General features: G+C 39.7%; 2 protein-coding genes, 5 long non-coding RNA genes, 1 other non-coding gene and 1 pseudogene across 24 annotated transcripts, besides 33 other annotated features; 7 read left to right on the top strand and 2 right to left on the bottom strand.

The window, feature by feature from the left end:
• Positions 1-35,319: 35,319 nt before the first annotated feature.
• Positions 35,320-55,140, top strand: LOC124902008 (uncharacterized). Its single transcript, XR_007061075.1, has 3 exons — positions 35,320-35,441; positions 42,080-42,221; positions 54,651-55,140. It is a non-coding gene; the product is annotated as an uncharacterized LOC124902008 (long non-coding RNA).
• Positions 55,141-59,461: 4,321 nt separating this feature from the next.
• Positions 59,462-88,048, top strand: LOC105375723 (uncharacterized). Its single transcript, XR_928581.3, has 4 exons — positions 59,462-59,609; positions 84,894-85,013; positions 86,885-86,932; positions 87,992-88,048. It is a non-coding gene; the product is annotated as an uncharacterized LOC105375723 (long non-coding RNA).
• RPS26P35 (ribosomal protein S26 pseudogene 35) lies at positions 159,136-159,585 on the top strand (annotated as a pseudogene).
• LOC124902007 (uncharacterized) lies at positions 162,761-167,769 on the top strand. Its single transcript, XR_007061074.1, has 2 exons — positions 162,761-162,845; positions 167,440-167,769. It is a non-coding gene; the product is annotated as an uncharacterized LOC124902007 (long non-coding RNA).
• Positions 182,952-183,465: an enhancer, noted in NCBI's record as "OCT4-NANOG hESC enhancer chr8:119750142-119750655 (GRCh37/hg19 assembly coordinates)". NCBI's record gives its function as "activates a minimal SCP1, AML or CMV promoter by ChIP-STARR-seq in primed H9 embryonic stem cells {active_cell/tissue: H9 hESC(primed)}" and the evidence as "EXISTENCE:reporter gene assay evidence [ECO:0000049][PMID:30033119]".
• SAMD12-AS1 (SAMD12 antisense RNA 1) lies at positions 195,301-300,367 on the bottom strand. The gene is made up of 5 exons (NR_038210.1): positions 300,182-300,367; positions 299,713-299,833; positions 252,767-252,918; positions 196,740-196,849; positions 195,301-195,432 (listed from the first exon to the last, which is right to left on the bottom strand). It is a non-coding gene; the product is annotated as an SAMD12 antisense RNA 1 (long non-coding RNA).
• Positions 226,244-226,744: an enhancer, noted in NCBI's record as "H3K27ac hESC enhancer chr8:119706863-119707363 (GRCh37/hg19 assembly coordinates)". NCBI's record gives its function as "activates a minimal SCP1, AML or CMV promoter by ChIP-STARR-seq in naive H9 embryonic stem cells {active_cell/tissue: H9 hESC(naive)}" and the evidence as "EXISTENCE:reporter gene assay evidence [ECO:0000049][PMID:30033119]".
• Positions 299,063-299,212: a silencer, noted in NCBI's record as "silent region_19481". NCBI's record gives its function as "represses an Ori minimal core promoter by ATAC-STARR-seq in GM12878 lymphoblastoid cells {active_cell/tissue: GM12878}" and the evidence as "EXISTENCE:reporter gene assay evidence [ECO:0000049][PMID:35858748]".
• Positions 299,313-299,512: an enhancer, noted in NCBI's record as "active region_27840". NCBI's record gives its function as "activates an Ori minimal core promoter by ATAC-STARR-seq in GM12878 lymphoblastoid cells {active_cell/tissue: GM12878}" and the evidence as "EXISTENCE:reporter gene assay evidence [ECO:0000049][PMID:35858748]".
• SAMD12 (sterile alpha motif domain containing 12) lies at positions 299,405-789,543 on the top strand. 12 transcript variants are annotated; one of them, XR_007060732.1, is made up of 7 exons: positions 299,405-299,564; positions 340,475-340,653; positions 481,407-481,536; positions 541,668-541,808; positions 680,098-680,216; positions 681,393-681,653; positions 704,759-706,169. XR_007060732.1 is itself a non-coding variant. In NM_001349811.2 (5 exons), exons 1-5 carry the CDS (start codon positions 299,552-299,554, stop codon positions 723,656-723,658), a joined length of 456 nt encoding a protein of 151 aa, NP_001336740.1. In that variant the 5' UTR covers positions 299,405-299,551; the 3' UTR covers positions 723,659-731,900. The 12 variants fall into 12 exon arrangements, 8 of the variants coding, with proteins under 8 accessions (NP_001336740.1, NP_001095146.1, XP_047277735.1 ...); NR_146234.2 differs by lacking the exons at positions 680,098-680,216; positions 681,393-681,653; positions 704,759-706,169 and adding exons at positions 775,985-776,076; positions 788,811-789,543; XR_007060733.1 differs by lacking the exon at positions 680,098-680,216.
• Positions 300,123-300,332: an enhancer, noted in NCBI's record as "active region_27839". NCBI's record gives its function as "activates an Ori minimal core promoter by ATAC-STARR-seq in GM12878 lymphoblastoid cells {active_cell/tissue: GM12878}" and the evidence as "EXISTENCE:reporter gene assay evidence [ECO:0000049][PMID:35858748]".
• Positions 300,363-300,412: an enhancer, noted in NCBI's record as "active region_27838". NCBI's record gives its function as "activates an Ori minimal core promoter by ATAC-STARR-seq in GM12878 lymphoblastoid cells {active_cell/tissue: GM12878}" and the evidence as "EXISTENCE:reporter gene assay evidence [ECO:0000049][PMID:35858748]".
• Positions 385,159-385,658: an enhancer, noted in NCBI's record as "H3K4me1 hESC enhancer chr8:119547949-119548448 (GRCh37/hg19 assembly coordinates)". NCBI's record gives its function as "activates a minimal SCP1, AML or CMV promoter by ChIP-STARR-seq in primed H9 embryonic stem cells {active_cell/tissue: H9 hESC(primed)}" and the evidence as "EXISTENCE:reporter gene assay evidence [ECO:0000049][PMID:30033119]".
• Positions 411,898-411,947: an enhancer, noted in NCBI's record as "active region_27837". NCBI's record gives its function as "activates an Ori minimal core promoter by ATAC-STARR-seq in GM12878 lymphoblastoid cells {active_cell/tissue: GM12878}" and the evidence as "EXISTENCE:reporter gene assay evidence [ECO:0000049][PMID:35858748]".
• Positions 415,736-415,825: a silencer, noted in NCBI's record as "silent region_19480". NCBI's record gives its function as "represses an Ori minimal core promoter by ATAC-STARR-seq in GM12878 lymphoblastoid cells {active_cell/tissue: GM12878}" and the evidence as "EXISTENCE:reporter gene assay evidence [ECO:0000049][PMID:35858748]".
• Positions 480,904-482,103: an enhancer, noted in NCBI's record as "P300/CBP strongly-dependent group 1 enhancer chr8:119451504-119452703 (GRCh37/hg19 assembly coordinates)". NCBI's record gives its function as "activates an origin of replication core promoter dependent on BRD2, BRD4, P300/CBP, MED14 and CDK7 cofactors, with strong dependence on P300/CBP, by STARR-seq in HCT116 cells {active_cell/tissue: HCT116}" and the evidence as "EXISTENCE:reporter gene assay evidence [ECO:0000049][PMID:35650434]".
• On the bottom strand, positions 498,335-639,985 carry LOC105375724 (uncharacterized). 6 transcript variants are annotated; one of them, XR_001746057.2, is made up of 8 exons: positions 639,038-639,250; positions 636,947-637,096; positions 636,641-636,854; positions 633,052-633,129; positions 630,022-630,155; positions 526,376-526,597; positions 501,706-501,820; positions 498,335-501,577 (listed from the first exon to the last, which is right to left on the bottom strand). It is a non-coding gene; the product is annotated as an uncharacterized LOC105375724 (long non-coding RNA). The 6 variants fall into 6 exon arrangements; XR_001746056.2 differs by lacking the exons at positions 498,335-501,577; positions 501,706-501,820; positions 526,376-526,597 and adding exons at positions 605,344-619,254; positions 625,576-625,693; positions 639,899-639,985 and having other exon boundaries at positions 633,043-633,129; positions 636,782-636,854; positions 639,038-639,167; XR_001746062.2 differs by lacking the exon at positions 636,641-636,854 and having other exon boundaries at positions 633,043-633,129.
• Positions 778,464-778,758: a silencer, noted in NCBI's record as "tiled region #7200; HepG2 Repressive non-DNase unmatched - State 24:Quies". NCBI's record gives its function as "represses a minimal TATA promoter and a strong SV40 promoter by Sharpr-MPRA in HepG2 cells {active_cell/tissue: HepG2}" and the evidence as "EXISTENCE:reporter gene assay evidence [ECO:0000049][PMID:27701403]".
• Positions 809,120-809,499: a silencer, noted in NCBI's record as "silent region_19479". NCBI's record gives its function as "represses an Ori minimal core promoter by ATAC-STARR-seq in GM12878 lymphoblastoid cells {active_cell/tissue: GM12878}" and the evidence as "EXISTENCE:reporter gene assay evidence [ECO:0000049][PMID:35858748]".
• On the top strand, positions 809,542-1,126,878 carry EXT1 (exostosin glycosyltransferase 1). The gene is made up of 11 exons (NM_000127.3): positions 809,542-811,283; positions 1,084,167-1,084,260; positions 1,085,817-1,085,924; positions 1,091,019-1,091,138; positions 1,098,771-1,098,903; positions 1,101,574-1,101,692; positions 1,102,838-1,102,933; positions 1,108,407-1,108,496; positions 1,113,991-1,114,151; positions 1,116,475-1,116,646; positions 1,121,471-1,126,878. Exons 1-11 carry the CDS (start codon positions 810,322-810,324, stop codon positions 1,121,654-1,121,656), a joined length of 2,241 nt encoding a protein of 746 aa, NP_000118.2. The 5' UTR covers positions 809,542-810,321; the 3' UTR covers positions 1,121,657-1,126,878.
• Positions 809,600-809,689: a silencer, noted in NCBI's record as "silent region_19478". NCBI's record gives its function as "represses an Ori minimal core promoter by ATAC-STARR-seq in GM12878 lymphoblastoid cells {active_cell/tissue: GM12878}" and the evidence as "EXISTENCE:reporter gene assay evidence [ECO:0000049][PMID:35858748]".
• Positions 817,392-818,144: an enhancer, noted in NCBI's record as "NANOG-H3K4me1 hESC enhancer chr8:119115463-119116215 (GRCh37/hg19 assembly coordinates)". NCBI's record gives its function as "activates a minimal SCP1, AML or CMV promoter by ChIP-STARR-seq in naive H9 embryonic stem cells {active_cell/tissue: H9 hESC(naive)}" and the evidence as "EXISTENCE:reporter gene assay evidence [ECO:0000049][PMID:30033119]".
• Positions 831,691-831,750: an enhancer, noted in NCBI's record as "active region_27836". NCBI's record gives its function as "activates an Ori minimal core promoter by ATAC-STARR-seq in GM12878 lymphoblastoid cells {active_cell/tissue: GM12878}" and the evidence as "EXISTENCE:reporter gene assay evidence [ECO:0000049][PMID:35858748]".
• Positions 845,164-845,664: an enhancer, noted in NCBI's record as "H3K27ac hESC enhancer chr8:119087943-119088443 (GRCh37/hg19 assembly coordinates)". NCBI's record gives its function as "activates a minimal SCP1, AML or CMV promoter by ChIP-STARR-seq in naive H9 embryonic stem cells {active_cell/tissue: H9 hESC(naive)}" and the evidence as "EXISTENCE:reporter gene assay evidence [ECO:0000049][PMID:30033119]".
• Positions 845,665-846,165: an enhancer, noted in NCBI's record as "H3K27ac hESC enhancer chr8:119087442-119087942 (GRCh37/hg19 assembly coordinates)". NCBI's record gives its function as "activates a minimal SCP1, AML or CMV promoter by ChIP-STARR-seq in naive H9 embryonic stem cells {active_cell/tissue: H9 hESC(naive)}" and the evidence as "EXISTENCE:reporter gene assay evidence [ECO:0000049][PMID:30033119]".
• Positions 846,361-846,874: an enhancer, noted in NCBI's record as "NANOG-H3K27ac-H3K4me1 hESC enhancer chr8:119086733-119087246 (GRCh37/hg19 assembly coordinates)". NCBI's record gives its function as "activates a minimal SCP1, AML or CMV promoter by ChIP-STARR-seq in naive H9 embryonic stem cells {active_cell/tissue: H9 hESC(naive)}" and the evidence as "EXISTENCE:reporter gene assay evidence [ECO:0000049][PMID:30033119]".
• Positions 864,804-865,098: an enhancer, noted in NCBI's record as "tiled region #9283; K562 Activating non-DNase unmatched - State 24:Quies". NCBI's record gives its function as "activates a minimal TATA promoter and a strong SV40 promoter by Sharpr-MPRA in K562 cells {active_cell/tissue: K562}" and the evidence as "EXISTENCE:reporter gene assay evidence [ECO:0000049][PMID:27701403]".
• Positions 871,009-871,508: an enhancer, noted in NCBI's record as "H3K4me1 hESC enhancer chr8:119062099-119062598 (GRCh37/hg19 assembly coordinates)". NCBI's record gives its function as "activates a minimal SCP1, AML or CMV promoter by ChIP-STARR-seq in primed H9 embryonic stem cells {active_cell/tissue: H9 hESC(primed)}" and the evidence as "EXISTENCE:reporter gene assay evidence [ECO:0000049][PMID:30033119]".
• Positions 871,509-872,010: an enhancer, noted in NCBI's record as "H3K4me1 hESC enhancer chr8:119061597-119062098 (GRCh37/hg19 assembly coordinates)". NCBI's record gives its function as "activates a minimal SCP1, AML or CMV promoter by ChIP-STARR-seq in primed H9 embryonic stem cells {active_cell/tissue: H9 hESC(primed)}" and the evidence as "EXISTENCE:reporter gene assay evidence [ECO:0000049][PMID:30033119]".
• Positions 901,826-903,025: an enhancer, noted in NCBI's record as "P300/CBP strongly-dependent group 1 enhancer chr8:119030582-119031781 (GRCh37/hg19 assembly coordinates)". NCBI's record gives its function as "activates an origin of replication core promoter dependent on BRD2, BRD4, P300/CBP, MED14 and CDK7 cofactors, with strong dependence on P300/CBP, by STARR-seq in HCT116 cells {active_cell/tissue: HCT116}" and the evidence as "EXISTENCE:reporter gene assay evidence [ECO:0000049][PMID:35650434]".
• Positions 931,606-931,745: an enhancer, noted in NCBI's record as "active region_27835". NCBI's record gives its function as "activates an Ori minimal core promoter by ATAC-STARR-seq in GM12878 lymphoblastoid cells {active_cell/tissue: GM12878}" and the evidence as "EXISTENCE:reporter gene assay evidence [ECO:0000049][PMID:35858748]".
• Positions 941,285-941,344: a silencer, noted in NCBI's record as "silent region_19477". NCBI's record gives its function as "represses an Ori minimal core promoter by ATAC-STARR-seq in GM12878 lymphoblastoid cells {active_cell/tissue: GM12878}" and the evidence as "EXISTENCE:reporter gene assay evidence [ECO:0000049][PMID:35858748]".
• Positions 951,324-951,383: a silencer, noted in NCBI's record as "silent region_19476". NCBI's record gives its function as "represses an Ori minimal core promoter by ATAC-STARR-seq in GM12878 lymphoblastoid cells {active_cell/tissue: GM12878}" and the evidence as "EXISTENCE:reporter gene assay evidence [ECO:0000049][PMID:35858748]".
• Positions 962,084-962,378: a silencer, noted in NCBI's record as "tiled region #8624; K562 Repressive non-DNase unmatched - State 24:Quies". NCBI's record gives its function as "represses a minimal TATA promoter and a strong SV40 promoter by Sharpr-MPRA in K562 cells {active_cell/tissue: K562}" and the evidence as "EXISTENCE:reporter gene assay evidence [ECO:0000049][PMID:27701403]".
• Positions 963,863-964,363: an enhancer, noted in NCBI's record as "H3K27ac hESC enhancer chr8:118969244-118969744 (GRCh37/hg19 assembly coordinates)". NCBI's record gives its function as "activates a minimal SCP1, AML or CMV promoter by ChIP-STARR-seq in primed H9 embryonic stem cells {active_cell/tissue: H9 hESC(primed)}" and the evidence as "EXISTENCE:reporter gene assay evidence [ECO:0000049][PMID:30033119]".
• Positions 986,105-986,810: an enhancer, noted in NCBI's record as "NANOG-H3K27ac hESC enhancer chr8:118946797-118947502 (GRCh37/hg19 assembly coordinates)". NCBI's record gives its function as "activates a minimal SCP1, AML or CMV promoter by ChIP-STARR-seq in naive H9 embryonic stem cells {active_cell/tissue: H9 hESC(naive)}" and the evidence as "EXISTENCE:reporter gene assay evidence [ECO:0000049][PMID:30033119]".
• Positions 986,811-987,517: an enhancer, noted in NCBI's record as "NANOG-H3K27ac hESC enhancer chr8:118946090-118946796 (GRCh37/hg19 assembly coordinates)". NCBI's record gives its function as "activates a minimal SCP1, AML or CMV promoter by ChIP-STARR-seq in naive H9 embryonic stem cells {active_cell/tissue: H9 hESC(naive)}" and the evidence as "EXISTENCE:reporter gene assay evidence [ECO:0000049][PMID:30033119]".
• Positions 990,003-990,560: an enhancer, noted in NCBI's record as "OCT4-NANOG-H3K27ac hESC enhancer chr8:118943047-118943604 (GRCh37/hg19 assembly coordinates)". NCBI's record gives its function as "activates a minimal SCP1, AML or CMV promoter by ChIP-STARR-seq in naive H9 embryonic stem cells {active_cell/tissue: H9 hESC(naive)}" and the evidence as "EXISTENCE:reporter gene assay evidence [ECO:0000049][PMID:30033119]".
• Positions 1,000,455-1,000,512, top strand: SNORD168 (small nucleolar RNA, C/D box 168). The gene has a single exon (NR_145799.1). It is a non-coding gene; the product is annotated as a small nucleolar RNA, C/D box 168 (small nucleolar RNA).
• Positions 1,058,317-1,059,431: an enhancer blocking element, noted in NCBI's record as "candidate insulator 8-1-1; CTCF association and DNase I hypersensitivity in multiple cell types". NCBI's record gives its function as "blocks activity of the beta-globin HS2 enhancer when located between the enhancer and the Agamma-globin gene promoter in a lentiviral reporter assay in K562 erythroleukemia cells {active_cell/tissue: K562}" and the evidence as "EXISTENCE:reporter gene assay evidence [ECO:0000049][PMID:24098520]".
• Positions 1,089,504-1,089,798: a silencer, noted in NCBI's record as "tiled region #14285; HepG2 Repressive non-DNase unmatched - State 15:Elon". NCBI's record gives its function as "represses a minimal TATA promoter and a strong SV40 promoter by Sharpr-MPRA in HepG2 cells {active_cell/tissue: HepG2}" and the evidence as "EXISTENCE:reporter gene assay evidence [ECO:0000049][PMID:27701403]".
• Positions 1,108,511-1,109,076: an enhancer, noted in NCBI's record as "H3K27ac-H3K4me1 hESC enhancer chr8:118824531-118825096 (GRCh37/hg19 assembly coordinates)". NCBI's record gives its function as "activates a minimal SCP1, AML or CMV promoter by ChIP-STARR-seq in naive H9 embryonic stem cells {active_cell/tissue: H9 hESC(naive)}" and the evidence as "EXISTENCE:reporter gene assay evidence [ECO:0000049][PMID:30033119]".

Raw genomic sequence — 1,153,433 nt, 5'->3', positions numbered from 1 at the left:
GGCCAGGATGGTCTCGATCTCCTGACCTCGTGATCCGCCCGCCTCGGCCTCCCAAAGTGCTGGGATTACAGGCGTGAGCCACCGCGCCCGGCCTGACTTAGAATTTAGAGTTGACATAGACCATCCCTGTGAAAGCAGATTTGTGAAATTAGATGAGTTATGGCCACCTTGATAGAAGAGTACATCTAGGTAAATATCACACAGACTCATAAACCTGGAAAAATTAAAAGTGAAAGTGAAAGTGAAGAGGCTCTAACCTGGGTAACAGGCCTCCCAATGTTGCAATACTGGACATGACAAAAGTGGCCAAGAGTTAACTAATAGGCTTCATTTTCCCTTCAGCAGCTCCAGTTATTCCCTCAAAGTTCTTTCTAGAAAATGAAATGGCCTACACAACTCTGCAAAGTTTAAGAAAAGTTTGAAAGTTCATGTCATCAAGGCTAAATTATTCAAATGCTTATTTGATTGGTCTCCCTGGCTGCTCCTTTGGGTTCTGTTTACTTTGAACTTCTCTTCCAAGGGAGATAAAATTTGAAAATATCATGCCAGTCCTTTTTTTTTTTTTTTAATTGAGATGGAGTCTTGCTCTGTCACCAGGCTAGAGTGAATGCAGTGGCATGATCTTGGCTCACTGCCACCTCCGCCTGCCAGGTTCAAACGATTCCCCTGCCTCAGCCTCCTGAGTAGCTGGGACTACAGGCATGTGCCACCACACCCGGCTAATTTTTTGTATTTTAGTAGAGACGGGGTTTCACCATGTTGGCCAGGATGGTCTCCATCTCCCGACCTCATGATTTGCCTGCCTCGGCCTCCCAAAGTGCTGGGATTACAGGCGTGAGCCACCGTGCCTGGCCTCTATTTTTTTAAAAAAATGTAATTCTGAATTCATTTTGGACTTACAGAATCACTGAAAAGATAGTAAATAGTTTTCTAGTATACCCTTCACCTGGCTTCCTCTAAAATTATCATTTTTCATAACCATTATTCACTCATTAAAAGTAAGAAATTGGCTGGGCGTGGTGGCTCATGCCTGTAATCCCAGCACTTTGGGAGGCCGAGGCGGGCGGATCACTGGGTCAGGAGATCGAGACCATCCTGGCTAACATGGTGAAACCCCGTCTCTACTAAAAATACAAAAAATTAGCCGGGCGCAGTGGCGGGCACCTGTAGTCCCAGCTACTCAAGAGGCTGAGGCAGGAGAATGGCGCGAACCTGGGAGGTGGAGCTTGCAGTGAGCCGAGATCAGGCCACTGCACTCCAGCCTGGGTAACAGAGCGAGACTCCGTCTAAAAAAAAAAAAAAGAAGAAATTAATCTTAGTCTAACACTATTAACTAAACTGCCAACTTTACTGAGATTTTCCCAGTGTTTGCAGTGGTGTTCGTCCTCTGTTTCAAGACCAAATGAAGAGCCCATGTTGCATTTTGTCATTACCTCTTCTTAGTCTCCTGTGATCTGTGACAGTTTTTCAGTCTGTGTTGTCTTTCTTCAGCTTGGCACTTTTTGAAGAGAAGTGGTCAGCTCTTTTGTAAAATATCCTTCAGGTTTTGTTTTTGTGATATTTTCTCATGAATAGACTGAGATTATGGGTTTGGGAAGGAATATTGTGAAATCCATAACTCTTCTCATTGCATCCGATAGGGGGCCAATCATATCAGCATGACTAATTACTGTTGATGTTAATTTAAACGTGCTGACTTGGTTAAAATGGTTTTGCCAGGTTTTTCCACTGTAAAGTTACTATTTTCCCTTCATATACTCTATTCATTAGAATTATTTGTTAGATCGTTAGATCTAGCCCACATTCAAGGAAAGGAAAATTAAACTCTTCATATTGGAGAAAAATATCAAGGAATTTGTGGTAATATATTAAAACTACCACAGATTTAGTCACTTTAGGGAAGAGATTCTCAGAGGCTCTGAAAAAAACCATTTCTCCTTAAAGATTCTTCCACTAATTTTAGCATTCATCAATCAGTCTTGCCTGCAGCAACTGTTATTGTGCATTTCTAATGGGGATTTTCTATTTCCCTCATGCCCCCTACATTTAAATGCTTTCATTCTCTTCTATTTGTGTCAATCATTTACTTATATGTTTATGGGCTCAAGAATATTAATGTTATTCTTTGGATTACATTCCAATAATATCACTATTTATGTTGCTCAAATTGTTTCAGCTTTGGCCATTGCCTCTGTGCCCTTTCAATATGACCCTCCCCATCCTTATTTTCTTGGGCATTTTGTGTTCTCTGGCACTAGTAGATTCTCCATGCTCATCTTGCATTTCCTCTTCCCCAACCCTAGAACCAGGCATTTTTCTTTTTATTCTAAAGTGGTATTTAAAAACCACAATCAAGGTGCTAGGTGTGCTCTTTGCTACTGAGGTATCACTGCTTCTAGGCCATTTCAGTAGACAGAGCTAGTAAATAATATGTATGTTAACCCATGTATGTTTACACATACTTATTTCTATATCTATATACATATATATTCTGTGTAATACACACAGCTATATAAGTCACTAGGTTCATTCTAGCCTTCACTCTCCTTCCCCCTGATTATTTGTGTCATCCTCCTGAGAGTGAGAAACATGGCTCACATTATATGTAATTTATGTATTTGTTAACCTCAGATGCATGTAAAGTATTTTCAGATTTTCTAAGAGGTATCCCTGTGAGAAACAAATTTATCAACTAGAAAACAGTATTATTTTACAGTTCTTTTCATCTTCAGCTTTACAGTATGCATTCAAAACATTTTTCAAAGTCACTTGGGCCAACTCTTTTGTCCTCACCCCTTCTGTGAAGTTACATCATATATTGAAATAGTTACATTTAATTCTTATAGTCTACATTCTATCCTGGAGAATCCCCCTATACCCTGCATGATTTTTTTAATTTGCATACAATTACATACTTTTTGTGGCAAACCAATGGTTTTGAAAACAGCATAAAATCACGTATCCACCAACATATTGCCATACATCACAGTTCTGTTACCCTACCAATGTCTCTGGGTAGCTCCTTTGTAGTTAGTCTGTGCTCCCTCCATCAACTCCTAGCAACCACTGAACTGTTTCCCATTCTTATAATTTTGCCTTTTCTAAAATGTTATATAAATTGAATCATACAATATGTTGCCTTTTTTGTGACTGTTTCCACATGGCAAAATGCACTAGAGATTCATCCATATTGCTATGTGAATTAATAGTTTGCTCTTTTATCTTTCTGAGTAACATTCCATTAGATGAGCATTGTTTCAGTTTTCCATTCACCTGTTGAAGTAGATCGTAGTTATTTGCTATTTGAGATGATTACAAATAAAGTTACTATAAATTTTGCATATTAATTTTTATGTGAACATAAATTTTCAACTCACTTGGGTAAATACCAAGGAATGAGATTGGAGGGTTATATGATAAGTTTATGTTTAATTATAAGAAACTACCAAACTCTTTTCCAACTTGGCTGTACTATTTTGCTTTTCCAACAATAAATGAGAGTTCTTAGTGTTTTACATTCTTGCCAGAACCTCATTTTGTCAGGTTTTATTATTTATTTATTTTTTAGCCATTCTTACATTGTTTCATGGGATCTTATTGTACTCCTAATTTGCATTTGTCTAATGACTAATTGAATTAGTTTACTGGGGCTGCCATAATAAAATACCACAGACTGGGTGCTGAAACAACAGAAATTTACTTCCCACATTTCTGGAGGCCAGAAGTTCAAGGTCAAGTTTCTTTCAGGCTTGGTTTCTGGCAGAGCCTCTTTTCCTGGTTATAGAAGGCTGCCTTCGCGTTGTATCTGCACATGGCCTTTCCTCTGTGCACATGCAGAGGGAGATCTCTCGTGTCTCTTTCTCTTCTTGTAAGAACACCAGCACTCTGTGATTAGGGTCCCACCCTTATGACTTCACTTAAAATTAATTATCTCCATATAACCCCCATCTCCAAATACATGATAGGGGTTAGGGCTTTAACATATAAATTTTGGGGACAGTTTATTACATAATACTAATAATGTTGAGCATCTTTTCATGTTTATTTGCCATCTATATATCTTCTTTGATGAAATGTCAGTCAAGATCTTTTGCCCATTTTTTTAAGTTATATTGTTTATTTTCTTCTAATTGTTGAGTTTTAAGAGTACTTTGCACATTCTGGGTACAAGACCTTTTTCAAGTGTGCAATTTACAAACATAGTTGCTTAATCTGGGGCTTACCTTTTAATATTCTTACTGTGCGTTCTGCAGAGCAAAGTTTTAGGTGTTGGTACAGTTTATCTTTCTCTTTTAATGAATTGTGCTTTCGGTGTCATATCTACATACTCATCAACAGACCCACAGATTTCCTTCTGTTTTTTCATAGCTTCACATTTCAAATATAGGTTTAGGATCCATTTTGAGTTAATTTTTGTACAATGTATGTTGAAATTCTTCTCTTTTCTTTTTGCATATGGATGGCCCATTGTTCCAGTGTGATTTGTTGAAAAGGTTAGCATTTCTTGATTGAATTGCCTTTGCATTTTTGTCAAAAATTGATTGAAATGTTTGTGCTGGTATATTTCTGGGCTCTGTATTCTGTTCCATTAACTTATTAAGTCTATCTTTTCACCAATGCCACACTATCTTAATCATACTTGCTTTATAGTAAGTCTTGAAGGTATTTAGTGGTTGCTTCATTACTTGGGAATGTGTTGTTTTCTCTTGCCTTTTGGTATGCCTCATATCTTTGTTGTTGTTGTTAAAAGTCTGGCGGGTTAGGAAAGTCTGGGAGATAGTTTTTATACCTGGCAATGGGCATGCCTTTCTTTCCTCCTGCTTGAACCTTAACGGAGGGCTTTGACTTAATCCAACTGAAAATTGGACAGGTTTTATGATTTTTTTGTTGTTGCTATGGTTATACTCAGTGAACCGCAGATTTCAAATTCCTATAGATAGCTTATTTCTAGGATGGTGGATATATATCAGAGCAATGTTTACTTGATTCTGAGTTTTAGGTCTACCTTTGAACTGTGCATCAAAGAGGTTCTCTTTGTACATTTCTTGTTCTTCTCCTATCCCTCTCTCAATTGTATTCTGCTGTTAGTTGTTATTGGAAGCTTCTTAGCTTCACAGTGAAGGGTGTTAGGTACAGTCTCTGTTGTTCTCATTAAGACTGTGTTAAGTATGTCTGTTTCCCTGGGGTGTGTGGCCTTTTCAGCTCTCCTGCTTTTCTCTTGGCTATATTTGTGGGCTCTGTACTTAATCTGGCTGCTCTTCCTAGGAATATACTTTTATTTCTTCCATCCTGTTCCCTTTCCTCAGCTGCAATGAGTGGTCACCAATATCCTAAAGTCAGTAGTTTTGCTTTCCCTCCATAGATTAAACACTTTTGAGTGAGATTTGCTGCTCTCGTGCAGGGCGACTGCTCTCCAAGATTGCATGGCTCTTTCTGATCTTTATTTTGAGTGCTTAATGGGTTAATGGAGAAAGATCCTGCAAAAGGCTACAGATTCCCCCAGTTTTTCTAATACCCAGGGATATCTACACTGTTCCACCAACCCACACTAGGCCTACATTGATTTTTCAGCTAGTCTACTGAATTCTTCCTACTGGTGTCCAGTTCTATCAACCTCAGATAGGCACTCATTTGTACCTCCTCTCTCTCCAGAGTCACTGTCCCTGATTTGGGGCCAGTTATTCATTCTGTGACCTCAGTTCTCCAATGAGTTTTTGAAAGTCATGATTTTGAACTTGAATTTGACTCTTCTGTCATTAGTTTGGGAACATCACTAATATTTGCTGTCTACACTTTCCAGTTTCATATATACCAGGGTGGGAGCCAGAACATATCAAGTCAATTTCATTGTTTAAAGATTTGATGTAAAAGATTGATTTGGAGTTAAAATTATCTCCATGAGTCCAGATCCACTGTGTCCTCTTGCTCATCTAGAAGCCTATGTAAGTTGTGAAATATTTTATGAATATTATAGTCTAAAATATTAAAACTAAGAAACAATATTGAAGTCTTTATTCTAGATGTGTTAGCAAAACATTTTATGAAGTCCACTATTTTTTATTTGTTATTTTCATTATCTTATTCGATAGACTATCTTCAGTTTTTGATCCATATATTGAAAATCTCATCTGTTAATTATTGAAAAGAAAAGGTTTTTGAGTACTCAAGACAATGTACTTTAAACAGTTCTAAGCAAGAGATACAGTTGCAAACCACCACTACATTCAAGAGCATAGAGTTTTAGGTTGTTTTAATTTGTAATGTGTAAAATTATTCTCAAACAGAAGTTATTTACACATGGGTATAGAGATGATTTTGTGTGAGAGAGCGAGAGAGCGAGAGAGCGAGAGAGCGAGAGAGCGAGAGAGCGAGAGAGCGAGAGAGCGAGAGAGCGAGAGAGCGAGAGAGCGAGAGAGCGAGAGAGCACATGCTCTGATAGAGAATTCTAAGGCCTTCACCAATGTGGAGCTCTATAGCCCCAGAAATATCTCCTTTCTGAAATACTTAGTCCCTTCAGACTTGTTTCCTTAATTAATGCCTAAACTCAATCTGAGGGACAAGCTTTCACTATTCTCTTACCTTGATCAAGGGTTCCCAATGGCTATTATCTGTTCAATTAGTGTAATTCCAATTGTCGGTGTTGAATACAACTACGCTCCAATTTTTATGACTTCCTGGCTGTTATGTTTCAAATTTCTCTTTCGCAAACTAGGAAATTATAAAACAGGGATTTAACCTTAATAATAGCTAGCAGCAATTCTCTCTCTACCTGAGTTTAAATACATCTGTTCTGAAGAGGGTTATAATCTAGTTGGGGAAACAGGATATACACATGAAAGAATGTTTACTAATACCAGATGGTATGTGCTTAGTGCCAATTGAGTTGTATAAACAGGGCACAGTCATCAAATGTCATCTCTGAACCTTAGGACAGACAAAGAAGCAGTAACTTCAGCTAGGTCTTGAAGGAAAAATATATGTAACATGTTGGGGAAACACTGGTTAGATCCATGTGGTTTGTATAAAAATTCAATGAGGGCTGGGCGCACTGGCTCACGCCTGTAATCCCAGCAATTTGGGAAGCCGAGGCGGGTGGATCACGAGGTCAGGAGTTGGAAACAAGCCTGGCCAACATGGTGAAACACCATCTCTACTAAAAATACAAAAATTAGCTGGATGTGGTGGTAGGTGCCTGTATTCCCAGCTACTTGGGAGTCTGAGGCAGGGGAATCACTTGAACCCGGGAGGCAGAGGTTGCAGTGAGCCAAGATCACACCATTGTACTCCAGCCTGGGAGACAAGAGCAAAACTCTGTCTCAAAAAGAGAAAAAAAATTCAATTAGTATAAAATAAGCTTATAGAAGCTGATTGATAATACACTGTGGGTTGTAGTAGATAAAAGTAAATTGCTTTATCTATCCAGAAACCTTCATTTCTGTTTGCTAAATACAACTTAACCATACATTTCCAATGGGGACTGATAATTCCCAACCTTTCCCCAGCTCTAACCCAAGATTTACACATGGGTATAGAGATGATTTTGTGTGTGCGAGTGTGTGTGTGTCAATCAGAGACCTTTCTTAGGATCTGTACATTTGGAATTACTTAAAAATGATTTTTTTTTCTGTTTAATGAAAAGATGTAAAGATGTTGAACCTAAAGATGCCAGAGCCAAAGAGAGAGAAATCTAAAACTAGGGAGAAGAGACAGGCAAAGAATTCTAATGTTCAAGCCCTTGGTTCTAGCCATAGCTTTTCTTTCTCATTTTTAGTTTTGTGAATCATTTTGAATTTGCCTTTTTACCCAAGCCGGTTTCTGTCCCTCTCTTGTAAACAAGAGTCCTGACTACTATATGGAGTACATAAGAAGGCCTTGAATGTCAGACACAGATCTTTGGGTTTGAGGAGCTGTCATGATTTGTGAGGTGCTATCCACCTGAGAATCTTTAATTCTATAATATTTATCTATAAACACAATGGGAACAATTGAAGTTGATATTAGTTGTAAAGCAGCTTTTCTGAAAGATTCTTTTGGCTCAGGGGTGTAGAATGGATCGGAGCAGAAATAAGCTAGAGACAATTAAAACAGGTGGTTGGCTATTAGAGCTGTCATGAGTAAACAGACAACTCAGACTGGAGGTGGAGGCACAGAGTGGAAAGGAAGGGTCAGATTAAACAGCCATTAATCTTTCCAGAAGAGTCATAAGAGGAGGAACTTCATCACTGGGCATTTGGTTGTGACTAATGGATTGAGACTTCTGTCTTTTTCCAAGTATTTAATAGAAAATAAATCTTCCATTTCCTTGGGTTTTCTTGAGTCTTTTCCCAGGGAAATACACCTCATCTTTTGAAACACAAAGGCTTAAGTCATATTTCCACAAAAATCCTTCTAACTAAAACAAAGATGTCTTCCAAACTGGCATTTCTATAGCAATTTTGGTTTTTTCTGACTCACTGACTTCAGACATTTTGAGGTAAACAGGGCAGATCATGCATAAAACCTGTATCATGTTCATGGAATCATAGGTTTCTAAGAGATAATGAGGTCATCTGTTCATTTCTCCTACTTTGCTCCAGCCATATCCAAAACCATCTTGGAGAGTGGTAACTTGGGATTTAACAATTTTAAATATCTTATTACTATATTGATTCCACACACACACACACACACACACACACACAAAGCACTCACATGCACAGAGAGAGAGACAGACAGAGAGAGAGAGAAACAGAGCGTGTGTGCCAGTGGAACCCATAGCTCTTATTCTGGAATTGGGACTGGGAGAAAATGGCTTCCTAGCTAGTAAAAACTTCCACTCTCTTTAAATTTTACAGCATAGCAGGGGAGATTTTAGCCCAGTTCTAGCTAAAACTAGCCCAGTGTTTTTCAAACTTAACTGATCATATGAATCATTTGGGATTTTGTTCAAGAGATTACTAATTTATCTTCCAAGCTGATTTTGATTCTGTGGGTCAGAAGTGGGTTGCTGGGATTCTTATTGGGCAATTTTAGGAACTATCATTTTGTATTATCTTTAAGGATCCAGATAAATCTGCATGAAATTAAATTACACATCTAGCAGTAGAACTTGGAACCCATCAGTACAAATAAGATTCATTTAACTTTGCACTTCTCTTAATAAAGGTGGTGAAAAACAAGTCTTTCCTATTTGGGTGTGTGCATCTATTGTTGCACTTTATAATCTGACATTGTACTTATCAGTTTACCTGATACCGTATTATTTCCATTACCATACTTTTGGTATTTAACGAAAAGTTAAATATACCAACAGTATATGGTATGTAACTTTGATTAAATGCCAAAGTTACCATTGGTATATAACCATTACTATACTTTTGGTACGGTAATGAAAATAATCATCATCATCACATTATTTATTAAATGCTTTCCTTTTAGCCCCAGACTCTGGGCCCAGCTAGATTCCTAGAAAGCAATGTTTATAAAGCCAAAAAATAAGAGATTACTGATTCATCTTGTACTGATTTGCTATTGCTCCCTCATTGTCTTTGGTACTCATAGTAAATGTCATTTATTGAGAACTTGCAAGGAGCACAGCCCTACACTTAAGACAATTATAGACATCATCTTATTAAATCTCAATGACCCAATTAGCTGACTCTCTCTGACCTCCACTGCTCATTTATTACATCATTATCACTTCATTAAATCCTAACAGCTTTAGCAGCTGACTTTCCCTGACACCTACCACCCATTTATTGAGACCTGTACACCTGTTTACTGCTTAGACTAGGCACAGTGTTTGCCTAATCTCTTAGTCCCAACCATCTCAGGTTTTGTACCTACTACCAATTATGTATTTTGATTATACCTTTGGATTTAAGCTTCAGAAGTCAAGTATAACCCCTGAAATGTGATGACATCAAGAGTCAAAAGAGAAAAAGTAAAAATTCTGAAAAGCAGAAATCTCCTACCCAGGAATCCTGGAGTAATGGTTTTATATGTAATATAAATCTGCTATTTGTGGGGTCTGGGTCAGATTTCTCTCTCTAGCCAGAAAAATATATCACTCAAAAGGATATGCCTTGGATGGTGACAAGATGTTCTCTGCCATTAAGCACTTGTGGCAAGGAAAATCTCCAGGATTTGCTTACTAAGAGGAGATGGTAAAAGAAGCAAACCTTGCTGAAACCTCCAGAATAAATTTCAGTTAAACCCAAACCCTGAATTTGAAACTAGGTATTAAACAGCAACAATAACAACAAAAAAAAAACCTTAAAGCCAGCAGACTGGCACTTTGGTGTATCTAGTACTATATTATTTCCAAACAATTTGAAAATAAGCTCTGTTGACTAAGCTATATTTAAAGAATAAAAAAGTCATAATAAATCGTCTAGAAAAAATAAAATCAGATAGAGTTTGAGAATAAAAAGAAAACGGAAGCAGATTCCACCTAGAAATAAGTCACAGTCTTTCAAAAATGGCTTCAGAGTAAGACATTTGATTTCAAATCCTGTCTCTTCTCTTAAATAGTGTGGCTTGGGCAGGTCACTTGATTACTTTGGGGCTCAGCCTCCCTATCTGCCTAATAGGTAGAATAAAACCTCAAAAGCCTATTTGGAGATTCCCTACAAGTTTCTATCCCAGTATTTCATAGTAAAAGCAGGTATTAAAAACATTTCTTCACAAGAGATAAATTCACAAAAGAGATGGTGCCCAACCATTTCATGTAATCATTTTGAGGGTGATGATTCAGGAGCATTCCTCAAGATAACTATGCCAGTTATTTGGTTCACAGCTGTAACCACCTCACCACAAAGTGGAAGAAAGGCAAGTAAGGAGAGGACAGCTGAGGATACAAGGACAAATCCAAGGGCCTGGCTGTCATTCTGGGTTTCAGACTTGTCTGGTCTCTTTGGAAAAAATCACTTAAGTATATGGTATGACTATTGCAATGGTGCTATTGAGATCATTCACTAAACACCTGTAGCTCAGCTAGTCAGTGACAAATGTGGTGCCAAGCTGATGCAGGCATTGCAGAGATGTTCTCTCTTCACATGCATGGCAGAGATTACAAATTCTTCAATTACTGTAAAACTCTTCTTAGAACAAAACTCTCTAACAGCCGCTGACTTTTGAGAGGATGAGTTAGCATATCCCCCAAAGTCAGAGAGTTCGCTGAAAGCTCAGTGAAGCCACATCAATCACTTTGACTCCCTTTTGATAAATCTGGGTAAAAGAATCTCTCTCAGAAAAAAACATTCCAATTGGAAATAATCTTAAAGGACAACAGAAAATAACATTCTTTGTGCATCTCTCATGTACCAAGAGCTTACTTTTTATGTTCATCCTCTTAACAGCTTTACAAATTAGGCATTAATATTCCCATTTTAAGATAAGGGGCTATAATCCAAAAAGAATAAGTTACACGCCCGCTATTTCACAGAAAGTAAGTGACAAAGACAGAATTTGAACTCAATTCTGTCTTTAAAACCCCTGATATTTTATTCCATCACATTGGCCCAAAAAGTCACTGGGGAAGTCAGAGAGGTCAATCAGAAATCAAGAAGTGAATATTTAAATGTTGCAGTTAATTTTCTCTGATTTTTTTTTTTTGGCGTCAGTATTAAGTGGAAACTGGTTTCACATAACTGAGTTTTGCCCACAGACAGGAATTTACGTCATCTTAATGTCCACCTATTCTGTTTCCACCCCGAAGTGAGTGAACTAAAATTTAATTGACAGTAACTAGTCAGAGTAAGTGCCGATCTCCCAGATAAGGGCAAAATTCTTCACAGGACTGCCCGCACTTCAGATGCCAGCCACAAGTTTCAGAAGGTCCCTTGGCCACCACAGTTTTGACTGACTGGCCACAAATTGGGGGTTCCCACAATCCCATCAGGTTTGATAATTCATCAGAACAACTCACAGACCTCAGAAAAGCATTATACTTGTGATTACAATTCTATTATAAAGGATATCCATAGCAGTAAGATCCGGGAGGCTCCCAGATGTAAAGCTTCCATACCCTATTCCTATAGAATCAGCATATTACCCTCACAGAACATCAATAATGTGTGCACCAACCAGGAAGCTGCACCTTTTAGTTATTATTGGAGTTTCATTACACAAGCATGATTAAGTCATTGGCCACATGACTGAACTCAATTTCCACTCCTCCGTTTCCCCAGAAGTCAGGCCAACTCAGAGTTCCAATACTCTAATCAACATTATTGGTCTTTCTGCTGACCAGTCCCTGTTCAAAATCATCTACGGGTCTATCATAAGTTATCTTATTAGCATAACAAAGACACTCTTCATCACCTGGGATGGTCCAAGGATTTAGAGTCTCCATGCCAGAAACCAGGGACAGAGGCCAGGCAAACCTTTTATTACATAATACCACCTTACACCATCAGACCCCCCCAAACTTCTTCCCTTCTCCAACACTCCCAGTTCTGTCAGGGACACCACCAAACATCTTTTCATCTTGCCAGACCTGAAAACCTGGAATTATCTTTGACTATGCCATTCTTTTGCCCTTCTCAAGCAGGTTATTTTCCCTTCAGTTGAATTTCTTCAAGGTTTCCTGAATTCATCTCCTCTTCACTCCCACTTCCACTGCCACTCAGAGTTCAAACCCTCAGGAGTCTGAGTTATTGTCCGACTTCCTGACTGATCTGCCTGCCTCTAGCTTCATCTACTACAGTCCTTCTTGCACATAACTATCAGGTCAATTTTCTTTAAACATCCTAGTTATCACTTATTGTTCCTGTAAGAAATTTGTACAAGAACCCTTTGTCTCTGCACCAGGAGGTCCTCTATGAGATCACAGTTCCTTGCCATGTGCTTAAGGGAGATAAGAAAAATCACTAGAGTTCCAAGTGGTCTTAGCGAGGAGGAAAAGTACACAGTGTGGTAACTGGAATGAACACTGATTCTGGAGGCCAGAAGGCTTGAGTTTGAATCATGGTTCAACTGCAAGTTACAAATGTCTACAGTGTACAGGGATTCCATAGGGCAGATATGTAGGTGCCTAGTACATATACGATCCACAGCATACCTTAATTGTTATTAGTAAACTCCAGTGCATTTGACTCCTCTGTTCTTATAACCACATTTTTCTGCTTAGCTATGAAGGGTTTCATGTACTTCTCCAAAATACACACTGTGCTTCAACAGAAAATCTAATCTGTAGCTAAATGCATATTTTTCATTCTCTTCATATATTTTCTCTAAATTCTCCCTTTTTATTAAGCCACTGTACTAATTTCCTGCTGAAACAAATCTCCATGAACAGTGGCCTTAACAATACTTTTTTCTCCAAAATCATCACTATCTTTAATTCACCAGTTATTCTTGATTAACACTGACAATCTCACATGAATTCTTAAAAATATAACTTCTTATTTTCTATGCCAAATAACATTATGAAACACTATAATTTTTTTACCTTATAATTCTGGAAGTCATAAGCCCAAAATGGGTCTCACTGGGTTAGAATCATGTTGGCCAAAATGTATCCATTCTGGTTACTCTCTCTGGGTGATAATCTGATTCCTGACCTTCTTCAGCTTCTAGAGACCACCTGCATTCCTGGAGTCCACTTTCCATTTTCAAAGTCAGCAATATTGGGCTAAGTCCTTCTGAAGCCACTAACTCTGATTCTTTCATTTCTGTCTCCCTCTTCCATTAAGGGCCCATGTGATTACATGGGGTCCACCTGGATAATCCAAGCTAATTTCCCAGTTTGGGTCGGCTGATTTGCAGCCTTCATTCCATCTGCAATCTTACTTCCATTTGTCATGGAAGGTAACATACTCAAAAGTCACAAGAATTAGGATGTGGACATCTTGGGTCAGAGAGAACATTATTCTGCCTGCCACAGGCCAAGTTCACCTATGAAGCTTTCCCTGATGATTCTCATCTGTATTGTTCTCATTCCTCTAATCCACTAGTTTTCAACCTTGATTGTAACATAGAGTCACCTGGGGCACACTTACAATGCTTGGGTCTCGTTTTTGTTTGTTTGTTTGTTTTGAGACTGAGTCTTGCTCTGTCACCCAGGCTGGAGTGCAGTGGCACAATCTTGGCTCACTGCAGCCTCTGCCTCCTGGGTTCAAGTGACTCTCTTGCTTCAGCCTCCCAAGTAGCTAGGATTACAGGTGCACACCACCATGCCCAGCTAAGTTTTGTACTTTTAGTAGAGACAGGGTTTCACCATGTTGGCCAGGCTGGTCTTGAACTCTTGACCTAGTGATCCACCCGCCTCGGCCTCCCAAGGGTCTCATTCTTGAGAGATATGATATTAGTCCATTTTCACACTGCTAAACACATTCCCGAGAATGGGTAATTTATGAAGAAAAAGAGGATTAATGGACTCACGGTTTTATGTGGCTGGGGAGGCCTCACAATCATGGCAGAAGGCAAATATCATGTCTTATGCAGCGGCAGGCAAGAGAGAATAGGAACCAAGTGAAAGGGGTTTCCCCTTATAAAACCATCAGATCTCGTGAGACTTATTCACTACCACCAGAACAGTATGAGGGAAACTGCCCCCATGATTCAATTGTCTCCCACTGGGTCCCTCCCACAACACGTGGGAATAATGGCAGCTACAATTCAAGATGAGATTTCGATGGGCACACAGCCAAACCATATCAGATATGGATTAAATTGTTTCATGATATGACATGAGCAAAGGATTTTTTTTCAAAGCTCTCCCAACAATTCTGCTATGCCGGCAAGATTGAGAACTACTGCTCTCGCAAATTTTTGTAATTTTATCTTAACTGTCACAGTGTAAAGGAGATATAACATGATGATTAACAGGCAGATTCTGCAGTCTACCTGCTTGCATTCAAATCTCCCAGCTTCACTTCTAACTAGTGGTCAGGTGCTGAGCGAGTTAAGCAATTGCTTTGTGCCTCTCTTTCTTCTTTTGTAAATCCAGAAGAAGAATAATGCCTCAGAATTGTTGAGAGGATTAAGTGAGGCAATGTATAGTAAATGTATTCTGCATAGCACATGGCTCAGAACATGCTCTCAACAAATATTAGCTGTAGAAGTGTTTTATGGCCACTTGACTTATCTTTAGAACTCACCTAGAAGATTTGCCTGGGCATGACCAATTTTTCTTGCTGCGGTTCTCAAAAAACAAAACAAAACAAATCCCCTTATTTGATGAATAGGACACAAATAAGGTGGCCAGACAACAGGATTACTGCACTTTGAGCCAAAAATCTTATTTTATTTTACTTTTAGGGTAATTTTGTCATATTTTTGCTTCCTGAATGTCTGCAACCAGTTTAATCTGCGTATGTGTTAGAATAATTTTTGAAAGTTTTTGAAAATACCAGGTCTAGGGCCCACCCCACCCCCCAGGGATAATGATTCCATTGGGGCCCATGCCTCAGTACCTTTTAAGTTCCCTAGATAATTACAATACACAACAAGGGGTGAGAATCTAAGACCAGGTCTAAGTGGCTACAGCTGTTCACATTCTGAGTACTTCCAAGGAAGCTGATTATTTATGTCTGGGAAGGCTATGGCAGCTCTATTGATCAAGAGAAAGTAATACAAGAAAAGAAAGGAAAAACAAGAGATGCAAAAGGGGAAACCAGAGACAGAGGAAGCAAGGAGAGAAAGATAAAGAAGTACAGCTAAAAGGTGTCTCCCGACTCCTTGTTGGTACTCACATCATGTTCTAAATACATTGCTCCATCCCAACTAGGTCTTTAAGGAGGGATGGAAATCCTTGAAGAGAATCTCAGTAAAGAAATGGTATTCTGTGCCTTTCCCAGAGTACATACTCAAAATATATTTCAGCTGATCCAAAATACTGCAGCAGCAAATACTTTTCTGTGGCTGCTCAGGTAGTGTTAGAGGCGGCATTAAAAAAAGATGAAGCTGAACGTTTGGGCTATTCCTTAAACAACTCCAGAGAGGAAATTCCTTGCTCATCCTGGGTAGCACCCAGGTCACAATGCAAGAAACGTGAGTCAGAAGAGCCAATTACTCAAGAAGTTGCCCAATTTCCTTCCATCTGGTGGTGGAAAGAGGCTCTAAGTAACCTCAAAATGACTCCCAGGCATCTATTACCAGCCAGTCAACAGCATTAGGCAGGTGGCCACAGCACAAAGAACTTTTCTATCTACTGCAAAAATATCCAGAACAAAAATTGTTATAACTTGCATTTGCATATATTTTTAATTCAAAAAATCCTTTCTTACTTATGATCTTACCTAATTTTTTTTCTCTTAGGGAAAACAAAACCCTTGTAAGATACTTAGGGGCCAAATATTATCCCCTTACTTGAAATGAAGTTAAGTCTCAGGCAGTGAGTGGCTGAATAGTGGAAATAAAGGCTTCTGATCTTATCTCCTTTCTGGATGTGCCCCTTTCCTTGAAAAAAAAAAAAAGTGTAATTAGTTATGGCATAGATGATTACAAAATAAACTATAAGTATTTAAAAACAACAAATTGTCAGGGTGCTGAAAATCATCATCGGTAAGACTCCATATAAGAAAACGTCTTTGAGAAATGGGAATTTAATTTTAGCAGTATTCACAAGCAAAAGGAGATTATGTATACCACTATAGCCATACTGTTAGAGTGAACGAGAAATCTCATATGCTAAATGTTACTGAAAAGTCAGATACTTTATTAATAACAGCGACTGATGATTAAATATCTGAACAGCAGAACAAGATTCTTGACATGCATTTATCGTCTTATCCTAACAACCTCCCTCCAAGATAGTTAATTATTGCAAGATTATTCTCAGTTTATGGACAAGGAAACAGGCCCACCAGGCCAGTGTCCCGTAGCTGGTGGATGGCAGAGCCATGATTCAGACTAGGTCTCTCTGACTCCAGAGCCCAGGCTTTTTCCACTGCTCTATGCCACCTCCTCGCAGCCCATAATTAAGCAAAATAATATGCTCTTCACAAATGAAAAGATCTCACGCATGAAAGTGACGAGACAACTTTTAGTTGATGAGCTTCCAAATACGCTGCGGATCCTTTTTCTGGAAACCGCATTTGGCATAAGGGGACCAAAGTCCAGACAGTTCCGATGACGTAACTCAAGGTCTCCGTGGATGTTGGCCTGGAGTCCGAAATAGCTCCGAGCTCTCCCATCCTGGCGTCTCTGTTGCCTCCCCTCTCAGCCAAGCTCGGGCTGCCCACGGGACTTTGCAGGAGGGTGAGGCGACAGCGTTCATAGGGCTTGAGACAAGGTACATTGCGATCTCTTTCCCCATCCCAGTAACTATTTCTGCTGCCTTCCCTCTCTCTGGAGCTTATTCTCAGCTTTGTAGGACATCATGTTTGTTTGTTTTGCCTTCAGCTTTAAAAAGATCTCTTAACAACAGCTTAAGACTTTTATAAAATTACCCATCACTTCTTAGAACAATCCAGAGAGCTGCTGAAAAGAAATAAGGCTCTAAGAGATGGTGCTTGGATTGGCTTTGCATTAAAATCTTTCTCACGGTGTTTCTCTCCACCTTCATTTCCATCCACCTTGTTTAAAACAAAGAGTATCTTCCCTCAAGCCTAAAAATCAGTCAACAATATGCCCAAGGATGTATCACACCCAAACAGCTTTACCTGGGGGTCCTAGGAATTCTTCAATTGTGGTTTCTGAGGTGTTCTCATCTTCCCCAACATTTCCTCAGTCCCTTGTCTTGTCTTCCTTACGTCTTCCCCTTTATCTACCAGGATTTAATTTCTGTCCAAAGGAAACAGTACGAAGTAGTGAAAGGGGACACTGGAATTAAAGTCAAAGGTCTGAGTCCAAATTTATCTTCTTTTACCTGGCTTGGCTGACCAAGTTGACTGTGGACAAGGTACCTCACTCTGTGAACCTCCTTTTCTCATATATAAACTGGAGAGCAGAGTAATACTTGCCCTACTTATATCTACAGTACAGATCAGAGTAGATGAAAGGGAAGCCCACAAAATGCCCAGTAAATATGAGTTTATTCACCGGCCACTCTTATGAGCAGATACTGTGTGCCACACTAGATTCTACAATTAATAAGATAAAACATCCCTTTTCACAGAGCACAACTTTAATGGGAGAGGCAGGACTAGAAGAAAATTATGACATGTTATAATGTTAACACAGTAAGGTGTGGAGTGTCATGGGGGCCTGGAGGAGGAAGCCTGGCTGAGATGTGGGGATACAGGGTGCCAGACAATTCCAGGAAGAATCCACAGAGGAAGTCAGGTTTGATCCAGGCCATGACCATTGAATGGACATTAAAAAAAAAAAAAAAAAAAAAAAAAACAGGAGGAAAGTGCATCTCACAAAGAAAGATCAGCACACATAAACAGCCTCTTGTGCTAATAGGAATTTTCTGTCCTAAGTGCCAGGGGGACAATCTGTGGTTTTCAGGAGGAAGTGAAGTAATAAGTGTGTTTTAGAAAAATCATTCTAGAGGCAGTGGGGTAAGAAAACCCTGAGAAGGAGATGATGCCAGAAAAGGAAATGAACCCCAAGATGGCAATTCTCGTCTCTAAGCTTGAACTCCAAGGAGTTGATATAAGTTCAAGGATATTCTTTTGACTTATGGCAAAAATGTCATCTGACAAAGAAGGACAGACATGCAGGGAGGAAGGAAGATCCCTGAAAGACACCCCCAGAAGCGTACACCTGGGGCTATTGCAGCTGAGTCTCCATATTAAATAGCAGTTGCACTTTCCTCTGATTTTAATCCCTCTTCTTATTCCTGAGCCATCAGCCATGTCAATATTAGATGTTATTAACTGGTCTCAGCTGTGTTGTGGTGAAATAAAACTTGCTCAGGCTGGGACACAGTGATAAAGAGAAAACCAGTGAATAATGGTTAGCATGTATTGTTTTATATGTGCCAACAATAATCTTGTGTCAACAAGATTTTCTCAGCAATCTTGAGATTATAGAACTCTAGTTATTCTCATTGTACAGGTAAGAAATCAGATGTGATTCAACAACTTGCCCAAATCACATAGCTGATATGTGGCATTCCATCTCCAGAGACAATTCTCTTTACTGCTACCCTTGAGTGCCTCCCAGCTTAGGCTCAGAAAGGGCAGTATTTGCCTTCCAGCTTAGGCTCAGAAAGGTCAGCTTCAGTCCAAGGGAGGGATGTCCCTACCCATGCATGGAGTGGATGCCAGGGAGAGGGCAGCATTGTTGGAAGCCGTATGAGGATGGAGCAGCCATTGGGGGTCCATTGCTGGATGATGAAAAAAGTGTAAGCAACAACCTACACTAACATTGAACATAGCCTGGGGCTTCTCTGAGAGCCACTAGAGAGGTCAGAGAACCAAGCTCCTGCTCACAGTAATGAGTGGCATTAAGCCAGCAGAATTCAGCCTAACTGATGTGGCTGTCTTTGTGTCCACAAGCTGGTGAGGTCCAGGGACATCCAGAATGTCATTATATGACAAGTAAGTCTGTAAAAATGAACAGGGAAGAACAGAAAAATATCAAGAAATTACAAACCGGTTCCTAATCGAATTTCAAACTTGAAAATTCACGAGAAAGGACTTTATCCTACATAGGCCTAAACAAATTACATGCTGATAGCATGCTGTTTTTAGAGCCCTTTGACTTTATCTGCTGTTCTATTATCAACTCTGCTGTTACTAATGGATTTTTCTTGTGGAACTCAATACTTGGCAGAGCAAAGAAGAAACTGGCAGCAGCATCAGAAATTCCCTTAAAGGCAAATAATATCAATGTTTAACCCAGGGGCATCAAAGACCTGCCATCGCCTTCAAAACCAGTCCCAAAGAAGCTGTATGGAGTCTTAGTCAAGGAGGAGTCTCTCATGATGGAGCTTCTCCATTTCTAAAATCCCTGTAAAAAGTTTCACAGTTCATAAACCACCCCACTATCAGAGACTTCCTAAATAAGACAACTGAGTATTAAGATCCTTGCCACTCACAATTGGAAATCCAAATCAGCAGCAGGAACAGCAACATCAGAAAGACTGTTACAAGTGCAGAATCGTAGGCCCTACCCAGGATATAATAAATTAAGAACTCTGTTTTAACAAGATCCCCAGGTGATTTGCGTGCATGTTAAAATTAAGAAGCACAGCTTAAGATTGCTTGAGATATCTAACTATTAGCCACAGCATAGGATATAGAGTCCATATTACAGCCTTCACTCAAGTATGGGTTTGTACCTCCCAATCAATTAATGAATCCGTTAACTATTCACCTCTCAACATGTGTGCCACTTCCTCTGCTAAGCACTTGCTGGAGAAACAAAAAGAAACGAATCAAGATTTGATGTCTGTTGAGAGGATGTTTACAATTATGCTGAAGAAAGAAAATACATATGTGCTCAGAATGACCTTTTGGAAAAGTAAATCAGACCTCATCTGCCCTGCATTAAATAACTAGGGTTTCCCAATGCTGCCTACATGAAGTCCAGACTCCAGCAGAGCATAAGAAGCCTTTTAACAGCTGGAAACATACCTTCCTCCCCAGGCTGATTCATAGCCACCATCTTTTTCCCACAGCCATGGTCCAGCCTCACAGGACATGAAGGTCCTTGCATGTGCAGAATTCACTCTCATCTCCATGCATTGTATATTTGCAAAACAATTCAGCCCTTTTCTGCCTTTCCTCATTTTCATGAGAACTCTAACTTTTAAGACTAACTTTAGCATCATCTTTCTCAGGAAGCTTTTCTTGGGCTTCAAATTCGAGAGTATTTTTGTCCATCTTGCGTGTTCCCATTGCAAATTCTGTTTGAGAATGTCTCCTAGGTACAAAGGCACCCAGGAAATGTCTGAATGAAATGAAAATGGTATATGAAACAGGTGTGAATTAGTAACATAAATGATGAACATCACAGTCTCCACCTCAGACATATCTAAGAGCCTGGCCCCAGAGTATAAGCGCCCCAATCTTTATAACTCAGGTACCTCTTAGACTTGCTGGCTAAGTCCAGTGGGAGCCGGAGGCTCAAGTCTACACTTGGAATGTCCTTTCTCACCCCCTTTATTTGAGAAACCCCCGAGTCCTTTATATCTCATCTCAAATGCACCATCTTCTAAGAACCTTCCTGCTTTTCCCAAGAGTGAGTTGGTCCTTTCCATCTCTGTGTTGCATCCTCACTTTACATCTATAGAGATAGATGTTGTCTGGTTTTATATATTTCCTTGCCTATCCCTTCCACCTGACTATCAGGTTTTCCAGGACAGAGACCTATCTTATAAGGCAGGAGTAGAATCGACAGTATTTTATTCATGTCCATATTCTCAGTGTTCTGCAAATGTTGGCACAAAATAGACGAGCACTTCCTGACCATTGCTAGCTAATCATTAGAATCAACCATATAATACCTAAAAATCCATATTCCTGCACTTTATTTTAAAACTTCCTGCTTCTGTAAGTCTAGGATTGGGCTTAGCCATCTGAATTTTTCAAATGCTCCCCAGATAATTCTGACATGCAAGCAAGATTTTAAAACCCTGCATTAGGTCCCTGCATTGGTGAAGAAATTACTCATCCTATACCCCTGAGCATAACTCACTTTTCTGGATAAACCTGAGGTACCTCATCAACATATTCTACTTGATTAGATTGTTGTGGTCCTTTCTGGCTAGATATATCTACTTATACCCACATCCTGGCATTTATACAATGATAGCAAGCAGTATATATACTTATGGGTTCTGTTGTGTGTGACCATCTTTATATGTAATAGGAGGCAGAGAAAAGGTAATTGGTATATAATTGGGGTAGAATAATGGCAGAAGCCCCTTCACATAGAATCAGTCTTCCCTTGTCCCATGTTCCCAAGGCATTAAACTCATACCTTCACAACATTATTTCTTACCTTTCCTGGAGTGAACATATCTGCTTTCCAACTAGGGTGTGCCCCAGATAGATTCCTCAAAGGCAGGGATATTCTCTTCAGTACTCTAATCTCAAACCTTAGACCAGCTGCCTGCCACATAGTAAGTACTCAACACATGTTTAATGACTGACTGACTCCATTCAGATTTAATGACTGAATAAATGAATAAAGGAGAGGATTTGAATAGATAGAAGGAAGAAAGACATTCCTGCAGGAGTGGGGATTTAGAAACAAGATGTCCACAGGTCTAAAAAAGAGAATGAGGCCAGGCGTGGTGGCTCACGCTTATAATCCCGGCACTTTGGGAGGCTGAGGCAGGCAGATCACTTGAGGTCAGGAGTTCAAGACCAGCTTGGCCAACATGGTGAAACCCTGTTTCTACTAAAAATACAAAAATTAGCTGGGCGTGGTGGCGTATGCCTGCAATCCCAGCTACTCAGGCGGCTGAGACAGGAGAATTGCTTGAACCCAGGAGGCGGAGGTTGCAGTAAGCTGAAATCGCACAATTGCACTCCAGGCTGGGTGACAGAGGGAGACTCAGTCTAAAAAAGAAAAAAAAAAGCGAGAATGAGCCTGGCATATGCACAGGACAAAGAGAAATGAGTTTGTGAAAAAAAAAAAAAAAGTTGCTCTTTGGAGAAATTTGAGGCCTTTGAGGTTAGTTCTCGTGGAATTTCTAACAATGGACTGCTGTACTGGGCAGGAGGAAACTTTCTTGTAGGTTCAAAGCAGTATATTCTTATTTCTAACTCTGCCGCCAAATCACTATGTTGCTCACAATAAAGTGAAGGGAGAACATGAAAGGAAAATTAATTTAGTATCTGTTATGTGCCTGGTGCTTCGCATAGGCTGTCTCCCTGAACCCCAACAACAGCTTCCTATGCTAATACTGCCGCTTTGCAGGAGACGGAAATCAAAGTGAGAGTTTAAATGGCTCTTACAATTTACGGTTCTCTCTGCATACATTGCTGCTTCCATTCATTTAAGCTATCTAGGCCTCAGTTTCCGTACCTGGAAATGAATGAATTCTGCTGGATTATTTCATAGGTGCTTTTAGTTCTAAAATCAATGGGTTTATCTCTGCAATAAAGTTTTTCAACCCAAAAGCAACTTGCTTTGAAGCCTATCTATTACTTAGTGCAGTACTATGCACTGTTCGGTAATTGCTTGCTGAATGTGAGAAATGAGGTTAATCAGCTGGACAGCTCTGGGAGATAAAAACAGTAAAACATTTTGCTCTAGTTAAAGATTTGCTCACAGTTCCCGAACATACTATGCATATTCCTGTTTCTTCACTTTTACCCATGACATGCTCTCCACTTATCGAAATTCTACTCTTGAAAGTCGAGTTCAATTGTACTTCTCCATGCAGACCTCTGTGGCTCTCAATGAGCCAATCACTATGCTAAGTAGAGTGGAATTATTCCAATTGACCTACATCTTTGACGGATTCATAATGAGGGAAGAGTAGAAAAATGATGAAAGGCAAATTCAATGTCCAATATATTTCCTGATGGGGATTTAAAGAAAGAACTGTCTAAAATTAGTCTTTCCTACAATCACTGGGCTTCAAAGAACTCCATCAATGCCTTGGAAATAAAGTGACCATATCTACATTTAAAGTCAAAATCACCTCTAGCTTTCAAGCTTCTTCATAGATTGTTCATAACCAACTTCTTCTTTTCTGTTAGATACCATTAAATCTGAATGTACTCAGTCTCGTCTGCATGGAAAATATCTCTTTGCTGGGATAGTGGTGGAATATTACTGAACAGAAGTGACCTTATTCATGACACCTCTGCCTGAGAAGACCCTGGAAGAGTCAGGTCACTATCTATGCAAGCAGAGCCATAACATTTCTTCTTTTTCATGCATCTCTGTTTGTTCTCAGCAAAACCAGATGGAATTAGCATTATGCAAGCACAGTCACAAATCAAAATGCTTACTCCTGTATATACACACGTATTATGATCCCTGACATTCAACATAGATGACTAAGGAATATGTTAAACCTTCTGGATCACTGTGCTATGGACCATAGTGAACTACTGCTCCTGGGAATTTTACAATCACATGATAACTTTTTGTCCTTTGAAAGCTATCATTTAATATTTGCTCACTTTTTTATCCCTAACACCTGGCATAATGAAAAAATGAGTCATTCAGTAAATATTTGCTGACTGAATACAAAAGTCAATGGTTTAATCTCATTTTATTTTCTTTTTTTCCTCCCCTAATATGACTGAAAATGTGTCATCCATATAGTAAACATGTTAATTTAACACTGGAAAATCTGAGTCATAAAGTGAAAGAAACCTCTGTCTTCTGTCCTTGGCTAATGTTTCTGTAGCAATACTTGCAATTCATTTGTTTTTACATGCATCTCTCCCCCACTAGACATGTGTTTTTTAAGGGAGGCGACTTACTCATCTCTATCACAAACATTTATTACAAAACCCAGCATGTAATAAATTTAGTAGATATTTATTAAATTAGTGAGTAAATATGTTTCCAAAATGATTGATGTGTCTACATAGACTTCCTGCTCCCTCTTCATCCCTTAGTGTCTGAGTCCATTGAGGCTGTTATAATAAAGTACCATAGAATGGGTGGAATATAAACAACAGAAATTTATTTTTCACAGTTCTGCAGCTGGAAGTCCAAGATCAGGGCGCCAGCATGGTCGGGCTCTGCCAAGGGTCCTCTCTGGGTTGTAGACTAGTAACTTCTCATTTTATTCCCATATGGCAAAGAGGACAAGGGTTCTCTCTGGGGTCTCTTCTATAAGGGCACTAAACCTGTTACTCATGACGTAATCACCTCTCAAAGACCCCACATCCTAATGCCATTATATTGGAGGTTAGGATTTCAACATTTGAATTTTGAGAGGATACAAACATTGTCCAAACATCTAGTTATTTTAGAATTCTAAGTTACTTTCCTGTCACATTTAGACATGCAGCTTGTGGGAAAATTAAAAGTAAAACTCTTTTATAAAAAGTCTGAGACGCCCTGATATAGATAATTTTTTAATGTTTTTTTAAATTGCAAAATTGTAATGCTTGAAGGAATCTTGGAAATCTTTCAAATGTAAATAACATATTGAGAAACCTGCCTAGCAATAATATGAAATTGGTATGATCTTTTGTTATGAAGAATATGTATGATACATTAAAAATGAATACTTAGAAAGAATGTATGAACAGGCATTACACAGGAGAAATTAAAACCAAAAATATCAGCATATAGAAAAGCAACCAAGTATTGGTATGGGTTGTGGGAATATTCGAGCTCCCATGCTTGCAGTTAGGAGTGCAGGCTGATGACATTCTGAACAGCCAGCTGGCGTTACTGGCCATATACGTATGTATCATATAACACAAGATTCTAAATGAATAACCCTCACATTTCTAACACCCTCTACATAGGAGCAAATAAGAAAATTTGGTGAGGAGTTGGAGGCAACTTGGGTATTCACCAGTTAGAGCATGAATAGGAAAAATATGATATATGCACACCAAGAAATGTATTGTTGCAATAGAAACTACAGATCAGAATTTTGCATAGCAATATTATGGGTCTTATATAATACTTAGTGAGATACATGATACAAAACCATTTATGTAAATTAATAATATGTAGACAGAAAACAAACTGTGTAATAACATATACAACTAAAAGCAAAGCAACCCACATTAAATACATCTTGATGGCAACCTATGATGGGAAAGGGAGAGAAATATGGAGTATAGTGATAAAGGAAAATACTTTTTTTTTTTTTTTTGAAATGGAGTTTTACTCTTGTTGCCCAGGCTGGAGTGCAATGGCACGATCTCAGCTCACTGCAACCTCTGCCTCCTGGGTTCAAGCGATTCTCCTGTCTCAGCCTCCATAGTAGCTGGGATTACAGGAGTGCACCACCATGTCCGGCTAATATTGTATTTTTAGTAGAGACAGAGTTTCACCATGTTGTTCCGTCTGGTCTTGAACTACTGACCTCAGGTGATCCACCGGCCTAGGCCTCCCAAAGTGCTGCGATCACAGGAGTGAGCCACCATGCCCGGCCCAGAAAATAAAGATTTTTTTAAAAAAGAGAGGGCTTGCATGACCCATAGATGGTAATGTTTTATGAACTTAGCAATATGATAAATTTAAACCCCTATACTTGAGGTCTAAGAAAAAAGAAATAAATAATTTCAAAATTACTAATAATCAAATTAATATAAGTTAATTGATGAGATACGCTTCTTACTAAAATAATAAAAGATGTCTTTTACTTGAATCAGTAGCTTCATTTTTGTCATTTACCCAGAAAATAATGACCAGCACTGCTATCTAACTTTAATTCTGGAGAAATAGTCCAATGTAGTTAAGGAAAAGAAAGAAATTTAAAGTATAAAAATTAGGAAAAAAAGGAATATTTCTTATGTTATTGTATATTTGAAAAACCAAAGAGAAGAGACAACGGTCTGTTTACAAAAATATGCAAGTTTGGCGAGAAGGTTGGGCACACATTTTATATACACAAATTAATAGCCCTCGTAGATAGAAACAAAAGGTAGTTTATAGGTATAATAAAATAATTCATCCACATTGGAGCAAAAAAACACTTAAAAAACACAAAGAAAACTTTTGTTCAAGATCTAGGTTAATAGAACTGTAAAATGTACCTGAGACTAAAAGAAGACTTGAACAGACAGCCAGGCAAGCAAGGACACTGGAGAGGAAGAGCCAACATTGTAAAGATGTCAGTTCTTTCCAAATCAATCTATCAGTTTAGTGTAACTTCATTAAACATACCAACAGGTTTATTTGTTAAACAAAAGAGCTTATTTTAAAGTCAATATAATAGAATAAATAATAATTAGGACAATTCTCAAAAAGAATAATATTGAGAGGGGGCAATTTTAATAGATGTTAAAATATTGTATAAAGCAAAATAATGTACAAAGTACATTATCAACACATGAATGAACAAATCAGTGGAACAGAAAATAACTCAAGAAATCATTCCAATTGTATTTGGGGATTAAGTACATGATAAAAGCGGCATATTTAATAGTGAAGAAAAGAATAACTCAATAAATGATATTCGAATAACTGAAGAGTCATCCAAAAGAAAAGTCTAGTTTGATTAATAATATAGTTAAAAAAAAATCAAGCCATAAAAGTGCAAGAAGAAATCATGGTAGCAATTTCTTATACAAAATGTCACAAAGGCAAAGTCTTTCTTAAGCATGATATAAAAACTGGAAGTAAAGAAACAGTATGTATAAAAATCTGACTATAAAAAAATTTGGCATCGCAAAACCCACAGTAACCAAAGTCAAAATACTCAGGGACAAAAATGAGAAAAAATATTTTCAATTTATATCTTAGAAAACAGGGACCAATTTGTATAACATATAAAGAGCTTCCATAAATCATTTTTTAAAAGATCAACAATTCAGTGGAAAAATTAAAGGGATATTTACAGAGAAAAATAACAATAGACCTTAAACATGTGCAATTGTATTCAACTTTACTAGTAAGATAAATGCAAATAAAAATTACAGTGATACACATTTTTGCTCATAATACTAGAAAATATTTTTAAAATTTATTGATACATGAGTCATCAAGAGTATAGGGAAACATCTACTTTACTACTTTGTTGGTGGGAATGTACATTGGTAACACTTCTAGGGAGGACAAAGTAGCTATCAAAATTACAATTGCATATGTTTTTGACACAGAAATTTCATATCTACATTGTCTACATATTCCTTCTACAAATACACATGCACAAGTCTATTCACTGTTGCCCTGTTTGTGAGAACAAAGATTTAAAATGACGTCGTTTGTTAATTCTCCGCTGAAATTTCATTCTCTCCTTTTATTTCCTTGGGCACTGTAACAATGCTTAATTTTCAAGTTAGTCTCTGAATTTCTGGAAACCCTGTGGATCTGTATCTGTTTTCTATTGTTTCTATTAAAGTTTCTTTCTGTGGTCATGTCTCCTCATTTGCCTGTTTTTTTGTTTTGTTTTGTGTTTTGTTTTTTGTTTTTTTTGGTTGGTCGTTGTGGTTGGAACTTTGTATTTGTAAAATTGTTTCTAAAAATAAAATGAAGACTAGCTTGTTATCTTTTCCAGAGAAGATTTGCCTTTGTTTTCACTAGCAGCTCCTAGCAATCCTGGATCATCTCGATCCAATTTCAGGAATTAAGAGGATGTGAAGTTGAGCTGCAGCTCCTTTTGAGGGCTGGCCAATTGGGATTCATTCTCTCCTTCTTAAGGTTCATCCCCTTGGAGTACCAGCCTTAAGTCGGTGGGGTCACCAGGGCTCTTCTTCTCGGAGGGCCCATGACTTCCTCCACCATGAAACTGTCACAAAATCCTTAGCATCTCATCGCTTAGGCAAAAGCAGCTTCAAATGCCGGACTCATAGTCATGGATTTCCATTCCCCTCTGCTCCCTACCAGGTAATTCCTCATTTTCTTTTTAACCCTCTAATATCTTCAGGCAGCCTTCTTTTAAAAATAACATTTATCTAGGGTTTTTGGTTTTCCTAATGGGAATTTGATACATATTATCTAGTCCAACATGTACAAAAACAAAATTTAAAAAAATCTTACATGCTTATCAATGAATAAATTATAGTATATTTATGCTGTAGAATAAATTATGGTGCATGAATAGTTAAATAACACAGCTAAATAGCTATGATGTTAAATAAATTATTATGCATTTTTGTAATAGAACATTATTCAGCTGTAAAAAGGATGTTCTCTAGATATTGATATAGAATAATCTTAAGATATATTGTTTAGTGAAAAAGCAAGGTACAGAACAGTGGGCATTGTATACTATCATTTAGGCCAAAAACATCTGTAGAAGGATTCAAACAATTTAATACTCAGTTGTTTTGTGGGAGAGAAAGTGTATGAGTCTGTTCTCACACTGCTTTAAAGAAGTTACCTGAGACTGTTAATTTATAAAGAAAAGAGGTTTAATTGGCTCACAGTTTTGCAGGCTGTATAGGGAGCAAAACAGCTTCTGCTTCTGGGGAGGCTTCAAGGAGCTATCAATCATGGCGGAAGGCAAACGGGGAGTGAGGCATCATAGTCATGGCAAGAGCTGGAGCAAGAGACAGCAGTGCTACACACTTTTAAACAATCAGATTGTTTTTGCTATCCTGGGTCTTCTGTGGTTCCACGTGAATTTTAGAAATGTTATTTCCATTTTGATAGGGATAGCATTGAATCTGTAGATTGCTTTGAATAATAGGAATACCTTAACAGGAAGAGACTTCAAAAGGTTCGTGGAAATGGAATTAAAAGATAAAAATAAAAAATGTAAACTTTATTTCTCAACATAAGCTCCATCAAGTTCAAGACACTTTTGTAAGTGATGATACCAGCCATTTAGTCTAGCCCTAAAAACTAAGGATCCTATGAATTTAACCATTTCAATGCAATCTTTTTTACATTATTAACAACAGCAGCAAAAAAAAAAAAAGTGCCCTTTAAAGATTAAAGATTTTTAAACTTAGAAAACAAAAAGAAAAGTCAGAGGAGCCAAATTAGGACTGTGAAGTGGATGCTTAATAATTTCTCATTGAAACTCCTGCAAAATTGCCCTTGTTTGATGAGAGGAATGAGCAGGAGTGTTGTCATGGTGGTGAAATTTTCCTTGACATTTTTCTTCTAAAGCTTTAGCTAACTTTCTCAAAACACGCTCATCAGGAGCAAATGTTATTGTTCTTTGACCCTTAAGAACGTCAACAAGAAAAATGTCTTGAACATCCAAAAAAAAAAAAAAATGTTTCCATGATCCTTGCTCTTCACTGGTCTACTTTTGCTTTGACTGGACAACTTCCTCCTTTTAGTAGTGATTTCTTTGATTGTGCTTTGTCTTCAGGGTCATACTACCAAAGCCTTGTCTCATTTGTTGTTACAATTCTTTGAAGAAATGCCTCAGGATCTTGATCCCACTTGTTTAAAATGTCCACTGAATGTTTTACTGTTGTCTGTAGCCGGTCTGGGAGCAGCAGTTTTGGCACCCATAGAGTGGAACGTTTGCTCAACTTTAATTTTTCAGTCATAATTGTACAAGATGAACCAATTAAGATTTCTGTGGTGTTGGCTACTGTTTCTGCTGTTAATCATCAGTCCTTTTCAATTATGGCACACATAAGATTAATTTTTTCCCCACAAATTGATGTGAATGATCTGTCACTGCAGGCTTCATCTTCAATGTCATCTTATCCCTTCTTAGAATGAGTTATTCATTTGTAAGCTGCAAATTTCTTTGGGGCATTGTACCCATAAAATTCTTGTAAAGCGTCATGATTTTGCCACTCTCCCACTCAAGCTTCACCATAAATTTGATGTTCATTCTTGCTCCAATATTCACAGAACTCATGTTGCTCTGATAGGGGCTTTTTTCAAACTGATGTCCTATCCTTAGTGCCTCAAACTAGATCCTGTTCAGACATATTATAATAAGTTAGTAGGAGTTTATTTTGGTGCAAACAAATTTTGAATTCCATGCACAGATTTTTCATAATTCTCATTTTTCATGAACATTTTGAAGACCCTTCACATTAATTCTTCCCATCCATGAACACGGGGTATGTTTCCATTTGTTTGTGTCTTCTTTATTTTTTTTCATCAATGTTTTGTAGTTTTCAATGTACAACTTTCACTTTCTTAGTTAAGTTTATGCTTCTGTATTTTATTCTCTCTAATGCTGCTGTAATTAGAATTATTTTCCTAATTTCCCTTTCAAAAACTTCATTATTAGCATGTAAAAAATGCAGGCCGGGCGTGGTGGCTCACTCCTATAATCCCAGCACTTTGGGAGGCTGAGGCGGGTGGATCACCTGAGGTCAGGGGTTCGAAACCAGCCTGGCCAACATGGCAAAACCCCATCTCTACTAAAAATACAAAATTAGCTAGGTGTGGTGGCGCATGCCTGTAAGCCTAGCTACTTGGGAGGCTGAGGCAGGAGAATCACTTGAACCTGGGAGGAAGAGGTTGCAGTGAGCCGAAATCGCGCCATTGCACACCAGCCTGGGCAACAAGAGGGAAACTCCAACTCAAAAAAAAAAAAAAAAGCAACTGACTTTTGTATGTTGTTCTTTTAGCCTGCAACTTTACTGAATTAATTTAATAGTTTTAGCAATTATTTTTGTGGGAGTCTTTAAAATTTTTTACATATAAGATAATTTATATGCAAACAGACACAATTTGACTTCTTCTTTTCCAATTTTGATACACTTTACTTATTGTCCTTCACTAATTGCCCTGGCTTTGGCTTCCAACACTGTGTTGATTAGAAGTGGTGAAAGTAGGCACCCTTGTTTTGTTCCTCATCTTAGAGTAAACATGTTTGTTTTTTTACTATTTACTATAATGTTGTCTGTGGGTTTTTGATATATGACCTTTAATATGCTGAGGTAACTTCCCTCCATTCCCAGTTTTTTGAGAGTTTTTATCATGAAGCCATGTTGAATTTTATAAAACACTTCTTCAGCACCTATTGAGTTGTTCATATTATTTTTATTCTTTGTCAATGTGGTATATCACTTTTATTGAGTTGTGTATGTTCATCATTTTTGCACCCAAAGAATAAATCCTATCTGATAATGGTGTATGATCCTTTTAATTTGTTGCTGAATTCATTTTGCTAGTACATGATTAAGAATTTTTGCATTTATGTTCATCAGGAATATCTGCCTGTAGTTTTCTTTACTTATAGTGTCCTAATCTGGCTTGGTATCAGGGTAACAGTGACTTCATAAGATATATTTAGAAATGTTTTCTACTCTTCAAATTTTTGGAAAAGTTTGAGAATAATTGACACTAATTCTTCATTAATGTTTGGTTAAATTAATTAGTGAAGCCATCTGGTCCTGGGCTTTTCTTTGTTGGGAGGTTTTTTGGTTTTTTGTTAGTTTTTGTTTTTAATTACAGGTTCAATCTCCTTACTAGTTATGACTCTTTTCAGATTTTCTATTTCTTTATGATACAGTCTTGGTAAGTTGTATGCCTAGGAATTTATCTCTTTCTTCTAGGTTACTTATTTGTTGGTATATAATTGTGCATAGTAATCTCATGATTCTTTTTATTTCTGTAGCATCAATTATGTCTTCTCTTTCATTTCTGATTGTATTTATTTAAGTTTTCTTTTTTCGTAGTCTAAATGTTTGTTGATTTAGTTCATCTTTTCAAGAAATCAAATCAATTCTTAATTTTGACTTTTTCTATTGTTTTTCTATTCTCTATTTTATTTCTGCTGAAATCTTCATTATTCCCTTCTTTCTGCTAACTTTAAATTTAATTGTCTTTCTTTTTCCAATTCCTTGAGGTATAAAGTTACATTGTTTATGTGAGATTATTATTCTTTTTTTTTTTTTTTTTTCCTTTGAGACGGAGTCTTGCTTTATCACCCAGGCTGGAGTGCAGTGACGCCTCCCAGGTTCACACCATTCTCCTGCTTCAGCCTCCCGAGTAGCTGGGACTACAGGTACCCACCAACACCCCCATCTAATTTTTTTTTTTTTTTTTTTGGTATTTTTAGTAGAGACAGGGTTTCACTGTATTAGCCAGGATGGTCTCAATCTCCTGACCTCGTGATCCGCCCTCCTCGGTTTCCCAAAGTGCTGGGATTACAGGCATGAGCCACCACACCTGGCCTATTCTTTTTTAAATGTAGTCATTTATTGCTATAAACTTCCTTTTTTGTATTCCTTTTGCTGCATCCCTTTTGTTATACTGTGTTTACGATTTTATTTGTCTCAGGAGGTTTTCAAATTTCCTTTTTGATTTCTTTTTTGACTCATTGGTTCAGGAATATGTTATATAATTTCACCACACTTGTAAATTTTCTGGTTTTTCTTCTAATATTGATTTCTAGTTTCATTCCATTGTGGCCAGAAAATATACTTGGTATAATTTCAATCTTCTTAAATTTCTTTTGTGACCTAACATGATCTATCCTAGAGAATAGTCCATGCATACTATGGGAAAGTTTACATTCTGCTGTTGTTGAGTGGAATGATCTGTATATGTCTATTAAATCCATTTATTACATAGTGTTGTTCAAGTCAGTTGTTTCTTTATTGATTTTTTTCAATATAGATATTCTACCCATTATTGAAAGTGGAATATTGAAGTATTGCTTTTTTTTCATTTCAGCTAATGTTCATTTTATATATTTAAGTGATCTGATATTGATATCAGGTGCATATATTTTTAATTATTATATCTTCCTGGTAAGTGGATTATGTTATCATTATATAATGTCCTTCTTTGTCACTTGTGACAGTTTTTGACTTAAAAACCTGTTTTTTTCTGATGTAAGTATAATCACCCCTGCTCTCTCAGTTACCATTTCCATGGAATGTTCTTTTCCATCTCTTCACTTTTAGCCTAAGTGTGTTCCTAAATCTAAAGTGAGTCTCTTATACACAACATATAGTCATATCTTGCTTTTTTTTTTATCCATTCAGCTACTCTGTGACTTGATTGGAGAGTTTAAATCATTTGCATTTAAGATAATTATTAACAGGAAAGGACTTGTTATTGCCATTTAGTTGTTATCTCTCTTTTTGTCCTTTTGTCCATCTTTTCCTCTCTTGTTGTCTTTGTGTTTTATTGTTTGTTAATTTTATATTGCTATGCCTTGATTCTTTTCTTTTTCCTTTGTGTATTTTCTATAGGTTTGTTTTTTGTGGTTACCATGGGGCTTATATAAAATTCCTTGCAATAGTCTATTTCAAGTTGATAACAACTTAACTTCAGTCACATACAAACAAATATTCTACACTTTTACCTCTTCCTCCCCACCATTTTATGTTATTAATGTCACATTTAACATCTTTTTATATCATGTATCCATGAACATATTTTTATATTTATAGTTATTTTTAATACTCTTTTTAATTGTTTGTACAGAATCAAAAGTGACCTGCTCACCACTCTCAGAGTATTACATTACTATGTGTCTATATATTCATCATTACCTGTGAGTTTCATACTTTTATATGCTTTTGTGTTATCACCATTTCTTGTCAACTTAAAGAACTCCCCTTAACATTTCTTGTAAGGCAGGTTGGGTGGTGATGAACTCTCTTGGCTTGTTTTGGTCTGAGAAAGTCTTTATCTAGCTTTCATTTTTGAAGGGAATTTTTTTTCAGGTATACTATTCTTTGTTGGCAGGTTTTTTTCCCTTCATGTTGAATAAATCATCCTACTGCCTCTGGCATGCAAGATCTTGCTGAAAAATAAGCTCATGAGAGATCTTATAGAGGTTCCCCTGTACGTGACCAGTCGTTTTTTCTCTTTCTGCTTTCAAAATTCCCCTTTTATCATTAATTTTTGACACTTTCAATATAATAAATTTAAGTGTACATTTTTGGAATAATTTCACTTATTTGAAGTCTGTTAGGCCTCCTGATTCTAGATGTCCAATTCCTTTTTTAGAGTTGAGATGTTTTCAGGAACTATATATATATACATATATATTTTTTTGTTTTTGTTTTTTTTTTTGAGACGGAATCTTACTCTGTCACCAGGCTAGAGTGCAGTGGCACAATCTCAGCTCACTGCAACCTCTGCCTCCCGGGTTCAAGTGATTCCCCTGCCTCAGTCTCGCAAGTAGCTGGGACTACAGGCATGTGCCACCATGCCTGGCTAATTTTTTGTATTTTAGTAGAGACAGGGTTTCACCATGTTGGCCAAGATGGTATCGATCTCCTGACGTCGTGATTCACCCCGCTCAACTACAGGCATGAGCCACCATGCCCAGCCTAGAAACTATATTTTTAAAATAATATTTCTGTCCATTTTTTCCCTCTCCTTCTTTTTCTTCTCCGACTTCCATAATGCATATATTGGTCTACTTATGGTGTCCTTAAAGTCCCTTAAGCTTTTCTTACTCTTGCTTACTATTTCATTCTTTTTTTATTTTTGCTTCTCTGGGTAATTTCCAATGATCTCTCTTTGAGTTCACTAATTCTTCTGCTTGATCTGGTGTGTTGTTGAACCTCTAGTGTTCAGTTACATTCTTCAGCTCTAAAATTTCCGGTTTTTAAAATATATTTTCTATCTCTTTTTTGAAATTTTCACTTTGCTTATGCATTGTTCTCCTGACCTTGTTAAGTATCTTTATGATGGTTATGTTGAATATTCTGTGAGGTAGATCACATATCTCTGTTTTATTAGGGTCAGTTTCAGGAGGTTTATTTTGTTCCTTTGTTTGGGACATATTTTCCTATTTCTTCAAGTTTTCTTGGTACTTTGTGTTGGTTAACTGCATATTAGAGAAAACAGCTATGATGTGGTTTGGATGTGTCCCTGCCCAAATCTCATCTTGAATTGTTACTCCTATAATTCCCATGTGTTATGGGAGGGACCCAGTGAAAGATAATTGAATCATGGGGCGGTTTCCCCCATACTGTTCTCACGGTAGTGAATAAGTTTCATGAGATCTGATGATTTTGCAAAGGGGTTTCCCCCTTTGCTTGGCTCTCATTCTCTCTTGTCTGCCACCATGTAACATGTGCCTGCTGCCTTCCACTATGGTTTTGAGGCCTCCCCAGCCACGTGAAACTGTGAGTATATTAAGCCTCTTTTTCTTTATAAATTACCCAGTCTTAGGTTATGTCTTCATCAGCACAATGAAAATGGATGAATACAAGCTATCCCTCTGAGTCTTCACAGTATTGCCTCATGCAAGAAAAGACCCTCACTAATCATCCCAGCCAGAGATTTGGGGTGGGGGGGCGGGATTTCAAACTTTATTGCTAGTCCAACTACCTTCTTTGTTCTCAGTGACACCCTGGTGTCCAGAGTATGACAGGTTCCATCAGTACTCTGAGACAAGCAAGACTGAAGCCAGTCCCTCAGGCAGCATCTGGAAAAGTTGAATAGTTGGACTTTCTGTTCAATTCTTTCCTTCTTCAAAGAGAAGTGGGGATCTGAGTATGTTTTCGTTTGCTCTGTGCTGGGCTAAATGGAAGGCCTAGCCTACGGTGGCTGATAGTCCAAACTGCCATCTTTTTTCTCACTGGTCTCTGGGCAGTAAGAGTATGCTAGGTCTTGTTAGTGCTCCAAGACAGGCAGCACAGAAACCAGTCCTTTGCATGTTCCTAGAGAATTTGAGGTTGTACACATGGTCTAACTTCTTTATTCCTCAGGGAGAATCTGGAAGCCGAGATTTTTCATCCACTTTTTCTGTGCTGGACTAGGGGGACTGGCTATGGAGGCTGACAGTGCAAACTGCAATTTTTCTTTTTCACTGATTCCAAGGCAGCTAGAATACACTGGGTCCTGTCAGCACTTCAAGAGAGGCAAGACAAAAGCTAGTCTTCTGGGAAGCCCCCAGAAAAGTTAAGGTGTTGGGCAGGCAATCCAACTCTTGCTCTCCAAGGAGAAGCTGAGATCTTGGGGGTTTGCTCCAAGTTGCATGGTACTATGCCAGGAGGAGGGATTATGGTGAGAGAGTGTTTCAAATTTCCCTACCTACTTCAATGTGGCTAGTCTCATGTTCACTCTGGGTACTAGAGCCTCTCAACTAGTTTCTGGATTTCTCACAAAGGGAATTTGTCCATGTTTTATTGTTAAACCAGTGTAATTATGGGGGGAAAGGGAGTCCAGGGTTTCTTATTCTGCCATCTTGCTGATGTTACATTAATAATATACTCTTTATGGAAATATGTTGCTTGTTATCACTTTGATAATATACTCCTTATTCAATCTTTATCTCAGAGATTCTGAGAGCATAAATTAAGATGTTATTATTATTAAAGATGATGATGAATATAAAACACTCAGTACAGTATAGATCTCAGCATAGGTAGCTATATACTCCACCATTTTTATTTTTAAATAAAAATAACTAAGGATCAAAGAGGATAAATGTAAAATAAGCAGCACAATCTTCCCCACTGTCACCTATCATATATCATTAGACAAGCAAGCTACTCTAATGCTTGACCAAAGCATATTTGAGATCCCAGGAACAAATTTTATGCTCCCTCAAGCTTGTGATCATTTTTACCTTTTTTTTTTTTTTTTTTTGAGACAGAGTCTGGCTCTGTCACCCAGGCTGGAGTGCAGGGTGGTGATCTCAGCTCACAGCAGCCTCTGCCTCCCAGGCTCAAGCAATTCTCATGCCTCAGTCTCCTGAGCAGCTGGGATTACAGGCATGTGCGACCATGACTGGCTAATTTTTGCATTTTTTATAGACAGGGTTTTGCCATGTTGGTAAGGCTGGTCTTGAACTCCTGGCCTCAAGTGGTCAGCCTGCCTTGGCCTCCTAAAGTGCTGGGATTACAGGCATAAGCCACCACACCCAGCAATTTTTACCTTTTATTGATCCTTCCATAAGAGCAAAACGAAGAGAAGATAAAGTAAAAATAAAGTAGTCTATCAGTTTAGCCAAGGTAAAGCTCAGATAAGAATTCAAAGGTATGAAGATTATCTAATGATATTATTTATGCATTGCTGCATTACAAATTATGTAAACCAAGTAGCTTTAAACAACCCACATTTTATATCCTCATGTTTTCTACGAGTCAGGAATTCAGACACAGTTTAGCTGGGTTGTCTGCTTCAGGGTCTTTCACAAGCTGTAATCGTGGTCTTGGCCAGGCTTGTGGTCTCATCTGAAGGCTTGTCTGGGAAAGGATCTGCTTCCAAGTTCATGGGTTTGTTTGTGAAATTTAGTTTCTCATGGGTCGGTGGACTGAGCAATATGTTTCTAGCTGTTTGTTGGCTGAAAGTACACCTCACATCCTTGCTTCATTCACCTGTCTAACACGACAGCTGTCTTCATCACAGTGCACACTGAGAAAGCAATAAAGTCTGCTAGCAAGATGGAAGTAATAATTTTACATAACCTAATCACAGAAATGGCATTCTATGACTTTTTCCATATTCTGGTGGTTAGAAGCAAGTCACTAAGCAATCCTACACTCAATAGGAAGGGGTTGTATGAGGGTGACTATCAGGAGGCAGGAATCATTAGAAGACATCTTAGAATCTACCGACCACACTAGTCAATCTTAAACCATCCTGATAAGAAAGGAGGAGCCTGGAACAACTGGAGGTATTATTTTCTGGTTTCTTTTATGTTTTCTTGGAATCTTAACATGAGATTTTACTCATGAAATCAGCTTTTATTTAAGCAAATATATTCTGAGGATGTACGATGTCTCTAAAACTTCATGGGTAACAATAAGAAGACAAGAAGGAAATCAAAGTTATCCATGACTAGTTGAATCATGTAACTACATAAAATTGAGATTATATGAAATGTAGGTGGACCAATTTAAATAATGGATATGGCACACTTAATTCAACATACACGCATTGAGCATACTAGTTTGCATATAGTAGGGGTTTAATACCTGTTTGAAAATAAATCAAATAGAATTAGATTTAAATGTGTAGATTTCAATTATTCTTGCTGGTACTGTTCATGCTTTAACTTTTACCAAGAGCCATTCTGCCTCTGCTTACAAGTGTAATGAAGAATTTGTTCCTTAAAGCAGAAATGAAATCAGAATCCATGCTGTTATTTCTCTCTCCTAACAGAACTGTGCTTATAAACTGCAAAGGGCTGACTTCTCTCTAATCTGAGGGGATGTTCCAGCTCAACAAATGGAAAATAAAGCCATATTCAGTAGCAGCCAAGGAGTCAAGGAGCTGGTATGAATTTGTGCCGCCTTCATTACTTGCAATGCATGGCTGAGATCATTTGAAGTAATGCCTGGAAATCCTCTGCTAAAACAATCACAGGGTGGGTTGGTGGTTTATGCCTTTTGACCAGGTCCACAACCCACACCTGCCACTGTGAATTTTAATTGGATATTTTTCTAGAGAGGAGTTCCTATGCTAGTATTAAATCAGAAAAGAAGTAATTGCACACTGCATTATTCATCATTCCAGCATAAATGAAAATAGAATGGAATTAGAGTAGAAAACTACTTTTCAGCAGAAAGAGGGCTTGCATATGACTGATCTATCAACCACAAGACTTGGGCCCAGTATGACAAAAATGCTTCTTAAAAATGAGTAGAAAATGTACTTCAAAATCACTTTCTCTACAGTATCTGTGGAGAAAGATCTATTTGTATCTTTACAAATAAAGCAACTTGTTTTTCCTTGTATTGTCGATGATTCCAAACCATTACTTTTTTTCTTTTTATAAGATCAGGACAATATTAACCAAGCCAGTGAGAATATACATACAAATTATCTTACTTGAAGTCCTGACTAGTTCCACTATACTTTATGTCTTTGTGATCTGCTTCTTGTTTTGTCTTCAAGTTTCTTTTGCGTCTTTCCAGGCAAAGTGAAGCTTTAATTCACCCTGAGTCATGAATGTAATTATTCAGAGATGTAGGATTTTTTATTCTTAGAATTTTTCAGAGAAATACTTTGTCAATGAGGATATGAAACCATTCATACTTTTAAGAATCTAAGTGAAAAGGCAGGAGAATTTGACATTTCTTGAGCATCTACTATGCACCAACTATTTTTTGACATATTCTCTCATTGAATGATCAGTACTGCAAGTAAATATTATTATTCCAATTTGACAAATGAGAAAACGAAAACTAAGAAACTATAGAAAAGAAGAAAACTAATATCTGGGCAAGTGAATACTAACATGGGGTGCACTTTATGTGTACAAATTCATTTAAACTTTACATATGTCCAACCTCATGTTATAGTTAAACAAACAAGCTCAGAGATGTTAAATAATCTGCATAGTACTATACACCTAGTAAGCAGTTAAGTTGACTTGGAACCCATGTGCATCAGATTCCTTGTATTTTTCCCAATTATGTCATAATGACTCAGCGTAATATTCCTTAAATGTAGCTTTTAGCAAAGGCACTGCGAAATTCAGATGGCTTTCTGCCAGCGCAAATAAAGAAGTTTGCTATTTATAAAACTGTTGTGTTCTTGAGCAGGGAAAGCCATCTGAGAACATCTCCAGAATTAAATTTGTCTGTAATTAAATAAATAAAATGCATAAGACTAAATATTAGAGGCATCTTCCTTGGCTCAATTGTATGTTCCAACACAGGCTAAGTCACCAAATCTACTCATTATAATTTCTTTTTCCTTTTTTTGGTTTAACATTTATTATGGCATTATAATTAGCTCTTAACTCATCTTCCTCTTGTTCTAGACTGGGAGTTCCTTGAGAGTAGATAGATACCTTGATATATTGCAGGCATCTAATACTTGCCGCTTAGTATATGTTCAATAAAAAGTGGAAGGATGAATGAATGGATAAATGAGCTAGTTAATGAACAAACACCTGAAACAACAGGATACCATGCCAGACTGACTATGTAGTTCTAGCAAACTCTAGAATACTCCCATACATAGCCTTCACTCTGAAGGTGATGTGATAACCCCAGGCTGCTTTGGGTTGTAGATTTAGCTTGGCAGATACTTACCCAGTATTGAACTTAGTTGAGTGTTATTCATCTCTGCCCCACCACTATCTCCAATAGCTGATAGACTAAGGTTCCTCTAACTTTGTGATTCTCCATTGTATTCTCCCCAATTTTCTTTCATTCCTCCCTTCTAAACACATTTTATTTTGGTGTTTGCAAAAATTTGGATGTGGGCTTTCCTTCTGCTCACTAGAATGTCTACAGATGACATGTAGTGGTTTAAGAGCACAAGCTTCAGATCAGACTAAGTTCAAACCCAACTACTACTTATGTATCAGCATTCCACCTTCATAAACCTACTTGATATGTGTAAGTCTCAGTTTCTGGTATGCAAAATGGGGATAATAGAAGTACCTACTTCAGAGTTTTTATAGAAATTATATTAGATCATGTGCCAAATGTAGTAAGCATAGCTCTTGATAGCTATATTTTAAATAATAGGATGAGAGTCAAAAAGTGTCTTTTCATTTGGCTGTTCAGTTTACAAAACCAAAAGAAAGAGATCTCCTTTATCTTCCTAAGGACATGTGAATTGAGTAGTCTAGTTATGAAGACGGGATGGTTTGGCCTAGCTTTATCTCTAGGGCCTATCCTGGCAATGGTGCTGAGATGTTTTGATTGTCAGCCTTGGTCATGTGACTTCCTCAATGGGCTGGGCTGGGTAAGGGAATGGGGTTAACTTCTTACCCAAACCATGTGGACTGAGAGTGAGAGGGGAGAGATTCACTAAAGGAAAATCAGAGTGCTTTAACCAGAAAAAGCTTTAAAGGGTGCTATGAATCTCTAAAGAACTAAACCAATTGTGGATAACCAATGTAGGATGATATTACTAAACAAGAGAAATAAAACAACCTCCAAATGCCTGCTTTCTCCTATTTGAAACCAAAATGTGGAGATAAACCAGAGAAACAGGTCAATTAAGGCCTATTCTGATTTAATTTAATTGGAGCAACAAAGGAATAATTATTGCTCTAGAGGCCATGAAGTTGAGTTTAAGCATAGCCAATGAAATAGACATAAGCAAAATAGTTGCAAGAGAAGAATTAGAATGTTCCCAACATAAAGAAAAGGTCAGTGTTAGAGGTGATAGATATCGCAATTACCCTGATTTGCTCATTACACGTTGTACGTATGTGATAGAATATCACATGTATTCTCCAAGTTTGCACAACTATTACATATCGCTTTAAAAAAGCAAATATGTATGTAGGTTAATCAGGGTTTCCTTTAACAGACAATTTGGCTAAACAAGAATTTCTTTGTAGAATTCTTTCTTCCTCTCTCAAAAATTGTCCAGATACTTACTTCAAACTTTCCTCCTTGCCTAGAGATGTACAGCTTTGAAAGACATGTCTCCTAAAATTTAAACCATTCACTTATCCCTATGGGAAATACGTGAGTAAAAGGACTGAAGTTATGCAAATAAAAGGATCGGTTTTTCTAAGCCTGTTTTTCCTTTTCATATTTGAATAAGACCTCATGTATTCTCTTCTCTCAGGAAATAATGTGTAAAAATAATAAAATTCAGAAGGGCATAAGTTGACAATACTTTCTCATGCAACTGTGTCCCATAAGCTTTTCTAGACATAAAATTAAGTTCTGTTGACAGCAAGTTCCAAATATTGCTTAAATCAGGCCACTTTGTCCTAGAGTCGTTGACCCCATAGCTCTGTGTGTGTGTGTGTGTGTGTGTGTGTGTGTGTGTGTGTGTGTGTGTGTCTTTTTTCTCTTCCCTTACATTTCTCCTCATAAGGAATTTTCTCTTTTTATAGTCATTTACCAACAGGGTCCTCAAACATGGAAGAATGAACACAACATTTAGACAATATAATTTTGTTTCTTAAATGGAATGTCCAATATACAAGCAAGTTTAAAAATGTTCACATGAAAAGACAAAATAAGCAAATGTGGAAGGTAAGTATGGAAGTCACAAAACATTCCCTTTCTTTTCTTTTGTTCTTAAAGTAAACATGCATTTATACATTACAAATTAAAAGGACATTATGGGAAGATCATTAAAAAGGTTATGAAATATGAAAATCTCAAGTAATAAATAATGAAAATAATTAAATAAATGACCAGTGAATTTCTCAACCTCTAAGCCAAGTGCTATATTCAAGATCTCAAGTTAACAGACACCGTAGAAACTGATAAACTGATACTGAGCTACACACGCAAAGAAACATTGTTTAATTCTGTTGCATTCTTAAAACATAAATATTTGAGTGGGCAGTGTATCAGATAAGTACCATGAAACATGACTTTCATTTATTATTAACCTAAGTAAATAAACTCTGGAGTAGCACATGACAAGAAAGGAAAACCTGGAACCAATTAGAGATGTTCCAAGTTCTAAGTTAGACCTGTTTTCCCTGGAAGGTCTATAAGCCTACAGCCACATTACTTCCAAGATGCCTCAAATTAAACAATGTCACATTAAATGAAAATATCACTGGATATTGTGAAATACTTTTGGGTAAATGTTTTATGAAAACACACCTCAATCATTAAACTTGACAGACAGACCAAGCCCATTATTAAACAAAAATATATCTGTATCTCTCAAGAAATCATGACTCATTAATAGCACTTTACTCATGTTGATAGCTTCCTTCCAAGTTCCAAAAGCAAATATTATCACCATGAATGTTATCATGGAAATGCTTTTGTCATTGGATTACAAGTTGCCTGCTTCCTTAAAACCTGATTTTATTCCTTTTTTACAGTCTTTTAAAAAGCCTCACTTACTTATTTTATAGTGTATAATATGCTTATATATAGCAATAAGTTGAAAAAGAATCCCACTGAGATTTAATTCAGGGTCACTCAATAATCCCCCATTCACCAGTATGACATTCATAGAGCCTGTTACTTGTAAATCAACTCCAGTTAGCATCTTCTCCAAAAAGACTTCCATGAGCACACTCCTTACCACCAAAGTTATTTTCAAGAACTCCAGTATTTTGTGCAATGAGATAAAGTGCCAATAAATGTATAATTAGGGAATCACTCTCTCCTCTATACCACCTATTCAACCTCTTATCATTATACTTGGCACAGTGCATTATAGTTGTTTGTTTAATACCAGTCTGTATAATGAACCTCTGGGTTACCTGAATATAAAGCCTCGTTATATTCATTTTTGAATCTAGTAGTGGATGTTGCCTTAGCCTTGTCCCCTTTATGGAGCCAATGCACTTATCTCGCAGTTGTGAGCTTGGCTGCTAACGGCCCATAATTATCTGTCTTTGGCCAACAGGAGCTCAGGAATGCCTAACAGGGGATCCCTCATCAAATGACTAAATGATTCAAGGGCATAAAGGCCTAGCCTCTTGACTTGGAGTGAGATAAGCCTGTGGTGTTGTTCACAGAGGTTCTCTGGTGTTGGTCCAGGTTCTCTGGAGATTAGGCTGAGGTTAGACTTAGTGAAACCCACATCTCTGCTTAGCTTCTTCCTCTATCCTAATCTGCTTCCTTAGAAGTTTATCCTGAAAACACTTCATCAGTGAAGTGCTTGCTAAGAACCCCCAGTTCCCACTGTGCTTTTAGGAAATCTGACCTAAGACACACCTCTAAGTGCACTGATTTGTGTGAACAAATATTCAGTTTCTCCTGTTAACCTTTGAAATTCATAAGAACAGAAATGATGATTTATTTTTCTCTTCATATCCAGTACCTAATTCAGCACCTGATAGATAGTAAACTCTCAAAAATTTTACAAATTTGAATTAATATGTGTGTACATTTACCTCATTCATTATCTTCATTTTGTACTAAATAAGGAAATGGTAGGAAAAGAAAGAGATGGATCTAAAGATTATCCTTGCCATTATAATTTAATTCCAAGCTTTCTCCAAAACCAAAAGGATATGAATTGTTGGTTGAAGTAGTAAGGTCTGAATTAAAGAGGGGTGAAGAATCCCTTCCCCTATCTTCTATGCCTACAATAATGGAGATAATTAAAAATAGTATCTCATCAGTTGAACAGATTCATTAACAGTAGCTAATGGTCATATACGAGTACTCAATTTTCTCTTTTTCTCTTTTTCAACTTCCCCTGAGTATATTTTCCATTCCTCACTTTCGTTGTACTCCCATATCAAATCAGCATTAGGTTTGTAAATGTCAAGCCAACTCCAGGAAATAAAGATGGGGCATTTTCTCAGTAGCAGTACAGTATATCACCGGAGATTAAAACAAATGTGGAGCTCAGGTCTCTATTGTATCCTTTGCAAATGATCCTATTTCTCTTCACTAAGCAAGATAGATCAGATTCCACGAAAGGAATTAACAAGTTCATCTAGAAGGACAAGAACTCCTACATTAATCAAAAGCATGCGAATATATCTAAATTAATCTGAAGGCACAAGTTTATCCATCAGTGTTTCTGCTGTTGCCTATGTCTTACTAGAAAAGTTGCAGGATTTCCATGATTAAAAAATGGAACAATATTCTCAGTATTCTAATTATAATTTCTGTTACTTACTGATCATCCTAAAGTTTGGCTAAGAAAGCATAAAAATAATTGACTCTTCACAGATACATTTTGTTTGGGGGGTAGAGAGAGACTTCTGATGAGAAAGGTTCATTAGGTTTCTATTACTCTAACTTGTATCAAACAGGCAAGATCCATCCCTGAACACAAAAACAAAATAACTCAAATACTGTCTCTGAGGGGATTAAGTATTTGGGAACGTTTGTATTTGTCAGTGCTCCTCTGTGAACTTCCAGCCACCAATTATATTTTGATTGCAGAGTTATGAACAAAACTCCTTATATGAAGATTAGGGGTGAGGGTATAATAGGCGAACAGGAATTCTAAAGAAAACTGGTGTTTAATCTCAAATCAGTTGCCATTTAACCCAAGTAAACTGCTGGGAATGTGGAGTCATTTTTTCATCTTCCTGTCTTAGTCTGTTTGGGCTGCTATAACAAAATAGGACAGACTGGGTTGCTTAAACAACAAGCATTTATTTCTCATGATTCTGGAGGCCAGGAAGTCCAAAATCAAGATGCTGGTAGATCCCATGCTTGGTAAGAGACCTCTTCTTTCTTGCTGTATCTTCACATGGTTGAGTGAGGGATCATATCACCTGTGTCTTTTCCTATAAGAGCACTGATCCAATTCATGAGACCTCCACCCTCACGACCTCAGGCCCCATCTCCAAATATTGTAACATTGGGATTAGGGTTTCAACATATTAATATAAACGGGGTAAAATCGGTCCATTGCAACAATCTTTACAATGGCCTTAAGGGGGTATATTTTTATCTTTATTTTACAACTGTTAAAACTTGGTTTTACAGATATCAAATGATTTTACAAAGTCACATAGCTACTAAATTGTATAGCTGGTATTTAAACCAAGGGCTCTGTGCTCCAAAGTCCACCATCTTTTGACTCCATAACTCTGTAACAATTTAACTAGTACAACTGACCTTTGAACAATGTGGGACTTAGAGGCATCAAAACCCCATGCACAAAAATCTGTGTATAACTTTTGACGCCTTCCAAACCTAACTATTAATAGCCCACTGTTGACTGAAAGCCTTATCAATAACATAAAGTTGATTAACATTTATTTTGTATGTTATATGTATTATATACTGTATTGTTACAATATATATGCTAGAGAAAATAAAATGTTATTTAAAAAATCATAAGGAAAAGAAAATATATTTACTATGCATTAAGTGTAGGTGGATTATCATAAAGGTCTTCATCCTCATCATCTTTATAAGTTGAGTAGGCTGAGATGGAGGAGGAAGAGGAAGGATCATTCTTTCTGTCTCAGAGGCGGCAGAGGAGGAAGAGGTGGAGAGGAGGCAAGAGAAGCAGGCACACTTGGAGTTAATTTTTATTGAAAAAAAAATGCACATAACTGAACCCTGCAATTCAAACCTGCATTGTTCAAGGATCAACTATATTTATGAACATCTATTTTTTGCTGAGCTCTCAATATCTCTGACTTAGGAACTAAAAGAGAAGGTTTCTTTTGGACACTTACTTTTTTCTTAAACCATTTTTATAATCTCACCAACCTTCTGCTATATTACCTGCTAACTAGCAACTAATAAAAGATTTGTTTTAAAAAGCAATTCTTTATCCTGATTAAGAGTGGATGCAGTCTTCTTTAAGGTTAACAAAATGAGTTAGTAAAATTCAGTGGCTGCTTTGAAGGCATGCAAAATCTTTGGAGTATGTCAGCAAATGAAGAAAAGAAATATTGGATTAAGCAAAATAATCGGTACTCTCAATTTTGCAGCCAAATGCCGAAAGCCAACTTAGTATGTTCATAGCTCCATGGCCTTCCAAACTCTGGGGAAATTTCAAAATTACTGCCTAATCCTCTGAGTCAGGAAGAAATGAGGACAGGCTGGGTTCTATTCTCAATGGAGCTGGGGAGAAAACTAAGCTCCTGTCTGGTTTCTTTATGAAATGGGGTACAAAGTTGTCTACTAAGAGTGAAAGGTGTGAGATAAAGATGGGTGACTTAAAGAGAGTTGTAAGCTAAAACTCACTGTCTTGAAGAATGGGAGGAAAGATTGACAGATGACAGTTATTAGAATGGAAGCTCTATGAGATCAAGGAATTTTTCTCCCCTGTGTCTCCTTGGTGTTTAGTGCTTCATAGGTGCCCAATAAATATTTGCAGAATGAGCAACCTCAGGATAAATTATTGTTTTCATTTTATAGTATCTAAAATATGATGTGGAAATAAGTTAAATCTATTAACATTATTATAATGAAATTGCTAACATCTCATACCATATCATCTCTCTCTCCTGTTTCCTATAATGCTACCTAAATAGTCCTTGCGAAGTTGGGATCTGGATAAAATGACTACCAAGGAGGGATTAAAAGTACAAAGGTTTAGTCTGAAAATTGCCTGTACAAGATGGGTCTAGGTCATGTTCCCAGGCTTTACTTTGGTTATGGTGAAGTGGTTTGCGAGTATTGTGAGATGAGTCTGAGGTTTTTGGGGAACACTGCTAGTCACAGATACTTTCTTACCTCTCCCCTTTTTCCTTTTAATTAAAACTGTTATTTCAGATTAAGTGGGCACATGTTCAGGTTTGGTACCTGGGTATGTGCTGAGATTTGTGGTACGATTGATCCTGTCACCCAGGGAGTGAGCATAGTACTCAATAGTTATTTTTTTCAATGCTTGCTCCTCTCCCTCCCCTCTAGCAGTGCCATGTCTATTGTTGTCATTTTTATGTCCATGAGTACCGATGTTTAGCTCCCATTTAAAAGTGAGAGCATGTGGTATTTGGCTTTCTGTTTCTGTGTTAATCCACTTAGGATAATGGCCTCCAGTTACATCCATCTTGCTGCAAGGGACATGATTTTGCTCTTTTATATGGCTGCAGAGTATTCCATGGTGTATACGTACCACATTTTCTTTATCCAATTCACTATTGATGGGCACCTAGGTTGAATTAATGTCTTTGCTACTGTGAATATTTCTGTGATTAATGTACAACTGCATGTGTCTTTTTGGTAGAACAATTTATTTTATTTTTGATATATACCCAATAATGGGATTGTTGGGCCTAATGGTAGTTCTGCTTTAAGTTCCTTGAGAAATTTCTAAACGGTTTTCCACAGTGGCTGAACTAATATACATTCCCACCAACAGTGTTTGAGTGTTCCCTTTTTTTCTGCAGCTTCACCAGCATCTGCTGTTTTCTGACTTTTTAATTATAGCCATCCTGAATATGCTCCATCGTCAAGAGCCAGAATCTCTCAAATGCAGCACCGTCTAGTCTTTTCTTCGCCCCCTAGAGGAGCTTCTGCCAAGGCTACGGAAAGTTGTCCTATTTTCCTGCCGATAGCTTCCCATCAGTTTTGACACACTGTTTTGCAGAAAGTTCTAAATTGCTGTAGGACAAGCAGTACTGTTGGGAGGTTTATAAGTGCTCACCTGGCCTAGATATGTCACATCACGTTTTCTTCAGGCTTGGGGTCTACTTTCTCCTCAGTCCCCCATCTCATCAGCTTATCATGACCATGGCTGCTTTAGTGCACCAGTTTCCTATGTGTTTGGCTCCAGAATAGAAGAAGGGGAAATAGCAGTATTACCCTTCCTTTATTCTTGGTGTGTTGGTCAAGTTTAAGCTTTCCACATTTACTTGCAAATCCGACAAAGCACTTTTAATCTCCATATGAAAGCCAATGTTTAATGCAAAGACTTATTAAATCTGTGTAAAATATACAAATGAGTAAATTATTGCTAATGACATGACTTTCTATGTTCTTCAAAGCTGAACCAGGGAAAGTTTCTTTCATTTTAAATAAGAAATTCATTTTCCACTATCCAGAATACCTCACTAGTCCATTTCAGGTTTTCAGTATAATACAGATCTGTCTACATTTACCAAATGAAAGACTCAGCTGCAAGAAAAATGAGAAAATAGCAAGACTGCATTTCAAAGTAACATGGGAAAGCCATTACACCAAAATTCATTTGAAACAAGTTACTCCTGGACAGTGTGAGTTAAGTGTGATTACTAGTTCTGGAAATCCATTATGAAACAGATAAAGTTAAACATTGCCCTGGATAATTGATGCATTGAGTTGCATTCATTTATCTATTGAATAGCAAATAGAGCTCAGTTTTGGTAAGAGAGGTTATCTGGGAGAAGATTTTATCTTAAGGACATAGGTAAGAACAAGTTAGGTTAAGAAATTAAAAGTACAGAGTAGGAAATTTATACAATCATTTAGAATATGGTGGATTGGTGGTATATCAGTTTAACTCAGTTGGAACTATGTTTCGTAAAATTTCTTCCCTGTATAGTTCTTGTTAATAGGAAGCATCAGCCATGTTCTTTTTGCACTCTGAAGGTCAAAGCAAGCATGAGGCCCCCTGCAGTGTATGCACATTGTTGGTTATTGAGGGCTCACTACCTTGCAATGGCATCCCTCCTGCAGTTCCTATAGCTCCTGCCAGTCCTCATTCACGGCTGGCTCCTGTGCTAGGTGCAGATTTCGCTCTATGATGAAGAGCACTAGGTTCTTTTGCAGAATATCCCCATCATCCACATGTAAAGACAGTGAGAGATTATCCCTGATTTAACCTGTCCTCACAGGCTCCAGCTTCCCAGGTTCCCATTTGTTATGGCTTTCATCACTTCATACGCATCCTGCCTCTCAGCCTCCTGCCTGTGGATTTCTGTCTCCACCACCAAGCCCAGAAGAAAATGGTTTAACTATGTTCCATAACTGTGTAAGGTCAGGCACATCCATAATATATGAATGTATATTTCATATAGGTTGTGTTTCTCTGATCAAACCCTGACTGAAATACAGAGTGAGGTTATTAGAGTGGGAAAAATTGGGATGACAATTAAAGAAAGCATTTTTCATTTCAGAGAAGAAAGACAATGCCTTTGGCTAAGCTACTGTTGCTGCAATGTTCTCTGAAATGTTCCACAAAGGTTAAATCAGCCATATTTAAGAACTCCAGGTATATACTGTGGATGAAACAATTTACTAACAAACTATTTTCTTGAGGTTCGGTGTCTCCATATAGCTTTATCCTATTTTTGAAGTTATTAGTTACTCAATTTTAAATAATACACAGTAGTTGAGTGACCGTTGTATATTTATGGCTAACATTTCAAATGTATTTCCTGGTTGACATTATCTAGGTGACAGTATCATTCTTAGTACTGATGTTCAACCTTTAAAATGTTGCTTGCTATATCACTTTGATGCAAATTTTTATCTGTGGCCTGATTTTTTTTTCTCAAAACAATTCTAAGAAATCAGAAAAGAGCCAGCAAGTAATTGGGGTTTGGCATGTAAAAAGAAAACAAACATTCCTAGAGCCCATTCTATCACATTTGCACTATATAACTTCAGCTAATTCTCACAAACCCTCTGTGGTTAGAATTAATATCCCTATTTTAAAATTAAGAAAACTGACAGAGAATGAAAGTTAACATCTTATACTTAATAAATGGCTGTAAATCAAGTTTCTTACAACCCCAAAGCCCAGGCTCTTTCTGCTACCTGGTGCTTCTTCAAGGCAAGGGAAACTTGTATTTCTGAAGTTTGGCTAATCAGGCTTACAGCTTTCTGTTTTTACATCCTTCTCACCTATGGCTTTGCTGTTACTTCACTCCAGATAAATAAATAGGCTTAATTCTGCCTCTGTATTGGAAAAAATTCTCTTTCTAGCTTGAAGAAAGTTATGGAGGCCTATACTCAAAGGCTCAGCAAAGGTCATTGTTGATGTTAGATGCACTGTGACTTTCTCTTCTGTTTTCTATAACCAGGTCTTACTTTACTTTATCTCAAACCTTCACTTTATACTCAAGATTTATTAATTGAAAACCTGTCTCATTATTTATTCTATAAGCACTGAGGGTTCAGTATGGGCCAGACATAACCTTAATATTAGGGTTAATGAATAATGCATGGAATCTATTCACAATAAGATAATATTTCTAGTATAAGAGATAACCATGTAAAATAAAACTTTTAGCAAGATACAATAGTACATAACTTGAGAATGTGCAAGGACAGTAGGGACCAACTCTACTGGGAGAATGAGCAAGGTAGGCTTCAGAAAGGAAGTACTGCTTGAGTTAAGACTTGAAGGACGAGGAAGATTTTTCAAGGTGAAAGTTTTATAGTCAGAGGTAATAGCATGTGCAAAAAGATAGTGGCATAAAGTAGCGTTACTCTTTTGGAATTATAATTACTCAATGTATTGGAATATAGAGAATGAGAAGGGAAACTGGGCAATAAGGCTCATGGAGAAGGCATAAACTAGACCATGAATGACTGTTTGGGTCATGCTGAAGAATTTGGACTTTCATCCTGAGGACAATGGAGGTCATTACAATGTTTAAATAGAGGAGGAGTGTAATTACATGTGCAAGTCTGACATCTGTGTGTGAAGAATGAATTGGAAGGGGGGCCAAAGTTGACCCTGGAGTGGCTTCTGTTTTCTCAACCCTAGTCTTTTAGTTCTGGGACTCTGAGCTAGCCCAGGCCACGAGGAACCCATCCCTTTCTACCTGCTGCCTTTCTGGAAGTCAAGGCCCTTCTTCCTTGCCTGCCATCTATTGTACACTACAGCAAATGGATACTTTGCTCTCCTATCTATTGTGTTCTCTATCTGACCCTCACTGCCAGATCTCTGGGTCACAACTCATCTTCCCTCCACCGTATATGCTACTGATTGGGCCTCCATTATTACCTATGCTATCCTTGTGGATCTTATTGATTTCTTAATCCCAACCATTCTCCATTTGTCCCACTCCAGCTCGTCTAAATGTCTAGGGTTAGGCAGATGTTTTCCTTCAATAACTCTGAATTCTAAGTGACCAGTCCTATCAGTTAATCTCAATCTTGGCTAATTTCACATATATGTGAAATTGGGCTGAATACAGTGCTGGTCTTGTAATTTTGATACTGGACATGGGTAATGAGAATATGCAAAAAATCCAATTAAAGCTACATTTTTAAAATTCCACATATCAACTATATTGTTAATTCTTTAAAGAAAGTCTTTGGCTAGCTACCACCTTGTGACTTTAAGTTCTTCCTTAAAATTGAGTGAAGCCATAATACTATCAATGGAAAAACTTTAATAACCTTTAGAACCAGAAAAAGTTGAGGTGCATTATACATTTAGAAAACTAAGAAGATAAGAGGCAAGCAGGACCGTATGATAAGGAGCTAATGTCTGACAGCTGAACAGCAGTAACAGAAAACAATGGAGAAAATTTTTATCTCTTGGTAATCGGCGCTTTCTGATAGTAAACTATTTTCAGTATATTTAACATGTCTGAAAAGTGTTACATTTTTAATATGTTACATAAATAAAAAAATTTAAAGATGCAAAAGAAAGAATCAAACGCTAGACTACAAAACTTCAGGGAATCATCTAAGCACCAGAAAGGAAGTATGATACTGTAATGAAAAAAAATAAAAAGTCCCCAACGTATAATACCTAGAATTTTCATTTCAGCAATTGTCCCTCAATATTGAGACCCTTTGTCTGTTCCAGAGGGGTAATGGCAGGTAGAATTTACCTAAAATCCCCTCAAGTTTCCAGTTCTTCTGGTCACTTCCTCCTCAAAATTCTTTCTGTTACTAATTAATGGCACGTTGTTATGGCCTCTGTGTAACTTTGAACAGAAAGAGTCATTTCCCAATGGGTTGTAAAAATGAATGAGGTGTGGAGGGAAGTTATACTTTATACATTAGTAGAGTCACAGAATTTTAGTGACATTCAAGATTAATTTCCTATCTTTTACAAACAAGTGAATTGAAAATTGGAGAAGTTAAGTTGTATTAATTAGGGTGAAAAGTGGTTCCAGGTTTCATAGGAGCATTAGGTTTACATAATTTTGAGAACCTTCTTTAAAAAAATAACACAAAATCCCGTTCCTTAAAATGTTTTAAGTACAGTTGATTAAAAACAAATTTTAAAATCCCCAAAAACTAATGTTCTCTGTGTATATGGTAATAGTAATTATTAATTAATAAAAGACAAAGACCACATAAACTTGAAATAGTTGGGTTAAAATTTCAAGAGCTTTTAAATAAATGATTCAATGGTATTACACGAATTGCAAACAAACAAACAAAAATCACATACAAGGCTTTGGGTGCAGCTTGTGAAATTGAGGGTTTAATATTCTAACCCAAACTGAGTGAGATAAAACCCAATTTGAATAAGTAAAAGCCAAGTAAAGGTTGAATGACCCGGTCACAGGAAATGCAGGGAGGCAGAGGGGCATCAGGAACAACTAGAACGAGAAACATGGACCTCCCCAGGACTGTGCCTGCAACTGTTTCTCTCTGCGTGTTGGTTTTATTCCCTTTCACTGCAGACCAGCATTCTTCAGACTCAGGGAACCATGGCCACTGGTTCATAAGTTATGCACCATAAAGCTTCAGCCAATGCAGGAAAGCTCTCACTGGGCCAAGCCAAATCCTAGCGAAGGACCTTAATTGGTCTAGCTTAGATCCAAGTCAACTATTGCTAAAGGAGTAGAGTCTAATAAAAATATGGAGCCACCATTGGCACATGGTCAATGCAGTAAAGGACCCAGCTAAGAAGAATCTGCAAAGACAAAACAACTAACACGTAATTGATTTACTCAGAATGGAACAGCTAATAAGCAGTAGGTTCAGGATCACAATCTTAGTACAGTACAAAGTTCTTTCTCTGAAAGTGACAGCAGATACTAAATAATTTAATTTTCCTGGCTCAGCATTTTTGTGTTTTCTTAATCACAGAAAATTATCAAAGTACCAAAACAGACAAGATCAAACACAAAATAATTTAGTTTTTTCATTCAGAAACACTTAAATGTCCTTCTAAGTGATCATTACGCTTATATATCAATTTTCATTAGATATTTATTAATGAAAAATATAGGACATATGGATTAGGTGTGCATTATACATTAATGATAATTCAAAACTGTCCTTTTGCTATTCTGATTCTATTTATTTTATTATTGTCTGTTTATAATAGATATAGAATGCACAAAAAAGTGGTAGTTGTTCATGCCCTGAGATAAACTGATTATTTTATAGTGCTTTGATATGTAAATAGCATCACTACAAGCTATCACTTATTACAGCCACATTTTTTTAAAACAAATAGCATATTGCTAAATATTTCAGACCAAAAAGTTCCTGCATAAGGAAGTTGGTATTGATTTGCATTTTCTAGTTAAGTAATTCTCTATTGATTTATATTTCTTTGCCCTAAACAAAGTGCTTCAATCACTGGAAACATTAAGAGGAATTGAAAATGGGGAATTTTGAAAAAATATGTCGTAATAGAAAGAAAACTCCAAGCCTCCCTTTTTTCTCTCTCAACTCAGCTTAGTAGCATTTTTAAAATGTCATTTCAATTTTTCAACTCACCAACACTCATTGTTTTAGAACAGCTCCAGGAATTCCTCCCCAGTTGGATACATGATGTAAGTTGAATGAATTGCTGGAAAGATTTTACATAGTGCCTAAATGATGCCACTCTGCTTGAGATGACAGAAAATGTAAACAAAAACAGAGCTTTGCAAATAATTAATGAATTTCAGCTTCAGCTCCCTTTTACCAGGGAGGCCTTCTCTGGGTTAAACTCAGCCTCATGATCTGTTAAGGGCATGACCAAGGCTATACTTGTTCTACCTAGCGATTGGCAAGAGCAGAAAAAGCCTCAACTCAGAAATGGGCTTCAGGAGTGCAGAAATTTGAGAGTCAATGAAGGATTGTGAACATCACCAAAATCAAGGCATATGAATTATTTTCTAAATGAGTAAGAACAAAATCTGTTAATGTTCATTTTCAATTTCCTTCACATAGACTAAATCCTGCGGAGCAGGCTCACAGCACAGGGCTGCTTACGGAGAAGACAAGACGACAGGATGCACGAGGAGAGTGTGTGACAATGTGATTCCCCAGCAGATGACCTACAGTAATGACACAGTACAGAGGGTGTCCAAAGAAACATTGTAAGGGGCCCATGGGGCTGTGAAGCATTGAGAAATCTGAGCTGAGCTCTCACCAGCCTGGTAAATTCCACTGGCACCAAGATGCTGAGCCAATTTAAATGCAAAGCAAAAAACTTGCAATGTTTGCCAGACTCTTTAAAATGTAATTATAGCAACCCATTCAAGGATCAGTTTAACGTATAAGCAACTTGGAGAAGACTGCTGATCCCATTCAAACATTTTACATTCCACATACCTACGCAATGACATTACCTGGAGGATGTACTTTCTTAATTAAAAAAAAAAGTTTTCCCCTCACATTTTGAAAAGTATGTTGTTATTAAATGGATTTGTATCTTTAATTTTTGAATTCTTCAATTTTCTCGACCGATATTGTACTAAGTGATGGTACTGTAGAATAATATCTCAGGTATGCTTAGTGCTACACAGTAAGTCTCCATTCTCCCCCTGCCTTCTCCCCCAACCCTGCTGCAAAACCAACCTGGTAATTTCTGCCCATCTCAGCCTTTATCTGTGCCCAGGGAGAATGGCTTCTACCAACTGTGTCACCTAAGCTCCCTTGCTTTCTGGCTTCCAGTTGGGTTTGGCCAGTGGAAGGCACTGAAATGAAGTCAGATAACTGAAGGAGAGAGAGATTGAGGTATTATTAGGCCCTACTCTCTTGCAACAGGGTGGCACTTTAGCAGGAGTTGTGTTCCTCTGGAGTGGGTATATCAGATGGCCTCTGTCACATGGCTGCAGCTCTCTCCAAATGCCAGCGGCTGCCTCCTGCCCTTGCCTGTGTTGGCCTTGTTATGGTAATGACTTTCTGTCATTGTTAGTTTCAGAAGGCTTTGCCAATTCTTGAATTCCTTAACTCCTCCCATACCTTAGTACAGAGTCTCTTAATTATGTTTTCTTAAACTATTCTCATATGTACAATATCTCCTTTCCTCCCAGGACTTTGATTAATACAATTGACAAAGGAATACCATTTATTGCAATATTATTAGCAGCAAAGTTGATCCAAAGTGAAGTGACAACAGTCCCACAGACAAGGACGTATATTTCCAGAAAGCAGTATGGTGTAATGGATCTGCACATAGCCTGATATTATAGTTCGAAGTCTGGTTCTTCTACTTAGACCCATGAACTTCAGCAACTTTTCCAGCTTTTCAAAACCTGTTCTTTCTTAATAAGATAAGGCTGATAATAATATCTCCCTTATAAATTTGGTGCTGAGATTAAATGAGATAATTTAGTTTAAACTCATAGCATGCCACAGACATTAAAACTGGAAGCATGACAGTTATAATTCTGGCAATGGTGTTAAAAATGATGTTTCCAGTGATGAAACCTCAACTGAGAGGTGTGATCTAAACATTTTAAAGACATGTCCTTTCGTGACCTATGCTAAGGAAAGTTCATAGTGCTATTTTACTCAGTATACAAGTTGCCACAACATTATCACTACTGTCAAAGAATGATCAGTAATATCCTGGATTATTTTCTCAGTTAATTTCAGGCTAGATGAGGTTCCCAGTTTTGAAATATTTCCTTTCCCCACCCCAGAAAAAATACAGAATGAAGGTGATTATTATGAAACTGGTGATAATGATGATGGTGACTCTTACTGAGATTAACATGCCAGGACTATTCCAAGCATTTTACAGGTGTTAAATCTTTCAATCCTCATAACAATTTTGTATGGTTACATATTATTATTGTCCCATTTTGCAGATAGAGCATCAAGGCAAAGATTAAGTAACTTGTCCATGGTCCAATCTAGTAAGTGGTGGCAGTGAAGTTACAACCCTGGAGTTCAGGCTCCAACGTCGATATGCAAAAATGCCCAGTTATACTATCTCAGTCTGCCATTGTGACTATCCTCTCCATGTCATGGATATCCGAGTTCTGTATTTATGAACGCAAACATTTTATTCAGAATTATAACACCAATGAAAATTTTCTTTGTCAAGCATGCATTTTACAGAGGAAATATCATTAGGCCGTTTAAATTTATTATCGAATTTTCTATTCAGCACAGTTAAAATATTTTTATGTTTATTGAAATTATATTCATCATGATCGTTTTTCAGTAAACTGTACACTGAATATGTGATTTATTAGTCAGTCATTTCATCCGTGTCAAATGTGAATGATTAGAGCTTGCATCTGTAGGACTCCTCTTTTATTGTTATTATAATAGAGCTTTTAGCAGAACCACATTTAATTTACATGAATTCAATCAACTCGGCCAAAATGTAGAATATATCTAAAGGTCTCAGTGATTTCCCAAACCCACTCTCAAGGGATTATCAAACATGAAAAAATTGTATACATGATGAAGAGGGTTGTGACTCCTCCAGGAAGAAATTAAGGAATTAATGGGACCAGAGTTGATGAGAAACAGGTTATTAACATAATCTCAAAATACATCCCTACAAATTATAATTTACAGAAATTACACTTTACAGTACAACAGAGAAACCACACAACACCTTAACCAAGTTATGAACGTTAACATCATAAATAAAGTGTAAACACACATGACGTACCTACAAATGTGACAGCCTAAGAAGGACATGACATCATGTATTTAGCAATCCAGCCAGTAAGTACGAAACCAGAGTCATATGATAAGGAAACATCAGGTGAACCAAACTGAGGACAGTCTATAAAACAACTAGCTTGTAATCTTCCAAAATATCAAGGTTAGGAAAGAGGGGAAAAAAAAGGCTAAGAAAATTAGCCTTTAGATTGAATTAAATGAGATTTAGGAAATGTGATAACTTAAGTGTAATACATGATCCTGGCCCAGATTCTGTACTAGAAGAAAAATTGCTATGAATGCTATTATTGGGATAATTGAAGAAACCGGAATGTGGACTCTACATTAGATAAAATTAGCATGACAATATTAAATTTCCTGAATTTGATAACTAGGTTGTGGTTTTGTAGGAAAATACCCTTGAGAAATATACACTAAAGTATTAAGGGATAAAAAATAATGATGTATGCAATCTATTCTCAAATGGTTCAGCAAAAACCTGTGTGTGTGTGTGTGTGTGTGTGTGTGTACACAATGAGAGAATAAAAAAAGCAAATGTGGGACAATATTCAAAATCAGTGAATCTGTGTAAAGGATATACAATTATTCTTTGTACTTTTGTGAAACTTTATGTTGGAACTTATTTCAACATCAGAAGTTGTTTAACAAAATAATTCCTGGAAGTCTTTAGGGAAACATTAACCAAAATTGGGAAAATTGCTACAATCTATTGTAGAAAATAATGATAACACTAGAATTTAAAATTTCCACAAAATTGTGAAGTGTTGCAAAAACCCTCAAATTATTTACTTGCTGATTATGGTCTTTCTATGGAATTGCATGTTTAACATATTATCCTGTAATACATGCATATTAGTGAACAGAGCTATCTACCAAGAATCTTGTACTCTATATTTATGGGCAATTTAGGGATTTTCCAGGGTGATTTTTACTATTTGTGATTTTCAACTTATTTTAGAACTAAAAACCAGCTTTTAAAATGTTACCTCAGCGTATTTCTAGAAAGGCAAGTTTTTCTAGATCAGTTTTTGCAGATCTAAATTTTTAAGGATGCAGTCTACAACATGTGAGAGTTTGTGTTGACTGGACAAGGCTGAGTTTTTTGTTTCTCACAGGAAGACAGATCATTATGTTGACATATTCTTAGCAGCATCTTGCAGGAGGGAGAGAAAAGTCAAGATATATATGTTTTGAGGGTCTGATTTAAGGTAAAGTTTTCAATGTAGGAGTATGCTTAGAACTGGGCAAAACTTGGCCGGGCACGGTGGCTCATGCCAGTAATCCTAGCACTTTGGGAAGCCAAGGAGAGCAGATCACCTAAGGTTAGGAGTTCGAGACTAGCCTGGCCAACATGGTGAAACCCCATTTCTACTAAAAATACAAAATTAGCTGGGCATGGTGGCAAACACCTGTAATCCCTGCTACTTGGGAGGCTGAGGCAGGAGAATCACTTGAACCTGGGAGGCAGAGGTTGCAGTGAACCGAGATCATGCCATTGCATTCCAGTCTGGGAGACAAGAGCAAAACTCCATCTCAAAAAAAAAAAAAAAAAAAAAAAGAATTGGGCAACACTTGTGATATAATAGTTTAGGGTTGGTACATACAGCAAGACAGGTTTTACAGGTAAGTTAAAGAATAAACATTTGCTTGTTAAGCTCAGTTGAATCATCTGTTATCTTGATAAGAGGCTATTTACTCAAATAAGGGTAAGTTAAACAGTATGATTTTGAAATAAATGGACTTGTAGAAATTTTCTAAATTAAGCAATAAAGTTATTTAAAACTTTATCTTCCTAGGAAAGAACTGTATGAAATACCAAAAGTATGTTAATATGGACTGTGTAGGTGGTTTCTGTTCTGTTTCTACTCTTTTAGGCCTAAAAATGGTAATAACTTCCAGCAGTTACTAACCCCAGGGTGCTTCATCGTCTGTGGTTGATTTCCCTTCAACATGCCTACATCCTTGAAGATAACCTTTCTTAATACTTTTTTCAATTACTCTAATTGAATATGCCATCTGTTTCTTAATTGTACCCTAATAAAGATAATTATGAGTTGATAAACATTTGTTCACTTGTACATATTTATAAATTCACCAACTCTCACAGAATCACTTGGTTGCCTGGCATTAATCAATTGCATTGCTATTCCAATTCAATATCACTGCATATGTTGTAGTTACTGTTGGTGCAGCAAAATGCAAACTCAGGAGTAAAAGACTGTGCTTTGTGCCTGGACCTATTTGACTCCACATACAGAAGTAAGTGGTCTGATTCTTAATCTCTTGCATTAGTTCTGACAGAGGACAGGAGAAACTTAAACTACTCCAGCCAAATACTGGGAATTTTGCACCTGCGTGGCTTATTCCTGCACTTTTGTTCTGGTTCTGAAAACTGCACTTATTTTTAACTTTTCTCAGTCTCTGTCTTCATTCTTGCCAGTCCCAGTTGCCAAGAATTGGAGATTTGCAGATAAATCATAGTCGAGTGCAAGGGCAGCTACCTACTGGCTGCTTGACTGTTGCTGCTGGCCTGTCTGGAATCTTAGCACCGCTCTTCAAACCCGTCTTCTCTCTAGCTGTGTAACCAAAACACTGGAGTTATTCAGTGACTTTTCATGTAATGCATTATAAGGGGACAGCTCTCCTGATTAGGAATATGTGTTTAATATTTACTGCCTAAATTATTCCTAGGTTGTGTGGGGGGTGTGTGTGTATTTAGCCTCCAGTGCCACTGCCTATGTACATTAGCTCCTCTACTGCTATACCCTTTAGCATGGTATCTGTCCCTTAAGTATCTAATGGAGAAAACAAATAAGGATTGTCTGCCAGCTCCGCTGTAATACACTCACAAAAGCTTGTGAATCTTTAAAAGAAACAAAGCAAAGAAAATAAATGCATGTCTAAGCACATTTCCTGAATATGTGAAAGTCCTCTGGCCTTTCTCTTCCCTACAAAGATTACCATCATCTTTAACATACATACCTCACAAACATCCGCCAAGTGCTGTATTGAATAATTTAGTATGATTTAGTGTGGCTGCTTGTTCTCTGTTAGACTTGTGTGGAATGAAATAAAAGAAAGGACGTAAGGCAGACACAGAGGAGCACAATTATAGGCAAATCACACTAGGTTTCATTCATCATTCTGTGCTTTCATGCCAGGAACTATTTCAGTTTAGTTATAATATGCACATTACATTTATTTCAATGAGAAACAAATACTCATATAACACATATCCCAATACTTACATAGATAAAACTGAACTCTACTCAAAAGCCCATGTCACACACAATTTCCTTGGCACTTTGAAAAAGAAGGGTAGTGCTTTTGTAAAGAACATACTATGAATAGCCAATGTATAAGCAGAAAATATGAAATCCCCCTTTGGGTTTCATATTGGATGCTACTCTCAGAGAGCTGTGTTACTAAAACACTGGAGTCATTTCCATGACTTGCTGGGCTTCTCATGTAATGTGTTGTAAGGGGACAGCCCTCCTGATTAAGAATATGTGTTTAATTTTTATTGTATAAATTAAACGGTATAAAATCTAATATACTAATTAAAACCTTTGGCTTCCAAATTAGACAAACCTGGGTTTGAATTCCAGCTCCCACTCTTACTAGCTCTGTTGGCTTTTGCAAATTGATTTGTTTCAGCAAACTTTGGTCACCTCAACTGAAAATGGTGATAAAACTAGCTCCTACTCATGAGGGTATTATGAGAATTAAATGAAATAATGCAAGAAAAACACAAAGCATGATGTCTAACATATGCGAAGCACTTCACACACTACCATGTCCATTTGAAGTTGCTGTTTTAATATTGAACTTGCATAGGGGAATAGCCAGTTTTCACATTTAACCCTATTATCTACATTCAGATGAAACCCAAATAAATAATACTTCCTAACTTCTTTCTGCCCACCAGTTGCTAATAATCAACAACCCACTAGGGATTTTCAAGTGGAAGTCCCAACAGCACATCACAGTTTCTGTGTCTGAAGTCAGGTGTATTATTTTCCATCTAACAAGAAAGTTCTTCCTCTTGACTTACTGACTACTGTTAAACTGGGAAAATTCCCTTGTATTCAAAGATAGCTAGAATCGTGAATTTTACTTGATCTTGTTAAAGACTAAGGAAACTGGAAAATAGAACCAATGAACAGGGCATTGTGCTTCTCCAGATCTATCTATCTATCTATCTATCTATCTATCTATCTATCTATCTATCCACCTATATATCTATCTCTCTGTTTATATATATCTATACCTACATAAATGTACCTGATTATTACTATTGATCATCATATATATCATGACTATAATCCCTAAAACAAGACAAAAGTTCCGAAAATGGTTAATACAATTTAGAAAAGAAAAAAGTTAATCAATATCTAAATTTAAAGCTTTTAGTAAATTTCTTGCAGATTACTCAGTTATAAAAAATGCAAATTATTTACATTTGTATAGTATCTTAAAGTTTACCAAGATTTTTTATATATATCAACTCTTCACAAAAAGAAAGTAGGATTATTAATCTTGTTTTTCATATAATAACACAAAAACAAAAAATTTAAGAGACTTCATTTTCTCATTAAATACATTAAATGATTACATACAAGGATACAGATACTGAGGCTACAATTTTGAACAAAGCAGATGGTGTCTCTTTTTCATAGATATGTGCTTTTTCATATATATATAATTTATTTTTATGTGACAAATAATATTTGTGCACATTTAGAATGCTATGTGATTTTTTTTTTTTTTTTTTGAGACAAAGTCTCATTCTCTCACCCAGGCTGAAGTTTAGTGGCAAGATCCCAGCTCATTGTAGCCTAGAAGTCCTAGGCTCAAACAATCCTTCCCTTCAGTCTCCTGTGTAGCTGGGACTACAAGCACGTGCCACCACACCTGCCTATTTTTTTTTTTTTTCTCTAGAGAATAGGTCTCACTATGTTGCCCAGGATGGTCTTGAACTCATGGGCTCAAGCAATTTTCCTATCTTTGCCTCCTAAAGTGCTGGTATTACAGGTGTGAACCACTGTGCCTGGCCTGATGTTTTGATCTATTTATATATTGTAGAAAGGTGCAATTAAGCTAATTAACACATGCATTGCCTTCCCAATCTATCATTTCTTTTTCTGATAAAAACATTAAATACCTGTTCATTGACCTCAGAGATCTTATAGTCCCTGAAGATATTACACTCTGTTATGTTTTATCAGAATCAGAAGCCAGAGTCTAGTAAAGGGCTACTTTAAATTGGGCTATCACGAAAGGCTTCACTGATACTTTGGCATGAGCAGGAACCTATACAAAGTGAGGCATCAGCCATGCAGCTCCGAGGGACAAGCATTCCAGGGAGAGGGAGCAGCAAGTGCAAAGGCCCCCAGGCAGGAGCTTGCTTGGAAAGGTGAGTCCATGGCAAGGTGGCCCATAGGGAGGGGACAGAAGCAGCCAGGAGCCCCATAGTGCAGGGCTTTGTGGGCAATTGGGAAGGCTTTAGAACCTCTACTACATGCTTTGCCAAAAAGTTCTTAGCTAGTAAGTGGCAGACCTAGGGAACAACTTTGAGTATTGAATTTCAAAATCTGAGATGATGGCACATGAAGAGAGCTTCTAAGGGAAGCAGATAAGGCTCTGCATGGCACCTTTAAGCACCACAACAAGGCCTCACCACTTTTTCTCCTTGATGCCACTGGGTGTCGAGAATAACTAGAATCTTTCTGGTTCCAACTTACCTATGAAACCAGCTCATGTTCTCAGTCATTCCTCCTTCTCCTTTTTGCTCAAAACCTCCTAATGGGAGAACAAGGGCTGGCAGAGTGATCACAGAAGAAGTCATATTCCCTGTGCTCTCTGCTTTAGCCACTTGTTAAAATTTAGTTCTAATGAAGCTCTGCCATGCTTTCCAGTGGCGCTGTAAGATGAGTCACTTGGACACTTTTGTTTTTCTTTCTGCAAAAATAAAGATACTGATGCTTTTACTATTTTCAAAGGCTGCTTTCTGCCGGAAACATGAGGTAACAAGTGCATAATTGTTTTGGTCTCTTTTCTAGAAAGATATGTTAACGATATTCATTAAGTAATGTTATGTCCCCAGCCTGTGCTAGGTTAGCATGGAACATGAAAGGAAGTAAAATGCCAAGGTCCTGACCACACAGAACTCAGAATTCTGTTCAGGGACAGAACATGTGTCCATAAGCAACACCAAGGGTTTAAGGTCCTTAACATGAAGAAAAGGGCCACAGTGATGTGGCCAGGTCCTTTAGGCCAAACTCCCTAAAAGGGTCTAGGAATCAGCTGACATCTAGCTAGGATTCAGGCTTCTCTGAATTAATAGGAAACCTTGGTCCCAATTTCTCCCTTCAAGGTGTATAAACTCTCTATATATTTTTAAAAATCACATCAGATTTTAAAAAGTATAAAAAGAATGCTAAGGTCATGCAGTCCCCTCAAGGAAATTAGGAGCACCCCTATCTATATATGTTCCATTCAACAAGGCAGGTCAATGGGCTATTTTCTAGTGATTTTAAAGAGGGCCTTGACCAACCCCCACCCTCAACATTTCCCACTGACCCAACCAAAGTGCTTATAATTTCCACTTTTTGTGTTACTTTTTTAGAATAGATATATTATGTTTATTAAAAGTCTTTGTTAGAATGAAAGCAAGTTACTAAGAAGTAACTCATTAACTGATTAGCATGGATTAATATATCATTTTCAAGGAGGAAGGTCTCAGGAGACTGTAAATATGAAGGGTTTTGGAATAAGATATAATGCATGAGAAAAATGGAACAAAAGAATCCAGAATCAGAGACCCTAAAACATTTACGAGACACAATGAGAACATCTAACTATTGACGAAGTGGAGAAAAGAGAATGCTAAGGGAAGATAAGAGTACATGAGACCTTGTAGTATAGCTTGAAGTCAGGTAGCATGATGCCTCCAGCTTTGTTCTTTTTCCTTAGGATTGTCTTGGCTATACGGGCTGGTTTTTTGTTGTTGTTGTTGTTGTTCCATATAAAATTTAAAGTACTTCTTTCTAATTATGTGAAGAAAGTAAATGGTAGCTTGATGGGGATAGCATTGAATCTAGAAATTACTTTGAGCAGTATGGCCATTTTCACAGTATTGATTCTTCCTATCCACAAGCATGGAATATTTTCCCATTTGTTTGTGTCCTCTCTGATTTCTTTGAGCAGTGGTTTGTATTTGTACTTGAAGAGGTCCTTCACATCCCTTGTAAGTTGTATTCCTAGGTATTGTGTTCTCTTTGTAGCAATTGTGAATGGCAGTTCACTCGTGATTTGGCTCTCTATTATTGGCGTATAGGAATGCTTGTGAATTTTGCACATTGATTTTGTATCCTGAGACTTTGCTGAAGTTGCTTATCAGCTTAAGGAGATTTTGGGCAGAGACCATGGGGTTTTCTAAATACACAATCATGTCATCTGCAAACAGAGACAATTTGACTTCCTCTCTTCCTATTTGAATACCCTTTATTTCTTTCTCTTGCCTGATTGCTCTGGTCACAACTTCCAATACTATGTTGAATAGGAGTGGTGAGAGAGGGCATCCTTGTCTTGTGCCGGTTTTCAAAGGGAATGCTTCCAGCTTTTGCCCATTCAGTATGATATTGGCTGTGGGTTTGTCATAAATAGTTCTTATATTTTGAGATATGTTCCATCAATACCTAGTTTATTGAGAGTTTTTAGTATGAAAGGGTGCTGAATTTTATCAAAGGCCTTTTCTGCATCTATTGAGATAATCACCTGGTTTTTGTCATTGGTTCTGTTTATGTGATGGATTACATTTATTGATTTGTGTATGTTGAACCAGGCTTGCATCCCAGGGATGAAGCCCATTTGATCGTGTTGGATAAGCTTTTTGATGTGCTGCTGGATTTGGTTTGCCAGTATTTTATTGAGGATTTTCACATTGATGTTCATCAGGGATATTGGCCTGAAATTTTGTGTTTTTTTGTTGTGTCTCTGCCAAGTTTTGGTATCAGGATGATGCTGGCCTCACAAAATGAGTTAGGGAGGAGTCTCTCTTTTTCTATTGTTTGGAATAGTTTCAGAAGGAATGATACCAGCTCCTCTTTGTACCTCTGGTAGAATTCAGCTGTGAATCTGTCTGGTCCTGGGCTTTTTTTGGTCGGTAGGCTATTAATTACTGCCTCAATTTCAGAACTTGTAATTGGTCAATTGAGGGATTTGACTTCTTCCTGGTTTAGTCTTGGGAGGGTGTATGTGTTCAGGAATGTATCCACTTCTTCTAGATTTTCTAGTTTATTTGCATAGAGGTGTTTATAGTATTGTCTGATGGTAGTTGTATGTCTGTGGGATCAGTGATGAGATCTCTTTATTATTTTTTATTGTGTCTATTTGATTCTTCTCTCTTTTCTTCTTTATTAGTCTGCCTAGTAGTCTATTTTGTTAATCTTCGAACTATGATACAAGGCTACAGTAGCCAAAACAGCATGGTACTGGTACCAAAACAGATATATAGACCAATGGAACAGAACAGAGGCCTCAGAAATAATGCCACACATCTACAACCATCTGATCTTTGACAAACCTGACAAAAACAAGCAATGGGGAAAGGATTCCCTATTTAATAAATGGTATTGGGAAAACTGGCTGACCATATGCAGAAAACTGAAACTGGACCCCTTCCTTATACTTTATACAAAAATTAACTCAAGATGGATTAACTACTTAAATGTAAGACCTAAAACCATAAAAACTCTAGAAGAAAACCTAGGCAATACCATTCAGGACATAGGCTTGGGCAAAGACTTCATGACTAAAACACCGAAAGCAATGACAACAAAAGCCAAAATTGACAAATGGGATCTAATTGAACTAAAGAGCTTCTGCACAGCAAAAGAAACTATCATCAGAGTGAAGAGGCAACCTACAAAATGGGAGAACATTTTTGCAATCTATCCATCTGACAAAGGGCTAATATGCAGAATCTACATAGAACTTAAATTTACAAGAAAAAAACAAACAACTACACCAAAAAGTGGGTGAAGGATGTGAACAGACACTTCTCAAAAGAAGACATTATGTGGCCAAAAAACACATGAAAAAAAGCTCATCATCACTGGTCACTAGATAAACGCAAATCAAAACCACAATGAGATACCATCTCATGCTCGTTAGAATGGCGATCATTAAAAAGTCAGGAAACAGATGCTGGAGAAGATGTGGAGAAATAGGTACACTTTTACACTGTTGTTGAGAGTGTAAATTAGTTCAACCATTGTGGAAGACAGTGTGGCAATTCCTCAAGGATCTAGAACCAGAAATACCATTTGACCCAGCTATCCCATTACTGGATATATACCCAAAGGATTATAAATCATTCTATTATAAAGACACATGCACATGTATGTTTATTGCAGCACTGTTCACAATAGCAAAGACTTGGAACCAACCCAAATGCCCATCAATGATAGAATGGATAAAGAAAATGTGACACATATACACCACGGAACACTATGCAGCCATAAAAAATGATGAGTTCATGTCCTTTGCAGAGACATGAAGGAAGCTGGAAACCATCATTCTCAGCAAACTAGCACATGAACAGAAAACCAAACACCACATGTTCTCACTCATAAGTGGGAGCTGAACAGTGAGAACACATGGACACAGGGAGGGGAACATCACATACCAGGGCCTGTTGGGAAGCTGGGGGCTAGGGGAGGGATAGCAGTAGGAGAAATACCTAATGTAGATGACGGGTTGATGGGTGCAGCAAACCACCATGGCACATATATATCTATGTAACAAACGTGCACGTTCTGCACATGTATCCCATAAGTTAAGGTATAATAATAATTATGACAAAGACTACATGAGACCAACTCTAGCAACTTTCCAATTTTGTCTAGGGTTGCTCTGGTTAATTCCTCTGCTTTATATATAGAGAACCCATTGTCCAGGGCATTTAATTCACTTGCCCAAGTGTAGTCAGTGACTAAGTGGAAGAATAAAGATTAGAAATCTAGATTCCCAACTCCACACCTGCTTTGCTAAATTAGAAAAACAACAACAACAACAACAAAAACGCAGCGGCTCTGAAGATTCTTTGATTAGGGTTTTTCCAGATCCTATTTTCAAGGCTTTTTAGTCTTCAAATGAAAGGTGTTTTTTTGTTTGTTTGTTTGTTTTTTGGCTATTATGAATGTTTACTTAAGAAAAGGATATTAGACAGGGCTCAAATTGGGATTAGAATGAAAAGAAACTTAAACCTCTGGTGAACTACATCTTAAAATTCAGAAGTAGAAAAGTACTCATGGATCAGAGGTTGGTGCAATATGCAGACACATTTCCTCTTTTCTTCCCACACTCATCTTAAAAATAATACCAGACAGTACTAGACATCAAAGCCAGCCAGCCGAGACAGGAGGAAGTGACTATTCAAACAGGGAGGAATTCAACAAGGTAAGTCCCTAACAAATAAGTCCTGGTGATAAATGGAACAAAGCCATCACTGAATTGATCAATGTCTCAAAAAACATATGGACCTAACCCACAAACATTATGAAAAGTTTTCCTGATAATGCTGGTGGTTGAGTCAGTTTTGTAGAAGAAAATTATGTGATAAAAACACCTGAAGACATTTTTTCGAGTCCTACATTTTTTTAAGCTCAAGAGAAGACATCATAGTACAATGGGGGAAAAATAGTGCTTGACTTATATAGATCTGTTTTTCCAATTGCTGGCTTCAGTATAAATAGTATCAAAAAGAAATGTGAAAGCACAAAACATAAATTTTATGTTTTACCTATTTACCCAAGAATTTAAATACTTAGACTCTGTGACCCAGAAATACAATTACAAAAAAAAATTATGGACATAACAAAAAATGTACAATGATGTTTGCTGCAATATTATTTGAAATATTACAATTATTGGGAACAATTTAAATATCAATATTTCTTAAGATGCTTTGGGCTGCAAGTAACAGGAAAAAATTTACAATGGGTGAAAAACAAGAACATTTTATTATTGCATCTGTCAAAAACGTCATAGGCAAAATATATTTCAAGAGTTGATTAATGTATTAATTCAATGATTCTTGAAGAATAATGGTTACTTCCATCAGTTTCCTCTACTTGGCATATAAACTGTTCTCACAATAACTCCACTCATCAGTATATGGTTCCACAAATACAGGCTTCATAACAATATTGAGCAACAGAAGAAAAACATTTTTTTAACCTATGGAAACACCTTTCCAGGAAACCTCTGTTAGACTTCTTCTCATTTCCCTTTGGCCAGAATCACATCACATACATATTCCTAAGCAAATATCAAGCTAGGGGTATGGGATTCCCTTATCTGATCTAGGAAAGCACATAGGCTATTAGTGTAACTGGGTCACTCAAACTAGATCTGAGATCTGAAAGGAATAGGAATAGACATGGCATGGAAAATTTCTATACTTTGATTGAAAAAAAAAACATTGATATACAGTAGTTACCTCCAATGAATAAGATTGAGAGATAAATGAATCAAAATATGAGAGGTTATGCTGTGATAACAAATAGGTCCTGAATTTCAGAAGCTTAATGATATAACAATATAAGTTTTCTTTCATGCATATCAACAGTCTTATGCAAGTTCCCCGGCTCTCCTTAGCAGCTCACTTCCAAGCAGTGACGTTAGATTCAGGTTCCTTCTAACCCTACTATTTAAAGCATATTGCCTTCAAAATTATTGCAGAAGGCAAAGAGAACATGCTGACTGTGCAGGCATTTTAATGGCAGCCTTAGAATTGGGTTGCATTACTTTCACTAACACCCCTTTGGCCACAATGCAATTACACATTACCTCCCCTAACTGCAAGAGAAGCAAGGGAATGCAGTTTGTATGCACAGAAAATGAATAATAAAACTCCAATTTGGTTATATATAGTTTTGTCTTAGTCATGAGAGATTCTTAACATGACTTTTATTTTACTTCATGCACTTGTCCCTTTTTGTTTGAAAACAGCTGTTATTTTGTAAATTAAAATAGTTGTAAATAGAAAGAAAATAAAACCATCTCTAGTTGTGTTTAATAAGTTACCTGGTTATGGTAGTATTTAACCGCATTTTCCTTGTACAGAAATCCTCTCTGCCTTTTTATTCCATATGGGGACTTAGATAGAGAAGAAAATCATTATGGAGAGTCTGCAGGTTATGGACCCACCATAGAAGGCCAAAGATTTGGAACCCAGAGAAGCAAAAGAAGTCAGAACATTCTAACCAGACTTTACTGTTGTTTGTATTTTCACTTACTTCTTTTTAGGTTTATTTTTACTGTGGCAAAATACACATAAAATAAAATTTACCATGTAACCATTTTCAAGTGTACACTTTGGTGTCATTAAGCTCATTTACAATGTTGTGTAGCCATCACCACTACCTAGTTCTAGAATTTTTCATCACCCCAAATGGAAACTCCATACTCATTAAGCAATCACTCCCCATTTCCCTCTTCCTCAAGCCTTTGGCAACCAATAATTTGGTTTTTGTTTATATGGATTTTCCAATTCTGGATATTTCATATCAATGCAGTCTTACAACAAATGGCCTTTTGTGTCTGGTTTCTTAGACGATGTAACATGAGTCAGTTATGTGATCATGTGCTAGTTTATCTTAAACTGGTCTTGGCCAGGTGCAATGGCTCATGCTTGAATTCCTAACAGTTTGGGAGGCCGAGATGGGCAGATCACTTGAGCTCAGGAGTTGGAGACCAGCCTAGGCAACATGGTGAAACTCTGTCTCTACAAAAAATACAAAAAATTAGCATGGTGGCACACGCCTGTAGTCCCAGCTACTTCGCAGGCTGAGGCAGGAAGATCCCTTGAGCCCATGAGGTCGAGGGTTCAGTGAGCTGGGATCGCGCCACTGCACTCCAGCTTGGGTGACAAAGTGAGACCCTGTTTCTAAAAAAAAGGAAGAAAGAAAGAAAGAAAAGAAACTAATGCTATTCAGAAAAATGACTTACTTCAGTCTGAGGCCTTTAAAAACATTCTATTTTTATCTGTAAAAAGAAGAATGAGCCACAGAATAATTGGAAGAAGTAAATATATAAACAGGAAATTATAAAAATGCATAATAAATGCAGTAGTAGATATTTGCATGGAGCATTTGAGGATTATGAAGGAACACGATTATCCCAAAATGATTGGCCTGAAAGAAATTCAGTAGAAGTAATCCCAGACTTTTGTATTAATGGATTAAGGAATGTTAATAAAGCAAAGTGGTCCTGGGGAAGAAAAATGAAGGCCATGTGAGATAGAGAAAGTACATATGTTGAAAAAGACACCTTGAGACGCCTTAAGCAAATTGGCAACTCAATAGGCTGCTAAATGAATTTTAACTCAGACAAAATCATAGAACACACAGGATTCAGAATAAGAATGGCAAAATTGAAAGAATTTGCTGTAGCAAACCTCCATCTCATTCCCATGAAGCCAGGACTCATCTTTCACTTACATCAGATATCACCTCTCTCAAATCTTCAGCCCCAATGAATTCACACACATTTTAATACTTGAGGATCTACTGGCTTGTAATCATCCTTATTCATATTTTATTTCTCGTTGCTATAAGCAGATATTATCTCCTTCAAAACATAGACATGTAGAAGACATTGCATTGACTCATAAGGGAGTGTCACCACCCATTCCAGGGAAGGTAAACACAAGCACATCAGGAAGATGGTGAGGTAGAAATCTGTGATTTAATATAAATAAGTAATAAGATATGTCCCAGCCTAGGTTAGGATGAGGATTAGTAACACCACTAAGCAACTGTGCTTGCTTCAGGGCGTGTGTGGTTTCTTGCCTGGGCAGCATACCCTCTTCTTCTGGTAGCTTCAACCTGCCTCTAATTTCTTCATGTTCTAAGGTCTTGTTTGCTCTATCGATCAAGGCCTTCCCTATCCTCAAGCCAAGGCAAGTGCACATAAGTCCATTTGGCTTTGCCACCCAGAAGTAAACCTGGAACTAACGGACAGCTTCTTCTTCAGGCCACCTTGGGAATGGCTCAGTATCTTTGTGGTCTCTTAAAGATTCAAGCTTCTGGGACAGTGAGTTTAAATAGCTGATTTGGAATGACATGAAACCCACCTTGACTGCTCAGACCCAGTTTATTCCAAACCCATGGAGAATACCTAGGGTTGGTACCAGAGAAACACTCCTTCTGGGGCATCAGCCTCCTATGCCTGACCTCCATCAACAACACTTGAAAAAAAAAAATCTCCTTCATCTCAATCTTACTCCATGACCTCAATGCCTAGTCAAGAATTTTTCCATTCTTTAGCTAAATTCATATCTCCAGGTTATAGAACATTAAAAAGGAAACATTATTGTTGTATGCCCACCTTTTTTTTGGAGGGGGGGTGTCATTTTCACTGTTGTGCTAATAATGATCCTGGAAAAGCCATCTTTTAAAAAAAATTAATAAATGTCCCCAATGCATATGATGACTTTTAAGATGAGGTAAATAACAACAAAAAGACACAGACTTTCTTCTGAGTAGCAAAGAAATGCAGAAGAGTCAAATTTCAGAGAAGCAGAAACACAGACGGGAGGGAATATGGAATGCTACCACACATAATAGATTCAGGTAGCTTCAGGATAATATTTTCGTTAAAAAATATTCATTACACATGCCGGGAGACCTAAAAACCATTGCTCTTTGGCCAAAGACAGCACAGGAAGAAGGTTGGGTTTCATACCAATCCATTTCCCTATGAACATAGAGATAGATAATAAAAATAAACAGTAAAAAAATACCCATCATGTTTTAGGCACTCAGAAAAAAACAGTGTGTGAGGGGCCCTACTCCTTCTAATAGCTTAGAGGGGGAAAATATGTAAAATGAGACAACTGGATTTTATATTACCAGTAAAGGGAGGGAAGAGGTTTTGGAGCAGCAGTGTTCACCTTACTCATAATTGCCACAAATAGAAAGTCCATGTGTTGAACATCGTGGTGGGTAGGAGAATGGGCTTTGGGGTATGCAGGCCAAGGCTTCACTTCAGAGCCTGCTGCTCACTTACTTAAGACAAGTTTATTAATGCTTCTAAACCTCATCTTTTGACTTGTAAAATGGAGATAATAATAGTACCTATCTCATCAGATGTAGGTTTTTCTGTTATTATGTTCAATTACTGTTGTGATAAAATCATTGGTACCTCATAGTGCTTTTGTAAGGATTGAATTAAATAATATATATGCAGTGTCTTGTACATAGATGCTCAGTAAATTTTTGTTGTTATGGCTATAATGTCTTAGTGCCATGTATCAGGATTAAAAGCTAAACAAGTTCAGGACACTATTTCTTATTTTTATTTTTATTAACAGGAAGAGAGTCCTCTTATTTGCCTCTGTCCCTTCACCACTGTCAACACTATGCCTGTTTAACATTTTGTCATAAAATATGGACTAATCTGGTTTCAAGACAGCAAAGATGACCTAAGCCTCATTTTCTCCAAACACTTTTCTGACAGCAGCTTCCAAGAGACAACAAAGAACAAAGGTAGCAAAGAAAACAGGCATGAATAGAATTTACAAAGAAAGAGTTTGCTCAATATAAGGAAGATCTCTCTAATAACCAGAGCTTTCAAAATACAGAATGGGCAGCCACAAACTGGTAGAATCTTATGGTTGAGAAGGACTTCAGAAGATATTTCTTCAGTTGTCCTCTAGGGTTTGAATTCTTTTTACACAACTTCATTTCTTCCTACATCATCCTCATTCTACTGCCTTCTCAATTGATAGAAAACCCACTCACTCCCCAAGGATGCCGTCTCATTTTGAGAAAGATTTTCAGGTTTGGCAAACATTTTTCGTAAAGGGTCAGATAGCAAATAGTTTTGACTTTGTGGGCCATGGACAGTCTCCACTGCAACTTCTATTGCTGCTACTTCATCAAAAACACTTTAAAAGTATAAAAACCATGCCTCACTAACAGTCCATACAACAACAGGCCGTGGGCAAAATCCCACCTGACAGAGTTTGCTAACTTCTACTCCAAACTGTGATAATTCTTCCCAATATTAAGTGAAAAGCTAACCACTATTGGCTTAATACTTAATGCCTCTTAATTTTAAGGCAAAACGTAACCCCTCTAAATGTTTCCAACTCTTAGTCCTCATTAAGTATAAGCAAATATAGTATAATGTATCCTTAAACTTCTACTACAAGTTTATTATTGTAACAACTCTTTGAGATATATGCAGTGATTTTCACAATTTCCAGACAGGAAAATGGAAACCTAAAGATGTTAGGTAAGTTACTCAAAGCTACATAATTAGTTGGCTGGGGTGGGGTGGGATAGGATGCAGGATACACAACCTAGATCTTCAAGAAGCTCTTTCTACTCTGAGGTTCCATGTCCACCGCCAGGGAAACACGAAGACATCACAGCCCTCTTATGATGGCAAATCCCAAAACAGCTGCCAAAACTCACAAAATATTCTCTTCTCCATGTTAAATATCATCTGTTTCCTGTTGCTCAAATAACCACCATAGTGTTCCTTCTCCTTTAAGTAGGGGTTTTCAAGTGTGTTCCCTCCTTAGTAGCTGCAGCCAGTATTGATCTTTCTTCTTCTTAATGATAAATATATTTTTGCTCCATACCTAGGATATAGGATATGGATTTACGGAGACAGTCATTTGGGTATAGGTTTATAATAATTATTCAATTCTATCTGACTGCCTTTTTAATGTGCAAGGCACATATATTCAAAGCTTATTGTGTTGAGTCTTTTTTTTTTTTTTTTTTTTTTTTTTTGAGACGGAGTCTCGCTCTGTCGCCCAGGCTGGAGTGCAGTGGCACGACGTCTGCTAACTGCAAGCTCCGCCTCCCGGGTTCACGCCATTTTACTGCCTCAGCCTCCCGAATAGCTGGGACTACAGGCGCCTGCCACCGCGCCCGGCTAATTTTTTTGTATTTTTAGTAGAGACAGGGTTTCACTGTGTTAGCCAGGATGGTCTCGATATCCTGACCTCGTGATCCGCCTGCCTCGGCCTCCCAAAGTGCTGGGATTTCAGGCGTGAGCCACCGCGCCCGGCCTGTGTTCAGTCTTAATTGTTGTGTTTTGCCTGTGTAAATTTTTTATCCCCTAAATTAATGTAAATTCTTTTAGAGGTACAATGGGAAAAAACAAAACCACCTTCTAATTATGAACAATTACTCAAAAGATGGATAATAGATCCTTAAATTTCCACCATTTCCAAACCAAAAAAATCTGGAGAATGCCATGCATGGTAGGCAGCCTCTGAGATACCCCCTAGGGATCCCCAATTCTCAGCACATTGCTGACTCATGCCGTTGTGTAATCCTCTCTCTTTTAGTATGGGCTGGACCTTAGTGATGGCTTTTCACAAATAAAATAGGGACAACATGACGTGATGTCACTTCCAAGACTGGTTACAAAAAGACTTGCTGGCTGTCTTGTCTCTGTCTCTGTCTTTCTCTCTTCTATTTTTTCCTCACTTGTTCTGACGGAGCCAACTGTCCTGATGTGAGCTTCCCTGTGGAAAGGTCCACAGCATGAAATTGAGGCCGGCATCTGGCCAAAACCTAGCAAGGAACAGAGGCCGCTAGTCCAACAGCCTGCAAGAAAATGAATCCTGCCAACACCCACATGAGCGAGCTTAGAAAGGGACTCCTTCTAAGTCAAGCTTTGACACAACAGCAGCTCCTGACACCTTGAGCAGAGCCTTGTGCAAAATGCTAAGTTGAAGTCTAGGCCATGTCTTGATTGTTGACTCTCAAAAACTGTAAGACTAAGAAATGATTGTTGGTTGAAGTCGCTATGTTTCAGCCATTTGTTACACAGCAATAGGTAGCTAATATGATAAGTATTTTGTCTTACCAAAAGGTAATGAGACTGCTTGGTGGGCAACAAGATTCCTTTTGGGGAGAAGATGTGGTAGAACAAGATAAAGATATGGTTCCACAATCTTGTGAATGTACTACATAACATTGAACTGTAAATTTTAAAGTGATTAATTTTATGTTCTATGAATTTCACCTCAATAATTTTTTAAAGGAAGCAGCACAAGACATAAACAAAGAAGGAAGGAAAAAAATAAGAAGATAAAGGAAAAAACAAAAGTTTACTTAAGAACGCCTTCAAGAAAACAATCCATCACAATAAATGAAAACTATGATCAAAATTCAGCACCAAGTTACTTAACCTAATGAATCTATCAACTTACAAATGTGAGCAAATGTAGAGAGCCCAGGGCTCAGTAAGGAGAGAACAAGATGACAAAAGGAGCTGAAATGTGTGTCACAGCACTCAGTAAATGAAGCAGAAACTATAAAAATGTTTTACTGTGAGAAAAGAAAATAAGACAAGGGACATAAAGTAGCTGTTTCTCAATAAATAATTCTAAAACAATTTAACCCTTTAAATTATGTGAGTATATAATTTGATTCAAAAGTAAAACATTAAATAGCAAAAATAAGATAATGAAGGTATTTTGATTTTAAAATCTCAATAAACTGCAGGTAGATTCTGAACTTGTTTTTTTGTTGTTCTTTAATGTACCAAAGGCCACTAAGGTACAATCTGAAATCAATAATTCAATTAACAAACAGAAACCAGAACTTCTGCTTGTAATAAGGTAAGGTGTTATATTTAGTATGGGAAGAGACAATTGTTTAAATTATTTTACAATTAGGAAATTATGTATTTGTCATGCAACATATTTAGACTATACTGTGTCTGAGACTTCATGTTTGCTTCTAGGAAATGTATATGGTCTTGTACTTAATGTCAAAGCCAGCCACCCTCTCGCCGTCCCTCTTGTTGTTCTTTTAGATCAGTGGTTCTTTTTTTTTTTTTTGAGACGGAGTCTTGCTCTGTCCCCCAGACTGGAGTGCAGTGGCGTGATCTTAGCTCACTGCAAGCTCCGCCTCCCGGGTTCACGCTATTCTCCTGCCTCAGCCTCCTGAGTAGCTGGGACTACAGGTGCCCGCCACCAGCTAATTTTTTGTATTTTTAGTAGAGATGGGGTTTCACCGTGTTAGCCAGGATGGTCTCGATCTCCTGACCTCGTGATCTGCCCGCCTCGGCCTCCCAAAGTACTGGGATTACAGGCGTGAGCCAGCGCACCCGGCCAGAACAGTGGTTCTTAACTGTGGCCTGGGGGGCTTAAAAAATTCATGGTTCTACCCTCAGAAATTCTGATTTGGTTGGCTTGAAATGTGGCCTGGGCATTGGATAGGAATTGACCTTTGTTCTAAACAGAATGGAGAAATAGAACAAGCCTGTGTTTCAGATTAGAAAATGCCAGAATTTAGGAAATGCATTGCTGAGGATTACTCTGTTTCAATATATCCTGCAAATGTGACAATAAACACTACGGCCAAAAAGATGTGTGTAAATAATGGGTGGTGGAAGGTGGAGGGTAAAGACTCAGAGTGGACAGGTTGAATGACAGGGACATACAGTAGGATAATAAGGCAAGTTGGTGTGTCCATGTAGAACCTTACCAGTGAAAGAGATATTTTATGGAGCATTATTTTTAAAGTGTCCACAACCTATGTGCGCAGCCATGTCAGGTCACTTACTATTTTTTCCTGTTTAACATTGTCACTGTGTTTAGTTAACCCCAACTCATCAATATGGTCTGATATACCCATGAAACCTTAGATGCGGCTGCTGCAGGGGAATATGGAGCAATGGAGAGCAATGTGGCTGGCTCACCTTGACTTCCTTATTAACAGCCACTTGGAGGGGCTGCCTCCTAACAAAACAGACATGGTTAGGAGTTCCAGGGGCTGACCACTGGTGAAGTGACCCCTGGCCCAAAATTGAATTAAAGGAAGATGGAATTGAAGGCCATAATACAAACTCTATTGTTAACTGAGATAAATTTGATCATGCAAACTCTTAACCTTGGTTGGAGATTAGACAATCCACCACAATTTTGCCATCCAGTTGTGATCAAATTTTGCAACACAGACATATTTATTAAAGTTTTATTTTATGCAAGCACAAAAAGGTTTTACACAACTGGTTCTGTAAGCACAAAGAAGTCTCAGCTCTCTGTCTTTTTTTAAGTGTTGCAACCATACATTGTATAAAAGGTCACTTGGGGAAACCACAACATTTTTCTGGAAGGAGTATTCTGTCATCCTACAGTGACTAAACCCAAGACAATTTAGAAATCAAGGTGTAAACATCCAACCTAGGCTCCAAGTCTCAGTTATTATGCCGATTTCACACAAAAGTAGGGTGTATCTTTCAAATATTTTAGCCAATCCACTCATATTGAATGGAAATTTAATCAATTTATTTCAACAAGAGAGTATATTTCTATCATCAATTTATGTTAATTAGCAAAGATTCTGAATAACAGAAGCACTTATACTAGATGCCTCTGAAATATAGGCTTCCCCAAAATAATGTCAGATTTGTATTTAACTGTAATTCCTGATTGGATAGTTATCTATACCTGGGTAAAATTTTATACAATACACACATAATGTTTTACATAACAAGTCATCAAACCTACTCTCTTTCCCTTGATACATTAAAGCTGAATGCATCCTGAAAGAAATAGTTCTGACAGGACCTTAAAATGTAAATAAATGTATATATCTTTTTCTCCCCCATCCCAGATACTCGCAGACAGAAACTTGTACTATAGTGTAAGGTACACACTATGTGCTATTCTTAGCCTATTTTGCATTGTTTTAAAGAAATACCTGGCCAGGCATGGTGGCTCACACTTGTAATCCCAGCAGTTTGAGAGGCCAATGTGGGAGGATAACTTGAGCCCAGGAGTTTGAGACCAGCCTGGGCGCTATGGTAAAATTCCATCTCTACAACAAATACAAAAAATTAGCCAGGCCTAGTGGCGTATGCCTGTAGTCCCAGCTACCCACGAGACTGAGGTGAGCGGATCATCTGAGCCCAGGTGGTCAAGGCTATAGTGAGCTGTGATCATCCCACTACACTACAGCCTGGGTGACAGAGTGAGACCTTGACTCAAGAAAAAAAGTAAAAGAAAAGAAAAAGAAATAACTGAAATGGGATAATTTATAAATAAAAAAGGTTTATTTGGCTCACAACTCTGCTGGCTGGAACGCTGAGCATCTGGTGTAAACCTCAGGCTATTTCCACTCATGGTGGAAGGTGAAGGGGAGCTGGCATGTACAGAGGTCACATGGCAAGACAGGAAGCAAGGTGGGGAAGAAATGGCAGGCTCTTTTTAACAACCAGCTCTTATGGGAACCAATAGAGCAAAAACTCATTCACTTCCCCTTCCCCACAGTGAGGACATAAATCTATTCAGGAGGGATCCGCTCCCATGATGCCAACACCTCCAACTCAGCCTCATCTCCAACACTGGGGATCCACTTTCAACATGATGTTTGGAGGGGACAAATATCCAAACTTTGGGAGATGCTTTAAAAATATTTGAATTGAATTCTGCCATTTTACAATTCTGGATAATAAATAGGTGAAGCAGCTGTATTAGTTTGTTCTCACACTGCTATAAAAAGACTACCTGAGACTGGGGAATATATAAACAAAAGAGGTTTAATTGACTCACAGTTTCACGTGGCTGGGGAGGTCTCAGGAAACTTACAATCATGGTGGAAAGTGAAGGAAAAGCAGGCAAGTCTTACATGGCAGCAGGAGAGAGAGTGAGAGAGTGAGGAAGTGCCACAGTTTAAAACCATCAACTCTCATGAGAACTCACTCACTATCATGAGAACAGCAGGGGGGAAACTGCCCCATGATCCAATCACCTCCCACCAGGTCCATCCCTTGGCACGTGGGGATTACAATTTGATATGAGATTTGAGTGGGGACACAGAGTCAAACCATATCGTTCCACCCCGGCCCCTCCCAAATCTCATGTCCTTTTCATATTTCAAAACCAATCATGCCTACCCAACAGTCCCACAAAGTTTTAACTCATTCCAGCATTAACTCAAAAGTCCAAGTCCAAAGTCTCATCTAAGACAAAGCAAGTCCCTTCTACCTATGAGCCTGTAAAATCAAAAGCAAGTTAGTTACTTCCTAGATACAATGGGAGTATAGGCATTGAGTAAATGTTCCCATTCTAAATGGGAGAAATTGGCCAAAACAAAGGGGCCACAGGCCCCTTACAAGTCCAAAACCTGGCTAGGCAAGTCATTAAATCATAAAGCTCCAAAATCTCCTTTGATTCCATGTCTCACATCCAGAGCATGTTGATGCAAGGGCTGGGCTCCCACAGCCTTGTGGAGCTCCACTCCTGTGGCTCTGCAGGGTAGAGCCCCTGTGGCTTCTTTCACAGACTGACATTGAATGCCTATGGCTTTTACAAGCGCATGGTGTGTAAGCTGTTGGCGGATCTACCATTCTGGGGTCTGGAGGACAGTGTCCCTCTTCTCACAGCTCCACTAGGCTGTGCCCCAGTGGGGCCTCTGTGTGGGGGCTCCAAACCCATATTTCCCCTCCAAACTGCCCTAGCAGAGGTTCTCCATGAAAGCTCTGCCCCTGCAGCAGACTTCTGCCTGGACATCCAGGCATTTCCATACATCCTCTCAGATCTAGGCGAGGTTCCCAAAGCTTAACTCTTGTCTTCTGTGCATCTGTAGGCCCAATACCACATGGAAGCTGCCAAGGCTTGGGGCTTGCACTCTCTGAAGCAGCAGCCCAGGCTGTACCTATGCCCCTTTTAGCCACAGGCAAAGCTGGAGGGGCTGGGATGCAGGGTGCCATGTCCTGGGGCTACACAGAGCAGTGGGGCCCTGGGCCTGACCCATGAAACCAATTTTTTTCCTCCCAGGCCCCTGGGCCTGCAATGGGAAGGGCTACTGCAAAGACATCTAATATGCCCTTGAGACATTTTCCCCATTGTCTTGGTTATTAACATTCAGCACGTCGTTACTTATGCAAATTTCTGCAGCTGGCTTGAATTCTACCCCAGAAAATGGGTTTTTCTCTTATACCAAATGGTCAGGCTACAAATTTTCCAAACTTTTGGCCTCTACTTTTTTGAACATAAGTTCCAATTTCAAACCATCACTTTGTGAACACATATAACTGAACACTTTCAGAATAAGCCAGGTCATATCTTGAATGCTTTGTTGCTTAGAAATTTCTTCCGCCAGATACTCTAAATCATTATCCAATCACCTACCACCAGATCCTTCCCACAACATGTGGGGATCACAATTTGGTATGAGATGTGAGTAGGGACACAGAGCCCCCACTCTCGGTCTCTCTCTCCTGCCACTATGTAAGATGTGCCTGGAGGATCTGTCCCAGGTCCTCTCTCCATGGATTTTACATGGCTCTCTTTTACATCTCTTGACATCATCTTTGCCTTCCATCTGTACTTATCCCTATGTCCAAATTCCTCCTTTTTATAAGGACAGCAGTCATGCTGGATTAGGGCACAACACTTTTTGAAATATTAAAAGTTTCCTTGAACTCTCCCAAATTCAAAGTTCCGCAGGTCTCTGGGCAGGGGAAAAATGGCACCAGTCTCTTTGCTAAAGCATAGCATGAGTGACCTCGATTCCAGTTCCCAATAAGTTCCTCATTTCCATCTAAGACAACCTCAGCCTCGACTTCATTGTTCATATCACTATCAGCATTTTGGTCAAAACCATTCAACAAGTCTCTAAGAAGTTCCAAACTTTCCCTCATCTTCTTGTCTTCTTCTGAGTCCCCAAACTGTTCCAACCTCTGCCTGTTACCCAATTCAAGAGTCACTTCCACATTTTCAGGTTATCTTTATAGCAGTACCCCACTTTGCCAGTACCAATTATCTGTATTAGTCTGTTTTCACACTGCTATAAAGATACTTCCTGAGACTGGGTAATTCATAAACAAAAGAGGTTTAATTGACTCACAGTTCCACGTGGGTGGGGAAGCATCAGGAAACTTATAATCATGGTGGAAGGTGAAGGGAAAGCAAGGCATATCTTACATGGTAGCAGGTGAGAGAAAGTGAGAGCACAAGGAAGTGCCACACTTTAAAACGATCAACTCTTGTGAGAACTCACTCCCTGTCACAAGAACAGCATGGGGGAACTGCCCCCATCATCCAATCACTTCCCACCAGGCCCCACCCTCAACATGTGGGGATTACAGTTCAAGATGAGATTTGGGTGAGGACACAGAACCAAACTGTATCAGCAGCTGTAGTTCTAACTTAAATCTTCCCTGCATTTTCTCTTTTTTCTATCATAAGCAATACCATGCCAATTCTCTGGGTGTAGTTCATTTATTTCCTCATGTTAAATGGCATATTTAAATAATTTAAGAGAAGAAGAGACACATATTTAGAATCATTATTTCTTACATTTTTCCAACACATATAGCAATATTGTTTTTGAATAAGATTGTAGAAATGAACCTCTTTTACAAGTTTACCTCATATTAAATTTAATGTTGAAAAGTACCTGAAAGAAAGGGTATCAGTCTCTCTCTGAATCATGTTTTTAATCACAATGTTACATATTAAATTTCTTCCTCCAAGTACTTTAGGTCATAGAGTTGGAAGCCATTTATTACAGAATAATTACATGCAGAGCATGCACATCTGGATGAGCCCAACACTAGCAAGTCAGGAGCTCACCTCTTGGGCTGGGCATCTTTTCCACTTCACAGAGGCTGAGGGGTGACAGTGCCTATTCACTCCTAGAAAAGTTCCAGCCACCCTAAGACTGGACAATTCACTGGAGCTGACTCAGAGTACAAAAATTATTAGAAATATGCCTTGCAGTGGCCCTTCTTTCAGTTCATGCATGAAATGAACCTTGGAGAGAGCCCCACTCTCAAGTCCCACTCCACTCTTCGGATGCCAGCAGTCATTTCTCCTCTCCTCCCTTCATCTCTAGTCTCTCCAGCTCTTTCTTTATACTCCCACTTCCGCCTCCACACACAATCACCACATAAGCCTTAGTAACTGATTCAGAAAGGATGCTCATTAGCAAAGGGAGGATATTATTGGTTAAATTGTGTCTCCCCGAAATAACCTGAATGCCTACAATGTAACTGTATTTGGAGATAGGATCTTTACAGAAGTAACCAAGTTAAAGCGAGGACCATTAAGGTGTGTCCTAATCCAACATGACTGTTGTCCTTATGAAAAGGGAGAATTTGGACATAGAGATAAACAGAGGGAAGGCAAAGATGATGTCAAGAGATGTAAATGAGGGCCATGTACAAGCCATGGAGAGAGGATCTGGGATAGATCCTCTGTCTCACAGCCCCTCAAAAGAAGCCAGCCCTACTGACACCTTGATTTTGGACTTCTAGCCTACACAGCTGTGAGACAGTAAATCTTTGTTGTTTAATTATCCAGTTTGTGATATTTTCTTACAGCAGCTCTAGTTAATTTATACAGAGGGCTTTGTCCTTTTCTTTAGAGTGAGAAGACTTTTATTTGGAATAGCAATTCCTGGGTTTTTCAAACAGGGGAATATCAGATTACCCCAGAATAAGCTAAATGATTTATCCTAATATAACAAAGAAATGTTAACCTCCCCAAAAAGTTCCATTTTATTATGAAAATATGTCACTGAGGTAAAATAAGAAATATTTAGTTTTTGTACCCAATTGCTGGCACAGAGCTCTTAAAACTTTTGGAATTTCCTGAGTGATGGGAGTATCTTTTGTCTTTCATAACAAGCCCCTTTCAACAATGACTAAGTTTATGTTAATATATAAACCATTCAACAAGTCTCTAGTAAGTTCCAAACTTTCCCTCATCTTCTTGTCTTCTTGAGGGTCCCTGGATAACTTCATGATGGAAGGTGGTCTCCAGAAAGACAACAGAATGATTAGTGAGTTGAAACATTCAGCTCCACCCCCTGACTTTGCAGGCAAGGGGAAAGGGGCTGGAGACTGTGTTGAATCACCTGTGGCCAATGATTTAATCAATCATGCCTACGCAATAAAACCTCCATAAAAACCACTAAACAACAGGGTTCAGAGAGCTTCCTGGTCAGTGACCACAATGAGGTGCTGGAGGGTGGCACACCCAGAAAAGGCAGGGAAGCTCCTTGCCTCGCCCCATACCTTGCTCTGTGCATCTCTTCTACTTGACTGTTCTGAGTTGTAGCCTTTGTAATAGATGGATAACAATAAGAAAAGCACTTTCCTGAGTTTTGTGAGACATTCTAGTGAATCACCAAACCTGGCAAGGAGGTTGTGGGAGCCTCTGAATTTGTAGCCAAGTCAGACAGAAGTGCAGCTAACCTGGGGACCCAGTCCTTGAGATCTTGAGACAGCATCTGATGGGAGGGCAGTCTTGTGGGACTGAGCCCTTAAACCTGTGGAGTCTGATGCTAACTCTGAGGAGTTAGTGTTACAATAGAACTGAATTGTTGGACACCCAGTTGGTGTTTGGAGAATATGAGAATTGCAGTCACAAATATCCTTATTCTGTAACACAAATAAAAAGATTATATTCCTCTTGTTACTCATTCATTGACTTTAAGGGTCACCTGCTACATAGGAGGCTCTTATTTCTGCCCCTATAGCTTAATAGAATGGTGAGGAGGAGAAACTTCCCAGGAAATCCTAGCTGCAAGGTCCCTCAGAGTCACCCTGGAGCTTTTGCTTCACTTAAGCCCCCATTTTCCTACAAAGCCTGCTTGAAACCCAACTCTCCTTAGTAGCCTCCGCCTGGGCAGCAGCTGAGTGCAAACAGGAAGAGTGGGAGAATGTGGGTGAGGTCAGGAAGGAAACCAACCTTGACTTAAACTCCCACTAGCTTTCCTTTCTTCTCTCTCCTACTCCTATTCTTCAAGGCATTTTTCCTCCCTTTGGACAAGAAATAAAGTCAGGATGAAATAGAAATTACTAGTTGTAGGCCACTGCAGTTTTTAAGTCACCCACAATTCTCACCTCCAAGCCAATTAGATTTCCCTGAGCCAAGTCAATTTCCTTTCACCTCCACCATATACTTATCCTACATGAATGCCCACCCCCAATTCACTCACCCCCAAAAACATGAACGTAAGCCCTCCCACCTTCTCTGCCTCTCTTATCTTCTGCTCTTTGAAATGCTCGATAGGTGCATTTTTTAGTTGTTTTGCCAGGCTTCTCTGGACTTTCTACCGCAGGTTGATGCAGGTGGAGAGCTGTACAGCCTGAACTTAGGTTTTGGGCAGGTATGGGTTCAAATTCCTCCATGCTACTTACTACCTATGTGTCCTTGGATAAGTCACTTAAAGCCTCAGAACTGGTTTTCATTAACATTTCAATAAAATTGAGATTTTATTTCAACAACCTGATATCCAGACACGTTTAATTTGTCAGATAGGTTGGAGCTATCGGTTAATATAATTAAATAAAATCACCAAATCATATAATTTGGGGGGTAACCTTAGAGCCTAAACTTCTAAAAGGGCAATTTGACTATTTTTTATTCTCACAGTGAATTAATGTATTATGGCTTAGAAACCTAATAGTAAACCTAAATGGAGTAAACTCTGCAGGTAAGAAGAAACACTTTAGAATTTGATATTCATCCCTCTTCTCCCCTAGGGTTTTGATGGTCATGTTAGAGCAGAGTGAAAACATGATCAGACACCTGCAGAGAAACTTTCCTTTATTCCTCATTAGGAGATGCTGTTTGTAAACTTTAAAGTGCAAAATCCTCTACAGGTTTGTATGATGAAAATCACATCTTATACTCCTCGTGAATCATATAAGAAATCTTTAGCATAATTCTGACAATACCCAATTTTACATTACACACTGATGAAGAATTGCATTTTCTTGGTAAATGTTTATTCTTTATTTTAAGAGACCACATGAAACTGGAGTGTAAATATGTATACATTTTCAGTATAGTTATACATCTTTAACAATGCAGATTGGTTCTGAGAAATGTTTCATTCAGTGATCTCATCATTCTACCAATATCACAGAGTGTACTACACAGTTCTAGATGGTATTGCCTAATGATACACACCTAGGCTACATGGTATAGACTATTGCTCCTAGGCTACAAACCTGACCAGCATGTTACTGTACTGACTGCTATAGGCAATTGCAACACAATGGTCAGTACTTATATGATCTAAACAGAAAAGATGAAGTATAAATACATTATAAAAGATAATGTATTTAAGATAATGTAAATGATAACGTGCCTTACCTGTATAGGGCACTCACCTAGAATGGAGTTTGCGGGACTGGAAGTTGCTCTGAGTGAATCAATGAGTGAGTGACGAGTAAATGCGAAAGCCTGGAGCATTACTGTCCACTACTGTAAACTTTATAAAGCTCTACACTTAGTACACTAAATTTATAAGCAATATTTTTTCTTTAATAATAAATTAACCTTTGCTTATCATGACTTTTTTACTTTAAGAACTTGTATTTTTTAACTTTATAAGTCTTTTGTAAATACACTTAGCTGAAACCACAAACTGATTTTCACAGCTGTATAAAACTATTTTTTCTTTATATCCTTATTCTATAAGCTTTTTCTACTTCCTATTTTTAATTTTTAAACCATTTTGTTAAAAGTTAAGACACAAACACACACATTAGCCTAGACCTACACAGGATTAGGATCATCAGTATCACTGTCTTCCATCTCCATATCTTGTCCCACTGGAAAGTCTTCAGGGCAATAACACTCATGGAGCTGTCATTTCCTAGGATAACAATGCCTTCTTCTAGAATATCTCCTGAAGGACTTGCATGAAGCTGTTTTACAGTTAACTCTTTTTTTTATTTTAAAATAAGTAGGAGGACTATATTCTAAAATAACAAAAGAAGTATAGTTTTTGCCGGCTGCTGCCATCTTATACAACACCCCTCCCTCCCAACACACACACACACACACACACACACACACACACACGCACGCACACACGCACAAGTAGCCAGCCTGGTGTCCTTTCAAATCAACATTCTCAACAAATATATTCTTGCATACACACACGTGCACACACATCTATAGTACTTTTATTGTTGCTACTGTTGATAAGAAAATAGAATCATAGCATATACATTACCATGCAATGTGGACATTTTTTCACTCGCCATATATACTCAATATGGCCAGTAATCATAAATATATACCTAAGTTTATCTATTTTTTCAAGACTTTATGTGTATACGTACATGCATTGGAAATTTTATGTACTCAAATTCATATCAAATGTTCTGAGAGGATTTTTGTTCTGTATTTTTTTGTCTCCTTATTTTATTTTTATTCATCTACACTTTCCTCTCCTTTCCTATATTTGGATGTATTCTAGTAATTGTGAATTTAAGGATTCTAACATATGGTTTTGTTTCTAAGAATTGCCAATTTACATTCTTTGTTCATTATACTATTGAATTATGTTTCTTGCCAGAATGAATCCTAAATATTCTTTATATTATGTAGACTTTAAAGTGTATCTGTATCTGTGTTGCAACTTCATTTTACAGATCTATGACCTATCTAATGACTTTGCTATCTTTTGCTATACAAAGACATAAATTTATATTTATTTATGTACGTCTATCTTTTACAGTTCCTGAATTTCCTGGACCCATAAAAATGTTTGTCCCACATTTAGGTAGTAAGTATAAATACTTAATTTTTTTCTACATACTTTTTTATTTTTAATATTTAAGTTTTAAATTCAGCTAGGATTTATTTTCATATGTGGTAAAAGGTGTGACTTCCACTTCATTTTATTCTAGATGAATTAAATATTAGCTATGCTGTAACCATTTATGAAATAACTGAAATAACCTTTCCTCAATGAAACAAAATGCCAACTTTGTGATATAATCAAAATCCATAAATAATAGAATTTGTTTTTTGCTTCGCTATTTTATTTCTATGATTTATTTATCTGTTTAAACTTCAAAGCTTCATAGCACCTTCTAATGTCTAACAAGGGAATGTCTTTATCATGATAGTTATTTTTAAAGAATTTTTTGGCTATTTTTGTTATTTATTCTTCTATAAGAAGATCCTTGATGAAATTATCAAAGTCTTCTTACAATTACAATTTGAATTTCTATTATTTCAGAACTGATATTTTTATTTATTAAATATCACCATCTAAGAATATGATATGTCTTTCTAATTATTTAAATATCCATGTGTCTTTCAATAACAATTTTCTCTACATGTTTCCTATTAATTTTTTTTATTAAGTTCAGATGCTTTTTTCTTAAATTAATTCCTAAGTATTTATCATTTTTGTCACCATTATAAGTGAAATATTTTACTACTTTTATTTTTGGTTGTCATTATTATAAGGAAAATTATTATAAGGAAAAATTATTATTATAAGGAAAAATATACTGAGATTATATATATATACTTATATATAATATATAAATACATATAAATATATTATATATTATGTTATATATATAAAAATATATCCAGTACCCTACTATAATATATATATAACATATATATTATGTTATATATATACATCTATATTATGTTATATATATATATATATATAAATATATCCAGTACTATGATAATTTTCATATTATAGTTGAACCTTGAACATCATAAGTTTCAACCACACAGGTCCACTTACGTGTGAATTTTCTTTTGTCTCTACCATCCCTAACAAGCAAAATCAACCCCTCCTCTTCCTTCTTCTCCTCAGCCTACTTAACATGAAGATGGCAAGAATGAAGGCTTTTGCTGATCTACCTCCACCCCATGAATATTAAATACATTTTCTCTCTCTTATGATTTTCTTAATAGCATTTTTCATTTCTCTAGCTTATTTTATTGTAAGAATACAGTATATAATACATATAACATACAAAATACCTGTCAATTGGCTGTTATCAGTAAGGCCTCTGGTCAACAGTAAGTTATTAGTAGTTAAGTTTGGGGAATTCAAAAGTTACAGTTGAATTTTCTATTGCACAGGGGAGTCAGTGCCCCTAACACATGTGTTATTCAAGGGCCAATTATAATTATACTTAATGTAGTATAATCTTGTTCATTTCCCAACTGTATAATTTTCACAGTATCAACAAATATTTTTACAACTTCTTTTTAAAAGTTTTACCAACTTAAGTGAAATTATTGGAATATTTGATGATTCAGAATGATATTTGTAATTATGTTGGATATTTGAGTGTAATTTTATATTCACTAAACCATTTTTACTATCTACAAATATCTCTTTTTAAAATTAATATTAATAATCTCCAAAAATTAGAAGTGGATAAGAACTAAATGTCAACTTCCCCATAATATTTACCAGATACTATATTTAAATGATAATAATCATTCAAGCATTTATTAGCAATCCAGCAACAAAAATAGTCAGACCTCCAGTCTTTAACAACTCAGTGAAGCCCTGGCATCACTTCAACTTCTTTTTTTCTTCCAACTTCTTTTTTTAGGTTTAGGGGGTACACGTGCAAGTTTGTTACATGAGTTAATTGCATGTTGCTGGGGTTTCATGTACAATTGATTTTGTCACACAGGTAGTGAGCATAGTATCCGATAGGTAGTTTTTCTATCCTAACACTCTTCCCACCCTCCAATCTCAAGTAAGCTCTAGTGTCTATTGTTCCCATCTTTGTGTCCATGTGTACCTAATGTTTAGTTTCCACTTATAAATGAGAACATGAGGTATTTGGCTTTCTGTTCCTGTGTTAATTCACTTAGGATAATGGCCTCCAGCTACATCCATGGTTGCTGCAAAGGACATGACCTCACTCTTTTTTATGGCTGTGTAGTATCCCATGGTGTATATGTACATTTTCTTTATCCAATCCACCATTGATGGGCATCGGGGTTGATTCAGTGTCTCTGCTATCATGAACAGTGATGCGATGAAAATGTAAATGCCTATGTCTTTTTGGTGGAAAAATTTATTTTCTTTTGGATAAATGCCCAGTAATGGCATTGCTGGATTCAATGGTAGTTCTGTTTTAAGTTCTTTCAGAAATTTCCAGAACTAATTTACGTTCCCACCAGCAATATATAAACATTTCCTTTTCTCTGAAGCCTCACCAGCATCTCTAATTTTTTGCTGTTTTAGTAATAGCCATTCTGCTTGGTGTGAGTTGGTATCGCATTGCAGTTTGATTTGTATTTCTCTGATGATTAGTGATGTGGAGCGTTTTTTTCATACATTTGTTGCCTAATTGTTTGTGTTCTCTTTTGAGAAGTGTCTGTTCATTTATTTTGCCCATTTTTCAATCAGGTTGTTTTCTGCTTGTTCAATTGTTTAAGTTTCTAATAGATTCTGAATATTAGACCTTTGTTGGATGCATAGTTTGCAATTATTTTCTCCCATTCTATAGGTTGTGGGTTTATCCCGTTGACAGTTTCTTTTGCTGTGTAGAAGCTTTTTAGTTTAATTAAGTCCTACTTGTCAATTTTTCGTTTTGTTTCAATTGCTTTTGGAGTCCACATTTTGAAATCTTTGCCAAGGCCTATGTCCAGAAAGGTATTTAATAGATTTTCTTCTAGAGTTTTTGTAGTTTTAGGTTTTACATTTAAGTCTTTAATCTATCCTGACTTTAATTTTTTATGTGGTGAAATGTAGAAGTCCAGTTTCAATGTTCTGCATATAGCTAGCCAGTTATCCCAGAGCCATTTATTGAATAGGAGGTCCTTTCTCCATTGCATGTTATTGTTGACTTTGTCAAAGAACTGATGGTTGTAGGTGTGCCACTTTATTTCTGGGTTCTCTAACTCATTTCGCTGGCCTATGGTCTTTTTTAACGCCAGTATCATGCTGTTTTATTTACTGTAGCCTTGTAGTATAGTTTGAAGTTGGGTAGTGTGATACCTCCAGCTTCATTCTTTCTGCTTAGGATTGCTTTGGCTATTCACACTCTTTATTATATCCATGTGGATTTTAAAATAGCTTTTCTAATTCTGTGAAAAATGATAGTGGTTATTTGACAGGAATACCACTGAATCTACAAATTGCGTTGGGCAGTATGTTCATTTTAACAATATTGATTCTTCCTATCCATGAGCATGAAATGTATTTCCAATTGTTTGTGTCATCTGATTTCTTTGAGGAGTGTTTTGTCATTTTGGTTGTAGAGATTTTTCACCTCCCAGGTAGGCTGTATTCCTAGGTATTTTATTCTTTTTGTGGCTATTGTGAATAGGATTGCATTCAGCTTAGACGTTGTTGGTGTAGGGAAATGCTATTGATTTTTGGCCAGGCACAGTGGCTCATGCCTGCAGTCCCAACACTTTAGAAGGCTGAGGTGGGCAGATCACTTGAGCTCAGGAGTTTGAGAACAGCCTGGGAAATGGAGAAATGTAATCCTTTCAAACAAGCAAAAGCTAAGTACATTTGCTACCACCAGACCCACCTTACAAGAGGTCCTTAAGAGCCACTCCATGCCTATTTAACTCACCATTTCCCCAGGAGCCACTCAGGGTCAGGGAGGAGTCCTGCTGCGTGGCAACCCCAGGCAGTGTTCTTAGCTTCCTCCCCATTCAGCCTAGGGTCTGTGTCCTCCCTCGGTTGACTCTCAATGTCTTCTTTCTGAAGATCAATTCAGAGTGTGCCAGTCTTCTTGATGGTCTGGTCTCTCCGTGGGAGAAGTTTTTTCTGTCTGTGTCTATTCAGCCATCTTGGCTAAAGTTCCTCGAAAACTTGCTCTTTTTTTCTTTTCTTTTTATTATACTTTAAGTTCTGGGATACATGTGCAGGACGTGCAGGTTTGTTTCATAGGTATACACCTGCCATGGTGGTTTGCTGAACCCATCAACTCGTCATCTACATTAGGTATTTCTCCTCATGCTATCCCTCTCCTAGCCCTCCAACCTCTAACAGGCCCTGGTGGGTGATGTTTCACTCCCTGTGTCCATGTGTTCTCCTTGTTCAACTCCCACTTATGAGTGAAAACATGCAGTGTTTGGTTTTCTGTTCCATGTGGTGTTAGTTTGCTAGCAATGATGGTTTTCAGCTTCATCCATGTCCCTGCAAAGGACATGAACTCATCCTTTTTATGGCTGTATAGTATTTCCATGGTATATATGTGCCACATTTTCTTTATCCAGTCTATTATTGATGGGCATTTGGGTTGGTTCCAAGTCTTTGCTATTGTGAACAGTGCTGCAATAAACATAGGTGTGCATTTGTCTTTATAGTAGAATGATTTATAATCCTTTGGGTATATACCCAGTAATGGGATTGCTGGGTCAAATGGTATTTTTGGTTCTAGATCCTTGAGGAAATGCCACACTGTTTTCCACAATGGTTGAACTAATTTACACTCCCACCAACAGTGTAAAAGCATTTCTATTTCTCCAAAACCTCTCCAGCATCTGTTGTTTCCTGACTTTTTAATGATTGCCATTCTAACTGGAATGAGATGGTATCTCATTGTGGTTTTGATTTGCATTTATCTAATGACCAGTGATGATGAGCTTTTTTTCATATGTTTGTTGGCCCCATAAATGTCTTCTTTTGAGAAGTGTCTGTTCACATCCTTCACCCACTTTTTGAGGAGTTGTTTGTTTGTTTGTTTCTTGTAAATTTGTATAAGTTCTTTGTAGATTCTGGATATTAGCCCTTTGTCAGATGGATAGATTGCAAAAATTTTCTCCCATTCTATAGGTTGCCTGTTCACTCTGATGATAGTTTCTTTTGCTGTGCGGAAGCTCTTTAGTTTAATTAGATCTCATTTGTTAATTCTGGCTTTTGTTGCCATTGCCTTTGGTGTTTTAGTCATGAAGTCTTTGCCCATGCCTAAATGGTATTGCCTAGGTTTTCTTCTAGGGTTTTTATGGTGGTAGGTTCCAGGTTTAAGTCTTTAATCCATCTTGAGTTAATTTTTGTATAAGCTGTAAGGAAGGGATCCAGTTTCAGTTTTCTGCATATGGCTAGCCAGTTTTCCCAATACCATTTATTAAATAGGGAATCCTTTCCCCATTGCTTGTTTTTGTCAGGTTTGTTAAAGATCAGATGGTTGTAGATGTGTGGCATTATTTCCGAGGCCTCTGTTCTATTCCATTTGTGTATATATCTGTTTTGGTACCAGTAACATGCTGTTTTGGTTACTATGGCCTTGTAGTATAGTTTGAAGTCAGGTAGTGTGATGCCTCCAGCTTTGTTCTTTTTGCTTAGGATTGTCTTGGCTATGCGGGCCCTTTTTTGGTTCCATATGAAATTTAATATACTGATTTGTAATTCTGTGAGGAAAGTCAATGGTAGCTTCATGGGGATAGCATTGAATCTAAAAATTTCTTTGCGCAGTAAGTACAGCCATTTTCACGATATTGAGTCTTCGTATCCATGAGCATGGAATGTTTTCCCATTTGTTTGTGTCCTCTTTTATTTCCTTGAGCAGTGGTTTGTAGTTCTCCTTGAAGAGGTCCTTCACATCTCTTGTAAGTTGTATTCCTAGGTATTTTATTCTCTTTGTAGCAATTGTGAATGGGAGTTCACTTATGATTTGGCTCTCTGTTTCTCTGTTATTGGTGTATAGGAATGCTTGTGGTTTTTGCACATTGATTTTGTATCCTGAGACTGCTGAAGTTGCTTATCAGCTTAAGGAGATTGTGGGCTGAGACCATGAGGTTTTCTAAATATACAATCATGTCATCTGCAAACAGAGACAATTTGGCTTCCTCTCTTCCCATTTGAATACCCTTTATTTCTTTATCTTGCCTAATTGCTCTGGCCAGAACTTCCAATACTGTGTTGAATAGGAGGGGTGAGAAAGGGCATCCTTGTCTTGTGCGAGTTTTCAAAGGAAATGCTTCCAGCTTTTGCCCATTCAGTATGATATTGGCTGTGGGTTTGTCATAAATAGCTCTTGTTATTTTGAGATGCGTTCCATCAATACCTAATTTATTGAGAGTTTTTAGCATGAAGGGGTGTTGAATTTTATTGAAGGCCTTTTCTGCATCTATTGAGATAATCACGTGGTTTTGTCATTGGTTTTGTTTATGTGATGGATTACATTTATTGATTTGTGTATGTTGAACCAGACTTGCATCCCAGGGATGAAAACTTTTAAGAAGTCCAAGGAATACCTTGCCTGAAAGGCTCACTCTTGCACAAATAAAACAAATATTCTAATGGTAAGATCTGGTAATCATTCAGTCAAATCCATTTTTAATTTGATTTGTTATGCAGCTATAGATAACTAACACAATATATATGATGATATACTTATTTTCATTTATTCCATCTTACTCTATGTTTAGTATTTCCATTTGATATTTTTCTTTCCCTCCTTTGTATATTTGCAGCTAATTTACAAGTAGAAGTGCTCATTAATTTGGGTTCTTACTGTATGTTGGTAGTGTACTTTGGGTTCCCTTCCCATTCCTGGCAATTATAATAAAGCCTATTATTTATTAATATTAATTTTACTTAAAAAATTCTTACTAAGGGCTTTATTCCCCTATTACTTTTCTCTATATCTCATGTACTTCTTAGGATGAGGTTTTTAGTTTGCTTGCATTTTCTATTTTTCCTATCCTCACTCACAGATTTAACCTCTTCCCAGCCACCTCTCAAACACCCCATTTTCATCTCTGTTCTGGCTTGTTTGCTAGTTGTAGTTCATTCTCCAGAATTTTCCTGCTGTAGAGTGTTTGAGTGATGTGTACTTTCAATTCTTGTACATCTACAGTATTTTTCTTTCATTCGTGCTACTGGAATGGCATTTGGGCTGCTGTCAGGATCCATGGTTGTATTTCTTTTCTCTAAGTAGTCTATAGATGTCATTCTATGATTGGCTAGCTCCTCTTTCTGCAGATGAGCTGTCCAATGTCAACCTGCATCTGTGAATTAACCTTTGAAATAACTTGTCTTTTCTACTTTGAAACCTATAAAATGTTTTCTTTATTCTTGGAGTTTAGAAATCCTATTAAGACTTGCCTCAATGTACCTCTGCCTGCTTAGGTCTTCCTTCAGGTTAGGAAATTTTTCTGCTATCATTTGTTTAACAATTGCATTTCCATGAGATCTTCTTGTTTTCCCTTCTCATTATTTGTGTGTTAAGTCTCCTGTGGCTGTAAGCCTCATCTTTCCCTCTTGATTTCTATCCCTTTGCAGTTTGACTAGGTAGTCTCTGAAAATTTCCTTCACTTAATCTTCCTGGCCTCTAATTTGAATGTCAGTAAGGACCATTTTCTCTTTCAATTTATTTGCAAGAGCCCAGTCATTTCCATCCTCCAGGCTATGGCTGTCTTCCAGTCCCATCATCCATTTGGCTCATGTGGAGGAAGGATTAAAGTTGAGTTTGGGAATGACAAGGCAGCAGGATGTTTTAGTTACCATATTTTCAGAATTCCTTTCTGTCTTTAGAATTTATTTCTTAACTAAGGTGTGATGCTTATTCATGTCTGGCACATGATGTTAAGCAACATCCCAACCCTCAATCATCCATTTACATCCTCTTATTTGCATGCAAGAAGGCATGTTAAGATGTTGCCTATAACTAAGATATTTCTGGTACAAGTCATATATCAAGAACAAATAATAGCTGTTGCTGATGTATGAGAATATCAACTTTAAAAATTTTACTTTTTCTGGCCTCAGTTTTGAATTAACTGGGAAGTACCATAGAAGAAAAAGTAGATGAGATGACAATAGCACCTTTATTATCTATTTAAGAACATGGCTGAAATGTTGTGATAGTCTCTTAAAAAGACCCCTCTTTTAACCACCTCATGTGTTAACATCTTTGTGTAGTCAGCCCTCACCTACTGAATCTTGGCTGGCCCTGTTACTCACTTATACCCTGCAGAATACATCAGAAATGACACTGTGTCCCTTTCAAGATTAGTTCAGAATAAACCTTGCAGTTTTCATGTTGGTGTCTTAGAATGCTCATTCTGTGGGGAACTAGCCACCATGTAAGAAGTCCAACTACTCTGATATCACCATAATGTGAGGAAGCCCAAGATAAGCTTATGAAAAACTAGTGATGTCCAGGCAGCCCTAGTTGTTTCAGCTCTCCCAGTGCAGGAAAGATATGCTAGTGAAAAAGCATTTTAGACATTCTGGCACTGGTAGATATGATGTGGAGAAAAACTGAGTGTCTTAGTCCATTCTCACACTGCTATGAAGAAATACCTGAGGCTGGGCAATTTATAACAAAAAGAGGCTGAATTGACTCACAGCTCTGTGTGGCTAGGGAACCCTCAGGAAACTTACAATTATGGTGGAAGGGGAAGCAAACACTCCCTTCTTCACATGGTGGCAGGAGAGAGAAGTGCACAGTGAAGGGGTGAAGAGCCCCTTATAAAACCATCAGATCTCATGAGAACTCACTCACTATCAAGAGAACAGCATGGGGGAACTGCCCCCATGATCCAGTCACCTCCCACGAGTCCCTCCCATAACACATGAGGATTATAATTCAGATTACAATTCGAGATGAGATTTTGGGTGGGGGCATAGCCAAACCATATCACTGAGGAAACCAGCTGACAGCCAGAATCAAGGCCCAAGACATGTAGCTCTCATGAAGTCAGCCCAGCTAAATCCAGCTGTTTGAGCCAATCTAATTAAAGGTCTTAGTCATCATCGAGCAGATATAAGCAATCTTTGCTGTGCTCTGCCCAAATTTCTGCCCCACAAAATTTTGAAATTAATAAAATGATTGTTTTACACCACTAAATTTTGTAATTGTTTGTCACCCAGCAAGAGGTAACCAGGAAAGGTGTGCAGCAACAATGGGTTTCCTGTTACCCACTGCCACAGACAGCACAGGGTAATCTCAACCTGTCTAACTGGGGGTGCACAAATACAATGAAAGCCATAAAGGTGGACACCAGAGCAAATGCATTCTGAAGGCAGACTACCATTCATGAGAATGAGGAAAGGAAGGAGCTGAGACACTGATACTCAGCTCCCCTCCCAAACTCAGCAACCAGATAACTCACTCTAGTTCTTGGTCAGAAACAAAGGAGGTAGGGACCTTAAAGAAGCCAGGAATTTTTAGGGGAATATTTTTTTACATGGAAAGGAATGGGTAGAGAAGAAATATCCCCCACTTCAAGGATTCCTGATTGCAAAAAGGGAAATGATTCTGGCCCAGAAAGCTGTATCTAGCAAATTTTAGGAGGAGTGGTAATTCTAAGTAACACTGTACTTGCCATAAGACCCATTCTTGTATGCATGCATTTTAAGAAAAGGAACTTCATGTAAGTTGAAAAAGCGCCTGTAGAATTTCATAATTGATTTACTTTGTGAGGGCTGCCATTACAAAATAACACAGGCTTAAATAACAGGGATGTATTTTCTCACAGTGCTGGAGACTGTAAGTCCAAGATCAAGGCAGGTTTGGTTTCTCTTGCAGCCTCTCTTTTCAGCTTGCAGATGGCAGCCTTCTTGCTGTGTCCTCACATGGTCTTTCCCTGTGTGTGCATGGCCCTGGTGTTTTTCTATATGCCCTCATCTCTTCTTCTTACAAGGATACCAGCCAGATTGGATTAGGGCCACCCTGATACAGTCACTTTATGAGTGCTGGGAGCAGGACTTCAACATTATGAGTTTTGGGAAAGCACAGTTCAATCTCTAAGAGCCATCTTTTCTCTGTGTTCACATGGTTTTTCCACTGTGTGTGTGTGTGTGTGTGTGTGTGTGTGTGTGTCCTAGTCTCTTCTTATAAGGATACCAGACATATTCAATTAAGACCTGACCCCAGCGACCTCATCTAACCTTAATTATCTGTTTAAAGATCATCTCTTCCAAAAACAATAACATTCTGAAGTACTAGGGTGTTTTCTTCAATATGTGAATTTCAGAGGTACACAATTCAACCCATAACAATAACTTAAACAGTTTAGTCATGTGAGATCTGTTCCAAGTGAGTTTAAGACAAATAAAGGTCTTCCTTTTTATTCTAGTAAGACAATCATGCTTTCAAAGTATTCTGTGGATGACAATTAGTACAATATGGAACAGATCTCCTGCAGTCATTGAACTATTTTAGGTAATTTGGCAACCAACAGAGAATGCTGCAACAGGATCGTAGCAGCTCAAGAGAAAGCAAAGTAATGATTATACTGAATGATCAGGCTGGGGTCCAGGCAAATATGCTTCTGAGATCCCTCCAACAGTTGAGTCCACCACAAAGGGAGAAAAATAATTGTCCTTCTTACTTTGCAAGAATATAATTGGCTGAGAAGAAATCACAGGCATTAGTACCAATGCACATCTTTCATTTGTGAAATTCCATGGATGTTAACTGAACATTTACCGTGTGCCAAGCTCTGTTGTAGGTACTGGGGACCTAAGAGTGAATGAATTGAGAAGTTGACATTCTATTTGAGGCAGACAGAAAATCAGATATGCTGAAAAAATAATTTCAGAGCTGTGTACTACAAAGAAAATAACAGAGAAACGGGCATAGGATGAAGGATACTTTTGCTATTGTCTTCATGAAAATGACTCAATCTCAGTTATGAGATTTTATATTGTTTCAATAAATATTAGAAGCCATTAGAGGTTTTCAAAAATGGAAATGAAATGATCAGATTTATTAACATCTCAATGTGACTATGAACAACAAAAATAAATAAATAAATTCAGTTGAGGAAACTTGCAGTGGCCCAGGGAAGAGATGATGCTAGAATAGGCTAGTCATGCAGAAGGGGAGATGGTGAGATGACAATTGATAATGGCATGTGTCTTTATTTAGGAGGTAGTGGTTTGGAGTTATTAGCATTCTTGTGTTAGTATTGATGTGACCCTATTACCGGGATTGTTAGTGTGACACAATGGGATTACATGAGAATTAACAGCATGTGATATTATGTTGCCTAAGAAGTTACTTACAAACACTGCATTATACAAAGTGATGTACCTGCTTATAAGTATCTTATGTGTATGTGTAACAACAATTTTAAAACAGTATTAAGTTACCCATAGGGAATCCTTCTTCCCTGTAATAAACAAGACGTGGGGCTCCATTTGGTGCTTTGCCCTCCCACTTCACAAAGGACTCTGTCACCAGAACTGACAGGAAGGTGGGCCACCAGGATCGTATGTGTCCATCTTGGATTAAGTCTCTCAAGCAAGGTGATCATTTGTGTGCCTTGTTCCTAGGTCTTGTTTTCATTGTAACATAGCTCTTAGTGCCAAAGAAATGGAGAGAAGATTTGGGCCTCCATCTACTTCCAGTCACCAAAGGCTACTGTGTACCAAAAGGCCTGACAAATGTGAACTGCTAAATTGTGTGTCGTAAATCACTAGCGCAGCTCAGGGGTGAGTTCAGCTCAGTTGCCATGTGACGAAGTATAGACGCAGGGATTTACAGTCAGCCCTCAGTATCTGCAGCTTCCACATCCATGGAATCAGCCAATCACAGATTGCAAATATTTTTCTTAAAGCAATAGAAGATAATACAAAATTTAAAAATACAGCATAGCAACTATTTACATAGCATTCGCAGTTGGCACTTGAACAACATAGGTTTAAACTGCAGGAGTCCACTTACATGTGGATTTTCTTCCACCTCTGCCACCCCAAAGATAGCAAAACCAACCCTGCCTTCCCCTCCCCTTCAGCCTACGCAACATGACCATGACAAAGATGAAGACCTTTATGATGATTCACTTCCACTTAATAAATAGTAAATATATTTTCTCTTCCTCATGATTTTTTAAAATAACATTTTCTTTTATCTAGCTTACCTTACTGTAAGAAGAGAGTATATTATAAATATAACACACAAAATGTGTGTTAATTGACTTTATGTTATAAGTAAGTCTCCTGGTCAACAGTAGGCTATTAGTAGTTACATTTTGGGGCAGTCAAAAGCTTCATGTGAATTTTCAGCTGGGGTAGGGAGCGTTGGTACCCTTAACACCCTCATTGTTCAAGGGTCAAATGTACATTGCATTAGGTATTATAAGAGATGATTTAAAGTATACAGGAGGATATGTGCAGGTTATGTGCAAATACTATGCCATTTTGTATTAGGGACTTGAGCATCCTTGGATTTTAGTACCTGCAGGTGTCCTGGAACCAATTTCTTGCAGATACCAAGAGACAACTGTATTCATCAACACCATCACGCCCACCCAATGTACAGAGCCTTCTTCATTTTAGGGGCCCCCTGGGTGTCATGAAGCTTCAGAACAAGGCCCCGCAGATAGCCTGACTCCATTTCCTTATCTACTTCCCCCTAGTCCCTCAACCTGTTTGAATCTGGAAAAAAGTCCTTTCTCTTTTCAAGTTTCTCAGGCGCCACTTTCCTCCACTCTTCTTGCCCCATGCATTCTCCTCTACTTGTTGTCGTTATTGGTTTCCACATTAAACCTTTATGGTCCATTAAGCCTAAAGCCAGAATTATTAGCAACTCAACTATCAGGGTTCCTTTTTTCCTTGAGGCTAGGAAAAGCTTAAAGTTTAAACTTTTCGGAAGGTGAAGAGAAATATTTTTTCCATCCTTCTAATGTAGCAAAAGAAAAAAACAAAAATCAAAAAAAGAAGAAACAAAATTCAAGTCAAATAGTGAAATATGCTAATGTTCAGGTGTAGCCACAGAGTTCAATATGCAAAATATGTACCATAAACAGCTACCAGTGATTTCCAAACATGGGCAGAATTTCTTATCCTACTGGCCATTAGAGTTGTCCCATCTCATGCTTATTGCTGGTGACAGAAATAAACTCTTTTGGAGCATCTAAGTACCTGGCAATGGGTAGAGCTATTAACCTGGTCCAGGTGAACGGCCTGAGAGTAAGTTAGTCATCAGGCTCAGCAGAAGAGCTGATGGCCTGGGAGCTGATTCAGACAAGAAAGAGGGGCTTAACTGGTGGCACATGGCAGGGTTTCAGACGTTGTTAAAAAAAAGAGCCTTGTTTCTAGGTGTTAAGAGGCATATACAGGCCATATTGTCAGAGGCATTTGAAACAGAGCAGCTCCATCTTGAATAGAAGCTGGGTAAAATGAGGCTGAGATGTACTGGGCTGCATTCCCAGATGGTTAAGGCATTCTAAGTCACAGGATAAGAGAGGAGGTCAGCACAAGGTACAGGTCATAAAGACCTTGCTGATAAAACAGCTTGCAGTAAAGAAGTCGGCTAAAACCCACCAAAATCAAGATGGCCACGAGAGGGACCTCTGGTCCTCACTGCTACACTCCCACCAGCACCATGACAGTTTACAAATGCCATGACTATGTCAGGAAGTTACCCTATATGGTCTAAAAAGCAGAGGCATGGATCATCCATCCCCTGTTTAGCATATAATCAAGAAATAATCATAAAAATGGGCAACCAGCAGCCCTGGGGCTGCTCTGTCTATGGATAACCATTATTTTATTCCTTCACTTTCCTAATAAACTTGTTTTCACTTACTCTACAGACATGCCCTGAATTCCTTCTTGCACAAGATCCAAGAACTCTCTCTTGGGGTCTGGGTCGGGATCTGTTTCCTCTAACAATATCAGTTGGGTTCTAGGGGAGCTGAGTTTCACCCGTAGGTAGAACTAATATGAGCTGGCTGGTAAATAAACTAAAGGTAAAGTGATAGGACAGAGAGATGCCACCGAGCTATGTTGTCAGAAACGTGCCTGCTTTCCCTTCAGCTGCACAGCCAACACTCTCTGGAAAAAACTAGTATCAGTAAACCCATCTGTTTCTATTTTTTCTTTCTTCTTTTTTTTTTCAGTTTTTAATATTTAAAAATTGTATTTAGTAGACTTTAAAAATAAAAAACCTATTATAGTTTCACAGTAAAACTGATCAAAAAGTAGAGAGTTCTCATATACTCTCTCTCAATGATTTAGTTTACCTGTCTTTTTTCCCTTATTATTAAAAAAAAAAAACCCACAATACTGATACCTGCCAAAAATTTTATTTCTAAAATTAGTAGTAATTTTCAGCTGGGATGTCAGATGATGACATTGGAGAAAGAAGAGATGAGTTAGCCTATGGTCACAATTGTGGTGTCACATTGGAGTCAACTAGCCTCATGCCTGTTTCCAAAGCCAGAGATTAATAAGTCTGGAGTGCAGCATTAGGAATTTTACAAAGGCATTCAGGCGATTCTAAATGTGTCAAGATTTAGGACCAAAGAGTTGGAGCCACGTTCAGCCAAAGCAGGGGAGATTAGACACAGTTAAAGGTCTATGTTCACTTTCTTGCTTCATTCTGCCAGGGGTTTTCTCTCAGTTTAGAGCCCAATGAAGTTAGTACATGTAAAAGTAGAAGTTGGGGATCTGGCCGTTCCTGCCCTTGGAGCTGTGGACATCGGATCAAGTTCTCCCTGGTGCCCTCGTCACAGTCACAGCTTACTAACTATAAGCCATTCTTTCAGCCCCAAGAAATAGCTAGTCTACTATTACTTTCAATCCTCAAAGCTAATTTCTTCAAATAGAGATTTGATTTTCCATTTTATTCTGAAGATTTTCTACCTGAATGAAAGGATGGCTTAAGCTTTAGCAATTCTCTTTGGAGCCTTAAAATCATGAATAAACTAGTTATTGCCTGACAATCTCACTGACATCTGCCTCTTTACAATTTTCCATTTATAAATGGAGGCAGCAGATGAAGAAAATGGAAAGAGGACCGTCCAGATGCCCTCTAAATCTCCATTTGTGTCTAAAATTCTCTGGTTTTCTGAGGTCTTTTTATGAATAATCCCCAGAGGCGCCACTTAAAGTGAACTTTCATTTTATTGTTCTGAGAACTTTTATATATTTTCTTGTTCCTTTTACAAATCCAGATGTATGATCTATCTGGTTTGGCTATGACCCTATAGCTGTGGGCAGTAAAGGGAGTTATTGATCGGCACTGCAACCAGTGGGAGACAGAGGGGCATAAAGAAAAGCCAGGGCTTAACCGTCAGAGAAATCAAATTGTATATAATATCAAACCAGCTGTATAAACATAAGCCATTAGTCTGTCTCACTGATAGTTTGTTCATTGTTGCAATGGATAATAACAAAACTCACCTCCTAAAATTATAACATTCATTGATGTTATCTTAAGCACTGAGTACAAAGGCACTTAATAGTCTGGTTGCTTTTTTCTTACATTTTAAGCATTCATTCAATTCAAAATATCAAACTAGTCAATAATCTTAACATTCAATTCGATTGGCCATTCTAAAACTTCTGCTTTAAATTGTCAGTTCTAGTATTTAGGTTAATTGAACACTAAACCAAGTGTTGGCAAAGATGTAGGGAAATTGGAAGTCTCATACATATCTCATTTAAAGGCAATTTGCCAGAAAAAAAATAAAATATTTAGATTATGTGAACTTAACCTCATAGTTACACTTCTTAAAATTTATCTCAGGAAAATAGTTGGATAAATGAGCAAAGAAGTATGTATAGTCATCCCTTGGTCTCAAAGGGGTATTGGTTCCAGGAATCCTATAGATACCAAAATCAGCAAATGCTGAAATCCCTTGTATAAAATAGCATAGTATTTGCCTATAGCCTACACACATAATCCCACATACTTTAAATCATCTCTAGATTGCTCATGCCTACTCTAATGTAACTGCTATGGAAATAGTTCTACTGTATTTTAAAATTTGTATTTTTATTGTTATATTTTTGTTACTTTTTAAAAAATATTTTTGATCCATGGTTTGTTGAATTCATGGGTACAGAATCCATGGATATGTAGGGCCAAATGTATAGATATGTTTATCACAGCACTTACACAGTTAACTATTAGAACTTATAGAGAATTGTTTAACTAATTGTAGATTTATACAGAGGATATGTATAAAACTACAAATTATTATATTTATCAATTTAAAAAGATAACCACCACATTCTCTGTGTCTATATATGCACACACAAACACATACTACATACATATGTGTACACACGCATACAAACACATACCACATATGTAATTCCATTTTATATAAATGTTTCAATAAATACAGAAGCAGCTGGAAACGCATATACTACTAACAATGGTAAACATTATAAGGTGGGACTATGGATGACTTAAAACTATTTGTATGCATTATTATTTATTTATTTATTTGAGACAGAGTCTCACTCTTTGCCCAGGCTGGAGTGCAGTGGCGCGATCTGGGCTCACTGCAAGCTCTGCTTCCCGAGTTCAGCCATTCTCCTGCCTCAGCCTCCCCAGTAGCTGGGACTATAGGCGCCTGCCACCTGCAGCGAGTATGTGTCTTGTTTTCAATTTCCTAGAAGCAGAGTCTAACACAGGGACTCTTTTGCAAATACTTTTTCCAAATTCTCTCTTACAAATAACTTGGAAAAAAGAGAGAACCATATAAGAAAGAGGAAGAAGCCAAGCAAGGATGTCTAGCTTTCAATTTCATTCCATGGGGAGCTTTACAGCATGAACAGCAACACAGAATAAGACCTACCTTGATGTAAGAGGACAACCTTTGCACACCCAGAGAGTCAGTCCTTGGCTGTAAGCCACTATCAACACTGTATATTCCAATCAGGATGGTTCCCATATTCTGAGGGCATTTTTCTGGAGAAGAGAGTATCTGTAAGCTTTTAGGACCCAACACTCATGAGAGCTGGGGGATAAGTGTTTCAGCCTGAAAAGGAGATCTGAGTTGGACATCAACAATATTTTGTATAGTCTATACTTTGCACTATTCAGAACCACTTGCTCCTCACATTAAATTCAATCTATTCAGCATAGTTCCTCTGGAATTCTGATTAATCACAAGAACACATTAGTGGAAACTACATGCCCCACTGCCACAGTTGACTTCAAGTCCATGACTGATACTCATCATCTCCCTCATCCCTCATCCACATTAGATTTGCCACTTCCTCTGACAGTGCATCTGATGGTGCAGGTATCTTACCTGGTTGTCTCACCTATTCCTAAAGAGTCTGACACCCTAGTTTATATGTCCCAAAGTTATTTCCTTCCCTCATAGTTAAAACTAGGAGAGTACCTGTTGATGTCCCAGTGGTTCACCTGACTGTCAAACATATTCTTGTCCTGTCCCTCATTATGTAGCAGCAACCCTATTTCCCCAAAATGATTAGGGTCAATAGCCTGGCCTTTATGTGACTTTTTTTCTTTGACTATTGGCCTGCTGGCATATATATCCCAAGGCAAGCAATGGCAGCAGTAATTGCTTTAAGTTTAGTGGGTCTCTTTGCTGTGCCCCTGGCAGAAGCGTCATCCCTCTAAGACCCATAGAGCTTAAAGTTGCTGGGACAGAAGACTTAGTGGGCATTGAGAATGATAGCGAGTGAGCTCACTCCTATTCCATCTCTTAGTTCTTCTCCCATGTTTACTATCTACTAAACTGATTTAACAGCCATTGTTTTAAGAAATATATCAGAATGATGGTGTTATCCCTAAACTTCAAGTGTCTATTCCACCACTCTATCAGGCCAGCAGCAACTGGATCCTGGATCGTGTGTTAATGTGGTAGAACCAATGATCTCATGATTATGTGTCCACAGCCACACCTACTGTCCCATATAGTTGGTCCCTTGGTCTGAGGCAATGTCAGTGATTGTATGGAAGGCACTCAGAGTGTAGGGGTGGAGATAACCTCCTCAACAGGGCATGAGTTGTTAGCAACCAGCACTCACAGAAGCTGGAGGATTGATTCAACCACTCAATAAAAGGAATCTAAGTGGAAGCCAAGAATGTTTACTAGAGTGCATATGGCTTCTACGGCCAGAAAAATGGCAATAAGCTATAAAAAGTATTTTATATTCAGCTATATTTTTAAAATGTTGTACTTATCTGTAATTTAAAACCGAATATTAGAAAAAGTTACATCCTTATCTTTCACACTAGAGAATTAATAGATGTGTCTAAAGTTGATGTCAAGAATTAGAATTATAAGCACATTATTAAGGAAATTTAAATTAGACCTTAAAAATAAACACTCAGATTATGAGTGGAAAATGCAAATTTCACACTGTTAAATTAATTAAGAAAATATTACATGCTGAAATTGGGCAAGAAACAATTCTCCTTGGAAATATCAAACTAAATGGGAGTTCAACAAAAATATAGCTTTCAGGAAGAACATTCTAGAAATAGAGAGAAAATCTTCAGTTTCAATGTTTAAAGATCATACTTCAGTCAGCAAGATAAATATTTTATTGGTTTTTAAAATCTTATCTGCATCTCTGAGAGTTCTTCTAAAAAATATTAAATACCTGTTTGAAGTAAGAATGAATCAATAAGTTTCTCACCAGATGCTTAACAGTTGGCTAAGGAACGAAATGTCTAAGTCTTCATCTGGCAAGTTCCTCAATGACCAAATTAAAGTTAAATTAACTTGGCCTTCCTCATAGAAGACTTTTAGTCTATTAGGAATACCAGAAGAATATTATTCAGTGTTAGAAGCAAGATAAATCCATATTTATTTCCTTCAGTCCTACTTTGTTTTTTTGTTCTTATTTTCCCTTGATAAAGACCAATGTGACAATTAAGCTGGCTTTGTAGCTGGCAAAAGCTGCAACAAATCAGGAATTATAAAGCCCCCTTCTTCTCCTTTATCAGATTAATGCATTCATTCAAGTGATATTATTGAGAATCTTGTGTGGCCAGCACTGAAATGCATGGTAGAGCCACATCACTGAACAAAACAGACACTAGAGCTAAAAAATCTCGTCCAGGTTCATATTGGCTGCATCTCAATACAAACATGTTGAAATATTTTTAATTTATGTGTGTCCACTGGTCGGGTCTGCATGGATCAGTACTGAGGATTCATCTCCAAATGATATTGATAGCACGAGAAGATTTGTGTGTCCAAATCTTATGGTCTTAATAGGCTGGTTAAATTCCTGGGGAATTTAAGCTGAAGAAAACATGGAACTGAATGAATTTTTTTACATATCAAAAACACACCACTAGAGTAAATCACGGTTTAGAGCTCAGTCCATATAATATTATATTGATTTTTTATATAATTATGCATTCGCATACTTAAACATAACGAATTGGCTTTCTAAATGTTAACATGCATTTTTTTAAAAATAGACTTCATTTTTTAGAACAGTTTTAGATTGACAGAAAAATTAAGAAGATAGTATAGACAGTTCTCAAATACTGTGCGTGCAGTTTCCTAATATTAACATCTTACATTATTAGTATGATATATTTGTTACAGTTTATGAACCAATACTGATACACTATTATTGACTGAAGTCTATAGTTTGTTCATATTTATTTAGCTTTACCACTTTAGCTTATTTTTTACCTTTTTATGTTCCAGCATCTCATCCAGAAAACCACATTACATTTACTCTTGGTTATGACAGTTTCTCAGACTTTCTTTGTTTTTGATGACCTTGACAGCTCTAAGGAGTACTGGTCAGGTCCTTTGGTTGATGTCCCTCTATGGGAATTAGTTTGATGTTTTTCTCATGAGTAGACTGGGATTGTGGAGTTTGGGGAGGAAGATCAGGGGTAAAATGCCATTTTCATCACACCATATTAAGGATACGTCCTATCAACATGGCCTCACTGCTGATGCTGACCTGGACCACTTAGCTGAGGCAGTGCTTGTAATATTTATACACAGAAAAGTTTCTCTTCCCCCCCCCTTTTGCATACTTACCATACTTACTCTTTTTTTTTTTTTTTTTTTTTTTTTTTGAGACACGGTTTCCCTCTGTCACCTAGGCTGGAATGCAGTGGCATGATCATGGCTCACTGCAGCCTCAACATCACAGGCTCAAGTAATTCTCCCACTTCAGCTTCCCAACTAGCTGGGACAACAGGCACGCACCCCCATATCTGAATAATGTTGTTTATTATCATTATTTTTAGAAGAGACAAGGTCTTGCAATGTTTCCAGACTGGTCTCAAACTCCTGGGCTCAAGCGATCCTCCTACCTTGGCTTCCTGAGGTGCTGGGAATCACAAGCGTGAGCCACTGCGCCAGCCTGTGCTTACTGTTTGGAAGGAAATCATTATGCACAGCCCAGATCTGAGTCGAGAGTTATTCTCCCATCCTTGAGGAAGGAGTATTTATACACATTATTTGGAGTTGTTTCATACTATAGATTTGTTTATTCTTTCATTTTATGTATTTATATCATTATGGACTTACGGATTTTTATTTTCTACTTTGGGTTATAAACCAATATACAATCTAACATAAGCCAAATAAATTATTTTTCGCCTTGAAATGTTTCAGCTTTGGCCATTGAAAGCTCTTTTAGGGCCAGGCATGGTGGCTCATGCCTGTGATCCCAGCACTTTGGGAGGCCGAGGTGGGCGGATCACCTGAGGTCAGGAGTTCAAGACCAGCCTGATCAACATGGAGAAACCTTGGCTCTACTAAAAATACAAAATTAGCCAGGCATGGTGACGCACGCCTGTAATGCCAGCTACTCACGAGGCTGAGGCAGAAGGATTGCTTGAACCTGGGAGGCGGAGGTTGCAGTGAGCCAAGATCATGCCATTGTGCTCCAGCCTGGGTATCAAGAGCAAAACTCTGTCTCAAAAAAAAAAAAAGAAAGCTCTTTTAGTTGGTTCTTGGGCTTCTTTGACATGCCCCCATATATGTGGGGGTTTTGTTTTTATTTTTAAGTTAGCAGGCAATTTTTTATTAAGATGCAATGAACATAACAAAAAATTACAATTTTAAAATGTACACTTCACTGGATTTTTGTATATTTACTATATTGTGCAACCATCACATCTCTCTAATTCCAGAACATTTCTACTACTCCCAAAAGAAATCTCATACCTATAAAGATAATTAGGCCAATTCTCCCCTTTCTCTAGCCCCTGGTAACCATTAATCTACTTTCTGTTTATTAATTTGCCTATTCTGGACATTTAATATAAATGGAAGCCTTTTGTGTCAGGCTGCTTTCATGGAGCATAATGTTTTCTAGCTTCAGCTGTGTTGGTATTGTGTTTTAGTACCTCAATTTTGTATGGCTTAATAATATTCCACTGCATGTATACAATACATTTTGTTTATCAACTCAGTCACCAATAGACATAAAGTTGTTTCCACTTTTAGGTTAATATGAATAATGCAGCTATGAACATTTGTATGTAGAATTTTGTTCTAACATGTTTTCAATTCCTTTATGTATCTAAAAGTGGGATTTCTGGGTCATCTAGTAATTCTATATTTAACTTTCGAGGAACTAGCATGTAATTTTAAGTCAATTAAGTAATCATTATTCAACTCTATTTGTCTTTTATGCATCATTTATAACTCTCTTGCCAAAGAGAACTTGAGGTGGTTCATAGTAAAAAGAAGTATAATAAATTTATCTTTAAAAATTAATAAAGTAAAAATAAGCACAGGGATGTAGTATACACATAAGTAATTCTTAATCTTTGGGGGCAAATCATACCTTTGAGAAGCAAATGGAAGCCATAGAGCACGTTCAGATAATCTGATATTCAGGGGAGAAGAGACTCTTGCATCTTGAACATGGGATAAGATGGATTCATTAATCAAGTGGTACATTTGGTTTGCATGTGTCCAGCAGCTGGAGCTACTTAGGCTTTAGAAAGGAAACCCCAATCTCCCTAACTCCTCATTTCACAACTGTCACCCAATTATAATATTACACTATAATTTACTAGAGAAAAAAAACATAAATGTAACAGAATAACATAAAACTGATTATGGGAAATCTCTCCTTTTAAAAGCCCATGGGTACAAGCCGGTCTCAGAGACCCAAGATGAATTGGCATAACTCTTGCCTAGTTCCAGCCTGCCTACATATTGCAAGGACTAGCATATCCGTACCACCTGGAATGCTCCATGCAACTTCCCAGCATAGTGACTGAGTCTACCTGTTCACAATCCCCAGAGAAGAAGTTCTTCTTTCCCCTGGTACCTGGCCTAACTTATCTCCTGTTACTAGATTAACTTCTTCCCAGGAGACTTGCCAGTCCCTTCTGGGTGTATTCTGGCACAATGATGTAGACTAGACAATCTCAATTATCAACAGTTTATTTCCCATCTTACTTATTTAATCCCGAAAGCCATTACATTAGAATACTGACACCCAGTGGTTTGCTGAACCTTGTGTGCACCACTGAATGAAAGCCAGTTATAGACATCAGTTTTCAACTCCACATTCAGTGACATCATGTTGTTAATCTGAAATGAATGAGGGTAGGTATTTATAATTCAGAAATTGGCAAACATTACATATTAAGGCTTTTCTCCCCCGAAAAGCTAATCAACCTTTACCAGCATATCACTGTTGATACTCCAGTCCTGATTTCATCACACCAAATCTTACTCATTTATTCTGTTTATACAATGTTTTATTTAGCATTGTGCCCAAGTATTTCATATATTCATGAATGCCTCCATTTCACAGATAAGAAACGTGAGATATAGAGACATTAAATGCTCAAAGTTACATAGCTAGAAAGCAGCAGATTTGGAGCTCACAAACAGATCTTATTAACCTCACAAGGTACCCCAAAATATATGTGTGTATAATTTATACAAGTCTTAAAACCATCCACTATTCTAGTATGAAAAATATTGTGTATATCTATATAAACTTGTGCCTTTGTGTCTTACACCTGTGCTGAAACACAATCAAAAACAAGTTATAAAAAGAGCATTTCTCTCATGATAATTGCTTAACTCAAGGCAGCTCTACTTATCTTGCAAAATAATTTGGGAAAATGTTTTCATCATAAATCCCTTCTTTGCTTGCTCTCTCTCACAACCTGAGGGATTTAAAAACGAATCCTAAATTATCTCATTTCATATTAATTTCTTCTCATCCCCTTCTCCTATTTATATCTCCCCTTTTATAGCACTGTTTTAGTCTGTGTTTTATTCAGGGGTCTTTTTTTTTTTTTTTTTTTTTTTTTTTTTTTTTTTTTGAGACAGAGTCTGGCTCTGTCACCCAGGTTGGAGTGCAGTGGCACGATCTCAGCTCACTGCAAGCTCTGCCTCCCAGGTTCACCCCATTCTCCTGCCTCAGCCTCCCGAGTAGCTGGGACTACAGGTGCCTGCCACCACTCCCGGCTAATTTTTTGTATTTTTAGTAGAGACGGGGTTTCACCGTGTTAGCCAGTATGGTTTCGATCTCCTGACCTCGTGATCTGCCTGTCTCGGCCTCCCAAAGTGCTGGGATTACAGGCGTGAGCCACCGCGCCTGGCTCAGGGGACATTTTTCATTTTTAATTTGAATTTGAACCTTTTTCACTAGACTGTGAGCATCCAGTGAGATACATCTTGCTTGCTTCACAGTTCCTAGAATAGTGCTCTGCACAGAGGTGCTTCCGGGTAGATACTTGCCGCATTGAAATTAACCATCTCTTGACCAAAAAGAGCAAATACTAGATTTTATTTCTTTTATTACCATCCCTTTCACCTTGCCACAATGATAACCTACTGCTTCTATATTCAACACTCACTTTTTTTCTAAAGTCATAATTCCCTTCAAGTTTTCTATCAAATCACAAGTAGAGAAGAAATACTACATTGAGCACTGTGGTTCTACTTTGCACTACTTGGTAGAACAGGAACCTGCCCAAAAGTTTCTGTCTGTTTCTCTGAAGAGTTACAGTTTGTACCTTTTCTGAACAGTGGTGCAGAATTTGCAATTGCGCCAACACTCAGTACACTTTGTATTATGGAAATATTTTATCTCATTTGTCTAAGATTATGTATTAAAATGTGAATCTATAAATTGTAGATAGTATGACAGAGCCATTATAACTTTTTATGTATAGTTTAGTGTATTCGAAGCCTCAGCAGTAGAATCTCAGAAACTGCATTTGCCATTAACCTTAGCAGTCAATGACCTCATCACTGAAAGTCCCCGAAGCATTAATCATTGTATTCCACCACCACCGCAGCCTCCTTACCTCCAAATATGTTGTATATTGCCATGTTTTGTTTTCAGATCCTCTAGGATTGGAGAGTATGAGATTCTCTATAAAAGTACTCAGTATATCATTAACCTGAATGTCTTGATACTTGCCATAAAAGACTACATATTTTTTTCAAGTTCAGCCTGTTAATCCTACCTAGAAACCTTTTTGCCAACCCACATAATTTTTCTTCCATCCCAACCTTTATAGGGATTTTGTTGTTGCTGCTAGGACTTTCCCTTTCTGTAGCACTTACTCATAAATCATCCACTTAGGCTTATAATCACTTAATTTTCCTCTTCAGTTAACTTTCTGTAGGTAATATAAATCAGGTTATTACATTATAGATTTGCATAATTTTCCCAAAGCAAATCAAAGAATTTCTCACAAAAAGGATCCTACTAACCATTCTCACAGCTCCAGATATAAGATGTAAGAGAAAATGGAGATATTTGGGCATGGAGGAAAAGGAGTCACCAAGCATTTCTGTGAGGGGTGGGTTTGAACCTGGTAATAACTATTACTTCATAAAACACGATTGCTAAATGTTATAATGGCAGGCCGCTAGACACGTTTCTATGAAAAACAGGGGATGCCTTTGCCCATTTCACCACTCTTGAGAAATACAGAGTTCCCACGTTGGTTCACAGAGCAACACAAAAACCCCAGTTGCCTCTGGTTTCCTCAGAAAGTACTTTCTACCCACCCTTCAGTGAGTATTTCCATGACACTTGTTTGTCGGTATCGATCCTGGCCGTCCGAGGCCTTTGACTCCCATCCTGACTCCACACTGCCTTCAACAATGCTCTGCATCTTGAGACACAGTAGAGAGAAGTGGTTCAGAGCAGTGGGTATGAACAGAGAAGTGGCTGAATATCTTCCCATAGGAAACACAGATCAGCCTCAAAGAATTACCCTCTCAAATTTTCAGTACTACTGAGGTTGAGAAATCCAGCCTAGAAATGTAAAATTCCTTTTTACCATCATATTCCCAATTCTCTAAAACTCATCTGAAGAGAGGGTCACATACCTCTCCTCTGAGTGTGACCAACTCCATCTTCTCACTCTCCACCTCCAGCTTCTTTTTTTCCAAGTCATGGCAGGGATCCCAGCAGATAAGGTGGAAAATGTGGGGGATGGGGGAAACAATCATGTTTCGACTACATTCTTTCTGGGCTAATGTGGACATTCCTGATAGGAAAGTTAAGGGTTGGAAATAGGTAGACGTTGAAGAGATATAGGGAGAACTCAGGACTGGCTCTAGAAAAATAAATAATTAGGAAGGCAAATTTTGTCTCCCTGTTCCCTCTCACTGCCCCTAAGTTCTTTCAGTTTCGCTACTTTCTTTTCCTGTCATCTCACATTCTCAGTACTCCCTGCAGACCTGCCCCTTTTATAGAACCTGGCTAACATATATCTCTGTGATACTCTTGCAATCAAAGAAATTAGTCTATTACTGGATAATAGCTATCTAGAATGTGTCCTATGTGAAAAGAGAGAGTGAATTAAGAGGAAGGATATTTTTCATAGCAAACCTTAAGCTAAGTGTTTTATAAGTACTATCACAACAAAACTATGAGACAGGTACTCCTCAGCGCCATTCTGCAGATGAAATATCTGAGGCTCAGTATGACTAAGTAACTGGCTAACTATCACATGTGAACAAGAAGTGAAACTGAATTCAAAGCAGATCTTTCTGTCCCCAAAGCCATGTCCTTTCCATTTTACCGCATAGCTTCCTGGGTCTCCTTTTGCCTTCTTCCTACAAAATGGTTCATACATCCAGAAATTCCTTCAGGGTTTGAAATATCAGTAGTAATTTCAGACATAAATGCATTTTGGTTTGACACATCTTCCAATGGACATGTTCATCATTGCTCATTAATCACATCAAGTAGGCATAACATTTAGTCCATCTACGTGGAGTGTCACACCTGGGAGGACTTTGAAATATAATTCAAGGAGAAAAATATTTCTTAAACCAAGTGCCAATCAACACCATTTATGGTAAAGTATTGTAATCACCATATGAAGTCTGGATTACTTAAATATATCTAGCAGTATAAATGAGACATCAGTTTTCTACCCATCTACTTTGACCCTGAGTCAGGTCATTCATATGTCTTTGGACTTCATAAATGCAATGAGTCATATCTTTAAAAATTATTTTTATAGGGTGTCAGGGATAAGAGTAGCTTTCTGTGGTAAAGGGAAAATACCCAGAAGGCATAGGGGCCTCTAAAAATCTCAGTCTTTATCCCATGAACTGTTAATTCATGAATGGATTTTAAGAGATCTATGTTTGCAAAATGTCATATACATGTGCATTTTTTTATATGCTTAATGCAAGCTCTCTTTAAATCCTTCAAGGTAACTCTGATCGCTGAATTTAATAGTCAAACTCTCCTACCCCACAGACCTTGCACCATGATTTCTGCTCCTATCCCACTATTCTAGATTACAGTATAAAGGATTTAACTCCTTAATACTAGCCTGGAGTACTGGGTGCGTCAGGATAGAAGGCAAGTTTGGATCTACAGCCATCCATCACTACCATGTGCAGAGAGTCTGAAATCCCATGGTTTCCATCAGGAACCATCTCTAAGTGAAGAACATGATTGAAATATTAATAACTGATGTTTTCAGTTGAATGACACAGAGTAAATGTTTCTTCCTTCAAGGTGTTTCTGGAATTTCTGTGGGAATTTAGTACAACTAGAAAATTCAAAACTTTCTGTGTATACTAGCCATCATGCCCTCTGGCAGTTCTCTTCACAAGGAATAGTCACTTTCTATCTTTTAAAATAATCTTAAAGTTGAAAGAAACATAAGAAATTGAGCTTTCTATGCAGAGCAAAAATTTGACCTTGTAATATCCCTTGTTCAGAGAAAGTCATCCCTTCTATGTATGGTCCCTCCCAGTGGTGAGGTCTTAATATAGTTTATAAAGCAGCCGGTTGCGTTTGTTAGAGAATCTCAAGTGCGCAGACTTAAAGTCCACTGAGTTAAAAATATGAACCCTTGTAGCATTTACTCATTTATTTTATTTCATCAAATGTTTTTTGAGCAACTATTTTGTGGCAAGTATTATGCTCGGTCCTAGGGTACAGAGACAATTGTTAACAGACAGTATTCCTAACCTCTTAGAGACTAGACTAAACATCTAGTTTAGGATTATTCTTTAAGTGAGCCAGAGTGAGCTGAGGGACATTTTTCACAAGACAGACTCAGCATTTGAAGTGATGACCAGGTTTCCTAAAGCTCTGTTTCCTTTCTTGGCTCTATCTTGGATGCCTCTATCTGAAGTGTTTTACAGATCCCTTCACCATACCAGTCAGCCTCTTCTATGTGGGGTTCTGTTTCTCAGTGGTCAACTGAGTAGGGTGTTGCCTAGAATGAAATACAATATTGAAGTTTACTGATGCTGAGGCAGAGAGATTAATTCCTTGAACAGAAACTGGATTATGCACTTTATAAACCTTCTTCCAGATGGTACTGATGTTCTGATTAATGTGAAAATCCCTACAAAGTGTCCGGACAGTGAAGAGGACAGTGAGAATCCATGGAGAATGCTAATGTTGCTCTCCAAAAATTCAGCCAACGAAAGCAGAGCCCATCATCCTCATCCACAAGGCTGCAATCCTTGAATGATGGTGATGAGTCCGCACTGCTGGGACCATGCCGTGCTTCTGAGCTAAGCAGCTCTGCTAAGTCTCATCTCAGCTCCGGACTCTAAAACCAATCACACGCTCTCCTTAGTCCTATTTTCCTCACTCTCTCCAGATATCGATACTGAGAGCATTTTCCAATAAACTTCCTGAACAAAAAATATCAAAGTCTGTTTCCTGAGAGAACCTGATCTAAGACAGAGACCCACAGGGATCCAGATAGAAATAAGCTCAAGCCAATCAAGCTCTACAGCTGAAATGGCTTTTCAAGTTTTTCCCATCCTCCAGTAAGTGGGCTAGTCATTTATCCTCCACATTGTCCAGTCATTGGATGTGGGCTGGCCCCAGGGAGTGAATGCATCCTTGGGCATGGTTGCTGTCCGTAGCTGGGAACAGACTTCAGCAGCTAAGGGGATTGAGTGCCTCAGCCTTGTGGGCAATGTACTACAGCATCCACTGCAGTTCCCAAATGACCATGTGGAACAGAGCCTCTGCCTCCCTGCTTCGGAATATGCATAAGTGAAAATAAACTGTGTGTGCACTAAGCCCTGGGATAGCACGGTTAATTTGTATCCTAGACTACCCTGCTTAATAAACCTACTTCATAACATTGCTGGAGAAATACATGAGAATAAGTGGGAATCACCTTACATAATCAGGGCCTTTTCCACCTTTTTCAGTGTTTGCACTTCTCTATTCCCTGCAGGATGACGGACGTTAGAGAACTGTCTCTGTTTATAGTGTTACTCCCCCAACCCCAATTCCTTTGTGTTTTTCAAAGTGTGTTCCTAGACCACCAGCAGCAGCAGCATCTGGACATTTGTCAGAATGCAAATTATCAGGCCCATCTCAGATCAATTGAATTAGAAACTGTGGGCATGGGCTCAGCAATCTGTTTTATCAGTCCTTCCAAATAATTCTGATTCACGCTAATTCGGGAAACTACTACTCTAAGTCATTTTCTTATTTTCCCCAGACAACACTACTGATACCCAGCCCAAGCTATGGGATCAGTGTGCCTTTTTTGAGCCTAGGTCCCTATACTACACTTTATATTCCTCTATTTTACCCATTGTACATTATATTATTTGTGTAGAAGTATGTCTTTTCTCATAGACGATGCCTTCCCCCAGGGCAGATATTAGATAATCATTATTTTTGCATACCTTATGCCTTGCATTGGTTTGAGCACATCAGGAGTACTTAACAAATTCATTATATTGATAAATATTTATTTAAAACATAATCTGTCATGGAATTTTCTAGGTATCTCAGAAAGCTCCCATGTACAAGAAAAGACAGACAACCTAAAAAATCAATGTAATAAAGTGATCCAGAAGCTATGGGCAAAATATGTGTAAAGGATATACTGTGTGTCTGGTACTCTTCTGAGTGGTTTGCATGTGTTAATTCATTTAACTTTCATGGTAATCCCATGAGGCACTTTTATAGTAAGGAACATAATTCATTCTGAGAGAAAAAATGCCCTTTTGTTTGGCCATAATTATTAATAAGACTTTTGCTTATAAAGGGCAAGACAATAGCTCAATCTGGGAGGAGGGAAATAAAACAAAGGTAGTTAAAGTGAAGGATGATGTAAACATTTGGCCTCTTTAGAGATTAGCGTTTATGTTTTGATAATTGATTTTTCATCTCCTATAAGAGAACTGGGTGGGGGTTTGGGGAAGAATAAACTGATAAATGGAAAATGTCTTTAAAAAATCAACAAAACTTTAGACCTAGTATGGTGGCTTATAGCTATAGTTCTAGCTATGGGAGGCCATGGTGGAAGGATTGCTTGAGGCCAAGAGCTCAAGACCAGCCTGGGAAACACAGTGAGATCCTGTCTCTACAATTTTTTTTTTTTAATTAGCTAGGTGAGGTGGCACACACTTGTAATGCTAGCTACTTGGGAGGCTGAAGCAGGGGGATTTCTTGTGCCCTGGAGCTATGATAGAGCCACTGCATTCCACAGTGAGACCCTGTCTCGAAAAAATAAATCCATAAAATTTTAGCTCCAAGAATGACTCCCTAAAGTAAAAATTTAGTCATTAGGAGCAGGGAGGGAGATACTGGAGTAAGGGAACTTCAAAGTACAGTGCCTAGGAAAACCATCCAACTTTATCTTTAAAATAAAATCTTTCATTTCCCAAAACTCTAGGAAATATTTTCTTCGATGTTACTTCAAGCAGAAAATTAAAGAAGGTTGTTTTCTAACCTGAAAGAGGTGTGGAAAAGCAGGATTTTAATACTATTAATCCAAAGAAGTGTTTCTTGGATTCCTACTCCGAACTTTCCTCTCAATGGATTCATGACTGCTGTTTGAATTATTCACCACTATCTGTATTCAGCAATATTCCCCAACATGACCTGACCTCCTCTGAAAGGCTCTATTATCAGGAAATGGAAAAATCCATAATATTGGGCAACCTAAATGATTTTGTAATTAGCATGACATGCTTTTCTATAATGTGACATTAACTATGAGCATGAAGAAAGATTGGGAATAAATCTGAGCCAAGAGTATTAAGTGGATCTCTTTCCAGCATATGTGAAACAAACCATGCAATATTCTTCATGCTATTTACATCAGAATGTTTGTTGTTATCAGGAAATAGGAGGCTAGAAGTCTTTGAGTCACAGAACCTCCAAGAAAACAAACAGGTACTGAGGTAGATTGTATAGATTGTGTTAATGGGCCCAGTTTTTCATCTCTCTCTCCATCCACCTTTTTCTATGTGGCTTTGTAGTTCCTCCCATTAAAAAAAGAAAAAAAAGGTAAGCTCAATTTTCTTGCCCTCTGACTTTGCGTTTGGCCGTGTGGCTTGCTTTAGTCAATCCAATGAAGCAGTAGTGACAGTGTGTCATCTCTGAGCCTAGGCAATAAGAGGCTTTGCATGGTGCTACTTGTTTTCTTGACTTTCACCATCTCAATGAGAAGAGCATGACCAGCCTGCAGGCACCAGGACAAGGATGAGAGCCCCATGGATCAGAGTCATAGCAGGGAGATACTCTACCTCCCTCCTTCTAGGTGAGCCAAGCCCCCACCAATTCACAGATGTGGTGTGAAAAATAATGCTTTTGCTGAATGCCATGAACGTTTTGTGCTATTATGTAGCATTACTGTGGCCATGGTTGACTGATACAGATGGGGATCCATTCTTTGTTCTGAGATGTCTTTAAATGCAAACTTGACAGTTAACCAATAATAATAACTGAGTTTCACCTTGAAATGTACCCAAAATAGGAAAACTAGAAACAATGCAACCAGAAACAAAGACTAAGAAAAATAAATGGTTCCTTGAATTGGCTTTCATTTCAAATATGATAACACAGAATTCAGTCCTCTCAGTGAAACTCAGGGACTATGGCTTGACACTTTTAATTAAAAAAGACATTAAAAAATTAACACAGAACTCTTCCCACTTTGCTCCAGGGCAGCTCATGAAAGATTGCTGCTTTGCTATCTGAATGCATAATATCTGTGTCCGGGCCCATCTGCTTCCCCTCCTACAGGAAAGATTGTGAATGTCACTGCCTCCAGTGAGAAACTGTTCTATCGAGACTTAATTTCCTCAGTACTGATAATGTAAAAGCGATCTGGCAGAGTAAATTAGTGTATGATTCCAAAGCACAAATTTTGGATCATCTGCCATACTTCTGACATAAATCATAAGAGTCAAATATTTTTCACTAACAAGAATGTAAAAAGGCCTATTTGAAATGGCACAGCACAAACCTGTTTTATCCACTGAAGCAAACTTTGTATGGTGTTATGGAGGCATAACACCTAGGGTAGTGCTTCTAAAACACTGAAATATGTAAAAATCAGCAGATAACGTAAAAAGTAGAGTCTGTGCAGTTAGGAAGGGATGAGGTCTGAAAGTTTGAATTTTTAATTATCTTCTGTTTGTAGCAGATGCTGCTAGTCCAGAGACCTCTATGGGGACAATTTTCATCTATGAAAAATCTCTGTTAGGGTGAAGTTATCCTGAACTTCAGGACTGATTTTCAGTATTAATAAAGAGTAAAATGTAGGGAAGGGAATAGAATTTCAATCTAGTTGGGCAAGTAGATTACCTGTTCATTCAACTTGATATATATTCTTGGCCAATCTGTTACATATTGCTTAGCCTCCATGCCTTTGGCAATAACATGGAAGTAACCATCATGAAAAAGCAATTAATCTATAGAAAATCTTGCTACATGGTAACTAGACAATAAAGTGAGTTCTCTTTTTTAATACAATAAAATTTCAGTTAACCATAATCTTACTTTCTCTAATTTACTGGAATATTTCATGCTTTTAGAGGGGAATTTATCCTGGTTCTGGTTTTTTGTTTGTTTGTTTGTTTTGTGACATGATCATAAAGAGACATGGAGACAATATTTTCTGAGATGTCTCAGGTGTATATATGTTATTCATTCAATAAAATTTGATTTAAGGCACATTCTTTGCTAAAACTGGGATGGGTGCTTTGAAGTATTCAAAGACAAATTTTCACAGCCTGAAGGAAGCTAAATTCTAGAAAGGATCAGATCTCAGTTCATTTGGATGTCACTATCTTCTTCTTGAACCTGTTTAGTTAGACTTCCTAGAATTCTGCAACTGAATATATTTCATTAGTATTGCCCTCGTGCTTTTAAGAGACATTGGGTTTTGTAGAGTCAAAGAATTTTTTCCCAAAGATAAGAAATTTAAAAGCTGTTTTGAGCAGCTAATCATTTGTAAGAGGTTAACTGATCTTCATGCCTTCCAAACTGCATTCTTCCATATTTAAGCAGTCTTAAATATAAGTCACTGGTAAATGGCTTTTGAAACTAATAGGAAAAAATACAGGCAAATGATTTCACTGAGCAATTCGTAGTGTATAGTGTTTGATTGTTTGGATGGAAGGAAATTATTGAATTAATGGATTCTTGGAAGTAACTTCTTTTTTTTTGTTTTGTTTTTTTGACATGGAGTCTCGCTCTGTCACCCAGGCTGGAGTGCAGTGGCACAATCTCAGCTCACTGCAAGCTCCGCCTCCCGGGGGTCACGCCATTCTCCTGCCTCAGCCTCCCAAGTAGCTGGGACTACAAGCACCCACCACCATGCCTGGGTAATTTTTTGTATTTTTAGTAGAGACGGGGTTTCACCGTGTTAGCCAGGATGGTCTCAATCTCCTAACCTCGTGATTAGCCTGCTTCAGCCTCCCAAAGTGCTGGGATTACAGGCCTGCCTGGCCTGGAAGTAACTTCTTAATAGCCACCACGGCCAGCGTAGAAGTAACTTCTTAATTCTTGAATCTCAAACTCCTCCTTTGTAAAATAAAAATATATAACATATAATTTTGAAAAAACATAATAATTTATTAATATATGATGACAGTTGTTATTCATTAATCTTTTTTCCTTCCCCTTCTCAGGTAAGATACCAAGTATGTAAAGCCAAGAAAAATTAGAAAAAATGGTTTAGGGGTTTTTTGGGTTTTTTTTCCAATTCTTTTTTTTTTTTAATTTTATTATTATTATACTTTAAGTTTTAGGGTACATGTGCACAATGTGCAGATTAGTTACATATGTATACATGTGCCATGCTGGTGTGCTGCACCCATTAACTCGTCATTTAGCATTAGGTATATCTCCTAATGCTATCCTTCCCCCCTCCCCCTACCCCACAACAGTCCCCAGAGTGTGATGTTCCCCTTCCTGTGTCCATGTGTTCTCATTGTTCAATTCCCACCTATGAGTGAGAACATGCGGTGTTTGGTTTTTTGTTCTTGTGATAGTTTACTGAGAATGATGATTTCCAATTTCATCCATGTCCCTACAAAGGACATGAACTCATCATTTTTTATGGCTGCATAGTATTCCATGGTGTATATGTGCCACATTTTCTTAATCCAGTCTATCATTGTTGGACATTTGGGTTGGTTCCAAGTCTTTGCTATTGCAAATAGTGCCACAATAAACATACATGTGCATGTGTCTTTATAGCAGCGAGATTTATAGTCCTTTGGGTATATACCCAGTAATGGGATGGCTGGCTCAAATGGTATTTCTAGTTCTACATCCCTGAGGAATCGCCACACTGACTTCCACAATGGTTGAACTAGTTTACAGTCCCACCAACAGTGTAAAAGTGTTCCTATTTCTCCACATCCTCTCCAGCACCTGTTGTTTCCTGACTTTTTAATGATTACCATTCTAACTGGTGTGAGATGGTATCTCATTGTGGTTTTGATTTGCATTTCTCTGATAGCCAGTGATGGTGAGCATTTTTTCATGTGTTTTTGGCTGCATAAATGTCTTCTTTTGAGAAGTGTCTGTTCATGTCCTTTGCCCACTTTTTGATGGGGTTGTTTTTTTTTTTCTTGTAAATTTGTTTGAGTTCATTGTAGATTCTGGATATTAGCCCTTTGTCAGATGAGTAGGTTGCGAAAATTTTCTCCCATTTTGTAGGTTGCCTGTTCACTCTGATGGTAGTTTCTTTTGCTGTGCAGAAGCTCTTTAGTTTAATTAGATCCCATTTGTCAGTTTTGGCTTGTGTTGCCATTGCTTTTGGTGTTTTAGACATGAAGTCCTTGCCCATGCCTATGTCCTGAATGGTAATGCCTGGGTTTTCTTCTAGGGTTTTTATGGTTTTAGGTCTAACGTTTAAGTCTTTAATCCATCTTGAATTAATTTTTGTATAAGGTGTAAGGAAGGGATCCAGTTTCAGATTTCTACATATGGCTAGCAAGTTTTCCCAGCACCATTTATTAAATAGGGAATACTTTCCCCATTGCTTGTATTTCTCAGGTTTGTCAAAGATTAGATAGTTGTAGATATGTGGTGTTATTTCTGAGGGCTCTGTTCTGTTCCATTGATCTATATCTCTGTTTTGGTACCAGTACCATGCTGTTTTGGTTACTGTAGCCTTGTAGTATAGTTTGAAGTCAGGTAGCATGATGTCTCCAGCTTTGTTCTTTTGGCTTAGGATTGACTTGGCGATGCGGGCTCTTTTTTGGTGCCATATGAACTTTAAAGTAGTTTTTTCCAATTCTGTGAAGAAAGTCGTTGGTAGCTTAATGGGGTTGGCATTGAATCTATAAATTACCTTGGGCAGTATGGCCACTTTAACGATATTGATTCTTCCTACCCATGAGCATGGAATGTTCTTCCATTTGTTTGTATCCTTTTTTATTTCATTGAGCAGTGGTTTGTAGTTCTCTTTGAAGAGGTCCTTCACGTCCCTTATAAGTTGGATTCCTAGGTATTTTATTCTCTTTGAAGCAATTGTGAATGGGAGTTCACTCATGATTTGGCTCTCTGTTTTTGGTGTATAAGAATGCTTGTGATTTTTGTACATTGATTTTGTATCCTGAGACTTTGCTGAAGTTGCTTATCAGCTTAAGGAGATTTTGGGCTGAAACAATGGGGTTTTCTAGATATACAATCATGTCATCTGCAAACAGGACAATTGGGCTTCCTCTTTTCCTGATTGAATACTCTTTATTTCCTTCTCCTGCCTAATTGCCCTGGCCAGAACTTCCAACACTATGTTGAATAGGCGTGGTGAGAGAGGGCATCCCTGTCTTGTGCCAGTTTTCAAAGGGAATGCTTCCAGTTTTTGCCCATTCAGTATGATATTGGCTGTGGGTTTGTCATAGATAGCTCTTATTATTTTGAGATACGTCCCCACATGCAGAGACACACATAGGCTCAAAGTAAAAGGATGGAGGAAGATCTACCAAGCAAATGGAAAACAAAAAAAGGCAGGGGTTGCAATCCTAGTCTCTGATAAAACAGACTTTAAACCAACAAAGATCAAAAGAGACAAAGAAGGCCATTACATAATGGTAAAGGGATCAATTCAACAAGAAGAGCTAACTATCCTAAATATATATGCATCCAATACAGGAGCACCCAGATTCATAAAGCAAGTCCTGAGTGACCTACAAAGAGACTTAGATTCCCACACATCAATAATGGGAGACTTTAACACCCCACTGTCAACATTAGACAGATCAACGAGACAGAAAGTTCACAAGGATACCCAGGAATTGAACTCAGCTCTGCACCAGGCGGACCTAATAGACATCTACAGAACTCTCCACCCCAAATCAACAGAATATACATTTTTTTCAGCACCACACCACACCTATTCCAAAATTGACCACATACTTGGAAGTAAAGCTCTCCTCAGCAAATGTAAAAGAACAGAAATTAGAACAAACTGTCTCTCAGACAACAGTGCAATCAAACTAGAACTCAGGATTAAGAAACTCACTCAAAACCGCTCAACTGCATGGAAACTGAACAACCCGCTCCTGAATGAATACTGGGTACATAACGAAATGAAGGCAGAAATAAAGATGTTCTTTGAAACCAACGAGAACAAAGACACAACATACCAGAATCTCTGGGACACATTCAAAGCAGTGTGTAGAGGGAAATTTATAGCACTAAATGCCCACAAGAGAAAGCAGGAAAGATCCAAAATTAACACCCTAACATCACAATTAAAAGAACTAGAAAAGCAAGAACAAACACATTCAAAAGCTAGCAGAAGGCAAGAAATAACTGAAATCAGAGCAGAACTGAAGGAAATAGAGACACAAAAAAACCCTTCAAAAAATTAATGAATCCAGGAACTGGTTTTTGGAAAGGGTCAACAAAATTGATAGACTGCTAGCAAGACTAATAAAGAAGAAAAGAGAGAAGAATCAAATAGACGCAATAAAAAATGGTAAAGGGGATATCACCACCGATCCCACAGAAATACAAACTACCATCAGAGAATACTACAAACACCTCTATGCAAATAAACTAGAAAATCTAGAAGAAATGGATAAATTCCTTGACACATACACTCTCCCAAGACTAAACCAGGAAGAAGTTGAATCTCTGAATAGACCAATAACAGGATCTGAAATTGTGGCAACAATCAATAGCTTACCAACCAAAAAGAGTCCAGGACCAGATGGATTCACAGCCGAATTCTACCAGAGGTACAAGGAGGAACTGGTACCATTCCTTCTGAAACTATTCCTATCAATAGAAAAAGAGGGAATCCTCCCTAACTCATTTTATGAGGCCAGCATCATACTGATACCAAAGCCGGGCAGAGACACAACAAAAAAAGAGAATTTTAGACCAATATCCTTGATGAACATTGATGCAAAAATCCTCAATAAAATACTGGCAAACTGAATCCAGCAGCACATCAAAAAGCTTATCCACCATGATCAAGTGGGCTTCATCCCTGGGATGCAAGGCTGGTTCAATATATGCAAATCAATAAACGTAATCCAGCATATAAACAGAACCAAAGACAAAAACCACATGATTATCTCAATAGATGCAGAAAAGGCCTTTGACAAAATTCAACAACTCTTCATGCTAAAAACTCTCAACAAATTAGGTATTGGTTTAGAGGGTTTTACCTTGTAATTTCCCATATAATACACAAGGATGAATGTGCATATTTACTGTACATTGAAGTCTTGTTATGTTCAATTATTGTTCTTCAGTTTTTCACCACCCTCCATTTGTGGAGCCCTACTCACTTCCTCACAAAGATCTTATATCTCAGATAAGCTACACAGCCACCTTGGTGCTACAAAGAATCTTCTCTTACGGTATTGGAAAGCCTTCACCAACATTCTGTCCTCATTCCCAACTGTGTACAGTCACCTCTGACAGCAGCAGCCAGAACTGATGATAAGTCCAGTGGAGTCTTTAACTGCTAACAAAGGCTGAAGCTATGGAAAATCACAGAGTTGGAAGGCTTCTCAGGAAATGAATTCCAGACATTCACTTCGGACTCTGGGGTAGGATTCTTTTTTTCCATCCAGGAATGCCAACCCTAGGCTTCTCTAAGTTGGCAGAGTTTGTGATTCAATTATAAACATTCTTATCATATAACCACAGAATTGCAACAGGATACACAAAAGTTAGCAAACACATGCATAACTTCTATATTTGTGTGAAGATGTCAAAGAGAATGTGGATATTTGCAAACGTTTATGTTATTGCAAGAGTTACTTTCCTTGAAGGACATGATTTAGATTCCCAGTGCAATGACTTGCCTCTGCTTATTGAGCACCTATTGTATTCTGGATACATATTTGTCTTACTTGACCCTTACAACAACTTTATCAAGTAGATACAGTGTTATCCTCTCAATTAACAGATAAGGAAACAGAGACCTAGCCTGGTTAAATAAAATCTTGCTCAAGTCAGAGAACTGTGAAATGACAGAATTAACTTCAGGTCCAGTACTAGCTCCAAAATGCAAAATTGTTTTTGTAATATCATGCCAATGTATTAAGAAAGGGCTCTCTTTCCCTTTGGAAAGGGAACTTCACTTTAGAATTTATAAAATAGGGAAAATTAAATAAATGACCAATTTCATGGTGCCTCTAAAAATTGCCATTGGAGCTTCTTCCTCCAAATTTTTTATGAAAGTTGCACATGAAAAATTTTACTGATTAGAATTTCCTACACTATTTACATACTCCTCTATAATATCTAGGGGAAATGCTGAGCTGTTCAACAGTGGAATATCAAGATGGTAGAGATTTTAAAAAGAGGGCTTGGATAGTTGAAATCTTGAAGATATCTTGGAAAATAGGGTACTATTGAGAAATGGAAAACTCAGTAAGGTTTACAAATTCATGAAAGAGATTTCCTTATGAAGACAAATTTGTTTCTTAGCAACAAAACAAGAAATCCCCCCCTTAAAGAGATGGGCTTTATTGGATAATATTTCCTTAAGTTCTCTCTAGGGTAGGATTGGGAAAGGAAAGTGTAGAAGTGGTAGCCAATAAAGAGGGAAAATGTAGTAGATAGAGAGTGAAAAAAAATAGAGAAGGAGATCTAGGAGAGGAAAAATGGAGAATGGACAAGGTGAAATGCAGTGGGCTTTCTAAGATAACCACTGCTCATGACCTCAAGGAGTTTCAATAGAGACTATCAAAAGTATTGACATGAATCAAAGTTGAGATTTAGAAAACGAGCATTGGATAGCAGATGTATTAGTCCATTCTCATGATGCTAATAAAGATATACCCAAGACTGGGTAATTTATAAAGGAAAGAGGTTTAATTGACTCACAGTTCAGCATGGCTAGGGAGACCTCAGGAAATTTACAATCATGGCAGAAGAGGAAGCAAACACATCCTTATTCGCAAGGCAGCAGGAGAGAGAAGTGCCAAAGAAAAGGAGGAAAAGCCCCTTTTAAAACCATCAGATCTTATGAGAACTCATTCACTATCATGAGAACATCATGAGGGTAACTGCCCTCATGATAAATTTACCTCCCACCAGGTCCCTCCCAGGACATGTAGGGTTTATGGGAACTACAGCTCAAGATGAGATTTGGGTAGAGACACAGCCAAACCATATAAGCAGAGATCACAAAGAAGTCTGGAATCCTTGTCATGGTTGATGCCACTGGGCAAGAGTACATCTGACTTTGGGTCATATTCAGAATATAAATTAGCTATTCCCCAGTATCACAAGAGAAAAGGACCCAGACTACACCTGGGGTTGAGGCAGTTGCGTTAGATCTCTGAAATTGCCAACACTTAAACCTCTTGCATGGTTCATGCCTTATCCTGTCTTGATAACATGGCTCTATCCTCATCCTATGGCTCCTGAGGGATGAGAGAATAAGTGCCCTGTGGCAACATTTTGTTGAGAATCATCTTTGTACACTCTGTGATATCTAGTAGATAAAGTGCTGAATACATTTGTATATTAATGAATAATAATATAATGTTAGAGAATGTTTGGAATGTAGATTGCACTTTACAGCTGTGTGTCCTGGGACAATTTATGCAACCTCTCTGAGTTTTATTTTATCCGTGACAAAGTTAAAATAATAATAACCACTTTACAGGACTAGTGTAAAGAAGAAAAGGAATCATCTTTGCTGCATATATGTGTGTATATATATGAAATACATGTCAGGCATGTGTCACAGTACCTGGAATATGGAATGTACACAAATAATAAGTGTAAGCAGTATGTTTAAGTTATAAACATATTTTTCGTATCTGTTGACCTTGATCTGAAATCCAATTCCATAGACTGAGAATCCAGAGCTCTCCTAATATTCCTGCTAGTTCCCAAGACTGGTTTTCTCTTGTCTCTTTCTAACTCTTCATTTCTGTTTCAGGCTTGCTACCATTTGGGATTAATGCAAGTGTGAAGCAGGGTTCCTTCACCACTTCCCTCTCTAACTACAACTTCTCATGTATGCATACCACATTCATGCATTTTAGGGACAATTCAGTTTTGAAGTTAATGGGGCAGGGTCATCTCGAATATCCTATAGCAACTCACCATCACATTGGCTACATTGCTTCTCCCTTTACCCGCCTCTGATGAGTAGCGAGAAAATCTCTTCCTTTACTAAGCACGAGCAGTAAAGCTCATATTTATGCCCATTGAGTCCAGCCTTCCATTAAGTGGTTTTCCCAACAAATATAGTTGTTTTCCTTTATGGAATTCTGGTGAATAAAATGTTCTCCAGTCTGATATGTTATTACTCATATAATGAGGAACTCCCTAATGGTGAGTTTCACTAAGGCTGTAATAAGTTAACCAGGGCAGCTACTGAGTCTTTTCCTTCTCTAGGGTTCTTCAAAAGTAGATGTTGATTAATGTGTATGTGCAAAAGGGAGCTTGAAATTCTGTACTTTTCAGCTGGCCTAATAAGTTTTTATATTAATAAAAGAGATTTTGCATAAATGACCTCAGATAGATTAAGTTGGATTCAGGAAAGCTCAGAAAACTACAGATACCTGAGTAGCAGCAGAGAAAATATGACAAATTTGGTCTCCTGAGCCTTAGTTCTATATGTTCTTTCCACCACACATTACATTATAACCAATGTCCTAGCTCAACCAAATAAACCTCTGAAGACCTCTGATTAGAGACCAAGAAGCATCCTCCTTCCTGATCAAGGTTGACCTCAAAGTTCTAACTCATTTAATTCTATTTTAGTTCCTCAAAACAAAAAGGACATGCTTTTCTTTTTAAATGATGCAGTGTTTGGAAACATCCCCAGAAAATTCTTCCCTTTTTTTCAAAAATAAACCTCAGGGCCTGGTTTTGTTTGTTTGTTTGCTTGTTTTTGGTGAGGTTGCTCTTCAAAAGAATCCACTGCACTTGGGTTGCAGAGCCATCTGCCACTACATGCTCAAGTATTGTGGTTAAAAAAATCTGGCCACCCTGCCTTTGATATAAAAGAACCACATGGGTTGAGTCATATGCTGTGGAGAGAACACAGCTAATTATGGGATGTGCTGGGCCCAGAGAAGATGTTAACTGCTCCATAATTACAACTGCAATTCAAGGGAACAGAGTCATGGAAATCCAGTTAATATAAGGACATCAACATAAAAATACTAAATTCTAAGCCCCAAGCTACTAAAATATAGTTCCATTCTTGAACTTTTATTCTCATGAACTTCCAAACTGAAGATCTGTGTTGTCATCAGGGATATTCATGATCCTGAAGCACTTTTTGGCATGAAGTAAAATTTTGTTTCAACAATGCTATGTTATGATTGTTTGAATGATGCTGAAAGGATGGTACTAGTTCAGGAGACACAGGACCTTGTTCTAGCTTCAGCTCTACAGCTAAATGCACTGGACCTTGTGTATGTCACTTAATATAAGTGGGGGAGTTTAGGAGCAAGTGAGTTGAGAGAATGTCTGAATTTCTTCCAGGACAAATAGAAATAGTCCCTTTCAAAAAAATTATTGATCCTCAAGTTCATGGCAGGCAAGTATTTGGAATTCAAAAATGAATAAAACATAGTATAATAGGCAATTTCACAAGGTTGTTACACTTTCTCTAAATGTTCCCTAACTTAGAAAGGTCATGATGATAATAGAAACTTTACTCTTTTGATATTTTATGTTTTTAAAATTTCAGCTCAAACTCTCATCAAGGGAAGTAACTACTCATGATGAGTGGACTAAGAAGGTAGTAGTCATAATAGAGGAACTCAGAACAAATATTCAATAGTATTTAAAATATTTTAAAAATTGTACTGAGTAGGTATCTACAATAAATTAGGATCAGGTATTTTATGTATAGTAACACATAGTGCTACACCAACTCTTCGAGGTTGATAGGTTATTCCTTTGTAAACTGGAGATGATGCCAAGGCTCCGAGAGGTACCAGTCAAAAGTCAGAGTTATCAGCTAGCACTGACAAGTGCTAAGATTAGGACACTTACCAAATTTCAAAAACCAAGCTTTTAGCATATTAATGGGTATGCAGAGGGACTGAAATTGCAACAGAAGAAATGTGTCTAACACAGTGTGCTTCGTCAAACTATGAAGGGAAGAGTAGACTTTGAGGCATTATTTAATAGAGTTTGTCCCCATTTAGACAATTTTTTTTTTTTGGAAATGCAGATGTCTAAGTCAATAACCATGGCAAATTATGGCCAATGAGTTTAGGGTCTTCAAGAAATAAATACTAATATTACTTTGCTTTTTCAAAAGGAAATGAGGCAGCAAATCTAAAATAAATACCTGTTTTGACATAGGGAATGAAAATAATCTCCTTCCCCCACTCTTATTATTATGCCTGATTTTCTTTGACCCTGAACAAGTGGAAGAATTAAAAGTCACATATGATTCTATCCATACACAGTCCAAACCTACTTTAGTTATTCTAAGTGATGCTGGGTGTGTGTAAATCAAATATCTAAATAGAATGACTTTTCGTATTATTGTTTTTGGATGGACATTGCCCTGCCTAAATATCTAGAAATCATTAAGTAGAATGGAAGGAATAGCAAAAGGCTTTGGTGACTTTGGAAAGGCCAAGACATTTTTGGTATATGGGGCCAAAGACAGAATTGGAAAATAAGATGTTTTTAAAAATACCTGTTTGTATTGGATTGAATTATTTTATTAAGTCCTCTTCTGATCCATTGTTGGATAAATCCATATTCATGTCTCCAGTGCCTAGCATGATAACTGGCACATAACTGATGATAAATATTTTGCAAAATAAGCAAAGCAATGAATGTCTTGCGGTTTCTTCAGCCATGGGGTTGGAATATATTGAAACCTGATACTTATTAGTAAATGGAGATACCTCTTCTGCATTTCAGTGTAAGGCATTTCAATGACAACAAGCCAACTGACTCCGTAAAAGACAGAATAATCTTCTTTTTAAGCCTTTATACTAGCCTAGAATCTGACCCAGTGACCTATACATCATAAATGATGGATTAATATTAGTTGAACTGAGCAACCCTCTGACATATTGGCATACTGAAAAGCAAATCCAGAAAACCCCACTAAGGTAATACTCCTTGAATCTGGAGGCAGGTTTTTAAAAATATTTGGAAGGATTTAAAGAATACTATTTTCACATTTTTTTTAGAAGGGAATTCTATGAGATTGGTAGGTTGAGTAGTATTACTCCATTTTACCAGTGAAGAATTAAAGAAACCCAAATTTAAATGATTTTCCTAAGATCACTTAACAAGTTAATAACAGAGTCAAGATTAGAATTTAGACCTTCTAAGCTAGCTCCTCTTGGTCAAACCTATCTTTCTAATGGATACAATTCTGCAGGTAACAGGTGGGTTAGAGACAAAGACTATCCTGGCATAATAATAAAGCCAACATAATTTTGTCAATTATCTTGTTATAAAGCTACCTGGACAGGTATTTATACTTTTAATTTATGATATCAAAGCCAAACTTGTTCACATAGTTGGGTGCAGTGAATTCCTGAGTGTTCTTTTAATGAACAAATAGTATAAATTCAAAGAGTTAGCTTCTTTCAATCAATACATATTATTTTCTAAATCTTCAAGTTAAATGCCAATGGCACTGCTAATGAAATATCCCATACACATCTCTAGCTTTCATGAACCCAAACTATCTTAGAGTTAATAGGCAACCTCACATACACCCTCAATCAGAGAGTTTGTTCCTTTTTTCTATGTTCTTTTTCTCCTCATTAAACATTTTAATTAATGATTTATCCTATTTTGAGGAGACTTCATGGGCTCAAGAGCCTAAGTGTGCACACAAAGAGAACAGAAGAGACAGTGTCCTTCAGATCCCTCAGTCCATCCTCACATCCTTTTATAAGGGCCCTTTGCATTTTGAAATTAATCCATCCAGTTCTTTGATACGTCAGTATTTGGGTAAGGTGAAGAGAGTCTCCATCTCTGAATCAAGAAGCAATAGCTGGACAGCTAACTCCTTTTGTTCATTTAAAATATTACTGAAGTTAGCCAAGCTTTAGTTTTGCTTAGCCTGCTTGCTGCAGTTGGCCTGGGTTCTTCCTACCATCATGAGTATCTCTGGGAAAGAACTCCACTTTGGTCATGTGGTAAATAGCTTCAACCTGAATAGAGAGCCTTCAAGCAGCATTCTGGGAGGTGGCCCTTAGAGAGCCACACATCCACATCAAAACCCAGAAGATGTTCTCAGTCTTTAAGTTATCAAATCCCACTGGAAGTTGATTTAAATTTGCAGTTTCTGTGAAAATAGATGAAATTTGATGAAGTTTTACAAAGATATTAATGCCCCAAATCAGGCCTATGCTATGCAAATATTTAAAACTATAAGCCATTTTTCCAAAGGACAGGAACTAGGAGGTTAGCCTGCTGAATTTCTTGGTAAGCAGTTGAGGACCATTATCTAGTTTTCTTTAGATTTCAAAACTCTTCCTTCTGAAGGAGATTCATATACGTTGGCCATGTGTCCTCTAGTGCAGTTGATTTCCAATTAAATGTAAATAAGTGACCTGTGTTAATATAAAAAAAAAATGTGATGAAGCGAATTCTGGCAAACCTTCTCTTTATTGTCCAGAGATTTTATCTTAGCTTTCTCGCTCCAGCTGGTACCCGAAAAAGCATTGTGGATAGAGGAAGTAAAGCTCAAAGGGAGGAAGAAAGGAGAAAGTAAGAGCTCAAAGTCACCTACCTCCTACTTCTCTTTTCCTTGGGTCACACTCGAATTTTATTCAGTATTAATTGGTTTTGTTTATTTATTTATTTATTTATTTATTTATTTATTTATTTGAGACGGAGTCTCACTCTGTCGCCCAGGCTGGAGTGCAGTGGCAGAATCTGGGCTCACTGCAAGCTCCACCTCCTGGGTTCACGACATTCTCCTGCCTCAGCTTCCCGACTAGCTGGGACTACAGGCGCCCGCCACTACGCCCGGCTAATTTTTTTGTATTTTTAGTAGAGACGGGGTTTCACCCGTGTTAGCCAGGATGGTCTTGATTTCCTGACCTCGTGATCCGCCCGCCTCGGCCTCCCAAAGTGCTGGGATTACAGGTGTGAGCCACCGCGCCCGGCCAGTTTTGTCTTATTTTTTAAACTAAATTAGAGAATGTCTCCAAGGCTGTTTGAAAACAAGTAAATTCCCTAAGAAGAACATCAGTAATGAATGGCAAAGAATAACACACACACACACACACACACACACACACACACACACACACACACACACACTATCAGTCAGTCAATTGAGAAGGACACGGAGTCCAGCTGAAGAAAACAAAGTTGAGAATCTCTTTATTCTTTGAGGACACTCATGTTTGTTTCCCTCTGTATTTGCATTTCAGAGGAAGTGTAACAATTGATGCATGCCAGCTGAAGTCCCGCTTCAGTCCATATTCTAGACCTTTTCAGTTCCAAAACACGAAACACAATGTCCTTCTGCCAAAATATTTACTTTGCAAAACAGGTTGTTTTTGCTATTTGGCCATGGACTCAGCATATCTTAAGAAATGAATTATAAAGCTAGTTCTTTCAGCATGTAAAAATTCTAATCCCGGAGTAACATTTCTTACTACAACTTATTCATTTTGTAAATAGATATTGCGCATTAGATTGTGACCACATTTATGGGATACTCTTTTTCCTGGCTGAAGTGAATGGTTCTCTCCCTGAGTCCCCATAATTTGGTTTGGCAGCCTGACATCAATCGAGAAAAAGGAGGAGACAGGTCTCAATCATTTTATAGGGTTTGTTTGCCAAAGTTAAGGAGGCGCAACAGGGAGACAGGTCTATGCCTTTCTCCAAAGATGATTTTGAGGGCTCCAAATTTAAAGGAGAAAGAGCAGGATATTGAGAAATACACAATTTTCATGTAAGAGGTGGGTAGGGCAAAATAGCCACTCATGCCTTTGTCTGGCTCAGTGAATCAGCATTTTTTACAGAAGATGACATAGAAAAATGGGGTAGAGGAAGAATGCAAGGACTCTGCACTTTACATAAGATAACATAGACAAAATGGGGCAGGGTGACGATCAGATATGCATTTGTGTCTGGTGGGCAGGGGGGTGACTGCTCCTGTAAAAATAAGCTATCAATTTACATTGCCATGGTGAAATTTTAGCAGAAACAGCTTAAGGATCTTGCAGCTCACTAGGGATTTCCTTGTGGGCAAAATATGGGGGAGCCGTTTAGCTTTTTGTCTTGTAACCATTTCATTTAGGAAACAAAAGGGGGTGGCAGGTTTGCATGACATAGTTCCCAGCTTGACTGTTCCCTTGGGCTTAATGAGTTTGGGGTTCCAAGATTTAATTTCCTTTCATCCCTAGTAAATTAATCTACCAAAAAAAAATGGGAAAGTTGTGGCCTTGAATTCTGAAGTCACTCTAGGTTGTGTTTATTAATTTAAATATAGATATTTTTCTGTATGGTATTGAGGCAGGCCAGGGTTGGAGTCAGAAACTAAAGTTTGATTTCCTACTATGCTAATTGGCTGAGGGTCTTCAGCAAGTCACTTAATCTCTCTAGAATTTATTTTTCCTTATCTGTAAAATGGGAATAATATGTAGCCCAAAGGAATATTCTGAAGATTAAATGAGGCAATTCATATATAATAGTTCTGTTGCTGGCATTTAGTAATAGTTCAGGAAATTTCGGTGATGATAATGACGATTCTTCTGAGTTGTATGTATAGATAGTGTTCTAATGGAAGAAAACTTAAGAATTTTGAGGCTAGTCAACTCTCAATTATCTATGATAATCAGAAAAGATTACTTATCATAGAAAGTACGATTAATAAATAATCTAAAAATGTATTTCCCAAATTAAATCTTTATTGTTTTTCATTATGAAACTTACATATGCTTATTGTAAAATTTGTAAATGATATAAATATGTATAAGGTAGAAGTCAAATTTTACACTTCCCAACTCTTAAGATTCAGTGATTATTTTTTTCATATTTCTTTAGGTATGTCTATATGTATGTGTATATATAATAAACAAATTATTTAAACAAAAGTGAATCATATTATATATGCTGTCCTACAGATTGATTCAGTTCTGTTCAATAATATATTTTGAAACTTTCATGTCATGACATCTAAAATCTCTCCTTGATTTAAAATGCTATGTAATACAGCACTGTATAGATATACAAAAATGTATTTACCCAAAGCTGTTTTGAAATATAAACTGCTGGCTGGGCGCGGTGGCTCATGCCTGTAATCCCAGCACTTTGGGAGACCGAGGTGGGTGGATCACAAGGTCAGGGGTTCAAGACCAGCCTGACCAACATCGTGAAACCCCGTCTCTACTAAAAGTATGAAAATTAGCTGGGCATAGTGGCGGGCACGTGTAATCCCAGCTACTCAGGAGGCTGAGACAGGAGAATTGCTTGAACCCGGGAGGCGGAGTTTGCAGTGAGCCAAGATTGCACTACTGCACTCCAGCCTGGGTGACAGAGTGAGACTCCATTTCAAAAAAAAAAAAAAAAAAAAAAAAGAAATATAAATTGCTTAAAATTTCTAAGAAATACAATGCTACAATAAGTAAAAACTACTACACTTTGGTCAATGATACAGAGCGTTTCTCCAGTCTTTTGAAAATAAATTAAGGCATTGCTAGAAGAAAGGAAATAAACGAAAGAAAGCAAGGAAAAGTTGATTAATTTACCTAGTAATTTGGTATATATAATGACGAACAGCATATTTGTAAGTTTCTTTTTTTTTATTGAATTTTGCTGATAATTTTCCTCAATGGGAATTAACTGAATTGGGTAGCACCCTTGGTGTTGTGCTTGCATAGCCTCAGAGAAAAACTATACAGTTCAACATAATTGGTCTTCAATGAAAATGTGATAAATCTCATCTAATGAATCTAATTCTAGGTTTCCAGAATTTTTCTAATACTCTCACCTTGTGCAGGTATCCCATTGTGAATCACCTCTCCAGGCCACTTCCACTAAATCTAGAGCCAGACAGCAAGGCTTCCTTAATGCTATGCCCAGAATTTAACCAGCAAGACATCTTGGTCTCACAGGTTCATTTTGTGGATGAAATGGGGCAGGCTTTGGACTTGACTTTCATTAAGATAGGGAAGAGGAGTATTTTTCTTCAGTGTTAACTTTGGGAACGTGTTAAGCAACCAAACATTTTAAAGGTACCAGTTCTTGATAACATTATATACTGGGAGATTTGTTTGAGCAAACATCCTTGGTTGTAAAGATGATTCTCTCTACTCTAGTGGATCTACATATACTATGTGGTTTCAATCAAAACTTCAATTAGATATTTCAAACAGACGTTTATTTCCTAATCTTAAAGTTAACCAAAACAGTACCTGCCCCAAAATAGCCAAGAAATACTACATGAAAATAATAATGTAGCAAATCAAAATATAAAGTTACCGTTATGAAAGTGACACTGTAATTTGGAGGGAAAATAAGGGACTTTCAAAATGTAATTAGAAAAAGTGACATCTATTTGGAAAAAATAAGCTATGTATTTTGTTCTAAACACAAATGAAGACTGAATATATTAAAAAGATTTAAAAATTATCAGAAGAAACAAAATGCTAATAAGATTAATAAATTATGAATTGAAATGTGAACATAATGCACTAGTAGAAACCACAGGATATGTATATAACAGATATAATATGAAGAAGGCCACACACATGACAGAAGTGCAAGTGGCTTCTTGAAGCTGACAACAGCTCCTGGCTGAAAGTCAGCTAAGAAATAAGGACCTCACTCCTACAACCAAAGGGATCTAGACTCTACCGACAGCCTGTATGAGAAGCAGGTTCTTCCCCAGGCCCTCCAGATAAGAGCCCAGTGTGCTGGACACCTTGACTTTGGCCTTGTAAGATGCTAAGCAAAGAACAAATCCAAGCCTCTCAGACTTCCAACCCACAACTGCGAGATAATAAATGTGTGGTGACTTCAGCTGCCAAGTCTGTGATAATTAACACATATAAATACCACACAGCTGATTTTTTTTCAAAAAAAAAAAGGTGGGTCTCAAAAATATTAGCTAAATAACAAAACAGCACATGTAGTATTATTACATTTTACTTTAAAAATAATCTAGGTATGTGTTAATGCACAGAAAAAAAGTACAAAATGACACACATCACACTCTTGGAAAAGGAGTGGGATCAGAGGTTGATGGATGAGAAGGAGAGCTTTCATTTTTAAATTTTATATTATATGTAAACATAGTTCTGCACTGTTCATTTATTGTAATCAGCAGGTATTAATTTTTTATTTTTATTATTTATTTAGTTAGTTATTTTTGAGACAGAGTCTTGCTCTGTCACCCAGGCTGCAGTGCAGTGGCATGATATTTGGCTCACTGCAACCTCCACCTCCACAGTTCAAGCGACCAATTCTTGTGCCTCAGCCTCCTGAGTAGCTGTGATTACAGGCATGTGCCACCACGCCCAACTAATTTTTGTATTTTTAGTAGAGACAGGGTTTTGCCATGTTGGCCAGGCTGGTCTTAAACTCCTGGCCTCCAGTGATCTGCCTGCCCCAGCCTCCCATAGTGCTGAGATTGCAGACATAAGCTACCATACCCGGCTGTATTAATTTTATAATAAAATGTTTTTAAAAGTAAAGTACATTGGATCTTTACTTGGTAGAATACTATCTACCAAGCGCTTAAACATAATATTTATGGCTGTGTATCTTCTATAATCTGATATTTTATATTAATCTTATATCCAGGAAATGCATTGCTAATCTTTATAACTTCCCAGATTGGTTTCTGCATACATATAACTCTTCCTCCCTATATAATGTAGTTACCTGTGTAACATATGCCAACTACTTCAAATGTATAAAATGATTGACAGGATAAATAGAAGGTTTAAAAGAGGGCAAAAAAAATATGCTGGAGAAACCTGGCTTGAGTGGATTCTCTTCAACTCAATTCACTAACCATGCTGGAGGAGACACAGCGTGGAAAAGGACCATATTTTTTCAAAGACACTCCCTCATTTTGAAGAAACACCCAAACCTTGTGCACAGAACAGAGTCAGTCATCTGTTTTGTGCCCTAATTTGTCTTCTTTTTTTAAAATCTAAAATCAAGGCAATACTTTAGAAAACTTAAAATAGAGGTTTTACATCAGTGCCTTTTAGTATTGATGTTAAGAAACAAAATGAATATGATCTTCAACTGAAAACTCACTCTTACAGAGTAGTATATCAAGTCACTTATTTACTAAAACATGAGGGTAAAGCTATCATCAAGGAAACATTGCTCTTTGGGCCATGGTCAGAATTATATTCTTACCAATAAATGACTAGAGTGTCCTTTTCGCTACTGTTTGTTAAAGGTTTGTGAAGTTCTAATTTCTATAGCCATATTTATCCACTTACTTATACAGTGCAATCTGCATTTAGAAGGCTAGTTTTATTTCATTATAGTTTCTCAGAGACAAAACAAAAATATTTGTTTTAACTTATCCGTTGAAAAAAAGACTATTCATTTCTTATTAAATTAATACTAATGTTGGATTTGAACATTAAAATAATGAGAATGATGCCTTTGCAGCTGAACAGAGAGTAAAAGAATCTTAGAGTGTATCACTCTTTCCCTTCTTCAAAATGAGATTATCAGTAGGATACAAAACTCAGTTTCTTGAATCACTGAGAAGCACACCATCCCCAGTCTTTCTAATCACACACCTGCTCCCAACCACTACTTAATGTCACTGAGGTCTGTTTTGCTTTAATTCTGCTCCTCTCCCCCAAAACCAGAGAACCATATGTAACCCCAGATAATACATACTTCCACTTTCTTTTCTGCAGTTAGCATTCCTGCAGACCCTTCTGTATGAGTCTCTCAGAACTACTTGCAAAAAGGAGCTCCACTCACTTGTGTTATGAAGTACTGGGTACCCAGGAGCATAATGATTAAGGGTTAGGATGCTAAGGAAGTTGGATTACTTAGTTTAACATCCTAAGCCTTAATTATTACGAACGAAATTCCAGCTCTGCCATTGGTGTGTCCTTCCGCATATTACTTGACTTCCCTCAGCATCAGTTTTCTCATCTGTGAAACTGGAATAATAGAAGTACTTACTACAGGGTTTCCATGATCGTTAAATGGGATCATATGGTGTCTGGCACATACAAAGGGCAAAAAGTAAGTTAGCTCTAATTGCTAGCATTCTCACTATATATCTGCACACCCATGTTGGCCAGACTTATTCAGCAAAACAGGTTACACCAATTCCCACAAGGCCAGTGTATCACTTGCAGGTTTCCCCAGTCTCTGGGTAAGTAAGCCACATGGAAGGCAACTCTAGCAGCAAGGGGGTGAACTGGGGAAGTTCTGTCCTGAGTCCCAGCTATTCCTGTGCCGCCATCTTCCATCTCACTTTCTCAGGACCCAGATAAAAAGGACACAAGTTCCATGGCTCATGCCACTGTATAGACACTGCCCTTCTAAAACAGGCCCTCTGTAGTTAATTGTGTACCCATGTGTGAGTTGCTAGATTGTGAACTTAAAGGAGGGACCAAATTTCCTTTCTTTTTGTTTTCATTTGGTCATTTGCCTTGTACTATGCCTGGAAAAGAATGGTTAATAAAGGATGAAAGAATGAATGGTAGTAATATTCATAAGCAAGTCAATTGAACCAGCCTAAAGTAAAAGAGAAATTGTCATGTTATTTCCCAACTCATTGTGGGATCCTTTGTTCCACCTGTAAAGGATGCTCTTCCCCTTGGTTATCAGTGCCTTCTAGCATGCCTTAGTTTCTCTCCATCCCCTGCTTCGGACCCCTTCCCTCAAACCTCTGTATCAGAATCCTCCACTCTCTTTCTCCCAAGTGGAAATCAGGAGTGAATGTATTCATTAATCAGGGAAGTAGCCCCTAAGACAAGGTACTAATACATCAATGTAACAGAAATCGTTAATTCAGGGAAAATTTTATCTGCTAAGAATCTAATATGGGTCACCATAGTGGGGCAATGTCAAGATCTATATCAGGCAGGTGAAAGACCACTATTTTATTGTTATTTCTTTTGGGGATCCTAATGACCTCTTTAAGTGACATTAGAGAAATGCTGTTGTACATGCAGGATCTGAATAAGTCTGGCCAGCCGGCTACTGCTTTACTAATTCTATCTTTTTTCTTTGGGTCCTCCAGAACCACTCTTGAAAGAAAGTGTATGCAGAAGGCATCATAAGAATAGCTGCTGCTCTGTTTGCAATCAATTAGAGATGGCAGAGGGGTTATCTACTTCCTCATCAGAGGCCAGCAGCAGCACTGTTCCAAATACAATCAAATGTTTGATTTCTTTGGGTGGCCACATGAGTAAACGTGACCAGAGGCTGCTACTTTCCCTCTCAGTTGAAGCTTCTGCTAAATGAATCATAGCAGCTCTATGAGAAAGTGAGGGGAAAACCCACCAATGACTAGCCAAGAAACTTTCAAGTATAACTGAGGAAGTCATTGGAAGAAAAGAAAAGAAAGCCTACCAAATCAGCTGCTTTTCAGATGGCACCTCCTATGACCCCTGAATAGCCTAAGAGTTCTCTAAAATAGAACATGTATTGCACTACCTTGATTGGCTTTATTAAATTAGAGTGTAAACTCCCTAAGGACAAAATCTCACCTGGCATAGTGGCAACAGTAGATTTGGTGAGTCAGACTACAGGGGTTTGATCACAGCATCTGTTACTTATACATCTATAACCTTGAACTAGTTATCCCATCTCTCTGGTCTTCATTTTTATTTTTGAAAAATGAAGATGATCATACTGTCTACCGTATAAGTTTATTATCAGTTTTGCTTGAATTAAATCGTCCATCTAAAACCCCATGCACAGGGCTTGGCATGTATTAGCACTCAATAATTATCAATATCAACTGCTAACACTGATCATTGCTGCCTTCCAAGTACAGTGCCACTGAACGGAATACTCTCAAGACAAATACAGTTTAACAGGTAAATCTCAAGTATTGTCCTATAGAGCTGCTACATTGACGTATAAATTACATGGCCTAGAACAATTGTATCATCATATCATCACACCTCTGGTTAACATATCAAACACTTCTGTTTTTATCATTTAGTACCATGATATGAAATATTTGAGGCAGCTATATATGGATAATAGGAATTTAAACTAGGTCAAGAGAATTGTTTCTTTATTCAACAAACAATTTTGAAGCAGATACAGTTTTCTAGGCATTTCAAATCACTAAGAAAGTTACAAAAGGATAAAATTCATATATAATTCTTATTGATAGTAGCTTATATTTATTACTCACCACAGAATAGGCATTGTGTTAGGCTCTTCACATATGTTATCTCTTTTACCTTGACAAAAACCAGCAAAGTGATTAGTATGCCCATTTTAGAGAGAAGAAAACTGAGACTCAAAAATATTCAAAGACTTGCCCAACATTTTTCAGCTAGAATTTTCAAGAGCCAAACCCCACTCTGCAATTCCAAAGCCTGTTTTCTTTCTATTCTCTCACTATTCCTCTTTCAACGTCTCACCATAATGTCAGGTAGAATGGAATAAGCACTGGATTAGATGTACAAGTAAATTATTACGGAACTCAGGGAGGGAAAATGTTGGATTTGAATGCTAGAGGATTTGGGAAGGTTTTCTTCAGGGCATTTAAAATGAACCATATACAATACATGGACTTATAGAGGGAAGGGAGGAGTAGAAAAAAATGGGGGCATCAGGAATGAAAAAAATATCAGCAAAAATTCGGCAATGTCAACTTGCAGGGGAGAGTAGCTGTGTGGTGAGATATAGAGAACAGGCTGCAAATAGGGGCAAATCATGTTCATGTGGAAGTCAATCTCCAGTGTTAGAAAAGATGGTTAAATCTTTTAAAGCATGGACAAAATTTCCCTGTATCTTTACAAACCTGGTTGCATAACTGAAGCAAAGATCAACTTGAGCTCTACCATAATTTTAAAAAACTATCACACTTCCTGTTTGAGCAGGTCTGACTTAATATTTGTCTATAGCACATAGACGCACACACATACAGCCGTGAGCAGCTGATGTCTGAACAATCATATCTTGGCCATTCATTCTCTCCACCCAATTTCTCCCATATGGCAAATTGCCCAGAGATCATTATTAGTTCCACGAATAGCCAATCAGCAAATATTTAGGTAAAGTCAGTCTGTTGCAAGATCCAAAAGAGAGAGGGAGAGGGAAAAGGAGAAAAAGAGGGAGAGAGAGATGGAGAGAGAGAAATGGAGAGACACAGAGAGAAGGAGGGAGGGAAGGAGAGACAGAGAGAGAGAGAGAGAGAGAGAGGAGAGTGCTAGAGTACTTTATTAGTGGCTCAAAAGCAGGTGTCTTAAGAGGAATATAGAGTTAAAAAAAATGGCAAGCCTAGGCATCAATATAGAGCTTGGGGCGGTGATGTTCAGAGACCTGCAGACCTTCAAGATGGCCTATTTTACCCAGTTTTATAGATGAAATGTTTAGGAAGCCTTGAACCTGCACCTAAACCCAATGCTCCTGTTGCCCTAGACTCTCTCCAACCATTTTATCATTTAGTTGTTGTGAAAGCAGTGACTACTGCCTCTAGAATACATCCCATTTGCCCCTGAAGAGAAGGCTTTTTTTGGCTACAGCAAAAGGAAAGTGGGAAGATAAAACAAACTTTAATTCATCTGTTCTTACTCATAGGCTTCCCATCAAGGATGGGTTTTATCCTTATTTAGAATCAATACTAAGTAAAGAAAGTATAAATATACCAATTGAAAAATGCTTTCTGTGGAGGCCTTGGCAGCCACAGCAAATTGCCTGAGGTTTAGAGACACCATGCATTTTCCCTAGGTTTTATTCTGAAACCCTCAAGTGTTCAAGCCAATCATTTCCTGGGACCCTTGATATAATAGCATCTAGGATCTGTTAATAGGGTTTCTTTTTTTGTTTTTTGTTTTTTTTTAGTTCTGAGACAGAGGTAAATTCCTACCAGACCAATGGAGTTTTTACCCCTTAATTGCTTTTGTTGAATATTTCTCCCCAAGAGATAATAGAAGCTATAGTTAAGTTGAGTATTACTATGTTGAGAACATAAGAGGATCTTGGAGAAACTGGAGGATTTCCCCTGGGCATCTCCCATTGGTTAGACTGGTGTCAAGGAACTCAAATGTCCGAATGCTCCTAGAGTCTCCATATGCTGCCGTAAGTGGCATAGACTCTGAATTAGGTGGCCTTAATTCCATTGTCATTTCTCACACTAACCAGCACTTTAACCCAAGGGAAAGTTGAACTCCAAAGAAGGATTTTTTGTCTATATAGTAGGAGAGTTTAACTGGCATGTTCCCTTAGGATCCCCCTAGTGCTAGTCTATTACAATTTCTTTGGGTTGCCCTAGACCAAACTTGTCCAACCCTTGGCCCACAGGCCACATGTGGTCCAGGACAGCTTTGAATGTGGCCCAAGACAAATTTGTAAACTTTCTTAAAAATTGAGGGGTTTTTCTGCAATTTTTTTTTCATCATCAGCTATTGTTAGTGTTAGTGTATTTTACTTATGGCCCAAGACAGTTCTTCTAATGTGGCCCAAGGAAGCCAAAAGATTGGACACCCCTGCCCTAAACAAACATGAAATGAACCGCAAGATAACGGGTCAGGGCTGATCATCCTGAGGAAATAAAAGGGAAATGGATATTGGGGGTTCATTTAAAGGGTTTATGGCTGGATTTGTTCTCAGGCTTGTGGAAGACCTGAAATCTTTTGGCCAATTTTGTCTTTGGGTTAATGAGTCTCAAGTTAACTCGCTTTGTTGAGGACATAGCGGCAACTTATTTTCGTAAAAAGTGAAACCAAAACAGCCTTGACTGATGAGTCCAGGTCTTGGACCACTCCCTGGTCACTTTTTCACTACATTGTACCACCTAGATTTTCTCCTTGAGACCTAAAGGAAGGAGAACATAAAATAAAAGGCAGATGACTTGAAAATATTAAATGATTATTCCCAGCCTAAAGATTGTTCTAGAAGATGTTACACATAAAAATGCTTTCAACATGCAAAAAGTGTAAGAACTTAGAAAATTAATGTCTCTCTTAGAACTTCAAATTTAGCATTAAAATGGTTAGAGGATCCTATTGTAAAGATACCTATATACCTTGTCTTAAATTGGCATTTTCTAACTTATTTAACAAATGAATACACAGTTCACAAAAACCACCAATTATCATTGTATTTGGTTTGAAATATGTAGATATGACCACTCCTATAGACCTATGGAAAGACCATTTTATCTGCACTGTGAAGTAACCATCTCACTCATCTTAGCATGTGCCTATTTGTATCTCCTTTTTCCTAATTACCTTCATTTGGCACAGAATTGACTTTTAGTATAGGGTTCACAGTCTGATCTCAGCAATTTCTTTATTCCAGCTATTAACATGACACCTCTGTATCCCCAGAATTACCTGGCATAATTCTTGCATACCGTTGATACAGAAATATTTGTCATTGTTCTGTAACTTGTTTATATAAAGCTTTTCTGTCATTTTTCTGTGGGGACAAAAGCATGAAGTAAATGACCAAGCTGGTCACTTATATATGGGCAGCATTGATTTCTATCACATTGGTTTGTGGCATACTATCCAATGATGCACGCCTAACCTCTCATGCATTAGTGAGAGGAGTGCAGCCAATCTAAGCCTCCTTTAAGTGTAAGTCCAGGGAAAAGGAAGCCACAAGCCTCCTCCCTCAAAGCCAGTACACGCAAATCAAGGTCAGCAGTTGAAGGCCAAGGTCATCTGCTCAGTGACCTGTCTTTACCCTTGGGAGCTGGTTCAGTTCCAGATAAGCTCTGGTTGGGGAGGAATGAGTCCAGAGCAGAGTGGCCAGAGGGTCCACATGACATATAGTTGCTCCATGAAGTCCATCCCAGCTGTAGGCCATCTCTTGGATGTAACCCCAAATGACAAAGTCGTAGACAATAAGAAGTAGCAGATACACATGGGCACGGATAACAAGACTCAGCCATATGCATTTATTGATCAGAAGGAACAAAAACAATTTTTCGAGACAAAAATAAATGTACTTGAGATGTTGTAGGGACTCAACACATTGCATTATTATTCTTAATCATGGGCTCTGACTAAGAAGGTTTAGACTGCAGCTGGAGTATTGTGCTCAAAATCCCCCTGATCCCTCAATTTTATTATCTATGAAATGAAAATGAAATAGAATCATATAGAGGATATGGCAAAGTAGGCAGTTCCTAGCACAGAATAAGCATACATTAAACATTTTTTTTAATGGGACAGTGTGACAACCTAATCATTTTGTCACTGCTAGTTGGGATCTCTTTGAAGTTGACCTCCAGACTACCTCAATGTCTCTCTTGCCTTATTCCATTCTTCCATTTTCTTTTCTCCTCCTCTCCCTTCTCAATCCTCTCCTCTATTTATTCTCTGCCATCTCCTCTGATATACCAGGTCAACCATGATCTTTCAGATGCCTACTCCTTTCTTATAGATAGAGCTGGGGAGAGAGAGACAGAACAATGTCCCAGCTAGGGAAGGGGTTGGGAGACAGGTTCTCCCCACAGATATGCTGGTTAGAAGTGGTCTACTGGAGTGAAGGAAGGCGACAAGCTTTGGTGACAGTAGCTCACACACATTTCAGGAACTGAGGAACAATGGAGTAAATATCTCTTTTTTTAATCTCTTAATTCACCATGAAATTGCCAGGATCTAGCCCCACCACTGTCCTCTCGAACTTATATGCAGTTCCACTAAGAGTGCTCAGCTTAACTGCCTTTGATTATGATGAGGGTAACACCAACCCATAATACTAAGGTGTCCACTGGGCTGCTGGCCAAGACATGCTAGCTCCTTTTTTTTGTAACTGGAAATCATTTACTTAACAAATATTTCCCAGAAATCAAATATGATTCAGTTACTAATTTGAAAAAAATTAAGTTATTTTGCAGAAGTATTCAATGACTCCATAACAACATATGTACATGCAAACATCTCTTAAGTAAACAGCAATTTTTAAGTAATATTTTTAAATGAAAATAAAAGGTATGAGACGAATACACAAATGATAAGCATACTGCTTGCTGAATTTTCACAAGGGGAGCACACCCATATAACTTTCACCCTGACCAATAAATAGAATATTCTAAACATCCAAAGCCTCCATCACCTCCATCACCCTCTCTTCCAGTCGCAAGCCCTCTCAGGGTAACATTATCAGAGTTCTAACACCACAAGCTAGTTAGACTGTTTTTGAACTTTATTTAAATGGAATTAATCAGTCTCTAATCTCTTGTAGTCTGACATTCTTTACTCAACATATGATTGTAAGATTCATCCACACTGCCACACGCAGTAAACGTTCATTTGTTTTCATTGATGTAGATTAGTCTTTATCAGCCAATTTCAATTAGCTTTATATATCAAACCTTGCATAGTTCTAAGTGCTTATAAAAGCAGGGGCTGTGTATTGACTAGAGGCAAGATCAACAATTTGCTGAACTTTTACATGGCTCTATTTATTCTTTCTCCTACAGGCTTCCACTGGCAATAGCCCAGACCCAGCCATGAAAACGGGCTTTCAACTGTGTATTTCTTTCCTCCCTTTTCCAGGTTCTGTCTCACCAATTGATACAGTTTGGATGTTTGTCCTCTCCAAATCTCATGTTGAAATGTGATTCCCAGTGCCGGTGGTGGGGCCTGGTGGGAGATGTTGGATCATGTGGGTGGATCCCTTATCAATGGTTTAGCACCATCCCCTTAGTGTTAAGTGAATTCTCGCTCAGTTCATGTGAGATCTGATTGTTTAAAAGTCTGAGACCTCCCTGCCCTTGCTCTCTTGCTCCCTCTTGCCATGTGACGTGTCTGCTTCCCCTTTGCCTTCCGCCATGATTGGAAGCTTCCTGAGACCCTCACCAGAAGCAGATGCTAGCACCACACTCACTGTACAGCCTTCAGAACCATGAGCCCATGAGCCAATTAAACGTCTTTTCTTTATAAATTACCCAGCCCCGGGAATTTCTTTACAGCAACGCCAAAACAGCCTAACAAAACAGATGCCAGTCACCTGGCATCTCCCCAACCACCTTCTCAACTTTACCCACCCTTCCCAAAAGTATGATCAGAGAGGTTGAGGTGTAATATTTTTCCTTTTCTGCCAACATAGAAAAAAACAAACTACATGTGCGGAGAATATTGCACAATTTTTCAACCCCTGCCTATGTTGGTCTTCACATTGAAGATACATGATTTTATTTAAAATACCATGGATATTCATACAATTATATACAAGAACAAACGTTTGTCCCCACATTTCAAAAAATGTTTAGGGTTTATCTGGGTGAATTTTTTTTCGATCACCTTAAGTAGGTAGAGATAGGTGAAATTAGACTCTAGTGAGCTAAAGTGAGGGCAAATATTACAACAAAACAAGGGATGCTGAGAGACAACATGTGTGGTTAACTTAGCCATGGAAAAAGCCCTGGAAATGGAAGAAAGTCTAACACGCTAAAAATGGAAGAAAGGAAGCACACCAAGCAATGCAGTCGCTCCGCCAATGTCATTAGGGCCCATCCCAAAGGAACACAAATAGAAATATTCTGGAATCTAGCGCCACTGATATTTAAACTCAATTTCCCGCAAGGTCAGGAATCATAGCGAGTTATTTGTTTTACTAACTTAGGTTGCAAGTGCCTTGGGCGGATCCTGTGCCTTCTTCTATATCGCACTCAGCGCCAAGAACACTGTTAGCCATCAACAAAACCATAATAGACCTAGAGCGTTTTCTAAAGGCCAACGAAAACACACGCTGAGCTAATGGAGACATTTACAGGCAAAGGATTCCGGTTTCCTTTCTGAAAATGCCACCAAGACAGCCTAGCTAATTAGGTCTTAGTAAATGACAGACTGACCAGAATGGTCCACCTGCCTTTATGTGTATACCAGACCATTTTTCTGCTAGCTTGGTTTTTATCTTTGCTTTTATTCTTCTAGCTATAAGTTAAAAGGTCTATTTTTGAAATGTCAAAAGACTTTCTCTGAGACCTGACTTGTGAGTTCACAGTGATTTCAGGAAAATGGGAATACAGAGCCTTAACATTGTAAAGAATGAATGTATTCACTTGGAGCTGTTCACTCATTCCTCTCCTACCCCTATTACCTTCCTTTTGGCAAAACTTCAAAAAATAATTTTGTCCAAGGCCACCCAGAAATGCAATGACAATTCCAGGGACAAAATTCAGATGTTCCATGCAAACTTGTCTCTTACCCAGCCTAAGAGTAATCATAATTTTTCCAATATTCCCATTATAGTTGTCCTCATGACAGTCTAACTCAACCCTTGTTTGTGTTTCTGAAAATAACCCAAATTGATGGAGATAGGCATTGCAAATACGGGACACTGAAGTAGCACAGACTCGAAGCCTAACAAGGTCTCTCCGTGAACAAGAATGACTTTGATGTCCACTAAGGTTCTGTAAGCCTCAAGAAAGACCACAGAAGATGAATGTTAATCACTGGAAAGCTCAAGAAAAATTAATGGAGCTTCTATTATAAGAAATCAGAATACAAATGTTTCTGTGTCCCTCACATTCTCTTCCTCCAAAATACTAGCAGAAAATGATAAAACTACAAGTCATAGACTTTATCTACCAAAAAATGAATAAATAAAAATTTTTGGAGAAGCCAAAGCATCAGCATAGAAGCCAAAACATACCAAAAACTTGTAATGCAGTATGACAGAGCAGAAAGAAAATGGACCCTATAAGTAGATATGTCTGATTCTAGTTTCATTTGTTATTAACATTGCAGTTTTCTAAACCTCTCAGTTTTATTTCCCCACCTATAGAATTAGGACTAATAATTATGTATATAATTATATATATAATTATATATATTCCAAGCTTTTTCAATTACAAATATGAAAACATTAATCCAAACTTGCTTAAGCAAAACAAGCAAATTAATTCATTAAAATAAAAGAAATATATTGAGTTAACTACCTGAAAAACCTAGGAGCCTCTAGCTTTTGGCACAACTGGATTCAGGTATGCAATGTTGTCAGGAAGTGATATGTTCCATAAGTCTGTTATTTTCTAAAATGGCTTAATTTTCAAGCATGTTTTCCCATCTTGATGGCTTCCAGAACTAAAGGATAAAATACTCACAGCCCCAAGTTCAGTGGAATAAAGACTTCTCCTTACCAAAAATTCTGCTTGGGAAATGAACCTCATTTACTCTGTGCAGTTATATATCCACACCTAGAGGCAGGACTAGAAGGAATTACATGCCATTACATGAAGAAGGGTAAATGGCTTCAGGAAAGGCAAAAGAAACCAACATCCCCTGCAATAACACACTGGGGTTGTTGCAAAAAGAAAAGAAGAAAACTCATCCCAGTGCCTGTAATTTTGACTAAGACAAATCATAAATTAAGTAATTCTTATTGCTGGACAAAATTTTGACATCCAGGAAATATTTCCCTGTATTGACCCCAGTTGAGGCACACATTACATGCCCTAATGGAACCTCCATGATGTACATAATGTTCTGCCAAAATGATAAGGGGTAATTAGGTAAAGCTGCAAGATGGTGAGATTTTAGCTGGATTGAAAGGGAGCAGAAGATTTATCCAGGCTAAGAGGCACAGAGAGGTCATTCTAATGGGAAGTAATAAAACAAGCTGATGACTATGTATTTTTTTATCTAAGAGACAGTGATGTCAGTAAGATGGGCATTCTAACCAATAGAAAATGGCATATGATGAAGTAGATGCGTGAATATTAGTAGAAAGATTGTGCATACCTCCAGCAAAAATAACATTTACAAAATTAAGTTGTTTAAAATGCAATTAGTGAGGAAAGATTTTTAAAGAGCTCATTCAACATAGTTCTTTGAAAAGATATTCCTCCTTAAGCTTATCTCCTTTCAGTGGGGTGGCCTGTGTACAAACATAAATTTGACAAATTAAGTTTAGAGCTCTTCATTATAAGACACAATTAACTTACTCCAATAAGAAGGATGATTTATTGCTTTAAGAATGTTAATAAAAGCCCCAGCCACAACTGAGAAACAAAATATACTTTAGAACAAGAATACTGTATTAATATACATGATGTGGGTTCTAACTAGGGTCAAAATGAGAAATAGTTCCTGGATTTCAGATAGAGGCCTGTCCAACAACAACCTTATTTTGAGGATTTCAAAGGTAGATTTCAAATAAATTATAAAAAGCAAGACAGAAACATTTAACCAAACGTGAAAAGAGACTTTTTAAACACATTAAGAGTGCCAACCATAAATAATTTTTGCAAGCAATATTAAGCCAGACTTACCATCCTTCCAGTAAAGCACCTACATCACACACTAAGAATCTTTATTTCTTCTGGCCATGATGAATTCATATGAGTTACCCCATTTTCAAAAAGATGTCTACAGAAGGCTCTCCTGGCAGCCAAAAGCAGTATTCTCTCAAAATAGAAACCTCTTCTGAGTTCGACTTAACAGGTCTGTTATGATAATCTCAGGGAATTTACCAGTCTGAGGAGCTTTATTACATGTAAATGTAAATTTCTTCCAAGGCTTGAAGAAATTCACTCCATATTTCGGGAAATGAACATGTGATTTTTTTTACGTGTTGTTTTAATAAATGAAACAATGGTTCTTTCTATGAGGCACCTTGAGCTACTGATTAAAAGCTATTGTATGTTTACAACGAAGCAAAAATGCATTCAAACACATCAATATATGAGACAAAAATTATTCAATAGACCCAAAGGCAAGTGAGGCTTGTATAGAGGCTAGGGTAAAGTAAAATAATCAATTCCTATTCCAGGTGGTGAGTGGTATTTGGTTTCCTGGCAGCTGAGGCAAAAATGGAAAGATGCCATGCATTACAAATTAATTACAATAGTTAGTACAGGTAGAGCAGCAGGGAGGCCTAAAGGTAAAGTTAGCACTTTGTTTCTCAGAACAGAGCTTTGATCTTTTCATGTGCACTTATCTGAAACCCCACATTCAGCACAACACAACATAACACACAAAGATTTAGTCTTGTTTAAGTTTAATCTTATAGCTGCATGTGTGTGCACGTGCATGTGTATGTACGCAGGTGCATGTGTGTGTGGCCATCTGTCTCATCTATAAAAGACAATCGATATATAAAACATAAAACTAGCAAACATCTCATTTTAAAAACTAGATCCCAAGAAGCCATCAAAATGAATTAAGAGTAAAATGCATCCCTGAATAAATCCACTGTGTGCTGAAAGTGACTGAATCCCTACAAAAGACATAATAAATTGACTTGTTGCCTGAGGATATTTAAGATTGAATGTCTACCAAATACAATAATGTTTTGTTTCGCAGAATTTTATGCTGAGTTGTTCTTTACAGACATAATATGCCAAAAGACCCATACTGCTTCCTAAGTTTACGCTTAGACAATATGACAAGGTTATCAGTATAAAGTAGGTAACTTGTATTTCTCTTTGTTGTGGCAGGAGGAGATAAAGTTGATTCATTTCATACTTGTGTCATGTTAATATAGATTTAAAAGACAGGTGTTAGAACTTTGTCTTTTTTTACCTCATTTAGGGCTAGATTTCCTTCAACACGAGCATATTTTTACTTGCTCTAATTTTGGCAAATATATTGAATGAAAGACATTGTAATACCTTAGGGACCATCTGGATTGACTGCCTGGATTGGTTGGCCCAAAGACACTTATTATCCAGAGAATCAGAGTCAGATGATGGAGCAATGATGAAGTTTACAAATGGCTTTGAGATGCCCTTAAACCTGAGGTATGTCAATGCAAGTGCATAAAAATAAATTGTTACATTTTCACTTTAAAATACAGGAATTGGAAAGACAATGTCAAGAGAATGGGATGACAAGCCACAGACCAAGAGAAAATATTGCAAAAGACACTTCTAATAAAGGACCTCTGTCCAAACATACAAATAACTCTTAAAACTCCACAATAAGAAAATGAACCCAATTTAAAAATTAGCAAAAGCCCTAAAGAGCCACCTCACTAAGGAATATGTACAGATGGCAAGTAAACATAGGAAAAGATGTTCAATATCATATGTCATTAGGGAATTGAAAATTTGAATAACAACAATATAGAACTACACACCTCTTATAGTTGCCAAAATCCAAAACACTTACCATACCAAATGCTGGCAAGGATGTGGAGCAAGAGGAACTCTCATTAGTTACTGGTTGGAATACAAAATGGTACAGCCATCTTGGAGGAAAGTTTGTCAGGTTCTTACAAAAACTAAACATACTCTTACCATACAATCCAGCAATCACACGCCTTGGGACTTACCCAAAAGAATTTTAAAATATGTGTCTACAGAAAAACCTGCACGTAGATGTTTATAACACTTTTTCTCATAATTGACAAAATTTGGAAGCAATGAAAATTTCCTTCAGTAGGTGAGTGGATACTGTGGTACATCCAGACAATAGAATATTATTCAGCACTAAAAAGAAATGAGTTATCAAACCATGAAAAACATGCAGGAGACTTAAACGCATATTACTAAGTGAAGAAAGATTTTAACAAATGTGCCACTCTGGTGTAGAATATTGACAATAGAAATGGTTGTGTATGTGTGGGAGAAAGGAGGAATATAGGAACTCTCTGTACTTTCTGCTTAATTTTGCTGTGAACTACAACAGCTCTAAAAAAAGTGTATTAATAAACAAAAAACATGATGATTTCCTATATTGCGTTGAAACCAACATCATAACTTGCTTTTTTCTCCTCTTACAGGGATAGAAAGAGTGGTTATATATTTATATTCCTCACTTCTCAAACAGCTGACTCCTAAGTTTTATTTTCTTCATTTTCTGTGTCCTACCATCTCTGTTAATGGCACATGTCAAATAACAAAAAAAAAAAAAAAAAAAGAAAAGAAAAGAATGCTGCTTTGAGAGTAGCAATCAAAAGCATTGTTTGAAAAGTGACCAAGATTATTTAAATAAGCATCCTGGAGACCAACTAGTTGAAACTCATTAAGAAACCTTGCCTCAGCCTTTCTAATCTCTTTTCTTATTACTCATCAATTCCAAATTCCATTAATCTCCTAGCCTGACTAACATGAGAGTTTTCCAGAATGATCTATCAGAAACACGTTCTTCTTCATGGTACTTCTTGCACACCTGTCACAGTCACTTCACCTCAGGATTGTTCAGAAGGCATGATCACATCCCCCACAAAGGACGTTTTCTTCCATCCTTGTCTCTTTATTAGATAGTACCCAGAAGTGCCCCAGCAGACTTTCACTCAATACTCACCGGCCTAGATTATTCTTCAACTGAAGTTGGCAAGTGATTGGCAAGAAAAATTACCCTGTTTGGCTATGATCAATTACAATTTATACCACAGGACTGAGAAGGGGGTTGGTTATGTTTACTTATCACATGGAAGAAAAGTCCAAGTATTATAAAGTCTCACCTAAAAGAAGGGGTAGAAGAAAACAAAAATGAAAAAGAAGAGGGAGGAGGAGAGCAAGAGGAGAAGGAAGAATAAAAGAAAGGGAGTGAAAATATCTTTGGGATAAATAACCAACAGCATCTATCTACAGTTTTATAAAGACAATTTCAGTAGAGTGTAAGATTTAAAATTCTATTAAAGCAAACATGGAGAGAAATTAGATGAGGAAATAAAGACAGTACACACAAACTATATTTTAAGGGATATTGATGTAAATGGGAAAAAGATATATCCAATAGTTTCCAGAGAAGAATATAGGGTCAAAGAAGTTTGAGTTAGTTTTAATTTTATTTTTAAGATAGGTGATATTGTGGCATATTTCTAGGCCAATATGAATAATCCTGAAAAGGGAAAGAAAATGATGTAGGAAATGTGAATATTACATGATCCAACTCCTGCTGAAAATGAGATGGAAAGGATTTAAGTTACTGATAAAGAGTTTTCTCTTTGCAACAGAAGTATGTACAACCTTTTAATAGAAGGGATAAGTCAGTAGCTGAATACAAATGCTGAAAGATTGATTGAATTGTTAGTAGGAAAAAATGATAGTTCTTATGCAACTATATTTCTTTTCTTTCTAAAGTGAGCTTCAGTGTTATGAAAAGAGAGTAGGCAGATAGAGATGTTTGCAATTTGGGGAGAGAGGAGAATGTGTGAGAATCTCATAGAGAAAGGAAGTGCATTTTCTTGAGAAATATTATGAGGAAGCCTAGTAACATTGAGATTTTTAGCAATATTTTTACTGTTATAGCATTGGCACAGAAGAAGTGGATAATTTGGTTGGGTGAGTTTGGGGTTTTGCCAGATAAATAGTATAATGGAGGGAAGATGAAGAAAAGGAGTTAAGGGTGCTTTTAAAAGAGTGTTACAGAACTAGCCCATGAAAATTTTAGGCTGCACAGGGGAAAGAGATGTAAGAACTGAATAGAGGTGACAGATGGTGAAAAGGAGTCAGGTCAATGGGTTTAAAGTTTGAATGAGGTCAAAGAATGTTTGTTTGGGGAATATAAAAGGACGTCACTGAAAAATTGAAGGTGTGCAGAAGATGGTCAGAGAAGAGGGTTGGAATTAAAATGTTGAAGGTGCTATAACTATTGATGATGACAAAATGGCTGAACTAGAATGCAGAAAAAGATAGTTGAAGCTAAAAATAGTTGGGACACCAGGAAGTGGGATGGACTATTCACTTCTTGGATTCATCACTTATTTGCTGTTAACCTTGGATAAGGTAGTTCACATCTATAGTTCTTGGTTTCTTCTTCTTAAAAAGGAGGATAATAATATAAACCAATTCATAGGGTTGTTGTGAAATCTAAAAATGTTCATTATGTAAAATGCTTTCGACAGTGCCTAGCATATCGTAAGCATTCAGTAAGTGTTGGTACTATTTGCATTTATATCATGTATTTATTACTTTATTTTTAAATGGTGAAGTTATTGAATATGTTAAGTATTCACTCTATAACAGGAACTGTTCTAAGCACTTATCTTTTTTTAAAATCTCATTTAATTATCACAGTGTCCTTACAGGTAGGTACTATTGTTATACTCATTTCATAATTCAAGCGACAGAGCATAGCTAGTAAGTGACACAGACATGCTTTTAATCAAATCAGTCTGCTTCCAGATTCTCTGTCCTGAAGCACCATCCTATGCAGTGATTGACAGTGGCATAGGTGAATCCAGGTGATGAGAACACAATGAGGAGAAGACATTTGGAGGGAGAGATATGAAAACAACAAGGAAGGGTAATGGATAATGAAGTCTATGACATGCACATCAAAGAATCTGGGGTTTTGAGGGAGGAAGGAAGAGAGACAGCCTGGAAGTGACAGTGGGGAATAAGGCTTACAACACACAGAAGCATTTCAAGTATTTCCGACCAAAGGACAATGTGAAAAAATAGCTTCAAATTTGGTCATCTAGTGAACTTGGCAGTTCCTTAGGATTCTGTCCTTGTCATTGTATTTTTATCCCAGGGAAAGTTCTTGTGAAATTCTTGCCCTCTACCCAATCTTGCTAAGAATCATACTCAGTTTAGGGGCAAAGCTACAAGGTTAATCAATCGGTTACCAAGATGATTTTTTTTTCGTGGTTCTCAGACCAGTTCCCGCATGAAAGCATTGTTTTAAAAACAAAGCAAATTCTCAAATATGGGGACTTTTCTGGTACATGAGATATTGCAAATAGTGTAATTATATACAACGTTCCTAATTCCATTTACTTACATGACAGGTTCAAAAATCAATCAATAAATAAACCAATCAAATGCTTTTCATAACCAAGTATTTATAGATGAGGGATTAGCAAAATGCTGCCAATGAACTAAATTCACTCTGTCACCTGTATTTACATGGCCTGAGAGCTAAGAATTACTTTTACAGCTATAAATGGGAGAAAAAAGTTAAATGACTAATAGTATTGCATGACATGCAAAACATATAAAATTAAAATTCTAAATGAAATAACTAAAATCTCATTACAAATCAGCATTAACAGATAACATTTGCAAAAACATTTTTGATCAGTTTAAACCCAGATTAAATAAAATGTTTTCCCCCCAAAGAGTTCCATTCTTATCTTCCCGTTACAGAAATGTGTATGTGATTATTATTATACTTTGAATTCCATCAATAAAAATCTTTTTTTGCTGTATATTTGCTATATAATCACCTACATAATATTCTCAATTTTGTCTTTTATCCTGAGGTGCTTAAGATATTTGATATCTGGACTCTTACAGAAAAACCTTGCTGATTTTTGGTCATAAATAATGAGTAGACAAAGTTTATATTACTGTAGGTATTATCATGTGAATATTGTGAATGTGATACGTGGGTGTCTGTGTATAAATGTAGCCATTTGATCACATATCATTCCACTCACAGACATTTATTGAGCACCTATTCTATGCCAGAAACTGTCCTGGGTGCTGAGAATACAAAGTTGAAAATAGGTAGTCATTGCTTTTAAGAAAACCAGTCTTATTATTTTATTGTGCTGGTAATTTTGATAAAATTTAAGAAGAACAAAGAATTTCTGCAAAATTTTCTTTTAAATGAATATGCCCTCTTCTTTCTCCAACTCAATTACCAGCTATTATTGGTTACTGAATTTTATTATTTTATAAAACATTTGATGAATTCACTGGTTTTCAGTCTCAGCTAGAAAATTTGAGTGGGCAAACAGGATATCTCTCCCGACTTTTAACTCCATTGGAGTAAGGTTCTTGTGACCTCTCTCTCCTATGCTTACCCCCTATTATGTCATTTGATTTTTTTTGGTGGGGGGGTTCCTGGCATGTTACTTGGATAAAGTCATCCAAGGTCTGTGTCTCTGCCAAGCTGAACTGAGCATTGTCAGTTATCATAGCAATTGTGTTGCTCATCAGCAGAATTGAGACCCAAAGCCATTTCCATAGTTTTCAGTAGCTAACGCTTATCCTTTTCTTTCTAAATTGTCTCTGACATCAATTGCCCTGCAGGATTTCCGTGTGGGTTTAGGGGATTGAACAGCCAATGAATTCAGGCTGTTCTTATAGCATGCAATCATTACTTGTGTTTAGCTTTCATAACAGAATCTTATCCAAAACCATCTCAAAGATGCCAAAACCAATCTGAAACCACTTCCTAGGTCCATTGCATAACAAGTGGATATGCTCTTCCCACCACATGATGAAGAGCGCTAGGCAGCTAGATATCTGATCATATGAATGGTGAAAGTATTTGTCTCGCTGTTATATTTAAGCTACAAAACTTGCAAGATTTCTGGTTCCACATTGTTTATTGAACATTTTTCTATTCACATTCATTGCTATTTCTTCTTTAATGCCTGAGAAGAGTCTATTGCTATCTCTTTTCCCTCACATCCTAGAGTGAGTCTAATTCATTAGCCCTCACTTTTAAATGCACTGCTTAAAGTACAGTGTTATTCACTAGGACTGTTCTACCATAGTTTAAAGTTACCGTTAGTAAGATTTTGCCATTTTTCTAAGTGTTTGCTGCTTCCAGGGCCTAATACTTATACATGTAAATGCAGGCATAGCCAGAAGGTGGAGTATTCAGTTCTTCAGAAATTAAGGGGTCTCATTTTTATGTTGAATCTGGACTTTGACCCTCAGATACCCTTGATCAACTTAACCAATGATTTTCCCTACCTAAGCACATTAGAAAAAAAGATAGAAAGAGGACAGAACACAAAAATCCCATGAATTTCCTAAAGCCAGAGTTCCCAGCCCTTGCAGTATTGCCATTTACTTCCAGTTTCTGTTTGATCCAGTCAGGCATCTGAGGCCTCTAAATGGATCCAATCTAGTTAATGATCAGATCCAGTACAATCTTGGACCCAGTCCAATTTCTGTCATGACTGCTGAACCCAGTTTAGATCCAAAATTTCCTCAAACTTGGAAAGCTCAAAATACAAATCCATGCAGCTTTGGAATCAGAGAACTTACCCATGATCCTCAGGTGCTACCAGAGGGCAGTGGACACAGTGGGCCTGGCAGGCATCTCACTTGGTGCTCCTGGGGGCTGCTGGGAGTCTATTGCAAATCTCACTCTGACATCTTCTCTAAGAAGGAAAACATTAGACAAATTAACTTTAACAGAGTTTAATTGAGCAAAGAACAATTCAAGAATCAGGCAGCTGCCAGAATCAGAGATGCAGGAGCTGCCACAATAGGAATTTCAGGGAAGGTCAAGGGCCTGGGGAATTTCCTCAGGTGGTGGTGATAGATGTCTTTTAGTTTACCTCCTAAATGAAGGCAATTTTCTCAGAATTTATTTTAGAAGGTTTTAGTGCCATTAGAAGTAAGTCTCCTACTCAATTTGCCTGGTTCTAAAACCAGCTTTTTCCAATTGTATAAGCAAATAAATTATTTTAGGCATTTCAAAAGACCCCTTGAGGGATATATATATATATAAAATATATATAACTTTTGTAGGAGTAGGATATTTGGGAATTCAGGCTTTTACCTACTACCTACAGATCAAGAAATAGGAGAGAAAGAAAAATGAGTATTTAAGGGTTGCTTTGACAGAAATAAAAGAACCAGGGGACACAAAGATTTTTTTTAACATATAAAAAGCTTTTTTATTTCCCAAGTGTCCTGTTTCCCTAGCTCTGTCAAACACTATTGAGCTTATCTGCCTGGGAAATAGCAGGGCTATGGGAATTCTTATTTGGTTCAGCAGCCACCTGTTACCCCAAATGTCTTCTGTGGTAGCAATGTTGATTCTGTCTGAATCCTGCATCCATGAAAAAGAAGTGCCCATTCTTTTCCTTTTATTTTACAAATACACAAAGCTGGGAGGTTGTGCTGTAGCCAGAGCACATTGTACAGAGAGGAGAGTTTGGCAATGCTGGAATAGGAAGGAATAAAATAACAAATTTAAGGCTGGAGGGGAAAGAAATTGGAGAAAAAAAGTGAGAGAAAAATTAAGTGTGCAGGGAGGGTGACGGTCACATCTAAACCTAATGGCCAGAGACCAGATTATGCAAATTCTTCCAGGCAGCTCCACACTCTGCTCCACCCAAGCACCCAGCCAATGAAAGAACATTTCTTCAATTGATTTTTCATGGTCTCTAAAACTGCCAGCATTATCTAAATTCTTTAATGGTATAAAAAAGAGACATTTTAACTTAATGAAATCAATTTAATGCCATTTTGATAAGAAAGTAATATATGAAGTGATTAATAAATTTGGGAGTTTGAGTTAAGCCCTATCTATACCCACTACCATCAAAATAACAGACTTCAATCAATTCCATTTAGTGCATACCATGTTTCTGGGAAGACATCACCATGCCCTCACCTGTGACATAATTCTTAGAGCCATTCAAGACTCCTCTATCTCTTTCACCATCTCTCCAAGCTTTGGCATAAGAAATTACCAATACAGGCAATGTCTGTTTCCTAAATATCTCTCAAATCTGTCCTCTCCTCTCTATCCACACTACCACTACTTCATCCTAGGCCATCCAATTCCTCATCTGGATTTCTGATATGAACTAAGTGGTCTTGTCTCCTGACTATGCTTTAAAGAGACAATTTGCTAACCTGCAAATCTGTTCTCATCATCTTCTTGCATATCTTTCTTTGGGGTCTCCCACAGCCCTCGGAATAAGGCTTACACATATCCCTATCCTTACAGGATGCTTCCTTAATGGCCTTTCCAGAACAATCCTCTGTCTTTAGGGGCTATCCATGCTATGCCACAGTGACATTTCTTCCAACGTTTTATGCTGTCTCATGCCGTTGGAGCTTTGTTGTGACACTGGATATTCTTGCCTATTTGTCTCATGAAACTGTGTGTTCTGTAAGTGTAGAGACCATGTCTTATTTGTTGTTGTAGCCATGGCACCTGGCATAGTGTTTGGCACATGGTAGAATGAGGCAAAAAACTGGTAACTTTTAAAACAAATCAACAATTTTAAAAGGAAGGAGTGTTTGTGAGCTGGATACAGGTACCATAGTCATGACTGTGAAGCTATCCCTGACTGTCCTAAGAAAAAACAATGGTCCTGAAAGTTTGGGCCAATGGGAGAAGGCTAATGTGGCTGATGGTCACCAGAAAAAAGAAAAAAATTAAATGCTTAAAAGCAAACAGTCACTCCTCTCTTCGGTCCGTACCTCCAAGATGACAAAGAAAAGAAGGAACAACGGTCACACCAAAAAGGGCCGCGGCCACGTGCAGCCTATTCGCTGCACTAACTGTGCCCGATGCATGCCCAAGGACAAGGCCATTAAGAAATTCATCATTCGAAACATAGTGGAGGCCGCAGCAATCAGGGACATTTCTGAAGCGAGCGTCTTCGATGCCAATGAGCTTCCCAAGCTGTATGTGAAGCTACCTTACTGTGTGAGTTGTGCAATTCACAGCAAAGTAGTCAGGAATCGATCTCATGAAGCCCGCAAGGACCGAACACCCCCACCTTGATTTAGACCTGTGGGTGCTGCCCCACGTCCCCCACCAAAGCCCATGTAAGGAGCTGAGTTCTTAAAGACTGAAGATAGACTATTCTCTGGAGAAAAATAAAATGGAAATTGTACTTAAAAAAAAAAAGCAAACTGTCTACTGCATAATTTTGCAGAGGGCTGGCCCTGTTGTAAGGGATGGCTCAAAAGGAAATTACTGCCCGACACAGGAGGAAAGAATACCAATTATTTTTCTCTTAAGCAGGGCCAGGCCAACTCAACAGAAAACCAGAGAGGATGGGCAATGCATTCCTGGAAGGAAGCTACTGGTGCTGGTGCCATCAGCCTGGTTGACGAAAGAGACATGATCTAGGAGCCACCCAGCTGAAAGCTGGTACACCACAGACAGACATGCTTCTTGGAAACGACCTCTGGCAATTAGGAATTCAAGCTTAGCCTCAACTTCTCAGATGAAGCCTTCTAATTTTCCTTTTCCCTCCCATGTGCTTCTTCCAGGAAACCTGCCTTGTCCTCTGTGGTAGTTGTGAAAGATCAAATGTGCCTTTTACCAAAAAGGCACTTTCATCTCCTCCCAACTCCTTTGTGTGTGTCCACATGGGATGGCTCATACAGGGACACTCCTAGGACCTGACATGGGGCCACCTGCACTCTATGCCTATGAGTGTTTGTGTGGAATGAGAGTACACAAAGTCAAGGTGGAACACCAGACCCACTAGTCTAAGACAGTAAATGATTATAGAATAATGTGACCATGAAAACCACCACTTTGAATAGAATTTGTCTGTGATATATTTTGAGCCCAGACAAGTTTTGCATGCTTTTGTGCCACTTCTTCATGATGTTACTCATGCTAACAACTAACTTTAACAAAAACTTTACCAGGAGAATAAGGCAAAATCAGATGTGCTAAGTGCACAGGAAGGAGACCAGAGCCCTGAGGCGTTCTTTTGAAGTCTAAGTACTGGTGTTTCAAAAGTTTAATGAAACCTACTAGACTCTGAGCAAAATTCGTTTTACGAATGGGGCCACAAGGGCACCATCAGCTTCTTGTCTGGCCAGAGGCAGATGTCAGGCCCCTGGAGACTCACAGCCAAGAACCTGAATCTGAGTCCACCCAGCCTGGCATGGCCTTCGTCAGCTTTCGTTGACTGGCAGGGGAGCCTGAGTGTGTCTGCAGCAGGGGGCTTCTGAGCATGCTCATGGTGGGGTGCTCACCCCACCACAGTTGTACCAGTGCTTATAACCATTACAGCATAGAATCATTCCTCTTCCACTTCTTTCTCCCCCATCATCTACCTTCCTTCTGGAAGGTAGGGAATTTGTCTCCATCATCTCAACTTGTCATCATTAGGTCACTCTTTCCCTCTAAACACCACTTCCTGTGCCTCACTGCTGGACTGCCACTATGGCCAGGGATCATGATCTAATTCAGCACATAAAAAGCAATTCATAAGTATTTGTTGATTATCTAATTTGGCTGATTTCATGTACTTGAATACAAAACTTGGGACATGGCAATATGTTATGTGTTGAAACTGTGTGCTCCGTAAGTGTAAAGACCATGTCTTATTTATCGTTACAGCCATGGCACCTGACATAGTGTTTGGCACACAGTAGAAGGAGGCAAAAAACTAGTAACTTTTAAAGCAAATTGACCATTTTAAAAGAATGGAGTGTTTGTGGGCTAGGTACAGAGATTACAGTCATGACTGTGAAGCTATCCCTGACAGTCCTAAGAAAACATGACGGCCCTGAATGAATATAAAACATGTCCAAAGTTTTGTCTTCAGGTACACTGTTGCTCCTTTCTGAAACCTTCATTTTCTCACATTAACTTAAACACTGCATGCAGATGGGGGATTTTGTCTACCCATGAGAGTTTGACAAAATGTCAACCCATGAGAGGGCTACAAAAGTACAGATGTTGTCAACCCTGAACATAATTTTGAGTTTGGGGAAGCAGTGACAATGTGGTCTAAGTGATTCTTCACTCAAGATGCTCACAGAAAAACATTCACAAAGCTCAATCAGTAGCCCCAATGAGGCTAGAAAATCAGGGTAATTCTGGAAATAGAGAGACCATAGGTTATATACAGAACAGCCATTGACAGATGATGTACTGTGTTTTATAAATCATAGGGTTTCTAGCCCACAGAACAACTCAGTTTCTTTGATTAACCCACAGTATTTTTAGCCATTGCACTGACAAGTTCCATGTCTGAATAATATTCCTCTTTTGCTTGCTCAATTCTTGTGTCTTCCGTTCTTCCTGCTGTGAAATGCTGTGTCTACTGTGTCTTGCTATATCACTACCATATTTACTTGTGTTTTTTCTGCCAACATGCTCAAAACCTGTTTTGTCCCCATCTGGGGGAAAAACATAACTTGAAAAAAGTAAAAAGAAAATTGTGTCTCTTATATGAATAGATATATTCCACTGTATTTTCTACCTCATTTTGAGCCCTTCCTGGTTACCAGGCATCATTAAGCAATTAACACATATTATCACATTTAACATTCACCACATTCACAGTTTAGGTACCTGTTATTACCTTCAGTTTAATTTGTGAGGAAATGGGCACAGAGAAATTTTCCCAATGTCATTTGCTGGTATATTGTAAAGCCAGAATTTGAGCCTAGGTCAGTTCGAACTTTTAACTCTTTGCTACTAATCTTCTATGACTTTGAAGTCTGGATCTTCATTTCCCATTGCTCCCTCCAATTCTGGCCATGTTCATCAATTTCAAAAGAATTCTTGTCTAATGAAATTGTGTGTCACATAAGAGCACAGAAATCATAATGATATAACTAAGACTGAAAGAATTTAAATGACTTAATGTAAGATGTTAAAGCTATTTTGTGCCATCTTAAATCAAAACTAAGTTTTTCCTGTCCTTCTGTTGTTCTTTTATCCTTCTTACAACACTGTGACCCTTATATGTTTCCTATTTTTTTAAGAAACAGAGTCTTCCTCTGTTGCCCAGGCTAGAGTGTAGTAGTGCAGTCATAGCTCACTACAGCCTCAAACTGCAAAGCTCAAGCAATGCTCTTGCCTCAGTCTCCTGAGTAACTGGGACTACAGGCAAGCACCACCACATCTGGCTATTTTTTTAATTTAATTTAATTTTTTTTTTTAGAGATGGGGTCTTACTATGTTGCCCATCCTAGCCTCTTGGTCTCATGCAATCCACCTGCCTCAGCCTCCCGAAGTGCTGGAATTACAGGTGAGAGCCACTGTACCCAGCCTTATTTTTTCTATGAATTTTTGGTGAGCAGTATTTCTTTTCCTTCACAGAAGCAGCCCTATTTTGGCAAAGAAGAATGAAACATCTCAGAGGCAGAGATCCAAATACACTTGACCCTTGAACAATGCAAGAGGTTAGTGATGTCAACGCCTTGTGCAGTTGAAAATCCATATAAAACTTTTGACTCCCCAAAAACTTAACTAATAATAGCCTAGTGATGACTGGTAGCCTTATTGATAACATAAACAGTTTGATTAACACATATTTTATGTTATATGTATTATATATTGTGTATCATTCAAAGCCATAATGCACACACCAGATAAATAAACCTTTTTGATTCTTAAGACATCTTGGTTATGAAGGATGATTATGTAAATGCAAGATGTGAATTTATACCTTCTCACTTTATAAGTTGCCCATAGGAATTCACTTGGTTGGTGGATGAGACTAAATACAAGCAAGCCAATGCCAAGCAAGCTTCAAATTGGGCCTCTTTGTTTTGGATGGCCTCCCACGCCCCTTTATCTTTCTCCTGTCTCCTGGAATTCATCTTCTTCCCTGCTCATCTATCACCTGTCTATAGTTTCTCACTGATTTGGCTGCCCAAGCACAAACAGTACCAACTTCCCTTTCCTCTACCCCTGTTACCCTCTCTCTTCTTCCTTTCCATGAATTCTCATTCCCTAAGCTGGATGACCTCACTTAAGTTTTTGGGGTTTTGAGATCTCTATTATTCTTTTCCATTTTTTCCCCTGTCCTTTGCTGAGAGCTGCCATGACCTTCCAATACCTTCTTCAGTCCACCCTCTAAAGAAGAATTCCAGCAGAACAGAGCCTTGCTGTAAACTGGGAACCTTTCCAGTACCCTTTATCTATGACTACTGCCCTATCAACATTTAAACTATCTGAATACTCTTCCTTCAAGTCTTGTGCTTTTGGGTGGTTAATGAACACTAAAATTACTAAACTAATCCCTGCAAATTTGTGAGCTTCCTAATACTTCACCTCATAGTAATCAAATTCAAAAGCACATGTGTATAGAAGACCCTCTCTAGGAGTGGCTGCATTTAAAGACAGCAAGATGGGTTCCTCAAATCTCGTAAGAGACCAATCACTGCTGGCTTCCTTGACCTCCAAAGTTAAGTTTATTCTTCCAACTCTTGATAATTACCATTTCATTTCTCACTGTGTCCCTTAAATTACTTGTTTCAAATAGATGGTTTATAATTTCATTAGATGGTAGTAAAAGCTCTATATGTCCTATTACTTATAGGGTTTATTTTTAATTTAAAAAGAAATGCAAGCTTGTTTTAATAATTAAGTATAAGAATACTGAAGAAAAGGTTAACAATCTCACTCTACCCCATTTCTACTCCATCAACTCTGATTAACCAACGTTAACAATTTGGTATGTATTCTTCTACCTTGTTCTCTATGATCCAAAAAATTATATCCAAAATAAGTACATATGTTCACACAAAGATACGCACATGTGTAAATAACATATATTATTGTACTTCAGACATGGGATCATTTTATACCTATGAATCTTTTGCTTGCTTTTGTTCTTAATAACATATCATGGATATCTCTCTGGTCATTATATCCTATATTATAGAGTTCTATAGTTTAGTCAAGCTTCTCTCTAATAAGAGATATTCAGGCTGTTTCTAGTGCCACTATAAATAACAATACAGGAAATATCACTGAGTATAGCTTTGCATTTAATTGCTTTTTAAACTGTAGGATGTATTTCCCAAATTGGGATTGCCCAGGTCAAAGAAAATGTACATTTCCTAAAGAAAGTTGGTTAGAGTAATTCCCTCTCTCATTAACAACATCTCAAAGTGTCCATATCCTTAGCATATTTATAATATGATTTTTAAAATGGTAAACATATTATTTGTTATAAGCATAGAAATGGGGTATGTTTGTGTGTATGGGGGCTTGTGTCTACTATAGAGAGACCCTTAAAACTAGGGGCCTGAGGTGGAAGGAATGAAAACAGTTACTTGAGGGCCACCTTTAAAGATGTATACTAAGATTTTTGTATGTGTTAAACCTGGTTGAAAATACTGACAACGACCCTTCTGGGAGCATAAAGATAGAGGAGGTAGACATTCTAGGAAACATGAATGCAGCCTTTAGAATGGGTATGGAAAGAGGGAGAATGTTGTTATTAGCAGCAAATTGCAAAACAAGCAGATTGCTCTAATTTAATGTCTGTATATGGATAATTTGTCCAGTTTCTTTATTTTTCCTACCCATTGTCAATCTGTATGGCCATTTGTTCCCTGAAGTAGCTCAGAGTACACATGAGAGGCAGTAGAGTGTATAGTTAATAACAATGATGGAAGTAGTAACAGGAGTTAATATTGATTGAGTGCTTGCAATGAACCACACATTCTTCCACGTGCTAAGTCCAATTCCCTTGATATCGCCATGCACTGCACCACCAACATGCACAAACTTCCTATATTCCTAGAATGTCCAGTTGGTCCTAGCCACATACATGCATTGATGGGATGCCCTGTTAGGAGTTATATTTGAATTTGGCCCCTTCTGCCCACATCCTCATCTTTCTGCTCCCTTTCTCTTCTCATTCCCCTTCTTCTCACCCACAGTGCTCCATAGAAACTGCTAAGGTGAAAGTTGCCAGGTGGCCTCTATATGGCCAGATCTAATGAACACTGTCTTCAGTTTTCTCCCCTTTGATATTTGGCCACTGTAAGTCTTCATGAATACAACTCTCACGTGTCTCATCATGCATATTAACCCTCTTGCCCGGCTTTCCTTCATTCCCCCTTTCTTCTTCTCTATTATCCCCTTAAAGGCTGGTCTTCTCCAGGATACGAAATTTGAATCCTTTACCCGTCTATGGAAAACCCAATCCATATCCATGAAATCAAATACAATATATAGGCTGCCAATACACAAAGCTAAAACTCCAGGCCTGAATCCTTTCTGATAACCATATCTTTATCTCCAACTACCTAGCCAAAGGACCAGATATATCTATCTATGATTAAAATAAAATTCACTTTTTTCCTTTAAACAAGCCTATTTTTCCTTCATACTCTGTATATCATGACTATCCAGCTACTACTCATCTTACAAATCTAAAAACATCATCCTAAATATCTCCTTCTCTCTCAACTCCAAATAATAGCAGTTATTTATTGGATTTTGATGTGGGGCCATATTATTTTTATACTTTGATTCGTTTCATTAAAAAGTGTCCCACAAATTAGTGGCTATAATTCCCACTTCACAGGGGATAAAGCTGAGTCTTAGAGGTACTCAATAACTTGACCCAAGTCGGACAGATAGTACAAGGCAATATGGGATTGAAATGAAATTCGATCTGACCTAAAACTCCTTGTATTTTCAACTGCACTGTGTGACTGCTCACCCAGTACTGATAGTAATTATAATAACCAATGTGGATTGAATGACTATGTTTGAAACACCAGATACTGAGAAATTTTCACAAATTAACTCATTTAACGCACACAGAAGCTCTATGATTTAGATACTACAATCCCAGTTTACAAACGAGAAAACTGAGATTCAGAGAATTTAAAACTTGCCTTTTATGAATAACCCAACTAGTAAGCTATAAAGTTGTAGTTCCAGGACTCAAAACCAAACTCTCTAAGCTTCTGGGATTTTCCTCCCCAAAAAGCACTTTAATCTGCCTCTCTGTCTTCATCACCACTGCTAGTACCCTGGTTCGAACTCTCATCATTTCCCTCTGCCTTTCGTCTCCTACTCAATTCCCATTGAACCTACTACATTTCATACATGGCTGCATCATTAGCACATAAGACATGATTTTCTAACTCTTAACTTCTCAGGGACTTCATGACGTTAGGTATTTCATCTTATTCGTCTCTGTTTCCATCCAAACATTGATACATTTTAGATAAATGGATAGACAGGTGCGTATCCTCCCCAACAATCAGGATGGCTTATTTGTGAACAAATCTCTAAGGTTTCATCCCCAGCCACCATGTGCAGAAAGATAAACAGATTGAAAAAAAGGAAAAGTAAATCAGTACATTGACACTACCATAGGCAGGTTAGTAATTCTATTCCTCATTTGACTTTCTCTACTAGGTCATTAGCAAGACAATTTACAATGAAAACAAAGATAGTAAGTCCAATTTTAAAATTATTTTTCTTTCTAAAGTTGGGTCTCACTTTGTTGCCCAGGTTGGTCTTGAAATCCTGGCCTCAAGCAGTCCTCCCGCATTGGCTTCCCAAAGCTTTGGGATTACAGGTGTAAGCACTGTACCCAGCCAAGTCAAATGGAATACAGGCTTATTTTTTATTTGTTTGTGTTGATTAAAAAAAATAAGGATTTCCAAGTGAATAAGAACATGGAAAGAATATATTTCTTTACTGTATGATCATACCTAAACTGACATCTTAGCACTAAGTATAATGAAATTATCCCTGTCTTTAAAACTTTAACCATAATATATCACATAGTGTGGATAAGATCATGTTATATGGTTGTAATAGCGTGTTTTTGGGGGATGGGGGAGGAGCGGGGCACAGATTTTCAGAGATGTCAACTTCCTGTAAATTAGCATACTGGTGGGAATTTCAAATAAGTTTTCAAATTTTATAAGAAATCGGCTAATATCTACCCATAACACACAAATTTGTAGCAACAAAATAATTGACTCCTTTGAAGAAGACATTTTTCCCTTCCCACAGGTATATCACTGAACAGCCCTGAACATGGTGAGTCTAAAGAACAAAAGAGTAAAAGGAAACAAGCCCTGGGCTTCTTCCCAATATGCCAGGAAAGAAACAGCAGCAGGACTTTAAGAACACTGGAAATTGGTAGGACAATGACCTGTTTATAAAACTCAGTTTATTCTTAAAGAAACACTTGATTCTATTTCTCTTGATATCTCAAACTTTGCTAACTTCTAAAGATGGCCATTCAAAAAGAGCACGTCTAGTCATCATTCGCTTTGTGTGGAAAAACATTTTTTACTCTACTTCAAATAAAGATGGAGCACCTTATCTATGAACAAACCACTAAAGTTTTATTCCTGGCCAATTTTTTTTTCTTTCAGTGAAAAAAGAATACAGAATTTGACATGTTATGAGTTAAATCCAACTGTTCTCTCTTAAAATAGTAAGACATTTTGATCCTCATTATCTATATCTGAAATGAAAACTGACTTTTACTTTTAAGCTATCTTTCTCCAAGTTGCTGGAAACCTTTTAGATAGCATCTACTTCACTATGTCAGAACTTTTAAAAGACAAAGGGATAGGCCTGGGATTGAAGTGGTTTCAAATCCATGGCTTACACTGATGTGTCAATCCAGGAAAATTCAGAATGGCCAGTGTTTGAGGGTTGAGCCCTATCCTTGAGGATCTGTGTCAATGAAATCTTTGGCCTAAGGGTCACTGGTGGAGCTTAGCTATGCCTTGGAAGCCAAAGGATTGGCATGCTGTGTAGCCATGTATAAAACAGTTTTTAAAAGTATTCTTTGTTTTAGAGGTTTGCTATTAATTCTGACATTAAAAAACCTCCTGAAATACCTTAAATAGAAACACAAGTATAAATGTGGAACTTGAAAAAGCTTTGTTCACCCAGCCTCTGATGCCTCAACTCTATGAACTATAGGTCTCTTCTTCTTTATCCCTTTCTCTAACAATAATGACGGTGTCCTTTGACTGCCCATTGCCTAAATGCTGCCCCCCAATATTCTGTCATCAACCAAGAGCTCTTCTACTTCTAGTCTTCCTGCCTCCCTGTCTTAGTCAATTTAGGCTGCTATTACAAAAATATAAACTGAGTGGCTTAAACAACAGAAATTTATTTCACATGACTCTGGAGCCTGAGAAGTCCAAGATCAAGGCACCAGCAGATTCAGTATCTGGGTCATAGATACTGCCTTCTTACTATGCCTTGGTATGGTGAAAATGGTGAGGCATTTCTCTGAGGCCTCTTTTTATAAGGGCACTGATCCTATTAATGAGGGCTCCATCCTCATTACCTAACTACCTCCCAAAAGCCTCATTTCCTACTACCATCATCTTGGGAGTTAGGATTTCAATATATGAATTTTCAGGGGACACAAACATTCACATCATAGCACTCCCCAAATTACTGTTTTCATAACACAGCAAATTGCATGTTTCACAAAAAAGCAAATATAAAGAAATATATCATTCCTCACCATACAATTAATGGCTCCTTATCACCTACAAAATAAAATCCAAGTCCGTGAGCATGACTCTCCATGAACAAGTCAAAACCGTATGTATTAGTCTGTTCTCATGCTGCTAATAAAGACATACCAGAGACTGGATAATTTACAAAGGAAAGAGTTCTAATTGACTCACAGTTCCACATGGCTGAGGAAGCCTCAGGAAATTTACAATGATGGCAGAAGGCACCTCTTCACAGGGTGACAGGAGAGAGTTGATATCCGAGCAAAGGGGGAAGCCCTTTATAAAACCATAATTCTCAGGAGAACCCACTATCACAAGAACAGTATGGGGAAAGCTGCCCCCATGATTCAATTATCTTCACCTGACCCCTCCCACAACATGTGAGGACTATGGGAACTACAATTCAAGATGAGATTTGGGTGAGGACACAGCCAAACCATATAATTCTGCCACTGGCCCCTCCAGAATCTCATGTCCTTACATTTCAAAACACAATCATGCCTTTCCAACAGTCCCTCAAAGTCTTAGCTCATTCCAGCACTAAACCAAAAGTCCAAGTCCAAAGTCTCATCTGAGACAAGGCAAGTCCCTTTTGCCTATGAGCCTGTAAAATCAAAAGCAAGTTAATTACTTCCCAGATAAAGTAGAGGTACAGGCATTGGGCAAATACATCCATTCCAAATGGAAGAAATTGGCCAAAATAAAGGGGCTACATGCCCCATGCAAGTCTGAAATCCAATAGGGCAGCCATTAAACATTAAGTTTCCAGAATGAATTCCTTTGACTCCATGTCTCACACCTAGGTCACACTGATGCAAGAGGTGGGCTCTCACAGCCTTGGGCAGCTCCATCCTTGTGACTTTGCAGAGTACAGCCGCACTCCTGGCTGCTTTTACGAGCTGGCATTGAGTGTCTGCAGCTGTTCCAGGCATGTCATGCAAACTGTCAGTGTATCTACCATTCTGGGGTCTGAAGGATGCTGGCCTTCTTCTCACAGCTCTACTAGGTAGTGCCCAGTGGGGACTCTGTGTGTGGGCTCCAACCCCACATTTCCCTTCTGCACTGCCCTAGCAGAGGTTCCCCATAAGGGCTCCACCTCTGCAGCACACCTCTGCCTAGATATTTAGCATTTCCATACATTCTCTGAAATCTAAGTGGAAGTTGCCAAACCTCAATTCTTATCTTCTGCATACCTGCAGGCCCAATACCACATGGAAGCTGCCATAGCTTGGGGCTTGCACCCTCTGAAACAATGTCTTAAGCTATACCTTGGCCCCTTTTAGCCATGGCTAGAGCAGATGGGATGCAGTCCCATGGCTTCACAGAGCAAAGGGCCCTGGACCTGGCCCCAGAAACTAATTTCCCTCCTAGGCCTCCAAACCTGTGGTGGGAGGAACTGCCTTGAAGGTCTCTGACATGCCCTGGGGGCGTTTTCTCTATTGTCTTGCTGATTAACATTCAGGTCCTCATTACTTATGCAAATTTCTGCAGCCTGCTTGAATTTCTTCCCAGAAAAATGGGTTTTTCTTTTCTATTGCATCTCCAGGCTGCAAATTTTCCAAACTTTTATGCTCTGCTTCTTCTTGAACACTTTGGCACTTAAGTATTTCTTTGGCCAGATACCCCATATCATCTCTCCCAAGTTCAAAGCTCCACAGATCTCTATGGCAGAGGCAAAAAGCTACCAGTCTTTTTGCTAAAGCACAGCAAGAGTCACCTTTACTCCAGTCCCTAACAAGTTCCTCATCTCCATCTGAAACCACCTCAGCCTGGACTTCATTGTCCATATCATTATCTGCATTTTGGTCAAAGCCATTCCACAAGTCTCTCAGAAGTTTGAAACTTTCCCACATCTTCCTGTCTTCTGAGCCCTCCAAGTCTCTAGGAAGCTCCAAACTTTCCCACATTTTCCTGTGTTCTTCTGAGCCCTCCAAAACGTTCCAACCTCTGCGTGTTATCCAGTTCCAAAGTTACTTCCACATTTTTGGATATCTTCATAGCAGGACCCCACTCTCTGCAGTACCAACTTACTGTATTAGTCTGTTCTCATGCTGCTATAAAGAACTGCCCAGGACTGGGTAATTTTTAAAGAAAAGAGGTTTAATTGACTCACATTTCCGCATGGCTGGGGAGGCCTCAGGACACTTACAATCAGAGTGGAAGGCAGCTCTTCACAGGGTGGCAGGAGAGAGAATGAGAGCCAAGTGAAGGGAAAAGCCCCGTATAAAACCATCAGATCTCATGAGAACTCACTCACCATCGTGAGAACAGGAAGGGAGAAACCACCGCCATGATTCAGTATCCCCATGGTCCCTCCCATGGCATGTGGGGATTATGGGAACTACAATTCAAGATGAGATTTTGGTGGGGACACAGTGAAACCATATCACCATGCTTAAAGAGAAATTTATATTCATACATTTAAAAAGAAAAAAATGTGAGAATCAAAGATCATATTATCCATTCAAGAAGTTAGATGTGCAAACTAAATGCTACACATGAAAAAAGGGAAAAAATGAAATAGAAATTAATGGGAAAACATACAGTGAAGACAATGGACACACCAAAAGTTAGTTCTTTGTAAAGACTAATTAAACTGATGAGCCTCTAGTGAGACTAATCAAGAAAAAAGAGAGAAATGGCACAAATAACTGCAATAGGGAGAAAAAGGGACAACCATTACTCTTTCAGACATATGAAATATAATGATGACATTATGCAGCTGCCAGTTAAATATAGGAAATGCAGTTAAATTTGAATTTCAGATAAACAATAAATAATTTGTCACAAATATTGTTTATCCGATATAGATCAGAATAATTTTATATTGTTAAAGATATTGAAACCATAATTAAAAATCTTTTCAAACTAAACTAAAAATATTCCAGGTCTAGAGGGAATCACTGAGAACTATATCAACCATTTTAAAAAGAAAGCAAATGATTTCCGATTCATTTTATGCAACCAGCATAAACTTTATAATAGGCCAGACAGAACATTATAAGAAAAAAAATTCTGGCCAATTTCTCTTTTGAAGTAGTACAAAAGATATATGATCTATAAAGATTAAACAGCTCAACAAAGTTGGGTTTATTCTAGGAATGAAAGGTTAATATTTTGGAATCAGTCAATGTTATTCACCACATTAACAAAATAAAGAAAAAATATTATTTAATCTTACATAGAAAGAAAGCATGTGGTAAAATTCATGTTGACACCAGGATGTTCTGCCTATACTTTGTTCTGACAACAGTGAAGACAGTTGGTATACTGTGTGTGTTAAGTTATTGCAAGTATGTATACTGATTGAATTAGCAATTTCAGACTTGTTGCAGTTGAAAATAATTTCAAGTTGATAAAAGTGCCAAGTTGGAAATAGTTTAGCTGTGATGTGTCTAAATTATTTGGAGAACTATATTCACATTCCTAGAATCACAAAAATATGTTAAAATAGGAAGGGTTTGGTCAGAGTCAAACAGGGCAAAGGTCTCTAAAAAGGTGATCATATGTTTGCTGTGCAAAACTAGCACCACGGTTATAAACCTCTGCCTCCTGTCAATAATATTACAAGGAAAAAGCCCCATGCAAATGAAGTGAGCAGTAAATTGGGTGGAATAGACTGTACTCTCTGCCTAGTGGAGAGGTTTGAGAGAGGTAATGGAGAATTCACAAGTGTAAGCACACAGGACTTTAGTCTTGGGTTATACAAAAGAGAATTCAAGCCTGCATGCTCATTGTAGAAGCCTGCCTGCACAGATAAACTAAACATGCTAACACTCTTGTTGGCATGCCTGCTGTTCCAAGTGGCCTCTGTTGCATGGAAGGAAACCTCAAAACTGGTAGGAAGCTCTGTCCCCTGGTATGGTGGTTTTTGCAGATTGGCTTGGGCTCCCAGCAATTGAGGCAGCCTTTTGGCTTCATTACTTTTGGTGGGACTTGAGCCCACCTAATGGGTTAGGATGAATAAACAGAAGACTCAACGTATACCTTTAGATTTAGAGAAAGTGGTTCTTTCTACATTATAAAGATCACATTGTATACTCAACTTTATATTTAAATATTTTAATTTAATTTTGTATTATGAAAATTATTTCCTTTGAGGCCAGAGTTCCTATCATAGTTTTCCTGATGCCTGGCACTCAGTGTTGAGTGAATAAAAACAAGTTCAATATTAAGAACAATATTAAAAGCCTGTATTTTATGAATATAAAGGTTTAAATGGGTAGGAGTCTTTCAGGGAGCATTGAGTAGAGCTGAATAATTTGAAGTTGAAGAGTATTGGGCAGGGGGAGGCAGCTTAAACTTGGATCTTTCTAAACAACATTCCCTGTTCAAAAAGCTTCCATGGCCCAACTCTGCCCATTGCAATGGTTTTCAACTTCTGTTCATCAGAACCCAGGAATTACAGAAAAGTAGCTGAGGATTCCAGGAATGGCTGGGATGGGAAGGGAGGGGGAAGTGTGTGTGAGTTAATGAAAAGATCAATGAAATGTTTCTGAATGTTCATTCCTCCTCCAACCAGAACAGCAAAGTATTTATCAATTTTTAATGCATTAGTTTATGGAGAATATTTTATGTGGAAAAAAAAGGAGTTCGCTTGCTTGATATGAAAACCACTGACTGTTTAGTAGTACTCTATTATACAGTTGGTAACAAGGAGACTGCAGACACCATTTAATGAGCTATGGCAATGGCATACAAATGCAAAGACAGTAGGTTGAACACAGATGGAGTGACAGAACTGGCTAGATGCTGCCCAATCCTGTTTCCTCCTCCTCTACACTCAGGAAGAATAGATTTTCCAGCCCTCTTTGCAGTTCAGTTAGTACCATATGGCTGGATCTGACCAACTGAATGTAAACAAGAGTGATGCATGCTATTTTCAGGCCAGTCCATAAAATATTTTGTCTGATCTTCAACATTTTCTCGTCTCTCATTTTTCCTTCTGTATGCGTTAGTTGTCACTTTGAAGTGACAACATGGCAGAGGCTCAACATGGTGAGCCCTTGAGCTTCTACTTGCAGACAACCACCCAGGATTGCCATCCAATCAGGAGCTTCCATATTTGACTGTGCTGGGAAGCCACAAATTTTAATTGGGTTAAACCACTGAGATGTCAGAGTTTAATTGTTACTATAGAATAGCCTAGCCCAGTATGATCAATCAATACGGTGAAAGACTGGAATACTTTACCTAGCATAACTGGCATCTGGAGAATCATTTTAATACCCCATTTTTTGATAGGAAAAGAGTATTTCATGTAACACATATCGCAAGAAAACCTGGTCATATAATAGAAGCAGGGTAGTATTTTTTCTTTTATACAACTTAATTTATTTTTAAATAAAAATATAATGCCTTAATGTACTTTTAAATAAAAATAAAATAAGAATATAAAAAGTAATAAATTAATTGTGTTAATTGCAATGCTGTGTTTTTTAAAGGGGAAAATATACCTAAATATTGGTCCATTATAATAGTAAACAATAAAATTGCAGTTTCTATTATTTTCTCCTTCTTTCTTTCTTTTTTTTTTTTTCTTTTGAGAGAGAGAGGGAGAGTATTACTCTATCATCCAGGCTGGAGTACAGAGTACAGCGGTACAATGCTTGCTCACTGCTGCAGCCTCAAACCCCTGGGCTCAAGCAATTCTGCCTCACCTCCCAAGGAGCTAGGACTACAGTCTCGTGCCACCATGTCTGAGTAATTTTTTAAATGTTTTATGGTGATACGGTCTCACTTTGTTGCCCAGGCTGGTTTCAAAGTACTGGCCTCAAGCAATCCTCCCACCTCGGCCTCCCAAAGTGCTGAGATTACAGGCGCAAGCCACTGTGTGAGTCTGGTTTCTGTTTCCAGCCTTAACTATATACAAATCTTTCAGAAACTTTGTCAAAATTAATTTTCTTCACATATTCATGTTCAATAGACAATAAATGCTTTTTTGTCCATCTATTCCCTGGTAGTTGATGAAAGAACATGTTTTATTAATTTTAATCTCATGAAATTTCTTTCACATGAAACAGCAGAGATACAAACAGCTAAGAAAATTCTTAACCTAAGTCTAATCCTGGCAACTTTTCATAAAAATTCCGTTTCATAATAAATTCCAGAAATCACATACTTCTCATATCTTTGTTTTTTTGGTATCATTCTAGTCCCTTTCAAATATTTTGACAGTCAAAAAAATTCCCCTAAAATACTTTCAGCAGAAATTCATCATAAACTTCTATTACATCTAGTAAAAACTTCTCTAAGTCTTCCTTCTGCTTTAGAACTAATGTCCAAATCTTGGTGAAAATGATCAGGACATTCAGACATTGACTTCTGATTTCTTCTGACAATGTGAAAGTGGCATCTTTGTTATTTCTATGGGCAATTTTTTCTGATCTGATTTTTTTCCCATGTAATGTCCAATTCCTTACATTTTTCATAGTTGATAGCCTTTTCACTATTTCTATGCACCCGTCTTCCAGCAACAAGCTTGAAGCTTGTTTCTGGTACATCATTAAACCATTTCTGGCTGTCTGCAAACATTTTTGTGTCTGGTTAACTTTGCCCACAACTTCAAACCAGAAACAAAATATAATTCAGATAAGAAAAATTACTATAGCTATCTTTGTTTATCTCCAATGCATTGTCTAAATACAGGAATATACAGTATCATGGGGGTTGAAAATATGAACTGTACCAGAATTAAGATTGAAGGATTCTGAACCATAAGAAACTTCCTCTGGAAATGAATGTGGTAGCTGAGTCCACATGTGTGGGAGGCCAATTGCATAGCTGGGAGTTGTCACAATTAACTTCCACAGAGAATTCAATGTTTATTAAATAAGTGATTTAAATGTGCTAATTTGAAGCACGCATATATATTATTGAAACACAGCTGCAATCACAGCAAATGTTTGCAAATTAGACCAGAAAAAGATCTTTTCATTAATGGTACTTAAGAATTTCTGAGCATGGTGACTATTTAAAAGCAGATTAAATTTTAGTCAATTTTATTGCGTATTTAAGTTATGTATGGGTAATGTACCCCCTCATTGTCTGCACCCCAAATGGACTGTTTCCACTGTCCAGACCTTGGCTGGAACACTGAGGACATATGTATCCGACCTCTACTCAAATATGGATGGATGATCATATAACTATCCAATTACTAGGATGGAAAATAAGCAAACCCTCAACCTTCAACAAACATAGAAAGGGCAATAGGAACAATAAGCTGCGAATGCCTTTATGGTTTTACATCACAGTTTTGCAGATAGCTCTGCAGATAGCAACTATCTGTAAATAGCTGCAGATAGTTATACAGTTTATGATAACCCATTGATCATAAACTGTGTAATGACACAGTATTTCCAAAGGAATTCTTTATAGTAAGAATAAGAATTTCCACCAGATAGAAAAGAGACATTGCACATACAATAGTGTCACACTTAAATCACTTATTTAATAAACATGGAATTATCTGCAGAAGTTAATTGTGACAACTCCCAGCTATGCAGTTGGCCTCCCACACATGTGGACTCAGCTACCACATTCATTTCCAGAGGAAGTTTCTTATGGTTCAGAACCCTTCAAGCCTGATTCCGGTGTAGTTCATAAGTGGCAATCATAAACTGTGTAATTCCACAATAGTCCTAGTTTCAATATTTTCCTGGGAAAAGAAACATTTTGAGAAATCCCTGACCTGTGTGGTCCATTTTCATGGTACTTGAGGCTTCTTTCTAACAATAGATTGTGGCCATTTTCCTTAAGCAAAGCTTTGTTTCCACAGCTTTGCCGGTCTCAAAAGACCAACTCAAATATAGAGAAAAAATATGTCTTTTGCTCAGGTACAGAAACCACATTGTAGGTCAATAAATAGGAATGTCCTCTTGATACCATTTAACCCTACACCTATCCCAAAGTCAGCACAACTTCAACTAAAAGCAGAGCAACCACGTAACTAGTGGGAAGGAGAGAGTAACCAAAACCATCAGGGTCATGGTGGAAGAAACTCAGAAACGCATGATGAGGTAGAAGTTGGGATGCCCGCAGTACATCAATGTCTCCTTTCCGTCTGGGGGAAATCCTTATTCCTACTATCAATAATTTCTTGGAAATACTGTGTTACCTCTATGGGAGAAAGAAGAGCTCTTCTAAGATTTCTAATTTCACCTTGGAGTTTCTTCTGTTTTTCCTCTACCACACTCAGCCACCCCAGAAGCAGTTAATCCTCCTGAAAATAAAATACTTTTGCAGTTAGTCGTTTCCAGTCTTATTTTCTCAGCCATTCTGCTTTCATGCCAGCTCCCTGACTATGATTATATTGATCCATGTATCAGTGAAACAAAGCCCAGCATAAGCTCAAGACCTTGGGTTGTCCACCTCATAGCTCATTTTGACAGACTTAGCTAGAGGTTTGGGTTTTTGTTTGTTTGTTTGTTTGTTTTTCCCTCTGTTTTGTTTCCTTTTTCAACTAAGAATATCTTCAAGTTTAGGGACAAATTTATAGACTTATGTAGTGAGTTCTCTGGAATTCATCTCCGTGCTAGTTACCCCTCCTGCCATGGCACAGAGCACATCAGACCCTTCCTCTGTGAAAAGGACAGATTCCTGGTGTTCTCAAGCTTAGCTGATTGCCACAGCGTGGTGTGGTGTGACTGCCATCTGCTGGCATGGGGCTGACATTACAGGATGGTAACCATGCACTCCCTGGTAAAATAATCAAGAAGTACTTGTTTGGAAAACAAAAGCTTTCTCTGGAGAAATGAAGAACAAGTTTTGTTATAAACCTTGTCCATCTTCAACACCAAAAAAAAAAAATTCTTTTACTCTGGAAAAGCTAAAGAAAAACAGAAAATTGGTTTATGGCAGACTTCCAAGTGTTCAACACAGTGAGGAAATGGGATTATCAGCTACTACCCTTATGACCACAGCAGAACCCAGTAGCATAAAATGAGAAACCAAACCTCACTGACTCCAGCAACAAGTTCCTACCTTGTGAAGCCACTTGTGTGTGGACACTAACACCAATGACAGGTTGAGGGATCTTCCTTAAGATACTGACAATGTCTGTAACATTTTTCTCTTTAAAAGATTGTGTTTTTTTGGAACCCAAGTGACCAAAACATAAGCACTGACATTTAGGGGATGAGAGACTTTTTTTCTCATTATAAAAGCCATGCCTCAATGTTTAAGGATCAGAATCATGCGTAAGAGATGTTTATATGAGCTCGCCTTTAAAATCAGAGCCAGGCACTTTTGCTCAGTCCTGACTTTCTTTCCAAGTCTTATCTTCAGGATGTGTGGACCTGCACAATTTGTGGCAATGGAAGCCAAGTTTCTATTGCTGACTTCAGTGGGCGTTGCTGCTTATTTCCATGTCAAAGAATGGGACCTTGTATAATTGTGAATAGACAACAAGGAAGAATTTCCCATAGAGAACACCCTGATAGCGGAATAAAACTAAACTTCTTGAAAGGGCTTTATTCATTGTAGAAGCAATAAAGTCAACACTGAAGGCACTGTCTGCTGTTAATCAACACAAATTTCTTCATTAAAGCCTATGGGAACTGAATCAAATTTCAAATTTTATAAAACCAAGGGTATATAATAACTATTATATTTCTGCACTTATACAAATGTAATTTTTCTTATCCCCAAATCCTGTTTCTCCCCCAAGCTTCCCCATCTTATAAATGGCCACACATCTGCTCAGTTGCTTGAACCCCAATTGTACAAAATCATCCTCGCAAGCTCTACGCTCTCACTCACCAAACCCAATCCGTCTCCATGTCTTGGCAGCCCTACCTCAAAATCCAAAACTATCTCCACCTCTCTTTATCTACAGGGGCCAGAGGAGTCCAAGAGTCCAGCCCACTTTCATTTTTCTTTATCATCTACAACCATAGCCTATTTAATGGTCCCAGCATCCACTTTTGCCTCTTCATCTTCAATTCTCAGCAGCACAGTTGGAATGATCTTTCTAAACTATAAACCTCCAGGGATGACCCAGAGAATAAAACCTGAACCCCATAGCATGGTTTACAAAGCCCTTCCATAATCTTGCCTCTACTTATTCTTCACTCTCTCAGCTTCCTCCCTTCCCACAACTCAATATACTGCAGGCACTCTGGCCTTCTCTCTGTTCTTCCAACTCTCCCAGGCTGCTCCCACTTAGGAGTTCAGATTTGCTTATTTCTCTGTATGGCACCATATTCTTGCACGTCCAGCTCCTTCTTTTCATTTCAGTGTCACAGAGAATATCACTGCCTCAGGCCAGTACACCTTCCTGAGCACCCTGTGAAAATCAGTCCTTTCCCTTCTGGATTTCATAACTCCATTTTACTTGCTTCATACCATTGATCCTATCAGCAATTATCTTGTTCCTTTTTTTTCACTTTTTTACTTATATTCTAGTATTGGAATGTAAAGCCATGAAAACAGAGACTTTGCTATCTCATTTAACATTGTATCACCAGTACTTAGATTAAATCTGGCTCATATTAAATACTTAATAAATACACGTAAAGGAAGGAATGTGTGTGCACATTATCCATCTAATTACATTTGCCTATAATTAAGGTTTTCTCTTATAAGGAAGAATAATTGGCACCTTTTTAGGAAGAATCTCAAATTGGATCATGTGTAAGAGCTTGAGCTCTGATATCAAGCACTATTGGTTGGTGTCTTAGGTGAGGATAACCAGTATCAGATACTGAGAAAGAATTTGTGTGCAAATTGTTCATTAAGAATGGGATCTCCAGGAAACTTATAAGGGACAAAAAGAAGGAAAATAAAGTAGGGAAGAAGCCAAGGATGGGCATGACCTCAAGCAAAAGGTTTGATGAGGAAAAATACAGTCCAATCCCAGTGGGGCATGCTGGAGTGGAAGTTACCCCTCAAAATCATCTCAATCTGAATCAAGCATGCTGGAGTTTCATAATCCAGCCCAGGCAGGCATTGGCTAAGAGCCATCAGGGTGGGTACATGCTCCCAGGCCCTGCTTGTGGGCAATGCAACTCTATTATACCCAGCCCCACCACTCTTCGGCACTCTGACTTGGGGTATGTGGAATAACGTTTCTAAGAATGAATTTATGAGTAATTTTCTCTTGGAAAATTTTGTGCATTAAATGAGATAATGCATATAAGAGAACTTTGAAAATAGCTATTATTTATGATCTGGTTTTTAAAAGCAATTTGAGGGTTAAAAACAACATCTAGGAAATTAGGTTCTTACTTAGGAATAGAAACTCTGGTATATTGTCCAGTCCTATATATACAAAATTGAAAATAGAAGTGGGGAATGTAGGGAGAAACACTGCATAGTAGACTTAGGAAAATAAAAAAGCAACATAGCATCAATACGATGCTCACTTTTGTGAATATACTTGTAAGTTTTCTACGGAGACCTCTTAGGGTCCTGGAATATTGGCAGAAAAGAAAGAAGTTTGGCTTTCTGAACACACAGGAGGTGAGAGGTCCAACAATTTTCAGTTCCTTTAGAATAAGAGAAGTGGGTTCTGCCACAGTGATAACAAATGGATGCAGTCATCTAAAATATTTATGTTTGCACCCAGAGAAACTATAAACAGTTATTGGCGTCAGTTTGGATTCGTCAGCATGTGTTGTCAAAAAATAACTTTGATCTTAGAGAGAAAAGCAGCTGGAGCATCTTCAATCCCAGATGTGATCAGAGCCTGTCTACTGGATAATTTAAGAGAATTCTGCAGTCTGAACCAGCTTCAGAGAAAAGTGAGTGAGATTTACTTGCCATTTTTTCTTCGATGATGGTGAGATCTATTTAATAAGCTTGGGTAAATGCTCAAGTAAATGGTAGAATTTGGATCTGGGAAAAATCAGGCAAAACCACCAACCCCCATGACTGCTAGAGAGACCAGCACACTGAAAGGCAGGGGCCTGAGTCACTCATGGGAGAGCGGAGCTGATACCTTGACACCAGCTCTTCACACAAGAGCACGCACACAAGTGGGGTCGGTGGGAGAGAGATCAGTTCTTTACAGAAGATGAGTGACTGCCAAAGATGCAAATGGTGGCTGCCTAAGATGCCAATATGGCCAGCCACACTCACTGTTTAATAGGGTTGTTGTTAACATGAAATAATGCATGTGAGGCATTTAATACACTGTTTGGCATATAGTAAAAGTCTAACAAATATTGTTATTTTTATTATTCCTATTTTACAGCTGTTGAAGAGTGAGGATTATGAAAGTTTTTTTTAATTCTCAGAGATCAGAAAGTTGATAAGTTGCAAAGCCAGAATTTAACCCCTAGAACTTTTTCACTCAAAAGGTCATGCTCTTACCCATCTTTCTGATGAAGTGGTTTTTAAGTGACCTGTATAAGTCAGATTTCTCCAGAGAAACAGAACCACTAGGAGATAAATCTTAGAGAGAGAGAGATGAAGATAGAGATAGGTGTATAGGTATGAAAGGCATAGCTGTAGATAGATTTATTTTAAGGGATAGGCTCACAAATTGTGGGGGGTGGCAAGTCCAAAATCCGTAGAGCAGGATGGCACCCCAGAAATTCCAGTAAAAGTTGATGGTGCAGCCTTAAGGCTGAAGACAGTCTGGAGGCAGAATTCTTTTCTCTTCGAGGGACCTCTGTCTTTGGTCTCAAGACCTTCAACTGACTGGCTGAGGGCCACTCACATTATAAGGGTAATCTGCTTTACTCAGAGTCTACTGACATCTAAAAATACCTTCACAGAAACATCTAGATTGCTATTTTGACCCAACAACTGGGCACCATAGCCTAGCCATGTCAACACATAAAAATTAACTGTCACATGAGACAACAGATACAAAAGTGATGTGCACAAAGCACCAAGTGCTAGAAAAAAAGAAAATATGTTATTATTACTAAACGATAGGCCTAGTACTACCAGCATACTTTGCCTTGCTTTTCAATTCATTTTATGTTTTTGCTCACATTGGATGGAAAGGCTGAGGGAGCTGGTTAGTCTATTATAAACACGGACTCTAGAAAACCTGAGAAAGAGAATAAAGAGGTCACTGAAATTTTTACAGGCAAAACACAATTTCTGCCAATGCATAAATGTTTGCAAAGTGTTGCAAGATTACTCTATATGTCTTTAATTGCCATTCACACCTGAGGGTGAATAGCTCCTTAAATCACACAAAAAAATGAGTGTCCAAATTTCTATCATGATTCACCATTATTATGTTTATTTTAACTATGCTATTAAAGTTAAATTTGTGAATTTTCCTCCTCCACAATCTTTCAAAACTTCTGTTGGTGACAGGACAAAATAACTAATTGAATTAGACAGCACCATGCAATTAGGGATGCCTAAGCCTCACCATTCCTACATTATTTTCCTGGAATTTGAAACTTTTGAAGGTTTACTCAAACCAAGAAACAAAATAATGATTGTACAAGAAGTCCCAAATATACTTTAATGAGCTGACAAAGAAATTCATATTATCTGTCTGAAATAATAGAAGGTGTTTGAGAGTGGTTTACTGCAGAGTAGGGCTAAACTGCTCATCCTAATACTCCAAAAACAGAGGAAATTTTGCTTTGTTAATTGTTGCAAAAGGTGCCATTTTAAAAAAATTATCACAGAGCTTATGGCATTGGTGAAGTAGAAATAGCAACTGGCTTTCAGAGATACAAGACATGAAGTTGCCTCCGGCAGCCTAATAATTTGAAAGCCCTTTAAGCCACTAGTCCTAAAATAGGTTTAACTATGTGTTTGGAGAAGATTCGGAGCTCTGCCTAAAGAAAGGAGGTCATTGGAGCGCCCTGGCCAATTTAGTTCTGACCCTCTAACTTGCATCCTCATTCAGATGAAAAACAGAAGCCCTGAACTGAACTAGACTCCCTTTCTTAAAAGGCAGCTTAGTTAAACACAAATTGTTACCCCAGTTTTCTCATTAAAACAGTCCCCCAAAATAGCTTAACAAAAATCCTATTCAATCACACACATTATTTTCCTGGCAAGAGTTCAGCTAGATGCTATTTTCTCCATCTAATTCTCTCCCCAAAGCTGTTTTAGCAACGTATATTAGTCAGGGTTTGATCAGAGAAGCAGAACCACTAGAAGATTTATATAATAAGAGATTTATTATAGGTATTTGGTCTTAGATGATTGTGGGCTAAAGAATCTATTGAGCTATAGCTTCTGCAGCTGGGAAAGTCAGCTGGGGCTGGCAGTTGGGCATGGAAGAATGTGAAATGGAAGCAAGCTCAAAAGGAACCCTGCAGGGCTGGGCTGGAACCTGTGAGAATGGATGAGAATCTGCATGGGACTCTCACTGCCTCTGAGCCTTTCACTTGGATGATGGGAGTGAAATGAAGGAGGAGTGGCCCCCTTTGTCACAGAGCTAAACCTACACCTGACCCATGAGTCAGAAAAACTAAGAGGGCTGGAGTTCTACATGCCCACAGGTAAGCCAGCAAAGAAAAGACAACATGCATTAGAGACAACAACATTTCATGGCCTGGCTGACACTGACCTCTTGGACATAAAATAAAAGGAATGTCACTGCTGTTTCACTTCCACCTTTTCACTCTTGTTCAGAGCATCTTTTGTGGTTCACCCATCCTGGCGCTATATATGGAAGGGAATTCTGGGACCATCAGTTCCAGGTTAGCAAAACTGATATACTATGAATCCATCACATACCCCCAGGAAAATGTTTGGCTGGTCCATCTACAGATTCAGCTATCAGTTAAAAAGAAGTTTTGTGACATCAGGATGTAAGAGAGACACAAGAGAATATTAACACTGGAATGACCTCAGAGTCAGCCCATCCCGAATTTTACAAATGAGTGAAAATGAAATCCAGGAAGGTGTGGAAACTTGTCTCAGGTCTCATAGTTGCCCAGAGGTAGTACAAGAAAGCCGTTTGCCTGCCTGCTAAATCATTATCTGTAAATCCAGAGAGATACATGAAGAAGCAGAAATTCCCAGATAAGCCTACCCCTGGTCAGACACACTCAGGGTCCTTGAAGCTGCATTTAGGAACATGTGAATATGTAATAAACGTGTGGCCTCAATTGCCTCATTTAAAATAAATTCTCAGTAATAATATTCTCAGTAGAAATTAAAATTGTTTTTTAAATTTTTTCTCAATTATTTTAATTTGTGGTGCCCTTATGTAAAAAGGTAGCCTAAATACAATTAAGGTTTAGGTTAAATTAAATTTGATATTCTAAATCTTAGCCATAAAAAAGAGGTATTTTACATAACATTAGGAACATAGTTCTTGGATTCATATAGCCCAAACTTCAAATATGAGCCCAACCACTTGCGAGCAATTGGGCTGGCAGCAGGTTCCCTAAACTTTCAGAAATTATTTCTTTTTTTTTTTAAGTAGAAATTAAAGTGTTTTAGGACTAAATGAGATAATTCATATATAACATTTACTACAGTGACACAGGAATAGAAAAGGCATCAATATAGGAGCTATTAATTATTATCATTATTATTGTTGTTATAAATGACACCATTAGTAAGGGTGTTACAGTAAATCATATCCATAATTAATTACTATTAATTAGTATTATTGATAGTAATTAATCACTAAGAGTATATTAGACCTAAAGCACTGAATGCGATGCAAAATAATTTTTACATTTCTTCCTGAAAGAATAATTTATGTGATTCCTTCAATAGGTCATATTAATGAAACTAGGGTTTAATATAAAAATAACCTGATTTTATCACCATATGCCTTGAAGTCTATCAGATCTCTCAGTATGAGAAGTGTTAGGCAAATGTCAAGCCTAGGCTTTAGGATGAGAAATAGGAATTGTGTGAAATTACATGTATATCTTTGCCAACATCCTACCTGTAGCTATTTATCTTCTTTCCATTGTTTAGATTCCTCCTTGAAATTAAGAAATGCTCATCAAAACATAACTCTGCTGATCCAGTAGACTCTCTTCAACTGATCTTGGCCACAGATCAAGGTGCTGTCTGCATAGCCTTTTAACACGGGAATAATTTATTCTGAAGTTGTTGGGCCCCATCATTGACAGTCAGCACTTTTGTCACTATGCAAACAAAAGTGCACTGATGTTTATTTAGAAAACATTTCATCCAGGGCTCTACAAATTGGCTGTTTCACAAAGATTTCCAAGCTTATTTGATGTCATCATCTAGTGCCATGCAGGTTGTTGACAAACATGAGATCAGTTGAATTCAACTTCAGATAATTTATCCCTTCCAGAGTTCCACTGCTATTTTGACCAATTTTTCCTATTTTCTATTCACAATACTTACTCTAGCTCTCACTTCAATGTGTAACAGCCTACTGGCTTTAAATATCAAAGACTTATTTATCTTCTGTGTTATATATCCATTACAAGTGACAGAGGTTTCATCTCAAGCTCATTTTAGTCATCCAGGCTCCCAGGTTGATGAAATGGGCACCATCTTAAACATTGCCAGTTGCTATGCCAGAGGAAAAAGAGAGCTCTACAGTCCTGCACCAGCAATTAAATGCTTGGCTTGAAAGTGGCATGAAATAGCTGAAGTAGCTTCTTCTAAGAAGTCATCGGCCAGAATGGTCACATGGCCCCATCCAACCAGGATAGGGTTTGAAAGTACAACTTTAACCAGAAGCGAATAAACCAGAAATACCTGAGGAAGTGCCCTAATGACTAACACATAGAATTTCTAAGATTTGAAACAGCAATTTTTTTTTGAAAAATTGTAACCTTGAGAAGGTTATTTACTTATTTTCTGCAAAAAACATTCAGTGGTAAGTCACAGGATATAATCATTCCATGAAAGGATTTGAAAATCACATAAGTGTGTAGCATATTGATTATGAACCTCAGATGCAAGCAAATTTCAGTCTAGGAGGTTCTCTAATAGAAAATCACCACAACACCCTAGAAATCACACTCACATGGAGAGTTACGTATTCCCCATCCCGCACCCCAATCAAGAACGAAGTAAAGACAACCTGGAGGAACAGGCCTATCCAAGAGTTCTGCAAAGAGCAAGACCTTCAGTTGTCAACAAACTGCTTCCATGATGATGCTTCTCAATTTGCAAAAGAAATTTGACCAATTCACTTAACTTAGATATAAGAATTCTAATTATTGGTCTTGGGACATACATGTTATGTGAATAATAACAGGTTAAGTCTGCACTAACAGTATCTACTAGCCGTACGTGTGGCTATTTTAACTTAAATATAAAATTAAATTAGTGTTCTTGAATCACACTAGCTACATTGTGAGTGCCCAATAGGCACATGGAGTTAGTGGCTACCGTATTGGAACAGCACAGGTAGCAAACATTCCCATCCAGGCAGAAATTTGTATTGGACAGCTCTGGTCTAAGTCTTTCACCTTTGCCTGTAGAAATAGTTTAATGTCCTCCATTTCCTAAAGCCATACTTTCAGAAGAACTAAGCTGATTTCTAACATCTCAAAGAACTAAATAGGAAGTCATATCTACAATAACGTAGGCTTAGAACACAAATAGCTTGGCTGGTTTTGGTCTCAGTTTGTTATGCCTTGTACCTTAGTTGCAGGAGGTACCTACAGTAGTGATTCCAGTTCAAAGCCATCCAAGCTAGAAAAGGAAAGCAAGACATCAGAAATCAGATAGAACTTAATCTCATTTCTACTACTCCTCTATTTCATAGAGCCAGGCTAAAATTTTGGTGTAAGTTTATATTTTTATGGAAAACTATTACAGAAAATCTAGGTCAATAGTCATAATTGATATATAATAACTTGTTTGGATTTGTCGTAACTCATTCAAATGTTTCCATGAAATTAAGAACATTTTATGCCGTCAATGAAAATAAAGAAAGAAGTGGATGAACTAGGTTGTGAAGACAAAGAAGAAATAATGGAAGAAGAACCCATTCTGGTCTTTCTCAAGTGTGATATTCATATAAACTGTGCATTGATCCTCAGGATGGATATGACTGGTGACCAAAGTAATGGTCAAGGTCTCTGAAAACATGACTTGGGCAGCAGATCAAAATTCAGTGTCTATTGCTTTGTTTCTGGAATGTAATACATATATATTGCCAAATTTTTTTTAAAAAAAGATGTATATTACTGCAGCCCAATTCCTCACTGGTGAGCCCCTTTATAATGTCTCAGCTTCTGTTTAGTCATATTATTCTTCCCATTTCTGCAAAGGCTGTCACATCAGAAATGAAAGATTATTTTTCACCACCTCACCTAAATTTGTGAAGATTCAGTAAGAGGACTGGGGATCTAATTATAAATGGCTTAAGTCTTTTATCTGATTTGAACAGACAGAGCCTCAGCAACACTAAAAATCAAAATGTTTTTCCAGGCAAGTCTTATTAAACTGTGGTATATCTTAGTTTAAAATATATTCATTCTCTGAAACCTACACATATACTCAGAAGACTTATCTTTCTTATTTGCAACTGGGAGAAAGAAATAGGAGAATTGTAATCTACAAACTGATATATACTTTACATTTTTTAGCCCAATTCCTCAAATTATAACTTTAAGAAGAACTTTAAGAAATAGTTATATAGCGTGAAATGTGTATGTATGAGTATGTATTGTGAAAAATTTTCCATTGAATATAAACTTGTAGTTGTCAGGGATTAATGGTATAAACCTTTGCATTGTGCCAGCATCTACAGTGACCAGGATTGAGTCTATTTCTACAGGATAGAAACTAACATGATGGTTAGAAGTTCAGCCTTAGAGTCAGACTAGGATTACAATATCAGCAATGCTACTTTCTGTCACTTTGGAAAAGTTATTTTATCTCTCCAGGTCTGTTTTGTCACTTGTAAATGCAGAAAGTAATATCTCAGACTGGTTGTAAGGATTAGTAGTAATGAATTCAAAACATCTGGCATATGGCAGGGAGCCAATGGATGTTAGCTGCTGTTGTCACTCATGTTGCTGTCACCCTTGTCCATGAGCAAGACAGCACTACAATGCTATCCACAATAGCAATCATGGAATCAGTCTAAGTGTCCATCAACATTTGTGGTAACAAGTGAATTGGATAAAGAATCATAGTATATAAACCATGGAATACTATTCAGCCATAAAAAAGAACTAAATCATGTCTTTTACAGCAACGTGGAGGCCATGATCCTAAGTGAATCAATGCAGAAACAGAAAACCAAAAACTCCATGTTCTCACATATAAGAGGGAGTTAAACAATGGGTACTCATGGACATAGAGATGGAAACATTAGACACTGGGGACATCAAAAGGCAGGGAGGGATGGAGAGGAAAGGGTTGAAAAACTACCTATTGGGTGCTAATTTCACTATTTGGGTGATGAGTCCAATAGAAGTCCAAATCCCAGCATTACACAATATAACCATGTAAAAAACCTGCACATGTGACCCTGTATCTTTTTTTTTAAGTTTTGGACTACATGTGCAGGATGTGCAGGTTTGTTACATAGGTAAACGTGTGCCATGGTGGTTTTCTGCACCTATCAAGCCATCACCTAGGTATTAAACCCAGCAATGCAACAGCTCTTTTTCTTAATGCTCTCCCCTGACCACCCTCCCCAGACAGGCCCCAGTAAGTGTTGTTCCCCTCCTTGTGTCCATGTGCTCTCATTGTTCAGCTCCCACTTATAAGTGAGAACATGTGGTATTTGGTTTGCTGCTCCTGCATTAGTTTGCTGAGGATGATGGCTTCCAGCTTCATCCATGTCCCTGAAAAGGACATGATATCATTTCTTTTTATGTCTGCATAGTATTGCATGGTGTATATGTACCACATTTTCTTCATCCATTCTATCATTGATGGGAATTTAGGTTGATTCTGTGCCTTTGCTATTGTGAATAGTGCTGCAATGAACATATGCATGGATGTATCTTTATCATAGAATGATTCATATTCCTTTGGGTATATACACAGTAATGAGATTGCTGGGTCAAATGGCTTTTCTGGTTCTAAATCTTTGCAGAATCACCACACTGTCTTCCACAATCATTGAACTAATTTACACTCCCACCAACAGCGTAAAAGCATTCTTATTTCTCTGCAACCTTATCAGCATCTGTTGTTTCTCAACTTTTTAGTAATTGCCATTCTGACTGCCATGAGATGGTATCTCATTGTGATTTTGATTTGCATTTCTCTAATGATCAGTGATGTTGAGCTATTTTTCATACGTTTGTTGGTTGCTTTTATGTCTTTTTCTGAGATGTGTCTGTTCATATCCTTTGCCTATCTAGGCAATACCATTCAGGATACAGGCATGGCCAAAGACTTTACAATGAAATCGACAAAAGCAATTGCAACAAAAGTAAAAATTGACAAATGGGGTCTAATTAAACTAAAGAGCTCCTTCACAGCAAACAAAACTGTCATCAAACAGACAAGCTATAGAATGGGAGAAAACTTTTGCAATCTATCCATCTGACAGAGGTCTAATATCCAGAATCTACAAGGAACTGAAGCAAATTTACAAGAAAAAAAACAAACAACCCTGTATCTTAAAAAAAAAATGGTGCCATAATGATATAAATATGCCTGTAGAAGACACGATGACATCATCAGCCTTGGAAAGCCAAAGCACTTCTGTGTAATCATTAGGCATGTATTTTAAGCATTAAAGTAATAAATGCCTCCTTGTATGATGAATTTAGTGCAGACTACAATCACGTGAAATACTACCCCTAACCCTCATCTGGGCCACATCGGGACTGATTTCCCTTTGAGAGAGAGGCTGTTGTGGTGGAAGTTTCTTGTTTTTTGATGTTCACAGTTGTGTTGGTTTTGGTTTTCATTCTTTATCTTTTTTAATGTCCTGGATTTGAAGTCTAGAAACCTAGGTTTGAATTCCAGCTCTGTCATTGATGAGTTGTGTGACCTTAGCTGCTAAATCTCTTGCCTTGCTGGATCTCGATTTCCTCATCTGTAAAATTGGGGGCCATTTTGAACATTATGGAACTTGAACTTTTGAAAGTGCTTCGCAAACTATTATGCTAGTTATGATGTGGATTAAGAAAAAGCCACCAGAAAGATGTTACTACAATACAACTGTGTTACCAAGGAAGGGCACAAATGCCCTGGGGCTTCATTGTCTTATCACATTTGTCTGCTCTGACTTTATTTATTTACTTATTCACTCACTCACTCACAAATATTTATTGAATGCCTACTATGTGCCAGATGCAGCTGCGGAATCTGGAAATGCAGCGGTGAAGAAAGCAAATGAAGTCCTTCTCTTCCTGAAACACACACACTGGGTGAGGAGACAATTACCAGGTCAACAAATACATGCTCTAATCCCAGGCAGTGGTAAATGCAATGAGAACAAGTGAAGCAGCTAAATTAGTGTATTAGTTTGTTTTTGCATTGCTATAAAGAAATACCTGAGGCTGGGTAATTTATTTTTAAAAGAGGTTTATTGGGTTCATGGTTCTGCAGGCTGTGCAGGAAGTGTGGTGCCAGCATCCGCTTCTGGTGAAGGTCCCAAGAAGCTCCCAATCATGGTGCAAGGTGAAGGGGAAGCCAGCATGTCACATGGTGAGAGACGAAACAAAAGAGAGGGAGCAAGAGAGAGAAGCAGAGGTGCCAGGCTCTTTTTAAACAACCAGATCTCGCATAAACTCAGAAAGAGAACTCACTCATTACCATGGGGATGGCGCCAAGCCATTCATGAGGTTTCTGCCCCATGACCCAAACAGCTCCCACTAGGCCCCACGTTCAACCCTGGGGATCACATTTCAACATGAGATTCGGAAGGACAAATATCCAAATTATGTTAGCAGTCTTAGGAATAGTTTGGGCATAGTCTTCTCTGAAGAGGTGACATTTAAGCAGAGACTTATATGAAGTGAGAGACTGGGCCACATGACTGTCTCAGGAAGAACCTTTCTGACAGAGAAGACACCAGTATAAACACATTGAGGGAGGAGCATACTTGGAATCTTGGAGGAACATCAAGGAAAACAGGGCATTTGATGTCTAGTGAGCCAAGAGAGGAGTGGCAGGAGAGGGAGCCCAGAGCATTTTGTACTTGTAAATCATGGTAAAAAGTTAGGATTTTATTTGGCTATGTCAAAAGATCAAAAAAAGCATGAGAGCTGAGGGCTAAAAGAGGAGAAATGTGGGTGAGGGTGGGGAAGGGAGATGGAAGGAAATACAACATGGGGCACAGTGGAGGAGGGTAAATCAAATAAGGAGCCACAGCGGCCAGTCCTGGACTCCCAAATCCCTCAGAGCTTGGGGAGTGATAAGGTAGATGCAGACAAAGGCAGTCCTTCCCCAAGCTGGCCAATGCCTTCAGCAGGGAGCATGATCAGTACTGAGATCTAGTACAACTTTTGCAGAACAACATTTGACACAAGTATAGTCAAATAAGTTAGCATTCACATTTAAAGTGCATTTGGCAGGAACGTGTTCAGATGCTGATGTGAATGAAGAAGAGGCCACAAGCATTCACAATAAAGAAAAATTAAGAAAGACATTGTATATCTCCCAAAAGGTGTAATAAAACACAATGTGTCTGAGATGGTGTTTTATTATTACTGCTACATTTCTAATCCCACTTGCCCACTGCCTATCACATAGTAGGCACTGAAAGGTTTGCTGAGTGCATGAGATAAGGAAGGAAGGAAGGAAGGAAGGAAGGAAGGAAGGAAGGAAGGAAGGAAGGAAGGGAGGGAGGGAGGGAGGGAGGAAAAAGGGAAGAAAGAAGGGGAGAAAGGGAGATATGAAGAAAGAAATGGGTAACGTATTAGTTTCCTAGATCTGCTGTAACAAATTACCAAAAACTTGGTAGCTTTAAACAACAGTTATGGAAGCTAAGAAGTCCAAAATCAAGATGTTAGCAGAATTGTTTCCCTCTAGAGGCTCTTAGAATATATTCCACGCCTCTCCTAGCTTCTGGTAGCTGCTGGAAACCCTTGATAGTCTTGGTTTGGGGCTATGTAACTTCAATATCTGCCTCTGTCTTCATATGGGCTTCTCTCTGTGTCTGTGTCTCCCCTTCTTATAAGGACATGTGTCATTGCATTTAAGATTCACCTAATGGTCATATCTGAAGATCCTTAACTTGATTATATCTGTAGATGCTCTTTTACAAAATATGTTCCTACTCAACAGGTTTCAGGTGTACATACATGTCTCCTGAGGGGGCACCATTCAACCCACTATAGATGGTGTATATTTTTCATATGAGGAAAACTACTGATAGGTCAGTTTTTTATATCAGGAGTAGCACCAAGTTTATTCCTATAATTTTTGCTAATTGATATAGAGTATAAAAATTTTGTTCTATACAAGTATATTTTCAAAAGAAGAATAATATGTTCTAAAATATTTTGGTATTCTTGAATAAGATTGCACCAAAAATGATTAATTAGATTCTAAAGGTTCAGTTCCTAGTTTTAAAAGAAATTGAAGACATTGATTACTATCCCTACTCTGAAGTATTCTACCTTTTGTCTGGTCCAATTTAAAACAGTTTGAGAGTGATTATATTCTGATTGTTATGTTAAAAGACCTTCTAATAGTCACAGATGCATGGGAACAAGATTGCATAGTATAAATATTGCATAGTATAAAGACTGCATAGTATAAACACTAACTAACACAAATACATATTTACATTCTAAAACAAGATATATAACGGTCCAAAACCACTTGATAGGCAACATACATCAATACGATTCTCAGGTTGGTAGGTGCAGCCCATGAACAAAATTAAACATAATGTTTTCATGCATTACATGGTCTCTTCTGCAACTTCTTGGCATTTTTTATGTGGAATACGTACTGATATACTAAAATAAAAACTACATGTATACACATAGTTTAACATTATAATATAGTTTAGTATTAATAGTACAGTTTAATATTTCTTTTTAAAAAATTCTTTATGTCCATAGGTTATTGGGGAACAGATGGTGTTTGGTTACATGCATAAGTTCTTTAATATTTCTTTCAGACATATTTATGATGAATGTTAAAAAGAAAAATACGGCTAGCATTGATTTCTTAAAACAGAATATCTAATAACGTACTTTAGAACGGTTTAAAAAATGTTGATCTGGGAAAATTCTGGAGCATGAACTGCCATTTGGACAAACTTCAGGGATGTGCTTCAAATGGAACAAGACCTCCAGAGTTAGCCCTAGGGCACCAAAGACTTTGGAAATTCCACAGGGCTATGGACTTAAAGTACCCCTGGATACATCCAAAAATAGCCAAAGGCATCGAATGAGCATTTCCAACTCTTCCACTATTTTCTCAACAAGAAACCTTTCTCTCCAGCTGGGCAGATACATAACATGCTCATTTTCATATTGCCACACTATTTCCAACCCAATCCAAATAGAAATATACTTACTGCCTCTTATTTCTCTCTATTGAGTTTGGTTTTATCCATGTTTTCTTTCTTTCTCTCTCTTTTTTTTTTTTTCCTCAGGATCTCACTCTGTTGCCCAGGCTGCCTCCCCGGGCTCAAGCGATGATCCCATCTCTGAGAGGCAGGAACCACAAGGTGGGCACCACCACACCCCGCTAATTTTTGTATTTCTTTATAGAGACAGAATTTCACTCTGTTGCCCAAGCTGGTCTTGAACTCCTGAGCTCAAGCAATCCAGCCACCTCAGCCTCCCTAAGTACTGGGAATACAGGCATCAGCCACTAGGCCTGGCCTTCATTTCTATTTCTATTGTGAAGTATTTCCTGGGCACACAGCCTCTACTAGACTTCTCTGGGTTTTATTATCGCTGTCACTCAAATGGCAACTTTTCTACATTTCTAAAATTTTCTGCTTATATTGTTTAGATTTTCATCTGTGTCGCCCTTGTTCCCCCAATGTGTGTAAGCTTCTCATATATGGTAAACCACGTCTTACGTCTCTATGGCCATCCCAATTAAGTGTTTTGTACATAGTAAGAACAAAAAATCTGTGTGAAATGAATAAAAGAATTAATATACTAGTCTGTTCTTTATTAAAATGTCTGGAAACATTAAACAGTACAGAACTGACATAAAAGAATTAATGAAACTCTCCAAGGAATAGTTTGTGATTAGGGCATAATGTATCCACCATGAAACCTATATCCATTACTCACCAATGTCTTTCAGCAGTAAGTAAGTCTCCTCAAAAGAGAGTTTATGTTTATGATCTTGTGGGTATGAGCTTATAAGATATTGGCTATGGTCTTTGTAGAATTTAAAAAATAGTGCTAATAATTTCCTATGTCAGGTAAATTAAAACAATTTTGTATCCAGCTTCAACCAGTGTTCATCAACCAAACAGATATGAGGAATTTGGGATGGAGACAGGCTGCATTAGAAAGTCCTCCTTTTTTCTAGGACATTAGGGAATGTTCACGTTTACGCAATTTCATCTTAGAAAATATCATTTCTTAGCTCCAGTTGAGACCCACATCCTAAACCAGAGAATGATAAATTTGTGGCATCTGTTTTTTTCCCTCAGCTTCCTGAACTGTGGCAGCCATCATTAAGTGACCACAGGACACTTTCTAATTAAACATGGACTTTGCCTCAGAATCTATCTCAGCCCAACTCTTCAGGGCCATCACCAATCAAATAGATTTGTAAGTCTTCATTTCCATTCCTGGTTCTAAACCACCCTCAAAGTGTTAATCTTCTCTTCCAGTTTTAATTCTTGGCAAATTATGACCATTTGACCAAAGCTATCTGGCATTTTTCCCTCAATTCCTTTGCTTAAAGTTTACTTTTGCTGCTGTTTTTTCATCTCTCAGGTTCAAAAGGAAAATACAACTCTTTCTGATGGTAGTCTCTCTTTCAGAGTCTCAGAAGCAGTATAGCATAAACCCACTCCCTGCAAACACTTTCATCTGTAGAAATTTTATTTTCTTCTTTAAAGGATGTGATGTGTCACAGACTCACACCAAAAGAGGATCATTGGTGAAAGGGGAAACCAAAGGGGAAAATGAGAACCAAATACCATTAAGAAAGCCTTACAAGTTATTTTTATTCAAAATAATCTGCCTTAACATGCTTTTCATACTTAAAAGTGTTTGTCCTCTTTGGTGCAGAGAGAAGGAATTACCCTAACAGGCTGCAGTCTCCCACTTGGTGACTTAGTCATTTGTTCACATGCAAATGATCTTTCTTCCCCAGACCTAATATACTGAAACAAATGATTACCCTTGGAATATAAGAGGGGCAAACTAGTGCCAAATAAAAGTAGTACCGAAGAGGAGAGTATTTAGGAAAGTTTGTTAGTCAAAAGAGGAGGCATGATAATCAAAGACATCAATATACAATTTACAAAAGAAGAAAAAACAACTAGTAAAATATAATAAATATTTTGAACTCAAGAAATGCAAATATAAACCACTACTAATTTTTTTTTGTTTTGAGTATTACTTTGCCAAAGTTGAAAAATATTGACAGTACCTACCAAGAACCAGTGTAAAGAGGTGCCACTCTGATGTATTGCTGCTGTTGGGAGTTTCTTTAGGACATATTTCCTGAACAGCAATTTGGTGATAGGTGCTACATCAGTCAAGGTTCAATCGGAACAGAAGCCATTCTAGGAAAGAAGAGGAATGATATTGAGTATTTACACTGAGGTTTACACAACAGCTGGGAGTCTGGAGGAATGTAGATTGGGAAGGCTCCTTTCAAGAAATCCAGCAGTGCAAGATTACAAGGCGGTCACCAGTTATATCTTAGCTCCCTGCAATACTGAAATAGGTGATTCTCCAGAGAGCACCTGGAGACACAGATGACCTCACTGATGGTAGTGCTGATGTGTATAGTTCTCATGAGGATGCCCAGATGCAATTGGAAAACTTCATGTTTGAGTTGCCCCATGTGTCAGCCCTAAGTTGTTCCCAGAGAATAATAGCTTTTCCTTCTCCATCTCACAGGAGTGCCTCTCATTAACAGATTCTAAACTGAACTTTAACCCAAAGGAGTCTGAGAAACATACTTTCTGGGCTTTAAGCCCCTGTGTTACATGGGAGAAGAGCAGGGATGAGCAGTCTAGGTCCAGAACCTATATTAATATTTTAAATATACTTTTGACTTATTGATTTCTTCTCCAGGAATTTAAACTGAGAAATTAATGGATGAGAGTATGTAATACATGTGGAAGGATGTTCATCACAGTGTTGTTCATAAAACAGAAACAATAGTAACTATGAATCCAGAGAAAATTAGCTAAATAAATGAAACATTCCACAGAAGAATTCTCAGGTGGGAGACATTACCAATTTCTGGTTCTCTTCGCCTTCCCTGAGGCACACAGAAGATTATATATCCCAGGCTTCCTGAAGTTAGATGGCACCATGTGACTACTTCTGGTCAGAGGACCAGGAACAAAGTGTTTCAGGTTGACTTTTAGACCAAGGCCGTGGAACGCCTTTGTGTAATGTTCCAGCACTTTTCCCCTGCTGCAGTGACCAGAAGTCCCTCACCAAGATGAGAACCATAAGATGGAAGAGGCATGGATCTGAGAGTCACCATTTAGGAACACCGGACCCACAGCCAACTGTGTAAGCAAGAAGTAATTCTTTTTTCATTAAGCCACTGAGTTGAAAGGGTTAATTTGTTACTACAGAATAACCTTGCCTATCCTGACTACTGCAGATTATTACCCATGAAAAGATTGATATTTCTGTTCATTGAAATAGAAAAGTGAACACAACATATTGTTTCAAGCATATCATTTGATAAACGTTAAGCTGTGAATAAGTATTTTGAATGAAGCAATGAATGGATAAAAGCAAGTTACAAATAATATCTATAGTAAGATTCCATTTTCCTAAAATTGTATGATTGCATATATGGTACATGCATTAAATGTGTAGAGAAAGTAAATGTAAAAATACTCACCAGAATATCAACTATGGTCATCCAAGACGGTGGAGTTTCTGATGATTTTTGCTTTATTCTATATATTCTTCTATATGTTGGATGATTTTCATGAGATGCCTGTGTATTATCTTAATAAATTAGAAAGTACACATACATTAATAGCAATAATAGAACATAGTAAATTCTAGCTTTTGTTAGTTGTTATTTTATTACATATAAATGGGAAATATTTTAAGCAATTCCCCAAAACATTTAAACTCATAATTTATTGTCTATTCATTGAAGTATAAACACACTGATTTGGGTGACAGATCCAAGCGTGCTTTTAGGCTCTGCCTTTAGCAGCGGTGTGACATTGGCAAATGTGTCCCTTAAAGATTCAATCGCTGCTATTAAGACAGGCTTTTGACCCTGAATAACTGAATGTGAATTCATATTCTTCCTTTTAGCAGTGGTATGATTTCAAGCAAATACTTAAATGCATTGGACCTCAGTGTCATCATCTGCGAAATAGAGATATATTACTTTCCTCCTAGGGATGATTAAATGAGCTTCATTGTCATTGGGTAAGAGATGTAGAAGTAAAGAACCTTAACTCTGGGACCAGACTATCACTGTGCAAACCTGAAGCCTGCCACTGGTTAGCTATGTGACTCTGGACAATTCTCTTTAACTTTTTGTGCCTTAATTTTCTCACCTGGAAAATGGAGGTGATAAAAAGATTACCTATGTGAAGGTTTTTTGCAAGAGTGCATGAGTTAATATTCATTGAATACTTAGAAAAATTTCTGGTGGGAGGAGCCAAGATGGCCGAATAGGAACAGCTCCGGTCTACAGCTCGCAGCATGAGCAGCACAGAAGATGGGTGATTTCTGCATTTCCATCTGAGGTACCGGGTTCATCTCACTAGGGAGTGACAGACAGTGGGCGCACCGTGTGCGAGCCGAAGCTGAGCGAGGCATTGCCTCACTCAGGAAGTGCAAGGGGTCAGGGAGTTCCCTTTCCTAGTCAAAGAAAGGGGTGACAGAGGGCACCTGGAAAATCGGGTCACTCCCAACCGAATACTGCGCTTTTCTGACGGGCTTAAAAAACCACGCACCAGGAGATTATATACCGCACCTGGCTCGGAGGGTCCTACACCCACGGAGTCTCGCTGATTGCTAGCACAGCAGTCTGAGATCAAACTGCAAGGTGGCAGCGAGGCTGGGGGAGGGGCGCCCACCATTGCCCAGGCTTGCTTAGGTAAATGAAGCAGCTGGGAAGCTCCAATTGGGTGGAGCCCACCACAGCTCAAGGAGGCCTGCCTGCCTCTGTAGGCTCCACCTCTGGGGGCACGGAACAGACAAACAAAAAGACAGCAGTAACCTCTGCAGACTGAAATGTCCCTGTCTGACAGCTTTGAAGAGAGCAGTGGTTCTCCCAGCACGCAGCTGGAGATCTGAGAACAGGCAGACTGCCTCCTCAAGTGGGTCCCTGACCCCTGACGCCCCAAGCAGCCTAACTGGGAGGCACCCCCCAAGTAGGGGCAAACTGACACCTCACAAGGCCAGGTACTCCTCTGAGACAAAACTTCCAGAGGAAATATCAGACAGCAGTATTCGCGGTTCACAAAAAACCACTGTTCTGCAGACACCACTGCTGATACCCAGGCAAACAGGGTTTGGAGTGGACCTCTAGCAAACTCCAACAGACCTGCAGCTGAGGGTCCTGTCTGTTAGAAGGAAAACTAACAAACAGAAAGGACATCCACACCAAAAACCCATCTGTACATCACCATCATCAAAGACCAAAAGTAGATAAAACCACAAAGATGGGGAAAAAACAGAGCAGAAAAACTCAAACTCTAAAAAGCAGAGCACCTCTCCTCCTCCAAAGGAACGCAGTTTCTCACCAGCAACGGAACAAAGCTGGACGGAGAATGACTTTGACGAGCTGAGAGAAGAAGGCTTCAGATGATCAAATTATTCCGAGCTACAGGAGGACATTCAAACCAAAGGCAAAGAAGTTGAAAACTTTGAAAAAAAATTAGAAGAATGTATAACTAGAATAACCAATACAGAGAAGTGCTTAAAGGAGCTGATGGAGCTGAAAGCCAAGGCTTGAGAACTACGGGAAGAATGCAGAAGCCTCAGGAGCCGATGCGATCAACTGGAAGAAAGGGTATCAGCAATGGAAGATGAAATGAATGAAATGAAGTGAGAAGGGAAGTTTAGAGAAAAAAGAATAAAAAGAAATGAACAAACCCTCCAAGAAATATGGGACTATGTGAAAAGACCAAATCTACGACTGATTGGTGTACCTGAAAGTGATGGGGAGAATGGAACCAAGTTGGAAAACACTCTGCAGGATATTATCCAGGAGAACTTCCCCAATCTAGCAAGGCAGGCCAACATTCAGATTCAGGAAATACAGAGAAAGCCACATAGATACTCCTCGAGAAGAGCAACTCCAAGACACATAATTGTCAGATTCACTAAAGTTGAAATGAAGGAAAAAATGTTAAGGGCAGCCAGAGAGAAAGGTCGGGTTACCCACAAAGGGAAGCCCATCAGACTAACAGCGGATCTCTCTGCAGAAACTCTACAAGCCAGAAGAGAGTGGGGGCCAATATTCAACACTCTTAAAGAAAAGAATTTTCAACCCAGAATTTCATATCCAGCTAAACTAAGCTTCATAAGTAAAGGAGAAATAAAATACTTTACAGAAAAGCAAATGCTGAGAGATTTTGTCACCAGCAGGCCTGCCCTAAAAGAGCTCCTGAAGGAAGTGCTAAACATGGAAAGGAACAACCGGTACCAGCTGCTGCAAAATCATGCCAAAATGTAAAGACCATCGAGACTAGGAAGAAACTGCATCAACTAATGAGCAAAATAACCAGCTAACATCATAATGACAGGATCAAATTCACACATAACAATATTAACTTTAAATGTAAATGGACTAAATGCTCCAATTAAAAGACACAGACTGGCAAATTGGATAGAGAGTCAAGACTCATCAGTGTGCTGTATTGAGGAAACCCATCTCACGTGCAGACACACATAGGCTCAAAATAAAAAGATGGAGGAAGATCTACCAAGCAAAGGGAAAACCAAAAAAGGCAGGGGTTGAAATCCTAGTCTCTGATAAAACAGACTTTAAACCAACAAAGATCAAAAGAGACAAAGTAGGCCATTACATAATGGTAAAGGGATCAATTCAACAAGAAGAGCTAACTATCCTAAATATATATGCACCCAATACAGGAGCACCCAGATTCATAAAGCAAGTCCTGAGTGACCTACAAAGAGACTTAGACTCCCACACATTCATAATGGGAGACTTTAACACCCCACTGTCAACATTACACAGATCAACGAGACAGGAAGTCAACAAGGATACCCAGGAATTGAGATCAGCTCTGCACCAAGCAGACCTAATAGACATCTACAGAACTCTCTACCCCAAATCAACAGAATATACATTTTTTTCAGCACCACACCACACCTATTCCAAAATCGACCACATAGTTGGAAGTAAAGCTCTCCTCAGCAAATGTAAAAGAACAGAAATTATAACAAACTATCTCTCAGACCACAGTGCAATCAAACTACAACTCAGGATTAAGAATCTCACTCAAAACTGCTCAATTACATGGAAACTCAACAACCTGCTCCTGAATGACTACTGGGTACATAACAAAATGAAGGCAGAAATAAAGATGTTCTTTGAAACCAACGAGAACAAACACACAACATTCCAGAATCTCTGGGACGCATTCAAAGCAGTATGTAGAGGGAAATTTATAGCACTAAATGCCCACAAGAGAAAGCAGGAAAGATCCAAAATTGACACCCTAACATCACAATTAAAAGAACTAGAAAAGCAAGAGCAAACACATTCAAAAGCTAGCAGAAGGCAAGAAATAACTAAAATCAGAGCAGAACTGAAGGAAATAGAGACACAAAAAACCCTTCAAAAAATTAATGAACCCAGGAGCTGGATTTTTGAAAGGATCAACAAAATTGATAGACTGCTAGCAAGACTAATGAAGAAAAAAAGAGAGAAGAATCAAATAGATGCAATAAAAAATGATAGAGGGGATATCACCACCGATCCCACAGAAATACAAACTACCATCAGAGAATACCACAAATACCTCTACGCAAATAAACTAGAAAATCTAGAAGAAATGGATAAATTCCTGGACACATACACTCTCCCAAGACTAAACCAGGAAGAAGTTGAATCTCTGAATAGACCAATAACAGGATCTGAAATTGTGGCAATTATCAATAGCTTACCAACCAAAAAGAGTCCAGGACCAGATGGATTCACAGCCGAATTCTACCAGAGGTACAAGGAGGAACTGGTACCATTCCTTCTGAAACTATTCCAATCAATAGAAAAAGAGGGAATCCTCCCTAACTCATTTTATGAGGCCAGCACCATCCTGATACCAAAGCTGGGCAGAGACACAACAAAAAAAGAGAATTTTAGACCAATATCCTTGATGAACATTGATGCAAAAATCCTCAATAAAATACTGGCAAAACGAATCCAGCAGCACATCAAAAAGCTTATCCACCATGATCAAGTGGGCTTCATCCCTGGGATGCAAGGCTGGTTCAATAGACGCAAATCAATAAATGTAATCCAGAATATAAACAGAACCAAAGACAAAAACCACATAGTTATCTCAATAGATGCAGAAAAGGCCTTTGACAAAATTCAACAACGCTTCATGCTAAAAACTCTCAATAAATTAGGTATTGATGGGACGTATTTCAAAATAATAAGAGCTATCTATGACAAACCCACAGCCAATATCATACTGAATGGGCAAAAACTGGAAGCATTCCCTTTGAAAACTGGCACAAGACAGGGATGCCCTCTCTCACCATTCCTATTCAACACAGTGTTGGAAGTACTGGCCAGGGCAATTAGGCAGGAGAAGGAAATAAAGGGTATTCAATTAGGAAAAGAGGAAGTCAAATTGTCCCTGTTTGCTGATGACATGATTGTATATCTAGAAAACCCCATTGTCTCAGCCCAAAATCTCCTTAAGCTGATAAGCAACTTCAGCAAAGTCTCAGGATACAAAATCAATGTACAAAAATCACAAGCATTCTTATACACCAACAACAGACAAACAGAGAGCCAAATCATGAGTGAACTCCCATTCACAATTGCTTCAAAGAGAATAAAATACCTAGGAATCCAACTTACAAGGGATGTGAAGGACCTCTGCAAGGAGAACTACAAACCACTGCTCAATGAAATAAAAGAGGATACAAACAAATGGAAGAACATTCCATGCTCATGGGTAGGAAGAATCAATATCGTGAAAATGGCCATACTGCCCAAGGTAATTTATAGATTCAATGCCATTCCCATCAGACTACCAATGACTTTCTTCACAGAATTGGAAAAAACTACTTTAAAATTCATATGGAACCAAGAAAGAGCCCGCATTGCCAAGTCAATCCTAAGCCAAAAGAACAAAGCTGGAGGAATCACACTACCTGACTTCAAACTATACTACAAGGCTACAGTAACCAAAACAGCATGGTACTGGTACCAAAACAGAGATATAGATCAATGGAACAGAACACAGCCCTCAGAAATGATGCCGCATATCTACAACTATCTGATCTTTGACAAACCTGAGAAATACAAGCAATGGGGAAAGGATTCCCTATTTAATAAATGGTGCTGAGAAAACTGGCTAGCCATATGTAGAACGCTGAAAATGGATCCCTTCCTTATACCTTATACAAAAATTAATTCAAGATGGATTAAAGACTTAAACGTTAGACCTAAAACCATAAAAACCCTAGAAGAAAACCTAGGCATTACCATTCAGGACATAGGCATGGGCAAGTACTTCATGTCTAAAACACCAAAAGCAATGGCAACAGAAGCCAAAATTGACAAATGGGATCTAATTAAACTAAAGAGCTTCTGCACAGCAAAAGAAATTACCATCAGAGTGAACAGGCAACCTACAAAATGGGAGAAAATTTTTGCAACCTACTCATCTGACAAAGGGCTAATATCCAGAATCTACAATGAACTCAAACAAATTTACAAGAAAAAAACAAACAACCTCATCAAAAAGTGGGTGAAGGACATGAACAGACACTTCTCAAAAGAAGACATTTATGCAGCCAAAAAACACATGAAAAAATGCTCACCATCTCTGGCCATCAGAGAAATGCAAATCAAAACCACAATGAGATATCATCTCACACCCGTTAGAATGGCAATCATTAAAAAGTCAGGAAACAACAGGTGCTGGAGAGGATGTGGAGAAATAGGAACACTTTTACACTGTTGGTGGGACTGTAAACTAGTTCATTGTGGAAGTCAGTGTGGCGATTCCTCAGGGATCTAGAACTAGAAATACCATTTGACCCAGCCATCCCATTACTGGGTATATACCCAAAGGACTATAAATCATGCTACTATAAAGACACATGAACACGTATGTTTATTGTGGCACTATTCACAATAGCAAAGACTTGGAACCAACCCAAATATCCAACAATGATAGACTGGATTAAGAAAATGTGGCACATATACACCATGGAATACTATGCAGCCATAAAAAATGATGAGTTCATGTCCTTTGTAGGGACATGGATGAAATTGGAAATCATCATTCTCAGTAAACTATCGCAAGAACAAAAACCAAACACCACATATTCTCACTCATAGGTGGGAATTGAACAATGAGAACACATGGACACAGGAAGGGGAACATCACACTCTGAAGACTGTTGTGGGGTGCGGGGAGAGGGGAGGGATAGCATTGGGAGATATACCTAATGCTAGATGACGAGTTAGTGGGTGCAGTGCACCAGCATGGCACATGTATACATATGTAACTAACCTGCACATTGTGCACATGTACCCTAAAACTTAAAGTATAATAATAATAATAATACAAAATTTCTGGCACTTTTAAGTATTTGTGACTAAAAATAAATAAATACTATATGGGATGTGTTTGAAAAAGTGCCTGGCACATAGTAAGCATTCTCTTTCAATTTCAGTTATTTTACATAAACTCAGCCTGGTGGAAAGTAAGAACATCATAGAAATGATGTGTTTCTGTTAAGAAAAACTAAAATGCCTAAGAGGACTTCCTTATTCTTTGAGAATGTTATTTAGAAAGTGGATGCCTCATAGGAATCTTCTCTCAAATATTCCACAGTTCTGTTACAGAGGGCACCAAAGTTGGCCAGCTTGGTATTGGAGCTGTTCCTCTTTAGGAACATTTTGGAACATGTTTACATTCTTAGGTCAAACTGTCATAATAAATATGTGTGGATATGAAGAGATGTTATCAGAAATACCAATTTTAAATGGTTTCTAGATTGAGATCTATAGATACCACAACTGCTTCCTCCCCACCAGGACCCCTCAAGGTAGTTGAGGAGCCATCGAACGTTAGGGGGATGCTGGGTTTGAGGAGGGCTTCTTGCCACCATCCACATCCATCACATCATCTCCAATTCTGTCTATTTCGCATATCAATAGGCCACATATATCATGGTGATTTGCTGAAAATTTAATGTAATAAGACTGCTTATTAAAAGATTAAAGAATGGTACTTTCTTTTCTCTTAGATAATCTCCTATGAAAGAACAAAAAATGTATCACCCCCACACCTCAAAAGAGTGACGGGCCCTAATCCTTAGGTCTACATTCCAGGTTGCAGAGTCAAAAGAGCTTGCACTGTTGCTTCCTCCACCCACCTCTTCAACAGCCAGGAGCAGAAGAATTCCCTAATGATAACTCCTAAAGAGACACTTAAAGTTCAAAGCTCTAGCACATGATGAAAGTAAGTTGAATGACCTAAAGAGGAGAAATATGGAGATGGTGCACCCTGACGATTAGGAAGGGAAGCTCCAAGGCTTCTGAAAGAGTGAATCTCCCGAACTTAAATAAGATAATGATGCTAAATGCCCTACACAAAATGGAATCTCTCTGAGACAAGCCGGTCCTCAAAAAGCCTGGCAACATGGGCACTTATAAGGACTTGGTGTTAAGCACAGAGCCTCGGTAACCTCAGCAAAGACACTTCGTGGCAGAGATGGAAAAGTGGAGCCATCTTGTCTTGATGGATCATGAAACCATGGTGGGGAGCCAGGGCCACAGGAATTATTGTGCACTAATGACCCATGCCTTGCCAGACATAAAAGACTCAGAGGATCTTTTTAATATTGTCAGGGAGAGGCTGGAGCCAGATTTGATCTGTTGAAACAAATATATAAGTATGGTATCATCTGTATCCCAAGTGTCATGTAGTAAATAAATGTTATTTTCATAAGACTTTCAAAAAAATAATTTTCCTGCTTTAAAAAAAGTTAGAAAAGCACTATTATTAGAACCCACCACTCCCTCTAGCCACACTGTGCTTTACCTACCACAGGAAGGATTCCAATGAAGGAATTTTTAGTTCTTATGGGTTCAACATCAACACACAAACAATTTGGATAAAGTCTAATGACATACTCCATGATGTACATCCCAAGCCAACATAGCAAAGAAGAGAGCAAAATTCAGAAAAGTGGAAAGATCAGAGTATCAGCATCCATAAGGGTGTTGAATATTAGCTCACAACAGTAGCTGAGTTCCAGCAAACTGTAGAATAGCTGCTTTCCATCCTTCATCTCACTCCCCACTAAGCTTTTGTGTGTGTGCCCCTAGTCTTTTCAAAATAATAAAAATATACCAGATTGCAGCTGAAAAATATGGCAAACCTAGGATTTTTACCCTCTGATTATTTCCACCCCAGGGAAGAGCTACCATGAAAGTGCTGTGTCTAGTGGCTGAAATTGAGGCCCTGTAGGATTTAAAACATTCCAAGGAAAATAAAAAGCTGATGGCACAAGTCTAGAGATTAAACTCTCATTATCACTTTTCTCTGAGAGTTCAGAAAGAAATGTGAAATAAAGTCACTGAAGCAGAGCCAAAAGCCACTCTCATTTTGGTACAAGCAACTCCAGCTGCCTTTTTTTTTTCTGTGTAATTTATCATGAAAGCATTGCTTCTATTCCAGGGCATAGGGGAAGCTGGAAGTCAATTTCATCCACCTCTTTTGAAGAGTATCATGGGTGACATGGGAATTAAAACAAAAGAAAAAAAATCACATCCTATACCAGGAAAAATAATAGTCAGCAGCATAAAGGAGATAAGTACCACTATTATGGTCTAGAATTAATGAGAACTCCAGGCAGCCCGAAAAGCTTTTCTTTCAGAAACTCGATGGTGTGTTTTCAGTGCCTCTTTGAATGACAAAAGCAAGGTGGATGCCCCTTCTCCAGCATGGTGAGCCCTAGGAGAGGTGGTCTTCCTTGATTACTTCTTCCTTTTTAATGAATTATCTCCATTTCTGATGCAACTCTAAGGGCAATGGAGAGTAGGGGGCTGGAAGTGAGAAGCTGAATTATTTTGGGAAAAATATATCAAGTCAGATACATGCGTCACGCATACATCAGAATGAAATCCAAATGGATTAAAGTGTAAAATGTAAAAAAATAAATAAGACCCAGAGATAATTGATTATTTAGTGGATATCATTACAGAAAGCCTTTATAAGCATAAAAGCAGAAAGTGCAAAGGAAAATGTTAACAGAATTTGTTACATGAAATTTAAATTTTTATATACCATGAAACATTATAAATAAAATGAATAGGCAAATAAACAACAGAGCAAATATTTGCAATATTTAAGATAGACAAAAGATAAGCATCTGTATACTTAGTTTCTTTTGGTATTTTTTTTTTTGTTTGTTTGTTTGTTTGTTTTAAGACGGAGTCTGGCACTGTCGCCTGGGCTGGACTGCAGTGGCGCAATCTCGGCTCATTGCAAGCTCCGCCTCCCGGGTTCATGCCATTCTCCTTCCTCAGCCTCCCAAGTAGCTGGGACTACAGGCACCCGCCACCATGCCCAGCTAATTTTTTGTATTTTTAGTAGAGACGGGGTTTCACCGTGTTAGCCAGGATGGTCTCGATCTCCTGACCTTGTGATCCGCCCTCCTCGGTCTCCCAAAGTGCTGGGATTACAGGCGTGAGCCACCGCGCCTAGGCAATTAGTTCTTATAAAGCAATAAGAAAAACCTTCAGTGAAAAAATAGATAACATACTCTACTCTCAAAAATACAAATTATCAATAAGCATATGAACAAAACTTTACCTCATAAAGAACCCAAATGTGGAAATAATAAATAATACTCTCATCAAATGGCAAAGTTGCTTTTTTTCCTTTTTTTTTTTTCTTTTTTTTTTTGAAACATAGTCTCACTTACTCTGTTACCAAGGCTGGAGTGCAGCGTTGCAATCTGGGCTGACTGCAATCTCCATTTCCTGGGTTCAAGCGATTCTGCTGCCTCAGCCTCCCGAGTAGCTGGGATTATAGGCACACACCACCACGCCTGGCTAATTTTTTTTGTATTTTTAGTAGAGATGGGGTTTTGCCATGTTGGCCAGGATGGTCTCAAGCTCCTGACCTCAAGCGATCCACTTCCCTCAGCTTCTCAAAGTGCTGGGATTACAGGCGTGAGCCACTGCGCCCAGCTGCAAAGCTGTTTTTTCATGACAAATCCATGTTGATAAAACTCTGAATCTTTCTCAAATAAATTGGACAATGTATAGTCTAACAGAAGCCTAATTATGATGAGATTGCCAAAAATATGTCCTGCTAGATCATGGAGAGCAGGAGCCAAAGAGACTTTCTCTGTGTACACTCAACCACGCTACTAGGAAGGACATATTTCTAGGTTTTTGATGCGACCTTTTCCTCTCCCCCAGGATAGCATTGCTGCCTAAGGCCAGATCACGAAGTAAGGGATGGAACTCACACACACCCAGCGCTATGGGAATTTTATCACAATGAACAATCTGCAGGTACTTCATCCCGTGTGTCTGCTGTAACACCAAATCTGGGTTCACTAAGCTTGGTAGGCCCAGCCATGAAGGTCCACAGCACAGCGTATCACACATCTTCATATTCTTTGACTCAACCATTCTGCTTGTGGAAATATGATGTAGCAAAATAGAGATGAATACAAATTCTGTCCAAGGCTATTTGTGGAAGCATTTTTTATTATTGAGAAAACATGGAAATAGTTTGAATGTTCTGTACCTGAGGGATAGCTAAATTATGGAATCCTCAAATGATGAAACACCAAGCAATTAAAAGTAATATTTCTAATAAACTTTTAATGACTTGTGAAAGTTCTCAAGATACATTAAGTAAAAAAAATTGAAACAAAACTCAGTGCCACTGCACTCCAGCCATGATGTCAGAGTAAAACCCTGTCTCAAAAACAAAACAAAACAAATGAAAATCAAATGCTTCCTATGGTTTGATACAGATGTTTTAAAAAGAAATGCCAGAAGATAACAAAATATTAACACTGGTTATTGTTTTGTTTAATTATAAATTTATAATTTAAAAAATATTTTGTAACTAAAAAAGTAGAACATAATAGTTAAAATTAAAACAATCTATGAACATGTAAAACAAAAATAAAACCCTTCACATGTTTCACTCTTCATCACTGACTTACTTAACACAAGATTGAATCGGTATACATTCTTTTTGATATTTTCCTAGGAGGATTTACATTTATTTATTTTAGGAAAATTGAGTCATATTTAGAACACATTTAGTGTGCTAAAACTTTATTTTCTTCATTCAAAAGGATATCATGAATGTCTTCCATGTACTTACATTTAGATAGATATTCTTTGTTATTTTCTAGCAGCAAACTAAATGTATGACTATTTTTTATTTCTTTAATTTTTCATAATTCAAATTTCTCCAAAATGTTCGATAATTCTATAATAAGCATATATTACTTCTAGGATCAGAAAAAAAAATACACATTTTTAAAGAGAAGGAGGACTGTCTTCTGCAGTGAAGACAGGGAGAGGGGCAATTCCTTGCAAATATCCCCTCACTATGGGAATGGGAGAGCCATCTACCGGAGAAGCATTCCTTTTTTCAGCCTTGTAACAGACAAGCACTGAGGACTTGCTGTGTGTCAGCCCTGCAGGAGGCGCTGGGGAGACAGAGGTCACTGCCCTCCTGCCCCGTGCCTCATCTCGTTGCCAAGATCTAAGCACCTGCCTCGGAGTCAGCTCTCAATAAATGACAAAACTGAAATGTGCTACTGCTGCTGAAATGGAGCAGGGAGCTCCCCACCAGAAATAAGAACATTAAAGGGGGAGAAGCGACTTTGGGGTTCCCTTCAATTCATGATTTTCTGTTAATGCCTACTAGGAATGGAATAAATGCTTTTCTGTGCCCCATAGCTGTTCATAATCTGGTGGGGAGACAGCCTTGTACGTGGATGATTCTACCTTACAAAATAAAATGTCCTCAACCCTGGAGGCAGACAGACTTAGATTTGAATCCAGATAGTTCATGAGCTTTAAAATGAGAATGATAAAACTGTCTCATAGAGATGGATAGGAATTAAGGGAGAACTTGGGGGAAACGCCCAGCCAATGCACAGCACATGGTAGATTTAATAAATGAACCTACTCAGAGGAACCATCCATTCTCTGGCTGCCTTTCCCCTGCATCACCTGGGCAGGGAAGATCAGCATCTTTATCTAGACTCAAGTAGCCACTCTGATGGTTGCTAAAGTGCCATGTTCTGAAGGGTCTGACACTGTGTCTAGGTTCAGTACCTAAACTCTGCCACAGGCAAGGGGGGAGGAGGGGGTAGAGCTGTTGCTTGTCCTCCCTAAACCCAGGTATTTTCAGAAGTGCATGATCATTTTTAAATTGCCCCAAGTCAAATAAAAGCAGGAAAACAGATCTGTTACTACTAAATAATTTGAAAATATAGTGACAGGATGTGGGATTATCTGGGATTTCGCATTCTAGACATCACCTCTCCTACCCTGGGAGGCATGTTTCACAAACCCATGCCTGATTGTGCAAAAACAGAGAAGAGCAAAAGAAAATATTGAGTTAGAGTTGAGCTTAAATAAGACTAGAGGAAGTAGTCTTGGTGTAGCTTTGAAATAAACCTAATGTGGGTCCTGTGGTTTTTTTCCTAGCTGCCATTAACAAAGCAAAACAGTTGAGCATTTTATGAGCAACTGTCATCCCTGTTAAAGAACGCAATCTAAACAGGAAAGAGGTTTCCACACTCAAAGTGATATTGTCTCACTAGGTTGTAAATGAACCCTAAACAAGATTTTAAAAAGCAGCATATTAAAAGGATGCAATCATCACTTGAGGTCAGGAGTTCGAGACCAGCCTGGCCAACATGGTGAAACTCCCCCCGTCTCTACTAAAAATACAAAAATTAGCCAGGTGTGGTGTGCACGCCTATATTCCCAGCTACTTGGGAGGCTGAAGCAGGAGAATTGCTTGAACCCAGGAGGCGGAGGTTGCAGTGAGCTGAGATCATGCCACTGCACTCCAGCCTGGGCAACAGAGTGAGACTCCATCTCAAAATAAATAAATAAATAAAAGGACATTCAGCAACCCTGGATACATTTACTTTCTGTGTAAACATATGTTTGCTGAAGTCAAGGTAAACTGAACCACTCTGCAACTAGAGTTCTGACCAATTCCATCAAGAATTGTCTTGCCTGGATATCATAATTTTATCAGTGGAGTTTACCCAGGATCAGATGTTTCTGCATTAACCACTACCTGTATGAAGTTCTGAAATCTCTATGGCATTTAAAAATAAACCCACTAATTAAAAAAAAAAAAAATGTGTCCTGTTTAGTAAAGCCTTCTTTGAAGTTCCCTCAGATTAAAGTGATGTCGCCCTGCTCCAAGTTCCCATAGGTCTGCATTTACGTCACGTTACACCTTGTACATAAGTGATGGGTGTGCATGTGGCATAGTTCCTCCAGAGGCTATGCTCTTTGAAAGCAAAGCCTAGGACTGCTATCTTTAGCTTTCCCAATGAATTCAGCTCAGTACATAGTAGGTGCTTGGTAAATGTTTGTGAAATGATCAAAGAATGAATGCGCACACATACACACACAAATTATTCTAGACAAATGATATACAAACTTTGTTACAGTCACCTCAAGCCAGAGTGTCCTTCACCAACTCAAATGGCTAAGAAGCCAAGTGGCTAAGGTAAGGGAGTGAAGCAGGCCTGAGACGGGGCATTTATTTGGTGAATTGATGAAGGGTGTGTTCTATCTAAAGACAGCAGCTGCCACTCAGTTCCATGTACTTGTTGCTATGTAGAAATTTGCAATGGATTTCCCAAATCCTTCTTTTTCAGGTGCCAGAAATCTTGACCTATGTGAAATATTTTTGGTTTTAAAATCTCACCACCTAATTAATACATTTTTAAATACAGAGCAGAACAAATAGAAGCTACCTGTGGGTCAGACATAGGACAAAGGCTTATACTTGTAAGTCAGGTATTTTACAGATTCATTGCACCATGCCCTTCCCTTGGGATATGTTCTTGTTTAATCTCTCACTGCCAGACATAAGTATTTCCCTTCAGTCTATAAACCTCTACCCTGGTCTTCACTGTTCTTGTGATCTTACTGGGAGGATTTTCTCTAAGACCGGGTTTATTGCTGTTTGTCTGTCTTCCCCTGGTTTTGTTGACTCTTGTTAGGACAAACACAATTTTCCTCCCCAAACCTGGCCCTTTCTACTATCTTTCTTGTGTTTTTGCCAAGTGAAGGCCATTTTTGCTCTTTATAATCCAAACCACTGCACACTTTTTCATCTAACCTTCTTTGAAATTCATTGATCTCAACTCAGCGAAGTTTCTTTCATTCTACTTGCACTTGAATATCCTTCTCTTGTGTCAATCAATTCCCTTCTACCTTTTAAATCTGGGCTTTCTCTTTTGCCATTTTTCCTTGTGAATACAGTTTAGGCTTCATGTTTGTCCAGGAAACTATGCCTTTGACTACAGAACCACCAGCCACAAAGTACACTGTTTTCCTTTTTCCAGTGGACTCACCAATCCATGTTGGGGATCTTCTGTGAGTAGCCACACTGACTTACACAGGATGTCATTTTATAACGGCATCCTGATCACCGTTTTATCAATATGTTGTGACTCTTGGGACACAGAGATGACATTAATCTATCCTAATCCTAAAATGTCACTGAAATTCTGGTCTCTTCTCTTAACATGCTGGGAGTTGCTGTGGATTTTGATTCCATAGTCTTTAGCAAGAAAGAAGTTTCTGGGGAAAAAATATAATACTCAGATACTTTTTTTTCTGCAGAATAAAAGTCTTCCCGTATAATCTCCTCTGATTTATCTTTTCAAAACCTTTCCCCTGTTCCCAAAGCCATATAACCTACACAACCTAACATACTTTAAGTAGAAATACTGATGTTCACTTTCAAACTGGTGCTACTCAGCTGAAAAGGCCTCTCATGCTTACCTTTTTAACTATTCTTGTTCTAGTCTACATGGGCTGTAAACACTACTTCAAAATCTTATTTTTCCAATTTGTGAAAGGTAGATCTCTTCAAATGATTGGGCTTGAAACTGAAGAGGTTGTTAAAGAAGATAGTCGGGCTTTTTAAACTATAAAGAACTGGAGATGAGCTAAAGACATATTTCAGGGCATTTTATAAACATAAAATAATAATGGCAGTAATCAAGATGTCATTAAAAGATACATGAAACTAGCATGCAGGAAACGCACAGATTCAAGAACAATCTTCCTAGGATACCTACAGGATAATCAAGTTGGACTAAAATGTGTTGCATATTCATTCCCAATTAGTCTGAACTCAGTTAAATGATACTCTTTACAATGTTAGTCAAAGAAAAACAGATAACGCTAAAGTAAGATTAAGGGTGCTGATGGGCAAGGGATGGAGGGGGTGAAAATTAACCAAAGTATGAAACCCTCAGACTTCTGAGTGGCCTGGTGACCTTCTGAAGGCTATCTGCCAATATCTGAGTTTGAACTGAAACTTGAGTTTGGTAAACAGAATTGTGGTATTGTATAAATTTCAAATCAAATGTCCATTCAGAGGCTGTGTATTTTTCAGGTGTTTCCATGGTTACATAAAAAGAAAATTGTAATTCACATCTTACTACCCCAGGCTTTTAATACTAAAATCTTCAGAAGTCTTAAAATTGTAAGCCACTGATGTAATTTATTTGCCCCATTTCATTTCTGGTCATATAGTCTGAATTATAGTGGCAAACTACAGTAGCTTATTATTGCTTAATACCAATTCTAAATCTGATTGAGTGGTTCAAAGAATTCCCTTCTTAGCTAGAACCACCAGAGACAAGCCAGACCCACCTCTTGGTCTAGACAAGCTAGATCCATCCAATTCCAAAATGTCACTGGGTCCTGTCTTGAGATTCAGAGTACTTGAGTCAGTATTCAAGTACTGACTACGAGCGTTGCTTTATTTGTTTTTGAGATTTTCCACCATTCTTTCTGCTCCATAATATGAGAAAGTAACAAGATTTTAAGAGAACAACATTATCCATATAGAAAAATATATTAAAATATTCAAGCATCAAAGCTATGCCTATTTTGAGGCAACACAATGCTGCCTCTTATTTAAGCATGGCTCTATTCCCCAAATTGTGTTACTTCTAGCTTTTGGTTTAGAGATTTTGTGTTTGGTATTCAAGGTTAACTTCCTAGTTGATTCAATTATTAACAGTAACAACCGCCACTGTGAAAATGAGATGCTACACAATATTTGGCCTTAAAAGTTAAGAACCTATGAGTTAACTAGATGATCTAATCTAGCTTCAAATTAGCCACATGAAAATAAACTAAATGCTCTTTCCTCTTCATGTTGCAAAGCATTAAAATGTCATATTCTGTAACTTAAGAACGACTGTTCTCATTTGATTCAGGAGATGGTGTGGCATCTTTAATTCCTTTATCAATATTATCTCAGACCAACAGATGGAAGATCTGGCAATTAAGAAGAATGAGCATGTGGTGTACTTATGATGCCTCTTCCACCCCCCTGTGAAGTTTGCTTACTGAAATTTGTTTTACCTTATCCACCAAGTAGGGATTTTGGAGCCAAAAATTACTAAGAAAACATTAAAGAATTTAGGGAAATTAATGATATATTATAGAGGCAGAGACAGAGAATAAATTCGCCACTCTTTTCTCAGCCTATTTCTCTGTTGCAAGATTTTATTCTAACAGACAAGTATACAATATTCCTTGTTCTTTGTTCTTATATAGGGAAATTGTGACATAGATTTTGTCGATAGTAAGTTAGTCAACAAGCATATACTAAGCTTTTAGGCCCTACGGACACACTGGTGACAACAGATAATGGCCCTGTCCACTCTAGAACCAGCAAACTCATAGGAAAACAGGCAATAAGAAAATTACTTCATTTCTTAAATGTAAAAGAGTTGAATTTTAGATCATAGCTCCAGGGATCAAGACATGTTATGTGCTATATCCCTTTTCGTTCCAGCAAGAAACAGATAGTAAAGTCAAGCAAGTAAATGGGAGGTTTTAATAAAGGGAATATTTATAGAGTTGTGGGCAGGATTTAGTCTCCTAAAAGGACTAGTGTTGCACTCCAGTGTGGAACAAGGAATGGTGGAGTCCCCCAGGGCAATAACAAGGAATGGTATGGTACCCTAGGTCTAGTAACAGCAGGGAGCCAGCTGTAACAACCAGGTTCCTCCCCTGCCTTCACTAGCCATCCCTTTCCCTACACCACACACACACACTGAGAGAAATAATAAGGACAAGGTTGGGGGACCTGGAAGAAGAACTGTATGGAGAAATGTGCTGATAGAAACCATTGCCTCAGTGGAAGAAAGCAACAAACCCCCAGCAATCCGGCAGAGAGGAAGCTGGGGAATTAATACACCAACATCATTCTTTTCTATCCTGTCTCCTATTGGTGAATACAGGACCAGAACTAGGCATACAGTTTAAAGAGGCCCTCGCAGTACCCTGGGGTCCTCATTCCTTTTACCCTAATCCCAGCCCTGAGCAAACCCAATTAAAGCTGGAGGGCAAAGCAGCCTGTTGGAATTTTGCAGGGCACAGAGGAAGTCTGAGAGAGTAGAGAGCAAATTGATAGGAGAACAAGTAGAATACTTAGCACACCTCCCTTTATTTTTCTAAATCAAATTATACCTAGTCTAAGTCTCCATTCTTCTGGTTGCAGAGAAATTCAATTTCAGTAAATGTCTGGCTCCATTCACTTCCTTCATGGGATTATACTGATAGAAACATCCTGAAAATTTGTGGCAGAAATACTGGAAGAGGGGCCAGGTCTTGATGGTTGTGGCCTCCTCTAACTTTTTCCATTACAATACTTGATATTCCTCTACTTCAGGAATTTACGCATCTAGGTACTATCTATACAATATTATTATTTTCTTGATATGTTCTTCAAATTCATTTAATTAGTAGAAAAAAAGGAATAGCCATTCAACCATTTTTAACATGTAAAGAGTATATATATTCCGTATGCACATTAAAATAAGTAAGTAAATGGCTGCTTAAAATTAGTCTACATTGTTTGAAGTTAGGCAATATGATGCCCCAGATATATTCTTTTTGCTTAGTCTTGCTTTGGCTATGTGGGCTCTTTTTTGGTTACATGTAAGTTTTAGGATTGTTTTTTCTAGTTCTGTGAAGAATGATGATCGTATTTTGATGGAAATTACATTGAATCTGTAGATTCTTTTGGCAGTATGGTCATTTTCACAATATTGATTCTACCCATCCATGAGCTAAAGTTACCAAAACAGCATGGTGCTGGTATAAAAATAGGCACGTAGACCAATGGAACAGAATAGATAACCCAGAGATAAAGCCAAATGCTTACAGCCAACTGATCTTCAACAAAACAAAAACATAAAGCAGGAAAAGGACACCCTATTCAACAAACGGTGCTGGGATAATTGGCTAGCCACATGTAGGAGAATGAAACTAGATCCGCATCTCTCACCTTACACAAAAATCAACTCAAGATGGATCAAAGACTTAAATCTAAGACCTGAAACCATAGAAACTCTAGAAGATAACATCAGAAAAACTCTTCTAGACATTGGCTTAGACAGAGAGTTCAGGACCAAAAACCCAAAAGTAAATGCAACAAAAACAAAAATAGATGGGACCTGATTAAATTAAAAAGCTCTGCACAGCAAAAGAAATAATCAGCTGAGAAAACAGATAACCCACAGAGTGGGAGGAAATCTTCACAAACTGTGCATCCCACAAAGGACTAATATCCAAAATCTATAAGGAACTCAAACAAATCAGCAAAAAAAAAAAAAAAAAAAAAAAACCCACAAATAATCTCATTTAAAAGTGGGGAAAGAACATGAATAGACAATTATCAAAAGAAGATACACAAATGGCCAAAAAACATATGAAAAAATGCTCATCACTATCAGGCAAATGCAAATTTAAAATACCACCTTATTCCTGCAAGAATGGACATAATTTAAAAAAACAAAAAATACTCGATGTTGAAGTGGATGTGGAGAAGAGGGAACACTTTTACACTGCTGATGGGAATGTAAACTAGTATAACTACTATGGAAAACAGTGTGCAGTGTGGAGATGCCTTTAAAAAACTGAAAGTAGAACTACCATTCAATCCAGCAATTCCACTACTGGGTATCTACCCAAAGGAAAAGAAGTCACTATATTCAAAAGACATTTGCACACACATGCTTATAGCAGCACAATTCACAATTTCAAAAATGTGGAATCAGTCTAAATGCCCATCAACTAACGAGTGGATAAAGAAAATACCACTCAGCCTTAAAAATGAACAAAATGTCATTCACAGCAACCTGGATGGAGTTGGAGACCATTATTCTAACTGAAATAACTCAGGAATGGAAAACCAAATATCATATGTTTTCACTTATAAGTGGGAGCTAAGCTGTGAAGATACAGAGGCATAAGAATGACATAAAGGAATTTGAGGACTCGAGGGGAAGGTGGGAGAGGGGTGAGGGCAATGAGGGATAAAAGATTACACATTGGGTACAGTGTACACCAAAATCTCAGACATCACCACTAAAGAACTTATCCATGTAACCCAAAACCACCTGTTCCCCCAAAACTATCGAAATAAAATAAACTATAAAAGAATATTTAAAATATTAGTCCACATTGTGACCCTTGTTTGAATATTTTTGGCTTGCTCAATATTAAAGTCCATCTTCCCAACCACAGCTGCCCTGGACAAGCCCAGGGATGCATCTCATAGGAGTTATTTCCACACACCAGTTTTACAGCTTCCTTCTCCCCACTGGTGCAAAGCAGGGCTTGGTCTCTGCCAACTTGACCTTATTCTCTGTCTCAGCAGTCACTCTGACACTGCCTCTAACTCTGCCTGTCCATGCACTCTGCCCATCCTTTCCCTTCTCCACTGAGGAATCCACAATTAATCCTCCTGGATGGACCCAACCCATAAGATCTCCTGGCTCTACTAGTTCAAGAGTACTCAGAAATTTAGAAACATAGTAGTGGCTTCTCTGTTATGGGAAGAGAGAAGGGAATCACATCACTTATAAAATACGTTCTTCCTAATAATTCACACTGTCACTAAATAATAACAGCTGTTACGATGAAACAAACAGTGGTAAAGAAAACTGCCTGCAGGGAAGGAGGATATGACCTGCACAAACTTGGAAAGAATTGGCCACAGGCAGCCTAGAGAAAGGTGTGCAGAAGTCAGAGTGCCTGAGCTTGGCAGGCATTCTTGCTAATTTTGCAGGAGACCTTCCAAGTTTTCTAGGTACCTGCCTTATCACCTTTGCTAATGATGATAAACTGTTGCCTCAGGATTCACAGCTACCCTTTCACACTGCGTATGGATTTATTGCTATCAGCCTTAAACGGTAGATAGCAATTAAGGGAAGATGAGTGTGTGGTATAACATAAAAACTTGCAGGTGTTGCTTTGATCCTGAGTGACATCCAAATGTAATGGAATTTCTAGGGACAAATCTCCTGGAAACTATGTATAGTAACAAAGCTATTGATCTTTTTTTTTAATGGAAGAATAAAATTGCCCATCTGGGCATGCCCTGTAATGGCCCATGTGCTAATGCTTCCCACCCTAGGTCAGCACCGAAAGAGTTCAACTAGTGTAACTGGAGCCCAGTGAGAGCTGGGAACCTGGAAGAGGGACTATCTGGCTGGGGTTGTTACCACAGGACACTGCTACTGCTGAAGAAGCATCATTGACACATGGAGACAGCAGGGAAGAAACTCTCCGACCTTTTTCTCCTTCAACAAGCCAATTTCTTTCTTCTTGCCTCCCACTGGTTTAACCCAATGAGAAGCCAGCCAGAAAGGGAGGTGAAAAATGTCGACCTCAAGGATCAGCTTTGCAGGGCACAGAGCAGAGAAGAGAACAGGTTCAAGGTGGACGGGCAGAGGGAAGATGATTTGAGTTATTTTTATCTTCTCCATTTTAGACTCCGGAGATCCACTTAGCTCAGGTGAACCTGACAGGATGAGAAGGAGGGCTAGGAGAGGGCAGAAAATGCTCATTCCCCCTGAGCAAACTCTACAAAACTCATCGGTTTTTTCAACATTTTTGAGGTGGCATACTGACATGGCTGTAAGACTCTGATATAAAGACATAGGAAGTGTGTAATTGACCGTGAGAGTCATAAAAAAAGTATTAAGGATGCATTTTATTATGATCTTATCCCCTTAACCACTAATAGTATGGATATTGAATACTGAGTTAATAGAGAATATTCCATAATAGGATAGCAAAACAGCATTCATAGAAAATTGCCCTTCTATAAGCACCTTTTTTCAGAATATGTGGGTCACAGTGACACACCATCAAGATTTCTCATCAAAATGAAGTTATTAGTTCTCAGCTATCAGCACCATCCAGAGATTACCTTATCTTGAAGGAAGCCACTCATCCAAGGTCACACACCTTGTCCCAGTCCCAGAACAGCCCACATCCAATGACTGATTAACACAGGCCTGTAAAAGACCAGCCCTTTCATTCCAACTAGGGACCCAAGGGTCATGCCATCTTCAGAACTCCCCATAGGAATGACTGAGGTTTCCACTGGACTGCATCTCAGCCCAGCTTCTTTCTCTGCACAATCCTACTTCTTTTCCTCCCTTTTACAGGTTGATCCCAAGAGCACTCCCTAACAAAAGCCCACCATGTCGATCTCCGAGTGTGTTTTCCTGGGACTCAGCCGGCATCACAGAGAGATCCTAACAAATAAACATTTGTATTTCCCTATATTGTTCAACATGCCTCCTGTTTAAAACAGCAAAACAAAGAGATTATTTTCCTGCCAATATTTCATTAAACCCTCTACACATTAGTTTCCCTTTTCCTTTTTTTTTTTTTTTTTTTTTGAGATGGAGTCTCGCTCTGTCATCCACACTGGATTGCAATGGTGCAATCTCGGTTCACTACAACCTCTGCCTATGGGGTTCAAGTGATTCTCTTGCCTCAGCCTCCTGAGTAGCTGGGATTACAGGTGCATGCCACCATGCCTGGCTAATGTTTTGTATCATTAGTAGATACTGGGTTTCACTTTGTTGGCCAGGCTGGTCTTGAACTCCTGACCTCAAGATCTGTCCGTCTCGGCCTCCCAAAGTGCTGGGATTACAGGTGTGAGCCACCGCACCCAGACATTAGTTTCCCTTTTCTAAGATTTTAGTTTTGCTCTTGAAATGTACTTGGAGAAAATGAATAGACCTGGATTATTTAAAATAAAACCCCAAATACACCAAGTCTTATACCAGAAAACCAGAGAAGAAGGCAAAAGGAGAACCAAAGGCCAAGTCAAAAAGGGATGGGCCGGGTGTGGTGGCTCATGCCTGTAATCCCAGCACTTTGGGAGGCCCAGGGAGGCAGACCACTTGAAGTCAGAAGTTCGAGACCAGCCTGGTCAACATGACAAAACCCTGTCTCTACTAAAAGTACAAAAATTAGCTGGGCATAATGGTGCATGCTTGTAATCCCGGCTACTTGGGAGGCTGAGGCAGGGCAACAGCTTGAACCCTGAAGGAGAGGGTTGCCGTGAGCTGAGATTGTGCCACTGCCCTCCAGCCGGGGTGACAGAGTGAGACTCCATCTCAAAAAAAAACAAAAAAAGGTGATGAATGAGAATGTAAGAAATGTATTTACACATCCAATGAAAAAAATGCTTTGTAAATGGAAGGCAGATGCCTGGTCTCATGGACTTTTGCGATGGAAATCTACTAAGTGCTTTAATAGTATCTTATTTAATGGAAAAAGAGGAGATGCTGATGACTATAAATTATGTGTTGCATTATGGCAGTTATTAAATGATTATATATGTCAAGAAAAATGATGAAATTTAAAACGAACTATAGTGGCTTTGTAACTTGTCCTGGCTGATCTACATTTCTCAAAATTCCTTTCTTGTATGTTTCTAGTTAGAGTAGGCTGCAACGGAGATTCTTAGGAGAGACTTGGAGGGCAGCAGTGAAGCATCGTCCTTCCGTAGCTCACATACATTGTTGCCGATCGTTGGCATGTTGGCATGACTGGGGTGACAACTGCTCCACTTTCTTTGGATCTACCAACTCTATAGTGGTCACACACAGAGGTAGGATGGGCCCACATGACCCAAAATTTGGTTCAAATGCTGAGACTGATGACACTACACATGCATCAAGAGGTTATGAAAAGGTCTTACCCACATAATGAGGTTTTCTGGGGAGAGCAAGAGAGGTTCTCAAGCAGAACCTGTAAAAATGACAGGAGAGAAAGCAAGAAAAAGAGACTGGCTGTGCAGAAGCTCTTTAGTTTAATTAGATTCCATTTGTCAATTTTGGCTTTTGTTGCCATTGCTTTTGGTGTTTTAGACATGAAGTCCTTGCCCATGCCTATGTCCTGAATGGTATTGCCTAGGTTTTCTTCTAGGGTTTTTATGGTTTTTGGTCTAACATTTAAGTCTTTAATCCATCTTGAATTAATTTTTGTATAAGGTGTAAGGAAGGGATCCAGTTTCAGCTTTCTACATATGGCTAGCCAGTTTTCCCAGCACCATTTATTAAATAGGGAATCATTTCCCCATTTCTTGTTTTTGTCAGGTTTGTCAAAGATCAGATGGTTGTAGATATGCGACATTATTTCTGAGGCCTCTGTTCTGTTCCATTGGTCTATATCTCTGTTTTGGTACCAGTACCATGCTGTTTTGGTTACTATCGCCTTGTAGTATAGTTTGAAGTCAGGTAGTGTGATGCCTCCAGCTTTGTTCTTTTGGCTTAGGATTGACTTGGCAATGCAGGCTCTTTTTTGGTTCCATATGAACTTTAAAGTAGTTTTTTCCAATTCTGTGAAGAAAGTCATTGGTAGCTTGATGGGGATGGCAAAATAAACTGCCATCAGAGTGAACAGGCAACCTACAGAATGGGAGAAAATTTTTGCAATCTACTCATCTGACAAAGGGCTAATATCTAGAATCTACAATGAACTCAAACAAATTCACAAGAAAAAAACAAACAACCCCATCAAAAAGTGGGCAAAGGATATGAACAGACACTTCTCAAAAGAAGATATTTATGCAGCCAACAGACACATGAATAAATGCTCATCATCACTGGCCATCAGAGAAATGCAAATCAAAACCACAATGAGATACCATCTCACACCAGTTAGAATGGTAATCATTAAAAAGTCAGGAATCAACAGGTGCTGGAGAGGATGTGGAGAAATAGGAACACTTTTACACTGTTGGTGGGACTGTAAACTAGTTCAACCATTGTGGAAGTCAGTGTGGCGATTCCTCAGGGATCTAGAACTAGAAATACCATTTGACCCAGCCATCCCATTACTGGGTATATACCCAAAGGACTATAAATCTCGCTGCTATAAAGACACATGCACACGTATGTTTATTGCAGCACTATTCACAATAGCAAAGACTTGGAACCAACCCAAATGTCCAACAATGATAGACTGGATTAAAAAAATGTGGCACATATACACCATGGAATACTATGCAGCCATAAAAAATGATGAGTTCATGTCCTTTGTAGGGACATGGATGAAGCTGAAAACCATCATTCTCAGCAAACTATCGCAAGGACAAAAAAAACCAAACACCGTATGTTCTCACTCATATGTGGGAATTGAACAATGAGAACACATGGACACAGGAAGGGGAACATCACACACCGGGGCCTGTTGTGGGGTGGGAGGAGGGGGGAGGGATAGCATTAGGAGATATACCTAATGTAAATGACGAGTTACTGGGTGCAGCACACAAACATGGCACATGTATACATATGTAACTAACCTGCACGTGGTGCACATGTACCCTAAAACTTAAAGTATAATAAAAATAAAAATAAAAAAATAAAAAAATAAAAAGAGACTGGCTTGGGTGGTTAGAGGATAAGGCTAGGGCTGATGTAGCTTGGACTTCCTGCCAGTGCCAGAGGAGGGAACATTCAGGCTTTCTTATCAGCCTGCCCATATGTGGAGCAGAAGAGGAAGGAGGAGTGGTGGGACTTGAATGCTTTCAGCAATGAAACAACATGAAATTGGATTCAGCAATGAAACAACAAAAATGGATTCAATATTTAATACAAGCTTTTTTGATTCATGCACCAAAATAATTTTGTCTGAATTTAACTTCAAGACGAAGGGCCTTGGGTTCTGAAGCGTACCTCCACCACCCAGATCAGAAGCAATAAAAGCACACACGGGTTTCAGTCTATCCTCATGGGCTCCAGCTCACACTTGTGGCTTATAGCTTGATCATGCTCTCCCCTGCTTTACTTACATATTTTCTTCAGGATTGCCTGGGCTGTGAACTTTAAGCGTCAATAACAGGTACAAAGACAGCAACTTCACAGTAACTACTTAACCAGCTCCCATCCCATACAGCCAAATCCCTGCCACAAGTACCTATGTGCGTGTGTGTCTGTGGGTCTCCATGTGTGTATGTGTGGGTACACATACTAGTGGCTTTTCAGATTAAACTCTGATACAGGAACCCCAAACCCTACTTGTTTGGAAGATGGGAATATGGATTAAGAAAGGTTTGGAAACCCATCTCAGACCAGATGATATTCCCATTCAATAGGTTGAATGGTTCCCATTGGACCACCAATTAAGTATTTAATTCATCCAGGTGTTAAAGATCCTTGAGCCTATATCTGTATCCAGAACTGCAGCCAAACTGAACTGCTGGAAGTTCTCTAACTAGACAGACATATTCATATACACAAAATGCAATAATGTGGGAAGAAGGCCCAGGTCACAGTCTCAGTTTTGCCTCCACCTAGATGAAAGACCTTGGCCAATCTTACTCTGCTAGCCTTGATTTCCTTATATGTACAGTGGTATGTGTGGTCATCTTGGATAATTAACCATCTTTATCAATTTCATTTTGAAAAGCATGAGATCACATGTGCAAATGGTGAGGTTTTTCTTTTTTTCAAAGAAAGAGTCTATACACTGAGACTGTCTTAATTACTATTTTTGTTATAAACAAGTTCTCAAGGCCCTCATCATATAGTGTAATTTCTAAATTTTAGATCACAGGGTCTAACTGTGTCAGTCATGATAGCTACACATGCATTAATTTCCTTCCTTTCACTCTCGCTCACTTCCCTTACTTAATATATTAAATGTCACGACAATTTTCTACCATGCCCAATTTGTGCCAAAGTGCAGATTTTTCATACCTGCAGATAGGATTTAAAAGTGCCAGCATTTTAAAGCTTAAGTTCTTATGAAGGCAAATGATGGTAGTCATTTGTGTAAATCTTGTTGAGAATTTTCTTTAACTTTGGTCTCTAAGTCATAAAAATTAATGTCTATAATTTGCTTTATAGTTCCACAGAGAGGGACAGTGAAGGAAAGGGGAAAAATACCTGCTCTATTAGAGAGTGTGACCAGAATTGATCATGTGAGTGAAAATCCAGAATTATAAAATTATTGCTACTCTTATGCAAAGAAAAGGAAATGGAAAGAAAAAAAAGGATTAAACAAATATACCAAGAGAAATTTAAACGCTACAGAAGACAAGTCTGCTAATAAAAAGACAGAGTACTAAATTATTATGACTCTAAACTTAACTAAATGATTGTAGTCATTTTTCAACTCCTGCTTACCAAGTCAAATTAGAAAAATAAACTTGCCCAATAAGAATAATGGAGACAATTCAAAAAAAGTATTGGCAAAGTGCAGGTGGGGAGTAATTCGAGTCAGTGTGAACATAAACATTTGGTCTGAATGATATGCATTGTGACATAATAAGAAAATTAGCAAACATCTATTGAATTGCTTATAATTGTCTTTAAACAAAGCACTCAAGACACGCCATATGATTAGAGGAAAACAGATATGCTATCATTCCACAGAGCAGGTAGGAATGGCTGAGCCAGCTATTATAATTCAGAAATTGTACCTTAGCAATATAATGAAACAAATATAATAAGATGAAAAATCTTTAAACAGTTAGAACACAATGGGATCGTAAGCAAAAGATAAGATGGCCTTATAAAGAAAATATCACTTTAGACTGAAGTCATAGATTTTTGCCAACAAATTAGAAAATCAATGGCTGAAGGAAATGAAGTAGATGTTTCATAATTGCAATGCCTTTGGTGAAGCTTGTAACAAAAATCACATAAAATGTTATTGCTTAAATTGGTTTGAATTGGCTTAAAGATGAATATAGTCACTTGAATGGAAAATTGTTTGCCCTATTGAAGAAATATGCCTAGAAGATATTGACAAGGATGAGTATTTATTTATTTCAATGCACCCAAATTTTCCTTCTTCTTTTCAAGGTCTTGATGCAAATGAGGATAGACTTACAAATACAGGTACTACCCATATGCAAATAGTAAATTCTATATTTATTTTTGGCCAACTAAATGATACAGCATCCATTTAAAGAATAAAAAAGGTAGAAGAAAATGAAGGAATAAGGTAAAATGAAATATATCTAATATAGGCATATAGTACAAAATATTGGTTATTTCTGATAATATCTATGTAAAGAAATGGAAGTATGGTTGTTTGGGGTTTTGTTTAACTTTGGTTGAGTTATCTTCTGTACAAATTTTGGGGTGACTGCATCTCCATGGGAGGTATGCCCTGTAGGCTCAGGCTTGCATGAAAGTTACAGCCTGTTCCTTCTCTAGATGGAATGACAGCATCCTACACATGAACAGAAATGGCTGTCTGCCGAGTGTGGTGGCACATGCCTGTAATTCCAGCTACTTGGAAGGCTGAGGCAGGAGAATCACTTGAACCTGGGAGGCGGAGGTTGCAGTGAGCCGAGATCAGGCCACTGTACTACTCCAGCCTGGGCAACAGAATGAGACTCTGTCTCAAAAAAAAAAAAAAAAAAAAAAGGGGGGGGGGGCTGTCTAATCTGAATACCCAGAACACCAGAACACTGGAACAAGAGTGTGATGAGGAGTTGGATCACTTTTCTGCCAACCTGGTAGTAAAACTGAGGCAACTCCCTCCCTTCCCCCTGCAAAGACCTCAGTACATTTCACCAGGAGCTCCCTCAGCCAATTCCATCAGGGCTACGACATTTTCCCACCATTGGAGTATTGCATATACCCACCTGCTATAGCTGTAGCCAGTTCTTACCCGTGGGCACCTCCTACCAGCATGAAAGCTGAACTGTTCAACCTAGTAGAGAAAAAACACCTGAGGAAAAAAAAGTGGAAACCACTGGGGAACAAGGAAAGCTTCATGAGATCTCTGCCATCCTAGCCTGATATGGTTTGGATTTGTGTTCTCACCCAAATCTCATGTCACATTGTAATCTCCAGTGTTGGAGGAGTGGCCTGGGGTAGGCAATTGGACCATGGGGGTGGATTTCCCCCTTGCTATTCTTGTGATAATGAGTTTTCATCAGATCTTGTTTAAAAGTGTATAGCACCTCCCTTTTCTTTCTCTTCCTCTTGATCCAGCCATGAAAAGTGTACCTGCTTCCCCTCTGCCTTCCGCCATGATTGTAAGTTTCCTGAGGCTTCCCCAGCAATGCTTCCAGTACAGCCTATGGAACTGTGAGCAAATTAAAACTCTTTTTTTAATATAAATTACCCAGTCTTAGGTATTTCTTTATAGCAGTGCAAGAATGGGCTAATACAGAAAATTGGTACCTAGCAGAGGGGCATTGTTATAAAGATACCCAAAAATGTGAAAGTAGATTTGGAACTGGGTAAGAGGCAGTGGTTGGAACAGTTTGGAGGGCTCAGAAGAAGACAAGAAGATGAGGGAAAGTTTGGAACTTCCCAGAGACTTGTTGAATAGTTTTGACCAAAATGCTAATAGTGATATAGACAGAGAAGACCAGGATGATGAGGTCTCAGATGGAGATAAGAAACTTACTGGGAACTGGAGGAAAGGTCACTTTTGTTATGCATTCACAAAGAACCTGGAGGTATTGTGACCCTACTCTAGGGATCTGTGAAACTTTGAACTTGAGAAGGATGATGTAGGGTATCTGGTAGGAGAAATTTCTAAGCAGCAAAGTGTTCAAGATCTAGTCTGGTTGCATTTAAAATCCTATGCTCATATGTGTGAACAAAGAAATGACCTGAAACTGGAACCTAAATTTAAAAGGGAAGCAGAGCATAAAAGTTTGGAAAGTTGCAGCCTGGCCATATGGTAGAAAAGAAAAATTCATTTTCAGGCTGCAGAAATGTGCTTACCTAAAAGGAAGAGAAGTACGAATAGCCAAGACAATGGGATAAAGACCCTGAAGGCATTTCAGAGACCTTTGTGGCAGACCCTCCCATCAAAAGTCCAGAGGCCTAAGGAGGGAAGAATAGTTTTCTGCGCCAGGCCCAGGGCCCTGCTACCCTATGCAGTCTTGGGACACTGCTCTCTGCATCCCAGGTGCTGCAGTTCCATCCATGGCTCAAAGGGGCTCAGGTCCTCAAGCTGCTGCTTCAGAGGGTGCAAGCCTCAAGCCTTGGTGGCTTCCACATAGTGTTAAGCCTGTGGGTGTGCACAGTGCAAGAGTTGAGGCTTGGAAGCCTCTGCCTAGATTTTAAAATTATATGGAAAAGCCTGGATGTCCAGGCAGAAGTCTGCTACAGGGGTAGAGTTCTCATGGAGAACCTCTACTAGGGCAGTACAGAGGGGAAATGCAGGGTTGGAGCTACCACGTAGAGTCCCCACTGGGGCACTGTCTAGTGGAGCTGTGAGAAGAGGGCCACAATCCTCCTGACCCCAGAATGGTAGGTACACCGATAGCTTGCATTGTGCACCTGGAAAAGCTGCAGGCACTCAACACCAGCCCTTGGGAACAGCCATGGGGGCTGTGTTCTGCAAGGCCACAGGGGCAGAGCTGCCTAAAGCCTTGGGAGCCCATCCCTTGCATCAGTGTGACCTGGATGTGAGACATGGAGTCAAATGAGATTATTTTGGAGCTTTAACATTTAATAACTGCCCTGCTGCATTTTGGACTTGCACAGGGTCTGTAGTCTCTTTATTTTAGCTAATTTCTCCCTTTTGGAATGGGAGTATTTTCCCAATGCCTGTACCCCGATTGTATCTTGGAAGTAACTATCTTGTTTTTATTTTATTTTATTTTATTTTATTTTTTATTTTACAGGCTCATAGGTGGAAGGGACTTGTCTCACATGAGACTTTGAACTGAAGACTTCTGAGTTAATGCTGAAATGAGTTAAGACTTGGGGGACTGTTGAGAAGAGATGATTGTATTTTGCAATGTGAGAAGAATATGAGATTTGGGAGGTGGCAGTGGCAAATGATATGGTTTGAATTTGTGCAAACATCCAGGGCTGAAGTTAAGCAATCACATCTTCAAAGCAGGGAAAAACCCACTCCAATCAAAAATAAATTAAAAACTATTAAGAAATAGTCTATCAGGATGAGAAGGAACCAGAAAAATAATTCTGGCAATATGAAAAAACAGAGTTTTACAACACTCCTAGTGGATCATACTAACTCTCCAGCAATGGATCCAAACCAAAATGAAATTCTTAAAATAACAGGTAAAGAAATCAAAATATTGATTACAAAGTTGCTCAATGAGATCCAAGAGAAAATTGAAAAACAACAAAAATAAATTTAAAAAATCAGAATATGAATGAAAAAATTTCTAGAGATAGTAAGAAAAAGAAAAACAAAACTTCTGGAAATTAAAATATTTAAGAGCCTGAAGACAAAGATTTCAAAATAACCAATCAGACAAAAATAAAGAAAAAAGAATTAAAAGAAATGAAAAAAGTATCCAAGAAATATGAGCTTATGCAACATAACCAAACCTAATAATTTATTCATAGGCATTCCTGAGGGAGAAGAAGAAAAAGCAAAAAAAAAAATGGAAAACATATTTGAGGGAATGATTGAGGTCTTGCTAGAGATTTAGACATCCAGATACAAGAAGTTCAAAGAGCTACTGGAAGATTCATTGCAAAAAGAATATTACCAAGGCATATAGTAATTAGGCTATACAGTCAATGTGAAGGAAAGAATTCTAAGAGCAGAGAGACAAAAACATAAAATAACTTATAAAGCAGAACCTATCAGACTAAGACAGCATATTTCTCAGCAGAAACCTTATAAACCAGAATGAATTGGGGTCCTACCTTTAGTTTCCTTAAACGGAATAACTGTCAGCCAAGAATTTTGTATTCCAAAAACTAAGTTTCATAAATGAAGGAGAAATAATGTTTTTCTAAGACAAGCAAAAACTGAGGGTATTTGTCACCACTAGACCGAATGATCCTACAAGAAATGCTCAAAGGAGTTCTAAACATTAAAATGTAAGGTCAATATGCAACAGTATAAAAACAGTCAAAAGTGGAAAACTCCCAGGGCTTATAAAACAATGCAATGGAGAATACAAAGCAACCAGGTAACAATCAACATGGTGACTGGAACAGTATCACACATATCATTACTAACTTTGAATGTAAACCCACTGTCAACATCATATTGATTGTGGAAAAGTTGAAAGCATTTCCTCTCAGAACTGGAACAAGACAAGGTTGCCTATTTTCACCACTTCTATTCAACATAGTACTGAAATTCCTAGCCAGAGCAATCAGGCAAGAGAAAGAAATTAAGGACATCCAAATCAGAAAAGAGGAGGCCAAGCTATCTCTGCTGATAATATTATCTTCTACCTAGAAAACCCTAAAGTCTCCTCCAGAAGACACCTAGATTTGATAAATAAAATCAGTAAAGTCCCAGGTGGCAAAATCAGTGTACACAAATTAGGGGCACTATTACATATCAATAACATCCAAGTTGAGAATCAAATCAAGAACTGTATCTCATGGACAATAGCTGTAAAAATAAAATAAAATAGGAAAACATTTAACCAAGGACGTGAAAGATCTCTACAAGGAGAACCACAAAACTCTGATGAAAGAAATTATAGATAACATAATCAAATGGAAAAACATTCCATTCTCATAGATTACAAGACTCAATATTATGAAAGTGATCATACTGCCCAAATCAATCTACAGATTCAATGCAATTCTTATAAAAATACCAATGTCATTTTTCACAGAATTAGAACAAAAACCAATCCTAAACTTTATATGGAAACAGAAAAGAGCCCAAATAACCAAAGCAATCCTAAGCAAAAAGAACAAATCTGGAGGCATCACATTACCAGATTTCAAATTATAGCACAAGCCTATAGTATCCAAAACAGCATGGTACTGGTATAAAAGTAGACACATAAGACAATGGAACAGAATAGAGAACCCAGAAATAAAACTATCTACCTATGACCAGCTGATCGTCAACAAAGCAGACATAAACATACATGGGAAAAGGACGCCCTACTCAATAAATGGTGCTGAGACAATTGGATAGTCATATGCAGAAGAATGAAACTAGACCCGTATCTCTCACCCTATGCAAAAATTAACTTAAGATGGATTAAAAACATTAGACCTAAAACCATAAAAATGTTAGGAGAAAACCTAGAAAAAACTCTTCTAAATATTGGTCTAAGCAAAGATTTTATGACTAAGACCCCAAAAGCAAATGCAAAAAATAAATAAATAAGTAAATAAAAGGGACTGAATTAAACTGAAAAGCCTGTGCACAATAAAAGACATAATCAACAGTAAATAGACTACCTACAGAATTTGAGAATATATTAACAAACTATACATCTGACAGAAGACTAATATCTCAAATCTACAAGGAACTCAAACAAATCATCAAGAAAGAACAAATAATCCTATAAACAAGGGACAAATACCATCAACATTTTTTAAAGTAAATATATAAATGGCCAGCAAACATATAAAAAAATGGTCAATATAACTAATCACCAGGGAAATGCAAATTAAAACCACAATGAGATGACATCTTACCCCAGACAGAATGGCCATTATTAAAAAGTCAAAAAATAATAGATACTTGCATGAATGCAGTGGAAATGGAATGCTTATACACTGTTGGTGGGAATGTAAATCTATACAACCTCTCTGGAAAAGAGTATGGAGATTTCTCAAAGAACTAAAAGTAAACCTACCATTCAATCCAGCAATCCTACTACTGAATATTCACCCAACAGAAAAGAAGTCGTTGTATAAAGATACCTGCACTTGTGTGTTTATCTCAGCACAAGTCACAACTGCAGAGATATACGATCAGCCTAAGTGCACATCAGCCAATGACAGGATAAAGAAAATGTGATATAAACATACCATGAAATATTGCTCAACCATAAAAAAGAAAAATAATGTCTTTTGCAGCCACTTGGATGAAACTGGAAGCCATTATCTTTGAAGTTACTCAGGAATGGAAAACCAAATACTATATGTTCTCACTTATAAGCGGGAGCTAAGCTGTGGGCACACAGAAGCATGCAGAGTGGTATAATGGATATTGGAGTCTCAGAAGTGGGGAGGGTGGAAAAAGGGCGAGGGATAAAAAATTACCTGTTGGGTACAATGTATACTATTTGGGTGATGCGTACACTAAAAGCTCAGACTTTACCACTATGCAATTCATTCATGTAACCAAAAAGCACTTGTACTCCTAAATATATTAAAATACAAATAAAATTAAAAGCCAGAGTCTAAGAATTTAACCCTTGAATTATCCCCTCTTTTATTCTATACCCTTCCCTCCCTCCCACGTAAAAATTATCATTTTCAGTGGAAAAAGTTGTCAGAAAGCTTCCAAAAAGATACTTTGTGTCACAATTAAGGTAAGCACTCTGCTCACACAAATCAAATGAAAATGAGCCTAGAGGTTATTGATCCTCTCTCACCTACCAGGTGAGGAACATACTTTATCTGGCAATATCCCAGGGTCTGAACTGGGGGCAACTTTTGTTCACAGAGCCACATAAAAGCAATGAGCAAACAGCAGGATTTGATAAGATGGCTAAAAACTAGGTCACCTAATCTGACACAGAGGGTGGGAGAGACCAGGGACTTGGATAAGCAAAGTAGCTGAGAGGGAGGCTTGAACTGTGTCAAGGAAACCAGGAGACCATCTGGGATTTAGGAGAGACAATCAGGGGAAAGGAAGTCTTAGGCAAAGGGAACCTCACATGCAAAGACACAGAAGCAGAGTGCACACCAAGATTCAGAGCAGCTGAGTGTGTCTTATCTTAGTGTTAGATTGACCATACACCCAATGCTTGCTATGCAACCACAGCTTAAAGCATTATCAGTGCTCTGTTGTGCATAGGACAAAAGGGGGAAATTCCTATTGTGGCCTACAAGACCTGCCTGGCCGTCTTGCCCACATCTTAACTCTCCAGTTTCATCTCGCTGCATCCTGTTGGGAGACAATTATCCGTGTATATCTCACATTGCCGCACTTCTTAGAAAAAGATGCAATAACTGCCATTTTGTTCCAGATTATCTTTTCAAGAGTACAGGGAGTTGTCCTGGAAGTTAGAGACAGTGTTTGCCTCTGGAGCAGAAGGCAGGTTTGATTACGGTCCAGTGTAATAAAGACGGTATTTCCCTCCAGTAAGTCAGGAAGGCTTACTATCCATTTTAAAAGATTGAAGTTCAGAAAGCTCAGGACTCCTTAAGGGTGACACAAACTCACTGCATGTGTAGCTCCACTGGCACCCCTTCATTTTACCTCTGTGGGACTTTGAGTGGGAGTGGAGGGGTGGTTGATGCAAACATGCAGCTCCTGCTACTTGCTGTGCCATGAGTAATAGTCTTTTTCTCTGACCCTGGAGTCTCATGTTGTCTGCCAGCCACTATAAAATGGTAACAGGCTAGCCTGTTTGTTTGAAAATAGGATAAAATCTCACACCCTTCACAATTTGTTTTTGTTTTTGTTTTTGTTTTTGTTTTTGTTTTGAGACAGAGTCTCTCTTTGTCGCCCAGGCTGGAGTGCAGTGGCGCGATCTCGGCTCACTGCAATCTCCGCCCCCGGGATTCACACCATTCTCCTGCCTCAGCCTCCCGAGTAGCTGGGACTACTGGTGCCCGCCACCGTGCCCGGCTAATTTTTTGTGTTTTTAGTAGAGGTGGGATTTCACCGTGTTAGCCAGGTTGGTCTCAATCTCCTGACCCTGTGATCCTCCCACCTTGGCCACTTTCTGAATTCTGGTTACTCTGGCTTTGTTTCCATTTTTTGAAAGTATCATGTTCCTGGCCACACATCCCTTCTTTATAGAGTGTTCCTTTGCCCTCCTTGTCAAGTTAGTACTTATTCATCCTGAAGATCTCAAGTATCACTTCCTTAGAAAGCCTTCCAGAGCCTTTTCCCCGTAAGCATAAGGCACCCACCCACCTCTCACAGTGTACCTTTAGCTTATAACATCAATCACAGTGCAATAGGATGATAAATAGAAATTTCCTCACGTTTTCAATTTTCAAATGAGGACCTGAAGTTTAACACAATAGATGATGAATGTCCTATATATTGTAAAGCAAAGTGCTGGGCATATAACCTAAGGACTTGCTTAGAATAATCAAAATTGGCTCATCCAACTCCTGCCTATATAAATAAAGCCATGGTCTTCATCTAAAAGAAGACAAATATTTATTTGACAGGAATTTGCTGATGAGCTGTAGAGAATGCGGGATGTTTTTCATGTTCTGTCCTTTTCTTTGCTCTCTGTCTCTGGCCAGGTGAAAGGTCCCCAAGAAAAACTTTCACAGAAATTGGGATTGTTTAAATAGAGGAAATCACCAGCCAGCTCCCTCGTTAGTTGCTTACTTGGCAGTAGAAAGTAGAACTTGCCCCATGCTGCTGCTTAATGGAGCCCATGTGTTCTTGCATAAGCCTTACATGTGTTTTCTGAAGTCAAAGAAAGAAAGTCAAAGATCTGAGCCTGATTCTTCTGGAAAAGCCTGAATGAGAAGTTAGCTGAAGCTTTCCCCAGAACAAAATGATAAGAGAAGATAGCAACAGGAGAGGCTTGAATGCCTAACATTTGGAAGGACAAGGATGCGTAATATCGTTTCAAGGGTGAAGTGGACGTGGTTGAAGTTGGGCAGGCAAGAATGTTATTAAAATAACTTGCTCCACAGGGCTACCTACTGAACCATGGGGTTACAAGAGGAAGTCTACCAGGAAGAAGATGTTATAGAGCAGTCTACAGAGAGGGAAGGAATTAAAAGAAGCATGCTGCCAAGGACAAGATAGAGGAGAGGAGAGAGGGGAGCAAGGAGAATGAAAGAGCACATCCCTTCCCCACTGCTGGTCTGGGGAGTCACAGGTCTGGTCCAAGCTGGATAAAGAGAAAAAAACTCTTAACTGAAGAGGGTAAAGTTTTTATTGAGATTAGTATAGACTTCTTAATACCTGAAAACAGACTTTTAAAAATGCCTAGACGTTATACAAAAAGTTTTGAGCAATAAGGAAAAAAAATATAAGGCAAGATCAAATAGATAAGAAAGGAAGAAATAAAGCATCCCTATTTGCATATGACATGACTGTCTGTGCAGAAAATTTTGAGAAATCTACAAAAAGTCTCTTAGAACTAGGTGAGTTTAGCAAAGTTGCAAGAGACAAGATTATACAGAGATCATTTGTATTTCAATATAGTAACAATGAAAATGTGGAAAAACTTAAAAACCATAAGATTTACAAATGCTCTAATGAAAATTAAATTCTTAGGGATATACTTAACAAAAGATGTGCAGAATCTGAAAGCTAAAATGTATTTAATACAAAATTCTGATTAAATAAATCAATAATCTAAATAAATGAGGAGACATACTGTGTTTATGGATTGGAAGACTCAACATAGTAAAGATATCATTTCTCCCCATATTGATCTATAAGTTTAGTATAATGCCTATCAAAATCTCAGCAGGTTTTTTAGACAATATCTATGTAGACATATATCTATATCTATGTAGACATATGCAATTTTATTCTAAACTTTACATGGCAAGGCATATGTCATAGAACAGCTAAAACAATCTTGACAAAGAAGAATAAAGTTGGAGGAATTGCCCTACCTGATAAGACTTATTATAAGCTACAGTAATCCAGACAGTGTGGCACCAGCAGACAGAAAGACTCATTGAACAATGAAATAGAACAGGGATTTCAGAAATAGACTACATAAATATGCTTAGCTGATTTTTGACAAAGATGCAAAAGAAATACAATAGAGGAAAGATAATCCTTTCTCAATAAATGGTGTTGGAGTAATTGGACGTTCATAAAAACAGACTTCAACCTAACCCTCACATCTTATACAAAAATAAGCTCAAAATGGATCATTGACTTAAAAACTTTTTAGGAGGACATTGCGGATACAAAACCTTCTAGCGCTGGGAAAGAATTCTTAGATTGGACAACAAAAGCACACACACACACACACACACACACACACACACACACACACACACACAAAACAGCTGGGTACAGTGGCTCGCTTGCTCACACCTATAATCCCAGCACTTTGAGAGGTAAAGGCAGGAGAATTGCTTGAGGCCAGGAGTTTGAGAATAGCCTGAGAAACAGTGAGACTCTGTCTCTACAAAAAATTTTAAAAACAAAAAAAATTAGCTGGTGGAATGCAACTGTAATCCATGCGCCTCGGGAGGCTGAGGTGGAAGGATCACGTGAGACCAGGAGTTTGAAGTTGCAGTAAGCTATGATCATGCCACTACACTACAGTGTGAGCAACAGAGTGATATTCTATCTCTGATGATGATGATGATGATGATGATGATGATGATGATGAAAAAGAAGAAGGAGGAGGAGGTAGAGGAGGAGAATAATAATTATTTATGAATTGGACCTCATCAAAATCTAAAAATATTGGAACTCACCAAAATTGAAAAAGTTTTCCTCTGAGAAAGCCCACATGAAGAGGCTGAAAAGAAAAGCTACAGACTGGGAGAAAATGTTTGCAAACCACATATTCAACAAAGGACTGGTATCTAGAACATACAAACTCTCAAAACTTAACAGTTACAAACCAAACTATCTAATTAGAAAATCAGCAAATTACCTAAATACGTATATCAAGGACGAAGATATAGATGGAAAAATAAGCATATGAAAGACATTCAACATTATTAGACACCAGAAAAAATGCAAATCAATATCACAAAGAGATATCACTGCATACTTATCTGTTAGCTAAAATTAAAAATAGTGACAGCACTAATTGCTAACAAGAATGAGAAGAAACAAAATTACTTATCCTTTGCTGGTAAGAATGTAAAATGGTACAGCTACTCTAGATACTATTGCAGTTTCTTAAAAAACTAAATATGCATTTACCATACCAGTCGGCAACTGCACTCTTAGATATTTACCCAGATAAATAAAAATTGTGTTCACACAAAACTAGTACACAAATGTTTATTACACTTTAACTTGTAATGGGAAAAAAAACTAGAAATGGTCTTGATGTCTTCCATAGGTGAATGGTGAAGCAATCTGTGGTATATCTGAACTATGAATGTTACTCAGTGTAATGCCTACATAACATCGCTGAATTTCTACCCTGCCCTAACTCTGCTTATCTTTAAGAAAAATTGGAAAAATGTTCCATTTGTAACCAGACCAGCTAAGACTGGTTAAAATCAAGATACCCAGATAGCTGACCAACAACTTCAAAAAGACTATAGGCTTCATTATTACCTCATTTCCATTCTAAATGACACTCCAGCAATGCCATAACAGTTGATAACTGCCATGACAACAATCCTAAAAGAAGCAATAAAAGGGCAAAAAGGAAGGTGACACTCTGGTTCCAGAGAAGTTCACTGCTCATTTTCAGAAAATACTGAATATTCCTACCCTGACTTTTAACGTCCAATCCCTTCATTAGAGAAATCCTGTATTTTATCCCTGTCTCCCCTCACTAGTCCGGAAGGTGATTTTTGAGCCACACTCCTGTTTCTCCACTCCCTTGGCCATGGAATAAAGCTTGCTCTCTACGTGATCCTCACTTTCAGTTTCATGTATTGGCTCTAGGACACTGAACAGGAAAGAGCCCATCTTCTGGGGCTACCGAGTTTAGAGGTAGCATGAATACTACTCAGCAATAAAAAGGAACAATCTATTGAAAAGAATCAACTTGGATAAATTTCCTTAGAATTATGCTGAGTGAAAAAGCCAATCCCAAAAGATTACATATTGTATTATTCCATTTATATAATATTTTCGAAATGACAAAATTTCTAGAAATGAAGAACAGGTGAGTGGTTTCAAGGGGTTAGGGATGGAGGTGAGAAACAGGGAGGGAGGTATATGTTGTTATAAATGAGTGACACAAAAAAAATTCTTGTGATGATTAAACTGTTCAGTATCTTGACTATGGTGGTATATACATGAACCTATACATATGATAAAATTACGTGGAACTAAATACACGAATATGTACACATGGACACACAAATGAACATAAGTAAAACTGGAGAAATATGAATAGAATTAGTGGATTTTATCAATGTCAATATCCTAGTTGTGATAATGCTTTGTAGTTTTGTCAAATGTTCCCATTGGGGTAAAATGGGTAAGGAGTACATGGGCTCTCTCTGTATTTTTTCTTTAAACTATACATAATTCTAATATTATCTCAATAAAAATTTCAATTAAAGACACATGGGACATGCCAAAGATTCCTTATTTGGGTAAGAAAGGCAATTTACCAAAGTGGGTTTAAAGGCAAAAATGAAAAAGATTGATCACTTCCAGTTTATACCACCTCAAGTTTAACCAGTAGCATACACTCTTGCAACATTACATAATTTCACACTTAGTTTTATGTGTTTTGGTGGATATTTGTTGCCTTATTGTACTGTAAGCCTCTTCATAGCTGGATCATATCTTGATTGCTCATTATTTTAGCTCTAGATCCTGACAGTTATTAAGTAATCAAATAGTATTCCATAAATTAACAAAGGAAGTTTTAAAAAATGTTAAAGAAACAGAATTTAACAATCATTAATACAATATATTAAGCAGCAATAATGCCAAAAGAAAAAAGTGCCAGGACAACAGTGAAGTAAGTGCTTCCAGGTGTCAGGCTGGTGAAGGTTCATGTTCTTCCTCTGGCTCATGTCTCATAGGTGAACAGGCAAGTTATGTGATTTTCTACGCTTCAAATTCCTCAACTGCAACATGAAGGTGCTAATAGCATCCATCCTAGAGGGTTGCTATGAGAACTGAAATTTTATAGGTAAAGCATAATAGTTGGAACATAGTAGTTGCTCAATAAATGCTGTTTCCTCTACTAAAATTATTGTTACCACTGCCAAAACTCATGTCACAAAACGAATTGCGCCAGTTGAGGAACAACAATGGTTACAAAAAGACACTGGCCAGAGGGCCAAATAGAGAAAATAATGAAAGACACTTTTTACATGTTTTTCAATAGTAATAGTGTTCTGTAAGTGCATTTTTCTAAAGAGAGATAAAATTAATAAGCGTTAATAAAATCACTTTAAAAAATCTCATATTTACAAGATATACTACATTCTAGGCATAAAATATGCCTTAACAAATTTTTTAAAAATAAAAATTACACAAGATATGTAAGAACATCCCCCAATAGAATTAAACTAGAAATCAATAATAGAAAGCTGAAAAATCACCCAAATATCTGGGTGTTAAACAACACAATTCCAAATGACCCAAGGGCTAAAGAATAAGTAAAAAGAGAAATATAAAAATATTTGAAACTAAAAGAAAATGAAAACACAACTCATCAAAAACTGGGATTCAGTGAAAGCAGAGCCTAAAGGGAAATTTATAACATCCAATGCATATATTAGAATGAAATAAAGATCTAAAATTAATAGTCTAAGCTTCCAGCCTAGAAAACTAGAGAAGGAAGAATATAAGCCCAAAGCAAACAGAAAAGAAATAATAAAAAGTAGGATCAATGAAACTGAAAACGGGAAAACAGTAGAGAACATCAGTAAAACCTAAAGGTAGTTCTATGAGATCAATATAATGAATAAGCTTCTAGCCTTAATCAGAAAAAAGGAGGAAAGATACAAATTTATCAATATTAGAGATGAAAGAAAGACATCACTACTGATACCATGGATATTAAAAGGAAAATAAAGAAATAATATGATCAACTTTATGTTCACAAATTTGATAACTTAGATGAAATGTAACTATTCCTTGAAAAATACAAACTATTAAAACTCACACAAATTAAACAGACAATCTGAACAGGCCTCTATGTATTAAATAAATTGAATCAATCATCAATAACCTTCCAAAACAGAAAAAAAAAGGAAAACACCAAGCCCAGATGTTTTCGCTTATGAATTCTATCAAACATTTAATCAATATGTGATACCAGTTCTCCACAATATCTTTCAGAACATCGACATGGATAGAACACTTCCCAACTTATTCTATGAGGTGGGTAGCACTACTGCAATACAAAACCAGCTAAAAGCTTTACAAGAAAGGAAATCTGAAAACCAATATCTCTCATGAATAGATACAAAAATCCTCAACAGAATATCAGCAAAGAAAATCTAGTGATATACAAAAAGAAGTACACCACAACCAAGTGTAAATATGCAAGGCTGGTTCAACATTCAAAAATCAATTGCTGTAATCTGCCACAATGGACAAAAATAGAAAAATAATATGATATATCAATATATGAGACAAATAATTTGGTGAAGCCCAACACCCATTCATGATAAGATCCCTCAGCAAGCTAAGAATAAGAGAAACTTTCTTATCTTGATTTAAAAAAAAATTATTAAAAACCTATAGCTAATATCATACTTAATGGTGAGTATTTTCCCCCTAAGAAGGGGAACAAAGCAATGATATCCTCTCTTCCCTATCCTACTATATGTAACACTGGAAGTCCTAGCTAGTGCAATAAGACAAGAAAAGAAGACAAATAGTATACAGATTTTAAAGGAGGAAATAAACCTGCCCTTATTCTCAGATGACGTGATTGTCTGTGTAGAGAAATCCAAAGAATACACAAAAGGACTCCTCAGACTAATAAGCAAGTTTAGCAAGGTCACAAGAAACAGGATTAATACACAAAAGCTAATTGCTTCCCTATGTATCAGCAGTGACCAATTGGAATTGGAACTTTTAAAAAGTACACATTATTTACAATGGCACCAAAAAAATGAAATACAGCTGTGTCCATTGGTGTATGCAGAGGGATTGGTTCCAGGATCACCATGGATACCAAAATCCATGCATACTCAAGTCTTGCCATTTTCCCTGTGGAACCTGGTAATGCAAAAATTCAGCCCTTTACATACACAAGTTTCATTCCTCATGAATACTGATCTGCGTCTGGTTGGGAAAACTGAATATAAGTGGACCTGTGCAGTTCAAACTCGTGTTGTTCAAGAGTGAACTGTACGTAGGTTTAAATTTAACACATGCACAGGGTCTATATGTGGAAAATTATAATTTTTTTTTGTTTTTTGAAAGAATATAAATCTGCTATACTCTTTCATTCTTCGGTACTCACCAATTTAGTTTCTCTGCTTCCTTTCTCTTTGTTCACACTTCCAAGTGTCATCCTCTCTATGAAACACTTGCATGAAATTTCAGGCCATTCTGTAGAATTGACCACTCCTGCTTTTGTGCCCCATTGAACCCAGTGTATGTTTCTATCATGGCATATAAATCACTGAATGCATTTTGTTGTTTAAATATATTTATCATTTTACTAGTCAATAAATTATTTTTAAAAATGTATTTTTTATCTTAAGATAGATCATTTTCTTTTTATTTTTAAATTGACAAATAAAAATTATGTATATTTTGGTGTACAACATAACATTTTGAAATATGTATATATTGTGAAATGCCTGAATCAAGCTAATTAACATATTACCTCACATATTTATCATTTTTATGGTGAGAACACTTAAAATCTACTCTCTTTGCAATTTTCAAGTATATAATACATTGTTATCCATAGTCACCATGTTGTACTATAGATCTCTTGAAATTATTCCTCCTGTCTAACTGACATATTGTACTCCTTGACCAACATCTTTGCAACTACACTGGTTCCCCACACCAGCCCCAGATAACCACCATTCTAGTCTATGCTTCCATTAATTTGACTTTTTGGGATTCTACATATAAGTGAGATCATGCAGTATTTGTCTTTCTGTGCCTGGCTCATTTCACTTAATGTAATGTTCTTTAGGTGAATCCATGTTGTCACAAATGACAGGATTTTATTCTCTTTTAAGGTTGAATAGTATTCCATAGTGGATATATGCAACATTTTCTTTATGTATCCTTTGTTGATGAACACCTAAGTTGATTTCATATCTCTGCTATTAGAAATAGTGCTGCAATTAATACAGGAGTGAAGACATCTCTTTGATACACTGATTTCATTTCCTTTGGCTATATACATACTCAGTAGTGAGACTGATGGATCATGTAGTAGCACTTTTTAACTTGAGAAAATTCCATACTATTTCCCATAATGGTTATAATAATTTACATTTTCATTTTCACTAACAGTGCACAAGAGTTCTCTTTTCCACACATCCTCTCTTTTCTCCACGAGTGTTATAATTTTACTTGTAAACAGAATTATACGGAATTTTTAAATACTGATTAAAGAAAATCTAAATAAATATTTTCCATGTTCATAGAGTGGAAAACTTAATATTGTTTAGATGATAATACCTCATAAATCAATCTATAGATTTCATGAAAACCCTAATAAAATCCAAGCAACTTATTTTACAGGTGTTAACAAAATGATTTAAAGTTTATATGGAAATGTGAAAGACTTAGAATAGCCAACACAATATTGAAGAACAACAGTGAAGGATGCACCCTTGCTGATTTCAAGTCTTACCATAAAACTACAGTAATCAAGACAATGAGGTATTGACTAAACAATAGACATAAGTTACTGGAACGAAACAGCTCAGAAAGAGACTCACACAAATATAGTCAACTGCTATTTGTAAAAGGAGCAAAGGCAATGCAGTGGAGAAAAGGATCATCTGTCCAACAAATGGTGCTGGAGAAATTGGATGGCCATAGGCCAAAAAAAAAAAAAAAAGAGAGAAACATAACATAAAACACCTAGACACCAATTCAAAATGGATTTACATGTTACATGTAAAATGCAAAACCATAAAATTCCTAGAAAAGAGAAAAGCAGAAAATCTATATGAACTTGTGTTTGGTGGTGAGTTTTTAGATGCAATACCCAAAGCATAATCCATTAAAAATTTGATAAGTTGTACTTTATTAAACATAAAAGCATGTGCTCTCTGGAAGACACAGTTAAGAGAATGAATAGGCAAGCTGCAGATTGGAAGGAAATATTTGTAAAATACGTATCTGACAAGGAACTTATATCCAAAATATACAAAGAAATCTTAAAATTCAACAATAAGGAAACAACCCAATTTTTTAAAATGGGCAAGAGCAGATATCTCACCAATGAAGATATACAGAAGACAGGTAACCCTGTGAAAAGGTTCTTAACATCATTTTGTTAGGGAATTTCAAATTAAAACATTTGTAACTTTATAATGGAGGAAACTGACAAACACTACCTGAGCCACGTAATCAAGGTCAATATCAGTAACAATGTCAGATTGATAGCATGTACTCTAACCCAAGTCCAATCATGAGAAAACATCAGATAAATCCCAAATGAAGACATTCTACCAAATACCTGACCAGTACTTCTCAAAACTGTCAAGGCCATCAAAATCAAGGAGTCCAAAAATTTGTCAGCCAAGAGGAACCTGAAGAGTCATGTCAACTAAATGTAGTGCTGAACCCTGAACAGATCTTGGAATAGAAAAAAGAACATTCGGTAAAAGCTAAGGAAATCTAAATAAAGTATGGACTTCAGTAAACAATAATATGTTGATATTATTAGTTGCAGCAAATGTACCATACTAATGTTAGATGCTAATAATAGAGGACCTGGGTGTGGGATACATGGGAATTCTCTGTACCTTCTTCGCAATTTTCCTGTAAATTTAAAACTGTTCTTTAAAAAGTTTTTCTCGAAGGCTTGTTGAATGGATATGGAGTTTTTGTTTTGTAAGATGAAGAGTTTTAGAATCCTGTTTTACAACAATGTGGATATGGTTACTGATTTACACACTGAAAAATAGTTGAGATGGTGAATTTTCTGTTGTTTTCCTCCACAATTAAAAATAAAATATTTTTAAAAGTCTCCTTTTTACTTTTAGCAACTTGAGTTTCTCAGTCTCTTCAATTAACTTAACATTAAATACTAATTATTATTCTAACATACTAATTGTTAGTATACCTTATGGCATCAATAAAATGCTTTATGTATGTATGTAGGCACTGTGCTAAGTGTTTCACAAAAACTTGATGGAATCTTTACAACAACTCCATTAGGTGAGTACTATTATTATGTTTCCCATGTTACAAGAGGTAACTATGAAGCTCATAGAATTGAAGTCAATTGCTGTGGTCACATTGCTAGTAAGTGGTTCTAATTCCCAGAGCAATCTGCCTCCAACACTCCATATTCGCAACTACTTTGTTATATTAGCAAATTTCCCTTGCAACAGGAAGGTATCCGAACCCCAAGGTATTAAGACAAAAAAAAAATCCAACAACAAATACTTTTAAAAAAACACAAGAGCGAACAAATAAATAAATGCTAAGCTAGCAGAGCAGCCAGTCACTTAAGTAAAGTGGCTTTCCATTTCTATGCATTTCCCATAGCAGCTTTGTGCCATTGATGGCTAGTCTCCAATTCGAATCCCATTACCATCAATAGTGGCTGTTGTGATGTAATCTATGCTCCCTATCACTCACTAATATTCATTTATGAAAACTGGGAGGAAAAAATATGCCATACCTCACAGACCCAAAAACTAAATGTTGCACATTTCGACAAAAGTTGCATTTGTAGGAAAATTAAACTCGAAAACTCCATCATAAATGTCAATTCTTTTAGAGGGAGGAAGAATCTTTGAATAAAGAAGGGAAGTAATGTTGCTAAGAAACAGGTTAATCTTGCATTTTGTTAAAATAAAATAAAATAAATTAAATAAAAAGACCTGCATGTTACCCATCTGTTTACGAAGCCCCTTGCACATGTCAGGCATGGGCTGTGACTGATGGAAAAGCAATCTCTCTGTTTGTGAAATCTCACATTTCTCTCCTGGAATTTAAAAGAGGCAGAAAGCTCATATGAGGCTAAACTGGATAGTTCCTTGGAAATTAAAGTTGGAAAACTTTGAGGAAAAATATTCCAAGCTCCATCTGATCTAAAAATCAGCACCAATGCTTACCTTTAATGTGGAAAATCATAAGTAGCCAGAATAGATCCCTGTTCAGGATGGAGCAGGCCACGTGAATGGAATGTGGAAAATACATAAATAACTTTGAACTGAAAATGTGAATACATTTTATAACTTTGAAAGTGCTATGAAATGTTAAACCAGGGTTCAAACTCTATGATTTTTTCCCCTCCATCAGCTTTCACTAATTTCAGTTTCAAAGACTCTTACATAAAAGGAAGGCATAGTCTCTATTATTACTGTTCCAGTTTTATAGATATTAGCTTTAACTTATTGATTATGTTGAGTCTTCTCCATCCTTACTAGCATTTTATCCTTTGGCTTTCCTAGAACTGAGAGAAGTGTGTTAAAATCTCCTACTATTAGTGTGTCTCTATTTGTCATACCTAGCAGTTTCTGCTTTTTGAAAGTCGTTTCTGTGTTACTGGAAGAAAAGATAACTTTTGAATCTTCTTTGTGAATTTCTGCCTGTAGTATTATAAAATATCCTTCTTTATCTATTTTAATATTTTTGGCCTTAATTTATACTCCTCTATAAGAAGACCCCTGATTTTTTTAAAATTTGCAATTGCCTATTCTTTTATTTTTAACCTTCAAAATCACTTAATTTTAGGTATGTCCCTTTTAAATATCATAGAGCAAGGATTTTCTTCTTTGGGCACTCTGAAAATCTTTTCTTTTTTCATTATAATAAGTAAGGTGAGCCTATTTGCATTTGCTGATATGATCTATGTGTTTGGTCTCTGTTCTGTCATAATGCTTTATGATATTTTTTATTGAATATAGAAAGTTGTTCACTATGTGGTCCTTGTTCTTGCCTCCTTCTTTTTTAAGATGCATACTAAAGTATTTGATAGTAAACTGATATTTTACCATTTTACTATAATTTACTTTAAAATATTTCAGCCGTAAAAAGTGGTGTTTGCAGGGGGACACATAAAATAAATACAGTAAAATATTGGTGGTTATTCAAGATGGGTATTGGGGTTCATTGTAGTTCCTTCTTTTATGTATGCTTGGAAAAATTTGTTTTTAAAAGTGCTTTGCTTTTTAAACAGTTACAAAAAAGAATTTCATCTGTTTGGTCTATTATACAAAGTTTGAATTTTTTAAATTTGCTTTCACAATAAGCCAAGTTATATCTTCATGAACACAGACCTGAAATAATAAACACTTAAAAGCTTCATAAAAAGAAGTGTTAGTCTCTAAATCAAATAAAGACTCTCTTATTGCCTCAAGCTCTGCACTAAATTATACATACTGTAAATGAGCACAGCTTCTTTTAAACTTATAAGAAACAATTTTGTCTTTGTGAGAGTTTTATAACTACATCCACAGCCTATAAAAAGCCTGTCTTGATGTGGTTCCCATGGTGACAGGACATAATATATGTGTCCATTAAATTTGGAAATGTAATGAAGTGTAATAAAAATCTACTTCAGAAAAATACACTTCTCAGTATATTTTTATTAATTAAAATATTACATTGAGCATTTTTCATGTCTGAATGCCTGACAGCAAATAAAAGCTTTGCCACAGATTAACTGTGACTCTTGAGTTCCATCCAATATTAACTGGTACAAAATGGGAAAGGCATTTTTGCACAGAAAATATTTTGACTGGTGGCCCAGAGTGATTAATGGGTAAACAGTAACGCTTCCTGAATTGTGCATATACCATTTCAAATGCCACCAGCAAGACCGATTTTGACATTTGTGTCCACAGGGACAGAACAGATGAGAAATTAGATGTCTTCAATTCTTGTGGAAGAAGAGAAGTTCCTTATTGGTGATTCCCTATCCCAGCCCTGCTGAGAATGTGAGACCATTTTGCCTGTTGGGAAGGCATAGTATCATAAAAGCAGTTTAAGAAAATATCGTATAAGCTCAGCTATCAACAAAAGCAAAAACCAGCTGAGTACATCATTGGAAACACATCAGTAGCAAAAAACGAAAAAAGTGAGGGATGGAGAGAAAACCAAGGAGTAATGAGCTACATCACTCTCACATTCCACTTTGAACGGTTAAAATTCTAAGCAGAATAAGAGGAGAGGAGAGCATCTTATTTTCAGAATGGTTACCTAGTTAACTTCAAATGAGGAACAGAAAATTCTCAAGTATATTCAAATATATTCTCTGTGCCTGTCCTTCCAAATTAAGAATATCTGAATAAGTTTGATATATTTGAAATCACATGAAAAATGTCACTGGGGAAAGAATGCATAGTTTCTTACCCACTCCAAAAATCAGGATGAGCTTGAATTTCCTCTCATATATTAAGTTAATCTGAGAGATATTTATCTTTTGAATGATTGTGCCATACTGCAAAGCAATAACTGTAAGAGTCTTCACTGTCCTGTTTGTTGTTCCATGAAGAACCTGACCAATTAAACTACATTGAGCAACTACACAACTAAAGAACAATGTGCTAAACTTACAGGATTATAAGCCCTCCCAAAGATAATTTTTAATACTCTTACAGTATTCCTATTACTTAACCATACCTCAAGACCCTCATCACATTTTTGGAATATGGAAAATATCTGAAAATCACTGCTCTCACTGACATAGTGCCATGCTCAAAAATGAAAAGATATGCTTTATACATTATATTACTACTTAATAGTACAGATTTGCCTTGCTGTTGCAGTGAAAAAGTAGTCAACGGCAATTCACAAATATTTGGAAGTTCCCCAAAGCAAACTTTTCTTCCTTACTGGCTCAGAAGGCTTTTTGAAAATAGAGAACTCTAGGAGTGCACATATTTCGAGGCAAAAATAGAAAGCAAAAGAAGTGAGGAAACCAAAAGCCTTCCAAATCTGGAGGCTCCTGAGGTGTTGAGCTCAGATCTTGCCAGCAGCTCCTTCTCATTTGGTGAGGTGGGGATTTATAAGCACACTCCTTCTACCCAAGTGGAGTGTTTCTGTACCAAAATACATAAGAGGACTCTTTAAGATTTAGCACTCTAGTCAGGGTTCCTTGATTTTTAACACATACACTCCAGCATCTGTCCATCCCAGGGTTTCTCAGGTACACTGCTAGCTCCTGATCCTTCATTTCACATTGAAGCACTCATCAGACTATCTCTAATGATCTCCTCTTCCATGCCACTGGCCCACCCACTGGACTGTGAGCCCCTTGATGGAAGGAAATGAATCTTGCTATTTTCAGCATTTCACCCTTAGTGACTACTTAGCACAGAAATGTTGATTTATGTGGATGGAAAAAGTCTTGATCTATTTGTAAACTACTATATACATATGAACACTGATTCTGTCAAATACATAATGGCACCCTTCATTCTTTGCAACTCAAGATCACATTATCTGGATAGTAGACACACAAGGTTGTATTTCTTTGTTCTCTGCCCTTTTTTGACTAAAATATTACTGAATTGTTAAAGTGTGAATACAGAAAAAGAATATGTATATATAGTGTATGTGTGTGTGTATATGTGTGTGTGTGTGTGTGTGTATATATATATATACTGAGTCACTGCCTCTGCCTAATTTTACCCATTTATTTATTTATTCATTGTATTTTTTTAACATCTATGAAGTGTTACGCTTTATCTGAGACACTGGGCAAGGAGTAGTGAACAAACTAGAAATGTTCTTTTCTCTCAAGAAGCTTACATTCTGCTGTGCTTGAGAAAAGACAATAAACCAGTAGACAAATAAAGGTACCAGGTAATTTCAGGTTGTAAAACATGCAGATAAACAAGGCAAACCATATGATATAATAAAGTGAGTAGAAGGGAGAAGCTGCATTAATAAGTGGCAAGAAAGGCCTCTTTGAGGGGTGGCTTTGATCACAGCAAATTTAGAAGAGTGAAGGAGAGAAGAGGGGTAGCCGATGAGACAGAGTGGGTTGGGGTAAGATCATGGAGGGCTATATAGGTTGCCACAGGAGTTCAGATTTTACTCCAGCGCCACAAGAAGACATTGGACTATTATAAGCAGGCAAGTGGCAAGGCCTTATTCTTAGGAAACACTACTCTGGCTATTGGGTAGACAATGGAATGTGGCCTGCCACAGGTCAAGTGGGGGATCCTACAGGAAGACTGAGCCACATTTCCTCCAGGGGTTCTCAATTAGGGGCGATTTTGCCTCCCAAAGGACATCTGACAACTACTAGGACCATTTTTGGTTGTCCCAACTAGGGAAGAGGGGTGCTACTGGCATCTAGTGGGCACACCCCATAGATGCTGCCAAATGTCCTTCAATGCACTTCCATTCAGTGATGCCACGACTGAGAAACCTTGATTTACTCTACGCATATTTGCTCTTTGGCTTCTGGGAAGCATGGTAAGAGTAACAGAAAAAAAAAGTTAAATAAATTCCAAGGGGTGTGTGTTCATATGACATAAAGCAGCAAACTAGGGAAAAACAAAGAGCACACAGGAAGTTATAAAGCTAGACTTACAGTCATCCCAAACAAGGAGTCATCTACTAGGGTCACCTCTTGTATCAAAAGCAAAGAGGCCTTGCTCTAGAGACTAGCTGAACTCCGTTTAATTTTTTATTGCATCCTCAGCATTGTGACCCCCATAGCTGAAAAATAGAGAATTACTTTTTTATTTTCCTTTTGTTAAATTAAATAGCACTCGATTTAGATTACTTTGTAGTAACACTTAGAAATATTTCACAAATAGCACATCTAGGCCTTAAAGTGTCCTCCTTTCAATAAGTTGATAATTTGCTTTCAGACATGTGAATCTTTTATTAATTAGTGATTGAGATAGAAAATATTCTTTGTTGTGACGTCTGCAACTTTTCTGTCAATATGTCTACAAACAGAGACAGTAACCCACAATGGATACCACAGTCAGATAGCTTGATCTAGGGTAAGCTCATGATGAGACTGACGCACCAGGATTCCCCCAGCAGGTGATTATGCTAGTCTTAGAGAAGGTTTCACACTCAAAGGGAACCCCTGGGATGCTGCTATTACTCTTTGAAGGACACTTGACTTTCACTGAACATCTGCCTTGCTTAATGTATGTACCCCTACTAAACATGCACACCTGAACTGAATGTTAACCGAGGAAAAAAATGAGCAAGAAACCATTTTGAAAACCCCAGGACCTCTGCTAGTAAGCTAAAATACAACTTGGATCCAAAAAAAAAAAGTCTTACTATAGGATTTTAGGGGTTTCCTATTAAAGGGAAGTTTAAGTTTATATTTCCTGAATAGCCACATTCCATGAGAATCAATAAAAAATTAATGGAAAAACAAGATTAAATACTTATATAAGAATATGAAAGTTACACCTACTAGAATAAAATAATTCTAACGTGAGGCAATATATAGGCAGATAAATATATTTCTTAATGAAAATGCAAATTACACTGGTGAGAGTTGTAAGATGGGTTCCTTCATACACTGATGGAAATTGGGGTTTATAAATTACCAAAACCTTTTACTGAAGTATCCCTGGACACTTTTTTTAAAAGTTCATGTTTTATAGTTTGTTAACTAGTCTTTGAACTTACTTCCATTCTATCCTAGTGAATGATCAAAGAAAAACACAAAGATTTATGAATAAAGCTACTTGTTGCAAGATTACTAATTGTGCTGTGAAATGGTAACAACAACAGTCAGGAATTGGTTAAATTAACCAATTTAGTTGACCTAAAATGTAAAACATTAGTAAGTCATTTAAAATCAAGTTTTTCAGAAAAACATTCAAAATACTGTTGACTGGTGCACTCCCAGAGCCTAAAATAGTACCTAGTACATTATGTTAAGCCCTCAACAAATATTTGCAAAGTGAAAGAATATAAGAATATATTGAATCAAAAAGAGTACAAAATCGTTTGTTTCATTATGATCCAAATTCTCTTGAAAAAAGGACACACACATGCACAACATACACACACACACAAACACACATGCATACCTACATATATCTATACCCCGACTTAGGCCTAGAAAAAGGCCTGGAAGAAAATACACACAATTATTTACAATGGTGATCTTTGGGTGGTAGATTTGTGCATTGCTTTTGTGTCCTTTGTTTCTTTATTTTTCAGATCTTCTACAATACCAGTTACTTAAATACAATAAATATGTATCAGTGCTGTAATCAAAAAGAGCTATATTTTTAAGTGGCAAGACAACTGCATACATTAGAAAGGTAAGTCACTATTCTTTTTGGTGACATTTCCCACTGGCCTTTACTTCATTTCTCTATTGGATCTCTTGAGTGTGTATGGGATCAATCAATTAATTTAGTTTAACAAACATTTGTTGGCTGGACATGGTGGCTTACACCTGTAATCCCAACACTTTGAGAGGCCAAGGCAGGAGGATCACTTGAGCTCAGGGATTTGAGACCAGCCTGGGCAACCTAGTGAAACCCCATCTCTACCCAAAATACAAAAATTAGCCAGATGTGGTGGCACACACCTATAGTCCCAGCTACTCGGGAGGTTAAGGTGGGAGGATCACTGGAGCCCTGGAGGTTGAGGCTGAAATGAGCCCTGATCACCCCACTGCACTCCAGTGTAGGTGACAGAGTGAGACCATATCTAAAAAAAAAATTAAAGTAATAAAAATAATAAAAGAGTAAACACTTATTGATGCCCTATTAGGTGTCTGTCTAATTTGGGGAGACATAAATGAATAGTATACCACTTTTATTAAAGATATAGTTAATATAAAATATCATTTTATATATTTAATATAAAAATAATACAGTGAAGATACAACTAAAGAAACCTTTGAGTAGTTGGAGCCAGTACCATAAAGGAAGTAAGTGGACATAGGTCATCATGGGAGCAAAGATAGGAGTGACTTCACCAGCCTGGGAGAGATCAGAAGGAGCAGTTAAAGCCATAAGAGGAAAACAAGGAGTGCCCAGGATTCCAGAAGCCAAGGGAAGAAAATGAGAGGAGGAGGCCAAGTTGTCATGCTGCCAAAAAATTGAGTAAGACAACACCTGAGATGTGAAGTGAACAGACAGCATGGGTCGCTTTGCTTTTGGGTGTGTATTCTTGTCACATCTTCATCTCTAACCAAGGAGAAATGATAAATGGCATGTCTACTGCCTCCTCCAGCCTCAAGGTTAATTTACCATCGCTCAATCTAACTCTCATTTGTGAGTGAACCTCCTTTCTCTTGGTTATACCTTCACAACCTCAATCACTCCATTCTACACTCTTTCCACATCTCATAACTTCCAGCTTTCTTTCCAAAGAAACACATCCCATGATGCTTTAGAGATTTTAAGACATTTGAAGACAGGGAGCTTATAATTTAAGCTGCAGAAGAGGGTCAATTCAAAGGGGATTTAAGTAACTGGTAAATGGTAACTTTTGAGCAAGATCGGTAGTCCTTCCCTGCTTTTTATCAATTTGGGCACTAAAGATGGATGTTCTTACTGCCAAGTCCTTTGCATTAAAAAACACTGGGTCCAAAGGGAGTAGCCCAGAGCAGAACCTCATTTCCGGTGGGGTTCATGTCAACATACGCTTTACTCAACAGCTACACAGATATAAATATTATCAATATAAGACCATATGATCAAGAACAGCTTAGTCCATGTTTGTGGTATAATGTCATAGATAAGCAATGCAAGTGGGAATTTTATTTACTTGTTTGTTTGTTTATTTATTTAGAGACAGAGTCTTGCTCTGTTGCCCAGGCTGGAGTCCAGGGGTGCAATCTCAGCTCACTGCAACCTCCGCCTCCCAGATTCAATTGATTCTCCTGCCTCAGCCTCCCGAGTAGCTGGGATTACAGGCAACCGCCACCACGCCTAGATAATTTTTGTGTTTTTAGTAGAGATGGTGTTTTCACCATGTTGGCCAGACTGGTCTTGAACCCCTGGCCTCAGGTGATCCACCCACTTCGGCCTCCCAAAGTGTTGGGATTACAGGCGTAAGCCACTGTGCCCAGCCAGAATTTTATTCTTAAAACACAGAGATCAGAAGTAACTCAGCAAAATATAAATCTGCTAGCGAATGTGTGAGCCAAAGAATGCTAATTTTATGGGATTATTATAATAGCTGTTATAAAAAATGAAAACTCTGATTGAAAATTCTGGGAAATACTGGGTTAGAAATGTTTTTACCATTGTCTTTTGTATGTGTGTGTGTGAGACAGGGTGTCACTGTCACTCAGGCTGGAGTGCAGTGGTGTGATCATGGCTTACTGCAGCCTCAACCTCCTGGGTTCAAGCAAGCCTTCCACCTCAGCCTCCTGAGTAGCTGGGACCAGAGGATTGCACAACCACGCCCGGCTAATATTCTTTTTCTAATTTTTTATAAAGGCAAGGTCTTGCTACATTGCCCAGGCAGGTCTCAAACTCCCAGGATCAAGCAACCCTCCTGCTTCAGCCTCCCCAAAATGCTGGAATTACAGGTGTGAGATCCCATACCGGGCCTATCATTATCTTTAATGTGTCCAGGTGAATTAGATTTCTCCAAAAGGATGATAAGATATGTCACACTTTTCAAGTTTATTGGACCACAGAATCTCTTTGCATAGAGTAATTTTCAGGTCTAGGGGTTTCTTTAGAGAACATAGCTTTAAAAATCATCAAAGCATATTAGAAGAAATTGCTAATTTTGGTTTAGATGAGATTTTAGAACAGCTGTCTTCAACTGTGGCTGCATATTAGAATTACCTGCAAACCTTTAAAATCCCAATCCCAAACCATACCTCAGACCAATTAAATCGAATGCCTCAGGCTAGGACACAAACCTCAGTATTTTTTAAGCTCCCAAGGGGGTTCCAATGGGCAGTATAATTGCAAGCCAGTGCCATCGAATCTCCCACCAAGGCAGGAAGCTCTTTTTCAGGATCCTTGATATCTTGTGCTAGCTCTTCAATTATGGGGAACCTGGATGCTCCCATGAGACAGTAAAACATTCCTCTGCTATGTTTAACACAAAATGAAGCACTTTGTGTCTAAGACTGCATTTATCTCAATAATATATTGCTAAAACTGTAGAGCACACGCTACATTCCTATCTTCCATCAAAAAATAAATGGCCAATATTTTTTCCTTAGTTGTTTGAACATAGTGTTCCCGATAAAATTCACACATAGAGAAAAAAACAAGCTTCAAATGTATTAATAAAGTTCTAGCAGCTAATATTGAAAAGTAGATATCTAGACAGAGAATGCAGAATATTAACTGTGACATGTAATATTTAAGGGCAGAAAATTTTTATTAATATTTATATACCTAATATGTACAATCTAGAAATCTAAATAGCAGAGATGCTTTTTGCATTATGCAGACATAGGCCCAGTAAATCTAACCAGCCTCCTGGGTACAAAGGAAGACTATCTTAAAGGTAGACACTGACACCAAAGATTTTGCCAATCCGCATTGGTAGGAGCTTTAATTAACTTTACTTACAGTTCTCCCAAGTATTACTTTGCTTCTTCTCAGTAAATTCTTTGGAACCCGTGTTCTGTTGTAACGCACTGCTTTCAGTTGAATAGTTAAAATGAAAATACTTGAACTCCAGCAACTCTAGTCGTACAACCAATCAGTCAAAATCTTGGGACCTAGAAAAGACAAAGCACTGACTGAATCCACCAAAAACCAATTTCTCAAGTGACACCTCAAAAAGCAGTGTTCGGCTGGGCACGGTGGCGCACGCCTGTAATCCCAGCACTTTGGGAGGCCGAGGCGGGCCGTCACTTGAGATCAGGAATTCAAGACCAGCCTGGCCAACATGGCAAAACCCCATCTCCACTAAAAATACAAAAATTAGCCGGGTGTGGTGGTGCATGCCTGTAACCCCATCTACTCGGGAGGTTGAGGCAGAAGAATCAGAGGCAGAGGTTGCAGTGAGCGGAGATCGCACCATTGCACTCCAGCCTGGGCAACAGAGTGAAACACTGTCTCAAAAAAAAAAAAGCAGTGTTCATGATTTGAGGTGATTTGATATGTTATAGGTCATCTTGTTAAAATGCATAATTATTTAATCTTTTGCTACTCATGGATTTAATGTAAAATTCTCATCAAACAAACAAAAATAGTGCTTTATCTTTAAAACTGAAAAGGCTTATGACAAGGTAGTTGCCTTGTTTATCTGAATTATAAAACTGAGCCCAATTTCAACCTGACTTTCTAAAATCAGCTATCTGATCTTAGAGTCACTAATCTTTACTTCCTTTGTAATCCAATTTCCTTTATTATTTGCATGGCTAATGATGGTTTTGATTAAGGAATTAGGGATAGAAATGATAATGCTGTATAATTAAGTATGCAGATTTGGAGCTTTTTGCCTTTAAATGCAGTGTATTCAAAGAGCCAGATCTTGGTACTAGGTAATTTGTCAAATTATGTATTATACTATCAACATATTAGGATAGTAGAGGAGCTAAGAATTTTAGGATTATCCCCTGTCCAGTGGCTGGTGATACATAAATATAGCAAATGAATCTAAGATCTTAAAATAAAACTTATTGAATTAAGTATTAGGTTTAATAGCCCCATAAAACATCACTGAAAGAAAAATATTGCAAACTACATTGCCCGATTTCAATGCAGCAATTCATTGAACTTTGTCTCTCTAGAAAAAATAAATATTGCAATTACTTATCATGACAAATTTGAATCTAATTTAAATGATACTCCTACACAAAACTGATAGTTTCTATAAGAATGGAATAATAACTTGGTCCGTTGTTTCTAACACAGTTGATCAGATATTTTGAAACTTTGAAACAAAGACGGCCTTAGGGAACGTTTGGCATTGATGCTAAAGAGGAGGAAACACAGAGAAAGAAGCTGAGAGGATAGGGGAAATCTGCTGCTGTGTTTACTTTGGTGGTTGGGCTGCTGTCCTTGCAGAAGAGGGACTAGACCTTCTCTGATGTTTCTGAAGGTGAGAGACTGTATAAAGATAAATTGTAGAACAACATAAGGAAATATTTTCTAGTAGCAAAAATTATTTCAAGATGGACATCCTCCAAAAGGAAGTGAGCCTCTCATTAAGGCAATCAACCCCAGGCTTCATAACCACAGCAAGAATATTGAAGAAGACATCTGGCATCAGAACTAGAGCTCAATTGGCTTACTTCTTTTTAAGTTTTTTCTACCCTGAGATCCTACAATTTTATGTGATTAACTACAGTTAATTGGGCTTATTGAAAAACAAGGTATTTAGTTTAAATAAATCATTTGAAATATCAGAACTCAGAATCAATCTAAAATAAAAACTTTTAACCCAAGGAGCAGACACTAAGAGACACAAAAACAATGAAAAGTGTTGTAAAAAATATTTCTTTCTTTTTTTTTTTTTTGAAACAGAGTCTCGCTCTGTTGCCCAGGCTGGGGTGCAGTGGCGCAATCTTGGCTCATTGCAACCTCCACCTCCTGGGTTCAAGCAATTCTCCTGCCTCAGCCTCCTGAGTAGCTGGAACCACAGGCGCGTGCCACCACGCCCGGCTAATTTTTTGTATTTTTAGTAGAGACAGGATGTCACCATGTTAGCCAGGATGGTCTTGATCTCCTGACCTCATGATCTGCCTACCTTGGCCTCCCAAAGTGCTGGGATTACAGGCGTGAGCCACCACACCCAGCCTGTAAAAATATTTTTTATTAAAAATATGTACCTAGGTCAGGCATGGTGGCTCATGCCTATAATCCCAGCAATTTGAGAGGCTGAGGTGGGAGGATCACTTAAGCCCAGGAGAGCACAACCAGCCTGGGCAATATAGTGAGACTCCATCTCTACAAAAAATAAAACATTAGCCAGGCATGGTGGCATGTGCCTGTAGTCCCAGGTACTAGGGACGCTGAGATGGCAGTGTCACTTGAGCTCAGTGGGTGAAGGCTGCAGTGAGCCCTGAGCTCATTGCACTCCAGCCTGGGTGACAAAACAAGACCCTATCTCTAAAAAAAAAAAAAAAATTAATTAAATATGTACAAATATGGTCATATTTTTCTATATATAGTCATGACTTTTGAAAATCTGTACAAATATGGTCACTTTTTGATAATTCACATTAAAAAATAGAGTACAATATAGTTACATGCTTGTTTTCTCTAGATTGTGTGATTATAGATAATTTTTATTTTCTGCTTATGTTAATATATTTGTTTTCTAAATAAAGCACACAGTTAGTTGAGAAATAACAAGTTTTAGTAAACTATTAGAAGTATATTTTGACATATATGTACATTCATAGAATACAGTTAAAAACTGAGACAAATAATTCTCCATCAAACCTCTCTTTGAGTCCAGCACTATGGCTCATGCCTGTAATCCCAACACCGTGGGAGGCTGAGGTAGGTGGATCACTTGAGGCCACCTGGCCAACATGGTAAAACCCTGTCTCTACTAAAAATAATAAATAAGTAAATAAATACAAAAATTAGCTGAGCGTGTGTGGTAGTGCGCGCCTGTGGTCTCAGTTACTCAGGAGGCTGAGGCAGAAGAATCCTTTGAACCCAGGAGGCTGAGATAGCACCACTGCACTCCAGCCTGGGTGACAGAGTAAGGCTCTATCTCAAAAAAAAAAAAAAAAATAGAACTTCCCTTTGACCTCAATTATCTGGCTATTGTAAAAAAAAAAAAAAAAAATTACATTCCTAAATTATAATTCTTTAAATTTGTCCTTTCATTTCTCAGGGCAGAAACAGCCTATGCATTTCATCATCTAAAAGTTCATACAAAATAACAAAATTCAGCATTCTGAACAAATTTTACTTAAACTGAGAGCATTACATTTCTCATTATGTAAATGTGTTCTGAGGGATATTTTAAATTTTATAGTATTTTAGTATAAAATTAAATTATTATTGATAATTATTTAGTGTTATAATCTCAATAGCTATATTAATTATTGGTATAGAAAAGCCTCCAAATTAATTCTGGCAAAATTAATCATTTTTCAAACTATTCAAAATCAAGGTAATAACCACATGGTACAAATACAGGAAAAAAAAGATAATTTATTTTGCTACTGCCTGCTAGTATCATGCAATAATACCTATGAAAAAATTCACAATATCTGCTGTATACCTACCATCTATGATCACTATTTTAAAATCACAGTTACTTTCATTTAAATGCTATGACTAAAATTTTAAAACATCACAGATGGCATTAGGATTCAGACTTCACATGTTCAAGATTATTTGAAACTTCTAGAAACCACTATATGAGATAACTCAGCTTCGAAATAAAATTTCTAGTTTCTATCAGCCTCACCCAATGTGTGACTTAATTAATTGTTCTAGAAGGTACAATTTTGGTGTCAGGCCAAATAAATTAGCATGCCATTAAGAAAAATCTGATTCTCCTCCCCAGGTTAGCATCATATACCCAGGTGGGCACACAACTAGAAGCAGCTACTTTTGGAAAAATGGTTGTGATTGTCAAATGCTTTTGCCACCACTTGCTTGGTTCCCTGCATTCATATTCTGTCTCTCATCAGTACCTGGGGCTGCCTGGTCCCCTCATCGAAACTCAGCTCTATTCTCTAGGTTCTATGACTAATTGATCCTTCATCAGAGAACACTGAGAGAATCCCAATTTAGAACTCAATAACAACTATGGAGTCTGCTCAACTCTGGCCTGTGTTTGGTCTTTTGCCCTACTTTTGATGTTCAGTCTTTCAATCAAGACGCCCATCTTTCATCTCCGTGCTGACAAATGATTCCTGTCTCATTCTTCTGCACCTGATTGTCTGCTTGGATGCATGACTGGGAAGCCAATCTCTCTGAAGCTGGAACACAACTTTGTCCTTGTGCTTGGTAGAGGTGAAGTCTCTCAGATGTTTAAAAAATGGTGCACACACGCAATTCCAAAAGAGTTTTTAAATTGTGATATTCTTTAAATGTTTACTTTGAATAAACTGTTTTTTATTCAATAGATTCTATTTTGGAGACTTGGTGTAGAAAGATGTTTTTAACATGCAAAAAGTTCAACACAATATGATTGTGTTAGTCACAAGAAAATTATAGAATTAATTTCTAAAATAAATTCAAAATGCATTACAAGAAATGTAGCAGGAATGGGACTCCGATATAAAATGATACAACCAGTGACTCTACACTCTGATCACCTATGCTTGTTTGTGTTCTCTCTTTAAATTTTTTTCATCTGCTCATGTATTTTCTATGCATGTATTCTCATCGGGAGATGTACTGGATGATGTTCCTTAGTCCCTGCAAATCCACTCATCACCCCTCTACCCTGCTCTGTGCTGAGGCTGACTTGTAGAAACAGCTCACCATGCTCCCTTGCCCATGGCTTCCTGTTGAGTTTGCCAGTGCAGAACAGTAGCAAGAGGTTGGGGGCTAGTGAGATTGGGTCAGAAATATATGCCCCTAGCTCTAACCTAGCTGGGTCACCATGGGCTGTCTGCCTCTCTCAACCTACACTCAGAGCTCATACAGGGTTTCTTCTCCACACAGCTTCTGTCTCCAAGTTTTGCTTATAGCTCTCCCCTGCAACTCTTCACATCTGTGGATGGTAACAGCTCCCCCACTGTTCTACCTCCAGGGAAATGCACTATCCCTTGCAGTATCTCTATATATGGTCAACACCTTAATAATAGTCCCTTCCTTAGGCTCTCCAAAAATTACTCAATTTGACAATGGCATTTATCTCCTGATACAACTCTGACTGATACAAGAGATAAAGCAAAAATTCTAAACTTAAGGGTCTACATAAATGTAAGATCAAATTACCTTCCTGGCTTTGTTCCGATAGCCCTGGGTTTCCATTCCTTATGTCCTAAAACTGGAGTCCTGGCTCTGACCTAGGCTTGTGGCTAATTACTTCCAAGCTAGAACTCCCAGTTTCAACTTCGGTGAGTTTTGTGCTTCTGGTGCCTCCTTTACCAGGCTTTGCTGCAGTCAATGCACCACTGTAACCTATGTCATCCTTCAACTGCATGACCATCTACCATTATTTGTCCACATGCCCTTAATATACCTGCCTGGCTAGACCTTCTCCCACCTCTGGAAAGCACTTTGCACTGCATGGACCTGCTGCAGCCTAGTAGAATATATCTCCGCTTTGTCCTTCCATCCTATTGAATCAAATACTCCAAGTCTCATCCACATCTCAACAGATTCTATTTTGGAGACTTCGTGTAGAAACAGTTTATTTGTTCCCTTTCACAATTACTATGACATCTTTTCTTCATGAATAAAAGTTACAGTGGAATATACATGTGTTCACCATTCACTTTCAGACGTGTGGTTCACTATGCATTCTCTTACTTGCCTCCCCTAGTATGGGGTATCCATAGCTCTCCTTTCAAGCCTCTACTTTACTAAATAAACATTCAGTATAAAGTCCTTTACAAAAGTCAATATGGCTCTGGGGCCTTGATCAGTAGCTACCATTACGACTGATAAGAATCCAGGAACACACTTGTGATGCTGGTAGATATTTAGGAGAAATGGGCATTCTGAATGCGCCCCCATGTGGTTGGGCCATACCGATTCATTTTATCACAGGTAAAGCAAGAAAGCCGCTCAGAATTGTTTTGTTTCTGCAGAGTCTACCATCCGCTTTGCTGTTCTCTATTAAAGCTCTTAGAATTTCAGAAAAAAGATTTGTAGTTAGCTTGAGTGGCACTTAACTTTAAATTGTTTTAGGAAAAGCATAGAAACTTTGCACCCTCGGAAGGGATGGAATGAAAACAAAACATGTTGGGGGTTTTATACCAGGTTGATAATATAACTGAACCCCTTGAAGAGACAGGTCAAGAACTTGTGTTCTACCAACACTGACCTGGATGGTTTTATCTAGTCTCATGGATTAACTACAGACTCATGAATCCCAAATTCAAATCTTCAGCGCAGACCTCTTGCTGACCTCCAGACTCACTACAGAAGTGCCTCCTCTACAACTCCACACAGATGTCCACCACATATCTCACACTGATATCCAAACCTGAGATAATGCTCCCCTACTCTCCATCTGTTTCTCCTGAAATCTTTCCTGTCTCACTAAATAACACTTCCATTCTTCCAGGTATACAGTTAAAAGAAATCTGGATTACTCCCTTTCACATCCAACCTCTTAGCACATTCTAACAGCTCTTCTTTCTAAATATGTAAAATGAAACCACCACTGGCCATCTCTACCCCTATAACCCTGGTCCAAGCAGCAGCATGTCTTGCCCAGATGAACACAGTCTTCGATCTATGGCTGCCCTGCTTTCACATCTGCCCCTACATTGATTCTATGCTGAGCAGATAGATGTTTGAAAAAGGTGAGTCAGATCATGTCACTCCTCAGCTCAACCTTCTGCAGTGGTTTTCCAATTCACACAGTATAATATTTAAATTCTTTACCAAGGGCTTATATGAGGCTTGATGGCCTTTGACCCAAACTTTCCCTGCCTCTCCCCTGCATCTTCCTGATGACATCTCCTGTCATTCTCCCTTACTCTCTCTGTTCCAGCCACAGGGGCATCCATGCTGTTCCCTAAAAGCACTCCTACTTCAGGAACTTTGCCATGATTGCTGGAAACACTCTTCCCCTGACATTTGCCTGTCTTGATCAATCATTTCCTTAATATCTCAGCTGAGATGTAACTTAGAGAGGCCTTTTCCTGCTCATTCTATAAAATAGTGTCTCACTCGTATCATTCCTTATCTTGATTTATTTTTCTGATATAATCTAATATATTTTTGGTTTATTATCTGTCTTCTCTTGGATAATGTAAGCACCTTGAGGGTAACAATTTTGTATCCTCAGCACCTTCAACAGTGCTCAATATAGAATAGGCACTCCTTATATATTTGTTGATTGACTAAATGAATGAATGATGTACTCTTTTGTTCCCAGTCTTCCTTCTAATGGAAGTCTAAGTATTTATTTATTCTAGCACATTAGCTGGAACATATCAGACCTTGATCCAGGCATTCACAATGCCCCAAGAGTGTGAAATCTGGAGTTAACCATCCTTTAAAAATTGGCACTGCCTCATGGGCATTTTATCCTTCCTTATACCAAGAATGCTGGAAAATCCAGATTGAGTGATTACAATGTTCTAAGGAGCCATTTGCTGTTCATAACATTCTTTAAAAAACAGCATCTATGGAACAAAGAGACTGATGCAGTGTAGAGATACATTATCCTGAACAGCTTAAGATGGCTTCCAGGAATAGGCTGTACTGTGTAATAGCACAATAACCTGTCCCTTTCTCATTAAAAGGGGACCGAGAGTGCAACTGACACCACATATTAATTTTTAAAGCTCTTTCATGAAGTTGTTCTCTTAGGCTCCAACTGTGGACTTCAAAAGCAAATACAAGATTCTAAAAGAGAATTTCTAATATCTCAGCAAATAATCAAAATATCCCATGCTTTCTAAATGTGGAATTAGAAAATGAGGTAGAGGAAAACAGGGAAGAAATTGCTCCAGAGAAAATAGCACGTGAATTTTAGACAAATCTTTACTTTTTAAGAATTAATGAACTAAAAGATTAGGGACAGAGCAAATATCTTATCATATTTGTTATGTGTCGGGTAGATAAAGTGTTTGACTCCGAGGAGGCACTGAATATTTGGTATTATTTAATCTACATAAAATCAGTTAAGATGATAGACTTTGATGTCATATACACATGGGGTTAATCTGGGCTGTTAGTAATTAGCTACGAGACTTGACCAGTCACTTAGCCTCTTTGATCGGTCATTCTCCTATCCAGAAAGTGGGGGTACTAATACTCTCCACAATGGAAGGATCGAGGAAAATAAACAAAAGTATGTGTGTAGTGTGGTGTCTAGCACATACATAATACTAACAGTAGATAAAGTAGCATGTGTTACAGGAGGAGAATGAGAAGGAATAGAGGGGATGTCCGATGTATTCAGTAATTACTCTTCCACTCCTTCCAGTCTCCACTCAACTGTCTATAGTATGTGATTCGAAGAGTTGCTGACAAAGTGAAAGGCTTTGGACTCTTGTTTCTTATGCATTATGGAGGGAAAATTATTTTCCTCTATTTGTCAACTGATTCACCACCTGACTTCACTCTGAACTTAGCATGCCTTCCAGAGTTTGATAATGCCACTCTTCCCCTGGGAGCACACGCTCGCCTTCTTAGAATTAAGGCAGATACATCCCTTGGTCATTCCTCTACTCCTGCCAGATCCCCCGCTTGCATTAGATTGGCTCTTGTACCCTTGATACTCCATTCCAAGCACCTCGGCTGCTTCTCCCCTGCACTCTGTGTTCCAGTTACAGAATAATCCACACCACTCCCTGAAGAAAGAGGCCAGGACATTTTACAGCTCATGACACTTGAATGTGCTGATCCCTCTCTGTGTATCAGGTTTATTCTTCAGGATCACCTCCCTGCAAAGATCCTGCTGTCCACCCCCACGAATCATGAGAAGATAATTTCTGATTCCTTTACATCATCTGTATGCCTTATTATAACTTCATTATGACTTTAAGAAACTATATTGCAATGATTGATTCATATGGAGCAGAGGATTAGGGTCAAACAGACATAATTTCTAATTTCAACTCCTCACTTACTATATGACCTTGAGGATATTATTTAATGCCCTTAATTCTCAATTTTCTTGCCTGTAAAATAGAAATAATAATATACCTCAGAGGATTATTATCAGAGTTCAATGAGATTTTGGAAATTGATGTGTTGCCAATGCCTGCCACATACTAAGTGTTTTAATGCACAGTGCCTGGCACATAGAACTAAGTCATTCAACCAAAACATATCTGTACAACAGTTATATGTTGGGCTTTGCGTTAGAAGCTTGCAATTCAACAGAAGTAAGACCCAGTTCCAATACTCAAGCTCAGAGACTTGTTGGGGTGGGTTAGGGAGTGCTGGTTCAGGGACAGATATGGCAGAGCAGGGCATGAAGTAGGTGGATGGAAAAGGAAACCTGCAATCATGACACAGTATAGTAGGTGCTACGATGGAGCGGGATTACATGTGAGTGCACCCATTCATCTCTTGGAGGGGCAAAAAGTCTTTACAGAGGCTTTAGGATCCAAGCTGAGACCAGAAAGGTGAATGGGAATTAGCCATACAATGTTGCTAATAGAGGTGGTAAAGTTAGTGAGTGGGATGGTGCCAGGGAAGGCAGAGCACAGGGGATATTCTTGGCAGGCAATGTGCAGGGCTCTGGAAACAAAACAGACCATACTTAAGTTTAAAGAGCCAACAACATTTCAGAGCCAACTGTTTTAGCTGGAGACAATGAAGATAACCAATAAATATTGAATTAATTAATTAGCTAAGTAATTGATTAACTGGATTCTTCACCCTTCCTACTCTTGCGAAGCTCTTATAGTGCTTTTCAGCTACTTGCCACATGCATTTGAAGACTTGTTCACATCCAGGATAATACAGTGATTAAGAACAAGGGCTCTGGATTCAAGCTGCCTAGGTCCAACCTCATCTCTGCTACTTACTAGCTGTGGGACTTGAGTTACTTATCTCTAGTTTCTTCTCTTGTGAAACATAGAAAAAAACCGTTGACTCCTTACAGATGGTTACATGCATTTAGTTAATAGTATGGTAGAAGGAACAGACCAATTATTCAATAAATGTTAATAACACGGCATGTATTTATTCGTAAGTTTTTCCTGTGTGCACTTCTTGTCTCATGACCAGACTGCAAGCTCCTTAGGGTCAACATCACAGTCTCAAACATGTTCCTGATAGGACAGGGAAGTGCTGTTCAAAGATGCTCAATAAATATGTACTGCCAGTTCTATTAGTACAGGCAGTGTAGCATTGTGCTTAAGAGTGTGAAAACTGGAGCCAGACCTGCCTGAGCATAGATTTGTAGTTCTGCCATCTTCTGCTTCTGTGGTCTTGAGAAAGTTACTTAACCTCTCATTTTCCCAGTTTTCTTATTTATAAAATGGGGATAATCATAGTAATGACCTCATTGGTTTGTTAGAAGCATTCAATGGGTTAACATACAAAACTCTTAGACCAGGGCTGGTATTTAGGAGCTGGTATTATTATTACATTGTTTGTATTTGTAGCATTAGAACAGGAAATCAGGAATGAGATGGTAATGCAAGATGTCTAATGAGGCAGCCAACCTAGAGCTATAATGGTATAGAAACGTGTAATTGTGTAAAATCACCTGCACATATGCGCAAAGATATATTCCAAGCTCATTATATTAAAAGTAACAGTGTCTAATGTAACAGGCCATTCCCTCTGCCCTGTATCTGATTTTTGTCATATTGATCTTGAGTCCAACAGAATCTTGGCTTTAGTCAAGCCCAAGTAAGAGACTGGCGTGCTTTCCAGAAATAAGAAGCCAAACAACAAAAGTCTGCATTTTAATATCCTGATACCAATAAATGCCTATAATTATGGCTTTAAAAATTTAGATATTAATGATTGACCTAATCCTAAGAGACTCAATGCAATTTGAACCATCAAAGTCAGTTCTAAAGCTGGATCAAATCCACTTACCCATTCCTGATTTAGAGCTTATGGATTTTATTCTTCTAAGGATCTGTAATCCAAATATCTCATTTGAGGCTCACGAGCAAAGATGCAATAAAGTGTGCAGAATGCCAGGAATTCAAACAGGAAAATTCCTAACTCCTTAATTAAAGTTGCAGGGATAATGCTTCCTGCATGAATCAGATTCATAAAAGTATAATAACAACTACAGATTTATAGCTGGACAATGGATATATGTCATACTCTGAGATACAGCTGAGAACAGAGTTTGTTAAAGCTGAATTATAGCAAATGCCTTCAACTGAAAAATGTATGCATAAAATATTAGCTATGATACACACTTAGAATACTCTGCAGTATAGTAAAGACAGTTTCTTTTAAAGCTTATAAATTAAGACTGCTTTCTTTCAAGTGAATTACAATTATCGATTTCTTTTTTAAAGTGGGTGAGCATTTATCTCATGCCTATTTCCTATAAAAAGGATGTGTCTTTAACCTTAAGATTTTCCTATGTAACGTTCTCTAGTTCTTGGACTACAGGCACACAGCTTCTATAAAAATGAGAAAGAAATACACCTCAGCCATTACAACCGGTAATTATTATGTTAGCCACCAAGTGCTTCTAGGTATTCTTTGATTCAGTGGGCAGGTTTACAAGTGTTCAGAGCATCTTTTATTTTCCTTTCATATTATTTTAAGAAAATCCAGGTAGCAATTGCCTAGGCCATAAATATTCCTTGGACACCCACTATGAAGACATACTTTATTTTCCTCCAAGCTAGGAAATGAAAGAAGAAAAAATTTGAAAGCATTTGAAGGTACAATTTTCATTAAGAAACTTAGGGATTTGAGCTCATAACTCACATCTCCAGGAAAGGGAGGCTATTGGGTGGAATAAGCAACCCCCTAGGCCTGCATGGGGATTCTGTCACTTAGCTGGCAGATGATGGAGTGAGTTTCAGTTCTGTCATTTGTCAGATTTGCAATAATATTTAGCCTTTGTAAATTACCAGCTCCCAAGATCATGTCTCTAGTTTTTGGTTTTTTCTTCCCTGAAACTTGGCTTTGAGTCCTACCAGTCTACTGACTTGAGTTATTGCTGAATTTATCCAAAACTCATCAGTTTTTGCTTCATCACCCCCTGGCCAGAGCATGATTCATTTAAGCTTCTTAATTATATACATATATATATATACACATATATATACACACATATATATATATATTCCCCCTTAAAAATATATACCCCTCTGTGTGTATGTATTTACATATACACATGTATACACATGTATTTAATGCTGTTTATTAAAGGATACTCTCTAATAATTAGACTTTAAAATTTTTTTTATTTGAAAGTTGTTACTCTTTGGATGTATTTGAGATTCCCATTCTGTTTACTCAGAAACTCAGAAAAAAATTAAAATTTATTAAAGGAAATAAAATTCATTGATCACCACTTTTCTCTGTATACTTCTTTAATATATATTTTTCCTTCTTTTTTCTAAATGTAAGAATAATGTACATGTTTGTGGCAAATTTTGAAACTATGGAAAAGATAAAAAATAAAATATAAAATTATTCCTAATTTAGTACCCTGAGATGATCACCATTAATATTTTGATATTTTCTTTTAGCACTTTTCTATGTGCCTTCTAAGAGCATTAGGATTATAATGCCTATAGGCAACTTTGGATACTCTCGTTAAAACATAACATTGTATCTAAGAACTTCTCCATTACCATATTCTTTGAAAATCTAATTTTTCATGGCTGTATAATACACTCTAATATGAATATACTCTAATGAATTTAACCATTTCTATCTTGTTTTACTTTAAGATGGATTTAATTTTTCCTTCTTATGCCTAAATCCTTTTTCCCATCTCTGGTTATTTACTCAAAGTTTCCATAAGCCCAAATACTGTGTCAAAAGATATTTTAGAAGCCTATATAATTCATATTATATGGCAGATACTGTTAACTTTAATAATATTGGTTTATTTTATCCTTATAAGAGATCAGTACTATTATAGGTTATTGTAAATTATTTTACAGATGAGAAAGTTGGGGCAGTGAGATTAAGTAACATCCTAAAATCACACATGAGTATGTAATGGAATTGAGATTTGAATTCAAGTACATGCTCCTAACTAGTATTCCAAGCTGTCTCTTAAGAAAATTTGCTGGGCTTTTGATAAATATTATCAAATTTTATAAAGATCATACAACACACATGGGAGAGGACTTATTTCACCTAACATCGCTTTTCATTTGCCAACAAAGAATACTATTGTGTTTCATATCTGTCCCCAAATTGTAGATCTTAAATTGGTGTTTATTCGATTCAGCCATTTTATTGTAAAATATGCTCTTTGGGAAAATAGTACTACGAATATAGTTGGAGTTCAACCGGTATTTGTTGGTTGGTTGATTAATTGATGGATTGAGAAAAGGGAAGAATTAATTTGATTCAGATCAATAAGTATTGATTCAGTCTATTTGAATATAGACTAGCAGGCCTGAGAGAGCTGTGTGGCTACCTGAGCTATTACAAGCAAGGCAAATATCTGTATATTCAGGAAAACTCAAGCAGCCATGCTTGTGTTCAGTGGAGTTCCTTTTCTAACTTAGATACAAGCTGATAGATGCTCCCTCAAGATGCCTACTGTTCCTGAAGGGTCAGACAGAAAGCAATTAACAAACAATGCAAAATTGTATTCAGTCATGAGCTAAATGAAACACAAATGTTATAGTAGATCTGAGAGGAGAAAAAGCTCCCAAAAGTACCCTGAGCTGAACCCCAACAAACACTGTGAGACTAGTCTTGTATAACTGTATTAAATTAGTTGAGCACTCCATCTGAGGAATGGTGAGCCCACTCTTTTGGATGAAATCCTAATATGGGAAAATAGAGATACATTCAAATGGCCACATTGTTAACTGACTTTTATTTTTAAGCAAGAAATGCCATATCTACAACTGTACCTAGTCATTTTCCTTTCCACTATCATAATTTTATTTTATGTCAAAAATGTAGAAACTACATAAGTAGCCTGAACTACAGTATGGTTATATGCTGTGCTTTTGAACATATTTTGAGTCGGAATAAGATAGATTGATGCCATGTGCATCAGCTAATCATGAAAGGTAGCTTTTCTAGTTGCCCTTTATAATAAAGTATTCTTTAAATTAGAGATTATTTTTCACTGCACGGGCTATTAACAGTAGCTTTATACAGAACTACTTCTTATGTTTGTGGGAACATGAGATTACTTCTAGACACTTTTCTTGAGTGCAAATGTTACAGCCTTTTAAATACTATACCACTTCTTAATTATGTTTTGTAGTTGCTAAGAGAAACATAATTATAGAATCAGTAAAAAATTTTTAAGTATTAAGACACAAACAAATCCATTTCTTCCACTAGACACCAAAAGCACAATGCCTAGGGCCTATAAAATTTTCAAAACTCACATGCACACAAAGCAACAAAAAAAGTATCTAGTTTATAATTGGAAAAGGAAATTGCAAAATAGGAATTAGTAAATGCTACTATTAAATCTACAGAAGGTATCATTTTTAACTATTCAAAGACAAATCTTAAGACAGTTATATATAAATTAAAATGTTTCATTTCCCTTATGAAAATGTATTTGATATGATGTGGGCCTCCAGAAGTATGAGAGCCTAAGGCTTGCAAAGATCTTAAATTGGCCCAGAGTTTAAGGAGGTAAATCTGACTGATGAAGCTGTTTTCCAACATTGCTTTATTAAACATGGTTTTCATTTCTCCATTAAGTAACATACCAAGGTACACTTACAGTATCAACAGGTATTATAAAATTCCTACATCTGTCTACAGCCTTGATTAATAAAGGTCCGTTGCTTCAGGTATTTGCTTCTACTTAAGATGTTTGCTTTATGGTTTCCTCTAATTTAGCCACTGCTTATTTTTCATCGAGTATATAGTTGCAATCTGCTTTTTGCTCAGACCCTGAAAGAAACTAATCACTGCTCCTCTCCAGTAGCCATCCAGCTTGTGGAACTTTGTTATGGCAGTCCTATCAAACTAACACATTTTTCTCTAGGTTGAAATTCCATATTCCAACAAGAAGGAAACGGATCTATCTTGATTCAGATGCCTTTAATCAACTGTGATCCCACGGGCAGAATCATAACTTCCGCAGACCAAGTGTATATATGAGAGAAAGGGATGTCTTTGCTTGATCCCTAGAAAATTGAGCCAGAGGAAATAATTAAGAGCTGATGCTTTATTTCGGAAGTACAAAACCACGGCAGTGAGGGTGAGGACAAGGTAGCGCTACCATACATCCCCATTTGCTTTAGTCTTGGTTTACACCTGGTTGTCCCGGTAGGTTGCTGCGAGGTGATGAGCAAATTCATCCATGGAAGAGGAAGGCCTTATGATCTCCTATGAGGAGACACAGGGTGATACTCCACAAATGGGGCAATATCCTTTCCTTCAAGAAAGACTATGCGAAGTCAAGTGACCCAGGGGTTCACAGGACTAGGGGTCAGGATCCCACATACATAGTTTTGTTTTTGTTTTTGTCTTTCATTTGGCTTAAGAATTTCTATGTAATGCTAGGTTTCAAAGGCATCTAGTTTGGGGTTTACCGACAAATGTAAGTTTTTTATAGTTACGCTTTTATTTTAATGTGTATTACAAAAATTAGCATTAAATATGCAAAATAAATGTACCTAATAAGAAATAAATGAATTATTTAAAGAAAAAGATCCAGTAAATAATAGTACAGAGAGCACTGCTGCAAACATTGTGGGGGTGGTTCACAAAAGAAGTTCATTCATAAATCTGCATGCAACATGGGAGACTGGCCGTGGGCAGTGGTTCAACCTGGCCTCGAACAGCTCCAATGACTAGGTTCTTGTGCGTCCCTTCTCCTGGTGCCTCAGCCGGGTCTTTCCTCTTCTTCCTCCTTGCTTTTTCCCATTAGTCCTGATTAAATCCTGTGGAGTCATATAGAATTATTCTGTTGCTCCTGCTCCATATCTGTCCTTCCTATATTTGAAGACAATCACAGCCTTCTTCAAACCTTCTTTTTCTCATGTATAACTATTCCTGTGGCCCTTCCTCATTGAGAATCTTTTCTCTTGTCTGTCATTTTCTGAATAAACAGAAAGGATGCCCAAATGTCATGAGCAAAGATTTCTCATGCAACCCACTTGTGTAGAACTCCAAGAGACTAATGAGTCTCTGCTTTTAATGTAACTCAAGTATTTAAAATTCTTGCATAAAAATTATTTCATTTGATCCCCTCGAGTTACAGATGCAAGACGGGCCGGTGTTGGTAGCCCTATTTATTAGACTAGAAAACTGAGGGATTAAATTATTAGTGATTTTAGTTTAATTAGAAGACAACATTCCTGAGCACAAAACGGAGTCTCCACACACATCTGTTGCTTTTTTTTCTGCTATTTATATAGCCTCTTCTGTCATATAATTCACAGTACAAAATATAAGATAGGGCAGATAGATCCTAAGACAATGGAGAAGAAGAAGAAAAGAAGTAAAGTAGAAAATTAAAAGAGAACATATAAGGGATATGGAGTGGGTTGGTAGGCAAAGCAGAGGGAAATGGGTTTGAAAGAGAAATAACACTTTATTTGAGTATTTTATAGTGGATTGTCTTTCTTCATATTGGCTGTTGAACTTGATTTCCCTAAAGCAAGGGCCTGCTGCTTGTGTGGTACTAGGGAAGCCTCTCAGAAAATGCATATTTTCCCCAGAAGGACGAGCCTCAGGTCTGATCATTTGCTAGAAGGATTTACATGACTCAGCATACAGTTGTACTTACAGCTAAGAGCTGTTACAGTGAAAGGATATAAAGCAAAATCAACAAAAGGCAAAAGTTTGTCATACAAAGTCTGAAGGAAACCAGATGCCAGCTTTGAAGGTGTCTATCCCGGTGGAGTCACACAGGACGTGCTTAATTCCTCCAGCAACGATTGTTACAACATGCCTGAACTGTCTACTGGGGAAGCTCGCCAGAGACTCAGTGCCCAAGGTTTTTATTGGGAGATGGGTCCCTTAAGAATTCATTGTCTAGCATGTACCCAATCCAGAATCCCAGAAGGAAAGCAGGTGTTCAACATGAATGAAATTGTACAAACAGTTCAGGCACACCGAGCCATTTTTGTCAGTGAGGGGCCATTGATATCAGTGCAGGAAACTGTTTACCCAAGCTTCCAGATGCCAGTCAAGGGCCAGTCTAAGGATAGCAGTCTCAGGCCTGCTTTGTTAACTTTTCTGCACACACAGTAAATGCTCCATCCACCCAAAAGCTTCACTATACTCTCAAGTTGATTACAAAGAATTTCTTTTTTTCTCTTGGGAGAAGGGAATCCAGACTGTCCTAATATAGAAATGCAAGTCATCAGAAATATACTGGGATAGTAGATAAAGGAGAATGAGTGATACCAAGTAAATAATGAGTAAACCCATGTGACGGATGCACAAATCTATAGTTTCCTCAATGATCCTTAAAGAATGTTATTTCCCAATCCCACATGACAGCTAGTGCTTGCAACTGAGATATTTCTGCCCCTTAAATCTAATCTAAATCTTTCCTTCTTATTGAACTAGGTCTTTGCATTCCCTGTGGAAGTTCAATTGGTGACAGCATTACACATCATCAGGATCTATGATGACATCTATACTGGGGTGTATCCCTAAGAAGAGAATATTTGATCCTTACATTTCAAGAGTTCTTAAACTTCTACACATAGAAAATAAACATAATAGATTCAGAATACTTGAGGAAAGTATGCCAAAATCCAGTTTCTTTCAGAGAAAAGTTAGGCACTGATTAGCTGTGTCTCCTTGAGCAATTAAACCTCCAAGCCATTCTGGCCAACATAGTGAAACTTCATCTCTACTAAAACAAATACAAAAAAATTAGCAGGCCATGGTGGCACATGCTTGTAGTCCCAGCTACTCAGGAGGCTGAGACAGGAGAATTGTTTGAATCCGGGAGGCAGAGGTTGCAGTGAGCCAAGATCACGCCACTGCACTCCAGCCTGGGCGACAGAGCAAGACTCCATCTCAAAAAAAAAAAACAAAAAACCTCCAAGCCTTAGTTTTCTCATCTGTAAAATGAGGGGATCAAACTACGTGCCCTCCAAGATTTCTTCTGACTGAAAAACTCTCTAAGTCAATGGGTTTTTATGATTCTGTCATGTAAACTGCCATTGGCATTGTTTATAAGTCATAATGCCTTTGATTCGAATGTCTTTCCTCCATTCAGATCTAGGGATAGGAAGGACAGAGGGGCAGAGAGCTTGGGGGTAGAGTTGGGGAGCAATGACTTCAAAATAAAAAGTTGTGGGAACTCAAAGAACATCTAAGTAAAACAGGAGTCCTCCAAATATCCTCCCTACTCAGAAACTTATATTTGGATCACATAGAACTATTTCCTGTGCTCCAGCTGAACTTCCCTTTCTTGGTTTTTAATAATAAAGAAACCAGCACATTAATTTTTAAAACAGGAAATAATAGGGCAAAGACTCCATAAACAGCTGAAATGTTAATCACACAAAGGCTCCCAAAGCAATTTCGCTCTGGACTCCTCATGGTTATGCATTACAATAGGAATTTTCATCAAAACACTGACCCTAGGACTGGCTGCTGGGCAAATGGCACCTAGGGCAGCCTTTATCCCTGTGCCAGCTCTTGAAGGAACAACCAGGGCAGAATGTTTCAGAAGAGCCATTGCTTAAGATGGTGCTGGTGGGCTGGGGAATGAGAAGCAGTACTTAAACCATGTTGACTAGGTAGCCTGCTTATATTATCACATATCACATATTTCAGTGATAATTATCATGTTTGTTTTATAGACAAGAAAAATGAGGTACAAAGAAGGTAGGTAACTTCCCTGAAGTCACACAACCATACAGTGTATTCTTCATTGCTGTGTTCTTGCTGCGTAACACATTAGCATAATCTCAGCAGTTGAAGGTCACACAAATTTATTATCTCACAGTTTCTGTGGGTCAGAGTCCAGGTACAAGTTATCTGGGTCTTCCACTCAGGATCTCACTGGGCTGAAATTGAGATATTAGCCAGAGCTGTAATTCTAACCTGAGTTTGATGTTCTCTTTCAAGCACATTGGTTATTGGCAGAACTCATTTCCTTGCACTTGTATTACTGAAGTTTCTTGCCAGCAATCAGCCTGGGACCCTTCTCAGCTAGTACAAGTCACAAGTGGTCCTTGTCGGGTGACTCCCCATGCACAGTTCACAGCATGGCTATTTACCCCCAGGCTAGCAGGTTCATATCTCTCCAATGTGCCACTCTCTTTAAAGGCTCCTCTGATTAGTCTGTTCTCACGCTGCTAATAAAGACATAGCTGAGACTGGATAATTTATAAAGGTAAGAGGTTTAGTTGACTCACAGTTCCATGTAGCTGGGGAGGACTCACAAACATGGTAGAAGGTAAAGGAGAAGCAAAGTCACGTTTTACATGGTGGCAGGCAAGAAGGCTTGTGTAGGGGAACACCTATAAAAGCATCAGATCTCATAAGACTTGTTCACCACCATGAGATTAGTATGGGGGAAACTGCCCCCATGATTCAATTATCTCCACCTGGCCCCACCCTTGACACATGGGGATTATTACAATTCAAGTTGAGATTTGGGTGGAGACACAGCCAAACCCTATCACACACCCAGGATAATCTCCCTATATTAGTCTGTTCTCATGCTGCTAATAAAGAGATACCAAAGACTGTATAATTTATAAAGGAAAGAGGTTTAATTGAATCACAGTTCCACATGGCTGGGAAGGCCTCACAATCATGGCAGAAGGCAAGGAGGAGCAAAGTCACATCTTACATGGCAGCAGGCAAGAGAGAATGTGCAGGGGAACTCCCCTTTGTAAAACCATCAGATCTCAAGAAGCTTATTCACTATCATGAGAACAGCATGGGAAAGATTTGCCCCCCATGATTCAATTACCTCCCACCAGGTCCCTCCCATAACACATGGGAATTATGGGAGCTACAATTCAAGATAAGGTTTGGGTGGAGACACAGCCAAACCATATCACTGCTCTTTGGTTAACTTAAAGTCAACCTCCCACGCATAATTACCCAACCATCTTTCCATAGCCCCTACACTCCCACACACATATGCATTCATAATTCTTCTGTCTAATGACTATTTATTCTTCAGTTCCTATATTAGGCAACACTTCCTCTAGAAAGCCTTCCTCAGTGTCAGAGCTTTGATTTAAAATGTTCATCCTAGGTGTTCCCATAACATTCTATGCACTTCCTAGCACAGCATTTATCACACCTCTTGCACCTGTTTTTTTTTAAGCTACTGGAAGATACAATATAGCCAGTTAAGGGACCAGGGTATCTTTTCACTCTTTCATCTCCAGTGCTTTCCAGATAGTTAGTATGTACTCAAAAAATATTAGTTGAACAAATAGATGAAAGACACAGAAGCAATCTTTTGGGTACGAATACTGGAAGAATATTAAAGGCATCATAGGCTCAATAGAAACTAAACTGCCCATGTGTTCCAGAGCCTAGTGCCTTCACTGGGGCAACTGATATAAGCATTCTTACTCACGTGTGGGAGCTAAAAGAAAAAGTTGAGCTCATACAATTAGAGAGTAGAATTGTGGTTATTAGAGGATGGGAAAGGTAGTGGGGAGAGATGGCTAGAGAGAGGTTGGTTAATGAATATAAAATTACAGCTAGACAGGAAGAATAAGTTCTAGAACTTTATAGCTCTACAAGGTGACTATAGTTAACAATAGTTTATTGTATATTTTCAAAAAAGCTAGAAGAGAGGATTTCAAATGTTCCCAACACAAAGAAATGGCAAATGTTTGAGATTTTGGATATGCTAATTACCCTGATTTGATAACTACACATTGTATGCATGTATCAAAACATCACTCTGTATCCCATATGTACAATTATTACATGTCAATGAAAATATAAAAGAAAAAAAGCATTAGCAGAGAATTTTTAAATATATGGATGTGGCACTACTTAAATGAAGATGAGAATAAAAAGAGAGACCCTTTTTAAAATTAGTTTGTAATTCTGATTTTTTTGGTTGGAATCATACTCCAGAAATCAGAACTGCTTTCCATAGTTGGCCATTTCTAGAATGCAGGTATATCAGTTCAGGAAAGGTTAGGTTTTGCTGCAGAAACAAATGATTCCCAAAATTGCAGAGGCTTAAAGCAAAGGTTTATTTCTTGTCCATAATACATGACCATTAACTGTTCCAAATATTTGTCATTCCAGGACTTAGGCTGATGGAATATCTTCTATCTCAGATATGATCTTTGGCCATCAAAACAAACAGAAGAGACATGACAAATCTAAAATATTCGTTCATCTTTGAAGTAACATCATTTCCATCTACATTCCACTGAATAAAGTAGGTTCATATGAGCGAGTTCACTCCTGAGTACAACAGGGCAAAGACATATAATTCCCCCACAAAAAGAGGTTCTTCAAGGAAGGAAAGTGAATTTTTGAGAAACAGTAATATGATTCATCACATCAGAAATCAACAGGCTACAAACTTCTGTTCTGCACATTTGGGGTTTCCCTTTGCATTTGTTAGAAATTAAATTTTATGGCCGGGCGCAGTGGCCCATGCCTGTATTCCTAGCACTTTGGGAGGCCGAGGCGGATCATGAGGTCAGGAGATCGAGACCATCCTGGCTAACATGGTGAAACCCTGTCTCTACTAAAAAATACAAAAATTTAGCCAGGCATGGTGGCGGGTGTCTGTAGTCCCAGCTACTTGGGAGGCTGAGGCAGGAGAATCTCTTGAACCCAGGAGGCAGAGGTTGCAGTGAGCTGAGATCGTGCTACTGCACTCCAGCCTGGGTGACAGAGTGAGACTCGGTCTCAAAAAAAAAAAAAAAAAAAAAAAAAAGAAACGAAATTAAATTTTATAATACTTCCCTGAAGTTGGAGAAAATCATACAAGTTAGCATTTTAGAGGAAACAGAAATAAAGCATGCTCAAGTTAGAAAGGTCCTTACAGTTCATGCAGTCACACCGCCATATTTTATGAATGAGAAACCCAGCTCAGAGAAGCCAATTAAGTTCCCCAAAGCAATCCAGAATTATGTAGAGAGTTAAGACAAATTCCCAAAACACTAGTCTCAGAACTTACAACTATTCTTCTATTGCCTGTCCATGGGATAAGCCAGCTTAACATCTGTGAGTCAGATCCAAAGCTACACATAGCATAGATATGGTTCCTGTGCTGGAACCTGATTTATGGTCCTGCTGAGAGAACACCCCAGTGCAACGAGTTACAATGGGCTTTTCTCAAACCAATTCTCCTCGCTCTGTTGAGAGAGGCTGTAATTATACTCACTTCTTTCCTTGTTTTATAGTTTGGTACTGACATAGTGAGAACATCCACAATAAAAATGTCTATGGGGCTTTGTTTCCTTTTGTATAAATTCATTGTCTGGAATCTAGCAGCCACATGTCTTGGTGATTTATCAGAATTAGTCCATTTAGGAAGTAATGCCTTGCTCAACTGAAATCTGTTCTCTTTGTTTTACCCAAACCCTAGTATTGTCATGAAGCTTAAACTAAGCTCTCATGTCTATTTTAAAGTAAAACAAAAACAACTCTTTGATCCTTGGTCAATTCTTACCCTAAAGCCTCTCTGTTCAAACCATTTTTGTGCTTTATGATTGTTAATGAAAATCATTATTTATCATCATTTTATCTTCCACCACAGACATTCCATCTAATTTGACAACATAATCTGATTGGCCATTTCTTAGAGATGGCAAAATATATATTGGAAGAGAGAGCTATTTTTGATACATAAAGTATGGTTTATCTAGTCTTTCATCTTTGGTTTTTAATATAAGCTTTTTAATGTATCATGAATTTCATGTTTTTAAAATCTTATTTATAAAAACAGGGAGTACATAATCTAATGTTCTCAAACCTTTAAGAAGAAGATATGTGTATATCAATGCACACTATTAGCATTTTGTTCACTCTCAGTTTGAATCCATTACTTGATCATCCCGTGTTTTCTATTTTTTATTTATTAAGGGTTACATTCTTTCTTTGAATATAGTCATGGTATAGATGCACAAGGTTTAGTGCTAAGAACTGAGCAAATGATAGACATATGAAGAAATTGTAGGAGAGATTGTACTATTCTAAGAAATACATACATACACACGTACATACATACATACACGTTCACTACCTTCAGGGAGGTTAGAATCTAGGTTTTTTTTTTAAAAGAGTTCCTTGAACTTTCAGGGCTGGAGTCTGCAATGTCGTTTAGGGTCCCCTACCCATCCAATTAGATTTTGCCCGCTTGCTCCTCATTTGCTGACTCTAGCAAAGTATACATAGGAGTAGTTTATGTGGTTATGTTAGAACAGCTCCAAGGACTCAGAATTTGATGAGTGAATACACCTTCTAATGATTTGTTGTTCTGCATTTTATATCCACACACACATATAACATAGGTATAGTATTTCCCCGAGAGTTCTCCACATAAATAAACTAAATGATGTCAAGTCAGACAAGGGGTATTCTTCAAAGAAAGCCAACTTCGCATACAGAATCCAGATGTAGGGAAGCACGTTTGAACAAATAGACTGTGTGTCTGAAAAACTGTTTCTCTACAATGCCAGAATTGGAAAAGCTAAACAGTTTGGTTACTTGAATAGGAATATTCCTGGAAGACATCAGCGATGACTGGACTAGCATGAGAAAGCCATAATTATGCCATAGAGGTCTAGGAAATTACCCTGCTCCATTGCATAATCTGCACAGCTTAGCTTGGTATGATTCTGTCTTGACTATGAGACCTACACTATGACCCTTTCTCTTGTTACTAAAAAACTGCTGAGATGATATTAAGTCTACTGCTCCTGCTAGTCCAATTTGTGTTGCTATAAAGGAATACCTGAGGCTGAGTAATTTATAAAGAAAAGAGGTTTATTTTGGCTCATGACTCTGTAGACTTTACAAGAAGCATAGAGCTCACATCAGCTTCTGGAGAGGCTGGAGAGGCTGCAGGAGGCTTACAATCATGGTGGAAAGTGAAGGGAATCAGGCATGTCACATAGTGAGAAGGTAACAAGAGAGAAGGAAGCAAGTTGTGGGGAGGTCCCAAAATTTTTTAAACAACCAGATATCATGTAAGCTCATTACTACTCTTACCACAGGGAGATTACCAAGTCATTTATGTGGAATCTGCCCCCATGACACAACACCTCCCATTAGGCCCACCTCAAACATTGGAGGTCACATTTCAATATGAGATTTGAAGGGAACAAAACATCCAATCATATCACCGAATATTGGTCTCCAGATATGTCCACATCCTAATCACAGGTTCCACATTCCAGAACCTGTGAATGTTACCTTATATGACAAAAGGAACTTCGCATATCTGATTAAGATAAGGATCTTAAGCCTCAAAGATTAAGGCTAGAAGATGGGGATATTACACTGAACTGTCCACAAGGGCTCCATGAAATCATAGCAGTCCTTATGAAAGGGATGCAGGAGGAATCTGAGTGAGAAGAGAAGGCAAGGTGATGACAGAAGAGATTGAAGTGATGTGCTTGAAGATGGAAGGGGTCACAAGCCAAGGAATGTGGGCAGCCAGTAGAGCTAAAAATGGAAAGAAAAAAGCCTATTCCCTCAGATCCCTTGGAAGGACCCAGCTCTGACGCTTTGACTTTAGCCCAGTGAAAACCTGATTTTAGCCTTCTAACCTCCAGCGTGGCAGGAGAATAAATTTGTGTCATTTAAAGCCATGAGTTTTAAAGTAATTTGTTACAGCAGCAACAGGAAACTAATACAGATATTTAGGGTTTTTCTTTTTCTAATTGTTTGTTGTTATAATGATGCTGTGATGAAATTCCTTCTACAGATACTTTTGTCTGCCTTTCCAATGAGTTCATTAAAACGGATTCCTAGAAGCAGAATTCCTGTAACCTTGTATCTTCTTAAAATGCACCTGGGAGTATCTGGGAAAGTGCTGAGCAACTTGGCTGTTTAGAATAGTATGACATTTTGGGGTTTTTTTGTTGTCTTGTTTTGTTTTGCTTGAAACAGGGTCTTGCTGTGTTGCCCAGGCTGGAGTGCAGTAGCCCAATCATGGCTCACTGCAACCTCAACCTCCTGGGTCCAAGTGATTCTCCAAAATAGCTGGGACTGCAGGCGTGTGCATCACAGCAGCTAACTTTTGTATTTTTTGTAGAGATGGAGTTTTGCAATGTTGCCCAAGGTGGTCTTGAACTCCTGGGCTCAAGCAATTCTCCTGCCTTGGGCTCCCAAAGTGCTGGCATTACAGGCATGAGCCATCACATCCGACTGAGTTTAGTAATAATTTAGTATAGAAAACTGTAAATGGTTAACTTTTGTGTTTTCCACGTTTTCCCCCTTTTACCCTCTAGAGCCTTGCAACTTAAAGTGTGTTTTGTGTACTAGCAGCATGACCACCGCATGGGAGCTTCTTAGAAATCGCAGCACTCTGGGAGGCCAAGGTGGGCAGATCACCTGAGGTCAGGAGTTCAAGACCAGCCTGGACAATGTGGTAAAAACCCGTCTCTACTAAAAATACAAAAATTAGCTAGGCGTGGTGGCTGGTGCCTGTAATCCCAGCTACTTAGGAGGCTGAGGCAGGAGAATCGCTTGAAGCTGGGAGGTGGACGTTGCAGTGAGCCGAGATCGCAACACTGCACTCCAGCCTGGGCCACAAGAGTGAGACTCCATCTGAAAGAAGAAAGGAAAAGAAAAGAAAAGAGAATCTCAAAACCTTATGAAATTCGAATCTGCATTTTAACAATATATCCACATGATTCTTATGCACATTAAAGTTTGATAACATAAGCCCTACAGCCTAAGTTGCATAAAAGCAAAGCCTTTGTTGGTTTTGTTTAGTGATGTGCTTGCAGTGCCTCAAACAGTGCCTGGCATTACTTGGAGGGGCTCAATAAATATTTGTTTAATGAATGATTAAATAAGAAAATGAACTAAGGCTTGCATGCTAAAGATGAATTTGAAGATGGGAGTTACCTGTGGATTATTCTCTGTACTTTATACACACACACACACACACACACACACACACACACACACACACATTTTAAATTAAAGAATGTTTTTTGTATCCTTACCTCATCAGCACAACCTGAAAAACTGGCTGCAAGTTGAACTATTTTCCTGGCCATTGTGAAAGGATACATCCAGGGAAGAGGTTAAAATGAAAAAAAACTGGAATAAGATGGGAGAAGTTACACTCAGTAACTAGTGTCAGAAGTCACATCTCTTCTTGGGAACAAAGGGACCAAGATTCAGAGGGGAACGACCATGCAGAAACCTAGTAGGGACCTAGGGAGGGTTGCCTTTACCATGAGTAGCACAGACCTCCGAAAAGATTCCTGGGTCCAGCTTTGGCATAAATTACTTACTTTTTCCTAAGGCTCATTCATACCAGATAATGACCTAATAGCCTTAAGATTTTGAGGGTGCCACATAAGCCTCCAATATTGTTGAGTTATCCGAGCGAGGAGACCACTATAATGACTGAGATTACATTTTCCTCCAGCCTCATAATATGTGAACCAGGTTTAATTTCATGTAAGGAAAATAAAGTACTATGATATTTCCTATTTTAAAATTACTTTTAAATTTTTTATTATCAACATTTCAAATATCCACAAAGGGCGAAAAGGAAAAATTACAATGAACCCTCATTATCCATCATCCATTTTCAAGAATTATCAACGTATTATCAAATTTGTTCCATTTATACTTCTCACTCTCATTATATGCTAATTTTTAGCAGCTTTATTGAGGCATGAAATATATCAAATTCATCCATTGTAAGAATACAAGTTAATGATTTTCAGTAAATGTTTACGGATGTGCAGATATCATCACAATCCAATTGTAAAACATTCTCATCTCCCCCAAGTCCCCTTGTGTCTTTTTGCAGTCATTCCCTGCTTCCATCCCCAACCCTAGACAACCACTGATTTGCTTTATGTCCATAAATTTCCCTCTTCTGGATATTTTATATAGAGAGAATTATATATTATGCAGTCTTTTCTTTCTGGATTCCACCACTTAGCATAATATTACTGAGGTTCATCCATGTTGTAGCATATGTAAGCAGTTCAATCATTTTTACTTCTGAATATTATTCAATTATATGGATATACCACATTTGTCTATGCATTCTCCAGCTGATGGACAACTGGATTGTTTCCACTTTGGAACTTTTACATTATAATAATGCTATGAACATTCATTAATGAGATTTTTTGGTACATATTTTCATTTTTTCTTGGGTAGATAACTAGGCATGGAATTGTTGGGTCATATGGTAACATTTTAAAACTAAAACCTGTTTTCCAAAGTGGTTGCACCATTTTACATTTCCACCAGCAGCGTAAGAGTTCTAGTTTTTCCACATCCTCCCCAATACTTGCTTCTGTCTCTTTTTATTATAGCCATTCTAGTGCATATAAAGTAGTATCTCAGTGTGGTTTTAACTTGTAAATCCCAAGTGACTAATGATGTTGAGCATCTTTTCTTGTGTTTATTGGCCCTTCATATGTCTTATCTGGTGAAATGTCTATTTAAGTATTGGCCTCATTTGTTAACTGGGTTGTTTGTCTTCATATTATTGAGGTGCAAGAGTTTTTTGTGATATATTCTGGAAGTCTTTTATCAGATAAAAATTTTCAAGTTTTCTCAGAGCAACCTGTGGCTTGTCTTTTCATTTCCTTAATCATGTGTTTTAAGCTCGTCTGACCATGGGTGGTTACAATTTCTGCTTACTCAGTAGGTGCAGGGGCCTCATTTAGCTACATTTAGTTTATTTGGCTACAATAAATGACTAGAAAACCAATTTCAAAGGAAACTTTTCAACCTTTACTTAGCACAAAGATATGCATCTGAGGAAACCAACTCTCACCCAGCTCTGGCTAACAGGATAACCCAGACAGTGGATCATAGGGCTTCTCATGAGGGCAGAAAAGTAATCCCAGAGGGAGGCCTGCTGGGATTTTGAGAGCAATTGAGTTGAATCTGTAGATCAATTTAGAGAGAATTAACATATTCCATATGAAATTTCTCACCACTTATTGAGATCACCTTTTATTTCTATCACCAGTGTTTTATAATTTTCACCGTAGAAGTCTTATGCTTCTTTGGTTAAATTTATCCCTAAGTATTTTATTCTTTTTGGTGCTATTATGAATGAAATTGTTTTCTAAATTTCATTTTCAGATTGCTCATTGTTAGTATTGAATTACAATTGATGTTTGTACACTGATCTTGTATCCTGTGATCTTGTGAACTAATGGATTATTTCCAGCAGTTTTTAAAATGTATATTCCTTAGGATTTTCTACACACAACTATGATTTTTTTTGTACTCGTGTTTGTGGAGTAAGATTCATGGCAACCTAATTTTAACTTAAACAAAATAAGAATGTACTCAAGATTATTCCTATTACAGTGGTGCCTGTGCCTAAGGAGCAGGGTAGGAGAGACGTCATCAGGGCTGTGCTGGGAATTGGGCATCATCTGCCACCTGTCCTATCTCTTCTAGAGCCATACAAGACAGCTTTGCAGTTGAGGCTTTTGTCAAAATGTGCCTACTCCTATAGGAATGTGTCAGAAGGGGGAAATCACTCAGAACTGGTGCCTTTGGAAGATTGCTTGGCCTGAAACATGACCTTGGGGAAGATTCTAGGAAGACAGAAGAGATCTCCAAGAACAAAAGCAGCATGGGAAAGAAACAAAAGAGACATAGACCTGAAGGCAATGCATCAAAGTGTAAGAAGAGGCGTCTTCTCCATTTCACAGAGGGCCTAGGAGATGTTGCAAAATCAGCATTTTGAGTCCTGCAGAGTGTCCAATTCAGAGATCAGATAAAGGCAATGAAAACGGAGAAGGCATGGCAATAGATAATTGCTGCTACAAAAGTGGCAAAATCCTTGTGTTGTAATATAATTTAATCTCAGTACATTGAGTTAGTGTGTGTAAAGCACTTAGCACAGGGTTTGGTTAATAACAAGTATTTGATAAATGGTAGCTGTTTATATCATTATTATTATTACATTTTCAGCTAAAATTAGAGGCATTCTGTGATTCCTTACAGTCAATATTTATAATGTGACAGGCAGTTTCTTGCTCAATTTTTATGGTCATCTCAGAGAAAATATCATGGGACTCAGGAAGTAGATAAGGCAGCCCAGGATAGAGGCAAATTTCAGAGGAGAACGTGATAAGAAAGAAGACAAAAGAAACAAAACTTTGTATTAACCACCCATAGCAATCAAGACTATGAAGTGCTTGTGGAAATATTAATCGATATGTCTGAAATGCATACATTTGTATGTGTGTGTTTACAGTCAGAAAATCTACTTCAAGCTAATTGCAGTCATATTTAATTGCATCTTTTACTTATAATTATCAGATGAAAATATAAACTCCCTTCTCATTGTATTTGAAAACCTAACACTGGATGTGCCTGCCAAAAGGCAGACCATTGTGTGGCCAGGGACTGCAGCCTGAAGGGCCCCAACAGAGGCAGTTTCAAAATGAGCCTCTCCCCTCTACTCCCCTCCCCTGGGTTAGTTAAGGGTGGAGTCATCTGATCCTGCATGGTGACAATATGGCTGGCTTAGGGAGTCTTTTAATTCACGTGGCTACAACATATAACTCAGGACCTGAGTAAAACTGAAGCTTTTTAGACCCTACAAAGCATAGGAATCTGTATCTGGAGAAACCACTTCTGTCTGTCCTGCTCTGCTTCTGTGCTCCAAGTAACCCAAAGACAAAGCCTGGCCAGTAGGATGTTCCAGGAAAGGGACTCCAGCAGCAGCCTAGATGCAGTCAGGAAGCAAGAATGCTCAGGTGTGACCAGGCACAGTGGTTCAAACCTGTAATCTCATCACTTTGGGAGGCCAAGGTGGGTGGATTGGAGCCCAGGAGTTCGAGACCAGTGTGGCCAACATAGTGAGGCCCTGTCTCTACAAACAATTTTTAAAAATTGGCCACACCTGTAGTCCCAGCTACTTAGGAGGCTGAAGTGAGAGGATTGTTTGAGCCCAGGAATTTGAGGCTGCAGTGAGCCATGATCACACCATTGTACTCCAGTCTGGGTGACAGAGCAAGACCATGACACACACACAAACACACACACACACGCTCAGGTGGCCATTACCTCCAGGGTAAATGGCCTGTGACAGGTAGCTGAGGCTAGCAAGGCAACATCTGACCTCTCAGTTTTCTGCTTCAAAGCAGATAGATAAACCCAGACCCAGCAGATAGAGAGAACCCTAGGTTGATGCAGGAAGCAGTGAGCAGTGAATGGGATGAACAAACTCTTTTTTTTTTTTTTTTTTTTGATACAGAGTCTGGCTCTGTCGCCCAGGCTATAGTGCAATAGCACGATCTCAGCTCATTGCAACCTCTGTCTCTCGAGTTCAACCGATTCTCCTCCCTCAGCCCCCCAAGTAGCTGGGATTACAGGCTCCTGCCACCATGCCTGGCGAATTTTTGTATTTTTAGTAGAGGTGAGGTTTTGCCATGTTGGCCAGGTTGGTCTCGAACTCCCAACCTCAGGTGATCGGCCCACCTCGGCCTCCCAAAGTGCTGGGATTACAGGCATGAGCCACTGCGCCCGGCAGGAATGAACAGTCTGGAATCAACTTTGCCACTAGGGAAGTGAAGTTATTTCACTTCTGTGAGCCTCTGTTTCTGCTTCATAAGTTGGGAATAGAATAATTCCTACCTACAGGATTGTATCCAGGATAAAAAGAACATGCTATAGAATTTTTTTTGTTTTGTTTTGTTTTTTGAGACAGAGTCTAGGTTTGTCACCAGGCTGGAGTGCAGTGGCGCAATCTCGGCTCACTGCAACCTCCGCCTCCCAGGTTCAAGCAATTCTCCTGCCTCAGTGTTCCGAGTAGCTGGGATTACAGGCACGTGCCACCACGCCCAGCTAATTTTTGTAATTTTAGTAGAGACGGGTTTTCACTATGTTGGCCAGGATGATCTCAATCTCCTGATCTCATGATCCGCCCACCTCGGCCTCCCAAAGTGCTAGGATTACAGGAGTGAGTCACCACGCCTGGCCTAGAGTGGTCTTTATGAGGTCTAAGCACTATACAAAGAGGGACCAAAATCATAGACAAGCTGCCTCAAAGTTGCTATATTTAAACATGACCCAGATCATTTTTTTATTTTTTTTATTTTTGAAATGGAGTCTCGCTCTGTTGCCCAGGCTGGAGTGCAGTGGTGCAATCTCGGCTCACTGCAACCTCTGCCTCCTGTGGTCAAGCAATTCTCCTGTCTCAACCTCCTGAGAAGCTGGGACTACAGGTGCCCGCCACCAAGCCCAGCTAATTTTTGGATTTTTAGTAGAGACGGGGTTTCACCATATTGGTCAGGCTGGTCTCGAACTCCTGACCTCAGGTGATCCACCCTCCTCGGCCTTCCAAAATGCTGGGATTATAGGCTTGAGCCACCATGCCTAGCCCATAATAATATTTTAGTGGCCAAAAGCAGGGCCAATTTTCTCATTGACATTTTTCTTAAAAAGATAATTTAAGCTGTAAGAATGCATATTTTATTTTCTTAGAATTTTATGTTTTATTATTTGTATGAAGAGTATGGTTCATAAACCTTTCTCTTTTTTCCCTGAATGGGTCCCTCTATAAAAAGATGTTTGTTTTTTGCTTTTTGTTTTTGTTTTTGTTTTTTTTAATCACAGCTCTAACTGGTTCCCTGGTTTCAGTCTGACACTCTGAGCTCTGTGCTTCACACCACTGCCAGCCTGCTCTGGCTCAAAGACAAATCTGAGGTTGACTCCTCTTTTTCCCTAACGACCCATATCCAATCACTCAAGTCTTATGGATTCTGCCTACTTAATATCTCTCAAATCCATCCATCGCTCTATCCCACCTGACATACCTCCATTTTAATCACTATCATTTCTCACCAGAAACTAATGAACCAGCCACCGACATGGTCACTCTTAGGAGTCCCCCTGTGTTACTCTTTTACCTCCAATCCTTTCTCCACACCGCAGCTAAAAAGGATATTCCCAAAGTGCAGAATTTATCATGTAACTTTCAGCTGGAAACCGTGACTTTCAGGACAATCCAGATAAAATCCCCCACTGTCATGCCTGCTTCTTCATGTCCATCCTTCAGGTTCAGGGTCTGGCTCAGCTCCCTTGCCTCCCCTTGCACCACTTCCTCTATTGCACTTTCCACTCCAGCCATTCCTCACTCTGTAAGAAGCTCCAATGCCATGTTCTCACATTGCTTGCCCTATTGCACATGCTGTTCCCTTTACCAGGAAGACTCTTTCCCTTTAGCATTTTGCACAACCACTCCTTTCATATGCTCACTTCCCCTTTGCAGTCTCATTATTGCCATTGCCTCGTCTGGGAATCCTTCTCAGGACCCCTACGACTGGGCTAGATGCCTTTGCTGTGTGTCTTCACAGCACTTCCCACACTCTTGCACTTATCTATCTGCACTTGCTTTTGCCCATTTGTTGCTGTAGCTCCTCAGCTGGACTCTCGGCTTCCTAAGGCATGCATGGATCCTTGCCCTATTATAGCCCAATAGTGGATGTTGTGTTCTCACACAGATTTCTCCTAATCTCCCAGCTACTAGGAATATCAATTGCTGATGGTTCAAACCATATCCCTCACTCAGCATTGCCTGGGCTTCAAAAACCTGCCTTGTCCAGGACTACAGTCCTTCTCAAGGAGGATGTGCCACCAATGACTGGATGGCATGGGCATACAAAGGCCTGGCATGCTTCCCTCTTTGGGACAACTCTAAAGAGTTATTTCAGCTCTAGATCTCCTATTAGGACTGGACAAGGTCTCAGTTGTAACTGCATTAATCATCAGTTCTCTCCCTGTCCAGTTCTCTCATCCTCACTTTCTTTCGGGTGCACCGCTGAAGAATATTCCCTAATAAACCTCCACATACAATTTACTATTCTCAGTCTCAGAGTCGAATGTCAGGGAACCCAGTCTAAGGCATTCCCCACTGCTCAATATAGTCTTTGGCATATAGTAGGTGCTCAGAATATATGTGACATAGAACAAATGAGCGGATAAATGCCTTTCAAGGTCAGCTCTCAGCGGGGGAAACTTGTAGTATTCATGTTTTCATTTCTAGTGCCCAGCATACTGCCTACTGCTTACTTGTCTGAATAGTCCTTCAAATGTTCTTTACATGACTAAGGAAGCAATCTTTATGAGGCATATGACTCTTTTACCATCAGGCCCAAAGTGATACATGCCAAAAGCATTGAAGGAATGTAATATTACTCTGCATAATAATGAAATCTACTGCCTTCAAAGGAAGAAAAAGTTATGTTGTAAATTACCAAGTAGTTAGAAAATACTTTGCTTTTTATTAGGGTTTAGAGAGACTGTGCCCTCCCTGAGAATTAAAATCATTTTAGAGCAAGTCATGTGCTGTTTTAACCAATCTAATAGTTGGGGTTGGTTTTTTTTTTTTTTGGTGGGGGATACATCTTCAAGAAAATCTCCAAAGAAATCTAGCTTGGGGTTGTGACCAGCCTAGCCAACGTGGTGAAACCCTGTCTCTACTAAAAATACAAAAAATTAGCTGGGTGCAGTAGCGCACACCTGTAATCCCAGCTACTTGGGAGGCTGAGGCATGAGAATCATTTGAGCCCAGGAGGCAGAGGTTGAAGTGAGCCATAATTGTGTCACTGCACACCAGCCTGGGTGACAGAATGAGACTCTGTCTCAAAAATAAAACAAAGAAAGAAGGAAAGAAAGAAAAAAGAAAGAAAGAGAAATAAAGAAAGAAAGAAAGAAGAAAAAAGAAAAAAGAAAAGAAAAGAAAAGAAAAGAAAAGAAAAGAAAAGAAAAGTCTACCTTGGGTGATACATGCATACCTGGATGCTGCTGCAGAACCTGCAGAACCAAGAACCTTCATCCTGTACCATTCTGCAGCTCTCAGGTTATCAAAAGAAATCACTGATTATTTAAATAAAAACCACAGGATGCTACTCTAGTGATCTGAATTTAGGAAACTGTCTTAATGTGGGAAATCACAGTGGGCTCCGGAATGACTCAGTGGGTAGGCATTGGAGTTTTCCAGGATATGAACAGAGTTTTACTGGGAGTGTCTAGAAGATAAGGCTCTCTGGGATAGAGGGGCAAAACCAGTAAATGGCAGTACAGTCAGGTCCAAAACTGTGGATGTGTTCAAAGAGCACCCATGTAGTGAAGGGTTGACTTCTCAGTCAATGCACATACACACAGGCAAACACATTTTTGGACCTGGGGAAGTTATATTTTTACTACATGGTTTTTAACATTTTTTATCCTGTGAAGCAACACCCTTTTAAAATTAACCAGTCCTTCAGGTTTACAGCAACATAGATGCAACTGGAAGCCATTATCTTAAGTGAAACAACTCAGACACAGAAAGACAGATACTGCATGTTCTCACTCTTAAGTAGAAGCTAAATAATATGTACACACAGAAGCAGAGTGTGGAATGATGGACAATGGGGACTTGGAAGGGAAGGGGATGGGACGGGGGTAGATGATTGACGGTTGCTTGGTGGGTGCAATGTTCATGGCTCCAGTGATGGGTGCACTGACGTCCCTGAGTTCACCACAATGCAATATATCAATTTAGCAAAATTGCACTTTTATCCTATGATTTTATACAAATAAAAACAAATAAATAGGAAGAAAAAATGAATAAATAAAATCACCCAGTCCTTCAGTAAAGAAAGCTACGTATATGTATACACACACAAACATAACGTTGATTTTCTGAAGTGGTGGTTCTGGGAGGCTGAGGGTTAGAGAGTCAAAGAGCGAGAGAGAGCAACAGCCTATTGAGCAATGACTTTCTGGACTTTCACTTGTTAAGGTACAATACAGTGAGTAGGGGCCTCATCACCAAGTGAGAAGTGCCAGGGAAGAGACATCAGTGATAAGAAACAGCTTCTAAAATCGCAACCCAAGGGAATTTTCTGACCTGAAACCTGTGCTTGCCCACAACAAGCCCAAGAGAGAAAACCTCTTGGTTATATTATCTCTCCTTCAGGAAGACTCACATTGCACATTAGCATATCAAAGTCACCATGAAATTCTATTAGTAAAGGAAAAAACTTAACTTTTTTTAGACTGTATTCTCTAAAACCTGTCTATTGATATGTACTCATATCTGTGGGGCCCCCATATGAGAAATGCGACACAGACAATTGAAGGGTTTTGTTTGAACAATGGAGCAGCATAACGAAAGGATATTCTTGAGGATTTATGTGGCCACTGGACACAAGATAATTTGGAAGTGAGAGTACTGGCCTGGTTAAGGGAATGCTACAATGTGTCGATTTCGGTTCTTATCAGATGTAGAATGAGGGAAGGGACAAGAAAGGGAGACCCAAGAGAGCAATTGTTGAGGAAAGAATTGACTGGATTTGGTCACTAACTTCTGTACTGATGGGGAACAGGGAGGACTCGTGCTCATAAGATGGTAAAGCAGGAAATGACTTCTAGAGATGATCTAATTTGGCAGTTTTCAAACTTTTATGTAGCCACAGGAAAAACAACAAAGTTTCATGGAGAAGCCTGAAGTATAGAACAGAAGAAAGGAGAAGGGTTGTGGGTGTGTTTTATCAAATGATGGAAAAAAGAAAGAATGAAGGAGAAATTCCTGTCCTTCACATTGTTAGATTTTGGTTGGGAATGATTAAGGCAGTCTAAATCTGAAAGAAGCGCTTCAAGATATAGGCTTAACCATTCAGGCATTATTTCTCCCACCCACAAAGTATTCCTGGACAAGTAAGTTTCAGAGGCAGGAGTATTTCAGATGAATAATTTTGGAGGCCTTGATTGGTGTAAACACCCAGAGTAAGGTGGTTAAAAGCTGCATCCTATGGTTGATTGCTTGAGAGCAATTCCTGGCTCCATCAAGCCCTCCATGTTAATATCTAAAAAATTATTTAACTTATCTGTGCATATTTCAGCTTCCTCCTCTGTAAAATTGGGATACCAATTGACTGGGACCCATTTCCCAGGGCTATTGTGAAGGTGAAATGAGCTATTTCATCTAACTTGCTTAGCCCAATGCCTAACACAAGAACAAGCAATACATTTAGCTATTATTTAAGAAGGGCTGTTGGCCAGGCGCAGTGGCTCATGCCTGTAATTCCAGCACTTTGGGAGGCAGGTGGGTGGATCATCTGAGGTCAGGAGTTCAAGACCAGCCTGGCCAACATGGTAAAACCCCGTCTCTACTAAAAATAAAAAAAATAGCCAGGCATGGTGGCAGGCGCCTGTAATCCCAGCTACTTGGGAGGCTGAGGCAGGAGAATTGCTTGAACCTGAGAGGCAGAGGTTGCAGTGAGCCAAGATCGTGCCATTGCACTCCAGCCTGGGGGACAAGAGCAAGAAGGTCTGTTATATACCAAGCACTGCTAGTACTAGAGAGGTACAGTAGAACAGGATACTATTTAAGCTTCCAAGTAATAATCAATTTCATTTACTCCACACTTATTTTATGACAATAATTTTACATATGTGGCCTCTTGTGCTGATTCAAAATACTTCCACAAATTCTTATACACCCTCTTCAAAAAGTGAAGCCTCAGCAACCAAAACAAAATGGACAAATGAGATTACATCAAGTTAAAAAGCTTCTACACAGCAAAGGAAACAATCAAGAATGTGAAGAGACAACCCACAGAATGGGAGAAAATATTTGCATACTATCCATATGACAAGAGATTGATAGCCAGAATATATAAGGAGCTCAAACAAATGTGTAGTTATCTTCCTATGATTATTATGCATTGTATGTCTGTATTAAAATATCACATGTATTCCATGAACATAAACACCTACTACGTACCCACAAAAATTTTCTTTTAAAAAGTGGAACTTAATTCCCATTCCTTTGAGGGCTAGAGTTGGTGGCTTTCTTGTAGCAAGTAGAATAGCTGGAGGTGACAACGTATGATTTCCAAGACCAGGTCATAAAATGTACTGTGGCTTCCTTCTTGCCCCCTTTGGGTCACCCTCTCTGGGGAAAGCCAACTGTCCCTCTATGAGGACAATTCAGCCAATCCATGAAGAAGTCCATGTTGTGGGGGCACCAAGCCTTCCTGCCAACAAGCAGCACTAAATTTCCAAGTGGGTGAGACAGCCACCTTGGAGCAGATCCTCCAGCCCCAGTCAAGCCTTCAGATGAGTTCAGCCCTGGGTGACATCTTTACTGTGACCTTATGAAAGACACTGAGCTGGAACCACACAGCTAAGCTGCTCTCATATCCCTTGAGCCACAGAAATTGTGTGAGATGATAAATGTTTATTTTAAGCCGCTGTTTCATTCAGAGTTCTCCAGAGAGACAGAAGTGATAGGATATATATATATGTATATATATATATACACACATACCTGGTTATATATATATATTGCCTGGTTCAAAAAAATATATATATATCCTATAGATATATATATAAATATATAGGATATATATGTATATCTTTTAGTTATTTTAAAATGTACAGTACATTATTGTTGACTATAGTCACCTCTGTGTGTGTGTATATATATATATGTGTGTGTGTGTATGTGTGTGTGTATATATATATACACACACAGAGGTGACTATAGTCAACAATAATGTATTGTACATTTAAAATAACTAAAAGATATACATATATATATATATATATATATATATATATATATATATATATGCAGAGAGAGAGGAAAAGAAATTTATTAGAAGAATTGGTTTACTCGATTACGGAGGCTGAGAAGTCACGATAGGACATCTGTGAGCCCAAGAACCAGGAAATCTGGTAGTGCAGCTTAGTCCCAGTCTGAAGTCCTCAGAGCCAGGGAAGCTGATGGTGTAATTCTCAGTCCAAAGCCAAAGGCTGGAGAGCCCATGGGTCCACTGGTATAAGTCCTGGAGCCCAACAGCTGGAGAACATGGAGTTCTAATGTTCAAGGGCAGGAGGAGAAGAGAGGGCAGCTCTAAGGGAAGCTCTAGAAGACAGTGAATTAGCCCTTCCTATACCTTTTTGTTCTATCCAGACACTGCACTGATTGATTGGTGTCCACCTACATTAAGACCAGATCTTTCCCACTCAGCCCACAGGCTCACATGCCAATCCCTTTTGGAAACACCCTTACAGACACACCTGGGGCAACCCAATTATTGGAATCAAATCCCAAACCACCTGGGTTTCCCTTTCAGCAGATGATGGACAGGCTCAGTGCCTACTGAAGCCCTGGTAATAAATAATGCTTTAGCAGCTATCTGTGTATCTCTTCATCCAGTCAAGTTGACATCACAAATGAACTATCACAGTCACTAAATTTGGGGATAATTTGTTGGATAGATAAATAACTTGCCCTCAAAAAGACCTGGTGAGGGATATTGTCCATTTTATAGATGAGAAAACCAAGGCCAGAGATGTTAATCCTTTTGCTTTAGTTCACCCTGCTGGTTTGTAAAGAGGCAGATTTTGAACTCTGATCTATGTTTCCAGGGTCCAGGGTATTTCTACTGTATCACTGTGTGGAATCAATTAATATATCCAGCACATGTAAGGCAGCATCTATAAGAAACCACAGCTTCGGGGAGGCTTTTTGTGTGTCTGTTATTGTCTTTTATTTTATTTATTTATTTATTTATTTATTTATTTATTTATTTATTTATTTTTTGAGACAGAGTCTTACTCTGTCACCCAGGCTGGAGGGGAGTAGTGTGATCTCGGCTCACTGCAACCTCTGCCTCCTGGTTCAAGCAATTACCCTGCCTCAGCTTCCCAAGTAGCTGGGACTACAGGCATGTGCCACCATGCCTGGCTATTTTTTTGTATTTTAGTAGAGATGGGGTTTCACCATGTTGGTCAAGATGGTCTCGATCTCCTGACCTCATGATCTGCCCACCTTGGCCTCCCAAAGTGCTGGGATTACAGGTGTGAGCCACCATGCCTGGCCTATTGTTGTTGTTTTTTTGAGACAAGCCCAGAGGAAGAGAATAAGGAACCTCTAAGCATCCATAGAAGGGTTCTACAAGGAAGGCAGAGATGACCTTAACAAATACACCACCACATCACCGAAGATACCTAACAGATACTACTCTATTAGCATTTAAAAGTGTGGGGCAAAAATTAGCCAATAATTTTCCCCAGCCCCACAAGGTTCATATTTCCAGCTTTTAGGATCCCTGAATAAAACTAGACCTTGCAGAGATACCTTTTGAATGCCACATTTTTCACTAAAAGTTATCACAGGCTAGAAAAGGCCAGTCAAAGGTGAAACCCAGGGCTGCACCATGCTAATACTTGCCTTATCTCACAAGGCACATCTTAGGTGTGCTGTGTCCTTTCTCTCCCAGCTGCGATCTAAATTATCTCCTAGGTCCCATTTTTCTTCTACTTCTTTGAGTTTTCAGACATTAGGATTGAGCCCTAGATCATGACTTCAGGTTTATGAGGACAGTCATCTGTCATCAGCACCTGCAGAGCCTTTTGTCTTTCTCTGACTGCATGAATTCCTCAGACTCTTACTTTCTGACAACTGATGGACTTTTCTCATCTCTAACCACAAAAGCCCAACTCCATTCTTTCTTTGTGCAACACCACAACATGTGGGGTTTTTATTCTCCCACAGGGAGAACAAGAAAGCATATGGCCTCCTAAAAAGAAAAGGTTCTTTATGTTTTTGGTCCAGCCTCTTTCCTTTATAAATTTCCCAGTCTCAGGTATGTCTTTATTAGCAGCATGAGAATGAACTAATACACCTTGACTTTTGGATTGGCCCTATGACTTGATTCAACACATGATGTAAGAGAAGTGAAAGTGCTGCAGTTCTGAGACAGGGCTTAAAAGCCTTGCATATTTCCTTTTTCTCTCTTGCTCCTCTGCCGTTAGCTGCTGCCCCTTTAGCCTGAGGCAGAGTTCCCCAGCTTACTCAAAAACCTGCAGCGAGGAGCAGAGCTGCCCCAGCCTCCTTGACTGAAAGCTCAGCCACCAAGCCAAACTGAGCCCAGTGGAACAGAAATCTCTCCCCACCACATCCTCTAAAAACAAAAACAAAAATCAAACCACCAATGAAGAACCTTGGCCTGAACCTGGGTTCTAGACATTGTTCTGCTATGATGTGATCCTGGCAAACTTTTTTGGTTTTCTGCCTCAACTGTGAAATGATAGGACTTAGAGTAACTTGCCTCTAAGTCCTTTCTGAACAGATTCTAGGTTAGAAAAAAAAAGCCTACTTCTAAGAGTATAAAACATTAACACAAACACAAACAAAATACTAACCTGCAGTTTAATTGGGAAAAATAAACACATTTATGATTAGGTAGTTTACTCATGTGCTCCTTCAGTCAGACAGTACTTACAGATACATAATACATGTATTAAGTATGTATTGTTGGGCCAGATACAGTGCTAGTGGTTGGAAGATCAAAGGGGAGCAAAATCAGAGTCCATTCTTAATCCGATGGAATTAGTGGGGATACTGACACTATTTAAATGAAAATAATAAATATATTCCTACAAACTGATATGAGTGTTGTGGAGAAAACTAACCCAGAATGGGAGCCTAAGAAAAACTTTGCTAGGGCTTGTAGGCTTTAACCAAAGAGTAAAGGGATGCAATCAAATGACTTCAAATTGGAGTGAGATGATTAGATTTGGGTCATACCATTCTGTTTGCTGGTGGAGAGAAGCCACACTGGGGAAGAATTGTATGCAGATAGACTAATTAGTAAACTACTGAAATTAGTAGTGGTCTTAGTGAGAGAAAACCGTAGCTTAGACTTGAAGAGTACTGAAGATGAATATCTTCTAGCTAAAATCTTCCATTAAGATCACTGTACTTTAAGCTCATTCAAGAAAAGTTTCACTCTTAGAGAGTTCTTTTGCCCAAATAAGGTGGGATTTTGTTGAAATTCCCGATATCAAATGAGATTCTTCCTGTCAGAGTGCATTTCAATATATTTTTGGAAGCCAATAGGGTAAGTGGCACTTTTACACCTGATGAGAAAGTACATTGAGATGGAATGAAAAAAGTACTGAATGCAGAAGTCTCAAGTGTTGAATTCAGGCTCTGTCTGGGTGTATAAATTTGGGCTAATCATCCATCCTTGCCCAGCCTCTGTTTCATACCTATAAAATGAAGTAAATACTATCCACTGACAGCCATTGTAAAGATAAAATGCAATAATGTATGTGAAGGCTCACTGTACCCTATATAATGATTAAAAATATAAAGTTTATTAGGTAATTATTAACAGAGGAACAGAAGGGAAGGGAAAGGACTGGTCAAATAACTACAGTAAGCGGTCAGCTTTAGCATCTCTGCCTAGTAAAGATTTCTGGTCATTTTGGAAGTAGTAGTAAAAGGGAGCCCATCACACCTTAAGTTTTTAAACATCTGGCATAGAATAGTTCAGTTGTGAAAATAAGTTGCATCTCTTCTAGTGTTCTCTTGTGCTGATGTGTACCAATGACAAGTAATTCCAGATGACCATTCCTATGCTTTTACACACAGTTTACAATTTCCCCTGGTTGGGGAAGTAGGGGCAACTCTGCTCAGAAGAGGTGCTGCAAATTTATTAGGTTGGTGCAAAAGTAATGGCAGTTTTTACCATTAAAAAAAAAAATGGCAAAAACTGCAATTATTTTTACACCAACCTAATACTTCAGGGTTGGAAATCCAGAACACAGAAAGTTTGTATGCAGTCAGCCACTAGAGCCTACAATAATCCCACACTCTTTTCTATCAACAAAACCTATCCAAAAAGGGACAAGTGTCCAGGACACTGCTCTTCCATGGCACAGCCCTGTTTTCTTGCCTGTCAGAGGAGGCTCTGCATTGATCAAGTTAAGTTCATTCAGTGGCTTAACTACAAGTCGGACTGGGCAGACTTACTCCACACTTGGCAAATATCCTGAGGCCCTTGCTACTGCTTAACTGAATTATATCCATGTTCTTTGGGAATGGCCTCTCAGGCTTCCATGGATGATCAAAAGAGCAAACACTTATTGGGCATCCATTATGTGCCAGGACAGCGCACAACACTATAGATACTCTCTCAGTCACTGCTGAGCCCCAAACTGTGAGCTAGGTAATGTATACATTACACAATTAATAGCATTACAATACATGTGGGAAAACCAAGGCACAGAAATGTCAAAGAACTTTGCTAATAACCAACATCGAGTAAATGAGAGTCAGGATTACAATCTAGTTCTGTATGTCTACGAAACTTGAGTACTGAAGCCAAATATTCAGATAACCAGTTAATATAAAGGTAGACAGATTCTGCTCAAATTTTGAAGACATAATTTAAGTCTGATTTTGAAAGTATAGTTTAGACGAACGATGGTATAGAATATCACCAACTTATCAACAAACAGATAACACACAATGCGATTTAATTATGCACAATGTGATTTAAGCAAAAACAACTAGGCTTTTGCTTAAATCATGTTCCCTGAAATATGCTTACTTCCTCCAATGGAAGCCTGATATAACTTGAATGGTTGGCACTTTATTCATGACTCAAGGATTAGAGTTAGTATTTTTTATCTTAATTACAAAAAAATTATTTTTTTCCTCTCAGTTCCTCCTGTCAAAAATTTTACTTTTTAGGGTTTGAATCCTTTTGGTTAGGTTTAGAAGATCTCCCTGAACAGAATAGAAACATAATCTATTTACTTTTTGAGATTTATGAATGTTTTCTGTAGAGGCTTGTGAATATAGCAACCGAGTTAGAACAATAAATACAGTAAAGTACTTATATGTACTATTTTAAATCTTAGAATCCAGTGAAATCTGTAGCCTCATCTCAATATTTCTTTTTTTATTTAATTCACTATAAGGTAATGGGCTTTTCCTTCCCTTTCTGTGCTCTCTGATATATTCAGAAATTTTTGAATCATTCTAAATATCACAATTTCTGATATTAAAATATTTTAAACCCTTCATTTTATTAGTAATGACAATTCCTATTTGGCCAAGTGCTTATGAATTCAGATTTGTGATCACGTAATCAGTATTGAAATCTAGATGGAGTAACATCACAGAGTTCTACACTTAGGTAGACCTCAATCCCCTTGCTACAATTCATGTTTTGGAGACATGGGGCAAATTACTTAAATTCACTGAGCTTCAATTTCCTCATCTGGAAAATAGTGATATCTGACAATATTGTAGTGATTAAAGGAGATGATGTATGTCAAGATGCTTAGACAGAGCTTGGCACTTGTAATTTCCCAACAAATGCTACTTATAACAAGGATAAAAAAATAGTAGTAATAAATTATCTATTGAGTACTTACTATGTAACCACAATTATGACCAAGAATCTGGAAGATATGAAGCATAAGACTCAGTTCCAGCACTCGAAGTGCTTATATACTATAAGGAACAAACAATAGCATCATAATGAACACAGAATTTGGCTTATGAGAGGTATGGGATGAGGTCTGGACTTTGCCCCTTGCTAAAATTGGGTATATCTGTTAGGAACTGTACTTGGCTGCTGATAAAAAAGACCAAAAATAAGTCATGATTGCAGTCTGTGAAAGATACTAAAGCAGAAGCTAAGCTGTGCCCAAATTACTGAGCCACAGAAACTGAAGTAATACATGGGTATTGTTGTAAACCACTAAATATTGGGATAATTTGTTAACAGCAATCGATTAATACATGTGGCTCATCATGTTGTTGTATACAATTGTAATTCCTTCATTTGCATTACTTTATAGGAGGGTTTGGAAAGCTTTTTTTCTGCAAAGGATCAGGTAGGAAATATTTGAGGCTTTGTAGGACAAGAGGCAAAATTGAGGATATTATGTAAGTATGTCTTTATAATTTCCAGGCTTTGCAAATTATACTTTTTTTGTTTTTTTTCCAACCATTTAAAAATGTAAAAATCACACCTAGCTGGTGAGTTATAAGAAATAAATGGTGAGCCATATTTGGCTCATTGGTCTTAGTTTGTTGACCCCTGCTATATGGAATTATTTGGTTATACCACAGTTCATCTCTCCAATCTGTGTTGATAAATATTTGAGTTGTTTTCCATTTGGGAACATTAAAATAATGCAGCCACAAACATTCTTGCACATGTCTTTTGGAGAACATCTGTATGCATATTTGTTTGGTGTAAACCTAGGAGTAGAACTTCTGGGTCACAGGATAAGCATATATTCAGCTGAATATTTCAGATGGTTTTCCAAAGTGGTTTTGTGAATTTGCACACCACCAGCAATATATAAATCTTTATTGCTTCACAATCTTGCCAACGGTTGGTATTTTGTGTCTTTATCTTTCAAACATTCTAGAGATAAATGTAATTTTTTTTTAGTACTTCCCAGGTGATTCTAATGTTCAGCCAGAATTGAAAACCTCTGCGCAACTATTGTTTATCCCTTATTAGGCAGAACCACATGAAATTGTTCTATTTGTAGGTTTTAAAAATGGTCAAACATTGGCTATTTCATATGGTAGAAACTAACATCTCCTTCACATTTTATTTATACTAAAAATAAAACTCGTCTAGAATGCACATCACTGGGAAAAATATTAAAGATGAGCTAAGATGAAGTTTTAAAATTAACCACAGATTTCAATGACTTTTATATTTTTATATCACCCAGATATTTAAAAGCTTGGAACCAGACCAATGGTTTTCACCCTCAATGAAGACTGGAATCACCTGTGGGTTTTTAAAACCTGAGTGCCTCTACCCAAACCCCCATAAGCTCTGATTCTGTGAGACTAAGATAAAAGCTTAGGAATATATATTTGTAGAAGGCTGATGCACAGCCAAGGTTGAGAACCATTGATACTACCTGTCCTATGGCTTTCTTTCACATTCATTCAATCTCAGAAAATACTTAACACTTTGGTGATTTTATATACATAAAGTAGTGAAGCACCTGGATTTCAGTTCTTTCCAGAGTTTAGAATGCTTGGCTGTGTATTAGGTCGGAAAATTCTTTTTCCCATGGAAATTATGTCTCACTGAATGGGTCTCTCTCTACTGTACCTAAAAGAGAGGCTTAGGTTTGACTTGTACACAGCTCCATGGACTCAGAATTAAAGTATCAACAAGAGCATTTAATGGTTACACGCAGGTATTTTTTAAAGTACCTATACACATATTATTATTATATATTACCCAGTAGGGGAACTAAGCATGTAATTAGTGACCAGAACAACAGGTGTGCATGTATACACTGAGAAACGAAATTGTTTTGAAAAACATTTTTTTTTTTTTGCTGATGACCAAGACACACAAAAATGTCTAAGTAGTCATCATGGGAAGAATCCGATTTTTGTACTTCCTCATTTTACAGAGATTAACATTATATATGAGTGACTGGGTGGATGTGGTACCAAATACATTTGTAAACTGAAGGCCTTTAAAAGTCAATCCAGTCTTGAGCCAGATTTATTCCCGAGGCTATTCCCTTACCCCTTCCAGCCACAACTGTATCCGTATTTTCACACGCAGGAAAAAATGTTTAGAAACTTAATTTTTACGAGCTGTCGAATTGTATTGCTATCCACGTGATTCCCATTATCATGTCTGCTTATAGCATCCCCAGCACCTACAGCTAGGACATAGGTTCAGAAGTTGAAGGAACCTGATTCTCAGGCACTGTTAATTATTAGGCCCTATCACAGGCTGTCAACAGGCTCCAAGTCTAGGCAAATTGAAAGCCTCCTATCCTGGAAGCCAGACAGGCTTTCATCTGACCTCCTCCGGTGCAATCCTGGCTCCCAGACTTTGTTCCTAACAACCCCTTGGGGACGTTGCCTATTGGGGTTTAAGCCACTCCTCCTCCCCTACACCCCCATGCCAAGTATTTAGCCACCTGAACCACCCTGTAGGATAAGACAACTGTATCAACCGTCGGAATTCCCCCACAAAACCCATACATCTCAGGGTGCGAAGGAACAAGTTTCAACCTCACCCTGGGCAGCGTTCTCTGGCCCAGGTGGAGAACCACACAGGAGGACAGTGGTCCTGCTCTCCCTACTAAATGGTGGTTCAGGAGGCCAGGGGGCGGGGCGGTACCGGCGGCAGAGGCCCACGGACGAGCTCGCAGGAGCTCATCACACAGCTGACCGTCACCTGCCCACCTCACCACACCTGCTAGGTGCCAAACCCCTTGTAATGGACAGGGAAGGGCTCAATCACGGGTCCCTACTCTTAGCAGCGAACCTATCTCAGCGCACGGCCTCCTGGGAGATGTAGTCCAGACCGCTTCCCGGGAACCCCCCCCCCCTCCCCCCCCGCCCCGCCACAACCAGGCATCCCTGGTCCCCTCACAACTTCCCCAGGAGAGATTGCTCGGCCTGGCCAGCTGAAGCTGGAGTTGCTCTCCAAGTGTCGGGGCCAGGCGGCACTCCGCGGAGGAGTCGGGGTGCTCTCCCCAGTCCGAGCGAAGGGAGGGAACTACACTTCCCAGGACGCCCTGCGCGCGCCGAGCCGGGAGCCGGCTGCCTCGCTTTGCGTGACCGCGGCAGGTTGGTCCTGGAGCAGATAAGCGCAGAATATTTAGGCGAAAGCGAGAGGAAGGGGGGAGCGCGGGGCAGGAGGAGTACCTCGGCCAAGAAAATTATGCATGCGTTAGGGAAGCTCTGAGAGAATGGCTGTGGAAGGTAAGGGACGCTTGGGGCATTTTTAAGCTCCCTCTTAACCCGCGCACCCCAAGGCACACATCCCCGATGAAGCTTGGCGATCGTGGGGAGGCGAGGAAAGGGGGTGGCGGAGAGCGGGCCCCTTCCTCCTCCACCTCTTGGCACTCACCTGCGCCGCCAAGGCCAGTAGGCGCTTTAATTCAGTTGCTTTGGAGAGACGTGAAGGGTAGGTGCGTAGGACTTTGAGGTAGGAGGTGTGGAGACGAGTGTCCCTGATGCGAAACGATATCCTGGAAATGGGGGGAAAGCCGGAGGATCCGGCATGAGGTTTTGGCCCCGAGATGCCCTTTTTCCCTGCCCCCTCCCTCCGGAGCAGGCTGGGTGGCCCCGGGGCTGGGGATGCTTGGTTGGCCCCCCTCACGTGGGAGAGGTCCCCAGCCCAGGTGCGTCATCCGGAAGCTTGGACTGGGATTGGGTCGAGGGCCCTTCGTCCTATGCACCCAGCAGCGGCGGCCGCAGATGTACCCAGAGGGTAGAGGTGTCCCTACACCTGTCTCTGCTTATACAGCCAGCGCCCCGGGCTTAGCAAAGTTTACAGACATGAAATGTAATCAGCCAGGGAAAAGAAGTGCAACAACCTCTTCGATTTGGGTGAATCCTTTTCTTTGAAGATCACTTTCTTCTTACAGTCTTGAGCTTCGGCTTTGCAGTTTTGACCGTAAAGTCCTGCCTCCCTTGAACTTCCTGGTTGAAAGCAGGGTCAGGCTGTTCGTGAGGGATCCTGAGTTTTTCATTTCAGGTTATCTTACCTTGGAACACAAACTTCCTTGTTTAGGTAGTTTCTGAAGAAGAAAAAAAAACTGTGGACCGGAAGGGTTTGTGATGTCACATTAGAGGTCAAGCTGTGCCTGAATGATGAAATGATTGTGGGACGAAATGGGAGCCTACATTCACCTGCAGAATTTTGGTTTCTGAGTGCAGTCAGGTCAGAGGGCGTACTGAAGTAGGAAGAGGAGGGCTTGCCTGCCAGCTGCTTCAGGCGCCTTGCCAAGGGGAAATCAGCCTATTCCTTGTAGGCTAGAGACGAGAAGGCCACGAGGCTGGCTTGCTGCTCCCTCTCCTCCCTGCCCCAGGAGAAAGAAATTGAACTAATCTGACTCTTGCTCCCCTTATAACGACTGTCTTAACAACCTGAAGTAGCAACAACCCAGCTCCTATACTCAGCACCCATAAACTCGGGAAACTCTTGCCTTTGGGCTATCTCAGGTTCAGAGATCCACAGCCAGCCACTTCCAGCTTTCCTAACTTTATTAACAAAAATGAAATCCTCTCTCTCTCTTACAATCAAGATTTTTCTAGGTTTTCTTTTCTGTGCAAATGTACCAGTAGGGTGAGAATCTTTTTTTTTTTTTTTTTTTTTTTTTTGCATCGTTATGCTTGATAGTCAAGACTTCAGATGCCAAAGAACAAAACAAAAGCCGAGATAAAGTTCATCTTGAGCTTGAGACCAAGGATATGTTGACCTACTCCTTAAGTGTCCGTTCTATGTCACCCATCAGGTGACACTGATTATGATCTCTCGTCTTCACCACTCCTGTGTCCCCAAGACAGGGACACTCCTCTTTGTTGCTAGTCCACACTGTTCTCGAAAACAATTTCTTGTTCCCTGTAAGAAGTATAAATTTGTCTTATTTCTTGCGTGATGGGTGATTACACCAGTGAAGCCAGACTTTACAAAAACAAGAACTTAGGAAGGAAGTACATGTGGACTATGGAGAGTTTATTTTCTAGTGACTTGGTTAAAGTACCTGTCTAGTAAACAGGAGATCCTGAGTTTGAATCACAATGAGGTCTCAAAGAATGAAGGAAGTATTTTAAACTTTAACTTCAAATATGATTCCTATCTTTGGTCTTTGCAAAGATATCAGCCTGGACCAGTCCCTTCCTGGTTACTCCTACTTGGTCTTTCAAGCCTTTGGGAAAATGTCACTTCCTCTGGGAAACTGTCCCAGCCCTCCTTTTTCTTCTGCCTTCTCAGCACTCTTTCCAGTCTATGGGAAGTGCCTCCTGCTCACATTTATCTTAATACTTATCATACTTAATCTGCCTCTTACTAGACTCTAACCCCCTTGGGGGTTAGACTTGGACTTTATATTCCTAGCTCATAGCACAGTACTTTGCCCATAATAGGTACTCAATGCTCATGAATTGCATGGCAAATATATTCATGGAGGTTTTGTAACTGGTTCTATAAGGGTACATGGGGCTTTCTTGGAAGCCTAAATGTGATACAATAAGGGATTTCTGACAGATTTGAGGATGGGAGATTTTTTTTTTTTTTTTTTTGAGACAGAGTCTTGCTCTGTCGCCCAGGCTAGAGTACAGTGGCGCGGTCTCAGCTCACTGCAAGCTCCGCCTCCCAGGTTCACGCCATTCTCCTGCCTCAGCCTCCCAAGTAGCTGGGACTATAGGCACCCGCCACCATGCCTGGCTAATTTTTTTGGTATTTTTAGTAGAGACGGAGTTTCACCATGTTAGCCAGGATGGTCTCGATCTCCTGACCTCGTGATCTGCCCACCTCGAAGTGCCCTTCTCTTCAGTCTTTTGTCTTGATGCCCAAAAAATCTTTTAGAACAGTTTACCTCTACTGCTGGGTGACATTGTCCCTGGACACATTTGGGATATGTAGGAACTGCTGCTGGGGGCTGCTGTTGGTATTTTGTGCCCATGGCCACAGATAATAAATGTCCTGCAGCGCATGGCCATCCCGTATAACGAGGCCAAGCCATGGCCAAGTAATGATCAGTTTACCCAACTTATTGAGAAATGCTGCTTCAGAGAATAAGGAGTTTTGCCAGAGGAACTGGAATAGAAAATACAGTTCGAATTGCTTAACATTCTAAGCTTTAGTCTCCACATCTGGAAAAAATGGGCTCACTACTGCTTTCCTCCTGGGAACATTGTGAGGATTTTTTTTTTTTTTTTTGAGACGGAGTCTTGCTCTGTCGCCCAGGCTGGAATGCAGTGGCGCGATCTCGGCTCACTGCAAGCTCCGCCTCCCGGGTTCACGCCATTTTCCTGCCTCAGCCTCCCGAGTAGCTGGGCTACAGGTGCCTGCTACCACGCCCGGCTGATTTTTTTGTACTTTTAGTAGAGACAGAGTTTCACCATGTTAGCCAGGATGGTCTCCATCTCCTAACCTCGTGATCCGCCCGCCTCGGCCTCCCAAAGTGCTGGGATTACAGGAGTGAGCCACCGTGCCCTGCTCATTGTGAGGATTAAATAAAGGAGAGGGCTTCTAGAAGGGTGTCTGGAACCTGCATCCTAAGTAAATATCACTTGTACTCTCATCCCTTCTCTTAGGAAAAGCTATACTATTTGGCATGTGTTTTATATCCTGAATTTTCACTTATTCATGCCAGCCAGTTTTTCTAATTAGTAACAAATTAGAAGGTTTTTTACTATGTGTAACTTTTTCTTAAGTAAACTTGAATTTGTAAAAGTGTTACTAGCAAGTAGTTCACTCATTCACTTTGCTGAACCTGCAGCCGTGTGTTTAAGATGAAAAAGAGGTGCCCTTTGTTTATTGTTTTGTAACTACCCTGTGTTATGTTTTCTTCTTAGTTTATTTGCAACATCCTATTTATGTCTCCTAGTCTGCTTGTGACCCATGCTTTGCATTTATGGGCAGCTTACAGGTATGCTTTCCCGCCACAGAACAGGGTACGACCTTATGGTCTGCATTTGGATTAGGATTATACTGGCATACATTGCCTTTTTTTAAAAAAAAAAAAAACAAAAACAATGTCTTGTGAAATAATTTAGCAGGACTGGGGACTAGGACCTCTTGGAAGGAGGTAGCAGGGACCCCAAACTAATCCATTCTCTATGGACAGACTGTGTATAGACGGTTAAACCTATTGATGTTTTCTAACAGAAATGGGTTGCAATATTATTCAGGGAGAAGAAAAATGTGGATTCATTGGGGACAGTGTCGTATTCATCTTTGTATTCATCTCTGTATTCCAGGGATGGCGCCTGGCACTTAGGAGGCCCACAGTCATTGTTTCATGAATGACATATAAATGCACGAGTCTCCAGAGCTAGAGAAGGATTTTTTTTTTACCCCTCATCCCCAATTCCTTTTCTTGCTTTGTCCTCAGATATTTATGAAAAAAATAGGGAGGATGGACATTGTACATGGTAATTTCTATTCCAGGTCTAACAGAATAGCACCTCTCATGTGGCAGAAAAATGATTTCCAATATTCAGCACTCACCTCTCTCCCCAAGAAAAACATGTCAAATGCAAGACTGTGTGCTCTTAATGACATCTATATTAAGGGATCTGAATTTTCCATCATAAATGAACATGGTAGCTTACCAAATATCTTCTGATAAGTCATTCAGTGCTCAGGTTCTATGTTTTTTCTCCTGTAGAAGAGTGAAGAAACTACACATCACCAAAATATTGTAAGGCTAAGTAATAATAACGGTGACTGGGAAAATGGGAAATGAGATAGCGTCAAACGTTTGTGACAAATAGAAGCAGTCACGGTAAACACTGGGCTTTGCAGCCCCATAAATGATGACTTTGTACCCAACTTGAACTCAGAACTGCATCACAGAGAGTAAAAGGAGTCACATGGGAGATAAAAACATCATTTTTATCACAAGCTTATAGTGGGTTATTTTTTTCTGACTTTGGGTTGGAGGGTAAGTGGGCTTGCTAATATTGTATGCAGCAGTGAACTTACCCGTCATAGGGATGCCTCCCTCTATGCTAGTGGTCCTTAACCTTTTTGGCACCAGGGATCAGATTCATGGAAGACAGTTTTTCCATGGGGGATGGTTTTGGGATGAAACTGTTCCACCTCAGATCATCAGGCATTAGATTCTCATAAGGCATGTGCAACCTAGATCTCTCACATGTGCAGTTCACAGTAGGGTTTGCACTCCTCTGAGAATCTAATGCCTCTGTTGATCTGACAGGAGGTAGAGCTTGGGTGGTAATGCTTGCTTGCTCACTGCTCACATCCTGCTGTGCGGTGTGGTTCCTAATAGGCCACGGACTGATACCAGTTCACAACCCAGGGGTTGGGGACCCCTGCTCTATACCACTGGCAGCTGGAGAGCAGAGAGAACATGGGCTCCTGCAGCAGGCAGGTGGGACCCAAAGGAAGAGGTGGGGAACCTATGCTTTGTGCCTTTTCACAGACTTGCTCATCAGAGAGTTGATTTCTCCTCTCCTGAGGAGGACCCAGAGGGTAAAGAGGGAGACCAGAAGTGTAATTCTGATGGATTTCCCTTCATAGAACACAAGAAGCTCTGTCCTGCCTCTGTGTGATTCTCTTGGTGCTAGCTCACCTATGCTTTCCTAACTACCTTTTCTTGTTGGGAACATCATTATGAATGTACCTCTTCTACTGGTGGTACTTTCTACGGCAAGGACTATGTCTCATGTCTCATCCTTGAAGCTTGAATGAATGAATGGAGACAAATGAAGGAATGGGTGGGTTTATGACTGCTTTTGATTCCCACAGTAACTCCCATACACATTTAATGAGAACTTCCAACTGTGTTCCTCTACAGAGCAGATGTCATGAAAGCAGTGAGACGATGGACAAGTTTCCCTCATAGGTACTTATCCCTGCAGCAGCTTCATTGTGTGATTGTTAAACTAATTACTCCCTGATTCTCTCCCATTCACTTATTCCTGAGGATCTTTTTTTCTTATTTTTATTATGTTCTCTATACCACCAGATCTGACTTTCCTGCACCAGAGTTTCTATTGATCACTTTGTTTTAGGAAGGAGAATGACGGCTAGAAGTTCGTCATTGAAAATTCCTTCCAGTGACTGTGTGAACAAGAATGGGGCCTCCAACCTAGTTTGAAACTTGCTGTGGCAGCAGTTCCTGCCACCCCCATCTCTTTTGTAGCCCTCTTAGCTAGTTCGGACAGGGTTTCAGTCTAATTGTACTGTTGTATTTCCTAGCCCAGCCCTTCCTAATTCCTTTTATCCCACCCTTTCTTTCTCATCTGCCTTGCTGTTTTCTCACGCCTGAATGAAGAAACAAGCGCTGGTGCTGAGAAGCAGAAACTGGGAAACCTTTGCTGGTGTAGCTGTGTTCTGTAATGCTGAGTCACAGTGGATGACGTGGTGACATATTACAAGGGTAGGGGGAGCTGGGGATCTGAAGCCCATGCTTGAACTCTGGCGAGTGAGTGTCAGCTGTTGTGCATTTAATTATGAGAAAGGGGATATTGCAAATGCTCATTCACAGGCATTCAAGCAGATGGTGCCTTTCTGTTGATAAGCAGTAGAGTAGCACCCATGTACAAGGAACTCTACGAGATGTGGTGGGGAGTGTAGTAAGAAAGGGAGCTTAGCCCACTCTGACCCCTGCCAGTCCCGGCCCTCCCCTGCAGCCTCCACTGGGGGAAGGAGACAAGAGAAGCAGATTAGACTGAATGATATAAGTGCTAAATAAAAGTGCAAGCACCATGACGTGGGAGGTCTGAGAACAAATGGAGCATTTAGTTCTGAGCTGGGTGGGGATAGCCTAACGAAAGGGGTAGCATTGAGTGAGCTTTTGAGTAGGATTTTGATGGGTGGGAATCGGGGAAAGGGCACAAAACTGAGTAGTGTATGTATAATGCATGCTTCTTAATGGATTTCCCCCATGTCCCAGGGATGTGGTAGTTTAGCCCTTTATAGGAAGGAAAACGAATGGGGAGCCTCCTAACTCATGTCTGGTAAAATCCTTTTCCTAAGGGCTCTATTATCTGCCTGGCCAAACCTGCAGCATTCCCCACAGTCCAGTTGGATCTTGCATATGGTCCTTTTGAAACCACAAGAGCAAGCGTGGAAAGCTGCTCTCTTGTAAATCAAGTTGATTCCTCCCCAGTTTTCTGAAGTGGAATGTAGCAGCACCACCCGCTCTGAGCTGGCTCATGAGAGCAAACTTGGCTATATTTAGTCTGATTTTTCTAAAGTGTGGGTGCAAGAATCTGCTTGTACAGCTTGCCTCCCGCGTGAAGAGCAGGACAGGACAGCAGCTGTTGGGTGACAGCGGTGGCCCACCTCACTGCCTTCAGCAGCCTCCTTCCCAGAGTGCTGGGGCTATTGGCAAGTTTTGTTCCTTTGCTCCTCCCTGCTACCCTCCCTTGCTGCCGCAGAAGGTATTTGTGTTCTATTCGGCAAATCCTGACTCTCAAGTGATTTGACAGATGTTTGTGGATTGGCTATGGGGTGTGGCTCTCAGAGCTACAGCTGCCCTTGAGACCTGGGGTACAGAATGGGCTCAGGCCTGCTCATGGCTTTTCACTGCCTCCACAGTGCAGGACTCTCTCCTAGGGGATCATAGCAGTCACAGTGTTCTTAAATGTGGAAGATCTGCAACCAGGCTAGATGTGAACCCCAGCTCCGCACAGGACCTGCTGAGTGCCTGGGTAATTCACTCAACAGCTCTGAGACTCCTTTGCCTGTCTATCAAATGAGAATATTAATGGTAATGACCTCATAGGCATGTTGAGAAGGTTAAATTAGTATAAGGGAAGCTCTTAAGACCTGGTTTGTGGTAGGTGCTCAGTAAACACTGAGTAAGATGTTAGACAAGATGATAGTGATGATGCTGTCTGTTTCACCTTGTCTTCCTGCCATACTTATGAAAGCATCTAAGACATTTTTATAGCATTTTTATAGCCCCATGATATTACAGTCTGGCATAATAGTGTGTGCTCAATGAGGGAATGTAGGTTATCAGAGTTGGAAGAACACCAACAAAGTGTAATTGATAAAATACAAGGCATCCTCAGCTTAAAATGTATTATTTGGTGTATTCATGATCTGACTCTGTGCAGTCATGAGGCAACAGAGGGAAGTAAATGTTATGATTATATTCACTAAAGACTCATCACTTACATAATTTTTCTCTACCACAAATTTACTTGCCACTTAACACCAGCAATTTTGTAGGCTGGCCTCTCTCTGATTGTCTGATCATCACCCATCCATACAATATGTATGCAAAGTAAGTTGATTACAAAGAGAAATTTCAGATCTTGCAAAAGAGAAAATAATTCATGGACTCCATGAAAGTGACATTGGGAAACTGCTGGAATCATATGCCATGGCCCAATTAAGATCTGAGTTAAGCCAAATAACCATTAAAGAAGAGAAAATTGACTAAGATATTGACTTGATAGGCATTAAAGAGAAATATTAGGACCTTTTAGGGATTAAGGGAAGTCTTTAGTGAAAAGAGATGCTCTAAATATTTTGGGGAAAAATGATCTCCTTTATAATCATGCTATGAAAAGTCAAGTATGATATGAAAGATATTTTGTCCTGCTGACATAAGTCCTGTTGCTGAAGTTATATAACAAATAAAAAATGGATTTTTTTGTTCTAAGAATTAACACATACTTTCAATTATAACCTAAATTTGGTTAAATATCAGATAAACTTCTCCCTTTCTCTTTTCAAGATAAAGTACCATTGAAACTCACTATTAATTTTGAAACTCTAGCCCCCATTTCAAGTGTATTCCTTTTCTTCCTTTCTCACTCTTTCATGATTTTTTATTGGTATTTAAATTGGTTTTAAACTTTAGGTTGTTTAGATACAATTTACACACAGTAAAATCAGCTATTGTAGTTCTTTAAGTTTTGGTAAATGTATAGTCTTGTAACCACTACCACCATCAAGATACAGAGCAATTTGAACAACTTGTAAAGTTTCCTTGTGCCCCTTTGTGGTCAGTCCTTCCCTCTACCCACAGCCCCTGACAACTACTGCTCTGAAGTCTGTCCCTAGACTTTTGCCTTTTCTAGATTTCATATAAATGGTATCATACACTGTGTTGCCATTTGAGTCCTGTTTCTTTCACTGAGTAGTAATGCATTGAAATTCCTCCATGTTGTTGCCTGATTCAATAGTTCAGCTCTTTTCATTGCTCACTAATATTCCATGGAATATCTATACAGCAGTTTATTCACTAATTGAAGTACATTTAGGTTGTTTCCAGTAATTGGTAATCATGAGTAAACCACTAAAAGCAGTTGCTTACAGGTTGTGCGAACCTAAATTTATTTCTCTTGTGTAAATAGCTAGGAGTTGGATTTACAAGTCATATAGTGAGTATGTTTTACCTGTATTAGAAACTGCTGAGCGGTTTTCCAGATTGACGGTGTCTCAAATGTGTTCTTTTATTTGGATTTTTTCCCTGTGCTTATCTTCTGATAATGACAACCTCACAAGGACAAGAGAGTTAGATTAATGGGGCTATGCAGGTAGTTGGAAGGGATTAGAAGGACACAGTTGTCCAGAGGTGAGTTTCTTGAGCTATGCAGCTACAAGATTGGGCAGTATTACTATGGTAGATATTCCCCTTGATTACCAGTTCAGTACAGACATCAAGCATGGATATAGCCCAGAAATGCCACTTGTTTTGGCATACAAAAGAAAGCTTCTAAACTTTATCTTGTAATAAGAATTTGTCATCATGTTCTGTTTTGTGATTTTGCTGTTGTAGAAAAACAATCAGATAAGGAGGACAGGCCAGGGAGAGCTTATTTTGGGGGAAAATTAGGCAAGACAGGAAAGGGAAGACTAAGTATAAGAGATCACACAAGATGAATTTAGCTAGAAAGAGAAAAACTTACCTGTCCCTGAAAGGAATTGGTCTTGCCTGCCAAGGTTGGTTATAGACTCCATCTCGTGAAGCCTGAGAAAATGTTAGTTGACCGTTTCTTGTATGGTTGAGTTTTGGGGATGGCAGGGGTGAGGCTTATATTTTGCTGTGCTGTGTGATTCTGATTTAGAACTGAGTCTTGCGTTGGATGTCCATTTATACAATGGGAGTAGTGCTTGGTTCACTTGCAAAGGCCACATTTTACTCAGCCACATATTGGGTTTGGGGCCTGATAGTGGGATTGCTTCCAAGTGCAAAAGACTATGTGATTTGGATGCTGACATATTGGGATTTTCCAGGGCTTACCACTGGTCTCTGGGACCATAGAATGGAATATTTGAATTTAGAAAATTCAAATATTCAAAAATTCAAATACTACAGAACTCCTAGACAAACAGTTGCCCTAATACTTGTTGTCTGAGGTTGGAAATGTGAACATTTCAGTTGAGGGTTTTGTTTTTGTGTTTGGAGAATATGCCTGTGCAGTACATGGAGGAAAAACATGATTATTAACAAGGCTCCCACAGATGTACTTTGTACTTGATTTTGTTGGAAGTTTGTTTATTTCCTGCTTGATGACCAGTGATATTTTTGGTGGAAGAGAAGGTGAAACTGGTAACCAATAAATGGGGACGGGGACAGGGATGGATGGAGTTGGAGACGGCATCCAAATCCTTGCCTCAGTCGAGTCATTACCCTTTTGTTCTCTTTCCATCTCTGAGAGTAGCACCAGGTATGTATCCGTGCTTTGTGATGCCTTAGCTCTTGCCTTTCATTTTTTTCTGCTTTCTAAGCTTTTTACTGAGCATTTTTTTTCTGCTTTCTAAGCCTTTTTACATTGTGGTCGTTTAGTAGATAATTCTGCCTGGATAAACTATGGGACTGATATTTTGTGTTAGTCATCTAGGGAAGTATATGTGGGTATAGCATTCACTTCCCATCAGTTAGAAGTACACTGAGTACCTACTATATGCTAGGTAGAAGAAATTTGATTCATAATTAGATAATAGGGTGGGTAAGCTTAGGAAAACCAAGTGTGCCAGAGTCTGAGATCTTAGGCAGTGTTTCCTTAGACGATAAAATTCTCCTGGGGCACTTGATAACATCCATATTCCTACTTCCCACCCTAGGGTAATCTTTTCAGGTAAATCAGAAATGGGGTCCTGAATCTAACATGCATCCTGATTCATTCTTACTAAACTTATTTAGGAGACCCTGACTGATCTAGGGATAGAGTAAGATCACAAGAGGGAACTGCAGGATTTCATGAGATCCTTGACTGCCTTGCAACTGCAGGCATAATTTGTATATGGAAATTATGTGTATTTTCATGGGGAGAGAGACTGAAGCTCTTATCCTATTATCACAAGGGCTAAAGACAGTAATCTCTGGTCCATGAGCACATGTATTTGCCTTTTTTATTCTCTAATCTATCAGCAGTGCCTACAACCGTATCTGGCTTGTAGAAGGCACTCGACTATTTGTTGAGTAAACACAAGAACTAATGTTATTTTGTGATTCCTCTGAGCCAGGATCTTTATGCCCACTCTCTAAAACTTAGATTTCGTAATGCAGTGAGCTCTATGAGTTTTTCTCCCACCTAATCATCGAGAGAATTTAGCTCCAGAGAAGATAACTAATTTTCCTGAGGTCACACTGCTAATTTGTGGTAGAACTTGGCTTTGTAGCGATGTCTGCCGTATGCCAGAGTCCTTGCTTTTTCACTCTACTGTGTTGCTTTCCGGTCTGTCAAAGTTCACTAATTTGGTTCTGATTTGCTAGTTGTCTTTTGGAAACCTTGGTTACTTAAGAAAAACAGCATTATAATAAAACAAAAAATTACTTAATTGGGCTCTGCAATGGGGAAAATTCTTTGGGGTTTTTGGATCAAATTTTTAATAAAGTGTGTATCTTGGTATTAGCTTTCTACACTTTTGCATTCTCTTTTTATGGAGCCCTAGGTCTTTGGGTTTTTGTTGTTTTCTCATGCTGCCTTCCAAATTCACCCGTACCCCAGCACACAATTAGTGTAAATTGCTATTTTATTTGAACAGTAAGTATTCATTGTGCACTTGCTATAAGCTCAACACAGTGAATGACACTGGGAAATACAAAAGAATCTATGGATATTGAACTTACTGCTCTTGGAACTTACAGTCCAGCCAGAGCTTCAAGATTCCTGTCATATATGTGTCACGGCAAAACAGGTTGGGACATGGGCAGGGTGTGTGGGCAGGAAGGCTGTCTAGGGGCTCTGCTCTGTCTATCAGAGGGGAGCTGCCATACACACAGCCATGGTCCTCCCACTGCCCTGGACTTCCCTGGAGAGGTTACTATATGGATTTGTTTTGTTTTTTAAATAGAATGAACTAACTGAAATGGAAAGTTTGCTCACAGTCTGGAGAGATTGAAAAAGCAAGGGGGAAGCTGAAGTAATGTAATAATAGGGTGATAAGGGAAGATAAACGAACAGGGTGGGCAGATGTTAGAAATGTTTCTTAGGTGAAAAAGAAGATATGATTTTGGATTGTTTAGTTCTAGGGAGTGGTAGATACATAATCGCTTCCAACTCTTCAGGACTCTCCACTGCCAATAAAATAAAATCCAAACCTCTTAGCATTCAGGGTCCCTCCCAGATTGCCAGGATTTCCTGCTCCAGGCTGATGTCCCACTCCTTCCCCTTAGGAATCTTCCTAATCTTCGGTTAAGCCCAGCTACTGTTTCCTGGGCTCTCAGTGTACATTTGACTACAGATGATAGTAAAATAAAAATTCATAAAGTAGACCGTAATGAAACAGATGTGTAACAGTAAACAGTGTGGTACAGAAGTGCTCAGTGAACCCACTTCGTTTGTTGTCCTTTGTGTTTGAACTGCATGGTGGCCAGAGGTGCTTCTGACAATTTTCTCTTTGCAAACTTTTGTTCCTTGATGTAGCCCACCACACTATGACCACCCTCACTCATGGATTCACTAAAACTTTGGGTGAGTCATTATCTTACTTGTTCTTTATTCTATCTTTTAAAAATGTATGTATACATACTTTGAAAAATGTATGTATAGCTCACATTGATTTCAGTGTTTTATTTTAGAAATGTTTGGGATCTTTATTTAGAAGTTTAGGTTTTTAGGACCAGAAATATGCTGTGGGAATATAACTCCTGTTTATATCAGTTAACTTATGGTAAAATTGGGTTCATAATATGTCGTGTCACTTAAAGTTGTCATTTCCAATAACCTATCGAGCATTAAATGAGACTTCCCCTACCTTGGACCCCTCCTGTCTTTGTTTAGGCTGTTCTTCCCATCTCTCGTGCCTTCCTCCCACATGCTCACACATGGTACCTTTCAAATCCTTTCAGCACTTTGGGAAGCCCAGGCGGGCAGATTACCTGAGGTCTGGAGTGTGAGACCAGCCTGGCCAACATAGCGAAACCCTGTCTCTACTAAAAATACAAAAATTAGCCAGGTGTGGTGGTGCACACCTGTAGTCCCAGCTACTTGGGAGGCTGAGGCAGAAGAATTGCTTGAACCAGAGAGGTGGAGGTTGCAGTGAGCCAAGATCATGCCATTGCACTCTGGCCTGGGCTACAGAGTGAGACTCCATCTCAAAAACAAAAACAAAACACAGATCCTTCTATCCTTCTACGTACACGTCTAAGGCAAGAAGAAAGGTGAGCAAGAGCAGGAGATTCTGTCTTGTAAGAAAAGGATGACTGCTAGGCAATGCAGTGCTTAAGAAATGGGACGGGAAGACGAAACTAGGAAACTGAGGGAGACAAGCAGAGACAGCCAGTGGTAGTAGACATCCCATTTCTGAGCGGGGTGTGTCAGTGTGGCGAGATGCACAACCAGCCAGCAAGGTGTGTGCTGGGAAGTACACACCTTGCCTGGGCTTGGCAAGCAGTAAAAGGCATTCTAATGAAATGGGGAGGCAAATCCATATAATAATGTTATAAGGCTTAAATGAGTGATGAGAAGGCTACTCTTGATGCAAATTTATGGAAATGAAAAGAGGAAAATGTACTGAGGTGGAAAGAAGGGATAAATAGTTATAGCAAGAGAGAGATCAAGGTCAAAGGGGTTGTAAATATGGCAAGATGCTGAAAGAAGGAAGATAAAGGGTTATACCTAGCCTAGAAACATGTTAACTGAAGCTTTTATAAAAGGTAGAAAATATTTGACAGTGTTTATAGACTATGTACATTGACTTAGTGGAGAGGAAGATTTTGAAGATAAAAGGATAGAAGAGATGACTGATAGAGCAAGGGCCACCAGGAATTTAGATGTAGTAGCACTTAGAGAAGGTACTGTTCCTGCTGGAAGATTTAGGTGCTGGGTAGGATAGATAAGGAGTGTTGTAACTACAAAATATGAAAAATATTCCTGTAGTACATGATAGGCACTGTTCTAGATGCTTGTTATATTAACTCGTTAATCTTCACATCAACCTTTCAGGTAGGTTTCATTATCATCCCTATCTGCAAATAAAAAAAGGGACTCAGAAAGCTTAACTTGCTCATGGTCACACAGCTAGTAAGCAGTAGAGTTGAAATTTGATAAAGATGATGCCTAAAAATCCTAATTAGGACATTTGGCGGGGCTCAGTGGCTCACGCCTGTAATCCCAGCACTTTGGGAGGCTGAGGTGGACAGATTACCTGAGGTCGGGAGATCAAGACCAGCCTGACCAACATGGAGAAACCCCGTCTCTACTAAAAATACAAAAATTAGCTGGGCGTCGTGGCACATGCCTGTAGTCCCAGCTACTCGGGAGGCTGGGGCAGGAGAATCACTTAAACCCGGGAGGCGGAGGTTGCAGTGAGCCGAGATTGTGCCATTGTACTCCAGCCTGGGCAATAAGAGTGAAATTCCGTCTCAAGAAAAAAAAAAGGACATTTGGGGAATACTGGATCAGGACTTTATCATCTTCAGAATTTTCTGTAAAAACGTGACTATTAAAGAATGACTTCTTATTTCTTGTGAATTCATTTATTTTGCAATAACTAATTCCAGGTAGGGTAGGAATGGAATAGGAGGACTTCTAATTCTCAAATGTCAGGAGAGGATATAATTTTCAGAACATGAGTCATATTCTGGAGAGGTTAGGCCTTGGTAGGTGCTTGCCTATGGAGTAGGGGTTGGGTGCACCAGCCAGCCAGGTGGTACCATGAGGGTACTCTGACCCTATAGCCTGGGGTTGGGATTCAAGTGAAACAACAGAAAGTAGGGGGAGTGTCAGAAAGGAAAGTAAAAAAGATGCTGAAAATAAACTTGGTCAACTTCACAATTTTGCCAAGACAGACACATGATCTCCATTTCCTTCTCCTATCTCCTGCCTCCTTCCTGCTCTCAGAGGCTTTAAGATTTAGGTTTCTAGGGCGTTGAGGTTTTTGTCCCTGATTTTAATGGTAAGGGAGAGTGATTCTCCTTGGCTGATCTGATGCTCAGTCTATTGCTTGCTAAGTACCACTATGCTGCCTTATGAATCCTGCCTCATCTGGCTGCTTTGCCTGGCCAGGGATGTTTTTTTTTCTTTTCTTTTCTTTTTTTTTTAAATTGAAACTCAGTAGCTGATAGCTTTGGCATCTGCATGTTTTCTGGGGTTCACCCCAGGGCCATCATCACTGAAATCATGCCACTCTGGCTTTACGTATACTCTGTGCTTTCCAAAATACAGTTTCTCATCTGAGCCACCATTGATGCACTGGCAGCTGGAACAGGTGCTCTTCTTCCCCTTTCACAAACAAGGATGTGAAGACTCCCTTACCCAAGGTCACATAATTCATTAGTTGCAAAGCTTGGATTTAGAATTTGATATCTTGAGTCTTTTTCTTGAGGCTTCCATCATTGCTGCCATGATTGGAAGGGATGGCACAGGGCCCACTTTAAAGGGGTTTGCAAATGGGATATTAAAAGGGATCGAGAATGTTTCTTAAATTATGGATGAAGGCAGCCAGACTAGGGCCAAGATCTTGGGGGTCTCCAAGGTACCTAATGCGTGACTCAAGTAATGAGAGTTTTAAGTTCCTTTCGTTTTTTCCTAGTATTTTGTTAATTGACTCTCCAGTACCAGATCTTTTAAATTTCCCTATTAAGCTAATATTTTAAAACATTATTATCTGGGCATGAAAGTCTTTTGTATTCACCAGAGCAAGAAAGAAATCATAAAAACACAAATAAGAAACTAACAGTACCAGTTGTTAACATTTATTAGGCACTCACTGATATTAGCAGCCAGAATTGCTCTTCAGCCAGTAAACCCTTGTACATACAGCTATACTGGTTGTTGATGGTCAGTATATATATATATATATATATATATATATATATATATATATATATATATATATATATATATATATATTGTGATGGGTTTGTTTTCAGCCATACTGGTTGTTGTGTATTTTGAATATCCTACTTGCTCACAATAATCCTACGAGATGATTATTATCTCAATTTCCTTTCTTTAAAAAAATTTCATAGCGACATCTTAGAAAATATCTCCATTTCCTAGATGAAAAAAATTGAGGCCTAGAAGATTAAATAATTTTTCTAAGGCCAGTAGCTGGTAAATGAGAGAGTAAGAATTCAAACCCAAGTTCAGATGACTTCAGTGTTTGATCTCTTGCCACTAAACAAGCCTGCTACTCTGACATACCCCATAGTTACCCCAAGGATTATTAACATTTCCTTCTAGGCTTTCTATAAATGACTAGCTGTACCTGGAGTAACATAAGCTATTCTAGCAAATCTTAATAGTTGTTGATAAAATATTTTTTAAAATAATGTATTTTTTTTACTTTCTTATGGTAAATGTGTGTAAGCACAGTAAGTAATCTCATTTTCCTTAGAAACAGCCCTTAATGAGGCCAGTGATGGGAACTTGAGAAAGCAACAAATTACTGTCCAAGTTTGAAAAGGTATCATCCCTTTCTGTTCTGTCCCTGGGACTTTTTGATGGTCGTTGTCAAGGCTAGAGACTTAGAAAACACTTAGCTTTTCTAGTGAAAGGCGTATCTGTGTTGGACCAAATGAGGGGCCTTTGCAATATAAAGACAGTATCTAAGTTACTTGTAAACTCATTGTTATATTTCTTAACCTATGCTCGTCTATCTTTATCACAGCTTACTGATTATCCACATGCATTACTTTTACTTGATTATTTTCATGACATTTTATTTATTTATTTTTATTTTTTTTATTTTTTTGAGACGGAGTCTCTCTCTGTCGCCCAGGCTGGAGTGCAGTGGTGCGATCTCGGCTCACTGCAAGCTCCGTCCCCCGGGTTCATGCCATTCTCCTGCCTCAGCCTCCCCAGTAGCTGGGACTACAGGCTCCCGCCACCACGCCCCCCTAATTTTTTTTTATTTTTAGTAGAGACGGGGTTTCACTGTGTTAGCCAGGATGGTCTTGATCTCCTGACCTCCTCATCCGCCCGCCTCAGCCTCCCAAAGTGCTGGGATTACAGGCGCGAGCCACCGCGCCCGGCAGACATTTTATTCCTGTAATCATCAATATATTATTTTAACAAGGTTTTCCAACCATCGTTTTCTTTTGGGGTTTCATGTTGGTCTGGTCTGTTTAGTCATCCCTCTAATGTTTCATTGGTCTTTTCTTTTTCTGGGTGTACTGTGGAGGCTGTTCAGCTATTTTTATCTTAAAATTTTAAAATCCTTGATTAAACATTCAGAAACACTGCGGCTCTTACATTCAACCACTATATTTCTGTGACCTCTTAGTGTCATTATTTCTAAATTAGGATTCTGATTTTAGGCAATAAAACATCTTATATACAAATACTTTATATACAAACGTTATATATAAATTTCATATACAAATATAGATAAATATTCTCTACCATTTATTAAATGCTTACTTGTATACCAAGTATTGTGGCTTATAAACATTCTCTCTGATGCTGACAACATTGTACTTATTTCCATTTTGTATATAAGGAAACAGGCTCTGGGTAGGTAACTTACCTGGTGCCATTTAGTGGAAGAAGCAGTTGGAAGTGAAGCCTGGTATGTATGTATAGTTGAAATCATTGTTAGAATAGTGGCTAAATGTATGAAGTACTATATGCCAGGAAGTATAATAAGCACTTTAAATAGGTAAAATTTAGATTTTATTTTTATGAAAATTATATGTGAACATAATTTTAAAAATTAGTCATTGTCTTTTAAAAATATGCTTAGTAATTTTTTGTTATATGCTGTGTTCTATAAACTTATCACTAATTTAAATAAAAAGTTCCCTTGTTTAATTTCCTTCCAATATATTCATATATTAGGAATCCTGTCAATTTCTTCTCATTGAAGAAATTCCCCCCACCAAAGAATTCTGATATTTGTTCCGAATAGGTCGTTCTGTTCTCTTGACTTGCTCCATAGCTGCTGCCTTTGGATTTGCTTTCACCATCGTCCGTGGGATGCCTTTCTTGCCTTTGTGTTAGTTTCGCTCTAGGATCCTGAGTGTTCTTTGTTTTCACCTTGGTTTTGATGGAGTACATCCTCCTGAGAAAAGCTAGCTGGGAAGCATAGTTTTGAGAACTTGCATATCTGAAAAAGACTTTATTCTACCCTTGTACTTAATTTGTAAGTTGACTGGCTTTAAACTTTTTTTTGAAAGTTGGAAAGTATCTTTCCCCACAATTTTGAAGTGTCTAATATATTCTAGTTTCCAGTCATGTTTTTGGGAAATCTGAAGCCATTCTGATTTTTTCTCCTTTGTATAAAACATACTTAGTTCTTCCTGAAATTATTGAATCTTTTCTCCAGTCTGAGTGTTCAGAAATTCCATGAGAATATGCCTAGGTTTGAGTCTATTTTGTCCACTGTGTTGTGTATTTTGTGGTGTTACTGAATGGAAATGCATGTTGTTCATTTCTGGGATTGTTTTTTGAATTATTTATTTGATTTTCTTTTATGTATTTTCTTCTTTCTTTCTCCAGCTTTTATTTTTGAGATGATAAATTGGCTGGACTAGTTCTTATTTTTTAAAGTGTATGTTTGCTATTTTTCATCTGTTATTTTTTATTTGTGGATATATTTTATTTTCATGTTTCTCTGGCATTTACAATTTCTATGTAATTTTTAATTTCTAAGACCTCGGTTTTTGGAAAAAAATTCAGCATCCTATTTTGTGGATGTAATGTTTCTATTTTTTATTGATTATCATTTCTTAATGATATTTTTATTTTCTTAGTGTACTCCTCTCTTCATAGTTCTTTCTTCCTAATTGTTTGTTTTTGTTTGTTCATTCTGATCTCCTTTTATGTTAAATGTTTTCTTCAAATATTTGCCAATATTAGAGACTTTGCTCATATTTTTTGTGGCCCACTTTGAAAAAACATTGAAAGCTCTCTAGGTATGAATGGGGCTTGTTGATCATGGTCTTCATTGTAAGATGAGTTGGCTGATTATATTTAGGGGCAGAGAGAGGGTTTTCTTACATCAGACTGTTTAGTTCTTTTTTAATAGGCTGGTTAATTACCCAGATAAAAGCCAATATTTGAACTCTTAATTTCTGATTCCAGAGTTTGTACTTCTGTCCACCCATTTTATTAATTTTCAGATATGTTTCAATGTCTATGTACATTTTATTGTGTTGTCTCTAAGAAAGTTAGCAGTTGAAATGTAGATTAGGCATTCTCATTTCTGAAGATGATTCCTTTAATCAGGGATTCCCTTCTATAATTGTAGTTTTTTTAAAATTGTGTTTCAGCACCTAGAAGAATGTCTGGTGCACAGTAGGCACTCAGAAAATAACTGTTAAATGAATTCAGATCTTGCACACAGCATTGGGCTTTCTGAATCATATATGATAGGAAGTAGAAGAAAGCCCAAGTGTCCTAAGTCCCATTCTAGTGCTGTAGTGCACGTGTACACACTCAGATTTGACAAAGGCAGTTGTGCAAACCGAAATACCTTCAGCCCTGAAAGAGAGGTTTCCTGTGTATGGAACTTCTTGGGGCAAGCATATTTTTTTTTCCTATTTGGCAGTTAGGAGGTATTATTGAAGTGGTAACAACCATAAGTGGGCCTGATAGGAGCAAGTGGAAAAAGACTTTGTGGGGTACAGAACTATTCTGCTTAAGAAGTCTGGGGGTACTTGTGCATGAAGACTGCAGCCTTCTGGATCTTGATTTAAGCATACAGTCTGCTGACTGCTTCCCAGAGACCTTCCCATCTGTTCCTTTCTGCTGAATAGGTCTTTTTAAACTTAGAATGGAGAGACGTCCCTAAGGGCCTCTCCAGAGCCATCTCTTTCCTTCCCTATTAGCTTTCTTTCCTCTGTTTCTCTCTGCTTCTACCCATCAGTTCTTCATCTTTGGAGTAGGGATGGGGGTAAGAGATTGTTGATGTTGACCTGGTTTTTAGAGGAGCCAACTGCCAAACTAAACAGGCTCAGCTATTGGCATGGCCATTTGCTCTGTGATGTTGCTTTTGACATCTGGGTCCCCATTCTTAGGGAGGGATCAGTGGAGTAGGGCTTCCCCAAAAGAAGCAGGAAGAGGGCAAGACCACAGTATTTCTACGATTTCTCTTCTGATGATAATGAGTAACGATGTTTGAACTTATGATACTCAGTCTGCCAGCCACGTTAAGTTTTTGTCAGTGAGTGGGATAAAAGGGAGTTGTACTAGAAAATAGAATAATAATGAGGAGGGTATGGTGTCTGGAAATATTTAAACAAAGAAGAGTCACTGTCTAGGCATGGAGAGAAAAATAATTTATTGTTTTAAGCTACATCATATATTTAGACCTAAAAGCATAGTTTGTTTGTAAACCTAAAGTAATTTTAACCTAATTTAATATATTCTGGTAATATCCTAGAGTAAGATACAATTAGAAATTTAAGAATTTTTTTAAAAAATGCAATATAGTAACATTTCCCTACATTTTAAATTAATCTTTTAAGATAATTATAATTACATGCTTATTATATATACCCATTGGAAAATAAAAAAAAATCTTCATGAATTCACCTTCAAAAGGCAGCCACTGTTAGTATTTGGCATATTTTCTTCTAGCCTTTTTCTTTTTGTATGGTTTTTGGTTTTGCATAGCAGTCAAGGCATTTTGCTTGCCTTTTAGTGGGATTTTTTTGGTCTTCAGTTGGAGTTGACTGTGGTTATGTTCTGATAATGCATGTCTGTGATTTATTCTTTTCTTGTCATGAGTCGGAATAAGGAGTGCCTTAGTTCTTGGCTTGAATAAATTCTCTATCCTCTTTTAACATAACACATTGTTCAGATTAGAAAAGTGAATAATCCTTAAAGCAAAGGAGTGTGATATATGTTTCACAACCACTTAAAAAAAATCAGATCTAAAAAAAAAAGCACAAATGGCTTGGGAGAAATGTGCATAACAAAGATAAGACTTCAAGGCTCTTGAGATGGGAAATAGTCCTTCAGAAGTGCTAGGACACATTATTGATGTCTAGTAATATTTACTACATGTATAATTATTTTTACATGTAACATGGTGGTCTCAAGGCTGAGAGAGAAATATCTTTTCATCTAGAAGCATGGAAGAGGGGAATATAGTGCAATAGAGTCACTAGTGATGCCAGAATTAGAAATTATGATCTTGTCTGCACTGCTGACTATTAGTAGTTGCCACCTCAAAGACACCTTTCCTCAATATCATCACCAATAAAATGGTCTGCAAAGCCTGAAATATTTACCATCTAATCCTTTATAGAAAAAGTTTGCCAACCCCTGATCTAAGTGATCCCAAAACCTATCTTCTTTCATCCTCATTACCTTTGTCCTAATTTAGGCCTTCATTTCTTCTCACTTGGAAAACCCAAGATACTCTAAATGTAGTTTTTTTTTTTTTACTCTAGTTTTGAACCTCTCAAATGTATTGTGTATGGAGGCAGTATCATTTTTAAAAATTTGGAAACAACATTTTTGCTTGCTTCAATTATTTGGGGCACCCTGCTGCACTCAGGATAAAGTCTAAGTTTCTTACCTAACACACAAGGTTAGAAAACCAGCACACTTCACTGACATCTAAAGACCCTTACAATTATGAGAGACTAGATTTTCTTTCACGTGACATATGCTATATGAATTGCAAGTCTCAGAAAACCCAATCCAACTCTACCAGGCCTAAGTAAAAAGAGGCGATCTGTTGCCTCCCATACCTGAGAGATCTACGAGTAGATCTAGTTTCAGGGAGTCTTGATCTGGGTTTCTAATTGAGTCGCCTGGGCTGTCGTTTCTTCTATTGGCTTCCCTTTTGCTCACATGGAGACTTTCATCTTGAGAGGTCTAGATTGCTGTAGCAGTTCCTGCCTCAGGTTTTTCCAGGTTTACATATGGTGGGAGAGAGAACAATTATTTCCCACTAATTCCTATGCAAGTAGTAAGGTCTCTCTGATTGGACTGCCCAGGTCATGTGATCAGGGATAATGGCATGTGCTGATTGACTTAGGGCCAGTTCCCACACTGTAGCCCTAGAGTTAGAGGGGAGATCCCACCTGAACCATAAAGACTTTATCCCTAAGCGAACATTGAATCGTTGTGAAAGTGGGGTGATTGGAGGTGAACTGGGACAAAACTACCGGTATTTACTGAGCACCCCACGAGCGGGAGCCTTTTGACAGAAGCGGTACCAGCAGCGCTCCGCACCTGGGCAGGCCAGCAGTGAATATTTGGGGCTGCATGCCATGGTCTTGTTGACTGCGTTCTCATGTGCACATGGTTGTCACTTGGTTCTCGGAGCACGTGAGAGAATGTTAAATTCGGAATGGTAGAACTAAAAGGAAGTTCACACATTAAGTTTGTCTCCTTTATTTTACAAAAGAGCTACATGTAGTGCAGAGAGGACGAGGGGTCCTAACTGTAGGTATCTGTATTCTGGCAGTGGAAACCTGGACATGTTGCATCTCTGCTGCAAGATGTGCACACCATGCCAGACTACAAAGTACACGCCATCCATTTTGAGTTCAAAATAGAATTAGGTGGGTGCTTCTGTTGGCCAGGTGGTTGAAGCTCTGTGTATACCTCATTCCTCCTGGGTGCTCAATAGGGCCTTGCCTGGGATAATTAAAAGTAAAGCAGAATCGCCAAGTACTTTCTCCTTTTCTTTGCTAACACTTTAGTCCAAGGAAATCAGACTTAGTAAAGAATGGATGGCAGTTTCAGACAGAGATCGCACAGTTTGGGGATTGTGAGTGCCTTACTCAGTGGTTCTTAATTCTGCCTGCCTATTATAATCACCTGATGCTCTATGAGGATCAATTGACTCAGGATTGCTCATGGTTGGCCAGGTAAGAGTGATTGCATACGTTCTTCAGATGATTCTAGTGTGTGGCCAAGACTACTATTGACTGGATTTAGGTCCTGACTTCATTGACTTGTTCAGTGACTTTGGGTAAATAACTTAATCTCTTTGAGCTTCAATTTCTTCATCTGTGAAATGGGAACAATCCTATTCACCCAGAAGGATTGTTGAGAGGAATAAATGAAGTGATTTATGTAAGGTATACAGCCAACCTAGGTGCTCAAATAAATAAGTAGTTTCTTTTCAGTGGTTCTTAACTTTACAGGGATATTGTGTTAGTCTGCTAGAGCTGCCATAACAAAATATCACAGACTGGGTGGCTTGAACAACAGAAACTGAATTTCTCACACTTCTGGAGGCTGGAAGTCCAAGATCAAGGTGTCAGCAGGTTTGGTTTCTTCTGAAACCTTTCTACTTGGCTTGGAGATGGCCTTTGTTCTGTGCTTGCACACTCTGGTGTCTCTTCCCCTTCTTGTAAGGACATCAGTCATATTAGATTAAGACCCCACCCTTACAGCTTTATTAACTTTAAATAGCCCTTTAAAGGCCCTCTCTCCAAATATGGTGACATTAGGGGTTAAGCCTTCAGCATATGAATTTTTAGGGGTCGGGAGAAACACAATTCTGTTCATAACAAATGTGGCTTCTTTGATTCTCGGATGAAACTAGGTTTCCTTTGACCAGAAGAATGCAGAGATACACATGCATATCAGACCTTGCATACATTTATCGGACCTTAAAGAACCTTTTAGCAATAGCTAAAGAAGCCTTACAGAAGGAAACAAATATGAGAGACAGAGGGATGGGAGAATATATATAACACAGAAGAGGCATCCTATTCTCATTTATTCCTTCATTCAACAATTATGTACAGCATGCTGCCCACGTGCCAGCCATTGTGTGAGGATTATGAAACTGGCAAGGTCCCTGCTCTTAAGACTTACAATTTTTGTTGGGGGAGATAGACAGGAAACAAACACATATGCCATTAAATAACAGAGTACCAACTGCCATGTAGAGAATCAAAACAGAAAGATGTAGTGCTCTTTGCCCGGGAAGCAACTTAAATGTCTTCACTGAGATGATGATGGTTAGGTGGAGGCTTGAGTGACAAGGAGTCAGCCATGCAAATGAGGGCATAGGGTTTATGGCTGGTGAAATGCCTGGTGTACTCTGGTTTATTTTAGTATCAGTTGGCAGAGCCAACTCCTCTCGCACCAGCTGCTTCCCAGATTCAGTTCTGCTGCCTGCAGGGCGAGACTTCAGGATTTGCTCTGATAGGCATGGCTATTGTGGATTGCATCCCTAGCTTGGGATGCTTTTCTCTCATCCTGTCTCTGAAATGTCTAGGTCATGTGTTTGAAGGGGCAAGGCCCATCAATTCAAACATCTGTTTCTCTAAATCCTCACTGACATTACCAGAGTTTTGTCACTATTGTCTTTAGCCTGAATTAAAGCAACCATGGGGGTGAGGGGGAGTCAGCACTGGTGGTATGGCAAATGCACAAGGAATATTTTGCACTACAGTACATCCTTCTACAATGGTCTGATGGGGCCCTGAAGAATCCAAAGGGACCCCAAACAGCAGCTGATAGGACAGGAAGACTTCTAGAAGCTGAGCCCTAAGGAGCCCCCGTTGGCCCTAGGATAAAGAGGAAAATCCTTTTGTGGCCTGTAGGCTCCTACAGATCTGGAGCCTGCCACCCTCTCCAGCCTTGCCTAGTACTACCTTCCCACACCCTCTGTGCCCCATGCATGCTGAGGGCTTCAGTGTATCACCGTCCCTCCAGCTTTGCACATGTGATTCCATCCACCTAGCTGCCTCTTTGCCCCGTGGATTCCTGCACACTCTCAGTAAAGCTTTTCTAGACCCCTATACTAGGTGGGGGTTTCCTGTCTCCCAAACACTCTCCTCACCACACACAAGCCTGTCAATGCTCTGTGTGCAGTTTTACAATTTAGAGTACCTGAAACCCTGCTATTTGTGTGATATCTGTCTTCTCTGCTAGTTTCTTAGTTTTCGTAGGCATGGACCACATCTGATTTACTCACTAATTACTCTTCAGTGTCCGGCAAAGTTCCTGGCAAACCGAAGGTATTCAGGAGGGAAAAAGAGATCTGGAAGGTAATAGATGGAGCAGGAAGAAGACAACCTAGAAAGGTAAAGTGCCAGATGCCAAGGGAGGGAGAGCATGGAGTTTGCCAGTGATCAACAATGCCTAAAGTAGTTGAGTTGCCAGGCCAAAGGCTGGCGCTTCCTCCAAAGTTAGTATTAAGGGGTCATTGATAGAATCAGCAGCAGGTGGAAGAGCCAGATTATAATGGATTGAGACCTGGGTGGGAGGTGGGCATTAGATATAGCAGGTGGATAGGGTTCTTTAGAATGGAAGGATGGAGTGCTTACCAGTACACATGTGGCTGGACTGCTTGTTTCAGATGTTTCAGATCCTGCCTCTGCTACTTGGAGCATGTGAGTTGACAAATTACTTCAGCCTCCTTGTCTCAGTCTTTTCATCTATAAAATGGGACCCTAATGCATCTAGTTCCTAGAATTTAAATATTCCTGGCAGGTGTATTGGCTGTTGTGTGGAATCTGAGCAGCGAACAAGGACACATGTATTTTCTGATTCATAGTCTTCAGGTGGGCACAGCTTGACTCCAGGCTTCTGGCTGGGGCCTGCTGTGTAAACAAAGTGTGTGTCTTATTCTGGGATCCAGGTTTACAGAGCGGTTGTTCAACAACAATCCTGGGTATGCTCTTCCTCTGGTTATCACAAGTACATAAGGGACTGAATCAAACCACTTAAGCATGTTTAACTCCCCTGCTCACATCTTGTCCACTTATATCCATTGACCAAATTCACATGGCCAAAGCCAAAGTCACTGTATAGGGACAGACACTCTGCCATAAGGGGAGGGGAGTGAATATTTATCAAACACTAATGTAAAATGCTTAAAATGGTGCCCATAGAAGTCTGTCTGTACTGTAAAAAAATAATGTACTTCTGACAATCTTACTGTGGGGAAGGAGGAAAAGAGGGAGGAGTTTTAAAATAATTAATAGTCAAATGGAGAGATTATTACATAGGGCAAGATTCGAGCATGTTAATTGACTCATGGGAGAGAGCCAGTGGGCTGGGTGAAGAAAAAAGAGCAAAGCAGAAGAACTCAGCTGAGGTTTGGAAACATGAACTTAGAGTGCTGCTGTCTTCCTTATGGCTTTTGCTATCAGCAGTAGCCAAGGAGGCAAATGCTTGGATTGATAGACTTTCTCTGGTCTGAGCTTTGTGTACTTGATTTTTTTTCCCTTCTCCCTGATCTTAAGGAGAGACTTAGATTATAACAGTTGGTGTTTACAATGTTTTAATGGCTGTCATATTGAGAACTGACTGGAAGCATCTTTAGAAATAATTTACACCACCATAAAATGAATTGCTAATCTTTCCGAGTGGATTCTTTAGCCTTTTTTGTTTGTTTTTTAATATATCAGCCAATGAGATCTAGACCAATGAGAATACTGGTAAAATATTTTAGAAGCATTGTCTGATTTGAAAAGCTAAGTAGGAATATAAATCCTTCCCTAAATATGCAGTCACACTGTCTGCCATTTGCTTGATGTTTTGTTTCTTCACTTGTTTCTTAGAGCAATGTGCATGTATGTGATTAAGACGTCCATAGGATGCACATCCACCAGTGCTGGGCTGTAGGATGCATGGGTGGGAACATGAGGGATATGGGATATGTGTTGATTTGAACCAGCAGTCATTATGTATCTTCTCTGATGGCCCCGGTATCTAAAGGGATGTAGGTAATGGTGTTGATGAACAACGACATTATTTAGGGAATGTCTAACTTTATGGTAGTGACTTGAAAAAGTGGAAATACACTGCCCTGAGTAGTGCAGATAAACACTTTAGGAGATTAAGGAATACAGGTATATGTTGGAATAGGAGAGAAGGTTTTAATGAGACAAATTGCATCACGAAGGATGCTTGTATATCAACACAGGAATATTGCCAGCCTGTGTTTATTCATTTGTATTACTGAAACCACATGGGCTAAGTTTCTCCCTGCTTTAAACATTTATTGGCTTTCCACCTGCTTAGTGAAAAAAAAATTCAGATGTCTTATTCTAATACCCAAGGCTCCATGCACTCATTGTAATGGGTCCTGTATCATTTTTTTCTCGTAGTCTTTCCTGATTTTCTTGGCTTGGAGGTAAACGTTTCCTTTTTCAATTTTGCAGCCTCTTATTATTACTTTCTCCACAGCTTTTATTTCCACCTCCCCTTACCACTATATCATCTACAACGTAACTATTGGCTAGCCTATTTTTTGGTCAGTTGCATAGAAGTACTCAAACCTTTAGCTTTCGTAGTTTTCAAAATAGGGGACACAGAGTTTCTATAGGTTTTTTTTCTTTTGCTAACATTAAAACTCATGTGCACAGATACATACACACTTAATGTATCTTATCTAATTTCATAAAATGGGGTTAACACCAAAAAATGCAGACAAGACAGTAGAATAATCAAGAACAGACCTTCACACTGAAAACATTTGGCCAATGGAAAGCTTACAGAGCTGTTTTTTTTCTTCATTTTGCTGAGGACCACCGAGAGCTTCCTCACATATTTATCTCCTCTTTAGGAAGACATTTGGGAGCCACTATTTTAGTAAACTGTGAGCTTTACCAGAGCTGATTTATCTCTGAATCCCTGTTCATCTCTTTCTCCCTCAGAGATAATCTGGGGTCTCTAAAAGCTTATAACAAGAAAATAACTGTGATTTGTGACATAGAAGCAATCAGTGTGGGGGACAGGTTATTCAAAGATCTGACAGTTGTCTAAAATAACTAAATAGGAAGTCGCTTTTATAAAACTGTCTAGAATGTGTATGAAAGTCAGAACAGCAGACAGGTTATGAAGGCTGTTTATTAAAGAACTACATTTTTAGAATAGTGGCATTATGTTTATTTTTTTGTAATTCTGGAAGTGTAGATGTGGTTACTTAGATCATTACAAACAATTACACAACTATAGAAAAGAAAATAATTTTCCGACGTAATTTCTGACCTCAAATTCTACTTTTCTCTGTTCTTTTTAAAACTAACATTTACAGAAAAAAACACATTGACTTTAACATTGGGTTCTCCCAGTGTTAAAGGACACTGATAATTTTTCAAACTTGCACTATTCAATAGGACTTTATGTGATAATCGAAATATTTAACAATCTGCACTGTCCGTTATGCTGTACACAGCCACATGTGGCTACAGAAATGTGGCTAGTGCAACTGAGGAACTAAATTTTAAATTAAAAAAACATAATTTAAAATAGTGACCACTGGCTCCTGTATTGGACAGTGTAATTTCAAAAGATGGACCAAGGTACATTCAGAAGTATTGAGCTGTTATTAGTAATACCACCTCTGATGGCATCTTGTCAGTTTTCTTGGTAAATTCAAGATATTTGAAAAGGAACTTGTTTTTTTTAAGGAGTCTTTAGCAACTCGTATACTTATCAATGGCTCCATTGAACTTTGAACTACTTTTAGCCTTTGGACCACTGCAAGTTTTTAAAGTGTTAATTCTCAATTCATGAATTAAGCTCTGTCCATTTCCTTCATCATTATATCTCTCATTTTAGAGAATGTGATTTTTGATTACAAAAAATATATATATGTTATATGCACATATACACATGCATATATAGACATTTGTGAAGATCAAGTGCAACAAGGGATGGAGTTTGTTAAACTTGAATGTTCCTTTAGTCTGAATGTTACTATGAATAGACAGAGTAAGCAAACAAAATTGCCTGCTAATATTATCTTGCCCCACCCTCCCTGAGAAGAGAAATGCTCATGTTCATTAAGTCAAACCAGAACCTCTCATGGCTTTTACATATTTCTGTGGTTTGATAGATACTTCTGTTTCTGCCTGGAATATTCTTTTTTGTTTTTATTTCCAGAACAGAACCTTCAAGAGAATTTTATCTTTTTCTTCCCTGAAGCCTGTGTCTGACCTTTGTAACCTTCTACCTTCCCTAACAATACTAATCACCTGTTTCTGTTAGTGGAGCTGTGTGTACAAGTATATGCAGATGTATGTACAAATGATCTAGATATTTGACTTTTGAAGAAATCAATATCATTAAAATAATATTAATAACAGTAAAGGAAGTAATAATTACAGCAGTGGTTACTGTTTGCTGAGCACTTTCTATGTACCACTTTCTATGTATTGACTAAACACTTTAAATATGCTTTAATTATTCTAAAATATTATAAAGAAGTTATCATTATTCTAATCTTATAGGTAAAACAACACTAACCTAAAGGGAAGTAACTTGACCAAGGCCATACAGCTAGTCAGTGGGGACAGCCAGATTTGACTCCAAAGCCCATTATTTACCTACTAAACAATAATTAAAATGCAGAGGAAAAAAAAATCTTATTCCCCAGAGTAACATGGGAACTATGTGGTATCAGTCTGAATTTCATTTCATTTCCCATTTGCCATTTTTTTTCCTCTATTTGCTTTTCTTTTTTTTGGCATCTCGGCTCACCACAACCTCTGCCTCCCAGGTTCAAGTGATTCTCCTGCCTCAGCCTCCCAAGTAGCTCATATTACAGGCATGCACCACCATGCCCAGCTAATTTTGTATTTTTAGTAGAGACAGGGTTTCTCCATGTTGGTCAGGCTGGTCTCGAACTCCCGACCTCAGGTGATCCACCCACCTTGGCCTCCCAAAGTGCTGTGATTATAGGCATGAGCCACTGCACCCAGCCTTCTATTTGCCATTTTTATGGTGGCCTTAAACATGTTGCTTAGCATCTCTTAGTCTTCCCCTTTTTTTAATAGGTATCACCACCTTCATGTTAGAGGATGAAAAGTCCTTTGAATATGTTAATTCTATACTTTTTCCTTCTTCCCTCCCAAAATACCCAACTGTCATATGTAAAGACTTCCTAAATGATTAGGGTCACCTTTTTTTTCATTAGCTTGGTTTCACAGAGAATGCAGTCAGCTTGTCAGTGGAAACTATGTTATGAGGTGGAGATATTTGCTTTTATTTCTTATTTTTAACCTCATTTCCCAATTTGCTCCCAGGTTTTTTTTTATGTATTTGAAAAGCTGTTCTTTTTTCCTTCTTGTCTTCCTACTGAATTATACTTTAGTTTGTTTTTTCCAGGTAGGTTGCACTTTTTATGTCTATACTGTATTTATCCTTTAAAAGTGCATGGTACTATTTTGTTTATTTAACTGTTATTAAAATTGTTAGCATGTAATATTTGTCTACTGTGATGTAGGAGGGCAATGGGTAAAAGTGGAGGATTTATGTTCATTGAACACATGGTAGGTGTCAAGAATTTTATATGTGTTATTTCTCTTTATCAACACAATAATAATGTGAGTGTAAAAAATAGGGTAATATTAGTATTGCCATTTTACAGAAAAGAGATGATATAACTTGCCCATGCTTGAAAATATATTGTAAGAAAATGGTAGAGCTTGGATTTCAACTAATGTGTGTTGGCCGAGAATAGAGTTAGGAATGAAAACATGTAAATCAAAAGTCATTTATAAACGCTTTGAAAAATAAAATATATCTAGTGCTTGTATTTAATTCTGTTTTGTTGTATTTTTGAGATTAATTTATATACCATAAAAGTACATATTTTAAGTGTTAAGTTCGATGAGTTTTGATGCTTGTATCATGTAACCAAAAGCAAGGTGGAGAACATTTCTGTTCTCCAAGTGCCCTCTACCCTTTCCAATTATCCTTTGTTTCCTCCATTCTGCTCTTGAGCCTATCCACCTGAGCTTTTTATTTTGTTTATTATGTATTTCAGTTATAACATTTCCATTTGGTTATTCTTCATGTCTTATATTTCTCTGCAGAGACTTTAGTTCTTGGAAAAGCTTATTTTTTCCATTTGTGTCAAGTGTAATTGCTTAGTGAAGCATTTTTAGTATAGCTGCTTTAAAATTTTTCTCAGATAGTTCTGATGTCTCTGTCATCTGGATGTTGGTGTCTATGGATTGTCTTTTGTCTTTCAGTTTGGTATCTTCCTGGTTATGAGTGATTTTCTATTGAAACCTGGATATTTACATGTTGTGTTATGAGACTCTAGATTTTATTTAAACCTTTTATTTCAGCTAGCTTTTTAAAATGCCAGTCTGGCCAGGGAAAAGAGGAGATACCACTTACTTACTGCCAGGTAGAGTTATAAATCCAGGTTCCCCGCTCAATCTCAGTTGATACCTGAAAGGTAGGACTTCTTCCTTATGGCTGGGTAATAGTGAAAGTCCTGTCTACCAGACTTCCTCTGACACAATCGCAGGAAGGAAGGCTCACCTCTCATAAACTGGTAGAGGTGAAAATCCAGCCTTGCCATATCATCTCAGCTGACATTTTGGAGATGAGGAGGTACCCTCTTTACCAATTGACAGAGATGGAAACCTGGACTCCCTACTTGGCCTTCTATGGCATTCTCCTGGGAGTATTGGGGTACCTAAGTGCAGCCTGGTGAGGGTGTGAGTCTAGGCTTTACAATCAGCCTTTACTGATGTGGTGGTTGGGTCACATTTCTTTTCTGTAATGTTTGAGTAAAGCAGTTATTATCTACATGTTTCCTACCTTGCTAGGCTGTCTCTTTCCTGGTCCTTTGGTTACAGAGAGCAAGCTCTTGTATATTATTTTTTTTCTGTGCCCATAGCTCTTCCCAAGTTGCAGGTTTCTTAGTTCTAAGTCTGGGATATACGAGGCAAAAGGAAGCTGAGAGAACTCACCACCAGATTATTCAAGGTCCTTCAAGGTCTTTAGATTGTCTTCCTTCTCTTTACCATTCAGTTGTCTTATGTTTGTCTCATATATAATGTCCATCATTTTTAACTTTACTAAGTGGGATGAATGGAGAAAAGTATGTCTATTTCTTCTTCCCTGAAGGATGCAAGAGGAACTACTTTATTTAAAAAAATAAAGAGTAGATGATATGTAGTAAAGGAAAGTAATATTTCATAAAAACGTGGTTCAATTCATATACATAAAGATGATTGGTCATGGATTCACAATGTGAAATCTCTTTCTGTAGTATCATAGTTAAAAATATTTTTAAAGTCACCAGTGTAGACCACTTATCAATCTCTCAAAGTGATACCTGAATCCCTTGTCTAAAGCATCATAGAACTTCTGCATGTGTCTGCCCTTGTATTCTCCTCATGAATGAGAAGAGTTAATATTCATGCCTTGGACATCTTCTAAAGTCTGTCCCCACTTTACTGATTCTGCAATACCTAAGTTAAGCATTATTTTAATTTCCATTGTTTTAGGTTGTCTATGTATCAAGTGTAGGACAAGTGAATATTTGATGTGGTGATTAAACTTAAGTAGTCTTTGGAAAACTAGATTCCATTATAGCGAACTGTTTTTACAAAGATGAAATTGTTTCTGTAGACAAGTAAACCAGAGTGAGTGAGCATCGTGGGGCCCAGAGAAGACCATGTCCTTACACTGCTGCATGTGGTTTGAACGTCTGGCTGTGCTGAACAGTCATGTAGGTCCAGCTTGGGCAGCCACATCATCATTGTCAGGCTACTGTGGGCAGATTTGTGAGGACAATAGCACGAGTTTTGTGGGTTCAGTCTTTCAGTTTCCATTTAGTTTCTTCCCCTGTCTTTCTCATTGATGTAATAACTTCTTTTTTTCCAGTCTCTTCTTGCATGGAATAGGGGAGCCATCTATTATTGGCCACTTAGACTTGCTGGGGGTGGACATGTTCAGCTTTTAATGCTGCTGAATTACCCTTCTGGACATTTATATTTTACCCCTGTTTTTGATAGTGGGAAAAAGACCTCTATAGAAATTTTAAGCTTCAGCAAGTATATGTAATATCACATTTAGCTGACCAAGGAGAAATTTGGAAATCATATTCTGTCTCCTCATTGCCTGACCCAAGTGATAAAATTCAGCATAATTTAGCTCATTTAAATTAGCTGGGAGTGGGGAAGTACAGAATAAGTCAGAGGCTAGTCCTGCAAAGACCCATAAGTTCTTCCTTGATGTTGCTAGAGTAAAGGAGGCTGGGGTTATCAGGTCCCAGTGCCCTTCAGGTTATGGTTATACTCTACCCTAGAGCAAGGGCCAGCAAACTTTTTCTGCAAAGAGCCAGCCAGTAAATATTTCAGTCTTTGCAGGCCACGTGGTCTGTGTCACAGTTACTCACTGCTGCCATTGTAGCACAAAAGCAGACATGAACACTATATAGATAAATGAGCATGCCTCATTTATTATTTTCCAGTAACACTTTATGGACATTGAACTTTGAATTTCATGTAATTCCCATGTGTCATAAAATGTTTTTTTCCAATCACTTTAAAATGTAAAAACTATTTTGGGGTCACAAACCACATGAAAACAAACAGCAGGATGGATTTGGTCAATGGGCCATAGTTTGCTGACCCCTGTCCTAGAAGATATCTGCTGGGCAGTTTCCTTTGCCCAAGGAGATGTTGTGCTCCCTTTCTATTAGCTAAACCAAGCCTGTGTTCCTGAGACATACTTTCTGGTACAGTTGTTGTATTTTTATGTCAACACATTAATGACCAGACACACAGGAACACATTCCCATCCCCATTCATTGATGCAAAAGTTTTCATGAATGATCTGGGCACTTTTCTGGGTACCTTAGGACCCCAGCTAAGCAAGAAAGTTTCATCCTCAGGTCTTCAGAGTGTCATCTGGATTGATTACCTCTGATGTCAGAGTTTACTGATAATAACATGTATTCCTAAGGTATATTCCTAAGGTATATCTGTTATTCATACTATACTTATTCAGCTTTCTAAGTCATAATAGGAGCTGTGAAACCCAGACCAGAACATTTTACTAGGATTTCTGTTTTCTCTTTTAAAAAGAAGGGCTAAACAATCCTATGTTATTGGTTAAAATGGAAATGTGTCATTTTGCAGGGGTTCATCTGAAAGTTGTAGAAGACACGACTAACCATGGCTTAATAAGCAGAGAATTACTTTTCTCACAGACTCTCAAGTCCAGAGGAGAATAATGAAGAACAAAGTTCGAGTAGCCCAATGATGTCAGAGCCAATGTGACTATTATTCTCTTGACTTTTTTTCATCTTTGTAGCCCTGTGGTCACAGCATGTACTGTAGCAGTTCTAGATATCACATATGCCTTTAAGGCAGAGACAAAGGGGAAGAGTGATGTTAAGATCTTTCCTCTTTTGTCAGTTCCAGAACTGTTTGTTTCCCATCAAACTTCTGCTTATGTGCCCTAGGGAGGAATCTGTCATCAACCTCACTTGTAGCTGCAAGGGAAGCTGTGAAATTTGCTATTGGCGTTGTAGCCATACTTCAGTAGGTGGCAAAAATGAGAGTGTTGAGAATGTGTAGCCCATCAGAAGTGTCTGCTACAAAGAGTTACAGACTTTTTGTGATGTTCACATTACTTCTTGAGGGTAGTCTCTGCTGAATTCGAATCCAGAATACAATAAATGAAGCACCTATAATAATTAATATAATGAATTAAACATATTGGAGAGTGTTATGTGTATATTATATTAGGGAAGTGTTAAAGAAGGACCATCTCCTTCAGGAACTTTAGCTAGAAGCAAGACATAAACATGAAATTTGAAATAACCTATCTCAATTCTAATAACTAATGGTGGGGATTGGAGTATATTTGTTTTTAAGGTCACTGATTCATTTAGCAACATTTATTGAGGGTTGAGTATGTACAACTGTTTAGGCTTTGCAGGTGCAAAGATGAATAAGATAGTCTCTGCTTTGCAGATGGCAGTCAAATAAATCAGTAGTTTCAGGATAGCTTTATGGTTTTGTGATTTAACATTTTTGGTGAATTACACAATTAGATTGGAAGCAACTTTTATTTGCTTTTTTGAAAAATATATGTTACGCATCAGTACCGAATGGCAGTGAGTAGGATTCAATCAGTATCTTTCCATCATATCTATGCTCAGTCTATAAACAATGATTGAGCACCTACTGTAAGGTAGTTATGTGGCTACACACTACATTTGTAAAGCTCAGCAAGAAGTAGTCACTTCTTCTGGGGGCTCCTAGTCATAGATTTAGCAGACCTGTCAATAAATATTTGCAACACATGGTACATACACACACATACAGATCATATAAGAAAAAGAGGTGGCTGGGCAATGTAGCTGATGCTTGTGTTCCCAGGAATTTGGGAGGTCGAGGTGGGCAGGTCGCTTGAGCCCAGGAGTCTAAGACCAGCCTGGGCAACATGGCAGAACCCTGCCTCTACAAATAATACAAAAATTAGCTGGGTGTGGTGGTGCACACCTGTAGTCACAGCTACTTGGGTGGCTGAGGTGGAAGGAACACTTGAGCCTGCGAGGTTGAGACTGCAGTGAGCCATGATCACACCACTGCACTCCGGCCTGGGCAACAGAGCAAAACACTGTCTCAAAAAAAAAAAAAAAAGAAAGAAAAAGAGGAGAAGTGTTTTTATTGCTTAAGAGGATATACTGGGTGCAAGACTAGTTAAAGCTTTACAGTAGAAAAAAGAGAAAAATTAATATTTCCTGAAGCAGTTATCTATGCAAATAAGGGAAAGGAAGAGCATATGATGTAAAAGGTCAGTTCTGTCAAGGTAGAGAAGCACAACACATTTCAGGGCACTGCTTGCAGTTTCTATGTGGGGGTTCCTTGGTTGGGGAGCCAGCTCATTCTGAGGGGCAACTGGGAGTGTTTTCACAGTGTCTCTATTCAAGGCAAAACTCAGAATAGAGGAACATTAAAATTTAATAAGTCTCCATCCCTTGTTTCATGACAGAGAGTGGTGTGGGTGGAGATTGGAAGAACTGGAAGTTGGGTGGCTTCCTGGAGACTAAGATGCACTTGTTCTTGGGAATGACAGCAGATGCCAATGCACCCCTCAACTCTTCTAGCATCACTGTGAGCAGAGAAAACAAGGCCTGGCACTTCATTCCAGGTAGCCTGTTACTGTCACCTAAATCACATGAGAATGGCATCCCTCAGCCACTAAGCCTTGGAGAGCCCAGGCTCATTTCCAGCAATCAGCAATCCAAGCCCTGCTTCTGCTGATTAGGACAAGACCTGTTTTGGAGAACATTTCCTTTCCAGGAAAATTCTGAAGTAACCTCATACTTTTGAGCTATAATTTTTACCATTTTATTAAAAAATAAAATAACATTCTAGATGAAAATCACGATGATATTATTCATAAATAAACTCTCAAACCTTTGAATAAAAATATCTTTGGAACCTCTCTTTCCATTTATGGAGGTATTAGGGAAGTTAAAATGAGAGGGAGTGGGGTTTTTAAGTTTTTATTTTTTTATTGTGACAAAATATACATTAAATTCATCATTTTAATCATTTTTAATTATATGGTTCAGTGGCATTAGGCACATTCACATTATTGTATAACCATCATCACCATCCATCTCCAGAGAGTTTTCATCATCCCAAAGTGAAACACTATACCCATAACTTACCAATAACTTCCCATTTTCTCTCCCACAGCCCATGTGTAGCCATTGTTCTATTTTCTTTCTCTGTAGATTTGATTAACTCATATAAGTGAATCGTCCAATAGTTGTCCATTTTTGTCTGGCATATTTCACTTTAGCATAATGTCTTCAAGGTTCATGCATGTTGTAGTATGGATGAGAATGCCATTCCTTTTATAGGCGCAAAATATTTCATTATATGTATCACATTGTGTTTATCCATTCATGCATCCACAGGCATTTGGTTTATGCCTGTTTGACTGTTATGAATAATGCTGCTATGTACATGAGCATACAAATATCTTGAGTTCCTGCTTTCAGTTTGTGTGTGTGTGTTTGTGTGTGTGTGTGTGTGTGTGTGTGTGTGTGTATACCTACAAGTTGAATTGTTGGATTAAATGACAATTCTGTGTTTAATTTTTTGAGGAACCACCATACTGTTTCCCACAGGGGGTGTATCACTTGACATTCCCACCAGCAATGCACCTGGTTTTCAATTTTCTGGGGAAGTAGGTTTTTACACATGAAAAAAACATGGTGCCTTCAAAAGGGCATTTCAAAACAATGCTAAAATATGTGCATTTGCAGTGAAACATTTCTCTCTTAAATTTTTTTAAGAGCAATGTTTGTGAAATTCATTTTGGTTTTTAACTCTTCATTTTGAAGAATTCAATATTAATGACATTCAAATTAAGTAAAAGTGACAGCAGCAGCACTTCCCATAAAGACCACAAGCTGCCTGCGGTGTCAGTTCAATGACTAGGAATCCGTCAGGCACAGGAGTGGTGGTGAAGATTAGGGAAACGAGAAGAGGGTCTCGAAGCCGACCAGTGAGCTGCCAAGCCCATTAAATTAAGTAAATAACTTTAGGGAAAACAAGAAAGGGCAGTGATGAACACAAAAAAGAGAAATCAAAAGGGGACACCTTTGACACAAGCAAAGAGATGGAGGTCATGCATTGTAAGAGGCCATTGGAGAGTTGTTTGATTTGTAAATATTAGGGACATGAAATTTCAGGGAAAACAAAGCAAAGTCTATCAAAAATGGTTTTAAATAAATAATTCTAAGTACAAAAACCTAAATCAACTACTGGGGAGTTTGCAGTGGAGGAAGGAACAGCTATGGAGGATTAAAATATTTGTGTGAAAAATAAGCCTACGTGTGTGGAAAGTCAAAAAACTGTATTCTGCCTCCTGTTTATAGATACCTTACATTTTGAATGCCAAGTATTTACTAGCAGAGAAAAGCTTTCTTCTGATTTAAGGCATGATTGCGTAAAGGAAGGGAATTGCTGGTTCATTCTGCAGCTGAACAAGTGTTTCCTTAATGTCTCTTATGTGCCAGGTCCTGGACTCAGGAATGGAAGTCATGGAGATGAAAAACAGATGGTACCTGCCTTCCAGGAGCTTACAGTTGTGCTGGGCAAGGCAGACAGATCAATTACATGGACATTCTTAGTACTGTGAGGAAAATGAAGCACCAGGGGACTGTGCATGAGGGAGCATAGGGAATGGTTTCTTGCTGTGGTAGCCAGAGACTCCTAAAAGGCTTTCTGAAGAAGAGGTCTGAGCTGACATGAGGTGAATAGGACTTAGCCTCCCAAAGAGCAGGAGATAGGATTAGGTTGGAGTAGGACCAGCATTTCTAGGTGGTGGGACCACCGTGATCAGAGGTGAAGGAAGTATAAGAGTCAAATTTGGTGGGGAGGTGATAGGGGAAGAGAATAGGAGGTCTACCAGCAGTTCAGTGGTATTCCTAGGTCATGAATTTCAAGGTAGGAAGCAGCAGAGGATAAAGCTAGACAGAAAGATCAAAGCTACACATTTTTCTTTTCTTCATTAATGTCTGAATCCATCCCATGCCAATCCCCCATCTCCCTACACAAGCACACCTTTTAAAAATAATCACAACTTTGATGTATTTAATTGAATATTCATTGTAAGTAGGCCAGTCTTTGGAGATGGAGAAGCTGATTGATAATAACAGTAATTAGCTTCAAGCTCTCAGAGGCTTTGGCTACTAAGTTCTCTTTCCAGCACTGCCTAAAGTGGGCATTGTTGTTGGTTCCCCAGCATCCATTCTGCTACAGCCCTGTTGAGTAGCAGCAGTGTGGTTTGGGGAATTGACCTGAGCTGGTCAGTTGGTTTAAGGGTAATCCTATTTCCACTGCCAGCATGTTAGTTCAGTAATAGGCATGTAATTCACTCCTGGCCAATGAGAAAAGAGAATAAAATTTGAAGGAGGTTTGGGAGAAAAAGCCATAGTCAACCAAGCCCTTTCTGCTTCAAGATGAAAACTAAAGCTTGTAGTCTAGATGCTACAAAGGGACCCAGGTTCAGGATAAAGTCGGTGCTATGGATAATAGAATGGAGAAAGAAAAAAAAAAAAGCACAGTGCTTGATGAAACTACCGAGATGCAAATCAGCTAATTCTGAACTTGTGCCATCACTGGACTTCTTGTTCTGTCAGCTAATAATTTTCCATACCATTTAATCTAGTTTGGATTTTTCCATGTGTAATATGAAATCGTGTATACTAAATGGGCCATGATTTTTGTGACTTTTCTGTACACACCAGTATAGTATGCCCTTTTGTGAACCTAACCCATTTGAGCCTCATTTTCCTTATCTGTGAAATGAACATAGTTATGTCTCAGAGTTTTTCATGAAGATCATTTGAGATTCAGAACAAAGCCCAAAAGGGAGGTATGAACTAATACATGTTAAGTGCCCAGAGTGTACCACTAAATAGGAAGCTTAGAGACTAGGAGAAGAGAAATTCATAAATAATGTCCACATAAAGTGGTAGAAATAAGATCACGTGCATTTGGACCTTTGTGCAATCAGTTTGTTTTTTTAAAGAAATATCATTGAATATTTGAGCAGTATGTTAGGTGTAGAGCTGTTGGATTTGCTGATAGATGAAAGGAAAGTGATGGATCATAGAGTGATGTTAAGGATGTCTCATCAGTTTCTGTGTAACTTGCGAAGACTGAAACAGGCAAATTGTTTCTGCTGCAGTTTTACTTGTCTGACATTCATAAGAAAGGTGTGTCTAGGCTGCAGTTAATATTTGGGAGTCACCAGAATGTTGATTGGGAACATAGGAATAGATGATATCTATTAAGGAGGGAGTGGATAGTGGGAGGAAAACACCTCACTTCTTTTGGGAAGCCTGCCTCATCCCTCAGGTCTAAAGTACTCATCAGAATCCTGGCAAAGATGAGGCAAAGAGGAAACTATGGCCTAAATGGAGTGCCGAATAGAGAGTTGGACTTTTTGAGTCACGGAAGCTGGCTGGAGGGGAAGAATGCTGAGAAAGGGGAAAGCCTAAAGATGTTGGGTAAAAGATTATTGATGAAGTGGAGACCTGGGGAAGATGGGGGTATTAAGTATCTGGCCTTAACTTCTCTGTGAATAAAGGAAAGGGGATGAGGATAGGAGTTTACCTGAATTTGAAGAGTTGGGGTAACAGGGAAATGAAATAATTTACTACCAGAGAAGTCAAAACACACATACCTGCCATCTGCACACAGACATACATGGTGGTTTATGTAGTGGAATGCATGGATCTTACAACATTCATTGCTATTTATTTGATAATACAGGGTACATAGGGGGGCTCAGTAAGCGTTTGTTAGATGAATAAATATCCCCAGAAAATCAGCTTTAGGTTTTATTTGTGGAATATCTATGTTACAGGGCATGGAGAGAGTAAGATGCAAAAAACTGGAAGCCACTGGGCTTGATGCCCTTGAGCCCTCCACTCTGGCTTTTTTTTCTTTGCCATGTAGAAGTGACAGTTCTGTTTGAAAATCACCAGTCCTTTTGTTTGCCTCCTTTATTACATTGTGAGTTCTTTGAAGGTAACATCTGTCATATGTAAATCCATGTTTCCAGGATCTAACCCAGGGATGGCACATAGTAAGTGCTTAAGAAATATTGCTTAGATGAATGCAAGAGAGTGGACTTGAGTGGATGCCTAAATAATAAAGAAGGTCCAGAAGAAGAGAGGGTGAGCACTTTTCAGATGGAGGTAGAGATACAAACTAAACTGCAGGGTTGAAATAATTGCATGATTGCGTGTGTGGGAAGCAGTAACAACGTTGCCTGATTTGGTATTCTCATCTGTAACATTTGGATTTGTAAGTTGCTGAAAGTCAAACAACTTGGAATTGAGGGCTTCTGGATTTGTACCTAAATCTTGCTGATTTCCAAGCTCAAGGTTTCCCACTATACCGTGCTCCCTCCTCACCATATTATTTATCGTAGTAATCACACCACCTCTCGACTCATAGATGCCTCGTTTTTTTCCTACTTAGGCTTGATGAATATTTTCTGTCATGGACACCTTCTTTATGTGGTTTGTTTTCTGAGTTCTATTTGTTGCTTTTTCCTAGCTCTCCACTGTGGTTTGAATCCACGGGGTATTGATCACCCTGCCCATGCTGAAGGTATTAAACTGCAAATTGAAGGTGAAGGTGTGGAATCTCAATCCATTAAAAATAAAAATTTCCAGAAGGTGCCTGACCAGAAAGGAACTCCCAAGCGACTGCAGGCAGAAGCTGAGACGGCTAAGGTGCGTAATATTCCAGTTAATTACGGAGATTTGAAAGCTGCAGCCTTTATATGTTGTAGTCCAGCTACAGAGAAGAGCTGATAGTGCTTTCACTAATTACCATTGTATCTGTGGTCAAATGAGCACTGTATCTTGCGGATAAATAATTATAAATGAAAATATTAACTGTATTCCCTTTGGAATAAAATTGAAACACGTTTGTGGCCAGTCTCATAGTGTGAGGCTCTGAGGTTATAGAGAAGAATGCCCTGGACTTGAAGCTAAAAGATTCACCTGCCAGGCTCAGACTTACCACTCTATGGTGTTGGGAAAGTCATGTGACTTTCTGAGTTGCAGATTCTTCATCTACACAAGGGAATCATAAAATGACTTCTCTCATCAGGTTGAGCAGATCAAACGATTGTATGCTTGTGGAAGCATTTTATAAAAGCCCCAGTACTGCATGAGTATGAGAGGCTTGTGCTTACAGGTATTGTTAATTAGTAATAGCTGATATTTTATTAAATATGCATGTATCTCCCAGGTACTGTTTGAAGGACTCTTGATCTATTGACTTATTGTGTCCCTGTAACAATCTTGTGAGGTAGACAATAGTAAATAGAACCCTAAGTAGTGAAAGAGAAAATTATTTTATTCTGCTGTAGTATGCTTAGTTCTTTTCAGTCTTTAACCTAAACATAGGTAACAGAGAACTGACAAAATAGGCATTGGTGAAGAAGTACAGAAACTTGGATTCTGTGGGGTAGGTAATTTTTTAGTAAGGACAGCCTCTTCTAAAGGCTCCCTACAATGGGACTGGCACTATCTGGATATTTGTCTGAAATCAGTGCAGATGTTCATGTTGGGGGCACAGTGTTGTTGAAGATACTCATATTAGTTTTCCTCTTGGACACTGAGGAAATTAATCTTCATATAGTTTTGTTTCTCCCTTTGTGTATTCCCTGCAAGACAATTTCCTTTCAAATGTTGGTTGAGCAAATGAATGTATGCATGCCTTGGAAAGCAAATGTTGTAAGCACCTAAGAAAAATCTTAAGGAAAAAGGTCACCTTACTGTTGTACAATAACCACCTCCCTTCTCCTCCAAATAATGTCTTCCAAAATCAGATGTGAATTTTTTGCTTTATGTACAGTTTGGAATAATTACTGTTATTGCTTCTCTTCTTTAGTGTGGATAATTAAAAATTGTTGACATTAAGTATGTGTGTGTGGTAGGGAATGGGGAATGATTACCAAGATATATATTGCAGGCATTTTACGCTAGACATTTTAGCTAAGAGAAATGGCAACTCATAGGATATTTACTGGCTGATGATCAATGAAGTTTGGTTTGTGAACAACATTGGAAATGAGTGAACCCTGTTAAGAAAGCTAAACCTGATCAATACATGGGCATCTTGAAAGAGCCAGGAAAAAACGCCTTAAGGGTCCTCTTTAGGAAGATAAACAGACTTTCTATGAGTGAGATATTTTCCAAAGGATGCCTAAAATATTAAAAATTAGAGTAGAGAGAAAAGTTAACTATTGATATTTGTCTGATTTAAATTCAACTTTAAACATTTCTAGTGTGTATCTCCTATATTTGTAAAGATATTGGTAATATACAAAATTTGACTCAAATCTGATATGATTTTATTTCTGATTATCTTGAATATGTGAATTGTGAATCCTGAAATTTTGTGTCTTTGCCTCTGAAGCATTTTATAGTTCCTTTGCTGAAAACATACTTCAATGAGTGTGGATGTGTATAATGTGCCTTTCTTCTGGAACAAACTAATATTGGAAACCAGATTCATTTGAGTTTATGCAAATCATCTACAGTGAACACCCATCCCCAACAAATGAGGTTGAAAGGAGATTCTGGGTTTTTCACACTGCCATCATATTTAGGGGTGAACAGACTAGAGGCTTTAGTAAAGAAAGCTTAGACAAAGAATTTGTCCAGTTGTTTAAATGGAGGACGAGGAAACAACAGTGGCTGCTGGGGGAACAGTTAAAATTACTACAGTGTGATTACTGTGGATGCCAGCAGCATGACTGACCCTGAAGCTTTTGTACCTTAGACAACATGAACTTGTTTTGTGCAGGTACAAACACATTTACATTTTCCCTTCCATTGCATTTAGAGGGCTGGTAGAGTTGTAAGCCGTCTTCTCTTTTCTTGGGTGTATAATTGAATCTCCGGTAAATTGGCCTACTTTAAACCTACCTTACAAAACCTGTGGCTAGAAATGCATACCTCTAAAGCCATTCAGTAATGTAAATTGGTACAGCTTTTCTGGATGACAAGCTTGATAATAGTTATCAAAATTTTAAATGTGTGCCATTAGGGGGCCAATAATTCCCTCTGTAGGAACTTACCTAAGGAAATAATCATTCATATGTGCAAAGATGGCTACAGGAGAACACATTGAAAATAGCCCGAATGTTCATTCACAGGACACTGGCTAAAGAAACTGTGTATTAATGCAATGGGATATAATTTTTCCTTTATGAGGATGTAGAAGACCTGTATGTATTTATGTGGGAAAATGTATGTGATAATATTTTAAAGTAGAAAGGGAACGAGAAGGGCAGGTTATGACATAGTAGATATTGTATGTTTCCGTTTATGTAAAAATGTCTGTCTCTGTATAAGAGCATCACTGAGTCTAGGAGGGTTTTCCACAATTTGAGCAGCAGATTCTATCTGAAGTTAAAATTACGGAGAAAACTTTTACTTTCTGTACTGCTTTGCTTGAATTTTAAATAAGATATGTATTCTTTTAAGTGTATTTATTTTAAAGCCCTTTTCAGATTGTCCCATTAACTTTAGTAGCTCAACCATGACTTTTTCTGTTTGTTGGGTTAGTATTACGCTTTTAGGGTGCTGAATTTCCTCACATGGCTTCTAATTCTTGCTGGTGGTTTATTTGTCAGAGAAGTGAGTTATCGTGGGGTCTTTTGGCCACGTGTGCCTTGAATTGTAGAGCCTTCTGGTAAGGTGCTTTTGTATCTGCCTTCACCTGAACTCTGGGATGCGAGAGCTCTGACCAGGTATTACACTAATGTTTCGATTTGACATTCTCTCTGTTTGCTTCTGACTGATTATGCAAATCAAGTTCCTTCATATGCAGACTTCTCACTGGGAACCTGGTTCCAGCTCCTTAGTGTGCCTTTGGGCCCTGCCACTTTGAGCCCTGCCATGTTGGTCTTTGAAACCAATCCCTCAGCACACCACCTGTTCCAGAGGAGCTTAATGAGCTTATCTTTAACAGGCAATGCTAGAGTCTGTGTATATATGTGGATTGGGGGAGGATTGTAGCATGTGCTTAATCTACCCTGTTGACACTGAAATTTGTATTGCTTTCATAATTTTAAAATGTGTGTGTGTATCTGTATTCATTTTGGGCAGAATAATACTCTATCTTAGAAAGTGACATTTTGGGACCCTTAGCCCCAATTCCTCAAAACACTCAGAACCCTTATTCCAGAAGAAAAAGGTTGTCTGGCCACAAGTAGCCTCCAGCTCTTACAGACCAAAGAGAAACCAGTAGAGTACCCAGATCACCTGTAAGTCTTATTGGGAAGCATACAGTCTAGATGGAAATAAAAAAATGAATCCAGTTGAAATGTGGATCCACAAAAAATACTTACCAACATAAGTCCTAAATTCTTGTGAGTACTTGGAAACTCAGAGAGAATATGCATGCCATGCCACGCCACAGCTATAGTTACCAGTTTAAGAGTAAAAAACTATGTTTACATAGCTTTATAGGAGGGTACAAGCAAGAAATACAGTGGCAAAGCATTTTCATTGCATTGGGAGGTCCAGAAGTTATCCAAGTACACAGCTTCTTTTGACCCATCACCCACACAGCTGCCAAGTTGAGAGTCCAGATGAGGATGAGTCTCTTTGATACAAAGAAGGCACAGCCTCTTTTTTTCACCATTCATTTATATCCTTCTAGTCTTGTAGACTCAAGACAAAGCCACAGCTCCTAAAGACCAGGAGTGGTTCCACATAGCAGTTTCCAAAAAACCAGCCCTATGGGAGACTGAAGTCCTTCTCAGACAGGCCAGCCCTGAGATTCCTTAACCCTTTACTCACAGAGCAGTCAGAACAAGACTTGCAAGGGAGGGTACTCTAGCACAGGAAGAACTTGACCTATGCTGCGAAGTATGGATAAATTCCAATATGTAGCCCTAAGAATGGAGGGTGCCTTTAGCCGTGAAGTCTAAGCACTTTGAGCCAAGGTATGGCAGCAGAAATGCCCAGGTGTGTTCAACATCAGTCTCTTCAAGTAAGAGTTTGTGTGGCAGAAATCGAGTCTGGAACAATAGGCTGGGGCCAAACTGTGTGATGGAATTTGAATGCTGGAGTGAGTAGCATGGATTTACTTTTCACCTCCATTGTTCAATACAATAGCCACTAGCACATGTGGATATTCAGATTTATTTAAATTGAATAAAATGCAAAAATGTATTTCTTTGGTCATGCTAGCCACATTTCAAGTGTTCATTATCCCATGTTTCCAGGAGCTGCTGTTTTGGACAATGTGGACATAGAACATGATCATTATGGCAGAAAGTCCTATTAGACAGTGCTGCTGTAATCTGTGGGAAACCATTGAAGTTCTCTGGGTATAGGAATAAGATGAAAAATGGAATTGTGTTGATGTTCTGTCTGATCCTCATCCTTGGACCTGAGTGGACAAGGACTTCAGTCATTTAAAAAAAAAAAGTCGAAATACTCAGGAGTTTCTTTTGAAATTGATGTTCCCAAATGCTCTGATGATTGGAATTTGTATTTCTATGGCAATTCTGGCTGTGGAATAAGATCAGCCCATCAGTATCCTATCTGTTTCCTATCTTGGAATTCTAGAATGTGTCCTCACAAGTGGCCTAAACATGACATTGGGAATTCTTGACTTCTAGACTTGATTTTCTAGGTGTTTATGAGGAAACTTCACCTTGCTGTGTTTTTATGCCTGTCAAATAAGGGTTTCATAAGGTTGATAATCCTTTGTTTTTTCCTGCCACAATGCTAATTCCTGGAGTCAGAGCTTTGAGCGTTCCTTATATTTGCATGCCTCCCCTGTACCTTTCCTTTATAAAAATGTATCCCCATTTTACAGCTGAGAAACCCAAGGATGTAAAATGACTCACTAAAACTTAGTTTCTGGCTAATAATCTGGAGGAAGATGTAACTCTCTATGTCTAATGGCTCTAAATTCAAGGTTTTTTATGCTCCTAACATGAAATATACAAATGATCTATTTATTTGAAAAGAAAATATGGTCTGTTACACTGAGAATCTGGCCAACTAGGCAAAAGAAGAGGTTAAAATGCTGCATATATTAATTACTCCTCAGGGAGAAAACAGCAAATCTTGATTGCTGTATTATATAAGGGAGAAGCAATGCCAACATCTAAAACAGTGAATAATTGCTTGCAGTTGGCTTTGGGATGCATTATGTGAATCTTTGGCAGCAGATAGCCTTTTCTCATTAGGCTAATATTAGATTTAGTTTGTATTTCTTTGGCACAGAGTTAAAGGAGCTGGCCTGGAACTTGGTGCTGGAGGCAGGAGGAGGAGAAAGCTGGGTGCTTTGGATAAGCCACAGGCAGATAAATGAGAGTTGACTGCAGGGCAACTTGTGGACATTTGTGACAGTAAGCAGGAACCATTAATCTGGGATTAAAACAGAGCAAAAAGAACTTAGACTTAGGTTAAAAGATGAAGGGTTGACTGTACTTAACCTTGATCAAATTACATTGCTTAGCTGCCTTTGAGAAGGTCTGTTGCAATTTAGGGATAGAATGATCTAATTCTTGGCTATCTGTATTTGTTGGCTCAAGGAGCAAAAATGTCTCCAAACAAAGCTGCCAACCCAATATAATGTCACCCATGATAGGAAAGGACACAATGCATATGAAACATAATGAGGATGTACTTCTTAAGAATTCTCATAAGGGTCAGAACAAGAGACAAGCAAATATGACTTCATGCTATGTGAGTTCCAGGACCCCAGTACATGTATATTGAGTTCTTGGACAGGGCTCAAACGAAACTACAGTAAACTTATATCCGAAGAGGTAAGCTTTTATTACTAACATGTTAAGCTCTGAAAAGTATGACAATTAATATGATATATTTAAGCCATAGGTTCATTGTATAATCAAGAAAAAAGAAAACCTAGAGAGCATTTGACCATCTAATTTATTTTACAAGTTAGGGAGATGAGACTCAGATGAGACTGAATGACTTCACAAAGATCTTGAGGCTAGCAGTGACACAGTCTACCTAAAACACAGTTTATCTAACACATGAACAGTGCTTTTCACTCTTTTATGCTGACAGATCTATAGGAAATAACAAGTGCTTGGAGCCACTTAGTTAATAGTATTTGTCTAGTGGACGAAGAGTACAGGATATGCCATTTGACAATGTAAAAGGAGGGCGGTGTTCAGGCGAGTGTATCAGAGCCCACTAAATTCATTTGAGTTTATCCACCCAAACTACTAAATTACTAAAGTGATTCTCTTTGGAGATTATTGGTACTTGCCATCCCTTCTGCCTATAATGTTCTCCCCTTGATCATTGTTCAGCTAGTTCCTTGTCATTTAGGTCCTAGCTCAAATGTGCTTCTCCAAGAGGTCTTTCCTGACCACCCTAACTAAATGAATCCCTAGTCACATTCTCTGACATCACTTGGTTTGATGTTCTGCATATAACTTTTTCTGGTCTGAAATCATCTTGTTTGTTTTCTGTCTCTCCACAGAATTTAAATCATTTGAAAGCGATGATCTAGTCTGTCTTGTTCACTGCTGCAATATCAATGCCTGCTACTGTGTCCAGCACATAATAAAAAGATGAAATTTTTGATGAATGAATAAGTCAGTTCATATAATACAGAAGTCCCTTGCCTCTGGGTTTATGTCTCTTGCCTCATAGTTATTTGGTTATCTTTAGCTCCTCCACAAGTGAGCAGAGGATGTCTTACTGAGTTCTATAATGGTTGAATGGTTGATGATATCAAGGGAATGCTTTTCTGGATTGGTACAAGTGGCATATTAGCCACACAATGGACAAGGGATACTTCCAAAGCCATTCCATTACCCTTCACTCTTCAAAAGTTCACTCTAGGTTGTCACTGAGACCAAGAAAATTCCTGATTACAGTCTGTGGCAGTCATTCTAAACTGCACTTAGATTCATTGTGAAAGACAGTATGGTGATTCCTCAAAGACCAAAAAACAAATACCATTTGACCCACTGTGTTAGTCTGTTCTCACATTGCTATAAGAAAATACCCAAGACTGGGTAGTTTATAAAGAAAAGAGGTTTAGGCTGGGCGCAGTGGCTTATGCCTGTAATCCCAGCACTTTGGGAGGCCGAGATGGGTAGATCACTTGAGGTCAGGAGTTCGAGACCAGCATGGCCAACATGGTGAAACCCTGTCTCTACTAAAAATACAAAAAATTAGCCTGGCATGGTGGCAGGTGACTGTAGTCCCAGCTACTCAGGAAGCTGAGGCAGGAGAATCGCTTGAACCCAGGAGGTGGAGGTTGCAGTGAGCCAGGAACGCACCATTGCACTCCAGACTGGGCAACAATAGTGAAACTCCCCCTCAAAAAGAAAAGAAAAGAGGCTTAATTGACTGACATTTCTGCTTGGCTGCAACCATGGTGAAGGTACCTCTTCACAGGGCAGCAGGAGAGAGAATGAATGCCAGAAGGGGAAATGCCAGCTGCTTATAAAACCATCAGATCTTGTGAGAACTGACTCACTATCACGAGAAGAGCATGGGGGAAGCAGCCCCCATGATTCAATTACCTCCCACCAGGTTCCTCCCACAACACGTGGGGATTATGGGGATTACAATTCAAGATGAGATTTTGGGTGGGGAAACAGCCAAACCATATCACCTGGTGTATTAGTCCCTTTTCATGCTGCGATAAAGACATACCTGAGACTGCACAATTTACAAAAGAAAGAGGTTTAATTGTGAGACTTCCCTAGCCACGTGGAAGTGTAAGTCCAATCATGGTGGAAGGCAAAGAGGAGCAAGGCATGTCTTACATGTTTGGCAGCAGGCAAAGAGAGCTTGTACAGGGGAACTCCTTTTTTTAAATACCATCAGGTCTCGTGAGACTTATTCTCTGTCATGAGAACAGCATGGGAAAGATTTGCCCCCATGATTCAGTTACCTCCCACTATGTCCCTCCTGCAACACATGGGAATTGAAGATGAGATTTGGGTGAGGACACAGCCAAACCATATCATCCTGCCCCTGGCCCCTCCCAAATCTCATGTCCTCACATTTCAAAACCAATCATGCCTTCCCAACAGTTCCACATAGTCTTAACTCATTCTAGCATTAACTCAAAAGTCCACAGTCCAAAGTCTCATTACAGACAAGGCAAGTCTCTTCCACCTATGGAGTCTGTAAAATCAAAAGCAGGTTAGTTACTTCCTACAGGGGGACAGGCATTGGGTAAATACAGCCATTCCAAATGGGAGAAATTGGCCAAAACAAAGAAGCTACAGGCCCCAAGCAAGTCAGAAATCCAGCAGGACAGTCAAATCTTAAAGTTCCAAATGATCTCCTTTGACTCCATATCTCACATCCAGGTCACGCTGATGCAAGAGGTGGGTTCCCATGGTCTTGGGCAGCTCCACCCCTGTGGGTTTGCATGTACAGCCTCCCTCCTGGCTGCTTTCATGGACTGGCATTGAGTGCCTGTGGCTTTTCCAGGCCCATGGTGCAAGCTATCAGTGGATCTACCATTCTGGGATCTTGAGGATGGTGGCCGTCTTCTCATAGTTCTGCTAGGCAGTACTCCAGTAGGGACTCTGTGCTGGGGCTCTGACCCCACATTTCCCTTCCTCACTGTCCTAGCAGAGGTTCTCCATGAGGACCCTGCCCCTACAGCAAACTTCTGCCTGAACATCCAGGCATTTCCATACATCTTCTGGAATCTAGGTTCTCAGACCCCAATTCTTGACTCCTGTGTACTGGCAGGCTCTAAACCAAATGGAAGCTGCCATGGCTTGAGGCTTTCACCCTCTGAAGCGACGGCCCAAGCTCTGTGTTGGCTCCTTTCAGCTATGGCTAGAGCAGCTGGGCACCAAGTCCCTAAGCTGCACACAGCATGGGCACCCTGGGCCCGGCCCACAAAACCACTTTTTATACAGCCTACTCCAGGCCTGTGATGGGAGGGGCTGCTGTGAAGCTCTCTGACATGCCCTGGAGGCATTTTCCTTGGAGATGAAAATTTCCTTCCTCGTTAGTTATGCAAATTTCTGCAAATTTCTGCAGCCAGCTTGAATTTCTCCCCAGAAAATGGGATTTTCATTTCTATCGCATTGTCAAGCTGCAAATTTTTTGATGGCCTTATTGATCACTGTCAGCATTTTTGTCAAAGCTGTTCAACAAGTCTCTAGGGAGTTGCAAACTTTCCCACATTTTCCTGCCTTCTTCTGAGCCCTCCAACCTGTTCCAGCCTCTGCCTGTTACCCAGTTCTAAAGTCACTTCTACATTTCTGGGTATCTTTTCAGTAGCGCCCCACTCCTAGTACCAATTTATTGTATTAGTCCACTCCTAGTACCAATTTATTGTATTTATACAATACAGTTTATTGTATTATTGTATGCTGCTGATTAAGACATACCTGAGACTGTGCAATTTATAAAAGAAAGAGGCTTAATGGGACTTACACTTCCACGTGGCTGGAAGTGGAAGCCTCACAATAATGGCGGAAGGTAAGGAGGAACAAGTCATGTCTTACATGAATGGCAGCAGGCAAAGAGAGCTTGTGCAGGGGAACTCCTCTTTTTGAAACCAACAGATCTCGTGAGACTTATTCACTGTCACAAGAACAGCATGGGAAAGACTTGCCTGCATGATTCAATTACCTCCCACTGGGTCCCTCCCACAATATGTGGGAATTCAGGATGAGATTTGGGTGGGGACACAGCCAAACCATATGACCCGGGAATCTCATAACTGGGTATAATATACCCAGAGGAATATAAATCATTCTATTATAAAGATACACGTATGTTCATTGCAGCACTATTCACGATAGCAAGGATATGGAATTAAACTAAATTCCCATCAATGGTAGACTGGATAAAGAAAATGTGGTATATATCCCCATGGAATACTATGCAGCCGTATAAAAGAATGAGATCATGTCATTTGCAGGGACAAGGATGGAGCTGGAGGCCAATATCCTTAGTAAATTAACACAGGAACAGAAAACCAAATACAACATGTTCTCACTTATAAGTGGGAGCTAAATCATGAGAACACATGGATATATAGAAGGGAACAACACATACGGGACCCTGTGAGAGTATGGAGGATGGGAGGGGGTAGAGGATTGGGAAAGATATCTAATGGGTACTAAGCTTAATACCTGGGTGATAAAATAATCTGTACAATAAGCCCCCTGACACAAGTTTACCTATATAACAAACCTGTACATGTACCCCTGAACTTAAAAGTTAAAGTCTCTGATTGCCTGAATAAGGCCCTATGACTTCTGCTACCCTCTAGCGTTGGCCAAGATTTCAGATGGTGTGGCTCTTTCACCCTCCTCTGCAAGCTCTATTCAGGGTCCCTGGTGTAAGCATCAGCTGGCTCCCGTGATTTCTGCCCCATCTCCCTGATCTGGCCCAAACTTGAAGGAAATGGAAAACAGCTTCTTCTCTTTCTCTTTAAGTGATTAGGAACTCCTCACTTAAACTGAAAAATTGGATCACCAGGTGCCAAGTAAAACCTGAAATATTATTTCCAAGGCTGTATGGATTAGAAATCGTTTTCAAATGTTGATTTCACACATACCCTTAGATATATGCTGTATTAGTCAGCCTCAGCTGCTGTAACAAATTACTGGAGACTTGGTAGCTTAAACAAGAGACATTTATTTCTCACAGTTTTGAAGGCTGGGAAATCCAAGATCAAGGTGCCAGCTGAGTCAGTTCCAATGAGGATGCTCTTTCTGTCTTGCAGAGACCACCTTTTCACTGTGTTCTCATATGGCAGAGAGAGTGAGCTAAGGTGTCTGTTTCTCCTCTGTGTGGATGCCATTCTCATCATGGGGCCCTCCACCCTCATTGACATCATCTAAACCCGTAATTACCTCTCAAAGGCCCTACTTTCAAACAACACCTTATTGGGGGTTAGGGCTTCAACCTATCAGTTTTAGGAGGCACAAACATTTTGTCTGACTTATACAGATTAAGTATCCTGTATCCGAAATGCCTGGGACCAGACATGTTTTGGATTTGGGATTTTTTTTAGATTTTGGAATATTTGCATATTCCAAGTTCAGTATCTCATCCAAATGAGATATCTTGGAGATGGGATCCAAGTCTAAGCATGAAATTCATTTATGTTTCATATACATCCTATATATATAGCCTGAAGGCAATTTTATACAATATTTTAAATAATTTTGTGCATGAAACAAATTTTTGGCTGTGTTTTGACTGGCCTATAATATGAGGTCAAGAGTAGAATTTTCTACTTATGGCATGATGTCATTACTCAAAGTTTTGGGTTTTGGAGCATTTCGATTTTGGATTTTTAGATTAAGGTTGTTCAACCTGCACCAAATTTGCATTTTGGCCAAATGCCAAATGGCTGAGTGTTAAATCACTATTGGCTGAAGTTGAATATCACCATCATAAAACAAATATCTTAGTATACAAGAATAAATCTGAACTATTAATAAGAATACCTATTTACTACAACTTAATTAAAATTATACCAAGCAGAATTTTTTAAAATTGGCATTACAGAGCAGTGGTAATAATTTCTCAGCTGTCAGCTCCTGTGGTTGTTCTATTGCGTATTTATGATACTGAAAATATGCTTTTTCAACTGAGGTCAGTGAAGGAGCAAAATACGCTTTTATCAAGCTCTGCTATTACTGTAGTAGTGTTAATGGTGATATTCCCCCCAAGTCAATAAGCTTTCCTCCTCTCCAATAATAACTGACTAAAGTCAATAACTCCTGGACTTGCCATCTTGCTGATGGTCATGATGAAGTTTCATTGAAACAGTCCCATAAATTAAAGCTTTGGATTGTACAAGGTGATTTTTTTAAATTCTCAAAATCAGGCTCAATTTTGTTTTTCTCACTTGAGGGTTTTCTTCTTAAGCAATGTTTTCACAATATTCATTATAAAACATGACCCTCAATTCAGCAACCAGAATGATCTTGTTAATGTGTGAGTCAGATCATGTCCCTCTTCTGCTCAAAATCCTCTAATCACATCCTGTTTTTCTCAAATTAAAGCCAAAGTCCTTAGTGCCCTACCAGATCCTGCATGATCTGTGCCTTGGCAAGTCCCTCCTGTCATCTGCTACTAGGCTTTTCTATGCTCATTGCTGCTCCTAGTTCAAACCAGGTACCTTCCCACCTCCAAGCCTTTATACTGGCTGTTACCTCTGCCTTGAATCTTCTTTCCTTGGGATGCACAAGGTGCACCCCTTCATTTCCTTCAAATCTTTGCTCTAGTATCACCTCCCCAGTGAGGCTGAAATGGTCAGTTCTATTAAAATAGTGTCCTCTCTTCCAAGGCCCCTGATCCCTGATTCTGTCTTGTAATTTCTTTACCCCACTAACACACTCACCACTTTCTAAAACCATACATAATTTATGTTTATTATTATTTTAGGTCATCATCCACTAGAGTGTGAACTCTGTGAGGCAGGACCCCATGTTTAGTGACATGTCTTTGATACTAACAGCCATATCTAATACATGGAAGGACTCAACTATTTGTTTGAATGAATTCTTATAATAGGATACATTTAGTCTTCAACTGGCTGGTAGGCTATTAAGATATAAAACAAACTGGAAGGATTTTGCTGTTTAAATCACACCTACAATGTCTACATTTATTAGAAAGGGAATTTTCATAAAGCAACAGTAAAACCAAAGGACACTGCTATTTGTTGCTGATAATGTTACAATAGATATGATCAAATGATAATTAATTGCACATAAGCTCAGGGTTGCCACAAATATAGTTGAAATGACATCTGGCTACTTGGCCTGCCAAAAACCAAGGCTGAAGCCAAATCCCAATAGCAGATTTTTGGCCAAATACCACAACTAAAGCTGAACTTCAGTGCCTCTTTGTCCCTTAGATAATTCCTCAGTTTAGGTAGTAAGTATTCACATGTCTAACTTGTGTATTGTGTAGCTTATCTATTTTGGGAGATGGGAAGAATCTGATAGCAGCCTTTTCTCATGTTGTACTGAATAGATGAGGAAGGATTAACCCTACACATTGCCTGGGTGAGAGTAACATCTTAGAGGTTGTTAGTTAACAGGCCAGAACTAGAACACATGGATGACAGGAAAACATCAAAGCTTGCGTTTTTTTATCAAGCAGAAGGTGTTTATAGAGGAAATGTGATTTCACTATTTTTGACTTATCTTCAAATACCATAGTAAAGAACACAGGCTCTGGGGTCTGATATCTGCTCTGCCACTTACCCAGGACCAATTTCTTACTCTCTCTGCTTTAGTGAGTGTCTTCATCTGTCCAGTAGGAATAATAATACTATCTACCTCATGAGAGAGATGTCATTAGGATCATTGGAGTTTATAAGTGAAGTGTTTAGAATAGCATTTGACATACAGTAGGCACTATATGAGATTTTTACTATTGTTATTTTTGCTATCACCTTTATCCTCAGGAAATGTTTTGGCAAGGTGGTTTGGAAAAAACATGTATATATTTTTAGCCCAGGATTCAAATTGGCTGCCTGTAACCACATTGAATCCACCACCAAGTTTTGTTTGTTCATCCAAACTGAAAGTTTATTTTTTAACAGTGGAGAAACCCAGACATTTTTCTTTTAAAAGCTCCAGATTTCTCACTTCTCTTGAAAAATTAAAAGATCTGGAAATGATAAGCCTAAATATATACCTAATGATAAGCCTAAATTTGGAGTTGTCAAGAAGCTGCCCCCCTTGGATGAACAGTCTCTCTGGTTTGGATCTGCCTATGTCTAGTGCTCTTCACTCATGTTTCTTTCTAAGCTTCTATGGGCAGTTTCGTTTATGACCTGTGTTATGGAGGATCCTGACATAGTATAAAAGATATCATTTAACCCCCTTTTATTTAGTGAGAGTGGCTTTTATATGCTTAAAAATACACAAACTGTTCTAGATTCAAAAGTGTATATTAGGCTCCTTCTCTGGTAAAAACTATGTTGAGCAAGACAGAAGTGAGTTCTACCTTCACGGGGTTTCTGTTCTATTTGGGTAACCGTATCTCAAAAAAGTACTATAATGCGAATTCTAATATATATTTGGAAGGAAACCAACTGAGGTTTGAAAAACTGCGATCGAAAATAAAGATGGAGTAGAAGACAGGGGAATGAAAGAGGAAGGGTGTTTTCTGAGACGAAACCAAAATGTTAAAAAGGAGCAGCTGTGCGGGAAGATGGGCGCAGGATCTGCCTTTATAAATAACCCTGAAGTAGGAAAGGATATAGCCTACTTAGAAAAGAAAGAAGATCATCGTGGCAGGTTTCCAGATGGCTCAGAATGATATTGGGGAGATCATGTGGTTTCATCTGAATTTTACACCTAGTGCAATGGAAGATCAATGAAAGGTTTTACACAGAGGAGGGACTTATAAAGAGAAGACTCTAGCTGCTCCGCAGAGAGCTGAATAAGAGCTAGCAAGCACAGAAACAGGGAGATGAGGAAGGGATTTTTTTGTAGCTTACACAGTTGAGAGATGATGGTGTCTTGAGCCAGGATGGTGTCAGTCTAAATGGAGAGAAGTGGACAAATTTGACATCTATTTTCAAGATAGAATTAATAAGACATGATTAGGTGTAACCTATGGAGGCAAAGAGAGGAATGAAAGATCACTCAGAAGTTTCTGGTTTGAGCAGCTAACTGGATGTTGGTGTTATTTAGTGAAATAGGGAAAACTGGTGAGAGAGAGAGGGAGAATAAGGGATGCCTCAGTGTGGTGGGGGGAATCACAAGTTTCATTTTGGCCGTATTAATTGTGTAATTTCTTAGTTATAGCCAAGAGATGTCAAGTAGGCTGTAACTTGTAAATCTAGGTTTCCAAAGAGATCTCAACTAAAGATATACAGATTAGAGGTCACACTTGTCACACGAGGTGTGTGCATGTGTGCATGTGACAAAGAATGTAGAAACCAAGGGGTTTTCTGCTGGTCCTTGTCTCTAGGAGGTGGTGGCATCCCTTCAGTTTCCCTGCCCCTGCTGGTGCTACTTCTTTGATGATTATTATCTTTGCTCTGTCATCATTGGACTGTGAGTGGCCTAAGGGCTCAGCTGTTCAGTTTGAAGGGTAATGGCACAACATGAAAGGACTTGGCTAGAAATAGCTCATCTGGCCTTTCTCTTTCAGTCTAATTTTTGATCCTGTTCCCCAACCATGTTTACCTGTGGCTAACTGTTTTATACATCTAGTAAAAGGAGTCCAATGCATTTCGTAGGCAGTTGGAAAAGAGGAGGAATAGGGCTACTGGGATGAGCTGGTGTGGTCTTGGCTTTAAGGCTTATTAATTTCCTGTAGGAATATGAGGGTATATTTGCTTTTCACCAGCACTGTCGTGATAGTTATTAGTGGAGTTCACCAACATCCACTTCCCCTCCCCTCCTGGGTTCTTGGGATACTGTACTTCTCAATCTCCCAGAACGACTAGTTCTAGATAGTGGCCTGTGAGAGAAAGTGGCATGCTGCATTTACAGGCTGGGGCAGCAAAAACCCCAGTGCAATTTCCAACTTCCTTTTTCTCTTTGGGGAGTATGGTGGCCACATGTTAAGATGGCAGAGCCCAAAGTCAAAAGAGCTTCAATCACCAAGTCACTGCGTGGAAGATAGCTGTTCAGAAGCTGACTTATAGCAACCTTCGTTTAAGCAAGAAATAAACTTTCATAGTGTCCCTAGATTTCAAGGGATGTTTGTTACTGCCCCATAAGTGTAGCCTAACTAGATTAATCCAAGTGGCATCTGGAAACACTGCAATGCTGCATACTCTTAGGCTGTAAGCACTTCATAGGCAGGAATCTTGCTGAACCTCTGATCAAGTGCAAACCCCAACAAAGATGGGTATGCTTAACTGTTACTCTCCAGTCAGTATTGATCATGACTTTCTTTTTACCAGACAGAGAGACTGTCAGTGCTCTTTTCAGTCTGAACTACTGAACTAAAATTAAATTGCCATTTGAAGATTTTAGAACTTTTCTCCTGGGTCCCAGCAATTGTTTCTGATGTCAGGACATTCTAGGGCATGCATCTCTCTAGTGCCCCATTTTGTATTGTATGTAAGTGACAGCAATTAGCCACTGCTTCCGTTTACTTTCATGTGGTTCTTGCTTTCCTCTACCATGTATTGCTGGGTACTCAGCAGCTGTACCTGGTCTCAGTTGCTGGGCTTGAGACTTAGAGGTAAATATTGTTTTACCAGCGCCATTAGTGTATGTGTGTGTGTTGAGGAGTCGGCGGGCAGGTGGCGGGGGGTGAGGGGGGGATGGGTAATCTGCTTAAGCAATTATTTTGTTTTGAAGAAGCTGACCTATTTTTACCTCCTCTATGCAAATCTGGTATATGTGGCTTACCATTTACACATCAACTTTCTGAGACACAAGTGCTTCTCCTTGAATGACCCCTTCTCCTCTCATGCTTACTTGGCTAATATTTATCAGCAACATCTGGGGTTTAGCACAATGAAGTTATTTACAGCAGTGCTTATTAGTGCACTTCTGTGAGTCACAGGTGTTTCTAGCCAACTCTGCCATTTTGTTGAGGATGGCACCCTGTGGAACCCCAAGATTTGCAGCCATTTATCAGGAAGCAGAGGCTTGTGTGCATTGGTCAAAACTCACAGATAATAGAGGGAAAAGAAATGGTTACTGTTGAAATGGACATTAGAAATCATCTAATCCAACCTGTTCATTTTACTTCTGAGAATATTGACAGGCAAAGAAATGAGTTGACTTGCAGTAGCCTGCCGGAAGTGAATTATAGAGATGCAAGTAGAAATTGGAATTTTTCCTTCTCAGTCCACTATGGCTTTTGTTTCTTGGGACTTTATTCAGTACTTTAAGCAGGATATTTATGAGGGAAATGCTTTGTTTGTAGATTATTTCTTAAGTATTTTTTTCACTCAGGGAAGAAGAATATGAGAAATCTCAAGTTGTGTCTGGTTAGTTATTTTCAGTGTTCTGAGAGTTTCCCAACCTTCCTCCTGGAGTCCTCTTTAGAGCCATCACAAGGTTAGGGCAGAACAGGCCTTTAGCTTTATATTCTGGGTATGGATGGCTCCTGCTGACAATGGAATGAGAAGGGGACTGGCATCTCTGACTGCTGTCGAAAGTGATTCCCAGGGTCATGCATATTTTTCTACTCATTCTTTTAAAAAGTATATGTGATATTTGATCTATATATAACAGCAATGTAACATATGTTTGTGTGACTGGTAGTAAAATTAACACTGGTGAACCCATCACCAAATTTATGAAATAGGCGGCTTGCTTTTAAATTCATCATCTCTTGTGTTCATTGGATGTGACTGACTCTCTCAGTTATATCCTTTTCTTTTCTTGGTTTGCATTTTGTCTATCTATAAAATGTTGTTGCCTAAACATATGTACAATGTCCTCTATCTTTAAAATAGCCACAGTTAAAAGCAACCTTTTGTTTCTGTTTTTCACTTCACTCCTCAAATATAGCGATTTATAAGACTGTCAGCAGCCTTTTTCTTATGTTTCTATCATTCCCCTCCTTGGCAATCTCCATGAAGATGACAGCTCCTTATCTCCAGGCCTGACTTCTCTCCTGGGTCCTCCCAGTGGACAGGTCTACTTGAATGTACTCCATTTACATCAAAGGGCAACATCAAAAGGAGCAAAAGAAATTTGCTTTCTCCTTTGGCCACCATCCTAATTTTAAAAACATCCTTCCTTTTAATCCTAAATAAATATCTTCAGGGAATAATTTGTATATACTTCCAGTATTTACTGCATCGTGCATGCTGTGATTTGATCTGTGGCTACACTGCTGGAACTGTAGTCCGTAAAGTCAACAATAAGTTATGTTTTTTCATCATCATTCCCCTTTTTTGGTGCTCGTTCTTTGTCACTTTTCTGCAGAATTTTACATTGTGGATCAATTCCTGTTTTGTGTGTTTGTTTTTGGAAGTGCACTCCCTTCCTTCGTCTATGAGATGCTGCTGTAACCTGGTTTCCTGCCTATCTCTCTGACTTTTCCCTCCTTTCTTTTTTTTAATAACCTCTTTTACTTTTCTTTATTTCTCAAACAGAGTGACTTCTGAGCCTTTCAGCACCCCTCTTCTGGTGTTTCTTACTATTCCCCTCCTTGGCAGTCTTGATGCCAGTGACAGCCGATCCTTATCTTCAGGCCCAACTTCTCTCCTGAGTCCTCCTCCTTCACTTTCAGCTGCCTGGTGGACATTTCCACTTGGATGTGCTACAATTATGTTAACGGGCAAAATAAAAGAAACACAACAGAGGAAAGGTTATATCTCATCTTCAGGAACTCATAAGCCTTTGACACAAAAATCAAGGAGGAAAATCCAGTGTGTATGGTATTAGACGGCAGTCAAGCACATTTCTCATCCATCTCGTCATTCTCTGGGAAGGTCCTTTTTAAAAATGCTGTACATCTAAATTATTTGATTAACATTATTTTTCTAATTTTTTTCTTTTATACTCAATTACTGGATGTTGGTTTCTATATTTGTGGACTGAATAGAGATTGATTATATTTTATAGCTTTCTGAACAAAATTTATTAATCAGATAATTCCATGAACCATAAACTTTAACACACTAATTACTTTTACCTCTAGTCAGGTTGAGAGTTGTAATTTAACATTTGGCTTCTTTTTTATTGACGACGGTAGTTTTAAGACTGATGTGATTTGGCAGTGTCTGCATCCAAATCTCATCTCGAATTGTAGTTCCTATAATTCCCATGTGTCATAGGAGGGACCTGGTGGGAGGTAATTGAATCATGGGGATGGTTATCTCCGTGCTGTTCTTGTGATAGTGAATGATTTCTCACAAGATCTGATGGTTTTATAAGGAATCTTCCCCCACCTTCACCCTGTACTTTTCCTTGCTGCTGCCATGTGAAGAAGGACATGTTTTCTTCCCCTTCCACCATGATTGTAAGTTTCCTGAGGCCTCCCCAGCCATGCTGAATTGTGAGTCAATTAAACCTCTTTCCTTTTTAAATTACTCAGTCTCAGGTATGTCTTTATTATTGCATGAGAATATGAGAATGGACAAATATAAAGAAAATGATAAAGGTTAAAGTTTTGTATATTTATAAATGCTTTTAATTTCTATTTTAAATTAACTGTACAGAAGATCAATGCAGATAAAATTTAAAATATAGAGATGTGTTTTTCTTAAAAATTTGTTTTCACCAAATAGATTTATTTGCTATACATTATCAAAAGTTTCAATTTTTGTAATATTGTGGTCAAAACAGCATTATTAAATCATTAAATGTGTTCATTTTTAGTCTGTTTCCTTCTGTTTTTGTTTTGCACCCTGGGGAGAGGGTTTTGTGGGGTTTAAAGCTTACATAGTTTGGGAAATTTTCCTACAAAATTTGAAACATTAAAATTAGTATAGTGTGAGTATTATTTTAGAATAATAACAAAAATACAAATTTAAAAGAGCTGACAAATACCACAAACATCACAAAATACAGAAAAATAAGTTTTTATTATCTGAGTGACATAACCCTGTAAAACTTTTTGGTTTTCATATTTTGACTGTTTGCTCATTAACTGTCTCTTTCTAAAACAATAAGTTTGTATTATTTTTCTATATTAAGAACAGATAATGCAGTCTTTCCTCTATTGTGTTTGCCTAAAATTTCTTGGTATTACTGATATTTGGATTTATATCATGTGACCTCTCACATGCGCATATTCACTGGTTATAATAATGATGTAGGTTTGAGCCCTAAAATAGGAATTATTATACATTCTACCTCCTACTATTCGGTATGAAAGAAAAAAAAATAAGGTATGTTTATAATTGTACATGCTCTCTTGTCAAATATGTTCCACATTTCTCTTTTGTTATCTATGAGAACTAGGTTTTTAGCTTTCAGTTTTTCATGTCTAAAGAGGGAAGGATCTCTCAAAGCCTAGCTCCTGCTTCATTACATTTCAGAGCTTTTTTCCTCCACTACACACATTTCCATCCACTGTCTCCTGACTCTTAGTAAATCCAAATGGGTGGAAGGGTAGTATAGAAGTATTCTTGGAAGTCATTCGTACTCTCAGACAGCTAGTAATAATTCTACATGGCTGTCAGTGAACTATATCATACCATAAAGACTATATAAATGCATCTCACTAAACTCAAACTAAATGTGAGTCCACCTCAACTTCTCCTTACCTGGGTCCCCAGAATGTCTGTGGATTCTCTAACATTGCCTGACAATAGGAAGGCATGACTGAGGAAAGTAGGAATTTAAAGAAACAATTATCTTAATTGACTATGGATGAAATATCTCACTTTTGAAATTTTTGGAAATTTTGCCAAAATATCATGTGACTCCATTGGCAAGGCCCGTTCTCAGCCCTGAGCGAATGAGAAGTCTTAAAGCTTAAGTTCCCTGAGCCTCACAATATATTTGCTCCTTTTATCATAAATATACATAATGACTCCCAAAAAGCATTAGATTCCTGAATCTTCTTTAACTGTTTCTGATATAGTTTTAGTTTTACATTATTTTTGAAACTTTATTTTTAAATGTGTATTTTTAAATAAAAATATTTTGTTTATTGGCATCACCCCTGTCAACAAAGAGCACATAATCAATTTCAAATTGAATTTTTACAACACCCCATTAGATTTCTATACAGGAATATATTTTAATTTTAAAATGCATAATTTTGTATAACCATTCAGTAAGTGTTACACACTAGATTTTCTATGCATGTCACCTAACTTCTACACAAAGAAGAGAAGAGGAGAGAATGTTTTTAATTACAGCAAACACTTGTAGCAGTTATCAGAGACCAGGTGCTGTTCCAAGTGCATGTCACATATGTCCCCACCTCTAGTTCTGGCAGAATTGCACAAGAGATAAGCTAAAAGCCCTCCCACTACAAGTTCAAGAAATGCTAGATAAAATAAAAATCCTAATAAGTGTATGATGAGCCTTGTAGGGATGTAAAGCAAGTCAACAGATGCTCAAAACAAAAAGGAAACTGCAAATCAGAGAGGTAGATATGTGGGACTGCCCTGTGGAGCCCTTGCTAGAGGGCTGATATTAGGTGTTAATACTCATTTGTGGTTGGAGGTGGGACAGTTGGAACTGCCATCCCTGCATAAAATAGGAACTCTCAGAGGACTGTATTCTATGGGAAAGAATGATCTAAAGAGTCTGCCCTTGAGTACAGGAAAGCAAAAGTAACTTTATCTGTCTTAATCTGGGTTCTAGGTAGGGGGGAAAAAAGGGTCTTCCTGGAAAAACTTGAGTTCATGTACCTGTCTTCCTATGCACTCCAGGATCTATAAGCTGAATAATTCCTAAATTTGTGTTGTGCTAGTGATAGCCTTGGGACAGATGCCAGAACCAAAATCCACTCTGGAGGGAATCCTTTTGAGATATTATAGAATCATTAAATATCTCTCATTTTTTCTCCCCCTGAATTGGGACCCAACTAAAATTTAAAGTATTGAGTCAGGCAGCTATGAGTCAGAATTTCTATTCCTGACAAGTCTGGTTGAACAACGAACAGCATGAGTTTGCTAGCACTTGAGCCTCAAGCCTGATCCACTTCTTCATGAAGTCTTAGCTCAGTGTCGGCCGGGCGCGGTGGCTCACGCCTGTAATCCCAGCACTTTCGGAGGCTGAGGCGGGTGGATCGCGAGGTCAGGAGATCGAGATCATCCTGGCTAACACAGTGAAACCCGTCTCTACTAAAAATACAAAAAATTAGCCGGGCGTGGTGGCACGCGCCTGTAGTCCCAGCTACTCGGGAGGCTGAGGCAGGAGAATGGCGTGAACCTGGGAGGTGGAGCTTGCCGTGAGCCAGGATCGTGCCACTGCACTCCAGCCTGGGAGACAGAATCAGACTCTGTCTCAAAAACAAACAAACAAAAAAAACAAAAACAAAAGTCTTAGCTCAGTGTCACTGTCTCAGACCCCATGGATTGTATGTGGTCTAGCAGTGCATCCTTGCCAATATATAAGAATAGATATTATCAAGATGTTATATCTTACTGGTAAGATGTAACAATTCTAAAGTTCCATACACCTAATAAAATAGCCTCAAAATGTATAAATAAATTGAATGGAAAAATTCACAAATTTACAATCATAGAAGAAAGTATTAACTTCCTTAGTATTTGAGACCTAGGTAGACCACATAAAGAAAATATGAATAACAAAATAAAGAATCTTGATTTATTGGGCAAAGTTAGAACCCTGAACTAACAACTAAAAAATATACATTCTTCTTGTGCATACAAGGCAAAAAGTTTCAGGTGACAAAACTAAAGATAAATATGCTATAACCTAGAGATCCCACTTGCGTAGATATACTTTTTATATGGGAAAGAAGATATTTACAGAGATGTTAATTGTAGAATTATTTGTAATGGCAAAAATAGTAAAGAATAAATGAAATTTTCATGAGTAGAAGACCAGATAAGTGGATTGTTTTATTCATGCAAGAATACTAAATATTAGTTAAAATTATTGAACTAGAGTTATCTGACTCAAAATAGGTTGGTCTCAACCTATTTTGACAGTTGTAGAATAATATATGAAACATTATATTTATGCTAAGCTTAAAAAGGTAGAAAATATGAGTGTATATAAATAGAAGTTACAGGAACATGCTAAAATTTATAAACAACAATGTTAGGATTTTATTTCTAGAGGCAGGGTAATATGGAGAGCACAGGCTTTACAAAGGTCCTTGTGTTTGAAATGTTTTGTTTCTGTTTTTAAAAGATCTTGAATTTCATTAGTTATAATCTCAAAATTTGACAAATTTGAATGAAACCACAAAGATGCAAATATACATATTAGCTACATGAAAAAGTCTGTGTACCACTAGAACTCAGGTCACAATGTGTCTTTGGACTCAGATATACCTTCTGCCCTTTCCTACCTACCGTAGTTGAGGTCATCTTTAAAGACTCATTTCAGATGCTCTTTTTCTTTATAAAAGCTTCTCAGATCTACTCCAACCCCAATCAAAATGAACCTTCCTAAATGTCCCCTGTATTAGTCTGTTCTCACACAGCTATAAAGATACTACCCAAGACTGAGTAATTTATATAGAAAAGAAGTTTAATTAACTCACAGTTCTGCATGGCTGTGAAGGCCTTAGGAAACTTACAGTCATGATAGGCGGGGAAGAGGCATGTCTTACATGGCAGCAGGAGAGACAGAGCAAGCAAGAGCAGGGAAAACTGCCTTATAAACCATCAGGTCTCTTGAGAACTCACTATCACTAGAACAGCATGGGGGGAAAAGCCCCCAGTGATCCAATCACCTCCCACCCGGTCCTTCCCTTGACATGTAGGGATTACCGGCATTACAATTTGAGATGAGATTTGGGTGGGGATGTAGAGCCAAGCCATATCATTCCCTCACTCTTTGCTTGTTCCTCTGTTATGGCCCTTATGTCATGAGTAGGTGGACCCATGTCTATTTCTTTCTTTCTTTCTTTCTTTCTTTTTTTTTTGAGATGGAGTCTCGCACTGTCGCCTGGGCTGGAGTGTGGTGGCATGATCTCGGCTCACTGCAACCTCTGCATCCCAGGCTCAAGTGATTCTCCTGCCTCATCCTCCCAAGTAGTTGGGATTACAGGCAGCTGCCACCACACCCAGCCAATTTTTTGTATCTTTAGTAGAGACGGGGTTTCACCATGCTGGCCAGGCTGGTCTCAAACTCCTGAATTTGTGATTCGCCCGCCTCGGCCTCCCAAAGTACTGGGATTACAGGCATGAGCCACCGCACCCAGCCCCCATGTCTATTTCTATCACCAGATTGTGAGTTTCTTGAGGATAAACTCTGTGTGGCTTTGTTATCTCTGGCTATCAGCACCATCACACTTATTAGATTCTGAAAATAACATATAAATTATATTGACAATTGCAATTCAAAGAATCTTGGAGCCCCAAAATTACTTATTGGTGATAGCCAAAAGGACTTATGTAACATGTCATTTGCCAGTTGGAAAAGGTAGGTCAAAATGTCTAAAATATTGTGATTCATAAGTGATATATACAAAAGGGTCCTGACCAGTTCTGTCTCATGAGTCATGAAGAATGCCACCCTTCGTTCAATACATCATGGCCATATTAGCAATTCTAGAAGACCATGCTGAGAGTATAGGGGTGGCATTTTCAGTTCTAGAATTTAAAAAGATGAACATTGGATTATTGAGAATACAAAAGAATCATATACTAAGTGGGATTGTTTTCCATTTAAATCTTTGACACTTGTTTATTAAGGTCACTGGTTGATAGATTTCTGTTCCTTACATTTTAATGATGAGAATGCAGGTGAGGCATAAGAGTGAGGACTCCAAATGTAAATTCCAGACCTTTGTTCAGTGCTCTGTCCATAAGTATTTTGCCCTGGCATTCTCCAGTTCCCCATTCTCAGGATGTGACTTATTCCTCTTCTTTTTTCTAAGCCAGTTTAATAGAACATCACTAACGATAAGGATAGTCACTGGAAAGCACCAAATACCAAGGACTGGTAATTGTGCCTCAAAATTCACTTTACTAAGTGCAAATTGACACACTCCTCAAGGATCCAATTGTAACTATTACCCAATTTTACATTGCAGTTGGAAAGAGGCTTCATTGGTTGTGGTTGAGTTGTCTACAGTATAATAAATACTTTCTGATGGTTTGTTTCTCTATTCAGGAAGTGTAATGATAAACATACAACAGAGCCAGGAGCTGGTCTGCAATTCATTGGCACTACAGATTATTTAATAGAAACATGGAGATTTATAATGTGCTGATTTGCAGAGTGGAACAGACCTCTTATTTAAATTTTATGATATGAATATTTTTTAAATATTGATTTGGTTGTCACTATGGGCTATAGAATTCATTGGCTTCTTTGATTCATTAACAAAAGGCTTTGTATGTAGTGTCCCTGGGATAGTGTGGAGGAAGATAAGCCTGTTGTTGCATATCAATAACACAAAGTGATGCACTAGGAGAAATCCTGCTGGCTTCATTTGTAGGGGAAATGGAGAGGAGGAGTACTGTTGTTTTAGGGAGATGAATTCAGTATCTGTTTTTCTGGCACCCACTCAAAAAGAGAGAAAAATACCATGAGAAAACTGTGAAACTTGGCTAGGAGTGTTTTAGTTGTTTTATTAGCGATTTAAAGAAAACAAAGAACGGGAATCAAGTGTAAACATAAACAACATCAGGAAAGGAATTCTTCAGTATGTTCCCTGAAAAGATTTTTGTAAAAACTAATTTATAATTAATGGATGTGAGGAGGTACGCTGTGTGTGGCTTACTTTGTTTTATTCTCACATTTGCTCTGCTAACCAATAACAGATGGATATTACCCCTTTTGTGGTTGTTGAATTATTATTTTCCTTTATTTTCTTTCCAAACCCCTAACTGGTCATCTTGAGGTGTAAATGCCTTTCTCCCAAATGCACAAACATGGAAAAATATGGCATATTACTCAGGGTTCTCCAGAGAAACAGAGGAGTTAGAAATCCAAATCTAAATCTGTCTTTCTATTGAAAGACTAATTTAAAAAATTGGCTCATGTGGTTGACGTGTCTGAAATTCATAGGACAGGCATGCTGTCTGGAAACTCAGGCAGGATTTCTATGTTGCAGTCTTAAGGCAGAATTCTTTCTTTGGGAAACTTGTCTTTGCTTTTGAGGCCTTCAACTGATTGGGCGAGACCCACCCATATCATAAAGGGTAATCTGCTTTAAAGTCAATTGGTTGTAGATTTTTTTTTTTTAGTTCTTTTTTATTATTATTATACTTTAAGTTTTAGGGTACATGTGCACAATGTGCAGGTTAGTTACATATGTATATATGTGACATGCTAGTGCGCTGCACCCAGTAACTCGTCATCTAGCATTAGGTATATTTCCCAATGCTATCCCTCCCCCAACCCCACAGCAGTCCCCAGAGTGTGATGTTCCCCTTCCTGTGTCCATGTGTTCTCATTGTTCAATTCCCACCTATGAATGAGAATATGCGGTGTTTGGTTTTTTGTTCTTGCGATAGTTTACTGAGAATGATGATTTCCAATTTCATCCATGTCCCTACAAAGGACATGAACTCATCATTTTTTATGGCTGCATAGTATTCCATGGTGTATATGTGCCACATTTTCTTAATCCATTCTATCATTGTTGGACATTTGGGTTGGTTCCAAGTCTTTGCTATTGTGAATAGTGCCGCAATAAACATACGTGTGCATGTGTCTTTATAGCAGCCTGATTTATAGGCCTTTGGGTATATACCCAGTAATGGGATGTCTGGGTCAAATGGTATTTCTAGTTCTAGATCCCTGAGGAATCACCACACTGACTTCCACAATGGTTGAACTAGTTTACAGTCCCACCAACAGTGTAAAAGTGTTCCTATTTCTCCACATCCGCTCCAGCACCTGTTGTTTCCTGACTTTTTAATGATTGCCATTCTAACTGGTGTGAGATGATATCTCACTGTGGTTTTGATTTGCATTTCTCTGATGGCCAGTGATGGTGAGCATTTTTTCATGTGTTTTTTGGCTGCATAAATGTCTTCTTTTGAGAAGTGTCTGTTCATGTCCTTCGCCCACTTTTTGATGGGGTTGTTTGTTTTTTTCTTGTAAATTTGTTTGAGTTCATTGTAGATTCTGGATATTAGCCCTTTGTCAGATGAGTAGGTTGCGAAAAGTTTCTCCCATTTTGTGGGTTGCCTGTTCACTCTGATGGCAGTTTCTTTTGCTGTGCAGAAGCTCTTTAGTTTAATTAGATCCCATTTGTCAATTTTGGCTTTTGTTGCCATTGCTTTTGGTGTTTTAGACATGAAGTCCTTGCCCATGCCTATGTCCTGAATGGTAATGCCTAGGTTTTCTTCTAGGGTTTTTATGGTTTTAGGTCTAATGTTTAAGTCTTTAATCCATCTTGAATTGATTTTTGTATAAGGTGTGAGGAAGGGATCCAGTTTCAGCTTTCTACATATGGCTAGCAAGTTTTCCCAGCACCATTTATTAAATAGGGAATCCTTTCCCCATTTCTTGTTTTTCTCAGGTTTGTCAAAGATCAGATAGTTGTAGATATGCGGCGTTATTTCTGAGGGCTCTGTTCTGTTCCATTGATCTATATCTCTGTTTCGGTACCAGTACCATGCTGTTTTGGTTACTGTAGCCTTGTAGTATAGTTTGAAGTCAGGTAGCGTGATGCCTCCAGCTTTGTTCTTTTGGCTTAGGATTGCCTTGGCGATGTGGGCTTTTTTTTGGTTCCATATGAACTTTAAAGTAGTTTTTTCCAATTCTGTGAAGAAAGTCATTGGTAGCTTGATGGGGATGGCATTGAATCTGTAAATTACCTTGGGCAGTATGGCCATTTTCACGATATTGATTCTTCCTATCCATGAGCATGGAATGTTCTTCCATTTGTTTGTATCCTCTTTTATTTCCTTGAGCAGTGGTTTGCAGTTCTCCTTGAAGAGGTCCTTCATGTCCCTTGTAAGTTGGATTCCTAGGTATTTTATTCTCTTTGAAGCAATTGTGAATGGGAGTTCACTCATGATTTGGCTCTCTGTTTGTCTGTTATTGGTGTATAAGAATGCTTGTGATTTTTGTACATTGATTTTGTATCCTGAGACTTTGCTGAAGTTGCTTATCAGCTTAAGGAGATTTTGGGCTGAGACAATGGGGTTTTCTAGAGATACAATCATGTCATCTGTGAACAGGGACAATTTGACTTCCTCTTTTCCTAATTGAATACCCTTTATTTCCTTCTCCTGCCTAATTGCCGTGGCCAGAACTTCCAACACTACATTGAATAGGAGTGGTGAGAGAGGGCATCCCTGTCTTGTGCCAGTTTTCAAAGGGAATGCTTCCAGTTTTTGCCCATTCAATATGATACTGGCTGTGGGTTTGTCATAGATAGCTCTTATTATTTTGAAATACGTCGTCCCATCAATACCTAATTTATTGAGAGTTTTTAGCATGAAGGGTTGTTGAATTTTGTCAAAGGCCTTTTCTGCATCTATTGAGATAACCATGTGGTTTTTGTCTTTGGTTCTGTTTATATGCTGGATTACATTTATTGATTTGCATATATTGAACCAGCCTTGCATCCCAGGGATGAAGCCCACTTGATCATGGTGGATAAGCTTTTTGATGTGCTGCTGGATTCGGTTTGCCGGTATTTTATTGAGGATTTTTGCATCAATGTTCATCAAGGATATTGGTCTAAAATTCTCTTTTTTTGTTGTGTCTCTGCCCGGCTTTGGTATCAGGATGATGCTGGCCTCATAAAATGAGTTAGGGAGGATTCCCTCTTTTTCTATTGATTGGAATAGTTTCAGAGGGAATGGTACCAGTTCCTCCTCGTACCTCTGGTAGAATTCGGCTGTGAATCCATCTGGTCCTGGACTCTTTTTGGTTGGTAAGCTATTGATTATTGCCACAATTTCAGCTCCTGTTATTGGTCTATTCAGAGATTCAACTTCTTCCTGGTTTAGTCTTGGGAGAGTGTATGTGTCGAGGAATTTATCCATTTCTTCTAGATTTTCTAGTTTATTTGCGTAGACGTATTTGTAGTATTCTCTGATGGTAGTTTGTATTTCTGTGGGATCGGTGGTGATATCCCCTTTATCATTTTTTATTGCATCTGTTTGATTCTTCTCTCTTTTTTTCTTTATTAGTCTTGCTAGCGGTCTATCAATTTTGTTGATCCTTTCAAAAAACCAGCTCCTGGATTCATTAATTTTTTGAAGGGTTTTTTGTGTCTCTATTTCCTTCAGTTCTGCTCTGATTTTAGTTATTTCTTGCCTTCTGCTAGCTTTTGAATGTGTTTGCTCTTGCTTTTCTAGTTCTTTTAGTTGTGATGTTAGGGTGTCAATTTTGGATCTTTCTTGCTTTCTCTTGTTGGCATTTACTGCTATAAATTTCCCTCTACACACTGCTTTGAATGTGTCCCAGAGATTCTGGTATGTTGTGTCTTTGTTCTCGTTGGTTTCAAAGAACATCTTTATTTCTGCCTTCATTTCGTTATGTACCCAGTAGTCATTCAGGAGCAGGTTGTTCAGTTTCCATGTAGTTGAGCGGTTTTGAGTGAGATTCTTAATCCTGAGTTCTAGTTTGATTGCACTATGGTCTGAGAGACAGTTTGTTATAATTTCTGTTCTTTTACATTTGCTGAGGAGAGCTTTACTTCCAACTATGTGTTCAGTTTTGGAATAGGTGTGGTGTGGTGCTGAAAAAAATGTATATTCTCTTGATTTGGGGTGGAGAGTTCTGTAGATGTCTATTAGGTCTGCTTGGTGCAGAGCTGATTTCCATTCCTGGGTATCCTTGTTGACTTTCTGTCCCGTTGATCTGTCTAATGTTGACAGTGGGGTGTTAAAGTCTCCCATTATTAATGTGTGGTCTAAGTCTCCTTGTAGGTCACTCAGGACTTGCTTTATGAATCTGGGTGCTCCTGTATTGGGTGCATATATATTTAGGATAGTTAGCTCTTCTTGTTGAATTGATCCCTTTACCATTATGTAATGGCCTTCTTTGTCTCTTTTGATCTTTGTTGGTTTAAAGTCTGTTTTATCAGAGACTAGGATTGCAAACCCTGCCTTTTTTTGTTTTCCATTTGCTTGGTAGATCTTCCTCCATCCTTTTATTTTAAGCCTATGTGTGTCTCTGCATGTGAGATGGGTTTCCTGAATACAACACACTGATGGGTCTTGACTCTTTATCCAATTTGCCAGTCTGTGTCTTTTAATTGGAGCATTTAGTCCATTTACATTTAAAGTTAATATTGTTATGTGTGAATTTGAACCTGTCATTATGATGTTAGCTGGTTATTTTGCTCGTTAGTTGATGTAGTTTCTTCCTAGTCTTGATGGTCTTTACATTTTGGCATGATTTTGCAGCGGCTGGTACCGGTTGTTCCTTTCCATGTTTAGTGCTTCCTTCAGGAGCTCTTTTAGGGCAGGCCTGCTGGTGACAAAATCTCTCAGCATTTGCTTGTCTGTAAAGTATTTTATTTCTCCTTCACTTATGAAGCTTAATTTGGCTGGATATGAAATTCTGGGTTGCAAATTCTTTTCTTTAAGAATGTTGAATATTGGCCCCCACTCTCTTTTGGCTTGTAGGGTTTCTGCAGAGAGATCCACTGTTAGTCTGATGGGCTTCCCTTTGTGGGTAACCCGACCTTGCTCTCTGGCTGCCCTTAACATTTTTTCCTTCATTTCAACTTTGGTGAATCTGACAATTATGTGTCTTGGAGTTGCTCTTCTCAAGGAGTATCTTTGTGGCGTTCTCTGTGTTTCCTGAATCTGAATGTTGGCCTGCCTTGCTGGGTTGGGGAAGCTCTCCTGGATAATATCCTGCAGAGTGTTTTCCAGCTTGGTTCCATTCTCCCTGTCACTTTCAGGTACACCAATCAGTCGTAGATTTGGTCTTTTCACATAGTCCCATATTTCTTGGAGGTTTTGTTCATTTCTTTTTATTCTTTTTTCCCTAAACTTCCCTTCTCGCTTCATTTCATTCATTTCATCTTCCATTGCTGATACCCTTTTTTCCAGTTGATCGCATCGGCTCCTGAGGCTTCTGCATTCTTCATGTAGTTCTGGAGCCTTGGCTTTCAGCTCCATCAGTTCCTTTAAGCACTTCTCTGTATTGGTTATTCTAGTTATACATTCGTCTAAATTTTTTTCAAAGTTTTTAACTTCTTTACCTTTGGTTTGAATTTCTTCCTGTAGCTCGTAGTTTGATCGTCTGAATCCTTCTTCTCTCAACTTGTCAAAGTCATTCTCCGTCCAGCTTTGTTCCATTGCTGGTGAGGAACTGCGTTCCTTTGGAGGAGGAGAGGTGCTCTGCTTTTTAGAGTTTCCAGTTTTTCTGCTCTGTTTTTTCCCCATCTTTGTGGTTTTATCTACTTTTGGCCTCTGATGATGGAGATATACAGATGGGTTTTTGGTGTGGATGTCCTTTCTGTTTGTTAGTTTTCCTTCTAACAGACAGGACCCTCAGCTGCAGGTCTGTTGGAGTTTGCTAGAGGTCCACTCCAGACCCTGTTTGCCTGGTTATCAGCAGCGGTGTCTGCAGAACAGTGGTTTTTCGTGAACCACGAATGCTGCTGTCTGATATTTCCTCTGGAAGTTTTGTCTCAGAGGAGTACCTGGCTGTGTGAGGTGTCAGTTTGCCCCTACTTGGGGGGTGCCTCCCAGTTAGGCTGCTCGGGGGTCAGGGGTCAGGGACCCACTTGAGGTGGCAGTCTGCCCGTTCTCAGATCTCCAGCTGTGTGCTGGGAGAACCACTGCTCTCTTCAAAGCTGTCAGACAGGGACATTTCAGTCTGCAGAGGTTACTGTTGTCTTTTTGTTTGTCTGTGCCCTGCCCCCAGAGGTGGAGCCTACAGAGGCAGGCAGGCCTCCTTGAGCTGTGGTGGGCTCCACCCAGTTCCAGCTTCCTGGCTGCTTCGTTTACCTAAGCAAGCCTGCGCAATGGCGGGCGCCCCTCCCCCAGCCTGGCTGCCGCCTTGCACTTTGATCTCAGACTGCTGTGCTAGCAATCAGGGAGACTCCGTGGGCGTAGGACCCTCCAAGCCAGGTGCGGGATATAATCTCGTGGTGCACCATTTTTTAAGTCTGTCGGAAAAGCACAGTATGTGGGTGGGAGTGACCCGATTTTCCAGGTGCCGTCTGTCACCCCTTTCTTTGACTAGGAAAGGGAACTCCCTGACCCCTTGCACTTCCCGAGTGAGGCAATGCCTCGCCCTGCTTCGGCTCGCGCACGGTGCGCTGCACCCACTGACCTGCGCCCACTCTCTGGCACTCCCTAGTGAGATGAACCCGGTACCTCAGATGAAAATGCAGAAATCACCCGTCTTCTGCGTCGCTCACGCTGGGAGCTGTAGACTGGAGCTGTTCCTATTCGGCCATCTTGGCTCCTCCCCTCCAGTTGTAGATGTTAACAAATACCTTTAGAGTAACATCTAGACACATTTGACCAAACAACTAGACACCATAACTTAACCAAGTTAACACATTAAGTTACCCATCACATGGGGTGTGTGTGTGTGTGTGTGTGTGTGTGTGTGTGTGTGTGTATGTGTGTTTTTAGTGTAAAGGGTATTATGAACACATTGTAAGTTATTAGGAAATTTGGAAAGGGAAGGAATCATATATCTATTACCCCACTGGAGCCTGTTTTGTTTTCTTCCAGTGTTTTTATAAAAGGGTATCTTTTAAAATATCGTGAACATATTTGCTATATGTTACAGCTTTTGTCTGTTGCTCATATTTGTCCCAGTTGTCAGAGCAAAAGCACTAACATGGGAACTTGAGGCCCTGGATGCTTGTCCATTCTCTGTGTAATTTCATTCTTTGTCTATTCTCTCACTAATTTCTTCATGAGTTGAGAAAGAAATAAGGTCCTCCTGGGCTGTGGTTTCCTTCTCTGTTTATGAAGAGTTGGGTTTGGTAACCTCGAGTGACCTTTTCAGCTTGAATATTTTATTAATCCAGGATGTCCTCAAGTGTGTTACATGTACCCCTCTATCACTATATGCCAGAAGGTTGGAGGTCGTGTGAGGATGAACAGTGTTTGATTTAGTAATTTAACATTTTGTATATTTGAAAAAAATAGAATTAACACATCAAATCTGGTTTTCTGTGGTTATTTCTTAGGACAAGGTGAAAACTAACAAAGGGAATTACTTTAAAGAAAAATACTAGAAAAATACATATTTTATATGGTATAGAAAAAAGTTAGAAATGACCAAAGTTTGGGATGTATACTATAATAATCTGTGAGTGTGATTCAGTATGCTCTCACCCTACCTTTCAAGAAACCCATAAAGACTGGAGTTCTCTTAGCAGACAGCAGTGTGGATAGATCATTGCTCAGTTAATACTTTGCCCAACCTGTATTGTACACTTACTTGTGCTAAGTACTGTGTAAGGTGCAAGAATCTTTGGGTAAATGAGATGTGGATTTGGCCCTTGGTCAGTTAGTCTAGTGGGGCAAGGGAAGTGTAAATGATTAATTACAACCCAATACTTTATCTACAGTAAGAGAAGTATGTTCTAGGGACCAGGCTGGGGATAACAGAGGGGAGAAACTAGCCTTACTCAAAGGACACCAAAAAAAAAGCCTCACTGAAGTCATTCTTGATTTGGCCAACAAATTGGCGATGGACATTCAGGTGCAGGGAACAGGAAAGAGGTTGTCCAGAGAATTTCAGCAGACTCATAGGTGTTTGCTGCTACATTTTTTTTAAAAAAGACGTGCCTGTGGAACATGCTGTTGTAAAACTTTTTCCCTGGTCACGAGTGGCAAGCTCGCACTAATCTTTCAGTATTCACAGGTTAGATTCTGTAATATTTGCCATCTCTGCGTTTATCTGTTACCTAACTTGGAGCTTCTATTTCTTTACTCCTGAATGAGTCTCAAGCAAAAGTCTGAATATTCTGTAAACATTCTTTTTCAGTATGGCTTTTGTCCTTCTTTTAAGAAAGAAAAGAAAAATGGTTTTCAGTGATCTTGGATGAGGGAAATCTTTGTATCCTTAATTAAATGCCTGAATTTGGTTTTGTGTTTGCTAGGAGCCTACTGTAAAGCAAACTGATGTGGCCTTCTGTTCTCTTCCAGGCACCAAGTGTTTGCTGGGCTCAGTTCCCAATGAGTCTGTGTAATGCATTCCTTCTGTCCCACCCCATATTGCAGATCTGTGGAGGCTGACATCATCACCTTGAATAATAAAGCTATTCCCAAATGTAACAAGTTGAAGTGCCTAAATGGAGGAATGCGGGGTTAGAGAGGTGCAGCGGGGCTTTCCAGTGAGTTCAACATTGTAATTGTGGTTTGCCTGCTATTAAAAAAATCTTCTAGAAATGTCTCATTGTAATTAACAGAGATTAAACATTTAAATTTAAAGTATTTTATAGGGCTAATTTATTGCTCCATTGCCATCTGCCCTGAAAGCAGATCTGTTGATCTGTTCCCTTGACAGCCAGTGAGATTCAAGTTTGCCTCCCCTCCCGGTGGGCCCCTTCTCGACCTTGGAAGCTGATAAGAATCCTATGGACAAAGCTCGGGTGGGCTGCCAGGAAAAAATGTTGGATTCAGTGTTATCTCTGGTTGAGAGCAGAATAATGCTCTTCTTTTCACATCAGGGCTGGGATTTACAGAAACCCCTCCCAATTCCACCTCTTCATTTAATGCTAAGTGCTACTCAACATTGTCCAGGTCTTGGCTTAAATGTTAATTGGTCCAGGAGCCTTGCCTGACCACCTAAGGCTTGGTTTAGTCCCCTTATTCTATTCTCTGATAGTACCCTGTGCTTTTCTTCTCATCACACCTGGGTTTCTCGCTGCACTGCAAGCTGTGTGAAGGCAGGAATGATGGCATTTGTTTGGAGCTTGCTTTGTGCCACGAACTATTCTAAATGTTTTACATGTGCTCCATGGAGAGGTATGTGACAGAGGTTAAGGGTCCCGGTTTTGGAGCTCGACCACTCACATAAGCTCTGTGGAGTAACTGAAGGCAGTACCTGGGCTCTGGCTTTGCAGTTGGGAACAATCAGCTCGGTCTCTCACTAGCTATGTAACTCAGGGAATTTCATCCCACCTGCCAGGCATGTAACCACAGATTAACCAAGACTCTAGTGGAAGCTTGACACATGTTAACTATATTTCATCTGTTCAAAGATGCATAATTTTTAAACCTTTTAACATTTCCGAAATTGGGAGGCATCTTACAGTTGCTTGCATATTATGATTTCATTGCCAGTATGTTTTTTCTTTTCTATTCCTAAGGAAAATGTAAAATAATGATGTCTTGGGTTCATCAAGATTCATTGAAGTATGTTATCTCTTTCTCTTTCCTCCACTTTGGGCGAAGACTATGGTGTTTTGAAGAAGTAGATACCCTAATTCAGGAGTCCTAATGATGACCTATGCATAAATACCTGTGTGGTGTTTAGAATTGCCTGGGATTCTTGTTTTTTGTTTTGTTTTGTTTTTGAGATGGACTCTCACTCTTGTCACCCAGGCTGGAGTGTAATGGCACGATCTTGGTTCACTGCAACCTCTGCCTCCCAGGCTCAAGCGATTCTCCTGCCTCAGCCTCCCCAGTAGCTGGGATTACAGGTGCCTGCCACTACACCTGGCTAATTTTTGTATTTTTAGTGGAGATGAGATTTCACCGTGTTAGCCAGGCTGGTCTCCACTTTCTGACCTCAGGTAATCCACCTACTTCGGCCTCCCAGAGTGTTGGGATTACAGGTGTGAGCCACTGTGCCTGGCCTGGGGTTCTTGTTTTAAAATATATGTGTGCATGTTTATACATGCATGTGTATACATGCACACACACATATTTATATAGTTTTGGACCTCATCCAAGGTCTACCGACTTGTAGTTATTTGACTGAGGCCTGGGCACTGGCATTTTATCAGTTGCCCTAGAGGGTTCTGTTGCAGCTAGTGTGAAACAATTTGAAAACCAGTGATCTCATTCGTCTGCTGTTGGCTTTAACTTCCAGTCACTACTTTGCCTTTTTATATTTAATTTCTTCTTCTCTTCGTTATATGTCGAAGCACCTAGCACAATGCCTGGCACATAGAATGTTCTCAAGAAAACTAACATGTTTCCTCATCCTTTCACCTTAATGTTTCTGAAATTGTAGGGAGGCAGAGTTGGAGGATGTGCTGAAGAAATAGTGGTGTGGTGAGATGAGAGCTACTGACTGAACTTTCTCCAAGTTGTTAGCAGGGAATGAAGGTTGAGAAGGAAGCAGGAAGCCAGACACCTCTGCTTGCATGGTTTTTGGCTGTCTCTGAATCTTGGCGGTTTTTCCCTTGGGTCTCTATAATGTCTATCAAGTACTTTAGTTTCAGTGTGATTTTCAAGGAATGTGACCTGGGGTGAAATCCCTGGAGCAACCGTGTACACTCTTTGACTGACTTTCAGCCCTCGCAAATCTAAACATCTTGTGCTTGGAAAATCCAGACTATAAGAAGGCCTTTTGATTGGCCTGTTTCTGATTATAGGTAAGTGTGACTCTTACCTCTGAAACCCTAGAGACACCTCTCATGTGCTTTCCCCACTTCCCAAGCTACTGCTTCCATTTGGCCCTATTGTGCATCCTTCAATCCTTCAACACCCTTTTCTGAAGGTTTTTGTGGAAGACTACTTCACTTTACCAAGCCCTTAGAACTTTGTATAGCTATTATTTTGCACTTAAATTATTCCAAAATATTGTGAAAGTGAAATATGACTCATTTTTGTGCCACCACATACTTAGAACACAAATGATGATATTTAGTTGAATATGTGACCAGGAAAAGGTTGGAATGAGTATTGCCATTTGGAGAAGAGCCGACGGACTCGCCTAAACCATGGAGAGTTTCAGTTTTGGGTGGGATGGGTAGGGTGGATTGGGAACAGATGGTGAAAGACAGGACACCAGACCCGAGAGCTTATACTTTGTTCTATATGCAGAGAGAGCCAAAAGATTTTTTTAGCAGGAGAATGGTGGGGTGAAAAGGATAATTGGGTAAGATTCATTTAGCCCCGGTTATTTGGCATGGAGAGACCCTGGAGATAAAGGAATGAAAGGTGAATATAAAGACCATTCTAGAAATGTGTGCTTGCCTAAGACTTTAAATGGTGTCAGAAGGAATGGGGAGTGAGGAATTAATGCAAATATATATTCTGAAGGAAGACTTTATTGGTGAAGGACAGGGGTATCTAAACTTTTGGCTTCCCTGGGTGACACTGGAAGAAGAAGAGTTGTCTTGGGCCACACATAAATACACTAATGCTAACGATAGCTGGTGAGCTAAAAAAAAAAAAAAAAAGAAAGAAAGAAAGAAAAGAAAAAAAAATCTCATAATGTTTTAAGAAAGTTTATGAATTTGTGTTAGGCCACATTTAAAGCTGTCCTCGGCCACATGCAGGCCGCGGATTGGACAAGCTTGCCATAGGATGTGGACTCAAGATTCCTAAGGTTTCCACTGTGAACTGAAGTAGGGAAAGAAAAGCTGGCTTTAAAAGGTGCGTTTTTGTTTGATCACTTTAGGCTTTGAAATGAAGGGAGCTCTTCTACAGAGAAATACTAGGCAACAATTAGAGACTCGGAATGAGTGACCAGTAGATAGATCAGTAATTGAGATAAGAGATTTGGAAGTTGTACACAAAGAGGTTTAATTGGCATCGTGAGTGTGGGAAGTGGGTTTAGGACTAAGTGCACATACTCTGGGGAATGTCCACAGTGAGGCGGGAGGCGGGAGTCAGCAAGTCTGCAGGACCCTGGGCGTGGAACAGACCTTTCAAGGGTCGATTTCCTCCCATCCTCTTAGAATTTTCTTTGGAGAGGGAACTAGGCTTTCAAAGATAACCCCCTTTTCCTTCATTTTTAGTGTTTTTAATTCTTATTTTTTCTCATCTTTTTCCTTTTTTTCATCCTTTCATCCTTTTTCCTTCCTTATTTTCTCGCCTCCCTCTTTCCTTCACTTCTTCCATTCCCTCTTTTATGTCTATGTTGGCTTCCTTTGTACTACTGTAGTGCAAAGATGCTTGGGAATTTAGCTGTAGGCTAGGGACAACCTTGCATGTAAGATGGTAGTGTAGATAGAAAGGAAAATATAGACAACCTTGGGAAGTCCGTGGTTCTGTTCTTTATTTTACATGCACAAGATTCTTTTGTCCCTCAAGGGTGAATCATTCCTCAAAATAGAAATAAAATGCATTTTGTTAAATGGTATTTACAGGCAGCTTATTACCTGAATGTGCACAAGTTTGGAAATTAACTTTCACTTGGATCTAGTTATATATAATCTCATAAAAGTGATTGTCATAAAATTACCTTTCCTTGTTCTCTAGTTTCTTGGTTCTGGAAGACCTGGGAAAGCTTCTCACATTCTTATGCAGTGATGTTGGGAATTGAAATCAGAGTGCTCTCCCCATCTCCAAATGCCCTTAGAACCACATTCCCTTAGAAACTGGAATTTAAAAGGTATATTTAAGATTATACCATTTTTAGTACGATATTTTAAATATTCACATTTGTTGCAAATATTGTGATCTTGTGAATATTTTAAATTATATCTAAGACATTTCATCATAGTTATTTTATTTTCAAAACCAAATACTATTTGGAAAATTAATGGAAATAGATGTATCTATTTTTTCATTGAGAATAAGAGGATCTAGTTATCTTCACAGATCTCAAAGAAAGAGTATCTTTTTGGTACTCTTATCTTGCTATTTGGTTTTCTTATCCTGCTATTATCTGGAAGTCCCTGACACTTACTTATTGTCTATGCAGCCAGGGTGGCCTATTTCTCACTGGCTTAATAGTTTTTTCATTCTTGCATGCAGTAAAATAGACTGCCCTTTTCAAAGGACATATGCCTACCCTCTAGGATTGCCTGCTCATCTCACCTTTCTTTGGTTTATCCCCACTAAGATATTTGGCACGGTCCTTTTCAAGAATCAGAATATTGCTGGGCACCATAGCTTGCATCTGTAATCCCAGCTACTCAGGAGACTGTTACAGGAGAATCACTTAAGGCCAGAATTTCAAGACCAGCCTGGGTAGCATAGCGAGACTCCATCTCAAAAAATTTTAAAAAGAAAGAATGAAAATACTCAAAGTCAACATGAGTTAACACATTTCTTGCCTTGATCAATTCGTACCTTTGTGTATTTTGTTTGTCAGTTACTGAAATAAGTATGTATATGTACTTGGTCATGGGTAAATTATAAAATAATGTAAAATTTTTTTAATATTTGAAATTTGTCTATAAGGAATTTACAATCTAATTACATGGTAATAACTTAGAACAGCAAACTGTTCCTGAAAGGCCAAATTCTGCCTCTTCCCGCTATTTTATAAATAAAGTTTTATTGGAATATAGCCACACACAGTCACTTACCTACTGTCTACAATTATTTTCATGCTACAGTGGCACATTTAAGTAATTTTGGCAGAGATTGTATATCCCACAAAGTCTAAAATGTTTACTGTTGGGTCCTTTATAGACAAGAGTTTTCTTGACTCTTAGCTTAAAAACACTGATGTGTAAGTCAACTGATGCCCAATGACTTGCCCAAGGTATGTGGATAGGCAGTTTCAGATTAGCTACAAATATATATAAAATATTTTATGCTTACTTGAGGAAGGGTAAGGCTTAGAGCCAGAAAGGCATGGATTGAAATCTCTGCTCTTCTCTTTCATTCTTGTATGACTTTGGACAGTGGCTTAAACTCAGAGCCCCAGTTGCCTCATCAGAAAAGTGGGCTCACTAGCTATCTACTTCCTGGGTCATAAAGATGTGATGAAATAACACACAATATAGTATACAATATAGGTACAATATAGTACCGAAACATACCAGCATGTGGTAGTTTTTCTTGGTTGGCTTCATCCTCTGGGAAAGACAGGTCCTTATAGCTCTAGGTTTACGCAATTCTGCCAGTTGAGATTTAAGAAACTCTTGTTCTCTCTCCCAGCATCATTTCATCTTCTGAAAAAGGATCCTGATTTACCCTGCTCAGGTCACATGTCCACCTCTGGGCCAGTCACTGCCCCATCAGGATCCTATGGCCTGATGGAAGGGTGTGTCCCATCAGAAAGGAATGAAGACAAAAAAATGACATTTCACAGCAGTGTACTTACCTTTGTTTGATCTTATCATTTGGCTCCTACCCAATCTTTGCATATATTCCAGCTTGAGATAAAAATTTTCAAGAGCTAAGGCCTAGAACATATGTGGCATTTTTTTTTTATGGCCAGTTGCAATGGTGCAGGCTTAAGGAGCAGAAAGGCCCCTTTATGTAACATCAATAGTGGCAACAGCAGCAGTTTATTTAATTCCTCTGATATGTTTAGAATTCTGTAAAAGACGCAGCCTGTGAGATTCTTAACTTTCCATCAACCTTGACAAACAGTAGGGGTGATTTTCACATAGCCAACACACCCCTGTATATATACACACCCAGGGTTATGCACAATTCACTGCATGCTGATATATTAGATTTCTCTTCCACTAAGAAAGCATATGGGAGTGCAAGGGAGACTGACAATATTACAGATGACCTTGAATCTGCTCAGGAAAAAGCAATCATAAAGCACTAGGCAACTTTAGCACTTTATTATAATTAAAAAATTACTAATGACATACCTCATCACTGATCATAATACTCTGGGGACCTGTGTCATGGCAACTGAGAACCACTACCCTGGAAGAATTTGGAGTCACCTTAGGATGATGAGAGAGACTTTTAAAATGAGTGACAATACAAGGTTGAGTGCCCATGAAATAGAACTGGCATCTGGAACAGCTGAAAGTGTGAGATTCTCATAGATAGAGGATTAATGTGTTTCTGGGCCTGTGTTAGTTATGGGTCTCTTGTTATAAGAAGCAGAGACTCCTGCCAGTTAACATAAGCAAAGAAGGACAACTTATTTTAAGGATGGGGTGGTATCCTATAGTACTCCATCATCTGAAACAACATCTTTCACATATTAAGTATGTAGTAAATATTTGTTGAATAAATGCATCATCTCAACCAGAAAGTCATTAGAAACCCAGAAAGTATTCTGTCTCCAGGTTTTTCCTCTGCTTCTATGTGCATATATCTTTTTTCCCTTTTCATCCCTGCTACTGGCTTCTCTGTTTCCCAGTCCACATGGCAGCACATGGCCACCCATGGATGGCACTTGAGTTTATACTATTCAGTTTTAGTTGTATAATGAGGCTGACTTGACTTCCTCATGCCCAACTCTAAATTCTGAAAAAGAGAGAATGTGATTGCCTGATGAGAGCTAGTGGCCCACCTGTGACACAAACATGGTGACCAGCAGTTCTTCCCCAGGACCCTGTGGCTCTGGGGTGGGGGTATGGGCAGCATTCTCAAATGCAAAGAAATTAATTTCAGACTAGGAAGAAACTCCCAAGAGTGTCCACTATGAGCCCAATCAGATAGATGTCATAAAAAATTCTAAAGCTAACTCTCCATGTACCAAGACAGGATTTTCTGGGGATTGGTGGTTGAAGCTGGAGTCAAAATAGTTCAGCCTCCTGATCCTGGGTAGAAGTCAGCCATACTCTTCTTCTAGGGTAATTATCACTCATGTTCTATGCCAGCCAAGAGAACACAGAATTGTCTTTAGCGAAAGTGTCAATTTGAGGCTTCCTAATTTTCATGATAGCAGCTACTTGGTACTGAATAATAATGGAATTCTATTCCTGGACTTCGTGATTCCATCTCTGAGCAAATGCAAAGCAGATCTTGGCAGGTATATCTATATATGATCAGCAATGCCAAGGCACTTCTTGCTGCTAAAGCAATGCAGCAGATGTGAGTGACATTTTTAGGCCGTTTGTGCTGAATGTAATAATGTTTTAATGTGGAATGCCTCACATATTACTCTTGGGAGATGGCTTGAATTGCTAGAAAGGGTCAATAGGTTTATATCCTAGTTAGGTAATTTGCTACCTCTGAAATATCAGGCAAATTTCCTAACCTTTCTGAGTTTTGGTTTTGTTATTTGCAACATGGAGATAATGATATTTTGGGAGGAAAAAAGAACATACAAATAGATGCCTTATATACTATACACAAAAATAAATTCCAGGGGAGGCAGAGCAGGATGGCTGAGTAGAGACTTCCACCAATTATCCTTCCTGCAGGAACACCTAATTAAACAACTGTCCACACAAAGAGCACCTTCGTAGGAACCAAAAGTAAAGTGAGTTGATGACAGTACCTGGTTTTGACTTTATATCACTGAAACAGGCACTGAAGAGGGCAGGAAAGACAGTCTTGAATTGCCTACACCACTTCTCTCTCATTCCCCTGAGGTGCCCATGTGGTGGGGAGAGAGAATCTGTGCCCTTTGGAGAGGGAGAGCACAGTGATTGTGGGACTTTACATTGGAACTCAGTGCTGCCCTGTCACAGTGGAAAGCAATACCAGGCAGAACTCAACCAGTGTCCACAGGGGAGAATTTAAACCAGCCCTAATGGAGGGGAATTGCCCATCCCAATGGTCAGAGCCTGAGTTCTGGCCAGCCCTGCCACTGTAAGCTAAAGGGCTCTGGGGTCCCAAATAAACTTGAAAGGCTGCTTAAGCCACAAGGACTACAGTTCTTGGGCAAGTCCTAGGGCTGTGCTGGGCTTGTAGCCAGTGGACTTGAGGGGCATGTGACCTAGGGAGACAATAGCTGAGGCAGCCAAGGGAGTGCTTGCACCACCCCTCCCCAATCCCAGAGAGAGGGAGAGAGAGAAAGAGAGACAGACAGACAGACAGACAGACAGACAGAGACTAACTCCATTTGTTTGGGAGAAAGTAAGGGAAGAGAATAAGGGTCTTTCCTGGTAATCCAGGGAATTCTTCTGGATTTTACTCAAGACCACCAATGTGGCACCTCTACAACAAACACAGCATTACTTGTTTGGGGTGCTCCCTAGTGCAGATGTGGCTGCAATGATCCAAAACTTAGATCACAACACCTAAGTCCCCTCCAATACCTGGAAAGCCTTCCCAAGAAAGATGAGTACAAACAAGCCCAGACTGTGAAGACTACAATAAAGACATAATTCTTCAATGCCCAGACACTGACAAGCATCAGTGTAATCCAGGAAAACATTACCTCAACAAAAGGACTAAGTAAGGAACCAGGGACCAATCCTGGAGAAACAGCGATTCCGGGTAACTAAAAACAGATATGTGACCTTTCAGACAGAGAATTCAAAATCGCTGTGTTGAGGAAACTCAGCCATATACAGGATAACACAGAGAAGGAATTCAGAATTCTATCAGATAAATTTAATAAAGAGATTGAAATAATTTTTAAAAAATCAAGCAGAAATTTTGGAGCTGAAAAATGCAATTGACATACTGAAGAATGCATCAGTGTCCCTTAACAGCAGAATTGATTGAGCAGAAGAAAGAATTCGTGAGCCTGCAAACAGACTATTTGAAAATACACAGTCAGAGGATACAAAAGAAAAAGAATAAAAAAGAATGAAATATATCTACAAGATCTAGAAAATGCCTCAAAGGGGCAAATCTAAGAGTTATTGCCCTAAAGAGAAGATAGAGAGAGAGGGGGATAGAAATATTATTCAAAGGGGGTAATAACAGAGAACTTCCCAAACCTAGAGAAAGATATCAATATTCAAGTACAAGAAGGTTATAGAACACCAAACAGATTTGACCCAAAGACTACCTCAAGACTTAATAATCAGACTCTCAAAGGTCAAGGATAAAGAAACGATCCTAAAAACACCAAGAGAAAAGAAACAAATAATATAAAAAGGAGCTTCAATGTATCTGGAAACAGACTTTTCAGTGGAAAGCTTACAGGCCAGGAAAGAGTGGCATGACCAATTTAAAGTGCTGAAGGAGGAAAAACTTGTATCCTAGAATAGTATATCCAGCAAAAATATCCTTCCAACATGAAGGCAAAATAAAGACTTTCCCAGACAAACAATAGCTGAGGGATTTCATCAACACCAGACCTGTCCTACAAGAAATACTAAGGGAAGTTCTTGAATCTTTAATCTGAAAGAAAAGGACATTAATGAGCAATAAGAAATCGTCTGAAGATACAAAACTCACTGTTAATAGTAAGTACACAGAAAAACACAGAATATTATAACACTGTAATTGTGGTGTATAAGCTCATATCTTGAGTAGAAAGACTGAAAGATGCATCAATCAAAAATAACTACAACAACTTTTCAATACATAGTACAATACGATATAAGTAGAAATAACAAAAAGTTAAAAATGGAAGTGGGGTGGGGAATAACAAAGTTAAAGTATAGTTTTTATTAGTTTTCTCTTTGCTTGTTTGTTTATGCAATGAGTGTTAAGTTGTCATCAGTTTAAAATAATGGGCAATATCATATGCAAGCCTCATGATAACCTCAAGTGGAAAAACATACAACACGCATCAGAAGGTACATAAGTCTGGGCCTCTGTATCCATTTATGTGTGTGTGTGTGTGTGTGTGTGTGTGTGTGTGTGTGTGTTTGTGTATCAGTCTACATAGCTCAATCTAAACTGATAGTAAAGTGAAAGGAACATTGTAATATAATGCCAGGTATTTTTAAATATATTACAGAGGTAACTAAATAGTAAATAGTATCTGTAAAATCTACAGGTAGGGAGAAAGGCAAGGAAAGCATTTTAAAGATTTTATCTTATATCAGGAGAGGAGGAAAGCTGTAAGGGAAAAGAAAACAGATAGAGGGGGTGTGGGCAGGGAATGAGGACATATTTGGTATCCTATATCCTAATAGAAAATTAGCATGGTTACCAGGATAATCACTAGTGGAATGGAAACAGAAAAGTAGAACTTAGAAATTAACTTGGGTACAGGGGAGGTTCCAAGATGGCCGAATAGGAACAGCTCCAGTCTACAGCTCCCAGCGTGAGCGACGCAGAAGACAGGTGATTTCTGCATTTCCAACTGAGGTACTGGGTTCATCTCACTGGGGTTTGTTGGACAGTGGGTGCAGGACAGTGGGTGCAGCCCACAGACCATGAGCTGAAGCAGGGCAAGGAATTGCCTCACCCGGGAAGTGCAAGGGGTCAGGGAATTCCCTTTCCTAGCCAAGGGGAGCCGTGACAGAAGGCACCTGGAAAATCGGGTCACTCCAACCCTAATACTGCGCTTTTCCAATGGTCTTAGCAAAGACCACACCAGGAGATGATATCCTGCACCTGGCTCAGAGGGTCCCATGCTCATGGAGCCTTGCTCACTGCTGGCACAGCAGTCTGAGATGGAAGTGCAAGGCGGCAGCATGGCTGGGGGAGGGGCGCCCGCCATTGCTGAGGCTTGAGTAGGTAAACAAAGCAGCTGGGAAGCTGGAACTGGGTGGAACCCACCACAGCTCAAGGAGGTCTGCCTGCCTCTGTAGACTCCACCTCTGGGGGCAGGGCATAGCTGAACAAAAGGAAGCAGAAACTTCTGCAGACTTAAACATCCCTGTCTGACACCTTTGAAGAGAGTAGTGGTTCTCCCAGCATGGAGTTTGAGATCTGAGAACGGGCAGACTGCGTCCTCAAGTGGGTCCCTGACCCCTGAGTAGCCTAACTGGGAGGCATCTTCCAGTAGGGGCAGACTGACACCTCATACAGCCAGGTGCCCCTTTGAGACGAAGCTTCCAGAGGAACGATCAGGCAGCAACATTTGCCATTCTGCAGTATTTGCAGTTCTGCAGCCTCCACTGGTGATACCCAGGCAAACAGGGTCTGGAGTGGACCTCCAGCAAACTCCAACAAACCTGCGGCTGAGGGTCCTGACTGTTAGAAGGAAAACTAACAAACAGAAAGGACATCCACACCAAAACCCCATCTGTACCTCATCATCAAAGACCAAAGGTAGATAAAACCACAAAGATGGAGAGAAAACAGAGCAAAAAGCTGAAAATTCTAAAAATCAGAGTGTCTGTTCTCCTCCAAAGGAATGCAGCTCCTCGCCAGCAGTGGAACAAGGCTGGATGGAGAATGACTTTGACAAGTTAAGAGAAGAAGGCTTCAGAATATCAGTAAAAACAAACTTCTCCAAGCTAAAGGAGGATGTTCGAACCCATCACAAAGAAGCTAAAAATCTTGAAAAAAACATTGGATGAATGGCTAACTAGAAAAACGGCATAGAGAAGAGCTTAAATGACCTGATGGAGCTGAAAACCATGGCACGAGAACTACATGGTGCATGCACAAGCTTCAGTAGCCGATTCGATCAACTGGAAGACAGGGTATCAGTGATTGAAGATCAAATGGATGAAATGAAGCAAAAAGAGAAATTTAGAGAGAAAAGAGTAAAAAGAAATGAACAAAGCCTCCAAGAAATATGGGACTATGTGAAAAGACAAGATCTACGTCTGATTGGTGTACCTGAAAGTGACAGGGAGAATGGAACCAAGTTGGAAAACACTCTGCAGGATATTATCCAGGAGAACTTCCCCAACCCAGCAAGGCAGGCCAACATTCAAATTCAGGAAACACAGAGAACACCACAGAGATACTCCTCGAGAAGAGCAACTCCAAGACACATAATTGTCAGATTCACCAAAGTTGAAATGAAGGAAAAAATGTTAAGGGCAGCCAGAGAGCAAGGTCGGGTTACCCACAAAGGGAAGCCCATCAGACTAACAGCGGATCTCTCTGCAGAAACTCTACAAGCCAGAAGAGAGTGGGGGCCAATATTCAACATTCTTAAAGAAAAGAATTTGCAACCCAGAATTTCATATCCAGCCAAACTAAGCTTCATAAGTGAAGGAGAAATAAAATACTTTACAGACAAGCAAATGCTGAGAGATTTTGTCACCACCAGGCCTGCCCTAAAAGAGCTCCTGAAGGAAACACTAAACATGGAAAGGAACAACCAGTACCAGCCACTGCAAAAACATGCCAAATTGTAAAGACCATCGAAGCTAGGAAGAAACTGAATCAACTAACAAGCAAAATAACAAGCTAACATCATAACGACAGGATCAAATTCACACATAAAAATGTTAACCTCAAATGTAAATGGGCTAAATGCTCCAATTAAAAGACACAGACTGGCAAATTGGATAAAGAGTCAAGACCCATCAGTGTGCTGTATTCAGGAAACCCATCTCACATGCAGAGACACGCATAGGCTCAAAATAAAGGGATGGAGGAAGATCTCCAAGCAAAGGGAAAACAAAAAAAAAAAGCAAGGGTTGCAATTCTAGTCTCTGATAAAACAGACTTTAAACCAACAAAGATCAAAAGAGACAAAGAAGGTCATTACATCATGGTAAAGGGATCAATTCAACAAGAAGAGCTAACTATCCTAATTATATATGCATCTAATACAGGAGCACCCAGATTCATAAAGCAAGTCCTTAGAGACCTACAAAGAGACTTAGACTCCCACACAATAATAATGGGAGACTTTAACACCCCACTGTCAACATTAGACAGATCAACGAGACAGAAAGTTAATAAGGATGTCCAGGAACTGAACTCAGCTCTGCACCAAGTGGACCTAATAGACATCTACAGAACTCTCCACCCCAAATCAACAGAATATACATTCTTCTCAGCACCACATCACACTTATTCCAAAATTGACCACATAGTTGGAAGTAAAGCACTGCTCAGCAAATATAAAAGAACAGAAATTATAACAAACTGTCTCTCAGACCATAGTGCAATCAAACTAGAACTCAGGATTAAGAAACTCACTCAAAACCGCTCAACTACATGGAAACTCAACAACCTGCTCCTGAATGACTACTGGGTACATTAACGAAATGAAGGCAGAAATAAAGATGTTCTTTGAAACCAACGAGAACAAAGACACAACATACCAGAATCTCTGGGACACATTTAAAACAGTGTGTAGAGGGAAATTTATAGCACTAAATGCCCACAAGAGAAAGCAGGAAAGATCTAAAATTGACACCCTAACATCACAATTAAAAGAACTAGAGAAACAAGAGCAAACACATTCAAAAGCTAGCAGAAGGCAAGAAATAACTAAAATCAGAGCAGAACTGAAGGAAATAGAGACACAAAAAACCCTTCAAAAAATTAATGAATCCAGGAGCTGGTTTTTTGAAAGGATCAACAAAATTGATAGACCGCTAGAAAGACTAGTAAAGAAAAAAAGAGAGAAGAATCAAATAGATGCAATAAAAAATGATAAAGGGGATATCACCACCGATCCCACAGAAATACAAACTACCATCAGAGAATGCTATAAACACCTCTACGCAAATGAACTAGAAAATCTAGAGGAAACTGATAAATTCCTGGACACATACACCCTCCCAAGACTAAACCAGGAAGAAATTGAATCTCTGAATAGACCAATAACAGGCTCTGAAATTGAGGCAACAATTAAGAGCCTACGAACCAAAAACAGTCCAGGACCAGATGGATTCACAGCCGAATTCTACCAGAGGTACAAAGAGGAGCTGGTACCATGCCTTCTGAAACTATTCCAATCAATAGAAAAAGAGGGAATCCTCCCTAACTCATTTTGTGAGGCCAGCCTCATCCTGATATCAAAGCCTGGCAGAGACACAACAAAAAAAAGAGAATTTTAGACCAATATTCCTGATGAACATTGATACAAAAATCCTCAATAAAATACTGTCAAACAGAATCCAGGAGCATATCGAAAAGCTTATCCACCATGATCAAGTGGGCTTCATCCCTGGGATGCAAGGCTGATTCAACATACACAAATCAATAAACATAATCCATCATTTAAACAGAACCAAAGGCAAAAACCACATGATTATTTCAATAGATGCAGAAAAGGCCTTTGACAAAATTCAACAAATTTCAACAAAAGTCACGCTAAAAACTCTCAATAAATTAGGTGTTGATGGGATGTATCTCAAAATAATAAGAGCTATTTATGACAAACCCACAGCCAATATCATACTGAATGGGCAAAAACTGGAAGCATTCCCTTTGAAAACGGGCGCAAGACAGGGATGCCCTCGCTCGCCATTCCTATTCAACATAGTGTTGGAAGTTCTGGCCAGGGCAATCAGGCAGGAGAAAGAAATAAAGGGTATTCAATTAGGAAAAGAGGAAGTCGAATTGTCCCTGTTTGCAGTTGACATGATTGTATATTTAGAAAACCCTATCATCTCAGCCCCAAACCTCCTTAAGCTGATAAGCAACTTCAGCAAAGTCTCAGGATACAAAGTCAGTGTGCAAAAATCACAAGCATTCTTATACACCAATAACAGACAAACAGAGAGCCAAATCATGAGTGAAATCCCATTCACAATTGCTTCAAAGAGAATAAGATACCTAAGAATCCAACTTACAAGGGATGTGAAGGACCTCTTCAAGAGAATTACAAACTACTGCTCAACAAAATAAAAGAGGACACAAACAAATGGAAGAACATTCCATGCTCATGGTTAGGAAGAATCAATATCGTGAAAATGGCCATACTGCCCAAGGTAATTTATAGATTCAATGCCATCCCCATCAAGCTATCAATGACTTTCTTCACAGAATTGGAAAAAACTACTGTAAAGTTCATATGGAACCAAAAAAAGCCCACACTGCCAAGACCATTCTAAGCAAAAAGAACAAAGCTGGAGGCATCACGCTACCTGACTTCAAACTATACTACAAGGCTACAGTAACCAAAACAGCATAGTACTGGTACCAAAACAGAGATATAGACCAATGGAACAGAATAGAAGCCTCAGAAATAATACCACATATCTACAACCATCTGATCTTTGACAAACCTGAGAAAAACAAGCAATGGGGAAAGGATTCCCTATTGAATAAATGGTGCTGGGAAAACTGGCTAGCCATATGTAGAAAGCTGAAACTGGATCCCTTCCTCACACCTTACACAAAAATCAATTCAAGATGGATTAAAGACTTAAACATTAGACCTAAAACCATAAAAACCCTAGAAGAAAACCTAGGCATTACCATTCAGGACATAGTCATGGGCATGTAGTGGCATGTGCCTGTAGCCCTAGCTACTTGGGAACCTGAGGCAGAAGATCCCTTGAGCCCAGGAGTTCAAGAATGCTGTGTGCTATGATTGCATCACTGCACTCCAGCCTGGGCTACAGAGTAAGTCCCTGTCTCTAGGGAGAATGACTTACCTGTAAGACCTGAAACTATAAAAATTCTACAAGAAAACCTAGCAAAAGCTCATCTAGATATTGGCCTGGGAGAATAATTTGTTATTAAAACCCCAAAAACAAATGCAACAAAAACAAAAGTAGACATATGGGACTTAATTGAATGAAAAAGCTTCTGCACAGCAAAAGAAATAATCAACAGAGTGAAGAGACAACCTACAGAATGGGAGAAAATACTTGCAAAGTATGCATATGACAAAGAACTAATATACAGAGCTTATAGGGAACTCAAACAACTCAACAAGAAAAAACAAGACAAAAAAACCCAAATAACCCTATTAAAAAGTGGGCAAAGCATTATCCTAAGTGAACTAATACAATAACAGAAAACCAAATACCAGGTTCTCACTTATCAGTGGGAGCTAGACATTGAGTACACATGGACACAAAGAAGGAAACAATAGACACTGGGGCCGACTTGAGGGTGGAAGGTGGGAGGAGTGTGAGGATTTAAAAACTACCTATCAGATATTATGCTGATTACCTCAGTGACAAAATTATCTGTACACCAAACCCCTGTGACACACAGTCTACTCATGGAACAAACCTGTACATGTACCTCTGGAACCTAACATAGAAGTTGGAAAGGAAAAAATAAAGTAGGCAAAGGACATGAACAGACACTTCTCAAAAGAAGACAAACAGCCAACAAACATACGAAAAAATGCTCATCACCACTGATCATCAGAGAAATGCAAATTAAAACCACAATTAGTTACCATGTGACACCCATCAGAATGGCTGTTACTCAGAAGTCAACAACAGATGTTGGGGAGGATGCAGAGAAAAGGGAAGACTTATATGCTGTTGGTGGAAATGTAAATTAGTGCAATCTCTAATGGAAAACAGTATGGAGATTTCTCAAAGAACTAAAAATAGAACTATCATTTGATCCAGCAATCCTACTGCTAGGTATCTACCCAAAGGAAAAGAGATTGTTATATCATAAAGATACCTGCACTCGTATGTTTATTGCAGCACTATTCAGCCTGAACAACACAGTGAGACCCTGTACACACACAGACACACGCATACATACATACATATCATGGAATACTGCTCAGCCATAAAAAAGAATAAAATTATGGCTTTTGCAGCAAGATGAATGGAACTGGAAGCCATAGTCTAAGTGACATAACTGAGAAACAAAGTCAAAACACTGCATGTTCTCACTTATAAATGGGAGCTAAATAATGTGTGTGCATTGACCTAGAGAGTGGAATAATAGACACTGGCAACTCCAAGGGGTAGGAGGGTAGAAGGGGGATGAGGAATGAGAAATTACCCATTGAGTACAATGTACACTATTTGGGTGATGGTTATACCAAAAGCCCAGACTTCACCACTATGCAATATATCCATGTAACAAAACCGCACTTGTATCCCCTAAATGTCTAAAAATAGAAAATAAATGTAAGAGAATGCAGTTTCAAACCTTGTGACAATGAAAGCCCAAAGGAAATGTTTAGGGTGCAAATTATAAGTCATTTCTGGTGCTGGCCAGGATAAAAAGCCCACCAAGTGGATTTCTCCCCTGATTGCGACTAAAAGTTCTGGATAAAATTTTGAAACGCAGCTGAGGCCTCTGAAAAGTAAATGAAACAGATTAAGAGGGAAGCAAAAACTTGAACTCCTGGTATAGTGTAAGTTCCTGGTTTTCTCTTCTTTCAACCTTGGCTGTGACATATGGGCAGCCCTAGTTGCTGAACTGTGTAGTGGTTGTCTGTGGCCACAACTTCATGGAGAAACCCCCAATTTCTTGCCAGAGGACCAGGAAGTGGCACCCTTGCAAGCTGGAAAGTGTAGGGTGTTGAATCTCTTCTTTTTTTCTTCCTCTTGTCTTTTTTCTCTTTCTGCCTTACGGCGGGGGTGGCCCTGCATGACACCATATTGAGGTCACAGAGGCAGTGCAAGCACCTAAAACTTTGAAAGAAAATTGTCTCTGAACAGAAAATTAGGAAAAGGAGACCCCATGGTCTGCAGAGTGACTGGGGCCAGTGGAGGGTGGTAATCTCTGTTATTTCTTTCTTCTGGTCTTCCTGCCCCTGTTGCACAGAAATACAGATAGCAGAATGTCAAAGTCTGAGAGAGACTCACTTTTCTGGGCAGAGGAAATGAGAAGACAGACTCCTGTCCTGATAGCTACATGGTTCTGGGCATTGGCCAAATCTCTTAGATGCCTACACCAAAAAGAATGAAATCTGCTCTATATGAATTCAAAATTGAGTAACCAGAAAAAATATACATGTATCAACACAATTCATTCAGGAAAAAGAAAGTTTGCATAACCTAATTATCATTGAAGATATTAGAACATGATTAAAGGTTTACCATTTAAAAAACATGTGGACCAGATTGTTATACAATAAGTTGTCTACATATCAGGAAGAAATTAATCCCTATGTTACTATTTCAGACTATAAACGAAGACAGCTTAATGTTAATCACAAAACATGATACAAGTATTATAAAGGCCAGGCATGGTGGCTCATGCCTGTAATCCCAGCACTTTGGGAGGCCAAGGCGGGCAGATCACCTGAGGTCAGGAGTTAGAGACCAGCCTGGCCAACGTGGTTAAACCCCATCTCTACTAAAAATAAAAATAAAAAATTAGCTGATTATGGTGGCGAGTGCCTGTAATCCCAGCTACTTGGGAGGCTGAGGCAGGAGAATCACTTGAACCTGGGAGGCAGAGGTTGCAGTGAGCTGAGATCATGCCACTGCATTCCAGCCTGGGCGACAGAGTGAGACTCCGTCTCAGGAAAAAAAATATATATATATATTATAAAGAACAAAAACTGTAGGCCAAAATCACGTGATTAAAAATATCAGCTAATCTAGCATTGTGTCAGTGAATAAGATGCAATAACTAAGTAGGCTTTATTCCAGGAATGGAAAGATATACCAGTCAGTGTCAGGAAAATTATCAATATAATTCATTTTTCTAACTACTTAAAGAATAATGTCAAATAATGTCAAATTATCGTGCTCAAAATCCACTTTCTAAGCTTCAGCAGATATCCCTAATTAAACATCTTATTAACTCAAGATTAAGTAGGAATAAGTGGGGATTTCAAAAATATAATAAAGACTGCTTACCAAAAACAAAAAACAAACCCAGAAACTAATATTGTCTTAAGTGGCAAAACTCTCAGATCATTTCAGCTAAAATCAAGAAATAGGCAAAGATAGCTGCTATCACTATTATTATTCAGCATTATTTTGGAGATTGTAATGTAGTAAAGAAAGAAAGTATAGTTTGTTTAAATAGTAGGAAAAAATACAATTTTATCATCACTGCTGATTATAAAATTGTATGCCTAGAAGACCTGAGACAGGCTGATGAAACAAAGTACTAGAATTAACAAAGGCTTGATCCATGGTAAATATACAAAAATCAGTGGTTTTCTTCTCTGTTAATGAAATGATATAGAAATGGAAATAAGGAAACACATTGCATTCACAGTTGGTGTCTACACTTTACCTCTGTGCTGTGGGAAGCTCCTGTGGGGTACTAAACCCAAGAGAAACATGATGAGGGTTGCATTTTGAAAGAAAGCTTTGGCAGCTCTGAGGAGAGTAGTTTGGAGGGTTGATACTGGAAGCACAGAGGCCAATTATGAGGCTCCTGCAATGATCCAGACAGAGACAATGTGGCCTCAAGCCAGTGACAGGGAGAATGAAGAGAAGGGAAGGATCAGAAATATCAAATGGAGAAAACAGAGGATTCATGATTAACTGATTGGAAAGGAGGGGTTATATGAGTATTCGGCTGGCAGATGATTATATGGTTTGGAGCTGAGAGTGAAGGATGCATTCTGAAAGACATTTGGATGTCTTCAGTGAGTTTGTTTGATATGACTAGTGCAGTTGCTGGACCAGTGTTTATTTCCATAGGAAACTGACTCTCAAATTCCTGATGTGTGGAATGTTTTCCTTTTAGCCCTGCAGATCAGCATACGTCTTCCTTTTTCTGTTCCATGTCTCAGAAGGCTGTGTCTATGGACTGTATGGAGGCTCCTTTCCCCTCTGGCTTCTGACTGCCTTTGACCTTGAGTGAACATTTAAGCCCCTGCCAGACTGTCTCTTCTCAAAGCCATAGGTACTCTGCACTTTCTGTTAACTGTGCCCTCACCTTGTCCCTTTCAGCCTAGGGGTATGAACAGCACTCTTCTGGTGCTCCACTTCACCTTATCCCTGCCAGCACCTTTCTAAATAGTCTTTTCATTAAATTCCTCCTAATCACTCCATTTGATATGCTGTTTCCTGCTTGCTAAACTTGGTCAGTGAATTGACTGCATCAGAATCACCTGGGTGCCTATTAAAACTACAGGTCTCTGGGCTTCATCCCAGAGCTACCAAAGCAGAATTTATAGAGGTGAAACCAAAGACTCTGCAATTGTACAACAGGTGATTCTGATCGGTAGCAAGGTTGGGGGGCTATTCCTGGTTTTCTTGGTGACTCTTTAGAGACCTCTTAATATCATGAGCCAGATGGTTGAGGTTAAGGAGCTCTGCCATTTGTCATTATGTGACCTCCGGCATAATTATTTACCTGTACAAACCTTGAGTTCCATAAATGTAAAGGGAGTTGATAGTTTCTATCTCATGTTGTTGTTCAGCAGCTTAAATGAGGTAATCCATGTAGAACAGCAGGATGCTAATAAGCTTCCAGTAAGTGTTATTTATTATCTATGGGTAGAATTCATTTAATCTTCACACACTCAAATTTTGCCAGCTTTAGGACAAATAAGACTTGGAGTCTGTAATCAGTCTTGTGAAGGACACAGAGAAGTAAAACAATTAACAATAAAATACAGTTAGATTCTTTGGTATTTATAAACTTCTAATTTATGAACTTTCACTGATGTCAACAAAGCTGGGTGACATTACAGATGTGCACCAGCTCTGTCCTCCATCTATGGGGTATGGTTAGCAGATGCATGTACAGTGTTGCTTTAAACATAGAAGCAAATGGATTTCTGAACCTAACTTCATAGAGACATGTTTTCTTATGAGCTGCTTTAGGAGTACAGAAGAGGTTGGGAGGAGCAGGGCAGGTTACAGAGTCATTTGTGAAATGTCAAAGACATTTCAAGCTTGTCTGTCCATTGGACAAGGAGGCAGTGGAAGTGTTTCAATCCCAGGGAATAGCATATGGGGTTCCCTGTATTGTGAAAACATGCAGTGACTGAGAATGGGCAGTTTGGTATGAGGAGAACACAAAGTTAGAAGCACCTGATGCACTTTTGGGCCATTCTTTCCTTCAACTAATATTTGTTGAGCTTCTATGATGGGCCAGACACTGCTCAGGGTGCTGGGGACATGGCCAAGTGCAAAATAGTGTCTGCTCTGATGACACTTGCATTCTATAGGGGTTTGAGTCAATGAAGAAAGATGTAAATGTCTAATGTGAAATGGTGATAATTGCCGTGGAAAAGTCTTATAAAGCAAGGTAAGAGGAAAAACGTGTATGGGGTGGGGTATGGGGAAATGATATAGAGTCCCCAGGGAAGGCCTGGTTAACAAACTAACATTTAATCAGAGACCTGAAGGAAATACAGGAAGTAGCCAAGGTGCTATCCAGAGAGAAATCATCACAACAGAGGAAACACAAAGACCTTGAGGCAGAGCATGCTTGATGTGCTGTAGAAACAGCGAGGAGCCTGTGTGGCTTCAGCAGAAAGAAAATGAGAAGAGTGGCATAGGAGACAAGATCAGAGAACTGGGTGGGGCTGTAGCTTATGCAAAGCCAGGGAGACTATTGTGAGCAGTTTTGCTTTTACTTGTGAGGGAGTAAGGCATCTTTGGGTTTTGATACGATTTGATTTAACATTTACAAAAGATCACTCTGGCTGCTCTGTTGAGAACAGACTGTCAGGGGAAAAGCAGGAAGCAGGGATCCCACTTAGGAAGCTGTTGGAATTATCCACAGGAGAGTGGTGACCCAGTATGGCAGTGTAGGAGGTGGGCAGATACTTGGTATGTTTTGAAGATACAGTAGCATTTTTCAATGATGGATCATGAGGAATAAGAAGCAGTTGACTCAAGGTTTTGGCCTGAGCAATTGGAAGGTCGGTTATTAACTGTCAAAGAACTGCAGGAGGAATAGGGTTGTTGTGTGATAATGGATATCAGGAACTCTCTTTAAGACATTCTTAGTTGGAGATGTTGAGCCAGTGGCTGAGTGGATAAGTCTGAAGTTCAAGGGAGAAGTCCAGGCCGCAGGTATATATTTGGCAGGCATTGGCACTGGCATATGAATGGTATTTAAAGCCTGGAGACTGGGCGAGTTATCCTAGGGGGAGGGAAGAGCAGAGCTGCAGTGACTGAATACTGCAGCATCCAATATTTAGAAATCAGGGAGGTGAGAAAGAAACAGTAAGGAGTCAGAGAAGGAGCAACCAGTGTGGTAGGAGGGAAGGGAGGTGAGTCATGTCCTAGATGCTAAAACAAGAAAGTGTTTTTAGAAGGAGCGATGGTGGAATCAAATGTTCTTGCTTTGTTAATTACGGCGCCTGAGAATTGCCCATAGGATTCAGCAATGTGGAGTCATTGGTGACCATGAAGAGCTCTCTCAGTGGAGTGGTCAAGGGGAAAAAGCCTGTTAGAAGTGGTTCACAAGAGAGTGGGTCTGGTGGATTTGGAGAACAAGAGCAAGAACAACACTTTCCAAGTTTTTTACTCTAAATGGGGTTGGGGTAGAAAAATTGGGTAGGAGCTGGAGGGGTATTTGGGGTGAAGGGTATATTTTTTAACATGGGAGATATAAAAAGATGTTTATATGCTGATGGAATGATCTCATCAAGAGGGAGAAATTGAGGACACGCGGAAAGAGTGAACATGTTGCTGGACAGTTTGACTTAAAGGAGCATCCACAGTGACAAGAGAAAAGGCAGAGTAAGTGGGTTCAGGGACAAGACAGGTGAGTGGTAGAGTTGATGGTGGGAGGTTAGGAAGCCTTTTCAGATGGCTTCTCTGTTTTCAGACATAATGAGTTTCCATTCAGCAGTGAGGATGGAGAGTAGATGCTACAGAAGGGACCATGAGTGATTGGAGTAGGAGCAGGTATTGGAGACGCCTGGAATACTAAGATCCCCTTGACTTGCTGGCTCTGAATTTCAAGGGAGACCAGTTGACAGGGTTGTGGATTATTCTGTGACCTTTTTCAGTTAAGTAGCTGTAGGTTTTGAGTAGAGAGAGCTCAGTTCATGGAAGATTGGGGTTTTGTCAGGTGTAGATGTCTACAAAATGAAAAAGGCATGTGCGAGAGAGGAAAGTATTCCATGTAAGAAGTTTAGCTTTATTCCCAAAGCCCTGGGAGTCACCTCTAATTGTCTATGTGATTTACAGAAATAGGCATGATAGCAGTGAAAAGGGAGAGCACTACACACCGTTATGATAGATTATGGGAGCTGATTCATGATTGCTTCCATTTCAGCCACTGTGACATTGGTGCTTACTTTCAATTTCATGGGCTATTTTAAGTCTGGACCTATCAGTAGACTTGTACCCTTTTGTCCACAAGCAAAGAACAACTTTCATTTCCGCAAGAGGTTGAGGGAGTGCCCCCCACCTCCCTCCTCCCCAAAGTCTTCAATAAACCATGTCAGCAGTCTGAAAGGTTTGTGACTCCCAGAGCTAATTTTCAAACTTTTGTGCATCACAGTGCACACATGTTGTGCCACGCCTTTGGTTCAACTGGGCCAGCTATTTTCAGATATGAAATATATTTTGTGAGTTAGATATATATCTAAAAAGTACATTTTGTAAAGCCCAATAAAATTGCATTTTCAGCTAGAGAAATGTCAAATATCAGAATGACCTCCAAGGACCAAAACAGCCTGGAACATTGTGTATTTTATTAAGTAGAGAGATCTAAACAAAATTCATTGTGTGGATACGTATAAATGTCTTTACACCAAAATAATCTATCTTGCAGTTTCTTTTTGGGATAACCTTCTTATGGCTATTTGTTTATGCCCCAAGGAGCAACAAGATGTCTTGTTTTTTTTGTTTTCATAATTTGTGTAAATAAGAAAAAAGAAATTAAAAACTGCTTGTTCCATTGAGCCATGTTGGGTTTGTTCAGATGCATTTCATACTTGATGATACATTTGTTTCTCAGTGTAACAAATCTGGAAAGACATGCTGACAAGGTTTACAATTAAACTGGATATTAACTTCTTTAATCTGCAATTGTCCTAAATAGATTAAAACTTCACAGTAACTTTGTGGAAACAGTGTCTCTTTCCTTGTGAAATGATTGTTTTCTGTTTTTCTTTGAAAACTCCATTAAAGCTTATGTTTGCTGACCGAGTATGATTATTTAGTACTGAACATTGCATCGGTCTTTCTGTGTGGGCACTCATTCTTAATTCAGTTTGATACATGAGTTTCTGTGGCTGTAAACCTAGCATCAATATGCTTAGGTCTCCCAAAATACTGCCAAAAACACCTTTTTCCCCTGCCCACAAAGCCATTCGGAGTGGCCTCTACAACTTGAACTAAAATCAAGTTGGATGATGCTCTTGGATCCTTCTAGCTCATCCTATCTCTTGCTCTCGTTTGATTTCTCTCTTTTTATCGTGTGTGTGTGTGTGTATGTGTGTGTGTGTGTGTGTATGTGTGTGTGTGTGTGTGTGTTTCACTGAATCAGTAGTTGTTAACTGTCACCACTGTGCTGGACACTATAAGCAATGCAAAGTTGTGGAAAGATACAGTTCTCACCCCCAAGAGCTCACAATTGTGGGAATGGTGGACAAATTGTGTTATGTTGTATTACCATATAGGATAGGGACCTTGTTAACCAGTACTTCCTTGGCACACTGTATTTTCTGTTGACAAATATATATACTTACTGACTGTAAGATTCCTTGTTGAGTAATCCTATATGGGTTTGAAAAACTAAGCAAAAATATCTCCCTACACAATGAAGGTGGAAAGCTTCTCTTTTGCATTTGCTCTGTAGCTTCTGAGTCTGGTTGAATGCCAACAAAATGAGGTGGCTGCAGTAATATGACATTTAATTACCTGGGAAGAAAGAAGCTTAATAAATCATAGGCCTTATCACTTAGCATAATTATTACCATTAAGGAAAATAAGGACCTGGATAGAGATCGTCAGCACAGCCCAGTCTTGGAAGAAGCCCGAATGTGTGTATTAAGCATAGAACGCGCTGAAGGTCACGCATCAGTCACTTCAGCCATACATGTGCATATCTGCGAGTATAACACTATCAACAATGACATTGTCAAATATGCAGGCAGCTGGAGGATAAATATGGAAGTAGTGTGAAAGGTAAAAGCGAGAATGGAAGAATAAATGACAGTGAGCACTTATCTCTCAATAAGAGAAATGATTTCAAATGTACCCTCCTTCAGGCCAGCTCTGACAGGTCTCTAATACAAAATCCTACATATAACACAGCCAGCATCTGAGAGTGAGAGCCCCTGTGCTCAGCCTCCTCTGCTAGCAAAGGGATGAAGGAAATAGACATGGCAGCCAGTGTTAAAAGAGCTTAGCTTAAAGGGAGGATCAAGGGAAATGTGACAGACAGTGAGTGCTGGGTAGAGATAACAGCTGGATGATGGATGTTTAGAAATGTGTGAAGAATTGGTCAATGCAACAAATAGAACGGAGAGAGGGAAAAACACTACAATTTTTAGATCCGCATGCACAAGGATGCTAGTTTAGACTAAAGAAGAAACAGACAGGCATTCTCACTGACATGGACTAGATGGCATGAAGGAAGAGAAATGTATACGTATGCATTAATATACATTTTAATTGTAAATCGACACAGAGTCCAACAAATCTTTAGTGCTTGAGCAAATAAGATTGACAAGACTGATGGCAAATCTGTGCTACATAATAGGTTTACCCTTGTCCTAATTATTTTTTATGGATCACCACCCAGAATACATATAAAAAAGAATGGCTTTAACCTTTCTCTCAGGCTGATTGGAGTTTTACTATCTATCTTTTTACTCTTCTCCTTTCTAAATCAATGAAAAAAAGTTTGTATAGGAAACAGTAAATTGAGCCACTCTGACCTTTGATATTTGGATAAAGCAAAAATGTAAGTGATTGTCTGTAGACATCTTATTGATGAGTCTCCCAGAAGAGAAACATAAGCCACCTGATTTTCTGATTACTTTTCCTGGGCATCTAGTCCTTTATCTCTTAATATTCTGCCATTGAGAGCCTGTATCTTCTCAATTGTGTTATGTTTTCAGAAACAGTTAATTCATGTACATTCCTTGGGTGAAATGTATCAGCATCTATATTCCACTGAGCATTTATATTGTAAAATTATCTTTTTTACCCGCTTTATCCTCATCCTAATAATGCGGAGAAAAATAGACTTCTGAGAAAGTGATTTTTCCCCTGACAGAAGTAATGGCTATGTTTTCAAGTATCTCACACCCGTACAGTATGATCTCTTACCATGCCTGCCAGTTCAGACCTTCCCAATGTTAGAATGTTCAGGTAGGCTTCTAAATGATTTAAATTGACTGTATTTTCTGAAAAGTCAGGAATTTGAAGATGGAAAGATATTTTTATGTGTGTTTTTTTCTTCTTTACTAAAAGCAGGTACTGTACTTCAGAGTATGGTTTTATGAGATAATTAAATCATTATATTCTAATAATGTATTTTAGAGAATAAACCAAGCAAGTTATAGTAGGAATGAACTCACCCTCCCCTTCCTCAGTTCCCCTCTCAGCTCTGTGATGCCTTCACTGTAGCATTGTCTAGTGTGGGACCACGAAAAGCTCTTTCATGTTGCTGACAATTATCTGCAATTATCAGTAATCACAGAAGAGGCAATTATAACTTATGGAAGCACCAACGTAATTATTACTTTTTTTTCAATGCTCTGAGCTTAAAGGTACTCTTATAGCTTGATCATAATGTTGCTGTGGCTTTATTAGTCAAATTATCTAGAATACACAGACTAGATGTTAAGTCATTTTATTTAGTTGTGACCAGTAATAGCAAGTTCTAATTTTAAAAGTTTACTGCTTTAGGCAATTTGTGGTTCTCCTTTTTAAAAAATGGCAGCATGTTCTTGAAGGCCATACCACAAAGCAGATCATCTTTAGGCAGATCTCTGTTATTGTAAGGGCTGTATACATAGTCATGCATCAGCATCCCCCAACTCAAAGATACGATCATCCAATATTGTATGTCACTTGCAAGCAAAGGTACAGCCATTTAACCTCAATAAGTCATCAAAAAGAGTAACATTATGCTCTATGTACTTTAGAATGGATGTAGATATATTGTACTACATTCATTAGAAAAATAGCCCTAGAAGACTTTAATTTTCTACTAGAGAGAAAAAATATAAGATTGTCAGCCAGACCTGCATTGAAATTCTGGTATAACTTAGGCTCACTCTTAAGCTTTTATTATTTAGGGTCTTCCTTGTTAACAATCAATATAATTTAAGATGTCCAGTGCCTGACAAAATGCCTGGAATATAGAAGGTGCTCAGTAAATGGTAGCTCACCTTATGTGTTGAATGTAGCTGGAAGAGATCCCCCTAGGTGGGAGGGCAGAAATTTAACTTAGGCATTTGTAGAGAACCACAGACCTCCCAAAGCTCCAGAAGGGTGTTGAACACTGAGGGTGCAATTGAGAAAGCAAGCCAGTGCTACCTCTCAGTTGAGTTTCTCTCATTCCCACAAGGCTTGCTTGTCAGTATAAATCAGGCTGCTCCTCAGTCCCCAATAACTGTTGACTTTTTTTCCCTCCTGCTGCTGATACTTAAGTGCATTTCCATGACTCCTGCCTCTTAAATCTAGCCCTATCATGCAAAGCTACCATCTTAAGCCCTTGGTTTCCACATTCTCTTTTAGGAGCTCATACTTTTCTTCTTTTCACAAGTATTTATTGAATGCATGCTGTGTACTCTTCCCTGGTGCCTGACGCTGGGGAAATTGAGATAAAGAAGACACAGCTGTGCATTCCAGGAACATGCATCTTAGTTTGGATATCTCAGAAAGACCTGGTGGTACTTAATCATGCTTGAAACAAACTTCCTATGCTTTCTTCAGGAGGTCAGAGGTGCTCAGCATGATGGTTGTGTAGTAGGGTGTGAAAAGCTTATTCCGAGGTGTGTATTATGCAGTCAGGGCTGAGAAGGGTGACTGGGGCTCGTATGTTGCTAGGTAATTCCCCTTTACTCCCAGTTTAACACAATAAACATTTGTTGATAGCATAGAAAGTATTAAGCAGGCACTGTGCTAAATTCTTGAAACACAGAGCTGAATAACAATCTCTGTAATTTTATAACTTTTTGGCATTGGGGTACAGGGAAATACTGGAAGAAGAAATGAGATAAAAGAGGTTATTATTCAGTTTATCAAAATACAAATATTGGCCCCATAACTAACAGGATGTAGATTTAATGTGAAGGGATATCGCCTTTGTTACTTCCTATCACAGGTTCTTGCTTTGCAGATAATGCTTTTTCTGTCTTACCTATCAAAAGAGCCCTCTCTTGGCTTATCTGTCTGTCATCCTCCCACTTGTTAAGTAACATGGGACCTCAATCATATAGGAAACCCATTCTGTGTATTTTGTTGCAGTCAAGTGCCCCCCATCTACAGTGGTAGGCATATGACTTATGCCTGGTTTTTCAAAGAATGCTATCCCTTTGGCCACAGTGATTACTTTTGAGGTAGACACAAGGCACAAGCTGGGCAAATTAGAAATCTTTATAGGACTTTTTGTCAAAACTATTGAAAGATAATTACCCCTTTTTCCTGGGGTTTCTAAGTCAGTAAAGAGTGAGTCTGAGCCTGCTGTTGGATGTCTTATTTGCCTGTTGGAGAGAAAGAGAAAAATAGAACCTGAATGACATTGTTCAAGGTCCCAGATTCAATCGTGACTGAAGACAACATTTCCAGTTACATGTGTGAATCAGCACCCTCCTCCCCCAGCCCATTCTGGAAGTAGTAGGTATGAGTTGATTTAGAGGTGGCTGAGTTGCAACCAAAATTATCTCTTACAAACTCACCCATTCAAAAGCAAAGACATTACCAAAAAATGCTGGTCGATCTTGTAATAATCTCCACCTCTCCAGGTCATATTGCCTTTGGAAGCCACCTAATGTGTGTGTGATTGCTTCTGATCTTTTATATGACAGTTCACATCCTCCTGATGGGCAGCACCAGCAGACTGCATGGGCCGTTGTGGTTTTTCTAATAATCCCATGTTCTGTCAGCACTTGGATGATACATTATCTGGGATTCTGACAGGTTGCCCTCATGGATGTGATATACTTCCCTTCCATTGTTGTTTTAAGCATTTCTCAGTCACTTATGTACCAAGAACTATTGTTAGAACTATTGTATCGTAACCTTTAAACCAATCTCCAGCTGTATGGGAGATGGTACTTTTACTATCCCCATTTTATAAATGAGGAAATTGAGGTATAGAGCAGTAAAATAATTTTCCCGGTTAAGCAGGTAAGTGCTACAACTGTGATTGACCTTTGAACCTGACCCCAGAGCACTGATGTAATCTGTCTGTACCCAAAATGGTTTCAGTTTATCTTTATTCAGGCGCAGTTCAAAGAATCTTATCCTTTGCTTTTTAACTACTCTATTCTCCCTGGTGACTAGGATATCTTATACCCCCTTTGAGCTAGGAACTCAGAAATGAAAATGATTTCTTCCCCACTGATTATTTGTAGGGAGGGCTACTTACCCCTAGAAGGAGAATAAGAGTCAGCCAAAAAAGGAAGATTCTCCATTTTCTTAGAACTGTTTTGGAATATGGAACTTGTAGAAATAGCACCTCTGCACAAATCCTGTTAGAAAATCAATAGATTTGTCTGAAATAGAAAACTATCAGCTGGGCACGGTGGCTCACGCCTGTAATCCCAGCACTTTGGGAGGCCGAGGCGGGTGGATTGCCTAAGCTCAGGAGTTCGAGACCAGCCTGGGCAACACAGTGAAACCCCATCTCTACTAAAATACAGAAGATTAGTCAGGTATAGTGGTGTGGGCCTGTAGTCCCAGGTACTCGGGAGGCTGAGGCAGGAGAATTGCTTAAACCCAGGAGGCGGAGGTTGCAGTGAGCCAAGATCGCACCACTGCACTCCATCCAGCCTGGGTGACAGAGTGAGACTCCATCTCCAAAAAAAAAAAAAGAAAGAAAGAAAAATATAAACAACAGCAAAGAGTCACAAGTTAGATTTAAGGAAAAGTGGAGTCAACAGGAAAAGATTATTGGAAACAACATTTACAGTCTAAGAAAGGAGAAATAGAAACTTCTGGGCCCTTTTAAGGACTAGTCTGCCCTGCTGTACCCAGGATAGCAATCTATATTCCCAGAGCTCCTAGGTTTCCCTGCACTGAGCAACTATATCCATTTCATATGAACATTGTAAACATTATACAACTTCTGTCCAAAAAAGTTATACAAAATTGAGATATCATCACAATAGCCAATGCCAGCACAAATGAAACAACTAGCAAACTATTGTAAAGCAGTTTTTAGATAGTACATAATACTAGGATATAAACTGTATAAGTAATACTTGCAAAGCAGAGGGCAATAACTAATAAGTGTGTGATACAGGTAAGGAAAGGTTGAAGAAGTCAGTGGCAAAATAAAAGATCCAACAGGAGGTGGCTCTGGAGATGTGAGTTGCTATGCATTTGAGATTTTCTGCAGGGCTCCCTAGAGAGTTCTCTCAGCAAATTCACAGGCCCCAGTGAGAATGGGGAATTTGGGAAGGCCACTGGAAATCACAGTTCTCATATATATCTCCATGGCTTACCCTTTAGGAGAGCAGGAATTTGGAACTGCTAGTCCTCTCTTAGGAGAGTGCCCAGAGAAGAATTCATCATTTAAATAGCTTCAGGGGTCAGCAGATCATGGGATTGAAGGCTGCAGAGAGGGCTGGGGACTGGAGTCTACCAGAGTCCAAGTCTTGAGTGAAGGCATTCAAAGTACCATGCCAGTTAAACACAGCCTCCTGTGGGCAGAATTTGGGATTTGCCAGTTGGTGATGCCGCGCAAGAGTGAGTAAAAAGGGATGGAGGTTTCATATACCAGAATATGAAGGATGGGAAAGGTTGGGATTGAAAAAGGAATTTGTCAGTGAGGAAGGTACCTGGGGTAGGGGTGGCCTAAGATAAACTGTGGTCCCTCAACAGACCCCTCCAGTCACCTTTAGTGAGGACAGCTTGAGTATGTCAGGCTCTGGGGCTTATGAGTTGTCCCTGTACTATCTTGCTACTCTGATCTGATGTAAGCAACTGTATTAGTCCATTCTCGCATTGCTATAAATAAATACCTGAAACTGGGTAATTTATAAGAAAAGAGGTTTAATTGGCTCACAGTTCCACAGGCTGTATGGGAAGCACGGCTGAGGAAGCTTCAGGAAACTTTCAATCGTGGCAGAAGGTGAAGTGGAAGCAGACGCATCTTACGTGGCTGGAGCCAGGAGGAAGAAAGAGAAGGAGGAGGTGCTAAAAACTTTTAAACATTGGGAGGCTGAGGCGGGCGGATCACGAGATCAGGAGATCGAGACCATCCTGGCTAACACAGTGAAACCCCATCTCTACTGAAAATACAAAAAAAAAAAAAAAAAAAAATTAGCTGGGCGTGGTGGCGGGCGCCTATAGTCCCAGCTACTCGGGAGGCTGAGGCAGGAGAATGGCGTGAACCCAGGAGGTGGAGCTTGCAGTGAGCCGAGATCACGCCACCGCACTGCAGCCTGGGCGACAGAGTGAGACTCCGTCTCAAAACAAACAAACAAACAAACAAACAAACAAACAAAACTTTTAAACAGCCAGATCATGAGAATTCACTATCAGGAGAACAGCAAAGGGGAAGTTTGTTCGCATGATCCAATCACCTCCCACCAGGACCTTCCTCCAACATTGGGAATTACAATTTGACATGAGATTTGGACAGGGACACAAATCCAAAGCATGTCAGCAACTAACCCGTCCTAAGTACAGATGTCCTTTCCTCAGTGCACAAAAAGACTATTTTACTAACGCTGTTTTCCCAATGTTAAGTTTTTTCTCTCACAAGCTGGTCTTAATCTTTGTTATTAACCACCACTTGTCCATGCTACAATTTAGTTCAAGGTAGGCATCTAATATTACCTATAATTGTCTCTATTTAATTATTTTATGTTGACTAAATTAGCATTTCATGTGCGAAGAGCATAATGATTCACAGATGGTATACAACCTAAATAATTGGTGAACCACTTTAAATACCTTATAGATAAAAAGAGAATGAATAATCTTTGAGAATTTGTTAGCCTTCCTCATCCTGTGGCAGTGAAGAGAGTAATGGAATGAGAATGTCTGACTTACAGATAGTGCTCAATAAATATTTGCTGTGAATGAATGGAAGTGGGAATATGAAAGGCCTGTGGGACCCCTTTTGGCCTTCTCCAGAGCCTGCTGTAAAGCTGATCTGAAAATGGGAATAATAACAGCTTTCTTCCAAAACTGCTTTAAGGAGGAATTGAGAGGAAGCATTTTGTAAACATATGGCACTATATAAATGTTCAAAATTTCTATTGTGGTCCCTCAGCCCATCTTAGGGAACTTCATGGTTAACCCATTAGAGAGTTGTATGGAAACTTAAAAAATCATTTTAAATGCCTTGTGATGGGGAGGGTTGCTGATCTCATGTACTTTATACAGCAGAGGCTACAAATTTGAAGTTTGGCAATAGGTGTGTTTGCCTGACCTCCCCAATGCTTTAAAAGTTTTATGCAAATTATATACCAGTATTTAATAATAAAAATTTCGCTTAAAATATGCATTTTAGCTGTTTGTTAGAAAATCAGGTTTTCTAGAAACTTTTGACCTGAATTCCCACAAAGAAATAATAGGCTGGGATGGAATAGTGATGGCTCCCTGTAGAACACTATTCCTTTTTGGTTAGCAATGATTCCCACTACTGCCCATTTTCCCCCAAAACTGAGGGCAAGTGTCATTTGCTGTTGATAGTCAAGCTTTGTTTTCCCTCCTTTTGGCCTCTCTGCTCATTTGCATTACCTGTCTAGTCCCCAGTAGACAATAGAGTTTGTGAACTCTGCCAAGGGGCTCTGTCACCACTACATCCACCCCTCCCCATATTCTCCCAACCCCAACTGTCTACTTGATTGAAATACTTGCCTTAGGGGCATTTTCTTATTTTCTCTCTGGAACAACCAAATTATTTCCTTTTTAAAGCAGAAAGAGTCAGCTTTAAAGACTGCTCTGTGTTTGATTTGGTCTTTAATGTGTATAGGAAGATGTACATATTTTATGGTTTGTTGATTGTTGGTTTTTCTTTGGGAGGGTAGGTGGCTGTTTTGGGAAGCATCCTCTTTAACAGGGTAGTTATAAGTTTACAGCTTAAGATGTACTCTGTTGGCCTTTGCAATCCCCACAGCTTTTCCTGCATCCTCTAACTTTTAATATGTCTTGATCAATGTATTCAAACACCATTTCCTTTAAAATGTTTTCAACTCTATTCATCTTTATTGGGTTTTTAAAATATTTTATTTCTAAAATTTCTCAAATCTCTTTTAGGCTAGTTGCATTTGGGATGGGCTGGTGATTTAATTTGTATGGGTTCTGGTTTTGCAAGAGAAAAATCAAATGACTAGTGCATGTCTGAAATGCATCAACTATGTAGTATTTATTTTGCCAAGACAATTTACTAGGCTGTGAGAAAAATAAAGATGATCCCTGCCCTCAAATTGTTCCCAGTTTAGTGAAAAAGATACACATATGACATAACTGTAAGAAAAAAAAAAAATATAAGTATTCAGTAATACTAAAAGTAACTTACCTTTGTATGGCTCTCAGTAGTGCACAAAACATCTTTCACATGCGTTACTTGATATAAGCAAGAGCTTTGCAGAAGAGGAATCATTAAAACTGACTGGAAGATTGGGAAAAGCGTCACAGAGAAAATGATACTTAAACTTGGCTTTGAAGAATAGTCTATAGCCTGAACAATGGAGAAAAGGGTTAGAGGTCACATTTCAAGCCAAAAGAATGACATGAGCAATGTCAAAGAGGCACAAAAGGGCAAGGTATGTTTGAGTGTGGCTAGTAGATTAGTATGAATTGATCTTAGAAATAAGGGGACAGTGTTTTAGTAATATTATTGCAAAAATGAGTGGGACTAAGTAATGGACAACTCAGAATGCCATGCTAAGGATTTAAGGACTAAAATGGAAAACTCAGTATTTCTAACAACAGTCTGATTTTATTTTTCTTTGTTGTGGTTTCATAAAAATATCATTTATTGAGTATCTGGCATGACCTTATTTTAATGCAAGCTGATATATGTTCAAATTATTCAGAATTTGTTCAACTGTAAGTGTCATAAAAGTAACTCAGTCTATTTTATGCAATCATAAAATAGATATTTATTGGCTCACAAAACTGAAAAAGCCAACAGAGCTCAGCCATGGCTGAATTCAGGACTCACTCCATGTCATGAATCCCATCTCCTAGGTCTGTTTTGTCTTTCTTTGCTTTACTTTCTGGTGCTATCTCTGCATATGGCAGTCCCCAGCCACAAATTCAATAGAAAAATGTCTCTTTCCTGGAAGTTCCGCCAAAGTCTTCAAAGTTAAGGAAACATTCTGATTGTATTCACTGGCCCAATTAATATTCATGCCTGGGAGTATTAGATAGGTGCTCCAAAAACAATATAGATCCTATTTCCAAATGAGGAGGAGTGGATGCAGAGTTGAAAGGTGAAAAAAAAAATGTTCTTTATAGTGCTCCAGTTTCCTTTCTTAGAAAAGTCTAACTACTGATTGATTGATTGATTTACTTATTTAGGGTTGGAGGTGCAGATTTCATTGACAATCAGAAAGGGCAAGTTTGATTTGTCTTTTCATCCTAAAAGTAGCAACAAGTGTTTGCAAAAGGCTGGCTCTTTGTTCAGTGCAGATTTGTATATGTCCCTCTTGTGTTTTACAAAATAAATGGGCACCTTTAATGTCATCACAATGGGAAATGATTTAACTACAATCACATTGTGTCTGTTGAATTTTCCACTAAATGATCTATATGCCATTGTGAAGCCCCATGCAAACCTTTATTCCACTGTAGATTTTGTGTTGCGTAGTGTTGAGAAATATTTTTAATGGTCTTTTACCCCCTTTACTTTAAAGCTTGCTATAGAAGCTTGAATGTAGGAAAATTCCTCTTCAGCCAGAACTGTAGAGTTGCTAGGGCCCCACCATTGTAACTGACAGCAGAGGTTCAGCAAAGTTAGTTCTGAGGTTTGCATTATCAAATCTACCCAGATTTTCCAATCTACAAAACATCTATTCACGTACATTTAAAAAAAAAACAAAAACAAAAACAAGAGGTTTCCAAATTTGTCAATTGACCTGCTAGACAAGGCATAATATGTTGCCTAAAATAATACCATAAACCGTGAAAAAAGTGGATTTGTCAAATCACCTACAGTTTTTAATGGTTTTCGCCTTCATATGAACATTTCAATTTCAATTGCTGTGAGTTCCTCTAAATAAGAATCGATCTTTCTTCCCCTTCCCATTCCCATCATTCTGAGTGATTTCCAGGGAAGTAACCAAATTAAATTAATCTCTGCAGCTTTAAGGTTGTATTTATTTATTTATTCTTTTCTAATTTGGTGAATATATTGCACTGACATCCCTTTTTTAAACAGTTCAATTTTCTTCTACCGTTCTAGATGAGTTGTCAATGATAAGCAAAGTAATATTTGAATTCCAGGAGGTTCTTTGTGAAGAAAAATATAATATCCCAGACTGTCACAGTCAGTTTACTTTTTAAATGACAACAGTGTTGTTATACCTTTTAACTTGAATTTCCTGAGAAACTTCAAGCTGTAATAGCATTAAACTTAGTAGTAAAGTAACCACATTCACAATTTCTTTGCTTGGAGGAAATGCATTCTCGCTACTTAATATTGTGAGTCATTAGCACTTTTAGCTGTTGAGCCAAGCTCTTGATAGGAACTTTGTGAATAATTGTTTAACTAATAAATAGTACTCTTTTGCCCCAGCATTTTGAGGGGGTAGAGAGGTACTGGGCATTGGGTTCCTAGTAGAGCCAGGCTGTAATACCTAAATCTGACCAACAGGTGCCACTCTCCAACAGATGATGCCCCCTTTGCTCACTGACTGTGACCATGCCAAGTTTACACTGCATAACCCTGGGGGAGGGTGTTGCCTTCACTTGATTGATGATATGAGTGGCTCCTCCTGGAATTGTGTTGCCAAACCCTTTTCTCAAAGTTCAAGATTGAGTTATGTAAATGAAATTATAAACCTACTTCATGGACAGTAATGGGACATTACAAAAGAAACCTCTATAAAACATGTGTAGTTCCCTTTCTGTTTTTAAAAATTATTGTGGTCCCGAACAATTAAATGAAATACCTCCTTGTTTCTCAGAGTGTGATCTGTATCAGAATCACTTGAGATGCTTGTCAGTGAAGGTTCCTGGACCCTACACTGAGCCTACTTAGGCAGATTGTGTGTGTATTTGTGTGTGTGTGTGTGCATGCATGTGTGCGTGTTTGTGTGTATGTGTGTGTGTGTGGTGGGGGGGTTGATCACCAAGCTTCTCAGAGATTTTTTTGTAATGTAAATTTGAGAACAACTGTTTTAAAAGATTACTGATGATTCTAAAGTATTAGCCTAGCACACATTTGGAAAAGTGGCTTTTCCATTAAAGTGAGGGGGTACAAAAAGGAAAGAGAGTGTATGTGAGTCTGAACTACTCTAGTGTGCACAGATAACTTTCACCCTCAATATTATCATCTTTAAATATCAAAAGTGTGCACAGATAACTCTCACCCTCAATATTGTATTTAAATAGCAATAGCAATATTCTTTACTATTATTAAAATCTGTTGTACGTTAACAATTACAATGTTATGCTTTAGAGTACAATCATGCTTTATTACACAGACATCACCCTTCCATCAACATTTATAATCTAAGACAATAGTCAGTGTTGGATATTTAGGACACATGTGAAGGACAAAAATCAAATAAACACTTAAATTATGTGTAAATGTTGAGACAACTTAAAGCTCTTAATGATGTAAAATTTTCATTGAAAAATAATAAACTAATCATAATCTAGACTCCACCATACAAAAGGAATGAAGCAAGGGGTATTATGTGTGTGATGCTACATTTTGAGTTTTAGGGAAGTAGTGTCCAGGATTTTAGCAAATCATATACATCTACACTTCAGAAGTAGAACCATTTCAGAAACAGAACATGTGTGGATGTGTTCATTCCTGCCCACAGAGTCAAAGCCTGTTTCATGAAGACACATATAATTTCTGTTTCTCGGGGAAGTGGTTTATGAAACCCTCAAGCTATTTTGTTGCATTTCTGCTGCCAGCCAGTCAGGCCCGCCCCAGTTTCCTGGCCCACCTGTACCTTGTCTGGCCTGTGAGTTTAATCAACTTAGATGTGGCAACTCTTTTGGCTGTGAGTCAGACCTTGAAAGTTAAATAATATTAAATTTTGGAGAGTTGGCCACATCCATTCACATAAGAACTTTTAAGGCTTTAATGTAATTATTTGGCACTTATGGGATATAAACACACACACAGACACACATTTGACTAGACACATGATCTTTTTGCCTCTTCAGAATGATCAACTCAGGATCACCCAAGAAAGTGATACATTTCTTTTACCAGGCAATTACTGAACCTTAAGGGAAGAAGGCTAATATTCTTGGTATATTTTTTATCATCCTCTTGCCTCCCAAGTGGCAAATGACTGTCAATATTTAGACTAGAGTGTTATTAAGAATATGAAATGTTATTATAGAGCAAATTTTGTGAGAAATTTGACCCATCACTTCAGTATGATACCAGACTCTCAATCATGTTGTAACATTAAAGTTCCATTTTTAGTGTTGCCTAGGCCTGGAATTATGTTCAAAGTTAAAGGATAAAATCAGTGTTGAGAAAACGCATTCATCCTTTTCATATCTCCACCTCTGTCATACTCCGCCTACCCTTTTGACTGCTCATGGGAATTCGGTTGAAAATAAAAGACAGTGCATGTTGATTCAGCTCTTGCTGTGTGCCCAAAACTCCCCATATTTGATGATAATGGAAATAAGCACCCCCTCTGCTGCTCAAACTAAGAAAAATTAATACAAAGAAGCAGCAGTTATGCAAGTGACATGGAGGTGAGACTGTAAAATGACACGAAGGTGTCTTTATCTTCTCAGACATGGAGAAATCATGGGTAATTTGAAATGACATTAACAACTTAAGGCTTATTATTAGTTGTGAAAATGGTCACTTCCTAGATGACCAAAAAAGAAACAAAACAAAAAAGAAACTTGTGAGAAAAGGCTGCTTTAGTCTTTTGACTCATTACTTTTTTTTCTCTATTTTTTTCTTATACTTTAAGCTCTAGGGTACATGTGCACAACGTGCAGTTGTGTTACATATGTATACATGTGCCATGTTGATGTGCTGCACCCATTAACTTGTCATTTACATTAGGTATATCTCCTAATGCTATCCCTCCCCCGACCCCACGACAGGCCCTGGTGTATGATGTTCCCCATCCTGTGTCCAAGTGTTCTCATCGTTCAATTCCCACCTTTAAGAAAAGGGAGCCCGGCACAGTGGCTCACACCTGTAGTCCCAGCTACTCATGAGGCTGAGGCAGGAAGATCCCTTGATCCCAGGAGTTCAAGGCTGCAGTGAGCTATGATGGCACCACTGCACCCCAGCATGGTTGACAGAGCGAGACCCTGTCTCAAAAAAAAAAAAAAAAAAAAGGAGATTATACTATCTAGGGGTTTGCTCAACCAAACAGTCATCACCTTCCCTTTGAAACAAATAATATCTGGCCTTAAAGAGTACCACCCTCCCTCAGGGTACTGGGGATTGGTTCCAGGAGCCCTGTGTGTACTAAAACCCACACATACTCAAGCCTTGCAGTCATCTGTGCAGAACCCATGTATAGAAAAAGTCGGCATCACTCTTCATAGCCACAGGTTTCACATCCCTCAAATACTGTGTTTTTCACCTGTGTTGGGTTGAAAACAAATCTGCATATAAATGGAGCAGTTTGACTCAAGGATCAGTTGTACTACTTTCATAAGTTTAGGTTGTTTTTCACTTGTTTTGGGGTCTAGGTCTCTATACTACAGCTAATATACAATTAACTTTAATTATTATTGATATCATAGTTCAGCATTTGAATCCCAATTAAGTCTGAGATCTTGAACAAATTACCTAGCCTTTCTGAGCCTCAGGGGTTTTTTCCATGTACAAAATAAGAATAATAGGGAGTGAGATGAGGTCATACCATGCTTGGTATCAGGCTCGGTACATCATAAACCCTCAATTGGGCTTTGTGGTAGATATTGTCGTGTTAAACTTACAAGGAGTTTCTAATCTAGTAATTAATATGGGACATATATACAGGTGATTATAATTTAATACATGGTAAAGTTCAGAGGAGGGAGAGATCACTCTAACGCAGAGGAGGCTGTGTCATTTCACCTGAGCTTTGAATAAAATGAGTAATATTTAAACAAGTCGGGGAGACTTTCTAGGTGGAGGAAATTGTACAAGCAGAACTGGAAAGATGGGAAGGCACAAGGTATCAATGAGGTGCTCAGTGTGACTGCGTTGTAGAATTCATGGAATGCAGTGACATAAGCCAAGACCGGGAAAAATGAAGTTGGTTGTAGCTAGACTGATTATGTAAGACACAGAATGTCTTATGTTCCAAAGTTTGGTCTCTAAGCCATGGAAAATAGATTTTCACTCTACTAATTTGGAAGGGTGCATAACCTGTTTATTTATGACCACCATACCCTCCCATGAGTGACAGTACTACTGCCAGACAGCTTCATGATGGCAGACAGTATGTGCCAGTGATCCAGTGGTTGAAGGTTCCTGATCAGCTGTGGACTTCTCCATCACCCAGCCAGTCACACTTTCCACCACACCAATGTAATCATCTAGTATGAGAAGCCATTATGTTTGAGGCTAAGTTAAAAGCTAACATGTTCTAAATTGGCTGTGGCTGATTATTTTGTAAATAGTGTCAGCCTAGAAAACTAACAGTGGAATGTGACTCTAGTGCCTGTCAGCCAACGCTGGTCATGGTATCAAATACACATGACTCTTCATGCCTCAAGTCATTTACTAGGTACTTTTTTTAATCCATTTATGGTTTGATAAACTCAGACTAAAAGGTTGTGTAACTTTTTCTAGTTCTCATAAACACTGTTGACATAGTAGGAAGATCAATCTATCCCAGTTTCCCTTCTCCCCGTGGAAAATTGGGAATTAGCACCAATACTTGCAAGACAGAGACTGTCAGAAGGGAATGGGCTCCTTCAAAATGGCTCATAGTTTTACCCAAATTAGAATTCATGAGATGTTTTACTTACTAGGGACCAGAGCCAGGTAGGAGTTCTAAGCTCTTAAGTACTCAAGCATAGGAAAGTGATTAAGTTATTAGGTTTCATAAATAAGATATCAAAAACTAAAGATAACAATGCAAAACCATTGGTTAGCAGGTAGATATAACCAAAAGTAGATAAGGAGTTAGGAGTTTAGGAAAAACAGGCTGCTGACCTTCAAAGCTGGAGCCTGGTCTCTTTCATGTCAGTGCCTCCTGATCCATACTGCTAGTGTATAGGGACCAGTGTTCTGTTAGCAATTAACCGAGACAATGAATGTGACTGCAGGTATGGGTACTAAGTTCTGTTAGAGACTAGAGCAATAAGCAAGAGAGCTAACTTTTACTAAAAGGTTCATTGTAGGGATGATAATCAGACTGGGATGATAATGGATGATATTATGTCCAGGGCACCAAGGAATATCCAAATTCTGTTCTGGGGCCTGAGGAAGATATTTTAGCAACTAGAAAATGGGAGGCATAGTAATGCATCACTTTTGGTTGTGGCTTCCCCACAAATCCTGATGTGGAGAGTTCTAGTAATTAAGTGAATTCACAAAAAGCATTCTGCTTTTCTAAGCTGGTGGACATATTAGAATTACATCGGGTATAGTTACAGAAAACCCAATTAAACAGTGGCTTAAACGTCTTACGAGATATGAAGCCCAGAGTATGTAATGCGTGACTGACTCACAAATGTACAGTATCTTCAGTGTCACAGGCTCCTTCTGTCTTTCTCCTCTGCCTTCCTTAGCATGTGGCTTTTACATTCCCATGGTTTCAGTTCGACTCATCATATTTGCATGTCAAGTCAGAAGAGAGGGGTGAGACCCAAGAGCCAAAGGTGACTTTCAGAAGAGTCTGCCTGCTTTCCAAACGGTTTTCATAGAAGCCAACCTAACAACTTCACTTCAGTCTCTCAGACCAGAACTTAATCATATGGCTAGTTGCAAAGGAGCCTGGGATGTGTAGTTTCCATGATACTGCCCTGAAAAAAAAAAAAAAAAAGAGCTCTGCCCATAAGAAAGGAGACAATAGATACTAAAGAAGCCAGCAGCACCAATTCCCAATGTGAGTTAAGTCTGAATAACAGCAGAACAAAGTCAGCCCTGAGACTTACTGAGCCTGTGCTCTTGCTTACGAAAACCCAATCTCAGATTCCATCGTGATGCCATCTTATTCCAACTAGTGCCAGATACAGAAGAAGTTGGAACCAGAAACAGAAAGAGGAAGCACATGTATGCCTTTGTATAAGTTTTCTGTGCCTACCTTATCAAGTTATCACAAATTGGGTAGCTTAAAGCAACAGAAATGAATTACCTCACAGTTCTGGAGGCCAGAAGTCCAAAGTCAATGTCTGGCCAGATCATCCTAAAACTTTTAGAAATAGCAAGTCAAAGCCACATCCCCCAGTCACACCAGCTGTAAGAGAATGATTAACAGCCAGGCCTGCTGTGCTTGTGGCTGGACCTTCTAGGGCTATGCTGTCTCTGGAGGCTCTAGGGGAGAATCTGTCCCTTGCCTCTTCTAGTTCCAGCAGCTGTTGGCCTTCCTTGGCTTATGGCCATGTGTCTCTGCTCTGTCTTCACTTTGTCTTCTCTTCTATATGTTTGTGTTTTCTCTTCCTTAGTCTGTCTCAAACCTCTCTATGTCTTTCTCCCATAGAGACACTTGTCATTGGATTTGGGGCCCACCAGGACAATCCGGGATGGTCTCATCATCTGAAGGTCTTTGACTTCATTGTATCAGCAAAGACACTTTTTCTAAGTAAAGGCACACTTGCAGGCTACAGGGATTAAGACATGGGCATAACTTTTGGGGGCCACTTCTCAACCCACTACATCCTCTGCTAAGCATTGAGTTTTGCCAGGTCACCCCCAACCTTTTAGAAATAGCAAGTCAAAGACACATACCCCAGACTGTCTCACCATCTGTGAGAGAATGATTGACAGCTGGGTCTCCTTGACTTGTGGCAGGCCCTTATTGGCTTGTTTTGAGGATTAGATGGACCTTGCACTTTATGTATTTATTAAAGAGAATCTATCCATTATTACTGTGTTGTTTTTCTCCGGGCTTCTTTATGATGCCTGGTCTAGGAGAGGAAGTCACAGAGAGGAGTTGGATGTGTTGCTGTGGGCTGAAGAAAGTAGTGCAAAAGTGGTTTGTAGGTGTTGGCCTTTTCTTCCCACTCAACTGTGGTTTCAGGATATAGGTGATAGTGAATATGAATTTCATAATATGCTGACAGGAAAAGAGGGAAGAGTAAGGGAATAGGGGATTCCTGATTTAAACAAAGCAGGAAATAGGAATAGGGCAAGGAAGTCATGTGACACAGGCTATTACTAGGGGGCGGTTAATCTACAAAACTATTACAAAATTTAGCCTTTGAGATACCCCAAAAAGAGGTTAAATAAGCAGGTTTGAGGTATGACCCCTACTCAATATGGCTGATTTGTAAAATGAGTGTTGTTGTGCCCCTCAGACTCTACAAAATCACCTCTGCAACCGTTTTGTGATGGGATTAATTTTTCTTTTAGTTCTGCTTTGAGTGTTTATTTTAACTGGATTTCGCCTGGGCAGAAAAAGAGGTGGTGGTTCTAACAGAGGATTGACAGAGAAAATGCGAGATGGAGGAAGAGCCCAAGGAGGGAGATGGAGGCAGAGTTGTAATCCCTTCTCCTGACTCCAGGTGGCGCTTGGTTTCTCACCAAGGTTTAGCCTCAAAACACTTTCTCAATTTCCTTAGAAAGGATGAAAGGCAGCGTAATCCTGAAACAAGTGGCCACCTATCTGTGGATTCTTTATGCTTTCAGGATGCATTTCAGCCTCATTTGAAGTTTTCTAGAGGGTCAGAAGGGCTTGGCGGGATGAACCTTAGAAGTGCTCTTACCCGTGAAAAGGGATCCCTGAGCACTGTTCAACTCTTCGTGAATGTTTGTTAAGTGAATGGATGACTCTAATGCCTTTCCATTAAAGGACCTGCCCTATTAAAGACCGATTCCCAGCCCCAGAAATAATCACTTAAGTTTCTTAATTTCTCTTCATAATGCACTACTGGTAGGAGAGCTCATTTTCTAGTATTACACCAAACTGCAGTGCATGATACATTTCCTTTCACTTGCAAGAAAGCCCTACAGACGGCATTAATGGATTTATTTTAAATTGCTGTTTGTGAACTCCAAATAATTATATAAAATTGTTTTTTAATGTTCGCATAATTTTTTCATCATTAAAAGCCACCAAGCTCTTTAATACTGAAGCAGAATCAACCATTGAACATAAAAAATGGTTACCTTGATGTGTCTAATATCTCTGCCTCACACACACAGACATTCTTTGCTCTGCATGGTTATTTATAGTGCTTGTCACATTAGTGGCTTTTTCTGGCAAATGTATTGTTTTGGCGTGAACTTCCATAAGGGGGGAGAAATCCTTATCCTGAAATTTCCTGGAAGCTAAGCCTAGGTACTTGGCCTGCCATAGAGAATTGGGCAAAGGTACTATTCTCATTTTATCGTTTGAGAGAACCTTGCTACACTTAGCCATTCCTCCCATTTTCAAAATCGTTCTCTGCATAGGCCATAATTCAGTGCTGCAAAAGCCTGCAAAATCTACTTATTAGGATCAAGGTGTGGTTTCAAGATGTTTTCTTCAAAATTATAGCGGTGGCTGAGGAGTTCAACAGATGTTTGCTTTGAATTTAATTTTACATTTTTATTCATTGAAAAATGTAATGAAAATGTGCTCTTCAATATATTCCAGGTTTGTATCCACTGGAGACTATTAGTGCTTTAACTTGCCCTGACTTTTACACAGTTATTAGAAAAAAGATTTTCCTGTCATTTCTATTTCATTAACACCTAACCTAAGATTGTAAGACAGGCTGGCAAATAATTGTAAATGATTTTTTTTTGTCTATGTGAATTAGGACATTCATCAGGGAAACAACATGCAGAAATAAACTAGTAATGCTAATAATATGCATTTGTCTAACATAACCCATGATTTCAAATTTCGTATTCATCAAAACAGTCTCACTGATCTTATGAATTGATTGGTTTTAATAATAAAAAGATGTTACAAGTTCAAATTTCTATTTATATATTGAACCTAAAAGATTGCTTCTCTCTGTTATAATAGAGTCCCTGGAAGATATAGTTTTAAAATAGTCTCCTAATAAATACACTAACAAACAGTTAAAAATGTAATCTTACTACAGAAAGTGAGGTCTGTACACCAGCAGTTTGGAAGCTTGTTAGAAATATACAAGCTTGGCCCCCACCCTAGCCCTGCTGAATCAGAATCTGCATCTTTTTTTTTTTTTTTTTTTTTGAGACGGAGTCTCGCTCTGTTGCCCAGGCTTGAGTGCAGTGGCGCAATCTCCGCTCACTGCAAGCTCCGCCCCCCAACGGGTTCGTGCCATTCTCCTGCCTCAGCCTCCCGAGTAGCTGGGACTACAGGCGCCTGCCACCACGCCCGGCTAATATTTTTGTATTTTTAGTAGAGACAGGGTTTCACCGTGTTAGCCAGGATGGTCTCGATCTCCTGACCTCGTCATCCGCCTGCCTTGGCTTCCCAAAGTGCTGGGATTACAGGCATGAGCCACCGCGCCCGGCCCAGAATCTGCATTTTAACAGGATCTCAGGTAATCTGTATGCATATTAAAGTTTGAGAAGCACTGCTCGGCAGTAAACAATAGAAGTCTCTGCTAATATACTTGCAGTCTACGGGACTAACCCATCATCATATGTGGTCACATATGGTGAAGGTGCTTTCCAAATGCCACTCAGAGGGCTGATGTCCAAGCTGGAGAGATTGCCAGGCCACATCCACAAAATGATGTAACAGGTCTCTTGGAGATGAGACATTTTAAAAATTTTTTTAATTATTTATTTTTTAGTTGACAAAATTTGTATATATATGTGGTATACAGTATGATGTTTTGAAATATATACACATTGTGGAATGGCTAAATCAAGCTAATTAACATATGTATTACATCACAGACTTATTTCCTGTGGTAAGAACAAATAAAATCTATCCGAGTTTATATATATTTTAGAAGGCTTCCCAGGCAATTGTTATGAACATCTAGTTTTGTGGAAAGCAAGACATTGAGAGAATAAAACAAGACATTGGGATATAAAACTGACAGTTTCTAAAGCTTGGATGAAGAGAGAATAGGTAAAGGGAAGGTTCACACTGAATAGAACAGCTCATGCTAGATTGGCTTGCAAACACCCAGTCCTAGTCAGGGGCCATATGAAGACAAGAGAAAATGGAAATGACAGAAAAAAGTGACTAGAGAGGCATTCCCCCCATTCCACATCTACCGGGTGGCTGTTCCACACAGACCACCATGCCAGGCATTGCTGGACAACGAGGTGAGTACCCAGATCCTCTGTCCTCTTACACCCTGTAATGTACTAGAGGAGACCAGAATGTCAACAACTCTAATCCAAGCAAGAACTAAATACATATAAATATAAGGTAAAATAATTGTATTCTGATCATAGATGAAGGAACAATTGATTATTTATTTATTTAAGACAGAGTTTCCCTCTGTCGCCCAGGCTGGAGTGCAGTGGTGCAATCTCAGCTCACTGCAATCTCTGCCTCCTGGGTTCAAGCGATTCTTCTACCTCAGCTTCCTGAGAAGCTGGGACTACAGGCACCTGCCACCACGCCCAGCTAATTTTTGTATTTTTAGTAGAGACGGTGTTTCAATATGGTAACCGGGCTGGCCTTGAACTCCTGACCTCAGGTAATCTGCCTGTCTCAGCCTTCCAAAGTGCTGGGATTACAGGCGTGAGCCACTGCGCCTGGCAGGAACAACTGATTTTGATTAAAAGAATCAAGAATGGCTTCACAGAAAGGAACCCATGTCTCTATGTCCTAGGCATGGTTCTAATCACATTTGAGAACAACTGATGTGGAAAGAAAAGATGGAAGAGGAGATTCAAGAACAAGTGCATGCCGGGCGCAGTGGCTCACGCCTATAATCCCAGCACTTTGGGAGGCCAAGGCGGGTGGATTACCTTAGGTCAGGAGTTTGAGGCAAGCCTGACCAACATGGAGAAACCCCGTCTCTACTAAAAATACAAAATGAGCTGGGTGTAGTGGCGCATGCCTGTAATCCCAGCTACTCGGGAGGCTGAGGCAGGAGAATCACTTGAACCCGGGAGGCAGAGGTTGCAGTGAGCCAAGATCGCGCCATTGCCCTCCAGCCTGGGCAACAAGAGTGAAACTCTGCTGTCTCAAAAAAAAAAAAAAAAAAAAAAAAAGGCAAAACTCAGGGGCGTGTATCCTGGGGAGCAGATCAACATCTTCATGTATGTGGGGGGACCGTACAGATCACTGTCTACTCTGATGTGGGAAGAGAAGAGGCATGTGGTTAAAGATGGCATAAAAGGGCACTTTGTTGTGCCGGCATAGAGGACCATGAAGCCATATTAAGGACAGTCTTCTGTAGATGTTGGCTACCCCTGACAACTCTGTTGATTCTCTTGAGGACTAAGAAGTTGGGGAAGTGAGCATCTTTAATTTTTTTCATTACTCAAGGGAAGAGATCCTTGAAGCTCTTGGCCTTCAACTTGGTAATCTTGGAGTCTATGGCCAAGATTTATAAATTATTTGTGCTTTATCCACACTGACTTTTTAGCAGCCTCCAGTTTTCCACATTTTTTCTCTAGCCCTGGCTGACTGTGTTCTCCTTGAACACATAGACATATGAAACTATTCTGAAAGCCTACATATGTTCTAGAAATGTAAAACAGTATTGAATAATATCTGCTTCACTGAAGCTGCAGATCCACTCTCTGAGATAGGCAGGAGAGGTATTATTACCATGTAACTTTGGCTTGAGGAGGTTACATGACGTTGTGGACATGTGGCTAATAAGTCTTGGAGCTGGAAATAGGTCAGGTTAATTGTCCTTGCCACAATTTTTTCACTTCCTCTTATTCTTTACAGTAAGTCACTGTTGTAATCATTAGCTCTAGGTAACAATATTTGCTCCTTCTCTCCCTCTGTGCCTGTAGAAGACTGAACTTTCTGTTCAGTCTGGTTGGGTGGTTCTGGCAAATGAGATATGATGTGTGTCACACTCAGGCTGGAGCAGTCAATTACCAATTTGAGACCAAGTACCCCCTTTCTCTATTTGTGTTCATTATGGAAGCCCATGTTAGGATGAGCCTCTGGCAGTCTAAGTCCTCAAGTGACTATGATAAATTGAGCCTCTATACTGGACATGTAGTGTCAGCAGGAAGTAAACTTGTGTTAAGTCGTACAGATGTGGGGGTTGTTCATTACTGCAGCAGAACCTAGCCTATTCTGACAGATAATAGCCTCCATCAAATTTCCATCTAGATAAGCCAGCATGTATTCACTGGAGAGTGCAGGGGGTGTAAAGTGAACTTGGTGGGGAGATAAAGCATATATGGAAAATACTTCATAGCACAAGACACTATACTGTCTGAGGAAAGGTTCTGTGTTTTGACTGTCCTCTAGGTCTATCTACCATTTCTATGATATATGTCACACCTAATAGGTGCCATGTAGGTATTTGTTGGGTGAATGAGTAAACATATACTTTTATTTTAATGTGAACTCTGTGTATTCTTTCCATCAAGATATATCTTGGCAATATCATTTTTTGTAATCATTTCTATTAATTTTCATATTTTCTGTGCTATACACCATAAGCCATGAAAATTCTAGGTGTGAACACTGACCTTTTCCAGGAATTTAGTTTGGGTAAAGTATATCTGCATTATTATTAAACAGCTAGCGTCATAGATTTTAGAGGAAGAAGAAAGGGGTGCAGTCGTGACATTATTAGAAATTCAGAGCAGTGATTTCGCATTCTGATTTGGTGATATGCCTGGAGCTATCCACATACCTCTAGCAGTGTTGCGAGGTAGTAAATGCTACAGGCATAACATGCCAACAAGCAGATCTTAAATAAAATATATTCGTGTATATTAACTTTCTTATTTTATATTTCATTGCAAACACAATCTCATTCTTCTCTATATTTTTTATACCATAATAATGGACCTGTCTTCAAGGGAACAGCATCTCGTTGTATAAACAGGACCCTTAAGCTGAGACTGTTCCTGTGACTTGGCGGTCATTGAAAAGATTAAATGGGTTGCAAAACACCGTCTTTAAAAGTGAAGGTAAATTTGTCTCAGCTGGAATCAGAAGCCAGCTGGGCCTAAGAATGATGTCTATGTCTACATAGCATATCCTGATATAACACATGCCTTGCCTTGTTTCAGTTCGTTAATTATCTGCTTCCTGTTCTTCTGTTTAATTAGTCCTGTGTTGTTTCATTCTTTCCACTTCCTGACTTTCTTCCTTTCTTTCATATTCTCCATCTGTTTCTGCCTTTGAAAATTTCATTTTGGTTTTTAAGTTTAATTGATGTCTCCTCTGACATCTCAGATTTCATTAGCATTTCTTACTAGATTTGTTACATTCAGTTTAGCCATTTTTACATGTCTGAAAACTTCTAAATCCCTGATCAAGTGTATTCATCCTCAAAATGGCATCTTTTTTAAAAAAAGTAAATAAATGTTCTCAAATGCTGTTCTTTTTTTTTTTTCTTTCCCCCCACCCCCCCCCGCAACTTAAGTTATTTTAGATTCCAGGGGTACATGTGCAGGTATGTTACATTGGTAAATTTTGTGTCGCTGGGGTTTGGTGTACAAATGACTTTGTTACCCAGGTAGTGAGCATAGTGCCCTATAGGTAACCTCCCCCTCCTCCCACACTCCCCTGTCAAGTCGGCCCTGGTGTCTATTATTCCAATCTTTGTATCCATGTGTACTCAACGTTTAGCTCCCACTTATAAGTGAGAACATGAGGCATTTGGTTTTCTATTCCTGCATTAATTCGCTTAGGTTAATGACCTGAAGCTGCATTCATGTTACTGCAAAGAACATTATTTCATTTTTTATGGCTGCATAGTATTCTATGATGTGTATGTACCACATTTTCTTTATCCAGTCCACCGTTGATTGGCATCTAGGTTGATTCCTTGTCTTTGCTATTGTGAATAGTGCTGTGATGCACATATAGGTGCATGTGTATTTTTGGTAGAATGATTTATATTCTTTTGGATACACACCCAACAATGGGATTGCTGGGTCCAATGGTAGTTCTGTTTATAAGTTCTTTCAGAAATCTCCAGATTGCTTTCTACAGTGGCTGAACTAATTTACATTCCCACCAGCAGTGTGTAAGTGTTCCCTTTTCTCTGCAATGTCGCCAACATCTGTTATTTTTTGACTTTTTAGTAATAGCCATTCTGACTAGTGTGAGTTGGTATCTCATTGTTTTGATTTACATTTCTTTAATGATTAGTGGTGTTGAACATTTTTTCATATGCTTGTTGGCTATGTATATCTTCTTTTGAGAAGTGTGTGTTCATGTCCTCTGCCCATTTTTTTAATGGGGTCATTTGGGTTTTTTTTTGGCTTGTAAATTTGCTTAAGTTCCTTATAAACTCTGGATATGACACTTCTGTCAGATGCGTAGTTTGCAGCATTTTCTCCCATTCTGTAGGTTTTCTGTTTGCTCTGTTGATTGTTTCTTCTGCTGTGCAGAAGATCTTTAATTAGGTCCCACTTGTCTGTTTTTGTTTTTGTTGCAATTGCTTTTGGAGACTTTGTCATGAAATCTTTGCCAAGGCCTATGTCCAGAATGGTGTTTTCTAGGTTTTCTTCTAGGGTTTTTATAGTTTGAGGTTTTATATTTATGCTTTTACTCTATCTTGAGTTGATTTTTGTATGTGGTGAAAGAAAGTGTTCCAGTTTCAATCTTTGGTATATGGCTATCCATTTACCCCAGCACCATTTATTGAATAGGGAGTCCTTTCTCCATTGCTTGTTATTGTTGACTTTGTCGAAGATTAGATGGTTGCAGGTATGCAGCTTTATTTCTGGGTTCGCTAACATGTTCCATTGGTCTCTGTGTCTGTTTTTATGCCAGTACCATGCTATTTTGATTTCTGTAGCCTTGTAGTATAGTTTGAAGTCAGGTAGTGTGATGCCTTCAGCTTTGTTCTTTTTGCTCAGGATTGCTTTATCTACTTAGGCCATTATGGGTTATTATTTTGTTCCATATGAAGTTTAGAATATTTTTTCTAATTCTGTGAAAAATGACATTGGTAGTTTGATAGGAATATCATTGAATCCATAAATTGCCTTGGGCAGTATGGCCATTTTAATATATAGATTATTCCTATCCATGAGCATGGAATGTTTTTCCATTTGTTTGTGTTGTCTCTGATTTCTTTCAGCAGTGTTTTGTCATTCTTATTATAGAGATCTTTGATCTTCCTGGTTAGCTATATTCCTAAGTATTTTATTGTTTTAATGACCGTTGTGAGTGGGATTGCGATCTTGATTTGGGTCTTAAATACTTGTGATTCTTACAAACAGAATTCTATACTCTTAAACCCCAAGTAGATGGCCTTGATATTATAAATTGTATTATTTCAAAACATAATTTCAAAAAGATTAATATTAGTAACACATTAGCCAACATTTAATGAGCACCTAAATGTGGCAGGCACTTTCCTAAATTCTCTCTATATATTATCTCATTTAATCCTTACTAAAACCCTAAGGGGTAAGTGCTATTATTATCCACATTTTACAGTTGAGGAAACTGTGACTTTGGGAAGTATCAGTCAGTAACCGTGGAGTTCATCCAGGCAGCGGGATCAAGGTTCCCATTCTCTTAACCAAAAATTAGACAAATTAAAGAGATAAGGTAAAAAAAAAAAAAGCCTACATGAATTAAGTGAAGATTAATTATCTTCCTGTAGTATCAAAATGCATTAGTTAGCCAGTTTTCAACTAGTCATCACATACATATTTATTTATTAGCTGAAGTGATTATGTAAAAATCACACTCAGCTGAACTTGGAAGAAAAGAGATGTTTGACAGGGTCAATATATTTGGAACTGTTTTTTAGACTGGGAGAGAAAGTGAATGCCATGATGTCATACTTCCCCAAAGCTTTGGAATTTGGGCTTCTGAGACTCATGTGCTGTGGCTTGCTTAATGTCCAAGATTCAAGTCAGTCCTATTTTGACAGGGGCATATGTCCCATGACAATCTGATGACTTCAGTTGACACAATTGCTTCTCTTCCAGTTTCATACGTTACTGCCTAAGCTCACCCTACATTCTTTAACACCTTCCACTAGTGAAAATAGTGATGGCAACTAACCTTTCCTGAAAACTTACTGTATGTCACACACTTGTGTCATGCACTTTATGGGCACTTTTTCATGTGATTCTTGTAAGTACTCCATAATATACAGACTTTCATATCCCCAGCCTGTAGATAGGGAAGGTGAGCTTAGGGAAGTTTATGAAACTTGCTTATGATGACACAGGTGACAGATTCAGAACTGGGTAACCCCTGTTTTCACCAGACATTATTTGGGGTAGATGGAAGGCATTCATTCATCAGATTTTTATTATACTATGCTTTGTGTGGGACACTATGCTGAGCACTCAGAGGAAGAAAATGGTTTTTGTCCTCACAAATGTGTAGAATAGATAGACAAGTACACAAAGAATTAAAAGATAAGGAGATGAAGGGTGTTGGGGAAGCACAACAGAAGGACTGACTAACTCCTTGAGAAACTAGGAAGAATCAAGACATTTAATGATTAATCAGTAATAAGTAGTAATTAACCAGGTGAATAAGAGGAAGGTGTTTGGGACTGAGGGAGCGCTATGTACAGAGGCACGATGTCCTTCATTGATTAATTCAGCAAATATTTTTTAGTACATATTTCAGTGAAGACAGTAGGGAATGCCCTTATGGACTCTATATTCCAAACATATAACAGCATGTAATGTAATTTCATGAAATGCATGACACATTTAGCACATAACTACTGCTGGTGTTTGCAAAGTGAAGACAGGTGAAGCTGTTGTATATATTTTCCTGTTGCTGCTCTAACAAATTGCCACACACATAGTGGATAAAAACACAAATTTATATCCTGTAGTTATAGACATCAGAAGTCCAAAATGGTCTTATAGACTAAAATCAAGGAGTTGAGGAGGCTACATTCCTTCTAGAGGCTCTGGAGAAAAAATTGACTGCTTTGTCTCTTCCAGCTGCTGAAGGACACTTCTGTTATTTGGCTTGCGGCCCCTTCCACATCTTCAGAGCCAGCAACATGGCATCTTCAGATCTCTCCTGCTCTGATGCTCCTGTCTCCTTCTTATAAGGACCCTGGTGCTCATGTTACCAGGCAATCAGTGAGCTCACTGCCCAATACACATAGAGGCTAATACAATACCATGGCACCAGCTTTCGAGAAGAGAAAAGCTTTATTGTGAGTAGTTGGCAAGGAGACAGGAGAAAATACTCAAATCTTTCTCCTTGAGCTGAAGGCTAGGGTTGGTTTTATTATAGGCATAGGATAGTGAGGCATGATCTGACTGGTTCCTGCCATCGGGTGATGCCAGGGTTCAGTCTGATTAGATCCTGGATCCTGCCATGTGGTGTCCACCTCCTATTTCAGTCCTTCCTCCTTGGTCTGAGTGTTCCACCCAAGGTTGCACACCTGGTTCATCTGGGCATGTTCAGGTTATGTGACCTTCAACTTGTGGGTCTGTGGCAACTGAAAGCAATTCACAATTTTGTTATGTAAGAGATGAACCAGAATGATCTGGTCCAGCTACAATCACATTGGACATGCACAGATAATCCAGGATAATCATCCCTCCACCTTGATCACATTTGCAAAGTCCTTATTGCTCTGGAAGGCAACACATTCATAGATTTTAAGGGATAGAACATGGATATTTTTGAGAGACTGTTATTCTGCCTATCACAGCTATAAGGAGAGGTAGAGGCAGACGATGAGCTTCCTTTAATTTATGAGGACCTGGGCTTTATTTAACAGAATCATGAGAAATGAGCAGAAGCAAAAGTAGGCCAGTGAAAGGAAAGAATGTTTAGAGTTTTGTGCTGGTGAGAGCTGATGAGGTCTGAATAAGGCAGTATGCAGTAGGAGTAATAGACTTGGGAGAAATTTAGCACATATGGCACTTGGCAATTAACTGGATAAGTGGATGAAGAAGAGGGAGAATTCAAGGGTGACCCTGAAGTTTTTCATATGGTCAGCTGGGAAGAAAATGTTCTTTATTTTTGGCTTAAAATAATGTTTTCTGAACTGTTTTGGTGTCAGCATAAATATTCATGCAAGTACAACATTAATTGTATTGACTTCTAACAAATCACTGGTTTTAGGCCATCCAGCTGGTTATTCATGTCCTCTGTTTCATATTTTTCTTTTCTCTGTTGTAGGCTAATACTTGATATACTGGGTATGTAGCAGAGATGCCTTCTCCAGTAAATTGCATTTTGGTGTAGTATCTTTGATTGGAGATTTTAAGGTATGATAATGCTTGACACACATCACTTTTTCTGGCTTTTAATACATTAAGGGAAGTAATTTTTATAAGTACTTAAAACAGTAGAATATTAGCTTTCATATATGGTTTATATATCGTAATTTGAACATACTAGGCTCTGAAGAGCTTGCCAGAATAGGTTAATTCAGAATATTTTTCAAGTTCCCTCTTTATGTCCAGTATCATTTTACATGCTTTTGTTAGGTAAGAAAGAAATATGTTTCTCTTCTTAAATAACTGGGGGATATACTGGGCCCACTGTAATAATACAAGTGACATAGCTGAAGAGATATACAAAAAGTATTAGTCATCTATGAGTAGATGTGAAACAGCAGAGAGAGCATGGCAGCAAATGGAGATAGCATGAGCAAAGAAATGGCTTCTTCAAATGAATGAATCCCCCCATCCCTACCATATCGAGTAACTTTTATCCATTCTAAGTTAATTTAAATATTTATTAAGTTCTTATGTTAAACACTTTATTTGTACAGCCTAAGAAGAATATGTGCAATACATGTTTCTGTCAAATAACTTGTATTCAGCATATATAAATAAGTCATACAAATCAACTTTTTAAAAGTAGAAACAACCCAATTTTTTTTGATTGGCAAAGATTCGAATGGACACTTCTAAAACGAAAGTATTGAAATGGCCAATAGGCATATGAAAATGTGCTCAACATCATTAGTCCCCAGGAAAATGCAAATCAGAATCACAATGAAATACTACTTGATACAAACTAGTATGACTTAAAACTTAAAAAAAAAAAAAAAAAGGCAACACCAGTATCAGTGATGTGGAGCAACCAGAACTTCATACATTGCGAGTGAGAATGTAAAATGATACAACCACTTTGGAAAACTTGGCAATTCCTCAAACTTAAACACACAGTAAATCAAACTTTATAGATACTTGCCAAGTGACTCAGCGATTCTACCACTAAGTATTTTCAAGAGAAATAAAAACATCCACACAAAGACTTGTACGTGAATATTCACAGCCGCTTTCTTCATAATGCTCCCAAAATGTAAACAATTCATATCTATCAATAAGAGAATAGATCAACAAATTGTGGTGTATTTATACAACGGGCTTCTCTACAGCTTAAAGAGAAAAGATTAGTTATATATACAACAATATGATTGATTCTCATACACATTGTGTTGAGTGAAGGAAGCCAGACACATGCACATGTTTACTGCATGATTCCATTTATATGATATACAAAAACAAGCAAAGCCACTCTATAATGATAGAAAATAAAATAGAAGTTACTCTGAGGGGTAGGGATTGATTAGAAGAAATAAGGCAACTCCTCAGGGGGATGGAGATGTTTTATATTTGATTAGGGTATTGGTTACATAGGAGAAAACACTTAGGATCTATACGTTTTACTCTAGGTAAATTTTACCTAAAAATAAAAATACTGTGTTAGATAACCAAGAATGCAATGATGAATAAAATAGATGAAGTGCCTGTCTCCATGAATTCTTTAGTTGAATGGGTAAGAAAGTCATTAAATAAGAAATCACTTGTGACATGAGTCTTACGAAGCCACAGATGCATAAAGCGAGGAGAAACACCTAAAGGATGTTAGATCTCCTGAGAGAGGTGGCATTTAAGCAGATTCTTTCAAGTTGAGGAAGAATGACTTAGATGAAAGAGCAAAGATGGAAAAAGTTTCCTAAGGATTTGGAAAGTGAGAAAGAACTCAGTTTCTTCAAGGAGCTGAAGAAGTCCAGTATAACTGGAGCACAGGGAAGACTGGGAAGAATGACAGAGATGATGCATTGGACAGGTGGACAGGCACCAGTCTGGGTATAGTCATGTTCATTCCATTAAGGGCTTTATATTTTTCCCCGGGGCAATGGGAAGACAGTGCTTGGTTTTACTTTGTAGAATTATATAACTGGTGTAGCAGAGCTGCTTGCCAGCATTCCATCAGGGTTCTTTTTTTTTTTTCCCACTTCTTTAATTGTAATAAAATTTTTAGTTGGACATAGCAACCCAAAGAAAAGGCTTCATTTCCCAGCCTCACTTGCAGCTCTGTGTAACCGTGCAGATAAACTCTGGCCAAGAGGATGCAGATGAAAGTGTTCTTTGGCAATTTCTGGAGGCCTTCTCTAGGAGAAAACTGGTGTATGCCCATTTTCTTCTTTATTTCCTGCTTCTTCCTGCATCCAGAAACTTAGATGTGGCCTTGGGCCTTGAAGATGCTGGTCACACCTGAGATCAGATCCTTTGGACTTCATGGAAAGGAATTGACGTGGTATTCCTGAGATGTGAGAGGGAGAAAGAGAAGAGAAGAGAAAATTACCTTTGGATTTGTGGTGGTTGTTGTTGTTACTCTTAGCTGAACCTAATCCTAACTAACATGGTCAGATTTGCATTTTTAAAGACTATCCTGGCTTTATTATTATCCCTGAACACAAAAACTTTATTCACATTTCCATATTTTGCATTCTCTTTTCTTTGTCCTTAGGGATGAAGATGATAAAAATGAAGCAATCCTTCATCAACACGAATAACACTTGGTAGTTTTCACTTTCAATTCCTGCTAGTGGCTGGTTTGAAGTATAGGAAAATGATAGACATGACCCACTATTATAAACTAATTGCCAACAATATGGGAACCACATCTCAATAAATAGGTTCCCTCCCTTTTATCTTGTATTGAGAAAAATTGATTAGCATCTTAAATAGGAAAGTTACGTGACTCTCATATCTAAACAGCTGAAAAATGTTAACATATGATAATGATTTGCTACATCAACAATAGCAGACTCTTATTTTTTTGAATGCTATGATAGTAAGAACTTAACAAATTTTACTCAATAAAGACCTTTCCTATCTGCCTTTTTCTATAGACAGGGGCTGTGCAGAGAAGTGGTATGTAAAGAGGAACATTCCTCCCTCATATTAATCTGAATTTTCTAGGATGTTTCAGGAGAGCAGAGCTGCTTCCTTTCCTTTTTTATACCCCCCACTCCAGAGTCCACCAGGATCTCAATATCCTAGTAATAACAAATAATTTGTGTAGTTGTTTTGAACAATTAAATCATGCTACTTCATTTCGGTGTATTAAACAAAAGGAAAAGCCAACATAAGAAACACAATAAAACAGAAGCCATTATAACAACTGGGCTTAGAACAGAAGGACATTACGAGCTAAAAATGTTTTAAATTAGTTTTTAATGTGAAAATTGGAGGCATTATAAATCCATCACATGAACAGTATTGTAATTTCCAGTCGACATAAAAAACATCCTGATAGGAAGGATTTTAAAGCACCGGAACAGGCTACTGAAAGAAATTTATCAAGGTGGTTTCTCTAGAGATCTTTAAGGGGGGAAGAAGCTTATCTATTTGAGTTTGTTTAGAGGAAACTTAGGAGGAGGCTAGAGGCTGAAATTCTTGGCATTTGAAGATTCCTTCTACTAGAATATTTTTAAAGTTGCTTACAAAGGGAATAACTTCATGACCTCAGATTAGGCAAAAATTCCTGAAACAAAGCACAAAAATGGCTAACCACAAGGAAAAATGATAAAGTAGATGTATTAAAATTAAAAGCCTCTGATCATCAAGACATGGCAGAATAAAAAGACAAGTCACAGGCTAGCTGAAGATATTTGCAATACATAAATCCAGCAAAGACTTATATCCAGAGTATATAAAGAAGTTCTGTAAATCAGTGAGAAAAAAGACAAACCCCCCAATTAAGAATAGTCAAAAGATTTGAACAGGCACTTCACAAAAGGGGGGTATTGAAATGGCCAATAAACACATAATCATTACTTATCACAGAAAAGCAAATTAAAAACAGAAAGAGATACCACAACCTCCTCCCCAGAATGTCTATATGGAAACAAATGTCAATACCAGGGTTTGACCAAAACCAACTGGAACTTTCACACATTTTTGCTAAAGTGTAAACTGGTACAACCTCTTCAGAAAACTGTTTGACAAGATTTTTGTTTTTGTTTTTATACAGTTAAACACTTAACTTATGACTAAGCATTCTGCTCCTAGGTATTTACCCAAGAGAAATGAAAATGTATCCAAACAAAGACTTGTACAAGAATGTCACAGCAGCTTTACTCAAAATACCTACAAACTAGAAAGAACCCAGGTGTCCACCAATAGGAGAAGGGAGGAAAAAACTAAAACCAACTTTGGTGTAGTCTCTGCACAGTAAGAATGAATTACTCGTGCGTGTAACAATATGGATGTTGTACAAAACAAAAGGAGCCAGACACAGAAGACTGTATGCTGTATCACCCCATTTTTGTAAGATTCAACAGAAGGCAAAAACTAAGAGAGGTACCAGAATAGCAGTTACCCTGGAAATGGGGGTTGGTGGGAGGGGATTGGGTGCCAAGAAACATGAGGGGAAACCTTCTGGGATGATGGAATTTCCCAAGGTCTTGATGGAGGCTGTGATTGCATGGTGTATACATATGCAAAATATTATTGCACTGTACCTGTAAAGATTAGTGCACCTTCCTGTTTTCATACCTCAAAAAAGTAAAAGCAATAATAAATTAAAATAAATTGTATATGGTGGTTCTGAGTCTCTTTGGAGAGTTGTCCAGTATTTCCATTAGACATACTCTGTAAAACATTTTTCTTTGAGCCCTTCAGATGATGCAACTTGTCATTTGAAAAAAAAATGGTAAAATTAATGAATGGGTGGGGTGTACACAATACATGTCTTATTAACTGTGTCCCAAAGAACAAAACGTGTTTGGGGTAAGGCTCATCATTATTGATAATGGTTATAAACCCACATTTGATAGTCTTATTTTTTTTTTTATTCCTGTACTAACTGGATGTCTGTGAATCCAGAGACCTGCTTTCACATACTTATGGAAGTAAGCATACTTTCATTTAGATTCACTAGCTGTATGTTGTACTGCACAGTGAATATGTCGCTGTTGTGGGGTAACAATGGATTATATTAATTATATATCGCTGGTGAAATTAATCAGATTGCAGGAATTGAAAATCATAGTGAGTTTTGTCAGTCTGTCTTTCAAGTTATAAAGCCATCATTTGTCCAGCCATGCTGGACCATATTGTGATCGAGAGAAAAGTGGACCTAGAATAGAAAGGATAGAGGTCAAATCCCAATTCTGTCGTGCATTATCTCTGAGCAAGTTACTTTTCATCCCTGAGTTCCATTTTCCTTTTCTCTAAGAAGGGACCAATAATCCCTAACTCAAGAGGTCATTTGGGAAACTGGAACAAAAGAATATTTGTGAAAGTGCTTAGCACAAAGCATAATACTTATTAGGTTAAAGGCTCAATAAAACTGCAGTCCTTCCTTTCAGTCCTTTCAGAAGCAACATGAGGCATCCAGATGTGGATTTCTTCTTTTTGCTAAACCGCTATGTTATTGGACACTCTCACCTAAGTAGCAGAAGCCTGGACTCCTTTAAACCTTATATGACTAGGGGAACTCTGAAATAATGAAGGTATCTGATGTACGTTCAGTGTGGCCTGGCTTGTCTTCCAGCCCCTCCTGGTCCTGGTCTTTGCTTATTCATTAAACTTAGTGTGCCTTCCCCTGAATTCCTTTCAAAGCTTAGTCATTTCCCAGAGGAGCTTAGTGCTCAAGTCTTATATTATGTGCCACATAATACACAATTGTATAAAATTGCTGGAAAACAACAAAAACCTATAGCCACTGACACCCTGAGGTGGTGGAATGGGTTGCCTTGGTGGGAAAGCTGACCATGTCCTAGCCCCGCCCTAGGTCCTTTATGAACACTTGTGCTGGGGATTCTGTTTGCCCCACCTAGAGCCACTCTGCACCCGTCTTTGCCCTACTTGGACCCTGGTAAGACCATGTCACCCACACTTCCCTGCCCTCTGACTTCCTATTGGAAAACACCAGCATGGGCAGGAGGAGAAAGAAGTTGGAATATTTATTCCCCTTACTTCACCTCTATTGGGCTGGGGTTTGACAGTGGCTGCATTCTGCTACCTGTGGCCATGGGTCCTGTCGGAGGGCACCTCTGCTCCAGCCACGCCTCTCTCAGAGCCTTGCTCTTCGGGCCTAGATGGGCTGTCTGCCTCCCACCATTGCTAGCACAGAGGTGCTTCACCTCCCCTTGTTGCTTTCCTTAAATCTTCCTGTACCTTAGTCAATACTGCCTACGGTATATTTTTTTACGTTATTTAGCAAATTACCACAAATTCTGTTGCTTAAACCAACACTGATTTCTTATATTATAGTTCTGTGTGCATAAGTCCAACATGGGTCTCCTTGGGCTAAAATCAAGGTATAAGCAGGGCCACTTTCCTTTCTGGAGGCTCTGGAAGGAATCTGTTTTCTTGCCTTCTCTAGTTTCTAGAGAATGCCTGCATTCTTTGGCTCCTGGCCCCTCCTTCTATCTTCAAAGCCAGCAATAGCAGTTTAAGCCTTCACGTCACAGCTCTCTAACCCCATCTTTTGCTACTCTCTCTCTCTTTTTTTTTTTTAGACGGATTCTCTCTCTGTCACCCAGGCTGGAGTGCAGTGGCGCAATCTCGGCTCACTGCAAGCTCTACCTCCCAGGTTCACGCCATTCTCCTGCCTCAGCCTCCCGAGTAGCTGGGACTACAGGCGCCCACCACTACACCCGACTAATTTTTTTGTATTTTTTAGTAGAGACGGAGTTTCACCGTGTTAGCCAGGATGGTCTCTATCTCCTGACCTCGTGATCTGCCCGCCTTGGCCTCCCAAAGTGCTGGGATTACAGGTGTGAGCCACCACCCCCAGCCTACTCTCTTCTTTTAAGTTTGGGCTTCCCCAGTAACAAGAGAATTTCTTCATCTTGAGGTCCTTAATCTTAATCATGCCAGCAAAGTTCCTTTTCCCATGCAAAGTAACATTCCCAGGTTAGAAGGTTAAGGATATGAATATTTGTGGGGGGCCATTCTGTTAACTACCTTCATGAAATTCTCGTGTACCTCATTGTGCCATCTGTTTCCTGCCAGGACCCTGACTGATACAACATTGTTCAATTCTATCCCATAGTGATTCTGTGATATGTGTTGTTTCACACATGAGGAAGTTGAGGATAAAAACCAGTCAGCTGTGTTTGGATTTGCCATACCAATATTGAGTAATTGTAATGATTTTGTTAGCTTTTTTTAATTCCCTTTTATCCTCAAACACTACTTTTAGTTCCCTATTCTTCATCGAAATCCATATTACTGAAATCAGAAAATTCAAAATTATTTATGGATTTCGGCTGCTAGAACTGCCCGTAACATTCTTTAAATGTTGCTAGCTGAAGGCAAAATTATTTAATTTATAATATGCATATATATGCATTTTGCCAATTGACTTCTATAGCACAAATGTCATAGTCCAGAATGAAGTTTATAGAAAGAACAAGGATTAAGAGGAAAGATAAAATCTCTATCAAGAACTTTCAATTTAGGAAAGCTATGGAATAAGGTGGGTAAAATTGTGTTCTTGTTTCTTTATCATCTCTGCCTTCTCTCACCATCCAGTCAGCCTACTTAGTCTTTCTTCCTCCTTCCCCCATCTCTTCCACCTTTGTCATTTGCAGGAGAAAAGTGTATTTAATGTGTCATTGCAGCTTTTGTGTGAATTGTTTTAATATGTTACCTCTCCCAGGAGTACTGACTTGGTGAAAGAAAAAAGTAGTAAGTCCTGGGTGTGGAGTGTGAAGGTGGGGGTCTTTGCAAACCAGGCCATCTGGTTTACTAACAGAATATTAGTGAATATTGCTGATCCTGTGTCATAGGATAACCAATGTATAATAAAATTTATGCTATGAAAAAGCACATAGAAGAGGAACAGTTCAAGTGAAAAGCCAGGGCTTGGGACTGCAGATCATGATGGTGCAATTGTAGACAAACAGGAACAGATTTCCAGCTGGGTGGTCAGGACCACCCACAAGCATCATTGGGTAGATCCATTACCATGAAAGCTGCATACGACCAAGGATCATTGGGTTTCTTGACCTCCATATTCTCAATGCCCAGAGCAAATATTTCATAAATATTTGTTAAATGAATAAATCAAAGAGAAAGAAGAGTGTGACATTTTAGAGTTTGTAACCACCCTTCTAGAGACAAAGGCAGACTGTTTTTTTTCTGGCCATCTTCTGCTTCTGTGAGAGCAAAGCACTCAAGAGTTGACAGAAATGTGCTGGCAACAGAGAGAGAGGTAAGGCTCCTTAGGAAATCATAGCTGTTGGTTTTATGAGGGAATCTCAACTGATTTGGTGTTCTGCTTGAAAAGAGGACAGTGGTATTTTTTAATCACTTTTTTGAGCTATTATTGACATACAAAAAGCAGTACATGTTTAATGTGTACAACTTGATGAGTTTGGAGATAAGAATATACAGAATATGCCTATGAAACCATCACCACAATCTGTGCCATAAACATACCTCCCAGTTTCCTACAGCCAGCCCGCTCTAATTTTTATTATTTTGTGATAAGAGTACTTAACATAAAATATGCCCTCTTAACAAATTTTTAAGTATACAGTGCAGTGTTGTTAACTAGGCACTGTGCTGTACAGTAGATCTCTAAGACTTACTCATCCTACATAACTGAAACCATGGGCACAGTGATATTTTGAACTACAAAGCTGTATCAATAATACATTTGTAATTTACTTGTAATAGAATATCATAGATCGGTTACGAATTCCACCTGGCCAGCACACCTAAGCTCATTCTTCAGATATGCACATGACCACCTCGTCCACATAATTGACTTCATTGATGTCTCTGCTCCCATGTTCCCTTATCAAATAAGTTCTCCCACCCTTTCCCCTTACCCTACTCTGTTGTCCTCATAGCATGTATCACTGTATGACATATCACAGGATGATTTTTAATTGTCTACCTCCACTAGAATGAACTTCATATAGCTAGACATTTTCTCAGTTTAGTTTCTTGTTGTGCACCTAGTACTGAGAACATTACTTAACATAGAGTTGGCGCTTGGTGTATATATGCTGATTGAATAAATCTGGCTTTGAATCTATCTGGGTGACCTTCTGCAGGTTAATCTCTCTGAACCTTGGTTTTCTTGTCAACGAAATGGGGGTAAGAATGACAATATGGTGTTATTCTAAAAATTAAAGCACAAATAGTATGCCAAAGATCCTGGCAGAGCATCTGACCCTGAGTACATCCTCAAACGTGAATTTCTGTACTACTGTCTATTATAATTGTGTGCTTTCTTCATGCATGTAAGAATTTTTCGATTATATAAAAGTATTAGTAGGCATTTAGGAAATTTGTTAATAGTAGTGATCTATATATGCATTGTAATACTTAAATTTCATCTTATTGACAAAATCAAAGTTGACTACTTACTACTAAATAAAATGTCGTAATGAAATTCACTAGATGGCAACCTTGGTCTCAGTACTGCAAGAGTTGAATGATTGACAGAAGTTCTTATTTGTTAAAGCAAATTGTAAATGACCACATTAGATGACACAAGCAGGGCAATAAATGTAGAAAGTGATTTAAGACAAGGTTCTTATAATGTCAGTCTTTTTTGGTGTACAAATCCAAGTGGTATGTTTCTCCATAAAAAGTACATGTTAATGCAAAATAGTGTCTCCTTAAAATGTCAAGTGTAGTGAATTACTAGGATGCTGCTGATGGTTTGTGTTTTAACCTCGAACACTCCCAGTTATTGTCTTGATTGTTACAAATAGCAGATATGTTTTCTGACACTATTATTACTTTATTAAATAATTTTGTTTAATGCCCTTATACCTCTTCCATGTCTTTCTAATAATTTATTCATGAGGCTCATCATATTCTGCATAAAGCTAGCATGATTATATTTGCACCTGAAATTTTTTTAGATTGAGATGGATGGCAAAGATCAGATACTTTAAAAATACTTTGCAGCACTGCCCTCTAATTGCCAATTTTACTGAATATAAAATGTATTTACTTTCTCTTCCTCGTGGCTTCCCTGGGAATAATACTCAAAAAGCCAGTGAAAACACTTCAGTACAGAGGAGGCTTCCAGGTAGGTCCTTTCTGGGCCTTTTCTCAAGGAATTTTATTGCAAAAGCATCCGAATGTCCTCATTATAGGGTGAGGTGACCTCTTCGGGTTCCCTGAATTACTGATCCATGGACAGCTTTAAAGCAAGCAATAAAATACGTACAGTCATCCTTCCATACCTGTGAGGGATTGATTCTAGGACCTCCCACAGATATCAAAATCTGTGGATGCCCAAGTTCCTCATATAAAATTGCATAGTATTTGCATATAACCTATGCACATCTCTTGTATACTTTAATCTCTAGATTACTTACAATAATTACTATAGTGTAAGTGGTGTATAAATAGTTGCTATACTGCATTGTTTAGAGAATAACAATAAGGGGGAAAAGTCTGTACATACTTAGTACAGACACAATTTAAAAAAAATATATATTTCCCGTCCAAGGTTGGTTGAACCCACAGGTGTAGAAACTACTGATCTGGAGGGTCAACTGTACCCATTTTCCTTCCTTTCCATTTGGCAGCCATTCAGTAAAAGTTGGAGTGTATGAAGTGAAGTGAGTTGGGACAAGTTAAGATGATTTTCCCTTCAAAAAGTCTCTGTAACTCTAGGGCAAAGATTGAAATGACTAATAATGCCCATTTGGGGAAGGTAAGTGTCATCTTATATCAAGGGTCTGACCTGCTGCATTAAGTGCTCATTTCATGTATTTAAAATTATAGGATTCGGCACCTATTGAATTAAAAAGATGCTCATGACCTTTGTTTTTGGAATGAAAATAATGGATGGTCATTTAACAGATGGCATTTGGCATCATACTTTGAGGAGTAATACTGCCTGGATGTGAATCCCTGCTCTTCCATTAATTAGCTGTGTAATCTTGCCTAATTTGTAAAATGGAAATAATTGTTGTAATCTACCTCATGGGGCTGTTGGGGAAATTAAACGAGTTAATATAGGTAGAGGTCTTGGAACCTTGCCAGACTCAGAGTAAGTGCTTCTGTGAGTGTTTTCCAAGGCGAACTGCAGGTCTCACTTCCTCTATGGAAGCTTCCTGTCTCTCCCTTAAGTGATTTATTGTCCAAGCCCTGTATTTTGGAGTTTTATTATATTTAATGGAACTCTTTTTTGTGCCCCTGCTATTTTTTTTTTTCATTTAGGTAAGTCAGTTGTGCCCACACATTTATAAGATCATTGAAGGATGGGATTATGATCAACCATTTTTAAATCCCTCCTGTGTCCCCAGACCATCTAGCACAGGGCTGGTTAAGTCTTTGATTTCAAATCATTGGTGAAAATAGATCAAAATGGCCCTCCTCTACAAAGCCTGTTAGGATCTTACTTTCTTATTCCTTATAGAAAATTAACTGGTTCTTTCTTAGTCTTCCTTTGTCCCCTGAACTCCTCACTCCCTTTCTCCTTTCCTTCCTCCCTCTTTTCCTTCTTCCTACCAGTTTAGCAGCCAACCAGCTAACCTGCTATTCAGCAAATATTGTTTTAGCTCCTACTACACGCTGAGAACACTGCTAGGTGTTAAGTATTCAAATGGTGACCTAAATAGAGATGGCCTGTGTTTTCATGTGTTTTATATGCTGTAAACAAATAGTTTAGTACTAAATTAGAAATTGCTGTAGAATGGCTGGGCGCAGTGGCTCACACCTGTAATCTTAGCACTTTGGGAGGCTAAGGCAGGCGGATCACTTGAGGTCAGGAGTTTGAGACCAGCCTGGCCAACATGGTGAGATTCTGTCTCTCTACTAAAAATAAAAAATAAAAAAAAAATTAGCCAGGCTTGGTGGCACACACCTGTAATCCCAGCTATTCAGGAGGCTGAGGCAGGAGAATCGCTTGAACCCAGGAGGCAGAGGATGCAGTGAGCCAAGATCGTGCCACTGCACTCCAGCCTGGGCAACAGAGTGAAACTCTGTCTCAAAATAAAGTAAAATAAACTGAGGCTTGAAAGATGAGAATAAATTATTTTGCCAAGATCAATGGAGAAGAGGTTGAGAAAGGCCTGGGCAGATAGAGGGAATTGTATGGAGGAGGTGGCATGAAGGGGCCTTCAGGGAACTGGAGATGCCAGTGCCGCTGGAGCCAAGTCCAGAGGTGAGGGTCATCACATGCAGCCTTGCAGGCCTCATTAAGGGGAAGGATCTGAAGCATGATGGGAAACCAGGGAGACAGCTGAAGGGCTGCAGTTTCTGATGTGCATTTTTAAAATCATTCTGGTTGTTCCCAGGAGAGTGCTTTTGAGGGGGCCCAAGTCAGTGAAGGGGGACCAGTTAGGAGACTATTGCAACAGTTTATACCTCTGTCATTGTATTGAACACATTGGGTTACTTAATGATTAATTTGCTTGACCCTGTTGTTTGCATTACTGGGTCCAAACATAGTGCCTGACATTTGCAACTGCACTTATTTCTGTTAAGAGTTTTATAACTTTGCACTAAAATTCAGAAATTACATAATCAACTTACACTACAATATTTGATGATAAATCTGTAATTTTTAATACATGTTGTGTGAGATATGGTAGTACAGGATACTAAGGAGTAGCAAGGAGTGCTAAAGAGTGTTGGGGAGATGCATGCTGCCCTTTGTGCGATTCAGGAGGATTGCTTCTCTTCCTGTAACCTTCCAATTTGCTCACCATACTGTGGTCACCCACTGCTATCTTTCACTTAGGACATGTGGCATGATGCTGCCGCTTTCCACAGGCATCAGTAATCAAGTACAACATCCCTGCTACTGAAGCTGGAATGAAAGAGAAAACCATTTGCTTCTCCTTGCCCAGAAAATCATTAAATTACCTAATGCTGAAGTTTTCCAAAAGCGCATGCCTAATTTTTTCTTTGTTTTATATGCTTAGCTTTTGATGTTATTTAGATTCTGCAAAGATCTTGCCTATTGAATCTAAATATGATTCTGGTATTCTGTTTATAGTTTTCTCCTTTGCCCTCCTTCCCTCTTACCTTGTTTTCAAGAGATAATATGTGCAACTGTGAACTAAGAGGGCCTGTGATAGTGTCCAGGGATGTAGCAGTGATCACAAATGACAAACATACCCACTTTTGCAGAACTTACTTTCTAGAAGCAATTATATTAAAAAAAAAAAAAGAGTATCATGGCAGGGAAAGAGTAAGGGAAGGATTGCTGGTGCTCATGGATGCAGTAATGGGTCAGAGAAGGCTTTGCTGAATAGCTGACATTTTAGTAAATACTTGAAAAAGAATTAGCTATGAGAATTTTGGAGGAAAGTGATTGATGTGGTTTGGCTCTGTGTCCCCACCCAAATCTCATCTTGAGTTGCACTCCCATAATTCCCAAGTGTTGTGGGAGGGACCCGGTGGGAGATAATTGAATCATGGGTGTGGTTTCCCCCATACTGTTCTCGTGGTAGTGAATAAATCTCACAAGACCTGATAGTTTTATAAGGGGTTTCCGCTTTCACTTCTCATTCTTTCTTGCCGCTGCCATGTAAGAGGTGCCTTTCACCTTCTGCCATGATTGTGAGGCCTCCCCAAACATGTGGAACTGTGAGTCCATCCAACCTATTTTTCTTCTGAGTCTCAGATATGTCTTTTATCAGCAGTGTGAAAATGGACTAATAACAGTGATCCAGGTGTGGGGGGAACAGCCAGTGCAGAGGTCCTGAGGCACAGTGTGTCTGGCAAGTCACAGAAAGGGCAGAGAGGCCAGTGTGGTTACAGGGTAGTGAATTAAGGTACAGTGGTAGGAGATGTGATCAGAGAGACAGAAACTGAGACACAGATTGGGAAAGACATTGTAGTTTGCTGTAAGGACTTGACTTTTATTTTGAGAGAAATGGGGAGCCAATGCCGAGTTTTGTGCAAAAGAATTACAAATGTATTGACTGCTAACTGTTCATCAAATGACAGAGGGAAAACAACCTACCAAATCCATTTGTCTTGAAAATGGTGTCCCAGGTATGGAATAGAAATTTTCTGACACTGGCCTTGAGTAATTATGACATATTTTCATTGCTTGGGTAGCTTAATGTCAAATAATGGAGTGTCAGCTCTTCTCTAATGAGTTCCTGGAGCTCCCACTCACTGCTGGGGAGAAACAGCACAGATCATGAAAAGCAGATCAATGCAGTGGAGACTGTGATGACAGAAACTGCCCCAAGCAGCTAGTCATTAGGAAGAGACTCAACCATAACTGACATAGAGAGGCAGCCCAGAGTGGTGGTGAATAGCAGAGAGTCTCGGGCCAGACTGCCTGGTCAGTTCTGCCATTTGCAAGCTGTATGATGTTTGCTAAGTTAACTTATTTGTGCCTCGCTTGCCACAACCCTGAAAGGGGAACAATTATGAGTTGTCATGATGACTATTTACTATATCTAATGTGCTTTAGAAATGTTTTAAATAAAATCTACATACACTCCCTCCCTTTCCTTGGGTTTATGCAGCAGGTTCATTACTTTGTGGCTTAAGAAAATGAGATGGCTCTCCACACAGCCCTGTTGGCTCTTCCCTGGTTCCTGATATTTTCCTCTTTGTCTTTGGGTGGTCAGGGGCTCTGCAGTTAAGCCTGATAATTCAGGTCTCTCCTCTAGTCCTGATTGAAAAGTGAACAGCAGCTTTCCCTTAATGGGAACACTCTGATGGAAGAAAATATTTTGGCCAAGCCATCTTGCTAATTATCTAAGGCTCAAAGGAATTAAATTTCTGGTAGTTGTTGAGCTCACTGCCTTTTTATAAATAGTTTATTAAATTAATTTGATATAAAAGGATTTATATTTAGGTAATTGGATGGTGATTAGAATATAAATGAAGGCATATTGAGAACTAGAGGTGCAGAGTCAGGCAGGCAATATTATTGAATATATATAATTCTTTTTTTTTTTTTTTTTTTGAGACAGGGTCTCGCTCTGTCACCCAGGCTGGAGTGCAGTGGGGAGATCTCTGCTCACTGCAAGCACCACCTCCTGGGTTCACACCATTCTCCTGCCTCAGTCTCCGAGTAGCCGGGACTACAGGCACCCTCTGCCACACCTGACTAATTTTTTTTGTATTTTTAGTAGAGACGGGGTTTCACCGTGTTAGCCAGGATGGTCTCGATCTCCTGACCTCATGATCCGCCCACCTCAGCTCCCAAAGTGCTGGGATTACAGGCGTGAGCCACCGCGCCCGGCCAGTTCCCTGTCAGAATTTTCGGTCCCCACAGCCAGTATTGTAGAATCCACGTGGGAATAAGTCCCTGTACATATCCTGTTCCCAATGTCCATTGAGACTTACAAATGTTCAACTGATATTCAAACCAAAGTATCATTTGAGCCATACATATAAATTCAAATGATTAGAAAAACGGGAGAGCCACCAGCTCAAAATAGGAAAATGGAAAAAGTAAATAATTTGAGCCAAATATATCTGGGTTGTGTTAAAACAAAGGATCTTTTATCTTCAGCTAATTATGTGTAGCTGTCTCAGGGAACAAGCAGGAGTTGCTGTTTGAGGACTTGTGAAACAGCCATTCTGAATTGAACATCAAACCGGCCGCAGAGGTCGAGCGCAATGGCTCTTGCCTGTAATCCCAGCACTTTGGGAGGGTGAAGTGGGCGGATCACTTGAGGTCAGGAGTTCGAGACCAGCCTGGCCAACATGGCAAAACCCTGTCTCTACTAAAAATATAAAAATTAGTCAGGCATGGTGGTGGGCGCCTGTAATCCCAGCTACTCAGGAGGCTGAGGCATGAGAATTGCTTGAACTCGGGAGGTGGAAGTTGCAGTGAGCCGAGATCACAACACTGCACTCCAGGCTGAGCAACAGAGCAAGACTCCAACTCAAAAAAAAAAAAAGAAAAAGAAAGCCTCAGAATCAGCCAGTGGTCCATCTCGGTGCTGTAATTCACCCCGGTGAATAGAGAGGCCTGCTGAAATACGCAGGTACAGGAAGTGATGTGTCTGGATTGGAAACGGTTCATGATAGGCTCTCTGGAGGACTGTGTTTGTACCATTGCTGACAATTGGGAAGAGACAGTGGGCATTGCTCAAGAGCTGGCAGAGAACTACTCGAGCTAAAGAAACAAATGCCGTTTTCTGAGCATTAAGGTTACTTGGCAGAAATCTTTGATATTCAGGCTGCCAGAATGCAAACGAGGGCATGAAATAATTTTAGTATGTATTTTTAGTAATTTTAAGAACATGCCTACTATTGTCATGTTCCTAGAGCCACCTGTTCAAATTTGTTGAATTGAGATGGTAGCAATACAGCCACCTTTAGTCTCCTCTATCACTGTAAGCCCCTCCATGTGATTTCTGTCATTTCTCTTGTATTCTTGTGATGATGTCAGCCATGCGATATTTTGAAACTGGAATCTGGGAGCTTTGGAACTGTTGGGGGCTTTGGCAGAATTAAAGATGTCTCATCTTTCTGGACTAGACTCTACTTGGATTCTTTATTTATCTCTGTAAAAGAAAAATTTCAGGCACCAAAGGACAGGAGCCATCCAAAATAAATGTATTGTCCTTCCTTCCCTGAAAAAATGGAGAGTGCCTAGCAAAACCCAGATGCTGCCCACATTACTCCTGTCCTCTGTCTAAAGATGAGAATCTTCTCTTATTTGCATGGTCCAGGATGTGAGAACTGGCTCAGTTTACCTAGACTTTGAGGGGGATGGCAGAGGACACACCTGCAACGTGCAGCTAAGATTGTGTCTCTCCTAGTAGGTGATCAATCAAGTCTGGGGAAATGTTTTGACTCCTCTTTTCATTCAGGTCAGGAAGTGTGGACTCTGGTGATAAGTCACAATTCTCTTGATGTTTGGGGAACAGGTTTAATAATGACACCCAAGCACAGCCTTTGCAAACCCATGGTATTTAGGATACCATGTAGCAGATGTTTTATACTATTACTTAAAGAAATGATTCCTATGAAAGAGAAGGATTTTCACAGGCAATTTACAAACCTGACATTGCCTCTACCTATCTTCTTGCAGATACAGTTAGTCTTCTGGGAAGGGACATTGAGATCCTAGCAGTGCCTTGCTTGGGAACAGTGAATAATTTGTTAATCTGTTGATCCCATCTGCTTCTCCTGCAAAGAAGGAAAAAATTACATGGTGACGCTAATGGATCTTAAGCCCAAAACAAGATTTTCCCAAAAGGCTTCTATAACCAAATCTAGCCATACTTTCCTATTTTTTGATTCCAATTTTGTGTGTAGTAAGCCTCACTAACATTTATTAAATAATCCAACAAATGTTATTTAAGTCCCTTTGAGGCAGTAGACCACGGAGTACAGACTCTGGAGCTAGACTGCTTGGATTTCAATCCTGGCTCTGCAATTTATTAGCCTTATGATCCAGTCAATCTTCTTAAGCATACTATGCCTCAGGGTCAACATCTGTAAAATGGGGGTAATATTAGTGTCTTAGTCTGTTTGCATTGCTATAAATGAATACCTGAGGCTGGGTAATTTGTAAAGAAAGAGGTTTATTTGGCTCACAGTTCTGCAGGCTGCACAGGAAGGATGGCCCTGGCATCTGCATCTAGTGAGGGGCCACAAGCTGCTTCCACTCATGGAGAATGGTGAAGGAGAGGCAGTGTGTGCAGAGATCACATCGTGAGAGAGACAGCAAGAGAGGGGAGGGAGGTACCAGGTTCTTTTTATTTTTATTTTGTACTTTTTAAAGATGGAGTCTCACTCTGTCACCCAGGCTGGAGTGCAGGGGCGTGATCTCAGCTCACTGCAACCTCCACCTCCCAGGGTCACGTGATTCTCCTGCCTCAGCCTCCTGAGTAGCTGGGACTACAGGCATGCATCACCATGCCCGGCTAATTTTTTGTATTTTTGGTAGAATGGGGTTTCACCATGTTGGCCAGGCTGTTCTCAAACTCCTGACCTCAAGTGATCCGCCCACCTCAGCCTCCCAAATTGCTGGGATTACAGGTGTGAGACACCATGCCCAGCCAGCAGGTTCTTTTCAACAATTAGCTCTTGCAGGAACTAATAAAGTGAGAACTCACTCATTACTGCAAAGACAGCATCAACCCATTCATGAGGAATCCACCCATGACCTAAATACCTCCCACTAGTCTCTACCGAGAACATTGGGGATCAAATTTTAGCAAGAGGTTTAGAGTGCTAAATATCCAAACTACAGCAATTTATCTGTCTTATTGGGTTGATGGGAATAGTAAATGAATTAATACATGGAAAAACATTTAAAACATTGTTTTAAAGCTGGGCGTGGTGGCTCACACCTGTAATCTCAGCACTTTGGGAGACCAAGGCAAATGGATCACCTGAGGTCAGGAGTCCAAGACCAGCCTGACCAACATGGTGAAACCCCCTTTCTACTAAAAATACAAAAAAAAAAAATAGCTGGGCATGGTGGCAGGTGCCTGTAATCCCAGCTACTCGGGAGGCTGAGGTAGGAGAATCCTTTGAACCTAGGAGGTGGAGGTTACAGTGAGCTGAGATCGCACCATTGCACTCCAGCCTAGGCAACAAGAGCAAAACTGTCTCAAAACAAAAAAAATTGTTTTATTGTTTGGCACATAATAAGCACTGATTTAGGTGTTCATTAGATAATGAGGATGGTTATGCTTACAACAATATTGATGATAATGATAATTATGTTGGGCTTTGAATAAAAATAGCTCTAGACTAGGTACAGTGGCTCATGCCTATAATCCCAGCACTTTGGGAGGCCGAGGTGGGAGGATCACTTGAGGTCAGGAGTTCGACACCAGCCTGGCCAACATGGAGAAACCTTGTCTTTACTAAAAATACAAAAATTAGCTGAGCATGGGGTGGTGCGTGCCTATAATCCCAGCTACTCAGGAGACTGAGACAGGAGAATCACTTGAACCCAGGAGGCAGAGGTTGCAGTGACCCAGGATCACACCACTGAATTCCAGCCTGGGCTATAGAATGAGACTGCATCTCAAAAAACAAACAACAAAAAATCTACTATCAAGTGGCTAGTAATACTGTGTGGGGATATAACCAAGTCAGTGAAGATTTAAACCATCCCAGATTTGTTGTTGGATGGACCTGTGCAGTACTATAAGAGGATGGAGGAGACTTAGTGTGGGGTGATGGGAAAAATTCTAGAGAGTGTGCCATGTCAGCTGCACCTCATAGAATAAGCAGCTTATCTAGAGACAGCAGTGAGAGCAATGCTTCCCAGGCCGAGGAAATGGTATGTATGGAGACCTGTGCGTGAAGGTGCATGATGAGTCGGAGAGTCACAATTAGCAAGCATGTGGAGTGCAAGTGAGGAGGGTGAGGGATTAGGCTGGAGGAAAAAGAACACAAAAGGTCTCATATGCCTTGGTGGACAGTTTGGATTTTGTCTGGAAAGCCCAAAGCATGGGAATAACAGAGTCAGGGTGGCAGCAAATCCAGAAAATGAAGATTGGTGAAAACATCAGTGATTCTTAAAGCACTTGGATTTTCTCTATAAAGATGTGGTTGTGGGACTACAGGATCAGGGACTGTGCCGTGTTTTTAAGTCTAGAAGGAGTGCACAGAACATTTTCTTTAGATTCTCTATTACTAAGGCAGGAAACAGATGGCGTACTCACTAGGATTTTTGAAAATAAATGTTAAGAAAGGGACTACTTAGAGGTATAGGGAAGGTTTAGAAAACCACCAGGGGACAGAGCAAGACCCAGGAGGTAGCTGTAGAGGAGGTTACAGTGTGACAGAGCCTGGCTCAGAGCTGATGCCAGAAGGAGGTGCTGCCTAGTAGAGGACAGAAGCTGGAGGGAGGAGCCACTGCCAGAACTGCTTTGAAGCAGGCAGGGAGCGACATACCTTGGCCTCTCCCTTCTCCCCACTGCCTCACCTCCTGCCAGTGCTTCCAATTGGTTGACCCCACTGGAAGTAGGAGAGCAATGTGTAGAGGTCAGCCTCCTGGGACTCAGAGAGGGACTAAAAATATATCAGGTGAGCAAATGGGAAATACTGGGAAATACCTAGCACTCCTCCTAGGACAGACCATTTTGAGACAATTTTAAGCCTTTTTTTTTTTCCTGTCAAAATCTACAGCAAGGCAATAGCTGTGGATAAGATTGGCATTTGTGGAATTTTTCAAATTACCTTCTATTCTGAGTCAGCAATGTATACCAGGCTTTTTTACTGTAACCAGCCACTTTCTTCTATTAGGATATTCCAGTGGAAAACCACTGAATAAGTAGAATCCCTCCTGCTCTTCTTCCTTTTTAATTTTTTTAACATTTATTATAGAAAGGGCCTCATTCTGTTGCCCAGGCTGGAGTGCAGTGGTGCGATCATCACTCACTATATCCTCAAACTCCTGGGGTAAAGGGATCCTCCCACCTCAGCCTCCCAAGTAGCTGGGAATACAGGCGCAGGCTGCCATGCCCGGCTATTTTTTTCTTTTTAGAGATGAGGTCTTGCTGTGTTGCCCAGGCTTGTTTTGGACTCAAGCAGTCCTCCTGCCTCAGCCTCCCAAAGCCAAGGGTTTAGAGGCATGAGCCACTGCACCAAGCCTCTTTATACTTATTGAAACTCAGCTGTGTGACAGGCTTTCGAGACCCATTACCACACCTGACAACAGTCTGAAAGGTGCTTGGCATTATTATGTACTTGTACTCTTTTTTTTTTTTTTTAGATGGAGTCTCGCTCTGTCACCCGGGCTGGAGTGCAGTGGCACAATCTCGGCTCACTGCAAGCTCCGCCTCCCGGGTTCACGCCATACTCCTGCCTCAGCCTCCTGAATAGCTGGGGCTACGGGCACCCACCACCACGCCCGGCTAATTTTTTGTATTTTTAGTGGAGACAGGGTTTCACCGTGTTAGCCAGGATGGTCTCGATCTCCTGACCTCGTGATTCACCCGCCTCGGCCTCCCAAAGTGCTGGGATTACAGGCGTGAGCCACCGCGCCCGGCCTATTGTGTACTTTTTACAGATGAGGAAATTGAAGCAGTAATTTTCCAATGACACTACAGCTAGTAAGTAATGAAACTGGGATTCAAACTCAGTTTTGTTTTGTTTTTTCTATATCCCACTGCCTTTAGGCAGTAGATTTTCTTTAGGTAGATCTACCACCCTACTTTGTGGACTGTATCAGGTACCGGGATCTCCATTGTCATCACCATCACCACCACGGTCACCACCACTACTGCCATTACTATTGCCATCACCACCACCAAAACAAAAACAGTAAATAAATACCTAAGACCAAGAGCAAGTTTCATGGACACTACACCCAAACATCCTAAAGATGAGTTATTTTTGCTTAACTGTAGTTTTCTTTTTTAACAACATGCTTTAATTTTGGCTTTGCAAAGGGATTTTTACCAAGTTTCTTTGGCCTATTCTCTAATTTTGGCTTTGCAAAGGGATTTTTGTCAAGTTTCTTTGGCCTATTCTCCTGCTAATGTTTTCAGTGGTGACATTGGTTATAATTTGGTGCCATCAAACATTTCGATGGCGTTATTGGCTTACCCACTACTTTAATACTGTTTTGGTACAACTAAAATTTTTGCAATGGAGTACACGATGAAATTGCTTCATGCTAACCTTCCCCCTCACCAAATAATGGTGACTGCTAAAAGTCCTTACAACTGCAGACTAGGTAATTGAATAATTTGTATATCAAATTAAGGTCCAAATGATGCTTTTAATAGCACAATTACTCATAATAAGGAAAAGGTCAGCATTCACTAGTAATTATCTATTCTCTATAATTTTTAAAACATGAAAAAAAAAATGCTGTGACCAGCATATCCAAAGGGGAAAAGGCACTGTAAAACACCATTGGTATGAGAAAATCATGCTTTATTATTAAATTAGCAATTTCATTTGAGAGACATAATGTATAATTGATCAGCTAATTTGCCTGAAGCCTTTCATTTAAATACTGTATTTCACAGATTTTTAAATGCACATATTCTTTCACATTTTCAAAATCAGGCAACATTGTGTGACATAGTTTATTTAGCATCATTCTTTTTCTGTCTTAGTTGTACATAAAATTAATCCAAGTCTTAAAATCATTACTGTCTTATGTCAGATGAAATAGAGGATTCAGATCTCTTTAATTTTTCCTGAGAAGATACCCCTAAAAGACTACAAGAACTCTTTAGAGGGAGCAAATGCTGAATGAATACAGAAGAGTGAATTCACATATTCTAATATGTTCATTCACTTCCCTAATTTATATTATGTGCCTTATCTATGTGAGACACTGTGTTAGCATTTTATGGGAGTAATAATCACAATGATAAATAATATACCCTACTGCATTTGGATAGTGCTTTATAGTTGATCAGGAGCTATTACATGCATCAGCTTACTTGTTCTCAGAGTTAACCTTGGAAGATAGACATTATTTCTATTCTCTGGCTAAAGAATAAGTGACAAGCCTTCTGCAGGTTGGGCGACTCAGCTAAAGTCATTCGGGTCAGTGTTGACAGAGCCAGAACAAGAGTCTTTCAACTGCAGGTCTGCTCTTTCCACTATAAAAACAGAGGAAAGTACAAGTGAAAAAGAAGGGGCTTCCAAAGCAGCTAAGTTTAGTCCACCTTCTACTTCACAACCTAATACCTAAGCCACCCACACCAGGTTATCTATTGCTTTCCATGTTATTTTTTTATTACCTAAGTAATACATGAACATAAACCTCCTTTTTTTTTAAAAAAAAAAAAAAGATAACATATTGAGTGACAACACACTGTGTGTATGTGAGTGTGCAAATAGCTTTATAGCATAAGTGGAGTCATATAATAGTGTTTAGAGATTTGCTTTTCTCACACTATATCTTGGTGATCTATTCATTCATTCAACAAGTATTTACTCTTCTCAGCACTGAGAAATATTCATGTGTAGTTTTCTCTTTCTGTCTTACTCTCTAAAAGATGAGGAGTATTCCATTATATACATATATATGTATGTGCGTGTGTATATATAAAATTATGGTATCCATGTCATAATTTATTAAGACACTTCTCTGTCACTGGACATGTGGCTTCTTTTGAATGTAATTTCATTGCAATTAATGTTGAAATAACTACATAAAAATTATAGTACAGGCTGGGCATGGTGGCTCACGCCTGTAGTCCCAGCACTTTGGGAGGCTGAGGCAGATGGATCACCTGAGTTCAGGAGATTGAGTCCAGTCTGGCCAACATGGCGAAGCCCTGTCTCTACTAAAAATACAAAAAATAGCCAGGCGTGGTGGCACGCGCCTATAATCCCAGCTACTCGGGAGGCTGAGGCAGGAGAATCACTTGAACTTGGGAGGCAGAGGTTGTAGTGAGCTGAGATCATGCCACTGCACTCTAGCCTGGGTGACAGAGCGAGACTCTGCCTCAAAAAAAATACATATATAATATATTATATATAATAATATAATATATATAATATATTATATATATTATATATTATATAAAAATATATATATAATATATTACATGCTTATCTGTATAAATGTGTATACTTGTGGGCTAGATCCCTAGATAGGAAGGTTAAAGATAGGTGTGCTTAAATTTTCATTGTTTTTGCCTAACTCTGCAAAGGAAACTGAACCAATCATGTGACAGGCTAGGCAAATAGACTCTCCAAGAACTCCATTTATGAAATGGATGAAATAACACTTACCTCACAGTTCTGCTGAAAATCCTGCAGCATAGAGCTATGGTAGCCACTCTGCAGCATTTTGTCCTCTTCCATGGATAAGATAGGTCCACAAAAAAAGTACACAACAAGGTAGTAAAGGCTAAGGGGCATCTGAATGGCATGGGTAGTTTTAAAAGGTGAGAGATGACAAGGGGACTTCTGGCTGCTGTGTGGAGGAAGGGCGGAAGACTGAACCTTGACCTGCTAGTGGACAGGCAGAAATGTGCTGGGCTGCCTTCCAGGCAGAAAGAATAGTGCGGACCAAGGCAGAGAAAGGAGATGAATGTGATGGGAAAGGAGTAAAATCCAGCAGAATCCTATATGATATGATGAAGCAGCAGCCTCTCACTGCAACTTAATACTTTTGGATTAAAACTTTGCCTTTGCATCTCGTTAGTCATCAGCAAAATAAGCTACCGTGCTATATCTCCTTAGCTTGGCAATTGCTTTTTGTACCTCCCTTCTCTGCACAGTGACAAGAATTAATACACCCATGGATAAACTACCAAAAGTTGTGCATATTCCTCTAGCAGGGCATAGTGTTCATAAAAAGGTCAGTGATCAAGTTGTAACAGAGGTGAAAAATCTAGTATGTTGCCACAAGGAAGCCACATTTCAATTGAACTCATTCGAACAGCTGTGTGCCCAGCATTCTGCCAGGTGCTTGAGTCAAGGAGAGAAAAGAGTGAAAGGGACAATCAGGTTATAAGATCAACTCCCAGCTCACTGAAAACTTTCATATTAAAAATAGAACATTGCTTCATATCAACAGAGCTCTCTGAAGAACCGTGTGCCTCACTGGCTCTCTCTTTGCATTGGGTTATTTACTAGAGGCATTTCTGAGCCAATGGCAATAATAGCAGGGTAGTTGAAAGACACTGGCGTTTTTGGAGAGGATGCTGCTGCCAAGAGGAGTGGGTTTTTTGTGAACGTAAGAAAACTGGTTGGTTTACAGAGGCAGTTGGCAAAAAAACCCATCTCTCCTTGCTAGTTCATGTTACCACCTGGTGAATCTGCCAAAGATTATGATGATACACTTTTTGGCCAGCTTGCCACAGCTGTTTTTCCACCATTTATGTTGTTCATATTGTTAGGAGTGGGCCTGGGATGTGTATCTGCATATATACTTCTTGTGCTAGGGTACTCTGCTGTGTGTTACAGTTCACTGATTTCCACATTTGTTCTGTTGACAGACTATCTTGTTACGTGCCACAAAGTAAGATTTGTGGTTTGCACGAATGAGATTACTGAAGGAAAAAGAGGTGGTGTCTTGTAGCAGATTTCAATCTCCCATTGGATGGATAAAATGATCTGTGGCATGGTGCCACATTGTCCCCATCTTTATGCACTCGTGGTCCATAATGCCATGAGTCTTTTGATCTTGTCAAAGCCTTTTAGGCTCTTGAATTGACAGAGTGTCTTGGCGATTTCAATGTGTAATCTAAAGAGCCACCCTAAGTCACAAATTGATTGGCCCTGTCATCAACATACTGGGTACCATCTACTCCGCATTTTTGTCTTAGACCATAATTGACAGAGCAGGATTCAAACAGATCCTTACTAACTAGCACGTTTGACCTGTGCCAGTCTCCAAATTGATTAGGAGGTGCCAAGCCCAAGGCTTTCCTAGAGTCGATATCTAACAAGCTTGTAAAGTAAAGGACTGCTGTCCAGACATCTTGCTATTGTGTATTTTATGCTGAGTTTCCGTTGTGGCAAAGATCATGGCCACATGTTCTGCAGGGGTGCACAAAAGATGACTTTTCTAACAGAATCTGGATCAGAGGGCTTAACTTTAAAGTAGAGGTAGCACAGCTTTTGAAATATAAAACAAAAGCAATAATAAAAATAAACATTCATGTAAAATTTTCTATGTGGGAGGCATCAATCCAAGCAGTGTACGTGGATTATATCACTTAGTTCTTCAACAATCCTATGAGATAGCACAATTGTTCCCATTTTACAAAGGTAACAGAGGCATACTAAGAAGATTTGTTCTGAGTTATGTAGGTGTCAAGCTGGGATTTGAACCCAGGCAGTTTGACTTTAGCATCCCCAAACTATAATTGGTCATGAGGGTCCAAGGGGGTCCAGAAGTAGTTGTATAAACAAGAAGTTCAGGCAGGAGGCAGAATCATTTCATGGCTGGACCACTGCCTCTGAATAGATACTCAAGAAAATGCAGTCCTGTCATTTTCTGTTCCCAGCTGCCTGTTATCCTCTTTTGTGACTACTACTAGTAATCATTGATTACCAAAAATGGTTTGTGAAGCAATCCAATTAAGTGAGCCAAGAATTACATGTCAAGTGTTACCATCTTTATTTGCTTATGTCAAGTGGAGTCAGAGGCTTTCTGTGATCAGCAAAGCAAGTGAAAAGTGGTTAATTTCCTTTAAGATTTGTCAAAATTTGTGGGCAGGGAATCTAATTTTCGGTTTAATTTTCCTTCTTAACACACAACGTATTTTTTTTTCTCTCTCTCCCTATTACTGCTAGCCAGAACACATCATTTGTAGTTTCACTTTACTTGAGTGTTAGGCTAATAATATTAATATGAATCCTTCTCTCGTCTTATCTTTAAGTAATTTGTAAAGGATGGTCGGTTACAGACCTGCTTAAATAGATGTCAGCCATTTTGTAAAGATACCTGAAAAAGCAAAAGATTTTAATTAAATTGTCTTTTAAGATATTTATACTTACCCCACTTGGGTGTTTTTTGTAGTTAATACTTTTGTGTTATTTATGGTATGCCTACTATAGGCTGGACATGGAGGAAGTGAATAAGGGTGAATAAAAGCCCTAAACAGCTTTGAGTTTTCTCCTATGTAAAATGAATATACTAACTACATATAATTATGTAGTGTAATAAAATGAATATAGTAATTATATTTATTTCATAGAGTTGTGGTTAAATCATATAGTCTTCGTAAGTGTCTTAGTATAGTGCATGTGCTAAGTACTCAACAAATGTTAGCTGTGGCCACATGGCTTTAAGTTTGTCTTGGCTCCTGATCCCATACACTGGATCCAGCTGACTGGCCTGGTTCAAGGCCTCTCCTTGTTCTATAGGCTATTGGACCTGCCTGGAGACTTCCTTTTTCTCTTTTACATTGCCCATGCCTGAACTGTGAGTGTTTTTAATCCTATACTGAGATTTCATCTGTGATAACACTATGCTACGTGTTAGTTATGAGTGTAATAGAGTATTTGTTTGAGATGAGATGTGAGATGGAGAATATCTTCAATTCCTCATCTAATATGCTAGTTTCCTTTTAGTTACCACTAGGTGATCAATGAAGCCTCTCTTAAAAAGAAAATAAAGATCCATCTGAGAAACTAGGGCTATACCTAGGATGACCAACTAATCCCAGATGGATTTTGTGTTGAAAGTTTTGAGTCCCAGAAGCTCCCTAAGGTATCCCCAGGACTGCCTCACTTTTAAAACTCGAAGTCCTAGATTCCAAGAATGTCCTTGGTCCTGTGTAAGCCAGGATGGATGGTTATCATATGCATGGAATACTAAGGCAGTCAAGAATTTGCCCGTCATATCTTGTTTGTATGTAATTGTTTGCCATAATTTAAAAAAAAACTATTCCATTTAACATAAAATAACTGCCTTTAAAGTTTGGTAAAAGAGATAAAGCTGTTACATAGCTTCTCCTAAGGGCAGCCCTTGACAGGGTCATGAGAAATCTATGTCTTACCCTTTGCTGTGTGTGTGTCCGAAGTCATATATAATTAAACAGATCTAGAGACTGTGCAGGACTGTTTGAGAATAACAAGAAGACAACTGACAAATGAGAAGTCCCTTTTATTGATTTAAAATGAGAACAATAACTGGCAAGCAGACAGATGCCTTGGGTTAGCTGATCATCTTCTTTTAGCCCCTATAAAAAATGTCAACCTAGAAAATAAAATAAATGTTGCTTGTTCATCATGGTACCAGAGCAAAAAAAAAGTTGAGTAATCGTATTAGGAAGACATCAAGTTTTATGAGTTCCACTCACCATCTGAAGGTACTTCCCAGTTCAGTGGTTCTCACCCTTGGCTGTGAAGTATAATCATTGCTCCTGGGTCAGCTCCTCCCTTCCCTCTTCCCCCACCCTACCCAGAGATTCTGATTTAATTTGGTTGGGGTATATTTTAAGATTGGGGTATATTTGCTCCTTTTAAGAAACTCTTCAGATTATCCTAATTTTCAGCCAGGGTTGCAACTAAGGCTGTAGGGATCACTTACCCTGCAGGCATGGAGAACCTCCTCTGGACCAGGCACTGAAAACCATGCACATTGCCTCTGCTTCAACTCCACAAAGACCAAACCATTTAGTGAAGACAACACAGCAGAGTATAGCATCTATTAATTTATGTTTGCAGTCTCATGAGTATAACCCAGACCATTTCAATAGGACTTGGGAGGAGTTCCAAACTGTTTCTTATGGTGGGATAAATCTTTGAGTGGCTAATATCCTCCATTTATAATTGATTATTAGCCCCAATTTTAGAAATTCATTGGCAAATCTTGCCCAAATATTTTAGTCTCTATAAAAAAAAAAGAGTTGAATTTTAAAGGGGACGGCCCACTAGGAGCCTGTAACAGGAACTATGTTTGCTCAAAATAAACCAAATAATAACAAATAGAGTTTTTTCTGTGTATCCTTTATGCTACTTTCAAAAGGCTTTCTCTTTACCTTCTTGACTTTTGGAAGAAGCATATTATTCTTAGTGAAATAGTCAGCATTCCACTGGTTAGGTTTAAATTAGTACCATTTTCCCAAGTATAAATAGCTCTCTTTAGTTGACCTAATTATTTCCCTGACTATGAGAAATAAGTTTCTGACTACAGTCAACCTATAATACGCTTTTCCTGGACCCATCTTTTCTCTGAAGTGTTCTCTGGTGGTTCTGGTCCAACTGTCGTGGGCGAGTGGAAATAGAGTCACTCTGCCCCTGCCATTTCTCATTTACAAGATTCTTGAAAGCGAATGACTCAGTCATGTTACACTGTTTTGCAACACAACCAGTTTAGGTTTAGCAAAGTTAGCCGCATCAGCTATATAAATATAAAGCAAGTGCATTTCTTTACAATGGTTATATGAGGGGACTTCTCCCAGCCTTTGTTTATTTATTTATTTATTTTTTGCAAGGCCAGAAGGTAAAGGACAGTATATAATTGAAGGATCAGCTGAAATCCTAATCCTTTTAGCAACACTGTTGCTCTTATGAGCTTCTCCTGTAAGCTGCTTCTAAAATATTATTTTCATTTTTTAGTTGTGGAAACTCAGACATAGTCTCACAGAGAGATTAAATGACCTCCCTAAGGACATTCATTGCGAGTCAGAGGTTGATCCAGTAATCTAATTAAGGCCCTATAATTCCAGCAGTGTTGCCAAAACCATACTTTTCCCTCCTCCTCCTGCCAAACCCAGTAATTGAGTATGATGACCTGCCTGCCCCCTTGTGCTGAAGGCCGTCTGATCCCCCCCAGCTGAAGCCATTTGACCACATTTAAAGGTTCCACCCAGGCCAAGCGTGTGGGATGTTGGTCATTAATCAGAGAGAATTTAAGGGACCCTCATCAGGAGTCAGATTTTGCCACCTGGGTTTTTTCCGGCTTAGCCTTTGTTGGAGCAGCCTAGCCCCATTTTGTAACGTGGTACTTGTAATTTCTGTTCCCCTTCATCAGGATTCTCCCATTCGTCTTCCAGTTCCTGCAAGGCTGGGAGAGCCCTGCCTTGGTGCCTGTCCCACCTTCCCAGAGCCCAGGTCCTTTCCCCAAACCTGTGCCAAGCAGTGGGAGCCCGGTTTTCTCCTGCCCACTCGCCACCTGCTCAACTTCCCACACGATGCTGAATGTCACATGTGCCACTGCTGTGCTCTCTGTGATTCCTGGATGAATCCTTGTCTTGATCCTAGACTCCTGATCTCCTAACACCTGCCTGAGTCATGGCGTCTTACCATGCGCCTAGCAGCTATGCTGCACCTGCCTGCCTGGACTTCTCCCCATTCCCTACTGCTGGGTCAGCCCCACCCCAACGAGTTCAAGGTTCTAGCCCCACCACCTGGGAAGTTCTAGTTTCTTGGTCTGGAAAGAAGCCATCCATTCCCCACACCAGTTGAGGATTCTATTTGGGTTCAGCACTTTCCTTCACTTTTTTTTTTTTTTTTTTTTTTTTTTGAGACGGAGTTTCGCTCTGTCGCCCAGGCTGGAGTGCAGTGGCGCGATCTCGACTCACTGCAAGCTCCGCCTCCCGGGTTCACGCCATTCTCCTGCCTCAGCCTCCTGTGTAGCTGGGACTACAGGCACGCGCCACCATGCCCGGCTAATTTTTGTGTTTTTAGTAGAGACGGGGTTTCACCGTGTTAGCCAGGATGGTCTCGATCTCCTGACCTCGTGATCCGCCCGTCTCGGCCTCCCAAAGTGCTGGGATTACAGGCGTGAGCCACCGCGCCCGGCCCACTTTTTATCTATTTCTTATAGAACCTAACCTTTTTATCCTAGCACACGGGGATAACCAGAAATTGCCTTTATGTCTTCCCATGTGGTCCTTGGCCTCTGTGCTTTGGATTTTGAGAATGGTCCTCATTTCTCATCCTTACTTTCAGCTGTGGTGTCAGGTTCGCTTGCTTGCTTCCTTGCTTTTTTTCCTAGTTTGATTTTGTGGAGGATTCTATTTGATCCATCTTTCACTGCATTGATCTAGCCAGCAGATGGATGGATATATGAACAGACAGGTAAACAAACACACAAACATTCTGCTTATTTCCTTTTTAATGATCCATGGTTGCCAGAATCAGAGTATCCGGCTTGTGTGAAACTGAATGGTGTATCTGTGTGTGTTACCACTATCCCCTGCACAGTCCCTTAAATATAATTGACATTCAGCACATGCCTATTATTAATAATAAAGCAAAAACTACTGTTGTCTTGTCAAATTCAAGTTTGGTGTCAAAATGAAGGAGAGATGTGTGCAAGCTTAACAGAATAACCATATCCTTTACTTTGTGCAGGAAAAGAAGCAAGACAAGGCTATTAAAAATCTCTGGAAATAAGTAACATCTTTAAAGGAATCATATAATCAGATGTGCACATAATACTGAATTGTAGTATTTGAAAATACTAGGAATGAGAGAGATTTGAAATAAAGGAGGCTTAGGAAGGAACAGACATGGGACTATAGTAAAATTAGAATCATTTAATGCCATGTACCCAAAACTGACAAAATCAAATGCAGGTATTCTACCATTTAGTAAGTCCTTATGGACATTTAGGATGTTTCCAAGTTTTCCTTTTTGAAAATACCATAGCAATGCATGCCTGTAGTGTCCTTTTAAACATATGTGCCTGTGTTTCTACAGTATAGAGGCCTTAAAGTAGAATTGCACATTATAAACTTTTAGAAAAACACTAATTTGCCCTTCAATAAAGCAAAACTAGCCTAACAGAGAGCATGTTTCCCCGATGGGTATTCTCAGTCTTCTCAGTGCTTGCATATTTCTTAGGTGAAAACTCAATGATTGTTTTTCTTTGCACGTTTCTGTTTACTAGTGAACATTATGCATCAATTGAAAATAAGGAGGTGAATCTATATGTTCCAAGATATAAAATATAGCTAAAACTTATTAAGTAAAAACAAGTTGAAAAGTACTGTCCCGTATTTATAGATGGCCTGGACTCATAGAAAACTATTTTACGTATGTACATACGTAAAATACAAAGGAAAGAAAATGTGCCTAAATGTCTACCTCAAAGTCATGATAGTTGCTACCTCTGCTGAGAAGAACGGAATTGGGAGTATAGCATGAAAAGAGTGTTGAGGTTCTTTGTACATCTTTGTTGTTTAAATTGTTACAGTGAGAATACATTCAAGAATTACCATATATAATTTTTAAAATATTAATTGAAACATCCATAGTATAATGTGTTCTGTCTTGGCTATCTGAACCTTTGTTAAAGGACTGCTAGAATAGCCAATTGTATAAAGCAAACATTTATATAATCAGCAACTGCTATGTGGCAGACCATGCGAAGTATGGAAATGATGGATAGAACTGTGTGTACCCACAAAATACTCAGGGTTCTGTGTTGGAGCAGATAGTTATACAAATAATTAAGCCTAACTGGGAAAGGCACTCTAATTGGAGAATGTTACCAAGAACTGTGAGAACAAGGCAGAGGGAGTTGGGGAAATCATCTAATAGAGGTTATATTTAATTTGAGGCTTGAAAAGTGTGCAGGAATTCTCCAGGTAAAGAAGGTGGAAGTGACATCCTAACCAGGTAAACCATTATGTGCAAAGGCAGAAAAGGGGCAGGCATTTTGGTGGCTAGAGAAATGGTTCCGAGAAAGTGATGAGTGATGTAGCTGAGAAGGTAAGTTGGTGCCGTCATGTCAGTTTTGCCAGACGGGACCATAGAAATGGGTCCGTTTCATCCTTGCATCACCAGTACCCAGCCAAGCACAGTTTGAGAGAACACCTGTGTGTGTGCATGTGGGCAGCCTTGTTATATGTGAGCCAAACTGTCTCACTATTCATGGTCTCATCATCTCTGCTCTACTCCAGCTTTTTCCGCCCTTCTCCTCTGCACTTCTCCCTCCAGTAATGTTCCCCTCTCACCATCTTCCAACTCTCTCCATTTTGTGATTTCTTGTTTTTATTGCATTGATATTCTCATGCACCTCTGTCCTAGAGATACCCTGTTTGTCTATCTCCTCCCTGATTCCATGTCTGCATTTCACATTCACTTGTGCAGACAGTAGGTTTGGTGCCCAAATCATCTGATACTTTTCTCTATCCTTGCAATTCTACTGTATACTCACTCCTCTTACCTAAAATTATGTTTCTCTCTCCTCCTGTCTCTCTGAGACTCTAAGCCCCAAGCCTTGATTTTTCATCTTTGTGTCCCAGCAAATTGCATGGTTCATGGCAAACAGTAAGTGCTTCATAAATGTTAAATAAATGAATTAAATTGAATAAATGAACCTTCCTTCCATTTAATGGTGGGTTTTTATACTTTACCCATCAAACAGTACAATGCCATGTGTGATTATAGGACATGACAATTATGTGGTTATAGGACCATGTGAATTATAGTAATTCATAGAAGAAAAAGAATAGTAGGAGAGGGAATGGATCCTTTGTGAAGGACAATACTGTATTAGAATTCAGAACAGATCAGAGGCCATATTATCATTGGAAGTAGAAGCTTTTTAATAGAAATGTGTAGTTGTGATAGGAAGTGACCCTAACCACCTCATTTTAAAATAGACAGCCCCTTACAGTGCCTCTCCCATTGGTTCTGGTCCTGGGATTTCTCATCACCCGGTTTTATTGCCTTCCATGGCACTTGTCACCACTGGGTTGTTGGCTCCTTAGTGTCTGCTCTTGTGTTAGAATGTAAGTCATGTGTGGGCAAGTGTCTTGTCCGTGTTTCTCACCAGTGTATCCCAAAGTGCCTTGCATGTAGTGGAGACTTGATGAAATATTACATAAAGTGAATGAATCTTCTAGTTATTCTACAGAGAACGGTACCTAACCATTTGTCTTCTGCCTGATAATAAAATGTCATCATTTTTAAGTTTTCTTCTTTTAAATTTCTTAGGAGTTAGTAGGGGCCACTTACTAAACAAATTCAAAAGTCTTTGCATGTACCTGACCCCAAATAGTCATCCATAGTTATTAGTAATTGCTTGTTTTAAGTGGCTTTGAAATCATTTGAATTATAAGATGCAGTGGCGTATACCTGCTTTTAATGCTACCCTTCTGTCCATTCCTTCACTTGGAAGTAGTTTTTTAAAGTAGAACATGAAGAAAATGTAGAAGTGCCACTGAATATTTTAACCCTATAAATCAGAATGCATTGCAAATAGGAACTGCAAAGTTAATGTGATAGATTAGAAATTATTCTTTGAGACCAGGTGTGGTGGCTCACATCTGTAATCCCAGCACTTTGGGAGGCTGAGGCGGGCAGATCACTTGAGGTCAGGAATTTGAGACCAGCCTGGCCAATGTGATGAAACCCCGTTTCCACTAAAAATACAAGAAGTAGCCAAGTGTGGTAGCAGGCACCTGTAATCCCCGCTACTCAGGAGGTTGAGGCAGGAGAATCACTTGAACCGGGGAGGCGGAGGTTGTAGTGAGCCAAGATCATGCCACTGAACTCCAGCCTGGGCAACAGAGTGAGACTCGTTCTCCAAAAAAAAAACAATTGTTTGATACCTTTCCTGGGTAGCAGATTTTTTTTAAAAGCAATATATTAACGTTGTAAAAACTGAAGTCATGAACTGAATAAACACACACACACACACACACACACACACACACACATATATAGCTGAAGACTTTACTATTTGCTTTGAACAATGGGGCAAACAGCATGAAATTAAGTGTCAGGCACATTAAATCTACAGATTTTCAACTTTTTATATGGTCACTTTTGAACGAATAACAGTAACTTGAAAACTAGTTTGACTCTAAAACAAATTATGGCCTAAAATACATTTGATAAGTAGAAATAATATGATTGAAAAGCTAGCTAAAATAGAGGTTGGCATTACCTTGCTTGCAGTGTGAAAGATTTTTGCTGCTTCATAATCAATAATCCCAAATGACTCTGAAATCCCAAATGACTTCGCTGATGAGTAAAAGGTACAGAAAAATAATGTAATGGAGGAACAGAGAATCAGTGGAAAATGAGTTTGGAATCTTTTTCTGAGCATTTCTTTAAAGCATCAGAAAAATGTCCTGCACTTGATTCTCTCTGATCTGTATATCAAATGTGAAGCCCAGATATTTTTATTATTAAGGTAATGTGCTTTCAAATCAAAGGGGTCAAGAAGTGCAGAAGATACACCTTTGAACCTGCAGCCTTCTTTTGCACCTGTTCAGAAGGTCAAATGGCTAAAGGATCAAAATTAGACCCCAGAATAGAAATGGAAAATAATGTGCATGCAAAGACAGAAGATGAGTGTTTTTAATTTAACAACCTGGCTACATTGAAGAGGAAAATGGAAATGGAATTAAAAAATGAAAAGGGAAGCTTATTAAAAAGAAAAAACGGGAGCTAGAAAGGATGAAAATGTGAAAGAGGATTTTAGATGGTGTTTTGTGGAGAAATGTGATTTAGTTAAGTAGGAAAACTGCATTTGTGGTGTGTCTTTTAGTGTCATTGTTCATTCACATGCACTCTGGGTGATGTTTGTCAAATGGGAGAGTTTTTCTGCTTCTGGTTTGTTAAGCACTTCCATGGGATTCAAGATTTCATTTCCACAAATAGAATTCAAGAGCCAAGTGAGTATTGCTCAGTGAGATTCCAGATTTCTATTTATGGTCCTGAATGATCCTCCCTAGAGGAGGCCGGTCACCCTCAAAGACCCAAAGGACAAGTCATATTGGAAGAAAAGGCTGAGCAAATGAAAGTGCTTCCACTTGGCCAAGACATGTGTGTGCTGATTGGGAGCTGGGATTCATGTTTAATTGGATATTTGTGCCCCATCAGCATGGATGCTGACATTTATCTTTCTAATAATAAGAGCCAGCTTCATGCCCAGGCCAAAGAAATGACCAGGATATTGTACAGTGTTTCTTATCTTTTCATACTGTTTTCTGGAAAGGAGCTATCAAATGGGAACCATCAAATCCTACACATTTTTGCTTTCCTGTGGGTCTGAGTGAATTACGCCCCAGGGAAATAACCAGTCTGGCTTGTTAAGTAGCTGCCGACATAATATTTCTAAAAACACATTTTAATTCTGATTTCCACCTGCCCCATATGTCTTCAATAAAAGAATGTTAGTAGCAGGGATGATTGCTTCAGACCAGGAGTTGAAGACTAGCCTGGGCAACATAGTGAGACCCTGTCTCTATTTAAAAAAAAAAAAAAATCTGGGTGTTGTGGTATGAATCTATAGCCCTAGCTGTTCAGGAGGCTAAGGTGGGACGATTCCCTGAGCCCAGGAGTTTGAGGCTGCAGTGAGCGATGATCATGCCACCGCACTCCAGCATGGGCAAGAGAGTAAGCCTTGTCTCTAAAAAGCAAACAAAAAAAAAAAAAAAGAGAGAGAGAGAGAGTTAGTAGCAGTAGTGGAAGTGGCAGCTGTACCAGAAGGAAGACTAATAACAAAATAGTAATGGCAAAGAATACTATTTATTAATTATCATTAATTGTCAGTAGTATCAGGGACTGAACAGAATGTTTTACATTTATTTTCTAATTGAATTCTTATAGCAAACATGTGAGATAAATGTATTTATCCCCTTTATCTTGATGGTGAAGCAGAGGCTTAGAGAAATTAAGCTACCTGCTTGTGAGTAACACAGCTAGTGAATGGAAAAACCAAGCTGCAAACCTAGATCCATGGAATGCCATTTGAGCAGAGTCAGGCTGAGTGTGTGATGTCATACAAACTTCCTTATTAGATTTGTTGGTCTGTTTAGCTCACACTTGTGAATAAAAAGTGTACAGTGACAGAAAGGCTTCTTTTGTGTTATTCACACTAAACTCCATATCTAATACAATGCTAGGCTTTGAACAAGTATCCAGTAAATATATTTGAATGAATGAATGAATGGAGACAGAGCAGACACATTCCTATATTTTAATACAGATCCACAAGGCCACTCCTGGGCTTTTTAAGTTGCTCACCTTTGTCTTGACGTGAAAACCCTGCTCTACTATAAAATTGGAACAGGAACAGATACATGGAGAAAAGGTTTTATTCTGTACTCTCGCTTCTAGAATGTATATATCATTAGGAAACATTATGGACAATGGAGAGAGCTCCATACTTATTGTATAATTCATTCTTCTAAAGAGTATTCATTAACCCCCTAGGTGCTAAGTGCAGAGAATGTTGTAGTAAATAGGTGTAGGAAAATATCAGATCACCATAAGGGATATAGTGAAGACGGGATGTGTTAAAAACATCTTGGGGATTACTTAAGATTACATGATCAAGGAAGACGACCCTGCAGAAATGATGTTTAAGTTGAGATCTGAATGATGAGCTGAAGCTAGCCACAAGAACATCTGAGAAAAGAGCTAGCTTTCATTACTCACCCTAAAGTAAGGGTGGGCTGTATATGTTAGAGGAACAGAAAGAACAGGACTCTCTTATTCTTGGAACATCAAGACCATGACAAAGAAGAGTAGAAGATGCATTAGGAGAGAGGGCCTTGCAGGCTTGGAGTTTGGATTTTATTATAAGTGCAAAGGAAAGCCACTGAAGGACCCAATCAGGTTTACATATTTATAAGTTTACTCTGATTGTGCTGTGAACAATAGACTGTAGGTGGAAAGTGTGGAATTTGGAAAATAGGAGGTTATTGCCAGAGTCTAGGTGAGAAATAGTTGCCTTTGAATGAGGTGGAAGGAATAAAGGTAGAAGTGAATGTGTGCATCCTAAAGATATTTCTGGGTATACCCCCACAGTCTTGTATGTACATGTATGTATGTATATATGTATGATGTATGTATGTATAAGGATGATTACTGGGATTTTCGTCAGGATCTACCAGGATGTAGAAACTGGTGGGAGAGCAGATTTGAGGGAAGTCATGAATTTTGTTTTGAGCGTGTTAAGTTTGAAAGTTCTGTTTGTTGGACAGCCAAGTGGGATATCGAGTAGGCAGCTGGTAAAGATGGAGAGGGAATTAAAGAGAGATATTGAGAAAGAATAATAAACTTGAGAGTCATTTGATTTATTGACAATATTTAAAGCCAGTGGGACTTGAAACTACCCCAGGAGAGAGTACAGATAGGAAGTGAAAGGGATTCCCAAACCAAACCCCAAAGCATACCATTTAGGTCAAAGAGGAAGGTGGGACAAAGAAAGAAGGACTAACTAGTGCGGTAGAGAGAAAACCATTTTATGTTGTGTGGATTTTACCAAACTAAAAATAAAAGCTTTTTTAAATATAGATATTCAATCTGGAAGGTCCAATGTTTAGTAATAGGCATTCTAGAAAGGAGAACAGAGTAAACAGTAGAGAGAGAGAGAGAGAGAGAGAGGTGTGAAAGCCAGGAGAAGAAAGTGTCTCAAGAAGAAAGTGTGTTCCATTGTGTCAGAGGCTACCAGGAGGCCACAGGAAGGAAGTTGTAGTCTTGGAAGAAGTAACACTGGAATTAGCAACCTGCGTGTCTCAGTGGCCATGACAAGAGCATGTCCAGTGGGAGGATGAGGAAGGAAGCCAGCTAGAGTGTGGGGAGACAGCGTGAGCTACTGAAACAGATTCAGTTAGCTCATACAACTCTTCCAAGATGCTTTCCTATGGAGAAACCAGGCAATGTTATTCATCCTCAAAAAGGAGGGAAATGGTGACACTTTTCACAACATAAAGAAACCTCTAGGACAATAGGCTGAGTGAAATGAGCCAGTCACAAAAAGACAGAATGGCCTGAATCCACTTATATGAGGATAGAGTAGGCAAACTCACAGAAGCAGAAAGTAGAATGGTAATTGCCAGAGGGAATGGGGAGACAAGGGGACAGGGAGTTATTGTTTAATGGGTGCAGAGTCCCAGTTTTGCAGAATGGAAAGAGTCCTGGAGATCAATGGTGGTGATGGTTACACAACAGTGTGTACTTAATACTACTGAACTGTACAATTAAAAATTATGAAGATGGTAAATTTTGTGTTATGTGTATTTTACCAAACTAAAAATAAAAACTTTTTTAAATGTAGATACTCAATTTGAAAGATCCAATATTTAGTAATAGACATTCTAGAAAAGAGAGCAGAGTAAACAGAGTAGGGAATATACTTTAAAAACTAATAATGCATGATTCACCAAGGCTTGATCTTTAAGTTGAAAGGGACTACTGACTACCTCTCAGAAAGAGTGAAAGAAGACCCATATCTAAGCACATTCTCATGAAATTTCAGAATATCAAGAATAAAAAGGTCCTTAAAGCCTTCTAGGGGAAAAATGTAAGATATCAAAAAAGGAATGAGAATCAAGCTACTTTGGATTTCTCACAGCAACATTTGAAGGAAGAAAACTGTGGAGCAATGCCTTCAAAATTGTGAGGGATTGTTTTTTCAGCTTAGAACTCTAGATCTAGCCATTTTATCAATCAAATGTGAAGGTAGAATAAAGACTTTTTCTGACATGCAGGGACTGAGAATGTTTACCCCCAAAACCATTTCTTAGGAAGTTGCTTATGAATATGTTCCAGCAAAGAGAAGATGTAAACTAAGAAAAAAGGAAGATTGGGATCCAGGGAACAGTTTATCCATCCATCCATCTATCCAGGGCAGCAATGGAGGAAAATATGTAATGGCCCCTTTGTAGCAGGTCTGGGGAGCAGCCAGTGTAATCTGGGGTAAAGAGAACTCTATGAGGTAGATCTTTGGGAAAAACAGGGAATTTGGTAAATAGATAATATGATTAAAATCTTTGAAAAAATTGATACCAACAAAACAAGAGAAAAAGAAATGAAATTAAATACTCCAAAGTGGCCAGGCATGGTGGCTCATGCCTGTAATCCCAGGACTTTGGGAGGCCGAGGCAGGAGAATGGTTTGAGCCCAAGAGTTTGAGACCAGCCTGGACAACATAGTGAGACCCTCATCCCTACAAAAAAATAAAAACATTAGCTGCATGGGGGCATGCACCTGTAGTCCCAGTTGCTTGTGGGGCTGAGATAGGAGGACCATTTGAATCTGAGAAGTTAAGGCTGCAGTGAGCCAGGATCACACCACTGCACTCCAGCCTGAGTGACAGAGAAAGACCCTGTCTCAAAGATAAATAAATACCCCCAAATACTCTAACATTGCATAAGAATATTTGCTCCGAATATGAATTAAACTGTGGCATGAATTTAAGCAACTGCTGGCATATGAAAAAAGAAAGTCTATTTACTTTTAAGGCTGGGAAACTTATTTGTGATTGTTAGTGGATATGACACTGGACCACTGAGAATGTGATAGAAGAAATAATCATCCAAACCAGACTAATTAGCCCAGCATTGGAATAGTATATGTAATCATAAGCTAAATGCTACTTATTGATTTTTTTACCTGTGACTCAATTTACCATCATACTTGGCATAGCAGACCAAATAGAGGTCTTAGAATAGAAAATATTGCTGTTAACCTTGACAATATATAATAAAAGTAATATTGTAGATGACAGAAGGTCAGACTTTGAAGGCAAGGAACAATTATAGGAAAAAAATTTTAAAACCTTATTTGGAAAATCATATAGATTTAAATACATCATTTAAGGTTAAAAAATAATAGATGAACTAAAATTAGTAATACTGTCACAGACATTCAGAAGAAGAGACAAGAGGAGGAAGCTAGCATGTGTCTGCTAATTCTTGATCATTCTCATTGTGGTATCAATGGATAATCCTTTGAATATGATAAATTAGAGACTAATAAGATAAACCACTAAGAGGTTACCCCTGGAAATTGCACCTGAAGTTGGAGAAGGGAGATGTTTGAGTTAGGACCATGTTAGGGTTATACTTTGAAAACAAGATAGTTTCCAGTCAGAAGAGATGGGACAAGAAGTTCATGTTTTTTACTCTGAGCCTTTTGGGATAACTTATTTTTTAAAACCATGTGCATACTTTCTTTTATATCAACAAAAGGGTTAGAAATAAACAGGATAAAAAGTGAATAATAGAATGACTATAAAGGTGTAAAAATTGCTTAAATAATTAATCAAATGAGGGCCCATTATTATTTATTAGGAATGTGGTTGTAAAGATACATGCATGGACATGGATTCTGGAAAAAGTTTATATAAATAAAAGTAATTATGCTAATGAGGCAAATTCTCAGCAAAAATTTTTTCTAATTGTATGAAACCTAGTATTTGAAGAGTAAATACAAATGTATAAGAATATGTATAAAGTAAAAAATCTATTATAATTCATTTACCTCTAGCTTATCCCCTTCTCACTATGTTGGTGGTGAGATTTTCAAAGCTCTGTCAATCTTAGATTGCCAGACTGTTTTGTCTGAATTGAACAGTCCATCTGAACTGGAGTTTGCTCCTGTGTTAATCACTTCTGGCTGCCATAATGAGGTACCACATACTGGGTGCCTTAAACAACAAAATGTATTTTCTCCCAGTTCAAATGTCTGGCAGTCTGAGATCATGGTGCCGATGTGGTTTGATTTTGGTGAGGGTCTCATCGTGTCCTCTTTTGCACAGAGGCCACCCTCCCTCTGTGTGGTGGACAGAGAGCGAGCTCTCTGAGGTCTCTTATGAGAACACTAATCCTATGTATCAGGGAACTACCCTTTATGAATTCATTTAACCTTAATTACTTCCCTAAAGGCCCTGTCTTGGAATACAAGTTGGGACTTAGGGCTTCAACATGTGAATTTTGGGGAGACAGAGATATTCAGTCCATACCAGCCCTGTCAATTTATTCATCATTTGGCTGAATTAACAGATAGATAAATTGTTTTAACACCAAGAAATCATGGACCTGGGGTTGGGGGTGGCTAACTTTTAAAGCCCAAGAATGCTAGTATTGGAAACTTTGTATAGACCACCCCCTACCGTAATGGATTCCAGAGTTCATAGGCTCTCCAAGCCCCCAAATCCCTACTCTGCCCTACTAAATACAATTGCAGCAATATTTTCTAGTGCTTCTGTTTTTAACACAGTGCCAACAGCATGGTGACCGTAACATCCCTTGGGCCCATCAGCCCTCTCTTTTCTATAAAATGATCCAAATAAAACACTTAGACTTTTGATTATTTGATTTGATCTTCACAACACTTTGTAAAATGGGCAGAGTAGGTATTTTCTCACTTTAATAGTGGTATAATTGAGAGACAGAGAGATTAGCATTGCCCTATTGTATAGTGCAGGAAATGCACCTCCTTCCACGATAAGGTGAGTAGAAAAAGCCCTTGAGTTGGAGTCATGTGGCTGGTCCTGAACCCAGCTCTGCCTTTGGCATACCCAGATTAGGACAAAGTCAGAGTCATCTTTGATCAGGTTTATCTTAATTCATTAAGGAAGCAAACTAGCACTGGAAACCTCAGTAAGATAGCTCGCATCTCTAATCCATATTGTTCTCTCCTGTTTCTATCAAATTAGAGTGCTATCATGACGTAAGCATGAAGTTTGAAATTACTGCAGACCTGGACTGAATGCAGTTCTGAAATTCACTAGCGGTGTGACCTTGGATGAGTTACTTTACCTTTCTAAGCATGTTTCTCTACTAGCAGTAATACCTACTTTGCAGGTTGTCAGGAAAATTCAAGATGATTTACGTAAAGTTTTTAAGACAACTCTTCCCATGTTTTGTGGGAAGAATATCATTAGAATGATATCGAACATGATGTCTGGAATGGCATCAGTATACTTTTAAGCCACATCCCTGAAGCTAATTTGGTCAGGCTTGACCACACACGTTCTCAGAAGGGTTTCAGAAAAGCAAAAGAAGAGTGCAAATGCATGCCAAGCCTCTTGGAAATATATCTCAGAAACCTGGCCCATCACCACCTCTGCCACATTCTTTTAGTCAAAGCAAGCCACATGGCTCCCTTCTACCACCCAGACTCAAGAGGTGGAAAAATAGATGCCATCTCATGGCAGAGGACCTTTAGTCATATTACACAGGGGCATTTTTGCACTGAGGACATTTTTTGTCATCAATCTACCACATTGTTATTCCAAAGTAATTGTTGTAGAAATGACATGATGATGATGATCAATAACAATTTTTATGGTTCGTTTTTGTTTTCATCTTTGCTTTTGTCATGCTTTCATTCATCGAACATTCACAGAGGGATTTGCCCCTTGGTATGTGCTCAGGGCATACATCTGCCTTTGTGTCACAGCACCTCCCGTAGAGTGTGCTCATCTATGTGGATGAGCGATAGGTTTTCCTGCTGTACTAAGACAGAGCAGACACAAAGTACAGTGTGATCCTCTCCCTCCATATTTCTCTTGACAGGCTGTGCATTCTGGGCTGATAGGAAGAACAGGCCTTGATAACCAGAGCCATCCAGGCTGCCAGGACGTCTTGTTTCCTGTTGAGTGCCTGAGCACATCTGCTTATTCCCTCTATGAGTTTTTATTGTAGACACCCTGATGCCCAGCAGCATGTGTTTGGGGGCCAGCAGATCTCACCAGCGTTGCATACAAGCATCCGCTTCAGAGCTTGTGAGCAGTGGCATTTACACATCTGGATAGTGTGCTTTTATAAATAGCTCCATGAGGTGCCTGGGGAAGCTGCACTGTATCTTTGGCATGGAATTGGGACACCTTGTACATGACTGTCCCTGGAAATAGAGGACTGCTTATTCTGAGTTTCAGAGAGAAATAAATGACAGGACTTACCACTGGAAGACATAAGGTGATACCGTGTCATTGCAGCAAACCCAGGCCTGAATAAAGAGAAACATACCTTTGCCCCTCTTAATTTGGTATTTTTATTTTTTCCATTTTCCCCCTTTTTCTATATTTTCTCACCTTTTTTTTTGTTGTTTTTTTTTTTTTTTTTTTGAGACAGTCTCGCTCTGATGCCCAGGCCGGAGTGCAGTGGCACCATCTCTGCTCACTGCAAGCTCTGCCTCCCGGGTTCACGCCATTCTCCTGCCTCAGCTTCCCGAGGCAGGCTGGGACTACAGGCGCCTGCCACTGCGCCCAGCTAATTTTTTGTATTTTTAGTAGAGACGGGGTTTCATTGTGGTCTCAGTCTCCTGAACTCGTGATGTGCCTGCCTCGGCCTTCCAAAGTGCTGGGATTACAGGTGTGAGCCACCACGCCCGGCCTATTTTCTCACTTTTGTCCTCTTCCTATGCCTGTGTTTTTCACTGGTACCTTTTAATCCTCTTCCTTTCTTAACAACTGTTTTTCTTTCAATCTTAGCTGACTATACCTAACACCATCTCACAATGCCTACAGCTCAAGTTGGCTGGAATCCAAAGACTCTGCCTCTGTAGGCTGGTGCGGTGGCTCACACCTGTAATCCCAGCACTTTGGGAGGCCAAGGCAGGTGGATCACGAGGTCACGAGTTCGAGACCAGCCTAGCCAACATGGAGAAACCCCATCTCTACTAAAAATACATAAAATAACTGAGCATGGTTGTGGGCACCTGTAATCCCAGCTACTCGGGAGGCTAAGGAAGGAGAATCGTTTGAACATGGGAGGCAGTGGTTGCAGTGAGCAGAGATCACGCCATTGCACTCCAGCCTGGATGACAGGGCAAGACTCCATCTCAAAAAAAAAAAAAAAAAAGACTGCCTGTGTCCATGCTGCTGCCCCACTGCTTCCCCAAGCCAGGCTTGAGAATCCAGCAGAAGAGGATGCCGGTGCTATTCAGGAGATATTAAGATACACTTTCGGTAAACATTATATGTGGGAGGCACTATTTAAAGTACTTTAGTTAAACCATTTCTAATCCTTCCACAAACTATAAGATAGGTATTATTTGCAGTGAATTTAGAAATACGTTTAGAAAGGTTCAGTGACCAGCCCAAGGCCCACAGTGCTAGTGAATGCCAGAGCCTTCAACCCAGGTCTGCATGATTCCAAATGCCAAGTTTGTTTTATCACATCACTCTCTGTGTCAGTTGAAAAAGAAAAAAATTGAGGGTCAGAGATGTGAGCTGTCTTGCTAAGAATTATAGTGCTAGACTGGCTCTGCATTTTTGGCTCAATATAGGAGAAATCTAATCGGAGGAAAGGCTGTTTTAGTCCCAACCTGGGAATGTCAAGAGCGCAGCTGGGACCTGAACCAGTTTTCTGACACTCAAAGGATGTAGGATCTGTGATATATGATGGCGGAACAGACAGTTCTTTCATTTGTTCAACAGATAATTATTGAGTTCCTGCTTTGTGCCAGGTACTGTTCTAAATTTTGAGATTCTTTGCAAATTAAGAAAGACCCTTGTCATTGTGCAGGTTGCAAGCCAGTGGGAAGAGACATATAATAAACAGTAGAAAAAATAACAGAATTGTATAGTGTGTTAGATGATACTTATGATGGAGAGATAAATAGTGGAGCACGGTAATGAGTATAGGAAGCTCCAGAAGGGAGTCTTGCATTTTTAAACAGGGAGATCAGGATAGGACTTATTGAAAATGGAGCATTTGAACAATTCTCAAAGGCTTTGAAAGAAGTGAGGGTATTAGCCATGTAGGTATCTGGGAGAAGGGTATTCCAGCAAAGAAAAACACAGACATAGTTGGCATTTTTGAGCAATAGGAAGAAGACTGGTGTAGTGGGAACAGAATGTATTAAGGAAAGAGTAATAAAGATGACATCAAAGAGGCTGGGCGCGGTGGCTCACGCCTGTAATCCCAGCACTTTGGGAGGCCGAGGTGGGCAGATCACGAGGTCAGGAGATCAAGACCATCTTGGCTAACACAGTGAAACCCCGTCTCTACTAAAAATACAAAAAAAAATTAGCCACGCATGGTGGCGGGCTCCTGTAGCCCCAGCTACTCGGGAGGCTTAGGCAGGAGAATGGTGTGAACCCGGGAGGCGGAGCTTGAAGTGAGCCGAGATGGCGCCACTGCACTCCAGCTTGGGCAACATAGTGAGACTCCATCTCAAAAATAAATAAATAAATAAATAAATAAATAAATAAATATTAAAAATAAAAAATAAAAAAATAAAATGAAAGATGACATCAAAGAGCTGGGTAGCTAGATCAAGTGAGCCTTTGTAAGTCATTTTAAAGATTTCAATTGAAGGCTGGACACGGTGGCTCACGCCTGTAATCCCAGCACTTTGGGAGGCCGAGGCAGGCAAATCACGAGGTCAGGAGTTCGAGACCAACCTGGCCAACATGGTGAAACCCCATCTCTACTAATAATGCAAAAAAGTTAGCTGGGCGTAGTGGCAGGTGCCTGTAATCCCAGCTACTCAGGAGGCTGAGGCAGGAGAATCTCTTGAACCTGGGAGGAAGAGGTTGCAGTGAGCTGAAATCGCGCCATTGCACTCCAGCCTGGGTGACAGAGTGGGACTCAGTCTCAAAAAAGAAAAAAAAAAAAGATTTCAACTGAGGGGAAGGAAGGAAAGAACAGGATGACCTGTTTGTTGTATTAGTACATAGATGCAGGAATCTAGGTGTGGCATGACAGTGTTTCCAATCAGGATTGTAGCAATGTTGGTAATGAAGAGATTGACATCTGGATACATTTGAGGGTAGAATTATCAGGTTTCCCTAATAGATTATATGTGGAGTACAAGAGAAAGACGAAAGTCTATGAAAAATCCAGGATGCAGGGCCTCCACAGCGGGAAGCATAGAGTTTCTATGATATGAAATGTAGGCTACAAATGAGGCATTTTTAGGGGGAAGAACAGGAGCTCAATTTTGGACATGTTGAGTTTGATATATTTATTATATGTAAAAATTAAACTGAAGTCATCAGTTGCATATGTATATATGATTCTGTAGTTCAGGAAGAAAACTGAGCTGGAGGTATAGTTTTGGATTCCTCAGCCTACATCATGGTAAAAGAAAACCAAAAAACAAGCCATGAGACTCAATGGAGAGCCCTGATACGACATGTGAAAAGGAGATTAGTACAGTGGGCAGTGAGATTTGTCTTGCATTTACCCAAAGGCAAAACTCAAGAATCAGTAAAAAGATGATGAAGATCTGACTTTGACTTCCATATGAAAGTACGTTTTGAAGCATTAATGTTTATTAACAATGGTGTGGCCTATTTCATAGGATACGTTTTCGGATGCTGTGGATTTTCTGGGAAAGTGCTGAATCTAGATCAGTGTTTTTCCAAATTTTATGTAGCTCAAAAAAAGAGAAGAAAAGAAAAAATAATCATTTTAAATTAGGAGATTGACATTTTGTCTTTACCCAAGTAAAGTTGTTTACACACACAAGCCTTGATATATTCATCATAATTTAGGTTTACTAACCCCCATCTTAGATGTCTTAAAGTGGATTGGACTCTTGCATTAGGTTTAAACTTGAACCCACTAACTACTGAGAGTCCTTGACAACTTTTGGAGTCTGTGGTCACAGCATTTAGAAATTTTAAAGTCCATTAATAATATTCAGTGTGGGCAAATTAAGAGAAAAAAATCCTCTAGTCTTATCTCCTTTAAAAAAAAAAAAAAAGACACTACAACAGTGATGTCTTTAAACAGTGGTTCTCAAATTTATGGTCCCAGGACTTTGTCGCACTCTTAAAAGTTTTTAAGAACCTCAAAGAGCTTTTGTTTATGTAAATTATGCAAATACGGGAAAATAACGAATACATTGGTTAATAAGGATTTCAAATGATGAACTGACACCTGTTACTTGTTAATCATAAAAATTTAGGCTTCGATAATCCATTCCGTTTTCGTTGTCAACACATTGAGAATACTGCCTTTTGAAGGAAATATGAATAAGCTACAATTCCCAGTAAAGAAGACTAGGAAATGAAGGGTCTAAAATAGATCCCCTGTGCAGAACAGACGAAAAAACTAATAATGCCTCACTATATGTTCAGAAAAGTTATCTAAGTTGCTTACACATTACTGGTCTTTAGGGGCTCTTATACTATCAGAAGAGATTAGCATCAAAATTTGAAAAGTAAGAAATAATCCAGGTGATATTAAAGCAGTGGTTAAAGATGGAAGAATGTGAAATAACACTATACGCATTTAATTATTCTACTGCTTAGCAGAAAAGGTTCAAGTCTATTTTGGAGAACTTAAAACTTAATGTTTAAGAGTTCTTTTCAGTTAAACACAAATGCACTATGTATATTTATCTTTCTTTCACCTAAGGGGATATGTATTCTTCTTTTACCTGTTAACTTTCTGGCCATGAGATGTCTTCCCCTTAGGAGGCATGAAGTTTAAGAGTTTTCTCTGTCATAAAATATTTAGGTCCAAACCCATGAATAATCCCTAATATGTAGATTTTATAGACCATTCGGGAAACAGCATGCAATAGACAAGATATGTTTTTAAAATTTTCTAACCACCTCTTTCCATGAAAGGATTAAGGTGACAGAAGAAGACATTATTAGTACTTTAAAATTAATTAATTCATATATCAAGTATTCTATGAGCTAACCATTTTTCCTGATATTTAGTGACCTTTTTTGGGTGAATGAGCATTAAAAACTGCTAAAGTAGACATTAATGGTTTGTTGTGTATGTGTGTGTTTCCTCCTTTTCCTTCTTTCTCTCTCTGTAATCTTGAGTAAAATGACACAATAAAAGTTAATAAAAGAGAGGACTGGGAACTAAAGAAAGGACATTGCAAGATAGTAAGGGAAGAAATAGGCAATTCTTAGAGCTTGCAAACACTTGCTTATAATGATATACTAAACCGCTTTCTGAAATTTGGCCATAAAGCTCACTTTGCCCTGCCAATGAATGTAAACAGTCTAAGCATTCTCTATTTTTTGATAATCAACCAACTGGGCTCACCTAGTTAAGAGTTTGTACAACCATTGGGATCTTACAATTGCAGTGTTCTCTTATAAATCAAAGCCCAGTAAATTAAAAGAAAATTTATATTGTAAAACAGATAAGCTAAAGGATAGTTGAATCACAAAATAAAAATTTAACTTTAAAGGCATTTTGCAATATGTTCTTTCAATTTCAACCTTCTTTAAGGCATTTAATTATTCTGTTACTTAGCAGAAAAGCTTCAAGTTTACCTTGGAGAACTTAAAACTGAATGCTTCAGAGTTCTTTCTAGTTAAATACAAATCAGAATTACTGTAAAACATAGCTGAATTTATTATATGAGTAAATAAAAATAGAAATCATTTACCAAAAAAAAAAAAAAGTAATTTGCAAACAACCATTCTCTCAGGAATGTGTATTTTGCATAAAGTTAGTTCTTCCTGTAAAACAGAAAGGCATCAGAAAGGAAAAGCGTCTGAAATTCACTTTCAGATTGTCTGTAGCAAGGCCAGGACCAATTCAGAAAGGAAATGTCTGGAATTCTGCTTGGTGTCACTATGCATAGGGGTTAAGATAACAAACTGCCTCGGGCCTCTTTCAGGGCAGCAAAATAAACCAAAATTGTCTCCAGGGTTGTAAATTCAGAGAATGATGTGGTAGACATGAACATTGAGAAAAAGAACTGGGGCAAATGTTTTTTTAATGTTTGCCATTGGGCAGGATGTTTTTTTCTTATGAGCTTACTGTTTCTAGTAAAGGTGAAATGCTTTATTTCTTTGCTTTATGGACTATTATTATTTAGGCTTAGGCCCCTACTGCGGGAAGAAAAAACCCAGCAGCATATCAGAGAAAGTCATCCTCTAGGGATGGCTGTGAAGAGAGTGTAGGTGTTGGATGTTGAGGAAAGGAGACGAGGCGGTCGAAGGCATTGACAGCTCTGCCTCTCTTTTCCTGCCTTCAGTGGGAAAATATGTTGAATTCAAGTGATAAGGTTTAACATGTACTTCTTGTTGTTCTAATTGTACGTGGAAGTGAAGTGTAAGCTCTTTAAAGGAATCAGGTTATGCCATTCACTCCCAACATTTGGTAGCTGTTGGGGATGGAGGAAATGTTGATGGAAGGGGGAGTAACTGAGATTGACCCTGGATGCTACAAAAAGAGAAGTTCAGGCAGAACAAATCAAAGTCAGCTCTGAGAATCCCAAAAGAAGCAGCAGACTGGGGTAACTGGAGTCATTACAGCTCTTAAAGTGTGGCAAACTAATAGTAATTTCATTAAAATGCCAAGGCTGAGAATCACCTGATAAATGGTATCAATACTTTTATTACCATCTGATTAAGAAGAGACAAACAGTAGGAATCTTTATTACCCTCATTTTACTTATTATGTCTGTTTACATGGAGGCATTTTTGTAGGCTCATACCATCTTAATTTTTTTTTTTGAGACAGTGTTTTTTATTTTTTGAGACAGTGTTGCTCTGTCACCCAGGCTGGTGTACAATGGCACGATCTCTGCTCAAGGCAATCTCCACCTCCCAGGTTCAAGCGATCCTCCTGTCTCCCGCGTAGCTGGGATTACAGGTGCATGCCACCATGCCCAGCTAATTTTTGTATTTTTAGTAGAGATGGGGTTTCACCATGTTGGCCAGGCTGGTCTTGAACTCCTGACCTCAGGTGATCTGCCTGCCTCAGCCTCCCAAAGTGCTGAGATTACAGGCATGAGCTACTGTGCCCAGCCTCATACAGTCTTAAAAATCTATGCCTAAAGTTTTGAGTATATGCTCTTACTAGTATATGCCTAGTAAGAGTATATGCTGAAGAATAAAGCAAAGCAACTCCTTGAGTGTTAACCTCAGAATCTCTGAATTTATGATAAAAGGAAAACTTAGAACAAAAGCATACATGGTGGGCTGGTGAGGATGCATTCTGAGTCAACTTAGTGTGTTTGGGTAAATCTCCACCTGAAGCCCAGCTGAGGCTGAGCGTCCTCCCTTTCCCAGGATATGAGCAAGTTAAAGAATGTTCTTCCAAGAAGGAAAAAGTTTAATATATTGATGTATAAGCAACTTTATCTTTCTGCCTTTCCCTTCCTAATTTACGCCTCTGTGACTGGTTTACAGGAGTTTTCAAAAGATGTGATTAGCTTTACTTGCAAGAGTTTCAGGGTAATGATGTGTCAGCTATAAACTCATTCAGCTAATCCGAAGGAACATTTGTAGAGCAGGAAAGAACTAGATTCAGAGGTGCTGACTTGTGAAACATGGTGGTAAGTGATTTCTAGCTAAAAGATCTAAAATTCTAGCTTCCTAGTTGTGCAAAGGAAAGGAGGTGATGATGAGCAAAGAGAAAAAGAAACCTAAACATCATCAACAATAAAAACATTTATTCATTTATACCCTCCATGCCCAACGTCTTCCTCTCTCATCAAAATTAGGCAAAGTCAATATGGTTTCCCACAGATGTTAGAGGGAAAATGGCTGCAGCCCATTACCCCAGTATGAAGGGCTGCAGGCATGTTTGATTAGGAGCCATGTAGGCATAACACACAGCAGGGTAGAGAAGCAAGGGCTGAACGTGAAAGTCACTGCTGATTAAATAGCAAGCTATGTCTGTGAATGCTGTTTCATTTCATTAATTCATTCACTTAATCCTTGTGGATGTACACGGGATCTACTGAAAACAAGACACTCTGGGGAACACAAAATTATAACAGATCTCACCCTCCCATCTTCACCATGTATTCCACTTACTAGGATTGCAAAACAATTTACCCTAAAACTTAGTGGTATTAGACAACTGTTTATGATGCTCATGGATTATGTGGGTCAAGGATTCACTCAGGGCACTGCAAAGATGGCTTGACTCTCTATTGTGGTATCTGGGGGCCTTGGCTGGAAGATTTGAAGGCTGGTGGCTGGAATCATCTGAGGCTTGTTCATTCATTTGTCTGGTGGTTGGTGATGACTGTCAACTGAGACCTTAGCTGGCAAATTGACCAAAATTCCTACACATGGTCTCTCCATGTGACCTGGGCTTCCTCACAACATGGTGGTTGGTTTCCAAAGGTCAGTGCCAGAGAGTGAATCAGGCAGAAGCTGTTTCTTTTTTATGACCTAACCTCAGAAGTCACATAGCATTAATTCCACTGTACTACATTGGTCAGGAAGGTCACATAACCCTGCTGAAATGGAGTAGGAGGGAGCATCAACCCCACATATTAGTGGAAGAAATGTCAGTCCCATTGAATGAAAAGCAGATACATATGTATGTATATATGTCTATATGAAAACATACATATATGAATATATGGACATATATAAAATCATCTTTGGAAAACACCATCTACCACAATTAATAAAAGAAAAATATCACAGTACAAAATAAAAAGTGATCAGCATTGTGATTATTTTGAAAGCAATGGCCCAAGGACTCATATGACTGGAAATATACGAATAAAAAAAAAACACCTGAGCATTGTGCTTTCCAACCTTGAATCGCTTCCGTATTACTTCCACTGTTTTCACTATGACTCTCTCACCATCTGCACCATTGTTTCTTTATTTTTTTATTAAAAATTGGCCCAAGGGATAGTTGTGTCTTTAAACTCAAATTTGTTTAAAAAACAAAGAAGATATTGCCACAGAAAATAAAATTTATTTTGCCATAATTATTTGCCATAAAATAAAGGGTAACTTTAAATACACTAAAAAGTTTTTAAAAGTTATTAGATGCTAGATATACTACCTTTTTTTAAGATTCTGAGACTGAAGCAAGCCCTTTCTTTGTCAAGGAAACAACAACAACAACAACACACATGTCAGCAGGTGTTACAATCACACTCCTACCAAATGAAGGCTCTCCTTTTGCCTTAATCTGAAAGATTTGATAGAGAAGTGGAAGGAAATTATGCGTATGGAGAAGAGCAGGGATAATAATGGCCACGTCCTTGTACCACCCAGGAGCCTTCAAACAGCTGCCAATATGATAGCCTTACTTTTTTTGGCAAACACTGATCCAACATGATAAAAATTCTAGATAGTGAAGCATTAATCTGTCTAAAACCAAATTCCTGGGATCTCTGAGGGAGACCATCAGAGCATGGTCATCCCATGGGCATGAAATTGATGCTTATTCACTAATAAATGTATTTGTAATCCATCATTTGTCAAAGGCTAAGCTTTTCTCACTCCCTGCGTTTTTATATGTGTGTGTGTGTGTGTGTTTGTGTGTGTGTGTGTGTGTGTGTGTGTGTGTGTGTGTGTTTTCCTCATAAATACTTCCCTGAAAGATCCAGTGAACAAAAAAAAGACCTTGACTAGTTGGCTTCTGTATAAAGCCTAACTGCCCACATTATCTTATTACCATTCTCCACATCCTGGTGGAATTGACTTTTTGCTTCCCCACTTTGGTATAACTAATGGTCCTGGACATTTCAGGGCCACCCTAAGTCCAGAGCCCCCAGGCAGACTTGCAGTTCTTAGTATACAGTTATCTAAATCCAGTAACATTCGTTCCTAAAAATATTATTAGCACTTCCTGGAGCCAGTGTTGTGCTAGGCTCTAGAAATGTCAGGGACAGCGAGAGATAAATACTTTCTTGGAATACAGAGAAAGGCACTTGGGGCCAGCTGTGTCTCCCCTTTAATGTAATTAATTGCTTAGCAACCCCATTGTTTTTTGCTAGAGTATTCATTAAAAAACACTACTTCCTAGGGATTCCTTGGGATTTTTTCTTAGCAGAGATGGTTAGATCATTTTCACAGCTTCTCCACCTGGACCTTTCTTTGTGCTTTTCAGCAGTATTGAGAAGGTCTACAGAGGTTAGGAGAAAGACAAGAACTAGATATTTATCTTCAGGGAATCCAGTCTGTAGCCTTTAACACACTCTAAGACTTTTAACTATAGTGTCTTCCTAGGCATGGGGCCAGCATTGACAGATCTTCCTTCTTTATTTATAGTCAGCTACGGTGAAGCTATCTAAACCGGTGGCTCTATGGACCCAGCAGGATGTCTGCAAGTGGTTGAAGAAACATTGTCCGAATCAGTATCAGATCTACAGTGAGTCATTCAAACAGCATGACATAACTGGTAAAGTATGCAGTATCCCAGATATTTCACTCCTTTTCTTTCTCCCAGTCACGATAGCCTTTCCCATACCCTTACCATGAAACAACATCTTCCTGCTGAAATTTTCTGGCATGGGTTTACTTCCAAAGGGGTGATAAATTCCAGATCCATGTGAGCCATGCTATTTAACAAACATACATGGTTATTATAGAAAACTGTGGATTTTAGCATCCATTGTAAAAGTATATGGGAATCAGGGTGCAGGGTTGGGGGATCCTAGAGAAAATAAGAGCATGCCAATCATAGAGAAAGGAAAGAAGGAAGTCTTTCACATGAACTTGGCTACAGGATCACTATGTAGATCTTCCAAGTAGAAAAGGTTTCTAAGTAGGAAAATGCTTTTTAAAAAATGTCTAAGATAAAGTATATTGACTTCTTTGGGTGAGCTATACACATGTATCCAATCATGTGAAAGAGTCCATGGTGGAAAGTCGGTTTTCCTGACACTCCTGTCCTCTGGCCATCCATTTCCCTGTTGACCACCTTCTTGTATCTGCACCTAGCAATGTTCCAAGTTTCTGAAATGGAATATAATAATACTAACTCTCTGCCCTTGGGATGAATAGTTTCAAGGCACAGATAACGATTCCATTTAGATCAAGGGTATTCAAATATTATACGTGGAGGTCAGTAAGTACTTGAAAGCAGAAAATAGGCCAGGATAGTGAACCATAAAGGGGCTTCAGATCAAGTCTCTCAATTGGGGGATGGAGTGGGCAAGATGGAGCAAATATGCCCACCGTGGAAGCCCATCAGAGTAAGGGGGCTTTTCCAGACCTTGCCTGCCCTTTCACCCTAAGATCCTGCTTGTATGTGGGCAACACTTCCCTTTTCCCTGCACAAACAGTGCAGTGAAAGATAGGACTGAGGATACACTCTGTAAACCAAAACTGTGTGGCTTCAAGGGGGAAACAGTGTTAAGAAGTCATTTCTAGTCCAGATCTTTTTTTTCTGAGAAAATGCTTTCACTCTGGTGGTAAAGTGACTTGTCATGAAATAGCTCAGCATTCTCGATGACAAACCTCTTTCCAAACCCACACTTTCTGTCATGACAAATCCTAATCTCTCTTGTTCTGTTCACTCCTATTACTTTAAAAAGGGACTTGTTAAGCAGAAAGTATTTCTTTTTGCAGTTCAGCTCTTAGGCTGTAGCTGTGAGATCTGGGGCAGGTCAGTTCACCTTCTTAGAATAGGTCTCAGTCGATGGTTTTCTATGTGTGTTTCATGGAGCCCTTGACTGCCAAAGGGATGTGGGTGTGCTTTGGGTAGAGGCGGGTGCGTGAACCAAAACCACTCCCTTCATGTCTGTTGTGTATATTTGAACCATACAGAAAACTTGATTGATTTTGAAAACTTGATTGATTAAAAAAAATTTTTTTTAAACATTTAAGCACTAAATGTTTTAAAAAAAATGCTGAGCTAGATGATCCTAGATTCCTGCTGACCACATTGATATGTCTAAATATATAGGGAAAACACCCAATTGTAGCTCAAGTTGAGTTAACAAACAAGAGAGTAAAATCCTTCTATCTTAAATATAAAAATGGTCCTTTATGCATTTCCTCTCTGTCACTCCCAACTAGAGTCAATGGCCCTTTTGGATGAAATCTCAGAAATTCGGAAGGCAGTGTGGGTACTTAGCTTCGATTCCAAGTGTCTACATTCATTTTCTTAGTTCCTCCCTTAAGAGTTTAAGAAAAGCCCATCTAGGGTCAGTTATTCTACTCCTAACTGTAATCAATCAGTTAGTAACCATTTGCCTGATTATGGTAGCCTTCATCAGATAATGGCTGCTTAATGTTTTTTAATGCCTGTGCGATAGTAATGGCAAAGCCTTTTTCATGATCTTATTTGAAAGCAGTGTTATCTTTTATTAGGGGTGAGAATTATGAGGTCCCCTTGAGGGAAGGATAAGCATTTATAATGGTTTGAAGAGGATGAGCCTTACAGTCCTCAGAAATAAAGATTCATGCATCAATGCTTATGGAATAAATGGTCCCACTTCCCAAGGTTTTCTGCTAAGTGACATGAGGACAGGAGTGTGGGAATGAGGTATGCATTTAAAAAAGTTGTCGTATGCTTTTGGTGGCAGACTTGGTCTTCATGAAACATACCAGGTATTGGGAAATCACTACTTTCTTGGGATCTTGGGCAAGCTGCTTATTAACCTGGGCAAGTTACTTAACCTCACTACCTCATCTCCAAAATAAAGAAAATAGTACCTGGCTCAGAGAGATGTCGTGAAAATTAAATGAAATAATATAGGTAAACCACTAAGCTAACCATTTCTTGACTCCTTTTACATGTTGGCATTGTGCTATTAGTCATGTCAGGACTCACCTGGAAGTGTCGAAAAACATGCTGTTATTTCCTTTTAAGGGCAGCCTATTTTCTGGCAAGAAGAAGAAAGCAGGGAATTACTTGGGGACTTAGGGAACAGAGAGAATGATTTCAGATTAACTTTTGGTCTACATCTTTTTGACATTCACCTATTTGAAGCCTCAGAAGACAACTCTCTTCCCCTGTTCTCTGGCCCCTGCTTCTCTAAGAGTGAATGCAAAATACCCAAATGATCACAAGTGCCAAGTGGCCAGAAAATAGCTTTCGGGACTTCAGCCAGTGTGCATTTACCAGCCCTATGATGCTAGAAGCTGTGGGAATCCCAATACTCTTGGAGGCTGTGATGAACAGGGCAAAGAGGTTTGTAAAACTCAAGATGTGATGACAGAGCAAACCTCACCAGGGTGTGCAGACAGTAGAATGACTTAAGAGAGGACAGGGGAGTGGTTACAAGTACCAGGTCACAGCCCAGAGCTGCATCGCAACCTTGTGATTTTGTAAAGGTTGCTGGGTGCATGGCAGCTTGTCACCTGCAGAAAAGGAGATGCTAATAGTATCTACCTCATAGTGTTGCTATGAAGGTGGTACACAGTCACAGTGAGCATACAGCGCATGTGAGCTGCTGCTCTTTTCCAAGTGTTGCCCTGATGGTATCTTTGATAACAAAACAATACACATAATGTTGAATTCATCCAGCTTTATTATCCTGGGAAAGGAGGGAAAGAAGCATCTAAGGGAAACAAAACATTCTGGGCTGGTAAATATCCTGTGCTAATCTTTAAGGCTGCAGAAAAGATTGTTCATGTATCTCTTATTTATGCTTAGATTCTCCTGAGTGCTGCTGTTCTTTTATTTTTCTTAAAGCAAGGATCTCCTCTATCATGCTCATTGAGGAAGCATGTTATATCAGTGTTATATACAAACATCCCTTGATTTAGAGGCACATGGTCCAGTGACGGTAAATAAAAAAGACATATATTAAATGGAGAGAAAAAGAAGAAGAAAACAGAGATAGGTTTTCTGATCATAGGTCTGAGTCAAATCCTCCCTGCTGCCCTCTACACCAACCTTTGACATGTAATAAAAACATAATGCCACACGTTAGTTTCTTGTCAGTAAAATAATATTTATCTTAAAGAATTTGGGGGAAGATTAAATGGGATGATGAATGTGAAGGGCCTAGCTTAATGACTGACATATAATGGGCATTCATTCATCCATTTAGGAAGTATTTATGGACCATCTACCATGTACCAGGTTTTCAGAATACAGTGGTAAGTAAGATAGTCAGTGATCCATGTAGGAAAAAATTGTGCTTGCATGGAAAACTATGCATGGTCATCTATAGCACAACATTTTGGGTTATCTAATTCTTTGATTCTAGGGAGCAATTTTATAACTCTGTGAGTTGTAGATAACAGAGGGTAATACAATATAATTTTTCTCCATTGACATGTAACTTCTGTTCCACAGAGGTTCAGTTGACTTGCCTAACCACTGTGGATAAGGTGAGTTTTACCTCCCATTTACACATTTATTTCAGTCTTCCTGATCTATAATTGTGTCCGCTGTTCGGATTCTCCCTTGAGCTGGTTGTAACATCTTGCCAGTTTCCTCATTAATAAGTTAAATTAAAATCTTAAAGATGCGTTCACTTCCATATTTGTATGACAGTCATGATTTTAACCTTTTCTGAAAATTACGCTTTAACCTCAGTAGTGTTTAAATTGTCTGTATTTGTTTTTACAAAGAGTTCTACTATATGAACATTTGTTTCTGTGTTTATTTGAAGAACTTTAAATTCTAAACAAAATTTTCCCTTAGGTGCTTCAAAGTCTAAGAAAACTTTAGACATGTTTTAACTTATCAGTGTTCAAAATCTTTTGCAATATCAAAATTTTTGATAATTTTATTGTGCCCAGAAGATACCTGCTCTTTGGTGGCAGATGTGTTTAATCAGAAGAGAAGCTGTAGTAATCCCCCCTCATCTGCAAGGGAAACATAGCAGGACCCCCAGTGGATGCCTGAAACCATAGATATTACTAAACACTATTTATATAGTGTATACATACATACCTATGATAAAGTTTAATTTTTTTAATTAGGTTCAGTAAGAGATTAACAAGAACTAATGATAAAATAGAACGATTAATAATAATATACCATAATAATAATTAGGTAAATATCTCTGTCTCTTGAAATATCATATTGTACTGTACTCATCTACTTTTCAGACCACAATTGACCACAGGTAACTGAAACTGCACAAAGTGAAACCGTAGCTAAGGGGGCTGCTGCTGTGCTAATAGCATTAACTCCCTGCAGAAGCACACTTTTTTTTTTTTTTTTTGAGATGGAGTCTCACTCTGTCGCCCAGGCTGGAGTGCAGTGGCGGGATCTCGGCTCACTGCAAGCTCCGCCTCCCGGGTTCACGCCATTCTCCTGCCTCAGCCTCCCAAGTAGCTGGGACTACAGGCGCCCGCCACTACGCCCGGCTAATTTTTTGTATTTTTAGTAGAGACGGGGTTTCACCGTTTTTTTAGCCGGGATGGTCTCGATCTCCTGACCTCGTGATCCGCCCGCCTCGGCCTCCCAAAGTGCTGGGATTACAGGCGTGAGCCACCGCGCCCGGCCAGAAGCACACTTTAAAAAGAATAAGACGGTTAGAACACTGGAAAGGCATTAGGATATATAGACTGAAATCATGAGGTTAGGTTTAAAGGAAAGAAATTTGCGTATGTTTCTGTGCTTGCAAGATTCTGTCCCTAGCTTTCTGAGGCCTGGCCTGGAATGCTGATGAGGAGGCTCTTCTGGGGCCAGGTGTAAGCTCACAGGCAACTTTCAGATTCTGTTATGCACAGTCAAGTATCTCTTCAGGTTTGAAGTTTCTTCCTGTGGTGGTTGCTAACATCACTTCACCTCGTTTGGCTTCAAATCCTCTATCTGTGAAGGGTTCCTTCCCCTGCCAACTTTAAAGGCTTGTTTTCAGAGGTGAAGCACTCAGAGCTCCCCAGAATATAAAATATTTTTTAAAAGCTGCTTTGAATGTATAAAGGGTTTCCTTGGTCTACTTCATGGACGAACCATGGGTATCCTTTAGATGTCTACAAGAACAAATAGTTGTCATATGAGTATCGCTTACAAATGATTCCTATTGACTTATTATATTTCTAAATGATCACCTACACAATAGATGTATGCCTCTGTTCTGTTTTTTTATGCTGCAACTGTCACCCACTTGTACTTCTTTTCCTTTTTAAAAATATTCTGCTGAGATGTAGCACCTTGAAATTGGGCAGTTCTGAATATGCTGTTGAGTAAAGGGAAAATCACTATCTTTTTAGGACCTTTGGAATGTGGCTCCATGCATTTGCTAACGTTGTTCTCTTCAGGGCTGATTTTTCTGGGCTGTTCTACTCCTCTATCCTTCTGTGATTGTCTTCCAATTCTTTTATTATGGTTAGAGTTCCCTGTAGAAACCAATGGGGTGTGTAGCTAACAAGTGTCAAAAGGAGTAGAATAATTACTTTATGTGATGTACTTACGAGAATACTACTTAGTAGAATCCAGTATAACCAAACAAAATGTAAACGTATTTAACTATCCAGTGTGTCAGCTACACATTTTCTCATCTTTATCACTTCTGCTCTGGATATTGTGATCTACTTTCCTATCTCTTTGTATTTGTTTTTTCACATTTCTTTTTTGTGTGAACTGCTCTATACTCTTATTGAAACTTGAGCATAATTTTATATTTACATAGTAAAGTTTCTGATATGATTAGAACATAAGTTGTTTCTCCTAATTTTCCAGTAGAGCCATTGATTTTTCATTTTAACCCCTTTTAATGGAACACTTACTAGCTTTCTAAATTATAAACTTACTAACTTTAATATACATGAATTATTTCTCAGCGTTCTTAAAACAAGGGTACTGAACTTCGTTTTCTTGATGATTCAGGGGAAAAGAATTCTGAGTGTTGGAAAGGACTTTAGATGTCTTCCAAGGATTTATGGGATCAATTTAAGAAAAAAAAAAAAGACCCTTTCAATGAGAAATAAACACAAGTGGAAGGTCAATGGACCACAAAATACCAGCTCCATTCCTGATAAAAGTCTTTGGAGAATGTAATTTATATCTGTAGACAAATTTATTTACTAAGAATGTTTCCTCTCTAAATGGATCATCCCAGTCACTGGCACAACTGAGCACTGCCTCTTTTAAGGCTTGGCAGAAAGCAGACTACGTCAGCACACAGGTCTCAAGTGAGGACAGAACATGGGACTGGGCTGAATGAGTAGCAAATGGAGGACAGGAGAGAGGCCAAGAGCGTTAGTCAGGGAAGTCCCTCCACAAGGGAATAGGAAGAATGGAGGCTGAGTGTCCCCCTTACAATATAGGTACATGTCCCCCTGTGTTACCCTTTCTAACATCCCTACTGTGTAGTTGGACAGCCTTTGCTTCAACACCTCCAGGGATGAGCATTTTATAGTTTTAAAAAACAGTCTGTTTTTCTGTTCAAGATGTTGGATTATTGTGGTGGTGATGGCGGCAGTGGCAGTGGTGGTAATGGTGGTTGTTGTCAGTGGTGGTGGTGCTAGGGGTGGTGGTGATGGTGTTTGGTTTTGCCTATACTCCCTCCTCCTCTAAGCTGAAGGCCCACTGAACTACTTTCAAGGGTTGTCAAATGTCATACTCTCTACCTTCTTGACACCCACCCATTCACCTGAATAATTCCAGTTTTCCTTCTGGCTTGAGTTTTAGATACCACCTCCTATAGAAAGCCCTCCTTAGTTCTCTTCATCTGGGTTGAGTATCTCATCTCTAGTTCCTAGGATAAGGCTCTATTGTAAGACTTATCACAGTAAGTTGGTAGTTGAAAAGTTTAATAAGAAAGTGTATGTTGAAGTTTGACTGAAACACACCCCTAGGTCCTGTTTAGGTTCCCAGGTTAGAAACTCTTGCCAAAGAAAGCTCTTGATGACTGCCCCCATTAGATTCTTGCTTCCTGGCATCAATGAAGTATAATGCTATCTTCCAGTCCCTTCCTTTGTTCTAGTGGACTATTTATTGGATATCCCCAAATGCCTCCTCCCAAGTTCCTATTACTGAATACAACATGTCCAGGTTTCAGACACACACAAAAAATTACAAAGCATGCAAGAGGTAAGAAAATAACAAACTGAAGAGACAAAGTAATCATCAGAACCAGATTCAGATATGACACAGATGTTAGGTTTATCAAATAGGAAATTTAAAATAAGTATGATCAATATGTTAAAGGTACTAATGCAAAATGTAAACTATATGCCAGAACAGATGACTAATGTAACAGAGAAGTGGAACTAATAAACAATCAAAAGAAAATACTAGAAATAAAAAACACTGTGATAGCGAGTAAGAGTGCCTTCAAGGGGATCATCAGTAGACTCAACACAGCCATGGAAAGAATCAGTGAACTTGGAGGTAAATCAATAGAAACCACCCAAACCAAAATACAAAGAGTAAAATGAATGAAAACAACAGAGCAGAACATCCAAGAATTGTGGGACTATATTAAAAGATGTAACATATGCATTACTAGAATATCAGAAGAAGAAGACAGAAGAATAGTTCAAATAGTAATGACAACAGATTTCCAAAACTAATCACAAACATTGAACCACATATCCAAGAAGTTCAGATAACACCAACAGGATAAATATTTGAACTACTTTTCTCAAACACACACACACACACACACACACACACACACACACACACACGACAAAGGTAAAATTTTGAAAGGAGTCAGATTTTAAAAACAAACAACAAACATCATGTACCTTAGTTCCAGAGAAAAGATAAGAATTCCAGGACACTTCTAATGAGAACCTCTTAAGCAAGAAGAAAATGAGTGAAAACTTTAAAGGGTTGAAACAAAAAAAAAATGACCAATTCTATATCCAATAAAATTATTCTTCAAACATAAAAGAAAAGTAAGGAAAGGCTTGCCCAAACAAACAAAAACTGAAGCAATTCAGTGTCAGCAAACTGCCCTGCAAGTAGTGATAAAAGTTCTTCAGGCAGAAGAAAAATGATATAGATCAGAAACTTGAATCAACAGAAAGAAAGGAAGAATGTCAGAAAATGAATAAATGAAGGTAAAATAAATTCCTTTTTTCTTATTAATTGATCTAAAGGCTAACTGGTTAAAGCAATAATAACAATAATACACTGGGTTTTATACCATATAGATAAGTAAAATGAATAACAGCAATGCCACAAGGGATGGAAGGGAGGAATAGAATGCTTTGTTATAAGGTACCTGCAATACATGTGAAGAATAGTGTTATTTGAAGGTGGACTTAGATTACTTAAAAACGTATATTGTTAACTGTAAGGCAAACACTAAAAATTTTTTTATAAAGGAAAGATAAATAATGTGTTGAGAAGATAAAATGAAATGGCCTCAAATACTCAGTTAAAATCAGAAAAGGTCAAAGAAAAAAGAGAGAAACAAGAGCAATGAATAGAAAAGTATAAAGATGGTAAATTTTAAGTCTATCAATAATTACCTTAAATGTGAATAGTCTTAACACACTAGTTAAAAGACAGAGATTGTCAGATTAGGGGCAAAAAAAGCCTAACTATATGCTCTCTAGAAGAAACACACTTTAAGTACTCAGGTTAAAAGTAAAGTATTGGAGAAAGATGTATTACACTAACACAGTCAAGACTCTTATAGTAGTTATATTGAGTTGAGACAATGCAGACTTCAGAACAAGAGTGAAAAGAATAAAGACGGCAATTAGTCTGAGCGTGGTGGCTCATGCCTGTAATCCCAGCACTTTAGGAGACCAAGGCGGATGGATCACAAGGTCAAGAGATTGAGACCATCCTGGCCAATATAGTGAAACCTGTCTCTACTAAAAATACAAAAATTAGCTGGGCATGATGGCATACACCTGTAGTCCCAGCTACTCGGGAGGCTGAAGCAGGAGAATCGCTTGAACCTGGGAGGCGGAGGTTGCAGTGAGCCGAGATCATGCCACTGCCCTCCAGCCTGGCAACAGAGCGAGACTCCATCAAAAAAAAAAAAGGCAATTACAGAATGATACAGGGTTACATTCTCCAAGAAGACGTAACAATTCTAAACATTTGCACTCTTAACATAGAGTGTCAAAATATATAAGGTGAACACTGATAATATTCAGGTAGAAATTGATAAATTTACCATTACAGTTGTAAAACTTCAACATCACTCTCTGATGATCTGAACAGCATTGTCAATCAATGTGACCTAACTGATATCTATAGAACATTTTATAGAATGTATGTCCAATATACATTCTTCTCAATAGATGCAGAGAAAGCATTTGACAAAATTCAGTGTTGATCCATAATTTTTAAAAAACTTACCAGAAAAGTAGAAATAACAGAAATCTTGATAAACAGCATTTATGGTGAACGTACAGGTAACATCATCCTAAATGGTTAAAAAACTTTTTTCTATACAGAATAAGACAAGACCATTAGCTTTCTTACCTTATTTTTTTTTAATCTATTTTTGTATGTGTGTGACAGAATCTCACTCTGTCAGCCAGGCTGGTGTGCAGTGACACGATCTTGGCTCACTGCAACCTCCGCCTCCCAGGTTCAAGCGATTCTCCTTCCTCAGCCTCCCGAGTAGCTGGGATTATAGGCATCTGCCACCATGCCCAGTTAATTTTTGTATTTTTAGTAGAGACAGGATTTCACAATGTTGGCCAGATTGGTCTCAAACTACTGACCTCAAGTGATCCACCCACCTCAGCTTCCCAAAGTGCTGGGATTACAGGCATGAGCCACCACACCCGGCTACTTACCTTCTATTAAATATTGTTCTGAAGACCCTGGCCAGTGAAATAAAGCAAGAAAAAGAAATAAAGACAAAAAGATTAGAAAGGAAGAAGTGAAATTATTTTTATGTATAGATCAAATGGTTTATATAAAAAACTATGAGATCTAGAGTTGGAGTGTTGTCTAGAATACATGGAACCAGAAGTGTTTTCAGTTTTGTATTTTTTTGGATTTTGGAATATTTGCAGAATACATACCAGTTGAGCTTCTCAAATCCAAAAATTTAAAATCTGAAGTACTGCAGTGAGCATTTCCTTTGACCTTCATGCTGGTGTTCAAAAAGTTTTGGATTTTGGAGCATTTCAGATCTTGAATTTTCAGATTAGGGATGCTTAACCTATATGAAGAAAAAAATCCTACAAGAACTAATAATATAACTTAGTGCGCAAAATACAAGATTACTATGTAATAGCTAAACAAAATATATCTAAGACTACACAGAAAACTGTAAAACATTGCTAAGAGAAATTAAATATCTAAATAAATGGTGAGATATCCCACACTTGTGGATTAGAAGACTCAATGTTAAAATTATGTCCATTATTCTAATGACCTATAGATTCACTGCAATCACAATCAATATAACACCAGATTTTTTAAAATAAAATGAACACATTGATTCTGAAATTTGTATAGAAGTGCAAAGACGTTAGAGTAGTGAAACTCATATAGAAAAAGAACAAACTTTTGAGGACTTGCCCACCTAATTTTAAGACTTACTATAAAATTACAATAACCAAGGTAATATGGTACTGGAATAAAGACTAACTTGTAGATTATAATAGTAGAACAAAATAGAAATTCCATAAATATACTCACACATATATGGCCAAATGTTTTTCAAAAATTGTACCAAAGCAATCCAACGAGAGAAAGGGTAGTCTCTTCACTACAGGGTACTGGAATAACTAAATGAACTTCATTTAGTAAGATAAGTGAACTTCAACTCCTGCATCACACTATACACAACATTTAATTTGAAATAAATAATGGACCTAAATTTAAAACTTTATAGAAGGAAGCATAAGAGAAAATTTCACGACCTTGAGAATAGGCAAGGAATTATTATATATGTCCCTGGAAGCACCTTAGTTTAAAAGAAAAAAAATTGATAAATTGGTCTTTTTATTTCTTTTCTTTTTTCTTTTCTTTTCTTTCTTTGTTATTGTTTTTGAGACAGCGTCTTGCTCTGTTGCCCACGCTGGACTTGAGCTCTTGGCACAAAAGATCCCATGGCCCCAACCTCACATGTAGCTGGGATTACAGATGCACACAATCACACTTGGCTTCTAAATTGGTCTTTATCAAAATTAAAAGTCGTCTGCTTTTCTAAGAATCCATCAAGGAAATGAAAAAGCCAAGCCAGAGACAAGAAGAAAGCACTTTTATTATATATCTAAAAAAGAACTTGTATACAAAATACATAAAGAACATTTAAAACTCAAGAAGACAACCCAATAATATGGGCAAAAGATTTGAAATGATACGTCACAAAGAAAATACAAGAATGGCCAAAAGGCACATGAGAGTATGCTCAGAAATATTAAGTCATCAAGAAAATCCAAATAAAAATCACAATGAAATAATACTTTACACCCAGTAGAATGGCTTAAATTCCCATACCAAGCCATACCCAGTGTTGCTGCGGACGTGGCACACATGAATCTCTTGTATGTATGTTGTATGTGAGTTTAATATGGAGTCACCTGATTTGAAAATGTCAAGTTTCTTATGAAGTTAATCACAAACTTATGAGATGATTCTGCAGTTCCACTCCAAGGTATCTACCCAGGAGAAATGGAAACGTATGTTCTTAAAAATTCTAGTCCAATAATTTCAAAAGAGATTAGAATAACCAAAAATTCTAAACAACCCTTATATCAGTCAAGACGAGAATAAATTGTATGTTCACACCAAAACCTCTACTCAACTATAAAAAGGAACCTACTACTGTGCACACAATGTGAGTGAATCTCACATTGTGCTCGGTGAAACACGTTAAACCCAAAAGGGCACATATTATGTGATTCCAATCATATGAAATTCTAGAACTTGCAAGATTAACCTGTAGGGATAGCAGTCAGATCAGTGGTTGCCTGGAGTAGGGGGTAAAAGGGAATTGACTGTAAAGGGGAATGAAGGAGGTCAAAATGTTTTGTATCTTTGTCAAACATCATCTACTTGATATTTCAAATATGTGGGATTTATTGTATGTAAGTTATGTCTCAGTAAAGTTTGTTTATAAAAACTTGTGTACTTTTCCATTTTTTAAACTACATACCATTCTTAAAATGAAAAGATGAACGTGTTATCCTGCATTTTTTCCATTCTGGCCATAGGATCATTTAGATTAAAGATGGATAGATGGATGGATGGATTTGGTTTTATATTTATCCATGATATAGATACTTATAGAGAAATTGAGTTTGAAAATCCATATTTGCATTTTGTTTTTCACTGAAAGAATAATCTGAAGATACCAAAGCATTCTTATAAAGAAAGGCACGGTGTTGCCTGTTGTTAGGAGATGACTGCTGACAAAGGAACAATACTCTCTTCTCTTCTCCTTGAGATTCTGCTCGTCTGAGTCTTCATCAGTGCATCCAAGACTTTTGGATTTCATAGACAAGTTAAATTGCAGAAAGCATTTTTGCAAATGACATAGAGTTGCCACCTTTTGTATTTTGCTCATTAATATTTTTTAATTAAAAAGTACTCTCACCACCATTTTATAAACCAAAGGAATTTTAACACAAAATACTCACGATTTCAAAATAGATTTTTGCTTGAAGAAAAACATACATTATTTTTATTTCTCCCATTTTCATCACAGAACAGCACCAATTTGTAGGCTACTGTAAGTAAACTACTGCTCCAAGGACACATTCATCGATACTCTAAATTCAAAATTTATTTAGTGATAGTATTTGACAGGAAAAGAGTGGAAATTGTCACCAGATGAACTATTTGTTTCATAAATCATAACTAGAAGGAATATTCTTACTATGGGAGCAGCCTTGCTTTAGAAAATCCCTGACATCCTTAATAATGCCCATGGTTTCTTGGAGGCTTTCTATGTGCAGGATGCTCTGCTGAGAACCACATGGACTGTAGTTCTGTCCAGTACATGTGATGCCTGTCCAGTACCTAGAACTGTGCCTAGAACTCCTCAGTGTGAAAGAGTTAGTGGCTTTCAACAATCTTGCAAGCTGTTACAGGTGAAGAAGTGAGGCTCGGAGTTCAATGGGTGACTCAAGGTAATTAGAGGAGCTGAGCACTTACCATCAACAGGACCCACCACACAGGCTTGTTGGGAGGATTAAGGAGTTAAAACCCGGACAATATTTAGAACAGTGCCTAGCACATCAAAGGACATCAAGAAATATTACCTATTATCATTACTAGTCAATAATTAGTGAATTGATAATCATTTAATGACACCACTATGAGCCAAACACTGTGCCAAGAGAGATAGACTGTATCCCATTGCTGTGAAATATTTTATAGAAAAGCATGGCATCGTGATGTCAGACTGCAAGGGACCTCCTTCTGTCTCCTTTTTTTCACATGAATAAACAGAAACCCAGAGACTAAACTGATTTGTACAGGGGCACCGGAAAATGTTCAAAGCTCAGTGACATGGCTGTGGGAGAACAGGAGACCCATTCTTATGAAAAGTCCATTAGGTTACCTCATTTAGAAATAACCAGAGTGGGGTTCTGAAATGGACAAGACACTCTTTTCATGAGTGTGTTTTTCCAACCAAATTCGAGGAGCAGAATGAAGCCTTTATAGCAAAGGACTTGATCTCCTACTGCCTCACCTTTGACCAGATCCAGTTATTTTTTCCCCTGTCTTTATTCTGTTCTCTAGTCTCCTGTGATAATGACACATGATACTAAATCAAATATGATCAGACATCTGCATCTGCTTACATTGTGAATGCTGAGCTTTATACTCTATCGGAGAAACTAAGTCAATTAAGTATGATCCATTCTGTTGTCCCTGTTTTAAAAAACTCCTGTTTCCATTTGATTTCTTTCTTTCTTAGACAGGGTAGGAGTCTCACTGTGCTGCTAGGCTGCCCAAGCTGATCTTGAACTCCTGGGCTCAAGCAGTCCTCTTGCCTTAGCCTCCTGAGTAGCCAGGGATATAGGTGTGCACCATCATGCCCAACTCTGATTTCTTTTTTATTGATGACTTGTTAATTACTCTGTCAGTTTATTTTTTGGTTTTGCATGTTTTTGGAAAGCACTGGAGTCAGATTGCAAAATTGGAGATGCCCTTTCCCCTTGGTTTTGCTCCCATTTTCTGTTTAAAAATTAATATACCACAGCTGGGCACGGTGGCTCACGCCTGTAATCCCAGCACTTTGGGAGGCCAAGGCGGGCAGATCACAAGGTCAGGAAATTGAGACCATCCTGGCTAACACGGTGAAACCCTGTCTGTACTGAACACACAAAAAATTAGCTGGGCGTGGTGGCGGGCGCCTGTAGTCCCAGCTACTCAGGAGGCTGAGGCAGGAGAATAGCGTGAACCCAGGAGGCAGAGCTTGCAATGAGCCGAGATCCCACCACTGCCCTCCAGCCTGGGCGACAGAGCAAGACTCTGTCTCAAAAAAAAAAAAAAAAATTAATATACCACATGCTCTCTTCCTGTCAAGTCAGAGTTCCCATCCTTACAGAGCCTGCATGTTATTGGGAGATCAAAAATTAGACCTATTAGAGGCAATCAGCTAAGTAGACCAATGACTCTTTTCCTTTAGATGGCGTCATTTATGGTGAGGAGCCTGATGTCATGTGTTATTGATGGAGGAAACTGAAGTCCACACATGTAGGATTGATGATATTTACAATCCTGTGGCACTGTTTCAGTAAAACACAACTATCTTCAAGAGATCTTGGCCAAGATCCTTTTAGGACACTACGTTTGATCCCCCATGTTCCCTGTTGAAATTCTTATTAGAGATATTTTTCAATTCCCATATTAACTGTAGGGTAATGTTACTCTTAAATGTTTAGAATACTCTTGGCAAGCTTCATATCTTTGATACCTATGAAAGATGAGAGAAAGATTGGACTGTGGTGACCTGCAATAGAATACATTCCATTCATTATTCACGGTGTGTGACCTTCGCCAAGTATGTTTAACCTCACTGAGCCTCAGTTTCCCTTTCCCTAAAATTAAATTATGATAATACGTATCTTATAAAGTTGGTATTGGCTATTATTATTGATCCGTAGTTGCAGGAACTCCACATCAAAGTTTGTGAGAAAGCACTTTGCAAGTGGTAAAGAATTATAAACATATATGTGTTACAGATATACATTTGTATGTAAAGAATTATATAAATGCGTAGATATACACATATACTTATGTGTGTAATTTTTGTTTTTTTATTGTTTAGAAGCATCTCACTAATCTAGTTAAGGCCCTAAAACCTAGCAATTAGTGATAATTTCTCCAGCCCATGAAAATTTTGCCTTGCCCAGTGTGTTTTTTAGTAATAATGATTATTTTAAATATCAACCCATTTCCTAAACATATACTTAGCATCGAATACTCCCAAGATATTTCTCTAGTAACTCAAGGTAGAAAGAATTCAGAAGATGTGATTCTCGCCCTTCCTTAAATTATCATCATGTTGGGGAAAACCATATATCTTAAAACATATTTATTGAGGGTTTATATGCCAGGCAATCGAGGAAGTATTTTTCGTATATTGTTTAATTTTATCTTCACAATAACCCTTTAAGGTTGGTATTATTATTAATATTATTATCATTTGACAAATGAGGAAAGTGAGTTTCCAAGACCTTAGATAGCTTTTCACATGTTATACAAGCCCAGAGGTGGCAAAAACAGTATTTTAACCCAGGGCTGTCTGAATCCAAAGCTCATGCTTTGACCTGTACACTCTGAGGGATAACATCTTATATGTGCAGGTAAGTGATATAAAAATAAGCATGGGGGTGGACATGCTTATAACCCTAATAAGACATGAGAAGGAACTCTTGTCTATAAGCCTGGTTGACTGGGAAGTCTGCTTAGAGAAGGCTGGATTGATGCTGTGTAGAATTTTAGAAGGTAAAGCCTCTCAAGATAAACGTTAAACTTCTAAAATCTCTGTGTGTATATATGTTGTTTGCCTCTCAGTGAATTTAAAAAGAAAATATAACGTCCTGTGAGCCATGGACTCACCACTTCAGGGCCTCAGACCCTGCCACTTCACCCCCTTGTGTGTTACCCGCCTGAGTCCCGAAGACATTTGGGTATCTATACCCTCAGGAGGGAAGAATAAAGGAGGTGAAAATGGATCAGAAGAATAGGTTGTGAGCTACATTACAGAATGCTTTGAGGGCCAGGCTAAGGAAATCAGATTTTTCCTCTCTTGGGTATCATTCAATACCCTTTAATGAGACGTGACATGTGACATCACGGCTCACTGCAGCCTCGATACCCTGGGCACAAGCCCCAGAGCCTCCACACACAGCCTCCCGAGTACCTGGGACTACAGGCGCACACTACCACACTTGGCCAAATTTTTTTGTATTTTTATTTGTAGAGGCAGGTTTTCACCGTGTTGCCCAGGCTGGTCGAGGAAAAAAAGATGTTCCCTTTCCCAAGGCCAGTGACCTAACTGTGGTCTTCTCCTTGCCTACCGTCCCTTGCTCCTCCCACACCACAGTTCTTTTCATCTGTTTCTCCTCTGGGTCTTCAGAATGTCTCCCTCCACTTTTGCATTTCAGTTTGAAGACATGCTGCATCCTGTATCCATCTCCTCTTCTCTCTTCTTACTGCCACTTTTCTGGTCTAAATTTTCACAGACAGAACCATTTAGTCTCTCTTCTTCCTATGATCCTGCCTCATGGCTCTCTAGGAAAGTATTCTCTTGTCTTTTTTAAACCGGACTGAACCAAACTGCTTCCTGCTTATTGAGAATTAATGCCTACTGAATAACGTCACAATTCCTAAGTTTGGCTTATGAGGTTTTTCGTCAGCTTCATTTTAACCATTACAACAATCCATCCTGTCCTGAAACCACAGCACATCACTCTCATTCTTGCCTCAGTATTAGCTTCGTGAACTTTTGGTCATTTTCAGGTGCTGACTGTAATTATTCCCCTCCTCCCTACCCTCTCTGGACCTCTCCAAGCAAAACTAATTTTTCCATTCTGTGTTTGCTTTACATTTTACACAATTAATAAATGACAGCTATTATTGTTAGTATTATAACATTTATCACGATATTAAAGTTATTTGGTTCCATGTTTATCTCCCTCCCACCAGCCCAGAAACTTCTCTAAGGTAGAAATTGTGTCTGATTTATCTTACTATCTCTAGCTGTGTTAACCCAGTGCCTGGCATAAAGTAGGCATTTAATAAGTGTTGATTGGATTAAATTGGGTTTGTTCTTCCTTTGATAGTCTTAGCACTGAACTAAAAGCCTTTCTTCATTTCTGTTGATAAGAATACTTTGATTAGTCTTTCAGTTTCCTGATTTTGCCTCCTTTTCATGAAGCTCATCCTATACTTCCCTATCTGCAACTTCTTACACTTACATTCCATTGATGTTCCAGTCGGTCTTCCTGTCTTGTTCTTGGAGAAACCCCATTTTACTTTTTTAAAGAACTCCTATTTTGGATCTGCACTAAGCCCCAGAATATCATCTTCAAGTGCGATTGAATGACAGTCTCCAAATTTTGTAGCATCCTGAGCCCCATGTTCCCTTCAGCAGTTCTTCCCAGGATGTTGTGGTAGACTGTGTCAGAACTTTGCTCAGTGCCAAGAGTGATTGTCGCAGTGCTGTGAAAGCTCACTGAGTCTGCTGAAATTTAAGTCAGGTGCTGTTTTGTAGGGTGGAAGCAAATATCCTTTATCTAAAAAGCTTCTATTTAGGGCAGCAGGAAAGAGGCCCTAATCTGTCACACCATAGGTGCATTGAATGCAGATTTCCCTGTGTTACACAAGTAACAAAGTGAAATACAAATACAGTGTTTTGTTTCATACACCCAAAGTGTCCACATTTGGATAGAACAATGCTATTAATAGATTTTGGTTTCCAGCCGTTTGTGGCAATTTAGCTAACCCTAAAACTACCTTGGTGACATTGATAGATACAAGCTCAGCAATTACAACTTAAACAAGAGCAATGAGAATAGTAAATGGCTAAAGTATGATTACATTGAGCCATATAAAATTGCCAATATTGAACAATTTTGACTAGCAAAAATGGCAGTTTCATTAGATTTGCCATGAAATCAGAATAATGCATTTTATTTAAAGGAAGTAGAAAATAAGTAGGAGCATAATATTTATTGAGCATCTACTATATGCCAAACACAGTGTTTAGCACCATTTATGTATTAAATCATTTAATTTTCATAAAATGTCTAAGATGTGTTATCCATCTCATTACACATGAGGAACCTGAGGTGTGAAAGTTATGACTTCCCTAAGCTCACACAACTAGTAAGGTAAAATAGGTAAGACCATATTAGGAGGATTCTTCTAAACTGGGTTTAGGCAAACTTTTTTTGTAAAGGACCAGATAGGAGAGCCATTTGGCTTTGTAGGTCGTAGGGTCTTTGTCACAACTGCTAAACTCCATGTTTGTAGTATATAAATGAAAGAAGTGGTTGTATTCCAATGAAACTTTATTTACAAAAACAGGTGGCAGGCCAGATTTAGCTCAGAGGGTCGTAGTTTGCCAACCCCTATTCTAATCTCTTCTTCCCTTTGCCCAAATCAAATCTGTTTCCTTAGTGATATTTATAAAAGAAATTTAGAATTCTTTTCTAAAAATGTGCTACTTTTTTTTCCTTTTTACATACTAAATGTAGGAAAATTAGAAACTGTACATACACAAAAAATAAAAAATATAAAATTCCCCTCTAATTCTTACATCCGGAAATAATCTCTTATGTAAACATTTTGACATCTATCCTTTCAGATAGTTTTCTCTATACGAATATTTATTTCTAAGAATGGCATCATACCTTAAAGGGGTGGCATAGTTCTCTCTCTTCCACTAAAAAATAAAATACATTGTGCATGAATTTCTGTGTCAGTGGTTGAATACAAAATATGTTATTTGACTGTTTGCAGTTATTCCCTGGATGCGGTATATGTGTCTGTTTTCCAGATACATTGTACATCTGGTCCCATGTGCTTCTCCATTCAACCCCTGTCCCCGCTTCTTTGGCTGGGTCCATGGCCCAGATTATTAGGTTGTACTGTGAATTCTTCTACCTCCTACCCTCCTATATATACACACACAAACACACACAGAGGCACATGCAAAACATAGCACCACAAACCTTCCATCTCCACATCAATTAGCCCTTAGTTGTAAGAGTCCCGATTTTCTTTCTCTAGCAATTTGTACCTTGATAGTTATCAGATTTCTTCACTTTTCCCATGATTGTGGCCAGTCACCAGAGTGAAAACAGACCTAGGTAAATGAGCAGCAGAAGAAATCATACGTCTCCAAGGCCCTGTCACTGTCCTCTGTAGATGCCACCCTTGAGGGCAGTGTAATTTCTTTGAAAGTTTTCTTTCTGTCAGCCTCTCTCTTCTCCAAGGTTCTTCCAAAAGAGAAGCTTGCACAGCTTTTCTGCAATTCATTAAATTTTCAGCATCTTTCCCCAGTGGTAGGTACACAGCAGGTAACATAGACAGGAGGACATTAGAATTCCTTCCAAGGGAGCAGTTTCAAAAGGTCACATGTTGCCACAGTGTCCTTCTATATAAATCTTTCAGGGGATGGTGAAGCATGTATCTAGTGGGGGAAGATAGGACTGCTGTAGTTATTCCATAAGGATCTTAACCTTAAAACTTCCACTTAGTAATACATTCACAGTGATGATCAGTTCAGCACATAGAAAAATGGGGACAAGATATACTTACCTTTGCAAAATGAGCTCCCACTAAGTTCAAGTAAAAGAATAGCCTCTCTCCCAACAAATGAAGAAAGCTACAGAGCAAAGGATGAAGTGATGGCTGGGGCTGAAAAACGGTACCACTGTAGAATATAAAAGGGAAGCCACTTAGTGTCTCTAAACAATTTCCTGAACATACTCAGTTAACTATTCTGAGGAAGTCCCCAGAATCTTACAGGTTTTGTTATCCACAAGAAATTTCCCACTGATATTTGTATCATACTTGAACTTTATAAAGTGATATTTCACACACATTTTCAAACCTCAGACCCCTGTTGATAGAATATTAGTGTGAAACTCTTTTCAAATGAGGAATCTAGAAGCTCAGAGATATTAAAAAACGACAAAAAAAAGAAAAATTGACCCAGACCCCATAGCCAGCAGATGGCAGTACTCAGCTCCTCTGACACCTAAGGCTTTTTTTTTTCTGCTTCCAGTTCAAGGACAATTCCTTCCATCATTTTTGCTTTGTCAATTAAATACTCAGCACATTCACAGTTGACTAGAATAGAGCCTTCTATGCTGTTAACATGCAAACTAGAGGGGAAGACTTTTGACACCAAGAATGAGATTGTCCTAGGAGAACCAGGAATCTAGAATGATGTAAATTATGTCAGGCATAGTCATTCCTTATTAATGTGGAAGATATTAATCACCAAGAGAAATTGTTACCTTTAATTAGAAATAGAAGAGAAAGGAAAATTATACAGTAATCCTTTTTTGAGATAATTAGCAAAATGTCAGGGACAGATGGACTAGAAACAATGGAAAAACATATGTTTTACTGATGTTTTTCTTTGATCATGTATTGGATGCTATAGTGGCAAAAACATTTCCTGGTTGGAAAAACTATCCTTGTCCTTTCTTCTGCTTTTTATTTAAGAAACTGGCTGACTTTTCTTTTTTTTTTTTGAGACGGAGTCTTGCTCTGTCACCCAGGCTGGAGTGCAGTGGCGCAATCTCGGCTCACTGCAAGCTCCACTTCCCGGGTTCATGCCATTCTCCTGCCTCAGCCTCCCGAGTAGCTGGGACCACAGGCGCCCGCCACCACGCTCTGCTAATTTTTTGTATTTTTAGTAGTAGAGACGGGGTTTCACCGAGTTAGACTAGCATGGTCTTGATCTCCTGACCTTGTGATCCACCCGCCTCGGCCTCCCAAAGTGCTGGGATTACAGGCGTGAGCCATGGCGCCTGGCCTGGCTTTTCTTTTGGGGAGCTTTTGCAGTCTATATCCCTTCTTCTTTATCACCTCTGGCTGCACACATTTGAGTTGGATGTTTTTAGTACATTTAAAAAGAAAGGCTAGGGAATAAATTGAATCTACAAACAGGTCTACTCTGTTTCTTGTAAAAGGCATCAGTAGAAAAGACTGCTGCATAAACCACTAAGGGTGAAACCAGGCCAGGCTCGGAAGGTAATCGATAGTATAATGCTTTGAAACTTCATAGTTTAAAAAGATAAATGTTACAAGTATGCATTCGTTTATTTGGACGCACTACCTCAATTTTACAAAAATCGTCCTATTCCACAGTAAACCACACAGACGGTAGGCACGAAGGAATAGGGATGAAGTTGATGATGGGCAGAAAGAATATAAAAAAAGAAAGAATGAGCCAACTGGAAGTCAGCTGTGCACCAGCCAAGAATATTCGATCAGGTCATACATCTGAAATGGGGCTCAAAGGCCTCATGTCCAAAACAATGGAGTTTTAATAGAAAACCAACCTCTCAAGTATGTTTTAACACTAAGATTCTAAATTGGGCATTTAGGAAATGAATATTAAAGAAATTGTTGTTAATGATAGATTATTATACAAGATGGCATGGTGAATTGCCCTGTTCAGTAATTTATCTAATTTTGTTTCAGTACCCATTTATATCTTACAGTGTTTGAAAATAATAACATTTCTTTCCATTGCATGTGTTCTGTGGTTTGGATCTTTAATTTTTAGGGGATTTTCTTTTTTTATTCTGGCCATGTGTTTACTTACTGAATATTTTATCATTATCTCTATTGAAGTTTAATTATTTACTGATTAGCTAAATAATTTGTAATTTATTATAAGTTGCTAATTTACAGATCATTCATTACCTACTAATTGTTCAATTATCTTTAAATTAGTGTTCATTAATTTACTCAATAAACATTTGCTGAGCTATTACTAGATGGCCAGCTCTATCTACTAGAATGGAAACACAAAGAAGCCTAAGAAGGAATTTGGGCTCCTTCTTTCAAAAAGCAACTCTTTCTGGGCACAGTGGCTCACAACTGTAATCCTAGCACTTTGGGAGGCCAAGGTGGGAGGATCACCTGAGACTGGGAGTTCAAGACCTCCCTGAGCAACATAATGAGACCCTGTCTCTACAAAATAATTTTTAAAAATTAACTTGGCATAGGGGGGCACACCTGTAGTCCTAGCTACCCCGGAGGATGAGGTGGAAGGATCACTTGAGCTTAGGAATTTGAGGTTACAGGGAGCTGTCATTGTACCAGTGCACTCCAGCAATAGATACTCTGTCTCAAAAAAAAAACCAAAAAACAAAAAACAAAACTATTCTTCTGGAAACAATAATCTTTAGCACAAACACATGTGTTCACTACATTTCTTCATTAACCTAGTTTCACTTAGCTCCATTTATAAAAATTAAAAACCGGGGTGATGTTCAGAAATTTTTATCTGCTGCATTTTTTTCCCCAAGTTTGCTCACATGGAAAAAAAAACCCTCTGGAATATCTGGAAACACTTTGAGAAACGAAAATGCAAAAAGTTAACTGAATCATCAAAATCAGATTATTGTAAAATCACAAATAACATATGGCAAATTACTCTTCAAATACATATAGATGCTAAGGATTGAAGGGGTGGAAGAAGAGAGTTGGATGAAAATACTGGAGGAAAACAAGCTTGGATGCACTGAATAAGGTTAAGTGGGGTTCAGGGATTATACTTGGGTTCCATTGTGCTGGTTATCGTGAGTAATACTGGTCAGGCTAATCAAGCCCAAATGAATGAAATTGTGTACCATTGGATGGTTTGATTTTCACGTAGGACAATTCCTTCTATCTGGAATTTTGACAGCTGCAATATTTATTTCAACTAGCAAAGTGTTATTTCAGATGAAACTAGTCTTTGTTATTTGATTCTGCTCAAGTTTAAAGATTTTCTTGATTCCACCTGACTCTCTAGGGCATGTTAGAGATATACTAAGTAAAAGTGTGCTGTTATGGATTATCCTTTGCCAGAATTTGGGTCATATGCCCTGAAAAAAAGAGTTGATGCCTGTTAGCCTAAATTCTTTCCCAGGTCCAATTAACTTATTGTAGTAATAGTTAATAATAATAACAATAGTTAATATGGTTAAGGATAACGTAATTATGAAGCTCATCACTTCATATAACATTTTCTCTGTTTTCCTCTACATCCAGCATTTATGTTATGCTATGATTTAGATGGGTGGTATATACTGCAAGATGCCTCCTTGATTCTACTTCAGTAGGAACTATTAAACTATTATTGGAACCCAGCTTCCCTAATCTGATAGAAAACCCTATTCTCCTTTTATAACACTGAGCACTGATGTCTGTTCTTCACTGTGCTGTGAGAAATGTCTCCAAACACTTTAAAGAAAAAAAAAGGGGGAAAGCCACGCTAGATAAATGAGAACATCAAAACAGTTTAGTTTAGACAATTTTAATGGAAGATCCATATGAGTCATCATCTGAGGCCTCAGGCTCTATTAGTCTGTTGAAACCCTCTCTTCAGTTTAGCACATAACAGGCAGATCCCAACCTGTGAGCTGCCACTTCTGCGTGTGGAATGTGCCCCGGAGGTTTGCTTATTTGACTTATGTGGGCAGATTAGATAGCTCACTCTTAAAACATACTTGGAAAAGAAGCCTGTTTATCCTAGAGGAGAATGGTTACTTAAGACCATAGACTACAAGGAAATCTCCTAATTCTTTCAAACCCTCAGTAAGAGTCAGCTGCATGGTATGCTCATCTTGAATAAACAGTAGAATCTCCAGATTCTCATGTAGTCAAATAAATCTTTTTCAATTAATTACACGCTTTTGTCAAGAAGTATCTTTTTCCCTTCATGTCATTTTTAGAATATAAAGCAACTGATTATTGGCAGTAGTCTACACACACACACACACACACACACACACACACACACACACCTTAGGACAAGGTTATTTATTTACTTTTTTTACACTGGCATTTTCTCCAGTTGGTTGAAGGAGGTAAGTCCTAACTACAACAGGGTTCGCATGGTGGTGTGGTTCATTATTTGTGTCTTATTTCATATTAGAGGTGCCAGTTGAATAAGAAAAGATCTTGGATGGAAGCAAAAAATACTTTTGTAAACTAATTTTTGGCAGAAATGTTTATGAAGACTTTGTTCCCTTTGCCTTTTCTTCTGAAGGACAGGAGCTGGTGATGGAACCTTTCAGTTGTGTTGTGCAGTTGTTTTGAACTCCTCTAGGGGGAGCTTTCACACAGGCTAAATGTAGGATACTCGCCCTGGAGGCATGACTTGGGATTTCAGTGGGTATCCCTTATCCACCCAGTTATTCCTGGGATAATTCTCCTTTTGATAGGCAAGCTTTACTGTTTTAATTGTCACGAGGAGGAGGTGACAGATGACTAATCACAATCTTTTGAAAAATTATATCAGTTTGTATGTGAATGTAAATTAATCAGCTTCAGTATTAAGTGTCCCACTCTGTGCAAAGGAATGTAAATTAATCAGCTTCAGTATTAAGTGTCCCACTCTGTGCAAAGGGAGGGGTCCTTCTGGTTAGTGTCGCCACTAGGTCAGGAGAACACCAGAAGCTGGGCTTTAGACTTGTACTTTTAATTAGAAAATTCTTTGCGGATAGGGTTATTCAAACCTATCTCATACTGCCGTACAAGCAATGCCAATTTTTTATGACTAATATGAAAGGGATTACTGCCATCCTTTACTAGGCTTCAGAAGATAATCCCTACCCCACCACCAAACTCTTCCCCTTCATCACAAGTCTATTACAATGATGGAATACATATTTAGCCTCATTTTAAATTTCTGGATATAAGGACTGGCTAAATCCTACTCAAAATGAAGAGGAAAGATAAATTAATACATGTGCTTACCTTTCCTTGAAAGTAAAATTAAAGTAGATTGGGTATAAAGAAAACTATCTTTTTTTCTCAACAGATGTTAAAAGATTATTTCCTATTTCTCCTTTTTTAAAAAAAAATTAGATGTGGTACATTGTCACTAAAATGTGATTTTTGGCAGGTGACTGCTCTAATTCAGCTTCCCCATTATCCATGGAAGGAAAGATGAGACAAAAAGATGCAGAGTAACACTTGTTATGGTTCTTGGAAATACAATGCCCTTTCATAAGAAATACAATTATTTAAAGGAAAATGATTCTTCTTTTTCAAATGTCTAAATACAGTGGGAGGATTTCTGTGGAATATAAATATTTGCTAACTCTTTATATACGCATGCGTTAACCAAACACCTGGTAAATATTGCAAAGTTTATTAATAACTTGCAAAATCTCCAAGTTGGGAAATACAGCTATGCCATTATGATCAGTCATTTGGCGGATAGTCAAGCCTGACAGCAATTGTTTAATACCTTTTTACCCATAAACACTGTGATTCACTGAAAATATTCAAGATTTCAGCAGATTTTCCTCCCACCCCCGACCCTGCACCAAATTGCTCAATTATCTTTCATAATGGGTTCTATTATCTTTCAAATTTGAAGTAATAGAAATGACTATAAGCAATGTTATAAAATGTGTATTTCGTTGACTCCCCCTGTCTAAGATCCTTTCAAGAGCTATAGCTTCTTCTTTGCCTTCTTCCTATATTTACTGAACACCTATTACGTGCTTTAAACTGGGCTACATGCCATAGAGCCTGGGATGAAGGGTGAGAAGTAGTATGACACAAGACACTTGTCTTCAGGGATCTCAAAATATAGGTAGGGAGAAATGAAACCCAAAAGTAAGTTAAATAGATCTCAAAGCAATCTACAGTTAATTGTCAAGAGAATTATATATGAAATGAATTCTATAAGAATCCAGAGATAAGACCATTGTGGATGCAGTGCTCTAGGCTGATTCTAAGGTTGCAGAATTTAAGCTAGGCCATTAAGGCTATGTAGGATTAGGAAAGGCAGAAAGAAGGTAAAGGACATTCTGGAAGGAAAAGGCAGCCTAAGATAAAATAGCAGATTAAATATGCCAAGTGTATTAGAGACAGTCCACACAACTCTATGATTAGAAACACAGTGTTTTTATGAGGAAAGCACCTTGCAATAAAAATCTTTATTGTACTGTCTATTGCTACTGAAATGGTACATAACACACACCCTCCAAAATGAGTGGCTTAAAACAATAAATAATTAATTAGCTCACAAGTTTGTCTCCTGGTGATTTAGGCTACATTTGCTGAGTGGACCTTCTGGTCTTGGCTGGGCTCCGTCACTTGTCTGTGAGGCAGCTGGCTGTTGACTTATGTAGGACAGACTCTACCAGTATGTTGGGAACAATTGGGGTCCTCTGCTTTGCTTCTTGCCCTCCAGCAGACCGGCCCAGGTATACCTTCTCATAGCAATGGTGTGGAGGTGCCAGAGAAGAGAATCCCAATCTTGCGTGTCCTTTTCAAGCCTCTACTTGTGTCACATTTGCTAGCATTCCATTGGCCAAAGCATGTCACATAGCTAGGGCCCCAGTACCACCCCACTGCCAAGCATATTCTGTACATCCATAGTGAACTGTTTCAGCTACCTATTGCTGCAAAACAAAATGCTCCAAAACTTAGTAGCTTAAAATGACAACCATTTTATTATATTTCCTACATTCTGTGAGTTAAGATTTCAGGAAGGATTTGGCTGAGGAATTTACTCATCCTAATGATATCAGTGGTACCTCAGCTGGTAGGTGGACTGCCCTAGAAGGTCCAAGACAGCATCCAGAGTAAAATTAGACAGGAACTGCATGGCCTTTTCTGACCTAGTCTGGGAATGTATGCAGTAACCTTTGCTATACTCCATATGTTAGAGCAGACACAAATCCTCCATGCTCCCGACTTCCAGGAGAAAGGACACAGACACCACTTTTCTATAGAAGGAATATAAAAGAATTTTCAGACGTCTTCAAATCATTGCTCAAGCAACGAACTGTTTCTATTTTATGTATAAGTTATTCTTAGCTCCTCGGAAGACCCTCCCACCCCAAGACTCATCTCATTACTGTATCAAGCTCAGACACAAGGTCCAGGCTTGTTATCTAAATCAGGTACTGGTTGAGATGAAATTTCCAATAAGATGCCATTCCTTAGGTATAGTTCCTCTCAATCTGAATATCAGTGAACTATCTGTCCTCCAACATAAAATGAAGGAATAGGCATAGGTTAACCACAAAAGACACAGGTCTGTGTTAATTCTGAAACCTCGCCAGGCCCAGGCTACCAGCTATGATCACGGCCCATTACTGCTTCCTGGGAATGATTCTCTGTGTTTCTTGGCTTTACCCTCTAGGTGAGGGCTAGTAAACTTTTTCTATGAAGTGCTAGATAGTAAATGTTTAGGCTTTGTTTGCCACATATGGTCTTTGTTGAAATTTATTCTTTTTAAAACAATCCTTTAAAAATATATAAAATCCTTAGATCACTGGACATACACAACCAGGACACTGCCCAAATTTGGCCCATAGGCTGTAGTTGACCAACTCTTGTTGTAGACTTGTTGTTATACCATTTGAGTCATTTTTCCTTTTTCACAAGAAATAGCCTCTGTTTATAGCTGAGTAATTGTCACACAGTGTTTTTAGCCCTCCCCGTAGAATTTCAGGAGTTCAAAGCCCTCTTTTATACTGTATCTAACCCTTTTAGTCCAAGCTGTCAGTATACTCTTTCAATACAGTTCTCTTTAAAACTTAGTGGATTTTCCAGGAATCTTATTGGAATTCACTCTATTAGACAAAGAAACATGCATAAAAATCTTCAAAACTCCTTTAACTATTGTGGGTCCCCTGTGAGACTGCTTTGGGACAATGCCCTTAAGATTTTTCAAAGCCCTACTTTTAAAACATAATTTATAAGTCACACTCTTTTAAATCCCTGTGATGCTTTTATTTTTACTAGAATGATCAATGACATACTCCCTTAAATCTTCTGACATGTTAAAAAGTAGTTTCATCGTCATACCCTGAGTCCACACTCACTGTGACCCTACATCATTCTCACAGCATCCTGGACTTGATCTTCTTGCCCTTAATTAAAACCTTTGTTACTTTGATGATGTTTGCTGGGAAGCAGTGGAGTTAAGAAGTAGTTTTATTTTTGAACTAAGCAAGGAGTAAATGCCTCCTTTATTTCTTTCTCTAAATTGTGCTTGAAAATTGCAAATTTCCTTTTTTAACTCATCTGTCTTTTCCTGTAACGTACAAAACACAGTTCAAAGAAACTTTTGATATTCTTCTGGAAATGTACTTAGATTCTTCAAATCATTAGCACATTTTATGTTTTCTAAAATACTATACTCAACAGTGTTTCTAAAATGTCTACCACTTATAAGTCTTCTTTCCTCTAGCCTCCAATAATACTTTTCTTACTTACTGATGACATTTTCCTCACTTTTCTCACTGAAAGATTCCTCAAGTTTTTCTCATCTTTTACCCACTGCCTCATGTCGAAGTTAATGCCACCTGTTTAGGTTTTAGTTTATTAACACATCACTTCTGATAACAAATTCTGTCAAAGTTATTTATTGCTATATAACAAAGAACCCCAAAATGTTGTAGCCTTGAAAAGGAGCCATATTTTCATATTGCAGAGATTTTTATCAGTAAGGAACTTCAGATAGGCTCTGCTGAGTGATTCTTCTGAACCTTGTAATGTTAACTGAAGCCATTCTCGGGTATTCACCTGGCCGACAGACTAAAGCCTCACTTAGCTATATGGCTCAGAAGATTTGACTTAGCCAGAAACATTTACCTGCACATGGCCTTTCACACATGACTGTCTCAGGATAATTGAGCTTCTTCTGTAGTGGGTATCTTCCTCCTAACATAGCAAACACCCACAACTACCAGGAAGATGGTGATTGGCTTTTGTGGACAGCAAAGTCTAATAGTTAAAACACAAACCCACTCAGATCCAAGAAGCAGGAGATATCGTCCCTAACTCTTGATGAGAGAAATGTCAAAGTATTCAGGTCTGTGTTTTAAAACCACTGTATGGACCATTAATGCAAGTAATATTCCATATGAGAAATTTTTCATAGCCTTGGAAAAATATCTGGACTTGAGCTTAGACTGACCCTACTCCTTTGTAGTCAGTGAGAAATAGGACAACTCTCTCCCTTTCAACCTTCATTTTCTACAGTCTCTTTCATGCATTTTCATTTGTTTATCACACATCCCAGTGTGTAAACAGTTTTGAACATGTACCCTTAATATGTGTAAATAGCCTTAGATATACTCTTTATCAATAAATAACCTCATTATTATGTTCATGGAAAAACATTTCTAAATAGAAAAATAAATGGATCTTGAAAGACAAAATATTCTTAAATATCTTGCAAATTGTGATGTCTTCATATTATTGCTAGCTAACTTTTTAAGCCAAAAAGATATACGTGTACTTTATGATGACATTCATAGTTAACAATGGTGGATAAAATAAACATATAAATTAGTCTTTCTTGATAATTTTGAATGCAGAGGCCATCTTCTTAAAGAGTGGAACATTATTGTTGCTTTTACATGATTAGTGCAGCTAATTAAATGTTTTACTTTGGAGTGAAATGTGCCAGCTTCATTATCTTACTGGTTTTCAAGAACTATTTTAACTTTGAGTCTATTTTATGTGAGCCAATTTAGTCAAAACTAGATATTATAAGCCATTTAGCCAGGTACATGTAAGTAGTACATCCCAGTACTGATCAGGAGCCAGTGAGTGTGGCCAACACTGCCTTCACCTTAAGCCTGTGGATTTATCACCTCTCTTGGGAATACTTTATACATCCTGACCTTCCAACTAATCTTATTTCTTTAGATAAAAAGTAAATAAATTTTAATATACAGTCTATTTCCTTGTCATATCCTAATGAATCATCTGGCACTCCCACCCCCCACCCCCAACTCCAGGGTACAAATATACACCATAATGAAAGCGGTGAAGCAGTTGACATAGGGGACATTCAATAAACATATATTGGGCTAATAAATCCTTAAAAACCAGAATGACACAAGTAGGTACTCAGTATTTGCTGAATGAACAATGAAATTGCTCCATCTGTAGCAAAAAGAAAATTGTAGAAACACAGTTGTTCTCAAAAACTCATCTCGTCAATGATCTAGTCAAAACATTGTGGAAGATTAGGACTTATTTTCCTATAAATTGCATTCCCACTGGAGGCTAATTTGAAAAATTAACTTTCTGTATCAGTGAAGATTAACAGTTTTTCCTCCCCTCCACACCCTTCCCATTTGTAACTTCATCTTGATTTCTTGGATATTACATTTCATAACAGCCCCATAAATAATTGAATTTTTTCTTAGCCGGGCATGGTGGCATGCACCTGTAGTCCCAGCAACTCGGGAGGCTGAGACTGGAGAATTGCTTGAACCCGGGAGGTGGAGGTTGGAGTGGGCCGAGAGTGCACCACTGCACTCCAACCTGGGCGACAGAGTGGGACTCTGTCTCAAACAAACAAAATTAATTTTTTCAATAATTAGCTAAGTTGAGTTAGCAGGATTAATATCTTCTTTGCTCTTTTTAGTAGGAGAGCTAAGGCAAAGTGAGCTAAAGGCCACATAGAGAAGACAAAACTACCCTGGGATTAAATTTAAAAATTCTGACGCAGAGGCTTTTCCTATGTTCCTTTGAGCCACTATGGCCTTTTGATCTTTGTTTGAAGTAAAATAATTCTTGATGGTTAACTGAGTGGATTGTTTTTTAAATTAGCAAATAATGGAGCTTTTAAAACTAAAAGCAGTTAGTATTTATTAAGAATGATGTTTTATGGAATAGAGTTGCTAAAACAAAACAGCTTGTTAAGTTGGAAGAACCAAGATAGCAGACTACCTTGCTTCTTCCAGAATCCTTATTAAGAAGGTGAAAACTTGACTATTCTGTCCACCTCCGACCCAAAGCAGAACACTTCTCTCTGAAAGCGATGGCAGGTAGTGGTTAGATATGGAGGCTGATGATCCTGTAGAATTTGGAATAAAGTTGCAGAGTGGGGAAGACACTCACAAAGAACTGCTGAGCGGGTTTGACGTCTAGGTGAGGATAGAGACCATGACTTAACTTGTACTGGCAACAGTCTGCACACTATTGAAATTTCTCTCCAGTGGTGTGTAGATTGAGAAAGCAGATGGTGTAGTCTTTGACATTTATCTGGTCTTTTGTAGCATGTATACAAGGGGCACTGAGTTTGAGGATACTTATCAAGGGAGTCTGGTATGGAGTTAAGTGTAGGACTGGAGTGAAAAAGTGAACTCGGGAGGAAGTGTATAAACTTGGGTAAAGAGGAGGTACAGGGAACTTGAGTGTGTATACAGTGAAAGGACAGGATTAGCTGGAGTGAGAACAGCTGGTCACATAGGAGGTTGTGATAAAGTTTCAACTTTAAGAGCTCGAATCATTCACAGTGAGAACGAAGTCCAGAGTATGGCTATGGGGGTGGGTAGTTGAAAAGGGTTAATAGTAAGATAGTAGGTTCATTTGTATGATAGAGAGTAGGATTGAGATTAAAATGAGTCTGTGATCCATGTTCCTCAGGGAATGTGAGTGACTAACTGAAAAGCTGTCAAATGAAAAAAGGGGCAAAGGTGCAATTGGAGGAAGGCATAACACCAAAGGGAAAGGATGTCTTTTATGATAATGGGTTGATAATAATCTGGAAGCAGCAATGGGAAACTGTCACCAAAAATCACCTGGGACCCACTTCACTGACTGTCTTTCCAAATGACATTTGTCAAAGAGGAGGAGATTCCTAGTTGGTTAGTTTAAAAATAAATAAATAAAGGCTGAGGCATTTGTCCATACATAGTTCTTCCTAGCTTAATGAATGCAAAAATAGGGCTAACCTCCTTCTTCTACCAACATTTTCCCCTCTGGGTTTACTTGATCATTGTGTGATTTATTTTCCTTAAGAATGCATAGTGTTACCTGCATATGAAAAGATGCTTAATATATATCACTAATCATTAGAGAAATAATAATCAAAACCTTGATGATATGTCACTTCATGGCCATTAGGATGGCGACTATTGAAAAACAGAAAATTACAAGTGTCAACAAGGATGTGGAGAAATTGGAAACTTTGTCTACTGTTGAGATTGTAAAATAGTGCAGCTGCTATGGAAATCAACAGGCGATTCCTCAAAAAATTAAAAATAGAATTACCATATGATCCATCAGTCCCATTCTTGAATACATATTTAAAAGAATTGAAACCAGAACCTTGAAGAAATATTTGTACACCCATGGTTTTGTTGTTGTTGTTGTTACTTAATAGTTTTTTTTTATTTCAATAGTTTTGGGGGAACAAGTGGTTTTTTGTTACTTGGATAAGTTCTTTAGTGGTAATTCCTGAGATTTTGCCATGTTTATTGCAGCAATATTCACAATAGCCAAGATGTAAAAGTAACCCAAATGTCCATCAACAAATGACTAAATAAAGAAAATGTGGAGACACACACACACACACACACACACACACACAATGGAATATTGTTAAGCTTTAAAATGAAGGAAATTCTGTTACATGCTACAACATGGGTGAACCTCGAGGACATTATGCTAAGTCAAATAAGCCAGTCACAAAAAGACACATACTGCATGATTTCACTTATATGAGGTACCTAGTGTAATCCAACTTAAAGAAACAAAGTATAATGGTAGTTGCCAGGGCCTAGGGAGTTGTTATCCAGTGGGCATAGAGTTTCAGCTTTGCAACATGAAAAAATTTTTGGATATTTGTTGTACAATGATGGTGAATATAGTTAACACTACTGAGTTGTCCACTTTAAAATGGTTAAGAGGTTGGGCCAGTACCTCATGACTGTAATCCTAGCACTTTGGGAGGCCGAGGCAGGTGGATCACCTGAGGTCAGGTGTTCGAGACTAGCCTGGACAACATGGCAAAACCCCGTCTCTACTAAAAATACAAAAATTAGCCAGGTGTGGTGGTTGGCACCTGTAATCCCAGCTACTCAGGAGGCTGAGACAGGAGAATCACTTGAACCCAGGAGGCAGAAGTTGCAGTGAGGCGAGATCGCACCACTGCACTCCAGCCTGGGTGACAGAGCAAGACTGCATCTCAAAAATAAATTTTAAAAAATAAAAATAAAATGGTTAAGATGGTAAATTATGTTATATATTTCTACCATTAAAAAAAAAAAGAATCCATAGTGTTTGTTTGAATCTAATTTCCTGATAAGAAATATTAGAGACAGGCATGTCAGGGAGGGTCCTATGTATTTATCCTGTTTAAGACTCTTCTCTTTTGTAGTAGGAGGAAAATACTTAGATTTGGTTCAATCCAGCTTATATAACCTGGTTAAACCAACATTTCTCAGCCTCCTGTTGTCATTGAACCTTGCTGTATTCTTCTGTGGAAAATATTTTTTATGACTGGCCATAGAGAGAAAACCAAAAAAAAGTAAACAATATTTTTCTTGTTATCTGTTTGCACATATGATTTCCATCTACTGTTAACATTTATTTACAGAAAATATTATCTCCACCTAGGCTTTCTTTATAGCCTGGAAATATGACAGCTGAGAAGGGACATCATAAAGTCTGTGACACCATTAGTGGCAAGGACCCAAAGGGGTTTTAAACTTTTTCACACTTTCAAATTCTAGGACAAAATGGTTTATCTTTCCTTTCCATTTTTTCCCCTCCTTTCTCTCTCCCTCCCTTCCTTTTCTTTCTTTGTTTTCTGGTATAACTTATAAATAGTAAAGTATACAAATCTTAGGTACAGCTCAATAAATTTTTACAGATGTGCATACACTTATGTAAACCTTACTCAGATCTAGACATAAGACTATTTCTAGAACCCCAGCGGCTCCCATGTGCATCCTTCCAGTTGACGTCTTCCAAGGTAACCACTATTCTAACCTCTGCCACTGTAGATCGCTTTTGCTTTTTCATTAACTTTTTTTATACCTGGTTTTTTTCCACTTAACATTTCGTCTTCAGATTTATCGGTGTTGAGTATGGCTGTAGTTTTTGTTGTTCATTGTTGAAACATTCCATTGTGTAATTATATTTTAATTTATCCATTCTATTGCTGAGGGACATTGGATTATTTCCAGTAAAGCTGTCATGAACTTTCTTGTACATGACTTCTGGTGAAAATGAGCACTCATTTTCGAAATGGAATCGTTGGGTCTTGTGTATATTTAGCTTAATAGATACTCCAAAGTTTTCAAAAGAGATTATTTCAGTTTATGCTTTGACCAGTATTGTAGGATAGTTCCAGTTTCTCCACATCCTTGTCAACACTTGGGATTGTCAGTGTTTTTACTTTTATCCATTCTGGTGCAGTTGTAAGAATAATCCATTCATGAATTAAATAAGACAGTTTTAAGATGAATGAAAGAAAGTACAGGTTCAGGAAGAGCTTATAAGGGTACCATTAGTAGGCTGGGCATGGTGGTTCATGCCTGTAGCCCCAACACTTTGGGAGGTTATGGTGGGAGAATTACTTGAGCCCAGGAGTTCAAGACCAGGCCTGGCCTCACATAGCAAGACCCTGTCTCTTAAAAATAATAAAAACATGAAAAGCGTATTACAAGTAGAAAAAAAAGTAATGGACTTGTAGAGCTGATATTTCTCTAAGTAAAATCCCCAGATGACCCTTTCTCAGCCTCATTTATGGTGCTTGTTAAAGCTACATTTTCCCAGGCCTCACACTAGAGTCACTTAGTCAGAATTCTGGCCCGTGAAATCTGCATATATACCACTCCTTTGGTAACTCTTATGGCATTAATGTTTGTATGCCACTACTTAAACTTTTTAATAACACAAACTCCAAATGGAAGTTAAGAAAAAGTGGGTTCAATCTATGATGACTGCATTTTCAGGCAAACAATCAAGGTGCTTTGAAATCAGGACTGTCTCAGACTATTTCAACCACCTATCACATCAAATGGTCTAGCATATGGGTAATTGGAATTCCAGATGGAAAAAAGAAAGAATGAGACCGAAAAAGTATTTGAACTTTCTTCAGGAGGCCAAGAATTTTGCAAAATTATTGCAGATATCAAAGCACAAATCCAAGAAACTCAGAGAATACCAAGCAAGGTAAATAACAAAAATCAGCTAGGCATGGTAGCTCATGCATGTAATCCTAGCACTTTGGGAGGCTAAGGTGAGATAATCACTTGAGCCCAGGAGTTCTAGACCAGCTTAGGCAATGTAGTGAGACTGCATCTCTACAAAAAGTTTTAAAACTTAGCTGGGCATTGTGGCACATGCCCATAGTCCCAGCTACTTGGGAGGTTGAGATGGAAGGACTGCTTGTGCCCCGCAGGTCGAGGCTGCAGTGAGCCAGAATCAATCGCACCACTGCACTCCAGCCTGGGGACAAAGCAAAACCCTGTCTCAAGAAAAAATAAAGGTACCAAAAATCTATCAAGCAAAACACATGACACTGAGACTTATATTGCTGGAAACCAAAGGCAGTATATTGTCTCTATTGCAAAGATATGGAAATACCTTTGTCATCAAGAATGCTATGGCCATCTAGATTCAAGTTAATCGCTCTTTTTTGTACAAGGATGACAATGTTGTTTCACTACCTCTCCAGAGCTTCCTCTCCCTCTGATTTATTTCTCTGGTGCACTTCATTGTATTATGTCATGATAGACCTGACAAATCTCATTCTTTAAAGTTGACCCTGTAAGGTCATGTTCTCCAGATATTCACAATCTATTTTAAGAAACTAGGGTTTTGTTTTGTTTTTGTTTTTAGTTTAATGCAGCTCTTACTAGGGCCTTCCTGTGTGGCAAGTACTAAGTGTATATGGATCATCGAATTTAATCCTCATTTTCATGACTACCTTGTTAAAGAAATACTACTATAATTTTTTTTATTTTAGAAACTAAGGATAAAGGAGCTTAAGATAATGTTCCAATTTACCAAGCTAATAAGTGAAACAGCTAGAATTTAAATCCAGGGATTCTTATTCCCTAATCCTACTCTTACCCACTCTGCCATACTGCCTCTTATTAAAAAAAAAATACACCACACACACACAGACTGTACATAATATTTATAAAAGTATATCAGACTTTATTCCCCCTTTTCACTGAGAATTAGTCCAATTTGTGCAAGTTAGGACATATTTTTGTTCCTTTCTCTTTGTTTTCATTAGCCCAGTTGCAACAGTGACCTGGTTGAAATTAGGAAATACTCTTGAATTTGAAGAAACTGAACTGCAAGGCTGTCATGAAGATGCAGCATTCCCTTCACAGACAGATATTTGTGATGCCTTATTTGTGTGAAGATATGTGATAAATCACGAGAGAAGCTTAGTACCCAATTCACAGTGCAGGCTGTGTGGGTAGACTCTTGACAGGGATTTGGGTAAGTTTTAGATATTGCTTATCAGCAAGTTTTTACCCAACTTCACTATGTATTCTGGCTGGCTTCTCTATTTTGGGCAACATGCAGCAACTAGTTTTTAGCATCAGATTTTTTGTGTGTGTGCATGAAGAAAAACAATAAAAGATCAATAAGATGATGGCTTACCAAGGATTTGTGTTATCAGAGGTCATATAGTAGAATCTGAAGATGCTTAATATTTTGGGGTAATTCTGCTCTGATTGTCTTAGTGAATGCCAGCGTCTGTTCTTTCATGCTTTTACATTATCAGACAGGGCTCCTTCTGCCATATCTCCTCCCTTGCTTTCTCCCAACACACACAGGAGAATATTTATGGCTGCCCATTGCTCTTAACTAGAAGGAAAACAAGGCCAGGAATCTCTAAGGGTTAAATGACATTCCATAGATAAAAGGTTGGGGTGTTATCCACACAATAACAGCCTTCAGTCTTTGACCCCATAAGGGGCTTTTCTGGCTAGAGCAGTCCCCTTATAAGCCTCAGTCCTTGGACATTTTGTCACTGTTTACATTTCTATGCAGAAAACATGGAAAAAGTGTTTTCTCCATGATGTTTCAGTGTTATTTCTCCATCTGCCTTTTCTTTGCATCTTACGTATTTCTCTCTCATACTTCGATCTTGCCTTTTATTAAGGGCTCTGCTCCTTAAATGTTCTTTTTTAGTTTCTGTACTTTATCAAAACCTCAGAAGTACCTCCGGTGACCCAACATCTCTGGCATATTAAATCTGAGTGTCAAATGCATGCACTTTCTTTGATATATGATCTAATAAGCCTTTTCTATCTCTAATTTCAATGATTTTGTAATACCAAATTATTTCCTTTTGTGGTGTGTGATTTTTTTTCTTCTCCTCTAACTTCCCTAAGTTCAATAGGTTTTCATAATTAAATGCAGTGGATTGTTTAGAATAAAACCTTGGAAACATGCCTTTTTCTTATGGAAAGACAAGGAAACTGAGCTCTGTAAATCAGAATATTAAGCTTAACATATAATTTATAAGGAAGAAATAAAGGAAATGTAAATCACCCTCAAGTAAGCTCACTTTCATCTTAAAAATTAGATTGAAAATCGTGTGGATACATGTGTAAGTTATGAGAAGACATTCTGAAAATAAAATCTCAAGGTTAAATACAGAAGCACATTTAGTAGATATTTGAGCAATCTCCAGTATCTTCAAAGGTTGTGTATGTGTGTTCAATCCCAGCAATGCATCCCATGACTTAACTCACTTTAAAAGTGAGTTCTCACATATCTAAAAACTCCTCATGAGTTTTTAAATTTTTTGATCTTTTACATGAAGCCCTTGGCTGGACACAGTGGCTCGTACCTGTAATCCCAGCATTTTGGGAGGCAGAGGTGAGAGGATCGCATGAGGCCAAAGTTCGAGACCAGCCAGGGAAACATAGTGAGACCCTGTTTATACAAAAAAAAAAAAAAAGAAGAAGAAGGGAGTCTGTGGCACACACCTATAGTTCCAGTCACTTGTGAGGCACAGGCAGGAGGATCACTTGAGCCTAGGAGTTCAAGGCTACAATGAGCTATGATTGCACTACAGTCTGAGTGACAGAGCCAAACCCTGTCTCTAAAATAAATAAAGCCCAGATCTGTCATAATCCAATGCAGAAATATGTAGGACCTGAGGCGAAAAGGAACCAGTAAGACTATTGCTTTACAATCAAAGAAAATCTGAAATGTTATAAATTCACACTTTCAGCCATGTTCAGTTTTCAAAGTACTCTATGAATAAGGGAGAACTCTAGGAATATTTTCTGCAAACACATTTTCTTTTCATTAGAAGCAAGATACAGAAATGATCTGGATGCTTTGTATTGGGATGATTTGGCACTGGAAAATACAACCCAAACCAAATAAAATTTGATATTCAATTAGAAATTTGTGGTTTTAGACCTAACAATTCTATAACATCATTGTAAGGATGGTGCCATCTAATTGTTCAGTTTAGGCACATTTTGAAGCTATTCTTCACTGTAATAGTGAAGTTGTAACATTTGACATCTTTATGTGGAAGACTTAATTTAACCAATATAGTTTTCATTGAATTCAAGCTGTTGATGTTATGATAGCAATACATTTATCAGTTATAAGATTTTTTTTTCCATTCTCAGTTCTGTTTTTAGTGGCTGATCAGTATTCATTGGAATCGGCCTTTCTTTTGACAAAGGCTGTCTCCTGGCGTGTGAGGGTATGTGTTCTCACAGTCACAACATGGTGGAGTGTGTGTTGATTTACAGATTGTTGTAGCTGAAGGCATGTATCCTGCTATGCTCCATTACTCTGCATGCAAAGGAAAACATTTCAGTTGTAAAAAGCAAGCTGACTTCAATTGTTAAAAAAATGTAGCTTCTGCAAGGGTCAGAGGACAATAATACAATTCTCTGTAACTTTATTGTCTGTAACTTTGACTTATTTATGTTTCCAAGTGTCTCCTGATGTATGGAAACTCATTATACAAAACTTACATCTACAAAATGAGAGATCAGTGAATTACTCTGTTTTTGTTACTCTCTTGTCCAATTCATACATTTTTGTAAGAAAGTTTCTTAAAATCATGTTCAGTGTCATATAGTGATTAGAAGTATAAGGTTTGAAATCTGGTGGTCCTAGATTTGACCCACGGCATCGCCTCTTCTGGCTGCGAAGTCTTTGTCAGGATCCTTAACCAGTTTGCTTTTGTTTGCTCATCTGAAAAGTGAGAAGAAAGTAATTGTGCCTACCTATGAGAATCTGATGGGATAATTCGTGTCGAGCACTTATCACAGTGCCTGGCATAGAACAAGCCCTCTGTAAAACAGTTTACACATAAATGTTTGTGTGTGTGAAAATATATGCATGTGTATACATACATAGGTATTTATGATTTACATGGTGCTCAAGTACATCATGCACTGTGATTATATAGTGCTCATAGTGTTTTATGGAAAATGAGGCACACATAAAATCAATAGATGATACACACAGAATTTTTAGCAGCAGATTTATCTTACTAATTATGTATTGCAGAGGCCACTATTCAAAGTCTTTCATTCCTCTCACACACACACCTACTAACTATAGAGACAGGTAACCTAGAAGCCTGCTAAAGGGTATAGTGAAGCCACCTGGGCTGTTTTAAAACCATCACAAACAATATGGAATGTTTGTGTCTGACAATCGATTGGGTACCCCTTGACCCAGTGAAACCCTGCCAGTGCTTTGGTTCCCCATGAAGCAGGCTCAGAGAAGGAAATCTACTTTCAGAAGTTTATTGGGTGGTGTCCTCATGTTCAATACTTGTGAGGGAAATGAAAGAAGCAGGATTGGGCAGAAGAAGTTGGGCTGTGATTCAGCCACAACGAGACCTCTGCCAACCCCACAGGGAGCTCTGAAGCTAAGACTGCCCTTCAAAGTTATCCTGAGTTGGAACTAGGGTACCTGGGGCAGGTACCTTCATACCTCCTGCCTCCCTCATCTACCAGTCGTTGGATGCAGGCTACTCACAGGAAGAGAGACATGACCTTGAGCAAGGTGGCTCTTCTTAGATCCAGGAAATTCCCAGAAGGACTGTCAGCTGTCAGCAGCAAGCAGCTGGGGAGTTCTTTAGTCCTTAAGGAGGATCTAAGTGTCACCACATGAAGTCCATACCAATCATTAGAACTAATTATTGCTGGGAATTGTGGTTTGATTCAGCCTAAGTTATCTGAACTCTACTTTTATCTGGTCTTTCACACTTTTTCATTCTTTTCCACCCTTCCACAGTCATTTATTAAAAAAAAAAAAAGAAAAAAAAAATTTATCGGGCCTGGTGTGATGGCTCACACCTGTAATCCCAACACTTTGGGAGGTGGAAGCAGGAGGATTGCTTAAGGCCAGGAGTTTGAGACCAGCCTGGACAACATAGTGAGACCTCATCTCTACTAAAAACTTTAAAAATTAGCAGGTGTGGTGGCCTGTGCCTGTATTCTCAGCTACTCGGGAGGCTGAGGTGGGAGAACCACTTGAGACCAGGAGGTCAAGGCTGCGGTGACCTGTGATTGTGCCACTGTACTCCAGCCTGAATGACAGAGTGAGACCCTGTCTCAAAACAAAAACAAACACACACAAAAAAAACAGCTTTATGGAAGTATAACTGATACACAATAAACTGCACATATTTAAAGTGTATGGTGAGTTTTGACCTATGAATATACCTGTGAAACCATCACTACAATCAAGGTAATGAACATGACTATCACTTCCCAAAGTTCCCTCATTTTATTTTTAATCCAACTCTCTCTTCACAACCTTTCTCCCCCAATTCCACTGATCTACTTTGTCAAGCAGTTAAGTTCGGTTTTTCTAGAACTGTATATAAGTGGAAGTGATGGTACTTTAATGAGGCCTCAAAATAAGAAGATAAGGAAAGATTCTCTTTCTTTCCAAAAGTTCTCTTCATATAAGCAGAGAAAGACCAGGCAGCAGAGGGGATGGAGAAGATAAGCTTTAGATCTGGAAAAACAGTAATCCAGAATTCTTCTGTCATTTGCTATCTATGTGATCGTAGCCATTTTATTTATTTATTTTTTATTTTTTTATTTTGTTTTTGAGACAGATTCTCATTCTGTTGCCCAGGGTGGAGTGCAGTGGCACGATCTCAGCTCACTGTAACCTGCATCGGCCAGGTTCAAGTGATTTTCCTGCCTCAACCTTCCTAGTAGCTGGGATTATGGGCATGTGCCACCATGCCCAGCTAATATTTTTGTATTTTTAGTAGAGATGGGGTTTCACTATGTTGGCTAAGCTGATCTTGAAGTGCTGACCTCAAATGATCTGCCCGGCCTCCCAAAGTGCTGGTATTATAGGCATGAGCCACCACACCTGGGCAATAGTCATATTATTTAAATTCTCAAGCCCTGGCTTGGCGTGGTGGCTCACACCTGTAGTTCCAGCACTTTGGGAGCCCGAGGCAGGTGGATCACCTGAGCCCAGGAGTTTGAGATTAGCCTGGGCAACATGGTGAAACCCTGTCTCTACTAAAACAAAAATTATCCAGGCATGGTGATATGTGCTGATGGTCCCAGCTACTGCGGGGCTGAGATGGGAGGATCGCTTGAGCCCAGGAAGTCGAAGATGAAGTGAGCTGTGATTGCACCACTGCACTCCAACCTGGGTGACAGAGCGAGACCCAGTCTCATTAATTAATTAATTAATTTGCAAGTCCCATTTTCCTCATTTTTAAAATGGGGATAATAGTTGAACCTACCCAGAGGGTTGTCACAAAGATTAAGGAATGAGAAATTGTTCATAGTTATACCCAGCCCAGCATAATTCGAATGAATTGTGATGATAATGTTTTTATTATAATACTGATGATGTGAAAGGTTTATGGTTCAATTTCAATGTAATTTCTTTACCTATGTGGGGTCAAACAAAAGATATCTACCCTAGGAGAAAAACTCAGTTATCGAGTGACCTAGACACGCTAGACTCTTCACTGTTCCACAATCTGTAGACTTGGGGTTTCTGTGCTTCAAGGACCTTATATTGCAAGGTGTGTTCTAGTGACTCCACCTTGCCAGATTTATCAGCACTCAACAGACAACCAGTTGCTTTTTCCTGAACCATACTTCTCTGGGATCTCATTCTCCCAGATTTTTTTCCATGTCTCTTGTCGCCCCTTGGGAGTGTCCTTGTTGGTTCATCTCACTGATCTACCCACTCAGGACCTCAGTTCCTCGAGGGATGTCAGTCCTAAGACCTGTGATCACACTTGCTTTCTTCTTGCCTGTGGGTTTGTATGTCAGTTCTAATGATGGTGGCTCCCAAGCTAAAACCTCAAACCAGACTTCTCCTTGGAGCTCCAGCCTGTATAGCAACATGCCCACTTTGTATTTCTATTGAATATCTCATAGATGTGGGCAGTTTGGATTTATTACATGTCCAAACCACAAGTATTGTTCTTTTTCCTCGTCCTTGCTCACTCAATCTTCCCCATGGTAGCAGTTGCACTTTCTTTTATTGCCCAAGCCAGAAACATGTGTCTCACCCTTGGCAACTTCTGTCTTGCTTCAGATACCTCATTTCTCACCAAGTCCTTTAGATTCTGCATGCAAAATTTCCCCTCTCTGAGTATCTTCCTGTTACCACCTCTCTAGTAGAAACCACCATAAACTATGGGCTCAACAGAAGCTCTAGGTTCCGAACTGGTTTCTGTACTTTAAAAATCACCTCGGTTATCAACTGGCACATGATAAGTCATTAATGGTTTATTAAATGAATGCTGAACTAAACAGGCGCAGCCTTCCTAAGTAGAAGTAGCATGGTTCTTGTCTTTGCTCTGACAATTACTAGTCTTACGACTTTGGACAAATCTCTTCACTTTTCTGGGCCCATTTCTTAACTTTAAAATGAGGATGATAGTATTCTCCCTTTCTCATAGAGCCATTTATTCACTCAGGAAAACTTTAATGAATATCTACCAATTGCTGAGTGCTGCAGTTACTGAGATAAATACAACCCATGCTTTCTTCATAGAGAGCCCAGAGTTTAGAAGGAAGAACAGGCATGTGAACATATTCATGATTATATTATAATCGAGTAGGTGTAACAATGGAAGCCTACACAAGGTACACCTTTATGTAATGTTTAATTTGAAATGAAGGCATTGAGTCAGGTATTATACCAGACACTTTCTAATTTACTGCCTAATTTAACTTTCACATAGAAAACTCAGAGTGATTAAAATGATAATTATCATTTTACAGATGAGGAAACTGACTCAGTGGCATTAAATAAGTTACTCAAGCTCACAGAGCTTGCATGTGGAGACACCAACCTGCAAACCCAGGCTTTTTACTCCAAGTTCAGGTCTCTTTACTCACACGAAACAATACATAATTAAAATATAAGTTATTGAACACCTTATTGCTGGAAGAAGAATGAATGGACACTGAACTGAAGCATTTTATAACCAAATCTAAATCAGAAGAGAAAATTATACAAAAAAACTCACTTTTTTCTTCAACTTTCTCTTTTTTTCTAACTTTTTCTGGGTCTATTTTTTTTTTTTTTGAGATGGAGTCTTGCTCTTGCGATCTTACTCACTGCAAGCTCCGCCTCCTGGGTTCACCCCATTCTCCTGCCTCAGCCTCCCGAGTAGCTGGGACTACAGGCGCCCGCCACCACGCCCGGCTAATTTTTTGTATTTTTAGTAGAGATGGGGTTTCACCGTGTTAGCCGGGATGGTCTCAATCTCCAGACCTCATGATCCACCCACCTCGGCCTCCCAAAGTGCTAGGATTACAGGCATGAGCCACCGCTTCTGAGTCTATTTTTATGATTCTGATAAATTATAGAAAGAGTCTTATTGATTATAGTATGTACTTATTGGTACCCACAGCGAACAAAGTGTTACTTAAAACAATGGCTTGAACTCTTTGAGGTTGGAGAACCTTGTACATGACATTTTGGTCCCTGAACACTGGCCTCAGGGTGTTTGCTAAAGAAAACCCAAGTGAACATTGCTTTTACTTTCTTTCTAAATAATTCATGAAATTTTTAGTGGCATCTTGGAGTCTTAAGAGACAGCTCAATTTGAGAATCACTCTACGTATCTGAGATACACGTTCTGTAATAATAGAATTATGAAAAGGGAAAGAAGGACATCTAAGTGGCCTGGGCCTTCAAGCATAAGTCGTGAGTGAGCAGTGAATGAGGGAGTGTGGTACATAGGCTTTGGCATTCATGCGAGTGTTTGTAAATATAAATTGGCATGGATGTACCATACATTTCACCTGAGGGTATAAAGGGTCACATTGCTGACTCACCTGTAGCTAGCCCTCAGCTTTTGAACCCATTATCATCCATTGCTAATTTATATTATGTGCCAGGAACTGTGCTAAGTGCTTTTCTCTGTATTAATTAATTTAATCTTCATAAATATTCCTATACTGTTAACATACCCACTGATGAGATGGGAAAACGGAGACTTAAAGCAGGGTAAGCAACTTACTGGGTAGTGTGTCATGGTGGTGATTTGCACCCAAGCAGACTCCACAGAGCATCCCCTTAAGCGTCGTAAAGCCATTTGTCCATCTTTGAGAGCCAGCCAGTGCCCTTCCCAATCTTCAGGAGTTATCTTCTTCATCATGGTATGAGCTCGACTTCCTTCTCTCCTCATATGTTTCTCCCATCTTCTTCCAACTCCAGCACTATAATCTCTGGGATAAAAGAGCTGAGAGGATAAAGCCATCATCCAACTATGTCTCAAGTTCCACAGTCATTGGCACCATCACTAGCCTGGGTCTACTAGGTGACTGTTGCAGGCCTGTAAGTCTTTTGGCAAAGTCAGGATATTGGCACTACAGACATGGTAAACCCAGTCAATTCAAATATACATGAAAACGCAATATGGGACTGTCACTCTTAAGCTCTGCCACATTCTCTAATGTGGTTTTCTCTCAACAACATTTATTTTGACACTGCCCAAATATTATTTCACTAGTTTATTAAGCAATGTCCAGGATTTTGGCAATACATAAATGAAAAGATACACCCTTACTTTCAAGAGCTTGTAATTTGAGGAGGGAAATAGACATCTTTACTCTAGCACTTGCCACCTTGTATTTTGCCTGTAGGTTCCAAGGTGAGTGAGGAAGAACTTGCTGAGCATCTAAGACCTGAACCAACCCTTGAAGCTCATCAGACAAGAAGGGAGGAAAGATATTTGAAGGCTGAGCATGTGTAGAGATGTGGATAATGGAAATCTGTTCATGTTCCTTATCTCATTCCAACATAGCTTTTAGTATGTAACCTGCTGACATCAAATTTTGGACTTCAAGCTTGATGAGCATATTGTTACTTTCTTTAAGGAGCAAAGGGAACATGATGTAGATGTGTGTTTGTATTGTCTCTTCAGCACTGAAGCAATGCCAGTGTCAATCCATATTTATGGCCTTGGTTTCCTCAAATTTTTGTCACTTATCAAATAGGGGAAATTTAGCCCACTTTTATTACTCTTTTATTGATGAAGCCCCTGAATTTAAACTTCACTTGAAGTGCTACAGTTATGGGCTTTGTGATCCTTTCAGATCAAATGCATGGGGCCAGGCTTGGTGGCTCATCCCTGTAATCCCAGCACTTTGGGAAGCCAAGACAGGTGGATCACCTGAGGTGAGGAGTTCAAGAACAGCCTGGCCAACATGGTGAAACACCATCTCTACTAAAAATACAAAAAAAATTAGCTGGGTGTGATAATGGGTGCTTGTAATCTCAACTACTTGGAAGGCTGAGGCAGGAGAATCACTTGAACCCAGGAGGCGGAGGTTGCAGTGAGCCAAGATTGCATCCCTGCACTCCAGCCTGGGCAACAAGAGCAAAACTCTGTCTCAAAAAAAAAAAAGAAAAGAAAAAAATGCATGGGTATTTTTGCTTGTAGAACTGAGTCAAAATCCCTTTTCTCTAGTGGTGGCTCACACCTGTAATCCCAGCACTTTGGGAGGCCAAGGCCAGAGGATGGGCCAGGAGATCGAGCTCAGGTGATTGAGATCAGTCCGGGCAGCATAAGGAGACCCTATCTCTACGAAAAAATAAAAAATCAAAATATATATATATATGTATATACACACATACATATAAAACAAACACCTAGCCGGCCATGGTGGTGTGCACCTATAGTTCCAGATACTCTGAAGGCTGAGGTAGGAAGATTGCCGTGGTGAGACATGATCACACCACTGTATACCACCCCACATGACAGAGCAAGACCTTCTCTCGAAAAGAGAAAAGAAATCCTTGTTCTGCTACTTGTGTGTGTTTTTACTTTGTCTCCATGAGCTTCTATTTCCTCATCTTTGACATGGAGGTAAGAATACATCCCAGGGTGTTGCTGTGGATTAAATTGAGACAGTGGGTAGAAAAGAGCCTGACATATAGTGGGTGATTTTTCCCAAAAGTAAGTGTTTTGTTGTTTTGCCTCCTCAGCAACCTGAGTCCTATAAACCCCTATTACTGAGGATTATTCTGGCCCTTGAGTTAACATTTGGTGAATCACTTGGTTGGAAGCAAACTCCTAAACCAATGGTTCTCAACCAGGGGTAGTTTCACCCTCCAGCAAACCTTTGCCAAAAATCTGAGACATTTTTGATTAACACAAGTAGGGGTAGGGAGTATTATTGTCATCTAGTAGGTAGAGGCCAAGGATGCCACACAGCATCCTGCAGTGCATAAGGTAGCTGGTATCACAAAGAATCACCTGGCCCCAAATATCAGTAATCCCCTGTTCTAGATAAAGTGAAGCAGAAAAGTTTGTCTATTTGCGTATCATGTTGATGACTTTTGAAATTTGACATGTGATAAATAGAGTTGCCATTTTCTTTTTACCCCTCTATCATTAGAAAGATTTCCCAGGGTCACCATCAGGATCCCACCCTTTCGGGTGCTCCCATCATAGTTTTGGAGTGAGCTACACAGCTCCCCATAGGGTCTTGGGTGACCTCTTACCTTTCTTTAGGTCTGCTTCCTGAAGACAGTGACAGGTTTTTGTTTTTTGTTTTTTGTTTTTGTTTGTTTGTCTTGAGACGGAGTCTCGTTCTGTCGCCAGGCTGGAGTGCAGTGGTGTGATCTCTGCTCACTGCAACCTCTGCCTCCCAAGTTCAAGTGATTCTCCTGCCTCGGCCTCCCGAGTAGCTGGGACTACAGGCGTGCACCACCAGGCCCAGCTAATTTTTTTGTGTGTATTTTAGTAGAGACAGGTTTCACCACGTGGGCCAGGATGGTCTCAATCTCCTGACCTCGTGATCCGCCTGCCTCAGCCTCCCAAAGTGCTGGGATTACAGGCGTGAGCCACTGCGCCCAGCCAACAGTACTTTTTATTGTGCTTACCGCTGTGAGTAGTTACTCAGCACAACATGGGGAGAGAGGGTGTCATATTATTCCCATTTTGCCAGCGAAGAAATGCAATCCTAGACAGGTAAATTATCACAACAATGACCACGTAGCTAATGACTGGCTAATCCAGCCCTGGGCTTTCAACTCCAAACCCAAGACCTCTTTTTTTTTTTTTTAACCAGAACTTTCCTAATGCATCTCATGGTCTTCATGGTCATGGCTACAGAGTTTTATCACATTATTGTTTTTGTAGCTGTTTAATACCTGCTGGTCTTACATTTCTGGGTAATTTTTAAGCTCCATGAAGGCAAAAGTATGTTACTGTCTCTTCTATTGAATATATCTGAAGCTGTGATAATACTTGTTAATTTTTCTACCTAAGAAATCCCTGATACTGATAACATTTATCATTTAAAAGTTTAAGGAAATACAAATCCCTCAGTATTAGAGAAAGAATGTCAAAGTAGACTTAAAACTTTTTTGAACAGTACTTTGGCTATAGGTACTGGCTCAAATTGATTCACATGTAGGAACCAGCATGCCCAGTGCCTGTTCTCTTTGGCATGTGAACATTGTCCTTATGTGTTTAGTTGTTATGACCACAAAGTAGAATATTGAGGGGCAAGAAGATGCTTGTTAATAGACACTTAATGCTTCTTGGCAATTAATTTAAAAAGATGTCTAATGCCCAGTGGATTTCTCACCACCTAGTGACACTTAATAAACAGAGAATCCCAAACCAGTGCATACAAATGCAGACAAATAAAAGTACCTAGAGGTTTTGTCTACCTATCAAAAACAGAAAAGACCTTGAAGGTTGTTTATTTTATCATAAATCTTCCATTATAGTCTCCATTATGTTGGTACTAGACTTCTTTGCTTGAAAAATCTGCTCTGAGGTACAAGGCAAGTAATTACTGAGTCTTCCCAGGGACTAAGACAAAATTCCCAAACAAAATCTTTTAGGGTTTTTAAAAATTAATTTTTTGGATGGGATTTGGTAATCACATGTACTAACAAACGCTGTAGAATATTTAACCTTTAACATACTGTGTGTGAGCTGTGTATTCCTTCTCGGAGAGCTAAAAACAATGCAGGGTCACATTTTCTGTTTGAAAAGCACTGTAATATATTTCTTTCTGAATTTATATTTCAGGTGGGAATTAATGTTATTCCAATTTTCTCCTATTAACCTGAATATATTCAGCCAAAATAATAGATTGTCTAAAATAGTATTTTTACCCAAGACAGGTAAAAAAAAATCAATATAGAGTTCCCATCAGTATGGTAAATTACAGTAACTGCAGTGCAAATTTCCATTAACCCTTCTCTTCCTTGGCCCAGAGAAGGGGCCTTCAATTAACTGCTAATCATCTAAATGTAACCAAGTGAGTGACCGGACTTGACGGTGGGCAGCGCTCTCAGGTAGAAGTGAGAGGAGACTTATTGGTCTTGGAAGGTTTTGTGTGTATTCTTGCCAGGAAATGAGGCAATGGGTTGGCTGACCTTTAAGTCCTTGCTAGCTCTGGTATTGGGTGATTCGTAGTCACCTTCAGGAAATCAGAGGTTGGGCTGGGGGTCACTTAAGCTGGATTTGCAATGCATCTCTAGGTTATGAAAAATGAAGGGCTAGCTCAGACTTGGTCTTGGTTGGCTATTGATTTAGAATAGGCTACACAGAATGGAATCACAGAACTTGGTGGAGTCCACTCCTAAAGTCAGCCGAAACCCTGCAAACAAGGCTGCCTGAATTCCTTTGCACTGAAAGTTGGAGGGACATGGAAGAAGGAAGGTTAAAAGTTAAATTTGGGCCGGGTGCAGTGGCTCACGCCTGTAATCCTAGCACTTTGGGAGGCTTAGGCAGGCGGCTTACGAGGTCAGGAGATCAAGACCATCCTGGCTAACATGGTGAAACCCCGTCTCTACTAAAAAATACAAAAACATTATCCAGGCATGGTGGCGGGCACCTATTTTCCCAGCTGCTTAGGAGGCTGAGGCAGGAGAATGGCATGAACCCAGAAGGCAGAGCTTGCAGTGAGCCAAGATCGTGCCACTGCACTCCAGCCTGGGTGACAGAGCAAGACTCCATCTCAAAAAAAAAAGTTAAATTTGAAAGTAGCAACTTGTAAACCAACTATGACCCATATATACGTAATTTGTTTGGCTATGACCCATATATACGTAATTTGTTTGGCTCTCATAGTATGGAAAAAATTAGCCAATTTTAAATTGGGAGATTTCATAGAACTTCTGGATTTTCACTTGTATCTAACTTAAAAATAAAAGAAGTAGCAATACTTAGCTTGTATTCTATCATAGCAAGAATGTATTGGAATTGCCCATTTTAGGGAAAAAATAATTTGTCCAGTCCACTACCGTCTATCTTTTTTTTTTTCTTTTTTGAAATGGAGTCTTGCTCTGTCACCCAGGCTGGAGTGCAGTGGCATGATCTCGGCTCACTATAACCTCCTCCTCCCGGGTTCAAGTGATTCTCCTGCCTCAGCCTCCCCAGTAGCTGGAACTACAGGTGCATACCACCATGCCTGGCTAATTTTTGTTTCTTTTTTGAATTTTTAGTAGAGACAGGGTTTCACCATGTTGGCCAGGCTGGCCTCGAACTCCTGACCTCAAGTGATCTGCCTGCTCCCAAAATGCTGGGCTGCGTAGGCTCCCAAAATGCTGGGATTACAGGCATAGGCCACCGCACCCAGCTTCAGTCTACCTTTTCTTAGTCATCCCTTAGGGCAGTTCTCTTCACCCAATTATGTTATCCTGACAAAAGCATCTGAGTTTATGACCTCTGGTATAATTTTATAAGGAGGTTGCCCTGATGCATCAAGCATACATAAATATGCAGTCAGATTAAGGTGTACTTCAAATAATTTGTAAGAAATTCTAACTAAAATACATTTACCGATGATTAACTTTTTGAGAACCAATTACTATAGGTTCATATCATTCTTACCCACTTACACCATGATAGGCTTTTGTGAAATGCTGGAGAGGGATGGCAGTACTGTGACTTAACCGAGAATCCCTCATAAACTAGGATGTTTAAGTCAAGATTCTCTTGGTGCAAGTGGTACAAGTGAGCTCAACTAGCTTATCCCTGTCCACTGCCACATATTGACTCACATAACCAAGAGTGCAGGGGTATCTGACTTGATGCCAGGCTGTATTTGAGAAACCAAATAATGTTCTTTCTCTCTCTTTTTTTCTCTGACTTTCTCCTCTCACCCTACTTTACTCTTTCCCAGCTCTGGTCTCTCTGTTGGCTAAATTCTCTAGGAAATTCCCTCCATAGGGTGGTAAAGACAGCCACTAACAGCAAGTCTAGCATTATATTGTCCCTTGGGACATAGTTGAAGATAGAAAGAGAACTTTCTTCTTAGTGGCCATAACGATCCCAGCAAAGAAATGTAGATATTCTGGTCTGGGTCACATACCCAGGGTTAATTTAACAAGTATCTTTTTAGTGCCTACGTTGAGTAAGGCTCTAGTGAGGTGCTTGAGAACCTCAAGGAATCCCTGCTTTCATGGAGCTTACTTACGTTATGGGAAGGGGTGGGAGTGAATCCAAAGACAAACATAATAAGCAAGAAAATTATATAGTACTCTAGAAGTAAAAAGTACTACAGGGAAATTGCTTTTAACTGTTAAAAACCCCACCAGGTGAGAAAAAAGCCGCTCTCAAAAGACAAAAGAGAGCTGCTTTTATCAGAAATAATCAGAGATGTAGTGTAGGCAAAAATGAAGTGCTTATTATATTAGTTCTACAAATGGAGGGTTTTACTATTGGGAATATCATCACTTGTGTCTCACCTCTGCTGCTTTGTGGTGGAAGGTAAAAATAAAGAAAGAGACTAACGCCAAGCATGAAATGGCGAGTATAGCCCAGCAGTAACTCCTTGCTGCGGGTTTCACACCACAGTCATATAGAACTTCTGGTTCTTCGGTCTCCATCTTTGCCTATGCTGTTCCCTGTGCCTTGAATGCTCTTCCTACTAACCATCTTGATTTTTTGTTTTTGTTCAAGGTTGCCAGATGGGTTAAATGCCCCTCTTATGGGCTTGCAAAGAACCTATGTTTGTCCCTCTGGCAGGGAAATTATCTTATTTATCCTTGTCTACTAGTTTCCAGTAGTATAGCTGGTTCAGTCCATGGTACACATACAGTCTATGAATCTGTTTGATGGCTACTTTCAGAGACCCATCATTTCCCTGTCGTTCTCCACCAAGTGAAACATTACGCCCTTGTGCATAGTGATGCTATGATAATGTTCCCACTGCTTGCATTTAAGCCCTCAGAGATGAAGACGTTTTCCTGACCCTCAGCCTCTCATTTGCTCATGAGTTCTGTTCCCTTTGCAAGAAGTGGCCTTGAGGAGTATATAGGTTTGTGTAAAGAATCTCTGGGTGGCAGTTTAGGGAGATGGTTCAGAGCATGGCTTCTGCCTATGTTTGTATCCCAGAACTGCAGGTTATTAGGTATAAGGCCTTCAGCTGTTTTATAGCTCTTAATAATAGATAATAATAGTACCTTCAGAAAACTGTTGACAATGACATAATCTATGTAAAGCTACTAGGATAGTGTTTAACAGAGTAACTGCACCATAGACATTTGATATTATTACAATTATGAGGAGGAGGAGGGGAGTAGGAGGAGGAGGAAGAGTAAAAAGAAGTGGTGGCCAATCAAGGAACAGTAGTATCCAAATTGTGTTATTGTGGTTCCAAGTTGCAAAAGTCCTATGTATGTATTATTTCATTTGACTCTCATGGTCATTCTATGAGATAGTGTGGTTTTCATCCCCATTGAAGAGATGAGTAAACTAAGACTCAGATTGTGCTTTCCTAGACATTTATCTACACCTGTTAGCTGTGATCCCATGCTTTTGTGATTTTGCCTCTCTGTTTCTTTGTTCCCAAAATTCCAATTTTGGAGTAATGGCATGATTGGAGAAACATAAGTTTGGGCTAGGGGACACTGGTTGTATGCCCCATGCCTGCTGCTCTGGACCAGCCAGACTGGGATGGAGCAACAGGCATTTGCTTGGTGCATGACCCAGGCCTTTACCTGAGAGCAGTTTTGGAGCTAACCCAGTGCACAAAGGGCCATTTATTTGGGGAACTGTCCAATGATCTATTTCTGGCAGAAAAGAGGCGTTGTAATTCATCCTATTCTGGGAAAAGTGGCACCCCCCAACCACATGCAGTGGCACTAAGATTTCCCAATAGGACAGGGTCTGAGGCCACTCTTGGCTCACCTCCAGCTTCCCCTGTCATTTCCAATCATGCCTTATGACATGCAGTCATTTATCTTGAAAAGTTGTGCCAGGCTGTCTGTTGCAATTCTCTGAGCAAAAGATGAAGGGCACCTGGAATAGAGACCAGAGACCAGGCTGGGCTTGAAAGTCGGAGACATGGTCTAGACCTAAGTCTCTACCTCATCTTCTGTGCTGTTTTAGGCAGGACACTTTCTCTGTGCCTCACTTCTCCATGAGGAGCACAATGAACCCTGTGCCGTAGTCAGAAACTCAAATGTTCCTTTCAGCTGTGATAGGCTGAATAATATCCACCCAACAGCATCAGGTCCTAATCCCTGAAACCTGAAAATGTTACAAGGACAAAGGGTCTTTGCAGATGTATTAAGTTGAGGATCTTCACAAGGGAAGATTATCTCAGGTTGTTCAGATGGGCCCCAAATCCAATCCCAAGTGCCTTTGTAAGACAAAGGCAGAGTGAGATTATACACGCGCAAGAGGAGAAGGTGATAGGAGAATGGAGGCAGAGATTTGTGGCCACATGCAAGGGGGTACTGGCAGCTGGCAGAAACAGACGTATCAGAGAATGTTTCGTGTCCTACAGCTTCCAGAAGGAGTGTGGCCCTTCCGACACGTTGATGTTAGCCCAATGGAACAGATGCTGAACTTCTGACTTCCAGAACTCTGAGGAATAAATTTCTATTGTTTGAAGCCCCTGTGTTTGTGATAGTTTGTTATGGCAACCATAGGAAATGAATAAACTGCTCTGTGACTCAATTATCCCTCACCTTTTCTTGCTGCTCATCTGCTCAGCAAGGTTTCTAGTCTCAGTTGGTGTGTGTTCAAAAATAGAAAAAGGCACTCATCTTTCTTTAAGCCTCATTTAGTCTCGTGTTCTCTATTGCTTTCAATTGGCATGTGTTTCTGTGGTCACCACAATGAAATGGAGCCTCTTCCCTCTATATGTTCAGTTTCTTCTTCTTGTTTTAACCAACAGCTTCCAATCAAGTCTTTTACATCTTTTCTGATATAAGTAATTTAGTAGTCTTGAGAGCATCAATTTGTGGTAAAGAAGATTACCTTTATGTTAATTTAGTAGCACTAAGGATATGTGCTCAGTAAATACTTATGAGCACTACTGCGTGCCAGCACACAGGCAGCACCAGGGAATCCTGGGGGTAACAGGGCACCTGACAGGAGAGACACCCCCAGCATGTTAGTGTTCTCCAGAGAAACAAAACCAAGAGGGTATATACACAGTATGAGCATATGTATACACACATATACATATACATGTACATACAGAGAGAGATTTATTATAAGAAATTGGCCTGTGTAATTATGGAGGCTGGCAAATCCAGAATCTGCAGAACCAGTGTCCCAGTTGGAGTTGAAAGGCTAGAAGCTGCTGTAGAACCAGGAAGAGCTAACATCCTAGTTTGAGTCCAAAGGCTGGCAGGCTACTATAAAATTAAGAACCAATGTCCCAGTGCAAAGGCCATCAGGCAGGAGAATTCTCTCTTAGTCTAGAAAGGGTCAGCATTTTGTTCTACTCAGGCCTTCAACTGCTTAGATGAGGCCCACCCACATTATGGAAGGCAGTCTGTGTTATCCACTTCACCAATTTAAATTTTAATCCCATCCCCAAACACCCAGAATGATGTTTGACTAAGTACCCGGGCACCTCATAACCAAGTCAAGTTGGCATATAAAACTAACCATCACACTTGCTCTTGTATTACTGCCATTCTAGTGGAGCACACACAGTCATGCTTTTTCTATGTATGCTCAAGCTTCAGATTGCGGCAAAACTCTAATTTTCCAAGACTGCAGCAGAGTACCATGTTCCTGCTGCGGGAACATCCTCACTGAATATTCCCTGGCCCGAGCCTCTACAAGGAGTTCTGGGGAATGTTTTTAGCCCTGAGGGCACCTAATAAGGCTAAACAATACAGAACTGGGTTGTAAGAGGTCCCTCTGATTTCTCTAAGTTCTGCCAGGATATGCCTATGCTTACCTTACCCCCAGACAACTCAGAGCTTTGGGGTTCGAGGAGAGTCTTGAAGGAATAAGAGCATTCAAGAAAAGAAGAATATTTTAATTGTTTTTTCTTTGTTTAATTCTGTCGTGTTTATTCTTCTGCATATCCCAAGTGCTCTCTAAAGAAAAAATAGCAGTAATGCTACCAGGATTTCCTCCTTCCAATGCATCCTCTCTCAAGCAGTGACTCAATTTCTTGCTCGGAAATGGTGCCTCCAGCCATTGGTGGCTCAGGTTGAAAATGTGAGTCATCTCTGATGTCTGTCTTTCCCTCAGACCCCACTTCTGGGCATTGTAAAGTTATTAAAAATATAGCCAGAGTTTTACTATTTCTTATTACTTCTTCCCTGCCACCCCAGTACAAAGACACCATTACCTCCTGCTTAGATGACTGTGATAGTCCGCGGACTCCTCCTTGCTCCTACATATACCTCTGCCTCAAATCCATTCTCCACATAGTGACCAGAGGGATTCTTTTAATACCTGATATCATGCCCAAGTTATCCTTGCTCAAAACTTTCCATATTCAGAAGAGTAAAATCCAAAGTCCTCTCTAGGGCTTCTGAGGCCCTGTGTGATCTGACCCTGTCTTCTCTGAGACCTAATTTCTGACCATTCTCTTATCTCACCTGCTCTGCCCTAGTGACACTAATCTCCCTGTCATTCCTCTAATTGCGTTGACACTTCTATTCCCTCATTCTCCTTTCTGGTTCCAGCCTCACCCCTTCAGAGAGGCCTTTCCTATCCTAACCACCCCAACTACAATAGCCCTCATCTTTTTAATAGGCGTCCCTGTCTGCCCCTTCATTCTGCTTTTTCTTCAGAGCACTTATGACTATCTGGGATCATATGTCTGTCTCTAGATCTAGATCTAGTTGTCGGTTTACTTGTGTGTCACCTTTCTCCCACACTGAATGGTGAGCTCCATGCAGGCAGAAGACACTACTTATCTCCATATCACAGCACCCCAAATAGTGGCAGGTACATAATGGTGATCAATAAATAATTAATAATGGAAAAGAGTAAAAGGCAGGGAGTAAGAGCAGTGTGAAAAACTTTAAGCTTCTTCTAACCTCAAGAGTCTGTGAGTTGGTGAAGGGCCCAGCAGCCCAGGTCACCTAATTACTGTTATAACAAGTTTGATGGTATCAGGCAATTCAGTTGGTGCTTCTTGTTTGAGATTGAGTTGATTTTTCACTCCTTGGTCCTTCTCTGTATTGGCAGAGGACCGCAGAGCAAGGTGGCCAAGAGACTCCTGTGAGCAGAAGCAGGGAATGTTCACGCTGGGACGGTGCTCCTGTTGTCTGTCTACGATGGCAGCCCCCCTTTTCATTCATGTGGCAACTTTAAAAAAATATTTGCTCTATCAGGTTTTGTCTAACTCTTGCTTCCTCCTTAAGTCCTAGGTTACATGTTCATTACTCATTAACAGCTTCCTGGTGCCCAGACTAGGTTAGATCACCCTGTTCTGAGCTCCTATATTTGCCTTTCTTAGCATTCATCACATACTCGTAGACATTTGCCATGAGCTACCTTCCTTGTCAGCCTGAAGGCTTCAAAAGTGACCCTGTCTGCTGTGTTCATCACTGTACCCAGGGGGAGTGTCAAAATAACAGAGGCCTAGTGAGTGCTCTATAATTGTTTGTTGAACTAACAATTGAATTTTATGATAAACAACAAAAATTAACATAAATTATAAAATAATTTGATGATTGCTTATCACTTCCTTGATACCTCATCAAAACAGTACCACACTTATTTGGATGTTCGTTCATTTTGTATTCAGCAGGAGGTGGTGGAATAGGAGATTAATGGGACATTTACTCCTAGAAATAATTTAATTATTACAAAAATTTTCCAGAACCATCAATCTGTAGAAACCATCCAAAGAAGACCGTGAATCGGATTTTGTTAATAAAATTTTTGGTATACAGATCATGATCTTTTCTAGAAGTGATTTTATCAGGAAATTTTAAAATAAATTTTATCCTTAATCTTTCTTGAAAACTAACCCTTTTATTTTCCTACCAAGGAAGATAAAGCGCAACTGAATATAGAGTGGGAAAAATTAGAACCAGCTCTCATGTTTTAAATATTCTTTAACTTCTCAATTTCTCTTCCAACAGAGTAGAAATAATTATATTCTCAGGATTTGGATTAAATAATTTGAACAGTTGGACATTTAATATGTGAACTGTTCATAAGCATGATTGTATCACACAGTCGGAAAATGAATAAACTTTTATAACTGACAGAATTTTCTGACTCATATATTTAAACCCAATGCTATTAACCCACCAAAGTAGAAATAACATTCTAGTAGGGCTATGTATCCATACTTTGACCAATCAGATGCATTTTTGGAAAGGCTGGGGCTACAGGTTTACAGGAAGGCATCAAACAAAGCAAAGTTGAGCTGCATGCACTGGAACAAAACCCTCGCTCTGATGCCTTAACACTGTGTTCTAACGATGGCCCAGCCAGCTTAAGACAAAAGCAGCCATGTGTCTTATCAGTGCCTCAGCAGCTCTTGCTAGGAAATGCCACAGCTTGTGAAACCACAGCCCAAATAATTGGGAACAGAAAGGAGGGAGGGTGATCTACATTTTTATGTTGGGAGGGATTAAGATCATCGGAGCTTCAGGGAGTGTTTTATGCAGTATTTATAAGTTTATGACATGTATAAAGATGTAGATGTCTGTTATTTGGAGGCCAATTATCCATATAAATGATATTTAAGCTGTATTCTTTGTTTTCTGAGTGAAACTTCTGGACTAAGGTCTGACAGTGAGCAGAGCATTGGACTGCAGGGCTATCCTGCAAGCCAGGCACTCAGGCTCACCTCTCCTTAGCATTCCTCTACTTTTTACCTTTGTGTGTGCCAGCAGCCAGAAATGGGGAAAGGAAAGGAAATCTAAAGCCATCTGTTTGACTTCTTGAAAACATGTAAATTCCAGTCACAGGGCCAACTGCTGCTATAACAGATTATCACAAACTCCCATGGCTTTAAACAACACAAATTTATTGTCTTACACTTATCGGGGTCAGAAGTCCAAAAATGGGTCTCACAGGGCTAAATTCAGCTTCTTAGTGGAGCTGCTTTCTATGGGGTGTGGGAGATAATTCATTTCCTTGCCTTTTCCAGCTTTTAGAGGCTGCCTGAATTCCTTGGCTCTTGGCCGCTTCACTTTGACCTCTGCATCCATTGTCACATGTCTCTCTGGCTCTCCCTTCTTCCTCTTTCACTTCTAAGGACGCTTGTGATTAGATTGGACTCACCTGGATAATGAAAGATACTCTCCCATCTCAAGATCCTCCTTACCTTAATCACATTTGCAAAGTCCCTTTTGTCATGTAAGGTAAGAAATTAACAGGTTCCAGAGATGAGAACATGGACATCTTTAGGGGCCCATTAGTCCACCAGCCATAGAAAGCAATGGAAATTACTCGAGTCTGATTTTGTCCTTTCCTTCCTTTTCTCATGACCACCAGAATCTGCCTGGTGTTTCCAAGCCTGAGCTGTAGTTATGTAGGATTCCCCTTACAAATGCAGGTTCCACTGAATCTTCAGACCTCCACCCCCAACCACCGCACATCCAAGAACTCACTTCCTCTCCAGGCATTGGCCCAGGGCCACATCTATATTAGTATAATTCTCACTAGTGTTTCTTATTAAACATCTCACTTCTGGGCACATGTTGGGAGGACAATTGGTGGCCTTTTTGTGGGTGGAAATGTTCATGCAACTAGTTCTGGCCAATGATTTATAAATGACTCTAAGCTGAGCATTTCATTGATGGCATGAAGATCTTCTAGCACCTTCTCTCCTCCCTCTTGTTACATTGATCAGCAGCATTCAAGATGGGTAGACTTGCAGTTAACATGCAGAATAAACTGGAAGTAAAGTTTGTTGTAGCCACTAATATGTTGGAATTGTTTTTTACAACAGCATATAAACTAACTTATCCTGACTGATGCACTTAGCAAAGGTTAAAAGGAAGGAAACTAGAAGCATAAACAACACAAGCTGCTGCTAACTGGTTTTCTCCATTCACCTGTCTCCTTGTGAAATGTATATGATAATATACCTAAAGACATCATTCGTCACATGTAATTGCCTCTGTCTCTTCTTCATCTGTGGAAATGAGAAAAGATCTGCAGATGTGATGAGTAGGAATGTCGGAGAAGAGTAGTGGGTGGTGCTATGGGCATTTAGCAATGATCACTCTTTTTATTTTTTGCAGTAAACCCTCAAAATGGAAATATGCTTATTTTAGGGCAAGCACAGAGTGGAGGAGAATTTGATGGAAATCACAGTAGGAAGAGAAGTATACAGGGAAAGAAAGGTTGAAGAGAGGCCATGCCAGCTGACCATAGCCCAGGGTGTCTGCACACTGCAGGCACTCACACCTCTAGGTGCCTTGTTTTTGAACTCTTTGGATGCCCTTTTACCCCACTCTTCTCCCTCTCAGCCCTGCTAGAACCCTTGCATTAGGCCAGTAATTGGGATTAAGGCATAGCTCCCAACAGCTAGAGATGGAACCTCCAGCCCAGTGCCAGGGGTACAGCAGGAGTGTCAGTTGCCTGCAGATTAAAACTGGACTTTAAATGCATATTTCTCAGAAATGTTATTATATCCTGTGTTACACATTGCTAGAGTTTCTGTATATACCACTGTTAGAGCATCCAGTTCTTCAGCTGGGTTGTAAGTGAGTTGTCAGTGACTTGGGCTCCTGTGGGCCAGCCTGAGAATCCAGCCCCCAGTGAAGAGCATTGTTTCTATGGCAACCTGCAATTTGTGACCCAAATATCCAGGTTAAGGTTTTCCTATTTTATCTAACTGAATGTATGAGTCACACATTCTAACTGAATGTGTGAGTCAGTGGGGTTTCCCAATGTTCAATTAAAAGTTAGGGTTCTCTTTTAAATATGTGTATTTTTTTCACCCAGATAATCCATTTGTGTCAGCAATAATAATGGAAGACCTTTATTCTAAAATGTCTGTGTTTAGGTAGAAACTTCTGTGATGGCAGGGTTAGTCAAGACCAAAATGGACATCTTTCTTCAGCAAGTAGTTCATTTGCTTTTCCTTTTATTTCTTAAAACCCTGCAGGGCGAGCCCTGCTGAGACTTACTGACAAAAAGCTCGAGCGAATGGGGATTGCCCAGGAGAACCTCCGGCAGCACATCTTACAACAGGTGCTCCAGCTGAAGGTGCGAGAAGAAGTCAGAAATCTACAGTTACTCACACAAGGTACCCTATTGCTTCCTGATGGGTGGATGGATGGGGAGATTAGAAGAAAGACCACCTTACTATTAGGACAGACAGGAGTCAGGGAGAATTTGTTATTGTTTCTTCACAGAATTTCCATCATAGAAAATAGTATACAGATTTAAGATTACTTCCCTTTGAAAACTTTTTTCATAGCTCACTAGGGAGAAGGATGCACAAATAAGTAATGGATGAGCAAACAGAATTACCTGAGCTAACTTCAAGGTGGTCACGTACAGTTGTATGGATTGTGTACTGCACAACCCCAGAGAATACCAGTCACATCAATCAGGGTACGATTGCACTCACTAGAGTTGTATAATGTGCAGCCTGCACAACTGTACAGTCCAGCTGTAGCTATCTTCACCTGCGCCAATTGTGAGGGCGCTTTAGCATTTGAGTGATTCAATAGTTACGATGACCAGTGATATAAGTGGAGTTTTTGTTGTATTTTTGTTTTGCTTTTCACCGGTTAGTGGGAGAAAAACATTTTAGATATGTATTACTATACATGAATGTATTATACACACACACTTTAGAGATTGTAAGAACCCCATTTAGCTTCTTGAAAGTGGAATAATTTTTATAATAGACTATAGTGAATCTAAAACTACACTGTTAAGAGTATATAATTCTTAACAGGAATTATAAATAACTTCAATATGATGAGAGCACTTAAGATCTCAATAACTGTGGAAGTGACAAAATAAAGCTAGAATTCGAAGAAAGCCTTAAGTTACACTATATGTAACTGATATGTCTACATGAGATTTGGATGCTATCAACCTTCATTGGCTATAAACTTTATTTGTTTTATTTTAGCGTCCATTGTACATCGTTTTAAATGAAAGGATGATAAAATATGTGTTTTTGAGAGCCTTGAGTATTTGTCATTCTGCAGAATATTGTAATTGCATGCATACCGATATTGGAGAAATCTGGGTCAGCCAAGTTTCATGTTATTGCATTTAGATTAACCTAGTAATAGTCCATTTGCCTAGAGGAAATAATGTGCTCCCTGAAAGATGACTATTCTAGAAGGATAAATATAGATTTCAAGTGATCGTAAAATAGTATTGTTTGTCTCATATGCATTATTTGCATTTTGTCCTCAGAGATTTCCAATGGTGAATTTACTGGTATACTAAGTGATTTAAATTTGAATGTGAAATACTGATAGGCTTTTAAGCTTCTTTTAAGAAGTAGATAGAAATACGAAGATTATGATAAGAAAGTCTGTCACAGTGCTATTTGGAAAACGGAAAATTTACAAGCAACCTAGAGGTCCAGCAATGTGAAAAGAATCAAGTAATTCTGCTTAAATTCATAAGATTCAGTATAATGCCCAGTTATTAAAATTACATCTTTAAAGAATACATGACAACATGGGAAATTACGTAAGTCATACAAGGTGGGAGGAAAGGTCATGTGTAAAATTGTATGCATAATATAAGCCCAATTTTGTAAAAACCATATATTCTTATATGTACAGAAAAAAAGGACTGCAAGTAAATATGCCAACCATTTTAATAAAGGATCTCTCTGGATTGTGGGATAAGTGGGTGACTTAAATTCTTATTTTTCTGTATTTTCCAAATCTTCTGCAAATTCATATTACAATTATAATCAGAAAATACACATATGCATTTTTTTAAGCTTCAACCACAAGCATAGCTGCCCAGCTTCTGTTTAGTGTCTGGTTTTTGCAGCTCATTCTTTTTCCCTCTGGTGATGATCTATATAGAATGAGACCTAAACTCACATGTGACGCATTATGTGTGCCTTTGACTCTTTTCCTCTACTAATGTCAGCCTGCAGTGTGTTTGCTTTGGAGAATCATTTTCTACAGCTCTCATTGCCCTAGATGCATAATATATAAGATTTTTCCTAAGATAGTACTCAGGTCTATTAAGCTAAATATACATACGTGTTCTGGGAAGATAATGCCCAGTTCAGTCCTTTGAATTCAGTTGTTGTTGTCACTTTCTTGAGCTTTGAAAAGCTGTACATTTTTAATTCTTTCATTCAGTTCCCTTTGGAAGGCCGCATTGTTCTCTAGCTCTTGGGTATTTTGTCTGTGCTGATATTACCTTTTTTATTGCTTGTTCTTTACATAGGTTTTTGGTTTTGGTTTTGGTTTTTTCAAGACAGAGTCTCACTCTGTTGCCCCAGCTGGAGTGCAGTGGCGCAATCTTGGCTCACTGCAACCTCCACCTCCGAGATTGAAGTGATTCTCCTGTCTCAGCCTCCCAAGTAGCTGGGATTACAGGCATGCACCACCACACCAGGCTAATTTTTTGTATTTTTAGTAGAGATGAGGTTTTTCTATGTTGGCCGGGTTGGTCTCGAAATCCTGGACTCAAGTGATCTGCTCACCTTGGCCTCCCAAAGTGCTGGGATTACAGGCGTGAGCCGGTTCTTCACATGTTAATGCTCAAACTCATGTTATGTCAGGCATCCTTCAGAAAATACATAGCCTTATTGAAGTAATAGTTTCTTTTTTAAAAAAAAAAGGAAACAAAATTGATAAGTTGTTTTTATGTTTTATGATTAATAGTAGAAGTTGTAAAGACAGATTAGCGTTAAAATATTTTGGGTCTAGGTTTGCTATAATAAAAATATTAGAATTTCATTCCACTCAGGTGAACTTATTAGTTTAAAATATATATCATATAGAAATTCACCATAGGGGTAACAGATGTTTCAGTAATGAATATTTGATTCTTCATCTCTGTAAATATTACTCAGCAGAAACAATATGCTGAATAAGTACAAACAAAGACTTTGGAATGTTTTTGGAAATCCTTGGGCTTCCCTCTTAAAGAGGGTGAATCACAGTTCTTATCCATAGAGATGGAGTATCCTTCCATGGCTCACGTGGGGCTGTCACTCTGGTGTAATGCATTTAATTGTTTGTTGTTGATGATTATCTAACATGTTCAGGCTGCGGTAACAAAATGCCATAATCTAGGTAGCTTATAAACAACAAAAATTTCTCTCTTACAATTCTGGAGGCTGAGAAGTCCAAGATCAGGGCGCCAGCAGATTCAGTGTCTGATGAGGGCCCACTTCCTCACAGATGACCTTCTAATCATTGTAATGTCACATGGGGTGGGATATCTGTGGGGCTGCTTTTACAAGAGCACCAATCCCATACATGAGGGCTGCACCCCCGTGACCTGATCACCAAGCAAGGGCCCCACCGTCCAATACCATCACCTTGGGGGTTAGGATTTCAATACATAAATTTTGAGGAGACATAACATTTAGACAATTGCATTAATATTTAACAAATATTTACTAACCAACGCATTTTAAGAAGAGTTATCACTTTCAAAGTCCATTTTTGAGGAAAGGAATTTATTTTAAAAATGATTGCGTTTCTTAGGAGTTTTCTTCTTGCCTTTGGAGGCAATTTCAAAATATAGTTTCTTGGAAACAACTTAACTGTCCATCTTGAGGGGAATAGTGAATTAAATAATGGTACACCCAGGCATTGGTGTACTCTTAGCTACAAATACGAGAATGAAGAATACTAATATGGTAGGATCTCTGGGATGCTATGAGATGAGAAAAAAGTAAGGTGCAGAACAATGTATACTATATTTGAACAATGCGTATAGTATGCTACATTTGCCAAAGAGGAGGAAATAAAAATGTATATCCATATGTGCTTTGTTTTAAGGAAATGCTGAATGATGTACAAGAAGCTAATACAAGCTGCACCTGTGGGACAGGGAATATGGTGGATGGAGAGAGGGTGTGTGCCTTTTATGTCACTTTGTTTGATGAAATGTATGAGTATATTAACTATTTAAAGGAATAAAATTTTTAAAAAGAAACAAGAAGGAAAAAGGGTGAATTTTGGCATCAGACAGGCCCAAATTTTAAATCCTGTACCTAACACATTTTGCTGTGCTCACCAAATAGGGATGTTGTAAGAATTAAGGGAGCTAAGATATGTAAATCACTCGATACAGTATGATAGTAAATGCAGAATATTGTTGGCTATCAGTAATAGAAGCCACGCAATTTAATCAACCTCATACATTTATAATAATCCTTATTTTTATAACATCTTCATAGAGATATAATTCACATAACATACAACTTACCCACTTAAGGCTTAAAATTCAGTGATGTTTAGTGTGTAAAGAGAGTGGTGCAACCATCACAATAATTTACATATGCGTATAAGAGAGGATGAAGAGGTTAAGTAATATACTCATAGTCAGACAACTAGTAAAAAGCATAGCACAGGTCTGTCTGACTCCACAGCAAACTTTTACCCATTACGCTTTATTGCCTTTATTATGTCAAATGGGCTAATAATTTCCATCTCCAGGTGGTTGTTAAATGAGATTTTATGTAGAAACCGTATAATAGAGTTCATTGCATATTCTATGACAGAGGTTGGCAAACCTTTTCTGTAAAGGACCAGTTTGTAAGTATTTTAGTCTTTGCAGCCATATGGTATCTGTTGCAACTACCCCCACTAGGCAAAACCCAACCATAGACAATACTTAAATGAATTAGGCATAGCAGTGTTCCAATACAATTTTATTTACAAAAAGAATTACTGATACACATCAAAGGAAACAACAGAGTGAAAAGACAACACAGAATAGAAAATATATATAAATCACATATCTGAAAAGGGGTTAATATCCAGAATATATAAGAAACGTCTATAACTCAACACAAGGGGAAAAAAAAACAAGCCAAATAATAAAATAAGCAAAGGATTCAAATAGAGAGTTCTCCAAAAAGGGTATGCAAATGGCCAATAGGCGTATGAAGTGATGCTCAACATCACTAATCATTAGAGAAATGCAAATCAGAACCACACATCATCTCACACCCATTAGAATGGCCACTACCAAAAGAACAGAAAATAACTAGTGTTGGCAAGAATGTAGAGAAATTGGATCCCCTGTATACTGTTAGTGGGAATATAAAATTGTATAGCCATTATGGAAAACAGTATTGAGGTTCCTCAAAAAACTAAAAATAGAGTTACCATATGATACAGCCATCTCACTTCTGGGTACATATCCAAAAGAATTCAAAGCAGGATCTTGAAATAATTGTACACCCATGTTCAGTGCAGCATTATTCACAATAGGCAAGAGATAGAAGTGACCCAAATGTCTATCAACAGATGAACGGATAAAGAAAACATGGTATATATACAAAATGCAATATTATTCGGCCTTTAAAAAGAAGGAAATCCGACCACATGCTGCATGATAAACCTCAAAGACATCGTGCTAAACAAAATAAGCGAGTCACAAAAGGACAAATAATGCATGATTCTACTCATATGGAGTATCTAAAATAGTCAAAATCATAGAAACAAAGTAAAAAAGTGGCTACAAGGGCTTGGAGGAGGAGGAATTTGTGTTTCATGTACAAGTTTCAGTTTTGCAAGATGAAACCTCATAGAGATCTGGTGCACAACAACTTAGATATACTTAATATGACTGAACTGTGCGCTTAAAAATGGTTAAGATAGTAGATTTAGTACTATGTGGTTTTTACCACAGGTAAAAAAAAAATTGCTAGCCCATTGTTTGTGGACCCCTGCTTTACGAAGTAAAAAAATGCAAGCTTTTGAAATCATCATCAAGATTATTATTTTTATTGTTTTATTTTCTCATGCTGTAGTGTGGAACTATTTTTGGGGTGTCCCTTTTAGTGACTTTCTTGGCTGCAAATACGTAGAAAGTGTAAAAATATATCAGCAACTATGAGGGTTGGGTAAATTCAGGCAATAGAAAACAGTGGCAAGTAAGGCAGATGTGAGTAGTAGATGCTACCATCCTCATATGCCTTCATAATTATTCCCTATAAGATGAAAAAAGAATAGTATGTTTGTTTACCAGGGCCAGTTATAGCTCATTAAACATTAGTGTTTCCTGAAGAACTTTTTTCACATTGTCCAAATATATGTGTCAAATTTTACTTGGGAATTGCATAACCAGATGGACTTTCCCAAAGCTCTGTCTTTTGGAACAACAAAAATTAGAAACACTACTTTCTAATCCAAGAAGACTTTTTAGAACTATATGTACGGACTAGCTATTTTAGTCCAGTCACCTCCGCAATGATACTTCAGCAACTCAAGTAGGCCATCTGAACTGAAGTAGGCCATCTGGTCCACCACCTTTCTTAAAGAAGGAAGTCTTTGTAGAATGGAGCAATAGACTTGTTGAGATATTGTCCAGTCTCATTTTGCAGATTTGGGCACCAAGACCCAAAGAGGATTAGAGGTTTGTTCCTAGTTACACAGCTAGTTAGTGGCATAACTGAGACTAGATTGCAGTTCTCCTCATTCCCATGCCAGTATTCTTTTTATCTCATTGTTTTTATTAAGGTATATTCTGTATTGCATACAGTAAAATTCACCATTTTTAGTGCACAGTTATGCAAGTATTGGCAAATGCACACAGTTGAATAACTACCACAACAATCAAGATAGAAAATTTCTATTTCTCCAGAAAATACTCTCCCAATGCTCCTTGGTTGTCAGCTCCTTTTATTACTACCAGCCCCTGGCAACCTATGATGTTTTCCATCCCTACAGTTTTGCCTTCTCCACAAAGCTATATAAATGGAGTCATAGTGTCTGACTTCTTTGACTTCTGGAGATGGATTTAGACTTATCAAAGCTGTGATGTGTCATCATCCCATTCACTTTCATTGCTGAGTATTCCACTAAATGTATTAGGTTGGTGCAAAAGTAGTTGTGTTTTTTGCCATTATTTTTAATGGTTAAAAACTGCAATTACTTTTGCACCAACCTAATATAACCACAGTTTGTGTATCCATCCCCCAGCTGTGGGACATTTGAGTTGTTTGCAGGTTTGTTTGACACAAAGAAAGCTGCCATAAGCACTCACACATAGGTTTTTATTATAAACACTGATTTTTATTTCACTAAAAAAGTAAATATCTAGAAGTGGAATTGCTGATTGGCATCTTAAATGTATGTTTGACCTCATAAGAAACTGCCAGAGCAATATTCTTAAGATGGTGGAAAAAGAAGAAAAACAGAATTAGAGACTGGCTTTAATACATATGAAAACAATGGGAGATTTCTGAAAAAAAAAAAAAAAATACTGCATCTTTGTAGAAGTTCTACCTAGTGCTTCCTGGAGCCATCAGTATCATTAGGGGCCCCAATTTCCTGAGAATCTCAGGTCAAACATGTTTACTGTTAACTCATTTATTCAAAGCAAATTTTCTCAGTATCTATTGACCAGGCAATAGGATATGTCTTTCTACAAGTGACATTGAGAAATGCTTCCTTTTGTCTCTCTTCTGAGGAAGAGAATCTTCTTGCTCCTGAGAAAGAAAACATGAGCCAGTCAGATTCCTTTTTATGCATATGTGAAGAATGTCTGATGTTCTAATTTTCTAGTATGTCTCAAATTATGCTACTTGAATTTCCAGGCTCTTTCATGCCTTTTATTTAGTTGAGGCTTTGGTGTTACAAATCTGATGTTCACATGCCAGTTCTCTTCAACACAGTTCTTCTGCTTTATCATTGGATAGCATGAGCTTTTCCTTGCCTTGGTGCTCACATGTTCCATGTACAGGATATTGACTCTCTCAGTTCTCTTTCTAATGGCCTCTCTCAGGCTGTTGGCAAACTGCCCTCTTCTGCCACGTCCCAAATATTGATTCCTCCTGGGGGTAGGTCCTCTTAGTTGTTGGCATTTTGCATGCTGCCTGGACAATCTCACCCTCTACCGCTTAAGCATCCCCTACTTCATAGTGACTCTCAGATTTACGTTTTAGACCTCTCTGAAACTACAGATTCTTATTTTTCTCTCTCTAAAAGATGTGTACCCCTGAATATTTCTCTGACATCTCAAATTTAAAATATCTGAATCTAACCCATTATCTTTTCTACCATCTCCCGAGTCTGTTCTTCCTCCTGTGTTGGTTCTCAAGGTTAATACCTCCATGACTCACGCTGTCACCTGTCATGGAAGGCTCAGAGTCACCTGTGATTACTCCGTTTTCCTCATCACTCACATGGAGTCCATGACCAAATCCTCAGAGTTCTGCTTGTGAAGTGAGTTTCCCATCTTTCCCAGCCTTATCTCTACCCTAACCACTGTGTTAATTCATTCCTCTTCAGCTCTTTCCCAGGCCATTTGAATAACATTCTAGTTATCATTTGATCTGAAGTCTCTGTCCTGCTCCCTCAATTCTACTTCAATTAACTTCCCACTTCTATTGCCAGAGTTAAATATATTTCTGACAACATTATTTCCATCCTTAAAACATTGAATGGTTCCCAATTACCTACAGAATAAAAGTCAAACTCTTCAGCATCGCACAGCCATTCTAGGCATTTCATGGATGTATTAACTTTGGACAAGTTGCTTGTCAGAAATTAAGATATCTTCATTATAAAAATGGGAATAAGATCTATTTCACAGGATTGTTATGAATATTGTATAATAAAACTCATGAAAAGACATAGCCTTGATGAAATATTAACTCTTCTGAGAAGACTTACCTCATCTTTCAGGCAGAACCAATCATTCTCCTATCCATCTGCATTTCTTTTTTAAAAAAAATTTTATTTAAGTTCCAGAGTACATGTGCAGGATGTGCAGGTTTGTTACATAGGTAAACGTGTACCATGGTGGTTTGCTGCACCTATCAACCCATCACTTAGGTATTAAGCCCGGCATGCATTAGCTATTTTTCCTGATGCTCTCCCTCCCCTCACCCTCCACCCTGACAGGCCCCAGTGTGTGTTGTTCCCCTCCCTGTGTCCATGGGTTCTCATTGTTCAGTTCCCACTTATGAATTAGAACATGAAGTATTTGGTTTTCTGTTCCTGCATTAGTCTGCTGAGGATAATGGCTTCCAGCTCCATCAATGTCCCTGCAAAGGACATTATCTCATTCCTTTTTATGTCTGCATAGTATTCCATGGTGTATATGTACCACATTTTCTTTATGAAGTCTATCATCGATTGACGTTTGGGTTGACTCCATCTCTTTGCTGTTGTGAGTAGTGCTGCAGTGATTATATGCATGCATGTGTCTTTAAAACAGAATGATTTATATTCCTTTGGGTATATACCCAGTAATGGGATTGCTGGGGCAAAGGATATTTCCAGTTCCAGGTCTTTGAGGAATCACCACATTGTCTTCTACAATGGTTCAACTAATTTGCATTCCCACCAACAGTGTAAAAGCATTCCTGTCTCTCCACAACCTCACCAGCATCTGTTTTTTCTTGACTTTGTAATAATCCCTGTTAGGACTGGCGTGAGATGGTATCTCACTGTGGTTTTTATTTGCATTTCTCTAATGATCAGTGATGTTGAGCTTTTTTTTCATGTTTTTTGGCCACATAAATGTCTTCTTTTGAGAAGTGTCTGTTCATGTCCTTTGCCCACTTTTTAATGGGGTTGTTTGTTTTCTTCTTGTAAGTTTGTTTTCTTCTTGTAAATTTGTTTAAGTTCCTTATAGATTCTGGATATTAGACCTTGGTCAGATGGATACGTCGGAAAAAATTTCTCCCATTCTGTAGATTTTCTGTTCACTCTGATGATAGTTTATTTTGCTGTACAGAGCTCTTTAATTAGATCCCATTTGTCAGTTTTTACTTTCGCTGCAACTGCTTTTGACATTTTTGTCATGAAATCTTTGCCCATGCCTATGTCCTCAATAGTATTGCCTAGATTTTCTTCTACAGTTTTTGTAGTTTGGGATTTTACATTTAAGTTTTTTGTTGTTGTTGTTGTTGTTTTATTTTTGTTTTTGTTTTTGTGGGTTTTTTATATTTTATTTTTTTTGAGACAGAGTTTTACTCTTGTTGCCCGGGCGGGAGTATAATGGCGTGATCCCAGCTCACTGCAACCTCCGCCTCCTAGGTTCAAGCGATTCTCCTGCTTCAACCTCCTGAGTAGCTGGATTACAGGTGCCCACCACCATGCCCAGCTAATTTTTGAATTTTTAGTAGAGATGGGGTTTCACCATGTTGGCCAGGCTGGTCTCAAACTCCTGACCTCAGGCAATCCACCAGCCTCAGCTTCCCAAAGTTCTGGGATTACAGGAGTGAGCCACTGTGCCTGGCCTACGTTCAAGTTTTTAATCCATCCTGAGTTAATTTTTGTATAAAGTGTAAGGAAGAGGTCCAGTTTCAATTTTCTGCATATGGCTAGCCAGGTTTCCCAGCACCGTTTATTAAATAGGGAATCCTTTCCCCATTGCTTGTTTTTGTCAGGTTTGTCAAAGATCAGATTGTTGTAGGTGTGCACTCTTATTTCTGAGTTTTCTATTCTGTTCCATTGGTCTACGTGTCTGTTTTTGGCCCCTCTGCATTTCTTAGCACTTTGTTCAGACTAATAATACTGTATTCATCACATAGTATCCATTATTCTTCCATCCGGTGTGCTCCACACTTTGTGTGAGGTACTAGAGATAAAAAGGGAGTGCCCATTCTAGCAATAAGGATAGAATGATGTATGCCATCATAGAGACACATGATAGTATAATGATGGCACAGAGCTGGAACTCAGCCTCACTTGGGAATAGGTGGGATAAGGAAGACTTGCCAGTGCTACAACAGATGAGCTAGTTTTTAAGGGATAAAAATGTTAACAGGTGCACAAAGGGTGGCAGAAAGGGAAGCCTGTATAAAAGCAAGGTAGTGCTTTGTCTTCCTTGTAGACTATGAGCAAACTTCAGTTGTGTTCTAATTTTACTTTGCATAGTGCTAGCGAGAGGTGGATCCTCTGTATGTTTTTGCTAATATAAATTTAATTGTTGCCCTTTTCTCTCATTTTCTTCCTCTATTTCATTTTCCACTAAATCTTCTCAAAGCAGTGAATGCAATATCAATTTTCATGGATTCACAAGAAAATAAACGTAGCTACAAAGCCATTTTGAATCATCTTTCACCATGAGCAACATTACCTAGGATCTCCTTTTTTAAGAATCTCTTCATTCCCTTGTGATCTTTTTCTATTGACCCATCAAGTAAAGACAATGGCAAGGGCTCTTAAACATAAGCCACTCACCTGCTTTGAGTGGTTTCATCTAATATTTTCAGTCCTTAAATGTTCTCCTGAGTGACACTCTCCAGTGATTGTTAAGTGAACCTTCTTCTATGACCATGAGCTCAGCGGCTAATGGTAGATAAGGATTTTGGATGAGTAACCTAATAGGAATCTGAACAGATTATTCTTCTGTAGCTAGGGTCTTTTGTTACTACTTCTTCATTCAACCTTATTTGATTATGATCTGCGAATCACGTGTCCCTTCTCAATTTCCTCCAAGTCCACATTTTCTCGAACTGCTACCTCCTTAAGATTTCCCCCGACACATTTCAAAATCTTCGCACCCTTGCAGAAATGTTGTGGCCAGGAATATTTCTAATTTTATCAAGTCTTTAAGCCATCAGAGAAATTCTCCTTGGAATGAGCTTTATATTTAAAGGCCAAAAGACATGTTTTTTGAGGGAATTATTAAAATCATATGTCAGTTTATCAGTAGCAGTTAGAATTATGAGATGTATATCCTGATTAGCATCTTTTCCTGTTTCGTTTTTATTCTGGGAATCCATTAGGTCATTTAATCCAAGAAGGAGTTTTGTTTAAGGCTTGACATGGACTCATGATTCTTGTCTGTTACATTGTTCATGGTAGAAAAATATCTGCCTTTTGTAGCGCCCCTAATGGTTCCTCTAGCCAGCATATGGGAGACATGTCTACACATTATTTGTCTAATATGGACTTTTTCTATCAGGAATGATCCTTGTCATTGCTGCTTCACAGCTCAATGTTTTAAGTCATTCTTTGCATACTGATGAGTAATTTTAGGGAACTTCAGAGACTTCAAAAATGCTTCATGTCTGCCCCTGCAGAACTCACCAACCTCAAATGCATTGACCACTTTGCATTTAAATGTACTAGGTGAAACAATATATGTGATATCTCTTGTTTGGACAATTTAAGATGGTCATAAGGTTGCATTGTTATGTCACCTTGACCTTGTGGCTTGACTGTGGATTTGAAGGATCTTAAATTACTAATGTTACATTGAAGAAAGATGAGTTACAGGTTTTCAACAATTGATATTGGTTTTATTCTTGAGGATAAGTATAGACCCTACAGTCTAATATGTGCGGTGTTCAAATGTCCTATGGGATTTTTAGAGAGTCAGTTGATTTAGAACATTGACATGTGGACTGGATAAGAAGAAATCAAAGCCACTTTCAGAGATGCACTGAGATGTTCTGGCTTTTCTAAGAAGAAACAGAAAAATATGCCATCTGTGTGCTTTAGGACTTCTGTCCCTAATATTGCATATTAACTAATTTCTCTGTGGCCTTTTTTGGGGGGACCACCAATTCTCGGTGTCTGGCAAAAACCCCTGTACAGTGTAGATGTTCAAGCCTCCCATTGTATCAGAATTTCTACATGCCAATTCTAGAAGGTACCATGTGCATAGACTACACTGTGAATGGACTCTAAAGTTGTGCAGCCATTGGTCCAGTCTTGAGCCCCAGACAAGAATAAAGCCTTCTATCCTTATCCTTCTCTGAAATAATACTTCCATTCTTAGTATCCCCCTTTTCATTTTGTTCATTTTTATTTTATTTTATTTTATTTTATTTTATTTTATTATTTTATTTTATTTTATTTTATTTTATTTTATTTTATTTTATTTTATTTTATTTTATTTTATTTTATTTGAGACAGAGTTTCACTCTTGTTGCCCAGGCTGGAGTGCAATGGCGCGATCTGGGTTCACTGCAACCTTCGCCTCCCAGTTTCAAGCAATTTTCCTGCCTCAGCCTCCTGAGTATCTGGGATTACAGGCATGTGCCACCACGCCCAGCTAATTTTGTATTTTTAGTAGAGACGGGATTTCACCATGTTGGTCAGGCTGGTCTTGAACTCCTGACCTCAGGTGATCCACCCACCTTGGCCTCCCAAAATGCTGGGATTACAGGCATGAGCCACCGTGCCCAGCCCTCATTTTGTTTATCTTTTTACAGTAGCAATTATACAATCATTTATTTAGTAATTCAAAAAACATTGAGAACCTACTAAGTGTCAACTACTATTTATATGCTGTATGTTAGGGATACAGGGATGAATATTAAATTCTTGCCTTTGAAGTCATGTTAAGGAGACCTATATGTAAAATATTATAGCACAGAAATGTCTGAGGTGTGACAGAAGTGTGGATGTTTGCAGTGTCATATAGGAAGGGTATCCAGTCTAGAAGAAATGTGTCAGAAAAGGTTACAAGGAAAAGTGACCTCTGAACTTTGCCAGCTATTAGTTAGCAAGATGTGTTTATTTCCTCTTTAGTCATCAAACACATATAAAATTGCCAAAGTGTTAAGAGCTCTAGAGAGGTACAGCATGTTGTGATAGTATATTTACTATAAAACCGTGTATTTGCTGAGTGCCTGCTTTGTGTCAGGCCTTTACTAGCTTTTGGCAAAATATGATAAGCAAGATAGATATGGTTCTTATATACATGGATTTTACATTTTAGTGGAGAAGACACTCATCCACAAGCAATCATAGTAACATGGTGGCTGATATGAATGGGGTCATTAATTATGCTTTGGGGAGCAAGTAAGCAGAGGGACTTCTCTGGCTCTAAGGGATCAGGAAAATCTCCTTCAGGAAGCTGAGATCTAAAAGAGGAAGAAGAGTTAGCCAGATTAGGTGGTGCTTGGCGACTATAGAAAGAAAATGTCCCAGTTGCAAGGAACAGACTGTTCTGAGGCTGTATTAGGGTTCTTCAGAGAGAAACAACCAATAGGGTATATATAGACATATAAGAGGAGATTTATTATGGGAATTGGCTCGCATGATTTTGGAGGCTGAGAAGTCCCACGATCTGCCATCTACAAGCGGAAGAACCGGGAAAGCTGGTGGTATAATTTAGTCAATTCTGAAGGCCTGGGAATAGAGGGAGCTGCTGGTGTAAGTCCCAGAGTCTGTAAGCCCAAGAATCAGTAGCTACAGTGTCCAAGGGCAAAAGGAGATGGATGCCCCAGCTCAAGGAGAGAACGAAACAAGTTGTCCTTCTCCACTTTTTTGTTTCGTTCATGTTCTCAACAGACAGGACAATTCCACCTACATGGGTGAGGGCAGCTCCTCTTTACTTAGCATGCTGATTTAAATGCTAATCTCTTCTGGAAATACCCACACAGGTACACCTAGAAATAATGTTCCACCAACTATCTGGGCATCCCTTATCTCAGTCAAGTTGACACATAAAGTTAACTCTCACAGGGGTGAAGGTTGAAGAAGTTTGGTGTGTTCCAGGAGCATGAAGAAGCCTAATATAGTTAGAGGGTTAGGAGTTGGTCAGAAGGGAGGGAAGATGGCAGGAAGTGAGATTGGAAAAGTAAGGAAAGGACTGGAATGTGAAGTGAATGCCTTATATGTTTGCTTTTCTCAAGGAATCTAGAATTTATCCTGAAGACAGTGGCAACTACAGAAGGGTTGTGAATCATAGACTGTCCTAATCAGATTTCTATAACAAAAGATGAGAGGATGCACTGGAAAAGCAAAGACAGGGGGCAAGACATCTAGTTAGGAGGCTGTTGTGGTAATCTACACAGGATATGATAACAACCTGGATGAGGGTGGTGGCAAATGAGGATGAGGAAGTCATCCTCATCCCCAAGAGAAAAGGAGACTAGACAACCCATGGTAATAGATTGAAAAACGGTAAAGGAGAGGGTTGTAAAGATTCATCCTTCACTCCTCTTCACCACATTCTCCTCCCCCAAATTCATGACCTTCTTGCAGCAGAATTGTTTTGTTTTACTTCTTCCAAATGGAGATTCCCAGACCTTATCTTGAACCTGACAAATTAGACCCTCAGGCCCAGGCACTGGTATTTTTCACAGCTTCACCGCAGTTGACTTCTGTGCATGTGAAAGCGTGAGGGTCTGCTGTCCAGCTCTATGCAGATTCAGAGCCCACAGCACTCCACGCAGCACTCAGAGCACAAGGGAGTATCTGAGTCAAACTCCTTTTGGCCTTAAGGAGTTCGCTTGTCATAACCAGGTGAATTCAGAAGGAGTTTTCAGCTCTTAGGGTTCCTAAAGGTATCCTATCTTAAAACCCAAACTAGGATGGAGCCCATCTAACACTATCACCTAAACTTGCAGGTTATGTCTTCAAGACCTAAGAAAGTAGCCCACCCTCCATAGTTCTCAGGAGACAGCACTGCTGAAATTCCACCTCCTATTTCCCCAGAAATATGAAATAAGTTTTCTTAGGCAACCCCCAAAGGATAATAAACAAGTTACTTTACACAGAGACTCTACAATTTCCTGTGCTTGGCAGGTATAAGGGCAAAGTTATCATGGTACTACCTCCTGTGAATAAAGAAGAGAGGAAGAAGAGAAAGAAAGATAGTTGCTTCAGCTCTAAAAGGTCGGTTCGGGGATTCGTATTGGAAACCATTAAAGTCTCAGAGTTAGGTAGCAGTTTTCTGAATTATTAATATCTAACATTAGCATTAGATACTAGTTTTTATTTCTATATAAAGTTTCCCAAATCTTCACTTTATCACCAGTGGAAGTCTGGAGCTAATACTGATTGTGGACCTGTGTACACACTTCACATTTTATTAATAAATTCTGCATTTAGTTCACACAGTAATTTTGCAAAGTAGATGTCATGGACTGCATTCTACAAATAAAGAAAAGGAGGCCCAAAGAGCCACAATGCCTGCCAAGGCCACACAGCTAAAAAATATTATTTCTATTAGTCTGAATTCCTGGAGAGCCAATAAGAATGTATGTATGTATAGAGAAGGAAATTTATTATAAAGAATCTGCTGATGTTATTATGGAGGCTGAGAAGTCCCAAGATCTGCAGTTGGCAAGCTGGAGACCAATGAAAGCTAATGGTGTAGTTCCAGTTCAAATGTAAAGGCTTGAGGACCAGGAGAGCAGATGGTGTGAGTTTCATTCCAAAAGCTGGCATGCTCAAAACTCAAGACGAGCTAATGTTTAAGTTCAGGTCTAAAGACAGGAAAAAAAAACCCAGTGTCTCAGCTCAAGGCAGTCAGGCAAAAGGAGTTCCCTCTTACTCTTACTCCTGGGAAGGCCAGCCTTTTTGTTTTATTCAGGCCTTTAACTGATTGGATGAAGACCATTGACATGGGGAGGGAAATCTGCCTAACTCTATTTACCAATTCTAATGTTAATCTCATCCATAAACACCCTCACAGATACACCCAGAAAAATGTTTGACTAAATATCTGGGTACCCTATGGCCCAGTCAAGCTGACACACAAAATTAACCATCGCAGTGTGTAAGATGACTAATTGCCTCCAAAGCCCATGCTCTTTCCACTCCCCTATCTGCCTGCTGTGAAGTATTTCTTATTTCAAAAATACATGTTTTTCTTTTGCAAGAAACTCAAGATGCACTTAAAGAAATTAACACTTGAGACTATTCAAATAAAAGATTTAATAGCTTGCTTATCAAAACATAGTTATCACCCTCCATCTTCCATTTTGCATTTTTTGGGCTGCTAGGAATATGTGGTGTATGGTTTTGCTGAGATGTTTCCTGCATACCTGAGCTATTGGGTCCCTAAGAAATCAAATTTGTTTGTTTTTCAACTTGGCATCATAATGAAGCAGAGATGTCAGCATAGCATTTCTTAGTGCTGCCAATATCTTGAGTAATCTTAATCTTGTTAGATCAATAATGTGAAATTTTGCTAGTTGCCATTTTAATTGATTTAATTGAAATTGATTTGGCATAAATGAGTGGACAGAAATTTATTAACAGTGACCATGAGGGTTTGAAGTATCTGCTATGTAAGAAGTATGTGACTTTGATTTATACATCTAAAGGCTCCCTCTTTCCAAGTTCTATTAGAGAAACAAACCTAATGTTTAGTCCTAAAAACTATTAAACATTGGTGAAGGTAGTATATGGAGATTCTGAAAACTAAGTATTTGGGTATTCATTTCAGTTTATCCCATTTCTATCATGTGGTTGGTTGTTATAATTCACAGTTACTGTAAACTACATATGTGTGCATTTATCCTTATGTCTATGTATCAGAAAATTTGATTTTTCTTTTGTCATTTGTGTCCCTAAAATTCAGACAACACCACAGAAACGAGGAAGAGATGAAATAATAGAGCAAATTTTATTGACCTTTGTTTTATATATTTTTTAAATTAATTCTCTCCTAACACTTGGATATTTGTTTTGTTACGGAAAGAGTTTTACTATAATAATTTTGGTCTATCAGGATTTGACATGTATTAAAGCATAAATAAATGGTCTCTAATTTTCTTGCTATTTTTGAAATTTTAAATATGCACTACCTTTTGTGCTTCCCTGTTCCTTTTCTTCTCCTTTTCTTTTCAATTCTCTTCACTGTCCCTCCCTTCATCCCACTCCCCACCCCCACCAAAGTGCTCTATCACTGAAGACCTTCCGCAGCCCATGGAAGAGCTATTAGAAATTTATTAAGAACCAATTTCTGCTTCTTTGTCAGGGACAATCATTTGTTTTAGAGCTGATTTTCTGCCTTAATTAAATGAAAATGTCACTCTGTCAAATGAATTCATTTATATTTATTAATCCAGTTCTCCAGGCTTGAATTTTCTAGTAGGGACTTGGGCTCATCATATTTGCTCATAGAATAAACTGAAAAATGTCTCTTACATCAATTTAAAAGACTCACAAATTATTGCTCCACCCTGTATAAGTACTATATAAACAAAGCTGTGATTAACAAATGTGTGAATGATTTTCTTGTGTAGATGCTATCTAGGTGCATATAAATATACATATTTGGTTATGTTGTTGCACACACGTGCGTCTGTGTGTGTTAGGGCAGGAAAGTGATGAATATCCATTACTGCGGTGCCTTAGTACTTTAAGAAAGTGTCAAAGGTAACATTTTAGCCACCTGTGTGTTTTTATTTGCCTTTTCAAAATGCTAATTGATGATGCAAAGTTTAAGTGCTACTCAGTCTTTCCCTCCAAAAATATTAAAGGATTACTTATTGAGTATGGTCTTTGTATCTAACATTGTAATAGGTACTTAAAAAAATTAAAATGGAATAAACATATTCATTCACTCATTGAACAGCTTTTTTTGAGTTACCTACTATGTGTCCGATGAGGTAGTGGGAATCAGTGATGAACAGTGCATCCTGAATCCATGCTTTTATGGAGCTTACAGCATCTAGCTCATAGTAGGTACTTGGCAAACTGAATGAGCAAATTAGTGAATTAATTAATCTTGCAAGAGAAAGAGACAGCAGACTGATAATTATTAAGTTATTAATTGCATTAAGTCCTCAAAGGAGAATGTACAGACTTGAGATTGTATAGTGGGGACTCACAAAGGCAGGAGTTGGAATCAGGGAGAGTATTTACAAAGAGGGAACAATGATGTTAAGATATTTTGCTAGAGCAGGGGGTAGTTGTGAGGTGACACTGGAGAATTTTGCCAAAGCTAGACCACCAGAACATTTAGGTCATATTAAACATGTGGGCCTTAACCCTAAGAACTTTAGACACTCGTGGAAGAGCTTTAAGCAGAGATGTGACATGATCAGGTTTCATTTTGAGATTTAAACCCTTCCAGAAGGCCAGCACACTAGTTCTTTTAAGCTTTCTGCTCTGTTTCTCCAGAACACATACTGAAAGGGGTAATATTACCTTGAATTCTTCAAGAAAAAAACAAATGCAATTAAAGAAATTCTTACTGGAATGGTAGAAACTGGCACTGATGCCTCCCTAGCACGAGTAGAGTTTGCTTTAGACTTTCTGGCCATCTCACAACCATAAATGTGAACTCCTTAATCATCCACCCTTTGTGGCAAAATCCCCGTGGGTACCCACAGCATCTTCGAGGTCCCTTGTATACACATTACCATTTTCCTTCCTATAAAAAGCATACTTTCAACTCTACCTTTTTGTTTTGTGTTTTGTTTTGTTTGTTTCGTGGTTTTTTTTTTTCTTTTACCTTAAGTGGTCTGGAGAAAAAACTTGTTTTAGAGGACTGCAAAATTGAGTTTCCAACAATGTAAACAGTGACTTCATAAAATAGGCAGTTTTAGTCTTTAAATAAACCATTCTTTTGTTTTCCTTTCTGTATCATAATAAGAGTTAAAATTATGGCTTTGCAGTTTCTATTGTACTGGGAGTCGATTGGTCCCTTGAGTTAACCTGGCATTCAGGTCAGGAATTGCCAGTACTTTTGTTTCCTCATCTTCAGAATAGCTTCTGGTAGATACTAAGATTTGTTACAGTAAAGATATTTGAAATACTTATTACTTAGACTCCAGGGAGCCCATCCTATTCAAGCCTTGGTCTTAGAAGGAAAAGGTTGAGAAAGAGTTGAAGAAGTCCCTCTTTATCAGTGGACTTCTTTGTGTATTGATAAAGATGACCACTGCCCAGGTGGAGCAAAAAGTGATCTCCTGAGCAGGGTAGGAGAATGGCTTTGACCCAGAGCTCCACCTCAGACCATGTAAGGTCAGCTCGTAGAGTATTCAGTTGAATAAATGTTTGCTGAACACTTATTATATGCTATATATAGGACCCTTCAGCCCAGTAAGTATTGCAAAACCTTAGAGCTTTAACTTCTCCAGTTTTTATCGGAATTGGTCCACACCCCAGGATACTTAGCCACACATGAGGCCAGGGCAAATAGCAACATCAGTGATAATCACTATCATTTATTATATGTTTATTATGTTTTAGCACTGTTCTAAGCACTTTTTTAGCACTGTCATTTTATCCTTATACCTCTGTGAGATGGGAGTTGTTATTATCCCTTTTCTTCTGCAGATCAAACAGCTGAGGCACACAGAAGTTAAATTATTTGAACCCAAGTCACACAGTATAAGAAGTGATGAAGCAAGGATTCAAACACAAGCTCTCTCCAGGAGCGCGATGCTCTTAGATACCATGCTACGTTCGTTGCTATAACTGCATACATTGGGAATATAGTATCTCATCATTGCTTTGTGCCAGGTGCTAGAGTTACAACTGGGAACACAATATAAATGGTCCCTGTCCTAACTGGGTTTGGAACATGGTGGGAGATTATATTAGTCGGCTGGGGCTGCCATAGCAAACTACCGCAGACTGGGTGGCTTAAACAACAGAAATTGATTTGCTTGCTGTCCTGGAGGCTAGAAGTCCAAGGTCACGGCGTTGGCAGCATTGGTTTCTTCTGAGACCTCACTCCTTGGCTTGTCTATGTCCAACTTAACCCTGTGTCTTCACATGGTTGTCACTCTCTGTGTTAGACCCAAGTCATATTGGATTAGAACTTATCCTAATGACCTCATTTTAACTTAATTGCCTCTTTAAAGACCCTGTCTCCAAATATGTTACATTTTAAGATACTAGGGATTAATATTTTAACATATTAATTGGGGGGGCAGGGAATAATTCAGCCCATAACAGAGATAGTTGTTAAAGAAGGAGAATACACACATATATATATATACACACACACACACACACACACAGTTTAATGCCATACCCTGTATCAATGATCCATTATAACTACTACTTAAGTGTTTTCTTTAAAGACTTGTTTTATATCTATAAATGGTCTAACATGGGATGTGTTAACATATTTTCATTCTCTGAATACCACCATTCTCTCTCATCCAGTGAATTGGATATACTTTCATCCCTGGAGTATCCATATACTACTCTGAACATGCTCAGCCAATTAGCAGTCTTTAATATTCTAAGTTCAGTGTGCTCCTAGGTTATATTTATTCTGCTTTGGCCTCTCTTCCTGTCATTTATTTTGTCATCTGGTGATTGCTTTTGATGCATAATGACAGAAAAGGTGTGCAGGGGATAGTGCTAAAACTACAGTAAAGAAACAAAAAAAAGTATAATTATGGGATGTTAAAATTCAAGGCTTATAGAGACTCAAATTTGCTTTTAAAGTAATGGCTAAAGAAGCAGAAGATAATGGTAAGTAGGAAGTTAGGAATGATCTGGACTTCATGAAAGGCAACATGAGTATCACTACCATCTGAAATTGGCCGCTGGTTGTTGGAAAAAACCTATGGTGAGAGGGCATGTGAGACTTAATGCGATTTGAAAGAGTGGTTACCATTGTCCAGTACCAAGTTGTGTTAATACAACTTACATACTGCTAAGTTGTATTAAGGGCAATAAAGGAAAAGTATAAAATACAAAGAGCAGCTCTAAGTTAGACTGGGGAGTAATAGTTACCTTTAAGTGGTAGTAAGAAGGAGAAATGTGGTCTGGCCGGATGAAGTATAGGAGAAGAGCAAGCATATAGTTGGAAAAACACATACTAAGCTCTGAAACAGGAAAGTTTGTTTTGTTTTGTTTTGTTTTCAGAAGACAGGGCCTCGCTCCACTGCCCAGGCTGGAGTGCAAAAATGCAGTCACAGCTCACTGCAGCCATGACCTCCTGGGCTCAAGCAATCCTCCCACCTTAGCCCCTTGAGTAGCTGGGACTAGAGGTGTGCACCACCACACCTGGCTAATTTTTTTTATTTTTTGTAGAGATGGTGTCTCACTACATTGCCCACACTGGTCTCAAACATGGGCTTAAGGGATCCTCCCACCTTGGTCTCCCAAAGTGCTGAGATTACAGGTGTGAGCCACTGTGCCTGGCCTGAGTTTAGCATTCCCTAGGAACTGAATGAAGGCCACAGGTTGAATCACAGAGCCCAAGAGAGAGTCATGTGGCTGGGACACAGGCAAAGGCCAGGTCCTGTGGAGCCTCAAAGCTACATTAAGGATTTAGAATAGGATCCAAGAAGTGCAATGAGAAGCCATTAAAGAATTTTTTTCAGTTTCTTTATTTTTGACAACAATATTTATTTTGGGGGTACAATGTGATATCCATGTATAGATTGTAGAATGATTAATTAGGCTAATTAACATATCCATCATCTCACGTACTAATGGTTTATTTGTGATAAGAACATTTAAAATCTACACTTTTAGGCCAGGCACAGTGGCTCACACCTATAATCCCAGCACTTTGGGAGGGCAAGACAGGAGAATCACTTGAGGTCAGGAGTTCACCTAAAGTAATATGGTAAACCTTGTCTGTACTAAAAATACAAAAATTAGCTGGATATGGTGGTGCATACCTGTAATCCCAGCTACTCAGGAGGCTGAGGCACAAGAATCGCTTGAGCCCAAGAGGCAGAGGTTGCAGTGAGCCTTGATTGTGCCACTGCACTCCAGCCTGGACAACAGAGCAAGACCCTGTCTGAAAAAAATATAAATAAAATCAACACTTTTAGCAATTTGAAATATACATCATTATTAACTGTAGTCACCATGCTGTACAATAGATCACAACAATTTATTCCTTCTGCTTAGTGGGAACCCTTTGATTATTTCTCCCTTTCAATTTAAACAAGGGAGTGATGAGATCCCATTTACATTTTCAAAAGATTGTACTGACAGCTGTGTGGAGATGGATTGGATGAGAGCAGAAATGAAACCAAGGAGGTCAGATAGTCCAATTTTGCAGAAATGTAGAAGTGAACAGGCGACAGTTAAAACTGAGGTCATAGCCAGAGCGAATGGGGGTGGATCTGTTTGCAGATAGGATCAATAGAACTTGGTACTGGATTGCATTTGGGAGGAGAAGGGCGCTTTAAGAGTGAGTGCAGGTGGTTGGCCTGAGCAGCCACAAATGTGGAGGCACCTGTGCTGAGGAAGAAGAAGCATGAAGCAGAGAGTTGTCCTGGAAATGAGAGAGGTCAGTTTGAGACATGTGAGGTTTGAGGTCCCTTTGAAACACCCAATAAAGCAGTTAGATGTCTGAGTATGATGCTCCAGTGAGGGACCTGTATGAAAATAGAAACCGAGCAATCATTAGAATATCTGTGTCAAGTATGCCATCGGAGTGGTGCGGTCACTCGATCACTAGACATTTCCGCCTTTCACTCACATTAGGTTTTGTTTATCATCAAGTAAGAGAGCTGAAAGTGCAGGCTCAAAGTATCCTGTGGGTGCTTCCCTCCCTGAGCTGCAGGTGGGCGTTTATATATATCATGGGTCTCTTCTCATGAAGGTTTGTTCGCATGAATATCAGAAAAGGGCTTGAGAGGGAAAAGCTGTGCTAAGAAAGACTACGAAACAGCATTGCAGGGCCAGGTGGTGCCCTACACCGGCTTCCATTTCCAGCATTACTTTTGTCAACAGTGGAATAAACTATCACAGAGTGGCTCACCATGGTCTTGGGAGTCGAAGAGTCTAAGTTGACCTCCCAGCACTGTCCCTCACTCCCTGTATAACCTTAGGCAAATGACAGATCTCTCTGAAAGTAAGTTTTCTTTTAAGTAAAATGGGAGCACATATACCTAGCTCAGAGAGTTGCTATCAGGATTAAAAGGGATATTTTTGCAAAGTAATTATTAGCACAGATCTCAATAAACAGTATATAGTAAATGGTTCTACTTCTAAGAACACGTTCTTTGCGGAGATTAATGTAAGGATGAAGAATGTATTTTATAAGGCTATTCTAATAAATCAAACACTGAAATTTTGTGAAAATTCTCAAGCCAGCAAGATAAGAGAGGGGATCATTTAGGGTATACAGCTGTATCACTTCCATTAAATTGCTTCAGACACATGCTAGATTTTTTGTCAACCAGAATCACAGTCAAAGGTTGTACCAATATCTAAAGACAGTTTTCAGCTTTTGTGAACAAGTTTAGTGGGTGGTATATATAAGCTTCTATATACAGATATGCATTTGGATCTTTTTAATAATTTCCTTTGATCAGACTGAATAGCTGGTTGGAGAATCATTTCTAATGTTTTAGAAAATTTCTTTCTGTGTACATAAAGAGGATGTTTTACAGGATAGAGAGGATTTTTAGTTTTTTCTGGGACTGGAAGAATCCTCACCACTACTACCTCCAAACTGTCTAGTCTATCCCTTTGCTCTATACCTTTGCGTTAATTATTAGTAGTTCCTTATTTTTTAATAATTTTTTTTCCATAAGCTTTTGGAGAACAGCTGGTATTTGGTTACATGAGTAAGTTTTTTAGTAGTTATTTGTGAGATTTTAGTCCACCCATCACCCGAGCAGTGTACACTGAACCCAGTCTTTTATCTCCTACCCTTCCCCCAAGTCCCCAAAGTCTATTGTGTCATTCTTATGCATTTGCATCCTCATAGCTTAGCTCCCACTTATGAGTGAGAACATACAATGTTTGGCTTTCCACTCCTGAGTTACTTCACTTAGAATAATAGTCTCCAGTTCCATCTTGCTGCGAATGCCATTAATTCATTCCTTTTTATGGCTGAATAGTATTCCATCGTATGTGTATACACCACAGTTTCTTTATCCCCTTGTTGATTGATGGGGATTTGGGTTGGTTCCATATTTTTGCAATTGCAAATTACACTGCTCTAAGCATGCATGTGCAAGTATCTTTTTCATATAATGACTTCTTTTCCTCTGGGTAGATACTCAGTAGTGGGATTGCTGGATCAAATGGTAGATCTACTTTTAGTTCTTCAAGGAATCTCCACACTGTTTTCCATAGTGGTATTTTTAAATGTTCTGCTGAGAAATATTTATGGTTATTATCCAAGTCAGTATTTTTACTAAGTACCTGCTGGGTGCCAAGCACTCTCTGGACTCAAATGAACAAAGCAAGGCAGACTCCTGTTATTTCTGGACTCTGCAAATGTGATTTAACTGGAGGACAATACAAGGATATCTGTGATTTAATTCTCATTTGAGCCATATATAATTAAGTGCTCTGGAATACCTCTGACCAGTAGAACTTCTGAAATGATGGAAAGGTTCTAGTTCTGCACTGTTCAGCATAGCAGCCACTAATGACATGTGGCTATTGAGCACTTGAGTTGTGGTCAGTGTGACTAGGAACTGACTTTATACTTTATTTTAATGTGAATAACCAGAGGTGGCTTCCAGCTACCATACTGAAGAGCATAGCATCAGTAATTCTGAGGAGGGATGGTGTGGACTCCAAGAATTCAGGAAGGAAGAAACCTGAGCTTAGAAATAAGGAGGAAACTGGAAGAAAACTCCATTTAGGGTGGTAGCATGAGCAAAGGCTGGGAGGAAGGAAAAGGTATATGGTTTATGAAAATTACGGAGGAAAGGAAATTGAGGGAAACAAGATGAGAGAGGCTTTCTGAAAATAGGAAGAAGGTTCTAGAATCTAGACCATTCCTCTACTTTACATGTTTGTTGTATTTTACTAGCACCAAACCTCTCATTATTTGGAATAGTGGTTGCATAGTGTTTAACTTTTTTATGCCTTTTATAAATAATTGTTTTCCACAGAGTCATCATTTGCAATGTACAAGTTGTTTGTTGAAATTTTTAATATCAGTCAGATGGGAATCTAAAGAGAATTCAAAGAAGCCATTACTTAGCAGAGGTTAAAGGAACTCAAAAGGGTTGTTAAGTCACCCAGGAACAAGCAAGGCAGAGGCCTAAGTGGCAAAAGTGTGGGAGTGTGTTAAAGAGCTCTGAGAAGAGCTGGAGCCTTGGAGGAGGGGTCAGATGCCTGCAGGGAGGGAGGAAACATTTCAGAGCAGGGCAGCCAATGCCAAAACTGTCAGGCGCAAGCGGGGTGGGGAGAGGAAAGGATAGCCTCACCTCTCACCTCCTGCCTCCCACTGATACCACTCACTGGCTAAATGCATCCAGAAGCTAGAGGGCAAGGGATGGCAGGCTGCATAGTCCACAGAGCCCAGCACTTCATTGGCACAGAGCTGGACTGAAGAGACAAGAATGGATAGCGAGGGAGGGGTGGGGAAAGGAAATGGAAATAAACAGCACTGTTATTTTCCCCCCTTAATGTTTAAAAAAATAATAATGTCTTAGTTTCAGCTGCTATAACAAATCTGCCATTTTCTGGGTAACTTAAACCACAGAAATCTATTTCTCATGGTTCCAGAGGCCGGAAAGTCCAAAATCAAGTTGCCTGCAGATCTGGTGCTTGGTGAGGCCCTTCTTCCTCATTTGTAGACAGTTGCCTCACACGGAGGAGAGCAGGAAAGGAATTTCTCTTCTGTCTCTTCTTACAAGGGCGCTAATCTCATTCTAAAGACTCCACCCTTGTGACCTTGTTACCTCCCTAAAGCCCTGTTTCCAAATACCATCACTTTGGGAATTAAGGCTTCAACATATAAATTTTTCTTTTGGTGGGGCACAAACATTAAGTTCATAGCAAATGCTAAAAGGAAAACCAGTTTACTATCTAGTATGTTGGTTAGATTATGACAAAACCATATAATGGTATGAGATGCAGCATTGAAATTACATGTAGTAACAAGAGAACATGCTCACTAGATATTAAGTGAACATATGAAAACATCACATACAAAAAGATCAAAATATTGTATTTAGTAGTGTATATACAATAAAATATAAATGTATATTATTTTCACACAAAAAACTGAAAACATACAGCAATATTTTAACAGTGGTCTATCTGGATGGTGGTTTAACGTGATTTTTATTTTCCTTGTATTCTCTCAGGTTTTCCAAATTTTCTAAAGCAACATAATTATTTTTATGATCTGGAACAATGTTTCTGTTGTTTTTTGATATACCTGCAGGGCTATATTGAGTAGAGAGAGGTATATGGCCAAGTTCCTTTTTATCAGTCATTTGCTGGCTCTACGGTTAGCATAGGTCTTTGCATGTACCCCTTTCTACAGTGACCAGGCACCTTAGCTGCATTTCTTAGTGCATTAAAAACGAGACAAGTCAATAAAATGCTCTTCTTTAAAAATATTCCTTTGAGAAACCGTGAGGTACTGGAGAGTGGCCTGATTTCCTATTGATCGTTTTATTGCCTCAATTATTTTCTCAAACACGGTTAGTTAATTCAGATCCCCACCAACCACTTTTCCCCATTGTCTGTTACATTTGGTCTCTGTTAAATATGAATCTTTGGTGACACTTCCATTACTAAACTGACAGTTGCATAATGCTTTATTGGCATCTGTAAGAATGGTACATATTTCTTAGGAACTATGGAGACGGTAGGCTTCTTTTTTTTTTCTGAACCACCTAAGCATAGCCAGTTGTGTGTGCTCTTGTAATTTTAATCTTTAAAACAGCAATCCATCTGTTTCACGGTTTTATTCTTTCCTAATAGAAAGAATTTCCTCTTACTGTCTTACTGATCTACAACCATTTGACCATGATGGACTCTTGTAAATGGAATTATCTGAAGTGATTTGATGACTTTTCACATTAGTTTTCATTTCAGTAAATCCACTCCCTCTTCCTGGCTTGCTTTTTAACCTCCAGCTGCTACCCAATTATTAGTTGTTGGATGACTGCTTCAACAGCATTACTGTAGTGCTTGCTTGTAGCAGACATTAATAATACTAAGCAGTTTGTAAATGTGCACAGTGTTAAACGCATGTAAGGATTGTTTATAACTCTAATCATAGTTTTGCTACTCGTAAGTTAGGATTCTTGTGGTTGCAAGGAACAGAAATCAACTCAAGGTGGCTTCAGCAAAACAATGGGCCAAATACATTGGTTGGATAATCCTAATACACATAAAGAAGGAGTCTTCACCAGGGCTTCAAGACAAAGAGCCAGCAAGGATTCCAGAAGAATGAGAACTGTGAACTGGAAAACCAACAAGAATTCAGACAATCTGCTCTCATTTTCTCTTGTTTCTGCTTTTCTCTCAGTCTACTTCTTCATTTTTTAGACACACTCTGCAGGTTGATTCACAGAATGGCAGAAGGTGACTTCCTACTCTTTTCAAGTTGACTGGCTATGCCCAGAGCCCTCAGAACTCTCTCAAGTTCTCTCTCAATTTCTCAACTTTCTGCTCCCAGAAAGGAACTTGGGCAAGCTCCTTTCTTTTCTTAGTCTAACTAGTGTATGTCAATCCTACATACACATACATAACCTGATAGCCTTGCTATCAGGTTAGGGTTAACATACACTAGTGAATGGTTAAACCATGACAGACCACAGCACAATGAGGTAAATGCTGTGATTGAGGCAGCTAGAGAGGAAGTTCTGCCACTCCCTACTGTAGGACCTTGGGCAAGTTCCTTTCTTTTCCTAGCCTCACTTTCCAGTAAAATAAAAGGAGAAGGTTCTGCCGCTTCCCATCCCAATTCCAAATTCCCTGGACAGGAACTCTAATTGACCCAGCTTTGATCTAATCAGCAACAACTGTAGGCAGAGTTGAGAGGTACGTCCCTCACTGCCTGCAGACATCCCATTTCCCCTGTGATCATTTTGAGAGGATCAGACCATTTTACGAGGTGTCAATCATAATTAATGTGTAGTTGATGCCTTCCTTGTACTTAGTATATTACAGAGATACAAATTTGCCAAAGTAAGCATCTTTTTACATTAATATTTAGAGGAAGAAGAACCATATAGCTCATAAGGATCTGGCCAGGGAAGAAGTAGATTTTGGAGACTCATGTCCCACGTGGTGAGAAAGAGTAGATTTTGCATTCTTCACTTAAGAAATTGTCATAGAGATATTTCAGGGAGATGATGGGATGTGATCAAAAGAACTGAAGTAAAATATCAGAACTAGGAATGACACTGAGAAAAGTAAAATAGAAAAGGATTAGCTTATAAGAGGCAGGCAGGTTTCCCATTGTGAATATGGCTGTTTGGGTACCACATTTATTAAGAATCTACTATGCTATGGTCTATACACCAAAGCACGCATATTTTGTGAAGCTTGAATCCTGGACATGAGAATATCTGTTTTGAAGCAACCAAAATACGGTTAGCCTTTCTGTGTGGGCCTTATTGCATTATATCCCCAAATAAAGATATATAGGTAGTCATTCACTTAATAGACATTTGTCCAACACTGCTAAGCCTCAGGCAAATCCTAGGCACTGTGGTTGTCAAACAGACCTTTAAATGAGTATTAGTAATAATTAAGCTCTGTGGCAGGCACTTCGGTCAGCACTTCACATTCTTTTAACTCATTATTCTCAAAATACACACCAGGAAGTAGGTTCTTCTGTAATTTCCATTTTATAGAGAAGAAACAAGGCACCAAAACACAGGAATGATGAGGGCTGGAGCGTGACCTCAGGTCTACCTGACTATAAAACCCTTGGTTGTATTGATTTAGTTAACATTGCTATCAAGTTAGGATTGACATACACTGGTGCATGGTTAAACCATGACAAACCACAGCATGATGAGGTAAATGCTGTGATTGAAGCAGCTAGAAGAGGAAGTTCTGCCACTCCCTACTATGGGACCTTGGTCAAGTTCCTTTCTTTTCTTAGCCTTACTGACCTGTAAACTAAAACGAGTAAAGGACTGATCTTACAGGTGATTGTGTGGAGTAAGAGAGCTGGTAATAGGTGAAGGGCTCTCACAATGGTAGCTTTTGTTTTTGAGCCAGAGTCTCACTCTGTTGCTCAGGCTGAGTAACAGCTCACTTGCAGCCTTGACCTCCTGGGCTCAAGCGATCCTCCTACCCCAGCCCCTTGAGAAGCTGGGACTACAGGCATGTACCACCACGGCTGGCTAGCTTTTCAATTTTTTGTAGAGATGAGATCTCACTATGTTGCCCAAGCTGGCCTCAAACTCCTGGGCTCAAGCAATCCTCCCAGCTTAGCTTCCCAAGGTACTGGGATTACAGGTGTGAGGCACAGTGCCCAGCAGGTGGCTCTTGTTATTATCCACAAAGTGCTCTGTACTGTGAAAACAGGTACTGCCTGAGTCTCTGAGGACTCAGGGAGGAAACGAGCTTTGATGCATCTGATGTTGCTAGGTAAAGAGACAAAGGTTGGACATTCAATGTAGAAGGATCTATAAACAAAGGCTCTTCATTTATTCAATGCACATTTATTGAGCATGTACTATGTGCCAAGCACTGAGCTCAGTGTGTTAGTTAGGGGTAGATAAGCACAGCACCATGGAAGCCTGTAGAATGTTCTAGAGTCTGACTTTAAACAATAGAAGAACCTGAGGAAAGTTGCCAGCAGGAAATATCTGTGAGAATAGTTATGGACATGACAAACCTAAGATTGTCTCAAGGAGACAGCAAACCAATTTCCTCACCAAGCCCTTTCAAAGTTCTGTATTCAGCAACTGTTTTATCACACCTTGTGCACTGAGGGGTTACCCCTCCATACTTTTTACATCCACCTGTGTCTACACACTACAAAATAAATCACTGTCCTTCATTTTCCAGGATGACACAGCTGACTTTTCATATATCTCGATGAAGGATTATTCAGTTATACAGAACATTCTTCAACTGGAGATAGCTTGAGAAGGGGTAAACAAAAGGTGTTAAGGCATATTAAAAATTGGCTTATTCTAGTGGCAGTTTGTCATTTTTCAATTTGGCATCTTTCCCTGTTCTTTTTTCTACCATGAAGATCTGTATGACTCTTGATTCAGAGGGGATTTTCTTGTGAGGTACCTTTCTCCAAGCATATGGATAAAATTGCCAGGTTTAATTGAAGGCTGTTTAGAGTCTTGCTCTATTTACAGTCAAAAGCAGATCACTTCTGTTCTTGGCCTCGGTCCTAGACTCCCAGGAAATTAATGGTGCCTCTTGGCCTGTGACAGTCTGTGTTTACTTCCTGGAATTGGCTTCTGGCTTTGATTGGCCTTGAGTGTCAGGGCTTCCTCGGCCCAGGTGGGCCAACTCCACTTGGGACTGTTCTGGTTCCCTCAGGCTACCTTTGTCTGACCAGCTCATCCTATAGTCTCTGAAGCCACAGGATTGTTGTCTGTGCCTTCCTGTGATTCATAGCACGGAGCAAAGGATCAAAACAGCTTGAGCTGGAAATAACTTCATTTACTTTTTTAAAAAAGTAATAAGCGGGCCGGGTGCGGTGGCTCACGCCTGTAATCCCAGCACTTCAGGAGGCCGAGGTGGGCAGATCACGATGTCAGGAGATCAAGACCATCCTAGCGAACACGGTGAAACCCCGTCTCTACTAAAAACACAAAAAAATTAGCTGGGCGTGGTGGCAGGCGCCTGTAGTTCCAGCTACTCGGGAGGCTGAGGCAGGAGAATGGCACGAACCCCGGGGGGCGGAGCTTGCGGTGAGCGGACGTCACACCACTGCACTCCAGCCTAGGCAACAGAGCGATACTCCATCTCAAAAAAAAAAAGTAATAAGTGGTCAGGAGCAGTGGCTCACGCCCGTAACCCCAACACTTTGGGAGGCCGAGGCAGGTGGATCACTTGAGGCCAGCAGTTCGAGACCAGCCTGGGCAACATGGCAAAACCCTGTCTCTACAAAAATTTAGCCAGGCATGGTAGCACATACCTGTAGTGCCAGCTACTTGGGAGGCTGAGGTGGGAGGATCACTTGATATTGGGAGGCAGAGGCTGCAGTGAGCCGAGAGGGCACCGTTGCACTCCAGCCTGGGCCACAGATTGAGACCTTGTCTCAAAAAATATAAAAAATAAAAATGAGTAATAAACACAGTTGTAGCAGTTGATGTGTCCTAAGCACTGTTCTTGTTTTACAGGTAAGGAAACTGAGACACACTAAGGTTAAGGAGCTTGCTATACAGCTGATCACTGGCACAGCTGGGAAACTAGCCCCGGCAGTCAGATTCAGTGCGTGCAATGTTAACCCCTGACTGTGCCACTTTGCCATGCTTAGAGGTAGCCTAGTTCAACCTCTTATTAGATAAGTTATTCTATAAAAAAGCTCTTAACACACAGTAAGAGCTATGTAAGAGCTAGTTATTATTACTAGTGTGTTTGATGATGGTGAAAACTGAAGCCAGACAAGTGATGGAAGTTTATCCATTTAGTCCAGGATTTCACAAATTGTATTCTGTAGAACATTTGTATCAACAGGATGTTATAAGTGTTCTTTTTAAAAAATATTATAGTCAAATAGGTTTGGAAAATATACATTTAAAAAACAGCCTTTTATAGTGTAGTACTTCTCAAACCCTTTAATATGCTAATATGCATTATTAATCTTCAAAAAGCTGTAGTATCCAGACTTTTCCCACCTTTCCCCACATTTTACACATATTTGAGACCATTGTGGAGAAAGCAGTTAACATAGCAGGCCTTAGATTGTTTTCCTTAGAAGGTTGTGATTGCAAGGTTGGCCCCTGCTGGTGTCTAGAAAACTTGGGTTTTGGGAGGGTTCCCACACTCCCTAACCAGAATGGTTCACTGTGCCTGAACTGTTTGTATAAACAGTGTCATTTATGCTGAACACCTGCTTTCCTTCTGGGAGCCTAGAATTTTGGCACATGCTAGGAAGGATCCCCACTAAAAACCTTGGACACTGAGACTGGGCCCAGTGGCTCATGCCTGTAATTCCAGCACTTTGGTAGGCCAAGGCAGGAAGATCACTTGAGCCCAGGAGTTCAAGACCAGTCTGAGCTACACAGCGAGACCCTGTCTCTACAAAGTAGTTTTAGAAAATTAACCAGGCATGGTGGCACGTGCTTGTAGTCCCAGCTATTCAAGGTGGGCCATGGGGGTAAAGGGGTACTAAGGCAGGAGGAATCCCATGAGTCCGGGAATTCGGGGCTGCAGTGAGCTGTAACTGCACCACTGTACTCTAGCCTGAGCAGCAGAGCAAGACCCTGTCTTTGACAACAACAGCCACCTTGGCCACTGAGTCTCTGATGAGCTTGCCTCATAGACATTTCACATGTGTTGTCACAACTCCTTGTTAGAGGAATTCAACACATCCTGTATGACTCTACTAAAGGAAGGACTCTTGTTGGCTCATGCCTGATTTTCTCTGGACTCTGTCCCAGGTGCCTTTTCCCTTTGTTGATTTTGCTTTGTATCCTTTTGCTATAGTAAATCTTAGCCATGAATACAACTATATGCTGAGTCCTGTGAGTTCTCCTAGTGAATCGCAGAACCTGGGGTTGCTCTTAGAGACCCCCTGTCACATCCAGAAAATTATTTCCCTCTCAATGCCGTTTAACATCTCATGGGTCATTTGTTCTACAGCATGCAGCCCTGAGGAGCTGTTCAATCCCACAAGTTAGAGGCAGACATTAGCCCACATAATTATTCTGGGCTTTTGGTGAAAAATGTTAGGGTTCCGAAGGCTCATGTGGAATAGCACTTTCTTCCTGCCTGGGACACATAGATTGAATATATATTGAGAGAGCAAAACTGACTAGTACATTTCTACCACCTTTCTGGAATATTCAGTTGGGAAGGATAAGCCTGGAAACAGTAGCCTCAAGACATAACCATCCTTTATGTTCTTCCATTTTTAGATTTAGCTCTTTAGCCCATATTAAAATTATTTGTATAAATCTATATTACCATGTGTATGAAATTATAATAAAATTACATATATAATTTATATAGTTTTATAAAGTTTGTTTACTACATCTAATCAGAAAACCCTACTAAAGGGATTATATGGCTTTTGGGGCCTCATGCCGGAGCCTGTGACATCCCTCGATAATTATGATTTCCCTGAGTTCATTTTACAGAATAAACAGATGCACCAAGGGTCTCCAGAGAGCAAGTAGGCTGCTGCGGTGCAGGACAAGCCAAATGGAGACGGTGGTTAGCCCCAGCATCTGTTCTTTCAGCACCTTTCCTGGTACTCCTCCTCCTCCACATTCTTCATGGCTGACTTGTCTTCCTTTTATGTGTTTTCCAGATGCCAAAAGTTATATTTGCATATCCTCTACCATGGGTGGGGAACTGTGTCTCCTGCAGTCCAGCCGGCTCCACTTTACTCCCCTACTTTGTATGCCTAGACTAACCTACCCTGTCCTTTGACCTTGTTTTCACTGCTCTTGACCTGTTGCCAGTTAATACAATCTTACTCCAACAAGCCACCAGGGACTAGTTGGTTTAACTGGCTCCTTGCCCCATTGGCTAGTTGGACAGATAATTCTCTAAGCAGTTTGTCTTCCTCACTGTCTACACCCCACGCTTATGCTGCATCATGCCTTCATTTATGTCTTTCTTCTATATCTTTGTCCTTTTTGACCTCTCCAAATCCCAGCTCAGGTTCCACTCTGTCCTCTGAGAAATTGGCCCTCCTCATTGTACCACTACTAACCTTTCCAGACCTGTGCATTCTCATCAGTATCTCTGTCTCTACCATATACCTTAGCGCGTATCACTTTATTGCTTATACAGTCATGCATTGCTTAGTGACAGGAATATGTTCTGGGATATGCATCATTAGATAATTTCATTGTGTGAGCATCGCAGTGTGTGCTTACAGTAACCTAGATGGTATAGCCTATTACAACCCTAGGATATGTGGTATAATCTATTGCTATAGGCTGCAAACCTGTACAGCATGTCACTGTACTGAATACTATAGGTAATTTTAACACAATAGTTAGTATTTGTATATCAAAATATGTTTAAACCTAGAAAAGATAGAGTATAAATGCAGGATAAAAAATAAAAAATGGTACCCTCGTATAGGGCATTTACCGTGAATGAAACCTGCAAGACTGGAGGTTGCTCTGGGTGAGTCAGCGAGTCAGTGAGTGGTGAGTGAATGTGAAGACCTAAGACATTATTGAACACTGCTGTACACTTTATAAACACTGCACACTTAAACTACACTAAATATATAAAAATATAATAATAGTACTGTAATGTTACAATGGTGATGATGTTACTAGGTGATAAGAATATTTCAGCTCCATCATAATCTTATGGGACCACCATTGTATATTGATTCATTTTTTACTAAAATGTCATTATGTGGCATGTGACCGTACATCCAAGACCCAGTGATTGAGCTCCTGCTGAGAGCCTTTCATTCCACTAAAAAATGGAGATACCAAAGAGAATAAAACAAGTCCCTGCCCTCAAGGACTTTACTGTCTAGTCGAGCTATGACATGGTGTGTTATCCTATTCTTTATCACATGCTAGTGCTATTCTACATGAGAGCTGGGAACTCTTCTTCTGTTGTTTCCATTTCCAGAGTGATGAATGATCAATAGGAAACAATGGTTAAGAGCTCAGGAACAAACCCAGTTCATATCCCACTTCTGCAGTTTACTAGCCATGTTAGCCTCTATTTCCTCATCTTTAAACTGGGAATAGTTATATCTACCTCTTACAATGTTGCAAGGGCTGACTTTGATAAAGTTTATAAAGTGCTCAGCACTGGGCTAAGCATATACTAATCACATAAGGAGAAGGTAGCTGTAATTCTTACGAAGTTGGCCTACGACACAAGCCTTTGTGGTATTTTTCCCTGGAACTGTGACCTCAGAGCAGCCCTGGGAGATGTTTCCTAGTGGACAAGGTCCCAGCATTGTACTGTCAACCTTCCCACATTAGTTCAACCTGAGCAGGATAGGGGGAGTTAAAACAGAATGCAACAGTGAGTCAGAAAGTCAACAATGAATGTAAAGACCTACAGGGCTTCCTCTGCACAAGGGCATGGATTTCCACATCCATGTTTGGATTGAAGTTTGCTGTCCCTCGCTTGCTTCATTTCCTGGCAGTCACTAGAGGCAGAATGGAAGCTGGAAGTCAGGAAGGAATTTCCATGTAATGACCATGTACTATGTGCCATATATATATGCACATTCTCAGTCTTTACAACATCCCTGCCAAGAAGATATTCTTATTCCCACTTCACAAATCAGATAGCTGAAACTTAGAGGTTAAGTAACTTAACGGAAGTTGCACAGCTAACCCAATGCAGATCCAAAGCTTGTGTCCATTATATTGAGTGCCCCTCAGTAAATCAAATCCATGGAAGTCCTGACCTAGTCCGGCCTGATCTGTTTGCATTTCCCCCTCTACACAATACACTCCTTGGCCCAAGGGGTCTGTGGTAGAGATGGAAACTTCAGTGAGCTTGCAACTCTATTGTTCTAATACACCTCTTCAGGGCCAGGATGAGGTAAGGCAAGCAAAGTGCTTGGCACAAAATGTAAAAAGGCACTTACTCTTAAGTTTATGTATGTACAAGATCACAAATTTGCTCACCCTAATCCCAACCCAGCCCCTCCTGTTGATTGTCCTGAGATGTGACTGCTGGGATACTCTAGAGGAAACCACAAAGATCTTCATCACCATGTTAACCGAAATAGGGCTGGGACTGGCTTGCAGGCTGTTTGATACTACTCCCCTGTCAATTTTTGCATGTTGCATTTCTGGTTAGCATCTGTCCCCAAAACGATTCCCCCCCTCCAAAACTACCTTTTATTATTTTTTCCACCAGATTTTCTCTCCAAAACTATCATGTAGCCACACAAGCAGGAAGAGAAAGAGATCCCTGAGATCCTCCATCAAGGCTGGAAAATTGGTTATAACCAATTTGCTAACTCCACTCTGTTGGAAGTGGCTGAGTAGAGGAGAACTGGGGAAAGATTGGTGCACGGGGTGAGCAGGACCTGCCTCCTGCATGGGATGTGGGGAATTGCACTTGCCATTGTTGGAGCCCAGGCCAACCCTTCTCATCTTACAGATGAGGAAACTGAGGTCTTGAGAGGGGAAATGACTTCTGTGAGCTCACTTAGTTGGCCAATACTAAATTAGAGCTAGAACCCTATTTCCTACTCCTAGCACTTTTTCCACACTGGGTCAGGGAAATAGGGTCCACCATATACATTCTTATCTTGACTGCAATGCTACCACCTCCACCACCAACTCCTCAAAGGAGGCACCATCCTGACTATAGCTGTGCCCATTTTTCTGTCTGTCAAAAGCCTGTTGATGTAATTGAATACCAGCAATGCAGTACATGGCCCACCTATATCAGAAACTTCTAGAGTAATTAATTGAAAATGAAGGTTCTTGGGACATCTCCTAGTTCTTCTGAGTCAGAAGGTGATTCTATCACTAGCATTTGAGAACTACTAATCTGGATTTGGGACTGTTTATATCAGTGACTTCTTATTCAATTTGTGGGATTCTTTTTGTTTTTCTTTCCTTTGGGGCATTAAGTCAGTACTTCCATCGTCATCTTACATTTCTAGTTCTCAGTCAAGTTCAACAAGAAATGAAACTCACTATATTCTTTATCGGACTGTAATTTGGCCAAGATAGAAATGGGAAAAGGGAAATTTCAAAGTAGGAGATATTCGATTTTCTCTTGTGGGCATGATAGAGTTATGTAGAAAGATCCCTTATCTACGATTGGTGGGTTTCAAGTCTCTTATCAAAGACAGTGAAACACTTTTAAGATTGTTATTTTAAGATGTAGGCAAAATGTTTCCAAATATATGTCAGTAGTCTCTTAAAACTTTTTTTTTTTTTGAGACAAAGTCTTGCTCTGTCGCCCAGGCTGGTGTGCAGTGTGGCATGATCTCGACTCACTGCAACCCCCACTTCCTGGGTTCAAATGACTCTCATGCCTCAGCCTCCTGAGTAGCTGGGATTACAGATGCCTGCCACCAAGCCTGGCTAATTTTTTTGTATTTTTAGTAGAGACGGGGTTTTGCCATGTTGGCCGGGCTGGTCTCGAACTCCTGACCTCAGGTGATCTGCCCACCTTGGCCTCCCAAAGTGCTGGGATTACAGGCATAAGCCACCACACCAGGCCTCTTAAAACTTTTTCATAGGAATTTTGTTTAGTGCTTTAAGCAGAGAGTACACAATGGTGGGCATGGGCCATTTCTGTGAATACGCATGTCTGCCACACAGACGGTTTCAGAAAATTTGAATTAGTTGCCAATATTTAAAACCAGATTTCAACAATTTAAAATATAAATGTTTATCTTCTGTTTTAAAAATTTAAACTATTTTGACACTGGGCCTGTCATATACTGCCTGTTTGTGCCCTCCCGAAATTGATATGTCAAAACACTAATCCCAATCTGATGGCATTTGGAGGTGTGGCTTTTGGGAAGTGATTGGATCAGTGCCCTTATAAAAGCGGTCCCAGAGAGCTCTCTCACTTGCTTTCCACTACGCAAAGACACAAGGAGAGGTTGGCATCTGCAGCCGGCACCAGAAACTGACCACGCTGGCATCCTGATCCCAGACATTCAGCCTCTAGAACCATGAGAGATAAATTTCTGTGGTTTATAAACTACCCAGTCTGTCTGTGGTGCAGCCTGAACAGATTCAGACTGGGCCACAGCCACACAATGCAATAATCTGGTGCACAGAGGTGGTCTCTTAGACTATGGCATATTAAAGATGTTTGTAAATTATTTAACATTTCTTTACTTGAGAGGTGGGGTCTAGGTATGCTCCTCTTGGATCTGGAAAGGCTTAGTGACTGCTCTTATCAGTGAAATACGAGAGGTGAGGCTAAGCTAGGCATACACTGGCTCATTTTCTATCTGTTGGGACATGTGTTCAGGGCAGTGAGGCACCATGTCACAAGGCCAGCTACCCTGAGACCACCATGCTGTGAGAAGACCAAGCCACATGAAGAGGCCCTAGAGGAAGAAACACCATGTGGAGAAAGACAGAAAGGTCAAGGAGCGCTAAGGTGCCAGATACACAAATGAAGAAGCCATTCGTTTTTCATCCCCATGAGGTGATGTCATAAGGATCAGAAATAAGCCACCCAGCTGAGCCCTTCAGGAATGCCTCACCCACAAAAGTGTGAACAAAGTAAAAATGATTGTTTTAAGCCACAAATTTAGAATAGACAACTGAAACAAGAGAATGCCTTTCCAGTGCGCTCTGTTCTGATCCCCATTCCTTCCTCTGGCTTTACTTCAATTGTTTTACATCCTGGCTCCTATAGGAATTTGGGTCATAATGTTTATTTAAATTTCAGTCTGGAGAACCTTGAATTGTGTATACTTTTGGAAATTAAAATTTTTTTGAGACAGAGTCTCACTCTGTCGCCCAGGCTGGAGCGCAGTGACAAAATCTTGGCTCACTGCAACCTCCACCTCCCGGGTTCAAGTGATTCTCCTGCCTCAGCCTCCCAAGCAGCTGGAACTATAGCCATGCACCACTACACCCAGCTAATTTTTGTATTTTTAGTGAAGACAGGGTTTCGCCATATTGGCCAGGCTGGTTTCCAGCTCCTGGCCTCAAGTGATCCACCCACCTTGGCCTCCCAAAGTGCTGGGATTACAGGCATGAGCCACTGCGCCTGGCAGGGAATTAAAATATTAAAAATAATAATATACATATATACATATATGTATGAGTATATACATGACAAAATTAAGTTGTAAGGGCAAGAATGATACAGACAGCAAATAAAATGTCTACTTGAAATACTTTACCTCCATGGGCCCCCTTGGCAAGGTAAAGAGAGCATAAGGTCAAGAATTTGTCACCCCTGGTAACTGGTTTTCTTATCTATATAAAGGCAGCTCCCATTCATCTTTGACATGGATGAGTCTATGAATAAGACAGCTCAGCTTTTGTGTTTTTCTTTTGGGTGTATATTTGTGTATCTTTTAACGTTCTAGAAATTTATTCCATGGCAATACAGCCTGTGGGGCAAATGAAATGTCTACTTCTTTGTTGAAGCCTGTGCCTTATTCATCTTGTTCCTCCAGCTCTCAGTAAATGTTTGTTGAATAAATGAATGAACAAAGGAATGTGTGTTAGTCACCGAGGGTACAAAGACAAATGAGACACGATCCCTGCCCTTGAGGAGCTCACAGTCTATTGAACACAGGCAGCAAATTAAATGCCGGTCATGCCGCCTGGGTAGCACATTCTTTTATTCAGAAACACCATTTCATCTGTGCTTGGCCTCTGTTCACACCCATACCCAGATGAAACTACAAGATGTGTGAAAACGTGCCCTGGAGGAGCCCTGACAGGGGCAAGGGGCTGCAAACCACCTGCTCTGAAGAGACAGCCTCTCAGTGTTGAAGTGAGTGCATAGGGAGGAGAAAGAGAGGACTGACCCATCGCAGCTGCAGGAACAGAGACAAAATTACTCAGAATCACCCTCAGGGACCCATCAGAAAAGCAAGAACAAAATCACTGCCGCATCATTCCATCAGGCTGTGCTTGCACAGACCACAGAAACGCAGCGAGGCCACGTGATCAGCACCACTCCTCAGAGCTGCGGCGGCAGCCAAAAGATTTAGGATAGACACCAGAGTTTTGCTTGATTTTTTAACAGAGATATGAGGAAGGCCCTGATTGTAATCAGCCTGCTCCCCTTCCACCTACCATCCCCATGCATTTCGAGGAATTGTCTTTTTTCTTTCTATAGTAGGTTTAGCAAAGTGTCAGCTTGTGCATTTTTCTTTCTCTCTCTCTTTCCTTTTCTTTCTTTTCTCTTTATTTTTTAAGACAGGGTCTCACTCTGTGGCTCAGGCTGGAGTGCAGTGGCACAATCAGAGCTCACTACAGCCCTCACCTCCCCAGCCTCAAGTGATCCTACTGCCTCAGACTCCCAAGTAGCTGGGACTACAGGCATGCACTACCAAACCTGGCTAATTTTTTATTTTCTGTAGAGACAGGGTCTCCCTATGTTGCCCAGGCTGGTCTCAAACTCCTGGCTGGACTCAAACAATCCTCACACCTCAGCCTCCCAAAATGCTGGGACTACAGGTGTGAGCCACTGTGCCTGGCCCCCTTTCTTTCTTTATGAGGTTGTTAGTGAAACAGGACAGAAGAGAAGCAAAGATCTTTGTTTAATCTTAGAGATAAGTGGCGGCTCATTCTTGATTCTCCCAGTGAGCTAGAGTATCGATGTCAATATATTGATATGATCAACATTTTACGGAGTGTTGATTAACATTCATTTGGGTTTTGGAAGATTTCTATTTGTTTATGTTAAATAACAAAAACATGAGGTTGTCAGGAAATTGTTAGGTAGGGATGCCTTTGCTGCCCTGTTAATTTCCAAGCAACAGGGCTGTGTTCTAGCCCAGGGAGGCTGAGCTGTAGTTAGAAATGACTTTCTGTGTGCAAAACAGAACTTGGTGAAATACTTAACCAGTAGTTAATTTGCTGCCTTTGCTCAATAGATTCTGAATGCCTTCAAGTAGAAATCCCAAAAGAAAAGGTAAAAACAACAGCAATGGCAACCAAACTCCTCTCTTCCTCATAGTCTAAAAGTATATCAGCATCTTAACATTTTGAGGAGAAAACATTATCTTTATCAGCGTTCATTTTATTCTTTAACACATTGTTTTTTAGTCCGTTTCCACATTGGAATTCAAAAAGTAAACATAAACTCACTGTCTTGGTAATTAGACCAAAGAATAAGAATTGATATCAAATATTATTAAAATTAAATAGCTGCAGAAACTATTAATAAAAAGTGGTTATTAACTTGCACATCTTATGTACTGACTGCATACTTCATCCAGTTCTAGCTGAAGAGATCCACTTTCAAAAAGGGAAGAATTTATGTCTTTGGGAAAACATTACTTGCTAATCTTTGTTTCTGTCCTTTTAAGTTTCACAACCTTTCTTGTATCTGTAGAGTAGTTATACATTACGCTTAGCTGTTGAGTGTTTTCTGTGTGATCTGCTATCCTGATGATTTCAGTACATTTAAATCTAGAATCTCATGGCCCAAGACTTCTGTCTTTAGATAGGTGCTACATTGTTAAGTGAGTAAAAGCTGTACAGTAGTCTCCCCTTATCTGTAGGGGATACCTTCCAAGACCCCTGGTGGAAGTCTTAAACTGGCATCCTATGTATAGTATGCATTAATTTCTTTTTGTTTCTTCACAATTTAATGGATAGAAGATTTGTTCTTACCACAGATCTTAGCAACCTCAGCATACATTTTTTTTGTTGTTTCCTTATTAAGTTGAGAACTTTCACTATTTCACTTAAAGGAATCAATGTACGGCTTCTCTTTGGCATATCCTGATTGCTAGCATCACTACTCTTGAGCTTTGGATCAATTACTAAGTAAAATAAGAGTTACTTTAATAGAAACACTGCAATATCAGGACAGTCCATCTGAGAAGCAAGACGGTGACTAAGGAGGGAGTGTCTACAGTGTGGATACACGCTGAGTTTATGTCCCTCTTTGGGACAGCATGTGGGAGACCATGAGATTTTATCATGTCCTTTAGAATGGTATGTAACTTAAAACTTATGAATCGTTTATTTTTGGAATTTTTCATGTGATATTTTTAGGCTGAGGTTGACCCTAGGTAACTAAAACGGCAGAAAGCAAAAATGTGGATAAGGGGGCACTACTGTATTGCCCACCCTGAAGGACATGACTAGAAGGTGAAATAAAGAAAGCATGACAAGATAGCATGCTTGGTCTCCCTGCTTTGGAGGGGTCTGAATCAATCAATACCTTAAAACCCAGGGCATGTACAGGGACAGTGATGTGCAAAAGCTGAGCTGGCGTGTGACATGGATTACTGGTTCCAAGCCAGCAATTACTAGGACCCGCTTTGTTTGCATAATCTTGTCCCGTAATCTGGAGCACTGAAAATTTCTCTTTTTTTTTTATTTCTCTCTTCCTTTTTTTTTCTTTTTTTAATTATACTTTAAGTTCTAGGGTACATGTGCACAACATGCAGGTTTGTTACGTATGTATGCATGTGCCATGTTGGTGTGCTGCACCCATTAACTCATCATTTACATTAGGTATATTTCCTAATGCTATCCCTCCCCCCTTCTCCCATTCCACTACAGGACCCAGTGTGTGATGTTCCCCACCCTGTGTCCAAGTGCTCTCATTGTTCAATTCCTACCTATGAATGAGAACATGCAGTGTTTGGTTTTCTGTCCTTGCAATAGTTTGCTCAGAATGATGGTTTCCAGCTTCATCCATGTCCCTACAAAGGACATGAACTCATCCTTTTTGTGGCTGCATAGTATTCCATGGTGTGTATGTGCCACATTTTCTTAATCCAGTCTATCATTGATGGACATTTGAGTTGGTTCCAAGTCTTTGCTAATATGAATAGTGCCACAGTAATTAGAATGGCAATCATTAAAAAGTCAGGAAACAACAGGTGCTGGAGAGGATGTGGAGAAGTAGGAACACTTTTACACTGTTGGTGGGACTGTAAACTAGTTCAACCACTGTGGAAGACAGTGTGGCAATTCCTCAAGGATCTAGAACTAGAAATACCATTTGAACCAGCCATCCCATTACGGGGTATCTACCCAAAGGATTATAAATCATGCTGCTATAAAGACACATGCACTGAAAATTTCAAATGGAGACAGTATGGGTGGAATTCCTGAAGCATAAGGCCCTTTCTTCCTCAATTCATTAAGATAATTCTATCATGATAAAAATCATAGACTCAAAAGAAGCTTTGAAAGGTTGTATTGTCCATGCTCCTGATTTTAGGTAAAACCATGTATGACCTATCCATAGAAGAGAGCAATTATGCTTGTTTCTAAGCTTTCGAGAAAATGATCATATTTAGCCGTCTCTGACAATGTATCCTGATGTTTAATTACCTTTTCTAGAAGGAAACTCCTGGTATTGTTTTAGAGTTAGTCAGAGCTGGGTTCAAATATCTGTGCCGTCACTCTCTGATCATGTGACTAGCATCAGATTACTGATGCCAAATCTTGCCAAATCTTAATGAACTAATTTGTAGCATGGAAGTAACATCTCCTTACATCATGAGGTGGTTTTAAGGAGTAAAGGAAAACGTGGGCTGGGTGTGGTGCCTTATGCCTGTAATCCCAGCGCTTTCAGAGGCAAAAGCAATGGATTGCTTGAGCCCAGGAGTTAGAGACCAGCCTGGGCAACCCCGTCTTTATAAAAAGTACAAAACTTAGAGGGCTAGTGGTGTGCACCTGTTGTCCCAGCTACTAGGGAGGCTGAGGTGATTGCTTGAGCCAAGCAGGTCGAGGCTGCGGTGAGCCATGATCATGCCACTGCACTCTAGCCTGGGTGACCCTGTCCCAAAACAAAATACAAGTGCAGTACCTGCCATAGAAAAGGCCCTCAGTGCATATTACTTCCTTGTTCCTATTTTACCTAACCTGACATCTCATATTGCATTCCTGGTGCCAGAGGAAGAATGTTCAATGGCTAACCATTCCCTAGGGTGGTAGATAGCATGGCACAACTGAAAGATTCGGCACACACTTTAATGATAAACTGGCATGCCACCCTCAGAATAGCAAGATAAAAGGGGAAAGCATTTAGTGTGTCACACCAGGTTGTGGGAGAATCAGTAGTTCCTGAAAATTCTTTGCTAGGTACGATTTGACATTGTACTTGGGACTTCGGACAAAGTAGCTTTATGTCAAGTCCCCTAAATAGTGAGGGAAGACAATTTCTTGGAAAACCAACCTCAACTACTTTGCAGTATTGGGTGAGAGAGTGGGAAACATGATCCTGGTGGAAAGCTGCGAGTTACAAGCACAAATGGCAGAGGAGGGAAAATCTGGATTTGTTGGTTGAGACAACAATAGCAGTCCTGGATGAGCCACATTGGGAGCATTGCACAGTAGGTAGAGGACCTTTGAGGTCTTGCATGTGTACTCCTAAGAGATGCAGGAAGTTCCTCCTTTAGTGGTGGCTGTGCCTTCACTGGGGCTAGGACGTTTCTGGACCCACAACTGCAGTGTGATGCAAAGACCTTCAACATGACACAAGAGAACATATTTTAAAAAGAGATCTAGACTTGAAAACTGGTCTCCATGAGCACAGTAAAGTTAACTGGAACTCTCACACCACGTGTTTGGGAAGTGGGACTCGCTGAGAAAATGTTAGAATAATTTTCAAATATATGAAGAGTTACAAAGAGCAATGATTGCAACTTCAAAGAAAGGGAGAGCCGGGCATGGTGTCTCATGCCCGTAATCCAGCACTTTGAGATGCAGAGGCAGGAGGATGGCTTGAGACCAGTTCGAGACCAACCTGGGCAACATGGTGAATCCCAATCTCTGCTAAAAAATACAAAAATTAGCCGGGTATGGTGGTGCATGACAGTAGCCCCAGCTATTCTGGAGGCTGAGGTGGGAGGATCGCTTGAGCCTGGGAGGTTGAGGCTTCAGTGAGCCATGATCGCTCCACTGCACTCCAGCCTGGGTAACAGAATGAGACCCTGTCTCAAAAACAAAAGAGAAAGGCCGATTCCAAATGATGCTCAAATTATGGGAGATGTGATTCCAATTTGATTTGAGAAGAACTTCCTGACAATAAGAGTTATTTATTAAAAATAAAGAGGAGGGTAAGGGAGGAGAGGGGGAAGGAATGGGAAGGGGAAGGGGAAGAAGAAATTGTGATGAATCTCCTACATATCTTAGATACAAAGGCAGGCATCTCTTCACTATAAAATGAGCATAATCATTCCTGAATATCAAAGAGCTGGGTTTTATCTTTCCATCATTGTTTCATGCACCAAAGAGATACTGTGTACATAGCTTATGCCAGGTACGGTGTTGAGGTCTAGCATGATAGGAATGACAGACACAGGCCAGGTACTCAAAGAGCTCACCGATTGGTGCCTGATGCTCAATAACGGGTTGTTAAATAAATGTGTAAATAGAGATGTGTAAACAGATAAATTAGAATACAATGACATAAGTATTAATAGCTTCTTCCATAGTACTTTGTTTATATTTCTAACTGTGGGAGTGCTTTGCAGAAGATGTGCTGTTTGGGCTGCATCTTGAAAGAGGATTATTGGTTTGCAGGATGGGCACTGAAGGGGTGGGACACTCCCCTCCCACACACACACACACACACAGACACACCCCTGCCCCCCGCCAATGTGCACACACACACACACACAGACATACCCCCTGCCAACGTGCACACACACACACACATATCCCCCACCAACGCACACACACACACACAGACATACCCCCGCCCCCCGCCAACGGGCACACACACACACCAGAGGCATGGTGCCTGGGCTATTTGATCACTGAGTACAGTGTGATTGGATTAAAGGTTATACCGTAAAGGTTGAGAAGGTCAGTGATCAAAGAGGAGGCTAGAGGAGAATGGGGTACATAAATCCTGGTCCTTTAAAGTATCTCTTGAGCTCCTAGTGACTAACACTTTACTATAAGTCAAGTCCTTCTGTATTGAATACTCCCTTGATCTGTCCTGAAAATGGGACACTCCTTCTTGGCCCTAACTTGTAAATTAAAAAAAAAAAACAAAAGAATCATAACTTATTCTAAAAGATAGGTGTGGGTGAGGAAATTCTTCAACTAGGGAATATTTTAACATCAACGTCAGCTATTCATGAACATCCCTTCTTTTTCAGAAGTGATACACTTGGGATCATGATACAGAAAGCTGAGCAAGCCTGGGCATTGGCTTCTACCCAGGGAGTGGTAGAACTTGGTGTAGGAAGTAGATGAGAAGGGTTTTTCAATGAGGTTGGAGCGCCATAACACAGCAAACTTGTCACTGAGCCCCTGTCAACTTATTTTGTCGCATAAAAATCTCAACTGTGCACAGAGAGGAGGTGACTGTTGGAAATTAGAAGTTCAAGGAACAAGCCTCTGGCAGACACTGGCTTTTAGAACTTAGGGTCTCTCCCACCAGGAAAATATGTGAGTGAGGGAAGGAGAGGCTGGGAGCTGGAGTAAATCAACTCAGAAAAGCCTTCCCTGCGATAACTGTGTGTGAGTACCTTCTATTTTTCAGGCACTGTGCTAATGCTGGAAGGCAAATACCACACATTCCCTGCCTGCAAGAGTCCCATGTTTTCCTCATGAGACAGACATTTCCTCGGGAAGACAAATTACTAAGCATGAGATAAATATGAGGTCACTAGAAGGGCCCCTAACTTCCCTTAAAAGGGAGAGGTTCGGAGGTCAAGAAGCAGGGGACTCCAGAACTGAGACTTAACAAGGGAAAGCATTCCAGAGATGGTGGTGAGATTCAAGAAATGGACTTGTTTGGTATGGCTGGAGTTTGTGGTTTGTGATGGGGCAAGTATGAGGGCTAAGACCGAAGTAGAGAGAAAAGCAGAAAAGCATATGTTACTCCAGTATTGGAATGTCAACAGTAAACCCTCACAGCCCTACAAGGGATGACGCTGTGGCAGAGCACCCAGTGTCATGCGGCTGTGAGCCAAGGTCCCATGCCCTCTGCATGCACACACAGGCCATCATCCCAGGGCTCCTTCCTATCACTGCAATGCTTATGCTGAAAAAAGCAGGGATGAGCACAATTGTAAAGAGTAATCAGTGTTGTGACTAAATAAACGAACGACACCTGCACATCCTGTTTTGGGAAATGAGTCAAATTAGTGAAACAAGTTGAATAATCACTGCCAATGCCAATCTCAGCCACTGCAGCGACGCTGGTCATTTCTAGTTTTAATGAGTGGCTTTGTGATCAGTGTTCATTCATATGAGTGAAGGAGAATTTTAGGTTTATGTTTTATTTTCAGTCACACATGTAATACGTCATCATTGTCAGGGAATTAAATAGTTTTGCAAAAATAAAAAACCTAAGGTTACTCTAAACATAGAAATGACTGTTAATATTTTGGTGTTATACACTTTCAGCCTTTCAGGAGTACATATATTTACAAAAGCTATTATTTCTTCTCTTAGTTTACATTTGACTTTTTAAGTTTTTTCCCTTTGTCCCCCTTTTTTTTGAAGGGGGAGCTAGTTTTGCTATATGGCCTGAGTTTTTCTTTGATTCCTTTCCCCCACCCCACCTAGGGGATTTGGAAGGTGTGGTACCTGTCTTAAGTTCCTCTGATAGTTACTATCAGGTGTTTAAGTAATATTAATACATGTTTAAAATCTATGTTCTAAACCTCAGGTTTCCCCAATTATGAATAGTGAGGACAAACAATCCATTGATTCACCCCTGTGTACAAATAAGAAATTACCATACTTTCCTCCTCCAGCTTCCCACGAATACCACCTCAACCTCCCAGTTTTTGTTGTTCTAGTTTAAGATTGTTGTCCCAGTCTAGACTAATTGAATTATTGATTCTCACATGTGTGGACCTCTTGTTTCAAGATTAATATTTACATTCTTCTTAGAAATTGTTATTTTAAAATGTTCATGTGCCTCCATTTCCACACTCTTGGTTAATCTCAGTTATCATGGAGAACATTGGCGATCTAGAGCCCTTCCCTGGCTGAAAATATCTTCTTGCTGCCTTCACTTACTATGGACAGCTTGGGCTGATAAAAGAATTTAGGAATCCTAAAATCACCATTCTCCCTGAAAACCGCATAGACAAATGTCATTGGTATCTTGTTTTCCAGGGGCCCTATTTCTTTGTCCAAGATTTTGAGAAGTGTCTTCTTCTTAGAGTTAATATTCAGTAGATCCAAGTGTTTTTCTATTTTCAGTAAGTCCATAGTAAAAGCCTTTTAAACTGGAGATATTTTTTCATTTAAGGGAAATTTTCTTCCATATAAATTTTTGAAATGGTTTCTGTTGCCTGGGTTCTAACTACTTCCTCTTCTGCTTCCCCTGGTGCATCTGCTGTGTATACTAAGTCCATGTTCTTAGTCCATCTTTTTTCCTTTGATCACTTTCACTTGCCTTTTTCCTCCCTCTGAACTCTGGTGACTGTCTCAAGTTTGTGCTGACCTTTTGAGTTACTAAACCAGATTGATTTTCAGCATCATCTCAGGATATTTTTGCAAATAGAGATTTCTTAGCCTGACCCAAGACCCACTGAATCAAAATTTCCTACATTTGACCCTAGGAATGTATATTTTATGCGTCTTTCCCTACCTTCATATTCCTTCTTTTTTTTCTATTTTTATAGAGTTGGCAGGTACACGTGCAGATTTCTTACACACATGTGTTGTGTGGTGGTGGAGTCAGGGCTTTTACTATACTTGTCCCCCAAATAGTGAACATTGTACCCGATAGGTAATTTTTCAACCCTCCCCTTCATATTTCTCATGATCATGTCGCTTGGGAACCACTGTCCGTCCCACTTTTCTAGTTTAATCTGTTTCATTAAGGGATGATTCTCCTCTTTACTGCTTTTCATTGAGTTTTAAATTCTGCAGTGTAATTATTTGCTTACTTATATTCCTTTTTTAAGATAAGATACCTTTTTATCTCAATCTGTTGCCTCATTACCTGTCTTTCAGCAAGTTTGTGGTTTGAATAATTACTTTGAGGATACATTAAACTTTTGTATTTCTCTTGTGATCAGTCTCTTCCAAAGTATATGATTCTTTAATCTTTTGTATGTTATGTTTATTTCCTCCTTTTGTGTTGAGGAACTTTCTTCATTCCATGTTTGGGACCTACTTTAAAACTCACTCTTCAGTGGTATCTTAGGTGACTTCTCTGCATTCCCAGGCACTCTTAAGCTGTGATCTGCATGATATGTATTCACATAATAAGTTTTGTCATTCAGCCGCCCAAGGAACATGGAGAAGAGCCAAGTTTGTGAGCAGCCCCAGCAATAGAACTTTGCCTTCACGTTTTTCTACATATCCAGGAACTCTTGCATCAAGGCCTGTGTCTCCATATCTTCTGTATACTTAAATCCAACGTAGCTACATCTTGTGTCTTACATGAAATGTCTACCCATGCAAATTAGCTAGAACTTGCATGAGTTGGGATGATATCCTGTCTAGTTCCAGAATGGTTGTTCTATTTCTTTCAGAATGGCTACATTGGTGACAATTGGGTTAGAGAAAAATTGTGTGATTGAGCCATGTGCATTTTATTCCCTACACTACATGTTCCATGTTGTTCCATACAAGCGAGTTCTTCTTCCTCCTACAAACTGCCCTTACCCCTCCATCTCAGCCCTCATTAATATTCTTAATATGGGAGAGGTTCTTAATATGAACCTCTCCCATAGATGTTGGAGGAAGTTCACAAAAAAAGTCAAGTAATAGCCAAAACTGTACATAAACCCATCATTCATCTGCAATTATGATGACATAAATTGTGCTATATCTGTGCAATGGAATATAAACCCTAATTAGCCACATGAATCAATATGAATAAATGTGAAAAAGAAAGTTGAGCAAAAGAGTCAAATAATGGAAAACATGCAGCAATGACCCATTCAGATGAATTTCACAAACAGGCAAAGCGACGCAGTACATTGTTTACACTAGAGATATCTACCTAGGTGGTAGAAGCGTTTTTTGTTTTCAAGTGGATAATGAACACAAGTACAGCATAGTGATAATCGTAGATGGAGAGTGAAGGGCGGGGATCAGGGAGATGCACTCCAGACCTTTGAAGATGCCACTGATGTTCCACTTCTGAAGGTCAGGAGCTAATGGACAGGTGTTTGTTTCCTTGCAACTTTTCATAGTAATACTAATTTTTAAAATGATTTTTAAGTTTTGATATAACTTAATTTCATTTATAATAATTTTAATCATAATAATTTTAATAACTCCTTTATATATGATCATTTATAATACAAAAAACCTAAAAGTAAAAATTAAACCATGTAAGAGAAAAATTTGCCAAGGCTGGCCACTCACTGTTCCTTCTGTGGGCCACTCCACTGTGGCCTTAGATGACCTTATGTCCAAGATAGGGAAGGGGTTTCTGCAGAGTACCATGTTCCTTCCACTCATCTATGTTGCCCAACTTCCTAATTTAGTGATTTTTTTTGTTTACTTTTCCAAAATTTCTTCCTCTTAATCTTTAGCAAACAACTGTGCTGCACTCTTAGGAGGTGACGTACATGTTTTTCCTCAATTCGAGGCTGTTTACGTGGCATCTGATGCAGGTTTCTAGATGCTTATAAAATGCCTTTGTTGAGCAACCTACTTTAGCGCTGAGGAGAAGCTTTTTCTTATGCCTCCTCCTCTTTGGATTACTGAAGGGAGGAAGATGGGATGCTTGCTTTCATGTGAGACCTTCCCTTAGAAACAAAAAAGATGGCTAGTGTTACACATAGGATGATATGACCAGTGATATGACTATGAACAAGGAAGAGCATCATTTCAAGCAGCACTGTGTGCATACCATAATACCTACAGATGAGAACAGTGAGGCTCAGTGAGTTCCATGACTTCTCACTGTTGATGTCAAGGGCAAAAGCTAAATTCAAACACAGCCCGAGATCCACCTGCTATGCACTACATCACACTGCCTTATACTTTAAGTCTGTGGTCAATGGAGGTTGAAGACACTTTCAGTCATTCATCATATTTTTGTTGCGTACCTCCTATGTGCTGGGCCAGGATATCGTCACACTTAAAATATAGAATAGAACATGGGCATTAAAGAAAGAATTGCACAAATAATTATTAAATAACAGTTGTGAATGAATTGCTTTATAATTGTACATAAGGGGGGAACCTAGATTACCGGGTTATGGAAAGGATTTATTAATGAAGTTGCCAATAATCTGAAACAGAATTGAAAAACCAGGAAAGCAGAGAAGCAGGGAGAATAGCAGTGTAATAGAGGGCACAGCCTGTAGGAAGAGCCCAGAGACTAGAAATAAGTTGGTATGAAGAAATTAGCAGAAGCACATAGTAAGGAAGGCCCAAGATGGGAAGCAATAAAATTTGTAACCTCTCATAAAGCTACAATCAGGATTTTGGTTTCAGCCTAAAAGTAAGGCAAGTTTCTGTGGGGTTTAAAGAAGGGAGGAGGCACGGTCATGTCTATTGGTTGTCTACTGAAAAAGGTGAAGAGAGCAGACCATGTTATTCCTGAGCCAAGATATAATCAGGAATTACTGACATATATGAACTGTTTGTTACATTATTATATATTTGCTTATAAATATATAGTATCTATAATAAGACTCTTTAAACAGGTGAAAATATGTCACCCACAGTCTGCATTTTGAAGATCGAAAACAGATCTGGCAAACCTTAAAAGCAATCCCTGGCATTCACAACTTTTCAAGCTCAAGATTCCTCTTCTGAATGGGAGATGTCAGGACCTTGGTGCAAGCCCCATCAATCAGGCCATCTTTGCCAGTCAGACTTGCCCACCCTTCTGCCAATAAAAGGTTGGGGCCTTCAACCCTGAATACTCCTTAAGATCTTCAAAGGGCCACAGATATGTACCATATGGCAAAATAAATGGGTCTTTATTTTAAATCAACATTTTATTATTATAGAGCCTTATTCCATGATTTTGAAAGGACCCATTTAGAAGTTATTTTTAAGTATCAGAGAATTAATTTCAATGAAACTTCACTTGATTTCCCATCATCTTTCCCCTCTTCCTCGACATTTATCCATTGTTCTTCCATATACTGGGAGACTGCTGATTGTTCTCCAGAACAATCCCATGTGGAGTAACTAATGGTTTAATTGACACCTGTTTATAGGGTATCTATGGCATGGGGATACTATGTCTTATGCTTTGGATGTGAATGACAAAGACAGATGAGTCAGATTTTCTGCTTTCAAGAGAATTCAAGCCTCGGAAGAGGAGATCAGAGCATCCCAAAACACTGTGATGAAGGGCTACAGAGATGGAGAACACATTCTGGATTTTCAGAAGCAAGAAAGAAGCCAGGAGGACTTTCAATTATTTGGATCTCTGTCAGTAGGAATTATTTTTTCAGGAGGTCGTTTAAAAAACACACACACACAGAAACAAAAAGCTGCAAGCCCATGCTCCTGAAAAATCAATCACATTAGAATTCTAAGCAGTCCATTCTTGTATTCCCTATGTAATTCCCTCACTGAGTCCATCTTTTTGAACAAATCTCTGACGTAGTAGTGCATCTGTGGGGGATCACTCATGTGCATGTCAGCAGGCCACTGCATGGTTACTTTACAGAAGGGACCAAAATAGCTATTTTCTAGTTGCTTTCATTGTTGACTTGCTTCACTGTAAATGGGATATAAAGCTGGCTATGTTAAGCTAATTATACGTAAGCATTTATATTCTGCTGCTAAATGGAATCATGTAGAAGGCATCCCCCTGTCCCAAAAGAATGGAACATGTAACCATAATAAGCATTTTTTAATTAGATGAAGCACCTTGCTGCCTTTTATGGAGAATGATTTATTAGGCCAGTTTTGCACCCCATTGCCACAAAGTATCTGACGAACCAGGAAAACATATGTGGGTCCTGCAGGATTAAATTTGGTTTGATACTCAGGATAAAACCCCAGATACCTTAAAGTAACAATTCCTTAGTTGGGGGGCTAGAGGGAGGATGGTGATCTCTACTAAGCATCAATTCATATACAGATTGATAAACTTTTAAATTCCTCACAGATACACATTCCTAAATAAGCTGAAATGGCTCTCTTTCCCTGTTCTTGGGTACTTGTCATCCTCCTGGAAATCTAAAGCAATGTAAGTCACTCAGTCATCAGAGCAGACATATAGTATAACCCGGGATATACTTTGGGTGTAAAAATAGATAATCTTCCCCAAGCCTTCCCCTAACTTGGGACCCTGAGTTTTTGGCTTCTTTTAGGAGGTGACATTTCACTACTTTCCCCTAAGTCATGGTAATTTTATGTCAATCCTGGTCCTGGAACCGTTGTTCCTGAGTTCCTTATGAGAAAACTTAGTTGTCATTTGCATTTTCAATCCCTGCAATGGATTGGCAGGCATTAGAGAGTTAATCCATCCTCTAGCAATAATTCATAAGTATATACATATATGTATCCAATTCAACAGTGGAGCAGGGCACTATTATTAAGAAATTGAAGCACCAGGTGTGATTAAGTAATATCACACATTTCATTCTCTCTAATTTCACATCATTCTTCAGCAGCTGAATCCATGGGCTTCCGGCGTGAAGTCAGCCAGCACCATGCATTTTTAGTATGCTCAGCAGAGCGCTGGCAAAATGTTTCCAAAGTAAGCCGCCCTGCTGGGCTGTTGTAAGTCAAATCTGGTTTTTGCCTCCAAATTATTCAGTATTGCTAGACCTGGTTTATTAATCCATTCATCTCCCTAGAGAGTAAGACTTCTGGTACTTTTACATCATTGATGTTCAATTTCAGCTAAAAATACTTTCAAAAATAGAGAGGACTACAATCAAGGATAAAGAAACAATTAGGTTGCCAGGGGCCTGGGGTTGGGAGCAGTGAGGAGATGTTGGTCAAAGGGCACATGCTTTCAGTCATGATAAGATCTGGAGACCAAATGCACAGCATCATAACTATAGTTAATAATACTGCATGGCGTACTTGAAATTTGCTGAGAGATCTTAAGTGTTCTTGCCACACACACAAAAAAGATAACTGTGTGAGTTGATAGATATGCTAATTAATTTGATTGTGGCAAGCATTTTACAAGGTACACATATGTCAAAATATCACATTTTATACCTTAAATATATTTCATTTTTACTTGTCAATTATACCTCAATAAACCCGGGGGAGCAAAGAAATAATTAGGAGAAGTCTTCACAGCTTCCTTCTCACTCTCTCCCCTCGTTTCTTCCTTAGTTCTCCTTCCACCCCAACTCTGCTTCTAGGATTAGGAGTTAGAAATGGCATTAATACCTTTCCTTTGCAAGCATGTCCCAAGAAGCTACATTTGTGGCATTCCTGCTCCTATTTAAAAAATGAAATTAGGGTAAGGAGGCAATTCTCAAATTAGGGTTCCATTGCCACATCTCTGCTGTTTAGCAGCAAATAGCTTGGGCTCACGAGACTAAAGCAGTATCCCTGTGTTGAAAAGCAGGCAGTAGTCACATACATACCCAGCATACCAATAAGCACCAGCATAGATGCAGGCTCTGGAGAGAGAAGAGTAGCCATCTCTTCCCAGTCATGTTTGCTCTTCCTTTGCAACAAGAGGCAAATCCCTATGACCAGTTGTGAGTCAACTGCATAGCATGGTGTAGGTTAATTCATTCCACAAATACAGATTGAATAGCCATGTGCCAGGTACTGTTCTAGGCAGCACTGGACATACATGATCACTACTCTGATGAAGCTTATCACTGTCTGTGACATGACCTCCGCTTACTGCACCATTCTCATCTTCTCCCCCAGTGGACTCTGTTAACATCAGGCATATAGAATCACTTGCGGTCCCATGAACACCATGCTCTTTCCTGCTTCTGTTTACTTTGGCCCATGCGACTGGGCAATCTTCTTTCTACCCATTTGTCTGTCTAACTTCAATTCAAATGTCAGGTCTCACTTCCTCCACATGCCTTCTCTGGGCTTACCCCTACTTTAAGTTCACAGCAATATCTTCTTGTTTTTCATCCCTACTATAACCTTTTCAAGGGTAGGCATGGTGTCTTATTCATTATAGTTCACCTTCTGTTTGAGATGTAGTGGGTACTCAATAAATATTTATTGAATTAATTATTAAATTCACTTATATCCTTGAATACAGTCCACATGCACTCGTTTGCCCTCCAGGTAATCCTTGTAAGACCCACAAGATAGCTGTTAAATAGAAAGCAGAAAAATTGTGACATTTATAATCTTGATCACCTTAATTGTAGTCAGAATTAACAACTCCGTGTACTTTCTTATGAAAATCACCTTCCCTCCCTGGTATGCTTTTTAATAAGAATGGAACCCCTTGGCAAAATTAAATTGGAACTGTTAGAAATATTAGGTGGTTCTTTGTTGAAATCTTTTCTGGAGAATTATTAAGCCTGTGCCTTCCTTACCGAATACAGATTAAAATTTATTTTAAAATAAGGAGAAGAAGAAACAGACATAACTATTAAAAATAGACATGCACATAGATAAAAGTTAGAAGGAATCGGCAAAAATGAATGAGCTTTCTTTGGGTAATGGGATTAAGGGTACATTTTCCTTTTGTCAAAATGTTATTTAGTATTTTGTAATTTTTAAGGAAAAAGTATTAAAAAGAAAACAATAATCTTCTTGAAAAAAACCTGTATGTATAGGAGGTTTTTATTTTACTCATATGAGTCCAAGTGAATTAAAGGTTTCCCCTGTGCAAACAAGTATTGCCAGTGATGTTGTGTTGTACAGATTTTTTTTTGAGACAGGATCTCGCTACTATTATCCTCATTTTACAGGGAAGGAAAGTGAGGCATAAAGAAGACAGGGTCTCACTCTGTCACCCAGGCTGGAGTGCAGTGGCGTGATCTCAGCTCACTGCAACCTCTGCCTCCCAGGTTCAAGTGATCCTCCCACCTCAGCCTCTTGAGTAGCTGGGACTACAGGTGTGTGTCACCACACCCAGCCAATTTTTATAATTTTTTTTTTTAGTAGAGATGTAGTTTTGCTATGTTGCCCAGGCTCATTTCAAACTCCTGGCTTCAAGCAATCCACCCAACTCGGCCTCCCAAAGTGCTGGGATTACAGGAATCAGCCACCACGTTCGGTGTAGATTTTTTTAAATCTCAGGACTTTTTTCAGCAAGATATCCATGCATTCATTCAACAGATATTAGACATCCTATGTCAGACATTCTACTAGACATTTGTTTTCTCTGTATTAATAATATGATGACAAATGCATGCAGCACTTGTCACCTCCCAACACTGTTCATTCCCATACATTAGATCTATCTCTCACAATTTATAATATAAATAGGGCATATATATTTGTTAAACAAACACTAGCTGCTGTAACAAATATATTCCAAAAAGTTAATGGCTTAGTTCTTTCTCATTTAACAGTCCTAATCAAAGGCTGCAGGTCAGTGGGTGACTCTGTTCCACATTTAGGACTCCAGTCTGACAGCAGCTCTACCATCTCTAATGTGCCATTTTTGAGATTGCTCCAGTCCTTGCCGTTCCAGCCTGACTAAAGGGCCTTCAACAAGTAAACACAGGTTACAGACATCACTTGTGTTTACATTCTGTTGGCAAGACCTGAATCCCACCTGCTTCAAGGGAAGTTTCGAATTATAGTCTTGTCTTATGAAGGAAAGAATGGATTTTGGTGAGTAGCAGTCTCTGCCACAACAAATATTTTTAAATTTTTTTTAATTTAAAAAATGATGAAGATGTAAGATTAAAAACCTAAGGCTCAGAGAGGTTGACTTGCATAAAATCACCCAGCTAAACGTGAACAGTTAAACAAGAACTGGAAGTGGGGCTCCTGAATGCTAGATCAATGTCTCTTCCATCACTTGGATAGTAAAATACTGGCTTGGTGGAAACTTTACCCATGGATACCATGTGTACTGCCTACGTGAATGTGAACTGTTATACCACAGCCCAGGATTTTATATTCAGGTCTAGCTTTACTTGGTTCAGCCTACGACAGAGAGAAGGGTCTTTTTAGTACATGAAGAAAAGCTAAATGCTGTCTTGTAAACATTTTAATGTAAGTAATGTGTTTGGCTTTCCACCAGCTCCAGAACATGACTGAGAACAGACTAATGAAACCCATACCTACGTTAAAAGCTGATGAACTGCCCACAGGCATGTAGCCAGGGATCTCCCTTATAACTTCAGTTGCTCCCTATTCAGTGGTTCATTTAATGAATATTTATGAAGAGCTTATTATGTGGTGGGCATGCAGCAACAGAGGGGACCCAGACAGACACAGCCCCCATCACTATGGAGCCCACTACAGACATAAGAACCAATAAAATGATCACAAATTGTGACAAAGAATGCTGAGAGAGAGAGTAATTGTGGGAGGCCTATTTCAGAGACACCTCTGAGAAGGCATTTCTGAGGAGGAGGTTTTTAAGCTGAGTCCCAAAGGGTAGAGGAAAGAGTAATTGTGGGAGGCCTATTTCAGAGACACCTCTGAGAAGGCATTTCTGAGGAGGGGGTTTTTAAGCTGAGTCCCAAAGGGTGGAGGAGTCAGTAAGGTGAACAGGAGGGATAATCTTCCAGATTGCAAGACAATTTGAATGGCAGCTCTGGGGGAAGAAGAATGTGGCACATTGAGGAACTGAAGGCATTCTGTGTGGCCAAGGGTATTGAGTGAGTAGAAAGTGTTCAAGTTAATAACAACTAAAGTATTTATATTTAAACCTTACAATTACCTGTGAGAGGGCTTATTATTATCATCCTCATTTTACAGAGAAGGAAACTGAGGCATAAGGAAATTAAATGGTTAAATAGCTTGCCTAATGTCACATAGCTCATAAATAGGAAGGCCAGGATTTAAACCCAAGGAGTGTAGCTCCAAAGTTTACCCCTACACACTGCATTATGCTGTCATACTGCCATAGGAAGACTCAAAACCTTCCACTATCTACGAACAACTTTTTCTTTTCATTTTTTCTTTTGAGACAGAGTCACACTCTGTTGCCCATGCTAGAGTGCAGTGGTGTGATCTTGGCTCAATGCAACTTCCATCTCCTAGGTTCAAGCAATTCTCCTGCCTCAGCCTCCCGAGTGGCTGGGATTACAGGCATGTGCCACCACGTCCCGCTAATTTTTGTATTTTTAGGAGAGACGGGGTTTCACCATATTCGCCAGACTGGTCTTGAACTCCTGACCTCAAGTGATCTGCCCACCTCAGCTTCCCAAAGTGCTGAGATTACAGGCGTGAGCTACTGTGCCAAGCCTACTTTTCTTTAAAAAAAAACCAAAAAAAAAAAAAACAAAAAAAAAACACCTCTTTTCCCTTAGCAAGGGATTCTTAACCTGAGATCCTTGGATCCATTCCTTTCTCAAGGAACCATGGAAAGAATTCAGGAGGGCTGATGAAGAATATATATATATATATATATATATATATATATATATATATATTTATTATCTATGATATATATGTTATATATATCATATATATTATATATGTTATTATATATGTATTCATCAACTTCTTGCTGAAATTCAACTTTTTATTACAAATGTAGGGTACAAAACTCAATATTCTTAGCAATACATGTGACTTTGTCACCAGGTCACAGGTGATTTTTTTATCACATAAAGGTTGCTGAAGATACCTAGAGATATCATTTGTTTGCACTCATCACTACTTCCAAATATGGTATTATTTCTGCCAATAATTAATGCATTGACAAAGACACACATGCATTGTTCTGTTATAGATTTTTATATATATATATATATTTTTATTATACTTTAAGTTCTAGGGTACATGTGCACAATGTGCAGATTTGTTACATATATATACATGTACCGTGTTGGTGTGCTGCACCCATTAACTCATCATTTACGTTAGGTATATCTCCTAATGCTATCCCTCCCCACCCCCCCCACCCCACGACAGGCCCCGGTGTGTGATGTTCCCCTTCCTGTGTCCAAGTGTTTTCATTGTTCAATTCTAACCTCTGAGTGAGAACATGCAGTGTTTGGTTTTTTTAAAAAACTATTTTGGTCAATGATTTTTCAATATAACGAGTTGATTTTTGTAATTTTCTATTTTCCTTTTTTTGCATTTAAAAACATTCTTGAAAGAAACAAACAAAAAAAGAAAATAAAAACATTCTTGAAAAGAGACCCAGAGGGTTCAACAGACTGCCACTGGAGTTCATGGCACAAGAAAACATTAGGATCCCTTCCCTTAACCCTTTCTATATTTAAGCTTTTGCCCTCCTTTCTCACAAAGCTAGATTTCTAGAGTCGTCCATGTGAATTTCCTGTACTCTGTCATGTCCCATTTGTTCCACAGTCTGATGTTTTTGGACTTTCACTCTCAACTTTTTTTCACAAGATAGCCATTCTAATATCACTGTAGTCCTCTGAAGTTAAATCAGTACTGTTGAATATTTCCTTTCCATGACATCTGTAGAATTTTGCCACAGTTGATCGCTTTATTTCTTCAAGGGGCTCTCTTGCTTCAGCTTCAGGAAATTCACTCTTCTTTTCCTTACCTACTCTGCAGTTTCTTTACAGGCTCCTCCACTAATCTCTCTTTTAAAAGTAATGATCCAGTATTCTCCTTGGTAAACCACACCTACTCCTAAGATACCAAGTGCACCAATATGCTGATGATTCTAACTCTAGCGAGTTCTAAGCTTCCTTCCTGAATGCCAAGCTGTCCAATGAAGATTTTCACCTTTCTATCCCAGAGGCATCTCAAACTCAGACACCAAATTTAAACTTATATATTATCTCAAACACCAAACCTGCGCTTTTCTCCTGCATCTATCTTTTGATTATTGCCATCAGCCTCTTCCTGATCACTCAGGATTACCCTCAGTTGCTCCCTCTTTCTCACCCCTACTTCTGCTGAACACATAGCTCTTCCTCGTCTGCATCATGGAGGAAGGGAGTCTTATCTGGCCTGAAAATGATGTGTAGCCCTGGGAGAGAAGCAGGTATTCTAAGTATAAGGGTTGGAGCATAATATCAATTTATAACCCCTTGAATTTGCTCTGTAGTTTTAATTACTTGGGCCACAACTTCTGCTAGGAATTTGATAGCTCAGTTATGAATGAAAATTCAAATGTTAGTGGTTTCCTCTCCTTCTCAGAGTGGAGCATGTTGAAAAACAAGTCACCTTTTTCTGCCAGTGTCACACAGAACTCCTTCCCTTGCTGACTAGGAGTTTCTGACTTTTTCATGATTGGAACAGGGTGAAGGGAGAGAAGTGGGTCAGGAAGGTTCTTACTTGATGAATACTGTCATAAGCTGACCCTTGTTCTTGAGGGGTGGCAACTGTTTGTTCTTTGATGGTTTCTTTAGACACTGCCACCATCCCACCACCCCCATTAATGGAGGTGACTCACCTATGGCAAATGCATCTGTGCCCTTGTACAAGTTTATGTTTCTGGAATACTCATGGTAGATATTTATGAACTATACCTTATGGTTTATACTCATAGTATTCCAGCAATGCTCCAGCTTTATGGCTGAGGTGTGTTTTTACTTTTAAGGAGCCTCCCTGGATAGCCCTTCACTTCTCCATACTAACTTTCTCATGCAAGGTGGTCCAGCTCTTACCCACAAGAAATGCTGCTGTAGCCCCTTGCCCTGACAAACCTGGGGACAAACTGTCCCCAGCATCAAAATCTCTCATTTAGTCTGCCACCAGAGCAGTTAGCTAGCCACAGCTTCAGGCTCTTTAGATTTCTCACTTTGTCCCTCAAGCTCCTAAAGACACATGTCACCTTGTTTGAGGGTCCCTTGAAGCCCCCTCCCCAGGGTTGGGGTCAGAAAGGAGTGCCTTCTTCTCTCCCTCAAGCAAATACAAGCAATTTAATATTTTTTTTATTTCAATAGCTTTGGGAATACAAGTGGTTTTTGGTTACATGGATGACTTATATAGAGGTGAATTCTGAGACTTTAATGCACCCATCACCCAAGTAGACTACACTGTATCCAATATGTAGTTTTATATCCTTCACCCACCTCCCACTATCCTGAGTCTCCAAAGTTCTTTATATCATTCTGTATGCTTCTGTGTATTCATAGCTTAGCTCCCACTTACAAGTGAGAACATATGGGTATTTGGTTTTCCATTCCTGAGTTACTTCACTTAGAATCATGGCCTCCAGCTCCATCCAAGTTGCTACAAAAGACATTATTTCATTCCTTTTCTATGCCCAAGTAGTGTTCCATGGTATATATGTATATATATATATATATATATATATATATATATATATATATATATACACATATATCTCCCATATTTTTTTAATCTACTCATTGGCAATTGTGAATTGAGCTGCAATAAACATATGTGTGCACGTGTCTTTTTCATATAATAACTTCTTTGGGTAGATACCCACTAGTGGGATTGCAGGATCAAATGGTATATCCACTTTTAGTTCTTTAAGGTATCTTCATATTGTTTTCCGGAGAGGTTGTAGTAAATTACATTCGCACCAGCAGTGTATAAGTATTCCCCTCTCACCACAACCACACCACCATCTATTGTTTTTTGACTTTTTAATAATGACCACTCCTATAGGAGCAAGGTAGTATCTCATTGTAATTTTAATTTGCATTTTCCTGATGTTTAGTGATGTCGAACTTTTTTAAAACATTTGTTGTCCATTGGTACATCTTCTTTTGAGAAGCGTCTGTTCATGTCATTTGCCTACTTTTTGATGAGATTATTTGTTTTCTTCTTACTGATTTAATGCAAGCAACTTAAGAGATGAAGGATTCTTGCCCACTTTTCTTTATCAAAAATCTCCCACTAAAACATTTTCATTGAAGTATAACACAGAAAAGTACACCTATATTAATTGTACAGTTCACCAAACTTTTACAATTTGAATACCTATGCAACAAGCACCCAGATCAAGAAATAGAACATTACTAGCACCCCAGAAGCCTTTCTTGTTGCACCCTTCCAGCTACTGTCCCCCAAAGATAAATGCCAAATTCTAATAGTAAAGAGTAGCTTCAACTGTTTTTATACTTTATATAAACCGAATTGTACATTATATACTCTTTGTATCTACCTTCTTCAACATTTTCATCATGAGGTTCATGTATTGTCTGCAGTTCTCGATCATTTATTCGTTACTCAAAATTGTTCAACATGTGAGCATCCCACAGTTTATTTATGCATTCCATAATTCTCGTATTTAAGTAGTTTCCAGTTTGGGACTACTCTGACTATAACTGGACACGTCTTTGGGTGAACATATTTATGCATCTCTGGTGACACATACTCAGGATGGGTTTGCTGGGCCACAGGACAGGTAGATTGTATTAATACTAATTTGCTTGGGCTACCACAACAGAGTACCTTAGACTGGATAACAACAGACATTGATTTTCTTACAATTCTGGGGATTAGAAATCTGAGATCTAGGTGTCTGTAGAGGTGGTCTCTCCTTAGGCCTCTCTCCTTTGCTTGTAGATGGCTGTCTTCTCCCTGTGTCCTCATATGGTCTTCCCTCTGTGCATGTCTGTGTCCAAATTTCCTCTTCTTATAAGAACATCAGTCATACTGGATTAGTGCCTATCCTAATCACCTCGTTTTAATTTAATTACCTCTTTAAAGTTCGTATCTCTGACAGGCACGGTGGCTAACACCTGTAATCCCAGCGCTTTGGGAGGCCAAGGCAGGAGGATCACTTGAGGCCGAGAGTTCAAAACCAGCCTGGGCAACAGAGTGAGACTCCATCTTTACAAAAAAAAAAAAAAAAAAACTTTTTTTTAATTAGCCAGGCATGGTGGACAGAGCGAGACCCTGTGGGGGTTAGGATTTCAACATAAGAATTTTGCGGGGAGTGGACACAATTCATTCCATAACACATATGTTCAGCTTTAGTAGAGTCTCCCAGTGCCGCCAAGTGGTTGTACCAGTTAACACTCCTTCCAGGAGTCAAAGGGAGTTCTAATTGTTCCACATCCTCCCCAAATACTTGATATTTTGTGTGTTTTAAATAAATCTTCCTTAAACATAAGCTCCAAATTTTTGTTTGTTTGTTTTGAGGCAGTCTTGTTCTATCACCAGACTGGAGTGCAGTGCCATGATCTCAGCTCACTGCGACCTCCGACTCCTGGACTCAAGCAATTCCCCTGCCTCAGCCTCCCAAGTAGCTGGGACTTACAGGCATGCACCACCATGCCTAGCTAATTTTTTTTTTTTTTTTGTAGACATGGGGTTTCACCATGTTGACCAGGATGGTCTTGATCTCCTGACCTTGTGATCCGCCTGCCTCAGCCTCCCAAAGTGCTGAGATTACAGGCATGAGCCACCGCACCTGGCCAATCTCCCAACTTTTATATGCTCTTGATATGGCTGAGGGTCAAGATAATGGAACTGGTTTTCACACCACCTCCCTTGCAAACCTTGTCTGGTAGTCGTCTACCTTCTTTCAGTATGTGGCATCTGTTGCCTTCAAGTCTCAGGGAAACTTTCCTTCGAACAGCATGTGAGAGAGTTCTAGAATTTTTGCTTGTTTTTAATGCCATTACGCAAAAATAAGCTGACAATGTTTGTATGATTCATTTTATTTTTGAAATTTGTCCCTTCTCCGGCATTTCAAGAGTAATTCACATCAAAAAGAAGATGGTAACAGAAATCTCTAAGCAGTTAGATCTCTTCATTCTGATGTTGGGACTGCAGCTCTCAGGGGGAAACCTGGTAATAACTCCATTCAGCAGATGCTGCCCCCACCAACCAGCACCCCCTAGAAGTTTCTAACAGTCCCACAGTGGTGGACGCTTCTTCAGCCTGCAGCAGTTTTTCCTTCCTCAGCCCCTTCCTAGGTGGGTAGTTCAGCTTTGGGTTCCCTCCACTGTCCCTAATGGGAGGCTTCTGGAAGTTTTTTTTTCTAACCTTCTGATGGCATCTAAAATGCTGTGAGGTTTATTCCAAAATAACTATTTTAAGACACTTATCCCGAGCCCTCAAGGAACCACATATGAGTAACAAGTCTATGTTTCATCACTCTCACTTCCCATGATCCCATTCCCAGTGCCTAATTCATGACAGAATCCATGGCTCTCTCTTGGCTCAGAGAAACTTCTTCACCCCACAGATGCCTTACAAAGGATAAGGTGATGGATCTCTCACTCTCTCCTGGGAAAATCTAAACTCAGGAATTTAGGAGATCTGGGGGAAGCTATTCATGCAAATTAGGGTAATTGCCTATAATTTCAAGGTGAATATCTATATTGACCTGATATTTTGATATGTGGTTAAGTTTATCTTTAGGTTTCAGAGTTTTAAAACTCGAACACAGGAATGAGACTTTGCACTTTTTGGGAATTTTGTTATTGTTATTTCAGATGAGCTACAAAAAGCAGTTGAGAAATTAACAGCATTCACCAAAAGCAAATGGCAGTGGTTCCATGTGAGCATGTCTCCATAAGAATGAAACACCAAGCCAGTCCTCTAAAGCTTTTGGTCAGAAAACAGAGGAAAAGAATCTTTCCAAGAGGCGAGATAACATAGTTATCAACTAAGTATGAGTAGGAAGACACTAGGTAAATATGTACGTGAAGTTAGTTTTATTATTCTACTTACTGCATAAGGCAGAAATAAAAAGTTTTTAAGAAGTTTCTTTTCTTTAAAAAGAACGCTGTTGGACATTTGTCCCAGAAAAAATAAAAACCTATGTTCATACAAAAACCTGTATAATAATGTTCATAGCCGCTTTATTTGTAATAGCCGAAGACTGGAAACAATCCAATATCCTTCAGTGGGTGTAAGGTTATCCTTCAGTGGGTGTAAGGATGTACAGTGGTACATCCACACCATGGCATATCATTTTGCAACAGAAAGGAACAAACTACTGAAACATGGCAACAAACTGGAAAAATCTCAAGGGAATTATGCTGAGTGGAGAAAAAGCCAATTTCAAAAGGTTATATACTCTATGATTCTATGTGCATAACATTCTTGAAATAACAAAATTATAGAGATGGCAAAAAAAATTATTGGTTGCCAGGGGTCAGGGATGGTGAGTGAGGGATGGATGTGGCTATGAAAGTATAGCACAAGGAAATCCTGTAGGTAATGGAACAGCTCTGTATCTTTGTTACACAAAGCCACATATGTGATAAAATTTCATAGAAATACACACACACATACAAACACACACACAAGTGCTTGTAAAATTGATTGATTATATAAATGTGAGTTTCTTCATTTTGATACACACAGGACCTCCCTGTACACTTATCTGAAACTTCCTGTGAGTCTATAATTATTTCAAAATAAAAAGTTAAAAAAAGAAGAAAGCTGGTATATTTTATATCTTCAGGTTTCCACTGGCAACCACTGAGTCACATTACCCTGCTTAACAAATGGTATTTCCATTTTATTTTATGCTATAGAATTTATGAATTAAAATAGTTTAGCAGATACAGAAAAAATATATAGAAAATGCCAAGCCTATATTTGTTCCTTGATTTTAAGTTAATGAGGATAGTGAGATCTGAAATTAGGAACATTTAAAGATGTTTAGAATTACACTTTATTTTACATTTGAGCAAGATTAAAGACACAAATCACCTCCTCAAGAACCTTTACTTTAAATATCTTTCAAGTAAAAATTCAGAATTATTCATCAGCATGAGATCCCCCCATCTCCTCTCTCCCTCTACACACACACACATACACACACACAAGCACATGTCAAAAAATAGCCAAATTTCAATACTAGATAATCACCAAATTTCTATCAGAAATGAAAACCTTTATGCATTTCAGCGTTTTTTCTTTCCATTAAATCATAGAAACCAGGGTAAATATTTCAGACTTAGGAAAAAATGCAATAATGGGATCACAGGAGATGTTCTCTTCAGAGGTATATAAACTAACTGTCTCTGGTTCACTTCTACCCCCAGCCACCACTATCTGCTTGGAGGAACCATATTGCTTTTTTTAGTCTCTTGTTACACATTCTGTCTGCTATACCGAAAGGTCCCAATATAGCATGCTTTCTATAGACAGAAAGAATTCTTTGTTAATTTCCACATACTTCTTGATAAACTTTAGCACTTTGGGGTTGCCAATAGAGTCACTGCAGGTAGGTACCTGCAGGAAAGGAGGAGGGAAGATTGGCAGGTCTCACATTCACATCCTGGAGGAACTCCAAAACGACCACTGCAGCTGTTGCTTTGTACGTGGCCAAGTGGAGAAATACAAGTGAGGAAAATCCAGAATAAGTTATCTCAAAGTATAAATTATCAAGTTGCCATCAGGTTATATAATTTTCCTCCCTGCTGCTCTCACAACTGCATGCCATCAGAGTTTTGAACTAATATGTCAATATAGGGGCATAACGTGGCTTATATTCCACATGGATTTCTAGTTTGGATGTGTGAGTGTTTAGAAGAGAAAATTCCTTCCTTAAATCCCACAGCAGATATGTGACAGAGAGGGCATCTCTTAAATACTTCCATTAATGGTTTTGTACCAGTGGCTCTTGATGGAGGGAAAACTCCAATTTTGAGACCTATGTAATATAATCTCCTCTTTGTGGATGCAAATTCTCAGTTTTTCTATGGTTGTCTCCCTACCAATGTGGTTTAGTCATCTTAAGAAAGGACAAGATTCCTTAGTAGTAACTATGGGAATACTGTTATTTCATTTAATACCAAGTCAAGGTAACTAAGCTTCCCTTGCTCAGTCTCTGTGTCATCTATGAGTTTAGTCTGGGAAGATCAGGGATTTTGAAGTTAGCCCTTTGAACTTAGCTCTGATTCTTACTAGATGATTCTTACTTGGACTCACTATTAACCTTTCTAAACCTCAATTTCCTCAATTGCACACTTTAGATAAAATCATTATCCAAAAGGTTGTTGTATTAGATATAACACATTAAAAATACAGAGAGCCTGTCCTGCATGGATATTCACTCTACAAGTGGTTTAATAAAAGCTGTAGTTGGAGATGGCCATGGTGGGGATGGTAGAACCATATTTAAATGAGGAGGAGAAAAGACTACCCCATATCAAATGATATTCTAAGACAATATATAAATAAATGTTGTAAAGACTATAAGAGTTTAGACAACAGAACAAAAGAGAAGAGGAAGTGGCCCTGTAAATATTCATGAGATGGGACATGATCTGGGTCTGGAGGGATGTGAAGATCAGAGGCATGGAGGGGATGAGGATGGCCTTTCAAGTAAAAATCAGCAACAGAGGCTGGAACTGACAGATTTTGTCTATGAACTTCTGAAGCATTCAGAGACAGGCATAGTGTAGAGCAGCAGTCAGAGGGTGTTTATATTTGATGCAAGAACAGATAAACAGCCAAAAGCTCTGCAAAGCTATATAACATGATAAAAGTAGCAATTGCTAAAGGTTAAGAGAGCACTGCAGGGTGTGTAGGGAAAGGGAGAGACCTCTACATGGTGATTAAAATAATCCAGATATGAGATGGTGAAAATGTGTAAAGGTGTAGTGATCCCAGGAATGAAGAGGAAATAGCAAGATGTGGGCACATTTCTAAGGCAAAATAAGATTGAGGAGGCCAACTGATGTCAAGCCCAAATATGAGAAGAATCACAGGATGGTAGTAAAGACGGAACACTGAAGAGAAGATACATAATTAACTGCCTTTTGGACCTACTGAGTGTGAGGTCATAGTAAAATATAAAACCAGCAATAATTGACACTGTTGGAGATATGATTGGAGGTGTTTAAGGGAATTAATTAGAGAAAAAGCCTTCGTGATCAAAAAAGGATGGTGATTATTGAAATCAAGTGAAAGGGTAGCTTTTCCAGGGAGAGAAAATAAAGAGCTGAGGAAAACAGAGTTTCTGAGAAGGATGGGTGTGCTGCAGAGACGGAAGAAGAAAAATAAGCCAACTAAGAAAACCAAAAAGAACATTCTTTTCTGAGAGACTTAATAAGGCCAAGGCCACTACATAGACTCCAAGTGCATATGAGCCTCAGAATTTATGTCTTGTTTTCAATCACCTAGACCTGCTTCAAAGTTCATCTGAAACTTTGGATAAGCCTAGCATAACTATATGTTACAGAGATGCTCTAAACAGGGATCAGCAAACTTTCTATAAAGGGCTAGATAGTAAGTGTTTCGTGCTTTGTAGGCCAGAGAGTTTCTGTTGCCATGACTCAACTCTGCTGTGGTAGCACAAAAGCAACCACAGACATATGTAAATGAATATGTGCTTGGCTGTGTTCTAATAAAACTTTATTCATAAAAAAAGGTAGTGGGTTAGATTTGGCCACAGGCCATAGTTTGCTAACCCTTGCTCTCAAATGTATATGACCCTAACCCAAGTTTCATTTTTTTTCTTCAGAAATCCTTTTATCATATAAGGAAGCAATACTGCAATAAAAAGAGCAAGGATTTCGAAGGCTGCAGATTTTCCCTGCAGTCTGATAACAGCTACTAGGCTCTGTATCAGATGCTTTGAGCAGTTTGCTAAATCTTTCTGAGCCTCACCTTTGTACTTGTAAAATGAGACTAATTACCCTGACTTCATAGAGCTGTTGTGAGAATTAATGAGGTAACAGAGAACATTTAGTGTATTGTGGAGACTAGCCAAATGCTTATTCCTATAAACATGCATTAAAATCTTTCTACTATGTCATAGGTGCCATTCAAGATACAGAGGATACAAAGATAAAAAGATACAGACCCTGCCCTCAACAAACTATCTATCTGGTAGGAATATTAGTTAGGGCTCAGGTGAAGGAAATAGAAACCACATGAGTTATTTTCAGCAGAAAGTAGTTAATATAGGGAATTAGATGCTTAGGAAATTGTTGGAAGCGCTAGAGGAAGTCCAAGTTCTTTGCTGGCATTCTAGAAATGACTTCTGAACAAGACCACCCGTCTGACATTGTGAGGACAGCAACTCTCTCTCTGCCTCAACAAGAGAAGGTAGGCATTCAGGAGAATCCTAGGGAAATCATTGAAGTCAAGAGCATACCCACCTTAGCAGTGATCCAGGGATCAGAAAACCACCAGCATTGCAACTGCCTCTGGATACCCATGTAGTCCTGGCTGTTCCTCAGAGCTCTGCCACAGAAAACTCAGTGTCTTTCACAGCTGTGGATGTGCAGCCTCCACCTCACTTTCTCTATCCAAATCTCAAAAAAGACAATCTAATTTGCTGAACCTACAATCTAGCTGCAAAGGAGTCTTGCAAATTTAGTTTTTGGCTTTACAGCCTCTTCAGTACAATAAGGCACACTAGAGACAGACTGGAATAGATACTGAACACCACATACTCATCAAGGTAGAAAAGCAAGCAGATAAACCAACAATATTAGGTCTGAGGCATGAGTGGAAAAAAAAGGAGACCAAACAAAGGAAACAGCACAAAGGAAGGAGTGATTTTTTTGTGTGATTAGAGAGGCAATATCTGGGGTTGAAGGATGAATAGAGTCTAAAGAGGCACATAGAAGAAAAACATTCTAAGCAGGAAAAACAGCATCAGCAAAAGTGTTAGTGCCTCTTCCTGTCCTCATTCTTGAAAGTGACAACAAACATCTTGGGTGTCAATTTCCTGTTCTATAAGGAAAGTAGGGGAAGCTGTAAAGCTTTCTTTCCTTTAATAATTATTAAGTACCTTCAATGGTCTCTGCAACCAGAGAGTATGTTTAAAGAATGCAGGTCTGTTTTGTGTCATGGATACAGGAATATGCTGAGAGGAGCACAGTAGGGAGAGAGGAATTAATGTCCTTAAGCATGAGCATAAATTGTGGCAACACAAGACAGAAAATATGGGACTAATGTCATCAGAGACCCAGGAGCTAAGTGAAGATGGTAAGGGAGGCCTTCATGGAATTTTTAAGAGAAGGAGTAGAATTCTAAGCAAAGATAACTCTGTAAGCAAAGGCCTATAGGTTGGATTTTTTAGGCTTCTGAATATATAAGGGAGTAGTCATATTCAAGTCTGAAAAAAGAACTTAGGAATAATCCTTTAAGTACTAAAAGCAGATCTACCATTTGATTCAGCAATCCCACTACTGGGTATCTACCCAGAGGAAAAGAAGTCATTATATGAAAAAGATACTTGCACATGCATATTTGTAAGAGCACAATTCACAATTGCAAAAATATGGAACTGGCCCAAATGCCCGTCAATCAACAAGTGGATAAATAAAATGTGATAATACACATACACACACACACACACACACACACACATATATATCTCAAATATATATATACACCATTGAATACTACTCAGCCATAAGAAAGAACGAAATAATGGCATTTGCAGCAACCTGGATGGAATTAGAGACCATTATTCTAAGTGAAGTAACTCAGGAATGGAAAACCAAACATTGTATGTTCTCACTCATAAGTGGGAGTTAAGTTATGAGGATACAAAGGCAGAAGAATAATACAATGGACTTTGGGGACTCAGGAGAAAGGGTGGAAAGAGGGTGAGGGATACAAGACTACACTTTGGGTGCAGTGTACACTGCTCAGGTGATGGGTGCACCAAAATCTCAGAAATTTCCACTAAAGAACTTATTCATGTAAACAAACACCACCTGTTCCCCAAAAACCTATTGAAATAATAATAATAAAAGATTTAGGAATCAAGAAAGATCTTATCCTTGAAGTCTTTGTATTACCTAAAATTTGGGCTTTTCCTAGAAGTAATCATTTGAATTATATTGATTATTTCCAGAAGCATGACCATAATCAAAATAAATTTTAAGAACATTTATAGGATGGTGTGACAAGCAGGGTGCAGAATAAAATGGGGAGAGGCTGGAGGCGTGTTAAGCAGCTATTAGAACTTGCCATCTGTGCAGTAGAGGGGTCTGAACTAAGTTGTGATGGAGAAAGTAAAAAAAAAAAGTCATGTGTACAACATATTCCTTTTTGAAATGGAAGGCATTTTTTTCTGATTCAAGCCTGAAAAATAAGTAACATCGACTTTTCGACATCTTTATTTTCAAGAATTTTACTCACACATTTAGCTGGGAAAATATTGTGTGATGATGGCCCTGATGCCTGGTAGAAGGAGTGAGTATTGCTCATATCTCAGCACCAACATTTACCGGTTCTGCTGGGGTCAATTACTTAATTTCTGAAATTCATTTTCCTCCCTGCAAAATGGGAGTGAAGCAGTGCCTAATGCATAGGGTAGTTGTGGAAATTAAATAAGATCATTTATGTAAAGTTCTCAGCACAACACCTTGCATATAATAAGTGCTCATACAGTAAGTGTCTTGGTATCATTGCCATCGTCATCATCACCATCATCACAATTATTATGTGAGGAAGGTGAAATGAGGGGGTGTAGAAGAGTGGAAAGAGGAAGACTTCAGAGCCAAACAGCCTGTATCAGGTTCCCAGCAAGAAACAAATGGAACGCTCAAATGAGTGAGTGATTTGGAGAATTTAATGAAGAAATGACTATGTTTACAAAATGAAGGACAAGCTGTAGAGAAACAAAAGGTTAGCATACTACCTCATCCTAGCTAGAGAGGAAAACAGGAATTACCAGTTATCAGCATGAGGCCTGATGTTCTCTCTAGCAGAAGGGGAACAGTTACAGGAACTTGGAAGAAAACAGTCACGTGGAAAGAGGGCTGTCATAAGGGCTGTGACCTTTGGTCAAGGGCAGCAGCCATGGCCACCTACAGTGAAGGAGGCCGGGGGAAGAAATACCCTGACCTCGCCTTTCTCCTTCTTTCCAGTCTTCTCCCAGCACTTCACATTGGCAGAACCCAACCCAAACAAAAGCCAGAGGCAGAGCATCCCTCTGTACAGGTCAGCATCTAGGAGCGCAAAGCACGATGAACAAGTGTATAGAGCCAAACTGTACAGAGGAATAAACAGAATGTATTTAGCACACACACCCCCAGCTTTGAAGCTGCATTGTAACTTTAGGCAAATTGCTTAATTTCTCTGAGCCTCAGGTTGCTCACTGTAAAACAAGGGTAACAATAATAATTATGCAGGTTTATTGTAGGCATAAACTAAGTTGATGTCTGAATTATGCCTAGCAGAGCCCCAGGCATGTGGTAGACATCAATTAATGTTCTCTAATCCCACCCCCAGCTGATGACAGCTCTCTTCACTTGTGGCTGCTTTACAGCATTTATGAGCTTCCCAGAAGCAATGTTTCTCATCATGTGGTCCATAGACCATGTGCTTTAGAGGCACCTGGGGTCCTTTTGAACAGATAGCTTATGGCCCCCACCGCATCCAACTAAATCATGAGTGGAAGGATATGAATCTTCATTTCAGACAAATTTCCCCAAATGATTTTCACACACAACAACATTTGGGAGCCACCATTCCAGAAGTCCACATTTCTAATTGACACCCACTTGAATAAAGTATAGGTGAGATTTATGTATGCTTGGCAGTCATTAGGTGCAGTTACAGCCCATCAGCTCCATGAAGAGGGGCTAGCAGACTAGGACACTAATGGCCTTTCTTGTGATGTTAGGTCATGCTGGTTCTCCATTTTACTGACTTTATTAATACCCAAGGAACAATGTTCCCAGGCTTTTAATTAAAAATTCCCTAACATTCAGGCTTTAATCATTTTCTAGGTTGGATATCAGCTTGGTCAGTGGCCAGATCTTACCCTGCTTTCAGAGAAAACTTAGTAGGCAAAGCAGAAGCTCTTAAAAGGAATAAAGCTTTTTGAAAGCTTCACAGATGAGGATACGTCAATTCTAAGTATAAACAGGAGAAGGCAAAAACTTAGGATAAGATCGGAAGATCAAGGACCTTGCTTTAATGAAGTAAGGAAAGGTACCAGAAAGTTCATCAGCAGTCTAGGACAGACACAGAGCTCATGATTTGGATCCTGAATCGGTTAGGATTCAGCTGCAATAAGCACAGACTCAAAATAGCAGCAGCTTAGACAAAAGAGAATTTTATTTGCTGCTCATGTAAAATTGCAGAGGTAGGAAGAGCAGGGCTGGGGTGGTGGCTTTACTCCACAGAGTTCTCAAGGACTCAGGTTCCTTCTAGCTTTTGGTCCTGCCCTCCTTAGAATGAAGTCCTTGTTCTCATGTTCCAGGATGGAACTCCAGTGGTCACATTTATGCTCCAAGCCACAGGAAGAAGAGGGGAAGAAGTACAGAGGGTATGGAACAGCTGACTTTTAAAGAAGGTTTAGAGTCATCCATCCAGCACATCTGATTCCATCACTTTTGCCAGAACTTGTTCACATGGCCATGCTAAACTACAAAAGAGGCTGAGAGGCAGAATCACAGCTAAATATTCATATTAGATGGATTATATATTGAGGACAACCAGGAGTCACTACCACAGGTTCTATGGCCTAAGAAACTTTGAAACTTCTTTCTCCAGTAGAAGATTCATCAGTGAGGTTCTAGTCAGGAACACAGATGCCACTCCAAGTGTTTTTAAAAGAAGGAACATAATGGAAGGAATTGACAGCACAAATGATAAAAGAGCTGAATATTGAAACTTCAAAACTGAGGCAGCCCAGAAATTAGCAACAGTAGGAAGTTTCTACCTTCCCTGAAGCTGGAAGGACAAAGGACAAGGCAGAACCTCGAAGTAACAGGCTGCCTGGCAGAACTTGGAACCCAGTGGACTGTTGTAGTAGGAGCTGGAACCAGGAGGAGATGCAGCCACTGCCAAAGACGCCACCAGAAGCAAAGTGATATATAGAGAGGGATATTCCCTCTTCTGTCCCTCGGCCTCCTTCCAATGCTTCACATTGGCTAAAACTACCTGGAAGGTGTAGCGCAAGGGAGTCTAGGCAATGTCATCCCAGGCAAACAGAGTAGGCAAAGAAGGAAAAAGCACTGATCTAAAAGCAAACAGGTGAGTGACTGGAGCAACACCCAAACCCAAGTTGTGGACCTGGATAGATTAGTAATCACTGGGACCTTTCTAGACATTATTTCTGGATGAAGTTGATACATTTGTAAAGCAAAAGAGTGTCCTTCTGTGGAAAGCAGGGACTCAAACAGATACTGGTACACCAATGTTCACAGCAGCATTATTCACAATAGACAAAAGGTGGAAACAGCCCAAATGTCCATCAACAGACAAATGGGTAAACAATATGTGGTATATACATACAATTAAATATTCAGCCATAAAAAGAAATAAAAGTCTGATTCATGCTATAACAGAGAGAAATCTTGAAAACATGCTATGTGAAATAAACCAGATACAAAAGGACAAATATGATTCCACTTATATGAGGTACCTAGGTTAGGCAAATTGATGGAAATGGAAGGTAGAATAGAGCTTGTCTGGGGCTGGAGATTAGGGAGCAATGGAGAATAATTATTTAACAGGTTCAGAGTTTCTACTTGGGATAAAAAAGTCCTGAAAAGGGATAGCAATGATGGTGGCACAACACTGTGAACGTACTTAATGCCACTGAACTGGACTTTTTTTTTTTTTTTTTTTTTTTTTTTTTTTGACAGGGAGTCACTTTTGCCCAGGCTGTAGTGCAGTGGTGCGATCTTGGCTCACTGCAACCTCCGCCTCCCGGGTTCAAGCAATTTTTGTGCCTCCGCCTCCCGAGTAGCTGGGATTATGGGCGCCCACCACCACACCTGTCTAATTTTTGTATTTTTGATAGAGACAGGGTTTTACAATGTTGGCCAGGCTGGTTTTGAACTCCTGATTTCAAGTGATGCATCCGCCTCAGCCTCCCAAAGTGCTGGGATTACAGGTATGAGCCACTGCACCTGGCCTGAGCTGTACATTTTTAAAAGGTTAAAATAGTACTTTTTAAGTTTTAAAAAGTTTATATTTATTTGTGTATTTATTTATTTATTTATTTATTTATTTATTTATTTATGAGATGGAGTCTCGTTCTGTTGCCCAGGCTGGAGTGCAGTGGCACAATCTCAGCTCACTGCAACCTCCACCTCCCGGGTTCACGCCATTCCCCTGCCTCAGCCTCCCGAGTATCTGGGACTACAGGCGCACACCACCACTCCCGGGTAATTTTTTTGTATTTTTAGTAGAGACGGGGTTTCACCGTGTTAACCAGGATGGTCTCGATCTCCTGACCTCATGATCCACCCGGCTCAGCCTCCAAAGTGCTGCGATTACAGGCGTGAGCCACTGGATAAGTCATTTTTAAAAAGAGGTTCTTATGCTTTTCAAATGTATTTACTGATTGAAAAATGCTTCTGGAGAAGATGAATATTGGTAATGAAATAATAGAAGCTGACTAATGGACAAAACAGTGGGATCAAAAGACTAGGAAGACTTAAAGACCAAAGCAAAACCCATCTCTGTTTCTAAAAATTGTTGTGACATTTCAAAACACTTTCTCACAGAAGAAATATTATCTCCCCATCTCCCAAACTGAGCTTGATATGACCATGAAGCATAAGCATAACTTAGTGTGAGAAAGCGAAGGCAAAATAAAAAATTCAGGAAGAATCGAGTGTCCTCTCTTTATAGGGAGCACCTGAAGACTTGGAATAGGTAGCTTCACCAAAGAATAGGAGAAGAGCGGAGAACCCGGGCCCACAAGGCATCCTTTGAAGGATGAAGACAACTAGGAAGGCTCGATTTCTGGGTACCATGTGAACAGAGAATAGAGGGGAGTCAGGGAATACTCAGCTGTGTCAAAAGCAGCCCATAAATGTCATCGAGGATAAGCACTCGAAGATCGTTGTCGGGCTTTTATAGCCAACAATGCAGAAGGTCATTGCCTGCTTGGCTAAGACCATTTCTGTGAAAAGAAGAGGATTTTAAACTGGAATGGGATGAGTAGAGCAGCCTTTTCTGCATTTCTTCCTTTGCTGGCTCAAGAGAAGCAGAAACAAACCCTATTCCCAGAACTATGCTGACAACATTGATGATGGCAGCACACAAATTAGGAGGTAAACAAAACGCCATGTTAATTTCAGGCTCCATTAGAAACACAGTCAGGAAAAAAAAAAGTCAACGTCTGCCAAACAGAAAAGGTCAAAATTAGAAGAGAAAGAAATTTTGTTTTTGCGATCCTAAGAAGGCCCTGCCAACAATGAAGACAGAGGAGGATTTTGTTTCCTCTTTCTCTTTTGTCAATCGTAGAATTCTGAAACAAATGCTCTTGGTAATGCCTCTCTAATCAGATACGTGAAGTAGAATATGGGCTGCATGTTCTTTCTTCCGGTAAATGAAACCATACAGTATTTGGGATATCACCACAGGATTCCATTCCAGAACTGTCTTCTATCTGTCCCTAATGTACAGTTGTTGTTCTTGTTTATAAGAACCTCCAGTAATGCTTATGACTTTGGCAGGATGCATAAGTACCATTCATTTGAAGACTCCACAGCTTAAGTTGTCTCTGACATGAAATTGGCACAACGTGTCTAAGAGACCTCAGGCCCTTTAATCCCTTTGTAGAATGTGTTGCATGCTCCAGATCAAGTCCAGGAAATGCACACATATCCTTCTCTTGCTTTCCTGTGTTGAAGGGGATGATACACAAATGAAAACATATCTTTTGTAAGTTATTTTTAATGTGACGGCAGTGAGCATTCTGGGTCTTTGATGATGGATGAGTCTTCACTTGTAAATTTAAAGCCATATGTATTAACTTAGTTTCCTTCCAGGCATTTAGTATTAGTGAATATCACATACGGCTTTATAATGCTCCAATAACAGATGCCTAGTTGCACTTTGATTTAATATATGCTGGGAGAAAAGATATATGAGAATTTCACTATAATTTTTTGCCTAGATAATAGGTCAGAGGTTCTATCCCACCTGGAGGTAAAGGATTGGTCTTACTGATTTCTTGGACTTCTCTCTGGATTTTATGAGTCTATGCTATCTTTTTCCCAGAAGCATTAAGTTTGAAGACTCAATCACCAAGTGCAATCAAAGCTACCTTTCCTCCCCCCAAAATTAAATAGACATTTTTAAACACACATACACATTTCAAGATCAACAGAGTTCCCTTTTGAGCATGGAAATATAGCCATTGCTAAATTACGTTACTGGACTGAACTCCAGGTATTAGTTACAGTGGAAAGTAAGAGATTGTAGGAGACTCTTTTCTTAGAACCAGGACATGGATTATGGCCTGGATTTAATTAACTGTTGCTCATGGCACCATGCAGGCTGACATTTAATTATATTCAGTTTAGCCCTTTATTATATATCCTCTCGTTATTCTCCAAATGTTCTAAATATCCTGGTCTTGTTTTATCTAGCTCTGTTGTAAGCTCTTTGAAATCAGAGCTAATGTCACACAGTACATACTCAATAAACACATTATAAATGAATTTATGAGCAAAGAACTAAATGAATGTGGCTACAAATTCGAGATGCTACTGTTCACAATACAAGATGCGACCTTAACAATTCAAGAAAAGTGAACAACTGAAGGTGAGGGGGTTTCCCTGTTGTTCCCTGAAAGGCATCCAAATTCTCCTGAAGCTCCCATGAATAAGATGGAGGTTTAATTTTTCTCTCTTTGGTCCTCTGCTCTTTTAATCTGCTCCAGCAAAAAAAAAAAAAAAAAAAAAAAAACTCTCAAAGATCTGGCGCTAGAAAATGTTGTGAAGAGTTTTACCTGAATCTAGTATCTGTGTATTTATATACTGGTCTTATTATTGTCCCTAGCCCGAGCTTTCTAAATTTTCTCAGTTTTCACTGCCATCTTCTCAGTGTATTATCTTTGCCTTCTTTGTGACAGCCTATTAAGATACCTGTTTGAAATGAGATGTTTCTAAAATACTGGTCATGGACTCTACCTGTAAGGAATTTCTGTAAGAATAACATAAAGAATTAGTAGCAATGATTCCATCTGAGAAGTGTAGAAATGCAGAAGAGGAGAATGTTGACTTTTATTCTGTATTCATCCATATGGATCACTTCTGTTCAGGAGCCTGTAAGACTTTCATAATTTAAAAACTAATAAAAAATAAAATATATCCATCACGACAGATGTCATTTTAGCAGTTCTGAAGAATAATTCATGAACTATTAAGGCAGTTTGCCTATGCATACATTTACCATAAACAGAAGTACAACTTGATTGTTTTAAGAGACAACGCTTAATGAATCTAGTCCTCCAGCTTTCAGAGCAACTTGTGGGTGTCCATGATTAAGTACTGGTTAGTGATTCATCCTGGCATTCATTTATGGGCTTATGATGGCTGAGCTGCTTTTGTATCTGTACCTTTTGGCTTTGAACGGCCCACCCTCAGTGAGCATTTTAATAAGGAAGAAACTGTTTTAGTCAATGGGTCAAGAGAACCATTTCCATCGTGACAGCTTTTTGAATTTTTCCTTCACATTTTTATTCTAAATGGTGTTCACAGTTGTATAATAACATATGTTGCATGTTATAGGTCCCCATGTTGACTACAGCTTGCTAGTTATTCACATCTAGTGACCCCACCACCTTTTGCTCTTTGCATTTTCAAAAAGTTTTTCTTTCTCCTTAAGGTTTTTATATAGTTTTTGTCCCAGGGTTTTATTCCCATCTTAGTCTATATAATCCTGCTTCTAATTTGTCATCAGCATTTCTACTCTGGCTTGTTTTGAGTTTCTGCAAATGGTTCAACTATTACCAGTCATCTTTAAACCTTTTAACCTTTAAGAAATGCTTACAAGTGCATAAAATTATTTGACTCCATAAATGAATGCTCAAAAATGCATGCACTTTTTATAACCATCTTTATGCATCATGTTAAAATAGGTAAGATGTGTTTACATTGTAGAAATCGAAGGTTTAATTCTCAGTAGACTAAATGCATACATACTCAGAAGAATATACAATTTTATGAACATGCGCTACCTATCAGTAATCTGTAATATTTAAGAATTAACAAAAAAGATGTGAAAGAGACTGGCTAGATAATCACTTAGGCTGGTAGTTCTTTAACTCTAATGTACATTGGAATCGCCTGAAGGGCTTGTTGGAACACTGATTGCTGAGCCACTGATCTGGTAGGTCTTCATTGGAGCCTATGAATTTTATTTCTAACAAGATCCAGTAGATTCCAATGCTATTGATGTGGGACGACACACTGAAAACTACTGCCGTCCTATTTCTCATCCTGAGCACTCAGAAAGACTGCATTTCCCAGCCTTTACCACTTCTCAACCTGACCATAAAATTCCCTGCATGGTCCTTCACTCTCTGTTGCCCCTTTCCTGGGCACCTCTGAAGGCCATGTATTGAAGATGGCAACTTGTCAAGATGGAAGGTGTCTAAAGATGTCTTAAGTGGATTTCACAGAAACAAAAAATAGAACAGAGAATAGGAGAAACTAGGAATGGTAAAAGAAGGGAGGAATAGGGAGAGATTTGTTAAAGGATACAAAATTACGGCTAGATAGGATGAATAAGTTCTAGTGTTCTATAGCACTGTGGGATGACTGTAGTTAACAATAGTATATAGTTTCAAATAGCTACAAGGAGGATATTGAATGTTCCTAACACAAAGAAATTATGAATGATTGAGGTGATGGATATGCTAATTACCCAGATCTGATCACTATATATGTATTGCATCATCACTGTGTACCCCATAAATATGTACAGTTATTATATGTCAATTAAAAAAAAGTAAAGAAAAAAAAGGAATAAGCCTTTGTACAACAAGGAACTGAGGTTTAGGGGCAGCATTGACAGACTTATCCCAATACCCATGATTTTCATGTCATCATGAGATGAACCATGCCCAGCTTTGAGGAAACTTTTATGATGTAAATTTGAGACGAGAATGAATCAATCTACCATTCACTACCCTACAACAACAACAACAAAAAACTAAGTTGGTTTAGGTGGACTCAGCCTACAGCCATATGTCTGTAGGCCATGAAGAGATTTTTGCCAATTCTTGCTAAGATCTCCTAAATCCATCTTAGTATATTTTTGGGTCATCTTTCATCTGAACTTTTCCAACTGCCTGCTCCTTAGATTCCTATATTATTTTCTCAAACTGGTTCTACTCACATCTTTTCTCCATGTTGGATAAGACCAAGGTACTTTTCCTCTCACTCAAAACCCATTCATTACTGGACAGCTCTGCCTTGCTTCCCTCTATTCCCCCCTTACCTTGTTCTGCCAATAAGATCATCCCAGAGTTTCTGACCCTATCTTGATTGGGACAGAATTCTCCCTTAGGCATCTTCAAAGTAAAACCACTGGACGTGTAGAGACCCACGTCTTTCATCACAGTCATATGTTGTTGAGAGCAGAGAGCCTGCCAGATAATCCCTGTTCCTTAACCCTATAGCGAGTACTACTTTTGCTGAATCTCTTACCTGCCTGCTTTCTCTGAACCCTGCCTAAATGTTCATGCTCCTCTTCGCTGCCTCCACCAACCTTACTAAATGTGACCACTAGCCTACTTGGGGACTCTGAGCTCCCAGGCTCTGGTACCTTATTTATATATCAGTTCCCTCTAGACCTTCCCATGTATCATACCCTATGATTAAAGGAGTCGCTAGTCAAACTTCCTTCTGTTATGCAAATGCATTATCATCACCCCTTTTGATGTCTCCCACACACAGAAGTGGACAAAAGGCAATGACTTTTCCCAGATATAAGAACATGTACCTCCTTTAACCCCTTTACTGCTCCACACTACCTTATATGAAACCAAAGCCCAAAGATTATATAAAAATAGACAAAACAGTGCTTATTATTCTGTTTATAAGCAAACATGTAAAAGATAATTTCAGTGTTAAAAAGAATACACCAACAAAATGCTTCAAAATACCAACTACTGTTCAAATATCATCTCAATATTCTATTACATATCAATTTATAGTTATTTATTGCTATGTCTTTTAAATATATTAATATTTACCTGCTTACTCTATTGTACATTTATGCTTCATTTATTGAAACAATTCAAGCAAGTGTTGCTTGCAATTTTTGTTACTATAAATAACAATGGGATGAACATCTCTATGCCTAAATCTTTGTGCATGTACCTCATATTTTTAGGTAGATTCTTAGCAGGTGAATCCCTTGGTAAAAGTGTGTAAACAATTCAAAATTGTATAAACAACAAACTGTATTTAAAAAGTGTAAATGCTGCAAGAAGTAGCTAAAATAATTAGTAATGGTTATGTCTGGGTGGCAGTTCACTAGGATAGGCAGAAATCGGGGATCAGAATCAACTGGGATTATCTAGCCAGTCTCTTTCACATCTTTTTAAAAAAAATTCTTAAATATTACAGATTACTGATAGGTAGTGCATGTTCATAACATTGTATATGCCTCTGAGCATGTATGCACTTATTCTACTGGAAATTCAACCTACAATTTATATAACATGCAAGGGTAAACACATCTTACCCATTTTGAAATAAACACAATGCATAAAGTTGTTTATAAGAAGTGCATTTTTGAGCATTCATTTATGGAATCAATTTTATGTACTTGTATTTCTTAAAGGTTAAAAGGTTTAAAGATGTCTAATAACAAATGAACGATTTGCCCATTTCCTATGAGCCGTGCATTCAGCAAGGAACTACATATGTATGTTTGACATTCACAATAAATACCAGGTAGGTGTGACCACACCCCACCTGTCGGGTAAGAAGGCTGAGGGCCAATGGGAGCATCGCAAAGCAGGGAGCTGAAAGAACCTTCTCTCCAGCTTCATCTCACTGCTTTCCACTGCATTTAGGCTTTCCCACATTCATTTTTTCTGCTTCTACAATGCATAATGCTGTTTTCTATTATTAGCACTGCATTTGACTTGTTCTGTTTCTGTATTATGATAAAAATAAACATTACATTATTTAAAAAATTATTTTTTTCAAAAATTATTTGTCAAAATTATGTGATTGTTTTCCCAAGGCATAATTACATATGTAAAAAAAAGTATGTGAACATTTTAGAGAATCCATATTCTATAACCATGTGAACAAACTGCCCTTCTGAAAATTTATAATAATTTACAAATCTCTTCCCTCAGGAGTGTGTAACACTGCCGTTCCTGTGACAGCCTCTACCAAAAAAATTTTTTTAATCTCTTCTAATTGAGAATACAATTTTAATTGGCATTCATTTTACTAATAATGTCGAATTGTTTTTACATCTTATTTGCTGGCATATATATATGCTTTTTAAATGGACATACCAAAGTATGTTTATCCAATGTATGCTGCTCCTGTGAAATTAGTCCCTTCGGAAGGTGGTGTCTCTATTCTAGTGACGTGACCTTCCCTTAAACATTTGGGTAACTCTTCTTTTTGAGTGACCATCAGGGCTTTAGTGACATTCTTTTGGATAGTCTTAGGATCAGTTATATCATCAAGTTGGGGACAAAAATGCAGAGCAACTGCATAGTGATAACCTCAGTTTTCTTCTGTGGCACATAAACCAGTCATGAAATCAACTGTCAAAAAGATGTTCTAGTTACATGGTGAGCCATGGTGAACATGGATGAAATAAATGCCTGGCTCCTGAAAAGCACCAGTCATTTGAATACATCCATATGGAGGGCTTATCTCTACACTTACCTCATCATTTCATAGACAGGCCTCATAGTTAATATATCTATATTAATTAATAGTTGTCTATCAGTCTGCACATCAATATGCCATGCAACCTTAAATATGCAGCCATATACATCAGACACTTAGAAATCGGATCAAGATTGTCAACTAGCATGTTTTAGACCAGAATGTCATTCATTCTAAGGACTTGTATCTGTTTTGTACACTGTTGTATCCTAGGCACTTAGAACAGTGCCTAGCACAGAGTAGGTGGTCAACAGATGTTTGTTGAATACATGATGAACAAATGAATGAATGAGTGAGTGAATGAACCAACACTTAATAATTAGGCATCAAGACCAGAGCTTAGTTTGCCTTATTTTGTAGGATAACACAAGATGGCAAATGCATTTTGATAATAGGTGATGAATACACAATAAAGATAAATTGGCATGGTAGAAAGGCATGTTTCTATTCCAATCTCGGCTGTGTCAGCAAATAGCTGCTATGTCATTCTTTCCACCAATGTTGACTGGGTACCTACTATGTGCCTTGCACTTCACCAAGTGCTGGAGATATGTGAAGAGTGTAACACATGCAGGCTGTGCCTTCGGGGAATTTACAATCCAGTGGGAGAAAAAGATATTAATCAAATATTCCTGGAAATAAATAGGGAATTACAGATTTTCTTAAGTGCTAAGCACATAAGAGAAGAGGCCAACCTGGCATGAATGATCAAGAAAGGCTTCCTTTTCTGAGGAGGGGATATTTGAGCTGCAGCTAGAGGCAGAGGGAACATTTTGAACACAAGTTCAAGCAAAAACTGAAAGCATTGTGCATTGAAGAAATCAAGAACAAACAAGTGTAGGGCATCACAGAGAGGGTTTGGAGAGCAGTGAGATAGCTGGAGAGAAGGTTCTTGTAGCTTTTTGTTTTGTGATGGTCCCACTGGCCTTCAGTCTTCTTACCAGTGATGTGGGCATGGTTATGCTTTTCTGGTAGGTTTATTGTGAATGTCAAACCTACATATGTAGTTCCTTGCTAAATGCATATCCACAGGAAATGCTCAGTTACGGTCATTTTACTGTTTTTTCTATTACCTATATTTTGACTTCATAAAAGCAAGATCTGGATCCTATATTTTACTGAATTGCCTTACTTCCCATCCCAGTGTGAACTGCTTAGAAAATGCTCAATTGACCAGTTGCAGTGGGTCAGCCTGTAATCCCAGCGCTTTGGGAGGCCAAGATGAGATGCACACTTGAGGCCAGGAGTTCAAAATCAGCCTGGTCTATATTGTGAAACTTCATCTCTACAAAAGAAAAAATTAACATGATTGGGTAACACACCTGTAGTCCCAGCTACTGGGAAGGTTGAGATGGGAGGATTGCTTGAGCCCAGGAGGTTGGGACTGCAGTAAGCCACGATTGCACCACTGCACTCCAGGCTGGGTGGCAGAGCAAGACCCTGTCTCAAAAAAAAAAAAAAAAAAAAATCAGTGACAGCTGGGGTTATCATTGCACTTATTAAGCAGTCTTCTGTGTGCTAGGATATAACTTATTTTTCTCACCTAGGCTTTTATTTAATAAAAATTGCTGTGGATTTACAAAACTAAATTGAGTTTCCAGCATCTGATACTTTCATATGTAGAATTACACATCATTATTATCCACTGATGTTTCAGATTTGAATGTGCAGTTTGGACATGATCTTATCTTCATATTGGCAGAATATTGGTTAGTTCAGAGGTTCAAAGCATCTCTAAGCTTTAGAATGATAAAAAATGTTATCTATACATATTGGATTGCAATAAATATTTGCATCACAGCATTTTTTGATAGCAATGAGAAAAGTATATACAGAGATTAAATAAATGCATAAAAATAGCCTTTCACCAATAATTTGCAGCTCAAACAACAAAGCAATAATTTAGAGTTCTGACCTTGTAATTCAGCTGATTAGAAGAAATCAGTTCTTTTTAGTTCATGTTGTGATGGAGAATTCTAAGTGAATTGTATGCCAAAAATTGACAAGTTCCATTCCCTTTGTATCTAGATGACTTGTATGTCCTGTTTTCCCAATTTTCACGTAAAAAAAAAAGAAGTTTGTTTTCTTCTTTCTAACTGCCAGCACTGTGAACTAAAGCGGGATCCTCCCCATTTCCTTCTCCATAATTATATAATACAGTTCCTGCTTTCTAAACTTTGTTGACAATTCTGTTGACAGTACACACAGAGTAAAATACATCCCAGTCTTCCTTAACTAGATGAGCCTAATCACTTGTAAAAATTCCCGTTAATCAGATTAATGTACCCAGATCCAAGCAGATGCTCAGAGAGCACATAACAGGAGAAAGGATGTACGAAGTATCACTTTTCGTTGCATGACCCTACATGATTCTTTTTTATTTTCTGATTATTGACAGTAGATGTGAGATAATATTTATACTCTGCATATTGCAAGAATTTTAAAAAATATTTTACTTTTTATGTTTTCATCCTTCTGCTTTTACTAAGAAGTTAAGTTCCTGTTTATCCCACCACTCAGTCCCTCTTACAAATACAGTTTTGTGTGCTGGCCTATTCATAAATTATTAATGTCACACTGAAAAATACCTTTTGGAAATGGACCCCCTGACATAAAACTATTGGTGATTGAGGAGCTTCAGGGCACGTGAAGCACTCCCAACCCGACTGGTGAAGAAAGCTGCTGAAGCTCTTCTTCCTCTGGTGAAACAATTAACTTTATGTTCCATTTGCTGATGACGCCGCATGCCTAAATTGATCATGTTTTTTAAACCCATGCCAGTCTTTTCAGCCTGCTCAGCTCAGGGGAAAGTCAGGATGTACAGTCAGGCTCCAGTGCTTTTGGGTAGAAGTGAAAAGATTTGCACTCATTGAGCAAGAAAATGGCATTCCTGGCTGTCAGTGTGGAAGGAAGGGCTTTTCTCTCCAGTGCTGCATGGCAGACTCTCTGCTCTTGTCCCTGAATGTCAGCTCATGCCTCATTGCTAAGTAAGTGTTTTCCCCACCTAACCTGACAGGTAGGTGTCTGACATGACAGCAGGCTGCCATCACACTGGGGAGCAAGGATACCCCAAACTTGGAGCCAGTTCTGCTAAGCTAAGTCAGTTTTGCTAAATGTTACTTTGATTTCAGTGTATTATTAGCTTTGAGATATGCCTTGAGTGCCTTAGAGATCCAGTGTGAGAATGGTTCGCTAGAGCTGGCTTCTGTCTGATGACTGGTAAGGGGTACCACATTTTTCCCACTGGCATTCCAACCCCTTCATCTCTTCCTGCCACATCTTATCCATCAATGGGAATCAGGTTTTGCCAACAGACTGGTTATGAAAGGAGTTGGGATTCCTTGAAGAAGTGAGCTTTGAGCCCCGAGAGTAGGGGATATCACTTTGAGAACTATGACCTGCCTGTACATTGGGGGTATTGGCATTTTGCATCTTCAGCTGGCTTCTAGCAACATACATCTGGTTCCAATTTTCACCACAGTGTTAAAATTTTTAAAAAATAAGTAAATAAAGGCAAACTGGCTATGGTAATCCTAAAGAAGATATAATTTCCTAAGAACATAAATTGCTGAGGAAAACCATGTATTTTTAAACCAAATATAAATTGACTTCTGTATGTTTCTGTTTTCAATGTTATATATTGTCTTTTCATTAGCAAATATTGGTTAAATGCCTAGCCTGTGTCACCACTAATGTGGGCAAAAAAAGACATTTTTCTGGCCCTCAAGAAGGTAACCATCAAAGTAACTTTCCCTTCAGTCATCATGAATCATCAGAGTTGGTTGTATTAAAAATCCACAGCTGAACACTTTACACTCACTATTTTATCTTGTCTAAATCTCCCTGTTGTAAATTTCAGCATCTCTTGTATAAACTTAGGGGACTAGGTCTGGGTAATCCTTAATGTATCTGGAAAACATTCAGCTGGTTTCTGCCATTAGCACTTATGTGGTCTTAGAGATGTTGCTTAATGTTTCTGAGCTTCAAACACAGCATAAGAAAAAAAAAATGCCCAATTTGCAAGGTTTGTTATTGATTTTTTTTGTTTGTTTGTTTTTTTATTATTATACTTTAAGTTTTAGGGTACATGTGCACATTGTGCAGGTTAGTTACATATGTATACATGTGCCATGCTGGTGCGCTGCACCCACTAACTCGTCATCTGGCATTAGGTATATCTCCCAGTGCTATCCCTCCCCCCTCCCCCCACCCCACCACAGTCCCCAGAGTGTGATATTCCCCTTCCTGTGTCCATGTGATCTCATTGTTCAGTTCCCACCTATGAGTGAGAATATGTGGTGTTTGGTTTTTTGTTCTTGCGATAGTTTACTGAGAATGATGATTTCCAATTTCATCCATGTCCCTACCAAGGACATGAACTCATCATTTTTTATGGCTGCATAGTATTCCGTGGTGTATATGTGCCACATTTTCTTAATCCAGTCTATCATTGTTGGACATTTGGGTTGGTTCCAAGTCTTTGCTATTGTGAATAATGCTGCAATAAACATACGTGTGCATGTGTCTTTATAGCAGCATGATTTATAGTCATTTGGGTATATACCCAGTAATGGGATGGTTGGGTCAAATGGTATTTCTAGTCCTCAGATAATGGAATGAAGACTAAATAAAGTCTAGACTAGCCAAGAAGTAGAACTAAATAGAGGTAGCTATTATTATATTGTTGTTTTTTCTATGAATCTGTGAACACTGCCTTTGATCCAAGGTCTCCGGAATATGTGTGTGTGTGTGTGTGTGTGTGTGTCTGTGTGTTTGCAGTTTTGGACATTACTTTATTATTATTATTATATTGTTTATTTTTTCATAGGTTATTGGGGTACAGGTGGTGTTTGGTTATAAGAGTGAGTTCTTTAGTGGTGATTTGTGAGATTTTGGTGCACCCATCACCCAAGCAGTTTACACAGCACCGTATTTGCAGTCTTTTATCCCTCGCCCCCTACCCCCTCCTGCCCTTTCCTGCAAGTTCCCAAAGTCCATTGTATCACAGAATGCATTTTAGTAGGCTTACCAAGATCCCCTGATTCTAGCATGCAGCCATTTATAATGGGCAATAGAATTCAATTTCTAAAGCATCGCCTTGTAGCACTTTTCCTCTTTTATATACTCACAAGCAGAAGCACAGATAAGAAAAGAAACATACTATTTGCTTTCACCAGGTGAAACAGGAGCATGCTTAGGATCCATTGCTGAGTGCCTAACAGGGTGTTGGCAATGAGTCAGCTGCTTCTTGTTGCCCTGATACCTCCTTCCAAAGTCACTCTATGGAAGTCACTCTATGGAAGTAACTTTGGGAGGAGGTATCAGGGCAACAGGAAGCAGCTTGTGGCTTCAACCGAGAAAACACATGACAGTTTACATGGGTCTTTCATGTTCCTCTAGCTTTTCTCTTCTGTGTTAGAAAAATGACAGAGATTTTTCTGCGAACTAAATAATAATAGATGATAATAGGGAAGCTTCAGGAAGTTAGTAAATATTTCCCTTCAGAGCTGAGGACTGGCAGAAACCAGGCCCCTGAAACATCAGCCAGACCCTGGAAACTCGCCTGATTTGGGCTCAGTAAAGATATGAAAGAATAATTAGACCATAAGGGGAATTCTGTGTTCCATTCCCCAAGGACAATGATTACTGACTTTCCATGTCATTCTTTTTTCCACTTCCTGTTTTTTCCCCCTTTGAGAACATTGTTTACTAAATGATGGAAAAGAATAGAATGGGAGCACCCAGGCAGCCTGGGCCATAGGACTGACCTGAGGAATGCCTCTGCTTTTTCATTTGCATCCACCAGTTCTCCCTCTCCTGCAGGCCTGGATGGGGACTCTCTTTCCCTTTATCTCAACAGGCGAATGAAAGAAGTTGAGGGTTTTTCCTGTGTGTTATTAATCTAAAGAAAAAAGAAAAGGTGTATGTATAAAGATAACATGAAGTTTATTTGTTAGTGTCCCTAAAAATAAACACAGTGAAACACTGTCAAAATAGGAAAAGACTTTTAACATTTTCATTGTACTAGGAACTGGGCACAATTAAATTGAAATATAAATTTGTAAGCCAACATTTCAGTTAAGCTGCTTATGAGAATAATTAGGCCAGTGAAGCGAGGAGCAGGCCAGCCAAGGAAATGGTGAGTTTGGCTAGAATGCTCTCTCTGCAAGTATATGTTCTCTCTGTAAGAGTTGTAAAGGCATGCATTTAGTAAATAAAACAGTTCTACACTGAAATTCAAAAGACACTGGAAAAAGACTAATTATTTTTCATATTTATATATTTGCAGTCATAGAAATCCTGAACTGGAAGGGATTTTAGTAAAACCCTTTCCTAACTGGTCACCACCAAGTTCCCACTCAGAACTTAGTTTCCCTATGAGTTTTACTTTTTGCAAGATCCCCTTTACAATTTGAACTTAAGTAGTAATTAACTTGATTTATCACTAAGTAGAAACATGATCCCTGAATGGGAGCAATGGATTAGCATGAAATAACTAGTGTTAACTCTTTCAGTTAATGTAATTTAAGCAAAAAGCAAATAAATGTGATGTTTTGACTAATTTGTGAATCATATTATGGGTTAATATGATTTCTTGGCTTTTTCTAAGAAGGAAAAATAGTGCGAGGAGACCCACTGCTACCTTTGAGGGCAACCAGTGGGTAGCCATTGTTTATTCCAGCCCACTTACTGTATGGTGGGTTCCATGGTTCAAGACCAACACACTACAGTTTAAGGCACAGTCAAGGCTAGAGTATAGATCTCTCAATGTCTAGTCTAGCACCCTTTTTGTTTAACTACACTGCTACTTAATAAACTTGTGAGGCTGGAGAGTTTTTAATGCCATTAATTGCAAGATTTTGGAAGTGTGACTGCATTTGAAAGACCATAGAAATAGCACTGTGGTAACCCATTTTCCTCTCTGGATTTTTCATTACATTTTCTTAATATCAAATAGGGCATTTTTTATTTTTGGTCTTATGTGCAGTGCTGTTATATAAGGTTATAATTTTTACTTAGCTGATCCTTTGCAAGCTTACAAGTCATTGAATCTTCCTTATTTGAGTCTTTTAGTGTGAAAAGTGCACACCCAAACCCTTCTGTTTGATCATAGAAACAGACAAGACCTAAAAAGGCTCAGAAGATATCTCTCTTGAATGAATAATTTTGTAAATTTGCTTCTTTCTGATTTGGAAATGTAGTTAGATCTTTCTGATCTAGTTACATTTGGAACCCAAGTCTTTACTCTCTGTATCTCAAAAGAAGCTGGCAGGTAACTCAAATGCACAGTTGGGGACTTAATAAAGCATATTTTTAAATTAATTAAGAGCACACTAACTTTAGAACTATGTCCTTTCAGAACTTTAGGGAGAATGCAGTTGGCATCAAAAAAATGATAACAAAAAATACAGTTACCAAGAATTAGAACAGGTGGCAACAACTTAAGTAGAGTGTCAGCAGCCCTGATTCTGGTTAGCACTGCTGTAAGCTAGAAGCCAGCACAAATGATTGGTCCATCACACATGGCAACATCATATTTTTAAACCACCTGAGCATGCAGTGAATGTGAAGAATGTGTTACCTTTGTTTTTAAAAGCCCTTTGGAGAATGTGGGTTTGCTGAATGCCACCTAGACCCTTCATATCATTCAACTTGCATTTGGAAAATAGAACATTTAACTGCCTGCCATTTTGATCTGCTGCTGCCAAGGAACCTATATGCTGAGGCTGCTTCAGGGGGACATTTGTGTGATCTAGCAGGTGTCTCTCTTTGAACCTATTAATTAGGAAAAGAGCAGAGGCAGATGTGATATATTAGTTGGCCCTAAGATGGATTGCTCTGAAAAATCTCATATTGGCAAGGGTGATTCAAGTTGCCAGGAATCCAAAGTTTGCTGTGTGACATCCCCAGAAGTCTGATGGGGTTTGACTGGTTTACTCCACCAAATGAAACTGCTGAGATGACTGTCTTGAGGTGATTAATAAAGTGCATAAATCTTAACTATGGGAAGAAAAGAAGATGAATTGATGGATGCACATATTGGAAATGTAATGAAACAAAATTGAAGCTACCAGGATTTGCTAATATATTACAGAAAAACAATACTGTGTTTATTGTTCTTCACTGGTCTTATTTTGTTGGCCTCAATTCCAAAATGACCAGGAAGACATGTTAGGTTTTATTTTTCATTTTTCTAGCATGGGAGACCTGAACTGGCAACAAAGTGGGAAAGTAATAATGACATCATATATATGTGCCCCTGGTATTTATTATTTTTTATTTCTCTCATGTTAATGAGGCTAAAAAATTTTTAAAAGATTGGTTCAACTTCCATCAAAGCTGCTATTGAATGCTGTTAGTAATCGTATATGAAGTTTCAGTAGTTTTTGAAGTAATTAGAACCTTGGAGCAAATAAATACTAAATGGACTCTCATCTTCAAAGTTATTTTTTCTAACTAAATAGCTCTGTTCTTGTATAATTATATACTAGTCATGAAATTAAAAATCATTTTAAATGACTAGATGCTTTTTTTAGAAGTGTTTGTTTCTTGCTAGTTATTGTGGACTAATTGTAGTTTATGAGGGTCTTCAAAACATCTGAAATTGCTGCCTTAGATTTCTAGTCTCCAAAGGTTGCAAACTTTAATTCCAATAGAAAAATACAATGATGAGGAAGAGTGTGTAAGGCAATCAAAATTAGAATTTTTGTGATTTTGAAAAAATCTGACTTTTCAAAGATCATAACAGACAGTTATGCAGGGTGATGGCATAAAAAAAGCTTTATTACCACGCGAACCTGAATTTGGCCCCAGCTCCACTAGACACTGTGACCTTTGGCATGTTATTTCATTTCTCTGAGCCTCAGTCTTGGCACCTGTAAAATGGGGATAATAAATAAGTATATTGCAGTATTGTTTTGAGAATTAAAGATAATATCTACAAAATCTTTAGCATGGAGTCCATCATCATAGTTAATAGCTAGTATTATCGTCACTTCTTTTCACCACCATTGTAATTTTTATGATATAAAAATTTACTGCTCATAGGCCCACGCTTGGTCTTCAGGACAGTCAGTCCATGACACCTTGTACCAAGGTTCTTTTTTCCAATGGCAAGTTTGTATCAGAACACGGGATTTAAATTAAACAATCCAGAAAAGCAGAAGCTTTCCATGTCATTTTCCTATCCTTAGGGGCAGCCATCAGGTTAAGCATGGGTAGAAAGTATGACTGTTTAGGCCACATATTTATTAGGGGCTTTTCCATGAACCAGCAGGCTCTCAAGAGCCTATGCACTCATAAATTCATGATGGTCCACACTTTGCCAATATCTCCCTGGGGCAACAAGGAAAACAAATGAAGTGAACAACAATCACAGAAAACCAAACCATGAAATAACAAGGAAAACCCTCGAGATGAGCCTCCTAAATGTCCCTTTCCCCCTAGTCCTTTCTTTCTTTCCTCTTAATTACAAATTGGTATCATGAGTTATACAGGTGAGTAAAAACCGGGCACCACGTGCTTCTGTCAGGAGGCAGAGATGATGAATACCATGTTCAGAATTTCTCTCTAAGTCCCGGCACTATCCCAAATATTTTTATCAATAAAAGATTTTCCTTTACTCGCCCTAGCTCTTTGCTCGGACTTCTTATTTTTCATTTTGCTGTCGGTTTAAAGAATATTCTTCCTGGCCGGGCGCGGTGGCTCACGCCTGTAATTCCAGCCCTTTGGGAGGCCGAGGCGGGCGGATCACGAGGTCAGGAGATCAAGACCATCCTGGCTAACACGGTGAAACCCCGTCTCTACTAAAAATACAAAAAAATTAGCCGGGCGCAGTGGTGGGCGCCTGTAGTCCCAGCTACTCGGAAGGCTGAGGCAGGAGAATGGCCTGAACCCGGGAGGCGGAGCTTGCAGTGAGCCGAGATAGAGCCACTGTAGTCCGGCCTGGGCGAAAGAGCGAGACTCCGTCTCAAAAAAAAAAAAAAAAAAAATATTCTTCCTTACTCAGTTTCTTGTTTCTAGGTACTAAGTTTGTTGTTTCTTACATTCCAGGCACAAAATATATATATTATCTTAAAACAACTTAATTTTACAGCTGAGAAAAAATGTGTAGGGTCATAGGAATAGTACGTGCTAGAACAAGGCAGGAATGAGTGAGGTGCTTCAGTGCACCTTCAGGCACATGAGAGCAGGCTACTTTCCTAGATGTAGTCAACATGATGGGTACAGATTTGTGATTTCAGATGAAATTCCCATTACAGAAACCAAATTTTGATTCTAAATGTAGATGCTGTGGTGGGCGTTTAAACTGTTTCCTTAACCTGACTTCTCCAAACCTCCTTTACCATTCTCAATGGAATCTACCTTGTCCTACTAGCACATAGGTGTTGATGGAGAGACACGAATCCAGCTACCTCTCATGCTTGTTTTCTTCCTCCCCTGATCAATCCCCTCCCTATTCAAAGCTTCATGGTCCTACCACGCTGGCTTCCCAGCTAAAGGGAGCATGGAGAACCCTGCCAGTTTATGACACATCGCCACAGGGGTAACGAAGAAAATGTTCTCATCTCAATAGGCTAAGGGAGTGGTAGTGTTAGCCTTTATTAGCTTTATTAAGATGCTGGAAAGAAAAAGAGGTTGGAAGGATTTCAGAAGAAAGAAGGAAGAGAGATTGCTGAGAAACAGGAAACAAACCATGCTCAGAGATGAACAAGACCCAACAAAGAAACAAGCATTGCCATCCCTAACTGCATCTCAGAGAGAAGTGCCCAACACAGCTTGCTTTCTTTTTTTTTTAATTATATTTTAAGTTCTAGGGTACATGTGCACAACATGCAGGTTTGTTACATATGTATACATGTGCCATGTTGGTGTGCTGCCCCCATTAACTCGTCATTTACGTTAGGTATATCTCCTAATGCTATCCCTCCCCCCTCCCCTCACCCCACAACAGGCCCCGGTGTGTGATGTCCCCCTTCCTGTGTCCAAGTGTTCTCATTGTTCAATTCCCACCTATGAGTGAGAACATGCAGTGTTTGGCTTTTTGTCCTTGCAATAATTTGCTAAGAATGATGGTTTCCAGCTTCATCCATGTCCCTACAAAGGACATGAACTCATCATTTTTTATGGCTGCATAGTATTCCATGGTGTATATGTGCCACATTTTCTTATATATATGTTCACCCCTTCTCCCTGACCAGGCTCAGCAAGGCACTTAGATAGCCAGCCAACTCTTTGGTCTTTCTCTAAGTATCAAAGGTTCTCACAGGGTCAGACTTTTATAGTACTTATAGCTACCAATTACTGTACACCCATCATGCACCAGATACTGGACTAAGTCCAGGACATATAGTATCCTATTCAGTCTGTTCAATAGCTCCATGAGATTGCTAAATTATTATCCCCAACTTACAGAAAAGAAAACCAAGTCACACAGTTAGAAAAGGACAGATCTGGTATTGAAACTGAGCCCCATTATTTCCAAAGCCCATGTCCATTTGTGCTATGCCACATTATCTGAAGCAAGAGTTTTTCAAGCGTGCTGTTGCACAATAGTGGGCGTTCATTGAAGGGATGGCAGTGGGGTGGGAAAGAGGTCATTTTAGGGAAGACTGTTGATGCCACAGTGACCTGAGAAAATGGCATCAGTTCCTTATTTTTTAATGACAACATTCATATTTTATTAAATATAACAAAGCTTCAAACTGCTATATGCATTATTTAGCTTTTTCTGTTTACCTATTTCTTATTTTAAAAATCCCTATATAGTCTCCAAAGTTTATATGATCACTATAACATAGGGACTATTGGATCTCTCACGGAAAGTTGATTTCAGACTCATGGGTACCCACTGTGCAGTGTGGGTAAAATGGATTTACAAACCATTCAGAGTTAGGAAATCCAACCCAGAATTCCACCCATGTAATGCATAATCTAGGCTTTTTCTTCTGGCTATTAAAAAAAGAAAGAAAGAAAGAAAACGTGGCCAAGAGCAGAAAAAGAAAAAAAAAAGTTGAATGGGGACTCAGGAGGAGCCTGCCTGGATATAACAGAGTATAAAAATGAGAGGGAACTTCGGCCGGGTCATTTGTCTGCCTGGGACCATATAGTTTCCAACAACAGATGAATTTTGATTCACTGCTTCTTCTTCTTTTTTTTTTTTTTTTTTTTTTGAGACGGAGTCTTGCTGTGTCACCCAGGCTGGGGTGCAGTGGTGCCATGTCTGCTCACTGCAAGCTCCGCCTCCTGGGTACACACCATTCTCCTGCCTCAGCCTCCCGAGTAGCTGGGACTGCGGGCGCCCGCCACCACGCCTGGCTAATTTTTTGTATTTTTAGTAGAGACAGGGTTTCACCGTGTTAGCCAGGATGGTCTCGATCTCCTGACCTCGTGATCTGCCCGCCTTGGCCTCCCAAAGTGCTGGGATTACAGGCGTGAGCCACAGTGCCCGGCCAATTCACTGCTTCTTTAAGATTCTCCTGTAGCCCATTTTCCAGAAAACAATGATGCTGTATGTATATATGTCACCTCTGGCAATTGCAAGAGCATTTAATGAATTTCACATCACCATTTCCAGTCAGTCTTGATGTTCCATTTTTGTCTAGATGGAAAGAGTAAGAGGGACTATTTCAGATTCTTTGTGTATGAAGATTAAAGGGGACAGGGATATATCAGGCAGGCAGAATCACTCACTTGTCAATCTGTGCAGATGTTCAAAACAGGATATTCTGATTCTTGTCCAATTCAGTGTGAAAATTTACAGAAGCATATTGTTATATTGTTAGAAGGGAAGTTATGAAGCCATCCCAGCCAGTTCTGCTGCAAGCCAGGTGCACACCCAAACTGTAAAAGACAAAGGGATTGGCTGATTGTTTCATCTGCCTTTAAAAAATGCAAGAAACCTGGAGCTTTCTTCATTTTATCATTAAGGTGGGCAAAAAGTGGCCATCGGGGTTATCATAATGGATCCAAAAGAATATACATGGAAGGGCATTATTTAATGAGCTTGGTGGAAGGAAGATTTGGCAGTCTTCGGAAGTTACCTTTATTTTATCCATTTTATTGTCGTGAAAGCTATGACTCAGAGTCATCTTTGCTCTTTGAAAATGAGTCCACACACCTTCTAGAATGTGATACAGTTTATTCTAGGGTGCCAGAGGACTTCTATATACCAGAAACCATTATTTCTCCACGCTTAGTATTTTTGAATGGGAACATGCTGTAATACGTGAAGTTTCTGAATGAAACTCCTAAATAATGAGAATAGAACCTTACTCTTCAAGCCCAAGTTCCCCTGTTTAATCCCATATTCATCTGCTCAATCTCCTCTATGCATACATTTGCTCTTTAAAGTCTTTGCCCATTCTGTTTCCCTCCATCTGCCTAAGTTCTAGCCATGGTACAAGACATAGTAGAAGCCCTTCCTCTTTACAGAAGGCTCATCACCAGATCCCAGGATGGATCTCCCTTCCCTGGAGTTGAGCACTTGCTTGTTCTCACTCTTGTGTTTAGCTTTATCTTGCAAATTAGTTCAGGTATGGCTTCATCTTATGTGCCGATTCAGATTGGGAATGGCCAATTAGAGGAGGATTACAAGGCCACTTACAGAGTTTGTGGGAAGAATGCTGTGATGGATTAGTCGTGTCTCTCTTGGGCATGGCAGCAAGGAATGGAATATTAAGGCTACGTACTCCCTTCTAAAACTAGCTCAGAAGTGCCTAGAAAATAAGAATCTGTTGCCTTGGGTTTTATATCTCATGCATGCCTAATTGCTCTGACCTCATAGGAGAGGTTCAGATCATATTCATTGATTGATGAATATGACCAAAAGGTGCCATTAATACGTTAGGAATAAGATCTAAATGAATCTGGAAAGCAGTATTTTGGTTTTGTCAAGAAACAATATTTCCTTGTATACATATGTAACAAACCTGCACGTTGTGCACATGTACCCTAAAACTTAAAGTATAATAAAAAAAATTAAAAAAATAAAGTACCAGAGAAGTACTATGTATTTTCCTCGGTGAGTCCTGGTCAGCTATTGAGATCATGTGAAATTCCACATGCCACTATACTTAGAACTAGATTTTATTTGTGATATGTCTAGGCCCATCGGAATTTTTCTTATTTCTGTATTTAATCCATGAAAGCAATTGTAAAGTTCATTCTACCAATGTCTAATTTGGGTTTAAATGATATAATTAAAGGAATAAAATAAAATATAAATAAATACATATGTATACATACAGCTACACACACACACATATCTATACATATATATAAATATTATGGCTGATATAAAATTAAAATGAAAAGATTGCAGGGAACCACAGCTAATAAAAACAGTCTATGTGATAAAATGTCATAATTGCTTTAAAACCTATACATCTTCCCTGTATTTCTAGTCTGAACAACTGGATGGTATCAACTTAAGCATCTGTATCCTGATCCCTGTCCAGTTTTAGCAAATTCCAATCACATTTGAGGTTCATTTTCATTTCATAAAGAATAACCACCACCACCACCACCCCAGCCCCCCTATAGTTACAGCACTCACTGCTGAGGTTAATTGCAATTTCAACTTCAACAATTTCTTGAAGCTTAAAGCAAGATATTGTGTGTTTGAAAAGCAAGAGAAATAAATTACAGGAGACCAGAAGGTAGGGTTTACACAGAAGTTACCCTTCCTTTGGACTGCAGAAGGAATAGGCAGGTGCTGGAGCTTAGCTTTCAACCAACACCAGCCTATACGAGAGCATTGAGAAGGAGAAAGCCTTTACCTACCTTGAGCCCCATGTCCTTGGCAAAATGGCGAAAACAAGGCACTTGCACTTAAATGACCCAAGTTAAAAGTTCCTCTTAGGTGTTTGACCTTAGATATATGGTATAGCTGCTCCAAACCCAGATTTCCCCTCTGAAGAAAAGAAAAAAGGGAAGTAATCATTTTTACTTACACCATAAGGTCATGATGGTCAGATGAGAAAATGGAAGTGAAAGGACCTGATGAACTGTCACTGAGGCAAATTAAGTTATTACCATCCAGTGTCATTCAGCTCCACTTGGTTACCCTCGTCTCCAAATAATTTGCCTTAAAACAGACATCATTAACATCTGTCTTCAGTGGTTATTGAGCTCATTTCTGCAGAAAGCACCTGAAGGATGCAGCCCCTGTCTGTAATAGTGGCTTTCTATCCCTAGCTGGGGGAAGCAGAGATAGAGTTTGAAATGACCCACTGGTAAGAACCAGAGATCTTAATGTAAAGAAAATAAATGAGCAAATTTTGGAGAGGGTAAAGGACATGTTAGTTTAGAAATTGGAGAAGGGCTTTTAACCATTCCTGGAATCATACTTGGTAGAGGACCTGCATTTAACTTGACCATGACTGAGGCTACTCAGCACTCTACCATCTTGTCTCAGAGCCTGGTTTAGAACTATTCCCCATGCCCACACAAAAGCAGGTTTTGAGCAACTTCTGGATTTATCATGCAATTTAAAGGGAAAACTGGCATGTAGATGACACATTCTCACTACTACTTTCTGGTCTAGGGATTGTCACTTTATGCCAAATGTCAGCAGACCTATTCCTAAAAATGTCTATATCTATTAAAAGTCATCCATTCATTCAGCAAATATTGATTGTATACCTGTTCTGGAGTCAGCACTGTGTTAGATGACAAGTCAGGAGTGAGCCAGAAGGAAACAGTCACTGTCTCATGGCATCTGCATTCCAGGCCCTCGGAGCCACTGCACACGGAAAAGCCATCGAAGGAAGGGGATCTCCTCCCCACTAGACACATGCACTGCTACAATTTCAAAGAGCGCTGGGTTCTGGACTTCATGGCATCTCAGTTCTTTCCTTCTTACTACTCATCATGTGATTGTTCTCATTTTCTATTTCCTAATCTGTGAAATTAAAGGCCAAAATGAGTTATCTAAGGATCCTTTCAATTCCAGAATAACACAATTTTTTGACTTTAGGAAAATGTGTCTCGGTTTCCATATTTCTAAAAGAGAAATGATGATATTTTCCTTGCTAGTACAACTAGCTGTTTCTGAAATTGAATTCAGATAATATGTGAATGAGTTTTAACAATATAAAGAGTCCATGTAAACTTAAGATTCTACGAAGACTATGATTAGGATATCATCATTAATATGGGACAAAAAAGGGCAGCCTTGCCATTTCCGCTTGAGGACGCAGAATACACTCTGGTCACTTAAACTGAAAGCATGGAGATACCTGCCCCCATGCAGGTGGCTGACGTAGCCTGCAAATATTAAGAACTCTTACTTCTAGAGAAGCTCCCCCACCAAAATGCTGGAGGCCCAGTGCATATATAGTAATAAAGTGGAGAAAAGTCTCAGTTGCCTAATGAGAAAATCATTACCATCTATGTGTGTTCCCTGGAAGCTAGGCTCAAACCAGTTTCTCATTTCTGAAGAATGCTTTTCTCCTTCCCTTTTGCTGCTGCCTGGAGCTTGCTTTTGGAAGGTAATATACCATTGTTTTATTTCTCCTAAGTTTGATAGTCCAGAGTCATGGCTCTGGACTATCATGTATCATGTATGATAGTATTTAATGGCTCACTAAATACTATCAGCAACATTCAGGCCACCTTCGCCATATTTCTATTAATACAGAGTCTCCCTGGAGGCATCAGTGATGATAACTTTGTCCTTGATTCTATCTCACACTCAAGCTTATCCCTGCCCATGTAGCACAGAGTGGTCAAGGCAGCTGATTGCAGATAAGTTCAGTGCACTTTGAGTGACTGTGCTCCTCTCCAAATTGCTTGGCAACAAAATGGCACTAAGGGAATATTTTGTATTTACTGTGACACAATAACAACTGGACTAAAAAGAATATTTTGACTAAGAACAAGGACATTATGCTATCATTTACACAGGGGTTTGCTTTTGGAATTCCTTGGTCAGCTAAAGAAAATGTTATGGCTACTGGTGTTCTTTTATCTGAGCAATTGCAGTAGAACAAATCTTAAAAGCATTTATTGGACTCTGTCTCCCAATTCCCTACACATCACCACCACCAAAAGCTCACAATTGCCAGTCCCATTTGTAAGTGGAGAGAACGTGCAATAGTCAACTCTGAATCTCAGTAGTGTTCTTTAGAAGGGAATCATTTGCAGACCAAGAAACTTGCCAACATAGGGCATGTGCGTCCTGTGTTTTTGTGTGTTGTCTGAACTCAAGTGACCTACTTCACCAACTACCTCTTCAGTAAAGTGAATCCCACTGGGCCAGGCTGTTCATCTCCCATAATTTGCCCTGAAAAGAAACATTGAAATCTCAGATGTATGGGAAACAAGATTGTGCTGCATAGAAATCAGCAATAATGCATCAAATATGCATGTCCAGATTATAACATGAAAATAGACTTCTCACTCATTTCCTCTTATGCATATAAAGCACTGACAATGCACACCACAATGTCAAAACAAGGAAGTGGTGGGCATATTCACGATTTCAGTTCTGTATGTGACAGCTGTATTCCTGGCTACAGTTCAAAGCATAATTCAAATGTGGGCCAGAAATGAGTGATTCAAATAAAGTTTTAAAAGATACAGCATTTGCATCACTTCTCACGTAACCATGTCTTCTTAATGTTAATCACAAACATTAATGAGAAGATGGTGATATCTGATCATTACCTCATATTAAAAGACACCCAGGCACACCCAAGTTTGATCTAGATTTCCATTCCAGTAAAAAGCATGGGAAGGTGTTAGGGTATTTTTTTTTCATGTGTATTCAATTAATAATATAAGACTACTTTCCTGACCAGTAGAAAGTTTTTAAAGTAGCAGAACTAAACACCACCTGATTGTAATTTATATTTCAGAAAAATAATTGTTATGCTTTCTATTCTAGCAAAGGGAAAAATTGTCAGGGGTGAGCAATTGAGCTTTTTGACCACTTGGAATTCATCTTCGTTTTTGCATCGGAGGCTGAAGCAGCCCCAGACCCAGATGTGCAATTGGTTTCTGTTCAACTTCAACTCCTTTGGGGAAATTACACTGAATTGTGTAATTTTTTTCCTGAATGCCCAGATTATATAAACACACCCATTTCATTTTTAATAGCAGAGCTAGGGAAGCCCATTGGGAAAGCATGTTAATACTTTTTTCTCTAAATTGTATTTTGGGGCAAACCTTACACAAAGAAGGATTTAGAGCCTTTTATCACCTCGAGTATGACAACATCTTATATGAGCCACTTTGCAAATACGCATGGCTACGTGTAATGGAAACAATGCACCTTTACTTCCCTTCGCTTTGTACTGCCATATTCGTCTCTTTGATCATGTATGAAGCCTCAAAATAGAAAACTTGCCCAACTTAGTTTTGCATGTTTGTTTACTGACCCTTTAATTTTAGTCATGCAAACTCTAACCCCTTCTCATATGGCTTGAGAGTGGGCTGGCTCTAGGTATGTTACTCCAACCTGGTTTTGAGCAGAAATGGTTATGTTCCACTGGTGAGCACTTAACAGCAGCAAATAGTCAGTGACCAATGAAACTGACCAATCTGTACTTAACAGCAGCAGCTAGTCAATGACCAGTGAAAACTGGCCCGTGTCCATGGTTATGGTTTGTTCTCTAGGCTTCCCAGATGCTGAAGCTTTCTTGAATCCACTTTAAATATTCACATTCAGCTACAGAAAGGAGGACGTGTGGAAAGAGAAGAAAAGAGAGTCTTTTTCTTAACCCTTTGTCAGTGATAAAGCACAGTGATAAAATAAGGTTAGCTTATCCGTGGCACTCTTGGGTTGTTCATGAGAATTGGCAAGGTAGTCACCTTCAATAACAGTTTAGGCTCAGCCTGCAGGGCTACATGGGCTCTTGCATAAATAGGCAAACTTCATGAGATTTACTATGTGAACCAACGTCAGGAGATTTTTATGAAAGACTTAATTACTCTCACAGGTTTAAAGAGTGTTAAATCTGAGATATTTGGTCAAAAGTAAAAATGACAATTAATGAAAATTGCTTGCCACTAGAACCCAAACAAAGGCTTGCTTTGAAAGCATTTGTGTTATCACTGTTTATGTTTTCCCACAATCTGGACCCTTTCTGGAGTTTGCTACCATGTTTGCTAACAGAATGTGTGCTACCAATTAGCAGAATTCTAACCAGTGCTGGGTAAATAACTACATTGTTTGCTGTGGAAATTACCATGAAAGAGTAACCAGGATTGTTTTTCCCAGCTCTGAGAAGAATTACTCAGAGCTCTCTATCTGGTGAAAGACAGCCTGATTTAGGAGAGAGGGCAGTGACTATGGAATTAGATGGGCAATGTAATAACCTCAACATGTAGTCTCAGGTACCTCATCCATAAAATGGTAGTAGTAATAACTATTTCATGGAGTTATTATAAGGATTAAATAAAGTCAGTATATGAAAACTATATACATAATGGACAGAAAGTATTTTTTAGGATTAATTCCTTTTGTTTCCCTGATTCCTAAATAATATCATTTGAGAGTAGAATTCTGCTTTCTTTTTTTTTTTTTTTACTCAGGAGACATACAAATCAAATATATTACTTTTTCCTCTTTGTCCCAGGCCTGCATAAACCTGTTAAAACTACATAAGGAAATGATTGCATCAAAACCAAAGTATAGTCTTCTGTTTCTGGCAAGATGAATAACAAGACGTTTACAGAAAACCCTTCCAGTATGCACTTAAATATGCTAGACCATAGATACGATGACTATGATGATAAAAGATAGATGATAGATAGATAGAAAGATAGAACAGTCAAGTCAGGAAGGATCCATAAATCTCTACTTCACGGAGATAACAAACACTGGCACTAGCATTTTGTGACCAAGGTTTTTGAACTCGAACTATGCACCATGTGGGAGAGAGATGGACCAGAGTTAAGGCCTGGGTGGTGAGTGGAATAGCAGATTGAATCAGCTGTCCTTCACAAAAAACCAGAAAGCTAGGAGTCCAAAGGGTGAAATATAATAGGTGAATTAGGAAAACAAAACAAAACACAGACTGCTTGTTTGTCATGATTCCAGGTGTGGAGGGTACCTGTAGTCTAATTCCTAAGCTTGTGGAAAAAAAAACTGGAGAAAGAGAGACTTCAAAAACTGCTCAAAAAGTCATGAAAGAAACTGTGTGTGAGTGGCGCACACCTATAATCTCAGCACTTTGGGAGGCCGAGGTGGGTGGATCACCTGAGGTCAGGAGTTCGAGACCAGCCTGGTCAACATGGCGAAACCCTGTCTCTACTAAAAATACAAAACTTAGCCAGGCATGCTGTCACATACCTGTAATCCCAGTTAATTGGGAAGTTGAGGCAGGAAACTCACTTGAACCTGGGAGGCAGAGGTTACAGTGAGCTAAGATCACACCACCGCACTCCAGCATGGTTGACAAAGCAAGACTCTGTCTCAAAAGAAGTCAAGAAGAAATATAGAAAAATGAAACAAATACTACAAAACAAAAAAGTTGTAAAAACAAATCCAGATATTTCAGTCAATAAAATCAATCCAACTGTTATTGTCCTCTCCCATTAAAAGACAAAAGTTGTCAAACCAGATTAACCCACATATCCACAATCAGACAAAATCCAGCCAAATGTTGTTTATGGGACACACAAAATGGTTGAACCTAAAGGGTAGAAATTTTGTATTCCAGAAAATGAAGAACCTTCCTTAATATAATAATATCAAAAGACAGAATTAAAGGCAACAAGTAGTATACTAGAGAAAAAGAAGTGTACTGCGTTTTCTTCAAAGTTAACATTCTTCAGGCAACTATAATGTTGAATTTATGTGTACTGAATCACATAGCTCCAAATATTTAAGACAAATTAACAAAATTACAACATATACAGAAATGCACAATTCTAAAATATAGTAGGAAATTTTTGTTTTTAGTAGCATATAGAAATCTAGAACAATGCAAGGAAGAAGGTTGGCCTTATATGGAACACTATTCCAACAACTGGAGTGTAGTTATTTCTCTGAGGGGGACATAGAAACTTTATAAAAATTAATCATGTTCTGGAGCATAAGGTTTCAACAAACGTTGAAGAATCTATTTTGTATACACATGCACTCACATGTTCATCACAGCACTACTTACAATAGTGAAGACATGGCATTAACATAGGTGCCCATCAATGGTGGATTGGATAAAGAAAATGTGTTACACATACATCATGGAATACTTTGCATCCATTAAAAAGAATGAAATCATGTCCTTTGCAGCAACATGGATGTAGCTAGAGGCCATTATCCTAAGCAAATTAATGCAGGAACAGAACCAAATATCACATGCTCTCACTTCCAAGTGGGAGCTAAATGCTGGGTACTCATGAACATAGAAATGGCTACAATGGACATTGGGGATTACTAGAGAGGAGAGAGAGGGATGGGGTCAAAGACTGAAAAATTAACTGTTGGATACTGTGCTCACTACCTGGGTAATGAGATCATTTGTATCTCAAACCTCAGTATCACATAATACACCTATGTAACAAACCTGCACATGTGCCTCCTGAATCTAAAATAAAAGTTGTAATTACTTTTTTAAAAAAGCAGATTTTTGCATGTGAGTGAGTTTTATCAAGTATTCCATTCCAAAGCATGTAAATTATTTTAGATAATAGAAAAAGAGAGAATTTCCCCAAACTTATCTTACAAGGGCAGTATTAACCTTGGATCCAAAACTAAACACAAGCAGTGTAAGAAAATAAAATTACCTATTATTCAAATACTTAGAACATTAACAAGTAAACAGAATGTTAACAAGCCATCCTAAGAATTGGTTTTTTAATTGATAGAGCTAAATTTGGGGTTATCCCTGAAAACAAAATTAGAAAATTGTTCATCATATCAACTTACTAAAGGAGAAAAACTGTGTAATCTCAATAAATATAAAAAAATTATTCTATAAAGTTCTACAACCATTCATGATAAATTTTTAACAAAACTATGAATAGATTGGAACTTCCTTAACCTGATAAAGTATGTCTACAATAGACATAGAGCAAACATCACTCTCAATGGTGAAATATTTTTAAAAGCCCCTTCAAAATTATGAACAAAACAAGGATGCTTGCTATCACAACATAGCATAATATCAGTGTAATTTTGGAAGTTCTAGCCTATAGAAACATGGGATAGAGCATAACTTGTACACCAGGAGACATGCACAAGAATATTCATAGCAACTTTGACTTTCATAGCTGTAAACTGAAAATTACCCAATTATCCTTTGACTTAGAATTGATAAATCAATTGTGATGTCTTTATAAAATGGCCTCCTATATAGGAGGAAAGCAAATGGACCATATCTATGTGTTTGTCCACATGGATGAATACTGTGGAGCAAGAAAGCTAATCACAGAATACACATACTGTAACATTCCATTTATATGCAGTTTATATACAAAGTTTACAAATAGGAGCATTTTAATGTATATTTGGAAAGATATATGTATGTAAATTGTAAAGAAAAGTAAATCATTAACACAAAATTCAAAGTCTTGGTTACATCTGAGGAGAGCATGGGAGGGATGGAATCAGGGAAGGGCTTGTATACAGTTTTCTCTATGTTAAGCTCGTAATAGATACACAGGCATTTATTGTTCTTAGCTAGACTCTACACTCTACATTTTGTATTGTCTGTCATTTCGTAATGTATAAAACAAAACATCATTATGAATGTGGATGGAATACACATTCTTCCTTGATATGTTGTCCTATTTCTCTGTCAAAAGCATCATTTCTCGAAAATTGCCAAAGCCATATGCAGGAAACCTCACAGAGTAATGACTTCAGTATTTTCCTTTTGTGCTTATTTGGTCAAATAAGAATTTGACCAAATTCTCCTATTTTATTTTTCTTCACATTCTTCTGTGTCCACACTTTTACTTATACTGGAATCATAGGTTCATGTCATGCAGCACTCTTAACTATATGCTCAACTTGGTCATCTACAAATTTCTTCCCTGAGCTACTTCCTTGTCTATAAAGCAGAAAATGTAATACCTGCCTCATACTACAGGAGTAAAAATTAAACAAAATGATATCAGCCTGTAATTTAGTGAGCACCAAATAAACATTAACTAATATTGATTAAGAAATGCAATACCTTACGTTGAGTGCAGCGCAATGATGGGCACAAAGTAGACACTGGATAGATCACAGCCACTCTTAGTGTCATGGATCCAGGCCTTGCTTGTTTTACTTTTATCTTGATCTCCTGGAGACAACTGTTCCTACCTGAGGACTGTACTTGTTTCCATGATGCTATTTCCACAGGATACATTCCTTGAGGCAGGTTCTCCAGTTTCCCATCTGTGTGCCTGTACTCACTAATACAGCTCACTGTTGCTGGGGTTCAGAATGTTCACTGGATTGAATCAACCCCTCCGCCCTGCCTTCCTTTAAGGCCATGTATTGACAGTCTGTTTCACAACAATCCTTATCCAATGTCTCAGAGTTCATCATGGGGCCACTCTGGGAGGGTCTCCCGAACTCTGAGCTGTACCTTCCCCCATCTCTTAAGCTGTTTAACCAGCTACTTTGTCCAGTCTGTTATTGTGGATCTTTCTCTTAAATAAAATTCAGTGGGGAAACTTATATAAAAGCTGCTATTACACAAGTGACATATGAGAGATCTTCAAAAATTATTTTTGTTTCACTCCCTGATATGGTTTGGCCGTGTCCCCATCCAAATCTCATCTTGAATTTTTGCTCCCATAATCTCCATGTGCCATAGAAAGGATGTGGTGGGAGGTAATTTAATCATGGGCGTGGTTACCCTCATGCTGTTCTCGTAATAGTGACTGAGTTTCACAAGAGTTGATGGTTTTATAAGGGACTTTGTGCAGCACTTCTTGCTACCACCATGTGAAGAAGGACATGTTTTCTTCCCCTTTGCTTCCCATTCTTCTATGATTGTAAGTTTCCTGAGGTCTCCCCAGCATGCTGAACTGTGAGTCAATTACACCACTTTTCTTTATAAATTACCCAGTCTCAGGTATGTCTTTATTAGCAGCATGAGAACAGACTAATACAGTAAATTAGTATGGTAGAGGTTGTGCCGCTATAAGGATACTTGAAAATGTGGAAGTGACTTTGGAACTGGGTAACAGGCAGAGGTTGGATCAATTTGAAGGACTCAGAAGAAGACAGGAAAATGTGTGAACATTTGGAACTTCCTACACACTTGGAGAGCTCAGGAGACAGGCAGATGTGGGAAAGTTTGGAACTTCCTAGAGACTTGATGAATGGCTTTAACCAAAATGCTAATAGTGATATGGACAATGAATTCCAGGCTGAGATGGTCTCAGATGGAGATGAGGAACTTGTTAGGAACAGGAGTAAAGATGACTCTTGCTATGTAAAGGGACTGGCAGTATTTTACATCTGGCCTAGAGATCTGTGGAACTTTGAACTTGAGAGAGATGATTTAGGGTATCTGGCAAAAGAAATTTCTAAGCAACAAAACATTCAAGAGGAAGCAGACCATAAAAGTTTGGAAATTTTGCAGCATGACGATGCAACAGAAAAGAAAACCCCATTTTCTGGGGATAAATTCAAGCCAGCTGCAGAAATTTGCATAACTAACAAGGCGCCAAATGTTAATCACCCAGACAATGGGTAATATGTCTCCAGGGTAAGTCAGAGACCTTCACTGCAGCCAGCCCCTCCCATCACAGGCCCCAGGCCCAGAGGCATAGGAAGGACACATGGTTTGGTAGGCTAGGCTCAAGGCCCCCACTGCTGTGTGCTGTCTCAAGACTTGATACCTTGTTTTCCAGCTACTCCAGCTATGGCTAAAAGGGGTCAAGGTACAGCTCAGGCTCTTGCTTAAGAGGGTGTAAGCCCCAAGCCTTGGCAGCTTCTATGCGGTGTTGAGCCTGTGGGTACACAGAGATCAAGAATTAAGGTTTGGAAACCTCTGCCTGGATTTCAGAGGATGTATGGAAATGCCTGGATGTCCTGGCAGAAGTTTGCTCCACGGGCAGAGACCTCATACAGAATCTCTGCTAGGGCACTGTGGAAGGGAAATATGGGATCGGAGCCCCCACACAGAGTCCCCACTGGGGCACTGCTTAGTGGTGCTATGAGTAGAGGGGCACTGTCCTACAGACCTCAGAATTGTAGATCCACTGACAGCTTGCACTGTGAGTCTGGAAAAGCCACAGGCACTCAATGCCAGCCCATGAAAGCAGCCAGGAAGTGGGGGGCTGTACTCTACAAAGCCACAGGGGCAGAGCTGCCCAAGGCTGTGGTAGCATCAGTGTCTTGCATCAGTGGGAGCTGTATATAAGACAAGGAGTCAAAGGAGATCACTTTGGAACTTTAAGGTTTAATGACTGCCCTATTGGATTTCAGACTTGCATGAGGCCTGTAGCCCCTTTGTTTTGGCCAATTTCTCCCATTTGGAGGTTGTATTTACCCAATGCCTTTACCCCCATTGTATCTAGAAGTAACTAACTTGCTTTTGAGTTTACAGGCTCATAGGTGGAAGGGACTTGCCTTGTCTCAGATGAGATTTTGGACTTGGACTTCTTAGTTAATGCTGAAATGAGTTAAGACTTTGGGGGACTCTTGAAAGGATATGTTTCTATTTTCAAATGTGAGGACATGAGATTTGGGAGGGGCCAAGGGTGGAATGATATGGTTTGGGTGTGTCTCCATCCAAATCTCATCTTGAATTGTAGTTCCCATAATCCCTGCATGTCATGGGAGGGAATTTGTGGGAGGTAATTTAATCATGGGGACAGTTACCCTTATGCTATTCTCATGATAGTGAGTGAGGTATCATGAGAGCTGATGGTTTTATAAGAGGCTTTTGCTCGGCACTTCTCTCTCCTGCTACCATGTGAAGAAGGACATGTTTTCTTCCCTGTCCACCATGATTATAAGTTTCCTGAGGCCTCTCAGCCATGCTGAACTGTCAAGTCAGTTAAACCTCTTTCCTTTATAAATTACTCAGTATCAATTAGCAGCATGAGAATGGACTAATATACCCCCTCTTAGCCTCACATTCTTTCTATGCATTCAAGCAGTTTGCAGAATTCCAACAATGAATTCTGTAAGAAGAGACATAATAACTTCCCCATGCTCCATTTGGTTTAAACTTGGAGCTCCTGTGACCCTCACTTACCCAATAATTATATTCAAATGATGCAGTAACCCCTTGGACTTCTCATGTTATAAATATTTTATCTTATCTCTTCTTTATGCTTGTTTGTTATTTATTCATTTGCTATGCATTCTTTCTCACTGTGATATAGGATATATGTGTTGTTGTCTTTTGGATTATAAGATCAAATGCATGATCTAGAATATGGTCATAGATGTGCAGATGAGATCACTAGGAAAGATTGTCTTATGACTGTGTCATTAATTTCCCCTGTAATATCCAAGCACTGGAAAGTACTAAAAGCACACATTATGTTCTGTGACTCCCCAACTCCCCCTAAAAAGCCTAAATAAAAATGAGGAATGTTTTCTTTCAATGTGCTACATGTACAGCAAAAGTAAAATCCAAATAAACATTTACAAGAGAAGGCTGAAAACTCAAGACCATCATACCCTGTGGGGAATTTACAATCTAAATATAACAAACATATAGAGTGAGATAGGAGAAAAGAAACGGGATGGTAATGATATTGCTGGTACTAAAGTCTATTCAGGAAATGGAAATATATAGCAAGAGGACTCGGCTACTTCTTGGGCATTGATCAAAGAAAAATACACAAACATATAAAAGGAAAGAAAAGTCGTTTTATTTTATAACATTTTCCTTCTGATTCTAGGTGATTATATAGCTAGTCTACTCTTCCACCCCCAAGATTCTGGGGTATTTTGGCTAATGTTATTTGCAATGTCCATAAACTCAGAAGAAGTTAGTATTAACAGGGATATGAAAGAACCTCCAGTTATTGTGCAAGAAACCTCAAATCCATTTAGGGAGCAGACAGTTCATAGGAATTGTGAAGCAGCTCAGCCATGTTTCTGTGATAGGAAGTAACAATTACTGCAGAAAACTCTAACTTATTTTCTCCTCTTCCACCATCGTTAAAAGCAATCACATTCAAAAAATAAAATTTATTGTGGCAGACACTAAATATGTCTGCTGACCCCAGTTTGCAAGCCTAACAACTCCCATTGCACAGATGAGATATGACTATAGTAGTGATGATTTACCTAGCCAGGGTTGCGCACATTGGGTGGAGATGAGTCTTGGATCCAGATCTGTACACAAAGATGGATTCCATCTGCAACTAGGAAGGAAGGGGGGTGCAGGTGTTTTATGCAAACAATTCTTGCTAACTGGAATAAAACAAATTAGATGAGAAGAATGTAGAAGTTTTGTAAACACTACCAGAGTATTGGGGTCAATAAAAGAGACCAAAAACCTGATTGAATAAAACGTCTTGCTTCCACCTCATTGCATCCTTGTCCATATTGATCAGCTGTAATAGAGCATGACAGAAGGTATTGATTGACTGAGGCAACTCTCAGGTATTTGGAACCTGAAAGCAGCCATAGACTATCAAGAAGGCAATGCTCTATGGAAGCCTAAAATTAGAAAGGTTAAGTGAAAAGGGGGCCTGGGCATAAGGTGTTCAATATCTACATCAATCTGGCAGATGACTTACTTGAAGCAGAATGGGCCTCATTTTCTTCACATATAAGTTACAAATAAACATGTTGGTTATTGTCTTATAAATAGCTGTTGATAAAATGCCTGCTTAAAGTATTTTCCTAGGTTTCTATGATATTGATTTCTAAAACATTCTCAAAAACAGCGAAAGCAGGTCGAATGCACACTTCTACATTTGTTTCCTGCTTACACACACACACACACACACACACACACACACACACACACAGAGAGAGAGAGAGAGAGAGAGAGAGAACAAAAGCAAAGAAGAATGTGAAAGGCATAAATCCACCAAGACATGGAAAATAATAGGAAAGAGGACAGTGCAAAAATTTGGAGAGCTGGAAGGAAATAGATACATTAGCAAGATAATGATATCTGAGCTAAAATAAAGAAGATTATTGGAAAGTTTGAGAAACAATCAGATCCCCACATCCTTTCTTTTACTCTCTATATTCAGGAGACTACCACGCTCACACTCGGGTTGGTGGCTGAATATTTATCCTAAAGAAGGTAGAATAGAGTCTCTGAGAATGGAATTCACCAGTCATATCTGAGAGCAAGGCTCCAGGAGAGACTTCCCCAGGAAGATAAAATTGATAAAATACCAGAATTATGGAGCATGTTCTTTTTTTTGAGACAGAGTCTGGCTTTGTTGCTTAGGCTGGAGTGCAGTGGCACGATTTCAGCTCACTGCAATCTCCACCTCCAACGTTCAAGTGATTCTCATGCCTCAGCCTCCCAAGTAGCTGGGATTACAGGTGAGCACCACCACGCCTGGCTAATTTTGTATTTTTAGTAGAGATGGGGTTTCACCATGTTGGCCAGGCTGGTCTTGAACTCCCAACCTCAGGTGTTCTGCCTGCCTTAACCTCCCAAAGTGCTGGGATTACAGATGTGAGCCACCACGCCAGGCCCTGAATTATGGAACATGTTGAGAGAGAATTTAGACAACTGGTATAGAGTTTGGGGCTGAGTTGGTGATAAGTATTTAAAAACCAAACAAATTAAAGAACAAGATTATCATTGCTTCCCAGAAAAACAATAGTCATGCAGGAAAGGAATTATGATGATAGTTTACTTCATTCTCAGCCTTGGATAGCATTTAAATAGTCAGTGCTGAAGAGTAAACACTAAATATTGATTTAATGAAAATTACTGTATTGAGATGAAAGTAGGGAATGGGAAGGAGAACGTGTGTGATAGAAGTGGAGGGAGGAAAGTTAAATCCTCTGCTTTCATAGTGAGAAGTAGCAATCATTTAGAGATATGGAGAGATATGCCAAAATAATCAGTTAACTAGGTTAGGGAGCAGAAGGAGGGATGTTGTAGGATTTCTTTCTTTCTTTTTTTTGTTTGAGATGAAGCCTTGCTCTGTTGCCCAGGCTGGAGTGCAATGGCATGATCTCGGCTCACTGCCACCTCTGCCTCCTTAGTTCAAGCTATTCTTCTGCCTCAGCCTCCCAAATAGCTCAGATTACAGGCACCTGCCACCATACCTGGCTAATTTTTTTTATTTTTAGTAGAGACAGGGTTTTGCCATGTTGGCCAGGCTGGTCTCAAACTCCTGACCTCAGGTGATCCACCAGCCTCAGCCTCCCAAAGTGCTGGGATTACAGGTGTGAACCACCATGCCCAGCCTTTAGGATTTCTTTATAGCAAACCTTGTAGAGAAGTTTGATTCTTTTAAACTGTAAGCCTGTATATCTTTAAATACACACACACACACACACACACACACACACACAACAGATGGGAAATGCTGGCAAACTGTATAGCATAATAAAGGTTTTCAAACTCATTAATAAAAATAAGATGGAAATATGTGCTAAAAAGCCAAATCAGTGAGAATATTTGACTCAACACCAGAGGTGAGGAGGAACCAAGAATTTGTTTCTCCCCATCTCATCTTTCCTAGCAAACCCACTCTGTCCACATGCTATTGAGGTGATGCCTTCATGTTGAGCTGATGAAATGATGTACCCCAGCTTGGGAATGGTAGGAACCATATGTCTTTGGCCTTCTCAGAGCATTTTTTTAAACAGGTTTTATTTATCCTCCACTCTTGGTTTTATTTCTTTAGGATAATTTTTGATCTTTCAGGTAGCAAAATTATTTTCTGAGAATCATGGCATCATAAAGACTTGAGAAATTCTTGGGCATTTATGAAGTCTAGTAACCTACCTTCTTCAAAATGAATAGGGTATATATATGCCTTTTTCTTAAAAAGGCTGAGGTGGAGGAGGGAAGAGTAAATTGCTCATGTACCCTAGTAACTTACATTATATGATGTTTTATGGTCTTCATTATGGAGCTCTATGGGTTTTGGCTTTTTAACTGACAAGTACAAAATGTATATGTTAGTACAGCATGATATTTTGATATATATATATAAAACAGAATGGCTAAGTCAAGCCAACTAACATGTATTATCTCACAGTTACCATTTTTTGTGGCGAGAATGCTTAAAATATACTTTCTTAGCAATTCCCAAGGATGCAATGTATTGTTATTAACTGTAGTTACCATGTTGTACAATGGATCTCTTAGATTTATTTCTCCTGTTAAATTAAATTTTTTATCATTTGACCAGTATCTCCTCAACCCCTCCACCCCCTAGCCTCTGGTAACTGTTACCTTTTTACTCTCTACTTCTATGAATTTCCATTTTTTTAATTCCACAAATAAGAGAGATCATGCAGTATTTATCTTTCTGTGGCTGTCCTATTTTACTTAATGCAATGTCCTCCAGGTTCATCCACATTATTGCAAATGACAGGATCTTCTTTTTTAAAGACAAATAGGATTGCATTGTGCATATATACCACATTTTCTTTATTTGTTCCTCACTGACCAACACTTGGTTTGATTCCATATCTTGCCCTTTGTGAATAATGCTGCAATGAACATGGGAGTGCAAATATATCTTCAACATACTGGTTTAATATCCCTTGAATATATGCCCAGAAGTGGGATTGTTAGATTATATGGTAATTCTACTTTAGATTTTAAGGAAGTTCCATACCATTTTCCATACTGGTTGTACTAATTTACATCCCCACCAACAGTGTGCAAGGGTTTTCCTTTCTCCACATCCTCACCAATATTTATCTTTTGTCTTTTTAATAATAGCCATTCTGACAGATATGAGGTGTGATATGGTTTGGCTTTGTGTCCCCACCCAAATTTCATCTTGAATTGTAATCCTCATGTGTCAAGGGACAGACCTGGTGGGAGGTGATTGGATCATCAGGCAGTTTACTCCATACTCTTCTCGTGATAGTGAGTGAGTTCTCACAAGATCTGATGGCTTTATAAGGAGCTCTTCTACTTTCACTCACCACTCTGTCTTGCCTGCCACCATATAAGACATGCCTCTTTCCCCTCTGCCATGATTGTAAGTTCCCTGAGGCCTCCTCAGCCCTTTGGAATTGTGAGTCAATTAAACCTCTTTTCTTTATAAATTACCCAGTCTCAGGTATGTCTTTATAACAGTGTGAAAATGGACTAATAAAAGGTGATATTCATGTACCTTATTGTCTTATATTGTATGATGTCGTACAGTCTTGGATATGCAGCCCTATGGTTCTTCACCTTTTTTTCAATCATGTGACTTTTAATCTCATTAAACCTGTAAACCTTCCCTTCAGAAAAATTCCTATATACAAATTTTACATATACTTTAAGAGAATCACAGGTTCTCTTGATGCCCATTCATGGACCACTTAAGTATCCATGAGCCTATTATAAGTCTGATCCCTATTATTTATCATACTAGATTCTAAATTAGTGTTGAAATAAATGACTGAATGATCCAAAGAGAGGGAATCTAGTTCCAACTGATTTATTTGGTGAAAACAAGGACACACAGCCAATACACTATTTTATCTTACATCTTTGATATTCCTCTTGGAATAAGGGTAACTCATTCTGGATCACTTTCCTTTATTGCATTTTGGATTGTGTCTGTGCTTGTATTCACCTCCATTCATCCTGAAGCAATACATAAAGAATGTCTTCTCTACTGTTTAAACTCCTGAATTTCCATCCTCAACTTGTAAAAAAATCACCCTCAACAGTATGTCTTGCCATTCTAAAATAAATAAATAAATAATGCTTTATTATGCCTCATTTGTTCTACATATTCAAGACTGCCATATGGCTTCAATGGATGTCTAGTGAAAATATATCTAATATCTCATAAAACCTACATAAAGATGTCAGATGCCCATAATTAAAGATGAATCCTCTTTGAGATATTGCTTTACCAATTAGCCACCTGGAGCTGTCTGGCCAAGTCCTAACCAATTAGCCAGTTGTGGGTGTTTTGAAGATGTACAAGTCCTAAGGAGAGTTGGGAATACTTAGCAAGCTTAGTAGCGATGATAGTGCTAAGATAACTGAATCCAGGATGTTCTCATTATGAAAATGCCTCATTGCAGTGCAGTTCCACTCCCTCAGGAAATCACCATTGGAAGTACCTGAGCAACATTACCTGAGCCCTGCCCTTCGCAGGATAAGAGAACTCGCAGTCACCATGTAAGGAGCAACAGAGTAGATAGAAGTCTTGAGAAGGTGCTTGCTGAATTCACCTTGCTCTGTTGGTGATCTCTTCCTTTCTATAAAGGACAATCATGTCTCAGTTTAGGTTCTCCACTTGCTATGCTGTCACATCTACAAAATGTCATTGTCACTCCCTTGTCCAACAGTTCTCCAGCCAGGTAGGAGCCACTGAGTGATATGTAACCTTTGGTGTGCCTTGCCTCTGGGAGCAAGTGTAAGACAATGCAGATGCCAGGTCCCGTTCCCAGAGACTTCCATCCTCACTCTAGCACATTTACTTCATGTTCTGTTTTCCCCTGGCATTTCACCTTCACCCATTTCACTCTTGTGCAGATGGCAGCAATATTACTTTTCCCTCTAGTGGTTTTCCCAGCCAGCTTTAGAGAACCGTCAGCTCTGAGTATCCCAAAGACTCTGTGACAGGTTACCAGGGCTTGCAGAATGTTTTCTAGAAAAACAATTTTGTCTTCCCTTTTTGGCTTTAAAATCAAAAACACTACTCCAGTACCTGATTATTCATGTCATTAAAGTGGAATATGAGAACATTCTTTAGTGCAAAAAATTTTGTAAAAGATGGCTAGCAGTCCAGGATTTGAGAATATCCTTTAGTGGGACTTGGGAAGGACAGAGAGAGGTGGAGGAGGATATATGAGTATTTGTACTACATAAACACATTCAGAGGGTGGTAAAGATGCCAATACAACAAAAGCTACAAGGATGGTTATCCAGGAACTATTTGCCTTATCTTTATAGAGTTAACTAGAAGATTGTGTTGATGCTTGCAAGTGTTCTTAAGAAATAGAGTAAGAAAGTTGGACATGAGACCAAAAATAAACCTAAAGCTTATGTTTAGAAACAACAGAATGTTGTACTATTTCAATTGCAATGGAATACAACTATGCTTTCACGAAGTAAAGGAGGTCTCAAATTGCATGATGAAAACCATCATCTCATGGCTAAGGAGAGGAGTGTTGGGTGCATTAGCAGTTTGTGGAAGCTTTATAAGGACTGTTTATGCGTTTACTGTCAGCACCTTGACTGAGAGCACCATTTCCATCTCCACTGCCTGACCACAGGGCCAATTGCTGTCCACATCACTAGAGCTGCCTATATGTGAGCAAGAGTGATTATTCAGCATCTTCTGGGCACTTACATATACAATTCTTCCATTGTATTTTCACATAGGCTCCTCTCATGTTTGTTGGAGTCTTTCTTCTGTAATTGCTCGGCCTTCACCATGGAATTCTTAACATTCTAGAAGCTAGCAGCAATGTCTTTTTTTATTTTTTTTACTCCCCATCTTTCAGTGACATTTAGGGCAGCAGTGTGAGTAAAAAGCCAGCCTGTAAATGTAGATATTGACTCACTAATAGATTTTTTTCTGGGGTACATTTGTCTGTGCCTCTAAACCAAAATCTCTTATTTAACTTCAGTAAAACGTGTGTCTGAAGAGTTTCACATTTCCCAATATCCAATACTTAAAACAATGCCAGACCCCTAAAAGCACCTGATTTTCTTGTTCTAGTTTTGTTCTACTACATTTGACAGTGAAAAATCTCATCTTTCTCTACCTTCTGTTATTGTTTTTATGTGTCCACACATAAGGATTAAAATGAACATTTATTTGAATACTTCACTTTCGTGAGGTTTTATTCTTAAAACTTTACAACTTGTCTTCCAACCGTCGCCTAAATGAAGTAGAGACATTTTGCAAACAGGAAAACTAAGAAAGGGCATTTCACCCAAACTGCTTTAAAATATCAAAAAATATAGCTGGAGAGGGAATGAGAGATAAAACAAGGGTGGCAGGCACTGATGGTTGTTGAAGCTGGGCAATGGGCAATGTGGGTTCATAGTACTATCCTAATTTTGTATATGTTTGAGAGTGTCAATAAAGCAAAAGTTTTAAAATTATAAAAATAAAACTAATGAATTAAAGAAAACTTTTCAGAAGAAGTAAACCTCTTCTATGTCTAATCTTGGGTTAAAGTTATTTGAGTGCCTCCCCCAGTATAGAAAATACTCATAACAACTGAGCTCTATTCTAGAAGCCTATTAAAACCTTGGGTAGTATGTTTCCAACGATTATTACCTACCATGGCCCTAAAGTCTTCAGATCTCCCTTAGTTTTCCTCCTGAGTATTCCACAGAAGCCTATTTTGTACCCCAGGAAGACATAAGGAGAAGTCATTTCAATGCCATGAAATAATCTTTGTCTTCTGTTCAGTTGTGATTATTTTCCAGTAACTTTTCTTCATTGTAAACTGCTTCTTTTCCATGTTGTCTGTGCCGCCACCTCATTTTCTTGTTGTTAACTGAAGAATTGCTCGCCTTTATTTAGACTTCAGATGGGCATCTGCTTTATACTGTTCCATCTGTTCTGCATTGTAGTTTCTTTGTAATATATTAGGTGCAGGGTAACATTTAAAGAGACAGTCAAGTTAGCATGGCCCTTGAGGTTTCTTTCTCTTATGGGGAAGTTTCCTAGACTGTTAACAGAAATGTAAATGGTGTTTTGTTTCCATGCTGAAATCACTTTGTATTTGAAAATGTGTGAAATTGTTTCTCTTTTATTCTTTTTTTCTTGGCCTTGGTGTCATCTCAAAACTAAGTGACTTGGTCTCCCTGGACAGACTGTGAAAAGTCAAACACCTCCACACCAAAATAACTGGTATATAGTGGGTTGAAAATTAAAAAGTTCCTGTGGATTCACCTGCCTCCCTTTGAGACAAGTAGTGAGTGGCTGTTGATCAGATGAAGGAGAGTTCCAGCCTGTGACTTCTGAGTCAGTACACTGGGATTCAAATCCTGCCTCTGTCTGTATTCACTTAACTTGATTTCCTCCAGATTTGTTCATGTTGTTGCAAATGACAGGAATGCATTATTTTAAGGCTGAATAGTATTCTATTATGTATATATACCACATTTTCTTTATCCATTCATCTATTGTTGGATACTCAGGTTGATTCCCTATCTTGACTATTGGAGAAAAAAAAAAAAGATGTCAATTTAAAAAAGAAAAGAAATTGCAAATCCTACCTCTGCAACTAGACTCCACCAGGTTCAGCTCTGTGCTCCATAAAATGACAGGACTATTACCTACCTTGCAGTATTGTTGTAAAGACATCCTTTGAAAAGGTTCCAGTATAGGACTTGTCACCTATTTCAAAAACTTTATAAATGGTCACTAGCTATCATTACTATTAACTCTGCCAGTCACTGAGAGCATGGGAAAGTAAAAAAAAAAAAAAAATCATGTGTTTTCTTGGTTGCCAAATTAAGTTGAAACCAATTTTCACATTAACAGCAGGCATTTGCTAACTAAGAAAACACAGCTACCAATGATGTTCCAAAAGATGGTCTTTGAGTCTGACGATCATTTAATGTGTCATATTCAATTTGGGTGGAAACTTTTGCTGAAATGTGAGAGTCTTGTTGAATTTAATTTTTCCTTTCTTGTCTCCCCAAGTGTCATTATGTGTATCCTCAGAGGTAGAAGTTTTCTGACTGGGGCTTGGTTAGGACAGAAATTTCATGCTTTGATTTTGCTTTGTGTTTGAGGTTAGCAGTGAAGAATTCAGGAGAAGAATTGTTGGATGCTCTAGGGAAAAGTGTAGACGTCACCTTAGTTCTGTTATCTGTAAAATTGAAAATGACAAAGTACAGCAGTGCTAATAAGTGGTGCTGTATTTAGTTGAGCTAAAAAAATAATAATAATTCACTACTTCTGAGGAAATCGGAGCCTTTGATGAAAACAGCTTTTTGACAAATGAAAAATTTTAAGACTAAAATTTTATTGTAACATCTGTATTCACTCATTTACGCTTTTAACAAACGTTTGTTGAGCATCTTCCCTGGGCCAGGCACTTTGTTAGAGACTGGAATACTAAAATGAGTAAGACTGTTGTGAAAGGAAAGAGAAGGCTCAATTTAATTCTATAATTTGATAAGAGTTTCAGAAAGGGGCTGATTGCAAATGTATAGACTGGATTTAGATGAAGTCACAAAAGATGGTGCAGTACCTCAGGGGTCATAACAGCGGGGAGCTGTTACCACTCCTTGGTCTAACTGAACAAAGGGAAGGGGTGTGTCCTTCGACCTGGAGAGAGACCAGTATGAAGAAAGTCACCTCTGGGAGATGCAGGCAACACAGGATAGCCTGCCAAGGAGGTGGCTAAAGAGGATAGACTCCAATGTCACTCTTCTCCTGCCTTCTGAAACTCCTGCTGGTACTGCCCATCAGCAAATCCCCACTGGGAGGTAGAAGGAAAGGGTAATCATTAGTACAATTCACAGAGGTCAGGCCTCCAGGGCATGCAGCAAGGCAGAAAAGTTGGAGAAGGGAACTGGAAAGAGCAAAGGGAAGAATCCAGCACAACTAGGAACTCCCTCAGGATACTCTATACTTGGTGCAATGGTAGAAGACTGACACACAAGCAGATACTTTTTAATAATCCATAGTAATTAACATACTGATATTTACAAAATAACATAATAACATAAGAGCCCAGATAATAGAGCTACTAGCTTCAGTATTAGAGGGCTTTATTCTGCATCTCAAAAGATGAGTATGAGTTTTTCTGCTGATGGGAGAAGGAGGAAGAATATCATAAGGGACAAAAAAAGGCAAATCCATAAATCACATAAATATATAAAGCTTATTTAGAAATCATCAGGATGACCAAAGCATAAGGTATATGGAACACAGGTATATGGGTTTGGGATTTTGTGAGACTTTGTTTTGATTGTTGGAGAATATTACCCAGAACCACCACACCATGTTTAATACGCAAGTATAAGCTACTTGTGACCTGCCAGCTTCCTGAGAGGAGACGTCTGTTTTGTTCACCACTGTGCATGCAGCACCTAGAATAACATTTGGCATGTGTGAGGAGCTCAATAGCTACTTGGAAAATAGATGAACTGGCAAACAAAAGAACTCCTCTATCTGAATCTAAGTCCCATGTATTTATTTTAATGTATTAACATTAAACTTGAAATGTACTAGCAACCAATACTATGTTGATTCTTCCTTTTTTGTTCTAGAAATAAGCAGGTCTAAAGAACGGTGGTTTTGTGAAACAGGTACAAAGTGGGGAGTAAGGACATCTCTTTTTCACTGGAAACATCATTTAGCCTTCTGTTTCTCAGCTCTCCTAGTACAGTAAAATTGAACTCTCTCCCTCAGCTATCTCCTGAGGTAATCATGAAAATCAAATGAGATCAAAGGGACCTTGACAGGTGAAAAGTGCTGGACAGATAGGATGCAGAGATGCCTCCTCCTTCAGCAACAATAGAAACTGAGAGGGGCCACATAAGCGAATTTTTCAAATGATTAAATTGTGTTCCACTAAACCAGGGTTTCTCAGTCTCATCACTGTGCGCACTTAGGGTCAGAGACTTCTTTGTTATGAGGACCTGACCTGTGCACTGTAGGATGTCTTGCAGCATCCCTAGCCTCCACCCACAAGATGCCATTGGCACTACCCCACTGCCATTCCCAGTTGTGATAAGCAAAAATGTCTCCAGGCATTACCAGATGTCCCTTGGAGGGCAAAATTGTCAAACCACTGCATTAAGCATTCTTTTTCAATCTTAACCATTCTATGGAAATCTTTCTAGAATATGTTGGTCACATTTCTGGCCTGTTAGACATAGGCTCCTGGATTGTTAAGCTAGAGTACTGGCTGGAACAGTTATAACAGCTTCAAGACCTGTTAGAATGATTTGCCTACATCTCTAGTCCACTATGCTTCTGTAGGTCCTGTGTCTGTGTTTCACGGTTTTTGTTTTCACTCTCACTCACCCTGTGTGGCTGATAGCTGTCATTTCCGTATAAGTATCAAAGTGTACTAATTTGCTATTTCTAGTCTGCTGAGGATTTTTAAAGTGGTCAGCCAGCTTTTCATAGAACACATCTAAAATGAGAATCCACAGTCCCTGAGTTTGGGCCTGGGTGTGCAGGGGCCTGGCAGATGAGCGTGGTTTATTTGAGTCAAGCAGAGGCCTTCTCATTTCTCAATTCTCAACTCCTTTCCTCTTAGAGGCTTCTGCCAGGCAAAGCTGGTATCACTGCGATTACTATTAATGTCACTTTATGGTGTTACCTATATCGACTTTCCCATATCCTCAATTTAGAGTAAGGGACAGATGGAACGTCTGATAATAGTTCAAACATTCCCATCATTTGTAAACAGACCTTTCAGGGAGTAATTAGTCTTATTTTGCCACCACCCTTTTTACTCCTGCTTCCATGTAGAAATCATATGAGGGGGGGTAATGGATCAGGTATATGATCTATGAGGCTACACAGAACCTGGTATAATCTAGGCCAATAAGATATTCTTTGATATTTTAAGTAAAATTCAGTGTATTAGCACCTAACATAGTGGCATGGTGCCAGGCACATAGTAGGCACTCAAATAATAACAATAATTGTGGAAGGAAACATATGAATGAATGACAGAAATATAGTCTAACTCCCCAATCACCAATATGAATAAACTCATGTAAGGTGTGGCAAGCCACAGATAAGGACTTCAGAAATCCAGATGAGGAAAGTGGTTTATAATGAAAGCACAGGCTATCTTTCATGTTACAGATAGAGAGAGAACAATAATAGTCTCAGAGGGAGGGAAAATGAAATGACTAAACTTCAGCCCATTTCCTGTTCTGCTGCAGTTCTCTTTTAAATTCACAGATTGGGAATGGCCCAGTACATTCCGGCTCTTAGCACATACTCACCTCCTTTTATTTTCTCCATTGCAAATGCTTGTGCCTTTCAAAGGACAGAGAGAAAGGTCAAGACTCTCAGCATCTGCCTGACACCGGTGGATAGAATCTCTGGTATCTCTAATGGTCTGCTTAACCAGGTTGTTAGGCTATTTCTGTCTGCCGTAGCAAGGAATATTCCCTCATGCCAGAATAAAGCAACCTGTAGTGGAACATTGACCTGAATGGTGAGCAAGGTCAGGAGAAAGCATTTTATTTAAAAATGGCTCTGTACATAATAAAAAAGGGATCAGTGTCTAATATGACTGAACATCGGGAGAAGAACAGCATTTGATTTGCTGCATTTTTTCAAGGTCATGACTGGTCTTGACAGTCCCTATTGGTGACAGACTTCCAGATGGTGTGATTCTGGACCAGCCAGGCCTTCCCCTCGAGAAAGAAGGCTAAGACTGATCAGTTTCCACCACCCAGCAGTATGAAGCCTGAGACCATCCTGGTAGCAGATGATCCTCAGAGTTGGGCCCAGAATGCAGGCTAACCTGTGAGTGTCCCCTGAATTGAATGACCCAGGGATGCTGTAACTTGTACTTGCAGATTCCGTATGGTCATTTCATACGGAAGGAGGAGGAGTTCTGTTGAAGAGAAATCAAGACAATCTGACCTGACCAGAGTCAAGAAAATAGCCAGTCCCCAAAGATAAAGAAATTCTTGGAACACAGTAACCCTCTATTGGTATTTTCAAAAAGGCAACATTAGTCACAAAAGATCTCTGTGTGTCTCTTGGATTCTGCCGTCTCAGCATTTCAGATAGGTCACTGGTTAATGGGCTGGGTTAATGGTTCTTTTTTTATTATGGTGACTTTTAACCACCTTTCTGGCAGAAGGTGTCTGATTAAATCATGGACAGCTGTGGGTTAAAGATACTACTTCTCTAGCATTTAGTTCCCCTTCAAACAGAGCAAGAATGACAAGGAGGGAATTTAGAACATGGTGGGTATTTAGCTTTGTTTTGTCTACTTTCATAACAGAGAGCAGCCATCAGTGGTTCTGAATGTCTTTTCTAATTGGATGCCTGCAGGGTCTGGTATGCCTACAATGTCTTGAGGCCAGTGTGTTTGCAGCATGAGCAAGCAGTAGAGTGTTATAAGATGACTTGGGCTCAAGTAGAGCTCACGATTAGTAACCTAGTAGGAAATGAGGAATGCAGAAGTTTAGCAAAACAGGAGTGTTACAGTTGCTAAATTCTGGACTGAATTCTTGCTATCTGCTTGAATCCAAAGTATCCTAAAAGACTCTATGAACCAAGAATTCCGTAGCTAAAAAGAATGTGTGCGTGTGTGTGTGTGTGTGTGTGTGTGTGTGTGTGTGTGTGTGTATCTTATGCAGATATATTACATTAAGAAGGTCCTGTTGCCCATTTTATAATCATTTATCAAGTTCTGCTAGGAGCTGGCCATTTACATATATGTGATTTAAGAGAGTTTTTTATACTCTTTTAAGATTTGAATCATTATCTTTATTTTAAAGATGGTAAAATGGGAACTTCTTCCCCATTAGTACTTTACGCACTTTGAACTGAAACTTGACCTATACTGAGGCTTTATTTGGGAATGGCAGAGCTAAAATTGGAGAATGGTTTTTCTGATTCTCTTTTGTTCATTTTATCCTAGATAAAGTTCTTCTTATATTTTATAGGTTAAATTTATTTTTGAGGGGTAGCCTGGGAAACTAAATACCAGGAATAACACTGCTTCAATGAGGAAATATGTTCTCACAGCAGTGTGAAAAGGAGTCATTAAAACATAACCCATTTGTAACTTGTAGGCTAACCACATGTATTTACACTAGTTATAGGGAATGAGCTCTATATGTAATAATGTAGGTGCACATATCCATGTATATGGTTTATTTATGTACCATTTATCCACCATACACAGGAAAATTTTGTGAAATAATAAATATTGAAAGTGGGCAAAGGACATGAACAGACACTTCTCAAAAGAAGACATTTATGCAGCCAAAAAACACATGAAAAAATGCTCACCATCACTGGCCATCAGAGAAATGCAAATCAAAACCACAATAAGATACCATCTCACACCAGTTAGAATGGCAATGATTAAAAAGTCAGGAAACAACAGGTGCTGGAGAGGATGTGGAGAAATAGGAACACTTTTACACTGTTGGTGGGACTGTAAACTAGTTCAACCATTGTGGAAGTCAGTGTGGAGATTCCTCAGGGATCTAGAACTAGAAATACCATTTGACCCAGCCATCCCATTACTGGGTATATACCCAAAGGACTATAAATCATGCTGCTATAAAGACACATGCATACTTATGTTTATTGCGGCACTATTCACAATAGCAAAGACTTGGAACCAACCCAAATGTCCAACAATGATAGACTGGATTAAGAAAATGTGGCACATATACACCATGGAATACTATGCAGCCATGAAAAATGATGAGTTCATGTCCTTTGTAGGGACATGGATGAAATTGGAAATCATCATTCTCAGTAAACTATCGCAAGGACAAAAAACCAAACACCACATGTTCTCACTCATAGGTGGGAATTGAACAATGAGAACACATGGACACAGGAAGGGGAACATCACACTCTGGGGACTGTTGTGGGGTGGGGGGAGGGGGGAGGGATAGCATTAGGAGATAGACCTAATGCTAAATGACGAGTCAATGGGTGCAGCACACCAGCGTGGCACATGTATACATATGTAACTAACCTGCACGTTGTGCACATGTACCCTAAAACTTAAAGTATAATAATAATAAAATAAAATAAAATAAAGAAATGTTAATAGCAGCTGTCCCCAGAAGAATTCAGGGTAACTTTATTTTGTTGTTGTTGTTGTTCTTGTTCATCTAAATTTGGAGGGAATGGAGCATACCTTATGGTTTTTTTAGAAAACATAACTTATGAAATAAAGGGTAAGGTCCACACCTGGCTCTTTTTAGATTCAGAGATGTATTTGATTTTTCCCTCCTTCTGTAGTCTGCCCCCACGGTCTGTATTGGTTTCATCACAGTGATGCGGCTTAAGCTATGGATTTGAAAGTGATTCTGTGAGCTTATTAATTTAAAGTCTGTGCAGGTGTCAGGATTCCAAGGCATCGACTTAAGAGAATCAAGCCACATCATGATAATTAGGATTGAGGGGACATTTGGGAAAGGCATTGGGGAAAGAAATAAGGGAAACCAAATGTAAGGAATAGAAACGCCTGATCTGTAGGACTCTCAAGCAGGAGGCATTGGTTTTAGGGAATGGGTGAGCAAGTAGAGAGGTGAAATCAATGTGGGAGAGGAAGAAAAGGCAAATTTCAGAGCATGAGAGGGCCCAGAGAAAGATGGAAAATCACAGGCCAAGGAGATCAAGGAGGGACAAGTCCTGACCTGAATGGTGGAAAGCTGAAGGAACAGCACAGCCGTGCAGTGGGCCCCGGAGTGTTAGAAAGGCCTGTCATGTGGTGTGGCCATGTAGGAAGCAGAGGGACTCTCATGACTCATTTGTCATGGGAAGAAATAGGGTGAGGAAGGGGGAAGTTTGTGTGGGAGGAAGGAGTGAGGCCCCAGGACAGAAGGAATGGAAACAATTTAGATGCGTGTTATTAATTATTGTCTCCAAAAAGCCTGGTGTGGCGAGATGGATGATGACACAGGAGATATGACTTAAGATCACTTCCAGCATAGCTCGCTGTGTCTTTCTACGCGGCATGAATCAAAATCTCTGGAACTTTCTCGTTTCCAGCAAGGAGGCTGCAGCACTGATAAAGGCTATTGGGAAGATTAAGTGTTACATCACTGCCATTTTTGCAACTGTTCTTCACCCTCCTGTCAACCCCCGGCTGAAAGACCCCAGGGTGGAAACGTTCACTGCAGCCTAATACTTGACAGATAGGGAATTGACTCTAGAATGATTTTTCAAAACTTAAGTTATGTTCTGAAATAAGTGGTTAATGGACCTATTCCCATCACCCTCCTCTACGTCTTTCATCTTTTGTGCACAACAGATGTGGCCAATTTTCACACGGATGAAATCTGCTTTGCTTGAAGGAGCCTATGGTTTAAGTATTATTATTGTTATGGTGGTGGTTGCCAGTGTAATTTAGAGTCCACCCATGTCTAAAAAGTGTTTGAGACAATTTTCTTGGATACAATGGACCCTTTCAACAAGAGTGAAATGTAAGAACTTTTTAACAGAAGAGATAGTTATAAACTGCAAGCCCAAGTGTTACATTTCTCATTCTGGGCATTTTCTTCTTGGTGCTTAGCAGGCACTCAGTAAATATGTTGGAATTAAGAATAAGTGGGTTTTGATTTCGCAGAAATCACCTCTGTGTTGCCTTTCAATGTTAAATCCATTGATAAGATTGTCTTCCTTTTCTGGGACCTGACCTTGGTTAAAGGATAGTTTAGTTGGTTAACTCACATTTATGCAACTAACTGAACACACACTAAACTTCAGAGATCGTGCTGAGCACAGAAAATGCACCACTCTGACATGCCCTCATCTTAGCAGCAGCAACATCAGGAACACAGTTTCCTAAAATGCCTGCCATTGTCAGCATTGATACTAAAGACACACTGATGGCCTGCTGTTTGCAAGGCAACTCACTAGGCCCTGAGATACAAAGAGTTTATAATATATCCTCATAAATACAAAAAGGTAGGACATTCTATTTAAACATAACAGTACATAGCACACAACATTATAGTTTAAGATAGTTTACTGTAGATAATTTATTTAATCATGGTACAGAAATTGTATAGAATATGTATTGCCCCTATTCCCATTTTGGTAGTAAGAAAACCAAATTCTACAACTCAGAACTTGGGAACATGACTTACTCTAGATTTCACCTTCATGCAAAGAGAGAGCTAATAGTACACTGCCTTTCTGCGAGTTTCTCATTGAAATGCCAACCATACCTACTCTACTTAGTTTTGCTAGAAACGAAGATTGGGAACATTGAATGTGTGTGATCTTTAGCTGGCTCATGAAGAAATATCCAGACAGTGTTCCATCTCTCACTAAAGCAGCCACATTGGCTGAGACATTCTCCTACCTCTTTAAGGGGCTTCAGGTCTCCCCAGCCAATGCTGTCTGTGATGGACCCTGGCTCAGCTCAGATTCTTTCTGTGTGGGCTCCCTCACCACTTCTCAGCAGTGGTACCACACTCCACTCATCTCACTGCCATACTCAGCAGGAATGCCCACAGGCCTGGGACTGCTGCCGGGACTGGCAGAGAAGCCAGGTTCTTACAAAGGATAAAAGGTGGGACTTGCCTTATCCCCCACAGTTGACTTAGATTTCAGCTCTTTGGAGGGAGGACAGAGTGCTTGGGCCACCAGTGAGCTCCCAGCGCCTTCTACACTCACTGCCCATAATAGGCAGTAAATCTGTGTTTGGTAAATGAAAGGTAGGGAAGACAGGAAAGGGTGGGAGGAGATAAAGTGGGAGAAAGAGAAAGAGGAAGGAAAAGAGGGAATGAGGGGAGAGAAAGGAGGGAGGGAGTAAGAAAGAGAACTGGGAAAAGCAAGAGGAGAAAAAAGAAGGGAGCAAGAAAATGAAACAAGCAAACAAAGGCAGCTATCAGGAAGTGCTGAACTGGATGCGGAGCAAAGATGACTGCTAGTCAAGAGAGCACTACCAAGACAGGAGAAAGATGATAAGGTGCTCCTCCTGGCTCTGCCAATGACAAGCTGTGGGACCTCGGACAAGTCACTCATCCTTTCTGGACCACAGAGTAAGACCTCATTTGTAACAGGAGGGATCAGACTAGATCTTTGGACAGACCCCTCTCTACATGAGCATCCCTGTCTCCATCCTGGTCCTCCAAGCATTAGCAAAAGCTACCTTGCATTCAGCACTCTGGCCCAGACCCTCTGCATTTTCCCCAGCCTTCATTTCTTACCAGGCATAGAAGTACTCTAAATGAGCATAAGGAAGAAAACACAACTACAGTTTTCATAGGAGCTAAACTGCAGAACACAGACAGGATTCTAGAAGGACAAATCTTATTTCATTTAGCTTCTTCTTAAAGCCAAGATACCTGCAAATTCAAACCTTAGGTTCTGCCCTCTGCGGCACCCAGGCAGAGCCTGACTAGGAAACTTCAGAGAGGAGAATGTAAAAGGAAATGTAGATATTTATAATTGAAGTATCTTTCCCCTTGGGTATTTCTCTTTCTCTTTTTTTTTTTAATGAAAATTCAGTCAACTGAATATTTTGTTTCCCCGAGGAAGACTCCTCAGCTGTCGATTATGCTGAGCACACGGGAGAAGCTCTAACAGAAGATGATGCCCGCTCTTGGCTAATGATCACCTTGTTCTGTATCAGTGAGAGACAAGGTCTTTGAGGTTGGCCCCCTTTCAGCTGTGAATTAGGTATTAGGTACGGAATATAGCTAAAAGCATTTTGTGTGAGCCTGCAAACCAAATGGTTGCTGGACCCAATTTTGTACAGGTATATCAAATAAATTTAATTTCCCCATTGAAGGTGCTTGCTTTTAATTCTGGGGCCAGCAACGCAGAACAGTTTTGCAGATTAAATTTCCATTCCGAGAAAGAAGTAGTCAGGGATAAAACACACGTAACCCAAAAGCAAAAGGTTTACAGTGCACACAGCAAAGGTGGGGGCGTAAAAAGACCTGGTGAACACTAGACGGACTGGAAAACTTCGGGTGCAAGATTACCTTTGTCACCTCATTTCAAACCTCATAGTCACCTTATTTATAACCAAAAACCAGGGCGGGCTTTGATGCCCTGATTGCAGCAACGGGATTCTGCTATCATTTGAGATGCCTGGTGCTTCTCTGTGTTATGTGTGGACTGAAGCTTAGCTGCCCGGTTTTACAACCACTACTAGAAAATGCACCTGAATCAGGTTTAATTCTAAGACCAAACTCAAGGGTTCTTAGTAATAATCATAGATCACTTCCCTCAAAAAGCCTTTCCTGATTTCTGCTCCTCACCCACGACCACTTGACCACTCCTCCTGTTTCTCACTCACGGCACCCCTATGCACATACCTATGACCACAGCTATCGGAAGGGCTAGTGTTGCCTCAGGATTAAGCTGTGCAACCTTGGGCAAGTTACCTCTGTGTATCTTGGTTTTTGCATTTTAAATGGCAGTAATAATAGGGTGGTGAGGAGTGAGTGTGAAGGACTTAGAACACTATAGGACAAGGTAACTATTTAGTAAATATGGCAGTCCTGTGTAGGACAGACTCTCTTTGACTCCCTAGGATTTACCCCAGTGCCTAGCATGTTTCACAGCTTAGAGGAAAACAACATTTGTTGACTGACTTTTGATCTCCATTTTTTGGTGAGATGCAGTGGCTTACACCTGTAATCCCAGCACTTTGGGAGGCTGAAGCGGGCGGATTACTTGAGGCTAGGAATTCAAGATCAGCCTGGACAACATGGCAAAAAATACCAAAAATAAAAAAAAATAAATAAATAAAAAATTTAGCCAGACATGGTGGCAGGCACCTGTGGTCCCAGCTACTTGGGAAGCCAAATCGCTTAAACCTATGAGGTGGAGGTTGCAGTGAGCCAAGATTGCACCACTGCACTCCAGCCTTGGTGACAGAGTGAGACCCTGCCTCAAAAAAAAAAAAAAAAATCCATTTTTGCCTTCCTGGCATTTTATACTTTAATCCTTGGGGTATTTGGGGGCATTCACCACAATTAACAAGTTTAGATTGGTTCTATTTGAGTGTCCATGCTGCATGCCAAATACTCTTTCAGGTACTTTGTATAAAATATTCTATTTCATTCTTACATCACTCCCTTATTTTTCCCATTCTTAATATTAGGAAAGTGAGGCTCTGAGAGTTTAAAGAACTTGCCTAAGGCTGGTAAGCTGGTATTTGATGAGCCAGGATTCAAACACAGGACGTCTTATCTCTATTCCATGGGACTCCTGCACATACCAGGGATCTGGTAATTCAATGACATGTTGGCGTGCCCTGCCTGGCTCTGCCTACCCACGCAGACCACTCTCCTCACATGATCTGGGAAATTCCTAATTAGCCTGACTGGCTGAGCCTCCCATTCCAAAGGCCAGAAACTTAGTCTAAGTGAAGACCCAGGTGAGATCTGCTCAGCCTGATCTCCAGCCTCCCATGCATTCCCGCCCCCAACATCGGGGGTGTGGATTCACCTGCATTCACTCAGAGGCTTCTGCCTGCTGATGGTCACCCAAATAGTGATGAGGCCAACAGCACTCTGGATCTTACTTAATGCCTTCTCCAGGAACATCCACCTATGACTCCATCAGAAGTTCATGATGTTGTTGAAAAATAATCCCATTTACAGTTTACATTGCATCTAAAATCACTCTAAGGGCCTGTGGCTGCTGCTTAGAGCAAAAGCAAAGGAGGCCTGTTTTCTTACAGACAATACACAGGAATCCTGGAATTATTGCATGTCTTTTGTTAGTGAGAAGCTACCTGTCATTAGAATTACCTTTCTTACTTTCTAAAACACAAAATCTTTTAGAAGATACTATTGTATAGGGTATATAAAATAACTTGGGAGACCAGAAACCACAGCTGAAGAAAATTGTGTGTGATGCATACGTACATAAAGTCAGCTCTTCAAATCCGTGGGTTCTGCATCTGTGGATTCAACCAACCATGAATCAAAAATATTTGGGAAAAAACTTCCACAAATTTCCAAAGATCAAAACTTGAATTTGCTGTGTGCCAAATACTAGGTTGAATCCACATGAATGAAATCATGTGTAGGTATTGGATTAGGTATTTATTATAATCTAGAGATGATTTAAAGTATATGGAAGTATGTGCATATACTGGAGGATGTGCATAATATAAGGATCACAATGAGCAGTAATGGAAGAGTACTTTTTAGTGTAAGAAAATGATTAATCATTTGGAGTTAGGCTATATTTGTGGTAAGCAAGCACAGTTCCTATAGTATGTAAGTTTCATATCTTTCATTTCCAAATACTACATTGAATCCACATAAATGAAGTGATATGTAAGCATTGTATTAGATATTATAAGTAATCTAGAGATGATTTAAATTATACAAGAGGATGTGAGTAGGTTATATGCAAATACTGCATTGTTTTATTTCAGGAACTTGAGCATTCACAGATTTTGGGATCCGTGGGGGATCAATGACTCTACAAATACACACACACACATGCCTTTTATTTTATAAAATGAAATAACTGTTAGTTTATGTAGTATTTTGGCAATGGCAGCAATTCTGTTCAGCTGATGGTCCCTAAGCATGAACAGATTCTCATAAATAAAAAGAGCTCATAGCTGTATTGATCTTACACTGCATTTGTTTTAGAGAGTTGAGTATTTTAAGGTGGTGTATGTTAACAAGTTGAAAGAGTGCTTTTATAAGAATGCTTTCTGGGGCTTTTTGTCAGTTAGTGCTGATCGCATTTTAATTGGCTTCCATTTGTTCCATTTGTTTTCAGAAGAGGGTGTACATCTTCTGATGTATAAAAAAAAAAGTCATCTATTCAGTAATCATTTTTTTTAAATAGTGGCCAAAACAGACAGTGAGCTAATGCCTAATGAGCGAATATATACTCATGATTGCCATAAGATCCTTTCTGTGCCCATGGCAGACATCAGACATCAATCTGAGCAACATTAGCATTCTTCTCAACACCACCCTCCATCCAGCCTCCTCCAATCCATCAGTGTTGACCACCAGCTTGACTGCTGGACTAACAATCCTTTTGTCTCTCCACAGTCAGAGCCAACGTTTGTATGAGAGTAGCCAAGAGCAAGAACAGGACTCCGTGTGTAATGTGGCATAATGAAGATAGAAATATTTGCTGTGGAAATCACACCACATGATCCCTATATTGGGAACAGAAGTGGAATAGTAGTGTTTTGTATAAGAAAATGATTAATTATTTGAAATCAGGCTATATTTGGGGTAAGCAAAGCACAGTTCCTACAGTGGAAGAATTTCATGTCTTCCATGGTGAAATGATCCTACCAGTCCATTTCCAGAGACCCTGTCCCTTTCTGCAGTGTCTTTATCTCTTACCTGAACTTTTACAACGATTTCAATTAACAGTGAACTCTGAGAGCAGGATCTGTGTCTGTTTTCTTTATCCCTGTTGTATGTGACTGTCTGGCACCATTTGGCATAGTGACTGAGCATGAATGAATTAATACCCCCAATAAGCTTCCTGCTTCTAGTATTTTTTTCCCATTTTAATCTGTCTTAATTTATAAGATTAATAAATCTTTTCTTCATTTTTAATCCCAGCACTTTGGGAGGCCAAGGCAGGCAGAATGCCTGAGCTCAGGAGTTTGAGACCATCCTGGGCAACATGGTGAAACCCTGTCTCTACTAAAATACAAAAAATTAGTCAGGAGTGGTGGTGCGTGCCTGTAGTCCCAGCTACTTGGGAGGCTGAGGCACAAGAATTGCTTGAGCCTGGGAGGTGGAGGTTGCAGTGAGCTGAGATCATGCCACTGCACTCCAGCTTGGGCTACAGAGTGAGACTCCATCTCAAAAAAATAAAAATAAATAAATAAATAAATAAAATTTTTAAAGTTTTTTTTATTTTTAATTGACACTAATTGTATATATTTATGTAATACAATGTGATGTTCCAATACAAGTATACATTGTGGAATGAGTAAATCAGACTAATTAACATATCTGTCACTTCACATACTTATCATTTCTTTATAGCGAGAACATTTAAAATCCATTCTTTTAGCTACTCTGAAATACATAATATGTTATTATTAACTATAGTCACTATGCTGTATAATAGATCACCAGAACCTAATCCTTCTATATAACTGAAACTCTGTATCTTTTGATCAATGTCTCTCCTTTCCCTATCCGTGCCCCTCCTTCTCCCCAGCCTCTGGTAGCCATCATTCTATTCTCTGCTTCTATGAGTTCAACTTTTTTAGATTTCACATATAAGTGAGATCATGCAATATTTATCTCCCTCTGCCTGGCTTATTTCACCTAGCATATGTCCTCTAGGTCCATCCACGTTGTTGCAAGTGACAATGTCCTACTTTTTAAAGCCTGCCTCCAGTCTTGCTTCCTGTAATCTTATCCTCCATATTCAGCCATATGCAAATCTAGACACACCACTCTCCTGCCTAAAACTTTGTCTCCTTTTCACCTACTGAGGGAAACCCAGCTCCTCTTCAGTCACGTTGCCAGCCAGCAAAGCATTGCACGTTACTATCTAGTAACACCAAATTATTTGAAATTTCTCATGAACGTAGTTTCTGCCTTTGAACCTCTACACATGTTGTTCCCTCTACCTGGAAATCCTTCCTCATCTAACTCTAGTTCATCTTTCAAAACTCAGATAAATCATCATTTACTTAGAAATCATTCCCTGTATCCCAGAATTGAGGGTCAATGCCTCTTCTCTAAAATCTCATATCACTCTACTCATATTTATATCATAGCACTTACCAAATATTAGAATGATCTATTTTTATATCTCCTTGAAATGATATGATGTTTTTTCTGCATGTTACAGAAAGTCCAACTCAAACTGGAATATATGAGTACACATAAGTGAAAAGAGATAATGCAAGTTTAAAGTACAGTTTGATTTAAAGTTTCCTAGATTATTAGGGTTTCATTTTCCTGTGTTTCCCTTGACCCTGTCTTCCTGGCTAACTTAGATTAATGCCTTCATGATATCAAAATGATTTCCACAGTTCCAGCACAAGTTTCTTCACTGATATCTTGATGAAAAGAAAAAATGTCTCTTTCTTTTACAAGCAGACAAAAGCTCCACACTTCCTCTCACTGGATCAGTGAAAGACTGGTGCCCATTCCTAAACCAATCACTGATGCAAAAGAGATATGAGTGTCATGATTGGCTCAGACTTTATGGCTGGAAAGTTCAAGTCCTTGCAGGATGGTGAAAAGAATAACAGATACTTTGGAGGCCACTGACAACTCTCCTGTTAGACTAGGCTCCTAATGGTCATGCGTTTCCTGCCATATTCATCTACGGGTTCCCAACATGTAGCACAGTGTTTGATACCCACATAGTAGATAATCAACACACATCTGCTTAGCTGATGAGAATTGAGCCTGCCTGGAACTGAAAATCACATTCTATATCCACGCTTCCCTCTCCACTTTAGCTCTGAAGTGCTACCACCGTGCTGCCTACCTCCTGCAGCTGCTTCTCAACCTTCTTGTAAATGAATCCTTCTGCCTAAAATGGGTTTCCATTTGTCTTAGACTAGGTTACATTTTCTCAATCAAAATTCAACTTAACCCCTCCCCTTCCAATCCCAGAAAGATCTGCCTGTTTAGAGGTACTCTGAGACTTCCCTTACAACTGGAAAATTCTGTGATAAATGCAAGAAGCTGTCACCAGAAATGATGGAAACATCAAAAGAGAATGTTTTGCCAGTTAGTCCCTTTTTATTAAATATTCCCTGAAGGCAGCTACTATGTATCTTTTGATTATTCCTATAAAAGAAAGAGTATAACCAAGTAGAAAGAGACTAGACTTTGGAAACAGGTCTGGGTCAAATTCTGGTACCACTACTTCTTCACTCTATGAAATGTTGCCCAAATGATTTAATCTCTCTGAGCTCAGATTCCTCCTGTATAAACGGGAATAATAATCTCCACCTCCCAGGGTTATAAGAGTTACATAAAATGAACCGTGTAACGTGGCTGGGACAGTTTATGGCCAAATTGTTACACTCCCTTCCTCCCCTTGCGGCATCCAGACTATATTACCGGTAGGCCTAATGTTTTTGGTTCCATAATTCCCATCTTCAGGTGATCTAGGCTGTTGAATAAGTTCACTGTTGCTGGAGAAGCTCTTCTGAAAACTGCTCTGACCTCAGTGTCTAATCACAGAAACTCGAGGCTTCTTAGTAAACTTTGATATCTTGTCTCCAAAAAACATAATTATCTGCCTACCTTGGCATGCCCTGGTTTTGTTTGCCTGGTGAAGCAGAAAATAAATGGCTTGCCAGCGGTGGTCATGATGAAGACCTAGATATTAAATAAGATGGGTGTGAAAGTCAGGATTGCTGTGGATTCAAAGAAGCCTTAAGTATTCTCAGAGTTCCCTTAACTCTGGGCTTCCACACATGCTGCCTCTGTGATATAAAACTCACCCTCCTCTCCTATTTCCAAAAATAAACCCTATTGAGAATGTGTGCCAGGAAGAGAAGTTGTCTGTAGACCTTCAGATTTATCCTTGGACATCCCTGTTTATAAAACCCTACACAGGGCTAGTGTCTGGTATTCCTTCAGATATTTATGCCTTCTTTTGGTTTCTCTCTATAAATTCTCCTTCTCCTTTCCTAGTTTTCGCTCTACTTTCCTTCTGGGCACAAAACAAAATTCCTCTTACTATCTCACTCAGGGCATTTTATCATCAACTTTTATGGTTTTGAGCACTAGTCCTCATTCTACCCTGTAGAGCTCATCACAAAATTTTATCCAACAAAGATGGTTCCCTCTTTCAGAGGAATTTTAATTTTAGCTACGATAATCATTATTAACAACATATGTATTTCATCTATCAATGTGATTAGATTTTATTCCTTGTGAAAAAAAATTACAGAAAGGGCCACACCATGGAAAGGACTGCAAATGTTTCAAAATCCCAGTGATTAAAAAAGCCAATGGCATTATTTGACACCTGAATGGAAGAAGACAGATATATAAGTGTTCCTTGCAAATGGATTTCTAGCAGGGGAAAAGAGATCTGGCAGTTCCTAGAGACAATGGTCTTTAGCCACCCACTAAGACTAGGTTCTGAAGCCAGGCTGGATTAAATCTTCAATCTGCTCCTTACTAACTGTGTGAATTTGGGCAAATTTTTAAACTGTCTGTGCTTTAATTTTCTAACCTGCTAATATTGATAACAAGAATACCCATCTCAAAGGGTTTTTTGGAAAGTTAAATGAATTAGCACCTTTATATATGCGCAGTATGTACTCCAACAATGGCTGCTGGTTGAAGTAAATCAGGGATCAAAAAGTCATGATGTGGTCATGATGAAGACCTGTATAAGATGGATGTGAAAGTCAGAATTGCTGTGGATTCTAAGAACCCTTAGGTATTATTCTCAGGGTTCCCTTAACTCTGAGATATAAAACTCGGCTTCATCTCTTATTTCCAGAAATAAACCTTGCTGAAACTGTGTGCCAGGGAAGAGAAGTTGTGCATCTTGTGGGAGCCAATGAAAGAAAATCATTGTCCCAATGTGCCATTTTCTCTCTCTTCATGCAGATTTCTTTCTTTTGGTAAATACAACTGCCAAAAGCTCAGCTCTTTAAAGTTTTACACCTCTCCATTTCCATGAGAAGAACAACCAGAAGACTTGTGTCATCTTTCAGGGACATAATCCTTCAAAGTTTCACACTCTGGGTATGTGTGCAGATTACTGAGACAGGAAAACATGACATATATCTCCAGGATTTTTAAGTAATTTTATATGAAGTTGTTTCCTTCATATAAATGGAATGCAGATCCACTGTAGAAAGTCTAGAATATGCAGATAATAAGCAAAAGAAGAAAATAACAGTTATATCCCGTGCCAGCACCCAGAAATAACAACTGTTAATATTTCATTGCAAATGCCTTTGATCTTTCAAGTGTATATGTGCACCTGAGTATATAGTTTTTTTTAAAAAAAATGGAGTGGTACAGTGCATGCAGGTTATCTTTTTGCATCTCAGGTGCACAGAGTTGAGTTAGCAGTGCTACTTGATTCATGGCATACCATTTTTTCGGCTCTTTCAAGGGACTCTTGTGGATTTTTCCCCTCCTTGTTTTCAAATTTCACATCTGTTCCCTACCCACTAATGCAAAAATGCCAATACATTTGATATATTTTTAATATATACTATTGAGTGTGGATATATATGCAATCCATACAAATGATATTGTGCTCTAAGACCTCATCGTTTTTCATTTTTATTCAACACTGCTTCTGAAATCTAACCATGTTACTATGTGTACATCTAGCTCAAGGTTCTATTTGATGCCTAGCATTCCATCACATTTTACTTACCTACTACCCTAGTCAAATACATGTGGGTTGCCTCATATAAATAACTGGGAAGAATTTATCTGCTTTAGACCAAAGATGGAGCTTCCTGGATCATAGAGCAGGTGAGGGCCTCCTTTCACTCCATGTTGCCAGATTGTAGCCCAGATGGGGAAACCATTGTCTACTCTCTGCAGAGTGCATGGCATTATCCAGATTTCTAATTTTGGCCAATCTGATGGATGTAAAGTTGTATCTGACTGTTTTAATGTGCATTTTCTGATAATCAGGGACTTTGAGCATAGTTTCATACTCCTTAGCCAGTTACATTTCTCATTTTGAGAGAAACCTGTTTAAATCCTTAGATTTGGAGGCAGGAGTGGGGATGTGGCAGGGGCAGGGAAGGTGGTCATGCCTTTTTTTTCTGTTTATAGCAGTCCTCACTTGTCTGTGGGAGATATGTTCCAAGACCCCCCAGTGGAGGCCTGAAACCACAGAGAATATCAAACCCTATGTTTGTTCCTCAGAATACCTACCTATAATAAAGTTAATTTATAAGTTTAGCATAGTAAAAGATTAACAACAACTAATATAATAGGACAATTATAGCAATATACTATAATAAAAGTAATGTGAATCTCTCTCTCTCTCTGAAAATATCTTATTTTACTGTACCTACTGTACCAAGGATAACTGCAACCATGGAAAACAAGGCCTCAGATAATGGGAGACTAACTACTGGTATTTGTCTGATTTTCTTGTGATTCAAGATACCTACTTTAAGGTTTTCTGGCCTATATTTTGACAATCTGTCATCTTTGTGTTAACTTTCTTTCTTCAGTTCCTTTGCCAAATGTAAATTCTTAATTTCTCTTTTATCCATACAGTTTTATTATTTACACTTATGGGGCCAAGCCTGTAATTCCAGAACTTTGGGAGGCCAAGGAGGGTGGATCACTTGAGCATAGGAGTTTGAGACTAGCCTGAACAACATGACGAAACACTGTCTCTACAAAAAAATACAGAAGTTAGCCATGGTTTGGTGGCATGTGCCTGGGGTCCCAGCTTCTAGGGAGGCTGAGGTGGGAGGATAACCTGAGCCCAGGGAGGTCAAGGCTTCGGTGAGGCATGATTGTGCCACTGTACTCCAGCTTAGGCAACAGAGTGAGACCCAGTCTCCAAATAAATAAATACACATATTGCATATATCACTCAAATATCATTGTTTTGTTTTGTGTGTTGGAGGAATATTAGTAAAACCTGGTTTATTTATTGCGGAATTTCTTATAACTGGAATGTTTATATACATTGAAGCTATTTAAATTATTTTTAGAGTACTTTGTTGATACCATACCATTTGATTTTTATGAAAACTTTGAAGAGTAGGTGAGCAGGTATCCCCATTTCATGGATGAGGAAACTGATTTGACTTAGATGTCGTGACCTGCCCAGATTCACAGAGCTCATCCGTTGCCACGCCACAACAAACAGGCAAATCCCTTGTCCCCTAGGCCAGCAGTATGCTTATCAAGAGTTGGGATTATTTCCAAAAAGGTATAATCATCTTAAACTTCTCCATGAAAAAGTCACTTACCACTTAAGAAGATAGTCACATCAAAATGTTTGTTTTGATAAGTATGGATTGACTTACTACATTGGTCTAAGAAGTAAGCTCAATGGTCTTAAAAGAGGCAGAGGTGTTAGTGTGCTAAAAGGCAACTCATCTCTCTGAACACTGTTGTGGGAAATAAGTTTTTTTAATGAGTCCTGTTCTGAAAGTGATGAGTACAGATAATTTATGGTTTTCAAGGTAAGCCATTTTCTACACCTGCCCTCAGATTACACAGATAGAATGAACCATTGGGCCAAGAAGAACAGAAACTTGAGTATGAAGAATGGGAAGTAAGAAGAAGTTTCTAATCACTCTCGCATCAGGAAATGTCCTCCCGGAAAATGAGTATGTAGTTAACTTTGACCTCGGTGCAGACCATAAAGACAGATGGGAGAGAAATATTGGACTCTGGTCCCTAAAATCAATGAATACTATCCCAGGGATGGCACTAATGAGCTGGGGGTCAGGTGGTTGTTTGTAGGGGAAGGTAAAGCCGAGCTCTTGGCTCCTGCTGGTAAAGGAAAAGGTGATTGAATGATGGGGTGATAGAGGGCTCATTCTTCAGTGTAATCTTAATTACATTACAAAATGCTGTTCATCAGCATTTTGTGGACAAGGAGAAAAAAGCTCAGTCAACTGCTGGTTGACTCTTTAATCTTGGCTTGTCCTTCAGCACCACGGGCAATCTCAAGCAAGACCTGTGTTCTCTGACTGAGCATGCCTCCCTCGTAAAAAAATTCCTTTTGCATAATCCAATTGAGCAACGCTTGTAGTCGGCACTTTAAGAAGAATCAGTATTTTAAATATTTGCCAAATGAGCTCAAAAGATTATAATAACAATAATTATAGCTTCCATTTACTGACTACGTACTAGGTGCCAAGCATTGTGTTTAACAAGCACCATTTCAATTACTCAGGGGGAAAAACCCTAGGGTACAAATACCATTATTACCTCCATTTTGCAGATGAGGAAATTGAGGCTTAGAGATGTGGAATGAGTTGCCCGAGGTTACAAAGCTCATAACTGGCAAAACCAGAATGCAAATCCAGAACTGTCTGACTCCAAAAATGAATTTCTGTATTCTTAAATTTCGTATGAGTTATCCACTGCTGCTTAACAAAGTATTCAAAAATTTAGCCACTTAAAACAACAAACGTTATTATATCTCATGGTTTCTGAGAGTCACAAATCTAGGAGTGGCTTAACTGGGTGTTTCTGATGCAGTCTTTCTTGACGTTGCAGTCAATGTGTCAATCAGGGCTGCAGTCATCTGAAGACTCCACCAGAGCTAGAATATTTGCTTCCAACATCACTCACGTGGCTGTTGGCAAGAAGCGTTAGCTCCTCATCATGTGGGCTTCTCTACAGGGCTGCTGAGTTTCATCTATAAATAAAGATACCCTACAGGGATTTTAATGAGGATCACCTGAGATAACCTATGAGCTAGTGAGAGGTAAGCTGAAGCAGGCTGCACAAATTTTGGATAATATTATTAATGAATTTATTGCCATCTTGCCTAGGATATTCAGGAATATGGAGATATCCCTGACTCTTCCAAAAGAATGACCAAGATCATGCCTAATTACCTCCATGTCCTGGGAAAGCCCCGCTGTAATGGAGATGGCATCTTCTCCAGGGCTCTATAGGGTGGAGAAGATGAAGAAACCTGCACACAGCCCCCATGAAGATTCCAGTGTTGTGGCTGGGAATCTCTGTCTCCCTTTATGTTGGCTACATGAAAAAAGAGTGTTTGCTTACAGAGACCTGGTGGCCATTAGAAGGTGAGCACCCAAACCCTTTGGTATCCTAGCCCACATATCGAGATCCCAACCCTGGATGGGAAGAACAAATGGCCTGGGTAGAAAATAAATCCAAGGCTAGCCTAAGAGCAGAGTATGATGGAAAGTCTTTGGTGTAAGAAAAACCCATCTGTGCTCATATTTGCTGGGAGGAAACTGGTGCCCATTAAGGTTGTGTAACCTGTAGAACAAAATATTTTGTATGTAAAGCAGCTAGAAGAGTGTCTGGCACATAATAGGTACTCAGTAATAGAAGAGTCTTGGTAGTTTTGTTATTATTGTCATCATTCCAACTTCATATGGCTGTTTGAGGATTACTATATGCAATTATTTGTTTAAAATCTTATCGTTCATTAGATTGTAAATTCCATGAGAACAGGAACCTTGTATAGCTGTCCTATTTACTACTATATTCCTAGTGCCTAACAAAGAGAAGATACTCAGCAAATATTACATGTATGAATATATCTAAATGTAGAGCTTTGTATGTACTAGGTGATCCATGGTTGATAATTATCAGCATTATAATCATCACCATACCATTCCCATTACCATTATCATCATCATCATCACCACTACCATCATCCCCATCCTCATGGCATAAGAATACCCTGGTGTGATAATTCAACAGTGTTCTCAGTGTATGACAATGAGACTTAATTTCTTTTCCACTTCAGGTACTTCTGGTTCACAGAAGAATCTGGGTGTTTTCTTTTTTTCCATGGTAAAAAAAGACCTGCTCCACCATATTGGTATAATGTTGTTATGGCTTGAGGAAAAAAACTGTATTCCTAAAAAATCTTAACAAGCCCTGTAATCAGATTCAACGCAAATCTCTTGGAGTGATAGTCCACTGGTGTTGAATCCCATCTTCACTATTTTCTTTGTGGCCTTGGAAGAGTTACCAAACCTGTCTGGATCTTCATGGCCTCATTTCTAAAAGGACAAAAGTAAAAACTAACCAAAATACTGATAAGGCTATTGTAAAGAAATAACAGATGCTTTTTGTCTAATCTCTTGCATGTGTCCTTTCCATGGTAGATGTTCAAAAATATTTATAGAATGAATGTGTTGACTAGATGAATGATATAATTTATGTCTATAGCTTCACTACTCATTCCAACAGCTGAGTCAGCACAAGGAGATAGCCTTTGAAATTCTAGGGAACTCTGAAGGGTTGGAAGATGTAAGTTCCAGGACTCGCTGTGACTTTGGGCAAGTCCTGAGATATGATTCAGGGTCTCAAGGGTCTTATCCACATAATAGGAGGAAATTCCGTTTGCACAACAATGAGAATGCACTTACTGCCACTAAACTGTATGCTTAAAAATGATTACAATGATAAATTTTAATTGATTTTATCACAAAGGAAAATTCTGGCTACTAGAGTACTAGCTTTCTGGATACTAAGACTTGAGACCAAAAATATTGGCTAGCATGTATAATCCCTTACTTATGCCAAACACTGGTAAAATGTCAGATGCATGATCTCACGTAACCCTCTCAGTGGTCCTGTGAGTGAGATATTATTACTACCCCCATTTTATAGATGAGGAAACAGAAGCTTAATGAAGTATTTCTAGAGCTGGAGTTTAAAGCCATGTGTGTCTCTTTAGAGAGCTCTTGTGCTTTCCTACTTAATATTCTGAAGTTCTTTTTGTTTGTTTGTTTGTTTTGTTTTGTTTTTGACAAATAACCAAATCACAAATGTAGGCAGCTCAAATCTTGGTCACATGAGCTTTGATAGAGAAGGTGGTATGGAGACCTGATACAGTTTGAGAAAGGCCTTGTTTGCTTCCATTCTTTGAAGCTCGCAGTGCATTGGAACAGAGGGAGAAAAGGAAGGAGGAGATGGAAGAGAGGCAACAGCAGAAAACAGTGCCAAGATGCAGTTACCAATATATTTCTGAATTTTTTTAATGTTTACATTTGATTCTTATATTTGCATGATTTTAATGACAAAAAATACTTTATTGGGCAAAGACATCTGAAGTCCCAATCAAGGTCCTACAAGATTAGAAAGCCTGAGCTAATGGCTTTCCAGCCTTCTGCCTCCAGCTTCCCACCTTCCAATTCCTCTCATAGTAAGAGGCCCTGGGTGGCATTGTGATATAACCTCAGCTGGCTCTTGGCATTCCCATAGACAGGGCTTCCAGGCTTCTCTTCTTACAGCTGGGGAAAGGAACAGCAAATCCAAGACTCTCATCATATTATTGGTTTGACAACACATAGCTATTAGGACCACAACCCAGGAAGGGTTGCTCCTTCGAATCTCCTCCCATGGACTTGACTGATTCTTAAAATAGTTGCAGTAGTCATAGTTATAACAATAACAGCAGCTGATACATAGAGGGCTGATAAATATGCTCTACGTAACTCATTAGTGTATCCCAACAATTTGGTAAGGTAGGTACGATCATTAGTCATTTTTTTCCATCTTTTTTCTCTAAGAGACAGGGACACCTAGAGTAATTTATCCAAGGTTACAAAATTTTTAAGACATGGAGGTGGAATGTAATCATGGACAATGTCAACCATTTATGGAGCATTTACAGTGAGATTGTTGCAAGGATTGAATGGAATAATTAACCATCTAACCCAGACCCTCACACCAATCCTGTGGACATGGTATCATAACCACCATCCTCAACTTACAGATGGGAAAGGCAAGACTTAAGGAAGTCAAAGAACTGGCTGCTATTACACAGTTCAGAGGTGGCAGAGCCATGGGGTCAGTCTTGTGCCAAAGCACAAACTATGTCCCTTCTGCCCTTTGGTCTTCTCAGGGCTGATTAGAAAACGAGAAGGTAGATTTCCAACTTTTTGCAGCATGACTTTACCTGGTCTCCTTAATAGTGCCGTGCTGCGAGTTTCTGTTGTTTCTGTTTTCATCCAAATAAAGCATAAGAGAAGTTCCAGCCTCCTAAAGCATAACATCACATCTTAAGGGCCAAATTTGATAGTAAAATATATTGTTCTATTCAGTCTCCATATCAAATTTCTTACAGAAGATGGATGTCATTTGTGCTGCCTTTTGTAGGCACAAGTTGCAACTGCTTTTCAGCAATCATTTCTTATAACAGTGCAGAACAATTCCAGCCAGCCCAGGCGAGGTTTTTTTCCTAATTCTGTAATAATCCATTATTTTATATTTATTCCATCAGTTTCAACAGTTCACAAGAACATCTATAATCTTAGATCCAGTAATCAACTGTTCCTGAATTGCCCCGTCCTAAATTTAGGCCTCACACTTGGTAATTTAGCTAGAGAGTTTCATTGGTGAGTGCCACTCTTTCACGGTTGAGGCAAAGTGCTACTATTTGGGCTGTATTTAATTCTTATTATTTAGCAAGTTGAACTGTATACCACGGAGTTTAATAATGCAGGGTGTAATTGCTCTAATGCTATGAAGGCACATGGCTGCTGACTTCCTCAGTCTTCACTAGGTCTCGCTGGCAAATGAGATGTTGCTGCTCAGTGAGGCTTCTCTGCTTCAATATTTTAAGAAAACAAATATCGTTGCAGTGTGGCATTTGTAGAAGAATCTGTTAAAGGGCTGAAGTAGTCACAAGCCAGAGCTACTCATAACTGCGAATATTCATTAATTGAGGAATTCCTGAGTGCTTGACAATGTATGTCAGCTTATTTAATCTCACAACAACCATAGAAGGTGGGTCCTATTACTACCTCATTTAAGAGGCTTAAAGAGATTAGTTTATAGCATATCACATAGTCCGTGGCAGAGAATCCCTGCTCCAGGATCAAACGTTTGCAAATACTATTGCGTTGTTTTCCCAGGACTGCTTTCAGTTCTTTTTGCAGAGCATTAAGGAAAGAATGAGAGAGACAGAAAGCTCCACACATTCTTATGAAGAATAAAGAAAGTCCCAAGTGAGCTGTGAATACTGGATGTTTATTTGCCTGTTTCCCAGGTGGACTGTCATGACACTAATCACCAGTCATGGTGGTCCTTGTTTCTTTTGCCCCTTCCACTCTTCAAATATGATCTCAACAACTGAGAACAAAATGAATTTCACTCTGAAGTATAAAGTATCTTATTGAAGCTTTATCTATTCCCACTGCTAAGATCTCTTTCACTTTGTAGTAAGATTGACATTTGATTGCATGATGAAAACGACTCCTCCTTTATCAAAATGTTTAAGCTTTGAGGGCACCAGTATACATGTTTTTAAAAATAGACTTCTCATGCTTGTAATCCCAGCACTTTGGGAGGCCAAGGTGGGCGGATCACAAGGTCAAGAGATCGAGACCATCCTGGTCAACATGGTGAAACCCCATCTCTACTAAAAATACAAAAATTAGCTGGGCATAGTGGCACATGCCTGTAGTCCCAGTTACTTCAGAGGCTGAGGCAGGAGAATCACTTGAACCCGTGAGGCAGAAGTTGCAGTGAGCTGAGATCACGCCACTGCACTCCAGCCTGGCGACAGAGCAAGACTCCGTCTAAAAAAAAAAAAAGACTTATAATAATCATATGTATTTAAAGACCATATAAATGTATGTTATTTGTTAATGGACTGAGAATGGCATCTTACCCTAAATTTGAGGTTTGAGGTTTACACATCTGAAACAACAGAGCAGATTTCAAGAAAAATGACAATAGAATTGACAGTTTATTTGGATTATACCTTCTGATTACCAAGAAGTGGATAAAAATTCTAAAATGTAACATACTTACCTAAACATAACTTGGAATGCATCAGCCAAACAATGAACATTTTGAGAGTATTTATGTAAGAAAAAGTGGATAAAAATCAATTCTGCTTCTAAAAATATTTAGAAATCCAAAAAACTTGGCCATAGCTGCTAAGAAATTATTCATTTTTAATGTTTCATTTTATAGAAATAATTAAATTTTATTATGACTTACTTATCTCTAAAAAACAACAAAAAATAATGACTATATATAATTTGTATTATTTATTGCTTCCTTCAATAAGTATTTCTTTTTTTTTTTTTTTTTTTGAGATGGAGTCTTACTCTGTCACCTAGGTGGGAGTACAGTGGCATGATCTTGTCTCACGGCAACCTCTGTCTCCTGGGTTCAAGTGATTCTCCTACCTCAGCCTCCCAAGTAGCTGGGACTATAGCCACCTGCCACCATGCCTGGCTAATTTTTGTATTGTTCAGTAGAGACGGGGTTTCACCATGTTGGCCAGGCAAGTCTTGAACTCCTGACCTCAAGTGATCCATCCACCTTAGCCTCCCAAAGTGAATAAATATTACTTAAATGCCACATCAGGAAGACAGCAGCAAGTGAGATGCAGTAGCTGAGTACATTCCACTGGGGAAGACAAGTTCTAAATGCAAAACCAAATCAGTATGTGTAATTTCAGATGATGATAAATATTATGACAAACATAAAGCAAAGTTAGGAAATAGACAATGCCTTCTTCAAGGAGAAAAGTAGTCAAGGAAGGCCTTTTAGGGAGGTAGAATCCAAGCAGAGACTGACAAATGAGAAAGAGTGTTTTAATCTTTTTCATGTAGTCTTCACCAAAAAACATCGAGAAACCACCAGTCTTATCTAAAGGAAAATAATTCTCCCCTAATTTCTGCCTTGCCATAGTTTTTCTAGTTTGTCTTTCTTTGGAAAACAATTCTCTAAGATAAAAAGATCTCAGTTCATCTTTCCTTTAACATTACTCCCAAAGTGAGGCCAAACCACTTCATTTGTCCCAAAGGTGAGCCAAACTTGAGCAGCTCTACTGTGGGAACCAGTTCTACTCACAACTAGCTGGCAACCTCTGTTTTTGAAGGCTGCCATTTGAGTGGAGCTACCCCATCCTTTGGACTCGTCAGAGACCCCTGTTCTCATGGGAAACAACTTACCATTTCAAAAATCTACATGATTCCCTAACCCAGCTGTTTTACCAGAATGATAAAAGTGCTATGTGGGCCTTTCCTGTTCTCCAGACTGGGAGTGAGGAGTTCATATGCTAACCTAGAAATAATACCTTGTGCTGCCATCTGGGGCTTCACAACCTCTTTTCCCAGCCTTTAGGGAAAGGAAGAGAAGGCAAGGAGATGCCATTGGATGGGATTCTCCTAAAAGCCAGACACTATCCCAAGCACTTGATACCCTTTATTTTATATAATCTACCTGGGAGCTCAGGAATGTCCTCATTTTACAGGTGAGAGAAAACTGAGGCCCATAGTGCTTAAACCACTTCTTTTAAGTTACCCAGTTCATAAGAGGTAGACCTGAGATTTTATCCCATTTCAGGTTCCAAAACTATCTTCTTTCTACTACAGAGGTCCGGGAAGATGTCAATTACTCTTGAATTCCAAATAATATATGGAACTCTCCACTGCTCAGCATATCCAAAAACCTACCTAATTGTCATGGTCAGTGCCTTGCATGTGGGACATCAAAGCCACAAATTAAAGTCTCAGCCAAAGAAAGTTACAGTTTCTAGAAATATAATTTCCAATAGGAGAAGATATTTCAGGCAGTAAACTGACTGCCTTAACTGTGGGTGCCAAAACCCTTTGGGGGATTTATCGAGAAGTTGAAATAAGAAACAAGACAAATACATTGAGACTTCACTGAATTCCTCACAGTTTGGGAGGAAGAAAAATATTATTCTCTGGAAATGGAAAAAAAATAGATTCATTCCTCTCTGCTATTACATGGGTCCAGCTGAGCAATAACGCACTGTGAAGCCAAATGCTCTGATCGGTTTCTCTGAGCTGTTATTAAAGTTTGCAAAATATTGCTCAGATTCTTTCTGGCAGAGTTTCAATATTGTCTATTTAAGCTGGAATTGGGCTGGTACCGTTCATTTCTGTTAAACCTGCCAAAGCTGGTGGTCCCACTGCACAAATCTCCCGGCGCCACAGCCTTCATCCTGCAAGGCTGGCAACACCCTGAGAGCCTACACCCTCTGTTGGCTTTCTGATGTGACTCAGGTCAAGAATAACTGAATCAACCTTCCTCCCCTTTCTCTTTGCCTCCCTTTCTCACCCTCAGCACACCACACACATACACACACACACGTGCACATGCACACGCTGGCCCTTCACTTGCAGGAGGAAAGAAAGGAGCTATGCAGAACAGTGCATCTGTCTGGGAAGGTGTTAACTCTGCTAAAGCTGGAGACTCTCAGCCTGGTGTTCTAATAAGGACATGAGAACTCTTTTCCTCTGCTGATATAGCAGATGCTATTACCCTCCAACAATCTCCCTTACCATTCCCCAACTTTGCCCTCTACCCTCACTTCAGCCCAGCTGAACCTGTTCCATGTCCTCAAATACCCCATGTTCTTTCTTGCCCTGGGCTTTACTTCTGCTGATCCTCTAATGGGAATACATTTCCTCTCTCCCCTTCTGGTAAACTCCAGTTTACCCTCTAGGTTGCAACTTGGGCAACATCCCTCTGATCCCCCAGGATGATTTAGATGCCCCTGTTATGTGTTTCTATGGGGAGCTTAAGCTTATCTCATCTAATCACAACCTTGATTTTAAGTAAATGGTCTCCTGAACACAACTACCAGCTCTGAGACTCAGGAGGAGGCCTGTCTTATCCTCCTCATGTAGAACAGTGGGGTAAATGCTATAACAGAGGGACCAAAAAGATATATGAAAGCTCCAATACACTATACTTTTATTTCTTGCACAGATAACATTACGAGGCAAGTGAACAGATAGGCAGGATGGTCTGAACTTCTGCCATCATCAATAAGTGGCTTTCAAAGTCTTCCTAAAGACTTCTCCATTCAATCCAGCTGGAAAGTAAAAGAGTATGAAGGAGTGCCTTGCAGAAGGCTTTTTTTTTTTTAGACCAGTACTAGAAGTGTGTACATCACTGTTGTTCACACCACGTTCTCATGGCAAGAACTCAATCACATGGCCATACCAAATTGCAAGCGATGCTGGGGCATGTAGCATCTGGCAACTACTCCTAGTAACAGGTATGCAGAAGGAGGATCATAAATTTTGGTGGACAGGTAGCCTCTTTCCTACATCCTTCTATCCTCAGTGCCTAACACACAATAGCCAAATAATAAATAGTTGCTAAATAAATCAATAAAGAGTTTTAAAAAACTTAGGGCATAAAACATCACCTTAATATACTCCAAGCTGTGATATAGGACTGTATTCTCACAACTGCTTTGAATAAAGAACTGCAAACTACCAAAGGTCAGACAGGCAGTAAAAATCTCAATTTCCTTAGCCACTTTTATTGTTCACTAGTTGAATGACAGTGCCTGGCACAATACCCAGGATATAGGTTCTGTTCAATGAATATGGGTCGAATGAATGAATTATTGGAAATCATAGGTTATTGAGATTAGAAGTGACCTGAACATAACCATGGTTTTATTATGCTTGCCAAGTGATCTGTCAGTTCCCCCTTCCTAGGAAGTGCATCACTCCCAGAGTTAGCACCTGCCATCTTAGGTCAGCCCTGACTCTAGGAAACTCCTTTCTTCCTTTGATCTAAAGCCTGGCTCCCTGCTGTAGCACAGAGTTGAAAGAAAGAAATTCAAATATTTTATCATCTACTCTGTGCCAGGCATTGTCCTGGGTGCATTTATGTTATTTCACTTATTCCCCATAACAACTCAGAGAAGGAAATTACTGCTGTGGCTCAGTCCACCCTCTTCCCTGCCTGGATTGCTGCCTTATTATTAATAACCTTCTAATTGTGCTCCTTGCTTTCACTGTTGCCCTCTTATAATAAGTCTGAACCTAAGATTATCTTTTTAAATTGTGAATCAAAAGTCATCACTTCTCTGCTTAAAACCCCACACTGGCTTTCCATTGCACTTGGAATAAAATCCAAATTTTTTGTCGTCACCCACAAGCCCACTCGATTGGGTTCCTTCCTGCCCCTCTGATTTGGTCTCAGCCACTCTCCCGCTCGCTCACTGTGCTGCAGGCACACCAGCCTTCTTTCCTTTCTTGAATACCTCAAGTTTATTTGCACTCCAGGGCCTTTCCACTTGCTATTTTCTCTGCCTGGAGCCCTCTGCCCCCAATTCTTTCTTGGGCTGATTCCTTGTTGCCATTCAGTTTTCAGTATAAATGCATTTTTCTCGGTGAAACCTCTGATTGTAGAATGTAGAGTAGTTCTCCAGTCTCAACTTGTCCTTCTGTCCCTATAGGTCACACAAATTGTGTGTTCTCCAAAGGAGCTCAAACCTGACTGCATACATCAGACCCACCAGGGAAGCTTCCAAGAAACGTCATTATCCAGGAAGCTTCTCTAGCAATTCTGATTTCATATGTCCTCTGGATTGTTTAGGAATCAGTAGTTGGAATAGCTCTCCTAAATGATCCTGATGTGTAGCCAGTCTAGAAAACCATGAGTCCAATATTTCTGTCTGGTTCTGTCTGGGATAGAATCCCGCTTCAATATCTGATTAGCTCTACACCTTGGGCAAGCCATTTAGCCTGTTTAATCCTCATATCTAAAATTGTGACAAGAATAGTATCTATGTCACAGGTTTATTGTGAGCACTGGAGGAGAATTTCAAGTGAAACGCTTAGCATGGTGCCTGGCCCACAGCAAGCCCTCATTAAACGTTGGCTCCTATTATCATTGTTACCCTCCTACTCCTTTTACTCCCTCTCCTCCTTCTCCTTGGCAGCTTTTCAGGGATGTCAAGGCAACCATCACAAAATACCTCTCTTCCAGGCCAGTAACCCTCAGTTTTCTTTTTTTTAATCCTTTTCCACATGGCAGATTCATATTTCTTCTCTCATAGACAGATCACATCCCAGGAGGAGGTGTTGTATTTCTGCACCCCAGAACTCATAAGGGTTGAAGCCTCTGATGCAATAAATGTAGATAATTGGGCTCCAGCTCTGAACTTCGGATGGCACTCATTACTGGCCCTGGTAGGGCAGCCGTGTGTGGCCTCTCATTCCGGGGAAGTCTTCTTATAGGGGAATTCTATGTGACAGTGTCTGTAATGAAGGGGGAGACTGGAGAGAGAGTATGGGAGTTTGTTTCCTGAATGCTTTTCATCCTGACATGCTTAGTTGAGAGTCAGAGCCCAGCCCACATTAACTCATTGAGTTCCTGGAGTTTGTTGTAGATTTTCAGCCTTTTTCATTATAGTCAACACCATAGGAGCCAAAATAATGAAAATAGTGTTTGATGAAGTGGGAAAAGCAGGTCTCAATGTCCATAGTGAAGTTAGAAAGGAGAAGGAGAGAAGGCTAAACGTAAAACAAAGTGCGCATTAGTTAGTAATAAGGTATACTGTGGACTTGGGGGAGCATGTAAATAAGTCAGGGAGAAAGAATTCTAGACATTGTACAGGAGATACAATTTTCCTAAGTCTTCTTTCTTTTTTTATTGCTGTTTATCTTGCAAGGGCAAGATAAATAAGTTTGATATTTTTATTTATTTATATATTTTTAAATTTTTATTATTTTATTTTTACATAAGTTATTTGGGTACAGGTGGTATTTGGTTACATGAGTAAGTTATTTGGTGGTGATTTGTGATTTTGGCGCACCCATCACCCAAGCAGTATACACTGCACCATATTTGTAGTCTTTTATCCCTCGCCCCCCTCCCACTCTTCCCTTCAAGTCCCTAAAGTCCATTGCATCATTCTTATGCCTTTGCGTTCTCATAGCTTAGCTCCCACATATCAGTGAGAATATACGATGTTTGGTTTTCCATTTCCATACTTCACTTAGAATAATAGTCTCCAGTCTCATTCAGGTCACCGCAAATGCTGTTAATTAATTCCTTTTTATGGCAGAGTAGTATTCCACCGTACATATGTACCACAGTTTCCTTATCCACTCATTGACTGATGGGCATTTGTATTTGTTCCGCGATTTAGCAATTGTGAATTGTGCTGCTATAAACATGCATATGCAAGTATCTTTTTCGAATAATGACTTTTTTTCCTCTGGGTAGATACCCAGTAGTGGGATTGCTGGATCAAATAGTAGTTCTATTTTTAGTTCTTTAAGGAAGCTCCACACTGTTTTCCAGAATGGCTGTACTAGTTTACATTCCCACCAGCAGTGTAGAAGTGTTCCCTGATCACTGCATCCAAGCCAACATCTACTGTTTTTTGATTTTTTGATTATGGCCATTCTTGCAAGAGTAAGGTGGTATTGCATTGTGGTTTTGATTTGCATTTCCCTGATCATGAGTAATGTTGAGCATTTTTTCATATGTTTATTGGCCATTTGTGTATCTTCTTTTGAGAATTGTCTATTCATGTCCTTAGCCCACTTTTTGATGGAATTGTTTGTTTTTCTTTTTCTTACTGACTTGTTTGAGTTTGTTGTAAATCCTGGATATTAGTCCTTTGTCAGATGTATAGATTGTGAAGATCTTCTCCTACTCTGTGGGTTTTCTGTTGACTCTGCCGACTGTTCCTTTTGCCATGGAAAAGCTCTTTAGTTTAACTAGGTCCCAGCTATTTATCTTTGTTTTCATTGCATTTGCTTTTGGGTTCTTGGTCATGAAATCCTTGCCCAAGCCAATATCCACAAGGGTTTTTCCATGTTATTTTCTAGAATTTTTAGCTTCAGGTCTTAGGTTTAAGTCTTTAATCCATCTTGAGTTGATTTTTATATAAGGTGAGAGATGAGGATCCAGTTTCATTCTCCTACATGTGGCTAACCACTTATCTGAGTACCATTTGTTGAAAAGGGTGTCCTTTCCTCACTTTACATTTTTGTTTGCTTTGTCAAAGATCAGTTGCCTATAAGCATTTGGGTTTATTTCTGAGTTCTCTATTCTGTACCATTGGTCTATGTGCCTATTTTTATACCAGTAACATAATGTTTTGGTGACAATGGCCTTGTAGTATAGTTTGAAATCAGGTAGTGTGATGTCTCCAGATTTGTTATTTTTGCTTAGTCTTGCTTTGGCTATGTCTAAGTCTTATTCTTAGTCATGGGTCACTTCGCTTTCTCTTAAGGTTGAGATCTGCTTTTGTGTGGTGAGGTACATTTGGGGAATGGGGAAGATAGGATCACAGGTAATCATAACATTTTGTATTAGTTAAATATTCTTCAAGCTCTATAACATGTTCAATCACATCCCTATGAGTAAGAAGTAAACCACATAACAATATTCTTGTCTAAGCAATGAGGAAAGTGACTTACCCAGTATCATATTCCATGTTATACCAGGCCAAGTAAGAAAACCCATGTCATCTTTTTTTTTAACTCTCATTTTAGGCTTCTGGGTACATGTGCAGGTTTGTTACATAGGTACACTCGGTCATGAGGGTTTGTTATGTAGATTATTTCATCATCTAGGTACTAAGCCTAGTACTCAATAGTTATTTTTTCTGCTCCTTTCCCTCCTTCCACCCTCCACCCTCAAGTAAGCCCCAATGTCTGTTGTTCCCTTCTTTATGTCCACGAGTTCTCATCATTTGGCTCACACTTATAAGTGAGAAGATGTGATATTTGTTTTTCTGTTCCTGCGTCAGTTTGCTAAGGATAATGGCCTCCAGCTCCATCTATGTTCTCACAAAAGACATGATCTCATTCTGTTTTATGGCAGCACAGTATTTCATGGTGTGTATGTACCACATTTTCTTTATCCAGCCTACCATTGATGGGCATTTAGGTTGATTCCATGTCTTGCTATTGTGAATTGTGCTGCAGTGAACATTCACATACATGTGTCTTTATGGCAGAATTATTTATACTCTTCTAGGTATATACCCAGTAATTGGACTGCTAGGTTGAATAGTAGCCCTGAAAGCCTATGTCCTCTAATTCCTGGTTCAGTGTCCACCCCATCTGATGCTATCAAAGGTTTATGGAATGTTCTACTTATACACCCTCTCACTGTTCCTCAGTTTTCTACACACACACATCCAAAGCTACCATGTTCTTCCAAGCAGCTCTCATCCTAGCCAGATGGCCCCTCTGGAAGTTCTTGACTCCCCCAAGCTGCCTTAGTACCTTCTCTGTGCACCCATGGAACTTTGCTCCTATCTCAGTTACTACACAGAGTTTACTGGATTCTAATTATTTTTCTTTACAATACTACCTCCTCATTATTACTTTCTCCAGGGCAGGGCTATGTATGTACTTATCTTTGTATTACCAGCTTCTTACAAAGTGCACAGCATATAGGGAATCCTCCATAAATGTTTGCTGAATAGTTGGATAAATTGATGGATGGATGGATGGGTGGTCAGATAGTCAGATGGACAGAAGTTCTTTCAGGGTGAGTGTTAAAGAAATATACGAGAAGCCAGCTTGCTATCAAAGGAGGATTTTCTTGACTTTCTGATAAAGATAGGATCCATCTGATGCTTTTGGTTTAGAACTAACACCATAATTACTTATCCATGTTCTGCTAGAAATTTCATTGCTGAAATCTGGGTTCGGTATGAGGCTTCAGTACGCCACAGAAAGAAGTATCTTGTCCCAGGCAATAGTGTAATATGAGTAGCATAGTCTCCAGATGGTGAGAATTTTAATCCTGAGTTATTGAGTGTATGATTTCTTGCTAGCAACTTAGCTTCCTCATTCCTCAGTGTCCTCATGTGTTAAATGGGGACAACATTGGTACCTCGTGTACAAATGGTTTGTGAGGATTAAATGATATAATAAATATAAAACACTTAGTATGCACCAGCACTTCGGACAGTGCCTGACACAGAGTAAGCGCTCAATGTGCCTGAGTCCTTTTGTCTTCCTACTGTGTACATATGCATCTCTGTGACCCAGAAAGTCTAGCTGAGTCAGCTCTGTATCTTGAGACTCAGTTCCTGCAGAGCCTGAGGAGGTGATCGAAGCTGCTCTGGAGACTGAACCAGGTGTAATTCACTGCATCCTTAGCCAAGTTACTTCCCATCTCTGAGCCTCAATCTCATTATCTGTCCTTGGAGAGCTGCTTTGATGATTTTGTAAGTTCAAGGTCATATGCTGAGTATCCTCGCTGCGCTTGGCCTGTCCCTGCATATGAATTGAACTGTAAGCTCTTTGAAAAGGGGGACTGTTTTATCCTCACCTTTTCACATCTGATCCCAACTTGCTCTTTAGAAGGCCCTTGATAAAGTTTTGCTGAGTTTGAATCAACTTCCCTAAATCGCTTAACATGCTCTTTTGGAGACTTAGTTGAACTCCTGAACGCTAAGCTCCAGAAAGGTTCTGGCCCATTAACCCTATTCCCCTGCAAACAGTTAGGTACTTAATGATCCTGCTGCCCCCAGCATGGTACAGAGCTCACCCCTTGCAGATCACTCCCAGATCCTTTCTAGGAGCCAGCCTCCAAAAACCCTGGCAGCACAACTTTGCTGGCAGCATTTGGGAAGTGAGGCCACGTCCTCTGCAAACTTAATGGAGTGGCCTTTTTTTAGTTTCCAGACAACAGCATTGTATTCAGAGGCAGAAGGCTCTCGTTGGGTTTGTAAGCTTTTTTACACCTGTGCCTACATAGCACAGATGTATAACACATTCATCATAAGGGGAATAAATGAATGAATGAATGGGGCATAGTTTTTTGGTAGTACCAACCTCAAGATGTGTAGCATTTAATACAGGAAGAAGTCTAGGGAGAACTACTTTTACTATTTTCTAATAAAAAATGTCTTATCCCCTGAGTGATTTTATGACCTCTATAAGCATAGGGCAGGAGAGGATGCAACAAAAGCTTTTGGTCATTTCAATAAACACTCTCTCCAACTCTCTGCCCTTTTCATGAATTCCCAGTTGAGAAATATCTGTAATAGGTGAGCAATGATAATGTCATTGAATAAAGATTGATGGAAACAGATATAAACCCAAAACGTTTTTAGTGCCAGAAATACTGTTTGCTCAACAATAAGTTACATCAAAGGACTTAAACATTTCCCACAGAGGTCAGCAATTCTGCCAGTGATGTACTGAAATTCACACCTCTGCCAGAAGCGCTCTGTTCCTGGCATGAAACAGAAAAAGTCACATCTGTTAACATCAATATCCCAAGGAGGCAATTTTGCCTTTTCTGATTATTGTTCAGGTGCTTTATTCTCCAAAAGCCAGCCTCTGGAAGCTTCTTGGAACATATAAAATTTAAAGCTTTGTTTTAAAATTTATAAATCCCTTTTATTTGTTTTATTTTCTTTTTTTCATTTTTGTAAATCCTTGAACTAAAAATAGAGCCTGTGGCTGTCTGTCCTATGGGAATCTTAGAGGTACTCCTGCTTCAGCAAATATCACCCTTATTCACGTAATTGGCCCCATCCTTAAACAAACCATGTGACCAAAACTACATCTTTGGTTTTCTTTGTGATATTAAAATAATATTGTCCTTTGTCATTCCAGTATTTGTTATTTGAGATTCATGATTTTGGAGTCAAGATATTTGGAATTAGAAAATAAGGATAATAATAGTAACATTTGCATGCCAAGTGGTTTTTCTTTCCTTACTTCATTGAACTCCTACAATTCCTGTGTGACCTGAGGGTACTATTATTTTGTTGTAATGAGGGAAAGGAGTTACTAGTCAAGGTTAGAACCCAGACCTTTCCAAAGCCTGCAACCAGTGCAGTCCTCAGCCACTCTCATGATCCAAATCCACCTTACCCGTTCAGTGTGTTTTAACAGCACCTATCAACTTCCAACATACAATTTCCTTATTTATTGTGTGTTTTGTTTATTGTCTCTTCCCTCACTAGAATCTGAGTTCTATGAACACAAGAATTACTTTTTTCTGTTCTATTCATGGATCTATCCCAAGATCGAGAATAGAGCCTGGCATGTTAATTGCACATATATTGCAATTGTTACCCTTACTTGTTTATTGATGGTCCAATGCCACTCTGTGTTTCACTGGTGGAAAAACTGAGGCCAGGAGCCACCTGGTGATTCACTAAAGATGACACCATGAGCAACCTTGCAAGAAAAACAAGATCTCCTAACTGCCAGCCCAATTCTTTGCCTAAATCTCAACTCTATCTTGCCCTACTTTTATTATGCTATAAAATGAATAACTGTTTATGAGTTCATTCTCAGGCACATTATTGCTTTTATATTACATCAAAGAACTTGAGATGGGCAAAAGATATAGCCCTATTGATTGTTCTCAGAAACTCAACTTTTCCATCCCGCAAGGAATCCTTGCTTAAGGCTCATTTTGAAGACAGGAGCCAGTCTCTAACAGAAGACTGTCTCCAACAAGTCTACCTCCCCATCAGGGCAGGGTCACTGTGATTATTGGTTTTAGAAATCTTGAAATCAATCAACTGAATTGTTCTGTTTCTATCCACCATACTCCTACAGAACATTAGAACTGACCAGAAGTCGAAATGCTAAGATGTTTTTGGCTCATGGTTGCTCAGTGAGTCAGTGTCTTCTAGGGAAAACCCAGATGCTACAGGAGATAGCATGGGAGTGACTTAGTGTGACTTTGAATGAGGCATTGAATCCGTGGGCCTAATGTATAGGAGAGAAGTCTTGGATGAAAGCTGAAAAAGAAAGTGACAACTCTAGAAGTAAGAGTGTATTAAGATAAAAGGGTTTGTGTTTGGCTTTCAGAAAAGAAGAAAGACTCCAGAGGCTGTCAAGAGAAGATATTTATTTGAGCATAAGTTGTTTTTACATCATCAGCAACAGAGCACACCTCCTAACCCTCATATTAATATCTCTCATTCTGCTTAAGCTGGAATATGTAACTCTTAGTAGAAGACTTAGAGACATTTTTCTATTTCTGATGATAAGTCTAGTCTACTCTACTGTCATACCCATTCTCGAGGCTGCTGGCCCAAAGTGGAGACTTACCTGTAGTTTTGACAAGTCAGATGGCCCCTGTGCATTAAACCTGTGATCTGGATTTGACCTGTCCCATGCTCTGCTGAGGGATGCATCACATTCAGTGCAGTGATTATGATCATAACTGGGAGTCCACCAAGAGCTCTGTGCACTTTAAAATGCACTTCCTCGGCCGGGTGCCGTGGCTCACACTTGTAATCCCAGCGCTTTGGGAGGCTGAGGTGGGTGGATCACTTGAGGTCAGGAGTTTGAAACCAGCCTGTCCAACATGGTGAAACCCCGTCTCTATTAAAAATACAAAATTAGCCTGGCATGATGGCACACACCTGTAATCCCAGCTACTCGGGAGACTGAGGCAGCAGAATCGCTTGAACCCCAGAGGTGGAGGTTACAGTGAGCTGAGATTGAGGCATTGCACTCCACCCTGGGCAACAGGAGCAAAACTCCATCTCAAAAAGATAAAAATAAAAAGCACTTCCTCACACATTTTTAAATTTTAGATTATTATAAAATCATTCTGAGGTAATTATGGCAGAGATTCTTATCTCCACTTTCTAAATTAGAAATCTGACTTCACAGAGGTTCATGACACTCTAGGTCACATAGCTGGTAAATGACAAAGCCCAAATCCAAGGTCCTCTGCTGCTTTGTTCTTTCCACTATGACATTCTGCCTCCTGCCCACATGGATGTCCTGCAGGCATCTATAATACATATCCAACACCAAATTTTTATCTTCTGCTCTTGAAAAAAACCCAGTCCTCCTCCTCTTGCTTTCCCTGCTGATTTAATAACTGCCCTTCCCTTAATTACCCACCCTAGAAACTTGAGGTCCTCCTGTCTTTTCTCCTGCCACCTGTCTTAGAGCCAACCCAGGATTTTCTTTTTTAGATGTCAAACAAAAACGTCTTCCCTCTTAATTGCTGTCACTGGTACTGCCATGATTCGGGCCTTCATTACCACTTATGTGGCCCACATGAATATTCAGTAGTTTAACTCATTCACCAAATCATCACTGAAGTTCTTCTCTGTTCCAGGAACTGTGCTTGGTGCGAGGGAGACTGTTCTGAGCAAAAAGCGAAACATGGATCTTATTTTCATGGTGCTGTGGTCTCAATTAAGTATTAATCAAATAATCACCCCAACGAATGTAAAAACGGCAACTCTGACAATTGCCGCAAGGCAAGCCATATAATCCCCTACCTGCAGAACCAGTATGGAGCAAGATTTCTAAACCATAACTATGACCGTGGCACACCCTCTGCTATGAAACTTTCCTAAATGCCCACTGCCTGCATGATAAAATCCAAACCCATTAGCCTGGTATACCTGTCTCTTCATGATCTGGCTCCAAACACTAGATTAGGTTGCAAGCCACTACAACCCCATCTCTCTCCCACCCCTCACTCAATTAACTCATCCTATGACTAAGCCATAGCTGATCCTTTTATTTATTTATTTATTTTTTACTTCTTGCCATTCCAGAAACAGATCTGTTCTTTCATTCTTCCACATCTTGGCTTAAACAAAACTCACGTCCAGAAATGCAGTCCCTCTAGCAATACAAGGAAATAGCCTACTCACGCTTCAGGCTGAGCTGAAATGACCCCTCCCACTCACTCTCTGGATGTGATTAATTATTCCTCACGGTTTCCAACACGTTTTCCACACTACTAACGTAGCACTTCTCCCACTGTAATCTGATTACTTACTTTTTCCTTTCATCCCACCCCCATCCCTCAGATTTTGAACCACTTTTGGGGAGAGATCGTTTTAATTAATAGAGGTTTGAATTTCTATTTATTTTATTGCATAGAGCCAGACCGTAAATACTAATAGACGAGACAAAAATATTTTGATCCCTTATTTCTTTTCACTATGAATATCTAATTTCTCATAGGCACTCCTTTCATCCTAATTTAACTTCAAGAAGTTTTCCCCGTAGTTATTTTTTTTTTAGAAATCATACGCAAATAATTCCAGAGGCCTTCATATCTTCGTATTCCACCACACGTCTTCTCATCTCAATGGACAATATGTCCCCCACCCCTCCTGCCTTTTAGATCTCTCAGGCAGTTGGCACAAGGACAGGTTTTGCCTATTTGCATAATCACTGGTTCAATGATTACAAAGTGACCATATCAAAATATGGAAAATGTGTTCTTTGGGAAGGCCTTGATGTGTTTGTTTTTTATTTTTGTTTTTGTTTTTAATGTTTGTAAAGCATCAGGAATTAATGAAGAAACTGTCAAGTCTGTTTCCGTTGCTGTTCCAAGCTTGGCCAAGTCTAGATCTTGTTTCTCTGCTAAAGTGGCTTGAATCATGATTTTTAGCAACTGACTCCTAGGGTTTGTAACAAGAAATTGAGAAACACATGAGAATAATGAGAACAGCTTTTTGAGAAACTGATTTTATAACATGATAGGAATGATAGAAGAAAAATGTAGTGATTAACTAAATTCTTGGGAAGGAGGTAAGGTGTTACTTAAAATGTACGTTTCTTTAAAGGGCCTATAGATTCCTAGGATCTGGCAACTGAAATGATCATTTCTTAGAGACTGTCACATTTCCTATTCTAAAACCTAACAGTCACAGAAGTCATAAAATACAGAATCATGGCCAGATTATTTATGTCGATTTAAATAGTGGATAGATATATCTTTGTAAAGTGGAAAATAAAATTTAAAAAATAACCCAGCAGAATTGCTGTAGAGAACACTATTCACCACGTCCATTCCTGAATAGCACGACGATGGAACTGTACACACCAAAAGGTTCACTCACACTGTTGTGTGCCGAGAGATACTGATTCTCTCAGTCCTAGACACAGAACTCCCAGGTTGGTCCCACCATTCAAGAACAGCCTCAACCATTTATCCAGAACTCCAGGCAAGCATTACCATTTTCAGTGTAAGCCATAGCTTTAACAAGAGTAATACGTACTTGAATGTTCATAATAAGGATATCATTCAGGTAAACAGTGGAAACTCAGGGATAAATTCTGTTTCATCCATTACTGTGTAATGAACTACCTCAAAAACTTAGTGGCTTAACATAACAACTGTTTTATTATATCTCACAATGTTGAGAGTTGCACGTTGGGGCAGAGCTCAGCTGAGCAACTCTCCAGCTTCACATGGCATTGCCTGTGGCTCCTATGTGATATTAAGCTGGTGTCAGGACTGGTCCAAGACAACTTTACTCACCTTCCTGGTGCCTTGGCAGGGATGGCTGCAAGACCTGGCTCAGCTGGCCTCTCCCTATCTCCATATATTGTCAGGATGTCTCCATGTGGTCTCTCCAGAAGGGTAGTAGAGCTTCTCAACAGATCAAATGCAAGCTGACAATTCTCTGACAGGCCAGGCCCAGAACTGGCATAGCATCATTCCATCATTCTCCTGGTCAAAGCAGTCAGAGGCCAACCTCCACTCAAAGGGAGGGATAATAGACCCCCATCTCTCACTGGGAGGTGATATGAAAGAATTTGTAGCTACCTTTAATCCACCCAAGGGTGTTCGTAAAATTACCTCATATGTTCAATTTAGGATTTGTACTTTAGATTTATAACCTAGATGGAATAGGTCATTTGTTCATTCTGTTATTTAAAAGGTATTTATCAAGCATTTGATAATTGTTGATATAGCTCTGTGCTGTCTACTGAGATAAACCAGGAAAACACACAGGGCATAGTCTCTCTCCTCTAGGAATTTGCGTCTAGATGTGAACAGAAGGCAAACCACACAGCAAGCAATTCGAGTATATAATAAAATAGCTAAAATGGCAAAATGCACGTCATAGACGTGTATGGGCAACACAGATGCCTACAAGGTTCAGGCAAACGTAAAAAAAGAGTGAGGTGAGGTGAGCTGGCCTGTGAACAGTAGAAAGGATGTTGGGGGCAGCGGAGACCCAGACAGTTCATGCCACATCTAAAGGGGCAGCTTTGCTCAGCTCCAGCCTATTGTTGCTTTAGAGAGTGTGAGACAATGATGTTACAACTGCCAATTTTTCAGAGAACTATAAATCTCCCAATTATTAAATGTTGGTAATTATTCAAATTTGGCCTACTGACCACTAGTTTTCAGCCCCTAAAATAGACGGTAAGTGCTTTAGGATTCATGGAAAGAGGAGATGAAGGTCAACTAGATGAACACTATTCAAAGTGTGGGCTGACAAGATATGGAATCAAGCTAAGTGTCTACCAATGGAAAAATTGATTTTAAAAAAATGTGGTATATATACACAATGGGATACTATTGAGCCATAAAAAAGGAGACACTGTCATTTGCAATAACATAGATGAACCTGGAGTATGTTATGCTAAGTGAAATAAGCCCAGCATCGAAAGACAAATACCACACGTTCTTGCTTATAAGTGGAATCTAAAAATGTTGAACTCATAGCAGAGAGTAGAATGGTGGTTGCTAGGGGCTGGGGATGGCAGGGGTGGGGGTGGGGAGATGTTGGTCAAAGGATATAAAGTTAGGAGGAATAAGTTTTTGAAATCTGTTGCACAGCATGGTGATTATAGTTAATAATAGATGGTTGCATATCCAAAATGTATAAAAGAATAGATTTTAAATGTTCTCAGCACAAAAAGCAAATGTGTAAGGTGATGGATATGTTAATTAGCTTGATTTACTCATCTCACAATTATATATATATCAAAATATTACATTGCATTCCCATAAATATATACAATTATTTGTCAATTAAAAATAAAAATGGAAAATAATAGTAAAGTGTGATCTGAGTACCAGTACCATGCTGTGAATTGTTTATTACTGATCCACAACGGGATAGATAAATAACTTGATAATAAGAGTTTAAGCCCTCATAGCAATTTAATATCCAAGGCTGTAATCAGTATACTTGTCTTCTTGAGTACAGACCAACTTGGGTGTTGCAGAACTTGGGCTGTGAGCTATACTTGGTGTGAGCTGCATGCTAGTCAGGTGCAGTAGGACCACATGTGACCAAGCACTGGAATAGAGAGGCCCATGGTGAGGCACCATGGAGAATTTGGACCTCAAATAACAGGCAGGATTGGGATTAGCACAGAGGACAGAAAGCTTTTCTAAGTATTAGGAACAGCACATCCAGAAATCAGAGTCAATAAGGCACTAAGAAAAATCGGGAGAGCTGATTTGTGAAGGGCATTATGGAGGGTGCAGATGGTTGGATAAAGATTATGGAGAGCCTTGGACATAGCCTTGTACAATTGAATTTATCCTTTAAGAAATGTGGAGCCACAGGAGGTTTTTGAATACAGATGGGCATCACTAACTTTCTAAAATACCCTTTCTCCTTTTTTTCTCCTCTCTTTCAAGGCCTGATTCAAATTCCACCCTCTCCAGGACTAGTCCATGCAATAGCAATCACTCCCTTTATAAAATCTAGTTAACCTTTTTTCTTTTTCTGAATCAACAAATACCTTATACTGTTAATTATTTTTCTGTAAAGATATTGTCTTTTCTTCCAAATATTTCAAGCACTTTATGGACAAAAACTCCCTTACCCAGTTCTGAATCTTCCTCAGAATCTAGCACAATCCCTCACCCATACTGATATTCATTTGGTATGTGCTGATGAGCAAGACAGGTTTTGTAGGGATACTGATCTGGTAAAAGTGTTTTGAATAGATGGGAGCAGAAAGTAGAAAGTTAGAGACCAGGCCCGGGCGCAGTGGCTCACGCCTGTAATCCCAGCACTTTGGGAGGCCGAGGCGGGCAGATCACAAGGTCAAGAGATCAAGACCATCCTGGCCAACATAGTGAAACCCTGTCTCTACTAAAAATACAAAAATTAGCTGGGTGTGGTGGTGTGCATCTGTAGTCCCAGCTACTTGGGAGGCTGAGGCAGAAGAATCGCTTGAACCCAGGAGGCAGAAGTTGCAGTGAGCCGAGATCGCACCACTGCACTCCAGCCTGGTGACAGAGCGAGACTCCGTCTCAAAAAAAAAGGTAGAGACCAGATGAAGACACCACAAGGGCCTAAACGATGAATGCGGAGAGGAAAAACTGATATAGAGGGTGGATATAGGGAATGAATATTTTCAGAAACATGTTATGCACACAAAGTCACATTAGCAGTTTCCTGAAATCTCACACCACATTCATACGCAGCTAATATTTTCATTGTCAAGAAATGTTGAGAATAAGCTTTATTACTTAAGAGTTTTCCAGATTGCTGAAACTTACTGTTTTAAGCACCTAGATTTCCAAAATCTATCATTATGCACATCAGTTATTTATTATGCTATGATACTCATATCCCTACCCTAAATAGCCCTGGACTGCTGTAATGTTGTATTTTTTCTGTTTCTTCACTTCTCTACCAACTACTAGTAATTGATATTATCTGTAGGTCTTGGCTACTTCTATGCTGCTACTTACTTCACAGAACTTGTTCTGAGTAAAGATTAAAATATAGATCTCTGGAGTAGAAAGCACTCAATGACTGCACCAAAAGCAATGGCAAGAAAAGACAAAATTGACAAATGGGATCTAATTAAACTAAAGAGCTTCTGCACAGCAAAAGAAACTACCATCAGAGTGAACAGGCAACCTACAAAATGGGAGAAAATTTTCGCAACCTACTCATCTGACAAAGGGCTAATATCCAGAATCTACAATGAACTCAAACAAATTTACAAGAAAAAAACAACCCCATCAAAAAGTGGGCGAAGGACATGAACAGACACTTCTCAAAAGAAGACATTTATACAGCCAAAAAACACATGAAAAAATGCTCATCATCACTGGCCATCAGAGAAATGCAAATCAAAACCACAATGAGATACCATCTCACACCAGTTAGAATGGCAATCATTAAAAAGTCAGGAAACAACAGGTGCTGGAGAGGATGTGGAGAAATAGGAACACTTTTACACTGCTGGTGGGACTGTAAACTAGTTCAACCATTGTGGAAGTCAGTGTGGTGATTCCTCAGGGATCTAGAACTAGAAATACCATTTGACCCAGCCATCCCATTACTGGGTATATACCCAAAGGACTATAAATCATGCTGCTATAAAGACACATGCACACATATGTTTATTGCGGCATTATTCACAATAGCAAAGACTTGGAACCAAGCCAAATGTCCAACAATGATAGACTGGATTAAGAAAATGTGGCACATATACACCATGGAATACTATGCAGCCATAAAAAGTAATGAGTTCATGTCCTTTGTAGGGACATGGATGAAATTGGAAATCATCATTCTCAGTAAACTATCACAAGAACAAAAAACCAAACACTGCATATTCTCACTCATAGGTGGGAATTGAACAATGAGATCACGTGGACACAGGAAGGGGAATATCACACTCTGGGGACTGTGGTGGGGTGGGGGGAGAGGGGAGGGATAGCATTGGGAGATATACATAATGCTAGATGACGAGTTAGTGGGTCCAGCGCACCACCATGGCACATGTATACATATGTAACTAACCTGCACAATGTGCACATGTACCCTAAAACTTAAAGTGTAATAAAAAAAAAAAGCACTCAATGACAACTATTTTTCTTGCAATGTATAATAAAATTCTCAAAGCTTTTTCACTAACATTTAGATTTATTTTTGATATTACATTTATTTTATAGGGGTTGGCAAACTTTTTTGTAAATAACCAGATGGTAAATATTTTGGAGTTTGTGAGTTATATGATCTCTATAACTATGCAGCTCTTCTGTTGTTTTGAAAGCAGCTATAAGACAATACGTAAACAAATGGGTGTGGCTGTGATCCAATAAAACTTTATTTTCAGAAACAGGAGTGGGCTGGATTTGTCCTACAGGGGCTATAGTTTGCCAATACTTGTTTTAGATTATTAAAATTGCCAGAGCCTAACATTTCAAATAGAGGGATTTGTCCTTAACTTGATTTATAAAGAAAATAATATATTTTTTCATGTCTATATTCCTCTAGCTTAAATATTCTTATTCAGATTTTTAAATAGTGCTGCAAGTAAATTCTCCTAACGTGTAACAACTGCAGTAGCAGCTTAGCCCCCTTGTTTAACCTTCGGTCTGAGGATTGGTCCTATCTAACCTCTGCCTTCACCTCCAGCCATTGTGCCACTGCACTTTATTCTCCTTTCTAGTTTATTACATCCATGCGCTCTAAGGCACCCTCTCCTAAGCCACTGATTTCTGTAGGAAACAAGAGCTTTGTCATCAGCCAGCAAGTCCTGGGAAAGAATTACAATTTCATGAGTATTATAGCTTTAAAGCAAAGATAAACAACAGTTATTTGTATTGAATTCAACACTAAGTTAACTTAAATGACTTTCCCCTACCTTCTGATTTCCAAATTAAATTAAACACTAAGTTTCTAACATCTATACCCACAGTAAATAGCATCTTGCATACATGCCTGTGAAAATGCTTCCTGCTTCAGTGATATTTGGAATTTTCTTGAGACAAAGAAGATATAGATATATTTCCTTAAGCCTCTTTAGCTGAACATCACACTACAAGATGAAAAGCTTGACAGTGTTGCCTCTTTTGGTGTAGATGACACTACCAAGGGCACACACTATGACCATCAGCTAACATGCTGCAGAAACCATAACCTGGGCATGCAGGCTGCTGCATGTTGAAACAAAAGGTCTTGACATCCTGACATAGAAGGTGAACAACAGTGTGAAATACACTTGGTGTCTGTCTAAAGTGACATTGTAGTTAACCAGATTTCTGCCTCCATATGGAACCTTCCTGTCAGAAGAAAAGGACTGATTCTAGTCCCTGTATTTTATTCTATCGACACGATATTCTGTTTCTTCTTCGGATGCCATTCTGAATAACCTATGACTGAGATCAATCAATCCACAGTGATTCATGCTTGTTTCCACTATGATATTATTTCTTGGGACCACCAACAGATAATCTAAAAAAGCTTGACAGTATCACAAGTATATTTGCATCAAACTCATGAACTCTACTCTCAATTTCCAAGTAGGGTACAAGACCTTGTGTGTTTATGGGAAGTTGGGGTGTGGTCAATAGGTGGGTGTGCTGTGCTGAAACTTTTTTTCTCTTGAATGTTTTTTTAATTCTGTAGCTTTCCTGAACCGACCAGAATTGACCTAGACTTCATCTCATGATATAGTCCTATGAGGGCTAAGGAATAAGACTTTAGGAGCTCCATAAGCCTTGCTTAGCCCTTAATAACTTCAGTGTGTAGAATAATCATGCAAGAGTTTCAGTTCAGGAGTCAGCAGATCTAGGCTGTCTTCCAGGTTCTGCTCTTTGGGATTCTAGAACAAGTCTTGCTCAGAGCATCTGTGAAAATTAACAGGGTAGTGAATTTTGATGATCTGCTGCATGGCAAGCCACCCCATACTGGAGAGGCTCAAAACAACAATTATTATTTGCTCATGATTTTGCAATTTGGGCAAGGCTTAGCAGGGACCTCTTATTTTTTCCATACATACTATCATTGGGGACTGAGGATCCACATCCAAGATGTTTCACTGAAATGGCTAGCATGTTAGCACAGGCAGTTGGCTGCTTGTTCAGCTGCGGTGGCTGCTGATATTTGGAATAACCTCAGTTGCCCTCCATGTGGGCCTGTCCATGTTGCGTCATGGCTTATTCACAGCATGGCGACTAGGTTCAAAGGAGGAAGAAACAGAAGTTTCCAGTCCTCCTAAAGATTAAGCCCAGAACAGACACAAAGAAATTTCTGTCATATGCTGTTGGTCCAAGAAGTCTCAGGCCTGTCCCAGATTCAAGGAAGCAGGAGGGAGAAAAAAGACCCCATCTCTCAATGAGAGGTAGGGAGAAAGGCTATGACAAAATATTTGCAGCCATCTGACATAGGATATGGAGATCATTCATGGTTTTTATTTCCTGTAATATAAATTTTACCCTACAAGATTCAGATTTAAATTCAGTATTTTATCTCTTTGCCAAAAGATGAGGTCCAGCCTCCCTCCACCCTTTTATGCTTCATCGTATTCTCATTCTTTATTAAAAAGGCAGGGATTTGAGGTTTGTTAGGTATCTACAGGATACAAGATCCATGATATATGCTCTTTCATTTACCGTATTTCATTGCATCTGAGATCCAACTTGTCTCATATTTTAACATTTCTGAATTGTACCTTTTACAATCTAGGAAGTCTTGTAATCACTGTAGGTCACATGGCAGTGATGCACGTCTGAAGTGGCCTGTGATTGTGCATATCTTCATTACTTCACTCAAATTCACCTGTTGAGTTTAATCACTGTTGAAAAACATCTTCAGAAATATTATACTATAATTTGGCATTGAAGGAAAAATGTGTCTTGTATGCCAAAAGTCAAAGAAACAGTGCCATTAGTGAGGCAAATGTTTGACATTGGAGGTATAATTACAACTTCATATATTTTTGCAAAGCAGCAAACTGAGCTTTGCACTACCTCAAATAGAAAGTTATTACAAGTAGATGAAGGTGTGTTTCGTTTTATTATGGAGATACATCCAAAATGTTTACTTATCACACATGAAGTTTATACCAGAAGGCATAGAAATTGTCAAGTTCTTTAGAGCAGATTAAAGAAATCTTTAAGCCACAAAAGGCTAATAATTATGCCTGATGCGGGACTATAAAAAGCATTATATCATAGTTTAATCAGCATCTTTTTTTTCTTTCTCAGTGGTACATTTTTTTTAAATGTACTTTGGGTCAGACATGGTGGCACACACCTGTAGTCCCAGCCACTTGGGAGGCTGAGGCAGGAAGATCACTTGAGCCCAGGAGTTTGGGACTACAGTGCACTATGATCTTGCCTACAAAGGGCCACTACACTCCATTCTGGGCCACATAGTGAGACCCCCATCTCTAAAGCTTTTTGAAAAAAATGTATCTTGGATTTAATGAAATATAGTAGTTCACACAAACACACACACACACACACACAAAATCTGCAACACACACACAAATCTTCTCCTTTTACACATGAGGAAGCTGTGGTTCAGATGGCTCATAGAACTTAAACAACTTGACCAGTCTCAAAGCTGCCAAATGGAAGAATTTGTTATCTTCCTTATCCCACACTGGTTCCTTAAAATGGTAGGGCAACACAGGTTGGTGGTTCTGGAAAGATATGAATATTGTGTAGTGACAGCCATTCCACCTCCTGTCTCCAGCAAACTTCAAAAATATGAATGAAGTGCTGTTGTAGTCCCCCGAAACCAAACACTAACCGTCTGGAGGGAAAGCTTTTCATGGGGCTGGGCCACTGCCCAGGACTCCCTCGCAATCCTGTTCAGAAGAATAGAAAATTAAGAAAAAAAAAAGCTTACTTGTAGAGTTTTATAAGGGCCTCATAATTTTATAGATTCAGAATTACTTCTCTGAAATGGGAATAATTTAAAATAAGAAATATTTTCCAACTCTTCAGAACAGAAGTAGGTTTAAGGAAGACTTGCCCAAACTGTTATTTTAAAGCAGGACATTAAACATTCCTTGGCCCTTGCAAAAGAAAGCTGTCGTTTAGGTCATTGCTACTCACTCACCCTAAGGAAATGCCAGGAGCTTCCTCCCTCTCTCTCTGTCTGGGCCAGCTCCATTGGAGGGCCACTGTGGACAGCAGCAAGGGCCTGCTTTCCTCTTCTTTATTTCCACTGCAAAGAGGAGAGGAGAGGCTTGTAGACTGCCCCTACCATAATGAGTGAGACTCCATCGCTTCTAATACAGTCCTTCATTATTTATCTTACGTTTGTTTAGTTTAGGAGACTATGCTGATGATTTGGGAGTTGTGCAAAGATGCTTAAACACAATCCCTTCCCACGTGAAGTTTCCGTAACTAGATGGGGGGATAAGGCTTGGGCAGAATTCCCAGCCATATCTGTAAACAGCAAGGAGAGCTCCTCCCCCTCCCTTCTGCTCCCCTGGAATCTTGCCCTTCTATAATAGCATGCAGGACATCGTGCAGTAGTGGTTTTTCTGTGTGCGAATCTCTCATTAGACTGGGAGCTTTCTGAAGGCAAGGGCAGGGGTTATTTGTTGTTCATTTTTATATCCCTGATGTTTAGCACAGTGCCTAGGACAGCAATCAAGAGATGATGGTTATTCCATTTGTTCATCCATTCATTCAACAAAATCATGTGGAGGTTCAGAGCAGGGAGAGATAGGCTTTGAGAGAATATGTGAGGCCTTCTTTCAGAAGTAGCCAGTGCCAGTAGCACTTGCTCTTACAGAAAGGGTAGAATTTGGGCAGAAGGATGAAGAAAGAAGTAGAGACCATGTAAACAAGGGTAGGGCCGTGTAAGACAAATTTAATCCATTTCTGTGTCTGGAATGCATTGTGGATAAGGATGGAAGGAGAAGTTGAGGTTGCCATCATGAATGGCCTGGAATATTAGGTCAAGTTGTTTTCTTGTTTTTTTCTTTTCAAATGAGACAACAATAAATAGAATCCCTCTCCAAGCTGCACTGCTCTGGAGGACAGCAGGGAAAAATGGTATAGGTAGCTTCTCATTAGTAAATGTATCTGGGATTTGTCTTCCTCCTCGCAAATGATGTACAAAGAATACTGCTTTAACAATAACAGATTCCAGGTCTTGGCTGTGATGCAGACTACACTTCCTTAGGGAGGTGGAAGTGCATATAACTAAGAGCCAGAGCAGGTTTCATCCTGGCTTCATCAGTTCTTAGTGGTGTGACCCAACCTCTTTGTGCTCTAGTTCTCCCATTTCAAAGCGGAACTGATAATCATATCAACTTCAAAGCTGTTACGAGGCTTAAAAGTAATAATGCACGTAAACCCCAGGGAACAGTACTTCTTGGCACATGAGGGTTTCACAAATGTTAGCTATTATTATCCCTTGTCTTCTGTGTACCTTGGTTTCCTCATCCAAATAGAGATAATACCATCCCAGCCCATTTCTCCTGGACCCTGACAGAATAAAATGCAATTAAATGTGTGAAAGCAATCTGGAAGTTAAGTGCTGCATAGCAGCAAGGTGGTGGTAGGACTGTTAATTACCATATCCTTGGCTAAGAGGTTTGGTAATTACCATATCCTTGGCTGAGAGGTGATCCCAGGAGGTTGGGCTGAAAGGTAGGGGGGTCTTGGCTCTCTGGGCTCTCCAGGGTATTGGCCACAGGTGTGTGTTTGTGAATAGCTTCTCTAGATACAGTATGTCAAGGTAAAGGCCTTATTTGACTGGTCCAAGATTACATAAAGATGGGAATAAGGAAATCAACTAAGCAAGAAATAAATAAGGTTTAAGCCCCACAGCTTTGCAAGCAGTGTAATTTCAAACATCGTAGTCTTGGACATCTGGGCTCTATTACCTAAAATCTCATTAAACCTTCAGCTTCATAATTCTGTGTAGAACCTGGTAAATTGCAAGATCCTGCTGATGGCCACCAGCCAGTTCAAGCAATTAATCACAAGGGTCCCCAAGCAGGTTTGAGACTCATGCCAAGTGGATTCTTTAAGGGGAAAGTGCGTACACAAAAGAAATAGCCCAGTCCACACAGTTTTATAGCAACGTGCTTTGAGGCTCTGCCCACACAGAGAAATTATCTGTTATCATTAAGACATCTCATAACTCTTTCCTCAATGGAAATTAGTACCCACCAGCCCAGGGAAGATCTCCAAACCTCGTTAACTGCAATATAGATTGTAACCTGCTGAGAGCTGAAGGCTGTAGTTCAGACAAAACCAAGCCCTACCCTTTCACCACCCTCAGCAGTTTCTCATTTTGGGGAACTCGACTTGAGCTCTTTTTTCTTTTAAACTTTTCTGGAATGTCTGGACATTCCAGAAATGTTTGCATTTCCCTCTGTGTTCCAGACCAAAGGGCAAGAACCCACAATATAATAACCTTGGAGACTGTCTTCAGAATCCTGCCCTGGTATGACCCAAGGGGAAAGAGCTCATAACAAAGGAACTATTTCTCATAAGATTTCTTGCTTGATTTTGCCAATTCAAAGAGGTTTATGTAAACAAGATAATCATCCGCACTTCAGAATGTTTATGAAGCCTTTTCTAATTACTATTTTGTATATAGAGTGATTCTGGGAACATGATGGAGAACAGAGGAGAAGCCTTGAGCCCTCCCTACATACAGCAGGAAGGAGAGTGAGAACAAGAGTACACTTACAATATGGGTGAAAGGATTTGAAGCTTCACCTTGCTGTTTAGGTTTCTTCTCTCTAAACTTTATTTTTTTATTAAATTGCTGTCTCTCTTTTCTCCACTACAGAGTGGCGCTGTCAAATATGGTAGCCACCAGGCATACATAACCATATAAAGATAAATGAATTGGAATTAAATAAAATTTAAAAGTAATTTCCTCCATGCACCAGCTACATTTCAAGTGCTCAGTAGCCACATGTGGCTAATGGCTGCCATGTTAGACCAGATCTAGAACATTTCCATCATTGCACATAGTTCAGTTCACATAGGCTTTGAGAGAATATGTGAGGCCTTCTTTCAGGAGTAGCCAGTGCCAGTAGCACTTACTCCTCCTCCTTCCTACTCAAAGTATGGTCCACACACCAGCAGCACTGGTATCACCTGACAACTTGTAGAACTATGTGATCTGCATTTTAACAAGATACCCAGGTGATGCATACACACATCTTAAAATTTGAGAAGCACTGTTTAAAGATACCTTCTACTCTAAGATTCCGTATGACAAAATGTCATCACTGTTGTAAGGATTATTCATTAATACTTTTTTATTTTTATTTTATTTTATTTTATTTTTGAGACAGAGTTTCGCTCTTGTTGCCCAGGCTGGAGTGCAATGGCACAATCTCGGCTCACCACAACCTCTGCCTCCTGAGTTCAAGTGAGTCTCCTGCCTCAGCCTCCCGAGTAGCTGGGATTACAGGCATGCACTACCACACCCAGCTAATTTTGTGTTTTTAGTAGAGACGGGGTTTCTCCATGTTGATCAGACTGGTCTCGAACTCCCGACCTCAGGTGATCCACCCGCCTCAGCCTCCCGAAGTGTCATTAATACATTTTTATCTTGCATAGCTTTGTTTCCAAAAGAGATATTTCTATCTCCTTGAGAGGTGACAAAAAAAAAAAGGAGTATTTACGTAGACCTTGTATTCTCCTTTAAAAGTGTGCTTTTCTTTTTCTCTTGGAAAAGCTGCAGGATCTGGAGATTTTTAAAAATATTTTATCTAAAGTAGTGAATCTTAGAGAACATTGTTCCAATGCAGAATCTGTTGGATCAGTCAACAGAGAAGCCCTTGAAATTAAAATAAGTTTAAAGCAAAAGGCAAAGAGGAGAAAAGATAATTTAAAAAAAGAAGAAGAAGAAGAAAGGAACTTCACTTATTCATACAGTTGACAAACACACAAGGCTCTGTGCTCTGTGACTAAGAGAGATGGGGTGTAGAAGCAATGAGAGAAATTAGAAAACAGTCCCTCGGAGTATAATCTGCCACCCAGTCTAACATTGTGGAGACGGAGGGAAATTTCAATGGTATCTTAGATTATACTTCAAGGTACATTTTTATGCTGTTTTGTGCCAGTGGACAGAGTTGTCCTCTGGAAGGTTCAATGGGCTTTTAGCTGGCTGTCAGAATGTAATGGCTTGAGATACTTGCCTCTGTCCAGTGCAAAAAAAAAATGGAATCACTGAGGTTACCAGTGACTAATTGGCTGTACAAATGCATCCCTGCTGAGAGCATCTGGCCTGATGATGCTTCTCCCAGAAATGCATCATCCTGTATTCATGTGGTACAAGATGATAGTCCACTGTTGTCACCAGGCTTCTAGCTCAAGAGAGCTGTAAAGCTGGGTGAGGCTTTGCCATCTTTCTAGGGAAACATTCCCCAGAGACTGGAGTTAATAGATATCCTAAATGATCACACAGAATATATAGAGTTTCAGATACTTGCATATACTGAAATTTCTAAACCAATTCTCATTAGAGAACAATATCCTGGCCTCCCAGGAAATTCTGCCCATACTTGAAAACTGCTGATTTCATTCATGTGGCTTTCTTCATACATACATTCATTGATTCACTCACTCATTTGACAAACATTTCAGGAGCACCTTTGATAGTCCCGACATTCTACCACACACAACAGAAAGAGAAGAATGAGACATACTTCTTGCCTGAAGGAACTTAAGGTTCACAGCAGTAGTGCTTACAGAGAGGTCCTCAGACTAGCAATATCAGTGTCCCTGCAACATTATTATGAATTCAAAGTCACAGGGCTATCCCAGATCTACTGAATCAGATTATTTCCATTTGGTGCCCAGAAAACAGCATTTTACCAAGCTCTCTGGGGCATTTCTAAGCAGAGTAAAGTTTGAGAAACACTCATCTAGAGACAGCGCATCAGTGATTCTAATAGATTGTGATACAGATTCTATGTAACAATATGTGTAATTATACAGATTGGAGACTCTTCAACCCCTGAAGCCCCCAAGGCAATGCAGGATACTTTAGTGTTTAATACAATACATGTTGTTTGATTGATGTATGAGAAACCTGTAAACAATCCTGGAATGATGGACCATGCCTGTATTCCCAGGACTTTGACTGGGTTGAATAGCTTCTCCTGTCTGCCTCACTCTAAATATTTGGATCACTGCACTGTATTATATCCAGGATTTGTGGCATTTTATTATGTGAAAAGAACAAGGCTATAAAGCAAATTTTCCTGCCGTATATACCACTTTTCTCTGTCTGAAGGACAAATAACTACTATTTAAGTACTGGGGGAAAGATGTAGGTGTGTTCATGGATTTTGCCAAGCTGCTTTTGTGTGAATTCTCAAGGCTATGATTAAACAGAGTTTTCTAGTCCTCCCCTGGACATTCTGAATCATTGGAAATGGAGACAAGCTGGACAAAAGAAAAATGTTAAGAAGCTCCCTCAGATGAGTTTGAGGCAGTCAAGTTTGAGAATCTCTCATCAAAATGTCAGGGTTCTTAAACCTCGGAATCTAGAGATTCAATTTAACCTCCAGGAATCAGAGTCAGTTTCTGAGAGGTTTTTCAGGCTCACAGTGTAGTAGACTAGTGGCCTTACTTTTAGAACAGTAAGTGAGCAAATACAATGTCCTTTTTTTTCCCCAAGGGCTGAGGAAAAGGAGAGAGACAGTTTGCACACAAGGGCATTCTTTTTCTCTCACGTTCTCAATGTGTGTGTTGGTTGGGACCTTCACTTGTCACGAGAACCCTTCAAAACTCCCCAGAGAAAGGTGACCATCCAAGCAACGAGGACTGCAAAGCCAGGCAGCAGAACTACTCCTCTGACAGTATCAGGAGCCAGTTACATTTTAATAGAAACAATAACACCAAGGGGTGAGAGGGTGGGGGTGGAGGCCAAGGCCTTCCTATCCCATCTAGGTATTCGTCTAAAAATGTTGCCATGGGGCCTTGAGACCTTGTATTTCTCGCTTAACATTTCTGGAATTAACAGGCCCCTGATATTTCATAGTCAGATCAAAGATCATAGCCTAGCCTAAAGGCCACAGCCTGTCTTCCATCACTCACCCCTCCAAGTCTGGCTTTCTGCATTTGTGGAGTAAAGGTCATGGTACCTACCTACTTTGGTTGCTGCAAAGTGAACACAGGTTCTTAGCCTGATGCTAAGCACCTAGGAAGTACTTGGTGAATGATAGTGCTAACTCTTATGGTCATTGTGTTATCTGTAGACTCTGCTCCTCAAGGTTCTTCATAAAAACAGAACTAATAAGATGCATAAATATGTATAGAGAGATGTATTATAAGGAATTGGCTTATTCAATTGTGAAGGTAGAGAAGTCCCAAGATTTGCAAACTGGAGATCCAGGAGAGCCAACGGTATGGTTCCAGTCTGAATTTGAGTCCAAAGGCAGGAGATGGCAGTCAGGCAGAAAGAGTGAATTATCCCTTACCCAGCCTATTCTCTTTAGGCCTTCGATGGATTGAATGGGGTCCACTTGTATTAGGGAGGGCTATCTGCTTTACAAAGTCTACCAATTCAGTTGTTCATCTTATCTACAAATACCTTTATAGACAAACCCAGAATAATGTTTAACCAAATATCTGGACACCCAGTGGCCCAATCAAGTTCACACATAAAATTAACCATCACAGACTTATTGTGCTTTCCAGTTTACTAACGATAATGGGAAGTTACCAGTTAGTATGTATGCATCTCTGTTTTATTACACTTAACCCAAGTTCTCTGTCATCCTGATACCAATCTCGTTGGAGATTCTTTTATTATATTTTTTTCTTTTTTTCTTTTTTTGAGACAGAGTCTCGCTCTGTCGCCTAGGCTGGAGTGCAGTGACGCAATCTCGGCTCATTGCAAGCCCCGCCTCCCAGGTTCACACCATTCTTCTGCCTCAGCCTCCTGCATAGCTGGGACCACAGGTGCCGGCCGCCACGCCTGGCTAATTTTTTGTATTTTTAGTGGAGATGGGGTTTCACCATGTTAGCCAGGATGGTGTCGATCTTCTGACCTCGTGATCTGCCCGGCTCGGCCTCCCAAAGTGCTGGGATTACAGGCATGAGCCACCATGTCCGGCCTCTTTGGAGATTCTGACCTTCATCTTCATGCGGTCAGAGGGTTGATTCCTTAATCATACTCTCAGTGGGCAACTCCCCCTCCCGATCCCGCTTCTCTTCGTCAAATTCTTGTGGGGCAGAGAGTGGCAGACATGGGACCAGCGCTGCTGAGAATACATATGATTTCTCCCATCATAGACTAGAAGCAAAGTTTAGCTTTATGGCCACATAAATCCTTTGTCCTTCTTTTATCTTTTACCTCTCCCATACATATTAATTAATTAATTAATTAAGCATACCTCTCTAAATCATCCAATCTTGATTCTTATAATGGTAATGCCTGTGAGGGTTCTAAAAGTTAGAAATGATTTAATATTAGAGGTTTTGATTGCATTGAATATAAAATCACATAAAATGAGCAAATGATGAGAAGAAGAGGGGAGTGAGGTTTGAAATTAGCCTTATTTCCTGTACATACACGAGGCACACTTATGTTGGTTTTTATCTTGGCCTATTTTGGGAGTGATATATTTGGCTCACAACCAGGAGTAGAAAATAGAAACAAACAAAAAAAAAAGGATGAGTTCATGTCCTTTGAAGGGACATGGATGAAGCTGGAAACTATTATTCTCAGCAAACTATCGCAAGGACAAAAAACCAAACACCGCATGTTCTCACTCATAGGTGGGAATTGAACAATGAGAACACTTGGACACAGGAAGGGGAACATCACACACCGGGGCCTGTCGTGGGGTGGGGGGAGGGGAGAGGGATAGCATTAGGAGATATACCTAATGTAAATGAAGAGTTAATAGGTGCAGCACACCAACATATCACATGTATACATATGTAACAAGCCTGCACATGTACCCTAGAACTTAAAGTATAATAATAATAAAAAAATAGAATTAAAAAAAGAAAAGAAAATAGAAACAAGGACCTGTATCTTCCAAACCAACCTCAGTACCACTGACATTTTGAGCCAGATAATTTTCTGTTGTGAGGGCTGTCCTATACATTCTAAAATGTTCAGCAGTTTAATGGGTTTCTACCCATTAGATGCCAGTAGTACCTGCCTCTCCCTCGACACACACACACACACACACACAAGTTGTTACCACCAGTGTCTCCAGACATTGCCATTTGTGCTGTAGGGGGCAAAATTATATCCAGTTGAGAACCAGTGCTCTAAACATAGGAAAGATCTTAGACTGTTAAAATAAAAATGTGCTGCCTTTCTCTAGGTCAAACCTCTTATTTATGGCACTCCATGTATAGGATTCATGTTTGATGAGAATTCTTTTATGCAAACACAGTTACTTGATTTCTCTCCTCCATTCTTGTTGGAGAATTTCTTTTCCCAACAAATGTTTCTTATTGAGTCAGGAAAGCACCGTGGTGAGAACAGATCTGGGTTCTAGTCCCAGCTCTATGCATTCTAGCACTGTGGCTGTGCCAGCTAACGACCCTGCTGTCATTTTCTCTGTGTGAATTACAGGAATAATGAATCCAAACCTCAAAAATGGCAGTACAGATTCAATGAGTAACTGCCTATAAAACCTTTGTAGGCATATTGTAATCGTTCCATAAATGTGAGCTCTGCTTATTGGCTATTCTGCTGGGGCAACCATGGATCTCACTTTTTTGGAATGTGCATTTCACACCAGATATAAATTGTCCCACATTGAAGTTGCAGTTCAGATACACCCCCAAAGGCCTTGAACTCATTACACGAAAGACACTTTCAGGTAGAAGATATGGACCCTTCTTTCTGAAGGGAAGACACTGAACAGCCCTTTTAAAGGATGAAGTCTTATTTCCCCCTTGAGCCCATGAGACGTGGGGCTGCCTGGATATAATATCTTTTCTTCTTCTCCACACACAACAATCCTTCAGCCCTGTGTGCTGGAGTTAGGAAAGGTGGGGCGGGACATAATCCATCCCAGATCTGTTATTGAACCTTTTGCCAAGCTGGCCACTGCCTCCTGGGCCAGTCACTTCCTGCCTTTGAAGTGTTTCAGACTCCCTTTCTCATGGAACTGTCTGTTAAGGGCTGCGCTAATCTGGGAGAGAGCAGGAGCCAGAGTGTGCCCAAAGTGGCCTTGGCAAGCAGGAAGACAGTTATCTGCCTCCTGGGAGTTGCAAAGGCTTGACCTCTGGGTATTTTGTTTCTTTTCCTGGCCCCCAGCTATAGCATTAGAACATTGACATTTAGCATTAAAACACTGATACTTAGCGTTAGAGCTTTGACTTTGATTTCTCCAAGGAATTTTAGGAATTCATGATAATAATAATAAAACAATAGTAGCTATCACTTAGTTATTTACTAAACACCACGCAAAATGCTTTTCCTATGAGTCCTTTTTAACAACACAGCAGCCTGGTGAGGCAGGAATTATGACTGCTATTTTAAAGGTGAAGAAAATGAGCTTGGGAAAAATTCATGTGTTCAACATCACATAGCTAGGAAGTAGTGAGCCTAGGATGTGAACCCATATCTGCCAGAGCCCATGCTCCTGACCACTAGACTCCAGTGCTTCCCTCCTCATCCCAGACTCTGAAGCCATAGGGCTAAATATGATGATTGATTCCAAGAATTCTTGATTCCAATAATTCCAAGAATGTCTAAACTATTAATAGTAATGATGGCCCATCAAACAGAGGTTTGAAAAAGAGCCTTTTACTATTTGTTAGCTGCAAAATCCATACATGGACAGCCCCCAGGATGTACATCTTCCTTGAGTAAGTAGTTGATAAAGCAGAGAAAGAAACCAGAGCAATCCCACTCTCCACATGCAGACCAGGATTGAATCTCATGCAACATTAGTTACTGAATTAAACAGAGAAACAAAGATTCTCCTCCAACATCATTCCTTTCTTTATTAACTTTACAACTATTTAATAAGCACTTTCTGTATACCTGACACTGCACATTGCATTAGGAGAATACACAACAATAAGACATGGCATCACCCACAAAAAAATTAGGAGGAACGATGGATACATTAAATTGAAGTGTTCATTGTGGGTTTTTTGGTAAAAATTTGAGATGCCACACTCGCACACAGGAGAGAGTTGTTAGCTGTGTCTAGAAGGAAAGAATACTTCATAAAGGAAGTGACGCTCTAGGTGGTTGTGAAAGAGGGCGGGGTTGGTGTTCACTAATGCTAGAGGGTATATAAAGAAGACACCCTGGGAAAAAGAAAGGATCAGCAAGACCTGGAACAACCCCACACATATGCAGAGCCAGAAGGAGGCTGGGATGGCTGAAGCACAGGGGATGGAGCCCAAAGAGCGTTGTATATCAAAGACCACATATTTCCCCCTTTTCAGAGCCAGGGCTGTCTAATGCAAACTGCCATTTTGCATTTTGACCTCATGTAGATTTATATACCCGAAGACATGATTCCTGTTGCAGATAAGTCTCTAGCAAAGTGATGATGGCAGAACCCATCACTATACAGATGTGATTGATAGAAAGATTAAGGTTCAAGGGTCCAGGTGTGTGTAGCTGGGTGTAGTGGTGCACGCCACGCCTGTGGTCCCAGCAAGGCTGAGAAGTGAGGGGATCACTTGAGCCTGGGAGGTCGAGGCTACAATGAGCCGTGATGGTGCCACTGCACCCCAGCCTGATCGATGAGAGCTAGACCCTGTCTCCAAAAAATAATAATAGGAAGAAGAAAGACTAAGGTTCAAGGCCTACTTTCACCACGTGTCTTACACATACAGCCTGAGTAAATGGGGACCTCTTGTCCTCCCATAAAGCCCATCTCAGCATGGTGACCCATTCAAAAGGAACACAATACTAACTGCAAAAACAGCAAAGAGCAGTGAAGCATCACTGACTACCATGGAAAGATTTCAAAGATGACACTCCTCTGCCATAGCACACTCTTTTCTTTGGCCATCACTTTTCCCAATGCCCCACTCATTATGGCCACCACTGTCCCAAACCTCCTATGTCACCCTCTAAACCTTCAACTTGTCTCTCTGTGGCTTCTAGTTCTATTTATATTCATGTCTTGCAGGAGTATCTTGTTGCTCTAATATAAATTCATTTTAGCCTCTGATTTTTTTTTTTTTTTTTTTTGGTACTCTAATAGGGCCCTTCATCGTGCTGATTGGGCTTGTGGATAAACACGGAAGCCTACTCAGAAGATGGGATGGGAAAGGCTCAGAATATTTCTATGTTCCTCCCTATCACTCCTGTATGTCACTAGAGGGGGACACACCTAAGTCTGGTGTATTTGTTTGTTGTCGTTCTGCTGTTAAAGACATACCAGACTGGGTAAATTATAAAGGAAAAGAGGTTTAATTGACTCACAGTTCCACGTGGCTGGGGAGGCCTCACAATCATAGCAGAAGGTGAAAGTCACATCTTACATGGGAGCAGGCAAGAGAGAATGGGAGCCAAGGAAAAGGGGAAACTTGTTATAAAACCATCAGATCTCATGAGACTTATTCATTACTACGAGAACAATATGGGGGAAACTGCCCCCATGGTTCAATTATCTCCCACCGGGTTCTCCCCACAATGCGTGGGAATTATGGGAGCTGCAGTTCAAGATAAGATTTGGGTGGGGACACAGCCAAACCATATCATTTGGATATAGCTTTGATCCTTACTAGCTGTGTGATCTTGGGTTAATAATACTTCTGGGCTTCAATTTCCTAATCTATAAAATGGGAATAATTCTACATGTCCTGAGAAGAGGATTGGGCAATGATAAGGGAAAGTGCTCTAAAGTATACTGCACTCCACTTACATCCATGGTTATAAGTGCTTTTTTAATATCCTAAGATTAGACATATCTGCTTTCTCTCAGCTACTAGAGACCATTGTAGGAAACATGGTTATTTAAAGAAGCAGTAACTATGATAAACCTAGTTATCAACTCATGACTCAGGTTCCAAAGTATAATAATTAATTAGGGCTTACTCTTTATTATCATTATTCTTTTTTAAAATTGTATTTTATAGGTTATTCATTATTTTCCAAGGTCACACATTTTCTGGATCTGATTTTAGCCAGGTCTCAAGGATGGTACACTGTGTCAAGTTCCTAGAAATCAATGTTGTTCTTTCAGGCTGTACTGCCCTCCTAGCAGGTCAACCTGGATAGGATCTTACGCACATTGGTGTTTATACCCCTTTCAAAATACTGAAGTGTTTCTCTTAATGAAATTACAAAGTATTTATTTTCAAGGTAGTATTAGTGAGTGAAAACAATCATGATGCTTTAGTTAGTCATGGGGCAATCCTGCAACCCTGTGAGCCTAATTTTTGTTGTTGTTTTGCAAAATACTATGATGACAGTAATAAAAATTCTAGGGCCTTCATTTTCACATACAGTTCTTTTCTATGCATATATATAAGCTTTATATTGTAGTATATCATAACTGTTTCCATGTTGCTACATAATCATAATCATCATAATTAGTATTATTTTAATGGCCATGTAATTATCCATCTTGTTAATGTACCATAATTTACTTAACCTAAATCTTCAACAATAAGAGAGTGGTTGCTTCCAATTTTTCCTCTATGATAAATAACCTCTAGTTTACCTATTTGTGCATATAGCTTCTTTCTTTTTTTTAGATTATTTCCTTAGGATATACTCCTAGGAATGGAATTACTACATTTAGGCATATGCATTTTCAATAATTTTTGAATAAATTGACATTATTTTTCCAGTTGACAATGCCATCAACAATAATAGTATTCTGCTTTCAATACAACCTATCAGAAGTATTATTATTTGATATTTAATACACTTACATAGTACCTTTTATTTTTTCATTTTCTCAAAAATAGCAAATGTTAATCAAACACTTGCTTACAAATAGTGCGTTCTGTCATGTTTTGAAAAGCCAGTTAGTTAGATTTGAGAGCCAGGTTTGAAAACTGAGGTAGATTTTTTTTTCTTTTGCATCAAGAATACCTGCTGTGCTTCTCTCCCATTGTCTGATAGTTTTGTGTATTAGAAACTAATACTGATATTTTTCTGAGCAAAACATTCCATTGTACTCATATAATAATTCTTGAAGACCCATGTATAAGGAACTGTAGGGAGTACCCAAATAAAATAACGGGAACTTTAGACAATTTAAATTAGAACACTCAGGAAAATACATTAATATTTTTATACTAGCACTCCCAAGCCCAAAAGCAGGGTTGCAATTCAATTAGTTTAATCTCTGGTCCGATTTTAATGACTTTCTCTATCTAGTCTCTAACCTTCCCAGCTAATCTGACTTCGCAACTAGCAAACTCAAGAGCTCCAGCCATTCCGCTTCCAATATTTTTTTTCTAGATTGCATCCCAAGAAATCTTTCTGATAAATGAAACCCCCATCTCTCTCCCACAATAAAATGCTTCACACCATCCCCAATCTTACCTTGCACCAGACCAAGCAAATGCATGAACCTTCATAATACATGAAATGGTTTCCCAAACTGCAGCCCCGCCATAGGGCTGGATGCCAATTCCAGAGATCTGGTTTTGCCCTCCCTTCCAGGCAGCTTCACCTATTTCTCAGTTGGGTGTCTTCCATGCCTTGCCAAATGGTAGAAAAAAAAATTTCATGAATATAAGCCACTGTAAATCCATCCTGGCATTGAGTAACCATTATTCTGACTAGAGCTTTCTCTTTGGCCTAAGGGTGTTAGGGTTTGTTTGAATAAGATAATTGCTACATATCAGTGCCTGGAAACATAAAGGAAAGAACTTACCATATTTCCCCCTTTTTCTTCTTGCAGCATCATCTGAGGGTTCTCCATAAACACGGTTAGCCTTCCAAGCTGCTGTCCTGCCAGTTGATATGAACATGGCCTGTTCCTCACAGAAAGACTAACCCATGGCACTGCCAGAAGATATCCTTGGATCGTGGACAGATTAACTGGATTAACTGAAAAAAGCACCCATTCAGTCAATATTATGGGTTTTGGAAAAATCTTGCTTTGCTGTGGATTTAAAATGAGGTGCATAATATAATGCCAACTCATTCCAAGTGGTCATTGGCAGACCATTAGCTGGAAAATTGCTTCCAGTTTTCATCACTGTGCATAACTCAAGTTCCCTTTGGGGAGCTGTCTGTGCCCTTCACTAGAAGTCCTGTTTTAGCATGGCAACTACTGGATTATTTTATTATGTGTGCAGATGGCATGATGTTTTAGAAAAAAAAAATTACAGCAATTCTGCAATCTCAGTGGAAGTGTTCACAATATTATGCCCTGGTAGGAATGTAAACACGTCTCGATTATGTTAGTTATGATGTCTAAAGGTATACTGTCCAACTCTTAAGCACTTTATATGAGAACACTACACCAAGATGAATCAGCACATTCAGCACATGTGAGAAATCAAGTATTTTCTTTTTATTTTTATAAATCTTAGTGGTTTTTTTTTTTCCGGCTCAGACTGTCCAAGACAAACTCCACTACTCGCATATCCCCAGTTGTTTGTGGTAGGTTGATGTAAATATGGCCACAATACTGTTAGACTTCACCTCCAGATACTTTATTGAACAACTGGTTTACTTCTAGCACCAAAGGGAAGAAGAAGGGGGTCCAGTGATGGTGATATCTTAGCTTGCTTCTTTGTTCACAGGCACTATTGACCACATGAACATACAGGTACTCAAATACAGGAGGCTTCTATTTGGCTCCTCCAAGGGAGGAGTTCCTCCAAGGGAAAAAAGGGGATGGTATTCTTTTAATCAAAGACCATGGTGGATGGATGGTAAGGGCAACAGAATGCAATTCTTTTGTGTGGTCTGACGTTAACACTTCGGAAAAAATTCTAAGTCAAGTTGAAATCGCCATTCTCTCAAGAGAGAAACATCAAGAGAGAAACATCAAGTGACCCCACTATGTGCCTAGAGAAGGAAAAGGGTCAAGTCCTATACTAGGTTCCTTACTTAGGGTAGAACCTACTAGTCCCTTGTTAATCCTTTCTGGGATTATACCTGTGACTAATTTTTTTTTTTTTAACTATGTCTTACGACAAAGCACAGTCCTGGGAAACCAGTCAACTTAATTATTGCTTGTCTTTGAGCATTAGAGACATGTTCATATTGACTTGCTACATAACACTGTAGCATGTTTTTTCCTGAAAATATCAAGTTGGTTGAATGGAAAGCTCAGCAAAGTATGTTCTGTGTGCCCACTGTCCCAGCCTGGGACTGACGGGCATCAGAGGCTTTGCTTTAAAATATGGGTAACCAGTTCTGGAAGACTTCCAACGCAAGCAAGCTTGGTGTTTTAGGGTGTCTCCAGATACATAAGCATTGTCTGCCTCCGCTCAGGGTCTCAGGAAATACACAGCCCATTGGAAACCACCCACGCCTGAGATTTGGAAACCTGACGGAAAGGGAGGAAGGTCCAAATGAGTCAGCAGCAGGATGACTCACCACAAGCCTGGCAGGCTGCAGAGCCAGAGAAGGGGGCTTCCAACAAGGAACTCAGAGAAGTTGCAGTCACCACCAAGATCTGGCCCTTCGGCAGGTCAGCACCAGGACTGCCAGGCCCTCTGCAGACCGTAATTCTCTTCACATCTATAATTAGGAGGCCAAACTCCAGCTGCCAACACCCTTGGACACAATATTCCAGTCTCCACTGCCCATCTCATGTGGTTCAGTTCTAATAGCAGGTCTTCTTCTTCCTTTCATTCCTTCCTTTATTCAGCAAGCATTTGTTGAGCATCTACTATGTGCCAAGCATTGTGCTTGGGCAACAACAGTCCACAAAGCAGACTCCCCACCTGCCCTTATGAAACTGTATCTCCTCCTCCCCAACATTATCACCACCCCACCATTTCCACAATGAAAACTGAATTCAGACAGCATTCTCCATTCTGCCAGAGTAACCTAGGAAGAAGAACATGGCAGCAGACGGATCCTCAGGGAGGAGGCAGCAGAGTGACAGATGGTAAACTGCATCAGGCCACATATTTGCACCTTTCAGATACAGCCAACTCTTCCAGGGCCTAGACTGAGCTGGTTGGAGCTCCCCAAAGCAGCATTCAGTTGCTTTTCCTTGATATCCACCCTGGCTACCTATATTCCCTTTCTTTATATAGGCACAACCATTCACCACTACGCTGGATTATCTAACACTCCAATTCTATAACTCATCCAGGGGACACACAGTTGAGTCTGATGAAGCCTAAGAACTGCCAGGTGCTGAGATATTGTAACTGGGAATTAAGATTTAGCCAAGGACATTGTGAGACTACTGCTGACTCTCTTGGAAAACTGGACATGCTTTGTAGTGCAAATGTTCACTAAATGATGGTGGTTCATTGTTACTTACTTTGGCCTTTGCAAAATATTCTGAACAATTCAATAAGTAGAGTTTCCTAGTTTGTTTGTTTTTTTAAGTCAAAGGAACGCTGTGAAATTATTGAAAGATGATGGGTGAAGAGGGACCTAGGAGAAGGCAAAATGAAGACCATTAAAGAGCCCCATTGAAGACTGTATCTCTAAAAATGCCTTAATGCCTGGCACATATTCCATATTTGCATATGAACTACTATTCTTTTCCAAACTGTCAACTTCTGTTTGAAATCATTGTGGGGGATAGTTTGGAAATATGGTGGCATAAAATCCAAGCAGTCAAGAGCTAAACCAGCAAAAAAGAGGAATGACTTCATTCACAGGCTTTGGCTTCTTTATTATGTGGTGGTCCTCTGTGATCTCCCATGGTTAACTTCAACTGTGCTGTACTTTCTTCCCAAGATGCATGTACGGAATGTTACCTCCTAGAAATCCAGAAATAGTTGTGGTGAGTTTTGTTTGATAGGAAGCAAGAGGTGGGGAAGTAAAGGATACATATTTTTATGTCTAAGGACTGTAAACTGTTGATGCTTGACTTTTCCTTTTACCTACACCTGTGCTACACCTTTATTAAAAGGCTGACACCCAGACTTGTGCAGGAAAGGCACTCTTGGGAATGAACAGAAATGAATAATTATGAGACTTTCCATGGTGCCAAGGGGATTCGCTTATTTCCACTCCAGAACTGAATATGCAGAGCATTGCCAGTCCTGCTAGTGTGAAAAGCAAATTACTTCAATAGTTTGAGACGTACCTAGGGGAAGAGAGATCCTATCAACTTTCTTTGCGGGTAGTGGCGTACCTTCAAATCCTTGCTCAGGCTCTGTGAGGTGTGCACCCGCAGATTTCACTTCTACCTCCGGAATCCTGGCAAACAAGCCAGGAATCTCTCCAGAGTCACTTCGCAGTTGCTCAGAAAGAGGCTAACGGTCCTTAGTCCTGAGGAAATTCTGCCATTTTTAACATTCAAGGAGAAAAGGCGTATCAGCTGTACGTGAGAATATCAACTAAGGATAAAAACCTCTAATGGATCCCCCTTGTTACTTGCAAATGCTTTCTTTGTCTGCAAATGTCACATAATTGATTTTGCATAGGAACAACAAAAGTCTCAAGGAATTGAAGTTTTTAATACCCCCCTTAGCACTTTACTTTCACCAAAACCTCCTCTTTCTAGTACATGAGCAGTTTTGTTCTTTGTGATGTTTTCCTCTACATTCTTTAGAATAATTTTGTTACTTGACAACTAGACTTGTCAATCGTCTTAGACTCTTTTGAAAAATCTAATCTTTGAAAATGACACAAATTCCTTTATTGCTTTAAGGCTGTTTTCATTCACCCCTCCCACAGCCCCCTCCACTGCACTTTTTTGTTTTTTGCGGGGATTTTTTTCTTTCATCTCTCTTCTTTTAACATGATGCTGTGGGTAGTTTTCAAGAATTCTATAAAGAACTCAACAAAAAGTGTATTTGTTACCTTTTTCCCCAGTCCTAATATTTCTTCTTAAGCTTGATCTTGGTGAAAATTTGTTGCCCAAAAAGCAGTGAGGTAGGGATTAATAACGCTGACCAGTCATCTGGAAGATTAATTAATCCCAGTGCAGCCCTGAGATCAGGAAGGAGGACAGGCCAGGAGATGTTTCTACTCCAGGCACCACTAAGGACTCTATTTCAAAGGCAGATCCTGCTCCTTAGTCTTTTTAGATCTGAATCTAATCCTGAATCCAGAAAATTATCCTATGAATTCTGGTTTATCAACGCACATGATTCCTGGCACCATTGCATAGCTTCAAGGTAAAAGAGAGCCTTGTTTCCATTATTTTGCTATGGTGGCTTTTGGGAAGACAGAGAGCATTCTTTTGAAAGCGGGAAACTTAAGGAAAAGTTGGCCAAGTACACAGGAAAGTTCTACCACACCTTAATATAAAGAACAAAATAGATGCTTCTCATTTGGGGAAAGTAGCTAAAAGGACAGTAACAGTACTGATGGCCTTCTGTCCATCACCTTAGCTCCACAGGGAAAATTCTGGGTGAGAGCAAGCACTGTTTCTAAAATCTAAATTTTTTCAGGTGAAATTTACCAGCAACAAATGTAAAAGGGAACTGCCATCAGGCATAGGGCTAGTTTTATACTTCCTGCCTAACGGCAAAATGACTGAGACATGACTTCCATGGAACAGCAGAAAATGGATGCCAAAGATATCATAAAACTGAAGTTCAATTTGCCACGTAAGGCTATTTAAAAACCCTGATGCACTCCAAGCATTCTTCCTTCAGAGCTTTCCTCCTACAATTATATCAAGCACAAGAAGGCACCAACAGCATATACTTAATGTAATGTAAAAGTAAACATATGACTTGTGTTGAATTACCATTGGCTGGTTGACATAATAAGTGTCATAGATATTTAGACATTATTTCTGATCATACAAAATTATTTTCATAATTTCATATTCTTTTCAATTTTCATAAATTCTTTTCAATTTTCATAAATTGGAGCCAATGGTTTGGGAGGTTTTTTGTTTGTTTGTTTGTTTGGTTGGTTGGTTATTTGTTGCGTTGTTGTTTTCCAAACCTCAGATATTTTGAGAAGCCTTAGAAAGGCTCTTAAGCCCAGGCCTTTTTGCCTCATGTGCAGAGTATTAATAACAGCCCTACTGATGTGAACCTCAAGGAAGGAGGCTATTAAATTAATCCATCACTGGAGATACTAATACCTCAAACAATTAAAACACTGAAGACTCTGCTGGTTGCCTTCCACATTGTTTATAACCTTTTTAAATTCAGTCATTTGGATCAAGAGAAATAAATGGTTGGTTTCATATGGCTTTTGCCACATTAGCACAGACACATCTACCAAATGTAGAAGTCCAGACTGAGTGGATGCATGAGAGCAAACAGATCTGTAATATGATTGCATTTAATCACCGCCACCGCCCAAATTCTGTAAAAATATATTCAAATATGTAATGCTAAAAAAAATGCAAAACAGGAGACTCTTACTAGATCATGCTTTCACTTAGGGTAGGATAACTGATCTTGAAGATAACTTCATAGAAAAATTTGCTGGCTGAAATGCCCCAGGCACCTCAGGGTTGGTCCTGTCCTATTCCACAAACTGATCATGGTCTTCTCCCATCTTCTCAGAGGAGTTAGCCTTGCCTCTAAAATAGCAAAAATGCCATGAAATTATCTTTCTAACCTCTATAGAGACTTCTTATCCAAGTATAATTCCAAAAATATGATTTGAGTTTGAGCATGCCTGTGGTCCTTGATTCTATGATCCCTAAATCAGTTCTACTTTTCTCACTCTCTCTCTCTCTCTCTCTCTCTCTCTCTCTCTCTCTCTATATATATATATATATATATATATATATATATATATATATATATATATATATATAATCTCCAGTATTTTTTTTCAACCACAATTTAGTGCATTTAGCGTGTTAATGTTGGGAACTGCCTGCTGGCTCTATGTCTACTTTTGACAATGCTTATGTCCAGATACCATACAGTGCATTTGAGAGAGGACCAAGGTTATGTTTTCCCACATACCAGCTGCTGCAGAGGTTTCGAAGTGCCTGACCCAGTTCTTTTTCACATCAAAAAGGCCTTCGGTTGCAGATGGAAACCTTAAAGATGAATGTAGAGTGGGGTAGGAAATTCATGTTTGAATGCTGAAACCCTTGTCTTTTTTAGTTTTATTCAATTCCCACCTCAGATCACCAGAAAGGGAGGCCTCTTTGGTGGGTGTTGGCCCTCACTGGGGGTAAAAGGGGTTCTATTTGCTTAAACTCATGCTCGTAGGCAATTTTAGGGCTCTCTGGGGCTCTGAATGGTTTCTCCACCACCACCTTTCTTCCACCAATAGAAAGATGTTGTCCTTACAAGGCCATGTCTGAGAAGACCATGGTTTAACTAGTAAAAGAAGCTCACATTGCAGAGAGCTGAATAATACCAGGCTCTTGACTTTGTACTGTGTGTCACAGTCATGATTGGGACAGAAGGAACCAGTCTGCTGAAAAGTCAAGCCAGCACAAATATTTGGAAACTAATTCCACTGAAACTCTTGTATCATTAAATCATACTATTGTAGTTTCAGTTAATGTAATTATTTAATATCAGGCACTAAATTAAATAGCTTTGCACAAAATTTTAGAAAAGATCAATCTTGTAACAAAATTTAATATTAACAGTAAAAAGCACCTGAGAAAAGAAAATATCGATCTGTTGTGGTTTATATACTTGAGTTATTCTTAGAACTTTGTGGAGATTGACACTGCTCTGATAAAAAGGAAGAAAATGTTTTGAATTCAAGAATGCTAGACTAATAGAAATAGCCCAGTCTCTCTGGGCCACTGCTCTTCAGTATGGGGTGCTCTCTGTCCCTCCTTAGCAGATGGGGTTGTTTGGAGGCTAAAATGAGCTAAGGGAAGAAGCTATACTGTGCCTCCAATATCCCTTATGTGTAATTAGAGTGCCGATCTGGGCTGCAGGCTTTATTCAATGATTCCTTTCCCTTACTTGAGGCTTTCTCTGTAGAGCTGTTATTTCTGAGCCTCCATTCTGGGATTTACAAAGGAAACAGAATGATGAAGAAGTAACAATCAGCATTTTACACACACGCACACACACACACACACACACACTTTTTCTAATATATGAGGCTAGTCTGCAGAGTCCACAGCCCAGGTGTCCATTTATTTCCACTTCTTCACCTCCCAAAGATTTAGAGCTCCATGATCTACCAAGGTGAAGACTGCCAATCCCAGGTTGGAGAAGACCCGTCAGAGTGTGGAGGTGCCAAACTGAGAGGCACAGGAAGCAGACAGCCACATCAAACTTTTTTGATGAACTACTGCAAATTGGTGTTTGTTCTAGGAAAGAAAGAGGAAGAAAAATTACACAATGTGAATTGAACATAAGAGCAGTGCTCTTTACAGAGTATGAGAAGGGAGGATGGGGGAGAATCTGATTAAAAAAATGATTCATTCCTTCACAGACACTAACAAACATGGCTAAAAAGCACATGTCAGAACACAGAAGCCTAGGTAGATGGTTGACATTTTTATAACTTCCTTAAGTGAGTAGTTAAACCAGCAGTCTTAATTCTGTTGGTCTTCCAAGAGTGTTTAATTACATAAGTATTACCTGTATTCATTTCCCACAACTGTTGGGTTTTTCTTTCTTTTTTTTTTTTTTTTTTTTTTTCCTCTGTGCATCCTAGAAAAACTCCCAGGACTAGACTTAGGAGGAGGCAATCAAGTTATGTGGTAAAACAAGAGTGCCTTTTCTGTTGGATATCCACTTTAGTTTCCTGGCTTCCAGGGCATAAGATGTTTAGAAACTTTTTTTCTCTAAACATAAGAATTATTGTGTACCACAATTTTGAACCACCGATTTCCATATCTTCAGCAGCTATCAACTTGCCAATTCCCTTTGGGTCTCCTTTGTATATTCTTATGTTTCCTTCTGTTTCCAGTTGTCCTCAAAAAGAGTTGAGGGGGGCATGACTCTTATAAAATGGATAAAAATGAAACTGTACAGATGTTTGCCTCCCTTGTATCTGTGAGCATGATCTCTATCAGGCTGGAAAATCTGCTTTATCATTTTGTATATTTGACTATTTTGTATTCAGCATTACTTGACTCCTTATGTGCATGGCAATGTATTAAAATGTGGGATTTCTATTACCGTGTAAAAGCGTTTTGATTCTGATTTTCAACATATATCCTTGAAAAAAATTACATTAAACTTTTCTATTTTCTTCAGCTCATCAGCTTGCAGAAGAAAAAGAAAAGTTAACAGCATTTCACTTTCCCTGTGTTAGCTAATGATGCAATTCATGGTGGAAAATTGTCCTCAATTATGCTGTGTTTCTTAGAGAAATAATATATGTGAAATGAATTGATGGCCTCCCTATGGCTCCCAGCACACAGAATTCCCCCAGCACCAAATCCCACCAGCATAATTGCAATGACTGGTGAACTCTTTAGTGTCGAGCACAGCTGGACGATAGATGCAATTCTCTTCACCCCTCAGACATGGTAAACACACTAGGAAGAGATGGGACAACAGATCTTGGCCCACCGATTTCCTCTCACCCCAGAGAGTCTTATGTGCTAATAATAGTATGATTGATGGTATTTCCCAGCACCTCCTGCTCCATCTCTCTAAGATGGTGGCCAAATGTAAGCTATCTGTATTTTATCAATAGAAAGGCTGACCTTCAAATAACATCTGCCCAAGAGACTCGGATTAGAAACCAGTGCTTCCAGACAGATTTGGCATAGCCAGCCTCTAGTGCGGCAAACATCCGCAATACCCTCCACACACCTCCATGTATTGTTAAAGGGCCATTTTTCTCAAACTTAAAAAAAAAATCCCCTGAATAATATGATACACCAAATATAAAAAATTGACCATTTTCCTGCTCTAAACTACCATTTTCACCTTTCCTTTTGTCAAGGAGACATCATAATGAGTACTTATAGACACTCTGACTCTACTGAATATGATGAATTGCCTCAACCAGTACAGGAGAAACACTTCTTTCCCAGAAAGGAAAAAGCACTTATAAACTGCATAAAAAAGAAAGGAGACACCCATTGCCTTTTTTATTACATGCTTACTGTAAATCTAGTGTTTGTTTGGTTTTCTGAGAAAGGTTTCCAAAAGTAAAACCTGTGATAACCTTTTAGGTTAGCTTACTGACTCCACGTATAAATCTTCCAAATCTTTTGATATACCTTGCAACCCTAAAAGCACAATTTTCTCCTACTTCCTCTACTTAAAAGATTTTGAACTTGGAAAATGGAGCCACCTTTTTGTCAGTTAACATTTTTAGAAGATGGTAAAGCCAGAGCCCCCAAACAAAATATTCTCTTTGTCTTAACCTTTTGGGATCATTTCTAACTATTTCTTCTCTTCCTGTCTCTTTCTCTTATGATTTTCTTCCTTTGTTAGTCCTCTGCCTTTAACTTACCTCTCTCTTTTGTAGGCTTGTCTTAAAACCTTTCTGCACGTGCCTTTCTCTTCCTCTATCTCATCTCCTTTGCCCTCCCTTTTTCTCTCCCATCTCTCTCTTTCTCTCTCTTCCTCTCTCTCTCTCTCTCTCTCTTCCAACCCATTTACCCTTCTCCTTCCTTCTTTTTAGGGTAGAGCAGTTATCTGTCTTTGTATCCCCATCTCTTGGCACATTATAATTGCTCAACATCATAGTTGCTCAACATCATAGTTGCTCAACAAATGTTAGGTGAACTGAATTAAACTTGGTGCCATGTTTTTTCTGGCTTATATTCCTTCTGCCTACTGAGCCTAGCAACCTCTGCAAACACTTCATTAAACAAATCAACTCATAGTAATAAAGACTACACCAGATGTGTTTTCTGAGGTACGTGAAAGCTTTAGTTAACATGTTCTCCCCAAACAAGGAGTAGGCAGATTCTCCTATATATCACTTTGCCAATACAAAGAAAAGCCTTCCTGTCATCTCAGCATTTGGGTAACTCATGATGCCTGGGGTAAACATTGTAGCTATATTTTGATCAAAGACAGTGATGTCTGTGAGAAGTTCAGTTGAGACCACCAAAATAATTTTTCAACCTAAGATTATTCAGAATCTTATAAAATCTCTTTTGTGAGACCTAGCAAACGTGAAGTGCAGTGCTGGTTATCTTGTGCTAGAGAAATCCTTAAATGCATTTTAGTTTCCTATTGATCTTTTTTGCCAAGAGCTGGCGCTGGTTGAGGAGATTTTTTTCTGTTAATGATGAAATCATTAGAATTGTTAATACTTTCTCCAGTTTCTATTTATAAGGCATATAGATGTATGTACACTGTAAAATAGCTTTCCCTTATTTTTCACAGACATTGTGCAAATATTGAAAAATTAACTAAAAACAAGCTTTAAGAAAGACAACTGCAATCACATTTTTGTGTAGCACTGGGGAAATACAAAGTGGGACTAGATCATGAGAATTGTATATAGTTGTTTCACAAGTTGATGATGTTCCCTTTCTCACGAGAAGTTGAAAAGTTGACAGGGTTCTATTTTTCCATCATATATCTCTCCTTTTAGTAGTGTAACCCAAATATTATTAGGTTCCCATGGCCCAGTGTCTGCAGGAAAGTTCAAGAGGGGAATAAGAATGCATACGAAAGCATTGCAAGATTTTACTTTGTCCTTCATGATACTTCCAAAACCGAGTGTGTGGGTGGAGATGTGGGTATGAGTTACACAGAAAATATCTTAAAATCCTACTTCCCATCTATGCTACCCTCATTATCCTCCACCCAAAGGCAGCTGCTTCCTTCCGTTTTAACTCTTCTCTCTCTCTCAGGAAGAACCTTCTAAATCTCAACCCTTTTCCATATAACTTTCCCACTTCTGCCTCTCCAGCTCAGCTTTTCTATCCTTGTCATGATTCTCCCTTTCAAAATCATTAAAACAAAACTAGTAAACATTGAATTTTTCTTTAGTGAGAAAAGAAGAAAAAGGGATATGATAATACTATATTTTTCTTAATGATTTTCTTTATCAATTTTTCTTAGTAATTCTTGCCCCAGGGCTGTGAAATTGATGACTCAAAAAAAAAAAAAATGGAGGGTAACAGAAGGTTAATTTGATTGCCATTGATGGTTTAAATTCTAGTTCCAGTAAGTAAGCCTTGTGGGGCTTGAAATCTTTTCATGTTTTAACAAACATAGGTGGATCTTGTGCCATTTGTCCTGTGTGCCAAGAACTGTTCACCTTACTGGTCTAAGTATTGTTGATTCAGAAATGAATGATATTTTTCCTGACTTTAGAGACCTTACACACTAAGAGAAATAAGCAGCTCAACTAATAACTTCTTCTTAAGTAGCCTATATTAAAATGAAAATATCTCTGGAAGGATAACTTAATACCCATTTATTCCCAGATGTTGGGGTTGGGGAGAGATGCAAGAATATTCCATAATCAAGTCAGCTCTGAAAATATGATATATGTACTTTACCCTTGTCCTAGAGACTTGGGATGCCTATTAGCACATTAAAGGCTCTGAGAAGTCTTGCAAGAAATAATCATACACATTTGTTCAATGTAGCACTTTCAAAATTCATTCAAGCATCAACTGTTTTCCCCCAGAGAATACCAATTTACAGCCCATAGAACAAACACTTTTGGAAATACTGTTCTAGACCAACCAGTGCTTCATGGCAATGTTCTTTCAAGCAGGCAAGTGTGCAGACCCTCAGGAAAGAAGTGGTGCCACAGATGGACCCCCTGAGAGGGAGATGGAAACCTGGGGTATAAAAAGTGGGCTAAAAACAAACCTGCCACTTTCTATTAATGAAAATAATTACAAAACAGCTACTACATGTTCAACCCCGTTAGCCTATCACATCCCAGCCTTTTCACCAGCCATGGATGGAGAAGGGGGAACAGTTGCATAACCTTGGACAAGGCTCATATCTCTCTATATTTTAACATTCTCTTCTGGAATATTAGGGGTTTGGAATAGATGGACTCCTGTAATCCCTTTGTAGCACACTACTTCAGTTCAGTTCTAATTTTGTACAAACTTATCCTCAGCTTTGCTTTTAAAGTAAGCACATAATTATTTTGCAGCAACTTGGATGGAGCTGGAGGCCATTATTCTGAGTGAAGTAACTCAGGAATGGAAAACCAAATATCATATGTTCTCACTTATAAGTGGGAGCTAAGCTATGAGGATGCAAAGCCATAAGAATATATAATGGACTTTGGGGACTCTCAGTGGGAAGGGAGAAGGGGGTGAAGGATAAAAGACTACATATTGGGTACAGTTTACACTGCTCAGTTGATGGGTGCACAAGAATCCAAGAAATCACCACTAAATAACTTATTCATGTAATCGAAAACCACCTGAACCCCAAAATCTTTTGAAATAAAAAATTAAATTTATTTAAAATAAAATAAGTGCATAATTAGAAAATCTAGAAGCTTCTAATACACCATAGTTCACTTTCCTTCTTAATTCTAAAGGGTATGTTTTCATTTTACAAATATTTTTGTCTCCCAGGTGTTATAGAAGCAGTTTTTCAAAGAAAACAAAAATTCGGACCACAATTAGAGCAATGATACAAGCACATAGGTCCACAGTTGGTAACTTCATCAACGCAAACAGGTATTGATTTTTTTATTGGTTAAGCCAAAAATCTTTAAAGATTATTCTTGGATACAATGGAATCAGGAAAAAAGAAGTCTTTCAAAGATTTCAAAAAAAAAAAAAAGAACAAATGGTATCAAACTTGACACTCCCTTTGATGACACTCTATTCAAAAATTAAATTAGGGGAATTAGAGAGAGGGTGAATTCAGAACTATATTTTAAAGAGGGAGCCAGGCTTAGCAGGCTCATGCCTGTAATCCCAGCACTTTGGGAGCCTGAGGCAGGTGGATCACCTGAGGTCAGGAGTTCAAGATGAGCCTGGGCAAGATGGTGAAACCCTATCTCTACTAAAACTACAAAATATTAGCCAGGCATGGTGGCAGGTACCTATAATCCCAGCTACTCCAGAGGCTGAGGCACAAGAATTGCTCGAACTGGGGAGCCGGAGGTTGCAGTGAGCAGAGATCACGCCACTGCACTCCAGCCTGGGTGATAGAGTGAGACTCTGTCTCAGAAAAAAAAGAAAGAAAGAAAGAAAGAAATTATTCAGAAAGATCTTCTGCCTAACTCTTAAATAATGACATTTCTGGGAGTGTGTTTTTGTGTTTGTGTGCACATGTGGTACATACACACAGTGATGGAGGTGGAGGCAGGAAGGAAGAGGGAAGAGACTGGGAGAGTTTCAAAGACCTAATTCCCGTTTGGTCAGGTTTACTTCATCTCTGACCCTGGACATGACAGATACATCCCTGCCTTTGTTTTCCTCTTGTATTCATTTCTATTACATTGCCAAATCATTAAATGATGCTGCTCTGTGAAAATAAAATCCTTTTTTAACGGTTTTATATATTTTTTTTTATTTCATTTTGAAAAACAAAGGTTGCTATAATGAGAATCAGTCCTGGTGAGTATGTGATATTGGTCTCTGAAATATGATTTAATTTCCTCTAACAAAGACAGTAGCTCCATTAATTGAGTGCTTACTATGGGTCAAATATTCTTTACATCACCTCATTTAATTCTAACAATATTCTGTTGGATATTATCATTTCCCTGGAGGCCATTATTCTAAGTGAAGTAATTCAGAAGTTGAAAACCAAATATCGCATGTTTTCACAAGTGAGAGCTAAGCTATGGGTATGCAAAGGCATACAGAGTGGTATAATGGACACTTGAGATTCAGAAGGCGGGAGGGTGGGAGAGGGGTGAGGGATGAAAAACTCCCTACTGGGTACAATGTACACTACTTGGGTGATGAGTACACTAAAATTCCAGACTTCCCCACAATACAATTTATCCAGGTAGCCAAAAACCACTTGTACCCCTAAAGCTACTAAAATTAAAAATAATAATAATAGTAAGATATTATAGTTCCCATTTCACACATAAAGAAATTAAGGCTTAAAGGGATTCAATTATTAGGCCATATCACAGAGCTAACCCAGTTATTTCTGACTGGGAAACATAAAAATCTCAACCATTAAACTGTATATCCATGTATTGAGCACCCACTATACACAAAGCACTATGCTAGACAATGAATCCCTTGCCTAACTGGTCCTTAAACTCTTCAGGATCACAGGTACTTTGAAAACACTGATGAAAGCTATGCATGCTCTTTTCAAAAAATGTACCCAATGCACAAACCTTGGCATACCTTTTCAGTGGATTCAAGAAATTTCTGAACCCATCTCATCTTAAGAACTCCTACTTTAAAGAATTGCACAGAATTCAGTTGGTGAAGAAGATATGATAGAAGAAGAAATGTAGCCAGCAATGACTTGGCCTTCAAGTTGCAGCAAAGTTCCTCCCACAGGAAAAGGGGAGGTGGTCATGATTTATTCTACAAGTACTTATTGGGTGCCTCCCTTGTGAGGCCCTGGGAATACAACAGGAGATTGTACAAAGTCCAGTCTTCATGGAGAATACTGCCCAGGAAAGGATGTAGGTAAGTGAGCAGGCATTTGATTTGGAGTCCTCATTCTGCATTTTTGTATTCTTTGATGCTTCTAAGAGTATCCGAAAAACTAGCTAATTCGATATTGGGTGTTTATAGTAAAGATATTGCTATTGCATAATTTCTGTCCCCATGTGTGAAGTTGAAGATATAATGAACATTTCTGTTAACAAAAATATTTTCCCTATTCCCTTTGGTGAAAAGGAAGCAAATACACCTGTTCTTTCAAACACCGTTCCAACATCTGTCTTCCAAAATTGGTATTAATGTATGATATGTCTTTTTGTGCTGTCGCTCTCAAAATTTTAAACACCCTTTTTTGTTCAATGTGTTACTCAATTTGACTTATACTGGGGTGAGATGGCTTTAGTAGGAAACCAAGTAAATACCCAGTGCCCTCACATGGTATAATTTCAGGCTCGTCAAGTTTTTTTTATGTTTATTCAAGAGCTTTTATTTATTCATAACTCATTTATTTCCACGAAGTAGTCGTGGCAATTCATAAGAAAATATACTATAAAATATAAAGCTATAAATAAGCAAAATTCAGGACCAGAGAAAATGTAGCACCATTAGAAGATCAAGACAAGGATGTAGGCATAGCCTATACACTTTGGTCATCTTTATTAAAAAAGAAGCCATAAATTTCATGCCAACCTTACAGGCCATCATAGTGATTTGATACAGGATTTACAACATCCATAAAAATAAACATGAATGTATAATGGAGAATAATGCAAAAATCATGTGAATGTTTAAGAACTGTGCTGAGGGCTATGCCTTCAATACCTAAGAATATAAGCTCAGTCTTCTCTGATGATGGGGGTGAAAAAGTTGTAGATGTATCACCTTAGGAGATGTCAAGTTTTCCTTTCCATGTAAGTCTGAGAAAAATTTCTTAATGTCTCTTTATAGGTGGAACCCCAAGTGAAGCAGTAGACACTTTCCCTGCAGCATATGCAATAAAGGTTTTCAAATATCTGTTTCTTATGATGCCCCTCCGAGGCAGCAAATGACAGAGACTACTGCGGCCAAGTGGAAAAAAAAATTCTGTGGGGTCCAAAATAATGTGGTCTCAGTTTATGAGCTCATCAAATCTTAAGGTTACCTAAAGGACTGAGAATAAGGAATAAGCAAAATACTGTGCTCATGACTAAAGCCCTCTAGCAACCAACCTCAGCTAGAATAGCAATTACGTTTAGAGCATTTGCAATTTGGCAGGTACTTTAATGCACTGTTTTATTTAATCCTTCTAATAACTCCCAGGCAGGGGCATTGGTCAGGACTCTTTCGGCTGCTAGTGACTAAAGCCCAACTCAAACTACCTTAAGCAGAGAGACAGAAAGAGAAAGATTTATTGGATGATGTAATAGAGAAAAACCAGGGCTGGATGGGCTGTTTAGCTCAGTCTCTTAGTATCCACAAGTGGTGCTTTCTTCCATGAATAGCAAAGATGACATCTCACAGTCCCAGCCTTATGCAGAAAGAGACCCTCTCTCATGACATCCACCTGTCCTGAAAATGGACCCTGATTGCCCATTTTGGGGTCACATGCTACACCTTGGCCCAATCAGTGTGTCCAAGAAGATGTGGCTCTCTAATTGGCTGCCCTGTTGTGGGGAAAGTGGATCCCCAGATTGACGGCAAAAGGATCTCATGGAATTTTGAGGTGGCAGCAGCGTTCAGAAGGAATGGATGCAAGGCAGACAAAAATTTGACAGTCCTTACAGTGAGTATTGTGACCTCCACTTTATAGATGAGAAAATAGAGGCCCAAAATAGCAAGTGGCAGAGCCAAGATGTTATTGTGAATCCAACATTAGTCATAAGAGGTTAGATTGTGCTATGGTAACCAGAAATAAAACTTAAAATTTCAATAGTTTAACTGAACGTGGTGGTATGCACCTGTAGTCCCAGCTACTCCAGAGGCTGAAGCAGGAGAATTTCTTGATCAAGGTTGTTCAAGTCCAGCCTGGGCAACATAGCAAGACCCCCATCTCTAAAACAAAAAAAAAAATTTAATACAAAATTTAAAATGTTTTAATAGCTTAGCACACTGAACCATTAATTCTGGCTTATCTTACATGCCTGACTCAGGTAAGGTTGTAGGGGACTCTGTTCCCCCACAGTACTCAGGCTGACAGCGGAGGCTCTAGAATCTGGAAAACCTGGATTCCAGGCCCATAAGCAAAGGAAGAGAAGGGCATGATGTTGGGTGCAGTGGCTCGTGCCTATAATCCCAGTACCTTGGGAGGTCAAAGCAGGAGGATTCCTTGAGCCCAGGATTTTGAGCAAGTCTGGGCAACTTGACGAAACTCTATCTCTACCAAATAGCTGGGTGTGGTGACATGTGCCAGTAATCCCAGCTACTCGGGAGGCGGAGCTGGGAGGATTGCTTGAGCCTGGGAGGCGGAGGTTGCAGTGAGCCAGCATCACACCACTGCACTCCAACCTGGTCAACAGAGTGAGACCCTGTCTCAGCAAATAAATAAATAAATAAAGAGCGAGAGAGAGAGAGAGGGAGAGAGAAAGAGAAAGGCATGAAACACTCACAGCCATAGCCCACTAGACAGAATGAGCCACATTTCTCTGCCTAACTGCAAGATAGTTAGGAAATGACCCAGGGTCAGCGGGTTGGGGGCAGGAATGAGATAGAAGGGAAGGGTCGTGGTGTGTACATGGATATTTGTATTACATATTTTTGGCACATAAATTTCTATAATCCCAAACCTTTGGCTCTCATCTATCGTTTGTCAAACCCATATTCCTTAAGTGCCACAGAAGCAAATGTGAGTAATCACAGTTTCTGGTCAGCCTCTCATCTCGCCTGGCCACAGTGAATGAGACACGGATAGATATTCTAGTTCTCCAGCTGATCCTAGGAGAAAAGATAAAGGATTCAGAACACAGCAGGCTTACAAAGCTGGCTAGCCCTGTGCAGGTGTCATTTCAGCCCCCTGACCTCCTCTCAGGAGCCACAGTTCAGCCCCGTCTACTGGGCACTGAGTCCGGCCGAGGGAGCACCAGCTTTAGGCTGCCGGCAACTGGGCTAAACCTCCAAAACAAATGTACTTTGATGCTGAGTGTTGTTTCTGAATTTAGTCCTTCACACGATTTAAATTGTCATCTTCAGTGGCCACGCTAAGCTGTGATAGTAGATGCTGGTCTGGACTCTGAATGCTGCCTCGTGGCCTTTTGCTGTTGCAAATATCTGATGGTATGAAGGGTAATCCAGATTAATCTAGGCTTTATAAGTACCCACAGTTTTGATCCAAAAATCCTGCCTAGTCCCGTATGTGCATAAGTCAGATAGTAAACCGCAAACACTCCCTTTTGCCTCTTCTGGCCTAAATCAGAATATGACCTAAGTGCTTGGTTGGCATTAGGCCTCTTTCACCTGGGCCTGACTCTAGTAATGACTTCACCTTTAAAAGGTAAGGGAGAAAACCTGAGGCCAGGAGGAAAGAGAAAAGGAAGTTTTCCAAAAGAGAGCTCTAAAAGAAGATAGTGCTCTTAATTTCTTAACTCCTCTGCATCTCCTATTCCAAATACTACCCCTCGTACCTGGCCAACCACATTAAGCATCCCTGAAGACTTCCTTGTTTAGAATTCTTTTTTTTTTTTTTTTTTCGGAGACGGAGTTTCACTCTTGTTGCCCAGGCTGGAGTGCAATGCTGTGATTTCGGCTCACCGCAACCTCTGCCTCCCAGGTTCAAGCGATTCTCTTGCCACAGACTCCTGAGTAGCTGGGATTACAGGCATGCGCCACCACGCCCGGCTAATTTTGTATTTTTAGTAGAGATGGGATTTCTCCATGTTGGTCAGGCTAGTCTCAAACTCCCGACCTCAGGTGATCCGCCTGCCTCAGCCTCCCTACTGGGATTAGAGACATGAGCCACCGCATCCGGCCCCTTATTTAGAATTCTTTACTTTCACGTCCGATAATTGTAGAGAAATTATTGACACTCCCCAAGAATTCCAAATGCTTGCATCCATTGCCAGCCATGGGAGGAGGGAGTCCTGTGGACTATAAACAGAAGTGATGATGCCCACCCAACCCCCTGGGCAGAAGCATGAACAGGCAGACAGCCTCATTCTGTGCTTCTCTTCTGAGCATCCAAGGCTACTTTCAGAGCCACACTTGCCAGATGGTGAGGCTACAAAGAAAGAGGTGCCCCACGTACATTAGACTTTACATGAGCAAGAAACAGCTTTTTGTGTGTGTAATCTGTCGAGATTTCAGGATTTGTCTGCTGTGGCAGTTAGCATTAATTATTCTGACCAATTCAATATAAGAAATGTGTGGCCGGGGGCGGTGGCTCATGCCTGTAAAACCAGCACTTTGGGAGGCTGAGGCAGGTGGATCACCTGAGGTCAAGAGTTCAAGACCAGCCTGGCCAACATGGTGAAATCCCATCTCTACTACAAATACAAAATTTAGCTGGGAATGGTGGTGCTTGCCTGTAATCCCAGCTACTCGGGAGGCTGAGGCAGGAGAATCACTTGAACCCAGGGGGTGGAGGTTGCAGTGAGCCAAGATTATGGCACTGCACTCCATCCTGGGTGACAAGAGGGAGACTGTCTAAAAAAAACAATTTTTTTTAATTTAAAAAAAACCTAGTGTTTGAAAAATCATACAATGGGTTTTTATGCTTTGCAGGAAGTACTTTGTCCAAAAGAGCCAAAACTTAGTATATAATTCCTAAGTGTCCCTCACTTTTTTCAGATGTTTCTTGCATGCATTTCCATAAGTGTGTCTATGGTCTTTAAGCTTCTTTTCCTTTGCAATTGAACAAAACGTTGCTTGGCTTAAAATAAGATTTACCACTTTCAACTGATTAATAACCTCAATTTAGGTTTTAACTACACTAAATGTATGGGGCTTACGCTTGTTAACTCTAGTCTCAAACATTTAGTGTTTTATTTTCCATTTGTTCTTATAAAATAATAAGAAAAACATAAGAAAATACTGTACTCATGGAATTACCCAAATATACCTGGATAGCCAAAACTAAACTGCTGTTTGACAGGTTGGGCCACCGTATGATGGCTTCAGGTTTTCAGATTTATGGACGTTTCAATTCAGCATAGGAACAGTGGTTGCGAGGTTTCAAGAGAAGTGTATGGCAGTGTGGTTAGACCAGATGGGAGCAGATAAACCTGCATGTGTGTCAGCCACCTGGGATTCTGAAAGGGCCTCTTCCTACCACACACTTGCCCAACTCAGTTTGTTCTCCACATGGCACAGAGAATGATCTATTCAAAACATCAATCAGACCACATTGCTTCTCAGTTTTTAATTTCTAATGGCATCTCCTTTATGTTGTTTTTTTATTTTATGTTTTTAAAAACAGGATCTCACTCTGTCAGCCAGGCTGAAGTGCAGTGGTGTGATCATACCTTACTGCAGCTTCAAGCTCCTGGGATTGAGCAATCCTCCTGCCTCGGCCTCCCAAAATGCTGGGATTACACCCATCTATGAGCCACCGTGCCTAGCTTCCTTCCCAGGCGTTAATCCTCACTGGTGGCTGGGCACAGGGGCTCACGCCTATAATCTCAGCACTTTGGGAGGCTGAGGCACAAGAATTGCTTGAGCCCAGGAGTTTGAGACCAGCTTGAGCAACACAGTGAGACCCTGTCTCTACAAAAGATTAAAAAAAAAAAGTTAGCTGGACATGGTGCATGCCCATAGTCCCAGCTACTCAGAAGGCTGAAACAGGATGATGGCTTGAGCCCAGGAGGTAGAGGCTGCAGTGAGCTATGATTGTACCACTGCACTTTAGCCTGGGTGACAGAATGAGATCTTGTCTCAAAAAAAAAAAAAAAAAAATTCTCTGTGGCTTCCCCTTTAGACTTAATACAAAATTCAACTCAACTCATGAGCAGCTCCATAAGCTCTGCATCATCTGCTACCAACTGCCTCTCCAACTTCTCCTCTGGCCAACACTCTCCCTTTTGTTCATGCCCAATTTTGTGATACCCGAAACGCATCCACTCATTCCCATCTTGGGACCTTACTATTCTCCATGCCTAGGCTTATGCACTGCATCACCACGTAACTGTTTCTTTCTCAACACTCTGGTCTTTTCTCAAATGCCACATCTGTAGAGAAACTTTTTCATCACCCAAATGACCACTTTCCCACACAAACAGACAGTAACAAAAACAGCTATGAAGGACATTTACGGGAAAACTGAGGAAAATTGGAATTTCATTCCATGTTAAATACTATTGTTATATACTACAATAGTGGTTTTTTTTTAATTTTAGGTTCAAGGGGTACATGTGCAATTTGTTACATGTGTAAATTGTGTGTCACAGGGGTTTGGTGTACCAGTAATTTTGTCACCCAGATAATCAGGATAATACCCAATAGGATGGGTAGTTTTTCAATTCTCACCCTCCTCCCATCCTCAAATAGACTTCATGTTCCTTTCTTTGTGTCCATGTGTCCTCGTTGTTTAGCTCTCACTTATAAGTGAGAACATACAGTATTTGGTTTTGTGTTCTTGCATTAATTCACTTAGGATAATGGCCTCCAGCTCCATGCATGTTGCTGCAAAGGCCATGATATCATTCTTTTTTATGGCTATGTAGTAGTCTATGGTATATATGTACCACATTTTCTTTATTCAGTCCACCATTGATGAGCATCTAGATTGATTCTATATCTTTGCCATAGTGAATAGTGCTGTGATGAACATACACATGCATGTGTCTTTATGATAGAACAATTTATATTCTTTTTCATATTCTTTTTTTCTTTTTTTAGACAGAGTTTTGCTGTGTCTCCCAGGCTGGAATGCAGTGGCACGATCTCGGCTCACTGCAACCTCCGCCTCCCGGGTTCAAGCAATTCTCCTGCCTCAGTCTTCTGAGTAGCTGGGACTACAGGCGCATGCCACCATGCCCAGCTGATATTTTGTATATTTAGTAGAGATGGGGTTTCACCGTGTTAGCCAGGATGGTCTCGATCTCCTGACCTTGTGATCCACCCGCTTTGGCCTCCCAAAGCGCTGGGATTGCAGGCGTGAGCCACCACGCCTGGCCAAAAAATTTCTATTCTGTTGGGTATATATCAAGTGATGGGATTGCTGGGTCAAATGGTAATTCTATTAAGTTCTTTGAAAAAATCTCTGAACTGCTTTCCTTTCCACAGTGGCTGAACTAATTTACATTCCCATCAACAGTGTATACAAGTTCCCTTTTCTCCACAATCTTGCCAGCGTCTGTTACTTCTTGACTTTTTAATAATAGCCATTCTGACCAGTGTGATATGATATATCATTGTGGTTTTGATTTGCATTTCCCTAATGATTAGTGATATTGAGCATTTTTTCATGTTTGTTGGCTATATGTGTGTCTTCTTTTGAGAAGTGTCTTTTCATGTCCTTTGCCCATTTTTAGTGGGGTTATTTTTTGCTTGTTGATTTGTTTAGGTCCCTTATAGATTCTGGATATTAGATCTTTGCTGGATGCATAGTTTGTAAATATTTTCTCCCATTCCGTAAGTTCTCTGTTTACTGTGCAGATGGTTCCTTTTGCTGTGCAAGAGCTCTTTAGTTTAATAAGCTCCCACTTGTCAAATTTTATTTTTGTTGCAATCGCTTTTGGAGTCTTTGTCATGAAGTCTTTGCCCAGGGCAATGTCCAGAATGGTATTTCCTAGGTTTTCTCCTAGGATTTATAGTTTTAGGTTTTACATTTAATTCTTTAATCCATCTTGAGTTGATTTTCATATATGGTAAAACTAGGGGTCCAGTGTCAATCTTCTGCATATGGCTATCCAGTTATACTTATGCCAGCACCATTTATTAAATAGGGAGTCCTTTCCCTATTGCTTGTTATTGTTGGCTTTGTTGAAGATCAGATGGTTGTAGGTGTGCAGCTTTATTTCTGAGTTCTCTAATCTGTTCCATGGGTCTATGTGTCTGTTTTTGTACCAGCACCCAGCTGGTTAGCCTTGTAGTATAGTTTGAAGTCAGGTAATATGATGCCTCCCGGTTTTTGTTTGTTTTTTTTGTTTTTTTTTTTTTGTTTTTTTTTGCTTTACTGCTAAATTTTTTGAAAGTCATATGGCATTGTGGTTACACAGGTAAAGATCCTGTTCTTTGGAAATATTTGCTGAACTATTTAGAGATAAAATTCCATGATATTTATAACTTATTCTAAATGGTACAACAACAAAAACCCACACATGTACACAAAGAAGTACATAAAGACATGCACACATAGAGGGGAAAAAGAAAGCAAGTGTGGCATTATGTTAATACTGATGGATTTGGGTGATGAGAAAATGCATATTCATTGCATATTATTTTTTTCTGTAGATTTGAAATTTATCCATATAAAATGGGGAAAAAATAATTTCTTCACCCCCACTTTTTACCTTTTTATCTTGCTTTATTTTGTGCAGTGGAACTAAAATTCTCTGAAATTTTGTATTTCTTTATTTCATTGATTATTTGGATCGTCTTCCTCCACTGGAATGTCAGCTCCTGGAAGTGGAGCATTTGCCAGTATAGTAAAATGAACCACTTTTTCCCAAGCACCTAGACCCAAACAACACTCAGTTAATAGTTATTAAATAGGTGAATGAATGAATGGCCCACGCAGATACACTTGACCCATGCCATGTCCCAGTCTCCTTAGAAGTGAGTCAGAAAAAGGTGCCTTGAACACCTCTTGTCTCCCAACAACCAAAAGGCCCTCAAAACAACCCCAAAAATCAACAAATCTGAACTGAGTGTCCTCACACATCCTGAGGATCTGCAAAAACAGGGAGCCTTCAGTCTCACTGGGGACATTAAACAGGTCCACATGCAACAAATGACTATGACAGCCCTTTTAACTTTACAAAAGCACTTTGGCAAACATTGCCCCATTGAATCCTCAGATCAATCCCACAGGATAGGTAAAATTATTAGCCTATTAACAGAGGAGGGGGCCAAAACCCAGAAGCAGCTTGCATGATTTCCCCAAGGTCCAGTACTTTTAACTGGCAGGACCAAGATTTGAACTGTACTGACTCAGAACAATTTTTTCTTTTTACTACACATCAGTCCATCTAAAATATTATTTAAAATTACTAACAGGCAGTATTTTTAATTGCCAGATAAGTTATGAATATATATATATATAGGCTGGATGTGTTGGCTCATGCCTGCAATCCCAGCACTTTGGGAGGCCAAGGCAGGCAGATCACCCGAGGTCAGGAGTTCAAGACTAGCCTGGCCAACATGGTGAAACCCCGTCTCTACTAAAAATACAAAAATTAGCCAGGTGTGGTGGCACGTGCCTATAGTCCCAGCTATGCGGGAAGCTGAGGCATGAGAATCACTTGAACCCAGGAGGCAGAGGTGGCAGTGAGCTGAGATTGTACCACTGTATTCCAGCCTGAGCAACAGAGCAAGACTCCATCTCAAAAAAAAAAAAAAGTTATGGATATGTATATAATTTAATATAATAAATATAAATATATAATCTATAGTTAAATATATAGATTATATATATATATAAATATTAGATAATGGTCAAGAACACATCCAAAAATAGCCCATCGCATAAAAGAAAACAGAGGCTGCTTGTCTAAAAGACAGGGCCTTGTAATGTACAATGACAGCTACTTGCTTTGTCAATAAGATGGAGGTTCCAGGGGCACCAATTTTAAGCTAAGCCTCTGGGTCCCTTAAGGCAAGTGCCTCTGTTCCTTAATCCACCAGCTTGCCCTTCTGCTCTCCACCTCCATAAAGACAGTCAGCCCATTACAGCGGCAGGCCTAACATGATAGTCTGACAACACCTAACACGTTGTAAGCTACACAGAACCCTGCCTCGATCAATACTTGGATGGAAGGCAAAGAAATAAAAAGAAATTTCAGGCATGGCAAGGAATAGTGTTGTTCACTCAGGAGGTTGCATTCTAAACCATGTGTCAATACTGTACCACTTGTCCAACAGGAAAGGGGAGCTTGTTGAAAAGTATGATTCCTATCTTATGCAAGGGACAGAAAACCCTATTCCTAGGAACTGGCACATTATGGTAAGTGAAATAAGCCAGTCATCAAAGGACAAATATCGCATGATTCCACCAGCACGAGGACAAATACCATCAAATTCCTAGAAGCAGAGAGTAGAATTCTGGTTACCAGGGGCTGGAAGGAGGGATAAATGGGGAGTTGTTGTTCAAATGGTATAAAGTTTCAATTCTGCAAGATGAATAAGAGAGGTCTGTTGTACAGCAGTGCCTATAGTTAACAAAACTATATTGTATACAGAAAAATTGTCAAAAAGGAGCTCTCAGGTGCTCTTATCACAAAAAAAAGGAAAGAGAGGCAGAAGCAAACTTTTGGAGGTGATGGATATATTTATTACTCTGTGGTAACGGTTTCATGGATATATGTGCATGTTCAAGCTCATCAAGTTGTATACATTAAATATGTGCAGATTTTTATATATATCAATTACACCTCAATAAAACTGTTTTAAAAACCCAATAGTACCTTCCAGTTAGAAAACAATGCCTTTTGGCCAAGGTTCAACTCAGCTAATTACATTCCCATCCAAATTTCCAATGGTCTCCAATTTGCTCAAACAGGCATGCAGACTTTGACTGCTGTAAAATATAGTGTTAAGCAGGACCAAAGCAATGATCAAATATATATTCTATATGTTAAAAACCTTTACTGAGGAAACTGACTATAAAGTCTAACATTCAAGACCTGTTTCAGGTTTCTTTTTCTTTCTTTTTTAAAAAACAACCATATTGAAATTAAACAATACATACAATTCCCTCATTTTAGTTTATTTTATTTTTAATTTTACTTTAAGTTCTAGGGTACATGTGCACAATGTGCAGGTTTGTTACATATGTATACATGTGCCATGTTGGTGTGCTTCACCCATTAACTCGTCATTTACATTAGGTATATCTCCTAATGCTATCCCTCCCCACTCCCCCTACCCCACGACAGGCCCCGGTGTGTGATGTTCCCCACCCTGTGTCCAAGTATTCTCATTGTTCATTTCCCACCTATGAGTGAGAACATGCAGTGTTTGGTTTTCTGTCCTTGCGATAGTTTGCTCAGAGTGATGGTTTCCAGCTTTATCCATGACCCTACAAAAGACATGAACTCATCCTTTTTTATGGCGTATATGTGCCACATTTTCTTAATCCAGTCTATCATTGGTGGGCATTTGGGTTGGTTCCAAGTCTTTGCTATTGCAATTTACCCATTTTAAATGCACAATTCAATGTTTAAAATATATTCAAGGGGCCAAGCAATCATCAGTCTAATTTTAGAACAATTTCATGACCTGACCCAAAAAAAAAAAAAAAAAAAATCCTGTACCCATTAGCAGCCACTCCCCATTCTCTCCAAGCCTCCTCTCCTCCCAGTCCCTGGCAACCACTGACCTGCTTTCTGTCTTTGTAGATCTGTCTATCCCAGACATTTCATATGAATGCAATCACACAATATATGGTCTCTTGCTACCAACTTATTTCACCTAGCATGTTTTTCAGGGTTCATTCATGATGTATCATGTATCAGTACTTCATTTCTTTTGATTGTCAAGTAATACTTCACTGTATGGATATACTGCATTTTGTTTAGTCATTCATCAGTTGATGGACTTTTGGGTTGTTTCTACTTCTATGTTATAGGTAACACTGCTATAAATACTCATCTACACATTTTTATGTGTGCAAATGTTTTTATTTCTCTTGGATATATACTAAGGAGTGTACTAAGGAGTATAATCACTGGGTCACATGATAACTATATGCTAATCATTTTAAGGACCTCTCAGAGTGTTTTCCAAAGTGGCTGAACCATTTTACATTCCCACCAGCAATGTGTGAAAGTTGCAATTTCTCCACATCCTCACCAACATTTGTCATTTTGCAACCTTTTCACGATAGCCATCCCAGTGTTTATGAGATGGTATCTCAACGTGATTTTAGTTTACATTTGCAGAATGACTAACAATGCTGAGCATTTTTATATGTACTTATTGATCATTTGTATATTTTCCTTGGAGAAATGTCTATTCATATCTTTTGACCAATTTTAAATTTGGTTATTTGTCTTTTTATTGAGTAGTCAGAATTCTTTATGTATTTTGAATACAAGTCCCTTATCAGATATAAGATTTGCAGATATTTTCTCTCATTCCATCTTCTGTCCTTTCATTTTTTGACGTTATCATTTGCAGTGTAAAATTCTTAATTTTAGTGTAGTCCAATCTATTTTTTTTCTTTTATCACTTGTACTTACATTGTTCTATTCAACAAACCATTGCCTAGCCAAGGTCACAAAGGTTTACTCTTATTTTATCTTCTAAGACTTTTACCATTTTATCTTCTACATCTACATCTTTAATCCATTCTGTGTTAATTTTTGTGTATGATTTAAGCCAAGAGTCCCATGTTATTGTTTTGCAAATAGATGTTTAACTATTCCAGCACCATTTGTTGAAAAGACTCCTTTTCCCCATTAAATTGTCTTGGCATCCTCGTCAAAATCAATTAATCATAGATGCAGGAGTTGGGTTTATTTTTACAGTAGCATGCCTTACATACTTCTCAAAAGTTACAATAAATAAAATTGATCTGTTATTGGTTGAGAATTATGTGTTCCCAGAAATTTGCAAAGAAGATAATTTGTAAAGTATGCATATAGTATAGAGTATGACCTCTTAAAGATCACTTTAAGCCCCCTCCACATTTTATAAGATATATCAGTTTTCAAGTCAAAATATTAAACTAATATATCTACGGTAATAATAATAACTAATACATATTGGGCCTGGAACTTTGCCAAACTAAGTATGGATGGCATTTAATCTTCACGAGCACTCTGAGTTTAGTGTACAATCGTTTCCCCAAATGAGAAACTGAGGCTTAGAGAGATTAAGTAACTTGCCTCACACAGCTAGTAGTCACTTGTGCATTTCCAAGTCTATAATAAACTGATCACCCTATGTATGATGCATATAATTTATAGATATTGCCTAATAACAAATGTAAAAGTCTTAGTGTTCCCATAGGGTCTGAGGCCATGGCTCAATGCAGCCCACCACAAACATGAAATTTCCTTGAATGTACCATGTTTAATCTTTAAATTCATGCAAAATTTTCCATCTCCATAATGTGTGTTTATATAAAATAAGAGTTCATATGAACACACTTAACCACAAGTGGGGTAAAAAACAGCTTTCCTCAGTCTTTGAGAAAAATTACCTCCAAAGAAGAGCCTCTAGACAGCTTTGCTGACTCCTGGAGGTAGCACTTTAGAAGCAGGAGATTCCTTTGTTGTCCTTCATCTTTTTTATTTTTCAATTACGTTAAAATGTTTTAGAAACTGTACACATTGCCTCTTGTAAACATCTCTAGAACTATCCATAGGTCTCCCTGAAAGAAACATTGGGGTCAGTGGATTTCTGCACATAACATTGGTGCAGCTGCCTGATAGACTACAAGTGGTCCTGAACCATGGCTGGAAAACAATTTTCTTCAAGCAAATCTTATTTTCATACTGACTTACATTATATAAGTAAAGATGTATTCCCACAGGAACAAAGAAATGTAGCCCCAACATGCAATTTTGAAACAATTGCATCTGTAGGGAAAGCTTTTCAAAATCACATATTTAAAAAGAAAGTGTATCATTCTTGGTAAAACAATAATAGAACCAAACTAAGCCAGGAGGAGAACAAATAGTGTGCTAAAACTTAAAACATGATGCTAGGATCGGCATTTCCTTGCAGAGTAGCTTCCATGAAAGGAAATTTGTCTACTGTGTTTCTTGGACTTTAATCTGTCTGTGGTTAGTTTTGTTTTATTTTAATTTTTATAATTTCAACTTTTATTTTAGATTCAGGGGGTACATGTACAGGTTGGTTACATGAGTATATTGCATGATGCTGTGGTTTGAGGTATAATTGAGCCTGTCACCCAGGTAGTGAGCATCATACCCACTAGGTAGATTTTTCAACCCTTTCCCCTTTCTTTCCCTCCCCACTATATTATTCCCCATTTCCTATTGTTGAGTGGTTGGTTTTAAAAGAAAAAAATAAGTATTAAAATGCTAAACATCTTTGAATGTGTTAAGGGTGATCTCTTAGGTAATTCATTGTTAGGGTCATTGATGTGTTTGATTAATATTCTTTTTCTTTCTTTATAGTGAAAATGGGTTTATTCTTGGATATATACATCTTCATACCCCTAATTTTTTTCCTCTGGGACATGATTTCCACAACTCGTATGCAATTGCAGTTTTCTGACATTACAGTCAGAAAGAAAATCCTACCGGTCAGTTGATCTTGAAATTTAATGATTTTTGAAGTTTTTTTTCCTAAGCTTATTACTTAGGTTAGGGCAGCAAAAAAGGATAACTTGTCCAAGCATAATTCCACCCTATCTGGGGTGTGCCTGGCAAACCAGTGAGGCAGACAAGCCAGAGGCCTGTTTGCATGAGGACTGAAAAATATTCCGGGAAGAAGACAACCTAAGAGAAAAGGGTCAGAATGTAATGAGGAGAATCTAATAAGGAAGCTTTGGTTGTTGCTATAAATTGTCAGCACTCTCATATTGGTTCACTAAACTTTTAATAAACAGATGCTACACACGTGGTCAGAATGTAGGGAAACCAACAAGAGCTGATGAAGTGTCTCAGGGCTAATGACACGGTGGGGCCTATGTGGTCACTGGAATGTGGAAAGAGAGGACACAGGTTGCAGGAGGGAGGGAGATGGGGGAATAAGTACCCTGACCCCATTCTCCTCTTACACTCCAATGGTCCCTCCTTTGGCCAAACCCAACAAACATCAGAGGGTAAAAGAGCCATTGTGTATTAGTCTATTTTCATGCTGCTGATAAAGACATATCTGAGACTGGGAAGAAAAAGAAGTTTAATTTGACTTACAGTTCCACATGGCAGCAGCAAGAGAAAATGAGGAGGAAGCAAAAGCAGAAACCCCTGATAAATTCATCAGATTTCATGAGACGTATTCACTATCACGAGAATAGCATGGGAAAGACCAGCCTCTGTGATTCAATTACCTCCCACTGGGTACTTCCCAAAACATGTGGGAATTCTGGGAGATACAATTCAAGTTGAGATTTGGGTGTGGCACAGCCAAATCATGTCACATTGTTATGTTCAGTTGGATGTCAATGCTCCCCAGCCAACAACCCCCAAGAACACACCTGTAGTTGAACATGTTGGGTTTGTTGCTCATTATAGTGGGCCAGAATGCTCACCATAGAGAACTGTGGGGAGTCTCTGTGAGGAGATGTTAGGACTTAGCATATCTTAAATTGGGATGGTGGTGGGTAATCAGGGGAAAGGCTGAAGGAAGGAAGAGGCTTCATCTTGGATTGGCTGCTGTCAGCAAAGGGAGGCAAAAACAGCTTCTTTAATCTCATTGTATTGCTCCCTCATTCTAGATAAGGTTTACTAAGATATCTGAGTATAGAATTTCCCCCACTTCCTGATAGCATTTTCCTCTTCTAACTAAGTGATTGTCCATTTTTGTGGCTTGGAAAACATTCATGTTTTTGTCTGTGTTCCAATATGATACAGAGGGGTATTGTTTTCTTGATCTATTCTGATCACAGAGCAGTCTTTTCTGACACTGAAGTTCTGTGAAGGTTCCATGTTCATCAGGAGAACCTCCTGATTGTAACACGCCAGGCCCAGGAGCATACGGGCTGCATTCCTCTTGCTTACAAGTCAGCCTCCTGGAGTGCACACCAGGGAGCATGTGGTGGAGCAGGCCATGGTGTCAAGCATGCAAAAGCCACTAACCTCTGAGTCTGACATAATGTTCAACATCAGACCATGTCTCTGAGCCCAGCTGTCCGTGTGGGGGGCGCGGGGGGCTGGGGGGAGTAAGAAGTGACAGAACTATTTTCCTTGAGAGGAAACACCACTTGCAAAGAAGTGGAGTTCAAGATGCTTCACCTTGGACTGCCTCATCATAGAAGATTACAGGCAGGGAAGAGTACCCACTCTCCCACATCACTACAGGTTGGTAAGCACCTAAGGGGCATGATTAACTTTGTGAGAGTGTCTGGCTGTGCAATGGAGGGAAACTGCATTCCAGCACCTGATTGGAAACTCTGCTGCTCAGTGAAGCAGAGGAGGCCCAGCAGGGATGGACAGTTCTTGAGCATGGGAGAGATGCCTCCTAGAGACACCCAGATATACATAAGGGGCTTTGCAGGAAGCTGAGGTCTTAAGTCATGCACAAGGAGAGAAAAGCCAGGGAAATTTGGGTTTACCATTGTTGTACCTTTGTTAATATCTGTAGTCGGTTGAGGCCTAGAGAAACGTAGTGTGCACACTTTTTAAACACCAAATCAATTAATTTTATATGCATTAAATTAAAATGAACTTTTTCCTGAGCTTGGCAATAATGCACAATACACTTTTAACAGCTTTGTGCATCATTCCCAACCTGTAAAGGTGAATAACCATGCTTACTTATTTATAAAGTTCTTTGAGGTTTTTGGATGAAAGGCTCTTTTAAAGTACAAAGCATTAATTTTTTGTGACAGAGCAATATATGGGAAATGAACATGAAGCGATATAAAAATTTTTGTATTCTTTCTTGCTTTAAGATTTTAGTTGCTTTTTTTACAGAGCCACAAAAAGCCAGTCTCCAACAGGAGATCTGGGGTTTGAGATAACAGAACTAATAAAGGTACTGTAAGTATAAAATCCTAGATAGGTTTGAATCAGCTACTCCTTTTGAAGATGTGAGAAATAAATTGATAGACAAAGTATTCTGTACAAATGAACTCATTTCAGTAAGTTGCACTGATAATCTTGAGAGTATGTAAATGGTCTCTATTTATAGACCCCTTATATCCATTTTTGACCAGGACGAGCAAGTGAAGCTACAGCAATAGTCAATCATTACAAGTAACTAGACCACAAGAAAAAAATGTGCCAGTTGCTAGGTAATGACTTTCAATCTATCATTTTAGGCAATAAATATAAGATGAAGTTATGAGGAAAGAAGCTATTCATAGCTAGAACTCTAGCTAAAATGGCTATTATTTATTGCACGGAACTGAAATCAGATGAAGTCGAGAAACCCAGTGTACCAACCTAGAAGCCAAGATGCCACAAAAAAGCGGACCTTTTTCAAGGACAAATCCAAAGGCAAATAGAAACCAATGGTTTAGGAGGCAGGTGAAGAGGATAAAAAGTTGGGAAAAACTGGACTCAACCATGTTATTTATTATCACGTGTCAGATCAGATATTGTAGATCTGAAGAGAACATTTTGTGAACCACTGGTCTAAAGGATTATAATAAGTAAATTTAAAAGCATGAGAAAAGACACTAGTAACAGCTAGCATTTACTTTTCACTGCTATGCCACTATGCTTCAAATCACCTGTTATGTTTTATATATATATATGTATATATATATATATATATATACATATATATATGTATATATGTATATATATAGATTTATGATAAGAAATACATATTTTGAGGGCCGGGCATAGTGGCCCATGCCTGTAATACCAGCATTTTAGGAGGCCAAGGCAGGTGGATAACTTGAGGCCAGGAGTTTGAGACCAGTCTAGCCAACATGGTGAAACCCCGTCTCTACTAAAAATACAAAAATTAGCTCCCAGTTTGCTGAACATGTGGAAGGTGGCTTGCCCCAAGAGGACATGCAAGCTCCGCATCCCTGTCTCCATACCTCTCCCAATGCATCTCTTCTGTCTGGCTGTTCCCGAGTTGTATTCTTTTATAATAAATGGGCAAACATAAGTAAAGTGTTTCTCTGAGTTCTGTGAGACATTCTAGCAAATCATCATACCCAAGAAAAGGTTCATGAGAACCTTCAATTTATAGCCTGTCAGTCAGAAGCACAAGCCACAACCTGAGACTTGCAGTTAACATCTGAAGTGAGGGCAATCTTGGTTGTGAGCCCTTAACCTGTGGGATCTAATGCTATCTCCAGACAGATAGCATGAGAATTGAGTTAAACTGTAGGATACCCCTTGCTGTCTGCAGAGAATCAATGTATGGAAAACACACACACACACACACACACACACACACACATCTAGTGTCAGAAGCAAAATATTGACTGAGAATATGAGTTTAGAGTAGGAGAAAACAGGTGGTTTTCTACTACATTCCATATATGCATATGTGGAATGCATATATGCATAGGTGTGTGTGTGTATATATATATGTATGTATATATGTGTGTATATATATATATACAGAGAGAGACAACGGTTCTAATATTCATGCATGAATGAACAAAAAAACAGACATTATTTATTTCTCTATTATAGATTAAAAAACTAAAATCAGGCTTGATGAAGTTTAAAAAAAAAAATTGCCTATAGCTGTAAAGTCCAGAGCAGAGACATGAGCCCTGGTCAGTCTCCATCAAAGCCCATGTCTTTCCCACCATATCATTATCCATCTCTGCTACAGAGTTAGTCACCTACTAATAGCAAAAAATAAAAATAAAAAAATAATAACAGCTTATGTTGGAAGAGCTTGAAAATAAACTAAAACCAGAGAGAACTCAAGTGCACAGCATCCTGAGGTCGTTTAAAAAAGACAATATAGCCTGACCCCCTGCAGGCTGGAGACAGAGCACTAGTGTTGGATGACACCATTTTATTGCTTGAGGCGACCCTTGACAGTGGCGTGGGTGGCTAACTCAGTTACAGCTGAAGCAGAAACTGCCTGGTATGACCTTCAAAATCCAGAGAAGACAAGAGGAGATGCTTCAAAATTACATTTTCTCTTTGAAGAGCTCACATTTCTCTCACTCACTTTGACTCCAAATAATAATTATATGTGGAAGCCAAGGGGGTAAAAGTCATAGAAAGTGTCTCCTCACAGCAACAAACAACAAAACATCAAGAAGGAGTTCTGCTTCCCCTTCCTCCTGCTGCTCTCCCTCCTCTTCCTACTCCTCCCTCCTGCTCCTCCTGGTTGTCCTCCTCCTCTTCTTCCTCTTACAAGGAAGAGCCATTTGTTTCCTATGCCAAAAGCACATGTGTAAAGTTGGAGGAGAAACCTCGTTCCTACCGATACTCTTGCTCCAGCAATGTTCTTCCTCCCTACTTGGAAAAGATTGAAGCTCCCCAGGTTTGTTTTTTTGTTTTGTTTTGTTTTGTTTTGTTTTGTTTTGTTTTGTTTGAGACGGAGTCTCGCTCTGTCTCCCAGGCTGGAGGGCAGTGGCGCGATCTCGGCTCACTGCAAGCTCTGCCTCCAGGGTTCACTCCATTCTCCCGCCTCAGCCTCCTGAGTAGCTGGGACTACAGGCGCCCGCCACCGCGCCTGGCTAATTTTTTGAATTTTTAGTAAAGACGGGGTTTCACCGTGTTAGCCAGGATGGTCTCGATCTCCTGACCTCGTGATCCGCCCGCCTCGGCCTCCCAAAGTGCTGGGATTACAGGCGTGAGCCACCGCACCCGGCTGAAGCTCCCCAGGTTTTGCTCTAACCTCAGATTCTGCTTTGACTCTCCAAAGGCATGGGTATGTCCTAACGCTCCCCCAGGTGGTTCTAATGCACAACCAGTATGAGTACCACTGTACAATAAACGTGGCTTTTATCTACAATCCCTCCTGCTACTTTTCTCTTCCCTACCTCAAATCACATCCCTATTACCCAAACTCTAATAGAAGACACTTTTGGCCAGTTGCAGGCTCACACCTGTAATCCCAACACTTTGGGAGGCTGAAGCAGGAGGATTGCTTGAGCCCAGGATTTTGAGACCAAACTGGGCAACAGAGGGAGTCCCCATCTCTACAAAACATATAAAAGTTAGCCAGGTATGGTGGTGTGTGCCTGTCGTCTCAACTGCTTGGGTCAAGGCTACAGTGAGCTGTGATGACGTCCCTGCACTCCTGCCAGGGCAACAGAGTGGGTCCCTGTCTCAAAAAAAGAAACTACTTTTATTGACCATGAATCTTTACAAACTACCTTTCCATCTGTGTTCTTTTAAAAAATGGCAGGAGGTTATGTGCCTCTGTTTATTCAAATCCATGCAATACTTAACCCCTCAAAATCAGGTTTTGGTCTCTAATATCCTTCCAAAGTTGTGTTGTTTGTTTATTTTATTTTTGTTTTTACCCAGATTACTAATATCCTGCCACTTTTTTGCCCAGTCTTCATTTTCCACAACTTTAATGCTGTGTTTGATACTAGAGATTGTTTAATCTTTGAAACACTGTCATGGCCTTCAATTTGTGGCTATGCTCAATTCTGCATTTCATAATTTACCAACCATTGTCTCCATTTTCACTCTTTTCTCATTCTCTATGCCTGCAGTTGTAGACATTCCTCAAAGTTCCACACAGTTCGATTTCCCTTTAGCAAGCTCATCTGTTTACAGCAATTCAGTAATCACTTTTGTGATGTGGTCTCCACCCTTTTTAAAATCTGCAGCCCATGCCTCTTGAGAAATCTAGACCTAGATTTCATCTGTCTGTTGGACATCTCTACCTGAATAAGTCATCAGGATCTCAAATTCAATATGTCTCCAATGAACTCATCATTATCTCTACCAGTCTGTTTCTTCTCCCTCTTCTCATTTATAAAAACACCACATTCATCAGTCACTCAAAGTTGAAATCTTGACAGTCTCTTGTCATCTTTGATTTCTTCCTTTCTTTCCTGCCAATAAGATTACATTCTCTATAATTATGTTAATGTCTTTATTGAGGTACACTTTACATTACAATAAACTGCACTTAAAGTATGTAATTTGATAAATTTTGACATGGATACATCTATAAGGCACACGAGATAGCAAACATAGCCATAACCCTTAAAAGTTGCCTCAGGATGTACCCTTGTCCTCCCATCCCCAAGCAACTATTTGCTTTCTTCTTCTTCTTTTTTTTTTTTTGAGACAGAGTCTTGCTCTGCTGCCCAGGCTGGAGTGCAGTGGCGTGATCTCGGCTCACTGAAACCTCCGCCTTCCAGGTACAAGTGATTCCCCTGCCTCAGCCTCCCGAGTAGCTGGGACTACAGGCATGCGCCACCATGCCAAGCTCATTTTTGTATTTTTAGTAGAGATGGGGTTTCACCATGTTGTCCAGGCTGGTCTTGAACTCCTGACCTCAGGTAATCCACCCGCCTGGGCCTCCCAAAGTGCTGGGATTATAGATGTGAGCCACCATGCCCAGGCCACTATTTGCTTTTTTTCTATCACCATAGGTTACTTTGCATTTTTCAGAATGATATTGATCCATTCCTGTGTTTATATGCCATTTGCCCCTTGGAGACATGTCTGTTTAAATATTTTGCTAAAATTTTAATTTGTTAAACATATTGATAACAATAATAATAATAATAAATAATTTATTATTAATATTGAGTTTTGAGGCTTCTTTATGTATCCTAGATACAAGCCCTTTGCCAGATATATGATCTGTAAATATTTTCTCCCAGTGTAAGATTTGTCTTTATATTTCTTCTCACAATGTCTTTTTTTTTTTTTTTTTAGACAGTCTTACTCTTTCAGCAAGGCTGAACTGCAGTCGCATGATCACAGCGGCTCACTGCATCCTTGAACTTCTGGGCTCAAGCAGTCCTCCCACCTCACCCTCAGGCATTTGCCACCACACCCAGCTAATTTTTTTTTGGTAGAGACAGGGTCTCACCATGTTGCCCAGGCTGATCTCAAAGTCCTGGGTTCAAGCGATCCTCCCACCTTAGCCTCCCAAAGTGCTGGGATTATAGGCATGAGCCAACACGCAGTGTCTTTTGAAGAAGAGTTTATAATATTGATAAAGTTCGCTTTCTTCTTTTATATATCATGCTTTTGGTATCATAAATGAGAAATAATTTGAACCAACCTAAATGTCCAACAACAATAGACTGGATTAAGAAAATGTGGCACATATACACCATGGAATACTATGCAGCCATAAAAAATGATGAGTTCATGTCCTTTGCAGGGACATGGATGAAACTGGAAACCATCATTCTCAGCAAACTATCGCAAGGACAAAAAACCAAACACCGCATGTTCTCACTCATAGGTGGGAATTGAACAATGAGAACACATGGGCACAGGAAGGGGAACATCACACACTGGGGACTGTTGTGGGGTGGGGTGCGGGGGCAGGGATAGCATTAGGAGATATACCTAATGCTAAATGATGAGTTTAATGGGTGAAGCACACCAACATGGCACATGTATACATATGTAACAAACCTGCACGTTGTGCACATGTACCCTAAAACTTAAAGTATAATAATAATAAAATTAAAAAAAAGAAATATTTGCCCAATCCAAGGTTATAAAGATTTTTCTCTTATGTTTCTTTTATAAGTTGCATATTTATATGTTTCACATTTAGCTCTATGATCCATTTTCACTCAACTTTTGTATATGGCTCAAGGTAGACCAAAATTTCTTCTTATTTGTATTTGTAAATTTTTTGGCACCATTTGTTGGAAACTTGAATGAAACTCTTTCCTCACTTTGTGGAAAATCAGTTGACCATATGTGTGTTGGTCTCTCTACTTTGGTTTCTGGATTATCTATTTTGTATCATTGATCTATTTCCCTATATTAACCTAAGTATGACACTGGCTTGATTACTATAACCTCATGATAAGTCTTAAAATCAGATAGTATAAATTTTGTTTTTCGTTTTGAAAATTGATTTGGCTAATATAGGTCCATTGTATTTCCCTACAAGTCTTATGGATTTTCACTGGGATTGCATTGAATCTATAGAACAACTTGGAAAAAATTAAAAATATTTAGTCTTCAGATCCATGGACATAGTATATCTATCTCTCCATTTGTTCAAGTCTGCTTAAATTAACTTCAGCAATGTTTTATAGTTTTCAGTGTACAGGTATTATATATCTTTTGTCAAATTAGTCTTTAAATATTATGAGTTTTACTTTGTTGGATGCTATATATTTTTACATTCCTAGAAATATTTTGAGATTTGTTCTGGAATATATTTAAATTACTTGGAAATTTAAAAGTTTGATTCTTTTGGGTCTTGTTGTAAAGTTTTGTTATGGGCCGGGCGCAGTGGCTCACGCCTGTAATCCCAGCACTTTGGGAGGCTGAGGCGGGCAGATCACCTGAAGTCAGGATTTCGAGACCAGCCTGGCCAACATAGTGAAACCCTGTCTCTACTAAAAATACAAAAATTAGCTGGTCATGGTGGCAAGCACCTGTAATCCCAGCTACTTGGGAGAGTGAGGCAGGAGAATCGCTTGAACCCAGAGGGGAGGTGGAGGTTGCAGTGAGCTGAGATCGTACCATTGCGCTGCAGCCTGGGCGAAAAGAGTGAGACGCCCTCTCAAAAAAAAAAAAAGAAAAAAAAAGAAAAAATTTGTTATATAGTATCAGAGAAGCACTTTATCTAGGATTAATTTTTCTCCACTAGTGAAATAAAGCCCTTCTGAGTACTTTATTGATGCTTCATGAATTAGACTGTCACAGGATCCTTGGAGGGTTGCTTTGCCAGCTGGAAACCTCTGTGGCAGTTGGCGCCTTTGCCCAAGTTTTGCTTGGGCCCACTGGGCTTATTCTGCTCACTCAGCCTGGCAGGCTGCACTTGGCTCATGCTACCAGCCCTGATCCCATGTTTGCCAAGGGCAAACCAGACAAAGAGTGGTGAGAGGTGTGTTAGAGAGTGAGCATGGGGTCCGGCCACTGTGCACAGCCAGGCATGCTGGCTGTGGTGGGGCAGGCAGGTCCAGGCACTGGCACAGGTGCCAGCTCTCTGCAAGGCTGCAACTGGACTAGGTGTACCACAAGCAGCTTCCACTGTGCGCACTGGGGAATGTGGTGGCACCCAGGAGCTTGGAGACACCAGGAAACACAAAGCCCCAAAGATGATGTCATAGCCCTGGCTCAGGGAGTTTCTAGGTCTGGGCTCCCTGAAGGGCCACAGTTCTTCCCTCTTCTCTTCTCTCTTCTGTCCTTCTCATGCTTGAAATGTGGTGAGTGGAGTGGGGATGGGGAAAAGGGCATGTTTCAGACCTGTTTGTGTTACAGCTCTTTCAGTCCCACCATTCAGCAGGTCCCGAGTTCTTGTCCCGCATTCAGGAAGAGTGAGGTATATGGACAACTGGAGGGTGAGCAAGGCAAAGAGGTGCTTTATTGAGCTGTAGTACAGCTCTCTGGAGACCTGAAGTGGGTAGCTCCTTTCTGCAGGCAGGTTGTCTCAATGTCTGTTCAGCTCTCAACTGGGAGGAGACCCACACTGGGTAGCTCCTCTCCACAGGTAAGTCATCCCATCATTTGCCCTAGTCTGGCTGAGTCTGGTGGTTTTATGGGCTCCGGAGGGGAGGAAGTGCATGCTGATTGGTCCATGGGCAGCCATGGGCAGGCCTGGAAAATGCACCATAAGTTCTCACTCTGGTCCACAGAACTGGAGACCCAGCCCCCAGGCTTCAGACTATCCCTGGCTTGAAGGTGGGCTTCACCAGGGACCTGCCACTTTCTGTCCAGGAGCCTGTCCACTTTCTACCTCCATTCATGGTGCCCAGGCTGTTTGTGCAAAGGGGCACCTGCAGGCCAATGCATGCTGCAGCTATGCCTGGAAAAGCAGGGGTCCTACCCCTCCAACTCAGAAAGAGGGGAGACTTCCACCTGTCCCCAGCTCCCACCAGCTCCATGGAACTTGCCATCCTGGCAGCACCTCCACCATTGCAGCTGGTGTCTTTGCAGCAGCTGCTCCAGACAGGCCACTCCTGCCATCAGTACTATTTTCTGTTCTTGCTGGTGTAAGCAGGCAATCTTCATGGCTTTGTGTGAAATCTTAAGAGCTGTTTCCTCTAATCCTTTTGGATGGTTGTTTTTCTCGCATTAGGTAATGTCCTTACGTGCATATGCTGATTATTACTTAGGTGAATATGCAAGATGTACCTTCTACAGATCTCCTAGAGTCCTCTGTCTCCTAGAGTCCTCTGTCTGGGCAGCTCCCACTTCTCTTATATTCTGTCCTGCAAACTATAGCTGCTTGAAAGCTTGGCCTCCCTGGACTCTCACCCTTGTCTCCTCAACTTACAGAGACCACTGGGATCCACCTGACTTCCCTCTCCTGCTCCAAGTCCTGGAAACTGTCTTCAATCAGTAAGCTGGAGCAATGATAAGGCTCACCTAATTTGTTTCCTATCTCTCTAGGAACACTGCTCTTCATTGTCTGATGTCCACAGTCCTGAAAAACTTTGTTTCATATACTTTGTCCATGTTTTAGGAGATTTTAAGTTAGAAGGCAAACTCAGTCTCTGTTATTCTATTTTGGCTATAAGTGGAAGTCCTCCATGCCCTACAATTTTATTCCACCACTTCTCTTTCATCCTTTATTTTCTGTTTCACTGCCCTAATTGCAACATTGTAAAAACAGTAACGAAATAGCTCCTATTTATGAGATACTGCCATGTGCCAGGGCTTTATCACACTTGATAAAGAGTACGTCCAGCAACCATGACTACAAGTTAGGCTTTTTAAAATATATATTGATGAAAAATTTCAAACATTTAGAGAAGTTTAAAATAATATAAATGTTTTTCACATGGAGTACAGACAATGCTAACCTTTTGCCATTTTTGCTTCAGCAATAGCTGAAGTCTCCTTTGTCCCCACTTCACCAATTCCATTCCTGACCTTCTGTCCCTGGAGGTAACCATTATCCTGGTATTGGTGTTCCATGGATTTATATATTCATGGTGGGTTTATTATCTTCATTTTACTGATGAAGAGTCTGAGGCTTGGAGAGATTAAGTTACCCGCAGAGAGCCATTCAATTTATAACTGGTGGCACTAAGATTGGTGCCTAGGTCTCTCTGGTCCAAAGCCATGTACTTCATGGCAAGACTACATCCGTCTTCCTGAAGCCCTATGTAAATCATACCATTTTCAAGTTTTGATTGCTACCCCTGAATTAAATATAAGTTTCTCATCTTGACTTTATAGCTCTAAAAAAGCATGACTTCAATGTACTTTAGTGACTCCAACTCTATGTAAATCTCTTCAAATCCAACAAAACCCAGTATTGCTGTGTATTTACTGGCTGTGTATTATTGCCTGTGTTTTTCCTCTGTCTTGAATATCCAACCCTTCTAATTTCCATAGGGCAAACATCATACTGACCCTGCGTAATTTATCTGACAAAATACATCATTCATTCATTCACTTACTCATGTCAAATATTGATAACTGCAAAGAGCATCTGACCAATGGCTGTTTGAGTCTTTGCTCCTTTCTTCTATCTAGGAATGTCACTCTACTCAGAACCCTTTAGCAAAGCATTTTGTATATATTCCTCCAACATTTTGCCATATTGTATAGCATTTTGTATGCTTTTTCTCCCTTTTCTATATGATAACTTTGCCCTTGTATTATCATGAATGTCTAGCACAGTATATAATAGATGCCCGTTGAACACTTACTAAATTGAATTATGCACTTAAAAATGGATATCCTGGGACATATAAGAATTGGTAAATATACTAGTATTTCAGCCAGTTAAAACATACTGAGTACAAAGGTTTTGTTAGGTGAGTAATGAGTACACACATAGAGCCCTTTCAAAACATGCAGGATCTGGCCCACATGGAGCCTTGATATCTAGTGTTTCTCCACTGAAACACAAAAGAAAATCTCAACTCCATCCTTCCACCCACAGAAAATGGCATTAACATCTTAAATCAAGTTGGCTGCAAGACATTTGGATCCAAGCAAGCAATATTAGGCCAAATTTTCACACTGATACAATCTGATGTTATCTTATACCACAGATACTTTGTTCTGTGTTGGCTTGAGTTGTCATGTATTATCATTGCCATGTAAAGTGCCATGGAAATGAAAGGGGTTGCTCTCAGTGGGTCTTTTTGCAGTTACTGAGCTACAGAGCACCTCTGCTTAAGCTGGAATAATAGATACAGCAGATTCCCCAGCTAATTCCATGTGAGTTTGGTGCCATTTTATAGTTTCCCTTGCCTTCAACTAAAACAGGATAGTGACTTTGAGATTATTCATTGCAAAAGACTGAAAATAAATCATGCAATAATGCTATATATTATGAAAAAAGGTATGATTTATGATACAGAAAGAATTTAATGCTGGATAGAAATGCTTGGATTTACTTCTATGCCTGTGACACTTAATTTCACTGAGCTAGGTGGATTAAGTAAAGAATGAGAAAGCAAAAAAATATAAAACCAGAATAAAAAATTCCAGGCTGCTTCACCTTATTCAACTCCGTGTGCATGGATACTGCTAATTTGGACACATACCATTTCCTTTTAATTATTCATCCTCCTAGAAGCTGGACAGACTAGACATGTGCTAAGGTGTGTTGTGAAAAAGTAATGAAATCTTTGCCATAGGCACCCTCCTCACCTCGCATTCCATTCACTTGATTTAGCAATACAGTAATACACTGAGGCTCTTGTCCAAGGAGCACCCTAGCGTTCTCCTTCCTTGGAGCACATCAATTTCCAATACAGTCCAGGTTACATCAGTGGGCATCTTTCTGGTGCCCATGCAATTTATATCAGTGAGCACTGATTGGGCACCAGATGGGATGCCAGAGACAGTGCTGAGTTTTACACTGGATACAATATGATCTCCTGCCTTGAGCCTCTCATAACTGAATAAAACTATACAGAACTTTTAAGATACTGTATTATAAACTATTGTTAGATGTGGCCCACCCCCCCAAAAACACTGTTCATCGAGCACGTTCTTCAATGATGTATCTGGTCTGTGTGTTCTGAGCATTCGATTGTCATTTTAATTTAGGGTTGAGTCCGTTCTAACTTTGGCAAAATGCAACAGCATTTCCTACCCAGGACTTAATAGAAATAAGAAAAAAGATTAAACAGCTTGATTGAACCCACACTTTATAATACATTAGATATAATATACTAAATAGATACAAATAAATACATATATGCATATTCATTACACACACATATATATATATTCAGAATTAAAGTTTAATAATGAAGCCATAACCAATATGCAGATGTAACTAAAATTTAATTATAGTGTGAGCAGTCTTGCTAACAGTGTCACCCAAGGGAATGTCACCATCATGGTGGGATCTAATTCTTCTAGTTTATCTCCTGGTTTTATGCCTGTTTGCTCCATCCATTTGCTGCCCCAAACTGGTCCCTTGCTAGGCTGTTTGCTTACTTTTTTATACCAAGGCTGGCATACTGTTACAAAGGATTGTCATTTTCTTTTTCTGTCACTGCTCTCAAGGTTCAGGTTTTAAGTGTTTATTGGATATTTTACTTTAACTCATGCTATTATTATTCCTAATTTTCTATTGCACAAATGTTTGCAGTGCTGGGCCATAGGATGCACAATGTCTATTCTGCAGAACTGCCTCTTACGGCTATATAGATTCTTGGTGTATACTAAAATTTAATGGTATGAGCTCTATAGAACACCCTGGACCTCAGGAAGAGAAAGAACAACTTCCAGGCTAAGTGCTTCCTGAAAACTTTTCTGCTTTGTGCAGAAAGTTATTTATGCTCTTCTTTCTTCCTGGGGCTTCTCTGAGTAATCGATACATGCACATTTTTGTGAGATCTGCGTTATGATAACAGTATGAACAGCATGTCATGGGAACACAAAGGAAAGAATGATTAATTCTGAAAGAAGAGTGATGTTTGATTAGAAATTTTGGTCTGACAGAGGCTGTCTGGAAGGGCATCCCATGCATAGCGAATATCAGCTACAAATACAAGAATCTATTGAAGTGGGTGGCATGTTTAAAGAATAGGTAGCCCAGTGTGATGAGAGGACAGATGGGGTGAAACGAAATGACGCTGAAAAGGGAGCCAGATTTTGGAGGCCCTTGAGTGCCTTGATAAAGATTTTGGCATTATTCTTTATTGTATGTGTGTGTATGTGTGTGTGTGTGTGTGCACTTGTGTGTGTGTATTCTTTGACTTTTGCTTAAGCAGGCATTGACATGATCTAGTTTGCTCTTTCCAAAGGTAATTGGCTGCAGTGTAGTGGATGGACTGGGGAGGTGAAGGACAGTGACAGCAGATCAGTTAGGGTCACTGCAGCAATCCAAATAAAAGACAAAGAGGATCTAAATGGGGAAGGTAGTGGAGACACTGGGAGAGAAATTCATTTCAGATGTAGAGTAAAGAGATCTAAAACAAATTGGATGACGGGATGAAGAAAAAGAGGAATTAAGGGTGAAGCTCAGGCTTCTAAGTAGAATGACTGGATAGATTCTTACTTCTTGTAAGAAACAAGAAGGTAGATAGGTTTTTGCTTTTGAAGGATATGGAGGAAGGGGAAAGGTAAAGATATCACTCTGACCTAGAGTAATCCTCAACCCATGGTGTAGCCTCTGGTCATCTCCCATCTAAAGCAGTATCAAAGGGCAAGTTCAGTTCTAAGGCCAATGAGGGGAATCAAGCTTAAGACAGCCAACGCAAAGAAGAATGTGCCTGGAGCATGGACCAGTCTCGTAACTGGCACCTTAATACCAAGCCACTTGAGTCTGGGCTACCTGTGTAAGTTGGCTTTTTCTCTCTTTGCAGAAGGAAATAGATTATACGTTTGGCCCCATTTTTTTTACCCCTCTCTGTCCACATGCTTTGAGTATATTTTGCAGTTCCTTTCACAAAAAACAGAGTGTACTTTCCTTTCCCTTGACTTTGAGCTTGACCAATGAGATGCTAGTAGGTTTGACATGAGCAAAGGGCTCAAATGTGCTTGTGCAGTGGGGCTTGCCCTTTGGCTCTTCACTCATCCCTATTAGGACTACTTTCCTTGAGATAGCTGTTTCCTCTTTCCCCAGGTTCTGCAACAAACACTCAAGATGCAGAGCCAATTCAGCAGCTACCATCTGAACCCAAGCCACCCAACCCTACATGAGGAAAAATAAATAATTATTTTATGGCACTGAGTTGTGGGATGTTTTGTTATGCAGTGAAAACTAACTGACACAGACACCAAGTGAAAAATATGCTTATGAGCAGTGATTCTCTGGCTTCCCTTGCCAGCTCTCTTTAGCCAGCCAAGGGGTTAGGAATGTCTGGCATAGCCCACTGCTTATCAAATGTACATGAATTAAATGGATCTATTCACAGTAATCATGTAACACTTCATGGACTTTCAGTCACCATTTTAAAAAATTCACTTCTGATTATGAATGGTGCTGTACTTGTGTCGCATAAAGCACTGGGAACAAATCCCACTACCAGTGGTGCACTTTTCCAAACCTTAATTTCTCCTGAATCAAAAAATTCTTGGCCAGGCACAGTGGCTCACGCTTGTAATCCCAGCACTGTGGGAGGCCGAGGGGGGTGAACTGCTTGAGCCCAGGAGTTCAAGACCAGCCTGAGCGACATGGTGAAATCCTGTCTCTACAAAAAATGCAAAAATTAGCCAGGTTTGGTGGTGCACGCCTGTAGTCCCAGCTACTCAGGAGGCTGAGGCAGGAGGATTGTTTGAGACTGGTGAACAAAGGTTGCAGTGAGCCAATCTTGTACCATTGCACTCTAACCTGGGCACAAGAACAACTCTGTCAAAAAAGAAGGAAGGAAGAAGGAAGGAAGGAAGGAAGGAAGGAAGGAAGGAAGGAAGGAAGGTAGGGAGGGAGGGAGGAAGGAAGGAAGGAAAAGGAAAGGAAAGGAAGGAAAGGAAAGAAAGGAAGAAAGAAAGGGAAAAAGAAAAACCAAACAAAATTCTGGCTATTTTGAATCTCAGTTTGTTATTCCAATCCTAAATCTTAAATGTTTTACTTTTTGGTGGGGGTGGTGGCAGCTAGTTCTGTGTTCTGGGGATGTAGAATCTAGTCAGATCCCAACTTTAAACTCTTGAAGACAAGTATTAAGTAGAACTTTGGCCTTTCTTTCTCTGAGTAAACAACCCAAACTCATTTAACCTTTCTTCAGAGGTTCTATTTGCCAATTATTTGGCCATCTTTCTGCTCTTTTCTGAACCCTTTTCTACTTTGTTATATGTCTTCTAAGTTGTAAAGACCAAAATTGGACATGCTCTTTATATCTGAGTTGGTGCTAAATCTAATCTTTTCACTCTTGGGTCTTTAGGAAGATGGTAGGTCAGATGCCTTAAGGTTGGGGTGGCTTCCATTTCATTATTGCAAAGAGTCTGCACTCCACTTGGATATCCCAGCACTCCCCCAGAGCTCCCCATGTTATATCTTTTGCATTGATTTTTGGTACTTCAAAATCTTTTTTTTTTTTTCTTTTTTTTTGAGACAGAGTCTCTGTCTGTCACCCAGGCTAGAGTGCAGTGGCGTGATCTCAGCTCACTGCAAGCTCTGCTTCCCGGGTTCATGCCATTCTCCTGCCTCAGCCTCCTGAGTAGCTGGGACTACAGGCACCTGTCACCACACCTGGCTAATTTTTTTTGTATTTTTAGTAGAGATGAGGTTTCACCATGTTAGTCAGGGTGGTCTCGATCTCCTGACCTTGTGATCCACCCGCCTCAGCCTCCCAAAGTGTTAGGATTACAGGCGTGAGCCACCACGCCCGGCCTGGTACTTCAAAATCTTAATCTGTCTTTGGTTCCTGCTATGATCACTCCAGGTTTTTTATGATTGCTGTTTATTTTTAAAATTTCTTCTTATTTAAAAATGAATAGAGCATTACTGAGAGGTGGGACAACATCACAAGTTAAATATAAATGTAACTGGAGGCCCAAACAGAAGGGGCTGAAAAACATTTGAAAAGGTAATGGCTAAATATTTTCCAAACTTGATAAAAAGTATAAACTTACACACCCAAGAAGCTCAATAAAACTCACGTACAAGAAACATAAAAAAGAAATACCAATGGTACATTTTAACCAATGTTATTAAAACTAGTAATAAAGACAACGATTTTTAAAGCAGCTAGAGAAAAAAAAGACTCATACAAAAGAGCAAAGATAAGGGTGATAACAGATTTCTCATTAGAAATAATGTGAGCTAGAAAACAGTGGAGAAACGTTTTAAGATACTGTAAGAAAAAATCCGTCAAACTAGAATTAAAAAAAAAATTTTTTTAGAGATGGGTCTCACTATGTTGCACAGGCTGGACTTGACTCCTGGGCTCAAGTGATCCCCCCACCTCCTCTCAAGAGGCTAGGACTACAGGTGTGTGCCATTATCCCTGGCTTTCCAAGAATTTGAAAAATACTCCAAAAAAATACCTTTCAAAATGAAGGCAAAATAAAAATTTTTTCAGATGTATATAGAGCTAAAAGAATTCATCAGCAACAGACTTTCACTTAAAACACAAGGAAAACAATACCATGTGGAAATTTGGATCTACACAAAGAAAAGAAGAACCTTGGAATTGGTAAATATAAATACTCTTCTTCCTAGTTTAATTTCTTTAAGAGATGATCAATTATTTAAAGCAACAATAATAATGTCCAGGAGTGGTGATTCATGCCTATAATTTCAGCACTTTGGGAGGCCAAGGCAGGAGGATCACTTGAGGCAGGGAGTCTGAGACCAGCCTGGGCAACATAGCAAGAGCCCATCTCTACAAAAAATTTAAAAATAAAAATAGCTGGGTGCCTTCTAGCTACTCGGGAGGCCGAGGTGAGAGGATCATTTAAGCCCAGGAGTTCAAGGCTGCAGTGAGATGTGACTGTACCACTACACTCCAGCCTGGGGGACAAATCAAGACCCTGTCTCTAAAAAAAAGAGAAAAAACAATAATAACGATGTACTGTAATATTTATAACATGTAGAAGAAAAATTGCAACAATAGTATAAGGGCAGGGAGAATAAGTATACTGAAGTAAGATTCTTATACTACAGGTGAAATAATATAATATACTTGAAGGTATGTGATGAGTTAAAGATGTATATCATAAATTCAAAAGCAGAGTTTCTCAATAGAGGCATTATTGACATTTGGAACTAGATAACTCTTTGTTGTGGGGACTGTCCTGTATACAGAAGGACGTTTAGTAGCATCCTTGGCCTCTACTCACCATATCGCAGTAGCACCTCTTCTGTTATAACAATAAAAAATGTCTTCAGACTTTATTAAATATCCCCTGGTGATGGGAAGGGAGGGGGGCAAAATCACTTTCAGTGGAGAATCACTGGGATTAAAGAATTCAAGACAATGTGGTATTGGTTGCAAGATGAACAAATAGATCAGTATTACAGAATAGAGTCCAAAAATAGACCCGTATGTATATGGTCAATTAATTTTCAACAAAGGATCAAAGGTGATTCAGTTGATAATGATGGTCTTTTTAACAAACAATGCTGGAAAAATTTGCTATCCACATGCAAAAAAATTAAAAAAATAAAAACTTCATATCTCACATTATGGTAAAGTAAATAAAAACGGATCATGGGCATAAATGCAGAACTTAAAACTATAAAAACTCTAGAAGAAAACATAGAAGAAAATTTTTGGAACCATGGATTAGGCAGAGATGTCTTAGACAATGCACCAAATAACACAACCCATAGAAGAAAGAAGTTATATTTTTCATCAAAATTAAAAATTTCTGTTCTTTGAAAGACTCTGTTAAAAGAAAGAAACTGAGAGAAAGGACTGGAACCCAGAAGACATAAAGAATACTCAAAATTCATTTGTAAGAAAATAAACAACCCAATAAAAATGGGCAAAAGATTTGAATATATACAGATGGAAAATAAGCTTATTTAAAAATGTTGAACATTATCAGTCTTTAGGCAAATACACAAAACCACAATGAGCCATCACTTCACATCTACCAGAATGGCTAAAATAAAAACATATATAATTTTAACTGTTGGTGAGAATGTGGAAAAACTGGAATCCTCATGAACTGCTAATGGGCTCATGCCTGTAATCCCAGCATTTTGGGAGGCTTATGTGGGAGGATTGATTGAGCCTGGGAGCTCAAGTTTGCAGTGAGCTGTGATGGTGCAGTGGCACGTTCCTGCACCCCTCAGCCTGGGCTACAGAATAAGACTTTGTCTCAAAAAAACAAAAAAGTTAAGCATACATTTACCATATGACCCAGCAATTATCCACTTAGGCATATACTCAAGAAAAATAAAACTGTATGTATGTCCACACAAAGATTTGCATGCAATGTTTATAGCAGTCTTATTCATAATTACCAAAAAGTAGAAACAACCCAAATGTCCATCAACTGGTGAATGGATAAGCAAAATGCCGTATAACCGTACAATAGAACTACTATTCAGCAGTTAAAAATAACAAACCATTGAACATGCTGTAACATGGGTAAAGCTCAAAAACATTATGCTAAGTGAAACAAGAAAGATGTAAATAACCACATATGACATGATTGCGCTGTATGGAATGTCCAGAAAGGCAAATCTGTTAGAAAGAAAGTATATTAGGATTGTCTGTGACTGGAAATAGAAATGAGGATTAACTGCACAAAGGTATGAAAGATTTTTTAAGGGGGAGAAGATGATGGAAATATTCTAGAACTGGATTGTGGTAATGGTTGTGTTCTGTAAATTTTCCAAAAATCATTAAATTATACACTTCAATTGGGTAAATTTTATGGTATATATATTATAACTCAATGAAGCAGTTTTTTTAAAAGATCATAATGTTTGTACGATTTTACTTTCCACTTTTTTCACTAAAAATCATAACATATATATTTGTTAATGTCAATGACAACTTGAAAACATTTTTTTCTAATAACTACTTAATATTTCTGAATATATACATACCCAAAATTAATAGTTTCCCTCTAGATCATTTGTAATTTTAAAAAATAATGTTGAGGCTGAGGCAGGAGGATCTCTTGAACCCATGAGTTTGAGACCAGCCTGAGCAGCATAGCAAGACTCCATCTCAACCAGGCACAGTGGCTTATGCCTGTAATCCCAGCATGAGGTGGCTCATGCCTGTAATCCCAGGCCTAGGGGAGTGGATCACTTGAGGTCAGGAGTTCAAGACTAGCCTGGCCAACATGGTGACACCCCGTCTCTACCAAAAAAATACAAAAATTAGCCGGGCATGGTGGTGCATGCCTGTAATCCCAGCTATTCCGGAGGCTGAGGCAGGAGAATCACTTGAACCTGGGTGGCAGAGGCTGCAGTGAGACGAAATCACACCACTGCACTCCAGCTTGGGTGGAATCCATCTCAAAAAAAAAAAGGCTCTATCTCTACCAACACACACACACACAGAAAAAAAAAATTCAGCAAGGAGTAATCCTAGCTACTTAGGAGGCTAAGTCGGAAGGATCTCTTGAGTCTAGGAGTTTGAGGTTACAGTGAGCTTATTGCACCACTCCACTCCAGCCTGGGCAACAGAGCAAGACACTGTCTCTAAAATAAAATTGAAATTAAAACAATGCTTTGTTTAACCTTTCTTTGCATATTAACTATGTGACCTTAGACATGTTCTTTAACCTTTTTTAGCTTTAATTTTTTCATAGGGGCCGGGCACGGTGGCTCATGCCTGTAATCCCAGCACACTGGGAGGCCGAGGCAGGCAGATCATGAAGTCAGGAGTTTGAGACCAGCCTGACCAACATGGTGAAGCCCCATCTCTACTAAAGAGACAAAAAATTAGCTGGGCAAGATGGCACACACCTGTAATCCCAGCTACTCGGGAGGCTGAGACAGGAGAGTCACTTGAACCGGGGAGGCGCAGGTTGCAGTGAGCCAAGATTGCGCCATTGCACTCCAGCCTGGGCAACAAGAGTGAAACTTCATTTCAAAAAAAAAAAAAATTATCCTAGGAAAAATGAGAACAATTAATAGTTCCTGCTGGCTGGGTGTGGTGGCTCACGTCTGTAATATCAACATTTTGGGAGGCTGAGCTGGGTGGATCACATGAAGTCAGGAGTTCAAGACCAGCCTGGCCAACATGGTGAAACCCCATCTCTGCTAAAAATACAAAAATTAGCCAGGTATGGTGGTGTGTGCCTGTAATCCCAGCTACTCAGGAGGCTGAGGCATGAGAATCACTTGAACCCAGGAGGCAGAGTTTTCAGTGAGCCACGATCATGCCACTGCACTCCAGCCTGGGCAACAGAATGAGACTCTGTCTCAAAAAAAAAAAGTTCCTGCCTCTTAGGTACAACATGGCTGTTCTAAGCATTATATAAAATCAAGTGTGAACCATTTAGCATGGAAATGGCAATCACCAATTAGAGTTTAGCCATCATTACTGTCCTCAATAATCATTATAAATCTTCAAATTTATGATTATTTTCTCAGAATAGGAACATATAAGTGAAATCCCAGGGCTCATTTTAAAAATCCTTCCCTCTAAGTTAGAAGTAGCAAAAAACATTCTTGGCTCTTTTCCAGGCCCTATTGTGATACTCAAAACCCAGTGTGGCTCGTCAGTTTTTTGTTCTGTTGCCTTGGTCTGATGCTTCTGAGAGCTCCTTGGCTCTATGCTTCCCATTCTCTCCAACCAAACCTATGAGTCTTGTGATTTCTCTCCTACCGGGAGATGGACTGTGTAACCTTGAATAAAAATAGTGGACAAACGAGCAATGGGTGATAATGAATGTTATTCTTCCTCATAGGCAACATAGCTGTGTTTTCCTATGGATCACTAGTATCTAAACACAGAGAATTGGAATATGGGGTCTTCAGGATGCTCTACAAAGTCTAATGGGGAAAAATTGTTGGTATTTGTGTGTTCAAATCTACAGGCCATATTGTATGTGGTTATGCTGCCTGAATTTCTTAATGGGGTGGACAAGGCCCTCCGTTCTTTACCCCCATGTACTTCTCCAGCTTTGTCTCTTGCTATCACCTCCCTGCAATGTGATACTAAAATCATACAGCAGGTCTTGCTATGTTCTCAAATGTGCCATGCTTTCTCTCCCACAATGCTTTGTACATCATGTTCTCCTGCCTTGAACACTCTCTGCCTACCCCTGCCTCCTTCATTTGGCTAACTCCTACTTATAATCCAGGCATCCTCTTAAACCCTACATCTTCCTGGAAGTTTTCCTGTACCGAAGTCGGAGTTTGGTGCTCCATGGTTAAGCTCCCATGGCACCTTGTCATTACCCTTACTGGACCTAAATTGCCTGTTTATTGGCCTTCATCCTGATCACACTATGTGGCAGCCATGGGGTTGCATCGCTTTGATCTCCCTTCAAGAAAGAACTGGCTATTTAGCTGCAAGGAGTGCAGTTAGCTGACAGCCTCCAGCTGTTAATGCCTTCAAGCTCTGCCTCAGCTTTCAAGCTGAGGCCACGATCTTTTTGGGCAGCCCCAGACAATGACCGAGTATAACAGTGGCACCAGGGCCAACTCAGGACTCCTTTAGCAGGAAATCTTTGGGTCAGCTAAGACTTCATCAGATCTGCATTGTAGTCTGAGGCTCTCTCTTCCTCATCCTGCCTCCTCCCTCTTTCCTTTGACAGATGTCATATCTGCTTTTTGGCATAAAGGATTCCCTTGTCCAATCCCGCTTCCTCACCCTTTCACGTTCACGGCTTACTCTCCAATAAGCCTCCTGAAATCCTTACTTTGTCACCTACATCTGCTTTCTGGAGAATCTGGATAACATAGACAATGAGCCCTTTAAAAGTAGGGACTACATTCTTATTCAAATTTTACCTCCAGCTCCCAGAACAACACACAGTAGGATCTCAATAAACACCTATGAAAGGATTGAATGAATGAATGAACACTCAAGATAGTGTTCAACATTGAATGATGTTTTGATCTTATATAATTCACAGGTGCTGGTCAACATTCAAGAACATTCTGATTTGAAGACTCAGATTTATTTATAAAATGCACTTCAAGAATGACATAATTGAGCATTTTTCAAGTGAGTATTTTCCAATGGTTGGATTTATGCCAAATATATAATTTACCCCTTAGGATAATCCCATGGGCTAATGTAGTTTAGCATGAGTCATAATAGATATTTGTACTTGAAATTACACAGCAGCTATAAAACTGTTATTTACTATCAAAATAGCAAATTTTAAATATTACTGCTTATGCCTGGAAATCTCATCTAAATGTTGTTTTATAGAATAAAATCCAAAAGCATTAAAAGCCTTTCAAAATCTAGACTCTATTTATTTGGCACTTGCCACATTATTGTGTGTGTGAAATATCTAGCTAGCTAACTTCCCCACTAGATTGCAAACTCCTTGAGGCAAGCAAACCATGCACTTCTCTGAATCTTATTGCTCTCTCTTTAACCTAACCCTGGCATCTAACTAGGGCTGTGTTGCATTGGAGACTATATGGATTTTTAGTACCTCAGTTGAAATAAAAGCTTTATCACTTGCTAATTGTGGCCTTCAGCTTTCTAAAACGCATCCTCGTTTTTCTCACCTTTAACCCAATCTCAGAATTTCTAGTGAGAGTTAGAGATATTTTCTTCCCTTCTTTTCCCTTATCTTCTTTTCCCTCTCTCTCTCCCTTTTCCCACCTTCCTTGCTTTTGTTCTTTCTTCCCTCTTTCTTTCCCCTCCCCTTTTTCCTCCCTTCCTTGCACCAATTTTTAAATTAATTTTATTAATAAAAATGTTATTAATTCAATAAAATTAAAACTCATTTTCATCAATAAATTAATATGTAATAAGAAATTAATAAATTTTTATTTACCTACCAAATATCATTAAATGTCTACTATGTCCCAGGCACTGTGCTAGGTGCTTTGGGAGCAGCAGTGAGTGAAACAGACAAGGCTTATGGCCCCCATGAACTCTCTCAGTGGGGATGAGGGTTGTCAAAAATAATTACCCAAATAATGAATATGTGCAATAATAGAAGTGGGAGAGTGGCTAAAAAATAATGCCCCCAAAGAATATTCATGTCAAACATTGGAGCTTGTGATGTGATTTTATTTGGGAAAAGTCTTCGAAGATGTAATTAAAGATCTTGAGATGAAGAGACAATTGTGGCTTATCTGGGCAGGGCCTAAATGCTGTCCAGAGATCCTCGCCCGAATCCTTATAAGACACACAGAGGAGAAAACACACGGAAGGGGAGGAGGCAACATGACCACGGAGGCAGAAACTGGAGAGATGCAGCCACACCAAGGAATGCCTGGAGCTACCAGAAGCTGGAAGAGGGGAGGAAGGATTCTCTCCCAGAACTTTAGGAGGGAACACAGCCCCGCCAACACCTTTACTTTGGATTTCTGGTCTTCAGAACTGCAATAAAATATATTTCTGTTGTTTTGAGCTAGCAAGTTTGTGATAATTTGTTATAGCAGCCACAAGAAACTAACACAAGGGAGTAAATAAACAAGGATCTGGGGGTCTGGGAAATGACTGTGCGTAGACCTCAGTCCTCTCCGTGTTTTCGTGCTTTCCATATTCTATGGCATGTTAGGATATTGTCTCATTTTCTGGACTCTACATTTTTTCTTCTCTGATTGATATACTCTCACTTTGCCCGTGCCTAGAAAGTTGGAGATTAATTCCCACAGGTTTAATTTTAACCCCTCTTGCTGTGGATTCTCTGCAGTCTATGCTTCACATTCTTGGAAGAACACCACTGAGCTCTATCAGTCTGGGTATTTATAATGACAGATAGAGAACGGCTTCAAAGGCATGCTTGCAACTCCCTAACATGCTTTTACACTTTACTGTGATGTGGCGCAAAGTACACAGGTAGATGCCATGAGTTCTGCATTTCAGTTCAGCTTTTGACACTAATTGAGTGCATGATCTTTGACAAGTCACTTAGGGTATTTATGCCTCAATTTCTTCATGTGAAATTAGGGTTTATCTGGCTTCAAAAATAACCATAATTCCTTAGTGAATTTTTTTTACATTTGTGCAAAAACATTTATGTAAATTGACTTGGGGTCCTATATAACTAATTCTATAAGTAATTCTGCAGTACACATTATCTAAAAGGAGGAGAATCTATACTCTTAGATATACTGTGCCCCTCTTGGTTTTGCACAAATGATTCTCCATAAATCAGATGTACAGGTAATCAAAAGTCTTGACTGTGTCCCCAGAAATCACAACTCAGAAGTCAACCTTTAGGAATCCCTTTAAAAAAAAAGTTGTGTTTTATGATGGAATTTCCCTTGGTGAGCTTAAACAAGTAGTATAAGCTAAGTTACTCAACCAGAAGAGGTTTACCATCATACTTCCTTGATGTGTTTCGTAATAAACAGGCCCTGGCCGGTGCCTGTGGTTTATTCACTATTATTATTATTCATTATTCTAACACATCTCTGGGTCTGTGCTCTAGGCAAACCAAGTCTAAACACATCCCTTCCCTCACTCTTCTTCCTCACCGCCATTAGCTCTATGACACAGGATAGTATTAGTCACTTATATAAACTAGTAGATATTCATCTATTAGCCCACTCCTTTGCTTGGCACTGCAGAGATCAGAAATGTGTGACACATGAATGGCTTTTGACATCAAAGAACTTATCTGAGCAAAGATAGCCAAGGATTCATGTCAGCAGCATATTGTGAGGGCCAATGTAGGAGTACTTGAATTTGTTATAGAAGCAGATAGCAGGAAGCAAATACTCTGGTCTGCTAGACTGGAAGTTAGCCCGTTGATCTGAGGTTTCCAGTTCACCACCGTGTTCCCAATGCCGAAGACAGTTTCTGCAGTAAAGCAAGCATTCGATAGATATGAATTGAATGGTTAAATGTTTGGTCTGAACTTGGTAGGGATGGACAGGAGAAGGTTCCCAGAAGAAGAGAAACCTGAGTTAGGGTTTGAAGAATTGAGAGACATTAGGTGATAGAAGGCAAGAGGGAACTTCTAGAGATGCTATAAGCCAAGTTGCAGAAATAGACTTTTCGTAGAGGTAAAGGGGGAATGTGGGTGCTAGATTAATGCTGAGATTGATTCTTAAAAGGTTAATGTCATTTCGGTTTATGGCTTACACATTGTTGAATAGTGAGAGTCTGCTTCTAACATTTGTTAATTTTGGCACTGGAAACAAGAGGTTCAAGGACCTGGGAGAGATGCACAGCCTCCCTCTGAGGCCTTGGAACAACTTTTCTAATCAGGTGCCAAAGTCTCTACGTGGCTCTAAAACCTCCAGCTATGTAGTGAGAATCTCTAGTTGGGGCCACAAAATTTGCGTGGTTATTAGCTACTGAGCCTAGAAGGTATCATTTCATGTTACTATGAACTGGGTCTACAATCCTAGAACATATGCCTTTGATAACTGTCCCAGGGAGAGGCCATCTTCCAAAATTTTCTAGAAACTATCACAGGGGATGGCCAGGACTAAGGTGGGACCCTAGCCCTTCCTAGCCCTCTGTTATTCTTCTCTCTGCATTTGGTTCTGAAGATTTAAATGTCCAAATCTGGTCTTGCTTCTTTGCTTACTTCCTGGCAATTGCCATGGAGTCAGGTGGCACAGCAAAAGGTAAATTAAATAGAAAGATGCTCTGTTTAAGATCTATGTGGCTTCTATTACTCACTGAGTCAGAACTAACAATTTTACTCTTTACATCAAAACTATTCACCAGAGTTATTTGGCCTACCCCATTTCTCCCTCCTTAACCTACACCTCAATTTCTATACTGGTATGTTTTCATCATGGAAAGTCAAATATCAGACTGTTAGCAGGAAGCTTGGTGTATGGGGCATTGGCTCAAGACAGCAGACCTTGGCTTCAGATTTGATTCTGTTATTTATCAGCAATGTGGATCTCCCCTGACCAAGCTTCATTTTCCACCAGGGTAAAATGAGAGCAATCATACCTCACATATCATCCTCACAAACTTATTGATAAACTTCTAATGAGACCATGCATTTCTAACAGGCTTTGTAAATGTGAAGCACATAAACATGTAAGGAACAATTATTCTTATTTTTTGCATCTTCTCTACACATATGGCAGTCTCAAATTAGTTAGTACTTCTGTTACATTGAACAAAGGGCTACTGAACTCTGAAGACTTTCGTAAAAGCTGAGCCAGAAAAGTGTTGACAATGTCCTTTGAATTTCATATCTCTTAGAATTTGCTTCTGTAGCTGCTTATCTTTTTGCCAGTTCCTAAATATTCTTGCTCTTGTGACTAACACTCTGGAGTACTCAATAAATGTCAGTTGAATTAATATATGAATAATGCAGTGTTTATTAGTTAAGATAGTCTAAGCTATGCTGCAATGACAGATAAACCCTGAAATCTCAGTGACTCAGCCCAACAAAACTTTATCTCTTATTCATGTAAAACCTGATGCAGGCCATGGGACAGGGGTAGGCTCCTAATGACTCAGAGGGCCAGGGTTCTTCTGTATTATGAATCAAGGCAATGGTTTCCCAAGTTGCTTCAGGGAAGGAAAAGAAAGATGGAGAAAGCTCTAGGCTTTTAATTATCATGGCCTACAAGTGTCATTTCCACTCACTAATTGGCCAGAATTAATTGTACAGCCCAACCAAACTGCAAAAGAGGCTAGAAAATGTAGAAGAGCAAATGAAATAGTTGTGGAGTGCCAGTTTCTCTGAAACACGATGCCCTCCACCTCAATAAGAGTCATTGTCTCTTACCCCCAATACAGATTGCAGGGAAATATAACAATACATAAGACAGACAAAGGCCAGGTGCAGTGGCTCACACCTATAATCTCAGCACTTTGGGAGACTGAGGTAGGAGGATTGCTGGTGTCCAGGAGTTTGAGGCCAGCCTGAGCAACATAGCAAGATCCTATCTCTACAAAAAAATAAAAAATTAGCTAGGCATGGTGGCATATGCCTGTAGTCCCGGTTGCTCAGGAGACTGAGGTGGGAGGATTGCCTGAGCCCAGGAGGTGGAGGCTGCAGTGAGCTGTGATCATGCCACTCTACTCCAGTCTGGGCAACAGAGTGAGACACTGTCTCAAAAAAAAAAATAAAAGACAAATTCCCTGGTTTTCTGGAGGTTATATTGAGGTGAAAGAATGAGAACATTTTGGCTTCATTTTAGTTTCATAATATCATGTACTGTTTATCCTTCCATTTCAATTATTGTTTATCCTTCTTCTTCAATTGTGCCATTTTTGAAGGTGTCAAAGTTTTTTGAAAGAATAAGGGAGGGACCATTCTAACAGCTCTGTGCTTCACCCTAGGGAAATGAGACTTGTGTCTCTTGCTTCAGCTCCTGTCTGCTGGTTCAAAACTCCCTGTGATTTCAGCTGGGAAGATGGCAGAGGAAAGGAAGTCCAGCGCCTTCCAGCTGGACTTGTTTGGATTGGCACAGTTTTTGTAAGCAGCCATGACTCCAGAGCTGCTGGAAAATGTGCTTATCACCCTAGAGGATTGAGTGGGAAGGAGAAGATCCTAACTGACAGAGTTTGAATGAGAGCCAACGGAAAATGGGCCTCAGTCTTTTGGTAGGTGGGTGGGAAGAAGATACGGGGTCCAGCCACAGGGTGTGAGCAAGCTGTGACATTATCTTTATTATTGTAGCCAGATAGAATGAAATCCTAAAACAGATAGAATCTTAGCCAGATAGAATGGAATCCTAGAATGGAATCCTGGCGCAGTGGCTCACACATGTAATCCCAACTACTTGGGAGGCTGAGTCAGGAAGATCACTTGAGGCCAGGAGTTCAAGAGCAGCCTGGGCAGGACAGAAAGACTCCCATCTCTAAAAATATATAGATATAGTCAGGCACTGTGGCACATATCTGTAGTCCCAGCTTCTCAGGAGGCTGAGGCAGGAAGAGGGCTTCAAGCTAGGAGTTTGAGTCTGCAGAGAGCTATGATCGTGCCACTGCCCTCTAGGCTGGGTGACAGAGTAAGACTGTTTATAGAAAGTAAACTAAAACTAAACAAATAAAGAATAGAAACTTATTGTTAATTTTCATTGAGTGAATGAGAAATATATCCAGTTATGTTTCCTTCTTTGCCATTTCCCTTTATCATTGGGTTTCTCTCCAGTGTAAAGGGAAGATTTCTATTTTTTTTTTTTTTAATGTCTGCCAAAACCCTGACACCAATCTCTGGTCTGACTTCACTGAACATTACTTGCTCCTCCTATGCAGACTAGCATTTCTTGATTCTCTGCACTTAATACTTATACCACATGTTGTTAATATCCATTTCCACCACCTCTGCCTCCACTTGGTCTTGTATCACATGGGCCAGAAAGCCAAAAATTATATTCTCAGTCTCCTTGGCTGTTAAGTTCGATACAATTTAGAGTCCAGCAATGAGTTGTACGCTAATGAGATTGGAAAGTGGAAGGGAAGAGGGCCACTCTCCTTAGTGTCGGTATTGGCTGATGCACATGCTCATCAAATTGGAGCTTGTGCAGTCACCAGAAAGCTGGTGTGAAAACCGATTTGAGGCTGTGGGGCAGCTATGATGGTGAATGTGGTCTCCTGCAGCCTCCTGAACTGGGTGCCAGCTGCAAGAGAAGCCTTGAAGCTTGTTAGTGGCCCTGTGTCTTCAGTTCCTGCCATCTCGCCTATATTTTGTAACCACTTATTTTTCTATTTTAAACCCTATTCTGATTGAAATACCATCTTAGTCCATTCAGGCTTCTATACAAAATACCATAGATTAGTTGGCTTACAAACAAGAGAAATTTATTTCTCATACATCCGGATGCTGGGAAGTCCAAGAGCAAGGCTCCAACATATTCAGTGTCTGATGGGGACCCATTTCCTTGTTCATAGGCAGCACCTCCCAGGAGTGTCCTCACATGGTGGGAGTGGTGAGGGGTCTCACCCGAGCCTCCTTTATAAGGGCACTAATCCCAAATATCAGGGCTCTGTCCCCTTGAACAAATCTCCTCCCAATGGCCTCACCTACTAACTCTGTCACCTTGAGGGTAAAGATTTAAACATATGAATTTGGGGCACATATAAACATTCAGACCATAGCTAGAGTGGTTTCTATTTCCTGCAGGTATTTTCTGACTTATGCAGTGCTTCTATACATTATCTTACTGGGATATTCAGCCCGCTTCGAGTCACTCACTCAGTAAGCGTTGGAATCAGGATACACATTCTAAGACCCATGTTCTTATCACTGTTCCATGCTGCCTCCTCCTTATCCTTTAAGACCCAAATCAGATTTTACTTTCAGTCTCACCCTCTGCCTTATTCCTCCATTCCCAGCACATGTCTGTCCCACACCTCTTCTTATTGGCTCATTCTGCCTAACATTGATATTTCATTTTCCTCTCTAATTTTAGTCCCATGAAAAGAAAAAAAAGTTAAGGAAAAACAAGTTAGCTCATAAGTAAAAAAAAAAAATGCTTTCTCATGTGTATTTTTAATATTTGTCTGATGGCACCATGCTGGCAAGCTTGTCCAACCCACAGCCGTATGTGGCCCTGGATGGCTTTGAATGTGGCCCAACAAAAATTTGTAAACTTTCTTAAAAAATTATGAGATGTTTTTGTGATGATTTTTTTTCTTTTCAGCTCATCAGCTGTCATTAGTGTTAGCGTATTTTATGTGTGGCCTAAGACAATTCTTCTTCCAATGTGGTCCAGGGATGCCAAAAGAGCATAAAGACACAGCACAGAAGGAAAACCTCTGCTCTTTAATTTAAGCTGATACTCCTCCTCCAAGCCATGTAACTCAAGAACTGTAGGACAGTTATAAGAACTTCTGAGGGATGCACATCCTGGTGGAGGAAGTGAGGCAGGAGAATAGGGTCCAAAGGGAGGGGAAACTGAGGCCGATTTCACGCTGACTTCGTATAACTAAAATGAAAGGAAAACCCCAACTTTCCATGCCTAAGTAACAAAAGAACCAGAGGCCACTCCCTTTGCAAAGCCCCCCACCCCCAAGTTTTTCTGGAAGGCAGATGGAAAATTGTGGAAACAAATCAGACGTTTACATGGGAGTGTAACTTTGTAACTTCACTTCAGCCTCTGACTGGGGGCTAAGTCTTCCTTTGCATAGAAGCATAACCATTGTAACTTCACTTCAGCCTCTTATTGGTTGCTTTCCACAATCAATCAGACTGATTGCCGGCCACTACTTCATTTGCATAGAGTGAACACCAAGTGGCCAATGGGAAACCACTAGGGGGTGTTTGGACCCCAGAAGATTCTGTAACTGGGGCCCTGGAGCCACTGCTCAGCCCACTCCCACTCTGTGGAGTGTGCTTTCATTTTCAATGACTCTCTGCTTTTGTTGCTTCATTCTTCCTTGCTTTGATGTACATTTTGTCCAATTCTTTGTTCAAAACACGGAGAACCTGGACAACTAGCAGTCAAACCCTCTACCAGTAACAGAGGAATCTCTATTGCCAAAGAAATGGGGGAGGAAGAAGAGGCAGAAAGAAACTGTCTAGGAATCTACTCACACAGAAGCCCTGGGTTTTCTTCCTTGCGGATTGATTACCCTTTTGCTTTATTTCCTCACATCTTCTACAGTCTCCTTCTGCCATTTTCTTACAGCAGACATTAAAGTGACTCCCCTACCCTGGTTTCCACATCTACAGCTCAGCCAGGGGAGTCAGATCCAGGAGCAAAGACATCAGCTGTGTACACCAACAGCTTTCCTCAAAGGGAAACTTTGAAGTAATTTTCAAAGGTTAAAGGAAACTTGCCAGTCTGGAAGCTCGTGGGAAAACCCAGCCCATACTTGATTTCTTTCCCATCTAAGGAGGTGAGCCCAAAGGATGACAAAACTATAGCCTATTGGATGGTGAACACCAGGGAAATAAGAATTCAGTGGTGAGCATCTGGATTTACAACTTGAAAAACTGTTTTAGGTGGTAAAGTTAAGCCTTCTTAAGTTCTCCCTTATGACTTTCCCACTTGATCTCCTCCAAAATGTTGGCTTTGGCTTTTCAGTTCATGAGAATTGACGTAAGTATCAACAAAGAAGCCAGATAGGCCAGGCATGGTGGCTCATGCCTGTAATCCCAGCACTTTGGGAGGCCAAGGCGGGCGGATCACTTGAGGTCAGGAGTTCGAGACCAGCCTGGCCAACATGGTGAAACCCCATCTCTACTAAAAATACAAAAATTAGCCAGGTGTGGTGGCACACACCTGTAATCCCAGCTACTCAGGAGGCTGAGGCAGGAGAATTACTTGAACCCAGGGGACAGAGGTTGCAGTAAGCTGAGATTGTGCCACTGTACTCCAGCCTGGGTGACAAGAGTGAGACTCTGTCTAAAAAAAAAGAAAAAGGAAAAACAAAGAAGCCAGATAAAGTTTCAGATGGAAAGAACCAGAGAGGAGACAAAGTGGGGACAAAGCGGGGGAGTGGGAAGGAAGGAAGGATGAGGATGTTGTGTGGAAGGAGATGTGGAAAGGAGAGTGGGAGCACAAGGAACCCAAGGAGTAGAAAAGCAGAGCTAAAGAATATTTCTGGGCTGGGCATGGTGGCTCACGCCTGTAATCTCAGCACTTTGGAAGGCCAAGGCAGCAGGCCTCCCATTGCTTAAGTCCAGGAGTTGGAGACCAGCCTGGGCAACATGGCAAAACCCTGTCTCTACAAAAAGTTAAAAAATTAGCTGGGCATGCTGGCACATGCCTATGGTCCCAGCTACTTGGGAGGCTGAGGTGAGAGGATTACCTGAGCCTGGGAGGTTGAGGCTGCAGTGAGCTATGATCGCACCACTGCACTCCAGCCTGGGTGACAGAGCAAGAACATGTCTCAAAAAAGAAAAAAAGAAGAAGAAAATTTCTCCAATGGAAAAATTCCTCATTCAAGTCTGTCGTTTAAGAATCTACCTGATAGGCCAGGCATGGTGGCTCATGCCTGTAATCCCAGCACTTTGGGAGGCTGAGGCAGGCAGATCACGAGGTCAGGAGTTTGAGACCAACCTGGCCAACATGGTGAAACTCCGTCTCTACTAAAAATACAAAAATTAGCCAGACATGGTGATATATGCCTGTAATCCCAGCTACTCAGGAGGCTGAGGCAGGAGAAATGCTTGAAACCGGGAGGCGGAGGTTTCAGTGAGCCGAGATAGTGCCACTGCACTCTAGCCTGGGTGATAGAGCAAGACTCCGTCTCAGAAAAAAAACAAAAAAGAAACACTACCTGATAAACTGTTATAATATTCATCATTATTTAGATTGCCTATATTGTACCAATTAACTGGTATGTGTCCTTTACAGTTGTCATTTTCTCTAGCATATACTTGGTGTCACATATATGAGCTCCTCCAGTCACTTCTGTGTGGTTTCTGGACCAGCAGCAGCACCTGAAGCTTGTTAGCAATGCACACTCACAGACCCTGCTCTGGCCATTCTAAATGAGAATCTGCCTTTTAACAAGTTTTTCACATGATTCATGAGCACAGTAAAGACTGAGAGGCACTGCCCTACAACCTCAGACAATAATGAGCAAGAGAGTGACAATGAGTGAGGGAGTGAGTTTGCTCTGAGGAGGCTGGTATGAAGGCGAGTATGCACTTCGCTGCACACTCGATTCCTTGGAAGACTAATGAAGATTAAACAGCGGACAAGTTAGCAGCAGACTAATGAGTATTGCCTGACCACAAACCAAGAAAACCTGGTTATACCCGAAGCTAGTGGTTCTCAAAGTTTATTGGGCATCGGAATCACCTGGAGAGCTCATTAAACCGTAGATTGCTGGACTCCATTGCTGGACCCTCCCTGCTCCAGAGTTTCTGGTTCAGTAGGTCTAGAGTGGGCCTGAAAATCTGCATGTTTCACCAGTTGCTAGGTGATGCTGACAGTGCTGGTCTAGGAACGACACATTGAAAACAACTGTCCTAAGCAATAAAGACATTCAGATAAAAGAATCTTGCTCCTATAAACTATTTGGGATAATTAAGGTCTCAAATCCCCTATTGAATTTGTCATTGGAGACCAGACCACTTTATAGTGACTTCCAGAAAAAGCCCCTCATGGGAAAGCCCACATGTATTTCAGCCAGCTGCATGGGGTTGAGAGCTAATTAGCAGGGAAGCTAGAATGGTCTTGCTTTCCCAGGCGTGTTATCCAAGAAACCCAGAGACAGTCGGTTGTTGAAGAAAATTATACAGATGAGACCCGGAAGCTGCCATTTCATTGGGGAAGATTTTGCCTTTTCATTACAAGAGAAAGCTAACATTTCCCATCTTTCCCTCCACCAAAAGTAGGCAAGCATAAAACCAAAGCCAATTTCTCACAATTTAGTAACCTCAGTACCAACCAATTATATTCCAAGGGACATGAGAAACAGCTGTTGTAACATTAGAGCTCGAACAGTTTCATCTCCGCTATTTAAGGGGATAAAAGAGCCAATATTTTCATTCCCTTGTGATATTATCAAGACATGATAAACAACCAGGACTATAGTATTAATTACATTAATTTGGAGAGGAGAGGGACTACTTTAATTGCTCCAAGCTGGAGAATAATTTTTTATGGGCAGACAATCATTCCATAAATTCACATTAGAATGAGTACTTTGTCTTATTTTATCAGCAACAAAACTTCTGGAAGCAAAAAACAACCACCACCCACTTTTAAGGTAGACTTCAATAGAAAAAAAAAAAGTCTTGCTGTTGCTATGTATCAGTTCTTCTACCTGACATGTTGAGCTGTTTGGTAAAAAGAAACACAGGGAAGGTATTTGTCCTTAAAGAATTCATAATCTAAAAAAGGAAGTAGTACCAACAGCTAAATTTGAATACTTTCTTATATATAAAACATATATGAAGAGAGTGTTGCCTCCATCTCGGGATTAAGAAGATCAAATGGGGATGTGGGAAGAGCATCAGGAAGAATAGCTAATAGATGCTGGGCTTAATACCTGGGTGATGAATTGATCTGTGCAGCAAACCACCATGGCACATGTTTACCCATGTAACAAACCTGCACATCCTGCACATGTATCCCTGAACTTAAAATAAAAGTTGAAGGAAAAAAAAGAAGATCAAATGAATGATGGACATCAAAATGCCCTATAAGCCATAACACCTTAAAAAAGCAGAAGAGAAAGGGGAAATATCATTTATTGAATGCCTTCTACATGAGGCACTGAGCTAGGTGCTTGACTTACATGGTCATATTTTAAAACTCATAAGGAACTCTAGAAGGAAATAAAAACATAAAACAGAGAAAATATAATAGTGAAATGCCAATTTTGTCAACATGGAAATCATTCAGATAAAACCCAATTTTTTCAATGTGGAAATTATTCAGATAAAATGTTTGACTCATATTAAGTAATAAGATATATATATATATATATATATATATATATATATATATATATATATATATATATACACACACACACATATGTTAGCTACCATAAGAATCATCTCTCACCACCAGAATAAATATTCTCTCACCACAATAAATATTTGTCTCCCTGATAGGTGGCCACATTCTGAAATCATTCAAGCATATACTATAGTTTGGGTAATAAAAACATATGTAAGTAAATCTACTAAGGCTCCTGCAATTAAAAACTGCACTCAGCTCCAATGTTTGGGATGGTGGAAGATGGATGGAAAGGCTCTGGAGAATTCAGAGTGGCTCCAGGAAGTAGCTCCTAAGAGCTGTTGGATGCAGCAGGTGTTGCTGTGGCTTTGAATTTGCGGTTTATAATTCAGGGCCCAGGGGATTCCATCCAGGTTTACAGAAACACTTGTTCTAGAAAATTCCTATGAACAGTGCTGATATTGTCACATTTTCCAGATTCTCTTTCAGGTTCTGCCTGAGCTACTATGAAGCAGTTGTGGGGAGTGGGTCTTCCAATGCTCGGAATGCTCTGGAAACTTGAATTGATGATAAAAGCAGTTCAGCATGGGACTAGTACCAAGACTCACACTAAGGAAGAAGGAGTTGGAATAAATTGAAAGAACACTCTGGGGTTGTGCATTCCCCATTGCAGAATTGGGGACACTGCTGTAAATGGGGAGTACTCACTGGAGAATGAAAAACTTTGAATGTTGCAAAGTTCTGAACCACAGGGTTCCTTTTTATGTAGAAATATCTTCATAATGTATATATCCACAGGGGAATTGCTTGAGTAAAATGTAGAGCAACTATGAACACACAGAACCACTCAGTAAAACTGTATATATCCATATGGTAATGTATGAAATATATTGTAGAGAGAGAATTTCAATTGCAAACAGTATTGTTTTATATGATTTAACTTTTATTTAAAAATACAAAGATATGAATGGAAAAATATTGTAAGTGTATATGTGGAAATACTGACATTGATTATCACTTGATAATGGATATTGGGGTATACCATACCCATTATAATAGGATAATGGGTATCTTCTCTTTGCTTATTTATGTTTTCTGAACTTTCTACAGTACTATGTAACTTGTAAAAATATAAATTTTCAGAACCGGAATTATTTTTCTTATCATCAGGATAGCAATAAATAAAACTTGTCGGAAGCTTACCATGCCACATAGTATTTCACCTTTGTGAGGTCATTTTCTTCTCACAGTGGGATAATAAGGTTGTTCTTTAATGAGAGGAGGTGTTACTCCAAGGAAGCAAATGAATCAACATTAATTGTAGAATTTCTTGTGTTCTTTCTACTACTCCTTAGTCATCTGGAAATTCAGCTCTTCCTGACTTCTACCTATAGCCTTCATTTTGGAAGCAGGCAATAAAATTAGGAAGAGGATGAGCTGGGGGGAAACATACTGGTATTGATAATGTCATGACTATCAATAGAGATACAGGTATAAGTTCATGTCTGTTCCTGAGTCTGGATTATCTTGGCCAAAAAAGCTTTTCCTAAATGAAGACGAATGGAAGCTATATGGGTAATACTAAAATGGCTTTCAAAAAAAATACATTCATTTTAATTTAAATATACAAAAAGGGATGAAATACAGTATACTCAAAAACTAGACACCCTGTAGACCTAAAAAGCAACTAGACCTCAGAATAATAGATCTTACAAGATAATCATGTCTACCCAAAAGATTCCCCACAAAATGCCATCTACTCCTGTTTTATGATATGCTAGAGAGACAATGGTATGACTCTCATCCAAATTTGGTTTTGGTTTCTTGTTAACCAATTTTTAAAAGCTGAATTGGTAGCAAAGACATTGTATCAATTTAGGTGCTCATCAACAGTGCATTGGATAAAGAAAATGTGGTACATACATACAATAGAATACTGCACAGCCATAAAAAAGAACAAAATCATGTTCTTTGCAGCAACACGGATGCAGCTGGAGGCCATTATCCTAAGTGAAGTAATGCAAAAACAGAAAACCAAATACTGCGTGTTCTCACTTATAACTGGGAGCTATGCATTGGGTACACATGGACATAAAGACAGCAACAGGAGACACTAGGGACTACTTGAGGGAAGAGAGGGAGCGGGACAAGGGCTGAAAAACTACCTATTGGGTACTATGCTTAGTACCTGGGTGCCAGGTTCAATTGTACCCCAAACCTCAGCACCACACAATATACCTTTGTAACAAACCTGCACAGAAGAAACTATCCGTGGCCTATTCGATATCCCATGCTTCTTCCTTGCTAACACAATCCTAATTGTGTTTAGGTATTGAGCAGCAACATGCTGGGGAAAGCAGGCTTTGCTCTGGTGGATTATTGACCGTCTAAGTCATGGTCATTGCATTCTCTTTTGCTGGTGGTAGTTAGGTGTGTGATCTGCTTTTGGACAACGCTGGAACAATTTTATCTTTGGTAAGAAAGCACAAACAGAAACTGCTGTCACTTCCCTTTCTTCCTGCTTTTAGTTGGGGTAACAAAGATGCTTGGAGATGGGGTAGCATTAGTGCAGACATCACTGACACATTAAAGTTACAAAATGGGAAATCTGAAAAACTCTAGACTCTTTATGATGTTTCCAATCTGCTTCTCCAACCAATGCCAATCTCTAGACCACCTGTTAAGTGAGAAGCTACTGATCGGACCTTTTGTTTAAGCCACTTTTAGTTTGGATATGCTGTTACTTGCATCAGAAAAAAGCCGGAGAAAGATAATGTTACAACTCTCTTTAGTATCCTATTTTGATCTGTTTTTTAAAGTTTGCTGTTCATAATCGTTTCAGATATTAAATTAGAAACTTTTGAAAATATATAATTTACTGTTTACCTGCAGGACACTGAAAGTCATCCCTGCAGGAGGGCAAGAAATATAAAGAAATGCAGATCCCTTCCAGCAAGGACGTTTTATTCACATCATGGTTGGCTAGACACATACCTGCATTTGGAAGAGGAAGAGGCAGAAGACATCTTTTCTGTTGACCATGAGTGGTAGCAATGCTGCTTAGTCACTCATAGACTTCAGAGTTAAAAGAGGCAAAAAAAATCATTCCAGCTTCTGAAGGGTAAAGCTGGTATTCTTTGACCATATAGTTTTATAGGAAGTTTCATCTTTTCTCATCTCCAAGAGAAACTTCTATTTTAAAAGGTTTAAAGTGAGAAGCACTTTATTGATGATATTGGCCATGAAGCCAGAGGAGACACGTGCACACATCCAGCCTTGAGCCTTGGCAGCTTGCCTCCAAGCCCCACCACTTCAGGAGGCCAGGACAGGGCCAGGGAGATGGCTGTGATGCAGGACTAGATTTTGGTTTCCTGGCCATGAGGCTACTTCATTACTGCAGGGACATGTATCCCGGGAAAGCTAATGACCTCTCTCAAGAGCCAAATGAATTGAATACTTGGGTGAAGGATTTAGCCTTGAAAATGAGTTCCAGCCAGTAGTGAACCTACTGAGAATAAGGCAAATGGGCTTACAGAAATAATATAGTAATTCTAAATGTGTGCCTCCCTTTCCTGACTACAAGCAGCACTGAAATATGAACAGAAATAAATCTATTGTAAATAAAATTCCATTTTCCTATTGGCCTGTATATTTCAAAGATGATTTATCAAAAGGATTAATTTTCTAGGTGGTATTTGTTTTCAACCCTTTAGTTTAACTTAAAATTTTTCTTCTCCTTTCCCAAACTTTCCTCCCAAAATTAAATTGTATTATAGCATATTACATTGCATTACTAGAGGAATTCGCTCGTCCTTCACCCATTCATTCAATACACATTTAATGAGCACTTGCTAAATATCCAGGAAGCTGAGGTGAAAAACAGATCATCCTGGTCGTCACAAAGTTAATGCTCCTTAAGAAACTTGTAGTATGCAAATCAGTAATTGGAATAAAACGTGGCTCACACCTATAATCTCAACACTGGGAGGCTGAGGTAGGAGGATCACTTGAGCCCAGGAGTTCAAGGCCAGACTGGGTAACATGGCAAAACTCCATCTCTACAAAAAACACAAAAATTAGCCAGGCGGAGTGGTACACCTGTAGTCCCAGCTACTTGAGAGGCTGAGGTGGGAGGATCGCTTGAGCCTGGAGGGTTGAGACGACAGTGAGCCATAGTTGTGTCACTGCACTCAAGCCTGAGGGACAGAGTGAGACCCTGTCTCAAAAATAAGTAAATAAATAAGTGTCCACACCGAAGCACAGATGGGAGCAGCATTACTACAGAGGATGAACAAGGTCCCAGGATGAGCCATACCAGACAAAATAATCAACTTCACCTGGAGAGGAAGGAACTTCACACAGAAAGGAAGCTTTTCATTCAATACAGATTCCTTTACAGCATTAATAACCATTGCCAAAATCGATCCATTTTGTCATATTTTAATAGGCCAGTTTGTCTTAAAGCAGGACTTGGCTTAGGCAATATATCTACCCTATTTTATTTTAATTAGCTTTTCTTGAGAATATGGGTTTATTCACTTAGCTGTTCAGTCAAAAAACATTTTTATTGCCTACCATTATGTGGCAAGTAGGTAGGGCAATTCTGGTTCCCAATGTAAGTTAAAAACAAAAAAAAAAAGAAACTAGGATGGGCTTGAAGGGAATGAAAGTAATTGTCGTGGAGCCTTGTCAATTCCATATTGGTGGCTGAGAGAATACTCAGGAGCCTGGTCCTCATAAATCTGAAAATCAATTTTCTACCTTGGATTAAGAGACCAACTGGTACAAGCCACTTTCTTTTCAATTAAGGGAAGAATCTCAGTGCTATATTCAAATTAGTAACTGAGTTCCTGATGGAAACATCCCAATCAATATCATAATAATGATCTGATTTAGGGCCATACATTTGCATGCATACACATATAATCATATCCATGCACTTTTTTTTTCTTTTTGAGACAGAGTCTTGCTCTGTCACCCAGGTTGGAGTGCAGTGGCACGATCTTGGCGCACTGCATCCTCTGCCTCCCGGGTTCAAGCAATTCTCATGCCTCAGTCTCCTAAGTAGCTGGGATTATAGGCACGTGCCACCATGCCCAGCTAATTTTTGTATTTTTGGTAGAGATGAGGTTTTACCATGTTGGCTAGGCTGGTCTGGAACTCCTAATCTCAAGCGATCTGCCTGCCTCTGCCTCCAAAAGTGCTGGGATTACAGGTGTGAGCTACCATGCCTGGCCTTATCCATGCACTTTAAAGAGACTCATGCACACATTTCTTTCTTTTTTTTTTTTTCTTTTTTATTGAGATGAAGTTTCATTCTCATTGCCCAGACTGGAGTGCAATGGCGCAATCTCAGCTCACTGCAACTTCTGCCTCCCAGGTTTAAGCGATTCTGCATCATCCTTGCCTCCTGAGTAGCTGGGATTACAGGCATACACCACCATGCCCAGCTAATTTTTATTTATTTATTTATTTATTTTATTTATTTATTTATTTTAGTAGAGTTTATCTCACCATGTTGGCCAGGCTGGTCTCGAACTCCTGACCTCAGGTGATCCGCCCATCTCGGCCTCCCAATGTGCTGGGATTACAGGCATGAGCCACTGTGCCCGGCTTCATGGACACATTTAAAAGACTCCGCTGGCCGTCTCAGGCATGCTACCCTGAGTCCCAGCCTAAGAAAGGCTGGTGTTGAAAGCAAGCCTGGGAGGCAAAGAGACTCAGAGACCCAAGCCTTGTGTGTAATGGGAGTGGTAGAATGCACCGGAAGCTGTCAGAATGTGACAAGAGGAAGAGGGCATTTATTTTAAGGGTGTGGAGAGAAAAATAAATGAGGCTGCAATCAGATTCTTCATGCAGGGGCCAGGAGTTGAGAGGTGCCCCGTGCTTGTGTACAGAATTTTTTTAAAGAATACCCAAGCGGAGAACAAGGAGATATAATTTTTCTTGACACACCAATGTACAATAAGAACATATATTTAGCAACATTCGCCTCCCTGCACCCCAGGCAGCTGTTCAGCTCCAGCAAACACTCTTCCTTTCAGGCAGGGCAGGGGAAGTGTATGCTGCTTGTCTCTTGAGTCCTCAGTGAGAGCTGGGACCAGCATTCCAGAGCCCATCCGCTTCTCACCAGGCAGCAGGGGGTCAAACACAGCCGGTGCTTAGGAAGCAAGGTCAGAGAAGTTGCTCCAAGGGAAGACCAACTGGGGAGTCCTGTCTGATTTCGGCAGGAAGAACAAATCTGCTTTAATTTGGAAGCCACTCTCTGGTCAGGCTCTTAAGGACCCCAGTAGAGTTAAAATTTGCTTCTCTTATTATACCTCCTTAAAAGCAGGAAGCAGGAAAGGGAATCTCTTGAAATCATTCTTCCTTGCTCTGTGAGTCTATAACTCACCAGGCAAGTTTTGGCTGTCAGGGAAAGGTTTTATAGCTCCTGGAGGTAAGACTTCTGAGAAGTGGAAGATAGGATGTATCCATTTCAGGTGAGCCCACCATTTTCATGACATAGTGAACACCTGGTTTCCTAGGGTCATGGTCACCTTCTTGACAAATCTTGACAGGTGCCTTTGGGAATGCAAGTGGCAGTGAAAACAGCCAAGGAGAAGAAAGACCCTATGAAAATGTGATATATGATCCAGTCAAGAATAGGCTTTTTGTTTTCATTTTTATTTTGTTTATTTATTTAGAGACAAGGTCTCCCTCTGTTGCCTGGGCTGGAGTGCAGTGGTGAGATCACAGCTCACTGCAGCCTGGACCTTCTGGGCTCAAGTGATCCTCTCGCCTCTGTCTCCAGAGTAGCTGGGACCACAGGTGTGTGCCACCACACCCAGCTAATTTTTAAATTATTTTCTAGAGACAAAGTCTCACTGCGTTGCCCAGGCTGGTCTCAAACTCCTGGGCTCAAGCAATCCTCTGGCCTCAGCCTTCCAAAGTGTTGGGATTGCATGTGTGAGCCACTGCGCCCAGCCAAGGATATGTGTTTGTTGGATCCTTGATTCATTTGTTCATTCACTCACTGACATCTTCAGTATAGTATGCTGGTGCTGCTCAAAGCAGTCCTCCACTGTCAGGATCATCATGACTTGAGGGCTTGTCAGAAATACACATTCTTAGTCACTGCATAAAGTACTCCAGATAAAACCCGCAGATGTGGAGAAGCCAGCCCCCCACCCTGGACTATAGTTTTATAAATTTTTGAATTTATTTAATAAATTTAAAAAATACACATTCTTGGGTCCACCCCATATCTAGGGTTGTGGGAATTCTCTAAGACTAGGCAAGTGTGATGAAATGTCTTTTTTTTTTTTTTTTTTTTTTTTTTTTTTTTTTTGAGACAGAGTCTCACTCTGTCGCCCAGGCTGGGGTGCAGTGGTGCGATCTCAGCTCACTGCAACCTCCACCTCCAGGGTTCAAGCGATTCTCCTGCCTCAGTCTCCCAAGTAGCTGGGATTACAGGCACATGCCACCACACCCAGTTAATTTTTGTATTTTCAGTAGAGAAGAGTTTTGCAATATTGGCCAGGCTGGTCTCGAACTGCTGACCTCAAGTGACCTGCCCCCCGCTAGGCCTACTAAAATGTTGGGATTACAGGTGTGAACCACTGTGCCTGGCCGAGATGTCATTTTTGAGAAGAGGTTACAAAAGGATTTGGCTACAGTCTTGGCCACACTCTCCCTCACTTGCTGTGAGGGAAGCCATCTGCTACATTGAGAACAGCCTTTTGGGGAGGCCCATGTGGCAAAGAACTGACATCTCCTGTCAACAGCCAGTGAGGACCTGAAGTTCACCAACAGCCGTGGGCATGAGCTTGGAATTGGTTCCTCCTCCAGTCAAGCCATGAGGTGACTGCAGCCCCTAACATGTAGACTGGAGCCTTGTGAAAGACTCTGCGCTACAGTGCCCAGTTAAGCAGTGCCCAGATTCCTGACCCACAGAAACTGTGAGATGGTAACTAGGTAACTAATACAACTACTGAATCAGAAATTCTGCAAAGTGGCCTGGCATGGTGGCTCACACCTGTAATCCCAGCACTTTGAGAGGCCGAGGCAGGCAGAGCACCTGAAGTCAGGAGTTCGAGACCACACTGGCCAACATGGTGAAACCCCGTCTCTACTAAAAATACAAAAAATTAACCAGGTGTGGTGGCACATGCCTGTAGTTCCAGCTACTCGGGAGGCTGAGGCAGGAGAATCGCTTGAACTTGGGAGGTGGAGGTTGCAGTGAGCTGAGATCGCGCCATTGTACTCCAGCCTGGGTGACAAGAGCGAAACTCCATCTCAAAAAAAAAAAAAAAAAAAATTCTGCAAAATGAGTCCCTGGAATGTGTATTTTAACATGTTCTGCAGGTGATTCTCATAGACAGTAGTTTGAGAAGCACTGCTGTGACAAAGTTAAGAGCAAGGGCTTTTGAGCCAGACTGCCTAAGTTCAAATCCCAGCTCGAGTACTTCTCAGCTGTAAGAGCTCAAGTGAATTACATACCTCTCTGGGCTTTAGTTTCTTTTGTAAAATGTTGCTAATAATAGTACATACCTTCTGAGTTGTAAAGAGAATTAATTGGGTTAATATATTTAAAGCATTTAGCTTATTGCCTGGCAACAGCAAGCACAATAAATTCAGTGATGATTCATTCATTCAACAAACATTTATAAGGCCCCCAACTAAGGGTAGGCATTGTGCTAGATGCTGGAGTTACCAGGATTCAGTAGACATGATCCACTTCTCCTGGCACTGTTGTCCTATAGGGGAGGTGGCCATATAAAAGAATAGACACAGTAATGGTTTAAAGATGCTACAATTGAGTTCCCCACAGAGTGAAGTGGAGCCCAGAAGAGGTCAGTTTTATCCTGGATGAAAGCATTAATACAAAGCTTAGTAAATTGGATAGTGAGGGGTTGGAAAAGAATAGAAGATTTGGGCTTGCATCCCCCAAGCCCCTTACCTTAGTCTTTCTGAATCTCTAGAGCTTCCTTTTCATGTGGACAACAGACAAACCTACTGTCACGAACAGCCTCTTCAGACAGGAGCTGCACAAATGCAGGGCCTGGGTATCTCAGTCACAAGGCTCTAGCCATTTGGTTCTGTTTTCTGCTTCTAGACCAGTCAGCTCAGCTCAGCTCAGCTCAGCTCAGCTCAACTTAGGGTGTTTGCATCTGCTTTTCCCTTTCTCTGAAAGATTCTTCCCCCTAATCCTTTCAATGTTGGCTCCTTCCTGTCCCTGCCTAAATGCCTCCTCAGAGAAGTCTTCCTATTTACTGTGTTTAAATAGCATCTCCATTTCAGAGCCCGTATCATTTCCTGAGTAGTACTAGCATTTAGCACTTACTTATTTGTTCATTTCTCTGTTCACCATTGTCTCCCTGGGTAGACTTCACGGTCTCTAAGGGCTAAGACTTGGTCTTTCACGCACCATGATGCACACCAGGGGACACAGTAGGTATTCAATAAATATTTGTTACTGAATGGGTAAATGGATGAATGAACATGTCCTTTCACAGCCACTGCAACATTTCGGCATGATTTGCTGAAATGTCCGTCTTAATTATGACAGACGTTAATTCAAATTCTGGAAGATGTAACTGCTGAAAAACCAGTATGTGAAACCCAGTCACTTTAAGGGTCTGCCAGAGATTTGGGGAGGGATGGGAGAGTGAGAGGACATCATAATAATTAACATTTACTGGCCAGGCACGGTGGCTCACTCCTGTAATCCCAGCACTTTGAGAGGCCTAGGCGGGTGGATTACTTGAGGTCAGGAGTTTGAGACCAGCCTGGCCACATGGTGAAACCCTGTCTCTACTAAAAATACAAAAATTAGCTGGGCTTGGTGGCAGGCGCCTGTCATTTCAGCTACTCGGGAGGCTGAGGCAAGAGAATTGCTTGAACCCAGGAGGCAAAAGTTGTAGTGAACTGAGATCGTGCCACTGCACTCCAGTCTGGGTGACAAAGTGAGACTCCATCTAAAAAAAAATATTGAAAAAAAACCCCCACATTTACTGAGTACCTCCTCCAGGATGCGGGCAAGGTGTTACGTGTTTTATATGCATTATCTCATATGCATCTGAAGTAGTCATCATCATTCTTTTTCGGGTAGGAGCAAATGAAGAAACTGAGGCTTAGAGCTCTTAAGTAACTTGCCTGAAGTCAGAGCCAGTGTGGCGTAGAGCCACAACTGAATGCAGGCAGTCAGACTCCAATACTGTTGTGTTTAACCACTATTCTCTCCTGCCTCCAAAGAAATGCAGTTCGTTAAGTAAATATTCTGCACAAATTAAAGTGTACACAGTCGAACAACTATCTGATACTATAACACCAGACCAGATTGGGAAATACCTGAAAGGTTTTTCAAGGCTGCAGGCAGGAGATCTTATCCATGAACATAGGAAGTGGGCTGTGGTCAGGCAAGTGGTAGCTTATTCATTGCGGCCCCTTCCCCTGCCCAGGGGTCCCATGTTGTTTGGAAGAAAGGGAGTCCATAGTGCAGTAGAAAGTCACGTCACCTCCAATTGACTAGGGAGCTTGTTCTCACCTACAAAACAAGTTTGGTAGTCTCTTCCTAAACCCTTCAAGGATTAGCATTCTCCTTGTCAAGGTGGCATGTAATTTACAGCAATTGGCAGTTCCTGTTGCAACAAATTCCAAGATCAGACTAGTCAAAGTGGGGGAAGGGGCAGTGACAGGTCAGATCAGAGCTTAGGTAGAGAAGTTGGTGGGGGTTAGAGGTGGAGAGGGGGTAGGGGGAGGGGAAGCTTTACAAAGCAGTGGGGACTGTCTGTGTTGAGCCAAGAGCAGTCTTTGATGGATGGTTCCCATTAGCAACAAGTCTCCACAGGCCAAAATGAACAAGAAAGGAACCAGGCTTATCCAGTCTTAAACAGGACTAAAGTCTGCATTTTTCCCGTGTCATAAGGAATTATTGGGCCAGCAGCCAGGGTAGGCTATCATAGGCTAAAATCCTCAGTAGGAGAGAACAATTAGAGAACGATGAATTATGCTTCTGATGACAATTCCCTTCTCAGGACTTACTTAAAGCCAGAATGTATATTTCTAGTGTGCTTTAGTGAGGTTTAAATATTCAGATTTTCAAAGAGAGAAGGCCTCTGCTGAAATTTACATAGAAATATGTCAAAATATATTTAGTCTTCTTTATACCTTTTTCTTTACAGTTCCTGAGTTGCCTGCACTTCTACAATGTGATCACTCGCTGGGAAATGAAGAAAGCAAGTGTCTGAAGAGACAGAAGTTGAGGTAGAATAGCTGGGAGGTTGGTATTCTGGGGCTGGCCTAATGTCATGCAGAGTGTATAATTGGAGGAATAGTTTAGTTTGTATAGATTGCAAGTTTTCAGAATAATGGCTTACGGAGGCCAGAGTTCCCAGCCATGCAGACTTTTGTAGATATATGTATACACTTTTACCTATTTGGAAAGGCTACAAGCATTGTGAAAATGAGCTGGAAACTTGCTCTAAACATCTCAAGAAACCAGAATTCAGAGAAATAGAGGAAATTCAACCAAAGAAACAACCTTGGAGCATCCAGGGATCATTTGGATAACTAGCTCTATGGTCCATCTTATTCGTGTGCTCATAACAAGTTAGCCCATACACTATACACAGATCACCAACTATAAATGATTTAGACTATCATAAACGCACTTAACTCACTGAAGTAGGACTGGACATGATTTAACCTCACTTGAGTGAGTTGGCAGGTACTTTAAGACCTTCCAGGGTCTCATGATTATCATTGTGAGCACCAATAATTACTGTACCATAGTTGCATAGAAGTGCCAGATGATAAATAATATTCAGCTGACATCAGGTGAGAGAAGCTTCATTCTGTGGGGTATCAGAAGTTTAAAAAGAAGAAAAAAGAAGTCAAGGCATCGTTGGCAGACAATTGCATAATAAAAAGTGCTAAAATCCAACAGGAAAAATGTACATGAATTGTGGGTGACTTCCTGATTTCATCACCTTCAATAGTTGACATTTTCATTTCTCATTTTCTTCCAGTGACTCCATCTATAAATGGATCTACAAATGTTAATAAGGACCCGCACAAATGTAGCCTCTTCCTTCCCTTGTAAATTACAGCACGGAGCCGGTTTTATGGTGATTATTTCTTTCCATGTCTGTTTCTCCTCCTGGAGTGTGAGTCTCTAGAAGGCAGGGTGTGAGTCTCTATGTGGCACACACATTCTTTAGGAAAATCTTTAAAGAAAACAGAAGATACCAAGATAAGCAAGCAGGGTAGAGCTTCTGTATCTTCCACTAGGGGTCAGTAAAACTTTTATGAGAATCCTACAGTGGCATCCTGACTTAGAGAAGGGCAATTTCTTGTCACCATTTGTCCCTCAGAAAACACCCACAAGAGGCTGTCCTATCACTGGAAAAAGTAGCTCATTCCAAGTTGTTAAACACACATGAAAAGCACAGCCAAATATGTATTAGACTAGCATGTCAGTATATCAAACATCAGAATTTACATCAGAGACAAAAGTCTCAGCTTAAATGCATAGTTTTGATAAATACTAAACACGCTATCTTGCTAATGAGCAATCACTGGCTAATTGTCCAGTGACTAGGGCTAATTATCTTGACTCTGGTTGTCATAGTGCCTGTATCATAAAAATAAGATTTGAAGTTTCCCTTCTCCTTCTGACTTGATATCCAGGTTTGCAATAGTGCTTATTGTAATATTATACAGGAATGTAGATGGAATTTATTAGAAATAAAGACTTTTGAAAATATGTACTAGATAAATAAACTCGACTCGCTGCCCTACCAACAGCTAGGGGTGAGCTGTTGAAAATTGAAATCAGATCATATCATTCCCCTACTTGAAATCCTCCAAGGCCTTCCCACTCCTAAAATAAAATCCAACACATCATCTGGCCTGTAGTGCCAGGGCAGGCCAAGGTTCCTGCAGCTTCTCTGATCTCATCTCTTGCCCCTTGTTCCTGCACTCATTACACTCCAGCCACAATTACTTTATCTGCTGATGCTTTAACTCAGTGGTTATCAAACAGTGGTCCCTGGATCTGCAGCATCAGCCTTGCCTGGGAAGTTGTTAGAAATGCAAATTCTTGGGCCACACCCCAGGTCTACTGAATCAGAAATTCTAGGGGTGGGATTTGGCGATCTGTGTTTTAACCAGACCATCAAGTGATTTGTTACATGCTGAAGTTTGAAAAACACTGTTCTAATTCTTCAAATTCCTTTCTGCCTTAAGATCTTTGCACTGGCCAGATCCTGGGCCTGGTACACTCTTCCCAAGGCTCTTTCCAAATCAGTCTCATGGCAGCTGCTGAAATGTTAGCTTATCACAGAGACCTTCATTGACCATCCTGTTTAAAGTGAGCCTTCTTACTCTTCCTCATCCCAATCTATGCCATTCTTCTTTTAATTTCTCCATAGAACTATCTGAAATGATCTTCCTAATTTATTTACTTATTATTTTATTTTTGAGACAGACTCTTTTTCTGTCACCCAGGCTGGAGTACAGTGGCACGATTTCAAATCACTACAGCTTCCAATGCAACCCGGTACCACCACGCCCGGTTAATTTTTGTATTTTTAGTAGAGATGGGGTTTCGCTGTGTTGGCCAGGCTGGTCTCAAACTCCTGACCTCAAGTGATCTGCCTGCCTGAGTCTCCCAAAGTGCTCGAATTACAGGTGTCAGCCACCCGACCTGGCCTACTTATTATTTTATTATCTATCTCAGCTATTAGAATGAGAGTAGACACCTTGTTTGTCTTTTATACTATGTACCCTGAGTTCCTAGAACATGGGCACATAATAGGTTCTCAATAAAAGTTCCTTAAATAGATGTCTATGAGATTTTTCTGATATAGCTTGCCTTGAAGAAAGGAGATAAATTTAGATTCTCTAAAGGAAGCTGCAGTCTTGTGGCAGAGCCCTGGCATGAAGCCAGAAAATGAGGGTCAAATTCTAAATTCTCCACATTAAAATTAGCTGACCTTAACCAAGTTCTTCAACTAGATTAGTGGGTCTCAACTGGAGGTTATTTTGCTTCCAGGAGACATTTTTGGCATCCCAACTTGTGACGCAGGTGGGAGTGCTGTTGGGCACCTAGTGGGTAGAGGCAACGGATGTGGATCCCACAATGCACAGGACGGCCTCTTCCAACAGAGAGTTATGTGGAGCAAAATACCAACAGTGCCCAGGCTAGAAACCCTGAACCAGGCCGGGCCTGAACCAGGCTCACGCCTGTAATTCCAGCACTTTGGGAGGCCAGGTGGGCAGATCACGAACTAGGTCAGGATGAGACCAGCCTGGCCAACATGGTGAAATCCCACCTCTACTAAAAATACAAAAATTAACCAGGCATGGTGGCATGTACATGTAGTCGTGCTGCTGCACTCCAGCCTGGGCGATAGAGCAAGACTCCATCTCGGGAAGAAAAAAATAAAACAAAAACACGACCAGATTCTTAATTTTTTGTCAAACAGGGATAATGTTCTTTTCCTACTTCGCGGGGTTCCGGTGATATTCAAACAAAAATTCTTCTGAAAGTGTTTTGTAAATGACAAAAGACTCTAGGCAGATACCCCCTGGTACAGGCTATCTGCTCAATGAATATCCGTTCAAGGACTATGTGAATGAATTGCCAAGAGCCCCCTCCTAGGATTGAGTTTCAGTTTCTTCATTTGTGACAACTGATAAGGAGAATACCTGTGTCTTAGGAACCTTGCAAGGATCAAAGAGATAACACCAGTAAAGCACCTGGCGCAGGATTTGACACATACATGCATGAATTTCCCTTGTTTTGCTCCTGGTTAGCTTCCTGCTTGGCTATCTTGGGAGGCCTGGTGGGGCCTCCTACTTCTACTTGTTTTCCTTCCACTTGTTTGCTTCCTTCTCAGCGGAGTTCCATCTTCCTCTTTCCCAAGCTCTTCCCTTCCTGGACCCACCTGGTCTATACAGGGCATCCTTGACTATTTCAGCTGGAAAGATATCACCACATCTTAGCCTGCATTTTTCTGGATGAAGCTCTCAAGCCCTAGCATTCAGAAACAATGTTACAAGTTTCCTCAGGTTCCTGGCAAAGAGGCAACTAGAAATTAGGCTTCTGTTTTCTGGCTGGGAATCTCTAGATTCATCATTACTGCTCCAGGATGCCTGAACTTTTGTAGACCTGATTGTCTTTTCCCACCTTCTATATCCTATCAGTATAAACCTAGCAGAGTTTCCTGTTCTTTCTAGAAGCTAGAAATGCTTACTGCTAGAGGTTCCATCAGATATCACCAAAACCTTACAATGTGCCCACATCAAATAAAAATTTTGTATACGTTTATGAAGATTGGATTGCCTTGCCAGTTGACCTAGGGTTACATTTTAGGGAATTTAAACATTTACTAATTCCAATACTTCAGCTTGTTTTCATATTTTAGAGCCAATCAATTATTTTTTTCTATAGCAAATAGAATTGTAGACCATTGATAAACATATGTTTCTGCAGTGCTTTCTACATTAAAAAGAAAAATAGTCTCCTTTGCTTTGCTTCCATTGGCTATTTTTCCGTTTTTCCCTTTTTCTGTTGGTTTATAACAGTCAATGACCATTTCAGAGTTTGCAAAGAATCTGGAAACCAGTGTGTGTTTGATGGGCGATATTCCACGTATTTAATACTGTGGACTTGCAAATATGATCACATCTCATGTACTTGTGTCCACATTTGTCCAGGAGTGTGATGATTAAATCTTGCACCTGCCGTGTGCATTGCGGACTGCAAAATTTTTCTCGTACATTATTATTTTGTTCTCATTTGATTCTTACAGTAATTCAGTGAGCTAAGCATGCCATATTACAGTTACTCTTGATTTTACCAATGAGAAACCAAAGCTTAGGGAAGTGAAATGACTTGTTCAAGGTTACATTTTCTGGGTCCTTTTGTGCCACACTGTTTTCAGGTTTTTAGACAGCCCTGGGGAAAAAGTACCTCTGGAAAAGGAAATTAAGCAAGGCTTGAATGCTTGGGCTACTTTAGCTTCGTGTGTGTGTGTGTGTGTGTGTGTGTGTGTGTGTGTGTGTGATGATAGAACTCTAGCCTTAAATATTCTCTTATTTGCCCTACAGACAATAAGATCAGATTAATTAATTAGTTCCACAAGTGTTTATTTAGTGACGGACAGTGTTGGAACTGTTGAGGATATAACACTGAACAAAAGACCAAGTCCTTGCCCCATGGAACTCACATTCTCTATGCAACACATCAATAATAAATAGAATGTCAGGTACTGATTAGTGCTAAGAAGAAAAGTAAAGGTGGGTGAGGGGATCGGCAAATAGAAGGGGTGCTGCTGTTTTATTTAGGGTGGTTAGAGAAGGCCTTAATAGTAAGGTGGCATCTGAGGAGAGACTTGAAGGAAGTGAGGGAGTGCGCTAGGTGGACTGGGGTGCAGACTGGCAGAGACAAGTGTGTGCAGGGGCCCTGAGGCAGGGACATGTTTCCCATGCATGACAAATAACAAGGTCACCAGCCTGGCTGGAGCACAGTGAGTAGATCAGGAGGGAGGGAGAGAGATATAGGCAGGAAATGGGGTGAGAGGATGCGGTGAGGGGAGGTGAGGGACGGTTAAGAAAAATCCTGCAGGACCTTGCAGGTAATTGAAAGGGCTTTATCTCTTAGTGGAGAGAGACAGGGATCCCTTGAGGGCTTTGACCAGAGGAGTTACATGGTTTGAAACACATCATTGTTAAAGGATTTACAATGGACCAGCTTGCCCTCTGTGAAGATAATCCTGGTTAGTAATATTTCCACTTCAAACCACAGACTGAGTCTTGCTTTGAGGACTACCAAGGGGCCTTTAAGAAAGATTTTTCATCAGATTTATTGGGATATGATTGACAAATAAAAACTGTATATACATTGACGATGTTCAACATGATTTGATGTATGTATACATTGTGAAATGATTACTATTATCAAGCCAATTAACCCAACTGTCATGGCACATAGTTATCTTTGTGTGTATGTGTACGTGTGTGTGTGGTGAGAGTACTTAAGATGTACTGTCTTAGCAAATTCCAGGTATACAATACAGCATTATTAACCACAGTCACCATGCCGTATGTTAGATCCCCAGAACTTAGTCGTCTTATAACTGAATGTTTATATTCTTTGACTAACATCTCCCGATTGCCCCAAACTCCCAGACCATGGCAACCACCATTATACTCTCTGCTTCTGTGAGTTTGACTTTTTTAGGTTCCACATATGGGTCAGATCCACACAGAAGTGCAGTATTTGTGTTTCTATATCTTGCTTCTTTCACTGAGCATAAGGTTCATCCCTGTTGTCGCAACTGGTAGGATTTCCTGCTTCTTATGGCTGAATAATATTCCATTGCATATATGTACCACATTGTCTTTATTCATTCATCAATCAACAGACATTTGGGTTGTTGCCACGTATTGGTTATCGTGAATAACACTGTAGTGAACACGGGAATGCAGATATCTTTTTGACATGTTGATTTCATTTCCTTTGGATATATACCCAGAAGTAAGATTGCTAGATGATATATGGTAATTACACTTTTAAATTTTTGAGAATTTCCCTATCATTTTCTACAATGGCCATATGAATTTACAGTCCCACCAACAGTGTGCAAGGGTTCTGTTTTCTTCATGTTGCCCCATTGTTATCTTTTGTCTTTCTGATTACAGCCATTCTAATAGGTATGAGGTAGTATCTCACTGTGGTTTTAATGTGTATTTCCCTGATAATTAACGATGTTGAACACATTTTTATATACCCATTGGCCATTTGAATGTCTTTTTTGAAAAATGTTTATTTAGGTCCTTTGCTTTTTTTTTTTTTTTTTGCTATTGAGTTGTGTGAGTTCTTTGTATATTTTGGATATTAACCCCATATCAGCATTTGGTTTGCAAATATTTCCTTTCCTTCTGTTGGCTGCCTTTTCATTTGTTGATTGTTTCCTTTACTGACTGTGCAGAAGATTGTTAGTTTGATGTATTTCACTTGTTTATTTTTGCTTTTGTTGCCTGTACTTATGAGCTCTTTCTTTTCGAGTTTGTACAAGTGCTGTGATGAAGCTGAATTTTACTAAGTCATTCATTCATTTGAATCAGTGATTGAGCTTCACTTAAGTGCCAGGTACTGCCCTTGGCATTTGGGATAAAGGAGTGAGTAGGACAAACAGTGCTCCTCCTCTCAGGGGCTTCCTTACTGTGAAAAGTTAACAAGCAAACGAACAGAGGAGATTTCAGCTAATAAGGGTTAGGAAAAAATAAAACAGAGGAGACAAAATGATGATACCATTGTAGGGGCTACTTTTAAGATTACAGTTGGAGTTTGAAAAGTGGAACTTAGGCTAATGGTGTTACACATGTAGAGCAATTTACAGTTTACAAATTGAGGCCAGGCACGGCGGCTCACGCCTATAATCCTAGCACTTTGGGAAGCTGAGGCAGACGGATCACATGAGGTCAGGAGTTCGAGACCAGCCATGGCCAACATGGCAAAACCCCATCTCTACTAAAAATACAAAAATTAGCCGGGTATGGTGGCGGTTGCCTGTAATCCCAGCAATTCGGGAGACTGAGGCAGGATAATCACTTGAACCCGGGAGGTGGAGGTTGTAGTAAGCTGAGACCACACTGCTGCACATTCCAGCCTGGGTAATAGAGCAAGACTCTGTTAAAAAGAAAAGAAAGAAAAAAAAAACTGCTGGCAAGAAAGATATTATTATCCTGACTTTTCAAACGAGAAACTGGAGGTCCACTGAAATTAAGCCACATGCCCAAGGTACTAGTAAATGGCAGATCTGGGGTCTGAATTCAAGTTTTCTCTAATTGTCAGCACCAAAGTTTTTCTGACAGTACACAACACTTTGGGATGTACAAGTAGAGATGGGTAACACTGGGGTCTGGGATAAGGAAATTAGCCATAATTAGGCAAGAAAAGCAGGAAGCACATGCCAAAACATAAACAGAACACAAAAGAGCAAGGAGGGTAGCTAGCTCCCCCTAAGGTCATGCAAAACAACTGGCAAGATATAGAGGGGCCAGGCGAGGTGGCTCATGCTGTAATCCCAGCACTTTGGGAGGCCAAGGTGGGCAGATCACTTGAGGTCAGGAGTTCGAGACCAGCCTTGCCAATACAGCAAAACCCCATCTCTACCAAAAATAAACAAAAATTAGCCAGGGCTGGTGGTGCACACCTGTAATCCCAGCTACTCCGGAGGCTGAGGGAGGCAAATCACTTGAATCTGGGAGGCAGAGTTTCTAGTGAGCCGAGATCCTGCCACTGCACTCCAGCATATATATATATATATATATATATATATATATAGAGAGAGAGAGAGAGAGAGAGAGAGAGAGAGAGAGAGAGAGAGAGAGAGAGCACCTCCAGTCCCACAGCCCCACTTCACAGGGCTGAGATAATCTGCACCCTGATCAGAAGAGAAGGCCTCCTGCCTTGAACTGTTGTTCTTAGCAACTTGGGCTGGGGGGAGCTTTGGGTCACATGTGGTTTCAATCACTGCCTTTATCTGCATCATTGTCACTGTATTTGGAAGATGACTGAATCCTTATTCCTGTCCCAGGCCTCTCTACATTGTGCAGGGGGTTCAAGTCAAATCTGGAAAAGCTGTCTCATCTTTGGCAGGTCAGAAATAGGGAGAGGCTTCACGAATGTATAGTAATGTCCCACCCATGCCCCTTCCCTGCTTTATTAAAACAAATCTGAAACAACAGAGGTCTGAAACTTTCCACTCTATCATTTCATACTGCCTTGTTATAACCCTGCCCTTCATCCACACCCCGCTGGGGTTTTTGCAGCCTGAGGGAAGCCGGGAAGTGTCTGCTCCTAGCTCTCAGTCACTCCCATAATAAACAATCACTAAACAGCCGGCTGCCCTAGGCAACTGTCTAGCTTGCCCGAGCCCTGAGACTTTAGCTAGGCCAGAGGGTGGGAGGTGTTTTCTGTAAAGCAGTGTTCAGGATCTGAGGCCAGGGAGTTTGACTTTGACCAGAGATACTGTTTGGGAGCCTAGCACATCTTTGTGGACCTGGAGGATCTTTAGCGGGACTGCTCCTCGGTTACCTGAGTTATCTAATGAAGTTCTTCCACTGGGAGTGGCAGGAGCTTGGGCCAAGGAGTGGGAGGTCAGTGAGGGAAGGACCAACTATTTGGCACTAATTGTACATAAGGTAGTTTTCCTGATGCAAGTGTTCCTTCTATAGCTGGGACAGTTGGCAATTCTACCAGTCATATGTCCTTAAGAGATATCTTTAACACCACCACCACCACCACCACCACCAAGAGAATAACATCACTTTGAGGACTGGGGCAAGCTTAAATTAACTGGTTTCCCTGCAGCCATTAGAAAATTTATTTTTTCTCTGTGATTGGATCTCTTGGAAGCTTTCTTCATAATAGACAGAGGGGGCTCAGGCAAGGCGGCCTAAGTAGATAATGAGGATTTAGGATAGCCGTCTTACACTCTTAGCACAGAGGCAGGCATGAAGAATTGCAACAATTCCTCTTGATTGTAATAATTCCTCTTTATTGTTGGGCATTGGGGTGTTTCTTTGGTTTAAAAAAATGTGCTATGTAGAGGAGGAGTAAGGGGAGATTGTTTTAATGCTTAGCAGAAAATTGAAATACTGGGTCTCGGAGAGTGGAAGGAGGGCTGGGAGAGGCAGCTTTCGGATCGGCGGTCGCTTTCTATGAAGTCTTCCTTTCCTCCCTGCTTCCCTCCTTCAAAGCATCTTTCTCTAGGCGTTCCGGCAGGCAGCCCAGGAGGCCAGATTCTCCAGGGCGCCCGGGGCCGCGCGGCACGGGGCCCCTGCCGGTGCCTCCTTCCCCGGCCGCCGCGTTTCCGCAGGCGCCTCTGGTCCCCGGCACGGCGCAGGCCGAGATCCGGGCCTGGGCGCGCCGAGGGGCCGCGGGGCTCGCACCGGGCCGTCCCGCGCTCCACCTGCCCGGCAGCCCGCCGGCAGCTTGCAACCCGGGAGCCCCGGCTCCCTGCGCCCCCTACGCCCCCAACGCCGCGCCGGCGCCTCGGCCCGCGGCCGGGGGTTATGAATGGGCGCAGCGGAAGCACCGCCCCCCCCGGACGTGACGCTCGGCCAATGGCAGCGCGGGCTGCGTGGATGGATGAGGTCAGCGCTGTCGTGTCGGGAATGGAATGTGTAAGTGTAACATTCAGAACCGGGTAACATTCGGCGACCGAACGCGGCGGTCGGCAGCGTTCGCGCGGGGGCCTGCGAAGCGCTGCTCGGGGCCGGCACTGCCCGCGGGGAGGACGCGCCGCCGCCGCCACCCAGCGCCGCCGCCGCCGCCGCCTCCAGCCGGGCCGCCGCGCGTCCCGGGGGCCGGCCCCGCGAGCGCAGGAGTAAACACCGCCGGAGTCTTGGAGCCGCTGCAGAAGGGAATAAAGAGAGATGCAGGGATTTGTGAGGTTACGGCGCCCCAGCTGCAAGATGCACTAGCCGGCTGAACCCGGGATCGGCTGACTTGTTGGAACCGGAGTGCTCTGCACGGAGAGTGGTGGATGAGTTGAAGTTGCCTTCCCGGGGCTCATTTTCCACGCTGCCGAGAGGAATCCGAGAGGCAAGGCAATCACTTCGTCTTGCCATTGATTGGGTATCGGGAGCTTTTTTTTTCTCCCCTCTCTCTTTCTTTTCCTCCGTCTTGTTGCATGCAAGAAAATTACAGTCCGCTGCTCGCCCGCCCTGGGTGCGAGATATTCAGCCCCGCTCTCTCCCGTGCATTGTGCAACCCAAAGATGAAAGACCGAAGGGGAGAAAGTTAAAGAAATCGCCCACATGCGCTGGATCAGTCCACGGCTTGGGGAAAGGCATCCAGAGAAGGTGGGAGCGGAGAGTTTGAAGTCTTTACAGGCGGGAAGATGGCGGACTGGAGCTGAAAGTGTTGATTGGGAAACTTGGGTGATTCTTGTGTTTATTTACAATCCTCTTGACCCAGGCAGGACACATGCAGGCCAAAAAACGCTATTTCATCCTGCTCTCAGCTGGCTCTTGTCTCGCCCTTTTGTTTTATTTCGGAGGCTTGCAGTTTAGGGCATCGAGGAGCCACAGCCGGAGAGAAGAACACAGCGGTAGGAATGGCTTGCACCACCCCAGTCCGGATCATTTCTGGCCCCGCTTCCCGGACGCTCTGCGCCCCTTCGTTCCTTGGGATCAATTGGAAAACGAGGATTCCAGCGTGCACATTTCCCCCCGGCAGAAGCGAGATGCCAACTCCAGCATCTACAAAGGCAAGAAGTGCCGCATGGAGTCCTGCTTCGATTTCACCCTTTGCAAGAAAAACGGCTTCAAAGTCTACGTATACCCACAGCAAAAAGGGGAGAAAATCGCCGAAAGTTACCAAAACATTCTAGCGGCCATCGAGGGCTCCAGGTTCTACACCTCGGACCCCAGCCAGGCGTGCCTCTTTGTCCTGAGTCTGGATACTTTAGACAGAGACCAGTTGTCACCTCAGTATGTGCACAATTTGAGATCCAAAGTGCAGAGTCTCCACTTGTGGAACAATGGTAGGAATCATTTAATTTTTAATTTATATTCCGGCACTTGGCCTGACTACACCGAGGACGTGGGGTTTGACATCGGCCAGGCGATGCTGGCCAAAGCCAGCATCAGTACTGAAAACTTCCGACCCAACTTTGATGTTTCTATTCCCCTCTTTTCTAAGGATCATCCCAGGACAGGAGGGGAGAGGGGGTTTTTGAAGTTCAACACCATCCCTCCTCTCAGGAAGTACATGCTGGTATTCAAGGGGAAGAGGTACCTGACAGGGATAGGATCAGACACCAGGAATGCCTTATATCACGTCCATAACGGGGAGGACGTTGTGCTCCTCACCACCTGCAAGCATGGCAAAGACTGGCAAAAGCACAAGGATTCTCGCTGTGACAGAGACAACACCGAGTATGAGAAGTAAGTGTCTGGGCTGGCGTGTCTTTGGGAGTCAGCCTTGGGCTCTGCCGGCCTTGGTCCAGGTGTGAAGTTGGGGGATGGGGTGAGGGCGGATGAGCCCTCAGTCCTCTTTCCCCTTTGAGCCTGGAACTGAGCAAATCCGGTTCGGGTGTGCAGCTAGAGGCTGGGGACAGAGAGTTGGAGCTCCTCGGGCAAACTGAAAAGCCTGGAGCACCTTCTCGAGCCAAGTAGGTGACAGTATCTCCCTCTTGCTTAGGAAACCTGCAGGGCGGCGTGTCTCCTGTTAAGAGTCGGGGTTAGATCCAAGTTTAGTAACTGCATTTCAGGCATGGGTACTGGAGGGTGTTTCTGAGGGTATCTAGAGACCCGGAGAGGCTGTGATCTACCCAAAGTCCAGAGACCTTCCACCAAGAGTGATGCTTTTGTTTGCTTTTCTCATGAGCGGGGGTACCTACTTTCCCAGGAGTTTTCCCAACTTCACATTTTCTGTAAGCCTGTAATTCATGTTAGCCGTGGAAATGTTTAAATTGTATCGAACTTTGTGTGGCCCTTTCCTCTCTCCCCCGTGGCATTGACTTTTATGAAGGGAGACTGTAAACTTGTTGGGCCTGTGGCTTTGCATGCATGCATGCATGCATGCATTCATTCATTCATTCATTTATTAATTCATTCATTTCTGTACATGTCCTGTCTCTTTCCTAGGATAAACTTTTTTTTTTTTTTTAAATGTGGGCCTCAGTCTCACTGTCTAAACTCCAGTTGCTAATTTAGATTTCCCGTTCCCTTTTTTCTTTATCTATTTGCATGTAAATTGTAGACTGTTACTCTTTGAATGGGTGTGAGATGCCTCCTTACCCTCTGTAGTGAGGCAAGTTTTGTCCAGTTGCTAAGTAACTGAATTGGTTACTTTGTAGACCTTTTCACTCTTCCTTTTTCCTTCCCCGTGACAGTAACTGACACGGGATTTGGAGTCAAAGCTAAATTCCACAAATCTGCTTTATCCTGAGCTTGGTGGACCAGTTTCCTAGTAGGTGGGGTTGCCGCCCAGACTCTCACTTACATCTGGCTGTGAAAGAGTTAGTGAGTTCCTACAGTGCATTTCCACGTTACGCCAGTTAAAAACCAGAGCAGCCTTGTGCTACCCAGGGAAGGAAGGGGAACCTCTCAGCTGAGTACAAGAGGAACTGGCAGAGGTTGGCAGATTTTGCAATTGATTCATGAAATGCAGAATAGGGGAAATGTTTCGCAAACCTGATTGGAACAGGAAGGGGTATGGTGGGAAACTGGCCTTGAAATGAAAGGTTTGATTGTCGTCTGTGCATTTTTTCAGACACTAGGGCCTCTATAGGAGTGATTGGAAGGGAAATTAAAGTCCTCCAAGACTTGATCATAGAGAGTGAAGGAGAAAGTATCAAGCACTCAGATTCAGCTTTCCAACCCCCAATACCTTTTGCTTTTCAGGCATAAGAAAAGCCGGAGACTAAGATCAATTATGAATCCATATTTTCCTCTCATCCAGGGGCAGTTATGTATGAATGTGCAGTTGCAATGGATTACAGTTTTCTCATAAAAGACATTTAAACTATGGTTAGTAATGAACTGCTTTGTTTATACGACATTTACATTGACCTATTCCTGTGGGTGCTTGTAAGAAAAAAATGCTTATAGCCTTTCAGGAATTTCTTTGTCTGGTTTATGGTGGAGTAACTCGAGATGAAGTCTAACCTTTCAGTGTCTTCTAAAGCAGTCTCAAAGAATTCTGTGGAAGGATTCTGTTCTTCATCCTTCTAAAAGGGCTAAAGCTGAGATTTCAGCTTAGGAAATTTGAATTATATATATTGGAAAATACCCTTAATCCAAGTGAATAATATCTTTCTTACCCTTTTATTCCCAAAATAAATATTACGTTTCTACGTTTTCTGTGGAATGGAAGCATTTTCTAGAGATCAGCAATGAAGGGAGGGGTTGGTTTCTTTAAAACTTTAATTTTTACTAAATTTAACTAATTTTTGACCTCTTTGTGATCGGGCCAAGAAATATGACACCCACACTTTGGTTTATGTTTAAAGACCACAAGGGGTCAGGACCTCAGGATTGGGTCTGATCAGAAAAGTGGCATTTCGTAGAAAAGCAAGTTTGCTCTTTCTCCCAAGCAGGGATCTCTTTAGCAGGGACACTTCTGGATTTTCATTATGTTCCCCTTTGGCATACCTTCCAGCCCTAAACTTGCATGTAGCCCGGGATGGTGCTGCGAAAGGTTTACATTCACTCGCCTGGTACACCTGGAGTTTTGACTCATTCCTCTGAGTGGGTTAGCAGAATTATTTGTCTTTGAGAAATGGTGCTTACAAACTTTATTGCCATTTATTATTGGTTTTTTGGAACACATGAAGATGAAGCAAGAACTCTCAAATTTGGAGATACGCTAGCAGAGCAAGCAACGTGTGTCGTGCTCTGGCGTAAGAGCAACTACTGTGCTACTTATATTGATGCTTTCTGGAAGATGGCCTTAGATATGTGAGATGCAGAACTCCTCAAGTCAAGATATGCCAGTCTCTCTAGCGTTTTGGGTGGAGGCGATATTGAAGTTAGGTCTGTAGACGTGATCTGTGTAAGTTTGACTTCTCATACTGACTCATGGTGTGACTTTTGATTAGTCACCTTGAGCATTAGTTTGGGTTTTGCAGAGTGGGTTTCAGACTGCTTCAGGGGTGCTCTAAGCACTCATTTGGTAATAGCTTGTAAAAACACAATCAGTTTCCATCTAGCTTATTAGCAAGTGTCCATGGGAAAAAAAAAGCTTCAGTTTAATTTGCTCCCTCAAGCAATCACCTGTAAGTTTCCTTTGGAGCAAACTTTATGCAGCCTGATGACTAGATTGAAAATTTATGGTATTATGGTCAAGTTAGAGTATATACAAATATAGAGTATATACAAATGTTTCAACTAAAAAAAGGTTGCTTTTGGTGAAATAGAATATTATGTGTCGATAAAGAATTTAGTGCTAAAAGAGCAATGACTTCTGTCTCACCTGTGCCTTTGTGAAAATTAGACGTTGATTACAAAGGTATAGAAAAGCTGCAAGGAATGAAAGAAAATACTTTTCTCTTGTAATAGAGAGAAAATAAATTTCTTTTGTCATTTTTTGACCCAGACGTTCAGGATTATATTAAAATATCAATTTTTATGATAGCTGTAATTATTTTTTATCAGTTATATATTTTAACACATGTGGATAATGCCAGCTAAAACAAGTCATTGCAGTAATTAGATGAGTTGTAGTGACGCTTTAGAGAAATTCTTTGTATTTTATGTTCTTTCAGCTACTTATGCATCCTTATAGAATTATTGTACTTTTGCATGAACTTCATAGTTCACATCCCTACAAAGGGCATTATTGTGAAACTTTAGATTCAGCTATTTGAAATAGAAGAAAGAGAGGGAAAGGAGAGGTGGCTTCTATCTTTGACCCCCTCCAAGGAAAGCAAGGGTGAATATTTAAAGCTTTTCTGGAAACAGGCAAGATTGTGTGCAATTCTTTTTGGTATTTCCCTTTTTCTGTGTTTGCTAACACTGTACCTCACCATCCTGGTATCTTCAAGGGTCTTGGAGGTAAGTGATCATTCAGCTTCCAACATCCTGATTTTTACAGATGTAGAAACTGAGGGACAGAACGTTTCAGGGGTTTGCTTAAGGCAAGAAAATTGTTTAGTGACAAGGGTAGCACCAGAATGCAGGCCCCCTTAATTTTGCCTTGATCTGCAGTCTTTCATTTCTATTCTCAGGCACCCTTGAAAATTCACCAGCCACAAGGAGATCCTTATTAATGGTGTTTGTTATGGGATTTCTCTTAGAATTCTTCAGTAATCTGATGAAAACTTGGAGGACAACCTTTGCAAAAATAAATGATAAGTAAATAAATAAAAGCATGTACACAATTTGTTATATGGTTTCAGGGGCTGACACACACCTCCCGCTGAGGGCATCCTCAGACTTACAAACTCTTGCTCTGGGAGTTTACATTTTGCCTGTTTGTTTAGTTGGGTAGGTCTGTGGAGCTGTTTAGTCTAAGTAGGAGTTTTTTGAACCTTTCAATTTGGCCCTAAGGGGTTTAGGGAATAGACTGTGCATTGACTGAACAATAAGTTGAATTACATGCACTTACAGCAAAAAGAAAATATGTGCAAGGCAAGTAAAAATGCTAAATACTTTTTTCTTTTTTTCCTCATTATCCCAAACTGTATTAACAGACACCTTGAGCAAGTTCATGATCCAGCAGTGAACCTTAGATGAATGTTTTCCTTCTCCAAAATGAAAGGTGGGAATTGAGATTCTCGGGTTTTAAATGTAAAATATTAGCACCTTTCTCCCCACAGTTGTACAATAGCACAAAAGCATTTCTAACATAAACCCAATTAGCACAGTTAAAAAATAAGGTAGGGCCAGCCCTATGGAAAATTATGAAGTTGGCAAGTTTGTCTTCTGACACCGAGATTCTGATTCTCTCCTTCCTTTCTCGCCTCTTTCTAAACCTGCTTTCTGGAGAGCACCTGAGAACCTCAATCACAAGGAATCCCTGAGTAAATGTTGGGGTGTTATTTGCTACTTTCAGGGACATTTGTATTATTACTGAATTCAGCCTAGCAAATGAGGGTTTCCAGTGGAGTCTGTGATCTAAGCTAGGGGCCTGCAGGATTTTACTCTACGAATAATGGCTTGTTACTAAGGTTTGGGCAGGTCCTGCCCATTGGAGGCCACCTTTGGTCACCCTGACTCTGACAGCAACTTTGGATGGCAAAAGGGGAGATGCTACACCTGCAGGTGGTGTTAGTTCTTTCTGTCAGAAGGCTTGAGGATCTGCCTTCTCAGAACACAGTGCTAGAAACTCCTGCCAATAATGACCTTTAATATGCCAATGTCACAGCAGAAGTTGTGCTTGGTAGGGCCTGGCTGCTTTGCTCACAACCATCTTGAAGGTGTCTTCTCAGGCTATGTTGCTGGTGTGTAAACGGAGGCAAACGGTGGTAAGGTGACTTGCCTGAGGCTACGCAGCCTGTAAGTGGCTGAATTGAGGCTAAAACCCAGGTTTTATGGCCCGAGTTGTCTGTTCTTTTCACGGAGAGAAGAACATTCATTGCTACCTCACTGCATTCGCTTTGCAGCACTGCATATTCAGAATGAACCAGGTGAGACAAAGTGGTCATTGGCTTCTGCAGGCTTCTGGACATGTTTCATGTTCAAACATGAACACAGAAGCTTATGTTTCCATGAGGTTAATAACTACAGGTTGAGCTTCCCTAATCCAAAGGTCCAAAATGCTCCAAAATCTGAAACTTTTGACCACTGACATGAGCATTTTGGATTTCGGATTTTTGAATTAGGGATGTCCAACTCTAAGTATACAATGCAGATATCTCAAAATCTAAAAAAATCCAAAATTTGAAACACTTTTGGTCTCAAGCATTTCAAGCATTTTAGGCCAAGTCCTTCTCAGCCTAAATTGTGTATTTGAAACAAGGTATTTTCTGAACAAGGTGTTTGAGAAGTAGCTATTGCCATGTAATAATTACCTAGCGCTTCCTTCATACTCTGGAAGAAGAAAATAGTGCGTTTTTTTTCTCTCGAGGTCATAATGTGAATGTTGTATGCAGTGGCCATGTCATCAGAACAGGTGTGCCAGCCCCCTGCATGGAACATGTACATGCTTCAGGTTGTGCGGAATTAACTTTCTTTAGATAAGGGATAACTAGCATTCATTTCAGATAACAGATATTCAACCTATAATTGTTTTTATTTAAAACCTCTTCCACCTTGACCAGGCTCCTGTAATAAACAGGATTCCCTCCAGACTAGAAGATTTGCTGAGTACCTGTTATTTGAATTTACTTTTATTAGTTCATAGAACCTTTCAACAACAGTGTGAGTTAGGTTATATCCCCATTTTACAGATTAGAATGTAGGCCCCTGAGACAGTAAAGTAACAAGCTCAGTGTCACATCTAGTGAGAAAATGGCAGGGTTCCTACCTGGGTACTTAGATTCCAAAGTCCATTCTCTTCTACAAAATGTTACCATCTTAAAGAATCAAACAGAGTTTCTCCCTGTTACATATTAACTTTTAATACGTGAAGCGTGAGTCAGGTGTTTGTATATGGATCTTTTTTCCATTGCTTTACTTTATGAACATGTTTCCCGAGGAAAAAGTTTGGCTCAGAGATGTCATAAAGGTGGCTCCTAAACCTGACATTTAAGCACTGAACTCCTTCAACTCTTCTGTTCAAGGGGCATTGGAATTGTTTCTATGTAGATTCTGCTTGTAATTCTCTCCTAGGGTTCTTCTAAGAAAAGTGAGGAAGCTGATTAGCATTCTGTCTGTGTGACCTTTCCCCTACTGATAGCATCCTGCAGGGTGTCCCTCTGTGATTGTAAGTGAAAGTGAACCCTGGAGATGTCGCTGCAGGTGGATGGGGATCAGAGTGACTGCTGCCCCAGGTAGACACTGTGATCCAATAGAATAGAAATGAAAGGCCTATGGGAATATTCTGTTTCTGGAACATACCACACCCAATGCCTCCAGGACCTAAGGCTCTTTAAAAGAAAAACAGTGCTTAAAAAATTATAAGCGTTATACACAGGCTGAGCACAGTGGCTCATGCCTGTAATCCCAGCACTTTGGAAGGCTAAGGCGGGAGGATTGCTTGAGCCCAGGAGTTCTAGATCATACTAGCCTGGGTAACACAGTGAGATCTTATCTTTACTAAAGATAAAAAAATTAGCTGGGCATGGTGGTGCACACCTGTAGTCCCAGCTACTTGGGAGACTGAGGTGGGAGGATTGCTTGAGTCTGGGACATTGAGGCTGCAGTGACTGATGATGGCACCACTGCACTCCACCCTGGACAATAGAGCAAGACCTTATCTTTCTTTTTTTTTGAGACAGAGTTTCCCTCTTGTTGCCCAGGCTGGAGTGCAATAGGGCGATCTCGGCTTACCGCAACCTCCTCCTCCCGGATTCAAGCGATTCTCCTGCCTCAGCCTCCCGAGTAGCTGGGATTACAGGCATGTGCCACCACACTCGGCTAATTTTGTATTTTTAGTAGAGACGGGGTTTCTCCATGTGGTCAGGCTGGTCTCGAACTCCCGACCTTCGGTGATCCGCCCACCTCGGCCTCCCAAAGTGCTGAGATTACAGGCATGAGCCACCAAGCCCGGCCGACCTTGTCTTTCAAAGAAAGAAAGAAAGCAAGAAAAAAAAAAGTATGCATAGCCTCTGTGGAAGATTGGGAAAATACAGAAGATTGGAATACATAATTAAATTTCTTTCCTAATTCTATTATAAGTGTTAGCCACTATTGGTAAACTTTGATGTAGTCAGTCTATTCTAGCACATATATATACCTATATGTTTATGTGGCTCTGTCTCTGCATATCCAAGTACCCTGGATAGATAGGTTAATTATTATTTAATTAATGGTGAGTAAATAATGAATTCAACACATTTTTCTTAAGTGTCTTGTTTGTGCCAGACACTTATGTATTGGAGCTGGGGCTACTTCAGCAAACAAAACAAACTCCTACCCATTCACCTTACCATTCTAGTCTGTCAGTTTTGTAAAGTTGAAGTCAGACTTTAAATGTATTTTTGGATGTTATTTTTTTTCCTAACATTATCCAAGGGCATTTTTCTGTTCTAGTAAATTGTTTGGAAAATAGGATTTTTAAGGTGTGATTTTTTTTTTTTTTCTAACCCATGGTTGGACCAGAGTTTGTTTAACCATTTACATTTTCTTACATATATTTTATTTGTTTATTATTATTTTGAGACAGAGTCTTGCTCTGTCACCCAGGCTGGAGTGCAGTGGCGCGATCTCGGCTCACTGCAACCTTCGCTTCCTGGGTTCAAGGGATTCTGCTGCTTCAGCCTCCCGAGTAGATGGGATTACAGGCACCCACCACCACACCCGGCTAATTTTTGTATTTTTAGTAGAGATGGGGTTTTGCTGTATTGGCCAGGCGGGTCTTGAATTCCTGATCTGAGGTGATCTACCCACCTTAGCCTCCCAAAGTACTGGGATTACAGGCGTGAGCTACAGCACCCAGCCTTCTTACATATTTAACTTGTTTTTTTTTTTTTTCCTCATTAGAAATAGTCTGTAATGGGTTTCACCTTGTTGAGTGTTTTCTTCTTGACTAGGGTCTCTCTCTCAAAACACAATATAGAACTTCCTGTCCTGTCCTCCCTAACTCCCCACTCCAATCCCATTCTGGGCTATAGCTGTTTTTAAGGTGAACACCCATTTAGTGAAGTAGCCATCATTAAATGACTGCCTAGATAAACATTTGTAGGTGTTAATTGGTCCTGCCAGGGGGCCTTTGAAGCTCCACTGCTCTGTTCTCTTTGAAGTTTTGTTTTTCTCCAGCCAAAATCCTCCCTGGTCTCTTACTGAGCAGACATCCCTAGACTTCACTCCAAGCACTGTGCATATAACCTTGCCTGGGATTTCAGAATCTGCAGGCCTTACCTAGGTAGATGTTACTCTTCTAGCTAATTGTATGCAGTTTATCAAGGATTTGTTTCTGTTTTCTCTTTGGTTGTTGACTCCATGGACCATAGGAGGTAAATTTGGACAGGTCGCTTTGACCTCTGGGCATCTAAGTAAGGCCTGGGATTTTAAGTGTAAAGGAGGCACTATTCTAAGTGATTTAAAAATGGACAGAAAAGGAGAAATTTGTGAGGATACACAGCCTCTTTTTGTGTACCCTTTTGTCTTCTGTGAAGCCCTTTAAAAGGGAGAGCCTGTGGCCCTGCACCATAACAGTAGCTGATCCCCCAAAGTTCCTGGACTAGGTTTTTAACTTCTCAGCCTCAGTTTCCACATCTGGAAATGGGGATCATAATACTGGTCTCATAGGGTCGTTAAGAAGGTCAAATGAGGTGGAGTATGTGAGACTGTACCTTGTAAACATTAATGTGTTCTACAGGGTGGTGGTATTATTAAACTCATCTTCCTGCTATTTCCTAATCAACAACAGAGGTTCATTTAGTTTCGAAACTTAGCTCTTCCTAACTAAGCCACAGCAATAACTTATCTCTACTTTGATACTTAAGTCCTCAGGAAATTGTGGTAGGTGCCCTGGAAGTCCAGCCATTGTTTCTGTAAAGACCTACAGGGGTCTTCAAGCTGGGGCTTGCATGTGTGTGGGGTAGGGGTGGAAGCAGTTGAGGGGGATCCCTGGGGCAGTCAGATACTTCCTTGACTCCATGGCCTTCAGGTTCCCAGGTTGACTGCTCTATTAATGCAGGTGATCTCTTTTCCAGTTGACTTTTTTTTTTTTCTTTTTGAGATGGAGTCTCGCTCTGTCGCCAGGCTGGAGTGCAGTGGCGCGATCTCAGCTCACTGCAACCTCTGCCTCCTGGGTTCAAGCGATTCTGCTGCCTCAGCCTCCTGAGTAGCTGGGACTACAGGTGCATGCCACCATGCCCAGCTAATTTTTGTATTTTGAATAGACAGGGTTTCACCGTGTTAGCCAGGATGGTCTCGATCTCCTGACCTCGTGATCCACCTGCCTCGGCCTCCCAAAGTGCTGGGATTACAGGTGTGAGCCTCCGCACCCCGCCTCCAATTGACTTTTAAGTCCTCGCCAGTTGAGGGTAACATTTGGAGGGACACCGTGTGTGAGTGGAGCTCAGCTACTGGGAAGCCTCCCTCGGCCGGTTCAGCAGGCCCTTATGTTGCAAAGAGCCGAAAATCATTTGGGCTACCTTAAGTTTTGGGATTTATTGTGAGGGGACATGGGGCAGAAACTGAACTGAAACTGCTCTCGTAAGTTCTCAGGACCCACCACAATACCTGGGCCAGGCTCCTTTGTTCCTGCTCTATGCCTTCATGTCTTGCTTGGCTAGCATCTCTGGCCCTGTGTGTGTCTTCCAACCACTGGCCAGTCTTTCCTGAATTCTCTCGTCCAGGGCCTGGAGGAGACCAGTCGGATTGACTTTTCCAGTAAGCATTGCTTGCTGGGGAGAGCCATTCATATTAGGCCACGTCTTGGGTATGGTGGTGACCTGGTCAGTGAAACGACTGCCCTGTCATGTTGCCACTCTTGATTTACTTGGTGGTCATCCTCTTGTGAAAACAGCCCAAAGTTGCTTCCTGCAACAGAGGACTGTGGTTAGGGGAAGTTGGCTGTGGCAGGCGCTGTTGAAGCCATATCCTGTTGGCATGCACATATTTGACCCCAGTTGATGATGAGGATAACAGCAACAGCAACTCATATCTGAGGGCATCCTATGTGAGGATAACAGCAACAGCAACTCATATCTAAGCACATCCTATGTGCAGGGTAATGAGAAGTATCTTCTTTAATCTTTATGTCCACCTAGCAGGAAGATACCCATTTTATCTCCATTTTACAGATGAAGAAACTGAAGCAGACAGTCTTTAAAAGTGGTTTGCCTAAGAGCATACACATAGCAGATGAACTGAGGCCCTCTGACTTTTGAACCTGTGTCCTTAACCACAGCACCGTACTGCTTTTGAACAGCTGGAACTGATGTCATAAAGACCACACACTCACAAACAATAGTATGATTGATTTCTAGAGTATCACTTGGATTTCTAACCTAGAATTTATTTAATCTTACGTTAGACAATTCTAACCTGTTAGGTAATCTGGTTTCTCAGCCTGCAGTAGATTAGAAGCAGTACATTTAAAAATGAAAGAGGGATTCTTGCAGATAGTACTGGGAAGAAAGGACAGCTGGTAACCCAAATATAAGGAAGTGGGCCAGGAAATTATAAAATGTAATGCCCAGAAGAAGTAAAGAACCATGGCAATTGAAGAACAGCTGGCCCAATGCCCAAGAATGTGTTCTACACCCTCCTCAGGAATGAATGTGCTTCCAAGTCCAACACCTACTGCCCTGCCTGTCACCAAGCACAGCTTCTGTGGATATTTGATGAACTATAACATGGTACAGTATTGGCTCTGAAACATCATTTGTGTTCACTGTCCTTTGTTTAAGAATGTAGAAAAAGAAGTAATGTGTTTTATAACTTTTTTGAAAACCGTATGATTAATAAAATATACTGATGGTCTTAAGAGTAAGATCTCCATTTGAAAACTTGTCTACCAACTTTAGCAATTTCCGCCAAGGCTCCAGAGAGACAGGGTCTCCTTTCGGTTAGCATTTGATTTCTGCTACTTGTTGCTAACTCTGATTTCTGGGTTTTCAAGATGCATATCAGTTTAAACCTAGGTGAAATGGTAAGTTTTCTGATCCTGTGGTGTAGGCCTGTAGTGCTAGCTATTCTTTTTTTTTTTTTTTTTGAGACAGAGTCTTGCTCTATTGTCCAGGCTGGGGTGCAGTGGTGCGAACTCGGCTCACTGCACGCTCCGCCTCCCGGGTTCATGCCATTCTCCTGCCTCAGCCTCCCAAGTAGCTGGGACTACAGGCACCCGCCACCATGCCCGACTAATTTTTTTTGTATTTTTTAGTAGAGACGGGGTTTCACCATGTTAGCCAGGACGGTCTTGATCTCCTGACCTCGTGATCTGTCCGCCTCGGCCTCCCAAAGTGCTGGGATTACAGGTATGAGCGAGCCACTGCACCTGGCCACTGTGTTAGCTATTCTTGATGGACTAGTATCTAGAATGACTTGGGCTGTGGGCTCAGGTAAAGAGAGTAGCTAGCCTAGGGCTAGGGCTGGCCCTGCCTGCCTAAGGCGTGGCATATGGATGTTAGGGTTTGGAGAAGGGAGGGGCCCAGGAGGGAACAAGGGACATCTCGTCTCTTGTCCTATGGTTGTCCTGGCAGGTATGTTGGGCATTTCACACTCCTAGCGGGGGCCTAGCTTGGACGTGTAGCAGGCACACTTCCTGCACACATTTCAGTGTCCTGACGGATTGGTAGAAATCATCCACAGTGCCACTGATAGAAAATATGATCACCACCCTGCTTGAATGGGCCTTGGGGGTGTCTCATAGTTAATTCACATGTTACTAAGGCAGGCAAGCTCTGCCTGCCTTCTCATCCCCAGCCCCAGGGCAGAGCCACACTCCTCCTCCTTCTCCCCGCTTTCCCCACACACCTCCTTTCCACTTTCTGGAAAGCCAGCACCCAGCTGCATCTGACTTCTTCCAGAGTCACTTCCTTGATGCCTCAGACAAGGCCAAATTCTCCTGGTATGTGCTCATATAGAACATTTAACACCCAGCTGTGGTTTTCCATTCAGTTAGCTGTTTGTTTGTCTCTCTCCAGTAGATTGCACAGAACCTGAGGGGAGGATTCATGTTGGTTTTTCATTGATTTACTCAACAGATACTTATTGAGTGCCTACGGTGTGCAGGCACTGGGGATTCAACAGTGAATAAGAAGGTGCACGTACCTGCCTTCTAGATGCTCATAGCCTAGTGGCTGGAGGCTGAGGATCATGGCATACACATTTTGTCATATATTAGAAGGTGCTGGATGCTGTGAAGTAAAGCAACGTATGGAAGTGGGTTAAGGCAGTGGGTCTCAACCTTAACTGTACAGTAGACTCTCCTGGGGAGCTTCTGAAAAAGCCAGGCCCCAGTCCAGGCCAATTAGGGATGAAGTTCCAGATTTTATTTATTTTTATTCATTTATTTTTATTTTTTTGAGAAGGAGTCTTGCTCTGTTGCCCAGGCTGGAGTGCAGTGGGGCGATCTGGGCTCACTGCAACCCCTACCTCCCAGGTTCAAGCAATTCTCCTGCCTCAGCCTCCCGAGTAGCTGGAATTACAGATATGTACCACCATGCCCGGCTAATTTTTTGTATTTTTAGTAAAGATGAGGTTTTGACATGTTGGCCAGGCTGATCTTGAACTCCTGACCTCAAGTGATCTGCCTGCTTTGGCCTCCCAGAATGCTGGGATTACAGGCGTGAGCCGCTGCACCCAGCCGGCCGAAGTTCCAGGTTTTTAAAAAGCTCACCAGGTCGTTTGGATGCAAAGTAGGAGTGGGGATGAGGAAGAATTTTGCAGCTTTAAATATGGAGGGAAAGAAAGGCCTCCTTGGGAAAATGACATTGAGCTCTCGTACCATTATACCTTCAGAGCCTCAGCACCATGCCCGACTGACTCACAGGAAGCACTCAGTGTTTGTTGCATAAATGAAAAAAATTTACATTTATTTAACCGAAGGGAATGTTACTACTGTTGATATGGTATATTCAAAGTATGGAGTCTCTAAATGTTACTGTCTTTGGTTTGTAGCTCAGGCATTCCTGTTCCTACTCCAAGTTCATTGTGTTCATTTGCTGGTTCACCCAGAGTTTCTTGTCATGTTCAAATGGGAAGTTTCTCCCAATGAACCTTTTTTTCCCCAAGGTATCCTTTCTTCCTTCCTTTCCTTCCCTCCCTCCTTCCCTCCTTCCCTCCCTCCCTCCCTCCCTTCCTTCCTTCCTTCCTTCCTTCCTTCCTTCCTTCCTTCCTTCCTTCCTTCCTCCTTCCTTCCTTCCTTCCTTCCTTTCTTGACGGAGTCTTGCTCTGTCGCCAGGCCGCAGTGGCGTGATCTCGGCTCACTGTAACCTTCCACTCCCTGGTTCAAGTGATTCTCCTGCCTCAGCCTCCTGAGTACCACCACATCCAGCTAATTTTTGTATTTTTAGTACAGATGGGGTTTCACCATGTTGGCCAGCATGGTCTCGATCTCCCGACCTCGTGATCCGCCTGCCTCAGCGTCCCAAAGTGCTGGGATTACAGGCGTGAACCAGTGCACCTGGCCTCTTTTCTTTCTTTTTCTATTTTTACTATTGTGTTTGATATAAGTATCACTGAAGCCAAATTAAAATGAACCAAAGGGTTTTGCTGCATAACACAAATCCAAATAATTTATTGGTACAGGAAAAAACATTATGATCTTTTTATCATTTAACAGTCTGTAGATATTGAAACTTCCCCCCCTTTAATTGTAGTTTTTCTCCCAAAAGATTGATAGAATAAAACTTTTGGCTCACATTTTTTGCTCAGGTTACGTTCAAACTCTGCTAACTGATATTGAAGCATTGCCCCAGAGAATGCAGTAACACAGGGCTTAATTGAGCTATCAGGCTGCTAATGAATTCATATTGAGATTTATCATTTAATTAAAAGGCAAAGCGGGGAAAAGCAAAGGGAAGGTGTACAATTGTTCCTTCCGCTGGCCTCCATTTCCTCCATTTAAAATCGTGGCTTGTTTGTTTAGTTTGTAGAATCCTGTGGGATATTGCATAGAAGTACTCAAGGTGCATAGGTAAAATAGAGGGTGTCCTGTATTGCAATGACTTGACTTCTTAGTGGGTCTTAAAAATTGATTCAGATTTGGTGACAATCATATGACACTTGATTAAGTAGAAATTATGTTTTATGATGTTTTTACAAAAGATTAGGAAGGCCATTTTCCAAAATTATTCCTAGGTCTGTATATCTGAAGCAATCTGAAAATTCAATCAGAGGGAATCTAATACTGAGATGCTTTTGCTTTACTGACAGAGAGTAAATTTTTCTTGAAAACACCATTTCTTATATGCTACATGTGTCTTTAAAATTCACACCTGCATTGAAAAAGCTACCTTTAAGCAACACTTTTTATGATAACTGCATTTTTAAGTATGCAAGTGCAATGTTGCAAACCTGTCAATGCAGGGCAGTCAGTCTTTTATTGATTCAGAGTGGAAATGTATAATATTTTTTGTATTTAGATTATAGAGTTACATGTTTTTAAAAAAGAACAGTATTTTATGATAAGTTAAAATTTAAGTACCTCAATGCTTAGTACGGTTAAAAGGTGGAGTAGTGTTTTCCTGCACTTAGTTTAGACTTAGCTATATCTAAGGAGTAACTCAAGCAGGGATAACAGAGGGCAAAAGGATTAGATGTCAAAACAAATCTTAGGTTTCTATGAAAATAAGCTAAGAAATGAGCCCCCTTGGATGAAAAATATGAAGTGAGAATATAGGGAGTGTTGGTGAGGTTTGAACCTCTTTGGGCCTCAGTTTTCCTCATCTGATTTTCCTACACAGAGACCTCTGATTGAAGCTGTCACATCTGTACATGCACATGTATGTCTGCATGTGTGTTGTATGTTTGCTCAGGGAGGAGGGCATGGTGTTCAACTGACTCCAAATATTTGATATCAGACAGTTTTGTCTGGAGAGAAGAGCAATAAGATTGTGGAAGTGATCCTAAAATCTAGTTTAACTCTTGTGTAGCGTAGACAAAAAGTAGAGATCCAGGGAGGTTGAGCAATTTGCCCAAGGTCATGTAGTTGTGACCGAATCCGAAATGGAACACACGTCTCTTGACTTCCAGCTGAGGATTGCTTAGAGGTTACACATAAGGGTTCTGGTTTGAATTCAGATGGTGACTCTGTCACTAGCTACGAGACCTTGGTCAGCTTCCCTGTTTCCGTTCTTCACTTGTAAAATGGAGATAACAATTTCAACTTCATAGGGTTGCTGTTACAGGGATTAAATGAGTAATAATACATGTAATATGCTTAGAATAGTGCATGGAACATAGTAAACACTCAATAAGAAACTATTGTTACTGTCATTATTATTCTGTCTGTTCCATTAAACTACATTTGATGCCTGTAACTTCAGGCTTACCGTTTGTATGTGTTTATCATGGTTTTAATTTCATTTCTTTCATTTGACCTGTTTACAGCTCATTATAATTGTAGTGTGCAATATTGTACATTAGCTTGCCAGTCATATAGAAGCTCCTGGTGGTTTGGCAAGTGCCCAGAATTCCAACCACCTGTTGGAACTGTTGCCAAAATACAGTAGATTTTTATTTCCCAGATGTTGTTCAACCGAGAGTACAAATCATTAATATGACTTTGTGTCTTTAAAAAAATTCGTTCTCCTATTACAAAAGTATTATGTTTCCCACTAGTTCTGTGAAGCTGAGCAGTCACAGAGGTCTTGTTCCTGCCTCTTGAAAAAACATTAAAACGGGTAGCAAATGTGCTGGGGGTCGGTCACCTGAGATAGCTTTCAGAGATAAACCTGTGCGAGATAGAGAAGGGAAAACTATTTTTCTTTTCTAGCAATCCAGGTAGCCAAGCAAGTGATTCCACCGTGCAGGGGCACTTAGCAAATCAGGAAGCGCGATAACAGTGAATGACTTTCTACTTTCAACAATTTGAAGGGCTGCTAACAACTGATGGCTTCTTCTTGAGGATGGCATTATCAGTAGCAGCAGGACCCAGACCTCTGCACCGTTTCTGCATGTTAAGTTTAAACAGTGTATGCCTATCCTTGAGGATAAACTTATAACAGGGCCAAGGTAAAACTTAGAGAAGAAATTCTAGCCTGTGATTTGAAGATCTGGGAGCATTCAGACATATTGGAACTTAAGTTTTCATTCTTTTTCTCAGGAGACAAAGCTGCAATTATGAATAAACACATTGTAAGAGCCTTTCTGTGATACCGTGTTGGCCACCAAATCCAGATGTGATCTGATTCCTATCCAGTTCCACATTGTAGCAGGCTTTGCTGTCATTGGGTCATCTGTGTTCCTTGAAACTTCACCATATCCAAAAAAAGCATGTTAGAACAGGATTAAATTCTTCTTATACATTACAGAATTATACAGAGGGTTCTCTAACATCCACTGTTCAAAAAGAGACTCTGGCAAATGGTTCACTAAGTATAAGTAAAGTGAGATGGAATGTCTGATCCCAAATTTGATAGTGCTTGGCTCAAGACAGGAAGCAGGGTATGTATGTTATGCACAATGATGATTATAGGCCTGTATTTGTATGTGGAACATGTATTCAAATTTCAAATCTTTTTTTTTTTTTTTTTTTTTTGCTGGGAATTTTTCTGGAGCATGTGGTGTATATTGTTTTCTGCCAAGCATCAAGGGGCTGTTTTATAAAGGGCTTTTTTGGGGGGTGGGGGGAGTGTATCCTCTCCTTTCTTTTCCCAAAGTTTTCTTGTATCTTCTCCACAAAATAAAAATTTCTTTCTTCTAGTTCACTGACTTGGAGATTCAAGCAGCAGCACGATAAAAATACCATATTGCATTTCCAATGAACTCCTTTAATTAGATGAGATGAATTAATTGGATTTTTGGGACATGTCTGTGAAAGTATAAGATACTCACTTTTGGAACTCCCAGGCATGGTGTGGCCTGGGAGCTTTCTCAGTTTGCTCCTATTCAGGACATGGTGTAAGAACTGTCATTTGAAGCCTGTCATTTTAGTCCCCCTTGGGGGTTTTACAAATGGCCTAGTGATTTTTCAGATAGCAGAGAATAAATCAGCAGTGATTTGGCCTGCCCTTCAGCCTAGGGCATTCCCTGGTTATCACCAGCCTCATCATCAGGTGCTTGTATTACACGTTTTTCTGTCCACACCGGCAGGTGAGATGGTAATCTAAGAGTTGATTTCCAACACGTGCGGAGGGACTTTCGAAAGTCCCCCTAGTCCCGGTATTCTCTTGCCCTGTATAATTTTAGGGGTCCAGGCATTCAGGCTTGGATCGTCCTCCTTATGTCTTTCAGGGCCTTGGAAAATTCTGGAATTTAGACAGGGGCAGTAAGTCAGTGGCTGTAGCCCTTGAATCCCATTTGGGACCTTAACTCATTCTACCTTGCATTATAATTATTTGGTTTTTAACTGTCTAGGTTTCTGTACTTTCAGGGGTAAAGCTGATTCATTCTCCTCTGTATCCCAGAGTCCACCTCCAAGGTGGTAGGTTGCTTGATAGGTGCTTAGTAAATATCATATTTGATTAACTTTTTGTAGCCTCCTCTTTAGTCTAGAAATTCTAGATCCCAAATAGAAGGTAAGATATGGTATATTCTGGACTTTTAGTTTTCTATATCTCCTTTTCAAATACAGACCTAGGGTGACAGACAAAAAAATATTGTGATCAAAGTATATAGCATTTCCTTTCATGGTGGAAAAATGTGCCTGATAAATGTTTTCTCTGCATTATTTTCCTCCAAATATATTTTAATGACAGTTATTTGGATATTTCACACTTTATACTCGACTTGGGCTCAGATTAAGTCTTGTGTTAGTTATAACCTTGAATAACAATTAGGTTCATGAGAACAGGGATGGTGTATATTTGTTTTTAATCTGTTTCCCAGCACTTAACCCAGTGCTGAGTTTATAGTGGGTCTCCAAGAAATACTTGTTGAATGAGTGGCTTTTGGTCATGGTGGCCTTTTAGTGCAGAAAAACTTTTGGATCTGAATTGTTAGATTTACTTAATTTTTTTGTAATAACACAGAGAATGTTGAATAGAAAAAGTAAGTTTAGAAGATACATATATATATAGAGAGAGAGAGGGAGAGTTAGATTTATTTATTTATTTATTTTTGTGAGATGGAGTCTCGCTCTGTCGCCCAGGCTGGAGTGCAATGGTGCGATCTTGGCTCATTGCAAGCTCCGCTTCCCAGGTTCACATCATTCTCCTGCTTCAGTCTCCCGAGTAGCTGGGACTACAGGTGCCCGCCACCATGCCCGGCTAATTTTTTTTTCTTTTTATTTTTAGTAGAGACGGAGTTTCACTGTGTTAGCCAGGATGGTCTCAATCTCCTGACCTCGTGATCCGCCCGCCTCGGCCTCCCAAAGTGCTGGGATTACAGGCGTGAGCCACCGCGCCCGGCCGACTTATTTATTTTTTTGTAATAACACAGAGACTGTTGAATAGAAAAAGTAAGTTTAGAAGGTATATATCCATATCTCTATATATTTTACCCTCCTTGAGGTTCGAAATAGTAGGAGTGAAATTAGAGATTTACCAAAATCGGATGATGATTTGCACCTTTGAAATAACTCATGCCTTTGATTGTCACTTTAGCTACAAGTAGGTTCCTGGTCATAACTGTAATATCCCTACAAGCCTGCTTTATGGAACTTGAGCTGCATCGTATTGTCTAAGATAGGCCTCGGTTCTTGGCCGGGTGCAGTTTATGTTCTTTGAAACTGTCTCCTTTTGGGGAGCAGGCTGAGAGATAGTGAACTCATTGAAGAGAATTGTAGCGGAACTCTCTAGCAACTTCCTAATAGAAGATGTCCCCTCCTTGACTTCTTTGGTGTTTCAGCTGCCCCATTGAAGGAAGGGACAGACTGTGCCCTTGGGACCAGAGCCTCCTTGCTAACTGTCTGCAAATGAATGAGGCACCAGCATGCCATGCTCAGCCAACCACCTGTGGTACAAAACAGCTTTCCTGGACTCTGATCCCTTAGTATAAACCTGTGTATACAGGATTCACAAGGATATAATTCTGTGGTGTCATCTATCAGGCACATGCTTTTTTTTTTTTTTTTTTTTTTTTTTTTTTTGAGACAGAATCTCACTGTCTCACCCAGGCTAGAGTGCAGTGGCCCTATCTTGGCCCACTGCAACCTCTGTCTCCCAGGCTCAAGCAATTCTCCTGCATCAGCTTCCCGAGTAGCTGGGATTACAGGCACCCGCCACCATGCGCAGTTAATTTTTTGTATTTTTAGTAGAGATGGGGTTTCATCATGTTGGCCAGGCTGGTCTTGAACTCCTGACCTTAGGTGTTCTGCCTGCCTCGGCCTCCCAAAGTGCTGGGATTACAGGCATGAGCCACTGCACCCGGCCAGGGACATGCATGGTTTTCTACAGAGTGGCTTCAGCTTCCACGGTTCATCCCTAGACAATTTTGCCTTTTTTTTTCAAGACACGGTCTTGCTCTGTTGCCCAGGCTGGATGACAGTGGCACTGTCATGGCTCACTGCAGCCTTGACTTCCCAGGGTCAAGCAATCCTCCCACCTCGGCCTCTGGAGTGCCAGCAGGACGTGTGCCACCACACCCTGCTAATTTTTTATTTTATTTTTTTAGAGATGGGATCTCCCTGTGTTGCCCGGGCTGGTCTCAAACTCCTGGTCTTAAGTGGTATTCCTGCCTTGGCATCCCAAAGTGTTGGGGTTACAGGCATGAGCCACCACTTGTGGCCTACTTGGCTCTTTTTTACAGGTTTTTGGTTGACACTTCTCTGCAGAATAGCACCTGGCACCTCTCACCACCACTGAAAAGGATGGAATTTTATACACCTCTTTTTCCTAGGTTCTCTCTAGCAGTTACCAAGGGACCATCGGAGGTACTTATTGTGGCTGTTTACAAAAGCCTTGCCTCCAGTCTGAGTCACCTCACCCTACTCTCTGCTTCTTCCTTTTAGCTACTCTTTTTTTCAGTAACCCTCCCTCTTTCCTCTGAAGGCTTGTGCTTGCACACACAGGCAGACATACTCATGCACGCGCACACCACACATGCTTCCTGTCCTCTGGCTCTCCCGTATCCTATGTAAAACCTCCTACTGTCATTTAAGTGAAACCCTTCTAGCACATAAGAGTTTTCATCTCAGAAGCTCAATTTTACCTTTCACTTTTCAGATAGAGAACACCCAAGGTTTTTAATAATCTGGCGAATGTGTTAAAAAAGGACATATTTTTTAAAATCTAGATTGCAAAAGTAATACTGTAGCATTGTTGAGTTCAGACATTATAGAAAGTGAAAGTTCCCTATCATTTGTTTCCCATAACCACCTTGAATAGTTTAGTGGATATATTTTATTCTAAGCACATGCTGTTTATCTTCTTGAAAACAGGATCATGGCATAGATATACTCTTTTGTAATTTCTCTTATTAGAAAAGAAGATTAATCATATATCAAACACGATTCCATGTCACTCCATATAGATCTTTCCCTCATTCTGTTTTTACAGCTATAAGGGAGTCTGCTGTGAAAATGCTCCTTCGATTAGTTTATAACTGAGTGTAAAATTTGGCATTTCACTCTTGATTATAGTCTTTTTCTGTATATTCACCCCCAATTCTTTGAGAATGAGGAGTACCCTAATTTTGTAAGCAAAATTTTGGGGGGCTTTGGGGTGAAAACTAATTTAAATGCTTATTTTCTCAGTTGCCTACCTCCATTTAAAAATCAGTTTTGAGGGCTATAAAAAAACCTTATGATATTAAGGCCTTTTTTTCTGTATAAAAATAACATACAATTTATTTTTTCCATTTATTCAAAAGACTGAATTACACTAGCCAAGAAATGATCAGTCTCGTGTAAAAGAATAACACACGTTCTCCTTGAATCAAGACTACTCTGAGATTCAGAAATGCCAGTAGCGGAAGGTGGGGTGTGACCCCTTAAGTAAGTGTGACTAGTTAAAGGTGTATGGATATTCTTTGTGGAAAGCGGGCTGCCAGATACAATTTCAGGCTGTTTCATATTACTTCACACGGTGCTTTCAAACTGTTTATTTTCTCTCTTGGCACTAGTGAGTACAGCTCATAACTGGCCAGATAATATCTAAGTCTAGGACCAGGACAGTGAATGGGTTTTACCATGATTTGATCAAAAGTAAACAAGAAAACAAAAGCAGAGGAAAAAAAAAAAAAAGAGAAGGCATCACATTTTTCTCATTGTGGGGCTAAAATGCTGCATGTTGAATTTTCACTTTCTGATTAGAACCCACAGTTGAACAGATCTGATTTATTTTTTTGGGGTCAGGAAGAAACTGTCAAATTTTAGTTTGACTGTTCTTTTCTTTAGGTCTCCCCCCTTTCTTCCCCTACCTTTTTTTTTTTTTTAAGCATTACTATATTAATCAGATAGCAGCCACTGTTTGACATGTCCTTCTGTGGTGGCTGCAGATTAAGTCTGAACCGTGCCAGAAATCTCGTTGCATTTTTTGATGTAGCAGAAATGAACCTGGTTCATTCCATCTTAACAGCTTTAGCCAAATGGCTCAGAAGGGATCTACCCGATTTCATAAAGAAGAGTTAATGTGCAGTCTGGTTTAATACAGGTGCCCTTAAAATACATTTTTGTTTTGTTTTGTTTTCTCACTTCCAAGTTTAACATGTCCATGGACATTGGCTTTAGTTTCCCCAAGATGAGTCCATGAATGACCTTGTTCCAGTATCCCTTGCTGATTTGAGTTCCCAAGTAATAAGCCTGGGAATGTTTTCAGTGCAGCAGCCGGGAGAAGAAGGGGGATTCAGCAGTTGCTGTTCAATGCATTTACTCTCTACCTGCTGGCTTCAAACAGTATTAACTTTATGTGCTCCTTGTGCATTGTGTTTAATTAAAAGCAGTTCTCTTCACAGAGGCACTTGTAGGATTTTTTTTTTTTTTTTTTTTTGCCCTGAAACGAATAAAACAAATAGGCGTCTGGTATTTGTTTTGTATAACACAATCCCCATAAAATGAAGAGTAATAAAACATAATTATCTGTAAAGGCTTGTTTTATAAGCCTGAGAATGGGCTTGTTTCTACCAGGTTTTTATGTTCATTCATAGGAGAAAGAATCTCTTTGTACATTAATATGTAACAACAATAAGAACAAATGCTTCCCAATTACATGCATGAATCAAACTTATCTTTTATTAAAAAATTTTTTTTCTGTTGTAGTAAAAGTTTGTCATTAAATTCTTTCTGTGTAAACACATTAGATTGAAGGAAAATGTTTTCCTTCAATATTCTGTTCAACTGGCATAACTTTATGATTTTTTTCTCCCCAGCATAATTAAAGAAACAACTTTATGGTTGGTTATTGACTTTTTTAGGTCAGAGAGCACTCTGTGGATTCTAAAACCGCCTTCCAGAAAAGTACACATCAAACTTCTACGTACGTTTTTATAGGGTTTGTAGAGCTCTGATCCTTGGTTAAAGATCCCTGACAATGTCTAATAGCTGTTTTGAAAACTGTACCTCCAATCTGAAGCTAAGGTTTTAGTTTTAGTTTTAGTATGTGAATATCTGATGAAACGATTCAATGGTTTTGTAGCATTGGATTCAATTTCAGGGTTGGGCTCCTTTCTAGGAATAGAGGAATATTCTTATCTCAGGAAAAAAAATTCAGAGTGTGGGAAGTACGAAAATTATTAATTCAAAGGTGTATTTGCTGTCAGATTGGATGGCAGTACCCACATCCCTAGGGGCTCCTGTTCCCAAGACTGTTTTCATTGTTTCTATCCAGCGCTGGGCACGAGCCTTGAAGTGGCGAATTCATCCTCTGAAGTTGTGTGTCCATTGCTGCAAGAATAAAAGAAGCAGTAACAGAATCATGCAGCGCAGTATTTCATGGTGACAGTTTTATGTGGTTGTGTGATGTTGCAGAGTCTTGTAGGTGATATCTACCCTTTTCTTTTGAATCAAAACACGGGGTTTTACTGGAGGAGGGAAGTTTCAGAAACAACCTAGTCTAACACAAAATTAAGCTCCTAAATAGTTATCCCATTCTGTCTACTACAAAACTAATTGCTTACAGGAAGTAGAAGTACACATATCTAATATTTATATCCTGTTTGAGTAGTGGTTTCTAATTTTAGATTTCTAACCCCTTTTTACATTATCTTTTTGCATTGAAATTATACTGAAACATTCATATTATTATGAATGCAAGCTGAATTAAATAGACCAAGATTCTCGGTTTCTCCCTTCATGTTGTCATCTACTAGAGAATGAACAGCTTAAAATAAGTGCATCAGTTCCTCATCCAAAGGGAAGCTGAATATTCCAATTCAAGATCACTTTGCGTGCTTACTGGAAATACCATTTTTGAACGTACTTGGCAACTTAAAGTGCCCAATTAAAAGCTCTGTTGAAAGAGGAAGTCTGTGGATGTGCAATTAGTCCTTAGGATTCAGAGCATTTCCTTTATGTGTGGAAGGCCATAATATGAAATCACTGGTCACAATAGCTTTATGCCAGGTGCTTAGACTAGAAGGCATTTTCAGGATGGATTATTTCTGTACTCTTGCTCCTAAAATGGTTTACCTAAAGAGGCTCCCAAGTCCATAAAAATACTGGTGATGTCAAGAAATTTTGGAGGTGGCCTTTCACAAATTTTAGGCAGTCAATAAATATAACTAGCCATGTACGTGATAGGCAATACACAAGACTTGCTTATATTCCTAGACTTTCTATTTTATCTGATTGACAGTGTTCCTCTTCCCACCTTTTTATTCATTTATTTATTTTTAAAAGATGAGGATTGGGTACCAGAAAATTAGCCAGTATTGTGTGCTTTTCCTTACTAAAAAAATGAGGCCTCGCTGAGTAGGGCCAGATGAGCTGTATATTCTGAGATTATTTATAGTGTTTATGATAGAGAGACCAAAAACAGTAAGCACTTAATAGCTTTCCTTATTTACAAGTCAGATTCATCTAAGGGATATTTTTCTTTTATTTTTCTGGTGCTTGAAATGTTCCTTTAAAATAGATTATCAGAGGATACACAGTGACACAAAATTTGTTGCTTGTGAAAATGCAGAGTGGATTAAGCTTTTCTTTTTCAAGGCTCTGCAACAAAACAGGTACATTTTTATTTCAGTAAAAACACTGCTTTTTTTTTTTGCCTCCGTCACACACACGAGTAACATAGGATAGATATGTGTATGTGAACATGTGGCTCTTGTTCCCAGTTGTGTAATGGATGCATTCCCTTAAAGTTTGCAGTAAAGTGAATGTTTATTAAGCAAATTGTTTTTCCCCAGTGACTTCTACTGTAAAAATGGCATTGTCTTTCAGTAGGCTCTGAATATAGTATGTTCCCATATTCTTTGGTAAGATGACCAATCAACCAAAAAAAAAAAAAAAACAAAAACAGCCCCAATAACAAACAAACAAAACAACCCTTTAGGTACCATAAATCTATAGGAAATACTAACCTTCTGATGAAGCTGGCCCGATGCCACTTATTGTTGTCCCCCACGCCTAAGCTATGGTATATGGCTTTAATAACAAAATGGCAACACACAATAGTACCACAACCTGGAGGGTGTTACTCTTTCTTCTGCTCACCCTTCCTCCCATTGTTCCCATGGGAGAGAGGACAGACACCAAGGCTGTAGCAAATAGGTTATTTTAATAACCTCAGCATCCTTGTTTCTATATGATATACATTTGATAGCCAAGTTGAATTTACCCACCTCTCTCTAAACACTTTTTCCTAACCCTTTGTCAATTTGTCACACCATCTTTGGATGAAGAGTGGTACCTGATGGTGTATGATGCTTAACAATCGAAACATCTGTACCTTGTTAGCCATAAAGGCTCATCCCATTTCCTTCCATAAACATCTATTGTAATACAATATGGATTGTGTAAGGCACTGGGCTTTAGGCCCCCAGCCCGAATATCTGTCATCTATTAAGTACTTACTGTGGATAAAGAAGGCAGTATACTTAACATGCACTATTTCATCTAATTTTTGCAAAAGCTCTTTGAGTACATTAGGCCAGTCTCCATTTTATTAATACGGATGAGGAAAGTGAGACCAAGACTTGAGTTCAATGACTTGCCCAGAGTCGTGCAAAGCATAAGGGGCGGAGTAGGATTTGAACACCGCATGAACTGGGCTCTGGAATCAAACGCTTCCCTAATGCCATGCCCTAGGTCTCAGCCTGGACTGTGCTCCCAGAGTCACTTAAGCACTTTTCAAAACACTGACATATGTGGACCCAGCATTTCGAGGAGCTGGGCTCTGGGCATTTGGGTTTTGAAGGTTTTACAAGTGACCCTGATGCTCTGTCAGGCAGGCTTAATAACGACTGAATTATATAACATGCCCAGCTTGGTTTCTTGCTTGGTTGTTGAATTGCTGCATGAAAATCTGATCCCTGCAGTCTTTGAGCCTGCAGCCCAGTGAAAGAGATGGATGTGCACACAACCAAGCATGAACAAGATGCATTATGACAAGTACTATGGTAGTACAGACTTTGTGCTCTGTGATAATTCCTATGACACGACTTGCAGTTGATCCCAGGAGGTAGCATCTGGGACATAGTCACTTTAGCAAGTCCTATTTATTCTAGCTTGGGAGAGTTCCTTGCATCTTAACTCTGTATACTCTGTGATCACCAGACAGTCTTGGTCTAGGTTATTATAAAAGTCCTAGTTGAGGATCTTGAATCTCTCCCATTCAGTTTGACTGAGAGAGCTTGGTGATTAGATCAGTGGTTTGTATATTACCTCATTTGTCTTCCAAACTAATAGATAAGTTCCTCAGGATCCACTCCAGTGGGATTACTAGGTCAAAGATAAATCATTACCAGACTGGTTGATGGTATCACCCAGGCTGGTGTGCAGTGGCATGATCTTGGCTCACTACAGCCTCTGCCTCCCGGGTTCAAGCAATTCTCCTGCCTCAGCCTTCGGAGTAGCTGGGATTACAGGTGTCCACCACCACACCTGGCTAATTTTTTATATTTTTGGTAGAGATGGGGTTTCACCATGTTGGCCAGGCTGGTCTCGAACTCCTGACCCCAAGTGATCTGCTCGTCTTGGCCTCCCAAAATGCTGGGATTACAGGCATGAGCTACTGCGCCCCGCCTCCCTCTTTTCTTATTGAGACCCATTGACCAATAGCTTGGTCAATAGTGCTTGATTCTTGAGTTTAGAAAACTTCTATTGAGCTTCTTACTATGTCCTGGGGACTGTGCTGGGCAGTAAGAACACCAGAAAGGGTGTGGCGTCTTAGGAGCCTATTAAACTAGATTAGGAAGAGAGGTGTTGAGGTGTCACCTAGGGCATAGGCAGAGAACCTGTCTGCCTAATGATACTGGGTTTAGTTCTTGAATTCTTTATATTCAGAATATGGATTAGGGCCAGGCTGGCCTTGACAACCTGAATCATTAAACACTTATGGTGACTGGTGGGTGATTAGCCACATAAGAAGAAGATATATTCATAACAGATATAATAGGAGCAATGGGGACTCGATGGAGAGTATTAAATAGTACAGTGTCTTCCATAAATGTTCTTTAATTGTGGAGATTACTGTTCTGTAGATTATTCACTCAGGCATTGAGTATGCGTTTATTAAGTGCTTTTTGTGTCCTAGGCTCATTCACAAGTCTAAACTTCAAATTTGGTTCTTAAATTCCTCAAGACCAGAGTTTAGCTAAAAGTATCATTATATCCTGAGATGGAATTTTATCAAATTGTATGCTTAAAATGAGGAGATATGTCTGTTTCTCCATCTCGCAAGCCCCACCAGTTTAACTGTCAATTGGTCTTGTCAATCAACTATAAGAGGTGTAAAAATGTCTTGGGCTATAAGTACATACTCCAGGGCGTATCCTGGTGACAGAGATTGAGAAACTGATTGGAAGAGAGTGTAATCAGTAGTGCTGGCCTTACTGTTCTGAAATTTCTGGTTTCTTTCCCTCGCTCCAAACTTAATTCTTTCTTCTCTATTTTCAATTTCAGAAGAAATTTAGAATGAGTGAGGGAAATTAAAATGAAGTCCAGAAGACCAGCAGAGATTTCACCGGGCATGTGGGTAGGAAAGACGTGTGAGAAAACCATTTGAAATGGAATTAAAAGAAAACGTGTTCAGCTCACTATATAATTATAGTTAGCTTGGCCTGGTGTTTTGGGTTGCATTACCTGTAAGTTTGGAACTCATTTGTTGTATAGAAATTGATACCCCACATTTACTTAAATTTTGCCCATCTGTTTCTTGTTAAAAGAAACTGGACATCTGCTAAAATATCCTTGTTTTGGATTACTCAATCTTATTGTCACCTTATAATGGTTTTATTTTGGGGGAGGTTTATTCGTATTAGTATGATGGGGAAAGAACAGAAAGATCTTATTGGAAAATAAATTTAGAATTTTCCAAATAATAAAATCAAAAGATTTCCAGCCGTAATCTTAAGATGCCTTTTCATGATGTCTAGTTTTAGAAACTTTTTTTCCTCTCAGATGTGAAGAACAATGCTTTTTAGGACAATAGTGAAACTTACATGAGAATTGTTCTTTTTGCATTGTGTTATGGTGCATGATGCGAAAGTTTAGAAATAAATATATCCCTGGATACAACAGGCCTCAGTTAAGACTTCAGCTATTTTTAATGCATTTTGTTATTTTTGGCCTGGCATAGTATCTTAGGATGAGAAAATCCATCCCCTTCCCCTAGTCTGAGGTCACATGTTGCCATCAGTTCTCTGTAATGGAGTCAATGATGTTATGGTTTTAAAATAACGGGAAATTAACATTTCTTGTCCCCATGATTGTGGCCGCAGGACTTGATCGTTTTTATACTGTTAATCACACTCCTCTTTTACAAGAACTCCCCGACTCTTGTTTCCCCCAGCAGTTAAATGCCATATTTTCATATATTTACCTTATATCTGGCTAAAACCTTGCAATTTTTTGTTTTGCTCTCGGTTTTTGTGACAATTTTAAGAGGAAGGCAAATAATGTACAGACTGGGTTGAAAGAGGAGAAAATGGAGCAGTTGTAATTCCCCGGGGCAGGGTAAGAGACTGTTAATACATTAGTGGTAGGAGGGCTTCTGCAGAAAATACGACTGCACAATTAAATGGGGCTATTAAAAGCACGCCAGCATCAATTCATTAAATGACAGTGGCAATTTCTTTGTAATCCCCTTTTCCCCATCTCCTCCTGGGACTCAGTATATGCAGGGATGAAAGGCAGATGGGCAAAGATCAGAAAGACTACTGAGGAAGAGGTACAGTTATTTAGATATCTGCTTCCTCATCTTCTTTGGGGGCAGCTTCTGTGATGAAAACACTTTATGAAAGGTAAGACCCCCAAATACCTGTTCTGTAGACATTGGGGATGAAAATGTACATCCTAGCAGATGATCTGGTTCTGCATTCCAGAACACTGCTCTGACTTTAGAAGCAGTTATCTATGCATAGTATATCTACTTGGAGCTAAAACAAAGAGAGAAATTGTTTGATTGAAACCTTCTTATTGCAAAAGTATGCAGAATTGACATTCAGCAATCTTATGTAAAAATACTGCAAAATGTTTCTTTTTCTGGAAAACAGTGTATTTTAAAAATCAGTTGGAATCTGGTTACCTGCATGACCTAGTGAGAACTTCAAGGCTTGGGGAAATGGTTGAGGTTAGTGGTTATGAGTATTTGATATCCTTTTGCGTGTCATTTAATTGTCTAAGCCCCCATTTCCTCATCGGTAAAATGGTGATTCTGGTATCTGTCTTTTTAGTGCTGCTCTGTAAAATTAAATGAGATACTGAATGAAAAGCATTTTGCTCAGTGCCTGGCATAAGATAAGTGCTCCCTAAATATTAACTAGTTTTATTATCCATTGAATTTTAGGACTCCACCCTCCCCCCTAGCCCTCCAAAAGAGTTAATGGTCTTATCTGCCTGCTGAAGAGTAGGGTTATGAGGAAGCTGAGACATGGAGAGATGATGTGTTAATTAGTGAAGAAACCAGAATGGGAACCACATTTTATGACTTCCCACTGCATTGAAGTGCCTCTCATAGTATGAGACTTCTGTATTTAGTAAAGGAGGGCCAACACTTGCTCCACCTATTATAATAGATGAGGTATGCTTTTTATCTATATACTTAAAAATGTAGTTTTAAGTTCATTGCTCAGGTTCTTTCGGTGGCAAAAATCCTTGCACTTTAAAAGGCATTATTATTGGCCGAGTTTTAAAAGAACTACCTTCAGAGAAAAATGCATTTCATTTTGATTATGCCCAACGCCTGCAGAATACCATTTAAACTACAAGTGATATAAAAGGTTAAGTATTTGATTAAAACTAATCTCCTTTAAAAACTAATGTTTCAGTCTCCACCAGAACTTCTTCAGGGAACTTCAGTGTTTTGCTGATAACTGGATCCAATTTATGGGAGGTAAAAAAAAAAAGGCAGTTATTTACTTAATTCATCTATTAGTTTCCAGACTTGATATATTGAATCTAAAGAATGGTGAAATTAATAGATAAGAGAAGAAGTTTGAGTGGTTAAAAAATGGATGATATCTCCTATTTCAGGGAAACAGTATTTGATCAGATTTCAGGGTGGTACGAAGTTCTTGTTGATGATAAAAGGCAAGTCACATTTATCAGCTGAACAACTCAGAAAACACAGATGATCTGAATTTGTGGAGGCGTCCTCCATACCATTTTCTCTATTGCTTTGATGATTGTCTGAGGTCTCTACCAAACAGATACTCATATTCATATTTCCAGTTCAAATCCCTGTTGCATTGTGAACTCTTTGGGAACAGAGACCACTTTTGCCTTTTCAACCAGTGCCTAGCAGGGTGCCTGGAGGCATTAGGGAATGTTTATTGAATAAGGGAATGACTCACACTGTATGCCAAAATCTGGCTTCCCTGAGTTTATATGCCTCTGGTAACCTTTTGTAAATGACACCTTTTCTATATGATTAGCCACTTCTTTCTTTCTATTGAAGTTATTTCTTATTTCCAAGTAAATCTTGTTGCAGCCATCCTCCTCCTGACTACATCCAATGTGGTTCATGTTTTTTCTTTTCTTTTTAATTTTGGGAGGGGTGTGAAGTGCAAGATAGAACATAATGTGGGCTAAATCCGGGGCTATTCAACTTGACTAGGGTCTTTGGCCTTCCAGAATGTTGAGAAACTAATTAGTGGGTGGGGTGGGGGTGGGGGCGGTGTTAGAAGAAATGGCTGGGATTCTTTGTATCCAAAAGAATGTTTCTCCTTGGTGATGAGGCAGGTATTGTCACCCCTCTGAATAAATCCTTAGGCAAAGTACAAAAACACCAGCCGGCTGAACAATGCCTGGCCACTCTGGCCTTAGGATTGCAATACCTTACGGGTAAGTTTAGAAATGAGTTTCCTGTTCAGGTTTTAGGCCTGTCATACTGTTGAGTGGCTGTCTAACCTTTGAACTTTCTGTGTTTTTGACATCAAAAGGAACTCTAAGCTTTACCAAAAAGGTTTTATTCGAGTAATTAATACTCTTCATGCACAGAGGGAAATTAGCCTCCAACTTGTGGACATGGTGAAAAATTAGTATCTTCCCATTTGCTCGGCTTGTTTGAACTATAGTTGATTATTTTTAAAGATAAGGAGATCAAATTTCCTTAATATTTCAGTATGTTGCTTTTTGTACCCTTAAAATTATTTTTTCCTATGCAGAATTGACTTTGATTAAAAAATGTTTTTGATGACTATTTTCCTGATTCGTCAGTATATCTAATTGTGTTCATTTTACTCATGAAAAATCTTGTCTATGAGGGACGTATTTTTAGTAACATTTTTATAGCATATAAGAACTTTTACAGCAAAAACAGGAATCATTAAGTGTGTGTGCTTTTATCATAACTTCTCTTTTAATGGAACTTAAAATCTTAACTCGTGTTTTTGCAGCACTTTTTTTGCACATGGTAGGTTCTTAATATTTGAATGGAATTCAGTGTGACTGTTCTTTGTGTTCTCAAAAGTCTGATCTTTGTAACAATTTGTCTTTCACTTGAGACTTTTTTTTTCTTTGCATATGTGCACGTCTCACTCTTGGTTTTCCTTAATCTTTTTTAACTAAACACATCTATGACTCATATTTCCCTATTTATGAATAGGAGCAATTTAAAATTTCCCAACATGGTGGTATGTGATGTAACATAACCAAAGGCTACATGTTTACCCTTGTTTAATTACCCTTCATTTGTGGAAAGATGACGTATGTATTTATGATGTAAATGTCTTTCAGAATGACCTTTGGGACTAAGCTTTTTTTTTTTTTTCCCACCAAAAAATGGTCATGACCTAGGAAGCCTTGTTAGTAAAATTTAAAAAGGAAAAGTTGGCTGGGCATGGTGGCTCATGCCTGTAATCTCAACACTCTGGGAGGCTGAGGTGGGTGTATCAATTGAGGTCAGAGTTCGAGACCAGCCTGGGTAACATGGTGAAACCCCGTTTCTACTAAAAATACAAAAATTAGCTGGGCATGGTGGCCTGTGCCTGTGATCCCAGCTACTCGGGAAGCAGAGACATGAGAATTGCTTGAACCTAGGAGGTGGAGGTTGCAGTGAGTGGAGATTGTGCCACTGCACGCCAACCTGGGTGACAGAGCGAGACTTCATCTCAAAAATAAAATAAAATAAAAATAAACAGGAAAAATCTGGTCAAATGCCCCTTGTTCTTCTTCAACAGATACATAGTGAGTTGTGTAAAAAAGGAGTTGGAAAAGGAATATGTAGATTCAAAGTGACTTAAAGAATAGAAAAAAAATTTGTTTTAAAAAATGGCCAAGACTAAATCATAGTGTCTAGGGAGGTACACCTGAATAATAAAACTATAAAGAAATACAAAATATGATTACTACTAAGAATAGTCTGTTGCCAGTAGTACACAGAATGAGCACTCAAATTATAACAGAAGCATTTTGGTATTCATAAATGTTCTTTTTTTAAAAAAGAACACAATCGAAATTATAATATAGGCTGTAAGTACTGATTTTAATTGTAGTGAATGTGAAAGTGTTGTTAATGAAAATATAAAGAATATTTGTTAAAGTGTGGACCTAGCCAGGAATACTAGGTAGAAAAGGTAACTCTTTAAAAACATTTTTTTAATTGTGAAGTTAATTTATTGTCACTTTGTTTGATATTTATTATTAGAGTCCCTAGGTTAATTCTGTTTTTATTGCTTTTCAGAATAATTAAGACCTAAATCTTCTGCCGAATTCTGTTTGGTTTCCTTATTTCTTTTGCCATGTTCTTTCATTCCACAAATGTTATTGAGCACTTCCAGTGTACCAAGCCTTGTGTTTACTGCTTTGATGATAAATGCAATAAGGTAATGCTGCTTTTAAGGATCCTTCAGGATAGGCTCTTGTAGCAGTAAGGACTTAGTATTTTTGCTATAGAAGTGTATGGAGAGCTATCTATGGTGCAATAACTGTGGAAATACAGTTTTTATTCTATTTGGTTCCCATATACATTGAGTCCTCCTTTGGTGGGAATTTGATCAGGTTGGTCTCAGTTGAATCCTGGCTGCATATGCCTCAGTAAGGAAGAAGGCCTAGGGGACTGTGGAAAGCCTGGTGGTGGTCCTGGAAGGCTTGAGAATACCTGGAGCTGGAAGCTCCTTGCTCATTGGTGACCTTTTTCATATGCAGCAGAGCTCTTGGCATTCCTAGCATACTACCTTGAAAGGACTGTGTCTTGCCTCCTAGAAATTCTGGACTTGGTAGAATCATTTGTTTATGTTATTTTAAAAAGAAAAAAAACTCTGAAATGTACTTTTTGGAAGAAAAATGAACTTGTTTTTGGACTTTTCTGTGTGTTGTTTCTTTAATTGAAAATTCTGTCTGGAGATTGATTTTCAACCCCCTTCCTTTCCCTCTAGTTTTAAATTGTAACATTGCTTTCCAAGCATTTCAAAAAAACAACAAAAAAGAAATATTTTATTATTACTCTATTTTTATTTGCTCATTAATAATTCTTGATTTTCTATCTATATGAAATCAAAGAAAAATTACTGTATAATTTTCATCCAGTTGCAGTCAATTCTATAACTGAAATACAAGATAAAAAATAAGTAATTGATTTACTTAAGAAACAAAGGCATCTCGACCTCCTAAAAATTTCATCAAATATTCACTCGGCAGACCCTTCTTTGTAATAGGAGCTCACTTACTATTGTGAGCACTGACAGTGTGAGCACTTGTGGCAGGGATTGGGTTTCCTGAGGAATTCATAAGATACTTGCATTGCTTCTGGGCATGAGGGTGAATAACACAGCCATTGGCCTTCAAGGCCTTTGAGGAGGTGTTCTACGGGGAGAGGGGCTGAGACAGACATATTCCTGAAAGGAATAATTACTGCGTGATAGTGGAAATATACACAAAGACTTTGGGAGTAACAGTGATGGAGGGACCCATTGAAAACTTACTAACGTTTACAGCTGTTGTTAAAATTCATCCAAACCAGCCAATTATATCTACATTCTCTAGAATGAAAGTACAAAATGATTACAGTGGATGTTCTAAACACCAGTGTTGACACAATCCCCTTTTCCTACTGGAATGGGGATCTAATGGGGAAAGTGAAATTCTTTCTCAAAACCTTATCGGTGTTGATACCTTACATGTACATGTAAAAGCAGCTGACTTTGTGTTTTGTGGCCTTTGAGATCATATAACTCTTATAAAGCAACTTACAAATTTTCTGGGAGGTTCTTTTGGAATATTGCTTTATGTTTTGTTTTAGGAATATACTTCCCTCTCCCCTGAATTATCTCAGTGGGGATATATAAATCTACTCCCTATCCAAAGCATAACCATGTATGTATTTGTTTTCTCTTTATCATATGATATAGTTTGGATATTTGTCCCCCTTAAATCTCATGTTGAGATGTAATCCCCAATGTTGGAGGTGGGGTCCGGTGGGAGGTGTTTGGGTCATGTGGACTGATCCGTCATGGCTTGGTGCTGTCCTCAGGACACAATGATTTCCCATGAGATCCCATTGTTTCAAACTGTGTGAAACCTCTCCCCTACTCTCTCTTGCTCCTTCTCTTGCCATGTGAGATGCCTGTTCCCCCTTCTGCCTTGACTTAAGCTTCCTGAGGCCTCAGGAGAACCCGAGCAGATGCCACTGCCATGCTTCCTGTACAGCCTGCAGAACCATGGCCAATTAAACCTCTTTTCTTTATAAATTACCCAGTCTCCAGTATTTCTTCATAGCAACGCAAGAATGGCCTAACATACCATATATAAACTATAAAACAAAAAAACCAAAACCCAGAACAATGACCCACTGCAGTACAAATAATAACTCTTTCTTCCAAAGGAACTTCTTTCATTGTTTAAATAATGAGAAACTTGTGTCGTTAGAAACACTGTGTAGGGTGCAGCGTCCCCTCATTACAAACATTTCTGTGCCTTAGAGGACACTCCTCCTGCTATGTATCCTTAGGAGGAACACATAGATCAGCCTCTCTTCCTTTTGTCCAGCTGCAGTATCGGGAATGGAGACACAACACGGTCAAGGTGCCTAAAACTAGAGTGGCCTGGGGTGAGTCTAGACTTGATCTTCCCAGATACTGTCCCTTGTCAGACTCCAACACTGTGCACAGCCTGGTCTCTCTGGGCCCAGGAATTTGGGCACTTGCCCAAAGATTCCTTTGCAGGTGCTCCTGGAAATCAGAGCAGTGTTGAAGCAGGATTTAAAGCAGTAACATCTGTCAGATGTAACCATGGCATTATATCTGAGACAAAAAATTGTAGGAGGAAAAATGCCTGTTCGGAGTGTGGGGTTACTGAAAACCCGCTTGTTGACTAGTGTTTTATTGTAGTGATGGGAAATGAATGAGACTGGTATCTACACCTACTGGCACGGGTCTGAATAAAACCCACAGCCGGCTCTCCTCTCCCTGAGCTTCCAGCCTTCTGTGGTCCAGATTTTCATATTCCTTCCAATTTGCCCAGAGCAAGCTGTGACCCTCATCCATCTTTTTTTTCTCGTTTTGCATTTAACAGAGTTGTAAAGGGATTTATATGCTTTCCATTAGCCTTAGCAAAGCTGCTGTCATGAATATTTAATGGAAAAAGCAGTTTGTTTTCTTTTACTCTTTCCCAGCCTTCCCTCCAGCCCCCAGCTCTCCCTTTCTCTTGCCTGGAGAAATGTAAATATCTCGCCCCTCACCCCTTGGCCGGATCCCAAAGCCCCGGGCTCGCTCAATTCAATGTTCTCACCCGTCTGGTGGGGACTTTTTTTTTTTTTCTCTCTTCTCTCTCTCTCGTAGCCCCCTACGAGGCAACTAAGGTGGTGGCCGCGGTGCGCGGGGCCGGACACGCGTGGGGCTCTGCCTGGCCCGGGCCTCCGCGCCCTCTGCCTGCACCACAGCTCAGCAGCCCGGACAGACGGTCCTTTCCTTTGAACTTCACGGGAGCACAATAGCTTCCCTGCAACTTAGCTGGAGCTCCCTCGGATGCATTCCTGGCTCTTCACGGGTCGCTGGCCCCTTTCTCTTTGCAACAGGAAAAGGGGCGAATGTCTGGGACAGAAAATGACTTCTGAAGACACGAAAAGATTTACCGTGTCTGGAGCAACCTCTGAACTTTTGTGGTGGTGATCTCAGAAAAATGCATATTTTCCTATTGGTTGCTTAGATCATCTCCCATCCTTCTTCCCTCCCCCTCCCCGTCCCCGCAGTTATTTATCTAATTTCTCCATTTCTGTCATACCTCACCCTCACCCCCACTCCCACCCCACCCCCATTCCGGTTTTGCCTTTTCCTTAATTCTTTGTCCGCTCTTGTGCTGCGGGAGTGGAAGCGTCTGAAAGGTGAGGCTGGGAGAGGGCCTGAAAAGTTTGTGTTAACTGAGAAGGAAGGTTCCAGGCGAACCCTCCTCCCTTCTCTAATGAAGTCATACCTGCTGGAGTGTGCCTGTCCCAAGGGACCGTTGGAAAGATGAGAGAAGGAAATCCATATAAAATGCTTAACACAGTATTTGGCTTTAGTAATTGCTCAGTAAGTCATAGCTATATGTTATTAATATGATACACAGTCATTCTTCTGAAATGAATGGGCATGAATGCTTCCCTCTCTGCATAAGGAATTATTTGTGCTGGATCCTTCTTAAGAGGCTTCTCTTCTCTTCTCTTCTCTTCTCTTCTCTTCTCTTCTCTTCTCTTCTCTTCTCTTCTCTTCTCTTCTCTTCTTTCTCTTCTCTTCTCTTCCTTTCCTCTCTCTGTAGCCCAGGCTGGAGTGCAGTGGCATGATCTCAGCTACCGCAACCTCTGCGTCCCAGGCTCAGGCAGTTCTTGTGCCTCAGACTCCTGAGTACCTGGGATTACAGGCACGTGCCATCATGCCCAGCTAATTTTTGTATTTTTTGTAGAGGTGGGGTTTTGCCATGTTGGCCAGGCTGGTCTTGAACTCCTGGCCTCAAGTGATCCGCCCACCTTGGCCTCCCAAAGTGCTGGGATTACAGGGGTGAGCCACTGCACCCTGCCAGAGCTCATCTATTTCTGATGAATGCCGTCCACAGCATGCTTCACCGATGGAGGTGTCATTTCATTTCTCTTTGAGTAACCTAAAATTAGTTAGCGTATGTCACTAATGTATAGCATATGTCACTAATGTATAACATAGTTCTAATCAACTAAAAATTTGTACAGACTCCTAGATGGGCTACTAAGTGAATATATTTTCCTCTGTCCTCTGGTGGACTTCACTACAACTTTTACATATTTCGATACTGAAATTCTTAATAGATTTGGCTTCAAATTCCAGCCTGATGAGATAATATTGGCATCTGCCCCTGAAGTCCAGTATCAGGTCATTCTTGCTCCACTTCAGGCTTCTTTCAAATTTGGTAATCGTGCTCCTCGTGTCTTGGATGGCTATATTGGCAAGTCAGAACCCTTCAATTCATCTCTGTAGACCTACCTGCCTTGGGTTCCCGTAACCCATTAGTAAGTCCCTTTGGGTAAGAGTTCCCACTAATAATGTTTTTCTCTCGATTTCTTTATCATGCCTTGAAACTGACTTGAAACATTTTGTTAAATGCCTAGCTAAAATCCCAACACACTTGTGAACAGATGTTAGTATGATGGAAGAACAGAAAAAAGACACGGCCAAGCTAAGATGTTGGTATGATTAAGTTGGATGAACAGAAAAAATGTGCAGCCAGATCTATCTCCAGAATCAACCAATTTCCACATTGCTTTCGATCTCATCCTATTATGTTTTCTGTAAGTAAAACTTCCACTGCAAATATTAATTGATGTTAAGTCAAAAGTACTGACGGTCTGGTCACAGGGGCTTAGGGAGAAACGAGAGAAGCAAAAAGGGTCTCCCCCCTTAGGGTAAGCTAGAGTCTTGCTGGGTCAGACAATTAGGCAACAATGTAAGGCAGTATATAATTAAATGCTAAATTATGTAGAGCAGATTATGTGCTATGGAATGGAGAAAATGGCTCTCACAACATTTCTAATGTCCTAAATCAGTTTCCTAAATCAGAATGGTTTCATACATCCATATGTACTTAAAGCATGCTCAGTATCATTGGTCCTTTCCTGCTTTTTTGAAGCCATGGTAATAGTAAACATTTTCTAAGTATCTACTGTAGGTCAGGGAACTGGTCTAAGAGCTTTACAGGTATCAACTAATTTCATGCTCACCGTGTACCTCTGAGATAGGTATGCTTTTCTCCATTTTGCAAAATGAGGGAACCAAGGCGGGGAGTCTAATACCTGCCCAAAGTGAGTAATGATAAATTCCTTCCTCTTTTTGATTTGGTGGGTCTGTGGTGAGGGTAGACTAGGAGAGGCAGTGTTGCATTCTGGGAAGTGAACCTAGATTTTCATCCTGGCTTCTTTTAACCTACTCACCTGTGTAATTAGGACCTTGGGCAAGGTGCATCATCTTTTGGAGCTTCTCCTTTGTAAAATGGGACAGGATGCTGTTTTAAGATTTAAGTGCTTCTTATGCAATAGGAGCTCAAAGAGTGGGAGCTGTTGTTTATTAAAAATAACAATATCATTATCATATTCTCTACCTAAAGAGACCTGTTGAAATTGGACAGAAAAGGAACGTTTCTGTCTTGATAAGTCTTAAAACTCCAGTACCAAGTGCAGCATTCGTTTCTTGTGAGATATTTGTAGAATGGGTGGATAGAAGGATGGGAGAGGAGAGGGGTCTGAAGAATTCCTGTAGCAAGCTAAAGAGGTATCATCTTCCAATTGAGCTATTTTTAGCCTTACTCATCATTTGTAATCAAAACAATCCTTTTCTTAGCCTTACTCCTCCCCCACCCCTGCCCCCCTACTACTTTTGCGATGGTAATCGTCATTGCCAACTTACTTTCTTTGGAATACACAAACAGAGCTGTCTCTTTCCGTCATGGAGATTTTAACAGTAAAAAACTCACTGCACCATTACCTCTGCCTTGTATTCCAGACAATAGTAAAGGACATTGTAACATCACTGTGTCAGCGCAAACAAAGAACTATGTAATTTTATCCCATATTAATACAGTGTCACGCAGGAGGTACTATCATTAGATGGCAATCTATAAAAATGGCCCCTGAGACCAGGCACTGGCACAATTATTTATTCTTCAATTATTTATTCAGTCCTAAGGATGGAAATGCTGACAGACACTGCAAAATGCTCTACCTACCAATTTACAGAAATTGAATGACGGAATCATTTGTGGACTGAAGTAGCTTTTTATTGACCCTATTTTTATTTATTTAAATTCTCACTTTCACAGCTTAACTATGTTTACTACACCCACTTACATGATAGAAATGAGAGGCTGTTTTGTTCATAAAAGCTACTTCAAAACAAATTAATATTTATTCTGAAAGGGTCAGATCACAAATGGAGGCTTTAAAACGGCCTCAGGAACATTCAAATCGCATCCTTAATATTTCATATGGTTTTATATTTAGATTGGCTATTTTATGTAGTCTTTTTTCCCTTTTTAGTGCTCATACCTCTTGAGATCCCTTTTCTAGCCAGGATGGAGGGAACAGTTACACATAGCTTCCATTTGCAGTAAGTAATTTCAACTTAATTTATGTCAGGGGAGATTTCCAGAAGGTTCCCGCTCCTGTCTGCTATTCTTGTGATTCTAATATATTATTTGTACATGATAAAATACAATTCCCATTAATTCACACTTAATTAAGTCATAAAAGAATTTGTTTGGTCTTAACTCCTAAAGTTTAAAAGATTATTTGCATTTGTATTAATACTGGAGTTTAAAAATTATGGCTTTCTTTATAGATCAGTTCCGATTTTCCCTAAATCAGTTATTTTCAGTTTTGATTTTTCAAACACTTGGGTGAGATCCAATTTATCTCACCTTCTGATAGTTTTAAAAGAGAAGTAATTTTAATTTACATTAACTTTAAAATATTTGTATGCCAAACACTAGTTATTTTGAGGGGATCGAAACAAATCATAGCAGAGATAAGGAACTTTCATACTTTGGGAGGATTTTTTTTAAATAACTGTATGTTTACTCTAAGTAGATATGTGTATGCATGCATTCACTTATGATATGCACACACACACACACACACACACACACACACACACACACACACACACACAGAAATTTATGATGTCCTTTAAGAATCTTGGGACTATCAGAAAAAAGTTAAGTGAAATAACAATTTTCAAAAATACATTTTTGTAGTAAAAACGCACCATCGGTGTTACATTACTGTATAAATCAAATTTGCTGAAGTTTATAAATATTTTTATGTTTACTTTAAACTTGGACATAATCAGATCTATCTGCTGTTGACGACATGGCTCTCAATATAAAAATAATCACCTTTTCTGCTTAAAGCCTCATTCTCAGAAGTAAAATGTGTATGTGAGGATATTAACTAGTTCATAGGATTGTTGTAGAAAACCTTTTACATATGTGGATACTGAAATTCTTATGGCCTGGATCAGTGGCCTGGATCATAGCTAATCTTTATGAAAAGATCACTGTATTATTACATTGTTACTACAGGTAGATTTTCACCCTGGTCCTTGCATGAATCATTTGGTTGTACTGTCCATGATGTCCAGTAGTAGATTAAAAAAAAAAGAAATAAAAACAAAAACCCAAGCCAATGCCTACGACGTTGCTACAAGTATCCTTTAACCTGTGGTGTGAAGTTATTTCCAAAGATGAAGTTTGCCATTCAAATACCATTTCCTGGTGTTCATTTGATTTCTGTAACACCTCTTTTTCTATCTCCGCTAACTCTAGATCTGTAGTCCTTCCAAACATGCTACCTACCACTTACACTTTGCCAAAGTGTAATTTTTGCTCTCTTATCTGCTTCATAAGAGAATGTTTGTAGTTTCATGATTTGTAAGTGGGAGGGGGTGCTTAGCAGGAGTTGAGATCACCAGCCCAGGGAGGAGGAAATGGAATCAGAATAAGCAAGAGGAATAGACGGGGTACTGGGCTGAAGAGCACTGTGGGAGGGTGCTATTAGTGATTCACACTGCTAGAGTGAGACCACTCTTTGATTCTGTTTGTAGAAATTTTAAGCTAAAAGTGACAGATTGTTGCCTCTCTTTATGTAAAGTATTACACATGGGAAGTTAACCTCTGCTACAGGATACTGATCAAGACAAGTCATGGGCAAGTGCAAAGAGCTAAGTGGTTTACTTTATACACTAGTATGTCCCTTCTCAGTCTTTCTTGTTATTTCGTATGACTTGCTTCCTCCAGCTAGTCCAAGCTATGTTTGTGTAAATAAGAACTGCCATTTAATGAACCCTTGCTATGAACCAGATACTATGCTAGAAGGGGGTGTAGGTACTCCAGGGGAAAGGCCTCTCCAGCAGATTAGCTTGTTCACGTGATACTAGAGTCCCAAAAGGGCAATAGTGGAAGCTCTAAAGCTTCTTGCAGCTTAGGCTTGGACTGAATAAATAACAGCAGTAACACAACAGCAATGGTAATAGTAATAATGAAAACAACTCTTCTAAAAAATTTGAGGAAAGTCTCTTGTCTATTGAATATAAAAAATATTTACCATTAAAGATTATTTTAAAATTTATTTTGAGTGTTTATTGTCTATCAGGCAGGTGTACTTGGAATGTGTTTTTTGTAATATATTCTGCCGCCTAAAAATAGGAAATATATATCCAGGTTTAGGTGTTAGGCAAGTTTTTCACTTCTGGTTTCTATTTATCTTGAATGTATTGCATTAGCCACACTATTTAACATGGGGATTAAAAAAAACTGCTGTGCATGTTCTCACTTACAAGTGGGAGCTGAACAATGAGAACACATGGACACAGGGAGGGGAACAACACACACACACTGGGGCCTGTCGGGGGAGAGCGGGGTGGGGAGAACATTAGGGAAAAGAGCTAATGCATGCTGGGCTTAATACCTAGGTGATGGGTTGATAGGTGCAGCAAACCACCATGGCACATGTTTACCTATGTAACAAACCTGTGCATCCCGCACAAGTACCTTGGAACCTAAAACAAACAAAAACTGGTGTGATCTCCCTGTAAGACAGGATTTTAAAAGCATGTCTACATTTTTGAGTTTTCTTTCAAGGTGCCAAGAAGAGGCTGACCACATTGTTTGAAGAATGGTTAAGAACTTGAACTTCGGAGTTTGCCAGACTTGCATTCCAGGCTCAGCTCTGGCACTGTAAGCTCTGTGGCCACACAGCTTTGCCGAACCAACCTGCTTAGCAGTAAAAATGAGAATAATAACATTTCCATTGAAAGGTGTTATGAAGATTAAATGAAAGTGTTTTTCTAAAGCTCTAGATATATAGTGGGGGCCCTTCTCAGGTAATCAGAAAGTTGTAGTTGCAGTTTTGTTACTAATATTGCAAATGCTCTGAAAATGTGCCACCATGGCTATGTCTTGTAGATGGTGACTTAAGCTTACCTTCCACAGTGGGAAAATAAATGATTTATTTCCCTTTAATAGCCATCACTCTGTTGATCCAGCCCTGCAAAGCTTACAGCATGGGGCTTATGAATCATGAATCAACACAAATGTCACCAAGCTAAAAGAGAGTTAGCAGAAGTAGCCTATGTTAAGATTAGGTTTCTGATTTAATGTGCAGTTTCTAAAAACCAAGTAGCATGTAACTGGTCTTATCCTTGCTGAGTTAAGATTGCTGGATCGTTAATTTAATAATTGAGAGAGGATAATTCTTGCAACTTCCAATTAGTATTGACTTGACCACTGCTTTGATGTAGGATGAAACCGCTTCACGTTGGTGTGATTTCCTCAGCTATGGTGTGTATAGTCTAGTTTAAAGCTAGGCTCTGTTATGTACTATGTCCATCCTGGAAAGTTCATTAGACAAGGAACAGAATAGTGGCTCTCTCAAGCAGTCAGTCATCCAGTGAATGCTATAGCACCTGCTTCCATCCAGCCCATGTATTCCTTCCCCTCATTCTTCTTTGTTACTTCACACCACATTCTTCCTTCAGCTAGTCCAAGCTATGCCTGCATAAGTAAGAACCGCAGTATAATGAACACTTGCTATGAGCCAGACACAGTGTTGGAGGTGGTATAGGTACTCCAGGAGGAAGACGTCTCCAGCCAGTTAGCTCAGGTGTGTTTGTATGGCACCAGTGCCCCAAGATGACAATATTCAAAAATGCCAGACTTCTTGAAGTTTAGACTTGAGAGTCTCCCAGTGTCATTTCTACTACATTCTTTTGGTTAAAGCAAGTTACCTGGCTAAACCTAGAGTCAGTGAGAGAGGGGATTGTTCAACAGTGTGCATTTAGGGAGAGAATTGTGGCTATGTTACAAACAATCTACCAGAGACTTACAGACGGCAGCTGTCTATTCCCCATTTGACTTCATCATTTATGAGCAGACGTTTGTTAAGCACATATTGGGTAGCAAAACATCTATAATATTAGCTTTTAATTTTTTAAAAAACTTTTATTTCCAGAAAGCTTAGCTTTATCTACAAGTACAGTTGGTCCTTGAACAATGTAGATTAGGGGGTGCTGACCCTCTGTGAAGCTGAAAAACCATGTATAATTTTTGACTCCCTGAAAACGTAACAATGAATAGCCTGTTGTTCACTGGAAGCATTGCTGATGACATAAATGGTCAACTAACACATATTTGTTTGTTCTATATATTATATGCTGTATTCTTACAATAAAGCAAGCTGGGCCTGGCGCTGTGGTTCACATGTGTAATCCCAGCAATTTACGAGGCTGAGGCGGGCAGATCACTTGAGGCCAGTTGTTCAAGACCAGCCTGGTCAACATGGTGAAACCCCATCTCTACTAAGAATACAAAAACTATTTTGGGTGTGGGTGGTGCGCACCTGTAATTCCAGTTACTCAGGAGGCTGAGGCAGGAGAATCGCTTGAACCGGGAGGCGGAGGCTACTTGAGCCGAGATCATGCCACTGCACTCCAGCTCTGGGCAACAGAGTGAGACTCTGTCTAATAAATAAATAAATAAATAAATAAATAAATAAATAAATAAATAAAGCTAGAGAAAAGAAAATGTTATTAAGAAAATAATAAGGAAGAGAAAATATATTTACTATTCATTAAGTGCAAGTGGATCATCATGAAGGGCTTCTTCCTCATTGTCTTCATGTTGAGTAGGGCTGAGGAGGAGGAAGATGAGGGGTTAGTCTTGCTGTCTTGCGGGTGACAGATGTGGAAGTAAATCCTCATGTAGGTGGGAATGAGCAGTTCAAACCTATGTTGTTCAAGGGCCAACTATAGTTGATTAACTCATATCTCTACAGTTAATTTTCAAACAGATGTGATAGCTGAATGAGAACTTTTAAGATAGTACTGGACAGTAACCTTATTGGAACTGGAATGGCCTTTAGACTTTTTGTGTCCAGTTTCTTCTCACCTCCTCTTTCTCTTCAAATGTGCAACTGAAACTGAGAGACCTCAGTCCCATGTCCAAGGTCAGGCAGATACTTAGCGGCAGAGTGAGGACTCCAGCCCATTTCTGCAGCTCTGCTGTGCAGTGGAAGATTTGGGACAAGTACATTATTTAAAAATGCCCACCCACTAAATATTACATTCCTAACTTTTCCCAATACACAAATATGCTTGAACTTTTAAAAGCTTGTTTTTGGTCGTGCTTGGTTTGGAATGTGAATGACTAAAACTACCTTTAGCAATTTCCCAAAGTGTAAGTTCAAATGTACAGAGAATTTTTTTCCTGAATGCCCAACACAATATGCAGTTTTACAACACATACCAGATTCTTAGATTCATTTGGTGAAGGAAGCCTCTGAATTAAAACTTTTAAATATTTCTGATTTGCAACCAGACGAAAAAGAAGAAAATTGACAACTTTTTTGATGCAACTTTGTGAAATCATGGTGTTCCTGGTTTTTCTGGTCTGGTTTTTGTTGTTGTTTTGTTTTGTTTTGCCACAGTTTAGTTCCTCACCTGATCTTTCCTTGTATCCACTTCAGAGTCTCTGAAATGTTATCTGTTTGTTGGTTCCTGGGAAATTGAGAGCCTTTTCAAAGACTCCATCTAGAAGCATATTTAAAAGTGTGAAAGAAGACATTTATGCGACCAACAAACATATGAAAAAAAGCTTATCATCATGGGTCATTAGAGAAATGCACAGCAGAACCACAATGAGATACCATCTCATACCAGTTAGAATGGTGATCACTAAAAAGTCAGGAAAGGCCAGGGGCGGTGACTCATGCCTGTAATCCCAGCACTTTGGGAGGCTGAGGCGGGTGGATCACCTGAGGTCAGGAGTACAAGACTAGCCTGGCCAACATAGTGAAACCCCATCTCTACTAAAAATACAAAAATTAGCTGGGTGTGGTGGCGGGCACCTGTAATCCTGGCTACTCAGGAGGCTGAGGCAGGAGAATCGCTTGAATCTGGGAGGCAGAGGTTGCAGTGAGCCGAGATTGTCCCACTGCAACTCCAGCCTGGGTGACAGACTCCATCTCAGAAAAAAAAAAAAAAAAAAAAATTCAGGAAACAACAGATGCTGAAGAAGATGTAGAGAAATACGAACACTTTTACACTGTTGGTGGGAGTGTAAATTAGTTCAACCATTGTGGAAGACAGTGTGGCGATTCTTCAAGGATCTAGAATCAAAAATACCATTTGACTCAGCAATCCCATTACTGGGTATAATCCCAAAGGATTATAAATTATTCCGCTATAAAGACACATGCACACTTATGTTTATTGCAGCACTATTCACAATAGCAAAGACTTGGAACCAACCCAGATGCCCATCAATGATAGACTGGATAAAGAAAATGTGGCACATATATACCATGGAATACTATGTAGCTATAAAAAAGGGTGAGTTCATGTACTTTGCAGGGACATGGATAAAGCTGGAAAGCATCATTCTCATCAAACTAACACAGGAACAGAAAACCAAACACTGCATGTTCTCACTCATAAGTGGGAGCTGAATAGTGAGAACACATGGACACAGGGAGGGGCACATCATACACCGGGGCCTGTCAAGGGGTGGGAGCTAGGGGAGGGATGGCATTAGGAGAAATACCTAATGTAGATGATGGGTTGATGAGCACAGCAAACCACCATGGCATGTGTATACCTATGTAACAAACCTGCACATTCTGCACATGTATCCTAGAACTTAAAGTATTAAAAAAAAGAAAAAGAAAAAAAGTGTGTAGCGACTTGACGCGGTGGCTCACGCCTGTAATCCCAGTACTTTCAGAGGCCGAGGCGGATGGATCACCTAAGGTCAGGAGTTTGAGACCAGCCTGGCCAACAGTGAAACCCCATCTCTACTAAAATACAAAAATTAGCTGGGCATGGTGGCACATGTCTATAATACCACCTACTCGGGCGGCTGAGGCAGGAGAATCGCTTGAACCAGGGAAGTTGAATTTGCAGTGAGCTGAGATTGTACCACTGCATTCCAGCCTGGGCCACAGAGCGAGACTCCGTCTCAATAAATAAATAAATAAATAAATAAGTAAATAAATAAAGTGTAGCTCTGGTCTTACTAAGTGTATGATGTTTGTCTCCATGAAATAATAATAATGTAAGATCTGAGAAGTTAATACTTAAAGTAAAACCTACAGCAAAACAGTCTGCTGAATTTGTCTGTGATCTCACAGGAGAGTCTAGTTGTAAACCGAAGCAAGGATGGTAGCTAATATCGCAGCAGTGTTTGTAAGAGGATTTTTAGTTTGTCATGCTTAAACAGACCCCTCAGTATTCTCACAGAGAACTGAAGCAATTCATTTTCAAGACTAACAAGAGCACAGCATCTGCATGCATGTGGCAGGTATGTTAGTGAATGTTGTGAAGTAGGTGGTCCCATCAGTTGTCATGGTTCACCTCTGTCCAGACTGTGATTGTGTGACTCGCAGTTGGCACTTCAGCAAAGCTTAGGAAAATGCCTCATCTTCTTTTGTGGGAGGTGGAAAAATAAGTAGCTGCTTTCAATGAACACTGCAAGCCTTGTTAAAGTCTGTACCTTTCATACAGAAACTCCTAGATGAATGGCAATGGAAAATACGGGTTTGTGATAACTTTGAATGATGTGTGATTGCCTTGATTAGCACTATAGTTACTAAGCAGATATGCACTTCTTTGTTTTAAAAGAGAACTTGAATTTTTTTTTTACTATAACTGCCAGTTGCTTAATTTCTACCACTTTGTCTATTTTTTTAAAAAATGAATTTCCACCTAATTTGTGCTTGTCAGTGATGACAAGTTTTAAAAGTAACTCAAGTTAAAAAAAAAAATTCTCCAGAAACCATCATCTGTCAAAAAGTTTGTATTTAATGTTTTCTTTCAGGTAGAAATGAGACATTTTCTCCTTCTTCTTTCCAGATTTGCACCCTTAATGTTCCAGAAAGCTGAGCATCCATATTATTTTGAGTTTAGGAATTTATAGTGACCTAGTCATAGTTATGAGGTGTTTGAGGGAAATGAAGGGAAGGATGAGTAGCAAAGACACATTAAACAGAATAAATTATATAGTCTTGTTTTTGGCAACTAGTCTAGCATGCAGTTTCCTTGCTTTGTTCAGTCCACATATAGAACAACTCTGTCTAAAACAGTGATCCAGTTAGGCCAGTTTCCTGTTTAAAAGCTTTCTGGACCGTCCCTTTTCCTGCTGGCAAAACCCCAGGCTTTGAGACATAGTTCTTTCTAAACTGACCCTAATTATTCTTCCCAGGTCATCTTTACTGCCACTACTGTTCCTTGTGAATATTTCGCATCTCTGGGCTGTTAACATATGATTCCTTCCACTTTGAATGGCTTGTGAAAAAGACGGGGGTCTTTTCACAAGCTGGTGATACTCTTTTCAGTCATGTATTTAGACCAAATCCTCTCACTTTGTGGAGTCTTGGAATAGTGTCCACGTAAGGCTGGCCTGGTTAGTTTCTCCTCTGCTTCCTGAGTCCTTGAGTGGTCTTTGTATATAGCGTGAAGTGCACAGCATTGGGAAGTCTGTGTCTGCAAGCCCATCACCTTCACTAGGATACAACATTTTCATCTTTGGACCTCTAGGCTAACCGGAGATTGAAACTTACTTGGCCTCTACCTAAACATTTCTTGAGCAACTCAGTGAGCTGTCCATGTAGTTTAGCAGACGTTCCGATGATTGTTTCATGGAGTTTGTGTCAACGGGGAAGGACTGCTGAGAGGCAGAAACCATAATGACCAGAAAGCTGGAAGTCATGGAACACGTGTCCACGTTTCTTCAGTTAATTTTTAGAAATGAGTGAATGTCACCTGACAGTTGGTGTCTCTTGTTTTTTTTTAATGAAGCTGTACCATTGCAAGCCATTTTCTCTCTCTAAGTTTCCTGTGGAATTTCTTTCCTTATCAAGATAGTAATACTTTGGAGTTTTGAATTTTTAAGAGATTCAGTCAAAGCATCTTGTCATTTTATCCAGTTGCTCCACTTCTTAATCTGTAAAACGGAGATAGTGTCTTTGCTATTAATTTTTCTTAAGGGACACAGAATCCAAATACTCTTTGATCTACAAATCTTTTGCAAAGATGCATAACTGTTTACTGAACATTTTACTAGAAGTCAGCCTGTTGCTTTTAAAATCTAGGAATGTTATTTGGCTTACCAACTAAACATATTCATATTTTGCTTAGCATGCCCCCTTTCAGATGACTTGCTGCAGAATAATGAGGTGCAAGTTGAACAAAGTACTTTTCAAATTACCACAGGACCTCACCAGTTTTACCACTTACCTCCAGATGTGTGGAGGCCATCATGGGAGAATTTACCTTTTTATGTTTGGACATTTTTGTAAAAAGCTTGTGGTGTTGAATCAATGGGTTATGAAATGGTTTTAGGAATGTAACGAGCCATCCCGTGATTCTACAGAGAGAGACAATTTTATGAGCACATTTTCTATTGAATGTGTTTGCTGGTTGTACTTGAACCAAACCAAACACAATCTCTAAATCATAACACATACAACCTCTCAACTTGGAGACTCTTGATTTACAAATGTCTCTCTGTGACTGAAGTGGCTGCCAAGGGAATCACCTTCCCTATTTTGGTTGAATGTGTTTTTAATTTTGCATGAGCTGTCTTTGTTGATAATAATAAAATGATAACAGTAATTTCAGCCTTTATTGAATGGGTGTGCCAGCCACTGAGCCACGTGTTTTGTGTGCAGTGTTTAGTTCACTTCACTATGGTGCCCTAATAAGGATGGATTTTAGATGAGAAAACCAGTACAGGGAGAAGGGAATTAACTTACCCCAAGTGCCTCAGTCAAAGTTTGCAGAAACACTTTTTGTGGAATTTTTTGTCTCTGTGATGCTTCCTCATTTCAGTCTCAGGCATTTTGCCTGCAAATCCCTTTCACTTGAGAACACCCATTGTGCAACCATTTCTGTTTTTGGTTTCACCATCTCATGATGTAAAGAAAGGGAAAGTGATACCAGGCAGTGTCTTTTTACTAATAAAAGGCAGATAAGTCTTCCTCAAATTGCTCTTCTTGGTGAAGAATAATACTTGTGCTCCAAATGCTTTGGTGATGTGATTTTTACACGAAGCAGCTGAGCCAGGTGGTGTTCCAGCTTGTTCCTGGACATGTTGATACAGCCCTAATTGCTTAAGGTATGTGCCTCTTCTTAATCATCTCTCCTTTAACTGGAGAACTGTGCTACATTATGACCTGGAAAATGGGGGCATTAAAAGCAACCCCAAATGTAAATGGCCCTTACCAGCAAGTCACCAGCTGAGGAAATGCAGACGTCACATGAAGAGAACCTCCTTGATCCTCTAAGGCCCCTGGGGACTGGCTTCCTGAGAGTGTACAAGTTGGTGGTTGCCATCTTAGTTATTTTCAGGGCCCAGGTAGATGTTATGAGTGGAATGCAGAGTGGTAACTGAGATGGTTGTCATGCAAGAAAGTGGGGCCAGGGGACTAGACCTTCGAGTCTTTCAGAAGTTGGAAATGTGGAATTTTAGGGAAAATCTCCCAATTTCCAAAAATTGGGATCAGTTCAAACATTCGAAAAAGTCGGAGGTCCAAATCAAACACGTCTGTGGGCCAGAATCAGCTTGCAAGAACCCAATTTGTGACCACTGGCTTAAGATGTGTTGATAAATGGATCTATTGGTCCTTGACTAAAGGGAATCTAGGAAAGATTTGTTTTATTTTTGGGGGGTAAGAACATAACGCATAAGAAAGAAGTCACTTACTCATTTTTACCTGAGAGTTGTTTATTTGTCTTGTGAAATACTGAAACCTTAGCACTCATTGAGCGCTCTGTGGTAGCAAGTGATTTGTGATGATGGTAGTATTTTTGGAGAAGATTTTTAGAGGTTCAGTGTGGTTCTAAGTGTGTGTATTTGGGTCCTATGTGTGGCAGTAAAGAAATGTGTTCTTTGGTGAACAGTTTTTGCATCCCTGTGTTCACCTGCATGGAATTGCAAGTTGTTTCATAAATGGATCACTAGTATACGCAGAGGCTATGCATTGAGGTCTTTTCTCTGTATTATCCTATTTATCAACCAGCTGTCAGTCAAAGAAACACAAACATGGTGAGTATTATGGGATTAAGGGATTTATTATAGAAATTGGTCCTTCCTCAAATAGTAGAGGAGCTGGCGGAAGTAAAGGTCTTGAAGGAAAGTGAGAGGATTAGAGAAAGTTTCACCAGAAGTTCTTGCGTAGGGTTGGGCAGGTCAGAACTGCAGGATGCTGATGAGGGACCATAGCAGGGAACGGATGAAACATTCCAAAAGCTGCTGCTGCCTCTGTGTCTGTGGAGTTCCAAACCCTGTGGTCTGCAGCCATGTGTCTGGTGCTGGGTGGAGCCCTTGCTGCTCAACAGGGCCGCTTGTTAGGAAGAAACAGGGATCAGAGCAGAAGAAAGCAAAGACAAGCTGGACCCCATTGGGCACCTGCCGTTGTCCATCATGGTGTTTCCATCAACCTTATGAGAGTGGTGGCCTGTTTTCAGGTTCACTTTCCAAGTCTCATTAAGCTCCCCATATGGCTAGCCGTACCCCAGGACCATAGCGGGAAGGGTATTCCATTAAATGAGAGTTCCTGGCTTACCAAGTTGACAGTTGTATGATTCAGTGTACTCTACAAATAAGGACAACATCCTTAGGACTATACTGCCGTGAGCCGCTGGCTACTCTCCCCTGTTGCCCTAAAAGGCTTGTACCTGCTCTGAAACACAGTATTGAAATATCAGGATTTGGAACCTCTGCCTTGGCCAGGCCAAAGTAGGTGTATTTCTGTTTAGGGTCCTCCCAGCATAGTACCAGCAATTTACATGCACATTAGATTAATGATTTTATCTGATCTTTCTTCCTGGAAAATTTGGGTCTGGTGGGGTGGAGAAAAGGGAGGTACTCAAGACCATCATACAGAGAAGCAGAAGGGGAGAACAAGAGAAATTTTGGAGGTTGGATTGAGGGAAGCTGAACTCAATTTTAATTTGGGTCCAGTCCATGTAAATCCTCTACTTTTTTGTCTGCCTGCCTGTCTGCCAATCAATCAATCAGTCCATTCATTCGTTAATCAGTTATGTATATCTATATCTATTAATATTTTTCTGTAGATCTATACCTATCATATCCATCCATATGTTTATATTATATTTACCTAATCTATTTAATCTATATCATGTTATGCACATATATATGAAACATTTTTGAGTGGAAAATTTTATGGAAAAAGTATTCTATATAAGGTGGATTAGTAATCCTCTTTTGAAAAAAAATTCTAGTTCTTCTCAATTGTGAAAGATATGTCTAAGCTTTCTAACAAAATGAACTCCAAACAGTCTTAGATGTCTGCCTCTTTTTAATCATTTAGTGAAATAATTGGTTTCTCTTTTTATGAGAAGGTGTTAGGATAAGTAAGAAATCCTGATACTTAACTCGTCTGCCTATTGCTTGACTACAGAGTTATTAGAGTTCAGTCTTTGCATTAAAAGGAAACATACTTGTAATTTTGCACTCTTTGCCAAAGTGTGAGCTGCTTTTTAGGCGGTACTTCAACTTTTTATTGAGGTATTGGCTACTTCTACTTCTTGCTGGTAGTGTGGCTACTAAACAATATAAAGTATATTACTTTCAAACCTTAGAAAATTAATTCAGAAGTCCTAGAGCACAGAAACAGGTTTTTCCTGCTGCTAAAATATTTTCCCTCCTTAGGTTATTTGTGTGTGTTGTGTATTTGTGTCTGTCTGTGTGTGAGTGGGGAAGTTATTTGATGTGGAAGTGTTGGGAGATACATTGTCATTTGGGAATATACTCCTGAAGCCACTAAACATCCCAGGTAGTGACAGTGGTTTGCTCTGGTGCAGATCACTTTCGATTTTTTTTTCTTTTCCTTTTTTTTTTTTTTTTTCTTTTGAGATGGGGTCTAACTCTGTTGCCAGGCTGGAGTGCAGTGGCGCAATCTTGGCTCACTGCAACCTCTGCCTCCTGGGTTCAAGCGATTCTCCTCCTCAGCCTCCCACGTAGCTGGGACTACAGGCGCCTGCCACCGTGCCTGGCTAATTTTTTATTTTTAGTAGAGATGGGGTTTCACCATGTTGGCCATGATGGTCTCGATCTTCTGACCTCAGGTGATCCTCCCGCCTCGGCCTCCCAAAGTGCTGGGATTACAGGCGTGAGCCACCACGCCCAGCCTCACTTTAGATTTTTTTTTTAAAGAGACCAGACATTTTTTGAACCCCTCAATATGTTAGGCACTGACTGGAGTGCTTAACAATCCTAGCTACTTAGTGGGAAGACTGCCTTTTCTTTCTTCTTTTTCTTTTTCTTTTTTTTTAAATTAAGATGGAGTTTCGCTCTTGTTGCCCATGCTGGAGTGCCATGGCCTGATCTTGGCTCACTGCAACCTTTGCCTCCCTCCTGGGTTCAAGTGATTCCCTTGCCTCAGCCCTCTGAGTCGCTGGGATTATGGCATCAGCCATCACACCCGGCTAATTTTTTGTATTTTTAGTAGAGTTGGGGTTTCACCATGTTGACCAGGCTAGTCTTGAAATCCTGACCTCAGGTGATCCACCTGCCTCGGCCTCCCAAAGTGTTGGGATTACAGATGTGAGCCATTGCGCCTGGCCAAGACTGCCTTTTCAAGGCTCTTAGGAGACTTGTTATGGCCCAGGTGTAGAACATAAGAATGGAAGTTGAACATTCACGAATTAACCAATCACAATTCAGCACATAACTGTTGAGCATCTATTATGTGATGAGGGTTAGGAAAGGCTTTTTAGAGAGGGCAGTGATTTGGGGTGGAGGAGGAGAGCAGTCCTGTCCTTCGTGTCTGTGTTCACCTATGATCATCATAAGGAAGAGCATCCTGGAGGACGTTCCTGTCCTGTATCCCAGGGCCTGTGTTTAGGAAACCAAGTCACACCTCCATGGCTTTTTGGTAATGGCATAGTTGGTTGTGAGGAGTTGTTCTCCTAAGTCTGACTGAGTCGTCATCCTGTGCTCTTAAGCTATGCTTTCCAAGCCCACCAGGCCCTTCATTCCCAGCTGTGGTTGGAAAGATACATAAAGTTCTCTTCCAGGCTCTCTTCTCTGGTAGAACTCCTTGACAATTTGCCTTGTCAAAGCGTTCTTCTGATAATGTGTATGTCTAGTTATCACACCTGCCATCTTTTTGTGGGAAGCTTACTGTCTAGGCCAGAGGACCCCCCAGCACTAGGCTCCTTCCTAGCCTTCCTCATGGATGGTCACCCAGGCTTGAATTACAGACCTTTCTCTCCTTCACCCAGGGCCAAGTACTTCTCTTTCAAACGGTCCCTTTTCAGACTTGCCCGCATGTGTGAAAATACAAGGGGTAGATCTTAGGGGCCTGATAGGTAGTAAGTGGTAAGATGCAATGTAAGCCGGGGTAGGGGGGATGTTTATCACAGGCTTCCTGGAAACTAGTTGGGTTTCACTGAGTCCATTCATTTCCTTCTCTCTGATGAATGAGTAATCAGATGATTCACAGGGAGCTGCTAGTTAGAAGACTGCAGCATGTTCTCACTAGTGCTGTCCTGTTAGACCCAGGGGAAAGGTTATATTGGTGTGTTTTTAGGCACCATGTGTCAATTCTTTCAAGATGTATATATATTTTTGTTTTTCTAAAGGGGGCAGGGTTTCAAAAAGGTTTGAGAAGCATTGTGTTAGACCAAGTTTGTCCAACCTGTGGCCTGTGGGCCACCTGCAGCACAGAATGGCTTTGAATGCAACCCAACACAAATTCGTAAACTTTTAAAAAACATTATGATATTTTCTGTGATTTTTTTTTTCCTAGCTCATCAGCTATCACAAGTGTTAATGTATTTTATGTGTAGCCCAAGACAGTTCTTCTTCCAGTGTGGCCCAGGGAAGCCAAAAGATTGGACATCCCTGTGTTAGACCATCATTTGTTTGCTATATGATGTCATAGTGGTAGAATGGTCACTTAAGGTAAAATCTGAATAGAGAAATTTGGCAGAAATCATAGGAATTTCTGTTTGAAGGCATAATGAGGGTTAATCATTTTTCATAATAGATGTTAAGATTAATAGTAATCATAGCCCATATTTATTAAGCACTCGCCACACACTGGTTTGAGATTAAGATTTTGCGAGAATAATAATAATCATTTAATCTTCCCAATAGCCCTATGAAGGAGGCTCTATTATATTGATTTTATACATAAGGAAACTGAAATTAGACTTAGTTATTATCAAGGGATGGGTCCAAATGACAAGACCAGCCATCTGTCCTGGAAAACCATGCCCTGGTATGCATTCAAAAAGAGAATGAGGTTTTGTTTCTCATCTCCATTTCTTTATACTGGAAAAACCGTTCAAAATTTAATACAGCTGTATGATCTGGCAAAATTCTTCTTCAGATAGAGGTGGATTTTAAAGAGAATGGTGATTTGTCTACACGTGTTCACAGCAGCTTTATTTATAGTAGCCACAAACTGGAAACAACGCAGATGCCCATCAGAGGTGAATGGATGAGTAGACTGTGCTATATCCATGCAGTGGAATAATATTCAGCAATAAAAGAGAACAAACTATTGATACATGCTGACATGGATGATCCCAAAATATGCTGAGTGAAGAAGCCAGAGAAGAAAGAATGTATAGGTTATAGGATGCCATTTATACAGACTTCTAGGAGATGCAAATTAATGTACAATGACAGGAGACAGATTAGTGGTTGCAGTACAATGGTTGGAGTGGATGGTAAGGAAAAGAGAGTGCAAAAACTTTAAAGAGTGATGGGTATTTTATTAACTTAATATTGGAAGTGGATGCATGAGTGCATATGCATGTCAAACTTATCAAAATATACAGTTTACCAATGTGCAATTTATCGCATATCAATTATAGCTCCATAAAGCTGTTAAAAAATTTATATATATATATATACATATACATACAGTAAGGGAAGGCAAGGAGAATGACCCATTAATGTGTGGGAGTAATAAAAGAGAAATTGTACAATGAGAGGCTCACTCTCAGAGCGGCCTCGGAACCCCAGAGAGGTTATTATTGTTTGATCAGTCAGTCAACAGGTATTTATTGAAATTCTTCCAGGTACTTTGAGAGAATGAGAGATGTATGTGAGCTTAACTGTGCCTGGTAGTGGGACCCATTTGGAAAGAGCTGGGCTCTGGAGTTAGTCTGATGTGGGTTTCAATCCTGGTTTTCCCACTCCTTGGGTTAAAGCTTTTGAACTCCTTTACCTTCTCTTAGCTTCTCTTTAGTCCTAGGGAAAAATGGAGATGGCAGTATCTTTATTTTAGGGTCGTTTGAAGGATTAGCAATAATATGTATCAAATGCTTGGCCAAAGTGTGGGGCACATGGTAGGAATGCAGTGGCAGCGATTATTATCATCACTTTAATTGCAAAACTGGAAGTTCAGATTCCAGGAGGAGGATGTAGTTGCTGTGGACTGGCCTTCTCAGGCAAAACTTCACTTGGAATAGGCTTGGAAGACTGTATAGGAGTTACATGAAGTGGAATGGTTTGACTCAAAGTGCAGAAATGGGACTACATAAATCTGTTAGGTTTCTTGAGGAAGTAGGGGAGATCAGGTAGGGGAAGGGCAAGAAATCCTACTTACTAGGAAAGATGGCTTCCTAGCTAGTTTGGGGCACAAATACTCAACAGACCATTGCTATGGTGAAAATGGTAGAAATGAGAAGAGCAATGGAGGGAGGAAGACCTGTGTCATGAAAATACTTATCTGACTGTTCAGCATTATTGATATTGTGGTCTGGATGACTCTGTGTCATGGAGACTTGCCCTGTACATTATAGGATGTTTAACAGCATCCCTGGCCTCCACCCACTGGATGCCAGTAGGTAGCATTCTTCACCCCCATACACATGACAGTCAAAAATATCTCCTGACTGCCAGATGTGCCTTGGTGGGGTCACTGAAGACCACTGCTTTAGTAATTAGACTAAGCATCAGTGAAGATGAGATTTTCATTTCAGTGTTGGAAGGGAGAAAGGAGTGGAGTTCATTTAAAATAATAGAATGAACTGCTCTAATTATAGAGGTGTAGCAGAAGTAACATGGTTCAGAGCATTGACAGCAAGGCCACTTATAAGCTGTATGGTCTTTGGCAAATAACCTGTTGTACTTCAGCTCCCTCATGTGTAAAATGGGGGCAATAATTGCACCTACCTTAAATCAGTAAGTTAAATTGTAACTGAGGCCACCGATTATTTGCTTAAAGAAAACAGCATTACTCCTCCTTTATTGGAAAGACTTTGAAGAAAAGGGGATCTTCCTGTCTCTAGCTCTCTTGAGTTGTTTTTTAAAGGACCCATCTTTTGAAAAGACCCGTTAAAAAATTAGTCAGACATGAGGCTATTGAAAGATCAATGTGGAAAATGTACTTTGTCCCTGAGTTGATTCTTTTTCTCTGGGCCCACTGAAAGATCTTCAGATTATAATGTAAAAGTGAAGTCTTTTTGAACAGAGCAGAAGAAAAGGATATCAAGGGCATGAAGTGGATGTTACTGAAGGGAGTCGTGGTGTGCTGTAAAGGAACTCCTGAGAGGGACATTGGCCGAAGGGTCATCTCCCTCTTCTTGGCACTGAACGACCACCACAGACCACAAAAGGGCTTAGAACCGACCTCCATTTCAATGGGACTTTTCAGTGACACTTGAGACCTCGTGTCATAGCCAGTTTGTGACCATTCTCCAACCCAAGCATTCTGCTGCTTTTACAACAGATTATTTTAGAAGCTGCTTAGGAGATGCTACTAGGGATGTGTCAGGCTTCAACAAATTAGGATTTCCTCCCCACCACTCTGATGATGGTGAGACCAGCATGGAGACTGGCAGAGTGATGAATGCATTGGCTTATCAAGGTCATGAGTGGCAGCCGGCTGCATTGTGTCCCCAATTCAAACAAGGATCCCCCAACACTGCAACAGTCTAGGATTGTCTCCTAAATTCTTCACATTCCAAGCACACAAAGGAGGTGTCCTGGAGCCATGTACCTTGGGGAAGGCAGATTATTTGTAAGCTCTTGTGTTGCCTTCACTGCAGACAGATGGGCCTCCTCTATCCTAAACAGAGGCTATTTAATAACGTTTGCTTCTTGTTAACTTTCCTTACTCACCTGATCTAATGAACCTATGCTGCTTTGGAACATCACTGGAAATGTTTCAGAACAAAGCAAGAATCATTTGGACTAGTACTTCTTTTGGAGAGGTGGCTATTAAATGGGGTTTAAAGTTTTTCATTTGTTTGTTTTTTTACCTCTTAGATTTGGAGCTTCTTCTATGGCCTTGCACATATCATTCTGTGACTATGATGCCCACATTAGCCCAGTTGTCTTACAAGTATGTAAAATCCTTCCAGCAGTTCAGGTTCATTTGGCATTCTTGTTAAATGTACTGCTGTTAGGACTGGAATGAGAAAAATGATAGAAATACAAGTAACCATAAAACAAAACTAGAATAGAATAACAGACACTGAAGTAAAAACAAAATGTTTATCCATATTTTGTCATTCAGGCCTATTCATTGAAATAAAGAGTACAAAGATTTTAAAAATCCAACTATATTATGAGGAAATGTTTTAAGAATTTTTTGACAGTCTTTCCTAAACATTTCAAGTTGATTGACAAAAGATAACAATCCATCATATTGCCTACTAGCCAATGTTTTGTGGTGCCTTCACCTCTGAGTTCTAGGAAGTGGTTTTAATCATGTTTGCGTTCAGCTCCCCTTCCCATTTATTAAAGATTGGAAAATGCTAAGGTTTAGTTGACATGATGACCTTAACGTAAAAGGGCATGAAGAGGGCAAAGACTCCCAGCTTCTAAGTCTAGTTCATCTGTTACTCTCAAAGGTGTCTTTGACACTTAGAAATGCTTCCACACCCTTGCCGACTTTTACTTTTTAGGAAGTGTGCAGTATGGTAACCCCCTTTCAAAGGCCAATAGCAAGGCCACGCCTGACTTCAAAATGAGGTTATGCTTTATGCTGGAGATGCACAGCAGAAAACAGTAGTCCAGCCAGGTGGGGAAATAAAGCCAGAAGAGACAGTATATTTTCAGGAGCAATTTAGTGCTTGATTGATCTTACGATATTGTTAGCGTAGTGTTTATAGCTGATTGGGTTTACCTGAAGCAACTGACCAGCACTCCGTGTTTGGAAACAGTCAAGGGAGAAAACACATTGATTAGTTGGTAAGTTAACTCTGTACCTCCATACTCTAAAATTAGTAAATCAGCCTGTCATTGACAGCTTGGAAAGATGTTCCTGTGTCTCACTGATCCCTGGCCAGGGTTGCCAGGACTTTCTCTTTACTTTGTGTTTTCCCTGGCCCATCAATTCTTCTTCAACTTTTGTGACTTTTTTAAAACTGGCTTTATTCAATTTTTGTTTAACTGAAAGGCACAGGATGCAAACTGAATTTATAGGATGTTTTATAGCGAGAATAAAAGGATAAATTTCAAAATCATATGCTAATATGTAAACTGAATTTACTCAAAACATTCCTTTTGTTTTGTTTTTTTGAGATAGGATCTTGCTCTGTCACCCAGGCTGGTGTGCAGTGGTACCATCATGGCTCACTGCAGCCTCGACCTCCGAGCTCCAGTGATCCACCCGCCTCTCAGCCTCCTGATTAGCTGGGACTACAGGGGCATGCCACCGTGCCCTGTCAATTTTTTATATTTTTGGTAGAGATGGAGTTTTGCCATGTTGGCCAGGCTGGTCTCAAACTCCTGGGCTCAAGTGATCCACCCACCTCGGCTTCCCAAAGTGCTGGGATTATAGACGTGAGCCACTACACCTGGCCAAAACATCACTATATTTGTGTGTATGGATTATACCTTCTCTGCTGATGTTAATAGCAGGGATTCTTTTTTTCCCATTCTTTCTGTGAGGTGTGATGGAGAAAACTTATGTCCTATAATGAAATGGGAATAAGGATCTAAAATACATTAAATAGCACAGAACACCTCCCTCCACCTTCTAATTCTTAGAGCAATATCATCTTTCTTCTTCTTTAGTTCCCTCCAAGATTAATCAAGATATTATTTATGGATGGTGTAGACCTGGTGTGGCAAATTAGAGTCTGTGGGCTAAGAATGGCTTTCACATTTTTAAGTGGTTAAAAAAATCAAAAGAAGAATAGTACTTTATGACATGTGAAAATTATATGAAAATCAAATGTCAGTGTTCATAAATAAAGTTTTATTGGAATACAGCCACACTCAATTCATTTACTTCCTGTCTCTGGCCACTCTCCTGCTACAATGGCAGAATTGAGTACTTGCAAGAGAGACCATATGGCTTGTAAAGCCCAAAACGTTTACTCTCTGACTCTACACAGAAAAGTTTGCCGACCCCTGCTGGGAGGCAGATCGAAAATGAATAATCATCAGTAATAGAAAGAGCACAGCCTTTAGAATCAGGCAGTACAGAGTCCATGTTATGTCTTGGTTTCCTCAGAGCTGCAACTATTACACATTATTATTCCACCTTAGAAGGTTTGGGTGAGGACGAAATGAGATAATGAGTGTAAAGCATCTATACATGTATAGCATGCTGCCAAATACCTCACAGATATTCAGCCAGTGCTGGTATCTTTCCCTCTCCAGGTTACAAATATTTCGGGTTCATTGCCTTACCTCAGGTCCTCTGTTCACACAGAACTGGAGTGAAAAATACCCTTTGCAAGTCTGACAATAGCCGGAGAGACAAAAACCCATGTCTCTCTCTCTCTACCTTCCTTTATTTAGTGTCTTTTCCTCCATAAACTGGTGGCGTTTAGCCCTGTGAAATGTCATTTTACCTTAAGGTGAATGGGTATATAGAATTGGTCTTGACCTTGAATAAAAGAAGGACACACCAGGCAATCATCATTTGGGGGAACTTCAGAGAAATTGCTCCATGAGAGTAACACAGAGCAGTGACTTCTGCTGGAGGGGTTCACAGGTGACATTTTGAGCCCTGTGCAGCCTGTGCCTCCGAGACAGTCAGCGAGGGAGCCCTGGCGGTCGTGGGGCTGCCTTCGCCAGCTTCAGAACTGTGGTTTTTCCCCCATTAACACACTTCTTGTTAAGCTGATGTGGTTGCTTTCTAAACTGAATCTTCCCTTGGCCAGAAAGAAAGAAAAAGCTTCCCTGCGTGAAGATGAAGGTTTATTGGCAATGTCTTCTTTAGTCTCTTAGCAAGAACAGCAAACAGAGAACTCCCTTCTTTCTGACTTAAGTTACACATATTTTTTTTCTCTTTTTTACTTTCAAAGCTGGCAGCCTCATAAGAGCAGCATTCAAATAGACCGTGCCAGGGATGCAGGGCACCATGAATGGGGCATTTCTTGTCCTTCTGGCCCCCTTTCCCTTTGTGCTGTCTCTTTTCCATGTGTTATTAGCCACCTTGCAAAGTCGGAGCTTTGCCAACAAATTCTGGGTTCTGTGGGTTGCTGTCTGAATCTGCTGCTTATTCAGGAAAATGAGTTAGTTTCTGCTGTTTGTAGAAAAAAATCAACAAACCCACTTATAGGTTACATTTAGGTTACTAATATATGTGGTAGCACAGCTAAGTAAACTGGAGATTATGCTGATGCTATGTGCTTATTATTGCAGTGTGGGTTTTAATGTGAATTTTGCACAAATCCATGAATGATATGCCCATTTGCCTTTTTAATTTTCTTGCTGTTAAAAAATTAGCTTATTTTGTAGCCATTGAAATATATATAAAGAAAAAATTAACTTCTACCTGTTTTTTTTCTTTTAAAAATATTTTTATGTGATCTAACCAGTCTGAAATAGTTGGCTGTAAATGGATGTGGGAGTGTCATTTCAAACCTTTTACAATTTGGGATTTCTTCTGGGGGGAGTGGGTATCAGAGCTTTAGTTCTTGTTATTGGCTTATGACGATAGTCTGGAATTTTATAGATTGTGTTTGGCTGTCAGCATGGTGCTTGGGTGTGATTAATTTGTGTAGCTTGCCATTGGATAGATAATATTCATTCCTTGGATCCTTGTTCAGAAGGGATTAACCAAGTGAACTGGAAAACATGTCTTTGCAGGAGAGCTTTCACTGTTTGTGATAATCAGTGAACAATCTAGTGCTAATTTAATTCCACTCATAGATCTGGCTGACTCATTGGCTCTTAATGCTTCTTAACTTCTATATTTTTAATCTTCAGTTTTTTACACATATACAAATATTATAGTAGACATAGTTCAAAACTTAACATTTCTCCAGGGATCTTGCTCTGGGAATGCAAAGTAAATACCCTCTAAAATAGGTTTCTGGAATGTTGTTTTTCTGATGGGTCTGTTATTTCTGCCTTTCTTCTAATGGGAAAAAAAATTGATTTGAAAGGGTAAAATAAACTTAGCTTTTTTGGAAAGGGAGGGTTAAAATAAAATTAACAACAACAACAAATAAACAGGTGATACCTTAGAGACCTATCTGGCATAGGACTTTTGAAGCCTATAACATGGCTTTGGGTTTTGGTATTGATCTTTTATAGGGCTAAATAATTTATAGCCAGGCTTTTGCCTTGTGGGATGGTTGGAGTGTGTGTTCCACCAGGAGGCAAAGGTTTCTGTTCAAATCTTCCTGTTCACTTGATTTAGGTGTTTGATAAGTGACTGCAAAATGGAGAGGTCACTTTAGGAAAGGTTTCTCTCTTCTTGCCCTCTGTTGCCTTTGAGTAGTTTCCTCCTGTGTTTTGTTCATCTGAACAATGCATTGACTTGCCCTATGTAGGAAGGCTGGAGAGCTGCTTATGAATTGTAGTAAGATGTCTTATGGCTTCCAGGGAGCAAACCTAGGGAGTTCCCAGGTACTGATTTTTTTTTTTTTTAATATTAATTCTTGTTCTGTTGTCCAGGCCAGAGTGCAGTGGTATGATCTCTGCTCACTGCAACCTCTGCCTCCCGGATTCAAGCAATTCTCCAGCTTGAGATTACAGGTGTGCATCACCATGCTAGGTATTGATTGATTAATTGATTGATTGATTGATTGTGGTGCCTCCATGGACTAGACTCTGCCTCCCACTTTACTTGTAGCCTAAATGTAGGTGACAGGTGAATGTAGGGTTGCCAGATTTAGCAAAGAGAACTATGGGGCATCCAGTTAAATTTCAATTTCAGATAAATAGCAGATATTTTTTCGTATTAAGTATGCTCTGTATTTTATCTGGCATCCCCAAGTGAGTGTTGGGGAATTAGTTTTCTCTATCCTGAAGGCCTTCAGGTTCGATCACATATTCAGAGATAATTGTGAGTGAGATGTATGGATGGGAAAAGAGAGCACCATTTATTAGGTACTTTTTATATCAAGTACTTTGTATTTAGTCCTTAGCTTGGGAGGCAAGTATTGTAAACTCACTGTACCTTTGATGATAAAAGTAGCTAACGTTGATTGAGTGCTCTCTATGTCCTGGGCCCTGTTCTAAGAACTTTGATGTATCCTTATTTAGTGCTTAAAATAAACCTAAGAGGGTTAAGTACTATTATGATTTCCATTTTACACGAAAGGAAACTGAGCTGCAAGGTCACATAGCTAGTAAGGGATTGTTCTGGGCTGAAGAAAAAGGATGCATGGAGGGGAGTATCTTGCCCAAGGTCACGTTATTAGTAATTAGTGGAGTCAGAATTCCAATGCAGGTTCCTTCACTCCAGCTCTTCTTACCTCAGAAAACACACTTGCCTGGACCCTCCCCTGGAGTTGGATTTAGTTGGCTTGGGCATGGCGATTTTTAAAACTTCCCCAGGCGATTTTAATGCACAGCCAGACTGAGAACCACTGCTTTACCCCATTTTTGGAGTAAAATGAATTACCCTCCTTAGGAAATCTGGTCGCTCTATGTGGCCATTCCTTTAGTTCCTGCCCCTCCTCCACAGAAACACACCATTCCAAATCTGGCAGCTAATTTTTCATGGTCTTTGTTTCTTCAAAATTATTTTCAGGAAGTCTTGGTGAATATATGTTGGGGTATAAACAGACCACAAAGAAAGACCCCATAGGGGTATTCTGTTGATGGATTTTCTGCACGATCTTTTCTTTTTCATTCTTCCATTATACTTCCTGGAGGAGGGACTACCCCTTTGTTCGTCATTTAGTTCCAGCTGGGTACCAGGTTGGGTATTTGGGGAGGTTTACAGATTAATAAAACTAGACCACTACCCTCCAGGAGTTTTCAATTTTAGAAGGGAAGTATATAAATGTAATTCTAGGTTTAATTTTCTAAAAGTCACTTCAGAGGAATACAAAGTATTAGGGAATTCAGAGGCAGCAGAGGCAGAGTGAGGTGGTGTGAAGTGTGAGCTCTGCAGTCACTGCCTTGGTTTGAGTTCCTGCCCCACCGCTTCCTACCCACAGAACTCTGGCCAGTGCTTGAGCCCTCCTGGTCTCCAGGACTTTGTTGGCACAGTGGACATGCCAAATTTTTTGATGAGAGACATGACGAGTTAGTGCTGGTGGAGTGCACACCACCGGGCCCAGTGTGAGGGTCAGTCCTGGTGAGCTGCTGTGCTCTGTGCGTTGCCTGAAGCTTTCCAGCAGGCCTTAGCTGATGCTCATGGATCCAAAACATCAATAGTAAGTTACTAAGCCTTATCTGCTGCTCCTTAAATTGACAGAGTCAAGAATTAGGTAACCAGGGAGGAGCCACAGAGGTGTGTGAATGGGAAACTAGACCCAGTCCTGGAAGATGAGCAGGAAATGGAGTGGGAGACATTGATACCCCAAGACCCTAGTTAGGCAAAAAGAAAAAAAAAAAAAGACATCTAGGCTGGGCACGGTGGCTCATGCCTGCAATCCCAGCACTTTAAGAGGCTGAGGCTGGCGGATCACTTGAGGCCAGGAGTTTGAGACCAGCCTGGCCAACATGGTGAAACCCTGTCTCTACTAAAAATACAAAAATTAGCTGTGTGTGGTGATATGTGCCTCTAATTTCAGCTACTCAGGAGGCTGAGGCATGAGAATCGCTTCAACCTGGGAGTTGAAGGTTGCAGTGAGCTGAGATCATGCCACTGCACTCCAGCCTGGGTGATGGAGTGAGACTCTGTCTCAAAAAAGAAAAGAAAAAAAAAAGACATCCAGTCCATCCAGAGAGCCCGGGACCCTTATCTAGTAAGAAGGCAGCTGCAATAGAAAGAGGAAGGCATTTGGTGTGAGGACTCAGATACGTATTATGTATATGTGGTGGCAGGTGGGAGGAGGGTGGTGATGGAAGCTTCTAGTCTTGGTGGTAACATTCACGATGGATGACATAGAAGAGGCTGATTGTTAAAGGGAAAAGGATGATGAATTAGGTTTTGGGTAAAGTTATATTGCAGCCTTCATTGCAAGCAATGCAGTGCCACATTCTATGTTGTTAATACGCACATGCCCCAGATTGCACATTTGGGGATGAGGGACCTCTCTATATCTAACTTTTACTGGTTTGAGAGCGTGAATGAAGAAAGGCTCACACCACTGCTACCATCCCATCTGTCTTTTATGTTGAACTTGTGCTTTCTTCCCCTAGTTTGTTTAGGTCTAAGTAGAATACTTTGCATAGGAAATCGATAAATCTTCTATTGCTGTTTGAGTGATGGGGCAGTTTCTTTATTACCAGACAGTTCTGCGAGCAATAAATATTTCTAATATCCTGAGTATATTTATTTCTAAGTGGGAGTTAGAGTAATGAGACATTTACTAACGCTGGGCTCGACTCAGAATTCAGAAACAGAAGGTAGATGACTGGCAAGGACTGTTCCTACTCTAGAGTTTTAAGGTCATTAGAAAGCTTTTGTTTTGTTGAAAGCACTGTACTTTGTGTACGATATGGTTGAGCCTTTTAGAAGGTTGCTGAGACTTACGTCTTATCTTTGCTTATATAGTATCGACTAGAGGTTGGCAAACTTTTTCTGTGAAGCGCCAGATAGTAAATGCTTTAGGTTTTGCACATACATTCTCTGTCACAGCTAGTCAACGCTTGTAAGAGGATAGCAGCTGTAGACAATATGTAAACAAATGAGCTATGTTCCAATAAAACTTTGTTTACAAAAGCATGCGGTGGGGCGCCTGTAGTCCCAGCTACTCGGGAGACCGAGACTGGAGAACGGCTTGAGCCCACGAGTTTTCGACCAGCCTGGGTAATAGAGTAAGACCTTGTCTCTATAAAAAATAAAATCAGCCGCGCACGGTGGCTCACACCTGTAATCCCAGCACTTTGGGAGACCGAGGCAGGCAGATCACCTGAGGTTGGGAGTTCGAGACCAGCCTGGCCAACATGGAGAAACCTCGTCTCTACTAAAAATACAAAATTAGCCAGGCATGATGGCGCACTCCTGTAATCCCAGCTACTCAGGAGGTTGAGGCAGGAGAATCGCTTGAACCCGGGAGGTGGCGGTTGCAATGAGCTATGATCGTGCCATTGCACTCCAGCCTGGGCAACAAGAGTAAAACTCCGTCTCAAAAAAAAAAAAATCATAAAGAAGACCAAAAACATTTCAGGCTGGATTTGGCCCACAGGTCTAGGTTTTCTGACCCTTGGTTCACTATATGAGCCATGGGGGCAGCAGTTCTGGTTTGATCAACCATTAACTGTGTGACTTACCTTCTCTGACTCTCCATTTTATCAACTATAAAATGAGATCATAGAAGAACAAGTTTGTGGTGTTATTTTGACACTGAAAGAGATCACAAAAGTAGTTTTGTATAGTTGCTATAACATAGTAAGGTACAGAAAATGTTAGCTAAAGGGGAACAAAAAATCCATTTCAGTCGGCGTTATACGTAACCCTGATGTTTAACTGCGATTATCTTAAGGTAAGAAAGAGACACTGGCAAAGCAGAATTTTTGAAGGGCCAATTAAGATCACAACTCTACACAATGAGCTGATGTAAATAAGGTATATATTGACTTTTAATAGACTTAAAAAGAGTTGATGAGATCATGGAAAGCTCCACGTGGCCAATATTGTTATTATTCTGTAGATGGTATTTCTTGGAAATTTTGTTTCATTCCCTTTCTGGAAGTGAGTTGGACTTTTACCTGTTTTTTGGCATAGATTTGGTCTCTCCTCCTCCCAGTAGTGGAGGTGTAAGGAGTAAAAACTTTTCCTAGAAATAAAACATAACAAGCACTTACTGAGTGCCTGGTGTGTGTTCACATTGTGTGAGGTGTTATGACTGCAGAATGAGTTTTCCATAATCACTGTGTCTGCATTGGAGTTGGAGGAGAATATCTTACACAGAGCTCCCAAATCCCTTGCAATTTCCTGGGTGATCAACTATCTTTTGTTCTAATGAGGTTACCCTTAGTGGACATGATGCTAAGGCAGCATATAAATAAGTGAGGGCTCATGTGATGTGGGCTGTGTAAATGTGCCAAGATACTTCAGTGTGAGAAAAAAAGTCACATGTGATGGCATTAGTCTGTGGAAGCTTCGTGGAGAAAACTCTGGATAGGGACTTTGGAAGTGTAGTTTTTCTTGGCTGAGTAGGTCTCTTTCCTAGGAAATAATTCTGTCCCATTCCCTGCAGGTATCAAGTTTGGATTTTGATGAATAAAGTGTCTCTTCGTTTTAAAAATAGGGCACTGAATCGCCAAGGCAGTGGCATACAGGGTAGAACTTCGTGGCCATGGCCCACGTGGACTGTAATGGCTTCAGGCATTTGGTTTTGCTTCACACTTCAAAGAACTGAAAAGTGAAGGGGATTTATTTATTCATGAAAACCTGCCCCACACAACTGCTCTGTGTGCCTGGAATTCTTGTTGTGGGTGGGCAGGCTGATCTGGTGAGAACAGTAGTGGAAAGAGGAGAGGAACATTTCCTCCCTAGGATGGAAGTCCCATAGAGCACGCATTTGAGACTGCTGAGTTCATTGCCATATGCTAGCACATTAAACAGAGTGCGCCATAGAGTTGGGGCTCAAAAGTTTCTTTGTAAGGGAGTGAGATAATAATTGAGCTATGCCTTCTGCTCTTAATTTGGTGTTAGGCATACAAGCAGGGTAATCTAATGACAGAATGAACATAAAACAAGTGAGACTGATTCAACAGATGAGGCTGTGTTGAATGTATAGGTGGGCAGAGGTGAGAAGGAGCAACTGTCCATCTTGGAGTTCAGGAAGGTTTTGGACATGGTGTTGTACGAACTTGGTCTTTAAGTATGAATGGAGATATAAGTTGAATGGAAATATACCAGGTATTTCAGGACAAAGAGAACACAGGAGAACATGCCTAATTGTAGGAATGGCAGGGCAAAGGAGTACTGGAATTAAAAAACAAGGTGGGGGCCAGGTGCCCCCAGAGGCTCATGCCTGTAATCCCAGCACTTTGGGAGGCTGAGGTGGGTGGATCACTTGAGGTCAGGAGTTCAAGACCAGCCTGGCCAACATGGTGAAACTCCATCTCTACTAAAAATACAAAAACTAGCCAGGTGTGGTAGCGTGTGCCTGTAATCGCAGCTACTCAGGAGGCAGAGGCAGGAAAAATCACTTGAAATCAGGAGGCGGAGGTTACAGTGAGCTGAGATGGCACCACTGCACTGTAGCCTGGGCAACAGGGCAAGACTCCATCAAAACAAAACAAAACAAAAAACAAAACTAAACCAAGGTGGATTTGGGAAAGACTTATAAGCCCTCTGATTGAGCTCCTTTGTTGTTGACTTCTTGATCCTCTTTAATTCAGGAATCACAGTTAGATTTCTTAGAATCCTTCTTTGTGCTCCAAGTATCAAAGACCTTATGGGGCTCCCCAGCCATAATGGAAAAAGTAATTTCTTTAACAGGGGAGACACCAGAGCAAGAGCGGAGATGGGGGTACGAGGGGGTCCTCATTTATGCAGCTGGCCAGAGCTCCTCATCCAACCCGGGGCTTAGTGAGGTGACAGATGTGATGTTGGCCAATGTAGTCTTCCTTTTCTTTCTTTTTTTTTTTTTTTCTGAGGCAGAGTCTCGCTCTGTCACCCAGGCTGGAATGCAGTGGCGTGATCTCAGCTCACTGCAACCTCTGTCTCCTGGGTTCAAGCGATTCCCCAGCCTCAGCCTCCCAAGTAGCTGGGATTACAGGCATGTGCCACCACGCCGAGCTAATTTTTGTATTTTTTAGTAGAGACAGGGTTTCGCCATGTTGGCCAGGCTGGTCTCAAACTCTTGACCTCCCTTTTCTTTTTCCTTCCTTCCTTCCTTCCTTCCTTCCTTCCTTCCTTCCTTCCTTCCTTCCTTCTTTCTCTCTCTTTCTTTCTTTTTCTTGTTTAAAAATACATCTATATTTCCTCTAGCTTGTATATAAACTGACCTCTGCTTTAAGTATTAGCTATTTATTGAGGAACACGATGCATGGGCCAGACACTGTGCTAAGGGCTTCACCTGTAATACTCGGTATAGACTTCTTATAATATCCTATGGGTAAGATACTATTATTATCCCTACTCCTATTGTTTTGGGGCAGGCACCTTATCCATTTGTTTGCTGCTGTATTCCCCATGCCTCAAAAGGTGCCTGGCACTTACTAGGTGCTGGATTTTAAATGGATTAATCACATGCAGAGTAATTTGACCAAGTCATACTGGTTGTATATGGGAGTTGGAGATGAAGACTGTAGGGTTTCAAAGTCTGGACTCGTTACCCTGCACCATCTCTGCTTTCTGATGCCTAGTTAGAGAAAGAACGTCCTATCTGTTTTAGACTTGAGGACTTCTTTTTAATGACTTTTTCAGACTTGAGGACTCCTTTTTAAAGTTGTAGACTGTTCCACCTAGATCCTTCTGGTCATTCTCTACTTTGTTGTGGATAAAAATTTTATAATAAATTAGGTAATGTTTAAAAGTGGCTTTGTATTTTGTACATTTGCAACAATGTGTGTATTAACCTCTCCTAATTCCATCTACTGGCAAAGCTTGATTTGATGAGAATTGGGTCCCCTGCAGTAATGTGACTCTGAAGCTGACGGATTAGAGAGCTTGTGGTTCAGGCATGAACCTTGTCTCTTGGGTTGGACCTGAGTCTAGACTGACCCTAGAGTTGGAAATTTAGTAGCTTAACTGACAGAACTGACGTGAACAATTGCTGCTTTTTATTAAACAAGGGCAGTTCATCTCATTCGCAAACATTTTCTAAGACCTTGTGCACCAAATGGTGAGAAATAAGAAAGTTCCCTGCCCAGGGAGCTTATTGCCTGCTGGAGGAGATAAAACTTTTGGAAATGGGGTAGAATGTGGTAAGTGTTTTAATAGAAGCTGCAGGAGCTTAGCTGAGGGAGGAGATGACCTTTGGATGGTGTCCCACAGACATATCAGTGGTCTTTGGATCTAGAAGGACCCCACTGTTGTCTGCCTTGTTGCAATTGTAGCATGGGTGTTCTTGAAGGAAGCACAAAGGAAATGTCCACTGACAGAGTTGAAGATGACACTGGCCCAGTAGGTTTGCTATCCAATTTATGGAAGCAAGGCAAAAACATAGACAAAGCACAGGAGATAATGAAGGTGTGAAACATGTTCAAAATAATCAAGAACCCAAACAGATACCTCAAATTTCTTCCCACCCCATCTCCCAGGTAACCAAAATAGCTACCTGGTTTTTTACAACTTTTCATCACTTTAAATACACTTGGGATTCCCATTTCTGAGAAACAAAGACAGAGGAAGAGAGAATTGCAAAAGGCGTTAGTATGAATCTGTGGTTTGCGGACTGGTAATTAGGCCAGCAGGCTTTTTTGAACTACAGAGCAGTTTGTTAAAAATAATGTTAAAAAAAAAATACACCAAAATCAGGTTTCTCACCATAATGAGAAGGAAAGTTCCAGAGGTCAAACACTGGGCCTTTCTGCTTCTCATTTGAGATTTTTATGAGCCAGAAAGCTTCTTCATTAAACAGCAATTTCAACATTGCAGGACTGTATGTTTTTTGGGTTGTTACGCTTTCACAGAATTTTTGAATCATAGCCACACTTCAGAATGAAAATTCAAAGTCAAAATGCTTACATGGACTTAGGAGAAGTGCTATTCTCTGCCTTTCTACTGTAGTGGCTTTATTTTGTTTATGTACTTGTTTATTTATTTATTCCTGGAAGAAATCATCAGGCCTGCTCAGTCAGTAGTTCATCCCACCAGTTCAACTGGAAGGGATTTTTTAAACCCTTTCACCTTCACTCATAATTCATGTCTTATGAATTATGAATTCATGAATTATTGGTGCCTGCTTGGGTGATCAGTAAAAATAATTCATCAGCATTTTCTTCAAAAATTTTCACTCTTCTGGCATGTTGATAGTACCAGTCGGTGGTCTTTTCATTGTACCTTCTGGATCTTATTTTTTTTTTTTTTTTTTTTTTTTGTGACGGAGTCTCTCTCTTGTCCAGGCTGGAGTGAAGTGGCGCCATCTCGGCTCACTGCAGCCTCCGCCTCCCGGGTTCAAGCGATTCTTCCGAGTCAGCCTCCCAAGTAACTGGGATTACAGGCGTGCACCCTTAGGCCCAGCCAATTTTTGTATTTTTAGTAGAGACGGGGTTTCACCATGTTGGCCAGGCTGGTCTTGAACTCCCAACCTCAGGTGATCTGCCCGCCTTGGCCTCCCAAAGTGCTGGGATTACAGGCGTGAGCCACCGTGCCTGGCATTAATGTTGAAATAGAATAGAGGTTTAACCTTGGAATAAAAGAAAGAATCAGCAAATACATTATCTGAGCCTACATACACTTTGTAAAAAGTATACTTCCACTGTTCAGAATTAGATGATGGCACAAAACCTGTTGAGGTCTTCATTCATCCTTACAAATGTTTATTATGCTGAGTGTCCCAGGTGACTGGATACAGTGGAGTGAATTAGAAATTTGAAATTATTGCCCTGAGGGGACCTACATTCTTCTTGTTGGAGTGCGTCTGTGTGGGATAAGGTAGACAAATAATATAGGAAATTCAAAAAATTGTTTCAGACCATAGTAAGTTCTATGCCAGAAATGAATAGTCCATATGATAAGAGGAACAGACATTGTGAGATGTTGGATCTATAGGAAAAGAGGAACAGACGCCATGTTCAGGCCATGGTGCATGTACAAAAGACCTTTTTCTGAAATCAGTGCAGGCAGTGAGTGGCCAGGTGTATTAGGATCTTTTAGATGTAGTTTAATGAAGAGTTTATGGCTTAAAGTGAGACAGTATTACTTCAGAGCTCAGCTTCTCTCCTTGGATTTTCTCTCAGCAAATGGGAGAAGTAACGTCTGCCCTTCGGAGTTGTTACAAGGAGACAAGATAAACACAGGGTCCAAGTGCTTGGTAAATGGTAAGTGCTGTTATTAGAGTCAGGTGTTCTAGTCACAGGTCCTCAACAGATACAGCTTTGGCAGTAGGAGGTGCAGCTGACCTGAGCTGTTTTTAAATTAAAATTAAAGCCACCTAGGTTTCATTAGTCAGCTAGCAGAGAGGAGGTCTGGGGGACCATGCTTAACCAGAGTCAGATGCTTGGAGGTCATTGGACTCTACAGGGATTCTGCACAGTCACTGGGACAGAAGACGTGCTCCACAAATAGGCAAATATCCTTTGACTTCAATTGAATTTATATTTTATCCATTAAGGGAGCCAATTTACCTCCAGTGTTAGTTGTTATTTTAGTCATTTACCCACTGTTCAACGTTTTTGCCTTTTCATATATTTTGTGTTTTAAATGCCATTAGGATATCTACCCCCTTTCCCACTTTAAAACAAAATAATTTTGGAACTCAGAACTCAAATCCTTAATTTTGAACTTACTTTCACTTTTTAAAAAATCTTGGCCGGGTGCAGTGGCTCACGCCTATAATCCCAGCACTTTGGGAAGCCGAGGCAGGTGAATCACCTGTGGTCAGGAGTTCGAGACTACCCTGGCCAAGATGGTAATAATACAAAAAAATTAGCTGGGCATGGTGGCGCATGCCTGTAATCTCAGCTACTTGGGAGGCTGAGGCAGGATAGTCACTTGAACTCGGGAGGCGGAGGTTGCAGTGAGCCGAGATCATGCCATTGCACTGCAGTCTGGGCGACAAGAGTGAAACTCCATCTCAAAAAAAAAAAAAAAAAAAAACAAAAAACACTCTTGTTGATACAAAGAAAGATCTAGAATTAAAAACTTTACAGGAGGAAAGTGAAAAGGCTGGAACTAACTCACCCAAAATATTTAGCAAGTTAATCATAAATAAGATAATAGATTTTGAGTCTTTCGGTTTTCAGTGGAGAACTTTATATTTGATTTTGCCTAATGTGTGAAACTGTATAAAGCATACTCTATAGTATATGTTCCTGCTGCCTGGAAGCAGACACATCATCAAAGTGTGTGTGTGTGCAAGAGAAAACACATTAATTTCTCTTTCTCAGTTTGTCATAAGAGGGGAGTGCTATAAAGAATCTTCTGGCTGGGTGTGGTGGCTCAAACCTGTAATCCCAGAACTTTGGGAGACCAAGGCTGCAGTGAGCTGTGATTGCACCACTGCACTCCAGCCTGAATGACAGAGCAGGACCGTGTCTCAAAAAAAAAAAAAAAAGGAATCTTTTTACCTGCAAATTGTAAGGTACTCGAGGGCAGACATTGGCATTTTCAGATACATGTGACCCTGTGTGTTTGTGTGAATTTCTGTGCACACGTACATCCCCCTCCCACGCCTTGACATAATGCATACAGATAAATGTTGAGGTTCAGTGGCAGCTGTTTTGTTTCCCACAGACATTTTACTTAGATTATTCTGGAAAACATTCTGAAGAGAATCACAAGCATTGATCATAAAGTTAGAAGATGTGATGTTTAAGACAACATGGACATAGGAATTGAAATTTTCTTTCCCATTGTCTCTCGAGTGTTTTTGAGGCCAGTGTTTCTTACTCTTGCTTGAGTATACCTGGATAACAAAATCCAGTTTCTAAGATTTCTGCCCTAGAGATTCTGATGGATTTGGTGTGCTGCGTGCCCCTAGACCCTGGAGATTCTTAGGACAAAGCAAATTTGGGACACTGGGGAAGAAAAGAAAAAGAGAATAAGATAAAGTTCACCTGAAAGGATATTCCAGGAATGGGGAGCAGAGTTTGCAAGGTCATAGAGGCTCAAAAGAACAATGGAGAAAGGGCAGTAGATGGTGGGGGTAGGAAGAACAAAGCCTGGAAGGTGGTTAAGAGACACACAATGAAGGGCCTCCTGTTCAAGGCTAAAGGTTTCTACTCTATCATGGACCCAGTGCTGTGACCTTACTAAATGTGTACATTTTTTGTCTTTACTGATGATCACAGAAGTAACATTTTCTATTAAAAACGGAAACATTACTAGAATAAATGACCCCCAAAGGGAAATTCTCCCATAATTCTACTCTGCTCAACTCAATTGAAATTACTATCCTCAAGGGTTTGTGACTAAACTGGAATTACTATTGTAAAGCAGTGGATAAGATGGAATGAGAAGCTCAGTCCTATAGATAAGTTATCATGCGATTTACTATCCCAGGCAAGAGATCAGTGGGGCTTTGAATAAGGCCTAGGAGGAGACCGAAAAGGGGCGGCCACTGAGAGATATGGAGACTATAGAACAGGTCAGACTGTGGTAAAGGGAAGGCGATAGGGGGATTCTAAGGGGCTCTGAGGTTTCTGGAATGGCTAACAGCCTGAATACTGGTGTCATTAAGCATGTAGGAATACGGTGGGAAGATCATATGGTTAAGGACATGTCAACTTTGAGGTACCCAGGGGGATATCTGTGTGAAGATGTCTGTAAGGCTGCTGGAAATTTAAAAGTGGAATCTAGGAGTGAGTTGGAATTTAGGAATATAGATTTGGAAACCACAGATACATGAAAAAAAAAAAAAAAGACTGAGATACAGAGAAAGGGAGGCAAGAAACAGAATAGTAAAATGGGTCATTACTGCCTAAGTGTTTTTGTTTGTGAAGCTTAATGAGCTAAGGGCTCATTCTTAGGTTACAGTAGTGGAAGAGAGATGAGTAAATTATCTCTGCAGGTCAAAGAGGTTATAGAATCTGTTCTCATATGAATTAATCAAATTTAACTTCTCATGTTGAAAAGTAGACAACTCATAAAGGAGCTATCATGTAAACCTTTTTTTAACTTGGAAGAAGTCCAAATACAGAATACTTACAGATTGAAGAAAAATGTTCAGTTTAGATTTCAAGTGTGGTCATTTCCATAGCTATGTGGTGAAAGAAATTGTGTTTCCGAAAATCGTGTTTCCGAAGAGGCTATGTTTTTAAAGGTGCCACTGGGAAACTATGACTATTATGAGTTTTGCAGTTTTGACATTGGATGGGGTGTGTGTGTGTGTGTGTGTTTGAATTGAGTTATAGAACTTACATGTAAAATTATTCATCTGACTTCCGGGGAAAAGTCTGTTTTTTTTGAAATACCTTTTTTTTTCTATTTATTCCTTTAATTATTATACATTAGAAAGAAATGACAAGGATTGCATCCTAGTTTTAAAATGCTGAACTTTTAAAAAGGCAATTTTATTTTTAAGACTTTAAATAACTCTTATTAGTAATTGGATTTGTGGCAGATTCCAAGAGGGTGGTTTTGGAAAGCACAGTGGCTTCCGGTGGCTTCAGACCTTGGTTTGGAATTGCAGGCCTACCGCACACCGACTCTGGAGAGTGACTTGGAGCCTCCAAATTCCAAGCTTCCTGTGTGCGAGTGAGGCTAGCAAACCACATTGAGTAGGACAGCCTGAGGGTTAAGTTACACCATGGATGAAAAGCTGATGCATGGTTCTAACTTGCCCGGGCTTGATATTCAAAAAATGTCTATTCCTTTTCCATTTTCTCTCTTTTCCAAAAATCCTCTTGCTCTGTTTCTGTTAAGACCCTTTTGCAACACTCTGTTTTAACATGGTGCTTAATATATTGTCAGAAACCACATTTTCCAGTGCATATGGTGCAGTTTTTAATTTCTAATTTAGCTTTTTAATTAAAAACTCACCTTTTGCTCCTAATACCTATAGGGGTTGGTTTCCAATTCTGCTTTTCTGGTGGTAACTGAATCTCTGTTCTCCCAGTGATGAGTGTAACCCTCTGTGTACAAGTAGGAACATCATGACTGCCATGCTTGGGCCATTGGTATAATTATTTCTGCTACCTCTGAAGACTGTGGTGAGGGTAGAATCAGAGTGGTCCCTAGCCATCGTCCCCCTTTTGAATTGGTAGTCATCTTGAATGTCACAGCAGCCTAGACTTGTAGACCATATCAGGAAAGTAGAAGCAAGAATTCTGTCGTGTGCTACTCCACTCCAAGATGCTGTAGGTCATCAGAAGCTCTGTGACTTCAGATGTGCAAGTGAGGCCAAGGCACTGTCACATTAATATCTGTGTGATCTCGGTGGCATTGTGCTTTTCCATCATTGTCAGGGCTGCTGGGCTCTCTGTGCCTAAAAGCTGCTTCAAACAAGCAGCTCACATTCCAGAGCTCTGAGAGATGTTGTCAGCCTTTAACAGTTTTCTCTTCGAGAAGACATTAGATTCTGTACAGGTTGCAGAAACGTTGTCTTAAGGTGGCTGGAAGGAAGTGTTTGAAATAACACATGTGCTTGTGATTTTGGTAACCAAGGAAACATGTACCTGATACAAAGCTTCCTTTAAAAAATGATGGTACCCTTCTGGGATTGCCTCAGAATCACCCACAGCAAGATTCCAAAGGGATTTAAAATTAAAGTAGGTCACTTCCAGCAACTGTATCAAGAGTTAACAGAGAATCACCTCTTTAAAAATGAAGAATCATCTCTTTAAAAATGTACTGTTTAGAAGAGGAACCCAATACATTGTGGATACAATATGCTACCATCTGAATAATCTGAGTCTTGCTTATAATGGATGTTTAATAAGTCTTACCTGGATTAAATTTTCCTCTGCTTCTGCCTTATTATTTGTATTATTTTTATTCTTAGTTTGCCTTCTATTCCAAATTAATCCTTAGCTTCTCGCCATCTCTTTTCTAACAGTTTGTTATTAAAATTATATAGTGATGGTTAATGCAGCCACTACCTGTACTTTGCAAACAGATTTTGCTAATACATCCATGATATGTAGAATGATAGAAACTGGAGTTGACTTAGAAGATAATCATATCCAAACTTTTCATTCAATAAATGAGAAACTGTTGCTGGGTGTGATGGCTCACACCTGTAATCCCAGCACTTTCAGAGGCCGAAGCAGAAGGATTGCTTGAGCCCAGGAGTTGGAGACCAATCAGGGCAACACAGTGAGACCCCTCGTCTCTACAAAAACCAAAAAATTAGCCAGGTGTGGTGGTGCACACCTGTAGTTCCAGCTAATTGAGAGGCTGGGTTGGGTGGATTGCTTGAGCCCAGGAGGTCAAGGCTACAGTGAACTATGATCATGCCACTGCACTCCAGCTTGGGCAACAGAGTAAGACCCTGTCTCGAATGAATGAATGCATGAATGAATAAGAAACTGAATCTTTAGGAATAGTTACTTAGAGTCCTAGAAGTCTGACTTAAGTCTGACTTAAATCTTAAGTAAGTTAAGAGTCTGGCTTAAATCTGAACACAGTATGTACATTTTAGTAATGTTCTGGACACAGAGACCTGAGCCTTGGTACAGATTGTGTGGTATTATTACCAACACCGTTTTAACATTTATGTTACAAAAGACTTCTGCATGTTGGACAACAGGAAAGAAATACAGTACTTAACTCACAAACAACAAAAGGATTAGGACAGTCCTTCTGAAAGCAGGGGTCTCAACATCAAATGTGACAACAGCCATACAGGCTTTACAAATATGTAGACTGGCCTAGTATAAGAGAACAGGGAGTGGGCACATATTTAGCGCATTGCAATGGGCATAAATACCTGAAGTTACTTGACCCGTGGAAGAGCCCTTGACAGCCAGATAGGCAGCAACCCCTTTCCTAGTCTTTGTTGTCATACACTGTAAACTGAAATTGTGCTGCATTTTTTTAAGTGGTACATTTCATAAGAGGTTGAAGTGAAAAGAATGTACCTAGAATTTTCACCTGGGAGAAAATTTTATTCCTGATTCTTGGTTATCTATAAAATTATATACCTGGGGATAAAAATTTCAGTTTAGCTTAAAACTTAAATTGTTGGCCAGGCGCAGTGGCTCACGTCTGTAATCCCAGCATTTTGGGAGGCTGAGGCGGGCAGATCACCTGAGGTCGGGAGTTCGAGACCAGCCTGACCAACGTGGAGAAACCTCGTCCCTACTAAAAATACAAAATTAGCTGGGCGTGGTGGCACATGTCTGTAATCCCAGCTACTCAGGAGGCTGAGGCAGATGAATTGCCTGAACCTGGGAGGCGGAGGATGCAGTCAGCCGAGATCCTGCCATTGCACTCCAGCCTGGGCAACGAGAGCGAAACTCTGTCTCAAAAAAAAAAAAAAAAAAAGTTGTTACCCTCTGTGAAAGACACTGTGAAGCTTTGATGGTATTTTAAAGACACTAGATTATATTAGAGAGTCATGAAAATTAGCACAGACCCTGAAAAAAATCTTTATTGTTCTAAAACAGTGGTTCTCAAATGCCTCGGAATCCCCTGGGGGACTCTGTGGAGCACAGATTGCTGGACCTCACTCTAAAATTTCTGATTCACCACGTCTAGGAGGGGACCTGATAATTTGCATTTCTAACAAGTTCCCGGGAGTTGCTCCTGCTGTTTCTGCTCCGGGGACTACAGATTGAGGGTCACTGCATTAAAAGAAACCCAAGTTAATTTAATACAAGTATTGCATTTATTAGGTCGGTGCAAAAGTCATCGCGGTTTTGGCCATTGAGTAATGGCCAAAACCGCGATGACTTTTGCACCAACCTTAACGACTTGGCATTTTTATTTTATTCTCAACCCAATTGCTCAGCCAGTCACTGCAAGGGTGTGGCACTTCAGATAGCACATTATATAATCAGTGGTTTGCTGGTAAATGCTTGACAATTGGCTTTAGGGTTGAGGAGCAGCCTTGATTTGCAGTGTTGCCAGTTTCTGTGATATAAACAGTCTCATCGTAGCCAATTAAAAGCTGTCAATCTGACATTGGCTTGTAAAATTCCTGAAAATTTAACAGTTATCTTCAGTACACCACTGAGTCATAAGGAGGCGTTAAAGGTCAGGTTGAAATTTAATCTCAGGTTGAATGGACCCTTACTATCTCTTTAAGGGGCAGGTATGGAGGGAGATGAAAAATAAGCCCTTGTTTACTTCTCGGGGATAGGACAGAGATGTGTGTCTTCAAGGGGAAGGAGACACTATAGTTCAAAAGTCAAAGCCTGGCTGCTCACAGAGGGTTTTATTGGCTCAAAAGCCTTTTAACTTTAAATTAGTCACTGACTTTAAGTAAGATTTTTCCCTTGAAAAAAATATTTGAATTTTTTTTTTTTTGAGATGGAACCTCACTCTGTCACCCCAGCTAGAGTACAATGACTCGATCTCAGCTCACTGCAACCTCCGCCTTGCAGGTTCAAGCAATTCCCCTGCTTCAGCCTCCCTAGTGGCTGGGATTACAGGTGCGGGCCACCACGCCTGGCTAATTTTTGTAGTTGTAGTAGAGACGGGGTTTCGCTGTGTTGGCCAGGCTGGTCTCAAACAAACTCCTGACCTCTGGTGATCCGCCCACCTCGGCCTCCTAAAGTGCTGAGATTACAGGTGTGAGTCACCTTGCCGGCCAAAATATTAGGATTTGTATATTTTATTGAATGGAAAATCAGAAATTGCAGCAACTCCGGCCCAGATTCTTACTCAATGGCACTTAGCTGGAGCCGAGGAGCAGCTGTTCCCCCCACACCCCATCTGTACTTTGTTTAGACTGGACAGGCTGTTTCTAGACCATCCACTCCCAGGCTCTCAACTAGGGTACACATGGGACCTGCTTCATCATTGATACTCATGCCTTCAAGAATTTGTATGCTCCTTCTTAGATGCATGTTTCAGAAGGGGGAAGGGAAGAATTTGATCACCTTAAAAGGACCTTTAGAAACGTAAGAGTGAAAGTGAACCAAGTATCCCTTTTTGTTTCTTCTTCAGTGTTTTCACTCCTCCTCCTCTTTCCTTTGGAAGGGGAAAAGCAGGAAAGAGGAATTACATTTTCTAGAAACAGAAGCCAAGACCTCAAGAAGCCTCTAACTGGCCAGGCACGGTGGTTCATGCCTGTAATCCCAGCACTTTGGGAGGCTGAGGCGGGTAGATCATTTGAGGTCAGTAGTTCGAGACCAGCCTGACCAACATGGTGAAACCCCATCTCTACTAAGTACAAAAAAATTAGCTGGGCGTGGTGGCACATCCCTGTAATCCCAGCTATTCGGGAGGCTAAGCCAGGAGAATCACTTGAACCCAGGAGGTGGTGGTTGCAGTGAGCTGAGATTGTGCCACTGGACTCCAGCCTGGGCAACAGAGTGAAACTCCATTTAAAAAACAAACAAACAAAAAAAACCCTCTAATTTCTCTTTCTAAACTGTAGACCTGGTATCTAGATGAGTTTATTCCTGATAAAAGCATACATGCTCCTAGGAGGTTTAATTACTATTTATATGGTGTACGCACTTTTCTTTTCAGAATACTGTTATTTATTTGTCACTTCAGTGTTTCTTTTCCCATTGCTCTTCTCTCAGCCTCTTGTGTCAGCCCTGCCCAGGCTGGCTTTTATATCCTTAGCCTTTTTTTTTTTTTCTAAGTATGGGAAAACATAGTTTAGAAGTAATCCCTTCTCACAAAATCACCTCTCTCAACCACTCTGTGGTTATTTTATTTGAGGGTGGTGGAAAGAGGGAGATGTTTGTAGAGCCTCAGAGAGAAAAGCACGGTTTTAAATCTAATCATTATCAGAGTGAGAGCTAAATACTTTTGCAACCTTCATGAGAGATATCCCTGGGAATTTTCTGGATAAATATCATTCTCAAGTTTTGGCAGTGTGCAGAATTTAGGCCACCCACATTGTATGGGGCATAAAACTGTTTAGTGAAGTTCAAATAATGTGTTGCAAGAGTTTGGTTGAACTTGTAATTTAACCTTGAGGAAAGCAAATACTTGTGGGAAAATATTTGTGCTCAAAATCAATAAGGAATGTGCAAGTAGGATGCCCTCACTCTGAGAGCTGTAGTTTGCAGCTGAAGCTAGTACAAAGTGGCATTTGTCAGTAGTAAGTAAAACGAGCAAAGTGGATGGGTGGCAAGACTTTGACATTATTGGCCTATCACATTCAGATCAAGTTCATCTGCAGATGAATAGTCACTAAGATTTGTTAAGTGTTTACTTTGTGCCACATAGTACAACACAGAACTTTAGCACTATAAGACCCTGACCTGTGAGATGGGGAAATTGACTCTTGGAGAAGTTAGTTACTTTGTGGTGGTCTCATAGCTCAAAGGGGGCTATAATTTAGTCTCAGATCTACCTGACCTCACATTTCAGATAACTTATTATCTGTGCATGCCATGGCCCTTAAAAGAGGATTACTTGTAACTTTTTATTTATTAATTTATTTAATAAAGAGATGAGGTCTCACTGTCACCCAGGCTGGAGTGCGGTAGCATGGTGCCTCATTGCAGCCTTGAACTCCTGGGCTCAAGTGATTCTCCCACCTCAGCCTCCCAATTAGCTAGGACTACAGGTGCACACCGCTATGTCTGGCTATTTTTATTTTTTGTAGAGACTGGGTCTTACTATGTTGCACATGCTGGTCTTGAACTCCTGGCTTCAAGCGATCCTCCCGCCACGGCCTCCCAAAGTGCTGGGATTACAAGCATGAGCCTGGCACATTATTTTTTATATTCATCAATGTTGAATCTACAAATGTATCTCTGTACAACTGTCTTATTTTAAACTCCTAATCTAGGTACATGTAGTCCTTTGTATATTGCCTAGAACATACTGCCTAACTAGACAATCATATATTTTGATTTTAATGTATATTGATATATATTTATGGTGAATATATCTTACAGTATTATTCATTGCTTTATGGCTAATTTATTTATTTTTTTTCTTTGAGATGGAATTTCGCTCTTGTTGCTCAGGCTGGAGTGCAATGGCGCGATCTTGGCTCAGTGCAGCTTCTGCCTCCCAGGTTCAAGCGATTCTCCTACCTCAGCCTTCCGAGTAGCTGGGATTATAGGCATGCACCACCACACCCGGCTAATTTTGTATTTTTAGTAGAGACGGGGTTGTTGGTCAGGCTGGTCTCTAACTCCTGACATCAGGTGCTCCTTCCGCCTCAGCCTCCCAAAGTGCTGGGATTACAGGCATGAGCCACCACGCCCGGCTGGCTTACTTTTTTTTTATTTTATTTTTTCCTTTTTATAATTGACTCATTTGTCAACTACTCATATATAAATATAATATATATGTTAGTCATATGTATATAATTTATATACACTAGTGTCATATGTATATCTATATATGTATATCTTATTTCATTTGGAAAAATTAGAAACTACCAGGCTATCAGACACCCACCTAAATAAAACAGGAAGATTCTTATATTCTATAAAAAACACAGCATCTGGTGAATGGAACATGTTGGAATTTCTATCAAGAATTCTTTTATGCATCAATTTTCTAGAGGTATCTGGTGTTTTTCCAATTAACCTGGAAATATGTTTTGGAAAGAATTTATTTTTCCTAGAGGCCAGATGCGTCCTTGCCCTTTCCCCAACATGGCCCTTGGCCACCAGTGGAGTGTTGGGAGCTCTGGGAAGAGAGCGGCTGCCGCAGACGTCCAGGCATGGGCACTTTCGCCATCTGTCCCGTGTTGTAGGTTTTCATTGCTTTAGTTGTTATCCTCAACACAAGGGCCTTTAGGGGCTGGGACCACAACTCTGCCTCCTATTCTCCCATTACAGCTGCATAATTAGTTGTAAAACTTTTACTTGTAGGTGAAAACTCATTTTGGCAACCATTAATTCCCACTGTAATTCATTTAGTAACTGCAGTACTTCTATTAATGGGAAAGTAAGGTCAAGCATCAAGCAGCATGACTAATATGTGTTGATAATTGCATATTGTTGATAACTGTAAACTCTGAGATTGCACTAATAAAAGGTAATAATTCCCAAGGCAACCAGGAAGGGAACTGGGGAGCGGCTGCAAATTTAGCCTTTGCCATTTTGCCAGTTGTTTAGCGTCATTTACGTTGGTGGGAATTCTAGTGCTCATAATGCACTGGAAGATTTTTTTCTGGACTACGTAAGAGTAATTGGAGATTGATAATGTGTCGATATGGGGGCATGGGAAGTGACTGATGCTGGGGCAGATGGTTTCTCTAGACAATTGCTAAGAGGGTGTGCAAGAAAGTTGCAGCTTAGCACAAGCTTGTGTGGTCAAAAAGTAATCTGCTTGCTCTTTGGACCCACATTTTATGTAAGCTGATACTGAGAGCAAGCACTTGTAGAGAGAGGGAGGTGTGAAGATAGTCCAAAGACTTGAGCTAGAGTCTGGCTCTGCCATTTAGGGGAATGCCCTTGAGCCAGATCTGTTAAATTCATTGAGCCTCAGTTTCTTCCACCCTTGTAGAATGTAGTTATTCTTGTAAAGCTGTTGATAGCATTAAATGCGATTGTGTGTGTGTGTGTGTGTGTGTGTGTGTGTGTGTGTGTGTGAAAGAAACTGATTTGGAAACTCGAAAACCCCTCTATAAACAGGAACCTGGAAGTCTGTTTGTCCTTTCTTAATTTTCTGATGATACAAATAGATATATCATTGTAAAACTATTCTGTGTACTTGAGTTTCTTTCAAAACACTAACCCTGAGTAGTGCTTGCAATTTCTCTAAAAAGTAAATTATCACAGAAAGTCAGTTTATGACCCATTTTCTGGGGCTAGAACTACCTTTCTTTTTGGGGATGGGGTCTCACTGTGTTGCCCAGGCTGGGCTCAAACTCCTAGGCTCAGGCAATCCTCCTGCCTCAGGCTCCAAAGTAACTGAGACTACAGGCACATGCCACTGAGCCCAGCTGGAAGTACCATTTTTGGTAACTCAGATTCCTATAGCTGTGCATGGGGTCATTACCTTGGACAATCTGATGCCTGAGAAGACTCTGTTTTGTGTTTCCAAATGGACCATCTTATGGACCATCTTTGCTTGGAAAAGGCACTGTCCAGAATGTGTGGCTAATGGATTGTTGAAGGAGCTGGACATGGCCCAGGCAGTCCGGTGAATCAGTGACTGATGGTTGTTTGTAGTAGCTAATGCTGTTCCCTCCCCCCAAAGATAAAAGAACCAAAAAACCATCAAGTGGCTTGATTTGACTATAGCAGCATTTGTGACAGAACTGGGAACCAAATGAAAATCAACTTAGTACTACTCTTCAAGAGATTTTTTTTTTCTCCAGAGGCTTAGCGTAGGTCATACCCCAGATGTTGATGATGAATATATTGATTGCTATCTCAGGGCGAAATCTCAAAAGTTTGTGTTGCCCTTTTAGGAATTTCACAGTTTATATTGACCTATAACCAAGAGGCAGGTTCATTATGTTTAATTGCATTAAAAGATAAAAGAAGTAGAGAAATTGAAAGGAAAAAGAGCCCAGAGATTGTTACCTTTTTATCAAGCAACAGCATGCCACAAACTTTGCATAAATAAAAAATAATAACCTGAGCCTTTCATCTTGGGAATCTAATGAAATAAATGTGTGCTGTTTTCCCCATTAGCCCTCACCTTAGCCAGCCCTTACATTGTGGACAGAGGAGTGATGTCATTATTTGTGAGCTAGATGACTGGCTCAGTAGGTGCCGTGTGGTTCCTAAGAAGATTGTAGGTCTTGCCATTGCGTCTTGTGTCTCTTGCTGTACAGGTGGAAACATCTGTGTGTTTTCATTATGGTGACCGCTGGGTAACTGGTCGCCAACCTCTGTAACTGAAGAAACAGCCCTCACAATAGAGTACACTCTTTTCCCATCCAGAGTGTGGCAGTCCTTTTCTGCGTGAGCCTTTGTCTGCATTTTTACCTCTTGCAAACCCTCCTCCAGCCAGAGATTGATATGCCTGGATGATTTATGGCAGTGATTGTCAGAAACTTTTGAAGCCCATCCAATTTCAGGATTCGGGTTCTCATTTCTTGTCATTTATGGCACATTTGATGAATTCTCACTATCAGCTGACATGTTTCATAATTGTCAAAACTTTGATTGAAGTGGTATTTTTGAAAAAAAAAATTATGGAAGAGAAAAAAAGGAAACAAGACTCCTTCATCACATTTTTTTCTCCTGTGCCTAAAACCGCTTTGCCGGAGGTTCACAGCCCCATCATTTAGCCTCTCAGCTACTTGCTGGCCTGGCAAGTCAGTCTCCTCACTCTCCTTTTACAGTCTTGTGCCTGCATTTACTGGGGCTTTTCTTTTGCTTGTTTGGGCCTTTTTTAGTCCAGATGATAAAAGCTTTCGAAAGTAGCCCTTTGGAGAAAGTTTCTAAGCTTTCCCTTCAGCTGTCTTTCAAGGTATATCCGGTGGGGCATGAATAGATAATAATAGCAAGCTCTTCTCTCATTTTGTTATCTTGACCTAGTGCGGTTTGTTTTGTTTTTGTTTTTATTCCATGAGCCAACATTCTTTGGCTGGAATGTTGGCTCTCCAGGTCTTTGGCTGAGGTCAAAACTTAGAAGTCTGCTCCTGTACTTTGGAGTTCTCCTCCTCATGGTGAAGCCCACAGCGGTGAGCCAGGAGTGGATCTGGTTCCTTCATCTGTAGAGTTTTGTTTTTGTTTCTTTACCTACCTTAGTCCTGTGTCTCTTTCTAGGTCAGAGAAAACTTCTTATAGCAAATGACTCCTGTCCCTTCCCACTCTGACCCCCAGTACAGTGACAGGGAATTCCTGCTTCTCCTAGCTTGTCCTTTCTCAGTTTCTTTCCTCAGAAGCAACCACTATCTGCAGTGCCTTTTGTCTCTTTCTAGATATACTTCATGCATAGATAAGGATTCATACATACACGTACATAGAAACACACATATAAACACAGACATGCGAATATCAAGATATAGTTTGAAATCATAATTCTGAACTTTCACTCTAGTGTTTAAAACACATCAATATTTAATATCTCACTGCTGCTAGTTGGATGAAAGATGACCATTTTATCATGCTCTACAAGGATCATGCCTCCTGTGATCTGATTTCCCTCCAACTCTCCAGCCTCATCCAGCACTTTTCTCCTCTTTCTCAGACCTCTAGGCCCACTTCCTGTTCTTCTGTTAATTCCTCAAACAAGCCTTCCCTTGTTTCTTATATTAGCTGTCACTCTGTTACATTCTGTAGTTTCTTGACTGTTCATTTAGGGCATTTAGCACAGTTTGTAAGTTCCATATTTGTGTGATTATTTAAATAGCATCTTTCTGCCTCTACTGAACTGCAAGTTCCAAGAAGACAGAAATGAAGCTGTTTTTTTTTTTCTTTTTTTTAAAGCTGTTTTATCCCTAGAGTCTGTGCATTACCTGGAATATAATAGGATCTCCGTAGATCATAGTTGAATGAATGAAAAACAAATGGCTGGCTGGCTGGATGAATGAATGTATGATGTAGAAACTTCCTTTGGGTAGGGAGGAAATGCTACCTTTTGGAAAACAGTTGTGTTTTAGTATCCAAACACATGTTTTCTCTGTAGACCTTAGGTATTTTCTTTTTGTTGTTTCTAACCATTTTCTAAGAAGTCAGTTATTCTAGAAAGGCTGATCATAGGCACCGTCAAGGAAAATCTTGGCAGTTATTAAGGGTATTAGCTTACAGGGTTTACATTTTCTCACCTTCCTTGATCTCTTTTGTTTCTACCGTGGTTTATTTTTTGAAACATAAGTAGTCCCTGTTTTTCTTCTAAGATTTCTCCCACATTTTCATGGCTTAATGGGGCATCCAGGAGATAATAAGTGGTGGATGGGAGATAGGGGGAAGGAGAAAGTGAGCAATGTCCACTCTAGACTTACAGTCCTCTGAAGGCAAGATTAGGGTCCCACATCTTTGTATTCCCAGCATGTGGCACAAGGTAGGAACTTCACATGCAGTGTGGAGCCACAATGTGAGGGTGAACAAATATGCAGGAAGAAAGGAAGAAATGGCATTGCTAATTCTGGAACTGGCATTATCGTTAATGAGCGGCTCTGTATCTGTGCTCAAGTCTTGCTTCTAATAAGCTGCTGGGGATATGTATTACCTGCTGTTGCAGCTGCTATTTCTTTCAAATTTACTATTGCTTTTTCCCTTTTTAGTTTCTTCATCTACCTCTTTAGTGTTAATCTTTGTGTCTAAAAAAAGAAAACATAGAGTTTGGAGCAAGGACAGAAAGATTAATTTCTACGTACAGCTCTGCATCTGGACGTGGTCCTCATTTATTTTTGAAGGCTGAGGGTTTAGTTTATGATGACTACATTTTCCTAGTAGCCTGAGAGCCTGCTAGGAAGGCTGTCAGTTTATATTTCTATTGGTCCACTTCTTGCACTTAAAATGGCTCAGAGAGTGAAGCCATTCCTATTTTAAAGCTCCCCTTCTGCTGACAGCTTTCTTCTTAGCCAAAGCCAGGAAGAAGTATTTGCTATTACCCATTGTTTTAGATGTGCTAACACCATGCTAATTGCCAATAGTCAGGAATGGTCTTTCTTAATAACAATTCCTGAGTTATTTATAATTAACCCATTGTTTATATCCTAGTAATGTTATTGTATTTGAAGTGATTGAAAATAGCTTAATCTGTCTTAAGTGAATAATTTCTCCTTGTTTACCTTATTCCCAGCAAACTTCCTTTTTCCTGATAATACAAAAGTAAACTTTATTCTATTTCATCCTAAGTGATGAAACTATTTTGCCCATTTATGAAACATTTTGAATACTTACAATTGGTTATTTTCCAGGAAATATTGGGACCTTGCCTTGAAATTTAGTATGGTTTATGACTTGGTTTATGACACCAGACAGAAGCTACAGATATGAATCCTCTAACCACCTGTTCCTATTTTCCTACCCTTCATTAATTTGACTTTTGACTTTTGATAAAGTTATCACATATTAAAATATACGTGGGTGCTAAGCCTTATACTGTGAATGTTCCAGGGTTCAAATATTTTATTTTTACTGCCTTCCCCAGGCATTACCTCCATAAATGATAGAACATACTTTCTTTTTGTCATGAGAAGTAATTGGTTGTTTCTTTTAACCTGTCTCGTTGCATTCCAGAAAAATAATAAATCTTTAAAATTATTAAAATAATGAGCAACAGTTATAGACATTGTTGGGTTAACCTTGGGAGTCCAAAGCTGATCCTAAGAGGAATTAATAATATATCTTTTTTTTTTTTGGGCCAGGCGTGGTGGCTCATGCCTGTAATCCCAGCACTTTGGGAGTCCGAGGCAGGTGGATCACCTGAGGTCAGGAGTTCGAGACCAGCCTGACCAACATGGTGAAACCCTGTTTCTACTAAAAATACAAAAATTAGCTGGGCGTGGTGGCATGCGCCTATAATCCCAGCTACTCAGGGGGCTGAGGCAGGAGAATCGCTTGAACCTGGGAGGTGGAGGTTGCAGTGAGCCGAGATCGTGCCACTGCACTCCAGCCTGGGTGACAGAGCAAGACTCCATCTCAAAAAAAAAAAAAAAAAAAAAAAAAAAAAGAATATATATGCGCCCGGCCAAGTATATCTTTTTTTAATATATTGCCTCCCCCTGCATTAATTTTTTTCTTGCTTTCCCAGTTATATATGCATATATATAAACTTCACAGATACCAAATAGGTTATTGCTCATAGGTAATATAATTTGTACCTGATGTAAAGGCTGCAACTGAGGTTTCACTGATGGTTGGTTTACCTGGAATTTTGTGAGTTGGAAGGCTTACTGAAATGAAGGAAAATGCTTATGTATGACCCAGCTCTCTCTCTACGCATTGACCAAAATAGGTTGATCAGGGCAACAGAAATGATTAATAGGATAGTGCAGATTTGGATAAAGAGCAAAAAGATTAGGATTTGAAAGTTGGAGGATGAAGGGAGTCATGTAGGATATAGTCAGGTGGAATTCGGACTTGCTCACAAAATCCCAGAATACTGTAACAAAAGGGCACTTCTTTATGCTAGAAGGAGATAATTTCACTTTAAATAAAGGGAAATGGAATGTCTTTGCCCAGAGGATAACAAGCAAATAGAACTCATTTTCCCGAAGAACCTGTGTAGTCTGGGGTGTCAGGGATGTGTGTTCAAGAAAAATTTAGGCAAAACCCAATGATAGCTTCTCAAGGGTAAGTTTCAAACATTCAGACAATATCCCTAACCCTTGAGTGAACCATCACACAGGGAAACGATTCTGTTGTACAGAATATGTTTTGATGCCACTGTCAGACATAAAGTCTGGTGGGAACTGGACTTCTACTCTGACCCAGGGTGACAATTTTTATGTTTTTAAAATCGGCCGTCTTCCAGAAGTGTTCATTTTACAGTGCTTATATCTCAGTACCTGAACTTCTGCAGAAGAGTTTTATTTGAGTCATAAATTTCTAATGTCAAAACCTCCCTGACAATTATTAGCCAAATGTTTAGCCCAAAAGAGAGATTAAAAACATATATCTTGTAACCTAGCTACCCAATGAGTTAACCCAGAGAGAATTTTCATGTTGGAAGTAGTTTCATAAGACTTTGGGGAGAGATACCTGCAGATCTGACATATTAGTGGTCAGAACAAAAACCTTTGTAATACATGATCAACTGTCTGCCATATGAAAAGCGTATTCATAGAAGCAACTCAAAGTGCACAGTTAGGCAGTCCTTACCAATTAAAGCCTCCCTCTTTTAAAAATTTTTTAAATAAGAGTTCATATTTGCACAATAAATGATTTATTGAGAAATTTTAATGTGTAAGCTTCCCACTGACTCTAACTGAAATTAGAAAGCTTTGAAATGAACTCATAAATATTGTTCTTACATACAAAATACACTGGAAGCTGTAAAATGTAAAGCAGTTTATCATTGAAAAGCTAAGCTACATTAAAGAATGTAGATTTGGTTTAACTCTATCTTCCCCACGTGATGCCGAAGAATTTGCGAAGTACTTTTTATGTGTTTTGTTTTATTTGATCTGTGTAACTACCCATTAAAGTTAGAAGGAGGGTGGGTATTACTGTCTTGGTTTTATAGCCAAGGTTGCTATGGTCAAAGAAGGCTAAGTGACTTGCTGGAAGGTCACTGATACAGCAGAGTGAGGGCTGAAGAACACACATACTCTGTGACTCTGAGATCTCCTCTCCTTCATCCGTGCTAACCCATAATGTAATACTATTCGATCAGGCACAGTCCTGAAATAACCTCAGAGTGCTTAATGCTGAAGGGCATATTCTGTGTTTTAATCAAAGAAGACTATGACAGCAAGAATTAGCTGCACCAGCCCCTTTGTCAAATGTTGGTTAGCTGAATATTTGAAAAAGCTCAATATTTGTGTCTTTGATCAGATAATGCACTAAACATTGATTTATAGAGGATTATCATAGCATCTATAACGTGTTTTAAATAACACAATTAAAATAGTTATGATTTTACATAATAGGACAAGATCGTAATGTAGTGCAACCACTGAAAGTGAAGGTATGTAAAGACCAGAGTCTTTTCCCTAGACTACTAGAATTAGTAGTTCCTTCTAATTCTAGCAAGGCTGAAAACTTGTAAATAGACTCTTTAGTAGTGTTAGAGTGAACTGTTTACATTTTATGTGTCTGTAGGAACTGAGGCCAGATGGGTCGATTGCATCCTCTAGTAATTTCCAAATGAAGTTTTATTAAAATCCTTTCCAGACAAGCATTTTTATAAGAATGACTAATAAAACCCCAAACACAAATTTTAGGTTCTCTTATTTTATAAAAACATGCAAGTTGCTTCTGAAGTTATTGGAAGACCAGTAAAATAATAAATCAGTAAAGATGGAAGAAGAGCAGAGACTTTGAGCAACCCCAAAATAACCAGGGGTGAGCAACATTGCTGGGCATCTTTTGCACATTGAACTGCTCAGGGCTCTGAAACATGAGACTATGAAAGAAGCATTCCTCATGCAATGGGTTTATTGCTTGGTTATTTCACCAAGCACCATTTATTGAAAGGCAGTGTTCCTGGTGGCTAAGAGGGCAGAGTCTGGAATCTGCCACCACCACTTACCAAGTGGGTAACTTTGGTCAGAGTTATTTAAGTTTTGTCTCAGTTCCTCCAACAATAAAAAGGGGATGTTGACAATACTTAATACATAGCGAGTGCTTAAAATTGTGTGTGACACACAGAAAACTTCATTCTGTTCAGGTCACCCTGTGAGCATTGTTGGGTATGGTGGGAAAAGAAAGACACTAAGATCTTAGAGATGACTTCAAGGTTCCTTTTCTGGTCCAAGACGATGTACGATGAATAGTCACAGGAAATGACTCTTTTCTGCGATAGAATCTGGACCCACCATTTACCTTGTGGTTCTGCTCACTGTTTAGTGCTGAGTTGCTAATTTTAATGATTCTTCCTGTTTTAAGAAGCATGGCTCTGAGTCGTATTCTCTCTCTCTGCCTGTCTTTCTCTCTGTCCACAAACACACACTTTTTGAGTACAACAGCACAGAAGACGATTTAGAGATACATGTGCTCAAGACTTACCTCTCTCTGTATAAAAGTTTGAATCTCAATTACTCCCATTTCCTCTTTCTTTCTTTCTTTCTTTCTTTCTTTCTTTCTTTCAATCGTACTGCTATGTCTTACTGCTTCCTAAGTGAAAGGGGAAAAGAATCAAAGTTAGGGAAATCAAAGGTTTCAGAAATGAAAAACTGGATTTCTAAAGCACTCACATTGTACCAACTTATTTTGTGCCTGTTCCTTTAAGTTTTTTTTTTTCTTTTTTTCCTCTGCCTCTAGAGCTACCAAAAGCACACTGATCAGTTTTTACAGCTTTGCCATGATAGGTGCAGTAGTTGCTTTTTTATTGAACCGTAGATTGCAGCATTATAAAACACACTCATTCAGAGGAGTAATGAAGGCCATTTTTAATTGCATTTGGGAAGCAGGGTACTATTATTAAATTATACCTATGTCTGTATTGGAAAAAAGAGAGAGAAAACCAGGTTGTGTTTTCTTTGGGATTTGAGGTTTCCCAGAGCTGGAGTGAATTCAGGGTTGCGTGACAAAATTTGGAACTTCAGCCTTTTGGGATTGTGAGTCAGAATTTCCCCAGTCCTGTGATTAACCTCATGCACCCACAACTGTTGTAAATCAAACATCCAAGGGCTTAGTAATAACGAAATTTATTATTTCCTGGAAGATAACTCTCAATGTATGTGCGTATACAAGTAAGACAGAGTGGCACACACAGATTTTTACTTAAAGATTGTTGTTATACACTGTATTAGTTTCCTAGGTCTGCTGTAACAAAGTCTATAAACTTGGTGGATTAAATAACCCAAACCTCACAGTTCTGGAGGCCAGAAGTCAAGATCAAGGTGTTGCCAGGGCTGTTTTCCTTCCGTGGGCTGTTAGAGGGAGTCTGTTCCATATCTCTTGCCTAGCTTCTGGGGATTTTCTGGCAATCTTTGGTGTTTCTGGCTTTATAGAAACATCATCCTGATCCCTGCTTTCATCTTCACCTGTTTTTTCCCGTGTGTATGTGCATACATGTGTGTGTGTTTTTCCAATTTTTCCCCTTCCTATAAGGACACCATTCATATTGGCTTAGGCACCCACCCTACTCTGGTATGACCTCATTCTAACTTAACTAATTACATCTGCAATGACCCTATTTCCAAATAAGGACATATTTGGAGGTACTTGGAGGCTGGGTCTTCAACTTATGAATTTTGCAGAGGACACAGCTCAACTAGTAACATACACCTATAGATCTGTCTTTAGTGGATATGTATATATCACACTGTTCTATACATTGGAGAAGGGTGAAAATTAATTGTAAGAAAAAATTGCTTGTGCAATGAATAGCACTATAATCCCCTTCTTGACAGTTAAGGGAATCATTCTGGAAAGCGAAATTGCTCTGAGCCAATGTGTGGAAAATTCTGTGCAAGAGCTCATTCCTTTTGTTGCATTTTTTCAAAGATTCTTTTGGCAGTGCTGGGCTCGGTCCAGATGCCTTCCACATCAGGTGGTTTAAGCATGTGTGTACATGATCGTGTGCAGGGTTGTGGGAAGCCAATTACGGTTGGAAACAGTTGTTTAGCTGGCAATTAGATTCCTCACAGTCTCGAATTATGTTGCTTTAAATTAAGATTATGCAGATTTGAGTTGCTTTGATAATTTGCAAAAGCCATTTTGGGGTTATAACTAAAAATGTAATCTGCCAATTAGGAGATTTTCTACCTGATATCTGTTTTGTTCATTGGACTGTGGACCCATTTTAAATATTTATCATCTGCTTTCTAAACCAATGGCAAGAGTGTCTGCATACCAGTGTGGTGAGGGGAGATACAGTGGTGGAGGGGAGATACAGTGGTGAGGGGAGATAAGTCCCTGAATCAGACTTAGCTTTCTTGAGGACTCAGTGCTGACTTTGTTACTGTTTACTTTAGCAACTCAGGTAAAAACATGCGTCAAATAACTCTTTTGTTTCATATAAAACCTGAGGTTTTGCAAGAGACAAAACCTCTTAAAAGTGAGATTTGTTGTTTAAATAAGAAATAGTGTTCTATTATTAACCCAGGCCAGCTGAGACAAGCTTTTTAATTAGCCTAAAAAGAGAGGATAATGTATAAGGAGAATGAGGTAGGTTTTACTTAGTAATGTCTTGGAGATTTAAAAACTTATCCTATGGTGATCAGATTCAGATTCAAGCAGACTAACGGATAGCAGTATTTTCCGTTCAAGATGATGGACATCTTATCTTTATAAATGATTATACCGGTCCGTCTGGGAGAACAAGATGCTAAATGTTACATATTCCTTCCTTCTTTCATTGGAAGTTCATTGGAAATTTTATACACGTACCATGCATACAGAGAAGTTCGTGCATCACAAAGATTCAACTCGATAATTTTTCACAAAGTGAACACGTCTATAACCAGCACCAAGATCAAGAAATCGAATGTCACCAGAACTCCAGAGGCTGCTTGTGTCTGTTCCAGTCACTGACTCAGAATTTTGTGATGGCATGGAAAGCTTGGCTTGTTGTCTGCCGGCAGTGAGTATTGATGATTTTGGGAACACGTTTCCATTCACAGTGCCTTTTCAGTTGTAGGTTAGTTTTTACTGGGAGCAGTTTCATGCTTCTTGTTCATTCTGCTAGAGACTGGGGTTAGCTCCTTAGAGTTAAGCCTTTTGGTGAGCATAATGCAGAGCAGAAGATGGCCTTTACTGCAGCCGGGACAAAGTCTTCCAGGTGCTGCCTGCCTTCCTCTCTTCCCACCAGACTAAATTCTTTGTGGTTCCTTGAAACAAAGGTGGCCTTCCCCTTTACCTCCAGGTCTTGGTCCTGTGGCTTTCCTACGTCAGGATCCCATGCCCTCTGGCCCCGTCCTACTGCATTCATTTCCCAAGGCTGCTGTAACAAAGTACCACAAACGGAGTGGCTTTATTTATTCATTTATTTATTTTTGAGACAGAGTCTCTCTCAGTCACCCAGGCTGGAGTACGGTGGCGTGATCTTGGCTCACTGCAACCTCTGCCTCCCAGGTTCAAGAGATTCTCATGCCTCTCCCACCCAAGTAGCTGGGATTACAGGTGTGCACCACCATGCCTGGCTAATTTTTTTTATTTTTGGTAGAGATGGTGTTTCTCCATGTTGGCCAGGCTGGTCTCAAACTCCTGGCCTCTAGTGATCTGCCCACCTCGGCTTCCCAAAGTGCTGGGATTATAGGCGTGAGCCACCACGCCCCGCCTGGAGTGGCTTTAAACAACAAAAATCTATTCTCTCACAGATGCGAAGTCTAGAAGTCCAGAATCAAGGTGTTAGCAGAGTCCTGCTCCCTTGGAAGCCTATAGGTTTCCTTCCTTGCCTCTGGTAGCTTCTGGTAGCCCCAGGCATTCCTTGGTTTGTGGCACAGCCTAACTCCAGTCCCTGCTGCCACCTTCACTTGGCCATCTTCCCTCTGTGTCTGTGCATCTCTCTCTGTCTTCACATGGCATTCTCTTCTTTGTGTCTCTTTCCTTTTTTTATAAGGACAGCAGTCAACTGGATTAAGGGCCCTCCCCACTCCAGGCTGGGGTGACAGCTGCAACAACTGCTTTTTCAAATAAAGTCATATGCTGAGGTGCTGGGGTTTAGGAATTTGGCATATCTTTTTGGGAGACACAGTTCACCCATAACATCTGCATTACCCCCTTCTTAGTTTAGATGCCGTCTTTTCTAGGAACTCTTCTGCCGTGTTCCTTCCCCCAACATCTGGCTTTGATGTCCCTCTTGACACTGGAACTCTCTTGTCATGCTTTCTAGCATCTCTCATAATTGTTTTTTTGTTTTTCTTCTCTGCCGGACTCTGAGCAATTTGATGTCAGGAATAATTTAGGGTATTTTAGAATTTTTTTTCCAAATTATTAGAAACTTTAGATCGTGGAATTTTGGATACATTTATGCATTTTGATGTAACCTGAAATATTTGTAACCGAGTCATGGTCTTCATGTTCATTTTGCGGGGAAGAAGTGATACCTATTGGTAAAAGAAAAGGCTTGGGTTAAACATTACCCCCTCTCTCGAGTTTCTGTGATCATGACAAACATGGATTCTAAATCCTTGGCTTGAGAGCACATGAATTGCCGAGCAGATGTGGCGTCAGCGCTTGCAAGGCTGTAAGCAGCTTACTGATCCAGCAGTTTAAAGACTGTTTACTGGCAGTGGCAACATTACTTCTGGTTGCCTGTCTTAATTCATTTTAGATTAATCTGTCTTGCAGTTCGAAGGAAAATGAATTGAGTCAGTAACTTCAAGAGTTATGTAAAATCTGTACAGTGCTAAATAATTGAATGGGGTTTTATGTATGGTCTTTAAATTGGAATGTCAATTTGACACAAATGCTCCAAAACAGAGTGTTAGATGAGCTGATCTGTTCCTCATATAAAAGCTTTGAAAATTCCATTCTTGTATCACTCTGGAATTCACCGTTCCCATCCCTTGCAGAATATTAATGTTAACTTTGGGGAAGGTGAGTCTGCTTGTGTAACTCTTGGGCCTGGGGTTGAGGTTTTAGGGTAATGGTACCCAAACTTGAACGGGTTTAAGAACCACACGAGGAGTTTGTTAGGAAGGATGCTTGGCTGGGCATGGTGGCTCCTACCTATAATCCCAGCACTTTCGGGGCTGAGGCGAGGGGATCACTTGAGCCCAGGCATTTAAGACCAGCCTGGGCAACATAGCAAGACTCCATCTCTATTTAAATTTAAAATAAATTAAAAAGAAAAAAGAAGAAGGATGCTTTCTGGGTCCAGCTCCAGAAATTCTAATTTGGTTGTTCTGTAACTGGGCTCAGGGAAGTCCTTTGGCATTACAGGTGGTTCTAATGCTGACATTCTCAGACCACATTTTAAAGAAATAACTGGTTGAAGGGATGCACGGACATGAGAAGGAGAGTATGTGAACTCCTGAGAGAAAATTCAAGACTATTTTGCATAAAATACATTTATCACAACCAGGCAGACCAAAAATGACCTTTTTGGGTGGGATAAAGGGGATATTTTGCAGACCCAAAGAAAATAAATTCTTGAGATTTTTTCCCAGAAATCCATGGGAGGAAGGCTGAAGTATCCTTATTCTTATCAGAAAACATATTTGAATTTTATTACCAATATCTTTAACCCCATTTTGTAGATGGGAAATCTTTGAGGCTCAAAGAGCAAAGAAGGCTAACATTTGTTGAGCACTTAATAAATGAAACTGTCAATATTAGTAATTATTATCGCCATCATCATTATCTTTATTTAACCTATAGCACAGCCCTGTGAGGTGTTATCACTGCCATTTACAGATATGTAAAGCAAGATTCAGGCAGTTCAGATAACTAGCTAGGATTACACATTGAGCTTGTAGTGAGCCAGGATTCAATCGCAGTTCAACTTAACTCCAAAATCCATATTCTTTTTACTGCATCAAGGTAGATTTAAGATCTTTACATGACAAGAGTTGCCAGGTAAAATGTAGGAGGCCCAGTTAAATTTGATTGTCATATAAATAATGACTAGTATAAGTATATCCCATGAAATATTTGAACATACTTACATTTAAAAATAGTGGACCATAGTATACTAGAAAATTCGTTGTTTATCTGACATACAAGGTTAACCAGGTATCCTGTATTTTCATTTGCTAAAATCAAGCAACCCTGTATGTGGGTAGTGGGTTTTCAGATTGTATGATCGTACTTTCTGACTTCTGACTCCAAGTCCATCCATCCTTTCTATGTGCCACATTCTGTTCTGTCTCATTCTTGGGTCTCTGCTGTCCTCTTGGGGAAGAGAGTGAATGGCTTACCTACTCTAGCCCCTGTACTAAGGGGCCCAGTGGCTCATGCCTGTAATCCTAGCACTTTGGGAGGCCGAGGCGGGTGGATCATCTGAGGTCAGGAGTTTGAGACCAGCCTGGCCAACATGGTAAAACCCCGTCTCTACTAAAAATACAAAAATTAGTTGGGCGCAGTGACGGGCTCCTGTAATCTCAGCTACTTGGGAGGCTGAGGCAGGAGAATTGCTCAAACCTAGAAAATGAAGATTGCAGTGAGCTAAGATTGCGCCACTGCACTCCAGCCTGGTGACAGAGTGAGACTCTGTCTCAACAACAGCAACAACAACAACAACAAAGTAGCCAGGTGTGGTGGCCCATGCTTGTAATCCCAGCTACTAGAGAGGATGAGGTGGGAGGATCGCCTGAGCCTGGGATGTTGAGGTGCAGTGAGCTGTGATTGTGCCACTGTACTCCAGCCTGGGCAACAGAGAGAGATTCTGTCTCAAAGAAAAAAAAAACATCAGTGAACACATAGAAGTAGTTCACCTTTTCTTCACCCACATTATGCATGTTTTCATTTGCTTAATTTTAGAGACGAAGGAGTGAGAGCCAGTTAGTTGCCTTACTAACGATAGAAAGAATCAGGCCACCATTCTGCTACAACAAATTTAGGAAAAGGCTTTTATTTTGGGTATGATTACAGTCAGAGCAATAAGGGTGAGTTAGAAAATGGAACAACAGAACCTCCTGGGGTCTTTTTTGTGAGAAAAATAATAATGTTTTGGTTAATGTTAGATTGAATGTCCATTATGTGCCAGGCAATTTACATGCATCATTGTTGCAGGCTGCCCTGAGAGGTAGTTATTTTTATCAGCCCCATTTTAAAGATGTGGAAACTGATAGAGATGTGATGTGCACAGCCCCAGGTCAAACAGCAGTGAGACGCAGAGCTGGAATTTCAGCCAGGTGTCTCCACCCTGGAGGCCTGTTCTTAGTGCACTGTGCTGCCAAGGCTAAAGCCTTTTATCTGGGCCTGGTCTCTGTCCTAGAGACTGCCTTGTCGGGTGGCCTTGTGGAAATCTGCTCTTTGGCTTGGGGAGGCAGACACTGCACCAGCAGCTTGTTCCATCTAGCCTTAGGAAGCTTCACCTTCCCGGACAAAAAGGGTCAATCCAAAAGTGGCTTTTGACACCTGTGCCAAACTAGGAAGCCGCAGTGGCTTCTTCGGGAATTAGGCCTTAGCCCCGTGGAAGAAACTCTGTCCTGTGTGGTCTTCTGTGTGCAGTGGAAACTTTCAGCAAGGCTTCTAAATTCTTGATGATCACAGGATCGCTTTGCACCGAAAACTGGCATCTGGCCTGCGCTTCATTGAGGGTTCCCTACTTTTGGCGAGAGCTTTTGAAGGCCTGGGTCTGTGAGTTTTCCTTTATTAGTAAATGATAACAAAGCACTTTAAAGAAAGGAGACACGTCCGTGGTGGTAGTTCTTGCTGTGTGAAGAAAGGGAGCACTGGATCTGAGAACAAACCTCTCCCAAGTTGGTCCCTGGGGCTCCTCCTGCTGCTGCTGCTGGGAGCCCCTTCCTTGCACCAGTGGTCGGCTGCTTCCCATGTTCTCTCGCGCTCTCTGTAGGACTCTGCCTGCGATGACTGTCCTCCCTTCCTGAGCCATTTATAAAAACAGACTGTTTCCATTTCTAAGTGACTAAAGGGATTCCTTGAAGTAGTGAGATCAAAGATGCGTTTGGAATTTGTCTCTGAGTGAATACTAACGGCTTGTCATGGAGACATGTCACAGGGGAGCCCGATCTTGGGAAAACCAAATGAAAGCCTTAGGAGCCAGAGAGCGATCAGGGTGGGGAGTGACAGATGCAGGGAATTTTGGATCAGACAAACCAGAAATGATCACTTTCCACATATGCGACTTTGGGTGAGTTGTGTTTGTATCTGTGAACCTCAGTTTTCCTAATCTGAAATAGCATTAGTCATGCCGACCTCAGAGAGTCCTAGAAATTAAGTGACTATTATGTATAAAATGCCAGGCATGGTGACTCAGATCCAGTATTTACTCGATACTTTTTCCCCTCTTCATACCCTAATATGGTAATGGAAAATGGATTTTGATGGATTTTGTAGGCACATTTTAAAATTAAAAGCTATTGCAGAATTCCAGCTAGTCATTCACTGGTGTTCATAAGGTTAGTGGGTGCCTACTACGTTCCAGGCTCACTTTAAGTGGCTGGGGAATGGAGTATTATGAGACAGACACGAGTCCTGCCTCTTTGTAGCTTCCATTCTGGACCGGGAAGTCGGTAACAGACAAAGCAGCAGAGGGAGTACACTTTTAATGTCAGGCAGGGAAAAGAGATATGAGAGGATTTGGCTGTGGTAGTCTGTGAGGGCCTCTTTGAGGAGGTGTCGTTTGCATATAACACTTTCTCATGGTGAAGTGGCTGCTATGCTATGCTGACAAATAGCCATAGCTGACCAGATGAGTCCTTCCCACATTGCAAACAGGTTTTCATGTGCACATCTTGATGGCTCTCCCATTTCCTTACCCCTCTTCTTTCCTGCAAGCTCCTGTTGTCCTCTCAGTGTCATATTACTGAACAGAGTTGAATTACCCACAGAAAGCTTTCATTAATCTTGCTGTCCCATTGGGGTGTTACTGTAAACCTTGGCACCCAGAGCGTCTGCCACGGAAGTGGCTTCTAGCAAGGGGAGAAGGTGAAGCCTGAGATGGGGTAGAGTGAGGAAGAGTGAGATGTGAGCCAAGAGAGTCCTTAAACATTTCATGAGGTTCCACAGAGCCTGCGATCACACTCTTGCGGCCGTGCCGTTGCCAGTGAGAATTGATGCCTTCAGCCCAGGGTACTGGGAGCCTCCCAGCAAGGTGATGTGCCACGTAAACATGCTCCTAAAGGACCTGAATGCTAATATCCATAGGAACTGCTCTGCAGCTTCTTTTAATTAGCTGAGATGGATTTTGGGAGGTCAGCGTAACACATTCAAGTGAAATTTATGTTGGTTTTCTTTGTAAACTGTTGCAGTTGGAATTCTTCCCAGTGAGTGGTCAAAGTGCTCTTTTTTGCTTGTTTTGATGAGATTTGGGTAGAGGTGAAATAGAGGTGGGGGGTGAAAGTAGGCCAAAAAATTTGAAAATATACTTTTTTTTTTTTTTTTTTTTGAGACGGAGTCTCCCTCTGTCGCTCAGGCTGGAGTGCAGTGGCGCAATCTCAGCTCACTGCAAGCTCCGTCTCCCGGGATCACTCCATTCTCCTGCCTCAGCCTCCCGAGTAGCTGGGACTACAGGTGCCCGCCACCACGCCCGGCTAATTTTTTGTATTTTTAGTAGAGATGGGGTTTCACTGTGTTAGCCAGGATGGTCTCGAGCTCCTGACCTCGTGATCCGCCCGCCTCTGCCTCCCAAAGTGTGAAAATATACTTATATCCTGCCAACTCTAAGTCCTAACATCCATCTTGCAATAGGCAAATGAAGACACTGATGGACAAAGGTTATTCTTACTTTTTATCTGAGCTCAGGGATTTGGTTTTATTAGCTCTTTAGCCTACCTGTTAGCTCTTAGCCACTTCTTAGAACCCAATTCCCTCAGCAGTTGAAGACCTCCTTGTTTTGCACTAAATACGCATTTGGTCCAGGTGAGTATAGACTAGCGGTTCCCAACCTTTTTGGCACCAGGAACCGGTTTCGTGGAAGACAATTTTTTCACGGACCAGGAGGGTGGTGTGGGGATGGTTTCAGGATGAAACTGTTCCACCTGAGATCATCAGGCAGTAGTTAGACTCTCATAAGGAGCGTGCAACCCAGATCCCTCACGTGCACAGTTCACAATAGGGTTCACTCTCCTATGAGATTCTAATGCCACCAGTGATCTGACAGGAGGCAGAGCTCAGGTGGTAATCCTCGCTTGCCTGTCACTCGCTTCCTGCTTTGCAGCCCGGTTCCTAACAGGCCACGGACTAGGGTCGGTCTGCTGCCCAAGGGTTGGGGCCCCCTGCTGCAGACCCAGTGTTGGTATATGCAAATATTGCTTGCCCTTTTGGAGTCTGGAAATGTTGGCCACTGTCTGGTCATTCACTTGCTTTGACTCACCCTTTCTCCACGTCCTTTTCTCAACTTTCCCTCTGTGGATTAGAGCCACAAATCTATGCCCTCATTTTCCAGTCCTGAAAATGGAGACATGTGACCTGGCATAGTTTTTGTTGTTTCTTCCAGGACTGAAGTAATCTGGGAAATGTAGTTTGGCTGCCAAGAATTTGGCCTTTCCTAGACACATTGCTGGTTGATTAGAACAACAGAGGAGAATGTTAGTCTGGGAGGCGTGCTCACATTCCCAGTGTAGCTCAGGGGACCCTTTCACCAGATAGGACTCACAGACTTCTCAAGTCCCTATTGCGATGTGGCTTCTGGGACACCTTCAACCTCTGTCCCTGGTAAGCCAATGGCTGCTTCATTTCCCATGTTGGTTTCCCCCAATTTTCTGGGACCTCCACATTAATACCTACTTTCCCGTTTCCTTTTAAATCTCCTGGCAGTTCTACTGCTTGGAATGCATTCTACAGATATACTTGCGTAGATAAGAGATGACCCATTTCATAATAGCAATCACATCTAACACTTGCTGAGGATTTACCTGGTTTCTGGAACTAAGAATTTTACATATTTTTCATGTATTTCATTCTTTAAAAAACTCTGTGAGGTGGGACTGATAGTATCTTCATTTTCAGATAAGGCAATTTAAGCAGGAAGAAAGTAAAATGTAACCAAAGGTGTATTTTTTTTTAATTGCAGCTGTGGTTTTAATAAGAAAAGATTAGAAACAATGTAATCAATGTGTGTCTAATTAAATACATAATGCTTTATTGCCAATACCATAGGATACTGTGCAGCCACAGAAAAATGGTATTGAATATCTTCATATAATAGCGTGGAAATCCCTCCATAATACATGAAGTGAAAACAAGTAAGTCTGTATATAAAATGCAGGCTGGGCATGGTAGCTCAGGCCTGTAATCCCAGCACTTTTGGAGGCTGAGGCGGGTGGATCACCTAGTTCGAGACCAGCCTGGCCAACCTGCTGAAACCCTGTCTTTACTAAAAATACAAAAAGTTAGCCAGGCATGGTGGTGGGCGTCTATAATCCCAGCTACTTGGAAGGCTGAGGCAGGAGAATCGCTTGAACCAGGGAGGTGGAGGTTGCAGGGAGCTAAGATCACCTCACTGCACTCCAGCCTGGGCAACAAGAGCAAAACTCTGTCTCAAATAAAAAAACAAAAAAAAGTATAATATGCATAAATTAGCTCAACCATTGTGGAAGACAGTGTGGCCATCATCTTCAGCAAACTAACACAGTAAGAGCAAACCAAACACTGCATGTTCTCACTCACAAGTGGGAGCTGAGCAATGAGAACACATGGACACAGGGAGGGGAACGTCACACATCCCTGGGCCTGTCGGGGGTTGGGAGGTGAAGGGAGGGAGAGCATCAGATTTTTATTATTAGTTAATTTGTTTTGGTCGTCATGACTAGACAGTAATTCACATGGTTTAAAACAAGTATCAAAATATAGTGAAAACAGTCTCCCTTCCACCTGCGTGCCTCCTCTGCCAGCACTGCCCCTCTCCACCATAGATACTCACTATCATTAGTCCCTTGGGTAATGTTCTAGAAATTATAGGGCAAAATTGTCCTCTGTCAAACCCCTTACACAACTGAAGCATATTACACTTTAGTTTATTCATTTTTTTCTTTCTCTCTTCCAGCTCTGTGTCATCTCCCTGTTCCTTTCTTATCTTCCCAAACAAGATTTCTCTCATCTGGTGATGCGAATGAAACTACAGTCTTGTAGTTACCTGGGCTTGAAGCTCTAGAATCATGTTAGACCTATCTTCTTCGTCTTTTGTATTTAATTTAATTTTACTTTAAGTTCCTGGATGCATGTGTGGAACACGCAGGTTTGTTACCTAGGTAAATGTGTGCCGTGGTGGTTTTGCTGCACCTGTCAATATATCACCTAGGTATGAAGCCCCACATGCACTAACTGTTTGTTCTGATGCATTTTCCTTGAAAGGAGGCCTCTAGTTTTCACCAAGTTATCAAAAATATTCAAGATCCCCTTAGGTTGCTTAGGATGGTGGTAACTGTTCCTTGTTACCTTAGAAAGGATGCAGATATTCTTATGTAACCTGTCTGTAGGCATGTTCTCTAGGGCCATCAAATGCTTTTTTTGTTTTTTTTTTGAGATGGTGTCTCGCTGTGTCCCCCAGGTTGGAGTGCAGTGGCGCGATCTCAGCTCACTGCAAGCTCCGCCTCCTGGGTTCACGCCGTTCTCCTGCCTCAGCCTCCCGAGTAGCTGGGACTACAGGCGCCCGCCAACACGCCCAGCTAATTTTTTGTATTTTTAGTAGAAACGGGGTTTCACCGTGTTAGCCAAGATGGTCTCGATCTCCTGACCTCGTGATCCGCCTGTCTCGGCCTCCCAAAGTGCTGGGATTACAGGCGTGAGCCACCGCGCCCGGCCAGCCATCAAATGCTTTTAAAAAATTGAATTAATTGCCAACTCTAACAACTGAAGGATTTCACATAGAAATGTGGATTCAGTGCTTAGGTAGGAAAATGGAAGATTTGGCAGCCCTACGCTTGCATTTCTACATGGCCACGGTCCTCCAGAGCTAGGTAGAGGATGCCTCTTTCATGGAGAGAGTGTTCTCTTTTTTGCCTCAGGCCACTCTTACAACCTGTTGTAGTCTAAATGACACTGGCTTGGCTTGAGAAGAAGTGGGTCCTAGTCTCTTTTCTTCCTAAAGCAACTCTTTAAAAATGTGAATATTTTTTCAGATGATAAAAATGAGATTCAGACAGTTTAGATGGAATCAGCCTCAGTTGTTCACTGAAGTGGGTTAGGATAATGTGAAACTTGAACTCAGATCATCTAACTTTATTCTAATATTCTTTCCACTGAACCACAGTTGTCCCCCATTATTGTTACGATTTTTGACCTTCAAGGCATTCCTAGAGATAGGTAGAGTATTATAGGCATTTCACAGATGAGTAAGTTGAAACTTGGTTCAGCTCTGAAAAAGGAAAGTTACGTTCTAAAAGGGCAGAGCTCATATTTGGTCTCAGGTTTTTTGACTCAAACACTATACTCCTTTAGTGGTACTCAAAAACCTCAGAGATCCATATAATTCTGACATTTTTTACAGCAGTGATATTAATGATTCTAACATATTTGACTCCAAACAGAAGCAGGAAAGGTGGAGGGACCCCCATTGTTGATGTTGTCTCAGAACTGGAAGAAAGTTCCTGCGGTCAGTCAGAGAATAAGTTATAGTAGACTCACTCCTTGCAAAGCACTGACTGGTCTGGGACCATGGGCTGCAAAGTGGGAGAGATGTTAAGAGGAATAAGGAATTGCTTTCCAGAACCCTATAAACTTAGATGGGCAACCTAGCTGAGTATACCTGAGAGGATTTAACAGCTTTATAAAGGCCACACCTCAAGTTCATGTTAACATTATTTTACCTGCATTCTTACCTATAGAGTAATAAGAATTGTCCTGTTTTATAGTATTAGAGCTGTCCTATTGTATAACAGTAGAGATGGCTGCTTTGATGGACACTTCTTGTAAGCCGTAGTATATTTGATGCATATTTATTAGGGCTGTGTATTGGTGGCCAAATTTGTAAAGTGAAGACTCTGTAATAAATGAAGAAGCATACATAGGGTGTGTTATTTTCCTGGATGGTCCTTTTCCCATTGCAGAGTTTGCAATCATTTTGCAATCTTCACCTACATGTGACGTAGAAGAAAAAGTACAGAGAGGGCCAATTATCATAAAAGACACTTTGCGTAGTGGTGAAATGCTGGACTTGTAGCCAGTCTGCCAGTTTTAAATCCTGGCTCAATCACTTAGCAGCTTGTGTGACCTTAGATCATTAGTTTATGTAACCCTTTGTTGCCTCAGTTTTCTCCTCTGTTAAATGAAAAGATTAGACAATTCATATCCGATAGAGTTGCTGTGAAAGTCAGCTAATTGCACGTGAAACATTCTTAGGAAGAGCCTGGCATATACTAAATAGTGCATAGGTATTAGCTACTGCTGCTGTTTTGTTTTGCTGTTTTTAATCATTGTTGAGGTGCCTATTCCTCAGTTGCTATGCTGTAGCAAATCGAGCTTTGTAACTAGAGCTAAGAAACTGGTGGGAACCTAGGCATGGAAGTTGTATATGTGTACCCTTTGGGCTGAGCACTATAACATGAGGGGTTTAGACTAATCCCTAATAGTCTGCCTAGCTGCAAGCAAGTCTGGGATATCTGTCAGTCATGAGAAGCATCATTAAGCATGTGATGGTCTCTGAGGCTGGGCCCTTTAACTTGTATGAAAAACCCCAGCTGTCAAAAGTTAGGTAGAGAGCTTTGGACCTCAAGTCCTGACTGCCACTCTCCAGCTCTGTGATCTCATGCAAATCACTTTGTCTCAGGACTTTGTCTCCCTCACCCCCATGTAAAAGTGGGATGATAACATCATTTTCCAGGATCAGGGTGGAGAATAAATAGACCATGTTTACTAAATGTCCTACGGAGTGTGGTGGCCAAGTAGGTGCTTAGAAAGTGGCTGCAGCTCTCAGTATTATTGTGAATGAAAAATTCTGGCCTCATATCCGGTAAATCAAAATACTTCACCCTAACTCCTAAGGCAATATTGTTGCCTAGAATCATCAGCATATTTGGAGACCAATAACGCAGTTTGCATATTACATGGAGAATGTGGGTGGACTAATTGCATCCAGGCATGGGGTGACTGGCTTGAGATTAAATCAAAAGGAATTTCCTGAGTTTGTGATGTAAGGGAAGCTCAAGAGACTGGAATACTCAGGAAGTGAAATCCCAGATACAAGGACTGAAAATAATCATTCAAGTGGTGGAAAAGGTGATAGAAAGATTGATCAATGGCACCGAGTTTAGTGGGACATCTGCGCTGTGCTCCCTCTTTGGTTTCCTCCCTTTCGTGGCTGAGAGGTTTGGTGTATCAGTGCTTCTTCCTCCTCAGCCAGAAAGTTTCAGTTTTTCTATATTCTGCCCACCCTCTTTTCTTGCCTGTATTTGTCCATTCATTCAATAAAGACTCATTTAGCTCCAAAATATTCATTGAGGAGCTAAATGTGCCAGGTCCTGGAGATGCAACAGTAAAACACACATATGCATATACCCACATGCACGTGCATACACAATTTGCACACATACGTGCACATGCACACCTCCATGCATATGAACATGGATGCACACATGGCCACGTGAATCCCTCTCTTCTTGGAATTGACATTCTAGTTGAGGAGGACAGAAAATTTAAACAATAGTAGTAAGGAAAATATGTAGTTTGTTTCACTTGACGATTATTGTAGGTTTCCCCACAATTTTTTTTTTCCTGCCTCTGCTGTTTGGGAGGTTGTGTGTCCAACTATTTCTATTCTTTGAAGAACTTCTAGCCTAATTGCTTAAGCTTCACAGAATCTCTTCAAACTGTTTCTTAAAGGGCTCTAGTTATTGAATAAGTTTTGATTCACAATTTCATGAAAAAATTTGTAAACATATTAGAATGTGGTAATATGGTTTTTCTGTTTATTGTGCTAAAAGCAAAAGTGTAGAAAAGTACAAAAACCATGAAAATATACCTTGTTTGAAGTAAATAAATATGAACATGAAATATATTATTTAACCATGCTGGAGGTCAATTTTAAATGAATTCTGCTTTTCTCTGGGCTTAAAAAGAAAACTTAGTAACTAGTGGGTTGCTATGTTTTATGTTAAGCAACATTTAAATTGAAATCAAAGTAGAGTAAGTACATATTTTAACTAAAACAGGTATGTCTAGTTATGGGGCAAGTAAAATTGTATAGCAATGAAATTAAATAAAAAACCTATGAATATTTTTTGAGTTTGAAATACAATTGGCAGAATCTGAGCTTGCTATACATCTAGTTGGCTTTTAAGGGAAACTGATTTTTTAAATTTCCCTTCTTTGATTTTGGATCTTGACTTAAAGAATCCAGATTCCCATAAACATTATACAGAAAGTTCTAATGGTGCCAGGAATTAGAAAAATCTAATTTCTTTTTTTTTAATTTTTTTTTATTTCAATAGGTTTTTGGGGAACAGGTGGTGTTTGGTTACATGAGTAAGTTCTTTGGTGGTGATTTCTGAGATTTCAGTGCACCCGTCATCCGAGCAGTGTAACTATACCCAATGTGTAGTCTTTTATTCCTCATCCCTCTCCCACTCTTTCCTCTGAGTCCCCAAAGTCCATTTTCTCATTCTTATGCCGTTGCAACCTCATAGCTTAGCTTCCACTTATGAGTGAGAACATATGATGTTTGGTTTTCCATTCCTGAGTTTCTTCACTTAGAATAATGTCCTCCAATTTCATCCAGGTTCCTTGAATGCCATTATTTCATTTCTTGTTATGGCTGACTAGTATTCCATGGTGTGTATATGTGTGTGTATATATATATATACACATATAAAACATTTTATCCACTCGTTGACTGATGGGCGTTTGTGCTGGTTCCATATTTTTGCAATTGGGAATTGTGCATCTATAAATGTGTGTGCAAATATCTTTTTCATACGACTTCTTTTCCTCTGGGTAGATACTAGGAGTGGGATTGCTGGATCAAATAGTAGTCCTACTTTTAGAAATCTCCAGGCCGGGTGCAGTGGCTCACGCCTGTAATCCCAGCACTTTGGGAGGCTGAGGCGGGTGGATCACGAGTTCAGGAAATCGAGACCATCCTGGCTCACACGGTGAAACCCCGTCTCTACTAAAAATACAAAAAAATTAGGGGGGCGTGGTGGTGGGTGCCTGTAGTCCCATCTACTCAGGAGGCTCAGGCAGGAGAATGGGGTGAATCTGGGAGGTGGAGCTTGCAGTGAGCTGAGATCGCACCACTGCGCTCCAACCTGGGTGACAGAGCAAGACTCTGTCTCAAAAAAAAAAAAAAAAAAAAAGAAAAATATTCACACTGTTTTCCATAGTGATTGTAATAGTTTACATTCCCACCAACAGTGTAAATCTCATTTCTTAATGGCTTGGGCTTGTTGGAAATTAAAGAGACATCAGGAAACAGGCAAGCCTTTTTTTTTTTTTTTTTTTTTGGAGACGGAGTCGCCGTCTGTCGCCCAGGCTAGAGTGCAATGGTGCTATCTCGACTCACTGCAACCTCTGCCTCCCAGGCTCAAGCGGTTCTCCTGTCTCAGCCTCCCACAAACCATTTTTAACTTAAATCTTCTTAGTGTAAAGATAACAACTAATATATTAAATATATGTTTTTTTAAATGGAGTTTATGCTGAGGAAGAATTATTTTGAAAATAATTTATTTGGAAATATTTCCATTGTTAGATTTTTGTTGCTAAAAATGGTATATATTCACCATTAAAACTTTCCTATCTTCTCAGCTTAAAACAGCATTGAAAAATGACTATTTTACTTTGTCTAAAAAAGTCTTTCAACAAGGGTCTCAATAGTTTTTGAATTCATTGGTTTAATTTCTTTTGATAAGTTTGCAAGAACAACTGATAGACATTAAGATAGCTGTGATGCATTAGTAAATTTTAATAAAATCTTTTCTTATGAAATTGGCCAATGGGATTTAAAAGCTTGGTCATGGTTTTCTAAGTGTAGCCCCAAATGCACTTCTATGTGGATTCACATAGCTTTGTTAGCTTTCTTACGTAGTTGTAACCCTCATTAATTCCAAGTTTTGGGAGAAAAAAAATCCTGAATTTCAAACCTGTTCTTGGAATCACTGGTTTATAAAATATAGACTGGGTTGAAAAATAACGAAGCATGACCTATTATGTTGGTTTTACTACATTTTTTCTTACAATTAATAAATAAGATAAAAATTATTTTAAAATGTATCTTAATCTTATTCTTCTTATTTTTGTACATTTCACAATATACATTTTATGTCAGTAAAGCAGAGTGTGTACATTACCTAAAAATAAACCAGTAGATACTGCATGTTCAATTAAAAAAAAAAATGGATGGAGGCCGGGCGCGGTGACTCATGCCTGTAATCCCAGCACTTTGGGAAGCTGAGGCAGGCAGATCACTTGAGGTCAGGAGTCCAAGACCAGCCTGGCTAACATGGCGAAACCCCGTCTCTACTAAAAATACAAAAATTAGCCAGGCCTGGTGGCACACGCCTGTAACCAGCTGCATGAGAGGCTGAGGCACGAGAATTGCCTGAACCTGGGAGGTGGAAGTTGCAATGAGCCAAGATCACCTCATTACACTCCAGCCTGAGCGACAGAGCGAGACCGTCTCAAAAAACAAAAACAAACAAAAAATGACAGGGTAGTGTACAGTAGAGAATTGAGAAAATCACCAAATAAGATGATATTCTACTGGTACTGAAGAGTTAATAATACTCATCTATCTTTGTGTTACTCACCTGTCAGGAACCTCCCAGGAATGGGTTGATCGTATATTTTATTGTACGTGTTTTATGAATGAAGTGCATTTTTATTATCGAATGAAGAAAGCGTATAGGACAATGGGGAATTATTTTTCTCTTAATCTATCTTTTCAGCTCTCCTCGTCTAGCATATGTTGGGCTCCCCAGTTTTAATTGTGAAGACTGGGAGATTTTGCTACATTAGGGATCACATCACTTTCTTTGTGTAGATAGAATCTCAGTCTCTCTTGCTCTTTTCTTTCTCTCGTGGAGATAATAATCTAACTCTGACATCCATGATGTGATGATTTGCCAGGTGCTCTATTTCTAGTTACAGCTACTAGGGAATTGCAAGAAGACATTGGGAAATGGTACTTGGCCTCCACTTAGCTTTATTCAGATTGGCTTGTTTCCCAAGGACCCACAGGATCAATGATGCGTGCAGTGCTAAAGGGCAGCTGCGAGGTCAGGGCGTATTTATTGCTTGCTGGGGCATGTTATTGACCAATAAGAAGTTAAACAGTTCCTAGCTACAGCTAAGACATTGCCTCTTAGGCAGGAAGACAAGAGATCACCTCGGGCAACTTTCGTTTACACAGAGAGGTGTGTAAAGTGGAACCAAGGCTTGCAACTCTAGGCATCCCTTGTGTTTGTCAGGATTTCAGCTTATTTGGGGTGGCTGCAAGGCTTTGAGACATGCCCATGATGCTATGCATTTTTCTAAACTCAGCCTTTGTCAAGGTAGTCAGGGATTGTTCATTTTGAAACCTCTGTAGATATCTGCATGTTTGCTGCAAAGGTTTTGTCTAGGTGAGATGGACTGGCTCATGTTTCCTAATGCTGATGCCCTTCCCTCCCTTCCATCTGTCTTTTATACACACAGATCTATTTATTACTTTCTTTTCTTTGAAAAGTATAACTTAGCTTTGGATAAAGGAGGAACAGGATCACATTTGATTAAACGCAAGCAACAGTTTACCTCGCATGGGCTTGGATGAATAAGGAATCCAAAAGGAGCGGTATTCAGGAAAAAATAAACTGTGTGTGTGTGTATGTGTGTGTGTATGTGTGTATAAAGTACAGATATATATATACACACACACATATATATATATACACGCACATACATATATATATATATACACTCAGAAATAAGTAGTGAAAAATCTCCTTTTAGCTTTATGAGATGTTCTGAGCTCAGCTCTGAGGTTTATGTTCTGACTATGAAAAATAAAATGATTTTCCTAAGTTTTTAAAGAATCTTTCTTTCTTTCTAGGTGTAAAAAGAACTTTTTTTGTGAACTATTGAATGAAGAGGTGAGGAAGGAGAGGCAGGAGGAAGAAAACAATACAAATCAGGCTGAAAGGCCTACAGATTAAAAACTAACACTGCCTCCCCTGCAGTGAGATAGTCCTTTCATTTTAGCTCCTTGCATTGAAATAGCATTGAGGATTAAATTTGTGTAAGCCCCACAAAATTCAAAATTTATGTGCTTTTCTGACCACTTGCCTTCTAGTGGAAATTTTAAGCATATTAGAGGATATGTTTCTGTGGGAGCTGATCAGAATGGTACTAGGAGTACAAAAGAATATCTAAAACTAAAACACAGCTATATTTCAGATCATACTGCTTCATCACATCGAGTGCATCTACAAAGGTAATAAATAGTATGTGGCTGAGTTAGGGCTTGGGACCATTTTCTAGAAGATTTGCCCTTTCTGCAATTCTAGTCTCTATAATGATTGGAGTGTAGGAGTTAAGTTGTGGAGCGTCTCATAAATTTAACTAGAATCATCCCCTCTTAAAATCTAAATCAAATATTGACATATTAGTCGGCCATTATTTGATTACATTTTTATTGGTTTAGGCAGTGAGAGATGTTTTGTGCAGAATCTGGTTGTTTTCAGCCCTAAAGTAAGGCATTGCATTATTTCTAAATAATCCTATAAAGCACTAAATTAAAAAATTAAAACAACCAACTTTATAAATGATGGCACTCCTAGTTTTCTATGTGCCAGCCTCTCATTCCGGAATTTCTGAAAGGAAGAAGGAAAGTAAATTAACATTGATCACGGGCCTACTCCATCCCTGGCTTTGTGTTTATACATGACTTATGTTCCCTCCCTTCTCAGAACTCTGGCGTGTTAGTGGTATTACCTTGCTTTTACAAGTGAAGAACGGTTAACTAATTTGGGGAAGGTTACTCAGTTAGGGAGTAATTGAGCTGAAGTAGGAATGCAGTGCTGACTTCTGTAATCTTTCTCTTTCAGTTTTACCAAAATGGACTCATTCTGACTCATTTGGGGGTTTTACAAGTTAGCCCTCGGTAACAAGTGCCCAGCAGCCTTGCCTGTATTCAGCTCTTCTATATTTGTGTGATGGGCACAGAACACCTTCATATGTATGCTTTCTTATCCTCATGATCAGCCAACAGAGGCATGAATCTACCAAAAGAGGCAAATTCCTCCTTAAAAAATGCAGAATTTTAGGCTGGGCACAATAGTTCATGCCTGTAATCCCAGCACTTTGGGAGGTGAGGAGGGAGCATCACTTGAGGTCAAGAGTTGGAGACCTTGTCTTTACAAAGTATTTTTAAAATTAGCCAGACTTGGTGGCACATACCTGTTGTCTTAGTGTACTCGGGAGCCTGAGGTGGGAAAGTCGCTTGAGCCCAGGAATTTGAGGCTGCAGTGAGCTATGATTGTGCCACTGTACTCCAGCCTGGGTAACAGAGTAAGACCTTGTCTTTTAAAAATGTAAAATAGGCTGGGTGTGGTGGCTCACACCTGTAATCCCAGCAATTTGGGAGGCTGAGACAGGTGGATCACGAGGTCAGGAGTTCAAGAGCAGCCTGACCAACATGGTGAAATCCCGTCTCTATTAAAAATACAAAAATTAGCCGGGCATGTTGGTGGGCACTTGTAATCCCAGCTACTCAGGAGGCTGAGGCAGGAGAATTGCTTGAACTCAGGAGGCGGAGGTTGCAGTGAGCCAAGATCGAGCCACTGCACTCCAGCCTAGTGACAGAGCAAGACTCCGTCTCAAAAAAAAAAAAAAAAAGTAAAATAAAATGCAGAATTTCTCCATATGCAGGAATGGCAGTGGGTTTCCTCTCTCAAAGAAGATAGATCCTTTGCAAAAGCATAAAACTGAACCATGAAGGATGTTACAGGGAAGGAAAGGCTGCTCAGTCAGGGTGATTCACTGGGGATGAGGCATCTTGGGGGTTCCTTGGGGAGCAGAGGTGAGCCCCAATGAAAGACAGCTTTGTATTAAAACCATGGGGGTTCAGAGTACTTATTAACTTATAAAATATCATCAGAATGAGCTCATCTGAGCTAATGTTTCAGACCAAGCACAGAGTAGGCTGTTTACTATTCTGTACCTCTACTGAATAATGGAAATTGTATTTTTTGGTTTAGCCAGTTTGTTTTTATCTTTCTTGATCTCTTTCTCAAAGCAATTTCTGTTTGAGTTAGTGGCTTTAACCACTTATCCCTAGGTATATATCAAGATTAGTAAACTATGGACCACCAGCCAAATCTGGCCCCTTAGAGACAGAGGTTCTCAACCCTGGTCTATATTCATGATTTTGGGGGTTTATTGTACCTTATGTACTTATTGTAAATAAATATAAATTCTTTCTGAAAGTAGGTAGGAGTAGAACTCTAAATATACATCCATCAACATATCCAAGTTGGTCAGACTGAAAATTGAAAATTACCCCTTTTTGGTGTGTTATGACGATTTGTTAAAAAAAATTATATATATATAAAGTATATTATATATAAAGTATATATATATAAAGTGTGTATATATATATATATATAGTATGACAACTATACCATACGGGGAAGGGCCAATCAATGCCTCAATTTGAGCATCTCCACTTTAAATTGTCCAGACATGCAGAAGAAGACTCTCCCTCTTCCCTAGTTAATGAGCTTCATTGCAATTGAGGATTTTGAGAGGGGTGCCACTTCCCTCAAATGGTATTCCCTGTTTAACGACTGCTACTGCTAAAGGTATTGTGGGTGTAACATGGAGAAGGAACTCAAGGCATCTTGCACTTTATCTCTCATTGTGTGCGAGAGCTGGGTAACATTATAGAGAAGTGTTCCAGAATTAAAGTAGTGCTCTGCTGGCCTGTACCTACAAGAGATAGTGATGGAAATTTTAGTTGTTTCTCCTATAAAAATGTTAGCTGCTTGGCCCAGAATGGGCTAAGATGTTCAATGACAGAGATTGAGTGTTCAATTGTGTTACAATGAGCCATTTGAACAATTTCTGTTTGTCCTCTGCCTGTCACTTTTCTCTTTCCCCTTTCCAATCCTGCTTTAAGAAATGTAGGAATAGCAGTTTTGCAAAGGATCTCAGCAATTCTAATATGAAAGATTATTTTTCTGGTTACCGAGTCTGCATTACAAATTACTCCAAAATTTACTGGCATAAACAGCCATTTATTAAGTTGATGGATTCTGGGGCCAAGCATTAAGATAGGACGGTGCACAGATGACTTGTCTTTGTTCCACGATGTATAGGGTCTCTGCTGAAGAGCTCAAAGGCTGTGGCTAAAATCATCTGAAGCAGCGTTGTGTCTGGTAGAACTTTCTGTGTGATGAAAATATGCTATATCTGTACTGACCAATATGGCAGCCACTAGCCGTACATGGCCATAGGGCAACTGTAATGTAACTAGTGCCATTATAGAATTGAAGTTTTTATTTAATTAATTTAGATATAAATACCCACTAGTGGCTACCATATTGGACAGCACAGATCTGAAGGCTTGCTCACCCATATCTAGCAGTTGGTGCTAGGTGACAGTAGACTTTAGTTGGGGCTCTCTCCATTGGAACACCTTTCTGTGGCCGCTTCCTGTAGTCGGCTGTTCCTCCTCATATGGTGGCTGGGTTCCAAGGGCGAGCGTCTTAAGAGAAGGAACCAAGGGAAGTAGCCTTGGAGCCAGCAATCTTGCTTCCACTGTATTATATTTATCCTGTCTGGATTCAAAGGCAAGGGCAGTAGACCCCATTTCTTGATGAGAAGTGGCAAGGTTCTGGGAGAGCACCAGGACAAGAAATATTGCTATAATCATATCTGGAAATAATCTGCCACAGTTGTTCCAGGTACCCAGTCCATTCGTTCATTTATTATTCATTCAGCAGACAGTGAATCCCTACTTGGTTACTTGGCATCAGGTTACTTAGAGAATGGCAGTTGATGATAATGAAGCTCATAAAAATGTGAAGGAGGTGGTTGGGAAGGCATGTATAGGTATCTCCAAAGCTGTATGGTATATGCCATGATAATACATGGTAAGCAGAGAATGGATGATTAGCTTAGACACATAGGGGCATCTTTGAAGAAGCAACATGAAAACTGGATCTTAAATTTGCAGTAAACTAAGGAGTTTGCCAGAGAGAGAGAAAGAGATGTCATTTAGGCAAAAAGTTAAGCCTACACAAAGTCAGAGAGGCAAAATGGTAAGCTTTTCCTGGGGATGCCTCAACTCTACATTGCTTGTTCAGAAAAGAGCACTGTACAGCTACCCTGCCAACCACGTCCTTCATTTTCAGTGTGTGTCCCCACCCACGCCATGCATATTGAAAACCAGCCGCATACCCAGCAGGTCACCAATCCAGAAAAATCCATAGCCCAAGGGGATATCATTGATGAATTACAGACAAGTTGCCTATCAGCAGGAATCCTGGATTGGATTAGAGAATCCTCATACCATGCTGGCTTTTCTAAAGAAGATCTGGCTCTCAGAGAGGAACAAAGATGCCTGAACACATGGTCTGCATTGAAAACAAATATTGATTGGCCCCTGCTGGGTTGCTGAGCTAGAGTGGGTTAGAATCTGATGTCAAAAAGTGCTGGGGTGTGGAAAACCATTAACTCTGCTGATTGACCAGAATAAAAGCTCCATCTATTTTTAAGATCTTAAAAAAATGAGGGTGAAATCTTTAAGTGGGCGGAAGGGCAGAATTGATGGTGAGAACCCATAGTTAGGCAAAAACACTCTCTCTCAGTTTGTCTTCGTGACTCTGGACACAGATCTTAGGCCATTTGTCCCTATCTTCTATATAGCATTTTTTGGACCTGTGACTATTTATTAATGCTGCACTAAATTTACTCAGTTGCAAATTAACGTCCAAATAGCTGATGTTCTGTGGTGTTCAGATTTAGGATTCAGACCGTCTGCTGGGTGTTCTTATTACACTGGTAGAAAAATGCTCTGGCTGTATCTGATTGCATCCGACAGTTAGATATATTTCTGTCACTGCCAGATGTACAAGATACTGTAAAAGGAGCATTTTCTCTAGCAAATTAGACTTGCTAGCTCCATGGATCTAGATTGACTAAAACAGCTTGTTGCCCCAGGGATGTAGCTGGATTTGGCTTGGTCATTTCTTTTAAATATAGGACTTCAGAAACCTGATCTAGAGTCCTTTTCTTTTGGAGACAGTATCTTGCTCTGTTGCCCAGGCTGGGGTCTAGTGGCATGATCATGGCTCATTGCAGTCTCAACCTCCCAGGCTCAAGTGATCCTCCTGCCTCACTCTCCCTAGTAGCTGGGACTACAGACGTGTATCACCATGACTGGCTAATTTTTGTATTTTTTATAGAGATGGGCTTTGCCATGTTGCTCAGGCTGTTCTCAAACTCCTAGACTCAAGTGATCCATCTGGCTCAGCCTCCCAAAGTGCTGGGATTACAGGTGTGAGCAACTGTGCCCAGCTGATCCAAGTCCTTTTAATGAAGATTTTCCAAATCTGCTGCCTTTACTTTTAAACCTGAGATGTGTTTGTCTTTCTAGAGTAGCCCTCCCAATAGAACTTCTTATGATGATGACGTATTCTAAATGTACGTGGTAAGCATTAGCCACATGTAGATATTAAGTACTTGAAATGTGGCTTGGGCAAATGGGGAGCTGTTTAAAATTCAATTAAATTTAAATTTAAATAGCCATATGTGGCTAGTGGCTGTGTCATTGGGCAGCACAGTTCTAGCATCCGCTTTTAGAGATGGTATTTGCTTAGAGAAGAGTAAGAACTTTGCTAGCTCTGTAACTTTTTAGCAGTATCTTAATTTGAGTCATCTCTTTCCTCTAACAACAATCTAGGAAAAGAAGCCATTGGCCATTGGGGATGCCATTGGCCAACTAAGGGCTGGGATGGGGACTTGAGCAAGGGCCACTAGGCTGGCCATAAAACCTGTCACTTTGGCTTCTTTACTCATTTTCCTGAAGTATTCTCCGCAAGATAACCAGGACATTTTTAGTAGGTTCCATAGCCTAATCAAAGGTGTTTGGGAAGGCCTGGTTAATTACAGTTGTACGGGTTTCCTTCCAGAAGATTTTCTCAGCCTTAACTATACTCATGGATTGTGAGTCTCCAGATGAGGCTGTGGTATCACTGCCAAACATATTTGATATGAACAGAACCCCTTTTCTCTTTCTGGTGTTGTTCTGTGTAATAATATGCTTTGGGAAATGTTGGTTTAAGCAATGAGACTTCCTGCTACAATAGATGATAAACTTAAGGCATATTATAGGCAATTAACATATCCCTTTTCTGGACTTTGGTGGAATTTGAAATCTGCATTTATAGTTTGACTCTGTTCATCCTTCACTGTGTTTGCATTTTTAGTTAACTTTTCAAGTACATAAATATCCAGGCTGGCCTGGCTGTATCCTGCCGGGCCAGAGACTTGTGTCAAGTTTAGTTCTTATAGTTGGAGAAATGCTAGTGTTTCCTCCATCAGTAATTTTTTTATCTGTTGATCCCCATGCAGCTGTGAGTATGAATGCATACATATTTCTCCTTTTTTTTTAAAACTTGATCAGCCAGCAGGAGATGAAATAGAGCAGATCACAGCTCCCTGTTCATTTAATCATATGAGTTACTAAAGGAAGGAAAAAGAAAGAAATGTAAAAATGGAGAAATGTCTCCTCCCCTTTCTTTTTCTCTCTCTTTCTTTTTAAAAATTGTTCAACAAGTTATCTGCAGAAAACATCTGCCTCTCAAAGAATGAATGTAATTTGGGTTCTGAACTCATATGTCCCTCTGGTTGGAAGGAAGAGTTTTTTGCACATGAAGTGAAATCAGCTAAGATGCTGTCTGTGAAGCTGAAATATTGAGATTTATAAGATGACAGTAAAGTAGTGAAAAGTGGTGTTTTTCTGCTTGACACTGTCACCACTGTGGAATAAGAATTCCGGGAAGAAGAGACTTAGATACAGGGTCTACAGCTGTCTGTTCCCATGCCACGGAAGGTTCTTCCAGCCACCTTGTTATGGCGATCCTCCTGGCAGGGAATGAGAGCCATCTCCACTGCCTCCCTTTGAGTGGTTATCTGGCTTGTGTTGCTTGTCTTGTCGGGAGACCAAGGGCCTTGCAAAGTAGGTGCCTGTGAAGAGTGTCAGCTGAGGCCCTGCAGGGAGCTGGAAGCTTGGAAGGCCTGGGAGAAAATGCCTGGCTAATGTATGAGGCCTGGAAGACTCTTCTTTGTTAAGAAGATTCATGGGTCTCTGAGGAGTGGAGTAATCAGGACTAGGAGAAGATGTTGGGCCAAGCCTTCGTATCCTATATCCATCTGCTTGAACATTTTTTTTTTTTTTTTTTTTTTTTTAGCTAGTTGAAAGGAGGAGGTCCCGTTGAGGCTTATTTGAACAAATATTTGCTCTCCCTAATTATATACCCAGAGCTGCTCTCCTGAATGTTTAATGCAAACCTTAATATTTACAATAGCATAAGGAAGAGTTTATAATGTGTTTGGGAGGCTTCCGAAGTTGGGGCAGTAATTCTTCTTTGCACTTATGTAATACTTTTCTTCCTAAGAGACCTGAGCCATGTTTACCTTAGCCACTGTTCACATTGAGATGAAGTGAAGTGAGGGAGGGAGATGAAAACTCCAGAGAAAGGAGGAGCCCCTGTGGGCAGCTGCCAACATGTTTTATAGGTGAGACACTTGTCTTTGCCAAAAGTTGTGTGCCAGCCACAAACTTTTCTTTCTGGTCAGGAATAACATGTAAGCCTGTGCTTACAATTGCCTTCTGATATGGACGTGGAGAGTGTCACAGAGGTGCCATGCTGGGTTTTTGACCCTGATGGTAGTAGACTTCTTGCTCAGTGCCCTGCTGTATGACAAGCCTGACCCATTCCCTTATTAGACTCAAGATTTAGTGAGTCTTAAAAAGATATTTGGAGGCTAGGTGTGGTGGCTCATGCCAGTAATCCCAGCACTTTGGGAGGCCGAGGAGGGTGGATCACTTGAGGTCAGGAGTTCAAGACCAGCCTGGCCAACATGGTGAAACGCTGTGTCCACTAAAAATACAAAAATTAGTTGGGTGTGGTGGTATGTGCCTGTAATCCCAACTACTCAGGAGGCTGAGGCCGGAGAATCACTTGAGCCCGGGAGGTGGAGGTTGCAGTGAGCTGAGATCATGCCACTGCGCTCCAGCCTAGGTGACAGAGTCTTACTCCATCTCAAAAAATAAAAATAAAATAAAAAAAGGAAAATAACTCCAGTAGGGTAGTTGCCAAGTTCAAAAGGCCAAAGAAGAGACTCAGAACCAGCAAAAGATACATGGGATTTTATTAAGGGCTTAATTCAGGGGAGAGGGTCCAGTGGTGGTAGGCTGGACACGAGAACCACCTTATGTACAGAAATGGTCCAGTGGCAATGAGCCGGACAAAGTAACCACTGGCTCAGTGGCAGCAAGCTGGTCGGGAAAACCACAACTGCTTGCAGACATCATGCACTTTATATGGCATTTCACAAATATAAAATTTAGCTGGGCGTGGTGGCATGCACCTGTAGTCCCAGCTACTTGGGAGGCTGAGACACAAGAATTGCTTGAACCTGGGATGTGGAGGTTGCAGTGAGCCAAGATTGCGCCACTGTACTCCATCTAGTCTGGGTGACAGAGCGAGGGTCCATCTAAAAAAAAAAAAAAGACATCGAAGTCTGGAGAACTGAGTTTGAAACCTTCTTCCATTCCGTGTATGGACCTTGGGAAGGCTGTTAAGCCTCCTGGTGCCTTGTTTTTCTCATCTGTAAACAGGCATAATGAACACCATTTGCACATGGTTGGTACGAAGATTAGAAAGAGTGCAAGTCTAGTACCTGGCTGCATAGGCTCTTGTGTTGGAGCAGTGGTGATTATTAGTTCTGTCATCACCTGTAGAGCCTGTTGACACTTGAAGGCCACCTTAATTTTGCAGTTTGCATGTAAGGGTCCTCTGTAGTGATTTCCAGAGTTTTTCCTCCATGCACGGTGCCTAGAACGATGCAAACTGGGCAGTTACTTGGGGTTTGCATCTTTCCACAAAACAAAAGATGAAAAAGAGAGATCCTGCCAAATGCAAGCAAGATGAGGAAGCATGTGCCAATGCCCAAGACTTCAAGGAAGTCAGGTTGTGGGCAGTGTTTATGCAAGTGGGAACTGCATTCCCCAGCACTGGATCTGTGGGTCTTACTCTTAGGCTTGCCGGCCTTAGCATTATGGCAGCAGCCACTGGAGAGGCACAAGTGGTTCCTGAGCATTTTGCTGTCAGGGAAGGCATAGGTTCAGGTGAATATGTGTAAGCACTCATCTTCTAGGATGCTGGAATGTGTCGAGATATCGCTTCAGCTGAGTTGGCTTTTCCTTCTTCTCCAACTTTTTTTGTGAAATCTGGTTCTATAGATGCTGTGCCCAGCTGTCAGATTGTCTCAGTTCTCTGGAATTAGTTTAAAATGAAAGTTTTTCCTTGTCTGCTATAGACAGTTCTACAAACAGAATTACTCTCCTTTTCTTAATTGCTTCTGTCTTCAAGGGCAGGAAGAGATAACTTTCTCTATAGGAAGAGAGGGAGACCCAGTCTGGGTTCTTTTCTTCTTTTCTCTTTTTTTTTAGGCGGAGTCTCGCTCTGTCGCCTAGGCTGGAGTGCAGTGGTGCAATCTCTGCTCATAACAGCCTCTGCCTCCTGGGCTCAAGTGATTCTCGTGCCTCAGCCTCCCGAGTAGCTGGGATTACAGGCTCATACCACCACACCCAGCTAATATTTTGTATTTTTAGTAGACCCAGTGTTTCACCATGTTGGCCAGGCTGGTATCAAACTCTTGGCCTCTCAAAGTGCTGGAATTATAGGCGTGAGCCACTGTGCCCGCCTCCAGTCTGGGTTCTAAGGGATCATTTGCTTTTTCCCATTTTCCACATAAGCAAGTGCATTTGTTTTTTTGGCATAGTTGCTGTCACATGACCGTGTAGGTGAGAAAGCAGTGGGGCTCTTCTGGCAGGGCATGGCACCTGTTGTCCTTAGGCATGGACAGCAAATGTGAGTAGCTAACATCTCGCCCAGATGGATCTCTTTTGTATAAATGTTGATGCTGAAAACTGACTTCCTGTTCTGAACTTTTTTCTTTTGAGTGGCTGAGTGGGTGACTGTCCTAAGATACCAGTATGACTTGGCCGTTTGCAAAGGATTGCTCAACAGGGCTTTCCCCAAGTTGTTCTTCCCCATGAGAGGAACAGTTAGCAAACAGAATGGACTTTGGAGTTGGTCAGTTTAAAAGAGCTATTGAGTACTGCAGGCTCCATTATGAGGTCTGGGGCCACAGGAATGAACTGAACACTTAAGGGTCTTTGTTCTCAAGGAGCGTGTAATTGAGTGGAGGCAGACAGACAAAAAACATGGAAGCAGAAATAAACACAAATAGTGGGGGGCAGGGGCAGTGGAGTGGAAGCAAGGAGACCCCTTCGCTGGCTTTTGATGTACTCCAGACCATAGTAATGTGGCTTAGCCGACGCAGGAGCCAGGTGAGGCAGTGGGATGGGGGTGGGGGGAGGAATTCCTTTTGTATTTTAGAGCTAGAGCCAATGGGACTTGCTAGGTTTTGCCTCTGCTATGGCTTAGGTATGTTACTTAACTTCTCTTTAAAACCTTCATTTGTTTTCCTCTGAAAAAGGGAGATATTTCACAGAGTTGTGGTTAAAATAAAATAGTTTTTTTTTTTTTTTTTTTGAGAGGAGGGGTCTAGCTGTGTGGCCCAGGCTGGTCTCAAACTCCTGGCCCCATTGATCCTCCTGCCTCAGCTTCCTGAGTAGCTGGGATGACAGGCATCAGCCACTGCACCTGTCAGATTTTTTATTTTTAGTTGTTATTTAAGTAGTTATAAAAGAATGAGCACCTCAGACTGGATTTTAGAGGAGAGCCCCCTAGACTGTCTCTGTGTGGCCACTTGTCCAATTCTGGGTTGGACCGGCAGGAGCCTGTGCTCATCTGTCCACAGGGACCACCTCAGTGTTTGGCATTACCAGGCAGCGGTTGCGTCCATTGCCTCTACTATCCCCTTCTTCGCATTGGAGTAGACTTCCCTGGGGGCAGCATGGGAAGAGGTTCCTGCTGCACCTTGCAGGCCTCTCTTGACATTGGGGTTGGGAGGGTGCTGGAGGTGGAGGGAGGTGGGAAGCTCAGGCCTGCACTGTTTTCCTCTCTGCCCGGCCGATCCTGACCCCTCTCTGTTCCTAGCAGCTACCACTGTCTTTGCTGATGCTGTGGTTACCTTTACAGCAGTGGTTCTCAAAGTGTGGTCTGAGCGTCTTTTGCATCAGAATCACCTGAGATAATTATTAAAACTGCAGGCTCTGGGCCTTACTCTAGACCTACTCAGAATCACTTGGACTGGGCCCAGGAATCTACACTTTGTAATGACCTCCCTAATTTAGTGAGCCTTGTGTGCTCTAAATTTTGAGAATCTCTTATTTAGAAAATTTGATTTTCCTTTTGGAGTAATAATAACAAGTAATATTTGTTAGAGGTTAATTATGTGATGCTACTCAGTGTTTTATATGCAATAACCGAATTATTCCTCAAAAATAACAGTGTGAAAGAGAAACTAATATTAGCCTTGTTTGGCCAGTGGGAAAATTAAGGCAAAGAGTATTTGCTCTAATGTTGATTGAAGAGCCAATATGTATGTATGTATTTATTTATTTGTGACAGGATCTCACTCTGTTGCTCAGGCTGGAGTGCAATGGCACCATTACGGCTCACCACAGCCTCAACTTTCCAGGCTCAGGTGATCCTCCCACTTCAGTCTCCTGAGTAGCTGGAACTACAGGCACCTGCCACCATGCTCAGCTAATTTTGGTATTTTTTGTAGAGACGAGATTTTGCTATGTTGCCCAGGCTGGTCTCAAACTCCTGGGTCCAAGCGATCCTTCCGCCTAGGCCTCTCAAAGTTCTAGGATTATAGGCATGAGCCACAGCACCTGACCAACAGCCAGTATTTAAACCCACATCCCCAGCCGTATCCTTCACCTACTCTCTCCCAGCCTCCCTTATGTGGTGATATTACATGAATGAGTCTTCTTAATTTAAACTGACTACTGGATGGCTTCCTGTTATGTTAAGAGGTAGCAACTTAAACATAGAGCATTTTAAAATTGAGCTTTAACGTACATCAGAGCCTAAGATTTGACTCTGATTTTGATACCCTGAGTAAACTTAAGCACTTTTCTCCTTCATTCACTTTGGTAAATGAGCTGTGCAGCCATGCTCTTCTCGTAAACTTTTACCTGCTGTGCTAGGCTGTGAGCCACGAAGTGCCTGCACTGCCCTGTGCCAGTGTCTGGAACATTCTCCAAGTAATTGGCCAGTGCCTGCGCAGATAGAATGCAGGTAGAATGCCAGTTCTCCCCAACCCTTGCCATTGATCTGCATCTTGGGAGGCTGTGCAAGGAGTTGGAGGATCTGGGGTTTTCCCAGTGTCTGGTCACTGAAAGAAATTTTTTCTTTTTAGTGACTCCAGGTTAGTGTCTGAGAAAAGTTGGCCATCAAAACAGGACCAGCCCGAGCAGGTTTGAAGATAAAAATCAATCATTCCGTTCATAGTACTTTCTTATTTCATGTTCCTTTGCTTCCAACTCCCATAAGGAATTTGCTAAAGATACAACCTCAGAGATAGCTTAAGGTGGAGAGAAATTTTCGACCATAAGTTCCTTGGAGAATACGAATTCAAGTAGGGTGAGTGGGAAGAGGTTTCTACCAACATTTTCTCCTTGCATCTCAGGTCCTGAATCTTCCAAAAAGTGCTGCTTGTGCCCTACACTGGCTCAAATTTGCATTTCTGAAACTAGTTTGGTTTGCATTAATTTCACTGGAGTTGTGATCACATTGAAAATGCAAAGCCTAATTGTTAATTAAGAAAAGTCATTTTGAGATGTGATGGTGTTTTATACTCAACATGAGCAGGTTCTATTTGGTTGTGGCAACCTTAAGATTTATGACTGACTGTCCTATCAACACTTGGCAAATGTTTCCATGCTATGGGGATGCATTTTACAGGCTGTTAAATAAGAACCCACGAAGTGGTCCGGTATGTTTTTAAAAAATGAGCCTAGCACCAATGTATAGCTTTCTCTAGAATTTAAATCTCATTGTTAATTTGAAGTTCCTCTCTTTATTGAAAGCTGGGTATTGAATACACCTACTGGGAGATGTGGCCACATAGAGATAGTCTGGATTAATGGGCTTTGGTCTTATTTTTTAGACCTAAATTTATTCTTCATTAAAAGAAGAGTAAAATTCCAGGTGCGGTGGCTCACGCCTGTAATCCCAGCACTTTGGGAGCCTGAGGCGGGTGGATCACTCAAGATTAGGAGTTTGAGAACAACTCCTCAGTTGGTCAACATGTCAAAACCCCTCTCTGCTAAAAGTACAAAAACTTAGCCAGGCGTGGTGGTGCATGCCTGTAATCCCAGCTACTCGGGAGGCTGAGGCAGGAGAATCGCTTGAACCCAGGAGGCAGAGGTTGCAGTGAGCTGAAATCACACCACTGCACTCCAGCCTGGGCGACAGAGCGAGACTTCGTCTCAAAAAAAAAAAAAAAAAAAAGAAAAGAATAGTTAAGCAAGGTGCTTTTTATTTTCACTTGGAAAGTTTCTTTATATTTTCACTCAGAATACTTAGGGTTACATACAGTAATAAAATTTTTAGTAACTCTATTAAAGGAATTGCCTAACACTCAGGAGTCACCGCTTTCCTTAGTAAAAAAAAGTCAAGAATACACTAGGGTTTATGTAAAACAAGAAATCTCCAGTCCAAAATCAGTGAAATAAGAATACAGCATCAAATTATATTATTGAAGTTGAAGAACAGTGCACAGGGAGAAAACAAAGTGATAACTTAATTCAATGCTATAGAAAAGTGATTTGTGAGTCACTTTAACATTTCAGATTTGTTTAAACCATAAAAGTGATAAATTAGCCAAAGAGCTAACAATTGATATTATCTTAAGTTCACATAAATTTTGATTTAACTGAAGCAAATGAAATCAATGTAGTTACTCCCTTCCGATTGCTTCATCTTTGTACAGTTTATAAAGCTAAGAATAAGTAGCTCTAATGAACAGTTTTTTTTTTAAGCTTTTTTGTTGAGGTTTCTCTAATATGTGTCTTTTAGTAATCTCTTCATTTTTTTCCTCCCAGTTCTTCATCTCTTGGGCTCAGCATCTCCTTCTACTTAGAGCACCCTGAACATGTAGACACAGTGGTAATGCACCTTTCCTTGTGGCTATTTTGCCACACTAGGAACTCTTTACATTCCAGGGGTCCCATTCCAGAGATCCCAATATGCAGATATTCTACTGTCTATGCTCAGTGCTGTGAAGTTCTCTGTTAGGGACCGAACTACAAGGCATTAACAGGCAGGATTGGTGCCCGCTAGAGGTTTTCTCTCTGAAATCATCAGGGAAAACAAACAAACTCAAAGGGCAAATGTGTGCATAGCAAAAGGGAAGTCGTGGAAAGAGGTCTGTGGCTTGTGCCTTTGAGAGCTGGCAGAATGAGTGAGCAGCACAGGCTTGGTGAGTGTTCCAAATTTATTCAGAGATCCCTCAGATTTGGTTTGGTATGTATGGGCTCTTTTTATTACTTCCTTTGTTAGCGGTTCGGTGTTCAAAAGTTTCAAAGAGTCGCCACAGAGTTTCTTCATCATTCTTGGGGAGCCAGGCAGGTGGGCAACTCTTTCTCTTAAGCAGCCATCTGAAAGACCTCTTAAGCAGCCATCTGAAAGACCTTACCTCAGGATTACACTTGGAGAGTCAGAGCTGTGAGATGCCTGCCCGTCCGTAGCGTTCCTGACTGTGTTACAAGTCTGGTAGCCTGTCTGCACCTGGTTCCAAGCTTTTCGGGTTGTTGATCATTTTTGAGGTGGTGGAAACTGTTAATGTTTCCTCCTCATTTTGAGTTCGGGAGAGATTTGCCCAGCCAACTTCTAATCAGAGACTCTTTCAAATCCTGTCCAGTCTCTCTCCCTCCACTCCTTCCTCTAGTTATTCTCCATCAGGCCTTCAGAATGTGCTTTTTGGTGTGTCCAGTCAGATCATGGCACTCGGCTTCCTGTCTACACAAGGAAAAAATCCACATCATGTTCACCAGATGCTTGTTCAACCCGCTTCAGCCCCCCAGGTTTCCTGCTGCCTTCCCATCCTCTCCCAACACTCTGGCCTCAGGGCTTTTGTCTGGACCACTCTTCCCAAGGTATCTTCCCCTTTTGCTCAAAGTCAGTCATGAGGGAGGCGTTCCTTAATTGCCACATCTCTTTTCTTTTCTTTTCTTTGTTTTTTTTTTTTGTTTTGTTTTGTTTTGTTTTTGAGACGGAGTTTCACTCTATCACCCAGGCTGGAGTGCAGTGGCATGATTGCGGCTCACTTCAGCCTCCACCTCACCCTGCACCCCAGGTTCAAGCGATTCTCCTGCCTCAGCCTCCCAAGTAGCTGGGATTATAGGCACCCACTACCACACCCAGCTAATTTTTGTATTTTTAGTAAAGACAGGGTTTTGCCATATTCGCCAGGCTGGTCTGGAGCTTCTGACCTCAGGTCATCCACCTGCCTCAGTCTCCCAAAGTGCTGGGATGACAGGTGTGAGCCACTGTGCTCGGCCAGTTGCCACATCTCTAGCCCACATTGCCACTGGGTTGTCATTTGTCTTTCCCTGTAGCATGTGGGCTTCCTGAAAGTAGGATAGTTCTCTGTCTTGTTAATCTATCTAGCTTTAGCACCCAGAACAGTGCCTTGCATATTGTGGGGGCTCAGTCAATATTTGTTGCATCGTAAATAGTGGGTTTGTGAGTTTTCCATTTCTCAACTACAACTCTCTGAAGATTCCAATAGGAGGGAGAAACAGGGTAGTCAGAGAGATAATAAACAAAATCAGCCAACGTTGATAAATTCAGAGTATGGAGGACCAGGTAGGATGTGTCATCATACCTAAGAACGCTGCCTCTGCTTAAAAATTATTGTTAGCTCTAGAAACAATGACATATCTATTTGTGTAGCCCTTTGCAGTAAACACATATACATTAATTCATTAGATTCCCCTAAAAGATTCTATTAAAATGGTGTTTAACTTTTTAGTGCTGATAATGTAAGATCTTCTTTGTAGGATTGCCTCTATTTTGTTGTTGTTGTTGAAGGCCAGGGAGGGTATTGTAAGTGTTGGATGATGTTTAGAACATACCTGTGACATTGGGGCTGTTACTACTGAGCGTCCATGTTGCCATTTGGATTTTCTCTCTTTTTTTAAAAATATTATTTAAGAAAAGATATCTGTCTGTCTCCCAGGCTGGAGTGCAGTGGTGTGAACACTGCTCACTGTAGCGCCAACCTCCTGGGCTCAAGCAATCTTCTCACCTCAGCCTCTTGAGTAGGTGGGACCACAGACACATGCCACCACACCCATCTAACTTTAATATTTTTTATAAAGGCAGGATCTCACCACGTTGCCCAGGCTGGTCTCAAACTCCTGGACTCGAACAATCCTCCCACCTCAGCCTCCTAAAGTGTTGGAATTACAGGTGTGAGTCACAATGCCTGGTCTCATAGTTTTTATTCTGATAGTTTATGCTGTTATTCATGACTCCTTCTTCTAACCTTCCCTGGCTGGTGTTACTTATGTAGAAAAGGAAGACAGGTCTTGTTAGTTGCCTTCAGGAAGACTAAAAATCTTGTTCGGGAGAGAGAAACCATGAAATGAAACTAATTTATTGGCCTTGAAGAAGTGTCAACAACATTTAAGTCAAGAGCAGGAGAATGGTGCTGGGGAACAAATTTAAATTGGTTTTTTATCTTGTAAAAAATATTAATTTTGAATAATGGGAAGGAATGGTAGGCAGAACTCTATAGTCCCTAAGATTTTCATATCATGGTATATTTACATCTGTTTATCTAAACTAACATTAATGTAGGTGCTGCTCTGAAAATATTTTTGCAAATATAATTAAAGCCCTAGCCAGGCATGGTGGCTCACGCCTGTAATCCCAGCACTTTGGGAGGCTGAGTTGAGCAGATCACTTGAGGTCAGGAGTTCAAGACCTGGCCAACATGGTGAAACCCCGTCTCCACCAAAAATATTTTTAAAAAATTAACTGGGTGTGGTGGCGCACCCCTGTAATCTCAGGTACTCGGGAGGCTGAGGCAGGAGAATCACTTGAACCCAGGAGGCAGGGGCTGCAGTGAGCCGAGATTGTGCCACTGCACTCCAGCCTGGGTGACACAGCAAGACTCCGTCTCAAAAAAAAAAGTAATAATAATTAAAGCCCTAAATAGTTGGCCTTAAAATAGGGAGATTATCTTAGGTGGAACTACCATAATCTGGTGAGCCCTTAAAAGGGGCTAGACACTTTTTTTCCAGCTAAAGAGTCAGTCCATGAGGAAGCATCTTCTTTGATGGCTTTGACGATTGGGGGAAGGGAGCGTAGGCAAGGACGCAAGTGTCCTGTGGTAGCTGTGAGTGACCCTGACTGATGGGCAGGAAGGAAACAGATATGTCAGTCTTACACCCGCAAGGAACTGAATTCTGCCACAAACGTGTGCTCCTAAGAAGACCTGGGGCTCTAGACAAGGACGTGGCCGACTGACACCTTGTGAGACACTGAGCAGAGAAAGCAGCCACACTATGTCCCCAGACTTGTGACCTACAGAACTGTGAGCTAAAACATGGGTGTTGTTTTAAGTTGCTGTGTTTATGGGAATTTATTACAGCAGCAATAGAAAACTAATCATTGAGGGAAATCTCATTCTGACAAAATCTGGAAAAAAAATCTAAACTGTAAAAAATGAAATTTAGTTTAGTTTCTGAAAGAAAGTACTTTTTCCCTCCCTCCCTCCTTCTCTCCCTCCTTTCTTTCTTTCTGCCTGCCTTTTTTTTCAGTCTTGCTCTGACACCCAGGCTGAAGTGCTGTGGTGTGATCTCAGCCCACCGCAACCTCCGCCTCCCAGATTCAAGTGATTCTCGTGCCTCAGCCTTCTGAGTAGCTGGGATTATAGGTGCCTGCCTGCCTGCCACCAAGCCTGGCTAATTTTTTTTTTTTTAGTAGAACTGGGGTTTCGCCATGTTGGCCAGGCTGGTCTTGAACTCCTGACCTCAAGTGATCTGCCTGCCTTGGCCTCCCAAAGAGGGAGGGATCTCCCATGGGATTACAGCCATGAGCCACCATGCCCAGCAGAAAGTACTTTTTCAAGAACAAATGACCAACATACATCACCAATGGGATCAAGCTCCATGCTGCTTGCCTTGCCCCTTTGAGACCTGGTTAAATGAATAGATAAGAAGTGTTGTAATTAGTAGATCAAGTATTTATAAATTAGTGGGTAGCTCCAAAGTACTAGAATAGACCTAAAATAGTTCTTGCCAAATATTTATCTATTCTTGGAACAACCTTACTCATGCATTATAATTTGCTTAGCAATCCTTTGTTCATAGGCAGTGCAAAGATTAGTTACAGCCCTCCTACTGTCTGAATTACTGTACTTTCTGAATTAGTAGAGTTGGCATTGATAATCTTAAAAATATAAACAGTAAATAAAGCATTTAAAACCCCCCATGCTGCTGACTTCATATAAAGAGATAGTTGTTTTTGAATATTTTGATGTCCGTACACATTTTTCTACAGAGGCAGTATTTAAATGGGTTTGTATAAATAAGTTCTCTTTCTTGAAGCTTGTGCAAAGCATCTTTACACAAGAAGCTTATAAGCACAGTCAATAAATTCAAGAAAATGGCCCTTTTGAAAGGAAGCCACTGATGCATCTGTGGGCTGACTTCTGCATGAATGACAGCGCAGTAATAAGAAAGCAGACAACGGCTTCCTCCGCCACCACTGCCCTGCCGTGCTCACGCTGCATGGGGGTGCCCTCGCAGCGGGAGTGTGTGTTTGTCCTGGTGGCCGGGGACTGCGGCTTGGCCTTTTTGTTTACAAGAGAGAGGACAGCAGCCTCTGCCCTCCAGCTGCTGTGAAAACAGTGTTGGAAAACCAGAGCGAAGTTTCCACTGAAGAACTCACACTGGAAAAAAAAAAAAAAAAAAAAAAAAAAAAAAAAACCACCAACACCCGAACAAACAAACCTTCCCTCATAAAAGACCATCTGGGTTAAAGTACAGACCACTGGGTCAGAACCCAGATGGTAATGAGAATAGTTGTTCTTCTGCAAACTTTCCGAGTGGGATTTCCATATATTAAGTTGGAAGAGAGCCCAACGTTGAAAAACAGGAAACTAACTGAAGGGCTGTTAGTGTAGTTTGTAAGGAAGATTTTAGCAGTGGGATTAATTGTGTATGTTGGATAAAGGATCCCCATCACTGGAGGTCTCCTTCCAAGTGAAATGGGTGCTCCTGCTGATTTGAATTGGGAGGTGACAGTGGCGATGGCAGATGGGTATGGATTAGAGCAATATTTTGGAGGAAGTCTCAGCTGGGGTTGGGGATAGATTGCATCCTGAGGGGTGCAAAAGGGGAAAAGAGAGGGGGAAGGACGAGGATGACTCTCAGGTCATTTCTTTCCTCTCTTATCCTTTGTTCTTTTCTCATATTATCACTCAGGCAAAATGGGAATGGGCATGTGAGATGCTTTGATTAGTCAGTGCCAGCATCCAGCAATGTGGAATTCTCTGTGGGGCATCTTGAAGCCTCTGGGTGTTGATGTGGAGTGCTGACCCTCTCTGAATTAGTAACACACTTCTAGCTATCTTAGACAGGAAACCACAGTCATTACACCATGGAGATCTCTTCATTATAGCTTTGCTACCTTGTCCATGGTCACATTAATGACTCCTGTCCCAGTTCATCATTGATAACACCTACAGTAACCCATGGTGCTCTGGGAGAAATATTGGGGGAGCAGACATATGAACAAAACAATTTGTTTAAGTGGTAATTTATTTTCTAGCTTTTCTCTGTCACTCACTAAAGGTACAATGGTCCAAATAAATGCTGTCTTGTATGGATATTTCCCCTGGCATTCTGTTCTATTGCAGTGCTTTGGAAAGACGAAGAGTCATTCTACCCATTCAAGGGTAGAGATTAGGGGCCAAAATGTAGAACATTTTGTTGTGGAGATTACGCATCTAGGATAAATGGTGTTTTGCCCGGTCTAGTTACTAAAATGTGGAGGGGAACTGACTTTTTCATGTTCGTGTTACCCTTTTCTTTTGTAACTGTCTACCATGATACTCCTGGTTGCTCCACTGTCTAGATTTTTTTTTTTTCATTTTTGATGTTTCGTTTTGAGTTAGGTATCTGAGTTCCAGAACTTTTGCTACTTGATCACCCTCTGCCAAACAATCATTAAAATATGCTCCTGTAATCAGTAATGAAGACAGACATAAGTAATGGATAAGGATCTTTTTTTGTTTTGTTTTTTTGTTTGTTTGTTTGTTTGTTTGTTTTTGAGACAGAGTCTTGCTCTGTCGCCGAGGCTGGAGTGCAATGGTGCAATCTCGGCTCAGTGCAACCTCTGCCTCCTGGGTTCAAGCAATTCTTCTGCCTCAGCCTCCCGAGTAGCTGGGACTACAGGTGCACCCCCCCAGTGCCCGGCCAATTTTTGTGTTTTTAGTAGAGATGGGATTTCACCATATTGGCCAGGCTGGTCTCAAACTCCTGACCTCATGATCTGTCTGCCTCGGCCTCTTGAAGTGCTAGGATTACAGGCATGAGCCACCGTGCCTGGCCGAGCATTTGCTTTTTAACTCAACATAGTAACATCTTCTTCTTGGGGCCATGGCCTGGAAACTGATGGTGGGACAGGCATGTCACTTGGAGTCATTTCTAGGGGTCCACTCTGAGGTCTGCTGGTTTCCAGCTCTGGCCTTCTGTTTCTTCATGTTTAACATAATAACAATACCCATCCTACCTCCATTACAAGGTCAGAGGGAAAATTTAACATGAGTTGGCATTATCAGTGTGGTACAGCACACTGTCGCCACAGGTAGTTGTTAACTTTATTTCTGGACTATTCTGAGAGTGAACGGGGATACCCCAAACCAAAGCTAGCCTTTGTGGAGTCTATGTTCTGGTGATAATCACTGCTTTCAAACAAGTACCATTAGGTCAAAACTAAAAGCGTGAGTCACGCAGCTGTGATACATTTGTAAAGAAACCTTTCTGGGCTTTCCTGGGAATTTTTAGTTTATTATTCCTATATAGGTCATCCAGAGAAGGACATCTCTTCCCTACTCCACCTCATAATCCTCAAACAGAAATATGACCCAGTCTTTTTTTTTTCATTAATTTAGATAAGTTATGAATTTTAGGGAGAAAAGTTCAGATAAGAAGTACTTTTACATAGTTGAATGTGACCTCTGGATTCCAAAGAGATGATGTGCTTACTGGCTGAAGAAAGCCTGCAGATGGAGGATGGGGAGAAAGTCATGAACTTATTACTCAGTTTCTATTTTGTAACCACTTGGAATAAATATTTGTGTAAAATATGAGCGTAACAATGTGGTTTTAGTTAAAGCCAGAATGTGGTTGTTCAGAAATAACTGAGCAAAAGTTTGCCAGACATTCACATTTCACTGGGCACCCTTTATTGCTGTATACTAATTCTGGCCACCTTACCCAGGAAGCAGGGTATATGACATTTCCATTTATTGCATGCCACCTACACCTTTCATCAGCAAAGGGACACCTGTACATCCTGGGGACAGAGCAGATAGAAGACATGCATTCCATTGCCTTCTTTCAAATAGATACTTTTCAAAAGATTTTAGACCCTGAGTTAAGACAACCTCACTCTTAATTATTGTGGTCAGGAATTCTTTTCTTTGAAATGAAACCTGCATTAGCACTGTGTGTTTCCTTATTTACATTTTTGTTAAATTTCTGGACAATACGTAGCTCCCCTTAGGGACTTTCTAAGTTTGGTGGAGAAAGAAACCCTAGTGGCTAACTTCACTGTTTAGTCCTTAAATTTAAATTCTTTATTATGTACCCACCAGGCCACTGGTCATGGGTAGTGGGTATGGAGACATTTATGTGGATCTCACTCTGTCTCATCTGACCCTCCATGGATTAGATAGCCAGGCCAGGCAATGATTAGGAGGACCCCACAACCCAACTGAGGGACACCCCAGCATTTTCTTTCATGCAAGGATTAATTTGCCCTGTCTAGTGTCTATATTATTCTCCCCTTTTATGTATGTTCTTTGTATCCAGCTGACATATTTAAAATTGCTTGTGGTCTACTGTGAGCCCCACATCATCTTTACCTCTAAAATCATTAACTCATTCTAACTTCATTTCACATCTGACAACTTCTTTTCCTACTAACACTTTATTTTCCTACTTTGTGATATACCTGATGTCTCTGCTGAGTGGGCCCTTGGATATATGGTCTTTTTTTTTTTTTTTTATTTTGAGACAGAGTCTTGCTCTATTGCCCAGGCTGGTATGCAGTGGCACAATCACGGCTCGCTGTAGCCTCCGCGTCCTGGGTTCAAGCGATTCTCCTGCCTCAGCCTCCCAAGTAGCTGGGATTACAGGCATCCGCCACCACGCTCAGCTAATTTTTCTATTTTTAGTAGAGACAGGGTTTCACCATGTTAGCCAGGCTGGTCTCAAACTCCTGACCTCAGGTGATCCACCCACCTCGGCCTCCCAAAGTGCTGGGATTATAGGTGCAAGCTATCATGCCCGGCCAGATATATGGTCATCTTTTTAAAAAAAATCAGGATTAAGTGTCCTCATATAAGCCTTAACATATTATGTAGTAACTGATTCCCTGAATGATCAGTTCCAAAGATTTTGCTACTGTGCCCCAGGAAGCAAACATTAAAACCTCAGTATTCAGGGCCCCTCTCCTTTCAGGGGTCAAACTTGGGATACCAACGCCCTGACATCATCTTTTTTGCATAGCTACTCAGCTTATCCAAAAGGGTCTCTACCCCTCTCTCCCTAACCCCACCAGGATTGCTCATTAACTACTTCTTCACCTCCAAGCCCCTCTGCTACTATTTTAGGATTAAATCTTCTATGAGACTGAGATATCTAAACATATTTATTTAAAATTTCATTAAAGTATAAGCTTACATAAAATGCCAACTCTTAAATGTGCAACCGTATGAATTTTTGTGTATGTCTATACCCATGTAATTACCACCAGGTTCATTCAAAATATAGAATATTTCTAGCACCCAATAATACCCCTCATGCATTCTCTCAGTCAGTAATTTCTTTTGCATGTTTTTTGATTTCATACACATGGAACCCTACTGTATACAGTCTTTTGTCTGTAACTTCTGTAACTTGCCATTATGTCTGTGAGGATCCATGAGGTTGTGGTTATCTGTGGCTTATTCTTTGCTCTTGCTAGCAGTATTCGTTTTATGAATATGCCAGAGTGTGTTTACACGTTCTACTGTGGGTGAACATTATGCGTGTCTCCAGTTTGGGACTATTTATGAATAAAGTTTCTATGAACATTCTCATATGTATGTATTTTGATGGAAACAAACACTTATTTCTGTTGGCTATATAGCCTCAAAGGAATTGCTGGGCGGTAGGCTATTTGTGTGGTATTTTTAATGCAAGATAATAGATTTACATACTGAGAATTGTGCTTCATAGTAAGCTTTTCTGGGTGTATTTTTCATTGATAGAGAAATAGCTCTAATATGGGCCTAAATAGCTCATGTGTACATTTGCTTAAGTTCTTTATTCTGAGATAAATGATTTCTTTAAGTTACCAATGTCATTTTGAAGACTAATTCAGTTATGTTTTCTTGTTAAAGTCCTGGCTCACTTCCGTAGCTCATGTTACTGTTTTGTGTATTAGCCTTCTTTCTCTACCAGCATTTAGATTATTGTTGAAAAACTAATATAAGCGTCGAGGGTCAACACTATCACAATCTTTCTTGTAAAATTACTCCTGGGTTGACATTGAACTGCAGATGACAAGTATGTCAGATCATGTGAGGTAAAACTACAGAGCAAGGAGGTTAATTTTTCAAATGGATTTATTTGAGCAACAAGCATTTCTGAAGCACTGTATGAAGCCATTGCTCTGTCAAGTAAAGTAAAATATAGCCATTATTTTCAAGTAGCTGACAGTTTGGTGGTGGGGGCAGAAAATGAAAACCATTGTTTGCAATGTCCTTTAAGCAAGCATTGCCCCGCATGTTAGAGGGGAGGAAGGGAGTGGGGGGTGGTGATGAGAGAGCATGAATGAGGGCATCAGAATCAGATTGGAGATTCAGAGAAGGCTTCCTAGAAACATATATTTTGATGGAAGAAAACAAATTAGATATTTGGGGAGATAGAGTGAGGGTGAGGGCTTTGCACTGTAGGGGAAGGGACCAAATAGCATATTTAAAGGAATGGAGGCATGAAATAGCATTATCCATCTAGTAGTCAATTTAGGGGATAAAACATTTTTTATTCCATTGATGGTGTTATTGCCATATACATTTCTGGAATGCCTCTTTTGGAATGACTTTTAGAGCTAATTTTCAAACCACACCAGAAAATCACTCTTGATACTTTATAGCTTTGACCCAAATGGTATTTCCCAGCTGGACGCTCACCAGATTTGTCTCCTAAACACTTTTGGCTCATTCCAAAGAAATACAATCTGTCTTCAGAAGGTTTAAGGCTTACCACTATTGAGAACATTCAAAAGCCTGTGTGTGTCCCAGAACTCAGAAATCAATTCCAAAAGGCCACTTGTGTGCAAAAAGCACTTATCGTTGGAATAAGTCTGTAACCTCCTAACGTGAAAGTACAGGTTCCCAAAGACTTGGCTTTCAACCAAGGTTTTATTTTAGAAATTTTATGTCAAAATTGGATCATTTTATATGGTGGGAGCCAGGGGAAAGAGATGGTGGGGAGTGAGTGGGTGTGCTTTATACTAAGCCCAGTGCTTTTCATTAGTTGTCTTAGGATATGATAATTAACTCTGGGTTTGGTTAAACTGGCTCATAGATCATGGAAACAAGGGTTATCTGAGAGGTGGCAACAAAAGCCAAATCCAGGTAGTGAGGGCTGGGTGTGGTGGCTCATGCCTGTAATCCCAATACTTTGGGAGGCCAAGACAGGTGAATCACTTGAGGCCAGGGGTTCCAGACCAGCCTGGGCAACACAATGAAACCCTGTCTCTATAAAAAATACAAAAATTAGCTGGGCATGGTGACATGGGCTGTGGTCCCAGCTACTTAGGAGGCTGAGATGGGAGGATTGATTGAGCTGGAGAGGTCAAGGCTGCAGTGAGCTGTGATCTCACCACTGCACCCTAGCCTGGGCAACAGAGCAAGATCCTGTCTCAGACAAACAAAAATTCCAGGTGGTGAGAATCTGTGGTGTCAGCCTGTTTTGACCTCACTGTAAAGCAGCTTTGTGAAGCCATGGAGCAGATGAGGAAGCATGGAGGAGATACTACAGCAGGGAAGAGGGCTTGGGAAGGCAGGAGGGGGATCCCAGAGAGTCGGGAAACCTGGGACAGCTCAGACAACAATCAGTTAATTCTTTTGCCTTCAGTTGTATATTTTGAATTGATCTCTTCTTAGTTCATCCACTACTATGACTTTTAAACGATAATAACCTGAAAGCTCTTCTATAATCTGCTAAGATCAGTATAGAGCTTATCTGTTATGTTTCATATATTTAATTAATCAAACCTAGTTATTTTTGAAGATGAGAATAGTTTTGTGACCCACCTGGGTGGGAGGGGATGAGAAGAATTATAACCTTTTTACCTTAAAACTTTCCTGATAAGGCACTAAACCACTGGGCTGGTCTACACTGGTCCAAAAGACATTTATTTCCTTCCTTCCTTCCTTCCTTCCTTCCTTCCTTCCTTCCTTCCTTCCTTCCTTCCTTGCTTTCTGCCTTTCTTCCCTCCTTTCCTTTTCTTTCCTTTCCTTCCTTTCCTTTCCTTTCCTTTCCTTTCCTTTCCTTTCCTTTCCTTTCCTTTCCTTTCCTTTCCTTTCCTTTCCTTTCCTTTCCTTTCTCTTTTCTTTTCTTTCATCTCTTCTTTTCTTTTGAGATAGGGTCTTGCTCTGTCACTCAGGCTGGAGTGCAGTGGCGTGATTACGGCTTAGTGCAGTCTTGACCTACTGGGCTCAAGCAATCTTCCATGCTCAGTCTCCTGAGTAGCTAGGACTACAGGCAGACACCACCATGCCCAGGAAATGTTTAAATTATTTTGGAGTCAGGGACTCATTATGTTGCCCAGACTGATCTTGAACTCCTAGGCTCATGCAGTCCTCCCACTTCAGCCTCCCAAAGTGACTTTTTAAAAAAGATGTAGAGGCCCTGTGTTAAACTAGTGTGCTTTTAATTTGCACTAGTATAGCTGTTAATTTGCACATAGCCATCAATACCTTTGGGGATGGAGATCCTGAAGTTTGCCAGAGTTTTCATCTGTTTGTTCACACAGATTATATATTCCCATACAACACTGGTTAGAACCACACTGAGGATCAACCAATGCCCTCAAACCAAGAGGGTTTCCACTAGCAGTTACAGTGGAAAAGGAGGGACTTACTGCAATTCCCACTCTCCTGTCATTTTGTCTTGTATCACGTGCTACCATCAGTTTATTGTTTCATGAGGATGCCCACATTGAATCAAGGAGGGGTATCCAGAGAGATTTCACTTCCACACAGAAACACCAGCACTTAATTTCTCACAGAATCAAATATTTTACAATGGTTCTAAAATACTACATGGTTTGTGTTTGAAAATTATCATTCAGGCTTAAGGTAAGGTCAACATGTGTCTGTTCTTGGTTTTCTGAGCCTTTCTTTGGTTTCTAGTGAAACATATTGATACGGTTTGGCAGTGTCCCCACCGAAATCTCATCTGAATTTTAGTTCCCATAATCCCCATGTGTCATGGGAGGGATCTGGTGGGAGGTAATTGAATCATAGGGGTAGTTACCTTCATGCTGTTATCATGATAGTGAGTGAGTTCTCATGAGATCTGATGGTTTTATAAGGGGCTTTTGCCCCTCTTCACTCTGCACTTCTTACCACCACCATGTGAGAAGGACCTGTTTGCTTCCCTTTCCGCCATGATTTTAAGTTTCCTGAGGCCTCCCCAGCTACGCCGAACTGTGAGTCAATTAAACCCTTTCCCTTCGTAAATTACCCATCTTTATTAGCAGTGTGAGAACAGACTAATACACGTATCAAAACTATCAAAAGAAAGCAATTGGTATTCGATTTTGCATTTGCCACCATAGTATGTGTGCGTGAGTGTTTGCATTTTTTTCCCACTGGGATGGAAAAAGGCACTTAGAGGATAATGAAGTTGCTCTCCTGACACCTCTTCACCTCTTTTACCATTTGAGCAAGAGTGGTTTCATATACTGTTGTCTAGCAATTGACCTTTCCTGTGTCTATCTATCACTTAACTAATTTTATTTGTGCCCAGCACCCTTGCCACAAATTTGCTTTTCAAGTAGAAAACAGTAAATATACCTCCACGATATTTATTGCCCTGAAAAATGCATAGGCAAAAGTCATAAAATTTTGCATGCTACACAGTGGATCCTTTGACTGCACTCTGGAAATCCTGAAGCCTATTCTGGTCCCAATTCCATTTCATTTTTCTGTTTTTCATTTTTCTTTTTTTTCTTTCTTTCTTTTTTTTTTTTTTGTTGGAGTTTTGCTCTTGTTGCCCGGGCTGGACTGCAATGGCACAATCTCGGCTCACCGCAACCTCAGCCTCCCAGGTTCAAGCGATTCTCTTGCCTTAGCCTCCTGAGTAGCTGGGATTAGAGGCATGCGCCACCACGCTCGGCTAATTTTGTATTTTTAGAAGAAACAGGGTTTCTCCATGTTGGTCAGGCTGGTCTCGAACTCCAGACCTCAGGTGACCCACCCACCTTGGCCTCCCAAAGTGCTGGGATTACAGGCGTGAGCCACCGCACCCGGTCTTCTGTGTTATTAACAGCACTTTTGGTGATCTTGAATGCATTGGCATATAACTAAAAAATTTCCTTTTGGAAAAATGTCAAGAAAGGGGATACCATTTGCAAAGAGTTCAACCCAGATGATGATTAAGCATCTATAATTTACGTGACCACAATTAATTCATGGAGTGGGTTTTTTGGTGGAGAGCAGGGGTGCTGAGCATTCTTTAGCCCTTCATCGCCAATATTAATTTGAATGGCTTCTGTACCTCCTTGTAATTGAATTATTAATAATCACAAAGAGCTTATAAACTTCGAATTTAATCTTCATTAATATATAAAGCTCAAAGAGTAATGTCTTTTGACCATGAGTAGACTGCTTCTCTAATTTATCTTCAAAGTTGCTTTTTTTTCTTCCTGTAAGTTTCTGTAGTCCCCTTGACTCCTAAAAGTGAGTGTCATGGAGTGGCTTTGATCAGGGAACATACATCAGTAACTGTTTTGTGACCTTAGTCCCGGCTGTGTTTTATGGCTTGGCCAAAGTTTATCATATAATTTCCACTTTAGGAATTTGCCCACTTACTAAGGCTTTGAGGGCAGGGGAGGTGAAGTAGTATTGTGGGAGAGGAGTAATAAATGTGTTTTCTTTTCAGTTTCTACAGTGAGTGGTCTGTTTTGAAATGAGTGCAGGTGGTTGCAGTCCACTCCCTCCCCAAACAGGACAAATTAAGATCATTTTGCTCTTTCGGGAAGCTGAGGGCAAGCCTGCACAGGTGAGGTCACGAGAGGCAAGCTATGTGCACACCTGGTGTCCTCGTGCTTCTTGGGCAGGCCAGCTCCATGCAGTGCAGTGCCCCTGAAGGGAATGGGGCCAGGAGAAGACATAACAGGGCATGAGGATCTTCTCTGTGCCAAGAATCATGCTAGGTAACCCCCCTGAGATTTCTCATCCTCTTGAGAATCCTGTGAGATGATCCTGCTGCCCTTATTTTTCCAGATGGAAAAACGGATTACCCAGGATTCACCGCTTGTGAGTGGCAGAAAGTGGCAGCATTAGAACTGCTGCACTCCATGGATACATCCAGCACATGTGCTCTCCTCTAGTGTGTGATTCCGGTTCATTTAAGTCAGATTTTGGATTCCACTCAATGAAGTTTGTAACTGCTAAGTTGTGATGTGAGCACTTAGATCACCAAGAATTTCAACTAACCCACTATGCTCAAAGTGTGGTCCATGGACCAAGTACCTTGGAATCCCTTGAAAGCCCCTGTTGAAAATTCAGATTCCTGGCCGGGCATGGTGGCTCACGCCTGTAATCCCAGCATTTTGGGAGGCTGAGGCAGGCAGATCACAAGGTCAGGAGTTTGAGACCAGCCTGACCAATATGATGAAACCCCATCTCTACTAAAAATACCAAAAAAAATTAGCCAGGCATGGTGGTACACACCTGTAATCCCAACTAATCAAGAGGCTGAGGCAGGAGAATCACTTAAACCTGGGAGGCGGAGTTGCAGTGAGCTGAGATCACGCCACTGCACTCCAGCCTGTGTGACAGAGTGAGACTCCGTGTCAAAAAAAAAAAAAAAAATGTAGATTCCTGAGCCCTGCCTCAAACCAATTAGGTCAGAAGTTCTGGGGGTACAGCCCAGGTGTAGGTTCTCTGGGAGAGTCTGTCATGCACTAAAATTTGAGAGTCATGCCATAAAACCTCTTTATAGTGCTCCAGTATAAAAAAGATCTTGGGGTTAAGCTTAGCTAAACAAATACGTCTGCAGGCTGGCAGTTCATGAATTCCACCTAAAGACTATCTGGTTTATCCCTCATTTTACACAAAAGGAAACTGTGGTTTAGAGGGTTGAAGTAACATGTTAAAATTCTCATGGCTTTTTTGTGGTAGAGCAGACACTAGAATCAGTTCTCCTTCCTCCGGTCCATAGCTGGCTGCTTCTAATCTTTTAAAAATCAGCTAATCAAGGTAACTTGGATCCATTTCAATCCTGTCAGTGACCCTACGTTCAATATAAAAGATGAGTCCTGGGAGAACTGCCGTTCTGATTCACATTCATCTGAATGTTGAAAAAGTGCATTTCTTCAGAGTGCTCTGTAGGAGGTGGAAATATTCAATAAGCTTGCGAGAAAGGTTTCCATCTCAACCACACCATGTGTGCATGTGCATGCACATACACGCGTGCGCGCGCACACACACACACCACTGCCACCACCACATAGCTCAGATCTGTCACAACATGAGGGAGGGGACTCGCAAACATGCATAATTTATGCAGGATTTTCACGGATTTTTCAGTATTTGGAAGTGATTTCTTAAATTATACATTGAAACAGCTCCATAAAGATGAAGCTGGAGTTAGTTTCACAATAGCCTTAAAAGTGAGAGAATTTGCGTCTCTGGGATCAATGTGCATATTTCAAAGTGAGACGTTTCACTTTATAGAATTTAGAGGGTCTCAAGGCTGTGGTTGACATTTTTAGTTTGTTGGGCTAAACAACCATTTGCTATACAATACTATGGAAACGAATGGTGGAAGAGATTGCCCTGGAAAACTCTGTTCAATTCCGTTAAGAAATATTAAATTCCTGAGGACAATCTACTTGTTTATTATTTTCAATTTCTCTTAAAATAGTATAAAAGGATCTTCTTGGGTGGCAGTACAGGGATGACAAGGAAGGGACCAAATCTCAGTTGTTCACATTTTTACTTAGTTTGGATTCCAAATAATGGGGCTTCTCATAAAAGATTTGGACCCTGCCCCGAGGCTTTTGGTAATAAATGTGGCCGCTTTGTTTTTTTCCCTAATTATTTCATTCGTAAAAGTCTTATCTTCCCAATAAAGATGGTAACTCCTCTGGACTGGGTCTGCTTTTCGCATTTTCCTTCTTTTATATACCACCATGGTATAGAACTTATTTTTGCTTAATAAACAGTTTGGACATCAGGAAGAGACAGAGCTGTATACAATAGGTAGTTTACAGTCAAATATTTACTGCTTTAAATAAGGCAGAATTGGCTGGGCACAGTGGCTCACGCCTGTAATCCCAGCACTTTGGGAGGCCGAGGCGGGCGGATCACAAGGTCAGGAGATCGAGACCATCCTGGCTAACCTGGTGAAACCCCGTCTCTACTAAAAATACAAAAAATTAGCCGGGCGTCGTGGTGGGCGCCTATAGTCCCAGCTACTCGGGAGGCTGAGGCAGGAGAATGGCGTGAACCCGGGAGGTGGAGCTTGCAGTGAGCCGAGATCAAGCCACTGCACTCCAGCCTGGGTGACAGAGTGAGACTCCGTCTCAAAAAAAAAAAAAAAAAAAAAAAAAAAAAAAAAATAAATAAATAAATAAATAAATAAATAAGGCAGAATAAGTAGTATTTAATTAGAGCACAGACTTTGTGGTAAGGCAGGCCTGAGTTTGAACCTCAGCTGTGATACTTATTGCCTCATTTGAAAAAAGTAAATTTTGGCCAGGCATGGTGACTCACACCTATAATCCCAGAACTTTAGGAGGCCAAGGAAGGAGGATTGCTTGAGCCCAGGAGTTCAAGACCACCCTGTGCAACACAACGAGACCTTTAAAATTTCAAAAAACTACTAAAAATTTCAAAATAATTAGCTGGGCACGGTGTTGTGTGCCTGTAGTCACAGCTACTGGGGAGGTTGGGGTGGGAGGATCGCTTGGGCCCCCGAGATGGAGGCCACAGTCAGCTATGATCATGCCCCTGCATTCCAGTCTGAGTGACAGACCCTGTCTCAAATAAAAAAATTTTAAAAAGTAAATTTTATTGTTTATATTTAAGGCATACAACATGATGTTAAGAGATACATGTATATGTAGATAGTAAAATGGTTGATAGTGAAGCAAGTTAACATGTCTATCATCTTGCATGGCTACCCATTTTTTTGTATGTGTGGCAAGAGCAGCTAAAATCTATTCATTTAGCAGAAATATGGAATACAATACTATTAACTATAGTCCTCATGTACATCAGATCTTTAGACTCGTTTGTTTTACGTATCTGCCACTTTGTTCTTACACACTTGTGTGATCTTGGGCAAGTGGCTTCATTACCTCTCCACCTTTAGATTTCTGTTCTGTGAGTTAAAAGTAACTCTCAGCACTGTTGTAGCAGAATCCATGAGTAAGCACTCAATAAGTGGCAAGTGCAATCATTATTAGCAACAACCGTAATAATAGCCATAGTTCCATTATTAAAGGGGATGATTGCCCTTGTTATCCAAGTGCTCATCTCATTTGACTTTGGGCCTTTGGAATTAATAAAGCAGGCTTAGTTCCTGGGTTTGGTTTTCCTTTTTCCCCCAAAGTTTGTTTTGTTTAGTTCAAACCATATTTTATGTTTCCATTTATAAACACATTCTCTCAAGTGCTGAACTTTTAAGCATGGAAGTCTGAAGATACCTCCTCTTGTGAAGGGAAATTTAAAAAATATTTAATGACTGCTTTTTAAGTTTTTGGTCTGAGGAAAGAGCAGCATTACCTTGGTCATTGACTAAAATAAAGACATAATAAAGGTACTGGAAACTGAACAGAAGTATGGAGTTTGTGAGTGAAGAGTTGGTCACACAGACAGCTCTCCTTCCTCAGACATTCAGGTGCATTCTGGGTAAGTTGACTGATTTCAAAATGCTCACCTTCAAGTGCCAGGCACAAAATTATAATGAGCTTCCTTTCTCATAATTCTTCTTTTCATGATTTTCTCAGCTGGATTCTTCAAAGGATTATTTGTAAAGACCTTTATGGTGTGTTATGATTTAATCAGATGTAGCCCGAATTTCCCAAGATGTGTTAATTATCATTGCCACACAAGTGCAACAGAGGAAGCAAAATGTTTTTCATTTGGGCAGGTTGAGGGTTTGTTTAAAACGTACTTAGGGCCATTAGGATCACATCAAAATATAGTGCATGGTAATTATGCATGAAATAGAAGGTTACCTGCTGTTTAAGTAGCTAGTTTCTTGATAATGTTGCAATAAAGTATTGAGAGAAAATTGGTTTCTCAATAGCAGTGGAACACCTTGTTTAAGGGACAAAGTGAACTGCATTAGGCTGAAAAACGAAAAGGGGGAAAATAAAAATAGATTTTATCATCAAAGTTGTCAGTGGATATTGTTCTCAGTCTTAAAGAATTATTTTTAGTCTTTCCCTTCATCAAAATGGAGAATTATTTGTTTGCATGTAGATTGTGGTAGAGTTGGTATGTTTCAGATTTAATGAAATGCAGAACAGAATAAATCCCTCGGGAAAGAAAGGAAAGAGGGGATACGCCAGACTTAGTATATGAGAGTAGTCAAAAGCCTGGCTTTAAAAGTCAAAGAAACCCCAAAGTTGACACCTGGTCCCTATGCTAACTAGCTGTGTGACCTCCTCCATGTTACTTAACCTTTCCGACCTCCCAGTTTCTTTAGTAGCAAAATGGAGATGTTATTATTAATATAACAGACCTTGTTGAAAAGATGAAATGAGACATTGTATGTAAAGCACTTTAGGAGGACATGTCTGTCACATGGCTGTGCTAAATTAGATGTTATTATCCTGTCAACAGGCTGAATAGCAAGGGGGAAAAGTTCTAAACTTTGGAATCCTGTCGTAATACACACAGAGATCTCATTCCTTGTGAAAGAATCCTCGTTTTGGAATGGGATGCTGCCTTGGGGAACTGCCATGACAAGGATATGAAGTTACAACTGTGATGGTGGTCCTTTGAAGAATATGTGGAGACTTTTCTCTATATTGGATTATTATATTTTTACTTTTGGGAAATAATTACACTTTGAATCGTTTCATGATTATTTGGCTAACAAAACAGGTGATTTCTGTGAGTATATATATGTATATGTGCGTGTGTATATATGTGTGTGTGTGTGTGTGTATATGCATGTATGTGTTTATTTATTTATTTTACCATGGACATGCCCTTGATGAAAAAGAAATACTTTGCTTGGTTATTCCTCCAAGTGGAAATTTGGACATTACCCTTTGTTCATGGTGGGGAAGATTTTTAGTTATTCCACATATCAGAATTATCTACGTGAATAGTTAGCACATAATTAGGATTAAAAAGTAACTAGTTGCAGAAAACTCATTATTTTTTCTAATTCTAAGAAAGTAGCTTCATTTTGGGTATTAGAGAAAAGCTCAAGAGATTCACTGATTAATATGTATTGAGCCTGTTACATAGCTGACAATGTGCTAGTGTTTTCACAGTTTCTATCTAACTTACAAAATAACTGAAAGAGGAAGAAAAATATTCTATTCCATATGTATTAGAAAACTATCCTTTAAGTTCTAAAGTTGGCTTATGATCTCCTGAATTGCACAATATTTATCTGCAAACCTTGAAACTATTTAATCAGAGACTTCTGACCCCAAAATGCCAACATTACTCTTGGTGGTCTTTCAAGGTAATTCCCCCTTGTTTTTAGTGTATCCATTGAAACACTAAATGGAAATATTTAGTGCCCTGATGCTAAGGGAATATTCCAACTAGCGGCACTGATTCCACTCCAGGTTATTAATTAAACAGTAGCAATCAGCCCATCTGATCTTTAATATTCTATTGCTGCTGACTGATGCCCAGACATCAGACATTTTGTAATCTAATACAAAATTGCTCTGTGCTTAGGACTAAAGAAAAACAACACATAATTTATACTATGTTTTATCTTTATTTTCAAGTTCCAGAGGATACGCTGGTTGTGTCTTTCAATGATTAACTTAAAAAAACAAACAAAAAAACAAGACACTACGTATCTCAAGCCCAACATGAAGGGTATTGAGAGTAAATTATAGTTAAATCATTTATTTCTGACTTTTTCATTTTTATGTATTCATTTTTTCAACAAATATTTATTGAATGCCTACTGTGTGTCAGGAGACATCCTTCTAGGCACCTGAACTTATAACAGTGAGTAAAACAAAGATTTCTGGCTGAGCGTGGTGGCTCATGCCTGTAATCATAGCACTTTGGGAGGCCAAGGCGGGCAGATCACCCGAGGTCAGGAGTTCAACACCAGCCTGGCCACTATAGGGAAACCCTGTCTCTACTAAAAATACAAAAATTAGCCAGGCATGGTGGCACACGCCTGTAATCCTAGCTACTCGGGAGGCTGAGACAGGAGAATCACTTGAACCCAGGAGGCAGAGGTTGCAGTGAGCTGAGATCATGCCACTACACTCCAGCCGCCTGGGCCTGTCTCAAAAAACAAAAAACAAACAAACAAACAAACAAACAAACAAACACACACACACACAGACATAAAACCCACAAAAATTTCTCTTTCTGTGAAATTCACATTCCTCCCAAATGGAGGTTGTTGGAAAATTTTAAGGTGCTCTTTTGACTCCTGTGGTTGTACTTGGAAAGAAGAATTAAACCAGAAGAGGAGATATTCTACAAATCATATTTGGGTGATTTAATTAACCTCTGTCCACTATCCTCACTCCCCACTCCTTCACTGCTACCACCAACAAATATCATGCTTACACACATACCTTGAGGGGAGGAGGAAGGGAAGACAAATCAGAATTTGCTGTACATGCAGTACTCTAGAAGCCAATGTGGAGTTGACCTAAGGGGATCCTTATAAAAACTTAGCAGACAAGAATTATATGCACTTCATTGGAATTCCACTAATTCCAGATTTCAGATCAGCTGGGAGGGTTGTCTAGACTGAAGCTTTACATTGTTATCTTTAAAGATAATGTAAATTAAAAGGATGGAGGGGAAATAGGTAAAGTGTATAAGTAAACAAATGATACAAAGCACTGTAATTCCCCAAAGCAGTTTCTTTGGCAATGCACAGTGGTTTCTACTTAATACTGCATATTTTATAGTTTTCACTAACTTTAATCAACATAACCATTTAGCCAAAATTATGGTGACTTTCATCAAATGAACCTCATGATGAAAGGGTTGGGAGGGGATGTGGGTTGCATGTAATAAAATCTCCATATATTTTGCATAAACAAACACACACATCATCCTCTTGGGAATAAAATAGTTAGCAGGAGCATTTTTAGAGATAGGGTGTTACTCTTTTGCTGTTGTGCCAAACCCCAATTAACCTCAATAGGGGCCGGGTGCAGTGGCTCATGCCTGTAATTCAAGCACTTTGGGAGTCAGAGGTGGGCAGATTACCTGAGGTCAGAAGTTTGAGACCAGCCTTGCCAACATGGTGAAACCCCATCTCCACTAAAAATACAAAAATTAGCCAGGCGTGTGGTGTCTTCCTGTAATCCCAGCTATTTAGGAGGCGGAGGCAAGAGAATCGCTTGAACCCGGGAGGTGGAGGTTGCAGTGAGTTGAGATCCTGGCACTGCAGTCCAGCCTGGGTGATTGAGTGAGACCCTGTCTCAAAAATAAAATAAAAAAATGAAAAACCACCACCACCACCACAACAAAACTCGAATAGAGAAGGCGCCGTGTTCAAAAGGCCAAAGAAGAGACTCAGAGCCAGCAAATAAGACATGGAGTTTTATTAAGGGCTTAATACAGGAGAGAGAGTCCAGTGGTGGCTGGCTGGACAGGAGAACCACCTTATGTACAGAAATGGTCCAGTGGCAGCTAGTTGGACAAGGTAACCACAGGCTCAGTGGCAGCAAGCTGGTCGGGAAAACCACAGCTGCCTGCAGACATCATGTACTTTATATGGCATTTAACTTAACACCTGCCCTAACGACCTCCACTGGTAACCTTCATTTAACCTGAAACTCAACACCTCAATCCCCTATACAGCCTGTGTTCCAGGGAACAGGAAGGGAAGGAACAAGACTATTGGATGGGATGGGATGGGATGGTGGGAGAGCAGCTCAGATGTTCCTCATAGATAAGGAAAGACTCTCCAGATTTGTCATGTCCAGTTTCCTACCTTGGAACACACATTCAGGTGCATCTGCCCTAGAGGGTCATTCTAAGGGTATGCTTAAATTAATGCTATCAGGGGTGTGTACCCTACAGTCACCTAGGCTGGAGTGCAGCAGTGCAATTACAGCCCACTGCAGCCTTGAACTCCTGGGCTCAAGGGATCCTCCTGCCTCAGCCTCTAGATTAGATGGGACTACAGGTGTGTGCCACCATTTTTTCTCTTTTTTTTGGGGGTGGGGGGTGTGGGGGGATGGAGTCTTTCCCCATTCCCTAGGCTGGAGTGCAGTGGCATGATCTGGGCTCACTGTAACCTCTGTCTCGCAGCCCCAAGCAATCCTCCTGCCTCAGCCTCCCAAGGAGCTGGGATTACAGGCATGCACCACAAAGCCCAGCTAATTTTTGCATTTTTAGTAGAGATGGGCGTTTCACCATGTTGGCCAGGCTGGTCTCGAACTCCTGACCTCAAGTGACTGCTGGCTTTGGCCTCCAAAAGTGCTGGGATTACAGGTATGAGCCACTGTGCCCAGCCATTCTTGGCTAATTTTTTTTTTTTTGGAGATGAGGTCTTGCTGTGTTGCCCAGGCTGGTCTCAAACCCCTGGCCTCAAAATGCTAGGATTCTTCCACCTTAGCTTCCCAGAGTGCTAGGATTACAGGTGTGAGGCACAGCACCAGGCCCCCTTGGCTAAATTTGGTTTGCCACACTTTACAGAAGCAACGTAAGCAGTTTCTGCTTTTCATAGCATAGATTCATAGAAAGAAGAGTATTCCAAATAGATAATGGTTTGTTTACTATAGCCACTGGGTAGTCTGAAGCATATTCTTCTACCAGGAAGTGGTAGTTTTGCCTAGTACCTGGTGACTGAGGAAGAAATCAGTGACCTAAACTGACAAATGAGCCTACTGAGGTGGCATTGTTTAAATGCACAAATCTGAGGCAGTGGAAAGAAGGAATTGATTGCCTTGCTGGTATTTTTTCCCCTGCACTGACCCTTCTTAATTAATACATGAGGTACCATTTACCCAAACAGATTTTTCAGCACTCACTTATGGAGGACACTAAGTGGCGAGTTCATAGTTCAGGCAGAGAGCTGGCAGATCAAGACTCCTTTCAACTATGAGATCTGTGGTTCTATGCAAGGCGACCATGAAAGGAGTTGTTTAGACCCCGTTTTTCAGGCCAGCAGCAGGAGCTCAGCCCGCCATTAAGAGTTTGTTCTGTGTGCATGTTGTAAGCACCTGAAGTTTCTCTTGAATGTTCTCTTTAGAAAGATCCATCGTTAGGGTGCAAGAGCAATTCTTATTTGCTGCAAGAATATTTATCCTTAACAGCATATAGCTGAATCTCACTTTATATATGAATTCTTGAAATAAGTGCACGTATGTTTCATGCTTGCAAATTGCATCCAATTAGAATAGCTTATTTTAAAAGCTGTTTTAGAGAATTCAGAAGTATAGACTCATAAAATGTCAACTTATCCCCTAATATTCCTTTTGGTACATTTAGATTTCTAGGTGCTGGTTTTGCTTACATTCACTATAAATCTTAATTGCAAAGCATATTCAAGCCAATGATCAATATCAAAGAAAACTATTTTTTTTATCCTAAGGCCCATATGCCAGAATCCCCCTGTCCCCCAATCTTTATGCTTCTTCCTCATATCTGCTTCCAAATCAAGAAATGATTGGAATCTGGGTGCAGTCACCTGCACCCTGTAGTCCCAGCTGTTCTGGAGGCTGAGGCAGGAGGATCACTCCTTGAGCCCAGGAGTTCAAGTTCAGACTGGGCAACATAGCAAGACTTTGCCTGTTAAAAAAAAAGAAAGAGAGAGAAAGACAGAAGGGAGGGAAGGAAGGAAGGAGGGAAGGAGGGAAGGAGGGAAAGAAATGCTTTGGCTAAGAAAATGCCCTGAAATTTGGTCAAAGTTGGAGTTTCCTCAATGCCAAAGTAAACGACCATTTGCCCATTTACCCTCTACTTCCCACAAAAGAGTTTATGACTCTTGCGCAGAGTATTGCACCTTGTTCTTCTTTTTTTGATACTAGAATCACCAGGATAAGTGTGTAGTGTAGACCATCTCAGGCATATTTCATTGCTGTCGTGTTTTTCCCCGCTATTATTTGAAAAACAAAGGATTTCTTGTAGCTCTTCAGTGCACTAACACTCACACAAATTGCCCCAGGCTTCTCATAAGTAGGAAGTTCCAAAATTAAATGTCTAATTTTGCTGCTTAAACATCCTTTGTTGGCTCCGTGTCCAGGATGCTCTTATCACTTCCTCAAGATGGCCACCTTAGGCAGTCGATTCTGTTAGAACCAAATTGTAATTAAACTATTTTAATTTTATGCACTGATTACAACATTTTTCTCTTTATTATGCATGGTGAAAGTTCCTCACTACACAGATCCAGGTACTTATAATTATGTACAAAAGTAGTGAAACTGTTTTCTAAGCTGTATTCACTTACCTGATTTGTTTCTCTATCCAATCTCAGTTGAGTTCCTCTAAGACAGGGTGATGGTGGTGGTGAATTATTTGTGTTTGGCTTAGATAAATAAAAACTGGAAGAGTCCATTAAGGTTGGAGCTTTTTATAAGCTTTCAAAGAAAGCAAAGTTGAGGTGGAGTTAAAATGTTGGGGAGGATTGCATTTAGATTACATGTACAAAATAGTTTCAAGTTTTACCATGAAAAGTGCAAATTGCACTAAATTTGAAGACAAATTCACAACTTTGTATATTTTATTGGGTATCTATTTTATTTAATTTATTTATTTATGTATTTATTTTTGAGATGGAGTCTCGCTCTGTCACCCAGGCTGGAGTGCAGTGGCACAATCTTGGCTCACTGCAACCTCTGCTTCCCAGGTTCAAGCGATTCTCCTGCCTCAGCCTCGTGAGTAGCTGGGATTACAGGTGCCTGCCACCACACCCGGCTAATTTTTGTATTTTTACAAAAGATGGGTTTTCACCATGTTGGTCAGGCTGGTCTCAATTCCTGACCTTATGATCTGCCTGCCTTGGCCTCCCAAAGTGCTGGGATTACAGGCGTGAGCAACCATGACCGGCCTGGGTATTTATTATGTGCCAATCTGTTGTTCTATATAACGTTCATGACAACTCTGTGAAGTCACAATGAAGCTTTGAAATGATAAGTAACTTTACTATCTTTTAGAGAAAGTAGAGGCAGAAGTGGATTATGAACTTAGGCAGCCACCCTCCTTAACTTGGGTTCCTAGATGCTGACACCGGGCTCAAGTGCCTGATTCACTGTGGTTTGAGCAGCTGTATTATGAAGAAATATTACAATGCATTTAATATGAGCTTGGGCTGTGTAATCACACAAACGTGTGTCCAATATAATTATCTCCCTTACTGTCTGTGATCTCCAGTGTCCTCATCTGTGAACTGAGGAGGTTAAATAAGATAATGCGAAGTGCTTATCCAGCATCTGCCTCAAGCAGGTGATCATGATGACAGTGGTAAGGACTGTGCCGAGAACTGCCTCAGTTACATTGTCCTCTTCCTTAGTGGTATGCTTCCCATGGTTATAATTTGAAGACGCTTCTGGCCTTCAAATATAGTGCTAGCTAGCAAGGGCACAGAAGAATGAAACAGAGTTGTTTGTGGGAAACATGAAGCAGAAGCGAGTGATGGACAGAGGTGAGGCCAGGGGAACAGGCTAGAGCTTGATCAGGGCCGGCCTTGTGTGCTAGGCTAGAGCTTGATCAGGGCCGGCCTTGGGTGCTAGGCAGGAGAGTTCTGTCTCCTGCGGGAAAAGCTGCCTGTCCCTTGGCCAGCTTTCCCTAAGGCATGCAGCTTTCACAGGCACTAGCCATTCTTAAGCCATTTTCTCTTTCCTTCACTTTGTGCACAACCTGTTGGAATTTCTCAGGTCCAATGTGATGCTAATTGGAGGAAGTGTGGAGTTGGACCTCCTAGGAGTTCAAACAAGGGCCCCTTAGTGATTGCAGTTAGAACCTGGACTGTTTGGTCAAGGGAAGTAACTAGGATCAGTGCAGAAAAACCCAACCTATTGCTTGTTCTCAGTAGCCTCAGAAAGGAGATTTTGCATGTGGAGTAAAATGGGAATGTTTAGTAGGGGAGCCAGAGATGGTAAGTGCAAGAATTGTGAGAGAAATGGCATATTTAGGAAAGAAAAAAAGGCCTTGAATCTGTTTTCAATGGAATAATTTAACTTTAGTAAATTACATACTTTTGCTTAGGCTAGTTGAAAAGAATGCTCTAGTTCTATGTGCAGGTAGTAAAATTAGTGCCTTTCGGTACATAGTAAATGCTCAATAAATATTTAATAGACTTGATTATTGTGTTTCTCTGATATTAAATTTTTAGACTCTAGTTCACTATTATCATTGCTTTAATTTGGAAAGCAATTAAGCAACCAAATTATAGTAGAATGATTTAAATAGAAAGATTATTTTTAGTTTAGATGTGATTCAGATAAATATTTTGATGACCTAGTCTTGTTTTCATTTCTATGTGGATTCAGTGTCAATGTTTCTTCATTATCCAATTGTTTTTGGTGTTGGAGGGGAGAAGTGACACATTTAATTCAAATGTGAGACAAGACACATGTTTGGCTCTTTCGGGAAGTCAAGGTCATTTTAGAAGGTTTAGGGTCATATATGGGAAGTGTGATGATGTAGCTCTATAGATTTCATTTTCTAGGCTCTATCCATACATTCTGTTTCTATTTCTCCTGTGAACCTTCAACATCTGGATGCTTTCCTATGAGATGAATGTTGTTCACAAAGAAATTTATGCTTGAGAAAAGTCCTGAGGCATTCTTCCCTACTTTATGTTAGTCTCCATTTAAATAAGTTTCTAAACCTTTGAAGAGAAAGTGCACTTATTAAAAAAAAAAAGACTTGGTAACAGGAACTCTTGAGGTGGGTATTCAGTTTGTTAAAGGCATTAAATACTGTTCTCTTCCCTCCTTTTCCAAAATAACCATTAGGTTCCACCTTTACCAGTCTCATTAACTCTGTTTTAAGAATGAGCTGATTGTTTGAGTTGGTTAAGATAAGATCACCTCAACATCTGTTGGTGATAACTTTATCTCAAGTGTATCTTTAAGGAAGTCCATTTCAACTGAAACATAGTTAAGTATCTTGAACTGCACAGATATGCTTTCAACTTTGAGCTGGAATTAGCATTTTTATCTTCTTTGGGAACTGGACACAGAGAAGGAAAAGAATAAACTTTGTTTACTCCTTCCAGCCCAAACCCTCCATTAAAAATTTTTCTTAAAGTACAAAACGTTTGAATGCCCCATGAAAACATCTCAAATGATTGTGCTGGGTGTGTAAGCAAGGCAGGGTTTTACTGTTTTAAAAACGCACTTGGGGGAACCTTGAGGAGTTTGCCTTTTTATAAACCCCTCTGATCTTCTATGTGAGGAAACGGAGGTCCAGTGAGTGAAAGTGATTACTTCTGGGCAGAGCCAGGCCCGTGCCAAGGGCTTCCTGTTTCAGTGTCTGTCTCCCGTTGGGGCTCCCTCCGTAAGACCTGCAGCCTGTTTATTCCGGGCCGAGAGGCCAGGGGGAAGGGCCATTATGAACTCACTGCCATTCAGGGAGTTATTGGATGCTTATTAGAGGCCCCAGCATCTCTTTAGAGGCATTAATTTAGTAGCACTGTTTCGCTGGTTGCATAGTTTGCAACTTAGTCAAAAGTAATGAATTTAACCAATCCTCAGCTTTCATCTTGTTTTAGCAGTCTTCCAAAAATATCAGCAATAAGGGGGTGATGTAAAAAACTCTTAAAACACACACATGAGATCTTCTGCTTTTAATATTTGCTGTGGTTTCTCTGCACTTTTGAGGCTCTTCCCCTCGTTGTGTGTGTAACTCTTGGTGACTCTTAACACAGTGCTGTCGCCAAGACACAAAGCAAAGAGAACGTGCCATGAACTGCTTCCCCGGAACTATCAGATGGTTCCAGTTAAGAAGGAAATTATGACTCTGTTGTTACAGCCTGGGAAAAGTGAAACAACATGTTTCAAACTTGCCACTTCATGGTCACGGGATTGAATTGGGCAGAACATTTTCCAGGCCCCAGCTGGTAGTGCCTCCTTCACGGAGGCGGGTATCTTGTGCCCACTCTGGTGTATTTGCACTCCCAGAACCTCCTTCTTTCTCTCTCCTCTTCCCCCATCAGGAATATATGCTCATGGTTAAGGAAACCTAGCTTGGATTTCCTTGGAATATATGTCCATTTAATTTATAATTTTAAGGCTGGATGCAGTGGCTCATGCCTGTAATCTCAGCAGTTTGGGAAGTCAAGGCAGCCGGATCACCTGAGGTCAGGAGTTTGAGAGGAGCCTGGCTCATGTGGTGAAACCTTGTCTCTACTAAAAATACAAAAAAAAATTAGCCAGGTATGGTGATGCGTGCCTGTAGTCCCAGCTATTTGGGAGGCTGAGGCAGGAGAATTGCTTGAACACCAGAGGTGGAGGTTCCAATGAGTCGAGATCATACCACTCCAGCCTGGGCGACAGAGTGAGACTGTCTCAAAAATTTTTTTTTTTAGAGTTTAAGATGAGAAAGCAAAGGGAACCTTTTCCTCTATGTTGAAATACTTCCTTGGAATCATTTGGTAGATTCTCATAGAATGGTAGTCAGAGTCTTCCACCAGTAGTCAGGAAATTCAAGTTTCACATCCTTTTTATAAACCCCTCTGATCTTCTAGGTGAGGAAACTGAGGTCCAGTGAGTGGAAGTGATTACTTCTGGGCAGAGCCAGGCCCGTGCCAAGGGCCTCCTGTTTCAGCGTCTGGGATCCCCGACTTGTTTTTTTTTTTTTGCTGTTAAAAAAAAATCCGTAGTTATCACTTTCACTCCTTTTCCTGTGTGTGTTGTTGTCATTCATTAATAATGCTTAAAATAGATGGCAGAGGCTCAGATTATCTGTAAACAGCAAATACTCTAAAATCATTTTGATTTTTAAATCTGCTGCTGCTTTTCTCATTATGTTAATGTTCCATCTTTTTGAGTATTGTTTATTGTAATGTAAGAACCAGTCATGCCTGGGGTACACTCAAGCTGGATCCTTGCCATAAGGGCAGGCTGGGGTGAATGGTGGTACACTCTTGGTAAATGTGACATGATAAGAAATATATATTTGGGCCAGGCACATTGTCCTGCACCTGTAATCACAGAACTTGGGGAGGCTAAGGCAGGCAAATTGCTTCAGGCCAGGAGTTAGAGACCAGCCTGGCCAACATGGTGAAAACCTCCTCTCAACTAAAAATACGAAGATTAGCTGGGCGTGGTGGCTCCTGCCCGTAGTCCCAGCTACTCGGGAGGTTGAGGCATGAGAATCGCTTGAACCCGGGAGGTGGAGGTTGCAGTGAGCTGAGATCACACCACTGCTTTCCAGCCTGGGCAACAGAGTGAGACTCTGTCTCAAAAATTTGGTCTCTGCCCCTTGACACCCAACTGCTAAAACCCTTGTAATTTCCTGAGTGATAGAGGTGATAAGAATGTCTTCCACAGAATTCCCAAATCCCTTGGAATTTCCTGGGTGATAAACCTTTTGTTCTAATGAGGTGATTCTTAGTGGGTTCCTGGATAGCTTCAAAGTGGTGATGTCATCAGAAAGACTAAACTGTCATTAGAAGCTTGGAACTTCTAACCCACCCTACCCCTATTCTCCAGGGAGGAGAGAGGGGCTGGAAATTGTTTAATTATCTATCATGCCTATGTGATGAAACCCCCTCAAAATTTCTAAACTATGAGGTTTGGAGAGCCTCCAGGTTGATAACCATATCCACATGCCGGGAGGATGGTGCACCCCGACTCCATGGGGATAGAAGCCTCTGTGTTTGGGACTTTTCTGGACATCACACAGTGTACCTCTTCATCTGGCTGTTCATGTGTATCCATTATGTCCTTTTTAATAAATCAGTAATAGTAAGCTGTTTTCTTGAGTTCTGTGACCCCTTCTAGCAAACGATTGAACTTGAGGAGGGAGTCATGAGATCCCCTGACTTGTAGGCAGTTGGTGAGAAGTATAGGAGACCCAGACTTGTGATTGGCATTTGAAGTGAGGGATAATCTTGTGGCTCTGAGCCCCTAACCTGTGGTGTCTGCATTAACTCTGGGTAATTACTGTCAGAATTGAATTCAATCATTAGATATCAAGTAGGTTTCCAGGAAGTTGGAGAACTTGTTGTTGGTGTGAGGGGAAGAAACCCATAAGTTTGGTGTCAGAGCATTGCCAGTAGAGAAACAGGTCCCCCCCACATATGAGTTGGATGGTGTTATGCTCTTGGTAGGGCATTTGTTTTGAATAATTCACAGATGCAGAGTGTTTGCAGAACCGTAATGGGGTTTTGAATTATATCCTTGTATAGGTGGGATTACAAATAAGACTCCAAATATAGGCTGGTTTGAACCTCAGTTGTATTCATTGTTTGTATCATTTAGCAAGGACATATATAATCTAAATAACAACGAATAGAGTGGGAGGGGAGCTTCAGAGTTGGCTCAGTCCATGGCTCAGTCATATCCCTAGAGTTTTAGACACTTTACCTTTCTTCACTTTGCCATCTCAGCATGCCAGTTTGGGTCACAAATGGACATCTTATGGGGGCAAGACAGCTGTAGACATCACATCAGAGTATGACAACTTCTAGTCTCCTCCTTGGGTCTCCTCTTAGGAGCAAGAGACTTTCCTGGAACCCGTTAGTGGACTTCCTCTCTGCTTCTCTGTTTAAATCATTCACTGGCAGAATAGCAGTACCCTGGATAGCTAGGGCAGTCAGGAGCCATCCCCTGAGGGGCAGTCAGAGCTGGGCTTCCATTAGTCGCGGGTCAAGCAAACAGCCCCTGGGAAGAGAGGAGATACACAGGAGAGATTCTTCTAGAAAGGAAGAACAAGACCAGAAATGGATTACTGCAGCCTGTTTCCTTAGTTGTAAGGTGGAGATAATAATAGCACTTAATAAGATTATTGTGAGAACCGGATGAGTTAATACATATAAAGCATGCAAGACAGTGCCAGGCACATAATAATCTTTCGGTAAATAACAGTTTTTTTATTTTTATTTTTATTTTTTCTGTTGTTGTTGAGGTGGAGTCTTGCTCTGTCCCCCAGGCTGGAGTGCAGTGGTGCGATCTTGGCTCACTGCAACCTCCGCCACCCGGGTTCATGTGATTCTCCTGCCTCAGCCTCCCGAGTAGCTGGGACTACAGGAGAGTTTATTTGTTAATACATTGTATGTATTATTATTATGACAATATTGAAGGCATCATAATATATTGGTTTTATAAGAAATGTTAAAGAATGGGAGAGGTGATAAAACAGTTGCAGGGATGACCCAACTACATGGCTGCATAACACACTCTAATCTGAAATGGGAGCAGAGGCATCATTCACTCTCAGTAATTTGGCGCTGGTTGTTTGGCACATTGAGTCATAAGCATTTGAGTCTTCCACGGTGGCACTGTCACCATACATGTGACCCACAGATTAGATACGAGATAGGTGGAGTGGAGAAAGCAGAGTAGCTGAGAGAGTACTTGATGAGGCTGTTTGCTTCATTGGGGCTCACAGTGCTAAGAAAAACCATTTGCAGAATCATGGGAGCAGAATGATCATTTCTCCTATAATCTGGGGTCCCAGCCTTTAGGATGTATCCCTATTCAATGTAAAACACTAGGTTTTATTCAGTGAATGGCAGTCTAGCATGGTTATGCTAGCTGAATGGTCTTATAGGGAAAGATTATAGCAGATATATGTATATATATGTATATCTATCTATCTAACTATATATCTCTATATAATTGGTATAGTTGGCTAAGTGACAGCTGAGGAGCCAGCTGGATCAGAGTTCAAAATAAGGTGACAGTCTACAAATCCCTGGAAGACTGGAGCAACAAAAGAGGGAATCGTTATTTGGACACAGTGGGGAAAGTGAATGAAAAGAAGAAAGGCAAATTAATTAAGATAATTAAAACACAGACATTCTTGGCAATATTGAAAGCTATTTAATATTTGGCTTTCTAACTCTACTATTCAGTCATTTACAAAATATGGCTTATAATATGTCAATTGATGAATAACCTTTATTTTACTATAAAATTCATGAACTTCTTTGGTCTACACAAATCCATCTTCCATTTTCCATGGCTTACCTCATTTAAGCCAATGCAAAACTGAAAGTGGGGAAAAGAATATTGAGGCTTTATTATGAAATGCCTTCTCATCCACTTTTTTTTTTTTCAGTCTCCCTGTGTTGCTCAGGCTGGAGTGCATTGGCATGATCTTGGCTCACTGTAACCTCCGCCTCCTGGTTCAAGCGATTCTTGTGCCTCAGCCTCCCAAGTGACTGGGATTACAGGCATGAACTACTACACCCAGCTAATTTTTGTGTTTTTAGTAGAGACGGGATTTCATCATGTTGGCCAAGCTGTACTCTTGACCTCAAGTGATCTGCCCACCTTGGCCTCCCAAAGTGCTGGGATTACAGGTGTGAGACACTGCGCCTGGTGTCTCACCATATTTTTTGAGGGTTGATTATATTTTCCTTCTAAACATAGATTCCTTAAATGACTGTCATTCTCATCTTCCTTTTTCTGCTGTTTAGCAGGCTACCTGGAAGGCAGTACTACTCTGTAAATGTTTGCCGAATAGTTTTTGAACAAGTATGAACCAACTATATTTTAAAAGTAATTTGACACTAACTTTGTATTCAGATAACATTGTAGTATTTCATAATTTATTACCTATACCAGTAATGTGTATGCTATTTAATAAAGACAGAATGTGGTGATGTGTATTTAAAAACAGGATTTTTATGACTGATGTGTGCTGGGTGATTTTCCTAGGGTAATTACCGAATTAGTTCTTTTGGAAGCCACTAGGAGCTGTGTTTTTATGTGTTCTGATACTAATAATTTCTGACATTGGTTTAATTTACTCTTATGTTAGATAAGGTCCAAACCATCTAAACCAGGGTCAGCAAAATAGTTAATATTTTTGGTCTTGTGAGCCATATGGTCTCTGTCACAACTCTTCAATTCTGCCATGGTAGCTTGAAAATAACTATAGATCTTACATAAATGAGTGAGTGTGGCTGTGTTCCAATACAACTATTTAAGAACCTGAAATTTGAATTTCACATATTATTCTTCTGTTGATTTTTTTTTCCTAATGCTTTAAAAGTGTAAAAATCATTCTTAGCTTGCAGGCTGTACCAAAACAGGTGGCAGGCCAGATTTGGCCATGGGTTGTAGCTTATAGACCTGACATAGTCCACGTCATCTATTAAGTGTGCTACCAGCAGAGGAAGTGGTCTACATAAAGAGGATAATTTCTAAATCAAGAGTAGCCAGAAGAGTGGCTTGTATATAGTCATTTGTCTATGTCTCTATCACAGTCATAATTCCTTTGGTTCTTGTTATTTGTCTTTTTCCATAGGCAGCAGGTATCTTCCATGAAGGCAGAGCCATGACTCATTCTTCCCTTGTGTTCCCAGGGTCTAGTTTGTATGAATGTATGAATGAATACATGAATCAAGTTTACATCTCAGAAATTGGTGCTGTGGTTACTGAATTACAAAATATGAAATGTCTTTTGAGAAAATCACAAAAACAGGAGTCTGCTTATGCCATTATCCCATTTGCTGTGAGACCCTGAACCTATATTCTCACTTTCATAAACAGGCTTTGTATAACATGTGAAAGATAGATGAGTAAAAGAGGCCAATTTAGGTAGGGAAATATACAAATCATTTCAGAAAGACTTCCATTCCTATTGACTCCTGGTTGCCAAGTTATTTCTGTTCTTCCCTTAAAATAACCAGTCACGATAACACTCTAAAACATTACCTCTTCTCTCACTTTCTCCTTTTACAGAGGGATTGATTAGCTCTCAGAAAAGGTTTCCATAAGGAAATGATCTCAAATACAATTAGGTTTTTTAACTAATGTGTATTCATATTATTATTTCTGACATTGATTTAATCCTTATCTTATTTGGGGTCCAAAAATCAATAAGGCTCCCCCCAAAATATAATTTGCCTCTTTGGTTATAAGTATAGAAACTTACAACTTTTAAAAAAAAAATTTTTGTTTCTTCATGGAGTACAATGTAGAAAGCCAGTACAGTCCACCTGTTAAACATATGATAGGGTGATATGCCCAGTCTAGTTACAGAAAGCTCCTGGTTAGGACCCAGTAAAACAATCAAGGTGAACTTGAATAACATCTTTGTGTACATTTCATAGTCCATCTATTCTAATGGTCCAATATACCTATTTTTAAAAATCTCTTTCTGTGCCTGTTTTTAAACTCATTTCTTCTCCCAATGTGTTTATCCCTGGTTCTATCAGGGTAAGCCCTAAAGGGACAATTTGGACTTGACCCTGATATTGGCAGAAGATAGCTTTTCTCCTATTGTGGCCTCTTTCCTTTAGCCCTCGTGTTATCCTATCTTGACCAAGTAAAGGTTCATTGTGGCAGGAGTTTACATAAACAGGAATTGTACTCATACCCCATTTCTAGGAAAAATGGGAACAGCAGGCATTATCTGATGTAAAATGTGTTGAACCCTGAACAAAGTACTCAGTGTAAATCCGCATTTGGCTGTTACAACCAGCCAGCTGAGAATCAGTTACTTGAAATAGCTGCTGGTCGAAAGGTCTGTGGCCTTTCCAAAGATGTGTTGTTGACTTTATGGCAAGACTACTAGAACTTTCCTTGTTAGTGATTTTATTTTATTTTATTTATTTTGTTTGTGATGGGATCTTGCTCTGTCACCCAAGCTATAGTCGAGGGGTGCCATCTCAGCTCACCGCAACCTCCACTTCCCAAGTTCAAGCGATTCTCATGCCTCAGCCTCCCCAGCAGCTGGGACTACAGGCTCACGCCACCATGCCCAGCTAATTTGTTTTTGTTTTTTTGTTTGTTTATTTAGTAGAGTCAGGGTTTTACCATGTCGGCCAGGCTGGTCTCAGACTCCTGACCTCAAGCGATCTGCCCGCCTCAGCCTCCCAAAGTGCTGGGATTACAGGCGTGAGTCACCACATCTGGCCTCCTTGTTAGTAATTTTAGAAGAATGTTTGGATGCCATCTAATCCTCCCTAAGTCCCAGTTATCTTGTCTTAAAAATGGGCATAATGTCATTTGTCAAATAAGACTGATATTGGGCTTAAAAGAAGTCTTTTAAATAAAGTACTTAGGATAGTTTCTCAGATTAGCAGATCCTCAAGAATGATTCTTTTTCTCTCTTTCGTTTTCTAAATATCCCTTTGAAATCTTAATTAGTAAGATGTCTCTTTATTACCAGGTTTTATATTGTTGAGTATTTTCCATCATATTATTACTTATGTATGAAATAGTTGAGCTCTAATTACAATCTATTTTGTAATTGTGCAAATGATTCACAATGAAGCTTAAATGAATAACTTCCAAATGTTTGCACAAATATGATATATAATACGTATATATATTATATTTATATATCATATATACATGTATATATATGTATATGTGTGTATGTGTGTGTATATATACACACACAAACTAGGTACTGATATTAGACTTACCTGTGGATTATAAATATGTCAACTTTCTCTCTGGTCCATTATTATTTTTTAATGCTCTCAAATATTTCTAAAGCCATAAGTATGTAGGCTTATGATGGATGCATCGATTTTACATGAATATTTGGTATTCAAACTAAAGGCTATTTAACTGGTTTCAACTGCCTTTTATTTTATCCAGCTTAATTTTATCTTCCTTCTGAGGATAATTTTATAAACAAATTCCTAATATACTTAATAAGGATTACAAAATTGGGAACTTGCAGAATCATCTGGTTCTGAGGGTTAGCATGAGATTTTTGGAATATTTGTCTCCCAAGGATACATTAACCTATCTCTTAAATACTCTCAACAAAGAATATTAGAGTCGTTAGACAACATTTAAAATTCAGGCCTATCTGCCCTTCCAGTTTCAAGTTGGAATAGAGTTGTCTTCCACTGGGGAATAATTTGTCTCTATTAATTGAGAACAAATGTGCATGGGTGTTTTAATTACACAGTAAATTAGGAGAATTTAAGATGCAGAATATGTGAAAGCCAAGAATTAAAAACCAACAACCCAAAACATAAGTAGATAAACAGGAAAAATATCTCAGCATAAGAATGCAAGCACATCCCAAGATAAAGAGTGGGAAAAAATGAAGACCAAGACAAATTACTAGGGTTTTGGTCAAGTTCCTTCAAGTGGAATGATCCCATTTTTGGCTACAAGCCATTGTTGGCTATACATGGCAGGAGGAAGAAACCACACTCAAAGGATTACTTTGAGATGTCTGGCTTCAACTAGTGACCTTTTATGCATTCAGTGAAAATGAGTATTGAGGATTTCCTATACAAATTTCAACTTTACAGAGAACTCCCACAGCAAGTATTCAGTCTAGGTTCATGGAACCCTGGTACTATGTGTAAAGTTGTATGGTTATGAGTTTATGGGGGAAATAGGTCCAGAACGTTCTTAGATTCTGAATGGAGTCCGTGATCCTAAAATATAAGAATACAACCTGCTGCTTGAGCAGGGTGAACATTTGTTGACCTTGTTCTCTGTCACTTAAGATAAGTAAAGTTAGCATCTCATAAATTGTTACTACTCCTTTTTTTTTTTTTTTTTTTTTGGCAAGGGCAGTCAGAATGACTTCTTTCTGCCTCTCACCTCGCTGTGCATGCCAGATACTTCCAACCAAACTTGGTGCTTCCTTGCAAGACCAACCTGCTACTACTTCAGAGCACCCTCCTCTATCTCTTCTTACTATAATGTATTTAGATATTTCTTATTTTTTTTTACATTGCCCTAGGCATATGAGCCTTTACTGTAAGCTACCTTAAATCTTTTTTGGAAAGAGGTAGGATATAAATTAAACATACACCTCCCCAAGATCTCAGAGTGTTGATGGACTGATTACAGAGACGGGGAGCAGGTATTTCCTCATTCATCACTGGAGGCAGAAAAATCACCTCCAAATATTTGTTCTCTGATAGCAGTTGGGAAAAGTCCTCCTTAAATGAGAGGCCCACGAAGGGATGAATAGGGATTTTGGCTGACCTCCAAAGTGAAGCTAAGATAATGCCTGCCTTCCCAGTATTACTTGAGGCTAATTACTCAGATATAATTACTTGCACTCTGTGTTTTTGCTTCCAATAGGGTTGTGTCCTTGCTTTTGTTTATCTTGTATCCCCCATTAGACTTTGAGCTCTTTAAGAATTAAGGCTATCACTTCCTTTCTATTCATCATTTGTTCTTGAGGCAATGCTTTTCACAGAATAGTCAGGAATGCCATTTAAGTTAATGATTAAGATGTTAATCTCACATTGTTGCAAGTTAGGCAACTTTTGACCATCCTTTCTAGGAACCCCAAGTTATCCGCATTGTGAAGGACCCTAAAGTGAGCCTCAGGAGATTGTGGTGAAAGTGTCATCAACTTTTGGAAAGTTTCTGAACTTAGTGATGATTTGTGCTTTTTCAGGACAATTTGTGGTGCCAGCACTTAAGCGATAAACATCCCCCTTTAAATAGAGCTGATCAAGTTTAATTCACAGTAGTCGATGCCTAAAAATTATAGGATGCAGATGTATATTTTTCATGTAAACATTACCTCAAAAGAAATTAAAGGAAAGAAAGAAAAAAGTGACTTTGGATAAATGTCAAGTATATATAATTTATGTGTTTGAGCTCTGAACAAACTGCTAAATCGTTTGGCCATAGTTGGAGAGACAGAACATTTTACCTGTCTGTAGCTGGGAATCAAGTGTATTTACCCACAAGAGTGGCTTATTTCCTAGTTTATGTGGATTACACACATCTGTGTGTAATCATGTCTGCCCTTTCCTCTGCCTCAAATCCTAAATGGAATTAATAACTTATTGTGGTCCCTTTTAACAAGACAGAACAGATCTCTCTGCCTCAGGCTTAGGAGGCTCCTTTATAATAATTCTTGGCTCGGGTAACCCATATACTCCTCAAAAATCCGCCCCATAAATATCATAAAACTGGCCTCAAAGCCATCCACGTTTTCCTCTGTAAAATGAAGATGAAGCAATTGTGGAAGAAGGAAGCCTTCTCAAAGAGAAGCCAGAAGTCAATTCTGTTTCATTCCTCCATATAAGTTTCACTTTCCCCAGAGGAAGGTGGAAAATCCCTCCGAACGGTGCCAGGTGGTGGTGTAAGCACTGATGGTGAAGTTCACGTGGGAACAGGAGAAGTTAATAATTCAGAGGCCGTGGGCCCTCCCACCCTGCCCTGGATCAATGCCTGCTGTTTGCTGAAACAAGCTAGGAGCCCACGACTGGTCCTCGTGTATAGGATTGGCTCCATTTGTGGATGACGCTTTTGTCTGTTTTCCATGCTCGCCCAAGCTACGTGCCTGCCCGCTCCTGTAGGTTGCTCAGCGCCCTGGTTGTGTCTTGGCAGGCCCTGGTCTGTCTGTACCTTCCTTCTCTGTGACCAGCTTCAGGAGCAGGCCCCGGAGAGTGCTGGGATTAGGCGCCACAAATGCTTATGTAGGACTTTACTGTGCACTAAGTGCTTTGCAGTCCCTTTTATTCGTCCTCCCTCAGAGCGTTGACATAAAGTAAAAAACAAAAAACCATTACTCAAGTCTTTATGCCAAGGGGAAAACTGAGTTAGACACAGTCAAATATGCCTCATTAGCAAATGCAGATTAAAATGAAGACCCTCTAGACCCCAGTCATACTTTTGATATTAGATTACAGTTTCCTCATCCATAATACAGTAATCTAGGCCAGGCGCGGTAGCTCACACCTGTAATCCCAGCACTTTGGAATGCCGAGGCGGGCAGATTACCTGAGGTCAGAAGTTCGAGACCAGCCTGGCCAACATGGCAAAATCCCGTCTCTACTAAAAATATAAAATTAGCCGGGCATGGTGGCACGCGCCTATAATCCCAGCTCAGGAGACTGAGGCAGGAGAATCACTTGAATCCAGGAGGTGAAGGTTGCAGTGAGCTGAGATTGCGCCATTGCACTCCAGCCTGGGCAAAAGGAGCAAAACTCGCATCTCAAACAAAACAAAACAAAAACAAAACATAATACAGTAATCTTGTACATTGATATTTTTCAAATATTCTGTAGATGTAGAATTTCATGGGCAAGTCTAACATCTGAAATAAATAACCACAGACCAGGCGTGGTGGCTCACACCTAATCCTAGCACTTTGGGAGGCTGAGACGGACAGATCATTTGAGGTCAGGAGTTTGAGACCAGCCTCACCAACATGGTGAAACCCCATCTCTACTAAAAAATACAAAAATTAGCTGGGTATGGTGGTGGGCGCCTATAATCTCAGCTACTCCGGAGGCTGAGGATGGAGAATTGCTTGAACCTGGGAGGCGGAGGTTACAGTGAGCCGAGATCACACCACTGCCCTCCAGCCTGGGCAACAGAATGAGACTCCATCTCAAAAATAAAATAAAATAAAAACCACAGAGCACTTCAACTGGAAGAGGAAAGTGGAGTCCCCTGATCCTTAAACTTGCCCCCCTTTGCCCAAATGGCATCAAGAGCTCCGTGGAGTCCAGCTTGAAAAGAACTAGACTAAAAAATCACCAGGGTCTCTAAGTGCTAAAATGGAACCTCAGAGAGGGGTCCTGATGATTTGATTGAGGAAGGGTGATGTACAGGGGTTACAAGCATGGGCATCAACACCCAGCTTTACCAACTTGCTGTGTGATGTTCTTAACTTCTCTAGGCCTCAGTTTCCTCATCAATAAAATGGGGACTGTAAGTGAGATGATCTTTTTTATTTTATTTTTTTCTTGAGACGGAGTCTCGCTCTATTGCCCAGGCTGGAGTGCAGTGGCGCGATCTTGGCTCACTGCAAACTCCACTTCCCGGGTTCACGCCGTTCTCCTGCCTCAGCCTCCTGAGTAGCTGGGACTACAGGCGCCCACCACCGCGCCCGGCTAATTTTTTGTATTTTTAGTAGAGACGGGGTTTCACCGTGTTAGCCAGGATGGTCTCGATCTCCTGACCTCGTGATCCGCCCGCCTCCGCCTCCCAAAGTGCTGGGATTACAGGCGTGAGCCACCGCGCCTGGCCGAGATGATCTATTTTTTTAGCACTGAGCATAGACCTGGTCCATAGAGGTTCTCAGAAATGGTGATATTATTTTCATTGTTGGTATAACAATGTCAATAATAATTGCTGTACTTTGAATTTGGGGGATAGGCTTAGAAATAGCATCAGTAATGAAAATTGCCTGTTCTTTTAATATGTGTATTCTTCTTTAATAAGCATTTCAACCATATTTGAGTTTTTCCAATTTTAATGGAATTGTTCTGTCTTAAAACCTATTGTGTATGTGTCATGCCTACATAGTCTTCTGTGCAGAGTACGGTCATAGCCGGGCAAACCTGTTATCTAATAAGAATGTTCGCTTTTTCACATTCATCAGTCAGAAACAAATACTAAATAAACAGCTCTAAAGAGTAGTACCAGAACAATTAAGTTAAAATTAATGGAGCACTGAGACAATATATGCTGCCTTTGGGGCATTAACTCCGATTTCACTTTTTTATTTGTTTTTTTGGAGACGCTCTGTTGCTCAGGCTGGAGTACAGTGGCACAATCTTGCTCACTGCAACCTCCGCCTCCCGGATTCCAGGGATTCTCCTGCCTCAGCTTCCTGAGTAGCTGGAATTACATGTGCCCGCCACCACACCCAGCTAGTTTTTTTTGTATTTTTTTGTAGAGACGGAGTTTTGCCCTGTTGGCCAGGCTGGTCTCCTGACTTCAAGTGATCTGCCTGTCTGGGCCTCCCAAAGTGCTGGGATTACAGGCATGAGCTACCATGCCCTGCCAGATTCCACTTCTTTTACAGTAGTTAAAAGTAGAATTAGGAGAGAGACAACAGATAAAACCAGCCACACACTTTTGATCTCCCTTCTGTCTTTCATACGGAAATGAGAGTTTCTGAGAAAGGTAGTTGAAACTAGACAGCAGATAACAGCCTATGGCGCATACAGAGGGGGTGGGAGGGTGAAACCATACAGCTTGGTGAGGTTTGCCAGGAGTACCTGCTGGGGCCCTGGCATAGGTGACCCTGCAACCAAAACAGGAATGACACTAGAAGAATGAGGCCTAAGTAACCAGCACACTGTTAAAGGAGGTGGGAATATCACATCCCAGCTACGCACTTCCTGCCCCAATATCTAAAGGTTATTTCATATGGCAAGCTAGAAACAAAATACACACGTACATTATTACACATGTAATATCAATGGCAAAATTTAAAATCACTGATAATTTTACCTCTCAGATATTCCTGGTGATTGTGATCTGTGTGCTCATATGCTGATATGTACACCACAGGCATGTACGTGCAAACACTCACATGTACTTTCTTTTGCAGGAATATCATCACTGCCTCCTAAAGTGCTTCTTTCACCCAGCAGTCTACTCTAGGCAGTTTCCATTCTACTGAATATACTTGTATAAACACATTTTTTTTGTATGTGACTATATAGTATTCCTTTGCATAAATATACTATAATTTATCAAATAATTGTATGTCATTTGGTTGCAATATGCATTGTTACAATCGGTGCTGTGACTATTATAATCATAGCATTTCTTTACAAGCCTCCTCAGGTATTTCCATAGGATAAATTGTCAAATTGCCTTCCACAAAAGACCTCCCAATTTATTTTCTTACTAGCAGTTTGTAGTAGTGTCTGTTTACCCCTACTCTTGCCATTATCAGGCAATGTTTACATTAAAGACTTAAAACCATTTTTTAAAATTGCCTAAATAAATGCTTCCTTAGCAAATACTCTTTAAAGAAGAAAGTAGTTAGGTTTTCTGGCTAAACTTCTTAGGGCTTCTACATGAATGTTTTCACAAACATCCATTTCAAAGAGCTACTGGAAAATTGGATATGGACTATTTTGCTTTATTATAAATGTGAGTAGCAACAAGATTCTTTGTATTCAAAAAGACGTTTGAGAGTTTCTAGCCCAATGGCTTCATGTGCCAATAATCTATGGGTCCAAGAAGCTCTGTATTTCCCCAGGATCACTTTGACTGCTACGTGTCAGGGCTGGGAGTAGACCCTGGGCCATCCAATTTATTCAACTTGTAGAATTAGGATCATAGCGTTAGTATATATCAAGTGTAATTTTCATTACATATGAATGTTTAAAAAAACATTCAACAGAACTTGTTGGATATTTGAGTATAATCTTCTTTTTCTTTTTCTTTCGTTTTTTGGAGACCGAATTTCGCTCTTGTTGCTCAGACTGGAGTGCAATGGCATGATCTCAGCTCACCGCAACCTCCACCTCCCAGGTTCAAGCGATTCTCCTGCCTCAGCCTCCCGAGTAGCTGGGATTACAGGCGTGCACCACCATGCCTGGCTAATTTTGTATTTTTAGTAGAGATGGGCTTTCTCCATGTTGGTCAGTCTGGTCTGGAACTCCCGACCTCAGGTGATCTGCCCACCTCGGCCTCCCAAAGTCCTAGGTTTATAGGCATGAGCCACCGCACCCGTCCTTGAGTATAATTTTCTTATCATTTACTCCTACCAGCCTCTGTGCTAGGTTCTGGGGGTATAAAGACAGGGGCCAGGTCTGCCTTTCCCCTACATTATTACAGTCTCATAAGGAAGAAACCCAGAGGAGTGATGATAAATGTATGCCTCAAGTATGTAGTATATAGGTGGTGCAGTTGTGGTCTGTGCACACAGGTACAATGAGGATGCAGCAAAAGGTCTGATTCATTTGGGTTACAGACTTAATAGAAGGAATGAAGCTTGAGCTGAGTTTAAAGAGTAGAAGAATTGGATTTTAATATATGGATGGGTCCTCCATGTTAAAATTAATGAGGTTGGACATTACTGAGGCTAAGACGGTAGCAGCAGGTGATGGGAAGGTCATCAGTGTTGGGGCCCATTAGACCTATAACTCCTTGAACAACTTACTTTGATCCTCAGTTGTCCCATCTGAAAATAGGATGATACTGTGCATTCCACTTGTAGAACTAGGATTGTAGCATTAGCACAGGCAGTGACAGTCATGGCATTCACAGTGTGGAGTGACACAGCAAGAGGGGTGAGGCTGCCCAGCCATTTGTACGTTTTGCCTGTAGGTCTTAAACTGGATGGCAGGAGGCTTGAAGTTGTGATTTCTACCTCATGTTTTCATTATAAAATGAGTGGTCACTTGAAGAAAAGTGACAGTGAGTTTTGTGTTTGAAACTTTTAGAAGGATCCATTCTGGAATAACCAAAGATTTAACATGAGGGTGTGCCATGTATATGAACAGAGCTCTTCTGTGCCAGGTCTCTTAAGAAGGCTGGATGTGGTTTGGGCTGAAAAAATGATCACTCACCATCAACCCTTTCTGCGCTGTGTGTGGCGAATGCCTGGGTTTGCCTTCCTGACTACTTTGCAAAGTGTGTTGCTTTTTCTGCCTCTGTTGAATTTACCCTTTTTCCAGGTTCCACTCTCACTACCCTAGATCCAGCCTTACTGGAGGCTGCACAGACCACCAGCTTTCTGAACTATGGGCCTAGCCTATTCCCCCCTCCATATGTTATAGTAGCAAAGTCCCTGCTTTAAAATTTTGCAGCTTAGGAACTCTGATTTTCTTATCTTCCTCTAACTGTCCAGTGGCTGTGTATTTCCTGCATAATAAAGATCTGAACATCTTACCATGATACGTGGTAGAGCTGCCGGCATTCATCAGATATTCATGCCTGGATTGCCTGCACATGACAATCTCCCTACTTTGGTTGCTGCTCCCCCACTTGCCTCTGACTTAGGTAGGGTTCCCTAGAGGAGTCCCGAGACGGGGTTTCTCATGCAAGTGACTTATTGAGAGAATTATTTCTTTGTAGAAGCCAGTAAAGGAATGTGAGAAGCAGGATGGGGCAGGGCAGGAAGCTGGGGAAGGATGTGGGTCTAGTTGAAGTCCAACCTCCGCCTTAACCCCTGGGGAATCTGTAGCATGAATGGCATGTATGGCCCCATGGAGACCCCCATATCAGTCAGTAACTAACTGGCTGTAGGCTGCCTTTGGGTGGGGGTAGGTAATTACCCAGGCATTTCCCCTGCAAGATCCCAGCAGCCTAGGGGTGACTGCACTGACCAATAAAAGGAATACACGCAGGATGCCAGCAGCTTCCATTGTACCCACAGGTCAAACTCCTACTGATCCTTCAAGACCCAGACAGATTTCAATTTTGTAAAGTTTTTCCCAGACCAGAAATTCTCATTCTGAACTAATGATGTTACCATCTCCCGAGTCTTCTTATGCCTCATTCTAGGCCTTATCAAGATCACCTTGTATCACTGTGGATTGGCTTAATGTCTGGCTTCCTGCTAGACTAATGAGTTTCTTGAGGGTGCAGCGTGTTTTAATTCACCTTTAAATAGCTACTCCCCAGACCCCAGGGCTGTCCCTGTGTAGCTATTTAGTAAAGGTCGTTTGAATTGAAATGAGCTGTAACATCCTTCCTTGATGCCTAGTGCTTTTAGCCCTGTGGGAATGTTTCTTCAAGCCTTCCAGATACGGGGGGCTCTTCCAGGAATGCTAGCTCAGCTTGCCACTCTTTCCACCCCAGGATTCCATAGCCATTGAGATTATACCACAGGTTCCCTGTGCCAGCATTTTCTTCCACCTGCTCCCCTGGATGTCAGTCTACATCATCTCACCAGTCGGCCTATGTCATCTCACTAGTCAGCCTGGGCAGGTAGCCTGCTGTCATCTGCTGTCCACATGGGCTGGGCCCTAGGGTAGATGGCTTGAAACAAGTATTACTTCTTGGATGACATTCTGGCTGCCACTCAGAATCTGACAGTTGGTAAATCTTGGCCTGTGCTATTGAATGCCATGACTTATTGGTGTAATGGTGAAAATTGTTCAGAGGAAGACTGGGACATCCATGGTGGACCCAAGAATCATGTCAGGGGATGGAAAAGGGCCACCATGTCCTAGTTTGGTCTAGAACTAGATTCTGCAAGTTACAGTCACAATCCAATAGCCAAATAGAAGCACTCATTCATTCATTCATTTTCTCAACAATCTTCTGTTTCTTCTTTTCTATTTATTGTGTGCTGGGTGAGGGCAAAAGTGAATAAGATGTGGTTTTTGCGTTCAAGGAATTGACAAGGGAAGGAGATGAGATTGAGACAGATGTATGCACAACTCAGAATAATGAAAGGAATAAAGGATATGCACCACAAGAAAGAAAGTGCACAGGACATTGGTTAAGAATGTGGTATCTGAAGTTAGAGGGCCTTGAAGTCAAATTCCAGCTCCATTAGTTATCAGTTGTGGGACTTTAGGCAAGTAATTTAATTTTCTCACCTTCACTATTATTCTTTTTTCTTTTTCTTTTTTTTTTTTTTTCAGAGATGGAGTTTCACTCTTGTTGCCCAGGCTGGAGTGCAGTGGTGCAATCTTGGCTTACTGCAACCTCTGCTTCCCGGGTTCAAGTGATTCTCTTGCTTCAGCCCCTCGAGTGGCTGGGATTACAGGCGCGCACCACCATACCCTGCTAATTTTGTATTTTTGGTAGAGACAGGGTTTCGCCATGTTGGTCAGGCTGGTCTCAAACTCCTTACCTCAGGTGACCCACCTGCCTTGTCCGCCCAAAGTGCTGGCATGAGCCACTGTGCCTGGTCACTATTTTTCATCTTCAAATGGAAACAACAGTGGTACCTGCTTCATAGGGTTGTCTGTGAGGATTAAATAAGATACTGTCTGTGTAAAGTACAAATTGACACACATTCACAGATGTTGGCTGTTGTTATGAATGCTATTATTGATGGGCTAGTTCTTGCAGGGCTGGGGGACAGTCCATGGAATAGGTGGCATTTGAGTGGGGCTTTGAATTTTTACAGGCAAGGGAGGCTTCCATTGGGGGGAAAAAAAAACAGCTTGAAAAATAAAAGGAGGGGGCATGAGATTGTATAACTTACTTGGGAATGGCAAATGGCCGTGACTGCCTGGGATGTACTGATGGATGCTCGAAGGGTTTCCGTGGGAGCTGAGGCAGTGAATGTGTGCTAGGATGGAGTGCTTTGCAAATAGTGATTATTCAATAAATATTTCTTGAATTTCTTTGATTATTTTATGCTTATGTGTTAACACTTATTTATGATAAAAATGCCAGTGGGCATTGGGTCCAAATTTATCTTATTGAAAAATAAAAATAATTATGAGTATGCCTCCTTTAACAGTTATAGAGATTGGCACACTCCTTTTTACCATTGTAAAGAAAAATAACTGCTCATCCTCAGCTATTTTTTGACCCTTTCATTTGAAGATGTGTTATGCTATAGATTATGGAGCTGTCCAGGAGAACTTTCTGTGATGCCAGAAATATTCTCTATCTTTATTGTCCAGTGTTCCAGCCATAAGCCACATGGGACTGTGGAGCACTCAAAGTGTGGCTAGTTTGACTAAGAAACTGAATTTTAAATTTTGTTTATTATTATTATTATTGTTATTATTTTTGAGTTGGAGTCTCGCTTTGTCACTTAGGCTGGAGTGCAATGGTGTGATCTCTGCTCACCGCAACCTTTACCTCCTGGCCTCAAGCAATTCTCCCACCTCAGCCTCCTGAGTAGCTGGGATTACAGGTCCCCGCCACCATGCCCAGCTAATTTTTGTATTTTTAGTGGAGACAGAGTTTTACCATGTTGGCCAGGCTGGTTTCAAACTCCTGACCTCAAATAATCCTCCTGCTTCAGCCGCCCAAAGTGCTTGGGTTACAGGCATGAGCCACCGTGCCTGGTCTGTTTAATTAAATGGAAGTCACCCCATGGGGCTAGACAAGGGCTATCATAGTGGATAGCACTGCAGTCTAGAAACTGTTCTGGATCTCTGTAGAGGAAATGTGCGAATGTGAAGCATTGGGTTTGGAATAGTGTGGGGCAAATGAGATATTTCCTATTGAGGTGTCTGGTACTGCAGTTTCAGAAGTGAATACCCTCAAAACGAGCTGTTTATTTTTATCAGTTTTGTTTTGGAGAATATTCAGGCAATCTGTGACTAGAGTGAGCAGTGCTCCAATAGAGTGCTTTGAGAAATACCAGGCTGATTACAGACCCACAGGAAGCAATTGTCATAATTAGGCCCTGTTAATAAACCATGGGCTGCAATGTGTGTACACACACACATTCACACACTCTTTTTCTCCTTCTCTCTCACTGAATCCAGTGCTCTCTCTCTGGCATGTAGTGCATAAGAGTTATTTTTCTTCCTGATCTCAGTTTTCCAACAAATGGGAAAATGCTCTGAACGCGTTGCATACAGGGGAAAAACCTTACAGTCTTTATTGTATGTGAACAGCTAATAAGGAAACCGTTTGACAAGAGCTTGCTTTGTGTCATGGCTTCTGGCTTCCAGCCAGTTTATTTTCTTGCTGGGACAACTATATTCAGGCAGCAGAGTTAAGCAACAGGGAGGGGGCAGGATGAAGAAACACAGACTTCATAAATCAGGGCGATTCAGCAAAATTCCATTTGAATTGAATCTGGGCCAGGGGCAGGAGTGCCATGGAGCGTCTGTGTAGAAGCTGACATTTTAATGATTTGATTAGTTTAGGAAGAATATTTTTATGGATTGTGTCCTCGATTATATTAAGTACTGAGTGAACTTGTTACATTATGATGAACTTCCATTACCTACACTGGTTGTGTACAAGTGCAATGATTTCAGCCCAAGACCCTAAGGGTAATCTCGTGCAATCCTCTTAAAGAAATGCTGTTTAATGACTAAAGCTGTTAATCATATTAAATACATACAGCCACTCTGGGAAAATATGCCAAACAAGCATAAATCTAAAAAAGGTATTTGAAGGAGCTAAATGGTGTGTTTTGAGGGGATATTGGGCAGGGGAAGTAATAATGGAGGGAGCGAAGGGATGTAGAGATGGAAGAAGTCATAATAGGTACAGTGATGGTGTTTTCCATCTCCTGTGTGGCAGGTGCTGTGTTGAATGGGTTAATCAGAATGCTCTGGGCCACATCTAGAAGACATTCCAACTCAACATAGTTATTTATTTATTTATTTGTTTGTTTGTTTATTTATTTATTTTTTGAGATGGAGTCTCACTCTGTTGCCCAGGCTGGAGTGCAGTGGCATGATCTCAACTCACTGCAACCTCCACCTCCCGGTTTCAAGTGATTCTCCTGCCTCAGCCTCCCAAGTAGCTGGGATTACAGGTGCGTGCCACCACGCCTGGCTAATTTTTGTATTTTTAGTAGAGACAGCGTTTCACTATGTTGGCCAGGCTGGTCTCAAAATCCTGCCCTCAGGTGATCTGCCCACCTTGGCATCCGAAAGTGCTGGGATTACAAGCGTGAGCCTCCGGGCCTGGCCCCTCAACACAGTTTAAACAAGGAAAACTTATCTTCCTAAAAATAGAGAAGATAGACAGTTCCCAAGTGGTGATGGTGGTGTATTTTGTTTGTAAGTTAATCAGCAATTTGGTGATATCAGGGTTCTAGGTTGACTTCTCTCTGATTCTCTTGGTTTTCTCTAATTTGGTCATTTATTGTGATATTTAAGTTAACAAGTAAAAATGGCAGCTGCACTCACACTTCTTAACCAATGGAAATTTATTTGACTCACAAAGTGCATAGGATGGGAGAAATCTCCAGTGGACTAGTGGAGTCTGTGACAGTGGGGTATGTGGAGTATAGATCCACAGGCTGTTGGAATAGGCTCAGGTCCTCATCTGCTCAGAAGACAGGCAGGGAAATTCCAGTCTTCAAGGGTTTTGTTGGTGAGGAGAACATGGATATGGATGTAATGTCCTTCCCTTTTGTTTTCTTTGCACAAATTTCAGTGGAAACATGTTGCCAAGTCAGATCGCCATTCTACTTGAGTGAATATGGAATTTGTCCAGTTTTCCAAATGCAGAGCTTTTTGTGGGCTGATGGACTGAATAGAAAGAGGAACAACCATACACCCTTCTACAGATGAAGGCAAGATTTTATGAAAGCGACTTCATTCGTTCTCCTCTGCCTGGTGTTCCTTCTTTGTAAACCAGGACCAGGGAGCTTTGAATATAGCAGTATATTATAGAATTTGGTTTCATTAAATATTATACCTGCCCTTAGTGTTTATATTCCAGTATATTGACAACCCAGGTCCTCTCTGTACCTGTGATTGTCTGTGTTGAGACTATTACAGAGCTCCAAAAATTAAAATAAAAATAATAATTTTACAGAAATACATATTTGCATTGGAATATTTAAGAAAGTTGAGTTTGGATGCCACAAGATTATAGGAGTAATAGGAAGCTGGGCACAGTGGCTCACACCTGTAATCCTAGCACTTTGGGAGGTTGAGGCAGTGAGGCAATAGGATTGTTGGAGCCTAGGAGTTTGAGACCAGCCTGGGCAACATAGGGAGATCCTGTCTCTACATAAAGTAAATTTAAAATGAATTAGCTGTTGGTGCTGTTGGCATGTTGGTGCATACCTGTGTACCAGGCGTGTTGGTGCACACCTCCCAACCACTTGGGAGGCTGAGGCAGGAGGATCCCGTGAACCTGGGAGGTCGAGGCTGCAGTGAATCATGATGATGTCACTGCAGTCCAGCTTGGGCAACAGCAAGACCCTGTCTCAAAAAAAAAAAAAAAAAAAGTGATAGATAACTAACCAGGATTTTCTGGATTTGGGTTTGGGAAGTGGAGGAATGCCTGTGTCTGTGTTTAGAAATGACAAACCAAACCATGGACATGACACTATTAGCTCCTGTCCCTACAGCTGCTGTGTTGTTTCTTGAGAGCCCAGGATGGGTAGTAGGCCTCTTTAACCTCCGTTATCACTTAATTCTCACCATAATCCTAGGAGATGTATATGTCCTCATTTTAGAGATAAGGAGGACATTGAGGCCAAGAGAGTTTAGTAAGTAACAGAATGGATTTTCAAGCCAGGTCTGTCTTGATAAGAAAGCTCACATGCTTTCTTTCTTATGACACTGTTTAAGCTGTGTTCTGCTAAGTTCCTAAGATTCTCTAGGATAGATGCATGTGTAGGATCAATTCAGGGCGAAAGGGCTGGAGTGGCTTTGAGATTCCCAACCTCTGCTCCTAACTGGTTTTCTATCCTGAGTTTCTGCATACCATTTTCTTGGAAGAAGAGATTCTGTGCTTAAAAAAAATACGTACATAAAAGAAGCGTGCACATTGCTGTCCTGTACCGCAGTGCCTGAGTCAGGTATCCATTTGCATTGTGAAAGGAGCCTGAGGTGTGAAACAGTTCTGGGTTCTTTGCGCACCCAGCTGGCTGGCTTCCTGTGAACTGGCTGCATTTCAGATTTCATTCTCTAGCCAGAAGCTGAAAGGCAGGAGCCCTTTGAAGAGATACAGGGAAGCAAAGAGGGTTATCCAGATGAGAAGGAAGGGAAAGGGGGCGTGACAACTCCTTGGAGGGAATTTCCCCAGTGGGAACTGCCTCTGGAGGAGCTTACACAGGGCACATCAATGGGAAACCACGTCCTGGTCTGCTCGGAAGCCCTGGGGGGCCTCTTGCAACATGCAGGCAGGCTCCCCAGACTCAACCCTCTCTCTCTACCAGAGGCGCATGGACTGCGCCTGCTTCCCCCTTCTCTTATAAAGCCAGCTATGGGCCATTCTATCCCTCTGCCTCCCTGGATCCTTCGTCCATGCTGTTCCTGAAAGCAAGAAACAGTCCATTTTTTTTTTTCATTTAATACTTTTTTTTGCTAAGTGCTGCTGGGAAACACATGGAGGAGAACAAAACCCGACAAGCCTGGTGCTGCTCTTACTGTATCTGTGGGGTGGGGAATGGGGAAGTTCTGAAAATTTACAGGTGTGTCTCAGACTAAAGGGTTTCAAAACACTGTGCTGAAGCAGTGCGTGTTGAGGTAGAAGGCACAGGAGTGTTCCTGTGGTTGGGAGAGATATCCTGTGTCCAGAATTTGAGGCAGGAGATAGAGGTTTTGCTGGTGGGATTGTGGTGAGACTCCTAGAGCTGGAACCAGGAGAGGGGGATCCATTGCTCTGTGAAGAGGGCATCTTCACGTGGAGCAAGGCTGGACAGCAGGAGCCCACTAGGGACCCCTGTGAGCAGGCGTCTGGACTTGTTTGTTTGAAAACAATTAAGACGAGCAATGTGATGTGAAGCATTCAGAGTAAGGGTAGTGGACTGGATTAAATAGAGGGGCAGTTGTATCATCTTTCTGTGCCCCGTGCCTCCTGTTTCTTCCTTCATTTGTTCATTAAACAAATGTTTATTGATGGTTTATAATGTGCCAGACTTGCCTAGGTGCATGGGACGCAGCAGTAAGTGAGACCAAGAAGGTCCCAGTACTCACGGTGCTTATATTCTAGTAGACAGTGAATAAATAAACTTGCCAATCAAATCTCTGCCATAGCTCTCATCACTTTCAGACATAGATTAAAACATCTGAGAGTGCCTGTAATCCCAACATTTTGGGAGGCCAAGGCCGGTGGATCCCTTGAGGTCACGATTTGGAGAACAGCCTGCCTAACATGGTGAAACCCCGTTTCTACTAAAAATACAAAAATTAGCTGGGCGTGATGGTGTGCGCCTGTAATCCAGCTACTCAGGAGGCTGAGACAGGAGAATTGCTTGAACCCGAGAGGTGGAGGTTGCAGTGAGCTGAAATGGCGCCACTGCACTCCAGCCTGGGCGACAGAGCAAGACTCCATCTCAAATAAACCAAAAAAAAAAAAAAAAAAATACCCAGCAGAACATCTGAGAGTGATAAGAGCTATGGCAGAGATTTAAGATAGTTCCATGAATGCTAGAAACTGACTGGTTCTAAAAGACCAGAAGACCTCTTCAAGAGAGACTTTGGAGGCGAAAAGTGAGTGTAGCATAGAGCCAGTCTTGGGAGGTTTGGGGAAGAACATACCACTGAGAGAGAGCAGCCAGTATCAAGGCCCTGAGACAGGTGAGAGCTTTGTTCAAGGAACAGAAGGGGGCCAGTATGGCTAGGATGGAGTGAGCACGGGGAAGATGTTAGGAGCACGTTAAGTTTGCATTCCCTCTGGGTGTCCTTGGATAGGTTACTCAGCCACTCTGAGTGCTGCCCTGGCAGCCAGCTCTAGGCTTCACTGACTGGAGTTTGGCTATCCTTGGATGGAAATCCAAGCTCTTTTTTACTTTACATTTTTCATTTTGATTATAATCAAATTAAGAACAGTCATAAAAGTATTTTCTGGGTCATCTCGATGAAACTAGCACTAAGCAAAGCCATGGATTTCTTAACTCTGTGCAGGTATGTTCCTATAATTGTCATGTGCTAAAACGAAGGCTCAGGAAATCCAAAAGATTTTTGCAGTATTTGAATAGAAAAAAGAGGGGTGGAGGGAAGTGAGTGTGGGACAGTGAGGTGTGGGCAGACCCAAGAACCCTGGTGAGCGGGCAGTACTATGTTTATGTTTTGAGTGGGATTCCCATTTTTACGTAACAGCCTCCTACATTTGTTAGAAGTAGTCTTAGCAGTTGTATGGTATAGCATTTCCCTTCCTGCCCCCAGACTCAGTAATTGGTTTAGATGCCATTTAATGCAGTTTTTAATTCCTCAAAACTAGTCTTCTGTGAACAAAATATCTTTTCAGATTTACCAGGTAAATCTGTAAAATCAGTATGAAGGGATTGCTCCCCAGCCAGCATTTGGTTAAGTTGAATTCTGATTATCCTTAACCTGCAAGCAAAGCTTTGAAGTTCCTAATAACTTTTCTGTTCAATAGTTTTCATGCTTATGTAAATAGACACTCTAACATTTAGAAGTTAAAGCACCCCCCCAAAAACCTCAAATATATAACTTGGCCTGAGACTCTATTTTTCTACTGCAAAATTCAATATGGACAATTGAGTTTTAGTAAAACTACGTAATTTCGAATTGAAATAATTTAAATTGCTTTTGTTTTAAAAAATTTGTATTTGTGCATAATAAGTTACATTTCAATAAAAATAAAGTAAATGCATTCACTTGACTTATTTTCCGCGTGGGCATTTTCTTCTTCATATATGGTCCATAATTACTTAAGCTTGAGACTCACTGCTTCGACTTGCAAACAGAACATTTCAAGTGATCAAAAATCTAGGACCCAGAGGGAGTGAATGCACAACTTTAGGATTCTGACCTTAGCTGCAATAGAAACCTTGAGTGACTTTTAAGGCTATGATGTCCTGGTAAAGAAATATACCTAAAACATAGATGGATATGATAAAGTAATGGAATTTTGCATCATGCAGCTATTCTCTGCCAGCATGTCCGGCAACAGACATCTTTGGAAGCATATTTTTGAAAATAGGTATCCTCGTTCTCTTCATATCATTTTATTATTGATCTCTGAAAGACTGATAACCTTGGTAAAACAGCCAGCTCAATGTGTAGCCAATAACCACGCCTAGGTGTCTGGCTTCCCCCTCTCTTATTCCCACCTCCCCCTTTTCCATCTCCTTCTCTTCCTCCTTCCCTCCCTCTCTCATAGACCTCCCACACCCCCGCCCCACACAAAATATATATATCATTGTAGTTTATAATTTATAAAGATTTATCAATTGCTAATATATCAGTTATTTATTTATTTATTTTTATTTCTAAGCATGCCTCCTTTGAAGGGCATATGTATGTCTGTGTGAGTATATACAGGAAATGTATCCATGTCTGGAAAGGGGCCTCCATCTAGACGCCAAGTGAGAGTTCTTGGATCTTGTGAGAGAAAGAATTCAGGGCGACTCCATAGAATAAAGTCAAAGCAAGTTTATTAGGAAAGTAAAGGAATAAAGAATGGCTTTCCAAAGGCAGGGCAGCCCCGAGGACTGTTGATTGCCTATTTTTATGGTTATTTCTTGATTATGTGTTAAACAAAGGGTGGATTATTCATGAGTTTTCCAGGAAATGGGTGGGCAATTCCTGGAACTGAGGATTCTTCCCCTTTTTAGGCCATATAAGATAACGTCTTGGCATTGCCATGGCATCTGTAAACTGTCATGGCATTGGTGGAAGTGTCTTTTAGCATGCTAATGCAATACAATTAGCATATAATTGAGCAGTGAGGATGACTAGAGGTCACCTTTGTTGCCATCTTGGTTTTGGTGGGATTTGGCTGGCATCTTTACCGCATGCTGTTTTATCAGCAAGGTCTTTGTGACATGTATCCTGCTGATCTCCTATCTCGCCCTATGACTAAACACAACTAACCTTCCGGGAATGCAGCCTCCTAGTAGGTCTCTGCCTTATTTTACCCAGCCCCTACTCAAGATGGAGTCACTGTGGTTCAAACACCTCTGACAAATCTGTCTGCCTGTTGGAAAGGACTTTGTCAACTTGTCATGTTACTTATATAAATATAGAAATATGTATTTAAAACTTGATGGACACTTCACCATCACACTCTCTTCTCCTCTCCCACATCACTCTAGCACTGATCCATTTTTAGAAAAGGTTTTTTTGGGGATGGGGGTTGACCAGATGTGGATATTTAGAGATAAGTCTATAATCTTCCAACTGTAGAAGTCTTTATGTCTTTGAGTCTTGCTTGTGTGTGTAAATGTCCTATTTTTTTTTTTGATATATGAATAAAGTAATTAATTTGCATTTAGTTGCTTAAGCCTGTCTTCATAGCCTGGGGAGAAATGATGGCTGACACTTGTCATTCTCCACCCTTCCGCTCCCCACATTTCATTTGGTACTTCATTTCTTCCTCTTGAGGTGTGAATATCTCAAGAAAGATGTTGACTGGTCCCACTGGTTGGGATGACAATGAGTGATAGGTAGTCTTGCACTTCTTGATCAATGACAAGATCACCCATTTGGCAAACTCTTCCTCTTCTCTTCTGTCTTTATTTTTTTTTTTTTGAGATGGAGTCTCTCTCTGTTGCCCAGGCTGCAGTGCAATGTGCGATCTTGGCTTGCTGCAACCTCCGCCTCCCAGGTTCAAGCAAGTCTGCCTCAGCCTCCCAAGTAGCTGGGATTACAGGCATCTGCCACCATGCCCAGCTAATTTTTGTGTTTTTAGTAGAGATGGGGTTTCACTGTGTTGGCCAGGGTGGTCTCAAACTCCTTACCTCAGGTGATACGCCTGCCTTGGCCTCCCAAAGTGCTGCGATTACAGGTGTGAGGCACCACGCCTGGCTGCTCTTACACTTTTCTATGAGACACATTACAGATAGATGCCCATATTGAGATACATACCCATATACGGATAGATATCCATGCTGAGAGAAGCATGTTAATCCGGCTGTGAAAGCTTTATAGTTAGGAATTTCTGGGAAGATCTTCACCTTTGGCATACTCCTTCAGTCTCATCCCCTATGTCCCTAATAGAAGCAGTAATGGGGAATCTGTCATGATGACTTACTAGAAAAATCTATTGAGCCTGCTTATGATTCTTTGGTTTTGGAGGAGGAGGGCACTAATTTTCATTGGTTCATTCATTCAAAAATATTAAGTTCCTACTCCATGTCTAATAACTGCCTTTCTGGCTAGTCTGTGAGCATGGCAACGGACGGATGATGTCTTTTGTTTTCTGTTGTGTCTCTGATGTCTTTCACATTGAAGAGCAGGGAGGAAGTGCTCGTATCATATTTGTGCCAGAGTGAGGAGGAAGAGGGAAGCACTCAGAGCTGACACTTCCTGTGATTTAGCCTTCTGCCTGTGGATCATCTTTTCATCTTTTTTGAGCTCATGTTAGTTTCTCTACTACCTGTGCGTTTCTTTACCTTCCTTGGAGTATTTCTTCCTTGAGCTCAGTGTTGCAGGCACTGCTTGGTCAGGCTTAGCCCATAGACAGAAAATACTTATTGAGTACTTACTGTATATATAGCACTCTTCCATGCACTGTACATGTATGAACTCACTTGCTCTTTCCAGCAACTTAGGAGATGTGTGTCTTCATTATCACCCCAATTGAAGAAACTAAGGATGAGAAAGGATTCAGACTTAATGCAAATGATCCACTATCTGGGAAGCTATTTAATCAACCTGGGCTCAATTATTTCTGTTTTCTATTTGGCCGTGGGCTTTTGGGTTGTTTGTTTTAGTGGGCACAGAACTCAAGGTCCTTGGCTTTTTCATGCCCTTTTTCATCGGTGTCGTAAGTACTTGCTCCGTAAGGAAATGATTTTAATTTTACTTTTCTCTAAAAGTAAAAAAATCCTACTCTGTAGTGTAGTGGTTTCATCTTTTTTTTTTTTAATATTGACTGACATGTCAAGAGAACCCACAGGCTTTGCACATACACTTTTCCAGTCATTGCTTCAGATATCACATCCAGTGGAAATTATTAGATGTGATATCTGAACCAGTTGCAAGCAAGATCTCTCAGCCTCCTTCAATTGCTATGTTCCAGGTAAATGTTATTGCTGTGATTATCATCATCGTAATTATTTTGCATTCTCTGTTTAGTATTTTTATCAGAACAGCATTCTTTCCTTGAAAGATAAAAACTATTGAAGATTTTAAGAAAGTTTGAAGCTTGTTAAGGAAACTAGTAACTAAAAAGTTTAAGATTCTGTGCCTAGTGGGACATAATTTGTTGTTTTATTACCTTTTGTATTTGCTCGTGCATATGTACATGCCTGCATTCAACCAAATATTTGTTACATGCCAGGCACTGTGGACAGGTGCCTACTTAAGGTAATAGGCTGGGCAGACAGACTCCCACCCTAGTTCATCACACTCATTCAAATAGAATTTCTAGTGGTTGAAAGAGCAATGGCCTTGGTTTTACCCTCTTTGTCAGGAACTAACTGTTCATTCTCTGGTGAGTCACCCAAATGTCCTGGCTCTTCACCTGCAAAATGAGTCCATTGGCCTAGATGTTCTCTATCAACTCCAAAGGTCTAAGATATGTATGATAAAGGGTATGCCATCCAGTGAAGATCAACAGTATCATTCACAGCAGGCCTGTTCAATAAGGAGGAAGTTGCCATCTCAACTGGAGGCTGTACTGGACAAATAACATTCACTATTCTGCCTCCAAGGTTTCTCATTTAACCATGGGAGCTAATATGAAAAGAAGGTGTTCCTAAGCCAGTGAGATTAAGGTTTGCAGGTTTTAGCCTGCAAGCAGGACCAACTACCAATTTACAGGATCTAGCACAAAATTAAAATGTGGACCTTTTGTTCAAAAATTGTTCAGGATTTCAAGACACAGCAGAGCATTAAACGAAGCATGGCACCCTTCTGAGAAGACAGGGCTCTAGTGTCACCGTATGGGTCACAGGCAAACAAAGTCAGCCCTACCTGTAAATGGATCTGATTAAAGGCAGAAGTATCTTTCTATTTTGTAAGCAGATTGAGTGGTATGTTACTGTCTCACAATGTGTTATTATTTTTGCTGTTATGACTAAGATTATTATTTTAAGTGACAGTACCCCTGTGCCCATCTTCTCTTTTGAGAGTCTGAATCCCTTCAGATAAGGACTACAGCTTACCTAATTTGTGATTTTCCCCTCAGCTAGACTACTGACATGATGTGTTTGTTAAATGCAGTGAATGTAATAGTCATTTATCACAAGGAGAAATTGTGATTTTTTTTTTTTCCCCCAGAGGAATCTAGCTTAAAGAAGCCAAAATAGTACTTAATAAGGTGTTTGTGGGAACAGAGATGGACCATTGGATGAAATGCTCTGAAATAAAACTAGGCCTATGCAGTGTAAAAAGACTAAGACAGTGAGTTTCTGCCTTTTTTCTTTTTTTTTCCAAAAAACCTTTTTGATGTAACACAAGTCAGTATTTTTGTTGCTAGTTGGCACTTCATGAAAGATGATAGCCGGCTGGGGAGAGCCAAGAAAAATCAGTGAGTGGAATTGACAGACTTGCAGTGTTTGTAACTCTGCCTTTATCCTGTGTGATATTTTAAATAAATGGTTTTCTTATGTAGGGGACAGTTATTACTGTGCCTATCCCACACAGCAGAGAACCCAAAAGAGGACGACACACTGAAGGAGTCATAAATTGCACATGTAAACAGCTGGACATTTGGGTGTTGGTGAAACCTCTGAGATGAGACGGATGAAATATGTTGAGACATTCAAGGCTTTTGTTGCTAGTTTTTTTGTAGAATTTTTAGCAGACCTTTAAACCAAGAGACACTGGCAGTGCAGTTATTTTCAATAACCTGGACTCTCCAGGAAAATTTAGAAATCCATCCAAATAGAAGGTAAATAAACATGTTTATAGGCAAAGCCTTTTATATAAGCGTTTTTGTTGGGTCTGAATCTTTGATGCTGACAGAGTTGAACTGTCTGCCTTCTTGCTTTTCCTTATCCTGTTTGTCATCCGCTATGTGGCTTCGGCTTCAGTGACCCCTCTCTCCTTCCAGTTTCCTAGAAGCAAATTGCCCTTACGAGCGAATGCATTTGGGTCATTTGAATTTGCTCAGTCATTTTGGCAATTAATGACTTTTTGTGGATTCAGTTCTTGGGCACCTCCGCTGCATCCCACTTCTAGCCATGACTCCCTGCATTAGTGATTCAGCCTGAAAGAAAAAATGGCTTTTTTAAAAAGTGGGAGAAATTTATCTGAAGAGCAATCAGTTAGATGGACATGGAAGAGGCCCTCTCTGGGGTTTTACCTGGTCTGTCTTAAAAGGAACTCACTCGAGTTTTAATCCCTAGGATTATAGGCTGTAAAGCAATGGTCAGCTTAGATCCATTTCAGGGCCAATACATCTGTCTAAAATATTTTGAATACAAGAGGAGAGGAAGGATAGAGAAGCAAAGAAGTTTATGACTCAAATGATCTAGAGAATAATATCAAAGTTCCCCATGACACTTGCATTGGGATTTTACTTTGATTATAGACTTTATGTTCTTTATGAAGATCACAGTTCTTCTCAGGGCATACACATCACCATGCTAGCGGCTAGCAGATCTTAGGCCAAGTGCGGTCTCTTCTATGGACTTGATTTTAGACTAGAGGCAAATTGCTTAACCCTTTGGGTCTTGGTTTCCTTAACTTTAAAATTGAGAAGCCAAAAGAGATAACATGCGAAACGGCTATTGCAGGATATGAGGGATGAAAACAATTTCTTGTTTTTTTGTTTGTTCATTTGTTTTTGAGACAAGGTCTCTCTCTGTTGCCCAGACTGGAGTGCAGTGGCACAATCTTGGTTCACCGCAGCCTCAACCTCCTGGGCTCAAGTGATCCTCCCACCTCAGCCTCCAGAGTAGCTGGGACTACAGGTGTGTGCCACCACACATGGCTAATTTTCTTTTTTTTTTTCTTTCTTTCTTTTTTTTTTTTTTTTTTGTAGAGACAGGGTATCCCTGTGTTACTTAGGCTAGTCTTGAATTCCTGGGCTCAAGTGATCCCCCTACCTTTGCTTCCCAAGGTGCTAGGATTACAGGTGTGAGCCACCACACCTGGCCAATTTCTTGTTTTTATGTCAAAACTACTTCAGATCTGTTCTCATAAACCTGGGGTCATATGGCTTCCATAACTGCAAAAGGCTTAGAAGTGCTGTGAGGTGATAGCACTCTTTCTCTGTAGGCTTTTTGAGAGCAAGATACTTTTCTCCATGTACTTCTGCTTTATCTTTGAAATATGCTGCCAAATTTCCTCCTGTAATAACCGTAAAGGTTTGTTTTTTTTTTTTGAGGTGGTTGCATTGATTCACTCATTCTTCAACAATTATGTGTGTGCCAGAGACCATACTAAATGCTGTGAAAAGAGAGATGAATAAGAGAGACACAGCTCCTGTTGTCACAGATCTTAGAGCCTTTTCCTGTCATATGAGGAAAGCCATAGAATATAATCCAGGTGAGGGACAGTGACACCATATTTATGAAAGCACTTCAAATGCATTCCCATTTCCAGCCTAAAGATACCCACTTTAGAATCTGCGGGATTGGGATTGGGATAGCATTATCGTGGTTTCTTTTTACCTAAAAAATTACAGTTCTATGTTTTGGAATTTTTTTTCTCCATGGAAACATGTCACTAAATTTATAATAAAAGTCATTTTAGAACCAAACTTAACAGAACACATACCTGTGAATTTTAGGTTGTTAGAGAAATAGGTTGCAGGGTTTGGGGCATTCTACAGGGAGCCCATTACATATCAAAATTGTATCATTCATGTATACATTTCAAGAGGCATTTGCCTATATACACTACTAATAACTCATCTAGAATATAAGATTCCTTTTGAACTGGCAGACTCCAATATGGGGAATAAAGTGATGCTCGTTTGCCTAATCTTTATAAAACTTGGTTAGGTTTTATGCCTTTCCAAACTATACTGGACCAGATGTCTCCTTCCTCTTGCTTTTCTGCCCTCCAGGTCTGCTGTAGTGTAGAAAGCACTGTTCCTCTGAATTTCCTATTTACCTGTTTTGGCCTGTAGTGATAATTATTTTTCTCTGAAGTCGCACGATGATGTAACCAAGGAGAACAATGTGAGGTCAGTAGTATCCACATGACACAGTAATTACAGGCAACTGCTGATTGCTTTTGTACTCAGAAGGTTTGGAAAGATGTAGCATAAAGGTGTAAACAGATCATTTTCTTTTAGGTTTTGTTAGCAGTGCAATCCAAAGGGATTCCCATTCATTTAGCATTGTTCCCGTTGGCTTTTATAGCAGCCAAAAATAAAACCCCTTGAGTACTACTCTGGAGGGTAGCTGATGACATATAAAGTAAATCTCTTAATTGTATGTGAACTCTAGACCAGATTGATCAATTCCTTGTATATTCTAATAGTCCTGGCCCAGCACCATACATATGGTGGGCAGTCAGTAAATATTTCCCTAGTACAGTGGGGACAGAGAAGGGAATTTTCCCAAATCAGGCAGTTTTAGAGTTGGCCATATGAATCACCCAGTTATTTTCTTAAAATGCAGATTGTGATTCAGTATATCTAAGGAAATTCTCCAGTTCTAGCATGCTCCCACGTGATACGAATTCCTCTAATCCAAGAGTCTACTAGCCAGACAGAGCTAAGGCCAGAACACACCTATTTTAACTCTTAGTCTGGGAGTTATTCTCAGTATATCAACGATGGTGAATACATGTCTCTGTGTTTTCCTTCTCACTCTTACTAGACCCATAACACTAATTGATTGGTGAACTCATTCCCACTGAGCCAAGATGCAGCTTTGGAATTGTTCTCAATGTGGTGCTCCATGCAGCAAGTGCTGATTCAGAGAGTGTTATTCCAGTCACGCTTTGGGGATGAGTGGAAAGTTGGGTCATCTTTATACTCCGTGTTGCTTCTTTTTTTTTTTTTTTGAGACAGAGTCTCGCCCTGTCACCCCAGCTGGAGTGCAGTGGCACGATCTCGGCTTACTGCCAGCTCCACCTCCCGGGTTCACACCATTCTCCTGCCTCAGCCTCCCGAGTAGCTGGGACTACAGGCAACCGCCACCATGCCTGGCTAATTTTTTGTATTTTTTTTTTTTTTAGTAGAGATGGGGTTTCACCGTGTTAGCCAGGATGGTCTCGATCTCCTGACCTCGTGATCTGCCCGCCTTGGCCTCCCAAATTGCTGGGATTACAGGTGTGAGCCACCGTGCCCAGCCGCTTCTTTAAGTCAAGTAAACATGCTGAGAATTCAAAGCCCTTTTCTTCCTCCAGTCTCCTCGAGCCACCCACATCCCCCTGCTCACTGTCCTTTTTCCTTCCTTCTTTTTGTGTTTTTGAAACAGAGTCTCTGTTGCCCAGGCTGGAGTGCAGTGGTACAATCTCAGCTCACTGCAACCTCCACCTCCCAGGTTCAAGTGATTCCCTGCCTCAGCCAGCTACCTGGGGATTACAGGGACCCACCACCACGCCCAGCTAATTTTTGTATTTTTAGTAAAGACGGGGTTTCACCATGTTGGCGAGGCTGGTCTCGAACTCCTGACCTCAAGTGATCCACCCACCTCGGCCTCCCAAAGTGCTGGGATTACAGGCACAAGCCACCGTGCCTGGCAGTTTTAAATTTTGGGCTAAATGACTTTTGCTAAATCACTTTCCTCTTGCATCCTCCTGCTTCTTATATCTATAAAATGAACTGCCCATGGACAATTGCTCAGGATCCAGGCAGTACTAGCATTAGAAAGGGTTGCCTCTTTAGCCCATGATTAGTCCAGTGTGGGCTCTTTGCAGAAAGCAATGGAAACTGGTTAACTCAACCAGAAAAAGAAGTTATTAAGGAATATTGGACGGTACGCAGTATAGACATAATGGTTAGGACTGGGCTGGAGCTGCTGCCTGAGCCCTGTCCAGACAGCCGAGATACACTGGATGTTGGGCAGTGCTTTGGCTGGACATTGAAATGCTGCATCTGATTGGCTAATTTAGTTTCCATTTATATCCCTAACAAGGCAAGGGAAGAGAGAAGCCAGCTTCTCTCTTGTTCTCCTTCTATAATGAGAGACAAACCATGCCTCTCTCAGACACTCACAATGGAGAATTCCTCAATCCTAAGAAAGGTGGATCGGTTACTGACTGTGACAGATGACTGTCATAACTTTCATGTTCACGGAAACTTCTTTATAAAGTTTCTAAATGAAACGAAAACTTGGCTACCAACCTACTCTAGTAACGCAACAACTTGCCCCTCTGTTCTTTTGAGTTCTGGCTTCTGATTGTTTCTCACCACATTGTCAACTCCTTGGGAAAGTACTCTGTATGTTTTAAAGCAAATTGCCAGGGTTTTTGTTTGTTTGTTTGTTTGTTTACTTAGACCTCGGGAGATAAAATTAATCGACCTCTTTAAATACATGGAGGTACCCCCTTTCTCGTTTTTGAAGGGAGACACTTGGGAATTTAGAAATTGGGAGTGTGAGTTCTAAGGGCTGGTGTGGTTTAGATAGCCCATGACAGTTTCAGGAAGGTCCTGGTTTCCTTTCAAGCAAAAGGGGCCACCTCTGAACCAAAGTGGATTATCTCCTGCAGCAGCAAATCCAGTTGGCAGTTGAATTCCTGCAGTTTTATGGGAATTTCAGTGAAACTTTTAAAGCTGTAATTTTTGTAACTGGAGTTAAAAAAAAAAAAAGAAAACAAATCTGAATAAAGCGACATAATCCATTGCAGAGTCTGTACAGTTCTATTTCTTCTATCATGAATGTTTTCCAGGCAGATGAAAAAATGTTTTGAATGTTGAATATATGCAAACATTACAATCAAGGATAATTGTGTCTATGTGCTTTGACTCTCATTTTGCTTTTCTCTTCCTTCATCTTCTCCTATACCCTATAGGAATGTGATCATAGACATAGAAATAGAATTTGCATTTGTATAAATAATGCCCAAGCTGTTTGGAAAAAAGACTCCCTGTATTAGGCACAAGATTTAGAGATGGCATTTTCTGCCTCAAATCTCAGTTTGATTTAGATCATGGAAATAATGCCTTTTATCTGTATGGACATCAGAGTTTACTCAGCCCCTTTCCCTCTGCCCCCTTCATTTGATCTGCACTCTCTAACCTCATGAAGTTGTCTGAACTAGTGTTATTATTCTCATTTTGCCAATGAGTGAATGAGACTCAGAAGAAAGCATCTAGGTTAGAGATTTCTAGGCAATGTTTCTAATGTTTCCTTCAGTAAAATTGTTGTTGCTCTATCAAGTATATGAGCTGGTTGCTGTTTTCTGTCTTTGATGAGTGACAGGATTCCCTTTTATGTGTCTCACTGGGTCTGTCTCCTAGAGGCCTCATGAGACTTAATGAGTAGTATCTGTAAGGTGCTTGAGGATCCCCAGATAAAAGGAGCACCTGTTAGCATTTATGATGGAAGTAGCGGGGCCTCTTGAAAAGCTGTGCCCTTGTTGTTAATAATGCTGGCTAGAGGAGTTGCAGGCGAGGCTTTGCCCAAAGCCTTTATTAGTCATTACTCTCAGGAAATGCAGCCTCACCAGGATGTTACTTTGTAAGCTGTAATGCATTTTTGAAACAGAGAAAGGAATATAAAAACCACCCTTTCGATGCAAAACATTAAAGGATGACCTGTGATGGTGTATTTTACAAATTTGAAGATACAAACTTGTTCCAAATGTACATCCTGTATGTTTAGGGAGGGACGAGGGGAGTCTTGTAAATCCATGCTGGTGGTGGAGTCCTGCTTGATGATGTGTTGGAGGAGCAAACTGGTGGCACCCAAGGCTCTGTTCTGAAGCAGCCACTCCTGTTATCCCAGCACGATTGTGGCTAAGTTATCTTCACAGGGGTGGTCAACTTCCACCCAGCACAATTGTGGCTAAGTTATCTTCACAGGGATGGTCAGCTTCCTCCTCCCTAAAGTAATCCCGAAGATGATAATGCTGACCCACTTCTCCAGGAATTTGGAAAGAGTAACTAATGAGCGACTGTAAGGCGTATTGGTCGTGTAAAGGCATGCTGTAAACACTGATTGCAATAACTAGTAAGAAAGCAGCAGTCCCTCTTCCTTCCCAGGAGAGTTTGCATGATGATTATTTTCTGTGGTGTTTGCTTTGTTAAATGAAAATGTTGCCCGTGCTTAGGAGATAATGCAGGGAAAGAACACAGGAGGGATTTAGGAATGTTTTACTTATTGGTAAGTGATTTTACTGTTGAAGTCACACTACAGATACTGTTAAAAAATTTAAAAATTGGGCCAGGTGCGGTGGCTCATGCCCGTAATCCCAGCACTTGGAGGCCGAGGCGGGTGGATCACCTGAGTTCAGGAGTTCGAGACCAGCCTGGCCAATATGGTGAAACCCCGTCTCTACTAAAAATACAAAAATCAGCTGGTGTGGTGCCATATACCTGTAATCCCAGCTACTCGGGAGGCTGAGGCAAGAGAATCGCCTGAACCTGGGAGGTGGAGGTTGCAGTGAGCCGAGATCGCGTCACTGCATTCCAGCCTGGGTGACAGATTGAGACTCTGTCTCAAAAAAATAAAATAAAATAAAAATTGAATTTTCCCATTTCTGTTGCCTCTCTCTTTGTTCTCTCTTTAACCTCAAACCCCTGTTCCTTCTCATCAGCTCCACCATATCAACTATCAACATGATGTGGCGTGCTCTTGCTTCCAGTTAAACCCGAGAAAAAGAAATCAGGATTTAAAATTCTTCTTAACACATAGTAAATACATAAAATCTACATTCACTGTTTGTAATGTATTATCTGACCTTCTAAATAAAATATAGTTGATTCATTTCATATAATTTGGAATTTAAACCAGGAATATTTATTTAATGGTTAGCTCTTGGTCAGGTGTGGTAGCTCATGGCTTTAATTGCAGCACTTTGGGAGGCTGAAGTGGAAGGATCACTTGAACCCAGGAGTTAAGACCAGCTTGGACAACATGGCAAGATCCCATCTCTACAGAAATTTTAAAAATTAGCCAAATATAGTAGCACGTGCCTGTGGTCCTAGCTACTTGGGAGGGTGAGGCGGGATGATTGCTTGAGCCCAGGAGTTTGAAGCTGCAGTTAGCCGTGTTTGCACCACTGCACTCCATCCTCAGCAACTGAGCAAAACCTTGTCTCAAAAAAAAAAAAAAAAGTTTTAACTCAGATGTTGGCCAAGCGTGGTGGCTCATGGCTGTAATTCCTGCATTTTGGGAGGTCAAGGTGGGAGGACTGCTTGAGCCTGGGAGTTTGAGACCAGCCTGGGCAACACAGGGAGACCCCATCTCTACCAAAAACAACAACAAAAATAGCCTGGTGTGGTGGTGTAATGCCTGTAGTGCCAGCTGTTCTGGAGGCTGAGGTGGGAGGATCACTTGAGCCCAGGAGTTCGAGGCTACAGTGGGATGTGATCACACCACCACTCCAGCCTGGGTGACAAAATGACACCTTGTCTCCAAAAAAAAAAACACCTCAGATGTCTTCTTAATTAATTTTCACTTTAATGAGCATGAAAGTTAAGAAGAGTTCTCCTATTTTGCTATTTTTCTGTAAAGTTGAATTCTTTTTTTCTCCAAGGATGTGTGAGGCTAAAACAAAGGTCTCCACAGGAGAGGTAAGCTGTATTGAATTCTGCTAACAGTAGATTTTTGGAGAGGTAAGCTGTATTGAATTCTGCTAACAGTAGATTTTTTTTTTGCCTCAGGAATATTAGAGGGTTCACTTAGGGGAACTGATCCATGGATATTTCTCATATTCTCCTCCAACAGTGTGACTAACACATCATGTCAGTGGATATTCTCATATGTAATAAGACATCTGCAAAATAGTGCCTTAAAACAACTTTTATAGTTCCTCGAGATCCAGTGCCTTGACTGGGTTGGTTGTTTTTCCATTCCATGTGGCATCTGCTGGGGTCACTCCTGTGGCTGCATTCGGCTGGTAGCTCAGTGGGACGCTCAGTTCGCCTCCATGCAGCCTCTCACGCCCGCTCTGGACTTCCTTACAGTGTGGCAGCTGGGTCCCAAGAGGCAGATTCCTAAAGAGCAAAAGCAGAAGTTTCAGGCCACTTATGGGCCACACTTAAAACAGACACAGTGTCACCTCTGCAGCATTCTGCTGGTCAGAGCAAAACACAAAGCCAGCCTAGATTCAAGAGGAGGGGAAATAGACTTACTTCTGGAAGGAAGAAGCAGCAAATGCAATCAGGGAAGGGAGGAATTGATGAGGCCATCTTGGGAGACTAGCACATTCATGATATCTGTGCAGCATGGTTGTTACTGTCTACATTGAGCCTTATTTCCAACTAAAGGTGATCTGTGGAGCTCCTTTGGGGCAGAATCTATAATATTCCTAATGATACTCACAGGACCTGGCACTGTGTTGGGTGCAGCGCAGAAGCTCACTATTGTTGAGTGAAAGAACATGCAGTGAAATTCTAGAAAGTTGAATGTAATAGAAATCCTATGAAGTAACATTGCTGGGAAATAGGAAATACCAACTTCACATTCAGTGTAGTGACGTCTCTTTTGTTACAGCATCTCGTGCTGTTTAAAGCTGCATTACGGGAGGCTTTGAAGCTCAGCAAGGAAGTCATTTGGCAGATAGCTGTGCTAAATGGAGGCTTATCCCTGGAAAAGGCACAGGACTCCCCACATTAGTGTTCATTATGTCAGGATCCTTGCTGTCAGGTGCCTAACAGTGTGCTGACCAAGTTTTGGTTGTCTGTGTATTTCTGGAACGTAACACATACCACCCAAGGCACATGTTAGGCATTCAGTGAATGCCAGGTTAGTGAGTGGTGGTCAGCAGTGCCTGAATGAGTGACAAGCAGAAAAGGAATATAGGTCCTGTGGACTAACAGCGCCACCCACCAGCTACCTCTGGGATGGAACCTGTGGTTGCTTGTCCAGGCACACCTTCATCTGCTGTTCTGTCTTCTCTACAGTGGAGACCATTCTACTGACAGACAGAAAAGGCAGTGGTACCATACGCACATCAGAAAGTGTGAGTGTGCTGATCATACTAGGTCCAGCCAGAACTTTGCATCTTTGAGGTGAAACCATTCGCTTAGCTAAATGAATATTGCACCTCAAAAATGCTGGTGAGAATTTTACGAAAGCATATTATCAATGAAAATATTAAAGGAGCAGACGTGTTAGGATGTGTTAGGATGAAGGTTTTTTATTTTTATTTTTTGAGATGGCGTCTCACTCTGTCGTCCAGGCTGGAGTGCAGTGGCACAATCTCAGCTCACTGCAACCTCCACCTCCTGGGTTCAAGTGATTCTCTTGCCTCAGCCTCCCAAGTAGCTGGGATTACAGGCACGCACCACTACGCCTGGCTATTTTTGGTAGAGACGGGATTAAGCCATGTCCGCCAAGCTAGTCTCTAACTTCTGACCTCAAATGATCCGCCCGCCTCGGCCTCCCAGAGTGCCAAGATTACAGGTGTGAGCCACAGCGCCCAGCCAGGATGAAGGTTTTTTAAAAAGTCTGTAGTTGTAAGAAGCTATTTATGAAAAGATCTTTACATTGTGGTAGCTTATGAAAATCCTTTTTCTCATCTCCTTTAATTTTCTTTCTATCAGTATTATTACTGATATTACAATTTTGGTAAGATCTAGAGAGAAAAATTGATTGTGATAGGCTGTCTTCAATTACCTATATGTTTCTTCTTATCTATTACCTTCTGAAGTAGCTTTTTCTTAAACGGTATTGTTAAACTTTATTTTTTATTTTATTATTATTACTTTTTGAGACAGAGTCTCACTCTATCCCCCAGGCTGGAGTGCAGTGGTGCTATCTTGGCTTAAGGCAACCTCTGCCTTCTGGATTCAAGTGATTCTCGTGCCTCAGTCTCCCGAGTAGCTGGGATTACAGGCCACCACACCCAGCTAATTTTTCTATTTTTAGTAGAGACGGGGTTTCACCATGTTGGCCAGACTAGTCTCAAACTCCTCACCTCAAGTGATCCTCCTGCCTTGGTGTCCCAAAGTGCTGGGATTACAGGTGTGAGTCACTGCACCCATCCTTAAACAGTATTGTTAAACTTTAAACTGAAATCTGAACTCTCTGTTAAACTGCCTTTTCCAACTTTAATTCCCAGTCATTTTTTAATGCCTTCTATTATTCTTTCTCATTACGTATATGTTGCTATTCTCAAACTCAGTTGCAGAACAAGTACAGGCCTATATCCTGAGAACTATAAATCTCTTGAAGAAAGAGGAGGTCTTGCTGGGTTTTCTGGATAATGGATGTGACTGTGTGGGTGCGCACACCTGTGTGTGTCTGCGCTGGTGCTCTGGGCCCTGGAGACTGGTATCAGAATTACTCTGACCTAAAAATGCACTCTAGATTTTAACACACCTCTGGTAGAAGAGAGGAGGAAACATTTGCAGCATGGAATTATCGGTCCCATTACCACCCAGGTGTCAAGGAAATGAAACTTTTCTATTACAAGATTGCAGTAAATCACACAAGAGGATGACAGCTTCATTAACATGGGTAAAGTTACTGTAATTTATGTATAAATAACTTTTCTGTGTCAAGATATAGTATCATTCAGTCCCAACAGAATAGCATTTTTTCTATAAAAGAAGTGAAATGCCAAAAAAAGCAGTTTCTATCAAAGAAATCCACAAAAGACAACGGTTTCCTGTGATAAAACTGACTTTGACAGAGCCCACAGCACCTCTGCTTTATAGTTTTAAGTTTTTACATTCAGCCAAAACAGAATATTTCAGACTTTATCACAAAGAGTGACTTTTGTTTTGTTTTGTTTTGTTTTGTTTTGTTTTGTTTTGTTTGAGACAGAGTCTCGCTCTGTCACCCACGCTGGAATGCAGTGGCATGATCTTGGCTCACTGTAACCTCCGCCTCTTGGGTTTAAGAGAGTCTCGTGCCTCAGCCTCCTGAGTAGCTGGGACCACAGGCATGCGCCACCATGCCCGGCTAACTTTCTGTATTTTTAGCAGAGACAGGGTTTTGCCATGTTGGTTAGGCTGGTCTCGAACTCCTCACCTCAGGTGATCTGTCTGCCTTGGTCTCCCAAAGTGCTGGGATTACAGGCATAAGCCACCGTGCCTGACCTCAAATAGTGATTTGATATATTGTTTGTTATTTGGTTGTTGAAATAAATATTTTGATTTTTTTATAAGAATGAAAAATTTGAAATAACTTAAATTTCTATCAGTAGGAGATTGATTAAAAGCATTGTGGTACATCCATTTGGTAGAATATTAGGCAGGATTTTAGAAGAATGAGGGAGATCTAAATGAATGCCTATTCAGGTATATATATATATATATATGGTTATATCTATTAAGCAAAAAACAAAAATTTGAACATTCTATGCAGAATTATTCCACTCAAACAATATCAGCAGAAGAAGACTGATCAACTTGTAATAATTAGTCAGCATAATAAAACCATATTGAAATAGTTTCTTAGTGGAATATCAGGGGAACCCGCCCCCAATATTTCAATGTAGATTCTTTCTATCTTCCAAAAGTGTTGGCCGGCTGAGAAATAAAGAGAAAGAGTACAAAGAGAGGAATTTTACAGCTGGGCTGCTGGGGGTGACATCACATATTGGTAGGACCGTGATGCCCACCTGAGCCTCAAACCAGCAAGTTTTTCATTAAGGGTTTCAAAAGGGGAGAGGGTGTAAGAACAGGGAGTAGGTACAAAGATCACATGCTTCAAAGGGCAAAAAGCAGAACTACTAATAAGGATCTAATAAAGATCACATGCTTCTGAGGGAACAGGACAAAGGGCAAAAGCAGAACTACTGAGCACAAGGCAAAGGGTAAAAGCAGAACTACTGATAAGGGTCTATGTTCAGCGGTGCACGTATTGTCTTGATAAACATCTTAAACAACAGAAAACAGGGTTCGAGAGTAGAGAACCGGTCTGACCACAAATTTATCAGGGCAGAGTTTTTCCCCACCCTAGTAAGTCTGAGGGTACTGCCAGAGACCAGGGCATATCTCAGTTCTTATCTCAACCGCATAAGATAGACATTCCCAGAGCGGCCGTTTATAGACCTCCCCCTAGGAATGCATTCCTTTCCCAGGGCATTAATATTAATATTCCTTGCTAGGAAGAGAATTCAGTGATATCTTTCCTACTCGCACGTCCATTTATAGGCTCTCTGCAAAGAGAAAAATATGGCTCTTTTTGCCCAACCCCGCAGGCAGTCAGACCTTATGGTTGTCTTCCCTTGTTCCCTAAAAATCACTGTTATTCTGTTCTTTTTCAAGGTGTACTAATTTCATATTGTTCAAACACACGTTTTACAATCAATTTATACCGTTAACACAATTATCACAGTGGTCCTGACGTACATCCTCAGCTTACGAAGATAACAGGATTAAGAGATTAAAGTAAGACAAGTGTAAGAAATTATAAAAGTATTATTTGGGAACTGATAAATGTCCATATTAAAATGAAATCTTCACAATTTATGTTCCTCTGCCGAGGCTCCAGCCGGTCCCTCTGTTCGGGGTCCTTGACTTCCCGCAACAGTGGAAGATACCTGTATGGGCCATAAACTTCTAGGAGACACCATATAAATTATAGTTCAAAATAAAGAAATCATACCCCGCCACCCTACCCTTAGAAGTTAAGTAGGATATGCTGACTCTTCTGGGTCCTCAGATTGGAAGTCCAGTCCCAGCTTTAATGTTGACACAGCTTTGGTATAGAAGAACTTTAGAGCTAAAGCCTGCCCACCAAAGTTCAAGTCCTGAGGTGGGCAAATTGCCTAATCTTTCCCATATTCAGCTTTATTTAACCTCTGAGTCTTAAATTCCTCACTGGAATGAGTTGTTCATTCTTCCAATGTTGTTATTAAAAGCAAGTGAGATAATGTTTGTGGAATTATTTTGTGAATTGTAATGTGTTCTACCCTTATTACTTATTATAGAGTCATTGATGAAGTAAATCCAAGGAATTATCCTTACCACTTCCTACTTCCCTCCCAGAGTAAGAAGCTGAGAGTAGCAGGCCACCAGATCCTCTCTTTGCTGAGGATGACATTTATGGCATGAATCATGGAGATGGAAACCAGCTCAGGACCAAACTGGGTTAGCGTCTCCTTGGCATTCTCTGGAAAAGAGGCTGTACTGGTTAAAGAGAGTCTCTGCTTTTGATTTTATACTTAACTAATGACAATAGGAAAGAAGATTCTCCACATGGTTTAAAAAAGGGAGATTTTGCCCAGGTCTTTGGAACAGTTGAAGTGTCTGAAAAACAGAAGGAGATACCCTGAACTGCCACTATATACTGGGGCCCCTAGACTGGAGATGAGCTGAAGAAGTAGTTACTGAGGCATTTTCTGTGGTTTGATGTTAATTTCTAGCGAAGGGGACAGGGAAGCTAGGGGAACCAGAACCCTGGCATGCATTGTGTTCTCTTGGACTGTCTGACACCTTTTAAAAAAAATGGAGTCTCTTTCTGTCACCCAGGCTTGGGGGTAGTGGTGCAGTCTTTGCTCACTGCAACCTCCACCTCCCGGGTTCAAGCGATTCTCCTGCCTCAGCCTTCCAAGTAGCTGAAATTACAGGTACACGCGACCACCCAGCTAATTTTTGTATTTTTATTAGAGACAGGGTTTTAACATGTTGTCCAGGCTGGTCTCGAACTCCTGACCTTCAGTGATCCACCTGTCTCAGCCTCCCAAAGTGCTGGGATTATAGGCATGAGCCACTGTGCGCGGCCACATTTTAAGAAATGCTCAGTTGTCCCATTGTTAGCTCTATCACATAAATTTATCCTTGTCTTATTTAGTTCTTATGCACCAATTACCTGGAACCTAGCTCATGGTTTCCAGCATAGCCTCCCTACTGTTATGAGAAATAATTCATAAATTGTGGGAAGAAATTTTTCTTCAGATTGCTCTTGACTTTGGGACATTATATGTATATGCTTTCTGGTGGTCATGTTGTAAAATTGTAGATGATTCACTATTAGGGGATCAGGATCCACTCTAGCCAGAATAAACTCATCACACTTTGTCGCTCCTCCTTGGCCTCTGCCACCCAGTGCTCTGAGACTGTTGATGTGATCCAGGAAGCTGAATGAACACTGGCCCCCAAGTTAGGAAGCCTGCATCCCAGACTCAGCTTGATCTCTTGTAAGCCCATGGTTTTCTCTCCAACAAAGAAGACCACTGAAATTAATTATTTTCAAGATCTCTTCTAGTTCTGAAGGGAGATAATTAGTTTTTAAATACTAAATTGGTACCTACCCATTGTAATAAATAAATAAAGGAATAAGAAAAGGGATAAAGTAAAAAGTGAAAGTTCTCCTACCTGCCCCTTAGGTCCTAAAATAGAAAATTGTAAAGGGTAAATCTCAGGGCTTGAAAATTGTTGAGGCAATCTCTAATGATGGCAAGATCTAGCTCTGTTAGGACTTCTAAGCAGTATTCTTTAGTATACTCTGCTATAGGACAGAACCATTTGCAAGGAAAGGATGTTAATTTGGGTCTCTCTCTCCCTCTTGCAATATGGTGCCATTTTTGATCTCAGAGCCATCGTGCCTCATTTCTAACACCTTGTCTTCAATAGTCTTTTTTTCTTCTTCTTCTTCAGGTGCCTAAAAATTAGCTCTCTTATCCTCTCTCTCTCTTCTACTCTTCTTCCTTTTCCTCTTTTTCTTCTTTTCTCCCTCTTTTTGTGCATTTCTGCAGGGATATCCTAAAAATAACTAAACATAGCTCCCGTGAGAAAGAAGATTCATATTGCAGATTGTGTCAGTGTTTTTTAAAAATAAAATAATTCTGTTGGTGTAATCAACAAATATTTACTGAGTGCTTGCTCTGCAGAAGGCATCAAGCTAAGTACTAGAATAAAGTGTCATGATGTGATATTGAAACAATATTTGCAGCAGGCCAGCTCAGTTCAAAGTGAAAGATGAGGGAGAATTCTGGGTATCCTCGAACCTGGCACTTTTTGCTGAGCTCAGAAGACCCAGGTGTTGAAGAGACTGCTTTTTACAAGCTCGCAGAATAAGTGTTTGAGAAATGTGAAATTTAGGTCCACCGTTGGCCTTCTTTCTGAGGCCAGTCTCAAAGGGTTCCCCATTTGCCCTTAGCTCTTGACTTGCCTTCTCTTGGTGAGCAGGGCAGCTCTCTGAGCTTGAGTGGGCTGTGATGTTGGTTGCTGACTTTTGTCCCTTTTGTAGGCTTCATTGATGGGATTTAGACTCAGTTGCTCATTGGATAGGGAATCGGAACTGGCCATTCAGAATGAGGGAGTTTCATCTCTTGGGTTATTGCGGTTGGAGTAATCACTTATCAGAGCCTCTGCTTTTTTGTGATGGTTAGAGTAACATGCTTCCTGCCACCCTACAGCATACCAGGAGACAGGAGGCCTTTTCTTGTGCCAAGGTTTATTTGGAGCTTATCTGTATTTATGATCTTTTCCTGCCATTGGCTTAATTACACAACTGGGGAAATTTAATTATCAAAGAACTTAATAACACTAAAGAACTTGCCGTGTGCCAGGCACTGGGCTAAACACCCACTGGCACCTGAGGCAAGTGCTGTTAGTCCATTTACAGCTGAGGATGCTGAAGGTTGGAGAGCACGTGTTATTGTCAGGGTCACTTTGCCAGTGAGTCTTGCAGTCAGAAATCAGCCTTGGACAGCTCGACTCTAGAGTTCACGCCCTTCACCTTGATCCTTCTGGCATCATCCATCTCTGCAGCCTGACATCTAACAGATTTAGGCCTCATTGGCCTGTCTGTGGTTACATTGCATGTACCAGTGGCACCCAGCAGCAAAGCTATTTCTGAGACACATACAGAGCATTAGTTGACTATATTGTTTCTCCAGTTCAGGATCATGCGGATCCTGCCATGATTATGTGGAAAGAGTTTGCAAAGTAGAGTCAAAGCATTTGGTCCTGTTGCTAGGCTTTTCTAAGCTTCCGTCAACTCATATGTGAAATGAGGACAATGACACTTGGTGCTTAAATTGTATAACATATGAAGCAGAGACAGGCTCACATATAATTGATTCTCTGTTCATTTAATTTCCTTTCCCTTTTCCCAGTTGACTCTTCTTCCTCCCTCCTCCTATTTCATGATTTTCTCTCTGGCTGTCGCAGTAATTCAGTGTATCTGTTCCCAGGCTGTAGTTCCAAGTAGCAAGAATAAAGCAAAACTAGATGTGTTTTCGGCAGTCTCAAGCTCTCACAGGAAGTTTTTGTTGTGTCTGTAAGCTGTGGTTGGATCCCACACCGGGTGGACCATCTTTCCTGGAGTGGTGGAGAGGAAGGAGTGCCTAGCCAGGAGACAGATATGTCAGTATCTGTAAGGTGACCTACTAGTGGAAAACACTCTTGCTCTTATTTGCCTTCCTCCTGGCAGCCCGGTTTCTTCATCATCAGCAGCCCCCTTTGACCTCCTATGCCCTTACTCGTGTGGTTTAACTGGAGCTTGTGAAAATGATGACTAGTCTATTGTGCATCTGGCTGAGGCATTTAATCCACTGTGGAGACACCCTTATTAGAGGAAATGGAATGCAAGTTATGCTTATCATGGGGATAGTGTATTAGGGCCCATCCTGGACAGCTTGTAAAAGAATTAATGCTGGTGCGGTGGCTTATGCCTGTAATCCCAACGCTTTGGGAGGCCGGCACGGGTGGACCACTTGAAGTCAGGAGTTCAAGGCCAGTTTGGCCAACACGGTGAAACCCCGTCTCTACTAAAAATACAAAAATTAGCTGGGCATGGCAGTGCACAACAGTAATCCCAGCTACTTGGGAGGCTGAGGCAGGAGAATCGCTTGAACCTGGGAGGCGGAGGTTGCAGTGAGCTGAGATTGCACCATTGTACTCCCATCTGGGTGACAGAGCGAGACTCCATCTAAAAAATAAAAATAAAAAAAAATTAATTTACAACCTTTTCTGCAGCAGGATTTCCAGGAAATGAACTGGGAAATGGTGGCAATGAATGATGACAATAAATGATGGCAAATGCATGTACCATCCAACTATGATTTTGTTTCTTTTCAAACTATTAATAGCACCAGCTTTCAGATCCATGTCGGGCCCTCCTTCTCAAGGAACCCTTGCTCAGCTTAAATCTGCTTGTATTGTAAACTTGAAATAAATATAAAAAACATGGGAACAAAAAAATACATATTTTTTGAATTTATTCATTATTCACACAGTTCACTAAATCAAACTAGCATAATCTCTGCTGGTCCACAAACAGGATCACATACATTTACAGTTTTTAAAAGATGTTGGTTCTCCTTTTATTACATACTATTTGATCTCTTTAAACTCCAGTGTTCTCATCTACAATATGGCCTAATATGATGATAAAGATAACATGCTAGAAGTGAATTTTCTTTCTTGTAAATGAAAAACATAGTTTTAAATTTCCAATTGCAACTGAAGGGCCTGATTTGGCATTTCTCAATGTCTTACTCTTAGTTTAGAATAGGTTGCAATTATTGTTCTTTTTTAGCCATGACACCAAGTTATTCATCTATAGCAGCTTTTCTCTTTTTTTTTTGAGACAGAGTCTCGCTCTGTCGACCAGGCTGGAGTCCAACGGCCCGATCTCGGTTCACTTCAACCTCTGCCTCCTGGGTTCAAGCAATTCTCCTGCCTCAGCCTTCCGAGTAGCTGGGATTACAGGCGCGTACAACCACGCCCAGCTAATTTTTGTATTTTTAGTAGAGATGAGGTTTCGAGGTTTCACCATGTTGCCCAGGCTGGTTTTGAACTCCTGGGCTCAAGCGATCTGCCCTCCTCAGCCTCCCAAAACGGTCGGATTATAGGCGTGAACCACCGCACCCAGCCGCCTGGAATTTTTAAGCCTCAAGTTTGTTCCACTTTGAATGCAAGAAGCCACCTGCTCCTCTTTCTGTCATCAATTTAATTGTTTATAAATTGGGGCTAATAACGATTTCCTTAGGCCACTATATTCTTTACCCAGCTAGTTCCAAGTTGTTTTGTGTGTGTGTGTTTTGTTTTTGTTTTTTGTTGGTTTTTTTTGTTTTTGTTTTTGTTTTGAGATGGTGTCTCGCTCTGTTGCCCGGGCTGGAGTGCAGTGACACGATCTTGGCTCACTGCAACCTCTGCCTCCCGAGTTCAAGTGATTCTCCTGCCTCAGCCTCCTGAGTAGCTGGGACTACAGGCATACACCACCATGCCTAGCTAATTTTTGTATTTTTAGTAGAGGTGGGGTTTCACCATGTTGCCCAGGCTGGTCTTGAACTCCTGACCTCAGGTGATCTTCCTGCCTCAGCCTCCCAAAGTGCTGTGATTACAGGCATGAGACACCATGACCAGCAGTTCTAAGTTTTTATCATTGTCTGACCCTATTGTAAAATGAGTTTTTAAGAGACTGATTTGTAAGAGATACAGAATAGTTTTAAGTTTCATTTATTCTTTGTAAATGCAGTTTTGGGAAATAATTCTTTTGAGGGAACATATATCATCCCCCTTAATCCTGTATTACTGATAGCATTTGTTTGCTTAAAGAGTTTTTTTCCAGCACACAGTATTTATGCTCATTTTTGGATACCAAATGAATGTTACCTAAATTAGTGAAACTTTAATGTTTGGCTAAAATGAGCCAGAAAGCTGTTTCTTTAAACTTTAGATCCTATTTAAGAAATAGAAATGTATCCGATGTTTACGATTGCCCTTTAATTTTACAAGTGATGAAGAGGTAGGTATTTGGCTTTTTCAAAAATATTGCAGAGCCAATGCCATCTTACTGTTCAAGTGTAAAAACCCACATGTGGCAGGTGTATTTTATAGGCTTATAAATACCTGAACTTGCTCACAGGCTGATTACTAGACTTTATAGATCGCTTCAAAAAGTGAGAGTTTCCTAATAGTGGATAAATACTTACCCATTAATTTTTTTTTTAAATGTGAATTTAATCAGGAAGACCTAGAATAGATTCTTACCAAGTTCAATGTGGTATGAGAGTAAATCTCACAGCATAATTTATGAATTCATATATAATATGGCAGAACTGATAGCTATAATAAACAGCAAAGTGAGAGCATATTCCTAATTCAGAGTATCTCATTTTCCATTATTAACAATTAATGGAACTTTCCATTTTTAAGTGTCACTACTGAAAGTGTTAGCGTGCTCAACAGTAAGCAGGTGAATTCAGAATGTTATTTTAAGGCAATAGGGTTCCCACTGACAGCAAAAGTCAAAGGATGGACAGGAAGCACACTTCCTATTAGTAAGGGGAACCATCATGATGAAACAGATAGAGGCTTTGTCGATTGTTCTCTCCAACCCTTTGTGCAAGGCTCTGATGCTAGGTACCTAGAGCAAATGTTTCACAGTGTTTGAAAGCTCAGAAAAGTAAGGGTGAGGGTGGAGAGAAGTATGTTGTTAGGGAAAATTGCTAAACTCTTAGATGGACTGATTGCATTCGTTATTAAAAGACTAACAATTCATTTTCACCTTTTTATGTTTGGAGAATAATCAGGATATTAGTAGACTTTGCAGAGGCAGCTTTGTTGTTTGATCTGAGAATTGTTTGGGGGATGGAGAAAAGGAAGAAGGGATACCTTGAGGAAAGCTACATCCTTTATAGAGAAGTCAGGGCTGTATGTAAGTGAATGTGCATGGTCAGCCATGGTTTGGGCCATCTTAATTTCGTGGGGTGAGGGAGATATGCTACAGCAAACTGTTCCTTTTTTCTTGTTTGCTTTCTCTGCTTGGAATTCTGATTCTCCAAATGTTGAGTAATAGCCATTCCAAATTAGTCAAGCAATATTGGATGGGGTTTGTGGGGTGGAGTAAGACCTGTATGACAAGACCTCTGCCTTCTGCTCTGAGATCTGACACCTGCTCATGCCACCATCATTCTCCTTAAAATAGGTGTAAACCATACACCATTCTTTCCCAAGGAGACAACTGCTTTCCCTGTAAGACATTTTTAATTCGTGAATTTTTCAAGTGTTCATGATGTACATCATCTTTCGGTTTTGAGTATACTAGTTGTGTGTTAGAAGTTTAAGATACAGGGTATGAATTCTGTGCTTTAAGGAATTTCGTAGGAAACATTGCATGTGTTAAGACAGATTTGGGATACATTTTCTGAGGTCATAAGGTGTTGGAGAGCTGTCATACTGGAGGATATTTATTCCTGGGAATGACTAATAGATTTCAACTGATGGCAACTTAGATTGATTGGTAGTGGCTTCCTGGACTGCTGTGTTAGAAGAATTCTAAGGGTTCCTAAATTGAATGGGAAATAAATCTATTACTTTAGTCTGTCACAGGCATCAGTCTTATTATCATTATTGCTATTCCTGGTTTGTATATTCTCCTTACATGAAACTAGTTGGGTAGAGACTTAACATAAGCTAGTATTTAGATGGGTTCCGAACTTGTGTTCCAAGAATTAAATCAATCAAAATTAAATTTGAGCATTTGCCTTGTGAGAGATGCTGTGAAAGTAACACATGTTCAAAGTTAAAGTGTTAAGTGAAATAAGACCTTGAATGGTGAGGAATGGTCAAACAACTGCTGTAAGAAATACGAGGGATAGAATACCAAGCCAAGAGTCATGCAAATCAGGGATACTAAAGAATGAGGAAGCAGAGTTGGTTTTATGTAAGCAAAAGCAAATAGCAGGAAGTGTAGCCTTTTTAAAGAAATCTCAGTACCACAGCCTGTTGGGAGAGATTATTTGTGATTGGGAGAAATGGGAGCCATCAGCAAGCGGAGGGGCTTGGAAGTGATGGATTTTTTTCATGGTCTTTTTCTTCTGACTCCGTTCGAGATTATAGGTCCCTAGAAGGTAAAAATCTGGTCTTTCATTCCACAAAGTGTTTTTTGTTTTGTTTTTTTGAGACGGAGTCTCGCTCTTCTCCCAGGTTGGACTGCAGTGGCGCGATCTCGGCTCACTGCAAGCTCCGCCTCCCGGGTTCACGCCATTGTCCTGCCTCAGCCTCCCGAGTAGCTGGGACTGCAGGCGCCCGCCACCACGCCCGGCTAATTTTTTGTGTTTTTAGTACAGACGGGCTTTCACCGTGTTAGCCAGGATGATCTCGATCTCCTGACCTCGTGATCCACCCGCCTCGGCCTCCCAAAGTGCTGGGATTACAGGCGTGAGCCACCACGCCTGGCCTGTTTTGGTTTTTTTGAGACAGTCTCGCTCTGTCACCAGGCTGGAGTGCAGTGGTACGATTTCAGGTCACTGCAACCTCCGCCTCCCCCTTCTACAAAGTTTTATCAAGCTGCCCCCCATGTGCCAGGCACCATATTAAAACAACAGGACTTGGTGTGGACTCTGACCTTGATGATTTTTCAGAGCAGAGTAGGAATGGGGAAGGGAATAATACTTGTTGGTACCTACGTGCCTCTTGAAGGAAGTTACTCTTTACTCCATTATACAGAAGAGAAAAACCAAGGCTCAGGAATGTCAGCTTGCCCACGGTCAGCCAACAGAGCTAGATTTGAATCTAGGTCTCTCCCACTTGGAATTCTGGCTTCTTTTCACCAGAGTTCCTATAAGTACACTTTGATCAAGTGGTATATTTATAGGTCTTTTTGATTTAATTTTTTTCTTTGCTCAGAGCTAGAAATGGAATGTTCTTTTAGTTCTTTTTTGAAAGACACATTTAAAGTCAGCTTTTTTAATTGAGGCATAATATATATCCAAAAAAAGTTCACACATCTTAAATGTCCAGCTTGACCAGTTTTCACAAAGTGAGCACACCCTTTGTTACCACTTCCTAGAGTAAATCCTTCACTTTCTTAAAGTGAGTAGAAACTAACCACAGGGTAATTTTTTTTTTCTTCACACTTTTTTTTTTCCAATTTCTCTGTCCTTCTTTCTCTCTCTCTCCTACTTCCCTCTCCCCAACCTTCTCCCCACCACCCCACTTTTTCCAGCTAAAGCATTCTCTTGGACTTCTTGATAATATAATTTAGTCCCAAGAATTTTCATGAAGCCACCTGGTGTTGGGGGGCAGGTAGTACCCTGAGGTGTACCCCTCTTCTGGGAATCACTTGAGTTATAAGAGGGTAAATGTAAGAGTGACATGAATCATGAGTGTCAATTTAATTCTATATTAAGTCACATCCTAGCATTTATCATATATAACTACAAAGTACCGGCTCCTATGATATTTTAAAGAACATACCCATTTCAATCTTCACAAATATTCTCATTTTACACATAAAGCAATAGGTATGTTTATGCCTTAAAGTGACTTACCTAAAGTAATATACAATCTAGTAAATGGTAGACTTCCTTATACTCATCCATTTTTCCTTAAAATACACCATAGCTGCCTGCGTTTACCTTCATTCTTTGTTAAACATAAGTTTGCATGCTTAAAAATAAAACTAAACTAAGAAGGACATAGGCACATCAGGTTTGTTATAGGAACTGCTTTTTATTTCCCTTTCTTTTTTAGAAAAAGAAATTGGATTCCAGATAATTGTAGTCCTGGAAATAGGACAAAGTTTCATATTTGAGAAGTTATTCTCACGTTTCCAGTTATCCTTAAGAGCTGGTCTTTGCAGCCATGTTTAGTATCACTGTTAGCTTGAAGCTGTTGCAACTGATTTTCTTAGCAGAACCAGAAGTTCCTGAAGATAAGACACATTCTTTATGTTCTAGTTAATTAAAGAACAAATTTTAAGAACTTCAGGTCAGTTACTGTCTCTTGAGTAACGCGTGTTCCTAAGAAATACTTTACAAATTCTCTGAGAATTGGCACAAATGAAGTTCAAGAGAAGTGCATCTAAGAATTTGACTGTTCCCAGCTTCTGCCATTAGAACATCCTTTATAGTTCGGATTTTTTGGCTGAAGGCCTGATTCATTATTTTTAGTTATTTCTCATGTTTTTTCAAACCCAGTAACACTAACATGTTGGTATTGAGCCTGTCCGTACATTCCTGATTAGAGGCGCCATTTAATTTGATATTTTGATAAAGACTGTCTGTGGCAAGTTGTTGTAGGACTAATTTCTCTGGGCAAGCAAGACTGAAGAAAAAGGAGGAAAATGGGAGTTTAATCATTGGAGACTGAAAATAATTTTTAATACTGTCTGACTCCTTTCTGGAATGCCATATTAATTCATGTTTAGTTGAATCCATGATAAATCTTTAAATGTACGTGTGTTTTATTTTAAGAGTTGATTCTAACTCAGGGGTGATCTGCCACTTTGGGAAACTTATACAATGTTCTAATACATTAACAATAAACATAGAGTTTTTAAGTGGAAAATGAGAGTATTTTCTTTTCTCCCTTCATTTACCTGGGTGTTTTGGCTCACCAAAGAGTTGTGTTCTGCAAATGTCTGGGCAATCCATGGAGCTAAACTGGCATTAGAGTCAAGTAACACTCCTCCTCTCTCCCTGTTCTTTTCCTTAAAATCTTCAAAGGCATTGGGGGTTTTACCTTAGCAACTTGCTATTTCGTCTTCTTAGTTTGAACCTTCAAATATAGCTGGATATAATAAAATGCTCCTCAAATGAGGAAGTACCAGAAAGACCAGATGCATGGTCTCATGCTTCCCTTGTGCTGGGCACAGATCTAAACAAAAACAATGTTGTGTCCATATTAAGAGCTTCATAAATACAGATGGAGTGAATGAATGATTTATGACAGTGTAGGTTGTGGAGCTTGGTAGTAACACGCAGAATTCTCAGAATCATGCCTGTCCGTGGAATAAAAAGAAAACAACTTTTCTTTGTAAGGTTAGAGATTTGATGGGAAAATCAAGAACATCTAAGGAGCTAAAGAAAGAAATTCCTTATACCCAGATTGTTGGATGTATTTGCAACATTCCTCTCATTGTCTGACAACGATAAGGATTCTATTTGAAGATAATGTGTGTTAAATCAAGAATCTGAGTTTTTCCTTGGCAGGCATAGAGGAGAAAGTGAAAAAAATGAATGGAAGAAGATGCCTAATATGTTAGTTTTTCACCCTTGGATCCTCTTTCCTCTTTGCACAGGGTTACTGGAGGTTGTAGCAGGTCATTATATTGTTTTCCTAATATGTTTTGCCATTTATTTTGTTTGCCTGGGAAGCCATAAAAGTGCTGGTGTGAGCTAATTATAACAATGCATGGCCAAGTCAACAATGACGTCATAGAAGATGCTGGGCTTATAAGATCTTAATGGAACTGAGAAATTCCTATTAGCTAGTGGCATCATACCTGTTATACTGTCTTGGCACAATGCATTACTCACGCATTTGTGGTGATGCTGGTATAAACAAATCTACTGTATTGCCAGTTTTATGAAAGTATAGCACATACAATTATGTACAGTACATAGTACTTGCTAATGACAATAAATGACCATGTTACTGGTTTACGTATTTACTATACTATAGTTTTTTTATTGTTATTTTTAGAGTGCACTCATTCTACTTATTTTTTTTTAAGTTACCTGTAAAACAGCCTCAGACAGGTCCTTCAGGAGATATTTCAGAAGAAGGCATTGTTGTCATAGGAGATGACAGCTCCATGCGTGTTATTGTCCCTAGAGACCTTCCAGTGAGACAAGATGTGGAGATGGAAGACAGAGATACTGATGATTCTGACCCTGTGTAGGCTCTAGGCTAATGTGTGTGTTTGTGTTTTGGCTTTTAACAAAAAAGTTGAACAAGTAAAAAAAAAAAAAATAGAAAAAAGTTTATAGGCTGGGCGCAGTGGCTCACACCTATAATCCCAGCACTTTGAGAGGCCAAAGCAGGTGGATTGCTTGAGCCCAGGAGTTTGAGACCAGCCTGAATAACATGGCGAAACCTAATCTGTATCAAAAATGCAAAAAATTAGCCAGGTGTGGTGGTGCATACCTGTAGTCCAAGCTCCCTGGGAGGCTGAGGTAGGAGGATCACCTGAGCCTGGGAGGTCGAGGCTGCAGTGAGTTGTTACTGTGCTACTGCACTCCAGCCTAGGAGACAGAGTGACATCCTGTCTCAAAACAAAAAAAGGAAAAAGGAAAGAAAATATTTTTGTAAAGCTATATACAATATGTTTGTGTTTTAAGCTAAGTGTTATTACAAAAGAGTCAAAAAGTTAAAAAGTTTCTAAGGTAAAAAACTTACAGTAAGCTAAGTTATTATTGAAAAAAGAAAAAAATTTAAAATAAATGTAGTGTAGCCTGAGTGTACAGTGTTTATAAAGTCTATAACAGTGTACAGTCATGCCCTAGGCCTTTGCGTTTACTCAGCACTCACTCACCCAGAGCAGTGCCCAGTCTTGCAAGCTCTATTCATTTTAAGTGGCCCACAGAGGTGTACCATTTTTTATGTTTTATATCCTATTTTTACTGTACCTATTGTATGTTTAGATATGTGTTGATACACAAATACTTACCATGGTGTTACAACTGCCCATAGTAATGTGATATACAGATTTGTAGTCTAGGAGATACAGGCTACACCATATATTCTAGGTGTGTAGAAGGTTATACCATCCAGGTCTGCGTGAGTACACTCTATGATATTCACTCAACAGCAAAATCTCCTAATACCGCACTTCTTAGAACGTAACCCCATTGTTAAGTGACTCATGACTGTATTCTAAAGAGTGCTCTGGTCCCTGGAAAACGATGGATTTGATACTCTAGATCTCATTTCTTGCAGACCAGAAAGCTGGCTTTACTGGAACTTTTTACTGAGTCCTCTCTGCTTCATGTAAGACTGAGACTTTGTACAGGGTTTACCCAAGTATCTGCCTTGGTAGGAATTGGAGAATGCTCTTAGTGCTTGAACCCTAGATGTGCCAAGATTACTTGAGGAAAAGAATGTAAAACACTTAGCATCAAGAAGTACCAATAAATGGTAGCTACTAGTTTGCTAAAATTAATTTTCCCTTTTCTTCAGCCTTTTTTTACCCTTAGTCCCAGGAGCCATCAAATTTCCTATTGCTGAATGTGTGGCACCCAGGCTTGTGAGAGCAGAGGGCTTAGGAACAGCAGCCTGTGCTATGGAAGCTGGGTCTCTGGCTGGCCCCATGCCTCTGCTGACTCCAAGCCCAAGGATTGAATTTACTTACTTTGGTAGCTGCAACTTGGCAAATATAGCAGCTTAGCCCGTTTGTCAGTGAGGGGAGTGATTGCAGGGTAGAATGGAGACCTACCCCAGAATTAGACTTGGGGTGGTCAGCAGCCTCCAACAATGAATTTATTTCATGGCATCAGCCCTAAGGCTCTGTGCTGTATCCCACCGTTCTTAGTCATGAATTGGAATGAACTCAGGAAGCATTCATGCCCAGGTGTTCTCTGGCAGACAATAATCATATAATAAGATTGTTTTGAACTTGCTGTTAAAAACAATGTGAGGAGCTTCCTCATGAGTTTTCTATATGAAAAGCAGGTGGTGTGTATAAAATCCCATGCCTTTGGGGAGAAACAGTACCGACGTTGCCTTAGCAAACATCATTGCTCTTCTTCGCTGGGTGCTTCCAGACCATCAGTCAGCTCAGGCGTCATTTCTGGTCATCTTTCCTGACCTCTAGGCAGGACTTTTCTGCTCTGGGCTCCCACAGAACACTTCTCTTTAAGTACCCACCACATTGTGTGGAAGCGAACTGTTTTCTCATTGGATTTCCCACCATGACACATGCCCCTGGAAGGCAGGGACCTCCGTGTAGTCACCTCGGCAAATCCGTCTCTTAGACCAACACCTGGCATGTGATGGGAGCTCAGTCCATTTTGCTGTAGTTGAACGGAGAACTTCACCAGCTCATCAGGGGGCTCTTTTGCTCATGTAACTACAGTTTGAGTTTAGATCCACTCTTATGAGCACACGGTAAGATATTTTGATGCCCAGTGGCAAACAGTGCTCAAGTTGCCACATATGGTCATTTTTCTCAGACATGTACTTTCCTGACTCCCCAGCCCTGAAAGGTAGCATCATCTAAAACACCAACAACTGATAAGCTTTATTTTATATTGGTTGCATTTATCTTGCTACTCCTTGAAACACAGGCCTTGAGGGCCTTTGAGATGTAATCTTCAGTTTCCCCCACCCCTCTAGTTGGATTAATAGATTTATGTAGCTGTTGAACACAAGCTGCCTCCGAATGCTTGTGTTTTAACTCAGTAGGAACCCAGCTGATCGTTCCGAAAGCAGCTTTTAAGAGAAGCTGATGTCCTGTGAACACGTTAGCAAGCTGTCATTGTGACTTTGTCAGCAGGCTTATCTCAGAGCATCTGCAGACTCATTTTGAGATTGCCTAATTATTTATACACGAGATTTCTCTCCTTTCTGGTGATGGGCTGAGATGAAGCTGGTTCTTAAGTACGGGGAAGATATATTATGAATGCTTTGTCATTAAAATAGGTCACTTTTCTGTTTTCCTCCTATAGCTAGTATTAGGAAATTATATTTCTCCCAACTTCTAGAGTTGTAAAACTGTATTTTTAAAAACTCACCTTTCCAGTGTTTGCAAAATGTGAGCACAACATATACTACTGCCAGTCTAAAATGTGTGTGCATTTAGACAGATAATGTAAATTTAATCCTAGTAAGTGCTTATTCTGAAGACCATCTTCTCTCTAGCGTAAATGTGTGCTTATCAGTATAGAATAAATGTATTCAAAGAATAGGAGAGTAAATGGCCCTTTATTCAAATTGCTTTCATTTATTTTTTTCTTTTGGAAGTAGTGAAAGCTTTATTATCAATCACTTCATTTTTCACCAGCTTCAGATTTAGAGGGTAAAAAAAGGAAGCATTTGGGGGTCAGTGTTTTGAATCAAAACAAATCAGGAATTGATAAAACCGTAGTTTCCTGACTATTTACTGACCTGATTGGAGTCATATTCTTAGCTTGGAAGAGCTGTGTTCATTCATTTTTTTTTTTTTCCTGCCGTCTGGGTTTAGTAGGTAATGTGGAAACCATCTACCATAAATACATTGCTGCAAGATAACAAATAGAATTGGAATCTATGCTTGCATTTCCCTGAGTTTCTGTTTTTTTTTCCTTACATCCTGCTCTGCCTGGCAAGGCCAGTCACGTGCTTTTTAGGACGTTTTGTGCTCTAACTTAAAAACCTTCATGGGATCCACAGCCATTCACACATTTTACCAAACCTAGAAAAGTAACAGTGGGAAAATAAGTTCGAATTCAACTTGTACAGGTCTAACTAAACAATGGCTGAATCAAAAAGAGCCTTCTCAATATGAAAATACCATGATTCTGTTACACAGACTGCATTTGTAGTTTTCTTTCTAATCCAATGCTTTCATGCTTTCAAGTCCCTAGCTCCTTCTGTCCACTGAGTTTGCAGGATTGAAACTAGAAAAAAGAGTGAACATCTAGAACATCCCCAGGCTGGCCTTGCCTGGGACAGTGTGCCAGCCAGCCCACAGGAAGGTACTTCCTCCAAAGAACAGGTTCATCACACATTACTTCTGAGAGCAAGGAAATAAGGGTGGAGACCCCAGTATGGGATCTTGGAAGCCCCCAGAATGTATATGGCTAATTTGAAACTTTGGTTGTTAAACCACCACTGTGACACCTCTGATTTTGAGGTGGGTCCATGGGAGACAACAGGAAGTTATGGAAAGAGTATACACTTTGGGGTCAAGAAAAATTAAGTAGCCACTCCTGGCTTTGCCTTCTGGACAAATGACTTTATCTTTTATCTATAAAGTGGGTATAACAAGGACAATAATCACTTAGAAAGTATTTTGTGCCATGCCTTATGTTCAATAATATTCTTACCTATGAGGTGGCTTCTTGCATTCAAAGTGGAACAAACTTGAGGCTTAAAAATTCCAGGCGGCTGGGTGCGGTGGTTCACGCCTATAATCCGACCGTTTTGGGAGGCTGAGGAGGGCAGATCGCTTGAGCCCAGGAGTTCAAAACCAGCCTGGGCAACATGGTGAAACCTCGAAACCTCATCTCTACTAAAAATACAAAAATTAGCTGGGCGTGGTTGTACGCGCCTGTAATCCCAGCTACTCGGAAGGCTGAGGCGGGAGAATTGCTTGAACCCAGGAGGCAGAGGTTGAAGTGAACCGAGATCGGGCCGTTGGACTCCAGCCTGGTCGACAGAGCGAGACTCTGTCTCAAAAAAAAAAAAAAAAAAAAAGAGAAAAGAAGCCCGGCAATGGGCTACAAAGACACTCTTGGAAAGTGCTGAATCTGAGATTGAAAACAAGGCCTGCTTTAGATCCAGAGCTCAAGTCCTTAGCCAATATGACCTTTCAGATTGCTACAAGTGTTCATTGAAATAAAGCAGGAACAGTGCCTAGCACAGATTCCAGCACACAGGAGACCTGCAGTAAAGATAAACCCACTTTGGCACTTCCACTCGTGGGGGAGAGCAGTCAGCCCTTAGCTTGTCCCTTAACAGTAAGACTGCCACACCATCTGATGCATGACTACCAGCTCCTTTTGAATCTACTCGGAAGGACAATGTGCACGCTCTGTGCCCTGCTGGATATGGTTTAATTTTCTCATTTCTACAAGCTCTAGGTTACAGGGGATAAAGCCACATGCAGCTAGTATGGACAGAACAACTAGTTCTGGTTGAATTATTCAGTTCTTAACTGGCTGCAGCTTTGGGATCTTAGAAACACAGTCCTTAACCTTGCATTCTTTCCACTTGAAAAATAAAATGTAGGTGCCCAGCAGGGAAATTCCATGGACAGAATAGCTGTCAAGTAGGGGCACTTCTTAGAGCAGGGAGGAAGCTGAGCAAGTGGGGGTGAAGGGAAACATGGAGGCAGAGGCTGGGGGGCTGGGACCCTGGGTGGCAAGAAGCTGAGCACAGATCATCATTCTCCCTTAGGGCTAGAACCTGTGAACCTGAACCCTTCATTGAGGGGCACTGAATTTAGAAGGCAGCTCTTCTGTTTGTCGCTTGTTCTTTCTCTCAATGTAATTAAGAAGACTTTGAAGAAGGAATATTGTGCTAAAGCCTAGATAAGAACCTGTTCTCCATCCACCTCCCCAAATCCCTAAAGCCTTGTTTGATTTTAATATTTTTCTTTTGGATTTCACTTTGCTGCTGTGTGAAGGGGCAGCAGGTGGGGAGGGTAGAGAGGAGGGTTCCTGGGGAAGCAGAAACCCTTATGGAAACCCATTTTTAATCTGGATGATGGCTCGGTAATGTAAGCCGTGAGAGTTGGCAGAGGAGTGAAAACTGTAGGATTAATGGCCTTGGGCCTAATTCCCTGATACCTTTTAAAAGGCCAGCTAACCAGCTGGCTTCCTCCTTTTGCTCCATATACACTCCCTCCTCCCTTATCTTCATTGTTTTTTGCTTTCTTTTTTGGCTGATTTTTAACTCCTTCTCTGAATCTGAAAGAGAGAGTTGTATGTATATGATGATTTGTGTTAAAGATGCTTAGAAATTAATATACTAAAGGAAGCTCGTAATAAAATACAAAAGATGATGATTTGCATTGTAAAGTAATCTGGATTTTTTTGGTGCAAGTTGTCTTTAAATAGAAACTCTTCTTGATTTGTGCATGCATGTGCACACATGCACACACATCCATAGACAGGCATAAGCATGTGTGCCTGAATGTGAGTTTTCAAGTTTAAACCCTTAGAATATGTGTTTTCTGTGTAGGTAGAAATGAAATCCCACAAATGTTATCAATTCTTGTGAGGTTCCAGGTAAAATATACATGCATGACCTTCTCTACGTTTTACAACATTACTGCTTTCCCCAAGTGCCCGTTTATCTGTATTTCAGAAACCCATGTGATCTGTAAATCAGGTAGGCCAATGTGGAATGATATATCTGTGTGCTGGGATCTGCATGTGGGCTGCTGGAAGTTTGAGTTTGCAGGTAATGAGCGTTACTTTGGATGCGAACGGAGGCACTAGGCAGGGAGCAAAAAGGAGGGTAACTTACTCCAGCAAAGGAGGACATGATTAGTGTTTCCAGCATGAAACCTTTGAAGTGGGTCAGCAGGAAAGGAAGAAAAAGCAAAAACATCCAGACATGGGAGAATCAGAACATTTCTTGTTGCCTAGGTTATTCTGGTAGACTTTGAAATGCCAGTCCCTATTAGTTTGGTGGGTAAACATTCTCATTATTTTCTGTAATTGGCATTATTATTGGAAGGTAATTAACGACAGTAACATTTTCGTATAACACTCAGACCTGGATGGGTCTTAATGACTTCCCTTCAGTCTTGCGTGAAGTTGTTTTCTGTTTGATTTTTGAGTGCTTGAAACTACTTAGGGTTCTGGCTGTGAGTGGACTCTGCTGGCCCTGCTATGTTTTATAATATAATTGCATTGACCATGCCTGTCAAATTGTCTTCATTCTTTCTGTCCTAGCCTAATGCCTGGCCAGAACAGGTGCCCAATAAAGTGTAGCAGTTATTGCAGCATTTGTCAACTAAAACATTGAAACCCGTTTATAACTCCTATGGTCATGACTGGTTTATGTCCGTAGACAACGCTTGATATTTTTGGATTGTAGAATGCTTTTACCAAATCAGAGGTAAACCCCACAGAGACCCTATTAGAGCCGAGCCCAAGCAAGCCAGATGTTATCAAATCACTCACTGTAACTTCACAGCCTTCCCTGGTTCACGACCATTTTGATCATGTCATCTAAGATGACATCATGATCGAATTGACAGTGGATTATTAGTTCACCCATCAGAGGTTGTGACAATTTGATACAGCAAACCCAGAAGCTTATAGACATTGTATTTGCCAGTTGATGCTTAATCTAATCAGCCTATTTATATTCAGTGAAACTCTCATATCTACACATTTCCACATCTATTTTTAGCTCCTTTATCACTTCCTGTCATTTCCTCTTGCTGTCCCTCACCTCCTCAAATGAGGTGCCAGGACTAAACTGGACATTGCGAGAAGGGAGGCGGCCTTATTTAGAGTGTGTTGCCTATAACACATTTAATTTGCCGCAGTCCAGATCAGTCGCAGCCTCTCTAACTACAAGTGGCAGAGGTGGCTGTCTTGGGAAGAGGCACTTACACTGTCCATTCTCTGCTTTTAAACAGGGCCTGGTTGTGGTTGGAAGGATGTGGCATAACTAATTCATAGTCACTTTAAATTCAGTCCCCAAAGGGACGTATCTCTCCCGGGTTACTTAAAGAGGAATTAAAGGCAGGGAGCTGATGGGGGTGGTGTTGGGGGATCAAGTGATACTAGGAATATAGGTACAAGTAAGACTGTCGTTTTCATTGTTTTCTCTTTGGACTGATTCTGTTCATTATAACAGCGTTGTGAAGTAGAGGTGGGATTAGGAACCTTCTGCTGTAATCAACTCCCTTGCTGCCCAAACACCAGCCTCATACACAACACCAACAGGACCAGCATGGAGGGAAATATTCCAAGGGGTATTTACTCTGCTGGTGTCAAAGAAAAACACACCTGTAATCTCAGCCACTCAGGAGGCTGCGGCAGAAGGATTGCTTGAACTCAGTTGTTCAAGACCAGCCTGGACAATATAGCGAGACCTCATCTCAACAACAACAAAAAAAGTAAAAGAAAAGAGAAAAGAAAAGAAAAGAAAGAAAAACCAAAACCAGAGAGTGATTAGAGTAGTAAAAACAGATTTTAGTCAGGAACTATTGCAGTAGGGGCCCAATTCTGAACATACTTGAACAAGTGGGGATATGTAGCCAAAAGGCAGGGTTAGGGGTCAGTGGGTAGATAGCCCCTAAAAGGGAGCATCAGAAGTAAGGAAGATTCTTGCTAAACAGACCTAACAGGAGTCGTGCTGAAGGCAGGCCAGGGTGATCAGATCTCACCTGGGGAATGGTGAGAGATGATGAATTTGGTGAGATAACCAGCGTGGGGATTCTTTCTCAAGTGATGTAACAAGATTTTTGCTAAAACTAGGTGATAACGGGTCTGGCAAGGATGGACTTGTAAGATCGAGACCTTGAGGACTTAGAGGAACCTGATTTCATTTAATCAAGGAGGGAGTCTTGTTACTGGTCACTGTCTCATCTCAGTGACTCAGAAGTACAGCAACAGTGGCAAGCGTTTCACTTGCTCAAAGCGTGGTTAGTCCAGGCTGCAGCGAAAGGCGGAAGGCACCAGGGATTGGGACAAGCTCAAGTGTTCAGCATCACGGGGGTTTAGCAGCCTGCTTGAGTGCAAATATCTTGAATTGATGTTACTGTGCCCTATGGAGGTCAGCCTGGATCCTTCTTGCCTCACTGCCCAAATTCCATTTTCACCCAGCAATCCTCAGAGGTTTCCAAAGGCCTTTTGTTTCTTCGTGCCATTCTCCCTGTAAGCTTTCCATATGGCCTTGGCATGGAACAGGTTTATCCAACCCTGTGGTATTAACAGTGTGGCTTTTGTTGTTCTTGGAGACCTTTGCTTCTGTCCAAATGGCTTTTCTGTGCCTCATCTGTTGATAGATTGGAAAATGCTCATGTTTTTCTTTTACTTGATTGTACTTAGAATATTTTCGTTATTTATTTAGCAGAGAGTTCACTTGGAAAAGGAAGATGATGGCATATCGTGGATATTTCTGTTCTGAAAGAAATAAGTTCAAGGAAAGAAAAAGAAGAGTATGAATGGAAGATTATTCATCCATCAATCCATTCTTGCCTTCTGTGCACACGCACATATACCTATACATTCATATATAATGTGTACTGTAATGTTTCAGCTACTCTCTCAGGAATGTTTAGAAATGAAACAGTAAACACAATTTTAAATGTAGAAGATCATGCTGATATTTTGGAATAACATTCAAAACCAAGTTCTTGATTTCTGTCTCTTCACCCTCCCCAATATGTTGCTTCTGCAGTTTTCCCCCTTAGTAAAAAGCGAGCCTTTTCTCTGAGTTCCTCAGGCCAAAACCTTGCCGTTGTCCTTGACTCTTTTCTTTCTCTCATATACAGCCAACTCATCTGCACATCCTGTTCATTGTAGCTCTAAGATATATCCAGCATTCAACCAGTTCTTACCACCTCCACTGCTGCTTCTATGGTGCAAGCCACAGTTACCTCTCACCGGACCATGGCAATAGCCTCTCTCTTCTTCCCTGCTTCCATTTCCCACCTTGGCCCAACTACAAACTCTTCTCCACACAGCAGCCACCAGGGGAATCCTTTTAAAGGATAAGTCAGCTCATATCTCTCCTCTGCTCAAAATCCTCTGTGGCTTTCCATCTCACTCACAGTAATGTCCATATTCCTCACTGTGACATACAGGGTTCTGTAGTTTGATGCGACCTCCCAACCCTCTTCTTCCTCAGCAGTCTCCCAGTTGACAAGTATTCTCCAAACAGCAGCAGCAGCAGCAGCAGCAATAGTAGAAGTAGAAGTAGTAGCAGCAGTTTTCTTACCAGATTCAAGCTGGCTTTTGCTGGCAAGAATCCTCATGTCATATGTATCCTTGTGAGATCATTGACTTTGGGCATTGTCCTAGGTGAATGCATTGGAGCCTTTGCTGACAAGTCCTTAAGCATCACTTAGCAGTGGCCTGTGTAGTTCTGGGGTGTTTGGAATCTTTCTCTGCATGTTCAATGCTCAGGAGGTAAACTGGAAACAGAAACCACTGTCAGAAGAAGGATGGAGCCAACCTCTACCATCAGTGGACTGGTGCTAAGAAAACCTTTCTTGAATGGGCACGGTGGCTCACGCCTGTAATCCCAGCACTTTGGGAGGCCGAGGCGGGTGGATCACGAGGTCAGGAGTTTGAGACCAGCCTGACCAACATGGTGAAACCCCGCCTCTACTAAAAATACAAAAATTAGCCGGGTGTGGTAGCCTGTGCCTGTAATCCCAGCTACTCAGGAGGCTGAAGCAGGAGAATCGCTTGAACCCGGGAGGCAGAGGTAGCAGTGAGCCGAGATCGTGCCACTGCACTCCAGCCTGGGCGACAGAGCAAGCCTCCGTCTCAAAAAAAAAAAAAAAAAAAGCAAGAAAAAAGAAAACCTTTCTTGCCCTCACTCCTGCTTAGGATGCTGCCTTTAACCTTGGTCCTTAGAGTGGGTAAAGCTCTTCTGAATATTTTTTATGTGAGGAGGGATAAAAAGGTTCAATAAACGCAATGACAAGTGGTGCTGCCCCTGCATACAACTGTGTTCAGTGACTTCTTTTGAGTTCATAGGAAAAGCATATTTACATATATTGAATCCAGGGCCATGATTTTGATCACACCCACTCTGTCTTCCTGACTTAGAGCATTTTTTTTTCACTCAAGGGCATTCTCAACAAAGGAGTATAGCTTTCAGATTTGTAAACTGCCACCTTATTATCCTATTAGTCAATTACAGCTGCTCAAGAGCAGGGTAAGTGACAGTATGGCAGATTACAGCAATTTATTTGCCATTCTCATAGTCTTGTTTGGCATATCATCAGGCTGTTTAAATTTAATGATAGGAGTTTTACATGTGTTTTAGAGCAGTTAAAGTTGTAATCAAAATGTTTAGGAAAACCCCTACTGACCTGCATAAATGCTCCCTTCTTCAACGTTGCTTGTAAAGCCTCATTGTAATCTTGATTAGTAAAACTGACTCCAATTAGGAAAAGGAACTTATTTTCCAAAGAAAGAAAGGCCTTTTGGTGTTCTTGTGTACAAAGCTCAGGAAAGATGGGGCTGATGGAAATTATTTTCCTTGAGTTGGCCCTTGTGGGCAAATCAGTTGCATTTAAATAAGTCACCATAAATCCCCTGAGAAACTTGGTAGAGTCTGTGGGAACAGAAGGGCCTGCAGGCCTGGTCACAGGATGGGGGTGTATAGCATGGCACTGGGAGTAGTTTGGAGGAAGGAGGAAGGAGAGCTGTGGGTAAAAGAGGAGAAAATAATTGCCCTCCATTATGTCTGGTTCTCTTTCAAGCTAACGGTGATAGTTATTGTAGTAGCGGCTGCACTGAAACGAAAAACATCTCTAAAAAGAAAAGTTGAGTGCTTTTATAGAATCTTTAGATCTTACAAGATGGGATGAGATCTTGGAGGACCTGCTACCTTGAACTTGCTCACACCTTCACCTTCACTGGTGGAAATGAAGGACTATTGTTATTAATGGAATGATCAAGAGACCCGAACCTGGGAATACCCAGTTTATTCTTTGCTTCCCTATGCTAAGAAGCTAAGAATACTGTCATTGTCAACAACTATAGACTCTCTTCATCTTTATTGAACTCTCAAGGTGCTATGTCATTTGGAAAGTCAACATTGCCCTGCCTACTATGAGTTTAATATGCATTGCTTCAAGCCAATGTAAGACCAGAGTTTCTCAGCCTTGACATTGTTGACATATTGGGCCAGAAAATTCTTTGTTGTGGGGGCTCTTCTGCGCATTGTAGGATGTTAAACAGCATCCCTGGCCTCTACCCACTAGATACCAGAAGCACCCACCCATTCCCCAGTTGTGACAACTGAAAATATCTCTAGAAGTTGCCAAAGGTTTCTTGGGAAGCAAAATTGCTCCTGGTTGAGGACCACTACTATTGACTGATCCAAACTTTATATTATCACTTGCAAATAACTTTTGATATTATTCAAATAACTTTTGAATCATACAAACTTTTGGTATATGTTAAAAAATATTTAGTGAATCTCTACTGTATGTAAGTCAGCACAGAAACCACTGAAATAAGTTACTATTCTTACTCTGTTGTCCAGCATAGACAGTATGTATTGCATGTTGATGTAAAAGATACAATGCCAATTTTATAGTAAATTTGGGGGGACAAATTTTTCATGCATTTTGATCATATGTTTTCTGAAAGCTATTCTAAGTGGTTTTGTCAGGGAAATTATCATTTTTTTCATATAAAAACTGTACATTGTGTGCCAGAACCCAGCTATAGGTTTTTCAGAGTTGGCAGAGTAATTAAATCGCATGGTTATTCTATGCTGTAAAGTGAAATAATGGAGATGTTGTTCGAATTTTCCTATGTAGTTAGATCTCACGATGATTTTATAACTTTGGCACATTGCTTTCCTTCCATAATATAGTGCCATTGTATGCAAAGTAATTTTTGGATACTGTTTTCTGAGGATAGAAAGGGAGGATGAACACATCTAATCTGCCAGCAATATCAAAACAGGTATATGAGGCACTTTTTCTGTGTATAGCCATGCTGATGACTAAAATTGCTGACCTTTAGGTACTTGCATATCATTGTGGAGGTAAAACACATATCTTTCTATAGTCATCAAAGATTTATTGGGCTCCCCTGATCCAGGCTCTGTACAAGTCCCCTAGGATATGAAATCACATGAGAAATAACTCTAGCTTTTTAAGGAAAATATGGTCTAGTGCTTATAGATTAAAAAAATGCTAACACCGTTACAGGCTATAGAGCAGAGAGTCCCTGAGCTAAATTTGTTGAATGTGTTTTAACTCACGGTGTATATTTTAAAAACTTGAATTAGTTACGGTGTGGATTAGGGTGATAAATAGCTAGGAGTGACAGAAAACTCAAGGAAATAGTGGCTCAAACAAAATAGAAGTGTATTTTTCACTCACCTGAATTTAGGTAGCTCAGGCCTGGTAACGAGGCTCCGTGATCATCAGGGACCCAGGCTCCTTCTGCTTTGTTGCTCCACCATTTTAAACACATATCTTACATGCTGGAGTCCAAGATAGCTGCCCCAGCTCCAGCTATCACAACTGCATTCCATCTCATAGCAAAGGAATGGAGAAGGGCCTCTCCCTTGGAAATAACACTTTCTATACCCTCTTACGTGGCTGCAGGAGCTCCTGGTGAACCACCATCAGGGCTTGGAATGTGCTTGGTTGACCGTAGGAATATCATCAGATTAGGTTTTTGCATCAGCGAGAAAGATTGAGTACATTAATAGCAGAAAGAGCACAGGCATGGGCAGGCTGAGGTTTGAAGATAGGCAGCATTACTTACTATAATAGTTAAGGGAGCAGAAGGTAAGTGCTAAATGACAACATGTATTAGCAGAATTCAGACAAAGGATGATAGCAGGGGCTGGAGATGATATGGAAGGCAAATGGGGAGGAGGTGGAACTCGAACAGATCTTGAATAAGCAGAGAAATAGGGAATCCCAAGAGAGTCCACCGTAAAGAGAAACATCAGCTTCTGGCTTCCTTAGATGCCATGTTTTAAGGGCATTTAGCTAAAATCTGAGATCAGAAAATGGTGAGGTTCCTGGGTGTCCAGCAAGCATTCAGCTTTCTCTAGGCCATTTATAGAACACTTAACTAACCCATGTTGTCCTTTCTAGGATATATATATATATAGTGGTGTGACTCTATGTGGCAATGGCCTTTGGGGTTTTGCAGAATGAGAACTATTATATTACTTTATTCAGCCGATTTCCCAAGCTGTTAAGCAACCAATTTTGAAGATCTGAAACTCATGCTGTCTCCATCCACAAGGACCATGAATCTATATGAATGTAATTGTTTTATTTAATCTATTATTATATCATCTATCATTTTTATTTTCACCATAATCTTGACACAGTTCATTATAGCATAAAATGATAACCTCTGTGAAAATGACTTCATGTGTATTTCTATGAACTGCATGTTTGTCTGGGTTCTGCAAGTCTGCAGACTTTTTGCTTTTACTATGTTCTTAAAAATTAGTGGTCTGAGAAGAGGCATTATATTTATTTATTTATTATTAATTATTATTATTATTATTATTTTTGAGATGGAGTTTCATCTTGTTGCCCAGGCTGGAGTGCAATGGCGTGATCTCAGCTTACCGCAACCTCCACCACCTGGGTTCAAGCAATTATCCTGCCTCAGCCTCCCGAGTAGCTGGGATTACAGGCATGCACCACCACACCCGGCTAATTTTGTATTTTTAGTAGAGGCAGGGTTTCTCCATGTTGGTCAGGCAGGTCTCAAACTCCCGAGCTCAGGTGATACGCCCGCCTCAGACTCCCAAAGTGCTGGGATTACAGGCGTGAGTCACCGTGCCAGGCCCGAGAAGAGGCATTATATTTAAATATAATAGTCTTATTGTATTTTATCAGTTTCTTGATAATAATCCTTTAAATTATGGATATTTGATCAAAAAGAGAGGTCAGATAAGCAATGAGAAAGAGAGAAACTAATGAATAGAAAGAGTAAGAAAGGGGGCTGGGCATGTTGGCTCACACCTGTAATCCCAGCACTTTGGGAGACCAAGCTGGGCAGATCACGAGGTCAAGAGATCGAGACCATCCTGGCCAACATGGTGAAACCCTGTCTCTACTAAAAATACAAAAATTATCTGGGCGTGGTGGCACGCACCTGTAGTCCCAGCTACTCAGGAGGCCGAGGCAGGAGGATCGCTTGAACCTGGGAGGCGGAGGTTGCAGTGAAATGAGATCGTGCCACTGCACTCCAGCCTGGCGACAAAGTGAGACTGTGTCTCAAGGCAAAAGAAAAAAGGGTTGAAGATGTTCCTGGAAACATGTTTTGCTTGATGCAAACTCCTTACAAAATATTTTTGGAAAATTTCTCCTGCCTTAGTCAAGGAGAAGGAAATATCTCAGAGTCACGTAAATACTATTCTGAAAGACCTACCTAAAAAAATAATTGGCCAATAGATATCTTAGAAAATTAAGGTATGGTCTAGAACATAAACATAACAATATTTGTTATATATTACAAATAAAAGACAAAGGTGATCCCATTTTATGACAAGAAAGCTTTCTTGGTTGAACTGTTAAACAGAGGCTATATCGTCAATGGCATGCCTACTATGATTTATTTCATTCCTGTTATATAGATGCATATTAAGGTACAGAAAGATCAGTTATCCTGCCAAAAGTCACCTAGCTGGGAACTCATAAAACTGGGATTCAAACTCTGGCCATCTGACTTCAGATTCTAAGCTTTTTTTCTTTTTTTAAATCTTAAGCTTTTAACCTCTGTCCTATATTATTTGGGTTTTCCAGCTAGGAAGATTGAAGCCCTTGAATAATTTTGCCCATTTAAGCACCACTTCATAGCAGGTAGAAACCACCCCTTCTGAAATTGACAAATGGGAATGGACATAATTGCCTTGAACATGGAATGAGACGAACAGGCAGATGGCAGAGATCTAGGAGTTTCTGCAGGATTTTGCCCAGTGGTGGCTGATGACTGGGTAAATATCTAGTTTTTATCTCTAAAGTGTAGCTTTTCTTTGGAATTTGACATTTTGGTGCTTAGCCAACTTGCAGGAGAATCATCCGTCACATAAGTTGAGTAGTGTGGCAATTTGTTTTAGTAGCTATTTACTAAGTCAACAACCTAACTGCTTTGTCTTTGAAAGTAGGAGTATTCATGCTCATTTATATTTGGGGGACATAGCAGGTAGCACCAAGTATTTGTGTCATCAAATTGACTGGCATGCCACTTGTGTAGTAGTATTTCTAGTAGAGCTCCCACTGGAATGGAAAGAAACTAACAGAACACTGGAACCCTAGTGAATAGCATTCACCATGAGAATGAATTCAGTGCAGTATAAGGTGGTTTCCATTTTGTACTACATCAAAGAGGATTTAATTCCTGAAATACCAAAAAACAAAACAAACAAACAAAAACTTTATTCTGAAGCCAGCTCATTTACAAGGTACAATTTTATATATACTGCTATTTTTGCTATTTTTTGCTATTTTTTGATCTTTATATGTCAGGTATTTAGTAAATATATTCATCTCATTCGTGAAGTGTTTATTATTTGTTCCATCGTATACATTTTAAAACTGAGATTCAGGGAGAGGTCACACAATTGGCTTGCACACAGTCATGCAACTTTTAACTGGTATTTGAAACCAGGTTCAATAGGCTCAAAATTCTAAGCTCATTCCACCATACTCTAGGATCTCCTGCCAGCCCTTGATTAAAGGTCAAAGGGCCAATGTCCACTGGAGCAGTCCACAGAAATGCTGGCTTTTACAGAGATAATGGAGTTGGGAAGCCCCCAGGTGTACATGTGGATTATAGTGACATATGAGAGAAGGAAAAAGATTAATGAATTCTTTCATAGGATATCTACTAGGGAGAAGCTCTAAATTTCCTCAGAATATGTGAATGGCTATCAAAAATACAGAGACAGGACAGGAAGAAAAGTCTTGGTGGAACAAGTTGGTAGGAGTCTCTTGAAGAACTTCAGTATCACATTTTAAGCCAAGAAATAGTTTCCCCTCCTCTAATGGTATGTTACCATTTTGTACCTGTAGGAGGCACTGACATGTGTCTTCATCACTGTGTCTCAAAGATGACATTCTAGATTTCTTTCTTTCTTTTTTTTTTTTTTTTTTGTCTGTTACTTTCCATTTTCAGGGAAAAAAAAATCTATTTTAGGGTTTCCTTCTCCTCCCCTGCCAGTACGGTTAATATTGCCAGAACAACTTTAGACTTTAGATATTAAGAAACATTGGCTTAATATGACAATTTGATTTTGCTGTTAAATTTACATGTAAATCTCTAGGCAAGTTCCCATCTTTTGATATTTACTTAAAATATTTACTTTCACATGTATACATGGCACTTGGAAGGAATGCATTAAGATGAGTGTTGATTTATTTGCTTTATTCTTTAGTACCTAATACTTTCTGTCCTGAAATGAATTAGAGGGAAGTTATTATATAAGTAATTATTTATCTTGAAGAGTATATTGATAGGTAGGCTGTACCTTGACACCATTTTCTCACCTTCAACAGTGTATGGTAGCTGGATGTTTTGGATGTTTTCAAAATAAACACCTATTTGTAGCTATGTTTTTAGATTCATCTCTAATGCTGCACTCACGGGAAAAAATCAGCAGGCCTGTATTAACTAGAAAACCACTTTTATGTTGTATTTCGATCCATTGAAACTAAAGCTGATTAGCACTTTTTGAAAAGTGATTCTAAATCTTTGTGCTAATCAAGGGAAATTGAGCCAGGTTGCTGCTACAGAAAGCTGGAGAGAAGACGGGATGTGATGGCAAGTTCCTTTTTCATTCATCCTGCAGCATGTAGCTGGGTGCTATACCCACCCCTTTCCCAACAAACCACTCTCCTAAGTGCTTGTTTAATAAAGCAGCACAGCAGGTGAATATTTAAGTGTTAGTGGGATTCACACAGTTTCATTTCAGTGCAATGAACAGAATAGAAGAGAATTTGAGGGGCGGGGGGCTTTTTTCTAGCATGCTGTTAAGAAAAGTATAGAGACTGTTGCACACTAATGATACAACGGTAATTTGAAGCAGGATGTGTTTGATGTGCATTTGCTGTGCGTGTTTACTGTAATCAGTGGCTGTTTATCCTTGGGTGGTATGAAGCCGACTGCCCACCTTCTACATTTGGCAGTAATGATTGCATCTAAGAAAAAGCTCACTTACCTCCAGCACCTCCAAGTGGCTGCAGACTTTAACAGCTGGACAGCCTGAAGGTAGGCTTGACTTGTCACAGATTTCTACTCTTTCCCAAGCAATGACACCAAAGGGATATTTGCCAATCCCTTTCCCCCTTCATTCTTCTTTGGGGGCTTTTGGGAATGGAAGACTCTTTCTTGTTTTCCTGCTGTCTGGGATGGAGTAGCAGATGCCAAGGAATGGCGTGGAGAAAGGAGAGGAAGGTATGATAATATTTAGTTTTCTTCTTTTCATGCTTAAACAGATAGAAGGAATTTTCAGAGCAAAATCTTGTTTCAAGTGTATGGCCATTTTTCAATTAAAGTCACTTATTAACCTCTATGTACATAAGCAGAATCTCCTGAGTCTCTCTGAAGACACAAAGAGAAAAGATTTCCTTCCTCCCTCCGACTCTCTCCAAATCCCCAAGTGACACTCATAAGCTGGTTGAGAGGGTGAAAAGCTCACAAATGTGAAGGCAGAAGTCACTTTGCACCTTTCTGGCACGAAAACTTTGAAGTCTTCTTACAGAGGAACTACACTGTGTAATTCAAATTTTTAAAATGTACATTCAAGTCGGACTGCAGTTTACCTGCTAATGCTGTTAGACGGCTGCCTGGTCTAAGCTCCAGCTGATCTGTGGTCTCTGAAAAGACAGCCACACAAAGCTGCTTGCATAGTTCCCTACCACTCCAAAGGGCTCTCCAGGTGCACTTCGTTACAAGGATTGCTTCGCTAGTGGACTTTGCTGACATTAGCTCTAGTTTGGGTTTGTCTGTTTGCCTGCTATGAAGGTATTGAGGGATCTTAGAAAGCCAGAAAGAAAAGAGTTGTCAACAGATGTGCCTTTAGGAGAGAGACTGAGTGGACTCAAGGATTAGTCCCAGCCTTTCGGAATTGTCTGTGGCTGTTTCATAGCTGTGATGATTTTGATGAGCTTTTATCATTGCTTTTCCTGGCAGCACCATCCAGGGCAATAAGGATAAGCCTTGTCGGATGGTTCCTGAAATTACTTAGAAATAAGTTGTAATCTCAAGAATTGCAGTGTAGCGGCCAAAGAAGTTTTACAAGAAGTTGACCAGGGGATGATGTCAAACAAATGGAACCTTAAAAGTTGACTTTTTCCTCCTCAAAGGCTGGGTGCCCAGGACTAGTTTTAAATGTTCCGATACTCAAAAGAAAAATTCAAATCACATAAGTGAACCCTCTTATTTATTGGTGATGTCAGACAAGACTTATACCTCTGGGGTGTGCTAGCTGGGTTAGAACCCCTCACTGAATATTGAGTATGCATTAGTATTCGAACATAATTTCTTTTCATTTTTTTCAACCTTGATATTACATGGGCTTAGGCCTTTCTTTCTCCCAGACAACAAATTCTCTTTGAACAAAAGTATGATGCCGTATCATTTTTTTTCTTTCTTTTTTTTTTTTTTTTCTTTGAGACAGAGTCTCATTTTGTCGCCCAGGCCGGAGTGCAGTGGCATGATCTTGGCTCGCTGCAATCTCTGTCTCCCCAGTTCAAGCGATTCTCCTGCCTCAGCCTCCCGAGTAGCTGGGATTACAGGCCCCCACCATCATGCCTGGCTAATTTTTGTATTTTTAGTAGAGACAGGGTTTCACCATGTTGGCCAGTATGGTATCGGACTCTTGTCCTCAAGTGATCCACCTGCCTCAGCCTCCCAAAGTGCTGGGATTACAGGCATGAGCCACTGTGCCTGGCCGCCATATCATATTTTTATACCCAGAATACCAAAAAAAAGTGATAGGCACCAAGGACTGATTTAGTGTTCCTGCTTTGGAGAAAATGAGTTGACTTAGGGTACCCCTACAGCTTCATAGTAATGATTTGTGTCCTTGTTCTACCCTGGGGAATTTTACTGAGATGAATTAGGAATTAGTATGGGGATGGGGAGGAAAGGAGCCTTAATCATAGTGGCATTAACAGGCAAGAGGAAATTAAAGTAGGACTGCTAGACACCTCTCAACCAACCAATCAACCATCCTGCCACTTGCCATTCAAAGTTAACTAAACGAGCTGGACGTGATGGCTCACGACTGTAATCCCAGCACTTTGGGAGGCCAAGGCGGGCGGATCACTTGAGGTCAGGAGTTCGAGACCAGCCTGGCCAACATGGTAAAACCCATTCTCTACCAAAAAAGACAAAAAAGTAGCTGGGTATGGTGGTGCATGCCTGTAGTCCCAACTACTCAGGAGGCTGAGGTGGGAGAATTGCTTGAACCCAGGAAGCGGAGCTGCAGTGAGCTGAGATCATGCCACTGCACTCCAGTCTGGGCGACAGAGTGAGAACCTGTCTAAATAAATAAATTAAATTAAACAACAATAAAATTCTAGCTCACTTGGTTTTGTCTGGTTACAGGTTCCTTAACAGGTGTTAAATGGCAGAAAATTCCCAATAGATTGATCAGCACTTGACTTTTTCGTAGTATTTCCCACCAGAATAACGTCTGTAGAAGCTACTCTATCCAGGATAGTCCTGGGGGATCTCTGGCAGAATATAAATATTTCTGCTGTGTGCAGCAGCAGCTGTAGCTTAGGAGGAGCAATGGGCGTGGGTTTTGTGGTTTCCTTCTGACTTTTCAGGGTAGCTCATCACTTCGACCACAAAATCACTGCCAACCTTCAGAAGAGGGAAGAAGGATTGGCCAACCTACATTTTCTTTTCTTTTTAGGGACAAACAGTGACTTGAGTTTTTGCAGACCAGCCGGCTTAGTTGTGTTTGGAGTTTCCCAATATAGTCTTTGCAGAAATGTGAGTTGGTTTTTACGTTGCCGCAAACCAATCATCTGCATTACAATTGGCCTTAGTCCTGGAACCACAGAGGTGGTTTGCTTTACCCCTTGACTCAAGTTGCCTAATTTCTGTGTCACTAGGAAGAACCAACACCTCTCACCAGCCCATGAGTTGTGAGACAGTAAGCACTGAAATGAGTGATGAATGCGGGGTAGCCATTTGTTAAAAACCAGGAGTCATTTATTCATTCATTCAACTGGTATTTATGTAGCCCTCCTAAATGAGTCAGGCATTGCTCCAGGAGCTGTGGATACTGTAATAAACTAGATCCCTAGTCCCAAATATTCTTTTTTTTGAAGTTCCAGATAGTAAATATGTTAGGCTTTGTAGGCCTCACCATTTCTATTGCAACCATTAAACGGTGACATTTTTTCTTTTTCTGTAGTAGCAGCCACAGAAATACATAAAACAAGTTCAAGCTGCGTTTTTTAAAAAATCTTGATTTATGAAAACAGGCAATGCATGAACCATAGTTTACCACCTCTGAACTAGACCATAACTTGCCCTTGTTGAGCATACATTCCAGTCACCTGCACTTGATTTCTACTAGATGGCTTTATTGTATAAGGAAGATATGTTCTTAAATACTACACCTAATCCAAAACAAGAGTAATGCAAAAGCGTTAAAAGATGCATAAGGTAAAAAAATCCTAAAAAGGTTAATAGGTCGATAAACCCAACAAACAAAAGAGTTCATAAAAGAGTCAAAACAGGCCGGGCACGGTGGCTCACACCTGTAATCCCAGCACTTTGGGAGGCCGAGGTGGGTGGATTGCCTGAGGTCAGGAGTTCAAGACCAGCCTGACCAATATGGTGAAACCCCATCTCTACTAAAAATACAAAAATTAGCCAGGCGTGGTGGCGGGCGCCTGTAGTCCCACCTACTCGGGAGGCTGAGGCAGGAGAATTGCTTGAACCTGGGAGGCGGAGGTTGCGGTGAGCTGAGATTGTGCCACTGCACTCCAATCTGGGTGACAGAGCAACACTCTGTCTCAAAAAAAAAAAAAAGAAAAAAGAGGCAAAACATAGCAATATATATTTTAAAACTTTCTGGTGACTCATTGGTTACTAATTATGGAATACGTTTTTCTAGATCTTAAACATTCATAAGAAAACAAAATCATCTTTAGCTTTTGATGAATTGACCATTCCTTTAATACTATGAAGGCAGTAGGAAAACCTGTCATGAACTTCAGAAATCTAACAATTTTAAGAACACTCCATCCCATTATATACAAACTACTGCAAACTCCATAAATAATTTAAAGGAACAAGTTCATAAACCTGGTGAATTTAGAAAATTGGTCATTCAGCACGCTGTCTTTGGTGAATTGACCATTTGTTGATTTGGTAGCTTGGCATGTTGCTTGAAGCAAATGAATCTAGAACTGGTAAGCAGAGTTCTACACACATGTTGTAACTTAAAATGCTCTTTGGATGAATGGCCGAATACATGCCTGGGACCAAACTTGCTTGTAGAATGGTATTTATTGTTTAGGTTATAGAGGTTGTCAAAAATTCCCACATGGTAAGGGAATTTCATTCATGATTATGCATAGAGAATTATTGCTCCTGGGGTTCAAAGGCTAACTCATTATTTTCAGGCTTACTGAAGGTCCAGGCTTACTCATTATTTCCCCCTAATGTTTTATTTATAAATTAACATAAATGTTTAAACATGTAGAAAAGTTGAAAGACTCATCCAAAGCACACCTTATATGGTGTATGGATTTTGAATCATAAGTGGTAGGCTGTTTCCAAAGTGGCTGAAATAATACCAACTCAAATCTGTTTTAGGACCACATCTTTTTAGGAGTGACCAGAGACTGATCTGAACTATTTCTAGTTCTCTTTTGTGTTTTGGGGGGAAAATGCATAAAATACTCCTTAACTCTAGATTGTGCATGTTCTTGTAGTTGCTTGGTCACTCTTTTGAAACAAAGGCCAGTGATGCCCATTGCAATTGCTAAGGTATGTCTTTCCTGTATTCTAATTTCATCTAATTGATGCATAACAAAAATTCAAGAGGTTAGTGTCACCATAACCTGTCTCCTTCCTCCTGCCTGTATAAAGTACCATGTGGATCTCAGGAAGAATTTACTAGCTACAAAATAAAATATAGAATGTAGTCTTCCACATTATAGAGTTCCTTTTTTTTTTTCATGTGGAAAGGAATGATTGAGGGGGAAAATGAATTGTTTGACATCTAACCATAGAAAGAAAAATTAGTTTTCTCTAACTTCTCCAGGCTCTGTTTTTGTTTCACTTTACGTTCTGTGTGCTACTGGTCTGGGGAGAAATTATGACATGAAAGGGAGTAGTTTCCCTTCAGAAGATTCACTCACAATTTAATAGTAATCACATGTCTGGGAAAATGGAAGGGTTAGAAATATTTTCCACATCTTTTTTGGTAGTCACCTGCATTCTGATAAATGCTACAACCTATTCATCACTGAGTGTTTTGTTTGCTGTTGCTGCCTGTAGGATGATATATTCTTGAGCTGTTGACATCTAGCTGTATTATCTGCTTTGGCCAATGAAATGAGAGCTCAAGTCACCTGTGCCACCTAGGAGGAAAAGCTTTAAGCGCCATTTTATGGCTTCACCATTCTCATGTTTCCTTCTGCCATGAAAACAGTAACGTCTCAGAGGCCAGGTGCTCTACAGCGTGGGTCTCACCATGAAGAAGTGGAGCATAGCCCACAGCCAACCCTCAATGGATGTGTTGTTGAAAGCCATTGAAGTGATGGGGTCATTTGTTACTGCAACACAGCCCACTGGCATGACATCCTCATCATACTGTTGTGCCTGTTTATAGTTCTCAGGTTCTAGAATGGAATCACTGGAAGATTCTAAACCTGGACTTGTGGTGATGATGAGAATAAGAAAGGGCATTGAGGTAGTTGCATTTACAGCACTGGATATTCTTATCTGCAGAGATTGGTTGTTCTAGAAATCTTTCTCCTTCTTTAATGCTCCTCACTTCAGCCCTTTGAGAGATTTTAAGCTGAATCACAAACAACTTGGCCAACCTTATGCCAGGTCATCTAATTTCTACAACATGGTTTGTGTGTTTAATGATAAAATAAGGGCTCCATGAAGGCAGAGGTTTGTTCTTGATGGTGTATCTCAAGTGCCTGGCACACAGTAGATGACCACCAAATATTTGGTCGATGAAATGTGCTATGTCATTTATTTTCAATGAGTTTTTCCTTTGATTTTATTTTACTGAAGTGTATACTCAGGATAATCACATTCCTTTTTCTGCCTCTAATAGAAAATCTGACTCTGGATAGTAGGTTGAATATGTATTTGTTTATTTATTTAGAGACGGAGTCTCACACTCTGTCGCCCAAGCTAGAGTGCAATGGTGTGATCTCTATTCACTATAACCTCCACCTCCCAGGCTCAAGTGATTCTCTTGCATCAACCATCCTAGTAGCTGAGACTACAGGTGCCTGCCACCACGCCTGGCTAAGTTTTGTACTTTTAGTAGAGATGGGGGTTTCACCATGTTGGCCAGGCTGGTCTGGAACTCCTGACCTCAAGTGATCCGCCCACCTCGGCCTCCCAAAGTGCTGGGATTATACGTGTGAGCCACCGCACCTAGCCGAATATTTATTTCTCTAAATAAATTGACACCACAAGTGAAATCACCAAGGGGCATAGCCTCAGTTTATTATAACCAAGGTGTCTTTAATCACTTGAAATACTAGTAGTCTTTGCGTAATTTTAGGGAGAAAAAAACATTAAAACTTGTTGTTTAACAGAAAAAGTTGACTGTGAACTAGTACTTTCCTAAAATTCAGGATTCTGCTTGACTTTTGAATTGTGTCAGAAAGGAAGCATATATACCACCATATTGTACTCACAGCCTCTCTGAGCCATGACATTGATTTAAGCGGGAGGGGCTGCTATATTTCCACAGACTTAGCCCATTCACTCATTTCCTCTGCTTTGTCATCGTTAGGTTGGATTTAAGTAGCATTACTGTAAAATTCCCCACTGAGAAATTTCAACATGAAGTGGCTTTCTGATCTCTTTAAAATAAAATGGTTAAAAATAGACCTTGTGGGAACAGTTTTCCACTTCAAGAACAAAACCCTGCAAAAATGTTTTAATGCAGATTTGGGACCTAATTATTTTTTTCTCACCTCAGCTTGGCTGTAGTTGTGCTACAGTGGAGACAACAAGTCTCAGTGTTGCAGAATCTGGCCAGAAAATGCTCTCCACTCCCTGTGAAGGTTTCCTATTGGGTTGGCCATTGCTTACTTCCCTTCCCCTCCCTGGAGCTTTTCTTGGGGTGGCGGCTCCAACTATGAAGAGCCTACATCTGGTTCCTCATTAATTCAGCGACTTCTCTCATGAGGCTAGGGAAGGCCTGACCATTTCAGTTGCGCCGGCCTCCGGTTTTTGCAAACATTAAAGTCTGCACTGGGTAAAGATGAACTGACTAAAAGGAAAGCAGCGTGCAAAAGATACTCTGTCATTAACATCCAGAGTCTTCAAGGTACTCAGTCATTAGGGCTGGTTTAATCACGCCTCTGTGACATGACCAGAGCCTTAGTTAGCTTTGAGGCACATCCAGGGGTTCTCTGTTAGAAAAACGGGTTCCTGGCTGGCCATATCGTTTTCTTATTTCAATGTCATCCTTTTTTCCCACAGCCTGGTAGCTGAAATGTCTATGGCATTTCAGCTTACTTGTGACATTCCTTTACAATTTTGTTGTTTACTGTTGTAGTTCTAATACCTTAGAAAGATGGCCTCCGACTTAATACGCGCTTCCGTAAATATCTGTGGAAGAATGAATGGTAAACAAATGAATCTCCAATCACTAGTGACTAGTAATTGTTTAATTTTGTGTCAGTCTTCATTACTTTCCTGCCTGATAGGAAAGTAATGAGAGAGAAAACACAAAGTGTTAAGATCTTTTATAAATAGATGCTATGCCATGCCCCACATCTCCCATTTATTATCATTATTATTGTTATTTATTTTATCCTACGTCCTTACCTCTAGCAGGTAGAAAATTCTTTTTTCAAAATAGTAAATAACCCAAATTCTATTTTATCAACAAGGAATGGAATGCATTTCTTAAAATTCCCATTGGACCACATATGTGGAACATTTTAAAAAAGCAGTTTTATAAGCATCCATCCTTACTCTCTGGGTCTGGAGTCTAGTATGTTTTAAAATAAATTTGGGTGTTTCTGAAATAAATTGCTCTGTGTTTCTGCCTTTTCTGTTGCAAAGTTCTAAATTATGGCATACTCTTTTGCATTCTCTCTTTTGACACAAGTACTCCTTGTTTCTCTGTCTCTTAAGTCCTGTCATTTAAAATTCATTTCAAGTGTCATTTCCTCTGGATATATTCCTTGTGAGTTAGATGCTTCTCTGTCCCAGTATACCCCGATACACTCTGAGTACACTTCCACATAGAGTATTTATCACCCTTTATTGTTGCTGTTTGATTAATGGTTAGACTATTAGACTCTTAGTGCCCCTAGGCCAAGGCCTGAATATTATTTATCTCTACATATTGGGCATCTCTTATAGTTTCTGGCATGGATAGGTGCTCAGAATATTTGTTGCATGAATTCATTTGTGTTCTTTAGGTTCTAAGGAAAGCTTCAGTTCAGCTTTCAGTCTTCAGCATTTCTCTTTTCACTAGCCAGTTGCCCTCTTCCCTGCCTGGAGGGTTTGAATTTAGAAACTGGTTCTACCCACTGCAGTAAGCACCCACGGTCACTGCCCACTGCTTGCATGGGGAGAAGGGCCAGATGGGCATTTGCTCATCTGGAAACCTGGAATCTTGGGGCCTGATCTATGTTTTTTCAGCTTTTCTTTATATTCTTCTCTGTCCTTTTTTTCTTCTTCCCTCAACTCCTCTCCCCAAAGATGGTACTTGGCAACGGATAATTTTTGCTTACTTAGAAACTTGAATACCGTGGAAATCTAACAAATAAAAATGACCCTGAAAAGTCTCTAGAATGCATTGGGAGGATTGCCTAAAACAATTTTGCATGTGGAATTAGCAGTTGGGGCTCTGAAATTACACCTGTTATTTTAGAAACAAGAGGCTAGAAGGGGCAAATACTAAGGCTTCTTCCTTTGCCATCCCCTACCTTTATTATTTTATTTATTTATTTATTTATTTATTTATTTATTTATTTATTTATTTAGAGAGGTAGTTTCACTCTATCACCCAGGCTGGAGTGCAGTGGCACGATCTCAGCTCACTGCAACCTCCACCTCCCGGGTTCAAGCGGTTCTCCTGCCTCGGCCTCCCGAGTATCTGGGATTACAAGTGCGCACCACCATGCCTGGCTAATTTTTTTTTATATTTTTAGCAGAGATGGGGTTTCAGCACGTTGGTCAGGCTGGTCTCGAACTCCTGACCTCAAGTGGTCTGCCTGCCTTGGCCCCCCAAAGTGCTGGGATTACAGGCGTGAGCCACGGCGCCTGGCCCCATCCCCTACCTTTAAATGATCATCTTAGGCGGCTGATTTCCAGCCTTCATATCAACTCACAGAGAAGAGTACCAATATTTCTATTGCCACTGTTTTTTAACGTCTAATCCATAGAAAACCTGACCAACATAACAATACTTTGTTCCTTCAAGCTGCAGTTTAAAATCTTTTATTTTTGCACCTTATATGTGTAGAAAGGAGACTATCTGGCTAACACTATTGTCAAAGCCGCTAATGGACAGTTAGGAAGAAGGAATTCAGGAAATGAAACAGTGCTGAAAACTGGGCAGTGTTTAAGATGCAGTCACCTGTATCTGTGCTTTGACACTAAAGAAGATGGAAAAGGAATATATTTACTAGTTTCTTCTATCATTGGTATTGGAATCCATTTGGATGAAAGACTTTCTGAAGCTCACATTGTCAGTAGTATGCTGCCTAGATTTTTGTGGGCACATGAGTAGCAGAGTAGATCAATTGAGGGGATTATATGATAGCTCATCTATCAAATTACCCAGGATAATTGAGGAAAAGGATTGTTCTTTTTTTTTTTTTTTTTTGAGGCAGAGTCTCACTTTGTTGCCTAGGCTGGAGTGAAGTGGCACGATCTCAGCTCACTGCAACCTCCGCCTGCCAGGTTCAAGCGGTTCTTCTGCCTCAGCCTCCCAAGTAGCTGGGATTACAGGCATGTGCTAACACACCCAGCTAATTTTTGTATTTTTAGTAGAGACTAGGTTTCGCCATGTTGGCCAGGCTGGTCTTGAACTCCTGACCTCAGGTGATCTGCCTGCCTCAGCCTTCCCAAAGTGCTGGGATTGTAGCTACCACGTCCGGCCAGGATTGTTCCCTTTAAAAAGATATAATGGAAAAAACATTAAAGATCTAAATTGTCATACAAACTTGACAATATATATTCATAATTATGCATTATGACATACTCTACCAAAGCCTTTTTGTACCTCTCTGTTCATTTCTATTTAAAAAAGAAATGACCATTTAAAATTAGGAATTTCTCATTGTTAGAATGAACTAGACTGGCTCATTATACCCAAATTTACTCACCAGCTGCTTTGCACCTACACTAATGCTGAGGCTAACAAGAGTGAAAAGGATTAAAGTATGTTAGTCAAAGGAGATACCTAAGAAATTCTCCTAGGCCACTTTGTAGCATATTTACCACATTACTTGTCTTTTCAAATGGAGGAAGATAGCCATAGTATGTTATGTTTTGTTGGCATTTTAAACAAACAAACTAGAAATACCAAATAAATCTATTTTGAGTGTTGATAAACTCATTTTTTATATGAATGTTGAAAATCACCCCAATCCTATTGGGATGCATATCTTTAGATGTCACTTTAACTCTCTCCTTTAAAGTGAGACTGGGCGCGGTGGCTCATGCCTGTAATCCCAGCACTTTGGGAGTCCAAGGCGGGCAGATCACATGAGGCCAGGATTTCAAGACCAGACTGGCCAACATGGCAAAACCCTGTCTCTACTAAACATACAAAAATTAGCCAGGCGTGGTGGCATGCACCTGTAATCCTAGCTATTCGGGAGGCTGAGGCACAAGAATCACTTGAACCCGGGAGGCAGAGGTTATAGTGAGCCGAGATCACATCACTGCACTCCAGCCTGGGTGACAGAGCAATACCCTGTCTCAAAAAAAAAAAAAAAAAAAAAAAAAAGTCACAGGACAACATTGGTCTTAACCATACTTGCTAATTTTCTCCATTTTCTTAACCCCTCTCAACTTCATGGGAAATTGTAGTTTCGTTGTCAGAAAGAAGTTTGCATATATAGATTACCCTTTTAGGCAACTATTATGAATTGACCAATCCACGTTTTAACTGTAAGAACTCAGTCTATTTGGGCTGCTAATGAACAATAGAAATTTATTTTTCACAGTTGTGGAGACTCAGAGTCCGAGACCAGGGTGCCAACATGGTCAGCTTCTGGTGAGGGCCCTCTTTCAGGTTACAGACTGCGGGCTTGTCATCGTATTCTCATGTGGCTGAGATGGTGAAGAATCATTCTGCAGTCTCTTTTATAAAAAAGATTTCCACCCTCATGACCTAATCACTTCCCAAAAGCTCCACATCATCATCCCATCGGTATTTGGGTTAGGATTTCAACATATGAAATTTGTGGGAGACACACATTCAGACCATAGCAAATACTAACACTCTTTCTCTTTAACTTCTCCCTAACCCTTGAAGAAAATTTAGAATCTATTTATTATGTAAAAATCCCATCTTGGCTTCCTCAACCCTAAACTGGACATGCATTTCTTTCTTTTTTTTTTTTTTTTCTCTGCTTCAGTATTCGCTTTAATATGTGTTTGGAGATCTTTGAAAGTGATTGAATAGTAGAAAAATTTACATTATAGAAATAAGATACCAAAACACATTGTATAATATTGCCATTTCTTTCTTTTCCATTTTGTGAATAATCAAAATAATAATTTGTCTTGAATAAAAGATAAATAACAAAATCAGCTTTGCTTTAATGCTGCACAATTAGCAGCTATCCAAACATATTATCAGAAACATATTAAAATCCACATTCCATATTTTTAGGTAACAACACACTGTGCATTGAGATACTCTTCATTTTGTAAATTAGGTAATCCCCCTAACATTTGATAGTGTTATTCTGAGTTCTTATCTGTAGCTATACAGTCATTGAGCTGGATAAATTGTTGCAATGTAGCAATTAAGAACATCCTTTTTTTTTTTAATCCACAAGTTCAGTAAATTACAACTTGATTGTCTGAGTAAACAATGTTACCTGCTGTGGCTGCTTTCTTGAAGAACAGAGTTCTGCATGCAAATTAATAGCAGTTAGTAATTCCCAGTATGATAGAGCATACTCTTCCCATAGCTTAAACTTCCCTTCATCCACCCTAGGAAAACAGACTAAGTGAAATATGTATCATCATCTTATTTTTTCTTTCCCTCCCTCCCTCCCTCCCTTCCTTTTCCTTTTCTTTCTTTTGAAACAGGGTCTCACTCTGTTGCCCAGGCTGCAGTGTAGTGGTGTGATATAGCTCACTGCAGCCTCTATCTACTGAGCTACTGAGCCCAAGAGATCCTTCCACCTCAGCCTCCCAAGTAGCTGGGACTACAGGTACACGCCACCCCATGCAGCTAATTATTATTTTTTTTATTTTTAGCAGAGACAAGGTCTCGCTATGTTGCCTAGGCTGGTCTCAAACTCCTGGACTCCAGTGATCGTCTTGCCTCAGCCTCCCACGGTGCTAGGATTACAGCCATGAGCCACTGAGCTGGCTTATTTTTTCTCCAATTCCTTGGCCCCAGGCAACCGTGCCCACCCCAGCCCTACCCTAGGGGATACTGTGGAAGCAGTTTTAGAAGACAAGCCTCAGAGTGCCTGATGACCCCTCTGTCTCACCAGTGCATTTAGCAGTACCTTACTGAAGCACACACAACCTAACCTGACCATGGTAACTCATTTTCTCATTAGGGAATAGAAGTGCTTGTGGACCAGAGCCCACCTAGCCGTTCTTGCATTGGGGTAACTTGTGGTATTTCAGTGAGGTCCCGCTCTTGTGTACTGTATATGGTTCAGTGTCAGATAATTTAACACCCAAGAAAATCTGCCTTGCATACATTAGAATATATTTGCAAATTAATTGGTTAATTAGATTTTAGATATCTCTAGGGGACTGAGCTGAAACAGATGTGTGCAAAAGCCCCTCACGGGGATGAGGATAAAGTCTTCTTACAGGCTTTCTGAACGAAGAGTTCTATCATTTGATCCTATTGTTGGTGCCAGAGTATTCCAGTACATGCATTTATGTTGAAAGAAACAGTACTGCATTTTTGTCTTGAAGTTATAGGAACATGCTCAGAAGGTTCCATGCTCTCAAAATAATTGTACTGTAAAATAATGAAAACACTATTAGGGTTGATTTTTTCCTTGATTATATCAGAAAACCATGGGAGAATACAGCTAAAACTAAACAAGGGCAGATTAGGGAAGGCTTTTAAATACTTCTGTAAGATGCAGGCAATGCATAGGAAAATTCTATACAACAGCCAAAGATTGTGCTCAGGACTTGGAGTTAGAGATCAGCCCTTTTTACATTTTTTTCCCAGTTACATCGGCTAGAGATTTGCTCTTTTAACCTTTTTTCTCTCTATTGCTTTACCCTTCTGCAGAATAGAAACTCAGTTGGTATTCCCCTGAATGCTGTTTATAATACTAAGGTGATGTTTTAAATTGGATCATTAAAAAATATGTTTTTTATTCCTTCAATCTTTTGTGTGTGTGTGTGTGTGTGTGTGTGACAAAGCATTTATGGTATACCCACTGAGTCCTGATGTGGATACGGGACACCAAGTAGAGTGATACTGTCCCTGCTTTCAACAGGCTCCCAATCCCTTTATCCTTTGTGGAATGGTAAAGTTCATCTGTATTTTCTAACACTTGGAGTAGGAAGAGGCCTCCTACTCTGGAGCAAGTTGCATGACAGTAAAATAAATGTGGATGGAGCTAAGGACTGATTATGAATGAGCCATGTGTCCACAATTCACTCTAGGGTAAATAGTACAGACTGATGGACAACTTGCTAGAATTTGGAAACAAATGGTGCACCCAAGATCAACATCAGACCCCTCCTTGCTCCTTCTACTTAATGCCCGTTGATACACTGATTTTTAGCTCAGAGGATCACCTTTGTATCCCCTGTGCCTAGGAAAGTCCCTAGCAAATAACAGACTAGCATCAAATGTTGAATGTGAGCAGATGCTCAGACATAACAATTCTCAGATGTTTGAATAAGAGAGACCTACACCTTGGCAATCACAGAGGAAAGTTATTGGTGGGAGATGTGTTTTAATGCCACTGAGCATCCAATTTTACCATGAGATTTGAGAGATATGTCATTATCACATCTAATTCCTTCAGTTTTAGTTTTGTTTATGTGTTAAGAGAAATGAGCCATCACGGAAATAATTGAATAGTTTGGTCATCTTTAGATGAAGTTTTTTCATTTTCCTAATTTTTTTTTTAAAGTAAGGAGCAAAGTCTTAAAACTACAGAAACAACATTTTCATTTGAAATCAATAGTGCTTCAAGGTTGGGGGACATTGATTCTCGCAACAGGGGTAGCAACATCACCTCATTGTTTTCTTCCTTTGTCTCTCATAGAAAAATGAGTATTTTTCTGAATCTTACAAAGTAATTCATGATCCAAAGGACTATTTGATTTGATTTTTTGGAACTACATTTATTAAAAGTACTACTCACCTAACATTACCTTATTTCAAGGAGATATATATGTGTGAGTGTGTGTGTGTATGTAAATATAAATATGAGGGAAAATGAATGTTTATGGCTAAGGAATTTGAACTCCACCCTTCCTTTTCAAGTAGAATCCATTAAAATGTAGCTTAATGAAATAGGATTATTTTAAAATCAGGAATAGCATTTATATGCTAGAGATTATTGCGTTTGACATTAAGATGTAGATAGTATAAAGTGATAAGTTATATTGAGAATGAACTTTGTTCCTGCTACATCATCCTTCAATAAAAGCCAGTATTGCCAGAAAAAGAAGGAAATTTACTAAGTGTGTTTTATTTGAATTTCCAGTCATAGTTTAGGACAAGGAGGTAGATACTTTGGAGGATTTAAAAAACTTCTGGTAATTGACTTCATCATGCACTTGAGACCAGAACATTCCTGTGCATCCTGGACTCAGAGAGTTGACCTGTCTGCCAGCCCCTTAGCCAGCTCTGAGTTGAAGCTGAGCTTACAGTTTGTCCTTCCAATCCTCTGCGCCAAACAAATAAATCACTATTTATGGGCAAGATTGAGCTTCACCACCTATTGGAACTTCTGTTCCAGTATTAGAGATTGGCACATTGGTTTTCTTTCATTAAATTCTTCCTCATGGTGGATATGGAGGCAGGCTTGGGCAGGCTCACTGGGGTTCACAGAGCAAACTGGAGGACATGGGTCTGGAGAGAAGCCTCATCCGCCAAAGTGGGGCAGACACTGGGTGGGGGCCTGTGGGCGCTGGCGGGAAGTCCAGCCCGCCAGGCAGAACACACACAGCAGGGAACATAGAGTTGTGCAAAAAGTGAGATTTTTGGCAGGCACTTGGCTCCGGGGAGGTCCTGGGGGCCCCAGGCCAGGTTAGTGGAGGAAGTCCAGGAGGCAGCCTGTTGAGGGCTGGCTACTCCACATCAGCATTAATGTGGCCTGGCAGTGGGTATCAGGCCCTGCTCTATGGGCTGGAATTTTGGCAGGACTTCAACATTTGTTCCGTGACATATTTTCATAGTAACATACCCCTTGGTCGTGAGGATGTGTGGAAGAATATATATAGCCTCTACCTACCTCTACTGCAGATACTACCGGCACTGACTTGTCTCATGCCTCTAATCCCAGCACTTTGGGAGGCCGAGGTGAGAGGATTGCTTGAGCCCAGGACCTCAAGACCATCCTGGGCAACATAGTGGGACCTCGTCTCTACAAAAAATAAAAAAGTAGCCAGGCATGGTGGCATGTACTGAGGTCCCAGCTACTCAGGAGGCTGAGGTGGGAGGATTTCTTGAGCCTGGTAGGTTGAGGCTGTGGTAAGCTATGATTGTGCCACTCCACTCTGGCTTGGGTGACAGAATGAGACCCTGTCTCAAAAACAAACAAACAAAACATTTTTAAATTAAAATTAAAGAAGCTGACCAGCCATATTGGCTTCAATGATTCCCAACACCATCCCTGAAAAACTGTGGCCTGGGAAATATGATGATGTGCTTGTGGCTTATACTTAGATCACATGCTGCACCCTAGGAGTGGTGATCAGTCCCACCTAAGCCAAAGGGACTGAGTGGCTCCCCATAAGGGAATAGGTGAGGGAAAGGAGGATAGCAATTATCTAAGGTGGGAAGCCACAGGGATGCCACATACAGAGGGTTGCAGCTGAAATCGCCTTAGCCTCTCTTGATGAGGTTGTTAACCCTGGTGTAGGGATCATTTGCTTGGAGAAAAGAATGAATGAACATGCTGGTGGCTGGTGGTGATCCCTGGAGCCAAGTTCCTGAGCCTGGAATATAAAGTTAAGGACTTTGTGTCTGGAACAAGGGAAATTCCAGCTGTAAGAAGCTGAGACAGATAATTAAAAGTGCTTATGGCATTAGTCGTGTGCTGAAGCCCTCAATATTGAGCCCAAGTTTCTCAGGGCTTCTCTATTAGAAGTAAACTGGTTTCTAGAACCGGGGGTTGAATTAAACTTATAGATGAGGCAGTCATGCAAGCTCATATGATGAAACACATAAATGGTGGTGTTCATACACATTGACCATTACCAGGCTGGTTGGTTGATAGGTATGTTTATGTTCAGAAAAACAAACAGCCTCCGAACTGCAAAAGAGCTTTTTAAGGAATAAAAGCAAAGAATGAAGAGGGCAGGGAGAAAAAGGTATTTAGAAGTGGGTAGATCTGAAGGAGTCACAGTCTCTTTGTAGATTGGTAGGAGGTTATCAAGGCTTTCATCTCCAAGTTTCCAATCCAGCCAGGTTGTTGGTGACTAAAAATCATTTTCCTGTGACCATTTGCTGTTTGGTGGAGTGTTTGGAATGAGCTAGTTAATCCCAGTCCAATTCATAATGGGCAGGTAGCCAGTTCACACAAACCACCTTGAAAATCCACACTAATTGGTTTGTCTCCATGGAATAGCCAAAAATGGAATTGCCCATGGACGGACATTTTCTTCTACCCACCCCATTCTTTCATCTCTCCCCACTCCCACCACTACCTCTAGCAGGAGTGATTTTACATTTAAATAGCATCTCTTCCCCACTCATTTTCCTGGGCTATAAATTTCCTCAAGCTTTTTTTTTTTTTCTGAGGTGGAGTCTCACTCTGTCGCCCAGGCTGGAGTACAGTGGTGCAATCTCGGCCCACTGCACCTTCTGCCTCCTGGGTTCAAGCAGTTCTTCTGCCTCAGCCTCCCAAGTAGCTAGAACTACAGGCACGCACCATCATGTCCAGCGAATTTTTGTATTTTTAGTAGAGACGAGGTTTCACTACTTTGGCCAGGCTGGTCTTGAACTCCTGACCTCGCGATCCACCCACCTTGGCCTCCCAAAGTGCTGGGATTACAGGCGTGAGCCACTGTACCCAGCCTCCTCAAGCTTTCTTTTTTAAAAGAAGGAGTGGCTTAGAGGCAAGGAAAGTAAACTGAATGTCCTTGAGACATTTTCAGGGTCACCAATGTTTTTAGAGTTGGTCTTATGGCCAAGAGTAGCAAGAAAGAAAGCTATCTGTGAACAGAACAAAATGCACTTCATTTTTTTTTTTTTTTTTTTTTTGGGTAGGCCAGGGAAGCAAATTCCTAGACAAAGATTCATACAACCTGAAAATAGTTTCAGACAGATCTACTTAGACACACAAAAACTTCTAACAGCTCACAGAATCATCGTCAAGAATGGCTAATCATGCACTACTGGGAGATACCCAACAATGGATAAAATTCTAGGTTTCCGTAACTTTGATAGCTAGTTCCTGCATAAATCATCACACTTTACACCTGTACAGTCAGTTCTGTGCCATCCCCACTGTCCTTGAGCTTGGTTAATTCTCTGGGCATTTCTAAGGGCAAGTGGGATTGATAGTATTTGCTCCATTTTATAAACAACCTGTTCAGTCGGCTGGCTGGGCAGCCAGTAGCTCATTACAGCACGTTTGTGATGTGGAGCTGGTTAGAGTCCTGGCTGTGTCCTTCACCAGCTGTGTCACCTTGGTCAGCCACTTAACTTCTCTGTGCCTCAGTTTTTATCAGTTATCTCTGAGGTGAAGTCTCTGCTTAATTGAAAATTATATTTTGAATTAAAAATATTTTTAGTATTTTTCAGATTTTAATAGTTTAACTTCTTTGTTTGAGACTGAGTCTCACTGTGTCGCCCAGGCTGGAGTGCAGTGCCGCAATCTCAGCTCACTGCAACCTCTGCCTCCCGGGTTCAAGCGATTCTCCTGCCTCAGCTTCCTGAGTAGCTGGGATTACAGGCACGTGCCACCATGCCCAGCTAATTTTTGTAGTTTTAGTAGAGATGGGGTTTCACCATGTTGGCCAGGCTGGTCTCAAACTCCTGACCTGAAGTGATCTACTCACCTTGACCTCCCAAAGTACTGAGATTACAGGTGTGAGCCACTGCTCCTGGCTTAACTTCTTGTATGTTGAGAATATACACAAGAAAGACAAGCCTCCATGAAATGATAAGCTCTAATACCCTCTTCCTTTATTAATGTGATATTGCTCACCCCCTTCTCCCTTCAACTGATGGTAAATTAAAGCAATATAACTCGGTGTAAATATTTGTCAACCTAGATGCATTTCTAGACTTTCAGTCTGTGAAGACACCTGGTTATTTACACGATTTATACGATTAGTGCCATCATCTCCAGACAGGATGAATATTGTAATACAAGCAAGTTTTGCTATGAGTCTTGACAGTCAGAAATAAATAATCTTATCTATAACTACATTTGTCTGTAGAATGAGGAAGATAGGGAACAATGAGTGTGAAATTCTCCAGGCCCCCCAGGTTACAAGAAGGATGAAGGAAATAAATCTCTCAGTAAGTATAAGACAAAAGGAAGTCATTTCTAAGTAAGTCCACTGGATGTTTTTCTCGCTCTATAATCACAAAGTCTAGATACCACTGAATGGAAGATGACCTCATAGGCTCCTCTTTACCACTGGTTAAAAGTAAGGGAGACCAGCCTGGGCAACATAGTGATACCTCATCTCTTCAAAAAACCTTTAAAAAATTAGGCAGATTTGGTGGTGCAGACCTGTAGTCCCAGCTACTCAGGAGGCTGAGGTGCCAGGATTGCTTGAGACCGGGAGGTCAAGGCTGCAGTGAGCCATAATTGCACCACTGTACACCAGCCTGAGCGACAAAGCAAGACCCTGTCTCAAAAAAGTAAAGAAGATTTTATTTGGGTCTTCTGGCCTCTGTGAAAATCTAATAAGTGGGAAGTGAAATTTACAGAGGATTCAAGCAAAATCAACAAGTGTTTGTATGGAGTCAGTCAGCTCATCTCAAACACACCTGGCTCTGAGATGTTCATTTGGGTTTCTGTCATGGTAATTAATTTCTGATGCAAATAAATGAATACTAGTGTTATGAACTCTATTTTTTTAAAAAAAAACAGCTTCTACTTTTTTGAAAAATCTGTGTATCTTTGGAGAAGAGGAAGGAAGTAGGGATTATCTAGACCAAGCTTGTCCATCCCACAGCCCTTGTGCCACATGCAGACCAGAACAACTTTGAATGTGGCCCAACACAAATTCATAACTTTCCTGAAGCATTATGAGATTTTTTTTTTTTTTTGCGATTTTTTTTTTTTTTTTGAGGCAGAGTCTCGCTCTGTCGCCCAGGCTGGAGTGCAGTGGCGCTATCTGCGCTCACCGCAAGCTCCGCCTCCTGGGTTCACGCCATTCTCCTGCCTCAGCCTCCCAAGTAGCTGGGACTGCAGGCACACCCCACCATGCCCCGCTAATTTTTTGTATTTTTAGTAGAGACGGGGTTTCACCGTGTTAGCCAGGATGGTCTCGATCTCCTGACCTCGTGATCCGCCCGCCTCGGCCTCCCAAAGTGCTGGGATTACAGGCGTGAGCCACTGCTCCTGATCGCGATTTTTTTTTAAAGCTCATCAGCTATCATTAGTGTTAGTGTATTTTATGTGTGGCCCAAGACAATTCTTCTTCCATCCTGGCCCAGGAAAGCCAAAAGATTGGACACCCTGGTCTAGACTGTTCCCAAAAAAGGCAAGCAAAACTTAGTGACAGTGCTGTGTGTGTAAATCACTGGATAAGGTCAAGGATACTTTTAATTTAGGGAGAAAGAAAAGTGTGTAAACCTGTTCCTTAGTCTGGGAAAGAATGAAGTCTTTTTAAAAATTTTTCTGATTTTTGTGTTTTTGTTGTTGATTTGCAATATACGCTTTAAGAATTTTTTCTTAACATCTTTTTGCTGGGACCTATTTCTCAGCGTTGTTCTCTCCCTTTTGAGAGGACGGAGTAGGTATAGAATTGTCTTGCTAATATGTCAGTGCAGGAAAATTCCATACAACCTGTTGCCTATGGAAGAGATTGGAATGAATTGTAGCAGGTGACAGGTTAACTGGTAGCAGAAACCTTTTCTGCAACATGTAAACAACTTCATCCTTTTGAAAATCGGGTCCAGGTAGTAAAAGCTGGCAGTGATTTATGCTGACCGGGCTTAGAGCTCCTCATATGCATATATAAAATACCTCTGGGCTCTGCGGGGCTTCTTAAAGAACTACGTTAGTTCTGCTCCTTCCACCTTCTTCCTCACCCTGCGTTGCTGACATATCTGAAGTGCCCGCGAGAGGAAGGAGCAGGATGTGGAGCCATCTGGAGCCGGGCAGGGTAAGCACAGGACAAGCATCTGCTGGAAACTTTGCAGAGATATCTAGTGCGCTGATTTACTGTCCTTTGGGGAGTCCATGTACAGAACCCAGATTCATGAGGAAGCCGGCATCTGGCAAAGGTTGGGGTACACAATTGTGCTTGATTATCAGGACATATGATAAATCTGTCTAGGCGTGTACTCTGTGCCAGATTGTGGATTTCTTATTTGGCCCGCATCAGCCGTCTGCCAGCAAAGCAATACAAAAGTGTCACAACAACAAACAAACAACAAACATGCCAAAAAAAAAAAAAAACCTAGACTTAGCATAGTGATATCAAAATATACAGAGTCACCTTGAAATAAAACAGTGCTTCTGAGAATATAGAAGTGAAGAGCATGCACTTTGGAATCAGACCACTACCGTTCCAGTCTGGGTTCTAGTGCATAGTAGCTGTGTGTCTGGGGGCAAGTCACTTCACCTCTCTGTACTTGTTTTCTGCTCTGTAAAAAGAGGATGATACTAATAGTACTTGCCTTTTAGAGTTATTGTGAGAAATAAGTGAAGGTTATATAAGTAAAAAGTTTAAAATAGCATCTGGAAAATTAAGCACCATATAATTTTGTGTTTGTGTTTTCTGTGGAGTACATGAGTATGCATCAAAGCTAACAACGCCCACTGCCCTGTTAGTCAAATACCTTTGACCATATCACTTCCCTTCCTTCCTCTGCCAACACCTCCACCACTCCCACCCAGACTGGCTTAGTTTCCATTGTTCCTTGAGTGTGTCCAGAATGTTGCAACCTGGGGCTCTGCATACATGCTTTCCACTTCCCGAATTATTCTTCCCACAGCTCCCTTTAGGGAGCTGGCTTCTCCTCTGTCCTCAGCCCTCAGTTTCAATGTCACTTCTTCAGAGAGGGCATTTCTGAGCACCCCATCTTTACTGAGATGCCACTGTCCACCCATAAGCATTCTCACGCCCACCTGTTTAGTTCCCTGTCATGATTTGTAGCCACAGGTGACTGGCATTTGCAGGACTTCAGTGTCAGTAAGCCACAGTCTCCACGGACCACATCCCATTCCTGTCTAATTCCCCTTTGTAGATCTAACATCCAATTCCAGCAGTGCCTGGATGGAATGAGCACTCAGTAAACACTGGTCCCCAGTAAGAATAAGCGACTCACTGACTACTGAAGGAGGTGCTTTTATAGAGTGGATTCAATATATTTCTCCCTTCTGAGGTGGTCAACCCTGATTCCTCCTAATCCCACCAGTCTCCACCCGTTTTATTTACATTGTCATAGGAATGAAAGAGAAGTTAAGGAAATAATCAAATACTTCTTTTAGAGATGAGGTGCAGCCTCACCTTCTGCATTTGGCTATCTCTGTAACTCTTTGGTAGGGGGCTATAGAGCAGGAAGCAGGGCCTATTCTTTCCCACCTGGCTGGTTCAGTGAGGACGCTTGCCATGTGGATGTGCCCCATCTACTGGTTGAATTGCGTGGCTGCATTCTTAATGATTGTAATGCCCTGTCCATTCAGACTCTTTAACAGCAGCTGAGACTGTGCTAGAGTTTGTATCACACTTTATTATCCTGCTGGCAACAAAATTAACCATGAAGTGTGATTTGCTTACAGAGCGCATGATTGAGCATCTCTAGTGTCTAAATTTTCATCAGTGTCGTACAAATTCTTTTGTGTGGGTTTTGAAAGTTTGAAGCTGTAAAGTTTCACACTAATGTCCGTGGCTTAAAATTTATAGTTTAACATCAGTTTTCACCGTTTGGTTTGTCCCCTGTGTGCATTATGTTCACCAGATTTGCATCATTTAGGGATTACCTCTCTGCAAGATGTCTCAGAGATATGAGCACCACAACCATTTTTTGGTCTTCTCTTGAGGATCTGGGTTTTTAAGACAAAAACTTCAAGGCCGGGTGCAGTGGCTCACATCTCTAATCTCAGCACTCTGGGAGGCTGAGGTGGGTGGATCACTTAAGGTCAGGAGTTCAAGGCCAGCCTGGCCAGCATGGTAAAACCCCATCTCTACTAAAAAATACAAAAATTAGCTGGGTGTGGTGGCACGTATCTGTAATCCCAGCTACTCAGGAGGCTGAGGTGCAAGAAAAACTTGAACCTGGGAGGCAGAGGTTGCAGTGAGCCAAGATCATGCCACTGCCCTCCAGCCTGGGTGACAGAGCAAGACTCTATCTCAAAAAAAAAAAAAAAAAAAAAAAAGATAAAAACTTCAGGGAGCAAATGGCATTTCCATGCTCTCCTTTCATACATACCCCCCAAAATCGGGACTTAAATTGCCTCATAAAGCTCAATAAGTAAATTGGAGAAGATAGACTTTATTGGCTTACTTAAACATAATTATTTTAAAATAACAAACTAGTCCCTGTGTTGATAAATGTTTTATATCTTAGCTGCTATGTCTGAATGCCTTGTGTAAATTATGAATTAGCTAGTAAATGGACTTCGCAAAGGATGCTCAGTGGGGCCTGTCAGCCAAGGGCTAAGTGGATAGCCTTTCTGACATTCTACTGCTTTTTAGCTGTTGTGTTGGGGACGTAGATGTCTGTAGTCTCATTGTTAGGGCTGAAAGATATGTTTCCATGAGGACCCAGCAGAGTAATAGTTCCAGTGGGTAGATGAAGGCCAGATGATTTGGAAATAAGCTCAAAATGTCCTGTGTCGAGTTTGGATAATTTTATAGCCCACATAAAACATTTCATATTAAAGTCAAATCGTTCGTCCCTATTTGGACTAATGACAGCTGCTTATTTCGACTAAGAAAGCTGCTTCCAGCATCTGAGATGAGTTGTATCTGACCTTTAGCCCCTTTACCTGTAGACCAGGGGTTACTAACTCAGATGCCTACAGGGGCCAGGTAAGTGATGTAATAAATGAATCAAGCCAGCTCAGCTTCTGCTAATTTGCCGTGAGGGAGTACAGCAGGTCCAGTGCTGCCAAATCTTCCCATTTTTCATGAGATGCCTGAAATCCGGATTTTGGCATGAAATCTCATGATTTGAAAATGTTGGCAATTAATTTAAGAAAAATGTTTAGATTCAACAGGGACTAAACCAAATATATCTGCCAGAAGGATACTGCTTGTGATTCTCCAATTTGCAACCGCAGATAGTCCCTGGCAAAGATTATCTATGTAATAGATACTCTTTCCTTTACAAAGGACATACTGAATCACCAATTATTTGAAATAGATTTAGGGGGCACAAGTGCAGTTGTCTGACATGGACATACTGCATAGTGGCGAAGGCTGGGCTTTCAGTTTGCCCATCATCTGAATAGTGGACATTGTACCCAATAGGTAGATTTCTTCTTCTCTCATCCCCCTTCCACCCTCCCACCTTGAGGAGTCTCCAGTATGTGTTCTTTCACTCTGTATGTCCATGTGTACCCATTGTTGAGCTCCCACTTCTGAGTGAGAACATGCAGTTTTTGGCTTTCTCTTTCTGAGTCATTTCACTTAGAATAATGGCCTCCAGTTCCACCCATGTTGCTACAAAAGGCATGATTTCATTTTCTTTCATTTTTTTTTTTTTTTTTTTTTTTTGAGATAGAATCTTGCTCTGTTACCCAGGCTGGAGGGCAGTAGCGTGATCTCAGCTCACTGCAACCTCCGCCTCCCAGGTCCAAGCAATTCTCCTGCCTCAGCCTCCCGGGTAGCTGGGATTACAGGTGCCCACCACCATATCCGGCTAATTTTTGTATTTTTAGTAGAGTCAGGGTTGCACCATGTGGGCCAGGCTGTTCCCGAACTCCTGACCTCAGGTGATCTGCCCACCTCGGCCTCCCAAAGTGCTGGGATTACAGGCGTGAGCCACTGTGCCCAGCCTCATTTTCATTCTATGTGTGTGCATGGCTGAGTTAGTATCCCATGGTATATACATACATACCACCATTTATTTAATCCAATCATCCATTGATGGACACTTTTCATGTTGAAAAGATGTTAAATACTATGCATATGCATATAATCAAAATATATGTTCAGTAAAACCAAAAAGCTTCCAAAGTAACAAAATAGACAGTAATATCTCAGAAGAATAAGGTTACTGGACACATTTCATTGTTGAGTATTTTTCTTTTGGCTCTTGCTTTTGATAGAAAAACCCAGAAGCAATATATGTGTATACACCATGAATGTACATTCAGTTGGGTGTGTTATACCTTTAACTTGCACTACCCTACAAGGATTCACCTAACATATCCATCTAGAAGAATCCCCCTCATACCCATACCACACTTTCCAGATTTCCAAATCAGGAGTAGTGAGAAGATCATGAAACCATCTCTCAATTATTGTTTTCTTCTTTTAAAAATACATATATATTGTGTAGTTGCTGACTTATTCTTCCTCATTTTTATTCTACAGTCTCCACTTAGCCTCCCAAGGGGAAGGTTTTGAACTAGTGGCTGGGTTTTGTGCCTCTGTTTTTGAACACTAAGTTCTAAGACACACGTCAGAGATATTGTGTGTTTGGTTCCAGACCACGAAAATAAAACAAAGAGCACAATAAAGCAAATCACATGATTTTTTCTGGTTTTCCAGTACATATAAAAGTTATATTTACACTATATTGTAGTCTATTAGGTATGCAATAACATGTCTAAAAAAACCTCAATATATATACCTTAATTTAAAAATACTTTACTGCTAAAAAAGTACTTGTGATCATCTGAGCCTTTGGTGAGCCATAATCATTTTGCTGGTGAAGGGTCTTGCCTTGTTGATGGCTGCTGGCTGATCAAGTGGTGGTTGCTGAAAGTGAGGGTAGCTGTGGCAATTTCTTTCTTTCTTTCTTTCTTTCTTTCTTTCTTTCTTTCTTTCTTTCTTTCTTTCTTTCTTTCTTTCCTTCCTTCCTTCCTTCCTTCCTTCCTTCCTTCCTGCCTTGCCTTGCCTTGCCTTGCCTGCCTGCCTGCCTGCCTGCCTTCCTTCCTTCCTTCCTTCCTTCCTTCCTTCCTTCCTTCCTTCCTTCCTTCCTTCTTTCTTTTCTTTCTTTCTTTCTTCTTTTTTTTTTTGAGATGGAGTCCTGCCCTGTCACCCAGGCTGGAGCGCAATGGCACAATCTCAGCTCACTGCAACTTCCGCCTCCCAGGTTCAAGCCATTCTCCTGCCTCAGCCTCCAAGGTAGCTGGAACTACAGGCATAGGCCACCATGCCCAGATAATTTTCTTTTTTGTATTTTTAGTAGAGATGGGGTTTCACCATGCTGGCCAGGCTGATCTTGAACTCCTGACCTCAAATGATCTGCCTGCCTCAGCCTCCCAAAGTGCTGGGATTACAGGCGTGAGCCACTGTGCCTGGCTGACAGTTTCTTAAAATAACACAACAGTGGAGTTTGCCGCAACGATTGACTCTTCCTTTCATGAGAGACTTCTCTGTAGTCTTCATGAAAGAATCGTTTTCTCCATAGAGAATGCTGTTTGATAGCATTTTACCTACAGTAGATCTTCTTTCAAAGTTGGAGTCAATCCTCTCAACCCCTGCCACTGCTTTGTCAACTAAGTTTATGTAATATTCTAAGTCCTTTGTTATCATTCCAACAATGTTCAAAGCATCTTCATCAGGAGTAGATTCCATCTCAAGAAACCACTTTATTTGCTCATCCATAAGAAGCAATTCCTCATCCATTCAAGTTTTATAAGATTGCTGCAATTCAGTCACATCTTCAGGCTGCACTTCTAATTATAGATCTCTTGCTAGTTCTACCATATCTGCAGTGACTTCTTCTGAAGTCTTGAACTCCACAAAGTCATCTATGAAGGTTGGAATCAGCTTCTTCCAAACTCCTGTTAATGTTGATATTTTGACCTTCTCCCATGAATTATGAATGTTCTTTATGGCATCTAGAATGGTGAATCCTTTCTAAAAGATTTTCAATTGACTTTGCCCAGATCCATCAGAGGAATCACCATCTCTGTCAGCTATAGCCTTATAAAATGTATTTTTAAAATAACAATACTTGAAAGTTAAAATTACTTTGTTTTTTTGAGTCAGTTTTGTTCTGTTGCTCAAGCTGGCAAGCTGGAGTGCAGTGGTGCTGTCATAGCTCACTGTAACCACAAACTCCTGGTCTCAAGTGACCCTCCTGCCTCAGCTTCCTGAATATCTGGGACTACAGGGGCATGCTGCCATCTGGGACTTTTTTTTTTTTTTGGCGGGGGGAAGTCTTGCCGTGTTGCCCAAGCTGGTCTCGAACTCCTAGGCTCAAGCAATCCTCCTGCCATGGCCTTTCAAAGTGCTAGGATGATATAGGATTATAGGTGTGAGCCACCATGCCTAGTCTGGCTGAATTTTTTGATTATAGAGATGAGGTCTTGCTATGTTGCCCAGGTTGGTCTTGAACTCCTGGCCTCAAGCATTCCTCCCACTTTGGCCTCTCAAATTGCCAGGATTACAGGCATGAGCCACTGTGCCTGGCCCCAAAATTACTTCTTGATCTATGGGCTGCAGAGTGGGTGTTGTGTTAGCATGCATGAAAACAACATTAATCTTACACATCTCCATTAGAGCTCTTGGGTAACTAGGTGACTTGCCAACGAACGCAATATTTTAAAAGAAATTTTTCTTTCTAAGCCGTAGGTCTCAACGGTAGGCTTAAAATATTCAGTTAACCATGCTGTAAACAGATGTGCTGTCATCTAGGCTTTATTGTTCCATCTATTTATAGAGCACAGGCAGAGTAGATTTAGCTTTAAAGCTAAATATACAGCTTTTAAGTTAATTCTTAAGGGTCCTAGGATTTTTGGAGTGGTAAATGAGCATTGGCTTCAACTTCAAGTCACCAGCTGCATTAGCCTCTTAAAAGAGAGTCAGCCTGTCCTTCCAAACCTTTACACCAGTCATTGATTTCTGTTCCCTAGCTATGAAAGTCATAGAAGGCATCTTCTTCCAATCTAAGGCTATTTCATTTACGTTGCATGTCTGTTGTTTTGTAAAGCCACCTCATCAATGATCTTATGGATAACTTGCTGCAGCTTCTAGATCAGTACTTGCTGCTTCACCTTGCGCTATTATGATATGGAAATGGCTTCTTTTTTAAAGCCTCATGAGCCAACCTCTGCTAGGTTCAAACTTTTCTTCTGTAGCTTCCACATTTCTCTCTGTCATCATAAAATTGAAAAAGCCTTGGCCAGGCGCGGTGGCTCACGCCTGTAATCCCAACACTTTGGGCGGCCGAGGTGGGCGGATCATGAGGTCAGGAGATCGAGACCATCCTGGCTAACACGATGAAAACCCGTCTCTACTAAAAAAAAAAAAAAAAAAAAAAAAATTTAGCCAGGCGTGGTGGCTGGCGCCTGTAGTCCCAGCTACTCGGGAGGCTGAGGCAGGAGAATGGCATGAACCCGGGAGGCGGAACTTGCAGTGAGCAGAGATCACGCCACTGCACTCCAGCCTGGGCAACAGAGCGAGACTCCGTCCCCCCACAAAAAAAAAAAAAAAGAAAAAGCCTTACTCTGCTTTGGCTTAAGGGGAATGTTGTGGATGGTTTGCTCTTCTAGGCAGACCACTAAAACTTTTCCAAATCAGCAATAAAGCTGTTTCTCCCTCTTATCATTCATGTGTTCACTGGAGTAACACTTTTAACTTCCTTCAAGAACTTTTCCTTTGCATTCATGACTTGGCTGTTTGGCATGAGAGGCATAGCTTTCAACCTGTCATGCCTTTCAACATTCCTTCTTCACTAAGCTTAATCATCTCTAGCCTTGGATTTAAAGAGAGATGCGGCCGGGCATGGTGGCTTACGCCTGTAATCCCAGCACTTTGGGAGGCCGAGGCGGGTGGATCACCTGAGGTCGGGTGTTTGAGACCAGCCTGGCCAACATAGTGAAACCCTGTCTCTACTAAAAATACAAAAAATTAGCCAGGCATGGTGGTGAGCACCTGTAATCCCAACTACTCAGGAGGCTGAGGCAGGAGAATCGCTTGAACCTGGGAGGCGGAGGTTGCAGTGAGCCGAGATCGCACCATTGCCCTCCAGCCAGGGTGACAGTGTGAGACTCCGTCTCTAAATAAATAAATAAAGTGAGAGACGTGTGACTCTTCCTTTCACTTGCACACTTGTAGGCCATTGTAGGGTTATTAATTGGCCTAATTTCAATATTTTTGTGTCTCAGGGAACAAGGAGGCCCAAAGAGAGAGGGAGGGGAAATGGCTGGTTGGTAGCATAGTCAGAACACACACATTTTTCAAGTTCACCATCTTAATATGGGTGAGTTTTGTGACATCCCAAAACAATTACAGTAGTAACATATCAAAGAGCATTGATCACAAATCACCCTAACATACAATAACAATAAAAGTTTTGAAATATTATGAGAATTACCAAAATGTGATAGAGACAGGAATTGAGCACGTTGTTGGAAAAATGGTGCCGATAGACTTGCTTAGGGTTGCCATAGACCTTCAATTTGTTAAAAACAAAAACAAAAACTCAAGATCTGCAAAGTGCAATAAAGTGAAGCTAGGCCCATATTTACAACTAGCTGAGCAGACCTGCCACTTAGTTTGGTGTTTTAGGTTTGAGATGATTTCCGACAACTTTACATGTGCTTAGCATCCTATCAAAGCAGTGGGGAGAGAGGATATGACTGCTTTATCTTATCCAGAATGCAGCAATCAGAAAACCTATAAACAAGCCATTTTAATGTCAGCATAGCATACATATAAGTTCTGCATTTTAAGGTTTAGTAGTTCATTATTTGAATTACTCATTGCAATGGGCACCAAAATCTTTTCAGTGCTCATTGCTTTGAAAGATTTCATTTATACCTATTTCTCCATATGGCATCAAAACTGCTGGTAAAAAAAATGCAAGTGAAGTTCAGCAGCATCTACTTCAGATTCAGAGGGCTATGTTCAGGTTCTAGTTATGCTTCTCTGGCTATATAACTCTGGGCAAATTATCACATCTCTGTCAGCCTTGGTGTGCAGCTGTGAAATGGGACCATAGTATTAGTGTTACAGATTGTGACACTTAGGACGCAATACTGTATGTAATTAGCATAGTGTTCAGCGAATGAGTGTGCTCTCAACAGTGTGGCTGTTATATCATCATTATCATTGTTATTTCTACATGCTAAGGTATTATTTTATAAACATGTTTTATATTATTGGCAACAAGCCTTTCCTTTAACACTTACCAGCAGCTTTCTTTTTCTATGCAGGACTTTGATTTAAAGATGAAAAATGTATTTGGTGGTCTTTAAATATATATATGGTGTGTGTGTGTATGTGTGTGTGTGTGTTTTCTCCCCCTACTGCCCTCTCCAACTTTTTCTTCCAGTTTTTTTCTAAGAGATTAGCAGCCTTAAAGTTAGAGGTGGCAATGGTTTGGCCTGGTCTACCTTCACAATATGATCCTTACTTTGCTGCATCGGAGGTCCCTGGGTAGGTCCTGTAATCCCTAAATTAGTCTAGGAGGCAGATGGATGAAAATAGTGTCTTTGCTGGATGAAGCCCAGTTGTGGCTTTTCCTTTGTTCCCAGCTCCAATCCAAACTAATGCCTTAATAACTGAAATTCCCTTCTTTACCTCTCTTACCTTAACAACTATTAGAGTCAATGGGAAGGACTTGTCACCATAGCAGAAAGATGTCATCTTAGGGCTTCTCCTGGCCTGTAGGACCTCGGCCCAGGCCTCATAGCAGTGAGTACTTGAAGAAGGGCTGAGGCCAGCGCTCCTGGGCGTTCTTCCTGTGAGCAGCTTCCTCCCCTGAGTGTACCATCCCAGCAGAAGCTCACTGCTACTTCATCATAAGGCTGCCTCTTTCTGCAATTAAGTCATTTCAGTATTTTCTAACATGGTTTTCCTTCTTCGTAGAGATGCTCAATGTTAGGACAAAACACAGGCATTCAAACTGCTCATAGCATTTAGGGAGTTAGGGAATTTGGCTTTTAATTACCATCAAAATGTGATTATTTAGAGACTCAGCCCCATTTCTACAGAGCCTGTAGAATTTTGCGGCAATAGGAAAGGGGCTTATAAATAAGTGCTAAAAATGTGAGTTGCCAGGTTTCCAGGGAAGAGCAGATAAGATGAACTAGAACAACTTGAAGTATCTTTCATTAACTCTAATCAAGTTGTTAAGGCTCTTTTCTGATGCAGCTTTACTATCTGTAACGTGGGTCAATGTCCGTTGCCTTAGTTATTGCTTAGCAGGTATGTGGAATCTGGAATGCTCTGATATGATCAACATGTTTAACTGAATGAAAGTGTTTATCCATCCAGACACGTGATTCTCCTGCCTCAGCCTTCCGAGTAGCTGGAATTACAGGTGCACACCACCATACCTGGCTAATTTTTATATTTTTAGTAGAGAGGGGGTTTCACCATGTTGGCCAGGCCAGTCTTGAACTCCTGACCTCAAATGATCTGCCCTCCTCAGCCTCCCCAAGTGCTGGGATCACAGGCGTGAGACACCATGCCCGGCCTCAGACATCCAGTCTTTAATCATTTTTCCAGGCAGCATGGAGTCCTAACCTTTGTTTTGCAAACCATCCGATGGATTTAGTCTACATCACAGCAAAATATTTTTGACTTTTTGAGATGACTAATTATGGTACACATACTTCGTTTTCCCAAAAGTACTTTAAATTTCTTGATGACTTTTGCATCTACTGTCAGCACTGCTCAAAGCACTGCATTCTGAACCCCAGTCCTGCTGGACACTTAGCGCTTAGGTTTCAGCTTCGTCCCCACCCCCTGACTAGGTCAAGTTCCTCTACCATGTGTGCTCTCACAGAACCATGAGTCTCTCCTTGGAACTACTATAGCTGTTGATTTTATTATATGATTAATTATTTACTATCAGTCTCCCTACGCAAGACAGTGAATTCCATAATTCTGAATGGTAAAGGAACAGGATTTTTTATTTTGCCCACCATTGTATCCTGACAATAGAATGCCTGGTGCTTAGTGGGTACGTAATAAGTGCTATTGGTAAATGGATGGATGGATGAATGAATGGAATCTCATTGTCTCCTGCAGTATTTGTTTTATGTCTCTTCCCAATTTTGTCCATATGGGCTTAAAGACCTGCACACATAGTAGAGACTCCACAAGCTTATTAGGGAACTAAAATTCATGTTGTGGGTCTTGGCACCAAAGCCTCATGATGGATTGGGAAACTAAGAGTCATATAAAGTCTTAGGAAGAGGCCTTGAAGTTTCTATGTTCCATTGGTGGTCCTGGCTGAGATAAATATAGCAAATGAACAGGCATTTATTTCTCACCTGTTCTATCAAGTCCCCAAAACCTGGAAGTAGTGTGTGAGATGGGGCTGACCCTGGGAAAGATGTTATCTCTTATTCAGAGCCACATAAAAGCTCTCTCCCCATGTCAGGCACATCTTTGGTTAGAAGACATAAATTAGTCCCTTGCATTTCATAGTGGTTCTCATGGTGTCCCTCATGACAGAGCTCACTTAGCTAGCCAATGGGACATCTCCAAAAAGCATTATGGAAAGGAGGCAACGTGCAATTGTGTACAATAACTTGGGTCCTGAAGTCACAATGCCTCAGTTCAAATTATACCCACCTGCTTATTAAGTGAATTTAGACAAATTAGGTGTAATCCTCAATTTCCTCTTCTACAAAATGGGAGATATAATGCTACTTACTTCATAGGATTTTTGGAAGAGCAAATGGCCAAATGGACATAAAGTGCTTTGCAGAGAGTTGGGCATGTAATAAGTTCTCAATAAATGTTAGCTAGAGTTATTACCACCATTTTTATTCATTGAAGGAGTTTCATTGCAATCCCAAGCCAGTCCCTATGGATGCCCTTCCATTCCAACCCTTTTCAGACTATACTGGGGCCCATGTTGTCCCCTGCCCTTTCAGCCCACATGACTTTGGCCCAGGCTTTTACTACCAGGGCCCAAACACAGTGTCCAAGAATGGCACCAATTATACTGCATATTGCTGTATATTATTTTATCCAGCACTGTGAAGGCCAACCTGAACTGCCTGAAAAATCTTTGTCATTTAGTGGTTTAGGGTATGTGCACCCTCCATACAAATGCATTAAATAAATTAAATAATGGTGTGTGTGTGTGTGTGTGTGTGTGTGTGTGTGTCCAGCTAAATTGCACTGCTTTCTTAGATCATTTAAGCACACTTAATCTAATGGAACATGGTAGGATTTCAGCAGCTTCTGAATAGAAGTTGGAGAGAAAAAAAAAAATCCGAAACGTGGCACCAACTAAAACCCCCATGTAGTTATTTAAGGCAGCTTAAGCACTTCTGTGGAAACTGGGCTCCGTTGAAGAAATAGCCACTCCTCTTACAGAATGAAACCTCACTTTTTTTTTTTTTGTCTTTTTAAAAATTCTTCCTTGTATTTTTAGATTTTGGGTGAGAATGGGACTCTAAATCTATTTTCAAGCTTTCTTTTCCTTTCTCTGCTCACTCAGAATTATTCTTTTTATCTTGGTTCTGCCCCTGGTGATATCTTGGGTAAGTTACTTGACCTCTCCTGGCTGCTTTTTTTCATCTGGATATTTGGACTGGATGATCTTTGTGGTGCCTTCCAGCTGTTAACATTTGTTTGATTTTATGATTCCCTCCCTTGTTATTACAGAAAGCACAAGTGTTGTGCCTTAAGCATAAGATAGGAAAGTATCCCTTGATCAAGTTGAAACATCTCCACTTTCTAAGTTCCAGGACTCTTAGTTTGAGCTTAGAGAGTTACAGTTGTTTCCAGGCAGTTTTTTGTGCTAAGGGTGGTTTGGGTTTTATTTCTGTTTTTCTGTAGACCTTATTGGATATATGACCATTTGGTCTTGGTAGATAATATTGTGTCCTGACACACACCAATGGTCTACCCTTGGGGTGTTTTGGAAGCCTGCAGGCAGGGTCCTGAGGCTGCCTGAGTCACTGTTAATGAACCAAACTGCCTGAAATGCTCCAATGGTTGACTTTTGGCACTTGGCAGAAAAATCCTTTTCATGTTAGTTTCAAGGTTGTCAGATATCATTATCCCCAAGTATTAAAAATTTCAAAGAAAGGAGGCAGTGTGTTTGATTTATAGAATAGTTATCTAGCTTTAGCTCTGACTTGGCTTTGGAAATGGTTTTGCAAGCACTAGAAAATTAAATCCATTTTTTATGGCACTACAAGGTATTATCTCACAGCAAATGATAATTAAACACCTGTGAAATCAATTAGCCCTTTAAGCAGGGAAAAAAAGTTTTCCAATTATGTTTTCACACCTCCAAAACTTTTATAATTCCAAAACCAACACTTGTGGAGAGGGATATGGTCGACTGGCCGTTGCTGGGTTAACTTTCCATAAAGATTATCCCTAAATTTTGCTTAGCCTTAATCCTGAGGAAGGCAGTTTGTGATACCAGCATCCTTCCAAAGAGACTGCAATCGCCTTTAGAGCTGACTCTTAGCAGCTATCTATCTGACACACAGCGGAGCTGTCAACGACTCAACAAAGGAAGTTACTCACTTTGTGTTTTGATGCCAAGTTTTACTTGACAGTTTATTTAAAAGCCAAGATACCTTAATGGAAACCAAGCAACAAGAATTCCATGTGACAGAAATGCTGTCCCATTAAGGGCCCCGTAGCCAAGAGTTCTGAGCCATCTACATTACAAATTCATACTCTAAAAACAGACTGATTGGTTAATAGCTGAAACCCAATACAATGGAAAACTGGGACTCATGGCCAGCCATTCAGCCCCACAGTATCATGTGTGTTTAATCACCGGCTTTGGTAACAAATTAGCTATTCCAGATGCTTCTTTTGGAAAATGATCTATACTTCTGAAGCAGTAGATGGATTTTGGGTATATGCCATAATAATTTGGGACGCAAAGAAAAGGCAAAAGAAACATAACAATGCCAGGCCTTTGACATCTTCTGCATTTTACCTCATATGTACAAAAACTGTTCCAAGAAAATTTTTGGCCTCATCCTTTCTAATATTCATAAATGCTTTAGTTATTAATTTGTGCAGGGTTTCATTGTATCACTTTACATAAACATCTCTAAAGATGTTCTTTAAGAAATTTCTTCTGCAGACATTTTTATTGGGCTCTTGCTTTCATAGCAGATGGCATTTGGAGAACTTGACGAATCATACCATTAACTAGAGAGAGAAAGCTAGCGTCGTATAAAACAAAGATGAAAGAAAACTTCTCTATATCCTTTTAGAAACTTGTCATATGAATTATCCCTGCAAACATTGCCAGCAGTTCAGACACTTTATGACCTAGGCTTTATAAACCCATGAGGAATGGGGTGAGTGTTGAATAATCTGACATAGGTTCAACAAATATTTCCTAAAAGATTACTGTGGGCCAGGCATAGTACAGGGTCTGGGGTCACAGTGGTGAATAAGAACAGGAACACTCCCTTCTCTCATGCAGTATACATTACATTTGGGGAGAAAGAAGGTAAGCCAGTAAAACAAATACATGTGTGAATTCTGACCTTGGTAAATGCCAGGATGGAGATGAAACAGGGCAACAGAAAGAGAGTGCCAGGAGCACAGGTTGGTCTGTGCTGGCCTCTCTGAGAAGGGGCTATTTGAATGCTTATAGGCAGCTTGAGAGACATCCTGGAGAAGAATTCCAGGCAGAGGGCACAGCAAGTGCAAGTGCAAGAGATAGAAGTTAGCATTCTCTGTCAAGAAATTGAGAGCCGGACTTTGTAGCTGTAGATGGTGACTGAGGATGGGGCAGTCAGAGATGTGGGCAGAGGCCAGTTCTCATGGGACCCAGTCGGCCAAGGTGTAGGGCATGATTATTATTCTAAGTGCCAGGAGGAGCCACTGGAGGGTGTTCAGACTGGGGGGGTGACATTTGAAAGTTGTCTTTGGCTGCTCTATAGACTATGGACTGCAGGAAGATACGATTGAACTCATTCTGTTTAAAACTAGTAAGAACCAGAGTATGGTTTCTGTTGCTCTGTTCATGCACGCTTGAGCTGAAGGAGGAATGGGATTAAGGAGGTATAGGAAGAAGGGTGTGAGGAGACTCTGGCTGTCACTGAATTGCAAAATCCATGAATGGGCAGCTCCTGGAGTACTCTTGCTTCATGGCGTCCCAGTGCTCAGAGTGCTACCTGACATGTAGGGCCTGCTCAATACTCCTTTGTCCAGTGAGTAAATATCAGGGCATGAAGGCATCCTTTGGGCCATCTGGTCCACCTCTCCTCAATCCAGTGCTTAAATTTTCTTTCTGTCCCACAGCCTCTTTCCAGAATGAGAGTGCCAGGGAGCTAGCTGGCTCTGTCTGCTTCTCAAAGGAACTGTGGGAAGCATGGCCAGCTGGAGGAGGAGGAGGGAGAGGTGATTCAGCTCCACAGACCATCTTCCCCAGGGTACTGTTGTACTTCTGCCTAAGGAAATGGCAGAATCTAGACTTGTGGGCCTCTCTAATCCCTAAGGACTCAACCTTCATGCAAAGATATTCCTGTAAATCAATAATATGTGGCATCAAATCTTCAACCATAACCCAAATGTTATGTCCCATGGATACACCCATGTATCTCTACATTTATGCATTCACATACCCAGACGGGAAAGATTAAACTTTCCATAGACAACTAGCTTCATGCAGCGTTCATAGTAAGTTGGGTGTTCTAGAATTTTTTGTGAATGTGCTATATCAGCCTACACAGAGTTCTGAGGTCTTGTTTGTGTATTCGGTACCAAAGGCTCAGGAGTGAGGTGGCAGCCCTGACTGTCAAAGTCACAAGGCAGAGGCTAGTGATGCAACAGTGGGAGAGAAAATGGGAAGGTGAGGTTGGTGGCATCAGCTGACATTCCACAAACTGTCATTGGATTCTCAAGATATTTTATAACCACTTAAGTGCAGGGGCCAGACAAAAGGATTAAACACTGACAAGAATGCAGGTCACGGGACAGACTCTGCACAGTGCCTGCCCTGGGGGTGAGAACAGTAGGAATGCCAAACATCCTCCTAATCCGAGGCCTGATCCAGGCTGGCCTTGCTGGAAAGGATATCTTGGATCAAGAAGGGAAGTGGTCAGACATTGGTTCGAGCTCAGTTTTCTGTGCAGAGGGAGGGAGTCATTGCTTTTTGGACTGGTGCAGGGTTTGTCATTGCAGAAGCCATGAGGAGGTTCTACAGCTTTTTATTCTTCAGTTCAGACATGGAGGAAGGCCAGGAGAAGGTTCAGTTTGAACCGCACTGTGCATGCATTTAACTTGATTTACAAATAATGCTATTTGTCAGGGCTGGTGAAACACAAATTTTCTACCCTCATCAGCGTGCAGGGAGAAAATGACATTTTTAACAAGCTGCCAGACCTGTAGAAATAAAAACAGAGAAGGGATTTTAAAATGTACAAAAGGAAGACTAAATAAATAACACGATTTTTCATTCCCCAAGTAAATTGGGCTTGGTGTAAGCATAGGAATGAACTCATTCTTGGAAGAACCCAGCATAAATCAAGAGTTGGGCATGTGTTTGTTAAAGTGGACATTGTTGTAATGAAGGGCTTGCATCTTATCTTTGTTATCTTCTTGCTTCCATAGCCCCTGTACACTTTAATGCAAATTGGTGGACACTGAGCACCTTACATTCATTTAACAACTCTTTTTTTGAGTAGTTACAGTAGGCCGGCCCTTAAGGTAGTTGTTGGGTCAACAGAAAGTAGGACCAAGGTCCTGTGTCCCGGAATCCAGGGGAAGGAAATGAGAAAAATGGGCAACTTAATACAGAGTGAGCAATAGAGAGTTAGCACAGGGTTCCCAAACTCCAGGGATCAGGGAAGCCTTCCTCTAGGCAGCAGGAGTGGAAGTTAAGAAAAAGAAGGAAAGAGGGGCATGTAGGGAAGAAGTGCTCCCTCCACAGCCAGCCTCCTGGGACTCAGATTGTCCTAGGTGGGGAGCTGACACCCTTAGAACAGACACACTGCGCTGCCCACCCCTATCCTGGTCTTCTCGGGCTGCTGTCCATACTTCCTGGCTCCATTCCACTTAACCAGTCCCATTGGCTTAGAGCCTGGCGAAAGGTAGTTAATGGTAAGATAATGACCTCAGGCTTCCCCATCACCATTGGGCCTGTGTGTGACTCTTCTGGACCCATTTATCCATCTGAGTTCACTGTTGCTGCTGGCTCTTTTATTGTTAATCCCCTCTTTTCCCCCTGCACCCCCTCCCTGCCACTGTACTCAGGTAGCCCTTTATTTAGCATTTTCAAAAACGTTTTGTTTTGAACCAGAGAATTTAGGCCCATGTGTCTTGGAATTGCATTTCTCTGAGAAGAGTTTTGGAAGTGGGTATTGCTGTGTATAAAAGCTGGTGCTGGCCAGGCACGATGGCTCACGCCTATAATCCCAACACTTTGGGAGGCCGAGGCAGGTGTATCACTTGAGGCCAGGAGTTCAAGACCAGCCTGACCAACATGATGAAACCCCATCTCTACTAAAAATACAAAAATTAACTGAGCATGGTGGCACACACCTGTAGTCCCACCTACTTGGGAGTCTGAGGCACAAGAATCACTTGAACCCAGGAGGCAGAGGTTTTAGTGAGCTGAGATCATGCCACTGCACTCCAGCCTGAGCAACAGAGCAAGAAGACTCTGCTCAAAGGGGGGAAAAAAGAAAAAGCTGGTGCTGCAAAACCTCTCCTCTTTCAGAAAGCTTCCTGAGATTAATGTCATGGGCACGATGTATTAAATGTCTCTTATTTTCACCTTTGCTGGCACCTCGTTACTCTTTCCTCCTAGGTAGGTTGAGAGATGACAGAGCTGGTCGTGGATCCCATCCTCCTTGCACAAACCGAACAAAACCTGTGACACTTTACTTCATCATCTGTAAACTGGGGTCAGTAGCACCTATTCTCCATGATGGTGGTAAAGATAAGGCACAGTAAAGATTACAGATTGTGCAGCTCAGTGCCCCACCCACAGGAAATGCTTAAAAAGTGGAGGTATTGTTGTTATTATAATTTATATCTGGCCAGGCATGGTGGCTCATGCCTGTCATCTCAATACTTTGGGGACTGGGAAGGATGTGGGAGGATCACTTGAGGCCAGGAGTTCAAGACCAGCCTGGGCAACATAGCAAGACTCGTCTCTATAAAAAATTAAAATTTAAAAAAAGTTTTTAAAAAGTTGTTATTAATAGCTATCTTTTATTTATTTTTTTTTTTTACTTACTTTTATATATTAGCCATTGAGCTGTTATTTAATGAGCAGGAATTCAGATGGTCATCTTTTACCCCTCTTGAAGTATGAGCTACACCTGGTACATGTTGTGTTCATTAATATACACAGGTAGCAATTACCACTTGGGCTAAGTTTAAGGTTCTGAACTGTCAGTAGACATTTAACCTAAGGATGGGGGGTGGAGTTTAGAGTTGATAAGAGATTATGACCTGGCGTGTTCAGTCAAGATGTTTGAGTCCAAGGACTCTTCTGACTCCCTCATCCCTGTGAAAGACAGGTGTATCTTTCCCCACGTCCCCAGTGGTTGTGAGGCTGTCATGAGATCATGGATATGAGAGTGAATGCCTCCCATAGGGGTTTCATGCCTCAGCCCCAGCCCACAAAATGTTATCTGCCTCCCTTCCCTATGCTGAAATGGATTTTAAGAGGACATGAAAAGGAGACTCTCTTCTGTGGAAAGCCAAGAAGTGTGAAAGGGTGAATATAAATTCCTGGCCCTGGTTTTAGCCACGCACTGCTCTCTGCGGTGGACAGCTTGGGATCAGCAGCCTCAGACTGAGGAGCGTCACAAGGAAATAAATTCTTAATCCTTGGCATGACTGGGGAGGTGGGGAGTGGTGTGGCAGTTCTAACAGCAGGCAATGCTCAAGGCAAAAAACTGTCTTGAGTAAGGAATTGTACCACCTCCAAATAGCGAGTGCCTTCCTGCTTGGGGACGCCAAGCATCCCTGAAGCTGCAGCCAACCTGGTCAGCCAGTCCCAGAGCCTAGCACTGCACATTTGCATAGCTCATTTGTACTATAGCAGCTCATTTGTGTGCACAGAGACTCTGTGTGAGTAGGTGTCATGGAGAAACTGTGGCTCCTTAAGTCCAGAGAATTCTCAAAGACACCAGGGACCTATACTTTTCCATATTCTATGTTTTCAAGTCTCCTAATTGAGATGGAACAGTGGCCAGTTGGACCCATTTTCCAGCTAAAAGATTGGTTCCCACTTATATATGTTTCTCAGTTCAAATCTTTGCCTTGGGCAATTCCGTACGACTGCATGCTGTAAACTTCAGTTTTCTCAAAAATAACTGAAATTTTAGGCCAGGTATGGTGGCTCACTCCTGTAATCCCACCACTTTGAGAGGCTGAGGTAGGAGGATCACTTGAGCCCAGGAGTTCAAGACCAGCCTGGGCAACAAAGTGAGACCCCATCTCTACAAAAAGTTTAAAAATTAGCTTGACATGGTGGTACATGCCTGTAGTCCCACCTACTCAGGAGGCTGAGACAGGAGGATTGCCTGAGCCCAGGAGGTCGGGGCTGCAGTGAACTGTGATCTCACCACTGCACTGCAGCCTGGGTGACAGAGCAAGATCTTGTCTCAAAATAATAATAATAATAATAATAATAATAATAGTAATTGAAATTTTAAACTGTTAAACCTTTAAAGGCCAAGGAAGGGTCTAAGGCAACATGGTTAGTAAATAGATGACAGAGTACCTTCTTAAACTGAGCTCCTGGTAGTGATCTGGGGTGAAGTTTTGAATGGGAGAGAAACAGCCCTTTTAAATTGGCAACGAATAGCCCATGCTTGAAACTAGGTGAACTGCTTAGGACCTGGCTTCATAAGACATGTCAGTTTTAGACACTGCATGTTGTATGGGCTGACCAAGGAGGCAATGTGATGTAATGGAAAGAAAATGGGATTTAGAATGAGAAATCCAGGAGTTGGAACACAGGCTGGTTGGTCCTAGCTGTGACCTGCATTGGAAGGGTTTTTGAGGTCTCCAAACTTAATTGCTTCTCTATGAAATTGGGTTATATGAAGTCCTGAGAACACCATTGGTACCATGTCATTCTTCTGCTCAAGCCCTTCAGTGACACCCCAGTCACCTGCAAGGGATCATCTCTGAGCTCTAGGAGATGTCATAGAAAGCCTTCCTAGTGGCAACCCACCAGTAACAGCAGCCCACACCCCCATACCTTCCCCTCCCCAAACTGGGTGGTTTCTCTCACCTTGGTGCCTTTGTTCCTGCTATGCTATCTCTACCCCCAGGAATTCCCATCACCTCCTCTTACCCCTGTGCCTGGTTGCTTCTTGTACATCCTTTAAGATTTAGCTCAGGGTCTCACTTCCTCCAGGAGGCCTCCCTGCCTACATGTGGCCATTGCTTCTCTTCTCTGTATAACACCCACCTCTACCTCATGTCCAATCCTAGCACTCCTCTCGCTGACTAATCATCATTTGATAACACATGTTGTTTATTCTGGACAGTGAGCTCCCTGAAGAGTGCCTGACACATGGTAGACATTCAACTAATGCTTGGTGAATGAATGAAAAAGGCGCAAGGAGGTGCTCAAAGGATGTTAATTTCATTTCTCTCATCCCCATGCACTTTAGAGAACTACAACAGTCATAAATTATTTTTATTTTCTTTCTTTCTTTTTTTCTTAAGGGATATTATTCAAACTTGTGTATAAGGAAAGATTAATTACTTATGAGGATGGGGACTGGAGGGAGTAGATCAGCTGTAGATGTTAAGTTACTTTATGAATAAATACTTGAGACAAACTGTGACAACATCATGGGGAGGCTAGAATTGTGTGAGTACAGAGATGAGAGGCTGGATCACTTGTTTCTTCCCTATCGTCTTTGGTTAGCAAAAAGCAGGTTCACTTGGCAAATATGCGTGCTACAGAGGGATTGTGGGAGCCACAGGAGGACCTGTGAGCACAGTGCACCAGCAACATCCTTGTCTATGTAGCTTTTGATAATAAGGCAAAAGCCTTCAATTAGAAGCTGCTGTTCTGTTGTGATTCACAGCTTCTGTTTCCATTTTACTTTAAAGGGTCTGTTCCACATTTGTCTCTTGGCTCTGTCTTTGGGATACTGGTGTAGTTTTCATTCTTTTTAATTGTTACTAGGGGTTTTAAAAATGTTTATATCCCTCTTATTCTGATATAATTTACCATAATAACTTGCAATTGCATAGTGCTTTGCCATTTATATTCAATGTACATGATTTCATTTGATCTTCAAAACTTTGAGGTTTGGAGAAGTTGAATGATTTGCTGGGGTTACACAGGAAGTGGTAGATCAAGAACCCAAATTCCTTAGCCCAGATTTTCTAACTTGAAGCTGGCTGTGTTTTCCATTATGTTCTGTTATCTTCCTTCAGTCATAATGATAATAGCTACCTTTTATGGTTTGCTTATAATATGCTCGTGCTTTGGTTAAAATGTATCACTTAATCCTCACAGTATAAGTATTATCCCCATTTTGCCAACCAAGAAACTAGGATTAAACAAATTAAATAACTTTCTCAAGATTACTCAGTTTATAAATTGAAAAGCTGGAATTCGAACCCAGGTTTTGCTGTGTCTGAAGCTGCCTAACCACTAAGCTTTTAATTACTAAGCTCTTAACTATGGTGCCAGTGGTTCTGAAAATTTAGGGTGCATCATAATTATCCAGAGGGCTTGTTAAAACACAGAATTCTGGGCTCTTCCCCCAGAGTTTCTGATTCAGCAGGTTTGGGTGAGGCTGAGAATTTGCATTTCTACCAAGTTCCCAGATGATGCAGATGTTGCCACTGATTGGAAGAACACACTTTGAGAACCCCTGCTCTATGCTACACTCCCCCATCTTTCCCAGTTGCACAGAATGGCTGCCAGCAAAAATGTGTTTCCTACAGAGGGGCAGGACTTCAATTGTGCATTATTGCATAGTCCATTTTAAATGGGGTGCATCCCATACATTGTTCAATACAACTTTAAGTATAAAATGATTATGGCCATAGAGTGGTACTAGTGTCTAGGTTAAATTCAAGGTCATGTCATTTTTATTGCATTTTTCTTTGTAGTCGTTTGTGAAAATTCTTCTACCTTTTGTCCTTCTTTACCTACACGTGGGGAACTTAATGCCCATCTGAAAAGGGTAGCAAAACCATTTATTAGAGTGGCAAATTATCTGGGGTTAGTTGTCTCCCTCACCTACTTACCTTCTTGCTTAGGATATCATATGTTTCTTTTAAGTAGTGTGTGATTATGTGATTCACATTTCTAAACATAAGAAACGAGGGAGAATTAGTCCATCTTAAAACACTGTGTCCCCCCATTTGACCTCTCAAGTCTCCCTGTCTTTCCTCCTCCCCCCAACCAATGGCAACCTCTAAGTGTTCTTTATCCCTGTAACTATGTGATTTCATGAATGTCATATAGAAAGGATTCAACAGTATGTACACTTTCGAGGGTGACTTTTTAATGCAGCATAATTTCCTTGAAGTTGTCGTGTGTATCAATAGTTTGTCCCACTTTATTGCTGAGAAGGATTGTAGGCTATGGATGTACCACAATTTGTTGAATCATTCACACATTGAAGGACATTTGGGTAGTTTCCAGTTTAAGGTTATTACAGACAAACTGCTGTGAACATTTGTGGACAAGTTTCTGCGTGAAAATAAGTTTCCATTTCTCTGGGATACATGCCCAAGAGTGCAATTACTGGGTCATATGGTAAGTCCATTTTTAGTTTGAAAAGGAACTGCCAAACTATTTTTCGAAGTGGCTGCACCGTTTTACCTTCCTGCTAGAAATGTATGAAGGGTTCTAATCTCTTTACATCCTCATCAGCACTTGCTCTCATCTGTCATTTTGCTTATAGCCATCCCAGTGGGTGTAAAGTGGTATCTCATTCATTGTAGTTATGATTTGCTTTTCCCTAGTGACTATTGATGTTGAATATATTTTCATGTGTTTAGCAGCACTTTGTGTGTCTTCTTTGGAAAAATGTTTATTCAAATCCTTAGCCTCTTTTAAAGTTTGATTATTTATCTTTTTATTGTTGAGTCAGAAGAGTTCTTTATGTATTCTAGATGAAAGTCCCTTATCATATATGATTGGCAAATACGTTCTCTCTTTCTTTTTTTTTTTTTTCTTTTTGAGATAGAGTTTCGCTCTTGTTGCCCAGGCTGGAGTACAATGGCACTATCTTGGCTCACTGCAACCTCCACCTCCCAGTTTCAAGTGATTCTTCTTCCTCAGCCTCCCAAGTAGCTGAGATTACAGGCATGTGCTACCATGCCCAGCTAATTTTGTATTTTTAGTAGAGTTGAGGTTACACCATGTTGGCCAGACTGGTTTCAATCTCCTGACATCAGGTGATCTGCCTGCCTGGGCCTCCCAAAGTGCTGGGATTACAGGTGTGAACCACCATGCCCGGTGGTTCTCTCTTTCTGTAGGCTCTTTTTCACTTTCTTGATGGGACCTGGGGGGATGGAGAGCCCAGCCTTCCTGACTGCACTGCCCCAGAGTAAAGCTCCTGTAAGGCAGAGCTAGTAGGGGTTGGTCATGGAACAGGTCAGGGACCAGATGCCACAGACTCTCATGGTTCTTGCCAAGATTTGGTAGATTTTCTTGGGTGACTGTTTCTCTATTTGTCATTATCCCCTTAGGACAATTCTCAGAGACTTAAAATGTTTTTATGATTGTTACTAAATTGCTGTTTTGCTGGGGAGAGTGGCCACAGACTTCTTTGTGTATCTTCTGAAAGGTCGGCCTTCTATAATCTCCTCTTATAATGCAAATACTCCCAGGAGATGTTTATATCTTAAATTCTCATCTCATCAGCATTTTCTCATTGTCAGGTGCTTCTTTGGTAGCTCCAGCAACTAGAGAAGACCTTCTCTGGACTCTATCTGTTGAAATGGGACAGTGTCTGAAACATAGTATTTCTTGAAAGAATGAATGAATAAATGAGTGGATTTAAGCATCTACAAGGAGGTTGATGTGCAGTGTGAAAGAGCATCACAATGGGCTGAGTAGGAGAGGATCAAGCACGTGGTCAAACTAGAATAGTTGTCTGCCCACTTGTGGGGCATCATTCTTCCTTCAGGTAGAACATGTTAGTAATTCATAGATTGACTGTCCAGAGAGTAGAATAGAGAGGCTGGTTCACAGGCTGAGCATGCATAGAAATCTGAATGAAAATCATTGTTCTAAGGTATGAGTGTACATGTTCTGTATGAGCCTCTATGTGAATACACACATATGTTAGACATGCACTGCATACATATGAACAGATACGTATGTATATACATATACACACATATATGGGTATGGAATTGTGCACATATACACATACATATAATGGTATGGACACCTAAGCAGTGGGATATTCTCAAAGGACATTCCTCTTTCTTACCCAAAAATGATAAGATAAAGAGTAATCAAGTATTAAAACTGAATCTATAGTCATCTAGCCCAAGTAGTTCATTTTGCAGATGAGGAAACAGATAGAAAATTCATGGGTTTTTTAAGTCTCACAGCTACCTAGTGGTTTCCTAACTCCTGCAAGGGTATTCTTCCCACAGCTCCTATTACCTATTATGTGAAGGAATACAAGCTTCGATCATGTCAATCTTACTTGCTATATCAGCAAATAGTCCTTCTATGTAACCATTTAAGCAACCCACTATAACTGTCATTTGAATTTTTCCTATAAGTTTTCTGCCCTTCCTCTTCCTCCACACATTCCCTAAAGTAAATTCTGCAACTAGGAACTTTGAAACTTGTTACAATGCAGAACATTAATAGGATTTTACATTTTTAGTAGGCTAATGATGAGAATGTGGGACCTTCTGTGCTAGTCCCTCAGGGGTTTCTATTCTGGGTACTTATTAAACCTTGCTGTAGTCTGAAGTATATTCGACCTTTCTGTATTAAAAAAAAATCAGCTTAAACTTTATGCATATATTTTTGTGAGTGTGTGTGTGTGTGCATATTTCTCTCTGCTCCATCTATTAGGCAGAGATTAAAACATTATCAACATTTGAACTTGAAGATATTTGTCAACCATTTTCCTGTGTTTGGTGAGGATGAAGAAATCACTACCATCTAATTTATTTTTTTTTTATATTTAACTAAATTCAAGCCTTCTTAAAAATCTTTTTTACTTTGAAGTCTATTTTGCAATTTAATTAATGCAGCAAGGGTTTTAGAAAATTTTTACTCTCAATGGAGATAATCTTAATCCATTCACGGTGACCTTTTCTTGTGCAAATTAGTTGTACACGCTTGTTTAAGCAAATGGTCCTTTGCATGATGTCTCTTCTTAATGGCGGGTTTATAATTGAAAATTGGCTTACTCCCGTATGCCTAGTTTGTATGAGAATATAAAAATAGATGTGGACTTTAAAAATATAAATGTATATACCAATATACCCAAAAAGAAGAGGGAAGAATTCAGTGCCTTTAGGCTATGATTAAATTAGACTATTAGAGTCAGAAAGTGGTGGTGACATATGCTACTGTCAAAGTCACACCTGTCTGCTCAGCATTGGAAGCTCTTGAAAAATGAGAGTGATTTCATCTTGGCTCTAAGAATCGGGGCCTTTACAGGACATGAGCCATCTCTACTTTCCCAAGTTTTCTTAAACTCATAATGTACTTGAAACTGCCTGTGTAGGAATGTGTTTGTGGTAATCACTTTAAAAGTGACAGTCCTAAACAAAATGAAATGCTTTTTATCTTTCTTAAACTTCACTGGCATAAAGAAACAGGTAACACTCATATTTTGTATGTTTTTTCGAAAAGCAAAAGCAATGTAATATCATTAAATGGTATTTGAGTAAAATAAATTCATCTCTTCTGTAGACCAGTTTCCTGTACCCCCTCCTAGTTCAGGTTTTTTTTTTTTCTTTTCTTTTCTCGTTATTCTTTCTTTCCCTTTCTTAGGCTAGCATCCTTCTCTCTCACCTCCTCTTTCTCCTGTGAGTTATGTCAGCCATTCTTAAACAGGAATATTTTTCCTGGGTAACTGAACGTTCTTGGTTAAGTGTAGAAACTCCATCTTGAAAGAGAAGACAAATGTTGTTTTGTGCCTGTGATTGAGGTTTTCTGAATAGTTTTTAATAGCATGGTTTTGAAGGGGTGGGGAACAAGAACAGTCTTAGTTTTGCTGAATGCCGTATTGTTAAAGGAGAAGGAGAAGCACCAGTAATTTTCTCTTCTTCTTTTTAAGACTATGGGGCAACATATTTTATCAAGACTTAAAAATCTGATTTTGGAAGCAAAGACTGGGCAAACCAAATTGTTGCCAGAACGATCAGACTTGTCTTTATATATACTGCTTGCAAAAGGGATCCTAATTGCTTTGTCCAACATGATGATTCATGTTTACTCTTCATGCAGCAACCCAACCTCCTTCCTCAAAATGGAAAAGTGAGAGCTGCCTGCTGGTGGCTTTCCCGAGTTGCTTTGCGTAAATTCATGCACATGGGCGCCCACCTATGGTCAATATCCCCACATTCGCAATGAGTCTTCATTTGCTGTTTACTCCTCTTCTCTTTCTAGGTATGATTATCGGGAAATGCTGCACAATGCCACTTTCTGTCTGGTTCCTCGTGGTCGCAGGCTTGGGTCCTTCAGATTCCTGGAGGCTTTGCAGGTAAGAGGCCCTGGAGCCTTCCCAGAATAGGGCTGAGGACCGAAGCCAGATTAAGTGGGTTTAACATTATCACCTCTCCTGGGATAGCTAAAGAGAAGGTGTGGTTTCCCTTGAGGATCTGAAAATATTTTCAAGAAAATCTAAAACATTTTTGACAAGTGAGGGGTGGAGGGAGGATTTACTCAGTAATTTTAGATGTAAGAAATTAAATGGTGGATTCTTCTGGGTCATGTTTAGAAACAGAAGGCAAATCTAATTGCCAGCTTGGCCTACCAGGCAGCCTAGCTGGACTCTAAAAAGCAGCCCTACACTTTCCCTTTATTCGTGGTACTCTCTAAAAGCAAAATTGTCTTTTCTGCCTGCATCTTCATTGTCTCTCAGTTCCTTTCAATTTTGAGAATGATCCCCAGCATGGTGGTACTACTCAGATGATCCAGCTCTTCCAAGGCTCTGCAGTTCAGAGGTCCTGGCTCCAGCCCTGGAGCCTTTGTGGTGGGAGTTTCTCAGCTCATCAACCTCACTCTGCAGAAATGTCCTCTTGAGACAGTCATCCACATTTCCCACCTGGAAGTTGCAACCAGCCTTCTTTGATTGCAGAGAGAAAGCATGCCCTCAACCTCTCTCATCCTCCATTCCTTGACCCTTTGCTACTATGTTCTTTCCTCCTCTTGCCCTGCACCATGCCTAAATCTGTGCTTTTGCTGCAGTGCCTCATAACTTCTTATCTCTGCCATCTTAACTGCAAATCATTCTGTCATGCCCTCCAACAGAAGAGCTTCCTTCTCTGGAATGTCTTTTCCAAGTTGCTCTCTGTGTGTGTTCTGCATAGCATGCCATCACTAATGTTCTTGTAGCCTCCTGGGATGCTGCATAAAGAAAAATTGTTCTCTGATTTGGATTATGAGTTATTTGGAATCAGTATTTTGTCATTAACCTAGTGTTTCTTGGCTGTTTATTTCCCGGCACAGACCATAAATTGGTATGACTGTGGTTTAGATCACTCCACACTGAAAGGAACAAAGTTCTGGTTTGGGTGTTTGCAGAGCAAGGGAAATGTGAACACTCTATACTGGTTAAGTCCACGAACTGCTGCCTAGGAATGCTGAGCTTCATTCTGCTCTTTGTTGCTCATGACATTGGGGTAAACCACTTTGCACGTGGACTTGTGGGAGTTACGTTGACCAGACTGTTTATATTCAAGGTTGGTTCTATACTCAGATTTTGTTGGTGCGAGCTTTTGTTACGTCAATAAAAACTTCTCCAGCAAGGCCAGTCGTCTCTATGGAAGTAAGGTCAGCCAAACCATGTACTAGAATAGAAATGGGGTTTTAGCATTCTAGGGCAAGACTTGCAAATATTAAAATCTAGTCTGGATACGTACAACCTTCGTGTGACTTGATAACTCATAAAAGCTTCCTTTCCTTCTGGCCTAGGCAGTCCAGGATTCATGCAGTGTCAAAAATGCCAGTCATTGAGTTTGTACTGATTTCACCTCTGATTGGAACAGCTTCTGCTGTCGCTTTCCTCACATTCACGAAGTCCCCTTTTTTGCTCAGGCTGCCTGCGTCCCTGTGATGCTCAGCAATGGATGGGAGTTGCCATTCTCTGAAGTGATTAATTGGAACCAAGCTGCCGTCATAGGCGATGAGAGATTGTTATTACAGGTAAGGAAGGGGCTGTGGCCTTCAACACATCAGCAGATTATTGCTGCCCCCGTCCAAACTTTCAAAGAAGATGAATCCAAAAGGTCAGCTCTATAAAAGAAATCTTATCAGGAGAAAATTACCTGTGTCATGGTGAATATGAAGTCATTTAATATGACATTGTTCACTTTCCAACAAAATCTCCCCAGGTCCCCAGAATATATTCTGAAAAGAAGTTGCAGGTAAAGAATGGGAGCTTTGATTTTCAAGAAGAAGTGGATCTCCACCCCTTTCAATAACCAGAATTTTTAGAAATATTACCAGAGAGTTTTTATTCTACCCTACTGTTTCATATTCTTTTCCTCTGTTTCTGCACTTGCCTTCAGATTAATTTTCAGAAAGAGAGAGGTCTCTAGGGCTTGTTCTTGTAATTAGTGTTATCGTTCCTCAAATGATCCAGTCTGGGTGTCTGAGCGAGTGTTATCTTTAGGATTTATATTTAAATGAGCAGCCCCTAATAAAAGTTTGAATTGCTCAAGAGCTGCCTAGGGAGGGGGATACGATACTCAGAAAAATCTGAGGGCAGGAATGATCATGTATTATTTTTTTTTAAATTACTAAGGATTTCTAAAGCCCTTTGTATATTCATATTTTAGGATCAACACAAGTTGCCGTGCTCTTTTCTCCTAAAATTCTAGAACTTTAATGTTTTTCTTTTGTTGTACCATACACTTTATCTTTGAATTACCACAAATATTTGTAGAATTTTTTTTAATGTCTTTGCCCTTTTAGTTTTTGGATATTCATTAAATTGAGTTTCTAAGTCTGTGTGTGTGTATGTGTGTGTGTTTGTGTTTTTTGAGATGGAGTCTCACTCTGTCGCCCAGGCTGGAGTGCAGTGGTGTGATCTCTGCTCACTGCAACCTCTGCCTCCCAGGTTCAAGCGATTCTCCTGCCTCAGCCTCCCGAGGAGCTGGGAATACAGGTGCACACCACCACGCCTGGCTAATTTTTGTATTTGTAGTAGAGATGGGATTTCACCATGTTGGTCATGCTGTTCTCGAACTTCTAACCTCAGGTGATTCACCCATCTCAGCCTCCCAAAGTGCTGGAATTACAGGTGTGAGCCACCGCGCCTGGCCTCTTAAGTCTGTTGTTGATTCTCCTTCTGTGCTGCTGCCCAGTCTGCTAGCTGACTGCTGAAGTAATACAGCACTTTCCCTAAAATAACAAATGAACTAACTGTAACTGAGAGACCCATGGGTTAAGCAAACTAAAGTGACCACAGCTCCTGAAACATTACTTCTGTCTGGCACTCAGTTTGTGATCTCCATAGTCCCTATTATCTCAGAAACAAAGGAGGAATGTGACAGAATCTGTTTTTGGGGGAATAAGTTATTCTGCCCTGAATACAACTTAATTTCTTAGGTGTTCATTGAGAAAGGGGTCTGGAGTTTTTGTGAAAGGGCCACTTTTATGCCAATGATTTCCCACTGTGATTCCTTAAGGAAAAGAAGTCCTTGCAGAAACACTGAGGAAGAGTTTTCCCCATGCAGAGATAGTGTATGCTAAAATCATTTATTCATGAAAAGCCAAACAAGAGTGATGCATGTTGTGCTTGTCCATGTAGCCTTTTTTCTTCCTTTTTCAAATGTTATTTTAAAAATAATACATGATCATTAAAAGAAATTTGAGAAATAAAGGGAATAAAAAACACCACCCATAATTTTCCTTTTATATACCAATGCTCCCATGAATTTGATGTGAACAAATTGAAAGTTTGTCTTTGGTATGGAGCGCATTTTAGGATACTTAATTGTGGTTGTGCAGTTTCTTTCTTTTTTTTTTTTGAGATGGAGTCTCGCTCTGTCACTCAAGCTGGAGTGCCATGGCATGATCTCAGCTCACTGCAACCTCCACCTCCCGGGTTTAAGCGATTCTTCTGCCTCAGCCTCCCGAGTAGCTGGGATTACAAGTGCCTGCCACCACACTCAGCTAATTTTTGTATTTTTAGTAGAGATGGTGTTTCACCATGTTGGCCAGGCTGGTCTTGAACTCCTGACCTCGTGATCCACCTGCCTCAGCCTCCCAAAGTGCTGGGATTACAGGCGTGAGCCAGCGCGCCCAGCCACTTGTCCAGTTTCTACCATTTCACCAAACTTGATGGGCATTTCACCTTCTGAAGCAACTTTTTGGCTTGACTCTAAAGATTTTGATTTTTGTCACCCCCACCCACCCAGACTTGCTGGTGTTTTTCCCCTCTCATATTCAGTCTGTCTTTGCACAGCTGCCTCCATATTGAGCAGCAACTGTGTACTATCATTAACAATGGTTTTAAAGAGTTGGCACCCAGCCCAAATGTCTGCTCTGGGAAATGTTTTTTTGTTATGTTACAATTTTTTATTTCCTGTTTTAGAACAGCTGGGATGTTTTTATTTGCATATATTCTTGTCATCATGTCACCAAGAGAGCTTAATGTGACTTTCTTGTATCTATTCTGGTGCATTCCATTTGTTTTGCTACCATACATGACCTTTTATTAAGACTTCATTGAGCTCGGCAACTTCCAAAACAATCCAGCCAAATTGGAATTAATTTATCACTTTCCCATACCTGTCTCTCAGGACAAGCAGATTAATAACCAATAGCCAAGTGCCATTAAAACTTGGAACTCTGTCTTTTCAATCAATTGGAGTTGTCTTCCAGAGCACTTTGCAGAGTGCTGTCAGACACTTGTATCATATCACAAGCCGGTAGAATACATTGCACTTGATGTAGTAAGATGAAGATGCATGTTATTTAAGAGAGGGGAACAGCATTGGTAGGTGAGTCTGTGATATTCCTTTTCTCCTTTCATAACCACAGCAGACTCAATTTTCTGGAGACTATATAGCAATGACAGCTTTAGGCATTTTTCTTTTCTTTTCTTTTCTTTTTTTTTTTTAAGACAGTCTTGCTCTGTCACCCAGGCTGGAGTGCAGCGGTGCAATCTCAGCTCACTGCAACTTCTGCCTCCCAGTTCAAGCAATTCTTCTGCCTCAGCCTTCCGAGTAGCTGGGCCTATAGGTGCACACCACCATGCCCAGCTAATTTTTGTATTTTTAGTAGAGATGGGGTTTCACCATATTGGCCAGGCCGGTCTTGAACTCCTGAACTCGTGATCCGCCTGCCTCGGCCTCCCAAAGTGCTGGGATTACAGGCTGAGCCACCGCGCCCGGCCTTAGGCATTTTTCTAATAGACTGTTTCCTTGTGGCTACGATAAAACAGTGATGCCAACCTATATAACTCTTAGCAGTTACCTCTTGACATTTAGAAGAGGGTATGATTATGAAAATTGAACAGGATAGTTTTTTTCTAATCTTTCTTTGGCCATCTAGGTAACTTTCTCAGTGAGTAACTAAAAATAAGTTTCCTTGCACTGATAAAGGTTCTATGATATAAATGATTTGTCTACCTTCTCAAAGAATGTTTTATTTCCATTTGACCTTGGGCTCTGATTACAGGCTAATGTTTGCCTGCCAGTATTTCTCCTTTACATGTTGCCTCTGTTTTTTCAGTGTTGCAAATCCAGGTATACACTTTGGGACACAGATTTAGTATCTGGTTTTGGACATTGTCAAACCAAGTGAGCTTTTCCTTCTGTTCTTACTGTGAAGCTATTTTATTGCTCCTCCTAAGGGGAGTGCTGAATTAAAAAATGTGCTACCACTTCCTTCCCCTCCAATGGAAACTCTGTTACAGTCTTAGTCAAATGCCATGGGTGACTTTCCTATTAAAGCAGCTAACGGAGCATTTCTCCTTCTTGCTCAGACTCCCATATCTGTCGGATTAGTCATATGTTATGGAGGCAAGCATGCAGAAAGAGGTGAGCACAAAAGGGCAATTGCAAATCACAAGGAATCTTCCCTAAAGACTATAGACTCCGTAAATGAAATAGACCTTGAACTGTAGGTGAAAATAGGGAACAAGCCCAGAAAACTTACCAGACTCAGGAAGTACATTTCAGAGCTCCAGACCCAAGTAGGTTCCCTTGCAAACATTAAGCAATTGATCCAGCTTTTAATAGCATCACCCTGATACCAATAATGATAATAGTAGTGATGTTACATTAATTAAGTTTTCCATGTTTTAGGCACTGTGCTAAGCACTTATATAATCATCATTAAAACCTTAGTACTTTATCCCCACTTTATAAGTAAAGAAGTGGAGTCTTTGAGAAATCAGCTAACTCATTCAAGAAAGCACAGGTAGTAAATGCTGCTAGAGGCAACACTCCTTCCTTGATCTTTCTGACTTCTGTGCCCCTGTGCCTGACCATTCAGTTATACTACCATTAAAAATAATGACGTCCCTGTGGTGGCTTCAGATGGTTATATTCACCTCCTATTTCTTAATAACTACTATATAAAATCCACTCTGCTAACCTGAAAATGTGTAGCAGGATAACAAGATATAGGTCCTTCCTTTAAAATTGTATACCCTGGAAGAGAGCAGTGATGGCTAATCATATATGAACAATTGAGAGATCCAGTTAGACTTGGGTAAAGGCTGAAGGCAGAAAGAGAGATATAGGGAGCAGAAAGGCTCAAAGGTGAGGTAGAAGGTATGTGCACATAAAAGTGACTGACCCTAGCTTCAGATTGGATGGGAAGGCTCATAGACATTCTCTAAAAAGTCCTTTTATAGATATTTTATAGTTCCTGGGGTGACCAATCATAGAAGTGCTTGGGAGATAAAGTCTTCTGGCCTTTCCCCAAGACCTATAGTTACCCCTCTATAAAATTTGGTTGTTCATGTGCAAGGTCAAGGATTTCTGGAAACAGCAATTGTGACTATAGACTAACCTAAGCAACTGATAAGGTGCTACTGAATCTTAGAGGTGAACTGTAACTTTCATACATCAAAGGCCATTGGGGTGGATTCCCAGTAAGTGCTCTTTGCAGCTGACACTTCTTAAGGTCATTTCAACTTAGGAATTGATGATTTTTAGTAGATCTATATGCTAGAAGCCAAATGCTATGAAGAATAAAAGCCTAACCCAGTTGGGTTATTTTGATCAAGTGCATCTCTTTGTTTTACAGTTATAATTCCTATGTGTTCACCTTGTGTTACAGATTCCTTCTACAATCAGGTCTATTCATCAGGATAAAATCCTAGCACTTAGACAGCAGACACAATTCTTGTGGGAGGCTTATTTTTCTTCAGTTGAGAAGATTGTATTAACTACACTAGAGGTAAGTGAGACCACTTGGCTCTTGGGCTTGAATAATGGTCCTTTATACACTTCTCTCAGCCTTCTGTTTTGCTATTAGGGATGTGTGATTGGTCCAGTGGGGCAAAACCAGATTCCTGTACTTGGATATATTGGTTAACCTCTTTTACCTGCTTTGCCATGGCCAAGAAAATACTCTCATTCCTGACAAACTCCACAAAGGAAAACCTACATGGGGAGAAATTATACTTATTGACACAGAGATTGACTCTGTCTTACATCATTTCAGGGATATGTGGGTCATGACTGTCTTGTCATTTACACTCAATGGCATCCTTCGAAGACATATTTCTGGAGTTCATTTAGAAAAAAATATTTAATGGCTTGGCACAGCGGCTCACTCCTGTAATCTCAGCACTTTGAGAAGCTGAGGCAGGTGCATCACCTGAGTTCAGGAGTTCAAGACCTGGCCAACATGGTGAAACCTCGTCTCTACTAAAAATACAAAAAATTAGCCAGGCATGGTGGCACACGCTTGTAATCCCAGCTACTCGGGAGGCTGAGGCAGGAGAATATCTTGAACCTGGGAGGTGGAGGTTGCAGTCAGCTGAGATTGCACCATTATACTCCAGCCTGGGCAACAAGAGCAAAACTCCACCTCAAAAAAAAAAAAAAAAAAAAAGAAAAATATATATAATGGCCAAGTAAGGGCAAATCCTCTACCATTCCAAAAATATGAGTAGTTTTCTGGGCACCACAGTCCAATGGCATTGCGGGACAGCAGAATTCTCAAGACTTAGGCAAGCCAGCCAACCAGCGTCAATGTGGCAAAGTTGTGTTAAGAGGAGAATCAGGATCATACCCATGTGGCACAGAAAGTGTTAAATTTGTGAAAGCAGAAAATCTTTTAGGCAGATGGGCGCCCGTCCTCAAGTTGCTTTTTTTTTAAGGCAGGACGGAAAAAGAAAAAGGAAGCATGGAGATGATTAAAACCTTTGGAAATAGAGCAGATAGCATTGGCCTGAGGCTACACCGAAGTAGCACAAAGAGCTAGGAAAAGATTCAGGAAACTGCACACGCATGCATTACAAGCTTGAAGAAAGGAGAGCAGAGATCTTCGTTGAGGTGATTCTGAGGTGTCCCAAAATGAGGTGGGGGCATTGTGGCCTTCCTTTTGGAGAATTCACTCTGGAAGAGTGATGACTGCTCTAAAAGCTAATGTAATATGGAACCTACACTGAGAAATCTGAGTAATACCAAGAAACTGAAGTCACCCTACTTGGTCCACATCGCTGTTTTCTTGCCATCCTGACTATCAGAGCCAGTGCTGGTCATGCTCCAGGCACACCAGGGCATTTATCCACCCCATGCTGAGCTTGGGCTCCTGCTCCCACCCTAGGGCGAGCTCTGGTCAGTGTTCTCTTAGGCATAGTGTGTATTTTTTTCATCCTGGAACTGGGTAAAAGGGGCTGTTTAAGACCCAGGCCCATTCCCATGAAGGGGACAGGATCATAATGACTTCCAAGGGCTTCCTTCCTGCAAGCAAACTTTTATCCCTCCAAAAGCAATCTCCTCAATTAAAATCAATTGAGTTGTTACCTCTGTTCACAGTAGCTAATAGAGTTACCCTTTGCTTTTTTAATCCTGTCCTCCATCTAAGATCCTTCCTAGGCCCTTCTTAAAGAATGTTGAATGTTATTGTTTCTCCCTTTTTGGAGTGCAGAGTGCCTTTCTTTTTTTTTTTTAGACAGGATCTCACTCTGTCACCAGGCTGGAATGACCTTAAGCAATCCTCCCACCTCAGTCTTCTGAGTAGCTGGGACCATGGGCGCGAGCTACTGTGCCTGGCTAATTTTTCATTTTTTGTGGAGACAAGGTCTCGTTATGTTGCCCAGAGTGGTCTTGAACTCCTGGCTCAGGCAGTCCTCCTGCCTCGACTACCCAAATTGGTGGGATTAAAGGAGTTATTATTAAAGAAGTATACATTCATTTTAGAAACTAATAGAAAACACTTAAAGCATAAAATATAAAATAATTCATTCATGTAAAACCACTATTGATATATATATCCCCACAAACATATATATTCATTTTTATATGTAAATTTAAAATTTGTTGTACTTTTAATTTTAAAAAGGAGTCTTTATATACTTGCATTGTAACCTGTTTTTCTGCTTAATAATGTTAATATTTTCTCATGTTATTACATTTTTTCTCCATTTAATGACTATATGATATTCCATTTATGATATCATCTAATTATTAAATTAATCCCCAATTTGGGTAGATTCCAGTTGTTTCTGGCTTTTTTCCTTTATGTACATCATTGCAGTAAATCATCTCAAGGTCAAATTATTGTGCAGATTCAATATTACTTCCTTAGGATAAATTCCTTGAATTTGAAGTCCGTTTCAAATAATATGCCAAATGTTAAGATTTTTTTTTTTTTTTTTTTTTTTTTTTTTTTGAGACAGAGTCTCACCCTGTCCCCCAGGCTGGAGTACAGTGGCACCATCTCAGCTCATGCAACCTCCACCTCCCAGGTTCAAGCATTTCTGAGGCCTCAGCCTCCCAAGTAGCTAGGATTACAAGCATGCGCCATGGAGATGGGGTTTCACCATGTTGGCCAGGCTGCTCTCCAACCCCTGACCTCAAGTGATCTGCCTGCCTCGGCCTCCCAAAGTGCTGGGATTACAGGCATGAGCCACCATGCCCAGCCCCAATACATTTCTTTCTTCAGTGTTTTCTCATGACGTTTTTATGTATCTTTGGGTTGTTTCTGGCCTTTCAATTCTATCCTATTAGTTGTTTACCTCTAATACATCCAGAGCACATTCCAGTGTTTTAATTTTTTTTACTCTATTATGCATCCTATTGTGAACTTCTATTTACTTAAACCAATATGCCATTATTTACTATTAATGTTCTTTTTATTTTTTATAGATAACTATATCTTTATCTAAGCAATGACTTTCTACATGTATCTTAAACTACATCTCTATTTCTTTAGGATGGAATCCCTGAAGTGATTTTAATGAGCCAAAGAGCCTAGGCATTTCTAAGGCTTATAATATATTTTGCCAAATTATTATCCAAAAACATTATATCCACCTAGAATCTCACAAGCTGTCTGGGCGTGACTCTCTTTTGCTGTGCTCTTGTCAGTCTTACAGATCCATAATTAAAACACACACATCTATCACTTTGCTGATTTGCCAGATGAAAGATGGTATCTCATTAATTACATGTCTTTTGCATATGGTTTATTGCATGAATATGGTCTCTCACCTATTAAGTTAGCAGTTCTCAATTTTTCTATTGTAACAGTTGAATGTCTTACATTCATCAGAATAGGATCAAAATAAGATCAAGCTGTTTTCATCTCTGAACCTGAAAAGGCCTTTTCCCTTTGTATTTAAACCATGTATTATTATTATTTTTTTTTAGCAACACAGTTTTGGGGTTTTTTTAAACACTAAAAACCATACACTTCATTCGAATTTATAGCAACTGTCAAATCTCTTTATATAGTTCCAAGATTGGATTGTAACAGTTTGACCTCTCAACCAAGTTGCATGACAGGTACTACCCAGTTTCCCAAAATACTTCATAACTCAGATTACCCCAGAATTCAACATAATCAAAAAATCAGGGGAAATAGAAGAAAATGCCATCCACAGATACAAATAACACAGCAAATGTGTTTATAAGAACAATTTAAGTATCACGTATCAAAGATGTGAACTTGGCTTAGAACTTAGATAATATACTTCATTTAGTCACTGCTGGAGCTACTAAGGCACGAGAATAATTCATAGTTACTCACAGTTACAGCATAGAGTTGAAGATCCTGGGCTAAGGATGTTCTGTACTCAGACTCTAGGTCTTTCTCCTTGCTTGGTATATTCTAAGCCATGGGAATGGGATTATGGGGTCTTCAGCAATTATGAGCCCTAGAGTTGTAGGTAGAGTGCTTAGACTCAGTTGAAAACAGGACATCTCATTTTCTCTTCAATGCCAGGGTCAGGTTGTTAGTACGTTTCATTGTACAGAACTCTGTCTAGGATTCTTTTAGTTTTTCCAGTTTGATTGAAATTCTCTAATGCTGCATCTTGGTAATAAGGAGCTATTTAATCAAACTAGGCTCTGTAGAGCTCAGTACTTTTGTGAAAATTGAGAACTAACAATGAGGACAATGAAAAAACACTGCAAAAACAGTGCTCCTTCATGGATTCCATTATTTGTCAGAATATTGCACAATAACCTGCACTAAGGATTGAATCATTGGAGCTTAGTCATAATCAAGATGAGTGAAAGAAAGTGCCTGAGATTATGATAATATGTGAAAAGAGCCAGTGGTAGCTAGGAAGGTATATAGTTAGTGGAGTTTTAATGAAGTATGCTTCATTTTCCTCCTCAGTTATCTAATCATGCACATACGAACCATAGTATTGCTGATGCTATCATACAATGATATTTAAAAATCAATGGGGTAATGGAAATAGACAATTGATCTGGCTTCAAGTGAGGTGGCATATGGTGGCATCGTGTATCTTAGGCTACAGTGCTCTGGTTAAAAGATGAAGGGCTACATAGAATGACTTTAACCTATAACCAATTGTCCATTATTTGGAAAACAGAGGATACATAAAAGTAAAATAAGGAGCCTGTCATTCTTCCCTTTGAATTCACATCAATTAGAAATATTGTCCTTATCGAGGGGGCCATCTAGGACCATAACAAAAAAAGTCTTGTATTATCTGTTTGTGTATGTGTGTGTGTGTATTGATTTTGTTTATAGCCAAAGAAGCATCCAACCTCTAATGTGATGTCTTCTTCCACCACAATAAAGACTAAGCACTAAGTGCCATGAAAAGATTCTGGGAGCTATCCAGGGTAGTGATAGGAAGAATTGCAGAGGGAAAAAAATGATCTTTCTATATGGTGAAATGAATTCCATATTTCTTTATGCTTTTAGAAGGCAAGTTGATATAAACCTTTTAGAAAGACACTTGGCAATACTAATGAATAGCCTTAAAAGTATTTATACCCTTTGACAAGGTCCTACAGAATCAATTCTGGTCTGGAGCGGTGGCTCACACCTGTAGTCCCAACACTTTGGGAGGCCGGGGAGAAAGGATTGCTTGAGCTCAGGAGTTTGAGTCCAGCCTGAGCAACATAATGAGACCTTATCTCTACAAAAAATAAAAATAAAAAATTAGCTGGGTGTGGTGACCCTCTCCTGTGGTCCCAGCTACTCAGGAGGCTGAGGCGGGAGTATCCTTTGAGCCCAGGAGTTTGAGGCTGCACAGAGCCATGACCACACCACTGCACTCCAGCCTGCGTAACTGAATGAGACCCTGTCTCAAAAACAAAAACAAAAACAAAAACAAAAAAAGAAAAAGAAGAAGAAGAATAATCAATCCTAAATGTGGAAAATTTTATTCGTAAATATGTTCATTGCTTTGCATGGAAAAAATTGCTAAACTGGTCATTAAGAATAATGAATCATGAATACTATTAATATGTAAAAATAGCTGTATTATGTAATATCTATACTATTACCACTATGTAATAAATGGAAAAACCAATGCCTAGAAAACGAACACAGGAGTGAGTTTCTTTTTAAAGGCAAAAATCAAGCCTTAAGTATAACAACTTAGGCAGCTATTCTTAAATTCTGAGACGTTGTTATAATTAATGTGGTATTTTATTGTTTTATTACAAATGAGGAAAATAATACACAAAGGTGGCAAATTGCTTGACCCACGTTAAATTCAACATTTGCTACTGCTTTCGTACCTGTCCTATGTCTTTCTGTCAAGATCCGTTGGAAGACAGTATAAAATGCTTGTTGTTATTTCAGAAGAGTGCTATATCTTATTATCATATCTTTGAATTTTAAAAGATAACAATGTTGTGATGCCGAACCAAAAAGATAGTCTATGACAATGACAAGCATACCATCCAAAGACCTGATGGGAATGATGACCCATTTTGTGACAGCTGTGAGTTCCATGATATTTGTCTGTAGGTTCGATTTATAATGCTGTCTATTGTCAATTTATTTTCTATCTTGATATCCAAACTTATTTAAGTGACCACATCCTAAAAGGTACATAAATTTGAAAAGAAAAAAACAAAAAAAGGAGGATCTAAAGAGAAACTATAAAAAGGAAATAAATAGACAGTACGTTTGGAAAGTACAAATAATAAAAAGCAGGAATAAATGTTGTACAAAGTGAAATTGCTAACCATGTAAAAAGTCCTTCACAACTATGACAATTTTCTCATAATTAATGCCAAGACAACAGCATTTTAACATATCCCTGTTGTACCACAAAAAGTAAAAATAAATATTTTCACTAGGTTCCTAAAGTCTCCACCAAATTAGAAACCTCTATCCAGCCATATAAAATTAGCAGTTTTGATCTGGGTGAAAGATAAGATGCAGAAATCATTGAACTAAGATATTTGAGTTCTTTTGAATTTCCTCCTTGCTTCCTTCTCTGTCATTAGGAAAATAAACATAAGATTTGCAAAGATAAATGTAGCCCACTTTATTACTTATCTAGTCACCATGTGGAATGAGATGAGGGTGTTAATAACCTTAGCAAATAATAAAACTCCATTTAAAATAGTCTGTACTTAAAATCACATTGCATTAAATGGAGACCTGGAAAATGGTGATTTGGGTCTTAAATGTCTTAAAACTTACGGCAGGATTTTTTTCTTTTTTTTTTTTAATGTAAAAAAAATTGCTGAAAACATAAAATTCTGTACCAAGTTAATTATTTGCCAAATCATATTCTAATGAGTGGATGGTATAATTGTAAGAGTTTGAAAGTCACAGAGAGAAAGCTATAAAGTGGACTAATCACATTCAACTGACAAATGATTCGGGATGGGAGGATGTTTGACTCTAAATGTAGAATTTAATGATCTGCAAGGTCCCAAAGTCCAAAGAAACTAATGAACTAGCTTGGCTATTATTAGTCTTCATATGCCATGGTTCTTGTCCTATTATGTAGGATGTTTTAAGCAATTGTTAACTCACTACTTTTCAAGATGAAATATAGAAAAACTTCAGTAACCAGCACCCAAAGTCCTCCAATTGACTTTGAAAGGAAAATGAAATATGACAAGTATACACATCTACCTCTTGAATTAAAGGAACAGCTGAAAACCTCAATAGCTTCTAGAATGTGTCATGTCTTGAATATGCTTTCCGTTTAGCATCTACAGGTCTACATTGACCTCTCTTGTTCTCTGAGAACAGATCTTCTTGATAGGGGCCTGGAACCTATCTTAGTTCTTAGAAGTTTAACCATCAGGGAAAGACTAACTGCTCCACACAGTCTATTTTGGAATGAGCATGGACTCATTATTATACAAAGACAAGATAGAACTTATGGTTTAACTGAAGTTTAATTAGGAAATTTGATTGGCTATAATTCATATGTTTCTCTCACTCTTTTTCATTGCTCCATTACTCTCTCTGTCTTGCAGACATTTTTATCCGGAGAATTAAAGTGGGAGGGAGGGTAGAGTCACTACTCTGACTGCCACCATCTTTCGAATTTGGATTGAGCATCATCCTTTCCAAATATCATCAGGATCTCATCCTCACTGTGTGCTATGTTTTATTTTCTAGATTATTCAGGACAGAATATTCAAGCACATATCACGTAACAGTTTAATATGGAACAAACATCCTGGAGGATTGTTCGTACTACCACAGTATTCATCTTATCTGGGAGATTTTCCTTACTACTATGCTAATTTAGGTAAGTGAATTTCCTCCAGGGAGTTGCCCTTGTTTACCCTGAAGATGTCATACAGAACTAAAGGCCTTTATTCTTCTACTCTAATGGGGTCCATCTAACACCCTGCATTGAAGATTGCTTTTTCTAGAGCCTTGTTATAAGTGACATATCAAGTTCAAAAACAGAGCAGAGCATTGCAAAATGGAAAAAAAGAAAAACTTCTTATCTGTGCAGCTCTACTTCATATTTAGTAGAGTTATTTCTTTTTGAGAAATAGGCTCCCCAAATTATGGATCATTTTGAACATGGCAATGGGTTAGCTATCATTTTAAGCCTCATCATATATAAAATGGAGAGCTCTCCCCAATTTTTTTTTTCACAATCCCAATATCTCTATTCCTTACCAAAGAAAAACTGAATAAGAGGAAAGGAGAAATAACTAAGAATGTGTGACAAGCACAAATTTATTCATTTTTCCAAGGTTTATTATGCTCCTTCTATGTGCTATGCTAATGTATTGCTGGGTACTAGAAATAAAAAGTCAAATAAGATACAATCTCTGCTTTCAAGCGGTTTTCAGTCTAATCACAGTAGGGAAAAGGGAATGGCGGAGGGATAAATCTCTACCACCGGCTACTGTTATTGCCTTAGACATTTATGTATTTGGACCCCCAGTTGCTCTCATGTTAGAAACATCATGAACATTTCCCATCAGTTACAGTTCTAAACTTGAGAAAGCCTAGGACAGGAAAGCATCTTCCAAGCTGATACAGCAAAAAGACAAGATTTTCCATTCAGTGCCGTTGTTCTCCGTAACACCCTCACCCTTTTAAGTTGTACATGTTTAGTTTGAAACTGATGAGATGAAACCTAAAGAAATGCATGGCCTGAAGCATCAACCAGTGACAAAGCACCTTTTAATCCAAACCAAACCTGTTATGGGAACCATCTCTAATTCAGTATATTGTTGACATTTGGGTAACAGAATTTAGAAATTGTCAGATTAAGGCACTGGTTGACAAGAATTTCTGTATATTTCTTGTACAATATTTAGATCTTCCTTTGGAGTTAGCACATTAGAGGTGTATAAATGATGCTTCTTAAACTATTGCAGGAAAATTTAAAGACAATGACTTGTCGTTCCTGTTTAAAAGGCAATCCCTCAATCACGCTTATTCTTCTTACTCGGCAAAACTTTGAATATGTATCTAGATATTGGGAAGGTTAACTTCTTTCTAACATACAATTAAAGTGCTGCTGGATGATATAATTTTCTCTACAAAACCTTTGTATAATCCTGTAATACACATATAGTCTGATTCTAGCCTTTATCCCATCAGTATCAAAGCGTAACTTGAATGTCCCTGCACTGTGTTGCTCGCAGTTAAGCCACTAAAGTGCCAAATTAGTGGGTCTAAACTAATGAAGTTTTAAAAGGCTCTTAACCTGTCTCTAATTTCTTAGTGAGTTCTTATGGGAAAACTCCTTGGGGGGAAGCCATCTCACTTCTGTCTCTTTGGTGACAGTGGTTGTTTTGCATATCTATGATCCTTTTTAACCTAGGGCTTCAGAGCTCACAACTGGCAAAAGTCTGCCTCACATACTTTTTTTCTCAGCTATATCACTGCTACACGAAGAAGAGATTCTGGGAATATGGAGGCTTCTTCTCCAAAATAATAATGTTGGTGAGGGTGATGATAATGGTAGCTGCTGACATATATTGAGTACTTGTCATTTGTTAAGTCCTGTTCTAAGTGCTTTGTATGCATTAAGTTTTTTTTTTTTTTCTAAGACGGAGTCTTGCTATGTTGCCCAGGCTGGAGTATAGTGGCACCATCGGCACCATCTTGGCTCACTGCAACCTCTGTCTTCAGAGTTCAAGCAATTCTCCTGCTTCAGCCTCCCGATAACTGGGACTACAGGCAAATGCCACCATGCCCAGCTAATTTTTGTATTTTTAGTAGTGACGGAATTTCACCATGTTGGCCAGGCCGGTCTTGAACTGCTGGTCTCAAGTGATCTGCCCGCCTCAGCCTCCCAAATTGCTGGGATCACACGTGTGAGCCACCGTGCCCAGACAAACTTACTGAATTTTCAAGATAACCCCATATTTGGCACTGTTACTATCAGGTCTGTTTCCCAGCTGTGGAAACACAGAGGGTTAAGTAATCTTTCCAAGGTCCCCCGACCAGTAAGTGGTAGATCTGGGATTCAGACCTAGACAGTCAGGCCCTGGATGCTCTTCCTTTCACCTTTTTTCCCACTAGCTAGTTATTTGAAATACGATTAGTCAGGTAGAACCCTTTCATTACATAATTAAAAATCAGACACATGCAAATACCATGGGAGAGACAGCACATGAAGGGTGGTGAGTGTTGTGTGTATTTGGACACTGGGTACCTAAAAAGCCAAAGGGACATCACAGAAACATCACCAAGAGGGGCAAAGGATGTCAAAGCAAGAACCTAGAAGTGGACATTGATCTGGAATTTATTGAGGTCTCTAGACTCAGGCAGTAGCTAACCAGCAGCTTTTCATCTTGTTTCTGTCCTGTCAGGACATAAGAAGCAAAGGAGAAATCATCCAGGAGGGAACATTTGCTCCAGCATGAGGCAGCGGAGCAAGGAGGAGTAATTTTCTAAGTCTTGCTTTCCAGCGCTTCATTAGGCTCTACTCTCCTTTTTATTTCAGGTTTAAAGCCCCCCTCCAAATTCACTGCAGTCATCCATGCGGTGACCCCCCTGGTCTCTCAGTCCCAGCCAGTGTTGAAGCTTCTCGTGGCTGCAGCCAAGTCCCAGTACTGTGCCCAGGTGAGCGGGAAGTTGACAGAGAAGCCCCTGCCTGCTCCAGCTCCAGACCAGAGACTCCGCCCTCCTTACCTGTTATCCCCCGGGCTCCCCAGGCTCCCCGGGACTTCTCTAACATCATACCCTGCTACTCCCTTTCATTCATCCTGCCTCGTTACACCCTTTTCATCCACTTAGAAATTCTTGGAAGTGAAATCTGCACAGGGAAGGGATGGGTTACAGAGAGACCTTAGCACTGGTATAGAGTTAAAAAGTATATATACATACACCAACATAGTCTCTAAAGAAGATACAAGCACATGATTTTGTTTTTAAATGTCAAAATGATAAAGTAACATCCAAAAAGCCTCTGGGAGGACCCAGACAACTAAGCTTCAATAGAAGAAGCAGACTTGTTGGTGTCATGAAGTGTCAACTTTTCTTTTCATAGCAACTATGACTAATTATAAAATTGGGAGCAGACGATTATGCCTATGGTAACAATATTTTCCAAATCAGTGTTCCTCCCATATTGAACGGTGGTTTTTCTGATTTGTGAATTAGTTTATACAAGAAGGTTTACAAACAAGGAAAGAATTCAATAAGGAAGTATGCATTTTTGAACTAAATGCCTTTATTGGAAATTATAAAGTCACATAAAATCAGCAACCATTCTAGAGCATGCAAAACATGAGCTCATCTTAGTTCTAGCTTGAATTTTTTTATTTCTCCCACATTGCCTGGTGTAGTGCAAGTTCAGAGCAGATGTTCAGATGCTCAGTATACATTTTTATTTAATTTGATCAGAGTTGTTATCTCACACACCATCATAAGATATCAGAATTTAGGAAACCACTTTATTAAGCTCCAGCCACCGTAATTCTTTTTCCTGCAGCTTTCCCCTATTCCCGGACACAGTTGGTTTTGTTTGTTTGTTTGTTTGTTTATTTGTTTGCTCTTTCTGTCCTCTCTCCAGTTGTTGGGGTGATAATGTTCTGAGGTTGTGTGGGAATGGACTCACTTTAAAACTCAGTTTTGATGTCTGCCGTTTTGTCTTGCTGAGATTTCCAGCTCCTCTTTCTCTTTCTGTCTCTGAGAAGAGGCTTTGGGTTGGAGGCATACATAAATACATCCTACCCCAGCCATCTAATGAGCCCCATCCCTTTCAGATCATAGTTCTATGGAATTGTGACAAGCCCCTACCAGCCAAACACCGCTGGCCTGCCACTGCTGTGCCTGTCGTCGTCATTGAAGGAGAGAGCAAGGTAAGACTCGAAGGGGACCTATATGTGGAACCACTGTGGAGCCTTGGTTTCTCCATGGGGCACTTTGGGTCTTGGCCCTAGATATCTTCTCCCTGTTCCTGGATTATTTTTTCTAAAACTGTACTTTTCTCAGAATATTCTCAGATTTGACCACAATAGGCTTTCAAATCAGGGAAATCTGGGTCTTGATACCAACTCTTTTATAGCTTTGTGACCTTGTGTGTATACTTAACCTCTATGAGCCTCAGTTTCCTCATCTACAAAGTGGAAACAATAATATATACCTTGTAGGGTTGCTGTTAGGATTAAATAAAGTCAGGAGCTGGCAATAGTTATCTTTCTGTAAATGACAAAGATGAAGATAAAGCTGATGGTGGTGGTGATGGTTTGCTTGGCTGATTAATCTGAATGAGCTATGTCTATCAGAATGGTGTTTCTTTCTCCCATTCACTTTAAAAAGGACATTTTCACCTTAATTTTGTTTGGCATCTGCCTGTAAAGATTCTCATGAGTGCTACATAGCCGGCCTCTCTTCTGTTCTCCAGTTCACTTTGCCTAGAGCTGAACTATCTTTCTGATCATCTCCCGGCCTTTTTCTCCATTTGCTAGTGCTTCCAATTAACATTTGAGGCCATGTGTAACCTGGCCCTAGCCAGCCTTCCAATCTTTTCTCTCATTGCTTTCCCCTACAGACCCTGCCCCCTACTACATTTGATCATTTATAATTAGCTGAATTGCGCTGTGTCTCTTCCTACCTCTAATTTTGACTTTGCCATTTGTAAGTCTTGACCACCCCTCAACTCATCATCTCTGCTTGTCAACATTCCCATATATTCTTTAAGCCCCCGTTTGCATGCTACCTCCTCCTTGAAATTTCTTCTACTAAAGAGCAGCTAGCTCTTTTTTCTCTAGCTTCTGCTTGTTACTTATAGATCTTACGCATTGTGAAGGAAATAGTCACTACTAAATGAAATTGAGATTGGTGAAGCAGTGCCATCTAAAAAACTTTCCTTGTCAGTCCCCAAGGGGTCAGGTCATAAGAGAGTGGCTCACACCTTTGCGCCAGAATGACAAAATCAGTTTATTAGGCTGAACCATTTGATATCATCATCGACTCACCAAAAGTGGCAATTTCATATGGTTTGACATAATGCAATTGTAACTGTCACAAGGACAAGATGATCAGTGCATTATCTATTCAGTTCCATTTATGAGTGCCTACTGTGTGCTGAGCTCCTTGTAACAGGCTTGGAACACAGTGGGGAATGTGACAAATATAGCCATGGCTCTCATAAGGCTGGAGTCAAACAACCTGTTTGTTAGAGAGCTGCTTGGTAAGCATTTAATGAGAAAAGGTGGATGTTGGAATAATCACATGCCTCTCTCACAAATCAATCTCACCATAAGCACAGTTTCATGCAGGCCCTTATATCCATCCCCCCCATAGAATAGCCCATCATAGGAATGGCAGTGTTCCAATTCCAATGCCTGAAGCCATGAACAGTACTCAGAGGCAGGCAGTTAATGTTGAACTTTGGGATTCTTTGTTTTGTATGCTTCCATGGGTCAAGGAGACCAGCTCTGCTTCTGGTGGATAATGTCTTTCTTTGGATATGTCAGGATATTCAGACACAATCCAGTCTGTCTGGGAGCCATTCTGATTTCTTTAGGTAGTATAGCATTTTCATGCTCTGACTCACTGATTGATTTTATATTTTCATTCTCAGTGAAAAGAAACTCCCCGTTTCTTTCTTTATAAAATGGTGGTGATAATAATAGTACCTTTCTCGTGGGCTTTATCAGATGTCTCTTACAAGATGCCTCAGATCCTCCCAGCTGCATCTATATTCAGGCCCCTGGCATTTGTTCAGTCCTTGCCTCCACCTTGGGCACTGAATCCAGTGGGCTGGGTTCTTCCTATGTCTTTTCCCTGACTCTCAGTGCCCTGGGATTGCACCTCAGAGTGAAGCGTTTGCACTTAAGTCTTGCTTCAGGCTCAGTATTCTAGAAAACCTGGGCTATGACATGGGCCCATTTTGAGGGTTAAATAAGACCATTCCATATCAGGTGCTTAGTCCTATGCATATTATACATGCACCAAGGGTTCAATAAATGTTAGCTCCTCTTCTGGGAGGCATCATAATCTTATGATTTGTATTATGGGCTCTAAAGTCAAAATTACTTTTGTGTGACTTAAAGCAAGTTGCTAATCCTCTGTGTCTCGATGCCCCCTTTCAATAAATGGAAAGAGTCATAATATGTAACTAATAAGGTAGCCAAAAAGATCAGATTATATGAGATACATAAATAAATGTACTGAGAAGTGTGGGCGCACTGTGGATACTCAATAAATCTTAACTATTATTGTGTTTTATATAATTATTTGTGTACATTTCTTATGTACCTCCCTCCCCACCCCACACACACACACTACAAGACAGTAAACTTCTTGAGTCTTGGTCATTTCCTAGGCATGTTTGTTAATTTTTTTTTTTTTTTTGAGGCAGAGTTTCGCTCTTGTTGCCTGTCCAGGCTGGAGTGCAATGGCATGATATCGGCTCACTGCAATCTCCGCCTCCTGGGTTCAAGCGATTCTCCTGCCTCAGCCTCCTCAGTAGCTGGAACTACAGGCATGCGCCACCAAGCCTGGCTAATTTTGTGTTTTTAGTAGAGAGGGGGTTTCTCCATGTTAGTCAGGCTGGTCTCGAACTCCCAAACTCAGGTGATCCACCGCCTAGGCCTCCCAAAGTGCTGGGGTTACAGGCGGGAGCCACTGTACCTGGCCAACATGTTTGTTCGTTTTAAAGGAGTTGGGCTTTCACATGGTAGCTAAACCTTTCTTAAATGAACTAACAAGGAAAACCCAGTTCACTCAGGTTTAACTTTGTAAATACATTGGTTTCTCTCATGCTAATCCATTTAAGAAGGTCGCTGAGGCAATGTGTTTGAAAAAAGCCTCTCATTTCTGCATGAGAATTCGAAAATGGATGGCTTATGGGCTTTTTACTTCTGTTGATGAAACAGGTTCAGAAAAAAAGGAAACAGATCCTTTTAAGACCTGTGGTTGGGCAGATGATGAGGAAGAAGCCCTACATCTTCCTCATTCTCCATTTTAAAATCTCTATCTCCATGAATTTAGAAGCAATATATTTGCTGCTTTGGCTGAAAAATTCTGTTTTGAATTTATAGGCGTTGTCTTTGCAGTTTTCCCCTGTGGGCTTAACAAGGGAAAGGTCAGGGCAGTGCTAAGCTGGCAGCTAATGGTTTCTGCGTTAGTCAGTGGACATGTAAACAGTATCAGGAGGATTGCTTCAGGCTGAGAATTCTGAGCACTGTGTCTATGAGGTTGCTGATCACTTTGTGTTTTATTTCAAAAGCCTGAGAAAGAAAACAACAACAACAAAAAACTTGACCCAGTTGACAGATGTGTAGGAGCAACCCCTGAAGCCATGTGTGCTACAGCTATGTCCCTTGAGCTCTTGGAGATGAGTTAGAGTGGCCACTGTCCATGCATTAAAGTCCTAGGTGCTCTGGTAGCTTCGCCGGCAAAGAAACCGAGTTTGAGATGAGGCCTGCAGATGAGCTGGCTCCTAGGGGTACTCAGATTTGGGGAGACTGCAGCTCTGGCAGCTGGCTAGGTACCTCCCTTTTCCTCTTTCCCTTTGTCTGCAGTGTTAAGTTGCTTCTTTCCCTGGCCTTTGTCTCTTCAAAGTTGATGGCAGGTGTGAATTCAGAGAGGATGTCATCATCCTTACTATAACTTCTGGAAGAAGGTGATGAGCATATGATTGGCATATGTGTTCCTAAATTCACTTTTGAGGTCCTTTCCATTCAGATACAGCCCGGTGGCCAAGGTGCTCTATAGAGTCACACCATCTGGGGGAAAATCCTGGGTCCGTTTTGGGCAAGATACTTAACCTGTGTATCTCAGTTTCCCTCCCTGTAAAATGGGGTTGTTATAAAGATGAAACACGATGATATATATGAAGGACTTGCAACATATCCTGGCACACAGTAAATGTTCAAAAAATGTTATTCTTATGGTGTCAGCATTCTTATGGTTAGTTCCTCTATGGTACATTCAACACAAAGGTTTAAGTTGTGACTATCACAGGGTAACCTCTCCACCCTCAATTTTTCCAGCTGATGCCATAATCTCCAAAGCCCCCACCACACACACACACACACACACACACACACCACTGTGTGTGCACACGTAGTCCACCTTTCCTTATTCCAGAACTGCCCAAACTTTATGCATACACCACCTTCACAATTTTTCTAAATCCATGGATCATATGTGCTATTATTTAATATTTTTTCTTCTTCTTCTCCTTCTCCTTCTCCTTCTCCTTCTTCTCCTCCTCCTCCTTCTCCTCCTTCTCCTCCTTCTTCTTTCTTCTTCTTCTTCTTCTCTTTTTTTGTTTTTGAGACAGAGTCTCACTCTGTCACCCAGGCTGGAGTGCTGTGGCACCATCTCAGCTCACTGTAACCTCTGCCTCCCGGGTTCAAGTGATTCTCCTGCCTCAGCCTCCCAAGTAGCTAGGACCACAGGCATGCACCACCACACCTGGCTAATTTTTGTATTTTTAGTAGAGTCAGGGTTTCACCATGTTGGTCAGGCTGGTCTTGAACTCCTGGCCTCAAGTGATCCACCCACCTCAGCCTCCCAAAATGCTGGGATTACAGTCATGAGCCACCACGCCTGGCCTAATATATTTCTTTAAATCAGTATACTTCTCATTTTAATGAAGTTATTTGTAACTTTAATATTACCTTTGATTGCTGTAGCTGCTAATATATGTGTATATATTTTTTCTAATCTGTGCTAATACATATTTTAATTTGTAAATGTTTGTAATTTGTAAAAGCAGCACTTTCTACAGTGATCTGCTCTCCCCGTGGTTTGTGTCCACACTTGGAATCACTTCTCCATCCATTCACTCTTTCGGTTGGGAAGAGTGGGTGTCAGGATGCAGGTTCTCTGCTCAGTGCCTCTGCATCTGCCAAGTCTTGTCTTTAATACTTCATTACTATCTATACCTGGTGAATTCTTTCTGCCCATCAGGGTCCTGCTTAAATGTCACTTCTATGAGGCCTTCACCTGCTCTTCCAGACAGCTAGTTGCTCCATCCTGTGGTCTCCTGGCATTTTTTGTATCAAGCAAAGACTGGTCATCTGCTTCTTGGTCTCCTCTACAGACCATGAACTCTTCAAAGACAGGGAACATGTCTGATTTATCTTTGTACCCTCTTTGACAAGCAAGATGTCTGCTACACAGTAGGTGCCCAATAATTGTTGAACAAATACATCTGCATTGATGGGAAATGAGATTCCTTCGGTGTTGAGGGGTGACATGATAGTAGCGCATTCTTTATGCAGGTGAGGATGGGAGAATTGTCCTGAAAACAAGACTCTGAAGTTACCTCTTTCCCTCATTCCCTCCCCACTGCCTACTTCTACTTCCTCCCAGGTTATGAGCAGCCGTTTTCTGCCCTACGACAACATCATCACAGACGCCGTGCTCAGCCTTGACGAGGACACGGTGCTTTCAACAACAGAGGTAAGAACCCATGCCTGAGGAGCAGCAGGTGGGCTGTTCAGGCAGTCACCTCATGTTGCACGATGCTAATGCTTCTTTTAGCCGTGCCTTGGCAGAAGTTGAAAACATTTTTCAAAACTTCCTACAGCGCTGGTTTTAATCAGCCCGATTCCTGTTAGCACCTTGCTGCCACCTGGCACTCTGAGGCGGGCATCTCCCCTTTGTTGTCTCTGCTAATTGGCTCCTCATTTGCATAACTGGGCCTCACCCCTCCTCCCAGGCCTGCCCTCCTTTTTTGTTTTTAAACAGCACAGTTGTGAGCAGTTGCGCAGAACTGAGGGGAAGGGGGAGGGTGCGTGTTCTGCATTAGGTTGAAACCATGCTTTCCGGAGGAGATAATCCCATTCCTCTCCACGTATCCTATTGCCTCAGTTAGGAGACTCTATGTGGAGCTCTAAAGGCAGCTTTTCTGTCTTGGTTTAAAGAGCTCATTTTCTTTCACCTATACAAGAGCAAACGGTTTCACTTCAAGGTTGTGATGGAGATTCCTATTTCAGATGTTCAGGTAGTTGTGCCAAAAATAAGATTGCCTAAAGAATGCGCGTGGAGGAGAGAGAGAGGAGGAAAGATAGATATGGTAGAAAACCAATTTTTACAACTCGAATGAGTATTGATCTCTGAAACCTTCCTTTAAACCATGCAGAGGACCAAAGACAGCTATATAAAAATGGAGTATATGAGAAATACATTATTAATGGCAACTACTAAAAAGCATGGAGACGTAACTACTTACACCTTTCCCCTCCCTCTCCCTGTCTTTTTTCCTTTTTGTTCACAATCATTTTCCTTTTAATGTAAACATCAGTGTAACCTGCATTTTCCTGGACACCAATCTAGTTCTAATGGCCTGCTGCCCACAGAGCCAAGACTCAATGTTGGCCTAGGTGAACTCAGTGTCTCCTTGAAATTCCACAGATGTGGCCTGACGCGGTGGCTCACGCCTGTAATCCCAGCACTTTGGGAGGCTGAGGCGGGCAGACCACAAGGTCAGGAGTTCGAGACCAGCCTGGCCAATATGGTGAAACCTTATCTCTACTAAAAATACAAAAATTAGCCAGGCGTGGTCCAGGTGCCTGTATTCTCAGCTACTCGGGAAGCTGAGGCAGGAGAATCGCTTGAACCTAAGAGGCAGAGGTTACAGTGAGCGGACATCGTACCATTGCACTCCAGCCTGGGTGACAGAGCGAGACTCCATCTCAAAAAAAAAAAAAAAATTCCATAGATGCTTTCAAGGTGCCATCAGATAGAGTTGCATAGATGTTATGTCAAAGGGCAACCTAAATAATCCCAGGACAAAATGTCCTGGACCTCACCTTGTTAAAATGCTTTCTATGCAGCCGAAGCTCTATAAATACTTGTTGAATGAGTGGTTGGGCCAGGGTGGGGGGATGCATGCTTTGGGGATTAAAGGTGGACACACCGCCAATTGTGTCATGTGTAGGTTGGCAGGAGGAAGGGATGTTGATAAGCTTAACATTCATAGGGAAAGACAGCTATGGAATACAGGGTACAGGTCACTCTGGCTTGCATTTTTCTGCCACTTTCTGCAAGGGAAGCTGGAACACATTCATTCAACAAGTATTTATTGAGAGATTTCTTTGTCCTGGTCTCCATGCCAGGTACTTCAGTTACACAGTTCCAGGCTATATCCATCTGAGTCCTGGCAACAAACTGAATTCAAATCAGATGATTCAAATGAAGGAACTTTGGATTCCTTAGGGAGGTGTAGATGGGGTTAAAAGACCCCATAAGAGAGAATGAGGCACCTGGTGAGTAATGACAGCAGGAAGCAGCTCCTCCCTTTGGCCTGAAGGAGTTAGAGAAGGAACTCCTTCTTTCAAAGGCCCTGAGAGATGGCACTAGGATGGAGAGGCTGCTCTACAAGTGCTATGATCATGGAAGGACGTGGCTACTGCCAGAACTCTAATGGCAAAGGAGAGAGGGAGCAGAGAAGAGATACACTGACCTCTCTCTCTATCCTGCCTCGATTTTCCTGCCGGTGACTCCCATTGACCTAACCCAACCAGGTGATGCAGTCCATAGGGGTCCATTATCTGAGGGCACAGGGCAGGACAAGAAGAGTGGATAGTGGATTTTGGAGGGCAAACACAGGCAAAGCAGCACACCGCCATGGTGCAACAAATGGTCAAGACAACTACAGCATGTACCTTAATCATCATCCTATGACCTGAAGTATTGATTCATCCTCTATCTTTCCCTGGGCACAAGGCAATTAGTCTCACTCTAGGATTGTTTTTCCCTATCCTATGGTGAAATAACTTTCAACTGCTGTGATGCATCCTCATGCTGGTGAATTTCTTTTCAAAGAATAGCAATTCCAACCACTCAATGCATGCTGGGAGGAACATGTGTTGTATGTGAAGTAATTAGAAGTCAACGTGGGTTGAAAATGATATGTAAATCTAAGAGGCTGGCAGTCTGGTTTGCTTTTGCCTGCTGATCAGTGGAGTGGTTGTGTTGCCTAAAATGGTCCTGGGCAAGGATTTCTCTTTTCTCTTTTTTTAGGTGAATAGATGTTGGTTCACTTTTCTTTTCCTCTCTAAGGATCTCAGATTGTTTAAATGTCTCTCTGCAGCATTAAGGATGGATTTTTAAACAGCATCCTATAAAGGGCATTATAGTTGGTTTATAGTTATTTACATTTATCTGGATTGCTGCAGACGCTGCTCAAAAGAAAACAGATGTTGGTTTTTGAGAGAAAGGGCCTTAAACTGACCTTTGCCTTCTTTGATGTGTTAATAATCTGCATGAAATTAGAGCTATCACAAGAATCATAGTTTTATCTGAATTTACTTTTGAGTTCCTTTGAAATGACTTGAAACAGCCTTAAGATAGTAAGAAATTCATGCGATGAGAACACCCCATTGGGTTCTGTAGTAGTTGCTAGTGCATGTGTTTCCTTTTCAAAGAATGATAGAAAACCCCAAAGAGTGCTGACGGCCAGGCTGATCCTTTGACAACAGGCTGCATAATATACTGTCCCATCAGTTGTCTCCATTAGTATTGACCACTAGTGAAAAGGTGTAGGTAATCACAACCTAATTTCAATTTTCTAGCAGATGCTCACCATCCCCTGCTACCTTTTAACTTTGAGATAACGTGCTCCCTACCAAGCTTTCTTAATGTCGGTTCCACCACCCGGGTTTTTTCCCCGCTCTGGATTTTTTTTTTTTTTTTGACGGAGTCTCACTCTGCCGCCCACGATAGGGGGCAGTGGCACCATCTCGGCTCACCGCAACCTCCGCCTCCTGGGTTCAAGCAATTCTCGTGCCTCAGCCTCCCCAGTAGCTGGAATTACAGGCGTGCAACACCACGCCCAGCCAATTTCTATATTTTTAGTAGAGACAGGGTTTCACCGTGTTGGCCAAGCTGGTCTCAAACTCCTGACCTCAAGTGATCCGCCCACCTCAGCCTCCCAAAGTGCTGGGATTATAGGCGTGAGACACTGTGCCTGGCCCCGTGTGGATGTTATAGTTTTGGGGAACAAGCCATATTTTTAAGTCTTCCTTATCTTAAGATAGGGCAGTGTATTAGGATTTTTCAGGCAAACAGAATCAATAGAACATAATATATATATATATATATATATATATTTATACACACACACACATATATATACCTACACACATGCACATACATACATACATACATACATACACTGAGAGAGAGATTTATTATGAGTAATTGGCTCACATAATCCTGGGGGCTGAGAAATCCCATGATCTGCCGTCTGCAGGCTACAGACCCAGGAAGGCTACTGGTGTAATTCTAGACAGAGTCCTACAGCCTGAGAACCAGGGAGCCAATGATGTAAATCCCAGTCCAAGGGCAATAGAAGTTCGATGTCCCAGCTCAGCCGGCAGGCAAAAAGAAAAAGGGGAGGAATTCCTCCTTCCTTCACCTTTGTTTTGTATTCAGGCCCTGAACTGACTGGATATTGCCCATCTGCACTGGCGAGGGCAGTCTGCTTTACTGAACCCGTGGATTCCAATGTTAGTCTCATCCAGAAACACCCTCACAGACACACCCAGAAATCATCTTTAATCTGGGCACTTCATGGTATACTCACATTGACACATACAATTAACCATCACAGGTCCTGCTTTGGAACCTCTGAGAGGGCAGGACCTGGACCTAGCAGCATCCCTCCGTCCCCCAGCTACCATCACAGTGCCAGGACTCAAAATATTTGCGAAACAGATGAAATTTCCATTTGTATTGCTTATCCAGAAGAGATACGGCAAAGATAACGAGGTGAATCATAGCGTGTATAAGAGACAAATTGCTTTTAACACTGGAGTAACAGAGCCAAAAGAGAAGTTTTGATAAAGTACGTAGCACATTTGAAACCAGACTGCCTGAGTTTGAATCTTGGCTCTGCCACTTATTAGCTCAGCAAATTACTTGAACTTATATCTTAGTTTCCCTTTCTGTAAACTGAAGAATGTAAAAGCCCCTGCCTTACAGGGGTATTGTGAGGATGGAATGAGTTAAAATGGATAAGCACCTATAGCTGCACCTGTTGTATTATAACATTTCACAATTATGAGCATTATATGATTGTTTGCTGTCACTATTTTTGTTATTTTTATTTTCTGTTTATTATTTTGATTTACCATTCATCAAATGATCATAGAAATCAGAAGTGAGTTTATGCATTTGAAAACAGATCACTTGCTAACTATAAGTGCTGGTTTATAGCAGGTTCAGAAGCACCTGCTTTGGGCTACTATAAGCACCGGAGAGACATTTAGCTGCATTTCCTTTAAAATAATTCTGTGGCTTCAGTTGTTCTTGTCCCCACTTATTCTTAGTGATTTTCACTGTTGATGCTTTCTTCTAGTGTCTCTTAAACTGTGCATCTTCAAACCTAAGAAGCCTGAATTATGTTTTCTTTATGATACCTGCTCTGTATTCCTGTTAGAACTTGTGGTGTTTTTTTTTTAAAGTTATTTCTCTTACTCTTAAGAGGGTGCTTTTATTTTAGGCACTTTGGCTTTGATATATGCTGGGTATGATATATGTTGTATATTCATTCTTTGGATATACATGGGAAATTTCTCATTTATAAAACAGATGTGTTTGTGTCTCACGTGAATCAAGGCACGTGCACCTTTGAGGAAGGGGGAAAAGAAGCTTTTTCAACTTATGTTTTAGCTTGAACAGACTGGATTTTTAAAGGGCATATCAGCAAATTTTTTTCTTCCTTTCATTTCCATACTACTCTGAAGTTTCTTTAACAGAAAACATTAAAATGTGCATAATTATGGGGCAAAATGTCAAGCAGTCAGTTTAATTTGCTGATGAATACATAGAATTAATGTTTCGCCACAGTCCCCGGATTTTGCATTATGAATTAGTGGGGAGAAGGTAATGTTTTGTTGACATTTGTTAACACTGTTGATTGCTTGTTTGGCTTGTGTTCTGCCTGCAGGTGGATTTCGCCTTCACAGTGTGGCAGAGCTTCCCTGAGAGGATTGTGGGGTACCCCGCGCGCAGCCACTTCTGGGATAACTCTAAGGAGCGGTGGGGATACACATCAAAGTGGACGAACGACTACTCCATGGTGTTGACAGGAGCTGCTATTTACCACAAGTGAGGAATCTGGACATGTCTCTTACAGACTTTACATAGCTTTTTATATTGGCTGCTGCATAAATAGGAACTAAGGCCAAATCTTGTTAACAGCATTGAGGAAAATTAGTCTGTATCCCCGCTTAAGTTTTGCTGATGTGTCAAATGTGTGTTTTTGAAACCAGTGAAACCTCTTGGCATGTTTCATTTCCAGAAATTATGGTAGAGTAACATTTTCAGTTGGTCTGAAGTGTGAAAATACTCTCAGGGCATATTAGGTAACTGAATATTTAGAATAACAACAACAAAAGTAAATACCTAAGTCAGCACCCAAGGGCACTGTTCTAGGTGCTTGGGATTCATCACTGAGTAAAGCAGAAAAAATTCCTTGCCAATGCAGGTCTTATATTCTAACAAAGAAAGACTGTCTACATAATAATTCCATAGTTTATTAAGGAGATAAGTGATATAACAGACAAAGTGTAGAAAAGGATCAAGGGTGCTGAAGGTGGAGATGGGGCAGATTGGGGGTGTCCAGGGTGATTCTGATTGCACAGGTGAGATTTGAGCAGAGACTTGAAGGACAGGAAGTCAAGAGGACATGTGCACCAAGAGTGTTGTGGCAGGAGAACAGCGAGAATAAATGCCCTGAGGCAGAATACTGGAGAACCATCGAGGAGACCACTGTGACTGGGTGGAATGGGTGACAGGAAGTCAGAAAAGTCAGGGGGCATGGATGCACGACCTTGATGTCCATCATGAGGACTTGACTTTTTCTCTAAGTGATATGGGAGGAGGGCAGGGTTTGAACAGGGTGTGACATGTACAGCATGTCACTGTACCGAATACTGTAGGCAGTTTTAACACAGTGATAAATCCTGCAGGACCTTGATGTCCATCATGAAGACTTGACTTTTTCTCTAAGTGACAGGGGAGGAGGACAGGGTTTGAACAGGGAGGAGAAATCCGGCTTTTCTTTTATGCATCCACTGTGGATTCTATGTTGAGAAGAGGCTATAACAGACCCAGAGTTGAAGCAGAAGCCCTATTAGGAAGTGATTGACATTATCTAGGCAAGAGATGGTGGGATCCTGGGACCAGGAAGTGAATGGTGGCCATGGTAAGTAGTGATCAGATTATTTTGAAGATGCTTTAGCATGATGCCTAGAGAGTCTGGATGTAGAGTTTGATGACTCCAAGTCTTTTGACCTGAAACACTGGAAGATTAGAGGGCTGATCAACAGAGATGAGGAAAACTACAGATGGAACAAGTATGAGGGAAAATATATAGGTTCAGTCTTGGACATGTTAAGACATCCAAAAGGATATATGGAAAAAGCTCAGGGGTGGAGATACAAATTTGGCAGTTGTTTGCATATATTTGGTCTTTAAAGCCAGGGGACTGGAGTAAGATTGCCAAACTAGTGAGGGTAGATAGCTAACATTCCCCACTCAACCAGTAACAAAATACCTGCTCTTCTATCATTAGTGAACACACCAATCTTGCCTTAGTCTTTTTAGTAAAGAATAGGGAATTTTGCTATCTCAGGGATAGCTTGGAAATGCTCAAGGCATAAACATTTAGGCTGACTGATTCTTGGTCTCAAGATTTCACTTCTTGAAAGTTCATTGTTCCTATTGCTTCTGCCACCACCACTCTAAGAATTTGATTCACTCAAATGATTTTTCCTATAAATATATGCTATATGTATATAAATACATTTTAAAAACAGTAGGATGAGAAATAATTCAAATTAATTATGGGTTTTCTGTTACGATTGACCACCCCATTAATTCAGATTTTGCTCTAACAGGATTGAAATATATATGGTTTATAGGGCACAAATATAGAACAGTCTATTGTTGGACTCAGAGTCAAGGGATAATATTAAATACAGTTCTGATTAAGCCAATGATTAAAATTGTTAAGCAGCTTTATAATATATAGATCATGTGTAAATAACTTATCTTGCCATCTAATTATTTAGTTCTTCTTTCTAACTCACCTGTCTGATGTTAGAGTTAGACTGGACAAGCAATGTCTGTATGTCTGTATCTCTGTGCCTTGTTTCCTCATCTGTAAAATGGGAGTAATAATAGAACCTGCCTTGTAGGCTCCTTATGAAGACTAAATGAAGCATTTCTTGTAAAACACTTTAGAACAATATCTGGTATATAACAAGTACCATAGAAGTGATAGTTATCGTCATCATCATCATCATTATCATTACCATTCATGACATGTTTAGGGATTCAAAGAATGGGTATGTGTTTTCTGTCTCAGAAGTCCACTTGTCATCATGTGATAATGGCCCCCTGTGAAACCCATCTTTGATTTTTACAGATATTATCACTACCTATACTCCCATTACCTGCCAGCCAGCCTGAAGAACATGGTGGACCAATTGGCCAATTGTGAGGACATTCTCATGAACTTCCTGGTGTCTGCTGTGACAAAATTGCCTCCAATCAAAGTGACCCAGAAGAAGCAGTATAAGGAGACAATGATGGGACAGGTAAGTATAGAAGAGCCCTCTTCCCTTGCTTCACTCACTGGTGGTTCAGCCCCAGGTAATGAGGACTCACGTTCCTCTAGCTGTTCCACCCAGGAGCATATAATGAGGAGAAACCAGGAATGAACTACATCTGAAAGCTAGAAAAGAGTGTATGATTGGTGCAGGGATAATTAGGAAGACACAAGTTAAGAGTATCTTTATGCCAAGGATGTAAAGCTCTCCTATAATCTTTAAGGTGACATGAGAAAGATATGTCTTTAGAGTTTGTCTTAGTCCATTTGGGCTGCTATGACAAAAATACCATTGACTGGGTGACTTAAATAACAGACATTTATTTTTCATAGTTCTAGAGGCTGGAGAGTCCCAGATCAAGGCACCAGCAGATTTGGTGCCTGACAAGAGACTGTTTCCTGATTCATAGATAGCCCTCTGCTCATTGTGTCTTCACATGGCAGAAAGAAGGGCAAGAGAGTTCTCTAGGGTCCTTTTTATAAGAGCACTGCTCCCATTTGTGAGGACTCCACCCTCATGACCTAATCATCCCACAGAGACCTCACCTGCAAATATCATCACATTAAGAATTAAGCTTCAACATATAAATATTAGGGGGCACAAACATTCAGCCCTCAGCAGAATTAAAGCCCTACAAATAACTTATGAAAGTTGATTGTAGGTACCTTATTTAATGTCTAGCAAACCATACTCTCTTTAACACAGTTTTCTGGTGCTTGCAGTTGAGTTGAATTGTGTCTTGGTGACATAACAGGAATCACAATATTTAATTTTCAGTTCTAGAATCAGGATTTAAAATACAGGCAAGTCAGTAACCTTCTGAAACTCAGTTGGCTCATCTTTAACATGGAAATGGTGAAATCTACCTTACAGGGTTGAAATAATATGTTTGAAAGCTTTTATAAAAGTGAAGTAAAATATTGTGTTGAGTTATACAATTTTAGTATTAAAGGTATTTTCAAGGAAATAGAATCCAACATTTTCTTTTTATAAGTAAGAAAACTAGGACCTAGTGAATTTAAGCATATTGCCACAAGTTGCCCAGTAAGTTAGAGACAGAATTGGGAATTGAATCCCAGGGTCTGTGGACTTCACTGCTTGTCCTTGTACACCCCACCATCTTGGTATCAGGTCCACCTGGATATGCCGAATTTCATCTATCTTTATTCATCTTGAGCAGAGCCCCTACTATATGTAAGAAATCAAAAATCTTAGCCAGGCACAGTGGCTCATACTGATAATCCCAGCATTTTGGGAGGCCGAGGCAGGCAGATCACTTGAGGCCAGGAGTTTGAGACCAGCCTTGCCAACATGTCGAAACCCCATCTCTACTAAAAATACAAAAAATTAGCTGGTCATAGTGGTGCACGCTTGTAATCCCAGCTTACTCGGGTGGCTGAGGCACGAGAATTGCTTGAAACTGGAAGGCAGAGGTTGCAGTGGGTTGAGATCATGCCACTGCACTTCAGGCTGGGTGACAGAACAAGGCTCTGTCTCAAAAAAAAAGAAAAAGAAAAAAGAAACAAAAAACCTTAAGAAAGAGCATTAAGATTCACTCACGTTAAATCATGGAGCATCCAACAGGATTGAGGTTAATCTGAATGAACATACTTTAACATGGTTATATTAGTTCAATTTTGAGGGGCTTTGCATGTGCCTTGTTCTCACAGGCATTGGAAAACATATACAAATCTAGCTTTTGCAAAGGAAATCTTAGCTAGGCCTCATGTTAAGCTGATAGTTTTTCATTCACTAAATTTAGTAAGCAAAAATTTAAAGTTTATAAAGAATTTAAAGTTTATAAAAAGTTATTTAGTACTTAGTGAGCATGTTACCAGGCACTGTTCTAGGTATTGGTTATGATGAAAGAGCTGTCCTTAGCAAAGAGTCTGGCAGAAAATTCTGTTTCCTTCTAATTACAGAAAGAACAGATAAGAGGATTTGTAAAAATTTTTAAGGCTGAGAGAATATTCGAATTCAAGCAAGATGTATTGTCTATTATGTGCCCAAACATTTTTATTTATATTTTTTATTTATCTCTTAAGAATGAGGATACATTCTGAGAAATGCATCATTTGGTGATCTTGTCATTATCCAAACATTATCAAGTGTACTTACACAGCCCTATATGGTACAGCCTACTATAGCCTATTGCTCCTAGGCTATAACATATATAGCATGTCACTGTACTGAATACTGTAGGCAGTTGTAACACAGTGATAAATATTTGTGTATCTAAACATTTCTAAATACAGAAAAGGTACAATAAAAATATGGTATTACAGTATATGGGACAATAGTCATCTATGTGATCCAACATTGATTGAAATGTCATTATGTGGTGCATGACTGTATATTATCTCATTTAAGGACATGACATTTTAAAAATATTTTTTTACTCAGAGTTCTTCAGAACACTCACTAAGTGGGGAATTCTAGTCATACAAGGCCTCTTAGGGGGTGGATTTGTGCTATTTTCATAGATTAGCCTAATTCTACCAAACAGTATTTCTAGTAATTCATACATCTTTAACAAAAAAATCTAAATTTAACCTTAGGTCTAACTAGGTGTATTCAGGTACTATATTTGCCCCCTTCTTTCCATCATACACATTAATTTATTGAATGTTTGTATGACCGGTAAAGTAAATAGATATCATCCTCTAGGATTAGGCTTTTATTACATAAGAAAGGCATCTTTTCTAATAGATGTTGGTTGACTCAGAATAAATGTTAACATCTAGAAGCAAAACGATACCTGAATGATTCAACTGAACTTTAAAAAAAATTTTTTGAATAGGAATGAGTGTAAACTCTAGACAGTATTTCTAGTTGCATATATGAGTATTTTGCCTGGGTACAGCACCCTTTGGGAATGAGTGGGCCAATCAAAAATGGCCCACAGGCCGGGCACAGTGGCTCATGCCTATAATCCCAGCATTTTGGGAGGCCAGAGCAGGTGGATTGCTTGAGCTCAGGAGTTCAGGACCAGCCTGGGCAAAATGGCAAAACCCCATCTCTACTAAAAATACAAAAATTAGCCATGCATGGTGGTGTGCACCTGTAATCCCAGATACTTGGGAGGCTGAGACACAAGAATCACTTGAACCCATGTGGTGGAGGTTGCAGTGAGCCAAGATCATGCCACCGCACTCCAGCCTGCGTGACAGAGTGAGACTCTGCCTTTAAAAAAAAGAAAAAAAAATGGCCCACAAACTCATATCCATTTAGGGTCAAAACAAGTTACATTTGGGATTGTCTACTCTGATATGAACTCAACCAGTCAGCTCCATTTGATATCTTTCTCTGATTTATCAAGTAGAGTTCCCCTCATATAAAGGCTGAAGAATGAAGCTTGAGTTCTGCCCCTCTCTAGCCTTGAACAAATAACTCTAACTTTCTTAAACTTGCTTCCTCAGCTATAAAATGGGGATGTTATTACCTGGGTAGATACTTCACCAGATTGTGGTGAGATTCAAATGAACTCCATGAAAACACTTTACAAATAGTGTTTTGTTTGTTATTCTGCTGTTCAGAGGTAACTTGACATTTGTGTTTATCTTCAATGTTATTTTCGAGCATGTTGACACTATGATTCTGAAGTGACTCTTACTGCTTCTCACACTAAAATGTATCTTCCCATGAAAGTATTTTTCTAAAACTGTGAGTACAACAAATACACAGAACACACGTGCATACATATACATCATTAAAGACTTGCCTATTGACATAAATGGGCTTGTGGGGGTTCCCCCATAATTGGGCAGCCCATCTTTTCCATGTTTCATAAAAACAGGGATTGAAAGACAATGTGCTTAGTCATTCTATTTAAATTTCAGCACTCCAGTCATTAAGGCATTCTTTTTAAATCAATGCCAATCATTTGCATGATCTAAAAATATTTAACCAACTTTAGGGGCAACACAGAGAGCTAAAAACATGGTAGCCATCTTTTCTATTTGTCGAGAGTTAATCTTTATTCTGGGTGAGCAGTGATTCTTTGGAGGGCTGATTGCCCTTTAAAAAGTAACCTTTGGGGGTTTTAGTCAAGCAGGAAAGCCAACAATTCTTGGGTTAAGAGAAGAACAGAATTTTGAGATTTTAGTATAAAGTTAGTCATACAGCAACATGCTCTATATACCACTGAATCTCACCTTCTCATCCTCATGGAGTCACGTCAATGGGGAGGCTACAGAAGAGAAAACGGAGTTTTAGATGCTGCGTAACACTAGCCTTGAGTGACATGTAAAAGGCACTATTTTGTTCTTCTTCAACTATATATGTGAATTTTTAACAAAGGATTTAGTAGGACCCTTATAAAGGTAAAGAGATAGTAGAAGGAAGGAAGTGATGGATAGAGAGAAAGATAGACTTCTAAAAGTTGGTGGGTATTTCTAAATCAACTACATAAACAGGAAGGATTTAGAAAACTCTTTGAAAGCAGAAACACATCTTTAATCTTAGTACTTGGTCCCAAGTGCAAAGAGAGGTTTTAGATTGAGTCACTGTAGTAGTCGAGTTTCAGTTGCTAAGTCGTGGACTGACCAGAGAATTAGTCAATAAATTTTAGAGAATTAAAGTCAACATGAATCTTTGTTTTTGTGTTTTTAACACTGAGGAACGTAGCATACCTTGGGAAAAACCAATATCAGCGATTGCATTTTCAGCAGGTGCATAGATGGTGAGACTTGGTGGCCGGGCCAGACCCCAAGCTTTGCTGCTTGCTCATTTGCCTGACTCCATTTTCTGCAATGTTTCCATCTCACCTTGCACTTCTCTCATCATTATCCTTGTTTCTCTCCTTCTCCCTAGACTTCTCGGGCTTCCCGTTGGGCTGACCCTGACCACTTTGCCCAGCGACAGAGCTGCATGAATACGTTTGCCAGCTGGTTTGGCTACATGCCGCTGATCCACTCTCAGATGAGGCTCGACCCCGTCCTCTTTAAAGACCAGGTCTCTATTTTGAGGAAGAAATACCGAGACATTGAGCGACTTTGAGGAATCCGGCTGAGTGGGGGAGGGGAAGCAAGAAGGGATGGGGGTCAAGCTGCTCTCTCTTCCCAGTGCAGATCCACTCATCAGCAGAGCCAGATTGTGCCAACTATCCAAAAACTTAGATGAGCAGAATGACAAAAAAAAAAAGGCCAATGAGAACTCAACTCCTGGCTCCTGGGACTGCACCAGACTGCTCCAAACTCACCTCACTGGCTTCTGTGTCCCAAGACTAGGTTGTGTACAGTTTAATTATGGAACATTAAATAATTATTTTTGAAATGATTGCTATGCAGGTTTAAACTTTTTTAATGATCAAAACTATTAAAAACCAGAGTTCTTTGTTTAATCAAAATTGTGTTGGTTGTGAATATTTCAAAGCTGCTATTCCTTTTCCCACAGACATCATTGTCATGGCCATGTAGGGTGCCCTGCAGTTTCAAAAGCTCAAACTTCGTGGAAAACACAATAAGTCACTCTACCCATTATCAAGAAATAACTGAGCATAAGTTGTAACTTCATTATTCAACTTTGCCAGTGCAAATTGTTTTCCACTTCGAATCTTCAAATCCACTTGAACTTTTATCTCTAAAATGTCGCTGCATGAAAGAAAGTATTACGACTTCCAGGTAGGCAGTTCTAACTGAAATCTCTATGTTTGAGATAGATATATATGATAATCGTTTTTCATTGGGGGGGTGGGGGGAATTAGTACCAAGAAAACACTAGTATAATTAAGAAATGTTCAGTTTGCACAAAGAACTATCCAGATAACCCACCAGCATGTTAGTGAGATGGAAATACAGACCCACAACAGTAACCCAATACTTGCAGGGGTTGGGGGCACGGTTATAGATTCAACCATTGACCTAAGTCTGCGTAGCACTGGGAAGAGGCTTTGGTTTAGAAGCCAAGGAATAATGAGTATATTGGGGAGAACAGATTATTTACAAGATGAACTCTTTAATGTTTGTGAGAATCTCAAGTTTCAGAGTTTCTCTTTTGAGAAAGAAAAAGGGGTAATAAGGTAGAAATTCACACCAATGAACAAGAGGATTGCTGCAAAGTAACTGAGGAGATGTCTCGCCATTGGGACCCTAATGCCATTTTTGGTCAAACATTGTTTTGAGCAAGAATCTGGCAAACAAAATAATCAACAACAAATGTGAATATAGTTTCATTTACTTTTAATTTTTAAATCTGTGGAAAAGTTTAGTTGTGCTTCTTGTTAAAAAGAACATTTCTATCCCTGAAAATGCTATCTTGGGCTTATGATTATTGTTAAACTCCAAGTATAAACTGAAAAAAAAAACATATCCCTAACTCTGTTATGAAAAATGGAGACTTCTGATATTAAATGCTTTCTTCTACTTGGAAGAGGCCAGAGAAAACAGGGAAGAGAAAGACATTATTGAGTTTGACCATGTATTATGCTGAATAAACAATAAGCACTTTAGAGTCCCTCCCTCAAACTCTCATACATTTCATATTTCTTTTCCATTTATTTTCAGTTTTGTTTTAGAAGAAAAGTTCATCAGAGAATTTTGTTCTGATAATTTCAAGTGGCCATCTTAGGTCAGTGGAAACCGTAAGTCCATTGGACTTTACCTCATCCTTTCTTTGTAGACATCTGGGAGAGGAAGAGGAGCTTGTAATGATAGCACGGGGATGGTGCTGTAAACAGGAGTGAAAGTGTTTGTGGAAGTCCAGAGAAGTGACTCAACAGGCTACCTAGCTGCAGAACAAGGAGTAGAGCCCACATATCCAGATGGTGTTTTGAGAGGTGCGTAGACAGTGAAATTCAATTAAAGAGAGGATTTTCTCCTCAGCCTCATGACTCAGAACAGCTCCCTAAATACCTCTCTCATCTAATTGGACCCATCCATAGTCCATTCTCAAACATGTGACATTTTCCCCTAAGTAGATGTGATTATCTCTTAGGCATTTGTTGAAAAATAATTCTTAGGTCCATGGTGCTTGCACTTGTGTCTTTTCTATAAAATGTTTGGTCTTACAGGTTTCATGTCATTTAAGCTGCACTTCTCAGCAAGTTAAAAGATTAGCAGTTAATCTTTATTCATTTGGCCTTTGTGAATTTGTATTTAAATTATTTTTTTCAGGATTGGCAAATTATTCTTGTTTCTCCTTTACCAAAAAATAAATGCGATATTTTGTTCAATGACCCCAAAACCAACTTGAAACTTAGGTGGTCATATTGGCTTGCAAAGCAATGTCCCTAATTGTACCAGTCAGTCACACAAGTGGATTCAAGGACCTGCTTTGCCAGATTGACCTGTCACCAAGCTCACAACACATATCCTCCACAAACAACATGTGTTATGTGAAGAAAAATGGTAATTATAAATAAGAACAGGATATAACACACCTTTCATCCACTTTAAATCTCCACAGTTTCATTTTATGTCATTCTCTGAGCAAATCTCTTTGGGATGTGAGCTAGCGTGTTCTTCTCCCATTTGGAATATAAGGCTGGGAATAGAACAATGCTTAACAAATCAGTGAAGCTCGACAGTAATATGTAATTTTAATTCAGTTAGGAAAGAGTTGTATTGCATTGCAACAAGTTGACAAATCATAGCCATCTCTGTAGGGTGTCAGGAATTATCTCCTGGTCAACTTTAATGATAACTAGGGGTCCCTAAGTGGGCTAACATGTGCTGCATTGGAGAGAAGCCAAGGGCTGAGAGTACAGTGCCAACCACGTAATGAATTGCTTGCAGAAATTCCAAAGAGGACTCAGCCACTTATGGATTTCCACACAGCATCTTTTCCCAGCTCCACATTAAGACACAGGATCTTAAAAGTAATTTTTTAAAAGCTGGCTGTGTATTTATTTATATGAAAGTGTTATAAATATCAAAGCTTACAAATACATTAATACATATCACCTTTGTTGAAGCTAGCAAAATGGCTCAAAATTGAGACTGTAGAGAAAAATCCATGAAATAATCACGATAGTCATACCACAAAAGATAGCATAGCTAGGTGGGCCTACCTGGTCGTATCAACACACTTTCAGATAGATGCTTCAAAAAAAAAGGGAAAGCTTGTTACTGGAATCTTATGTGCATTACAGTTTAATTTCTTCTTGTGACAAATGGTGCTCAAAGAAGGATCAATCCGGTTGCATCCTTCAATTTCCCTTTTAGAATGACTTTTGGTTTTCATTACAGTAGGCTATGTTAGCCTTTATTTTGGTGGTTCTCAAATACCTGGTGACTTGAAAGAGTATTATGCTGGTGGCCTTTCATAAAGGTTACTGAACTTTAATCAGGGGTGAGATGAATGAATGTGAATAGGCCTATATACTATTTTTTTTAATTAAAAAAAAAAAAAACAGGGCACTTGATTTAAGAACAAACCTGTTTAAAGGGCAGGATCAGGGGGAAGACAGCCTTACTAGGTTGGAATCTGAATGAGATTCTTGCTGGACAAGGCTGAATTATGGATGCAAAAGCCAAGCAAACTTCCCAGACCTGGAAGTGTCTTGTGTTCCCTTGGGTCTCTTGAGATCTCCAGTATTTAAAAGTAGCAGTTATTGCCATGAACTCTCAAATAAAAATGCTCCTGCCTCTTACTTGTGAATATAATCAACATGCAGCCAGTACATCAGGACCGCAGTTGCTGAATTCATTTACCTAGTTCCCCTTTACAGCGACTATGGACAAGAACCTTTCAGTTGGTTTTGTCATTCTTGGCCAGATTTAACCAAGAAATTTCTTTCACTATCAGCCTCATTTTCTCAGGCATGCTTACAGGGACAAAGTTGTTTTGAGTTGAGTTCTCAGCAAATAAGCATTAATATCAAACTGTGCTAAACTTGTCTCACTTGGTATAAGAACTTCAGCATAAAGAGATTAGTTTATCCTTTGACACCAAGTCTTTTTTTTTTCTTTGAGACAGAGTCTTGCCCTGTCACCCAGGCTGGAATGCATTGGTGTGATCTCAGCTCAGTCACTGCAACCTCCGCCTCCCCGGTTCAAGCAATTCTCCTGCCTCACCCTGCTTAGTAGTTGGGATTACAGGCATGTGCTACCACACTGGGCTAATTTTTGTATATTTATTAGAGACAGGGTTTTGCTATGTTGGCCAGGCTGGTCTCAAACTCCTGACCTCAGGTGATCCACCTGCCTCTGCCTCCCAAAGTGCTGAGATTACAGGTGTAAGCCACTGCGCCTGGCCCCCCTTTTTTTTTTCTTTAAAAAAAAAAAAAAGCTTGGGGGATTAAGTACCCTAAGATAGTGGTCTCTCCCATCAGTTCAATAATGCTGTACAGAACCTCTGGATAAAAAAGCTGTTATTTACACCATAATTGTGATGATGGATTTGACTCCTCAAAACCATCTCTCCCCTTTTTGCCCTTTCCAAAAATCAAAGGCTTTTGTCTCCATGAGTTTTACCTAGTAGGGATTGTAGTTGTCACTGGTCTAGAGTTCCAATACATTTTATATCAGGAACCTCAGTGAGCTACCCAGAATTGGAACTTAACATGGCCCAGCAACTAGGAGAAGAAGGCAAACCTTGAGAAAGCTGAGCCCTCAGGATAGCACAGTCTCACCCTTGTTTAAAATCAAGTCAGGCTAGCCTTTCAGTCACTCTGGTTTTGTAATGATTTGCCTTTTAGGCCTCAGGCCATTTGATTTCTGCAATAGTTTTCTGTTCTTCTCCTACAGGAATACATCCCTGTCCTTTCGGTTGTAACTATTACTAAAACTAGGGCTATGCAAATGACCTGGTTACCATGTAATGAACCTTGTGTACTTATTTTGAGAGAACAATATGTATAGGATATGTTGAGGGGCAGAAAGAAAGACATCAAAAACTGGAACTATTTTAGGTGGCAAATTGTAACGCAAAAAACAAAAGTATACCTTATTTTGTATACGATGTACACTTGGGACAGAGTTTTCTAATATGTTGCCAATGTTTTTGTAGTGTCACCACAGGTCTTTTCTGAAGTGTTTTTCCCATTTGTTATAGAGTATTAATGACTTAGCGTAATTAAGCCCTCAAGTATGTGTGAGAGAGCGCGTGTGAGAAAATACAAAGCCATAGATATTGATTTACTTCACTGACCTGTGTAACTTTATGTCTGGGTTTCGCCATCCAAGATAGATTGTTTTATAGAGAGTGTCACCAAAGACTTTTTCCTTCCAATTTATAGAAGAAAAAAAAAAGAAATTATTAATAAATGACATGACTTTTCATCTGTGTGGTTTTCATTCCATCTTTTCTGTTGACTGCAGAAAGACGCCAGTTCTCAGGAGGATTCTGTGTGCCAGGAAAGGCCAAGCTTCCTTGGGGGTTCTGGGGTAGACAGGCAGATGAGGTTGGACGGAGAGTGTGCTGGATGTAGGTCCAGCACTCGCAGCCTGGCTGCAGCCCAGTGCCCAACCTTATGGGGAACATAGGGCCGCCAGCCATGGCCATCTTCCAGGCCAGATGCAGCCGGTGCTGTTGGAAGCAGGCCAGGGTGAACAGTGGTGATATGCCCAGTTCACAGCATTCCTTCGCATGAATGCTGGGACAAAGTGGCAGGGCCGAGCCCCAGAGCATCTGGATCCTGACAGCTGTGGCCATTACCCCTTTGGTTTCAACTACTGCATCGAGTTCATGAATTGCTGGCTTGCGAGGCGTATGTCACACTGGCATTTCTCAAAAGAATTTATAAGTGCTCCAGGTGTGTTGCAGCTCCATGATTCAGGGCCACTGTAGTAAGGTTTTATGTTCTCGCAATACTCCTTCCTCCTTTCCTATTTTCCTCCCTCGCTCCTTCCATTCCAGTGGTAGCTCTCCCCCAACTCTGTTACTCTTCTTCTATTCTCTTTCTTTGGGCATTTTTACAGTAAGAACATTAAGTCACCAATTTCACATATTTACAGGAGAGCGAATGGCAAATTGCATTTGGGAGCATTGATTTGCTTTATGACATCAATCACATTTTGTGTTCTGTATTTCACTTTGTCCATCTGTAAAATGGTGACTTTAAAATAGTTACTTACAAAGACTTTCTAAACAACAACTGCCTACTGAGCACTGAACAAGGCAGATGTCAAGGTGAGCTTGGACAAGGCCAGTCCAAGGCAAATCATCAGAGTAGGCTCAGAAAGGAATGTGGTGAACTCAGGTCCTAAGCTGGCACACTGTTATGATAGTGCCACTTGTAAAATCTGGCCCCAGGGTGTGTCTAATGATAGAATCATTCCCAAGTTGGAGAACAAATGAGAAGGCTAGTTGGAGAAGTAACTGTTAAATTTGGTTCTAACCTACCTCACAGATATTTCAATGAATGCTATAGCATGCAAAGATACCTTGAGCAAACCTCAATTACAGATGGTGTTGATTTATGGTCTGAGCATTTCCACTGAGTCCACTCATGAGATGAGAAAATGACAAGTTATGTGTAGATGCCTGCGTCATCCTACGTTAGCCTCCCCTGACTTTGTGCAGCCTCTGTGGTATGCAGGAACTCAAAATATTGGGGGAGAAATTAGACTAGGTTGGGTACTCCTCTAGGCTGAAACATGCTTTAGAGGATACAGTGGAGGTACTCACCTACTAGAGTGGATTCAAGGTTTTTATTAGCTTTTGGCCTCATGCAGATGAAACTGTCCAAGTTTACAGGTTAAAATTACAGTCTTTGGAGCCCAACCACCTGGGATCGAATCTTGACTCTTTGTCTTCACAGTTTTGTGACCTCATTGAAATTACCTGATCTCTCTGTGCCTCAGTTTTTTCAGGTAAGTAGTAGTCTATACTTTATAGAGTTCTCCTGAGGATTAAATGAGTTAATAAATGTAAAGTTCTTAAAATAGCACCTGGTACAAGCAATATGTAGTTTTTACCCATTAGTAATAGTTAATATTTTGCCAAAATAGTTTATTTTAACCTGTTGAAGAGGAAATATTCTTAGTTTAATGTTCAGGACCTTAATACTAATCCAAATTAAACCGTGGTCCCTCTAGTGTCACAGGCCCTCTTGTTTTCAATTATAATCATGTTTTAATGCCTCTTAACATGAAATCGTCATAACATTCAGGAATCAGAAATCCATCAGCAGAAATTGTGCTAAGTCACAATTTTTTTTTTTTGTCTGCCTTTGAGGGATGGCCTGTTTTTCATTCTACTTAGTGGAATGTAATTGAGGTAGCTCAGTACTGAAATGAAGTTTAGGTGCCAATTATTGTTTCTTTCTTGGTGACATACATTTTATAAAGAAAGAAAACATGCTTCTGTCAATATGCAAATTATTTGCCAAGTTTGAATTTCTGTTCCAAACTAAACTGCAAATAACTTGGTTTCCTTGACCAAATATGCTGGTAAAACAGGCCTAAAATGTGTCTTTAATCAGACAGGATCGTAGCATCCCATCTTAGAGCAGAAAAAAATGTTAAGCTATAAAGAAGGAGACTTGGAGGCTATTTTGGCTGCTCCCCAAAGATGTCATTTTAGAACATTTTTTTTAAACTTAATGTATAGAGAACATATTTCCATGTCATTAAATCATCTTATCTAATCAAATGTTAATGCTGCATAGTGCTCCATTGTCTGGCCATTTCCTATATTTCATACTGTTTTCACTCAACTTCTACTCTTGGAAATTTAGGTGTTTTGTAATTTCTTACTATTGTATGGTAAACATTTAAACAACAGTTTAATGTAATGAATGCAGTGGTAAATATTCCTCAAGATAAATCTTTGTTCATATCCCTGACCACTGTTTTAGGACAAATAATAAACATGAAATTGGCAGGTCAAATGTTGTAACTATTTTAAAGATCTTCACTGCATATTCACAATATATTTCAATATATTATAAAGTCTAGCCGGGCACGGTGGCTCACACCTGTAATCCCAGCACTTTGGGAGGCGGAGGCGGGCGGATCACGAGGTCAGGAGATCCAGACCATCCTGGCTAACACGGTGAAACCCCGTCTCTACTAAAAATACAAAAAATTAGCTGGGCGTGGTGGCGGGCACCTGTAGTCCCAGCTACTCGGGAGGCTGAGGCAGGAGAATGGCGTGAACCTGGGAGGCGGAGCTTGCAGTGAGCCGAGATCGTGCCACTGCACTCCAGCCTGGGCGACAGAGCGAGACTCTGTCTCAAAAAATAAAAATAAAGTCTACTAGTAGAAAATCTAAACTTCTCCAATAAAAAGCTATGTAGAATTTAAATAAGGAAATTAGTATATTTATTTTTGGTTGGCCACCAGGTTAATTGCCACGCAGTTAAAAAGAAGGGAAAATAATGCTGAGCTATAATTGCTAAGAGTCTGTGGTTTAATATTTTTTTGATAATTGCAGTTTGGCAGCCAAAGTGTTTGAAATAAATTGGGGTCCAGGGAAGTGAAATTAACCAAGGGGTCCTCAGTGGTTAAGAAAGAAAAAAAGTTGGCTATCATTTCCTTGCAGAGACCAATTTACTGGTATTAGCCATCTTATTGGATGTTGGAAAATTTTTCCTGGGTACCATGTCGCTTGTGTCTTGTTTTTAGGTTGAAACACGTACAAATTAAGCATTCCTCTCAATTGTCTTTTTCTTCTGGTAACATTCATATCAACTAAGTTTTAATTAAAGCATTTTAAATATCACCCCCTTGGCAGCTAGTGCCCTTTCCTGCCAAGAGCAGCCCGTTTTCTCTTAGGGAAACCCACCTCTCTTACCCTCATAGGACCTATGATTTGGAAGATGCTAGTCTAGCCCCTCATCCTTACTCCAAGGGAGATAATAACCTGTCAGGTCACGGAAACCCAATTCTAGATAATCTGTGAGCACTTTGTTGTTGTTGTTGTTGTTGTTGTTGTTGTTGTTGTTGTTGTTGTTGTTTGAGACAGAGTTTCACTCTTGTTGCCCAGGCTGGAGTGCAATGGTGGTGCCATCTCAGCTCACGGCAACCTGTGCTTCCCAGGTTCAAGTGATTCTCCTGCTTCAGCCTTCTGAGGAGCAGGGATTATAGGCATGCGCCACCACGCCCGACTAATTTTTGTGTTTTTAGTAGAGACAGCATTTTGCCATGTTGTCCAGGCTAGTCTTGAACTCCTGACCTCAGGTGATCTGCCTGCCTTGGCCTCCCAAAGTGCTGGGATTACAGACATGAGCCACCACGCCCCACCCTGTGGGCAGTTTTAAGAAGGAGGTCTCATATTTCCCCTAGCATTATGTACACAATAGAAAATGGTGATGATTACACTAGCAGTGTAGCAAGGCTGTAAGATATGCTGGGGCTGACTTCATGGAAGATATGCATTTAACTGACATCTTAAAAAATGAGTAGGGATTTAACTAGCTGAAAAGGGTATGAAGTAAACCTTTTTCTTACAAAGGGACCTAATGGACACCTTCCACCAGAAGTAAGTGGCAGATAGAAAAGTGAGGGTCTAAATCTGTGTGAAAGACATTGTCATAACACAAAGATTTAGTAGGTTCAGTTTGATAGGGCTCAGGATGACTGCTTGGCTAACAGCAGGTACTCCCAGAAAAAATTTAAGTAATAATAATAATAGTTCTCTTGAATCTCATCTTCCTTCCCCCTAATGAAAAAGTTTCAGTGCAAAACACTGAAGTGTGGGTCATATCTGATTCTATTGCACTTGCCAGAGAAAGCATGTGGAGGATAGTAGAAAGCATATTATTTTCAAAGTCGTTAGAGAAGATCTGGCTCTGAAGACTTTGGGCATGAAATAATTGACTTCCAAATTTTTGGTTACGATGTAGAAAGTTACAGGAGTTGCACTCTCATCCTTATAATGAGTACAATGAGTACAAGTTCAATAGGCTGCAATATTGCGGTCAACTTAAAGCCTAGCAGAGAGCAGAAGATGCAAAGAAATTTAAATAAACCAAATCTTAGGAAGACACAATGCATTCCTAGGAGAAAAGTGTCCTATGACTGCTTTCATTCCTAGTAACTCTAGGGTGTTACTCCGTTATAGAGTGGGGTAAGGAGAAATCAAGTAAACTGCTAACAAATTTTTAGTGGCCATCAGTGGGTTGGCATGAGAAATTCAAATTCCAAGGTAATCCAGTCAAATATTGATCTTTACCCACCTGCCAATTTTTTCCCATGGGGCATTCCCCAAGTGGAAGTAGCAGGATACTCAATGCTAGAGGCAGGATAGGAGGTCCAAGAGAAATCCGCCTGAGGCACACTGGATCTTTACTGGGTAAAATGCAGTGGCCCACCAATGACTGAGGACAGGGCAAGAACACTGAGAAAGATCCCCTCCATTCCAAGATGCAGAGGACCATAACAGTGCAAGGCGGTGGCCTACTAAAGACCAGGGGAAGAGCAAGAAAGTTGAGAAAGATTTCCCTGAAGCACACAGAAAAGATGTCCCCACCCAGGTATATTGAACTTCCGCCGAATACATGGCACTGGCCAATCAAAGGCTAAGGACAAGGACAAGGAAGTTAAGAAAAATAACCCTGAGGTTCACAGGACCTTCACCAAGTATAAGTCAGCAATTCCCTAAAGCCTGGGAGCAAGGCATGAGGGCTGAGAGAGTCTATTTTGAAGGTACACAGGACCTTAATCAAATGCAAAGTAGTGACTTAATGAAAGCTGGGGAAGGGGCAGGATTGCTGAGATAGATGCCCTGAGGTGCTGTCATCAAGTGCAATGCAATGTCTTGCTGAAGGCTGGGAGCAGTGTGTAACAGCCTGGGGAGAAATAGATCTCCCAAGGTAAGGAGACCTAGGGGTAGAGATGAAAAGCAAAGGAAATTTCTCTGTTCCCCAAAAAACTGGCAGCTGAACTATAAAGCACAGAGCATTTTCATGGTACTTGGAATTCTGGAAGCTGAACTGTAAGCTATAGAGACCTTTAGAGTCTGGTGGTGGTAGTGCTGAGATCCAAAGCCCACTGAAGGGAAAGTCTCAACCCCATCCTCAAATATTTGAAGCCAGTGGTGAACAGAATCTAACTAAAGCTGCAATGAAGCCCAGACCCTGCTCAACTACAAATCAGATTGAGATCTCTCACCAGCAGCCTAACAGAAGAAGAAGCATGATATTTTCTGAGCACAGTATTACTGCAGTCATAACTATCATTTTTATACACAATTTCTAGTATATAATACAAAATTACAAGACATACAAAGAAACAGAAAAATATACCTATGATAAAGAGGAAAAAATTAATAGAGGAGATCCACATACAACCCAACTGTTGGAATTAGCAGAAAATAACTTTAAGATAATTGTTATAAATATGTTAAATAATCTAGTGAGAACAATGCACAACATTATTGAAAAGCTGAGGAGTTTAAGCAGAAACATGAAAAGATAGAAAAGAACTAAATGGAAATTCTATAGAAATATCAGAAATAATTTGTTTGATGGGTTTAACAACAGACTGAATGTAGCAGACTAAAGAATCAGTGAACTTGTCTGTAATCCAAGCACTTCGGGAGGCTGAGGCGGGCGAATCACGAGGTCAGGAGATCAAGACCATCCTGGCTAACACAGTGAAACCCTGTCTCTACTAAAAATACAAAAAATTAACTGGGCGTGGTGGCGGGCACTTGTAGTCCCAGCTACTTGGGAGGCTGAGGCAGGAGAATGATGTGAACCCAGGAGGCGGATCTTGCAGTGAACCGGATCGTGCCACTGCACTACAGCCCAGGCAACAGAGCAAGACTCTGTCTCAAAAAAAAAAAAAAAAAAAAAAAAAAATCAGTGAACTTAAAGACATATCAATAAAAATTATCCAAACTGAAATGTAAAAAGAAAAAATCATTTAAAACACAAAGAGAGCTTCCACAAGAGAAGGATAATATCTAACAGTCTAACTTTAAATAATTAGAGTCCTCCAAAAAAGAGGTTAGAGTGAATAGGGGAGAAAAAAATATTTGAAGACACAATGGCTGAGAACTTTTCAAAAATGGATGTAATCTTTAGATTAACTCACAAATCCAAGAAACTCAATCAATTCCAAACAGGATAAATATGAAGAAAAATATACCTGAGCACAAAATAGTCAAGTTATTGAGAATCAAAGATAAAAAGTGCCCTCTAAAAATATCCTTCAAAAAGGATATGAAGAGACACTTCTCAAAAGAAGACATTTATGCAGCCAACAGACACATGAAAAAATGTTCATCATCACTGGCCATCAGAGAAATGCAAATCAAAACCAAAATGAGATACCATCTCACACCACTTAGAATGGCGATCATTAAAAAGTCAGGAAACAACAGGTGCTGGAGAGGATGTGGAGAAATAGGAACACTTTTACACTGTTGGTGGGACTGTAAACTAGTTCAACCATTGTGGAAGACAATGTGGCAATTCCTCAAGGATCTAGAACTAGAAATACCATTTGACCCAGCCATCCCATTACTGGGTATATACCTAAAGGATTATAAATCATGCTGCTATAAAGACATATACACATGTATGTTTATTGCAGCACTATTCACAATAGCAAAGACTTGGAACCAACCCAAATGTCCATCAATGATAGACTGGATTAAGAAAATGTGGCACATATACACCATGGAATACTATGCAGCTATAAAAAATGATGAGTTCATGTCCTTTGTAGGAACATGGATGAAGCTGGAAACCATCATTCTCAGCAAACTATCTCAGGGACAAAAAAACCAAACACCACATGTTCTCACTCATAGGTGGGAATTGAACAATGAGAACACTTGGACACAGGAAAGGGAACATCACACACGGGGACCTGTCATGGGGTGGGGGGAGGGGAGAGGGATAGCATTAGGAGATATATCTAATGCTAAATGACGAGTTAATGGGTGCAGCACACCAACATGGCACATGTATACATATGTAACAAACCTGCACGTTGTGCACATGTACCCTAGAACTTAAAGTCTAATAAAAAAAAATCCTTCAAAAGAATGGCAAGAATATTTTCAGACAGACAATAGTTGAGAAATTTCATCTCTAGCAGACCTTAATTACACAAATGACCAATATGAGGAACAAAAGAGAGAACATCACTATACAGGTATTAGAAGGTATTAGAAGACCAAAAAGAGACAACCTCTTAACTTCCTTATGCCTCAGTTTCCTTATCTGGTCAATATGGAGGTATTTTGGTTTATTTATTTATTTATTTATTTATTTTTATTTCCATAGGTTTTTGGGGAACAAGTGGTGTTTGGTTATATCAGTAAGTTCATTAGTGGTGATTTGTGATATTTTGCTGCACCACGAGGCATAAGGAAGTTAAGAGATTGTCCCTGGTCACATAATAATTACTAGTAAATCTACGAATCAACCAATCTATTTCCGAGTGTGCTTTCTATTATATTCCACTGCCTGTCTCGATTCAGCAATCTGCAAAACCTTCCATGGTGAAGTGCCACATCACATGGATCTCTATTGCACCATTGCATTAGGTGTAGACAATAATATGGAACTCGGTCATAACAGTCACATGCCCCAGCTCTGAGCACGTTACTGTTGATTCACTCATCTGTATTGTGTTTGTGGTGGGGTCTACAGCGTATTGGGGCAAATGGGGATGTGGTTGTTAATTTGCATTTTCAAGTTTTTCTTTTTTATTTTAAAAAATAATGTACACTCATTAAATTAAATTAACTCTTAAAGACCAAAAAGAGAACATTATGAAAAATTAATACCAATAAATTTAACAAGTTAAAGTGAAAAACTTTTTGAAAAATACAAATTTACCAAAACCAACACAAAAAGAAACAGAAAATATAAATGGCCTTATATTTATTAAGGTTTTGAATTTGTAACAATGACCTTTTCTTTAGAAAATATCAAGGAACAATTGGATTTTTAATGAATTATATCAAATGTTTAAAAATGAAATAATTTCAGTGTTACATGAACCCTTCCAGAAAATAAAAGGAGGGAGCATGTTCCAATATATTGTATGAAGTTAGCATAATGTTGATTAATAAAACCAACAAAGATATAACAAGAAAAAACAATTACATACTGATATCCCTCATGAAATAGACACAAAAAATAAATATATTAGCATATTGAATACAGCAATGTATAAAAAGGATAACACATCATGATCAATTGGAGTTTTTTCCTGGGACACAAGGTTGATTTACACAGAAAGTCAACTCAAGGTTACTCACATTTTTAGCAAAGAGAAAAATAATAAGATCATTTCAAAAAATACAGAAAAAGCATTAACAAAATTCAACCACTGTTTATTATAAATAGTCTCAGTAAAATAGAAACAGAAGGGGACTTTATCAACCTGATTAACTTTCTCAACATGTTAACCCTACAGTTAACATTATAATCAATGGTGAATCATTGAGTACTTTCCCTCTAAGATCAGAAACAGTTCAAAGTCCACTCTCACCATTTCTATTCAACATTGTACTGGAATCCCAGCCAGTGCAGTAATACCAATAATAAAAAATTAAAGTCATAAAGATTGAAAAGGATGAAGTAAAGCTATTTCAATTCTACTTAGAAGTATTTAGAAACCCCAAAGAATCCACAAAAAACTAATAGAAATAAGTGAATATATGAAGGTCTTACTATACAAGATCAACATATCAAAAGCAGTGGTATTTAAGAAAAGGTTGGAGACTATTTTTATGACCTTGGAGTAAGAAAACATTTCTTAGGACAAACAAAAAGTAATCATAAAAAAAAATATGAAATAAAGGAATAAAAATAAAAATAAACAATTTTGATGAAAAGTTTCTTTCAGTGAAAAGTTCATTAGAAGATGCCATTAAGAAAATACTGTTATGAAGTTTTGAAATTGGCAAAAATAATTTGTGATGATAATAATAAGAACAGTGGTTGTCTCTGCATTGGGAAGGAGGTGAGAAATAACTAAAGCATTATGAGAGAAGTGCCTAGGGTAATTTAAATCTTTTATATCTTGATTTGGGAGGTGGTTACAAGTGTACATATAACTGTCATAACTCAAGGAATTGTATACTTAACCTCTCTTTATGCACTTTACTATGTTATACTTCAATTTAAGATGTGTTATGAATATGCAAATTCACAGACAATAAACGAAATGCATTTTTGAAAACAAATATTAGCCAATAAGAAGACAACACAGCACCTTTCCTAAAAGTAGATTGGCTATACCATAGGGAGACATTCAGGACTTACGAAAGTAGGCTTTGCATTACTGTGGAAATGCTAGAGCAATTGGTTTTCAAGCTTGTTGGGTCCCACACTTCTTTAAGATTCAGTTAAAGTTATGACTTCTGGCCCAGGGATACACATAAGCACATGCACACAATATTTGACATTTCATAATATGACATCATTAAAGAGTTTCATGGACTCCCTAAAGGTTATCCAGGGACTCCTTAGATTCTACTAATACTGGGGTAAGGAATGCCTTCCTAAATGCTTAAAATCATAGAAAGTTACAGCAGAAACGGCCTGTCTCTTACTAAGTAAGACAGTCCTATTTCTTAGCAGTCTTTCCATATATTGGATTTTGATTTTGTAGGAAGATTTCATCCTCCAGTTTATATGACATTTCCACTAAATATAGCACGTGAAATCCCACCAAATCTTTTATTTTTTGCTATCCTATCTTGTGGGAGTGCTCAAGGTTAACAAAAAATAATTAATTACCTGTAGTTTCCAAATAAGGTTGAATTAATTGGCCTGAAGATTCTCAGTGGGAAAATGAACCCATTTCCAAACCAAGTCACCTTGAGTCAAAGGATCAACCAGTGTGTTGACATTATCAATAATACAATTTAACCACGTAGAGACGATGGTCATGATAGGCAAAACTGCTTCTGAAGATGGGAGGGGAGGAGAGGGCTAAGAGTGATAGACATTTTGCATTTTTGACAGATATGGGAAATTATCTGTATCGGGTGACTAATATGTTTTGTTATTCTTCATGATCCCAAACCCTTGGTCTAGCTCTGACTTAGAGCATCTATGAATGGATATAATCTGACCTAGTTTTCCCAACAAATGGGTATGATATTCCACCCCCTTCCTTAGGTAAGAAAGAGAACATTCAGATTTTTCACTGAATATTATATCTATGGCCAATCTGTTTCCAACCTTTTTGAAGAAAAAAGTATCTTTAAGCCAAGCATATCTCAGAAGCATTACATGTTGGTTTATTCCTTTTCACTCCCTAACTCTTTATTTATAGCTTGTAGAAATTGGCAGGAACAAATTCCTTTAGCTATTTTTTGCATAACATTGTCTAAATACTTTATTTTGAGGCCCCCTTTTTTCCTCGCCCATCATCTTGTAGTTTCTATAAAAATAAAGCCTCAAACTGCTTAAAGGCAACAACTCTGCAATATATCACTTAATCTTTAATTATGGAAACAACTGTCTTCATGTTATTTAGGTGAATACCTTATGCATCCTACATGAATGCTACAAAACCGCTCCTTAAATAACCATGCAAAAGCCAATTACCTTTTTGAGTTAGCCTGGATCACAGATTATCTAAGGGAATCACCCAACTAAATTACTAAAGGTGGGCCATGGCTCCTGCAAGAAAATTGGGGTTGCCTTATCCAGCAATTTAATGATTATCCTACTGTAGTTTTCAAAAGTAAGGACACATTCTCACATGAAGTTAAGACCTCATTCGAGGGAAAAGGTCATTGATAATGCAAGTAAACAAAAAGAGATAGAGTCTATGTGGATGAATCCTTGGCAGTTAAGAGTTGAAATCTAGCTCTCTTGGTCCTGATCAATGGCTCCTGAATTTGTATGCCTATCAGCACCACTAAAGGAGCTTTAAAAAACATATAGATTTCTATGCCCACATCCTAAGTCTGATTCAATAGGCATGGGGTATGTCCTATCATCTGACTATTTTAACATATGAACAGATACTTCTGATAAATGGTCATATTTAGAATTATTCTCCATGCCAAGGTCCATGATCCTTTTGGGTCATGGATACCTTTTAGAATCTGATGAAAGCTATGGGCCACTTTTTTAGAGGAAGGCTGTATTAGTCCATTCAAATTGCCCCAACAAAGTACCTTAGACTGGGTAATTTATAAACAACAGAAATTTATTGCTCACAGTTCTGGGGGCTGGAAAGTCTAAGATCAAGGCTCCAGCAGATTTGGTGTTTGGGCGGGGTCGGGGGCTTCCTCATAGATGGCACCTTCTATGTGTCCTCATATGGTGGAAGTGGCAAAAAGCCTTCTTCAAACTTCTTTTATGAAGACACTAATGCCATTAATGAGAGCAGACTCCTCATAACCTAATCACCTCCCTTAAACCCTGCCTCTTAATCCTCTCACATTGGGGATTAGTTTCAACCTATGAAATCTGGGGAGACACAAACATTCAGACCATAGCAAATGTACATATAGAAAACAAAGTATAGGGAATGGTTTATCTAAATAACAAGTCTAACCACATCCCTCTGCTACTTATAAGCACTCAATGATTCTGCATTGCCTAGGAGATGGAGTTCAAACTCCTTTACATGGTTTTCTAGGTCTCATAATCCCAACCCTGATGCCTCTTGCTATTCTTCCAAGTGTCACTTTCTTTTTCAGCAATAGTGAACTACTTATGGTTATCAGCACATATTTTATTGTTTTTAGTCTTCATGCATTTGCTAATGTTGTCCCTACTGCCTAGAATTCTATTCTCTTCCTTTCCCAAACCTACCCCAGGTGATTTTTCACTGATTCTTTAAGAGTGAATTCAGTCAATACTTCCTCCGGAATTTCTGTTCTATTTTTCCCCACAGCCATCTCAGGGTATACTAGATCAGATACCCTTTACCTGTTCTACCGTAGCATCCTGTGCATATTTCTTTCACAGCATATACCACATTATAGTGGGGGTTTCTGTTTAGGTGCCTTTCTGGCACAAGATTGGGAGATATGTGAGGGCAAGGATAGTATTTTAGTCATTTTTGTGTGCCAGTGATTAGATAGTGCCTGATCCAGAGTTAGTACTCAATGATTGTTTGTTGAATAACTTGGAAGAATTTCGAAGGCTTGGGAAGGCACATTCAGATAGGGATGGTTGAATATGTCCTCTAAGACATGGAAACAGAGTAGGTAGTTGGAAGTACTTTGTTCAGAGGGTTATGTGTTGATAGAACTGAATTTTTAAAACTTTTATTTTAGGTTTGGGGTACTATGTGCAGGTTTGTAATATAGAGAAACTCATGCCACAGGAGTTTGTTGTACAGATTATTTCGTCAGGCAGGTGCTAAGTCTAGTACTCAATTGTTATTTTTTCTTATCCTCTCCCTCCTCCCACCCTTCACCCTCAAGTAGGCCCCAGTTTCTGTGTTCCCATCTATGGGTCCATGTGTTCTCATCATTTAGCTCCCACTTATAAGTGAGAACATGCAGTATTTTGTTTTCTGTTTCTGTGTTACTTTGCTAAGGATAATGGCCTTAAGCTGTATTCATGTTCCTGCAAAAGATATGATCTCATTCTTTTTTTAAGGCAGTATAATATTCCATGGTGTATATGTACGACATTTTCTTTATCCAATCTGTCATTGATAAGCTTTTAGTTGATTCCATGTCTTTGCTATTATGAATAGTAATGCAGTGAACATATGCGTGCTTGTGAGTTTATGGTAAAATGATTTATATTATTTTGGGTATATATCCAGTAATAGGATTGCTGGTTCAAATGGTAATTCTGTTTTTATCTCTTTAAGGAATCACCACACTGCTTTCCACAATGGTTTTAAACTCCCACTAATTTAAACTAATTTAAACTCCCACTAACAGTGTATAAGCATTCCCTTTTTTCCACAACCTCACCAGCATCTGTTATTTTTTGACTTTTTAATAATAGCAATTCTGATTAGTGTGAGATGGTATCTCACTGTGGTTTGATTTGCACTTCTCTAATGATCAGTGATATTGAGCTTTTTTTCATATGCTTGTTGGCCATACATATGTTTTCTTCTGAAAAGTGTCTGTTCATGTACTTCGCCCACTTTTTTTTTTTTTTTTCTCAGTTGGAATCTCACTCTTTCGCTCAGGCTGGAGTGAAGTGGTGTGATCTTGGCTTATTGCAAACTCCGCCCCCCAGGTTCAAGTGATTCTCCTGCCTCAGCCTCCCAAGTAGTTGGAATTAGAGGTGCCTGCCGCCACACCTGGCTAATTTTTGTATTTTTAGTAGAGATGGGGTTTCACCATGTTGGCCAGGCTAGTCTCGAACTCCTGACCTCAGGTGATCCGCCCACCTCAGCCTCCCAAAAGTGCTGGGATTATAGGCATGAGCCACCGCCCCCGGCCCTTGGCCCACTTTTTAATGGAGTTGTTTGTTTTTTTCTGGAAAATTTGTTAAATTCCTTATAGATGGTAGATATTAGACCTTTGTCCGATATAAAATCTGCAAATATTTTCTCCCATTCTGTAGGTTGTTTACTATATTGATAGTTTATTTTGCTCTGCAGAAGCACTTTAGTTTAATTAGACCCCTTTTTTCAATTGTTGCTTTTGTTGTGAGTGCTTTTGGAGTCTTCGTCATGAAGTCTTTTCAGGGCTAATGTCCAGAATGCTATTTCCTAGGTTTTCATCTAGGGTTTTTATAGTTTTGCATTTTAAAATTTAAGTCTTTAGTCCATCTTGAATTGATTTTTGTATATGGTGGAAAGTAGAGTTTTAGTTTCAATCTTCTATACATGACTAGCTTGTTATCCCAGCACCACCTACTGACTACAGAGTCCTTTCCCCATTGCTTGTCTTTGTCAGCTTTGCTGAAGATCAGATGGTTATAGGTGTGTGGCATTATTTCTGCGTTCTCTATTCTGTTCCATTGGTCTATGTGTCTGTTTTTGTACAACTACCATGATTTTGGTTACTGTAGTCCTGTAGTATAGTTTAAAGCCAGTTAACATGGTATTCCTTTTGCTTAGGATTGCCTTGGCTATTTGGGCTCTTTTTTGGTTTCATATGAATTTTTAAGTAGTTCCTTCAAGTTCTGTAAAGAATGTCATTGGTAGTTTGATAGGAATAGCATGGAATCTGTAAATTGCTTTGGGCAGTATGGTCATTTTAATGCTATTGATTCTTCCTATCCATGAGCATGGAATGTTTTCCCATTTGTTTGTGTCATCTCTGATTTCTTGGAACAGTGTTTTGTAGTTCTCCTTATAGAAATCTTTCATCTCCCTAGTTACCTGCATTCCTAGGTATTTTATTCTTTTTGTGGCAATTGTGAATGGGATTGCGTTCCTGATTTGGCTCTGAGATTGGCTGTTGTTGGTATACCCAAATGCTAGTGATTTTTGCACAGTGATTTTATTTTTTAAATTTTTTTATTATACTTTAAGTTTTAGGGTACATGTGCACAACGTGCAGGTTAGTTACATATGTATACATGTGCCATGTTGGTGTGCTGCACCCATTAACTCGTCATTTAACATTAGGTATATCTCCAAATCCTATCCCTCCCCCTTCCCCCCACCCCACAACAGGTCCCGGTGTGTGATGTTCCCCTTCCTGTGTCCATGTGTTCTCATTGTTCAGTTCCCACCTATGAGTGAGAACATGCAGTGTTTGGTTTTTTGTCCTTGCGATAGTTTGCTGAGAATGATGGTTTCCAGCTTCATCCATGTCCCTACAAAGGACATGAACTCACCATTTTTTATGGCTGCATAGTATTCCACGGTGTATATGTGCCACATTTTCTTAATCCAGTCTATCATTGATGGACATTTGGGTTGGTTCCAAGTCTTTGCTATTGTGAATAGTGCCACAATAAACATACGTGTGCATGTGTCTTTATAGCAGCATGATTTATAATCCTTTGGGTATATACCCAGTAATGGGATGGCTGGGTCAAATGGTATTTCTAGTTCTAGATCCCTGAGGAACTGCCACTGTACAATGATTTTATATCCTCAAACTTCTCTGCAGTTTTTTATTAGCTGAACAGGCATTTCGGCTGACGCTATGGGGTTTTCTACATATAGAATCAAGTTGTATGAAAACAGGGATAGTTTTACTTCCCCTCATCCTATTTAAATACTCTTTATTTCTTTATCTTGCCTGATTGTTCTGGCCTGGACTTCAATACTGTGTTAAATAGGAGTGGTGAGAGAGGGCATCCTTGTCTTGTGCTTGTTTTTGTTTTCAAGGGGAATGCTTCCATCCTTTGCCCATTCAGTATGATGTTGGCTGTGGGTTTGTTTTCAGAATTTTTTTTTTTTTTTGATGTAGTCTCACTCTGTCGCCCAAGCTGGAGTGCATGGCTCACCACAACCTCCAGCTCCTGGGTTCAAGTGATTCTCCTACCTCAGCCTCCCGACTAGCTGGGATTACAGGGTTGCACCATCACACCTGGCAAATTTTTTTTTTTTTTTTTTTTTTTTTTTAGTATTTATTGATCATTCTTGGGTGTTTCTCGGAGAGGGGGATTTGGCAGGGTCATAGGACGATAGTGGAGGGAAGGTCAGCAGATAAACATGTGAACAAAGATCTCTGGTTTTCCTAGGCAGAGGGCCCTGCCGCCTTCCGCAGTGTTTGTGTCCCTGGGTACTTGAGATTAGGGAGTGGTGATGACTCTTAACGAGCATGGTGCCTTCAAGCCTCTGTTTAACAAAGCACATCTTGCACCGCCCTTAATCCATTTAACCCTTAGTGGACACAGCACATGTTTCAGAGAGCACAGGGTTGGGGGCAAGGTTATAGATTAACAGCATCCCAAGGCAAAAGAATTTTTCTTAGTACAGAACAAAATGGAGTCTCCTATGTCTACTTCTTTCCACACAGACACAGTAACAGTCCGATCTCTCTTTCTTTTCCCCACATTTCCCCCCTTTCTATTCGACAAAACCACCATCGTCATCATGGCCCGTTCTCAATGAGCTGTTGGGTACACCTCCCGGACGGGGCGGCTGCTGGGCGGAGACGCTCCTCACTTCCCAGGCCGGGCGGCTGCGGGGCAGAGGGGCTCCTCACTTCTCAGACTGGGTGGCTGCCGGGCGGAGGGGCTCCTCACTTCTCAGACGGGGCGGCTGGTCAGAGACGCTCCTCACCTCCCAGACCGGGTGGCGGCGGGGCAGAGACACTCCTCAGTTCCCAGACAGGGTCGCCGCCGGGCAGAGGCACTCCTCAGTTCCCAGACGGGGTCGCGGCCGGGCAGAGGCGCTCCTCACATCCCAGATGGGGCAGCGGGGCAGAGGCGCTCCCCACATCCCAGACGATGGGCAGCCGGGCAGAGACGCTCATCACTTCCTAGACAGGATGACGGCCGGGAAGAGGCTGCAATCTCGGCACTTTGGGAGGCCAAGGCAGGCGGCTGGGAGGTGGAGGTTGTAGCGAGCCGAGATCACGCCACTGCACTCCAGCCTGGGCAACATTGAGCACTGAGTGAGCGAGACTCCGTCTGCAGTCCCAGCACCTTGGGAGCCCGAGGCAGATCACTCGTGGTCAGGAGCTGGAGACCAGCCTGGCCAACACGGCGAAACCCTGTCTTCACCAAAAAATACAAAAACCAGTCAGGCGTGGCGGCGCGCGCCTGCAGTCCCAGGCACTGGGCAGGCTGAGGCAGGAGAATCAGGCAGGGAGGTTGCAGTGAGCTGAGATGGCGGCAGTGCAGTCCAGCCTTGGCTTGGCATCAGAGGGAGACCGTGCAAAGGGGAGAGGGAGAGGGAGAGGGAAAGGGAGAGGGCACACCTGGAGAGGGAGAGGGAGAGGGAGAGGGCACACCTGGCTAATTTTTGTATTTTCAGTATAGATTGGGTTTCACCATGTTGGCTATACCGATCTCAAACTCTTCAAGTGATCTGCCTGCCTTGACCTCCCGAAGTGTTGGGATTACAGGCATGAGCCACTGTGCCCAGCCTGGATTTGTCATAGATGGCTCTTATTATTTTGAGGTATGTTCCTTTAGTACCCAATCTATTGAGTTTTTAACATAAAGGGATGTTGAATGTTATCAAAAGACTTTTCTGCATCTATTGAGATAATCATGTGTTTTTTGTCTTTTGTTCTGTTTATGTGATGAATCACATTTATTGATATGTGTGTGTTGAACCAACCTTGCATCCCAGGAATAAAACCTACTTGATTGTGATGGGTTAGCTTTTTGAGGTGCTGCTGGATTTGGTTTACAAGATTTTCTTGAGGAGTTTTGCATCAGTGTTCATCAAGGATATTGTATTGGCCTGAAGTTTTATTTTTTTGTTGTGTCTCTGCCAGGTTTTGGTATCAGGATGATGCTGGCCTCGTAGAATGGGTAGGGGAGGAGTCCTTCTTCCTCAATTCTTTTGGAAGAGTTTCAGTAGGAATGATAACAGCTTTTCTTTGTACATCTGGTAGAATTCAGCTGTGAATCCTTCTGACTCTGGGCTCTTTTTGATTGGTAAGATATTCATTATTGATTCAATTTCAGAGCTCATTATTGGCCTGTTCAGGGAACCAATTCCTCCCTGATTCAGTTTTGGGAGGGTGTACGTGTCCAGGAATTTATCTATCTCTTCTAGGTTTTCTATTAATAGTTTGTGTGTATAGAGGTGTTTGTAGTTGTCTCTGATGGTTGTTTGTATTTCTGTGGGGTCAGTGGTAACATGCTCTTGGCCTTTTCTAACTGAGTTTACTTGGATCTTCCCTCTTTTCTTCTTTATTAGTGTAGCTAGTGGCCTATCTTTTTTTTTTTTTTTTTTTTGCAAAAAATTAAATCCTGGATTCATTGATCTTTTGAATGGTTTTTTGTGTCTCAATCTCCTTCAGTTCAGCGTGGATTTTGGTGGTTTCTTGTGCTCTGCTAGCTTTGGAGTTGGTTTGATCTTGCTTCTCTAGTTCTTTTAGTCGTGATATTAGGTCATTAATTTGAGCTTTTTCTAACTTTTTGATGGAGCCATTTAGTGCTATACATTTCCCTCTTAACACTGCCTTAACTGTGTTCTGGAGATTTTGGTATGTTGTATCTTTATTCTCGGTAGTTTCAAAGAACTTCTTGATTTCTGCCTTAATTTCATTATCGACCCAAAAGTTATTCTGGAGCAGGTTGTTTAATTTCCATGTAATTGCATGGTTCTGAGTGATTTTTTTAAGACTTAACTTCTATTTTCATTGTGCTGTAGTCTGAGAGTGTGCTTAGTATAATTTCAATTCTTTTGCATTTGCTGAGGATTGTTTTATGTTTGATTGTGTGGTCAGTTTTAGGGTATGTGCCATGTGGTGATGAGAAGAATGTATATTTTGTTGTTTTGGCATGGAGAGTTTGGTAGACATCTATCAGATACATTTGATCCAATGTTGATGTCAGGTCCAGAATATCTTTATTAATTTTCTGCCTTGATGATCTGCTTAACATTGTCTAATACTGTCAGTGGAGGGTTGAATTCTCTCACTATTATTGTGTGGGAGTCTAAGTCTCTTTGTAGGTCTTTAAGAACTTGCTTTATGAATCTGTGTGCTCCTTGGTGGTTGCATATATGTTTAGGATAGTTAGTTCTTTTCATTGAATTGAACCTTTTCCATTATGTAATGGCCTTGTCTTTTTTGACCTTTGTTGGTTTAAAGTCTGTTTTGTCTGAAATTAAGATTGCAACCCTTGCTTTTTCTGATTTCCATTTGCTTGGTAGATTTTCCTTCATCCATTTATTTTGAGCCTATGGCTGTCATTGCTTGTAAGATGGATCTCTTGAAGACAGCATACCATTCAATCTTGCTTCTTTATCCAGCTTGCCACTTTATGTCTTTTTAATGGGGCATTTAACATATTTGCAAAGTTAGCATTGATATGTGAGAATTTTATACTGTCATTGTGTTGTTAGCTGGTTATTACTGTGTGGTTGCTTTATAGTATCACTGCTCTGTATACTTAAATGTGTTTTTGTATTGGCTGTTAATGATCTTTCCTTTCCATATTTAGTGCTCCTTTCAAGATCTCTTGTAAGGTGGGTGTGGGGTTAATGAACTCCCCCAGCATTTGCTTATCTGAAAAGAATCTTATTCCACCTTTGCTAAGGAAGCTTAGTTTGGCTAGATATGAAATTCTTGGTTAAAGATTTTTTTTTCTTGAATGTTGAATATAGATCCCCCATCTCTTCTGGCTTGTAGGGTCCCTGCTGAGAGGTCTGCTCTTAGCCTGATGGGATTCTGTTTGTAGGTGACCACTGTGCATTCTCTCTGGTTACCTTTAACATCCTTTCTTTCATTTTGACCTTGGAAAATCTGATGAATTTGTGTCTTGGGGATGATCTTCTTGTATAGAATGTTGCAGGGGTTCTCTGGATTTCCTGAATTTGACTGTTGGCCACTCCAGTGAGGTTGGGGAAGTTTTCACAGATGATATACTGAAATATATTTTCCAGGTTGTTTGGTTTTTCCCTGTTCCTTTCAGGGATTCCAGTGATTTGTTGATTTGACATTTTTATATAATCCCATATTTCTTGAAGTTTTGTTCATTCCTTTCCATTCTTTTTTCTTTATTTTTTTCTGACTCCCTTATTTTAGAGTCAGTCTTCAAGTTCCAAGATTCTTTCTTCAGCTTGGTCTGTTCTACTGTTAATACCTGTGATTGCATTGTGAAATTCTTGTAGTGTGTTTTTCAGTTCTGTCAGTTTTGTTAGGTTCTTTTTTATACAGGCTATTTTATCTGTCAGCTCCTGTATCATTTTATTGTGATTCTTAAGAACTCAATTTTTGAACACAGAGAACATTGTGTCTTGCCAAACAGAATAGATGATCTCATGCTTCTTTTGTTTTTCTTTTTGTTATCCCCCAACTTTAGTAAAATAACTTTTTAACATACAGGCCCTTGTTTTTCCTGTGCTGTGAGAAATCTAGAGCAGAAAGTTAAAATGGATAGTCTACCTTATCATGCTCCCCAAGTAGCAGATCTCCTTTTGTGCTAGTCTTAGGAGAACTGGATTTCTGTGTTTGTTTGTTGTGTTTTGCTTTGCTTTGCTTTTGGTTTTTATTGAAGAAGGAATGCAAGAGTCCACTAGTCATTCAATTATTCACATTCATTTATTCACTCAAAAATTATTTGCGAAGTGCCTGTCAGCAAGTTCAAACACTTGACTACCTAAATAAAGTTTTCTCCTCTTCTGGAAAAAAAGCCCTTAAACTATAAAAATTGATTTAAAAATCATCAGAAAGCCATTTCTCATCTATCAAGCTGTTAGTATACATGAATATGTGTGCATGTGCACATGCACACACAGGCATATTAACTGGATTTGTCTGCAAGAGTTGTCACTAAAGAAAAACTTTCTCACCTGAGAACCTAATGCTTTCTGTTAATGCAGGGGAGTTTGAGGCTGCATCTGACATCAATCTTGGCAAGCTCAGTGCTCAGGAAAGAAAACTAACAGGTGAAGCAGGAAGCTGAGGCCCTTTTTGCCATTTTTGTTTTTAATATTCACTTTCTTCTTTATACCACCAGATGAGTGGTGGTTTATCCCTTGATATATTTAGCAGCCTGCTGTAAAAATTACTGTACTCTGGAGGGAAGAAGGAATGAGTATAGATGGTATTTTTTAAAAACCGATTTATTATTATTAAGTTAGATTTTTTCTATTTTGGTAATGGGTATGCAAAGCAGCAACCTTAAAGTCATGTAATACATTATGAATCAGAGTATGAGAACACACAACAGCTTTGTAAATAGGTCTGGAACATGTTTCAGTATATTATTCTACCATAAGTGGGATGTGAAAGACATGATGTGGCTTATACCCTGGTTCTGCTGTATAGACTAGGGTAAGCTATTAAAGTCTAGCTTGGCCGGGCGCAGTGGCTCATGCGTGTAATCCCAGCAGTGGCTCACGCCTGTAATCCCAGGCGGGTGGATTGCGAGGTCAGAAGTTCAAGATCATCCTGGCCAAGATGGGGAATCCTAGTCTGTACTAAAAATACAAAAATTAGCTGGGCGTGGTGCCAAGCTACTGGGGAGGCTGAGGCAGGGAATTGCTTGAACAGTCCGGGAGATGGAGTTTGCAGTGAGCTGAGATTGAGCTACTGCACTCCAGCCTGGGCGACAGAGCAAGACTCTGTCTCAGAAAAAAAAAAAAAAAAAAAAAAAAGGTCTAGCTCTAGTTTAACCAAAGGCTTGTGACTAGATATCTTCTGAGTGGGTATTTATTTGGGGGAATCTAAAAGAAATATAGACAGTGTCTGCATCAAGGACAAGGGACATTATGGTCCTGGGGGATCAGGGATATCATCATCCCCATGAAAGCTGGGTAAAAAAAAACAAGAAGATTCCATATGGTGAAAATACGTCACAAAGTTAGAGAATATGATAATCAGAAACAGTACATGAGCTATTGTGAGTGGTGAGCCAGTGAAAATCATTCAAATAAAAGGCTATGGACTTCTACTTCTGATGATGGTGGTGTCACTTGTAGTAGACCAAACCTACTGTCAAGAACAATTAGAAAGGCACAAAAAATATGTTTGTATAAGTGGGGAAGCTTTCAAGGTATGCAGAACTTGAGGCACGTATTGAGAGGAAAAGGGAACTTAATGAGGCAAGCACAATGTTCTGTCCCCTAATTTATCCATGGGGTATTTGCCTATTGATAAGCTTTGTTAGATGAGTGGCTGAGAAGCTGAACAGAGAAATGACACAAGAGACAGAGAATCCAGCAGAGCCCTTGGGAATCTCATGATGCTGAAGAGATAAAAATTAGATTTGTGACAACAAAAGCAGACATGACTTGAGAAATCAAGATTCTGGGAAGAAGATTTTGGAGAGAAGGGAAAATGTCCTAGATTTTGAGTAAAAGTCATAGGATAAAAGTCAAAAGGAGTTTCATCAGCTTTCCAGTAGTAAGGAGACACAAATGGTAATCTAACAGCCACAAAGGAAGAAAAGTTCTAAGTACCTTGGACTCAGTCGTGACCCCTGAAGGGCTAACTCTAGGACTGGAGGCAAACAGAAATTGCCTAAACTTTCAAAGTCTGAAATGCCACCTTGAATTTGTTAATTAGAATGACATGATCTACTTCACTATGTTTTTTCCTCTTTTGATGTTCATTCCCCGAATCTGCCATATGTATAAATATGCCCTGAAAGTGACCTTGTGTGATTTCTGAGACTAAGACTATAAGAAGCGTTGCTGCTTTCACTTAGGCCTTTTGGAAAGTTCTCTACTGACATGCCCACTCTGTGGGAAGCCACTTGTCATGAAGAAGTCATACTACCTTAAGACCACAATGTGTTGAAAGTGAGTCTAGCCAACTCTCATCTGTTCCAGCCATCCCAGCCCAGGGAATAAATATGTGAGTAAAGGAGCTAGCTCCACAGGAGACACCATGTGGACAAAAACAGAGGCTCCATACATAGGGCTTTATTTAAGTTGTCCCAATTGTCTTCAGCCATTTGAATCACCCCAGCTGTGACTATAGACAACATGGAGCAGAGCTGAGGTATCCCTGCTGGATCCTGCCTGAATTCCTAACCCACAGAATCACAAGCTTGATAAGTGCTTAGTTTTGTTTTGTTTTTGAGACAGAGTTTCACTCTTGTTGCCCAGGCTGGAGTGCAGTGGCACAATCTTGGCTCACTGCAGCCTTGACAGCCTGGACTCAAGTGATCCTCTCACTTCAGCCCCCGAAGTAGCTGGAACTACAGGCATACGCCACCACTCCCAGCTAATATTTGCATGTTTTGTAGAGATGGGGTTTCACTACATTGCCCAGGCTGGTCTTGAACTCCTGGGTTCAAGTGATCCTCCTGCCTCGGCCTCCCAAAGTGCTGGGATTATGATTTTTTTTTAATGCAATTAACTCTGGGTAATGTTGTTACGCAGCAATAGTTAATGGAGACATGTCCTATTTTCGCTATCTGCCATATATGATTGAGTGAATCTTCTCTGGAGGAAAATAACATGAATGGAAGTGCTTATAGTTTTTCATATATAATATCCAGCATTCAATCAAAAAGTATAATTTCTATCAAAAATAAGACAAAGAGAAAAATAAATCATAGGAACAAAACTACAGGTGATACAAAATTGGAGTTAGTCAGACATAAGCTTTAAAGTAACTGTGATTAATATGTTAAAGGAAATAGATGACAATATGGGAACTTTCACCAAATCTGAGATCTATTTAAAAAACAAAGAATTAAATGGAAACTGTAACAGATTGAACATAGCTGAAGAGGTTATTACTAAACTGGAAAATCTAAAGTAGAAAAGTCCAGATTAAGCATAGAGAGAAATAAACAAAAAAGATAGAAAGGAAAGAAGGAGAAAAGAGGAAAGGAAAGAAAGAAGGAAGGAAGAAAGCAAAGATGAAGGAAGGAAGAGAGAGAGAGAAAGAAAAAGAAAAGAAAGAGAAAGAGAAAAGAAAAAGAAGGCAAGAAAGAAAGAGAAAGAAGGAAAGAAAGAGAAAGAAAGAAAGAGTGGGCATAAACAATTTATGAGGCAATAAAAGTACCAAACATATGTAGATTTATAGTTTTAAAAGAAAAAAAATGGACAAACAATATATGAATAGAAAATCATTGAGAATTTCCCCAAATTGATTAATGATATCAAACCATACATACACAAATCCATATGAATTCCAAGCAAAACAAATGCAAGAAAAGCACATTGAGATGCTTCAAAATAAGCCTGCTGAAAACCAAGGAAAAGAAAATTTGAAAAACAACCAAGCCCAAAAGGATCAAACTATAAACTTTGCTCTAATTAGATAGTTGATTTCTGAACAGGAAAACAGGAAACATAGAAGACAAAAAACAATGGAAAGAATATTTACATTTCTGAAAGCAAAATGATGCCAACATAGAATGCTTTACCCTGAAAAATTATCTTTCACAAGTGAAGATGAAATAAAGACATTTTCAAACAAACACTGTGAAAGTCAATTTCTAGTAAGCCTGCATGAAAAGAAGGAATGAGAATTCTTAAGTAGAAAAAAAATGACTCTGTTTGTAACCATGTGTATTAGTCCATTCTTGCATTGTTAGAAAGAACTACCTGAGACTGGCTAATTTCTAAAGAACAGAGGTTTAATTGGCTAACAGTTCCTCAAGTTGTACAGGAAGCATGGCTGGCGAGGCTTCAGGAAACTTACAATCATGGCAGAAGTTGAAGGGGAAGCAGGAACATCCTACGTTTCTGGAGCAGGAGGAAGAGAAAGAAGGGGGAGGTGCTACGCACTTTTAAACAACTAGATCTCATGAGAACTCACTCACTATCCTGAGAACTGCAAATGGGAGGTCTACCCCTATGATCCAATCACCTCCCACAAGGCCCCTTGTCTAACACTGGGAATTAGAATTTGACATGAGATTGGGGAGGGACACAAATCCAAATCATATCATTCTGCCCTGTATCCTTCCAGATCTCATGTCCTTTAACTAATTTCAGCATTAACTCAAAAGTCCATAATCCAAAGTCTAATCTCAGATAAGGCAAGTCCCTTCTGCCAATGAGCCTGTAAAATAAAAAAAAAAAAACAAGTTAATTACTTTCAAGATACAATGAGAGTATAGGCACTGGCTAAATACTGCCATTCTGAAAGGGAGAAATCAGCCAAAACAAAAGGGCTACAGGCCCCACACAAGTTTGAAACCCAGCAGGGCAGCCATTAAATCTTAAAATTCCAAAATAATCTCCTTTGACTCCATATCTCACATCCAGGCCACACTGTTGCAAGGGGTGGCCTACCAATGTCTTGTGCAGCTCCACCATTGTGGCTTTGCAGGGCTCAGCTCCCATGGCTGACCTCAAGGGCTGGCATTGAGTGCCTAAAACTTTTCCATGGTGCAAAGCTGTCAGTGGATATACCACTCTGGGGTCTGGAGGATGGTGGCCCTCTTCTCAAAGCTCTACTAGGCAGTGCCCCAGTGGGGACACCATGTGGGGGCTCCAACCCCACATTTCCCCTCTGCACTGCCATAATAGAGGGTCTTCATGAGGACTCCACCCCTGCAGCAGACTTCTGCCTGGACATCCAGGCATTTCCATACATTCCTCTGAAATCTAGGCAGAGGCTCCCAAACCTGAACTCTTGCCCTCTGTGCACCTGCAGGCTAAACACCATGTGGAAGCCACCAAGGCTTACAACTAGCACCATCTGGAGCAATGGCCTAAGGTGTATCTTAGGCCCTTTTATCTATGGCTGGAGCTGGAGTGGCTGGGTTGCAGGGATCAGTGTCCCTAGGTTGTGCAGGGCAGCAGGGCAGCAGGGCCTGGCCCACAGAACCATTCTTCCCTACTAGGCCTCCAGGCCTGTGATGGGAGGGCCTGCAGTGAAGGTCTTTGTAATTTTCAAGGAATTTTCCCCATTATCTTGGCTATTAACATTTGGCTCCTCTTTGCTTGTGCAAATTTCTGCAGCCAGCTTGAATTCCTCGCCAGAAAATGGGTTTTTAATATTCTACCATATGGCTGGGCTGCAAATTTTCCAAACTTTCATGTTCTACTTTCCATTTAAATATAAGTCCAGTTTTAGATCATCTCTTTTCTCACACATATAAGCATACACTGTTAGAAGCAGCCAGGCCATGTCTTGAACACTTTGCTGCTTAGAAATTTCTCCCACCAGATACCCTAAGTCATCTCTCTCAAGTTCAAAATTCCACAGATCTCTAGGGCATGGGCATAACGGCTGAAATCTCTTTGCTAATGCTTAACAAAAGTGACCTTTGCTCTAGTTCTCAATGAGTTCCTCACCTCCATCTGAGACCTCATCAGCCTGGACTTCATTGTCCATATCGCTATCAGCATTTTGGCCACAACAATTTAACAAGTCTCCAGGAAGTTCCAAACCTTCCCTCATCCTCCTGTCTTCTTCTGAGCCCTCCACACTCTTCCAACCTCTGCCCATTACCCAGTTCCAAAGTTTCTTCCACATTTTCAGGTAC

This window comes from Homo sapiens, chromosome 8 (genome assembly GCF_000001405.40).
Source record: "Homo sapiens chromosome 8, GRCh38.p14 Primary Assembly".
NCBI lineage: Eukaryota > Metazoa > Chordata > Mammalia > Primates > Hominidae > Homo > Homo sapiens.
Note: the sequence above shows the minus strand (reverse complement) of the source record. Positions and strands in the feature narration are given on the sequence as shown.

Coding starts and splice junctions, on each gene's coding strand:
- EXT1 (NM_000127.3), top strand. CDS start 810,322: ATGCAGGCCAAAAAACGCTATTTCATCCTGCTCTCAGCTGGCTCTTGT. Junction 1,085,925..1,091,018: donor ATGAGAGATTGTTATTACAG/GTAAGGAAGGGG, acceptor CTTGTGTTACAG/ATTCCTTCTACAATCAGGTC. Junction 1,098,904..1,101,573: donor TTACTACTATGCTAATTTAG/GTAAGTGAATTT, acceptor TTTTTATTTCAG/GTTTAAAGCCCCCCTCCAAA.
- SAMD12 (NM_207506.3), top strand. Junction 340,654..481,406: donor CAGAAGCTGAGACGGCTAAG/GTGCGTAATATT, acceptor CTTTATTTATAG/TCAGCTACGGTGAAGCTATC. Junction 481,537..541,667: donor CAAACAGCATGACATAACTG/GTAAAGTATGCA, acceptor AAAACCCTGCAG/GGCGAGCCCTGCTGAGACTT.